This window comes from Melozone crissalis, unplaced genomic scaffold, assembly GCF_028551555.1.
Source record: "Melozone crissalis strain CALT ecotype California unplaced genomic scaffold, PUWL_Pcris_2 ptg000063l_1, whole genome shotgun sequence".
In the NCBI taxonomy this organism is placed as follows: Eukaryota; Metazoa; Chordata; class Aves; order Passeriformes; family Passerellidae; genus Melozone; species Melozone crissalis.
Window position 1 is genome coordinate 8,646,416 of NW_026535841.1, and position 1,153,433 is coordinate 9,799,848.

General features: G+C 44.3%; 4 protein-coding genes across 19 annotated transcripts; 2 read left to right on the forward strand and 2 right to left on the reverse strand.

The window, feature by feature from the left end:
- Positions 1-262: 262 nt before the first annotated feature.
- Positions 263-31,866, forward strand: LOC128945327 (uncharacterized). The gene is made up of 7 exons (XM_054289052.1): positions 263-340; positions 17,954-18,948; positions 22,937-22,988; positions 23,089-23,191; positions 24,360-24,523; positions 28,312-28,551; positions 29,174-31,866. The coding sequence occupies exons 1-7, from the start codon at positions 263-265 to the stop codon at positions 29,918-29,920; spliced, it is 2,379 nt and encodes a 792-aa protein (XP_054145027.1). The 3' UTR covers positions 29,921-31,866.
- A 6,020-nt stretch (positions 31,867-37,886) lies between these two features.
- CHFR (checkpoint with forkhead and ring finger domains) lies at positions 37,887-56,555 on the reverse strand. The gene is made up of 18 exons (XM_054288847.1): positions 56,509-56,555; positions 55,981-56,128; positions 54,084-54,183; positions 49,303-49,412; positions 47,676-47,735; positions 47,310-47,522; positions 46,502-46,717; positions 46,064-46,220; positions 45,684-45,838; positions 45,018-45,180; positions 44,120-44,262; positions 43,519-43,638; positions 43,137-43,220; positions 42,353-42,423; positions 41,650-41,737; positions 41,374-41,481; positions 40,245-40,317; positions 37,887-38,157 (listed from the first exon to the last, which is right to left on the reverse strand). The coding sequence occupies exons 2-18, from the start codon at positions 56,114-56,116 to the stop codon at positions 38,115-38,117; spliced, it is 2,040 nt and encodes a 679-aa protein (XP_054144822.1). The 5' UTR covers positions 56,117-56,128; positions 56,509-56,555; the 3' UTR covers positions 37,887-38,114.
- Positions 56,556-89,897: 33,342 nt separating this feature from the next.
- FBRSL1 (fibrosin like 1) lies at positions 89,898-587,598 on the reverse strand. Of its 16 annotated transcripts, none has more exons than XM_054288691.1 (20): positions 587,305-587,598; positions 452,957-453,157; positions 371,380-371,481; positions 360,672-360,707; positions 260,832-260,861; positions 184,949-185,002; positions 145,535-145,580; positions 117,348-117,744; positions 115,534-115,787; positions 111,043-111,257; positions 108,841-108,891; positions 107,829-107,924; positions 104,433-104,504; positions 103,834-103,872; positions 102,919-102,990; positions 100,786-100,918; positions 97,628-97,705; positions 96,110-96,193; positions 94,871-95,111; positions 89,898-92,878 (listed from the first exon to the last, which is right to left on the reverse strand). In XM_054288691.1, the coding sequence occupies exons 1-20, from the start codon at positions 587,596-587,598 to the stop codon at positions 91,645-91,647; spliced, it is 3,729 nt and encodes a 1,242-aa protein (XP_054144666.1). In that variant the 3' UTR covers positions 89,898-91,644. The 16 variants fall into 16 exon arrangements, with proteins under 16 accessions (XP_054144666.1, XP_054144665.1, XP_054144664.1 ...); XM_054288690.1 differs by having other exon boundaries at positions 103,843-103,872; positions 111,022-111,257; XM_054288689.1 differs by having other exon boundaries at positions 111,022-111,257.
- Positions 587,599-1,002,780: 415,182 nt separating this feature from the next.
- Positions 1,002,781-1,131,407, forward strand: GALNT9 (polypeptide N-acetylgalactosaminyltransferase 9). The gene is made up of 11 exons (XM_054288749.1): positions 1,002,781-1,003,238; positions 1,026,734-1,026,914; positions 1,048,123-1,048,289; positions 1,049,999-1,050,173; positions 1,061,175-1,061,372; positions 1,068,691-1,068,808; positions 1,113,925-1,114,110; positions 1,118,004-1,118,141; positions 1,120,439-1,120,534; positions 1,127,202-1,127,369; positions 1,128,058-1,131,407. The coding sequence occupies exons 1-11, from the start codon at positions 1,002,998-1,003,000 to the stop codon at positions 1,128,202-1,128,204; spliced, it is 1,815 nt and encodes a 604-aa protein (XP_054144724.1). The 5' UTR covers positions 1,002,781-1,002,997; the 3' UTR covers positions 1,128,205-1,131,407.
- Positions 1,131,408-1,153,433: the final 22,026 nt, after the last annotated feature.

Consider the following 1,153,433-nt stretch of genomic DNA (forward strand, 5'->3'; position numbering starts at 1 on the left):
GCCGGGCTCGGGGGGTCGCTGTCAGCGGCGCGCTCGGGGCACGGCTCGGCGCGGCAGCTGCGCTGGCGGAGCGCGGCTCGGCACGGCACGGCTCGGCACGGCACGGCTCGGCACGGCTCGGCTCGGCTCGGCTCGGCTCGGCTCGGCTCGGCTCGGCTCGGCTCGGCTCGGCTCGGCACGGCTAGGCACGGCACGGCTTGGCTCGGCACGGCACGGCTCGGCACGGCACGGCTCGGCACGGCACGGCTCGGCACGGCGCGCCATGCTCCGCAGCGGCCCCGGCGCGGGGCTCGTCCTGGCGGCGGCCGCGGCGCTCTGCCTCGGCGGGGCGGGAGCCAAGGTAACCCCGGCACCGGCGGCACCGGCCCCCGCCCGCACCGGGCCGGGCAGCGGCGAGCCCGGCGGGAAGGGGGAGCCCCGCCGGGAGGAGAGGAGGGACCGGCAGTCCCGGGGCCAGGGGCGCAGCAGAGCTGCCGGCAGCCGGGTGAGGGGTGCGCCGGGGCTGCCGGGACCGGGGATGCGCCGCGGACACCGACAGGAGGGATGCGGCGGGGCGGGAGCGGCTGCGGGTCCCTTCGGCCCCTGACCCTCGGTGTTTGGGTGTGGGGTGGCCGGGGACTCGCCTCGGAGTGCAAAAGGCACAGCGAGACGTGATGCTCCGGGACTCCAGGTCAGCCCCACCGCTTCGGTACAGCCGGACTCGAAATCCGGGAAAGCCCAGGGACTACGGATTCCCAGAAGAAATGGGAACATTTGCCCAAAGGCATCCCTGCCACGGGCACAGCCTGGCTTGGGGAGTCCAAACCAGATACCTCGTGCTGCTTTATTGTCACCGCTCTGTGCATCTCGGCTGTAGCGGGGGAGCAGGTAACTCTGCAAGGGACAGGTACAGCTGCCAGGGCAGGGATCCGGGCAGAGCTGACAGGGCACGGGGAGCTGAGCGGCACCCGAGCTGCGGTGGAAAGGCAGAGGAGGGAACACGGAGCACCCCACAACCAGGAGCAGCTGCAGACCAGCCGCTCTGAGCTTTGGGAAGGATGAGCAGTCCTGGTCCCGCTGAAGGGAGTGGGATTTTTCCTATGGACCCTGATAGAACCACGCTTTGACACTTCTAGTAGAGATTCTCAATTCTATAAATCATGAGCCACTAAAGTGTAAGAAAATATAATTCCATACATTTATGTCTTGCTACATATATGTGTATATATAGAGAAAAAAAAGGTTTGGGGTTGCTTTCGCTGGTAGCAAACAGCATTATAATTCTGCCTGATAAAGTAATTCCCTGCCACAGCACACAAACACGCAGCAATGACTGTGGTTGAAATGAAGATGTTTTATCTCACTTTGGTATCCTAGTGAAGATAGCCACAGTGAGAACTTAATTAAGCCACATTTCTGGCTCTGAAATACTAACTTTACCAAGATCTATTGAATTGTATGGTTGTGGGGCTTTGTATTTTGTTTCTCTTTCAAGTCAGGATTGCATTGCAGAATGCAAGCTTACCCTCATCCAGTTGCATACCTCTCTTATTAAACTGCATAACTTGCTTGCTTCCCTGAATTATTGCATCCTTCCTGTGCTGCTTCTTTTCTGCCTTTGCCTGTACAGTTGTGAGGAGCAAATACTGGCTGTGTGCTGTGCATTTGGGGGTGAAAGGCAATGGTGGGACTCTAAATGCATCAGAAAACTCTCTAATTTTTGCTAATTTTTCTCTGATGTTTCTTAGTCAACTTCAATTGTTCTCTAACTCTGAAATCAGGAGTGTTTGATTTCACACCAGGCAGTAACTGAACTAAAGTATTGACCAACAGCACTACAGAAAAGAAACTGCCTCCTCAATGAAGAAGCAGCAGCCTCCTGCCTGCTTTCCCCAACTTGACTTCTTGCTGTGCCAATTATTCTTTTGATCACATTGTTTATAGGCTCTTAACATACTGGACAATTCATTTTGCAGAATGAAAAGCATTTTCTATTGCTTATTTTCCTCAATATGGCAGGGAATTCTGTGTCCAAACAGACGTGTGTGTACATCCCTTGCTCCCTGTTTTTATTATTTCTTGGAGTAAGTTGCACTTGCTCTTCACTCATCAAGGACTGCACTGTGCTGCGTAGGTGTCACTATTTTTATCTTTTTGGCTACACTGATAGTGTTGCTATGCTAGTAAAGAAATATACATCCCACTCTAAGTTAGTGGTTCAAATGTAGTTCAATTTATCAGTTGAAAAAAGGTATTCAACGATTTATGTGAAATTTTTTGTCTTCTGGCTTAGAGTTAACAATGTAAACACATAACAGAAACTCCCTTGGCAAGGGCAAAGTCTGAATGAGGTACAGGGAACTGAATTCTTCTTTTCATCCAGGAAGGTGGTCTCTGCCAGTAAGAGCTGAGAGAATTTGTGATGCTGTGAGGTAGCGTGGATGTTTGCAACATGTTTTGTGGCAAAGTAGAGCTCTCTCTGGAATCCTTCACCAAGCACTCCAGCAATTTAAAAGTAGGAGTTAGATCAAATGAAAGAAAATGTGAAGATAAGGTGCATGATGTTTCCTCCTGCGTGTCTGTATCAAATGGAACAAGATGTGCAGATAAGCAGCTTGTTTATCCTGAAGGAAGAATGTAAGCCTGATGAAAGAGTAACACAGTCAAAATTATGTCTCTGTATGTCCATTAAATATTATCTGTTTAATCAAATCCCTGTGGAGGAGTTCTCTATGCCAGTGCCATCCTTCATCTGGTATTCTTCTGTTCACTTGCTGGCTTAAAGAAAAAAATTAAGCCTTTCTTGTTCTGTTTAAGAGAAGAAATCTTAGCAATCCACGACCCTCTAGTGAAAGTCTTAGTCCTTTACCCAGCAAGAACTATGGCAAAATTCCTGCTAGTTTCAGAGGGAGCAGGATCCTTCCCAAGATCAGTGAAAGATTAAAAAAAAATCAACTACTAAAATATGCACCTCAATTAGCAAAGAATGTGGCCTGATTAGTAAAGTGTATGAAATTTCAGCTATTAAATTCTACAGCCCTGATCAACAAAGCACGCTGCACAGTTGGCAATGTATCCAGAATCTCAACTACTGTACTAGTCTCCTACCAGATCAACCAAGCATGCAGCTGAATCAGTAAATTATGCAACTGGAGCAGCAAAATATGCACTTCTCATTGGGGCAGGAGGATAGGGAAGGTCTCAAATGTTTTTAATTGGTACACAATAGGTCTGTCAGTGGTCAGCATCTGCCTTGAGAAAAGTAGGGGCAAAATAAGTAACTTTTGCTAAGTCTTTCTGGACCCTTGCTGGAGTGGAAAAGGTGGAAAAGCCCCTCAAATAGCTCAGTGTTTGTTAGCAGCAGTTCCATTCGTTACCAGATGTACTGCACATCTGGTTCCAATCCCAGCAGCTGCCAGGTGTGGGGGTTATTTTAGTGCATTTTAATGGGATTTTAGGTCCAGGTAGCTTTTGCTTTATTCCTCACTGCAAAGCACTGGGTGTGCACACCAGGCTGTATTTCTGTCTCAAGAAATGAAACCAGTCAAGACAAATAAGGCACCTTCAAAGAACCTGAAAGTTTTGTTGGCAGTGGACTTAATATCTATTAATCTCTCCACTGTTTGTGAAAGTACTTTGTGCTTGAGGAGCAGAGAAATGATGGGTCTTTCCTGTTCTCTTTGTATCTTGATTAATTGCCATAAATGCATCCTATTGTGTTTACAGTGTATCTTGGCAGATCAGATGTTTACTGTGCACAGAGTTTGGATGTTTGGCCAGTTTGGGGAGCAGCTGTCTTCATATATTCTGAAGCAGCAGAGCTGTCTCTCCCTAGCCTCTGTGTATGTGCTTTAAAAATCCAGTCACAGTGGCTGGTTCTGAACTTCAGAAGCTGTTTTTTCTTTAAATTATTAATTTTTCTTTATACAGAAGACCTACAGGTTGTCATATTTTAATAAAGATGCAGTTTCAGGGTTTCTATAAACCACTTTTTCTTTTTGTTTTTGTTTTTTTTGTTTGTTTGTTTTTTTTTAATGTCTGGAAGTAAATGGTGTTAAACTTCCTGGGCTCAAGGAAGGTGTGAAAATTACTTTGTTTTATTACGCTGTTCACTTTAGTACCCAGGAGCCTGAAACATTATTTGAGTCTAAAAATTATCTGGACTTGGATTTTTTTGTAGTTTTGGTTCATTTTTTCTGTCTTTGGTTTGATTTTTTTTTGTTGCTGTTGTTTTGCTGGGGTTTTTTAATCCACTAAATTTGGTTCATAAAGCTGGCTTGCATTGGATTTCTTATTTACCAAATTTCTGCCTCATTTCCAAGTCAGTTCAATGAATGATCCTATTTAGTTCTTTTTCCTGTCTAAAATATTTCCTACTGAGTCCAGAGCAGTGCCCTTAAAACATAATTGATTTGGGTCATTGAACTCTTATTTTTCATGCATGTTAGTTTACATCCCGCCACTGGTCTGACTGGTATTTAAATTAGAAAATTGCAGGCGGATTTCTTCTAGAGGCTAAAGTTCACGTGGAGTCTCTGGCAAAATAAGATCCTGGAGCACATATCCCTGGAACTGGGCAATGATTTGTGACTCTTTTTTAATTCTGTCTGGCCAGAGTGTTATAAATCTGGCACTCGCTTGTTAGCTTCACGCTAAGCAGCAATAATGTCCACAGTGTTTTAGTCCTGATAATTCTAATTATGGAAGCACTGGAGGAGCTGAAAGCTGAGAAGATGGGCAAGGCTGGCCTCAAGTGCTGCACAGCACAGGGGATTCTCTCTTTGTAGGGCTGAACCATAATTCTCTGGTTCACCAAGGCCAGCAATGGGAGCAGCAGCCAAGGTAAGAGAAACAAGCCAGGGGCAGAAGATTTCTGGAATTATGTGGGTAATCTTTGTGCAGAAGGAGCTAAAAGATTGCAGTACTGGTAGAGATACCAACCATCCTTGGGGTGAAAACGCTGTAAATAATTTTTTTCCCTATTATCTAAGAGCAAACAATCCTGTTGCACTGGCTTGCAAAGACCCAGCAAACAAACTTTCCTGTGGTAGCCAATAATTACTATTCTCTCCTCTGCTTTTTTTGTGTGACAGACCAGGAATGGTGGTAAAATATTCAGGTCTCTTTCTTCCTGCCTCCCTTTCTTCATTAAAAAAAAAGGAACTCATGGCATATTTTGTACCAGAGTGGCTCCCCAGCAGTAGTGTAGTTAGACCAGGTCTGGTGCAGCAGTTCTTGCCATTGCACACTGTCCTTTGTATGCACTGATATCCCAGACCTATAAATGATAAATATTCAGCCTGGTGTTTAGGTACTTGCTTGAGTATGGGAAGTACTAAATAGAAAAGTCATCCTCTTGTACAAATTCATGGCAGGAGAAGGGTGGAGCAGGGACAGGGCACTGTAGGGACTTGCATTAATGTGGATAATAACTTTACAGCAGTAGGGAGAAGCCTGACTGTCAGCCTTGGTTTCAAACTCAGTGTAAGAACATCATCATTCCTCTTACAAGCTCTCAGCAGCAAATGGCCCCATGGTTCATTCTGAATATCCTCCCTCACGTCATTGCCAATGGAAAGGACGTTCCAGTTTTGAGAGGAGCAAAGGCTAATTTGCCTGTATTTCCTTTCTAGAGTTCTTGGAGCCCTACTGGAGCTCACAGAAGTCATCTGAGACTTCAGGAGGATTTAAATCAGGCCATAAGTACTGCTGGATTGGATTAGTAATGATGTGCATTCAGGACAACATCTGTATTTGGGTTTGGGTGGAGCCCTTTCATGGTGGAAGAGTTGGTAATACTTTTACAGTACCTTTCATCAGAGCATTTCAGAGTTCCACAAATATCTAATTACAGAAACTATTAAACTAAGTGAAATCCTTGGTCCTGGGGGAGTACAGGCAGTACCATTATGCTTCAGCAGAAAGCAGGGGTGGGTGGTGTTCAAAGTGGCAAAACAAAAGCAATTTTTCACATGCAAGCCATAACCTGCTACACTATCTCATTTTCATCCTGTGTTTTACTCCTCTCATTTCTTTATATTAGCAGACAGGTTTCAACACCAAATGAGCTAAAGAAAATGGGCTGCCACAAGCCTCCATTCAGAACTACTGTCAGCTCTTAGGAAGGGATTTTGGAAGTTCATCCATCTCTTACTGATCTGTTTTCGAAGTATTTGTATTTCTTTATTCTGTTAAGGTGCAGCAGGACTTAGCTAGGGGCAGGTGCCAATAATGACAGTTTCCTGGGTACAGGAGCTCTGGGGTGACATGCCTCTGAAAGTCCAGGCTGATCCAAATCCCAGGAAGTTGGTCACTCAGCCTTTCCAAGGACAGTGTACCTGCTCTGTGCTGTGCTTCATTTGGGATTAACAGTGGGAGATCTAATCCGTTTATTCTACTCAAGTCCATCTCTCTCCTGGTCTTGGTTGGTAAATATTCCACTGTTTAGAGACTGAGATTTTATTAAAGGGATTTTTTGACTGAAAACTTGAAGCCTTTAGTGGTAGCACTGAGGCTCAAAGCCCAGGCTGCCCATGCCCTTGACTTGCTCCTGTGCTCCAGATCTGCATGGGTGGGCACCTCAGGTAAATCTGAGCCTTCACTATTTGAATAAAAGGGCCCCAAGGAGCTGCTCATCAAGACTGACTTTAAATGCAAGCTTAGCAGGCTGAACACTTTGATTTGCCTCTAAAATCAACAGTAACTTATTCCAGGTTTCCTGGTTGGAACTTGAATGGGGAAGAAGAAAGGATGTCTGCAAAACAGATTTATTTAGGAAAACAAACTGCTCACTGGTTGGGACCCTGTAACAACAAACCCAGACTAAGTTTTTCCTCTGTCTGCAGTATCTGTGATAATTTTTTCAGCTTTCTCCCAACCCTCCCTGCTGTGCCCTCATGGTCTCTCCTTATGTGTAAGCAATAAAGTAAAATTTACAAGCATCCTGCTCTCTGAAATCCTGGCAAAGACAGAGTATTGGAAATTTCCCTTTCCAGAGTGCACAAGAGGGAACTAATCCTGGGAGGACAAGGTGGAGAGAAGTGCTGTTGTTTGTTTACCATCCAAAACCAAGGATGAGCACTCAGACTGTAGCAAACCCCTGGATGCTGCAGCTCCAGCTGCAGCAATGGCTCATGTGGAAGCCCAAAAGATTGCATGAAAGGGAGAGGGTTTTTCTTTGCTTGCATTTGAGAGATCACTACCCATGTCTTCTGCACAAGCCCTCCCACCTGCTAGTGACATTTCGTGACACTACAATCTGGTTCCCAAAAGGCTGGGATAACAGCTCTGCAGCAGTAATGGTGACACAGAATATTTGCAGGTTTGGCATTCACATCTGGAATGTTTCCTTCTCCATATGTTTGTACAATAGGCTTCCAGCATGTGAAACATCTGAAGTGTCTGAATGAAACAATAGGGTCATGTAGCTGGAAGTCCAAGCACAAACAGCTCTTCTTTTGCCAGGCCAGTTTACATGTACAAGTCTGTGTTTTATTTGCTTTTAAAAATCCAGGTTTATTTCCCAAGAAGTGGGCAGCAAATTTTGCCTTTCAATTCTCCTTTCTCCTGTTTCTTGTCCTTTCAAAATGAAACAAAGCAGTTCTGGGCACCTAAGGTGCATATGGATTTCATTATTTAAATCTCCCTCATGTATTTGGGAGGTGATTTATATGAATGTTCCTTAATTTGGGAACATTCATTTTACAGATTCCTATGGATATACATAACTTGTTCAAGGGTGTTCAATTTTTATACTGAACTCCACAAGTTAACTTTTGCTGCAGGACTATAGCTTTTGTTTTGTTATATAATCCATCTGGTTACCAAACAGTAGAAAACAATCTGACCATGTTTTCTACTCTTTAATTTGAGCTGCTTTAAATTGCTCAATTTATAGAAAATGAAAACCAGATTGATGTTCTGGAAATTGCCCCATCACCCCTGCCAGTTCCCACCAACCCTATCATTTACTATTAATTTTTCTATGGTGTGTTGTGTACACTTTGTTAATGAGAACTTGCTCCAGTAGAGAATAGACCTATGTGACCTATTAAAGCCCTGAAGCAAATGGCCATGGCATCTTGAACTCTTCATTACACTGCCTTACTTTTATTTACGATGGTCCCATCATATTCAGGATTATTTGCCTGAGGAGACACTCTAAATGATGCCTTTGTTTCTCTTTCTAAGGCTTTACATTTTTTTGTATGTTTGAATGAGGGTATTTTCTGAAAAAGGAACCCAACAAACTAGAACATGGACAGCAGCTTTGTGTAGATGAAGGATCTCACTTGATAGGGCATCTTGCATCTTTGTTGGAGAATCTCTGTTTGTTTGTTGAGTGTCCAGTCACAAGAGTTAGCTTTGTTCTCCCCCCCCCTGCAAGGATTAAACTGAAAGGTCCACAAGAAAAGGCTGGGAATTCCAGCACTCCCTGGTGGATGTTATGTCAGATATGCTGTGTGCTTCCCTGGGCATAAAAGCTGATGTTGTGATGAAAGGGGAAAGCCAATGTTCAGACTGCTCTCCCAGGGACATGGATCACATTTGTTGCATGAGCATAGCACAATAAATTTATGAGACAGTTATGGGAGGTTTCTGCTTAAAATAATTCTGCTTTATGGGTGTAATGGTTACAGTCCCCAGGGGAACACTGCCTCGTCAAGTGGGTATTTCCAAGCACTGGATTTGCATATTTTAAATAGATTTTTCAAATCATTTGATAGAAAAACAATCTGGCTTTTGTCCTTTCAGACTGAAATGAGAAGAAGGAAATTAATATTGTAACGTGGGACTGCAGTCAAGATAGAGAAAAGTTCAGAACAAGACCTGGCACTTGGTTTCTCGTAAAAGTACCTGGATGTAAATGAAATTGAAGAAAAAATGTCCTGTGCCTTGGCCTAGGTCTCTTCCAGAGCACTTCTGTCTGTGTTTCACACTCTACCAATGTTTTATCTACTTCATAAGCGTGTATGAAGTTTTATCTACTTCATCTACTTCTGCACCTTGACATGCAACAACTACTGAGTAATCAGAGAATGCTAGCATTGCTCCTGTAATGATAACTTCAGTCTGAGAATCTGACAGGTAGCAAATGTACCCATGAGCTGCCAAGCCCAGAGAAAAACTATTCATCATAAGCGTCTCTAGCTCTAAAAATATAGATCATAGCTGTAACTTGTAAGAGATCTTGTAGGTGAATCCAACCCAATCCTAATTAGAGAATTGAAAGGGGAGAAGTGAAACTTCTGCCTATTTGTGATGTGGTGGAAAAGAACAAGAATTCTTTTCAGTATTCTGAAGCTTCCCCTCTGAGCCCTTATGTAGCTGAGTGAGCAATGAGCTCCTGCAGTCCCACCTTTGCTGGGAGGGGGACATTCTCTTCCAGAGGGCACTTCAGACCACCTCTAACTATTGCTCTTAATCTCCCTCTGTAGGAAACAACTCTGGCTTCTGCCTGCAGAAGGAAATGAGCTAAATTAGCCAGCATTCCTTGCACCCAGAGCTGGGTGCTCCTCATCTAATACAGAAATCTTGCAGCAGATACTCAAAAAGGTCTGTGGCTGCTGCAGAAAATCTGCCCGCTGCTCGTAACTCTGGTGTAGGTTGGCATCTCTGGCCTAATGAGGATGAACTGGTTTTCCTTCTCCCCAGAACCTCCCAAAAGCAGCAGAGCATTCTGCTGCCTTTACCCTGCATGCTCTGAAGGCGAGCACGAAATGTCAATGTATGCTCAGGCTGCACATACTGCTGATCATGCTGTGGAAAACTGGCTGTTCCATGGGTGATTGTTCACAAAACAGCCCCTGCTTGTGTCCCTGGGAACAAGCATTTGTTTGTTGTTTGGGAACAAGCATCTCTGGAGTTAAATGAGGAGGGCTGTTGTTCTCCCCAGTGCCTGGTGGTTGTCGGAGTGCCCGTGTTTGGTTTTTTTGTGATTTTCCTTTTCCCCACCTCCTGCTCTGAGCGAGGATCAAGGACGAGGGATGGTGACCTCATGGTGCAGTTATGCAATCGGCCAGGTATCAAAACACAGTGCAGCTGTGGAGCTGGGACCTCGCTGTGCCTGGGGGCCCTGGCCTCCTGGCTCTAATGAGATCACTGACCTTCTCCTGCCACTTCTCCTGCAGCTGCTTTGATTCCCAGGCAGTTGTTGTGGCCATGCCTGCCTAACGGTTTGGAAAGCTGCTGCAGGGAATGCTGCATCCACAGGCAGCCTCTGGGAGCTGGCCCTGGAGACCTACAGCAGGTGAGGGTACCCTGAGCCCTGCCAGCCTCTTGCCATCCCAGCAGAGCGTGTTTGCCTCCATCCAAGGCTATGAAAACATTCCTTCCCCCCTGATTATTGTTTTTTTTCATAGGAAATGAGGAGAAGGTTGTCTGTTCTCCAGTGAAATAAAGCAGTGCCTTCCCAGCAATCTTCTTGTGATGCTTGAGCTGCAGCAGAGTCACATATGGGAAGAATAAGAGGGAATAGCATGTCTGCAGTCTGAGGCACATTTGGGCCTCCAAGTCCTCAAGTCTCATTCAGACTTTGCATTCTTTGCTCTAATTGCTGAACTACATTCCTGCTTCCCTTCCCTACTCTTCTAGCAGTATATTTGTTTTCCTTCTCTCCTTCACTAAGAGGCTTTCACAGCCTCCTTCCCTTCCTGCCTGCATATTTATTCTCTTCAAATGTCCTGCAAATTATTAAAACCAATAAAAAAGCTCAGAGATAAATGTGAAAACAGGGCCCTGTGAAGCTGTCTGATGTGTGCCAAGAAGGAATACAAGACAAGTCCATTTCCTGAAAATGGGATTTGCAGAGTGGAAATGTCACATCCATAATCACTTTCATGTGGTGGAACTGCTGCTGCCCACCACTAAAATAACAGAGCATCTGTTAAAAAATGTGGGTTTGGTTTTGCTTAAATCCAGCAGGTTGCACTCATTTCAAGAAGTATTAGGTCCTCATTTAAAAGCATGAGTGCAACTGCTCTGGTACCATAAATGTATTAAATGCAAATATATGCTCAGCCCAGCCTGAGTCCCACACTGAGCCCTGTTCAGAGCTTGTTTGTGTGAATGGGGGAACATTCATGTGTGCAGGAGGTGGGTTTGTGTTGGGAGGGCAAGGGAGACCCCTCAGCAAGCAGGGTACTCTCATAATTGATGGAAACTCTTTTGGAGATCAAGCTGAAAAATAATTACAAATAAAGACTAAAAAAAAGGAGACAGGGGAAGCTAATAACTAAGCAAAGTGTCGGCAATTTTTGTTGTGCTCTGTCAATCCCATGACTGACCTGCTTGTGCTAACTCTGCTGCTTTCAATCATCCAGAGACACTTGAAGAGCTGCCCTAATCTGGGATGAGAGTCTCCTCATGCTTCAAACAGCAAAGGCAATTTGGCAGAGAGGGAAGTGGTGATTCCAAGGCATTTCTAGGAACTCTTGTACTGCCAGGTGGAAAAAATAGGTTAGATGTGTTACAGCTGTATCTAGTTCATTCTAATGGAAGAAAATAAACCTTGCATGCAATGATGAGCTGAAAATGCAAAATTAAATAGAGCAATAATTTTCCAAAGTCTCTGATTAACTTTGTCCTGTGCTTGGAAAAAGTCCTACCAGCTTTGATGTCTAGATCAGTCAGCTAGTGAAGGAAATGTGGTCACTTAAACCAACAGACTGGAGTTTTCTATCTCACTCCTGGGATAGTCTTTCCTCAGATCCTGTATTTGATGAGCATCCAAAAAGCTCAGACTTCCCTAGCTTGGAAATACTGTGAGAGGAAAACTTGGGGCTTTTGCTGGGAACCACAAGAATCATGTTTCTGGTAGCTTTGCAAGCAGTTCCAGCCATGTCAGCAAGTAAAGACTTGTCTTTATTTTGGTTTTCCCGTGTAAGCTGGGATTGTGGAATGACAACTTTCCCCTTTTCCTCCTCATTTTCTTTTTAAAACCCCAAGTTTAGCATTTTCTCTCTGCTCTGGCTGAATGTTTGGGCCACTTCATATTTCATCCCAGGTGGGTGGCTCTGTTCAAGTGTCCTCAGGAGCCCGAGTGATCTTTCACTTGGAATGAACTTCCTAAGCTTGGAGGGGAGAAGGGGGAGGTAGCTGGGATGCCATAGCTCTCTCTCTGTGTTTTGAGCAAAGATCTTGGTGTACCAGAGCTTTAAAGAGGTCCCCTGGGCGGGATAAATGTGAAGGAGCTGGTGAAGGAGCCTTGGAGCGTTTCCAGCTCTTTGAAAGAAGCACACGTGTGTGTGCATGTGTGCACATGAGATGTTTTTAATTTTGGAGGGGTGAGTGATCCCAAATAAAGCTTGTTGGATTTTCATCCCACTGATGCTATGTTGAGCTCAGATGGCTAAATTTAATCATCCAGGCGGAACAATCTTGGATTCTAAGACTGCATCCATCTCTGTGCAGGAACTATTTGCTTACCCCTGTGGCTTCTGTGGAATCAGCTGTAGGCTGACCAGGTAAGGCTGCTGTGGGATGCCCATACACTGTCCTGTTCTGGCACTAGGCAGCTGCAGTGGATTTTGATTTTTAAATTAAGCAAAAAAAATCCACCTGTAGAGTAATTCTTTTCTACTCTTAGAAGTGTTTAAGTAGTGGGGCTATTTTACAGGAAGGGACAAAACTTAAAATAACCCTCTGATTCAAATCATGGGATCATAAACAAATATCCTATCTTCACAATTATTTTTTAAAGGGCCTAAGGTCTGCATGAAAAACTTCTATCCTTACCTCCACTAATTACTCCAATACCATTTTTCCCCCTTCAAGCAAAGACCAAAAAGCCCTTTTACTTGGATAAGGAGTTAATACACATCTGTGCTTTAAAAGACTAATAAATGCAGCACTTCTTCATGTTCAGTCAGTTTGAAATATTGTGGATTATTCCTACGCTTGTTTCTAAAAAGAAGTGGAAGTGACATTTTTAAATCTGCCTGAAACTCAAAATACATGTGAGAAATGCACAGAAGTTGAGATGTGCATAAAGCATTAATGAGGGCAAAGTGGGTTATGAACTCTGCACATCATTTCCCTGCAAGCCTGCAGCTGGGCACCTCTATTAGGTGAGTGCTTTGGCCCCAAGGATGTAGTGGAAATTCAGTGGCTCAGCTGTGTGTCTCCAGTTCCCTTTGCTGAGCTCTGACTCTGGGTATGCACCACAAGAACTTGCTATTTCTTGGGCATTTTATAAAAGAAAACAAGCTACATTGAATAGGTCCCAAGCCAGAGAATCTGAGATTGTGCTCACAGAGGAATGTCAAACATCAAGACAGGATGTTCTCCTTCCCCTTCTTTGAAATAAATACACTTTAAAATAAACAGTCTTTGGGATGCAAGTGAGACAGTATCCTCTAGGATGTTGAAACCAGCATTAACATGAGTGAAGAAAGAGAAGCAAAATCTAAGAACACAACTGGGCTGAGGATTTCCCTGCCCAGGCCCTTGCATCGCTTTGTTTCCAATTCTCTTCAGCAGGGCTTGTCTCTTTACAGGCTGAGCCACATGGCCATGGCACCTTGTCTGTCACAGCATCCTCCAGGTTCCCTCTGGGCTCCCAGCACCAGCTCAGGCCAGCAGCACTTCTCTCCTGCAGGCAGGACAGAGAACCCAAGCCTTGCCTGCTCCCTGTGGGTCAGGCAGAGCCTGGTACCCATCACTGAACAGGCTCTGGGCCAGCTAAAGGCTGCCACAATTTGCCATTCATGGCTTTTTGCAAGATCTCTGCAGGTTTTGGGCATGGGGTTGCTCTGAGCTGCTGCAAGAACTTATCCTGTCCTGGCAGAGTGAGGAGCTTGCTTCTGAGCATGCTTCAGGTCCAGCTCTAGCCTGGTGCCTTGTTGGGGAGTAATTGTGATTAAAGGGTGATAATTGTATTATTAAATTAAATAAATATTGTAGAGAGTGGGATTCCTTAGAATGCGTTGATTCCCTGACAATGTTCCTACAGGAAGAATGCAGAGGCTCCAGGCCTGCATTTGTAGGTGTTGTGTGAGTGGAGAGCAGAGTTAAGAGTTATAATATATATCAGATGATGATAACTACTCTTCCCAGTGCATATTCTTGGGTGGGCCGTATGGTAAAATCCCATCTGGCCAAAACAATAATTTTCTCTTTTTTATGCATGGGAATTCTGCTTTTCATCAGTGCCTCCTGCATCTCAAGAGCTCTTTGATGTACAGAATGCAGTCTGAAGCAGTGACACACTGGCTTTGTGCTGCACCCCTGTGTAACATAGCAGGGGCTTCTGTGTCTTGGGGAGCTGCTGCTCCTCGGGAAGCTGCTCAGATCTGGTGCCTCACTCAGATCTGGTGTCTGCACTGAGATTCTGAGCAGGGTCCTGCAGTCACTTCTGGCCACTTCTGTTCCAGCCCAGCACAGCTTTATGTGTAATAAAACCTCCCTACAACTGCAGGACACGTGGGTTTGCTCCTCAGAGGGCAGCAGAGCATTCTGAGCACCGCCAGAGCAGCACTTGCACTGTCGCCTTTGAGGGACAGCCACAAGGTCCTCTTTGCACTCCTCAGCCCTGTGTTTCCTCTGCCTTATAACTCCTTACACATGTGTATCTTAAATAGCTCAAAGCTGATGTCAATATTAACTTCTCAGTCCAAACACCAGCACAGGAGGAGGTTAGTACATGACAATGGGGCATTTTTTAGTAATGGCACAAGATTTAAGCTTTTGAGAGGGCTGTGTAACGTCAAAGGGGGAAATGCAACATCTTGGCACGTTCTGAAATAGCCAACCATTGTGTGTGTGGCTGAGCAGCAGTAGCTGAGATTTGAATTACTTCTAAACATTCTAAACATACTAAATGCAGTTCCTCAGTTCCCCCAGTACAGAAGGCAGGTAGGATTTGTCTGACCATGATGGACTGGAGATTCAGCTCAACACAACTGCTGGGAACATTTGGATTCTCTGGCCAGGGAGGAAAGTACTGAAAAGCAGACAAACAGGACTGGTAATCTGGTTCTCCCTGCTCATAATTCACCTGATTGTTGTGGGCATATATCAAGTGTTGTTTTTAAAAGGACAACAACCTATCATTTGCAAAGATTAAAAATGTGCCATTTTTTTTGCATGCATCTGTCAAAAGCTCACAAGTCTGTAGCTTGCTGCAGAAGGGAACATCTGTGTTTAATTGGCAAAACTCAGGGTTCATAATGGGTGATTCAAATGAACAAAACCATTTTGTCATTCATTCAGTTGGGGATTATAAACTAATCAGAAATCCTTCCCCCTCCCCTTCCCCTCTGATCTATCTTGCATTTCCTGTCCCTTGTGTGTTTTTTTCCCTGATCTCAGAGCAAGTCTTGAATCTTTTTGGTCTCACAAGCCATAATAAATTAACAATTCCCCCACTGCCACAATCTTTCAGCCTTATTTCTGGAATTCACACATTGCAGTTCCCCCTCTGCCCAGATTTGGGGGTGCAGAGCAGCTCTTGGGGTTTTTATTGTAGCCAGCTGGTGGCTCAAGAGGCACCTTGCATCTGAGACTCCTTGGATGTACACAGAATGTGCAAGATATTCCTCCTCAAAGGATGACAGTTTGACAGATCTGAGTGAAAGGGAAAGGGAGGCAGGAAAGGGAGCTTATCCTGAGGGTGGGGGTGAGGGATTTGGGGGGATGCATTTCCCCATTCAGCTCCCTGGTGCTGAATCCCACAGGACCCCCTGATCTGGTGGCTGCAGCTCTGGGGTGTTCACAAATCTCCTGGTAGTAGGGGAGGGGCTGTGAACGCCTCCAGGCGCCTTCTCAGTGTCTGAAAAAAGGCAGCTGGATCAGCTCACATCTTCCACAAAACAAAATCTCAGCCCTCAGTCACTGCTAATTTAAGGAGGGTTGAGCCAATCTGTGATCCTCCCACATCCAGGAGTGCCAGCAGGGCTGGTGCACATCCTGCCTCCTAAACTGGGCACTTATTTTAGGGCAACAGTTGGGTGGTGTTTACTGTTTCTTGCTATGCAAATACTTGTTTAAAAGTGAGCTCAGAAGATTGGTGTGGAACAAAGGCAAGACTGCACCGATATACTGGGATGAAGGGAAGGAATACAAGAGAAGTAACAGAAAATCCCAAGTTTCTTCTTCCATTTATTCTTCTTCCAAGTGTAAGAGGCATCCTTTCCCTGAGGAAAGAGGAGCATATTCACTGGAAATCAGCAATTTTCAGCAAAATCCAAGTGGCAACAGCTGTATCTATAATTCTGGTGTGAATTAGTATATGGATCTAACTGTTAGGACCTGTGGCCTCTTAAATTGACATAAAGTTTTGCTTGTTTCCCCTGGATTTTTACCGTGAGTAAACCAATCCAGACTGAACCCCAACAATTTACCTCTTGGAGAAGAGATCAGTAAATTTCTGTTAATATGTTTTGGTTTTACATGTGGGACTCCCAAGGCATTAGACAGAGAACAATATGTGTGTGGCAACGAATGTGGTTTCTTTTCCACTTGAGACTTCCAGCCATAATCCAGCCCAGGTGCCTTAAATGAGCAGCCTGTAGTTTATTCCACTATAATTTACATAAGCTTTGATTTAGATGACACTTTTACAAGTCAAATATTGGATTCCAAGTTGAACACAGAACACAGTTTCCACCCACGTTACTGTTTTGGTCCTTTTCTGTGGCCATCCTCCATCCACCCTGAAATCCCCCAGAATATCAGCAGCACCTGCTGCAAAACAAAGGTTGTGCCTCATAGGACAGGTCTGGCTTTTTGTTTCTATTTAGGAGCTTTAAACATTTGGTGTTCCTTTATTTCCTTCCCATTTCAATATGAGCCAAGGGGAGGGACCAAGAGAAAAAAAATCTGGAGTATTTTGATCTTTGTGGCTTTATATGGACTTCATAAGCTTCGTTTGTTCTGCTGCCAAGTTCCTTTGTGTTTAAATAGATAACAGACCAAGACAACTAATAATTTCCAATAAAAAAACCACACCAAACCCAAAGCATTCCCTTTCTTTTCCAATTAATGCTCGTAAACCCATGCTCCTAGACCAGGCTTGTGACCTAAGCACTTCTGGGGTTTTTTTTCTTTCCCTTTTCAAAAACAATTGCCTAAGGCACAGACTGGGCTCTGTGCTCTGCAAATTTATGAAAGAATCTTGAAAAAAGGCTCTGAGAGTGGCTTTGGGAGAAGGTAGTTGTAAATATGATGTGCAAAAGCAGCCTCATGCACCTTTAGAAAAGCACAGAATGGTGGTTTTCATGGCCACCATTTATGGACTTCCTTCCTGCTTGGAGGCTGGAGGCTATTTGTGGAGAAGGAAGAAATAGCAGATTTACATGGAGCTGTCACTGTGTTATGTAAAATGCATGTTGGTTGCTGGTTTACTGGTGAGAGCTGATAGCTGCTGTCACTATTTTGAGAGGCTTTGCACTTGAAAAAGAGACAATTTGCCCAATCAAAAGCAGCTACATTTTGCTGAAGTAAATAAGGCTGAATGTCCTTGAAACAGAAGATGAGTTGGTTGGATGAATCATGGGTGATCATCAATGCAAAGGTTCTTTTTTTTACATAAATATGTTTTTGTAATGAAAATAACACAGAATCTTAAATGCTGTGACACATTTTTCCTTTAGCTTCTTAAGGTTTTTCTCACACAACCAACTGTTTAGGGCAACACATTTTGTGTGGTCAAAAAGTTGTATGTTTGCCAACAGCACAAATTATCAGTAGTAGGAAGTGAGAATTATGTGAATTACTTACGTGGGTTATATTTCTCTTGGAGGTTGACCATCCAATATACACTTCCATAATCTCTATGAGTGGCTTCCCATATTAGATTGATGCTCCACAAAAGTAGGATGAGACTTGCACAAGCTTAATTAATTTCCCTGTCTTGGGGGTATCTTAAACCAGGGTCTGAAGGGAAGGAAAAGAGCTGGACCTTCCATTGGTCTGGCAGGCTGCATCCTGGCTGTAATCCATGGCAAGGTGTAAGATTCTTTGTTTTATTTCCCAGGTGTATTACTCCTGTGGTGCAGTGGTGGAATCAATGGAAAGAGGCCTGATTTTGTCACCAGGTTTTCCAAACAACTACTACCCAGGGACGCACTGCGTCTGGCAGTTCTTCATTCCCATGAGGACCCATCTCATCCTGGAAATATTTGACTTTGACATTTTTGAGAGCTCCAGTGAAACTCCAACCCCCTGGGATGGCTTCTCAGCCCCTGCTACAACAGAAAATAAGGACTTGCCTTCTCTTGAGGAAAACCTGGGCTTTGCTGCCCACACCACAAAAGCCTCTCTCCAGAGCTCGATGTCGAAGGGGGCTCAGAACCTGAGCAGCACTGGAGACCAGTCAAAGGACCTTGCTGGTCACCTGGATGAACTTCCAGGAACCATCTCCAAAAAAAATGAAGCCAAGCAAGCATCTGAAGAAAACCAGTGGAAGCAGATGAAGGAACCCAAAGCAATGACCAAGGCTCAGCCAGAGGAGCTGCCATTGCCCGTGGCTGGTAGTGCCTCAATGCAGAGGCAAAACACCAGTGGCCTGGAAACAGAAGGGGATGTGGAAGGGAAGGTGTTGCTTGCCCACCTGGCTGCTAATGAGAGGGATGAAGTCACAGCAGAGAGCTGGACACTTCCCTCAACAGCACTGCCCATGGAAATCTCCTCCAGCCCTCAGCCAGCAGGGGATGTCTGTCCCCATGATGTGTTGTATGTTTCCGATCTCATCACGTTCTCCTCTCGCTTCTGCGGCCCAAATTCCCCTGTAAACAAGACCATGGTGTTTGGTTCATCTCTGGAGATGGTGGAGGTCATCATGGAGCTGATCACCACCACGGACCGCGGCCGAGGCTTCGCGATGCTGTTCGAGTACAGGAACATCAGCGAGCCCGGCCCCGTGGGTGCTGTCAGGCAGGACAGGAGGGAAAACATGATGCTGCTGGCAGTTGTGACAGGGATTGTTGTCTTTGCTCTTGCTTTGCTCTCTGCCCTCTGCGTGGCCTGCAGGTAAGGTGATGCCAGAGCCTTGGAAGCAGTGATATTATCCACAGGGAAATGACCAGGAGAGAGTTACAATCACACAGAAGAGTGGCCTTCCCTTTGCTCTGCTAACTCCTGCTGTCCTCCAAATGTGGTGAAGTGGGTACAGAGGGAGTGAATGCCCCTCACTGCACCTGCCCATGGCTCCTCAGTTTTATTTCCTACTTCTATAGCTCCTGTACCTCAGATTTATTTTCTTTTTCCTGCAGAAATACCTGAACAGTGAGGACTTTCCTGGGTAATTTTTATTGCAATGGCGATGTTGCCTTTGAACCTCAGCTTTTGGCTGATGGACAGGTTCAACAGAGAAAGATCATCCTTCCCTGAGTCTCCTGAGCAGGCTGAGCTGACAGTCACTGCATCTTCTCACAGAGATCCCACAGTTTGGCTCTAACTAACCATCACTAGCACTCTGCAGAAAAGTAAATAATAACCAAAGTATTACCACACAGAATTAAGATTTAAAAATATTTTCCCATCTGTAGTACATTTTATCCAAGAGACTGTGCAGGAATTCTAAATCCACTGCATTCAGTGTGCTAAGAAGTCATCTGCACATCCCTTTGATGCTGGGGAAGAGCCCAGAGCCATGCTGCAGTAGCTCTCATTGTTCCCAAATGCAATCCAAAGCAATCCAGTCAAATGAGCTGATGGTCAGGCTGCATTTGGATTTCCAGGTCCTGATGCTAACTAGTTAAATGCTAACAGTTACACAAGCATGCCTCCATAGTCAATTGCTTTTCTTTTATGTATTTCTTTCCTCTATATCTATCCAAGGAACACTTCTCCGCCCCCCAGCATATGTTTGCATTTTTCTAACTCCCTAGTGAAAACATTTTTGTAGAAACCGTGATTTATTCCTCTCCCTTCCAACAAATTCAAAACAGAGCCCATTCTCCCCAGGTTTTTGTCAAAACAAACACCGTTTTCCAAACGATTTGACTTCCATGAAAACATCAGGTAAACTGAAACAAGCAGTGCCCCTTGCAGGGCTCCACTCTGGGCTGGGTATTGGCAGGAGTGTTCATTTCCCAGAGCAGCTGCTCTGGTTTCTCCCTCCTGCATCCCCTGCCTCACCCAGTGTGAATCCTGCAGCCCCAGAGCCTCAGCACTGCCCAGACACCCCCAGCCCTGGGGCTGGTTTGGCAGGGCAGTTTGGTTTGCCTTGCCCTGATGGAGGCTGCATTTTAGCTCTGGCAGAATAAACACGAAATGCAGGCCAATCACACTGGGCACCAGAGAACACAGGCACAGTGGTGAAGCTTAAATATCATCTCTGTGCTGTATACATAGAAATTCCAGCTTTAGGGGTCTGAGATTTTTGTAGCTGTAAGAGTAAAATTTGCATGTATTACATTTAACTAACCTTTTTGTTTTTAAAGAGCTCGCAGAGCACTAATTTAGACCACAATTTTTTGCTAGCTCTAGAGGAAAAAGTCTGGTGGAAAATGTCTTCCAGATACCAAATACTTTATTTTTATACCCTTGCCAATCTTCAGAAGAGACAGAAACAGGCTCCCTTTGCTATGGCAGCAGTCTGGGCTGATACACATGTTGAGTAGGCTGTTCCTGCTCCAATACCCCTATTTAATTTCACTGTAACAATCCATGAAGCAGAGCATTATTCAACCCAAAAAAGTGCACCAGCAATCTGAGGCTCCACTGGCTGAGGTTTCCTCTGCAAAGCCTGTTTAGAAAGTCAGGCCATGCTGCTCACATTCACAGTTTGGCTTTCTGCTTGTTAGATGTTTACAAAATAATGTTCTGCTCTTGCTGACCAACAGAAAAAAAACAGTCCACAGGGCTCCAGCCCCACACAGCAATGTTTGTGTGCTCTGGGAACACATCCTACAGGGGTCCCTATGGCACAGCATTAGGCTTGCTTCTTTTAACTCTGGAATTTATGTCTCTTCATTGCTCTACAACTATTTTTTTTTTTAAGAAGATACCTATACCTCAGCCAGCTATTGACTGAATATAGAGACTACCCCTACTCCTTTAGGCTCTTGACAGGGTGCTTGCTGTCCCAGCCTCCTGTACTCCCTGCATGCTGTTCCTGGGAAGCCTTGATTACACCACTCTGTTTTTTATCAGAGCATTAATATGGGACCAGGTGGCAGTGATGCCATGACCTGTGCTGAGTTACCTCCCCTGTGTTGCACTGGAAGAGCCTTTTCTCCCTCTTTTCTGAGCTAACTGCTGCAAGGGCATTGGTGTCTGGCCCCAGAACCCTGGCCCTGGCTGGAGCTTGCCTACAGCTGGCAGCTGTGGGTTTTTAATGCAGCTCAGAAGAAGACTGCTGAGGCCATTAAGCATTAAACTTCTTTTAGATTGAGCCCATCGAGCTCTATTTTATGCTTCTTGTCCTAAATAGGGGCTTGAAATGAGGTGTCAGATGTGTATTAGCCACAGTCTGTCCTCTCTGCAGAAAATGTCAGGGTGGCACGGGGTGGGCTGGGGGGAGATGCTGCTGCTGTACCAGAGCAGCACACAGACCTGGGACCAGCCCCCTGAGGCACAGGGACACTGTCCTGGCTGCCCTGGGCACTGCAGAGCATGCCAAGAGGAAGAACCTGGAAGCTCTTGGCCTTGTAAACTTGCCTTCAACTTTCTTTTCTCTTCATACTTTATTTATTCCTCTGGTACCAGGTTCAGCTGTTGATTTTTTTCCCCCCCATTTCTATCTGCTGCTCTTGCTTAGCTAAAAGTAGCAGGCTCAGCCTTGCCAGGAGTAGAAATGGCCTGGGATGGGCTTGGCACCCACTGCCACTCCAGTGCACCAAGTCATCAGCAGTATCTGCTCAGGCTCATTGCATTGAGCAGGGCAAAGCTCTCTGGGGAAACTCCAAGTCTCTGCCACACTGCAGCTTTTGTTTTCTACTTGGGGAGGGAATGAAAGCTTCAGTTGTTAGTTGGCCAATAATTCTAATTACTTTTGGCCATGAAGCCTGGCTCGAGTAATGGGGGATTTTTTATTTTCTTTCCCAAGCCCCAGGAACAACAGATACGTCCATCTTATTTAATTTTAATCCTGTCCCATGCAGTCAAACTTTGGCTGTATGGTCGCAACCCATGAATTGCAGCTGTACTTTAGGTCTGCATAGCCTCCCAACCCTTGGGTGTGCAGCGACTCCATCAAGCCTTCAGTGTTGGCTTCTCTCCCCAGCCAAGCTGCCCTGCCAGTCACTGCCTGCTGCCCACCCATCACCTGGGGTGAGAATTTGCCTTTGCAATAATCTGGGTTGCATCTGCATTGTCCCCTGGAGAACCACTGGGCACAGACTACCCTTGTTTCAGTCATTATCAGGTCCACCAGTGCCAGCCTTTCTCTGTGATGTCTTTAAGCCTTATTTGTCCAAAAGTTTATAACTCTAGTTGTTTCATAATCTCAGTTTTAGTAAAAATGTGAAAAAAATGGTTAAGAACATGTGTCTCCCTTCAGCCAAGAGGCACGTTCATGCCATCATCATCTGCCACAGCACTGCCTCTTAGTGAAACAGTCACACAAATGAGCAGCATCTGATGCTCTCTGCTTGCTAAATATAGCCCAGTGTGCAGTGTTAGCTATGCAGATGAAATATTCTGTCTAGCAGGACAAGAGGGATGTCACTGCCCAGACTGAAGGATCTCAGTCCTGCTGTTCAGTCGCTGATGTGAAGGAGCAGCTGCCAGGGGGAGCCTGGTGGGACTTGGCACAGGGCTCAGCTCTGCTTTTGCATGAGCAGAGGAAGAAGATGACAGCTCCTTCTCTTCTTCAGCTGGCTTTCCACCACATGAGCCTATCATTCTCTCCCCTTGTTTACAGGCCTTGCTGCCTTGAGTCTTGGCAAGTATTTTGGATGCTCGTTACCTGCTGGGTTCCCCTCGCAGGATGAGCAGGGCCCAGAACTTTCCCGCTGTGGATCTTTAACTCACTCGAGGGCTTGTTGTTGTTGTTGCTGTCTCTCCTTTCCAGGCAGAGAACGTGCCCCAAAAGGAGCTCATCCAACGCATGCAGTGACCAGGAGGTTAGTGCTAATGGCTTCAGCAATTGCTGTTTCTCTCTCTCATGTTGGCTGTTGCACTGTTTGTCTGACGATGTTTACTGGGGCATGTTCTGAGTTGTAGAACAGAATCCAGAACTCCACTGTCGATATCAATGAGCTCCAGCTGGTGGTGCCAAGCCGGGAGAATGAGAACAACAACCACTCTGTGAGCCGGGAGCAGGCGGGTGAGTGCAGGGCCCGGGCCGGTCCATCAGAGCCTCCATCGGATCCTTCCTTCCCCTCAGCCCTGCCCTGCGCAGCTGGGGAGCTGCTCCACAGCAGACAGGCTCTGCTGCGGGCACTGTCCCTGCTGCTCCCCCTCCCCGGAGGGTGATTCCCCTGGCAAGGAGCTCATGGAAGCACAGCTCCAGCGCTGCCAGCACAAGCTGTCACAGCACATGGCGCTGCGGAGACACTGGGTTAGCAGAGCAAACGTGGTGGGTTCAGGCTGCTACAAACAGCCCACACAGACCCGTCAACTGGGGGAGAGATTCACCTGCCCTGGGCCTGACTTTCTCCAGAAAGGATGGGTTTTACAATGCTCAGATTGTCTTGGCCAACTCCAGCTCCTCAGCTCCCTGTTCCTGTGGGTCTGGATGGATGGAGATGCTTTGGGTGACATTTACCTCACAGTGTCCTTCCAGGAAAAAGCATCCCAGCCAAGCTGCAGAGAGTGTCACGTGCTGCAGTTCTGAGTCACAACACATGAACTGCCCCAGTGCCCCTTTTGGTTGGTGGAGGCCAACAGGGAGAGACTTTCTGCTGTGTTTCCATCAGTTTCCCAGTGAACACTCAGCTCTCACAAGGGTATCTCCACAAAAAGCCAATTCTGTACTCCCAGCCACAACAGTTTCTCATCTCCTTCTTGAGGAGGCTGTGGCCAGAGTTCTCCTTGCCTGGACCAGAGGACAGGCCTTGGGGACACATGCAGACACACATCCCCCTCCATGGCAGCCCCTGGAGCATCAGGCTGCCTGTAGGAGCAGATCCACTGGGGTTTAACCAAAACCTACAGCTCCCAGTATTAGCAGGAAAATATTTATAAAAATAAATAATCAGTTGAGTGAGTTTGTAAGTTTCTGATCTGCAGCACATCCTCAAGCATTTAACACAAGGAATTTCAGTTCATGTCTGTTTTTATTAGAAAGCAGACCCAAGGGTGTTTCTCCTCTTTTGTTTTGTTTTTAAAAGCTTGCAGTTTCAGGAGAGCAAACTGTTGACTTGAATTTCATTCTGGCTGGTGCAACAGCCAGCCAAAGGCTGTTCTAGATTGTCTGGTGAGGGAGGGAGGATTTGGAAACAGATGTTTTGGACTCTTGCAAGCAATCTTTATTGATTTTCTTCCTTTCTCAGTCACTTCCTGCAGAGGCAGCACAGAACGGTCTCCTCAGGACACTGACCCAGATGTGCCCTCCTCCATCTCTGCAGTGACCACTGAGACTGGGAGTGATGAAGTGTTCATCATTTCTGCTGGACCTGGGACCAGTGGGCTGAGCTTTACCACCTACAGGATACAGGTACATCCCCAGCATCTCCTGCAGGCTGCAGGATGTCCCTCTTGGACAGTACTTGTCCATTTTTGCCTAATGCCCCCTTTCCTGAAAGACAGGGACCGAACCAGGCAGTTCTCCTACCCCTCAAGCTGAGCTGCCATCAAATGAAATGGACTGTGATCCCCTGAGCCAGAATCTTTCCAGCTTTGGGAAGAGCAAATGCAGAACTCTACTAGCAAATAATGGAGATATTTGCCAGCAGACAGGAGGACCAACCTGCAGAAGTGTTAACTGGCAGAGCTGATGTTCCATTAAAATTTACCACCTGTAGTAACTAAAAGACCTGAGAGTCAGACTTACTCCTGCCCACCCCTCCAAGTGATCAGGGAAGTTACTCAGCTCCTCAGCTTGGCAGAGATTGTCTCACCAAGCTCATGTGAAAATTAACAGCTTAGGCTCCAAAAAAATCAAATACTTCAAATGAAAGCACCGAGGCCCTCTCAGATTCACAGACAGAAACGTGAATTGTTTCAGCAGGTTCTCTCTCATTTTAGCTCTTTCCCCTGGGCTCCTGGTCCTTTATTTATTCAGAAACAGATGATGGCTCAGAAGCCTCAGGTCTGGCTGTCACCTCTTCAACCTTGAGTGAGTATAAACAGAGCACATCCATTGCAGGTGCCTGCTAAAGCCTTTCTCAGGTCAACACTCTCTTCTCCAGGGCCCTGTCTCCTTTTCCCAGGATAAAGAGGATAAACAACCAGCACAAGGAACTCACATGCCCAGGACAGGCTGTGTAATACTTCTGTCACAGTTTACAAAACAAAAGCATTCTGTATCCCTGCACTTGATCAGGAAATTGGCCAGGAGGCCAGGCTGGTCAGGATTTTCCTACGCTGGTGTAAGACACGTGCTGAGCTTTGCCTCCAGCTGCCACCCTCACTAACAGAAAGAGGGAAAGAAGGGAAAACAGCTCTGGAGCCTTCCCTTGCCTGAATGTGACCCTCTGTGGAGCAGGGTACTGGGGGATACAGCCAGACTGGGCACCCTTGGACAAACCTGGTCCTTTCCAGAGCAGAGAGCTTCACCTGGTGGCAGTCACACACACATCCAGCTTCTAGGCAGGAGGGAAAACCATTTTCCTGCCCCTTTTCCCCACTTTAGTCAGAAGGAACAAATGCACACAACGTCTCCATTTTTATTCTGACGTTGCTTCTGCAATCAACATTCAGAGGGCATTTATACATAAAAAAATAGAAGAGCGTTAAAACATTGAAAGTAACCCAAAGAATTAAACACATTATTAAGCCAGAAAGCATCTCCTCTGTGATGTCCATGCAGCACACAAACAAGACAATACTCCCAACCAAATTCCCCAAGGAACCAAGGCTGGAAGCATGGCAGGACCTTTTTAAAAGCCCTGAGCCTTTCCCCACAGCTGAAGACCATCCTCTCCAGGGCTGTGCAAATTGAGCACAGCAGACTAATTACAAACCTGCACTCAAAGGGGCTCTCATCAGGCCACTTGATGCTGAGGGCTCCTGGATGTCAGACGTGTTTACAGCTGAATTTTTAGGTGTGTATTTTTAGGGTGTGAAGTGCTGCTGGCCAGCCAGCCTCCAGACCTCACAGAGGATGTGCTGTGTGGCTTTGTGGCCAGCACCAGGCAGTGGGATGAGATATCTGCTGGAGCCCAGCCCGTTCCTTGGCAGGAGCTGAGCAGTTATCCCCTTGTGAAAACATGTGTGAAATCCTGAGCCTTCACAGTGTAGTAAATAATGCCAGCAGACTCACCTCACCCAAAATGCTTGACTAGAATTTGTTAAATTATAAGGAGCTTTCATTAAAAAAATTATCTTGACCTTTTTCCCTGAGAAATTGTGTCTGGCTGCTGGGTCCTGTGCTGCCCACCAAGTGTGAGCCTGGGCCTGAGCCAGTGATTACCTGGCTTTGCTCTGCAGCTTCTGCTCTGCAGCTTTTCAAACCTTTTGGAAGACACCAGTCCTGTGTTATGAGGGAAGAGCTGAGAGAGCAAAAATCCCCCTCTGTTTGTGACTGGTGGGGAGATTCCGGGTGTCCTCCAATAGTCATGGTTTTCTAAATCCCCTTTGGTTTAAATCACGCTTTGGCTGATTTATCACTATGATCTCTGACTTCTGATCACACAATGCAAGTTTCAGATGCAAAGGTTTGAGTAAAGAGTATGATCATGGAAGTTTAACAAATATTTATTGCCAAAAGATTCTCCAAAGTCTAGAAAATACACTGTTCATCTTCCCAGTTACTTCCAGTGTACCTATCTCAAAACCAGAGGCTAATTTTTACATCAGTTTGGAGGTATTTATAATAATATTAGAATAATAAATCCTAAGACAGCCTGAAGGGGCCACTAAGGAGAAGACAGGCGGCTTAAAATTTATAAATAAAGATTGTCCCTTTAATAAAATCTTAGATTAGGAGCTTAGTATTGAAACCAACTTATGCAGAGCCTGATGCCTCTCCTGGCTTCCTACTGAGTTTCTTTTTCTGATCTAGTGCTAATTTCTTGCCTATCTGCCCATCCATTTCCAATATGACACATTCACTAAATAGTTTCTTTGATTTGCAGAAACTTGGGAGATTCAGATTCTCAGAAATATCAAATTACATGTTTCTGGTTTCTCAGGATTTTAAAATCCAGGACACTGTGGGATTTATTTCAGACACTCTTTAAGGACTGTGTAAACTTTGAATTTTTCATTCTTCTCATGACAACCATATTCGCACAGCTGAAAATTAAAAATATGTATAGAGTTGTGTAACAGGAGGCTTAAATAACACGTGAAGTATTAGTAAGAATGAAAGGAGATTCACAGGAATGTCAGGAATTCTCTAACTTTCCTGGCTCTAAGCTCATATCAATATTAAGGATAAAAATTGTGATTTCAAATGCAACATCAGAACTTAGAACATCAGAACATCAGAAGTGTGGAAGAGATGTTTGTCTGTAGTTCATTCCCATGTCTGATCAACTCTGCTCATTCACAGGACTGGTGTGTAATGTAGTCTCACCTTCTGATGATGCTGATTTTACAGCTGTCTGGACGTCTTGTTCTACTCCTAAGGCATGTTGTCCACCTGAAGAGCATTTTTTATGTGAAATGCAAATCCCCTTGGCTCCAATCCAGTTCTTGTGCTTCTTGTTCTATTCAGCACAGACACTGAGAACAGATGATTTCCTTTATTTTTCATTCCTTTGATTTTTTAATTCTTCCCTAACATAGGATAATGAGCATCACTTACTTCAGTCTTTTCCCCCAAACTGTGCATTTTTGAGACTTCTGCTTTTGGATTTCTTTCAGTAGGCTCCATCCCCCTTAAGTTTTATATAAGGGGGATGGAGCCTACTGAAAGAAATACACAAGAAATACACCTGGAGCCTTCCAAGAGCCAAGCAGAGTGGAAGAATTCTGTTTTACACAGTGAAGTTTATGACTCTGATCTGTCAAACACCTCCAGTAAAATTAAGCTGTGGATATTTCATATATTTAATGAGGGTTGTAGGACTATATCTTACATAATTGAAATTTCCCACTTCAGCTTTAAACCCTAAACTGGGGGAGCAAGGTAGAACTTTCCTCCAGGGAAGCCAGCGAGCTTCAGGCAGCACCCTGGAAGAGAAATGATGAGAAGTTGCATTCCTGAGTCCTCTGAGAAAGACTGAATCTGACTTGACTCTTAGTGCAAGTCTCTCGCACCAACAGCCTGTTTCCAAAGTGTTTTAAAAGTTTTTTGATGAAAGACGCCTATAAGCGATCTTTATTTGCCGTTTGCAGGACAAAAACCTGAAAAGGAGCGTGACAAGCCCGGGCTCTGTGTCGGACTGGCTGAGCTCCCAGCCCGCGGCTGCGGGGGCTGCAGAGAAGGGGAACGCGCAGCTGGAGAATCCCTGTCCCCGGCAGCGCACCTGGAGCGCCCGCACCTTCCACGACCTCCTGGCTCCCATCCCGCAGCTGCAGAAGAAATGGTGCAGCTGGAGCACCAACAGCCCCTTCACAAAGCTGGTGGACAGCAGCGTGAGTCCTGCAGGGAGGGGAGGGTGTTGGGGTCTCAGCTCCTGTATTTCCCCACTGTTCACTGGTTTGAACACGTTTTCCCCTTGGTCAGTGCCTCACCTCTCTCTCCTGCAGTGCAAACACATCCCAGTCCATCTTCCCCGGTGCATGGGAAAGTCTCTGCCTAATTATATTGTAATTTAGCCAGGCTTTCCTAAAATATTAAGCAGCTGTATTTTCCAGCAGTTGGCACCTGGTTAAGAAATTATCCCCAGTCCAGAAGAACATTAAAAAATGCCTTCAGACAAGATTATCTCCTTGAGTGTTCTGACATGTGCTTTTTTCCCCTGGTTATGCCTTGAATTTATTGTAATTGGTGTATTATTATTGCACTGCAATGAATCCGTAGGTGTGGCAGGGATATCTGGGTCTCACTGACTGTAGTCATCAAACCAACAGCTTGTTACAAAGCTAATAAAGGATGTTTCCTCCTTTTCAAGGTAATAACATAGGTTTTTGCTAAAGAATGCATCTTACCTCTAAAATAAGCAGGAATTTTAACTTTTAGTTCTCTCGGGATCAAAGTTTCGAGAGAGAGCTGCTTTCCATGGCATGTCTGCTAATTTTATGCTATTTTTTGCAGGGTTTTTCTACAGCTGCAAGACCCCAAGGTGTTCCAACCAGGAAGGTAATCTCAGCCACTGAGATAGAGGGAGCATCAGAGACTGTTTACTCTGATTCATCTGCCAGCAATGCCTCCTATCCCCTCACTCTGTCTGCACAGAGGCAGAGAAAGTTAACCTCCTGCAATTTGAAGAAATCCAGATTTGGGAACCCTTATTTTGGATTTTTAGCCAGTTCCCCTGACAGCAAACATATGAGGTCCTTGGATCCCTCAAGACATCTAGGGGCAGCATCTCCAGTTAACAGCCAAAGCCCCAAAAATCTTCTAGAGAGCTCCAACCCGCTGAAAATCAACTTGGTCAACGGTTCAAAAACAAAGGAGCTTATGGTAGAAACAGATAAAAACAAACCAGTTTTTGTTATTTCTGAAGAAGGGGATGATCAGCAGCCTCTGGTCCTGGCAGAACACCTTAGTCAGTGTGGAGATCACCTGCCAGAGCAAAATGCTGTGTATGCTCAGGCCGTGCCAGAGAAGCAGCCGGTGGTTCTGAGTGCGGAGAGGAACAGCTCTGCCCCCTTCACATCGAGCCTTCCCCTCTGGGCTAAATCCCCCACGTCGTACAAAGGCCATGGGAAGGGCCCCAGCTCCTCCAGGGACCAGCAGAGCTCAGCTCTCAGTGTTGGTGGGGATGCCAACAGGGCTGAGCCCTCCCAGAACTGCGACGCCCCCGCTGCTGCCGCGCTGTGCCAAGCCTCAGCCCAGTGATGAACTGGGAAACTCAGAACCATCAGTTCCCAAACCCAGAGGGAACAGGACACGAGCAGAGCAGAAGCTGTGCCCAGCAGCTCAGTGTGGCAGTCACATGTGGCAGCTTTGTTGAGAGCAGCCTTTGCTTCCCACACGTTGGGACTGAGATTACAAGGATACAAACCACAGCACAGCACAGATGCCATCTCCCTTCAGTCACTAACCGCATCTCTCTTCTCCTGCATGAGACTTGGATGGAGTTTGTACAAGAAAGCATCCTCTGGAAAGGTACTTCAGACTGCAGAACCCCTTTTCTGGGATGGGAATGAAAGTAACCTGTGGCAGACACACCGTGGTTTATATCTGAAATGTAAATCAGTCCCCTGTCCCTGTGGCATCACTTGAGTCTTTCTGTGGGGAGCTCTGAGTTAGCTTCTGTTTATAGCTCTGCCTGTACAATCCAAGCCTTGCCAAGCCAAGGGTAAGAATTCAATCATGCATGTTTGCATACAGTTTTGTAAACTTCATTTTAAGTATTTCATAACTTCTGCAGTCTAGCACAAAGCTTACCAAGCATTAGCAACTCTAATATTAAAGAGCAAGATTATCTCATCTCCTAACTCTTTAGAGAAGTGTACAGACAAGCTGAGCAACCCAATACCAGATGCTTGTTCTATTAAAGTCTGATGTAGCTTTATCTTTGTTAGGTCTACATAGGCTTAGAACACCTCAGTCCACTACATTAAATGACTCCTCATGGCAACAGGAGCATGTGTACAAAAACACTGAAATACTAGGAATAGTCTTCAGCATCCAACACTTGGATATTTGCAGCTGCTCTGATCCTGTATTCACCAGCTATTTATTGCTGGTAACGCACATTGACTAGAGAACTATTCCCCTTCCTTTAGCAGGCAAGACTTGAAAGACAAAATTAAGGTGGGGCAAACTTTGAGTGCTCACTTTCTTTAGAACAGAACCCTACATGGCTGTGCCTCCCTGAGTACAAATCCAGGGCATTCAATGGAACACTGAACCAAAGGGAAGCCTGCTAGTCCTATTGCCTTTAAAAACCCCCATCAGTATTTTAATTTCCTCTTGGTGATATTTTCCTATCTTTGCAAGAGGCTCCTGCATGTTTGTCCCACAATTCAGAATTGTTTTTCTTTCTTAAATGAAACAGTTCCTTCTGAAGCTGCATTTTGCAGCTGAGACAGCACATTGTTTTAAAGCAATAGTATGTCATAAAAACAGGTGCCAGAAAGAAATCTCCTGCACAAGTCTTCCCCTGTATTAGCTGCAGTGTGCATCCAGTTATCTTAATCCTTCTCTGTGAAGGCATTTAAGACTGATTGCTGAAATATTTAACTGAATTATTTATGATTTCACCTGCTGTTACAGCTTCCATTTGCCACCATAAATGTCTGAGATATGCAACACAAGACTATAGGTTTTGCCTTATATTTTCTCTGTGTGTTTACATGTCTACCTAGACATAGAAGCTGTGCAGCTGGTAGCAGTGGAAGCAAAAACACATTTGCCCTTTAGCAGTTGACTCAAACATGAACAGCAAACAAATCTCTGCATTTATTATTTCCAGACTCAGTTCAGTGCCAAAGTCTGGCTCCATGTTGGTTGGTTCCTTTTTGGTGGGTATTTTCTGTTGTTGTTGTTGTTTAAATTAATGCTACTTGATTCAAAGGGAAGAGATTAATATATTTATGGTTTTAAAAATATTTAGAAGTCTTCAGTACTCTAACAATAACTTCCACTGCATTAAATTCATATGCATCGTAATTTAATGTTCTGTTACTTATTACATTTCTAAAGTTTGAAATACTAAAATCTACTTTTGAAAAGTATTTGTGTTCAATTATTGACAATAGTTACATTTGAAGGGTTGGGAAAAGTGGCTTTTTCAATAAAAGCATGTTTAACCACTCATTTCTATGGTGCAACAACACTTAATTTGTTTTGCTGAAAGCCTGAATTGTGCCTCAGAGCCTGTGGGGTACCCCAGTGGTGGCAGAAGAGCAGAAAAGCAAACAATCCTTTTTAGATCCATCCCGATTTCTCTGAGACTGAAGATGAGGTGGTTGTTTACACCAACTCCTCCAGTACCTGTTGTGTAACCAAAGAGCAGACTCTGCTCACCAGGTTTGTCCAACTGCTGCCAGAGGAGGTTTCTGTGGGAGTTTGTGTTTCCTTCCAGGTCCATCAGTGCTTGCTGCAGCAGCAGATGGGCAATTAATCACAGACACCCTGGCTGCACCATGGACTCTACACACACACGTATACGTGTATATATACATATTGCTCTGGATGAACACAAAATATTGAACAGTGCTGCTTATTCTCTGAACAGAGATGATTTACCAGCTATTTAAAGGTGATGCCTTCTGGCACTAGAAGATGCTGAAGCCCAGTGCCCAGGTACCCCAGGGGAAACTTCAGTTCCTGACCTGCCTTTTGAAGCTTTTTTTTGATTAGGGGTTTTTTGGATTTTTTTAAATGCAGATCACTAAAATTAACTGCTAAAAAGGTATTTGTGTTATATTTTGTACCTTCAAAGAATGTATAAAATATTTTCCTTCTCTTACAGCTAAAGCAATTGTTTTGAAGTTCTCATATTCTCATTTTTTTCCCCCTCAGCAACACAAATAACTTCTACCTAAACTCTTCCAAAAAGTCACAGTGTAGAGCTAAGAAATTCTGAAAGCTCTGGGTGGAATAAAGTGCTTTAATACTCTCAGCTGTAAATATTGACTAGGATTAGTTTTTAAATAGTATTACTTATGGCATTTATTTTGTTCCTAACAGTTATTATTACTTTGGAGAGCTATGCTGTCACTTTTAATGACAGAAAACCTCATCCCTCATGCATGGGCTTGGAGTCAGTTTTGCCCTTGTGCAGCGCAGGGTTTGCTGCTGTGATTCTGTGTTCTGTAACCAAGCAGTGAATGGGGTAAGCACTCCAAGCACTCACTGAAGAGAGGGGAAAAATCATTCCAAGCACAATTGCATGGGGGGAAAATGTAAAAAAAACATTGTGGAGCTAGCAAAGAGAAGTATTCTTTTCAACAAAACTGAATAATACTCACCTTTATTTTTTTAGAAATGAATTATTCTGGAACATACTAGCCAAACCCTCTAGCCAATGTGTTAGGTAGACTAAATAGGACAAAAATATGTGGGCATTCCCTATTTTTTCACTGTACAAACAGTGCTTCAAAGTAAAAGTTTGAAGCCATACAAGCTGACAAGAATCTGGTGTGCTGAGGTTCTCACTGTCAGGTACTTGAACTGGTGGGGAATGGAGGCTCAAAGGGGAAACAACACATTTAACACCCAGGTAAAGCATCCTAACTTGGAAGATTCAGAATAGCATTTAGCAAGAAAAATCCCACTTATAACTTAGTAGAAAAACATGAACTGAGGTTTCCTTTCAGAACTCTAACTTTTTGCTAAGAGCAGTTGGTTGCAACTTTTTCTGCTCAGAACTCTTTTGTTGGGGTTTTTTCCCCTCAGGAGGGTGGCACATGAGCCCTGTTTGAGTCAAACACATTTGACTCAAACAGTCCAGTCAGTAGATTTTATTCTAAACAATTAAAGACTAATTTGAATTGCAAGGGAAAAGAAAAGGTAAGTCCTAAGCCAACACTTACCTAATGAAAGCAAGTGAAACTCAGCAGCACTGAAAAGAATACCCAACAGAGACTAAATACAGCTTCAACATATATTCATGGTCTGTCTAGAAATGTCTTTGATGTTAAACCTCATATGGCACACTTAGCATTTTTTATAATTCATTTCCTATGGAAACTAATGAGCTTAAGGGTGAAATTACCTCATTGAAAGTCAAAATGGAAGTGTGAAGAAAAGAAGGATGACCTGGAAAGCAGATTTAGAAGCAATCTTTGCATATTAAGCATTGCTGTGGGAAATAGTATAATTAGTTTTCTTCAGAACTTATTCCTTGGAATTGTATAAGTGGTATTTCAGCTCCCAAACATCATGCAGAAGGAATGTTGGATAAAATAGGTGGAAAAAATGCAAAATCCTCACATGTTCTTCAAATCAAGATGTTTTTTTCCTAACTTTCAGTGACTGTTGACTTTTTTTAAGTGGGCAGACCATAAAAAAAGGCTCCTTTCCAGCAGACTTCTAAGGGGCCATAAGAAACCAGATTTTCAGAGCATAATTTGGAATCAGCATTCACTTCCCAAATTCCTAACTCCTTTCACTTGAATCAACTTATTTCCCTAAGCTCCTGCTGCAGGCTAAACCATCTGCCCTACACAGTTCTACTGAAGACTGGAAATTGGTACCAAACGCACGTGTTTTGTTTGGTGACTGAAAAAGCTAATAATTAACCTTGGACTGTCAAATACCAAGTTATTCCTGCTAAATACAATGAAAACAGTTTCACAGTTTAAGCAGAAATTGTCCTGCAGAATTTGAGTACCTGAGCCACTCCAAGGGCTCCAAGAGCTGCCAGTGGTCATACATTTGTCCCTTCAATCCCACCAATATTTTTCTTTTTTCTTTATGCAGAAAGTGCTTGGAAGAGCTTTGGCTGTGCCAGACCTGATCTCTCAATAGTGCATTAATCCCAAAGCAGCAGCTCCCTCAAACTAAATTAGTTACAAGTCATTTGTGGACATAATGGAGTAGAAATAATTTAAATCCACTGCAAGTGCAAGGCCAGCCAAAATTACCAGTTCTAAAAGCTATCAGCTCATCTTTCTGGTGCACAGAACAACACTGTGTTTTCACTTTTACAATACTTAACCTGAGTTTGAGTTTCACTTAAATTTAGCCTGACAGCTGGGTAAAGAACAGCAACATAGATTAGCTACAACATTAAAGGGTATCCAGCTCCAAGTATGGGAATGGCAGCAGCACAAAAATCCTGGGATGCTAAACTGCAACTTGAAGCTTAACTCTGGCATCACTGTCTTCTTCCACCTCAGATACAACAGGGCAGGCAAGTGCTCCTACTTACTCAGCAAGGCTAAAGTTCTGTGCAGAAAAAGTTGTACTAACAGTAGTCATTTGAAACCTTATAATTTATACAATTGTAATAAAGATGAACACAGTATTACAGTAATTTCATCCAGGCTGCTGTTAAATCAGGTGGTAAAATACTTGTCACTTCAGTGTTTATGGTGTTGCAAGAAACTAAAATAGTAACTACTTTTTAAAAAAAGTAACAAACTTTTTAATTTGCAAGCATCTTGAAGCCCTCTTACTTCTATTTAATAATCTTTTGCTCATATGATTTATTATACATCCTGTAGGGATTCTGATGATCCTTTGCAGTATCATCTGACACTTTCAAGGAAGTTTGAGAATGACATAAAAACTCATTTTCAGTTAGCCAAGTTCAGGGATGGTGCTTGCTTGTAAAATCCCAACATTCAAATAACTTAAAGCTTCACTGAGCATTAGCAAGTGTTGCATACATCCATTTCTGTGGTGACAGTACATGCCACACAAGAAACACAAACAGACAACTTCAGCAGCTTTTTTTTCTTTTTTTAATTAATAACTTCTTAGTTCAGGAAAAAAAAAGTAAACCACAAAAGAGAACTGGAAGAACTACTCTCCACCTTCTTTATAAAAGAACTTTTCTCAAACAGAGAGACTATATACCTTGTTCACCACTATGTCAAATCCTATCATAATCACCTTGGTTTCCACATCTATTCTACCATATTTCATGCTCAGCTTCCAAACATCTCTTATAAAGGAGGTGGGGATGTGCTTTAGACAGGTTAAAAATATGCTGCACGTTTAAAATATTTTAACAATTACACCAAGCATAGTTCATACATTTATCACATTAACTATCACCTGGTAACCATACATTTAAAAAGGTCTAAGGTAGAGTATGTAATACCCATGACAGATACTCTTACTTACTTAAGAGCATATAAAGATCAGGATTTATTCACCCTCCCCATCTGCAAGCCAATTTCTGATCTCTTCCTGGTACAATATAAATGACCAAAAAAAATCCCTTCATTCCATTGCACTACTGCAACCCTATATGCATAGAAAGGTAGATTAATTACCTGTGACTGGGAAAAGGAAGAGGGGTTTAGAAAAACAACTTGAAGAACATCTACTGCACAGGTACTTTAGATGTTAAGCACATGAGTTCTGCTGTTTGGGTTTTTTCCCCAATTTTTTTTTTCTTATGGTCACTCAATACACCCCTACACCAACAAAACTTGAGTAAGTGCAAGTTACTCCTGACCAACAAAACAACTTCAGCACAAGAGGCTTGAACACCAGCACAGTGACAAGACTGTGCTGAAAGCCCATCTGGGGTGTGGGAGTGGTGAATGAGAATGTAAAGCACATTTCTGCATATAATGTGCAAAGGCTTGATCTCCATAACTGCACTCAATTTGCTACATGCACAGCCAGAGATGAAATGAGATCAAAACCAGCTGGGAATGGTTGTCCTGAGAAGATACAATAACCATTAAAAAATCTAAACATAAAATACAAATACAGAAGCAACAGAACATTGTTAATACTAAAAGACAGAAACACACTGTTGTTGTTAAAAGAAGTTTCAAGTAATATTCCAGATCCAATTTCAATCCTACTCAAAGGAGAAAATGCCCAGAGATTAGGAAGAGAAGTCCACACCAAAGTGTATTTTTAATAGCATAAGGGCATGGTCAACAGACCCATCCTTGCGACAGCTATTTTCAAAAATAAAAAATCTAAACAGAAAGACATCATTCTAATTAGCATTCTTAGTAAGATGTGTATTACTGGAAATAGTTGCTCAATTCACTGCAACCAGTAGACACGATGTGCTGCATCATTTGTGCTCCATTATATCACAAGATACTGTGTGTACACTTTTTAACATCCAAGTATAAATCCTGCTCATAAAATAAGGCATACTTAAAACAACATGGTCTCTACAGAGGTAGCTTTGAATGATTTCTTCTCATTCTGCTCCACTCTTGTAGGTGTGATGAGAACAAAATTGGTCCCAGTTGAGGTCTGTCAACATTAGCAACCAGATTATGATCATATCAATTTGTAGGAAGGGGGAAAGTTGGGATTTCTTTGTTTTTAATGACACGTGGGACATCTCCTGAATGAGCTCTGCAGAAGGCATGAAAATGAAATCCACATTTCCTATGTCAGTGACACCAGTGTGCCCCTTCATGATCCCTATCTCTATCCCTATCCAGAAATGCCTCCATATTGCTACAATTTGTCCAAATTCACTCATTTTCTGTAAGATTGTTCCTTCCAGTAAAGCTGCTATATGCTGTTTTAAGTTAGTTTTTTCTACATTTTCACCAGTGTATGCATGCTAGAGAACAGCTGCATTGCAGAGGTACATATTTAGCACATGGTATCAAACCAAAAAAGAAATACAAAAAAAAAGAACCAGTGTGTCCTACTGGCTGCTCTATGTCAAAAGCACTGTTTGGTCTTCTGATATAAAACACTACAGAAGTAATATTAGCAGATGTCTGTTCTGCTTCAAGTATTATCCCACCTTTAAATGTGATCTTCAAATTTTTGTGCAATTCTTTTTGTAATTTCACGTGAATAAAAACATCAACATGTCTAAACTAAGAAAGGAAACTGTACTACCTCCACTGTAACACTGCACAGATGGTAGAAGCTTTAAGTTGAAACAGCTGTTTATCGGATGGATTTTTTAAAAAGGAATATTAATGTGGTTTCTAGCCCAAAGGCAATGGGTAGCAACAAAATATCGGACTACCGCAAAATGCAGTTACAAATATACACTGAGAATATCCTCCTTAAATATTAATGGCTCTTGAAATACCCATCAGATACTTTTACAAAACTTCTCTATTTTAAGTCTATCAATTTTTCTTAGTTTCTTCACAAGTAGTGCAAATACACTCCTTATTCTTAGGTCATCCCAACATATGGCTGGTTTTTGTGAGTGTGATTTGTTTGTGTTCTTCACTGTAGTCATGAGCATGGAATGCAATGCTTGCTGGACTACCTTGGGAAAAAAAAAAATCTACCTTACTCATGTACAGCTGTAAAATTCTACAAATTAAAAATTTCACATCAGGTTACCCGATGGAAAAGTGAATGATTCCCTGCTATGGGGGAACTGAGCAGATCCCCTGAAACCCTTAACTGTACAAGCAGTGTAACAGGCTTTTGTCCCCTCTCTACAGACTACAAGTTTTCAGTTCTTGAATCTTGTTTGCTCACAAATGTGATTGAATTTCCTAAAATAAAGAAAAACATAAGAATATTAAAATGTAACAAAGTTCTCACAAGTCAGGCAACAAAAGCAATTCAGCATTTTGCACAGGGTATTTTAAATGTTAAACACTCTAAAGCAGACCATTTACACACTGAAATCTTTTTCAGAACCTGTTTAGATCATACTTTACTGTCATTTTACATGCAACAGGATTTTCAACATCTCTCCTGCCTAACCCCCATTAGTTTTATTATGCACACAGAAAACCTGTTATTAAAAAGCATTCCTCTATACTTCTGCATACTTCAAACCCAGAAGGCAATTAAAACAGGAATTGGTGATTTAATTTTCCCCTGCAAGGTATTAGTAACTTTTAGTAGACAGCATTACACAAGTCATTAAGAACTAGAATTAACTAGGCTAATTTTATATTTCAACATAAACACATTCTCTTAGTGGCTTAGAATCTTCTGGAAAGAAAAAGTTTTTCTCAGCCTGTATTATCCAAGTTTTATAGGAATGCCAAATCTGTCTTCATGGATTAAACAAAAAACATAGTTTACTACCAAGCACTTCTTCCCACTTCTCAAAAACATTTCACTGCTCCTTCTTTTTCTCTTGCTTGGGCCATGTGGCCCCTCACACACAACTGAAACAGAAGATGAGGGGTTGAGTGTGTCACTACATGTGGAGGAAATGGTGCAAAGGAGATCCTGAATTTCCCCCTCAGCTGGATTAGATCAAAGATCAGAAAAACCTTGCTCACATAATTTAACTACTTAGTAGAACAATTTAGCTCAATTAAAAAAATTAAAATATTATCTGGATATAAAGGAGTCGTATGACAGCACTGTTTGCTTTTATGGATTTCAAGAACAAGTGTAGCAGCCAGTAAAGTTCTAGGAAGGACTAATGCTTGGGGAAAAAAGAGAAAGAAGGAAAAAAAGAAGGGGAAAAAACCCCTGAGTCATTTTTATTCTAGATGAAATTATCCACAACATGAACAAAGATGACTGGTGAGTACTTTGATATTGAATTAACGCTAACATTTCAAAACAAAATCTCCTCTGGGAACACAGACTGTCCTATAATGTGAAGTTACAGATAGCAGTGGTACTTCAAATTACATCTGCAACTTAAATCCAAAATTATTTTTGAAAGCTATTTGGTAAAACCCTTGAATTTGTAAGAGACTGCAGATGAATATTTTACAAGTCTGTCTTATGATCTGCTTGCCTGAGCTGCACAGACTGGTTATTTTCAACCCACAGTACCTGAAATATTAAAGGAATTATGCTAAGCGGGTATGTACATTGCAACATTAGAAAGATACTGCAGAATCTTCTATTCATTAAGGCAATTTCTCAATAAGGGGTAACAGCTCCTCTACCTTAAATTACACTGAGAATTTAGAGAATTATTCATAAGGCAAGAAGGATTTTTCAACCCTGCCTGAAACCAGTTAGTTCTTAGGGAGAAAATTTTTGTTTTATGAGTCTTTAATATTTGTCTTACTACATGTGCATCTTTTTACAAGAATAAAACTGCATTGGCCTTGATATTTTTACTCAAGAAGCCTGATTTATTTTGGAAGGACATTTCTCTCCAGATACCAGCAGTCCAAGGCTGGTATTAAAACTCTTGACAAGTAGAGGGTTAATCTCTTTTCAGGCTCAGTATTTAATTTTTGAGGCATGCCAGATTCCTTGGGTCAGAGATGTAAGACCTAGAAACTCCTCGGGAACCTGCTGGGGCTTATGTTACATGCTCCAAGCTGCTCCTGTTGCTAATTATTCCCACCAATTGATTCCTTCAATGGAAGCTGCACTTCACTAAAAGAATCCTTCCACCCCAGTGGGTGGAAAAACAGCCTCAAGAAGTGTCAGCCATGGGTTACATCAACTTACAAGTGCTGGCAGTGCCCTGATGCACGGAGGGCTCATTTCAAAGTCGTGTTAAAAACAAAAATGACAAAAAATTCCCCAATGCTCACCCAACCCTGCTTTATGCTGCAAGTTCTGGCACTTGAAAGGCTGCATTTAGATTGTTGTTGGTTTGGTTTTTTTAAGGAACACAAAGCAAAACCACCTTCTGAAGTGTACAACTTACATGGCATGGTGTGCTTTGACCTGAGTTCGACAGTTGCGTCCCCAGTAGCAATCAGGACGTGACGTGACAGTCACTGCAAGAAGAGCAAAGGAAATGCTGCATTTATTACAAAAGTCATTAAAGTGACCCAGATTATTAAGCCACTGCAAATGGTGGTTACTCATCAGAAACAACACATGATTGGCAAGAAATGACTCTAGAACTATATTGTTTCACCTTTCTGGAAACAAAGCAAACACTCTGTGAAGGACAAAAAATTAGTTTTTAATGTTAATGCGGAATTATGATGAAAGTGATTGGTTCTTTGTGCTGCCAACTGAAGTTTTACCATTTATTTTAATAGAGATGGACTTGATTAGACACTCAGCATTTGTCTAGATGTATTTCCACACAAAAGAAAAATTATTAATTTGGATAGAGTTTGCTGCTTTCCCCCACCTTCACATACATTACAACTCAGCTGTCCAGTAGATGAACTGAAAACCAACGTTAAGGGCAAATCAGATACACAATTTTTGCTCATTATGTACAGCATCACAAGCAGATTTCTCAACAACTTAAGACTGGGAAGATGTTGCTAACAGCAAGAACTAAGTTGACAGAAGTAATATCTAAAAGCAAACTGTTGGAACAGCTTCTGTCCCAAACAAATTTAGGTCTGAATGAGGGACAGTTGCTTGCATGCAGTTTTATACTAAAATTGTAAATGCAAAGATTTAGAATCAGTTTATAAAAGCATTCTAGTTCCTAGTTGAGAGCTGGTAAAGTGTTAAATTGTTCAGAAAATGCATAATTTTATGTACTTAAATGGGAAAATAAATTTAATTACAGCAATTGGTTCCTGTTGACTATATTCTGATTTGACTGAGTTCCTCTTTTCACTCTGCAGATATATTTATTCTACAGATGAGAAATGATACTGAAAGAAAAGGTTCCATTAGGGAATCTGAAAATAACTATACACAAGCTTGCAGCTGACAAGTAAAGCAAGGAGCTAAGGCATTAGCCCTGCACCAAGATTTGCAATGGGCTACATGAAAGTACCAAAAGAACACCAATACAAAGATAAAACTCATGTTAACTCTTTCAATTACTTTTCCCCCTCCTTACTGAGCAAAACAATCCCCACCTGGCAATTCAGCAACAGGAATATTCTGCCTGTACTGGTAGGCAAGTTCTCGAAAGCTGCGAAGGCCACAACAGTAGCAAAGCACTGTGTTCCCAGTAATTCTGTAATCTGGGGAGAAAACCAGTTGGTAAAAAATGTAAGGCTTAATAAATCAGGTTTAACTAAAGAGCCAGGATTGCACTGGTTCTGTACACAGAACTCCAAACTTCTTGATAACATTGCTGAGTTACATCCAGACAAGCAGTCATGCACATGCAAACTGAACACAACACATACCTGACAACATAAAAACTCCTCTTTGAAGAGCTAAGAGACTTTCATTTAACATATTTTTCCATGTCAGACCCCTGGATGCCAGGTAATCCTGAAAAGAGCAATTTTAAGTGTTTAATCTAGAAAAATCTCCAATCTTAAAGAGTAAGCAAGCCATTTATTCTCAAATATTTCCAAATCTATCAGTAATTATGTTTTCAGAATGGGTTTATGCTGATGACAAGAAAAAATTAAATACCTGTAACTTAATTAGCATGATACATTTAGAGCACCAATAAAACCTTCCACTAAGTATCTTTTTTTCAGATCTCCACTTTTGCCAAAAGTTTGCAAATAGATTCATTCCAGTCACATTCTCATTTACCTCAAATCAAGATTTCACCCAGTTTACCTAATTTAGGCAACCCTGTTATAGTATGGACAAAACACTTTCCATACAAGTTAGTGTGAAATTTAACTTGTCTGGGACTAAACATTTAACAAGCATTGTTTTCCTGGCATGTTTTTATTGAATTATTTTTCTCTTAAATAGCATTTTGGATGATCATTTGGGGCTCATTTAATCAGCCTTTTAGAGTCAGGTTCTGCAAGTGACACAGTGCTGCCACTGTAAGTATCAGGCAGCACATGACTTCTATTTCATCAGTGAGTACATCTTAAACTTTGCACATTTGTTATTATCACACACAATGATTTTTACACATACCTTTAGGATATCTGATTCATAGTGGTTGTTATTCAGGACACCATCTAAACACTTATCACCAAGATTTATTTCTAATCAGAACAAGAAGAAGAAAAGTTACTATTTCTTGCCCAAACCCTGTGGCCCTCACACATTTTCTGAAGGTTCTTCTGTTTCCTGAAATAACATGCACAGGCTCATGTGAGCACCAAGTACATGACTGCATTCAACATGTGCTAATGCATGTGATTTGTAACTTCTAGTGGCACAGACAAGATCCTGAGATTTTAAAATTCCAGCTTCAGTCCACAAACACTACCAAGCTGCACAAATCACCAGGGCTAATAAAGCATATTGTATTAGCTCCAAACTGCAGCCAAGCCATTCCAACTGTTCTAATTTACTTTTTTAAATGTCAAAAAACCTTGAGTTTCAGAAGTCTGCATATTTAAGAGGGCAAGATTCTTTTCTAATCTGATATCATCAGATGTTCAGTGCTTTTGCACTGTTTTGTATGATTCTCTTACTAGACTGAAATACACCATGTTTTTTTATATTGGAAAGAATTGTGCTCAGCAAGTGCAGTTTCTAACCCCAATATTGTATGAAGGCACAAAGTTAAATCCTGTCAAAGTTAAGACACATGCCCCTTCAATTTTGTGTGTTTGCAATGTGAGGACACAGGCCATGCATCTTTTTGCATGACTGTGCTACAAACTGATCTGCTTTTAAGTTACTGAAAGTTCAAGACAGGCATTATTGCAAAGTGAACAGGCTGATAAACAAAAAAATTACTCCAGAGTACCACAGAATGGTGCCAGGCAGCCAAAACACGCCATGCGAGTGCAGCCCCAGTACAAGTGACAGAAGGGCTGCAGACAAACTGTGCCTGTAAAATAACAAAGAAAACCCTTGTAAGGACCTGAACACAACAAAACTCAACAGTTACCATTCTCATAAATCAGTAACAACAGAGCCCTAATAAACTTGGTTTAAAAAAGGTACAACTTTTTCATTTAAAATACATTCTTTAAAGGACTAATAAATTCTTTAAAGCAAGATTCTTGCATGCTGTCTCTACAAGCATCCAAATAAAGAAGATTCAAACAAAAAACAGTCTTCCAAGTAAATTTAGGTTTAATAATAAATAAGGAGAGACTTCTATAGAAAATAAAAAGTGTACACACATTGCTGAGGAGCAACATGAGGATTCTGTTCACGCTCTGCTCTACGGTCAGGCATTGGCTGAAAGCAGCAGGTGCATATTACATGACTTCCTTGAGCAGGACACACGTATTCCTGAACAGCTGGATGAGTTAAAAAGGAAAAAAAAAAGATTGAACAATTTAGAAATTGCAGTTTGGATGAGGAATCTTAATGAATATTAACAACATAAAAATCTTGAAGTAACAAGCAACCTTTTTACAAAAACTCTATGAAGCAGCAGAAAAAAAAGCATTCAGACTTCTGGACTGCACAGCTGTGTAAAATATTTCAGTATGCAGAAAAGGTTAAGAGCTTTTCAACCATCAGCAACCCATTTTGGACAATAACAGCCAAATGCTGTATTTGCAAAGACATTGGTGTGGAGTTGTTCTCACAGTCCTGTGAGAGGGAGTTTGCTTAGGTCTAACTTAGTTCATAGCTGTAGCATAGCTCAATGCTTAGCTCAGGGGAGGTGGAGATGATATTCAAGGGTCCCTTCCAACCCCAGCATTCTGTGATTCTGCCCTGAGTGTCTGAGTTGCAGTATTTTATGCTGCACTGCTGGGGCAATGTGACACTGACCTGCAGGGAAGTTGGCAGAGGTTGATGGAGCATCTCCCAGGGCCTGCATTCCTCCTGCCTCTGTCTCCTGGCCTGTGCCAGGCACAGCTGGAACAGAGTGTCTTCGGTACCCTGGGCACTGTCTGCATACTATATATGGTTGACTGAAAGAACAACATGAAATTATACCAAACAAATGCAAATACAACTTAGGTCACAAGACTGGTCAGACTCTCGAAGTTTAACTTTAGGATTTCCTCATTCAGTAACAGATGAAAGCTTATGTAACTCAGTACCTAGCTCTGCTGTAGCGGTGACAGATAAAAACTTTGGGTTTTGTAGTATTCCTCAAGAAATTTTAAACAAAAGCTAAAGGACAAAAAGAGCAATGTGACTGAAAGAAAGAGGAACAAAGTTGGAATGGTTATCTACAAGAATTCTGTTCCTCTGTAGACATTCAGCAATAAATGTTTGCTGTTGAAAAGAAAGAGGAGGCATTTTGGTACTTGGGAATTCCTAGAGTCAAGCATCAGCTGCTTTGGTACCATAGACCAAGTGAAAGCAGCCACATAAGAAAGAACAATAATTGCAAACACATTCACAGGATCATGGACTACTTTATCTCCTGATAAGATCTTAACCAGAAATCTGTCTTTTTTTATTGCACAATTCAACATAGAACTGTTGGTCACATTTTGCTGGAATTCTTGGAAGTTCTAATTTCTGGTGATTGCTCAAGGTTCAGAAGGATGGCCAGCAAAACTACCAAGTTAATCACTGTCAAAAGTGAACTTAATCTGCAAACAGGTCCTGGCAATGACCATGGAAACACTATCAGCAATAAGAGCACTTGTAAAACTAGCTCAGTTTGTGGTTCTGTGCATTCACACATAGGCACACAACCTAGAAACAGACATACCTGATATCTGAGGATTCACTATCTACATCAGACAATTCCAGTAAATCTTCAGAGCTTCCCTCCTCATCTGAGAACGATCTCCGCACCTTGGGCTGCAACATGTCTTGAGTAATTTTGTTTCTGGCATCCATGCTCCGAACATCCTCTTCATTGCGACATTTATCTGGCAGGAGAACCAAATTCAAACTTCAAGAGAAAATAACACCTCACATCCCTTATCTGCACTCTACTTTCTTAATATAGTTACCATTATTGTATTTTCATTTCCATAAGACTTGGTTTTGGATGAGAGAGTTCTAGATCATCTTACTTAAATTCCCCTCTCTGTTAAGGAAGTCCAGTATCGGGCAACTTAAGTTTTGTTTTCAAGAGGCCATAATCAAAGTTAATTAAATCTAAATTCAAGTATGTTTTTCAAAAGTATCCTTCTCATGATGAAGTAACAAATTAAAATGAAGCATTCTTAGCGCACTCACATTATTAAATCATCTTCCACAGGTTATTATGTCATGTTAGATGCACTTGTTTTCTGACAAGCTATGTCAGAGAAAACAGCAGGGTAAAAATACACACAGGTATTTTATAGACAACAGTGTGTCCTGACACCAGTGAAGCAGCTCATGTGAGAAATCCATTGGATTCTGCCACAGCCACTGTTCAACTTGCCTGGATGCTGAATCAGATAAGCTTCAACCAAGTTGTTCAATATGTGATTTTTACAAATACGTTCTACTGGACAACGACAAGTTGGACACAAAGAAGATCTTTCCATCCATCCTGAGTAGCAGGCAGCACAAAAAGTATGCATACAAGGCTGCAAGCTGGAAAACAAAAATTGAGTCAAAATACAAATCTTTCATTTTTTTCAGATACATCCATAACCCTGAAAAAACTATTTAGCATTGATTTGACTACCTACATAGGGTAGGAAAAGGAAAATCAAGAGGGCTTGTGAAAATGCTGATTATCCTGACCTCCTCAAACAGCTGTCACTGAATGTCTTGCATTATTACCACATGATTAAAGCTTTTATCACTCTTACATACCTTACACAGTCATGCAGCAGTTCTTGGCAGATAATGCACGTTAACGTCTCTTCCATCTTATCTGGTTTCACATTTGATGTTTTTGCATCTTCAGAGCCAATTTTAATTATACATTCACTTGGAGCTGCTGGTGAAAGATTTGGACAAGTATCTTCATCTACAAAGACAGAAGGAGATAGTTTTTAATGCTTTTTTTAACTATTTTTATGCAAGTATTAAAAAAATCCCTGAAAGATCTGCACTGATTGACTGTTCGCTGGCAACAGTCCCAAAAGAGGTTCTTGCTTTACACACTACAGCTTCTGCTGCTGAAGCCATTATTTTCATGGGACCAGAAATCAAGTAAGTGAGACACAAGAAACAAGCTGAAGGACTGATGACAGCTGTGGTAATTCAGTTTGGAGGGGTGGGGCTGAGGGTTAAGTTGCAGATACTAGCCTCCTTTTAGTTTCTTCTTAGCAGGTTCCAAACCTTCCTCCTCCCCTGTTCTTTGAGAATCTGATTCTGCATTTTCTTTGTCAGTGATTTCTGGAGCAATTCCAGAAGCTTCAGCATTCACATCCAGCTTTTCATGCTTGTCGTGCAGTGCTCTTACACACATGGATTCCGAGATGGGGAAAGCAGGCACAGGAGTGACAACTGAGGACTGTGATCCTATAAAACAATGAATAAAGAAATATTAACATGGCTGCACACAGCTATGGGATGTGTGAAAACAAAAGGTACTCAAACTGATGTGGCACATGCATCAATCCAAACATCTGAATAGGAAAAAGTGGAGCAGAAAGGCAAAGACTGCATAACTTACTAAACACACTCTGAACCAATCTGCTAATTGGAAAACCTGGGGGAAAAAACAACCTATTAGTTGTGTAACCCTACTTAAAATCCCCATTCCTATTTCAGTTGGGAAGTATTTATTCTTAAGACTATTATCCACACCAGGTCTTCCTGACAAGGATGCCAGGCCAGGGTTATGCAATACTGATCATACGTAACAGGTTGGGATCACAGCAAAGGGAAAGCTTTGTTTCCATAGGAGCCAATGAGGTCCCCCACAGGAATTCTCACAATTCCTTCACTCATCTATCAGGATTTACCCTGCCTGTCCATAGAGAGAAGGTTAAAATGCACATATCCACCTGATATTTTCACTAGAACTTTATAAGGCAAATTCTAGACCAAGATGGGGGTAAGAGATGAATATGTTAATTTTAAAACTTTAACTACTTGACCCAAGTCTCACCAGATGTAGATGGATTATCCTGCTGAACAGATGCAGACTCGACTGGAGAGGTAGGAGAAGCATTAAAGAGGTTTGATGTAGAAGTAGATGGCTGTGGTTCCTCATAGCAAGACTGAGTAGCTGACAGTGATGAGGTAATTTGGGTCTCATCATTACTTCTTCCTGTACTTGAGGTATCTTTGGTCACATGGCATTGGTTTTCTACATTAACTTCTACAGTTGGAAGGGGGGAAAGAAAAGAAAACTATCTTTGTGACAATCAACACATCATGGCTTCAAAATTCCAAGGAATCAAACTCTCTCAAGAGGGTTACATTAGTCATTGGAGCTTAGCTCCTCTCCATGGATCTTGAACTACTTTCTTACCTACTGGTTCTTGAGTTGCATCATGTTTTGTGTTTAAGGATTCATAAAGATAAGCAACATCTGAAAGAGATTTAAAAATATTAATCGTGCTCTTGAAACAAAAATTCACTTAATCCCACATAAACAACCTCTATTCACAAGTGGCTGCATCCCTAAAGTGTCTGACAATGGAAGAGGCAAATGAGGGGTCACCTCAATGGTACCATGTTAATACTCCTACTTAGGAGGCAATTAGGAGCAGCACAGCAAGATCTTTTCTTCCCAGGAAACCAGGCAGAGCAGCTTTTGTGTGACGTTTAACTTGTGCCAGCCATGGAACCAGAGGCTTAATCATTTCTTAAACCTAAAATCTGCTCTGTCAGAACAGACTGTGTTTTTACTGATACTTGAATCAAAGTTCTTCGAAGAAGCTTATTATTTCTGAGCTCACTTCTCAACCTCTTCAATCAATATTATTTCATTTCTTTGTGAGATACACGAACTCTCAAAAATACAGATTGGGACATGCCATAAGTTTCAGCGAGAAACTAATTTAGAATCTATTAATAAAACCAACTGGATAATATCCTTTTCTTTTCAATCTTACTTGAATTTAATATTGTTCCAAAAATTCCTCTACCTTGCTACATTTTTGTCACCATCAACCACCTACAAGTAAATAAGCCTGCTTCAGTTGGCAGCAATCCTTTTTCTGATCAGAAGTTAAAATTTTGTCTCCTTCAGTAGGACTTAGAATGGCCAAACAGGCATGCCCTAAATTTTTCCTGTGTGTCTGAAGATGGAAAAGCTGAAAAAGCAAAACTGAAGGCTTAGTAATTTAACTACTTATTAACCCAAATGGAAATCAGTGCTTCAGTTCATTGCCTGGAAAATTCACCCAAGTGATTCATCTAAGTAGCATCAAGTGCAATAGTGCCAGCTCAGAGAGGATTTGTGAGATAAACTCCACAGACAGAAAAATACAGCTTATCACTGCTTCATGTAACATTTACACCAGACAGCATAAATCTGTCTGGCTGTCTATAAATTAACAGCAATTTCATAAAGAAAGTATTAAAACAGTGAGTATGTATCTAGAATTTTTAAATTAACAGTTTATATTTTTATTACTGTATGAAAACTGTAAATATAGCATTGTTCCAGGTTTACAAATTCTACTTTCACTGTAGGGCTTTCCCCATCTCCCCCCCATTTTGTCTCTTCCTCTTCAAAACAAAAAAAGCCAACCTACATACACAAAAACCTACACACACAAAACAAAAAGTTTTTGCAGCCTTTCCTGCTGGTGCTAAAAACTGCTTCGCTGGGATATATAAAGTATCACTAACTACCCCAGCAATCTGACTTCTAAAAGAAGCACTGGACATGCGATTAGAACCTCATTACTTACCATTCCATGCATTAGTTCTACCAAAATTACTTCTAGGCACATTTAAATTTCAGACAGTTGCTCAGATTTGTCTCTGTAAAAACTGGCACATCCATGACCTCTTCTCCAGAGACTTGTTTTTAAACATATTTCTCTTTAAAGCAGAACTACTCAATTTCATTATACTGATATTTCTTTTCCCTCATGACTCAAAAGAAAATGACTAAGCACACCATTTAAAAAGTATTATTCACTTACTGTTCTCTGGCTCATTTTTTCTGTAAACAACATAGATCACATCCCCAGTCTGTAATGGGTATGTCTGCTTCTTAACCACTTTCAGTTTATTAATTACTGTTCCATTAGTACTGTAAAGAGAAAAGATAACTTAGCATAAATGTTTTCATAACTACACGGGAGAAGGAAGGAAAAACACAAGATACATTTAAAGAAGAAAAGTTACTGGCTGCCCCCTAAAAAAGTAAGTGGACTAAAAAATATTTTTTAAAAAAGGAAGTTTAACAACAAAAAATTTCTCCCAAAGAAATGCAGAGCTACTGGAACTTCAAAGCTCATTTGCACTACTGGTAAAGAGATGGCAGTTGACAGACAAAAGACCCCTAACATTTGGCTTAGGTCTCCAAATAATTAGATGATTGCTTCTGTACAATAGTCTCCACCCTTTAAGTATAAAACCAAAAGGACAATGAGAGTTCTATTCAAAAAGTTCTAGGCTGTGTTTTCCATTTAATACTGGAAATCTCCTGAGATGTTCTGTGACAAAGGAACTTCTCCTGTACAGTCAGGGATGTCATACAGTGGTAATTTTTGTGCCCCCTCCTCCTTCAAAAAGGAAAAAAACCTAAAATTGTGAGGTTACTTGGACTGTTTGCAACTTGAAAGTGAGAAAAAAGGTGAAAAAAAGTGATACATAATGAAAGATGAATTGGAATGAATTATTTTGATATTGATAAAAAATTTAATACTTGTAGAAGAAATTAAACTAGGGAAAATAAAAATGCAGAGCATTGCTGATTAATTTCTTTATCCCCTTAACTATGGGTGATGTCGTATACACAAGCCATTGATGTTTTATAATAAAGTCAAGTTATTCAAGTACTAAATAATTCCAGCTCCCTTGCAGTAAGCGTCCTTCAGGGCTGCAGCCCTCTCGAATTTCCAACTTCTGCCACTCAAAATCTCACAAACTGGTACCAAATATGAATGAACAGAAAATATCTGCTTTTGCTCCTCTGCAGAGCAGCTGCAAGAAATAACAGCAAAGCTGTGCTGCCACCTCCTGGAGGCACGGCCCGTGCCCAGGGCACTGCGGACTGTCCCTCACTGCAGGGGAATTTTTTGGAAATAAGCACTTCCCCTTTCTCTTTTCTAACACAAAAATATTAATTCAAAGCCCAAAAGAAAAACCAAGCCCTTTGGAAGCACTACATCAAGTTGTGATCAAGGTATTATTTCTTGGTCTTGCTGCTGCAGCTGCTTCCACAGTCTGGGTGGCTGAATCAACTGATCCAACATAAATGAGATGCTGCTTTAAACTTTCAAGAAATGAAAAAAAAATTTTGGGCCACATTGATGAAACTTCAAGCTGCTCCTACAAGCAAGAAAACCACTCATAGCTCATCCTTTTCCCCTCAGGCATACAGGCGTTGGCTAGGCTGAAAGACATAAGCACTGAAGAACCAGCAGAACAGAGAAATCACTAAATGATTGCCAAAGGTTAGCAATTAAGAGGAAAATAGAATTTTAGTCCCTCTGTTAAAAACAACACTGATTTTTTACTTCATACTGATGGTAGTGACAACATTTAAAAAGATTATGTTGAAGCAGAAATTGCATCTCCTTCAATTGCGCAACAAATATTGAGTTTACACCAACCTCTGAAACCTGTCAGAAGTCCTTTAACAAAACTAGGAAACATCAAATTTGGCCTCCTCAGTTTTCCAGAAGGCATCTCCCATCTGCCCCAAATGTTCTAGACCTTCTTTTATAATAAATCAGCTAAATTCAAGTAACAAGACTTGTCTTTTACTGAATTTTAACTTCTACAGGCAATTCCTAGCCCAAACTTTTCACTAAACATAGCGGGGGAAATGTCACAATAATGTATTTTATGCAGTAACTCTGTCATGACTGCCAAGTTCCAAGATCATTCTGGGGGACAATAACAAGGTATTTTTGGGGAAAGGAAAAAGCCCAAAATATCACACATCTAATAACCCACTCAGGCTTGGTTCCACAAAGCAAGATGCAGAAATAGCTATGCAAGACCCTATTCATCAAATTGACCACAGACAGCCAAATCTTTTCAGCTCTGTAGTTACACAGACTTCAGTGAGAGCTGACTAATGAATTATTTGGCACACATGGACCCAAATGAAATAGGAATAAATGGATATCACTTGACACTGAAAATCATAAGCTTTTCTTCAATGCATCAGTAAATGAAAGCAGTTGTATTTATCTCTCAGCCAACAACCAAAGGGAAAAAATTATTCAGCTATCCCAGATAATTGTATCAGCCTTTCACTTCCAATTCCAGGCTTTAGCATGAGGCTTTTAACAGATATGGTGACATTCCAGATTAATGTTGTGGGTAGACACACATGATAAATTATGACATTTATACATTCTTCTATGTTTCAAATTAAGCTCCCTATAAAATAAGTAGAAAGTACAACGAGAAGCCCAAATATGAAGGCCATTCATTAGGACTAGATATTGAATTGATGCCAACTGGCTGTACCATTTTTCAAGTGCAGAAGAAAAACAGTACTATCAGATATAAAATGTGTTGTGAAACTATGTCACAAAATGTTCCAGTGTCACTTTTTTAATCAGTGTACGAAAAAAGTCAGGCCTTGACTCAATTCCAATGTGGTTGATGACTCTACAGTTTCATTAATGAACCATAAATTCTGTTTTCTTCCCAATCCCATCTGCTGTGCAGAATTGATATGAACAGCTTCACTCAGAGCAGGGCTACTTTTGAAGTAGATGAATGATCCATGTGTTGTAAGAAACTTTCGTACCCTTCCAAGAAAAATGCCAATCTAATAATTTCTAATATTTATTTGCATTCATCCAGGGAAAGAATGTAGTTTATGTTAAAGCTTCTGGGCTAACACTTATCTGATATTAAAGTGCATATAATCCTGAACACACTGTAAACTGAAATGAGTTTTGAATTCTATTAAGGTACAGAATCCCTTCTGTACTGTAATTCTCCACTCTCAATGTTCATAGACATAGCTTTGACTGGAGGGTGAGGAGAATTCAATAGCAGAAGGGACACCAGCACCAACTGCAGGATCAACCAATGATTTACCCACAGAAAGGGAGTATCTGCTTGCCTGTCATAGAAGTATCAGCCTTGTCTAAATTGTTTCCTGATCAGAAACATCCCCTACTACTTAGAACCTTAAAAGGAAAAAGTCTACAAAATAACAAGAAATTACACTAGTTGCCTTTAAAATTTCTTTTTCAAAATGGAGAATCTTACAACTGCTTTTACTGGGAGAAATCCAACTGCTGCCTCCACTGTGTTAGGTCAGCTTGTACAATTTGTTTTCTTTCAAGCAGTATAAAGCAACATGGTTTGGAAAATAAAGCAGAAACATATCCCAAAAGAGGGTAAGTCTGAGTAATTTATTTTACTATTTGCTAACTCTTGGCTTTTGTTACTTCCAAACTTTTATTTACTCAATCATTTTGAATGCTCTAAACATTTTCTTTCACTTGTAAATTTTGGGTAATTCTTTTAAAGTACATTCAAGAACTCATTATGCTATCAGAAGACAAAATGTTGGCTGTCTACATGTATTTGATTATATTCTTTGGATTAGACACAACAGAGAAACAAAGTCCACTCAGTTTGACTGTCCCACACTCACTCCCTCCTTCAAGGCATTCCTCTTCACCAGAAAAATCTGAGCTTGACCACAGCAATGTTTCCAAATTATTTTCCACTTCAGAGAAGAAAAAGCTGACCTTGCAGTATTTTGCTGTGACTCTGAGCATCTGTACTGCCAACCCAAACATTCAAGAGCCATCTTCTTTCAGCCTGATTTTTCTGGGACTCATCTGCTATTTGGCACAAACATTGGAAGACCCAGAAGAACCAGAAGGGTTTTCTGCAAGCAGTCATATCAAACCTGTTTGGTTTCTTGATTCAGCAATTGGCAGCCACACTTCAACTCACAAGAGGGAGAGCACTCCAGGGATTTACTCTTTGTTAGATACACAGAAGTGTAACAGGCACAAGCAGCTCCCTGGCAATGCTCCATGTGCAGCCTTTCTGTTACACTAGCTTGTTACAAGCCTCACCTTTTCATGAATATATCATACACAAAATTAACTTTAATTTGGCTTTGCTAGTTTTCAGCTGGCTGCACCTTCTGCCTCAGGGGGTGGGTAAGGGAAAAAAATAGGCAGGAATGTTTCTGCATCATGCACAATTTATTTAGCTTGTTCTGTCATAACAATGGTCTAAACCAATTCTGCCAGGGACAGTTTGTCAGGTGAGATTTATAGCTACACTCTGAGGCTGCCATGACAGGCAAACATAGTTTGGTTTGTTGTCTGGAACATCCTGAAATTTAGGGTTATACTGGAGAATGACAACTATAAACCTTTCCCAGACATATCAACAAATCTTTTTTCCCCAAAAATTTTGCATCCTGTCCCACAACTTCTGGGAGTATAAACCCTGCAGGAATCTATCCTGGATCTATCTCTAATTACAACCTTGAAGAGGAGAGGGAATGCACCCTTATCAGGTTTGCAGATGACAACAAAGCAGGGCCAGAGCTGCCATCAGGGGCACTTTGGCAGGCCAGCAGAATGTGCCCATGATGTACAAAGATAAAGAAGAAATTTTCACATTTGAGGTTGTGAAGGATATCATGTTCAATCCCTGTTTCAACCCTGAAAGCAATTAAATTTATTATGGTAGCTCAGGGTTAGTATAACCAGCTGAGCTTTTGGCAAAAGTCCCTCCAAGAACATTCTGAGAAACCAACCTTGTATCTTCCAATGACACTTGACCAGACTCTTCATCCACTATGATTTTACAGTGATCTCCAGACACCAACTTGTTGCCAGGGAAAGATAAGTCACAGCCTTAAAAAGAAAGATTTTCCAGCAAGCTTAGAAATACACATTACACAGTCAGATCAGCATTCTACATGGCTATAAACGCAACATAAACTGACTCATGTACATCTGCAATAGTTCAAAACTCCTGCTGTCACAGAGGCAGCATCACAGCCTAGTGAGAGACACATAAACACAAGTGGTGAGATAGACCCATGTGCTGATATAACCATTTCAACCATGTGGAGATGTTTCAGTTCCCTTTTTCCCCCCAGTCTCAGCCCTCAGAGATGGAAATCAAATCACAATTACTCTGTTCTAGAGTGCTACAGAAATATCCACACATATCTGAGGTGCTCAGTTTAACTCCTAAAGGCACATATGTCACAGCACTCAGCTCTTTTTCCACATCATTGTAATGCTGTTTAATTGGATTTAACTTGTTTTATTCTGGTGTATTGGGGGGAAGTAGTAAGAACAAATAACTGATTAAAAAAACCCGTAAAAATTATTATCACTGTTCTATCTTACAGTCTTTTGTTTGTTTTTAAACAGCAAAGTTTTCCTCATCTCGGTTGACAACATTATTATGTTAACAAAGCTGAAGAGAATTACAACCTAGGACTAAGATTTAGGGGTACGCAGGAGAAGTGCCATGATGATGTGATAAAATCCTTCCTACCTCCAACTCAAGGGCTCTGAGAAAATCCTGTCTTTTTACCTCACTTTAACATTGAGTATTCAGAGCAACACTCAAGGCTCTCCATTGATCTCTCACAAAGGACTCAAAGCACTAAAAGCTTACACCAAAGCTATAATTAACAACCACGATTCCCCTCCACCTATTCACACTGTGAGTGAACTGATCTCAACAACAGATCCAGCAGGAAAGCAGCAAGCACTGCCTGATATTGCTTATAAAGTCACAATTTGGTATTCTAGTAACCATCCATTTAACTAATCCATTAGCAAACAGCTATGGAAAGCTGTTTGCAACTGAAGAAGGAAGAATTCACCTTTTTTTCTGCCAGACAACCCTCAAACATCTTAATGATAATCTCAACAGATAGCACCAACTGTAAATTTGCAAAACATCTTTCCTATAAGACACTGTCTGCCTTTCCCATAGAGATACAGCATCTGGTGTTTGCTCACAACTATTTACAGGAAGTGACTGATCAGCCGAACAGCTTGAACTGATGAACAGGAAAAAGAAAATTAGCACTGTAAAGGCAGCTTAAAAGAAACTTAAAACACTTCAGTCCTTGTTTCAAACACAGTGAGCATGAAATGCTTTAAAATAAAGGCAAGTAGTACAAGTCCTAGACTCTGGGAGTAAAGCTTTCAAACCGACTCCCAGAGAAACTTTCAGAACTTGTTGGCAATCTTTATAAGGCCAGAAGAATTAAGGGCTTTTATGTGGGTGTTTTCTTCTCTGTGAAGCCGAAGCATTTTGCATTGCAGTTCCAACTTATTCTAACCACAGAAACGAAACTAGAACGTAAACAAGACCGAAGCACAGAAACTTCTGAATCAACAGTCGGGTTTCCTTATTTGCACAAACTGCCACAGACTACCTAAAAAGGCACTCTGACTTTAAAATGTGTCACAAGTTACTGAAAAAGAAAAGGTCAGCATAAAACTACTTATTCACACAGCTGAGGCAAATTGGGAATTTGGGGGTGCCTGGCAAACACCTCCAACAGCCGGAAGCACCAAGCCCAACTAGTTTCAGTCCAGCTCCCAGCGCTGTAAAGGCCAGGAGGGGGATGGCTGCTGTCCCCGCACACCGCCCCAGGCCAGCGCAGCCCGTCCCTGTCCCACCTTTCCTCCGCCCGATAGTCCATTCTCTTTTCAGCAGCAGGACGTGCGGCTCTGCCTCATCTGCACCCAGCCGGATCAGCTTCCCCCAGGGCTGCGGCTGCTGCTGGCTCTGCTCGCCTCCTTCCGATTGCTCCATTTGGATTCACATCTGACAAAAACAAACAAAGCGAACCCAAACCCCATCAGCACACGGCCCCGGGGCGGCACAGCGCTCCCTGGCACCCCCGAGGCCGGGCCCGGCGCGCCGCTGCCCCGCAGCCCCTTCGCACCCCCAGGGCTCCCCCGGCCCCGCCGCTCCCTTTTGTGCGGCGCCGCCAAACCCTCCCTCCCGCTCGGCCCCCCGCAGCCAGCCCAGCCCCTTCCCGGCGCCCCCACCCCGCAGGGCCGCTCCCCTCCCCGAGCCGGGAGAGCCAGCGGGGGCGGCTTCCGTCCGTCCGCTGCCTTCCCAGGAGCGGGGCGGGGGCGGCCGGCGAGGCGCGGGGGTGCGGCGGCCCCGCGGCGCGGCGCGGCCCGTCCCGGGCCCCTCACCCCAGCGCCGCGGCCCGGGCGGCTCCTGTCAACAGACATTGCCCCATCAGCTGATGCGGCCGGGGCGGGCTCCCGCGCCCATTGGCCGCCGCGCCGCGCGGGGCGGGCTTTCCGCCGTCCGCCACCGAGCCGCGCCGGGCCGGCCGGAGCGCCGCCGCTTCCGGTGAGGCCGCGCCGCTCGCTGCCCATAGGGAAAAGCTGGGCAGCGGAGGGGCTGAGAAGCGGTGACGCCCCGGCGGCCATCTTGGATATGGGCAGGAACCTCGGGTGTGGGCAAGCCCGGCCGCCCCGCCGCCATCTTTGTTACGGGCAGGTCGGTCGCATCACTGCGACCGTGTGTGCTAGAAGCCGGCTGAGGTTGTTTCAGCGGTCTCATCCACAAAAAATTTGTTATAGTTTAACTCTTGGATGTTGAGCAGGCATTGGTTTGCTAGCAGTGGCTAAATAAACAACACACGCTGCTGTTCCAGGGCCAGGCTTTCAAAAGAAGCTGGACTGAGGCAGGATCCGTGTTCAGTGAGGAAGGGGTCACGCGTGGAGGGGGCACCACCAGTTTTGCTCAGAAAACTCTTACAGGGTAAACCCTGGAATTATCGGGGACAAGAGCAGGGGACAAAGCTTTCCGAACTTGACTTGTCTCTTTGTTACGGCATCGACCACCTCATTGCCATGTCGTCCAATTGGTGGTCCTTTGTGTAAAACAGTATGATTGCCGTGCAATTGTTAATCTGCTCCTTTATACAGGTTTTGTTCCTTTTGCCCAGAGCTCCAGGCACACTGCAGCTGAGAAAGGCATCCCCAAGGTGAACACAAAACTGCCACAACATGGCTTCCTCCACAGCTTCTTCCTTGGAAGCAGCCTTAACCCTAGGCTGGTTTTAGTGCCTAGATTTAGGTTTAGGGTTCCACCTAGGGCTAGGCTTTTGAAAACCACAAAGCCCAGAGCTCCAGGCACACTGCAGCTGCCAAAGGCATCCCAAGGGGAACAAACAAAACTGCCACAACGTGGCTTCCTCCACAGGTTTTTCTCTTGAACCAGCCTTAGCCCTGTGCTGCTTTTACTGCTTGACTTTTCACATTTTGCCTTTTTTTGTTCTCTCTCTTTGGAGCTGTGCAGCCCCTCTTGGCCATTGAAGTTTCACAGCCTGTGCAAGACATCTGTATGGGGCCACTGCTAGAAGCCAAAGTATTCAAATATAGCAATGTTTGGATCTGTACTTTTAACTGATACCTAACATAGTATTCTTCCACTGTCCCAATCACATGATCCCCAGGTGAGGAAAAATACCTAAGCACACATTAGTCACAACTGATGCATGTACTTAAGAGCTTTTTGTTATTGACCTTAGTTTTTAACTCTTACCTTAGTAATAATATTGTAAAAAAAAAATGTTCTTTGAGACCTTAATGTGTCCATTCCTCTAAAAGGATTTTTCTGTAAAAGACCCTGCTTGCTTTCACCTTTGTCCTCACTGAGGAATAGAGCCTTTTATATAAAGGGAGGCACATCAATGGAAGGTGCAATCACTCAAAAGCATTGTCATGCTGCTTCATTTTTATTACTGCTCACAGTGACTGGTAATTGTTATCTCTGAGTGGCAGAGGAAAATACCAGCACATGGGAGATGCAACTAACAACCCAACAACCAAATCTTTTGTGTAAACTGTAGCATTAGCTAAGAGAAGAAGTTGTTTTGTTATATTGTGGCATTGAGAAGACATATTTTCCAAATAGTCCTGCCAAGAGATCCCTCTGCAATCATACCAAGGAATTACTGCACCTCGGTGATAGCACAAAGCAAGCACACGATTGGTTCAGCTCCTGCAGCTCTCCCATAGTATCCATGTAAAAAGACAGCAAGTGAAACATACAGCTAGCTTAACGAGTCCTGTGTGGATAGGAGACTCAATTAAAATTAAATTATACAACAAATTAGGTTTTAAATGCTGCACTGCTTAGCCAGCCAGACAAATAATAATTAGAGATGTACTGATCTGCTGTGTGCAGTTGAGTGCTGTAACTGCTCTCCATGTACACTCTCCACACTTCCCTCCCAGCTCAGGGCAGTTTTGTACCACATTCCAAATAATCCATCTCTCAACAGCCCCATTTTGTACTTGTCCCCCTCCAGAGCCAGGCAGAATGGAGAAGATCTCTTTCTAGAGATCACCTTTCCCATCTGTTCCCTGAGTTAAGGTTTGTTTAGCAATATACATCCCTCTCTTTGTTCCTAGCTTTGTTCAAGCTCATTCTAGATGTAATGAGTTTTCAGGCTCTGAACTGTGTAGGTACACATATGCCAGGAGAAAAAGAAGCTGCAAATATTACCTCTTTTTTCCCTACAGGTAGTGATACACAAGCCAGCAGTTTGAAAATACCCCATCGTGGATGGAGGGGTACAAGCTAGAAACTGTCACCTCTGATACTGGTTCTAGCAAAAGAAATTTAGGACATCCTTACAAAGTACAATATAAAAAGGAGTTTGGTTGAAAAGGACCTGAAGGCAGCTACTCAAATCCTACTGTAAATGTTCAAATGCATTTGTATTGCATTAATGTTTGAAGCTCTCTATCACCCTGTATAATAACATTCAGAAAGACTGGTGCTATTTAATTTTCTCCTCTTTTTTTTTTTTCACCTCTGGAGAAAGCAATATCAAATTCTTCATATCAGATCTGGAAAAAGCAACTTGGAAAACATATTTCATGATTAAACTAATAACTGTGTGTTCTGCATGGAAAATAAAGTGTTTAAAATCATCCCAAACCAGCAAGAGTAATGCTATCCCACAGCCATCTTCAGCTATGTTTTCTGACCACTGGCTGCTTGTCTGTAGGTAAGGAAAAAACAATTTTGTAGTGCAAAAGAAAACATACCAAGGACATGCTTTTACTCAACCACTTTCCCAAATACTGATAGCTCAGTCCTGCAGATAATCTATGCTCCTGCTATGCTGTAAATGAGAATAAACTATTAACATGAAGGGTTTTCCAAGTCAGGCAGCCAGCCCCAGATTTCTTCCTTATTATGTGGTAGAGAAAGGAAGGCAGCCAGAGACATCACGTGAAAAGGAAAGAAGAAAAGTGTCACTTATGTCCTTTTTCTTATGCTTTTCATCCAGATATCCCTTACTGACCACTGCTACTGTTTGGGACACTTTCAGAGGGGGACAACCAGCATGGAATTACCCATGAATTACAAAGTTAAGCAGCAATGAGTCTCAGTACCTCCAAAGGAAGGACTCCCTGGGAAATTAGGAAGACCTTCAAGGAAAGCAAACAAAACCAACACACCAAAATCATGCACAGGGGAGCTAATGCAGGAAGCAGGATGCAATGCAGTTCTCAGGGAGAAGATACTCTCAGCAGGGACCACAGATGACTTTTGTTGCTGGGGGAGAAGGAGCAATGAGGAGAGGCTGACCTATGGCAAACAGAGATCAAAAATAATGCAACTTTTGTTCACACTTCCCCAGTGAGCCTCACTGGATGCAGCACTGATCACCACTCCCAGTTGTCTTTGAAACCACTTTGTAAATGCAGCCAGGTATTTCCCAAAACCAGCTAATAATAATAATAAAAAAACCCCCTTGTTGACACTTATAAATTGCTAACAACTATTTTGTTACATTCAAATGGAATTTTAAAGCTGCATAAATACATTTTTGGCATTATTTATTCCCTTCTTCTCCCCAGGCTGGTGGGGGAAAGCAGTTCAAATTCTTGCCTTTGGCACTTTTGCGTTTCCAAACATCAAACTCGGTAGGTAGCTTGCAAGCCCCAGCAGATGGTCTCTTCTGTCTAATAAAGAAAGCAATTCCACTTGATTTGAAAAATTGAACTATTCCTAATAGCCTTAGGATTTCCAAGACATGGGTTTGGGTATTTTTGCAGATCCAGGCTCAGCCCTACAGTAAAGTCTTCCCCCATCTTGCCTGACAGGAGCCCACCCTAGCCAAAAGCATATGGACGTACACGTACTCTCACTTTTCTTGGACCAGATTCACACAGACCTTTTTAATGGTTCTTCTTGTCATTTATGAGTGACAGTCCAAGTTTTCTTTTTGATCATGTAATTAATGAAGTTTGAGAAATCCTCCAGCACTTCATCAGAAAATCATAGATTGACATGTTTAGTCTAAGGAAGAAAAAAATTGCATGTATTATCTCAGGATGAAAACCTGCCTACAGAAAAATTACATTAGTATTTCTGCAAAGAACCCATAGAAAACTGGGAAAATTTAAGAGTCTGGTTGCAGAACTGATTGCATCAAAGGAGATTTTAAAAATATTTCTTTCCTTTGAGTGTTTTGAAATATACTTCCTCCAGGGGGTGCTAGATTAACACCTCTGGAAAATAAAAATGTGTGAGTTATCCACACCAAGGACAGAGCTGTCCATCCTGCACATTTCAAAGTAACCCATGAGTGATGCACCCCTCCAGTCTGAGCCAAGGCCCCAGTGTCCAGAGTGAATTTTTTCAGCTGTAAAACTCTCTTGAAGTCAGAAACTGCTGACTGGTCCTACAATTAATGTCACACACATGTTCTGCAGAGTTCAGACAGGCTACATCCCTCAGAAAAGAGCTTTAAGAGTGGCTGAGTGGAGAAATACTTCCATCTCAGCCTTTGGAAAAAAGAGACCTTGGGGAAGGAAGAAGTAACAAATGCAGTGGCAGCTGTATGTAGCTTATGAATAAGGACAGAAACCTGGACACAAGAACTAAAATGACACAGAAAAGCTGGAGAAAACATGGTCAGTAGTATCATCAGGTTTTCTATAGGTCTGCAGGGAATGTCAGCTATGAGTAGGATGTCTGTAAATGTCATTAGAGCAGTGGAGAAGTTTCACTGGCTCAGAAAATAGAAATCTGTCACTTAAAACAGAAATCTTGCCTTGAGCAGGCGACTACTTTAATCTTAGGGAAATTGATCTAATCCCTATTTCCAGACAAAGGAGCAAGAAAAAAAAGAAAATTGTTGAGAAGTCATATAATAATATCAAAACCTTTTCAACATTTCACTGCTCATGTTTTTTTTTTTTTTTTTTTTAATCTACACAGAAGCTAAAATAATCACACAGTCATGCCATTCTGGTTCCCACAGAAATATTACTGAAAGAGTGGCTGGTTATCTTCTACTTGACAGTAAAATCTCTGCTGAATAAGTATTTAAGGAGACAATTTCTGTGAGATTCCAATACTAAAAGACAAAATCTCTGATATGTACTTAATTTGACCTCTTGCAATTTTACTTTTCTTACTTTGAGATTAGCAACAGCAGTCCATGCTGGCAGTGAAAACCAACACAATTAATCCATAATATCATATAAGTGTGGACATTGTCAGAATGAAAGAAACCCCTGAATATTATATTAATCCATTATTAGAGTGATATTGGACCCAGGGCTGTCAGTTAACACCCTGCTGAGATGCAGAAGAGATGCTTATTATTCCAAAAAATCACCTCACTCAATTCTCAGCTGCTTATGACAGTGGAGCTCCAGTGCACACACTGATTGGCAGCTTTGCATCAGCTAAAAATATGATCACTTGTATAGACTTTGAATTGCTGTGGAAGCACAGCAAATTGATGAACCAAAGCCTTGAGTGCTGGGAGTGGTTTCTGTGACTGCATAGGGAGCTGTGCCTGGTGTAGGCACTGAAGCAGAGACAACAGATAATAATTAAAAATCTTTTGCAGGACATACCTGGAAGTCTAGTAATGGTTTTGGTGAATTATAACTTGCCCTAAGTAGCATGATCTTCAGACTAGACACTGGGATTAATGGAACATTTTACTTTAGTCCTCACTTTGTCTCAATGCCATATTCTAGAGACACGTTTATATTTTTGTTTGGCATTACCTTTGTAGATGCAGACCTGTGCAGTTGGTTGTAAACTAACCTGGTTTACACTGAACTGTCCCCTGATAAAGGGAAGGCTTTGTCTTCTATGTCCTGTACAGAAACAAAAGGTCCCATAACATCTTCTCTGGATTATTATTGGCAGAGAGTCAACCCTGGGGGATGTGGCAACAGTTTTTATTTGTTATTTGATTTCTTAAAAATCCCTGCTGTGGATATTAAGAGGAAATCAGCCATAATTCAGGAGCACTAGTTCTGTTGGACAGTGAGATGGAAGGCTTCATATTAAAGCCTTAGGAGGCCAAAAAGAAAATGGAAAATCTGGAAGTATTGGTTGATGGGCACTATACTTTCATTATAAAGAACACCAAGTTCTATAAACCTCTTGGCAGGAGGGATAAGAGCAGGACGAAAACATTGACCTTGAGATCAGTGTCAGGCTAGAGAATAGTAGGCTTACAACAAAGGCCAAGTAAAGGAGAGGAAGAGGAAATGCATGTCAAGACATCATCTTCAACTTCAACCTCGTTCTTGGCACTCCTGGTCAAAAAGATGCCCACGTTTGTAGTTTCTTTGTGTAAACCAGATCAGATATATGCTTTCTCTCCATCCATGAAGCTGGAACCCATAATTATGCTCTCTTTGCTTTGCATCTCCACTGCTGCATTATTCTCTCTGTTTTTGTCATTTGGTTTTTTGCCCCATTCCTTTTCCTAGCCAGTGGCCTGCTTTGACCAAATCACTTTCCATTTACAACCTTCCTTTTATTCACCATTCTTTAGTGCAGCAAGGAAAAGCTACTCTAATAATTTTCCAATTTTGACCCAAGTCTATCCAGCCTATCATTTTAATTAACTTTTAGGAGTCAAAGCTCAGCTCTTACCTGCCACATTGTCAGTCTGTATCACCTCTTTGTTCCATTTTTCCGTATTTCCTCCTAAGTCTGGTCTCAGTATAAAGAAATCCAATTGTAGACCTTTGGGGTAGGCTTTGAGAAGCCAAAAAGCCTATATTATCTGCTGGCTAATTCTGGAGGCAACTGGCTATGATTTATGGGGTTGTTGGAACACCCATAGGTCAACATCCTCAGCCACTGAGAGCATGGGTGTTGGAGCACCATCACCATGGGGTTTTTCATATGTAAACCCTGGCTACTTAAATACCCTGCATTCAGCTTTGACAGACTGTAAAGTACTGGAAGCCACAATCCCGAAACATTGGTCTTGTTACTCGTTTTATGGCATTCTCATCTTTTACAGCAGTGTGTTTGTGGAGAAGCAATGGTTCAAGAGCTCACCTAAATCATTGGTTTGCAGTTTATGGTCTGTAGAGCCTGGCAAGCCCATGAAAAACTTCTAAATAATCTGAAAAGAAAAGCGATTGAGAAAAAGAAAATTCATATGTGCCAGAGAGCAATCTACATATGTGAAATTCCTAAAGGAGTCTACACTACTGCTGGAAATTTTTTAGGGGTCCACAAATCAAAAAAGGTTGAAAAACCACTGACCTAAATCTTCTCCTGCAACAGCAAATGGCCTAGAACTGCAGCAATATGAGAACTTGGCACTAAGAAATGGCATGACAGCTAAGCAGCACAAGATTGCTGCAGCTCCTCACAGATGTCAGTGGAAGGGAATAGGAATGGCACATATCCATTTTGCCTTTGTATTTGTTCAGGGATTAGTGTTAAAACAGACACAGAGAATAAAAAGGGCAGTCTGTCTCAATGCTAACTAAGTAATCTTAACTGCAGATTATGGCATGCAACAAATTTAGAGATGGATATGTTCCTTATACAGATTGGTCATTTCAAAGGGTGAACTCTCACTAATTTAAAAAATAAAATCAGACAAGCACAATCCCTATCAAGGCATCATGTCATTATTTCAGTAGATTCTCTGGAAATAAGCTTGTTTCTGTGCTAATTTTTCTTCTGGCAGAACCAATTCATTCTTGGCCTTTACAAGCTGGTCTTTTACATTTGATTCAAAATTGGATTTGGGCCTCTGGAGATATCTGATGTCAGCCTTCCTAATGCAGTGTCAACATGAAGACACAAAGAGATAAAAAGTCACTTTCACTTAGAGTTTCCTTTTTCCAGGGTCTAATCTGGATTTTTCACTCTCTTTTACATTTGCAGTCTGGATCATTGCATCTTCTTGTTGTGAGTCACATTAAGCAAGAGGGCAAGAGAGTGCTTAGCCAACCTCCCTGGTTTACAGGCAGGGTCACTAACACAGCTGGAACACATACTTATGCTTCATGATATCACCTCATAAAACGATCACATAGCAGACAAATTTTAAGTGCATATTGGAAAAGCAGAAACTCTGGGGTCAGGGTGGTGCCAGAGTGGAGGAAGGGTAAATGTAGGCTACAATGAGAAATAATGAGACTCACTTTGCTGGAGGAAATGGTCAAACATTAGCATTTCAATAGAAGAGGTCAAACCATTTCATCCAATACAGGATGTCATTCCCTGCAGACCAAGCTAACACAACCCACAACATCTGTACTCTGTATCATACTTTTAAAATATGACATCCAAACTGTGGGTTACTCCCCACAAAGGCTTCTATTATCCCTCCTGCCTCCCTCCCTGGCCCAGCATGCAGTCTGTGCTCATTTGGAAGATATGAATTAAACAACTAAAAAGGGGACACAAAGGAAAAAGAGCAAGAACAGAGAATATCTCAGAGGTGTTAAGGAAAACTGTGTAGGCACACAGCTCAGGTCTATCATAACACACACAGAGAAGAACTGAATTACAATTCTTTGGACAACCTTAGGTCTATCCTATCCAAGTAGGTTCATTTACTCTTTTCTTGGAAGTGCAAAAATGCTGTGACCAAAAAAAAACCAAAACCACAACCCTAATAAAACCAGAACAAAAAACCCCAAACAAACCCCACAAAACATAAAAAGCCAACTAAAAAAAACCCCAAGAAAACAAAGGCAAAAACCAACCAAACCCTCTTCCTCCTACATTTCCCAATCTGCAGCACACTCATGGTTCCAAACACCAAGAGACTCAAACTTTTGCTGCCACCACCACTGCAGAGCAGAAAATAAAGTTGTTTTTTGTAGTGTCTTGCTTAGCATGTTGTATTTCACAAAAGCAGTAGAGGAGATATTTTGTTCCAGGTCTCACATATGGCAATTGAGACAAAATTTTAGGCCACAGGTAGAACATGAACTTTCTACTGTATTGTCTCTTATCAAGGTAAGGGAAATCCTCACATTCAGATGAGCTGTACAGCTGTTCCGTTTTGCAGAAGTCTTTTGAATTTTCCTTGATGCTGTTTTCTCCTTTGCTTACACCAATGGATAATTTAACACCTTCTATTTCACTGTTTTCCCAGCAGTCACTGCCCAACAGCACATCCTCCCATCAGCCCGGCAGCGTAAACCAGCCAAGAGCACATTAAACATTTGATTGGATTCAGCTGGATCTTTCTGCATTGTGGGAAGAGCAGACAAGCATTTGAATAGAGTTTCTGGGTGTTGGTCTGGACATCCACATCAATCCCTTGCCAGAAAGAGAAAAAGCAGCATCACATTTTTCATATTGCTTTTCTTTAGTGACATTTCCTTCCTTCCATTAAGCAAATGTCCAGGGGAGATAAATGAATTGCTTTGTATATCTAGAGGATCTTTGAAACCCTTGATCTAGCAAGAATGAGAAAAATAACAGGGTGTCACCACATTTCTCTTCACAGAGAAAAGCAAGGCACAATTCTTCCCAAGAATATTTCTGGGTTTCACATTCCCTGAACCTCAGAGAAAGAAAAAACAATTATCTCATTTACTGCTCCTGCGTTGTTCAGAGGTGGGATGCATCCTGGAAGATTGTTTGCCTGAAGAGAATTGGTAATTGGATTTTGGTGTGAGTGTTTAGATTCACTGACCAATTGGATCCAGGTGTGTGTGTCAGGACTGTCACTGACAGTCACGAGATGCTGGGTAAGGGAGTGCTTGGCAGATTCAGTTTAGGTGTAATGTAATATAGTATAGAATAATATAGTATAATAAAGTAATTAATTAGCCTTCTGATAAGATGGAGTCCTCCCCATCATCCCTCTCCTTCATCGGGGGTGAAAATATCCACTATAACAGGGAGGAAGGAGATGTAAACACACAAATTCTCAGACAGAAAAAAATAATAAAGAGCTAGAAAATGGAGGCATGCCACAAGAAAATAACATAGGGATACTCCAAAATAACACAGTTGCTAGAGGAGAAAAAAACCAACACAAAGGGACCTCATGCAGCAAAGGAGAGTTGATGTTTGGCAATGCTCAGAAATTTTAATACTGATGTGTAAAATTAAAGCATGACAGCAGAACAGGCTTATCTGCAAGCGTCATGTTACTTCCCCTGGGATCACTACCTTCCCACTGGTGCTTCTGTCATCTTCTCCTCCCCCTCCAAATCTCACTTGACCTGAATTCTCATGATTTGACTCCATAATCCTCTGGTTTCCACTGTATGCACACAAAAGATTATTGTACAAAAGCGAATTCCCAGGGCCTTGGGCTTTGCTTTCCATTTAGTTAAAGAATTATCCTACAGTAGTTTAGATGCTGGGAAACTTGTCCTGTAGATTATTGCCTACAGGGCAAATGCTGAGGAGGCTGCTAACGAGAGAACAGATGTTCAGTGGCTTATGAGCCTTGCTGAATGTAAATATCTTCAGCACACTGCCTGTCAATAAGCCTCTGCCTGAGAATCACAAACCTTATGGACAAAATTCACCCCCCCCTTGTAAATGCATGGGCTTAGGCAGAATTACACTGAGGAAGAAGCTGTTCCTTCATCTGCACCAGAGAGCCAGAGTTTAAAAGCTTGTATAGACATTGAGACTGAATGTCATGAAAAGTTAATATTTTTAAACAAAACATTGTCTCTTTCCAAGAGAAAATGCAGCTCTTGGATCTGTTATGACACAGCAGGCCTAAAATAAACAGATTTTAGTGAAAAATTGATATTAGGGGTGAAAGATTTTACAGTGACTGGATTTCTAAAAGTTTGCTTGTCTCCATAAAAGGATGTTCTGCTCACAGGGCTTCAGTAGGTGATGTTTTTCCAGAGAGCAGTAACCTTAGGGGAGGTGGGTACCTCTGGACTCTCCTGAGCATCAATGCTCATCCCTGCCTACCCCTCTGTCTCCCCCTGTGACACCTGTAAGACCTTAGACAGACTCCTAGGCAAAATGTGGAAAGAGTTTGAGCTCCCTCTTCCCCCCAGTCTTCTGAGCACCTGCAAACGTTCAGCTACCAAAACAGTGCTGCTTTCTCCCTTTCACTGCCTGATGAGTGACCCTTAGATACACTCCCATGAGAGATGAGTAGCTGATCACAATCAGCTGATGCTTCTGAGTGGCTTTTTCTTTATGAGGTTTCCTGGCAGAAGACCAAGACATGCAAGGGGGACTCTTGCTCTCAAGCTTCACCCCTTCCAGCCATCCTTCCTGGGACAAGAGCAGGCTGATTGTGCTCTGCACCTCATCAGTTGTACCTGCATTGCTGGAAAGCTATGAGTTCTGGCTGGCCACAGATTGTCACTTCACTGTTGAAGTGTCATGAGGTTGCTTGGTACAATTTTCAGGAGTCCTTACAGCTGAGTTGTAAGGAGTGCCACATCTCTCTGTCTTTGCCATGTGGTGCTCAGAGATCCCAGTAATGGCATGAGGAGGGAAGGCAAGAGGGTCTCTCCTCTGTCATTGGATCCATGAAACCATGAAGGGGCTCTTTTTTTCTGGGAGTCCTCTGTTACAAGGGCATAACCACAGTCTGAAAAATAAGCAAGCTCCACCATGTACAACATTTAACTGAAAAGACTGGCTGGCAAGCTGAAACTTGGGAGACCTGGGCCAGCTACTGAACTGTTTTGTGATGTGGAACAAATCACTGTGCCGTGTTTACTCCTCTGTCCTGTCCCAATCAGATTGCCAGCTCTGTGCAGACAAGCCTTGAGTTTTATTAAACATGCATACTCTACTGAGCACACTGCAACCCTTGTCTCACCTGAGGTGTTCTTGTAACACACATAATAACACTTTACAGTTCAATCTCTTATGGTAGTAAGTCCCATGAAAAATACTTAGTTTGTGCCTTTTTGTGTATAGAAGTGATGTCCTCTACTGTCCTTTGGAGGTAGAGATTTACTGGTGGGATGTGCTCACCTCTGGGTGGAGAACACAGGAGCAGCAGCAGTACCAGGACAGACACACAGGGTCTGCAGCAGGAACGGGGCAGGACCCAACCTGCTCAGCCTGTCCTTCCCCTTGCCTTCTCCTTGCAGGCAAACCACTGGCAGGGCTGAATTATCACAGCTGGATCCTGGTTATTGAGGTGAATACCCCAGTTCCCACCAGAATGTCACCATTTATTGTTTCTGACCAAAGTCCTCTGCAGCGCCTCAATGGGCACTGAACCTGTATCCACCCAGCCCAACCCGCACCCACCCAGCCCTGCCTGGCGCTGGGGCAGAGCAGGGCCACAGCAGCCAGGCTGAGGGTGGGTAGGTAAGAGGTACATCAGCATGTAAATCTCCGTGAAAATATAGAAATATTCAGTACTTCAAACCCTGCTGAACCTTACTTCAGTTGCTCCATTGTTAGGATGAGCTTGTTAGTCGCTGCAATATTTTGCTCTTAAGCAGAGCTATTTGCACGTTTCTTAAGCCCTTCAGTGTCGGTGGGACAGAGCAGGGTCTATGGCAGGGCTGCACATGACCTGCTGAGTTTTGGCACAGCAGCCTCAGATTTACGGGCCCGCCTTGCGCTCCCGCAGCCGGGGGAGTGACGGGCTCCGTGCAGGGCCCGCGGCCCGGGGCCCCCTGTGCGGGGCCTGCCGGCTGTCCTTGTGCTCCGGCGGCACTAGATGGCAATGTGGGTCTTCAGCAGCCCTGGAACGGCAGCCCTGGGGGGGTGGGTACCCCTGGGCACCCCTGAGCATCGCCGCGCATCCCTGCGCGCTGCTCTGCATCCCGCTCTGTACCCCCGCAAGAGCTCAGGCAAAACCTGGAAAGAAATGCTGTTTGGGTGGCTGTCGTTGTCCTGTGCCTCCAACAACTGCTTCACTTCCCAAATGAGATTTTATCCTCATCCATCTCCGGAAATAAAAGCTGCAGCCAGCAGCAGGGCCCTTTAGTGCTGGTTGCGCTCCTGCAGAGCATCTCGCTGCCCCAACCTGCTGCTGCTGGGGCCCACGGTATCCATGGAAAACAGGATGGGACACAAAACCATGTGCCAGCATTGCATTTGTGCCCAGGTTGTCACCAGGCCACATATCTGCAGCTCTGCAGGCACTTCAGGGGCACCACCATGCACTGCCACCACTAGCTGCCTTCTGCAGATTTTCCACCCAGAAAAGGTTAACATTTCCTTTCCTGAGTCCCGAATAACATTTCTGAGAGTTGGTTTCTGGACATTTTATTAATCACCCTTAATCCAGTGAATTTTTCTTTAAAAGGAAAGCATTTTTCTTAATAAAAAGTCACAGGCAAAGCCTTTTCTATTGTTGCCTTTGGATGGAGTTTTATCTGTCAGTCATGGGCAGGTTTTTAAGAGGAAATTTTCAGATGAATGATAAAGGACACCCTGAACTCTGCAACACAGAGATGATCTGCCACTGGGTTTCTAGTTTCTGTTTAGTTTTTAGATCTGCCATGCCAAGGAGCATTTCAGTTTCAGAATTAATGGGCTTATCCCCTGTCTTACACCTTTCTTCTTAGGGTTGCCTCCCCTCTGAGTTCTTTCTGTGCCCATGGCACAGCTAGAATTAGCATTTCACAGCAAGAGCTGTGCTCTGCAGGAGTATGGGATGAACACTGAGCTGTCAGTCCATGCAGGCAAACTCCCCAGCCTAATTTGTGCTGCCTGTTGCACCAGGGACTTACCATTAACTCTGTTGTCATTCCTTGTCTGCTTTAACATGATTGTTTTCAAGATTTCTCTCTCCAGGAAAACATCTGTGTTTTGGATTAGTTTTCCCTAGACAGATTTACTTACAGTTTTCCACATTAAATCTCCCTATTTTGTTGCTTTCTAGTCTATCTAGGTCCTTTTTTTTGTTATTATTCCTCCAGGTGCATTAAAAAATCTCCCCATTTAGTGGAGTCAGCAGAGTGCTCTGGTATCCCAATTTACTCTTTGTATTCAGCTATGAATGAATCACACATTCCTGGATGTCCTTCTTTAACACAGTGCATTCACTTCCTGCAGTCCTTTGTTTACAGTTCATGCTTTTGTCATCTGCATGACTGTGCCAATACCCAAAAGGATTTAAATTACTGTTTCCATCAGTCACATATGAAAAAGCTATAAAAACCAGAATAACTCCCCCAATTGTTCTGCTTATCAGCCATAATTACATTATCTTTTGAATGTTAAAAGATTTTCCTCTTAGTATCTGCATTATTTTACTAAATATAAGCTTACAGTAACTTCCAGATTACTTTTGATTCCTGTTTGAAAATTGTTTGGATATTTAATTTTCACCCTATTTTCTGCCAGTATCATATCAATTGTCCATTGCTTATTTGTAGCTAGCAGAAAATATTATTTTGTCCTTTAATTCACGGATAAAACATTATAAATAGGCCCATAAAAGAAATGAAAATTTTTGAATGGCAGCAATCATGTCTAACAACAGAATGAAATGAGATGGTGAGTGAATTCAAGGAGTACCTTTTCCGCCCTTTGTTTTATCCATGTATTGAATTCAGGATGAAAGCATATGTAGACTGTGTCCCCAAAACATGCTTCCTCCTGCCAGCATTCCTGTATTTCATCCAGATAAGCTGTTATTTTCAACCCTCATGCTCTGAGGTCAAATGCTACACAACCTGTCTTGAAAAAAGGAGCAGAGCTGGCAGCTGTGCTGTGCCAACAACTGGGGCTGCCACTAAAGCTCCCCATTGTGACAGCCTGTGAGAAAGCTGCCCTGGAAGGACACAGGGATGGCAGAGCTGCCCAGAGTGCCAGTGCATCCCAGTGCATCCCAGCGGCTGCAGGACAGCCCCTGCTCCTGCTCCTGCTCTGCACAGCTTTGCCTGGCCCCTGCGAGCACAGGGAGGTGGCTCAGTGTCCCTGCCCTGGCTCCCTGCTGCACAGCACGCTCACATCATTGTCTGCTTCGTGTCCCAGCAGTGCTCACAGCCAGAGCTACTCCCATTTCTCTCTGCTCTTTTCTTAATGGAGACAGGCCCTACATCTTATGTTTGCTTTTATTCCCGGTAGGTTTGCAATTTGAGCACTGCACTGTGATTTTCTCCAAGGTCTTGTTCTCTCAAGGCATTTCACAGCTCTTTCTTTTGAATACACTTGAGAGACAGGATACAGGTTCTGTGTCCTTCTGATGAGTCACAGGAAGAGGATTTTTACCTCTACAAGTGGCCTTTTGGCCTATCAGGCAGTCACAAAAACCACAACAAGACTCCCCAGTTTGCAATACTTCTCCCCAAACTCAAGTACTCCATTGCTTTAATATCATTCAGATATGACTCACTCCACTCCACTCCCTTCTGCAGGACTTTTAGATGTTCCTAAGATTCCTTTGTTCATTATTATTTTAAAGCTGAGCATGGGGTCAAGCAGCTCAGTTCCCAGCATTCTGGATGATGTGGCCAAGACACTGGTGCCTTCTGCTGCCTTCCACAGAGCGTGGATTCATCCTTCCTGTGTGGGAGGATGGCAGTGCTCACCTAAAGACCTTGCTTAGCCTGATACTGATCTTTGAGCCGTTGTGCTTTGCCTTATGCCCATTCTCTAGATCCTCCCACTCTCGCCCCCTTTATTTTCACTGTGGATGATAGTGAAGTGTGGCACAGCAGAAGTTGAAGATTCACTGTAATCATTTGCAGGAGCAATTAGCAAGAGCCGGTGCTCGTGCAAAGCCTCCATGGCATGACAGAGTGAAGGGCATGTCCTCCAAATCCCATCCCTGCTCCAGGCTGTGCAAAGTCCTGTAGGATCCGAACTCCCAGCTTAGCATTGCTGACAGGCAGACAAAGGCAGAGACAGACAGTCCTCATGCCTCATCCTTATTCAGCTGTCCCTCCTCCTCCTCCTCCCACCTGCGAGGCTTTTGCTGTTAGATCTTGGAGCATTCAGCTGTCTTCCACCTCCATCATTGCTTTGATAACTGATAGCAGGGAAGGTATTACTTAAAGAATCTGGGTGACTGTTAGCAAAATAAACAGGAGATGAAAGATAAGGCAGTCTCCTTGGTGCGTAATTACCTTAAAGGAAGGTCTGTTTGCTAATACTGTTGTTTTGATGTGCTAAATAGCTTGGGCTTAACGCCCCAGCAGATACTAAAACTAACTAACTAATTCCTGATGATGTCATCCCAAGATTACAGAGACCGGGGAGGCAAGGGAGGAGTATCCACAAGGCGGTGGTGTGTAAGGAGTGCTCCCAAATCACCCCATGTGGCAGACGGGAGTCTCCTTTTCGCAGACAGCTCTGCTGTCAGCACAACAAAACCCCACCGAGCAATGCCTCCAGGGCGGCTCTCTCAAAGTCACCTACTCCCTTCCCACCAGCCTGCTCCTGAGGAGATGCTCTCAGGTGTGCAGCAAGGACAGCATTCCCGCTGCAGTGCTCTGCCAGGGAGCTCTTGCTCCCCAGTTCTCCCCATAAGGGGGATTCTCTCCCTCCGCTCTGAACTGGGGTGGAAGGAGCTGCAGCTGGCTTGTAGGCAGCTGGGTTACCTGTGTGTGTGCATCATCTGAGCTGTGTCTGATTGCAGGGCTCCTCTCTCTTATTTAATTGTCTGCCTGGAAGCATCCTCTGACCTAATTGTGCCCGCAGTTGTGTCACTTGGCTCGTCCTGCGTGCGAGTGGCACCGCACGAGCAGGGCCCGCTGTGCACACGCTGGCACACAGCTGAGCTAATAGGCACTGACAGTGGGTATCGGCCTTTTTAAGGCTAAGAAGTCTCCTGGGGTGTCAGTAATCCCCTAGAGGTGCCATTAGCTTATGATAACCACACCTTTGAAATTGTTTTATTGCTTTAATAATGCGGTGGTGATGGAAAATGGGGAACATGCCACATTTATTATTTATGCTGGTAAAAGATGAAAGTTAGCAATTAGGAGCTTTAAACCACAGGTTCAGCAGAACTACATGACTTACATTTATTCCTTTTTGGACTGTGCACTCCAGCTCTGGGATGCCCTTACTGTCCAGGTTTGTTATGTTGAGCTGCCTTAAAGAAACCACGGCAAAGTGGCAGGGCCAGCACAATTAACATTGTAAGATGGATACACATCTCACTGCAGGGATGGGTGGAGATTTCCTGGTGGGGAGCTGTTGGAACAGTGCTTTATGATATCTGAACTAATCTTGTGCTATGATAATTCTGTCTTGCTTAAGTGCTTGCAGCCTCTCTGTGCTGCGCAGTCATGCTGTGGCAGCTGCTGTGTGCATCTGATCCAAACTCGCTGCTTCCCCACACGCTTAATTGGTAAAATTGCCACATATTGTTTATAAAAAAGTGTGGAAGGAGTGAGCAGAATCTTGGTCCCAGGACTGTAGAGCAGTGGCTCTGCTGCCACACAGCTGGGAATCACACTCTGTCAGCTCAAGGCCGCACAGAGAGGATGCATGTTGTACCATATGTGTCATGACACCTACATCTGGGTAGAGCAGCTCTGCTGAAGGAAAAGAAGCTGCTGCAGCTGATGGTGGAGTGTAACATCAGGCCCTTCAAGGCTGCCATGCTTCCCAAGTGTGGGGTTTTAATCAGCACCCACAGAAAGGGACACCAACACCGCAGCAGAACTGAAGGGAAAGGTAGGAAAAGTTGGGCTTGTCATAAAAGAAACGTGCCAAGACAGCAACTGTCCGTGCCTGGAGCTGTAATGGAAGTGATTTCACTAATCTGCCTTGCAGGCCACTTTCTCATTCTGTGTGATCCTTCAGCGAGGCTGCAAGCGTGTTTGATCGTTTCACCTTAGGATCAAACAAGCAGAGGGCTGACTGCCTGTTTTATCTGCAGCTGGCAGAAAATGGAGGTGAGAGAGAGCAAGCAAGTGAGTTTCTATTAAGAATAGAGAGATTAATGCACCCAAATTTAATTGGAATTGCACGAACAGGCAAGAGGTGTCAAGTCTGAGTTCATGCATAGATTGTGTGGGTGTCCTATGTACTACATTTTGAACATGTGCAGCATGACTCTCTCTGCCTTGTACTTTGGTCCTTGCTACGAGCTTTCATGTTGGTTACTGATGTTGTTCATCCTTATTTCTGTTGTACACCCTGGTGCCCTTTGCCTCATTGCTCTGCACCACTCCCACTGAAGGGCTGTGTGCAGACAGAGGTGAGCCAGGACCTTGTCCATGGCTTGGTTTCTTCTTGGCTCCAACAGCCTCAGAGTTATCAGTGTCACACCTATGCCCTCACCCCTTCCCTCAAACAAACCCTGAAGCAAACCCTGAAGCAAACTTAGGCCAGCTATAGGCTATGTCCAGAGCCTGGTATTATGAGTGAGCAACACTGGAGTGCAGCACCTGGCTGTGCAGGGCAAAGCAGGACTCCTGAAGTAATTAGCATCCTGCTATTATTTGGAATCCATGTTGCTCCTTCTGAAGGCTGATTCCATGGCCTAACACAGGAATATTGCATTAGCATCAGTCACTGGCACCCACATTAATCAGGCAAGAAGAAACCACTTATGCAGCCTGGGGTCCCAGCCAGGATCCCACACCTGACAAGCTCTCACTTTGCAGGTCCTGATTCACTTTGTGTGTGTCTCTTTTTCTCCAAGCAAAGTCCTTAGGGCTGACCATCCCTTCCTAAAGAAACTGCAGATGATTCCAGCCAAGCTGCTGAAGGGCTGGAGCTGGTGCAGTCAACACTGCAAGTGTGGGCTGCTGCCACTCACAGAAGGGAGTTGGGTTTAGGCCCATTCATTACCCTCTCACATGAGCATCACCCTGTGACAAACCCCATGGTTCAGGTTATTCCTGTGAGGCTGGAGCTCAGCAATCCCCTTGGGCAAAGCTCAGCCAGGAGACAGGTTTGTTTCTTTCCCTCCAGGTTGTTGTCAGCCTTGGCCACGCTCAGGGACCTTCCCTGGCAGCACCAGCGGGACAAGGAGCCCACCCTCACTTGGAAGGTTGTGCTGTGCAAGGAAAAAATGTTTCTGGCTCTTCTCATGTGTATTTGGGGCAGAAAGAAGGTGTAGTTTAGATTAGAGCACTGCAGCTTTATCAGTGTTTATCAGTGTAGGAGTTCTGCTCCGTGTAGCATAACAGCCTCAAGTCCTTTTAAACCCTGACATCAATATGTGGTGATAAGATAACACTGGTTATCCTGTACTGGTTGCTCTAGATAAGATAAACCCTTTTATGCTTTAAAACTGGACTCAAAGTTTCTGCTATGTTTTCTTTTCCTTTTAATGTAGCAAACTCCAGAAACATTTTATTTCTAAGGGAGTTGTATTTGTTAAGAGCAGATAAAAATAGTACATATCATAAATGAGACTTTCCAAAGTTGCCTGAGGAGCATGAAACATTTTCTTTCAAAGACTAAATAGAAATGAGCTAGTAGGAGGTAGATTTCAATGTCTCAGAAAATTGTTGGATTAATTAGAAGCTAAAATTATTCCAAGTAAATGGTCATGGCTACATTTATTTTGTCAGAAGTATGTCCACACAGTGATATTTCAGCAACAGTGGATGTTAATTTTAATTAACATGAAATAACTTTGGTAGTATTGCTTGAGACAGCAGTAGTTTGCATTTAAAGCTGGGACTGAATATCTCTGAGCAAGCTGGCATATCCATAAATCTACAGCACTGACTCTTCAAGTAGAGACAATATCTTCAGAGAATTTAGAGATACATCCATTCATTAGTGAGTTAAAATTAATAACTAGGTCCTCTATGAAATTTAGCACTTTAGTCTTGTTTGTCCCAAATGATTTTAACAATGGAATAACAGACTATTCACATTTTCCATATAATTAAAATTAATTGAAATGACGTGCATTAGTTGTAATTAAGCTATGCAGCTAAGAGTGGTTGTATGTAATTGCTGTGATTATATAGGCTACAAATAACCTCAAGGAATGAAAGTGGAGTTGTTATGACGGAAGAACTCAGGCTCTCAGCACCTTCCCATGGCTGATGGCCTGCACAAGGGGAAGGATGTCCCTGGGACCAGGCAGTGCTCCATCAGGAGGGGATGCTCTGGGATCTGAGCTGGCTCAGCTGCCCCTGTTTGTAAGTTCATGTGAGTGCCCAAGTGTAGAGAAATAGAATATAAGAAAGAAAAGATAGTGTAGGAAGTAATTTTACCCCTAAAGAGCTGCAGCTGGGCCAATTATCAAAGATCAGGAACAGGCCTGGCTTTACCAGGACACAGCTGTAACCAATGAGGAGTGCAATAAAAGAGTGGGGTGGCTAGCTGAGGAGGGAATTGGAGTCAGTTGGCTGCTTTGTGAAAGAGGCAGTGCTCTGAGGAGCTGACCACGAGAAACACCAAGGAGGTATGAAACTGTTGTGATAGGGAGACAACAGCATGGAACCCCTCCAATAAGGGGAAAACACCCCAAACCTGAGCATTAAGGGCTGCCCCTTTTCTCATCTTTAGGGTAGCATTAGTGAGGGGGACAGACTGAAGTGGGAATGCAGCCCCTGTAAAGCACTGCAGCCTTTGGTACAGGGTCTGGGACAGTCTATAAATCACTGAAATAGCTCCAAATTCAGCTCCACAGTCACCAATCCATCCCAGTTACATCAGGCATGCCCTCACCCCAGGTGCACTGCAGGAGCTCTGCACCTCACAGAGGGTGACCTGTGGTGGCAAGCTCCTGGTTTTAGCCCCAGTCATTTCCATGTCCCTGTGGAAATGTTTTGAGGCTGCAAAGCACCTCCAGTTCACTTTGTCCAGCTGCTTCACGCCAAAGCTGCCCACAGCAGGGCCAAAAAGGGTCAAGGAAACAAAAACCAACATCCCCCACCATTCCATTTCTTGGAAAGCTCAGTCTGAAGTGATCAAGCCTAAACCACAATTCTGTAGGTCACTGCAGGGCCAGGTTGAGGTTGCTGGAGGTGTCATACCCATAAAATCACCTTTTTGTTTGTTTGTTTGTGCTCTGCTTAGGTTTTTAGAGCAGTATCTTTAAAATGTGGCTCAAATTGTGGGTTCCTACAATTTTAATGATTGTTTGGGGAATAACAAGTCCCTTATATTTATTTTAGTTGGAATAACAATTCCCTTATATTATATTTATTTTAGTTGTTATTTTGGGTTTTTTTCACTGCCTTGGAAATATTGAGCTTCATTTCATGGAAAATCCAGGGAAAAAAGTATTTGCAGGGTTTTTGGTATGGGAATAAACCCAAAGATTTGAAACAATGCTGTTGTAATCTGCCCTCTCGCCACCTGCAGCTGGTTTGTGCATGACAGGCCCCAGAATGCAGGGCTGTGTCATGCCTTGCAGGGTGTTAGAAAAATGAACATTTCAGCAAGGTTTTGGCCTCTACAGCACACAGGAGTGGGAGGGATACGACTCTGCTCTGCCAGCTGTTCCCATCCCCATCCCAAGGCAAAGCAGCCCCCTAAAGCCTTTGCCTGGTACACCAGCAGGGCAGGTGCAAAAGTCTGTGCTCAGCACACAGCAGGCAACAAAGAGCGATGGACTGCCCAAATTTCCCTTCTCAGATGCACTGGGAATGACTGACAGGGCCGCCAAGCAAAGCCCCTTGGAATGTGCAGCACATGGAAACCTTCCTGGTAATTCCTGGGGGATTGAGCTTTGGGCAAGGGGCTCCTGGAGCCTCTCCCGCCCTGGGTCTGCCCCTGGCTCAGGGCCGGTCTCTGCCAGGGAGGCTCTGTGTGATCCCAAACTCCAAACACTCCAGAGCAGGATGTGACCTTCAGGCAGCCACTCTGGCTGAAACCTCCTGGCATGCTTCAGCCTGCTCCACCATGAGATCCCAAGAATTCACTTCCTAGCCCAACACTGCTATATCAATTTTATCCTTGAAATTCTCAGCTGTCTACCTTCAGGCTTAGCAACATGACTGCAAGAAAATATTTATTTACAAATGGGTGTAAATTAGTGACAAGTATGGCAATCTGACTGATTTCCCTCTTAATTTCTTTGATAATCTGCATCCTTTGAAGATTAGGGTACAGATTTGGACAGTCTAGGGGTAACCACATGGCCCATGTGTGCTTGCACTAGCATTGTTACCATGGGGAGGTAAAGTCTTTTAATAGAAAGAAAAAAAACAACCCAAAAAACCCACTCAGGATGGGCAGACCATGATATTGGTTGGGGGATGGGTGAAAAAAGTGTGCAGGAAAGTGAGAGAAACCATTAATATTTTGCACCATTAGTCAGGAGCCTGGAGATCTGCTGCAGCAAATAAAAACCCCATATAATTTAGTCAAGGGAATTCAGCCAAAAAAATTAGAGGTTTCTTTTTTTTTTTTTAATGTAATAACTTTTTACTCCATTTAATTTCTAGTTTAGCCATCTGAATAGATAATAGAAAAGTATTGTGAGCTAGGGAATAATCTGAACTGAGGGAGAGAAAAAAAAATGCTGAGAAACTTGTGGGCATGTTCACAAACAAGAGTCATCCAAGATACCAGAGAAACCAGGAGGCAAGAAAATCAGGAGAAAACCAGATCTTCCTACCCCATCTCAGAAAACACAAGGAACCTGCTGTGCATTTCCATCTGGCAGGAATGCAGACAGCACAGGATCTGTGTACACAAGATCCCATCAGCAACCCCTGGGCTTGCAGGTTCAGTAACTCCCAGTCTCCAGCTATTGCTGCTGGAGAGATCAAGCCACAAACTCAGCAATGGGTTTTATTTTTATTTATTTATTCTGTTTAAAAGCTAAAACACTAGCTTTTGTACAACTTGTGGCTATACTCCCATCGTTTTTTCTAATAAATATCTTGGAATAGATAATGATATCCTCATGATACTTTCTTATCCTCCTCAAAACACTGAATACTTAAGAGTAATCAAGAAGCCACAGCAACTGCTCCTGGCAGGAAGCTGCCAAGCTGTTATCCAGAAGCCTGACCAGCATTATTTGGAACAGATGCTCTTTCAGCTTTGTAATTTTCAGCCAAAAACAATGGCAGTAAGTAAAAGTAAAGCTGTGGGTCAAAGGAAGGCTAAACTGCATGAGAATCATGTGAAAATATTTTTGATTTCACACATCCTCTCATTTACAGCGCATGCTTCTGAAATGGGCTGTGAATGTCAAGGAGTGCAGCTGCAGGTTTGACCTTGGTGTCCGTGGCCTGGATGTGCCATGGAGGGAGGTGAGGGAGGAAGCACAGGGTCACTGTCCTGCTGGAGCACAGCCTCACCTGGGGCTGAGGCACCTGCAGCCCCTGCCAGCCCTTGGGGAGGGCACTGGGGCCAAGCAGGGGTGCTGGGGCAGCCTCTGGATGGGGAATCTCCAGCCCTGCCTGTGGGGATGCAGCACACAGGAGGAGCTGCTGCCCACACAGCCTCTCAGCACCAGGAGCTCACCTGGTGAGCAATTCCAGGCAGCTCCCATCCCCAGGAGCTCCCAGGGACAGGGGCTGCAGAGCAGGATGAGCTTTCAGTTGTTCTGGCCAGGCAGGCAAAGCCTGCTCTCCCCAGCTGGACGAAGGCTCCGCCGGGCTCCTGCCGCTCCCTTCCTTTGCTAGGCAAGCTCAGTTTAACAGAGCTCAAGAAACAAGCAGGTCTCAGGAAATAAATGCTTTCAGTCTCTCTTTTTTATTGCCTGTAAAATAGCAGGAGGCTTTCAAAGCAACAGCAAATCCTGTTAAAAAAAGTAGAGAAAATTAAAGAAATGTTTCTTGTCTCAGATCCAGCCCTTTTCACCTTAACTTTCCATCACGGTACATAAAATTTTGTATATTTTGGCAGAGCAGAGAAATAACTTTTCCCCTTTCTCTTCCTTGCACAGCCCAGGAGCTCTGAGTGAGCTTTAAACCAGTTTTGCACAAACAGAGAACGGCCAAATAATAGAGCAAGAAAACAGCATTAAACTTAGTAGACAATCAACTTTATTCTGTGCACAGCAGCTAGTTTCTCCTGCTCTCAGCAGAAATAAAAAATTTACAAGTGTTCTGGGAAAGCATTAAAAACCAAACACATCCAGACAAAGTCTAGTGCAAACTACTTGGAAATAGATCTGTGCATCACCTTCTGAAAGGCTCATTCCAGCTGCGCTGGTGTAGCCGAGCTGACGGCAGCCAACACAAATACACCCTGTGAGTTCAGAACAGGATTGGAGGGTTGGGATTTGGGCACCAGTCATCCTTGTCTCCCAGAGAGGCAGTCACAGTCCTCTGCTTGTGAGAATCCCCTCATGAGAGAGGTTTTCCACATTGTTCCTTGCACACTGGCACAGAGTAAGGATGCCTGTATATCTGGGAGAAAGTGGAACCTCCCAGCACCAGCTACTGCAGAGAAGTGATCAAAGATAAGAGGGCAGGATGCATTCCCAGGCCCACACCCCAGCCCTTTCCACAGGGACCATATTAGGTTTGCTGTACGCTCTTATTGCACCGAATGCCATCTTCCAAGCATAGCAAATAACATTTTCATAAAGCACTGCTTTTAATCAAGCACAACCCTCACGTCCCCAAAGGAGCTATCTGGAGTCTATCCCTTTTCTCTACTGTTCTTTTTCGCCCCCTTTTAACTCCCTCCCTCAGAGGCTGGTGCCTGCAGCAAGGAGGGCTCCGTGTGGTTCCCTTCGGAGCTCATTAGCTCGGGTCCATCCATCAGGGCAGGGCTGTGAGCGGGGCCCCGCGGGGCTGTGGCACAGCCAGGCACGGGGCTGTCACACTGAGTGCTTTAATAACCCTGCTGAGACGGGAAATGCTGCCCGGTGCCTGATTACACAGCCCCACGCAGGCCGGGACACTGAGCAGGATGCCAGGCTTGATGGAGCGGTGGGATCCAGAAAGCCTCGTGCTTACAGTGTATTAAAAACACCGAATTCAGTGTCATCCAAGCAGAGGGGGTTATTTGCGTACCCAAACACTGTTGCAGCTGGGGTCGGGTTTGAAATCACCTAAAATGCATTTCAGAACATCAACCCAAAACAATACTCTCATTACAGCAGTAATGGAGAGCAGCCCCTTCCCAAACCCCAGCCCATGACCTCCTGTGTGATCATGAACCACTTTTTTGGAGCCTGCTGTAGCTCTTTAGACCAGTCATAACTGGCAAGCAGCTTGTGTGGCTGAGGGTGAGACCAGCTCCCCAGCGTCAGACACTGATTTCCTGCAGGGCAGATGCTCCCTATTCCACACGTAGAAAAAGCCTTCCACATGTGTTTGTTTCTTTATCAAGAGCTAATGCTTGGAGTGAGGGGTTGGATCCCTTTTCATGGGCAGTTTGCAGCCCGTGAGTGCTCCTGAGCAGAAAGGCAGAGCTGCCTGCACAGAGGAAGCACTGATGGCTGATGAGCACAGGCAGCACTGCGATAAGCACACTCTTGGCTAAACACAGAGGGCTGCTGGTCAGATTTACCTGCCCTCCTGGCTGGCTCTGGGCAGAGCCCATCATCTCTGAATCTCCATGCACAAAGATGGATCAGGAATGAAGTAGACTGAAGGCTTGTGCTCTTAGGTGCAAATGGTTCATTATGGCCTTTTTCAGACTGTGCTGATGAGAGGAATCATTCCTCATTGATGAGAAATCCTGCATTTTCTTCTCTGGGAGCACACAGCTTTGTTCCCTTCCCCCATTTAATAATGCACAATTTATCAGGCTAAATTGGTGAGCCTGGTAGTAAGTGATTCAAATCAACTTCAGTGGCTATGAGCAATCACATGTACTTGAAGAAACCCACTTATGCCACTTTCAGAAAAACCTGAGGAAAGCTGGCTATGAATGCACTACCATATCCTATTAATGCTCAAGAAAACCCATTTAAATGAACCTCTAATGGCTGATTGAGACTTCTATAATGAAACTCCATAAAGAGTCAGCTCCTTCCTTCGGGCTGGGCATTCCAAGTGCCTCCATGGCTCCATTGTTAGCTGTGGGTAGGAAAAACAAATGGATGGAAGCACAAATGTGCTGTGAGCACAGAAAGAAGGGAAGGCTCCCTGCTTTCCCAGGGTTGACACTGAGCCTCACCAAGAAGAGCACCAGGTACTGTCTCACCTGTATCTCCTGATACTATAACAATCAATTTACCAGACTGTGATCACTGTGCTCCGAAGAGCTGCTCAGACCTTCCCCCTGCACAAAGCACAAACTGCCTCCAGTCTACAAACCCCAATATTTCTCTGCTGGAAGAAAATTTTCTGTGTCTCCCCATACCTTATGTTAGCCCAGTGTTCTAAGCCTGCCCAAAATTGGAGAGGTTGCATAGGCTGAGGGTGTGGAAAGAGAGAGGAAGACAGTCCCTGCCAACCCTTGTGTCCTGCTCCTTCCTGTCCTTGGGAGCATCCAGCAGGGATGGTCAGCAGTGCCCCATAGGCTGCATAGCATGCAGCAGGCTCCCACACTCACCAAAACAGGAAATAAATGGCCACAAACCTTTCCAAAGCATTTACAGCCATCCACCCACCTCCCCTTCAGGGCAAGAGGACCCTAATGGGTAGACACCCCTTTGTTCCAAGAAGAGGAGCTCCTGTTCCCTCTCCATCCCTACAGACCCACCAGGCTTCTGGTGCCCCCCAGGTGCCCCTGTTCTGGGCAGACTGGCCCTGCCAGCACCTGGGGGGTTGATGTGCCAGGCACTGTGCCTGTGTGCAGCTGGCAGCAGATCTGGACAGCCTGGGCTGCAGCAGGAGCCTCCTCCAGAGCCCGGCCTGCCCGAGCCCTCCCTGGGCAGCAGCCACCAGCCCCGGTGCTCCTGAGGACTGGCAGCACCCTGCTGGAGTGTGGGTGGTCATCAGCACGGGGATGGGCCATGCTGGGGCCCCCGAGCTGGAAAGGCCGTGGGTGCCTCTGCAAAATGGGGACTGTCCTTCCATTGCTGCTTTTGTAGTAGCAACTGCTGTGCTGAGATAAAAGCTTTTGTTTGCCTTTTCTCTCCTACATTCCTAATCTCCCTCTGTGCTGGTCTCCCCTACAGTCCATCAAGCACTTTTAATCTCTAATTGCATATGACTGATGAGCCTGAACTCCATACACAGCGTTGCCAAGAACCACTTTTTCGGAGCCTGCTTTAGCTCTTTAGGCCAGTCATAACACACTGCAGGACCATTAAGAGTTTATAGTTTGTATACATAACACCCTGGGAGTACCAAAGGGTGGTTTATCCAAACAGAAAAGAATTGAGATGAATGAATGCAGAAATGACTTTTGGCCAGGAAATACTTTAATTTTAATTAGGGGGGAAGGGGGTGAGAGAGGAATGAAGAGGCTTTCTTCTCTCACAAAAGACAAGACTAATGAGTTTACAGCTGCAGGCGCTGACCTTGGAGCATCCCGTATAATGCTAGTGCTGAAATGTTTGGATGTGATGTTAGACCCGATAACCTTGCTTCTAAAAGGAAGAAATAAAGGGAAATGGCTGAATGGGGAGGGATTCATTTCATGGGGATGTACGGACATATTTATTTATTTTTCCCCCCTCTTGCATTCCCGTTGAACAGCCTTTGGCGACGCAGCCGTTCACCCAGCTGCTGAGCTTCATGTGGGCCTCATCTGAAGAAGACTGTTGTGGCAATTTTCCCATATTTAGGACTCTTCTTCATCTTGAGAGCCCATCTCACAAGCCCCCACCTCTCTGGAGGCTGTGGCTGGAATGAATGGGAAGCCAGAACCCCATGCTCAGCAACCCGTGCACAAGGGAAGGTGCAGGGTGCAGCCAGGGCTTCTTATGCAGTGGCTTGCAAAAGGCTGAGCCTGTCCTTGTGCAAGGATGTTGTCACTGCTCCAGCTGGTCACTGCTTTGTGGTGCTGGAGCCTGTGCTGGTGCCCACAGCTCTGGGCTCGGGGCTGTGTCCAGCCCCGGAGGCTCCTGCTCCTGCCCTGGCAGTGCCACAGCTCTGCTGCCCTGTCCTGGAGAGCAGCAGGAGCAGAGCCACTGCCACGGGGCTGAGCTGACACCAGCAGCCCATGGGGAGTTCCCAGGGCAGCAGGGATGTGTCCCTGGGCCTGCTGGGCTCTCCCCCCAGCCTGGAACACGCTGCAGGGGTGACCAGGGCTGACCCTGCACCTCCATCCCTTGGCAAAGACCGTGGCTCACACATCTTCCAAAAGCTGCAGAGCTGCTGCTCCCACCTCCCTGCCCTGCCTGCTCCTCTGGGCTGGGGACCGCAGCTGTGCCCTCCCTTGAGCTTCCAGGCATCCTGGCATCTCCTTCCTCCCCCAGAGCTCTCTCCATGGCCCTGTGAAGCATCATCTGGCCCCGTGGGTGCTCCCATGGGTGCTGCTGTGCTGCAGCCAGAGCGATTATTAAACTCTGAGTGTGAAGCTGCTGTGAGCTGCTGTGGCTGTGGAGGCAGCCTGGCCTCCAGGGAACCAACACCCCCTGCCCTGCGAGCTGGCAGCCAGACGGGCTGGAACAATTGTGTGAGTTAACGGAGCAAAACAACCATCGGTGTTTCCTATTAAAAGCATTTTTATGATGTTGATTATTATTAATATTATATAGGGGCTGTAATTTTCTCCCAACTCACTCCAACATCTCGCAAAATAAACAGTTGCTGTATTATCCCCTTGTAAATGAGACCACAGGATTGTAAACTTTAATTTGTTACTTTTGGCTGCTCTCAGGTTTGGCAGACAATTAAACCAATTCATTAGTTCACAGAGGCACATTTTTGGCCATGTCTGGCTGCGTGAAGTCATCCAGTGAACACATTGGAGGCAGGGTGTAGAAAAACCTCAGTGTGCCTCTGCCACAAGATCTGTCAGGAATGGTCCAAAGAGGCACTGTGGACTTTGCAGGCCCAGGTGGGACAGGGTGTCCTTGCTCCTGTGGCTCTGCTGTGCCCTGGGCACGGGCCATTAGCAGCCAGTGCCCCTGTGTGCTGGCCACAGAAGATTTTGTATCTGACAGCAAAGTAGCTGTGTCGTGCCTGAGGCTTAACCTTTAAATTCTGCAGAGCTGGACAAGTGAAACTCCACAGGACACGGCAGAAAGTGCTGAGCTCTTGGAAAGGCTAATCTGGCCATGTGTGATCTCCAGAGCCAGCCCCAGCAGCTGAATTAATTCCTTCAATAGCTGGGCTGCTTTGGGTCCCTGCTTTCCCAGCTGCAGACACATGGTTAACCTGCAGAGCCCCATGACAGCAGAGCACAGATTTTGGCCTTTTCAGGTATGTGCTGGGAGTTAAGGTGGGTTTCTTTTAAATGGAAGCTGTAACAGTGTTCTTTATGGTACTGCCCCTGTCCAGAGTGGCTTAGTGCAAATCACCCCTCAGATGAGGTTCCCTTGTCAGACATTTTTCACTCTCTGTAGCTTCTTAGATGTCCATTAACAAACCAAAAATCCTGAACCATCTTAGTTTTGAAAAAAGCCCCATTAAATTAATCCCTTTTCCTTTGTTCCCTCCACAGGAGGAGGCTTTTTAATAGCATTCAAAAAGGAAGGAAAGATTTTTGAATACTGAAACCTAAAAGCTTCCCCAAACTAGTTCCTCACCATTGTGTTTTTCTCTGGTCAGCACCTTGAATCTAGATTTGCAGAATTCTTCTGCTTTGCAATTTCCTCTGAGTGATCCCACCACCACCAGCATGTCTGGGGAACGTCGCTGGAAATCAGCTGGAAATGCTGGAGGGAAGGGAGGCTGTGGAAGGGAACGGAGCATTTTTGAAAAGCTGGTCACTTCCTTCAGTGTCTTGACTGGTTTTTCCTTTCCCTGAAATAATGATATTAACAATAATTTTATTCTTAATAATAAAATAATAATATTAACAAAAATATTTTTGATAAAACAGTGAGCAAATGCGGCAGAAGAGCTAATTATGACTTTGTACATGATGGCAACTCCTCTGGAAAGCAGCTGCAGAAACCTGCCTGCCCCACTGAGCCACAGTGGTTTTCTCCAGGGCTCCTCCTGCTGCTGCTGCGTGACCGAGGGAGATGAGGGTGTGAGCTGGGCTCCTTCTCCTTTGGGTGTCACACACACCCTCTGCTCCTCACACTGCTCCGGGGGAGATGAGGGGCTTCACCCTGCTGCGGGCAGCTGCACCTCGCTGCGTGAATTCCAATCAGGAGCCGGAGGAGGAGGAGGATGAAGCTGGCTGGGTTTTAGTCAGAAAAGAAGCCCTGTATTTTTCTGCTTTCAGCTATTTATCCAGGCTCAGTGCAAAGGGCCTGACACCCGGCCAGCAGAGCCCGGCTGTGCGATGTGTGTGACACACGAGCGGGTAATGAGGGACCGTGTGCGGAACGGCCAATTGAGCAGCCGGCGCCTCCAACAGCTTCATCTCCCAGGGACGGCGGGTGGATCCCTATTTTGACACATCCTCGCTGAATGAGGAAGAGAACAAGCAGAAAATGGCTGATGATAAATGCAGCAATTAGGGAAGCTTAATGGAGCAGAAGGTTTTTTGTGAGAAGACAAAGGAATTGCCGTGCCGACACCTGCAAGGAGGTCCCAGCCGCTGCGCAGGGAGCCTCCAGCTGTGCCGCAGCAGCAGGGGCTGCGACGAGGGGAGCCGACCTTTCTGCTTCACACACACATCCCTCAAAGGCTCCGGAAAAATATTTTCCAAGTTAAACTTCAAAACATCATTTGATTTCTCTTTCTCTCCATTATGTTCAGAAACGGGAGCCTGTAATTTAGGCCTGGTGTAGCCATCCCCCACTCCTTGCTTTTTATTCAGTTTCACATAATGCAGTGCACTGCTAGGAAAGGCATTTTCCTGACAAACTATTGATCTTGGTGCTGTGAAAGAGCTGTGGGCTCAGCAGGAGGATGGCATCTTGCTGCTGGACACAAGTGGACAAGAGGTGGCTCCCTGGACAATGCTGTTTGCCCCCAGAGATGCCCAGCTGGAGGCTGAGCCCATGACCTGCCCTGCTCTTCCCAAAGCATTGCGCTTCTGAGCTAAGCCCTGGGCTACCAACTCCCCAAGATTTGAGCAAAAGTGCTAAATCTCTTTGCCCAAGCCCCATTTCTCTTTATTTCCTTAGCTGGACTTTCCCCAGAGCCAACTGCCTGTGCAAAGCGGCACCAAGCAGCACTGGGGAGAGCTCTGCAAGGGGTGCTGGCATGGGGACGACCATTACCAAAATTCCCCAACGCTGCAACACAACTATTTTCTCAAGATTTTGGCAAAAAGGAATTTCCTGAGGGAGGTTAGGGAAAGGTTTCCTTTTTTTTTTTTTTTTTTTTTTAATTTTTTGGCTTGGCACGAGCCAAGGAAAACACACATCTTGTTTTCCCCTCTGCTGACGGTTTCTCGGCTCCAGCCTGAGCTGCACACACTGATCTCTATCCCCGCTCCCATTCTCATTGCTGGGCTGCCTGAAGCACAGCTGGGGTGTCTCCCTCTTCCCTGAGCTCTCAGGACACTGCATTCCTGACCAGTTTTTGCTTTCCCTCCTTCTGCTCTCCCTCCTCTGGGCCCGGGCGGGGCTGGCGCTGCAGACTGAGTCCTTGGGCTCCCCTGCATCAACCCTCTGTTTGTCTGAGTCCAGGTCACCAACAGCTAACTATGTATTTATGGTATCTACATAGGCTGGAAAGGACAATTCCCATATGCTTATTTTAGGCAATAAAGCTGGCATTTTAGGGAAGGACTAGATCTTTTTGTCAAGGAACAGTTAATATTTTTGACAAGTGATTTGAGGATGTGTTACAGCTTTATTGCCTTTTTCCCTCACTCCTTGGTATCCTGGTTGTCTATTTTATTGACTGGGCCAAGAGTGACCCCCATTACTGAAGCTGGTCATACATTCTCCTTGGAGCCCCAATGGGCATGTGGCATTTTGGACAAAAGATAATGTAAAGTGCAACCACTGGTCTCCCTCCTTACAGCTTCCTGAGAATCTTTTTAAACACAGGTTGCCTGAGGCAAGCAATGAACCTTCCAAATCCCATCTTTTTCCTCCCACCCACTGTCATTTGTTTGCTAAATTCCACCCTTTTTTGGTGACTGAGGGAAGTCTTTGGGGAGACAGCCAAAAGTAGAATAAAAATGGTGAAAACGGCAGAAAATGAAAGCTGAACAGTGGTAGGAATGCATAAAACCTAGGAAGTCCTTCTGTACCAGTTCTTTTAGCAGAAGGCAGCTCAGCTGGGGTGGCTTAAAGGAATAAGGCTGAATTAATTAGTTTCTCTGTTTAGGTAATAATACCATTAATCATGATGAACCATTTTGTGAGAAGGCTGATACTCGACACTGTGTAATTCCACAGGAATCCCACTGTAGAGCAGCATTATTGATGGGTCATCCTCCGAAGGCGTGAGAGCAATGCCTCCTAATATAGCAAATGGCAAACCACTGATTTTCTTTTAATATTCAGACCACCACAACATCAGTCACGATGAATTCTTCTGGCACCAGGGTGGCTGCAATAAGCAATCCTTAAGGAATGCCAGGGGAGCATAGCATTGATTTAATGCTCACTTTTAAAGTCATACACAGACCAAACGCTTCCAAAGGGTATAGCCCATTTTTTGCATTTTTTTCTGAAGTTTGCAGTAACAACCTCCTTGCTCACATGTACCTGCATTAGGAACATGCAACTATGGACTCTAGCAGAAGTTAGGGGGGCTCATTTATGCAAATCCATGTCAGAAATGGTGTCAAACAAGATCCCATGTCGGACACCAGCACAGGAGAATTACAATCCCCCTGAGCCAGCATTATGAATCTTTATGCTGAGTCCAACACACTCTTCACATCCACCATGTGTTCCATGTTCCTCCACTTTCAGCTGCGAGAGCAGGTGCTGATTTTTAATGCCTATTTTTGTTTTAAGCCTCCTTTCATCAGATTAAGGACCCTGCTATTTTATTTCATTTCGTTTTTTCACGCTCAGTAATTTAGTCACACACAGACTTAAACCCAGGAGCTGTGCCATGCCGCTAAAGCCGCGTTGGCCGCGGGGCGCGAGGGGATCAGGGCATGGCTCCATGCCCCGTGGATGGCTCAGCACAGGGAAAGGTTTGGGAAGCAAAAGGGAGGTGCAGAGCAGCGCTGGAGGTGATAACCTTCCCGTGGTGATGCTGGCAGCAGGGCCCCTCCACACGAGCTGCTGCACACAGGCCGTGCTTCCTTTGCTGTCCTTCCTTGCCCTGGCAGGAGATGCTGGGTCTGCCCCCGAGGTGTCCCCGGGCTGTGGGGTGGAGATGCTGCAGGGCTGGGGCTCTGCTCTCCTCCCCAAACCCCCAAACCCCAACCTCCAGAGCGTGTTCCTTCTGCTGGGAAGCGCTCACAGGCAGAAGCAAATCCCTGTCCCAGCACCAGCCCCTTGCGCCAGCTGCCTCCTCCCAGCCGTCAATAAACCATTAGCCTCGAGTCAACAGCGCTGGCTACGACACACAAACACTCAACTGCCTTTTTCATCCAAAATCAATGTTGTATTTATCTTCATTGATCTACAAGGAAACTGAATGTTTAAAATTACAGGGGGTGCAGGGGGGAGGACGGGGAGGGGGGGGAAACAAGAGTTACAGAGCCAAGAAAATAGTAGCGGATGGCTGAATTAACTAGAGAGAAAAAGCCCAGGATATATAAAACATGGACACTGAAAAATAAAATAAGGGAAGGGGGGGATGGTACAGCAAGTAAAACATGGCAAAATTTACATATGGATGAAAAGTAAAATTGGAAATAAAAAATAAATCATGCCAAAAAGCAGTTCAAGGCAGAACCACACTGAAACAAACATTTGCTTATGGTCTTCATGTACTATAGATAATATATCAGAATTTCTTTTTTTTTTTTTAATCAACCATTAGACTTTTTTTTTTGCACTCCTAAAATTCTACTTTGTCTTGTATACAGATTCCAATAAGAACACTGCACAATTAGCACAAGGGGTCCACGGAAAATTGTCCTTGCTTGCCAGCGATCCTGCCCACAACACAAAAAAAGAGAAAAAAAAAAGGAAAAAAAAATAAGGAAAGGGTCTGCCGCATGGTACTGTGCCAGTTCCATCTGCTTTTGCCAGCTTGAAAAGTAGGAAACCAAAATTCCCTTCCAGGAGCGTGTGTCTTTCTCTTTCCTTGACGAACTGTCCCTTGTGTTTGTACAAAAAAATTCAGTCTCTCTTTTTTTTTTTTTTTTGTTAAACACAAGCATCCTTCTTCCCGTTCACATGCCATTGCCATTCTGTCTCCAGAGTTGCGAGTTGGTTGTTTTTGGGTTGTTTTTTTTTTTTTAATTTTTTTTTTTAAAACCTTCCTCCCCCCAACATCCACTAAGACGTGCCTCCGAGTTCTTGCATAGTTGAAGTATATATGCCGTACTGAGCTTTCTGAGTGTGAATTTCTGACTGTGACAAGAGTATGAGTTGTAACCATGTTAACAAATAACCAGAGTGGTTCTAGAAACCATTTTTATAAAGTCTACCTATGTTAAGAATTTAATATTGGTGTACATTTATATTAACAGAATATTTACAGTTTGTTTTCTTTTTTTTTTTTGTTTAAAACAAGAAGTCAAAAAAAATTCCTCTTAAATTTCTGCATAATATAATAAGGCAAAAAACAAACAGTTTTGTACATTATTATTATTATTAATATTTTAATATATATCTGTAACTTCGGTTCCAAAGTACCAAGGTAAGTGATCAATTGGCCTCAGAAGGGAACCTCACAGTGGACTGTAAAACTACAGTATTTCCATAAATAATACTTTTAAGAAACCCTGGGTATTTTTTTCTTAAGGATCTGAGGCCTTTAAAATGCAAATTTAACTAAAAACAAAAGCAAAATTTCTTCTTTTTTTAAGTGAATAAAGAGCACAAAATTAAAAAAAATACAAATCCATTAAAAATGTTTCTCACATTTGGGAAAAAATGTACAAACTTGATATTCTTAACTCATTTTTTTTAGCACAGAAACAAAAAACAAAACCAAAAATCAATACCTATATATTAAATTCCCATTCTCAGCAACCTTCTTGTTGGAAAGTCCCCAACCCCGTTATTTATGGAAATGTGCTTAACTTCTACAAATTTTACATTAAAAAAAAAAGTTTACAGCAGTGCATTTTGTAAAAGGTTTGTTGTTTTCTTTTTTTTTGTTGGTTTTTTTTTCCTGTTTGTGTTTTTTTTTTGTTGTTGTCGTTTGCTTGTTTGTTTGCTTGCTTGTTTTTTTTATGTACAGGTTGAGTTTAAAATTCAATGTTGGGGACTATCGTGCCTCTACTTCTTTGGGGTTCCTAGAGGGGGAATAGTCCCTGGACTCTGAGTTTGTGAGTGGGGTAGTCCTGCGAGGGGAGGCAGGTCTGGTGCTGCTGGCTGGTACGAGAGGCGGCGGCGCGCTCAGCGCTGCGGTCGGCGGGTTCCTGTTCAAAATCCCGTTGTGCATGGCAGTGGATGGGCTCAGTCTGGGGTAATGCATCCCGCTCAAATGAGGCATGAAGGATGGCACGTGTGCCAGGTGGCTTTCGATGGGGGACGAGTGCAAGTGGTGCATTCTGGCACGCTCAAGTTCTTCCCGTAAGTGCAAGCGCTCGCGCTCCTCCACTTGCCGCAACCGCTCCTGCTCTCGGCGGGCTTCCAGAAGGTTCTCGTGGTTGTAGTCGTGTGGTTCCCTGTCTCTGTAGGAACGCTCGTGGTCGTAAAAGCCAGAGGTGGTGGGAAACCTATGGATAGGATCTGTCCGGAGCTGGAAGTCCATTCGACGGTGCAGGTCTAAGCTCCGGTAGGCATCTCGCAAGGGGTCCCTCATCGGGTCCCAGGAAAATCCGGGATGCGGCAGCCTCTCTCTTCCTGACAAAGGGTTCATGCCTATGAGCGGGGTCATCATCCTGCTGCGGTCCAGGACATTCATGTTGTTCATCTGGTGCACGCTGCCCATGGAGATGGGCATGGAGGCAGCCATCGAGTGAGGCAATGATAATCCATGGAGAGTGGGCGGTGGGGGATGCTCCACTGACCGGGAGTGCTGGGAAGGCTCAGACCCAACCACCAGCACATCACTGTCTTCCTTCCTCTCCTCCTTGACTTTGATGTCATTCTTAATCTTCTGGAGGTCGCTAGGAAGCTCTGTCTTTCTCTCCATGTCCTTGCTCATTAGATTGGTAAGCTTCAGGCTCTCACTTAGTGCAGGTTTGCTGTATGGGGATACAGATTGGATTACTGGCTTTGTGTTGTCCTCAGAGGGTCTCTTATCATGGCTTGGATTTTCCTTCACTGGGGAACGGCTCTCTTTGATCTTGTGTTCAGCTATGGGCGGCTCTCTCAGCCGATCAGGGTGCTCTCTCTCGGGCTCCTTGGACCTCTCCCTGTCCCCGAGGCTGACCTGCCTGATGGGCTCGCTGGAGCTCTGGCTGTTGCTGCGGATGAGATTGCTGATCTGGTGCGTCACTGGGGCGGATGCCGGCGAGGATCTGTTCGAATGTCTGTTCTTATCCATGAGGTCTCTGTAAAAAGACAGAAGGTACATCCTTGGTTACATGTGAGCAAACACACCCGTGATGCTGGGCAGGCACAGTGCTGTGCCCACTTGTACACTCTGAGATTGCTCAGGAAAGGATTTGGAAAGTTATGCAAACATCAGCTACAGCTGCGATGCTATGCTAAAAAATATGCACAATCTGCCTTTACATACTTTAAAGACAAAAAAAAGTTAAATGTTCACAAATGTGCGACTAAACTGGGGAAGTGGCTGGAAGAATACTATATTCAACATTTCACTGAGAAATGTAGGGAAAGAAGAATTCTAGACAGCTTATTTTTCTTTTAAAAAAGCTTATTGTGTGCTCATGCGTACATCTTGCTGCCAGGCAATGACCTTCTCAGCTGTGAAACTTGGGTTCCTTTCCTAAAACACGGATCCAGGCACACAAATCAGAAAACTACAGAAATGTATGCAGGTCCTTCCCAAGTCAGCCTCATTGTCTGGAAGCAGCCATAAGGTGAAGCTGATTTTCCTACAGAACTGCATGACTTCTTGTTGTTGGCAGTTCTTGCAGGTAAGCCAGATGCTTCAGGAGAAACACCCTTGAATCAACCATGAAACTGAGCAACTGAGCTGTGTTCCAAGAGGACCTGCTGCGATAAACAGGGGGTCTGATGACAACATCCATGGTTCAGAAAGAGAGGCACAAAGGTTTACATTTCCAATTGCACCTCTGCCTCTGAGCAAGCCAATTAGTCACAGTTAATCCCACCTTTTTAACAGGGGAATAAATAACGCTCACCTTCTAAAAGCACTTTGCTCTGAATGAGAGACACTTTAAATGCAAAATATGATCGTGTGATTGAGAGAACTGCATTATGCAGCTGAGAGGCTCACTCTGCCTAAGTTTTATGTTGTGTTTGTTTTTGAGAGCTGTAAGACCTGAGTGCTGAAAGCTGGAGATGTTTTGGGGAGCTGTGTAAGTATTTATCCCTTATGATTACATTTGCTAACCCAGCTTTCTTCCTCTGTGGTAGCCCTGATTGCTGGTCAAGGATGTGGTTTATTAAAACCACGGCCAAATAGGGATGCTGGGGACAGCTTAAGGTAAATTAATAGAAGTGTAATAGAGCTGTTAACCCCTGTGTGAACACTCCTGAGAGTAAAGTAACCTTGGTCTGCAAATTAATTCCCTAAAAGCTAAGAAGGGATACCTTCCCTACCCGAATGAAATCTGTGCAAGGATGTCAGACAATTTAACATGTAAAGCAAGAAGATTTTCAGCCTATTGCTTCCATATCATCTTGTTCACAGGTACTGCCTGAAGATCTCATTAAAAGCAAACTATGAACCCCTATCACTAGTCAAGCATGCACATCTAAGACTTACAGGCTGTTATTGCCTACAAAGAAGAAGCCTGTTGGAGACAACTGGGCTCTGAAATGTAAAGGGCTTCACAGCTTCAAAATCATATAACTGGGAGCTAATGAAGTAACTACAGCCCAGGTGATACAGGCCTGTCATCCTTAATAAGGATTTGCCCACAATGCAATTTTTTTAAAATCAGTTTTGCTAATGGATTCATGCACACTGCTCCAGATACAGGCATTTGCATTGTTATCTCATTAATGTCCAGCTAACATTGGAATTCATCAGCATATCTGTACATTAATGAGAACTATGACTGTCTCCAAAGGACCCATCACAATTTCAGAATACACAGCAATCCTAAAGCAGCTGCAGTTTTCAGTACACTGAAAACACAGCAACACATTCAATTCCTCAGCCTGGTGTGATTTGTTAGCTGACTAGCAGGGACTGGGTTAATGTATTTCCACCGAAGACAAATCCTAAAAGGCAAAGAGGAATTTTTGTGGTGTTGCTAGCACTTGTGCTTATCTGAGGAAAATGCCTATCAGCTGCTTTAAGGATCAGCAACATTTTAGGGAAAAGAGAAAAAACACAGAGGAAAACCGGTCCCAGGAGGAAGTGGTCAGGAGCCCCCAGTGCTCACCTGTCTTTGTCTCTGTCGTCCTTGCCCAGAGAAAGGTCCCTCTTGTCGGGCTCCCGCTCCCTGTCCCTGTCCCTGTCGTGGTTTGTCACCGAGGAGCTCCGCTCCGAGTCCGAGGGCTTGGGCCACTGGGGAGGGGTTGGGAAGGACGGCGGGGTCCGGTGCAGTCTGTTCCATGGCTCGTGGGGGTTGTTGAAATTCTGCAGGTTTGGGCCATCTTTGTGAGTAAAAATGTTGTTGTGAGCTGGAATAATGGCAGGGGGAGGAAGAGTTAAAAATAATTCAAAGCCGATCACTTATACAGACATTTTTCACAATATTAGTCACAACCAGAGCTGTCCTTTTAAGGCTTTTTAATGGTGAGGGGGAGCTACTAGTGAGTGGAGACAGATAATTCCAACACTGGGTGTAAGATCCACCAGCTCTTTAAAGGCTGTTGTTGGAGGAAGCTTTATACATTTCAATAACTCAGAGACTACTGAAAAGGCCCAGCTTCTCTTCTCCCCCCACCCCAGGCAAGGGCTCCAGCACAAAAGCAGTATTTTTCCTCAGCTCCTCTCTCTGGCAGAAACTTTAATTTGTGGATAGTTACAAGCAATCAGCTGCCTGCAGCTGAGGCTTCAAGGACTTTTTTTGTTGAAGAACCCAGACTATTTGGTGGTATGTAAGTGTGTGTATAAACAGAGAGCTTGGCTGTAGGCTTTTCAGAACAGTCACTCGATTTTCCTCCATCCATCTTCAGCTGATTCCTGTTGCACCATGAGATGCACAAGCACGCTCTCTTATGTGTGGCCCTCAAGCATGTTTAGCCTACAGCTGACATGTTTTTGAGGTAGAATTATTTTATACAGTTAATTTAAACTCCAGCCAACAGTTACAGAGGGCGTCTACATTAGAAGTATCAATAGCTGCTCCACTGTGCATCTTCGCTGGTGAAGGGTGTTACTTTAGGTGCCCACAGGGTCCCAGAGCTCGGTGGGGTTTTGCAGCTCCAGTCCTCTCTGAGCACTCAAGGTCCCAGCCCTCAGCAGTGAGGAGGCACAGAGCACAGCTCCTGACCTCTGTGACACGCAGAAAAGCTCCCACCGCAGAGACCTGGAAATCTTAGGTGCAGTGTTTTCAGATAGGAGAATGGAGGTTAGGAATTAAACTTCTTTAAAAACTACCACCAGCTGCTGTCAATATTAGCATGTGGCTTTTCTGGAAGGGATGTTTGTCTGCAGTAACCCAGCCAGTACTTACTCAGAGCATGACTGCCTAATCCTCCAAAGGCATTGCTGCCTAAGTTCCCAAGGCCGCTGAAGGTGCTTGACCTGCTAAATGGATCTGGAAAGGCAAACAGGGATTTAGCAGGCATTTAGCCAAGAATGTTGGAGAATGAAACGCACCCCTCCCCTTCTTAACGGTTTGAATCCAAGTAGGATTAGGCCAGACTTTAAGCTGATCCTTCTCATTGCAAGGTTCTTTGCACAGAAAATTCCCATCATGTTAAAATGGAGAAGGGATTCAGTTCTCACTCTGCAAACAGGTGCTGTAATAAACTTTTGTATGCCAGTCAGAAGTGAGTTAGAAATTAAGGTCTAATAGCTAAAATTAGGGTGGCAGCTGAGCTATAACTCTCTTTCCTTATCAGTACTAATAGTAAAACATTGCAATTGCCTTGAAAGAAGGATCTCAGCAGGCCCCTAGGCCAGCATTGAGGAGATGACTGTCTTATTTCTGCACTTTTTCTCCAGTAAAAGCACCCATCACCAGAAAAGGTTCCTCTCTGAGAGCACATGGACTGTATCTCAGGTTTCCACACTCCAGAGACAGCTTTGGGTTAAATCCTACCAGCATACCTGTTTTCTTTCCTACTGGTCATCTCTAAACAACTCCTCCTCCTGCCCACTGGCTTTTTGGCTGTCCCCTTCAAGCCCTTAACGTGCCATGTTACAGGAGGTAATGCTGCTCTCCACTTCCTCACAGATATCACATTTAAAATATCAAGGCAAATGGCACAAATAGCTTGTGTCTTTAAGCAAACAGCTATTTGCTTATTTACTTATTTAAAACAGTTCTTGCCCTTCCTCTTTGATCTTAAGTGGCTGAGTGACTCAGTAGAGATAGTTAATTTTGACAGAATGTTCAGGAATTGATGTAAATCTGGGTATTTGCAAGAGAAAAAAGTCTACTAGGTCATGTGGCATGCCACATTTACTGATTGGATGAATGTTACTAAAACATTAATCAACAGAGCTTGAACTTTAATTGGCAATGAGCTGCTTGTGAGCTTCTAAAATGAGGAAATTTGACAAAATCAGGCTCTACTTACTGCCAATTAGGAAAGTGAAAGTCTGGCAAAATGTGCAGAACATCTACTTGCCAGGAACTGTTCCCTGAACTCTTTTACAGAACATAGTCAAGACCTTTCATAGGTGGAAAATGGTACAGGAGGAGCCCATTTTAAGCTGAGGCTTGTCTGAGGTATCTTTGCATAAATTTCCCCCATTTCTTCAGGCACATCCAGGAGCACAGGACTCTACAGGTCACATTCTGGCTGCAGTGCAGTGTCCCAGCAGTGACAGATGTGACAGCTGTGCACTGCCCTCTCCTTTGGGGGACAGTGAGGGCAGTGCTGGGAGCTGGCAGGGATGAGAAGCTGGCCAGCTTCGGCATCCTCAGGCAGTTCAAGCCTTTCCCTCCCCTGGTGCAGGACCACACTGAGAGCCAGGAAGGGGGCAGAGGCACCGAGGTGAGGGCAGGGCTACTCACACTTACCTGCCAAGTGGTTTGTAGGCAGGAAACTGCTGTGGTGAGGTGAGGGACCAAAAGGGGTGGTGGCTGGATGCGTCGCACCTGTGAGAACAAGGTCCCTTTTTAGTTCAGGGCAAGTGACTCCTGGTATGCACACAGCTCCTGGCCATCATGTTCAAGAGTGATGTCCACATCACCACATTGAAACAACAGAGGCAGGGGAAGACCCCAAACCTTGGCTGAGTGAGCAGCTTGGATCTCCCTGAGAGCCCTACCAAGGATCTAACAGGGCACTGGAGGCAGCAGCAGACCTGGCACTGGGAGCTGCTGCTCACCTGCACTAACAGGGAAGCCAAGCTCTTTGTCTGACATTTTCAGTCATTACTCCACGTTTACATGAAAAAAGGCCAGCCCAGGTTATGGGCCCAGCCAGAGGGTGCTCAGAGGTGACTGATCAGTCTGTATGAAACACCAGTTAATGACAGGCACACAGGGAACATCAATCATGCCTCTCCCATGAGGGCTCCAGCTACACTCTCACATCTGTCTCTGCATCCACAGGCTCCCCCCTGTATTTTTTCCATTTCCTAGGCACTGCTCCTTGCCATGATGCCTCACCTCCTCGTGGGAAAGATCACTGCTGAGCATGCTGGATCACACCAGGCTGAGGAGATGGGGAGAAGGCGTGAAACAAGCAGGTCTGCCCTGTATTTCAAGGTGGACCAGGCTCATGCAGGAAACTCTGTTCTCCTTTCAGAGCAGAAAATGAGAGATTTTCTTCCTTTGCAGGAGAGATATGCGAATCTGAACGGGCTCACAACCTCAGAGTGAGAAGCCCTGGTGTCACCTGTCACTGGGGTACTTGGTCAGCCCCTGACCTGGCCTTCCTTGGAGACAGAGCCCAACCCCTGATGGCTGCTGTGAACACACTCATGTGTCCAGAACATGATCAAACTGAAACCTGAGAGGGAGACAGAGCTCTGTGTCCCTCACCAGCTTTGGCACCTCAAAGCCAAGCAGCCAGAAAAGGAGTTGAAGAAACTTAAGAGAGACCATGGCAACGAGACGCATCCAGCACCTCTCTATAAACATTCTGACTGCTCCAATGCTTCAAGACAGATGGAGACTGTCATCTTCCTAATCCTTTAAGATTTCAGAAGGTGTATAATGGATGGGGGATTTCTTCAAAGGAGACGGCTTACAAACTCCACTACATGGGCTGATAATAAAAAATCCTCTGGAGGAAGCCAGGAGCAGCACTGCAGGCTGTCAGGCAGGTATTAAATAGACTGTCTGCCAGGCAGCCCAGCATCCCTCCTGGAGACAGGTGGCCCTAAGATAACTTATGTCTCCTCAGTAACCAGGCAATGCAGCAGAACCAATGATTCACACCAGCTGCACACGTGCTCAGTAAGGTGAAAAGAATGCCTCAGATATTCCAGAGTAAAAGCTTTATTCCTCCACCTACTCCAGCTGCAGTGTTTGCTCACACTGACAGCACTCTTTACCTGGATTTACTGTGTGATGGCTCCTGTGATCAATATACTCACAGACAAGTTGTTGTAAGGTTGTTTCTCTCTACTGAAAGTTTTTTATTAGTTTGCCTTCTTTAATGTTTCTATTTCATACTATTTTCCCTCTTGCTTTTACAAATGAAAAGCAAGCCATGCTTGCATCTTTTAAAGGAAAAAACTCCAGACACCAACTGGACTGGTGCTTTTCTGTCTGTTAGGGTAATTCTGTCCAGAACAGCCTAGAGCAGCAAAACCAGATATGAAACAAGATTCTTGTAATGACAGCACAGGACAGTGATAAGGAAACATCTGCCAGAGGAAAACAGCCAGAGGTTTGTAAATAAGCAGTGCTTATGCATCCAAGGAGATGCAATAAGTATCTTGGCTTTGTACTATCAAAACACCTTTACAGAGACCAAAATACAGGGTAGCACCCTACAATGGAGAGCTGGTACCAGCACTGATTAATTACATGTGGTAGAAGTGTGCATTTGATACTTAAGAATTTCCATCCACAGACAGAGCAGAAAGACAGACTGAAGCCCTGGTGGAGTTCCTGAAGGCTATTTGGCATTTGAAACTCAATTTTTAGAGAAATTTCAGCTCGACTGTCATCTGTTGCTCTTCTGTCATTTTTGGGACTGGGTTCAAAACTAAAGTCATTAATTTCCACAGGGTTGAACCAAGGCTGAATATGACCCTGTCTGCACTGAGTTAAGGTGATTGTGCAATATTGCATCATAAAACCAGAGTAACATTGGGGAAGAAAATGACATTATTTTCCAATTAATTACATACATAAAGAGCAAAGTTACATCTCGTCAATTGGTGCAGCTCGTTAAGAATGCAGACTTTGGCCTCTCAAACACAGAGAGAAAATGTGAAAAAGTTGAGAAGAAAGTTAAGTTTGAGAATAAGAACAACATTTAGCATTTGGTAGACAGATGTCTACACGAATCCATGCTGGCATCCTAGACCAGAATCCCATGGTCAGAGCCATCCAGAACAACACAGTGAAGGTTACTGTCCTTTGGTAATTGTGTAATTGTAATTACTTCTCCAACAGATTGGAAAACAATTGATCAGTGTAAATTGTATTTAATTCTTTGGGGCTCTTTGTAAATTAAATTTATCATTTTAAGCCCTGGACTTCACTTAATTTTGTAACACATAGAGGAATTTTCTATTTAAAAAACAAACACTTGACAAGTACACCTTCTGTTATATTTTCAATGCTGTTATTGAAGTTTTACAAAAACCCCTTGTTTTCAGAAAACAAACAAAAACTTGGTGAGTGGAGGAGCTGAGAAGAATAACATGGCAAATACAAAAGCAAGAAAGAGACTGGGGCCACTTCCAATCCTGTGCAATGGAAACATTTTCAAGTGTTTTGTCGAAATTGCTTTTAAAAAATCACTCTTTAGCCCACTAATCAGGCATATAAGAACCAGCTGCACACAGGACTGTGGGACAGCTGCTGCAGCTCAGTGATGTGCAGAGGATCCTGCACTGGAGGTGGTGGCAGAGCCCTGGTCACAGCAGTGCCTCTGCACCCCTTGAACCAACCTTGCTTCTGTTTTTGAGCCATATGTAGCTGTAAAGTCATGCATGACATACAATGACTGTTTCTCGTTTGTTTTTAATCAAAAAGGAATAATCTTCCCTTACCTGTGGTAGAAAACAGAGGCCTGGCAAGATCTTGTGGATAATGGAAGCCTGGAAACACTCCAGGGGCGGGAGGTCTGCTGAACAGGTCAAGTTTGCCACCTATCTCTAGCTTGTGGGGATCCAGCTGCATTTGCTGTCAAATGATACAAAACCAATCTCATTACACACTTCCTTTTTTATGGGAAAACAAGAGAGGGAGTCAAGGCTCATTCCTCCCTCGCCCTGCCAGGGCGCGTTAGTGACAGTGACAGCGGCGTCCCCGCTCACGTGGCCGTGCTCTGCCAGGCTCTGCAGGGCCACCCCAGCCCTCTCAGCCACCTGCCCCACGCCAGGCTGAGGCCAGCAGGGAGCACTGAGCCCCCTGCTGGGCTCAGGGTGATGGGCTCAGGGTGATGGGCTCAGGGTGATGGGCTCTGGATGATGGGCTCAGGGTGATGAGCTCAGGGTGATGGGCTCTGGATGATGAGCTCTGGGTGATGGGCTCAGGGTGATGGGCTCAGGGTGATGGGCTCTGGATGATGAGCTCTGAGTGATGGGCTCAGGGTGATGGGCTCTGGGTGATGAGCTCTGAGTGATGGGCTCAGGGTGATGGGCTCAGGGTGATGGGCTCAGGGTGATGAGCTCTGGGTGATGGGCTCAGGGTGATGGGCTCAGGGTGATGAGCTCTGGGTGATGGGCTCAGGGTGATGAGCTCTGGGTGATGGGCTCAGGGTGATGGGCTCTGGGTGATGAGCTCTGGGTGATGGGCTCAGGGTGATGGGCTCAGGGTGATGAGCTCTGGGTGATGGGCTCTGGGTGATGAGCTCTGAGTGATGGGCTCAGGGTGATGAGCTCAGGGTGATGGGCTCTGGGTGATGGGCTCTGGGTGATGGGCTCTGGGTGATGAGCTCTGGGTGATGGGCTCAGGGTGATGGGCTCAGGGTGATGGGCTCTGGATGATGAGCTCTGAGTGATGGGCTCAGGGTGATGGGCTCTGGGTGATGGGCTCAGGGTGATGGGCTCAGGGTGATGGCCTCTGGGTGATGGGCTCAGGGTGATGGGCTCAGGGTGATGGGCTCTGGGTGATGAGCTCTGGGTGATGGGCTCAGGGTGATGAGCTCAGGGTGATGGGCTCTGAGTGATGGGCTCAGGGTGATGGGCTCAGGGTGATGGGCTCAGGGTGATGGGCTCAGGGTGATGAGCTCAGGGTGATGGGCTCTGAGTGATGGGCTCAGGGTGATGGGCTCAGGGTGATGGGCTCTGGGTGATGGGCTCTGGATGATGAGCTCAGGGTGATGGGCTCTGTCTCCAGTTTGAGACAGACGTGCCCATACTGTGCCCTTCCTGCAGCCCAGTGTGCAGCCAAGGGGCAGAGGATGAAGGGAGCTATGAGGCTCCTCCAGAGACTGTTTTTATCCTTGCCCTGTAGAAGTGAGCATGGCCAGAACTTCACCTCAATCATAGAACACTATGAATAGCTTAAAGATTATATATTTGCTTATAAAAATATATGGACATACACCCCTTTCAGAGGCACCTACTTAAGCAGAATAGTCTTCAGTAATGGACAAAAAAACTATTCTAGGAGCTGTGAAAAAATAAAATCTACACAAGTCCCTTTATCAGCTATTTTACCTGCCATAGGGAGTCTAAAGCCTGCAGCAGCACCCCAGGGTACCTACATCCTGTTACCTCTTGAGTGTTAAACCCCCTCCCTCTGCCCACCATCACAGCAGCACAGGAAACCCCACAACCTCTCACACTGATGTTATCAATCTACTCTGCTGCTCCCTGCTCTGTAATGTTCTTCACTGCATTGGCCATTTCATTACCTCCTCCACAGGAGGTACTAATGCAGAAGGGAAGCGACATTAAATGTGCATGCTTTGTAAAAAAAAAAAGATTGACTTGGGGAAATTACTCTGCCCCTCACTTTCTTCCCCTCTTTCTGGCTGTACACCCTTCCACCCAGCTCCTCTGCCCTCAGATAAACTTTACAGTTGCTACAATAAATGTTAAAGGAGTGTAAGTATTAGTTAATCAATACAGGCAAGCTTGAGAATCACCACAGTAACTGCTTCCTGCCCATTACTCACTCAAATACAATCTGTAAGCTAAAAGACCTGGCTTTGTTCCAGAAACCATCTGAATTACCTTTATCTTTTGCTGGTGATGGTAGATCTGCCAGGCGATCTGTACATGAACCGCACACCACTTCCCGGGTTTCTGCAGTGGAAAGCACAAGAATTTAGATTAATTTATACGTTAGCAATCTACATCAGATAGAACATTTCATTTCCCTTACTGTCAACCAGGCAGCTAAGCAATGAGAAAGGCTGATTACCAAAACGGCACAATGGGTGATCAACATTTTCTGCTGTACTGCAGCAGATGATGTTTAAATTAAGAAGGAAACAGGAAGAATGTGGGATATCTTCCCCATCTCATGGACATCTGAGATCCTGCCTTGCTCTTTCCTACTTGCACTCCCCGCTTCCCAAACTGAAATGAATGGCAGCAAAGAACAGCATGCCATGCTTAAGAGAAAGCAGCTAATGGCTGAGAGTTGTGTTTCTGAAAAGAGCCCTGTTCATTCACCCCTGCTGCACTGCAGGCTAAGTCATGCGTGGTTATTATGGCTACTGGCCTTTGGGGAGGGAAAGGGAAGGGACAAACAATCCCCAGGATGAGCAGTGCCACAGCTGAACAAGTCCCTGCTTTCAGCTGAGCTGTGGTACTCACTGTTCCACTGTTTATGTGGAACATCAGCACATTGACCTAAGCCACCACCAATCTGTTCGCTGGTGAATGTCTGCCCATGCTCACAGCCATTTATTTCTGTGACCCTCATTTCATACTGTGAACTACTAATGCACATAAAAGGATGCAAAATAAGGCTGGGATTCAACCTAAATGTTATTAATCAGAAGTGGCAGAGAGCTAACTGACATTTTGCTTGAAGTAAAAGATGAGCATGAGATTTTCTACTGGACATGTTGAATTTCAAAAGCACATGCACAATATTCCAAGTGTCTGTGTATAAATATATATATAAAATCCCCCACAAACCTTACTTACTCTTACTGGAGGCCTATAAGGGTCTGACACCTATGGAAAAAGCAGAAATAAAACAATCAGTCTTTCTAAAACTAGCCAATATACAGAAAGGTGGGGAACTTCCTTCCTCTGAACAAGTAAAAGCATTTAGAAAGCAACGTTCCAGAGAAGTCCCCTGTGACGTGGGAAACCTAAAAGGCTTAAAGAAGGTTTAAAACTTCTCTTTCATTCCTTGAACCAAGCTCAGCAGAATTTTATGATAAACAAAGCAGCTTCAGGCCAGCAACTGAACAGTGCCAGTGCTTTTCTGAACATTGTTATTATTCTGAAATGGAGTGCATGAGAGGACTCTCCAAGCAATACCTAGAGGAAAGACATGGAAGGGGTTTCCTGCCCCATTTTCCTCTGAATTTTGAAAGAAGCCAACACATCCCTTTGAATTCATGACTGGTGGAGAATGCTGTCTCACCAGAAAAAGACAACTTCTCACTGCATGTTCCCAGTCTAGAAGGCCAATCTGCTCACCAGCCTACTCTCGTTTTTTATCAGCAATCACTGTGTTTACTGTACACCCAGATAAGCTGAAAAGAAGTTTATTTATTGTTGCCTACCCCTGGAGTCTTCTGCAGCAGCGTATGGTGGACTGTGCCTGGTCTACCTGCTACATCAATAGGGTTTGAAGTCTGAAAGACAAGAAGAGAGCGTGAATAATACTGTATCACACCAGTGGTACATTTAACATCTCTATCTGATGTTAACAGCATTAATTAGTGCATGTTTGCACTGTGCTTTGAGCACGCATATTGCTACATTAGTGCTAAATGTTATCTCTTACTGACAGCCAACAGCATTTAACCACCATGTCATTTATTATTATGGAGCAGCAGTAACAGTGTTCCAGGAGCACCCCTAAGCCCCGCTGAGATCACACCCCACTGTGCTGTGCATGTGCATGGGAAGAGACAGCCCCTGACCCCCAAGCTTGTTCTTTAGACAAAACAGGCAGGAGGAAGGAGAGGGAACGAGAGAGGTGCCCTGACTCCTCCATTTTCCAGGCAGCAGACAGGAACAGAATAACTCCAGCATCCCAGTCCCATATTCCACACACTGGACCATGGCCCCTCTCTGACTGGGGCCAGGTAACAACACAATGCCTGAACCAGCAACAGCCCATCTATCTGCTCCAACAAGGCAAAAATGAGAAACCTTAGAAGGTGCTTGTGGGTCTTTTATAGCTTTGCATTGTTTACCCCATCATTTTCCAGCAAGAATTAAACACCTCATTGAAGGAATCCCTGCTCCTCCTCTGGACCCCACCTGTTGTCTTGTCCTAATGATCCCCAAGAACTCGTCCATCTCCTCACCCTGGCATTCTTCCATCTCCCACTCCCAGAGCAACTGCACCTGGTGCCTGCACAGCTGAGGGCAGAGGGGTTAAACCTCATCCCCCAAGGGATTATTTCACTCATGTTTTAGGTCATATTATAGCAGATTTCAAACAGTACAAGGCATGAGTATAATCCTGGGTGTAGGAGGGAAGGTAGGTTTTAGCTTGTCTAAGGCTATGTAACTTCCAGACTCATTAAAAAGTGAATTCTTGTGTGTGTGTGTAGGTAAGTCAATGCACTCCCGAGGCAGATCAGAGCTCCCAGGGCCCCTCTGACAGCTGAGGTAGATCTAAGGTGGCAAATAACTTACAGCTTTCATACAGGCAAGAGCTTAAAGATCACAACATGTTAATAGCATGGTGTCATCCTGTCCCTTTGTCCCCTGGAGAAAGACATGAATGCCTCCTCCAGCAAAGTGAACTGAATACTTCTGACCTTTTCAAGTTCTTAGCTTGTGAGAAAAGGCCTTCAGGAAACTCACTGAGAAATTTACCGTCAGCCTGGATTTATGTGCAGCGGACTCACACGCACAGCTGTAGGCAAATGACATGGGAAGGGGAAAAACAAAACCAAGATCTCTGCTTTGGAAAGCAAGAAGTGCAGGAGTCAGAGTGCTAAAGCCAAATCATCAGGTCTGTAGTGATTATGCAGGCTTTAGCCAAACAGCTTGGGAGGGACAGACCAGGGAAGAATGATGCAGTAAGGATGATTGGAGTGGCTTTGCCTGGAGTTCAGCTCTGCCTCCTCTGGGAAACTGGAAAGTAACGTGCCAAAGCAGCAGATACATTTTTCAACCTCTCCCTCTCTTTTTCAGATGTTAGATTGTATGTAAATACTGCACTGTGCAAAGATCAAATGATGTCAGTGATTAACCACGGCACCAGAGTGACCTTGCACTGCTTAATCTCAAGCTAGCAAGTGTTGGATGTATCTAAAATGAATTAAAAGGTAGTTATAGCAGCACCAGGAACTGCTTAAAAATATAAAGGGTCTGTGCTCACTTTTTCCTTCTCACTATGTAGCTGCTCCTTGCTTAATGGTATTTTACAGAAGATGGAAAGGAGAAGAATGTGCCACTGGTATAGCAGGAGCTCCTCAAGAGCAGGAGGAGCCTTGTGGCAAAACAGCGCTGGTTGCACGTGAGCAAAACTTGGCCAATTCCACCTTATTCCTGCAGCTCCTTTTCTTGGAAAATCAAGTTCCCACCCTGACTACTCAGGGTCTGTAGGGACTCCCTGTCATCCCTTGCAAGGGTAACAACAATTAACACTGGCAGACAAACTCCATCAAGGGATGGCCATGCTCTGTCCCTCTTGCTCCCTCTGCTCCCATGAACTGCTCCTTCTCTAGGCCTGTAGCCACCATGTACAGAACTGCCTCTGAACAAAGCCATTTTAGAGACTTTGCTATTTGTAATGTATCCCAAAAACAAAATAATGTCAAGGATTGGGTGAGACTGACGAAATCCTCTGGCTTCCATTAAAAGCATTAAGTTAAGGGGGCAGGTTGCAGAAGGCCTCATTTGCAGTTGCTAATTACTGACTTCCACTGACATCAGTGAGAGACATTGCTGAGGGAAGCACATCCCTCAGACCTGCCTGTGAGGATATGGAAATCACCTTCCAAATGCAAACAGGAATGGCCTGGCTACAGTGCTGCACCTTCAAGCCTTCCTACACAGTAGCAGAGTTCTATGGAAATGCAGCTCAAGATAAGAAATCTCTAAAATCACAGCATGTGAGGAAGCTGAACATGTCACCTTACAAATGGAGTATGTGCTCCATTTTCAAACAAATGCTATATAGATACAATCCATTATTTATTGTTTGGAGAGATTTAACAGTTTTGGTACATTTAAAAATAGTTAATAAAAAGAACACATCTGTGAGGGGAAAAAAAAGCAGTGCACACCACAGAATTTGCCAAAAAAATGGGAGTTATGATGGCAACATTTCCAAATGCCAATCAGTGCTAGTTGTAATGACATGTTACAGCTGTAGTGCACCTTTCAAACACATTATCTCAAAGAAGCTTGCAGGCATTAATCAACCCCTAAAAAACCCACTGTATAGATGAGGAAGCTGAGGAACAGAAGGTTTAAGCAACTTGCCCAAGGTCAGACAGTGTTGGAGCTGGGAATAAAAATTCAGCTCCTTCAAATTGCTCTACCCATTTCCAGCAGTCTCTCCCTATTGTTCCCACACTTGTGCACTCAAATTCTCATTGTTTTTTCTGGGAATAAACACAGTTTATCTTTAGCAATCTCAGACCATTAGGTTTATAAAATGATTTGGGACTCATCGGTCTATTATGAGCTGTAAATATTTCAATCAAAATAATGCGCTTCACTGTATGCTTCTCCTCCAGTTTCAGCAGACCTCCCCAGTGAGCCACTACATCCTTTCCAAGGAAGGATCTGCAGTGCCAAGAGAAAATTTCTGCTGAAGTGTTGGCTGCTTTGTGCAGAGGATGCTCACAGTTCTGCAGGGTGATCCTTTCCAACCCTGTGCTGCACTTCTGCTATTCAAATCATGTGCTGCAAAATCACCAGAGACAAGACTCTGAACACAGTTTCTCTCCCAGCAAAAGAACAAAGCCTTCAGAAGAAGAAGTTTGTACCTTCGGTTGAAATGCTCCCTGAAGTGACCCAAAGGGACCTGAATGTGGAAGCATGGGTGGCATTCCAGGCATTGCTGGAGGATAGGTTGGAAAGAACTACAAAAGAAAAAGAGATGCTTATGTCACAGGATGACTTGAACAATAATGGAGGTAGGTGCCAAGCCTGGCACATACAAAAATAGTACTGTGCTGAACAAGTGCCACAGTGAAAATACACGATAAATTTGCTTTCAAAATTTTTAAGACCAAAGCCAAAACTTGAAAAATGCACTCATCTGATAAATTTTCTAGATAGTGCTGAACGAGTGTGCCTTTAAAAATTGTGGACTATTGCAGGAAGTACAGAGCATAATTTGGGGTTTATGTTCACTTTCCATTAACTTTGCATTTTTCTGCTGTTGCAAACAAATCGATCCTGTTTTGAAATGTGACCTGCTTTAATTTTTAAAGCAAAAGGAACCACAAGATGCTGCACTGCACTCTAACCACAGGCAACATGCACACCACCTTGTAGTTGTGTAGGCTGGGTGAAATTTTGCTTAGGCCTCTCCTGAGCACACACAGCAGTTTTTACAAGTCCCAAAACATGTAGGTTATTTTTTTTTTTTGTGCTTTGGAGCAGTGGGGAGCACCAGGAAGAAACCACCAGTCTGACTTACTCCTGTGACCTGAGCAAAACCTTGTGAAAGAGCCATGCACTCCGGGCTGCTGCAAAGGTACTGCAGTGACCACTGACTGAGCAATTCCTGCGCATTCCCTGCCATCCCAGGCACAGCCATACAGAGCCGCAGCAGCAAAAATGCAGGAGACAGAGAATTTTAAAAAAAATAAAATAAAATAAAAAAAAAACCACAAAGAAAACTTGGTACCTTAAAAACATAAAAAAATCAAGACGGAAAAAAAGAGCTTTAGAAATGAATGGATCAAAACACTACTCATCAATTGAAATCAAGCAAAAGAAGAGCAAGCAGAACCATTAACAAAGAAACCAAGGAGGAAGGCGAGCACTCACGTTGGAATGTCGAAAGTAAGGGTTGTCTAATTTGGGAGCGTACTTGTCAAACTGGAAAGAAAAGAGAAAAAAAAAAGGGAACAGGTGAGTTTGGTTTTGGCAGGAGCAGACACATCAGGATTTCAACACAGACAATAATCATGGCCCGTGTGTAAGCGTTTAACAGAGCAGAACTGACTGGTTATTCCACACTTGCTCGTGGGGAGATGACTGATTTCCCAGGATAACAGAGGGGAGCCCCCAGGCCACGCTGGGCTCTGCCAGGGCTCACTGCAGACCCTGTCTGAGGCACTGCCTGACCAGGCTCCTGCCCTGGGAGGAGAGCAGTCCTGATAATGCAGCTCAGTGAAACACAGGCAAGTTCAGCTCCAGGCCCACAACTGGGATCTGCTCCTGGATCGCTGAACTAGATCACAGACTAGAGGTAAGAAATATTTTCCATTAGACCCCAGCATCTACTGTGGGGCAGCCAATTGCAATTCCCAGTTTCCTGGGTTCCTGTAAGCACCAAAATTCTTTGGGCAAGGGCTGAATTACTTTAGGTACACAAATCTTGATATATTCACCCTCCCCTGCAAAGGGAGAGTTCCCCAGAGAGAGTTCCCCATTTGCTCCCTAGAGAAAAGGGGACTGCAAACTTTTTCCATTCCAGCATGAGGTTTTAACACCTCCATGTCTGTAGTCTGTGCCCTGTTTGTCTTGTACCATCTTGGAAGAAAACCCAAAGCATACACACATTGCATTTCTGAACAGTATGTACATTCTGCTGGGGAGGAGGGAATGGGAGGGAAGGGAGGGAAGGGAGCTGTAGGACCCCAGGAAAAGCTGCTTATTTGGCAAGTCAGCTGCTGTTTCACGCTCCTCTATGTGCAGGAGGGTAGATTTGTAATTTCATTAATTACAGTTATTACTGGAGCCATGTCCCCTCCAGTGTAAATACCGTAAATTACCAAACACATGCAGCTGTAATTTCAACACTCTTCTCTGGTGTTAGGATTAGCAGGCCTGATCTAGTGGAATATAAGATGTGAGTGAAATATAACAAAAGAGCCTTGCAAGTTGTTTTTGGTCTGAAGGCTGTCATCAGTGGGCATGGGTGGGAGGAGAGGGAGCTGTTCACAACCTTGGGTTTCACAGTTCTTAAATAACACAGGAGACTTCTGAGAAAAGATTCAGGATTGTTTTACATAGACCAAGCAAAGAAGGGAAGGTGTTTACACACAAGTGCACTGAGCAAACACCTGGGGCTGGATTTTGGGTGGATGATATTGGTTTTAATTGTCTTGCTGCTAAGCCGATTACAACCCAATAATGTCATTGAGCAGTCAGCAGTGGGAAAGAAAAGTGGGAAACATTATGCTCCTTGAGTCCTTGGTAGTTCTTCCCAAAGGCTGCTTTTGCTAGCCTTAAACAGGGTTGTTTCTGCATTTTGGACACAGTGTGAAACTGAGAGGGGGAAAAAAGCTCAATCTTGTGCTTTCAATCTCACAAAGTAATTGCCAGAAATGGGGAGAGAGTGCATTTTAAAGTACTGACAAAATCCATTTGTAGCAGATCCCTAACAATTTTGTAACAGCTGCAGCAAAGTCCCATTGTGTTACAAGCAAATTCAATGACCAAATGCTTATTACACGGCCAGAAGGATCTCTCCCAGCAGAACCAGGCACACACAAATTAGTGCTTGTTGATGTAATCAAGTAATAAAATGCCTAAATCAATACAGATCAGGTATTAGGAGGAAGAGGGACAGAGCTGGTATCAGATGAGGTGCTGCACTGTGGTGAGAGCTCTGGGTAAGCCAGCACGGTCTGCCCTACACCCAGCAATTGTGGAGACAGTGTTTGGGGCTGGAAGCCACCCATCCTGGCTGGTGTCACCTTTTGATGTGTCAAGCCAGCTGGCTCTGGGAAAGGGGGAATAGAAATACACAGCAGGACACACAAAAAGGAAAATAAAGGGATTCTGGACTTGTCTCGTGGGTGCTGTATCTGCTCATGGGTAGCAGCACGGGTGACCAGGAGGTGGTGTGGGGGCTCTGGGTGGAAAGGGGTCCCTTTGGGGGTGCTGGCCTCCAGGTGGGAAGGGCAGGGACAGCACCCCTGGCTGGAATGAAGAGGACTGGGTTTTGTTTGACAAGAGCGGGTTAGGCTTTTTGACCAGAGATGCTCTACTTATCCTCACATTTTGGGCTGGGGTACGCACCATGGGAGGTGCAGAGGGCGGCATGAGCGGCGTCTGGGGCAAGCTGGATGGAAAAGGAGTGAATGTGTGCTGGTGGGTGTGTTGGTGCTGATGCGTGTGTTGGTGCTGGTGAAACTCCGCTCTCAGCAGCGGCACCGGGCCAAGTGAGGCAGCGGCCCGGTCCGAACTCTGAACCAAAAACCGGTTGTTCAGCTCTTGCCTGAGCAGTTCGTGATCTAGAGGAGAGAGAGAGAGAAAAAAAAAAGACACAGAGGCCCGTGGGCCTGTGAGTACCACAAAGACGGAGGAGAAAGAGTCAATATTCACCTGGCATTCCCTGTTTCTGCAGGTCATGCTGTGGTGGTTTTCTACGTGAGGACTCATTGGTGGAGGTAAGAGAGATGCCTGTGACAAAGTACCAATCAGAATCCCCGAATGAGGCTGGCAATACATGATTGGTTGGTTGAATGATATCAACAGGCTGGTATCTAAAGACAAGAGAGAACACCATGAGTCATCACAGCAGAAAACATCATCGGGGCTCGCCCTCGCCCGGCCCGCCCGCCCCCGCGCCCGCCCGGCTCTCCTCCCCGGCACCGCCGAGCCAGGTGTGCTGGGAGCACAGCCCAGAGGGCAGCATCACCTCTGGGGTCACACCTCAGGGATCCAGCATCACCTCTGGGGTCACACCTGAGAGATCCAGCATCACCTCTGGGGTCACAGCCCAGAGACCCGGCCTCACCTCTGGGATCACACCTCAGAGACCCGGCCTCACCTCCGGGAGCACACCCAGAGATCCAGCATCACCTCTGGGGTCACACCTCAGGGATCCAGCCTCACCTCCAGGAGCACATCCCAGAGATCCAGCCTCAGCTCTGGGGTCCAGCCTCACCTCAGGGGATGCCTCCCAGGCTCACAGGAGCGGCACCTTCCTGCACCCCCAAGGTGCTGGGGAGTGCTCTGGAGGCCAAGAGCTCACTCGGAAATGAGCAGCACTGACCTTCATCCTCTGCGTGTGTGACAGTCAGATGCACACACACACATACTGAAAATTGATGTGTGTTATGTTGACATACAGGTACTTCATAGGTAAAATTTTGGTAAGATCTGCAGTGCAGTGAGATAACCATGGGTTTGGGTGGCTGGAAACTGCCTGCTTGGACATCCATCCCTGCGCCATCTCTCCCTTCTCAGCCCCAGGACATGCACGCAGTGACCAGAAACATCCATCCTATAAATCAAGGCCTTCTTTGCAGTAAGCTTTTTTTTTTTTTTGAGATCTTAAATAGGAAGCAGTCCTTTCCTCAATTTGTAACAGGCTGTAATTCTTGTTTATTGCCATTGCCTCCAGGCTTTTCTCCTCCAAGAAAATACAGAGGAGGAATCAGTGGGGAGAGGGACAAACACTGAAGTGGCTCAAGATCTCATCAAGGTTGCAAAGACTGCTGAAACAAAATGTTCCACCATATGATGTGGCCTCTTCTCAGCATCCTCCTCTGGAATAACAACTTGTATTGAATGTGAATGTGGTTCAGGGTAGGGGAAGACACCAGTGCTTTAGAAATAATGTCACCGAAGACAATAAGGACCAATGTCCACTTCTCCAAAATGTCTGCTGGTATAACAATTACATCTATCTGTGGCTTTGCTTAAGAACTTCAAACAGGGATTAGCACCCAACATGTTATATATATTTTTCAAGTGAAGACCAACCTGTGTCCCCAGGTGTGGATGACACACACCCAGTCCTGACTGATCTACTTGCCTCTGAATTTACATGAATCCACTTCTTTCACTGTAACAACCCCTTTAAACTACAGCTCTGAATATAAAGGGGCAAAAGAACACCTGCACTTTAAAGTTGTATTTCATGTTCTGCAGGGATTTCTTTCACTTCAATTTTTTACAGTAACATTAGAAATGTCTAAATCAATCACTTTCTGAAGTGACATGGTTAAGATCTTTAAAAACAGGCACTCTGATGGGGAACTTCAAGGTCTCTACTACCACTTAGAAGCCTACAATTGAAAGTGAGATTTGAAAGCAAATTTTAGGTGCCTAAGTCATTTGCTTTTCAGCAAAGAGCAGGTACTGTGTACTGCTACAATCCATATAATAATTAACACAAAATCAGAAAGTATATATATTTGTGATACTGAAGTCTAAGGCTCTGGAGCAAAAGAGTCTATAATGGGTTCTCCTTGGATTGAGCAAATAAGAAAAAAAACCCATAGGCTGAAAGCACTTAGGTCCAAAACCTAACCTCTTTAGAGAATATGAGCATGATTTCACGTGTCTGTGTGTTTACACTTTTAAATCTGGCATGGCTTAAAGAAACTGAATCCTTCTGTTAGCATCAAGATAATCCACTTTTCTGGAGGGAGAGATAAAAGCAAGTTGGCAGTTGTAAGTGCTCTGATATCCAATTTCTTTAAGAGTCTGGAAGTCAGACTGATAGATTTGCAGCTGGCTCCAGCCCACAGCCCTCTACCACAACTTTGGCCTCCATCAGGAAGAGAAAAGGCCTGGAGATGTTTGGAGAAGCTGAGTGGCACTTGGAGGAGTGGCTGCTTCACAGTAAGGATGGAATTGCAAAGGAATAGCCCAGCTCTGTGAGGTGCTCTGAGCAATGCCTGGATCAGAACTATGTTCTTGTACCTGCCAGTGATGTCAGGTCCAGCCACACAGTAACACAACGAGGAGCAAGGTGCTGAGCAGCCCCTGGGACCTGCCAACACTGTCCTGTGTGCACACAGGAGCTGGGCAAGGCACAAAAAGGTCACTCCTGCTCATGGTGCCCTCACCTTCAGCAGAGGAGAGACACAGACCACTGTTTCCTCTGGGTATCCCACATCAGGGCAGCCCTTGAGCAGACAGCAGAAGCCCAGCAAGGGTTGCTCCTAAGTTACTTTAGGTTTCAAAAGGAATAAATGCCACCAGAAAAGCATTCTTGTCTCACTCTTCAGGGCTGCTCAGCAATATTGTTTGCTTTTAAGGAAGTTTTATGTGAATGACAACAGAAGCTCCTGGCTCTGCAGCACTCTGTATTGATTTTATGATGTGCCATTTTGCAGGCATTTCATATAGTGCAGACAAGAGGCATTTCACTGTCTGCAGGGTTAGACACCCAGACCTTTCCCTCCACTAACTTCGGCTTCTCCTACTTAAATTGCAGGAGAAATCCTTTTAGTAGGAGCAAGACTGTTACTGTTTCCTGGCAAGCTGCTGAATGTGAATAGGTCACTTGATCTTGCATCTCCTGAAGTTAATGGTGAAAACATACTTGCTTTCAGTGACTGCAATATCATGCTTTTAGTGAGAGCCCTGCTATTTCCTTCTGCTATGCTTTCAAAGCCTCCATCACAGTAGTCCTTCGCCTTAAACAGGGGAAGCAATGAATAGGACTCCCACAGCGCTGCCAACATCTTCCCAGCCATGTGGTTGAAATTCTAGATGGTGCCAGGGCTCCTGACAGCTGCCAGCTTTGGCCTATGTGGTCCTGTCTCTGGCAGGGAACCCACAGCACTATCGTGGTTCTCAGAGCTCACTTTGGACCTATTATTACTTTTGTTTTTTTCACTTAGACAAGCAGTAATAAATAATGAGACATTATTTAGCTCCTGGAAGCAAAAAAGGGGGATGGAAGACCATCAGATTTTTCCACAGCAAATCTGTCATTTCCTTATTCCTTTAACTGACTTCATAGGAAACAGAGAGCGTGTTTTTTGCAAAATGCTTGTCCTGTTTAATCCCTGCTGAGTTAGTTGTGGATTCAAATGCCAGATCAAAAGGAGGCCCCAGCAAGTGAAAGTTGCTGGGAAGTCTCCAGCTGCCAGGGTCTCTTCCAGGGACAGCTGTAGGCTAATGGATAAGCTATAAACAGGGCATTTAGGGCAGAAGTGACAATAGAATGGGGGCCAGGGTGAACAAAGGAAACTTTTTAAAAGGATGCAAAGACAGTGAGAGTAGAGCAGCAGAGCTTGTCAGCTGAGCTGTCTCTGACTCAGACTGAAAGGCCACGGAGCCATGGGCACAGAGCAGCAGAGGATCCTGCTCTGCCAGCAGGATGTGCTGCTGGTCGAAGGATCAGGCAGGGGCTTCAGTGACACTCAAGTACTCAGTTAGAACAATTGCAGAAACAGTATTTCAGTATTTTCTCACCAGTTCTAACAGCAGCAGCTTTCTTTGGAGAGGGGAGAGAGAAGGAGAGAATGGCAAACTGTGCATCACTTCTCTGCTACTCTAAAAAATGTCTGATGACTGTGGAATGCCACATTGGATAACTCATGCTCTTTTTTTGAAGCATTTGTTTTGAAGACTTCCTATAGGAAGCGATGTGTCTACAACCTCTCATCTGCTAAAGCACATCAAGGTCCCCCACCTGTTTCAGGAGCACTGTCACAGCTCCAGCACACACTGAGGGCTCTGTGCCAAGGGATTCACTGCCCACCAGCCAGCCCATGTCTCCACACCCTGCAGCGCATGCACGGCCCTGGAGAAGGAGGCACCTACCCGCAGGGTGCCCTGGTATCACGAGGCTGTTGGTGGGTAACGCTGGTGGAGGTGGCAGCGTGGGAGGGGTGGCGAACATGGCCGGATGGTGCTGGTGCTGCGCCTGCGATCTGAGAGAGAAGTGCGAGGTAGCAAGATTAGAGATGGACAGGGGCAGAGCTGGGCCGGAGGAATGGTGTGCCGGGATCTGGGGAGACAGGGACAGGTGCTTCGGGAGGCTGATGCTCGTTGCACTGCTAGCACTGCTGCTCCGGCTGCAGAGAGAGAGACGGGAGGGAGGGGAGACAGACAGACAGACAAAGAGTGTGTTACAATACGGGACTGGAACGGTGCAAGAAATACACTACCAGAAACAACACAACTATGGAACATTGATCTCCCCAGGCTCGTGCTTCTGCTGGTCTTAATGGCAGTGGAGATAGTTAGTGAATCTTAATGAACGTCTCCAGCAGGGCAGAACGGGCCCTGGGCTCTCTGGAGGGACATCTCCTCCAGTGCTGCAATCCTCAGAGCTGTCTCTAAGCACTGATGAGGGCCACAGAGGCAGCTGCATTGTGCACCTTTATGGAGCCTCTGATGACCTTGCAGTGTCCATGTGGATCCTGGTGACCAGAGGACACAGTGACACCAATTCCATTTTCTGCTGCTCTGGGTGTGCAGAGCTGCACAGTGACTGGGACCCGTCTGGATCTGCTGCACATGTGCTGTGCACTTGTAGTCACACAAGCATGCAAATGCACACCATGTTAATAATTTTTCTCAGAGTAATTTGTAATTTACATCTTCTTCTATTATTATTACTCCATTGCAAGTGATCTAAGTTTTGTGGGCTGAAACACACTATCACTGCAGTTATTAGTTGTGTAACTCCCACAATACTGAATATCTGTTGCAAGCTAAATCTCAGAGAGATCCTGAATAGCTTGAAATGTTATTCATCATTTATACTATGGTGGCATTTACAAGGTAAAACAATAGAGCTTAAGTATGCAGGATACTGTGAAATACACATTAATGGCAGCTCTCTGTATTCATATTCTGACCTTTGTGCAGTCAAATATTATGCTTTAAATCAGTTTTCTCATCTTGTTTAAACTAGTCTAGCACTTGCTTGGGAGGCAAGGCATGTTTTCTGTACCAGCAAAAACACTATACAGGTTCCAGTTGACTGACTAAACTCTTTTCTCTAGAAACATTTTATCCATACCATTTTCACCCACCCTCCTTAGTGGATGGAGGCAATTTAAACAGCAGAGCTAAGCCTCCTGCAAGATCTGAACATGTCACATTGAAGCAGATTTTTCAGCCCACACGGGAGCCCTTGTCTCCAGGGACACAGCATTTTCCAGTACAGATCACAGGATATTCTGAGCTGGAAGGGACCCACAAGGATCACAGTCCAAGACAGATATCCCTCTTTTGATGCTGGTGAGCACCATGAGCAATGGAAGTATTTCTGAATATGGAACAAAGGTGTTGCTCAAACTCAAGCCACCTTACATGTCTAAGTCAAGAACTAGCTCAGACAACACTGTGCAAAATTTTACTTGAAACTGGACTGAAAGGAACATGTGCCTTTCTCCAGAAGGTGTGCATTTACCCCCTCAAATTCAAATTGCAAATGCACTGCAATATTCAAATGCACTGATCCACCACAGCTGGAAAAGCCAGGCCTTGAGGTCGAATACCCAAAGCTCAGACCATCTCACCCCAGGTGAGCGCTCACCTTGCCTCCCAGCAATTCCCACCCACTGGAACCAAGCTATGGCCCCGCAGCAGCCTGAGGACGACGTGAGCACCCCTTCCCCTCTAACCTGATGTTGTTGAGTCCGTTGTGGGCCACCTGGTGATGCACTTGGTAGTTGAGGGGCGGGGGGATGTGGCTGGGGGGCTGGCTGCGCAGCTCGGGGATCAGCTGCGGCTGCGACTGCGGCCGGGGCTGCGGCTGCGACTGCGGCCGGGGCTGCGGCTGCGGCGTGAGCCGGGGCGGTGCTGGTGCTGGAATCACTGGCTCCTTCTTCAGCAGCGGGCTCGCTCTGGCACTTGATGTGGGCGCTGAGGAGGTCGAGGTGACGACGGCAGCGACGGGCTGGGGGCTGGGGATGGGCAGGGCGAAGGGCACGTCGGTGCTCAGCTCCCGGCTCCGCTCTAGCCCAGACACCTTTGGGACATTGGCTGCTTTCGCTTCTGGCTTGTCATTCAAGGTGGGACCTTGTGGAGCAACGAGAAAGAGAACAAAGCGCGTGCTGAAAGGTTTGTGTTTCTCTCTGTGCTTGGTAGAACATGTGCCTGGGAAAAAACAAGTCATGTTTCAGCTCGTGGGAGCGCCGTGGGAGCGCTGCTGCTGCAAGATGGATGTGTGTTTGAGTCTGTCCTTCCGCTGTCCTTGACTGGCCAGTCCACAGAACTTCCAGCATGTGTGCAAGGGACTGAGCTGTCACTAAATGAATGCATGCTACAGAGAACACACAGCTTTGGGACTTCTTCAGGGGCCTGAGGTTAGGTACAATAGGAGTGTGAACATGTCTCTAGTTACTGCTACAGTATTTCCTGCTCAATGTAAGTTTCATGTTCATGAGACACAGGCCTCATCATTAAGACATTTCATTTTCTCAATGCTCTTTCAAGGTAACCCACATTGGATTTAGGCTCAACTCCAGCTCCAATGCACCAGGAGCCAAGCATCAATCCTTAATCATAACCCTACCTGTCTTCTAGAGTGGAGACTACCTGGGATCTCTGTAGCCAAGGATGGGACAGCTCTGTAGAGAAACTGTGACACTGCTGTCCCCTGGCCACACACTTGTGTGGAAGAACAGAACAGAGAACGCTGGAAAAATCCAGTCAGAAGTTCAGTGGCACCCAAATGTAGTTCTGCTCACCCTAAACAGTGCAAACATCTATATGCTCAGCATGATGAAACTATCAGGAATGCTGCAACCTTGCAAAATGCACCAACAGAGAGAATTCCATATGGAATTTCTCCTTCTGTGGTGCCAAATCCTCCTATTTTTCATAATTAAGCTAAACAAAGCATCCCAAAGAGTTAAAAGGCTGCAATGGAAAAAGGGAGGAAAGAAGAGATATTTCAGATCAAGCAGTATCCAAAAGGTTGAAGACAACTGAAAAGACCAACATGAAAGCAATTCAGCTCCCACTGTAACTCCCTCTTCACCCTCATCTGTGTATCCTTAAGTGCACACATACCCACAATTACAAGAAAAGCTCTCCATGGGCTACAAGGTTGTTGGTGCGTTTCACACACATCCCACTGTGCACACACAGCACCTCTGACTTCCAGGAGACACTTTTGTTACCCACCAAAACGTGCTGGGGGCTGCCGGCATTGCGCTGCCTTGCAGACACGCAGGAGATGCTGCCTACACTCATTAACGTGCTCCCACCACCCTCACAAACAAATTCCACCTTTGAAATCCTCCCGCCTCATCAAAGCACCGAGCCAGTTCCTGATGTGGGAGGGTGTGGAAATGGCACACAGCACACGCCATGCGCTAATTCTGGCCGTGCAGCAGCTCTGGCCAGCGTCTGTGAGCCAGCCCCTGCGAGGACAGAGCCCCAGTGCCACCGTGGTGGCGTCAGGTGGGAGGAGGACGGCACTGAATGAGAGCCTGCAGCACACCAGCCCGTGCTCTGTGCCCACAGTGCCCACGTGGCGATGGCATCTCCTCCCCTGAGATAAAAGGCAGCTTCCCACACTGCTTCTGGCTCTGCCTGCGCTCTCCCCACTGCACCATTTCCCCCAGCCATCAGTCACTCAGCTCATCACTGTGTGTGGATGAATTCAGAACGCAAGAAGGGGACGAATGGAAACATATGAACTATATTTATCAGCTGAAAATGTCTTGAGGTCTTGGGGCCTCAAACCCACAAGTAACAGGAGCAGAAGCCTTTCCAAACACCAGTGTTTTGGCTGGCAGCAAGTACTATCAACACTGTACTTTCCAGCACCTTATATATCTTTACAGTTTGACACAATGTCTGGGGATCCTAAATTAATCTCTACAACAAATACAAGCCTCTCATTTCAGTGAGTTTCTTTACCAAATATGAATTCATGCATCACAGGTAACCTGGTTGTGTGCCATAGCTAGACTTGGTTCCAATGCTATTCAGAATTTATTTTTGAAGTAAAATTCTCAACGCTTTTGCACATCATTATTTTTTATAATATGTTTGTAAATTTTTCTCAATTTTTACTGCTCACAGTTGAAAAATTGTCATTGCCTAGTCAAGCCAGGGCTCCCCGCAGAGCATTTTGGAGCAAGTGTGTTCACAGCTGTAGATCCACTATTCTTCAGGAGCTACCCATTAAAAGCAATTGGGTTTCATTCCTGAGCATAGGTTTCCTCAGAGCCCATTAGCTCTTTGCATCCAACAGGCCTCCTCCTACAGAGTTAAACTTCATATTGTGTAATTATAGGCAATGTAGACTAATGGTGTATATTCAAAACACACTGGCACCACAAAAGTTAGTTGAGTAAAAAGTCAATTAGATCCAAAACAAATCAATAAAGTCCCACATTAAAAGCAGCTGTTTGACCAGTTTTATGTGCAACTATTGATTCCCTGTGGTTTCAGCATTAGCTCTCATTTGCAATTTTCTCAAAGCAAAAGCTCAGTCTCCCTTGCTGACTGAATTGACCAGCCAAGCCTGGTTGTGCTAGTTGGTACCAGGGGTACACAACAATTCCTGCTGCCAACTTCCATCTCTCAGGATGCAGTACCACAATGTTTTTGCATTTCATTCTCGACAGCAATGAAAATATCCACATGCCAGTTTCCCCCTCGCCAAAAAAGCTACAGGCACGAGTGGGAGTATCCTCTCTCCTTTTGCAGCCATGTTGACAAAAGCAGAAGCACTGAGAAGGGAAAGATGTGATGTGAATTCATGGGTAAGAGGGATATGAGAGAGCAGCCCCCAAGCCTCCTCAGCCACACACAGGAAGGGGAGAATCCTGGTGTTTGGTGGCTTTGTCATTTTTCCTCCTGATGGCTGCAATGCACACATGGAGGTTTCTGAGCTATCTTTCCTGAAATCCCTCAGAAAGTTAACCTTAATGATTTTAATGAGGGATGTTGCCCATTCTGATCAGGATCTTGGACTTTGTAGTTTCTCTGCAGGACACTTGAATATCCCCCCTAAGAGAACTACACTCCTGCATGCCCAAGCTCTGACCAGGCTGGCTGCTGCTCACATATGGAAACATCCCAAGGAAAGCAACCAAATACTCCCTTTTGTGCAAGCTGGATCAGGTTGCATTGAGATCCTTTCAGAAATTTCTGTTCTTGGGCTGCTGATCCAGCCCTCCTGAGCAGATGGACCCAGGGAGCTGAGCACAACTGCCCCAACAAAAACACAGACCCACCCGACCACACCACAACGTTCTAGAGGCAAAAATGTGTTTATTTTTACCAAGTCCTAGAGTAATTTTCATGCTTAATGATAACAGGCTGAGCCAATTTGCCTAAGACTTGACAGTCAGCTCCAATAATTCAACCTTAATTAAACCTGAACGCATGTCAGTTCAGCTTGTCCCTTCACAGGAAATCTGACATTTGTAATGATTCATGCTCCAGCCATGCTATGGGAAGGCTGGATCACATCTGCCACTCTCCTCCATGCACAGCACTACCCCTTTTGAGAATGCCAACTTTTGTTTATTTTCTAACCAAACACCTTGGATTTCTTCCATTGAGAGGTGTTCTTAAATGAACAGACAGTGAAACATGTCTTGATCTCACAGGGATTAATGATGACTGAGTGTGAGAGACAGGGAAGAAAAGGCAGAAACTGCTCTAACAAGAAAAAAACCCCAACAACCTGGGATTGGTAATTCTTGCCTCCCTGATTGACTAATTTGTTCATTTGGAGTGTTGCAGAAGGTTAACCTCCCTACGTCTTGGGCTGCATCCAATTCCAACTTCAACCGGTAAAGAAGAAAACTTCACAATTTTTAAAAGCACAGAGAGCTTCAGCTCCTGCTGTGTAAATCTGCAGAAACTGGAGGTGAAGTTTAAGGGAAATCCCGAAGTCACCAACAGCTTAAATTACTGCATAAAGTGTGCTTCAGGAGGAGTTACCCAAAGCTGAGGGACCATCAGCCAAGAGCCCATCTGGAAGTTCCCTGAATCCTGGATCTGGCTGCAATAACCATGCCCTGCCCATCCCCAAGGCTGCAGAGGGTGACAGTGTGTAACCACACAGCACTGCAGCCCAGGCACAATACAGAAAGTCCCAGACATAAATTAAACCTTTCTGTTACAGGAATTTGCTTTCAAGCTGATTAAGAGTAGCTCAAGTGCAAGGGATTAAACATGTAAAGGCTGCTTTGAGAACTCCAATAAGCAGTTACTGTGTTATACAAACAGTACTTAGGGCAACAGCAGTTCCAGCCCTGCCTCTTGCTCTTTGCAAGCTGCTGGTTGCTGCTGAAAGGGGACTGTCAACACACGTACAATGTGATTGGAAATAATCTAATCTTGCTTGCACGCCTTTCCTTTGTCTCTTGGAAAAAAGAAAAGTGGAGTCATTCAGACGTCTTTCTGCAGCCTCCCTTGTTGCATTCAAACAGCAAGGGTGATGGGGTGATGTGAGAAAGAAATTCCTCTCCTACATCCATCAATGACATCTTTAGCAATGGCAATTTCCCAAGAAACACAACAGCCACCATCTGTAGCCCATCTATCCGCCCTGTACATATCCTTGAAAACAGACACAGGCCAGACTGGCTGTGGTGAACCCTGCTCCATATTCCAGCAAGAAACGCTAGAAAAGCAGCACCACAGGAATTACACAAGGCAAGGAGCTGAGAATTTCAGAGTGAGCTCATGAGTCCCAGGGAAGAGTTTTGAAACATCAGCAAGGGGAAAGAGTAAAGAAGAGCAGGACTTTCCAGCAGGAGGTCAAAACAAAGAAATAACTAAATAAAAGTCAGTAAACATTTTTTTAGTTTTTTTGGTTTTGTTAAAAATTATTTTAAATTGAACTTTTAGGCTGCTGCATAATGTATTGTTGTATATGTTACCATGTATTGTATGTATATGGAACATATAATAAGCCGAAGAGAGAATAAAGCATTTTGCTTTGACAACGATAACACTGATGCTGGTAGAGTGCTTACAAGTGAAAATCAATATTTAAGTGCTAATCCTTTATCCCTAGATAGCTTTTGCTTTTATATAAATGGCTTTTTCATTGCATTTTAGGAGAGTAGCACTACTTAAGACTTTAAGCGATTCGGCTGTTTGCAAAGGTAAGGCAAGCAGAGCTACAGCACAGAAGCTCCCCAACAAAGGGAGCACAGGGTTCCTCCACCTATTCTAATGCAAATCAGCTCAAGATAAGACATAAAGACGTGGGACTTGCACATAAAACTACTGTCTGGAAGGGTCCGTGGTGTGCAACACGATGATTTTTAACATTACTGAGAAGCAAAGGCCAAGTTTCCATCACAACAGCAGTACTGCACATTAGGCTGTGTCAAAACAATGTTCTCCTGTGCCATGGGCTCCTCTGAACATCACGGGCTCCTGGTGGATTTTCCACAAAAAATGACAGAGTTTTCTCACAGAGCAAAGCAAACTGAGTGTGAGCACAAGCCCTTGTGCCTGGCTCTGAACCCGTGTGCTGCAGAGCTGCCCTTTGTTCCCGCTGTGGCTCCCACCGCATTCCCAAGGCCAAGTGGGGAGCTCTTCCCAGCCGGCCTGGGCCCGTCCCCCATCACTCAGCTCGTTTGTACAGAGCTGTCTGTCAGGGCACATCGCCCGCTGCAATCTGAAACACCCTCCCAACAGCTGCCACTATCAATTACTCTCCCAGGCAGCCCTGACTATCAGGAAGAGAACTGGAGCGAGCACTTGCCAGTTTTAATAAACTGTGTTGCCCAAGTCATTTAACCTGCTAGATTGCTGTATGCCGGGGCTGTAACAAGCCTTCAGCTTTTCAACCTAGAAGAAAGCAACAGTGGCAAAAAGCTGTCAGCTTGGCCCTCAGAATTAACTTCCAAGGGTATCTTCCCCCTCCCTGCCTCCCTCCCGAAGCGCCCAAGTTTAAAAAGTGAAATATCTTCGAGTCATTTTCATAATGTCACGACACAGAAAGCAGCTCTCATTTTTATCACAGAGCCAGAAACTCCCAAGAACGAAGGGCTGACGTGCTCCATGATTTCCATGTTAGGGGCACAGCTGGGCAGAGAGTTCCTCTCTCCTGCACCCACATGGACACATCTGGGGGTACTCCCCAGAGCCAGCTTTGGGTCACCAACACCCCAGTAATGCTGATGAAACCCAAGGGCTTCAGGGTACCCCAAACACCTCCAGGGCTTTGCAACCCCCCACTCTCAGTATAATTAACCAAAACCTCAAGCATGGCAAATTTACATTTACTTCGATTCTTCCAGAACTGGTAGGAAAGATTCCTTAAAGAAATACCTGTTTAAAATTAAAACACTTCCATCCAGATCAGTGTTTTCAGTCTGTGGCTCACATGTATGCCAAGATGTTTGTGAGTGTTAATAAGAAAAGGTCTGCCACACTAGAATTAATCTGAACACAGGAATCTGCTGTCCACCAGAAAGCTTACTGGACTCTACAAATCAAAAAGAAAATTCAAACACACTACACTGCATGTTCTCCTCAGCCAGCTCTGTAGATAAGAGCCTTTGTTGAGAGAGCTTGAAGCACAGAAAGCTTTCACCCCCTCCTGCAGAAACTGAGGAGCAGCAGCAATAAGATCTATGGACTTGATGCCTATTTGCTGCTCTATGGTTCTTTAATGGGATGTTTTATTCCTAGAGATTTGGGAGCTTTCCATGCTCTATCGAGGCATGTTAGCTGTAAGCATGCATGATGACACACCAAAGCTGCAGGAGCTGAATGAAAATGGGTGCCAAACACAAGGACTGGGGCCACAGCATAAAGAAGAAGGATCACCATTCAAATCCCCCCAAAGTAAGTCACACTGCATTTTCCTAGCAATGCTGCTTCTGGCAATATCTCAATGCAAAGCTGGAACTGGATTTGCAGCTAAATCACCTACTGTGGATGCTGGCGTTGTAATGAGATTGAAAGTTTCATACAGGCTTTTTAATCCAGGGCTATAATGCTGGATCAAATGGGTTAAATCTCTTCAGCAATGCTCCTAAGCAGATGCTGAATGCCTACAAAGCAGTGACGTAGGAGCCACTCTACTCCCCTGGCCAGAAAACATTGTTAAAGCTTCTTGTAGCTGTATACTAAAGGTGTGTTTGCCTTGTTCTGTTTTTAATGTGTGATGGCCTCTTGTACACCTAATCTGAGTGACAGACAAGCAACAAGGTGCATAAGTTATTTAGAAGACACTCCCCCAACATGAAAGCAAGCAAGCACACATCCTCAGCTCCAGCTGCAAGCTTTTTAACAGACCGAACTGTTATAAACCAAGGAATCTTTTGATTTTAATTAGGCAAACAAGGGCAAATAATAAACCATCAACTACTACATTACCAGAGAAAATGTACTACTTTTGCTGTTTGAAATCCATATTGATTCCCATCTAGCCTGCAAGTGAGTTATTAATCACTCCAATTAAATCATGAACACAGGTCTTTACACTGAAATTGAGCCCCCACCAATAGATCGATAGCTCAAACCTCCAAGAGCAATTACTGCTCAGCATAATAGAGCAGCTTGTAACACAGAGCTCCATGCAGACCACAATTCTCTCTGTCATATCCTTCACAGGCAGTGCAAACAAACTGGGAAAAGAAAGATTTTATAACTATTATTTTCAAAATAAACAGACATCTGCTTAGAGTTACCTAATCTCTCACATCACAGAGGCAGATCTGCCAAGGTCACATTGGAGACATGATTACATTTTTTCACAATTTGTTATTCTAGCAAAGCCCTGATAAGATTGAACTATTGAAGTTCACACTCTGGTTTAATTTCAAGAGGTTAAATGCCAAATCCTTTTCTTATTGCTACAAGGAAGGGATCTGCCAGGCTGCATAATACCCTGTGTGGGCTAAGACAACAATTTTGTTTCATCTGCACAGTCTTATGAAGGTTTTGATTCTTTTTTTTAAATGACATCAGAGAGCTCCAAGCTCCCAAAGAATGATTTAAAGTAAAATCAGAAAGTGAGGCTGTTCTGGAGGAGCGTCAGTGACCTTTCGGATCTTCCAGCCTGGAGAAGTTAAGTCAACGTCTGGCTGAGAAAGCACACTTGCTAACCAAAACCAGAAAAAAGGCAAGAAAGAACATTCTGAAAAACCAGATCATCTCTGCTGGGAACAGATGATTGTCCTAACCAGCCAAGCATATGCAGGGTCACAAAATCCCCAACTCTGCCTTGGAAGACAACTGATGCCTGTCCTGAAGCAAGGAAAGAACTGTCCGTGCTCAAGCTCTTGGCTCTCCGTCCTTTCCAGGTGAGATATGTTTTCCTGAGCATCTTCTGACAGGCTGGCCCCTTCCCACAGCCCTGGAGCCCAATCCATCACCCTTCATTAGGGGAGCTATTGGCAGCCAATTAAGTGGTGATGGACCCACACCACAGAGCTAATCAAGATGAGTTCATAGCTTACCCTTCAGCCCCTGCTTCCCCTTGCTGCTGGCATGGAAAAATGCTCCAGATCAGGCACCACAAGAAAAGCAGCAGGCAGAGGGGCAGTGTTACTGCAGGGGTCTCACCATAGCTGCCCACCACCAGGCAGCTTTTACCAAAGGAAGGCAGGGAGATTATCTATTCCCCACTGCAGCAGAGCTAGAAAGAGCCCAAAACCAATTTTCTTCCTCCCTAAAGGGTGGCAAACAGATCTGTTTAGAAACAGTCCAAGTGAGAGAGATCTGAGTGAGGTCCATGCCTGATGTTATGGCTGGAGCTGTGAGAATGCAAAGTTGTGCTGCAAAGTGACAGAGTCTCTGCTAAGCAGGAACCGAGAGGAGAGACCAACCATGCACAAATTAGCAAAATCCCATCTTGTTTATTTGTTATGTCCAGCCCTCACAGCTCAGTAGCTGCTGTCACATTAGTGCTAATATGCTCATAATTTGTGAAAACAACACTTGAGGTCGAGAGCTTGTCAAGTGGGGCCACAGCTTTCCAACCAGCAGCTCCCCACACCCTGCATTCTCCCACTGCCCTCCCTCTTCATCTCCAGGCACAAGGAGGCCCCTTTCAGGCAGAATCCCTCCATGGATTCTGAATCCATGCTGCCACTAAATCCCTCCATGGATTCAGCAGAAGCACATTGCCACCCTAAACCAACATGTTCAGCTGCAACCCAATTGCCTCCATTCTAATAGCAGCTGTGAAGAAATACCTCTTTCCAATAACTTGGTTGAGAATGTAGGGTCAAGATGAAGAGAAACTGGAAGAATTTTCCTGCAAGTCTAAAAGCAATTCTCTTTGCCTGGTTAAAATCCAGCTAATGAGCTGCTGGGATGGCATCTCAAGAAAAAATTGAGGTATTGAACCTAACAGACTAAATAAATCCAACAACGTTTCCAGTTGCATCGTGGATAATTAAAATATTTAAGGGACAAGCTGCAAGTTGTTAATCAGGGAACATTTATTTGAATGGTGTGTGCCCTTTGGATTTGGTCCCTATGGCAACCAGAAATTCACTCCAAAAGGATATGCTGGAAGAAGCATGTCAGAAGCTGCCTCAACATTTTAATTCACAGAGTGAGCAATGAATAAATACAGCTACTGACAGCACAGGCAAAAAAATGTTTGTAAACAGCATCAGGAAGTCACAGATGGCCTTTTGCTTTTTAAGATTGAAAAAGTTCACTCTACCTTTAGACATGCCCACTATCAAGAAAACTGGACTGTGTTGCACATGAATCACAGTTATGAACTACTGATAACAAAAGTTCTAGAACAGAGGAGCTTTACTTCACTCCAGTTCTCAACCCTTGTTTTTTTTGTGATCGTGTTTCCACTCCTCACATTGGAAGGTGTTGCATCCTCTGAAAAATCTTTTCTGTCCCACCTGGTTCAACAAGAACCACACTTGGGAGAACACAACAGCATGTGAGGGATGGCTTTGCAGAATGCTCGAGAAGGAAAATGTGAGGGATGATTGGTTTTCCCTCCTAAACAGGAAAGAGTGGTTTGGTATGCCATAAGGGAAAGAAAAGAACACTTCACTGCACTGCAGAAGGCAAACTCCTCCAGCATGATTCCAGTGTGTGAGGTGCAGCTGCAAAGCTCCTTCCAGCTTTCTCCTTTGATGAAGTGTGAATTCTTCAATGGGCAGCAGAAATTCTGGAAATATTTTAGTGCTGGATATGCTGGAGGATAATGTATGACCTGGCATCTAGTGAGACCTAACAGAGGAACACTGTGCCGTGCATTGGAATGGAATCACACCCTATTAATGAAAAGGTGCTCTTGAATCTCCTCTTGTGTGAGGCTTTATGGCTGTGGAAAAAAGTCTTATGAGGCTGGAGGGTGCAAGGCAGCATGGACTGCTGCAATGCCAGCCTGGATGTGCAAAAAGCCTGGAACAGCCACTCAGCATTGCAAAGCCAAATGTGCTCCACACTCCTCTTCCCACTGACTCCTTGGGGTCCCTTTCCATCCACTGCAGTGGTCCTGCAAAGATCATCAAGCACAACAATTTCCACAGGGCTGCTGGATGGAATCTGCTGCAGGCTGTCAAGGCCATGGAAAACCCTTGTGATCCTGACATGCATGAGAATACTCACTGTAGGGAGGGAAGTCATTCACTGCCCTACTGAGGCATTTGGCTTTCTTGGTGCCTGGGGTCTGCAGGAGCCCCAAAACCACACAGCTCAGAGCTCTCCCACTGCCCAGGCACAGCCACAGCTCTCACAATCCCCATGTCACCCTCTGAGCTGGAACTGGGCAGGCACTGCCACATCCAACCTCTCCACAACAAACAGGGACCGGCTCAGACCTCTGCAAGGATAATCACAGGAACAGTCTGCTCTGAAACTGCTGCACATTTTCATTTCAATATTGGGTGAAAGAGACAAGTAAGTATGTGGGCTTAGCCTGCAGATACTTTTCCGAGACAGTAATTGCTGCATAATTCATAATCTTGTTTTTACATGTTTGCCATGTGTACCAACAATCCCACTGAAATCACTCTAAATTTTTCCTTCAAGTCCTCTCCATGTCACAGTTTTTCCAAACTGCACACACACAAACATGCCTAGAGTCCAGCACTAAGCAGTTACTTGGGTTTGGCAAATTCCTGTATTCCCAGATTCTTGCACATTAGGAGAGGAAAGTGGGGTCTAAGCTAATTCTTGAGAGTTCCCACTCCCCTTTAGCACAGCAGACATCACCATTCACTCATTAAATCTGTATTTTCTTTCAAGCAGGTCTCTGTGAAGTCAGAATTGAGAGTTGCATCTCTAACCCAGAGTCACCTGGCTCCCCATCAACTGCAGATCCCAGAGCCTGGAGGAGTTCTGCCCTCTGCACCAGGCAGGGCTCAGAAATACAAGTATCTGCAACTGATAGGAAATCAGCCCAGTAAGAAGCAATTCTGTACCAAAGAGGCTCACAGGGAAGTGCAGTGATGCAGTTCCTCATCTCAGCCCTGCAGCAATGGTTTTGGGTATTTTTGCTCATATCAAACTAACTGGAGATGACATCACAGATCCTTGCAGGGAGGGGAAATGCATTTCTTCTAATGGACCTCAAAATGGTTAATCAATTCAACGAGTACAAATGAAATGCCTCATCTCTCAAGGGGCAGAATCCAAGCGCTGGTGCCACTGGTTTTGGTTTTGAGGACACAATATGGTTTTGTTTTTGAGGACAACACTCCAAAGTGCCAGCAGTTGGTTTCAGGGAAAACCACCTCCTCCCACATTAACATATTCATTTGCAAAATCTATCACATATGTTGCGTGCAAACTGGCTGAGAGTTGATTCAGCTCTGACAGCATGAGAGCCTCTAGCCCAAATATCTGAAAGTAATGAAATCCACACCATCCCCCTGATTCCTCACCCTAGCAGAGAAGTGACCTATATTTGCTTTGCACTGTCAGCGCTCCCAGGAGACAGAGAATAGTAGCACTGGTCCATGCTGGGCTTGTGGACCTCAGAGTGGGGAAATTGTCACAAGAAAAACACAAACAACAGGGCTTTTGTTACAGGTTATGCTCATGGCTGATGGCAATGACTGGGCTATCACATTCTACCTTATGGTCACTCCACAAACAGCAATGAGGCCAGGAGGGACAGAGCACCCATTATTTTATATATAGAGATGGGAAGCAGGGGAAATTATGGAACAATCTCACAGACAGCAAGTACTCCTGTGTTTTTGGAGGGCTCTCCTCAGCCCTTTGTTTTGCAGGCAGGCTGGCTCTGAGCTGGGCTGTTCCCAACAAGCTCTCAGCCTGCCAGAGGCTCAGAGAACCTACTCTGAATGAGTATGTTTCTTCCCATGAATTTGTTAAAATCAAAGCCAGATTCCCCTTCTGCTGGGTGCTACATGTTTCTGAAAAATCCTGTCCTCTTTTAAGGCTGAACACAGCCATGAGAGGCAGGAAAGAAGCAAAGATATTCCCCATGATGAAAGGAGGAAAAAGACACCGAGGGAGCAGTCAGCCTCTCCAATGCCACACCACATCTCTGGGGACCGAAGCTTTTCTGCATCCACAAGATAAATCCACCTTCTGCCCCTGTTCCCACAGCAGCAGAGAACAACTCCCCCGTTACCAGTGCTGGATGCCAGTAAAGGTCTCCCTTTTCTTCCTTGTGTAAGGCATTTCCCTCCCCTTCATTTTATAAATTACCAGAACAGACATTTAAATGTTCAAGAATAATCTTAACAGAGTATTCATGCCTTGGGCATTTTCATGCTCTACAAGGAGTGAAACAAAAGGGCCTCATTTAATACCTCCCTACAGCATTCCCTATTCCTGCTCTTCCCTTGTGACTCTCCAAAGGCAAACCCTCAGTGGTTCAAGGCTCCCCACATACCCCATCCCTCCCTTCTCCCTTTTTAAGATCAGCTTCTAAAGCAAATCTTGCTGGCTGACAGGAACAGGTGGTAGGAATCCTTCAAAAGGAGAGAAAAACCATTTGTAACCAATAAAAGGGGAGGAAAATTCTGATTCCTGTGGTTTTACTGAGCAGCCCTGGGAGCTGCTGGGATGGCAGGCGCACCCTGTGTGCCCTGTGCCCCCTGGCACCCAGCCCTGCAGCTGCAGGATGGACACCCCTGGGGTGCCAGGGAGGCTCTGCCTGCTTTGTGGAGGATTTCAGGAACACTGCACAGCTCCAGTGTTGGGACAGGCTAAGGGCTGAGCCTGTCTTCTGCCCTGGATTTGAGATCTAGCTTCACAAACCCAGCAAAAGCCTCTATCCTTTTCAAACACATAGAAACCATCCAATGTTTGAACAAAGTTTTGCGCTAGATCAAAAAGCCAGGCCTGCAAAACCCTCCCCGGGGCTTTGCTTTTATTCTTCAGCAAAACCCCTCTACAGCAACTTTCTGATCTTCAGCCTTGGAGAGAAACATCACAAAACACTGAGGTGAACAACACACCTTAATCTCTTGCCTTACACCTGACAGGTACAGAAGTCTGGCTTGGAGAGGACCCCCAGGACATGGCTGCAAAGGCTGGGCTCGCTGTGTGGCACTTGGCGACAGCAGCTCTGCTGGAAAGGACTGCAGCTCAGGACTGCAGCTCGCTGCCTAGCTCCCCTCCCCAGCCCTGCCATCCTTTCTGCTTCCCTTATTGTCAAAACTGATGAGGGGAGAGGCGACAAGCTGAAAGGCACGGCCAAGGCTCAGAGCGAGCATTCAAAGCGCCCCTGCTGTGCTCCAAAGTGCTGCTGTGGCTGCTCCCTGTGTGCAGGGAATCAGGATATGCTCTCCAGTCCAGCTACAGGCAAAGGAGGCAGAGCAATAGGTGTGCTTTCTGCAGAGACCTCAGGTATTGCTTCTCTCCTGTATTTGCTGGCAAGCACAAGGTGCAAAAACATCCATGATCAGGAGCAAATGCTGGAATCCAGGTTTATCTGGATGTGAACTAAGGGATACTTCACTATGGATGTGGCCAATGCAATTGATTCTTCAAGAGTTAAAAGGAAGGGATATTTCTTCTTATGGAGGAGGATCAGGAAATTAAACCTGGACTTAGCTCTTCCTCCTTTCTCATATGGGTTTCTCTCCACAAGGAGGGGGTGGCAGTGGGTTTGAATGTTCTCCAAATGTGATTTCCCTTTCCTCCACAAGAAATGTATAGAGAAAAAGGTCTGAAGTATAGAGAAAAAGGTCTGAAGTCCTCGCAGTCTTCTCCAGACTGCAAGGCCACATTTAGAAGCTCTGGACTTCTCCCCATATCTTTGGTTCTCCATATCAATTTTGCCTGTCCACAGCCTGGAGTTATGCCCACCCCACCCCATGCACTGCACATACATTTGGTGAAACTCCACCACTGACCAGCTTTTCAGCAGCCAGCCCCACACCAGTGCCAGAAAGTCCATTTAGTTTGTAAGACTACAAAACCCAACACACTCCATTTACAGAGCCTGGAACAGCCCTGCAGTATTTACATCCCTCCCAAAGAACCACAGAAACATTTATCACTGTATGGTCACGCTCTACTTGTCACACACCAGCCCTGGCATCCTGGAGAGGACTGTACTACAAACAACGCCCACCTCAATACCTCTGGGGTATTCAGCATGTTGTGGCTGCACTGAATTGGTTCCTGACCAGAAAAGAGAACACTTTCTTCAATCACCCTGTAGAAATGTTTTCCTTATGGGCAAACTTCAGAAATATCCACCGCCCGATACGGAGGTTGGTTTTTCTAAGAGCTAAGGGTCGTAAAGTAGCCACGTGTTTAAACAAGAGGTCATTATCCACCAGCACCAGGGTTCAGTGCAAGCTTCTGAGCAAGAAACAATTTGAAAATAGAGCTGTTAAAGCAGTAACAGTAATTTAGTGTAATTTAAGTTTCTGTTTTACCGATTTTTCTGGCTAAGATTCATAGTGCTATCAAATTAGCATCTGGTTATCTTGTTGAGGGGAGTGAGGTCAATAGTCTAAGAGGCCCATTTTGCTTCTCTTTACTGCTGCAATTGTGTGACTTCACTGATACTAAGGCCTGAAGGCAAAGGACAAGGACAGTGCCCTATGGCAGATGCCAAGCTCCTATTTTGTGTGTGATACAGCACAGTCCAACAGATGAGATTTCAGACACAGAAATCAGAATAAACTGTTTCAACTCAAGGTGCCATAATACGAAAGGCTTAACACTAAACTTATTAGCCACCACCCAATTAAGAAGTGAGATTTTTCAATGGCATGAAGTCACCAAGAGATTGAGAGTTTGACCAAACCTTTAAAAGCTTTGTAGCAGTTCACCTGCACCAAAACCTGACAGCATTTCAGGACCAACAGAACCATACAGCAATGTTTGTTATTCAAGGAAAAGTGCTGTCCTAACTCTTTGCAGAGAAATCTGCTTTACCCAGTACCAACCTCCTCAGTCTCTCCAGCTTCATCTACCCAGTGTGGTAAGATGAGAAGCTCCTCCACACCCTTCCTTCCCCTCCACCTCTGGACAGCACATAATTTTCAGTGTTGGTTTGTGCTGCCCTTGGCATTCCACACTGCCACACTGGTCAAACCCACAGATGGAAGGAAAGATGCCTTTCCAAGCCCACCTCTGGAAAGATGCAGCTGTGGTAGGAAAAGCCCTGCAAGCTCCCCTTGTTCCCTTTGAAACCCGAGGAGAAGAGATGAGCAGCACATTTGAAATTAATTACAGCAAAACCTACGGCATTGTTCTCTCCTCCCCTTCCTTTTCCCCTGACCCCCCCTCATTGCAGGGCTTTCACTGGAACCTCTGTGGCGTGTATATTTTCCTAAAGCTGCCAGGGCCAGAATGGTACAGCTGAGACATTCACAGGAGTCACAGAGAGTGCAGGCCCAGGTTAGTGCACAGGGGTACAATAGTTCCTTAAGAGCGAGCGTCTCCCCCGCCGCCGCCCCCCTCCTCCCAAACCTTCCGTCTCTAATGAACCTTTGGTGTCTGTCCACAAAAAACAAACATCAATCAGGCAACAGGCTGTTCCTTTTCCCCTGTTGCTAGTCTGAAATAACAGGCATCCCCCGCTGGGCTGGGAACGCCACTTCCCTCTCCAGCACACATTCAGGATAATAAGGGGGAGGCGAAGGAGGGAGGAAAAGCCGCTCGGAGGTGCCAGAATACACAGCGAGACGTGCCTCCCAGAGCCAGAGAAAACTTGGGAACACAACAGCTTTTGATTCCTCCTGCCCCACTGGGCACGTTAATTATTTAATAGTTGGCTTGTGAATTGGTGGTGGTGGTAGGAACAGGGGGGAAGGGAAATCAGGCTTTTCCCTCTCCCGCCCCCAGTCCCGTCCTTGCACTGGCAGAATTGCACACACACACACACACACACACACACACACACACACACGTGTGAGAGGCTTTGGGCACGTCAGCAGCCTCCTCTGCACCCTGTCCTCTCTCCCCACCCACACAAGACCCTCCTTGTTGGCCTGCGACCACAGTGGCCATAGACAGCATGGGACAGCATCTGGATCGAATGATGCTCAGGGCAAAGAAAACCCATCTGCTCTCCCTTTGGAGGCAGATATTTTTCACTTATTATGCTTGGGGGAAGGGCACTCAGAAGTTTATATTGGATTTCGACAGAGCTGGAAACGGAGCTGCAAATCAAACAGAGATCAGCTTATGATTTGCAACCAGGGCTTTCTAGGTGTCTGAAGCAACACTTTGGAAGGAGCGAAGGGAAAAGGAGAATGTAACTACATCTCATTTGGATGGAGAGGACTCACAGATGTTAGGAATATTTTTGATCAACAGCTTTCCTGGCACCGATTGTGGTGGAATCCACAACCTTGACGGCTAGCTGAGTAAGAAAGTGCTGGCAAGCTCCTGACTGCATGCAGGCAATTTGCAATGCTGCCAGTCAATATTTCAGTGAAAACAAAATTGCAGGGATCATATTAAAAGAGAAGAAAACAGAAAATAAAACAAAACAAAATCCAGCCTTTCCTTTTAAAAGAAAACTCTGACACAAACTGATGGGAAAGTCCCTTCCAAATCAAAATGCAGCCTTTGTTTGTTTAAAATTAACACGCTGTGATGGGAGCCCTGCCGTGAGCACGCAAAGGCAAGTCTGCCAGCAGCAACAGAAGCAGACACAGCAAGAAGTGGCTTTACACGGGGACACCTGGGTGGCATGTTTAGTACAGGCCTGCAGGAAATGATGCAGAAAGAGGTTTATAGTTGTGTCCATTTGGTGGAGGAAATGTATGCAGCAGGCAGGGGTCTGAGCCAAAAACCTAGACCCAGTTCCCTTCAATCTTTGGGAGGAGAGAATTGATGAGAGAAAAGGAGAGAGCTTCTCTGGCAGGGTTTTCAAGCTCTGGCTCTTCATGTAGCCATGCTAGCCTGTTAGTGTGAAGCAGTGGCATTACTGTGAGAGATGCAAGCAGCATAGCCTGGGCAGCATCTCTCACTGGACCAGCATTGAGATGACTGACACGGACTCTGGGGCCATCTGAACTCCTGGTACAGCTCACAGAGCCATCTGGAGAGCCTTCAGAGGCCTCTGAATGACTCCCACCTGCGTGGCTGGCAAAGGGTGCTCTGCTGCTCACAGCCACTGAGACAGGCCCTTCTCTGCCCTGGCCTCAGGACTAAGCTTGGCTGAGCGTGCTGCCAGGCAGGGGGGAGTCCCCAGATGTCTGCTGAAGGCAGCTTTGCAGCACATACTGCTAGAATGACATAGAGAGCCCAGAGACTGGCCTGGAACACAAAAATATTTCAGGCCAAAAGGTACATTATGCTCACAGAACATTTTTGTTGATACAATGAAAGGCATAAAATAATCTGCTCTACTCTGGTTACTAAATTGATCAGTACAGAATGCAATGAACATATTCTAGTTGTTGGTTGCATATTTCTAGCTCAGTTTCAAAGACTGGTTCAATAACAAAAATAATGACATGTTCATTATTGTATAAACATTCAATGCTCGCCCTGTAAATTTCTTCCTCCAGCCATTAAGCCTGTATTAAATCAGGTTGCCTCTGCAGAGCTTGCACTGTGAGCACCTCTCCTGTGCCCAGAGAAGGCCAGCCATGTACAAAGCAAGTGGCTGGGGACAGCTCAGCTGTCTGGAAGCCAAATAACACAATACTGAGAACCATTAACATGCTGGCTGCTCCATCCAGCAAGGCTGGCCCTTTTCTGCCACCCTGCCTTGCACTGAGCTTCCCAGGGAGCAGCTCTGGCTTTGCAAGCCAACACAGCCTGGGGTGGGTTTGCACATTGATGTAAGCTCTGGTGATGCTGCCTGGTCCTGCACTTCCCAAATGTCCCAAGGATGAGGACTCACGGGACAAACTCATCTCCCACAGGTTACACAGTATGGGACACTGAGCATTCAGGCAGATCTCTCCCAAAACTGGATCACCAATAAATATGGAAATGCAGAACAAACCCAGCAGACACCAGCAGCAGACGCAGGTTCATAGATGTCTGCTTATTACCAAGGCTCACTCCAGCTGAGACTTAAATAGGCTCCTTTATGCACAACGGGGAGGGAGCGGAATTGAAGGAAACTGGCAATTACACAATTTTATTTCCCTGCTAGCCCGTTTGCTGTGCATCAGGTGGCTCTGCACTCACACACCAAAGGGGCTTGTGAGCACTAAGTGAAGCACAAAGCCAGCTTGATGCTCTGCTTTCACTGGGAGGAAGTTTCTGTGTGCTTTTCTGGATGTGGTGTGAAAGCACAGTGAACGCATTATTTTGCATTTTTTGAAAGCACCACGAGTGCCTGAGACACAGGGACTTCCAGGCTTCTCTGTGTCTCTTTCTGAGAAGGCTGCAACCTCTCTTGAACATGAGGGTGCTCAGAAACAGATGCCAGGGCCTAAGTTTAACACCACACCAGGATTTATCTGTATAGATGCATCTACAATCTTCTTCCTTGCCTTTTAATACAAACAAACATCCACTTTCTAAATTCTTCACCCTAACTCCAGTGGGGTTGACTGACAAAGCACCTAACACAGTGCTTGAGGATGTACTTGTGTGCAATCACACTCTCTGCCACTCACCTTGCTGACATTTTTTAAGAATATATCTCCAACAGGGCAAAATGTTAATGTCCACTTCATTGGAGAGAGATCTGGAACTCTGACTATTCCCTTATGGATAAGCCTTTAAGAATTTATTAGTGATGAAACCAGTGTGTTTTTTCAGAAACTTAATAGGGTTCCATAAAATTACTTCAATAACTTTAAAAATTTAATGGTGAACAAGAACCTTTCAAAAGGCTTTTTGAACTGTCCGACAGAATCCCAGAGTGGGGATATAATTCCGCAATAAATTTTGCAGGATGGTTAAAAGATTTTAATTTCCTATTACCTCCTGCAAGTCTTTGCCATCCATTTAAAGCAACTACATGAACTAAAAGCACTGTAGTCACTTTTCTCTCCCAGCGATTTACAAGAAAATATTTACTGTTTGGGGAAAAAACCCAACAAACTAGAACAGGTATCCTTTTCAGAAACACAGACACGCAAACAGAAACACTCTGCCAAGTCCTGCTCTTATACACTGGTGTAAACCCAAATAAACAGAGGGAAGTCAATGGAGTCAGTATGGCTTTACCTGGCTGAACCGGGGCCGAGTGCCCGGAGCAGCAGAGATGGAAGGAAAGCCTCATGCTGCGAGTCCCCAGGCAGCTCAGCAGCAACATTAACAGGCTCCACGGGGAATGTGCTCAGCCCTTGTTAGCAGGAAGGATGGCCAGAGAGGCAGGGAGGTGAGGGAAGCAGCGAGCACATGCATGCATGGCTCGCACAGTTATTAAGGAAGAAAACGGCAGCAACCCCATGGCTGAAAGAAAACCCAAACCTGGCATCCCTCCTACATCCCACAGGACAGGAACAGAGAGCTCACAGCACTGATTTCAAATGAAGCTAATACAGAAAAATCAAGCCCAAAGCAGGAACAGCATGAACTGCTAGAGGCTGATGAGGACAGCAGGGTCCTGCTGTCAGCCCCATCCCTGCCCTGGGAGGAAGGAAGGAAGGACTCAGCCTCCAGAGGGGCAGTGAGAGGAGCAGGAGAAGCAGGGACAAGCTGACAGCATCCTCGGTTCTGAGGTCTCTTGCTGGGACTTACAGACTGCACACAAAAGAGTAGCCAGATCCATTTGCAATTAAACAGCACGGCCTGGTCTCATTGATCACTGCCATTGATTGCCCAGAAGGAAACACCAGCTGACCCGGGGTCAGACCCAGCTCCCCCTCACCAGCACGGCCCTGTCAGATCCCTGGTGGACGGCCAGGCTGCCCTGCTCTGTGCTGGTGAGCAGTGGGGCGAGGAGGGGCTGCAGCAGTCCCCAGTGGGCTGTCACAGAGCCCACGGCGCCCTGACAAACTGCTCCTCTAACACAGCAGCAGAGCAGCTCAAAACGGGCACCAGAGCTGGGAAAAGCAGCACAAGCCTGGGCTGGGCAGGGTCTCAGGCTGGGCAGCTGGAGAGAGCGAGGACTCTCCCCTGCAAGGAGCAAGGCCGATTTAAATCCTGGGATGTGCTCAGACCCACAGCAGACACCTCCCCTCGCCCTGCACTGCTCGCCCTGTGCAACAGGGAATCAGGCTTACACCCAGCGTTTAATTTTCTCAGAAACCGAAGCTTTACACAGTCTTCCATGAATAAAACATGTCTCTGAGGTATTTTAAACGCAGAATTGAGAAGACCCAATGGTTTTGTGGGGGTTGCAACTGCTGCTCTTAACATCACCCCCCCTACAGCATCCTTCTGTGCTGAAATGCAACCAGGGACCACAGCTGGAGACAGCACTGGGACTTTACCCACTGGCTTTTGCTACTCGAGAAAAAAGAAAAACAAACTACAAACAAGGAGTAAAAAGATGGTATCTTTCAAATGTCCTTTAAAAGCCTAGGCAATGTAAACTACTACAGGCACTTGGAAGGAATTTCTATCTTTTTCTTCTGATTTACAGTTTGATGGTCCTTTTATCTACTTTTACATGAACTGAGAAAAGCTAGAATGTGCCTACTCAGTCAATATGAGCTTGTGCTGGCCCGTTCAGGATATATAATATTTAGCTTTTATGGTTTATTTTAAATAAAAAGTATAATTAAAGAAAATAAACCACCCACTTCATAACATTTATACAACGAAGACTCTATTTATTTTATTTACATTTTGGTGGGCAAGGCACAGCATGCTGTTAGCTTTCTGTAATACTTAACAAAGCCGCATTTGAAATTTAAAATCTTTAAGGAAATTAACAAATTCTGTGGAGGAAGGGCAGTTGAGCAAAGAGACTTCTTACATTACCCTAGATAATTGTGCATATATATGTTTCTGTGAGTCTCTCTCTACTCCAAAAACATATCCATGACTTGGAAGCTTTAAATCAAAAAGCAATTTCAGTCTGTAATTCTCAAATAAATAATTAAACACATTTTATCTCCTACAGTATTGCTTCTATTCATTCTAATCCCACTGACAGGAATGCAGCAACATACTCCACCACATCCTTAAAGTAAGAAAACAAAACACAAGATACCAACCAGAAGGCCTGGAAATGTTTATAATTCAACTTTTCAACTCTCCTGGCTGCAGCCTGGAGCTACAAAGAAAGCTCTATGCAAGGGGAGCAGCCTGGGGATGGCTGTGCAAACCATATGGCCACGGGTGCAAGCAGACCCTGCCGGCCTGCACGAGGCAGCTCTCACTCTGGGAGCCACACAACACTCAGCTTGTGTCAAAGTTAATAAATTATCCACTTCTGCAGCCTGAGTTTTACCAAACTGACCGGACAGTGCGGTTATTACGGTGAGTGGTCTCTTGCTTGTCCATCATAATTTCACAGGCTGCTGCTGCAGATAGGGATGGCCACAGCCTGGACTAATAAATACACACCAAATAGCCAACAGGGGGGACTGAGTGCGTTCCCATTCCCAAAGAGAAGGCTGAGCTTCCCAGAGCCTAGCCTGCAAAATAGGAAAACTACAATACTGAAAGACTGCATTTACTGCACTATTTTCTGTGTTTAGTTTTGATTTGAAATGTGGGCAACTGGCTGTGACTTGGATGATTATCTTGGTCACCACCCATGCTTTTTGAAAATCAAAGTCCTCCTTCTCAGACCACCGTATAATTATGTTTATAGACATGCAAGAAAGCTAATTCGCTCATCCTGGTGGCAAAACTAGATGGGACTTTCCAAAAAGAGGATGCTGGGATGGGCTCACACTGGATTTATCATTAAACTCAGGGTATCCAGTATTGCCAAACGCAGCAGCATTTACAGATCACTATCTTTAAAACAAGATTGAAACCAAAGTATTTGGGCTTCTTTATGACTGCCTGTTGGCTCTGAAGCACAGAAGAATCAAAAATCTTAGGCTCTTCCCTGTAGTCAGGAAGACTGAAGTCTTGCCTAAATAACGAAATTAAATCTTAGATTTTGGTACAATCCTCTGAGGGCCTGGGTTTCATGAAAAAACCAGAGTCTTGTAAGCTTGTGATAAAATCACCAGAGATGCAGCATGGGGAGCAGAGCAGCTGCAGAGCATCCTGAGCACTGTATAAATCATAGCAATATGGTTGCTATCTAAATAAATGCATTACTTATTTTATTTATTATTACAGATGCTGCTGTGGAAATTTTTGCATGCCTGTAATCATGGTGGACTCTTGTCCAAAGCTTCAGCTGTAAATTATCATCCCCCTCAAGCTCCCAGGCTGCGCAGGTAATCAAGCACAAGATGGTGACCTCATCAAAATCTAAGCAGAACATGGGGATAAAGCGGAGATCAAGAGACAGGATGCAGCTCAGATCCCACGGTGGACCCCACACAAGAAAACTGGGAAAATTTACGGCATCTCTGCTGACCTCCATTCATGTAAAACACAGCTGAGTGCCTGGCCAGGTGCGCTGAGACTTGTGTGCTCTGTCTGTGCAGACCCTGCAGTGATGGAAAGCCCTCTCTCCTGGCACAGCAAGGTAAAGCCCTGAAGGAGAGGTGGGCTTGATTACAGGAGGTGCTCTTCTAGCCCAGACAGGGGGGCTCTGACCCTGAGAGCTGGAGACAGAGCCTGGGGGACAGCACCAAGATGTGCAGGCACTCCTTGAGCTCCTGGTTCCCCTGTCAGGGCTGAGCATCCTCTGAGCTGTGCTGCTGCAAACCTGTGCCAAGCACGCTGTTCTGAGCCCAGCTGCATTCAGGTTGTTTTCTGCTTCACCAGGCACTCACAGGTTCCTCCTGGAGAGCTGACTTGCTGCTCTCCCATCCTGCCCCTGCCCCCCGTGCCCCTCCTTTCCCCTCTCACCCCATCTCACAGTAATAACCATCAGCTTTTAACAGCATGTCCTACACTGGAGGTTTTGTAGTTCCAGCTTTTAAAATGATTTAGTGTGACAGTTTAGTGCTGAATTAAAGAAAAAAAAAAAAGAATAAGAAAAAGGAAGAGAAGAAGCAGAGAGAAAAAGGAGAGACAGTCCCCTTAAGGCAACAACATTATGGAGCAGTGATCTCAGAGGAACAAGGGTTCTTCTCTGGTTCAGATGTGCTTGTCAGGGCTCAGTGTCGTCTCTGAACAAGAAATCTCTCTTGCTGGCCCAAGGCACAGTTTTGTGGTCAAGAGGACAGAAAATAAAGGGAGGGAACTTCAAAGAAGCATAAGCTGCATTAGCCCGCTGGGGCGGGTGGCTGCGGCACATCCCATGGCTGACAATTATGACCTGCATGCCGAGAAAGCTTGCCTCCCTCTTGTCAGAGGGATAAGACACAGGCTGTGAGCTTTAGAGCTTTGAGGATGTGTACAGTTCATGATGAAAGATAGCACTTCAAAGCCCTCTGCCTAGAAACCCAGGGAGAAGTAAGAGCGGAGGGTAAGCAATCTTTTTTCCTGGGGGGTGCATATGCGGGGGAAGGATAAGACTTACTTTCACTGTCATTTATTATTGCCATGAAAATGAAGCCTTGCACTGTTTATGGAATCTCTCATTAAAAGGATCTCTTGATAAATCGCTTGACAAACATTCATTAATTAAGTCTCTGAGCGCACTTGGCTGACAAGCATTAGTCTTCATTCTGCAGGAGGGGGAAATTGAGGCATGGAGCTCAGCGAGCCCCCAGCAGCCAGGGCAGGGCTGGGTCCTGGCCAGCCACTGTGTGCCACCAGACAGATGGATTACACTGCTCCCTCCGTGCCCAGCTTGATTTGGATCCAGAGATAGGAGCAACACGCTGTTCTCAACAGACTTCAAAGCTCTTTTCCCCCTCACTGCTGCCCAGTGCCTCCCAGGGCTGCAGGGCAGACGGGGCTGTGCAGGTCTGGCTCCTCCATGGGCATCTCATGCCCCAGGGGCTCCTGGACACCTCTTTCATCTCACAGGCACCTCCCCACCCACAGCCTGCCTGGGGTTATGAATGGAGAGACCTGGCTGCTGCCCAGGCTCCACTTTTCAATGGAGGTTTTCCTCCCTGGAGCCTCTGACCTATCAAATCAAGCAAGAGAACACCTCTTTTAAGACATCCATTTCACTCTCACTGCTGCAGTGGCCTTGGCTTCAAACACTGGGGACTCAGCAGGTCACCTGGGCTGCAGCTGCAAGGCTATTGTGGTACAAACCTCTCCTGCTTTCCCTGGCATACAGCAGCTCTAGAGCAAGGACTGCTGCAAGGATTGCTCAGCTGCCTCCAGCCAGACCCACGAGGGAAGCCCACAGCTGGAGGGAGGAGCAGTGAGGACCCAATGCTGATGTCCAGCAAATAACAACTATCCTACCCCAAACACCACTTCAAAATATGATCACAGGCAGGAGGAGGTCCTTGCCATGACTTAGGGGTGACTGTCCCTCTCAGCTCCTCAGCCCCACAACTCATCCGATCATCGCTCCTCTGCCGCATGCTCCTACCTGGAGACAGAGGGACAGGTTTGGCCTTTGCCTATGCTTCCCCTGCCTTCCCTGGTACTTGCCCTTCAGGAAAAGGAAGGGCTGGCTGGCAGATTCCTGTGAGAAAGGAGCTGCATGAGAGAGCAAACAGACCTTTATTATTTGTTTATTGATTTATTCTCCAGGAGGATGCAGCACCCGGCCCTCGGCAGCAAATGCCCTTGTAACTCTGTACTGCGGCGACAAGTCGGCCAAACAAACACTTTTCTGCCTCAGAAAACAAAGACTGTCAGCAGAGCAGATCAGGGCTCCTCTGCCCTTACTTTTAATTATGATTTCCTCACACAGAGGATTTAATCTCCTCTTCTGCTGGAAGCTCAAAGTGCCCCATTCAGCCTATTTCACAGCTGTGACTAGTGAGGTCATCCCGGGTCAGGACACCTCTCTCTGCAGCATAATAGTGCCTGGTCCCCAAAGTGGACATGCCCGCCGTGCATCTGCTGCTGCAGATGAGCTGGTGTCAGCAGGAGGAGCACGGCCACCACCGTGGCCCCACCGGGGAGGGGGCAAAGGCAAACATTACCCAGAGAGCCCCAGACAAAGGACGCTGCTCCTCCGGCCCTTTGTGGAGCTCTCAAACGCGGTCAAAGGTTACATTTTACAGCTGTTCCAGCCTCAAATAAGCGTAACCTGCCTATCTTAATACTTAATTGCATTGCTAAGCTGCTGATAAACTAGGACGGCATAAAACAAACACACAGGGCCAAACACATCCCCAGGGAAAGTTTGTGGGAACAGAGGGGCTTGCACCAAACAATGGGCTGGGAACACGGGGACTTGCACCAGACAATGAATCCACTTTATGTGTTTTAGAAGCCTGGTTACCCTCAATAAAAGCTGCAGCATGGATGCTGCACGTTTGCTAGCTAATATCTCTCCAAAAAGGCTGCCGGTGTTTACAAAAGAAGGGCACGGCGCAAATGCCCACGGGAGAGGCCGAGCGCGTGCCGCGCCATGCGTGTGCCCACCAGGAAACCGTGCTGAGCTAATCCCCTCCCCACAGAGCCACCAGGGCTCCAGCCCCGGAGAACACGGCCTTAAATCAACGCTCTTATCTCACAAAAGGAATTTAAGTGCAACGCTTTGAAAGTCACTTTCTCCCGGCCATATGGCATCCCCGGGCCTGGTCGTGTAGGAGCGGCGTTCATTTGCATGTGCAAGAGACAAATCTGGCTCTTGCATCGAGGGAGTGATAACAGGGCGAGGGGTAAAATTTAGCACTGTTTGGGTTTCTGCACAGTATCTTTGCTGAGGCGGATTTCTCTCACCTGTCAAGCCAAGTGCCAAATGCTGAGGTAGCCCCAGGAGAGCTTGCCCATGACGGCAGGCCATGCCATAAGCAAGGTACAGGGCCAGGGTAAAAGAGAAAACTGAGATAAAACCCATGATCTGAACCCAAAGCTGGCAATGTGTACACCCACATTAAAGCAAACAGGAACAGGCTGAAATTATAGGGATATAAACAGCACTGAACACAAACTTCAAGACAGCAAATTCACAGGCATTCACACATTTAACTTCCTGATAGGGAGGTATTTTGAAAACTCATGTTGCTGAGCTGCTCCATGATATGAAGGGGTGGGGGATCTTGCTTCAGCACAAGGAGGAGCCAACAAAGCTGCTAACGCTTCAACATAAGCCTCTCTAGCAGATCTCTGTGCCAGGCATTATGCAGGATGGCAAGATTTTTGTTTTGCTGAGGCAGTGCCATATGGGCAATCTGGTTTGCCTTATCAGCAAGCCAAGTGAGAGAAGAGAAATGTTCTTCCCCACCATTTGTTTAAATTTCCCTCTTTCCCCCAGATAAAGCTGCATACTTTTGTAAAAATATCTACAAATGTAATAACATAATGGGCTTGTCATCGGTTTCCACATTTGGCATTGAAAATCTGCAAAGCTTGGAAAGAAAGAGAATTCCTAATAGTTACTGCTGCTGAAGAGCCCAGCTAAAAACTGGGCCTAGATCCAGGTGATGGAGTACACAACCACCAAAACGCCTTTCCATGTCCAGCACCTACTCCTACACAACTGCAAATTGTTCCTTTCTTGGCCCCACTGAAATAATGCAAGAAGTTTATTTCATCACTTCTTCTTGATGGGCCTCATCTCCCCTATCGGGGGTATCTGCATGCCCCTAACATCCACTACTGCTATGAACTGATTCTGTTTTGCAGCTCAATGCAGGGGATGCTGCAGACAGCCACAAGCCCTGGCAATTAATTTGGAGCCACACAAACCTCCTAGCATGACAAAGTGGAACCATTTCCAGCACAACACTTTCCACTGTGTACCACAGTTTGCCTCCTCCAAGGCTGTTTCTTTGGCATTTCGGCCCAGTATCCATCTCGGTGAGATTATCCCTGGGAACACACAGAGCAGAGCAGCCTGGTTTTATGGCTGTGCTGGGCGTATTTAGAGATCCATGGCTGTGCCCCCCAAGGGGCTGTGGAGCGAGGCAGTCTCTTAGCAACACCCAGTGCCTCTCACAGGTGACTGTCATTAAAAGCAGGAGTGGAGCTGTGCAGTGCTGAGCACCCTCCACTGCGTCCTGGAGAACTGAGATGTTGTGCAGGCACAAATGCTCCGTGGGCACTGGCACTGTGCAAGCCCTTGTCAGGATGACACAGGCAGCACTGAAACACTGATTTGTTTAAAAGAAATGAGGATTTGATTGTATTAGAGGGAGTAGCACATCCCCTACAGTAAGGACTGATTTCTCCTTTGTCAGTAATCCCTCTCTCCAAGACACTTAATACAAATCTTACTGGAAGGGAAGAAGTCCCACCCCACACTGAGACAATGCAGCTCTAAATTTTAACTTAAATCATCACAAGCCTGTAAAGCTGATCTTTATGACAATGTGTGTGGCCAAGCTACAGGCTCTGGCAAAACTGATGTCCTGCTATTCACACGAGACGGATTCACAACCCAAATCTCTCGCTTAAGATAAGGAAAGCATTTCTCCAGATCACTTACCTTTATTTGCTGCAGGGGAGAACAGCTTCTCAGAGCCTACAGAAGCCTGAAAAAGGAAGAGAAAGAGAGGGTGAATAATCGTGGAGGAGAAATTGGGAAGGCTTGCTCACAAAAACACAGCTCATAAAACAAGTGGGTTATCTGGAGACCTGCAGTTGCGCATTGCACCTGGAGGGTGCAATGTTGTGCCATTAAAGAACGAGCATGCATCCTGAGGAGATGAAAGCCAAGCAAGAGGACTGTCCTGATCTCACCCAACTACATCCTCCTGTCTCGTTTGTTTAAGGCAGCCATGCAATGCACAGCTATTTTATCCATGATTCCTCGTATAAAAACAAAACCAGTGAAACTGCTATCAAGCTGAAGGAAAAAAAAAAAAAGAAACCAAACCAAAACACATTTCAAAGGCTCTCTCACTGAAAATAAGCTCAATTCTTGCTGAACATGCAAAATGTAATTTGTGTATTGGAAACACAAGTTGCAACTGAACACATCTGTATGAAGGAGGGTGTTGTTCAATATTATGCCAAATGATAGGTACATGCTGCTATGCACTTAGTTGAGTATGAAATAAAACGACTTCCTCTTGGAAGAAGCCCGTATCCTTGCAGACTGGGTTGCACTATGCTGTCTGAACTTCACAGCAGTGTATTTGTGCTCCTCACAGCTCTGGGAAACAGTTAAAGAAATCCAATTAACCTAAACCTTGTAAACAGCTTCATGATAATCAGGGTCACTGGGTTACAGACAAGATGATAACGACAGACAGGGAAAAAAAAGTCCATTCATCGTAACTAAAGCTTTTATGAGTTAATTTGATGGCTTCCTTTCCTTCCCCCACTGATATCAAGCAGCCAACCGATTTCAGCATGAGCTTTTCCTCCTCGCTATCTGATAAAATAGCAAGCAGCCTCTCCAGAATCAAAGCTGGTCTGGGAGCAGGAGCACCATCAACATTACTACCGTCTACAAGAAAGTATCATCAACGTGTAGGCACTGACTGCTGCATGAATAAAATGGGTGAAATACAAAGCTGACGAGCAAAAGATACTGAAAGTGAAAAAAGCCTTTTCCCCCTGGCTCTGCTTTAAAAACAATTAATTAATTCAACACATGGCTGAACTAAGTTGATTTTATTTTTGATTTTATTGATTTTATTCTAAGGTGCCTTGGGAGATTTGCATGATAAAGAGCACTACAAATTGTATTACATTGCTATATATTTTAAATGACGACTCAGAAGGAAAAAAACAAATAGTAAAATGCAAGAAGTTCTGCATGAGATATAGTAAGAAGCAAGAGTGATCCATTAATGTTACTTCTAAGAAAAGTGGCACTGCAAGCACTGAATGTCTTACTTAATGCAAATGTATAAAAAAGAGAGGGAAAACAACATGAAAAATAGGTTGAGGCTGAGACACATAAGAAAAAAATTCTGAATTATGTCCACGACAAAGCTGCACGTGTAGCTGTGGCATGTATGATCGTTACACAGCTCAGCAAAAAGATCCTAAAATCTTAGGGAAAATCAGTTACCTGCACGATCCCTTCACTGCATGGATTAAAGAGAGGAAGAACCAGGATTAAACAACGTTTTGCCTAGGCTGGTTTGCAAAGAAAGTGTAACAGAGTCACACAGCAGCAACAACAGTGGTGCATAAAACGTTTGACAGCCAACTCTGAATTTACAACCCATTGTTAGGAGATTTTTCACTTATAATCAACACCAAGTCACCACGGACGCAGAACACATCTGCAGGCTCTGGGAACTCACCCATGCTAACAGCTCACACAAAGCCAGGGCTACTCTCAAAGCACTCCACAAGCACTGGGACACGTGGCAGGTGGATAAATAAGATTCCCCCATTTTACAGGCAATCAAACTTCAGCGTGGCTTGCACTAAAGCCCCGGCAGTAAATCGGCCGCTGAGCCACAAATCCTAAGTGCCGGGTCCAGATGCTGGGGTGTGCAGCTCTCCAGAGGAGCCTGCTTGGGAGAGCCCTTCCTGGGGAGCCCGCCATGGCCAGAGGCAGCCACCCCAGCTGGGAGAAGCCTTGTGCTTCCCCTGGTCTGGACAGTCTGGGCTCACAGCCCCAACTTTGTGTCAGCCACCACTCACTGCCCTTTGTGCACCTCAGTACTGCAGGCTCAGCCGGGAGCCAAAGATCTCAGTGCTGCAGGTCCAGACTGTATAAAAACAATATTTAAGGAAGTCAAGCCAGAAAATTCACTTTAAAGACCAAGTAAAACAGCCGGATTATTGCTCAGTCTTCTGCTATCAGCATGTGCCACCGCCTTCCACAATCAGAGTCAACATTTACAGAGCAGCGTTTTCAACATCGCAGCTTCAGTTCACAGACACAAACCTTCACACCTAGAGTTTACAGTAACTTTTGCTCTCGCTTCTGGTGATTTCTAGCTCCAGATCTGAGCAGTTTTTGGCACGAGCACCACTCTGAAACAGTGAACGCCTGTGCTATAGGATATTCTGTGAGCTGCTGTAAAGGCAGGAGGGAAGCTGGGGGAGGAAGAGCCTGAATACATCATTCAGCCCTATCAGTCACCCTTTAAAGAAAGCGTACAATAAAACCTATGTGTCTGAGGGAGCCCACTAATGAGGGGAAAAATCCAGCAAACCAATACATCTGCTAAAACAAGTCCCCTCCCAAATACTGCTGTTCCAAGCAAATCATTTGCATATGTTTAAGAAGGGATTTAAAAATAATATTAATAAAGTGGAATTCTTCCCATGTGAACAAAACCAGGCATTTGGAGTCTTTTCTGCCGAGTTCAAGCCATCGCAGGAAATCACATGTTCTTTGACTGCAAAATGAAACTAAAAATTTCCTTTTTTCCCCCCTCTTGTTGCCTCCTGCCTGTCTCCATCTGAAGGACCATTTCACAAACCCCTCAAGCTCCGTTTTGCTGCTGCACAAGGCAGCAAGACCTGCCCAGCCTGAAGCTCACAGACAGAAGACTCCTCCACCCTTCCTTGCTCACTGGCTGCTCATCTCCCTTGCCCTGGGCACAGCCCACAGTCACAGAACCCACCACAGCCTTGTGCTCACAAAAATGCTGCTTACAGTCCCACACTGTCCCCAGTAACAACTGTGGCACCTGAAGCATATCTGACATGTGTCCCCAGAGCAGCAGTTCCTGAGGTCTTTCAGCAACCTCATGTTGCTGAAATCCCTAAGACCCAGCATCCTTTCCATGACACCGAGCTTTCCAGGTCCCCTTTGTGGCTTATTCAGTGAAGTTACCAATCCTTTGTCACCTTTTGATTTTCTTTCTTTTCTACTCTAGACCGAAAGGGGAAAATGCCTCCACCCAGTTCTGTGACAGCTTGAAACCAGGCTGAATGCACTGCAGAGGAAAATAACATTTCTGCCCTTTTCTGCCTTGTGGAGAGCAAGCAGAGTAGTGCTGCAGTCCCTCCCCCTTCCTCCCCTTGAACCCAGCACACATAAACACTGATTCAATTTTCAGCACTAAAAGCCCAGCAAAGGCAGCTTTTTCCTCAAATGTGAGGTGGTAACCACAAAGGATGTAGCACACCCTCTCCAGTGAAGGTGAGCAGTGAGCCATAATGAAGTCCACGCCTCATCCAAGTTCCCACCAACCCAAGGCAGCTGAAAGGTGCAAGAGCTCTTGCAGATTAGTAATTTAATGGTTATATATAACAGAACAACATCATCTGACAAAGGCAGCACTATAAATTATGTCAGGCCTCACAGCAATTACTTCTTTTTGTCCCCTTTACCCGTAGCCTATAAATGGCTAACAGGGAATAGAACTGCTCCTTATCACCAACAGCAGAGGCTCTGTGGACCTTCATGGCATCTCCTGGAGCACCAAACGCCAGACTCAAGCCTGACACTCCAGGAGCCTGACAGCAAGACACTGGGAAGCTGCTAATAAGGCTGCAGTTCTGGCTCACAGGGAACAAGCAAAGTAGCGTTAGGGACTGGGTATGTGTGTCATGCACAGGGCAAGAGCCAAGCATTCCCTCCAAGTGAGTCCAGTACAGCAGGCAGAAGAAGGAGACAGTAAAATACAGCTTAAATTTTAGATCTGGATGGCTGCCTATCTACTAGACAGCCAAGAGCCAGTCTCAAGAGAGACTCTTTGCACAATTACTGAACTTAGCAAGCACTAAAAAGCTCACAAGAAAACCCTTCTCTGGGAGATTTCCAAACTAGAAGTGCTGGATAGGCTTCAAGAAAGTTTTAGCATAAAGCACGGACACTACCTGAAAATTTTGGAGCAATTTTCATTCCTTCCTTTGATCTGTATCCCTTGCTTTTACCAACCACTCCAATGCCACTTGATCGCTTGTCCAGCAGAGAATTTCAGCATGTCAGAACTGCTTCACTACTCTGCAGCTCACTCTGCAAGTCATTCATACCAGACCCCTCACCCAGTAATATGAGAACAATAACTAAAACAGGAAGGTATTGTTTGGGTTGTGATTCTTCTGTAGGAAATGGAAATTGATACATATGGAAAGGTGCAAGAGTAGCCTAGAAATAGCACACATGCACACAAAAACCCAATGTAAAAATCCCCCTTAAGACCAACAAAGTACTCTACACATTTCAGGATATAGAAGCAGCCCATGGGTAACACTGCCTGCATTGTGAGGGGATGTTTCAAGGTAGCCTACGGTCTTTCCAAAACCTGCATTAGTTTTGGAGAGAAACCTCAGCTCAGTTAAGAAGACAAAAGAAAAGTCAGACCTGCAACTCAATCATTTTTGTGAACCTACCAGGAATATCCAGCTTTGTGGTACACAGCTGGCTGGGACACAGCACAGCCCAGCTGTGTGAGGGATTAGGCAAGAGGGAACAGGACTTCTACAAATCCACACTGTGATTATCTTCCCACAGAATTTATAGACTGGGCTTTCAAGAGGGCTCAGCACTCAGCAGCTGCCTTTGGGGCATCAGCCTGACTGGAGCTACTGGGTATAGAGCACTTCCAAAAATCCATTTAGAAACCTGAATGGTGACCAGGTTGTGCTGAAAAATCTGGTTACAGATGATAGTTGGAATAATTTATGAAATTCTGTCTGTTACTTCTAGTGCAAATAAGGACTAATAATAAATAATCCCAAAGCAAGAGCCTCCACCTTTCCAGCAATCCTGAAGATACACTTGTACCTTCAGTTACACCAAACACATCACAGTAAAACATGCAGCACAAACAGTCCAAACCAGCAACTACTTATTGATTGGGCAATGCCTTAAATGTCACAGATACTTCTAGCTCAGTTATGATTCAAGGCCATCTCTGAGAGGTAGTGATGGCCTTCTGTATCTTTCATGACTTTACTCTATAGAATGCTCACCAGAAACAAAATGTTTCTTGGATTCTACTTCCATATAGCAACACACTTGTTTAGGTTACCTCCTACATTCATTCATTTAGCACACACACACTCAGTACTGCTCTGGAAGGGACTGTCACCATGCACTCGCCTCTTTGTCACTTCTTCTTCCAAGAATGCTCATTTCTCTCAGCAGTTTATATAACCATGACTGTTTTCTGCAACAGCCCCTTTGAGAAGCCAGCACGAGTCTGGGAACACAGATTAAATTAGGCCATAGAGAGCCTAGAAGCAGAGATCACTGGTGCTAATTCACCACTGAATTACACTGACTTCACACAATGGCAAGGGAATGGGAGGCACAGTGGATGAGGAGTGGAAGGCACCGAAGGAAACGCGGTGCAGGGCAGTGAGGAACCAAGCTCATTGCTCCTTCACAAGTTTGACATCTTGTTTTGGTCCTCTTTTGGCAAGACAGTGGTAAGCTTCAACTGACAATGTTTTGAACCCTGAGCATGTTCCTCATCATTTTACAACCATCATGGGACTGAACAAACCAGTTTCAATCGAGCAGCAGCAGCAGCAGTAATTCTTACACACAGGCTGCTGTGGTGTGTTATTGCACAGATGTGCCTCTTCCCTGACAAAGGGTGACTGAATCCTGACACAGGGGGACACCTGACCTACAGCATGTCTGCCATCAGAGCCTCGGGCACAGCCTGCTAGCTCCTCTTCCCTCTCCCCTCAAAGCATCCCCCCAGCCCCTGGGGAATGGCTGCAGCCCAGAGTTCTCCCCTTCCCATCCCCTCCATTAGTGATGCTTTATGATTCATCTTCCTCTGAGCAGTTGCTGACTCCCAAAGGAAAAGATCAAACTCCCTCTCCTTCCCAGCTCAGCTCCAATAAATAAATAAATAGATACATGTACTGAAAAGAAATTTAGTGAAGGAGGAGAAGGGAGGAAGCTGGGGAGTTCCTGGACCTCACCTCGTCAGACAGCTGCAGAAGGTTCCTCAGTTGCTTCCAGAGACGCCAACAAGGAAAGAAAATTTCCAGCTGTCCCTCATTAAAACCAGCCAAAATACTTGCTTAATGTTAGTGTGCCTGTGTGTCCTAATTTAAATTAGGGTGCACTTGGTCTTTATCTCAGGATCTTCCTCCTGCAAGCCTCAGCTCCCCAGCCACTACCAAATTTACCTTCATTGCTATTTTCCACTTTAATCAGCACCGATTTCCCCATAGCACATGTTCATATGCTCCTGGGTGTTCTGGTCTATCAATGGCATCCAGAGGACAGTCTGGATGTGCCACTGGGTGAGGCTGCAGCTCTCAGTGTAAGTTGGAGGCAGTGATGTGTCCCTGTTAAGGGAACTGATACACACCACAGCCAGGGAAACTCAGTTCTCCATGACACACTGAGAAAAGGGTTTTGTGTGGCCTGCTTTAAAACATCCCAAACACCAGAGCCCTCATGCCCTTCTCAGAGAGCTGACCCCTTCCCAAAACAGACTTCAGCCTACACTTCCACATTCAAATGTTTTTTCATTGCCCAGACAGTTAGGCAAGCAGAGATTTGATTTATCTTTTGCTACAAATGTAAGGGAAAACCTTCCTTCAGGTGGGAAAGGTTGGGAACGCTGTGTAACACACTGCTACAGCCGTTTGTATTATTGTCATTACAGCTTGATCCTATCTAGTCAGCCCATCTATTTGGCGGGGATATGGTTTTTTTTATTTGCACTAAATCAGAGGGAACGGTGAGCGCTCTTTGCAGAACTACCTAAAACTTCTTATAATTCAAAGGCTGCACTGTGGGAAGAGCGATGGGGGAGAGCAGGGACTGTGCTGCGAATGACAGGTGGCAGACTGTTGTTTGGTACCTACCAAATTACACTGCTGCTCCCAGGGCTGCCTTGGCATTTCATTATCCCAACTCTCTCCTGGAAGGATGCGGACATAAATTCACACCTCATGTCCTGGTTTCCGTCAAACTGAGTAAGAGTGCAAATGCTGGCACCAACTGGGAATGCCAAGCAGGGCTTGGCATGCTAGAACAAACTCTCAGCTGTGGTCTTTGCCAGCTACCTGCATTTATCATTGTAATGGCCTGCCAGACAGGACTTGGCAAGCGGCGGAGGAGGGCGGGAGGAGGAGGGCCAGGCTCTGCACTGCCAAGCAATTCATTCCTGTAGCTCCTGCCATCACTGTACCAGCAGGGCAACCTTCATTTTATTTTATCTTTTAACCAATTATGTGTCACCCAAATCCCACCTGCAGCTTTCTCCAACACAAATGGCTATAAATCACAGTTCAGAGACCAAGAGGGTTTTGCAAGGCATTTGATTTCATAAAAAGGTCACTGTCTGTCTGAGGATTGCTGCAGTTCAAAAATGAACTGAATAACAACCTGCATTGGCAGACAGGGAAGGAACTGCTTCCATCGTCTGTTGCATGTTGTCAGATAATATTAGAACAATTAGGGAGGCCAACGATGGCAGGATCATTAGGATTCAGCTGAACCAAAGCACTGATAAAAATTCAGTAAAATATCTCCTCCTTTCAATTTTTGAAGAAAACATAATCAAATCAATAAAAAAGGGAAAATTGCATGAACACACCAGAAACATTCAACATAACCTCCTTGAGCAGACAAACAGAATACATGCCTGTCATCACTGCAGCCTTTTCCAATCTGCCTGGGTATTCCAGAGCTTAACCCCCAGCTTTGCTATTTCTCAGAGCACTACTCTGTGGTCTCGGAGCACTCAGCATGGTCTGCTCTCTAGGGAAAATGCTGTATTCTTGTTTTTAATCCATACACTGGATACACAGTGAATGCTGTATAGAGTTTTATGTGAACCATATCACAGAGCAAACATTTAAGGGTGCTCAGAAATCATTTGCCACCGATGCTGTTCTGGACACCCTTCGTGTCCATCCCTTCCTTGCAGGTGACACGTCATGCCAGACAGCCCTGACAAACCAGCATCAAATTCTCTGAAAAGCTTCAGGTTAACTGCAGTGAGGACATGAGGCACAGGGAAGATGGCATTGTCCTCCTAGCCCAGACCATGGCATGTGACACATGGACATCCCTCTGTGGCACACGGACATCCCTCTGACACAATTTCCCACTGAGGATGCAATCCTGACGTGGCCCTTTCCCGGGCCTGGGGGGTCAGGGAGCTTATCAGGAAAGCAGCTCTTGTCTGCTGCCATTGAAACTTGCTGTCTTACCCACAGCAACCTCAAAGGAGTGCCTCTGCAGAAGGCTCTTTTGTTGTTGTTGTTTCTAATTCACTGCTCCAAAATATTTCTTGGCTGCATCCCAGGGCTGAAGCCTTATCTGCCCATCCCCCCGGCAGACACACAGCAGCTGCAGAGGCTTATCACAGTTGCCTGTCCACTGAGTTTACAAATTAACACCCTATCGAGGCTGCACGAGGGCTGATTAATCAGAGAGAGGCAGTCTGAGGGCCTTTATCACCGCGAGCGGCTGCTGGGAGAGAAGTCACAAATCTCTCAGGAGGCCAGAGATGCCTTACAAATGAAAGAGCAGGAGGCCAGGGAGGAGGAGGGCCCAGTGGAAGGGGAAGCAGATATTTTAGAGATAGTGCTGGTGGAGGTAATGGAGCAATGGGAAGGGGGGAGCTGCAGGCAAACGCCAGTACATTATGACAGCTAAAAAAAAAAAGATAATTAACAGCCTATACCTCATGATTCTAGCTTTCCCTCCCCGGGCTATAATTTAGCCTATTGCTCCTTTGCTCCAGAGGACAATAAACATTTATTATGTTAAACACATAACTGTGCTGCACAAAAGCACCGTTCTTTCCCAGGTCCACTCCTTGCACAGCTGTGCAGCCCAGGAGGACGGGGCTGCTCGAGTGGGCTCCCCTTTCATGCAGGAGATCGCTCAGCTTGGACACAAAGCACATCCCTGGCTTCACCCACAGCTGCAGCGTGCTGGATGTGTTCACTCTGAGCGAGAAGGCAAATCCCATGGGACTCCTGGGTGGGAATGGGGCCACTGGCACACCAGCAGCTGACAAGCAGCGCTAGGATGTGCCCAGGCACTGCAGCTCCTGCAGAGATTGTGTGATTCAGGCAGGCTTCACCACCTGAGAGCTACCTCCTCTCTTTAATTCAGCAGCCTTGCTAAGAGGTTTACTGGGAAATTTTCATTCCCACCAGAATTATGTGTAGGAGAGATTCTTATTACAAGATGAATATTACAGTCATGTGAGCCATACCAGAGCAGTGCTGGCCCTGCCCCCTCTGAGCACCTCAGCTGCTGTAGGAGCACAGAGATTTAGGAGATTTGCCTCTGCTCGTGGACTGTGGCTCAGGGACTGCTCTCCTCTGCTTCAGTACCTGCTGCAGCCCTGCAGTTCTGTGCTTGTGGCAGAACAATGCAAAACAATTATAAAAACCAAGGGAACTCACACTAAAAAGATTTAAAATCTAATACAACTTTAAAGGAAACCAATTTGGACATCTGTCTACATTTGTCAACATTAATTTCTAAATTTAAGTTTTCAAGTTTAATCTTCGAGACCAAGGCACACAGCTGGATTTTTCCTTTGAAGTGTAAAATGTGTGGAAGCTGAGATTCCCATGCAGCAACATGCCTCCAGAAGGAAAAATTTTAATAAAAATGTTACCAACATGAAGATATTCATAAGCATACAGTGCAATCACCTCCTGCCCAGTGCTTTCTATTAACACACCAGTAAAGAATTTAACCAGAATTTATCCAAATAACTTCTGGATAAAAGTGCCATTCACTGCAGCTTTACCACCAACAGTGCTGGGTGTGTGCATGATTTTCGGGAATGGCCATTCCCATTTTGCCCATGGAAACTGCAGAAATAGAGGGCTGCCACCTCCTAACTCAGTATCTCCAGACTAGCTCTTTTCAGACAGCACCAGAAAGCAAAAATCAAACCAAAATGAATGATCATCTGCCTTCTCCTCCTCTCTTGATCCAATGAGGAAACTATTCCCCAGACCACCTGGATTATTGGTCTGTAAACCCTTGCAGATGCCCAGTTTTAACACTATCCATTAGGTTAATTAGAACTGGGCAAGGAGATGCTGAGTTTGAGCCCAGGAAAGGAACGACAGTTTTTTTATTTGAGAGCTCCCTGCCAGGTTCTGCGAAGCAGACAGCTGCCCAAGGTCTCCTCATGGCTCTCCTTCGCCAACAGACTCCAGATTAATTTGAGCTGGACTGGACCCCCTCTCATTATGCTCAGCAGACCCTGGGTAATCAGATGGAGAAGCTACAGGGCTGCACCACCTCCTGTCACCCCCATCACGTAACAGCAACTCTATCCATGAAGGAAGCATCAAACATTCATTAGGCAAACAATACCAACGCGGTAATCCCCAAACACGGTGAAATTCTAGCAGCTGTCTCTCTGGTGTTTATTAGATTGACTCTTTTAACTTCATTATCAAGTCTGCCCATCAACCCTTCTCCCTCTGTCTCAGGTCTCATGTTCCCACATTTTAGGGAAAAAAGTCTCCGTTGGACTGGCTGTTCCCCACAGCTGTGTTCCCACTGCTGGACACCCTCACCCACCACAGAAGGCAAACTACTGTGGGCACATATTCAAAGATCCAACAGAAGGGATTAGGAACACCTTAGAAAAGGACAGCATATAAATTTCCCTACAAATGGAGGTTTCAGAGGAAAAAATATGGAAGGAAGCCTACGGTTCACATCTGCAGAGCATCTGGCTTCCTATCCCTCACTCATTCAAGGGCAGTGAAGTGCACTCACCTATTTTCTACAGGAAAGGGTCACCAAGCTTTTCTCCTGTGCTATTCAGCAAGTCAAGAAAGAAGCTCTCATTGTTGTACCTTGATTAAATATGGCATTAACTGACCTCATCTTCTGTATAAGAAGGTGGTGAATGGGGCAGTCCCCCATTTGCAGCCAACATATAATCTGTCTTCTCCAATTAGATATGCTTTGCAACAAGTGTGGTGGATCCATTTATTTCCATACTGCAATAATGCAGATAAATCCAACTTTGGCTCCAGTCCCACTGCTTTCAAAGCTCGGGCTCTGCATTTCCAATTGCTGCCCTTTTTTTTTTTTTTTTTTTGTTTCCCCTTTTTACCCCCCTTTCTGCTGCAAAATGTCACCAATTTACTTTAGCCTGGGGGCCCATTTCGAATTTTACCACCAATATACGAGAAATGCATTTTTCAAGCTGTTACCACTTAACTGTACTGATATCAGCCACTCAGGGGACACAATATTGTTTACACATCCTGCTCTATGGAATAAGCACGGATGCCAAAACTCTGCCTGGGTTGTGAAGGAGACGTTTACTCTCTGTTTTATGAGATTTCCTCGATTTGTGGCTGCCTCAATGGTCGTAAAAACAGCTGTAAATCAAAAGAGCACCACGAAATTGCAATAACAACTGTCGAACTCGGCTCTAAAAAGCATAACTCCCAGCACCAGAAGGTGGAAGGCTTTTCTCTGATATAATACCAGGTGTGGGGGAGCCTGATCAAGCCTGTGTGCAGCACTGTGTCTGCCCACAGCAGACACAAGCTCACCCAAACCCCTCTATTTTGGCTGCTCCCCTATCGCTCTGCCCCATGGTAGTTCCTTCCAGCCCCTCTCCTCCTCTTCTCTGGAAAACAGAAGTCTTTCTCAAATGCCTGGAGGACGCTTATACAAATAACTGCTGCATGCACAGCCCTGTTTAAAGCATTAAAGCAGACAGAAAGTGAGCAGGGCTGTGCCCTGCGCCGCGGCTGCTCTGCAGGACAGCGATGGCTTTAGCAGGTGACCTCAGCCTGTCCCCCTGCTGCTGGCCTGCCCTAGAGAGCCCGAATTCCTGCACAGCCTCCCAGCCCGGCTTTTAGGGAGTGGAGAGAAGGAGGAGAGGGCTGATGAGACATGAGTTATTAACGACCTTCTTCTGGGAGCTGATTCCAGCTAAAATGGTTCCAGAACAGGCAGCTCCATTTGAGCCTCCAGCGAGCACTGGCCAAGCAGCAGATGCATGAATTCAAAAGTTTCTGTTACTCTGTGCCACTGGCCATAGTCCAAACCAAAGAGAGAGTTTCACCCGTGGGTAAAACAGCCTTCCTGCATTTTTCCATGCCCCATTCCAGTTGCTTTCACAAACAATCTTCTCATCCTTGTCTCCAGAAATCCTAAAAGACTCTCAGTTCCTGCATCTCACCGCCCCCTGCAATCTAAGACTGACCTGGCCAACAACAAACTCCCTTCAGCACCTCCCAGCTCTGAGAAACCAGCTGCGGCACCAAGAGCCACACTGCAAACCCTGGGCCAACAGAGTTACCCAGGCTCTTTGTGCCCTCTGTCCAAGGCACGAAAAGCTTTCCTGGCCTCACCAGCCAGGCCTTCCTTCTCTTCTTAAAACTTCTTCTTAAATCAAACTTCTTTCATGGCATTTAAATAACCCGACTTTCTCCATTACAGAAAGAGGTCTGTATGTGAATAAGCCGAAGTATGTGAAGAAATGATGAGAGAAAGTCCATGGGAAGTAAGATTAGCCAGTGCTCATCTCAGTTTCTCTATGGTCTGCAGCAGACTAAAATACACTCGAGTTCCAGTGTGTTACTGTATCTCTGTCTGGCCTGTGTTTTTTCAGATGCACATTCTAATTATGCTCTTCCAGCAAATGCCCTGTGGAGCGGGGCAGTAGAAGAGAAACTCTCTTTACAGTCACCACCATGCTGTGATCCATTCTGGACAGGAACTCCCCCCTGCATTTAGAGGACAATTTAATTTCCATGGCCCACTTGATGCAAAGGGAAAAGGATCTATATCCTTTTGTCTGAACCCCACAAAGTGTCAGCCCTTCTTTCCCCATTCTTCTAGTAGATGTGTACATTCACATTCTTGAGAAAATTCCCAATAGATGGGAACAGTCTTTCACTTCCAATACATTATGCCTCCCTGCTATAATCTTTTCCTTCTTGTACAATGCCTCTTGACTTTCCTTTGACTCTTTTCTTTGCAATTTTTTCTTTATGAATACAGAGAGACAAAACAAAAAAAATGCCCCAAACCTAAATGGACAAAAAATGTCATTCAGAGCCTTTGCCAATGATGTTACTGGCAATTCCAGTTGAGAAACCATCTGTACAGACATGAACTGATATGACATAGGGAACAGCTAGTTTTATTTCAAAAAGCTGTGTGTTCCCAATGTTCTGGGTACAAGAACTCTACAGGCCAGCTGAAGCTAATAGGGTGAATGTGATCAGCTACACCCAAGCAACTCTTCCAAATTTATTCCTTTTGTACTACAGCGAGTATTTGGGTGGGGTTGCAAAAACTATTAAAGCAGTCAAATGCATACTATGCCAACTGCTGACCACGAAACCAGGCCGTTTCCTCACGCAAAAACTATAAGAAACATCTCCAGCAACTGGCTTGTATCAGTAACCAGCTATTTCCAACAAAAACATGGCTCTGCTTCACTTGGAGTCTGGTGGTTCTCAAGAAGGATGGAAGGCTCTAAGTGGAGATGCATGACTCGTACTGGGAAGGTGGTGTAGCAGGACATGCCATCTAACAGCAGTTGCTTTGATGAGGCATAACTGCAGGGCAATTACTAGGTTAATTTTCCATATATACCAGTACAATTTCACCCATAAAGTTTCATTTGCCTGCGGCGAGTGATAGATGTCTGTCTGTTTTGTGTTCTAAAACTCTCTGCTGTGTTTGCTCATGGACCTGGGAATGTGCAGAGCACCACTGGTCTGGCCTTGCTCTTCTCCCTTCATGTCTGAGGGGCAAATGCATTTTCAGTCACTGACTAATGCTTGCCATGCTCAGCCACCAGCTGGAGAGTTTCCAGCACGCTCACAGACATGGCTTGCCTTGTGGTTGCCACAGGCACGGCCATGGCTCTGGGCAGGAAAGCTGTCCAGCTGAAGGAGGAACATCACTGGTGTGTGCTCAGCCACCACTTTGCACGGGAAATGCTTTTGGAAGGAACAGGAGAGCAAGCTGTACTCAAACCTGCCCTGGCTGCCCATCTGCTCGATGGTCATCAACAACTCCATTCACTGTCAGGTCATTTACCCCCAGACCACTGCACCTCCAGGGCTCCTGTGCCTTGATCCTGGCTCATCTCCCTTTGGATTCTTTGTGGCAGGACAGGCTGAAGCCACTGCCCTTTCCCTGCCTCTCTTCCAGAGTCCCACAACCACTAACAGCTCATTTCACTGGAGTTTATTCCTGCACTGGAAGCACAAACGGAGCATTGTAAGAAACCTTTGTGATTTTAGCCCAGACATGACTGTGCTTGCTTAGTAAGGAGATGAAAAGCTTACAGTGAAGAAAGAGGCAGAATAATCCTGCATGTTAATACACAGTGACTAACACTTTCCTGGTGACAATCTCCTTGTAGTCTCTGCAGAGGGATGTGTGTAATGATCCTCCAGAGACACTATCTTGAAAATGCACAAAAGGCTCCCATCAGACCTCAGCATCTCCCGATTAACTTAGCAAGAGCAGTGGAAGGGACATCAATTTTCTAGAAAGTGCATTCAGAAAAGCACTTGATCAAATGCTTAGCTCCATGTATGTGCTTAATCTCACTATAGCTGAAACCCTTTCCTAAACCAAAGCTTTGTTTATTCTTCCTGTGAAAAATAAAATGGTGGAGACCTCCAGAAAAACAAAAATGTAGACCTGAACAGTCAATAGTTTGGAAAATTTCTGAATTTTTGTGGCTTTCATCTTATCAGTAAAACAATTTGGAAGTGCTGACTCAGGAGAATTGGAGAAGGAAATCAATAGAAAATAAAGAAAAATAGCCAGAATGGATAAGGGTATGTTATCACAAACAAAGCCTAGCTTAGTGCAAAGCAAATGTATGTCTCTACTGTTGAGTATAACCTTCCTGGGATTTTATTGTTTTTTTCCCTTTGCTCAAACAACACCAGATACACCTCGACGAATCTGGCATGCCGCAGCCAATCCATCAGCTTCTCTACATCGAGCAGACTGCAGAAAATGGAATTTTGCTTTCCCATTTGCCTCCCATTTGTCTGACTGCTGCTGCTCCCCACGAGCACAGTTGTGAGCCCCTGCCCTGTGCCCTGGCTGGTGCAGCTCCTGCCCTGGGAGCAGATGGTTGATGGAGCAGGGGCTGCTGCTGCTGCTTGTGCACTCCAGTGCTCCCCATCAGAGCTTGTGTCCCCTGCCCAGCTCTGCCAGGGCACAAAGCAAACCCTGCAGCAGTTCCACACCCAGCGAGCCAAACCCACTCTTTAAGCTCATTTAAAATATCTACTCAACAAGGTATTTCTCAAAACAGGCACTTGTATGCACAAGGTAAATGAGTACAGCAAAAAATAATCCAAGGCACCTAAATACTTTGGATTTTTAATTTCCGCCCCAAACACGTCTGTTGCAACTTTATCATTCTGGAAAACACAATTTTGTGCAAGACCATAAGCACAGTTCTACCAGACTAAGCTCCCCTCTAGCACAACCAAGGAAATGTTTGGTTTTCTACATCCAGCCCAAAGCTTTCAGGTCCCAAGACTTACTGGTGTATGCAAGAAATGCAAAGAAGTCAATCCCCATGCCTTTACCTTAATCTCCAGACATGTAATTCCAGAGCCCCAAGTCCTCCTCCAGCAACAGAGAGCAGCCTGAAGCATGTTCTGAGCTGGGTACTCACAAAGAACCACTGTGGGTTTTGTTGTCTTTATTATGAATACTTCAGGGCAATGACCACCTTTAATTTGTGCCTTCCATAACATCAAACATGATATTAAAACCTCAGAAATAGTTGTGCCTGTGCATGATATCCTGAAGGCTTTTTTTCTCTAAACCACTTCCAGCATGTACAGACAAAAGAAATAATGTCATCCTGCTTCCAACACTCCCAGCCATCAGAGGCAACATTAACCATAACTTTGCTTCTATTCCTCACGAGCGTTTCAGTGCATTACAAATAAGCACCTTATTCAAAGCTCTCTCCCCAATTTATTTCACTCCTAAAAAGGAGACAGATGGTAGAAGACAGAGGGTTTTACAGTAAGAGGGGTTGGATTTTTTTTCCTCTTCATTTGTTCCTTGTGCTGTTTCTTATCCTTGGGGACCTGGAGTTTCTTTTGATAGCACTGTGCTGCCTAATAAACACGCATACAAGCACAGTCACAAGTATACATCTATCATCAAAGAGCCCTTCTTGTCTCCACTCCCCACAAAGTTGATTAATGATTACGTGTTTAACACATACATTATACATGGGAGGGGGAGACGAAGAGGGTAAATCCAAGCCCCTGTATACATTTACATATATTTACATACTCACATATAAAAAGCAGAGGAAAGCAAAAGAGGGCTATTCCCATTGGGACACAAATCCATTTTGGTAAACATACCTCCTAGCTCCCATTTTTCAAAATACAAAGCCAAAGGAAAGGCTTTACCTGGTCTAAGGAAGAAACTAAAGCTTGAGCAAGCAGCCTTGTTTGGTTCCTGCAGTTCAATCCCAACATGGAACTGATAACTGTGTGATCAGCAGTACCATTACTTATGGTTTGTAAATGGGATCTAACAGCTGCAACCCAGTTTGAGAGAAAGGAAAGGGGTTTAAGTTTTAAACTATTAATTCATACAGCTAAAATCCCAGTTCATCTAGCAATAGATTAGGTAATTAATTCAATGAAATGGCACCTTTATGTACAAAGAAAAACCAGTCTGTCCTGTCAGATCAGTCAATACCTGGAGATACTGGAGCATTAATGGACTCAACATGGAGTGACTACAGATGGACCACAAAGCCAGACCTGACCCGTAAACAGATGAAGAAATGTGGAAGGGGACAACATGGCAAACTTCCTTCTGCATCCTTCCAGGCCCAGCCAACCCCTGGACCTGGACAGCTGCCCTTGTGAAATAAAGCTGCCGGAAGGCTGCTTTAATCATGCTGACTGCCAGTGGTCTCAAGCAATTGTTCCAGCAGCTGGGGGAGCAGTGCCATGGCAAAGCACTCCCCTGACAAAGTCCCTTCTGGCAGCTGGGACAAAGCTGGCACTGAAACTGCTATTGTGGCTCTGTGCTCCCCAAAGTGCCCCTGTGCAGAGTTAATCTCCCAGCCACCCGCTCTGCTGGCTCTCAGACATCTTTGCAAGGCTCAGATTCTATATGGGGCTCTCGTGGCACACCAGGGGCATTAACCTCTGCAGAACTGACCCATCCCAGCTTTCTGCTCACCCAGCTGCAGTCACAGCTCAAGGGCTGGTGGAAACAAGGCCAGAGCAGCAGCCACTGACAATGTTTCTAAAACATATTTGCCTTGTATCAATCCTAAAGAGTGGGAGGGATAAACTGAGGGATCAACTGGAAAAGAAAAGAAAACCTTCCATACACAAGGCTGGTTACAGTGCTAGGGCTGTGGCAGCTGGCCAGACAGAAAACTCAACTGCTTAAAAGGCACAAATCAGGAACTCAATTTTTTTTCACTTCTTTTTTACCCTGTAACCTTTTGATTCTGAATCATGACCAATGACTCTATGACTTTACACTTTCTACTACAGTAAGACTCAGGGCTGGCACTAACAGAGTCATTTTCTTTCACCTGCTCAACCCTTACTCCAAATATAAACATTTTATTTAGTTGTACAAGAGTGGGAGACATTTGTCTTGAGTTTTTCAAACAGGAAAATTCACAACTGTTCTGGAAGTCCCAGCTAAGACACTCCATTGAAATTCAGATAATTGCCAGCATTCATTGCCTCATCTGTTTCCCTTCCTTTGCTCCCTGATCTCTCCAAGTCCTTGCAGACCAGGTTCTTTAATACACTTCACCACACCACAAACTGAAGTGGATGCAGACAATTGCCACAAACACATCCTAACACAAATCTGCAGCAGCCACTGTGAAGTATTCAGTTCTTTTGTGCTGAAATGAAGGAGTCCAGGGTGGAACTGGAGCCATAATGCATGGCAGCAAATCCTTCTGGTGTGCAAGGTCACCAAGTATGAACACCAGCTACAGGGCCAGGGCCTGCACCAGGCACACGTGCTTCCAAGGGCCCATTTTATCACTGTCCCATAAACCTTTTAAATATACTTATTTTGCATTGCTACTGCAGCATTTTGTGGTGGATATTTCGCATCTACCTGGGCTACAGCCAGGAGATCTAACCTTTATAACAGGGAAGTAATTAATGAAGAAATACAGCTTTATCAAAGCAGTCTTTGTTCACCTCCACTAGTACAAACATACACCTGATCTCATCCAGTGCTTATCTGTTTCCCAAAACCATTTTCACACAATGGAAAGAAAAGCATGGTAAAATATAAAAAATACTAAGCCATCCTTTCCCAGAGGGAGTGAGCCATATCTGGCTTATCTGAGTTCATATCTAGGTGGCCTCTGAACCAGAGCCAGACTTCTGAGATGACAGGTAAGAATTTAGACACTTTTGATTCTGAGACAGGGAAAATGATCACATTGAAGGTGTCATGGCTCGAGCAAAATACCAGGTTCCTTCTGCCCCTCCTTGGCAGATGGAAATCAGAGTGCTGTGTTCCAAAAGCAGCAGCCGTGACCTTGGGTTATGGTATCAAACATGAGTTTTGTGACCTATGGCTGAACACACTGCCTGCTTCATTATCTTGCCTATACATGGGGTTTGAAAAGCACCATAATAAAATCCACTTTTATCTTCCCTGCTTCTAGATTTCAAGTTCTTTTACTTCAAACTGATACTCACTCTGGAGACTGTTCAACAATGCATGGCTGAAGCCTCAAAACTCTCTGCTGTCTCCAGAGGCAAACCTCTTGCACAACTCTGGCAGCACAAAAATGACTCAACTCGTAGACTCTGGGGACTCTGGGGTTGAAGAAACAACAAACCATGCATGAAAACACTGTGATCCCTCTTTGCACCTTTTAAAGGAGGGAGAGAACACGGAACAAAACTGAAAAGCCAACAAGAGACTCACTGAACAGGGTGCAGGACAAGCAAAGGACCACAGCTACTAAACAGGTACCAGCACTCCTGCACCTGGCCTGAAGACAGGGTTACACCTCCAGCCCCCAAAAAATTACATTTTTCAATCAAAGAGATTTTGAACTATCTTAAGGCACAGATGTTATGAAAATACGAGGCATGAATCTACGATCTCCAAACACTGTTTGAAACAAAGATTTTGCTCTCTAGAGTAACTTTAAGGAGCTCTGTTGTACCATCTTGCCAAAACATAAAAGCCATATAGAAGTGCAGGTGGGATAAGAGCCATCTTCATCCTGCTGTTGGTTTGGCAGACTGAACAATGCCCCACAATAACCACACCTAAGACATGTTTCAAGAGGCAGCAGTGAAAAGCAGGGCACAAGCAAAAGGGGTACATCAACTTGATGCAGGGAAAAAAATTTGGTTTATCAGATTCGGGGTTTGGGATTATTTCACATTGTGCACAGAGAGAGGCTTGTGAATTCACATGAAACAAAAACACAAGAAGTGATCCTTCAAAGGTTTGGGGTCTTGCCTTGGAGGGGGGATGTGGGTAAGCACAAGGTGACCAAGAGAAGTGCTGTCCAACCCTTCCCTGGTGCCTGAGCCACAGCTTTGGAGGGAATGCCTGCAAAGGCATGGGAACAACGTGGTGTGCTGCCACTGTGGCTGCACCTCTGCTCTCTTCAGCCCTTGCTGCAGGGACCTTCCTCACTACACAGAGACAAGCTGAACACTCGAAAACAGGCAGGGAAAAACAATAAGCGCCTCATGAGACAGGAGGGGCAGAAATGCCCCCGCTGTTAGTGCCTTGGGTGGGCAGTGAATCCAGTGCTCTGCACCAGAATGAAATGAAGCCAAGCTGATAAGAAACAGGGAGCATACAATGGAGCACTGCTGCTGAGATACCCAAGAGACCGAGCAAGGTTTAAAGCTCACAGATTAGAGCACAGTACAACAGAGTCAGCAAGGTACTCCAGTCCAGAAGTGACTCCAACCTTGACATTTTGACTTTGAAATTCCTGTTCAAGTATGAGTTTCTCTACAGCTACAGAAGCACAGAAAAAATGTCATAGCCATATCTCAAAAAAACCCAATCTGCAGCACAGGATCCTTTTTTCCCCACCATGGTTGTACAGAACCTAGTGTGGTGAAATCCTGGTCTGCCACTCAGGCCTTCAGGTACAATTAGAATGCAGAGAGTAATAAAAACACCCACCCTTGAAACAACAATGTCGAAAAAAAACATTGCCCTTGGTACTGCAGATACCCCTGTAATAATCTCCACCATAATATGAAAATGCTACCATTGCACCAGGAAGTGGTGGAATATTTAGTGCCACTGTTATCGACCTGGGTTTAGTTTCATTAGCAGCCCAGAGCTGTGGTAATGAAGAACCCATTCAATTCTCTGTCTCTGCTAGTGGTACACTCCATGGGCTCATGGAAAGCACACATAAACCCTTTATCTCTGACAGGAATGGACACATGCGTGCATGTCCCAGATTTGCAAATTGCACTGCAGCGAATGCAGCCTTCATGTCACTCAACTGCATAGCTTAGAATTTTACATTTTAATTTTTTTGATGTCTGGGGAGATTAAAATGGGAACTGGCAGCATGTGCAAGGGATACTGCACTTTGAATGCCTTATCTATAGTGATTCAGGCTTCCCGGAGCTCCAGATGAAGCAGGTTTTTCACCATGGAAGAAACCACATTACATTGCTCCCTAGGAAGTGAAACAAAACAATAAAGGACGGTTAATCTCTTCTCTAATTCCGCTCTGTGGGACAACTCCTTCAGCAAGCAGCGCCTGGCTGTATCTACCTGGGAGGGGGTCATTTTACTCCGGCTTCCTCTTCTGCTTCCCCGTGTCCCTGGGAGCGCTCTGTCTCCCCGCTGCATCTTTCAATGGCTTTATCAGAGCTTGCACCAACTCAAGCGTGAGAAGTAGCTCTGGGCCCAGCGGGGAGAGGTGGGGGAGTGTGTCTGTGTGTGCCGCGGGGGGGGCGGCGGGGAAGGCGAGGGAGGAAATGTTATTCTGTCCTTTGTCTTTTCAACAATTTCTTTTTAATGCAACTTGCAGAGCAGCATATAATTAGGGGTCTTGCCGAGCAGGCTTAAACTCAGGAGTAACCCTTCTAACGACCTCGGGAGCGGATAATCAGGTGCGCGGCTGCGGGGCGCAGCACGGCTCCCCACCCGCCGCGCCGCTCGGCCTCGTAATTAGAAGCCTCCACACTCCGCTGCATAAAGGCAGATTGCAAGGACAGCGTGAAGCCCTTGTTTGAAGCTGGGGGCACAAAGATTGCAGTGCCTCTGATGGATGGAGACAAAGACTCCGGTACTGGAACGCTTCCAGCAGCCTCCGAACGCTCGCTGCGTTTCTGATGGACATTTTCGGGATTTCTTGGAGCGGCGGGGTTTATTCTACCGCTCCCCGTCATCCCCCTCGCCTCGCCTCAGAATTCCTCCACAGCTCCCTAAGCCAGGGATGTGGATGTGCCACTGTGTGTGCACACGTCTCCAGAGATGCCTCCATGGTTGTATGATGAGAAAAATGCATTGCCCCCTTTCCTCCAGCTATTTCTGTTAGTTCTCATTCCTGACCGGGAGAAACATGGTGACACTTTAAAAATGCTCAATACATGGGGCTCCATTCAACCCCCCACAAGAAATTCCCAAGCTAGAATAGTGTTTTAGCTAAGTTCACACTGATTTGAAACTGTGGGAGCAAGTACTATGTTTAAGTTGGAGCCAATGTTAGCGTAATTCCCCTTAACACTCTAGTACGAATTAAAAAAAAATCCTCCTCTTAAAATCACATCTCTCTTTGCTGATCACAACTTGCTTTTCTCTGTTTACATAACTTTAGGCACAGGACTAAATGAAAATTGATATTGCAGTGTATCCTAGCTACAAGAAGGAAAGAGGAGGAGGAAGGAAAGGATGGAGAACAGGACCTTGGGGTGAGAAGAATGTAAGAGAGTGAGGGGAACGTCAGTCTGTGTCATGTAGCCTGTTATAAAACAGTCACTGACTTCTATTTTACCCCTATTTCACCCCCTTTTTGCATCTTCTGAGCTGCTGCCACGGCTTGTTTCTGGGTTCCTCTGCACCTGACCCTCCCCAGCAATGCTGCAGCTTCTCGTCCCACTGCAGCAGCAAAGCAAAGAGAGAAAACCAAACAGCTCAGGCAACCTGAACACAGCACAGCAACAGACTGACAAAAAGCAGCAAAGCCAAAAGTGCTAGAATAACAAAACTGAGAGAAAAAAAACCCCAACAGAGCCACTCAGAAACTGTGAATTGCCAGACAAGCTCCCTTGGAAAGAGCATAAGAGGCAAGTTCAGGGAAGAGCAATATCCACAAGGCAGCACAGTGCCAGTGGTTTTTCACCTCTATTTATAATGACAAGGTAACAGAGGCTGGAATAGAACAAAACATGGAAGATTTTCATAGGAAAAATCAGGACACTGTGCCAAGGATGGCTGCCCTCAACTCAAGTTAGCCGTGAACTCACATTTGTAGGCACTTAAAACCTAGCAAGATCATTAACAAGCTAACAAGAGCCACCAGCAAAAGGAACATTACCTGGATTCACTAAAATGTTTCATTCTGAATGATTAAAGGGCAAAGGCAGCCAGACACTGAGTTGCCACAGCTAAAAAAACTAACAAAAGATGCTGTGATGCACGCTACCCTACCTTTTCCATACCAGTACAAATGCTGCTACATCAAAGTGGTCTCCATCCTACTGCCAGTCTGCCTGCCTTGTGCTCTCCCCACTGTTCAAAAACTACAGTAATTTCATAAATGCTACAACATCCTCCAGAAAAACAGACTGGAACAAACGCTGCACAGCACAGCTCAAGAATCTCCTTTGTCCCTCTGCACAGACTCATTGAACCACTGAGCTCCATGAACAGCCCACTGCTCTTTGGAAATGAGCAGTTTTAGGGGAGCAAGGCAGCCTTAGAGTGTGGGATCTGCAAGGACATCTCTTGGCTCGTGACTATTTCTCATTCACCACGGTTTGAGGAGATACACCATGGGTAGTCCTGATTTGGCAGCTCATGCCAACCTTAAACTCTGCAGTGGTTCTGCTTTGGTTAGCAGCATACAGGGACAAACCTGTTTACGCCTTCCCTCTGAAATGACCTTACAAGCTTCAGATCCACTTTTATGCTGGTTGTATCACATATTTCAGCAAAGAAGAGCATGGTTTCATCACACAGCAGATCTGCTCTGCTTTTTCTGCAGCAAGACATGTAGTCACCTGAACAAATCTTTTCACCAGATCTTTCTGAGGAACTGATGATGAATACAAATTTGGGGAACTACAAAGAGGAAAGCTGCAGAGAGCTTTTGAACATTTACGAGCTGATCCAGATCTGTGGCATTCAGAAACGACGTAAAACCACCTTCACTTCTTCCAACTTCCCATGCTACAAACAGTTTGCATAAAATACTTCATAGATCTTATATTTATTTAAGAAAGCACCTCTGCCAGCACCTTTCTTCCAGCCCAGTTCTGTTACCAAGAGGATGTGCAGTAAATCCCATCAAAGCAGAGGGACAGCCCAGCCTGGCCATGGAGCGTACAGCCCATTTTGGCACGGATGGAAGAAAGGCTCCTGCCCATTGTGGAGGGGCAGGGGAGCAATCCTTGTCTCCTAATCCCTGTCTTTGGGGCTCCCAGCCTCCCAGAGGAGCAGGCCTGCCTGTGCTGCCAGCAGCGCAGCCATGCAGGCAGAGCTGGCACAGCTCCTGGTGACCTTGGAGATGTGGCAGAGCTGCACCAGATCAGACAAGGAGGAACAGAAAGGGAACAAGAGATTCCAGAGGGCTCTTCTGCCTCTGAATCTTGTTACTGTTGACTCCTTTACTGTGATTAACTCCTTGACATCCTCCTTCTGTGACAAGTGGGGGAGGACAGACTGAACTCGGTGATTAATTTATCACTGAATTGCCTCCTTCCCTTTCAAACCTCGCCCCCACTGATGATCTTTATGATTTAGCAACACCTCATGAGGGGTTTACAGCCTGATACAGGTTTGGCACTTGTCACTTCGCCACTGACAAACTCCATTTGGGACACTGTATGCTCCTTCAACAGACCTGGTGGTAACAGTTTGCAAGCTCCAGCCTACCCCACAAGCTCTGCATGAGGAAAAGAAATCCTCTCCTCCTGAACCTCTTGCTCAAATGACAGTAATTAGGGAATCTCATCACTCTAGACCTGGGGAGGGAGGGGATGTTCACGGTAATTGGAGACATTATATGAAACCACACTGTGCTTATAAAAAAAAGAAGAGTAAAACCACACACAGAGCAAACCAGCCCCCTTCTCCCAACCTAGCTGGCATTTCCTGAATAAACTGCCTTTTTCCAGGCACATTGTGTGCTTTTTAATACTGGAGACTACTGGAAGGACTCCTGCAGCCCGATTAAGTGTAATGCAGTGTAAAAAAATAGGAAGGAGGGGGGAAAACCCTTGGAAAGGCAATCGAAGTGAAAAATCTATCAACAGCACGGGGGCTCCAGTGGAGCCAGGAGTCCTGCTCTGAACATGCTCTGACTTCCCAGTCGTTTGCTCTGCCGGACACTCCGGGGACCCCAGCACAGCAAACTACAATTTCTAGTAAATATATCCCAGGGACACAATTAGTTTTTCAGCTGGGGGCATGATAAATTGGTCATGCATAATTCAAGGCCAGCACAGGCTGAGCATAAACTGCTCGGTGGCAGCTTCAGCTCCCTGACAGGAGAATGCAAATGTGCTGCTGCCTGCACCTCCCTGCCTGCTCCCTGCCCAAGGACCACTGCAGCCCTTCCTCCTGTGCATCTCTGGGTGATTCCAATCTCACAGCCACGTATCCATCACTGTCCAGCGGCCTTCTGGGACCCAGTGCACATTGTTATCGCAACAAATACCACTCTCTGCTCGACCTACTCTGTTTTTTCCATAGGCAGACACAAGAGAATGGTTTTGGCACAGAAAGAGGCCGAGGGACTGTGTGGTCTATTGTCAGCATTAGATGGCCTGGGGCAAGTAATTTCCAATCTGCTTCAGTGTTCCCATCCACACAATGGAGATAATTCCAACCACGCAACTGCAGAGTTAGCGAGACACGCTCAGTTTGGAGCCTGATAAAGGTCTGGGAGATCCTCAGGATGTGCAGCCTCACCAACAACAGTGTCCAGTTCTCCGAGCTTATTTTAGGTGTCTAAATAAATATATCTGCCTGCTCAAACAGGAGCACAAGAGAACTCACTGCTTCACGGGAGCTGGCTTAGTGATATCTGAGGTGAAAACTCCAAAGAAACTTTTGAGATCTTCAAAATGATGTCCTCAAGTTTCTCAGTGCATTCCAGTACACACTGGAAAATTCTGCTAGAAAAATCCTTACACATACATTCTCAGATACAGCCATGTAACTGAAGGCTGACAGACACGTTTCACCAGCTGCAGTTTTCCCATCTACCAAAATCACAAAACCCCTTCTCTGGATCCATTGCCATTTTCTGGCATTTTAAGTCCAGCTTGTGGAAAATATTCTAAAAAAGCAGGGCTGAAATGGAATGGGGCATTAATGAAGAAAAATTTTGTTTAATTTTGGCTGTGTATCTGCAGATACAAAAGCCCTTTACTTTCATGGTCAATTGCACATACCCAAAGAGGTGAGTTTCATTTACCTAACAGTGAAAACAATTCAGGTATCTCTGTTTATTTCAACAGAAACACTCTTTGGGTTTTTTTCTGAGCATGACTGTCCTGCATAGAGCTGGATTTTCCTTGAACGAGACGAAATAAAATTGAAGCAGAGACACAGAGGGTAGAAATCCATGGAGCACAGGTATTAATCATGGTGAAGACTGAACATCCTTGTTAATATTCTGCCAGTACTCAAAGTAACCCTATTATTCAGTCCAGGAAAAAAACCCAAACAGTAACAGTAAGGATACTTTTTCTTCCAATTTATTTTTGAACAAGTACTTCTTATCCATGAAGTCAGGACCCTTTTGGCAGGATCACCACAGAGGAAATCTCAGTGCTCAGTTCACTGCAGCCCTGCTCTGACAGGGCCAATGCCCTCTGTCAGACCCTTGTAACAGATGCCCTCCGAGCTCTTGTGGCCAAGCAGCATGCCACCCTCTGACATCCTTTGTGGAGAAGGTAAGAAGGCTAATGCAGCTGAACATTTTACTGTTTTTCCCTTCCTAACTAAACCAGTGTGCACCTGTGTGCACATACACACCCAAAAGCTATCACAGAAGTAAGCAGGACAGACTAAATTTCATTTTGGACTAGATTAACGAAATTAGGGCTTCAGAAATAAACCACATATCTAACTGAACTTCCAGAGTTTTGTATGATTCAGCAATTCTAAGGTGTGGACACCTTAACCCCAGAAAGAGATCCTTCAATGACAAACCATTTATGAGGCTGCATTACAGGGACAAGGGCGACGGTGCTCCCGAGGCTGAGACATTTGCAGGACTGAATCTGAACACTGGATTTTGGTCCCGGAAGGTTTTTTAGTCACTAAGAATATGAAGCTCTGACAGTTTCTGATGTTTGCCAGCAGACTTTTGAGGAGCTGGTGAGTGCAACAATTTCACCAACAATTTCAAGTGATGCCAAACTAAATTCTGGGCTGGGGCATAAGCCATGACAGAGCAGGAGCTGAGGGTGAACTGATGGATCAAATCACTCACTCTTGGTAAGAATAACACTTCTTGCAAGACACCAAGCCCCTTCCTTTCCCAATTAAACAAAAAAATATACAAACCTTTTAAAATTTAAATAGTGTTTCAAGGGTCAGCTCTGTTCACGTCAGCCCACAGGGATTACATTAACAAAAAAATCCACTAGGAACAAAATTTTTTGCTTAGTGAAAACAGCAGGAACAAAATAGTGCTAATGAGGATTGTTCTTTTTACACACATAAAAATCTTCTCCATCAAAGTTTCCTGGCACACATGGCACAATAATTGTTGTCCCAGCTATAAGGGCTGTCCATCTCACAGCAACTCATAGAAACACAGAATGGTTTGGGTTGGAAGATGCTTGAAAGCCCATTTAGTTCCAACCCTTTTGCCATGGGCAGGGACATCTTACACTAGACCACACTGCTCAAAGCCCCATCCAGCCTGACTTTGAACACACTTAATTCCACCTGTAGAAAAAATGTATGCTCTCAGCTGGGCAAGGTAAAAACAGCACGGAGAAAGCTTCGAGATGCCACAGCAACACAACACAACACTCCTCTGGGATAACCACTGCAGAAGAGTGTCCATAAATATGGCGATGCAGGGAGAAGCAATGCCTGTGTAGTCACCATCCTGCAGACAGAATTCTGCATTTCATTTACACAGCTCATATCTACAACTCACAGTAAGCGGAGCCTCCCAGGCATTTACAAGGCTACAAAATTAAAACTGAAGTTTGGTCCGAAATACTAAAAAACCCTTGGTAGTTTCACGGAGCCAAGAGCCTCTGAGAGAGGCTGAACCAGCAATTCCTTCCTGAGCTTCCACTGGAAAAAGATTAGAAGAACATTACATATAATATACCCATATGCTTTGTTTTGCTTGCTTTTTGTTTTGCCTTTTAAGAAACTTCCCCTCCAGAATATTAAAAGTAACAAATTTTAAAATTTTTTTTAACAAACACTAACCTCAGATCATTAGCCAACCTGGCAACAGACCAGAGAAAATTTATAGCCGACGTGCAACATCAGCTTTCATCCAGAAATGCTAATTTCAGTAAAATGAATAGTGTGTGGGCTTTTCATACTGCTTTGCATTTGGCTCCTCACAGCCCTGTTTAAAGCCTGGGAACCGGCCATATAGTTAAACTGCACAGATGTTCAACAATCTGTACTTGTGTTAATTACCCTAATGTGAGCAGAAACTCAACAGATCCCTGCTAATGAAGGAGAAAGTTTTCCAGTGTGACTACCGTATGTTTCATTGTCACTGTATTACCAAGCTTCTCCCCCTCCTTCCCCTGCCCCCCCAGCTCCCATTCTCTGCAGCTCCTTTGCATTCACATCACCCTCCTACCTCAGCATGCATGAATTGGACCAACTAATGACTGTGTATTCGCAACATGGCAGACACCATTAGGCTGATCGGAGGTGCGGCTGCTGAATTTTAACAGGCACTTTTAAACAAGGTAGGAAAAACAGATTCATCACAGCTCCCCCATTCTCTCATCCCCACCCATCTGCCATTCTCCTGCCCTTGCCACAGCTCAGGAACACTCACCAAGTGCAAACACACTTCCCCCTCCATAAAACACGGCGGGTGTAAAAAGCAACGCAAATAGATGTTGCTGGGCAATTGCTGGGGGTGGGAGCCCAGAGCTGGGTGCATCTGGGAGGCCAGGCTAACGGGAGGAAGGCTGGCTCGGGAGGAGGAGGAAGGCTGGCAGCTCAGCACACTCTGTCTCAGTGAGCACAGGCAGCGGAACGAGCCCGGCGGCTGCTCCTGCCAGGGAGGGAGAGCAGCAAGGAGAAAAGGAGAATGTTCATCTGCACACAGGAGGTAAGGCAGGGCTCCAAAGGGCACGATGGGAAGGGTAAGGCACCGCTCAAGTGATCAGCGCTGCCAGTAGCAATGAGCCAATACTGCTGTGCAACTTAACCCAGCATTAAAACGCACTCGACCTCCGAAGCACTGCCTTTCCCACCGAGGTTCTCACTTTCTCTCGCAGCGTCTGTCTGCTCCGCTCCCTGCTGCCAATCATCACCTCCGGGCACCTCTCTCAAAGCAATCTGCTCGGCAAGCCGCAGGCAGAGGGGCTGGGCAAGGGCAGCTGCCTTGCCCCAGCAAGCCCCAGGTGACCTCTGAATGAGAGCAGCCCCGGCCTGAGCCAGGGTTCACATCTCCCAGGTGCCAGCACTTCACAGCCAGGCCAGCCTGCACCAGCAAATTGTCTTACAATGACCCCCATGGGAACAAATGTACTCGCCGTGCTTGACTTGACTGGCAGGCTCCCACCACAGAGCAAGGGGGGCAGGCAGTCAGCTTTGCTCATTTATTAGATCCACCCTGCTAGGTCAGCCTCTTTGTTGTTCACTGCAAACTCGGAGATGGGGCAGCAGCTGCCATCCAGAGAGCTCAGCACGTTTCACCCGCACTGTTCCACCCCTCTGCTCAGGTCTGGGCACTCGCTGCCAGCTCTCCACCCAACAAAGCTCCAGCTCCCTCTCAAAAACCTTGTTCTCCATGAATTGAGGAGACGGAGGAGAAACGGCACACAAAAAGGTGGGGAGGGGATCCAGCACAACCCAGAAAGAGGTGAAAATTATTTAGAGAGCACTTGGCTCTTTTCTCCTACCTCTTCATCATTAGCACTGGAAGCAACACAGCTGTCTAATGGCAACTTCAGACACCCATGGGCCAGCAAAGCGACATTTTCCACACTTAAATAACACTGAGCTGATTTAATTACTGCACTTAATAGTAACAAAAGATGTCTCAATTTAATCTTCAAATGGCCCTCCAAGATCAAAACACAGCTGGCTGGATAACAAGATGGCCTAGGCCAGCAAACAAGTAGGTCCAATTTGCTCAAGAGCTGCATCCACTCCTGGGTATGAAAGGCCAAGGAACACTTGTGTGCCGAACAAATCAAAGGAAGCAGCGCTCCCATCGCCCCCTCCCTCCCTCCTGTCCTCTGTCATCGAGGGGAAAAATAAAAAGGCAGCTGATTCACGGGCAGAGAAATGCAACACGATAAAAGAACAAATGATTATGTTTGGGAGAGAAAGGAAAGAGGTAAGAATCAAGATTTAACAGGTTTTGCTTTTATAATCCTTCAAGATGATTAGGAATGAATGAATCAGATTAAAATCACATGGAGACAAAGGGAGGTCTCTAACTCTTTTGTTTTTCTTTCCATACTGGACAGAAGGAGATGGCTCATTAAGGAAAGCCCTCAAGACACAGCTACAGTGAGGAACAACCAAGCTTCTTTTTTGGGCAAGAAAAGTAGGGAAAAATTAACCATTTACTTCTAATATTCTCTGACTGTCCACACTGGGCTGTGACTGTTACTTTTTGCAAACTATTTTAAGAAATGCCCCTCTCTTGAGCAGCTTTCAATGCATACTCCTGCTGACACAAGGGCCAGGCCTCTCCAGGCACCTTCCAGAAATTTTCCAGCTTTTGCAAGTTCCATTACAGCTAAACAGAAAGGTTAGAGCCCATCTTTCTGCCACTGCAACATTTCTGTGATCCTGAGTGGCAGGGAAGTCTGAATAAGCTCTCATCATATACCTGGGATGCAGCTTTCCAACACCCCCTTCCAGCTACTGAGAGCAACAGCAGGGGCACACAGCTCACATTTTGGACCTAATTTCACTAGCATTAATTAAAAAGAAGTTTACTATAAACCAGGTTGTTGAGCTTTGTGGGGTTACTCTGGATGAACAAAAGTCTGTGGGATTTTGCTGCTGAAAGCTCAAAAAGTTTTCTCTAGTAACTTTTCCTTAACTTTTTCTCCTGATGGAGAATTAGGATGAGGCAACTAAAGTGTAACAATTTTCTTGGAGCCCTGGATCATGTTTCTGGGGAATATGGTTTCTTTGGGTTTTGGTTTTCATTAAATACAGAGTTTATTTCATCAGCAGCAGCTCTTAAGCAACAGATGATGTCATTGGCCACTGCACCATGAATGTGGAAGACTGGGGATATGGGGAAATTCCCTCTAACTGTGGTAACTCCCCCCTCCTCTCCCGGGACGGTGACATTACACAGGAAGATAATGTCCATGTTTACAACAATCACTGGTTTGCTCAAATACCCTGGCAAGGATGAGATGTCTGATCAGAGTCACTGAAGTAGGAAGGGCTGGGAGAGATCCTGTGGCTCCATCTCCTCCTCAACAGGGCTAAATCTATGTTCAATCAGGTTTTAAAGGGCCCAGGTTATCTGCGTCTGCATGCAAATTTCAAACTAATTCCCTCATTGTTTATTTAAGTACCTTTCTTTCCCAGTGACTTTGACCCTGGACAGCCCTGTATTTTCAAAACCCCATTATTTTGCAATAAACTGCTGAAGAAACACTCATTGCTTCAATTCACAACCTCCCTACTGATCTGTGTTCAAGCTCAGGGACCGAACCTTCAAACTTCAGACTCGCTGGGTTCAGACACATGAATGGCAAGTACGAGCAAAATTTCTCATCTCTCTGCCCAATTGGTTTCATTTAAGCATGACTGAACCTCATCTTAAAGCCACTTTCCCAATCAGTTTAAGTTCTAGATCAGTAACAAGAGATCTCGGGGAGGCGCCGGCTGCTGAAGCTCGAGCAAGTGCGTGTTTCCAGTTTGCATGTTTGTTTAAGTAAGTGACAAAGATGGAGGGACCAAAAGCAATTCCCTTAACTAGAACTCACAAGCGCAACCAAGTAGAAAATCTCCCGCCTGCCCGAGAGGAGGGAGTCGGAGCTTCTCAAAGGCGGAGAGGCGGCTGCGCTCAGTGCCCGCACAAAGCGCCGAGCGCGGCACCCCGGCCCCGCTGCAGCCAGCAGCACAATTCCCAGAGATTTCCTCGGGGCCAGGATGCTCAAACCTGTTCAGACAATTCACAAACCACCATTTCAAGGGCACACCTTCGCACGAGATTCCCAAGGGCCTTTTGAGTTTTGACTTAAATGCTCGGATTATTTTTACAATTCCAGTTATGGGTTCTTTGTTCGCAGGGAGTTAAGCAATACAAAGAACACAGCGAGAGAACAATGAAGGCATTACCATGCATGATTTGTCTTAAAAAAAATTCTTCTCCTTTTCATGAAGTTATAGATCCAATTTCAGTCTTTATTATCACTTTGCCATGTGAGAAAGTGGTTCTTAATTTTAATAAAGGAAGGGAGCTTCATATTTCAACAAGAGCTTAAATGCTTCCTGCAATACAGGAGGTGGAAAGCTCTTTTGCTAACAGTTACCGCAGGCCAGATTTATGGAGGGAAAGGGAAATAATCTGCCTACACCAAGTAAATAAACCCTGTCTAGGACATACCTAACAGTGGGCAGTAGCCCAAAGACATCTTGTCCGATGAGATCATTTCTGCCCCCTCCATTTCAAGGGAAATTAAGAGCTTGCTCTGCCAAGCACATATTAACATTTCACTTATCACTAAACTCGGGGTCCAGGCAAGTACATATGCTACTGCAGCCTGAGGTGCACGACTGGACTGATAAAAATCTTTCCACCATGTTAACCCATCTGGAGAAAGAACCATATATGCAGATTTCACTGAGATTACTAGATAATTATCTTCCTCAAATCTACTTTGCCCTTAGAAAGGAGTCTGCAGTATATCTAAGGAGGTTCTCATCTAAAACTTAAATTTCATGTGAAGAATGACAAGTTTAATCCAATTCACAAAGTAAGTGCCCCAATTCACAAAGGCTTGTGTAGTTTACCTTTGAAAAAATGCTACTAGTGGCCCACTGTTGCACTGCATGCTACCATAGCAATTTTAAATCAGAAATGCTAGTTGGGTCTGGCCAGCCAAACCTTCAGAGCTATTCCAGTTTGAAATCTACTATGGAAATTTCTTTCTCCCCAAACATGACCAATAGCCCTATTATTTTACAGCCTTTCCCATCAGACCCTGTTTATGTTAGCACTGGAGCCATAATACCAAAATCTGTCTTTAAATATGGTCCTCGCTGGTAAAAAGTAAATACAGCTTTGCAAAATTGTTTTAAAATTTTGTTCCGTCTCTGTTCTGGCAAAGGAAATGAAGCCAGTTGTAACCTCAGTACCAAGAATCGGGTTTATACACAGCCCATGCTGGAAGTGAAATAAAAATTTGATGCAACACACATTCCTTAAATGATCTATGACACAACTTGGGCTGTGACCAAAAGACCTGACCTGGGCTGCAGCTACACGTTCATCCAAACAATCAGGACCGTGGGCAGTGCCAATACTCCCATTTTCCACTCGAGAACCTCAAGATGCACAGCCAGGTGAGGTGCCTTGCCCATCAAGGGCATGTGGAGCACACAGAATATGGGTGGGTGACCTGGCCACTGGGACACACCACCTGGGTGCTTACCACACTGCATCAGCACAGAGGGGCAATATGGTATTTGTTGAATCTCTTATTCATTATCAATTCCACACTCTGAATAAGGGGAAAAAAACCCTGAGAAACTGAGAGCCACATGTGGAACACAGTCCTACTGAGAGAGGACTAACAAGAAAGTCAGTAAGACTACTGCTAGCAAATCTCAAGCCAGAGCCAAATAGAGAAATGGAGAAAGAGTAGCAGCAACTAGCATTTTTATCTTCCAACTCGCTTGCATACAACTCCCAGCAAAGGGACTGAGCTGTGATAAAAGGGGCCGCAAGATACCAAAGGGAGATCCGGTGGTTTAGGATTCTTTTCAGGCAGCTGAGTATGAAATCCCTGCCCCTTCTTCTCCTGGGGCCATTCATCTTCCCCAGGTGATGGGAAGCCAATCTCCCAGCAGGTGGGCCTGCTCTCGCAGACCTTAATGCTTAATTGCCACAAATCAATTCCAACCTTGATGCTCAGGCTGCTGCTGCTGCCCCATCCCCGCTTCCACCCCTTTCTCCTCACACTGAAGGCAGCCTGGGATCCTCTCATGTTACTAAATCCACCTTTGGACACAGCACCCAGGAAAAGCAAAGCTCCAGACACTGCTGCCTGTGGCCAGGGCCGTGAGCTGACCTTACACAAGAACAGCCTCAAAAAAAAAAATTCATCTCTGTGTCCCTGTGCACGTGTGCACACACACACATGCCTTCCATTTTATTTTTTTGTTCAACTGGAATTAATCAGGAATGATAAACACTGTTTGTTTCCTGAAAGCAGCAGTGGGGGGATGAAATATGCCTCTTAAGCTTATCAGCTTCAGTGCCACTGAAGAGAAAGCTGGCTTCTAAGCCCAGGGATAATGGGCTGTCCTTTCAGGAAGGTATCAGAGGTCTCAGGAGAGGCAGACAGCACAATGGTGTGACCTTCAGCTAATAAAGCCCACCCTAGAGTCCAAAGAAGCTTGGGGAATATTGACAAAAGTTCATATTTACAACAGCCTGGACCCTTTCCAGATACCATTACCAGTCTAGAGAGCTGCATCCTCTGTATGTACACTCACACAGGCTTTTATTCTGCCTCCTCCTTTCTTTCTTTGTTCCCATGCCGGCAAAAAAAAAAGAAATAAATTAGTCAGAAAATGGCAATTCTTGTGCTAACAAGGCTCCAGCAGCACCCTTCTTTAAGAAGAGAGTTATTTAAAATTTCAGTTTCAACCTCAGCCCTACCCCTCTACTTGAAGGAAACTCAAGGCCTCTTGCAAGGATTCTTGGTGCATCATCGTGCTCATCAGGAAGAAAGCATATGTGTTTTTGTGGAAAATCTGCTGATTTATTTATAATTCTTTAAACAAAAAGGCAGCCAACATATTGTAAAATGAGAATGTTGTAGGGTTTTTCTTCAAATAGGCACTGGCAATCAATGCAGCCCGTCAGAAATACACGCCCAAAGCATTTTCAGGCAGAAACTGATCCCCCCCAGTCTGCCTTGTGGTTGGCAAAATGACGTTCAGCCCATAACTAGAGTGCACAGGCATGACTGGAATACAAATAACAATAATATTTTAAAAATTGTTCATACAGTGAAAAAAGCTCATTTCAAAACATAAAAACTGTTTGAAGCTGGAGTTTCATTTTTCTGCCTCCTAAAATAGTTCCAAAACAAATATATTAAAAAAAAAAGGTTTGGAGAAAATCTGTTTTCAAGGGTAATTTCACTGAAATCAATATTAAATCTCAAAATATTTAATGGAAATAACATCTTCAGTGACAGAACTATTTTGACCGCACTTTCCAGTCCAGCTACATGCCAGTCTGCCATTTTTATTTATCTGCCTCATAATTCATCTTTGCCATCCTGAAACTGATCCTGTTAGGGATCAAAAGGGATCCAAGAACTGGAACAGGTTAGAATTTACCCCAATAACATCTTCTAAAAGATGCCTCTGTATCGTGGTGGTCTCGTTTGCCATGCCAGTGTTTGACAGGCAGGAAGAGGGCTGAACAAACATCTATGAAGACCACACACTTCTCATTTTGCAGCTTTTTTTTCCCCCAGCTAAGAACATGCTTCCACCAAGTGCTACATCAGCTACACAGGCTCACAAGCAGTTTTCAAATTTCCTAGAGTTATGGTCCAAGCAGGCATTTTATCCTTTCTCCTTAATCCCATCCAAGCATATTTGCTCTCAGGAGAGTTCAGGTGATGGATTGCAGCCTGTCTGAATCCAAAGTAGTCAAATTAGCTATTAATGTTGTGCTTAATGTGCTCACACAAACAAGGTCATTGGTTGCATCGAGACTAATAGAAGATGACACACAGTGGGACTGCACAGCCCAGGGGACTGCAAACAGGATGAAAAAGTCTTTGGTTTATTGCCACTACTTCAAAATCAAGCCTGATGGTACAGACATGCTACCCATGCTCAGCAATCCAGCTGGGATCCACTCACAGCACAAAGCCAGGGGAGGAGCACTCGGTCCTCCAGCACCTCAGACAGAGCTCTATTGGCTCAACTGCAGCCACATTTTGATCCCTGTCAATATTACCCATCCTTCCTCCTGGCCCCCAAACACTGCTCCAAATTGCGTTCATCCTCCCTGTTGAGATGAGCTAACAAAATCCATCAGCAGCAAGCAGCACTGAACTCAGGAAGTGGTGTAACAAATCCAAAGAGAAACAGAAAGAGTTAATAGTGCCATCAAAAAGATGAAGCCGTGTTCATCTTGGAAAAATACCAGCTAGTTCACCTGTGGGGAAATACTCCTCAGGACAAGTAGGAGAAGTGAAAGGCATTGGGTTCCTCCAGCAGGAACCTGGAGCCCACTAGGGCAAAATACCCTTTACCAGCCCACCTGAGGGCACAGGCACACAGAGAACACTGCTCAAGCAAAGTAAAGCACCATTTTCTATGAATAAGAAAAGGTTCTACACATGATAACATGAAACACTTGGAATCAGTTTCAATTTCTCTAAGCACTGTTTCAAGGATGAGAGGTGACATCTCCTGGCTGCCACCAGAGCCCTCTCTAAAGCTTTTCATTGCCTAAACCACTACACCAGCACTGTTTTAATAACTATAACAGTGAGTTCCTATTGAGAAGCTCCAGAAACAACTATGTCTGGTAGTAATCTTATACCTGTTTTCCATGGCAGAACCCCCTGGCTCTCAGGAAACCATGGGATATTAAGTGTATCCCAGAGAAACAGGCAGGTCCAGGACACGTCTCCTGCTGCAGTGCATGGGCAACTGCTCTGAACTGCTGCCCTCTCTACTTCCAAACCACAAACACTCAGAAAATGCCTTGCTTTTAGGGTACAATTTTAATAATGAATATTGGAGTTATAAGGCTGAAAAAGCAAGCTCTATTCTGAGAGGGTGTAATAATCCCACCTGTGGCTGCTCCCAGCATGTCATTCTGCAGCCTACCTTGAAGCACAAAAATGGGAAGCATAAATGGCCTGCTTGTGGTGTTACATTATATTGCACAAGGCTTTGTCTTTCTTGAGTGAAGAGATGAAAGACAAAAAAAGAAAAAAAAAAAATCAGGGCTTGAAACTGCAAAGAATTAAGCCTTAATATCAGCCAAGCTGGTGACTGGATCTCGGAAGCCTGCTTCCCTCTGAATTTCTCCTTGCTGCTGTGACGTGCTCACACTGAAAATTTTCCCCTGAGCAACTGCCTGACTAAAATACAGCACACCCTTACCATAAAGCCCTTTGTTAAAACATCTTTGCCATAAAGCTGCAAAACCTTGGCTCCCAAGTACATTAAATCGTTATAAACCTGCCTCCGTTTTAACCGCGCAGTATTTCAAAACACAAAGCGCTTCTTCTGAGAGACAGCACTTTAATGAGGAGAGGGGCAAAATATATAAACCAAACCTCATTATAGCGTAATTTCCAGGAGACAAGCATGCTGTTATAAAAGGAATCCATGGCAATAGCATTTCACATAGCTTGAAGATTTAATACTTTTAAACAGCCACCGCTACTTTCAGCCTTTGGTGGTGTTTTGTTTTGAACGTAAGAGAAACAACCAAAATTATGGGTCCGCTGTCAGCTATGTATTTTATATTCTGTAAATTGTTGCAAATGGTGGATTCAACTCTAAGGCATGCTCAAAAAATGTAACAGAGTCAGTAAGAGACTCACTACAAGTTACTGTGTATATTCTTCCTTTAAACTTCTGCATTCTTAAAGGTTGTTGCTTTAAACACCACCATACAGCATGGACAGGGTAAATTACCCAAACCACATCCAATCCATACTGGATTGAAAGTACTTATAATGATAGTTGGTTCATGTGTTAACAGTGAAGCCAAAGAAACCTATCACACGACAAGAAAAATCTGGAGTATTAACAGACAAATGAAAGTAATGGATATAACGCCATTTAATACCACCTGTCAGATAAATCAGGGTAACTGGCACATCAAAGGGACTGCAATTAGTTTCCAAAAATGAGAATACTCATTTTTCTTTAAATCTGAAACTTGATTGCTTTCTGCAAAATGACAAGTGGATCAGCCTCCCCCAGCCAACGAGAAAAATGTTACTGGAGAAAACTGTTCTTCCTAAGAACAAATTATCTATCAAAGGAGCCTCCTGAATTACACTGGTCTACAAGACTTTTAAACTTAATCTAATAAGAATTGCCATTATTGATTACAGTTCTTCCACATTAGTCTTCCAGTTGTAACTTCTGAAATGAAAGCTTAGCAATGATTAGGTATTTACTACAGTTAGTAGAGAAAAATAGTGAAGAAAAAGATGACCTTAAAGGCCACCAAAGGAACAATGTACCTCTTTTTTATTTTTTTTTTTGAGAGAAGGAAAATAAAACAAGCAAAAAACCCCAACCCCCGCCCCCCAAATAATCCCATCCCAAACCCAACAACAAGCAAGGGGAGATGCACTGCATGGCAGCTTTGACTTAAAGCACATGTAACACTGATTGATGGATACTGAAAGCAGAGACACCTGTGGAAAATTAAACCCAAGCAAGCACCAAAACTGGGACAGGTTTTTTACGTTTCTTGGTCCTACTTTAGAAAACTACGCAAGAAGGATCAGAATTTCAGGCAATGATAATTCTAGCTACTATCACAGATCTGGGTCAACAGCAGGGTAAAAGTTGACCTGTAATTGATGCCTATAACCTGGTTAGGGCAAGCATTTCCTCTTATCTCTCTGCTGCGGCTTATGACAAATGATATTCTGGACTGAAGGGTGCTTATGCTCCCTGATTACCAGCAGGTTCAACACTTACTACATGGCTACAGAGATGGAGTGGCACTTCTGACTGCAGCTCTCAGAGAGGCATCTGAACAGAACACAACACACCAGCCCTTTTCCTAAATCCAACATCCATGATTTTGCCATTGAAGTCCTGTTTCCAAGGTACTTTTTACAATTTTTCCTGATGTGACTCTTGTTTCCAGGTTTAGAGCAAAAGGATAACACATTCCTCCTTCACCGTCATCACTCTCTTGTAAATCACAAGAGATGTTTGCAGCTCTTACCAACTTCAGCACGGCAGCAGACAGCAGGCTGGACAAGTCTGAGGCAGCATGTCAGCACACAAATGATAACAGGATGTCTGGTGTTAAGGAACCCAGCCTAGCACGTGCCTTCCCTTAGCTCAACTTTAATATTTTTCTGCTTGGCTGTGCAACTAAACCTCGAGGAAGACGACAGCTGCAAGCAACTGCACATGCTACTTCTGTTTTACAATCTTCCCACTTCCTCCATTAACAGCTGAGGGTTTGGGGTGCTAGAAACAAGAAGACTTATCACAAATGTGCAATGAGACCCTGAGCTAACGGGTTAGCTGACATGGAACTGTTAACAGTGAATTGGCTTGGAGACAGTGGAGGAAAAAAAAAAAGGGGAAAAAAATAAAGGGAGACAGAGTGATAGAGACAGAGACAGCAACCAATTCAGCTGCAAGAAATCAAGCTAAATCAGTCCCAAGTGCCCATGTTGGAGAGACTTGATCTCATACCTTGCTTGTTATCAAGGCACTCCTGATACGAGTCAGCTCCAGTTCCGTTGCGGTCTACAGACAAAACAAAAAGTTTCATTCATATCAAACATAAATATTAGAAACTTCTCAAACGGCAGCCCTGCTGGAGCAACACGTTAGGTGCAAACAGCGCTACTGCCTTTGGAGGCCACGCTGCTTGGCTGACAGAACCTGTGAGTGGTCACACACAAGGGACAACAGACTGACACCAACCCACTGGGAGGAACTGAACTTGTTTCAGTCCTGGGCAGGAGGTGCTCCCAGCCCTGCCCATCTCTCTCCACACTGCTGGTGCAAAGGGGGGATGCTCTGAGTTCCTTATGGAGGATGGAATACTTGGAGTTAAATCCATCATTGCACTGTAGACCCTATGAAAGCACTGGTTTGAACCAGCAGAACTCAAACTACAGTCTGGAACAGACTTCTCTGTGGCTGATGGTGCTGAGGTCCTTTTTGGGTTTTGGCTGCTACATCATATTAAAGTTAGCTGAAGATACAAGAACATGCTTTCCAAGTATTACAGTTCCATGGATGCAATGTTACTGTAGGTACAAGAACATGCTTTCCAAATATCACTGTTCCACGGATGCAATGTTACTGCAGGTGCCACTGGGGTTATCTGACCCAGCAGCAGCAGGGGAGCTGGTCTGTGCTGTGAAAATGAGAGAAGCTAAAACTCTTGTGCACATGTGTGCTCCACACAGAGAAGAAAACAGACAGCTCCCAAACACAAGTGTGGTCACACGTGGCCTCTCACATCCAGCATGGATGTCACCTAACAAAGCCCTTCATCTGCATTAGAGGTGCAGTTAGATCTCAGCACCTGTGTGTAAAAATGGTTTCACCTGCAGGTTAGCAGAAATCAAGTTACAACGTGGTTTGGACCTTAAATGCAAACCAAAGAACTTTCCAGCGCAGCTTTTGCTCCTGCTTTACAATTCAGTTCAACCACCAAAAATGCCTGGATGGTCCTTGAAAAAAAATTATTTCAGTACATCTGCAACCCCAGGTAAACAAATGTTCTTTCAGCAGCTTACATGCACCTTACACACCATGTTACACATGAGGACTAAAGCCACTGAGCCCATGAGGTGTCTGCACAACCTCAAAAAGTGAGGCTTTCAACATCACATGTCTAAGAATGCACCTGGTGCTAAAATCAGTCCTGAGTGTAACTACCAAATCATTGGATCAGGTCACCCATGGCACATGCTCCTACCATAGCAATCCCCAATGGCACTGGAGACAGCTCCTCTGCTAGAACAGATCCATGAGCTAATTACCATTAATGAAAGAGCCACTCCACCAGGCTGAGCTATCCACCAGGCTGTCCATAGCAGTATTTCAGCGTCACCATCCAGGGAACCAGCACAACAACGTGTTAATTCCTTCCTAAACATGCTGTTTAGGGCCAGAAGTTTATAAATATTGTTCACAAGAGGAAAAAAAAAGACACTAAGGAAAACCCTGCCACCCAGGCACCTACAAACAGCTGCATTTCTATACCTCCAACAAGCACTGGTCCCCGACTATGAGGATTTGCTGCTAACACATTCCCTCATCAGCTGCCCCTCTTATCTTTGCTCAACCATCAACTGGTGATGGCTCCTTGAAGAGGAAGAGATCCAGATCCCAGTTAAAAGGTTTCACATTCAGCAGTAGTATTTAATGAACAAAGAAGCAAAAATTGAAGTTGCCCCACTGTTTGTGTTGTGTAAATCGCAGATAATAGATCTCCCTAATCCTAATGAGGCCTTCCTATTAAAATCTTTATTAGCTTTCAGTTCTGCAGATTGCCCAAAGGCTCATCAGTTTCCCTATCTCTCAGTACCAAGATCTGCTTTAACTTTTACAAATAGCTCTAAGATATTTCTCAGCTTATCAGCATTGCCAAGCAGTCTGTCTTATCATTACTATTGCAGATAAAATAAATGAGCTCACGATGATATGAATAATGGCATTTTCTGTAGGCTGGTTTCCCATTACGTTTTCAGCAGATTGTAAACTTAAGCACAAAGGAGAGAAAAAATAAAAAAGAAGACAGTATGTGTGTGTGAGGGGGGGAAGAGTGGCTTTTTTCCCCCTTCCCATTTACCTTCAGTGCCTTAGAGCACAGGCTGCATTTTTTTAAGCTCACCTGATGAGAGCTAGTAATTAATTTTGAAAGGGAGCAGAAACACCTCAGCTCTGCTTCCTCTGAAGACCAAAACCCCAGTTACTTCTGGGATGTTTTTTCAGCTGCATTTATTGGAGAGAAGCAAGGGCTAAACCACGCTCTGCCTAATGAAGCCATCTTCATTAGTTCTCTCCTTTTCCCTCGCAGCCTAGGAACACCAGTCAGATTGGGAATTGAAATCATGAAAAGCAACAGAACTGCGTTTGAATTAAAAGCCTAAGCTACAAAGGTCTCCGACGGCTGCTCGGGGCTGATTAGCAGGAGGCGCGCGTGGCTCCGCTGCGGCGCGGAGCGAATTTCGCAGCGCGCGGAAAAAGGCAAAGCAAAAGGCAAAAAGCATCCGTGGGAGGGAGACGGGGGAGAGCCAGGAGCCCCACGCGGCTCTGCCTGCCCGTGGCAGCCAGCACGGAGGTCACGGCTCTGGCAACCATTTTCTGCCTGGTCCCTGCAGCGAGCGCTACAGGGTTAAACGCTCCCCTGCTCCCCGCTCCGCGCAAATTCCTCGCCCTGTCACTGTATCAAGGTTATCTATTATTGGCAGTGACAGGTGAAAATTAATCTCCTAATTATTTCTTGCTGCGTAATCTGCACTGAAGGAGTAACGTAAAAGGATTACAGTACACCCTCTACGGAAGGCTTTGCTAGAAAGCCAATCATCCAGGGAGATAGAGGGGATGTGGGAAAGAGATATTTATGACGGATTTCCAACCATTTTGAAGGCGGAATGCGCTGTAACTTTATAACCGACAGCTCTGGAGTGAGGATATTCTTGCAGGTATCTTAATAGCCTAAACACTTCTTATTGTTGATTCCTCCAGGAAAAAAAAGCCCTAAGATTTATATCCATTATTGTCCCTGATTCTCCTCTGGAAGAGCAGTTACTGCAGGAACAGCATCCGTGTACAGATGTTTTTTACCCCCCACAGAAACATTATGGCAAACAATGTACCCAGACTGCTTCAACTCAATATTAAAAATCTTGCAGCTACCTTCCACAGCAATTTAACTGTAACACTTTTTCCACTAGAACAAAAGCTAGACTGAGCACTTGCAAAAATAAAAGCATTTTTTAAAAAATCTCATTTTGTAAGCAAGCTAGAAATATCTTTGGTAACAACACAAACAGGCACCTTGAAATGCTGGCTTCATGTAAACTCCAGCTTTCCTCTTACCACCCACCAGAAAAGAAGGTTTATTTTTACAGCATTCAAGATCACACATTTATCTTTAACCCTTCCCATGCAGCCATATAAGGCACAAACGGGTGTTTTCAAGAACCTATTTGTCTATGTCCATGCCAACACTATCATTCTAGTTGAAGTCTCCACGAACAATCAATCACAGGTTGTGCTCAAAATTGCACTAGCTACCTTGAGAGATGCTGTCACTACCTGTGCCTCTGAGATGGTTAATGCAGGGGTCCCTGGCTGCGAAGCCCTAACAGGACAGGCAGCGATCAAGTCCTGACACCAGTATCACTCACACTGATCTTCCATTTCCTTGATGGCAACGGTGCAGAAACAGTTTCTATACAGTGCACAAACACCACTAATTCCTTCCTGCAAACTCTTGGTGATTAAATCCAGCATCACATTCCTAATTCTTGGAAAGCCCTGGACCAGGATCTCACGGCTCAGGACAGGTAAGTGACACAGGTGGCAGTGCCCCGAGCTGGGGCAGGGTCTCACAGCTGAGGACAGGTAAGTGACACAGGTGACAGTGCCCCGAGCTGGGGCAGGGTCTCACAGCTGAGGACAGGTAAGTGACACAGGTGGCAGTGCCCCGAGCTGGGGCAGGGTCTCACAGCTGAGGACAGGTAAGTGACACAGGTGACAGTGCCCCGAGCTGGGGCAGGGTCTCACAGCTGAGGACAGGTAAGTGACACAGGTGGCAGTGCCCCGAGCTGGGGCAGGGTCTCACAGCTGAGGACAGGTAAGTGACACAGGTGACAGTGCCCCGAGCTGGGGCAGGGTCTCACAGCTGAGGACAGGTAAGTGACACAGGTGGCAGTGCCCCGAGCTGGGGCAGGGTCTCACAGCTGAGGACAGGTAAGTGACACAGGTGGCAGTGCCCCGAGCTGGGGCAGGGTCTCACAGCTGAGGACAGGTAAGTGACACAGGTGACAGTGCCCCGAGCTGGCGCAGCCCCCGCGGCCGGGGCGGCGCTGGGGGCGCACCTGGGCGCAGTGCACACCCGCGGCCACACGGTGGCGCAGCCGCGCTCCGAGCGCGCCCGGCCCCGCACCTGAACCCCCAAAAACCCCAAAATCGCCCAAAACCTCAAAGCCCCCAAAACCTCCCAAAACCCGGGATGCGCCCACCTGGGACCCGCCCCCGACACCGTCAGGCGTCACTGCGCCCCCACAACCCGACTGCCAGAGGGAGCCGCCAAGCTGGAGCGCATTTGCCACTCCAGGGAGAGAAGCTGGCCGAGGCATCTGAAACGCTGCTAAAATCACCAGCACTCGAGGTTTTAAATGAGCAGCTCAAATCGGGCAAATTCCCCAGCAGTGACAGAGGTGCTAAGGCTGTTCACCTTTTCCTCTGTTGGTTTTAACACCTCTGGGCCAGGCTGAGGCTCCTGGAGGCTCCCCAGACTCCGAGCATCAACAGTGCTGGAGGGCAGGAGTGTGGAAATGGATTATTTACCTCCTGAAGGCAACTGCTACCAAAAGAGTAAGACTCTATTGCAGTAACTTTTAACAAGAGCTTGCTTCTCCATCTGAAAGACAACTCCTAGGTGATCCTCAGGCTATCACAAAGACTATGAAAATATGTGTCCAGCTACCAAGTTTTGCTGAATTCACACATCACCTATATATGTTTCTACATATTTCATTTTCATCAGCATGAAGGTAAGGCAATTTGAGTTTCCCCCATTAAGGCTAGCGATTTACTTCTCCTCAGGACCTATTTTCAATAGACAAACAGAAATAATTTAACAAAGCCTAGAACAGAACATAAGCCCTTAATGGTTTACCCTTGGTGTTAAGTAAATGAGGAAATTATTCACTGGCATCTCTCATTCTGCAGATGTTTCAATCTTAGAGTTACCTAACCTCTTACACAGTAGTTATGAGAACAAAAGAAATGTGTATAGAAGCAAAGCACTCACCTACTAACATATCAGTACTTCTAACAAGCCTGTTTCCCAGTAATATGTTTTCCTGATGGAAATCTGAAGAACAAATTCCTATCCATAGGCATTTTCCCCAAATGCTCCATCATCAACCTCATTATGCGATACAGAAATTCTCCCAAGGGATATTATGTAATGGCAATCCCTCCTTCCTCCCCCTAAGGAGTATATTTCTCATTACATCTCCTAGTAATTGATCAGTCTAGGAAATCATTTCTGGTAAAACCATATGTTTCTTTACCTAGTTTAGAATTTCCATCTTTATTCAGAAGGATAAAAAAAAAAAAAAACAACAACAACTTCCAGGAGATCCTAAAATTTCCATTTCTGATGCTTGATGCCAATCTTTCCTCAAACATGTTACTAAGCAAGGAGTAACACATTCCTATACCTGCCTGACCTCAGATCTTACAAATTCATAGTCATTTAAATTAAGCATCTTACATTTCCTAACCTGATGATACAAATAATTTTATTTTAATGGATTTTAAAAGATTGTTTCATATTCCAGTGTATCCAGACACCATAAGCTCGAGACATTGTGGGTAATTCAACATAAGGATGCAGAGAATTAAGGAATAAAAAAAAAAGAAAGAAAATATTTAAGGCAGAAAATGACATAGACATCTGTGCTCTCCAAAAGTACCACACAGCACAGACCAGCCAGCTGAAGAATGCAGCCCTTTTCACTGCCACTTCTGTCAACATATCACCACCAAACATACCCCCAGGTTTTACTTTAAAAACCACAAGAGCAAACACTAATATTTATACCCCTTGTTCAAAGTTAACACTTCAAGACTGCACATTCTTGAAAATCAGAGGAAAATAAGTATCAGCTACTGCTAAATATCTGTAGCTTGTCGCTGGAACTGGAGACATGCTCCAATCCCTTTTTAAAGTTCAAAATATCAGAGCTAAGTGTGACACTGCTATTTGATTTAGCCAGCCCGGGCCACAAGGTCCAGCAGATGACTGCATGTCCTGATAGAATAACACTGGGATATATTTTACTGCTTCGTTTGTTTATGAGAACAGACTGCCCCTCTCAGATAAACAAGGCTTAAGGTTTCACTCAGAATAGCCCACCTTCCAAACAAAATAAATTTTTTTTAAAAACCCCACTGTATACTAGTGAAAACTTGGTATCCAGCTAAATAAAATACTGCCTGCCTTGTCTTACAGCATTAATCTCCACTGGAAAAGAAAATCAGGCATCTCAAGCTGGTGCCTTTTGGCTTCAGCACAGGGCAGTTTTAGGGAACTGCTGTCAGCAAAGGAGGAAATTCTTGAAGAGAGCATTAGGAGCCTGCCACTTGTGGGAAGTTAATGCCGTGTGTATAATTCAAGCAGCTCACCCTAGTAAGTCTGCATGCGGGGAAAATCGGATTTATACATAAACATAAACCTCTGAAGTAAATTCTGATCAGGGATGACCAAAGATTTAACTCTCTAGAAAGAAGAATGGTAAGACTCTGTTTTCCTGTAATACCTTGGCAGCCTTTTCCAGTTGAGCAAGGCTTTCTTTCAAGAATTGATAACGAAGTAAATAATTCCACTTTCTGCGGCACAGGGGAGACCAGTTAAGGACGCTCTCCAAGACCCAAAGCAATCATTCAGAACAGTAACTTACATAACAAGAAATTATCTTTGTTACAAAATTAGGTTAAAAGGACCTCAGATACTGTAACGTTACAAAAAATCAGGACATGCCTTGAGAAGATTAGCTGCCAAGCAGCCTCCTGAGATAAATTCGCAACTTCAAGAAGATTTTACAAGCCTAGAAACCAGTTTAAATTCCAGAGAGAAAAACAAGCCTTTGCCATTTAAAAAGGTCCTTCTTTCCTTCCCTCTGCCCTCACCTTATTCCCGAGCTCTTTCTCCGAACCATCTTTAGTTAACCAGTGACCTGGAAATCTTATTTCACCTCCCCCTCCCCTTCTCAAATTTGTCACTTTAAACATACAAGGTTTAATTTCTTAATTGGATTAAATTTTTCATTCCGGCTGAGCAGAGGGGCCCCGCGGCAGGCGCGGGGAGGGGAGCGGAGCCCGGCAGCCCCGCACCCCGATCCAGCCCGGCCCGCACAACCCGCCCGGCCCGGAGCGGCGCCGATCCTCACGCCAAAACACACAGGGGGGGAAAAAAAAAAAAATAAAATCCACGACGACCATTTTCAGACTTGCGAGAAGAGGGGCTGCGGCCGCACCGAAGGGGTTAAACCGCCGGGCACGGATTTTTTTTGAGTTTGTTACCGTTTTCAACAGCCAGAAATCCCAGACCAACACCGGCCTCATCCGGCAGCCGGCTACGGCGCCAGGCGGCCAGCAACACCCGGCAGAGCCAAGTCGCGATATTCCGCCTACGGGGACCCCCGAGACGCCCCGGGAGCGCGCAGCGGGACCGGCACGACCACGGCCACCCGCGGGTGCAGCAGCGAGTCCCCCCGCTCACCCGCGCTGCCCGGAGCAGGCACAGCTTCAATATTTATTATATTTATTGTTCACCCTCCCCGCCAGGGTGGGAAGGGGGATGCGGTCGCACTGGAGGAATGTGCGAAATGGGGGTGAAAAAAAAAAAAAAAGAAAATAAAAAAGAAAAGGCAGCTCGGGAGCGCATCGCATCCAAGCGGATCCGCGCTGCTGCGCCGTTCTCTTGTCTTGTGTTTTATTTAAACACACCCAGTTTCTCCCGCAAAAAACCCCTCCATAATTCCGCTCGGAGAGCTCCTCGGTTCACCTCCGGGAATGGGCAGCGAGCGGCTCCTGCCCCTCCGCATCGCGACCCCCGCTCGGGAGAACGCGGAGCGAACCAGCCCGAGGAAGCCACCGGGAAAGCCGAACCAACCTCCCCGGCTGCACCGAGAACGGCGCAAGAGGGAGAGAAGAAAAAGAGAAACACACAGAGACCGCACGCACGGAGCCACCACCACACCGGCGGGAAGCACGGCGATTTCCTCCCCTCGGCTGACCGCAAAGCCGCCGGCTCCCCGGCTGGAAAACACTTCCCCCGCCGAGGAACGGGGCTCGGCGCGGGGACCAGCAGTGCCCGGGGGTGGGGTGGGGTGGGGGGTCCCCGGCCCGGAGGGCTCCCACCCTCCCTGCCTCCCGCCGCTACTCACCGCGCGGCGCGCAGAGCATGGCGAGCCCCGCCGGCCCGCCGGGCCCCCGCGGGATGATCCTCCGGGCGCGGCCGGGCGGGCGCGGCAAGGAGCGGAGCGGAGCCGCTCGGGGCCCCCCCGCAGCGGCACAACGCGGCTCCCGGCCCGGAGGTGCCCCGGGGGTCCCGCCGGCCCCCGCCGCCTCCTCCTCCCGCCGCGCTCCTCCGCCGCTCGCTCCTTCCCTGCGCTCTTCTTGGGGCTGCAGGCACAGCGTCTCCTCCTCGCGCTTTTTTCTTCTTTTTATTTTTTTCCCCCTTGGTTTTTGTTTTGGTTTTTTGTTTCTCTCTCTCCCCCCGGTCGAACCCGGGGCTCAAAGTTTGCGCCCCCGCGCCCGCTCAGCTCCGGAGCCGCCGCGCAGACGGCGCTACGGGTCCATCACCCGCGGGGCCAAAAACACACGAAGGGGTGAAAAGCCCACAGACGCACCAAAAAAAGGCAAAAAAACCAGCAAAAAAAAAAAAAAAAAGCAAGCGACCCAGTCGGCGGCTCCGGCCGGCATCCGAGGAAGGGAGCAGGGGAACGCTCAGCTCCGCAGGCAGCGCCAGCCCGGCCCCATCCAGGGGCTTCCCCCGGCGGCGGGTTGGTTTCTTTCTTTCTTTCTTTCTTTTGGTGGTTCACGCCTCGGTAGCCATTATTCCCAAGCACGGACGGGGAGGCACCGCGCCGAGCCCGCTCCGCTCCGCGGCGGCGGTGCCGCTCCCCGGGCGCTCCGCGGCGCGACTGCTCCGCGCGGCCGCGGCCGCCGCGCCCCGCCCCGCGCCCGCCCGCCCGCGCCGCGGGGCCAATCCGCCCGCGAGACGCGCGGCCCCGCGCCGCGCGCGCCCCGGCCCCGCCCCGCCCCGCCGCGGGAGCGCGCGGGACCCGCCGCCGGGGCAGCGCCGCGGGAGCGCGCGGGCGGGGGACGCGGGAGGTGCGAGCGTGAGCCCGAGTTTAGCGCGGGTGCGGAACGGCAGCGGCCGTGAGCGTGTGCGGCAGCGCCCGCTCCGTGCCCCGCGGCGGGCTGGGCGCGCACACGAGCACAGGTGTGCAGGGGCCGTGCGGACACGGCCCCATCCAGGTGCACGGGGTGTGTCTGCGTGGCAGGTGTGCGTGAGCCCCGTATGCGATCTGTGTGTGTGCGCTGTCCTTGTGTGCACTGTAGGCGTGCACAGTCTGTGTCCGTGTGCACAGCCTGTGTCCATGTGTGCACAGCCTGTGTCCGTGTGTGCATGGCCTATGTCCGTGTGTGTGCGTGGTCTGTGGCTCCGTGCAGTGTGTGTGCCATATCTGTGTGCACAGCCAGTGTGTGCACGCCCCTGTGTGTGTGTGTGCATGTGCACACAGCGCTGTCTGGGTGTGTGCATGGTGTGTGTGTGTGTATGTGTGTGTGCACACAGCGCTGTCTGGGTGTGTGCATGGTGTGTGTGTGTGTGCATGTGCACACAGCGCTGTCTGGGTGTGTGCATGGTGTGTGTGTGTGTGTGCATGTGCACACAGCACTGTCTGGGTGTGTGCATGGTGTGTGTGTGTGTGTGTGCACACAGTGCTGTCTGGGTGTGTGCATGGTGTGTATTTGTGTGCACACAGTGCTGTCTGGGTGTGTGCATGGTGTGTATTTGTGTGCACACAGCACTGTCTGGGTGTGTGCATGGTGTGTGTGTGTGTGTGTGTGTGCACACAGTGCTGTCTGGGTGTGTGCATGGTGTCTGTGTGTATTTGTGTGCACACAGTGCTGTCTGGGTGTGTGCATGGTGTGTATTTGTGTGCACACAGCGCTGTCTGGGTGTGTGCATGCCCATGTGTGTGTGAGGTTTCTGCCTGTGTGCACACAGCCAAAGGGCGGATGAAGCATGGATGAAGCGTGTCAGTGCACTCTGAATGCCCCGCTGTGTGCATCCCTGGTGTGCCCGTGTGTGTGCACGCTCCCTCCCCCCCACCAGCCTGTGGATGGGCTGAGGTTGGGCTCCTTTCCCTCGATTTTCCATGTTAGTTGCAGCCTCCTGTGTCCCTCAGATGCATTTGGACCCTCAGGGGATTTGGTTCCGGGCAGAGGGAGAAGAGAAAAAGCAAAGGAACTGTTTAATCGTGATTAACCTTCCCTATTGCAAAACAGTTGTTAGTAGGTATATTTAAAATATAATTACTATTGCCGTGATTCACAGGTACTTTAATAAATGGTTAATCAATGGCCACAGGGCCGGCAGTCCCGCTGCCTGACATGCCTGGTTAGCACCTGCTGCAGTGAACGTGATTCATGGGGACAGGGCCAGCCCCTGCCCTCCTCTCCCCGGGTGGGATGGGGGTGTCACACCCACGAGCCTCCAGCACAGCCCCTGCTCACTCAGCCTGCACCCCACAGCCTGTTCTGCACCCCAACACCCCGCTCTGCACTGCTGGCCCTCACCCAGCAGCATTTTGGGGTGTCCCCAAATGGCCCCAGCACTGCCACTGCCTCTGGGGTGGGGGAAAGGAGCTGCCCGAGCCTGGTCTTCAGCTGGCCTGCAGAAATTATCAGAAAATCTTCAGGGAGAAAGGCGGTAAACATCTGTATACTATTAAATCCATTAGATGTGTTCATTATTTTATATTGATTGGTATATCACTACACAAAGTTAATATATTATGATTATTAGTATATTGTTAAATCATTAAATACGACAGCAGACGCAATAAATAATTTCCAGGGGATCTCAACTGACATTTAGAAATTGATGGGTATGTTTTTCCCTTTGCATCCTGGCTGGCTGCAGGACTGCAGCGACGCTCTGGCTGCTCTGACTGATCTCATTCCCCGGCTTTCCTCTGCCAGTGCAGGCAGCAGAAGGAGCCTGCTCTGCCATGCCCAAGTTTGCATTTTAAAAGATGAGGCTGAATTAATACAAGCCCCAAAGAAACCTGTTGGACGAGGATATTCAAACCACTTGCGTGAAACAGGGAGCCACAAGAAGGATCCACACTGGAGGCTGCACCTCGGTGCTGCTCAGGGAGAAGAACACCCTCTTGCAACACCAACAGGATTTTCATGTGAAAACACAAGGATGGAGCTGCCCTGGTGTCAGGAGAGCTGCCACCTGCCTCCTGCAGGTACCCACCCTGACTGGGGAGCATGAGCATCCCCAAACCCTCATCCCAGACTGCAGGTCACGGGGGGCTTGTGGATTTATGGCACAGCTCCTGACGAAGCAGCAGATGTTGGAGAGCATACACATCTGTATCTATACAGCAGGGGAGCTGGATGCCAATCAGGGTTAATTCGGGATAAATTTACAAGAGCTCACAGCATGACCCAAGGTACCTCTTTATTGGCCTACTACAGGCCTGCTAAATGCATTGGCCGACTACCACACATTAAAGCCACATGAGCTTGTATGTTCAGAATGTATTTCACAGGAAGACACAGGGATAGAAGAAGGAGGAGAGCCTGTGTCACAAATGACATCCAGATGTGAAAACACTGTAAATACAAACATCAAAAGGCTCACCCCTCCACATTTCTGCAAAGACAACATTGGAGAAAGGACTTGCTGCATTTAAACAAATATTCCCGGCAAGGAAGCAAGGAGCCTGCCGTCCCTGGTGCACAGCAAACCCCCATGGATCCGAGTGGGAATTAGCCATTTGTCAAGGCAAATATGCAGCAAATATTATGCCATCCTCTAGACAGTTCAACCTTGGATCAGGGGCAAGGAAACAGGATGGAAGGGAAGGTGTTTTGCTAAGAAGACCAGAAGTTTAAATCTAATAACTCAAATCTGAAAACTGCACTCCAGAAAGCTGTGATTATTTAGATAAAGTCTCCAGGGCTATGACATACTTCTTAGTAGAATTGATACCATTCAGGGACAGGACTTAAGCCTTGCCAGTTGCATGAAATAACTAAATAAACAGGTGCCTTTTTTAGCCTCATTATTTGCTGCAGTGAAGATAGACCTGGAGTGATAGCCTAGAAAATCTGGGATATCTGGTAAAGTACTCAGTAACTTTGTTTTAAGAAGATGTGGGGAATGAAAGGCCATTCCCTTGAAAGGGCTCTGAAGAGCTCCAAATCTCTGTTTGCATGGACCTACAGAGGAGCTGGCAGTGAATCACCACCAGTGAAGGACAAGTGTTCCTGGAGCCAAGGACTCATCCCATCAGTCACCTGCCACGTCCCTTTCCCTTCTTGCCTGCTTCTGACTGCAGTAGAACACAATGGAGAACAGAGGTGGTTTGAAAAGCACAGAATTAACCTAAAGTAGCATCAATGGCAGTGGAAACCACTTAACACCCTTCCAGAAAGGCGGGGATTGGTGGCTAAGTGCACACAGGGTGCAACATCAGATGCTCATTTTGTGTTCTCGGTTCAGCCCTCGAATGTGCAAACCACGATGACAACATTGGGTGTTACTTGCTTGAACTCTCAGAGCACCACGGCCAGGCACGGGGCTGGGGCAATGTGAAAGCCACGCTGAGATGGGGTGTATTCTTGTTTTTGCAGCTTTTCAAGATGCTATCTGAGCACCAACACCTTACACACAGCACGAGCAGACCACACGAGGGACTCCACACCGAGCTGGTGCTGAGTGCTGGGGTGTGGGGCCAGCGTGATTGTTCTCAGAGATGAGATGAGATGAGATGAGATGAGATAGGCTGGGGCTATTGTTTTCACTCAGGCCTGACTCAAGGCTGCAGGATCACAGCCATCCACTCCACCAGCATATCTGTCTCAAGTGGAGAGCTCTCCCTCGAGACAGGATCCATCAGACCAGACTGATGCTTGAAGAGAGCACGGGAGGCTCTCACCCCGAGACAGAGCACACTTCTTATTTTGGAGCTAAAAGCTTCAAGCAGTTTGATACTGGCAGCGCTGACAACAGACGGAGAAAGCACTTAACCATTGTGTTGCATAAAGATATCATGAGGAAATCAGGATTATACAGCAGAGAGAGTAGAAAAACACTCAGGAAGAGCTTGGATAAACTCCGGGCGAGATTCAATAACAGATGCTGCCTCCTCCTGCACTGTGTGTCCCCACCTGGGCTTCTGCTGGGAGGCAGCCGGAGAGGAGTTTTATTGAATCTGTTATTGAGCCTGCTCCCAGGCTGGGGATCTGCTAGGTACCCTCACAGGGCGTACAGCAGAAGTGAAGTTACACAGGAATTGCAGTGCAACTGTTAAAATGTGCTCTGATTACCTCAAAGCTGGTGTGTGAGGGGATGTGGTGGGCCTGAGGAATGCCAGGGCTGTGCAGACAGTGCTGGGACAGGACTGCAGCTCTTCATCCATCCATCCATCCATCCATCCATCCATCCATCCATCCATCCATCCATCCATCTATCCACCCCAGAGCCTGCTGGTGACACACAGCTCCGCTCCCAGGCCCAACAACACTCCAGAACCATTTAGCCATTGGAGGATCACATTACATGCAAAATCTATAGCTGCTCAAGAGCTTAATTTTGACATACAGTTTTCACTTGCTGAACAGAAAAGGGAGGGGAAGTCTGAAACTGTCTAAACAAAAGAATGTTTTTTTCCACTGCACTTTCAAATGTTCATAAACTGAACAGAATACATTTAGAGACGGCCCTTTGCCTCGGGGCATCCAAGGCTATGGCTCCAATTAAAGAGAACAAGGATACAGGAGGTGGTACCTCCAGTCTGATTGCTCTCGCCTGGGGCAGCTAAGCCTCATGAATAAACACTGTTGACTCTAACTCTCAACAAAACAATTACACGTTTGTTTTTAGAATACATTTTCTTAGCCTTTCCACTTGCAATTTTTGCTACTATAAACTAGCCAGGACAAGAATAAATACCTTTGTGATTCTCTAAACATCCTTGTAATTGCAGTGCTTCACTCATGATGTGCATTTCGACATCAGAAAAGATCCTGAGCGATAAGACGGAATGTTTCTTTGAAGTAACCTTTCAGAATTAGATGCAAAATATTTACAGCTAATTATTACTACAAGAACTCCTGTACACACACTGCCAGCCACAGGAGTGAAAACCTTATGTGCAAATCCAGTTACCTTTGAAGAACAAAACCACAAGGAGACGGGTGAGACTTGTGTTTTTCTGGGCTCTTGCCAAGCGTGGTGCAGCCCCCGGGGTTCCCCATCTCCCCATGGATCTGCCAGCCCTCCCTCCTGGCCAACATCCCCAAGGGATGCTCCTGAGACACCGGGGGTGCTTCCACACCTCCAAAGTGCTGGCTCAGCTGCCTCCTGGATGCAAATGAAAGGAGCGGCAGGATTTCTACTGCTGGGAGAGCCTGAACAGAACAGGCAGTGGATGAGTCGTCCTTGGAGACCCAACACAGGTGTTAGAGCAGCGAGGACAAACCTGGAGCTTTCACAAGGGCAGAAAAAGACAGCTCCAGCCAGCCCTTGCCTGGCTCAGGTTATTTGTAGATGGGTGCAGAAGTAAAGCAGAACTCTGGTTTCCTGCTGAGGATAGTGGTAGAAGGGGAATAATTATTTACTCAACTTTTAAAGGATTTTTTTCCCAGAAAGCCAACCTATTGCTGCAAAGGAACAGCCAACCACCAACCACCCTTTCAAAATGGCAAGCTTCAAACTGCTTAGAATAAAGATTTTGGCCAATAAATAACACTTTTGTTTTTTTCCTTAGAAATGCCTCCAAACTGGATTATTATCCTCCTTCTCACTGTTAGTGTGAGGATGAGAGAACAAGGAATGGGAAAGAAAGGGAGAGCCTGCTACCCTGTGGATTTGGGAGCAACTCAAGCTACCCTTGACAATGCTTGTTCCACGTTCCAAGGCAGACTACGAGAGATGTTGCCTGCTCCTATATGTTATTTATACATTGTGTTAAGCAACAATGTGCAAATGAGCTGGAGTGCAACACGTCAGACACAGCAAGATGTTGCAGAGCAGCAGAACACAGGGAAGCGACTCTCCCTATGGGGCCCTGGATCCTAGGAGTGTTTATACTCCATTGGATAATTGGGAGCACAGCCAGCTCATCCTAAAATATACAGTATGAGCATGGTTAGGCATCGCATCTGTAACATATACAACTTTAGATGTCAAAGCATCTTTGTTTGAAGTCAACAGCAATAAAAGCTACATTTGTACGAGAGCTTAGCATGTGGGAATACATATTGCTAAACCAGGATGTTAACACATGGCCCTCCTTAGCTGGCTGCTGCCAAAAGTATGCCTTTCAAAACTGGGATCAGCATGCCAATAATCTGAGGATATTTTAGAACTTGGAGACATATACAGCTATCATCCTGTATTGGAGAAAACTCTCTTTTGGGCACATTTACCTTTGGTAGAAACTGGCATAACTCCCTTTATTTGGAAAGATCTGGGTCCTTAGCGTACATGGACATGTTATGTGTAAAAAACACAGAAGGATTTTTCTATCCTGTGTAGTTTTGCAGAAATGTTGCTCAGTCACTTAGTGTCAAATTATTCACTCGTGTAAGTGAAACTTTCAAATGTACACAAACTTTCAAATTAATACAAACCTACCTTTCAAAGTTGCTATCTTGCTATTATTTCATTAAGGCAGACTGAAATCACACTAGAACTCTGTTAAGCTTATGGGATTTCTATGAATTTCCTTTCTGTATATTAAACTTTAAACAAATATTATGATTGTATTCCAAAGGCTTGAATGGGCTGATGATTTTGAAAGTGCTACTTTGGCATCACTGTACAGCTCCATTCTTTCATGTATGTTTTGTTGTAACACAAAGAAGCTCTATTTATGAAAAGCCAGTCTTAAATCTATAGTTTGTGAAGCCATAATTTGTGGTTGCAATTGTGGTTAATTTAACAAAGCAAGCCTTTTGGTTCACAGTGCACCATACTTACTATTTTTCATAAACTATCAGAGCAAAAAAAAACCCCTTCAACATGTCAGATATATGATGATCCAGCAATGTTGCAATTTTCCAACTCCTATTTTGTGGTATACCATATTATATGCACAGGAATGCTACATAATTTATTCTGGAGCACAGCCCTGTAATTATTGCTGGCAAACTACTAATTACATACCGCCATCAAATCTAACCATTTTCCCAATAAAAAACCCCTACTTTCGTGTGGAATACAGCAAATCCAGCCCTGAGTGTACGCATGTTTTTATTTTAACACGCATGCCATATGGTATTGATCCTCCACTCACATACACTTCACCTAAAATATCTGTACTGACTCCGGGATTCTGCAGGCTTTGTGCTGTGGCACGATGCCATGCAGCAGAAAAGGTCTCAGCTCTGGTTCTGCACCAGCATCTTCCCCCTCCTGAGGGCTAAGCCTCTCAACTCACACCATTTCTGGCTTGGTCTAAGTCAGACTCAGGCCCTGCTACAAAATGGGGGTCTAGATCTTGAGTTCCCCAAACTCCAGGATTGGGGTGTTTGGAATTTTAGCACCAGTTCATCTTTAAAGCCACAATGTGGCTCTGCTTGTGGGTCCCTCCGTGAGTGCAGTGGTTAGCCCTGTCAGCTGGCCACAAACCTGCCCTCTGCATCCCAAGGAGCTCCATGAGCCGTGGCACATTTCCATCGCAGAAATGCACAGCTTTGAGATGCTTCTGGGGAAGAAAAGGAGGGGAAGAGGGAGCACGCAACAAAATTCCCCAAAGACACTGCCCTACATACACTGACATTTCCAGAAATTGGCCAGCCTGCAGAAGCCCCAGTGCTGCCGCGCAGCACGGGCACAGAAGCAGCATGGACATATTGAAATTTGGATTTCAGTGTTTCTGCTCGAGGCTGCCCAGCACCCTCGGGGGGCTCAGGGCACGGCTGTCCCGTGCCCAGCCTGCTGTGAGCTGCCAGGACAGCTGGGCAGAGCGGTGCTGCAGCTCCCCAGGCCAGCCCAGGGCGAGGTGGGAGCTGCCGGCAGCGCTGCAGGGAGCCAATTAGGGATGTGAGGCTCCGGGCTGCTCTGCTGCCCGCAGCATCTGCCCGAGCGGCCGCGGGGCTCCTGCGCGCACAGCCGGCAGCAGCATCACTGCAGGGGTGTGCCGAGCCCAGCACAGCTCGGGGCAGATGGAACCATGGCTGCAGGAGCTGCTCTGCCCCAGCAGCATCACTGCAGGGGTGTGCCGAGCCCAGCACGGCTCGGGGCAGATGGAGCCATGGCTGCAGGAGCTGCTCTGCCCCAGCAGCATCACTGCAGGGGTGTGCCCAGGCCAGCACAGCTCGGGGCAGATGGAACCATGGCTGCAGGAGCTGCTCTGCCCCAGCAGCATCACTGCAGGGATGTGCCGAGCCCAGCACGGCTCGGGGCAGATGGAACCATGGCTGCAGGAGCTGCTCTGCCCCAGCAGCATCTCGGCAGGGATGTGCCGAGCCCAGCACAGCTCGGGGCAGATGGAACCATGGCTGCAGGAGCTGCTCTGCCCCAGCAGCATCACTGCAGGGGTGTGCCGAGCCCAGCACGGCTCGGGGCAGATGGAACCATGGCTGCAGGAGCTGCTCTGCCCCAGCAGCATCACTGCAGGGATGTGCCCAGGCCAGCACAGCTCGGGGCAGATGGAACCATGGCTGCAGGAGCTGCTCTGCCCCAGCAGCATCACTGCAGGGGTGTGCCGAGCCCAGCACAGCTCGGGGCAGATGGAACCATGGCTGCAGGAGCTGCTCTGCCCCAGCAGCATCTCGGCAGGGATGTGCCGAGCCCAGCACAGCTCGGGGCAGATGGAACCATGGCTGCAGGAGCTGCTCTGCCCCAGCAGCATCACTGCAGGGGTGTGCCGAGCCCAGCACAGCTCGGGGCAGATGGAACCATGGCTGCAGGAGCTGCTCTGCCCCAGCAGCATTCCCTGGAGGGCATCCCCAAAGCTCTGCGCAGCCAAGGGCAGGGGAAAAGCTCAACGAGCATCAGTTTCTGCTGCATCATTTTAATTCATTCAGAGATCCCCCTCTTAGCTTGGGGGGCTACTCTGTCCCCCAAAATTAATTCCCTGGAGTCTATCCTCCTGAGCAGTGCATTTCTGACTCGGCAATCAAAACATGTGTGAGACTTGCTCTCCCTTTTAAAAGCATGACAAACGGCATAGGTATGTGAGACAATTTTCTTAATCTTTCTCCATTTTCTCCTATTTCCAAACTGCAGTCAGAGCTGGCTGCGGAGCAAACCCCCCCTCTCACTTGTCTGAAGGTCTGGAGCACTGCAAGGAGCTTGTTGCACACTTTGATGATAATGTGTGAAATGAAGCAGCCAGGGGCGCTTGTGAAGGATGTCAGAAAAATCCCACTGAAGCACGGTAACCCCAGCGCCTCCGTGGCAGCACAGGGCACGGGCTGCCAGCACAGGGCTGCAAAGAGCTGCAAAAAGCTGCAAAATCTGGCCCAGTTCTGGTAAAACATGGACTATTTGCTTAAGTTTCTGGCATTTGCTCCGCAGTATCCTTAGCAGCTTTAACAAGAATAAAGCGTGCTTTGCATGCCAAGCAAGTTGGCTGATCTTAGTCATGGCCTTGGTCAAACACAAGGAGTTGCTTGACAAGAAAGAACTGCCACTAAAAACATTAAAAAATGCTAACAGAACTTGCAGCTTGCAAGCTTAGTGTTGCACCTGAAGCCTGAAGGTCTTTGGGAACTACCCTCAACATTCACCTCAGCAGTTCCCAGGCACCAACACTCCTTTTCCTCTTTGTAACTCTGTTCTTATTTATTTCACAGCTACAGAAATGGTCTGTTAAAAAAAAAATAGGAAAAAAGTGACAGGTATAAGACTCAGCTCATATGGATAACTCTGGAAAAAGAGATTTTCTTCCCTGAGACTACTTTCAGGTTTGCTGCTATCAGCCAAGGATTAGTCAGCTAACATGGCATCTCTGTTGACACACATTTTCTCCCCACAGCTATGACAGCTTAACTACTTTATGCTCCAGAATATTGCAATGGTTAACCAGATATTTTCCAAAAAAAATAAAAGCATCTCCTACTTATTAAATTGTAATTCTGCTTTTAGTATTGAACTGGAATCCACAGACAAAGAAATAAGCACTTGAACACCCTTTTGCCTCTAAAATATGCTCAATTGAAAAGCTTGAAATATGGTTAAATAAATAAATGAACAGAAGTAGTTGTTTGGCCATTCTCACAAGAGCACAGAATCCATTTAAAATCTTGTATAAGTTTTCTTCTTCAGCACATACACATTACAAGGATTAAACAGAAAGGGAAACTTACAGCTTTAGACACACTTTGTGTCTCAATACCAACTGCAGCACCAGCTTCTCTGCAAGGATTATCAAGGCTACAGCCCCATGCAGCTGTCAGTCCCTGGGGCTGTAATTCAGCTATCCTGCTCTCACTCTATCCATCACATTTACACAAATCCCCAAGGTGGACTGCCTTCTAAATGTCTTTACCTTGTGCATTATCCTGGGGCTTAACAATCCAATATTGGTGCAGCCAAGGATAATTACTCTCCATTGATGATAAAACACCCTGAATCCTGTCAGGCATGGCAATTTGCATCTTACAGTGCTGAGGATCAATAGATACAACAAAGGAGTGAAACCTGATTAGATACTGCTGCCTCTCAATGGAAAGGGAAGAGCTGATTGTTTTGCAGGGTTGAAGTCCTGGTTAAAAGGGAAACAGAGGTCTCCCATTACAACACAGTCCCCAAGCCTGCTGTTCACCTAGAAACTGCTGCAGGGGGTTTGAGACTCCAGGAGAAAGCAGTTGAATGAACAACCAGGTCTTACAGACTGCTGGTAAAAAAGGAGAGTTATTTACTTGGGCCAGCATGGCTCGTGTAGCATCACTGGAACCCAAGGGAATGCAGAGGGTGTGGATTGTCTGGAGCTCCAGGAGGTTCTACCTTCCCCCTGGTTTTATGGATTCACAGCATAAAGAGGACAAGTAACTTGTTCACACACTGCTTCAATAACGAGCCTGGAAATTGGCCACTGGCTCTGCCAACGGAGATTCTTCTCTTTCTGAGGAATCCTCTAGGAGTGTGGGCTCAGCCAAGAGCTCCTGCCCTGCCGAGGCAACAGAAATGTCATATATATTTAAAATAAGGGATTGCAGGATTTTCCAACCACAATTAACCAGGTAAGCAGATGCATGAAGGTGGAGGTGGAATAAAAAATTATCCCAACAGTCTTCAGTCTTCTGACACTAATCTAACACTGAATCTGATGGAAGATAAGAAGCGTGGTGGGTGAACTTCGGTTCCCACATTTAATCTAGAGAGACATCACAAGCTTCCTCCTCTTCAAGTCTTTATTTGGAGGCCAGCAACACATTGACAGAAACCCATGGTTTGGCTGACAGCGCTGCTGGGCTGCAAGCAGGGAATGCTTTCCCATTTGGACGTGATTCTCCACCACTGACACTCCCTGGGCTCAGCTGTGCCCATCTCCCACAGCCTGCCCAGATTAGCGATACCAAAGCTCAGCACCAACAGCTCCCAGAAAGGATGTAGCTAACTGTGTTAAATCTGGGTTTTTATTTGGTTTCTGGTGGCAGAGCCACATTAAACAGGGACTGCATGTCTCCATGTTCTTGCTTGATTGGAAGAAATGCAGAGATTTCTTCCATGGAAATTAGTCAGCAAAAGAAAAGCTGAATTTGGGAGATTCCCAACCATGTGAAGGATAATGTTTTAAAAAAGGCCTCAAAATGTGCAGAAAATAAAACAACATCAAGAAAAGAGCTGGGCACATCTTTTCAGAATGTGTGCTCTGAGGCTGATGAAGGGCTCAAAGCAAGAGAGAAGGAAAACAGAGAAAAAGAGAAAAACTCTTCAGAAACCAGCTGGGAATAGTCTGTTCTTATCAAAACATGTTGCTGACACAGACCTGTCACGGAGCCAACATCTGCTCCCAGCTCTCAGAGTCAGTCCAGGCAGGCTGAGTGTCTCTTGCACAGGAACACCAGGAGTTGACTTGGCACGACGGACGTAAATGAGAGGAGCTTCTGAAAGCACCAGTGAGCAAAACGGGAAGGAAACTTGTTCCTTTGATGAGAAACCTTTTTATTCTGACCTACAGGCAAACTTGCAGATTTTCTTTTCCTGCAGAAAGGCATCTCTCCCAACATGGGAAATGAGAAAAAAAGCCTGATTCTGGACATCTGACGCATATGGTAGTGTCTGCTAAAGCCAACGGGGGGTTGCATATGGCAAGCCTGCAAACCTGAGGCTCATTAACATTATGGCATTGGATTATCACTATTTTATGGTCATAAGGATCTGTCTCTTTCATCCTGATGCCTGCTGAGTGATAGTGGATTCAGATGCCCCATATTAACCCCTAAGAGTAAATACAGTATTGGTGAGAGGTACCAAGCCCACATCCTTTGTCTCCACTTGTGCAGTGGAGTAGAAACATGCATTCCCAGCCTCATCTCCTCCTGAAACCTATCCCAACCTTAAAGGCTTTCACTCCCCCTGCCTTCTTCAACCTCCAGCATTTTTGGGGGTACTGGAGAAGATTTGCAAACAGTCTGAGACAGCATCACTGCAGAACAGATGGCAGCTATCCCACCTAGGGCGAGACACCACGCAGCATCCGTTGGATTCTCACATGAGCATCCAGCTCCTGGCACTGCTGAGCCTCTGCAGCAGCACTCGGAGCCTCTCCTGCCTTGTGGGAACCCATCTCTCCTCACGGGGAAAGGGACGTTGTGATGGCTTCCCATCTGTCAGTGCAAACTGAAATGCAACTTTGCACAGGGCTCTCCACTCTGCACTCAGCCATGGCAGATTTAGAGCTTGAAGTGGGAAATTGGAGTGGAGCTGCTGAGTCATGGGAACAGGGGGCCTCTATTGCCAGCAGTTTCTCCCTGGGGAAAACCTCTAATCCTCTGTGATGCACCTGGGTGCTCTTGATTCCTCAGGATTCCTGCACACTCACACAGCCTCTGACTGTCAGAGGTGCATTGATTTGTTCAGCAGTGGAGAACAGAATGGATATAATGGAGGTGATTTTTAAGGTGATGATTGCTATGGGTGGGTGAAAATAAAAGCGTATTAAATAAGCAGCCATTAGAGCTTAAAACTGAGCAGCCTGCTCCTGCCCTCTGAAAGGAGGATGATAACACTGCCACATGCTCCAAGAACAGGTGAGCAGGAGCCTAATGAATTCACAGGGTGTAATAATCCTGGTGGAAACTGGCCCAAAATGCCCTTGTGGTGATAATGCATCCTCTTGCATCACAGTGCATTCAAGGACATTGTCCTCATCTGAGTGATGTTATGCATGGTGGAAGAAAACAGGAGGAGAACATAAATGTAGGAACCTTACACACAGCCACAACCAAGTCCCAGATGAGAGCATCCTGTAGAATACAACGATGCTGAACCCTTGAAAACAAATGTAAACCTGTGGGTCAGTTTGCCAGGAAAGTTTCTGGTGATCCTTAACTGCTCCTTGCAATTGGAAGGGAGAGGAAAAGGGTCAGGCTAAAGACCTATTTCCTTGTCATTTCATCACATCACTCTTCATATAAGCACCCTGCTGACCAGCCTTCTCCCAGAACTTCTCAGCGATTAGCACCATGCTGCTTCTTGCAGTGAATTCGAACAAGAGTGGCACAAAGCTATCAGCAGGGACTTCAGTGATCAGAAACTGCTCAGCCAATTTTCACTATCATTTTTTCAATGTCAAACAAATGCCTATTGTCACCAGGCCTGCTCCTGTGGCATGTTGAGAGCTTCTGCAAATTGCAGAACCCCCTGCCTCCGATTTTAAATCCCTGAAATGCTAGCTCCCACCTTATGAGTAACAGATGAGCAGAGGACAGGGAGCCAGGAGCTGCTGGTGGTAATTCTGGCTATTGATGCACAGCACAATATCCTGGGTACCCTGCCCCTGCCTCAACCTTCCCTGCCTGCACCACAGGGATGGAAAATATCAGTATCTGCCACAAGGCAAAGGGAAGACAAGTTTTTTTAAGTTACAAAGTGCTAATTACTAGTTCAGATTACAGGTCTTGGAATCAGAAGCAGCAGAACCTTGTGAGCTGCTGTTGCACCACAGACAACAGGCCTGCAACAGAGACTTCCTATGATCCTATGCTTGTGAGATCCCCATCAGCTGTGATGGGAATGTTGCACATTGGTGGGATGTCATCATTCAGCCACAGGACTCTGCTGGAAGGGGAAAGAGAAGGAGCAGGCAGGCTGTGAAGTGTATAACCCTGATTTAATGCCATTCATGCAATGTGATAATTAGCAGAGGTATTATAGGCCTTACAGGAAAACAAGAGAAAGAGAAATGGGTTTAAGCAAATACAGGATATGTTTTAGAGCTTCCTCCAGCCTGCAGATTTCTTTTCAACAGCACATATATAGCATTTTTTCCTACAGCAGCCACTATAGGGGCCAGGGCATTGTATAACAAGAAGAATGGTCAGACACAATTTTAATGTGTCTAGTAAGGCAGAGTGCAATACTTATATATATCAGAACAAGCAATGTGCCAAAGTGCCTGATGATAAGGAAGAAATGTGTCCTCGATCAAGAAAAACCAGTTTAATGTGCACACTGGGAGCAGAGTATTACACAGATACAGCTTTCTCCTGGCCATGTGAATTTAAGGAACCCCTGCTGGTAACTGAGATTCCTTGCAGACAATCAGACCAGAAGCAAAATGTTATAAATTCTTAAGGTACCGTATGATGTGAGATACAGCCTCACATTTTATACAAAACCAAGAAGGGGAAGATAGCATGTAAGCATCTGAACTCCCATACAACAAATGCCATTTCAAGCATCATTTATTATGCTGCCTTTCACAGACTTTTACAATCCTCAATATGGTTAGCAATTTCAGCTGACTCGTAAAGCGGTTTTAAAATTCATCACTGAAAAGAATGTTTATCTCTGTGTTTCCTCCAGTTCAGGAGTAAAATTAGACTCCTAAAACCTGGGGATGGTGTGTCTTTAATTTTGTTTAGAACAGAAAATAACTGTGATATGAAAGGTTTAATGAGGTTAGAAATCTAAAAGGAAATGGAGTGGGAATAGATTATCAAGAGAAATAAAGCCAACCGCTGGAGAGTACACTAATATTAAATATTAGGTTTCTAAACCAAATATATATAATCCATTTAGGGACTTAATGGTGGTTCTCAGAAGCACATTTATCTACAGCTTATGGTTCAACAACCAATATTATAACTCCATTTGTCATTGTTAGGCGAGGGGGATGGATGCCAGGGAGGCGAGGGTCAGCACGCCAGGCGGAGCTGGGGACACGCCTGGGGGAAGAGCTCACCTGCACATTGCTGAGGACCTGCCCTGGAAACATCTTACAAAAACACTCCCACTTTCCTCAGGAAGAACAAAGGCAACACATTCAAGCAGGGATTTGTCTTAAATTAGGCTTTATACCCATTTTTCATTTAGAAAGATACTTACACGAGTGCCTAACTAAATGTGGGATTACGCACTTGATTAAAATTAGCGACATGCTTAAACTACTTGATGAATTGGGTCATTAGATACCTAAGTCAATACGAGATAAGGAGCTCTGAAAATCAAGACAAATTGAAAACTCAAAAATGGATTTTGGTTCTTAGCTTTTTACACCTATACTAATGAATTTACAGTACAGGGAAAAGATTCAACTAAACCCTGCTGATATCAACACTCAAAATGAAATCCCTGCTTAGGAAACACCTGATGCCTTTCTGGCTCTGCTGGGACTCCTGGCTAGGGAGGTGACCAGCTGTGGGACAGCTCTGCCCAAGCAGCTGCAGAAAAAAACTTCCACTATTAAGAATAAGAGCTTTAGGAGACGGAGTATTTAGGGAAAAAAATAGAGAAAGATGCATGAGTTGTCACGCTTCCATTTTAGAAAAGGCCACAAGAGCCCTGTGTGGAGACAGCAGCTACCTGGCAACATGGAGGGAGAGCTGCTGCAATTCCTGATCACTTTAACCCCTCCGTGCCATCACGAGCACAGGGTGAGGTCTATAGGCAGAGGTAAATTTTTTTTCTTGTACTGAATAGTTGGACAGAACACACAGCCTCTGCAGTGGCCTTTTTGTGAGGGCCCTGTGCCAGAACTCTCGTCCTTCTGCCGCAGTTCCATCTGCTGGCCAAACCCCAGGCACCCTCTGCCCCGTCCACATCCTGCCTGCTCTATCCCACCAAAGAAGAAGGAGGCTGGTGCTCCACTTTACACTTGGGATCACGGTGTTATTTTGGTTATTCTTTGTGTTTTCCCTGCCTTTTCCTTTCTGAAAGGATGCCTGCTGTCAGGGACCCACCACTTCCAAGTGAGCGCTCTGCCTGCCAGCTCCAGCTTCTGGATGCAGCCAGCAGCTCTCTGAGGACTCCCAGACAAGCTTCCTTTCTCTTTTCACAGGGCAGGAGGGAAGCTGAGCTGGGAGGATGACACAGTAGGAAACAGAAGTGTGCTCCTTTCTCTTGAAAGGCTCCAAATCTGCTCCCTCTCCAGCCCCAAAGCACTTCTTGTGCCAATTCTTGGTCGGCTGAAATCTTGAAATGTCACCAAGAACTGGAGAAAGCCAAAGGAAAACACTTGTTTGAAGTGGTCAAAATGAAGTAAAACATACTCCGCTACAAACAACACTTGGCTAATTCCAGCCTGAATGCTTTTTGCTATCAGTGAAATTCTGAGGAAACAGGGACTTCAGGCAGCACCATATGTTGGCTATCACTCTGCTCAGGCTGGGTATTAGTGGGTTTTTACTACTAACACCATCAATAACAGCAACTGAATTAGCTGTAAGAGTCAGAAATCCATCTTTTGAGTGGTATGACCAAATTCTTTCACATAATTTGCCTGACTGACAGAAAAATATGTTGCTAGTGTCAAACAAGTCTGGAAACTTAAAATGTTTTTAATTCTGCAAAAAAATAATGCAGAGCTTCTTGACTCTAGAGAGCTTCAAACCAAGACCTCATTTCAGAAAAGCGCTAATTCTGATGTTTGAGCTGAAATCACTTTTGCTGAATGAAACCTGCAAACCTCTCTTTACAGCAAACACAAGGAAGCAGCTTTCCCGCATTGACATGTCATTAAATCGTGGAATTCACTGCCACAGGATGTTGCAGAGGCCAAAAATATAAATGAGTTCAAAAAGAGATTGGACAAATTCACGGGGGATAGGTCCAGCAGTGGCAATTAAACACAATGGTCGGGATGCGACCTCTGGCTCGGGAAGTTCCTCAAGTGCCGATGGCCAGACGAGACTGGGGCAAGGTTCAATCTGCACAATCCTGCACCTCCCTCCCTCCCAACCCTCTCCTGCACACCACTGATGGGACTGCTGTGCTGGACAAACCGTCCCCACATGGAGATTCCTCTGATCCCCACAACATTTGCTCTAAAATTTGCTGCAAAGCGCGGAATTTGGTCACGTGCGGAACGCTGCCGTTTTCTATTTTCCCAAATTCTTCGCTCACAGGTTTTCCACAGCTCTCAATAAAAGACAAGCTTTACTAATCATTTCAGCGACAAAATATCTCGCACTTCTTGCCATCCCACTTCAAAAAGAAGATCCAAATAAGATATTAAACTGAATAAATTGTTTATTCCTGTGGGTATCGTGCAGCTGCTCTATTACTGTGATCAAATTCTGGGGAAACAGCTGAACATATTCAGCAGAGTTTTTTTGACTCTCATTCCTCTAAGTAATTTAAACAATGCTGTGTCCAAATGTCTTGCAAAAGTAGAATTATTATGGCATTTTATGCAGGAGGAGTTTGCTTCAATAGGGTGCAGATGAACAGGGACATAATTCTGAGGTCTAGAGCTCTTCTCTGACTTATATTCACAGTGCAATTCTTAAGTCTTATGATTGTTGTTGTTTTTCTTGAAGCCCATCTCTAAGTGTAATTCTGTGGGAATCTTGGTGTTCAATGAAACAGAAAATGGTAAATTTCTAGTACTGTGAAGCTTAAAAATGTGATCTAAATGCATTCCCTCATCACCCAAAGGCTGGGGTAAGGCAGAGAAAAAGACCTTATTTAAAAACCAAGACCTCCCTGTTTAAAAACAAAACATATTCTGAGAAACACGATTTTTGAGGAAGTGACTGAAATCTATTTATCAGACTCAGGTGAGCCCCACATTGCAAGCACCCAGATGTAACTTAAATTTCATATTCTGTGAACCCCCAAATGGCACGAGTTCTTAATCACATTCTTTAGTCTCATATCTCAGTTACAAAGCACAGCCCAGATTTTGAATTAACCTGTATAACTTTGCTGCAAGACATAATGAAAACGTCATGATTCAAAACCTTTGGCTAACAGTTAGCCAAAGCCACCTAATTAATTACATAGCCCAATTCACAATAACATCCTATCTATGTACAAATTTCCACTGTTTTAAAAAAACAATTTTGCTAATGCATGGCAAAACTTAGCTCAGTTGTTTCAAATTCAATTTGATTTAAGCCTAGGCAAATTTAAATTAAGATCAAGATAAATCTATTTAATCCTGGTTTAAAAGGGAAGAAGAAAGTCCATGTTGAGTTTTGCATAGTTTAAGCTCAATGACTTAAGTCATATCCTTAGTTAGAGACTAGTATAACTGTGAATACAAACAGTGCCTAAGTCAGAATGTATTTTACTTCTTAGCACTTCTAAAAGTAATTCTGCTGTACAAAGATGGTCCAAAACTTTTTTAACAATACATGTGTATACCTACAGAGATTTTATCCACTGTACTTCTTACACAAGAATCCTCAGCAGCAGAAAGCCTAAACAGCTTGAGTAAAACTATTTTATTCTTTTAAGCTTTGCATCTGATGGTCCTTCCTGGTCGTGTAATTTCATGGATTCCATAAGTCCTTAGGAGTCAGCTGGACAGTGCACGACTAGCAGAAAATTTACAGATCAAACCAAGATTTACAGACCAAACAAAACCCCTAACTCCCCTAGTCAGCCTTTGGCTATCTTCATAAATCACAGGAAAACACTTAAGCCTCTTTTTTTCTTTTTTAAAGCTACCACCTATAAACAACACCACCATTTGTTCCTTTCAGTTTCTATTAGTCATAAATTTTGCAAAATTAAAGAAAAGGCATGAGCAGGGCCTGAGTATGGAAGCCAATTTGAAGACAGACATCAAGATGAATGCTAACACAGCACCAAGTTCCACACCATCAGCATATTCTTTAAGTAGATCTAAATTATTTTTTCAGCGCTGTTTTATTCAATTTGTTGCATCAGGTTTAGTTGTTTTCAGGTCAGATACCAGCAACCATTTGGTAATTGAACACCTCCTTAATTTCAATCAGAGCCATGCTATGCTAATGCAATTCTAGCCGGTTTAATTTGTTGTTTTTCCCTAATTTGCTTTTAGTTTTCTAGTCCCACAAAAAGTCTGTAAGACATTAGCATTTCTTCTCATCCCCGTCAGCTGGGAACATACTGGAATCTGTAAGAAGTTATCCACCCTGTGCTCAAAAGCATCAGAAATCAGTGTGGTGACCCCAGCAAAAGCCAAGGAGAGGCAGCGGTCCCCAGCAAACCTCTCCCTCTGGTTTTCTCTGTTTTCTTGTCCCCTCATGGGGTACTTTTCTCTAATTTATTTGGAGGCAATGGGAAGGCAGGAAGAGGGTTGTTGGGTGTTTTTTAAGAAAAGTTTTGTTTCCAACCCATGGCATTTCTCTTCCATTAGAAGACAAACAAAGAGAATGAGCAGATCCTGTTGTGGTGACGTAAAGCCTGAGAGATATTTCAGGGTCACCAGCTATCTTATATAGACAACATCTGGCAAAGCCATCCAGCAGCAATATGGATACCAGCCCCAGGAAATACTACTACACATAGCCAGGAAAAAAATATACTATTCTGGGTTTTATGTTTTAAAAAGAAATCCTTCTTTTTGTCGAGAAGAAAAAAGTGACACATCCACAAATGGCAGCGGAGACTTCCCGGCGCAGGCAGTGATAGATGAGGACTTTTGCTCACTCTCAGATGCATGGGAGAGAATAGTTTTTTGTGTTAAGAGATCATTACAGCTTCAGCCCTCCTACTGCACAGTTTCCTCTGAAATCAGGGGCAAGATTAAATCTGTTGTAGCAGAGCTCTCTGTAATGGCTCTGACAGACGTTGTTTTTCCTCGGCCTCACATCTGGGACTTAACCAGCAGAGCGCTTGAAACCAACCAGGTCAGCTCTTTAGTTGAGTTTCGTGTCTAATCAGCCAGGAAGGCTGAGGCCTCAGGTCACACATGGAAATCACTAGAGCTATTTAAGTCGCCAGAGGTTATTAATAAATCTCCCACTATTTCCTTAAGTAAATAATTGGAGGCCCATCTTTCAAACAAGTTATGTCTGGCCATGTTATGGTACCAATTTTATCCTTCCTTTTTTCCCTTCACCAAGCAGGAAGAACAAATCTCTGGTGACAACAATGGCAAAACTGTGAATTATAAACATCCATGTGTCTCTCATTTGAATGCCTCCTCAAGTTTCCTTGACAGCTGGGGGAGAGAGAGGCTCTTAGTCTTTCCACCAGAGCCTGAGCCACTGAAACTGCTCTTGCACCAGCAGAGACTTTGGGGAAAGCTGCTCAGCTCCGGCTGAAACAGGAGCCCTGCTCTCTGCATTAGGTGCACTCAGGTAGCCAAGCTCAGGTCCTTCTGGGCTGCCACCAGGGAAGCGAGGGGAAAAGCCTGACTGTGAAACATGGCCAGAGGCAGAGCTCTGGGGGCTCTGGAAAGGAGGAGAGGGGCTGAGGGAGATGGGGCTCGCGATGCCACATCCTCCCTTCAAGCCATGCACAAGGAGCTGCACCCAGGCTTGACACACACGGGGGTCCTGTCCCACAGCCTCTTGTCCCACGGCCAAATTCATCTACACCACAAACAACAAGCCCTGGTATACCAGAGCCCCAGACTTTCCTGGATATGTTCCTCTTTCAGCTTTGGAAATAACATTTGCTCACACTAAGGTCGATATGCACGTTCTCACACGCAGAGAAATTAACCCCAGCCCTGACCACTGGCCATTGCTAAATTGCACCAGCAATCCTCTGCAGGACGTTTTTGCAGCAGGACTCTTGCTCAGCCTGGCTCTGACAGAAAAATCCAACAGGAGATGGCTCCTGCCTGCCCCTGCTGTCCCTCCTGCTACGCTACTGCATCAGGCTGCTTGCAGGTCCTGGGGATATTTATGGCAGCTGTGATAACCCCAACGCATCTCCCAGCTGCCAGATCCCTTCCATCTCTGTGCTGAATTATGGGTTGTCTTTGTTTGAACTTCTTTCAAGATGATGCAGAGTCTCAGGCATTAGGAGTACAGAATGGGTGCTTTAAATGAAGTGAAAGACCACATGGAACCAAGTATATTGTGCATATATATGTGTACACAAATATATCTGTCCTTTTACAGCAAATAATCTCAAATTTTCCTCTGGACAAAGAACACCAACTCCATCCTTCAAATCACATCAGCAACCAGCAGGTTAATAACCATCACAACCCTCACAAACATGAAACTATTTTTAACTTGCAATAAAACCTTTTCCCCCCATTTTTTTTAGAAAATGGAGGATCTGCTCCCTGTGGTAACCACACATTTATTTTTTTGTGATCTAAAAAATGTTCATACTTGAATAATGTTTTCTTTCTTTCTTTCTTAGTTTTTTTCCCTCTCTATTTCTTTTTCTCTCTTTCCTTCTCTCACTCTTGCAAAGATTAATGCTTCCAATCTAAACCCCAGCCTTTCTGAGGGAGGATTCTCCTCACTCCATCATTGCTTTGCAGCATTTCTAACAGGGGCTATCGACTTAATTAACTCTAACTTCAGGTCTGAATCTCCCAACGGAAAGCAAATGTGAGCTGGAGCTGCTTTAGCCAAGCAGTGCCTTCCAAGCAAGCAACACTGAAACACAATCCTGCAGAGCAAGGTGGGGGGAAGAGCAGCCCAAGGTTTGGGGCGTGCTCAGGCGGCAGGAGAACACGCCAGGGCTGGACCCCAGGAGTGCCCAGGCGGGCTGGCAGAGATGTGGGGGCCCTGGCAGCACAGCTTGGCTCCAGCAGTGACACACTGAGGCGGTGTGAGCAGGAATGTGTGGGTGGGGAGCGGGGGGACAGGGGCAGGTAGAGCAGCGCTCCGGCACCAGGGCTGTCGCCCAGGCACCGCTGATGTGGGCACTGGAGGGAGTTGCTTGCCAATCCTTCTGGCAGAAGAAAAACCGCTACAGATGGCAACTGCCAGCAGGGAACGAACAGCAAAAACAGAGGAATTCATGACAGAAATTATGGAGAGGAAGAGGGGAAAAAAAGCGCTTCCAATGTACTCGTTTCGTCTTTTCAGTTAAAGGAAAACCTGTGATCAAGAGCCCAAATGAGCAGCTCCACTAAAGCTGAGGGTGGAAATCACTGCAGAGCCATGGAATGCCTTAAATTAAAAATCTACCACGTGCTTACACACATGTAATATGTATATTTGCTTGTAAAGATGGGCATGCACCTACTGAACAGCAGTATTTAGGCACATATATATTTGTGTGTCTGTGGCTCAGAAACTAGGTTGAAGACAAACAAAATCTATGAAATTTGCACATCTTTCCTTTCTGTGTGACAGAAGGTGCCAGAAGAAGATATTTGCTGTCCTATTCACTTAAAACAGCAAAAGTAAGGAGCAGGAAAGGGGAAAAAAAAAAAGGAAAAAAATACAGCAAGCAGAAACACTTAAAATGAGTTACTATGTCTGGTCACTCAATCCTTTAAGCCCTGCCAACACTTTTCCGTGATTAGTTAGTAAATCTGACAAGGCCTGCGTTTGTTCACAGCTTATTGACAGAACTGTATTGATAAAGCAATATCCAAGCCTGGGGAAAGAAAGCCCTCAATCTCATTTTACTTTCTCAAGTCTTTATTGCACAAAGGTGTTTTTCCTGGACGAATTCATTTTCCTGAAACTAAATTTTGAATTTTCTCAGAGTGCAGCTCTTATATCATCGCTTAATAATTATTTATTGACTTGGCAGCCATTAAACACAGGAGAGAGAAAACATGTCACACGAATTTATTTGTGCAGATTTCTGACCTGATGGCGCAGGGACATTTGCTCAGAGATCATGAGAGACAGAACAACGGTAGCTGTGGGGGTGATAATTTCTCCATCCTCCAGAGATATCCTGAGCTTTCCTGCTCCCCATGCCCCCACTCATCTGAGGTTCTCCCTAAAACCAGCCCCAGTCTCCCCTGGAGGTTTGTGTCGTGGGCATTGCATCCTGGATGAGGCTCCTGATGGGGTCCCTGGAGGACCCATTAGTGCTGCTCATAAATTAGCCAGATGGGGTTTGCCCTGACCCAGCTGCAGCAGGTTTGCTCTGGAGGGGATGGCTCCCACCCCATGCAGAGGGAACTTCATTTCCAAGCACTGGGATATGAAAACAGCAGGAATGGACAGGATTAAACCAGTGATGATTTCATGCTAAAACCACATATATTACTGGAGCCTAATTGCAGCATTTCACATCCAGTTAAATTTTATGAGCTTGATGCATCTGGAGTATCAATAAAGAAGTGGCAGTGTGGGATTGTTCAATGGTTGCAACCCAAAATGCAGGGAAATGGGCTCAGTAACAACCACTGGATACAAACACCATCACAGAGCAAGAAGTGGTGAAACAACTTTGCTCCAAGAGGCTGAAGAAGACACTTCAGACCAAACACTTATTATTATGTGTTCCTCTGAAGACTGTTCAGTTTAAAGAGATCTAACAGCCACTGCTGAAGCCGGTAGTTGAAAGAAATTGTTGAAAAAACCCCTATTTGTTGGTGTTTCATTTACTTTTTCTCTTTTCTGTGCGTAGTGGAAATTGGCAGATATAAGCCAGCAAAGAAGTGGAACATCATCACCGAAACACAGAGTGATAGGGAAAATCCCTTTATCATTTGAGTTAAACCATCCCCACATATCAATGAATCAAATCACAAAAGCCTATTTAGGCTTTCTTGGCATTACAAATCCAGAGTGTTCTCTGGGCTCCTCTGCAATTGCTATTGATTATGAATTTAAAACCGAAAAAGTCCTCCTTGCTTACAATAAAGAACAGAAAAATCACTCATTCTAAACACAAAATAGTTTTCAAAAATGGGCTGAAAAAAGGTACACACATATCTTCAAAGGCAATTTTCACTACAGCAAGCATGCACATAGTAAGTCTTCTAAAATTTATGAAGGAAAGAATAAGTAGGAGAAATTATAACCAGTTGAAAAATGGGCTGTTCTAGGAAGAGGCTAATAAAGTGTATATACTTCAAGGGGTGGCATGTTTATTACTAATAATCTATAACAACATTGTCCCTTTATTCACCAGTGTTGTATTAATAAGGAAAGCAGTTAAGAACCTACAGATGTTACATGTGTTTTGAAAGGATTAGTTCACGTACCAATGACTTTCTGAAAAAAATGCAAGTGTTACTACAGCTGCATTGCCCTGGGCTCCTGCAACTCCAATTCAGCAGTGAAACTGGAGAAAGGAACCACCTCCAATGTGTGCTCACAGTGAGTGTGAGATGCGGCAGAGCTCAGCACTGCTCTCCCTCCCCAGGTGTTGCTTCCTCAGGAGCACATTCCCTTCTGGCTGAGTCCTGCTGATCCTCTCCAAGGAGAAACCCCACTCAGACCAAGTCTGTCAGGAGAAACGTCATGGCAGGCTGCAGACACGACCCAGCCATGTGGGGTCTCAGTAGTTTTCTTATTAATACAACACTGGTGAGATGCCACAGCTCTTGCTTAAGCCAAGCAGGGTTGCAGTCTCACAATTCTCATTTTGACAGTAAACAAAGAGCCTGGCCCTCTGTGGTAGGGATCTGGGGATGACTTATTGTTAGAGCTGGATGTTGGAAATGATCGCTGTGGCGATACTTTGTTCTGCATCGAATGCCATTTCATAACACAGTCAGCTCAACCCCACCACAAACATGGATTATGCTCTGTTCAGGAGAGATCTGAACAGTTTGCCAAATGATGTTTTACATCAGTTACCTCCAGTCTAGTCTGCTGCTTCATGCACAGCTGGACTGGACAGAAGGAAAGAGAAATGTAGTTGGTATCTGAAAAGTCTGTAGCAGCACTGTGGCATTAAAACCAGTGCAGGCCTTCTCCACTGTAGCCATTTCTGAGCAATATAAATCAGAATCTCCTCACTACCAGCTTTTCAAAATACCTTCAGATTTAGATTTCCTGAAGCAATTCACCATTATGGTAAAAGACTCAAGATTCTTGCTTTTTAGAAAGTTTGAAGAGTGTAGACTACAGAAAGTAGAAAGTCTGGTTCCATCAAACTCTCTCCATATGGCTCTGGACACAAACCTCAGAATCATAATTTCTAAGAACAAATATGGCACAGTAGTCTAGTGTCCCTGAATTTCTGGATATACTTCTTGAAACCTCTCTGGCCCAGCTGGGAGAGGAGCTGAGCACTTGCAAACCCTCCAGTGGTCACAGCAGAATCGAGTGCTCAACAATCTTAGAGCCGGGTATTTTAGAGAACAGGTCTAAAAATCAATTTCTTTGTGTTTGTTGTCAGTCCTTGCTTTTCACTATATTCTTTGTTGACACGCCTATGTCATCCTAAAACTTAAGTAGTTTAATCTCCATCCAGGGTGTATCTACACTGCAGACCAGACAGACACAGGCAGTGCACACCTGGTACTGCAAAGCACACGAAATGTGCCAGGCCACCGTCATTATATGCTCAGCTACAAGCTCTGCTTATAACAATAAATATTCACTAATTGGTAACATAATTATTCACAATGCAAGGAGGAGGAGGGCTGCAGAGAGGAAAAATGTGCCTCTTTTATTTTCACAGTCTCTCTGAAGCCATGACATATCTACACATTTTCCTACCACATGTGCTGATCTAGAACTAAGGACGAGATGGATGCTGGAGAGAGCCATTTTCATCATCCCTGGAGAGATTTGTAAAACAAGAGGGAGGGTTTCTTATTCCCCTCTCACTGAAAGAAGCATTGGCTCCTTTCCACTTCCAATTTCACCATGGCTGCACACGACTAAACATCCATTTTGACACTAATGCGGAGTGGTGCTCTCTGCTAGGCTGGGTCAGCCAGCTCGCCTGCCTGACTGGCCAAGTGATTGTAAAATCAGTAATGGTATATTTTACACCCCATATTTCTTAAAAAACATAATTACTAGGGAAATTATTCTTCTTTTACTCTAGGATTTTTTTTCTTCTACTTTTTTTTTTTTCTTTTCCAAAGACACATCTGCTCACTCTCTCATAACATTCAAAATGAAGTCAGAAACTTGCACATGTGTGGCTGTGTGTGCTTTCTCCTCCAACCAGAAATGACAAAGCAGAGTTTGGCAAGGCAATAAAGGAATGGCCACAAATCAGCCAGGATTATCTGACTTCCTTTAAGAAAGCCATAAATTGTTTACAGCAGCATTGGTCTTTAATGGCAGAATGGGGCGTGATGGAGGAGAAAGCTTTAATCTAACAATTTCAACACATTGCCAAAGTCCTTTCCTGTAGTTTACAATAAAAGAACCTCCAAAGCATCTAACTTATGTTGGCTGGACTTTTTAATTTCAGGGAAAAGATCCTTCCCATGCTCCCTTCTCCTTCAATACAGAAATAGACTGGAGTGTAATGAGGTTAAGTTTTAAAGCATTAGGCATTTGACAAAAATGCTTGCAAAGATTTTAGCACCAGAAAACCTCTAGAGAAACTGGACAGAGCCTGGGATAATACACAACAGACTCTTCCAAGCTTAATGCACTGGGAATTGGAAGTGCATTAGGATTTTGGCTGCAGCTGGGCTTTTTACGGCCACTGGATTCTCGGCACCACTGCTGCTAATAATACATAGGTGAGGGGACATGCAGACAGACAGCTTGCTGTGATTGCCACTCACTGTACACCACAAAACAGCTCCTAACAGGAGAAAGCAGCAGTCTAAAAAAATATTGTGCTTTGAAAATGGAGCCAATCTGCACAGTTCCTATCTATGAATTTCCAACACTTCCTCCTTCCCCTCACAGTGCAAATCTACATTCAAAGTTGTTTGGGTTTATCCCTTTGCTCTTGCTTGTCCTAGAGGGCAATTGTGAAATCCAGAACCATCACTGGAATTTGGACAATGAATATTTGTAAAGTTTGAAGGTGCCCATAGTGGCATTTTTAGATATAGGGTCTATGTCTCCTGTATTTCTTTGTATGTTTTGCACTTTGGGGCTATTTCTCAGATGGTACCATTGTGCAACATGCATCTAGCACAAAAAATGCAAACTCCTCCATTGCCTGGTATGGAAATCCTCTACATCTTTTCCTTCTGGGATCATCCCTGCTGTGGTACTGTACCTCTTTGTTCACATGCCACTTTTGGAAAATGCATTTTTGCTGCAAAACTAATGTAAATAAATACAGCACAGCTCACATGGTTTGAAGAGTTTGTAAACAGAAAATATCCATTCCAGACTACTGGCTTCTGAGAACTGGAATGTTTCCAAATCTATTTATCACATCACTTTATAGAAGCTCTTTCCTCCCTCCTCTTGATATTTCAGAAATTTATTTGCCTCCCATTATAAAAATAAATACAAGTGCTTTCCCTCCCCAATGCCCAAACAGTAATTAGTTATAATGATTGTTATTTATGTTGTGGCAGTGCAGTGGAGCCCCAGACAGAGGCAGGGACCTGATATGGTTACATGTTTATAATCCCTCCTCTACATGCTACTTAACAGCATATTGCTCAAAAGCCAGTGAAAGCAATTTCTTCAAGTATCACAAGGAGACTGCCAGCAAAGTTTCCCCAAAGCTTTGGACAAAATTCCCATGAAACTGAGTGGTTCCCCATCCTGCAACTCCAGCTCTAGTGAGAACCAGTCATCCGAACTGCATTTTTTGTTTGGCTGAAAACAAACTCACAAGGCTGAAGTACAAAAAGGCAAATGTACAGTCTTTCCAGGGCAAGAGGGAAACCATTCCCCTGTTGAAAAGCTTTTCTTCAATAATTAGGGCTGAAAAATTACTTGTATTTTCCCATGCACTGATGAGAAAGTTATAGGAAGGAAGGAAATGCAGGAAGATCCGAACAGCACAGAAGCATAGGATGAAGTACTTTTATGGATAATTGCCATGCAACTCTCTATTTTGTTCCCGGTGCTTAGATATTATTAAGTAAAACTAATTAGAAATGCAATAGATAAATGTACTCTGAATTCTTCATATCCTCTAAGTGGTTCCAATACCACCCATCAGGGACTCTGCGTTTGCTGGGTAGGCAAATGATTTTCTCATAAAAAGCTGGACGACTCTTACCATGGATCATTTTCTCCTTTAACCTGCTCTATTACTGCTCCTCCTCTCCTCCTCCTCCAAAGTGAAATATAATATCCATCAGTGGAGTAATGATTCCTGAACTAGAGACACAAGTAAAAAGCAAACCCCCCTCCCCAAGCCCTCAGCGCAGAAGGCTTGATGAGCACACTAGTTAGCCCTGTCTCTAATTAATGCATTTTGCTTTTCCTGCCAGGTGTGGCCCCATTTCCCACTCACTGGTTTCCCTCCCCAACAATTTACTCTTAAAAACAGAAACAAGCAATGGAAACAGAACCTGCAAAACACAAATAATGGAGCAAATCAGCGTTGTTGGTTTTTTTTTTTCCTTGCTGCTCAAGAACTTTAAAGAGGTTTGGGGAAAAAAAAAAAAATGCAACAACAAACCACAAAAAAATCCCAACCAAAACAAAAACCTTTCCACTAAGTAATTGAGTCTGCACTCTTGTATCAGACATTCAATGCTAATTTGGAGTCCTGTCTTATCGCATTACAGACAAACACAGGGCCCCTTACATCAAGTGCAACAAAATAGCTACACTCGGCATTATTAATGAAGTAGATGGATTAATTTCCTATTTATGAGAAGCTAACCAACTGGCTAGCTTGCTGACAGCACTATTAATGATCCTTAATGCCCCACAGGCGGTAATGGGTCCCGCTGGGAGATCTAGGAGCGCTGCAATTTGTATTGAGGATTTAGACATAACAAAAAAAAAAAAAAAAGGAAAAAAAAAGAAAAAAAAAAGAAAGAAGAAAAAAAAGCCCTCCTGGGAGCAGGCAGTTGATCAGCGGGCGCCCCGGCGGAACACAGCAGACAAATAATAAATGACAGCCTTGCGATTAAATCAAACCTTCTACTTTAAGTGTTAAAGTGTCTGACTGTCACTAACAATCTAGTGGTTGTTAAAGCCTCCCGGGGCCGCCAGGAACAGACGCACTGAGCTGGAAGGTAAAAGGGGGGCGAGCGGCCACGGCAGCAGCAGGAGCCCTGCTGCCTTGGGCAGGGAGGCTGCTGCAAGGCAGGAATTTACACAGCCACGAGATCCAGCTCTGCTCTTTGAGGAACCCCAGACCCAGGGCATGGGACCCCCAAAAGTTTACGTGAGCCCTAGAAGAAAGATTTTACCTGGGAATGAGACAGCCTAGAGATTCCCTACCCCCAGCTCTCTGGTCCTGCTTACAGTGGACTCACAGCCCAGTGGGAGCGGGAATCCCACATATAAAATCATATTTGTTGTAAATTAATGCCTTGGCTGCTGCTATCTAGGAATTTTAGTTTCCATTTGACTGCCTGTGCATGCAGGATGGAAACCAGAGGGCCATGTTTCTAGATTCAAAGGGGACAGGTTGAGGTGTGAACAGAAGTCCTGGAGGCAACATGGGTTTCATTCACTTAGTCTTCTTGATAAATACAGCCATACACACTCTATCTTCCTTATATTTAGTTTCCTTGCTGCCCTAGAATGATCACATCCTGAGGCTGGGTGACAGCTTGGAGAAATCCCAATGCCTTCTCTTCTGGAGATCCATGTTCAGAGATAGAGATGAAACAGGAAAGTCGGTGAGATGAAAATAAGCACTGAAAAGGCCCTTTGCCCATCACCCTCTATCAAAACACCAAAGCAAGAGCCAAGGCTCAATGAGTTAAGGAGGCACAAAGCCAATGTTCTGTACTGTAAGAATAGTCTCCTTTCTCTTTGTGCCATGACCAAGTGTGAGCTTCTGTCTTATTAGATCTTCTCCCACCCCACTTAAAAGTCCAGGGCTACACATAATTAAGGTGTATAACATGAAGATTTAAAACAAGGTTAATCTATCTTTAAATAAACATTTAGAATATCAAGGGGTGCTGGATGTTGTGTACCTGCCATCAGCAGTAATAGAAATAAATTCTTGTAATCCAACTCAGGTAATGTCAAATTCTTTCTAGGTGCTTAGTAAAAGCTCGGAGGAAGATTTATGGCTCCTATTGGGTTTTAGAGGCACTTAAAGGTGGACATGACACAGAGGGGCCATGTAGTGGATCCCCCAGGCCATAGAGGAGCCCTTCATACAGCACATAGGAACAGCAGCCCAGGAGAGGGAACAGGAAACTCTAAGAATCCCTCAAGGGTGTGGGATGATATCTGGTCTGCTGTCCTGCAAGAAACTCTCATGCAATTTATGTCATCATCATACCTTGACAGTGCAGCAAGGGGAGAGAACCATAATTATTCAGCTCATACATATCAATTAATTTTATTAGCAATCCATGTGTGCTTTCTGGCAGAATTAGTATTTTTTGAATCATACAACCTTATAACAGGTTGCTGAAGAGAATCCACTGGAAAACACAGCAGCCGCTTGGAATTTCTTCCCCTTATGTGAGCTTCAGTAAAGAACACGTAATACAAAAAATGCAGCGCATGATGGGGAGCTCTGGTGAGCACTGGCTGCCAAGATGGTAGCATGGACAGAACCAGACTTACTTATCTATCAATTCATACAAGCTGCTCTGCTATAGCCTCTGGGTGGGGAAGCATTGATTTTTAAACCTCACACGCTAAAGAACAACGGATCTGATAAAATGTCAGTGTGGAACAGAGGCCTCCTGATGCAGGAAGGCAATGCACTGCCTTTGCCCTCAGGCAGAAGCCTCAGTCCAAAGGGTGAGAGATGTGCCCAGAGGCACCTGAGGGCAAGGGGAGGCTGCTGGGGGCTGAAGCTGTCCATCAGACCACAACCAGGGCTTGTCATGGGGGCAGCAAGCAGGGCTGGCAATTGCCACTCCCTCCTGGCTCCATGTCAGACACCAGCTGAATCAATGCCATGCCCCAAGGGGCACAGGCAGGACTGGGCAGTGTCAGAGCAGTGAGGGGTCCCTGGGAGGTGGTGGAAGCACCAGCACTGGAGGGTAAGGGCCTCTGAGTGGCCATAGCAAGGACACAAGTTTTGGGCAACAGTCAACAACTGCTCATCAGCTTTATGAGCCTAATTAGGAGGTCTAGTAAGACTACCAAGTTTTGCTTTGGCAGGTCATCACCTTTGGACACGTGGATCGCTAAAGGCAGGGCTGCACATATGTCAGATGACAACAAAGTCATTATGCACAGAGAAAACGCTCTTCATAAGGCACCTTCCTCCCATTCATCACACAAAGAATTAAGACATACTGGTAATTTTTTAGCTGTCCCCTCCTGTCTTCCTCACGCTGGCATAAAATTGGATCCTGAGCCTTGTTTGCTTGATCACGCTTCCCCTCCTCCAACATGTCCTTGCCCCTTGCACCTCCCACTAATTTGCCCCCACCATCCTCGCTTGGATGGGGAAGGCAAAAAATAATAGTGACAGCCCCCAGGGGAAAGCCAAGGAGCCCCTGCAAAGTGCACGGCGAGAAGGAGCGCGCCTGCTCACTCATCACATTTCGCATTCGTTCTGCCACTCGCTGTCAAATTAAAACGTGGCCAACAACTCATTTCTCCTGCTCTCACAGTTACAAATTAGTCCATTAAGCTGTCTGCAGCAAGCCTTTTTTCCTCTTCCCAGTAATGGCCTCCGAGAATTCCTTCATAATCGCCAAGTCCTCCTGGGATGCCCACCGAAAGCAGATGGAGAAGCTCCCGGGTAATACAAGGCACTTTTTAATGACACAACATGCTGTGGGTCTTTTTTTATTTTGTTTTTTTTTTTTATGTCCCTGTTCTCCCTTCATCATCTTTCCCCTTTCCCTGCTTTCTTCCACCAGGATGATTAGGAATTGAAAGAAATAAATAAAAGAGAAGCGTGGATGGAGGGGCACGGATGCTCCCGCGCAGAGGCTGACAGCTACAGGAAGGAGTGTGGGGGGGAAAATCAGCTCCAACTCCCTAATTAAAACCTCCTAATTGAATTATCTTTATTGAAAAATTAGATCTTCCATTGGAAGCACAGAGATCTGGGAAGACAGACGATCAAGTCCTCCTGTAGATGACTAATCTGTTTCATTCATTGTGCCTCCTCCTCCCCAGGCAGGGGCTGCACAGATGACGACCGTCTCTTCCGCGGGCCAGACCTGTCGCAGAGCGAATCGCTCCTGACAGAACAAGTTGCTTAATGCAGAATCCCCTCTCTTAAGGGATGTTTTGGAGAGCCAAAAGGACTTGAGTGTTATTAGCAAGTAAAGGGCTAGTACCTGCTGGGAGTTGTCTTTATTTATTTAAAAGAGCATCTTATAAAGCGAGGCTGTTACAGCAGCTTGTTCATGCAGGTGGCACAGGGAAGGGACTGCCGACCCCAGCTTTGGTGAGGGTTCTGGAACCCCCACAAAGCTGCTGTGTATAGAAACATGGCATTTAAAATAAGGCAAACAACATTTTCTGTACATTGCTGATGCACAGGAAAAAAATACACTCGCTAAATAGAGCCAGCTGGAATCATGCTGTATGTTAAATAATAGCAGCTCCAGAGAGATCTTTCCTGTCCACTCGTTAAACCCAAAGTTAGTCCTGGAGGTGCTGCTCTGCTCACCCACAGCCCATGCAGCAGATGATGGTGGTGAGCACCTGGTCTGGAACACGGCTGTGCCCAGCTGGGGCCTGTTCTGAGCTGGCATTGGTGCCCATTCCCAGCACAGAGCTCGGGAACCTCCTGCCCTGATTGCAGCAGCTCTGAGGGCATCACCTTCCACACTGCCCTGGGCTGAGGATCCTGGCCAGGAGGATGTGAGGCTTTATACTGTGCAGTAACAAAAAACTTTTGGGGAACTTGGTCCTTCCTTTCCAAGTTACTGACATAAACTGAGTTCAGCCTCTATTGGATGTTTATGTGAGAAGAGAAGAGGCTATGAGAAGAGGCTGAATCCACCCCACATGCAGCATTCACCTCCCAAAACCACTGCTGGCCTTTGATGGAAGCCTCTGGAGACAGAAGCAAGATTGGTGGTGTGTGAGATGATCCTAGGCTAACTCATTTTTTTACTTTTCCAAAACAAGCTCTTCCCAGTAGGAACTACCAGAGGCATGTTGACAACTCTTATTTCCAATGAACTACCAAAGGGTAGAGAACACAAATCAATCTTTGCCCATTTGCCTTCCTCCCTTTCTCCCAACAAATCAGAAGATTGGCTTCAAACTTGGAAGATGAAAACCTGAATAAATAAATACAGTGGGAATTCCTTCTATTTGTTCCCTGATTTTGCAGTGGGGTCACCCCTATTGCCAAGTCTCCTTAATAGCTGCATGGTTTAATTCACACTTTGTGGCAAAGCCAAAATTCCTTATCTCACTGCAGATTTCCAGGAGCTGTGCCTTTAAGGACACATTCTGCAGCAGAATTCTAAGATTTGGTGACACTCCAGTAGTCCCTCTTCAGCCTCCTCCCACAGCACACAAAATTCAGCGCCTCGGCTGTCACCCTGCCGCTCTGCTCCCCGCTCTGCCGTGAGTGACAGGCATGCCGTGCTCCCCCCATCCTGGGGAGCAGCCAAAGAATTCATGGATCCCATTGCTAGACAGGCTGTGATAAGGCTGTTTTCATGGCTGCACACCCCGCAGACAGGCAGAAAGGGAAACAAGAAGGCGGCAACGCAGAGTAAAGTCCTCCCAGCGCCTTTAGGAGATGCTGCGTGCTGGAGGGCGAGGGAGGCTTTGCATGGGCAGGAGCTGTGCTATGAATGTGTGTGTGCCGAGGTGGGGAGGGGAAGGAATAAACCAGTTTCCTGGAAGTGAAGAAAAATTGGCTGTCTTTGCAAGTCTGAGGCCAGCTGGGAAGACAGAGGCGCGATTCAACTTTTTGTTTAAAGAAAACCCACTCCAAGTGGCAGAAATATCCCAAAAAACCCACAACCAGTCCGAGCCCAAAACCCCAAAGTCCTGCAGCAGGAGGAGGAAAAACACAACTTTCTCTAAACACAGACAAGTCAATATGAATAAAAAGTGTCCTTCATGCACCATAAATTACTACTTTAGGAAGAAAACAGGCAGTTTTTCTTTGAACAGGAATATACAAATATTCCCACTGGCACAAAAAAGGAGGAAGTAGATCACTGCACCCTTGCATTTTTTTACCTCTATCTGCTCATTTATCCTCTTTTCACAACACAGACTTTCTGATTGTATTATGTTTATAGCAAATATGAGACAACATCCCTAGGCTTTTTCATAGTGTTCTTTTCTTGTTTTTACAATAAATTCTGTGAAAGAAATAACTCACCTTTTATCTTCCCTATTTACATGTGTACTCTAGACAAAGGCAATAGCCAAAAGAAATCAGCCAGTAGCAAGAAATGCCACAGTGTTTAGTAGAAGGTGAGGGAAATAAGCACTTGTAAGCTTGGATAAAGCAGGAGAACATCCATTCATCCATCCAAGTGGGCTCTGATTTTGGTGCAGACAGTTAGCTAGAGAAGGCTCGGCCAGCATTAAAAACAAATTCAGTGGCATTTGCAAGGAAGTCTGCTAGCTCTTCTCTATTTCTGTTGCACTGTTGTCCCAAAATATAATGAGAAGAGACATGCTACTGGAAATGTTAGTTCAAATAAAAAGAAATCTCAATCATTGACATTAGGGCTGTACAGATGCTCATTTTAATGCTCCTGCCATATTTAAAATTGCACGAAAAATCCAAGTTAATCAGCTGAAGTCCCACTCACTTTCTGCAGGAGCCAAGTTAACACCTTTGCCTTGGCCAAGCAAGGATGACTCTGGTTTAGCTGCTTGTGACAGCAATTGTGCACACTGATCTATTTGCATGCACATCTTTTTTAACTGGCTCACTGCTCTGTTCAAAACATTTCCTTGAAATAACCTTGAACCTACAGCATACGTGCAGTGTGCATGCCCAGATATAAATGCACGTGTGAGTTCAGTGTTATCATTACAAAAATATTTCAGTAGAGTAGTGCTTCAGTTAAGCATCAAAACTCCATAGCTTACAATTTTATTTCACTTCCTGGGGCAATTTCTGAGAAATACTTCAGTATTTTTAACAGTAGATATACTACAGACCATATACACCACTGCTGGCCTCTTGCTTCCATAAATCTTTCAAAACCAATATTTATACTCCCATGAAGGAGTGCTGCCTGCTTATTTTCCATCTCCGTAAAAGTGGCCAGATCAATAGCTCTGTGTATGTTACTTGGAAACATGTCACAGCAGCCTCTAAAACCTCTTTTTCCTTTGTCTGAAATTGATTTCTGTAATATGCAAATATTAAGAAAAAGGAAGCTTTAAGTTTCCTCTTAGGATCCTTTGTGAATCCTTCGGTATCCAGACACCACTCCGACGGAAAATTAAAACCCTGCCAGCAGTTTACCGTCTCCCCTGAGCGCCAGCCGTGCTGTGATCCTAACACTTTGCTCCAAGCTATGAAATCCTGCAATTTGCATATTCTTCACTTTGGGATTGTTTCAGGAAAAAGGTAAAACACCACGGAGCTGCCTGCCTGCAAAAACAGCCCTCTCCTCCCACAGCCTTCCTCCCTCTGAAGATGACAAAAGAGGAGCAGGAGGATTTCCTCTGCTCCTCTATGCCAGTGGAAAGATAACATCACTCACTCTCTTGCTTTAGATGTTGCTGCACACCCCATTTTTTAGTTAATATGCAGGATCAGGAAAATTAAACTTGTGTTATGGGCTCTTACTTTGAGAAGGAGCAAAGAGATGTGCTATTCACTGGAGCTTTTTTGTGAGAGACTTGATCCCCCTCCCTTTTTTTTTCCCAGCACAGCTTGAGCCCTGAAGCTTTTATTAAAAAATAAAAAAGGGAAAAAAAAAAAACCAACCCCAAACCAAGCAGTGTACAAAAGTGGGGGGAGTAGAGAAGGTTTAACAAGCTCCAAGTCATAGATTATAAGCCTCTGCTAAAAATTTATGGCTGTTTGGATCTTTGCCACACTGAACAGATTGGCAAGCTGATCAGAATCGCAGCAGGCTGCCTAATGAGTCCCACACAATTTTTCACCCCATATTTTTCCAATAAAAAAGCAGTTAAATACCAACCGCAGCCACAGCAGAGCCTGCCATCTGGCTGCTTTTTTCTCCAGCCATCATTAAAATGGTTCTTGGCAGTTTACACCTCGCTTTTTTTCTGTACAGATGTGGAATGAATTTTCTGACAACCCTTGGATGAAACAGGGGGCTTTATTGAGCTTTACAGATTAACTGCCTAACTTCTGGTCCTAATTTTAAGTGTCTTAGCACACCGGAGGCATCATTTTAAGTGAGCTAATTGTACAGATCTGAGCCCACCAGCAACATTTGGTTAAGTTAAAGTGAGATTCAAAATCAACATTTCGAGGAGCTGTGTAACCCACGCCACCACGGTCACTAACATCCAGCCCGTGCTGCGAGTTCATAGGGATTAAAAATAATAACTACAGGCACAGTGTTTGAAAGTGTCTGCAGAGGAAACCAAAGACTTATGGTTGAAACTCATTTATGGCAGCCAAACGAGTACGAGCTGCTTTATTTCTTGTTCTTAGCTTTGCAGCAGTTTGGTCAGGGGTGTGAGGAGCCCTGCATCTGTGGTGACTGCACTGACCTGGCACAGCACAATGAGGTGCAGCCCTGGCTGTCTGGTCGGATGAGTTTGAGCCACTTGCAAGCAGCTCCCCTGGAAGATGAGAGTGAGCAGAAGGAGAAGAAAGCTGATTTTGGGGCACAGTGTTTACACACCGAATATATATATTTTTAAAATCTGTGTTCGAAAACAGAAATGCAACGCAAAGGTCTTTTACAAACCTGGAAAAATCAAAATATAGGCAAGAAGCATTTTTAAAAACTGCTTGTGGGCCGAAGAGCAGCAGGACAGGCTGGAGATGGGTACAAGTGGCTGGAGTCTCTGGACAGCTTTGATTGATGCTGTCTGCGAGGCCGGGCAGGCTGGGGGATGGGAGCAGCAGGGCAGCCAGCTGAAGTGCAGCTAAGATGCTCTGAGAACACTGTCTCAGTCTTTCCCTAATGACTTGTCAAGACCACAAAAGAAGCACTGGAAGTGCAGGGCCTGGTGCCCAGGTCCTCTGAGGGCAAAGCTGGAGGGCTGTCAGACCCCTCTTTCTCCCAAAAGGATGACAAACAGCAGCAGAACATCAAGGAGGCTTTTTATGGTTTCGCTCTCCTTTGCATCCCTAACACAGATTATTACTTATGCCAATCATTTTATAATGACCAGTGGATTTAAAAAATGAATAATTTATAGGAATGTTGATAACATTTATTTGTTTTCAGCAAGGACTTCATAGAATCATAGAAATGCAGTACAGAAAGGGACCTTAAAAGGTCATTCTAGACCCCCTGCTTTGGAAGAGATTATGTGCATAATAATGTAAATGACCCTATAACTGTACTCCAGAATCAACATTTTCATTAAGGAATATATTGCCCTTGTAATCCTACTGGTTGGGTGGATAACCTTGGAGCACAAGCTGATGCAACCACAGCCATCCAGGCTGGAAACAGGCAGGAACAGTGACCCTGAGACAGCACGAATGGGCATTTATTCAGGAACCTACCAAGCACAGGCTGGAGATGAATACAACTGGCTGACTGTGAAATGATAGCTTTAATTAATTTACACTTCTGTGGCTGCCCAAAAAGGATGGCAGTTTGGGGGGACAGGAGCAGCAGAGCAGTCGGGTGCAGCTGCGAGTTGCTGTGCTGGAAATGAAGGGTTCCACATTCGTGCTCTGCTGCTGAAGTCATCCTTGGCCCCCAAACTGTGATGTGCCCTATCCCCATTACTGGAAATGGCTGTGCAAATTGCTGATGAAAAAGAGGAAAAAAATTACCTCCATCTCTTTAGTGGGTGCTGAAAGCTCCAATTTATCTCCTACCGATCGACCTAAAACACCAGTTCACCCTAAAAGCACTGATGTACTTTCAATGCACAGCCCTGCAGCCCGCTGCAAACCTCATGGCAGTAATAAAAAGAATGGACTTGATCATCAGTAGTCAGGTCAGACAGTTCTGGGGTTCCAAACTCTATAATTTGGGCCTGGTGTGCAGGCTAAGGTAAAGGAGCTGGTTTCACAGCAAAGTAAATTAAAGACTAACCAAATCTGTCAGAGTAACTTTTTTTTTTTTTTTTTTTTACTGTTACACTTCTGGTAAATTTTGCTTCTAAGAAAGAACTATTACTGTATGAAGAGTTATTCACATACACCCTGCCTTGACATTTGCACTTTTTTATATAAACATTTTTACAATATTCCATTACCACAGAACGCACCAGCTAATAGCCAAATCCCTAAAGCTGCTAACAATCAAGTCTGGCTCAGAGTCGCCTCTGAATAACTTCCATTTCTTCAATGCTTTTGCACAGCAGGATTGCTAATAAACAATTGGGCAGTAAAACTACAAGTCAGCCAGTACTGCCTCTGTCTTCTCCAGTTCAGGGAATTGCTCTAATACAATGTGGAAATATATCCTGTGACCAAGCAGCCTCTGGGAATTCTTACATTTCAGGTTGGATTGTCTTCATTTGGGTTATTTTGGGATATCCACAAAAATGAATCCCAATTCCCTTTCCCTTGCTCTCTACCCCCCACAGTCATACACTCCACCAAGCAAAACATTCTAGCTACTTAAAATGTGGTCAGGGAATAAACTATTTCAAGGAAAAAAAAAACCCCAGTCTCATCTTAAATGGTTTCCATCCAATCAAACAATTTAGCCCAGAGGCTAGAATGATTTAGCCCTTACCCAAGTCTCACACAATAGCGTTTGCATAACTTACTGAGCCTTCTCTGCCCCATGGAGAGCTCTCAGCCCCTTGAGAAGACACAAAGGTAACTGCGCATTTGATCCAAGGCTAGTTTTCATTCTGTTTAGGACTCACCTAAACTGCAGGTCTGCTGGGTTACCTATGAACAGCAAAATGTGTTCCACAGGTCCTTCAACCACCACCACATCCTCTGTGGTGCAGCCCCAGTTTGTATTTTCCAGCACTGGGGGCAATGAAAAGCAGGAGCAAGAGCTTCCAAACAAAGCAGGGGGCAAGGTGCTAAACAGCAGGTGTAGCTTCATGCAGAAACCCTGACTACAGCAGCACTGGTCAGCCACACCACTATGGAACATTCCAAAATTCACATTTTAGGCTTTCACACTCTTTCCAGCCTTGCACACTATGCTTTATTTTTATTGCTCATTATGGCTGTCAGTGTAACCAACATGCAGCCTTTACAGATAATGTTCTTATGGTGAGTCTCAAAACCAGTTTTAAGGTTATTAATGGTCCTTTCCCACTCACTATTTTTAAGGGTTTATATGTTAGATTTGAGATTTCAGCTGTAGGCAGAAATACGGTGCAAACTGATCCTAGAATTTTTCCCCTCGATCCTATTAAAAATAAATTTGCCTTATTGCAATGGCACAAGAAAATTCACAGTGAAAAAGGTAAGAAATGGATTAGGAGTACTTTCAAGTCATTAATTTTCACTAAAAAAATAATATATTGAAACCACATTTTATTCCTAAGAAACAAGGCTTTGCTTTAGTCATTCAAAAATCTCAGCACTTCAAATCCACGGGATATGTGCAAAAAAAGGAAAGCAAATAAACAGAGAGGCTCTGGAATTCCAAACAGAAGAGCTGGGCTCAGAATCTTACAGCCAGCCATTTGGATGTCTTTGGGTTATATAGTTTGAATTCTGCATTTATAGGCATCAGCAGGAGTTTTGCCAATGACTTAACTGACTTTTATGCTATAAAGCTAGAATGATCCATTTTGATTAACTGCTCTGACCTCCTGCATAACACAGGCTTACAGCACAGGGCCAAGATTTCATCCCAAATCTGGACAGAAGAGAGATGCACAACATATGAGTCAGCAGGACAAGCACAACAATTTTAATTTTAAAATGCCAGATCGTGCTGGCAGGGGAAAACAGGGTGGATGATGGACAGTTCTGGATACTGAGAGGTTTCTTGAAATATTGGGAGATACTTGGCTGTGTCAAGCAAGCTGACTGAGCTAGCTTTCATCTCTTGTTTTTAATTATCTTTACTCTTTCAGAATTTCCTTGTTGTGTTAAAAGTTGTCCTGGTGCAAGCCTCCTCCCCAGATCTAATCTCTTTGCTTGAGGCAACCGGGGCAGGGTTATTTTGACACGCAAAAGACAACCGGGGCAGGGTTATTTTGACACGCAAAAGAAGAGGACATATGTTGCATGCAAATGAAAGGGCCACAGCTCAGAGCAGACAGATTTCTTTTTTTTTTTTTCCCCTGCCCCCAGGCACTTCTGTTGTTGCTTAACAGGATTTCCTGGGGATCTAGATCAACACTTTCACAACAGGGTCTCTAAAGCCTGGCTCCCCCAGCCAGCCATGGGGAGGGGGTCAGAGCCAGCCCTTGCAGGGTTCTGCCCTTGCAGGGGGAAGCACAGGGGCTGTGCTGGCTCCAGAGGCTCACTGAGCTGCCCTGGAGCCAGGCTGCCTTGGGAGCCTTGCTTGGGGTAAAGCTGGCCCAAGGCCACCAGCCTGGGCAGCCTCAATCACCATTTGTTGTTCTCAGGTATTAGCGTTGGAAAATTGGCTACTGTGCACTGGCAGAAACGTCTCAATGTTATTTAATACATGTTATTGTATTCACATTGTAAAGGGCCCACACCCTGTTCTGATTCAAGACCTAGATACAGAGTCATTATGGTGCTATAAACACCACTTTTAAAAGCCTGGCTATGTATTGACACAGATTTTAGTATGTGCAGAACAGACTCTCAAAACCACTCTCAAACACTGTGATGACATTTTACACTGGGCTCGTGTGTCCCCAGGATGGCATTAAATGAAATAGGACTGTGAAAACTACAGAACAGCAAAGATTTGTGCAAAATAATCCAAGCCCAGAGATAAGAAATCAAGGCAACTTGGAGAGGAGGCCGGGTCCTGTGCTTGATCCTCATCTTTGCTTGCCAAGATTGTAACAGACATCCAAGAGTGAATGTCACCAGGGGAAACGTTAGAGAACTTGCCTTTTGCTACTAAGGAAGGTGCTTAAATTTCAAAATGCCAAAATGGTAGGCTGTCCATACCCAGACAAAAGTACTGAATACATGAATATTAAAAAAAAAAAAAAAGAAAAAAAAAAAAGAAAAAAAAAAAAAAGAAGATAGTCTCAAACCACTTGGCAGAAATCACACCATTCATTGCAAGGAATCACTTCTGGCCAAGCTATCCTCATGGGCTTTGAGGGCTGTCAGCAAGCAGCACAACCAGAATGAACTTGCAGGTCCCTCCCTTTGGCGGGTCTGCTCCAGCCAGGACGGGCCTGCTGGCTGCCAGGGATGGGGCTGGCTTCCTCAGGATTAGCTAATTATATCAAAATACTTGTCCACCACCCTCAGTAAGGCAGATTTGGAACAGAAGCAGAGGAAGAAAGTCTTACAGATGGCACTGTCACTCGGCAGCTTACAACAAGGCCTGGGTGCCCTCCTGACCTTTGCTGGCTCTCCCCAGAGAGCAGCCCCACAGGCACAGGCAAGAGCAAGTCAGATGGGGTCAACAGATGGCTGAGAATATGGTGCACATTAGCACACATTCTTCATGAGCCTGCCTCTGGCCCAGGAATAAGCAGGAGAGGGATTTGGCCCCAGAGCATTCAGCAAAGCCATGGTCAATGCTGCACTGAAACCTCTGCTGGCATCCACGAGGCAGAGAATGCTCACTGCCAGACATAAATATCTCATTCTTAATGCACTATGGCATTGCTTTTGTGGTTTTGAGAAAGGCACGTTATATTCTCTTAAAATGTGCTAGGAAAACCCCTGGTGCATGATGTGTGTGCAAATGGATGATGCAGCACCAAACTGCGCATGTGGGTAACTTGATAATCAAATAATTTGCCTTGATGCCTCTCTAAAAAGACATCATTGTCCCTCTAATTTTGATTCCTTGTAAATAATCAATCAATTAGCTAATCTGCTCAAATGCTCCCCCCACCCCTTTATGTTTTCAATTAAAAGTGTGAAAGGCAAGTGCAGACAGATTTACATGATGTGCAAGAGGCAGTAATGGGTATTTTTTCACTGATCTTATCAGGTGCCCTTTAAGTACACTTGGGGTTTCTTGTGATCTTGGCTGCTAAGCAATTCTGAGCCTTCACTTTTTTCCTGATGGAAGACATGTCTTTATGAGGCTGTCTTTTGTAAAACTCCATATATGGAATATCCAGCAAACTACTTAGGAAATGGTATTTTCCTTTCAAAAGCCTACCTGTGTTTTCCTGAAACTCTTAGAATGTGCAAACTGATCCTTCTGAGACTATTCTGATTTGGCAGGACTTATGCAACTTTTGTAGAGATAGCAAAAGGCATTTGTCTTCCACAGGGCTAAGTCCTGGCCAAATTTCACATCCTTGCTTCAAAGTATGCAAGTTCTCTAGCAAACTATTTGCAAGCACTTATAACATGACCAAACCAATATATTTCTCCCTACCTTATTTTTTTTTTTAGGCAGCCAAATCTTTCTATTTGAACTTTCAAAGAAAAGGAAATCAGCTGCAGGCAGACACACGACATGGAAAATTTCAGCTCCAACAGTCAAAGTCTGGCAAAGCTACAGGCAATTGTCAACAGCCCTGCAAGGGAAGTGCCAGACAATCCCCACACCGGGCTGGGCTTCCAGCTCCACCTGCAGCCTGGCCAGGAGGGCATGGACATTGTGTCAGCTCCCTGCCCTCTCCAGGCAGCTCCTCAACATGAGTCAGGAGCAGAGATTTGTGGTGATTTGTGTGATTTGTGTGATTTGTGCTGAAGTGTGGAAGGCACAGCCTTACAACTGGGGGGCTTTAGAGCAAGGAAAGATGGATCAGTCATGGCTACTCCATAGCACTTGAAAGACTCACCCATTATTCATACAGATTGGGAGTCTACGTGGGACATTTTAGGTGCAATACAATGTTTACATATAATGTTAAATTATATCTTCAATCAAAAGGAAATGTTAATTCCTCAAACTACGAAACAACAAGTCAGGATCTTGCCAAGATAAAAAATCAAACAAAGAAAACGAATTAGAGCAACAGAAAACTGAGCAGCAACTGGAAAGGCACAACACTTTTCCCCAAGCCAAAGGCTTACTCATGTATATCGCATGAAATAATTCTTTCAGGAACTGGCCAAATTTTTAGAATTGAACAGAATCAAGCTTAATAATAAATTTTATCCTTCTATAAGTGGCAAGGATATACTTTCTTAGCATAAAGCATTAGTGATCACACTTATCTCTATTTTTCAGATGAGAGGTGGCATTGCCCTGTGGACTGAAAAAGGCAAAGCAGGTAAGGCATTCACATCCCTGTGGGGTTATTAATTCCTGGGAGCACTGAGGCAATGCCATACTCACTTATTTCTGCTACATAACTGCCCTAATATCCTTTCTGTGACACAATCATTGCACTGGAGCAAAAAGTGCCACTACTGCCCTCAGAGCAACAGTCAGACACCTCAGTTATTTAAGAGAGAACCTAGTTGCAAAGGGGAGGGGGGTCTGTAGGAATTTTAATGCACCAAGATCTCACCTTTGGTATCATTTTCCCCTAATAAAACAGGGATGATCACACTTGCATATCTGTTAGAGTGGGACAAGGACAAGTTAATGTGCGTTCCGCATTCTGAATGTGGAGCATAATAAGTGCATGAATTATTTATGTGTATAAATTTAAACTCTTTGATTGAAATGTAAGACTGGTTGATTAGAAATAAACTTCCTTCATCTTTGATACCTAGATGCTCTGCCACAGGAGCTTTAAACAGTGTGGGCTGCACGTTCCCATCTCCTCTTCAGTGACAGCACTGGAATTCATGAAATAACACGGAAATCCAGAGCTGTCCCAGATGAAGAGAAGGCAAACCAAAGTACCCCAAACCTCCAACTTTTCAGCTAGCTGGGTTTCCTGGAGCAGCTCACTGCACAAACAGAATGGTGGTAGTGCCAGAGGGAACACGTGGCTTTGGCTCAGGGGCCATCAGCTGCCACCAACCTCACACCAGGTTAAACACCAACCACTAGCACATCCACCTCCTCCTAGAAATGTTTGTTTTCTCCTGAAAACATGTCCCTGTATCTCTAGTTATCTCTCCCAGTAGTGCAGTAGCTTAACAGAGGCCCACCAGTGATCTCCTGCACTTAATGTTTAAACCACCTCATTTAATAATCTGAAGAAAGGAGAAAGTCCCAGACAATTAAATGACACAGTGATTTGTTATCAGGGGGTCTCAAAGGCAGAGCTGCAAGAATAAGAAATATGTATTGAGGAAACAAAGTGACCCAACCAACAATACCCTGTGTAGATAAGGCCTCTCAATTAAATGTGTTCTCTTGCTGGTGTGGATTCAAGTCAGAGCTTTCACAGCTCCTTCCTCCAGACACCAGGCAGGTACCAACTAAAATGCAGCTTCCTGTAAGAAAGGCATCACCCCTAATCTGAAAATGTGATCTCTCCTTACCCCTTGGGCAGCAAGCTTTCCTGCAAGCTCAGATCCTGTTGATCCAATTTATTTCCCTGGTACAGCACTAAAAGCAGAACCTGAGTACCCATCCTGGCAGAGCAGCATGCTCAGTGAGGGATTATAAGCAATTTTGTAATTTTGCCTGTTTTAGTTGCAGATGCTGAACACAGAGAGTTTGTATATAATATGAAAAGGAGTAAGAGAACATCAATTATTAATGCAGCCTCATGAAGCAATTAATTTGCCGGGTCATTAACTCACCATCTACACAGAATTCTAAAATCCCACAGCAGAAAAATGCTGGTCTGAGCATGGCTGGAGGCATTTCTGTGTGGGGCAGTGTCTCCAAAGCCCAAGGCCAGGAGCTGCAGGAGTTTGTGGCAAGCCTGGTGCTATGAACCACATGAATTGTAATGACATTTGTATTCCAGGAGATGTGCATGACCACCTCAGTGAAGATCACCATCCTTCACTCCTCTGCTTTGCTTACAACTTTCCTCATTAATCTCAATGCATATTTAATTCCAGTTCACTCAGCCCATGCTTTACAGTAACCAGAGATGCCATACTGGGTTCATCTTTTGTTTCCAAAATACATTTGGCTCACTGTTTTTACGCAACACAAGTGGCATTTGTGCACCAGCATGCCAGACTGGACTTCTAATACACGTTAGGTCTTTCAGAACAGCTCTACAGCACAGCCAGCACCACCCAGAGCTGCTGGTGTCATTGTGATATCTGAAATATTTATTTCTTAAAATTATTTTTAAAAAAAAAATTATGGTCTTCACACTTTCCTTGACACAAGGTAAGACATGCTGTCTTCCTTCCACCTGAGGCAGCTTTCCCTCCCAGCCATTATCAATAATCACCGTTCCAGCAGACTGATGCATATGCTGGCTGGCTCTGCCACATTAAGCCTCTCTCTGCTGGAAGAGGCATTAATTATAAGCAGGCAAGAAGAAACTTCTGCAGCATTGATGGCTGCTCTGCTGGGTGCTTTTCCTTGTACTAAGCTTGTTTTCATTAACTTTCCAAATAAATGATAAAAGGCACAGGCATGGGCAACAGAAAGACAAAGCCACAATCAATGGAGGAGCTGGCTGGCTGCCTGTGTGTGTGTGAGGAAGCTTTGTTTGGATCCGTGCAAGCGCACACACACACAGCCCTTCCTGCCGAGCAGTTTAACTAATCCAACCAGGAATATAAAATATCAGCTCACTGGGAACTCCAGCACTTGGCTGCACTCTTGGTGCCGTGGTTCCAAGCTAAAACCAAACTTGCTTGGGGTAGGATGTTCATGTTCTGTCTCCAGGCTTGGTAAGAATCAGCCAGCAGAGAGGTGAATCAATGCATTCTGTTCTCACTGAAATGCAATTCTGACACCTCTCAGGATTTTAATACAAAATACTGATAACTGTTATATTGATTATGTTGATTAAAATTGTGATTATTAACCGTGCTGAATAATTACCAAATTTTATATACAAATTAGAGTCCTGAGCATGGACCAGAAAAGAGACTTCCCTCCAAGTAGTGCCCAGAGAGCAAGAAGAATATCTGACTAAAGTTCTGCTTTAAAAGTTCCAAGTTTGCAAGTTTTAAAGGAGTCACAGCTTCCACAGCCAACTGCAAACTGATCTTCCAGATCTCACAGATAGGTTAAAGAAAACCTGCTGCACCTGTCAGCAGAAACATTCAAAAGAAAATTTAAAAACATACCCCCAATCCAATGTGTCGTTCTAAATAATGATTTTTAAGAAAATTCACATTATTTTCTGGAGCCTGACTCGTGATTTTCAAACATTTGGGGTTTGCCAAACTGCTGGTATAAATCTGGAAGCGCTCCACTGACGCCACTGAAACTGCACCAATGTAAAAATGGCATCAGGGAGAACAGAAACAGGCTGAGAGAATTGGACAGCTGTGACCACTAACACAGGCTGCACATTAGGAAAGATCAAAGACTAATTTTTACAAAACATTTTGGCTTGTTTTTTATTTTACTGAATTAGGGTAAAACATGGCTCACATTTGCTCTCAGTAGCTTGACAGGCTAAAAATTCTTCCCTGACTTTTGGACACAGCATAACACCAATGGATATTTAGCCAGCTATTTTTCTGAGAGGTATTTTTATCTTCTGTTAGGAGGCTTCAATCACTCGAAATACAAGATTATCTTTCCTCCCAACTGCATGACTGTGGTGAGGATGCCATAGCAGATAAACACAACCTTCTGGTCCAAAGTCCCATCCTGCTCCTGGACTTCATTATTCAGAAACATCCCCATCCTCTTGGCAAGGGGAACAAAGACCAACAATAATGCCTCTAAAGGTTAAACACATGAACCTTTCGTCATGTTGAAAAAGGGGAGGAAAAAAAGCACTGGAGAGCACTACAAATCAGGGCAACTGACTGCTCAGCAGAAACAGAGGGCAAAGGGTGGGTGCACCATTATCCAGCAGGGATTGTGCTCTCCAGAACCACTGTTCACACCCATCTGCAGAGAAAACAACCATCATCCTCAAAAGCCCCTCAGAGCTGGCAATTTTTAGGCACAGCCTCTGCATCAGGAAATGCCTGATCTTGGCAGCAGGCATGTTACTGATAGGAATGATAAACCAGCAGGGTTATATGAACATGCTTCTCTCCAAGGCCAGAGGAAAAGGAAAGCTAAAATCTCCAAGGCCCTTTTGAGGGAATAATCATAAAAGCTACAGACTGCATTTCCCATTTTTTCTGTATCATGATTAAATCTGTTTCTAGCATTACACCTTTAAGAAAGATCAAAGGGAGGCGGTGAGGGAAGGAGGTGCACAATGACTTCCACTAATTGAAGCAAGCTGAAGCCTCCAGCACCTCCTGGGTTTTCCAAAGTTTCCCCCTCTATCTCAGCCTTTCCTCTGCCCTCCCCTGCGGCCTCCCTGCCCCAGCCTCTGCAAAAGCATCCAGATGACTGACACTACAGACAGAGATGCCTTTTATAGCTGCCTGGGTGCAGAAGCAGGAACAAAACCATCCCAAATCTCAGCATAATCACTGGCAGAAACTCACTGCAGTTCTTCCATTGTTTCACTACCATGACTCCTCTTTTCTGTCTTGAAGAAAGGACATCCAGGTTTAGAAACTCTTTAACAAGTGATGTGTATTAATGCCAGGAACACTCATCCCAGTAACAAAACCTATCAAAGCAAAGCTGTACTGGGAAAAAAAAAACCAACCTAGCTTCTCAGCATAACTGTATGTGCAGCAGGAGTTTTTGCCAATCTCCTCCTACCCCAGACCAACCTAATTAAGCAGCTAGAACGTGTAGTGTAAAGATAACCATGGCATCCCAAGTGGGGCTGTGTAATAACCTGACTGACTGAAGCGCGATAACGCCGAGAGCATCGTGGATCCTGCACTCAGCCAAACAAACACTCCTGGATACCTCTATCCTCACCATTTACCTTCTCCAGCATCCCTCCTTCCTTCTCTCATCCATCTGTGCCTTGATTATAGGCTCTTGGGGAGCTCTGGGAGGTGCTGGCTTCACAGGAGGGGCTGTGAGCCAGGGTCTGCACCCGCCTCTATGGAGGCTGCATTTCCATCCTCTCATCCCTTGTGCATGAGCAAGGAAGAGAGCTGCTTGTAAATGCCTCCAGGGGTCAAGTGCAACTTTGCCTTTGATGCTTAATAAAGTTTTGAAATCAAAACCACCATGTAAATGTTGTTCTTATTATCAGGTAGATGTGCTCTGGTTTTCCTCCAAGCTGCTGAAAGTGGCTGGTGCTACAAGAAAGTCTTGGATGTTCAACATTCAACTTTGCAGGGAGTAGACTGACATAAGAGCTTGGCACACAGCAATGAAAGAGGATGCAATCTGATTTGGCAAATAAGCCCCTGGGATGATGCAGTTGCCATATGTACCTAGGTGCCAAATTTCAAATGGAGCAGAGTGACCTGACCCTGACCTTTAGCTCTGAGCGCTAAATTCCCTCTCCAGGGAGCCTCTCTAGCCTGAAGTGTGTTTCAAAGCTGTGAAGAGAAAAAATGTATTCACCTGGGGGATATTTACAGCAGAACATTTGTTTTCACTTATGCTGAAATCTAAGGAGAGTTTTGGTAGAGTCCCTGCATGTCATTCATTCCATCAACAGGTTTTGCAGCTCTTCTTATGCAGGTGCCTGAGCCCTGTGCAAATCTCTCTGGCTGACCATAAGTATCTGATGAAATCTCTGTTCTAGACAATAATTTTCTCAATTTGGGGTTTTTCAAACAGAAGCAAACATTGTCTTCTTTCTCCCTGTTTACCAAAGACACTGCAGGACAAGATAAGGAGGCCACCAGCTACAAAAGTTCATCATTCTTAATAAATACACTCAAGAAGTTTACAAGAAGTATTGTAAATAACTTAGCCCACACTTTCGAGAAGCTAAGTGTTTTGTTTAGTTTGGGGGTTTTTTAATCATGGCACTGCAAACTAGTAGTTAACTTGCTAATTAAAAGCAATTGCCTAATGGGTCATCTGGCAGCAAGTGAGACAGGTTAGAAGGAAGAATGAATCTTAACTAGAGGTAATGCTCAGAACTTTCTGAGCATCAGACCAGTGTTATGATACCCAAAATACAGGTATGGCAAAGAAAGGCAAAGGAAGGCAAGCACAGGTTCAAAGACAAGGCAGATTAGTTAAAATAGTTATACAACTCAAAACAACTTTAGACCTTTACAGATCAGCTCAGTAATGAAATGTCACAAAAAGCATTCTCCATGTGGACATGCTTTCACTTGGCTTTTGGCTTTGTCATGTAAGTTGACTTGCATTAATTTTTCTGAGTAACCTGGTATGGAGACAAAGCCAGAGATCATCTCAAACATGCCTGCTCTTCTGGAAAGAAGTGTCAGTTCTACAAACAACTGCCTTGCTTTTGCCAATCCACTCAAACATTGATGGTTTGTAAACTCACCCAGACACTCTTTCAGACAGGGTGGCATGAAAGAGATTGTGGAAGTATTCAGAGCAAAGCTGAGAAGAGCAGCATGCAGCATTATGGGCCATGCAGTAGCTTTGGGAAAGGCAGCAGTATAGGTGAGCCAGGCCTCCCTCTAGTCAGCTAGCAGAAATACATCTTTATTTCAAGGAACTGAGTCACTTCTGAAATGCACCATTTGTTTAAATTACAGGAAATAAAGGTTTACAATCAGGGACAAGCTTGGCAAACCTTGTTTAGAAAAAACAATGGTTTGTACCACCTGCAGAACCTGATCTCTGGAAGGCTGATACATCCCTAAAAGCAGCAGCAAAAGATGAGAGAAGGATTTGCTAAACTTGTGTTCCTATCCAAGTTTCACATAGAGAACATCTGTTTGCACCCAACAACACACACAGGCATTTGATAAACACTTTCTTGCTTCTCACTTTAGGATGGCTCTCTAGCTCATACAAAATGTAGCACTGCTTTTTATATAATCTCACTTATTTCAAGTACCATAAAACCAGGCATGAAAAAAGCAACTGTTTAAAGATGCAAAGTAAAGCATTTCAAAAAATCTGGGGAAAAAACCACTTTGGGTTGTCCATGCAATCTTAGTTTAGCTCCCTTTTGCACACATGCTTTGGTTGTGCTTTGTTTTGAAAATCTGGCTCCCACATTTCCTCAGCAATCCTTTCACAGGCTCTGGTTCCCCAGCACCACATCAGGCCCACACCTCCAGCCTGCAGCACCTGTCATCCTCTTCCACACTGCTGGATGCCAGCAGGAAAAGCTGCAAGTGTAAACGGATGCGCTTTTGCCATCTACCATATTCACTGCTCCAGATCCTTGCTGGCAGCAAGGAGAACCAAGTGGAAAATCTCACTCTGCTGAAGTGTTTCAGCTGAAATTCACCCAAATAATTCAGTCTGAAGAAGACTCTCAATATGGAAAATTCACAATGACAAAGTCTGGGCAGATTGTAAGCATGTAAAAACAGGGCTTCATGGTATAAATTGTAGGATAACCTTGACATCTGGCTTTCCTTCCCATCCTGTTTACAGGAGGGTGGAAGAGACCTCTGTGTTCTGTGACTTCGAGCAGAATGAAGAGAACATGTCTCCAAAGCTATTCCAAAATAAACAAGGATAATTTGTGTATCCAGGATGACAGCAAAGCTCACCAGTGAGAAGCTTTGAGCGGAGAATGAAGTCAGCTGCACATGACAGAGACAAATGCTGTTTCAAGGAAAAAAATTTTGCAGAGATTGGACAAGATTTTCCATGCTCATTTTGCCTTTAGAGAATAACCCTGAACTTCAGACTTACAAGAACACACTGAGAGACAAGCATCTTTTACCTCGCCTTGGCAGCTTCTTCCTAGAAGAATGCTAGGAATAAATCATAGGAACAAACAAAACCGTCATAAAACCCCCTTGCTGCATGACACAGACTGGAGCAGAGGATGTTCTCAGACAGTGATTCATGAGCAATGCTCCTGAAACTGCTATTGTGTCATTTCCCAGCACCTCCCAGTTCCTACCAGCAGGCTAAAGCAGCAATTAAAGAAGGGGGAGTGCCCTGCAAGCCTTCCCTGTCTGTACCAGGCCCACATCCAGCTATTTATTAGGTAATCCAATTACTGTGATGTGACCTCCCTTCATGCATAAATGTCTAGTCAGGCTGCAGGACAGCCCATCAACCTGGCTGTTTTCCTTGGGACACAAGCTTCTGCTCCTCTAATGACGGAGTTTGTTACAAAACAGCCACTGCACACAACACTGCACCTCCTCTGCATCTCCTCTCATCACTTTCCAGCTCTCTGGAGAGCCCAGCCACAGTGGGAACAGGTTGAGACCAGTCTCCTGCATCCAGCCCTTGGACCATGCTCTCTTCCTTGCAGCTGGGAGGAGCTTCCCACTGACTCCTACAGACCTGCCTCCTTATCCTTCTCAAATTTACCTTGATGGCAATGCCACAGACAGCTGTTAGACCTCCCAGGTCTGACAGAGCCACTCCTCACCCTGTTGGTTTATGGGACCTCTTTAGAGCCCTTGGGACCCCTTCAGAGCCCATGCACACTCTGCCTTCTCCCTGCTACAGGAGCTACCTGCAGGGGGACAGCCTTTTTGTGACCCAAGTATCCTTGTGAGGATGTGGTCCTTGGCCAGAGTTCCTTCTTGTGAGGATGTGGTCCTTGGACAGAGCTCCTGGGGGCTTTGCTACAACACAGGGGTCATTTCCAGCATCACCAACAGAGATATCTTTGCAAATCAGTGACAAAGCTGCACATCTGACTGTCACAACCCAGGAAAGTGACACTGAACAATCTGGATTCCTGGCCAGTGTGTGAGGCAAGTCCCTGTTCATTCTCCATTTGAAACAGGCTTTTTCAAGGGATGCAGGGCTTTTGCTTGGAAATAAGCCAAGGGAGGACCTTGGGCTGTATCCATTGACCTCTGATGACAGAGATTAGATAACAAGTGAATGGAAGTACTTTCAGCAGTGGTGCTGTGTGCTGAGCGACATAATAAAGAGCATGTATCATGGCAATACTCAGCATATGTAATTCCCTGGAGAGACTACCCAGTGAGAAAAAAAAGGCTTTGGTATGTCCCTGTTTGTTACACTGATTTTCCTGACTTTTCTGAAGGAGAGAATACTTTCCAGCTCACTCTTGTTCTGAAAAATGCTACACCCTCTGCAAACTCCAGAAGAAAACTGCAGTTCTTGATGCTCAAGGGTCACTTCAAATCACCCTTTATTTCCTTTGATTCAATGTTTTTCACACTATGCTTTAACATGAAATATTTGATAAAGGAAGAACCAAAAGTTAGAGGCAGAGGAAAGGAAGATAAGCAGGTGGAAGAGCAGGTACACACCTCTGGCAAGTGAAAATGATTAATTCGAAACGACTAAGGGAGTTTCCACACAGAACAGATCACAGCAGCCTGTCCACAGGTCTGTCAGGGAGGGCTCACAACATCCAAGGCACAGTCACAGGTACAGAGCCTAAAGCTCCTCTCCTGCTCGGTCTCCTTCACCCTGTGCATGCAGAGGCAGCTGCTATGAGGAACAAGGGATGTCTCTTCCCTGTGTGAAGCTTTCCTGAGCCCTGGAAACACCAGAGAGGCCTTGGAGGAGCAGCTGATGGGGACAGGAACCCCAGAAATCCAATCACAGCAGTGGCTTCAATGCGATTCCCCAGCACTGCACGAAAGCCACCAGCAAGGATTACCCAGGACAATTTAATTATGTGTGAAAACAGCTGCAGACCTTTATGGGGTTTTAGGGCTGTTGTTCTTTGGATAGGAGAGGGGAAAGGGGAAGGAATCAGACATGGAGCGAGCTGGCTGAGACCTGTGATGGCACGGAAACACCCTGTCATACACACGAGCTAAAGATTAAGGGCTGACATACACAAAGCCAGTTTTTCTCAAAGGCTCTGCTTTTCATCACTTGTCACCTGGAGTGGGGTCAGTGTCACCTGCTGCACCCCACATGCCCAGTGCCACAAGAGATGGCTGCTCATTTCCTGCATGCACCTTTACCCAGAGCAAAGCCAGCTTTGCCACTGCCTACCTGTGCACCCACGTTAAAAGAACACGATGGCCTAAGGGACATTCTTGTGAGGGGCATTCTTGCTGAGACTAGCTGAAATCTTGGTCATACTTAAATGAAACAGGATTTTATTGCTGCCTTTGAACAGCCAGAGATTCACCCATGAGAATACAGTGCCTGGAGAACAGAAGGTCCAAGGAAAAACTACACATTGTCTCTTAGACCTTTTCCCTCCTTGATTCCATTAGAAGGTCCCCGTGCCTTGTAAAATATCTGCAGAGGAAAACAAACCCCCACAGAAAATACTTCACTGGGTTTTACTTTCCTCAGGCACGATGAGAGCTCATCAATGCAGTCTGTAAGCTGTTTGATTTAAGGACTCCACCAAACATGTCTCACACAAAAATTACAATACATGTGGTATTTGTTTGTTTTTGTTTTTATTTCATTTCTGGATTCTACTTTGCTCTGTAAGTTATTTTTCTTGCATGACAAGCAATATCCAGTTATTCATGTACTGCCTTTTTTGTTTCAAGTTTTGACATTTTGCCCAAATTGAAGACAGTAAGATGCTTCCTAGAGGTTCTCCTAGCTGCAGTGAGGTCTCCCATACTTCTGGCTTTTAAAAACTAGTACATACTAAACCTAATACACATAAAACCAAGGCACAGAGTTAGTGACACCAGCCACAATTTCCATTCCACATGTGTGCATGCTCTCTGTCTATGCACAATGGTGCTTCCAACCTGAAAACAATGCATTCAAGGAAAGAAATATGGATTTGTGTGATGGGATTTCCAATGCTGCCTCAAGGACTTTGCTATCCCTAGACTATAAAGAAAGTCCAGAGAACAGAATGCTTAACATCTCCAGCCTCCTTTGAATTCCCAGCCTTACTGAACGAAGAATAAAGAAAGCAGGAATCCACTAATTAAAGAGAAATGGGGCTTATTTGTCTTGGTTTCTGAAGTCACAGCTCTCCACTTCTGAAAACACAAGTTTCTCACCAGTTCTTTTCTGCCCTAGGGCTGTGACCTAAGCAGCTTAAATGATACACAGATTTTGGTCCAAATCTGCTCCTTATTTACTGGACTTCAAATGTGCAAGCAATTACTGAATGGGTCTCGTTTATTGAATAAAAGTATTTAGGCATTATGTTTACAAAGGCCTAGAAACATTAAAATCTAGTGAAAAACAATTACTTTTACAGAATACATCTGCAAGCAATATGAAGTCATTTTGTTTTTGTAAATTTCTCCGTAATAGACTTATTGTTGATGTGGAAAATGTTCACATTGCAGCAGTGAATAATTTTGAAATGCCAAACTTAATAAAGGAGAAATTATTGCAAATAATATCACAGCCCTTAAAGAAAAAAAAAAAAAGCCAAAATACCAGTGGTTTCCTGACTAGTCAATTCCTCTTCAGATTGGCAGAACCTCTTCAAACTAATCAGGAGGAGTTAGACAAATAGTTACTTTATTATGGAGGCTGTCAAATAAATCAGAATCTGGCAAGCAACTGTTTTTGAGCCCTGCAGCCGGGCTGGCTTCTTTTCCTGCAAACCCAAGGCAGTTACAACAGACCCAGCGATGTGTGTTTGTCTGCAGAGCAACGTGGAGGCTTCAGGCCTCTAAACAAAACTTCTCCCAAATCTGGGCCAGCATTTTTCTTGGCTTCCTCAGGTTTTGTTGTGGAACATGGCTGAGAGAAGAAATGTTTTCTAACCAATTAATTCAAGTCACTGCTGTTATTTTTAATGGAGAGCTCTGAAGCTCAGCTCACAAAGGGTAATGAGAAAATAATGTTTTAAACAACATCATCAGAGGAATTAGGCCATGGACTTGAACTACATTATCCAGTTCTCACCGCAGAGTTATTCTGCCCCCCCAATGTTTGCTCTTTGCAATGGCACGCTGAATGGGAATTGTGCCTAAGGTACAGGCCTGGGACACAGCCACAGCTGAAGGTCACAGAACAGCGAGTTTCAGCACTCAGCCACAAGGAATGGCTCTTGTGCTGCCACAGCCCCAGCTCCAAACAGATCCCAGTGCCCCTGGGCTGGGTGTGTTTGTGGGGGAGTGGAAAACGAGATCTGGTTTGAGCAGGGCACTGGGGCACAGGCTTCATCCACTTCTCACAGCTCTCCAAGGACTGAAATGATGCAGAGGAGACTTAGGTACATGATTAGCATTGCTCTGCCAAATTGACTAACATTGAGAGGTAACATCACCACCTTTCCTACCTCCATCCAATCCTTTTTGTGCTGTTTATCTGCCCTGGACAACATTGACTCGAAAGGACCACAAGGCAGAGGGAAGGCAAAAGGGACCCAGGGTAAGGGGAGAGAAGAAAGTTTGAAATTATAAGACTGGATGGATTTAATGATCACTGGGGCTTACAGGCCTGTTTGAAATGTTTTCAAGCACTGCTACTGTACTAAATACATCCACCAGCTGAACAGCCAAGAATTGTAGCTGGAAACTGCAAAATTGCCCAGGCAAGAACTGTCCTTCCTCCTACCTCCTTTACATCCATGGCAATGCAAACTGGCAGCACTGACAAATCAATTCAACACCAGTGATCATACAGACTAAGAAGGTAGGATATAATAACTTTTGAAGCTAACAGGATGGCTTAAAAACATCCTTTTTTTTTTTTTTTGCACTAGATCACATTAAAGCAAGTAGCGCAGACAGACTTGCAGCTGCTTCCAGATGAAAGTGGTGCTGGTGCAGTGCTATTCTTAATATGAATTAACTCCTAATACACATCTGCTTTAGCTCTAATTGACTTTATAGTGCTACTAAAAATAACTGGCAGGCATACTTCTCCCCTTCCCTGTATGTCAATATGGATTCTCTCTTACGGATCCTAAAATGCAACACTCGCCATAAATACAAACAATTACTAACTGCATGCCATCCTACATGTAACATTTTTTTGGTTTTGTGGAGAACAGCCACAGATTGGTCCTTGAAGGCAGCCTGTCTCATAGAGAAAACCAGCAGCAAGAGATTGGCATCTCACAGCCCAGGGCCAGCAGCACGGGCAGAGCAGAGGAAGTGCCACTGATGCTGTCAGACAAAAACTGAGAGATGGGAAAAGGACAAGAAACTCATGTTTCACAAAAAAAAAAGGAGAATAAAAATACAAGGATAGGAAGGAGACCTTTTTGGTAGGATATATGTTGTTTTATGGGAACAAGCTCAATAATCACAGTACAAAAAAATCTTACTTCCTTCAGCTTCACCTTCTGCAGGCAGGGTGAGGTTATCTACAAATTTAAAGGGGTGAAAATGGCTGCAGTCACTCAGTAACTGAGATCTGAGTGTGCATAATATATAGTGACATGCATAACACATGTTGGTCACTTCAGCCACCTTTGTGGCAATTAATAAAAAGAACAGACACCTTAAAATCTTTGTTGGTTACCAAAGGTTATTCTGTGCTTTTATCCTTGCATGATACCTTAATTGAGTTTATATATGAATGGGATCCTCTTCCATTTTAGGCTAATATTCTTTTATATTTATAACATTCAGGATAGCGACACATGCTTGATTACCTTTAAAACACTTATCATGATTCCATTTAAAAATAAATGAATCCCATTTAAAAGTGACTTGTCCCCATCTTCTAGTATTTATGGACAAGGACATATGGGGCTGATTTCCCTCATTATTAAGAAGCACGTCTGAGGCTTAAATAATTTAAATTATTCATTGACAGCAATTGGGCTACTCATACAAACTCCTACTTACATGAGGAGTCCCACTGATAGACCAGTCAAGTGGATGAAGATGGCTGAACAGATTTTGGGATGCACAGAGCATCCACAGACACTGCTGACTGTGATTAGGGTGAGGAGCACTTTTGAAAATGGGGCTCCACCTCCACTAATTAATGTGATTTAGCTGAGACTTTCAGCATGGCTGTTCTGAATGAGTTTTTCTTCACAGGTCACCATGACTGAGGTGCTGAGGGGTGATCAGCAGCAGCCGGAGGAACAGGAGTGACTGTGCATCAATTACCTCAACAAAACCCCAGCCTGTCACCAGACATTTCTAGATGTTAGATGGGGCTTCCCTTAGTGCTGAGGGTTCACAGTGATCCTGAGAGCAGCCACACATGAGGTGCACATCTCTGCCCAACCTGGGCTGGGAAAGATTTCACCAAGAACAAAGCCAACTCTAAGCAAATAAAGAAAACCATCTCCAAGCAGCAGAAAATGCTCATCTCTAGTGTGAATTCTCCTCTTCCTGCAATACTGAAATCAGAGGCAGGAGATGGATAAATCAACTGCATTGCTGAGCTTGGACTGTATAAGTCCAAATAACAAAGGCTGCAAGCGTTTAAAATTCTGCTATAAAGAGACTTTCCAGCCTATCACAGACTACTGTGCTCTCTCCACCTCAGCACTGAAGACCTTGAGCTAACTGCAAGCGTGTTTCCAATCAGTGCAGTCAGTGAGAGAACAGGAATCATCCTTCATGGAGAAAAAGAAAAGTTATTGCTATTCTTTGCAATGCTTTCTTTTTAATTAAAAAGACATGTTTCTTGCTCTCCCCAGAATGAGCCAGAGGAACATTCGCAGTCGTTTTCAGGTCACATTATATTGCACATATTGCAGCTGATTTCACAGCTATGTGGGCAAATTACTATTTTTCAGCACAACTGAATCATTATCAAGGTAAAAGCAGACAGTGAGCACCACCAACACCTAGAGGTTACAATATATTTTAGGAAAACATGGTCTAGCTCTTGGAAGAAGACACTTTCACATTTCAGCCATTCCTCTCTTCCCTGCCCAGCCCCAACTCTGATCCCAAGCATATCCTGGACTTTATTCCTATATGTGATCTTGACGATAAAGATATTTTTTTGTTTCTGTTTCCCCTAAGAAAGGCAAAAAAGGTTAGGAAGTCTTTAAACTCTCAGTTATTATGGCTGTTAATATTTCACATTGCCAGCAGGGAAAGGAATTAAAACTGCCAGTAGCTATCCAGATAGATTTTAAAATCCCCTTCCCTCCCCCTTCTCTCTGCCTCCCTCAGCTTCAGAGGATATTTTCCCCGCAAATTGGTTTTAAATTAAGGAAGGTGATGAAGGCAATGTGCCGTCTCAGCATTTTCCCAGGTGCACTTAATCTAATTTCATTAAGGAGATCAGGACAGATGATCGCTACAGTTGAAACATTAAGTCTGTCCATTTTTGTATAAAAAAACCATTAAGTCTGTCAAAGTGTCGGCGGGTGGGCTGTTTATTATTGGAGATGAAGGCACGCTTTGCTTCCCCAATAAACTGTCAGGAGTAGTAAACCACAAATTAAGTCAGCTGCTGCCAAACATTTAGGCAAAGATCTCCAACTAATTTTGACACAGGTGTGGCAAAGGCCAAGGAAAGGCTTGGAAATCTTGGAAACTGAGCTTGTTATGTGAGACATTTCAATCTGACCATCCAAGAGTGGAAGACTGGGCATCAGTGGGTGCAATCAAGACCTGCTGATGCTTCTGACATCCAGACACAGAGTTGATGGGAGCTGTGCTGCACCATGTGCCCCAGAGCACAACCTGCAGAGCTCACCTTAAGCAGATAAGAACTCATAAAAGCTTCATTCAGGCCGCTGCTCTGTTTTGAACTTATGCACAGCTTTGACTGAATGTACATTCCTCAGTCAGTCACAGAGGTATCAAACAAAATTAGAGCAAACTCATGAACATGCAGAAACTTTGTAAGACCAAGAGCTGTAACAGGAATCAAGTGAAGCTTTCAGATACTACAAAACCAAATGTGAGTCATTTGGAGAACATTTTCCTTCTCAAGAAAAATGCAGCTGTGTAGAAGTCAGTATTAAAGACCATCAGGAAACGTTAAAAAGTATAAAGTATTAACTGGAATTACACAATCTTTACAGTACACACAGAGAAACTAATAATGACTAATATGGAATCAGAAGTGACATTCTAACTTGAATTTCGTGCTGAGGGTAAATTACCATGTTTGCAGATAATGTGCTCTGAGGATCAAGGGTGGGCAGGGCAGAGGAAGGTTCATTTCCCATTCCAGGTGCAGCCAGGACAGGAACAGAGCCCACTTGAGCTTTATCCTTTATTCCTGCCCAGGGGACACAGTGCTGCACGCTGTGCCCTTCTGTTTTACCTAACCTGGCAATTGATTTTGGAATACAGGAATGAGAAACTCTGCAAGCCAAATGAGGGCCTGCAATTGTGGCTATTGGAGCATTGCATCCTCCAGAATTCTCATCTCCTTGGCATCTTTACGCTTAATTATATCATTGGATTTATTTAATTGAATTGCCTAACTCAGTTGCCAATTCCTATCACCTGCCTGCTCTGTTATGTTCTATCTGATCACCTTCCAAGGAGCTCCTGCCATTGCACAGGTAGCCCTTTGGACTCAGACTTCCTTACAATGTTATAATGGTTTTCTTGATGTGGGCAGACAGCTGTACACAGCTGCTCTCTTCTCTGTTGCCTCACATCTGAAAAGTTTCCTCACAAGGTCCCTGGTAAGATAAGAAAATGCTCCAGGATGGGGACTGGAACAGGGAGATGTTAAACAATGGGGAAAGCAGGGAGCCAGGGACGTGCTGACTGCCAGCAGCAGAACTGGTATGATCCTGTTGTGCCCAAGAGCTCTACATAGGACCTCTTCAAGCCCTTTATGTGAATTGATGATGGATTCTTTTTCAGCAAGCCAGAAGGCTCTTCTCATTGTTTGCTCTGAAAACTCTTCTACATTTTCAAGAATGAGTATGGGCACCACAGACTGTGATGACAGCCTGTTATATACAGACTAATGTACTTAAAATTTGAGTTTTTGTCTGGATAAGAGAAAAACACAAAATCTCAGCAGGAGGGGAGCACATTGGTGCTGAAGCTTTGACTCTGTTTCATTTTTTTAACTGCGTTCTTGCTTTATTTAAATATAAAGGTCAAGAAGGGCTATTATTACTAATAATATTTACCAGAGCTGTAGATGAGAAGCACAACTTGGAAGGCTCCTCTCCCTCTGGAAGGACTTGCAGGGCTTGACTCAGAGGGAACCTTTGTGTCTGCTCCCTGCACATGGTGGGTGCAAGGAAGGATGGAAGCCCAGGCCATGCCAAGCCTCTCCCCCATCTGGCATTTCCCAAAGAGCAACTGAGCGACCAGGGTCTGCAGTGGGCTTAGAGGATGCTGTTTTTCTGGTGAATCTATTAATGGAGAATGACTAAATAAAACAAATTCACTGAGTGGTGAATTTTTGTCTTCCTGTACTGGCAACAAGATTACATTTGCCTGTTTATAGCACCCAAATCTTTCAAGGGCTACAAGGTTATTTTAAATTCAATATTTTGATATTGTTTAAAAAGCAGATCTGTTTTTAATAACAACACACAGATTGTCTGTAAAACAGAGGCTTTCTTCCATTAGGAGAACTAACAGTCTTTACCCAGTTATTACTGTATGGGAGAGAGCTTTCTCACTAGTTTTCACTCTGTATCAGTGGGTTTTCTGTCTGCAAGAAAGAAACCTCAGCAGAAGCACTGATTCTGTGCATGTATGTGCATGCAGATGTGCAGCACTCCTGCAGGATGCCAAGCCTGCAGCAGAGCCCAGCCACGCACTGCCACGAGGACATTCAGCACTGTGTCCACAAGCCAGAGCATCCCACGGCAAAAACCACTTCAGCTCTGTCTGAGACCCCAGCTGGGGAGTAACTGGCAAATGGAGATGTCTCACTGTTAGCCACAGCTGAGAACTGTCACAGGCTGAAGTGCAATGCTAACACAAGTGCAAATACTGCCATGTGAAAGCCCTCAGCTCAATTCCATGTTTGATCCTTCCCTTCTGCTGCAACCAGTATGAATCTCAATATCTGGGAAAGTACCAAGTTTAATTTCTCAGAGAAAAAGACAATTGAATGATGGATAAAACCAGTTTGGGGACCTTGGTCTGGGTAGGCTTCAAAACCAGCAAATAACAGATTACTTAATGGGGGAAATAAACTTCCAGCCTCCCAAAAACACATCAGATGGAACCTACCTTTTCCACTGCCAGATAAAATGTAATGAGCAGAGGAAGAGAAGCTTCCAGCAATAGCACTGGAGGGGGTTTTTCTTATTGCTGGGTAATCTCAGACACAAACAGAGTGACCATTCCTGCTAGAGCAACTCCAGGCCTCTCTTCATTATTGCATCCCCTTCTCCTGCTGCCTGAACTATGATTTTTCCTGTGGGCTTGTGGATATCCTTTCAAGGTCAACACAGCTGAAACAACAGTGATAATTTCATCCCCCAGATCTTCCATACAGTTTATTCTTCTCATTGCTTCTACTCTTATCACCTCCATCTCTCACTCAAGCCCACAGTTCTCAGCACTCTCTTTGACTCACAATACTCCTGACATCAAAATATTTAACCTATGTTTTAAGTCCTGTGTATCCTTGTTCTCTGTAACATAATGAGCATCCTCTGTTTATTCACATAGCTACACTCTTGGTCAAGCTACATCACCCTTCCTTTACTATTTTGTGTTTCCTTTGGTGACAGCAGATATAACTGTGTCCTAGTGCCAAGGAAGAGTTGCTGCAGGATCATTTTCCTAATCTGTGGCTTTGCTTCCTACACAGCTTCTCACTTCCTGAATGGCAAACTATCACTCTTTGTGTTTTGCCTCTTTCACAGCTTACTTCTCCTTCCCAACACTGCCATTCAGCATTGCTGCAAACTTCCATCTCTCACTGGTCTGACTCCATCACCCCCTTGGTAAACTTTCAAATAAGCACCTCCTCACTACCTACCACTGTGCCTTTTGCTACCGAGAATAACTTCCCATTCACGGCCATAAAGCTGCCTGACTTTCCCTCTCAAATGCCTGCTAAAACACTAATACCTACAAATACCCCCTTTAGAGTAATGCCTACAAAACCAAAGACAACAACGGGGCTGCTGGCACACTGAAACAGTGCTGCTGTTGACCCACTCACCTGGGTCCTTTCTCCCTCATCTCAGCCTTAACCCATGAGCTGTTCTGTGCTTTTACAGCACGCAGCAGGATAGGAAGGCAGCCCTAGGTTGGGTGGGGGGATCACAGCCCCACCGTGCTGCTCCCCTCCCATCTATCCCCTCCCATCTATCCCTGCTCTCCTGCTGCTGCTGCCGACTCCCAGGCACCTCCTGGGACGCTGGGATTAGCAAACCACAGCATGGCAAGGCTGATTCACTCTGCCACAAGCACAGCCCAAGGAACTCACTGGGCTGCTGCGGAAAGTCGTGAGAAAAAAATGACTTCAAAAGTTTTTGTCTCCACCTTGGATTTAACTTTGCCTGTCTCAGAAGTTGCTTGCTGTAGCTTAAACACAAACTACAGAATGAATATACAGGAAATACTGACTGAACTTAGAAATACAGTTCCATTTTTGCACATCTTACTTAGTACTACATTAAATGAAGAATGCTTGATATCTAACCCCTGATTTGGAGAGCTCACTTTCACGGCGGGGCCATGTAATTAAGCTGACAACCCACAATTTCACACAGAGCAGACAGAAGTCCAAGACTGAAAGAACATGAACACTGAATTACTTTTAAAGGAAGAAACAGGCGCCTTTTTTAATGCAATCTTGAACACTGTTATTAAAAAAATGAGAGCAACATTTTGGAGTAACGAGCAGAGATTACTCATTCCCTTGTTTTACACAAGTTGACTTTTGGCTTTCTGCAGAACACCATTTAACAGAGCACATTACCAAGCTGCTAGCCACTTTTCACAGTGATGCTAAAGCAGGTAAGAGACAATAAGTGGAACTGTTGATGGTTTATATTACTCTATTATGTTAATGTTCACTAAAGTATGCCATAAGCTCTCTCATTACATGTGTATAAACCAATTCTCTGTGGTGTTATTCCTGTGCTAAATGCTATAACTACATAAATCTTGAATTAATGGAGACTTTATAGTTCCTGAAAATGAAGGGTAATTGCTATCTGTTAATGCTGTTGTTGCTATTAAAGGAAGTATATATTTTCAGTAACAATGTTTATGGACCGTGAGCTTCACATCTCAGCTAGTGCACAGAGCAGAGACAGTGGAATACAAGTATCAGACTGACTCCCTTTCTCTCAAAAGGCACCAGCATCATTTCCACAGCTCCAGCAAGCAGCACTGCAATCCTCCTCACAGCTGCAGAGCCCAGACCAGTGTCCTTCACTGAGCACAGAGCACAGGAAACAGGATTTGCATTTCCATCTCGGGGAACGCATGATTTGCGAAGTTTCTCGCTTGGTTAAATGGCTGGACAGCTCACTTTATTAGTTTGGGTATCTCAAACAGTTCTGTGAGAAGCACATGGTGACAGAATGATAGGTGTGAGAAAGTATCATCCCACTTACTTCCTCTGAGATTTCAGCAGTGATGCAGAAGTGAAAGGCTATACTTGGCCAGAGACAGTTCTCAGAAAGTAGATGGGATTGACAAGTCCCCTGCCTTGAGCTCCTCTTCTCCAATTATTAAAAACAGCAGCGCAATGTTTGGAAACACTCACAATCTGCTGAGAAACTGTACCTTGCGCTAAAGTAATGCTCCTCTTTCTGATACACTGTACATGTGACTGACTATGCTCAATTGCTTTTCTCCCCTGGAGCCCTGCACAAGGAGAAAAACCAAACCATCAGGAGTGTGTTTATATTTTACAATGCAGTGAAGGTAAAACCTTAATTTTACCCTAACATCTATGTTTGAAAACATTAGGAGCTCAATAGCCCATACACCTATGAACAAAATAAATAGTGGATAATTACTAGCATGGTACAGAGAGAGAAGTAGGAGGTGGAAAATTTCAGTTTTGCTCCTAGCTCAGTCTCTGACTCAGTTTGTGCTTGTATATGAACTTTTTTTGTCTGCCTTCCTCGTGAGTTTTATGCAGGCAACACTGACCCGCTGTTTATGACTAACAAAAAAATGTTATGCAAATCAAAAGTACATTAGTAATTCCTGCCCTGCCCTTCCTCAGTGCCAGCATGTGTAGGTGTACCTTGACAAAGCTGGTTCCTGCTGACCAGGCAGCATTGCTCTGCAGCAGTGGGGAAAGAAGCCGAGCCATCAGGTAATTTGGGAAGGCTGGTGCTGGGCTGGGCACTGTGCTGAATCCTGCACCTGGCTGCAACAGCCTGGAGCATTAGCAGCAGACACATTTTGCCATCACAGGGAGGAGGAAAATGAGCGTAGTCCCTCAGGACAGTCACACCGAAATTTTTACAGCTCTTGGTTGCATCAGTCAGGTTGAGTTTTAGACAAACACTGAATTCATTTCCAGGGGAGTGCAGAATGTCAGGTATCAACAGAGCGAGCCAGGCTGCCCCTGTGCTCCCCAACTGGAAGGCAATGTTGCACTTACATCATCCCCATGAAAGCTTTGAAGCATCTTCACTTCAACCCTGGTGAGTTTATGTGCATGTGCATCTTTGCTGACAAGAAAAACAGCCCCACTTAATTCCTGAGACCTATTTAATAGGACTGTGTCATGTTTCACATCTCTGCAGATCAGGCAAGAGATAGAAAGATGATGATCTTGGGCTGCTCTCCTTATGAAGAAAAGAAATGTTATTATTAAGGCAGAGTCACCTTAAGTAGAAGGTAGCTGGGAAATAGGTGAGCCTAGAAAGTCAAATTACAGTTACAGAAATGTAAAGAAATGTCATATTAATGGTAAGGAACACTATAATAGCCTTTCATTTGCTGTAAAGGACAGCAAGTTACCAGCCAAACACAATGCAGCTTCCTCTGAAGGTAACCTCAGATCCCACATTCTGAAAGCTAATCAATGTTGTTCAGATTTCAATTTCTTCTCTACAAGGTGAAGTCAAACCTAATCTAACAAACGTCAGTCTCAGATGTAATGCCGCTAGCTGGGTCTACCAGTGTAATTTAGATAATCATTAATAGCATAGCTGTATAATAAAACTACATGTCACTTACAACTTCATCTGAGGTTTGACTGGCAGATCTTTAAACAGTTTTCTAAGTGATTGCTTTTACTTCCTTTGATTGGGCAGTCTGGGAAACGTTTTAACCCCATGGTATCTATGCTTTTAGGGAACAATATTTCACCCTCACCACCCCTGCTGTCAGCTCTGCTGCTGTGCAACCTTGTAAGAAAGAGAACTTGGGGACAGGGGTGGTTTCAGCAAGTGACTTCATACATATATACTCATATAAATTTAAAATAATATGAAATAAAGTAAGTACAGTATCTTTCATTCAACGCACGATTTAAATGTTTCTCTTCAATCAAGCTGTCATCTCAAAACACAGCTTGCCATACTCCAAGAATATTTAGTATCTCATGGTATTTTTAAAAGAAGAAGTTGAAGAAACCCTGGTGTTCCTAAAGCTCTAACAATACTAACAAAAAGCTTTCAGAGGAGTCTCTTGAACTCACGGTAACCTCTGATGCAGCTGGTGTGCTGCTGAGGACACAGGGCTACCTGAACTCAGCCTTTACTGATCCAGGAGAAAACTCTGTGCCACAGCTTCTCATCAATGAATGCAAGAGACTGGACAGCCAAAATAGAATAAAGGTTTGATGAAGAGCTGACCTGAGGCTGACAGGTTTGATCTGCCAGAAGCTAGCACGGAATGCTCAAGCCTTTTATATATTTGATTTTTAAAAGCACGGTGCCACTGGTGCTACACAGTGGGACTTGTCTGTTTTCCTTGCAGAGGTGAACAAGAAATCCCCATACACAAACTACAACCTTTCAATGACCAACCTCTGTATTCAAAAGAAGGTCAGGAAAATCATTGCTCTGTGATAAATATGCATGCATCATGACAAAACACTCCTTGACAGCTACCACGCTGCCTTGGGAGGGCAGGTCCCATCTTCCAACTGATTACAAAGCTGACATCTTCAAAGGTTACTATATATATACACAATATTGGCTCCTGACAAGTTATCAGTGGAAACTTCCTCTGAAACAGCATCAATGCTGTAACTCAGGTCTCACAAAATGCTCACATAATAATCAATAAAGACTATTATGTTAACAGGACTCTCTTTCCTCTAAATAGAAGCCAGTGAAGATCACAGAGTAGCTGATCTGATGCTTTTTCATTCAATTGTAGATATTTTTAAATTTGACATGAAGACTGGAGGAAAATGTTATTTTCAAATTCATTCTTATTGTGACTATCAGGGAATTTCCAAGCATATGAAATAAGAAAATTCAGTCTTACCTTATCGTCAATATCGCTCTCGCTGTCACACTGTGGATTAGAGAGAGAAAAAAAGATTTTGAGAAACACCTTCATATATAGGGATCTTTTGCATCATCCTCTTAAATCTTTAGGATAGCTGTTTATGATGTTCACAGTTCAATGAAACACACTTCTGATGGCTGCAGAAATGTCTTTTACATTGCTAGCATAAATCAGACAAAGCCAGATCCTCTCTTATACAAATTTATGGTGCACTCTTACTTGGATGGGGAAAGCAAACTTTAAACAAAAAAGACAATCAGTGATGCATTATAACAACCACGGTAACATGAGTACCACAACAAAAAGCATGCCTTTTTATCATCCCAAATCATGGAATATATAGTAACAGTTTTGCATTGCTTCACCTTGATAAGCACTTTGTCATCTAACAAGGAAACTGTGAAACTGGCAATCAATTTCTAATTTAATGAGTGGTACCAAGAATAGTAATTAAAATACATCATAAATTCTGGTACATTTTTTAGTTTGAATGAGATCACGATCCCAAGGAGGAAGTGTTTACTTAAAGAGTTTTGGAGTGCAATCTCTCTCAGGCTCTGAAAATGAAATGATCTCTTTTCACAGCACAAATGATGGAGAGATAACTTGAGCACTGAGCATTTCAGGACATGCACATCTTGCTGGCTGGAGCTCAGAAGGATTTACAGCTGGGAGCAGCAGTACATCTCTTGGGGTGTGTTACGCTGACAGAAGTGGTCAGTGTGTTCTGCAGCCCAATGGGAATTTTCTCCTTCAGCCAGCTGCTGGTGGGGATGGCCTGGTGGGTTTCTGTAGCTGGCAGCACCCTACAGAATTCACTGGGTCAGCAAGAGGGGACTCTGCAAGCCAGCAGCGACAACCTCCAAATGTGGAAATGGTCCATGAGAATGCCCATGATTCAGTGCCATGAATGTAAAAGAAGGAATAGATCTGTTTGGTCATTTTGTCCAGATTTCCTCCTGGAGTGGGGAAGGGGGATCTTTCCTGTCACATTCTTTTATCCTCAACTCACACAGCAGAAATTTCAGCTGTTACATTCTTTATTTACTGCTGATTTATGAGAGAATATTTAATCTCTTCTTCTATTTGAACCTTTTATTTTTAAACTCTCTGAAACGCACCAAGCACACAAACAGCCCCGATATATTGGAGGCATCTCTCACAGTGATTCTGCAGTGAAGAGTGCTCAGCTTCCCAACTGACACCTTATTCCCATTTTGCTGCAGTGAAAATGCTTGGTTTAAGGAATCTGTTTTTCCATAGTCTTGACTAAGCAGAACTCATTTTCTTTCAAAAGGAAACCATTTCACACTGCCCCACATGATCCACAGCATGTTTTTCACAGAGAAATCTGACTGTTTAGCAGGATGTGCACAGTTCTAATTGTATGGGCAACCATTCTGGAAAAGAGAGAACCTGAAGAAAAATGGAGGAAGTAATAGGATACTGCCTCGTAGGGGCCAGGAGCTGTGAGTGGGGAAGTTCTACAGGAAAAAACAGAGTTAATACCAGCAAACTGCACAAAGTCCCAGCCAATTGCTTTGCAGTAGGCAAGAACATCAGGTAGCCATGTCTTTAGTTAATACCTTGCCACAAGCCATTTGTGCCTTTTTTGTGACTTTTATTCTGTCACTGACCTTTATGAAAATTATTATGTGAAACACAGTTTCTGGGGTTTTGTTTCACAAACCAGAAGTAAACTCAATCCTGATAAATCACCACGAGCAGCCATCTGCTGACTTCCCCAAACCCGCGTCACGCAACCACAAACAATTACAAGTGTCTGCTGTGGGCTTGGAATGGGACTAATTGTCCATCACACTGAGACATGCTGAAACAGGTTTGCTGGGCCAAGGCTGCCCCAGTACCTGCTGCATCTGTGCTTGCCCAAGACAGTGATAATTCATGCTGACAGAGCAACACATTCATCAGACCTGAGCCGGGCTGGGGGAGGATGCAGCCACAGCAGCCCACTTCTGATTATTTACATGCTCCTGAGAAACACTGCCTTTCACCTCCACCCAGCTCAAACCAAGCCCTAATGCTACAGGGACTGTGCATTCCCCCAAATTATTGGCATAATGGAGTGGGTCACAAGGACCTTGTTATTTTACCCTTTAAAGCCTGTCTACACTAAAGTTACCATTTTAATCTTGGTGCCCATTCACATGAACACTCATATTTTAGAGGCAGAATATTTTGACTCTGTAATTCATCGCTCAGACTAAAGCATGTTACAGCAGAATTACACCTATTGCAAGAATGGCATGAAAATAAGTTAGCACACTCAGCCACGGGTTTCTTTCTTCAAATTGTATGCTTAGGCAATATCAACACAAATTTTAATTCTAACAGGGGCTTAAAAATTGTACACTGCAGTAATAAAATAACCAAATAAATTAAACTTTGAAATCCATTGACTAGAAAGCATTCAAAATTATCACTAAATCTCAGATACTTTTGCCTATGAGTCCTGGTTCAATAAAACCTCAGTACTGTAAACACTACCAAATTTAGCTTAAAAATATTTAAGATGTAAACTATTTTTTTGAACTTTAGTAACCATTATTATTCAAATACAAGGTAGTATTTTAGTCTTGTCTGGTTTTGTAACAAAACTTGTCTTTCTAATTCTTACTGCATTATGACAGTTAAAAAAAGACAAGAGGGTTTTTCTTGTTGAAAATAGATTTTACCTCCAAAATCTGTATACCTATAATGAGTATAAAACCCTCTTACAGATGGTTTACATTACTAAAAGGTGCAGAACTGCTTTATTTAGGTGCCTAATTTTGCTTTGTACCAATATGCAACTTTGTCTCATGTAGATAAGTGAAAGTTGCAAAAAGCCAGTGAACCATCAAATCCACATGCTAGATTTTATAAACAGACATATGAATGAAGCAAACATCTGCTCTCTGAGGATACATTTTTCCCCATTCAAGATCTGTAAAGACTTCATAATTAATTGCTTTTAAAATGGAAAAGGCAGCAAAGAATTTTGTTTCATTTTAGCTTACATCTTCCTTACTTTAATCACGATTGCATCAGTCTGGAAACTGCAGAAGGCAGCAGGGCTGTGGATGTGAATGTGGCTCTGTGTGGACACAGAGCCTTCTGTGAGGCTGTGACTGCAAGATGAGTGGTTTAAAAACTGCATTTGTGGCAGTGAGTTGCCTAATTTCTTGCTTGCCTTGTGAAAGCAAATCCTCTGCCCCCTCTGCAGATATGTACGATCACTTACACACACACTGTCCTTTGTATTGGTTCCTACCTGGCTTTAAACCACCAAAACACTTATCTTAATCCATGTGAGAATGTCCCAAACTGGCCTACAGGATGAGAGATCATGGATAAGACTCAACACATTGATATTTATAAAATTTGGATTTCTGCTCAGCATACAAGAAAATAAAACCTTGAGACTCATGGCTACCAACCTATGCTAACCGCCCACTGACTCTTGAGGAAAATACAACCAGCTTTGGTGGAAAAGACCCCAAGCTTGAGAATTCCCACAGGTTTTCTTTGTTTCATGTAAAAGGAAGAGGCTCCCACACTTGCACCAAGAAACAGGAACCCAGAGGCTGCTGAACGAGCAACAGCACAGAAAAACCAACGCCAGCAAAACCAAAGGGCCCAGACAGAGCTGTGAAAAGCAGAAGCGCTGCTGACCCCTGTGCCTCCCCTGGCCAGGGTGTGCGTGTTGAAAGCCCCGGTTTGGCTCAGTTTTTGTGGGAACTCCTTCAGCCTCACAGGCCTGCTCTCCTCCAGCCTCCTCCTCACCCCTGCCTGCAGAGCCCCGGCTCAGCACAGAGACTGAAGCAGGGACTTGCATCCCTGGGATGCTGGGATGAATAATGCACTCATGGGAGAAACTCTGGTTCGGCCACAGAGGATTTGCTGTGTCTTAAAAGCCAACTTATCCCGAGTGAGGAGGAGGAGGCCATGCTGCGAAGGCCGAGGCCACCACCCGGCCAGGCTCACCTCCCACGCTGCTGTTGTGGAGGGACAAAAGCCCTTGTCAAAACAAAAAAAAGTTAAAGAAAATGTGGAGAATGGCAACTGTTGAAAGCAACGGGGGCTCATTGAAAGACAAAAGCTTCAATTACCTGGATTTTTCTAAAGTCCTGTTAACACTCCTGGTCTATAAGCAGGACTGTAAACAGCCATTGTACAGGGTTCATAAAGGCTCCTAAAGGGATTATTCACTGGGTTGTGCCAATTGCATCTCAATTCCACCAAGAATGTTTGCAAAGCTGACCCCTAATTGCACAGCTTTTTGGAAACAATTTCTTGCAGTGACAGATTCCAGTGGGAAGGAAGCCTCCCACGAGGTGAGGTTCAGCAGGACTCCATTAAACTCAGGATTCACAGATGGAGTCTATATGTGTGTAGACTGGGCCTTGTGGTTTCTTAATTTTTGGATGCCTGGGATGAAATCTCTCTTTACAAGACCCTTTCCAACCAGGCAATGAGCTGTGATGCATTCCATCACCTCCTTCTACAAACCACCTCAAGAGGGGACAAAGATGGACTTATGGCTACTGTAAAACAGGCAACAGCATATTTGACAAAGGGCCTTCTCTTATTGTTAGACTGGCATCGAGCTCCTTACAAGCTATATTAAAACTCTACTATTATTCTCATTATTTTCTGGTGAGTTGAGGAATCAGGTGAGTGTCCTTCAACTCTTTTCTTACCCCCAATGTTTTAACTACTACATCATCCAGCTTTTCTTCACATAATAAAAACACTGCATCGATTAACTGACATCACACAGTCATGTGAACTGTCTCATAGCACAAATAAGAGCTTGAAGAAATGAAAACAAAACCAACCAAGTCTCCTGAGACTGCAACAAGACTGACAATACCCGGATGTTACGTCACGATGGGTGCAGAAAAATATGGTTATTTCAAATGGAGCCACTTCCTCCAAGCTTTTGAGAAGTCACCTCAGCTTATCCACACAAACATGGTTACCTCCTACTTCACCCAAGCCCAGTGGTTTTTGATTTAGGTTTTCCTTACACAGTCCCAAGGCTGTGGGCCCTGTTGTGCCAGACACTGCACAGCACAGGAGTCACTGCCCAGACAGCTGAGAGAAAGGCTTGTTTTTTATCTCTTATATCTATAGATATTATTTATATTATGATTAAGCAGAGGGTGATAGACATCTAAGGTAGCCATGTGAAGAAACAGATCCCAGCCCGGAGGGACGTGCAATCTCACCAGTTTACCTGCAACTAGAACTGTCTGGGGAAGTGCAAGGCTGAGAGGAGAGGAGGCAAAAATATTAAATATACTGCCTATAACACTACAATGAAAGCTGGCAGGGTAGAATTTGCATGTAGAAAGTGGCACAGAATATCTGAACAGTGCAGACACCTATGCAGCCTGCACACCCACTCCACAGCCATGTTACCACTATCTTACTATTTCCAACCATATTTAGTTACTGAATTTTCTTTTAATAGCAAGGCTTGGGGAAGTACTAAGCTTAAATCCTGGCTTGTTAATGTTTCTTTTAAAGGAAGGAGTAAAACCAAGCCTGTTTTTAAGAGCCCTCCCTTCTCCATGCCCTGTGAGCTGACTTCCCAGGAGCAGTGGCAGCGCGTACGGATGCGCGCTTGGGTGTGCAGGGGAGGGTGCTGTTTCCTATTAAGTCTGGCATCAGATTCATGTCTGCAGGGGCTTGCTTAAGATGATAGGAAGAGAGAGTTTTATCATGAGCCAGACTGACAGAAAAGCTTGCTAATGGGACTTGAGGCATACACAGGAAAGAAAGTGCCAAAACATTAAGCTACCGCCAAGTGTCAGAGGGCCACTGATTTATTGCAGCAATTTTGCCACTGTGTCCTTTATAAGGTCCCACAAGTCCTTCCTCCTGGCAAGAAGCTGTGAGCTGCTGCAGCTCGGGGAGAAGTTTAGATCCAGAGCACAGAAAGTGTCCAAGCGAAAGGCGGGGGCCGGGGGGAGGACGGAAATCGAATGTTGACTTGAACTTGCCCCAGGCAGCAGAGTCCTCTTAGCTCCACTGCCTCCCTGACAGCTTGATGAAATGAGTCAGGGCCTCCCCATGGCTAGACCAGCTCAGGCTTCCAAGTGCCGGGGTAGAGCTGTAAGAAACAGATTGAGCCTCAGGGCAGCAATTTTTTTTTTTCCCCTTTCTCTCCTCAGCATTTGGCTGGGGGAAGGGGGAGGTTATGAGCACTACAGATGTATAGGCTGAGCCTTTGTCTGCAGAGGGGGAGGGCGAGGGGGAGAGAGAAGAACAGCAAGAGAGTATTAGCTATGGCAGCTGAGAATAGCCCAGAGCACTATAACTAATTTTGAGGGGCAGTGATGCATTGTACGGGCTATGTGCTGTTTGGTCTGAGGGGGCCCCTGTTGTGAAGCAGCAATCAAGAGGACATTTTGTTAAGTGACCAACAGCTGTCATCTGCAAGCCCAGAGTGGGGAAGGAGGGAGCAAGGGGAAGGGAAAAGGGAAAAAGAAAAAAAAAAAAAAAAGAAGAAGAAAAAAAAAAAGAGCATTTGTCCCTTGGAGGCAGAGCACATTAATCCACCAATCTGCCACAGCTTTAACTCTAAATGTGCCTCCAAAGACTGGAGCTCCTCTCCATCAGCCACCCGGAGAGATGGGCACCTCCTGCCCTGCTCCAGCCTGCCCGATACAGGGAGCTTCTCTACCTCTGTGGGTTGAGAAACCGACGCTAAAAATACTGTTTAAGTCTCTTTTCATTCCATAAAATTGAGTTGATCTGCTGCAGCTTAGGGTCAATCCCTCAAGGACTGTTTTTCCCCCCTTCCCTTTTTCATAGCACTCATAAATTAATCAGGAAGACCCTGACTAAGTCATTTCATGCTGTACAACATAAAAGAAAGTCCCCTGATGATCCATGCAAGGATCTATTAAAAGTGGGAGGAGGGAGGGAGGAAGGGTTAGGGAAGAGGGAGAAAAGGGAAGGGGGGGGAAGGAAAAAATCTCAACCTTTTTGATATTTTAGGATAAAAGCTGGAGGACTTTGTTACGAATTCTAGCCAACATCAAAACACCTTAAATAATTCAAAGAACATGTTAAAAGGAAGAAACTGAATGTTGCTCTGATGTTCAGTTGATGCAACGCAGAATATTACCCAAAACAGCACAGCCTGTTAAGGGAGACAGCAGCCTTGAGCATTTCAGTTCTTTAGAAAAATGTCAGAACCTGTAAAAATCATAATTTCCAGCAACTTTTTTTTTTTTTTTTTGCATGATATAAACTCAGCGAGACTGAAATGTAGGTTTCTGACAAGCTGTTAACAAGACAACTTTAGAAATCTGTCTGGAGCTCTCAGGGAGATGGGCTGCCATTTCACTGCTTCGAAGAAGTTCATGACATGACAAGCAAAAATCAGGGAACAGAGACCTAAAAACCACGGTGTAATTTTCATTTGCTTCTGTCGTGAAAGAATTCAAGCAGAAATATTAGAAGGCTGCACAACTAAAAAAGCCAGGAACTGGAAAATCATTGCTGTGGTTTGACAAGCACATCTTTTATGCTGAAAATGGTTTCTTTATTATTATACCTATACACAGGAAAGCACTTTGGAGAAAAAGGGATAATCACAAATTATTCCTTGAGATCTACAGAATAAGATCTACAACTGCCTGCTTTCCACGCAAGTCTAAAAATTACCTGGTTCAAGGGAGAGAGTGACCAACCCATCCTGAAAAAGATGCAAGAGCCACCAAATTTCTCTTCATTTCCCACATCCTTGCCCTTCCCCCCCAATAGGAAAGGCAGAAACATCTTTCCATAGTGCAGCCTTTTACTGGAGCCTACACAGATGAATGTTGCTACCTAAATGCTTAATAAAGACACATTCATTAAAAATAGAAAAGTCAGCATCCAATGCCATCTACACACAGGAGTTTGGTACCAGGAGAGGCCTTCTGGCTGGTTTACCACATTATACCTCCTATTTCAGGCCTTAATATACCCGTAGAGTGCTTTGCCATAATTTTTGGATGAATTAATGATGCTCTCTTCGGAATCAATCCATTCTACTCAATGGTCAGTAAAAAGTAGATCGATCTATCATCTATCTATCTATCTATCTATCTGTCTATCTATCCATCCATCCATCCATCCATCCATCCATCCATCCCCCTATAATACACTTCTCTCAATACAAAGTCTCCCTCATTATCACTATTTGGACTCATTCTAAGTATGTACTGGTAGGCTGATGTAGCTGCCTGGAAGTCAATTTACTGACTGTGATTGACTCATTATCTATGGTTGCAGAATCTCAGCACCCTTGGGAAAGCTTGGGAAACCCAACATACAATTTTATGCTTAATTTCAGCCCATATTTGCCAAGAAGGAGAGTGATGGGACAATGCAGGAGGTAATTTTCACTTGTACTCTCTATGACTACACCAAAGGGTAATGTGAATTATGGACCACACTTAGCCCAGCCTTTGCAGGGATCACACAAATAATGAGCTGAAGCTCTTTCACCTCTTTCCTATCTCTCCTTGTTTCCACACCATCTCTGGTGGTGAACCCACAGCCACACTTGGGTAATTGAAAGAACAGTGCACACAGAGTTGAGTGGTTGATGCTGCTTTTCACCAATTTACAAAACACAGGAAGCTCTGACAAGAAAAGGGATGCAGCCTGCTTCTCTTCTGAAGTGCTCACAAGCTCTTTTTCCTCTTCCCTCGCTTGGGCATTGTGTCACCTGTCACTCATTTTCTTTTCATTAGACAGACACTCTTGGAGACATTACAGAAGCTGTACATGGGTTTTCACTAAGGAGCCAGAGAAACACCCATTACTTTCTAATTCTCTTGTTTTAGGCTATGACAAACATCAAGTGCATGCCAGAGACATCTTGCCTTGCTGCCTCCTGGCCCAGAGTTACCTGGACCCTGCCCAGCTGCTCTGGTCCCTCGTGCTTTCCTGGGAGGAGCAGAAACCAAGATGGGAATTGCAGTGACTGCACAGAGCAACTCTGGTTTTGTTTCTGTTGATATGTCCAACAGAAGAAAAATGGCTTAAAGCCATTATTTATAACAATGAGAGGCTGCTGCTGTTTGGAGAGGGGGTTATAAGCTTTCTCTAAAATTAAGGAGTTCAGGACTTATTATGGATATAGTCAAAAGCCACTTTAACCATAATGATCTGTCTAGTAATTCCCCATTTACTATAAACATCAGTTTTCTTATATTTGGATTGCAAATCTAGTCTACTACTATGCCATGTCCACGTCACTGTGGAGTCACCAAAAACTATTGGGCCAGCACAAAACAACAGAATTTGTTAAAGTACCCTCCTCTAATGGAAAGCATTTAGCTGTTCTCAGCTATGTGACTCTGTTTGGGAGCTCCACTTACATATTTATTTAGTAGGGAACATGCATGGCTGTCTTCCCTCCATGCAGAACCATTATGAGCTGCAGGAAGCTGTTAGAGAGGATTTCAGCATGGAACTCAGGAGGAAAGGCATTTCCAAACACCTCCCTATCCTGCTTAATGACAGCCACCCTCTGGAGTGAGGGTGATGGATTTCTGGTTATGAAACTTGCTGTGGGGTTTCTTACAGCTCATTCACAAGAATGCTTATTTTTTTTTTCATTTATACATTTAATTTCTTGATGTGTATATTTACACACACTTTTTCTCATGCTGCCAACTTCCTTTCCTCCTTACTTCTCTGTTTAAGTCCAAGTGGTGCAGCAACATAAGAACAGACCAGGTTATGCATGGAGACACCTGAAGTTTCCCCACAGGTATATTACAGCTTTTTGCATTCAAATTCAAGCTGAAGGCCCAAAAATGTCTAACATGAGCATTCAGAAGAGGGGACCGATTTCAGAACCAGAGCTGACATGGCTCAGGTATGAAGGCAAATCTCTGCTGTGCCTTAGGCTGGAGCTGGCAGGAGGAGTGGGCAAAGCCAGGCTGAGTTCAGGTGGTGAAGCTGGGCTGAGCTACTGCACACCTGGAAACACATCACCACCACCACTACCCTGGTATACAGAATATTTAGAGCACTGTTTAATTAGGGATTCTGGACATGGAGAACAATGTTAAAGCACCTACTGTGTTCTCAAAATACATCAATTCAGTGAAAAAGAACTTCAGCTCATTCTTCACTTAATGAATATATGAAGGTTATGTGAATCAGCTGCTTTGTTTTGCCAAATGCCTTTAGTCACTAAAAGTCCCTGTTGCTGTCAGGGACAAGATTAACTGGACTTATATATAATTAATGTAATAATTAATGTTATTTAATTCCACTGCTATTTAACTCATAGCAAGGTTTATGTTGTTGTGGGTAAAAAATATAAAGCTTACTATAGCCACCATTAATGTTTGCATTATTGAACATTAAAATTCAAATCTGGTAAAATATTTAGCACAAGAATTGAGACATCTACAGAAGATCTATTTCTCCAAGAAAATCCAGAGCAAGTGCTTACAGATTTCAACCACTGCTTTTAAAATAAACCTTAAGGGATGGCTGCCCCACTCACCACAGATGAACTACCCTGGAACAAAGAAATTCACCAAGAGAGAAATAAAAAAGGATTTTAAATATGAAAACTAAAAACCACCTCTGCACACCCCCACACTCCCAATATCCAGCAGCTGTCGTTAGCATTAATACAATGCAAATTAAGACTACTTTTTTCGTTCATTCCATTTAGATCTTAGAAGTATTAAAGTAGATAAGTCTTGGACGTGAAGGACAAGCATTGCCTTCATTTGGGCATCTTCAATGTAATCTAAGGAACATAGCACAGTGGGCTGTTCTTTTTTCACTTGTGAAGGTTGCTGCATCAGCTGTGATACACCAACCAGCTCACTTGTGGTTTGCAGCCACACTCAGCAATAAAATGCATAAACAGCAACTCACGATAATGCTATTATTAGTACGTGTCCCTGCTGCATATCCAATAACAACAGGGGTTTTCACAGACTGCAGAGCAATCAGGTGTCTTTAAATATGCTTTAAAGCCTCTTCATGGAGTGAGTGAGGGGAAATTCTTTGCAGAGTTTATGCAAAGTACTTGCACAGGTAACTGAAGGCTCAAGAGCTTCTGGGCAGCTTTTAGAAGCACACGCTGAGAATTACGGAACTAATAATCAATGTATAGCAAAAAATATTCTTTTAAATTCACACCTAATTCTTGTTCATGAAGCAGAAGCAGTATTCAAAACAAACCACTGTGTTAGCTCAGCTGGTTAATGAATAATTGCCACAATTACAAAAACAAATCTTTGTTTTCAATTTTCAGTAAGCAGAGCTTTAGAAGAACAAACTGCTCTTGAAAGCATGATAGTTTTTTTTTCCCTAAAAAAGGAAAGAAAGAAATCCTTCCTAGCAACTGCAATTATGATACTTTCATGTCAAATGAATTATATTACAGAAAATAAATCTTTCTAAGATGCACAAGAGGGTTATCTGGCTCCAGTCAGACTTATGCATTACTGGTTTTATATGTTGTACTCTACTTGATTAATATAGGTAATCAAATTATACTGCCTTCCACTGTGCTCTCAAATTCAAGGCTATAATGTTTTCAATGACAAAGTTCATAGAGTTGTATAAAAATGTACCTCATGCTGTACCAGCCCTTTATTGCTGTAGTAAAACACCATTTTCAATTTAGTAATAAGTGATATAAAACAGAGTGTCTTGATTGGCAGGGTCGTATTCATTATGCAGTGCCCTACGACACAGCACAGCTCCCCGTGAAAATTTAAGGACAGAATCTCCCACAGTCTCAGATGTTGATACTTAAGGGAATTAAATGATTCCTTTCTCATGAGTTCTCCAAAGGAAGGACAAGAAATTGAACAGAAACACACACACACAGGTGTGGATGGAAAGGAGAAAGGGGCAGGAATGGACCCATCATAACATCCTGGCTCTCTTGCACCACAGCCCATCCCACACTGTTGCTTCCCACCTGGAATAGGAAAGGGGAAGAGAAAATGACAGAAAAAGAGGAAGAATGACACTCAGGATAGCAGCAAATACTGGAGAAATCCTCCTGGCTCTTCCAGTGGCCTGACCAGTGACCAGAAGAAGCGACTCTGAGTGTTTAACTTGAGGGGCCTTAATGAAGTTGTGTTATCAAGTGCTCTTCACTTTATGAACATCAGGATTCTCTAAAGAGCTGTAAATTAGCCTGTCAAAACCGGTAACATCTTAACTTTGCAGCTATCTTTGAATATGTAAATTGTAACCCTTCCCTTCCTTCTTCTCCCTTCCATAAATCAGGAATAATTTACCTTATCTGTGAACAAACCAACCAATCTGTGGATTCCACAGAGGCCAAGTATTCTGGTGAGCCTTGTCATCACTGTGAACACTATCTGGAGGAGCAAGAATTATAAAGCCATTTTCTGTTGAACTAAATGGCAGAGATTTTGTCAGCTGGTATCTTTTCTAAGCATGTACAGCGAGCAAATGATATGATCAGGAAAGACAACTCTTGGAGTCAGGAATTAGTAATGTTATCTTAGTTTTGTTTCCTTGGCAACTTGACCTTTCATAATTTGCCCAAAGGCAAAATATGGGCAGCATATCCCTTTCAAATCATACCTCAATAATCTTCTGATTAAAAGCATCACCAGAATGTGGCCTTGCCATAAGATGGAGAATTAACGACTCTCTACTAAATGATCCACTGATGTTGAATCTAATTTAAGTAGCCTTGCAAGAATATTTAACACTTAATGATAGGCTCTGTATTAGAGTAGGTTTAATCTAGGATGCAGCCACAGATGTCATAAGAAGGAATTAATCAGCATTGCTTCCACTAAAACAGAAATGCAAAATTGCTGAACAGAATGTATTAGAAACAGATTAAAGAACTGGGACTTAAAACATAAAAGAAAGAGAGTTGATACCACCCTCAGAGAGCTAATTTTAAATACAGGAAAAACTTAATTCGCCTTTAACTGAGGAATTGGGGTGTTTGAAGTTACTAAAGAGAAGCTTGCGTTATCAAGAAGCAAAGAAAGGCAGATAGTCTTTCCCTTCATCAATTAAAAATGAAAGCCCAACCCAAATATTAATGCCTGCCTTAAAACCCCAGCAAAATGAAGTTATTGATGCTCTTGAGACTATGGCTGCATCCCACATGATGCTCTGTACTCAATGGAGTGCTGTGGAAGTTTCATTGGTTTGAAAAACTCCTGCCTAATTTAGATAAGTTACCTTTCAGAAAAGCAAATCTTGGGAAAAGAGAAACAGACCCTGTGGTTATTGAAATGTGTGCTCTTGGGGGAAAATAGGAACTACTGTGTTTTAAAGTTCACTCTAAATGCCCAGTACTGAGAGAACTCGCCCATCCAAAGGTTTGTGCAAAGATCTACATTACAATTAGTTGTTGTTGCATCATTCAATTTATGTTCTCCCCTGTTGTTTGAGGACCTTGTGCTGCCCACAGGGTTTTTGCTGCCCAGTGTCTTTCATTGCAGAAGACATTTTAAAGCATAAAGGCAGAAGGGAGCACAGAGCGTCACTTCAGAGCATTCCTACAGCACAAGCCATTACACTTCAGACAGTAACTCTCCTCTGTTCTTGATCTGAAGATATTCAGACTGAATCCCTTAATCACATGAATCTTTAGAGGCACATGTCATGGATTAAAAATCACATTCTTAAAATTTTTTAGTTACAGTTAACGTTCCTGGCAATGACATGGAAAACCTCAGTTCAGCACAATTTTCTCCTGAAAATATCAAGGTGTGCTGAATACTCCAATGGCCTGATTCAACAAGTCCAATTCCTGATTTAGTATCATGGCTATTAAATGGTTTTGGGCTCAGCTGAGTGGCCCTTCCTTGAAAAATTATGAAACAACCCAGCATTGATCCCACTTTTCATTGATAGCCTAATAGAACGTACAAATAATCTCAGTGCTGGTTCCCAAATGAATGAAAAACTTACATAAAGCTTTGATCTCGATGGAAGAATCCATCAAGACTTGCCATTTGTCTCCCTAATTACTTGCTTTGATGCTCATGGCTTGCAGTCAGTGCATGAGTTGATGTCCTGGGGTTGCCATGGCTACCAGCAGTGATGCAGAGGGAGCCCTGGCTCTGCACATCAGCCACCTCTGCTCCAGCTCTGCCTCCTGCCCCGGCTGCTCCTGCACCAGGGAGGGCGGGAATGCTCTCCTGTACCGAGCCAGAGTTAATAAAACAATTCCTGTTCGTGTTACTGCAAGTGTTGCTGGTAACATCCACCTCACCCTTCTCTCTGCTGCTCATACACTGGAAAGCAGTGAGGTGGTCGGAAGACAAGAGTGCAGGCAAGGACTGGATTCACTTCCTAACTTGGACCACAGATTGCCAAGTGGTTCTGAACCTTGACTTTCCTGACTCTTGGAGGGCAAGAGTGATGCATCTTTCACCCCACAGTGCTGTTTTGAGAACATGGTGCTAAGAGAAAGGGAGCAATAATATTCATTTTTTAAAGTAGCTTTTAAGTGACTTTCCTATATTTCTACAACTTCCTGGTTATCTAAAGACCTTTCATTAAACCTCCACACTTCTTTTTTAACAAAGGACAGCGAATAAGTAATGATGCATGATATACTTCAACATCACTAGTAATTGCTCATTGAAAATAAGAAATGAGAAAGCACTTTCGTATTTGCTTATCTGATGACCTCTAAAGACAATGACACACATGATAAATCCACAGTGTGATGTATTTCCTCATTTATTGTATTGATCTGATTTAATGTAATATCCAGAAATGCACTACTAACCTATTAAGTGTCAACAAAAGTTATATTTTGTTCTGAAGTGTATTTGTAACTTAAGTCCACACACAAATTTTTGTACTTTGTGCAATTCACAGAATTGCACAAAGTTCACAGAAGTTTTCAGCACAATCTGTTCTCAGAAATTTCCATTCTGAAAAGGATGACAAACAAATGAAATATATGAGTGGGAACCATCATCCTACCATATTTCAAATAACTAACCAAGGATGACTGAAAAATTCCTACAGCAACAACACAATGCTGCTTATTTTAGTTATTAGGAAGATAGATTACTTCAATACTCTGTTCCTGCCAAAGTCTTATGCATTTTTTTAAGTGTATGAACTCTAAATCTTTTTTGTTCTGAATACAGTATTTTCCTCTGGGAGGTATAGTACATGGTAAGTATGAAAAGTTAACATGTAATTAGCAGGGAAATGTCTAAGCAAATTGCATCATGCTAGAGTTAATAGAGGTTCAGATCAGAAATATTCCTCTGAGCACAGGCAGCAGGAATTACAAGTTTCTATAATGCTCAGTCACCTGAAAACCTTCAGGATCCTGAAGTTCCTGTATTCCAAACACCCTGGCCCCTCAGATGCTCTGCTGCTCCTTGCCAACCTGTGGTGCTCAGCACAGCTCCGCAGGGATCTGTCCTGAAGTTTGGAAATCATTTGGACACAGCCTTTGCAACGAGCAAATGGTTGGTGGGATGGTGGGAAATGACAGCACTCACATGCTACAGGACCAGGCTCTAAATATTTACCCACAGTACGACACCAGGACACTTGGATTAGATGCTCTCTTGCTAATTTCCCTCACAATTAAGTTAACTTATTTTATTCAAGGAGTGACTATTAAAAATAAATCTACTGCATTTTTTATTTTTGTAGATGTTGTAGTTAAGTCACGCCTGACAAGATGTGATCAGAAGCACTGCACAAGTAACAGGGTTGCATTGGTAACAGACAGCCCAGTGCAGTGCCAATGCTCTCTCTGAACCCACCAGTACTGGTATCCGAAAACCTTCTATTTAATTTAGAAACAAATTGCAAGGAGCAAGAGGGAGATTCCATATTAATTACATGGGCTTAGGGAAGAAGAGTCAATTTGGGCACAAACACTGAATGTTAAATTTCTTAAATTACACCAATGCTACATTCTACTCAGCAACTCCAGGAACTGCATAATGACAGAAAACAGCTCAGTGAAGCAACAATCAGAAGAAGCAGAAATCAGAGTGAACAGATTAGAGCAATCATAATTGGACAATCCATAGACATAAGGATAGTAATTTTTCAAATGACTACTGATAGCGCCAAATGTTAAAGACAAGGAAGAAAAGCAGTAGGACCTATTTTGAGACAACTGCCTTTCTTCTAAAGAACACAACACTGAGAGCTTGGATTCATATCTCTCCAATACCACAGCTCATAGTATGATGGTTGTAACACACAGCACATGAGAGAGAATACATAAGGCAACGTAAAATTCAGCATGATGAATATATGATTAGTTCACGTTTGTACAATGCTTTGAAGATGTAAAGTGCTAATTAGAATTTCTGGCTTGGGCTGGCTGATGCCCCAATGCAATCCAGATCAGTAAATGAGAAACTGCAGAAGTTTAAACTCTCTGCCCAAAGACTGAAGAACCCATGAGACATAAGGAAATACTTTAAATTTCAAGTGAATAAACAAATGTATAAAAGGGAGAGAGAAGGAGTATTCAATGCCCCAGTGAAGATATCTAAGACAGATAGATGAAAATATTTAAGACAGAAAGATGGAGCTCATGATTATTTGGAAAAACACTGTTTTACCTCCCTCTACCATCACCAGAAATACTCCCATTGGTTTGTGAGATACAGAGATATCTCAGGAATCAGTAAACATTTGTTGAACTTCAAAAAATCTAATGGCCTTAGTGGAACATAAACAAATATCTTCCCAAGAGTTGTTCTGTAGTAATGAGAATGAAAAAAAATATTTAGACTGACATGTACAAGGGAAAAAAAAAAAAGATGTATCCTAAGAATGGAGAGTGGAAAAAATGAAAAAGAAAGGAAGAAATTCCTGCCCAGCTTTCATCAGAAATTTTGAAACTGGACTTCAGTAAGGTGGTAGAGAAAGAAATCTGTATCAGAGGAACAGTATGTGGCAGGACATGTAAAATCATTTCCAGCCAAAAGGCCACCCCAGTACATCACTCTCGCGGGACCAATGCAGAGCCTGGATCAAACCAGAATGCCATCCAACAGTGAGATGTTGACTCTGCTACTGATCTGGCCTTTTCCTGCTTCATTAAAGCCACTGAACACTCGAGCTGGAAACCTGTAATCCCCATTAAAGTGCCATTTTAGCAGTAGGTGATCAGACCTTTCAAGCTACACTAAGTAATTATGCTAGCAGGAACCACGAGTAGTATAAATGTGGCCACGGGAAGGCTCTTAATGCCCAATCTGGTAACCTCTGAGGATTACCAGGAAAACTAGTACCTGCAGCCCCAGCCATGTCTGGATTCAGACTGAGGTCCCAGCTGTACCCAGGGCAATGCAGGGAGCTCGTGTGGCTCTAATCCTATAAAAGTGCTGAGCAAGATTGGGAAACCACATCTGCGGGAGCATGCCGTGGTTTGAAATAAAATAAAGATGAAATGTACCAAAACAGTAGGCACAAAACAAGGAAATACTCAGTGTGTGAATATTTACTTTTGAACTCCATTATGATGCAGAAATAGACATGGAGGCTCAGAGAACAAAAACTGGGCTTTTTTAATGGAATAAGAAACGTGACCAAGGAAAGTCCCAGTAATACAAACCATGCAGAATTAAAACCACTACAGATGCATCACAGTTGCTCTTCAAGCTTAGCAAAATCTCTGTGAGCTGATGTCAAAAATAATATTTGGGGAGCAGGGAAAGTGGGGTTCCCTAGTGATGCCCTGTGGTTGGAAGACAGATTGACATGATGCAGAAATCACATTAAACCACTTATTCTACAATGCCTGAGTTACTGAAAAGAACTGAGGCAGAAGAAAGACAAAACAAAGAAAACCTCCTAATTACTGTTAAAATGAAACAAAGGCACTTTCTTATTATGCAGGATGCACATTTGTCTGTAGTGGGCTCTTGTAGAGGTCTAGGACTATCACTCACATAGTGTATGAAAAGATGTAATCCCTAGGTATATACAAATCTTTGCCAAGTGTTTTTAAAGCTAGAGTCTGTAGCAACACATATTTTGCAGCAAATATTTAGAATGAAATATTTAATAAAGTACTTCAGCACTTCTTTGAGTGTTTAATTTATCTGACATAAAAGAACAAGAGTGTATAGCATTTTCCTGTAAGTGGATGTAAAATACGCATTGCATGGATCCCTATAATTAAAAAAACAGCAAATCATTGTCATTAATGCACAAGCAAGATCATAAATGAATACATTATTAAGTCCTACTGAATTAATGTTTAACTGCAATAGAGTTGAAATTGAATGAGGCAATTAATCAGAGTAAGAACTGAAAAAAAAAAAAAAAGCCACATCTGTCTCACTTTGAATACATTGAGCAAAACGACCTTCAAAACGGCACTGCCAATCACACCACGCCGCCCACTGATTTGACAGTCTTGGTGCCACCACAGAGAGAAAGTTTAGTCAGTGTAACAGAGACAAGCTTTCCATCTGAGTCACTTCATGGGTACATCTCACCCTGAGGGAATAAAACATTATGTCTCAAGGGTCTTATTTCATAAAATCATGAATGTTCAGATGGTGAAGATCATGCTGGTTATAAATGTGAACTACATCTGCTCAAAGTCACCAGAAAATGGAACTGGGGGAGTTGACATACATTAATGATAATTTTTACAGGCTTAATGCTCTTCAACATCTAGGGGAGGCTAAAAAAAATAATGTTCAGAAGCTTTTGTTCCATGGATTGTGCTTTGATCAACTAAAATACATTAATTTAAATTTCCCTTCATCAGTTTTCAACTCCGTAGCGGAATTTTCTTTAACGGGTTAATTAAACTCCATCAGGTTCTTAACTGTTGAAAAGTCTTAGTTCAATTTATTTCAGAGTTTAAGGAGGAGTAAAATGATAATACTAATGATGATAATGACCCTTATCCTAGCTAAAGCTTTTTGCACTTCCCATGTAGAACAGTACCTATTGTTCACCAGTCCTACCTTTGACAGATCGGTAGGGATATGTACTTTTCTTCTGTGTAACATATTATGAATATTAAACAATATTTAAAAAGAAAAATCCATTGGTATTTTTGTAGCAAGTTCTTAAGCAATAATTATCTTTGAATAAAGGTTTTTTTTTTCACCCTCAATGCAAATGAACTGCAAATTTTCCAAGCCACAATTGTTTTACTACATTGCCTTGATGGAGCGACTGGCATGCAGGTAAATCAGCATACTCCCTTCCCTTTCAGCAGCAATAAGGACTAGGTTCAGGATTTTCTGGTTAAAAAGAAGGATTTATCAGATATTCATTGATAAAACAGCTTATAATTAGGGGTTAGGAAAGTTTGCCAGAGACTGAGGAGTGGTTAACCTGTTCCTACACTCCTGCTGTAGGAACTATCAGTGAGTGTGTTGAAGTCATCAAATCACCTTACAATGCACAATAATTTGTAATTTATCACAATATATTGGTTTTTTGCACCAAAAAAAAAGCCAATTCAGGCTATACTGTTATCTTTCCATTAACATTTTGCAACGACACGTTTGCCCACAGCGCAAGAAATGGGTACTGGAGGCCAACATGACTGGATCTGTACAGCACCTCGGTTCATCAGGGGGATACTGGGGTCCCAAAGTCACTGCCACAGGCTAGGAGGGAGGTCAGCAAAACTGAAAGTTCATTTCAGCTGCTGTAGAAAGCCTGAGGAATACAGACCTCATACTCCTTCTCTCTGGTCCTGTTTATTAATGAGCATGGATCAGAAAAGGCCCTGGGAAGCATCAGGTCTCCTTTCCTGAGAGCAGCGACAGCTGGCATGGGCCAAAGCTCTCAATGGATAAACACTATTCCCTTGAAGGACAGGGAACAATATTCTTCCAAATTTTAAGGGCATTTATAAAATTTCCCAGGATATATTTTCAATTTTTTCTTTGGATACCAGTGCGAGATCTAGGCATGAGCTGTGACACAGGGTATGAGTATGGAAGAGCACAGCAGGATGGAGCCACTGCTGCTGGAACAGGACTGCCAGGTCCAAGACACCAAGGCCTGTATTAAACCCACCACAACAAAAGAATTTATCAGCACCTGAACACCAAGGAGGGCACTGATAATGCCAGCTGCCTGCAGGGAGAGTTAACCCATCCTGCCTCATAGGAAAATGCAGGATTCAAGGCTGAATCCTGACCTGATCATAGCCAGTCGTTTGTGTTTTGTTGGCTTCCACAAGACTGATATTGGGATCTGTAATAGAAAGGGTGAGCAAGGAAGAAGGAAGAGAAAGAGGAGAACACGAGTGGGGGCTTCACTGACACACACACAAACCCAAAAGATAAAATCAACACAGCAATTAGGCTTCAACAGAAACAAGACAGTTCTTTTTGTTTTGGTTTTTTTTTTTTTTTTCAGTGTGAATGTTAATTATCGTGCCTTACAGCAGAGATAACGAGAGGGTTTTACTGCCTAGCATTTTTCAAACAAAGACATGAAAAATTCATGAGCGGGGAAGACCTTGGTGTTGAGCTTCAGTTTTCTTGTCAAATATTTCAGCTCCGGAGGTCCTTGGGAAGGTTACACAGCAATATTCAAGTCTAAAGGATGCCTGTCAGCTGGATCTAAAAGGAACAGGAGTTTTATAGGCTACATGTGACCTTGTCAACGTATTTTCACTGGCCAACGGCGTCTTCCAGCATCATTCACTCAGTTTACAATAAAAGAGAACACTGAAATGGCTGTTCTGCTAAGGGCACAGCACTCACTACACCAAAGCACAGCAGCTAAGATGGTTCATCTGGTGTCATGAAATGCTGATGTCTGCATATTGCTCTGAAAATGGTCCAAATGTACCTTTGTGCTGACAATCAGATACTGGGCTCCAGGGAAACTTTGTCAGTCACAAAAAATGTATCAGGACTCTATGCAGTCCAAAATGTCACCTTTTAAATGGGAAGCAAGATCCTTCTATGTCTGGCATGGCTTCCAAGAAGATCTAAACCCTCTTTTCAAGTGACTGGCTTTAGACACACGAATGCTTTGCAAGTTGGCTGCACCTTTATTAAAACTCAGCTGAGGTGTTTTTTTCCTTAAGATTACAAAAGGAATTGCTGTTTGCTGACATGTAGGTCAGGCATAGATCAAGTGTGAGGAGAACAAGGCTGTTTAGTGGACTAACAAGAAACAAGTGTAACACAAAAGCTTTTGGGATCATGTGAAACTCCTTCCCTTCCCTAATCAAATTCACCACAGCAGAAGCAGGAATTTGACGAGGCCTTCAAAGCCTGAACCGCTCAATGTTTTCTTTCCTTGTTAGCTTAATACAGAGAAACCCCTCAGGTGAGTCACTAAGAATCACTCTTCAAATCAAAAACTTCCCTCATGCGTGTTCCCATGCTTTTAAAAATTACTCTGCATCAAAATTCTCAACATATCACCTCTTCCAGAACAGAGTATTGGACAAAGACAAGCCCACAGCCTCACCACAGTCTGTGTGCTTTATCTGTGTTGATCTCACAAAAACACCACACATCAGTAGCATGGAACATGCTGCAAGAAGAGATGCCTGAATTGTGAATTTGAGGTAATTTCTCAATTAATCTCACTTCCCAGAAAGCTTTTTTGGCAAGTGGACAGATTTAACATATGCTTAAGTCTCTGAACTTAGGCAAAAACCTCCAGCTAAAAATATTACTAAACAAGGAAAAGCCTCTCATAATCATGGCAGTGTGTTTAAGATCTCAGTGGAGCCAAAATCTCACAAATGTATACTCATTCTCTCCCACAGCACTGTTTTGAGGCTAGATTCTTCTTTAGAACCCCAAATTTCCTGATCTGAATGGTTTGCAGAATGGTTTGTACCTGTGCTAGGTTTCATATGTAACACCACATTCCTGCCTGTGACTCAGGAGCCTGGGAGGTATTTCTCTTGCTAGTGCTGGTGCCACTAAACCCAAAAGGGTTTGGCAGTCACAGAGGCACTTATCAGAATTTTCTAATAATGATACTGGAATTGGAAGGCAACACTTGATCAGGTTTCCCAGTACTGAGCCTTTAGCAGTAAAGCTGCAGCCCATCAGTTAAAGTAAAAGACTCTGAACACTCATGAGAGATGCAGTAAAAGCCCCAAAAGTGTCTGCAATCAAAATCAGGAAGTTTTAAGTTTCCAAGAACTACAAACCCCTACAAGCAGCAAACTCTTCAGTCTATACTTTCTCCTTCACATCTGCTAAAATTTCACTCAACCATTGCCATCATATCTCTGCCTAGAAAAGAAATGGGATTCAACTTCTACTCTAAAAGCAAAATGTTATTAAGAATACTAAGTCTTTGTTTTACAATTAAGTGACAGGAAAGAATGCTAGCAGCTTCTTTCTCTTCTTTTATAAACTGTTGCTGACGAGTGCCATCCTGGCCTTTGAAAGATAATCTGTTGATGTTTAGAGGAAACACAGTAAACAAGAGACGAAAAGTCAAAGGCAAAGTAAATAAACACACTGGCTTCATCAATTCTGTATCTTAGCTGGGTGATAAAGAAAGATGCAGTGCATTTAACCTCAGCATGCCTCTCTCAAGCACCAGCAGTGCCCTGTGTGACAGCCACAGGCTCCGAGCTAACCACACTCAGCGCCAGGGCACGCAGCTTTCCCAGCACTGCCCTTCCCAGCTGCTCTCTCCATCCTCTGCTCCCTGCCTGCCCTCCTCTCAGCAAACAAATCTTCTCCTGCTTGGGACGTGTATTTTTGTTGCAGGAAGTATCTTTCAGAGATTTGCCTTCCTGGCAAAATTGTGAGGATGGATTCTCAGCTGCATTCTAAATCTGCTGGGAACAGCGAGTGGGGATAGACAGCTGATGTAAAATTACTAATTTTGCTTTTCTAAAGCTGACACTGTACTCACTGTGTCTTTTGGACAGCCTACACTTGCAAATCCCATCCACACACGGCTGCTTCAGTGCTTGGTAGACACATGGAGAATTCAGCACTGGGTGTGGAACATTTTGGAAGTTTCTGGTCCCAGTCTGAGCCTGACTCCAGCACGACTCAAGCAGAACAGTACCTTGTGACTGCTAAGAAAATACCTGGCCTGTTAAAAACCAGGAGAATTCAAAATCCATTTGCTGCTCTTGTGACCTGAGCTTGCACCTCCTCATCATGCAACACTGTGGTCACCCACAAATGAAAAAGAAAAAATAAATGTACCTCTATAATAATTTCTGGGTCTGCACTGGGGAACAACAGAGCAGGGTTCAGGTGTCCATCCTGCACTGATGCCGAGTTTACTCTCTCTCTGAGGTTACTGAGATCCTGACCAGCTTCCTTCTGAAATGACTGTTTGGGCTCCACCACTCACTTTCAGTATCAGTGAGCACGAATCCTTCACAAACCATTTTGTTTCAGTCTCCACTCCTGCCAAGTGCCTTCTTTTTCTGTTTGTTTTATATTCAACAAAGCTGTCGCTTCTCCTGCCTGCTCCTCCCTTGCACTCCTGCCTGTTCCTGCCATGGTGGGAAGTGCTGCCTTTCAATTCAGATCACCACAACGTTGCAGGTGAAATCTGTCAGATCACAGAGCAGCTCATGCACAAAGCAGTTCTGACTAGAGAAAAGTGTCCTGTAGATTTTCATATCAGTATCTCAGCTGGACCAATTTGTAGCTGGTTTGTGCTCTGGAGCTCCTCACTGAGAACATAATGGAGCAAATGAGGGCAGGTTTTGTCCATTGCTTTTGGCCCAAAACATTCATCAAGATTGAGCTGCAGACCCAGCAACTGCACCACTTTGCTCCAGTTTTAAATAAGAAAATGTCTCTATGTGAGTCACCAGCACTACCAGCATGACCAATTTGGTTTCTACTTTACCAGACATCCTGTAACTAAACCTCCAATGGAGAAGACAAACCTAATGACTGTATATAAAAGAGTGGATGCCTCATGTTTTTTCCCAGATTGTCCTAGAAACAGAGGGCTTGAGCTGAAACAGTGCTAGTAATGCCTTGCAAAAATTTAAAATGTTCTTGTATTCAAAAAGTAAACAGGGAACTTAAAGCTGGCCTATCATGTGCCATGGAAAAGGCATTTACTTTAGGTATAAGAGGGACTTCCATGGTACCAAACCACAGGTACTCTGCTTAGACCTTCAGACATCTCTGCTTGTGCATTTTTAAATTACTACCCAACTCATTTATTTTTCTGGTTTGGGTGCAATCTACAAGATAAAGTCTGACTGAAGAGATAGAAGTCAGAAAGGACAAATCCTTCACCAAAGAGGAGAAGATCTAAAGCATATCTGCTCCCAGATTTCTTCCCTCTAAGAGGTTTATTTCTGTTTATTACTTACTAATATGTTTAAACTGTGCTGATATCTTACCCTGACATTTTAAAGATCTATGTTTAAAAAACGATCTGTCCCCACTAGTAATGCAAATAAGATTCACAGATTGATCTCCAGGGAAGCGTGTCCCTGTCCCCAAGACACGAGACACCCCGGTCCCCCTGGGGCCACGGTGGCTGCAGTTAAACCCTAAATAGCTGGGGCAGTTTCAGGTCCCAGCTGAGGCCCTGGGTTATGACTGAGCTCCCCAGCAGCACCTGCACGTCCCATGCTTGGCCACCGCTCGCTCTCTCGCTTTCATGAGAACCAGAATTCAGCCTCCTACACACCCACCACAAAGAGGAAACTCGACACAGGCGCAGCCAAATCGATCGTGGCCAATGGCTGAGCAGAGGGGAATGTACCAGGCAAAGCCACCAGAGCAGTGACTAATCTGCTGGGTGAAACGTGGCCAACCTCCACCATCCTGAGCTGTGAAATCACGGCAGCCTGCATCCCAGGCTGATGTGCCCCAGAAAGTAACGCAGCTGCAGGGTCAGTTTTATCGTGGCTTAAGCTCTTTTCCTGCTGAGCTTAATAAAAGATGGAGAGTACTCAAGTGATTGAGGCATCTCTTACAGTGGGTTGGTGACTCATCTGGGTTTAGAAAGAATTCAGGGTTTTTCCTTGCTCACAGGCCTGTATTTCAAACAGTGTTTTCTTTTGACTATTCTTGTTTTCATTTCATCTGGTTTCCATTGAGTAAAATTAGAAGCATAAAGCTTAAACTATATTGTGGACTGGTGAAACATTCAAACACACAGAGGAGTTTGTATTGAATGGAGGCCATTTGCTGAGGCTCATTATCAGCTAAGCATCACCTAAGGAAGGCAGCCAGATTCACTGTCCTCAGCCATGCAACAGGAGAACATTTCCCGTGTCTCCAGCTGCCTATCCAGGATTTTTTCATTCATAGATGTGGCTTATAGCTACATATAGAGACTACTAGAAACAAGAGCTCAGAGGCACAGGTGGGCTGCTCTGCTTGTTCTGCATGTAATCCTGAAGGAACCTTTCAACATTTGATGCTTGCTATTCACCAGTATCAGAAACATGGCAAGGCACAGGTAACACAAAAGGAAAGTGTATTTGGCAATAACAGTAAAGGGAATAAAGTAGATTTGTTTTCAATACACTGAAAAATAAAGCAACTTTCTGGAGTTTAGAGATATGGTTCCTCTAAAATCCAGATGCTACATCATCTGCATACTGAGCTAAATGAATGGCCTCAGTTCATCCCCACATTCAGATGCCAGAACCTGAACCCCAGATCCATGTAATTCACTGGAAAAGAGACTGAAAAAGACTTAAATAAGAGACTCTATCCAGTATTACTGCCTTACTCATCTTAAGCATTGCTCTGTAAGATATGAATGCAAAATTTCTGGCAAACTCATTTGAGACTTTACCAAGCTGTAAGAATGCACTTGTGTGCATTCTACTGAACTTCTTCAGGGTCCCATTAATGGAAAAATGGCTGAAAATTGGATTCATTAAGCCCTGTAGGGTGCAGAAAACTCTTCCTGCTGAGAGAACTTTGTGCTGCTGCAGGCAACCATGTACCCATTTGGGAAAAGAAAAGCCAAAGAAGAAATCCAACAAGCTCAGATACTTGTCTCAGCCATGGCAGCACTCTGCAGGATTTGCCCAGCAGTCCACAGCCTAGCAAAGCCCAAAGGAAACCTTCAGAAGAGCACCTGAGATGGTTCAGTCATGGTGGTTTTTTAATTTTTGTCCTATAATTGACATCACAAACCTAGAACCTTCCTACTAGCAATGGAAGTTGGTCTTTTACCAAAATATTGTATCATTTCTGACATAAGAAGCATGGGAATTCACTGTAATAGAGATCTATATTCCCAGGCTGCTTTTAGATTGGGTTAGCAAACAAAGTACGAATGCTGAACTATTCCAACAGATCTACTGTTCCCACTCTTTTGAGAATAACAGAAAAAAATGCAGTTAGGCAGGCAAAATCCTCTGTTTTCTATATGAAAAAAAACCCCTGCAATGAAGAAACACTTTATTTTTTTAAAGGCTCTGGATTAAGTCTCAAAAACCACCCTATCAACACAATATAAACATTCTTGCTAATTAGGAAGAGCTTCTTATCTATTTGAAGAGAACTAAGACTGTGGTCCACATTAGGAAGGATGTTATGCCATGATTTCCACATGGGAATGCTTTTTATTCTTAATAACACCACAACACTTGTTTAAAATGGTGTGACAAGTGTCATGGCTCTTAACAACACTCTGTAATCGGAGCAGCTGGCTTTGGGAAGGGGATGTGGCACCAGGAACCCGGGCGGCAGAAGCAGCCTGTCAACCACGGGCACATCCATCGCTCCATCTTTGCCGTAACTCGCCCCTGCCCTGTTTTGAAAGAAGTCAAAGGACTGGAATCTGTTGTTTAGATGGTATCTGACAAGCCTGTCTAACATTCCAGCCGCTCTCCAGGGAAGCAGGGCTCTGGGATCCACCACAGCCATTGAGTCCCCGGGGAGAAGCCAGGCTGGTCACTCGCCGGGGTCACAGCCCTGCCTTGGCCACAGATTGAGAGGAGCCAAGTGCAGGCATACAGCTGAACTCATTATTATATTTTAAATGTTTCAGGAACCTCAAAAACACATTAAGTAATGCAATAATAAAACTCTCAGTGAACCTGTGCAATAAAATCCATCAACAGAGGAGATGGGTAATATAATCTCTTTAGAAAAAAAAAATCCTCTGCTCTATGCCTGAATTACCTTGTGCACCACAAGATAGAGGATTTAGACTATGGCAACGGACTGAAATCTCTCTTCAGGGACATCCTTCTCATAATTGTACATTCATGCCTCTCTCCCCAGTAGTAGCCTAAATACAATTTACCGTTGCACACATTTTTATAGGGTTTCTGCAAATCCGCCACTTTATTACCACCCCGGTTATAAGGGGCCACACGGCAATTCCTAAGGGTTCACTAACTGAGCAAGATATTAAGCTTGAATAAAAAGAATCAAAAACGTCTATCTACAATTTATAGTTCTCTATAAAGGACCTTGGGGAACCGCAATTTGAAGGTGAAAAGTAAATGGAAAGCAGATTTCAGCTGAAAAATTCCATATGATCGATGGAAGACTTACTGAGAATTATCCAGAGAGGTTTTTAAGGTGTGCTAGAGGTAAAAACATCCAACTCCAAATTACACACAAGACACACAACATCCCGCTGTGGATACATCTGATTAATCAGGTCTATTCAGAGCTCGGTAACAGCTGCCTTCTTTATGCACACCTCGTGAAAGCAACCCTATTTTACACCTTTCTTCAGAAGAAAGAAAGGTAAAAAGAAGATTTGAAAACCCCAGTGAGAGCCCAGAGTACCTATCACTCTCCCATGTTTTCTGCAAGATCCTGAGGTGCAGCGGTGAAATCTCTGCTCTGAACCAAGCCATGACCCCTTGGGACTGGAGCAACTGACCTCACTCAGCTGTGCCTTGCTTTCCTTCTTGGTGAGCGAGGAAGTTTCAGATCTTTCACCATTTCTGTGTTTCCTGAAGCTGGCATGAAAATGCTATAGGAATAAAATCTATTATATCAGAGTTTTTTTCCTTCCTAAAGTTATAAGAACAATAACATAAAGTCTCTGTGACATCTAATTATAACTAGCAAAAACGGAGAGGAAAAACTAGGCAGTTAATTATAATTACCTACAGAAATTAGGAATAAAATCAAGTATTTAATGTGAGCGAAAAGAAATGGAGTGTAGATAATGTGGCAGATGCATGCGCTTGCCACTCAGAAGGTCTGAACGTGGCAGTCCATCACTAACACCATAATACCTTGTAACACTTGAAAATCAAGATCGGATGTTTTAGTGAAAGATAAACTATCTCTAGTGCTCCAACACCCCTTCACGTTTGGCTGAGTGCAGCCCCCCTTGGAGCACATGAGGAACCAGGAATGGAGTCCTGATAAATGGCTCTTACTTCTGAAGAGAGGGGCCAAAACCTCTGCTGTCTTATTCCTCAGCTGCAAAGCATCCAGTGGTGTGCTTGGCCCACTGAATCTGTGGAATGGAATGTGCCTGCAGGAATGAATCTGCACTCAAATGGTTTTCTTCCCCTGATCCCAGCCACTGCTCCAGTACAGGATCTTGTAGGATGGAGGGATGGGATATTTCCAGGCAGTGAACCTTCTTGTTGATGAGAAGCAAAATATTTATCTCTGAATCTCTGGCAATTTTTGAATAGTGTCATAATCCCCAGAATCTGTGGAATCTGAAACACTGACATATGGTAATTAACTCTCTTTTCATCTCTTTTTGATTCAATTGCACAGGATAAGTATAGTAATGCATAACAGGTGGGAAAATCTGTATTTTATTTATTTATTTTTTGCTTTGAGGTGATGGAGATAAAAATCATAGACTGCATTTGATGCAGAATCAAATGAAGAATGTGGTGCACTCAGGCTGCTGTACATCCATTCTGCCATGATGTTTTCATTAGTTCTCCTCCTAAGGCTACTGTTAGGTGCAGGAATAATGGCTCAGAAGCTGGGCTGTGAAGGTGACACTCTTCTGCATGTGCTGTGACCTTTATGCTGCTGCTCTGGACAGCAGCACAGCTCCAAAAGTCACTTCCCATTATTTACGACAATTTGAGCCTTAATAAATCACGCTCAGAGACAGTGTGATTTCCCAGCTAAGGAAATGCACACAAGGAGGAGGTAGGTGCAATCAAATGTCTTGGGAGTCCAGGGATGATGGGCTATTAGAGGAAGATGTGTGGGGAGGCAACCTTGGTTTTACATTGGCAGACTTTCAGTGGAGGTTTTTTCTGGAAATCACATTCCCTGCTGGCGCTTGGTTCGTCATCCAACCCTCCTTCCTCCTCCTCCTCTCCCATCCTGCTTCTCCCTCAGCTATCGAGGAGGCTCTTGGCAAACACTGCCTCTAATATGTGCTTGCATATGGCAGAACATCTATCTGGATGGAAGCAACCACACATTAATGTATAACACAAATAATGAACAATGATTCATCCGAACAGGCTTGATAGGAAGGGCTGCTTTTTTCAAATCTGGGCCTCAGCAAAGCTTTGAAGGATAATTTCCACTAAAAATTGGATCAAGTCCATCAAGAAGAACACAAATCCCTGTTTCCTCCAGATTGTTTCACTCGATTCACTAAAATGTTTATTCTACACTCAGAAAAAAGTTGCTGGAATTTCTAAACTGCATTAAAATTAATCCTTTGCTTCTTTACAGTTGCCTTTTTCAGTGCTTCCTTTGTTCCAAGCTGGCGCTTACAGGAGCTTTCATAACCAGCAGGCAATCACATACATCCTTCCTGTTTGCAGTTTTTACTGTACTTTACACAAACAAAAAATGTGGAACAGTCCAAAGAACATCTCAGACATCTGAGAAAGAAGAAGGTAAACGCTGCTAACAGCTCCCAGCAGAAGACAAGATGAGGATAAAGCCACCTAAAGACTTGAAATGGAGCTGCCTTATTAACTCACATGTACCTTGTGAAAAGAAGCTCGTGGGATAACCCAGCAAGACTCACACAGCCCCACAGTGCCCCTGAAGCACAGATCTGCTCTGAAGGGACCATTCAAACACCAGGATAGCGGCCTTACAAAGGGAGGTGGAAATCAGCACACAGAAATCCCACACCAGATCATAAAAGCATTGGGCCTGGCACTTAGGAAAGGACAAGGCTTGCCCTACAGCATTTCTAACAAATTAATATGTACAACACCAGAAGCCTTCACTCCCTGCAGTGCTCTTCAGCTATCTGACCTGTATTAGGCTCTAATTCCAAGCGAGTTTTAATTAAGGACTCTTTCCAGTGCATACCTCCAGCAGGTTGGAATAGCTTGATTTCAAGGTACTGGACAGCCATGAAAAATGCTCAGCGGCCAGTGACACTTTTCTGTCCCTCTCATTAACACATGGAGACCAGATTCAGAGACTGAGCAGCGAGTCACACACTGAAAAAACGTCCTTCCCCATCAGCTGACACTGGAAACAGACACCCTCCTCTGCAGCAAGCACTCCAGGATGGTTAACAAACCTTACTACCTTCTGTGAACCTGTGGCTCATCAAAATTTAAGCAGACACGTTGTCACACTTGAAAAACATCCTATTTCCTGCCAATGAAACAGCGAATTGCTGCTTAATGTTCTCCAGCAGTATTTGTTATAGAGCAAGGAGCCGGCTCTGGTACCCTACAAAACACACTCACCTCCCAACAGCTCTGTGCATCTGAAAATAGACAGGGCTCAGGTGTTTTTACTACAATGCCAGGAAAAAAAACCTTGTCTACATGAGCATTTGATTTTGTTAGCCCTGGTGCAGCTGCACTGCTGCTGAGAACAGGACAGAATATTCAAGCATGCAGGGGCCTTTAAGGGAAAAAGAAGCTGTATGGTTTTATGTACCTATCTGATACACATCAGTGGGAAAGGACTGGCTGAGTGCTACAGCTTGAAAGAGAGGAAATACCTTTAGTTGCATCCTTATCCTTCTACCTACTGACTCACCTACCTGTCTGGTGATACAGAGGGAAAAAATACCTCATCATTTGCCCTTGCCCAAGCTTTGGCTAAGTGCCACATCAAAACATCATAAAAGACATTTGCTAAAGAGGCAGCAGGGAATGGCCATGTGCAGGGTTTTAGAAGCTTTGGAAGTGGAGCTGAAGGCCCTCAGTCCTGCCCTTCTCACAGACCCACCACCACCACTTCATGCCCAGTGCCTCAGAGACAGCTGCTCATCCTTTATGGGACAGTAGCAGCAAGTACAGAGGGAAGGAAAGAGGCTTGATCCCAGGGTGGACTAAGCACCTGGATGGAAAGCAGCATCAGAGGGCAAAACTGTCTTTGCTCTTGCAGGAAAGGTCTCTCTGAAATCACTGTCCCACCAATGTACAGGGTTGGATGCACACAGCTACTGCTTGACCATCAGCCACTTGATGCCTGGGGAAGTAGTGGAATTGCCATCCCTGGAGATGTTAAAAAATGTGTGGATATGGACTTGAGGTCACGGTTTAGTGCTGAACATTTGGTGGTGGTGCTACATGGATGGCTGGACTTGATGATCTTGGAGGTCTTTTCCAACCTTAACAATCCCGTGATTTCTATACTTTACTCTCTTTGGAGGAGGACAACAACCCGTTAATTATGGAAAACACCAGTTAAAATGTCTTTGCAAAAAGAGGGGAAGAATAATAATGCATATATGTATGAAATGTTACAGTTGCAGTGGACTAGAGACAATTCTTTGCTAAGAGGCTGCAATGGGAACAATATGCAGTCTGGATGCCTTTTTCCTTTTTATTGTTTATTGCTTAAATGAATGATGTTCATAAGGTTTCCCACAGCCCCACAGAGTACTGACTGATATCAGTGCCAGCCACACAGGTCAATAAAGAGAATTTCTCTATTACCACAATGATTCATGAAAGTCATTACTCCCACTTTGACTCGCTTCCCAAAAAAATCTGCATGTAGCAGCACACTTGCCAAATGCTCTGCGTGTGCTCTTGGTGAAACTGGTGCAGGAATGGTTTTGTGAAACATTACTGGAAATACTGAGAAATGTGGAGGGCACAGAGCACATGCAATCTCTGAGGATGATTTTTGTGCTGCTGGACAGAGCAGGAGCAGCTGCACAGTGGGGTCTAATGGCTCCCCACTCTGCCACACCTCCTGCCATGAGGAACACAGAGAGATGGGATGAAGGCAAGCGCCACTGAGGAGCTCTTGCCTCTGTCTCCAGCCCTGTTTCAAGATTTCACTAAGAAAAACCATCTCTACACAGCTGGAACCCAGACCCTGCCCACCACACCCAGCATCTCTGTCTGTCTCACACACACTCAGGCTTACTTTCTTTTTTCCTGCTGGCAGGAGACACCTTATCTAGAAGGTTATGCATTACTGTGATACATTTGCTTTTGAAGTACTGAGTGGCTTTTAGAGTCTGGCATTTTGAACTTTCAGGAGGAAGAATGTTACTCTCACAGCAAACTTTGAAGTCTGTTTCCTGAACACATTAACTGTTTACTCTCTTTTTCTCTCTCTTGGCCACTTTAAGCTCCTCTAGAGTAAACACAGTCCTCAGACCTGAAAAATCTTATCATCCAGGTATCAAATAACATCCCAAACACAAGAAATTAACCCACCTATTCAAAACACATGCAGTCTGAGAGAGGAATGACACCACATTTGTAACAGAGGCCACAGTCCCCTCTTCACATAATTGTCATTTACATTCTCTGAATGTAGCATCTTTTGCTGATTTTAAATGCACATCATAAGAAGCAAAAGCTATCACCAAATATTCTTCCTTTTCCAAATCTCCTCAACACAAGCAAATCTGGATCTCAACTCCTCTTTCAAGGCCAAGCATTTTAGTTCCTAATCATCACCTGTGTACTGTGGATTTTTAACAAAAGCTTAGTTGTGCATTTAAAACCTACAACTGCAAAAAGAAAGAAAAAGACCACATCAAAGAAATCTTTGGCTGTACTTGTGTATTCGACCACTTCCAAAAAAACTAGGTCATAATTTCACATTCAGTTACACAATCACTAAATCCAGCAACAACTACAGAAGAACCTGATCCTGTAATTTATTCTATTCCAAACATAAGTTTAGGATAACAAAGATTCAGCCTGATAACTTCCCTCATTTAATGTAATTCTTTGTCATGAAAACAGAAACAAAAACAAGTTCTTAGCGTTAGGCTGTGTTGTCAATTTAAATACCTTTGAAAAGACTTTTGTGGTTGAGTGACCTGGGCTGTCTACGTGCTCAAAACAACCAGCCCTCCATTAAAGAACAAAGAAAAGTATGCTTTACTTTTCATCTGAAAAACTTACATCCTGATCTTAATTGGTAAGACTATTTTGCAAAATCTGACTTCTTTTGCATTAAAGAAACAAAATTTCTGACTAGAGTTGGGCTGTTTATTTAAAACCGTCAGTTTAGGAGATACCAATGTTAACAAGCATAAACCTGCAAAACTCCACCCAACACAGACAGTGGAGTTTTGTCAGTGAGTCACCCATTCCTCCTCAGCAGAATTAAAATATATATTGATTCTTTGGCTTCTTTGCAGTAAAACACATTCAAAACAAGTGTTAATAAACATTTCTCAGTTTCTGCTTCAACCTGATCGTCTGCTTCTTGCCATCCTTCTAAGAAACAGGAGGAGGAAACTTGCCCAACTCACTGAAAACAAATGGCTTTTGCATAACTGTAACTTCAAGAGAAAACCAGTGACAAAATCACCCCACAGAACCTGGGTGATGGCGTAAGCCAGGCAATTCCTTGTGCTGCAGTAAATGTCTGAGCTGAGGAACACAACAAAAGGTGCATCAGAAGAGCACAGCAGAGAATCACAAGCCCACCTTGCTCATACTCATTCCCCTTTTTCCCTCTGCCACAAGTGCAGGCAATGAGAATTAATCAAGGAAAAACACATGTACCCAAGATCTCCCTCTGGAGTGCCTTGATCTTAAGAGTACATTCCTTCCACATGTGTATCTTCTCAATCTTACCATATTGTTTTCCCTGTGAAAGCTTATGAGAACATTCTGTGCCTTCTTTTTGCTCCCACCCTTCCCAGGAAAAGAGAGATCCAAGAATCTCAGAGCTTTTGAGCTCATACTTGCCCTCCACATTTGGGAGGATTCCTAGTGCTGATTCAGGAGCTTCAGAAGACGGAAACTAGAATTATATCTCTTTTCATATGCTGGATACAAGGGCTTCTTTGCTTTAATCCAAAGCTAGGGCTACAATGATTATAAGCCAATTACTGTTGTTTCAAAATTTCCTTCACTGGGCTTGAAGAGATTTATTGGTAATATAATTGTTTTTATTTCTGGATGAAAAGAAAACTAAACAAGAAATAGATGGTAAAACTGGACCAATTCAGAAATCTGGTGCAAGATGGTGGGGTCAGTGCTGCTGAAATATGGAACATCAGAAAGAAAACCAGTGGATTTGAACCATCCTGAAGACAAGGCTGGAAGCAGCTGTAATATGCAGTATGCACAGGAAAGGAGGCCAAGAGGTATCTATCCAGCTGTCCTCCCAGAACACTCCCTGCCCCATTCCCTGGCCTAGCTGCTGTGGTTCATCACTGCTCAGAGTCTTCTGACCCAGAGTAGAAGAGCTGAGCATGACGTGAACCGGCCAAACCCAAGTTACCAGGCTCACAAGACTGAAAGAATAAAATTACCTGGTTTGGGTTATACATAAAGTGTGAAAGGAACTGGTTCCATCTGGCCCTGAAAACTACTTTTTTATGAAAGACTATTCTGTACTTTACTATGTTGGCTTAAAATCCCTAAAGCTCTTAGCCACCTGTATTTGATCACCTGCAGTCTGACTGCGAGCTGGCTGCTCGGCATCGCTCATCCAAACACCCTCCCAGTGCTCAGCCTGCTCTCACACCCACAGGCCCCCCATTTCACACCTCCACGGCTGCTCTCTGAGTCACAGGGATCACTTTCGTCCCAAAGTTCAAACATTTGCTTAAAAAATTGAGATGTGAAAAAATGGCAAAAAGAAATAATTAAAAACTGGCTTGAGAATCCAGAATTTTACGCTTGCAAATGCTGCGCTGGCTCGCCTGGCTTTTCTTAAAAAGTCATTCCCCTCTGCCCTGAGAATGTGGTTTTCCTAGAAGGAGACTTGGAGGGCTGTTTCCCTTTCCAAAGCCTCGGTGCCACCAGTGCTGGTGGCTGCTGCTCCTTTGCAAGGTGACAGCCCTGTCCCCGTCCTGCCAGACGCCGCCGCGCTCAGCCCGGCTTGGCCTCTGGCCTAGAACCTGCTCTCGGCTTCCTGGCTGCCATTTGGCATGTTTGGTCTATTTCTGTTTTAACTCCTTTTCCTTTCTTAGAACATTTTCCAGGCTGGGAAATTCGATCGGAGGCTGCCCCCGGTGGCTTGGCTGCCAGCAGGGAGCTTTGCCAGCCCGGAGCTGGCAGGGTGAGAATTGGACGCTTCCGCTCGCGGCTCCTCACGGACCTCGTGCCCCAGCTCAGCCTGGGCACTGCTGCTATGGCACTGGGAATATGGGGTGTCTCTGCCTCCCCATTTCCCCCTGGGAACACCGCCAGGACTCCTGGTTTTTCAGTAACTTGGCTATTCCAGTCACCAGCTGAGAGGGACAAGGGAAAAGCATGTTAAAGGAAGAGGGGACATGTTCTTTTGCCTTTTGTCTGGGTTTATTTGATTCTCCCCTGAAGAGGCTGTTGAAGGCTCAACACCATTGAATAAATGCCAAAAAGGTGGAAATATACCTGAAAGGTCCCCAATGTGTCACATGCCTCCATTACTTCACCTCCAAGTTGTCATCGCTTTGGGGGTTTTGCTGACACAGAAAGCTTGGACACTCTGTACATGAATGTTTCTCTCTTCCTATGAAAGATCTACACACAAAAGGGAAAAACCTGGAGTGGGATCGAGGCAGTGCCAAAGGACATGGTCTAGAGGGAAAAGAAGCTGGAATGCAGTTTCCATGCTGCCATGTTGGTCACAGAACTGACAGCACGTTACGCATGAGGAGTACGGCACTCAAAAATCCTAAGTAATACAAAATATTGGAATTTGTCCCTTTGGCAAGAGAACTTACTGTAAGAACATCAAAATCTTCGATTTAAACTAAGTTTCCATACAATTTTGAATCAAGTTCAAAGCCTTGGACCTTATTGCTACGGCACTCCCCAGCTTACATCCAAGTTATCTAAGAGATTATTGAGTGCTCTGGGATGACAAAGAAAATGTTGACATATTTACAGTTAGCTTTCTATAACTTTAAAGTTATGGAATTGATGTCTGGTATCTGCAGACAATGTGCGTGATACAGACACTGAAAAAAAGGTATTTGCTCATTTGCTCCTTAGACCTTTCACTGCGAGCATTCACGATATAAATAAAAGCTACAAATATTATTTCACTCCCAATACAATTATTTACGTTCCCCTACACAGCCTAATAACAAACATATTTCTTTTCAGCCAAGAGAGATCTCAAGTGGTTTAAGGGCTATGCTGCTTTTATCAGAATGGCAAAATGAGCTGCAGCCGTGTCGTAGGGCAGACCCCGCCAGGATAACCCTGTGGGTTATTAGAAGAGTTATAAATACATTCAGACCACACAAAATGCATGTGTGTGTGGATTTCTTTTTTGAAGAAAAGGAGAAGCAGACAGTAAGTTTTGAAGGCCCAAGATCAGAACTGAGTTTCTTTGCTGTGACTGAGACAACTCAGGAGAGCGCGTGGTCCATCAGGAGGGTTTGTCCTGGGGGTGCTCCCCTGGCGACAGGGCAGGTCACCGTGTCTGCTTCAGCATGAGACAAATGCATCTTCCCTAACATGTCATTTGCTGGATTTCCTTTGGCAAAACCCTGGCGTGGCATTGCTGGCCCTTCTGGTGCTGTTCCCTGGGAGGGGAGTCCCCTCCGCAGAGAAAGGTGACATCCCCACCTCCTGCAGGAACAACCTAAGTAAGGTAACTACTGTGACACAAGGAGCAAATATCACTTTTTCTGCCTAAGTCATGAGCTGCTGCCTATCTCGCTTTAACTGTGTGAGAATTTAAAATAAATTACTGAAAAGCTTTTTACTTTTCTCACAGAAAATGAAAATAAAAAGCCAAAATAAAAGCCCCTGAACACCAACAGTGTGACAGCAAGAGTAACCTCCAGTTCAGTGTCAGCTTTAATGGAAGAGAAAACATAAGGAAACATTTTCATTTTGAAGGTCCCAAGAGACTCTTCCAAACAATACCAAGAAAAAACATTGCAGAAGTGCCAAGAATCAGGGGAGTGCTCCATTTACTTATTTTTATGGTCAGTCACTGATCATGCTGATATTTGTCTTTGGCTCTGAAATCTTAGCTGTGTTAAAATAAAGATAATATACAACTCAGGGTAAATCCAAAAACAAACTGAGACACTCACAGAACTACTGTTTCTATCTCTGAATGCTGATTTGTAGTTGATATTTTATATTTTTACCTTAGATTTCTAGGACAGTGATATCTTTCTGTACTACATTCCATGCTGTGGATAATTTTCTGTTAGATTTCCTATGCAAGTAGCTAAAACAATTATTCTTTTGCCAGAAGAACAAATCTGAATTTATACATTTAAACCATCAAAACGCTTACCATGAGTTGTAAGACTCTCAGTGCCATACAAAGGCTTTCAATGAAGTATAGGGTGCCACAAAATAGAAAAAATAAAGGCAGGTGGCCAAATAAAAAAAACTTCCAGGGTCCTTCAGACTATGGCATACCTTCAGACAACAGCCAGCACTGGAATTATCTTTAAGATATCAGCTGTCTCCCTTGCTCAAGCTTCCACAAACATTGCAGCTCTGCAGTGCCTGGGAAAGCCACAGGCCCTGGGATGGTGGCCAATGGCCACTGAACTCTGCAGAGCCCACGGCGTGAGCGAGTTACAGAGGCAGAGCCTGTCACAGCAAATGGGCTCTCCCCCTGTACCTGGTCATGCATTACACAAAAATCACCATTTCCACTGTACTGCTGTCCCTTGGAGCAATGGGGGAGATCCAGCAGTGCTCGGATTAGTTACCACCCACTGAACAAAGCACTCAAGGTGGCACACTGCTCGCTGCTAAACTCAAGAGCTCTATTCTAATTTTACAGTGTTCCTTAGATGAAGCATCTCATGGTATCTCAGTGACTCTGTCTGGGTTTATTCGATGCTGCCAAATTTCCTCCTCCAATGCTGTCTATCTCCTCTCTCGCTGGCCTCAGTATTAATGAGACTGAGCTAACAGATTGTGGCATGTCAACATGCTGAGCTGACATCCTGCTGCCCCCTCCGTGCCTGTCTGACTTTTAAGCTTTTTCTTTCCATTTCCCTTCTGGATTATGTGTAACATGCTCTGTAGCCCAGGAATGCCTCTTGCTTTGGCTGCCTTGCCTCTCTTTTTGGCACGCTCATGGAGCCACAGGGAATCTTGCTGAGGCCGGCTAAGTCACATGTTTGCCCTTTAATGAACATTAAAAAGAAAGCAGAATCTCTGCCATTTTGATGTTTCTATTAATACAGGCCACAAGAAAGCTCAGGTTCCTGCTACGAAGATCACAAAAAAAACAAAGGCTTCTGTAGCAGCTGATGCAGAAGGGCTTGATCATATTGCAAAGAAAAGATCAATTACCAGGCAGTACAAAGCACGTGCTGAGTTTAAATTTGTTCAGCACAGCAATTTGGTAAATTTTGCTGTCGCTTTCTGGCATTTCTGAGCTTCGTCTTGAGTGACCTTTACTCAAGGATTTATTTTCACTTACTGAACTGGAGATGCTCAGCACAATGGAAAGACGTCTTTGGGAAGTCACTTTATGGGATACATCTTGAGATTAGGAGCTGGAACAGTGACATTCTTGCATAACCCTTTCCTCCCTTCTCTTGCATCCAACAAAGGGGGAGAACACCTGGGGAATTGTGACTTGCTTTTCCACAGATGCCCCACACAGGGACATCTCTGGAGAACAGCAAGTGCAGGCGTGCAAAGATCAGTGAGAGGCAGGGACAGGGAAGGACAACATCCCCAGCACCTCAATTTCAAGTTCAGCTACAAACACACCCAGGAAACTCAAACGCCATCTCTCTAACAGTGATTTGCTGTGTAAAAAGCAACCACCAAACCAAAAATATGACCGCGTTCAGCTGGAGTGACCTTTGCAAGAAATCTAGGGGAAGAGAAAAGAGCAGAATCTTTCCTTCCAAGGGAGGATTGTGAATTGTCTCCCAACTGCACTCCTGAGCGTGAATCAATTTTCTTCCAGTCGATAACTAGCGCAAAGGTTCTAACCTTCATTTGTGCTCCAAATACTCAATCGGGGATGTAGAACACATACCAATTAAGCAATTCAGCTAAAATAAGAAGGCCGTGAACCAACATCGTTGCTGCAGCTGCCCCTGAGGGATCGAGGGTTAGCAGCTTGGGGAAAAGGTAATTTATTGAGCTTAATACTCTGCGAAATGTTCTCATGATAATAAGATTGTAAGATCGTTTTAATATCTGAAGTCATGTTGAAAAGGTCATTTCTCACTTTTTACGCCTACCTAAGTCATGTAAATTAGAGCTACTCAAACAGAGTTGAGGATGTTTGCAGCCTAAGTTTTTCTATGTTTTTGGATGACAGAGAAAAATGTCAGTAATCCCATGTGGTGGACACAACCAGCCAGTGACCATGAGTTTTAGAATAGCAACAGTAATGGAAGCAGCTACTTTTGCTGTGCATTAGGCCAGCATTTCATCTTTGACCTAGCTATAGCTATACTATTCAGACTTTTGTCCTCCTTTTTTAATGTTGTGATTTGTTAAAAAGTTATTTCAAACACACTACATGTAATCTGAAAGGGGAGGGGAATACAGCTGATGTCTTTGCCAGAAGTTTTATAACCCAGGGAAATAGGACATTGGCAATTTCACAAAGTACTTGCCTCTTTCCCAACATGCCTTTTTCCACAAGAGAATCAACTTGGAGATTCTTTTTTCTTTCCTTTTTTTAAAATGCTTTCTAGGCAGAAACTTTGTAGACTTTGCCTCCACATCTCCCAGCCAACATTCCTAAATCACAACTTGCAGCTGCCCTTGCTATTGCAGCCTCAGAGCCTCCATTTGGCAGAGCACCAGCATCATGCCAGGATGTGATGCTTCTGTGATGTGCACAATTACCCAACAGGGATGGAGCAGAGATCCCCAAACGCATTTCACTAAGGCCCCTGAATCATATTTGAAACCAAGTCTTCAAAATTTATAACAGCATTAGGCTATCTAGGCCCTTAGTTTCATTTATGTTTTGAAGCTTCAAATCCATCACACAATGGAGCTAAACGAGGGCATTATTCAGAGCAGTAATGCACTTGATCCCACGGAGGCTAAATGATAGAAATCCCATCCTGCTCTCCTCTTTTATTTTCCAGCATCTCCTTTCCTCCTCATCTTTCAGCCCCAACTCTCGTCCTTTACACAGTCACTATAAAAAACAACCCTCCCAGGGAAACCTCCCTTGCCACCCCCCTTCCTAATAATTTTTCCATCTCCTTTCTGCTGAACCACTGCCCCATTTGTGATTCCTCACTGGTCAGGCCACAGGCTTTTCAGAGGAAAAGTCTCCTGTTTTTCTCTGCTTGGCAGTGTGCTCCAGAGGTGCTATGCAAACGATTTATTATAACAGATTATGGCCCAGAGTAATTTAATAGACTGGAAAGCCCAGCTGAGGAGAGCCAGCCATTCAGCATTCACAAAGCGTGCCACGCTTCTATTTTTCAATACATAATACATAAATCTCTCTGCTGCTGTGGCTCTGTTTTCAGATTTGCTGGGTTTAGTATGTGAAAATTTTCCGACTATTTATCAGCTTGATCTTCTCTGCCAGCCTTTATCATCCCTCACAGTCCTCCTGAAAACTCCCTGAAACAGAGAGATCAAGGCAGCTGCCAAACAATGTCACAGCCTTCCAGGGGTGGGGCTCTGCAGAGGGCTCTATCCCTTCATGGCAAAACTGTCACCCTTATTATGGTACCAGCAATAATAACAATAACATCTAGCTGAACCACTCTATCTCAGCAGAAAATCTGGGAGGGAGGAGAAACATCGGCATGGTTGTCTTTTGGCTTCCTTGGCTGGGTCCAAAGGGTTGGGGGCAAGACACTTGGGAAAAAAGAATATTCCCCTGATGTTTGAGGGATTCACTGAGGACAACTCTTCCATGATAATGCTTCACCCCATTGTGATCTGTTTTGCTATTAATTGGCTACACCTAATAGCAAGACTGCCAGGAATTCACAAATTCCCATGAGAGCACTGGGCTGACAAGAAGTTCATGCCAGCTCCCAGGTAACACCCTCCTCCCCCAGCTCCATCAATGCTCACTTTGCTTTCCAGGCTCAGTTTTGCTAAGGAACACATGGCATGGCATCCAGCTAGAGAGTTTTTCCACTATGAACTGTGCTTTCAAGGAAGGTGATTCACAAGTGAAAGACGGAAAATATAATCCTAAAAAAATGAGAAAATGGGGATTCTGAACAAAAGTGAGAGAAGTACTCATTTGGCCAATGGATTAAAGGTTAAACCTGAAATCTGCCTTTCACTTGGTTAGATAAATGTGAGAGTACATTTGCATGCAAGGCAAAAAAACCACAAGGAGCTCCAGTTTAGAAGAGTGTCTTCAGTGAGAGGTTCAATTTGGATGTTGACTGCTCCTAACAGACCATCACAGAAAACTCTTGAGCTCTGGTGCTTACAGGGCTGTCTCCTCCTTTCCCCCTCTCCTCAGCAGCTACCGAGCAAGTGAACTTTGCAAAACACAAGCAGGACTTACACAACTGTGAAACAATAAATCACGTTTGCCTCGCCTTGGCAGCCTGTCTGCTTTGCAAATTTGCACCCTGCTTGGGACGAGTGTGTCTGTAGGTATTTCATGGGCAGAGCCAAACAGTGGCTAACGGGAAACCTGCTGTCTCCTCCTTCCAGCACGTGCCAGAGCATTAATAGATGATGAATTGCTGTTTGGGAGAAATATATGTTTTACATATAGCTTAATATGCGTTCATAAAGAAAGGCTGAAACCTGTTAATTCCCGGCATTTATGCCTTCAGCCAATTTAAAATATTCCTGCACAGTTTTGGAGGAGCCAATATTTCCCTGTAGACTGGAAAAATCTCTGCAAAAGGGAAAAATAAACCCTTGAAGTACATGAATAGTACAAATTACAGAATACATTTTCTGCAATTCTCTAAAACTTATCTGGAATGCTACTTAAAAAGAAAAAGGGTGAGAGTATAAGGTTGCGTGGAAAAAAATACACACCTTTCACACATGTTTTTTTAGTCAGCATTTTTGTAGGGAATTCTGCAACATACATAAAAAAAGTGCAGAGAAAAGCAAGGTATTTCAAATAGTTTCATTCTTTTCATTAAGATCACTCTTCCTCTAATTCTTTTTATAACAACAGCACAGTCTCTTCCTGAGTTTTTATAAGTTTGGTATGGCACAATTTCTCAAGAAGTAAAAACAATAAGTGATGGTCTAGTGGAGTTACTGCAGGCAACACAGAAAAGGAATGTTTATTGCCCAATTAGTGACTCCCAGAAATGCCAGGTCTGTGAGAGACAATGAAGACAGGATTCATCTGGCTAGTGTAACTGCAGGCGCCTGGTTCCTGGTTCTGGCCAGTCCTTCCTTCAGCCCCAGCCCTCCTCAGGATCAATAAAAGGACGAGCCCACATCCAGCCGGATTCTAGAAAACCACAGCCACACCACCAGCCAAGCCCGTTCATGCTCCAGTGTCTCACAGCACAGCAGCAGCTACGTGGCAAACTTCTGCACGTTACACACAGATGGGTTTTAAATAAAAGCACACACCAAACCAGATCTCCAAGAAAATCTGCTCCCAGGAGGCCGTCCAGAGCCAACCTACGATGCTGGAGGGAAGAGACTGGTGCTCTCCTTCACAGACCATTCAGCCCTTTGCTAACTGATGCCTGCACAGAGCACAGCCAAGAAAGCAACCACAGACAGTGCTGAATCTGGAAAACGTGAAGCATGAAAGAAGTGTTTAACTTCATATATTCAAGCAGATCAAAGATTTATAACTCAAACTTTCTACGCATCAAACTTTGCAGCTGTTCCCTTTATCAGCTCACTAGGAAAAAGTCTCTGTGGATTGGTGCCATTCTTCGTAAAACCTCAATTGCTCTGCAATAAAAGAGGTCTAATTTTTACAGCACAGTTCTGCTTATATTTAGTATCAACATCTGACCACAAGTGCCAAATATAAAAGTTACTGGGACTCACTTTAATTGCGTTTCGTGCTCTCTTTGTGCACCAAATCCTTTCGCCTTAGTCAGTGAATGCTCAGGCAGCTGACATTTGCATCTACCAGTAAATACTTAACTTCCCTTCAATGTGGAAATCCAGCATTAACTTCCATTGCTTTAGACTGGAACCAAAATGTTCTTCACATATAAAATTCTACGTGTAATATTACACGACGAGAGCACCATTCTACCTCAGCTGTCCTCCCTTTAAAATTTTCTCTAAAGCAAGAATAAACATATTAAAAAATGCACCAATTCCTTTCTTTCTGGCTCTGCTCCTCTTGAGGAGTTCTCAAGGCCAATTAAGACATCATTAAAGAGGCAGGCCCAGCCCTGGAAGGCAGAGCACCATGGAGCACCTACAGCACGACTGCAGCCGCTCGTTAGAGCAGCGGCCTCATCCCAATTAAGGACCTTCACTCTTTACATGGCAACTGCAATCCTTTTGGCATTCAGGGCTGTGTGACCCTGGCAGGGATGAGGGTGCTGTGATCCTGTTTGGGAGTGCAAATTAAGCTTCCTACAGTTGGGTGCAAACAGGGTTTCCATTAACTTCTTCCTTTCCCAATATTTAGTTTAACTACCGGTGTTAAAGCCAGGGGGACTTTTACTGCTAAGAACATTCATTTGCAGGCCCATCTCTTGCCCAAATACCTAAAGTAGTACAGCAATAGTTTCATGTTAATGCACATCTTGGTTAAATAAACCAGTTTTCCAGGCTGCTGGGTTTTCATTTACATTTCTGGTAGATTAGTCTGAGCTGTGGAACTGAACACCACGATAGCAGGAAATGGGAAGAGGTAAATCAGTATTTCTTGCACAGCTTCCTACCTAAGAGCCAACTGGCTCCACCAAGTCCCAGCCTCTTGAGTTGCCCATGAACCTCTCTGCTTCTGGGGGCAGTACACAAACCCCCTGGCCATGGAATACGGGCACCACCCCCAGCTAATGAGATTTACTGGGGGCTCCTTCCCTGGGCTTTGAGCTGGGATGTTTATCCAACCTACCTGAGGCAGTCACCAAGAGGGAAAAAAAAAAAAAAAGGAATGATAATAAAAGGTTGATTAATTATGTGCAATAACTGGGACAGCATATCATGAAAATTCCATTCTTGTTTACTCAGCTAATTCACTTTTTATGAGTGTTTAGGCTTTAAAGCAAAACAAAGCACTAATTACCCAATTAACGAGCAATTAAGTTACTGCAGCCTAATAGCCTGTACAGTGGCTGCCTTTATGAGTCTGATGGTGAGTTAGAGACCCATTAAACAAATTTATACACAGCTGTAGCAAACATTACATTTCCAGAGATGTTACATTACATGCTAATATTTTCACAGCCTTGAAACATCATTCACTGGTTTAGTGAACAGTTTGCCAGTTTACTCAGCCAAGCTCTGACAAAGGGAAGGTCTCTCACGCTGTACCAGCAGCTACAACCCAGGGATGGATGAGAAGTGGATGTCTGTATTAGAAAGCCTTCTTGAAAAATCAGGTGGCTTTTAACCAAGGTGAGTAATATTCACATTTAAATTTTAAATTTTGCCTTAATTTTGGAAGAAATCACAGTTCAGTCATTTTCAACAAGTAATTGCGCTTATTTCAGGAGTCTAAGCTGCTCTCTGCAGCAGGTGATATTGTACTGGAAGTTTTAGGCTGGCAACTGGGTTGTGAAGATGAGGACATTTTACTGTGTGGAGGGACAAGATATTTCTGTAAACTCCTGTGAAACAGAGGGGATTACCTGTGATGAAGCTCTGCAGCCCTGAATGATGGTGCAGTACTGGAAGCAAGCTCTCCCCTCCTGCACACTGAGCAGCCAAAAGCACAGTGCCACGAAAGCCAAGGAAGAGTTTGGTCTTAGCTCCAGTGCTCTCTTCCCTTCAATGTCTGCATCAAACCCACCGTATTATATCTGTATTTCAGTCTGGTTCAATTTTCACATCAATAACGGGTGTATCTTTTTGTGCAATTTTGATTGCATGGAGAAAAAGCTCTATTTGTAAAGCAACCATTTCATCACAGTTTAAGAAAATATATTTTTTTCTGAGTGAGACTAAATGAAACTCAAAATAGATCGATCGTTTCTTTCTGCCCATATGAGACAGGTTTCCATTTATCTACTAACACACAAAAAAACCTTAGTTCACCTCTTTCACAGGCATAGTAACACTTCAAAGCACAGGCTGCACTATGTAAATAAGGATTGTTTCATAGACCAAGATCATGTAAGCAGTGCAGTGTTTCCCTACCAGGCTGCTGCATTTCCCCAGGAACTCCATGGAAACATGCTGTAAGCAGTAAAGATTATTGGGCATAGTGGTGGCCTGACTTTACCCTTGTATTAAAGACAAGCCATTCCTTGGAAGTCCAGGAGCTGGAAGTATATATTTTTTAACCTTCAAGCTGGTATCATCACAGTCCCACTGAATTCCACCAGCTGCCCAGGTCTGGTTCCTGTATGTTCAGTAATAAATATGAGACACACCTGTGCTAACAAATGCAAAAGCATGAGGAGATCTCATCTGTCCTACGGATAAACAGAGTTCTGCTCACATCCTGTCCCCAGGCACTTCTAACAAGGCCCCATTGCCTTTGGCCTGTGCCTAGAGTTCCTTCTTGTGTAAATTCTCCGATATCTAATAAGATGTAAGCTTAAGCTTCCACATTTTCCCTATGGGAATACTGAAGATGTGTTATTTTCTTTTTTTTTTCCCCCCACAAACACTGTAAGTTTACTGGGTTTGAGATATTTATTGTTCCATCAAATTTGATAGACCAACTCTCTGATGGGATTAAAAATATTATTAGAATGGGGAAGTGCAAACACACACACAAGGACATGTGATTGCACAGATCGTGCTTTCCTAGGAAACCAGGCTAAATGAGAAAAGCAACCATCTCCTTTGGTGGTAGATGGCTGCACAGATAAGTGTATCAAGGTAGGTTTTGTAAGGTACTTAAAACCAGCATGGCATGGAAAAAGTATGGGAAAACATCAGGAGCAACAGCACAAAGCCAGAACAACCCTCTTTTTTGTGATCATAAACAGTGGAGGAAGGTAAATGGTCAGCCAAAATGAAAAATGTGGAAAACAAACCTGAGGGCAACAAATAAGAGTCAAAGCAACTACATCTCACCTAAATAGGGACATATTTTAATCATGTCTTTATTAATGCTTTCTTAAAAACTTCATCACCCATCAGCCACTAAAACTGGCAGCCCAGCAGCATCTGGTTTTGATTGAATAATGTCTCCCAATTTATCTTTAGTCTTTCATTTTTTAATTTTAATTTTTATTAAAGAAAAGGTCTTACCTGGCCTGTTTTGTATTGTTCTCTCTGCTCTCTTTTTTTTAATCTAAAGTAATTTCAAAGAGTGAGCGTCAGATATCAAACCCAATATCCTTTTTCTCATTAGCACTTTTCCCGTGCAGACCTTCAAATGTGGTAATAATTAATGAGTCTGTGTCAGAAAATGAATAAAAGATGGCTCAGATGCTTCACTGTTCAGGGCTGACCTTTAGCTGAGTCTACTGTATTAATATATTCTTGTGTTGTCAGACTCAAAGAGCTAACTGCCTTATGAATTATTTATCAACACAAAAAGTCTTAACCAGAAACAGTGTTAACATTAATTTCTAACCCTCTGTGTCACAGCAAAGCCTGCCTGCACTGCATAATTGAATTTTAGTTTTAGACAAGCAATCAAAGCACAAGTCACTGTTGTTGTAAGTGTGGCTGCCTATGATAGCAAGAGGAACGGCTGCTCTTTTTGCACATCTGGTGCATTACAGGCAGCTCAGGTTTCTGTGAGCAATAAGCCTGACTGCAGACGAACGTGGAATGGGTTTGCAGGGATGAGGAGAGCTGTGGCTCCCTCCTCCCCAGCACACTTCCAGATGCTGAGCTGCTTTTTACCCTGCTATTGCCATTTCTGAGCAGGGCTGGTAGGGAGACGTGCGAAGCCTTCTGTGCTTTGAGCACCCTGAGGGGCTGCCTGCCACACCTGAACCACGGGGAATGAGGCTGGGAGGGCCGTCCAAAGACTCTGCTGGCTCTTGGTTTTGCTCTCCCAGGTGAGAGTCCATCTATCCCCCTGCTCTCCCCTGTGTGCTTCCCCAAAGAGCTTCCACAGCCCCATCATTTGCAGCTGCTGTAGAAGTGGGTTTCAGCTGCTATCCCCAGCCAATTCTGAGTAACTGGCAAATTGGTTTACAGGTTAGGCTTAATTTGTATCACACCAACCCTACTAAGGCCCAAGATTCAAGGGCTCAGTCAGGACTTAAGGGCTGCAATCACAACTCTTCCCTCCAGGAGAGTCTTGGGAAATTATGCTTGTGCTGGACCAAGAGCAGAGATGTAACAACACATGTGTAGGAGGGAAATGACTCTATTCCCTGGTGGAACACATCAGCCTGTGCTCACAGCTCCTGGAAAAGCAGCACCAGTCCAGAACCTTTTTTTTCAGTTCACACTCAGTGACTGAGGTTTGTTCATCCCTGAAGAAACAGTTCAGAGATTACCAACAGAGCATGAGGGCCTTATAGAAATGAGACATGGCTTTAGGCTCTAAATCCTGCAACAACTCAGCCAAAGAGCAGCTTTGGTAGCTTTCTCCCTCTGTTCTCAGAGTCAGCAAGGGCAAAAAGAGAATTAAATCCCTTTGGTTCGTTCCCATCTAAGTAAAGAATGAAGTGGGAACTCCTTAGTCCTGCAAGATCTCTTCTCTTACTTCTCCTGGGAGCTTAAACGCAGAGGATGAATGAGAGCCAAGAAAGGGCAGCACAGAGAGAAGCTGCTGTGATGGAACTCAGGTCTGAACAGGGATGATGGAGAAGCACCAAGAGCTCAGACAAGTGACTGTGCAGCCAAGGAGAGGAAGAGAGACACCCTGTGAGGAACAAATGCTGCAGCTCCTTCCAGGGAGAGCAACCCCACCCAAAGAGGAGAAGGAAAGCAGTTCTGTCATCCAGCTGTGCATCCCCTGGTGCCTGACACAGGGAAGGAGTCTGACTGTGTTTGCAAAACCTGTTGTGGCTCACACTGAACCCAGCTCCTGCTGGGGATGTGGGATCCAGAACAAAACCCCTGAACTACAGGTACACTGACTCTGAGGGAAAAAAAACTGCTTTTACAAAGCTACCAGCAGGATCTGGATGCTTGGTTCAAATTAATGGAAACTGGGTGCCTTAATCCCCGAGAGCTTTGTGAAATTTTAATAAAGAAGATCTCCACTGTCTCCAAAGTGAGGAATGAGCACTACCCCTCACCTAATGAGTGACTTGGTAATCAAAGGTTTGCTCTTCCCAGGAGCTGTGTGCATCATGCCTTTGCAACAAGAAAGCAGACGAGTGTTTTAATCTGAGCTGAAAAGTGCTGAGCTTTGCGGGTGTTAGGCTGTGTGATTCTGGGTTTTCCATCCAAGACTGCCAGCCAAGTTTCAATGGAAAACAAGACACGACATTTTTCAACACTCTGCTAACTCTTCTTAAGACTAATCTTTTATAGGCGCTGGGATCTTCAGAGCAGATTATTTTCTGTAGTTGTTTTTATTTTTACTCTGGAGCCTATGATGGAATAAATCAGTCTTTGCCAAACCAGATACTTTTCTTTGGCAGACATTTGCATATTAAATCTAAAATTGTTTGCCATGACACAGTGAAAAGCAATTCTTGAAAGCCACTTCACATCCTTCCTGCAAGATCTCACTAGCACCTCAGTAAGTAACACCAACCTGTTTTTTTGGAGGCCTGATAACCTGGCACACTCAGCTGTTCCTTGTACTCTTAGTGCTCCAAGCAAAATCGATGATCAAAGGTCTGGAAGACATGCACTCCTGCAGTAAATCCCCAAGACAGCTCAGGTCTCCCTTCAATTTGGTATTTATTAGCTTTTTCCCCAAATACAGCACAAGATGGTGACGACTAATTCCCATCTGTACACGCCTGCTCCCAAGCTATGGAAAATGACTCTGCAGGCCAACTGGAAGCTGAATAGTTTATCCATGAGCCAAACAAGTGAGATTTAAGGATGAGTGATTCTCTGGGATTGACTCTTTGCCCCACCAAAGGCTCTGGGAGGGTACATCCTCTGCAGCACGTTGGCAAACAGATGGAAACAGCTCTTTGCTTTATGGCTGTTGCAGCAGCATGGTGACCTGCTCCGGATCCTGCTGCTTCCCATGTCCCAAACTCTCTCTGTTGGTTGTATAAAATATGTTACAATTGGGGATATATATATTTTTTTAATCTTCCACTTCAATATACCAGACTAAGCTAGTAAAAAAATGAGACGGTCATGCTCTTTTAAAATAACAAAACACCCACCCTGGCAGTTATGACATAACCCGGCAGATTTTTCTTGTTACTTTGCTGTTTTAAGTGCCTCACTCAATGTGAATCCAATTACCAAGGCCTTTGTTTTCCCTAACAAAGGGACTGTGTTTCGGGGCTCCGGCTCATCTGGCTTTAATCATCTCTCATGAGGGGAGCTCGCTAACAACCACCTTGGGATACCTTTTATGACAGATTTGGGAAGGCAAATGAAAGAGGGGGTGGTTGGAAGAAAAAGGAGATGAGGTAGATCCCCTGCTCCCTTTTTTTTAGTTGGTTTTTTTTTGACAAGTGCACAGGCTTTCCACAGCGCTCCAGTAAACGCGAGCATGACATACCCCCGGCCACGGATGGAAGTGATTTTGGAGTGGCTATTTTCTTGGACTGAGCTGTGGTTTATTTTAGAAGTCTCCAAAGTATTCTGAAAGAGGGAAGGAAGGGAAAAAGCCCAGCTCTGGATCTTCCCTGGCCCATGTGGCTGAAAATTACCCATTTTACTACTACGCAGGCCCGTGCCAGTTGGCCAGTCTGGACAGACATGTTTTCTTTTCCCTTTTAGGCTTATTCTATAACAGATTTTTCCTCATAAAAGTTACAACTGGTGCAGCTCCTCTCAAGTTTGAAAAGCAAAACTTTTGAAATCCATAGGACTCAATTCATGTGGCTGAGCACCAGAGATCCTTCGAGCGACACAAGGAACGAAACTCTGCTGTGGTAGAAAATGGGAATTTCATTCTCTCCCCCTTCATTGCAGGAGGCAATCAGGGTTGCTCAAGTCACGCTTTACAAGTAATCATTTCAATACCAGACTAGTAAACAAAGTCTTATTCCGTCCTGAAATGTTGTATTTAAAAGAGAAAACCCTTCCCCAAAGCAATCTTTCCCTGCTAATTGCAGTGTAAAAGACCATCAAACATACTGTAAGTATTATTTTCTCCATGTTGCATGGAAAATTTACGGTGCAATTTCCATTGTATTCAATAACCAGCACAAGGACTAGTGATAAGCCTAGAAAAGCTTGTTTTAATCACATATTAATATCAGTTGTTTTGCTTTCATTGAGTTTAATAATTTTTTTTGCAGGGCCATGAGCTGGCTACAGCAATTCCCAAACACCTGATAGGGAAAAGTACTTAATGTTTCTGGGTCAGTCCTTTTTCACTGCATGTGACAAGGACAGGAATCTGCCAATTATCCCTTCTCTCAACATTTTGGTAACCCCAGTAAATGGTCACACAAAGTCTTCTGAAGGCTGGGCTATTGTCTCAAAGGTTTCTGGCTGTTGCAGCACTTGCTCTCAGAGCCCATTATCCCCTTGTGTACTGGGGGAAAAAAGAAATCCCCAGCTGCAACGGTAAAAACCTCTTTTTTTTTTTTTAAAAAAGGGAGTACAGTAGAGAACTATCCAACTTTGATGAGAATCCCAAACGTTTCCTGAAGGCCCACAAAATTAGAAGAATGAGGCAAACAGTGAGAAGTAGCAGACTCCAGGCTCTACCACCCAGCTTTGGTTTTTGACCAGACAAACTGGGATTTTTGGGAAGGACTTCACCCTGCAGTGTTCACAGCATCCCAGCTCTGGACAGGACCATCTAGTCCCTCCTTTCTCTCCTGTGCTCTGTGCTGGAAGGATGGTGACCTACCCCACCCACCTCTGCTTTTTCCAAAACCTTTGGAAAGCCTTTCATGCACTCAGTTTGCCTCTGCCTTTGAGAAATCATTTTAGATTCATACAACCATTCCAAGAACACGGGGGAGAATTTCTGCTCTGGGACAGCCTATTCACAAATTCTTTTTTTTTTTTTTTTGGGTTGGAAAACAACACACAGACCTGTACCAGGCACAGCACTGCACTGACAACCCCACACAAATCACAAGAGCTACTGTGTTAGGCTAATGTGGGCAATGACCCAGGCAACATGATTTACCAGTACAGTAACTATCATACATTTCATGGTGATTTACTAAGTCCTTACATGAGTGCTGGAACTAAAACTTACACTGGATGATGCAGAACTCAAATGAGAATTGTTTTGGTCTGCTCAGAGTGCAGGGGCATCCCCAGCTGAAGTCCCTCCACTCCAGACCCTTCCTGCTACTGATCCCAAATGTCCACAGTGTGTTACACACAGGACCACGCAAAGGCAACTGAGTGAATCACAGACAAAAAATAAACATGTTCCTCCCAGAGGAAAAGGTTTACCTAGTTATGAGCTTTCCTACCTAGCTTAAAAAGTCTGCTGAAATGAAATTGCTTGGCCAGACTTGCAGAAATGCAAAGGGGTTTTCAAAATCAGCCCTGAAGGTTCAGTAGCTGAGAAACATTCACTGACCCTGAGCTGATGGATGCAGCTGCAGGTTTCCTGATGCTTCAGCCAAGACTTCAGGAGACCACACTGCTTGCCACTGCCTATTATTATTATTATTATTTACTATTACACAAACTAATCTGCTAAGCCTTCATTTTATTAGCTTTCATTTTAAAATTTTAGCTTCTCTTCTTGAGAAACGTATCTGCAGGGCTCAAAGAACCCCAACACTGCTCCACAGTACAACAACAAAACCCTGGGATACCAAGCATTTACCTAAGGTTTTGATGAAAGTTCCTACACCTCCATCTCTCTGGGTTCTGCCCTAACCCCCTGTGCTTGTAAATAGTTGACATCAGCTGGACAGAGGAACCATCTGGGCACCAAGTTATGCCTTGGTTTTGTGGGCATTTTACTATACAGAAAGATCAATGCAGTTTCCCCATAAAACACCAATCATTCCAACCCTCAGTATGAATAATTAAGAGCATTAATCACATTTCAGGCAAATATTTCCATACAGTTTATTAATATATGCCAATCAGATCAGAAAGACTGAAGCCCAGTAATAACTGAGATTCTAAGCCCTACTAAAAGCAGCTTTTTAAGACATACTGTGGTTCCAGATGTTTTGCACAGCTATTTATTTAGCTTGTAAACAAGCCACCAAAAACATTCCACATAATGATGGGAGAACCGCAATTACATTGTTGTGGGGATTTACAAAGAGCTCTGCATACTTTTGTGATTTAGAGAAGAGAAATCTCTCATTCTTTCTGAGAGCTGATTTCCAGATTTATGTCTGTGCTGTGAAGTGCCCTGGGAATCATTAAAATGGTGACAAAGAAAAGTGATTTTCTTTATTAAAAGAGGAATGAAGGAGGGGAGGGTGAAAGAAGAGAAGCCTCCCTGCTCTCCCCCACAACAGATTACTTTCCTGCTTGTCACGAAATTTATGTGGACTCAAATGATCATGAAGTAGCACTGATATTTTTTTGCTTCAATTTTTATGCATATTTATTAACAACAAACTGCTAGAACAGCTGCAGTCCAGTCTATCCTATGACAAACTCCATGCTCTGCCTTACCAGGCCCTGGTATGGCACCAGCACTGTGCCCACCCCACAGCCTCTTGCCCACATGGTACCTTTATGGTGCTGGTGCTAAAAACTGGAGCAGTGGCACAAAATTCACTGCACACCAAGGGAGGGTCTTGCTCCCTCGCTGTCACATCCATGCTGGGGGTGAGCTCAGCTGCTCCTTGCTCAAACCTGGCCTTGGACACTCCCAGGGATGAGGCAGCTGCTCTGGGCAGCCTGTTCCAGTGCCTCAGCACCCTCAGAGGGAAGAGTTTCTTCTGTGTATCAGTGAATGCGTCAGAGAGCAGAGCCCGGGGGCCAGTGGCACTGCCAGAGCTTGTGGATAACACAAATCACCTGCTGGGACACACTGTGCTGTCACCCAGAGCATTTCATGTGAAGTGTTCAACAGGAATCAGGCAGCTGCAGTTTTTAACTGATTCTGATTTGAGCTGCCCAGTGAAAATGGAAATTTCTCTATGCCACTAGCAGTTCCCTGAGCTGCGAAGACCTCATGATCACCTTATCTCATTTTGTCATTTGTAACACAAGCTAATTGCTCCAAGCCAAACTGAGTTCAGCCTTCATCTCCAGGTGCTCTCTTTGGTCCTGCAAAGGGTCACTTCAGTTCAATGTTCAAACCTTGTTCTACTTCAACAGCACAAAAAATAAAACCAGATATTCTCTACAGAAAAAAAGACCAAAGAATGAAATGAGCATTTTCAGCACTTCATAGACTTGCTGCTTTCATTCAAATCCAGCCCAATGGCTGTGACTCCAGCCTCCAGCTCTGGGAAATGCTCCTGTTTATGCTCCAAGTCACACTGGTGATGCCACACAGCTCACCTTTGTGCCCTGATCCTGCCTGCCACTGCCAGCAAGGGGGGACAGCCCATCCCCAAACCCTGCCCCGGGGTCAGGATCCAAAGGCAGCCACCTCCAAAAACAAACACTGCTAAATCCTGCTTACAAGGACACAGAGGTGCCTCTTTGAGTCTCATTTTTTTGAGCTATTTCAGTAAGATACTTTTATAACTCCTGGCTATGTGGTGATAGCTGAAGGTGAAGATTTTAATCTTGACAAAGGTGCAGAGCCCCAGGGCAGGAGAAGTGCTGAGCTGCAGGTGACCTGACCCAGGGCTGGGGCTGACCTGTGCCTGGCACTTGTCCCTGAGTCCCACTGTCCCCAGCCAGCCCTCACTGCACAGGTAAACCCTGAGCCTGCTGTGCCAAATTAATGAAGAAGTGACATCGTCACCATAACTCCTAGGGAGAGAGTGATGAGAGGCCTTAAACGTGATTGCTTTCCATCTGTATATGTGCTTAAAGACTGTAAAATAAATTAATGGGGAAATCTAAAACATAATGATAAGGATTCCCCACTGAACAGGTGTTTTTTCCATCCATGAAATTACAAGTTGCCAGGAAAAGACATGGGCCCAGCTCAGCTTTATTTCAATCTCAGCTCCTTCTGTTAAAATAATAACAGGCTTTATGTTCCTGAAGCTGTAATTAAACAAGTGCTTTGCAAGGAAGACCTACAGCTTGTTGTACTGGAAATAAAAGGGAAGCTACAGCAAACTGCTTGGATTGGTCATTCCCACTTCTTCTCCCTGCTTCCTGATGTGACTTCCTAGACCAAGATCTTATTTCATGCTGCTGGGTTTATTGGTTTGCCATCACATTGTTCCCTCCCTCTCCTTTTTTAAATGTACATTGAAGTACAATTAAAATCTATCCAGAACACACAAACTAGAAATGAAGTAGGTCCTCCAAGAGCTGCACAGACAGTCTCTGCCTCCAGTATCTGACAGGGACACCCAAACAACTCATGCACAGCACTGAGCATCCTCCCAGTCACTCAGAGTGTAAATGCTGAATTCTGCTCTCAAACATGTAACATAATGTATGGTGTGAAAAAAGAGAAAACCCACGAGTGCTGTCACTGCATATTTATGATATAAAATAAGAATTAGCATATGGGAGAGATCTAAAGGGAAAACAGAGTACAGTTTTCTTCAAATTTAGGACAATTGGATCAGTCTTAGAATCCAATACTTCCAAGGGAAACATTTTTACTAAGTCAGAAGTCAATTAACCTGTCTATAAACCCCTTAAATAAGAGATTCCCCCTTCACCATGCATGACAGGAAAATAATAACATAAGGCAAGATGCAGTTTAACTTATGATTTTTAGGTTTAAAATATAATTTGGGAAAGACCATAAGGAGGATTTTCTGACTCCTCTGCCCATCTACTTTTCTAAGGAAATATATCTATGAAGCAACAACGAAACAGAGAGAACACAGGCTATAAAGTGATGATAATTACTAATAAGCAGCTCCAGTGAAATCTTTACCTGCATGCTGAGTGCAGGGCTGCACATCACCAAATTAAATATATTTATGACCAGAACTCTCTAATACGTGCAGCTGACCTACAAACATCTTGCTCAACAGAAACTCCAATTATTAATGTTTACATGATTTAGCAATACAATTAAAATGCAGAATAATTGAACATTGTGGGAAGAAAGTGGCAGAGAGTTCCTGAAATACTGGGAGCCCATGGCTGTGGAGGGGAGAGGTGATCCCACCAGCCCAGACCCCTTGGAAGGACTGACCCCACCTCCAGTTGGGTTCAAAGTGTTGTGTGGGAATGTTCTGCAGCCCTTTTTTGCCAATATCCCAGGAATAAAAGCAGAAACCCCTGAGCCTAGAGCATGGAGTGCTGCAGCATGAGCACAGCCAAGGCTCTGCAGGCAGGGATGCAAAGCAGCACACCCACTGCAGACTCCAGAAAAGCCACCACAGGCACAAAAACCATCACCCAGACCAAAACCCAGGACTGGTCAAGCCAAATTCCACATCTGCTGTGTGCAGGTTTTCTCCACCACTGGGCAAAAGGCAGAGGGCAAGCCCTTGAGCTGGACAATGTACAGTCCTACAGGGCACATAAATGTACAGAATTCAGTGAAACACTGATGAAATGAGCCCTGCCTGCTTGCTGCAACCCTGCCATTTCAGAGAGCATAGAAAACCACTGGAAGTTTTAAAAATATTCTCTCCTGGTGCTTCCTTAAAGACCCACAGCACGAGGAATTTCCCCCCCTCTGACTGTATCTTAATTGTTGCCCAAATTGTTTCCTAACAGATATCTACATGCAAATGTAATGTTTGGGTTTTATCTTCCAGCTCCAAGATAAGGCTTCAAATTAAAATGGAAGGGTCGTGTTCCAGACTTGAAGAAGTGAGGTATAAATAACGTGGAGGTAATTAGCAGCGTGCTGATAGGTGCCGGCACCACAAAGAGAGCCCTGCTGCATTCTGAGCCTGCTGAGAGCTCCTGGGCTGCACAGAGCACCCTGCTCCTGGCCAGCCCTTCAGAGAGGAGCACTGGTATGGGCTATTTGTGAGGGGAGGTGGAAACAAAGGTCCCACATGGTGATAAATGCTCAGCATCGTGGAGGAAAACCCATCAGTGAATTTATCAAAGGTCCCTGCAAGCTTCGCCCACTTGGAAAAGCTCTTGCCAGATGGGAGGAGAGGAGGAGAGCTACTCCAACTCTGTAATTTAATGTTGTCTTTTTCAATAAAAGTTAAAGATACTTGGAAGCTCAGGGTACATAAATGCTGGAATTTATAGCTGTCTCAGAGACAGCTGCATGATATACAGTTCAACGGGATGGCCACCACAATTAGGCTTCAAGATTTTATTGGAGGAAGGGGGTGATAGGCACTGTTTAGAAAGTGGGAAGTAACAGAGAACAAAGTCTCTCTTTAGAATCATTTTACAAGCAATGACAAGGTGCACATACAGGCAGCTCCTCTGAGCAGGGAGAGTCCCTTGGAGAGCATGACAAGGGAGGGAAAGCAAAGCAGCATTTGTTGTTCTAAAAACACAGTTTTCTGCTGCAGGATTATCACTCTTTCCCTGAGCTGTCCATTAGAAAGACCTGCACTGCCAGACTCCCTTGGGAGGGTCAGACACAACACAACACAGCTCAGCACAGCCACGTTCCTTCTCTGGTGCCTGCAGAGGGAACACAATGTGCTGCAAAGAATTCAGCAATCTCCAGGCCATAAGAGCACAATGTACAATGAAAAGCATGTGGGTCACATAAAATAATTAATTGCTAGAAAGTTACCCTTGTAAAACTCACCCCCCTTCCCCCCAAAAAGCACTTTGCAAATACTGTCAGGATGTGCATGGGAGGAAAGGAGGCACAGATGGTGAGCACCCTGTCTGAGGTCACACTGGGAAGATTTTATAGTGTTTGCAACTGGGGAAACACAGAAGTGAACACCAAGATAAAGACTGTGTATGCAGGACAGGGTGTTTGACGAGTTTGCATGTTTAACTTTGCTTTATTGACTTTCATAATTCCATTAAATTAAATTTATATTCCTTTGTGTATCTAGCTATACAACTTCAAGTACATTATAATGCAGTGCTGCCTGCATCAGGTTCACTGGTCCAGTACAGATCCCACATCAGCAATAAGGGGAGGAAGAAGCTATCGTGGCCAGGAAGGAGTGTGGTTGAAAAGCTTTTTTTTTCTGGAAAATAGCTATTTCAGCATGCATAACAAGTACTTTCTGTGTCACTTAACACTAAGCCACTTCCCTGTCCATGCTAGGATAATTATTCTGTTTTCATGAAGAGCTGAGCCCTTACACATTGAGGCCAAGTTGAGAGAGCTTTGAAGAAACGTGGCACACGTTCTGCCTGGTGTTTGTGTGAAATACCTAATGTTCTTTGAGAACCCAGAACCACCTAGCAAGGGAAAAACATGAGCTCCCACATGACAAATTAAGCTGCATTTGCTTTTGCCTCTCCATATTTTTTTTTCAATAAGACTGGAGGTGCTTGAACACAATAAACTCATCCCATTTACCTGTTCCTAAGCTGCACTCAGCAGGAAGTTTGACACTTCTGCTCCAGACCTAAAGAAGGGCTTGTGTTTTCTCCAGCTACAGCAGTTTGTCCAATAAAAGATTGTCTAGGTACCTCACCTCTTCCATAACCTTTCCTGAGAAAGCTTTTTACTGACATCTCAATGGTAGGCAAAATGAGAAAAGGATAAAGCTACAGCTACTGACTTTTAGAGGAAATAATTGCACAATCAATTTTAGGGGAAAAAAAAAAAAGGTCAGGATTAAGCTAGCAGGGCTTCAAACCCAAGAGCTGATTTGTGGTTAAACATTATCATCAAGAGACGGCGACAGGTCTGTCCTCTGAGTGAAGTATCAAACCCTGACCTCACCCCCAGCTGCACCAAGGCCATCCCTGCTACACTGAACATCTTCCTTATTTTAACTCTGCTTTTCATAACCATGAGCCACATGTGATAACAACTCTGTTTGTCCATAAAACAGGATTAGTCTTATCAGCCCTCCTTTGAATCTAATTGATGTGATAATACTGGCAGCATGTTTTGTTTCATTACCTATAAAGGTAAGAAAAACCAGGATGGCTGGGAGCAGCTCCCAACACCAATGCTTTTTGCTTCTCCCACAAAGGAAGCACTGGCAGAAATTTCAGCTCATGTGAAACTTAAGGGAGGAGTAAATGAATTGCTCTTTTATCATGTCTTATTAAGAATGCTCAGTATATAATCCATTCTTCAAATTATGCTCTGTTGAAACAGTCAGATAATCATATTAAATAGGTGAATGGAAGAGGAGAGCAGCACAGTTAGTACCTGTCACTTTAGTAAAAGCAGATGTAGGCATGCATAATACATTTGTTTCTTAACCAGGACTCTAAAATAGTGTCTTTTAGAGCCTTACATTTCACTAAGTAATACCATGTACTGTGATAACACACTGTAACATTCCTCAAACTCCTGTCACAAATGAAAACTAGAGCTCTTAAATATTGAAGAAAAAATTGGCTACTGTACTGGAGTGGCATTTCTTCAGTCCCCCACCCCAGATCATGGCAATATGAGGGAAGAGCAAGGCACTGGGGGAGAGAAAAGAGCTCACAAAAGGTCACATGAATGCAATGGCACCATGGAGAAAGCACTTCCAGTCATTTGAAAACAGAAATTTTGAAGCCGGAAGAAAATATCTTCACCTTTCATTGATATACAAGTATCAAACAGTAAAGTACATCTACATAATATGCATTATGCAGCTTTATTTTTATCACAGGGTTCTTCTTGCTGAATGCACAAACTGCTTTGCCTGTGCTGTCATGATTTATTTTATCACCCCAAAACCCCATACAAGGGAATCTTTTGTCTGCCATTTGACAAGCTACAGCCTCTACTTATTTCACACCCCAGCAACAAGGGTGTTGTGCTGTTCCTCCATCCAGGAGACCCAGGCTGAGCTCTGTGACTCTCCAGTCTCTCCTCATTTCTGCATTTCTCCATGTGAGCACCTGCCATGGTCCTGCTGACTGCTCTTGGATGCTCAGCACAAAGGGTCACCAAGAGACCTCACCCTTCTTGCCTCTCCCCAGAGATGATTTCAGTCAGTCTTTACCCAGCTGGCTAATGAAGAGCTGCATTGCACCGAGGTGCTGGATCTTTTTAACAAGAAAACACATTCGAGCCTCACACATTGGCTAAAACTCCACTTACTGTGCAATGCCACAGCTCTCAGTGTGGAAGTGAGGATTTTATAATGTGATTTCTCACCTACGTCCGCAGAACATCTGGTTTAGGAAGCAAGTGTACTTTCCAGTGCTTACAGGAATGTTCTGACACCAAAGGGAAAAACAAGCATTCCCTTATAAAAGTTAAGGACTCCCCAGATTTTTAAATTTCTCACTTTGCATGTTCCATCCAGACTTTCCTTATGTCTTTGCACCTTCCAACGGCAGAGTTCCCTCTCCCACACTTTGATTCTGACTGAGGCAGCACTTGTTTCTTATCCTGCTTCAAGAACTTTCTTTAAATGATCACTGAATCATGAAATATCATTTCTGCCAGTCCTGAGCACTTCACTGTAGTGTTCCCACCAGATTTGCTTATCAAAGGTCATAAACCTTACACTGCTGCTAATAACAGCAGCAGCTCTGTGCTATTGTTCTGTCAAATTTCTGTATGCAGCTGCTGGCTGCAGTTAAACTCCTGATCCCATTTACAGTAGATAACAATGTGATACCATTTCACCTGGAAACAGCTGTTCAAGTGCTGATGTTTTGGGCAACTTTTTTTTTTTAATGTAGCTTATTTCTCTTTCCCAAAGAAAAAGCTTCTTTAGTTACAGCTCTGAAGTGGGAGTCTGGACTTTTGGTTCCTGTTCCAGTGCTGCTCAAATCACAAATTTCCATGCTAAGAACCTGTGGTTGTAGCACTAAGGTTATCTATACACAGAACATATGCATTACCAGGTAGATTTGACATGTGCAAGTATGAATTCAGACACACAAAGCTGCCAGGTTAGAAACAAAGCTATTTGTCTTTTTTGTCTAAATCATTGACAAACCTCCTTAAGAAGTCACCAGTAAGACAAGTAAGCTAATCAGTCCACTGCTAGTATTAAGTCTAAAACAATCTCCAGCTGAAATGTGATTAATCCATGCATGACAGCTTAAAGGTCAAAGCTAGAATGCAGAGCTTCTTGACTGCAAAGAAAGAACTGACTTATTTTTATCTCTTCTTTAAAAATTACAGCAGCCATGAAGTGGCTCAAGGAGCAGAGTAATGAACGTCATAAACCTGCCTCATAAAAATGGCATTCATGCAGTAATACAGCAGGTCAGATGAGCAGGGAACATTTCATTAAAAATTCCCCTTCTTGCCTACCCAAGAGAGACTTAAAACTAATCATATAAAATGGCTGAGTGACACCATTAACGAGCATTAATATTTTAAAGCTTTAATAGTACAACAGAGCTAGGCTGTTACATCAAAATTATACAACCTTATTAGACAGTGCACTTGGCTGCATTGTACTTGAACTGTCACTAGCCCTGATTGGAAATATTAAGGTGGCCGTGAACCACAGCACAAATACCTTGTTGACTGTCCATGCTTTGAAGGTTTGGTAGTTTCCTCACATAAACCAAATTCTGGATGATTTTGTGAAGAACAAGCTGATTTATCTTACCCATACCAAAGGAGGGAGACCTTTACTGTGAGAAATGGGAAAGGTTGCTTTCAGAAAGCTGTTAATTTTAAAAGGTCCTGATTAGAATTCAGATTCTTGTGACCTGCATTACAGTTTTGCACAAAATCAGCACAACCATGTGAGCAGAAAAAGATCTAAACTTCCCTTCAGCAGCAAGATGCGAAAGGGAGGATTGGAGAAAGCAGAGAGAATAGAATATGAGACAATGGCACCCACATCACTCTCCTGGGGACAGCTAAGGATGTAGTTGACAAGGTAAACTAAAACCTTCATTGGGGATTACCTGTGATCACACACAGTAATTCTGTGAGTTACAACATTTTCTTCACAAACAACAGTTTCCAACTTTGCCTCTTTTCCTCGTGGCAAGATCAATTCTCAATCATAGATTCTGGACATGAAACACATGGAAGGGAAGGAGAAGAGACACGGACAAATAGAAGATTTAAAAGAAGTGATTTATCAGTATTTTATGAGTAGTGTAGACCCTATCAAACCTCCCCAATGCGTGAAATGCTCAGTGCCTCCACTGGTGCTCTCTTCCATGATGTTGCACTTCTAAATACACACAGAGCTAGAGGCAACTAGCACTGCTCCTCTTTTAAACTTTAATGACTTGTAGGGCAGTAATTAACCCACTGTGACCAATAACAGAGCCTTTCACTGCAGCCTTAGCAAGCACCCTACTTTAGGATCATCTGAAAGATCAGCAAAGTTATCATTTAAGAGAACCTCTTAATTACTCTGGCATTATAATGAATGTTTCTGATAGGCACCCAGCTGTTTTGTTTCCTCTTGCATAGAGGCAGAGAAATGAATTGCTCAACAACTGCCTGAGTGATAAGACACTGGTATTCTTAAGATTGAAGAGATAATGTTGATGACTGTGAGCTATTTCCCTCGCCTAAATGCTATAATTTCAGTGAGCAATTCAAGAAGGGATTTCTCAAACAAAAGAGAAATGGAAGAGTTGGCTCAGTGTTGGTTACTTAGGCAATGTTTATAGTAAATTGATGCTGTGATTTTCAAGGAGAAAAGAGATTTAAGAAAACTGCAGTAATCCAGTACTTGACAGCCTTGTCTTTGCTAAATACTGCACATAATTTTCATCAGCACAGCCTTCTACACTTCATGAATGTGGAAATTGAAAGAAATACTAATATCTCACATCTATGAATGCTGTTTGGCTCAGGTAACAAATTTTCTTGGCCATATGTAATTACAGATTACCAGTTCTTGAGTCTTTTGAAGGAATTACATCTAATAGCATCCCTCTCAAAATGCAGGAGCATCTGACAACATGACAATTCATGGAGTCAAGCAATAAAATGATAGAAAACCAAAGATGCTGCAAGAGACCTGTCCTCAAAACAGAGGAGACAATAAAACCAGGAAATGGGTAGCAGTAAAAGTGGGTTATAGGGCTTATATCAGTCCCATATTTTCAGTACACACCTGTGGCAGCCTCACAAAATTCTATTCCTTTGCTCATCCATAACAGGTAAGTTGGACACATACACGTAATGCTGCAATATCTTTGTCTTCTGTTGCCAAATAATGAGCATTAACATCAGTCTCAGTTAGGACCAGCTGGCTGGGTCATACATTTTCAGCTCTGATACACTGATAGGAAAAAACTTACAGCAATGATGTATCACTGTGACGTATGAGCAGGCACTGCATGACAGAGAAGCAGAGAATCCATCATTTTGTGTCTAACAGCTTTGACACTGCTCAAAGACCACAGTCAGCAACAGACCTTCCTGAATCACAATGATGCTGCTCAACTGGAGAGAATCAAACAGCAAAAATAATTAGGGAACTGAAGCAATCTCTTCATGACTTATGACAGAATGAAGTGAACGAGAAGGCCTCAACAGCAACAGCCATGCAAAAATGCCATGCTGGAGGGGAAGTGTGTTGTCATTAAATCATGGTAAGAAAAACAACTAACAATGTACTGAAACATAGCCACCTAAAGAGGGGAAACATTAAATCTGTTATTCTGGCTTGTCTGCAATGGAAAAATACTAAGATTCGTTAAATAAATTACAATTTAGAGCAACTGCAGGAGTTCAGCAACCTTCCCAGGGGAATGCAGAAAGGCTGCTGCTGCTTTGGCCACCAGCAGCCAGGCTGCATGTACAGAGCTGGGCACAGTCTGATCACCTGCAGTGGGACAAACTTAGACAAACTGTCTTTTCCATCTCTGTTTTCCACCGTCATTTGAAATTCAAATCTGACCTGCCTGTAAATAACCTCTCTCCCAGCTAGAAAATAAAAAATCATAGAAAACAGAACTTTTCATTTATGACTGCTTTAGGATTCAGACTCCCCTGGGCTTTGTGTACTTGGTTACACAAGAAAGCTGCAAAAGCAAAGAGAAACTGCTGCTAAGTGAGCTGACAGTAGCTCCACTCAAACGTCAAAAGGAACATAATTGATAGGACTGTTTGGAAGCATACAGGCTGAGAAGTATCTTTGACAACTGAAACTGTGCTAGAAATATGTAGTAATTTGCCAGATAGAGTTTACAACCCATAATCATTTCAGAAGTTCCTCTTTTTCAATAGAGCTTGACTGAAAATTAGTACAAGACCCGCAGGGAGCAAACATCCATTATTAGTAGCACATAAGTGTAGGGTAATTGCCACAAAGCAGGAGCATGGCTGCATTGAACTGCTCGAGGGGATGAGGGAGGTGGGGTGGGACACCTGAATTCAGGAACCAGTGCAAAAGGCCTGGCTTCAAATATGACATTTCAGCCCCTGCCAGGCTTGCCCTGCGTCACTGATGGATTTGCTAAGCAGCTGCTCCTCACAATTCTCCCCCACACCTCCAGGTTCTCTATGCCACAACTGGTAAAGAAGAAATGGGAAATCAAAAAGAGAGCAAAGGGGCAGCAGAGAAAACAGGCAAACGTAAAAATGCCAGGGCTTTTATCGAGCGTGCAGACTTTGGGAATCATGGCATCGCACAGACTGCTCTGGAGGGCAGGGATGTGGTTTCAATCAGCCTCAGCAGACTCTGCTCGTCACACAAATGCTGAGTAATTTCAAATGTTGTCATGGGGGCACAGTCTTCCTTGCTCTTTAAAACACTTACAGAACAATACAGGAAAAGAAATATTTTTCTTCTTTTTGCTTTTTAAAGTACTCATCAGGTTAACTAAGGAAAGATGTACTTCAATCTGATGTACACCCTCAAAAGGAGTAAAAAAAAGAAGGGAGAGAAAGTCATCACAGCCCTGCTGCTGTTAACCAGGTCCAGTTTATGGCATTTCCAGGTTAAACCTGTGCTTTATACCATGTATTCTGAAAGGCCCTCAACATCTCCATTTCTCAATTTCACCTTTGCTTCTCTTGCTTTGTTCCTAAACCAGGTGACAAGATGGTTTCAGTGATAGAATCATTATGGATGGTATTGCTTAAAAAAAAAAATAAAAAGCACTGAACTGTTCACTTGCCTGAATAATTACTGAGGATGAAGAATCCCCTTCGTGGGATCTGTTCTCTGTGCTGGTGAGGACGGGAGGCAGAGACAGTCTATCAATCAAGTCAGACAGAAAGTGTCTGTCCTTTTTTATTCAAAAAGGATTTTGCATTTCCAAGTGTGTTGCTCCGGTGTAATGAAACCAGCGGCTGCCAGCTCCCATGTAGCACTTCAGCTCCGTGCAAGGACATGCAGAGCCTTCCAGCCTTTTACACAATTTATTTCTTTATCTAATAAATCAAGTCAGGCCTTTTTGAGTAAAGCATCACTCCTTGTGAAGGAGTGAAGAACCGCCTCATTTGACAGTGCAAGGAAGGGGAAAAAACCTAATGGGGGAGCCAGCTTCATTTCAAGGTGACACTAAGCAGGGAAGGAGGAGAGGCAGCAGATTGGTATTCTGTGAGGCTCCACGCAGGCGTTGGACAAGAGATTCCTCTGAATTGAGGGAGTCTCACTCCATTAATTCAAAAACCGATTGAGGTGGAGGGAAAGTAGAGCAATATGCATTATGTATTTGTTACAAAACTATTGTGTCAAAGCAATATTTAGTGGTAAATTATGGCACTATCAGGAGTAGGATGCCACATACATAAATCAATTTGTCTCCTCTGCTGGCAGGAGTGTGACAAAAAGATAAGAGCTCATCAGTGCCATTATTTCCCTGGGCTGGAGGAGGAGAAAGGACGAGGGGGTGGGGAAGAGCTGCTGGGAGAGCCCAACATGCCAGTGATTGTAAGTGACAAAAGGAGAAAGGCCTTTAACTTTGAGAAGCAGAGTTAAGATGCTATCGCCAAGTTAAAACAAAGAAACCAAACCCTCACTAAGGGAAGGTTGTTTAGTACAAATAAACTTGACTCTTCCCCACAGGAGAGGGAACGGGAGGACAGAGACAGACTACTCAGTCATCCTCATTTATTTTCCTAAAGTCAGCTTGAAAAATTGATATAAATTGGAACAATAATATTTTCTGTGGCAGAAGGATGAAATAGAAAGAGGCTTTATTAGAATAAAGGGAAGTACAACTAGCGGCCTGCTAAATGGTAATTACGCCTTTATGGAAATATCCTGTTAATTACTAGGTCATTTTTTGTTTTACAATTGAGTTGTCAATTTGCAGTTAATTTAGGCCATGCCAGTCTAATAGCTATTTACAGATCACACAATTGCCTATACGGGAGGAGCATGTGGCCTCCGGGCAACAGATGCCATTTTGGGAGAGCTGGAGGTAAAGTATCATTGAACAAATGCAAGCCATCAACCCAAGGCGGCTCCAGAGGGGGGACACGGCACAATAACAATAAACACAGCGAGAGCAGTGACAGAGAGGCTTCTTCACTTCGCTCAGTACTCAGTTTATGGTAATCAGACAGAGCAGCACGGTAGAGAAGCTATTAAATAAAATCATAATTATCCCTCTCTTTAACAGCACCAAGCAGTTGTTAGCTCTTCTCTAAACATAACACATCTGAGGTTGCAAACCCAAAATAAGGGCACTAAAAGCTACTGAGACATCACCACAATCTGTGGGGATCTTTGCACAAGCTTGGCCCTGAGACAGGTGACAGCATCCATACTCCTGGCACCTGCTTGGCACAGGTGCCTTCTCACGGGGACAATGGGCACAGAGCAATGGGATGAGAGCCAGAGATGTGGCTGAGAGGTGACAGCTGAAATGGCGCAGAACTGCCAGCCAGGTCACCATGAAAGCCTGGCCCAAATGACCAATTTGCCGCAGTACCAGGGAGCATCACTACCAACCACTGAGCTCTTGGCTGCAGAACGAAGCGCACACAAAGAATCTCCTGAAATTGCTTTCCTCTCTGAAAATACAAAGATTCTTGAGGCATCCATAGGGACTACATCTACAAGCCATTTAGAAATGTAAAATACAACCCCAATACTCAGTGCTTTCCAACAGGCTCGTTCCTCTGTCCCCAAATACAGCTTTACATATTTCAAAGGATAAATCACAACCCTGTGTCCATGTAATGACTGTAAACAAAAAAAGCCCCTTATTGTCTTGTCATAAACTTCAAGGAAGCCCAAGAGTTCCTCCAGATGTTCCTTTCCTCAATGTCTTTGAAGGACAAGGGAAACATGGAAACATGTTTTACTGCTCAGTCCCAGCCTTCAATTTTTCAGGAATTTAAGACAAGTGAAGTGAGATGGTTTCTCGCCAACATCTGTTTGAATAAAAGGGATCTCACGCACCACATTTCACATGGAGAACTTTGTCTGAGACCTCCTGAGGTGCTGTCATGTATATTAAAAGTTAAAGCCCTGGTTTTGTTTGATAAAGTGAAGTAAGGGGCTCTATTCTTAGTAACATGTTGAGGCAACAACATGAATAGTCTTGACAAGCTGTTCCACTTCCAGCTTAGTCCAAAGCATGATATCAACTTCCCATAATAACTACAAATGGAAGTAATGAAGGGCAGAGAGGAAAAATACAAAATAAAATACAACAAACAACTCAAGCAGATTAGCAGGCACTTTATGAAATTATCAGTTTGCAACAGTATAAACAATTTTAAGTCAATTTATAAAAAATATTCCCAGAAGGCAATCAAGTAAATCAGGTAATTATATCCTGTAAAGGGAGATAACATCAGGAAAATTAGAAACACTTCTGCACATAAATCAGAGGAAGGAAAGCCTTCACACTTCATTTACTCATTATCACATTTTATGTATTTCTTTGCAGAAGACAGGGAGCTGGCATGGTTAATGTTGGCTGCTGGGTGCCCCAATTATCATCTGTACTTATGGAAATGGCTTGAGGTCAGCTTACATAATGTTGTCAATCAACAAAACATGGAAAAATTGACAGACAGATGATGGAAGAAAGTGACAAGACTTTATTCCATAGGAATAGGAATTTACACTGTGAATACTCACACTGGGAGAGAGGCTGGGAGTGCAAATCAGAGCTTTGATGAGGCAGGATTGAAAATACCCAAGGTTTTGGAGGAGCTTGGGATCTCAGACTCCTAATTTCACTTCAAGTCCTGTCAGCAGCACCTGCACTATGTCATTTTGCTCCCTCTACCCTCAGTCAATCACGGCACATCTCCACATCTTCCAGTAACCATAACCATGGGGAATTACTGTTTCTCTTCTCACCAGAAAAAGAACATCAGTGTCATGTATCTAAAATGTAGCTCTCCACTCAGCTGAGCTGCTAAGCATCTATTTAAAGTTAGGCACACGCTTAAATTTCATTAAAATTAACAGGACTTAAAGTGCCTGGAGCCAAGAATGTTTTAAGTGCTTTGTTGAATAAGAACGTACTTAAGCAAATGCTTAAATGCTTCTATGAATTGGTGTCAAACTTATATTAAATCAGAGTCCTTGCTGTTTTTATATCAGTATGTCACAAGTCATGAAGAAGAGAGAGGGTTTAACCAAATCTTCCATTTTTTTTCCTTAGGATACGTAAGAGTTGTCCTATTTCCTGCTGCAAGCAAAATATATAAGAAATGTCAATGGGGAATTACTAGTTGCTGAAGCATCTCTAAGATATTATGGCAGATAAGCCTTTTAGTAGTTAATATTCGTCCCCAGCCACATCCCTGCTTTATAGATTATAATTTCTCTTTAATAAAGGAAAACCCTAAATCCCGCAGCTTCAGCTGGAGATGGATTTTCATTTATTTGGTTGCAAGAAACCAAATTAAGAAAATTACTTTCTAACTAATTTTATAGTGCTAAAGAACATCTGATCATATGCTGGGGAAAAGCTTCAAGCTTTCTGGACGAAGCCGTTAAGACATGAGTAATAATTGGAAATTTACTGTGCATAAATCTTGATGAAATTAAACTGCATTTAAGTATGTTCTATAAAAACCAGGTCAAATGGCAAATGACAAATGCCCTGTGTCACTTGGTGCAGGGAAAGGTATTGCAGAAAATCAGAATAACAAATTCTTCTGAGCACTAAGCACAGGCAAAACCCTATTTTAACTTGTGTACAAGAAATCTAAGCATTAAGTTGCTTTGATTACTTAATCTCCCAAGGATCCCCATATAACTTGCAGATAATGCACAAATGCAGTACAAACCAAAACCCAATCATTTATGGCAGAGGTTTAAAGTAATAACTAAAAAGGAGAAGCTCCTGCTCAGCTCCCATGGACTAGGATTTTATTGACACATGCAAAGCACTATCACTACAAAACAAATATCCTGAACACAGACCTCTCTCCCCTTAAGAGAACAAAAAATAGTTACATTTTTAGAAAGGACAAAAAGATAATTCAATCATGAGCTACCATCCTTCTAAAGACTGTCACAGTACATTAAAACGATAGAAAACTACAAATGTGATAATCCAATGTTTTTGTAAGTTAATAATTTCGGCTTACAGGACTGATTTTTCACCAGAGAAAGCTGACACACTCAGTTGAAATCAATGGAGCTATGACAATTTACTCCAGCTAAAAGTCTGGCCCATTGGTTTTTGAAATTTAAGCTGAATTGGAGGAAGAAAGCATAAATTTACAAGCAAAAAAGATTGAGAGAGGCAATGAACCATCCTGACCTTTACTTTCCAAGTCACACACCAGAGAGCACAGCCCAGGATAAGGCAATGGGGAAGAACCTGTGCTCTTCATTTACTTCACTTGCACAGGTTGCATCATCAGCCTCAGCTCAGCATTAAGTTGGCATCTTAGAGACAAAGGCATCTTTATCTTTCTAGAAATCCCCAGTCAGAATGATGGAGGTCAGAACATGGGAATACCAGAAAATGAAAAAGAGGGCATGGGGGAAGAAAAATCAACTACCAGCATGAGAAACACCTGCATTTTGATGGAGGAGACAAGGAAGCTGTGACCTGCACCTTCTTCACTGCTGGACTGAGGGCAGAGAAGGGGCAGGCCAAGGCCATGGCTCAGGGACTGACCTGGGCTTTGTTCCCTGCAGCCCTGCTGCCAACCCAGGCCTGGAGCTGAGCTGCAGGGGAGGGAGGAAGGCTTGGAAAATTCTGTGGACACAGCTCAGACTTCAGCATGAAACAAAAATGTTCTAAGTTAGCATGAAAGGGAAGGTAATTCCCAAGGAAAACATTCATACTGTCCTTTTATGAGATTATGCAGCAAGTATCTGCTTGTAGGTATGTGTTAAATACCATTAGTTTTTCCTTCACAATATGCTGCATTTACTCCTGTGCAGTTAAAAACAAAAACCCTGCTGATCCAAACCCTTTCAAGTAATGTCTGTTGTATTTCTTGTTGCTACTATTTGTCCAGTAATACTTTGCCATAGCAATTAGGCAAACTTGTAATGGAAAGTGTCTAAGAAACCCCAGGGAGTCTGGCCCAGAGCCCTGTCCCTGCTCTCACAGCAGCTTGGGTGCCCACCCAACTGCAAAGCATTATTATTACTTTAATCTAGAGGAAAGGAAGATAGGACTGATGCTATTGATCAGCCCAACAGACCATCAAGACCTCCCAGATACATCTCCTGCTAATCTGTAATTTCTGGTTCACAGGAAGGTAACTGCACATGACGTATGTGCCATTCATCTCTGATAATGTGCTGAGAATAATTAGCTCGTGACATTTCGTTGTTCCAACTTATCTTTGTGTCTCTGCCTATCTCTATTTCCTTTTCTGAGACATCCTTTTAGACTATCCTATTTCTGATATTTATTTGCCATGAGCACACCATTGGCAGGCATTGTTAACTTTAAGGCACCAAGAAGAAAGAGCCCTGTGCTATCTGAATTATTTGTTGTATTTCTTGGCTGAATGTGGGTGTTTAAAAAAATATATTTCAGAGCATCAAACAGGAGAGAGAAGGATGAGTTACCTGAAAAGACTTTATAAGGGGTTTGGGATTTAGTAACATCTGCTCACGAGGAGACTGCAGATCTTTTAGGGAAAGTTGGAAAGCAGCAGCCAAGGCTGTGAATTGCACATTATACCCTCGTGAATACAGACAGCTTTGTGGAAACAGAACATCCTGTCAGCATGGCTATTTGACAGCCTCAGGTAGCACTTGCTAACAAGGATAAGCTTTATTTATTTATTTTCACAGAAACTCATTTTTGTGATTACTCCAAACCAAAGTGAGATTTTGGGATTGAGTTTGAGAACTATTATCAAGTGCTGCACAAATGCAGGGACTCTTCCTGGAAGGTCACGGCTCAGTGAAACAGGGAACCAATTATACACCTGCTCCCACAGTGTGTGCTCAGGCTACACAGAGATACAATGACAGATTCTCCCTGTAAAGATGGTGGGGAAATCAGACCTGGGAACAGAAATCACCGTGCTTTTAGACAAACAGGGCTGCAGTTCCCTGGACCAAACTGTTCAAGTCTTGTTTTCTTTAGGGGAAAGGATGGGCCCTGCAGCTTCCCCTGGGGTCAGAGCTGCTGCAGACCCAGCAGAGAAGGAATACAGAGCTCTTGCTGTACCAATGAGAAAATGGCTCCTGCTTCAGACTGAAACGTGTCTTGGTGACATGAAACAGCAGCTCTCACTGCCTTCTGCCCAATTATTCATCAGCACCTACCACCAACCGAGCTGGTCAAAGGCTGCCTCCGACTGTTTGTTGTCCTCCAAGAAGTCAGCAGCAGGGTGCTGCTTTTACACTCCAGGTCAGGTTTCCTCTCCCATCTGGCCTCTGCTATGTCTTCAGAGAGAAGATTTCATTTACAGGCTCTCTGCCACGAAGGAAGGAAACAGCCTGCTACTTCTGTTCTCTGCAGGGATGATGATACAGCATGCCTGCATGCCTGCTCTCTAACTGTCTGCTATGCCTTTGTGGCACACACTGAGAAAGCCTATTGACTGCCACTGACTAGTAAAAATACTCAGGAGAAAAACAACTCTCTTTTTCGCCCATGAATATGCTGCTCTTGAGTTCTCACTTGGATTCAGATTGGTATTTTCAGAGGCAGCACACTGGCATGGCCAGTGGGAATGGAGAAATACATGCAATTACTTGCAATTCAGCTTTGTATGGAAGAGATGAACACAAGTTTTTCCCTGTGTTCTCTTCAGTCATCGAGTCCAAGGGACTCCATCATGGTCAAGAAGGCAGCAAATGCTGCTGCTCATTCTTTTTCATGCCTGGTTCTTATTTCCTCTGAAAAACACTTTTAATCAGCATGCTGCAACTCAGTACTCTGCATAGGAGGAAGGGGAGGAAAGATCTCCTGCCAATGAGGGTTTCATGCATGTGGCACAGCCCCATCACAGATCTCCCAAGGAACTGGCGCGATCTCCCTGTGGACATCAGACAGCTGTGATGCCATTTTCAGTTCAAAGTGTGTGAAACTCTCCCCTCAGCTACAGCTTCCCATGGCTCTGATCCACGCAGCCAAATTCACATATGCATCCTGCTCCATTTAAGACAAAGGGATTTTAATGATTAAAGTTGTGAGAATGCAGCAAAGGATGTTAATCATTTTCCCAAGAACCTGAGCCAGAAAATCTAACATTTATGGTTTGAATTCAGGTTTAGGCTTGTGGATTTTTTTTTTAGCCCTCCCTCAGGCCTGAAACCCTCGAACAGTCCTGTTATCCTCAGCTGAGCGGAGGCGCCTGCTGTAAGCCATCAGTTCCCTCCCTCCTCCTTCCACTTCCACTGTCTCCTCTTAATCGCACCAAATCCCTTTGGCACTTGCCTCAGGGTAGTACATAACTCTGCAGGAATTCCATTGTCATGTAGCATTAATTTAATGTCCACTTATTACAAAGTGTTATGGAGAAATAATACACTGCTCCTGGATGAATTAGAAACCTGCCTGCATAAGGAAGATGCCGTTTTGCAAGGTGCTGCCTATTGTTCAGCATCCTTGGCTCCACAGAAGGAAAGCGCTGCTTGTTTTGACAAGCAACTGAAATTTCTGTTTGCTGCTTTAACAGCAATGTTTTAACTGTCATTCTGCAGGGATAGAAATGTTCTGTAGTTCAAAACACACTTTTCAAGGATTGATTTGGACATACTTACTTGGCTGGTTTTCTATCTATCTATCTATCTATCTATCTATCTATCTATCTATCTATCTATCTTTAAATGTCAAATTAGCTTGCAAGTTTAATTTTCTTGCCCTGGTTGAGAAAGGATTTTAGGGCACAGGACCCAGCAGCACTTTAGACCAGACTGTTACATGACTAAAGGGCAGCCTGAAGCTCTCAGTTTGATTTTCCTTTAAAAGACACCTCCCACCATCACATTTTAATAAATGTGCTTAGAACAGGTAACTGGGAGAGTATATAGCTGTGCTACAGGATAATTATGTACTGATATGATGGTGTACTTAAACTAAAATGCTCTTTTCTGAAGGGGAGCACAAGGCAAGATGACCAGCAGAACTGAAGGGGACAATGCAGTCTTAAACAACACAGGACACAAAAATTCATCCAAGTGTGATCGTTCACACTGCCACAACCAACACAATTACTAAAAACAACGGAACACAAAAATAACCAAATCCACAGGCAGCATCTAAATAAATACCACTGAGGGAGCACTGAAGTTTCTGGAACAATGCTTCTTCATCCTGTATTTTCCGGTTTTCATTTGCAGTATTGGCAACAATGTGGATTTCACAACAACAGGCAGAAGACTGTGATCCTGCCAGTTAGAAGAGTTTAATTTTTGATGCTGTGAGATATAACCAAGACTCAAGTTTTTTGCATTAAGATGCCTGAGTTTGAAAGCTGGAAGTACTTTTCTAAAGCAGAAGTCTTTTAATGATTAGCATTTCAGGATGTCACGGGATAAAGAACAATAATCACATAGCCAACTCACCACACTGGCTTCCAGTGTCCCCTCCTGCGCCTATCAACTCCTTGGTTTAGTCTCAAAGCTATGGAACAGAAATGAAAAACTACGAACAGAAGCAGGATCTAATTTAATGTCAATTTGTATTTAACCCCATGGGTCAGTGCAGAGGAGGGGAGACTGCAGGCATCACCCACTGGGACACAGCAGAGCACGAGTAATGCAGCATCTGTTCACAGCAGGGATATGTGGCTTTGGTGGCACTTAAGTCATTTTGCTTCCAAAAAACTAGGAATAATTTTTTGTCTTGTTCCAAAGATCATCATTTCACACATAATTTTAAGGTGTTTTAACTTAATGAAGTCAATGGTGTGAATAATTAAAGTTACCTGATAAAAGAGAAATCCAAAACCACTTTCCTCCCAAGTCTTAAGCAGTTACAGGATATTAATTAAAAAGTAACCAGAGGAAAAAAAAATTACATTACTCTCAGATAAAACTCCCTGAATATGAAGGGCTGAAGTGTAACTAAGAAGATCCAGGCAAGACAATGCAGGTAGCTCCTTCCAGTTTCTCCAGAATAGTTTTTGGACAATAAAAGGGAGTGTTGGAAATGCAGTGCCCGCAACTTTGCTGACACCGTGACAGTGACAAAGAGCATATGTCTGTTTAGCTCTAACGAAAGCTCTGTACAGACTGATGGTAAATAGATGGTTGTCTGAACAATTAAATCAGGGGCAATCACGACCAAACCCTCTGCCAAAGTTAAAGCAGAATGAGACAGACACTCAGCCTCTCTCAGCACTCCCCTCCTGAGTGTTTTGCTGGGTAGATGCAATTCCCCTGCACCACAGGCACAGCAGAGAGCATGGAGAGATGATGGACTGACCCACGGCACGGGGACAATCCCATGGCATGGAGCCTGCCTCTGCCACCTGCCACAGCCTCTTCTTGCTGGTGCACCAGCTTTCCTCTAACCTAGGCACCTGACCATGGAAATAAATCCCTGCCCAGATCCCTGCCAGGCCTGATGGCAGCACAGCTCTCCCTGTGCACTGGCTGCCTCCCAGCAGCACGCAGAGCCTGGGCAAGGCCCTGTCCTGGGGGAAGGCAGGGGCATCTGGGGAGGCTTTCAGGCTCACACAGCAGCAGGGCTCGGAAAGAGTGTCTGGGCTGACAGCTTCAGATGCTCACTGACAACTTACAGTGGCGTATGGCAACAATCCACCAGCACAAACCCGATGTTGCAAGTTATCACAACTATTTAGAGATGAGTGGCAGCCAGGAGAGCTCCCAGCAGAAGGGAGGAGGTAAGGGAAGGTTCTACAATGAGAGAGAAAAACACAAGATGGGGAAAGAGAAAAGGAAAACAAAAAGCTATTCCAGTCTGTTTTATCTCCTCTGTTATGACTGTTACCTCTTCCTTCTAAAAATGCAGCAGGCTGTCAGAGACTCATAACTTACTGGGTCTGACGGAACTGAGGGAGATCTGTGTAAGTCACCAGGGTACGTGCACACAAACTGCTGAGGACCAACAGCTCTGCTTGATCCCAGCGACAGGGGAGAATTCCCATTCTATCACAGGGAAGGAGGTACTGTTTGGGAGATTGTTCCTGTTTTAAACTGATGAGACAGTTTCACCCTAACCTAAAGACCCACCCAAAACGTTTTAGGAGTCCTTCTCCATTTGGCTTTCGCTATCACTGAGTGAAACAACCTACACAGGAGCAGGAGAGAACTGGAGAAGCAATGAAGCTGATGGCAGTGGCTCTGGCCAGCAGCCAGGGAGACGAGCTCTCTGTCTCACCTTACCAATTTTCTGCTGTTATTGCAGGACTCTGTACATCACACATGCCCTGTGCTCCACCAGTTGTACCTTGGCAACACAGAATTCACACCCTTTTTAAAGGTCAGCCTCGAATGGTGCAGCTGAGCAGCTGAAACTGTAATGGTGCACAGAAGGTCCACAGTGTTCTCCAAAGAGAGTAAATAGCAGCCAAAACTAAATATTTCAGAGTTCAAAATAAATTATCTTCTTCCATACTCACTGGGCTACAGTCCAGTAAAGTCTTTTTCAACTTGAATTCAATACAAGACTCTGCAGTGGCTTTTTCAGCACATCTTGAAAGCACAGGGGTCCTTGCCAGAGTATTCTGCTCCCATGCATTCCCTGTGCAATAATTTCTAGTATAGATCACCCCATAAATGTATTTTTCAGTGCTACAAGGCAAGATTCTGATCTCAGTCACGCTGCAGTAAATCTGTTATAATTCCACAATCTAGCCTTTAGCATTTTTAATTTCTAAGAATGCCACTGGGGTATATTTACTTCCTATTTTCTACAGCCTGTTAGGTGAGAATTATAGTCATGTTGTCCAAAGCACACTCTAATCTTATATGCATCCATTAGTGGCTAAAGAAAAAATAATCAGACTGTCCAATCAGGCTAACAGATAACACACAAGCCATCATTTACCTGTTATCCCTTTCTGCAATATTGTGATTTCCACTTGGCCCCAGGGTAATATACTATCGGTATTAGCAATTTTCCTTGTAAATTAATCAGAACCACCTAGCAAATAATTACAAACTTCTCTTCCAAATCTATTATCTTCAAGTTTAAATGTGGGCAGATGGTAGGCCTTAGGGCATGTTTTATTCCAGGTATGGAATTAATTGATGATTTCTCACATTATAAACAGAGAACTTCAAATTATTGTTGAACCTCTAATTTTTTCCCTCTCATCCTATTAATGTTCATCCTAGGTAAATGTCTGCCAGCAATGAAAAGTGCATTTTAAATACTTGGCCAATTTTGATACAGGTGTGAGAATCACAAGGTTCCTTCTCACCAGCTCACTGATATTCAGAGCTTCTCTGTAACACCTATCCATTGATGGGTAAAAATTAATTTATTCCTCAGGCAGCCTGCCCTTGAGTGGAGTTGGACACTTTTCTAAATAGGACTTTGACATGCACAGTAGTTTCAAAATATAAATAGTCTAAGACATTTGGGTTTGAAAATAAATTTTTCCTTCAAATTGATACCCCTAGAACTGAAAACTGATTACTTATTAATTAATTAAGCTTTCAATGAGCACAGGATCTTTGGAATCCCAGAGGGGGAGGGGAGCTCATGGAATACCTGGTCCAACACACACATGGAGTATCTGACCTTTATGATTTAGGAGGCCTCTTCCCATTAAGCCAACAAACTGAGACACCACCACCCTTAAAAGCAGTTAATGCAAAAAGCTTCCCTGTTCTGTTTGACAGGTTCTGAGTCTCAAAGGTACACACCCAGGGACCTGGGAGTCCCCACTCAATTTGAACACCCACCTATTACAGAGTTCTACAATTAGGTTTGCCTCAAAGGCAATAGCATTGTTCTGCATCATTTAAAGCCACCAGATCAACTAAAACAGTTTTGTAATTAAGAATGGGTCATGCTCAATACCTTCCCCTCAGAACAGTGTGGTACTTGCTACTCTTTACTACTCATAAAATGGAGATATTAAAAAAACCAAAACTATTGTCTGTTGCCTAGACTTTGAGCATCAGTGCTATTGTCAGCTTAGAGATACCTATTGTGTCCTAAATGAAATGAATGTGAGCAGATCACAGGCAGCCAGGAGCCGGTATGGACACAGAAATACTTTATTTTTAAACATTATTATTATTTGTCTTACTCTATGCAGAGATGTAAGAAATAAATAAATACCTCTTTATAAATCACAGCCACACAACAAAGCACTGAGAGTTGAATTCATTGCTTCCTTCCTTTATTATTTTTCTTTATGACTTCCTCATTTGGAACTTCTCCTATTTCATCACTCACATGAATAAAAACGATCTTATGCAATCATACATCACATTTCCCACTCTTTCCTGGAAGGAGGGGGAGGAAACCAGCTCAAAACAACTGAAACAATCAGAGAGAATTTCCCAGTTGAGACAAGTGGCAAATGTGCAGCCAGCACAGTGTCCCACTCACTATCATCTCCCTACAACAGCCTATCAGCTCTGCACATGGGAATCCCAAACTCCTACTACAGCCAAGGAGAATCCCAGCAGAACAGCTATTAGAGACCATTTGTTCTTAGACATTCTCAAGAACTATGTCAGTATTAATAAAAAGCCTGGGTAATGGAGATGGTGTGAATGCAAAGCTTCGTTCTGGCTTTCCACTCAAGGATTGCCTGTTCTTTCTCAGCAATTCATGACCAGCAAAATCAGAACAACTAACTGGGTAAAAGACAAACAGCTTTTAATCGTGTAGAAAGTTGATCACAATGCACTCCCAAGACTGAGATCCAATGCCTCATATCCAGCAAACAAACCACCATGGCTGTGCTAATAGAAGGTGCCTGATGCACAAGGAACGTGATTAATTTTAAACAAGTCACTTCACTGACAAAGGTTCTCAGGAGCAATGAGTCATGTCAGAACACCCAACCTTTTCCTCACTCGTGTCTACAACGCAAGGTGCTTTAAGAGAAGCCCTAATTCCAGAAGCTTAGGAAGCTTATCTTGAAGTACCTAGAGCTGTAGATGGGAGGGAGGGACTGTTTGGCACTCAAAATTGTTCCTGGTAGCCAAAACAAGAAGCTTTCCTTGCAAACAACAGGTACTGGGCCCAATGGGAAGGGTAGTACAGAAACACTCACATTATGCTGCTCAAAGCAACAGCCTGGAGCTGCATGACCAGAAACATCTCCCAGTGAGAGTAGTGAAGGATTCTGTGATGGCAAATAACTGCTTACCAAGCTGACTCTCTGTCCCAAGGGGATGAGGAGGGATGCCTAAAGAACTAGAGTTTAAGAAGCAGGCAAGCAAGAAGATCAGGGTTTCCACAGACCAAATTCAACTTCCTTGAACAGGAAAAAAATTGATTTTGTTTATTTAAGTAATGAAGCTCCTACTGTCCCTCCTGTCCTCTTCACTGATCATAACTGTTTAGGAAATGCTTGGACAGGGAAAGAGAGATATAACCAGAAACCATGAACTGCATTCTCCCAGCAACACATTAGGCTCTTTGAAGAAAACCAGGAACATTTAATAATCCCTTTTTAAATTAAAAAGAAGGATGGATGCAACTTAATTCCATAATTAAAGGGTTAATTATATGCATGATAAAAATAAGTTTTATGTTTTACCGTGCACACCCAATCCCTATAATCTGGTCATAAATAAAAGGGCTGGTGATAAGGAAAGCTGCAGGCAGGAGAGCAACTCACCATCTTTAATGGGCAGTTATATGACATGCTGCTAGTACATTGGCAGTAAATCAGCAGAAACATCTTTTATAGAGTTCTAGTTTTTATGATGTCATTAACTTTCCTCCTTATACTTAAGGGATAATGAAATAAAGTCATGAGGAGGGATCAAAGGATGAGCCCGAACTGTGTAGTTTGAAACAGCCACAGGGGAATGAATTTTGCCCACGCTTTCCTGCAGACATTTTGAGGGCAGAGAGCACTGAAGAGTGGAGGAGGCAATACAGACCACAAAACTTTTGGCAAACCCTGAATATCACACATATTAATGAGCTGTTTTATGAGAAGAATTCTTTAAGCAATATTCCTGTGGCTTCAAAACACTGCAATTTAGCAATAATTTAAACACATGAAGTGGTGGGATCCACACCATGTTGAAAGAAACGGCAAGGCAGGCTGAAACATTAGCACACCCATATTGCAAAGATCACAGGCACAACAACACTGTCTCATCCTCTTGTGTAACCAGCAATGCTGAGCAGGTGCCATCAGCAAGGTAATGCACAGCACCCAATAACCAGTGCACACCAGTGAACTAAGGCAGTAATACTGGGAACAGTTGTGAACCATTTAGGCCAAGTCAGGCATCCATCTAACACAAATGGAATAAAATGTTGCCAGTGGATCTGTATCTAATTACAAAAATTAAAGCAAACTCTCCCCTGTCACTGTGATTAAAATCCTTCCATGGGGTACTTATCAGACAAGCCTTAAAAAGCAGGACAAAGGTTCTAGATTTAGCTGATAAAATTACATCCAAATCTAAAAATTGGTAGGAAGAGCAATTTCTTGGCTTCCTGATCATTCCTTATTCTCATTTATACACATAAAAGAGGAAATTTTGTGTCTTGGCTAGAAGATACCCAGTGCTGTCTGTTTCTTAACACACAAATTATACGTAGTCCAGGTCTCCTCCTCCTTACAGCCCAATGTTTTCTTTCACTTGCTTTGCATAACTCTGTTTAGTGGATTTTGCCAAGGAAATGAAGATGGAAAGTTAATTAGCCCATCTTAGGGATCTGCACGAGCACGTGGGAAGCTCGAGGTCAGCGCATCTGTCTGCAAACACAGCGGTCAATTAGCACCAGGAACATTTGTCAACAAGCGCTGTTCCCTTTTCCACAAGCAACCTTTCAGCAAACCCCCAGCCCCATTGTACAGCAAGGCTCAGGCGTGTTAGTTAAGATTCTGGAGGCTGCTCTCCCCAAGCAGCGACTCCACTCATCTTCCCATTCAAATTGAAGCTGTCTTTTGTCTGATGTATGCACGCAGCGGGGCGATGGAAGAGGAGCCCATCCTGGCTGCCATGGAATAATGATGGCTGTGTCAGTGTGCCTGTCCATCTCCTGCCTGAGCCCCTCTCACGTGCTCCCCATCTTCCTCACGACTGCAGCTGCCATGGAAGCTCAGCCCTGACAGGGCAGAAGGGAAGCTCCTCTCTGGTGGTATTAAGAGGAAGGGGAGGGAATGGAGGAGCTAATTGTGCACAGTGCAGCTCCTTCTGAAAATAGGAAACTGAGTTATCTCAGTGTTTCTTATGGGGCTTTATGCATTCAAACTTCTCTAAATGAGGAACTACACCATGCATTACGCATCGCCATAGAGATGATTGTATACCATTACCCAAAATTGAACTGAGTCTGTTCAACCTACCCTGCACTCCAATTTGTCACAGAAACAGTTTCCCTGGCCCATTCATGTAATGAATGTGGATATGAAGTTAATGCCAAGGAAGATAAGCACCCTCAGGGTTATTTAAGCCTACCCTTCTCTGTCATTCCCTGCAATATTTCTTAGGCAGCAGTATATAGGAGGTTTTTTTTTAAAAAGGAGCAGAAGTGGAAACAGGGTAGTGGTACATCATTCAGATCTGATGCCAGCATTTACAGTGACCTTGCTGGGTGGAAACTATTTCACTGTAACCTATTTCAAAATCCAACAGGATCAATCTTAAAATGTTTTGTTTTTAGAGAAGATACTGAAGGACATAGCACAAAAGCATACTTTGTCAGGCCAATATCACTCCTGTTTCTATAGAAAACGTCTCAAATTCTTCATATAAATCACATCCATAAAGTGAAGTGTGAAATGCAGACCAGGTTCTACAAAGCAACAAGTCATATTTCAGAAGCTCTGTGCTTTGTTAGGGCACTCTATATGAAGTCCTTTTGGGGTGAAAGGAAAGGCTCAGCTCCCATGAACACCATTCAGGTGAGAATTTAACTCTCTTAATTGTGCTTTTTAGCTTCAACACAGCCATACAGGCAACAAGGCAAAGTAAAGTCCAGTCTAGTGACTGCAGCAGACTCAGAGAGGAGTCACAGCTCAGCCAGCCCTTCCAGCTGTTGTTGAAGTCCATCATCACATCCAACCCTGAGATGATGCCAACACTGCAACATTTTGCAGGATTCTCCATCACTGAAGCAGCAGCAGTGCCTGTGTGCTGATTAAGCCTGTACTTGGAAGACAGCAGGGGGATTTAGGTGCCTTGAGATGCAAGGCTTGTAAGCTGGGAGGTTAAAAGCAGCATTAGAGAATTAGGTGTCCAATTCCCACTGAGAACTACTGGTAATTAGTATCTACAATAATACAAAGACTCATGCAATTAGTATGCAAAGATGCTTGTGCAGAGGGCAGGCTGGCTGAGATTTAATTTTTAGGGTTTCCACAGCAATTTTATTTGTGACCTAACACTTGATTTTTACCTTCAATATTCCTCTGTATCCCACCTACCCTATCCTTACAGCACCAGCCAGCAAGATTACAAACCAGGGCTTATCTACAAAGAGCGTTGTCCCTCAATTTAAATTGCAATGGTTTCTTCTTTGAAGGATTGCTAAGTGGCAAGAACAAAACCTATGACTGTCAGGCTCTAAGCATCACAATTTCTTATGGCTTTACAGCAGAACATTAGGACAGGATGAAGAATTAGCTGTGTCAAGGAGAAAATTTGCTACTGTCAAATTTGTTTAGTTATTCAGAGTTACAAATATGATTTGCTGCTACCAAAAAATCAACTAGGCTATATTAAAAGTGTAATTTGATACGCAGCTATAAATCTCTTTAATAAAGGTGTGGTGGAAATGATGTTATCCATATATAAAGATTAATCTCTATTTAAATATATATAAATTCAGGAAGCTGAACGACGCCAAAGCTGAGAGGTGTCTTCTGAAGTGCGAAGGTGCTTTGTTACTCCTGGCAAATGCTAATTCTTTTTGCTGCCGCTTGGTTGTACTTTACATTTAACCACACAGTCCTATTTATTATTCTCACTCTGAACTTTCACGGCATCCCTTTCATCACTTAAATTCCCCCTTTCGAAACAAACATCTATTTGAACAAAAACAGTCTTTAAAAAAAAAAAGAAAAAAAAAAGAAGAAGAAAAAAAAAGAATCAAAGCATTTTTAGTGAAATGAAGTTTTCTGGACTGAATTACCCAGCCTACACCATAGCATGCTCAGCCAGTGGAAATTATTTAGGAACAAGCGAGGGATGGGGCCAGAGGCCCGAGGCCTTTATCTGGGGGATGATTGATGTGCTGCGGGCCCCGCTGTGGCCAACAGCGATTTTTATCTGTTGCCAGCAGCAACAGGCCCGGGGCGCAGCGTGAGGCCCGCGGCCGGCGGGGCGCGGCACGGCCCGCACACAGGGACACACAAACGGCCTTTTCAGCCGGACAGCTCTCGTGGGGGGCTCTGACATAAAGGGCCCTTTGCAAAGGCTGGAATTGTCAGCCCTTTGATGGCCGCATGCTGGGCCATTAGCTTCTGTTACTAATTTGCGGTGCATGTGAGAGGGCAGAGCGGCGGGAACACCTGCGAGCGGCTCGGGCGCATTGTGGGACGGGTTTTGTCAGGAGAGACGAGGAATAAAGGACGAGGCATAACCCTTCCCTCCAAAGGGCAGATGACACAGGCTATTATCGTTTCCAGCCATCAAAAGGACGGCTCTGAAGTAACATCAAGCCGTCTAACTCAAACCTGGAAAGGCAAAGGAGCTAGGGAAATTCAGACTTAACAAGGGGCCAGCGGTAACACAATGTGCTGGGCTTCTGCAGGAACTTTCTGGGGAGAGGCACCCTCACACACCAGGATACTGGAGAACAGCAGAGAGAATTCAAGGATAAACCATCATCTGTGGTTATACTGATTCTGAAAGCCCAAATCTGCTCGAGATCCTGTATGCAAAACATATAAGGGGGAAAAAAATAGTGAAGATGGGGGTGCTCATGGCAGATGCCAGCCCTGGCCAGAAGTGGAAGAAATGCCACTTGGAACAGCACATAGAATTCAAGGATAAACCATTATCTGTGGTTGTACCAGACCTGAAAGCCCACATCTGCTCAAGCTCCTGTGTGCAAAACATATAAGGGGGGAAAATAGTGAAGATGCGGGTGCTCATGGCAGATGCCAGAAATGGAAGAAATGCCACTTGGAACTGCTGGGGTAACTTCTAAACCCACAGATTCCTGCACGCTGAAAACAATATGACATTTTTTTCTACCAGCAATCCCACAGAGCATCAAAGCTTCCTCGCAACTGGGCCAGTGAACACACCCAGAGGTCTCCCTGCCCCACGCATGAGCTCAGCTGAGGCACAGCAAACAGCACGCCCCAGATCCCAGAGCAAGATTACGGCAGCGCTGGGAATACAGCTCAGACCTCCTGTCTCCTCCTCCTGGCTTTGAACAAAAAACCTCGCTTCCTTTGTTGGTTAATATTCAGGATGCAGAAATTACAAGCATTCGAGGCTGAAACTTTAAAGATTAATATAAAAGCAACTTTTGTATTACGTTTGTGCAAGCAACCAGAAAAGTACATATTGTAAAATAATCCACAAGTACTACTGTGGGCCACTGCAGTGACTAATGAACATGTTAACTTTCAGGCTGAGTTTTGCTGGAAAGCAATTTTTCCCACCAAATTACAAAGTCTACTTGAGTAAAAGAATAATTTACAACTCTCACAGCACCATGGTGTCACAAAAACACCACTCCAGCAAAATTAAATAGGCGTCAGAAAGCACCACAATATCCAAACAAATCCAACCCAAACTCCAGTCAGAAGGAAGAAAATCCACTGCGGTAGACAGAGTCTGCACTGACGTTGAAGACATAATTTTATTGAACAAAATTTCTGTAAAATATGGTTTGCACAGTCTGTATTCAAGCTACAGCAGAGCCAGGAACCAAAACAGGGCCCCACTGCTTTAAGCTACTGGTTTTCAGCCCTGGGACATGAGACCTCCAGCTTTGCTGAGTGCTTCTTAAATGAGCTGTAAAAAGGTAGCTAAGAAAAGCAAGCCTGTGGTCAAGATGGCTTTGCATTCAAAATATAGGGCTCTGCAACTTTAGTGGTGTTTTTCTTAGCTTGTTTGCAAATTGGAAGAGGTTGAAAACCACCAGCAAGACTCCAAGTGAGGTATGAGAGAAACCTACCATTATAAAAGAGGTTTGGGTAAAATGGCAACAGACTTTGACCAAACTGAAACCCAAATATTACAAACGCATTACTACGAGTCTGGAATCAGAAAATGCCATCAGCAAGGCTCCAGGAAGTTCTGAATCTAGCTCCTCACCACACAACTTTAATTATGAGTCTTTCCTACCTGTGCTTCCAGCTTCACAGCAATTGAACACATTTAAATGTCTGAAAACCTCAAATCATGGGATCTTGATCAAACCACTCTAAGTTTATTTTCAGTGACATGTTTGCCTTAAGTTTCACAACCACCGATTAGAATTCATTCCTTTTAAAGCAAATTCTGACAAAATCAATCAACTTGAGAAGGTACTGGTGAGTGAAAAACACCACACTCAGTAAAGCCACAAGTCACAGCCATGCTGTGATCCTGCTGAGCTGACAAAGACCCATTCCCTTCTCCAGATTGCGTTTTCTTGGGATTCCTGCAATTTTCTACTGCTGACATTGACAGAGATGAAAATCCTACTGTTCTCCCAGTCATTGTCCAAGGCCGGTGAGGTAAAGAGCTACCTGAACAGAATACCCACAAGGATGTTTGCTCAAGGCAGACAGATCAGAGATAAGATTTTGGTCAGATCAGGTGTAAACCTTCCATGATGTGAAGCAGAAACCAGTCCTATTGAGGATCGATCTTTCACACTCCATTTCTCAAGTAAAACAAAGGAAAAAACCTCCAAAATCCTTTTCCTTGTCCCCCCAAACCTCTGGATAAAGTTGGTAGTGCCAAATCCTCATAATGCTCATCCTGTCTGCCCCACACCTCAGAGTTGTCAGGCAGCCCCCAAAGCAGCTTTGATTCTGCACATTTTCACATTGCTCAATCTGTCCACACAACCGTCTTCTGTTCTCTTTCCCTGGATGTCTAGTACAGCATTGAAGAAAATTAACATGAAACTGTCCTTCTAATTCTTGTCTCTCTTTGGAGAACCTGCCTTCCCCTTTGATCTCCCCTGTGAGCCTGTTTCCATGGGTGACCCAACTACCTGAACAGAAACTTTGAAGCACAAGTCACTGAGGCCACGTGTCAGAGCACTCTGGGCCAATAAGATGGGCACCATGCTGACACTCTAGTTAAAAACACACCAAACTCCTCCTTTCTAAACACCAGATCAATCTAAAGTTCACTTGCATTGCTGTTCATGCATGTTTGACCACATCCTCTTCATTTAAACTGCACTGCCTAAAACAACTTCCATTGTTTTGATAATTTCTCTGCAGTAGTACTAGAAACATTTCAAGGACTGATTTCCTTTACATTTTCCTTTACATTTGCATTTTTCCTTTTACATTTGCAAATTTCATTATTCAGTTCCAAAAGCCAACTATCACATTGATTCTGCCAACCCAACAGCTCATTGGCCATCATTCAACCGAGGAACTCAACAGAAACACTTTCCAAATTCCCTTGGCTGAGCTGCTCCTTCCCCCTTCCCCCAAGATGATTTAAAACCCCCTGAGGTGAGGGATGAAGTTGGGCCTGACAGGCCACTCTGCCCCAACCAGGTGCAGCCCATCAGTGCTGCAGAGGGTACGTGTCAGCCTGTGCTAACATCCTTCAGATAAAACCATTATCTTTACATCATTCATTGGCCTTTATACAAATAAAGTCACTGAACTAAAGCACTGCTGCAGAATCAATTTCTTTTGGTGTTGAAGGCTTTGGCTTTTATTTTCCACAAAAACGTGTACTTTATTTCCAGGAAGGAAGGAAGGAAAAAAAAGAAAGGAACAAAAAAGGAGGAGCCTTTCTTCTCAGTAACCATTGTAATTTCCTTGAAATATCAACTAATTCTTATCCTTCCTTCTCACATGTGACCAGATATATGTATCTGTGAGAACAGCCCATTTAGTTCCCTCCCTGCAAATGCTCTAAATAGGATCCATGAATAGGATTCATATAATGAAGCTGATTCTGGCATGCCTGAAAAAGTTCTACTTGTTAAGAAAAATATTTGAAGAATGATGTACTTTGAGAAGTACCATTGTTTGTGAGTTCTGAAATGCAAATATGCAAATACAGACACAATATATTTTTTTAAATAAACAAAGTCTTAAATAGCTGCCCAAAAATAATGCAGCCAAGCTTGAGAAATAGATGTAGATATGAAAGTCATAATTATCCAGCAGTAGGGCTAATCCAAAGAGATTAGCTGGAAACAGAAAAAGAACGAAAACAAGGGAAGTGATAAACACATGAGACGCAGCATTTGGTTTCAAAGTGGGCCAGGTGGCTTCCTTGGCACTCTGGCAGCAGGGAATTCTTCAGACTCTCAGCACATTCCAAGGGCAGAGAGGCTGCCTGCCCCAGCTCCAGCCCATTGGGTGGGCACGGGTTCAGGGATCATTCTCCCTAGCCTTTAAAAGCAGGAATGCAACCACAGAGACCTTCATACCACCCTGCTGCCTTGCAGATCTGGGCAATAAGTCATGCCTCTCCAGGCTGCAAGCTAATCTGATATTCTAGTTCCAGTCAGCACACAATCTCCAGGAGAGCAAGACTCCTGGAGCAGGGATATGAGCAGTGGGGAGTACTTGGAGAGAGCCACCAGGGCCAAGGGAAATGCCAAGGAGCATTTGGTTCTGCAGCTTCACAGAGGCACAGCCTGCTGTCACCAGAGCTGGTGACTCCTGGTCTGTCTAATGCCACTGCCTTGCCCTCTGAGGTCCAGCTTATGCTCCACGCCATCCCATCCCTTGGAACCCACTCTGGGGGCAATTTCAGATATTGTCAGTCCCTGTTGCTCCCAGCCTATATAAACAGGAAAGGACCCTGATCTGATATTATCCAAGACAAAGGGCTGGGAAGAAGAGAAAAAAGGGGGAAGGAAAAAAAAAAAAAAAATAGTTCAGTTTGTGAACCACATGTTTCAAGAACATCCCCCAGGTGCTCTCCATCCCCCAGCCTTCAAACAGGCATTTCTGCTGCAGCAATGAGCTTCACAAGGTCTGGTGTTCTAGGAAGGGCAGTGGTTTAGCCACCTCCTCAGTGTTTTGCACAACAATTAGTAGGAGGTTCACTGTTATACATCAAAGATGCAGTCTGGCTGTGGATAATTTTTCATAGAACTCTTAAAAGTGGTGAGTTAAAAGTATTTATCAGAAAAACCAGTGTAACAACAACAAAACCTGCAAAAAATAAAACACAAGAAACCAACCACTCAGGCACACACACAAGCTACCAGACATTTAATTACAAAATAAATGCATATGACAGACATCAACAAGCCTACAGGAAGATTCCTGCTTCAGTATTCAATGCAGCCTCAATAAATATTTCAAGGTTTCAAATGGATGCTTTGCAATAGCACAGTTTCCATTTGCACAAGTGCCAGAAGGAAGAATTCAAAACAGGCTTAAAGCAAAACCAGAGTATTTTCCTGTAAAACTTTAATTGGGAAACTGACACTATATAATCTGTACATCATTGCCTTCGAGCTGTTGTTAAAAAATTAAAGCTGTATCAAAAGAACTGCTTTGTTAAATTAACATGTTATGCATACCAGACATAATCTGCAGCAGGAAAGGAAATAGCTTTGAGTCCAAAATGCACTGATTGCTGTGGCTGTCGTTGACAGAGGCTGAGCCAAACAACGTCAGCAGACTAAAGCATCTCTCATGCCTCCTGTACGGACGCACACCCTTACAAACACCCAGCCTTGATTTCAAAACCTGGACAAAAGCAGAGTTTCATCATGGTGACTGTTACAGCTACAGATCACACATCATATTGTGTGAATTCAGTGTGAAGCTTTGAGATGTGCAGGTATGGGGTGAGGCTGTGCTGATGGAGCCTGGCTGCCAAGCCCACCTTTACTTTAATTCCAAGGCCAGCAGGGAGGAAGGGGCTGGAATGCCCATGGCTGGTGTGAGTGGCATGAAGGCTTTGGACCAGCCACAGGAGCCTCTCTCCCATGGAAAAAACATCCCAGCCCCTTGCTCCAGCAGGAGGCAATGCCTTACCCACGCTTGCTCAATAGCAGCACAGCCACTACCAGGACAGGCACCTGCAGCATGGGGAGCTGGGCTGCAAGCTGTGGCCTGGGACAGAAGATGAAGGGCTTGGTTTAAAGAGAGGGGTGATCAGACAGGGACATGGGACAAGCAGCTCCTTGTATTTTAGGCACAAGACAAAAAAAAATTAGGTGGATCTTCCAAACTACCTCAACTATTTCAATAAATACTCAGCAAAACACTCTCCTATCTACACACCTGAGTACCACTACCCCATTTTAAGGCTAGAGACACTCAGGCACTGAAGCTCAGAGGAACCCACCCAAGGCTCTTTGAAAGTACTAATTTAAAATCTCATTTACTTAAGGTTTCTCTCTGAAATCCATTCTGATGCTGAAGTCTGCTCAGCAAGCACATGCCAAAAACAAACCAAGTGCCTTAAGTCATCCCAGGATATGACCACCTTCTCTGTTTAACCTTTGCAAGCCCTTGTCACAGTCACCATCACTTTGGCTTCAGATCAATCCAGGCTCATCAAACAGGCTACACTTTGAAAAGTGATTCATCACTTTGCATGCCCAAACTCCTGACAACATGACAGACTCAAGGAGGCCAAGTTTTCTAAAAATACAGAGCACGCTTCCTCAGAAAAGCCCGGTTCTCTCACACGTTTCAAGTTGTTCACCTCTGAATTTGAAGTGCCAAAGTAATTTTGGAAGATCTGCACGATAATGTTTCCTCAGTAAGAATTTACAGCTCTGCACACCACGGGCTGTACTTCACTCTGTGCACTGCGAGTCTGAGGCAGTGCTGTGGTCTGCAGTGGTAAAGGCGGGTTAACAGTTTTGAGGCTTTCAAGATAAGCAAAATTTCCCTTGACGTTGTAAACTCCTCAGGTGGTTAGAGACAACAGTTTCTGCTTTTTTGATGTCTTCTCAGAAAAGAGCTCACATAATTTTATCAGTTTCTGGGGTGACCATCAGATAACCAAGCTATTCCTGCCGGAACCACTCAATGCATCTCCCCCTTCCTGTCACTGGCAATCCACAAGACGACCAGGGGATTCGAGCTAACCACAGGGCTCACAACTTAACTGATTAAGTAGGTGGGAACTGATGCCAGCTCAGCTCAAAGTGTCTGTCTCTGCTAACCAGAAGCCAGCCGCAAGCTGTGGAGGGGAATGACCACAGATAACACACTGATACTGAAACCGTTTGGTGAAGCTGCAGCTTCCTGCTCGAGTGCTCTCGCAATCTCTTCGAAATGAATCTTCAGCAGGAAACTGGCTGCAGTTAAATGGGCTGTTTGGGTCCTCGTGTGGCGTCTATTGCTGCCTCTTGTCTTCAAGGGACCATTTATTATTCTCTCCTGCCCTCTTCCCCAGCTTTCTAGAAATGGACTGAATTAGGGCTCCTCAGAGAACAAGTCTTTAGAGGAAAGGAACGATATTTAGGCAAAGGCCGTGAGCATCCTGCACCGGTTACAGATCAGTGCCTGCCAGTTATACTGTAGCCTCGGGCATCTCCACTGTGACATACTAATCTTCCTGACTAGAGCTCCTTTTCTCTTAAACCAGGATGCTACTAGATGCTATTAAGCAGCTTTGGAAGAGACATGAATACATGGGGAAAATGTCTTCCGTGAACCGGTTTGATCTAACTTTAGTCACTAGTCTTACAACCTTGCTTGTGTCAGCACCTGCTCATATTTTGCTATGAGGAATGGTTGCAGAGAATGCCTTTTAGACAACTGATTTTTGAGATCAAATTTTGAATCTCTGGTTCATTACAAGTATCCCACCAAGTTTAGCTTCTGAGCTGTTCAATGCTGCTGCTACCCTGCAGGTGATGGCAGAATTCCATCAATCCAGTAAAACACATAAATGCTTTACCCAACTCAAATGCAACATTTTTTTCCTTTGGTGATTACCAACTGGTCTGAGAATGCTGCTGCACAAGTTCAAAGCACACACTACACAGTCTGTACCATCCTTCATCTACAGCACTCTAATTGCAACAGGATGTCCAAAAATTGTCCTGCTTTGATTAGCTAATTTCAAGGGCAGCATGAACCATTTCAACCCCGTGTCCAGAAAACCCAAGAACCACACATGACAGATTCTTAATCAACTCCAAAATTTCTTATTGTTTACAGATAACAAAGTACCAGTCTAAAAAAACTGAACTGAGGTTTGCAAGTACCCAGCAGCTACATCTAACATCTTCCCAAAACCTGCCAGTGTCCTGAGGCTTTCTGGTGAACACATGTGGTGAATTAATCAGACAAGAAAATTCCTCAGGATACTACTACACATCTAGGCTCTAAGTGTTCAGGCACACAAAGTCTTATCCATCATATAGCACAGAGATGAAATGCAGACAGTAAAGGTATGAATCAGGCCACATTCCTGTAGAAAGCACTGCAGCCATGTCCACAGTGATGTAACTGTATGCCAATTTTCCATCATTCTGGTTGCAAACCTCTAAATATTCACAACCAGAAGCACGGCATCTGGAAAAGTATCTATAAATAAAGCAGTTAATTCCATTAAAATCTAGATGTGATACCACTTGAGTGTGCAACTCAGCAGCACTGTGTAAGAATCGCTAGTGCTTGCTGGATTTTTTATTATATTTTTGAAACACATACTAACTCCATAATCAAAAGCAATTTTGAGCACAAAACTGACCTCAAGGTCACAAGACTCTATGGCAGCCTGTTCCCTTTCATTGGAAGTACATTGTACAGCCAGGACGACAGCACATCCACACCGGATGGGCCACGGGCTAATTAAAAAGCAGCTTTGGTGGTTGTATCTGTTCCCAGAGCAGGTTAGTAAACCAAACTTTATAACAAGCAATGAAACTGAAGGTGCTACAGAAGCAGACAATTCCCACAAAAACAAAGCAGAGCTCAGAGTGATGAAAATTGTTTTACTCAACCTCAATGCCTTTGAGTTTCTGACCTGTGACGAGCCGAGGAAAGAGAGAACAGCTACAATCATCTGAAAACTATGCTGAAACACAAGGTATTCTGAACTGGAACTCAAATATTTCTTAATTTAACACAAATTTTAGATACAGCAGTACTTGAATTTCAGAATTAAACCATTGACTCCCTGAAGGTATTTAATAAAACAAAGAGACAGGGAACAAGCAGAGAGTATTTGGCTGTACCACTCACCAAATGGTATTGCAAAGACCTCTCATCCCGGTGAGAGGATATTCCCATCTCACACCCAAGTTTCCATGGATTCATTGACATTTCTGCCCTTGCCCTGCATTCCCTGGCTTTCTAGAACTGCAGTTGGTCCTTTTGCATCATACAGGAAGGCTCTTCCACTTTTCATTTGTTATAAAGAGAAAGGACACCTTCTAAAATGTGACCAGCAGGTCATGGTGACTGAGGTTTGCGTTGACCATGAGTAGCTGTGATGCTGAAATGCTGAGGCAGCAGGAAGTGAAAACACTGACCCTATGTAGAAAACATCTCACAGGGTTTCCATTTGAATGCTCTTCTTCCAGCCATGCAAGCACTGCAGATCAGAAAGTGGCCCTGCACCAATTGTTCTGCTGTTACAGCAGGAGCTGAACAGTTCCTGGAAAGGCAGCCCAGAACCCCAGGCTGCTGCCTGAGCCACCTGCACAGGGACAGCAGCACGGAGCGCCTCTGCTCTCTCACCCCACAAGGGGTGGAGGAGAGCTGCCTTCCCACTGCAGAGCAACCACATGGCCCAGTATATTCACATTTTAGCAGCCAGCTCGATCGCATCCAGGCTGAAACACGAAGTGAGGAGAGAAACCTCAGCCTACAGCAGATTTCCACCCATTTGCAGCTTTCACAGCAGAGCCCCCACACCTTCAGCATGTTATCAAAAGTTTTCTTTGGTGTGAGAGCTGACTTAGGGTTGCATCTGTTGTTTTGCTAAATTAAAGTTGCATTTTTTGCCTTCTGTTAGGACAGGAAAGAAACTAAGGAACTCTCTCGCCTATAATAACAAATCCCAATTAAAAAAAAAAAAAAGGTGGCAAGGAAGAAATACAAGTGATGAAAGTGAGTAAAACCCACCAACCTACAGGAACCCTTCACTACTCTTTGGGTGAGCAGTGACTAGTTTTACCATCACCCAAAGAACTTACCCTCCCTAGACTATTTTATTTCAATATAGTTTAACACAGGGAAAACAATTTTGGGACTGATAAGGAATCAGGGTATTCCACTGAGCTGCACAATTAAATATTTATGATGCTTCAAGATGACAGGCAGTGTTCTCTAATGCCAATAACACCCACAAAGTTGATGCAATCGATCCCTTTTCCTTGATCTCTCTTGTTCACCAACTATCAAGGCCAACAAAACATGCTCATCTACAATTGCATTCTGCAGTGGCAATATTATTTCCTCTGCTACTCCCCTTACGTGACATGGTTTTGGGTGCAGTGAAATATGAGACAAAACAAGAGAGTGTGAACCCTTTTTCCACCCACCCCCGTGAGTTTCCTCTGAGGAACCCACAAAGGCACCCAGCAAAACAAGCACCAGTGCATGGGCAGCCCTCAGAAATGGACTATCTTAACCCTCTCTGTAATTATGAAACACAAAAAGTGCCCATTCTGACTGCACAAGACTATCAGAGAATTAAACAAAAATCAAAAGCAAATCCCCCAAGAGGCCCCACACTTAACCCCTGCCCACTGTGGTAGTTAGGTAAGGAGCCCTGATCCTAATCAGCTGTCTGCTTTAATCATCTTTTTGTTCGCTTTGGTAAAGGGAAAGGAAAGAGAGTTAAAACAAGGCAATAGATTCTAAGAAAAGAGAGTCATGAGAGCAAACAACAACGTGAAAACAGCTGAGACAGACAAGCAAATACCCTGCCCTGCTGCACAAAGAAAGCTCCAGCACGTATATGACACAACTGCTTCAGGACAGTCTTAATCAAAAAGGTCCAGAAATAAAGACCAGATATTCTCAAAATCCTCTGCCTTTCCTCTTCAGCAGGATGTAATCCTTTCCAGGCTGGTGAATTCAAGATGGATTTAGGACAAGTTTCCATTTTAGCGTGCAAGGCCGGTGACAGCGAGGTTATCCCAGCCCAAAAGCCAGGGAGCATTGGGAATTTCGGGGGATGCGTCTGTTTAACAATAGCGCCTTTCTAGTCAGATTAGAGCTCTGCTCCCCCCGGTGCCCCGGGCCGAGGGCAGCGGCAGGGAGATTAAAAACACGGGCAAAAATCACACACAAGTCATATGTGCCGTCCCTCGAGGGGCTCATGGTGTCAGCTGGCCGTGCCTCCTGCAGCTGGGGGGTTTATGGAAATCGGGATCAGCCCGTCCCGCTCCGGCCACAGGGACAAAGGGGCAGCCCCTCTGCCAAGGCCACTGCTCAGGCAGGGGGAACTCAGACAGAGAGGGCCCTTTGTGCTTGCTTATGGCTGTGGAGATGAGTGAAAATCCATGGGACTTTTCATCCTAATTAAAAGCAGAGGTCATCTAAGAAGAAACAGACTTTCAGAAAAAGGGAACTTCTAAAGGAAAATGTGTTGTAAGGAAGTTCATGGACTTCAATATTTGTAAAGCTGAAGTATGTAGTTTATTTATGTTTGTACTTCTGCTTAAGCTTTTCATGGGACGTTTCAAAAACCCTACAAAGAGCTCCCACGGATCTGGAATAAATGTGTACTAATTACTCAGCTCAATTTGAGCTCATGGCTTATGGGACAGTCCCTGGAGCCAAGGGTCCAGCTCCTCAGCTGGCTTACAGCAACCTGGCTCCATCCCACACAGCACTAAGAGCAAACAAAACTCTATTTATTCAGTGACCTCAGCTTGTCCAGGTGAATTCAAGCATGGGGATAGTTTTTGTGAAGTGAGGCTATTTAGGAACATGGGAAAAGAAAACCAGCAGAAGTTAAATGCTTTGGACTGATACCACCATTTTATTCCTGGCTCTCTAAAACTCCTGGTATCTTACAGGGAAAACGTCTTTCAAAATACTTTATGCTTCTATTCCATATTATTATTTTTCTATCTTTTTAAATCCTTTGTGCTGTCATTGCATTTGCAGGCCACACCACTTTTTAATAGTTCCTTTTTCTTTTCTCTGTCTTCAAAGAAGACAGAGTGTTGTTCCACCTGAAGGTGACTGATCTGCCATTCTTTTTCTTGTCCAGATGAAAAAGACAATTAGAGCCCCTCTCTTATGCTTGGCATCATGGCAAAAGGAGATTGATACTTATTTTGGAATTAATACTCCTTTATTCATAAATCTTGAGCAGAAAGTCTTGCTCACATTGCCAGCCCACAGGCACATCATTATAGGAAATACATATTAAATTCAGTTTTATCATTTACCTTTGGCTCCAGCTCAAGGAGTTTTAGAGTCATAACAAGAGCCTTGTTTCCAATATTGATTTTTGGCACAGAAAAATGCTAATTTATCACAGGTCCTAAAATACAATGAATTTTCCAGCCCAGCCAAGAAACCTTACCCACCTAGAGAAGATATTTTTCATTAGTGTGTGACAGAGCAGCAGGTGGAAAAACCCTGTTTGTCACAATTCCAATGTGCCTCTGGTCACTGAGCGTGCTTCCACACCATGAGGGAAGCACGCTCAGGAATTCCCAAACAGAAGTATGACATGCCTCATTGCAATAATTTTTTTATCTTTATGTAGAAATTTATCCTTCTCAGGACATCAGTTTCTCCATGGCCATCTCAAAGATGTCAAGGTATATAATCATTCTAGAGATCCAAGTGGGAAATGGTACTGACTCAAGGTCTGTACAGAAAAAATGCTGCTCAAGGTACTTTTCCAAGTGATAATTTGGTTCCAACCCAACAGCACAAGAACATCCTTGAAGCACAGAGTGATTGGGGAATGCTGGTGGTGAGATCTTCAGTGAGCCCTGTAACCTCTGCACCACAGGCACAAACCTGCCCATGCTCACACCAAGGATTCCTGGCCTGAGAGCAGCCTCCTTAGCAGGCACCATCTGCTTCAGGGTTTCACAGACCTGCACTGAGCTGGCACAGAACTGAGAGAAGCCATGGAAAGAGCTTTACAGGGGATATAAACCTGCAGAGTCAACAGTTCCTCCGCTGACGACTTTCCAACACTTTGCAGCCATTTGTACCTGTCCTCCCTCCTACTGAGGTGGGCACTATCTCTGAGATGCAAACCAGGGGAATGCAGCTCAGAACTGGCTGGCCAAGCAAGTGCACTCATGGGCACGAGACAAAGAGATCTGACAGGGCAGGGTGGTTGTGGGCAGCTCTGTTGGGCAACAGCCCCAGTGTACAGCAACACTGAGCACACAGCACAGGAGAGGGGTCCTGCATGGCTGTACAGATCTTTGCCAGCAAAGATCCAAACTGGCTGGGAAGTTCAACAGTGAACAAGTTCAAAAATGAACAAGATCATTTGAGAGAACAGCCAGGAAGGGGCAGACTGGGGTCCAGGCAGACAGTGCAGTGCTCAAAGCCCACCCAGTCCTCTCCTGAGTCACCTCAGGTTCAGCTTCACCCAGGGGATGAGATAATTTCTCATGCTACATCACCAAGCAGGAGGCATGAAGGTTGCAGACAGCACTGAGTGACTCTGGATGGCTCAAGGGTCTCTGCAAGCCTTATGGTGTTCTGCACATTTCTCTCTATCCACGAGCTCCAGCCTGAGTTATCTGAGACGCTGGTTTCCTGCGCTCAACAAGGAAGATGTAAAATCAACAGAATTTGATCAGCTGCCAGGGATTTGACTAGGCTACAAAGACTTTGATATTCTACAGAAGCTCAGAATAAAAATCAGCTGCTGCTGTAGCCAAGTGTATGTTACTGTTTTTATTTAAAAAAAAAAAAAAAACCCTTTCAAGAACAAATAAAACCAAACAAAGACGTCTCATCCTCCTGTACTTTTGTTCCAAGGCACACTCAGACAGGTTGGCTCACTGGCTATCCATTTGCCATATGCTTTCACGTTTATTCTTTCATTCACTCCCATATTTTACCCCCTTCCAGTTCAGAAGACGAACAGCTGCACAGATGCTCTATAAATAAACTACATAATTTATTGGAAGAGGTTTTTTGTTTATTTTTTTAAGCTACCACATATTCCCCAGCTCTATCCTTTTCCATCCTCTCTACAAAACTGAGTCAAATTCAGCTGCAGCCTGGGTTTGTCTCTACAGCGTGCTCAACCTTATAAACAACTGCAACTTTTTAGCCATTAATAACAAACTGTGTGTATTATCTTCTATTCATTGTAACTACTTTATAATGATGTTTGGTTCTAAGTTAACTACCAGAAAAAAAGCCTGACAAATATCCACAGGGCGGATATGTATCCGTGATGTAGAGAAACCTCAACTAGTTCTAACTCTGATTCTCTGTGTACTTTTTAACAAATCAGTGCATTTTCAGGTAGACAGGCCTCTCATCCTGTAACCAAAAAGGGAATCTGTTTTGTCTGCTCAGAAGACAGACAGACCTCTCTGACTAAAATCACTAATCTCGTTTGTGCATGCAGGAAATGTGACAAATGGCTGGAGTAGTTTATCACACAAATGTAACCATCAAGTCATAGAGGGAATGAGATATTAACCTCCATAAACAAACTCGTGTTCCATTTCTCAGCACAGCGGAAGTATACATTTAGTGAGATAAGGATATGAAACACATGCTGCTGAGGAGAGAAAGAGCTGCAGCAGCAGCACAGACACAGAAATGTCTTGTCCTATCCCAGTAAAAGCAAATGCCATTTGAAAATTAATTTTGGGAAATCGTGTTTTAAGAGGTTTTGTCTGTGTACAGGAGACTCTGAAACTATGTGCCAGGGCACTGTTACTGCTGGTTTTGAGGCTCAAATTAAATCTAGGTGCAATACTATCAAATCTAGGTACATCTGAAGTTCATCAGATGTAACTTCAATGAGATCAAAATTTCACAGCTATTTCAAGCATTCTCCTTATTTAGACACCTAATGTTCCATGGGAAGCCTGAAGTCAAGGAAGTTGCTGATATATCCAACCCTCAGGAGTTAAGTTACTCAGACACTTGTACTTAGTTTTCTTCCTGCCTGTAGCTCCAGAGTATGCACTTCATGGATGAGGCATTTGCTGATGTTTTTCACCAGTGAGCCTGCTCTGACTGCCTGGACAGGCCTTGATGGCTCAGCTGGATGAGCCAAACCTTGGACCAAGATTTTTTCATGCAAGATTCCTACTGTAGGTTTTAAGTTCTCTCTCGGCAAATGCTCATTTCCTTAAAACGTGCATTTTCTACAAATGTTTCTGAAATCAAACATCTCTGCAAGGACAGCTGACGCAAGTGAATGGAGCAGAGTGGGGATTCAGAACGAGGTAATTAAAATTGAGCACGCACAAAATAGTTTGTGGTATTTAAACAGCTGCCGATGGAAGCCAGTACAAGAACTTCACCAAGTAACGATACAGATCATCATTCCACAACACAGCTATCAGGAGGAACACCCAGCACAGCAGTGTCTCCAGCATTCCTCCTGCTGCCACTGCTTTCACCATGTCTGGGGAACAGCCCATCCCATGTAAACAGGGGCAGAGCCAAAACAGTGACAAAGTTTCATAGACAGCTGCTTTCGTGAGAAAATGAGAACTCTTATAGATGTTATGGACAAGTCCTGCTGTTGGGCCAGTGGTCTGGATCTGGTGGTTTGAACATCTCTGTGCTACCTGCAAGAATCAGCTTCCCATGGGAGTTTGGGCCAATGGAAGTGGCAGTCTCTGGCTTTTGCTAAATCAAATTAGAGCAGCATCAGAGTCTTGGGGGAAGCAGCCAGCCTCAAGAGCTGGCACATGGTGGGGCAGAAGACAGTTTAACAGGGAAAATGACAATCCATAAACAATAGCAATGCCATTTCACACTACCCATGATGTCAAAATACTGCCCTGGCATGCAGAAAGCTCTTACCTCCCTTGAGAAGTTATGGGTTGGCAAAATAAGAGAACCTTGTGCCCACACATGCACAGAGAAGGAGCTAGTAATTTTCTCAAAATCATTTCTCTGAGAAACAAAAGTAAATTTCTGAATAGCCAGCAATGGAAGAAAACAGTCCTATGATTTATTGGCCTTGAGACTCTGAGAAGAATTCTTTGGCCTTTTTCCATTACGATTTTGCAACCTATGTTATAGCCACTGGGAAATTGTTTAGCTCCCAAACCAGGCACTCAGTCATAAAATCTGTGAAGATGATTCATTATTATTTATGTGGTGCCATGGGCATGCATGGCATTTTACAGACAAATAGAAGATAAAGCATCTGCCTTTAGAAGCTTAGGTGAATCTGATTCTCCAAGTGTATGGAAAGCAGCACTTAATGGGTCCTAGAGCAAACATTCCTCATCCCTCAATGAATTAAGCAATGATACTCACCTGGGATACTGCAGGATACTCAGTAAACATATAACTACTGTCTAAAAATTCATTACATTATTTCATTAAAAATGTGAGGGACTTTTCAAGTCATATGTTATTTTGTAATGGTTTTATGATGAAAATGTACTTAATCTTGTATTATGAATTTCTGATAATATGCACGATAGCATGGGACAGTGTTGCTATGAAACTGGACCATAAATTCTGCACTGCCTGGCAATTTTTTCTCTTTGTGCACTGGGTAGGAGCTCAGCAAGCTCCATCACCCTAAACTTACAACATAAATTATTGAAAGTAAATAATTCTGGTGATTATAGTAAAAAGAAATGTGTTCTAGGCCTCCACATCAACTTCCTGAATTACATAAAATCCACCCTTGTTCTGGCTCTACAGAGAATGAGCAGCTTTAACTCTTGGTATGAAACAGTTTGGGACCACTCACCTAGAGGGCAAAACTTTATCATGGCAGAGTTGTGAAAACAGCAATGACTGTCAATCAGTGCAGGCAGGAGTTGTTTGCTGGACTGAGGAATCCATGTTCAGATTTGCATATACCTTCATCTAGAACCTTTGCACTCCACATGACTTACTGTCTGAACAAGCAGGGCATCATATCTCCCCACCATACATTTGTTTTGAGAGTCAGATATAATGTGATTCCAGGAATTTTCACGTTGACTTTGCTAAGCCTCTCACACCCTCTCCTATTTCTGTATTACTCAGTCATGTCTGTGCCTGCCTTTTGGGACAGCTGAGCAGAAAATGTACCCAAAACAAACAAATTAATCCACCTCTACATGAAGAAATGTCATTATTGCACACACAAATAAGGTACATATGAACAGAAAAGGACAATTAAACATGTCTGGTACATTGCACACACGGGCAGACGTGTCCTGACCCTGTAACACCACCCTCAAACATTGTGGCACTCCTGTGAAGGAACCATCAGCAACACCCTCCCCTGAAAACAAGCGAGCTTGTTTTGTAACTCAGAGGCTTGTAAATAAGAGAATATTGACTTTCATGTTGTTTACAATGGTGAGGGCTGCAATTCTTTGTAAAATGGGAGTAATTGTGTATTTGATTCTTGTATTAATACACAAATGAAAACATGTATGGGGCGGGAGGAGAGGAGGAAATCATCTCCTGCTGGTGTTGAAAACTCTCTCCACTCAGGTCTAGTAATTCTCCAGAGGGGACTATCTAGCTGCAATACACCATCAACTGGCCAAAAAAACCCTCCCTATAAGTACAATATTAAATTAAGAAGCCCCCAGGCTCTTAATGCACTCCCACATGTCAGGGCTGTCCCCTGCCAGGTGCATGACAGCCCCGTGCTCTCACCCTGTTTCTGTTCTGCATTTCTTCCATGGCAGTGGCTGTGCAATAGGGAGTGCAAACCTCTGCAATCAACATCAACAGAAGTGAAAGAATTAGCTGTAAAATGACTTACGGAGTAGCCTCTTCCTGAAAGCGATTGAGCAGAACTCTGTGGGAGGAAACAATATGCCACAGTAAGTAATGCAAGAGATTCTGTGTAATGTAAGATAAGAATCATTTTGCTATTCCCTCCCCCAGCCCAGTATTCCTTAGGGGAAAACTCCACAACCTCAAATGAACTCCTGCTACTCTGTGTGCTGCCACAGGGGTAACAGGCAGAGAGCACATCCAGGGGAGGGCTCTGGGGCTATTTCAGGCAGGGTTTCATAAGCCAGAGCAGGGCTTCAACAGCTCCTCCTGACCAAGGTAAAGCTCTCAGCGTGGGACACATCTTCAGAGCAGCAGGACACACACTTTGAGCCATCCCTCTCTTCAGGACATGACAGCACCTTCCTAGGAACAGCACGCACACGTGAGGATGCTCTCCAGAACCAGGCTGGCACATTTTGCCTCATCGACTCCAACTCTCAATCATGTAACCAAATATCCCACTTTCCATTCCCCTCCATGAATCTGTGCGCCTCCAGCCTTCACTGCGGCAGCATTACCATATGACAACTCTATCTGAAATAACAATAGCAGCAAAGCACTAATTTATCATCTCTCAGAGCTTTAATAAGCACTCTGTCCCTTTTGAATAAGTTAAATTACATTGTTTACTCCTGCTCTTCATTTCAGCTCCTCCTGCTCCTTTCTCTACCACATCCTTACCTCTTTCACATGCTGCCAAATCATTTGGTTCTTTTCCTTCTCATTACACCAGTTCCAGTCACTTGGATCCCTTTCCTCTCTCTACAACCAAAGACTGTTGAGCTGCTGGGTTTTTGCTGGCAGTGGCTTTCTCCAAGCAGCTAAATGAATTCCACCTCTAGCTCCAGCTGCTGCTATATGCCTTCTTTTCGGAAATTAAAAAGGAGCCAGGAACACACGACACCGCATAACCCAGCAAGTACTCTGCAGGCCAATTTCCAAGTGTGATTTATAATCATGATGCCCTCACTACATGATTTTATTAAACAAGATCCAGGGAGTCTTAGCAGTCCTGTTTCTAAGACTGATGTTGTAGTGGGTACCAAAAATACCGAATTGTTGCAGGCTGATGGTGAGGATTATTTTGTCTTTTTGCAGCAGTGCCAGAAGTTATCACGTTACTAAATCAGCACAGCACAATACCCCAAAGAGATTGATGCAAACTGATTGCAAATACTTGTAATTTTTCACCAGCAAGATAACAGTCCCTTTGTACTAGCAGTTTGAAAGCCTTTTGATCAGAGGATACCTAGATATACACAGGAAACCTTTTCCAGACTCCTGCTCTCAGTGGAACACACAACTGTCTGTTGCTCTGCCCATGCCAGCTCCGTGCCACTGTCTGTGCCTCTGACACCAGACAGGCAACTCCCCAGCCAAGTGCCCATGGAGAACAGCTCCCAAAGCCAAGAAGAGACAAGAGCAAAGTCCTACAATTATGGGGGTGTGGGAGGAGGGCTCCCTGTTAACCCTCTCAGTGCCACACAGAAGGAAAGATGTGACCCAGCTCTTACACACAGGGCTGCAGCCAAGGAGTGACTGGGTGCCAGTCCCCAGCCCTGGCATGCTACACCTGCACCTCTGTGCTGCTGGGAAGGGACAGCTCCCACAGGGGAGCCTGAGGCACCAACAACACTGATAACAGCATCTGAGTTCCCACCCTCTGCATATTGCACACAGATATGGCCACCGCCTTCAAACATTACAAAAAAATGGGATTTATTTATAAACCTCCTAAATATAAACTGCCCAGAAATAAAGCTACAGACCAGTGAAATGAAGGGCAGTGGCATTTACCTCTATTTTTGAGAAGCTATGATAAACTTATCCCTCTCTCTACATACTCTATACCCCAAAGTACTCATGGAATTCAGCCTTGTATAGAAAAAGGTTAATAACAACATCCTGCTATCTACATAAGTATGCCAAACAGCTGAACACAATTATGTGTTCCAACACTTTGGAGAGCTTGACCAGGCAGTTCACCTAAAGTAAACACAGAAATGATGTGGAGGCAAATTACCTGCTTGGAAAGGCGGGAGAAGGAAAGGAAAAAGGGTGGAAGTTCTCACTCCAGCCCTCCATCAACTGAGATTTAACCAAGAATGACAAGGTCTAACAAATTGGAAATAATAACCAAAAACAGAAACAAGAGGTTTCATTAGAAGCTTCTCTCTAGGGGAACAGCCTCAGAGCATTTTCACTCTCACAGTTATTTTCCATCTTTAAGCTTTGTGCAAACGCAAAATGTTTTCCTGGGATGGAGCAGACTCTTGGACAACAAACTCAAGCACACTAACAACAGACCTGCTTTTCTTAAGACAACTTTCAGGCATCCCAAGCTGTCCAAGAACCCCAGGAATCTGCAGACCATTGATTTAAAACCACGGAGTAGAAAACAATAAAACCAGTTGTTGGGTAAAGTGCTACATCAGAAATAATGAAAACTGAATGGCAATTGACTCTGGTATTTTTCACATCCAAGAGCCTCTTCTCTCTGAAAAGTTTTAACATCAAATTTCCTGAAAAATCAGTGGTGAAAAAGGGTGGGGTTTTCCCCCTCCCTCAGAATTTTTCTTGCATATATAAAATTAGTAACCGGTGAATACTTTGGAGTCAACTCATAAAATCTTTTCCAACAATTAGGTTCATGCATAATCCCACATTCTCCAGGGCTGTCTGCATGCATTTTTCTGCACATCTAACAAACCACTATTGCTTTTTTGGTTAACTGGGAACACTGCAGCTCTTTAGGCAGATCCATACCAATTGTCACATGTAGCAATTCTGAAAAAAACCCAGCTAATATCAGCTACAAGTGCCAGAGCAGAAAGGTTTGCATGCAACTGTGATGGATGTTCCTAAAGAAAAAAATCTTTGGGGGTTAATACAAACATGGCTCAGTCCGTATGTCTCTATATCAAGATCAAATAATGAGAAAAGTAATCAATTGTGGCTGCAAATATAAGAAATCTTAGTGGAAGTTTAACTTGGCATGTACCCAACGCTGAAGAAACCTCCTTTCACAGTGAATGAGTGCTTGTCTGGCAGGAGTAATTACTGGGGCAAGCCTTCAGCTGGAACAACTCACCCAGGCTCTTACCTACAAGGACAGGAGCACTTACATGGAGGGCTGTCACACAACTCTCACTCTCCAAAGAGGCTCTTTGCTGGCTTGGCCAATTTTCCCCTTGTCAGAAGGGCCTCGAGCAGCAGGGGATGATGGTGCCCGTGGTACCCAGCCAGCCACATCCCCTTGGTGCTGCTCCCACAGCACAGCACCTGCCTGGGAGCTCACCTGAGACTGACACCCAAACCAGCACCCAAGAATGCTCAGCTCTGGCCCTCAAACACTGCCTGGAGAAACCACAGCAGGCAGGAAGGGGCTGACAAACACAGAGCTCAAAGCCAGGACTGTGACCCCACCCAGGCAGACACTGAATCCCAGAGCTCTGCTCCAGCTGCACAGCAACCCCGAGCAGAGCCTCAGGGAGGGCAGCAGCCTCTCTGCCTGCTGAGCACCAGCTCCTGCCTCTTCCAGGGCTGTCTGGAATGCCCAGCCTTCCTAGGCGAGACTGTTATTAGTTAGGGGCAAAATGAGTATGGTCTGTGCATTTAATGATGCAGAAGTGGAGCTGCACTGCTAGGTGGCATTTGTGCATAAAGATAAATGGCTTATAATATTTTGCAGATGATGTGCTCTTTTACAACTAAAGATTTTTGGTTCCTTTTAAGCCCAAGGTTAAAAACAAAACCAGACAGCACAGACAAGACATTTCAGTTATGTCACAGAGTGAATTATTTCTACCCTGGGATAGCTCTCATGTTAATTACACTGGATATAAAAAAAAATACACCTTTCTGGAAGCAAAGGCAAAATCTTATTGCATAAAAATTCTACTACCCCCCCACTGATGACCTTGAGAGCTTGAGTTACACTGCTATCTGCAGCTGTATTTAAAAGATTTCTTTCTTTCTTTGTGATAAAAATGGCAACTACAATTTAGAAAAGAAAATAATGAGAAAATCTCACCAATAACCTGCAGCAGGTTTTCCAAGATTGTCTATTAAATTGACAGAAAAAGTTATTTCCCTTATATAAATAAAAGCATGGCCTTCCACTGCTCTCATGATGCGAAAGAAATTAAGACACCCTCTGTTCAGTTTCTTAAAGCTATTGGGTTACTTATTGAACTCCAAAGACAGCAGGAAGGGCTTTAAAATCCAGTAATAATCAAGGTAAAAGGGCACCTCAAGCCAATTCCCCACTCTTTCTCAATGGGTCAGGCAGGTTTCAAGTTGAATCTTTTGTGTCCTTGATATAAAACCTAAGTACAAGGGGATTAGTTAAAAGCAGGTGATGGCAGCACGACCACAAAACTCGTTTGTAGTGCTCCCTTCCATCCTCTTTGGCTAAAGGACACAGATTAACATATTCCAGAAATGTCAAGAGTTCATTCCTGCTTTTATGACATGTGCCATTTCATTGGCTGAAGCCAGGAGTGTGTCAAGTACCTCCAAACCAGCAGCTGAAATGGCTGTTTTCAGCCAATAGCTATTCCCATGTGCCACAGGACAGTCCCAAAACAGCCTCCAGCCACTGCTGTTAATGCCATCCTTGTGTTAGTGTGGAAACTGAGGCAGGAAAAGACTCAAATGTGCCCAGTGGCACCTGAGGAGGGAACTGAGGCAGAATTCCCAGCTCCTACTTAGTGCTAAATCACAGGCCCAAGCTTATCATATGGCCCACTGCAAAAGCCTGATTTGCTTGGTTAGCACTCAGCAGAGGTAATCAACAGTATGTACAGAGAGATCTGATTTTGAATTCTGCTTTATAGCATTTCAGGATGACACTCACCTCAGCTGCACCCAATTCCACAGTCAGGGCAGAAGCACCAGGAATTGGATGTGTTTACCCTCCCCTTCGTCATTTATAGAGCACTCAACAACAGAATATGGGTTTAGCTTAGAATACTGGGGAAGTCTCATATTTCCTTCCCAAACAAATCCCTTATAAAACTCAAATATCTTGGAATGAGAAGGGTAAGAGGAGAGGAGGGCAAAAAGAGCCAAGGGCAGGAGATATGCCAGACCTTAACACAGAGACCCTTAATGCAATTAATTTCCACAGCCACACTCCTGCCTGCTGATACAATGAGTTCAATTGCCATGGCAAAGGTCACCAGTGCATCTGATGTTCCCTGAGATTGGAACCTGGACCTGACAAGATAACCACAACACGTGATGAACAATCTGCATGCCCTGCAATGCCTGAATGTGCTCCTTCTTGAATTCACTGACTTTATTCTGTTGGATAAACAGCGAGTGCTATGCTTAGAAACACTGCAAAACCAGTCTGGTAGGATAAGGTCTGAACATCTGTAACTGGCTTGATAAGTTACAGAACAGCTTCCTCACAAGACACTTTTATCCCTACAGCTGATGGCTGCAGACAGCAGAAGGAAAGATGCTCATTGACCAGGAATGAACAAACTGAGTGCAGTTAGCCAGAAACAACAGGAAAAGACCTCACAGAAATGCACAGAACCTACAGGAGTGCTGCTCCCATTCAAACCATCACTTCTGCCAGCTTCACAAAACTCCTCCAGACTTTCTTTCTTCCTAAGTACCCCTCACTGAAACTTTGTGCCAGTCATTAGAACTTAAATTTCTGCTGAAGCCATTTCCACTCAAGCATTTGGGGTTTTGTAGGATGCAGAGAAAAGCAGACAGCATGCTGAAGGGATGGGCATTTTTGTCTCCAGAAGAATGGCATTTGCAAGGTTTCATGATATATTTCATGATATATCCATGTATATTCAAACCAGCTTCCCAAGAGTCATGGTTTGTGGAAGGGGTGGTAAAACTATCCTGTTGCTAAGTCTTTTTAACTAGAACAGTCTTACTCCACTCTTCACTCTGCAGATCAGATCCCAGTGTGTCACACATGGGGAACAATGGACAGCACATGCCACAAAGAGTTTGCAGCCCACACATTATCACCCCAGGCCTTCCAGAAACTCCTTCAATGAGCTCTGTGACACCCCTGACCACGGCTCTGAGGTCCCCCTGCCACCCTGCCAGAGCCAAGAGCAGGCATCCCACACGCACCAAAGCTTACAGTGTGGATAAATGTGGAGCTGTGGTGTGACTGTGGTCTGATCCTCACTTCAGAGGCTCATCTGATCGTGCTTCTGGCAAGGTACTTCAGCCTGAGGCACACAGGAGGGACCTGCAGCTTTGTACCTTGCTGCTGCTCTAATCCCCGTGCCCCAGGAGGGGAAACGTGGGACAGGGAGTAGGAGGGAAGGGGGAGGCAGTGCCTGTGATGGCACACAAAGAAAAGCAGATCACAGTCAACTGCCTGAATTAGAAATCACACAAGTTATTTTGTATTCATCTACCAGAGAGAGAATTTTATATCTAGCCTATACAATATGCTAAACACTTATCAAAGAACATTTAGAGAGAGGAAAATCTCTGCATTTCCTAAAAGACTGCTTTTCGTTTATTACGTTTAAAGAAAAACAAACAAACATATGAGGATAGGATGATGAAAAATTAGAAAAGATAGCCTGGGGGATGAGAGGAAAAGGCTCTCAACAACTTAGCTGCAGTGCTTGCTGGTTTTGTGCACAGCTGAAGCCAATCCCTTGAAAAGGAGAGTTTTGACTCTTAAGTGGCCAGCACCTCTTGCAACATATTTCCTAATCAGCGAGTATTTATGGTCGATATTTTATATTTCCAATTTCCCCCTAAGGGCTCCTGAGAAAGCAGCACACCTGCCAACCTTTTCAGCTGGGCCAATAATTGCCAATTTGCTCTTTGCCTTAGTATATCACTCAATTTAGCCCTGGCTGTGCCCTGCATACATCCTCATTCATCTCTGTGCCCCCATGACAATTAGAGTGTTAGCTTCAGCTAACTAGGGCAACTATTCTACTAGGGTTGGAAGACAATTATTAGTCTATTTTCCCATCTTGTGGCAACAAAATTGAGAATCCATGACAATTACATTCAGCAATTCTGCACTCTGCCGCCTGTTCCCCCTCCTTGCCCCCACCTTCCGAATATTTCAAATTATCACAGCTCTACTACCACATTCAAATTTTCCATGTTCACAGGGAGTGAGGCTTCTATTTAAATGATAATGAGGGACGATCCATTCAATTTAGTGAGGGAGAAAATCCATTAAAAAGCAGGCAGTTCTTAAGCTGATGGGTCAAGAAAAAGATAAAACCCCTTTTTTCAAGCCATTATACAAGGCTCTGTGTGGATTTTTGGACTGCTCAGGACATCAGAAAAGATTAGGACAATTATGGAACATGGGGAAAACCAAAACAAAATGCCCAAGCTTTCCACTTTTACTTGGGTCAACACAACAAAATAGCAATATGGCTTATCTGGCTCTTAATTCTCTGGCAACTTCCAATTACCTCGCACTGAAAGGCAGCAGAGGAAAATCCCATTTTGGAGAAAGGCTGTTGACTCTGTTTTGGTTGTAGAAGACCTGAGAGTACATGTGTAACAAGGATGTTGGCTCTGTAGTAATTTTTAACGGAATTTTACATCTACACTGGGAACATAAGCAAGTGGCAGATTCCCATCTCCTCTCTGCACCACAAAACCTGGTCTAAAACTTCACTGTTTTTCTGCTCTGAAGTTTCATCATCCCAAAGAAGAGCCCAGCCTCAACAAATCAAACCTCTGCAGCCAGAGATGATTTCACTAAATCATAATAAGCATTTTTTTCCCTCAATGACCCATAATAAATGGCACTTGGTGTAATGTCTGGAAAGACTTACTACACAAGCCAGACAATTACTGTCTCACCATGAAATTGTATCATTCTCTCCCCACAGAATTTTTACTTGTGGCAAGGAAGGAGCAAAATGCTCTGGGTTTCATAGTGGATGAACCAATGGCTGTTTGCGTGTGTGTGTATGTGCACAACATAATCAATCATTTGCCTCAGTTTTCTTTAGAGTGCAATTATTTCACCACAGACCAGGCCACCTCTTGACTTCACGGTCCATTAGAGACTAATGACATGCATTAATGTAAATAAAGAACAACTTGCTGCCATCCCACTGAACAATTCACCTCAAGGAACAAATGGCACAGAGGGGCTGAGCTGCTCAGAACAGCACCTCTGAAACGGGGACCAGGGAAGCTGGAGGGAGATCTAGTGCTCCTGAGATGGCACCGCTACAGCTGACACTGTGATAGGCACATTCCCCACCACACCTGCCCTGCAGCAGCCAGACCTGTCACCTCCTGCCTCATTCACTGCATTGTTCACCCCATTAGTGGGGAAAGGCAGCGCAGAGAGAGTCCTGAAGGCCAAACTCACCAAGGAACAGCCCAGGTGCCTCCTGCTGCAGAGCATCCACCTGCAGGGGCACTGCTGCGTGCTGGAGCCTCTGTAACCACCAGCCTTGAGGAAACACCATCCCTGCCTTCCCTGGACATCCCGACTGCCCTGTGCTCCTGATCCTGAGGACATGCAAGGAGTTGTGCCCACTCCAGTGTTTAAACTGTGTGCTGGGACACACAGCTCCAGAGCCAACAGGGACCAAGTGTGGCTGGACAGAAAATCCTGCAGGTATCAACAGTCATTTGAATCTTGTTGTCTCCTCTCCCTTTCCCTGCTCCCTCTCTACAGTGAGAGAACCAGTCTGCCTCCTCATCCCTTTGCACAGAAATGGGGAAAACCATCTGATTGCACCCCTGGGACTTGCTAAGACTTTGAGACAGTCGCTAAACAGGCTGCAGAACATGTACCAGTACGTGAGGCAGTGTTATATGTAATTAAAGCTAAATTGCACTCATCAAATAACGAACGAAGAGCATTCTGTGATTCATGAACCTTACTTTTCAAACTGTTTAATTACTAATTTGAAAAATTCTCATTTGCCATGGGTCGCCAGGTCACGAGAGCAGCTTCAGCAAAGCTCTGAAGTGTGCCCCGGCCTCCAGGCACTGCCCAAACGTCTCCACTGACTAAAAAAGAACAGAGTGCCTGTTTCCCACTGAATTTCACTGGCTGCTGAACAGGCTTTGAAGATTTTGCAGGAATTAGGCACTCGGAGTCAATTCCTACAGGCTCAGTCTGCAACTTTGGGGGCAAAGGGAAAGGAGGAGAAATACTGGAAGTGCATCAGCTTAACAAGAAAAGTCTCCAAGACCACTTAACGCTTTGACCTAAGCTAATGGCTAAGCTGGAATACGATATTCCTTCCTGCAGCCCCACTCTACAGCTACAGTGCAGCTCCCAGGCTCTCCTGCTCACACACCCATCAGGAGTGCTGAGGGGAGGGGAACAGAGAATCCCATCGATGTGGATACGGGATATTTTACATACACACGAAATCACCACAATTTCTGACTAAAACACAGCCCAAATGTCCCACAGCAAGGGGGTTTGTCCCAGGCCCCCCGGCTGCCTGGCCCCAGGGCGTGGGCTGGCAGTGCTGGAAGCAGATCACAGGACATGCTATTTTTCTCTTCCTCCCACTGCGTCGGCTGTTTACAGCGCCCCATTCACACTCCAAACATGTAGAGAGAATTTTCCCCCGTCACATTTCCCTGTCAGAGCTGTCAAGCTGAATCCCGCTTTAATCTGCCAAAAGCACTTTTCTGCTGACATTTTTAATAAATACTTTCAGCTTTTAAACACATTTGTGGGAGCCATTTTTTTCCCCTTTTTCTCCCTTTTCCTCCTGTAGAACGGGCTCTGAAAGCTTTAATAGCAAATACATTACACTTATCAAAGGCTTTCCCCCCCCTCTTCCTTTTGCATCCTGAAGCGGAGGTAGTGTTTTCAATTTTAAAGCTAAATTAACTGTCCAATTGAATTTAGCTGGTGTGAGCCGTTTTCTGTGACAGGTTTTAGTTATGAAGCATATTTTACATTAATAGAACTCAACATGAAAACCACTCGCTCTGGGATTTCTGTGGCTTGCCATTGAAATGGCAAATTTAATATTTCAGACATGCTCGTGCCAGCGTTTGATTATTGTTCTTCATTTAAATCTCTCCTAACGGGAAAGGTCCTAATTAGTAAAAAATCATGTTTTAATGAAGGCGAAATGCTAATTGCTAACACAAAAAGCCTTCGTATAAAATTATCCCAGCACTGCCATTGATTTCTTGGTGACTCAAAAGCCCATTTGTGTGTTTACACACTAAGGCACCATTTGCTTTTGTTTTATCATAACATTTCACTCAATGTACCATCAAATTTCCTGAGAGAAAGACAGCTTTCCCCCAAAACCCTCTCATATCTTGGCGGCAGGAAGCATAAAATTAGATGAACTAACTTTGCACCCAAACTATGTGATTACGTGCAGCAGTTAAACCCAAGGATGCTGTAAAAAGCTTTTTAACACAACTTCTTTGAAAAAAAAAAAAACCAAAACAAACCATCAAGCCATTTTTCCCCAAGGAATAACAATTCCATTTTGTTTTCCCATCTCTGATCTTTCGCTTATCATATTATTTGCACCATGATTATAGTGTTTGCAAGGCAGCTCAACCACTTATGCCGTAACACTCAATCATGACATAAAAAAAAGTTATTACACAGTGACCTCTGGATGCCAACATTTGTTCAGCAAGATTTATGAAAAGCCGTGTCAGCAGCGGGAATTGCTGCAGTGAAGCGATGCTTTCTCCTGAACGGTACTTACATCACTGAGACGGTCCCTTGAGCTGCTCCGCTGAGAGCTTGTGGCCTCCCTGATGCTGTCTTCCTCGCTATTTCTGCCACTTCTGCTTGTAGGGACCTTCATCTAGAGGGAGAAGAAGGAGGGGGAAAAAGGAGATTTTGAAGCACTGCTCTGCCACCTGTTCCCGAGGTTGCTGACGGCAGTTCAGTCAATGTTTCACTCCCACGCCCGCCGTGGCAGGGGTGGAATGCAGGGGGCTCCTCTGCAGTGGGGCTTGGCCCTCTGTGTCCACACTCCCTGTCACCAGCGTGGCAGGGAAGGCGCTTTAGGCACTCCTGGGAGCAGGTGAGGTTGTGCCTGACACGAGGAGGGAGCGGACAGACAGACAGACAGACAGACAGAGCCCCTTCACTCTGCTCCCAGCACTCCTCAGCTGGGACGCTGCTGGGGCTGCCTGACCCACCCAGGCCATCCTTCCCAGCCCAGAGATGTGCCCTGACAGGTCACGATGGCCACTGAGGGACACTTGCTGAAACAGCTTGCTTGAGATGCTGCACAGAATTTGGAGCACATCAGGATTAACTCTCACAGCCAAGGCTGGTGCTTTGACTGCTGCATCATCCCACTCCCTTCACCTGAAGCTGTGCTTGTGTTTGGACAGAAGTGAGAGAGCCAACGTTTGAAATCACAGCAACCTTCCTCTTACATCTGCAAAGAGTGTTACAGGGGGAGGAGAGGGGTAGGATAGATGTCATTCACAGCTTCATTCCTGGGCTCATTTACTAACAAATTATTCTGCTAATTCCCTCGTGAAATATTGGGTGGAAAGAAGTGTTTAATTTATTAATAGGTTCTATTCATATCAGTTTGGTTCCATTTAAATTACACTATTTAAAATGTTGGCTTGTACAAATTGGTATTTTTAATGGCAATAAAATCCCTTTGTTTCTTGCTGTCCTGTTCCAGGGTGGTGCTGGCAGCCAGCAGGGTTTGCTCCTGGTGCTGGTGCAGCCCTTGCAGCCCTGTCCCTGTGGCACTGGGCACACTGGACAGGCTGTCACCATGTGGGCACAGCAATCCGAGTGCTGGGAGCACTGACCACTGCAATCCGTGGATGTCTGACAGTGCTGCCAGCTAAGTGCCCCCCATCTGTCAATATTTTAATGAAATGTTCAGGGTACTGTGTGGAGAATGAGCTCCAGTTCTTATCCAGAGTGCACAGCCCTGTATGGGCATGGGTAGCAGAAGTAAAATGAAAAATAAAAAGAAAATATCATGCTCAGTATATTTCTTATTAATGTCCTTATTCTGCATGCCTTTCTGCCACCTTACACCTCACCAATACAGTATCTTCTACAAGATAAGACTTTTAGACACATCTAAGTGATAGAAATCAAAATTTTTTCATGGCCCCCTCATCATACAATCACTATTCTCAGTGCAGTGCCCTGTCTCACTCCTGGTACATCACCTCTCAAATATGCTGCCCACTTGAAAACTTTTATCAAGACCAATATTTCGTCTTTGCTCCTATGTCAAAATATTCAAAAGCACAGCACAGCAATGAGAAGTAATCCCTCCTGGGATAAACTAGAAGCATTTCCAACAACAGGGAGCTTGCATTTGCAACTATCCACACCATGTATCAAGGAAAGAAATAATCCACTTGAAGTTCATGATGTTCAATCCATATTGTCTGTTTCCTTAATAACTAGGTCAACAACATCAAAAAGAGAAATCTAACTGTACTACATCAATATTGGCCATAAGCCATCAAATTTTAAATTCCACATATAATTAAGTAAATTTGGTGAGATTTTTTTTCCTAAATACATTAAATGATTGTCATTCACTTATTTTATTCTTTTTGAGGTCTTTATTAAGCAATTACTACTTCAGCTATGCCATTATCTTGCCTAGGATTGATGCCAAGCCAATAAGACAAATGGTAATTCTTTTACTGAAGGAAAATACAGCCTTTCATAACACTGGCACTCCAGCTTTCTTCTGTCATCTGGGTCTTTCTACACTTACTCAAAACCCAACTCCACTGGTTAGAGTCATCAGCCAGCTCTTCTGAAACTCTTGGATGTAAAGTATCTGACCTGCCAATTCCAATCCTTCCAGACACAGCAGGTGCTTTGTTTCACCCTGAAATAGGAACCACTTAACCATCACAGGGCAGAATTACAATTTCCCTAATACAGTACAGAAATGCCCATTGAAATCTGCAGCTTTCTTATTTCTGATCCACAACCTTCTCCCTCCCACCTAGGAACACATCAAAGCCTGTCAAAATCATTACACTTCTGACCTAAACAACTCCTAGACAGCTGCAAATTAAAGGAAAAATAAATTATGCCATTCCAAATCCTTTCACCTTACCAAGTGCAAATGGTTGCTAGAATTAATTCAAAAGGACTAAGCTGCCAGCTGTTTAAAGTTAGCACAGACTCACCCAACCTGTTACCAGACTGGATCCTTTTGCTGCTTTTCTTGAGTTACACTCAGCTCCAAACACCACCTGTTTCTTTTCTCCAAATTTCATTAAAGGAAAACTACACCTACACACACAGTAACAAATTGAGACAATTTGACCTGACAAGGTCTTGCACAGGCAAGCAAATTAGAAGCATCACTGCTGCCATTAACCTTTCCAAGTAAATATCAATTATTAAACTTGCTGCACTACCTCTGTCCCCAGTTTGCTGCTGTGAATTAAGAGGGTCATCAGCCTTTTTGACAGATCTTGTTCATTTACACCTGCTGCCTGCCAGCAGGGGAGCCCGCACACCCGCAGCCCCAGCGCTCAGCCAAGCTGCCTTAATTCATCAGTAATTACCCTAATGAGCCACATGCAGGACCCAAGGAGGAGGACAAGTTGTTCTGCTAAATGGATGCATTGGTTTCAGGGGCACTCTCGGCAGACCTGGGTATTAGCAAACTGGCCAAAAGCTCCTTTCCCAAAGTTGCCACTGGCTCAGCTGCTTGATTTCTAGTGATTTTCTCTGGGTGTTTTTGTTTAAGTTCCAGAAATTCCTCCTGACCATGCTCCCTGATTGAGTTTTACTATAAAAACTAGTATTCCTCTCCCTTGGAAAAAGTCATTACTGTTCCAGAGGCAAAGTGGGCTCCTGGCCCTGCTCCCAGCCTGGGGGTGTCATCTCCACCTCAGCACAGACCCAACCAACCAACTCCCCAAATCCACAGGCAAAACACGCTACATCCTCTCATATAACACATTGCCAGGGACTTCCAGAGGCATCAATGCAACACCAGCCACGGGGATTAAACACCTCAGGTGGATGAGCCAAATATCCCACCTAAAACTTGAGCAGCCCATATTGATTGTCCAGGGTATTTACACACAGTGGTAACATCCTTCAGCAACCACAATTACACATGCAATCCAACATTACAGGCTGTTCTCACCCAAAATCCAATCCTCTTGAGACACACGTTGTGTGTCCCCATCCCTCTGCATTACCCACTGAGTATACCCAAATCCTTGGGCAAAAACAATCCAGTGGATGGGTTTGCCCTGTTTGAGGCTGCACTAATTCAAACTGGAAGGTTCCAGCCAGTGTAACAGAGCCAAATCAGAGACTGGGCCACAGCAGGAGGAAGTGCGTGGGTCAAACCTGAGTGTGTTTGAGAAGCAAAACATCTCAAAATAACTCTGATGCCCAAAGCTGTGCAGAGAGGGGCTTGGAAAGGTGCTCCTCAGCCTCGTTTCCTGAGGGCTGGAGGTGGGAGGGAATCTTGTCTTAGACAAAGGCTGACTACTGTCACTTCAGGAGAGCAAAGCTGGAAGAAAATAAAAAGGCACATGGGGACAACTGAAGCTGTTTGCTAATTTATCTCTTCCAAATCCTAAGACAGCAAGACATTAATGTCCACACATAGGAACTGAAACACTGAATAGGTGCTGAAGTTTTACTCCAGCACAGCCTGTTTCATCGTTGAAGGGAATTCTCCAAAAGCCTGAATGAAACTCAAAGCTGCTTAAAAACCAGACCAATGCAGTCTCCTGCAAGATAACACTCCAGACCCACCACACACCGCAGAGCAAAGCTGGTGGCAGGCAGTCCTGGCTCTCAGCAGTCAGCTTTCACCAGGAAGGACAGATCTGTGTTTGGGAACGTGCAAAAGTCCATTGCCAGCTCGGTGGGAGCAGGCCAGGGCTGCAGGCAGGGCAGGTACAGAGGGTTTGTAAGGCCATGATCAATTTGCATCCTGCAGGTGCTCACGGACAGTCCCAAGCCACGCTCGGAGCCAAGAATTATGAACCTTGCGCTGTTGGACATCATGTAGCATGATTAAATATCATAACTCATCCTGGTAATAACTCCAGCTCTGCTGTCCTGGAAGGCTGCTGCCTTTCCATCTCTCCCATCCAACTTCCCCCTCCCTACTTCTTCCTGTGGGGAGGGGGTGGAGGAATATATGAATGGGCAGAATGGGCCTTGCTTCCCTAAAAGGGCTTTTTCATTACCACTATGTTGGCTCTCAGCCCCTGCTTTTTAATCATAATAGATCAGCCTGCTCTCCATTTACTTAAGCTTTTCGGATGTCAGAGGGAAGCACGTTTTTATTTGGCACACCTATTTTCACATCGCGGGCACGCTGCCCCCGCTCATTATTAATAAATACACTTCGATTTATCACAAGCTCCATTTGAGTGCCACGGGGAGCCTGGGGCAAAAGGAGACAAATTCTTTTCTTAAGTTGTTCTGAAAGGTGCTGGGCTTGCCGACCCTCACCCCCATTAACCCAGCACAGCTCGTGTGCTCCTACTGGGAGCTCCACGGCCTGTGCAGCGGCAGCCTCGGACTGATCTTGTGCCATCTCAATATATTTGTTCATTATCTTGCGCACACACAGAAGCATTTGGAAATGTACTCGGGGCACAGGCCAAATTGAATCATCTGCCTTCATTTTCCACACGATCTGAAGCTACAGCTGCTACAACAGGCTGTGGGATTTTTATTTTCCTTCCTTAACAGTTTTTTTCCCCCCCCTCGCTCTTAAAGTCACAGCGGTCTCGTTTTAAACCCCTCGCTGTTGCTTGGGTTTTGTATCTGTGTGGTATAAAACTGGTCTGGCATGCAGGGTGGGAAAAGAAATTCCCAGCAATCTCTCTCTGCACAGTTCTGAAGGAAAGACAGAAAGCAGAAGCCTCAGGGAGAGACATAATGAAGGTATTAATCTCAGACATGCCTGTTCTGGTGGCTCAGATGGGTCTATTAATCCACTAATCCTGTCACCTCTGCCAGTGGACAGGCAGCAGCAGGAATGGCACCCACTGACTTTGTGCTGCACTCTGGAGCCAGGAATGGTCCATGAAAACAAAGCTGCCCTTCCAGATCAGGAGGGCAAAGAATTGCACACAGCGCTGAGCCAAGTTACCGCCTTTCAGGAACACGTGAACTTTGAGAAGAAAGTTTAATTCCTTTTTAAAGCTCTGCAAGATCCACTTCCATTTGTCTTGAGAGAGAGAGGACAGACCAAACACAGCCTTTGGATTTCCATGTTACTGCCTTCATGGTAAATCTGTTTTGGCAGGAGCCACTTGGAGATAAGTGGGCAGAGCTGAGAGGCGTCCAAGTCCCAGAGTTTAGGTCCAAGCTTTCAGATCACCAGACACAGGGATGAATCAACCTTATCATGCTCATCTATCTAAACTAATGCTGCTGAACACCACTTTACATCTCATCAGCAGGTAATGACTTTATCATCAGCTCTGCCAAAGGACCCTTTTTCAACTCTTTCTACAGGGTTGAAGAAAAATTTCCTGCAGGTAACAAACATCATTCAACAAAGATAATGATTTCCTATGGCTACAGGAATTGATAACACCAACTGTTCCAAAAACTCACCAAAATAATTGTATGGCCTATCCCCTTCCCAATAAAAAATGAAAAGGATGCTTAAACAATATTTTGGGGGACTTTTTTGCTAACATTTGCTTGCATTTTATTATCAAGTCCCGGATAAGCTCATGTTTCTCTGGTAGAGTATCAGCAGTAGCAGCTTTCTGCAGCAGGAGACAGTAAACTGCCTTAATAAATACAAATGGACAATTTAATTAAAATATATTGGAGACTTGGAAAAAGTACTATTTGTGGATGAAACAGTCTATTAAGGGATTGCAGTCAGGGCTTACTCAGTGTATTCTAGGCCGGTAACAATAAGTGGCAGTGAAAAAGTGCACAGAGCTCTACCCCAATGATTAAAGACCACGCTGAAATTATAAACGTCTGTTTTCCAGAAAGTGTGGGGGGGAAGTCACCCAGCTGCCTCTGGTTTTAATGTTTGAAACAAAACAAACCATTTGGCTTTAAAAATGTACTACTTTAAACCTGAAAAGACCCACGTATCAAAACAAGGTGGAATCAGCTAAACACATTACTTCTGATTTGTTTCCTTGAAAATCCAGCCTTAATGCATTCTAACAAAATTTATCTATCCCAAGCATACCTCATAATGAGATCAACTGGGAAAAATATCAAGCTTGTTTGTATATTTTATACTTGCTCTAACTTGGCAGTTTGGAGATTATGTATTCCCTAGGTCCCTCCTTAAATCGTTTCACACGCCACAATTTGATTTTCTTTGCTTGCCCTTTTCCACAATTTTTTTTGATACATTTTATTGAGTTCTGGCTCAGAGGGAAACGTTTCCTTTGAATTAAGGGTGCAATCATTTTTTCTCCCCTCTAAATAAGGACATATGGCGTAGAAAGCAATGTTATGGTTTGAGTATTTTATGATTGAAGTAGGGCGCATTTTAAAAAAAATGACAGTAGCATCAGGTTGGATTAGAGTAGTTTTTCTAATTGGGTGGTGCTGCTGTGGATACTGTGATGGGCTATCTTGGCCATAACTCATTTTAAACAGGACATGTCCGTTTTTACTTGCTGTGATGAAGCAGCAAACAGCAGCAGTGTTATGATACTGAAGGAAAATTGTCATTATTTTTTAAGTCACTCAATTCCATGATGTTTCCAAGGTTAGTGTTTGCACATTTTCCTGCTATGCAGACTACTGGTTCCCTAATCCTGGTTTATTTACCAGTTTCTTTTGGCTAATTTACATCAATAGCCTGTGCTGCAGCCAAGCAGTCTGTAACACAGTGGTTCGTTTTTACCTCTCCCTGGGATGCAGAGAACTTGAATTGATGCTAGCAAAGGATTTCTGAGCTTAGACCGAATCAGCTGCTAAAGCAAGGCAAACACAACAACTTCTCCTAAGAAAAAGTATTATCAGTGAAAAACCAAAATATTCAAAAGCCACTGATAATGTTGCTCATGTAGCTGAGAAACTAACTACTCACTAACAACCTAACTTTCCACCTTAATGCTTGCAACCAGATCTGAGGGTCACCTTCCATTTCTAAGAGCAAATGAAACCCAAGCTCCTTTGGCCTGGGCAGCTGCCTTTGCAGTTTCTGGAAGAACTCCTGCCTGGTGCTGTGATTAGCCTGGGCCACATCCTGCAGTGAGCTCAGCTCCAGCTCTCTGGGAGAGTCCTGCAGCCACTTCTGACAGGGGAGCAACTCTGTCTGACCTCGTGGCTCTTGAGAGCAGCCATGCAAAGAGCAGGCCAGCACCTGGAGAAGCCTCTCTCCCCAGTGCCCAGCACAGTATGGAGAGCAGGGCTGGCTTTTCTGCAGCTCTGGGAGTGCTGCAGTGATTTTTCACAGCTTTGGGCTGGCAGGTGGCCCCGGCTGCGGGGCAGAGCTGCTCCCCAGCACGGCCGCGCTCGGAGCAGGAGCCTCGCTGCCATGAGAGAGGTAATGCTTATTCTGGAAAAAAGCTGGTGCTTAAGCAGGCAAAACTGCTCGATTTTCCAGCTGCCATCAGGCCTGCATAGCAAACTGCACTCTGCATGCCCCCAGCCGCACTTGGCAGATGGCAGCAGACAGCTGGGAGAATCTGGGTTTGACATACGTCAGTGACAAACTGTGTCAGCCCAGACCTGCTCCGGTTACAGCCAGGCAGCGAGTGTGCCCGAGTGAGACTGGGACTGCCCGGGGGAAACAGCATTCCCAGCCCTCCTAACTCCAGCTGCCTTCCACAGCAGGGCATGCAGATGGCACCTAGGAGCCCTTGGGGATGGCTGCACGAGCAGGGCAGGGCAGCAGAGGGGCATGGATTGGGTTTGTGTGGCAAAGTCTGGGTGGCAGGGGGTCTCCTGTGAGAACATGCCAGCAGCTTCCCCCATGTCCCATGGAGGCAAAGCTGGCTCCAAGAGGGACCCAAAGCCAGACACATCAGCAATGGTGGCAGCACCTCTGGAACAACACAGCTCAGAAGGGGAAAAAGTTGCTGCACAGCAGCATTTGCAGCCAGAGAGATGAGTGAGAATATGGGAGAGAAACAGCCCTGCAGACCCCAAATCTCTGAAGGAGGAGGAGGAGGAGCCCTAGGCAGCAGAAAAGTTGCCCTAGAGCCTGCGGTGAAGATCATAATGAGGTGACAGGTCTCAAGGAGTAGCATCCAATAAATAGCCCATGAGAGAACTGAAAGCTTCTGAGCCTCGCAGAGCTGAAAGCCTCCGTGCCTCTTGAAAATAAGATTTGTAGCTTCAAGTTTCACATAAAGATGATTTGGACCTGTGACTCTCGGTTATAAAATGCCATCCAATATGCATCAAATAGAAAATTGATTTGGCACGGGGTTTTTTTGGTAATGGGAAAGAAATGGATACACTGAAGATGAGCTCAGAACTCTTAGAGCAGATGCATCAAGTGTTACCAATCTGGTGCAGTGGACCATAGCAAAAGGATCACTGTAAGGGAAGTAGCTCCAAGCAGGACAGGGGGATGATTGACTGAGCATCCACTTAGCAAGGAGAGAGCTGTGTTCAGCTGGAGCCAGCAGAATAAATTGGGCTGAGCTTACACAATGCTTTTAAACACCATGTAGGAGGCAATCAGAATTGACAGCTTTAACATTGCTGCCATCTATGCATACAGATACCATCTATTAAAGGCTAATATCAACAGCTGTGATGTTCAAAGCAAAAGCAGATTTAATATACATATTAAATTGTCCAAAGCTGCAGGAGATGTTTCAAAATATATTAGGAAATTCCACCAAGAAAAGTATCTCTGTATATTACAGTAGTTCTCTTCTGGTAATGCGACTCCACAAAACTGAGGGCTTTGACTTCAATGTGAAAGGTGATGATAACCTTCAAAAGTGATTTTAGTAAAAGAAGATGCCAAAAAGCAAGGTAAACTTATTACAAATTATGCCAGACAGGCAAAGCATTCAGTGCAGCTCAGCCTCAACCTTGGGAAGAAAACAGACATTCCTCAGGCTTCTGATAGCCAAAGAAAGATATTAGACAACATTTGCCAAGAACAAACTCCAGACCTGTGGCACAAACAATAGAATGAGAGATCATGTCACACAGATGTTTCAGCTGATCTTGGAATATCCACTGACAAAAAAGACAAAAGACAAGTATTGGAGACAGATTTCAGAAGAGCAACCAGACCTGGCTGGGCTGCTATAGGCACAGCGCTGTGATAGCAGGCCTGAGCACCAGAAGAAAAGAAAACCAGAACTCCAGTAAATTGACTCAAATTATTTTAACCACATTTTCTGGAAAATTATTATTCTTGAATAAGCTTGGTTTCATTTCTTCAATAATTTTGGCTGAAAAGGAAACTGGATAAATGTGATTCATTTAGGATTCTAGATACACTGATACTACCAGGCATTCTGATAAAAGTCACTGCTATATAAATATCAATAAAGCATATTTTAAGTGGAGACCAGATCAGCTGAGTTCTCAGAAAGCAGTGTCAATAAATAAGCATTAATGTTCGCTACAGAAGGTAAAAGGATTTAAACAAGGTTTGAAGCTATTCAATAGTCACATCAATATCTGAGGAAAAACGTTATCAAAACCACTGCAGATTAAATTCATAGATGCCAATGATACCTTTTTAGAATAAATAAGGAAGAGGAGGGGAAGGAGGCAGCTTGAATTCTGTGGAGAAAATAAAAGGTATCCCAAAGCAAGGCTGCACTGTGGTCATGAGGAGTGGGAGCAGCTCCTGCAGAGGGAAAGGCTGGGAGGGGACACTGGATTGTGTGTCCTTATGGCCTTGTGTATAATGCTACACCCAAAGGGAACTAATCCAGCCCCTCAGCAGGGCAAGAGAGGCCACTTTCTCTGGGATGCAGCATTGACAGGAATGATTCTGGAAGGTCTTCAGCCTCCCCAGTGCACCAAGGCTCTGAACAGACAGCCCATGTGGGTACAGCCTAACCCATGGCACAAACTTGGAGAGTTGTCCTGGACTGGTCCAAGTCCCTATGGGGATCACAGAGACCAAGTGAACCATCACTAAAAAAACCAAAAATTGCCAGCAGCTCTCCAGGTGTGAGGCATGCAGGTCTCTCTCACCCAGAGCTGGGCCCCCTGATGCTGCCCAACAGTGAAGGCAGCCTGCAAAGCCCTTTGGGCTCTTGTCTACAATTGAAGGCAGAGACAGAAACACCCATATTCCTGCTCAACAATTCGCTCAAGCCTTCCAAGTGTCCCATGTGAAAAAGCTGGACTTAGTACAGTTGGGTTTCAAATTCATTGCTAGGACTCTGAGGCACCACAATAACACAATTAAAACACCACCAGATGTGTGTCATATAATACATGTTAAAAAAAGAAAAGACATACTGTGTGCAGATACAACAACAATTTGCTGTTCAAATTAATTCAGGAATCAGTACCATCCCTATAAACCCAATATATAAAACATATGCTACTGTAGGCATGCATAAATTGCATGCATTTTTATCCAGATAAAGCCACACGTGCAACTAATAAACCAAAGTGAAAAAAAGAAAAGAAACAAAGTAAATAAATAAATGCAAAGGCTGCCTAGGGAATAATGAATTTTGCAGGAACTGCTGTCAAAGATGACAGAGCTGAGCAGAGCCCCAGCCCTGCTGGTCCCTACCCCAGCAGGACAGTGCCAGCCTGGCCATGGGGGCAGGCAATTCCCATGGAGCAGAGATGGAGCCCACACCAGTTCTGCTGCCCAGCACTGGGCTGAGGTTAAGCTGGCACAGTTCACACCACAGGAGAGCCTCCCCCGTGCCCAGGACCTGGCTGGCATTGTTGTTTTCAGCTGTTCCACAGACCAGCCCACTGCCACGTCCCTTTTGTGGCTCACAATCCCCTGAAACCCAGAGCAAGGCTCACAGCAGCTGGGGCAGCTGCTGGCATTGAAGGCAAGAAGAGAAGCACCAACCACTGCAGGGTGGAAGGAACTGATGGCACAGGGGGAACTCAGCAAAGCAGAGACAATTCCCATGCACACCACCACGAGTATTTTATTCCAGCTCCTACCTTGTGCAAGCCAGACCTACTATTTGCCTTTATTACTAATTCAAACTGTACAAAGCCTCTCCCTGAACTCTGTCTAGGCCTTTGGGATCTGTCCTTTCCCTGAGGTCTCTGTCCCCCAGCCAGCTGTCCCTGGTCTCCCAGAGGCTCTGGAGAGCTGACCACAGCTGCTTCTGCTCAACGAGAGCATTTTCATCTAGCAGATGAACCAAGGCAACTCTGGCAAAAATCAGAGCAAACCTCACACCTCTGCAGGTCTGGATTGAAGCAGAGGCAACCCAAAACATCACTGCATGTCTGGTTGTGATCCTCCATTGTGATCAGTCACAACTTTGGGGGTGTCAAGGAAACTTTCAGTAAGGCCACGAGCTCCTGCACCACACCAGGGCAAGTTTTCTGATTTGAGAAAAGTGTTGAAACTACCAGAGCCAGCACAGCCAGCTCCTCAAGGAAACACAAAAGCAATTTCCTCCAACTGCCCAGGGGACATCCTGTTTGCTGATTGACATCCTGAAGAAAACAAAAATCTCAGAATAATTAGAGGCTAAGCAACTAAGGTGAAACCCTTTGGTAATTTTCAGTCCTGAGTGACTAAAAATGGGTGACAATTACTTCAGCTAATGACCACTGAACTTTGAGATTAACGTTCACAGCTGAGGAAGGGGAAGCAGCTCCTCAGGAGGCAGCTCTGCTGCCAGGCTGAGCCCAGAGCTCCTTGAAATACCTGTTTGGTACTTGGCTGCCTTCAAGGGACACAGGGCACTTCCCAAACATGCAAGGAACTAAAACCACCACCAAAAGCTCAGTGCAGATGGACTGGGATCCTGCCCTACCTCCCTCCCAGATTCCAGTAGTTTATGGTAGAGAAAACTCCTTGTTGTTGGCCCTGGCTGTACACTCATGGTGTGCAGCACAGGAGTGGCTTGGCAGCAGCTACACATTCCCTAAAACAGTGGTTTTTAACATTTCTCAGTCACAAAAGGACTGGCTGACACTCTGCAGCTTTGATACAGCCGAAAGGGCAAACTGCAGAGGTAGAACCAGGCAGACACTGAGGGTTATCCAGCTGGCCTGAAGTGCTCCCTGTGAGTTTAGACAGCCTCTCCTCGCTGATTCTGCAGAGAAAAATGTAATTGGTGCCTTCCAGAAAGGAGCCAGGCTGTGCTGGGGATGAGCAGGGTCCAGAGGAGGGGAAGCCTAAGGCAGGCTCAGAGAAATGAGAGCCATTGCACCTGCACTGTCTCACAGAGGGCACAAAGGCTTGCCAAAGCCCAAAATAAACAATTCCACTAGTTCAACTAAAAGCCTGATTTGAAGTTGATTTAAAGCATTGTAAATGCTCGTCAAGTTTTAAGCCAAACCTTCATTTTGTTGAGGTTAAATAAGTTATCAATCAGTTTAACTTGAGCTGGAACAAGAAGCTTCTGAAATGAAATTAAAGTAACAGCCCAGTTAATTGAGCCTGCTGCAGTCCTTCCCATAAGGATGGTCTTAGCTTCAGGAAATGCTCATCTTCCTTGTCACATTTGGTGCAGAAAGGTATTTCAAACAGTAATAAGCATCTGCTTTCTTTACTTGTTCAGTGGGAAAGTCTAGAATTATATACACAGCACCTCAGAGGATGTTGTAACAGCAAGATGCATTTATTAATGATCCTACTAATGTTTCCTGAGAGCATCTCCAAATACTCTGCAAATACCCATCAAATTTAAATAGCAGGGATGTGCAGTGGGTAATGTTATCATCCCTTCTTGGAATGGATGAAAAGACCAGATGACTTTGGGAACATCAAGCAATGAACCTGGAATAAGGCTGGGACTACAGCTACAGAGAAAAACAGGATGGCTGAAAGCACTGCAGCTTTTAACAGCAACCATCTTGCATCTTAACCACAAGATCATTCTCCCTGGGTGACATGTAAGCAAATATTTCTTAAAATGAAAGCATAATGTTAATAGAGTAGAGATTGCTGAGAAAGCAAAAAAAAGGAATTGCTGCTTTCTTGGATACTACATGGAAATCCTACACCTCCACAGGAAATATTTTAGTAAAAAGAGACACAGAGTTGCAGCATGAAAAAAGGAAGCCACCAGATAAGGCTTTGTGGAAAAGGGATAAAGGAGCATGGCCTTTGCTGCTGGGAAGATTTGGTGGGATTCAGGAGTGCTCTGAACCCCAGTGAGGTTTTATTGTGGAACAAGGATCTGTGCCCAGGAGGCTTCCAAGTGCTTGGACACAGATCTGGGAAATGATCAAGGTCTGTCTCACCAGGGAACTTTAACATCAGAACTGGGGCCCCAAACCAGGGGAACAAAACTGAAAGCTCAATCCAGAGAAGTCAGGAAAAGGACTTCTTTTCCTGAAAGATCAAGTGTGGGAGAAGGAAGAAATCCCAAAATAACAAAACTCATGAAGGCTCTATGGGTAGAGCTAAATAACCAGGTAATTATCCAGATTTTATGGCTCCTTTGTTGCTGCCTGCAGATGAGAAGAAAGAGAACAATAGAAGTAGCAAGCAGGGATGGCCAAAGCCTCTAAAATATTGATGCAGAAATTGAACATTTCTCCTGGAGATGTGAAACTGGTCTCACATGGAGCTTTTGTGCTAACAGTTGTCTCAGTCAAGATGCAAATCCTTTATAACAATACACATCCAGATACCACTGCAGTGTAAATACCCTTGCTCAAAACACTTTGCATCTCACTGCTGCTCATGCTGTACCTGGCAGTTTCCTATTTAAAACAGGATTATGCTAAAGGAAACCATTAACAGAGGGCTAAAGGAAACAATCTTATCCACTGAACCAACACTGTTGTCTCAGCAAAACAAAGCAATTAACATCTGAGTTCACAGGAAAATATATTAGCACAACAGATGCATGTGCATGTATTTTGGCCCTTTGGTAAAATGTGCTGTTTTGGGGCCAGATGTTTCTGCTCATGCCAAAGAAGAATCCAGCTGCATCAAGCTGTGAATATTTCTTCTGATCTGTCAAAATCTCCTATGAACTAGAAGAGAAAAAAACAGTACTGAAGTTTGAAATAGAAGTCTGTTTTCCACTGGGGATTTTACCACCATCTGTATTTTAAAAGCTTTAGTACAACTTGACAGAGCCTGAAAAAGTTTGCAGCACAATAGGTAAAGCACATTGAAATACCATTCAAGTAAGGTTTCTGGTAGAGTTGAAACATATGGTAAAAGACTAGTTTTATTCATTTTTCCCCTTAAAAATCAATTTATACTTATTAGTTGGATTTACAACATGTTTAAATTGTAGGGCCTTTTTTGAAATGTGCTGCCATTATGAGCTGAACTCTCATTATTGAGATGATAAAGCAATATTGAATTACTGGGCAAACAAGGTCCTTTTTCAAAAACACCACAGCAATTGCTTTTCTCACGGTTTCTAAAACCAGGTGTTGTTTTTTCTTGCATTAATAGGATTACTATGGATTTGCACCGATGCAAGAGTAAAATCATATCATTTTACCAGAGCCATAAAAAAGGAGCCAAAATGGAAACAGAACAGCTAAGCAGAAAACATGAAAGCAACTTGTAATGCCATTAAGTTCACAAACTACAACAGATTTGTCAAAACTTGGTGTTGTCCCTCCTAAAAATCATCCACCCAGCAGGACCAGCATGTTCCCACCTCCCAGGCCACCTGTGCAAAAGCTGGAACTCATCTGACAGAAACCTCTGTTGTTTTATGCCCCTAAAGCACCTCCTTCTGCCCCAGGAACAGTGGCAGGAGCAGCCTCAATCAGTGATAAGTGGCTTTACCATTATTTTCTAGCAATTCCTAAAACTGAGATTTTTCTAACCACAGCTTAACTCCTACAGGCATTGAGATTCCAATCCCTCCTGCTCTACCCCCAAAATTTCAGCCTTATCAAAAAAAAAATTAAAGCTTCTGAAACAGCCAAACACGTATGGTACAGTACAAATGAAGCAGAATGTAGCTGGGTATTTCTGAACTGAGCTCAGTTTTCCATTCTGCTCCTCTCAGCTCCCCACATTCATCTGCCAGCAGCCAGGCAGCTGTGCTGCCTTCCAGGTGTGCAGCACAGCTTTGCCACTGACAGGGTTATCTATTTTACAAAGAATTATGCTGGCAGTGAAAATCACAGTAGAATTGTTTTGAAAGAAGCAAGCCTCAGATGGACAATTTAGATTTCACAGACGTTGAAAAAGGATTTGCAGGTTCAAATTATTAATCAACACCCTGCCAGGCAGGGGCCAAGAGCAATCTGCTGGTGCTGAGTTTTCTTGGACTTAGACTGTAAAATCTGGATTTCAGATTGGCTCAGGGAGGAGAAGGATTTCTGTGCCTACAGCCCTTTGCTTCTGCAGTAGCCAGGCAATATGGATCCCTGGCTTTCAGGGGCAAATATGAACTTAGGGATGGTGGGGTAAATTCTTCAAGGAAATTAGGGATTGGCAGGTTTTCTGAGCCAGAGGATACACTGCACATGACAAGGTTACTTTGCTGTTGTTAAAATCATGTTCCAGCTGTAACAAGACAGCATAAACTGCCCCTGGGGTCACATGGGGACTCTCCTTTGTTAGCAAGAAATGTGGAAAAAGCTGCCCAGAAGAAAGCAGGTGCTCATGGAGAGTCCAACCTTTTGCTGTAACATTTCAGCTCTCCTCCGTGCCAATCAGGATGGCACAGGCTGCTCTGAAGGAGGAATTTAATTGTAATAAGCACCTAGCAGAGTGTAACAATGGTTAATCACAGAGAAGCACACAGTGGGTGCCTCCAGTCACATCAGGCTACCTTCAGCATCCTTTTGGCTCTACCTGTCAAGTTACATGCCTTCAAAATTCTTCAGGGCCAAACTTGAAATAAAAAGAAGGAGAAGAGATAGGGGAAAAAGGGAAATTAACCATTGTAAATAAAATGCTAACTAATGCTCTTCTGCAAAGAAAAATGTAAAGCAGGTAGAGAGGCAGTCCACCATCGGCTGCCTGCTTCTATGAACACCATCACCATCTCCTGGGGAACAGCCTGTGACAGCAGAGAGCAGCTCCTCTGCTCTCACAGCTGAGGGCCCTGAGTGTGCAGGGTTGGGTGTTTGAGGTGCCAGCAGGACAAGGGCAGGGGAAGGTGAATGAACAGGACAGGACACCCCAGCACGTGAGCCAGAGAGCGCCTGGGCCAGCTCTCCTCTCTCCTGCACATCTCTATCACAAACAAGCGCTGCAAGATGGAAATTGGGAGCTTGAGGCCAAAATCAAAATAGAAAAAAGAGGATATGCCCCCACAGACCTCTGTTGAAAGCAGTGATTTATTTTTATTTTATGTTTACCTTCAATGTGTCTGAGAGAGGCTGTGCACAGAAGCATCACACCCCAGCTCCTGTTGCACTGCATTATGATGCTGCTTGTTTCCTCTTGCCAGCCACTCATCAAGGGTTACCACCAGCACAGCCCTCCCTTCTCTCACATCTAGTCAGAAGGCAAATTAGTTGCAGCCTGATGGGGGAGTGCTAAATTTTTCATTACAATCTTTCTCTGGAGGTTTGGTGTTTAATAATTTGTACTGTATAAAATTTCACATATGGGAAAACATGGCACCACACAGCCTCTCCAGATGCTGCTTTTTTTTCCTTGCTGCTAATCATGTGAGCCCCCCAGCTAAAGAAGTGGATTTAGGGCATAATTAAAGCTTTATACTTTAATAGTAATATGGGTAAAGCTCCATTTTATTTTTGAGAGGAACACAGCACATTTGTAAATTCCCATTTCACTGAGGATCAGTTTTCACACAGGCTTTGCACCAGGGCTGCTTTGTTGCTGATGTACCATGGAACATAAAGCATGTGAGCAGCTCATGGTGTGCACAAACCCCTGCCCAGCCCCTGCAGAGGCTCTTTAATTCCTTCTGATAATCCAAGAGCAGTGGTGGCTGTGCAAGGGACATCTCCAAGGAGCCTTCACATCACCTGCTCTGGTTTCCATCACACAATTTGGCAGGGGAGTCTCTCAGATTGGTCACATGAACTTCTAACTTGTGGAGGGTTTAGCTACAGCCCTAAGCAGAGCTGAAGTGATTTAAATTTGCTGCTGCTCTCCTGAGAGGCAGCGCAGCACCCTCCTTCCCTCCCCACAGGGCTGCTGCCATGGGTGGGAATGCTGAGCCCTCTCCCAGCTTCCCACTCTGCTTTCTCCCTTGTTTCTGATGAGAACAGCAACCTGGAGCATGCTTTTGGCATCAGCACAAGGTTCACACCCTGGCTGAGAGCCCTGAGAGCCTCACTGTGCAGTGGGACCCAAGCAGGGACAGACAGGAGGGACACTGAAAGGGAAGGAGAGGTGCTGGCAGAAAGGCAGGGGACATTGCTTGCACGGCTGAGACAGGAATAGTTGTGCCATGGTCAGCATTCTGAGCACTAATTTTAATTATTTGCTGAATTCTGGAGTATAATCCCCTTAAAACAGGAAGCACCCCAGGGGTTATACTCCCAGGATGGGAATTTGGTATTTTAAATCCTTTCCCTCTTCTCCTAAACATCCTCCTAAGTAAATTCAGAAAATGCAGAGAGGAGTACAATGATCACCTTTCACAATATGGTTTTAATTCAATCCAAGTTCCTCCCATCTGCTCAAGAGACCTACACACTGCCATAAAATGAAGTCCTTTGGTGCTATCATGGATTTCTGATTTCCCAGAGGAAAACCAGGTGATAAAGAGCCAAAAAAAAAAAAAAACCATGGTAAAAATCTGCACTGTTCTTTGACAAACCTTGTGCTTCAAGGGAAAGCAGAGATTCCAGCTTTACCATTAAGCACCTCTGTGCCCCTCCAGGGTGGTTGAAAGCCAGGTTTTGGTTTTACTCCACCAATCTGAAGCAGCACATATTAGGGTAAAGTAAAACTGTTACCATGGATAAGCATCTACCCAGCTCTCAGAGCCTGCAGTATGCTGGCAAATAAATCAAATGACCTAGAACTGAGAAATAATGACCTTGGAAGTGAGAGCTTATTTCTGTTTTTATCCATCTTTACTATCACAGCTTAAACTAAATCAAGCGTGCATTTTAAGATCTATAGTGTATCCTTCCAAATCTGTCTGAGAATGCTGAAGTCTTGAAACACTCTTTGTTGAAATGAAGAGCTTATTACAGTCAGAATTTTCCTTGCCTTGTAACTGGTTCTATGTGTTAAATCAGTAAAACCAACCTCAGTGAACCTTCTTGGTGGCCCTGAGACTTCCAACATCAAACTGTGGTAACGGAATTTAAATATAGGGAAGGAATGTAAGTATTTAAAAGTGGTTTTTAAATGCCTCTGAGTTCGAGTGTCACTGACCAGTCTGGGTCCTGCTGGTGCAGGCTCTGAGCTCTGTTTTGCTGTGTTTTTCCCCACAGCTCCATGAAGGTTTGGCTGGTGCCAGCTGTGAGAGGCAGAGCTCTGTACCTGCTCACAAAGTGACCTTGAGCAGCCTCACTCATCCCAATGTCCAACATCATCTCCATGGAATCCCTGGGCAGGAAAATACACATATGGAGAGAAAATAGAGGCAAAGCCTCCATGTCAAAGAGCAGATTGGACTGTTGCCATCAGGGCTGTGACAGCAATCCCTAATTCTCCAGGACATCTGCTTATCCAGCAGAACACAAGCTGTCTGTCCAGCAGCCAGGGCAGCACAGTGCCTGGCAAACAGGCAGAGTCAAGTTCTACCCCAGCTCTGACATCAGGCACATTCATCTTCACTATCATCCTCCCTCCCTTTTTTCCCCCCCTTCCCTAAATAGAACCCAGTTCTACATAATGTCATTATGCTCAGCTTGTGAGGCTGGGTTTATCTGTGACTGCCAAAAGCACTGTAATCTTCAGCACCAAGTGTGTGATTGCTCTGTCATCGTGCATCTCTGCAGATAGCAGTGCTCAGGGTGTCCTCAGGGTGGGGAGAGGTCAAAGCACTGATGTGAAACCTGGGAGGCCTGAGGGCTAAAGGACGAGCTGCAATATCAGCTCTTGCCAGAGGAAACTCATCCATGCTCTGATTTGTCAGGAGAAGGATTTATATCAACTTATAGCAGATAAGGAACATGGGAAATAAATACCTAAGTCAGAACTTACTAATGGGTATTATTTCTCAGATAGTAGCAAGTTAATGCTATATAGCTAGGCAACAAAGCCATCCCATCCTCGATAAAGGCATAAACACATTAAAGGAATAATCCCTGTGTGACATGAGGTTACTTGTGCATTCATAAAATTTTCACTGCTTCTGCCAGTATTGCCTTTTAAAAATCACTGCTCTGTCCCAGCTTGATCAAACCCTGCAGCCCAGGATCTGCCTCTCCTTCAATATGCACAAACATGCAGAGAATCCCATTATAAATCCTCTCTTAAAGGAGAAATAGAAGCCTCTCACATCACAGACAAACAAGCAGCTTGACCTAATTTCAGTGGTTCCACATTATTTCCAGTATCAATTTATCTATCAGTTACACTCTGCCAGGAAACACCAGGGTCACACTTTGCTCCCCAGATCCAGCTGCAGGGAAGGGAGAAACCTTCTGGCACAAGATCCAAACTAGAAATGTGAATTCCCATCATAAAATAGTTTAAGTAACTCTTTTTCATAAAAGAATTAAGACCATAACTATCTTTCATTACAGAAACACATATTTAGCACATCAAGACCTCTTGGAGGGACAAGGTATTTTCTAAACTCCTGTGCAACTCAAAACCTGACCATTTACAAGGTTTGGGCTCTCTCCTCATTAGTTATTGCAAAATATCAAATTGATTCATTAGTGGCACATTTAAAATAAACACCCTGCTTCCCTAGAAGTTCCAGAAATCCACACAAGTAATAAGCCAAGACTCATACATCAGGATCTGAGTTGTCAGAGCTCTGATAACATCACTGACTGGTTCAATTCTAGAGGGACAGTAATGAAAAGAGAAGCCAAAACAAGTCCTCATCATCACTACAGAGAGGATTACATAGAAGAGCATTATTTTGAAGCACCTTTTCTTCTCTAAGGATGATTAAGAAAAAATAAAAATAGGGAAATTAACATTACATTGTCTGTATGTAAAATGGAGAGAGGGGAAAACAGGCTATGGCTGAAAAATGCATTGCCATCTCCATCTGCAATCCCTTTACCTGAAAATGACGATATCTTGGGGGAGAAGAGAAACTTCTGTTGAAATTTCACAGCACATGGCTTTACAGGCTCCATGTCGCTTTATCAACCATTAGCAAATCAATGCAATGGGACAATTTACCCCAACTTGTACAATTGCCTCATTTTAAACTCTGAATGACAGCGGTTTACAGAAAATGTAAGTGATCTAACATTGAATATGCCTCCCTCTTTCAATAAATAAACTGCTAAAAACAAAACACTGATGCCAGTTTGTAAGATTTAATGAATATGCAGAGTGGTAAATTAATAGACTGTGCCCCAGAGCTGCTTGTTTTGAATTCTGCTGTTATAATAAAATTAGGTAAGTATCCAATGAAACCTCAGGACCCTGGGCTGGTGCCATCTAATTGAAGTTTACAACTTTATTGGAGATTCCTTGCATCTTATATATTTGCTTTGTAGAGCTCAATAGCTGGTGGCCCTGGCTCTAACTTAATTACAAAGCAGAAAGGAAGGTTGTGTCAGCATGATAACATTTGGCTGGGCTGGAATGTCTGTTTCAGGCATATTTCACCTGCTCTCATCTTGATTTAAGTGGACTAATAGGTACTAATCACACAGAAGAAATGGGTTTTTAAAGTGAAGACAGGAAATTAAAGGGCCAGGTCCTGCATTGGTCACAGTGAGAGCAGAGTGGGGGCACCAGTGCCCACTGAGCAGCTGGAGAAAAGGACAGACAAGGTTGTGAAGAGCCAGGAGGGCAACAAGCCCCAGGTGAAGCCTTGTTTGAGCCTGGAGACATCCTGAAGGGGAGAAAACATCAGGTGTACACGGAGTGAAAGCAAAAGGGTAAAATGGCAGGTGAAAGTGGTGATTCCAGTCACCTGCCCACAGTCAATTCTCTCCAGGAGTGAAGGAGAACAGATTTCACCTGGCACCTGCTGCAAGGGGCAGGAGGGAGAGCTGGGAGGGTCTGAGGCAGTGCATACCCACAGCTTTCACATGCATTTTTTCACAGTATAATCTGGTGGAAAGAGTTGATTGGCAGATGCCAAGTAAAACGCTTCAAAAAGATTTAAAAAGCCACAGGAAAGCAACACTGTGTAACTTTCTGAAAGATAAGATGGAGCATGTTCACTATAAACAAACCCACCTCCACATCCCACATACACATGCACTGTGTGGTAGTCCATTAACACTCAGTGTTCCACTGATTAAAAAGAAAATTTAATACATCTGCAGGAACACAGAGACAGAATAAATATCCTTATCACCCCATTTAGTGTAAATAATACTTAAGTGCAAGTCAAATATTAGCTATATTCAGCACAGCATCATAACAAAACAGGCACTGCTAACATTATGGTCCCAAACTGTGTTACTTGTAATTAACATCTGACATATATCTGCTTTTGCAATCACCCATTACTGATTAAATGACAAGGCACAATGTCAGATGCATAATCTGATTGGTTAGTACTCAGTTACCAAGGTGTTACATTTGGAAATTGCCTGTGAATTGATTTCTTTTATTGAATTAATAAGTGTTATCATACTGTACAGAAGGCAAAATTGCTACTGAATGTGAGCGATAACATATAATTACAGAAAATCAAATCCTAATCTGCAGAGCCAAGCCAGGTGTCAACATTTTAATTGTAGTTGGGGAAGCACAGTAACACCACAGAGCAGGGGGAGGATGGGAAGAGATCTCGCAAGTGCAGGAAGAAATACATTGCATAAAGAAACAACTTTAGTTAGCCATGAGAGCAACCTCGAGGGATGCCAACCACTCGTGTGCAGAAAAGTTAGAGTTAATTTTTCATTTTTGCCTATAACCCCACATGCTGGGACACCTGACTGCCATGCAGACCCTAAGTTATTTCTCAGTGTCTTAAAATTTGCATTTTGGGGAAAATGTTTCTGAAAGATTTTAGGAGATGCATGCATAAAATATGGAAATGATGCTCTTCCACTCTTCATTCCACAAAACCGAAGAACACAATATCCCTTCTGTCCCCAGAAAGATCAAGATCTCCCTTGGAGATCATATCACAAGTTTCTGCTATGAATAAAACCACAAAGGTTTTATTAATTTTAGCAGCTTTGCACACTTTTTGAGTGAAAAATGCCTCTTTAGGCCATTTCCTATTTGCTGTCCCTGTTATCCTGCAAACACTGCACTAATGCAGCTACTGGCACTGAAATTGATGATGTTAAATTGGTGTAACCCCGTTGCATGGACACTCTCAAATTAGCTGGTTCCAATACATTTGATCTATCTCAGCCACTCCTAAACCAATTTGAGTGTTCATGCTAAGGAACTGCACCACTTTACCCACACGTGCGCAGAAAATGATGTTGCTGAATTGCTGCCATTTCTTTGGATTAAGGAGCCTCAGAGAGCCCTGGCTTCCTCTGGGGATGAGCCATTCCCAGCACAACCAGCCTGGCAGGCTGTGACTCTCACTCATCACTGCACATCCAAAGCCTTTCCATATCCCCCTGTCCAGGCTCGCTGTGAAATTCCAGCCCCGAACACCTCCAGCCCTTGCTCCTCTCTGCTGCTGCCTTCCCACCATGAGATCCTTCTCCACAACTGCCCACAATCAGGCACAGGCTGCCAGCTTTTCCTGCCCTGAAGGTCTCTTTCTTCCTTTGGCAATCTGTGAATTTTGTCCTCTGGAAAGGGACCTGGCACAAGGTGGAGGGCACACACAGGAGGCACCAGGGGCAAATGGCAAAGCTTGGTTCAAAGACCACACCACTCCCCTGCTGCACCACAGCCAGCTCCTAATTTGCAAAACATCTGTTCAAATCACCAGCTCTTTCTTTTGTTCAGGGATAAAGAGGAGAGGTTAAGTCATCCTGTTGGCACACAGAGAGAGAAGTTAAGCCCCGTGCTGCTACCACCCAGCTGGCAAGGTATCTTGGCAGAGGGTGGCATATGAACATTTTACATGAAACTCTGTCCAAATTGATTCCTTTTATGCTTCTGTTTTCAGGGTAATAGTGAAAGTTTCATTCTTGAGTTACAAAGCCCTGGGCTTAGCTGTGAGATGACCAGGCCAGCAAGTGTCTTCCCAGCTCAGTTACACTGCTGGGCATGGCTTTGTGTCTCAAGAACCACAAGTGCATCTGGCACATGCAGTTGTCCCGGGTGGTGAGGAAAAACAGCAATCTAGGCAAGAATGTGCAGCATGATGAAGTGAGGTGCCTGGGTAAGCAAAATTTTGGCTAGGTACAAAGAAGCCACCACTGCACAGAAAAGGGAGAGAGCTGCACCTCTCCAGCCTAAATGCATCTTAATTCTGTACATTGGCCACTCTTCCAGACACTAATAAAGTTGTTGGAAGAAAAGAAAAACCCAAACAAACACTTATTACTGGAGCTGAAGTAAGGTATTTTTAAAAGAAAATTTCTACAACATGAGATGTATAACTTGGCTCTAGAGTGACCACTGTGGGGAAAGTAACTGGTAGGAGTTGCTATATGCCTGAAGAATGTGAATTCTGGAGAGCAGGAGGAACCAGACTCACAGGAGAAGTCTGAACTACTACAACAGGGAAAATCCAGCCATATGGAAGAGAAGCCTTCTTTCAAATACTTTTTTCCTGCAGTTAAAGGCAGTGCTGGGGAGCAGGACTGCAGGAGAGTGAGAGGCTGCATCGATTTTGATGAACTGCACCACCCTGGAGCCTTTGCTGTGAGGAGCAGCAGCGTGACCTCCACGCAGGAGCTCCGGAACAACCACAAGCAGCTAATTGGGTTTCCTTTCCAGTCACTCAATTTACAGCCACTTCCTGACCTCAAGCTTTACAACATTTGGAGCCTTGGTGGTTTAATGAGCTAAAAATCCTGCTTTTCCACAAATGGAACCTGCCCAGGTACGTTTCGGTATCTTTCCTAGGCTGTGGCCACCGCAGAGCAGCAGCAGTTGCTTCTTGCTCCCCAGCCAACCCATTTTATTTCTGGAGGATGCTGCTCCCACTGCTCCTTCCCTCAGAAGGGCTGGGAGAGCATGGGGAGTGGTCAGACAGAGCAGCACCAGGCTGCCACAGGCCAAAGGAACACCTCAGCCTGGCCTGATGCACTTCTTCCATTCCAAGGAGACAGAGCCATAACAGCCCAGACGTGACAGCCCCGCGGCAGCTTTAGGTGATGTGAGTTATAAACCATCCAATTCCCACTCCTCTCTTTGCCCCCAGCCATATGTTCCCACCTTCTCTCTTGCCCCCCTACCTTTATGACTAAGTGGTGAGACAATTCAGGAAATTAGCCCAAAAAAAAGTAATTTTTTTTTTTTCTCATCGTGTTAGCTTTGGGCTGGTTGAGCTCTCAGCAGCAGTTATGAACACTTGGCTGAGGGAGAGGGAACATGTGGCCAGAAGCATCAGGGAGGGAGCTGGAGACCCCTCTCCCTGTAAAATAGGACCATGCTGGAAGCACAGCAAAGGGAAAGCTCTGCCTGCCCTGTTTGACAGGGATCTTCCACAGTTCAAAGAAGGATGAGGCTGGAACCACACCTGGTTGTTTAGAAAGTATGATGTCAAATAGACAATTGGCTGTTTTCTGCAATAATTACTTCGAATTTTGCTGTGCAAAACCACAGTTACAGCTGCTCCAGATCTTGCTGCTCTGTGGGAGATTCCCAGGATGCATCTCCCTTCAATAATCTCCTGTATATTGCTGCAACTGACTTGGGCACCTACTTAATCTGTGACCCTACAGCTCCTGTCAAGCAGACTGTGACCCTCTCTAGGCTTGTATTATCCATTACCAAATTTTCATTTTTATTAAACTCAGCAGAGACTTTCTCCCTTCTCCTCTAGGAAGCATGAATTCTCTTTTGTCATTTATTCCACCAATGATTTATACCAAGAGCCTGTCAACTATAGGAGGCACTTGCTTGTGCTTACTACACCTGCAACTAGCTCTGTCCTTTCTGGGTCATTACTAATAAAGCACTTATCCCTCATACAAGCACAAATGCCTCCCTGTGCTCTCATAGGTATTTATCTGAGCACTTCAGAGTCCTCAGTGGATTTATCCTCACAGAGCTCCGGCGAGCTGGGCACTGACGTGATTTCTGTTACACAGATAAAGAACAGGGCTTGGAGACTGAATTCAGCTCTTTGCTGCTCCAAGGAGACTTAATCTCCTGATTCAGGATGCTGTAACCAAGGATGATTCTGCCTCTTGGGACAGCAGGAGACAGCTCCTGGTTCATCCCAGACAGCCCCACTCCAGCAGAGTGCTGCAGCTCCAGCCTGCAGGAGAGAACCCTCCAGCCTGGGGCCATTCCTTATTGCTGAAGCGCTTATGACAGAGAGCACCGAGCCCCCACGTCCCAGCCTGCATGACCCAAATCATCACCCTCCATCCTGGCTCCCCATCCACAGATGACTCATGAGATGAAGTCTCCCTGCTGCTCAGCACCATCACTCCGCAGCCAGCCACATTTCACGAACAACAGTAAAACAAATATATTTGTCTTGCAACTACGGTGCCAAAACAAGCAAGGAGCAAAGCTGGGGGCCAACTGTAACACCACAGATTTTGGCAGTCCGCCCTCTTTCCAGCTCCTCATATATTTTTGTCCCAACTTTCCACCTAGGTCTCCCTCTTTTTGGTATTTCTGGGCAGATCACAACACCCACCAAAGAGCAGCAAACGCCTGCGTGGCTCAGTGCTTGCCCTTGATGAATTAAGGCATCTCCACGCTCTCTCCTCTCCCACTCCTTCCAGCACCACTTTATCACAGGCAAGCCTGACAAACCTGTTGCTGCTGTGTTTCTCTCTTAAACCCTAAAGCCAACTGGCAAACTAGAATTTAACCACGCAGCTGCTGAATGCAGTTACATTAATACGTGGTGGCCAAACAAAACATTGCTTTTAAAATGCAATTTGTGCTTGGCACTGGACACATTGGGAAAATTCAGAGCAAGCTGCACTACAGACCAGCTCATAACCCTATGCAGAAAGTGCTTTGATGCCTCCAATTTACATCTGACAGCCTTAATGCATTTTGGAAAGAGGCAGCAGAGTAGAAAGCCCCTGCACTAATCACAACTGCTGTAAGAAAATTAATTTTTGTTTCTACTTGGTTGTAAAATTCTACATGTGCATACACCCCATTTTCCAAAATCTAAAAAAAATCACAGCAAGATGGTGGGAAAAAAAGTATAAATTCTGGCAAGTTATACTTTTTAGCCTGAGACATCCTCCTTTATTGACCAACAATATACCTTGCAGTTTTCTGGTGGCATGGGGGAAAGGAGGGTGTAACAAAAAGCTTTCACCTGTGATTATCCTCCTGCCTGACCCTCCATCCTGCTGTACTGAGCTGCAGCTGTGCCCATCTGCACAGGCATTTATGGTCAATCTCTTGCAGACAGAATGCACATTTCCCCACCACAATAAAAGTTAGTTCAAAGCAGCCTGCTCCCATTGAAGTCCATGGGAGATTTTTTTTTCCTCCATCAACATGAGCAGGAGTTGGGTTGGGTTCACAGATTTGCTCCAGGAAAATCCTCACTTGTTGATTAGGGCTCAGCAGGAATAAACAAAAAGAATATTTTATTTTCATTGGTAACTCCCATTCCCCAAATAATTTCAAATTAATCCTCCAATTTAATTTCAAGCTGCTTTTCTGCTGCGCTTGGTTGCTGAAGGAGAAAAAGTTCTGGAGAAAGCAGCACAGGTGAATCACATTTGCTCAACATTTTCAGCATTAAATAATCTGCACATAACTCAGGCTCACTCAAATGGTACACTGCACTGACCTGACATAAAATATAGCTCTGCTAAGCCAAAAAAGATAAAACAGGGATACCTTCATATTTAAGGGAGAAACAGTGAAGGATTTCAGAGTTTAACGAGATACAGATGCCGACCACTGAATGAATCACTCTGCCCATAATTAAAGAGTCCTCTGATGTCTGAAGACTCTTCCTGTCATGAAAACTCTTGGATGCCATTTCATCTCCATCCTAAGCCTGATTTCAGACTGAAAGAGGGGAATCCAAATGTTGATGTCACCCCAGACACCACTTATATTCTCCATTTCCCTTTTGAAGAACTTGGTATTAATTTCTGTCTATTCGGGTTTTATGTTTTTATAGGTCTTCAGGCACCCTTAGAGCCAGACAGGAGATATGAAAAATCAACAATGAACCAAGGAATTTCCAGGCACCATGCTTCAGCATTTCATGCAAACCAGCATTTAAACCAAGGATTCAACCAGTATTTAAATCAAGGATCTCTCTCACTAACCCACGGTATAAAATCAGAAAATTCCACTTTCCTGTACAAGAACAAAACAAAAACATTTTAGTTTTGTTGATGTTTCAACTGTAACAATTTAAGGATCTCAGGCAAGTGAAAGTGACAAGAACTTGGAGCTTTATTACTATTATTATGCAGCTGGGCTACCTGAGGGTAAAAATAAATAGAAAGGAAAGAGCAGTGTCCAGGTACACAGCATTTACATGATAAATGAAAAGCTTTACAGGTAAGCTTGTGTCTTACCTGATAACTTGCATGCCCAAAAAAGCCCCTTTTTTTGCCAATTGGGTTGGAATTCTCTCTTTTCATTTACCTACCATTACTACTCCCTGGGCATGAATAAATCTCTCAGCTTTTCTGCTATGAGGTAAAAGAATGATTTAAAAAATAATAAATAAATCACTCTTATCTTGAGCTGAAATATCACCTGAGGGTGCTCCTGCTCCAGTGCAGCTGCAGCCTCCCCAGGGAAGCTGCCCCCATGCTGAACTGGCCCTGAAATTTCTCCTCATGTCTCTCCTGCAGCCTCCATCCTCCCTGAACAGCGATGCTCAGAATGAAACCTGCTGCACCCACCACCAGAACTGAATAAAGGGAACTAAATGCTTTGAATATTTTATACATAACCATATTTCTATTTCATGATGAGTTTTTTCCCCCCTACAAAAAGATATCATTGCAGACTCCAGGGCATTTAGTGATCAAGCTCCTGTAAACCCCAAACCCTCCACTCAGACTTTATTTTAGCATTTCTGGTAGAAGAAGCACCTGGCCACTTCTGGTCTTTTACAGTTCATTCCTCTGCTTAGCACTGCTGAGCTGTGAACCTTTTCCAGCCCTTTTCTATCATTTCAGGTCCCCTGGATCCTGGTCCTGAACTTGGCTGTGCTTGTGCCTGTCTCAGCTTGGCAGGACCTGCAGGGTGACTGTGATCACTGGAGTGTCCTCCAAGTGTTAATGGAGATGGAGAATGCTGAGGGAGCTCCACCCCTTCCAGGGACTGCTGCCTTCCTTCCATGTGCTTTTAGAAACAACTTCATCATCTTTATCATACTTTCCTGAAAAATATTCCCCAGGCATTGCAGGCTTCCCGGCCACAGCTCCTCCCTTCCTCCCTTTTTGAAAGATATCCCATTACACTTTCTTTTCTGCAGTCTTCTCAAGCCTTATTTGTCCTCCACAGATTTTCAAAGATTATCACTAATGGCACTGAAATCACTTAAGCCAGTTTCTAACTATCTGGAGCTGAATTCCTCCAGGCCCTGCTCAGCATTCAAACCTGTTTCTTCCCTCTTTTCTAGAGCACGCTGGCTGCAGCTGACCCTCTCAGGAAGAGCAGAAGGAATAAAAAAGTCATTTGGTACTTCTGCTTTCTCACTTCCATCTTCTGAGAGCTTTTCCTTTCCACTGAGCACTGGCCTAACTCATTCCCTGGCCCAGCTCTTGCTGCAAACACATTTATAAAAACCCCTCTGGCTGCCCTTTTTGTCTTTTGCCAATTGTGGCTCATTTGGACCTTGGCTTCTCAATTTTCTTTGCATGTTCATGATAAAATTATTCTCAATAGCTCTACCTACTCTCCAATATTTTTATGTTGCTTTTGAGTTTCAGGTCATTAAAGACCCTGTGATTTAGCTAAAGTAATCTTTCACTATGTTTCCCATCTGTCCTCTCCATTAAGGGAGTTCTACTTGTGCACTGAATTTGCTTCTCTAAGAAACCTTTAACTCTCCCAAACTTCCTCTTGACTCAGAGCAGCTTGCCAAGACTGCAGCTCTGAGCTGACTGCAATCCACTTCCCCAAAACCCATTGTCTTCCCCATGCCGCTCTCCCTACTTTCCTTCTTAATAATCAGCAGTCTGGCAATCCAGAAGTGTGTTTGTTTTAGAAAGGCTATTCAGCCCAGGTGGACTCATTTCCTAAATTTCCCACGGACTGAATTCCACTTACAGACCCGTTTGCATCTGTTCTGCTTTGGGTTCTGGAGATGAACAAGGGTGTACTTCAAGCATTTAAAAGAAATTTTCTTGCCAAAGCATCACAGCCAAACCTGTCCTGCTACAAAGCATTGCCCCAAAATAGAGAAAATGGCAAAGAATTATGGGAGGGGGATTTAAAAAAAAAAAAAAAAAAATCAGATTTCTGGAAGGAGAGACAACACATCCTCCAAAGCATCTGAATCTTCAGCTCAGTGTCCCTAGAAAAGGCTGCAGAATCCGCCTTGCTGCTGGCAGAAGATATAATGAAGGATTTAAGTACAGGTTGTAAAATTCTATGTGCTGTCCTAGATAATTTATACCTTTCCAAATGATGCCTCTCCATTCCTCAGACACAGGAGATCACCCTGGAGGAGTCAGCCCTGACCCCGGTCCTTTCAACATCCTCTCTCTGCACAGGGGATACTTATATCCTGCAGCTGATGGGAAACAGTGACTGAGACAGAGGAGCTCAGAAAGAACAAATATTTTTATAGCAGCCCCCTAATACTTCCAGCAGGATGGGGAGACAGCAGCATGTACAAGGGAGCCATTGAAAACAGCACTGCTCTGCCATGTGCTGGGGAAGATAGCTGTTATCTGGGCTTTGCCAGCTGGCTCCTGTGTGCACAGCATCACCTTCAGCTCTGTTTGCTTTGCCCTTCCCTCAAATGCAGTCTTGGCCCTGCACAAAAACCCCTCCTGCTGTCAGCTGTGACTGACCAGCCCCAAGGAGCCCCTCCAGCCAGGCTGCAGCAGGGCTGGCCCACAGGAACCCCAAACAATGAACACTGCACTGAGAGGGGAGCAAACTCTGCCCACGTCTGGGTTAATCCCACCATCCTTCCCACACCAAATCTGCCAATGGTTGCCTTTTGCAACTTCACATTGAGCATCGCTGGGAGCACCTGCAGCCCATCTCCAGCTCCACCTCATCCTCCAGCAAAGCTGATTTTCCTGCCCCACTGCTGAAGCCCATATCACCCAGAAGAAATCTTCCCTGACCCTTGCAGAGGAGCAGGAGACATCAGCAATGGGATTAACAGAGCTTGAGTACGGTGCAAACAAAGAGTTACCCACAACCTGATCCACAATGAGTTACCCACAACCTGATCCACAAAGAGTTACCCACAACCTGATCCACACCACCACCTCAATGTCTGGCTGCTCCCCATTGGGTCATACAGCTTCTCTGAATGTTTTAAGCTTCATCTTAAGACAGCTGAGGTCCCTGCTCCCATGACAATCTTTGGCCAAACTCCACTCCTAAGAACACCTGGACACTGTCAATTTGCCCTCTCATGCAAATCAGGACCATTCATTCCCTTACAGAAGCTGCATTTCTTCAATCAATTTGCTTTTACCCAACTATTTGCACCTCCATCAAACACCCTAAGCTCTCTGTATCAATATTTGGGTTGCCAGTTTATTTTTCTTTCTAGCTTGTTTCCATTTATGGTGTGCTTCTCCATTTAATATTAAATCGACAGTGACAGATCACCACCCTTTTTCTAAATTCACTAAATGGTTTAATAATATAATTTTGAGGAACAGATTTGTGCCTCGCACGCACACACCAAGGCAAAATAAAGATGACAGCGCATTTGAACAAGGCAGCAATAAAACAGTGATAGTAATAAAGAATAAAAATGCTATATCAGGTTGCCATGGGAACCAGCATTCAAGGACTCCAGGTAACGTTGTAAAACATGCCACTGAGCATAAAGCAGCTAAGCAGGTTAAGAGGTTATTTATTAGGCTGCGACATGTTGTGCAGTGCCCTCTGGTGAGAGCGCAACAGAGGCACAAAACCAGGCACAGGATCCCAGAGTTTGTGCCCCAGGAGCATCACCCAGGCACGGCAGCCTGGCACAGCTGGGAAGGAATGGCACAGAGCACAGGTCAGGCTGAAGCAGAGCTCGCAGGGTGACACCAGGACAGCTGCTCTCATTTGCCTCCTTTTGCTCTAATTTGTCCCAGCCACGAGCCCCACAGCGCTCATGGAGCCACCAAGGGCCCCAGCAAACACCTCCACAGGTGGGAGGGATGTGCCAGCCTCTCCAAGGGCTGCTCCTCCTGCTGAGGGTCATGGGCCAGCTGAGATGAAAGCCACAGCAGGGATGATTAAAGCCAGTGAGCACAATCCGTGGGCACAGCGTGTTTTCTTAAGCACTCAAAGTGGAACTTGTTCCATGCCCAGAAATTTCACTAAATTTAGCAGCAGTTCCCCACGTGGAGGGGTTCCAAACCCAAGCTCGGGGACATGCACCACTGCATGAGGAGCACAGAGAAATGACTCAACAAGGTAAAGAGCCCACGTGCAAACAACAAAAATCCAACTCAGTAATTCAATTCAACTCAAGGTTAAACCAGCCCGAGGTGTCCCATCCTACACAAGACAAAAATACAAAGATACCAATCAAAGACAAGATGTTCTTGAGCATCTTGACAAGGTAGAACACACCCCACACGCAACAAAGGATGCTGCAAAGGCTTTTGAGTGCCAAGTGCCCCCCTGCACCCTCACCATGATCTCCAGGGTCACAGGGACATGTGGCTGATGCCCATGACTGCCAACAGTAGACATAAAGCCTATTTCCAGGTACCATTAATTAACATTATCTGGGGGAGCAGAATAGACTGCTTACAAACATCACAGCACAGGGTTTTCTTTTTTTTCCCCACAGGCGTTTCTGTAGGGAAATCAATACAAAATCTAGTTAAATGATTCTGAATAAACACTGTTAACGTTTTGTATAGATTGGTTCCTCCAAAACTGGATCAGAGCTAACACCATCCTGATCCATCATCCTTCCTGCTACACCTAAAATAATAGAAATTGTAACAGAGACAGGATGATTTTTAAGTCTGCCAAAACCTGCTAAACACAAGGCATGGTTGGATTAGTTTTTTTCTATTAGCAAAGCATCTTTAGCCTAATATTCTGCAGTGCTTTCCTGTTGGGATGGGGGTCAGTGCATGATCAGCCTGTGAGCCCTGCTCTGCCTGCAGCCAGCTCCCATACCCACCACAGCAGCACATTTGGACTTGTCTTTAACCTGCAGGAATACTGCTGGGAGGTGGAGGGGGGCTGGAGTATGAAACCCATCTCTCCTTGTTTTCCCCTGCACCGTTAAAGCTGTCAATTCAATTCTCCTCCCACTAAGTGGCACCAATGCACCGCAAACCACAACGAAAACATCTGTACAGACAGCTTATAAATAAATATTCCCCTGTCTTCCCGAGCCTGGCCCGCAGCAGGGGAAATCAAACAAGCAGGGGCTGCATGCAGGAAGGGGTGGTGGGGCTGCCATGGGCCAGCTCTGCCCCTGCACAGCCCTCCAGGTATGGCCCTTCTCCCTCACAAAACCTTTAATTGCCTTTCCATGAAGGAAACACAGCTCACAGGGACACAAGGAAAGGGAAAAAGTCCAAGAGGTAATGTTGTGTTAGTTGCACACCCGATACCTGCTCTCTCTTTGAGAAGGAAAGCAGGGCAGGGACAGCAGCAGACATTGAAACCCATGGAGTGCTGAGCCAAGCCCAAGCCAGAGTCCCTGCAGCTGAACTGCACACAATGCACACCACAAATCACACCCTGAATGCCAGGCACTGCAGTTTTTCTTCCAGACAGCCCTTGTGAGGCCCTTTTGTTCAGGAGAGCTGTAAGGACTGCCCTGGGCTCCTGGCTGAACCACTGAGGCTCTGCCCAGCAAAGCCCAACACTTGTGTCACTGGACAGCAGCTATGTGGGGCAGAAACAGCTTTGCTGTAAATCAAATCTACTGTAAAAAAACACATCTATGGCTCAAGCTTACTGTAGCTGGGAAAAGGTTATGAAATAACAAGCCCCATTTCTGTTAACCATCAGGCAGGAACAGAAACTAGAAGGGAAAAATGTCTAGCAAATATCTTTTCACCAGTGCTCTTGAGAGAAGTGGCAATTAGCCAAAAATACCAGTACAAAAGCCAACAGTGAGCAGTTTGGGACACCACAGTTTCCCTTGTCCTTTGCAGGAGTGATGCCCCTGGTCCCTCCAAAGTGTGGAAGCAAAGCTGTGTGTGAGCAAAGAGCTGAGCAGGGCCTGGACAGGAGGAGCAGGGCCCAGCAGCAGCAATGGATGGCTGCTCTCAGTGGCTTCACCACCATCTGCCTCACATCTGCTCCAGCAGAAAGCTGCTAGAACACAGCAGCTCTGTCACACACTGCCATGCAGGCCAGCCTGGCCAGACACAAGAGCCCAGTGCTGGAAGCTGACAGACACCGACTCCTCCAGCCTGGAACTGCCTGTGGCTGACAGCCACCACATCCAAACCAGACATACCAATCTGCCCTCCCAAATTAGCAATGTGCAGTGGCCACAGAGGAATAACTTGCCTTCATCTACAACAGAGCTGAACAACCACAATCACCACCTTTTTATACAGCAAGTCTGAGCAGTTATCCCTAAGGGGAAGATGCCCCTAAGGAGAGGGAAAAAGAGTTCATAGGCACCTCCTGAGTTTGTTTTTAAAACAACACTCACAGATGTAGTACTGACATTAAACCTCCTGTGCACTGAAACCAAAACAGGGAATAAAAGAATCCCCTTGGTCTTCAAGTATTCCAAATATCCCGCACTAAGCACCAGGGCATCAAGTCACTGGCCAGGGATGTTGACTTGCTTCTTTATGCTCCCTCCACCTTTCCCCAAGCAATATCCAAGAGCAGATTATTCTGTTGTTTGCAGTAGACTGAAGTAATTAAGCTTAACCCTAGTCCTGTGGGAGTCCCAGAGAAGGTTAGTGATCCACAGGCATGACACGCTGTTATTTATAGCTGATTAAGTTCTATTTATCTACATTTAAATGTTGCAGGAGATGGGAAGAGATCCCAAAACACATCTGTGTCTTATTAGAAACACCAGCTGTGTGTGGTAGCTTAAAGTTTGCCTTCCTTGAGAGGTTATAAGGAAAAGAAAAACCAACCCTGAATAACTCAAATTCTTCACTGTAGCTAAATAAATTGGTGTGGTTTAGTCATAATCTTCAAGATGTAAGCCTGCCATCCCATGCAACTGACCTGCTTCTGGGGTCAAACTTGAACCCAAAATTAGCCAGGCTGCTTTGAAGCTGTTCTGAGCACTGTAATTGCATTTAGTTTTTACTGTAAGACTGTTCATGTCTTAAGAGACATGAGAAAGGTGACCAGCAGGTCACAAAGCAGATCTTTAGAGGCAGAACTTCTGAGCCTCTGTGCCTCTCCTAACAGCACTGTGGTTTCACCAGTCAGACCCTCCTCACGTATGTGCTCCATTTTCACACACACACTCAGAGGAAGACAAGCAAACTGAGGGGATGCAGTTCTGTCACCACCCTTTCCTCCAGACAGATGTGGTGCTAGGGCCCACAGCAACCACTGAGACTGGTATTGAAACCTTTGTACAATTGGAGTTACTGCCTTTTTGGTGGTAGAGAACAGTAAAAGAATTACTTGCATGTAGGATATGCAAAGAGTTTCATTAATAGGATCATCATAACTCAGGGTCAGGCTATAAAGGAAGGGACACCACTGTCTTCTCGCTATTTTCACCAAATCACAGAGGTAATGCAGAGTTTACCTCCTAACTGCCAAAGCAGAATGTGCTGAGGGAAGCAATAAGCTGAGATCTCCTTCTGTAAGAAGTCCTAGTTGAAACACCCAGATAGCAACAGGGGGATAGAGCAGGAACATCCATCCAGCTCTTGTGGCTGCAGAACCATAACTCTCCCTAGGATGCTTCTTAAGAACAAGAAGAATGACAGATCACCTTTGCCTTTTCCCACTGCAAACCATCTGTGAGCTGCAAGACTTTTGTTGGTAAGTTCCAGCCCAGAAGAGCTGGCTGAGTTTCACTTTCAGCATCACCTGAAATGGAGCTGAGATTCAAAATGAAACTTTAAGGTAAAAAGCAAAACTTCTGAGTTTTGCAAAGAATGCTTTGAAATGCCTCACCTTGGCTTTGACACCTTCTTCTTGCACAGGAATCAGTGAGATGTGTCCACAGGAGTTCTGTGAAACTGCATCTTGAAAGGAAAACCCACAAGGACCACATTCACCCAAGGCACTGACTGCAATCTTCTGATGGACAATTTACTGTCAGTCACCCCAAACTGCAGCTCACTTGGCAACCCTCACCCGCAGCTTGGCCTGGGGGGTAAAAGCCACCCTGCTTTTCCTTTTCTCTGAGCTCCTGGCTCTGAGCATCCCCATCCAGTGCAGAGCCCCTGGCTCTCTCCAGTCCCACATTTACTCCAGGGATGCAGCCATGGGCTGATGTTAACAGAGCGTTAAACCTCAAATTGGAACATGGCAGGAGCAAGCCTGGGATATTTCCAGTTTCCCCTAGGAAGGCAATGCTGCCAGTTCTTTGTTTTATAGTGAGGCATGTGATAATTTGGCATCATCTTCTAAGTTCTGAAATTTGCTGGAACAAAAGAAATGTTGAGCTTTCATTAAGAGGAAAAAACAAAGTGTACAGTCTCAAGTCATAAACACAGACTTGCAAATACAGCCCATGAGTGCCTGAATACCATTAAGAAGTCTCTAAACCAGTGCTCATTAAGTATCTCGGTTGCTGGATAGCTTATCTGTTTATTCTTATTATTTGATTAGACTTGATAACTCAAATAGTTTGGAGTAGTATTTTTGCTGTGGTTCCTCTGCTGCTAAATTCCTCTTTCACAGGCCTCCTTTACAACCCTAAGGAATTCAGGTTGCTCACCCTGCAGTGATATTTTAAAACTGATGTTTTGAGATATACTAATACAGAGAACAACCAACCCCTTAAATTTCATTTACTGGTGCTTTTACATGACATGTTTCAGCAGCTGCAGGCAGGCATGGGCATACATTCAGTAAATCAACTGCCAGAAAAGTTCCTCCCGTATTATAGGAAAAATAGAAGCATTTCAGTTTAAAAACAAAGGGAAAAAACCCAGCAAAAACAAAGCCAGCAATGAAGCAAAGTCTGGTTATTCCAGAGTACAGTTTCCCCTGGTACTTTGTGTTGCAATTATTGACATATCCCCAGATAGTCAAACTCATGTGGTCCAAAGTTTTGTTGTGAACTTTGTAGAACACCTTGTGCCTAAGCCAACTGGAGCAGACACTGTGTGTTATCAGGCTGACCAGGGGACACACCAGAGCTGCTACTAAAGGCAAAAAAAATCACTGAGCTACACAAACCACAACCAAATGCAAAACCAAATTCAGGCACAAGAAGCAGGTTTGAGTTGCAACCACCCTGATATCTCAAGACTCTTGGCTGGATGAAAAACACAAGTAATCAAGATCAGGGAGCACCAACACCTTCCACTTCTCTGCAAGTTCAGCTCCTGGCAGAGCCACACCTCATACCCGCGGGACAGGAGTAACTCCAGGCTCACACAACAACAGCAGCAGGATGAATACCTGCCTAACAGCAGCAGTATTGCTTCCTCCTGCTTTTTACACAATATTTTAACTTTATCCTTTAGCTGGACCAGGCTAAAAACATGAGTAGAGATGGAACGTCTGGATGCACTGCTTTACTATTAATCCTAATAAGCAGAAGCAGAAATATGAAAGCAAACACTACAAAGGGTTTTCACCACAAAAATTCAACCTCAATTTCCATTTTCTAACCATAGTCCTAACAACGTCAGAATTTTCCTTGTTGTACTTATGAGTTACTCTGCTTCCTCCCTTCAAATTATATTTACACAAAAAACAAACCAATCTGAATTATTCTGGAAAACTAAGAAGCCTATGCTTTCAGATGTGCAAGAGCTGCTGATTGCCTAATTTATTAGAAGAAAAGCAGAACCAAAATACAGCCATACCATATAAATCACCTTCAATAGGAACTAGACAAAAACACCACACTGGTTTCTGTAACCCTGTTTCTGTCCCATTCATTGCATGCAGATGGGATAAGTTCAACTGGAGGCTTGTTACTCATCTCTATTTTAAAATAACCCATAAAATCACAAACCCCAAGAGATAATACAGTCAAAACCAGTATGAAGAACACAAGCATGCTGCCACAAGCACAGCAGAGATTTTTCAGGGCTGGTGTTTTCCATCCCCATTCAATGCACTGCTGTAAAGGAACAAATTGTTACAGGAACTTTGGGGAAGCACCCAGCAGAAAGTTCCCCAGACTTTTGTATCCTCAGAGCTTGTGAAACTGCCCTGCCCTGCAATGGGATGGGATGGCAAGAGGCGCAGCAGTACCTTGTTGTTCTTGTCTCCCTCAGCATTGAGCTCCACTCCTCAGCACATGCACCCGTCCCCAGCAGTGCTCACAAGCAGCAGCGTGGCTCAAAATAAGGAGGATCTAAACCAACAGCTCAAGCACTTAAACAAAAACATGAAACAAAAGAAGAGAAGGGGGGCGGAGGGAAAAAAAAAATGTAGTGGAATAAATCCAAGTGTAGCTCTTGCAGCTCAGAGCCCCTGGCAAGTGCCAGCAGTTTCAAAAGAGCTGTAATCTCTAAACTCTTATCAAGGTTTTATCACACTCCAGTTCTTATCTAAACCAAACAATCACTAGAACAGCAGCTGATAAGGCATCCTGACAAGGTAATTTCGGCAATTTAAATCCACTGCTACAGCCATCATACACTGAGAATATTTTAACACCCTTCCCAGTTTAACCTCTGTTCCTCTGTTCTCTCCAAAGAGCAGGGCAGCTTGTGTCTCCTGCAGCCAGAAACACTTCCTGCCATGGCTGGAGTCACAGGCAGGTGCCCTTTGAGCCCTGCCCTCCCGTGTGCAGCCAGCCAACGCCAGCTCCATCAAAAGGATCATTATTTCCCCTCTCAATGCAAGTGGCCATTTTCCTCACCTTAACAAAGGTCCTGCATCTGTCACAAGCTGCTGTGTGGGAGAGGAGAGGGGAATCAAACGCAGCAAACACGAGGCAGGACCAGCCCCTGGCGTGACTGGGTGCAATACAGCAGAAATATGTTCTCTGTAGTCCTGTGGGATTTTCACCTAGAACATCTCACCCATAAGGCAGGATTGGCTCAATGGCTCATCTTCCAAATCATTCTGGAAATCACTGGCCAGAACACCCAGTGTCTCTTTCCACATTTCTTCTTTCAAAAGACTTTTTACATCAGGCTAAACCTTGCTGTTGGGACATCTGAAAACACTTATTCATGCTAAATGTGGCTGGCAAATGACACACAAAACCAAAATAAAACCAACTACTTCTGCTGGACAGAAGCATCAGTCCATCTGATGCAATGTCCTCTGGTCACTAGACACTGCCTTGACACAATTCCTAATTATTTCTCTCTTTATTCTGAAGGAGTGATGTTCAGATATTGAGACCTTGCCATGCCTCCAATGCTAAGCAGCCTGTACCACACAATGTTTATGTACACAGGACAGGGCAGAAGAGCTGTAGAACCAAAGGAGTTTGCCCTGGGCTCTCCACAGCTCCCAGGAGGCTGGGGAGGTGAGCCCAGCTCTTGTGCAATGGCCCTGGGCACACCCAGCACCCGCAGGAGCTGCAGGGCCACCAAAGCCACCCCAGGGACCAGAGGGGAGCTCTGTGGCCAGGGCCCCTCTGGGGGGCTGGCACTGAGTGTGCCAGGGGGGCTGTCCTCATACGAACAGAAAGTGAACAGTGCAAACCAGAGAAACTGCTCAACTCCCTCGGGCTGAGCTTCCAAAATCAGGAAAGGGAATTCAAGATTCCTTGGTACATGCACCAAAGGCTGCAAACCCCAAGAAATCTCTTCACTAAAGATGGAAAATTCTTTTACACCCTATTCCAAAACCTTGCTTCAATCAAAAGTTAATGATTCAAGAGACATACAGGATGCAAACCCCCATTTTCCTCTATAAATCAGTGTCTGATGTGAAATGCAAACTAATTTGTTTATATTACAAGACTTAAATGTGGTTAAAGAAATAATAAAGTGTCTTCAGTTTTAATCAGAATATATCCTGAGTTCCAGAAAAACTATCCAGCACAGGTAGGAACAGAACCATAAATACAGCATGGTAGCCTTCATTAGCCCAAAGAGAGAGTCATTTCCTTTCTCTTACATTGTGAAAACCAATATTTTTTCATCCCTGAATACCTTTGACTGGGAAAGCATTGGGTCTCCTACATCAAGGAAACCCACCAGTTTGATTCACTGGGTATGAAAATCTGGGTGTGAATGAATACTGCTCTAAAGGAGGTGACATCAAGATCAGTTTGTGTCAAAATACACATCATCTTTGTGTTCCTCCTGCAAGGCTTTTTTGGGAGGTTATTTGGGCTGGATATTGTGTTCTAATGGGTTCCTTTTGTGCCCAACTGCTCTGCTCCAAGGAGAAATGAACATCAGAGTCCAACCTGTTTCTTGAGCCCACCTGAGTGCACAGCAAGCTCCCTGTGAAAGCACAGTTATGATGCAGCCACTCAGCATTTAAAACATCCAATCCAACCCACCATAAACTGTCACTTCAGGCATTTATGGCAGACAGTAAACACATGCTTATCAGAGAACTGCACCCTGCAAGCTCAGCCAATGGAGCAGTATTTCTTATCAAATCAATGGCTTATCAGGGAACTTAACAAAAATAAAGGTTACACCATACGGTCTCCTCCTTTTCACCTCTGCTCCATCAAGATGTACAACTCCAATTAAAGCTACATTGCTCAGGCTTTGTAGATTTGCTTCCTCCTTGCCTGCCCTTGAAAGGAAAAGGCTGCCTTTACAGCAGAGCACATGGAAACAATTCCCTGCCCAGCTGTGCTGAGCTGGACAAAGAGCACAGGGAGCCCAGCTTGGCTGCGCCCACCTGCTCGGGTCGATGGCACTGGGGACTGCCTGTCCCGTCCCCCTGGGCTGCTCCTGCACCAGGGACAGCTCCAAGGTCAGGAGCCACAGCAGTGAGTGTGAGGGGTCTGCACAGCCACTGCAGCACAGGCAGAACACTGCTGCTGTGGGGATTTGGGGAACCAAACTCACAAATTAAGGGAAACACAAAAAACCTCACATTCCCTTTTACTGAGAGCTAGAAATGTGAGGTCACACTGCAGGAACAAGGGCATTCCTGAAGCAAGCAAAAGTGAGTATATTTGTTTGACTAATTATTAAAGCTCCTTCAGCAGCTACACTTCCCCACACAAAGCGAGTTCTTCCTCCTTCTGTGGTTGTTCTGTCCCAAACCACAAACTTACACTCTCACACTCTCTCTGCCAAAGTAACAATAGAATTAACTATTCTATATTCCCCTCAAACAGAATAGATGGAATGTAACTTATTTAAATGCACTTAATTAATGATCTTCTAATTAACTGCTGTTTAACAGTTGATATCATTATTAGATCATCTTCCATCCATAAGTTTACAGCAGAGGCACTGGAAAGCACCCACAGAAACAGCAGCCAGATGGAGACTGAGGAGCAGCTGACTTGAGTGGTTTTTCAATCTGTTACCTGAAATAATTGTCATTAAGCGCCTTCACACATTTACACATGAAAATTTCTAAATTGCAGAGGATCAGAAGAACTTCAGGTGCTGAGTTGCTGAGTTGCCAAGACGATCTTCACACTAACCAAACAGGGAACAAGGCTGGTGGAGTGCTCAACTCAAGAAAACGATCCTCTTGATTTTTTCTTATTCAAATCAGGTTTTTCAGATTACAAAGCAGCAGTCAGTACTATCACAGTGAATAATGACTTTTTCAAAATTCAATAGAAGCAGCCCAACCACTCACTCACCACTTTACACTATACAGTTCTGGTCAATCCAAGCTTCTAATCTTGACATGTGACTGCTCGTTCTAAAAGCTCTAGCTCACCGGATATAAATTAACCTGGAAAATGGAATTACCCCGTAAAGTGCTCTGCTCTTTCCCTCTACTTTTTACAAGATCTAAGAATAAAACACTTGGGGTCTATAATCTGTTGCTGACAACACTTGATTTTGCTGAGCTGTACAGTCTGGAACAAGAAACATTCATTTCCACCTGAGAGACAGAGATGGATTTTAATCAGTATTATCCAAATTGCCGCAGCCTGAGCTCCTGCTCGGATGACTAGGAAGGCTTTCCATCTACTAGAGCTTTCCTATTGATTAGCTGTTGTTTTTGGGTTTTCTTTGTGGAAATCTTTAAAAAAAGCTACTCATCTATTTCATCAATACTACTGACAACTTCATCGTCAAGTAAAATAACATTAAAGCCCTTAAATTACTTTTTTTAACTTCTTTAAACTATTACCATATAAATCTGAACTGTCTTTATGGATTACCTATGCGTGCTGTTGTTACCAAGCCAGGTTAAATTTAGTTCTAATGTAATGCACTTACTTCTCAGAGAACTCATAAACACAAACCCCCCTTGATAAGCAAGCAATAAAACCCTGTCCTTTATTGCCACCAAGGTAATTCCAACTTTAATATATCTATTATTTCAGTACTAAGATTATTTTGCTGCAGCAAATTGAATTCTTCATGAAGGAAATAAAAGAAAATGCATGAGAAATGCTGAAACAAAACTCAAGGTTCTGTGAGAGACTAGAGAACAGAAAATTTCAGAGAAATTGAAATTAGTACTGATATTACAGGAAAGAATAACTCAGAATAACATTACTTCTCACGGTGTTGCTGGGATAATTTGAGGAATGTCAAGACTAAGCATTTTTATACTGCACTTCATCTGAGGCTACCAGAGAAGAGGCATTAAACAGTTCCCTTCCACACGGCCTCAAGGACAGAATTCCCAGCTCCCAGCAAACCAACCTGCAGCAGGCAAAATGCTGCAAGTGCAACCTGAGGTCTTATTTCTGACTCACATTCCTCACCACTGCAAAATCTTTCTTTTTCCACAGCCTGGATCTGTTTTGCAAATTACTCTTTTCCTAGCATGCAAAAAAAAAATTGGGAATGGGTTGAAAGATCATGGATAGCCCTGAGAATTTACTCAATTTTAGCAAAGATTTAGAAGGCAAGTCAACCATCTGCTCTATGTTAGAACAGCTGAGACTCAGAACTCTTGTTCCCCTTTGTGATCTTAGCTCCACAGGCTCCAGAAATGTTTTCATTAACACCAATTTTGTATTCAGAGAGTCAGACCCTACCATCACCATCCCAAACCCCTGCTCAGTGCTTTGCACCACACAACAGTTTTTAATCAATACTAATATGACTCAAAACTGATAGAGGATTTGGAAATGTGGGCAGAATCTCCCATCAGAACATGAATTTCCTGCCATTGAGCAGTTCAGGCTTCTCCTTCAAGTACAGACCTGCCATAAAAAATTAGAAGAGTCTGCGCTGTATTTTCACATTCCAGTAAGGTAACTAGGATGTTTCTCAGTAAAAACAAGGACTGGAAACAGAACTGGGATCTCTAGTGTTGTGTACACCAACTACCACCCCAACAAAACCAAGTAAGTTGGAAAATAAGGAAAATAACAAGAAAAAAAAAAACTTGTTTCTTCCACCATCTCACCAAACTGAAATCAAAACATGCTGGCTGCACCCACACAAGAGAGAAACTGAAGGGAAAGGCAGGACCAGAACTGTTTCCTTCCTACCTCCCACCTTCAGCTGCCCCAGGTCTGCTTTCCCTGACCGCCACGGAAATCCCACCTTGCCCAGCCACAGCAGCAGGATCTGTGATTATTTGGGCTGGCACAACCCTGCAGGGCCCCCAAGGGCCAGGGAAAGTTTGTTCTTCACTGCAGTGAGAACAAGAAATGGCGGAAGCCACAAAGATGAGCAAAGAAAGAAAAATGTGGAACTGGAGAAGTGAAAGCTGCGGTACAGGACAGTTAGAGAGGCAGGTTAATTATTAACCCTGAGGACTTGCCATCCCCTAAATCTTTAAAAATGTTTAACTAGCAGAGCCACTGTAAGGAAAGTGCATGGTTGGGTCTTCTTTCCATTTTGCAGAGGAGGAAGCTGAGGTGAGGAATGAGCTCTTAAGGCCACAGAGAGGAGCACAGCAAGCTGAATAAAATAAAATGTGTCTGGCTCTAACCCTGCCTGCTAGACTGGAGTCCTCTGCTCTGGTCCATCCTCTAAACCTCGATCAGGAAAGTGAGTATCAGCATCTTTTAAGTAACAACATTCTTACTTGTGCATTGAAAAGCACTTGCTACAAGGGATAAAATAAAAGAGCTGACCTTTGACATTTCTGAAAGCTCAGTAAAAGGCAATAGGAAGCAGAATTGTATCGTGCACCAATAAACCGTAAATTATTTTATGATATGAGAGGTTACTTAATCTGAAACTATAACTATTAAGGAGAGTGATAAGAGATAAGGAAGGTAAAGACTCAGGGACTTTTCAGCCTCGTATCTTATAATTTCTGGTGTATTATTAACCAGCTTGATTCACAATATCCCAGTTACTTTGTGATCTTTCCACAGTTGAAAACTATTACCAAATGTGAAGTATCCAGAACTTTGTTCAGTTGTGCTATTAAAACAATACCATCTTGTTTTTGATCATGCATTCAAGCCACAGTAGCACCAACACAGAGTTGTAAATCCTGTAGGTTTTTTTTTCCTTTAAGCCTGTGTAAACTTTGTTTTGATTTTACTCTGAAAAGGACGGCATGAACACTTACTGCTCCTCTCCAGTCAACACACTTTTTAATCCACTTTGCAAAGATTAGAAAACTGCTCTCTAATATATTGCTTTGACATCTCTCTAACCAATTACACAAAGTTTTCCAGCAGGCATTGATTTATGTTAGATGTCCACAAGAATACTCACATTAATAAAGCTGATTGTGTCTCTCACCACAGAAATTATTTAATGACAGAAGCACCATGATGCACATTCACCTGCACCCAAAGGAAATCAATTTACCAGCTGAACCTCCCACCTGCTGTTAAATCTTTTATTTAGCTTGCATTGTTATTGATTTTAATTGAAAAAATCACGATTTGTCATAGCTTGTACTGCCTGAAAACTAAAAACTCTTTAATGTGCTGTTAAAACTGCAGGTTGTCTTGTCCACAGTGGAAGAGGATTGCTCAACTCACAAACCTGCAATCACACTGCTCCTATGATTGTTTTAGCTGCTGTAAACCATTGTGGTGGGATAAGGCAGCTCCAAGCAGAATTCTGGGACTTGGAGAGAGAGAAAGATGTATTATTTTATTAAATAAAATTCATCCTCCTCCCCTCTAAATCCTCTATCTTATTCATATCAGAAATCTCTCAACTGCAAGAGGTTAATGAGCGTAAAATATTATTAAGCAAAATACTGTTAAGCAAGAATGTTATTTTCTCTGATGCCAAGAGTGCTGTGTTAAAGAAAAAGGGCAGGAAAATAAAATACAGCCCAGTCTATGCTTTTCTAGCACAAAGCTGTCTCCAGCCATTTTACATCTGGCAACTGCTTGGCTGATCCTCACCCAGTGCTGCCCAAAATTAGGCATTTCAACACACTCTTATGTTGCAAACAACATTCAAAAGCTTTTCCTTTTGTTGCAACATTGAACCAAAACAAACTTTGAAATCTCAGAAGCTGCAACAAAGCAGCTTTGTCATCCCCCAGCCAGCTTTAATCCTCACCCTGGAGGAGCCACAGACACACTCAGGGCTGGATGAGCCCCGTTTCAGGCAGCTCCCTCGCACACTGTGCCACCAGGAGATGGGGGAAGCCTCAAACACTTCGTATTTCTCAAGGGAAAACAATGCCCTGGTTTTCCCCACTGAAGGGTGGATGGGGAAAAACAACCTGTGAAGGCGGTTTGCAGGCAGCATTACACACGCAAAGGCACAAACATCTCCCACCCACAGAGCTCACCCTCAACCCCCCATCCTGAGCCATTCTCCCATTTATCTTATTGCGTTTCCTTCCTGAAGTGACACTGCCTGTAATTATGCAGCTAATACACAGAGATGGATACATTGCATTGCCTCAGTAGATTGACAATAAATATTTTATAAAAAAACATTTTTAATGCAGATGCAGAGAAGGCTGAGGGATGAGAACTGACCTGCTCCAATATTGCTGCTCCCCCAGCTACCTTTAGCTCTGCACAGCAATAACCATTACATTTATTTATTTCTCTCTCCCTCTTGGTATAAACACTAATTTAGACCCAAAAGCCTGGTCAGATTTGAGTTGCTATTACATAACTTTTCATTTGACACACACACCCACCTCACTGAAGCTGGGTTTTTCCTCTTGACAACAGCCCTAGGTGCTGTGTGTGTGGGGAATTACAGAACACCCACCACCTTTGCTCTGCTCAGGGTTTCAGAAAAACAATTCCCTGTCAGACATTTCACCCAGCTACCAGCAGGAGAGCAGGAACCCTGAAAAGCTCTGTCAGCTCCCAGCTCTTAATGCTCTCTGACAATGCCTGCCTGGAGCAAGTGGCTGTGAATAAGAGGCTATGAGACATTCTCCAGCTCAGAAGGGGAAAACAGAGCTGGAAGTGTCCCTAGGCTTTCTAAAATGTAAAAAAAAAAAAAAAAAAAAATCTCCAGCTTGAAAGAAGTGAAAGATGGAAATCTCCCAGCATCCTGCAGCAGCAGCCAGATGGTGTTTCTGCACTTATGGAGGCCCACAAGAGCCATCTGAGCTAGAGGGCAAAGACAAACAAGCTGCTGTAATCACACAACTCACCAGCACCTGGCAGATAATAAATGCTACCACTTAACAAAACTAGAGAAAATAAGCTACACTGTGCTCAAGAGCCTCAGCTAAAGGTAGCTACAGGGTGCCAGCCTGCAACAGCAACTCAGGGTGGTGCTCTTCTACATCCTTTCCTCTTATCTTGGATAAGGAAACAACTGGGAGGTCTTCTGAAAACCACCAAAGTTAAGGATTTGGTCAGCAATCTTCTGCTTTAGAAATGTGACCAGTTCAGGACAGGAAATAAATATTTACCATTTCCATAAAACCCCTGGCTGCTTTTTGAGCCCATGTGTAATGAGTGCTATCCAGTATCAAAGCACATATGACATCCTGCTTTTTTCATCCCACAGTAACCAGGAAAAGAAGTAAAAATGTGAGTGGAGAAGGCAAAGAGTGGAAATTAAGGGTCATATAGGAGCAAACTGGACTAGCAGGAGACAGCAACAAGGTCTTAACCCAAACCAAGCAATGTCAGGGTATAGAGGATTTGCTTCTCTTCTGTCCCTTCCATAGCATGGACTTCCTGTTACATCTCCCCACTTGCTGTAGTTTGGTTTCTTGTTCCCTAACTGTGGTTATGGGAACTCTTCCCTCTTGTTCTGTTTCTGCAGCAGACAAAGCCTGCATTAGACATGACCAACCTCACGGGCCTTTCCTCTGCAGCCAGAGGCGTCAGAGACAGCAGCCCTGCCCTTGCACCGGTATTCCAGGATGCTGAAGCCACATTTACACACAGGAGAACACAGCAGGAGCCCTGAAGGTGTGAATTTCCCTAATGTGGGTCTCCACTGACCCAGCAGCAGACCCTGCTGGGGTCAGACCCAGCTCCATCCTCTGTGCTGAATGAGTCAGAGGTTGCTCAGCCAGGACTGCCAAAATCAGTCTGGAGCCAAGCAGGGCAGATGCTGCCACTCTGGGAGCTGGACTGCATCCACTGTCTGCTGCTCTCAAACACTGCACAGCTGCCAGACAGAACAGCTACGGCCATTGCTGAGCTGGGGGGAGAATGGAGCCAGATAACCACACAAAAGTGCCTGTATTTTATAATCAACTTCCAGCCATGTGCTGGGATTTACTCCACAAAAGCATTCAGAGATGCTCTAGTGAGGAAATACAAACTAGCAAAGTTAAGATGCTTCTTTGTGAGGCTGAAGTTATTTACCTACCTAAGCACACAGACAGCAAAATGGTGCTGAAACTTCACCTAATTCCATTCTCAACAGGGAAGTAAATAACTTGGACTAAGGATGAACTCGTGCCTAGTTGATTTAGAAAGTTATTAATTTATTGATCTCTTCTTCTGGGCCATGCACTGGGATGCTGGGAACAGGAGTGGGGACATAGCCCATATCTAATTAAAATGTGGGTTTCTTTCATTAAAACATCAGCTTGCAAGCACTAAATGTTGCATGTTACCTCTATTCATCAGTCAGGCTGAATCCAGAGAACACACAACACCAGTTGGAAGGCTTTATACTTTTTGATTCATACCGATGTAAAGAAATCCACAGTGTCCCTCACTTGTGCAGCACATTTGCCTTTTTTAGTAGAAATTGTTCCCCTTATTAGACACTGCTAGAAACAGCCCTGTGTTTTATGCTCCTGATTCAGGGGTACATTTCCTCTGGATTTCTGTCTGCTCACAACTGGCAGCAACTACAGATTAGTGCAAGCATTCTCCTCTTTGCCACTGCTTAAACAAATGCAGAATAAGGCTAGACATCATTCCTCAAGAAACAGGCTTTCCTTTTTTCCTCCCTAGAACTCTCTATCCCCTCCCTGTTTTAAAGACCCACAGCTGAATTTGGGCACAGCCCCACCCTGCCCTGGGCATGGCAGCACTGGAGCTTTCCTTAAAACTAAACAAACAACAATGTAAATCCCACTGTGGAAGGGGGGAAGATTGCAGGTACCTGCCAGCTAAAGAGCAATGTGTTTATTTATTCAAGTTCAACACAAATCCAGCAGAAGCTTAGGGACAAGACAGTAGAGACAAAATGTCTCTGCACACATTTGAAAAACCTTATGAACTCTCTTTCCTTCTATGCAATCAGACTAATTACACTTGTGTAGAAGTCTAATTACACCTCTGCATTAGCTACCAGTGAAGTATTTCTTGAGTTATTTCTGAGCAGCCTGCAGTTAAACCAGCCTCATCCATTAACTGACACTCTGTGTGTGCAGTCTCACTGCTCCAATTATGTACCTTGAGTCAGCCCCTGAAAATCCTCCTTGCTGCCAAAGATATCCTGGTGAAAAATGAAGGACGTTGGAGGTGGCTTGAAAAATACTCCCAGCATTAAAAACAAATGCTGTTATGCAAAGCCCTGCATTTTATTTAAATTTGTGCTGCTTGAGATGCAAACAAGATTCATTTCACTACATGGTTGTGCTATCCATTTATTAACTATTCTGCATAAAATCCATTTCTAAATGATTTCACCAAAGTTCATAAGCCATTTTAAAACTCAGAAACTGATGAAAAAGGAAATGATCCAGCAGCAACAAGCCTTGAACTAAAAGCCTGATGGAAATAATTTTATTTCTTAATTTAAACAGCATATAAAATTGGATTCAATCCCAAAATCATTGCATGCTCATTTTAATTAAAACTTATGAAGGTTATACTTTCAGAAGGAAGGGATTGAGTTTACTGCTGTAGTAGCCTATGACTAATATTTGGCAACAGACAACAAGTGAGGCACACAGAATTAAGTTTCCACACTTTTACTTTGGTGCTACACACTTTGATATCCAAACCCTGGCATTAACAAGCACTGACTTGAGCTGCTGATAGCTAAGCTACCTCCTCTATTTTCTAGCATCAGTAGCTCAATGTAAACAAGAAATCCCTTTGCTATAGGCTGCAATTTGCTCAGTGCCATCAGCTCCCACCTCTGATAGGGGATTCTGATACACCACCTATAAATAACACTGACAGCAATGGGTGTTGCAGGGTGGATGAATTATTTTTTTACACATTTATTTACTGATTATCAATATCCCCACTCTATTCAGGCAGGTTCCTGAGCCAAGCAGAGTGCAGATGTTGTCACATGCTCCAACGCCCAGCTCTAAGGACACGCTTACAGGAACAAGTGATTCTCCAAGCTCTTCCCGGAGTGCTGTGAGGGGAAAGCCACATTCCTCACAGAGCTCGATGGGGCACTCCAACCACTTGAGCCACAAGAGACACATTTGTGCCGTGCCTCGGTGAGCAGGAGAGCTGGATGGTGCCTCTGCAGAGCTGAGTGCCCTGTAAATGCAGAAGGATGGCTCTGCAGTCAGCTCAGGGTGCCACACACTGCTCACACAGTGCCATCCTCCCCCAAAGGCTTTGTGTCTCCTGCATCTGAACTCCAGCAGGAGCCTGTCCACAACCAGCACACCTTGTATTCCCTTAACCACAGTGGTTTTGAACACATTCTGCTTCTCTGTACCAACACCCCTCTTTTCTCTCCATGCGGGTGAGCACTCACCCAGCACTGCCCTGCACACCCTTGGCCACAGGACACCAGTGCCATTTACTGTCCCTGTCACTGCAGGGCCCAGCACCCCTCCTTCAGCCACTGCCCCAGCCAGAGCTGCTATCCACATGTCAGAGGTTGATAAGGAACTGAGTTTTTTAGGAGTTTGTGGTTAATCAGTGTTGAGATTTGAATATTAGCACCTAGTATGGCTACTAGACATAAATACATTTTTGAGAACACAGGGGGTTAAAATATTAGCACCATCCTGAACACCATCCTTCTGTCCATTCTCAACACCTCCCCAGTCTCCATAACCCATGTTTTCCAGCATGCACTCATTTACATTGCAAAACCCCAAATTATACCATCACCCAGTATTTGTTTTGGAAAAGACCCACAGTCACAAAGTGATGCATTTATTCCATGTGCATTTGTGCTTACAGAACAGGAGGTTGCCACAATGCTAATTCCCTCTCTCAAAGAAATTAATGGCAAGTGAAACAGCACAGTGCTGAACTTCTGTGCTGCTCACTGAGCTGCAGCTCAGGAGGAAAGACACATCAGCCAAAAAGCAACAGAAGACTCAGCCATGAGCCCCTTTCTAAGCAAGTATTCTGTATGCAAATCAAATCCAACTGAAGATATCACTACAATGTTAATGAAACCCTGAGCACTGAAAAAATAAGTGTCAAGGGAGTGTAAATGCACATTTTGAAACCACAGTGTGCTATTACAGAAAACATCTTATGACTACCACGGTCACCTTCGCCCAACAGACTTTGCATAGCACAGAAACATTTGCCATCTGCAGTATTACTGAACAGGCATGTTCTCATTGCTCTATTAAAAAAAACCTGAAGCTTTCCTCGCCTGGGTCAATAAGACAGCTGTTAAAAATCATATCATGCTTTCAGAAATAGAGAGAGATCCTTTCAAGACCTGGTTTCTTCAAGTAACTTTGATTCATCTGTGAATGAGCAGCTGGCTGTGGGCCAGAACCAGTGCTGCCAGTTCCCTTTTGCAGAACATTCCATTTGTATCTGGACCTGCAAGGAGCAGATTTAAAGGTGATCTTGATCCTGCATTAGCACTTCACTACATGCACCATCAATAATCCCACTGAAATTACCACCTGAAAGGTAAACAGGAGAGTGACTTCTGCAAGAATTCAGTGCTACACAAAAAGCTCCAATGGACAGGATTGCTGGTGCAGTGCCAGAAACTGAGGGACTTTCCTCTAACTCTTGGTTTGACTTAACATCCACCAAAGGCTCCACTTGTGTCAACTCTGAAGAGCACAAGGTCATGCACCCGCCTCAAAATGCAAGAAGAGAGCCTCTCATGAGGTACCAACAGCCTGGCCATGCTGAGTGACTGCATCTGAAACTTTCAGAGTGAATGAAATGGATAATCAAATCCCAGAAACGATACACAATCCTTGTGTAACCCAGGACCTCTGTGATATAAGATGAAGATCATTAAAAGATCAAAGTCAGGGAGTTGATTAGGGTAAAATATAGAAGACAATTGTTTGCAAAGTGCTTCAGCTAATGTATTTGAGGCTTTCCAGTGACTGAATAGGTGACAATAATGCACCTTCTACAGCTGGTTTTGCACCCTGCTACGCTTCATAACCTGCTTTCTTTATAAAATGTCCTAAACGGTGCTTTTCCACCTTACTAACAGTGCAACCTACCTTGCAAAATCCCTCAGAGAATAAGGACCAGCATTTGAGTAGTTTCTTCATTTCTAATGCAGCACAAAATGATCCAAAACAAACAGCAGCAAATTTGCATTTCAGTGTGACAGCAGTGATCTCAAGAGCAGTGCCACAGAGCATGAACAAGTAGGTTTGTTTTCAGGTTTGGACAAGTATTGTAAATCACCTCTGCAAAATGATGACTTTACAGGAACTTTGCTTTTAGGACAAAATCTCCATAAAATGTGCAACCTGGGTACAAATGCCAAGTGGGAACCTGCAGAATTCTTTCCTCTCTTCCCTGCTTGACCTCATTATCTGCTCAGAGCCCACTTAGCAGCTCAGTCTAACCACTGAAACCTCACAAATTAATAGCACTTACAAGAGTGCATGAACCATAAGTCACCTGGGGCAACCTTCCAACAAAAAGGAGCTGCCACAAAGTCTCACAGCACAGCCTGAAATGAGGTTATTCTAACAGCAAGGAAAAAACCCTCTCAGAAAGCTTTTCCCGATTCTTACCAGCACCAATTTAAAATAAAGTTATTCACATTAAAATTAAGTGAGAAAACAAGGCTGGTTTGGCATGCTAATAGCCTTCCTGAGCTCAGTGTTTCTGTTCAATAATCAGCAGCTTCAGAGGGGTTTAAGCATCTTGTTTTAACACTGCCCTGACAGTGAGGATCTGCCTGAGATGGTGCTTAAGCACTTCCCCAGTGTGGGAGAGGTCCATGGCAAAGCTCTGCAAATCACAACTCTGCTAATCCTTCAGTGTTTGCAAATACCAGTTCAACCAGCAGGAAACCAAATCCCAGCTGGACTGGTTCTCACTTCACATTCAACAACAAACAAGGCCCCAGAGCCAGGCCAGGGCAATGAGCAGATGATGTTCACCAATACAGGTATCAAGAGATAAAATATTATTCCAGAAATACCTGGCTCAGTTTCTGCATAGAAAATAACTCAGGCTAAGTTTCTTAATTGGTTTCACACTCAAGGAAGCTTAAACTTTGTGTTACATTTGCTGCACACATTTCCATCTCCTTTCTGTCTGCCTCCCCAACTTCATGTTTTGCTGCAGACCAATGGACATGAGCTGGGGTGACAACTCACATGCTGGCATTAGGAATGCTCTATCACAAGCAAAATCTGTTATTTCACTGTAAGAGGAAATTCCTAAAATTTAACTTCCTCATAAAGTTTATTTTTAATAACCAAACACTATCAAACATCATGTACACATGTACACAGCAGGACTTCTTATTAGGAAAAAAAAAAGATATTTGAAAAGAATCATGATCAAAATAATGAAGACTGCTGCATGAATTTTTATTTCCCTTCCTAAAGCACTGGTGAAATATGAAAAGCTCAAGCTTTTTAAAAAACAAACAAACCAGACACACGGAGAGTACATGGCATTCCTTTCTATCAGGATGGCCTCGTTTCACCAGAAGATGGAAAGATGAAAAGCTCTGGAAGGAAGAGACAAGACAGCCTGACCTCAGCAAGTGCACAGCCCGGAGCTCAGGCTGCCCTCGCACCCCAGCAAGGGGCACGGACAGCAGCACATCCTGCCTGAGCTTCCAGGGAGTTCAGAACTTCTCTGAGGAGGAATCCCATGCTGAAATACTGACAAAAGAGCAGTCAAGTGTGGCTTTTTAATCTGTTTCTTTCTGCACAGAGACAAGCAGAGTTTCTCCATGCAGAGGTACAGGAGTGAGGTGCAGGGATGGGAAACACCAGTGGCTCAGCTGCCTCCAGGGACCGCTTATGCAGAGAGAATTTTGTTTGTTAGACTTAGAAATCACCAACATGGGGAACAATAGGAAAGGAACACTCTGCCTCACATAGAGCTCCCCATCTTGCTAATGAGACAAATTAACAAGGAGTCATTTCACAGATCCCATTCCACGACCCATGCTGAGACTGCAAGGCAGTTCCTCAGCTAAGCCTGCTTTCATCTGCTGGCTAAACACATACTCCAAATCACTGGATCAATCCCTTGAAATGTCCCCCCTTTCACTGAGGTGTGAGGAAGGCAATGTGCTGCTTTTCCAGAGGAGAAGACCCTGTGCATGTCCCCCTCCCTGGCTGCACACCTTCACTGGGATCAGAAGCAGTCCTTGTCCCTTCTCCAGGAAACTTCAGTGTGGACTGAGAGACAAATCCTGCCCTGGTCCAGACCCTCAGCAGCCTCTGACCTGGTTTGTGCCATGCCATCACCACCTGGCACTCTCCCCACGCACACCAATTAACCCTAATTGGGGCACTGAGCTGCTCCAGCTCTGCTCTGCTGGGAGGGACAGGAGCTGGGCACAGGCTGGCACTGCCCCAGGCACTGCCAGCTGCTGCTCCTCCCCTCTGGAGCTGGAACTCATGCCTTGCATGCACAACAGAGCATCCAGAGCTCCCAGAGGGCAAGAGGAAGGGCAGTGTGGTGCTGGGACACCATTCCTGAGGAGCTGCCAGCAGCAGGTGCCTTTTTACAGAAGCCCAGCATAAGTCTCTCCATTACAAGACAATGATATCCTGGGGCCAAACTGAGCACCAAATCCCTTTGAAAACATCACTGTCACTCTTAAAAATGCACCAAATATTGCTTAGAAATAAGCATTGTACTATTAAAATATGGGACCTTCCTTTTTTTTTTTTAATCTCAGTTTTCTGATTTATACTCATTACCTGGAAAGAGGAACATCAATTTGTAGGTTCTATGTTAGAACTGTGCATGCAAAAGCAGGAAGAAATTGGAGTGGATTAAAAATAACTATTACAAAGTCACTTAAATTCCCCACTTCTAGAGAAACCAATTAGAAAAATCCTGCATGCGTGGCATTTGAATTTCCATTTTTTCTGCAGCACACCTCTCCATTCCTACAACTCCTGACAGGACACTTCTGAAAGTCTGGATCCAAAAGTTGATGACAGGATGAAGTGCCAAGACAGACCAACAAACACCCAGTAACTAAGAAACCAAATACTCTTAGGAGCATATGTATTGTGTAAATACTTCCTGTACAATCCACGTTTTGCCCAAGCACACAGCACACTCTAACAGGCAATATGACATTTAACTGTGGTAGGTTTCAGAGATAACAGCTCTACACCAAACAGAAACATTTCCCATAGTTTAAAACCACAATTGCTGCAAATTGAAACAGACAGAAATTAAGCTGTCAATTCAATGCATTGTTTGAGCTGGGCACCAAAACCTCATTTCTGAATTCACAGGTATTTTGGATGACAAGAGTTAGCTCTGCATTTCTTCTGAAATCAAATCTGAAAACAGGCCAAATGATTGCTGTGCACCTGAAACGCCCAAATTTACTCAGAAATCCACTCAGAGCACCGGCAGGAGAGTAAGGTGGTAATTCAATGGTATTGGGAGAAAGGAATGAACAATTCACTGGGTTTAGACAGTCAAAACTTACCACTTTTGGTGAACTTTACCTCTGAGATTTTAGATTCACTCAAACCCAAACCACAGCTCAGCAGGTGCAAATTGATAAAAACAGGGAGTTTGCATGACTCGCCTCTAACTGAAACTCCCATCTTTCTGCAGAGCAGCAGCTGTGGCAAGCGCTCCAAGAGAATAAATATTTATTCCTCCTTAAATAAAGCTGCCTTCCCACCCACGAGTGCAGGCAGAACAATCAAAGGCTTCTCAAGGACAATTATAGGAAAAACTTCTGCCTGCCAAAATCAACCAGTGCCAGCAGAGTGAAACCTGGGACACTTGCTCCACAGCTCCTTTGACAAAAAAGGCTTCCGTTACAAATCCCACAGGATTTCAAGCTTGTTTCATAGCCACAAGGATTATTTCCCTCCTTTCCTGGCCAGCTCTTCTTTCAGAATTCATCAATATCACTCCTTGCTGCTATAGAACATCAACATGATGCATCATACACAGCAGCTTCTCTTCCCAAGGGGCACAAACAGCACAGCAGTACTAACCGTATTTTAAAAATCAGTTTAGCTATTTGCCCTGATTTCTGCTATTTTTATATCTATGATTATTCATCTTCTAAAACAGTCTTTTGTGATGACAAATAACAAGATAGATCAATTCCTTTTTGCTCCAGATGTTAAGATAAATTACTTTAGATAAGAAACAGCCCTTGTCACTGAAATTGCTAAAGAAGCTCAGAACAGAGTACTAACAGCTGAAACCTTGTACACTTAAGTTGATGTTTTTAATTGGATTTTTATTGTTCTTTGTTTATTTTTTTCAATGGGATTTTTATTGTTCTCTGTTGATTTTTCTTGCTTGTGCTTCTGTGCACTTACAGATTGGAAGAGCAACACCCAGCTGGAGAAGGCAAGCAGCTGAACTTGTGGGGAGCTGTATTTTTGCAAACAAATAGTTCATTTCATGACAGTTTTGAACCACAGGATGTGCATGTAGATGGAGCCTTCACTCTCCCTAAATCTGAAGTACGTCCAGGGCATGCAGGTTTGTAAGAGCAGGAGGAAGGGACACCCACAGAACCCCATGAAACCCACAGGAACTGTCCCAGCTCTTGCCTCCTGACTCGCTTTATGCACCTCACACCAATGTCCTCCCCACAGCCCCTCATCCTCCATCCTGGAGCCCCCTCTGCACAGCCCCAGGAAGGAGCTGATGGGAGATGCAGAAGCAGCCTGGAGTGGGCAGCAGGGCCCCCATGAATATTCCTGCAGGGTCAGACTGTGCCAGAGCACAGGAGAGCCCCAGAAGAACAAGGGCTCCCTGCAGGGCTGAGCAGTTTGGCACAGACACCACATGCTCCATCAATGCTGCTCACATAAAACAAATAAGAATTGAATCAGGGCTACTGAAGGCTCCTTCCCAGCTCCATCCCATTTTATCACTTTTTTGTTTGCCAAGGGTGATGCTATCTGCACAGGATTGGCATCCAGATTCTTATCCTTCACGTGGCAATATTGCAAATGCAAATTGTTGTTTTCTGCTCACGAGGAGAGAGCAGTGGCTGAGCAGCCACACACACGTGATGTCAAGCCCTAATGAAATCACAGACTGCTCCAATACCCTGTGACATGTTCAGACTGCAATCCCGACAGGGCATGTAATGGCAAAGGCAACTGCTGAGAGCATCCTGGACCACATCCAGCCTCCTCCCCAGCAGAAGAGGGTAATTAAGCTTTCGGGTATGCTCTGGAAAGGCGCCCTCATGCAGGGTTTTCCCAGCAGAGGGCACTTTTGATTCACAGACCACTTCAGAAACAGCTTTTTGTTCTTCTCCATCGCCATCTCGGAGAGCTGAAGCAGAGGTGGTGCTGTCTGCTTAAAAATAAAGACATCGCTGCTTTAGCTCCACTTTCCTGCCTCCCTCTCCCCTCCAACAAGTTTTATTAAGTTCTCATCTTTAATTCATGCCTGCAGCAGAGCTGATGTCACTTTTTTTTTGCTATTAAAAAAAGAATCCACGAAGCGCAAGCCAAGCTTGCAGTGGTAATCTCACCTACTTTCCTCCTCTATTTTTATTTTCACTTCCAGTGATTTGTTAACATTCATTACCCTCAAAAACTGAAAAGGTATTCCAACAGAAACACAACTATAGCACTTGGAAAAGGAAAGCAAACAAACCACCTATTAGATTACATGCTCCATCCCCTGCAAAGGCAGGACACAACCCACCAGAGACATCTCGCAAATTAAACCCTCCAGCTGTCTGCAGGAAATTGCAGGGTGTTAGGGACCAGTGAAATAAACAGCTTAGCAACCACTAAGGTGAATTCCCCTTTGGGAAACTGTCGTTTCACAGTGGATGCAAAGTGAGAATGAGGGAGGATGTGTGACAAGACAGTGCGTGGGGATGAAATTTCCACCAAAAGCCTTGGGAGCTGAGATGTTTTCAACTGCTACAATAAAAAGCAATAACAACAACAACCAAAGAATGTCTGAATCAACTAACACACACATCTGTTCTAAGGTAAAACACTGGGATAACTGTGGTTTTGCCATAATTCTGCTTCGTTTGCATGCAGCTGGGATGTAGGTTGGCAGCACCGTGTAGCTGACTGAAGCCTTAGGACAGTAAAGATGCCAGAGTGCTGTCCTGGGGTTTCCTGCCAGGAAATCCTGTGCCTGAGCCTACCAGGGCACTGTTCTGGAGAATAACAACTCAGCAGAGCTGGAACCTGGATTGGAAGCCAGCAGTCTGGATTGGAACCCCACTCCTGCCATTCCAGCCTCTACCAAGAGCCCTGAGGAGCCTGTGGGCAACAGGAGTTCTGTGGAGTTGGTCAGTGCCATGCTGCAGATGAAGAGAAGTTCATTCAGCAGTGAGCAGCCCAACTGCACAAGTCATTTCCTCTATGATTTATGCAATTCAGAATCACTCTGGTTCCTCTTGGCTCATGGATTAACAGTTTTGTTTTTTCAGAAGTCGGAGCAGCGGGTGGTGTGGTCGTGTTGTGTAAGATAATACAAAGAGCAGAACAATTACTGCCAAGGGAAAAGACACTGTATCACAGGCTTTGTGTTTTTTACCATGTTTTGTTGATCAGGACTTCTTGCAGAATCCCTTGTTTGTTTGTGTCATGTTTTACTGGAACATACGTTATTACCAACCATCTTTCCAGCCCAGGAGAAGCTGTCATAAACATGCTTAAATAAAGAGCAAGAAAACAATTGAAGATCAAAGGGATTGTGTAATATTTGTGTAATAGTAGACTGGGGAGGAGGGGTATGAAAAAAAATCAAACCCCAAAACCCAGAGACTGTTGCTTTTGAAGTAACAAAGAATGAACCCCAAATACGTCAATAGCTGCACTGAAGTCAACAGGGCTAAGCCACAGCAATTCCCCAAATATTTTCTTCACCTGCTGCAGGGAAGAGACACATTATTCAGCTACTGCAGGGCAGTGAGCTGTACAAAGCAGCTAAATTGAAGTGTGGGCTTTAGAATAAAATAAAATTTAAAAATAAAAATTAAGTCTTTTCCTTGGTTCGATACTTTGCCTTCAGGGCTTGTAACAGGATATTTAATTACATGACTCTGTATTATCTTTTCTATTATTTTACAGAAGCGGTAACTGTTGATAACAGATGCTTGAAGTTACACCACACATCAATCCCATTCTATGTAAAGCCCAGCACCAAAACATCTCCCAACATGAGCACCAGCTTGCAAATCATTAACAATTTTGGGAAAAGAGGATATTTCCCTGTTGGCTGTTAATCAGTAGCAGGCCTGAACATATATCCAGTAGCAATCATCTTAAGAAAAATACATGAAATCTGCAATAAAGTGGTGTTTGGCTGGCTTCCAAATCCTACATAGTCCACAGGCACATTTTCTGCTTCTTTCAGCATGCTCTGAACCACACAGCACCATGGGCTGTACTGATGGAGAGGCAAAAGAACCACTGGAGTGTTTTGTTGTCCTTACAAAAACAAAAAAATCACCCAGAGAATCCTTACATCCACCAAATTCAGTTCACACACAACACACACATGAATATCTAAGCTGAATATCCAATAAGCTACAAGAAAGCCTGGTGTGCATACCTGAATTATGGAACTCAGGCCAACGAGGTAACAAGGAACAAACTGGTCCCGAGACTCATGGCAATAAGGTGGGTGTTTCAATACAGACATATCTGTCAGCTGCTCTGCCATCACCACTGAGGGCACAGTATGGGCACTATGGCCAGAAGGAATTATCACACTACAGGCTTCTGCAGTGATAATAACAACAACAAATTGTACTGCAGGAACAGTAAAAGAATTTTTAGGAAACCTTCTAACATAATCTTCTGCCCCAAGCCCAATCCTCCTGCTTTGTTCTCCTTTTCCCTGAAAATGTGGCTTATCCCACCAGCTGGCCAGTGGTGCAGATTGAACATAAGGAAAAATACATCTGATCTCAGCTCCTCCAGGACTGCAGCAGCCCAAAAACTTCAGCTGCTTCCACCTACCAGCAGCTTCCCCAGCAAAGGGAGAATGAAGGGATTTTGCATCTCTGCACAGCCCTGAACAGCTTCGTGCCACCACTGAGCTTTTGCTGAACAGACACTGTGCCAGGAAGTCAGTGCCTGTGAGCTCCTGCTTGTTTTCAGGCCTGGCAGTGATGGATTATGTACAACCACGAGCTGGGCACAAACCAGCTGTCTATCTGTCTTTTCCAAACATCTTGCTCCAGTTCCTGCGTTATAGAGGTGCCAATGCCTTGTTCCAGGATGCCTACTGGATAAAGAGCACATATTTCTCTGAATATTTTACTGTCACACAGAGGGACTGGACTGCTTTTTGTTGTTTTTTTTTTTTAAATGCTGTTGCTCCTTCCCCATATATTCTATTCCCCATAATAGAAGTCTCTCTGTTCCCAGAGGCCTGAAGCTGAAATGACAAACCACTAGAGCTTTTCTCTGCACAGGCAGCTCCTGCTGTCCCATGAGAAACCTGTGCCCCACACACCCCAACCCTCCTGCCAGGGCTCTGTGCCTGCAGCTGCAGCACCTCGTGGTCCTGCTGTGCTTCCATCATGGACTAGAGGGGTGAGAAAGGAGAAACACAGCCAGCATTCTCCTCCTGGCCCTTCACACAAACACTGCAGGGCAAAGCACTGCAAGAGCTTCACAAAGAGTCTAAACCTGCCCTGTCCAGGACTGTACATGATGCTCTGTGGCAATCACACAGACACCGCAGGTACCAGCACGCACTCGAGTCTGAGTGAGATCCACTTACTGCAGAGGACGTCTGGGAGAAAGGGCATGAACAGCAGCTCACTTGGGAGGGGGACACCAAAATCACTTCTTATTGAATTCAGGTCACAACCACCAGGATTAAGCACTGGAAACCCTTCCTGTTTTGTGGGAAAAGCTGTGGTAACACCACCGTGCTGTCCTGAAAAGTCAGAACAATTCCCAGGGAGCAGCCTGGATCTGGCTGCAGCACTGCCTACATAGCAAAAACAAAACCAAAACACAGATGAAAGATGTTTCCCCTCTTCTCTCCCTGAAGGAAAAAAAAAAAAAAATCTCAAAAACATCCTTCTTAGGTTGAAAAGGAGATCACAGGGAGGAAAACATGTAGGAGTCCAGACGAATGATAGGGCTGCAGACCAGGCACTGCTGCGTCTGCTCCAGCTATACACAGTTGTTTAAGAAAAGCATTATGAATTTTTTCTCTCTCCTTAGATGTCTTGCCTGGATGCTTTAAAGCAGCCTCAGAGGAATGTGCTCTTGGGGCTGAATCCCATAGGAAATTATCCTTTGTGGTGGATGGTGTCCCCTTGGGGCCTGTCTGTGTGTTTTGCTTTCATGTAATCCTCCCACCTTGGTTTTCTAATGTAATGCTATCCACATTATTATAGCCCTTTGATACTCTCAAATGGTACTTACTCAGGCTGTCATATTTTCAGCTCTCCCAGACTAGGTCTGACTGGCTTGGATGGCCTGTGGCTCATGCCATAAATATTAAGTCACCAAAAGCTACCACGGAGTGTTTGTGTGCCAGGGGCAGACATCACACACGGAACAGCCCAGGCCATCTGCTCCTTCCAAGTGGGATGTGCTTCACAAGAATAACAGAAACCTCACTCTCCCAGACTTACTGACTAGCTTTTTGTCCTAGTTCCCTTTTCTTTCTACAACTTCTGCTCCAAGAAAGTTCAGCAGATTACATGCAAATTTTTAAGACAGTTCCTATGCTTTAGCTCAATTTTACCAGCAGCCCAGCAGGTCCAGCAGCCTGACCTGCAGACAGGACTCCCTCTACACTGCCTACCACTGAAGCTTTCTCAGAAGGCACCAATCTTCACTGCCACTGCTGCTCTCATTTGCACAGAGCAGGGGTTTGTGGTTTCCTCTCCAGTTCCTGTGCATCACCCAACCTCAGAGCCCGGTTTACATCACCTTTGTTGTCTCCCCGATGCACCACGGGAATTGAACCATCCAGCAAGCCTCCACTTGGAGCCTTCTCTTTCCTTCATTCTGGCATGAATTCACACCCTGACAAGTTGGATCTTGAATATCCCTCCTACACACACGCAGAGAGACAACTTCAGTGCCTCCCCCGCTGCCGGAGCGGATCCCCTCAAACACATGAATCAACGTTTACCCGCAGCTTTCCTACAGCGCGAGCTAACTGCAGCACTTACCACCATGTGGAGGAACAAACTCAAACACCACTGCATGCCTGACTGCTCTCCTGTGGTTTTGCTCTTCAAAGTTATCTGCACTGCTAATGCAGGGAGGAAATGCAGCCCACCAGAGCAGCTGGGAGCAGGGGGATGGAGTTTGCTTCCAGCCCTCTCCTGTTTGTTTGCTGGATACCCACGGTGAATCCAGCCCCACCACAAGCCTTCATCTGCAGCACTGCAATAAGAACTTCTCTGCAGAAAACTAAGAAATTGACAGCAAAAGGTAAATTTTGTAGCTACATGATTATTACCAAGAGTTATGTCCTGCACTCAAGCGTCAAGGTTTTCATCTAATGCAGGGCAGTGTTTCACAAACACCAGGCTGATAAACTTCACTGCATATGTGAAGAGGTGACAGTAACCATGCTTATTAATGGCATTTACCAGTATATTTTGAAAGCTTCTCTGAGGAAGAAACTCAGTCTTGGCAAAAAAAAAAAAAAACAACCTCTCATTATATCCCAGTTAACTTGGCCCACTGCTACATAAGCTTCACAATTACAGATACATTAATTTTTCTAGCATTAAAAGATGCAGAGAAGAAATACCAGGTCTCTACATCACTGCTCACCCTGCCACCTCCCTCACTTACTATATTTTAGAATACATAACATATTCTTGTTATATTATTTAGATTATTATTTTAAATTAAATACTAGAACAATCCACAGCAACAGGAGTTAAGCAAAACCATTTTTGCTTTTCCCTATCTCCCTGCCTAAGGAGGGCTGATATGAGGGCTGATATAAAGGAGCAATAGCTCAGTTCCCTTTAGCTGTGCTCAAACCCCATGGTGCGGCAGCCATCCTCGGGCTATCTCAGCAGAGCAGCGCTCCAAGAACAGCAGCACAGCAATTCTGCTTTGTCTTACTGTCAATTCTGTTGAAAAGCAGCAAAGTGGGAAGGTTTTGCTTCATTCTCCACTGCGCAGCAATAAATTGACACAGCACAGCTGCAGCCTGCTCAAGCTGAAGGAAGGAAGAAAACAATTTGGGGCTCACATCTGTGCAGAACCATTACGAGAAGCCAGCCATCTCTGTTCCACCAAAGAACTGACCCAGCTATGCAGTTCACTTCTGCTGATGACATTAGGTTTAGGAAATGCTCAGCATGTTTATTTTGCAAACAGCATTTTGCTTGGAAATTACAAAAGAATCAGAAGTGCCACTTGCTGTTAGACAACATTATAATGCAAAATGAAGCACAACCATTGTGACAGGAGAACACAGTCATTAACTCAAGAGAGTTGGCAGTCTTCTGATATTTAGTAGATTTTTCTCAAATTCAACACCCTGGAGTCTTGAAATCTGAAAATCTAAATTTTCTTCCTTTCAAAATGCCTTTAAATCAGCCTTCATAACTGCAGGACTTGAAAGTTATGTACCTAAATGGCAAGTATACAGATTTAAATATTTTATGCTGAAGTATCATCTATTTTGTGGACAATATTATGATTCTGAACACTAGGTTTGATAACTCTAAACAACCAGCATAGAGGACTTCCTCATCTCTAGATCACAACCCAAATCTTTCACTGGTTTCAAAGTCACAGGAATTCTCAAAGCCATGGGCCTAACTCCCATTTTTGTTAGAGCTGCACAATTGTGATGACTTGCCAACCACTGTGATTGATGTTACAATAACGCAGAAATCACAATCAACTAAGTTTTACATGATAAAATCGTCTTTTCAACTTTTTTAATCCACCTCTGATCTGAAAATGCCTCTGCACTTTGAGGATATTCACAAGGGCTCTGTCTGTGTTACTGTACAAGCACCCTGCAATACTCTTGAAAAACTTCCTGCCTGGAAAATGCGTTTTCCAAAGAGGGCCCCTGAGAAGAACACAGATGGATCTATGCAAAATCTGGCACTTCTGTAAGAAGCCAAACAGGACGTGTCAAGTGGCAGAGGAACAAATAGAGATGGTCACATCCATGAAGGTGCACCAGCTAAAAACCACTGAAAACAGCACAGGATTGGCAATCACTTACTGTCTTCATGCATCACTTATCCTAATAACCAGCAGCTCCAGAAAAGTCAAAGAAAAAGGAAAGAAATCAAACCAAAAGATAAATAATGCAAGAGTTACTAGCTTGCAGTATATTTGGAGTGCCCACCCTTTCCAGTGATATCCTGGGGTTATGCAGCATATGGAATATCCTCCCTGGCCAGGCCACTGATGGAAACATCAGCAAGCTGCCAGGACTGAGACGAATGAAACTTAATGACAAATGGGGAAAAAGCCCAGACTATTGACTCTGGTATCCTTCTGCCTTGCCCAGTTTGCCTGCACAGTGACAGTGCCTCAGCCCTGCTAGTGCTGCTCTCGCTAATTAGATCTGCACGGATAGAGTGGAACATATTAAGGTTAAGGAAAAAAAATTACCCTCTGAACCCACTAGTACATATCCAGAGGAACTATTCATTTAAACTTCAACTTAAATACGTATTTATCTTTGTGCTCTGAAGTCCAATATACCTCATTTTCAATTTAACCTCTCCTCTTTTATGCTTTGTAGAAGTTGTACAAGATCATTTATGCAGAGACTTAATATTTATAAAAAATTCAAGCAATTGGAAAGAGCCAACATTTCAAAGGGTCAGCAATCAATGCCCACAACCCCCACTGCCCTTCCAGCTGGAGAGACACAGACACAAACTGCCCAGTGCATGTTAGGAGAGGGTCTGGATTTCACATCCCTGGCACGGAGAGAAGGGAGAGCTGCAAAGAGGGGAGCACAGGTCAGACCCTGGGGCAATGTAAACTGTGAAAATATCTCCTCTGACTGCAAGCAGCTCACAGTCAGTCTCCAGCACTCACTGGGGCAGCCTGCAGGGCAAAGCAGCTCTCAGGAGAAGGGGGCAGATGATAAGCCATGGTGGGGAAATCCAGCATTCCAAGCTGGGAACAGCAATGGAGACCTGCTCTGCTTCCCTGGAGCTCCACCTCAACCTGCTGTGCCACCTTCCCTTCCCTTCCTGCTCACCAGAGAGAGCGCAAATCAGCATGTGTCAGCCTGATGGACCTACCCCCTCATCCATTTATTTATTTTAGGGTAAATCAGAGGTCCATCATCTAGAGATACCTCCCAAGTACAGATAAAAAAGCCGACATCTCTCCTAGGCTGCACTCAGCCCAGGGGTGCAGTTGTGAAGTCACCACCTCTCCTCTGCTAAGCAGCACAGAGTAACTCAAAGCAAAACCCCAGCGTGGAATCCCCTCACAAACCTAACAAGGTACTCTCAAAATCTTCATTTTCGCAAGTTTGATTTTATAGCACTTTGACAGGGTTCAGAGACTGCCATCGGTACCCTTCATCCACCAACATCCACCATTTACATTATTCTGTAATCTGACATGCAGATTTGATAGCTTTATATTCGAGGTGCTCTGAAGGGAGCCTGAAAGTCAAATTCCTACTCCTAGCACATGGAAGGTTAGAGTGGTTCTTTTTATAGCCTATCCCAGTCTCAGCAATATTGGAATATGTAATGGTCACAAAATGTCAACCTACAACTCCTATGTGCAATAGGAAGGTGTTATGCCTGGCTTTAGACACGGAACAGTTGTGAACAAAGCACCTTAAATAACCTGCTGAAGGTCATATGTGGATCTAGAGATGACCCACACACCTTCTGCACCTCACTCCAGAAACCACCTTTGCTCCTGCTATGATTAAGGGGATTTTCATGTAGTATAAATCAGGGTGAAATATTTCTTTCCAGTGGAAAGGCCCCAAAACTACAGGCACACATAAACATCAACTTTTAATCATTTCAAGAAGCCTTGCTTAGAGGTAATATTGTAGCCACTTACTTACAGTAGTAAGACACGGTATAAATATGCAGTAGAACAAAATTACTTAATTAAGGAGGAAAGCAGCATATGAAATTCAGAGTGCCTGCCTCAAAATTAAAGATAAAACCATTTCAGCTTGACAAACAATACTGGAATTGTCCTTTAGAAGCTTTCTTAATTTCTTTGCATCCTCTCCTTCATTCCTTCTCCTTCCTATCCCACCCCAAATATCTTTTTTGTGCTGAGAGCTGTAAACTCTCAGTGAAAGGCCATTTGGAACAAATATAATGTGAGATTTCAAATACAAATTGCAAATATGAATATGTAACAGCATTTCCTTTTCTTGTTTGGGTTTACACTGAGTAGAATTCCATTCCCTTTGCTGAAGGGAGCCGAGCGGGCTCTCAGTGTCGTATGTGACAGCAATCATAAGTTAATAAATGACAGTAAGTTCACAAAGCTTACATGCAATACTTGATCCTAGAGCTCTTTTCCAATGTGAGTGGTTCTGTAAGTAAAGAAAACTAAGGCAATATTCCCATTTTGTCTGAGCAATTGCCTGCCCCAAAAGCCATCTGTGCCAGGGCCGTGGCAGCTCCGGTGCTGCAGAGCTGCGTCAGAGCTGTTGGGCTCTTGTAGCCCAGAGCTTACTGAAGCTTTGCAGATGGGAGATAAGCAACACTTTATATTTCACTCAGATGTAGATTATGAGCCAGGGAAAAGAAAGCTTAAAAGGTGAACGGCTTCTTTTGGCATTAGCTGAAATCTCTGTATAGTCTCCAAAGAAAGCCGACAGCGAGGTCAAGCTACAGTATGGGATTTCTATAGTCAATAAAAAGCCCTGTTTTTAAAGCTCTGAGTCAGAAAAATTCAATGTGGATGACCACTTATTGAAAGGGTCATCATCCAACAGAGAGAAAATTGCTAGAGCAACAAAGAACCCAGAAGTATTGCTCAGTTTATAGAAACCACAGAGAAGGATGAATTCTAAATCCGTCTCCTCCTAGTATTAATCTAGTTTGCTTCCAAGGATCAATCTATCCAGCAGAAACCGCATTGTGATGGTGCAATCAAGCTCCTTCTCCAAAATCTGAACTTGAACTACGAAACAAAACTGTTTCATGACTGCGTGCTGACATTTACATATTTATTTAGCACTGAAAGCACAGCTCCAGCGCTGCATTGACAACCAAGAAGGACAGATGGGGGTTCTTGTACCAAGAATTTTTTTTTCAATTTTCCTCTAGGGAGCAACTTCAGCTATTCTCCAAGTGACTGCACTGTGTGTTGGCATTCTCAGGATGTTTACAGAAACAGAGCTGAGGAAGATCACTTAAGATTTCCTGGGGCCCTGAGGATTTCCCTCTCAGGGAGGAGTTTCAATGCACCTGTGCATTGTCTGTGCCCATGAGGCTGCACCTGCAAAGGCAGAGAAACATTGATCCTAACACAGCACTAACCTTGCCCAGGCACTTTCCTACCAAGAACATCAAAGCAACACCTGAATAGGCTCCTCATGGATCCTGCAGCAGGACTTTCCATGCATTAAACGACTCACTGTGAAACAAAGCCAGCTCAACAAGTCTTGTAGCAGAATGTCCCACTGCAGTGAAATAAAAACCTCTTGTACCTGCAGGCAGAGATCCCTCCCCCACAAGAACAGCTTCCTGCAATTGCCCCCCTTTCTGATTCTCATTCTCAAACCAGTTATATCCTCCTGCTCCTCACTTGCTCACACTCTGCTCCCAAAGCAAGGAATTTGCTTTGCTAATTAGTGCCATTAGGGAAGTTGGGGAACATGAAGCACAGATTAAAAAATTGTTCAGGCTGGGTTCTTAGCACTTCACCCTTGTGATACATCCATGTTGTAAGCTCTGCACTGAACAGCACTTGACTCAGCCTCAGTTTGCAGCAGAGAGAAATTAATTGCAATCTAATAGGATTCAAATTGGTACAAGGGATGCCATCATTACGGGACAAGACAGAGTAAAACCGCAGCACATTAGCAGCCAGCAAACGGCCCCGGTCAATGCAGTGGAACAGGCAACACCATGCCTCAGACATGATGGATTGAGACCTCAATAATTGTAATTTATTAGCTGGTGCTGCTCAACTGGCACAAGGACCAGGTGGGAACGGGCTGAACCTGCGCGGTGTTTGCGGGAGGAACAACATTCCTTCTGCAGGGTCTAACTTGAAATCATTTTACACTGAAGTGAAGATGTGTCATGGCTTAATTCAAGCAGCAGTTATGTGTACTGAAGGATGAAAGTGTAAATCAGCAGCAGACTGGGAAGCAGAAGGCTCCTGATATCAAATGTCAGTGGGGCTGCTCCCTTGCTTTGCAGCCTTTGACAAGTCACTTGAACCTCTGGTGCTTCAGTGAAGGCAGGTACAGCACTGGGTCAGGAGCAGGATTCCCATCACAGGCCACATTCATCCCCTGTGCTTGGATCTGAGGTAAACTGCCTCCTTTCCTCACTGTATTTACAACTGGCACTGCAGTCAGTACATGAGACTGGCCCGTGGATATTTAAAGCCATGTGTGACAAACAGGCTTTATGTAATGAATTAAGCTAAGCTGCAAGAGTAAACCTGACAGACATGCACATGCATTCACACTCACACAAAGCCCAACTGTCCCCCTTCCACATGAGCAGCTCCACGGGAACACGTTCACAGCACAGCCAAGGTTGGGCTGTGCCATGGATGAATGCACCCCAGATTCCTTCCAGGTAGCACACATGAGGAGCAGAGCCCAGGTTAACAAGCTGGGATCCCCATGGGCCTGCACTCCTGCTCCTCCTCTCTGCTGAAGCCTGTGCCACTGAGTAGTCATTACTTGCTGCTAAATGAGGCAACCATTCCCACGGCCAGGAATGCCGCACTCCCCATGGATTCTGCTGGGCAGGCAGAATTTGAAGAATTTGGAATATTTTCCAGTTAGCTTCAGCAAACAGAATGTAAGCCACCAACACCGGAGGTGCCAACACAACCCACCAGCAGCTGCTATTTCCCTCCCATCTTCTGGTAGGAAAAATCTTTTGGATGCCAAACCCCCTGAAGCACGGATGTGCCACCCTCACACCCAGTTAGACCTTGACAGCTCCTTTTGCCACTTCCCACCTGAGGTCAGCGAGAAAAGCAAAGGACCAAATGAGAGGTGGAGGTCTGGGTCTCTGAGCTAAGGGCAGCACATAACCAAATGCCACTTCTGGGAAGAATAAAATAAATGAATTAACACTGAATTGCAGATTTATTTTTTTCCTTGGTAAGCCTGTTTAGCTCACTGCAATCAGCTCTATGTACATTTCACACTCTAAGCTCATAATCAAGTGGGGCTATTTCAGAGCAGCAGATACCTGAGCCCTATTTGAAGCTTCCTTAACTGGATCTATTCCTTCCTAAAGCTACCCAAGAAGCCAGTTACCAAGGACAGAAAACCACAAAATTACACATTCAGTACTTCTAACTAGCTCTTCACCCGAGAAGACTTTTAGAGGGTATATAATTAAGAAAAATAAAATGGTTAGGCTTAAAAACTGGCTCAGCGAGTTTGCTATCAAGATCCTTGCCTGGGTTTGTGCTGTGGAAACACCCTCAGCACTCACACCTAGTCCTCAATCATGAGATGATGATTAATACCAGCATTAGATCATCCTCAGCAATTGCCAGAGATTTCTGCAAAGTTCTTGCTGGATTAAATCATTGAATGGTGCTCAGCACCTCTGAGCAAGTCCTTGAAACCCGATCCTGGCACCCATCCTGGGCACCTGACCTGGCACATTCATCTGGCATGATGCAGAAATCCTGACTTGGATGGAGTCACTCTTCTCCTGTCCTCCATCTGAACCAGCTGGCTGTGCTCTGAGTCAGCTCTGAGCTGATGTGCCAGGGCTGCTTCCAAATCCAGACAAGTCTCTGGATGATGAGGCTCCACAGCTTAAGGCTGGTCCCTCACACCCTGCCAGACCAAGACTCCTACAGCAACGACCTCCTCTCTGCCTTCTTTAGGTTGAAAATATAGTGTTGCATTTTCCTGTACGGTAACACAATAATCATCATGTCCCCTGCTACTTTTCTTCTCTGTATTGCAGCCATTTTTAAAATGAAGTAAAAATTATTTTCTCCCCACTACAGATAAGGATGGCTAAGAAATTCATCCTCTTGCCCAATAATCTAGTAGCACAAATCCTTCAACAACTTTACCAACTAGCATTACTGGCAAGAATATGGCATCTCCTCCTCTCCCAGAGTTATTTTTTGAGGAGAACAAAGAAAAGGGGTTTTAAAATTATGTGTCTGCAGAGTCTGGAAACATAAAAAAAACCAACTCAGATACCAAATACCATCATGCTAGAGATCAAGAGTCATATTCAATATAGAAATAAAAATATCATGTACAAGTTAATACCTTACAGAGTGACTATTAGGTGAAAGACACTATCTGATAGTGAAAAAGAATGTATCATTTGCTTAATTGCTATTGTAGCATATATAGTTCAGCACTGGAAGCAGCTCATTTTTTGGATAGGCAGAAAGAAAAGATTGACTTCTGCTGATTAAGTCCTAATTCTGTCAGAACAAGCTGCAAGTCAACAAGTGTGTCAATACCTAACCAGGAATTAACTAAGGGCTCCCATTTGTGCAGCTGCATTAACAGCCTTTGCTGCAGGAAGCAAGTGGAAAAGCCCTTCAGCTTTTTAGCAGGTTTAGCAGATGCACCTGAGGCTGTGACAGCTCATCCCCACAGGTCCCTGAACAGCAGGATACACCTGATCAATGATACTGTGCTGAGGGCTGCAAAAATCCTCTCCTTGTCTACAGCCTGCAAATGAACACAGCTGAAGCAGGAGAAATTCCTCTTATTGCCTGTGGAAGTTACAGATATCCTGGCAAAATAAATAAATAATAGCCATTAGGAAAACGAGCACATGATGCCACAGAAGGAAGCCTCTGGAATGATCAGAAATCTTATTTTGAGTCTCATTAAAGGAGCACAACAAACATCTTAAAACAGCTTGTACATTTTATGTGCCTGGATCTATCAAGCTAGAAGAAAGACATTTATTCTAGTGAAAGGTGTCAGAATATGAAATTAGAAATGAGAGTAAACTTGATCTAAGGGATTTGTGTATATGCTGAAGTGAACGAGGGGCACATTGCATCAACAGGTCACTGGGATTTGGGCTCTCAACTAACTGAACCCTTATGTGGGCGATTTCAGCCCACCCAACCTGGAATTGGACACTTCAGGGATGGGGCAGCCACAGCTCCTCTGGGCACTCTGAGCCAGGGCCTCCCCACCCTCACAGGGAGGAAACTCCCAACAAAGTTAATCCTCTTCTCTATTTTTTAATTCATAGGAAGAACACATAGATGTGTTCAGACTTCACAAGCACCAAGTCTCAAGCCACTGAAACACTCTCATAGAAAAATAATCATTTCTGATGGCCAGCTATCATGGGACTGTAAATAAATCCCTATTCTTAAAGTGCACTGGCAGGTCAGTAAATGCTGAGATCCAGAGTGGTGGTAACGGTATAACTGGAGAAAAGTTAAGAAAAATATGCAATTCAAGGAGCTAGGATTCAAACGCTGCAGCAATAAAAATGGGTTTTTGAAATCATCTTTACAAAGGTATGTGATAGCTGGATGAACACAAAGCACTATATAGATACCTAATTCCTGAAAAATATTCTCTCCCTGTTTCTTGGGTCAATGAAACCTCTAACTACCAAAACATCTGCTTTTGGCTCTGCCTTAGGCTTATGCCTATTTGAGGTGACCCAGGGTTATCAGACAACAATGCAGCTCCTACTAAATAACACAGACACACACAAAAAACCCCCACCAACACCAGCACAAAAACCCACCACAAAACATGCTGCTGTTTTGGTTTTTTCTCTGGGACAATGCAGACTTTATTACATCTGCCATTACAACGTGCCTATAACAATGTTCTCTAACAAGCAGCCCTAAGGTCAAATATGTTCCTTGATCAATTTACTACAGGTCCCTGGTGCTGCTGCTGTGGGTAGACTGTCTGGGGAAAAAAAAAAATAATCCCTTTATTCCTTTGCTTCACTATCAGGAGAAAAAAAAAAAAAAAAGCTGTCACAAGGACATTTTTCTTCTGCCTCTGCTCTTGACAAGTCAGGTAAACAGGGAGGAAATACCCAGCTGTAAGAGACCAGCATTTGTACAGGCATATAAAACCACACTGTTTATTTACTGAGCTCCTCAAAGCAGCAGGATGATTCAGAACAAGACTAGGGGATTTGGAAGATGTCTTAGCAAAACACCTGCAGTTCTTTGCATGAGGACAAATAAAAGTCACTCTGGATGTGAGAGTGGTGTGGTCATCTCCTTACAGGAATTTACCAGTTCAGTACATAGCTACAGCCAAACATCTCTGACAAGCAGCAGCACTAATTCACAGATGCTCTGAGCAGTGCAGTCACACATTAACCCTCTCCTAGTTTGTCAGTAAAGCTCTGACTGTTGGTCTGGTTTTGCTCAACACACCCGCATCAAACAATAAGCAATAACTCTACCCAGAAAAGCAGATTTGACGCTGGCAAAGCTGCTACAGAAATCACTTCAGGCTTGCATCAAGCAGCAGGAAAGGAGTTAATCTCACTGGCCACAAGGCTGAGTACCACTCTTACTCATGCCTGACTGCATGACTTTTGTTTCATGTGTTGTGATTTATTTCTTTTCACTCTGTGTGAGGGTTTGAGTCACAGACTGGTATCAGCATTAAGGGGAACCATCCCATTCAGCACCCCATCCTGGAGCTCCACGTGCCTCTGGTTATTCCTGGGTGAATCCAGGGATTGCCTTTGCTTGCTCCCATCACTCCTGAACAAACATGCTAATTCCTGCAAACAGCCCCTTTAAAAGACACCCCCCTCAAAAGAAAAAAAACCCCTTTGCTAATGGCCTGTAATGGGTCTAAATAAAGCCTGAGCTGTTCCTTACTCACGCATAACTTCATTGCTTCTATTCCCTTCACACCCTGCCCGGTTGGCATAATTTGCAGAAGGGTTTTAGCATGGACAATTGAAACACCCACATGCTGCCTGAACTAAAAAGCTTAATCCTAGAGCCCCTTTCTTCCTGTGTGATAGCTAAATGTGGCTTTTATTCTGATTACACCAGTCCCATCTGCACTGTCAGTCTCAACCCATGAAGACTGAACTCCAACCATACCCCCACACAGATGAGGACAGCATCTCACCCACCACAATGGCTAGAGAAGGTTTAAAATCTGGCAGAACTCCAACCATCACATTTCATACGGCTAGAAGAGAATTCTCCCTAAAACAGCAGACTCCAAAGTCACCTCACCTGGTAATTAATTAACACCTTGGTGCACTCAAAATCAGGACATTGACAAAGGATGAGAAGGCAGCTTCTTCCAAGACCACACATTCCCATTTGGGTGCCATGTCCTGGAACAATTTTAATCCATCTTTCTCTTTAAGCAGAGACAGCTCTGCCAGTGACGATGATACGACAGTGACAAAGGAGGGCTGAAGCTCAGACCCAAATTGTTATTCCCCTCAGCTAGGCAGTTATGCACAAGAAACACTGCTTGTAAACACTTCTTTGTCAAACACTCAATTACAAGCTGCTTTATGAACAAAATGAGGCAGTGGCAAGGAAAGTGAGAGACGAGAATGGGGAGGCAATCTCCAGTGGCTCCCAGCCATAGCCCAGGAGCATTCCAGGTGACACTGCCAGCCCCTCTGACAGAGGGCATGGACACACGGTGGGAAAACACCAAATCCAGCTCTGCAGAATGGGGTTTGGGTTTTGAGGATCTCAGCTTTGTTCAGTTGTTATGGTTATTCCTATGCAGTAAGGAAAGAATAAATGCTTTATTTTTATATCGTCGCTTTTTGCAGCCTGAACCAGGAAGGAAAGGAGCACATGTACAAATGTGGAACAAGTTCAAAGCCCTCAGTTCAGGCAACACTCACAATATGACTCTTTTTGTCATCCTCATTTACACCTTTATACACTGAAAATTGCTCCACAGGAGCTAAAAAGTAACTGGAAACTGGAACATTCATTTTTTCATGTTAAAGCTGCAGATGTACTCCACAATGTCCAGCTGAGCTACCTCCAGCTTCCATCCTAAAAGGACTGAAGCTCTAACTCCAAAGACATCTTTCTCACTGACACTACAGCCAATAAATGTCATGTCAAATTATAAAATATTGCCCTATGACCACTTGAAAGTTTTGAGAACCAACAGAAAAGCAACTTCATGAGATCTAGTGCCACCTTCCAGGAGGCTGCAATGTCACAGCATCACTGGGCTGCTCATCATGGCACTGTTATTCAGGCTGCCCTGGACAACACCCCTTACTTGATCCATTACCTCCTCCCTGGATCCTTTTAGCAATGTTATTCCAGTGGATAAGATTTCCTCTGGAAAGAGTTTTTTTCCTTGTTTTTACTATTCAGTTCAATGAGTCAAGTAGACTTTCCAGAAGGACCGAGAGGCGGAAAACAGCTCAGATTTGGGTTCCATGAGGACTGAGAGGTGGAGCACAGCTCTGAAAGGGTTCCACAAGGACTGAGAGGCGGAACACAGCTCAGCTTTGGGAGGCTTGCACAAGGACTGAGAGGCGGAATATAGCTCAGTTTTGAGAGGCTGCCACAAGGAAAGCCAAGTCAGCTGGAGCAGTGCCACTGGATGACTTCAGGCAAGGACTGGCAGCTGCCAAAGCAATCCTGGCACGCTGGGTACCCCAGCAGCCTCCTGCAGGAGCTGAGAGCCACAGCCAGCAGTCAGCAAGGACAAGTTCTGCATGAGAAAAGGAACAGGACCTCATGGAAAAGGTATTTATCCTGCCTCAACCACCTGTGACTTTGGGATGGCATTTTGTTTGGAATCAGCTCAGATTTAGACAGGTGTGGCGCAGATGGTTTAGTCATCACACCGGTAAGTGTGCTAGGAGAAGAATATTGGCTGTCTGCAGCAATTGTGCTTATTTCACACCAATAAAAATACCCGTGATCATCCCAAATATCACTGCAGACATGAGGTGCAAGCAGAGGAACAGAGGCTACAATGAGGTAACAGATCCCAGCCTCTTCTGCAGTTAGCTAAAATATTGGGCAGCCAGTGCTTAGATCAACATGAAGGAACCTTTTAGATGCTTCTTGTCCAAATCAGAAAAACAACATCCAAAAACACTGTGGCTCCCTCAGGGTCCCAGCTCCTCCTGCAGCATCCACACTAAATCTGGGAATAATGTCTGTACACATCTCACAGGACACCTGGAACTTGTCCTGCTCACAGCTATGAAGATATGTACAATAAAAACCTCCAGCCAGGGCTCTGAATCTATTCAAACAGCCCACACTACTCCATTTCTCAACTTGCTAAAATCACAAGATCCAACAGAAGTGCTTTATCTTGATACCTTCCCCAAAAAACCCACAAATAAAACAAAGTGAGAGGAAGGAAGAAGGAAAAGAAAGAGGACTCAGTGCATTGTGTCAAGCAATTATATTCAACAGAGAAAAAGATACAAGTGGTTATAGCGTCCTGTAAATTACTTCATGTAATTAAATCCCCGTCTCTAAATTACAGACCATTTAGCTCTTTTTTTATAACAATGTAACCAATGACCACCACCAACCTTTTTTATAGCATCTAATGCCACATAAGTAGTTAGCAATGAAATTTCCTTTTTATTTCTGCCTTTCAAAAGAAGCTGCTGTAATGAGATTCATTCACAGCTACTTACAGACTGTCATGAGAAGAGAGGATTGCCTTGTTTCCCTTTATTCTGCTCCTCTCTGAGGCAATATTTAAGCAAATGTGACCTAAAATCATTATCAGTCATCTCAATGCAGGCAGAGAAGTTAAAGGTGACCAGCAAGAGTTTTAAAACATGGAGCTCATAACTGATTTGATTTTTCACACACATAACATGCACCAGCGTGGCTTAACCAGAGACAAGTGGGGCACTTGGAGCACCCATCCTGGCAAAGGGGGGTCAGCTACAAAAGGGGAACCCACTGCTCCAGACAAGCAACTGTTTCACTATCCAGTGAAAAAGACAAAGCCACATTCTCTTATATATCACCCTTTTAGCAGCCAAAACATGATTTACATCACTGTTCAGAAAATAATATTTGCAGTGTAGTAAAACCCAGCACATGCTTCTGTTTCATTCTTCGGCATTAAAGTATTGGACACCCCACAATTCTAATGAGCACGATCTCTTCAATTTGTGTTTCCCTACCAGAACTGCAGAGGGTTTTGAAATACATTTTTTCTGGTTTAAGCAAAGGCTGCCTCCTGTCACAGTTCCCAGAGGGTTTATGGCACTGTTTTGCACTACTCCTGAAGCAGTGTGTCACAGAAATCTGCTATGGAAACTGTGCTGTAGCTCTCCAAAGGTGGCTGCAATCCCATGATGAAGTTACCTGTGCCACAGCTATAATGCAGACTTTAATGGTCTAGTGTTGGTACAGCATTTTAAACAAACTACACACACTGCAAAGTTCTCCCTCTGCTGCAGAGCGGGCTCGGCAGCCACTTCAGGAATCTTGATGAATTCTTGGATAAATTTAGCAAAAACAACAGCACTTCTTTGTAATAGCAGGGTTTCATTTGGGAAATAAACATCCACTTTTTATTTACAAAGGATTTTTCCTCCTCCTGCCACTGCTGTGCTATGCCCACTGCTTCCCTCTACTTTGATCCAAAGAAACAGAATACCAAGTGCCTAACAACCAGGACTTAAAGCAGATTTTTAAATTAGTTCCTGACAGTGCAAACAGATTGCTATTGATTGAAATGAGGCTGATTTCAGGCCCTGGATTAGCAAAGCTAATGCCTGGATGCTGCGCTGCCCATTTCAGAGCTGCTCCCCAGCGGCTCCCTGGCAGCTGCGGAGCCTCTGCAGCCGCGGATTAGCGTGAGAGAGCAGGGCAGGGCCATCTGGGGCTGTGCCTGAGCCCAAACAAGGGCTCCTCCCAAATCCCCGGGGCCAGGACCCTGCCCTACACCCTCACCAGGAGCTCTGGAGCCAGCCGGGCTGTGCTCAAGCCCAGGAGGGAGTTGGTGTTTGGGACGCTTTGCTGGAGCCCGGCACCACAGCTCACTGAGCATGGTGACCTCGCTCCAGCCACGGCCACTCTGGATGGAGCCAAAAGCACTGGGGACAGCCAAATCCTGGTTTTCCTGTCCAGGCAGCCTGGCCAAATCTGGGACAGAGGCTGCACACAGGTAATGGCACTGCCTTATCAGCCCTGCTCTCCCAGCCAACACTTTTTTAAGCTCTCCCTGCAAGAGCTTTCATGTCCAAATTGTACAGCCTTGTACTTACAAAGGTAGAAATGGATCCTGCTTTTAAGCAACGTTTTGCTGATTAAAAGAAAATGGACTTTTTTCCTCTGGCTTTGTTGTTTAGTTTCAAAGAAGGTTTAAATAACAATATCTGCTAACAAAAAAAGGGTAACATCAATTAGAAACAAAAAGAAACTAGTTTGTATAATTTCAGTGCTCAAAAGGAGTGAAATGCAAACACCAAAGCAGCACACACCAAACCAAACCAATCCCCAAAACCCACATTAAAGGCAACCTTTCTTCTTTTTCTTATTTTTTTTCCCCTGTAAGCCGACTGCCTAGAATTCATTGGGTTTTAGTAACTGAGATACTGAAGGTAACAGAATAAGTTACTGTTATATCTAGACCCTCTTAAACACAATTCAGCTTCCAAATGCTACATTATTAAGCCATGGAAGAACAGGCATATCCATGTCCTCTGGCTAAAGACAAAGCCTCCAAAGGTTATTTTTCAGACTCACTCTCCTATGTGGCTGCTGAATCTCAGCTAAGAAAGGGACATTTCAGCCTCTGAACTGTGCACCACTAAGCACACACTGCCTCCAGCCCACCAGTGGCTTCACATCCAAGCATGATAAATACTATTTACCATTATCTGGAAAATACAAGCAAAACTAAACAGCTACACAGTCCTACTGCCCAACTGCCAGCATGAGCAGTATGATGCCAAAGGAAATTTTCCATAGTATTTCATTATCCAGATGAGTTTCTAGGCCTGTCTTGGGAAAGGCCCCCACCACCATGCACAAATGGGGCCAAGGGTACGTAAATGGTTTGAAAAGGAGCTATCAATTTTCACCTAGACATCACAAGAAACAACCAGCATCCTGGATGGAAAAAATGACTTGGTGTATCAGCTTTAGCTCAGATCAGCAGTAACCCAGAGCACAGCCCTCCTGGGGGGCAGGGAGGGTGTTACATCCCTTAATGAATGTTGGATAACGAGATGATGAGCATCACAGAGAAACCACATGAATAGGTAATCCAACTTGTTAATGCAATTTAGCAGTTCCAGTCCTGGCAACACGATCCATTAATCACCGATAGCACTCAGCAGTTTGGGGAGGGCTGGGCAGTGAACGAGGCTGGGGAATTGGCTGTGCCTTCCCTCCCTGCAGGAAGCTCTGCCCAAGCCTCAGAGATGTCACACCTCCAGAGAAACACGGCCTGTTCACTCCCCTGCCCTCTCCTCCCAGGCTCCCAACGCAGCAGGCTATTTATGAGCACTAAACACTGCACCACCCTGCTCTCCTCAGCTTCCCCGAGACTCTCCCTCATCCCGGGTGATTTAAACAGTGGGTGAGAAAAGGAAGGAGGAGGTGTAAGACACTAATCTTCGTGACAAATGACTATCTGCAGAACACTGTGTTATTACAGCAGCATTTAACAGCTAAATATATTCAACACACCATGATGCTCCCAAGCTGACTAAACAGAGAGCTCGAGGTTAAACTAACTGGAAATAACAGCAACTCTTTCCTATTAGCCCCAGCTCTTTTCAGAAGGTGGTGATTGTACAGAAAGGGCGGAAAAAAAGAGGAAAAAACCAAAATCCCAACTGTTCTACATCCACAGTGCTCAGAATTCCAGAGGAATAAGCAAGTCCAAAAATAAAACCAGAAAAGAGAAGAACAGCTCAGCTCAGGCTAATCAAAGCCTGGCTCAAAGTTCAAAGAGCGATTCTCCAAAACCAGAACAACAACGTAGGAGCGCTGGAACTAAGGGGTTTCATCATATATGTACCTCTTACTTAATCTAATAAAATCATACATCCAACCTTTAAATCCCTTTTTAAAGGGGCTGACAGGCTGCTCTCCCTCCCCAGCACTGCCTGCAGCTGTGGTGGGGATTCCTTTCCCCAGGCACTGGGTTAGCTTTGGACATGGCCTTTGGAAAAGGCAATGAACTCAATTTAAGGAATGCTCCTGTGTTGGAGGCAGTCACAGCCTTTCAGAGGGGCTGGATTTACTGCAGCCCACTCTGGCTACACCAAAATTCACCACAGCTCTGAACACCTCCTCACTCCTTGACACACCTGCTGATCGCAAGAGCTTTTGTTGCTCCCCATTGCAGAACAGCAGTTTGGAGTCAGCACCTTTCCCTGTGTACACGTGTTGACAGCAGCCCCAAACTCTGACAAATCTTGGACAAAAGGACCATTTGAAATGCCTTTTCCTCCCTCTGCTGAGTTACAGCAAGAGATAAATGTGTTTGAATGATTTTTATACACAGTTGGGAGCAATAGGCTGGAAAGGACAGATTGGTTCCTGCAGCCCTCTCCCCTTAGCCCGAGGTACAGATCAACCAAAATTCAGGAGCAACAGCAATCTGGATGCTTTGTCAAATGGAGTGAAGTATAAATCTAATTTTCTAAACAAAGCAGACAACCGGGCACTGAAATCAGCTTACCACTTTGCACCTCTCTACAAGGATTAGCAGAATGCCATAATTATAATGCCCAATTTGATTTATTAGAGGAGGCTGCATAGAAAAGATGACAATTCAGTAGTATTGTGAAGAGAAGGGATGAGAGTAGAAGGAAAGCTTCAAATTGAACAGCAATTTCTAAGCAACATCTCAATATAATTAGCATTAATTACAGTAAGCTATCCAAATTAGGTATAAACCTATGTTTAATAACCCTGAGATGCAAAATTCACCCCCCAAATTCCAGGAAATTAAATATTACAGAAAATTTGTCCAGACAGCTTGGCGCAGGAAATGCCAGAATTCTAGGTGTGAACTTTTTGATTACTAGAAAGAAATAAAACTTATTGAATTTGTCTATATCATTTGCACAATGAGTTTGAACTAAGAATAGCCTAGTTTATGTAGCTTAGATTTTGCTGCTACTTTTATCAAGTTTACAGACCTCCAAACTTGTCTGGTTTTCACAACTGTATCAGCTAGGATAATAGCAGGTATTCAAAAAACCTCCCTTTCCAACAGGAGAGGAATTCTAAGTGTGACTTAAAGAGGCACCATGTATTAATGAGTCACTCGTCACAGGTTTTCTTTTATACTCTTTGTGCAAGCTCCTCACTCTTTTTAGAGTTTATTACTTATCCTTACAGGTTGAAAAAAATAAAATTAAACAATGGAAGTTGAATTCAGGTTTTTATGAATGTGGCAGCAAATCCCCTATTTAACCACTGATGGCAGCCAAATACTATTCAGAAGAAATAAGTAAAAACATCCTCATTTTCCAAAGCTGAATAACCAATAAACTAAATATTTGGTAAACTAAGGCAGCAGAGTATGAGAGTATGCAACAAAAATCTCTTACCCCAGAGGCTTCTATGAAGTGCCATGAAATCCCCAGCAGACAGCACTATGTGAAACAGAGCTTTACATTTCATGTAGAAGATGTCACTGTTAACAACCTTTTTCTCCTGCAGGAATCGGAAACGTCCCCACTGTCTCACAAATCCCTGCCATGCACTGCATTTCCTGCAGTGTAATAGAACTGAAGAAACAACTTCCACCAGACCATGAGAATCTCTAACCTAAAATGTGATGAGCCCTTCTAAATCAACACAAAAGAGTATGTGGTGGAGGAGTTATAGGGGAGGGTTACATGACATAACCTTCATCATATTTTTAAATGTTAAAGTATTGCAAGTCTGAAAAAACATTTCCAGTAACTGGACAATTCAATCTTTGGCTGTCTGGCACACACACAGGATTAGTTTCACAGAACAGAAGGTGGGCTTGAGTTAAACAGCTCTTTTCTGCTGGAGAAATGGAGAATAAAACCCACTTTTTTCATCTTGGTGTGTTTCCTAGCTCGGAACAAATGCTGGAAGGTCAAGCACACTGCTGTTCCCACTGGCTGCCACTTGGCACCCTGTTAGGGACAACTGGGAAAGTGTCCACGGAGAGAAGCTGCTGTGCCATGGGATTGCCAGCCCATGGATGCACACTCAGCCACTCACAAAGCTCCCTGCTGAGCAGCAGTTAGAGATAAAGAGCCTGCCAGCCTCAGAGCCTTTTCTTTGTCACCTGCCCCTCTGCACACACTGTGCCTCAGATGGAGGCTCTGGAATAATTCCCTCCAGCATCACAACTCTTCATTCATTAATGCTCCAGCACATTTTAGAAGGGATCACAGGAAAGAGTGCCCAGAGCACAGCTTCCTGCAAAATTAATTTCCACTTCTAAAATGCTCAAATAGTCTCTCCTCCTCAACACTCTGTTCTGGGGTAAGTCAAAACTCCAGTCAGGAGATGGACATACAAGTCTGCAGCTTCCAGGTGCACAATGCCCACCACAAGTCCTCCAAAGGAGGTTAGGATCTGATGGATGATTCCTGCTTGTGTTCAAGACCATCAGGGCCACAAATTTACTGTATGAACCACTGCACTGTGTCAGAGCTGCAGGCACCAGGGAGATCTGCTCCTTCCTGCATTACCCAGTGCACCAGGCTTCCCCCTCGGCTTATGGAACCTGCCCTCAACTCAGGATTTGTGCACATGGCCACAAGTCTCAGAGCTGCAGGCACCAGGGACACCTGCTCCTTCTTTCTTCTATTACCCAGTGCATCTGGCTTCCACAACAGCTTATAGAACCTGCCTCAACTCAGGATTTGTGCACTTGGCCACAATTCTTCTAAGAGGCATTGTTTCCACCAGCACAGGCAGCCAGAGAAGCCAATTACAAGGACACCTCACCACCCAGCAAGGCCAACACTTCACAGTGCCCAAGGCCAAGAGATCTCTTCAGGTGAGATTGTTTCCCTACCTGTTTGGACAGCTTCAAGGGCAGTTTCTTCTTCATCCTCTCCTTGCCTCTCTCTGCCTCTCTCTCGGAGCTCCCGGCATCGTTGTTGTGGCCATTCTCACTTGGCTCAGCAGACACACAGTTCTCAGATTCTCTGGGTTTCTTGCCTGGATGCCTCTCCCATTTCTCCTTCCGCTCCTGAGGCTTTAGTGACATGTCCTTCTGTAAAGGAGATTAAAAAAAAGAGAATGGTAAGTTCTTTATGTTCTTTGCAGCTACCTTTAAGCACTAAGCTGTATAAATACTGAATAAAAACACAAACAAGACAGTATGTATCTTCCAGAGATGACTTAAGATGAATAATTAGGCATGCACAACACAAACAGTAATTTTAGATTAGATGAGGATGAATATTCTCCAGGCTAGGTGTTTGATTAATTTCAGTGATGCTGAAACTGGCTATGAAAATGAGCTCACTTCAGATTAACTCAGAAACCATAAGTCAAACAGCACATGAGCAAATCAGCATCCTGAAGGGAAGCCTTAAACTGCTCAACTGAAACAGAGGTGGGTTTTGTTTGGTTTCTGATCTGAGAAGCATCAGACCCCCCCTGGGGCTGACAGTCTCTGATTCACAGCAGCATTCATATGGAGAAAGGCACTTCTAAAGCCCTAGCACAAATTCCCTGAGCCAGAGAGATCAATGGGATCCAAACACACAACAGAGGTTGAACACTTCTAAGTGTTAAGTGCCTGCCCTGAACCAGGCTGTAACACACAACCCAAGCACGGTTTAAAAGCAGGTATGTCATGTCAGAATGATTAACGCTGGAAGTGAGATCAGAGGAGGGAATTACTCTGCTATCCCTGGCATCTCTGAGGACTGGAAGCTGAACTCCCAGTGACAGAGTACCAAACTCTCTCTCCATGCACACTGTGTGGGAAACGAGTTGAAGAAATAATATGACAAATCACTATGACATTGGGTCACTACAGCTAGATATATTTCTCCCTTATGTCTTTTATTAACTGCTCAAGGATCAAATCTGAATTCTTATGGGAATATTTTGCAGGATATCTATTTCAATTATTTTTAATGTGAGGTAAATAGATTAGGAAATACCCTAAAAGCACTGCTTGCTATGCCAAAACTCAGCCACAGATATTTCTCTAAATGCTTTCTTTTGACTCGAGCAGTTACATGACAGGTATTTGTATCTTACATGAATGGAGATCACAATACAACTGCTCACATCAATGCACACACCTTCAGTACTGCAAAGGAGCTCATGAAAATCATTAGCTCTCTACTCTCTGAAAAACTGAAGCCCAACAAAAAAAGAAAATTAGGAACTGGAATGAAATGCCCTGCTGATTGCTCCAGATTACTTCCTCCCCCTCTCCCTTAATTAGTGAATTGACTGCCTCAGTGTGCAACATGCTGATTCCACTCCAAATCACTCGCTTGTTTAAAGTTACCCTTCCCTGGGAAGTGAGATGATGCACAGGCACTTTAGGGTCACAGACGCATTGAAATTAGAAATAAGGCAATAAAATTCAGCCGTTTCAATTCCAGCCCAGGCTCCCAGAGGATCAGCCAGCACCCACCCTCTGCACACCTCGCACAGGAGTCCTGGGGGCTGGAGGCTCCTCTTAGGGCACACACAGATATATCAAGCTGGAAACCGCCAAAGATGCAACTCTTCCACCAAAATTAAAATAATTAGCACTGTCTTGGAGGCACAGAACACACCAGAACACAGCTCAGCTTGCCAAGTTCATTACTAGGGAAAGAGCAAGGAAAATACCTGTCTGGCATTATTCTGCATGAATGATAGAGGAACATAAATCAGTGTAAACTTCTCACTTTGGTTTTCAGTTTAAAGATAACACTTGAAAGCAGCAGTTCAAGATGCCAATTGAAGAAGGTCATATTGTGCTGTTTGCTGGGAAGCTACTGAGATAAAAACCAAATTGCTAATCTTCAGTAACTAATAAAAAACTTGTCATGAGGAAATGGTATCTGCTAACTGATATTCAGCAAAACATTAGAAACAGCGATCACCACAAACATGCACTTCTGCACAAAGCCAGATGCAGCTTGTGAGGTGACAGCAGGTGCAGGGAAGATGCTGCATGAGGTGACATGGAGCCCTGATGGGGGAGAAAGGAGGCTGGGGCAGGGAAATGCCACCACCTGAGAGCACCAGCAAATCATGCACGCCTGGCTTGAGGGGCAATATTCACTTCTAAGGATGCCTTCAAAGCCAATAAATTACCATTTTGGTTTAAACTCTATCTGACTTCACATGGTGGTTGAGCCTCTGTTAATGCTTCAGGGAAAGTCTTCCCTTGGTACCCACAGCACATTCACTGCAGGTTTTCAGATGATTCCTTTCACCACAGAGCTGGTCTGCAAATCTCTGTTTTTCTCCTTCCTGAATCCTACAAAATTCCCTACCTCGAAATGCAGCTTTTCATCCCTATTTTGTCTGGAGATTTAAGGCTTGTCTCATTGCTGAGCCACTGGCAAAATTAATTCATGAAATACAGCTATAGCTGGATCAAAGCCAAGGAAATAATTCATTCACTTGTAGTGCCATCCAAGAATCTCAAGCACTTTCCAAACAGCCCTGAATGAAGCCCCAGGGCTGCTCCTGCCTCCAGCGGGGGACAGTGCAGGGATGGGGCAGCCAGGGGGACAAAGCCACGTTTGTGTGACAGGAAAACCACTCCAGATCCCTTTCCTCCCTGCTCCAGCAGAGGACACAGGCACAGGAGCTGTTCCTGGGCAGGCAGGACAGCGAGCCCAGCATGTCCTTGCTGTGACATGGGCTGTGCTCTGGGCTGCCCAGTGCAGACCTCTGCAGGCACAGAGCACGAGGGAGCTAGTGGGGCTTCTGTTCTTGCCTCCTTTGTTTCCTTCCTATTTCCTCTACTAAAAGAGCCTTCCAGTGATGGCTCTTTTACTCAAGTTTATGACCTCCAAGTTGGGGACCTCACTTAGCACAAGAGCTTACTATTTCTGGATGTGCATCTGGGCTTGTGCACAGGCAATTGCTGGAAAATTTCAGCAGATCCAGAATATACAGTACATCACAAGGGGGGACATTTATTGATGCACCTTGACTGACTTCAATCCAGAAATCCCAGCCTGCAGGTGAGACTGGCCCCCAGAGCAGCAGATATTTCCACCCTCTGCACATCCTGTAAATCCTGCAGATTCACACAGTGACAGTATCTGAAGTCAGACCCTAAAGTCAATAGGTTTTCACATCAGCCTTGTGATTTCTGCCCACCCCAGCAGTCTGCAGACCTGACCACCTTTGCTGTCACAGGGCAGTAAATCCCTTTGTCCAAGCGCATTTTCTCTTCTCACTTCCTGAAACAACACTGCTAAATCTTGCTCCAGAATACAGAAAACTGTTTTGTTCCTTACTTATCATAGCTTCCAGGACTGTCTCCTACCTGTCCTCACTTCAGAATTTCTCTGACACCTTCCAGGGCAGGCTAGAGCCTCTCCATCTGCAGCCCCTTGTCTGTCTGGGCTGCAGACTGAGTGCAGATGGTTCTAACTGGCTGCATGGTTACAGATGAGGAAGAATTAGGCCTTTCTTCAGAGCCTCCTTCCTGGCAGTTCCTCCATGAAACACACAGATTCTCTCTCCCTGTTTGTTTATGTGGATGCACAGACACCAAAGAACACTTCATGTGGAGATGGGGTTGTGGTCCCTCCTCCAGCTGTCCCTGGAACACCTCCCACACCAGCAGCTGTGCAAATTCACTCACAAAGACCCTGCAAAGGCTGGCAACCCTGGCCCTGCAACAGATTTTGGGAGCCCACTATAAAAACCTTTGTGATTCTTTTTCCATCACTATCAGCCCAAGCTAGTTATGCAATTGCACCTCTGCTTGCAGCAGATCTGGCAGGAACCCTTCATCATTTGGAACACTCCTTCCTGAAAATCCATTTTTCTTCTGTCACCAAGGCACAGCTGCAGTCTCCACGGACACTCAAGGGACACACTGCCCAGTTTGTAAGTAAAGCTGGGAGTAACGTGGGTGCACAGCTCTGCAATGAGACTCTTCTTACCCTGAAAATGCCACAGCAAGACACTTCTGCACAATGGACTCCATGTTTTCTGTTTGATCAGGAAATAATGATCAGCCCTGGAGGAGCCTGGCACAAGCCCACATCCCACAGCCATCCTCTGGCTGGAGTTATCACCGCCTGTTTGCTCAGCCCAGCTCAAACTCAGCCTTAATCCTCCGAATTTACACAGCTCTGAGATCTCAGAAAGCATGCAGGGGAAGGCTGGGGCTGTAAATACCTTTCATACACAGGGAACACTTAAAGAACCTGAAGAAAACATCCAAAACCCACACAGCCAGATGAAAGCCCTCAGGTCTGCTGCTGGGATGCAGAGGGTAAAAATAACACCTACAGATAATAAAATAACCATCCTTAGCCCTTGAGCATCAGTTCAAAATGCAGCCCTGGTGCAAACTCCAGTCCATTTGAATCCCCCATCCCCAGGACACTCAGCCAAGGAGTGGTTACACTCCATTCCTGCCAGACTGCCTCTGCCAACTGCACAAGATTTTATGGGCTGATTTCCCAGAAGGAAGACAGCCTCCAGCTTCTCTCTGCACAGCTCTTCACTGCAGCACTTATTCCTTAGGTTGGGCAATGTGGAATATCCTACTGAACATCAAGCAGGAGAAGGATCCACACAAAGGAAATAAAACACACGGCTGCCTCTGAAACTGACCCTGCTTGCCCATGTTTCTGCCTCCTGCTTCTCTCAAAAAATTGCAATGGAAAAGCCCCTGAGGATCTGAGCACCATCTATCCTTGTATCAACTTTATCATGCAATTAGCAGCAGGGTTGTCAATTGGTTAATAGTTCAGGGAGAGATCCCAGCTCAGAAAGGACCTGAAACAGATTTATTTTTAAGTAGGTTAATTTTTAAATATTCCTATTGACCTGATACTCATAGAACAGCAGCACAGAAACAATTGCTGACAACGTTCTCGTGCTTTCTAAGCAGACAAAGCACATTACAAATACAGACAGGACCACACTAACACAAACCTACTGCCCATTTATTTGCATAAAGGGAACACAGGAGACAGCAATTCAAATGGAAAGATAATATTGGAGATATACATGAGAAATGTACATGAAAGACTAACTTTAAAGTGTAGATTTGAAGACAGGTCTGTAGAGAGAGAGAAACCACTGCAAGAACAGGAGCCAGCGCAAGAAGAGACGAATAGCCAGCAGGCAAATGAAATGAGGTGAATAATAAGGAAGAAAAAAGGGATAAAAAAGAAGCCCTGAAGGGCATCAGGCAGGACCACACCAAGGTGACTGAATTTGAACTCAGCAGGGTGAACAGGCAGCAAACACAACTGGAGACCTCGAAAATTAGCAGCAGCCCATTTAAGGGTGGGAGAGGGGAGAAGTTGGAGCTGAGGGCAGGGTGTGCTGGCTCTGAGGACAGCAGGGGCAGGCTGAGCCCACAGCTCAGCTCTGAGGCTCCTTGCTGGATCCCCAGGGCAGCAGGCCAGCCCAGAGTGGCTCCCAGAGCCCAGGGCACTTTGGGAAGCTGCTCCATGCCCTGCTGGATTCCCACCCATGGGCAGCTTCTCGCTGCTCCTGCAATATAACACACTCTTGTTTGTTTTACTTTCCAGCCCTCTCTTCTCCCCCACTGAGAACTCCACTGCAAACACAAGTCAAGCGCCCCCAGCCTCTCAGCCAAAGACACCAAAGCCGTGTTAAAAGGCAGAAACAAGAGTCTGGATTTGAAGTGACTTTTTTGCTTTGACCCGACATTCAAGCAGCGCAATCAATATCAATTAAAATGATTGCAAATGAAATCCTTGCTTGTTTAACCTTGGACTGCAATTCTCCTTTCACAGCTGACATATTCCAGATGAGTTTAGGTCCTGCTTTTTAAAATGCATCACATTTGCTCTGACCCCGTCACATGTTTAGCTCAAGAATAAGATGACTTTTTGACAAGACACATTTGGAAATGTTAAGACATTTGGAGCTGACACTGGTTTGCAGGTTTATGATACATGATTTGACTTAAAAATACAAGTGGATGAACCAAGAAACTTACAGTAATTGAAACACTCAAATTTATTACCAGAGGATATGTTCCTGTCACCTATGAATAGCTGAAGAGCAAGCTGCCATACTCTGCTGAACGCCCACTTGTTATGTCTCCCAAGAATTAAGACCTTTGCTTCTAGGACCTCAAAGACACAGTACCAAGCACAGAGAGCTTGGACAAATGTTATTTCAACAAAACACAGTCCAAAATTACAAAAAGGAAGGTCAGCTCACTATTCTTTTAAATGCATTTCAATCCACGTTGAATTTACAAGGCTTTGATTGCTCTTTTTGTTTGCATGTGACCTGAATAAATAATGATACAGTGCAGGAATTGTTTTTAAATACTGAGGAGAATGGGGGTGACACTGCTGCCTTCCTTTTCAGTTACTCAAGGAAAAATCCAGTCCTCTCCTTCCTAGTAGGAAGGAGGAGTAGGAAGTGGTGGGAAGTACCTGGAAACAGAGTGTTTAAGACTCATTTAGGGGACAATAAAAATAAGAACGCACAGTGAACACCTTCACTTCAGCAAGGGGCCAAGGAAATCCGCAGGAATGTGAGCTGTCCGTGTTTTTGGTACAAACCCTTGCCCACCATCACCCATGGGGGAGGTGGACACACAAAATCTGAAGCTGCTCCAGAGCTCCAGGGGCAGCCAGGCGTGCTGTTCCCCCTCTGCTCCAATTTCCTGCTCAGAGCCCGCAGGCGCCTCGCTGCAGAGAGCTGCAGCATCCTCCCTTCCCTGCCCCTCCTCACAGACACTGCTCAGCTATTAGGGCTCCCACAGGTGCTTGCTGTCCATCAGAGAGGAAATGATCCCATTTGAAGCCATCAGTATTTCCTGCAGTGATGGCAGTAAATGCCCGACGAGCGCTCACAGAATTACTGTCAGCGGAAAGTGTGTCAGAGAGCAAGGGAGCTTAAATGATTGAAGGGGAGCTGGGGCACCATTTCCAGGTAGATGAAATGAGGCATATTGCAAGCGCAGCCTGGCCAGCTTTCACAGCCTGCAGGAGTGCTGAAAGGTGCTGCTGCCCATGCACCAGCAGGCCACCCTGCCCAGCTCTCGCTGCAGATAAAAAGCACATTTTGGCTGAAGCTGCTTTCAGCCGAGATTGGGAGCTCAGCCTGCCTGGTTTGTGTCGTGTACAAAGGAGCTGGAAAGTGTTTGTGCCTGTCAGACAGCACCTTCTCCAGCTGCCAGGTGTGAGTGCTGAGCACATCCCTCCTGCTAACCCCATCCTCCAGGAGCTCCTTCCCAAGGGACCCATCAGCAATGGCAGCAGCACCACAGGTGACAGACTCTGCAAAAACATCCCCATCTTGAACAATGTGACCTGGGGCCATCAATCTCACTAACTTTCAGGGGTATCCAGCAAGTAAGCAAAGTGGCACAGCCAGGCACACACTCCAGGTCCAGTGTTTTGGGAAGACATTCCTCAAGTGTGCCAAAATCCAAGGACACTGCTGAGGCCTCACTGCTGACAGCCAGCAAACACATGCTTCTTGACAGAGCAGCCTTTAAACACTTGATCTGAACTAATTTCCCTCTCCCCAGATTATTCAAACAGGCACTCCTTGAACTCAAACAGCCCCCACCAAGTGGCAGAAACAGGACCTGAAGAAGCAGCTGCTTCCCTAAAGCCAGATGTGGCCATTTCATCCCTCATTTCCAATTTTGCCAGGATGGTAACAAAACCCCCAGTCCCCAGCTGCCCCTAAGCTGCCAAAGGAAAAGGCATGAAGATCCTACCAGGACAAACTGGCATGGCAGCTGGATACATTCATCATCACCAATTTTCAGCTAAGCCAGTCAGATAAAACCAGAAACACAAAGTTGAGTAAAAATGCCTCCAGACTATTTAGTACTATAGACAGGAATGCTTAGAAATACTACATCTCTCTATAAAATTAGAAATAAAAGGAGAAGGCCCAACTGCTTCTGCCTCTGCTGACGGGGATGTCATGCTTCCCTGAGCTGGACTCTGGAAATGGAGCTGAGCCAAGCTGAGGCTGGGCAGATGGACTGGACACATGGCTCATTTACCAAAGGCAGGGGCCTAAATTGCTCTCCTCCATCTATACTCCTGCATTTAAAGTGCTGATCTTCACAGTGTGAAATACACAACGACCACAGTATGATTGTGCTGACTCCCATGTGAGCAGCCTCATACTGAGACTGAAGAGCTACAGCTACAACCTTAGGTCATGACTTCAAGAACCTCAGCCTGATTTCCAAAGTAATTCAAGGCTTCCACCTGCTAAATACAAAGTTTTTCTCTATTCTTTTAGGATTCCACCACACATTCACTTCATGGCGCACACTTTTAAAACACAGCCATGAAAAATGTGCTGCTCTCAAGGCAGTGGCACCCAGAGCAGGGAAGCTCCAGACGCATCTCCCACACGGCGACAGCCTGGAACACATTCCCTCCGCCAGGAGCTGCAGGCGTTTGGAGGCTCTGCTCCCAGCCCACACTCTTTATTCCCACCCTCAGGAAGGGTGCAGCTCCCAGGGAGCACTGAGCTCCAGCAGAGCGGGCTGAGAGCTCTGCAGGGTGACACAGCCAGGAGAGATCAGCGCTCGCAAACTCGCTCCTGCCAGCTCTGCTGCAGGGGTGAGAGTCTCCAGAAATAAAAACAGCCATATCCCCATCCCTGGGGCTCAGTTACAAATTAATTTATATTTAAGCACCATGACACTAGAGGCTTTTTTTTTACCAGCTCTGCAGTTGCCCCCAGTGGTAGGCAACAATTTTCAGTTCAGCTGTCATGAGCTCTAGAATGTGTATCCAATAATTAGTCCTCTGGTAGTTTTCTTCTGGCTGGGAAACAAAAGACAAGAAATAGAAATGGTTCAGCAAGAGGAAATATGTAGGAGCCAGCCTCCTCCAGAAACAGCTGCCCATAGCACATCACTGCAACCCAAGGGGAAAGCTCTGAGCAGGATGACTTCTAGCAGAGAGAGAAGCCTTTTTAGCTACCTAAATGTCAGATGCACTCATGAAAAGCCCAGGACAATGCATCTGTGCCACCTTGGCCACCCCTGCTCTGCTCCTGTGCTGCTGGAGGTGCACTGAACAGTGCAGGCTGTCAGGGTGGCCAGCAGAGATGTTCACCCAGCACAGCACGTGTGCTCCTGAGCAGCTCTTCCATAACTGCTTTGCTTGAACAAACAATGAGCAGCCAAATGTTTCAATATATCCTTAGGGCTTCCTAGAATAGTTTCAAATAGTCTGATATCTGTGGCAGAGGCAAAACATTCATTTATATCCCAGGCAATCGCTGAGAAATGGGAAACACTACAGTAGCAGGCAATTTTAATGTGTTCTATGTTACAAAACATTTTCAGTCAGAGAGCTCAAAGGTCATTAATAGATTTTCATATGTTTACAGACAGCAGCAATTTCAAGCTCTGTAATTTTAAAACTGCATGTCAGTCTCTCAACTTCCAGCTGTTATTTTAACATTAGATAATGAACACAATGCAAAGGTTACACAATCACTTGAACCAGCTTATGCAGCAGATCCGGTCACACAAATAATTATTAAATTCTAATTACACATATATTATCACTCTTATTAGAACAGCAGGGCAAATCCTCTTTTATAGATAGATCAACAGTTTAGAAAAAGAGGCCAGCAAGGTTATGCTTTTAGAGCTGCTCTTCTCTCTCCCCCATCACCTAAAGCACTGCTGATTTATGAGCCTCAGAAATAACACCTTGTTAACACCTCACCAGTCAGTGTACATCTAGCCACCAGCTTCTGTTTTACTTAAATCCCTTATAGATCCCAAATACAGACATTGATACCTAATTAAAATATTCATCCTTGATCAGAGGGACAAAAAAGCATTTAGTGGTTACCCAGTATCCTGTTTAAATATGCTGCTTTTTCTCTATACAACTACTTTGATACTGAGAAGACACCCTCCAAAACTTAGAGATTTCTCCTAAGGAGAGTGCTGTTATCTAAGCTAAAGCTTTGCAAGACATCAGGGTGCCATAACATAGATTTTTATTTTATTGTAATTTTGGAGCAGATGAAATTATTGTCTGACTCTTTTATCACGCAGCCAAATGAGCAAAATCACCCAGCTGGTGTCTCAGGGAAATTTTGGATGTGCGCTAGCAGACTATCCTCTTACCACATAAGAAATTCAGCAGATTACATTTTGCTCATCTCCCTCATTTTTTTCCCTCTCTATTCCCAGTGTTACTCGCTCTGGTTGATTCTGCCCCAATCCAGCTGTCAGTCACACAGCATGTAACCTCAATGGGAATTGAGGAATTTCATCCCCAAGCCTCAGCTTTGAAGCAGGACAGAGCAGCGATGTCCCTTTGTGTGGCTGAGGTCCCCTGCAGTGACAGCAGCGCTGCCCTGGCACAGTGATGTCTCTCTAATCCCCAGAGCATCCTCAGCCAGCCATGAATTTCACACTGGGAAATTCCAGGCTTTGACGTTAAATCATTCCAGCTGGGATTTTCAAAGGATAAGAGATAGGACTCCAATCCCATCACATTCCAATAGGAAGCCCTTAAGGTTTGGCTTATTTTCTTTTTAAGAAGCAAACCCATATTTCATTCTCATTTCCAGCCCGGTTTCCTCTGGGACATGAAACTGAAAGCAAGAAAGGGAGGGCAAGCGCAGTGCTAATGGGAAGAGAGACTGACAAATGACACCACCAGACCCTGGGTACATCAGCTTGCAATGGGCCATGCAAGAAGGCACAGATAAATCAGCACATCCTTTACTGCTCCTGAGCAAAAGGAGCCTCTGCGCTGTGCCTGGTCAGCCCAAGAAGGAAGGAGCAACCAAGCAAACACCCAGCGAGGACAGCAGACAATTAAAGCACAAAGCAAACCAAGCTGCAGGAGGAGGGCATGTGCAGCATGGGAATGATGAGATGCACTCAGCCAAGCGTGTCAGAGAGCCTGGGGCAGGCAGAGCTCAGGACAAGGAGCCACTGCAGGGACACAGCTCACACTGCCACTCATCCCATGCTCTCTCACCACAGCCACAGCCAGTGCTCCAGGTTTTCATCGGCTTTCACACTCTCCATCGTGTTCAGAGCATCTCAGTCTCCCCCCAACCAAGAGGTGCTAAGCTGTGTCTCTGCAACCATTTCCTCAATTCCCACGTTAAATTACTCTTTTTCCATTAGCTTTCAGCTACAGAAACATCTATCTGCACTTCCCAAACTTGAAGGCTGGTTGGGTTGTAGGACATTTTCCTTCCTTTCTGGAACAAGACTTTGCCAGTCAGAGACTAGAGAAAGGGACATTCATGCAAAGTTTTCCATTTGCTGTAGCCCTCAACTTTGAAACACAATAGGGAATTAAAACATAGTACAGAGCAGCAACTTTCATCCCTGCTGACCCACTCAAATGAGTTAAGAGCACTTGAACATCTGATTCTTGTACATCTTCGAGCTCAACTTTGCCTCTCATTTCCTGTTCACAGCACCTTGACAACAGTAAACATCACAGAGTGAGAAATACAGATGCAGCACACAGCATTTATTTGTTCAAACAGGCATAACCCTTTGTCAAGAACCAAAAACCCAGTCAGTGTGAGAAGGTTAAGATGGAACAGATGCAGCCAGAGACTCTGGGGAGCAGCCTGTGTGGAAGCAGGGTTTCTTGTGATTACTTCTGTCTTGTAATTCTTAATAACCCACATCACAGCTGACATCTCCACCAGCTCCCTGCTTCTTTATGCAGATAACCAGAAACAGAAAAGCTGACATGACAATTATATTGTACACACACACAGTGCCTAACAGCCCTACAACAGCACAAGCAACAGAGAACAAGCACAACTCACCTGTGAGATACTTGGGCTAAAACCTGTTTTAAAACCTGCTCATAAAATCAGGTAATGACACAAAAAACTTCCAAGACGACAAAGATCTACAAAAGCATTTTGCAACTCCTGTTTGTTGATAAAGCTCAATCATCTCCATCACAGGTGGTACCCAGGGGTGCCCACAGCTCATCCCACCCGAGCAGCAGCACCCCAGCATGAGCTGAGGGACCCCGGCCAGCAGAGCAGGAGATGCTGGGGTGCACCTGTGTCCCTCTGCCACCTCCATCTCAGGAGGCTGCTGCTAAGAGACAGAGTGCCAGGGGATGCTGCAGAATCCTCAGCTCTGCCCCCCAGCGCTGTTCCCAAACCCTATGGGTCACAGCATCTCTCCCAGAGCCTCTGATAATCTGGCTTTTGTGTGCAAAGCAGCTCTTGTCAAGGAATTCAGGGAGCCGTATGATAGTAAAAACTTCTGATAAGAAGATAATATCAAGAGTTCTCCATTTCAAAAAGCTGATAGAAGGGCACGAGGGGAAATTTCACACATCAGAACAGAAGTGCTCACGAAAGCAGAAAGGGGTTTTAAAAACACTGGGGTTTTGAGGTATTTGTTTCCAGTGAAGGATCTGGATTTCCCAAGTTCCCCACTGTGACCGAACAAAATTGTAAGCATCAGTTCTCAGATTTCAGCAGAATCTGTAGAAGCAGGTGACTGAAACACCAGCACTCTCCTTGCAAATATATCAGAGGCAAGTGTATTCTTAAACCTTACAGATCAGGGCTGACAATAGGAGGTTTTAAAAACCAGAAAGACCAGCCTCAGTGTACACCCATCCCACAGAAGGCAGAACCCGGGGAGTGCAGGGCCATGTTAATTAACACGTGCTTAATGGCACTTAATTCCCCATCTCCCTCTCTCCACACGACTCTCTTATTGATACAGATGGGGTTTGTGGCTTTCACATCCCATTAGCAAAACGTGCCTCTAGGAGAAAAAAAAAAAACAAGAAAAAGCATGCTGAGAAGGTGAGGGAAAGTTCTTTCATAATTTATAAATAACATCACAATTTGGCTTTTATCAAGCTTTTCTCATTAGCAATTCTTCAAGCACAACACAAAGGGAATCAGCATTTTGACCTCTATTTTTGCAGAATGAGAAATTAACAAATGCAAAGCAGCTTGCCCCAAATCAAACATCAGTTCTCTGGCAAATCTACATCTCCCAGCTCCTAATCACACGGTGCTGCAGGAGAACCAACAGTGAAACACTGTCAAAATCTCCTTTTGGCACAGGGAAGGGTTTCACGGTGGTGGCAGAGAGCAGATTTGTCTAGGACACACAGGATGTGCAAATGCAGATATTAGCTACAGAGTGGGCAACAGGTGGTATCTGTACAGTCCAACCTCAGATCCCTTTGAGTGTCTGAGATGAAATCAGCTTGAGGATAGCAAGGACAACACGATCAATGTATTAAGTCAAGCTGGTTTTTACCAGAGGAGCAGAACTGGCAGCGCTCCTTGGCTTCTGAAACACGACACATAACCTGGCCTTTCTAATGCAGTGCCTTGGATGGCACCCAAATCCAGCCCCATCTGGCCAGCATGGGCATGTGTGTACAACGAGGACAGAAGAGACTCCTGGCTGACAGATAAAGTGACATATCAGTGCAGCAGCACAGGCTCCAAATCCCTTCAGCCTCTGCAAAGCCAGCTCAGCAGGCAGCAAACACGGGGCCAGTTAAGTGACTTCAGGGCAATAGAAGGGCTGAGAATTTCTCATGCAGATAAGATCCAGGTAAGCATTTGTTTTGGTTGTAGAAAGCATTGCCAACAGTAAAAAAACAAACAAACAAACCCCACAAATAAAACCAAACAAAAATGCAAAATGTTTTTCCTGAGGTAGGTTTAAAGCAGAGGGTATCACATTTCTTCTCCTGTCCCAAAATTAACCCATAAGTTTAAGAACCCCATTTTTCCACCTCTATTTTTACATTTACTCTTGCATCACACAGCAGACAAAACCAACATGTTATTCCATGACTTAGAACTTCTTACAGCTTGGCCTCCCAGCCATGGCACAGGCCACTCCTTCCTCCTCCCTGCTACCAGGATTCAATGCACTAGATTGTTCTAGCATCAGTTTCTAGCATTTCAGGGATGATTTGGCACCAAGGAAGTGAGAATACTTAGGTAACAGCATGAATTGCAATCTGTTCAGGAGAACAAGTGGGATGTCTCATATCACATCTACCATCCAATTCTGCATTCACCTACATGGTTTTATGCAGCTGTGAACTCCACTGAGACAAGGGAAGTCACAGTGGTGGTGAAGAGAGAACAATCATGATCTTAGTTTATACCAACTCAAAAAACCCCCAGGAATCACTGAATAATCAGACCAAATGCCTATTACAGTTTAAGAAAATATGGACAACCTATCCACCGTGTAAAAACCTAGGGAGTAGTCCAAGCTTGTTCTGTTTTCATTCATTCCCAGAGATGAGCTGGCTTTACAGAACAAGCCAATTATCCCTTCCTGTATTCTGCAGTGCCAGCACAGTGCCTTCTCCCACTCCAGCCCCTAAATCCTGGCCTGGGTTTCAGGATCCAGCACTTGGCTCAAGCCTGGAAGGTGACAAGTGGCTCCAGAGCCAAGGGACATGGGGACACAGAGCCCAGCCTGCAGCCAGCGCTGTCACCCAAGGCTCCATCCAGGCAACCTCCCCGGCTCTCAGCACACACTTGCTGCTTCCCCTTATCTAATCTCACTTTCTGGTACTTGACACTATCGCAGGGCTGGCATTTAAAGCATTTGGAAGAAAAACAGCCTGCAGAAGCACCCGGGGAGATTAGGAGGAAGGTGCTAATTGTCTCCGTGGGCAGTGAGGAGGTGCAAGGGCCATGTCCCATCCCTGCCACCCATCCCAGCTGAGAGTGACCTTGAGAAAGCCTTTTCCTTCATCAGGGGTGATGGGACAACTCAGAATCCCTCTATCAGTCCCTGCAGCTGCAGCAGCACAAACATCTGGGCAGCAGCACAAACATCTGGGCAGCAGCATCGAACCAGAGCAGTTTGCAGCTCTGGGTCAGCAGCACTGGCACCAGGCAGGGACAGCAAGCAGGGGACAGGGTGTCTGTGGCTGCCCCAGCCAGCTAAGTCACTGACAAGGTCTTTAACAAGTGATAGCCTGAGCTTAGGTTGAAATTTATTGTGGGATGAAGGAATGAAGAGATAGACACAAAGAGGACCTAAAAATGACAGAGGAAGTTCCTTTTTCCCTAGCATACCAAAGTAAAATTAGGGGAAAAAAAACATTTTAAGAGGATGCAAGGGATGTATAAGGTAAAAAAAATCCCCCAACAAAACAAGACCTACAAAAAACCCCACAAAACAGAGCACTAAGTTCTGTTTGGGTTTTACACTTCTAAAACTTTGTAAGTCAGGCTACTGATACAAAAATGCTCATAGAAAACTAGCAGTACATTAAAATCAGACATCAGTCACAAAGCCCCTTACTTGCATGAAACTAATCTATTACCTTCTGTACTTTTACACATCTAAACCAAAGCACTTCAGTAATAAAGGATTTTAAACCCCACCATTATCAACAAAACACTAACTCCCAGGACCCACTTCCACTTTTTGATTCTACAGAACCTCTAATTCTTTCGGGCTCTCCCATCTTTGCCATACTTTCCCCAGCTGGTTTCCCTGTCCTTTGCTATTTGCTTCATTACAAACAGTTTGGAGGATTGGAAAGCACAGTATTTAACATTTTATAGAAACATCTGCCAACGGAGCTGCTAAACACTCTTGTAAGAGAGTCAGAGATGTTTATTTAGACATGCTGCTGACGTTTCCTGTTGCATTTTGATCCTGAGGCATATGTAGTCCTTCCAAACAATTTAGCATGCACTGTGGAAGCACAGTTCTCAGAGAAGTGCAGCTGAAAGTAATTGAGACTGAAATTTCAGGCCCATTGCAGGAAAACCACGACCAAGGCTCCAGGCAGAGGCAGCACCTGGCAGAAAGGCAGGCAGGACACAGCCGGAGCAAAGTTTGGGGCTTGGGCAGGACAATGTACTGCAAACTATGAATTGAACACAGTTAAATCACCTTCAGATGCTGCAGCAGAAACCCTCAGGGACAATGAACCCACATCCCCCATCTCTCTGCCTTGCTTCTTATGTATTAAAAAAGGAGGAACCCCTCATTACCGAGCTATAACCATTATGTTGGGCTGGAGTTTTCAAAGAGTGGTTTATCCTACATTCACTGAAGAAAAAACCCTACAGTCGCAGCAATCTGAGGGAAAAGAGAGAATTCCAAACACTGTGCTTCTGACATCTGATCTCTAGAAGCAAAGGATAATACTTTCAACAACAGATTATAAATCTGTGTATACAGAAAGGATTAATGCAGCTTGTTGGTTACAGAGATGAAGGAAACCTTAAAAAAATAAAAAAGAAAAGGAGAACTGTAAATTCAAGCTAACCACACAAAAATTAAGGGTTTATTATGGGTTACAGATTTAAACAAGCAAGCAAAGTACTGCTGTGCACAAAAGGAAGAGGAAATAATCTACTCCAGCTGAATTTACTCATTCAGACCTGTGGATTTCATTCTCCTCCCAAGGAACAATTTGCAAAAGTGGCTGATTTTACCTTGTGTTTGGGCTGACAAAACAGTGAGGAAACAGCATTTCATTGTTTTAAGACCCTCATAATTTATGGGGGAAAGTGGATCTTTGCCTGCAATAATGGATGTCCCATACACTGTCTTTTCTTCTGATGCATGTTTTAAGTTATTTGTGTAAATAATCATGCTGGTTGCCCCCATCTGGCTTCCATAGGGAAGCATTTTAATGAGGAAGAAAATAACCCCCAAAAACCAGAATACTGTGAAAACTTGCATTTTCTGCAACTACTTTCAACAAGAACCAGACCAGGAATTTTCTTCCACTCGAGCCTCCTTTAGTAATGCTCATATTTTGCATGTATTTGTGTGGAGCACATTAATTAAAAAAGAAATGGCACTGCTAGATCTAGCCATATGCTTATAATTACTCTGAAAGAAGTAGGGGTGTTTTTGATTCTTCTTCTGGGTCCAGAGGTTTTAAATTCTTGATAAAGGTCAAATCATCTCATTCAGAAGTGATGATGAAGTTCCACCAGTGTTTGACTGAAAAAAAGGTCACCAAATCCAAGTGCTCTCAATATTCTTTAAATAAACTCATAAGCCTTTGCTCAAGTGTTAAGGGTATTTAAGGACACTACAGTAAAAATGCATATACTTTATTTCTACTCTTATCAGCCAGAGGTTGCATTAAGTGGCTGGAAATCTGAACAAGAAACTCCTACCACTGCACCTTTTTCTAAGTTCCTTGTTCCATAAGTAACCAAAAAATCCTGATGTTCTGAGTATGCCATTGTGACTTATGATTTTAGTGAATGGAAAGTCGCTAAGGGGTGAGGTAAAAGAACAATAAACAGAGCTCCATGTCTGAATCTCTTTATAACATTAAAAGGATTAACTAATAGCACCAACTCAGAGATTCATAGCAATAACTAAAGAGCAAACACTGTTTTAGAAGCATCGTGGGCACTCACTTCATAGCACCTGATGCACTTGCTTTTACAGTAATCAGTTCACATGTACTTCCACATTTTCCTTTTTTTAATCACAGACACCACCTCGAGCAGACAAGCCCAGAGCATCAATTTTCTGTTAAATAAGTGAACCAGTATGTGTCAAACTCAAGAAACACAGGACTGAAATTTGTTCTATCCAACAACTACACTGAAATTCTGGGTAGGTCAGTTCCTGAAGATCTCCAGCACACATCTGCAGTGAACCTTTGAGCCACAAAGACTTGCAAAGACTGAAGGCAAGTGATGAGCTTATAAACTATTGATATTTACAGGTTACAAATTAAACATTACTGAATTTCTGATCAGCTTCCGAGCACTCTGATCCCAGCGCAGAGCACAAGTGAACCAGACACAAAACTGCAACTTCCAAAATCTGCTTTTCTTCTTCACTGCCCGGCACCAAGCATCTGGATTCATACCACAGGGTTAATTTACTAAGTGACAGGATTTGGGGATCTTGGAACAGCTCTGTGCTCACCTCCCTGCAGCAGAGGTGGTTGTACCACAGAATTTTTAACAAAGCCAGTCAGTGCAACATACCTTCCCTTGCCGCTTGATCCCCAGAATATTTCATTCTGGATGTTTCCATGACACTGAAGTACATAATTTGAGGCTGCATGTACAGTCACACACACAGAGCTGACCCCAGCCTTTAGCCAAGGTAGAAATAGGTAAGTCAGTGGAAGGGAAGTACTGAGAAGAAGAGACTGTAGATATTGGGAAGGAAATAGTAAAATGAAATAAAGTTCATTTTTCAAACAGCTGGGCTAAAAACATCATTCTTTCGAGGACAGTGAAGTAGTTTGATGCACACATCCCCCTCCAGCCTTCATGCACTCCTTAGGAAAAGGGATCTGGGCTCTCCAGCAAGTTTTCCCACAGACAGCAATCTGCTGCTGAGCAGCCAGAAATGCAGACCCCCATGCAGGGACCAGGGCTGAGCACCCTTCCCAAACCCCCCCCAACAGGAGACACCCATCAGTGCTCCCACAGCTTTCCCTTTGCTTGTCCCTGAAGCTCTTTCTGGCATGCATTATTTCAGGCACAATCCAAACACCTTCCTCTGAAACCACTTCAAGCACACAGCAGCAGAAAGCCCCAAGCAGGCTCTCAGGTGAGGCACTCACTTGAAAGAGTGAGCACAGCACAGGGCACCTGCAGCTGAATTATTCAGGAGCCATGTGCATGGGAATTTCTACCACTGCTCATTGCTGCTGCACCCCTGCACCTTCAGGACAGAAATACAATATTGTATATATCAAACAAAAGGGCATAAACACCATCACAGGCTCATCAGGAGACACTGATTTCTTCCACAGCAAATTATAAATATATCACCACTAACAGTTACTGCCCCCTCCCCCCCTGTTTAAATAATTTCTGCCAAATTTGGTCTTTATAAAATTATTCAGAGCTTCATCCAGACGCATTTCCCCATTAAGCCTTATTAAAACACATTCTCTAATTCAGCCTTTACTCGGGGAAGGTTTCTGACTGCCAGACGAGCCACACATCATTTGTAACATGGACCAAAATCCACTACGAATTAGTATAAAACCAAACTCATTTCCTTTACAGGCTTGGGCCAAGATTTGCATCAAAGTCTCTGGAGGCAAAAATCCTCCAGCATTATAAAGCATCACTAGCAGCCTCTTTGCTTTCCTAGCATAGTTTCAGATTTACTTGAAATCCATATCTGTGTAACACTAAACAAATCAGTAGGATATTTCAGATTCAAGAGACAAGAGCAAAGGGTTGCTTTGAAGGTCTGTGAATTGAAAGTTTTGTACTGTTTGCATTCATCAGTGGATTTGTTGTAAAACAAAGTCCTGAAACGAATTCATAATCATTTAATCACAGCAGCTTTGATTCACCTCTCAGTCACAAAACACAAAGGTTTGTCACGATTCCGTATTTCCAGGACTTACAACACATTGAAATCCCTGGATAAGCATTAACACCCTTTTATTTTGCTAACTGAGCTAGCAATTTCACTTAGAAAATAGTCACAGGTGCAGTTTCACATCTCTCTGTATTGTTTATAGGAGCAAGGGCACTTGCGAATATTAGCAAGGCTTTTTTATTTTATTTGGGAGGTTAAAAACTACCCCAGATATACACTAGGTAATAAATTTTAGTAACTTAATCACTTAATTTATAAAGCAAACCTCATATCTTTTCTTTACCCTGTAACTTCTGATGGAGAGCTGAACCATACACAGACTACACATGAAATCAGCAGACAAGTCAGACACAAAATCACAATTTCATAACATACTAAAACCCCAAAACATACTAATTAATACTATTAAATAACATACTAAAATCCCTAAACACACTAATTAATACTATTTCATAACATACTAAAAATCCCGAACCCTAAATGTCTCATCCAGCGATACACCTACGCTACTCTCCATAACCGATTTCGCACTTTTGTGGATTCCAGTCTGTCTTGAAGCCTGGGAAATTTTCTCCATGAATGGGGGTCACAGTTAGTGCTCCCCTGGGGGTCAGGGTACCCAGGGCAGGCAGAGGAAGAGGATGGAGGATGGAGGCAGCAGCGAGGGTGGCAGCAGCAGGGTGGGCAGCACAGGAGAAGCCACGGCCAAGGTCCCCCTGCCACCTCGGCGTTTCCCAAGCTGTCAGTGCCGAGGCTGCTGCTGTCACCGAGCCCTCCCTCGTGCCATCAGGCACCATGGCAGGCCTGTCACAGCCACGGGGAGCGGCAGGCAGGGATGACAAATGGCAGGGAATTCGTGTCAACACAATCGAGTGGCCCCGAGACAGACAGCTGGTGCGCGAATTCCAGCACAGGCAGCATCCTTGGGAAACCATTCCGAGGCATTCTCAGCTCTCAACAACAGCCCTGGCTGCTAAAAATAGCCTGCTGGAGAGTTGCTCCAGCATTAGCAACAGCCCTGGCTGAATTTGAGTCATGACCCACTTGGTGACATGTAAGCAAAACAAGCACAAAGCTCATCGAGAAGTGAGAGATTAGAGTGCTCAGAGCCCCAGCAATTTTAGTGCACCTATCTTACAGTGTTTTCTCAACATCATCCATGTCAGTTGTTAATATATTCCCCCAAAAATCCTGGACAGAAAGGGAGGCGGGCAGGATTCTCTACAGTGAGGTCAAAAGCAAAAATTCAGGTAACTCTTCAGCAAAAATATCAAACACTCCTCACTCCCATGGCAGCTGCACAGGACAACCACACTCTGCAGCCCCACTTCAAGAAAAGGAGGAATTTGAGCTTGCTGATCCATAACATTACAAGTTACTTTATGGGGTTATTGCACAGTTTTTCCTAAATCCTAAACCCAGGTAGGATCCTCTGCAGGGAGGTCAAAAGCAAAAATTCAGGTAACTTCAGCACAAACATCAGTGCAAACCCTCCTCACTGCAAACAAAGGGACCAGTGCATCAAAGGTGCCAGGTGTCCCCATCTCTCCCATTTCAAAAACTCCAACACAGCATTCATCAGTTTACAAAACACAACTGCAGTATCAGGGAAAAACCAGCAAACATTGCTGCCCCAATGGTTTTGATTCTTGAGAAGCAGAAGAATGACAAGGAAAGAGATCTGCTTCTCTCTGGTGTACAGCTAACCTCAAAAATGCAGTTTTCCTAGCTGTAAGAGCTGTAGCAGCATCTTCAAGTTGGAACTCTTAAAGATCTTTGAGAACAACACACAAAAATGGTAAGCGCACAGAGAACTCTTAAAACTCACATACCTGGGCAGCAGCTTTGTCTCCTCAGGTGTGAATTAATTCCCAGACTGTTGTAAGAGAAAAATCTACTGCCTCAAAACTGCAGGCACACTGCCACAACACCAAACTTATCTGCATTAATCCCAGACTCAAACACAGCCTCTTGTTTGGAAAGGTTCTGTTCAGATATCCAGGGACGGAGTCATCACAACCTTTGGTAAACTGCTACAGTCATTAATTATTCATCCCAGTAAAATTTTGCAGCTTATCTCTTGTCTAAAAGTATCAGTGTTAGAGCCTTCCAGCCACTGGATCTCCTTACAGTTTTGACTGTCAGACAGAAGAGCTCTCTATTATCAAATTTCTCTGCCCTGCACAGGCTGTTATAAATTGTAGTCATGTCACCCCTTGCCCTCCTACAATAAAACAGACAGAGCTCCTGGAGTCCTTCCCTGCCAAACAGATTTTCTCAGTCCTCACGACACTTCTCTTGAAGTTTCTCCAGTTTTAACCAATGTTCTTGAACTGCAAGCATCAGGATGGAATACAGAATTCAGGTTGCACTTGTGTCAATGCCAAATATAGGGCTTTAACCACCTTGGACCTACTCAGCTCAGTACTTCCCTGTCTACATATTCAATCTTGGGCACAGGTAGGCTGGGAAAACTCCAGTTCAGATGGTTATCTGCCCTGACAGCCAGCCTCTTTCAGGCTAGCCATTTCCCAGGAGACAGCTATCCCTCCTCCATCTCCTCATTATACCAGAAGGGCCCTCATTTTGTCTCTGGAGTATGGCATTTTATTGCATCAGAACACAGTGTTCACAGAGCAATCCCAGTCACTCCAGCCCTGCCTTATCTTGCACTCCACCTAATCTGCGTGTTATCTGAGAGCTTTATGAGTAATGGTTTTATTTTTTCTGCTCCAGGTCACTGATTAAAAGAAGTTAAATAGTGCTATGCTAAGAACCTAGTACAAACATACCTTCTGGAGACTGCTTTTGTCTGCCTGCTTTTGAAACCTTCCAGTGGGACAGTCTGGAATGCAGCTCTCCTGCTGCTTCTGTTCAGTATCTGCATTAACAAATAATAATGCTGGGAGACAAAACCCCTCAACTTCAAAATATATTGAACCAAGCTTTCAGATCTCAGAGAAAAACAGAGCTCCCAACCGCCATGGGAATAGCTTAAAGCTTGTTCAGTGTCCAAGAGTGTCCACACTTGTGACGGTGCTCGCAGGGGTTCTTGGATGAGGGAAGAGACGAGGATCTGATTCCATGGTTCAGAAGGCTTGATTTATTATTTTATAATATATATTACATTAAAACTATACTAAAAGAATAGAAGAAAAGGTTTAATCAGAAGTCTAGCTAAGAATAGAAAAGGAATGGTAACAAAGGTTTCTGTCTCGGACAGAGAGTCCAAGCCAGCTGACTGTGATTGGCCATTAATTAGAAACAACTCTGTGAGACCAATCACAGATGCACCTGTTGCATTCCACAGCAGCAGATAATCAATGTTTACATTTTGTCCCTGGGGCCTCTCAGTTCTCAGGAGGAAAAATCCTAAGGAAAGGATTTTTCATAAAAGATGTCTGTGACACACACTCATCTGCCTGCAGTGTCCCTCTGAGAGCAGAGCTGCACTTTTAGGGGTGTCACAAACCTGCCAAGGGCTGGGAGGAGCCCTGGCAGAGGAAGGGAAGGCTCCTGCTCCCACAGGAAACTCCTCAGGGTTTGTAGGGTGGCATTCTGAGATCAGAGAAACCAGGGCTGTGCCTTTGAGGCACAGAGCAGCCGGTCCCCTTGGCTCCTCTCCTCCCCAGTCCCACCATGAATGAATTCTACACCACTGATAGAATTACACTGTCTGTAATGGGAGGAGGTTTAAGAGCAATAGGAAGGCTCTCCAGAGTTGCAGGAGGCTGTGCAGGACGTGCCCCATCCCCTGCACAGCACGAGCAGTGCCAGAGCTCAGGCAGCTCCACCGTGAGCTCCCACCCATGGCAGCACAGCCACGCTCTGCAGCCCCACTTGAAGAAAAGGAGCTATTTGAGCTTGCTGATCCGTAACATTACAAGTTATTTCGTGGGGTTATTGCACAGTTTCTTCTGAATCCTAGAGAACTGGAACAGGAGGTCATTCAGACACGATGGTGAGTGATGAAATGCACTCCCCTCCTCGCCCATCTCCACAAAGCAATGTATCAGGAAACCAACCAGTATATCTACCTGCCACCACCCAGACTTCACATCCCCATTTGGTTCTTAAAATAGATTTCCCTGTATCAAAATACCGTAATTGCAAAGCCCTTCTGCTGCTCTGCAGTCTCTCTGAGAAGCCACAACCACAGCCAACATCATGTTCCTGCAAGCCCTGCTGGAGAGAAGTCCCTGACAGACCAGCAAGCATGAGAAAAGGGATGCAAGGAATGCATCTAAATAATATCTAAATATACACAGCTGAATCCTTTGGGCATAGAACCCAAAATTGATCCTCATGACAGCAGGGCCCACCACTGCTGTCCTCCCAGCCTGCACAGTGCAGAAATCAATGCAAAGTTCCACCATTTGTCTCTTACATCACTGCTTGCTCTCAGTCAAAGCCAATTCTATTCTTTAAGAAATGCTCCTGATGGCACAAAACCATACATACCTGAGCCTCTCAAATTACCCTGATCTTGAGCCACTTCATATGTAACATCTGGAAATTACATATTTCAAATGCTGCTAAAAAGCCAGGGCAAGGAAAAATATGGAACATATTTTTGCTGCCTCCGTGTGTCACAAAGAAAGATGCCTCCTTTCCACACTAGGGACACACTTTTAAAGGATTTGTGGTCTGCTGTCAAGTCTCACCTGGACACAAAGGCAGGGATGACTCAGGAGTGAGGCACATCCTTTGTCTTTTTTTGTCCTTTAATGAATCAGTAACACCAATGAAAACAAAAGGAGCTTCACCTGCAAAATAGCGAGGTTAGGACTTTCTGATCCTTGTCAGTGCTGAGATTCTGGACTAAGGATGAGAATAAAAGGCATAGAATTAAATCTAAGCACGAAGAAAACCTAAGATTAGCTTCAGAACAGGTGTCACTAAATCCCCTCATCTAAAGAAATTAAATCCATGCTTAGATTCCCACTTCCCAAAGAGCTGTAAAGATAGCCCTGGATAAACTTCCCAGGGGCGACAATCTGGACTTTCTCATAAGAACAGCATGATAAAGCTGTTAATGACAAATTCATGCAGAGGTGTAGGAAATCAATGTAAAATGGCAGTTTCATGGGCAACACTGCGTATTACACAGCACTGAGAGCCTGAAAAGCACCTTATCCCCAGCACTGAGCACAGCCTGAGGCTGAAGGAAGGTGCTGTACTTGGCAGGAACAGCCTGGAGCAGGGCAGGGAGCCTGGGCAGGCAGGAATGGGAGCTTTCCTACAACATCCAGCCCTGGAGAAGCTGACAGCTCCCTCCTGTCAGCCCCACACAGCTCTGCAAGCAGCTACCAGCTCACCAGGGATTTGTCCTCCTTATGTTCTGCGCACCAAGGAAGGTGCTTGGCAAATTTGGCCATGTCATTTTTCAGTGGCTTTGTGTCACCAGAGCTGACAAGCCCCTATCCTGCCTGGCAGAACAACCACGAGGACTTGTTGAAGTGAGTCTGCAATCACACCAGGCAAAGCTCCTCCTGGATCTACTCCTTTGTCTCCCCCGTGCAAAGTTTTTGTTTAAACGCTCCTGCAATTACGATTTGACTCATCTCTGCAAAATGAGGTTCTGAATATATTCATAAGAAGAATTATCACGAAAATTATACAAATGAACTTTCTCGGTGCTTGCCAATGTTTTTGGCCATGTCAGTGTAAAGCCTTTATCTTGTCTAGCAAAAGTTGGCAGGTTCAACCCAACCCAGACCCTTGAGACTGAGCAAATGCCTGCTGCCAGTCAAGTAGCCAAAGCACCAAATCATTAAGGGCAAGCATCCTCTCTTAATCATTTAATACTTCAAGGCAAACAATTAATGAGCCTCATTTCCCTGCAAGTGTCTCCCTGAAACTTTGCTGCAATTTGGCCTCGTGTCATCATTTAATTTTCAAAGACTCTTCCTTTCACTTCCATTGCCAACAGACTTCCCACTTCTCTCAATGTCTTTCCATTAGTGATTTCTTTCAAAACAAGAAGAAAAACTCCACAAAAAAAACCCAGGTAAAGAGCCCCTATCACCTCATACTACTTTATGGTGTAGATCCACAATGAATTAAAATATGCACAATAAATTGAAAATTATACTGTGTGGCAAGAGTAGTGTATTATCTACATAGCATAGGGAAAACCCATGAAAAAAGAGAAGCAAGTGAAAGAGTATCAAAAGCAGATCAAGTACAGCTCAAGCACAAAATACAATCTTTTCAAACTTTCCAAGAGAACTGGAGTGGCCATAAATATCTAGCTAATGAGGGCTTTAAATGGGATCTCTGCTCCTAACTCCTTCAAACTGCTAGGGAAAAAAAATAATCTCTGAACGTCACCAGTGCCAAAATCTTCAAGAATTTTATATTTGCCCTGCTTATGCAAACGCCAGAAATTCTTACAACCATCCATTCCCCTTGCTCATAAATATTTATCTAGTTGGAGCCAAGTGCATAAATGAACCTTCTATCCTGCTTATGGCTGTTCTCCCTTTAATCCTTAATCCCTTTGCACTATCTTTCTTGTCTCTAACCTGCAGAGGACTCTGACTGTTTGCATTTAATTCTTCTTACACATGCCCTGGAGCACAAATGGCTTGTCAGGTTAAAGATAAAGCAAACATGTACTGCCACCAGTAGAGTAACCAGCCTTTTTGATATCAGAACACCTGCAGCCAAGGCAGGCTGGGGAAGGGAAGGATGAATAAATAAATGATTTGGCTGACATCTCCCCACTCAGCAGGCACACAGACTTTTTCTAGGACAAACCTCTTGTCCACTACTCACCAATAGTGAAGTTGGTCCCCTTCCTCATTTTAATCTAATGCAGCAAATCCAGGGATGGCACAGATAGAGATTATGTCTAAATTGCATCTTGAACCACTGTGCAGGCAGAGCAGAGAAAGGAAAGGCATAAAATCTGTAAGAGGTCAGCACTGAGAGGCTTGAAGCCAGCAAGAGATGAGAGGGACCTGGACAGGGTTTCATCAGCATAGGCAGAAAGGTCAAGGCAAGAGGAGCACTCAGAAGAAACATTAGCATTTAGTCTTGGAGAGGGTCAATGGAACAAAAAAGACAAGGGTTTGTCAGAGTGAAGAGCTTTGGTTCCTGAACAAATTCTTTCCATTTTCCTACTGATCTACATTTCCAACCACACAACCTTCCAGCATTTTGGAAGCTTCACTTAAGCGAGTCCTCAATGTTTAACCCAAGGCACAAATGAAGCCCCAGCAGTTTTCCTCATTAATAACCATGTCTCATGAGTGCTGGGGACCTGAGAGCTGCTCACCTCCTTCTCTCCCTGCACTGAGCAATGGCCCTGCCAGAGCTGCTGCAGCCCTGGAACCCTGACAGGCCCAGGACACTTGTGGGAAGGTGCTGCCAAAGGGAAAAGCTGCCAAGGCCCTGCCCACACTCACTCCTGGGACTGAGAGACCATGGAATTTTTTAATGGGTGTTTCTTTCTGTTGTTCTTTCCAATCAATTTGATACTACTTTTCCTCCAAAACAGGAAAATTTAAGGTTTTGGAAAATTTATCTAAGCATGCAAGTGCATCATCTGGCACATGAGGCATTTCAGGGCAAGGATAACATTACATAGATCATTGTGATGATCCTATTGAAGCACAATGTTTCCATCCTGTTTCTATCCTGAAATGTCAGGCTGACAAAAAATGTATCAGATTTTGACATAATTTGGAAAATATTTATCATTATTCCTCTTTAAAATCCTTCTTTAAATCCAAGCACACACATACCACTGCAGCCACAGAGAACCATAGCCAAAACAAGATAAAAAGTTGGGAAAGTGATGGTCAGAAGTGAGTAAGTGAAACCCCTTTAACTGCAGGGCTGTATTTGCAAGCTGAGAGCTCTCAAACAGAGATTTGGAGTAAAAATACACTCTTGATTCTCTGATATAATTAACATTGTTTGTCTCAGCAGCAGTAAAAACAGGCTTTTGCCTGTTAGCAAGATTTTTGGCTATGCCCACTATTGTTTACTTGAATGGAAGGCTAAAGGGCTAACTGAAGCTTTTCTTCCTCTGTTGTGAGAATTTCAAATGCTGTGGAAAAAGTATCACTTCATGAACAAACCTTGTGAATCAAAAAATATAAACCATACCCCTTGAAAAAACCAAACAAACCTCCAGAAAACCAAACCTGATCTAAATATTTTCTTCCAGCGTTTCTCAAAAACTTCCAAACAAAGCACACAGCTGTCACTCAACATCCACTTATAAAAGTCTTTCTGAAGCCTTTATGAAAATGCATCCATGTGCCTACATCCATTATTGCACTTTTACAAGCCTTCTCAGAAACCTTAACCTTGAGTAAATAAATACATGAAAATGTTTCATTTTGGCAGAAGTGCTTGCTGCTGTTTGAGCCATAACAGAAGATGAAGCTGTGATGCTCCTGCAGGTACGAACACAGAGGTGATGCCCAGAGCAGGTAAGGCTGAGGCTCCAGGGAGCTCTCAGACTGGCAAATACATGCTGGAACAGAAGGGGTTTGTTCTGACTGCTGCAACAAACCCACTAAAAGCTGCCAGAGGTGACCCAGCACCTCTCTGCAGTCCACAAACTTGAGAGAATATCTAGAGAACACCCTGCCGAGTTTTAACTCACTCTTGCTGGAATTTATGCTTTTGTTTGACTGCTGCCTCCTTAAAGGTGCACATTCAGGACTAGAGAAATGTAGGGTGAGAAATGGCTCAGTAGGGCCACCATGAGCTTAAATAAATACATGAAAATGTCTCATTTTGGCAGAAGTGCTTGCCGCTGTTTGAGCCATTACAGAAGATGAAGCTGTGATGCACCTGCAGGTAGGAACAGAGAGGTGATGCCCAGAACACGTAAGGCAGGGAGCTCTTAGACTGGCAAACACATGATGGAGCAGAAGGAAGTATGTTCTTCATACTTTTTTTGCAGATTGCTGCAAAAAACCCACTAAAAGCTGCCAGAGGTGACCCAGCACCTCTCTGCAGTCCACAAACTTGAGAGAATATCTAGATAAGCACCTGCTGAGTTTTAACTCATTCTTGCTTGAATTTATGTTTCTGTTTGACTGCTGCTTCCTCCTTACAGGTGCAGATTCAGGACTAGAGTAATTTAGGGTGAGAAATGGCTCAGTAAAGCCACCATGAGCTCAGTGAATCAAGCCCTCTGCAATTACTGAGGTGCAGAGCCCACAGAGCAGAGCTTATCCCCACTGGGATCAGGAGCATCAAACCCTGCCTGCAGTGGTCCCAGGGCCAGGTTGGCAGAGTTGGCAGCCAAGGGCCAGCCTGGGCAAGCCCTGCCTCACACCTGAGACCCCAGCAGGACCCCGGGGTGCAGGAATTGATTGGGAAGGCAGAAGCAGCAGGTTTATTTACAGAGAGCAGGACCCACATGGAGAGAGATTCTAAGAGTTGGGAAATTGGGAAAGAAAAACAACCCACGGAGAATTGGGACTTTGCAGAGGTATTTTTTCCTTCTTTAATCAGTATCTGAAGTTACCTGTAACAAACCCAAAACAAAGGACTGTACAAACCTAATAATAAACCCTGACTTCACACAATTAAGCAGCTGCTAAGTCCTCCAGCACTTTCTAACTGGGTAAACACGAAGCACTAACTACTCTTGCCCTTATGCCTCAGACAGCTGGCACAGGAGTTCCCAGAGTTTAAACCTCCTCTTTCATAGCCATGGCCCAAATTTGGGAGTTTACTTTACATTTTTTGCTCCACATAGAAGTACTTTTTGAAATCACACATCCAGTAACCCCACTGAGCATCCTTTCACTGACACTTCATTACAGGCTGAAACAATCTGGGGATGGCCTGGTCACAAACTCACAAAGGACAAAGCATCTGCTGCTCCCCCAGCCTGGTTATTGAAACTCCCAAAAGCCGAGAAGGCAAAGGTGCCAGGACACTGCCTGCCCACAGGAGCAGCCTCTCTGTGTTTCAACACCATGCTCTGCACTTCGTGCCTGCACCAGCTGCTTTCATTTACATGCAGGTCACATTCACACAGACTAGAAAGCACCACAGACCTGGACAAATTGCTAACATGGGAATTCAGGTCCTTGAAACTCCTGCACTGCAGCCAATGAACAGTCTATAATTTCTCCATTAAATATTTAAACAATACTAACAATACTGCTATTAATAAATAGAGTACCTTTCTCTTTCACTACAGGTTCCTGATGTCTGGGATAACGGCGCTATAGATTTTTTTTTTAATACTTATTTTAAACAGACTAAAAAATCTATAAAGTGGCCACAGAATAATAAAGTTCAGTCTTCTGAGGAAACATGAATTTTCTTGTCAATCCACCAGTCAATGCTTGCAACATTTCAGGAGTGGGGGGAGAAAATATGGGGAAGAGCATCAGTTGAAACTGGTTTCCAATGGCAGACCAGAGAGCACACAAGGCAGCAGCAGAGAAACATATGTTTGAACCCAAGCCAAAAATCTGGCTTCCTTAAGAAGTGTAGGATGACAAGCCTCTTGTAGCAGTAATAGTAGGCTGAAAAGTGGGGGTGGAAAAATTCCCCTCTCTTCATGCAGAAGGCAAATTCTGTAACATCTACCTAACAGCACTTAATTTAGAACAGCTGAGGTCTGGAAAAAGCCTTCAAAATGACCCATTAAAGACAGTCAAAAGCTTCACACTTTAATGCTTTGGTATTGCAGTCTCTTCACTCACCACTGCTTTATGAGATATTTGGGGAAATGGTAAATAATGCTCTGGTATCAAAAACCTGAAGCTCTTGGCACAGCAGACATCCCTCCATGACTTGGTTGAGAGCTGATAAATGCCTGTGCCTTTCCTACATTAGCATTTCCATGGAATTAGGCACATGAAAATTGATGGTGAGCAAGAGTTAATTACAGTGTTTATGTCAAAAATCAAAAGAGCAGAACGGTGACTTTTAGTTTGGGTGTTCCCCTCACCAAGCTCAGCTACTTCCAGCAAAAGAGACTCCCAGGGAATGGCATTTGCTTTTACCAGCAGGACTGATGGTCTGGTCTGTTCTGTCCACAGGAGTGGTACCAGCCTAAAAAAATATTTTTATGATAGCAGTCCTTCTGCTGTCACCAAGAGAAACTCTGCATGCACCCAAGTACCAGAAAACTGCACAGTCAGGAAGATAATAAAAATAATATTCCAAGGGGGGGAAAAAAGGGAAGAAAAATAAGGAAAAAAAAAGAAAAGACACAGACCCAAGTTCCACTGCAATTCCCCAGGGGGCCAATACAAACTTTGGCTGAGGTCATGTCCAACATCTGTAGGCTCAGTAAAAGCTACTGCTTGGCTTTTTTTTCCTGCTGCATGCCCTCCACCTTGAAATAGACTGTGCTGATTATCAGTTTTGTGCCATTTGATGAAAAGATACTCCAGCAACTGGCTTGCATAGCTGCTTATCCAGCAGCAAATGCCATGTTTGTGGAGTACAAGGGAGCAGAAAGACATCTGCCTGCTTGACTCCAGCAGGTACAAGTGGCTCATTCTTGGGGACAGGCTTGTGCTTTCTGTGCCTGAGCTGCCTTGTCTCGGATGGCTGAGCCCAATCCCTCTTTGCATATCAAAGAGGTGATTTCAGCAGGATTGCAGGCAGAGCTCAGAGCTGGCCAAGGCTTGTGAGATGCTCCTGTGCACCTGCACACAGCTTACGAGCTGCTTGCTACCAGCACTCAACACAGGCAGTGTCACTGATAAGTTTTTTGAAAATTGTTTTCAGTAGGATTTTTTTTCTCTTGGGAAGCTGGGACGCTTCAGCTTCTCTGTGTTTTGCTCTTCTAGAATGTGATTTGGAGAACTGTTTATTCAGTATGTGAATTGTTTTAAATTAATGGCTAATCAGAAGTCCAGCTGTGCTGGGGCTCTGGTCATTTACAAGTTTTTATCATTCTTTTCTTTGCTAGCCTTCTGATGAAATCTTCTTCTTCTATTCTTTAGTATAGTTTTAATATATCCTTTTCTTTTAATATAATATCATAAAATAATAAACATGGAGTCAAGATTCTCATCTCTTCCCTCATCCTAGAAACCCTCAAACACCTCCACATTCAGTGACCCTGAGTGAAGAACAACCACACAGGGAGTTCCTACATCCCACCTCCTTGGGCTGCTCGCCAGCTTTGGGACATCCACACAGCCTCTGAAGGGACTTCACAGCAAAAACAGTCACAGTTCTTTTAACAGTTCTTTTACAGCCACCTCTCCAGCCCTGAATCCAGTTGCAGCTGTCATGGTTTTTCATGGATTAACATCCTTTAAAAAAAGCCCCAAACCAAAGCCTAGGGCAGGCAGCTCCTCAGGTGCGAGGCACTGTCCCTGTGCCAGGGCTCACTGAGCAAGGGAAGGAACCTCACAGGAGTCTGTTCTCCTGCCTGTGCATTCCTGTTTCATCACCCTGATCCACCCCAAATCCGAATACTGGCTTTTTAAAATGTGCCCAAGTTCTCAGCTCGCTGCTACTCTGTGTTCCTTGAAGAACAGGCAGCACTGATGGCTATCTGTGGTTCAAGACTGTCCAAAACCAAATTATCCAGAAAGATTCTGCTTTCAGGTTAGCACTCACAGAAATAAACAAGCAAAATGGAGAGAAAAGCAGAATTTTTATTTCTTCTAGATAGTAAAGTTTTCCACCAAGTGTCAGCAGTTCAGGGTTTGCAGGCTGTTGGAAAAAAAGGAAAAAGGGAAAAAAAAAGGCAAGCCAGCCTTAACCTGTTTTTTCATGGCCTCAGTGAAAACACACATGCAAAATGAGACCAGAACCGAGCTTGTCACTGGTATTCCTCCATCTAAGAGATGACCAGGATGAAGCCTGAAAATTAAGTCTTCATAAAGAAGAGTTTTCCAAAACTGCCAATTGTCCCTACTTCAAATGAGAGCAGGTTTGACAAAACAAACACTACTCTGCTTTAGCAGGCACAGCTACTGCCAAAAATTAAGAGAAATCTTTCTTCTTAAATTAAAAGTGTTTCAACTCCTTGCAGTTTCTCTGGAAGTCAAAGGGAATGCAAATAGAAGACAGGAGAGAAGTAAGAGCAATACTTCTTAATGGGAGAGTATTTTATTTTCTTTTTTTTTTTTCCCTGACATAAAGGCAATACCTTTTGCTACAAAATATTCATGGACTGATTCTTAGAGGGGCCCCCTCCCCATGAGCAGCCCAAGGAAAGCTGGTTTACTCCTCATTTTTTGGGTGTATTTTTCTTTTTAAACACACTAACATTTCATCAGAATTTCAGCTTGCAAAGCTAATGTGCATGCCCAACTGCTGAATAATCCATGGATTTAAGTGTCCCTAAATACACAGTGAAAAAATGGATTACCCATTAGGATAAAATAATATACACAAGCCTCTAAATACACATGTACACTGTAATACACATTTTAAATAGTCTCTGTGTGTGAATTGAAATGATAATATGCATGCTAAAAAGTTTCAAAAGACATCTTGACAAAGAAGCCATTACCACTGTGTAAATAATACATCATTTAAAATAAATTCGCTGTACTCCTATGAAAGATTTTTTTTCGGTCAACATAAAAAGAATAAAAGAAATGAACACATGTAAAATACAAATAGCACTGTGGGATCAGTTTCAATCTGTAGCAGAGTGCACATGTGAGGGCAAGGGGTTATTAAGTTCCTAACTCAGCATATTTCACATTCCTTCACTTCTGCCCAGAAATGTTGGGAAAAAAAAATAAAATAGGGCTTATCAATTAATAAAGTGATGATTTACAGTCTTTGCAAAGTGTGGCCTCTTGCCAGTGAACAGCTACAGAATTTTCACATCCATCCACTGCTCCACAGCACACAAAAACTTGGCATTTTCAATTGGCTCTCATGGACCCTTGATAAATATCCAAAACTTCCAGACCAAAAAGGCTCAAATGTTCCTTCCAGACATGCAGGGAAGAAACACCATCCCCAGTGCTGCCTGGAGGAACAAAACCCAGCACTCTGGAGGAGGGCAGCTCTGATCTGGAAGGCTTGGGAAGGTGTGATGCTTGAGAGACCAGTTTTAGGAGGATGAAAGAGCAATGCAAATAAGGAAGTACTAAACGCAAATGATCAGGTTTTACAACTTCTTCAATTCCAATTTTCAATCAAGCCTGTTTGGTGTATGCAGTTTTGGCAAGCCTAAGTCTGGTATAATATACTGGAATACGCTACTAAAACTTGCATTGCTGAGCACTGAGTGGGGAGGGAAACAAATCAGTTTTCTCCCTTTCAGGGACAGGACAGAGATGAAAACAATGCCCTGGGGGAAAGGAATAGACAGAGCTGTTCCAACACGATCCTGCCCAGCTCAGCTCTGGCATCAGGGGAACTTCTGCAGGCTCCAAAACTGCAGAATTTGTCCCAGGATCCTGACACAACCCCAACCAGGAGTGGCATGTGCTTTTGCAAGTCAAGATGCCACTTGCCAGGAGATGTGCCTGTGCCAGCTGCGGCTGCTGAAAGCTCAAGCCTGCAACTGTTTGGCTTCATTTTCCTGACTGCTCTTAAGTGGGTTTTTATTCTGCCTTTCCAAAAGTGATTTAAAGGAGAATAAAACCAATAGAAGCAGAGAAAAGCTGGTATGCCTTCTTCCAAAGGAAGCTAAAGAGTGACAAACCCTTTGTCCTAAGCATTGCCTATCACAATCTCACTCTAAATTCTCAAGTCTTGCCTGTGTCCTGCACCCTCAACTTGCTGTCAGCCCCCATGTCCCACTGCCAGCAATTAATCACATTTCCCATCAGCTCAGGGTGGAATCAGGGGAATCCCACTCAGCCCTATTCCCACTGGTAACCAAGGATTCCTTCCCTGCTGAGCAGGTGAGACAAATTCATCTTAACACATATTTTTACCCTTTGTTTTAATAGTTAGCAGTTGATTTTCTTTTTGCTGACCCAGCCTGAGTGCTCAGTCAGAGGAAGCCCAGTGATCTCATAAGGACACATTAAAAAGCAAAAAAAAAACAAAACAAAAACAAAAAACACACCCAAAGACTCAGAAAATTTGGAGCATGGCAAAAGGAAAAACTGACACAGAGTGTCTGCTCTGCAAATGATTTTCCAGTTGCCACTTCCCCTCGCCCCTCCCTGAAGACTCCCATGCACTCTGTGCTGTTTGGGCCCCACACAGGACAGAGCCACACAACCCAGGAAAGCACTTTATTCATAAAAAGCCCTTATTTCCAGCCCTGAAAGAATGTATTTGCCCACACAGCGCTGCTGAGAGGCACGGAATAAAGCGATTTTAAGGGCTCTTTAAACTGGAATGTAGACGTAGCAAAGGTGAGCTCAGGCTTTAGATTCAATAATCTGCTGCTCCACTCTTCCCTCTTGACAGTTTGGCCTGAAACAATCCCAGGCAATTCCTCTAAGCCGAGCACAATTACTTTATGACACCATGCTTCAAAGTGATTACAGCTGAGGAAACTCAGAGCTCCACTCCTTGCAGAGGGGAACGAGTCAGCGCTCCAGGCTCTTCATCAGCAGAGCTTTGGGGTGCTGGGGAGCATCCTCATCCTCATCCTCTCTGGTGGTGCTCCCCAGGCTCAGCAGCAAGGCTGGGGCTGCACTCTGCCTCACACAGGGCAAACTCTGCAGCCTCTGCTGCTCCTGGCAGGGGAAAAGTGAAACCTCTCCCAGGAGTGAAAGGGCAAATGCAGAACAAGCAATTACAAGAGAGATTAGAAAGTAAAAGCTGAAACAGATGCCTTAAACCTTTGCCTACATTAGGTCATGAGCATCAGCAATATTTTTTTTCCACTTAAAACCAACCTAATTTTGTTTATAAACAGAGTTCTAATATACATCATCCATAACCCATATGATTCCAATACTGTGACACCTCAAAAACAAAAGGTGATTCTTCTGCTAAAGCAACACTCCCCAGCAAACTCACACTTTAATCAGGTTCTACTTTCTTTCCTTTGCTATTATTCATGTGTAATAACAAACTTGGGTAATTTAACTTTAAACAAATCAACAAACCAAGATGCAACAAAAATTTGGTAAATTAAATAAATCATTAAGGGAATTTCTAAATCTCTGTTCAATGACACATAATAAATTGGGTTGTTTCTGTTCTTCAATTTTTCTGGAAATTAAAAGTGACCTTTTTTTTTTAACGTTTTTTCACTGTTTCTGTTATTCTTAATGCAGCAAATCTTTGCACAGAAAATTCCAACTTCTAAAGCATCCAAATTGCTGCTTCACCAGGTGGAAACCTGAAGTGCACGGGTCCCAATTCCTCCCAGTGAGCACTGCCAGGACCAGCCTGCAGCCTCCTCAGAGGTGGGGGGCAATGGGATGGCCCAGCTGAGCCCTCTCTTGGGGTGCAAAACTCAAACAGTTTCTGCAGAACTGGTGAATTGATAAAGGTAATAAATCACGAGCAGGATGAAACTTTACCCTACAAAACAAAAATCATTCCCATTTTCCATGAGGACAGGAACTTGCCATCTTTCCTCTCCAAATTTGACTTTTGTTCAGCATTGGAAGAAAATCTCACTCCATAGTCTACTGTTGGTTTTAGGCACCAAAGATTAATTGCTGGGTTTGTTTTTTCACAGCAACCATTTGTATGAATGCCTCCCTCTTTTGAGATGGAAAGCACAAAAGAAACTCACTTGATTCAGAGCTTGTCTTGTGCTGCTTCCCTTTATCCCTGGAATAATGTATTGTTTTTTTAAGCAAAGCAAACAGAGAGGATTTAGTAGAATACAATTCCTTTTGTTTTATTGCTCCATTAATTTTATTTATGTTCAAATATGCTGCTTTTATCAATTTGGTACAAGCGAGGGAGATGCATCAGGGGGGAGGAACATGACTGTACTTCAGAATGAGGCCCTGGGCAGAGCAGGAGATGCCTGAGCCACCTTGGGTGATCACTCATATTAATGCAGCACAGCCCTGATAGGCAGCAATTACAGGGTAACAGATAGCCCAAGCATTATTCAGAAATCTACTGCAACCATATGTTTAGACCCCTGCCTTTACATCCCTTCCTGCAGATATACAGGCAAGCTATCATTATTTAGGAAACAAAAAAAACCAACCCAAAGCTTCCTTAGAATATTTTGGATTTTCTAATCTGTGCCTCTTGAAATCTGCCAATGCAGAAAGTCACCTGATTCCCCAGAGTTATTTCTTTACACTGTAATTTTTGATCACTCAGCTGTGCCTCAGACAACAAAACAATAAATACTCTTAAGAAATTGTAACAATAACACCTCAACAAAACCTAATTGAAGGCTAAATAAAAAAAATTCCAGAATCAAACAGCCACTCTTGTTAACTGAGCCCTCTGCACAGAACACCTCTGGGTCAACATCCCACCACAGAGTTTTTCCTGATGTGATACAAAGGAAAAGCTGCTTTTTTACAGCAGCATCCTTTACAGAGTGAATTGGATAGAAAAGGCAAAGCACTTGGCTACAAGAAATGAATGATGATGGAAAGCCTGCAGAAGGCCTTTCCTAATGACAAGATATTACTCCACAGGTTAATGAAAACCAAATACCAATTTAACATGCTAACCTTTGAGCAAATCGAGTTCAACTAATCAAGAGCCCTCCAAAAGGGTATTTTGAGCTAAGAGAAAAGACTGGAAAAATCATTTACATAAGATGGCTGGTAATGGCGCATTTAATGGCATTGGTGATAGGGAATTACACTAAGGAAATGAACACATCACGTATGACCTATTCCCTAAAGCATTTAATAGGATGTCTCCAAAGAGCCAAATTCTGCCCACTGGTAATGAAACACAATTTCTGTTAATGAGGAAGGCATTAACAGACTCTTCCTCAGGACACCCCCTGCTCAGAATTTTAGACAGAAATAATATCTACCATCTAGCCCAGACTGGATGAAGGGGTCTCTACATCAGTTTTGGTAACTAAAGGACAGTCCACCTCTGAACTGCAACTCCCCCAGCACAGGAGGAGATTTACTACCCATGATCTCCTATTCTTTATGGACCCTTTACGTAAGGAGGATGGGACAGCAATCTCTGAGTGCCTCTGGCTGAAGACTACTGGATAGATAAATCCTCCCACCATTCTTTTTAAAAGATTAACCTGACAAACATTTTTGGGAAATATCCTGAGTTGGTGCAGGCTCACACAAGGCTGTGTATGTACCTGCCTTCACCTTGTCCTGAGAGCCTTCTGAGGCTTTTTTTGATGCCCATTACAATGGCTCAATTACAAGAAAACAAATGTCTCTGATTCCTCTCTAAAACTGAAGGCAGTGCAATTCTTAGGCTCAAGCACAAGAAAACAAACTTCCTTCATCCCTCTCTAAAATTAAATGCAGTGCACTTGTTAGAAATTTATATAAACAGCTAAACAAAAAGTGGTATTTATATCTTTTGTATCAAAAAAGTAACTCCTACAAAGGTGAAAAGATGTAGCTGGCTTTCCAAGGTCTATGCACACACACAGGAATGGCATCAAGGGTTTTCCTCTGCTCTTTCCCTCTTGCCCCGCCAAGTCTCACAGCCCCAAAAACCAGATTTGAAAGTCTGCTTTGCACCATCCACCTCCACATATTCTGAAAATCACTGGAAACAATCCAGCAGTCCCCAGCTCAGCACCACACCTGTGATTTATCACTTACCACTCACACCGTGGCAACTGCAAGCTACATATTGTTGTTTGTCAAACAAAACAGCATCAAATTACACGGTTGGGAATGTGTCCAGCATCCCATAACAACTCCAGGTCTTGATAGATCCAAGATGTTACATTACAATAAAATCAGGACACATCTTTGGGAAATACACTTTAGAAGAGTATTAAGCTCTGCAGTATATTATTTTTTATAATCTCACACAATTCAGCCCTTTTTGAGGAAGGCAGGCATTTCTTCCCTGACTATTCCTAATACAGCAGGGAATAGCTGGCAGCTAACAAATGCTTGCTTTGGCAAAGCACACAAAGCTGCTGGTTTGAACATTTGCTGATATTTTCAAACTCCTTAGAAATGACCCAACCCAGCAGGCACCTCTGCACAGGGCTGCTGTCTCCAAGCACTCTGAGCCTGGCCAGACAAGTGCCCAGGGGAAGGACAAAGAGACTGTCACTAGATGGACATTGAATCAACAGATTACAGGAAATAATCTGCACAAATATAAGGGAGGCAGCTCTAACTGAGCACATTCAGTAAGACAACGTGAGGCCTTTGCCCAGGAGAGCATCAGTGAACAATGGGCTCCAAAGCTACAACAAAAGCCCTGCAGATACTCCACCCAGCAGCACTGGTGACTGTGCTCCAGGGACACTCCCAGATCACTACATTTAAACCCTTAATAAATTGGATTTTTTTTTCTCATTTAAAAAAAATGACATCTGCTGACTTTCACTTTGGAGAAGTCCTGAACTATTCTAACAGCCACTTAATGGATGAACTTTAGTGCTTTCTTGAATTAGGGATATCCAGAGAAGTCATCAAAAAAGACACTAGTCGCAGGTACATTAAACTACTTAAATCATCTTACATTTCCATGTATCATGCTGTAAGTTTATGAGTCAGACACCCTCCTCCCTTTCAGTTCAGCTAAAGTTTAAGTACTGTGATTCCTGCTGGCTGCACTGAAGGACTAACCCCAGACTTTTGGCTAACAGCTCCCCTTCAATCTTTTCATTCTTCTCTTCATTACTCACTCCTGTCTCACTGCCTGAAAATAAGAACCACAACAGGAATCTGCAGTTTTCCAGTATTGGGAACCCTCACATTCCTTTGAAAAAAGATCCCATGGAAATGTGCCTGCAAGTTAATAAAAGACCCAAACCTTTTGTGGAACTATACCTTGCAGTTAAGGGATTCCATAATTAGAACATAATTACTGAGCCATATAACGTGTCAAATTATGGAGAATGACTATTTGTAAAGCCACAGATAAAGAGAAGAATTAATAAATCTGGAGCCACAGATAAAACCAATTAAACTGAAGTCCTTCCCTTCAGCATTCCTCTAACACTTTGGAGACCATCTCTGCACCCAGGACTAGTTTACATGCACAATTGCTGTGATAAAACTTTTACACTATATACACAGCATAAATCCCTGCAGTAAATAATTCAGTACAAGGAAGAGGGACAGCTGGTGCTGACAACACTATCAGCATCTTTGCTACTACATGACACACAGTCAGTTATGAGTGGAGTAAGATTATGGGGAAGACAACACAAATTTCAGGTGAAGATTAGAGTTGTTAAAGGATTTCACTTGTTAGTTGAATAAGAGCCAGCATCCTTTAAAGCAGTGTTCAAAATTAAACTACCTGTCTTCAAAACACACTGAGAATGTCTTAGCATAGAAATTCAAAGCACGCAAGCAGCACATTGAGAACATGTAGGGAAAGAAAACACTCCTCTTCCTTTGGTGTAACTCCTAAAACTCAGTTATTGCAGAGAATAAAATATAGGAATTCTGTCCAACCTATCCTATAACACATGGAAGAGTCCAAGAGAGGGGAAGATCCCACAAAGGCACAGCTGTGATGCCCTGGGAGCAGGCAGGGCTGGGGGTCAGCACCACAGACACCTCCTGCCTGTCCCCAGGGTCACAACAGACCTCAGCACAGTGAGGACACCCAGGGAAGCTCAGCAGAAACAGTAAGGTGTGATAAGAACAGGAGATTCAGCAACAGACCGAGAGGAAGCACTTATTTCAGGTTAGAAGCCATACAGACACGGTTTAAATCATCACCCCTTAGTTATTCTGATTTCTAACGTCATCCCAAAAGAGAGCCTTCGCTCCTGTACATGCAGAATTAGCAATTTTTAAATTCCTTCTTGCAAATGCACCTCTATTTTTTTCCTATTCCCCCAAAGCTCATTCAGCCCCAAGAAGCAAATGTCACTTTTGGTTTTTGATCATACACAGGGCAGTGCTTTTCCTCACCACCAGAACAAAGTCACCAAGAGTTGTTGCAACTTCAAACAAAAACAGACCTCAGGCACCTGCTTTGCTCTGCCCCTTCAACACAACACTACATCCCTGCCTTGATACAACTTCAGCAAGGCACCATCCTCCCAGAAACTGAAGGGGGGTGACATTATAATTCTGTAAGGCACAGATAAAAATCAAGAAGGGAATTTATTAAAGTACCCTGAGAACATAGCTGGTGATAAATTAAGGATCCACCATCTAAATTAAATTACATTCTCTTCCAAAGAAACTGAGGTGTGAGAGACACTAATGTCATTTTTTCCTGTACAATGATATAATATTGACTTTTTTAACCGAAAGAAAGCAAACTGTCTGACCAAGTCAGAATATGAATTATGGCCACTTTTGAGGCCCTGAATGTAACACCAGGCCACACTGCTCACATTGTGGCAAATTTAAATAAAGACAAATCCAGTCAATGCAATCTTTGAACTGAGCTGTGGGATTGGGAATCGATGGAAAAGGCTCCTAAATCTCAGCACCTGACCCAGAGGCCTAACAGCAATATTTATCTGGCTTAAAGAAGGAACAAGCAAAACAAATACTGTGTAAAATACATGTATGCAAAAAGTTTTATATATATAGCTGCTTTGAAAAATACATTCATTGGTATTTACTATTTAGAGATGATACTGGCTTTTCAATTTGAAAAAAACTACAGCAAAATCCAAATCTGTGTTAGCAAAATCTAACAGCAATACAAAGTTCCAATGGCAAATTCAAAGTGAGTAAATAAATGTCCAAATGCAATAAATGTCCAAACCAGCCAGAAGAAAACAAAACCAAAAGGAAAGCACTGAAAGCATATCCTAGAAAATTCATGCATCCCAGGCCATAAAAATGCACTTCTCATCACCCTGGTTAGAATATCATCAAAACACCATTTGCCTTTTTACAAGCCCAATTAGCCCCCAGATCCCTCTCATGTCTCTAGCTTTTTCTGGCTGCTATCAGAAATCATTATATTTAAACCCGACACAGTTCAGAAGGAAACCAGAATGGCTGAATCTTTATATTTATTAATATTGAATAAAGACATCAATACCTCAGCAGCATGTAGTTATTTAAGATTATCTGTTATCCTTATGCAGAAAGCAAATCTGCACTATAGCAGAAGTGTACATGTACATATGATCCACTACATTGCTGCTGAAATTCACATGACATTTAGATATTTTACTTAATGTGAGAAAAGCAGTGTTACGAGCTAAAACAGTTAAATGTCTATTACACAACTTGTGCCATAATATAGTATCAAATTCAACAGCACTGAGCACACCCATCCAAGCTTGATTTATTGCAGCTAATTGCTAATTAGGGTTATTTTTGAAGCACTGCTGTTTGCATTGCACCAGATTTGCACTAGGGGAGGAAACAGGATTTACAAGGTCAGAATGAAGTTTAAACATTTGTATACAGACTGTTTCCCTCCCCTCAGTATTGCTGAAAGGTCTCAGCAATCTGAAGACAACAGTATTTACACATGTGATGTTATTAAAACCGGGCACTCCCAACTTTGTACAAAGCACTTATTAACATGCAAAAATTCAAAGTAGGATTGCAATTGTTGCCCAGACAACTTTCTAATTAAATAATGGCAGTAATATCACTGTGCTTCCATGTACTACATTAAAAATTGAACAGTGCTTCACTAATAATGCATTGGCCATTTGCATAATCTAAAGAGCCTGGCTGCCAGTATCAGCTACAGGCCTGCACACCATTAACCACCAACATGCACATCCCACACCCCCTCCATGGCCAGCAATTCCAAATAGAATCACAGCACTAATTCATGGGGGCTCCTGTTTCCACCTCCTGCCTATTCAGGCCCATTGCTGGCAGCAGGATCATCCTCAAGATCAAAATTTGTTTTTTTCTTTTACAAACCAAACCCCTCTGTGCACTCTCCTACCCCCAGTTTGTGTATCAACCTTCTCATTCCCCTAGCAGATTTCTGACTGGTGTTTTAGGCACCATAGGAGTGTGTCTGAAACCAAAATACATGACAATTACAGCCCAAGCCCTGAGCTGCTGTGCTCGATGGATTCCCCAGTGCTCCAATGCCTCTGCCAATACCCAACACAGCCACGTCCATCTGTCCTGCAGGTGAGCTGTGCTGGGGCACACAGACAACTGAGGAGGACTAATCCACCTCTCAAAACTCAACTACAGCTGTCAGTAACTATAAAAGCAGACTGGCAGAGCGCTACAAAATTTAATCCCTTGAAAAAGAAAGCTTCAGCTGGGTTTTACTGGATACAGGGCACCAACACACAGGCTGTGCAGAATTAACTGACTGTAGAAAGTATGCAGGCTGAGTGACCTCTAATCAGGAAAACATGACGTGCCTAGACTTACCAAAGGTTCCTCTTGAATTATGACCTCAGTTCAGATTTATTTTTATGATTTGCTATAACTCTTTCCAAATCTTCTCTAATCATTAGCTGTATCAGCAGTATGAGAGCCCTATGAAAAATAGCTCACTGTTATTTTTGGTTTCAAGAGACCAATTGCATTTCCAAATATACTGCTAGCATAATCCAGCCAGGCTGTGGTTTCATAAATCCAGAGAGTTTTCCTGGCATATTATCCCAGAGCCAAAGACAGCTAGCAGAAAACCCCAGGGAATGGGGATTCACAGCTTTGACTCCATGAACTGTAGCACAGGGTCACGTTTCAATGTTAAAAGAAGGAACAAGATGTGGTTCTTTCTATGCCTGCCCAAGGAGGTGGTTCAGAGAATGTGTTTCCAGGAGGAATTAAGAATCTGAGTCTGTCCCATGTCCCTGGAAATATATTCATATTTTGGCAGCATGCAGGAGCCTGCATGAAGGAGCTCCCAAAGCAGAGTGCTATGGAGACAGGATAAGGACACTTTTCCAGCCCCAAAACAGCATCAGATCTTCCCTTAGCGTGGGTACATCGCTCCCAGTTGTGTCTTAATGGAAAAGCCACTTGCATCAGTGGCCAGCTGCTTCCAGAGCAGCTGTTCCTTCCTGTCCCTGCTTTGTTTGTAAAGGAAAGCTGCACTTCTCCTTCCTCTCGTCCCTGCCAGACTTGTGCAGGCACAAAGGGACTGCAGCACACGCCAAGGGTCAGAGCCCTTCTGCACCAGCAGGCAGGAAGGGCTGCATGCCACAGGAGCTGGTGCTTTCCCCTGCATTACACCACATGCCATACACACAGATTGCTGTTGTGAATAATCCTTTCCAGTCTACAGGCACTCTCAGAACCCTGCAATACAGAAAATTTGGCCTCCCCGCTGCTCAAGATGTTTTTCATCAGTTACTTTAGCTATTTCCAGTGTTGATCAGGATCTCAAGGCACAGGGATCCCCACACAACTCTGCAGCAGGCCAAGCCCCACAGCTGGTCCCCACCATGACCACGCTGCCCTGAGACAGCTTTGGACCTGCTGTGGTCAGTGGGAGCTCCATCCTCGCCCCGAAAGGCAGAGCATGGTTTCAGTCCATAACAACACAGAGAAGTCTGCCCCAGAGGAGAACCCAGAGAGGGCTTACAAGGAGGTGAAATGGGTAGAGAAATACATTGTAAGAAAAAGGTATTTGCTTGACTCAAGGAAAAAAAAATCCGGCCTTGTCTGGAACTCCGAAGGAGGTCTTAAAACTCATTTACTTTTGCTTACTCCACTCTGCTGCACAAGTTCGTACAGCATCCAGCAGCATGGACCTTTTTCAAATCTTGTGGGCTTAGCTACAACATAAATGTTCAGACTCAGAGCAATTACTTCTGACTGCACTAATGAGACAAGCATGCTGTTTCTGTACTATATATATACATTATACACAAATTTCATTTAACAACTATCTTGGCTGTGATGTAAACCCATCCCTACTTAATTTATGTTTGCAAACATTTGGACTGAAAATTAAAATTAATAGAAAGCTAAAATAAATAAAGGAGCTCCTGCTGCTCTGTGTGAATGTTCAAGAAAGCAAAGTGCAGAAACACTTCCCCCAAGCAGAGAGTTTGCAGATTCCTGATTACTGAGCAGCCCTGTCAGACACCACTGACTGACTTGGTGTGGGGGGTGACAGAAGGGGTGCAGAGAATAGAGGAATTTTCTCCTTTCATCAGGCAGTCCCCTCTCTGTACAGAGCGAGGAGTAATGCACATAAATCCCTGGTTCATCAAGAAGTGAATAGAGCTTTTGTCGCAGTCTATTACAGTTATAAAGATTCCGGCCACGCTTCTCTCCTACCACCACCATCCCCTCCACCAAAATGAAAGGTACAGCTTAAAAACACAGCGACGGATCAGGATTCCAAACACGCCAGACCAGCCTGGCTGCGGGGAGAAGAAGAGAAAAAGCCCTGGCAGGCCCCCTTTCAAGGCCTTACGAGAGCACTTTTGAGAAGTTTTGCTCAGGCAGCTGACATCCAGCTTCGGGCTTCTCCTGCAGATGTGCGGCTTCCCCGCACAATGGGCGCCTGCAGCCCTGGCGCTGCTCCAGGTCCCACTGTGTGACAGCAACAAAAGGCCAAGCTGGAAGCCCTCAGCTCCAGCACAGCTCTAAATGATTTAGTGACCACGGCGTCCAGACCTTGGCAGCAGCTGCTGCTTTAAAGGGACATCACCCAAGGAGTCAGTACAGCACAGAAGCTGGCGGCTTTTCACACTGGATTTGAAAAGTTCTGTTCAAAACTCAAACAGTCCTTCCACGTTTCTTTAAAAATCCAAGGAAAAGAGCAGAGGTGGGAGAGGACAGGCAGGGATTGTCACTGGAAGTTGTTAATGCAATACCACAAAACCTAAAGACCATCCCTTACAGCATCCTCCACTTAGGGACTTCAAGGCACTCTGCAAACATTAGTGATGGGAACCCTCTATCCCCATAGCCATGTATTATTTTTTCTTTTGAGTCAGAAAAATAAATCTGTGAAATTATACCAGCCACTAGTGACCAGGACAACAGGCCCAGGATGACACTACACTGACCCCTTTTCTCCTATGAGTGTGGGGAAAATTACCTCTTTGCATAATACACCACATCACATTAGGAATTTCCATTTTTTTTTTGTGCATTGTTGGACACCACTAGGATGCCACCAAAAGAGCTTCTACAGAGAATCTTCCACTAAATGCCATCTCTAGCTTGTGAAAGGGAGATATTTATGAGCAACAGCATGCTCACCACTGGATATGAACACATCCCACACCTCAACACATACTGCCCTTGCAGAACTGTATTGTTAGTCCCCTGCAGCACCCCACAGCAGTTTCTGAGTGCCTATTGCAGAAGAGTATAGGCTAGAAGAGCTGGCTTGGTTTTTCACAGGGTACAAGAGCCAGCCAAATCCACAAATCCCTTCAAGCCCTGTTAGATATTTCACTTCCTCTCCAAGCCAGGGAATAGCTGAGCTTTTGCTACAAAACTTCTCACATGTATTGGAGGATTAATGAAAGTGGCAGTGCAAGCTTCCAAAAACAGCCAGTGAACACAAGGAGTGCTGTGCTCAGCATTCAAGTCCTTCTGCCCACCATTTCTTTTCTACCTTCTGATAACACAGAGTGGAGGCTGTGGCACAAAGTGGGTCCTTGTTTATCTCTGCATACATGTCCTGACACCTTCCTTCTCCAAGCCCTCCCTGCAGCCACCTCTGAGCACAGTCACCCTGTGGCCATGATGCAGGGCTGCAGGTCCAACCCTCTCTTGGTGGAGCTCCAAAAACAGGTGAGCCCAGCTTATTGCCAGAGCTCAGCTCTCCTGCTCTGAACCACCACGCTCTGTACTGTGAGTACAGCCCACAGCAACCCTGCAGGGCAAAGGAGGGCAAATGACAAACCAGAAAAATCACCAAGGGTCTGGTGGCAAAGGGGAATCAGTAGCCAGCTGCACTAAGTCCCATCAATAACTTAGTCCAAGAAATAAACATGTAAAAAAAAAAAAAATTACATGAACAGTAACTACTGTGCAGCAAATACTCAAAATAATTTCTGTCAACAGAGCACTAATTAAGATGGATAAACACTCCTTTTGCTAATCTTCCTCCTCCCTCCAAAGCAATTTAGTTGCCCACAGGGAAAAAAAACGTACAAGAAGAGACTGATAAGAGAGACAAATCAAAAAGGTGCACGTAGTTCTACATGCCAGAAGCAACTAACAGCTCTGCTAGAGCTCTGCTGGAAGGGGAAAAGGTACAATTTTATATTTCTTTGTGGAGTCTGAAAGTAATTTTAAAAGGACCTTTTAAAGCAATCCTTCACCACCTGCAGTCAAGTGGTCATTAAAAAAGACACACTGTAATCAAAGCATCCACTAACTGCTGAGAAACACCATTAATCCAGCCAGCAGCACTTCTCCATCCATTCCCAGCGAGTAAAATGAAGCTCCACTCACCGTGTGGGGTTTCAGTGAGAGCACAGATGGTGGGAGGCTGGTCAGGATGGTCTGTGCAAACCCACAAACAATGGCAGATACCACCAGTGCCCAGGATGGCTCCTGTGCTCACACCTTGGGCCAGCTTGCCCCAGAGTCCACAACATTAAAGTGTTGCGTTTGTCAATGACTTTAATGTGCAGGGAAGGGAAACCAGCAGGAGCTGGTACGTGTTCTGTTGGGCCTTTCCTGCTCAGAAGGGTGGGAGGGAGGGAGAAAATGCCTTTGCAAAACATATGGTTTGAGCAAGAAGGGGCAGTGAGTGCTCTGCTCTGCCAGCACACTGCTACACACCAGCAGACATCAGTGAGAGGCGGGCAGCACAGTAGCAAATCTGGTACCAGGAAATGTCACACAATATCAAACACACAGAACAAAAGAATGATTTCCTGCTCCCCCAATGGAATATATCCTATGTAGCCTCAGACTGTGCTCTAAAACACGACAGCTGAGTGTTCAACCCAGACATCACCAGCTTGGTAGGATTACAGATATTTTTTCCACCTCACTGTAACAAAGGTCAGAAAAATGGGAGCAGCAAGACCAGGAGCACCAAGCTGGGAATTACGAATCAATGCATCTTCCAGACTCCTGCTCGCCAGACACATCAGGAATGTAAGCAACTGAGAGCAGGAATGGGGGAAAGGGGAGGGAAAGGAAAGGGATTCACAACAGCTTTCAAGCAGTAATTTGTCTTTTAACTGTTCTGGATGGGGTGCTGACTGACCAGTCAATGAGTTTTCCCCTAAGCTTGGAGGGGAATAGGAACAGTGCAAGAAATCAAGAGGAAAAGGAAAAGAATTTTAAAAAACCTACATGAGGATCAGCAATTCTGCCTTGCTAAAGAAAATAATTTGTTGCATAGGTGCCTGTGACTTCAGGACATCCAGCCTGATGCTCTTAACAATGCTAACAGTAGAAGTTGCTCCTCACAACACAAGGACCAGATGTCCCAGCTGTTCCAAAGGGCTGAGGCTGTGGGAGGAAAGCACTGCTGACCATTTGGGTCACAGACAGTGCCTGCCTGCTGCCAGCCCCCACTGCTGATTGATGGGCAGTGGGGGACAGCAGAGCCATGGCTGGCATTTCTGCACAACATGGGGCAAGAGACAGGTTTATCCAGGGTGATTTCACAGCATTCTCTTGCTCCATTTCCTGGTTGTTTTCCAGGTCCACTTTGTTCTGCTGTAAAAGCATTGCATGCCTGTGCTCATGGTGACAAGACAAACTATGACGGTAGTGCAGTTAAAGGCAGCAGGCTCTGCAAAAACAAGCAGACAGGTCTGCCTGGTTCTCAGCAGTCAGCTCCAGGCCAGCTACCAAGAGACAAAATGGGTTTCCAGGGATGGGGTGCCAGGTATCTCATGCCTTGCCAGTCACTCAGTTATCTGGTAAAAGAAAAAAAAAATCACTATCTGCTTTGCACCACGTTTACTCTTGTTTTGCAAATGCAAAACTGGTTCTGAGCCCCTTCATGTTTACATGGAAAAAGGTAGAAAAGGCTCTATTTTTAAGAGACTTTGAATTCATTTGGTAGAAAGACCATGACTGTTCCTGGTCCACAGTATTACGAAACTCTCCTATTTCCAGCATTTGCTAGGATCCCAGCCTGACTGCATCAGCTTAAACCCAGCCTGGAACACATGCAGAGACTCTCAACTCACCACCCACTCCCGGAGCTGAAAGGAGCGAGGACTCCAAAAGGTTGAACTGTAACAGGCAAATGTATTTTTAACAAATTCTGTTTCTATAAATATTACAAAGCTTTCTGCTCTTCGGAGGCTGCTCTGCTCCCAGTGCTGCTGACATTATGGTGACATTTAGGAGGCCTCCACATTGCCTTACTGCCTTTCGTATGCTGGTTTTGTTCGAGGGATCAGAGAGACATATGAAGACACAAGGGCTGCTTATTCAAACCCTGCTCACTCGCTGACCTGCTGCTCAGGAGCACAAAGGGGCTCTCCATGTCAAGTGTGCTGCCTGCTGCCGTCTCCACAGCTCTGGAATGCATATAAATGCAAAGGACACTAACCCCGAGGTGCCACCAACAAGGCACAGGGGCGAAGGGATGGGGAATTTGCTCCTGAAGCCGCATTAGTGCTTCACACAGCCCCAGCTGCTGCTGTACCCAGTCCGCACACCACAAACACCCTCCTTCATTTATTAATTCCTGCACTTGCCCTCTCCTCTCCTCTCTTTTCAAAGCTGTTTTCTCTGCATTCTGTGTCCTCCCCCTCCATTTCTGCACTTTCCTGCACTCTCTGGAGCCCGCTGCCAGCGCAGCATGAATGGCACCGAGCTGGCACGCGCCCCAGATGCTGACATCACCTCCTCTCCTGCCTCAGCCTCCAGATCCCACACCTCAACCCAGCAGCCAAGGCCCCTCTGCTGCCTCCCGCCAGCTGCCAGCTTCAGATGGGCTTAAAAAACAGGGGGGTACACAGAAAGAGAAAACATATACAAATATATAGATATACACACATATATACGTATATATATACATATATCTATACACACATATATGTATATATAAGTATATATGTATATGTGTGTATATGTATATATATATGTATATATGTGTATATACATGTATGCATATATATGTATGTATGTATATATGTCTATATATGTATGCATATATATGTTTATATGTATGTATATATATGTATGCATATATATATATATATATATTTGTATGTATGTATGTATATATACACATATGTGTACATATATATGTATAACCCAGTAACACTTGGGTCAGCACCCTTTAGATACCATTTCACACACACACTCCAGCCCAAAAACACACCCTACCCCATAAGGTAGGAAATTACTCCTACATACCTGAGCAGGTGTTAAGTGATCAGTTACCAGGATCACATCTGTATTTTTTTTAATGCTGCAACTGTTAAAAAGCCAGCTAATAAAATAAATAACCAAATAAATAAATATCAGGAATTCTCTTAGTTATCACCAGGATTCAGCTGTTCAGTCTCATTCAGGGTGAGCTGCCCCTGAAATATCCAGTAATAGTTTCAAGTAAATTTAAGGTTACATGTTCTGCACATCACAAAAATCTAGTATTGTGCATACACTGAACTGTTACCTTCTGGTTATTCTGAACAGAAATTACAGGGTGATACTCAGGGTGAAGAATCCATGCTCTCACTTAAGCAGAAGCTTAATTTTAGAGATGAAGAAAGCCCTCAAACAAACAGAACAGATCCAGGACTCACTGTACAGTGTGATCCTTGGACTTTGTTTTATTTTATACAGGTATCTGCTGTTTTCTTAACAGGAAACTGCAACAGACTTCCTTTTCTTATTAGAGGGCATGGAAGTCTCAACAATGGTGGCGTTCCAGCTCTAAGAGAATTCTCCCATTGCAGATTAAAAAAATATAGCACACCTTGCTTCACTTTGCACCAGCAAAAACAGTTTGAAGACTTGTTGGAACACTTCCCAAGATGATTTTGGCCTCCTATGACATTTAACATAGGTATTGTCATGCTAAGAGGATTGTGATTCACAAGAACTGCACACTTGAATAGGATCATTGCAGAAAAATTTCTGTCTACCTTTTTGCCCATTGCTTTCTGCAATTCAAACCCGAAGCACAACTACAGTTATTTAACCTTTCATCAAAAACTGTAAATATCTGATAATAAGTACAATCTATAAAGGCTTCAAGTCAACACTTTCTATAAGCAGATTCGTAAAGTAATAAATTTTCCATGACTTAACGATCAGCTATGCCTATGAAAGCCAATGTTGTAATTCCCAATTGATTGTAGATGTTAATCTCACAAGACTCTTGTTCTTATGCTGTGATTTATTAGCTGAATTAATGACAGATTGCACTGTTTAAAACAAGCTGCTGCTTTACACAATAACCCAGGAAGCTCCATCCAACTGAGTCACGGCAAGGATGGGAGGAGGGTGGTGTGCAAGGTGAAACTGCTCACCATACCTGAGCCAATTTGTCTGATTGCCTTTGAAATGCAGCACTAATTGTTTAACAATTAACCCTATGACTGAACACCAGGAGAGCTGAATGGCAGCAGCTATTCAGGCTCTCTGCAGTTCAGGATTCACATCCAGTCTGTGCAATTCATTTACATTGAGGCATTTTGCTTTCTCATGGAAAACAAGAGAAGATTGCCCCAACCCCCCTTGCCATACTCCTTTGGGTTTGAAGACATTGGAAAAGAAAAATCCCTTGTGCTTCGTGTATATATGCATGTGACCAGAAGAGGAGAACCGCAGAATAAGGAGAGACCCAATTTCTTAGGCCTTATCTCACTGCTACCACAAAGCCCATAACATTATGTGTAATAAAAGTTAGACCCTTCTCTCCAGATTGTTCATTCTCCACCTCTTCAGCAACAATTCTGCTGTATAGAGAACGTGCTATAAACATGCTGGAAACAATGCAGTCAAACAGAGAGCCAGCACTGGAGTGGAAACAATGACAGCTCCTTGGATAGCCTGAGTCTGCAGGTTTTACCAATTGGGATGTTGTAACAAACTGAGACCTTTTACTGTCAACTTTGCCATAGAGACCCAACACGGGAGATGGGAGTAGGAGCTCTGAACTGGAGGGGATGGAACACGGGGACCAAACCCTATTATCTCAGGGCAAGCACTCACAGCATTTAATTCTGCTGGGGGAGCCCCATGCTCTGCAGTGAATGGCTTCCCCCTTCATTTCCTCGCCTCAGAAGGGATCCTTGTGTTTTGCAGTAATTTGAACTTGCTTCTGTGCTTTTTCTCAACTGTTGCAGTGGCAGGAGGCACTTCCTGAGCCGTGGAGCTTGAGTGCTGCCAATTCCCAGGGAGCCATGGCTTGCAGCTCACAATTCCCAGGGAGCCACGGCTCGCAGCTCCAGCGCTCGCTCTTCCCCGCGCCGCCCTGCCTGGCATATGCTGCTCCATGCTGGGCCTCCAAGGTGAGCAGGAGTCAAGAAGAAATAAGGAAAACCAAATAGAGGAACCAAAAGTGATAAAAACGAGAGCAAGCTCCCAGTATTAAAGTGATTTAGGCTTTTATCATAAAAAAAAGAAAGGCCTAAAGCAGGAGTGGTCCCATGGAGGATGCTGCAATGCCGGCATTGGGGCTTCTTGAGTAGCAATGTCCCAGATGGAGCAGCACAAATTTAGTGGGTCAGAAGCCCCTTTTCATCCTGTTATTTGTCCCTTTGGATTGATTTGTTTTTGGATCCTTCATTTGAAGGTTTAAGGCGCTTGCTTGCCCCATGACAGTTCTGTCCAAGGCTGGCTCGTGGTGCACTTTACTGAGGTGTATTATGGTGCATTGAGTACTGCATTTCTTATAACTACCCTTTTAACCCCTTTTACAATATAATAACCAAACTAACAGTACATGCTTAACAATCTATCAACTATTTTACAACAGTTTCTAACCTATTTTTAACAGAAAGGATGAAGCCTTGCATCTTTTGAGCAGGTGTAACTCGCCGGCAGTCACCCTGAATCCCTGGGAGCGCTGCTGTTATTGGTTTTCCAAAACCAGCCCCAGCCATCTGCTGGTGGTCAAGCTCCATGATGTGGCAATCAATTACAGCTGTTATCTTGTCCTAGCTTTGACAGATGTTCCTCTCTTTCATTGTACAGTAATTACTAGTGAGCTGCCAGCAGGCTTCACACTTTAATTGTGGCGCTAATTTGAGACAAAGAGAGGAAAAAATAGGGAGAGACAGACAGGGAAAGGCAAAAGCTAAGACAGCTATGGAAATTGGAGCACCCAGGCATTAAACATTTCTTTACAAACAAGAGGTGAAGGCAACCAGTTATCCCAATAAAACTTTGTAAAGCACCATCCAGCCACACCATGGCCTGTGGTCCTGCTTCCTTTCGCAGGGGGAAAGAGGGACACGTCCCTTTCCTTGCCAAACAGGCTATGCTAAAAATACCTGCCAGCCTTCTGGCAAAGCATGGCTTCACACTGCCACACAGCACGGTGCCAACCACCTCACAGGAGTGGAAATTGGATGGGTAAAAACACAGGGTGGGGTTTTGATTTGGGAAGGGGAGGCGAAAGTTAAACCTTCTTGGAGAACAACGAATCAACTAAAATTACAACACAGATGAACTCTTACTGTAAAACACAAGCAAAAGCACTCCTGTGCCTTGCTAGAGAGTGAGAGTCACAGAGCACCTGCTCTGCAATCTGCTGTTCATGGAGAGCCTTCGGAGATGGGCAGGAGAGAACAAGTGCTGGTGAGACCAGGAGCCAGCAGGGTTGGAAACCTGGCAACTCATTTCTTATGTAACCCCGGGCTCTAAAGAGTCTTCAGAAAAGGGACATGATCAGATTTATCCTTTTTACTCTTGGCTGGTTTAGATGCAGCGTTTCAGTGCAATCTCCACAGCCATATTTTGTGTTAGTTTCTGTACACTCCCTAATGATGCACACCCTGTTTCTGTACACTCCCTAATGATGCACAGCCCATACCTCCATGAAAGGACTCTGCAATGATCATAACCACATGCAAAGCTCCACAGTAAAACCCTCAACATCTGCTTTTTAATGACAGCAGTTTAAGAAGTGCTTATTTCCTCTATATAGACTGCAAGAGAATTTTTATTTTAAGGTGTTAAATAGTCAAAAGGCTCTCTTTAAACAGGCTCCAGAAACCAAATATCAAACTTCCACTGGAATTCTGAACAATAAGTAGAAAAATATTCAATCCCTAAGAGCAATCTGCAGCAAGCTACAGACACCCTCCTACAGGATGTCCAAATCTGAATTAACTATTTTCTTTACAATTTAATTCACAATGGACATACCTCTGCTGCTGAATATTTATTTAATCTTTCAGTAGCACTTAGGCTGTGGTTCTGTGATGTGTCTGGCAGTAACAGAGGCTCACAGCAGTTCCTGTCATGCTCTCCTCCCTTCTCTCCACTGCCCACCCCATGCCCGGCCTCATGCCACTGGGTGCTCCCCGCTGCAAGTTGTGGCAGTACAAGGATTTCAACATCCATTCAGACCAGGAAATGGAGAATGGCAGAAGGAATTAACATCCTCATTTCACATTAAAAAAAAAAAAAGTGGGGAAGAAAATGGGGGGAGGAGACAATCTCGCGCTGGCACAACTGATACTCGGGTATTGCAAAACAGCTCATTGCCACCCCCAATTCCCTGAGCTGGTGAAGGGGAGGGGAACCAAAGAGCTTCCACCAGCGTGGAAGAGCTCAGCCATGCCAGAAACGTTCAGCACATCACATGTGTAGGAAGGAGAAGCACAGAACTGCTCGGACCGGTACGGCTGAGAGCTCCTTCCATGCCCCCGGTTTAATTGGACACCATCAACTGCAGGCATCTGCACTGGAGCTCAGATTTCTGAGAGCTCACATCCACTGATCCTTTCTGGCCAGAACCTGTTTGTTTTTATGTGCTCTCAGATTTTACATTTTCATGCTGCTTACTGACTTTTCCATTATTTCATTTTTCTGTCCTGGTCTGAACGAGTGTCTGTTGATTTCATATTTTATTATTACCTTGTTGTTGGGAGAACTTCTGAGATCAAATGGTTGGAAAAATGCGTGAGGTTTTGGTGGCTGCTGAACACAACCAGCCTGGCTCCTGCCAAAAATGGCAGCACAAGTTAACTGTCTGGGATCACCACACAGCAGCTGTCAAGGCAGGAGAGGAAGGGATAAAGCTGTACATTTCTAACATGTTTCTAACATTGTAAATAGCAGAAGTAGAGGTTTTACAGCAGCAGAACTATGCGGTTCACTGACCAATTATTTGAACTAGCTTCAAAGCAGGAACTGCCATTTATCTGGATAACTGCTTTTTGAAAAGGGACTTTGGGACAGTGCTGTAAACATCTGCCAGGCAGTGAGATGTTGTGCAGACAGACAAGAAAAGTAGGCTGACCAAAACCCACTAGGGTTCTTGCTACCTGATAAAGTCAAGTCAATGACTTGGAAAATCATATTGCAAACTACCTGGAATAATCTTCATAGTCTGCTCAGCTTACTTGTTGACTTCTACACATCCTGCAGGCTAACTGTCCTCTCCCTTTGTTTCAAAAGACAAGTCCTCCTCTTAAGAGACAGGTATTTGTGGGGAAGTTCACACAACCTGTTCCTCATAAAATGAAATTATGGATCACATCCCTCATGCTACCTTGCTAAATATGAGCAAATACCACCTTTAAATCTCCAAGTAACCCAATTGCCCATGATCCCACTATGATTTTTCCTGGATGTGTCCCATGATCATGTTCTGGCCAAGCAGCCAGTGAGGATCTCTCAGAATCCCACTGCTGCCACTCTTGTCTAGGACACCAAACCAGTGCAGCAAACAGTACAAAGTTCAACTGCACTGCTCTCCCTGCACTGTATCCCCCAAAAGAGAGGCACACATTCCCCAGGGAGCAGATCCCAGGAGTCAGAGGGTGCTGACCTCTGAGCTCTGCCTCCACCAGACAGGACTTGTTAAACGCAAGGCAATCTCCCAACTGTCCCCAATGCTAAACAGGCAATTACTATGCTGAGTGATTGATTACAGTTCCCTGCCTAAATTATATCAGGAGAGAAGGCAAACCACTCAGAGAACTAGAAAAATCACAGCCTAACTTCAGGCAAGTGCAGAGGAGGTTTTTTAGCAGTCTGAGTAACAGGCAAGTGGACTGGAGTCAAATCATTGCCCTGAGCAAACAGTCCTGAATGCCCAAGGATCCCTGAGCACAGAAAGGCTGGGCAGGGATTGCAAATCAGCCATGACCATGTCAGGCCATGACCTTTTGTGGGAAATTAACTGGAAGGGAAAAAAAAAGAAAGAAAAAAGGTCTCCTGAGCCTGACAGTCCCCAAAGTACCGCAGATGTGCATCCATTCCCTGCATTTGCTGCTGAGGAAGCAGCCTCACTCCAACTGGAACTAGACCCCCTCCCTCTCCTGGCTACAGTTCTGGTCTCTCTTACATTTTTTTCCACATTGTACCACTGGTTCCAGTATCTTTGTGGTTTCCTTGCATCAACCATGGCCAGCAGCTGGCAGGCAGCTGTCACAGGTATGGCAGAGACGGTTCAAAACCTGCTCCCTTTTGCAGGAGGCACCAGAGCCTCCCAAACCCTGATGGGACCCCACCAATTCTGAGACAAACAGCCCGGCTGTGTCCCTGCCAGGACCCAGAAGCCCTGGTTCAATGTTCTCAGCAGCACCTGCTGGGGTTTCACCTCACACCTTCACCCACGGCTTCTTTGGGCCTTCATTTCCCAGCACTGCTGCCCCTCCTTCCCTCCTGCTGGCACAGCCATGCTCCAAGTGTCATCCCATATTAAAACCCAGCAGTTTTTCCTCACAATCTCCTTATTCCATGTCAGGCATTGTTCCAACTCACCTTCCAGCCCTTGCTGCCCACTGCTCCCCTGGCAGGTGAGGCAGAGCTGGGCGCTGTCAGGACTGTCCTGGGTGCCCATGACATGGCTGGCCTCAGGCCAGGAGAGCTGGGCAGCCAAAATTGAGCAGGGTGAGAACCTGGGACACTGCTGCTGATGGGCACAGGTGGCTCAGGATGAGCCCTCAGCATCCTCCCCAGCTCAATGTGACACAGAGCTGTGCAGAGCCCATCCAGGAGAGGAGCCCTGGCCCCTGGGCTCAGCCCAGGCTTTTCTGACACTTCAAACACACCAGGTCCAGCCATGCTAACCAGACCAGCACAGCCTTCCACCCACCACCAGACACAAATGCTGAAGAAAACTTGCTATGAGAGCCAGTCTTTGGTGCTTTCTACCAATCCTTTCTCATTCAAACACCAACTCAAGGGGCAACGACTCCCCTTCCCCAGCGCCCACCATGGCACATCCCCCACACAAGGCCCCACAACAACCCATGCTGGCTTTTGAACATACCCACAGCAAAATGAGCTTTCAGGTCTTATGAAGGGCTCCCTCACAGGCAGCAGGGAAGCCTGTTACAGCTGCCTCACCACAGGGCACTGCCATCCCAGTGTTGGGGACAGCGATTATGGGCACAGCTCCCTAAGGAGGGTTTTTGGGGGCAGGGAAGGGAGCAGTGGATGAACTCCAGCTGCCAAAGCTCTTAATTCCTTCTCACAGCATTAAGGCTGAAATGTTTGAAACAGTTTCTTAACAAAAACAAAAGAGGCTGTTGAAAAGAATAACATTATGACAGCTGCTGGGAAAGTCACCAGTGGGTGAACACCACTCACCTGCCATCCCATCCCTGCACCACTGCTTACAGGAAGGAAGAGGGTTTATATCCTGAGCTGCAGCCTGCACTTGTTATTTACTTTCCCCTTTCTCCCAAAGCCACCCTGGCTGGAGCTCACTGCTGTCCTGTTTCCAGCCTTCAGGATGGCTTTCACAAGTGGGAAAGGAGGCAGATCTGCCAGATACCATGCTGTATTTGTACTTCAGCACTGACCATCCAGTGGCCACAGCAGACAGGCTCAGAGAGGCTGACCTGAAGCCCTCACCTTGCACAGGCTCTGGCAACAAACATGAGGCAGATATCTATTTAATTTCCTTTAAAATATTGTTACATGAATGGGAAGTTTGGTTGCATGAAACACATTAAGAACTCTTTCCTGCCACAACATTATCAAGTGGAAGGAGTTTCCTTCAGAAATCTTCACCCTCTTTTCAAGGCCAAAAGCTTTGCTGCTCTTACATTTTAGAATAGACTTGCTTGCTCTAAGTACACTCCCAAACAAAGTTTCCCCACAGCAGAGAAAATAAGCCTGTGCCTCATTACAGAAAAAAAAAATAAACAGAGTTTCAAATGAAATTAAGTTAATTATGTACATCTAATGACAGGTATGTGCTTTTAAAACAACAGATGTTGCACAGATGTGGTTCAAGGTAAAGACGACAACAAAAGCTCTCCCAGTGCTTCAGAAAATGTTTCCACAGAGCACCCTGCACTGCAACACCTGTGCCTTCAACCAGCTGTCAAACCTTGTTTCTCACCCAGGTACAGCCAAACCTCCCCCAAACCACCCTGTTTCTGTTTACCTGGGGAGTGAGGGTTGTTTGCTTTTAAACAGTCAGCACTGACAGACTTCCAAAAGATAATTTCCTGATCATCCCCACTGCCTCCAAGGTTATCCTACAGGCTTCTCCTGCCTCATCACCATCTAGCTTGTGCACAGAAAGCAGAACATGTCAGAAATCTCTGTCCTGCCTTGCATTTCTCCTTGGTCAAATATTTTTCAGGAAGTAGTAGATCTGGCCTGCAGGATATGAAAACCAAGGTCAACCACATCGCTAGATGGCTGGTAAGAAAAGAAAATAAAAGCATGTCTGAAAGGGGGCCAAGAGAATTAATTTGAAGGGGAAGTTATTTAGGATGAAGCTTTACAAAAGGGGAAAAACAGAGCTATTATGTTTCACAAGACCATTGTCACAATGAAAGACACTGTGGCACTAAGATACACGCTAACAAGGGACATACACATTCCTAATAAACACATTTACATACTGTTGCATGTGGTAATTGCTTTTATTCTACAGACACTGGCTACATTTTCCAGATCCTTTGATTTCTGTCCAACACAAAAACCTAGCCTGCCCTTGCTCATGAATTTTGGAAGCCAGCATGAAAATATTCCAATGTGCAGAATGGGAGCTTGCACAAACGTGCCAGCAAAACGCAGCCCTGTGTGATCTGATGCATTATGAACATAATGCTTGCTTTTCTTTTAATGCACAGGAGCACACTTCATGAATCATAGGACAGGAAAGAATAAAGAGGAGAAAATACCGGGGGAGAGTACCTTAGAAGTCTGGAGTTTTAAAAGAGGATTTGAGGAACATTGTGACATTTCAACTTGCATTTGGCAAGATCAAGTTTGATTGCAGTTTATAGCAGTGCACTATGAAAAACAGAGCCAACTGCTAGCAGGTGAAGAGGAGCAAAAGAAGAAGAGATCAGGGCTGTAACTCTTCTCACTCTATCACAACTCTTCTCTGCCTCCTCACTGTTTGATCTCCCTGCTCTGCTGGACTCAATTAACCAAGGGCCCCAAGGCTGTGATGCTGCAGCAGCTCTGGGCTCCATGCTCAGCCCTCACAGCAGACACCCCAGAGGAGCAGGCAGCAGCAGGTTTGGGGTGAGGGCAGGGAGGAGCCCCATCCCTGCTGTCTCCCAGCCCGAGCAGAGCAGCAGCAGGTTTGGGGTGAGGGCAGGGAGGAGCCCCATCCCTGCTGTCTCCCAGCCCGAGCAGCGCGTCTCTCGCCAGGCCCCGGCTGGAGCTCGGCGCCTTTGCCTCTCTGCAGGCGGAATCCCTGTGCAGATGGCAGGACAGACACGCCTGCTGGTGCTGCGAGGCTCTGCCAGCTCTCAGGAGGGGCCACCGAGGAAGGCCTCAGCGGGGAAGGGTCACCAAGAGCAGTGCTCACTTGCCTGATCTCTGCCCCCTTCCACAGACAGCTGCAAACACCTGGAGGAAGGGTGGTCTCCACTCCTGGATGCCACTTTCCAAGTATTTCAAAGATCTCCCCACATATCATGTGTCCTGCTTCATGAATGACTTTTTTATCTCATCTCTGACCAGCTGTTTATCTATTATTACTCCTTCCCCTGTCCATTCCTGTTGATTTAATTAGTGCTCCTCTCAACATTCTCCAAGGAAATCGATGGCTGTGGTGGTGACTGAAAGATGCTGAGTAACCTGTACAATCATTTCCAGTTCAGACTCTTTGGAACACTGCTATCAGTCAGCCTTGTTTTACAACAAATTAGCAAAGCACATGAAAATGTTCAGCTATTCAGATGCACAGCCCAAATGCGCAATACCCTTCCTCCAGCACCACTTGTGCTGCACTTCCTGCAGTCCTACACCCTACTCCTGTTCCACCAGAACACAAATTAGACTGCACTACAAATAAACAGAAAAGCTCCACAGATTTTTTCTTTGTTTATCCTCCACAACATCTGCCAGAGCCAAACGGGAAGATCAGGCTTTAGTTTCTACTGAGATACCAGAAGTCCTCCAGAGCCTGAAAATCACACAAGGGAAAAATCAGATTTTAAGGCACAATAAACATGTCTTCATGAGATATTAAAAACCTTAGCAAAATAAAAATAAATGTTCATGCAAACCAAACACCAGACATCATGCATTTCATCAGCTGTAAGCCCGCATGCCCAGGAGAAAAAAACATATGTAATCCTATGGAGTACCAGACTGGGTGTTCAGGCAAGGCAGCTGCTATTTGTGTCTCCACTCCCCAGCCTTTTTGGAAATGAAAATTATCCCTTCTTTCTCTCTCTCTTCCCCACTCCCACTCCTAAACAAGTATTTCCCAACTCCCATTCCCTTTCACTATCTGTTAAATGAGGAAAATGAAACCAAATCCTTAAAAAGCCTCAACACCCAGAGACAAAACACACTGGTAAGACTCAGGTATTATCATTCAAACTAAGCTTATTTAGGTGCTCAAGGATAATTTTTTTGGGGCAGGTATAGTCAGATATCAAAAGCAGCCTTGAGAGAGCCCTACACTGCACCCATGCTGTGAATCTGTAAACTTTTTGGTAGCCATTTGCACATTATAAAAAACATGTTTTAAAAATCCTTGAAGATCAAAGCACATCAGAACAGAGTTTTAGATAAAAGCAAAGATAACATGGTATAGAAATCCCTACAGTCAACCCAGGGGCTTTCATGACATTTTAGTCACATCTTTGTTCCTTTCTACCTCAAAAACCCCAAAGGTCAATTTATTTAAATTGGTCAGAGATAAACTGGAAAGTGAAAAAGACTAGAAGTAAATAGGGATTGACACACAGTGCGCCTAAAAGATACTTTTCAGAGAAAATACTTCTTCCTGTATTTGTCAAACATATGGTACACCTGAGGCATTAAATGCTATTTCAAATAATTACCCAGGCAGGTTTGTACAAGTCAGCTCAGGTGCATCAGTGACCAAGTGCTGCTTCCTTGCTCTATGATAAAATGTAAAATTGCTCACATGGACCAGAACTCTCATCTCCTACAGCCTTTCCTGAGATACCAGTCTTCTGGACAGGTGGCAGAGCAGAGCCTGAGCTGGCTATGCCAAGGGGTGGTGGATCAGCCCTGGGCTGGAGCCACCTCTAAGGACACCAGGCAAAGCAGGTTCCCTTGCTGAAAAGCACTCACAGGAACAGAATGTTCTCTCCCTCACAAAGTACATCCAAATCAAATCATTTGCCTTTGATTCTTTCCAAAATCTGGCTCTGAACCACCATCAGGAGTGAAAAATGCTCCCAAACTCATTAATTTACAACCCCCCATTCAAATTCAAAATCTTATGGACAGCTACAAACAATCAGTCAAACAACATTACTTTGCATTAATCAAACCACTGTTGACACTTGACAGCAGTGAACACATGATTTGTCTAATCTGTTTTAATAGAGAACACTGTCAATTTACTAAAATTAGTTCATTGAGCTCTACAGAAAAGTATGATGTTCCTTAGAAACCTTCTGGATCCCTGACCTTCTGGATACTTTACAATTAATTTTGCTGCATTTTAAAGAGAATTCTTACCTCAGGCCCAGTAAATAGAGAGATTTGCCCTGATTTCAAACATATTTAGCTGAGACACAAAGGATCCAACAGGAAAGCTCAGACATATAACCTGAAAGCCAGACCCTCCATGGGCCCATCAGCAGAGGATGCAGTATCTAACAAAGCTATTTTAATACCTGATGGCCATTTTCACCAGTTTTAAAACTTCTCTTTGGCCCTTTTTACAACCTGGGACCCAATTTGCTGAAAATCCCTTCTATGTTCCTAAACCACACCACCATTTGACCACCTGAATAAAATGTATGTGTTCATGAACCATCTGTCACTGTCAAAAGTCACCTCACAGTGCTGATAGGGCTTGAGAAAGCAGATGCCTGATGGTCTAGAGGAGAGCTATCCAAATGGGGCTGGGATAGCCCAAGACAGGGCAGTAGGATCTGTGTTATTATATTCAGAATTGTGAGGTTTGGGGTACATGCAGCAGGAGAAATCTCTGTGCAGTTTGCAGAATGCACCATCAGCCCTCTCCTGGCTGTTAGCCACCTTGCATTTTGTTGGGGTTATTTTTATTGCAGTAAGTAACACTTAATTTTTACCAGATGTTCATTCATCAGTATCCCCAGAGGCTGCTTCAAACACATTCATTTCTCCCTCAGCCTTTTCAAACCTATCAGCAACCCTTTCATTCCCCTCAGCCTTGCCACAAATCTGAAGCTGGAATGGATGAAGAGATGGTGGGGACAGCCTGTCCCTCCCTGAGGGTACCAAAGCTGTGTCACTGCAGCCATCATCTGAGTCTCCCACTGCATCTATTTCCAGTTTGCAGTATTTTGGTTACTTCTAGAAGAGTCTGTAAAAGGTAACCATGAACAACACAAGCCAATCACCAGGTAAGGTTCAGTTTCCTCCACTGGGACCAGCACCTCAGTGGTTTCTTTTTACTGTATTTTTTTAAGGAAACTCAAGGAGAAAAGCATTGAAAGCTACTATTTCTTTTGTAAAAGAAATGTCAAGAGGGCAGTTAAGCAGCCCCATGGGAGAGATGGCCAAACACAGGCCATACAAACCATTTTCTTCTCTCTTTCTTTAAAGGTAAAGTGGGTGAACACACAGTGTTTCTCTTGGAAGTAACAGCAGTTGGCTCAAGCTCTCCAAACATAAAATTACTGAGAAATGTATGCAAGTTGTACTATTACTTCAAATGCTTACAAGATGGCTGGGGTGCTGCTAGCCAAGTGTGTGGGTCATGTGGTGCTTTTATTTGCTAATGAACATTGAGGGTGGGTTGGCCCTGGGAACAAAAATCTGAGAAGAATCATAACTTGGCTCAGGGCATGCTCTGATAAATGCTGGGAACATGTATTTTAGAAGTCTGCTTGGAATAAAGCTTCCTCTCATACCAAGAATTCAGGCAGAGCTTTTCCCCCACTTACCACCCCTGTGAAACTGGGGTTCAGTTTCTATCTGCAAGCTGATTTAAGACATCACTCCTCCCCAGCACACATGGAAAGAGGGATCTGTGCAGTCCCCAGGAGGGAGGGGATGCATGAGAACACACAGATTTTCTCCCAGGCAGCCATCAGGGATTGCCACAGAAGCTGAAGGGCTCTGGTTAAGTCTGAAACCTCCCCTCTGCTGCCCAGACTGGACACACAGCAATTCCACCCCACCCTGGGCTGTGAGATCTGCATGTCTGTGCTGCTGAATTCACACTCTCACCCTCCAACTCCCTTCACCATACCCTCCCCTCTTGCAACCTATTTTTCTTTTTAACTACAAAAGTTTATTTAAACAAAAAGACACTCGTGGCCTCAAACATATTTGATGTTTTTTTCCCATTCCCTCCTCTTGCCCTTTTCCCAGCAGAAATCACCCTCACATGCAGGGTTTGCTCCATGTGAAGGAACTTCCCACTCCCCAAGCTCACCCCTCCCCACCAGGGCTTCAAATCCCAGGTTTTATGCTGCCCCTTGCACTGCAGCCAAGACTGAAGAGAGGAGGATCAAAGCAGCTGTGAATAAATAACACCAATAGTAATGGTGGTGTTATGAACATTCATTATTAATACATTTTATTTCCAAACCTCCATGACAGTCTAGACCACCCTGCAAAGATGAGGTACATCTGTTACTCTCTTCCCTGAAAGCAGTGTTAGAGGAGGTGGTGGATTTGAGAGATTTGGATGGTGTCAGCAGGCAGAAAAGGTCCCACTTTAGATAACTCAGATTAACAACCCAGGCTGGCCACCGGTTCAGCAGGCAGCACAGTGAGGAGCCCAGGAAACAAAAAAGCTTCCTCCAAAGCATGGGGGTTAAAAGTGCTCTCTGAATTGAGGAATACAGTGCTTAACAACTACAATTTAGGCTGGAGATGCCACCAGCCTAGTGTTGCTAAACTGCAGTGCACAATACATGATTCTGCTGCTGTATTTTCAAGAGATACTTAAACCATAAGCGTTAACATTTCAAAGCTTTCAAATATTTCTGGGCTTAAGAAGTGATGAGCGGCAGGAAAGCACTGCGGTGAGGAGATAGATGATTTTTAGGTCTCACTGCTCTTTCAGCAAGGTGTTAACCACAGCCAAGCCTGTGTCAGCCTGCTCTCCTGGCTGCACCTCTCAGTGCTGACCGGCTCTGTGGCCAAACAGCAAAACCAGAGCGCCCGAGGACACGCTCAGTGACACAGCCAGTGACACAGAAGAAAGGAAAATGGGTTCAAAAGCAGCCAGGTGGTTTTCCTTCCTGCTGCCTGGCTGGGCTCAGGGCATGGACAGCACTGGCCCCAGAGCCTTGGTGGGATCTGTGTGCCAGATGTTCAGCATCCACGAGCAGCTCCCAATACCTGTGTCTGCCTGATCACTCTGTGTGTGCCATCACACCCAAGGAAAAGGCTGTTTTACATCCTCCTCCTCAGTGCCAGGAACTGCCTCCTGCCTCAGGGATTCCAGAACCAGAATTTCGTAGCCCTGGGACCTTCACAAGTTCTATCTACTCTGGAAGGAAAGGGCTCTGTTCTTGCCTTTAGAGCCCAGGCGGATCTGGGCTTCCAGGTCTCTTTCAGACACTCCTAAGAGGTACAAAACCCAAACAAAAGCAACAAACTCACAGGGATTTGACAGGAAAAATCACAATTCAGAAGACAATACATGTGCTGGTACTATGAGTCTTTCACTTAAAGATTTCCTCAAATAATTTCTTCCTACCTTCTGTAAGAAGAATACAGAAAACAGAATACCTTCTGTATTTTTTCTGCTAAAATGAAGGCCCTAGGAATATGCAAATGCGTAAACTGTTGGGAAAAGCTGTGATGTTAGTCATCACCTTACACTTAATTTCATCGAAAGGCAAACTGACATTTAAAAATGAAATACATACAGGCAGAATAAATTAGATAGAAAATACTGTAAACACTATTTAGACCAAACACTAATGGAAATGTTTTTCAACACAATTTTTAAAATAACTCCACTGTTACAGAAAAGCAATTAAGTTGTATCTTCCTTCTCTACAACACAAAGTTAAAGACGGCTAAATTGATTTTTTCTGAATGTTTTTGATCCGTGACTTGTCAGCCAGTGATCAGTGAGGATGCAGAAAGCACTTCACATGTGTGTGAGAAAAGAAGCCTTTTCTCAAGTAGCAGAGACAAAACCAAGGTGCACAGAGCTCCAGGCCATAACTTGAATTGGACACAAACTTTCTTGGCAGGTGGAGGATAACTAGAAGGTTTGACCCAGCCATGTGGTTCCACCTACACAAACAAAGGTGGGATTGTTCAGTAACTACCTGCAGTCTCCTGAGAACAAGCTCAAAAAACACTTTAAAACGGTTTGAGCTTAAGTGGCCTCATAGGTGGGAATTGAGCTGGTTTAGAATGCCCAGTCAGAAAAAGGATTTTTGTGTGTTCCTAAACCAGCTGTGTACATGCAGCTTGGGCAACTGGAATGCAAAAAAAAAGAAGGATTTATCCCCAAACAATTACCAGCTTCTAAGTAAGGAAAACAAGGTGCAGGCAGCAGGGGGAAACCAATGTTAAATTTCTATAATTTGGTATAACAGATGATTGCAGTGATGTAATTTTCTGTCTCTTTTTGAGCAACAGGCTGTCACCAGAAGAAAAATGAAAAATCTCAGTAGAGAACAGTATTGGAAACACCCATCAGGCTTTTTTAAAATTGTGAATTCTGTTCACTGAAGCCTTACCTGAACTCACAAAGTTCGTGGTAAGACACAGAAATCCTGTACTCTGTGCAAGTATCATTGCTGTGTCAATGGATGTTTGAAAATTATGTTACCTGAAATGAACTTTACATCGTTGAATATTAGAGACATCAAAGACTGAATCTACTTGTTCAGCACACACAGGCTTCTAAGTGTGCAAAAATTATTTCCCTGTCCTTTCAGAGTATACCATGGCCAGTGCTTATGGCCAGTTTAGTGGCTGCTTTTAATCATCTTTACATTCTAACCCGTCCTTGCACTAATTCAAAGCACAGAATCTTTTTCACGTCCTTTTTAAGGGGCTGCAAGTGGGATCCAGACAAGAATAGCTGAAATATAAAACAGATGCTTTAATGTTAGTGATCTTTAATGCTTCTGAGTTTTCACTACCATGTAATTTTAAGGGCTAATTATGAAATTACTGTCTATGCTCAAAATAATTCTCCTCCAAACCAACATGCAATCTCCTTTACCAACTTCCAAGTCACCCACAGAGATATTTTAGCAGGGGTAACAGCCCCGTGTTGAGCAGGCTTCTTGGCTAACCCTCACCCCCACATTACCTCAGCCCCAAAAGCAAGATGGCTTTGGGTAATTTTCAATCCCTAAAGCTGAGACAAAACAGATGCCAGCCTGTGTCAGTAGTACAGCAAGCATCATAACCCTTAACACAAAATAGCAATAATGTGGAAGATGACATTGGCTCGTCTTCCTGATGCCTGCATTTGAAGAAACCGAACTAAATAAAAATCTTCTTTCTTTAAATTGAACTTGACAGCCTAAGTTTCCAGGTCTGATCTTGCACTTTGTGGAGACACAATTGGTGGGTTCACACCAAGGGAGCCAGCAGTTCTAACTCACAGTCAGGAAGAGCTGAGGGAAACAAACTCAGTTTTATTTTCTTTTCAAGAAAGCTGGAATATAGAAAAGCTTAGAGTGTGGTTGAAGGGACAAAAACTTTGGCCTGTACCTTCACTTTGAGCTAAAAGATGGTTTATTTGACCTGTATGTTCTCTTTCTGTACTCTCAAACTCTCCACTCCCTGCCCCTGAGTTGTGATTCACTGAAGGCTTTACACCAAAATTTCTTAGCCTTCAGCTGCAGATGAATGATCCCTGTAAGAAATGCTCAAAATCACACTGTTGTGATAGGGACAGGTTTACTGCCTTCTCAGTCAACGTTCAGAACCAGTTTGTGATCTGTAATCATAGTCTCAGCTAAAGGTTTTCAGTGAAATCATTTTTAACACCTCTGTTTTAACCAGCATAACTATCCCCAGTCAGCCAGGCACTCTCTACCACAAACTTCACACTTCTGGCATTGAACCCAAGAGGCCCTTAATGCAGGTAGAGCCCAAAGATGATAATTTGCAAAAAGTGCAAACCCAGGGATTCTGCAGGGCTGCATTAGCAGCCTGCTGCTTGCATCCAGCTCCTTGGAGCCAATGCACACTTGCCAATCCCTCTAACCACATTCCATAAACCAGTTGCTAGCAACAGGAATCATGAGCTGCATGCACGCACAAAGGACCCCACAGCTTGCAAAGACAGAAGAGAAACTCCAGCTTCTCTTATGTGAACTTCATCAAACATTTCCACTGCATTACTTGGAATTTGCAAGGAAGGAGTAGGAAAGCACAGATCTGTGCTCAGATCCATCTCAATCTCCAACCACCTCGAGTCAAGGCTCCTGGACATCTGTGACAGTGATCATTGTAGTTGGGAACAGAGCTGGGTTCCTCCCTGTGGGCGTGGTGAGATACAGGGTGCCCAGGGAAGCTGTGGCTGCCCCAAAGTGCTCAAAGCCTGGTTGGACAGGGTGCAGAAACCTGGTCTGGAGGAACGTGTGTCCTGCCTGTGGCAGGGGGGAAGAGGGGGCTTGGAATGAGATGATCTGTAAGGTCCCTAGCAACCCAAACCACTCCATGGTTCTATAAATGTAACAAAGGCAACCATCCTGAATGTGCATGTAAGTAAAATAAGCTGCAAAAGTAAAGATTCCTTGGTCAGCCTCACTATTGTATCTTCTTTTGGGAGCTGTAATTACACTCCACCAGATGTTTGTGCAGTTGCTGTCACACTCACAGTGCAAAGCAGCTAATTGTGTCAACAAAGATAAAGCTCACTTCCAGCCCTGGAGAGCTCTCACAAACACACACTGATACAAGGGGGTGAGGGGAGAAAAGATTTGAAAGCTCAAAAAGTAACTGAATTTAGAAAACGCACACTTTCCAGTCTCAGCATGTAGGGAAACCCACAAAAACATGTTTAGAAATTCAAGCAAACACACAGAGGGGAGCAAAACTCACCCAGGTACAGCAACGTGTCATAAAATGAGTAATGGTACCACTAAGACTCAATTGACAGCACGACAATGACAAGCAAAATATATTGCTTCATTTCATCTTTCCCTTCTGCTCCCTCAATAAATCTGAGGCAGGGAAAGCAAGCTTTGAAAGCATGGCTTGGTAACAGAGAACAATGAAAAAAACCAGCAGAATCAGAGGAAAACACACAACTAAGCAATGGAAATAAATTTCACTTTTATCTCTGCAAACTCACAATGGTGTGCACACTGCTCACCCAAGGGAAACACCACCAGTGTACCCAACACCACATTGCTGTGGATGTCCTCCTCAAATCCAGAGTGACCCACCTCTGCAGCTGGGGAGGATGGACAGGCTTCCCCATGCTCACTGCACACAGCAACTCATGGGATCAGCTTGGAAAAGACCTTTAAGGTACCACAGGTATTTTCCAAGTTCATGCCCTAACTTGTTCCATGTCGATTTACTCACAGTCCTGTGTCTCAAAAGTTTCTTCCTGACCTTTACCCAGACAGGATTTTTATAACTGCTGGTCAGCTTTTGCTCCATTAGAGCCCAACATTTTTTACCTTCTAATCAAATCACAGAGCATCCCTTTCCCACCCCATCCCAGGCATGAGGCTGTCCCACAGAGTTACCAGTGTGCTGCTCTAGTATAATTCTATTATAACTTCAGGGAACAGACAGCTGAGTTGGGAACACCCCAGCTGTCCTTACTCACATAACAGTTCCAAACTTCTCTCTGCCACCCCTGTTACTTTAACATATTAAAAATGCTGCTCCTGCACATTCTGTGGTGTGGAATAGGGAGGGGGGGAAAAAACCACACTGAGCTTTCAATGGAAATTGTTTCAGTGGATTTGGCACGTGATGCTTTTGAAAGGGTCACAAAACAAAGCTAATCCATTGATTTCAACTTCCATCTAAGGGGTTCTGCAGTAAACAAGTGCTGGTTGCACTTCAATTCACCATGAATTGAAAAGTTAAGAAGTCCAGCAGGAAGGGACTACAGTGTCATTCACTTCCATGCCACCCCAAGGGATGTACCTTCTCAATTGTTTTGGAAAAGAGTAAAAAATACCATGTCTATTTTCTAGGAATGGTTAACTGAAAAGGTTTGTGTTTCTCTGTTTTCCTTCAAACTCCAGCAGCAAAGGGGAAAAAAGAAATCCAACCTTTTACCCGCTCATCAATTTAATAAAATGTCAAAAACACACAGGATCACTTGAGCATGTGGATTTGACTCCATTATTATACCATATAATTTCAACAGCCTGTGGTTTTATTGTCCACAAAAAGCAATAACTTACTGAAGCGAAAACAACAGCAGTATTGCATTTGTGGTATAACACCCTCCCAACCTTAAAGCTAAAACTTGTTTGTATTTCCTCCTGTGCAAAAGTCATCAAGGCTTTTTGGGACAATTTCCTTCTCTCAAGAAAGTGAACAGGTGACAACACAGCTTTATATTTAACTAAATAAAAATGTAAAGTCATGATACACGTTACAGGAATTGCCTTATCTGAAATGACTCAGCTGCAACCTGTCAGAGGCCAGCCAGCACTGATACTGCTGCATCAAAACCAGATTTCATTCCTTCCCTTCCCTGTCCCACATATCTCTAATATTTATGGCCAGTCTGGTAATGGAGATTAGGCTATGACTTATCAGGCTGCAATAAGACATGTTAACATGGAATTATGGTCCTTTAGCATACCCAGTAATGATGGGTAATGTTATTTACCTGAAGAAAGAAACATCACTGTCACAGCTGCAGCTCATTCTACTGAGTGTAATTTAGTTCAATCATTTATAAATGCCTGCCTTGCTTATACTTTCCATTTTAATTTCCTTGTACTCCTTTAGTACTCCTTGTACTAAATCTCTCCATATTTAGAAAGACAGTTTGGATGTCCTACATAATAACCCATGAATGTAACAAAAAGGAAAGGCTGACACAGTCCATTCTGCCGAAGTGAGTTCCATTAATCACTCACATAGAGCCAAGGCTCACAGTGCAAACAGAGCCCACACCTGAGGCTGTGTCACACTGCCAGGGCTCACCCCCACTCAGCAATGTTTGCAGAACACATGGACACACAACGTGTGCCAACAGCTCTCAGGTCACACTTCAGCTCCCCAGATTTTTCTCCCTCCTCTCCTCCCTTTGCTCACGCAGCAAAATGATGCAGGGAAAGCTGGAGGCTGTGCTGCAGCAATGGCACACACAGCCACGTGCACCATTCCCGACAAGCTCTGTCCTTTCTGCCATCCTTCAGCTCAACTCAACACCCATGCCTTGCTCATCTCCCATAAAAGCAGGCAAACAGCATAAAGAGAAAAAGCACAGCCAAGCAGAAATGGGAGCTGCTGAGTCAGCCTCCCAAGCCCTCCAGCCTGGAGCATCCCTTCCCATCCCTCGGCCACAGGATGGTTTCCATCAACTGGGCCTGATTTGCAAAACAAGAAAACCATGGCACATCACAATGTAACAATTACGCTTCTAATAAGAATCACAATTTCTCTCCCTCCCGTGGATTTGTTGCTCTCAGGCAATGCCAGTGCTTTAGAAAATGCTGCTTATGCTTACATGGCAAGCTCTGGGGGGCTGCCCTGCAGCACTGCTGTGAGAGAGATGTGCAAACCAGGTAAGCAGGCCAAAGCAAATTCATAATTATCTGGCATGATTAATACAGCAATTCTACAAACACCTCTGAAGAGTCTATTATATTTTGAGGTCCAGCACAACAGGTTTCACAGGAGGAACAGGTGGACAAGGAGCTCTTACATTAAAAAAGCACCTTGACGATGGGTAAAACGTGATAAAAACTCTAAAAAAAGCCAATTATATTTTTCTTTAACTTCTCAGGCCAATTTTGCTAGTGATTAACAAAAGAAGCCCTTCAGAAGCCTGTTCATTCACAAGCCCACTCATTTATTCTCTGTATGAATGATGTGATCTTGGCATATATGTAGACACTTGAAAAGAGATTATATTCATCCACCAATATAGTTATGACTTTGCTAATATGTCTTTCCAGTCCAGGATATTTTTAAGCAATCTGAAGACTAATGAATCATAGTAAAGAAGAATGTTACTGTGCAGAATACATAAGGCATGAAAAAAGATGACAGGCAGCTGAACAATTAATTTTGGATTGCAATTAAGTGAGGACATTTTCTGAGAGCATTTGCTCAGAGGAGACATCACTGGGACTGTTGTCACTTTCTGTGATTTGAGCAACATCACTCAAACTAGGCAGGTTCACATAAACAGAAAATATCTGGTGGAATTTTACAGACTAAGCAAGTTAATCTTGCATATAAAATATGAACATGCAGAGAAGAAAACCTAATTCTCAAAACTGAATAAACTGCACACCTTAAAGCACAGACTGGATATGAGTGTCTGAGCCTGAGCTGCTCATCCCATAGGCCTATTCTGCTAAAGCAGAATTATCATCATCCACCATCATCTCATGGGATTGCCCTGAAATGTTCTCAAAGTGGTTAGCAGAACTCTGGCTGTGCTAAATCATTTTCAAATTGGTGCCACTCTTACTGAGTAACTTATCATCTATTCAGAGAAGGGGAAAGTTAGATGGCTCTGTGTGACAATTTCCCATTTTACTTCAATTTAGTTAATACAGGGAGAAAAGAAGAGGGGGATTCACAAGCCAGGGAATTTTAAAGAAAACAAAAACTGGATTACACCCATGAGATACTTAAAAGACAATACTGGATTTTAAGCTCAGAATTGCAACATTCAAAGAAAAGCAGGCTGGAATAGACCAGGAAAAAAACAACTATGAGCCATTAACTCAGAAGTAGCAAAGGAAAAAAGTGCATTGGAGACCTTTTTAATAACTTTACAAGTATTAATCCCTATTAACTATTAATTATGGGGCTGGGGTTTTTTTCTGAAGTTCAACACAGGGTATAAAACACTGTCCAACAAGGCTACTCCTGGTGGGGGAGAGGAAGTTTTGCACATGTTTTCTTTGCTTTTTCAGTGCCCCTGGTTCTCCCAGGCTGTTCTGGTGTTTCAGTCACCAGCCCTGGTGAACACACCTGGTACAACAGGAGCAAAGGGAGACGCAAGGGCCTCTGATTGCAAGTGCATGCAGAAGAAATAAGCTTTACAGAAAGGCACTGTTGTAGCTGAAAATAAATTCTGAATAAACAAGAGAGCTGCTAACTTGGGGTGAGAGCTCTGCACTACCCAGCAATGCTGCACCCAGGCTTTATAGAACCATACATGAAAGGACAAACTCTCTTTAAGGACATGCCCACTGAAATCCTAATTTTACAAAATGCAGGGCAAAGATGCTCCTGAAAGAGAGGAGTAAATGCCCATAGAAGAAGGGGCATTATAGAGTTTTTTTTATTATTGTTACTGGAAGAGACTTCCAGTGACTGAGGGATTAATTCATCTGCTTTATGCATTCAATTTATTCACATACACATCATGTTTGTTCATTACACCACTCCTTCAAACCACACACACACAGAATTCATTCCAAGCCTGAAACAACCCACCTCTGAGCAGATGCAAGACTTGTAAAAGATTAATAGGCACAACAAGCAATCTCGGCTGCAGGGGGAAAAATATCCCAGATAAATATTTCAGTGCTTTCATCAAACATCTGTCCTCTAGGCTGTGCTTGACAGAATGGCAAGGTAGCTGCTCACTGTGGGTTTGTGTGGTGGGGTTTGGCCCTGGAGGGGCTGTAGGGGTCCCTGTGAGGAGCTGGCAGAGGATTCCCCCATGCCCAGTGGAGCCAAGGGCAGCTGGATCCATACAAACCCACCATGGCCAAGGCTGAGCCCTTCACTGACAGTGGCAGCGCCTCTGGGATGGGGAATTTAAGAAAAGAAAAAGAAAACCTGAGCAGGTTTTAAGATTTGTGTTTATTTCTCACTCCCCTACTCTGATTTGTCTGGCAATAAATTAAACCAATTTTCCCAGTCTGGTTTTCCTGTGATGGTAACTGGTGAGTGATCGCTCCACCCTTATCTCAACCCACAAATCTTGTGCTGTACCTTCTCTTCCCTGGGCAGCTGAGGAGGTGAGTGACACCTGGCACCCAGCCAGGGCCAGCCCACCACACTCACAGAGATTAGCAGACATCTGCTCCACCAAAACCAGCTCGTTGGTGCAGTGCCAGCCGAGCACAGCACCCTGGAGTAACCCAGCACCCTGTTGTGAGCCTCTGAAGACGTTCCAGTATTTGCTCCCTTCAAAATGCCTCCCTCAGAAGATAACAGCACAGGTGGGGTTCTGTGTTGATACACAATCAGCTGGTATAATGCATGTACAGCACACTGGGAGCCTGCTTCCTAAGGGTGGGAGGCAAAGGGAGGCACAAATCCAGAGCTGCCTCACTTCTTGCTCTAACAGCCATTTGTGCAGGCAGCAAGCTGCAAGCAGCACTAAGTCTCAGTGCCAGACAAACAAGGTTGCTTGGAAATGGCAGGGGCTTGTTTTTACTACCCTCTCTCCCAGTGCTATAATATAGAAAAAAATAGGTGAGTTTTAAAACACTTCACACGTATTCCAATAAAAGGGAGATGTGGAAGGACATTGCTGCTAGAGGGAGATGCTGCAGGTTATATTTTACACATGAAGTGAGTAAAAAGGGATCATCACTCCAGCAGTTTCCCTCAGCAAGAGGTTTTTGGGCACCACTCACTATCACTGCAGTTCATCCCTCCTCCCTCCTGTGAGGATGTTTGCTCACACCATGCCCAGCTGCCCTTAGCACAGCAATGCTCTCAAACATCTCCCATCTCCATCACAGTGGGACTGCTCAGGACTACCCCATGCCCTAAAAACACTGACCAGCTCCTCAGGCAGGTCCCTGGGCAACACCAACCCCACTGTACACAGAGGAAAGCTGTAGGGCAGCCAAGCATTTCTGGGGCATAGCCCATGGCAGCTCCATTCACAACTCAACCCGGAATAAACTAGGAGCAAAATAAATAAAAGCCGAGAAAAAGCTCTGACCTGTTCCATTTTAAAAACAGTGCGGATGTCAGATCACCTTGGGACCTGACAGGCTGCCAGGACACCCTCAAAGGAATCACTAAACTTGGGGTTTCCAACTCCTGTCACCTCATGCCAGAGCACCAGGGAAAAGTTAAATGCTCTGCACTTCACTCCTAAATCCAGAGAGAGGTCACATCTGCACTGCTGGCCCAAGGACAGCCATCCTCCCCTGTAGCAACAAGTTACTGCCACCCCCACACAAACATCTTCAGCTGCTACAACCCTACACAGAATCAGGTCTTCAAAACATCCATATTTTCCAGGGTGTTTTAAAAACACATGTCTTGAACTCAACTGAGACCCCAGGAACCTGATTGGGAGAGGCAAGGGAGGAAAAGGAGGCACAGGGCATGCAAGCATGGGAGAGCTTTGGAAATGCCAAGGGGGAGCCTTTCAAAGCAGCTTCTGCCACCCAAGAATGGTGCCACCAGCCAGAGAAATAAAAGGCTGTTAAAACTTGTCAGGACACTTATCCCTACTCCAGAGTCAAATGACTTCTTGTGGCACAGCTCTGGCTTTGGAGGAACACTCCAAAGGATTATTAACACACACCTTCATCACCTGGTGCCTCTTACCCAGCTCAGCCTGGAGGGATTTCCCTGAAGCTGTGAGCAGCACAGGAGTACAATTACCCTCACAGCAGCCTGCCTCCCAGAAGAGCCTACCTGCTTTCCAACAGGCACTAAAAATAAAAATAATTTTCAGTGAGGCACCCAATGAACAAGCTGCCTTTTTTCTTAAATGAGAGCAATGAAGTACTTAGCATGTGTAACATTTAATAATATTTAAAATATAGAGGCAATAGCCAGGCTTTAACAGCTCAGAGCTGCCATTAAAATTAATAGGGCTACCTACTAATTACCTCTGAGGATCAGACCATTGGGTGCCTTGAGGATTTGCACTCCTCCTGTTTAAGAACCTGGCTTAATCTCTGTTTCGTCTTCCTCACCATTTTTTTTAAATAAGCATACAACAGCATGCTTCTTTTTTGCCTTTTTTTTTTTTTTGAGCAGCTATATATTTCACACTGCCACCCACAAAAGAAAGAAACCACCAGGCACAGGCAGGACCACTCCAGCTGGACAAAGAGAAGTCAGGGAGTCAACAACCCCCAGTGTCTCATGCAGAGACCAGCATTAAGTGATAGAAAAGGCCCATGATTGCTGCCTCACAAGGATTCTTCCTGGAAGCTCAGCCTGTGTGAACATTCAAACACTGCTCCCATCCTCCTGTGGGAAGCCTGAGAGCCCACATCATTAATTTGGCATCAAACCCAGAGCGTTTCCTCAGCCGACATTGCTGAACGCAGCAGGTCTGATCTGCAGGAGCATCTCCATAATGGGAAAAGCTGCAGTGAGTTCACATAAAACAACTTTAAACCCAAAGAAGGTCCCTTCCCAGAGCTGACAAACCACACCACTGTCTCCAGAGCTCAGCACAAAGGGTGGGGGTGCCAGCCCTCAAACTCAACAAGCCTCTCACAGCCACTGCTCTGCACCTCCAAGGGGCACACAGGTCTCTCCTCCTCTGGCAACTTCCAAATGAGGTTTCATTCTTCACTCCCAGCAATTTCACTGAAAATTTAATTATATCTTTATCCAGTTAAGGTCTGACACTTCATCTACATAGAAGCCATATGTCAAAATACCCTGCTGGAAGTTCCCCACAGAAATGGTATGAAAAAGGGCTTGCTTTCACGTCCGAGTGGCTTTCTCCTGTTCAGGACAGGGCTATCATGTTTTCCATAACTTGCTCAGTTTATTGTCTGCAGTCAAACAGCACTGCTAGCATTGTTACTGCCAAGTAAACCATGATATTATTATTCTCCTGAGAGTTAATCCACAACTCACTGAAGACAATGGGAAGCCGCCCCTTTGCTTCTACAGGCTGCACATCAGCTGGCTGAGCCACGCTGCTGGTTAAGTACACATTTATGACATGAAAGTCATCACCATCAGGCAGAGAGGGCAGACAGACAGCCAGCCCCAAACACAGCTTTGTGCTGGTTCCTCAGCCCACCCATGGATTTCTGTCAGGCACGAAGATTACGAGATCCCTCTCTTCACAGCGCTCATATTTGAATATTTTCAGGTCTCACACATCAAGCCAAGCCTCTCAGCACACCGAGGGTTGTTGTCTCCAGCCCAGGGCAGCACTATCCAGCCCAGAGAGTGAAGATCCTGCACCCTCCTGGGGACCAAATGGCTGGGGCTGTCCCCAGGGAACACCACAGGCATTCAGCAGCATCACTGCATTCATTAATTAAAGCCTTTGTGCAGAGCCACAGGGGAGCAAAAAGAAAACCTTCCAAGATTTGCCACTGCTTCTCACTTCTGCCCTGCTAAGAGGCCACACCAGCACGTTTTAAGGCAGCAGGGAATATGCACATTTCCACCCTGAACCCTTTTCTGGCCATGGCACTCTCTTCAGAGCCACTTTTTTCCTACAAACCATCTTAAAGCAGAGAAACACAAGCTTTCTCCTTCAAACACAAAGACCAGCTGTCCCTCTGTCTGAAACACACTTCCTTCAGTATTTTCCTATTATGTAAAAAAGGTGCAAGGAAATATTTAAAAGGCAGCAAATTAAAGACTTATAAAGGGAAAACTTAATCATCCCATGCAAAGCAAAGCCCATGAGACTTGATTCAGGGCGTGGAAAGTTTAGAAAAATTCTTTAAAAGACACAATATTTATATCAACAAGAGCATCCAGATTTATAGCAGCAGGAAGGAAAGAAGAGGGGAACAGTATGCAGCAACGCTTGGAAGGAATATAAATCTGCCTGCTTCAAGAGCAATTTAAGCTCTGAACTTATATATAAACACAACAGTTGGAAACTTTCTGTGTCAACACAGTCACTCCCTTCCCTCCGCTGGTTTTATTTCTCCTTCAAACACCATGACAGCAGAGCTGTCCCTTCTCCCCTCTCTCCCCAGGCCCCTGCAGATGCTCCCACCTGCCCTGGGGATTTGGGGGACCCCATCTCCAAGCTCAGTGCTGGCCCAGGACACCCCAGGCTCAGACCTGCACCACAGCAAACAGCACATGTACACTGTACAAATCTATGTACCTGCAGATGCAACTTTCCAGAAAATTCAGCAGCACTGCAATGAAAGGATCATTTTCAAAGCTTCAAATCCAGGTGCTTAGAGTTAATTAAGTCCATTATTTGACTTCAAAGGGAAAAAATACATTAAAAAAAAATCAAAACTAAAATAATTTTCTTTCCACAGCTAAAGCGCTACAAAATCCATTTTATCTTTACATATCCACATCCTCTTTACAATATTTTTGAATGCTGGGCATGAAATCCTATTAATTTATAGGTACTATTAAAGGCATCTGAATTTAATATTCAAATGGCCAAGTCCTTTTTTCCCCTTTCTGTATCTTAGCAGAAAGCAAAAGCCCCTCTCATGAAATGTGCCTGGTGAAAACACAGCTAGGCAAGGATAGCACTTCCCAGGATATTTAAACATCTATGACAATGTTCCTTAATCCCTAAAAATTGACATCATCTCAGCCTTAACCACCTCCTTTCCTGTGCCATGCAGTTGATTATCCTTTTTTCTTTTTATACTAATAGTTTTGAGAAACTTTTTTTCTTTTTATACTAGTTTAGTTTTAATAAGCTCAGTTCCCATTTCAGTTTCTCTGCAGGATACAAAGTTATCACAGGAGGCCTGGCAAATGATGCACCTTTAAGGATAAAATTAACTTAAAAAAAAAATAAATATCTTAAACCAAGATTATCCTGGAAGCCAAGCCACATCCCAGAACCTCCTCCAAACTCCCCAAACCCAAGGTCTGGGTTTCCACATCACTCTGTGGCTCAGCTGCTCCATACCATGGATCAGCCCTTCCACCCTCCCAGGAAAACCTCAATCTCCCCCCTCCCAGTTGAGCACCATGACTGAATTCCCCTTATGGATCCCTAAATTCCTGTATTACCCAGTGACTGCATAATTATTGAGAGAAGATAGATGGGAGAAGGAATCCATAAATCTTTCATTTTTTCTCAGGGAAATGAAAGAACGCTGCAGGCAAACTTTCCACTGATGTTTTAGCTGCTTCATTGAAAGCAACTGTGTGTTTTCCTCAGACAGTTGTTTTGCATGATTCATTGTGAGGCCATTAAAACAACTGTACTCTTGGATTTTAAGACTGTTTGTGCTACCACACATAGCCATCCCCCCTCTTCTCTCTCCTCAGCACCCACAGCCCTTTCTTTTGCTTGTCTCAGTGAGATGAAAGAAAACAAGGCACAGGAGAAAAAGCACCCACACTGTCCCATCCATGAATCAGCCTGGCAGGATATAATTCTCACAAGGCAGGGAAGGGGGGGAAAATTCAGCTGCTGGCAAGTTTTCAGCAGCCAATATTCCTTAGAAACATATAGATTTGATTAAAAACGTTTGTTTTCTGTCCAAATCTGGTAGGAGAAAATGAATGGTGCTCTTTGTTAGCCATCAATCTTCCCCACTTGTCCATGTGCCAGATGGCACCGCACTTCATAGGAGGAGGAACAATAAGCAAAGAGTCAGTTGTGCAGTAAGTTTGCTTATAATCATTTCGTCTCAAACGAGCAAAAGGAGAATAAGGATGGAAAGATGTAAAGAAGAATATTAACTCATTATTCATTCACTTTATTTCTTTTTTTATAACTAAACCCCCACTCTTGACAATGCTAATTATTGACATCTCTGAAATTTTTCTTCCCCTCAATGGATTTTGCATTTTTAAGAGAGTTTCAAATGGAGCGTGACCAACTTGTTATTAAACAGCAAAATGGAAATATTTGTAACCTGCAAGGGCAGCCTGACTCCTTTGGCACTGACAAATGCCCCTCTCCCAGCCCCAAGAGCTTCCCTGCTGCACAAGTGAGACAGAAACAGGGTGGGAGGGGAGCCAAAAACCCACCCCAACCCTGCCATTTTCCTTAAAACCAAACCCAGCTCCAGGTTTGGTTTGTCAGGACAGCTGTTACAAACAAACAACGAGCATCTTTCACTTCCTAAGAGAGAACTTCACATGAAAGTCACCGAGAGCCTGAGGAGGAGCCCCACGGTGCCATTTCACAGAGTCACACTTCAGAGCAGAGCTGCGCCTCGAGATTTGATACTGCTCAACAGCATCTGCTGGTATTGTGCCAATAGCATATGCTGGGAGCAGATATGGATTCCAATGCCAGCAACAATATATATTTTAAACCCAGCTACAGAACAACACAGCACGGGGAGCAGCGAGGCCTCTCGAGTGCGAAGCAGAGCCTGCCTGAGCTCCCACAGCCCAACTCCAACCCAAAATGGAGCTGCAGGTCTGTGATTAATAGGGAAGCAGAGCCATGGAACAGCTACATCAGATCAGAGCCCCAGGAGTGGAAAATGAAAGGGTCTGCCCAAGCACAGGCTGCAGGAGAGCTGGAAGTTCCCTGGCTCTCACCAGCAGGATGCACAACTGGCTGCCTCTGCTATTCATAGAGCCCCAGCCCCATGGCTCTTTCCAGACCTGCTGCAAAACACCACCAAGGGGATGGCAAAGATGGTTGGCACACTGAGCTCAAAAACAGCTCAAGGATCACTGAACCGGCCCCCAAGTGTGCAGAGAGGCATTTTGGATTTGCTCTTTTGGTATCACAAAGATGAGGCATGCTGAACAAGGGGCTCTCATGTTTGCAAAGTGTTGGACATACGCTCTCTCACTATGATTTCATTCAGTCACCCACATATTAAAGAAAAAAAATTAACAAAAAATAAAATAAAGCCTTGAAAATGTTGGCCCTGTTGTTCCTGGCAGATGAAATAATCCTAGGGGAAAACATGACTGCCTCAGCTCTAACAGATCGGATTTAGACAGCCGGGATTCATTCTTTTGGCTCTGCTGTTGACCTACTGCTTCAGCCTATTCATCTCCGCTCTGTACTTCTGTTTGCTCATCTGCAAAATGAGCAAGATACTAATCTCCTGTTCAAAGCCTTTTAAAACTGTGGCTGGAATAGCTAAGTGCTGCCGGTGTGAAGAATCACATCACTTGCAATCTTTTTTCCAGCTGTTAAGTAGTTAATTGCTCAGTCTGAAGTGATCAGATGGTTTCCTCCTCTAACCAGTCCTTTCTATCAAACTCAGATCTTGACATATCACTGAAAACATCTTGCGGAATTAATGGTCTAATTTCTCTACCAAATGTATTCATTCCTCATCTGACAGTTTGGTGAGGTATAAAGGCAGGCAGGGAAAGAAGCTCTGGAAAAAAAAGAAGTGGCAATAATTGCACACACACCCCCAAACAAACCCACAGAAACCAACTCACCTGGACACCAAAAAGTCAAGAGAAATTACAGCTGTCTAATATGTTACAGATAACAGCAACGACCCCATGGTCACTGCATTATCCAGCACCAAACAATTTCATGCTCTGCAACTAAATCATGGGAGGGAAAAAAGTCACAGAGAGCCTTGGCAACATCTTAAGTGGAACAAAGTGAAAACCAGCCCGAGCTACAATGCGGGAGCTGTTCCTGTTCAAAGTAACTTAATCTTCTAATAGGGCTGTGTACTTTAAATGCACAGGAGGAAGGAGCTTTGAGGCATTATCTGCTGCAGGCAGAGGATCTGGGGTAAGCAATACTGGCTGCTGCTGCTCAGCTCAGTGCTGAGCACAGGGCACAGGCAGGGCTGGCAGCAGCTGCAGAAAGTCAACTATATACCAAGGGTCAGCATTTTGTGCTGTCTTATATAAAATAAGTTGTTCTGATTGGTACAGACCCCAGTTTTAGGGTGCAGACTTTGAGCCAGCTACAAGGCTTGCTGCACAGCCACTGTGTGTAGGTGCTCTCAGTAAAAACACACATAGACAGCACTGCTGGGTTTAGATGTCTTTTAAATAAAAAAGGCAGAACAGATGCGAGCGACAGAGGGAGTTTTTTTAGTCTTGTTGAAAATCTTGGTAAGGGAGGCACAGGGAGATTAACCTGTGAAACATCAGAGCTGAGAAGTGTATTTAAATCCCAATCTCACACATGTAATCAGCCTCTCTCCAGTCTATTGAGTCTGAAACTGAGCACTGCTCAACACAGATCGTGAGAGAGATTCAGCTTCCCAAGATACCACCTCATTTGCTATCCTCACACCAACAAAGCAGCAGCATCTTAGGCTTTCACACTAGTTGCTAGCATTCCCACAAAGGAGAAACTTTTTTCTTTTTACACTAATTTAGTTTTAATAAGCTCAGTTCCCATTACAGTTTCTCTGCGAGATACAAAGTTATCACAGGAGGCCTGGTAAATTATGCACCTTTAAGGATAAGGTGAACTTCAGACTTGAAAAAAAAAAAATCTTAAACCAAGATAAAGCGTTTTGCAGAGCAGAACTGCTGAAAACATTTAGTGTTACAGTGGGACCCCTCCCTCCTCCTGGAGCGTGAAAAGGAAAGTATCAAAGAGTGACAAACAGAGAAGAAAGGCAGTGAGCCTATCAGGCTGTCAATCTGCCAATAAATCCCGGCGCTCTGCTAATGCCTTCGGCTCCCCACACGTCTCACACTGTTTAAAGACACTGTGATGTGCACTCTGAAGAATTCAAGGAGGTGGAAGCAAAGCCCAAGGCCTTTATGCTTAACTGCTGAGGAAGAAAAGGGAAGAGAAGAAAACCCTCAGCAAGGAGGATTTAAGAGACCGCAGTGCTGGAGCGCACCTGCAGCCTCCCCCATTTATCACCTGCTTTTATAATTTATAGATTTGCACTTATGCTGATGGCCTGATGTGGGAATAGCTGTGCATGGCAAAGGCTGAGGGACTCAGAGAATCCCACCTGCCTGCCCAGTAACCACCAGCCTGTGAAAAAGGACATGGTGAAAAAAGCCACCGTTGGACCACAAATTAAAAATTCAGGTTTATTTTTTCTCTTGAGTGGAACAAAACGCACCAGACCCCAAAACACCGAGCCCTGGGGGTGCAACTCTGCCTCATCCAGCTCCAGGGCTTGAAGCTGGCTTCAAAGCAGCCCAGCTCATCAGGGCAGCTTTCCCCAAACCCGCATTCCTGCTGCTCATCTGCACCACCACCGCCGGCTCACAGTGCCCAGCCGGGGCAGACCTCCTGCCTTTTTTTGTTCCACAGGACTTTCATACCTCTTCCTAAGACTGATTAATAATCATAATGAGATATTTGTAAGGCTGTGTGAATGAAACATGCATCCCCCAGCTCCAGCCCCTTGCATTTTCCATTCTAAATTTACCAAAAATAGTTCAGTCTGACAGCATGTTAAGTACAGCACATGCTATATTTCTTTATATCCTTACTTTTAAGAAACCTACCAGAAGTATTTCTGATTTCTAATTATTTTTTTTCTATTTTACTGATTAAGTTTTGTTTATTTTTAGATACTATTAATTTAATTTTTATTTTACATTTGTTTTTCTTTTCAATCTATTTACATTTTTGAAGCTGCTCCTTGACAGCCACCATGTACAACTCAGGCTGTATAAAACATGCACCATGCTGTGGTTTCTCCCCACTGCAGCCAGCACTGCTGGAATGTTCTCCAAGCACAGCCCAAGTTTTCCCATGCAAACTCTCCAGAGCAAGAAAAGCCAGGCAGCAATCAAACACCATTACAGCCAGACCCTTTGATATTTGCACGCTGTATCAAAGCCAAAGAACAATTCATTTAAAAATACCCACCATGGGCTATTTTTAAATTAAATTTTAAATTTATAAAGCCACAGTGAGAAATTGAGATTTCTGTTTTATGAGGTGTATTTTTAAATCATGGAAGCTGGGGAGGGGGTGGGGAGAATAGATTTCTCCATTTTAATAAGGATACAATTGTAACTGCCAGCAATGCATTGCATTTGTCTGATGAGTCTCAGAGCAACCCTTAACCACCCTGCCCTTCCCGACATTGATGGATTGTGTAATTCCAGGAAGTAAAATATAATTATGGAGACAGATGAACAGACACCCAAGAAACAGCATAAAAAGGTATTGCAGGGCCATAAAAAGCAATATTTCATATATAACATTATTAAAACTAAGGAAATGTTATCTAAGGAAGTGTTATCTGCATAAAGACTCTTTGCCTATTTAAACTCATAAGGAATAGATGGAATTTTGTTCCATGCATGGTCTACCCAGAATTTATTTATACAGTCATTTTAGAGCAGTATTTTAAGATACCTGTATCATTATGCAGACACATTGTAGGAACTTCAAAAAATAATAGGTACCAAAGCTGCCAGAATTTCTCACTTTCCCTAACTTCAGAACACCTTCTGCATTAGCCCTGTGAGTAGGTGATCAGGCTCTAATTTCCATGAGGGCAGACCATGTCTTGGGAAAGCAGGAAATCCTAGGGGAGCACATCTCAGGCTACAGACACTTCCCAAAGGTAATTCCTGAACTGATTTCTAAGGGATGGCACACATTCCTTGGCAAGGCAGAGCACAAATATTTCCTGCATGCATGAATTGCTGGGAGCCACCACCAGCCTGCTGCTGCTCACTGTGACCTATTCAGTTTGCCAACCTTTCATCCCAGACTGTGAGCACTTTAAAACAGACAGTATTTGTTGCTCTTTTCCATTCCTTAACACAATGGGACTAATCCTTGTTCAACATTTAAAGGTGCTTCCAACAGGAATAATCTCCTCCTCAAAGCACAGTTGATTTTTACCGTAGCACTGGAGTTTTGATGTGAGTGGAAAAAAAAAAAATTCATTTTCTTACTAAAGAATTGGTCTATAAAGCTGAATTACAAAGTGCATTTTGCTGTCTGCATTTTTAATAGCCTTTAATAACTTACAGGGTAAAAGACCACTGAAGAAGGGAAAAAAACCTGAAATAAAAAGACTCAAGCAGCAAACCAAGCACTACATACATCTTACATACACAGCCTCCCCTTTCAAATCACTTAAGAAAAATGGTTTGTAGACAGATGGTGTTTTCCCTGTCTTGACTCCAGTTCAAACCTCCTTTTTGGAGAGACCAAGTTTTCCACTGAAGTGCACATTATACACCAACAAAGAATAAATAGGCTAAATATAGCTTGCAGCCAAATCGCTGCAGTCTTGCAACGCAGCATATTCCGGAGTCCTCTGAGGACAGCCAGCATGCTGGCAATGCAGCCTGCACTATGTTTAGGTCCTCCACTTTATAAATCATTACCTCCACATCAGGCAGGGCCATCCCCTGCAGAGTGAAGCACACTGCTCTCAGAAGAAGCAGCACTGGGATATGGAGCCATCCCTTCTGTTCTCCCAGTCGGCAGTGCCTGAAATTCGCCGTCCCAGCGCTGCTCTCCAGGGAGCTGCAGCATCAGGGGATGCCCATCCTCTCTGGAGCACACAGCCCGCTGATGGTGCGAAGAGCCGAAGGTGGGGAAGGCAGCTGCTGCTGCTCTCACCTCCCAAAGCAGCTCAGAGCGACAGCTGAGGCTGTCAGACACCAAGGATCAGCACTGCTGCTAAGAACTGAATAAAAATCCCCAAACAACCAGTACACGCACTCACAAACATCATTCAGGGAAATGCTGAGTGTCCATGCACTTTTTGTGATGCTCCTCAAGAGGTGTGCATTTCTTTCCTCTCCCCTAAGGAAGCACTGCTGAATTTGTGGTTTTCCAACCTTGTCTGTCTTTTGAGTTTGTGGCAGCTTGTCTAAAGCACAGGTCACATTACACCATGCAGAACACAGCACTTCTGCTCCACAAACAGCAAACTCATGTTCAGAGGTTTGGCCTCCTCCTGGTCCCCTCAGGGTCATTGTTCTTTGCTGCTCATTTTTTTGGGGGCAGCACTTTGTTACATGACCCACTGGGAGCCACCTGAGCCCAGGTGAGCTGCTGCTTGTCAGCACATTTATTTATTGAGGTTTTATTTTGGCAGGCGAGCTCCCTGTCGCGGTGGCAACGCAGGAAACGCTTATTGTTTTACATGTTTACAAACAGCCCCTTCAGATCTCCCTTCCCTCTCTGTCCCCTGAGGTAATACGTATTGTAATAAATTCATAATTCGCATTAGGATGATTTAAACAGCTTTGGAGTGGCATGTTTTAGTGCCTTGATTCAATTGTGTGCCTCTCACACTGACAGCCCCGCTCGCTGCTGCTCCCGCCTGCAAACGGGGATAAACAGGCAGGGAGAGCGACACCTTCCAGGAGAGGAATTTGGAACAACCTCATGTGATCCCCTCACCAAGGAGATGGGATAAACCTGCTGTCTCACCCCAAGCACGTTGGGGCTATAAAGCTTTCTGTTTGGGGCTGCTTTTGGGCAGTGATAGCAAGTAGCAGCTTGTCGTCGCATTTATTATAAATTCCCACCATCCAGGCAAAAAATCTTTGCAGGTTTATTACCACCAAGCCTCCTTCACTCCATACACCATCTTGCAAGATGTAAAGGAAGGAGGGCTGGGTTGCCACAAGGGAGAAGGAGATAAAACTCTTTGTCAGAGGGAAATGCCCAGGAGTCGCTGTCTTTGTTTAAGGATCTTGAGCAATGAAAATCCACTGACAAAACATCAGCACTGCTGCTGTTGTCACAACACAAGGAAATTGTCCTACAGTGTGACAGCAAAAGCAGGCTTTTAAATATTATAACCACTGCCTGGAAAGGTAAACAGCTGTATGTAAATACATAATGGATTTTGGATAACTGCTCAGTGTTTTCACCTTGTACCAACCCCAAACCACTCTCTAAGTACTCGCCAGCTGTTAGTCACTGCCTGCTCTCCCTACAGATGCAAGAACATGCAGATGAACAACAAAAGAATAAAAATCAATGTCACAGCTTTGCTTTGATGTTTTTAAAACTCCAGAACTCAGTACACATCCTTTCTATATTCATGTTGCAACTTTTGTAAGCCATGCTGGGGGAAGTATCAAAGCATCAGCAATTACAGTTGTGACAAGAAAACCATTATAAAAGGGTCACACTGTGATTAAAGCTTATTTTGCTATTACAATCTGGCTGTCTTTTTTTGTTGTTTTTAATTAGGTACATTCTAGTAAAGATGAAAAAGAAAAGTTTTATTTTCTTGTCCTAGCACCCAACATAGAAGATGCTGTAAAGATTTGCTCCATATGGTTGGACTCCATCTTGAAAGTCTTTTTCCACCTAAACCACGCTATGATACCCTACTTGAAGAAACACATCAACTATGAGGATCACTGATACTTGGGGTTAGGAGTGGTTTTTTTCATATTATCAGCCAAAGGAATCCACAGCACTTGCACAATCACAGAGAACACGAGGGGCTGTCCCACACTAACCCAGCCCCAGGTACTGTGTGACTCACAGAGGTTCATGCAGCAGCAGCTCACCCTGGAATTACCATCCCTGGCTTTTCCACCACCTGCACATGTTTCAGGGGGCCTATTCTTTCCTGCATTCACTTTCTTTCTGACACACAGGACACACCACATCCCAGCTGCCATGTCCCAGCCAAGGGCAGATCCTGCCTAGTGGTATTTGCTGTCTTTCCCATATCCCTCCTATCCCAGAGGATTTAACATCCTGAACAATTATCACCAGCACCTTTTTCTCTCTTTGCCTGTATCCTAACTCCTCAGTTTGATTCTGTTTCCAGGCTCTAATCACAGAGTCTGGTGCTATTATGTTTTACCCTATTTCTGTTACACTTCTGCTCTACTCCAGATCAGAATATCATTTTAAACAGCAATAGCAACAAAATTACTTACTGTACTGCAATCAGCCAACTACACAAAGATAAAACTAATCATTTAATAAGTCATCCTCAGGATTTTTTTCATCTGTAGCAAAGGGCAGTAATAAATGAGATCACCAATTAATCAGCCTCTAAGACATCATCTTTGCCCCTCTCCTTTTAACCATGGACATACTGTTTTCCACTGTCTGACATATTGCATTTATTCTAAATCCAGCTTCAGAATCATTTTAAATGCAGTCTTCAGAATAATTTCAATTACAGAATTCCTCTTTTCTCTGTTACGACCCTCACAGAGTTGAAGCACGTCATACTTGAAAACACCAGGACGTGACACCCTTCAATTCCATAAATGTTGAATAAAACATTTTTTTTTCCTCTTCCTGGTTCCAGAATTGAGCCTGGTAAACACAAGGGACTGGTCTGCCAGGGAAGCCAGACAAAAGTCTTTAGAACAGTGACAAACTTTTCATCCCTGCATCTCAGAAAATGCAAGGTAGATACTGTATTTTAGCACAATCCTCCAAAGCTCAGAGCAGGCTGTCAAACCATATTAGTACAGATCTGTCTCATAACTCATTTGGGATGCACACCTCAAAAATTCAAACCTCAGAACATATGTACCCACTGAGCTAGGGCATAAAATAAAATTAAATTAAAAAAAAAAATCGACAGAAAAGTCAACAACAGTTTATAAAGAAGGATTATGGATGCAAAGAGATTTGCATCTGATATATAACCAAATCCCAGTGATCTGGATTAAAGCAGGAAAGCCTCCTTTAGATACCCAGAAAGTCAGGGGGAAAAAAAGAACAATTAAAAATTCTACAGGGGCATAATTCAGCCCCTAATACAAAGCACAGTTTCATTATTCCAAAATGAAATTCAGTGGACATAATGCCTCCCCCAGTTTGAAAAAAGGTGCCTGGAAGTGCCAGGAAATGAGAATTGGTTTATGCAAAGAAAATTAAGGAGATTATATGAGGTTGGGGAAAAAGGACAGGCCACACAGCCCTTTCTCCTTCCACCTTCTGGCATCTTCCATTCCCAGCAAACCAAGCCACAGCAGAGCAGAGGGTGGGGAAGAAATGGCCATAAATCTTCACTCTGGAGCACTCCCCCACAAATTCCAGCTTTTCTCACAAGCTGCATTTCAGCCAATTTCTCCAGCAATAACTCAGCCCTGCTCAGAGGCACGAGGTGCCCAGCAGAAGGAGGGTCAGGATCCACAACAGCCCCAGAGCCCCTGGCTGGCAGCAGTGCCCAGGCTGAGCTCTGCTCACAAACACGATGGCATTCCCCATCAGCTCCCACAGCAAAGGGATGTTTTAATTAACACAGTGTCACGCAATGGAGAAAAAGCATATTTCGACCTGGATTAGCATATGCTTCACTTAACAATAATCACCACACTCACAAAGAGCCTGACAGCTAAAGTATACACTGAGCTGGGCCTAAACAAGTTTCTGACATCAGCAAAAAAATGTATGAATTAAGAAAAATATTGTCTGTAGCTGATTTTAATGGCTTTTAAAATCATGCTGCTGTTCCCACATGCTATGGAGAAGACTTCTGTCCAACTCTTGTGGTGCAGAGCAAAGCAAACCCTGAGTTTCCTTTAACAAACTGTATGCTCTGTGACAACTGGGGTTTTTCGTTTCCTAAGCAGAATAAAACGAGTTCCATCTGCACTGTAATGAAGAAAAGACTGCAGAGCTGGAATCCAAGGATGTCAATTGAGACTTTTTAAAGATACAAAGTCCTTCAAGCTGCTGCAAGTGCCTGAGGAGGGGTGAGCTGTACAGGGCAGCTGAAGCAAACTTGAGCTCCAAATGCTCCCCTCTGTTTGACCTAGTACTTGGTTACCAAACAATTCATGAGCACACACTGAACTTACAGAAAGGAAATACACTTATTTTCTGCTTGGCCAAATAGTGAATTAGAAGAGTTAGAAGTTATTTGATAATGGCAGCAACCAGCGCAGTTCTTAATCACTGACAGTCAAAGGCAGCTAAGTAAGCATCTTAAACCAGGAAATTCCCAATTCCTTGCAAAAGAGGGGAAAAAGAAAAAAAGAATCAATCACAAGCTGTCATGATATCCCATTGTTCAGCACTGTTAGCATTAGGAAACAGTCACAGGGGATTAAGGCAGCACAGAACATGTAGTAGTTCCTGACTGCTAAGCAAATGCAGGCTGCCTGGTAACACATGGCACAGGGCTGTGATTAATCATTACGATGCGACAGAAGGCGAAGCACTGCGAGATAATGTCAGCAGCTGAACTGTGCCCTGCCTCTAATGACAAGTTGCTTATCCTAACATGCTCCACATTCGTATGACTCAGAAAGCATCCCCAGCTTGCTCAGTGCCTCCTGACCCACGGCCAAAGAGTGGAGGACGCAGCCAGGGTGAGGGGGCAGATTCACGGCTCAGTCCTTGCGGGTCTGAAAGCATCTTTGATGGGACCTGGTGTGGATGGTTTCTCCAGAAAACCACTGGAAACCTTTCACACCCATGTCACACCACTAAAGGGGCTTCTCTGGATTTACAGCAACAGTATTTTTCCAGTTAGACTGCAATCAGTAGCAGCCTGTGTTGAAAGCAAAGGTGATATTTTTTTATTTCTACTTTATATCAAGAGGGAATCTAAGCTTCAGAACTTCCAGGAACCAACATCCACAAAACACTTTGCAAAACAACTTTCCCTGAAATGGACATTTAATTGCACTTTCCCTGAAATGGGAAAGTCCAATTAAATGTCCCTCCCTACTGGTGCAGGTTTACCATTCGGTTTGTCGAGCCTAAAAATGGAATTGGAACCAGCAGGAATTACTGTGTTTTAAGCGTCCAGGCTGTTAAGACAATCTCAGGTTGATAAAAGCCTAGATGCTATCACTGAAACTAAAATTCAAGTGACCTCTGAAAACTGTGCAGGTGGTTTGATCTATTCCCAGAATTGATTGGTTTTTGTTGTTTTGCTTGGGTCTTAAGCACATGGAAGAAGAAAAATTCAAAAGCTCTGCACCATCAGCAAGGGAAGGAAGGAAAACCTACTTCATCTTTCATTCTGCCCACTGCCATGGGCCATTAATGAAGTTCTACTCTGCACTAACCAGCATTTCATGGGAACAATTATTTATTAAGGGTATGGACAATAGCATTGATTGTTACAAGTTTGATTGATTAAACAGACAAATTGGCACAGTTTCTCCCTCCCTGCCTGCCATATGTTTCTTCTTAAACATCTGGCAAAGTCTTTGTTTTTCCTTGAGTAACCTAACAGGTGTTGTACCAAATCCTTAATGCTTCATTTTTCCCATTGGAAGCAGATGGGTGGAGGAGACACAAGAATACTGCATTTCCAACATCTCTCCTACCTTCTTCTCTGTGGTGGCCTCACTAATAGCCTGACTTTAAAAACAGCAGAGAGAATTTCAGATTCATCATTAAAGTGATCTTTTGATGTGGAGAAGACTTTACATCGAGACGAGGAAGTCAGACCTCGCTCCACTGATGCACTTTCCCCTGTTCCTTTTCACTGCACAAAGGATACAAAAACAAAGACCTTGACAACTTTTATATCAGCCCTTCATACCGCTGTCATTAAAAATGTGTAACATTCTTTCTCCCATCTGAAGGGGGTCATTTGCACCTTGTTCCTGGGTCTCTAAAGCCACAGACACCAAGTGCCACAGCCAAGCTCTCGCTTCAAGTCCTGCGTTGGGCACTGCACCAAATTTGTAATTTGAGCTGAAAGCACAGAAACACAGGTGCCTAACACTGAGAGGGCACTCTTTATTTTGAAAAAATGCAGCACCACTTTAGCTAATTAGGTCTTATCTGTTTAAAGCTACAGGATAGTTTGATAACAATTAGGAAGGACTCCCAACAGGCTGCTGGGATCAAAGGCCCTTTCTGCTACGACGTTTAACAAGGAAATTAACACTTTTGCCAAGTAATTTGCACATGCTGCCAAAGTTGTTTTAACTTGCTGTAATATTTTAGCTTTAAATATGTACCTGCAGAGATGCTGCTTTAATTCAAGGGTTCTGTGTGCCAGCTACAGGCTCCCTACCACACCACCAGCTCCCATTTACTGCTGGAGGGGAGCTTTCACCAACAGGAAAACTCAAGTGCTTGTGTCTAGTCACTTCAAGAGATAAAAAAAGAAAACCAAGAAAAAGGAGTTTGAAGGCAAAAATTCCCTCACCATTTTCTTATTCATGAAAACTGAATATTTCCAAAAGACTACCTGTGGTATCTCAATCCTTAATGTCACAAGAACTAGTGAGAACTGTGATGCCAAGATGCCATGCAGGCTTGGAAAAGTCCAACTGGACTCTTCTGAAGGATTTTTAATATTTGAAACTAGGAAGCAATCACAGCTCCAGAGAGCTGTAATGATGAATGGCTGAGGGACAGTAAATATAATGAGGGAAAAAACCAAACTGAACAGCTGTATTTCATAAAGAAACAATAAAACCGTGCATAGCAGTTTTTCTTTTTTAATTCAGTGCAATGTTTAAAGAGACATTCTGATACCCAGTAAATTATGCTCACATATCCTCTGCTGATTACTCTTTAGTAAGATCAAGCTTCCAGCAGAGTAGGGTACTTGTCTCCTGGTTCCCAGGGATGCAGCAGCACTCCCACATGGGCCCTGGTGTTCCTTTGTTTGAGTCCATCATGCTGCACCCTGGCAGAGCCACCCTGCTGTACCCTGAACCACAGGCACTGCCCTTTGTGCTGCAGGATTGAGCCTTGAAGGAAGCCTTCCCCCAGCTGCTGCTGTGCACAGATGATTCATCCACTCAGCATTACTCAGCTCAGGTTAACAGCCAAGCAGCCAGAGTTTATTGAGTGCACCAGCTCAAAGCCAAAATTACTTTTATTTCTTAAAGTAAATCAAGAGCAGACCAAACTAAGAGAGACAACAGGACCGTGGCTAAAGCCAAGCAGTGAAATTTGGAGGACAGACTGACACTGCTTTACTTCAATTTCCTTCCAAAAGGAGGGCAGGGATGGGTGATGATGGCCAAGGATGAACACAACAAAGGCCTCCAGCCTTCACCATCACCTCACCCATGGCTACAGCATCACCCACCCAGCTTCTGACCAGGCAGTCTAGACAGAAAGGTTTCAGCTACCCCTTGATCCTACTTAGGACTGGTCCTATTTCACTGAAACATTCCATCAGTGACCCTGTGGCACCAACAGCCCTGAGCTGGCAGCTCAGGAGAGCAGGAGTGGAACTTCTGCAGCACATCAACTTAAAAAGATGAAGTGCCATCTTTGGATCTGGAGGCAAAGGGAAAACATTTTTAAATCTGGAACCACTAAATACAGACTCTCACCATGCAAACATACCACTTTCACAGACTAGACACTGGCAAAAAGCAGTTTATTTTTACCAGCACTTCTTTTGTCAGTGACCCACTGCAGGCCCGAGCAGAACCAGCCGGGTCAGTCAGGAGACACTCCCAGTGCCAGAGCCCTGGGCTGGAGCTGCAGAGGCGCAACCAGCACAGAACCACATCCTGCCCTGCAGCAAACCCCACCACAGCCCTGCTGCAGCTCCCAAACCACCTCCAGCCCTTCAAAGAAAGCTTCAACTTCTCTGCTGCTTTTAAACAGGGCTCATAAAGAGCACCAGGTTCTCAAGTTCTTAATCACATAAGCTTTGTGAATTTATTAGCATGACAGCAGACAGCATCAGAGAGCATGAGAAAAGGAATTAAGAGTATTTGCCGTCCTTTTGCAACTTCTGTTCCAATGTTGATCGTTACATGCCAAGAGACTCACAGGGCTCAGCTTTACCTTGTTACAGGAGCCACTCTGCCCTCAAATCAAAGGCTAAAGGCTTAAATCAAAATCAGAGGGCTAGGTGCTATAAAAAGGCTGGGGAACAAAAAATAGCTTCTGACAAGTTCTAAGCAGGCACGGCCAGCAAAGAATAAGGAGACATCAGTAGCTGTCACGTACTTCTCATTTAACCTCAGGCAAATTGTTTACTTTTTGCCTCAATTTCTTATCTCTAAAATCTAACTAATAATACTGACTGCAGCCAGAGCTCCCAGGCTCCAAGCCTTAGCCAATACACTCAATTTCTAAAGATGAAAAATAACCTTTAAGTCAAGTAGCTACTCATATTTTTGGACACAAAAGTATCTGCTGATTAGTCAGGGTAACTCTTGAACAGTAAACCAGTGTTTTATTAAAGGATTTTCTCCCTGAAGTTAATTATTAAACTGGACACATTAACCAAAAGTAATACCTTAGTTCAGAAGCAATATTTAATATTGCAGATGAAGTACAGGTACTTTCCCCAGTGCTTAACTACAGCAGCATCTCTGACAAAGCCAGAGCACATCAATCTGCTGTTACACTGGAAAAGCTGCATTCTAGATCTGGCCCAATACACACATCAGGAGACAGAGGCTCCAATCACCAGAAGCCTCACTCTTCAGATGGCTGGTTGGATTTCTGAGACTGAAGAGCTTTTTCTGGCTCATACATGTAATAAGTGAAGTTTAGCCAGGAAATTACTCACTTTTGAGGACAGGTCTTTTTTAACCCAAGCCAGAGAAGGTCTGGAGCTTTATTTCAGATGACAAGCAATTAAAACCCAAACCAGCCCTTCCCCAACAGTTGCAAGAAGCCAACCCCAGAGCACGGTAACTGGAGCCAGTTTTGCAAGATACACTTTCTGAAAGGTGGAAATTTGGCTGTGTTCCCAATGTAAATTTTCCCCCAGGTGCTCACATGAAAACTGCAAGCACAGTGAGACAGGTGCCCCCCACCTTTGCAGAAAAGGGTTGTCTCCAACCCCCTGTACGGAAACAATTTAGTAAACTCCCTCTACTTCAGTTTTGTCTCACTTCACTCATACAGCTCCCAACAGCTTCTGTGTTACAGAAAACATCTCCTGTAGCCCTTCAAAATTAAGGATGTTGTGCAGGTGTTAATTACTGGCATGGCCAGCACAGGCCCAGATAACACCACAACAGAGCAGACACACACAGGTCACCTGCTGCAATGGTCACAGGCTCTCCAGAGCAAAGATTAGAGTCAGTCAGAACAGGACAAAGGTTTTCCAAAGTCAGTTTGACTGGCTTTCTCTTTAAAACCCCTGGCTTAACACCAATGTTGAAAATAGCTTGGATTAACACAGCAGAACTGTTCAATCAGGTACTGATGGTACCAAAAAAAGCCACCAGAAACATTAGCTGAGTGTAAGAAGATAAACTTCTGGGAAATAAATCAAATTTATTTCCTCAGAAGGCTCATTTCCATTTCCAACAAAAATAATTCACAGGGTAAGGAACACTCAGGTGCAGCCAAGTCTCGCTGACTTCCCAAACCTCCTGGTGGAGATTGAGGAATCAGATTCAGCAGCAGGATCTAGCAGCACAAGAGTCTGACCCTCACCTTCCAATGACTGGGAAAGGGGGAAGCCACACAGAAAGCAGAATTCAAGAACAAAAAGGCAATGGGGGTGGGATCCTTCCAGCATCCCAAACAGCTCAAACCCTTCACCACCACACCATTGGAGACAATCGCCCCGTTACTGCTCCAAGAAACAAAAGGAAGTTTTGTGAGTACGTGGTGGCAGGCAATGCAGCGAAGTGAAAAGCTGTTGTTGTGAGCCCTGGTGGACCCCTCAGCCTTCCCATTTGTGCCAGAAAATGTAAGAGTTTAGACAAGCAGGCTTGGCGTGGTCATTAATCACGATCAGCAGCAGAGCAGGTTCCACACCAGAGGGACAACCAGGGAGGCAGAAGGGGAATTTCATTTGGAAAGAAAGGGACTGCCCAGACCACAAAAGGCAAGCAAAGAGGTACAAGGCAACGTGAGTAATTGAAATACAAGCATCAAGTGAGAAAGAAAGCTTGAAACACGAAACCCAACAGAAACTATAAAAGCACATTTTGAGCAGGCAAGACCACACAATTGTGCTTAAGGACTGCACACCTTGTTTTCTGCTCAATACAGAAGCACACAATGCATCCCCACGTTTGACCTGTGCAGTATTACTTTAAAACTGCTCCCACCAGTTAATTCTACAGCCAAAATCTCACCAGCCAGTTCTAATCCTTTTAAATGGTGGGGGATTTCTGCTGATCTTCTATATCTAGGGATCAAACCAGCAATGCAGAAACAGAAAGGGGAAAAAAATGAGTTTAGTTTGATTTAGCACTGGGATATTTTGTATTGAGCAATGAAGTAAATGTGACATAGCTTTAAAATAAAATCCATAACGCTCTTCACTGCAAGCAACTTGGGAAGCCTCCTCTAAAGCATTAATAGGAGCAAAAGGATCTTATTTTACAAACCTTTCCCTTTATGTTTTCCCAGCTCAGGCTTACACGAGCTTAGGAAATCCCTGCTAGAGACTTGGATAAAAGGTCTCATTTTCACACCATTTTCCACCTAGAAATGGTGCTAGAACACAAACCCATTCTGTTTCTACTGACAGCTCTGAACACCTCAGAAAGGGGAGCTCTGATATAAAGAACACAATGCTGCCTGCCCAGGACTGAGGCAGGCTGCAAAGGCGCAGGTTCCAGCACTAGCAATGGAGTTTCATTGTGGATATTTTAGCTCCAGATGCAGCAGAAACAACCCCAAGGCTCCCCCCTTAAAACACTTCCAGATCTGTCACTAACTTCTAGAGTGACTGGGCTATTTTTTGCACGGATCTCCTGTGCACTGAAATGTCAAAATTGAAAATAATTGAGACCACATGAAATAAGTAGGATTTAATAACAACTGTCAAGAGAACAAAATTAATAGTCTTCCATTTCCACATTTCTATAACGAAAACTTTAATTTCTGGAAGAGCAGAGCCTCCCTGGTGTATCTGATCTGCTTCATTAGTTGCCAGTTCGGAATCGATGCCATCAGCCCATGGCAGGCTCTGTTATTTAAAGATGTGAATCAACACAGCAGCCACTGGTCCTGTGAAGAACTCCAAGGTCCCAGGCACAGGAAAACACACATTAAAGTGCAACTTGACACACTTGTCTCGTGGGACCTGTGGGTACTGCTGGTGAGGCAAGCCTGGCTGCAGCGGGACCGTGCCCAAGTGCCAAGGCACTGCTGGGATTTACTGACACTGCACACTGGGCTCAACTCTGATTCACAAACACTGCTCAGCAAGGCTGGGGATACACTCTCAAGTAATTACACAACCCCATAGACTCAATATGAAAATCTGCTCCACAGTCCAAACAAGTTTATTTTTTTTTAAATGATACCGTTCCAAGACTATGAGGACTTTGATGCAATTCAGCTGTGGGGGACAGCATGCCAGCAAAGCACATCTGTCACTAATAAAAATAACAAAATGGAGCCTGGGTAAGGCCTACCTGTACTACTGCATCAACTTCCACTCATTCCTACCAAGTTAGGCTATTAATAGCACCATCAATGCAACAATAAACTAAATACTTTATTAATAGCTGTACTAGAAATTTTACCAAACAAACAACAAACTCTGCAAGGGCAGCTATTATACCAGAGCAGCAGAAAAAAACCTTAGAAAACACACAAATTGCTGTGCTACTCATGCTCATGGTTTTTGCAATTAACAGAGCTTCATTCATCACCAAAGTCATCCTCATGGTGATTTGGGAAGCTCCCTCTCCCTGTCTGAGGGAACAGCATAGATATGAAGACTGCAATAATAAAGTGGACCAAGGCATGGGAAGGGACAATTAAAAATCTAATTGTTTTTAACATGGGCTAAGTCAAAGCTCTGAACTATGGGGGCATCAGGGAGCTGCAGCAGCCAAAATCACACCTGTGACATCTGGCAGAAGTACAAACGCTGAGATGTCATTCAGAAGCAGCAAACTTGCATGTACTTTACTGTGTTGGAGTCAAGAGAGCTTGGCATGTCTAACCTTGGGGAAAAAGGGCACATTCCTCACCTGCTGTCCCCTCTAACCCCAGCGGTGGGAATTGGGAGCAACACAAGGAAAACAGGGATGTGCCTTCAGAGGAGGAGGAGGTGGGAATGGCACATTGCAATGTGAAATCTTTCCCTGCGCTCAGCTCACACTGCAGACTGTCACACACAGCGTAACACCACCTGAATTTGAAATCAATTTCTCATTTGCAGCTCTCCTCTGACATTTCAAATTCTTATTTTTTCATCATGTGAAAAAGGCCAGTAATTGCACGAGGGAAATTCCTCAACTGTGGGCATGGCAGAGAAATCAATTAAAATGTTCTAGCTTCGTTTAGGGAAAAAGGGTCATTCTGCTTTAACCACCTTAGCAGAGTGGATGCAGAAACCAAAGTAAGCCCAGCAGGACAGATCCCTGCCATTAGGAAGTGCTGACAGCACAATGCAGCTGCCATCCAAAGCACTCCTAAATGAAATTTCTTTTCTTGTGAAGAGGCTCGGTAGCACACAAATCAACAAAACATAGCATTCTGCATCCATAAGGAATTTTTTTTGCATCTCCCAGCCAAGTTCCCAAGTTCCCCCATCAGACTGATTCATACACAGTAAAACTAAACAGACTGAGAATTATGCCTGGCAATTTCACTTCCTTCTCAGTTTCCATCCCTTACAATATTCTTACTTCACTAGAAATACCACGTCTCTCAGGCATGCTTCTACCAATTTAGCTTCTTCCCCATAAACAGCAGGCAAAGAAGCACATTCACCCCCACCTGAAAGCAGAAATATGCTGCAAGAGCTGCTGGTAGTGGGGCTTTATTTGGTTTATGTGCACACGTGTAACCAAACCATAAACAAGAGAGTGGGTTTGAACCTCTGGGAAGCCTTTCACATGGCTTTAGAAAACTACACACTGAGGAGCTGAAGCACAACCCCTGCACTTCGGGGTTAATCATCTTTCATTCCTTTTTGTCCATCACCTTTGCTGTGCAGACCCTTGGGGCTGTTGAGTAAAACAGGACCCGGTCGAGCAGGATTTAGCACAGCCCTAACCTCACTGGGATCTCCCACAGCAACTAAATACCCCAGTATTTATTTATCCACTTAAATGTACATTTTGAGCCAGCATCTGCTTTAAGAGATATACACATATGCAAGTCAGCAGCAGGAAATTGGGTCTTCTGGGAGATCATTATCTCTCGGTGCTGGCAGGGAGAGGATCCCTCTGAGAAAAGCACCAGATCCTACAGCATGATGCCAAGCCCTGATGATGCTGGTGGTGCACCTCCAGGAGGTGCCTCATTCCACCTGCACAGCTGTGATGAGCAGCAAGCAATGCCTGCTGCCCCCAGTCACATGTGAACACCTCCTCCTGCTCCTCCCCACGCTGCAAACCCAGGACTCAGCTGTGAGCACACAGCTCCCTTCTCTCCCACTGCTTCGGATACAGGAACTGACTCATCTGTAAGGGGGTTTCACCCCCCCCTTTTTCCTCATTCCAATGCAAATATGAAAAATAATAGTCTTCGTTTCAATATTTAATCATATGCTTCATTTAATAATGAGTCCAAGAATAATTTAATCCTGGCTATCAGCATAAAAGAGATATTGTTCTTTTCGCTTGATTATGTACTGAAATAAAACCCCCTCTGCTCTCCAACTTCTCACAGGGCAGAATTCTGATCCTTCTAACTTATAATATAAACACAAATTACTTCGTAGATTTGATTGCACACACAACACCTTGACCTGCATTTGGAAAGGGACAGGGGATGCCTCCCCCAGCAATTTCACCTGCCTAATTACAAATGCTGCAGAGTCCCCTGAATGAACAAACTCGCTTATGAAACAGAGAGGGAGCTGACATTTCATGGCACATCGCCTCGTGCCTCGCTGAAGAAAAACACATCACGTGCCACAGATTTCTGGAAGCATCACCACTCCCTTATGGTACATGATCTCTTGCCAGGAATAAATAGGACAGAGTCCAGCACTGGAATCACATAACATTTGGCTCGCACATCGTTTTTCTGTTACTGTGCGTTATTATACCAAAGGCACTGCTCAGGTACTGGCCACTCTGGAAAAATCTCATCAGCTATGAAAAACCTGGACTTAACTATGAGGTGATTAATAATCTGGAATGTCTTGCTTAGATACTCAGTGAAAACTTGAAGAGAGTCCAAACCTCTGAAGAGGGCAAGGGCTTTTGCATTTTACCTTCATATGATTTAAATGATCCCCAAAACATGCTCTTTTGAGGACAAATGGTTCCTGCTCTCTATACATTTGTTAATGATTTAGAAATAGTCCCCAAATATTTTAAGCATCTATAAAGCACAATAATGAAAATGCTGCTGTTTTGCATTAAATATTTTCATAAAAAAATTACTTCTACCTTGGCAATATTCACACACTTAAACTCTCTGCTTTGTTTTTCTCTAAAGACCTTTAACTTCAGCTCCTCCATCTTTTTCCACCTAAAACATTTCTGCTCAGTATTACATGTGTGCACTCCCACTCTTAAATCCTCCTTCCTCCTGTTTCTCATCATGCATACTTCCTTTGGAAACATTAAGTAGGATTTATCACTTCTTTCTGGAAAAAGAAAGTGTTTAAAATTTGAATACAAGTCCTTCAGAGATAAAGCATCCCAGGTTAAATTTAATGATGTCCAGGGGAATACTGTGCAAGTGATGAGCTGCCTGCTAATATGTCAGTGCTTTAGGGAAGAAAAATATCAATTAAATTTCATAGCATGCAACTACATACTGACCTTGAAAGCTATTTGTAACTTAGTTTAAACTTGAAAATTCAAAGTCTAAGTCAGAACTTCTGCCCTAATTGGTTTTAGCATCACTGAAGAAAGGCACAGCTCTGTAGAGACCACAGAAGTACTAAGAGAATCAATCTGGAGAAAAGAAGAATTCCCCCAAATCCTATTAAGTGTTTAACCATGACATTTGTGTGTGCATCTGGTCTCCTCCTGCCAGACTCGGGTTTTGGCCATTGCTTCAAGAGATATTGATGGTTCTTTTTTCTTTCAGTGCTGAAATAACCCAGCAGTGATGACAGCCCAGCCTGCCAGCCCCACAGCAGGGTCCCCCCAGTGCCTGAGTGAGAATTTCTGTGACTGAGCAGTTTATTGCCAAGAGAACAATCCAGCAGCAAGGGCCACACAGGAGAAAGAAATCTGCTGTTACCAACTGCTCCAGCACTCACAGGGAACCCAAAAGGGAAATCTCTCACCTGAAACCAGACTTCATTTTAAAGCCTCTCCCACAGCAGTGCCCTCGCCTAAGCAAGCTACAATTCACACTGTGCCACATATTCCACTGCAATTCTAATGGCAGGGGGTAGCTTGGGGGAGTTTTCAATTATTATTTTTATCTGCACTGACCTAGCTTCTCAGTCTGAGATTTCACCATCAGGAAGAAATTACAGTAGAATATGCACCTGTCTTTCCTACTACAGAGTTCAGGCAAAGAAAAAAATCTCACACACTTATTCAGAATAAATATACTTAATTTCATCAAATATCTGTAAGCTGCATTTCCAAGCCACCAAAAGGAAGTAATTGGGTATTTACCCAATATGTCCAGAAAAGCCCAGCTCCTTCCAGCTCCAATCCAACTTGCCTTCTGTAGAAGTTTCCAGAGCACAGGCAGCCACAGCAGGACATAACACATGTGTCATTAGAGGACAGCCAAGCAAGTCTTCTCACTCAATTCTTCTGGACTTTGTATTAGTAACAAAGGAGTTTGAAATTCTTCCAACGTTCCTTGGAAGTTGAACTAAAATTTTTGATGCCTGAGCTGATGAAAAGGCACGATGGTGAAACAGCACAGCTCCTTCCTCCTCAGCTAACAGCCTTGTTCTGGCCAGAGTGAGGTGGGGTCCATTTATTTACTCTGAGACTTAATGAGGTAACTCTTTTCAGGTGAGAAGCTCGTTTACATCATGAGCAGCAGCTGGTGAGAACACCTGGTGTCCTGACACCAGCTCAGGTGAGCAGGCACACACAGCCATTACCCCTATCAGTTATTCCTTGTCAGGGGGGATTTCTCCCCCTTGCAGCAAGTGGAATGCAAAATCCTGCACAATTAACGAGTTGTCTAAGTCTGTTCTGAAATCCAGAGCTCTCTGAGATCCAGCTCAACTGATTCTGAAGTTAAAAAACATGAGGAAATAAAAGGGTTTATCTGCTCAGGGCTCACAGAGCCCATTTATGTGAGACTGCATGCCAGCTGAGCCTGTAGTTTAACAAACCTCTACCTGCAACTTTCCAACACCAGACTGTGGAGAATTCTGCAGCAGCCTGGGGCACCTGGGGCATCCACAAAAATACACACACAGCTCTTTCCTCTGCTTTGAAACATCCAGCAGAAGCCAAAGCATGAACTCCTCCTGCAGAACAGCCTGGGCTCTGTGTAACGTATGAGGTTCCTTCACCATGAAATTTGCTCTCAGACTTCTTAAAGTCTGAGTAATTATTTGAAGAGCAAAAGACAAATCAGACAGCTCCTAGCATCCTGTTAAGGATCCCAGGAGCAACAGAGCAGCTCTTTATTCATGGAGTGTGAGCAGCAGGGCTCAGCTCAGAGGGAAGCCTGTGAGCAGACAGAGCAGGAACCCATTAGACTGAAAAGAAATGCCAGAAATCCACACCAGAGGCTGAGGCAGATCCTCCTGGAGCACCAGTCCAGCCCAGCCCCACTCCTGCAGCCCTCAGATGGCTCTATCTTCCTTAAGTCTCTGTGTCAAGGGATCAAATGAGATGCTGAGGTTCAATGACACAGCCTGAAGGGAATTAAGGTCTGGCACGTCCCTGCTTAGAGGGGATAGAGATAAACTCTTACCTAGAGCAATGCCAACAGGCAAAGCCACCACACAGCTTTTGGGCTGCTGCAGCACTTTGGAACAAGAACATTTCATGTGAGCAGCCACACAGCAGGGCTCTGCTGTGAGTCACACTTTGCTCCCAGGGTATTTCCCTGCACTGCTCGGGCTGTGGCCATGGAACAGCAGGAACACACCTATTGTCACACGGGTGATCCTGCCACAAGTCCCTGGTGGCAGCACCTGGGGTCCAGCCCTGCTGGGGCTGCCACCAGCTGTAAAACAAGAGGGGAAAGCAGGAAAATGGGCAGAGGAGGGGGATGCTAAGCACTAACAAGCCCCAGATAAGCTGTTTGCGGCAAAAACTTCTCCAATATAGAAAGTGATCACCTAGAGCTTTCAGTTCGGGATTGTTTCCACTGCCTCTGGCTCAGGAAGTAATGTGGCTTTGCTACACTGCTGGGCCATTAGCCTCCATGGAAAGTTCATTCCCTCATGGCCCAAAACTGGTACCAGGAGGGAATTTCACACCCTCCCCAAGGCACCCATCAAATTGTGCAGCAGAAACAAAAGCCTCCCTGCAGCAGGAATCCAGTCAATTACACCCAGGGTGTTTTTACACAGCTGGCTGTCTCTGGGATCAAACACTGGCATCTCAAAGGGGACATTTCTTTGGAGAATACTTAACCCTTTGGAAGGGCTTTGGTTCAGGATATCCAGGCTGTCCTCAGCCTTCAGGGTTGGTGGTAACAGCCTCAGGCATTTTTCATTTTTCCATACCCTACACAGCCCAGGAGGGGACAGACCCAGACCCTGCTCCTCAGCAGCACTTTTACCTCAGCAATCAAACATTTAAAGCCTGGGTGCTTTTAAAACACACATTCAAGTTCCAACCCCCTTCCCTAATTTGCCCAATCACATTATCAGTTTTACCACAACAGGAAAAAAAACCCCACAAAAACAAAAACCCCTTTGAGCATTTCATAACTGGGTGGGGGTTTAGTATCACTAAAGCCTCTCACTGGTTTTCAATACAGCTTTATTTTAAGAAAGCATCTATTATATGAAGCTTGGGCTTTGGCAGGCAGAGCAGAAGCCTGGCCAGAGCAGAGAAGGAGGACAATACTCAAAATGCACTATTATTGTGTCACTTTTTCATATTTCTTAATACCAACTTAGAGAAAAAGTTTACTACTTACTGGAAGTTATTTAGCATATGACTTCTACATTATTCTGCAGCCATGGTACAGCCTCTCCCTTTCTATCCTCCCACACAGACTTAGTAGAAACATTTTCAAGCAGTTCATCTGAGCCAGCTATTTAGTTTTTGCTTGGCAATATTTTCAACTAGAGGCAGGTCCAGCCTCCAGGAAAACAAGTTATGCAGCAAGAGGGTGGGACACTATCAGAGAACACATAATAAAGTAAATACTAAGTATGACCCATGAAAGGGAAACTAAGAGATATTGTTTCCATAATATTGTAAATTAAGTCATTGACACTGATGTAAAATGTGACATTCCTTGTGTGCTGCTTTTCATTCATTGGCCATAGAGGTGGAAGGCCAGAGCCAGGTCCAGAAAAAAATACATTGTGAAGGGCCAACACCAAACCCAGCCATGACCCAACAAACATCCAAAGAGCAGCCCAGGAGGATTAAGGAAAAGATCCTCATAAACCTTCCACTTCAGTCATGGAGTAGGAAAAACGTCACAGCCTTTTTTCCTCTGCTGCACTCAGGGTTCAATGGACCTAAAGCAGCTCCTCCATCAACCAGGGTCCTGCTGCTATGGATGAAGAGATATTGCTGTGCATTTATTGATTAACTTCCAGCCAGCATTTTCCAGTTGCCTGAGAATCAATTTAATATCGTTGCTGAAAGCAATAAGGATAAAAAAGCTGGATGGGTACCTTTGATCCACAGTTTTACCAGGCAGCAGCAACTAAAGCATTGTTGAGACTCTCCTTAAGACATTTTCCCCTCCTTGGAATTATTTTGCAGTTCATTCAATAAAGCAGCAAAATAATTTCCTGACAAACTAGGAAATGACTGTTGGACTGAATTCAAGAACTTCAGAAAATATTAGAAACAGAGATTTAACAGAAAGTGCTTGGATCCCACTGACCTTACAGACAAGTCAGGCTGTCATTTCCTCAGCCATCAAACCCAACCTGGTCACAGACTGGTGGCAGGGAAATAATCCCCACTGTGAGTCACATCCCACCTCAGCCACACTTCCAAATACAAACCTGAAGGAGTCACACTCACAAAAACCCTCATCCACCAAGACCCTACCATAACACTTCACTGCAAGAAGGATGCAATTGGTAGAAAGTGTATTAAAAGTGATTTGGGCAGGGAAGTCCCCACGGAGTAGGTGGGCAGGGGAATCACAGCACCAAGTTCAACCTGCAATGGCAGACAAGTTCCTTCAAGTCCATGCCCACACTCTCCCCTGTGGGAGCAGCAGCAGCAGCTCACCCACAGACTGCAGGATCCCAGGGAGAAGCTGCCCCATCTCCAGCAGCACAGCTGCACACAAAGCTGCACCTCGCTGCCCCAGCCCTGCACCCTCTGCTTCCCCAAACACACAACTGCACCACCCATGGGCAGAGCAAGGCCCTCCACAAACAGCCCAAAAACAACAGCAGGCAAGTTCCTCAATTATTAGTGGTCCCTATGGCTTCTCCAGGACACACACCACTGACACCAAGAGAAAATCCCAACAAAAAATGAAATAAGCCCCCACGAACCAAAACCAATGCTGGGCAAGTTCCTCAATTATTAATGGTCCCTATGGCTTCTCCCAAACACACACCACTGACACCAAGAGAAAAATCCCAATAAAAAAATGAAACAAAACCCCCAAGAACCTAAGCAGTCAAAGCTTTATTTTGCCTGCTGCAAATTAAAAACAAGTGCTCCTATTTATTTCAGCTCTAGCAGCTCACTCTCCATCTACTTTTGACCCACAGCAGTGCCCAGACAAAGCAGTGTACCAGTGCTGCTCTGAGTTGAAGACTGCCTGATTATTATCAATTATTATAATTGATTATAATCAATTATTACCATAATTGATTGAGGTTATTGTTTTGCTGTCAGACTTGTCCATCTCTACATTTACCACATGTAGGCCTCAAACCATGGAACCCAAAAAAAGCTAGAGTTCCTTGGGGTTCACTGCTCTGGGAGTGCTGCTGGAGGAATGAGGGAAGGTGCTCTCAGAGAACACACAACCTCACTGTGTTCTCCTGCCAACAAACTGCACCATTTCCTAAAGCCTCCATTCCACCCTGAAAAGGCCCAGGAGTGCTTTGGGCAGTGGCCAGCAGAAAGGCTCCCCTCTGCTCCAAGGAGTGGGTGAAGCTCCCTAAAGGGAATGAAAAGATGACATAGACTCATTTATAATATTGCAATCTGGTTTATTCCTCTCCAGAGATTAATCGCAATGTATGGCAAACTGATTTTATTTTTTTTTTTTTAAGAAGGCAAGCCACATTCAAAGCTGTCACTCCCTGAAGGCTGTACTCTGGACTTTGTGCAGGAGATGGGGAAACTCCTGACTCAGCCCAGAGGAGCGATGGGATCTGCTACAACACACACACACGTGGGGACAACAGGCAGCTGGGCTGCCCTGTCACACTCTGGGGTCAGCTGTCACAGGGACACTCTGCTGGCCCATTCCAACACTGGCTAAAGCAAAGTCTTGTCTTCTTGTCTTACTACCAAGGTTTATGTCAGCAGCGGTGAAATGGGAGTCATTTCAACAACTTACCAGAAAATCTAGGAATTGCTCCAGGGCCTTGTGAATAAGAAATTAAATAAAAGCACTCCCATACAGTTTTCTTGCAGATTTTGGGGGGTTTTGGCTAGCAAGATGTTAGCAGAATTTAGATTAAAAAAATGACTGCAGCATTAGCCTTGATCTAGCAGAGAGCCACAGCATGTTTCCAAGTATTTCCCCCAACCTCCCATGGGACTTCCCATTTCCTTAACTGTAAACATGTGAGAAGTCTCTGCACAACTGAACTAAAAGGAGTACATCTGCTTTCTCAACAGTTACACTTGCCTATTAAAATTTAAACTCAGTTCCTAAGTAGGTGAATATTTGTGTGCCCAGTCAGGAGCATTAGATTCCCCTGCAAGCCCTTCTTTCTGGTCAGATGCTCCAAGAGGAACAAATGTAGCTGCTGGGAACTGCTCAGCAAACTGTTTTTTCCAGAAATACACACCAACCATTTCCATCCAGAGATTCAATGTTTCCTTTAGAGGGGAAATAATTCAAGATTTTTTTTTTCCAGAAGTAAAAATCAATCATTTCAATATTTCAATTCTCAAGCTGGTGTTTATTCCCACCATTTGTGGGGTGGGACACATTTGAATTAAGTGAAACAACTCAGTGAGCTGCTGGTACCTGGAAACTCCTCTCTGGGACAGGTATGTGCATTGAAGGAAACAGCAATAGATAATTTACTCTCTGCCCTTCCTTCCCTTAGTTTACAACAAAAGCAGTTTAAATGTAATGTGTGCATCAAACAAGTGTAACTCTACCAACACCTATGTGACCATAACCAAGCAGGAGCCTCCAGGATTTAAAGGGTGTCATGCACAAGGTGAATTTCCTGACCTTAGGAAAAATGCACATGAAAATCCCAGCACTAATGTGAAGAGGACACTGTACAAAAACTCAGAATTCTGAAATCTCAGAACCTTTGCTGAAATCTCAGCTGAGATCTCACCCCCACCACCCACCTCAGCAGTGCAGTGACCACCCAGGGACAAAAAGGAGATAATTTGAAACACCAGTTTTGCAGGAAGATGGTCATTACTGATTCTCACAGCTAGGGAGACAAAGAGAATAATTTGAGCCAAATACATCCTTAATTTTCCCCCCACTGAGATAAGATTACAATAGGCTTCCAATCTTTAGCTGCTCTCTTTTGTGAGTTGCACATATGTGCTTTTTATTAGCCTTGGGCTTTGCAATTAGATGGATTTTCAGTTACTCCCAGAAATGCTGCAGGATGGCTGAGCTGCAGCTAATCTTTGCATCTCACTAAACGGGAATATGAAAAATGCAGTGGGGCTGCCCAGCACTACAGCCAATGCATCTCAATTCTGCACTTCCACACAGAAATACAGGAACGCTTTATTTCACAGCTGAGCTCTTACACAGGCACCAAAAAGGCAACCACAGCAGAAGGAGAAAACTAGTTATAATCATTGATTTGTAGGGAGCAGAAGGAAAAATAACACAGACATTGCCTGCCAGGAGATGACCAATTTTCCAATAGTTCTGCCACACAGAAACTCTGCAGAGATGAGCTTTCTCTTTTATTTTTTTTACTTTAAAACTATTACAGCAAAACAGAAGATTACAGCTGCAACAATCTATCCCTTAACTCTAATTAGGAAGTATTTGTTGTCTGGATTTAAACTTCCAAACGTGGTGTTAATGAACTGTAACACTGTAGCAAAAGGTATTAATAAACATGCCAGACTGTGGGTTAGATAACAGATCTCTGCTCCCAGTTCAGAGGATGCTGCTGGTGGAATTTTCTCTCCTGCTGCTTCCATGCAGAAACTGCAAAACAGGGAATTCAAGTATTTAAAGTGGAAGACTGAGGGAAACTATTTACCTTGCAAAATTATATTTAAACATCTACTCCATATTCTGTTTTGAGAGAAGTAAGTTTCTTCTAATCTACCAACGAACACAAATTATATTTTGGGGTTTTTTTTCCTCTGGGAATGAAAACAAGCAATAGAGCAATTGACAGGAAAGAGAACACAAAACAGTTTTAAAATTGTTTGGTTTTTTGTTGTTGTTGCTTGTGTGTGGTTGGGTTTGTTTGCTTGTGTTTGAAAGGGGGGTTGGTTATTTCTCTTGTGGAGCTGATTTTTTAGTGTGACTTTTATCTTTTATCTTTTAGAAGCAAACAAAAAGTGACTTTGAAAGTCACAGAGGCTGAGGGGCAGTGTCGCCCTGATTTTAAAAGATTTTCTAAGCCTTGTGACGTTTATATTTTTGTAACTAATTTTTTCACACACTTTATGTAAATAACTCATTGTTTTGCATTCTTTTATAGAACAGGAGAAATTTGATAGACTGCTGGATTGTCCAGGGTCATTGGAGAGGTGGCACTTTTGGAAATCTATAAATGTTGGAGTCAGAAGAATAAAAGTCCCTTTTTTACCTTGGAGATTCCAGTGTCTGCATCATTTTATTTCAAGTCCTAGAGCAACAGGGCAGCAGCAGCAGAGGATGCACAGAGGGAAAGGAAGGGGCTCTTCCCACCCACCAGCAAATACATTTTCCATCCTCCAGCAGATCTCCCTATTGTTTTCTAAGGAATTCCCGTATTTATCTCCCATCAGGGCCTTTCACCCATGTCCAAAGCCTTCCCTGCTGCCCTGGCTGTGATCAAACCCGGGCATTACAGGACGTGATCTGTTTAATGCGCTGTGCTCAGGCTGGCGCAGCGGTGCCAGCCCAGCTCCCTGCACCTCTGCAGCAGCTCCTGCGCCTCTGCCAGAGCTCTGCTGGCCCTGCTCACTGCACTGGCCCACTCTGGCAAGTTTTCTCCAGCACTGCTCTGAAATACAAGCAGCACTCCCCGTGCCAGGAGCAGCACAATGGGCATACCCAGACCCTCAGCAATGTGCGACAGCCACCGAGCTGCTGGAGATTATTCCACCAGCCCAGCACCACAGAAGTCCTCCAAACATCCAAGCAAAAGGAAAAGATGAGGAAAAAACCAGGAGAGAGAAAAAGGAAAACCATTTACTGGTCAGTGAATCCGAGCTGTAACCTGACCCTGGCTGCATCTTGCCACCAACAGCATTAACTACAAGCAGCTTCCATTCAGCAGCTCCTGCCAAAAATAAACAGTGCTGGCTTTCCTGGCTGCTTGCTTGGGTTTGCTCTCACTGTTTTTCCTTCTTGCTTCTTCTGGCTAATTGGGATACGCTACGTTTCCTCCAAGTAGTTTCTTAGTTTCTACCCACTGCATTACTAAAATTGGAGCAGTTTCTCACAGTACAGAATGAAAATAAAAGCTGCTTGATCAAAGATGGCCACAGCAGGCAGCCTGGCGTTTTAGGGGAGAGATGGGAGGAGGGATATGGGGGGTTAGAACAGGTACACAGGATGTTCTAAAGGTGTCACACCAATACTTTTACCTTCTGGAAAAAAAACCCCAACAACCAACAGCACACACACTGGACCTGGTCTGAGTTGCAGCAGGCAAAAGCATTTAATAGCCACTATGGCAAAGTAAGAATTGAGAAATACATGACCAGTGCTAAAGAGTATTTAGGAAACACCACAATAAACCCAACTGATTTAAGCTTCTGGACAAGCTTGCTTATACAAAATCTCCTTTCTTGCTTCCCCCAGACCCAGCAATGCAAGCAAACAAAAGAGGAAAGAGCAGTTTTGTCAGGCTAAACAGCATGTTTCTGACCCAGCCACTGAAAAATAAGTTCAAAGGCCCTTTAAAACTCCTATTTTAATATGCTGTAAGTAGCACTCTCTGCCTTCTAATTTGTTCAGCTCTTTGAAACACCTAATTTCCTCTGCACTGTCACTGCACAGCACTCTGAAGCCTCATGGAGCCCTGCCACTTGATTCAACACCAACAGTCACGTTTCAATAGGCAATTCCACTTGAAAGGTTACAAATGAAGAGAAAAAAGATGTCTTCAAACCAGAGAATGCAATGCAACACCATTTATTTATATCCAATCCTCCTTTCTGTTGCTGGCTACTGTAGGCAGGCACAAGAGAAGGGGTGCTTTAAAGCTCAATAATTAATTCTAAGTGGTTTGAAAATGGCTAGAGATTTAAGGTAGACAAGATGCAACAGTGGAATTAGACTCAAGCTGCTGTGCTCTTTGCTCTGCTCTGGAATGCACTGTTTACTCTGGCACCACACAAAATACATAATTGATTTCTCAAGGAAAAGAAATGAGAAAAGCCAGCCCCATAAGCCTCATTATTCTATAAAACAAAAGTAAAAGGGCGTGTTCTAAGCCAAATCACAATTGTATTTCAGTAGGGTAGGAGAATTGGAACAGAATCATAATTTCATATTTATTAAAATTCATTTACTATAATTGCCATCAACAGGACCCCCAGGCTGCTAAGAACAATCTCCCTAGAGACAGAAGCATCAACTTCTACAAGCATATTCAGATTTAAAGAAAAATTAAATTAAAAATAAATTTAATAATATTACTTTGGAGAACATTTATCATTCCCGACTATGGGGATTTTTGAGTTGTGGGTATTTTTTTTTTCTCCTTCCCAAACTTTCTTATTAAGATTTTGTGAAATTATAATGAAACTTGACAATAAACCACATGGCGCCTGAGTACAGTCCAAAATTAGTCAGCACCAGATACACAGCAACTGTTTGTGCATCCTCAGAGAGCAAGTGCTGCTCTTCTTCCCAAGGCCAAGCAGGATTCCAGGGGGTTTCAGAGCATCCCTGAGACAGAGCAAAACACCAGGGGCAAGAAATGCACTCATGGCTTGACAAAAAGAGCCCTTTGGGGATTCAGAGCCATCAAACCTGCAGACCCAGCAGAGGAAGGTGAGGGACCCACCTGTGCTGCACCCCACAAACTACCCCAATTTTGCACACACAAAACAAGAAAAATCAGTGTTTGTAGCTCAGCTGAGCCTCAGCACTGCAAAGTGAGCCAAGGCCTTCAAACATTCAAATAAGAAAAGAAAGATCTGTGAAAACGAAGCCAAAGAAACGCCACCGAAAACCCTACGACAGCAAATTAAAAACCAAACAAAACCCACAAATAAATGCAATTAAAGCAGAGAGCAGCTACAATGCTAGCAAAGAGGAGGGGTCATGAGGAGAGGGACTTGTCACAGGCTTTATCTTTTTCATATGTTCAGGAATAATTATTAAAGGCAGAACACAATGAGATCCAATTTGTCACACAACACCTGCAATCAACTGAGTGGAAAAAACTGCATAAATAAAACTCCAATCCAAAAAACACACTATTTTACTCATACATTGAAAAGTATACTTCATGATTGTTTAATTAAAGTCATTTTTAGCTTTGCATGGCTGCAATCACCAAACATTGTCTCCCTGTCAGCATCTGAGGGGCTAACATACTGTTGCCAACAATTAGCACAAATCTGGCTGACATTGTTTTCTCTAAAAATAAACCATGCATGTTAAGTAGCTTGAGAACAAACATGAAAACAAGATTTTAGGATAACATTTTTCTTCTCAGTGGTAACACAGCAGTGCAGGAAGCCCAAGTAATTACTTCAGGATCTAGTCAAGCCACCACCACACCTTCGCTGCTGGGGAAGCACCACCAGGATATTTAGTGGGGGCTCTGAACACCTGTGATTAACAAACCTTCCTAAACAGAGGGAAAAGATGAGGACCAGTGTCTTGGCCAAAATCCCAATTTCCTTTCTTTTCCAGCAATGGTTTGAGCATGGGCATCATGGCAACAGAGGAGAGTGCAAGAAAACAGCCTTTAAAGTTCTTTTCTTTTGGAAAAGTGACTTGTCTCTTAACTGGAGCCATCAAGAAGAACAACACAAACAACACCACAAGCATGCAAGGCACTGGGCTGGGGAAGTCATCTGAATGAGGAGCAGCTGAGAAGCAAGCATGCAAACAATTCCAAGGGCAGCTTTGTTCACTACCCATCTCCAATTTTGGGACCCAGCAGCTCACCCAGGGCACGCTCCACCCCAGATGTGGTTGCCCAACAAAGATGGTTAAACGTGACTCAGAGAGCAGAGATGACTCTAATTCTCCTGAAGAAATACTGTATTTAAATACAGACTGAAACTGCCCAAAAGGGAAGAAAACAGTTTCTTATTGCTGTTTACAGCCAGGATTGTTCAAACTCCTGCACAATAAAAATCATGAACCTACTGCAAGGACTGGAAGCAGATACATATTCCAGTTTTGAAGCCAACACATCTTTCCTGTGCTTGCATGACACAGGGATTAGTGGTGACAGAGCAATAGGCAGGGGTCTCATCCATACTGTGACTATTCCCTCTCACACTAAGTTACACTCTGCCATTACAAAACTAATGCTGGAAACCCTTAACCAGACTGAAGAAGTTAACATATTCTACTCGGTGGATAGCAAGTCTATGACTACTTATTTTATACCCTGTTCTCATCTCTGAAGGCTTTTATTCTCTAGAGCAAATTAATCAGGCAGCTTGCATTATATGTTCTTTCTCCAGGCCTGGCTCCTCTAGGCATCTCTATTGATCTTCACTCAGCAAGCCATTAGCAGGAGGTTTTGAAAATTTGCTGGTTTTACAGTTCCCGGAGAAAGCCAAGTCCAATTTAGGGGGATTGCCAGGTTCAGATCTGAGAGCTCAGTCCTTCAGGGGAAAGATCACCATTTCTCAAAACACTCAGCAACACTCAAATCCTGCTCTGCTCTTCACTCACATGTGCCTCAGTGCTGCTGTCTGCTAAAGGAAGGCTTTTTCAGATGGCCAAGGAGAACAGAATTCAGAGAGAACATACAAGTACCACATAGCTAGAGTCAGCAAATAAGCCAGGGGACAAACAGCCTATGAGATTGATGCAGAAAAAGCAACAGGAGAAAGATATGGAGAGAGGGGTAAGAAGGTGACAACTTTTAATACATAACTGTAAGCTTTTGGACAAAGTATTTCTCCCTTTGACTCCAAAAGGTCATCTCTTCAATATACCTCTCCTGGGTTCCCATTTCCTCTCTAGTCCAATAAAGTCATAATGGTAAAGAGAGTTGGTGCAACTGCAATGTATTTTTGCCACATTTTTCATCGTGTGTGTGAGACAACCTTTGTTCCTTTTTTTGTAAGTTGTTTTCCCTAGACATGCATGAAAGCAACCCAAACTAAACACATCACCCATCCTTCCTAGTAAATATAGGAGACCCTGCCTGAGTGCTGGCCCAGCAGGAGCCAGGCAGGCAGAGGGAAGTGCTGGCTGTGCCCAGGGCTCCCTGCACCACGTGCGTGTGCACACTGCAATTTTGCTGTGCCAAGTCTCCAGCTGACTTTCACACTGTGCAGACATTATCCCCTGGCAAACAATGGGGCTCATTCTGCCACCCCTTCCTGCTGGACACCCTGTGTCCCCATGAATCCAGAGAGCACAAATGCCAGCCTGGGATAACATTCCCTGCTCACAGCCTTCACCCAAAGCCAGGCTCACTGCTCAGCCCAGGCTACGTGAGCTGAGCCTGGTTGGGCATCCCCACACTCCTAGAGGGAACAAAGTGGTGGAATGAGAAAAAAGAAGTTTCTGCAACAAAAAATCCCTCTGTTCTAGACCTGAATTGGCCCAAAGTCCAGGAATGTAGAAATTTAAATCAACAAGTAAATGTATTTTAAATTATCTACCCTTAGAGACATCTAGAATATCACACTACAAACAACCTGGGTGTGTAATACCAGTGCCAACTGCTCCTCTGTTTCCCCCATACAGCACTGTGTTGTATCCCAGCCCTGACTATTGTTCTGAAGAGTGCATGGTTTTAAAACACCAGCTCAAATCTGAGCTTTGATTCCCTTACAGGTGCTGCAAGAGCACCAGGAGGGGCAGAGCTGTGTGACCAGGCTGGCCAAGCCCAGCAGCACAGCCGTGCCCCAGCTCACCTGACCTCTCATGGAAAAACTTCTCTGTGGCCACAGGAAGCCAGGACAGAGCCTGACTTGCTGCTGGCACTAAGAACACATTGAGGACAGATCTGCTCATACAGCCCAGGCTCAGCAGCCACAGGGCCACCAGGGGACCACTCCTCTCTCCCTGCCTTGCTGCACCTCACATGAACAATTGCCTGGCACTGTGCTGCTGCTGCTGGGCTGGCCAGGAGCTTCCCTGGAGCTCCAGCACTCCAGGACCAGCTCCACTCCCGCTTTGAGACTACAGTTTGAATGTTTTATTCAGCAGAACCCAGGGGCGAGTCAATCCTGCCAGCCACTGACCTCGGGGTGAAGGAGGTGATGTATGTGGGGTCAAGCATGGCCAGTTCTCCATCATTTCAGTATTTGCTCCAACTGGACTCCCTGCCCTTGTTTCCAGCCACAGTGGGCCCACGGGTGCCCCAGCACACCCAGGTGTGTCTGAAGCCTCAGCAAGCCCAGCAGCACAGCCCTGGGGAGGCAGCAGCAGATGGAGGAAGCACAGCCCTGCCCTTCCCTGCACTTTGCTGGGACACACTCACCAACCCACCAGCCCCAGTCTGGGGAGGCTGCAGCTCCTGCATCCGAGCCAGGAAATCCCAGCCACAGCTCCACTGTGCTTTTTCCAGCCCTCCTGAGAGTGCAGGGTGTGATGCAAGCCCAGATTGGTCTGGCCATGCCACAGGGGTGATGACTGGCCCTGACTGGTCAGCTCAAGCCAGAGGCTGAGTGGCATCACAAGCAATTAATGTGGTTTAGAAACATCTCCACCCTGCACCTACTCTCCACTGAAAGGAGGGGAAAAGAGAAATAAATAAAAAAGGAGGAAAGAAATTAAAGGGCAAAGTGCACCCTGTGTTCCCTGCATGCATTTCCCTCAGCAGTCACTGATTGGGAAGGAAAGGCAGAATAAATCCCCTCCACAGGGGTATCCAAACCCAATTGACAGGGGAGATAAATCTGTACCCAGGAGGAAATCAAGCTCTCTCCACTACAGACCCAATATAGATTGTGTAATGAGGTGCTTCCTTGCCCACACCACCACAAACACAAGCTGCCTGCATGCAGAAAAATAAGTATATATAGTTTTCTTTAGAAATCCACCACCCATTTCACCTCCCCCTCACTTCAAGCAGTGAAAACAGCTTCTGTCCAACTGTCACGTGAGATTTAAGCAGAAATGACAAGAAAGGCAGCTTTGTGCAACTCTCCCTGCAATTTTCCCATCTACGATGTACATGGAGAGATGGAGAATTCAACAGAATGCAGAGGAAAAAACAAAATTTCCAAGTAACAATAATACTGAGCATAACACAACCCTGCCACTGACCCACAGACCAGCCGCCTGCTTCTCCTACGGGTATTCTGCTGCTTTTTCCTGCAATTTATTGAAACAATATCAACAAAATAACAGGAATAAAGCCCCAAAGGAAAGTTTTTCCCTGAATGTTCCTCTGCCACTGCAAAATCCCCTCTCTAGGCAATGATCTAGAACTGTGGCAGGGTCTAGAGGCAGTGCCCTAGCCCAGACTCACCCTGATTCCATGTAAACACATTAATACCATGCCATGGGTGTAATTCTCCTGTAAAGGGATGCAGAGCAGCCCTGGCAGCAATCACTGCAGCAGCTCCACACATAACTCTCCTGATTATCCCAGCTACAACCCTGCTAATGTGGCCCTCTGCTCTTTTTAAAGGAGCCTTTCACACACCTGCCTGAACCATGATTTGCTCATTTCGCAAGATGTAAGGCTTGTACCAGACAACCTCTCTTAGGGGTATTTAACCCACATCACAGGTTAAACAGAGCACCCGTGTGAGTTCTGGGGAAGCAAATGGCTTACAGCCTTCATTATATGCCTTGCACAGTTTGGGTGGGTTTGGTGTTAGGTTATCAGAGTTTTTTAAAATATTTTAGTTTAGATTTTGATCCCAGGACATCTGCCCCAGTGGCCCATTATTATTAAAAATTCCCCTAAGCAGGTATGAAATGCCTTTGAGATTTTCTGGCTCAAAACCACGAGGGAATGATCAATGGTACAAGACGATGAGCTGTGTTTGTGGAAGGGGCTGGCAATGAAGAACAACCCACAGACACACATCCAGAAATATCTAAATGCACAATCTTGAGGAGAGATGATCTTTCAGTTTTTCATCTTTCCCCTTGTCGATGATTAAATACCAGTTTTGAATCATGTTATCAAAAAGCTTTAAGACAGTGGATCCATCAGAGAGAAGAAAAGACATCTCCAGTTATTAGTTATAAAATCATATCCCAAGGCTCCCAAGCCAACTTTCCTCTCCAAAATTCTTCATCATCCACACAAACCTCATCCCCCTCCCCAATATTCCCAATCTATACACAACGTGCAGAAGAGCTGGGAGGCTGGAAAAGCAAAGCAGGACTTGGCAGAGCTGTGGCAGAGGAGTCAGAAATCCCCAGGGCAGATGCAGGGGAAGGGCTGTGCTCTGCAGGGCGCTCTGCCGTGCTGCAGCAATCCTGGTGTGGCTCCAGAGCCATCCATCCACGAGCCAAGCAGGGCAGGCAGCAATGCCACAAGGATGATCCCCAGAGCAACCCACTGCCCTGCCAGGCTGCTCTTTCCAGCTGATTAAGCCCAAGGATTGGGGGGAATTTCACAAACAAATCCTTAGAATATAGAGAAGGGAGGGGGAGGAGAGGACAGCAATGGCTGGAGGACGTTCAGCAGCGAAAGATGCTTTTTCCTGTTAGAGCAACAAAAATTCACAGTCATTAAACAAGTGGAGAGAGGACCTTTTAGCGGGAACAGCTGAGAGACTGATTTGAGAATGAGAAAAAGCCCATTTTTACAGAGTGAAAAGCTCTACCCCATGCAGCTATTTGTAGCTGGTAGAATACACTGGATTTCTTGCCTTTATCACCACAAACAAGAGGCTGTTTGTACTATAAAGCTGCAAGTTCCACGGCCAGTACCAATGTCTGTTCCTTTATACTTCATCCCCCAATTTTATCATAAGCAAACATGCAGCTCACAGTTGCCTATAAATTTCATCCTCAAACTCTTCAGAACAAAACACCGTGTACTTTAATCTTAATGTACTCCCTATCAAAAAGATGCTGCTTGCAGGGTTTACAACTATAAGCAGTAAAATACCAGGAGATAAGTTATCCTTGTTTTACAGAAGAAACAGAGGGACAGAGATTAAATAACTTATCTAGAGAGGGGGGAAAGTGACGTGCCCCAATTTTCAACTCTGATTTTTCCAGCTTTGCCCCAAGCTGTGCTGAAAGTGCTTTGGAAGGGCTCTTGAGAAGCTACTGCAGAGAAAATTATTTGCAAAAATTAAATTTCACACCCAGTTTTAATAAAACTTACACCCTGATAATTCAATAAGCAGGATGTAAAAAAAAACCTCACAAGTTTAAACAGCTCAGAGAATTTAAAGCTAGATGTTTGTCCACCTGCAATTATTTTAATGGAAGGCTTTATGCAAGACCAGGACACTTCATAGGTGCTGCTCCACTCAAAAAAAAAATTAAAAAAAAATAAAGTGCCATGAGTGCTCAATCCAAAAGAACAGGAGGAGCAAGCAGGAGTTTACAAGGAGTTTACAGGTCCAACTATTTTAAGCACATAGAGGAGAGAAAGCACATTTCTCACACATGATGTGCACCCACAGACACTTTATACTGATCATGTACTAGCTGGGACATGATGGAAACCAGGCAACTCCTTCAGCTCCCCATGGAATTGTGTAACACCAGGCAGGTGGATACAGCTGCCTCCCTGGAACCTGCCTTCAGTTTAACACCAAGCTGTCACCAGAAAATAAACATATAATTTCCTCCAAATACTTCTTCACATGCAATCTTCAATCCCTAAATCCTGAATGATTGACAAGGCATTGTTCCACAGACCCTTGGAAAGGTTATGTTTATAAAAACCTCTACCTCTCACCGAAAGAGGAAATGCTCAAGCAGTGTAAATTTGGTGTAGCAAGAAACTTGCATACAGATTAGCCCATTTATTTGTTATGATGTTGCAAGATACTGTTTTATTAGCTTAATTTGTCTTTAGCAGCACTGGAGACCAAGGTAACTACAGCTGCATTGCTGGAGCCTATATAAAAAAACCCAGCCTTTGAAAAAGCATCTTCTTATTCTTGTACTTGCAACTCAATTTTATTTGTTTTTTAAAAAGGCTGACTTATTTGAAGGAAATAAAGCTTTAAAAAGCTGGGTGGCTGTTGGCAAATATTTTGTACCATTTCTCCACTTCAAAGACTGCTCATATCAGAGATTCTACAAAGTCCACAGCACGCTAAATTGACACAAATCCCTGACAGAAACAGAGCTTATGTGTAACCTACTAGTAAAATTCAGCTACCTGAATAATTAATATTCTTCAAATTAAGATTCCACTTAGCTCTCTGGGTGTCTAATATTAAAAATACTACCATTTGTTAATTTTCAGCTTCAGATCAAAATCAGAGAGCAGCCGTGGCAATTTGGCACCAGAGAGGACAAGTTTTGACATTTGCTTCAGTGAGGCACCATTTCACCCCTGGTCACTCCAAGCTGCTTCAGTTCGTATTTCCTTCTTTCTTTCAGCTTTTTAAAATTTTTTCTCCTTTTACATCTCGTCTGAAATGCACTCCAGTGAGTTCCCAGCCCTCAAACAATGTGTTCTCAAAAGGTGCAACCAAAAATGCCAATACAAATGAAATCTGTGCTGCAGCTTCTATGGAGCTGGGACCACTTTACATCGTCTTGTCTGATATTAAAAACAAACAAACAAAAAAACAGCAACCCACAAGAGTGAGCCATCTTGCTTCTTTCAAGTCTGAAGAAGCTTTGAGAGTGCAAAAACAAAGCAGCTAACAGTAATGAGTTACACAGAACCCCTCATCCATGTGTTTTGCTTCCAAGGGAGCAAGACGAAAACGCAACATCAGATCCACATGAAATTCTGCACCTAATCTGCAAACCAGTTACCATGACTGCACATGCAAATTGGTCAGATAAAAGCCAGTCAGAGGAATAATTGGCTATTTGGAGGTACAAAATGACTAATTTATCACAGCCACCACATAAGTGGGTTTTTTTTTTCTTCTGCTTCATAATTGCTCCACTTAATTCTCCAAGTCCAACCTGGTATTTCAGATGCAATATGGTACAGTAAGTGCCAAAAGAGATCCAGATCCATCCAGATCTCCACCACTCCTGTGACACAGGTCCAGACTTTCATCTGTGCCCCACAGTTCCTGGCAGGAAGTCAAGGCACAATTCTAAAGGTGACTGTAAAGATCCACCCATGCCCAGCAGCCTTGAGCACTTCTCAGCAGGAACTGTGTGACCTCTGAAGAAGCCTGAGAAGCCACCAGTGCTGAAAACCCCAGCGTGGGCTGCATCTCTGCTGTGTCACCAACACCACTTGTGAGCCTGAACCTCCTGAACAAAGAATCTCCAATGACCAACCTTCAGCATCATTTTCCTGATGCTGTTCAGACTGCGCTTTCTGTAACTCGTTAATTTGCACAACTCTCATTTTCCTGCCTAGCAAAAATTCAGCACAAATATCAAACCCCATCAGCACCCAGTCTTCCAGTAACTGCAACCAACCACAGCTTCATTCTACGTGCTCACAACCAAGGCAGGAGCAGAGCATTATCATTTCTCTCCTCGTCCAGGAGGTGACTGGGCATCAGCGACAAATGATGTCCTTTACTGGCAAACACAAAGAGCAGAGAGCTTCAACTTTAATGCTTCTTCTGCCTACTAAGATACCAACTATTCCTGCTGGAAGTATGGGTAATTTACTTTTAATACCTTCTTCCTGGGGTATGAAATTAATTCAACTAAGGCAGAATTGTAAAAGAATACAGAAGGCAGAGCAGAACAGATCTCTATAAAATCTGACACTGCAATGCTTAGACTTCAAGGATGCCATGGCATCAAGCTTTCTAATAAACACTTCAGTCAAGGAGGAAAGCCAGCCTTAAATATTCTCTCCTTTAGGCACACAGCAAATGGATCAGTTGCTAGTAATTATCTGTTTTCCCTGTACTTCAGACACTACCATCTGTGAATTGGGCCTAATATCTTGACACAGTAATTGTGAAGTCTTACATGGCAGCAGATACACCACTCATTCCTTCTGAGGTTTATAACAAAACATCATCCTCTGCATATTTTCAGCCCAATAAAAAAGCATATCAGCTCCTTCCTGCATAAAACTGTACCTCTCACACCAAACCAACAGCTGCAGGTACTATGCAAAAGTACATTTGTATGTGCAAAACTGTAAGGGAAACCAGGGCAAAAAGACAGTTTTAAGCACAGAAGTATCTCATTATGAGACTAGCAAGGCAAGTTTGTGGGGTTTTATGGTTAATTTTCAAGTCCACCTTCTCCTCATTGGATCAGGGAGTCCATGGTGTAACCAAGTGTTCTTTCTCTTGCAGCTGGGGCCAAGAAAGCCCCTGGCTGCACACAGGCTTCTCCCTGCTCTTCTGGCAGGTGCCTCCCCATTGCTCCTTGTGCTCCCTGATGGCTCCATGTGTGCTGCTGGAGATGGGATTTGGTGTGCTCAGGCTCAGAAGGAAAAAGCCTCTGCCCAGATGTGCTAATCCCCTGTGGCAACCACTTCACCACACATGACCTCCGCTGGCAGGGCCTGACAAGGTCAATGACTGCTGTGCCACAGAGGTTACTTCTGCTCACTCAAGTCTCCAATGTGCACACAAGAGGGGCCCTCCCCCTCTTTTAGAACAATTAAATGCTTTTTATTGAGAAATTTGCACAATTTACGTGCAATTTTCTCCCCGCACAACCAAGCTCCATTAAAGCCATTTTCACACAGCAGAGCCAGCATTTAGCTGGGCTCAAACACTGATCTTATCCTCCTGACACTTTCTTCAATCCCTCTGTGGGATTACAGCTGGGAAAATGACACTGATTAGAAGAGTTCCTTCTTCCCCCACTCTTTGGATTTAATATCCAATATAGGCTTCTCCTTAAAACAACACATGCATGGGATACGGTACAGAAAGAAAGACAGGAGGAGAAAAAAATAACAGAAGGCTAAAAAGGAAGAATTATTGTGGGAACAGAGCTACAAATGCCATTTACAGAGTGAACTGCTTTTAACTTTCTGCCATCAAAAGGGTTAGATACCCCATCCAGTCCGAGCAACCAACCAAGCACAAAAAAGCTTGTCTCCTCTTTCTCCCTGTCACATTGAAACTAATCACTGAAAACAAGGTAGAAACTGTGTTCTCAGAGCAATTAACTTGCAAGTGAGGTTTTATCTTCCCCAGTAATTCCTCCTACCCTCAGCCACTCCCCACTACCCCATATATGACCAGCTTCAGAAGCTTAACCAAGACCAGAGTCACTCCAGCACAACCATCATTCTACACTACCCATTTCAGCAGACTTGGCAGATCAACTGAAACACAGGAAGAACATGTAGCTGCAATCCTGCTCCAAAGGCTCTGGCCATATTTGCAGGGTTTCTTTAATCAATACACATCTGCTGTGCATGCCCTCCTCCCCTGCATCCTGCCTGCCCTGTGCCAGAAGGGCATTTGCGTGGCTGTGCAGCCGGCCAGATCAGGGAACCAGGGAATTAGTTTTCCTGGCAGCATAAACGCTAGTGCTGGCACAAGGGAGGTAATCAGGACAAGCAGCCAGGGCAGGAAAGGACCATCCCCTTCAGCAAAAACACATACTTATGTCAGATTAAAGTGGTCACAGCCCCAGCTCCCTGCTCGCTCTCCCCCTGTTTCTGCAAGCGTGGGAATTACCCAGCAGCGTGGAAGATCAAGTTGTTTAGCTTTGCAAAAGGGTGTCCATCTAAGCACAGAGCTATTTTCACAGCTTGTTTCTTCTCTCACCAGCTTCTCCTCCCTTCAAAAAGCAAAAAAACAATTGAATCAAGGGGTTTGGATGCCATCAGTCACCGTGCTCCTGCGGCCAGGGAGGGAGCGAAGGCCACGGCGCTGGGCTGAGCACAGCAGCCCTGGGCTCCGAAATGGAAGGGTGCTAACATTTTCCTCCGGCAAGGTAAACAAACCCGGCAGTACAAAGATTGAATGACTCCATGGAACAAAAGGGAAAATGAGGTCAAACCAGGAAAAAAAAAAAAAAAAAAACAAAAAAAAAAACCAAGAAGCAAGAGAGATGAGAGAGATATGACAGATACAAACACACAGAGCAAAACCCCCAAGAGGCTGCTCGTTAGCTCTGAAGCTGAGCACATGGAAAAAGAGAAGAATTTACTTCTTCCTCAACTGGAATGTTTGCATAATTGTCACTTTCAATTCTACATAATTCCCCTTTCTACACATTTGTTTCATGTCTAGGCCACCATGCATGAAATAAATCCCTGTCTCGGAGCACGGCCTGTCTGTGTGACTCAGGGTGCTAAGGAGATTGGGTTTCCCGTTTATTCCTGTACTACATTCCAAGAAGGTGTGAACAATGCTGTATCAGACTTAAAATATCAACCAAACAGACATCTACCTCAGCCACGACCACTTTGCTTAGGCAAATTTTTCAAAAGCCATAAAGCTAAGTGAGCATGGTATTAGTAAAGCATTAATTAAATACCATTTTCCCCCCTCCCTCCCTGGGACACGCTCCAAGTGTTCCCAAACAAATAATTGAGTCTGAACTTTAAGGGTTATTTCTTCCCCCATCCCCAATTAAATTTACATGCACTTGCTTTTGGGATAGGTTCAATTTTCCTCGTATTTAGTGCTGATACCCAGGTGCCCTATTAAAAAAGCTAAATTATAAGCTCAGATATTGAAATATCAACACTAATTAGGTCTTTTAGACACACATTTTTAGATGCTGTTTAGAAAATCTACAATAAAGAGAGCAGGGGCAAAGAATGAACTTTCAAAATTAAAAGAAGCAGCACTGGGTAATTAGGCACTCAGATTCTCATTCTTTTTTTAACAATAGAGACAAACACCATTTCAGTGGTCATAGTCTAAAGAGGACACAATATTATTTCCTTTTTGAGACTGAAGGAAGTAGAAAACAAAGTTCAAATGCTGCTAAACAGAGGTGATATTTAAAGTTCATTCAACTTGAAAACTTGGCAATGTATCATTAGAAGAATGAGAAAGTCCAAAAACATTTTTGTGCATCACAGCAAAGGTTTTACTTTGTAATTCAGCTGCAACCCAAATTCTGACCTCCTGAAAAGCACCTGCAAAAAGACATTCCAAAGGTTCTCGTTTGGCAGCTGCCTGGGAAGGCAGAGCCAAAGGGATGCACCAGGTGGGAAAACCTCCACAGCCTATTTTTGTTCCCTTCACCAGCACCAGGAACACATTGCAAGATACCAAAATTCAGTCTTTTTGAAAAGGGTTGATCCCCATGAAGACACAAAGCCAGGCGATTTTTCCCCCTGTTTTCTCAGCTCCAGAAGCACACCAGTTAAGCTGCACTGCTGGGAGCTGTCACTGTCCCCAGGGAACACAGATTCCCATGGTGGGAAGGGACCCCCACACTCTCCCCACTTTCTGCTCCCTCACATCAAAATACCAGTCTCACATGATTATTAACTTCCTCCTAACTCAAAATAAGAGAGAATGCTCCAGTAAAATTGGTAAAAGAAGCTACACGTTGCATTTCCCCTCATGTGTGTACTCTTACTGCATGTTTTATGTGTCTGGCTTTATGCTTTAGGCACAGACCCATTATTCCTACAGTATTCAGCAGAGACTCAGTGAATAATCACGTTCTGCTTATGTTCATAACACTGTAAAGGTAACACTGGGAAAAAAACACCAGTGACTTCATCTGCTAAACATATATAAACAGGGAATGGGAATTTTAACACCCACGAGCACAAAAGGAGGAAGACATGAAAGAACAAGGAGAATTAATTTTGCATTTGAGACAAAAATCTGTTCTCTCTCCTCAGTAGCTGGTCCTTTTTGTCCAGGTAAGAGCACTGAACAGTGAAAATTCACCTGCAGGTTACTAGCAGACAATCAGAAATACACAAAAGAACAAACCAAGGAGCACCCCAAGGGAAGACAAGCTTTATCTGCCTGCAGGAAACACCAGAAGCTGCCCATTCACCAGCCCTGATGCTGACACATGCTCTGCATTACAGCATCTCACCACACTCCTCAAGACCACCCAATGCTGACCCCATCCCATGCCACAGGAGGACAGCAAACCTAATTAATTCCATTTTGGATGGCCAGCACATTGTACTTAAGACAGATAAACACCCACAGTTTACGCTCTGTCCTTTTTTAGGTCAAATTAGTATTTTTGCAGGTTGTATCAACCTTACAATTATCATCAAACATGCCCTGTTTGGGCCACGCAGCCCCATGCCAAAACTCCACTGCAAACGTGCCACCAGGCGTGGTGTACGATTGCAGACACCATATCAGCAAACAGCTATTTAGTAGCAGTCACAGTTAGCTGACCTTCAGGCAGAAACTCAGTAACCTGATGATGATGACATTGCTGGCCCTGGATTGTCTGCAGCATTTATTTTGGCAGCGGCAGAGAAAATGCACGGATACATTTTGAGCAGGAAAGCAGAGCCCGAGAGCCAGGCTTGAACAGCCTCCCCTGGAACCCACACACTGCACCTGAGCAGCACAGCACCTCACAAGAGTCACAGGAAAGAATATTATTATTATTGTGGCCTCAGAGCTGTGGCACAAGAGCTACAGCGTTTGGGGACCAGCAACTTTATAATTATATAGCCCTGAGCATCTCCTGAGTAGAGGAAGACCAGGCAACACACTCAGAGACTCCACAACCCACCCATGTGTTTCTCAGTACGTAGCATCTTTGGTTTCTTACCTTTAGCTGTGCTTCCTCTGGAAACAGCTTGTGTAAACCATTTCCATTTTTTCTTTTTTCATTTTTTTTTAAAAAACATCCAACTTCAAAAATAATTCTTGGGAACCTACCAAGCAAATCAACTGCATATAGCTGTTTGTCTGAGGTGTCACCTGGGAGTTTACATTAGTTTGCACAGGCCCTGTTACAGCAGTTCCATAACCTTTGGTTTGGAAATGGCCTGTCCTACACATACCAAAACATTTTCTACCCAGGGTAAATGAGCTTGATGTTAACATGGGGCTCCTCTATCCAACAGCTGCTAAAAAGAGCATCTTTCCTTGCAAAAAGCCTAAAAGTTGTACAGGTGACTTAGTAATGAGCATGGGAACCTTTTCTGATTGAGCCCTGCAATCACTTTTGCCTAGATGCAGCTAAAACTTTAATTTCCCAGTCACACCTCTGTGTGACTTAGCATCTTCCATCAACATGGAAAAAAAGTCACTTATGAGTATTAAAAATCTGTGTGAAACCAAGTTCCAGACCCTGTGCAGCCCAGAGGCTCTCACTGATGTTTCATCACTCCTCTTCCCACCACAAACAGCACTGCAAACACCAGTGCCTGTGTCCCTCCCTGCACAAGTCACATCACTGACCCTGCAGCTGCAGCCACAGCCAGGGACAGGGACAGGGACAGGACACAGCTCAGCTCCACACTGCCAGTGGGAACAGGCTGGGAACAAACCCCCTCTGCTGCCAAACCCACCCCAGGGCTGCCCAGGGAGTGGGAACAGGGCTCCGAGGGACTTATCAGTTTGTCTGATGTAATCAACAACGCTGCCATGTGCACACTGACACCAATGCACAGATCTCTGCGGAGTTTGATGGATGAGCTGATGGCAGGCAAGTTATAAAATCCATCTGCTTGGAAAACCATTGTCATTTTCAGCTAAAAAATCGCACCAGCAAACTCGTATCACAACTTTGTACTATTCAGTGTCAAACTAGAATACCAGACTAAATCATGGTGTTCTTTCCTGGGCAGATCTTGCAAAATATCCAGTAACTCAACACTAATAGCAGTAGGACAGGTTTTTTTCCTTTTTTTTAATGCTTTAGTTAAGCCTGAGAAAAAAAGGAAGGCGGTTTTTGCCAACCTTGCAACAAAAGGTAGGTTTCTGCCTACCTCTTTTGAGATATGTCTGTTCTGCATCAGGAGAGTTTCCTAGTGAAGGCATGAATGAGTGCTGCAATGAGAAGCAAGATTATAAATCCAGAGCATCAGTAAGGACTGATGAAGCTTAGGGGAACTTAAGAAGCCTGAAGTCAAGGCTTGTATTTCAGCTGTGAGAGGAGAACCAGAGCTCAGGGAAATCTCAGGCTGCATTTGCACCACCAGCAGTGCCCAGAGCAGGGCATGCCACGGGAAAGGCTCTCCCACAGCTGGCGTGGGGCAGAGGAGAAAGAGAAACATTTCCCTGGGAGTTTGTACAAGCAGATTTTGCCATCAGAGGCTCTCCCATCACCTCCTGGCGATGCACAGACAGCACTCACGTCAGGCTGAGGCAGCTCCAACACGTCACAGGAGTTTCCCTGAGTGGCACCTCCAGCTCCCAGCAGTGGCACAGCCAGGCTGACACAGGCACTGATGAAAGGACTTGCCCAGAGCTCCGTGAGAGGAAACTTGTGGCGGAGTCAGAAAGAAAACCCCGTTATCTCAACTTCCGGACCCCTCTGCTTAACCGCCAGACCACAAAACACTTTTATTGTAGGATAACATTGCAACAAATAGCTGTTTTCTCTTAGCACAAAACCCACTTTGCAGTTTTACTTTTAAAAATCCATTTTTACTCCAACTCCCTAGGACTTCGAGCCAGCCCTGTGACTTGGCATAAACAATTTCTCCCTCCTTTGCATGCCCCAGTTTTATTAAGTAATCCCCATAAAAGCAATTACTGAGCTTTGGACTGAAAAATAACTAGGGAAGAAAAAAAAAAAAAAAGAGAGAGACAGCAAATTCTGCATATCTTTATTTGCATACGGATTCCCTCCCTCCCCCTTTCTAAGGGTTTTGCCATGAGGTCTTTTATGTCTCTTTCAATAATCATATAATTATATGATTCCTAAAGTACACGCTGGCAACACTTCAGGGGATTTTAGTCATTACAGGTGACAAGACTTTCCTCTCATGTCTAATGCTCGCTAGGATTTCCTTCCACTTCATTCACAGATAAGATGAAGAACCCAGTGACACCCAAAACGCTCTCACAGACAGATTTTGGGGGGATCAGCCCTTTTCCTTCCCCATTACAGATGCAAGGAAATGGGCAGAACTGAACTGGAATGAACTTCAATTGGAATGAAGCACTTTTTCAATTAAGCAGCCCATCATTTTTCCCAGGCCCCACATCCAACTATTTTAATGGCTTTCACATTTTTTCTTTAATTTTACAATCTGAAAGAAATGCCAAGGTTCCATCAAGGACTGAGAATGCCATAATTCCATTTCTTCCAATGGCTGCAAGTTATTAACAAGATGTCAAAACATCATAATTATTTTATATCAAGTATGACTGATTCCATAAACATCTCTTAGCTGCACGCCATCCTGAGTCTCACTGCCCCTGAGTGCAGGTACGTGCTCAGGCTAAATGGAGTTAAGAGGCTGCACATCCTCTTCCACAGCATTACAAGAGAGATTTAAGAGCCACCAAAACATCAAGAGCAATAATGCATTTTATTACCTGACGCACTTGATGTCATTGTAAGCTTTGAGATGTTGTTTTCCTTGAAACTCTTTGGGGGTTTTTCCTCTTCTCTACAAATAAGAGCTCCAAGGAAAACAGCTGCAGCTTCAGTAAGGATGAGGAGGGGTTAAAGGAACAAGTTTGGAGTCCTTCAGCAGCCACTCAACAGCCAGCAGCTCTGAATTACCATTTGTTTCCCAACTTGGGCTGCTCCTAACTTCAGCAGCTCATCACTAAGTACAGGTTAGATCAGGGACACCCTAGCACCAGAGTGAATCAATCTATATTTAAAATTGGGGAGGAAAACAGCAAAACACCAATTACTGTCTTATTTTCCTGAAGCCAGAAGGAACATCTGTTGAAGGGCAAGGTAACACAATGATATCAAACCACAAGCACTATAACCTTCACATTCAGACTACAGGCACAACTGCATCATGCATATGTATTTTCTCAATTCCTCTCTATGACAACCTGTGCAGAAGAGAGAGCAAGGCAGGCTGTGGGTAGAGCAGAGGAGCCCAAGCACAGCTCCTTGCCCTGCTGACCATGCACGGCAGCCTCAAAATAGAACACTGAACTTCAAATTGCCACGTTTGTGTGGCACTATAGATAGCCAGCACAAGATTTAAAAAGCTTTGCTCTGAGCACAAAGGGAGAGACAGGAATGGTGCCATAAGCCCATGTTTTGCAGCCAGTGGCGCAGGGAAATAATTTTGATCCCTTCAATCCCCTTATCCATGCCAACCACTGACCTTGCAGATGCAACTTTTGTTCAAGTTCAGTCCCTTTTTGGCTCCAAGCAAGACAGAGCTACAAAGGAAACACTCTCCATTCATTCAGGACCATCCAAGCACAGTGCACTCAGCTGCCCCACGCTCCTGTTAGCCAGGTAATTCTGCACTTCGCATCCAGTCACTCAGTACAAAATAATTAAGCTGCAAAGGGTGACACTCACCTCTCTGCCTGCCACTGGGGCCTGGCTGGTGCAGGTGGGAGCCCCACAGCTGGTGCAGTTTGTACCTGCCCAGCTTTCACAACTCCTGCACCAGAGGAACTGGACCGACAACTCCGCACAGGTCGGTTTTGCCTGGGCGGCTCAGAGCCGGTTAACCCTCGCCTCCATGCTCAGTGTTTCTGGTTTGGAACATCAAGACCGATTCTCCTTTCAGCATCAGAGCAGGATTCTTAATAGTTCATTAGTTTTGAAAAAGAGACTGTTTCTCAAGGAGATGGACCAGGGCTGGGAACACTGTGCTCCAAGTCTTTTCTCTCTGAAGAGCATGGCTGGAACAGGCACAGCCACCACTGTGCTGAACACAGCAGAGCCAGGAGACATTTAAACAGCAAGAGCCACTTCACCTACATAAAACTCTTTTATACATTTACCATGATAAACTGGAGGCATTAAAGTGCACTGAATTGGAAATTGTTCTCACTTAGAGCTGGATGTTCACCTACAACCGATACCAAGATGCACACCCTACGCACTGTATTTCAAATCTTTATTTTAAAAAAAACCCAAAGTGCATCAAGCAGGAAACAGCGTTTCAGTTCTGCTGATACTGTTCTCTTTCGAGTACTTGCTGCAGCACCACAGACTTCACAATATTCCCTCATCCTGCACCACCAGGACAAAGCCCAAAGCTGGAGAAGCTGAAGCAGCAAGCGCATTCTGACAAGGCTGCACCCACACAAGGTGCACACAGTTTGGGATCTGTGTGCTTGCAAAGCCTGACACGGGAGCAGCCTGCTGTGCCTGTGCCTGGAGAATTTCACACCTCACCCAAAAAAAGCAGGGAAGCAAAAGGGGGGAAAACCAAACCACCCCAAAGCCTTTCTATCAATGTGTCTCCAGCCACAGTACAGCACCTCTGCACCAAAACGAATTTTTTCACAAGTGCAGTTGCGTGACCACCAGCCCTTCTGCCGAGCAAGCAGGGATCTATCAAAGAAACAACACGAAACACCAGGCTGATCTCATCCTATCCAGCTCCCTTCTTCACTGCTATTTTCCCAGAAAGCAGCATTGTGACAGTCAGTCTCATTCTGTGAAATAACTGAGATAAACGATAAAAAGTGCATCTTCTTAGCATACTGAGAGCACAGTAAAGTTTTCAGTTCTTACTAGGCATGAAGTCAAATACACTACTGCAAGTAAACATTTATTATCTGAATCAAGTGGAACACTAGTTCTATTATGTCCTTTTTATTACAAAAAAATATCTTACCTGTGCAATATACAGTACCTTATTTTTTAAAAATGGTATGGATCCTAATTAATTTTAAAACTGAATATATCTTCTGAATTTCTTTGTGATGGTTGGTCTACTTGACATTTCAGCAAATTTCACCTCACGTTTTGCCCCAGGTTTCAGTGCTCAAGAAAGCCTGAGCAGTTACACTATGGGAAACAACTTCAGAAAAATTGGTAGGATATTAAAAGGTCATCCAAAGCACCCAGATAGACAGAATCAACTGCAGTTTGAGTTAAAAATGAAACCTCAGGTAGGGATGAGTGTGACCCCTGAGCAATTCCAGGCAATTTCCTCTCTTCAACATCCCTGCAGCCACTTTATGTGCACTAAAGGTGCAGGGACGGCCCCAGGCAGGGGCTGCACTTGCCATGCACCCCATCACTCCTTTAACCCCGGCAGGTTTCACCCATGAGGCACAGAATTCCCCACCCAGCAGAAGAGCTGGATCCTTCCTCACCACCCCACCAAGGTTTGCAGGGAACATTGCTCCCCCCAGCTCCTGGCCCAGCTGGGCAGATTCTTCAGGCTTTGCAGAGCTCTCCCCCTCTGATTTAATCACCTCTGATTCCTCAACAAAGATACCTAAAGTACCTGCTTCAGACAAGATGAAAAAAAAAAAAAAAAAAAAAAAGAAAATCAACAGCCAACAGCTAGGAGAACAAATCAATGGAGACTAGCAAGCCTTCAGGAAAACCAAAAGGCATTTAGAGCCTTTAGAGCATCATCCAGAAAATCATTAGCTTTCCTGGGGTTAAAAGCACTTTTAAAGAGGAATAACTGGCCATCAGAAATGCTAGCTTGATACGCCAGCACGTGACAATTAAATAGAAGGAAAAAAAACCACTTAAATATCTAGAAACTTGTTTTAAAACATAAGCTAGCTACGGAAAAATCTAAGCTGTTAAGCAGACACAGAGAGAGAGATGGTGACAAATCAGAAGTTCCATCGCTAGGTCAGTGGAGCCAGCACAAAACCTTTGGAACAGGAAACTGCAGCTAAATACATTGGTTTTCTTATCAATGAGAGATCAGAGCAACAGTAACAGGACAGTGTACAGCACACATGTGAAAACAGCCTTATCAAGATGACAGCTGGAGCACTCATGGATTTTGTCCAGAAGCCTACAAGGAGCAGTAGGCTGTCCAAGCTCTGCTGCACCAGGCAGGAACAGCAGGGAAGGAAGGGGCTGAGAGGCAGCACTGCCAGAGCTCTGGACACAAACAGGGAGAGGGTGAAGCATTCATCTCCTTGGGGCACAGCTGGGCCCCAGCCCGGCTTGTAAGGGCAGCATCTCCACTCCAACACCACGTGCAGCGAGTCAAGGTCTGCCCCTTTTCAGCTCAGGGCTGCTTCTGCACAACACTCCACACACATCTGAGCAGGGATTCTCCATGAGATTCTGTAAACAGGGTAAACATTCCTCAAAAAAACCCTACACACACACACCCACCCCTCAAGAAAGTTAAAATTTCCACTCAGGGCTCCAAAGCTTTGCTGGAATCTGTAAAAATGATAAACAACAGCCAAAAAGAAAACACAACCCCTTGTCTTTTCAACTACTTTGGGAGAACAATTGCTCTCAAAGATCGCATTCATTAACATTCTGATGAAGTTCCCTTTTAGCGCTGTTTTTCATACTTGAAAGGAACAGCTATGATCAGAGAGAGCCCTCAACTACCGACTCACTCATTTAGATTCTCTCGCTCTGATTCACCAATCACCTTCAAGAATAATTAGCAGCTTCATCTGAACGTAATGAATATACACACATGCTCACATCCACACCATTCATTCTGGAAGGAGGGCAGAAATCCCCCTTTCCTCAGCCCTGGCACTGCACCCATCTCCTGGTGGCTTTTCCAGTCTCACTGACCACCTCAAGCCAAAACTACATTTCCAGGTTAAGTCCAAAGTCGTGGTGAGTGGCTGGGTACTAAAAAACCCCAAATAAAACACCACTACACACACACATATCAGCCCTAAACTGCATGAAACCTGAGCTGGATTTATACAGGAAGATCCAGGGGAAGGAAGAGAAAGGAGAAGTTTTAACTTCTACACAGAAAGAGGCTGCTGCTTGTGTGTCTGTGGGGCTTTGTTTTTCACATAATTTAAAATATATATATATAATCAACTCAGTCTTTATTTGGAAGATGGTAAGATAGGAGATAAATAAGTCACAAGTATCGCCACATGGTTTTCAGATGACAACTGCCAAAGGAAACATTGCCACATGAATTAAAATACAAAATGCTTTAAATTCACACCAGAGAGCTAAAGGAGACCTCAAAACCACCCCTCAGTATTGACCTTAACTGCTCATACTCCCAGGTCAACACAAAGGAAGGATACATATATTTATTCTATAAAGCACCCTTTATTTACAGGAACACCAGCAGTGAGAATTTCCTGCAGTGGGGAAGGGGAATTCACAATATGGTGAGATACAAAGAAAAACAAACCAAAAACCACCTTACCTCTCCCAAATGATTCTACCATTAAGTTCTACCTAAACACTGAGAAATTTCATTTCCAAGGGGAAACCCAAGCCTTGGTTATTCTATTAAACATAATCAGAGACCACTGTAACATCAAGAAACAAACCAACCTAGAATACCACAATAAACTACCACATATGCAACAAAAGCTCCTTTTAAGGATTAAAAAATTAAATAAAATACTTTTTTAGTTCAGTACTGTCCCTAAGCCATACACTCACTTCTAACTTTATTCCCCCTCATGGGCATAGAAGGTTTCAATTCTTATTTATTTTTTAAAAAGCATTACAGCAGATTTTAAATCCTCTTAAAAAACCAACGTGCACCAAAATACAGATTTCCTCCAAAGCAGAAGAAAACCACCTGTTGCAGTCAAGTTCACCAGAGAACACAGTTCCACGCCACACAACATGACCTTGCCATTCACTCATTTCCATGGCTATACACTGCTTTAAAGTGCTTTTGCCTTGACCATCCCCTTCCCTGCATGACATCTGCCAAAACATCACCCATGGTCCAAGGCAGGGCTGCAGGGAAAAATCCACATAATGTAGAGTATTTTCTTCTTTTTAGTTTCACAGGAATTTAGGGAATGCACATCATCATCGCCTCCAAGAACACAACCTCGAACATAACACACCAGGTTGGTGTCAAACAGGTGAATTCTGCTCACACTTTTCCCTCTGAGGTGTCAACCACCATGGCTGCAGAGGTGCACACGTTGTTGTTTTCTAACATCTTGGCAAATACACTATAAATGAGTTCATTTCAGGTGGTGCTCTCTTACATGTTGGTAAATAGAGTAGAAATCAGTTAATTTCAGGAAAGCTTTCTAGCACGTGTTGGTAAATATACTGGAAATAGGTTAATTTCAGGTGGTGTTCTCTGACATGTTGGTAAACATTGTAGATATCAGTTAATTTCAGGAAGCTGTTCTCGTACATGCTTGTAAATATAGCAGAAATGGGTTAATTTCAGGTGGCATTGAAGTTTTTGGCAAGAATTTTAAAGCAGATCATTTTGCAAAGACTTTTTTATTTTTCTTTTTAAAGAAAAACCAGAAGTGCTTCCACAAACAGAAGTACCTTGGGGTGGCAGATATTTCAGGTCACTTTTCACCCTTATGTACCTTTTTATCAAGGTTTGGCTGATTCAATAACAAGGCTCTCCCCATGTGAAAAGCCTAGAGTTTTCCCCATCAGCCTGGAGGGACTGCACTATCATTTGAATTCTATTTCCTGATAATGTGCTCATCATGGTAGAAAATTTCTGCAGGAAGATGAATTTTACCTTCTTCCCTGACAGCTCAGTAGAGACTCAGGGGTTTAATTGGACCTATCTGCTGATGCCTATTTGACTAAGAGCATGCCCAAGAAAAAGAAAAAAATAAGGTTATACAGACAGGTCTAGGGCTTGGTTTAGAGGCACAGGAGAGCAGATTGCTCACTCATTATCAGTTCTGCATACACAAAGTGGTCAGCTTTCCTGTCAGGACAACACCCCACAAATGACAGCACAAAAAGCCAAAGAACAGCCATCACCCAGCTAACACAAACCTTCCTGCCTCTCCAGCACCTGCACACCCCGAGCTGCTCAGGGCTGGATGTCCCTGCTGAGCAGAGCCCCTGCCTCCCCAAACAAGGGTCCTGCCATCAGGGCAGATGGCCAAGGCCACCTCTGGCACCTCCACGGGCACACAGGGACCATCCCTGGGACTCTGAGGAGTTGGTCCTACAGACAAAAACTCCAAACAACCACGGTGCCACCAGAGGCCTGCGCGGCTGGAGGGGTGGGCTCGGGAGCAGCAAAGCCCAGGAACAAAATGGGACCTCAGAGCCTGAGCCAAAGACATTAAAGATCCCAGGGCAAATCAGAGAATTCATCAGCCCACGCACAACTCTTCACTGCTGTAACACAGGTTAACACATACACCAGAGGCAGGAAATCCAAAGCAAGGAGAGCACCCAAAACTTTGCCCACATCTCCACCATGGTGTGTCAAACAAAGTGGGCAAAAGCACCAGAATTGCTCATATTTACTGGGAATTCAAGTTATTACACCCAACAAGCAACTTGTGAGGTGCTTCCTCTCCACAACTTACTTCTTCCAACTGTACACAAACAAAACAAAAATCAAAAGCCAAAGTCATGGTTTGTCAATGCCCCTCTGAAAATATTAAATTTCCTGCTCTGCTTAACTTAGCTCAGACAAGGCAGGCAGTATTTGCTCAGCAAATATTGTTTGTAATAAGTTAGACAAGCAATATTTTTTGCCAGCCTATTAACACCAGAAAAATATGTACAGTCAACAAGAGATGAAGAATTTGTTCAATTACTTCAAAAATGGGAATTACAACCGAGGGATTATTATCCATTTAAACATCTCTTTTCCACAAAATGTCAAACACTAGCCATTTGCTAACAATCTCCGGAGACAGATAAAGTAACATTTTGGCAATGCAAACACAAACTCCCGAGCTGGAGGAGGGGGGAGCGGGAGGAAGGAGGGCGGGAGGGGGGGAAGCTCCACCATTCACAACAATGCCGGACCATCCCAACACGCCAGGAATATTTTGCAGCCAATTAAAACCCCAAACAAACATTGGACTTGCCCGGAGTGATGGCGAGCACCGGCCGGAGCCGGGCAGAGGAGGGAAGCGGCCAGGAGAAGGGGGGGCAGCCAAGTTGCCAGCGGATCACCGGGGCTGGCCCGGCACCCTCCTGCCCGCAGCCCCGGGATCCCCCCGGGCTGACACCAGGATTAATGCACGTTAATTGCTATTTGCAAAATTCAGCAGCCTGAAAGCGCCGCGCTTCCTTTCTCAAATCCTTCTTTTTTTTTTTTTTTTTTTTTTTTTTTTTTTTACCTCCTTCCCCCCCGTTCCTTTTCCCTTCCAACCCCCTCCCCGCCTCCCCAGCCCCCGCCCCGCGGGAGGGCAGAGCCCCCCGGCCCCCGGCGCTCTTACCTCCAGCGCTTCCAGGGTGTTGAAGCTGGCGATGGCGAAGCCATCGATCAGATCCTCTTCCTGGGAGCTGGACTCGCGGCGGCGGCGGCGCGGGGGCCGGGCGGCGCGGGCGGCGGGCGGCGGGCCCCGCGGGGCGGTGCAGTTCTGGCCGCCGTTCTCCTTGCCGGGGCTCGGCTCCTTCTCGGAGCCCGAGGAAGGGCTCTGGTTCCGCGGGTCGCGGGCCGCCGCCTCCCGCCGCCGCACGCGGTCCCGCTGCGACCTCGACCTCCGGCTCTGCCGGATTTTCCCATCCATCGCCGAAGAAGAAGCAAATTAAAAAAATTTAAAAATAATAATAATAATTAAAAAAAATTTAAAAATGAAAATGAGAAGGCCAGGAGCGAGGGGGGGTGGGTGGGAGTGGGGGGGGCGCGGGGGGGGGGAGAGTAAAGTCGCCCCCCTCCAACTCACCGCTTCCCCTCTCCAAACCCCGGAGCCCTTAAAAAATAATAGTAATAATTAAAAAAAAAAAAATCAACAACAACAACAAAAAAATCCTGCTGTTCAGAGCCTCGGATCCAGGGCGATGATAATCCACAGAGCAAGGCTGGGTGGCGGTGGCGGTGGGGCGAGCGGCACACACACACAAAAAATATTAAATCCACGGAATGACCTTGACAAATTTCCACCCCCCGCCTCCCCCCACCCCCCAAAAAAAGCAACGACGGGAAGAGGAGGGGAGGAAAAAAAAAAAAAAAAAAGAGAAGGGGGGGAAGATTTATCTGGATCAGGACGAGGACACCTCGGATTCACTCGGCGCGGAGGAGAGAGGCAGATCCAGGAGGCTCGACCCAGCTCGGGATAATCCAAGCGCGGCGCCCCCTCCCCGGGGGCAGCGCCGCTCCGGGGCCCCGCTCCGGCCGCCGCGCACCGCCGGGGGGGCCGCCGCCGCCGCCGCGCTCGCCGCCCAACTTTCTTGCCGCGGAACGAGCGAGACAATCCCTGGGCAGCCCCCGCCGCCGCCCGCCGCCGCCGCCGCCCGCCGCCGCCGCCGACCCCTCCTCGCCGGGCGCCGCCGGCGGCTCGCAGCCCCCCGCCGGCGCGGCGCGGCGCCCCCGCCGCCGCCGCCCGCTGCCGGATGGCGCTCGCCCGCCCGCCCCAGCCCGGCCGCCCGCGGCGCGGAGCAGCCCCGGCCCCCAGAAGCCGCTCAGTCGGCGCTGCCCGGATGCCGCCCCATTCTCCCCGAGCTGGGACGCGGCGCTAGCACCGCCCGGCCGGCCGCGCATGAGCAGGGCTGCCAGCTGCGCGTCATTCCCCGGCGCAGGCCCGGCCGTGCCCCCGGCCCCCCCCCCTTCCTCCTCCTCCTTCCCGCCCCGCCGCCGCCTCGCCTCCCCTCAGCGCGGGCCGGGGGCGCCGGCGCCCGCCCCAACCCCCGGGAAAAGTTTCCCCCGGCCCGGCTCCCGCCCCGCGGCCCCGGGACACGGAGGGGGCAGCGCCGCGGGCCGGGACAGGGGATGGAGGGGCGAGCCGAGGGCATGGAGGGGAGCCGGGGACGGGGGACGAGCTGAGGCGAGCGGTGGGAGCGGGGCTGAGCTGCGGGATGGGCTGGGGTCAAACGATGAGCCCAGGGCCGAGGAGTGAGCTGGGGGTCAGAGGGTGAGCCTGGGACAGGGAAAGAGCTGCGGGAGGAGTTGGGGATTGAACGCTGAACCGAGGGTCAGGCTGAGGGATCGCTTGGGGGTTCAGGACATCTTGGGGAACACAGGAAGGGCTGAGAGACATGGAGAGAGCAGAGGGATCAGCTAGGGAACCATCTGCGTGTCAAGGGACAAGTTGGGAAATGAGCTGGCGATGGGGGTGTAGGACACGGGAGCTGGACATCAGAGCTAGATGGGACACGGAGCAGTGTAAGGGAACTGAGGGTTAAGGCTCATGGAGATGGAGACAGGAGACACTGTCCATTGGCCCCTGCTCCATTCATCTTGTTGGGGTTTTACTCGGGCTTGGAGGGGTCTGTTTCCTTTGTTGATTCCCTGCAGTTTCAGGCCCTCTCCTCTCTCCAGCATTTCCTGGCCAAAGGCTTGGTGCTCAGGCATTCCCTTGGGACAGGGACTGCCTTGGTGGCTGACTGCGCAGCTGTGCAGTGCCTGGTGCCAAGGCCAGCCCTGAGGAAGGTGTGCCTGGATCAGGGCTCCCGCACAGGGCCGTCCTACATATCACAGTGGTAGCAGGACCTAATCCTCCTGTTATCATCTTTTATTGCACAAAGTTAGAGATTGCAGCATGCTACCATCACTTCTGGGTACTCTTCCTTGTGTGGGGCTGGCTTTGCTCCATTGGACTCAATCGCCGTAATTCCTTACTTCAGCTGCTTTCACCTTCCCTGGGGGGTGGCTGTTGGAAAGATGTCGCGAAATAAAGACTAAAGAAATCCATTGAGATTCATGTATAAGGGGAAAAAACCCATGAAGGAGATTCAGAGTTAGTGGGAGCCATGGATGTAAGGAAGCAAAAAGAATCTCCTGCTGTCTGCTCCCACTGTGTTCCAGCTCAGCCATCACCAGGGATTGTGGTTTCCTCAGGCTGGTGTCCCCAGAAGTGGCAGGCTGGCAGCTGAGTGTCTAACGACCTCATGAAAGGTTTCAGTGTGAGCACTTCGATACCCATTTCCTTATGTTCTTGATCCAATTGTAACAACAGAGCAGTCAAAAATTAACCCCCTTCCACCTGGCCCAAGCAGGCTCTTTGAGAAGGGTTTCTGGTGTCTGGCAACAGCGTTGCCCTACCTTACTTAGACAAGTGCTAAAACGAATATCATCCTCTTAAAATGTAGCATAGAAACGTCATTTAAATTTAAGCCATTTAAAACCAAAGGTAGAAATCCCATGTGTAGTGCAAAGCCTCTTAATGCAAATAGTCAGTCATGCATTGCATGCCTCAATCACACTCATATCGGTGTCATTTGTGTCCTAATAAAATCCTATAATCTTTTGCGTGCCAATTAAAGAAGGAAGATAGCTAAATCTAGCTGCTTCCTCGGGTAATTACAGGCTAGTGGGGAGCCAGACAGTTATCTGCCCTGGCTTTTGCAGGACTGTGGATTTCCAAAGGGTATTTCCTCTCCTGTTTCATTAAGTGACTGCATTTTTTTAAATGTGTGGTATTTGAAAGGCACAACCAAGATCCCGGAGATGGGATGGGATGTTAATTAAAGGTCTCAATTTAGATACACCTAGTTTAACAATGGGTTGGGTTTAACAACTGCATTTGCTTTACCAGTATTTTAAGGGACACTTTCTAGAAACAAGGATTTGCACTGAGTTCACTAAGTTATTTGTACACTGGTGAGCCTGCCCTTTTATTTATAAGGTAATTCCTATGTTGTTTGTAAGTACATCATAAGGGTAAGTCATTAAAAAGATAAACTGGGGCATTTTTAACAGTTCCTCTTGCTAGGACTCATCTCACTCCCATTGTGCTATAGGCCTTCCATCATTAATATGCATTTCTAGTTACCTTTTTTTCATTCACTTCCAAATTTGCTGACCAACAAGGACAGTGGAAATTGCCTGTAAAGTTTCTTTCTTTATTTCCTGTCAGCAGGGTCATCAAGATTCTCATCCCATGTTTACATACAGGAGTTTAATGTCACTGGGAGCATAAACCAAAGGTGCCTTCTGGGGGAAGTTGTGAATACCATTATTTTTTTCAATTAACTCCACTAATTCAGGAGCACTATGATTGTCCATAACATGAGTTATTCTCATTTTTGTATATATATTTTTTCTTGTTGAAAGATGCAGCACAAGGGTCATCCAAAGGAATTAACAAAATCAAGCAGTCCACATGGGGAAGGATGCCTCTGCTTGAAACTGCATCTCTGAATCAATCATGCCTTTCCTTCCACCAAGGCAATTTCGTGTTTTCAATAGAAGGCAGACCTACAGTGGTTTTGTTTCCCCCCAGCATCAAATGGCATTCTGTACAATGATATTCATCATGTTATAACTCTAGGTGAATGATAATGGATCAGAGGGAATGAAAACAGATGGATGTTAAAACAGACAATTCCCTGCCACAAACCTGGGAGCCCTCCACTGCTGCCTAGTCCATTCATTCAGTGGATAATTGTATTAGACATTCCAACAATAGAGAGGCCTTCTTCATTAATCCTGAATTTACTGAAAAGAAGCTTTGCAGACTATAGCTCTTTCGGTGCTTAGACAACATCAGGCAAAATTTACCGCAGGCTTAAATGTCTAAAACTCAACTGGATAGAAACTAGCACAGAAAATTCCAAAAGCAAGAGAGATGGGTGAGTGAGGCCAGGGCACAGGAAAACCCAGGAGCAGCACTGCAGGTAGGCAGGGGACATGAGCAGAGCTGCAGCTCGGTGATGCCAAGGAAATTTATTGAAAAGCTTTCCTGTGGCTGGAGCGCAGGCACAGCTGAAGTGACCAACACTGGACATGGGCTTGAGCCGATTGTCCCTCCCCAGGCTCCAGCTCGCCACATGAGCCAGTGAATGCCAATCCCTGCCATGTGATGGGGCACCACCGTTCTGTAACCCTGTGTGCATCAGGTGACGGGGGCTAAGCAATACAGATCAGGTCTCTTACCAGCTGTCCTGTGAGTCAGACCTTGATTACAATATTGACATTAACATTTTAATCACATGCATGCTGCTGCGGATTTTAATGACAAACGTGCTATGCCTTTGCCTTTTGAGGATCAGAAATCGGACCCTGGTTCATAGCTGGAGTGAGCGTGGCATCAGAGCAGCAGCAGCCACGGCAGTAAACGTGGCATTGCTCTTGCCACCAGCCTGCCCCTGGACATTAACCCTGCTGGCACTGAGCACCTCGCTGGAACGGGGACTTTGTTCTCAATTACTCTGTTCCTGTGTCTGGGGCAGTGCTGCAAGTTATGAAGAAGGAGAAAGGCGGTGCTTTTGTATCCTCTGTAGCCTGAGGCAATGTGAAAATCTACCCAATCCCAGTGTAACTATCATTTTCGATTCACAGGTACTTTAATCAGGGCAGAATAATCCAGAGATATTTCCTTCTTCCAGTGGAGCTGGGAGCAGGGCTGCTACTACACTTTTTCTGCCCAGTGCCATCAGAGTGAGGTGAAGAAAATTCAATGCAAATGAGAATCATGCCCCAAATCTGTGTTGTTCCTCTCACCCAAAACACGCTCCACAATCTGTTGTAAATGCTGCAAGCTGAGCCTGCGAGGCTTTGCTTTGTTAAAGACTGTCATGTCCAAGGTGGAAGGACAACCAAAAGGTCACAATAAATAAACTGAATACAAAATTGCTTAAGGCAATAAAAGGAGACCACAGACTTTCATTACAGCTCTGACATGCACCAGGAGACACTTCAAGATGTTAAATAAGCTGGGGTTTGTGTCGATGGGCTTAGTTGTTTTCTATTGTTTCTTTCCCTGCTACACCAATACTTTGCCAAAATAATCAGGCCTTAACTGCTTGGTATCCCTTTCACAAACACGGGCTGCCTCTATCACTTGCTTCATCACGGTCATTTGCACTGAAAATACATAATCACTGTCAGAGTACAAAGAATCATTACGAATAATTAGTTACTTCCAATATGGCAAGTCAGTCTCATAAATCTTGAATATTTGGCTTTGGTTTTGGAAAGAGATTCCTTAATGGCTACACTTGTGAGACTCTGTTAATTGATATAAAATTGTATTCAAAATTAAATTTGTTTCAACAGATCTAAATCACCCCAATAAATCAGCTTCAGCCTATCTGCTCTAAGGGTTCAAGTACAATTTCTTTTTTTTTTTTTGCCTTTGGGAGAAACTGTGAGCTTGCAATCAGTGCTTACAGAGCTGCATCTGACCCTCCCCTCATTGACTAATTGCTTCCATATGCTGACACGGGGTGATTTTTTTTTTTTTGCTGGTGTGAGGAGTCATAAAGGAAGGGGTGGAGGGTGCAGCCCCTCTGCCCAGCCCAGCCCAGCCCTCCTCTCCTGCCAGGCTGGGGTGTGGGGAGCAGGGGCTCCTGTCCCAGTTCACCCTGGGTGTGAGGAAGGGATTGTCTGCCTCTGTTCTGAGTGGGCAAAGGAGAGGGAATTTTAATAAGAAAGAGAAGGAGTGCAAGTCTATCTGTAATAGTCAGATATTGAGGATTTATGCTATTATAGGTAATAGCAGTGTGAATGGTAGCTCTTATGATGCTTTTTTTCCTTCTTCAGAGAAGCTGTCTTTTTCATCTGATATCATGGGTGAAAGAAGGTGAGAGTTAATAACAATAGCTTAATTTTACTTGACTGTATATACTCTATTTAGCTCCTGAAATTGTTTCAGGACAGGATGTTATTATCTTTATCCTTGCTTTAAACCACAGAAATGGACCTTGAGAGACAAAAGCCCAGTGTTCCTCTCCCATAATGTCTTTAGTAGGCTGTATTCCTCACCTATGCAGCAGTGAGCCCAAACTCTCTCTGTGATCCTGTGTGGTAAAAATCTGTTGGAAGAATTCCTCATTTGCATCTTGTCTGCATTTGCTGTCTGTTATCTTAAATATCTCTCTTTTTTTTTTTTTTTCTTCTCCTCCAGAGGTTCTTTTGTATCTCCTTCATCTCAGTAAAGCTTTCCCCACCCCTCTCACAGCTGTATTTCTGCCTGGCTGCTCTCCCTGGGGTGGCAGCCCTGGGAAGGGAAGCTCCATGCCTGGGATTTCCATGGCATGGGCAGCTCTGGGGAGGCTCCACGCTCCTCTTGCCTCACCTGGGAAAAGCCTGCAGAGCACCCTCCTTGCTGTCAGGCCCTGCTAATGCTGTGTCTTGCTTGGCTAGAGATGCCTAAATCCTGTTTGGCTCAGTCATCTATTTAATGATGCTTTTGCTTGCCTTTAAAATGTTGTGAGTGCACAGCCACCATCCTCACTGCTTGCTGAGTCCTGGTGCAGGGTGTTTAGGGGTGAGTAAAAATCACAATCTTTTCAGTTTTATTGGGTGCAAGTGTTAAAAATTTTCCTTGGGCAGAAGTTGCTTCTGTTTCCAAGTGTCTTGTAGGTTGTGCTCAATTTTTTCTTACATTTGTTAAAGCAATGTGTTCCATTTTAATCCCTTAGTGCATATTATTAATCAGCTCATGCTTCAAAGAAAAAAAAATATTAAAAATTTGCAAATCAACAGGAAAGAACCCTCACCCACCCACCCTGGGAAACCTGAAGGTTAAGACTCTAAGTATGGTTTTGTGTCCTAGGCCTGGAAAGTGAGGAGAAAGCTAGTAACAACTGATTCAGAGAAGGTATATTTGGCAGCCTGCAACTTGCAGACCTCTCCTAATAAAGGCTGGCAGGGTGTGCAAATGGAGCTTAACACATGGTCATGATAAACAGGTGCTGAGACATTTCTGCAGCATTTCTTCCACTAATATTTTGTCTCTTTAAAGCAATCGTCAGGAAGCTGTGTCATCTTAATTACAGAATCTGGGAGTGAGCTATTGACTAGTAGCTGTGTAACTTGTTAATAAAGGCTTCCCTGCAGTGGGATTTTGGCTCTCTGTGCACCAGCAGCAGGCTAAGCACTGAGGGAGGCTGGCAAAATCACAATGATGCATAATTTACACTGGGTCAAGTTACTGTTCATGGCAAGCAGATGAGCTGGACAAGTGTTAAACAGGGCTTCACCTTCACTGCTGTCCATGTCTATGAGGGGAAATTTATTCTCAGAATGGATGAGGCTTAACTAATTACTGCACAGTTGTATGTCCTGGTGTCTTTGGGTCACCAGACCAACTTTGCACGAGCCAAATCAGAAGTGGGCTCAAAGAGAGAAGAATATAATAGTCATAAGGATTGGCTTGACTGCCTGGAATCATTTTGCAAAGAGAAAGGTAGAACTGGAAGTTAGATGAAAGGAAAACAGGAAAGATGGAATGGCTCTGTTAGAGTGAGTGTGTAATAAGGACTGAGTTATTCTGAAAACAGAGAATTTTTACATGCACCTTATACTACTGCTAATCTTTTGTTGTCCTTCATCTGATTTGCTGATTTAATTTCACTTCTGCAAATGAAGCAAGGACCCTCAATTTATTGAGGGGGCTGTGAGGGCCTTTGGAAGGGAATGTATTGCATTTCAGAAAGCATTTTCCAAGAAGGTGGCCTGCCACAGTCTTGTGCTGTAGGACTTCCTTTGGAAGCATATATTTCTCCCCCATAAGTCTTTTGAACAGTTTAATACCACACATGTTTCAAGAGAATGAAATCAATAACAATCTGTACCTTTCTAACCTGAAATGCAAGCTCTGCACGGCAGGAGATCAAGCTATGCAATTAACTGTTGTCCTTTCAAAGGAATTCTGACAGATATTTATAGTTTACTGTATTCCATTTTCCTGCCATTGGAATATAACAGCACAACTGAATGCAGCTGACTGGAACTATGAAATAATTATAGCAATAACTATTTCCTTCTCTACTGGGGAAATCTTGTAAAGTGCTGCATGTGGGAACTGCTGATGTTCTTGCCCCTCAAAATCCAGTCCTTACCTTCAGTTTATCGTGCATCCCTGGCTAAGTCACCCAAGAGAGAGCTTTTGTTCCATTACCTTCAGCTTTTTCTAAAGTCATGTTCTGAATCTCATGTTCATCTTGATGTGGAATGAATCAACACTGTAGAAATAAATGCACTTTAAAAAGCTTTCTATATTTGTGCATGGACAGTGTATGAAGTAGAAAGACCTCTCTGTAGTAAAATAAGTCATATCTTTGTGTGGGAGTTTGGAGCAGTCTATTAAGAGGAAACTATGCAATATTACCAGAAGTGAATAGATTGGCATTTGACTGCTAAGCACTTTGCAAATTTTGATATAAAGGCACTTATTTTATACCCTGAGCTGTCACTGTAACTTATGTGCTCATGCGGGTGACTTAGTAGCATAATGACAGGCCATTGTTACTGAGCTAATTAGTTTTAAGCAATCTTTCCTAACAGTATGCTTGAGGATGACATTCATTTGCTGCAAACTTATGAGACGTTGATGCATCAGGAAAATAGTGAGGCTGAATCTTTGTGGTACCTCTCTTGCTGGTTCAGTATGAGTGTCTTACCAGGGGACAGTTGCTGTGTTGGACACTTTAGATGCCTCTTGCCACTAGTAATGCCCTCAGCTATTTAGCTAAAGGCTGTAAACTTCCAGCTTTAGGGCTGTAAACCTGCAGAGGAGCACTGCAGCTTCCAGCATATGGTGGGATTTAATCGTTGCTTTGCCACATGGCCATTTTCTGTCACTCTGGTTGAATGTCTGCAGATGCTTCCCAGGACTTGGCAAACCAGGATCAGATAGATCTGGTGCTTTGGGGAGCAGTGTGGAAGGGGATTGTGGTGTCATTTAAAAAGCCCAGGAGTTCAGAGTAGGACAAGTAGAAGTGGAAAGGTGTCTTCAAAGAAAGTATTGGAATTATTTCCTAACGATGTTTACTAAGGTATGGTAAAGAAAAAGTGTCCAGATGCCCTCTGCCTCCACCCATGTGGACTGGGCATGAAGTTAACCCCTCCTTCCAACATGAAAAGAATGAGAATAGGGAAGAGAAACTGTTCTCACTTGATTCTCACAGGTGGCACGGACAGCTTGTGGCTGTTGAGTAATACTGTATTGTGCAGCTGCCTTAGAAACTGGTGGTACTGAGTCATTCCCAGGTAATCATTTTGTTTTGGAGTCCCCCCAGCTTGTATTAAGACTGGGTGGATAAGTGGTGGTACTGTAACATGAGGATAAATTAAACATCAGCGTCTCCCAAGTTTGCATTTTTTGGAACTGTCATAAATGTGAAGTCCGCTAGAAGGAAAGAAGTGAAGGAAATTGAGAACATCCTCTAAATTAACCAGATCTGGGAGCTCCCCATGTTTTTCTATAAGGGACTCTGGAATGCAGCTGCCTGACCCTCTGGTGTAGTAAAGCCTGAATCTGTGTGACTCAGCTCCTGGCAGTTTGTGCACAGAGGGTAGGTTTGGGGTTTCTGCACAGAGAGCTGGTGTGTGTGTGTGCAGATAAAGACCAGAGCTGAGAACTCTCCTCCTGAGAGGCCTGCAACAAACAGTACATTATTTATGTGCTCCTCTCCTCTTTCCTGTGCATTATGTAAATACTAATCAAGGTGAAATTTGACTTGGTTTATTTTTGCAATATCCAAGCAGAAATCATTCTAATGGTCTTCTAGAGGGGTCCTGAGCTTTTCTAAGACTTGAGCTTGGGTTTTCTATGGCATGGGCTTAAGGCAGAGCCCCTGTGTAGGCTCATGGCTGACTGTTAGAATCCCAAGAACTGGTGCTCTGTTGCTCCCAAGCCTTGCTCTCTCCTTTGCCTATAACAGGAATGTGAAAAAGACCATGTCCTGTCCAGCCACTGCCCTCTGACCACAGCTGATGGTACTCATTCTGATAAGCAGCAGCTGTTATTCCATTTATCCAGCATTTTGTTAGCTTTACATCTTCTACCTCACATCCTTGAGTTTTTTCACTTTGTGTTTATGACTCTCTCAGTGAGTTTTTTTTCCCAGTTCTGCTGGGAGCAGGGGATTTCTCTGGGAATGTTTCACAGCTTTCAATTTGTTTTGTGGTTTCAGCAGTCTGGTGTTGGTTGTTCGTGTTTACTTACTTACAGCACTGCTGTATTTTTTCACCTGTCTGTAGATCTGGGGAAAAAAAGGTGCTTTGCTGGCAGAGCTGCCAACCAAAGTCTCTTGTTCTTGTGTGGTGAGAGCTGGGGCACTGCAAGGCTGCCACGATGTGCATGGGTGTGCCTGCTGAGCAGGGCAGCTATTAGTTCTGTGCATGATGATGGTTTCTGTGATGTGCATGACTTTCTCTGTTGGGAAATGAACTGTGAACACCTACTCATTTTTCATAGGCCAAATTACAGTGCTGTTTCTGCTCTCTGAATTGCCTACACCTCAAAAAGAACGTCTCTAGGATCCTTTAGTGCAATAGTAATGAAATAGCTGGGGCTGAGCAGCTCTCCTGTTAGCAGGAGCCACCTCTATAAATTTAGCCATTTGCTTTCTGCCTGGCAGACTTCTGATGCACTTGATGTACTTCTTCACCCTTTTATTTTTTTTACACTCGAGGTAGCCTTTGTGTGCTTGTTGCTCAAGCTTTAACTGTGATTAAACCAAAGGAAGGGATTTTGGAATCAGTGAAATTTTGCTTAGATTTCTCTGTCACTCTGAAAAGCTCAAAGGCAGCAGCTTGGAGAAAGCAAATTAAAGTAGACATTACTATTTTTTCTTGAGGGAAGGGGAAAAACATTACCAGTAGCATTGCTGCTAAAATAAATAATACAAATTTATACCTTGGAAACAAAGGAGTACAACTGTCAAAGAATTCATTCCCAAGTTGGAATTCATATGCTTCCACACTTACATTTTTGGATGATCATTAAATTCTGTTTGTGCTTTCTAGTCTAAGAGTTTCCCAGTGGTATTTAACAGCTCAAATATTTGTGCATGAGGGTTTTTTTTATTTCCTTCTCCTCTAGTTTTGGGGTAATTCTTGATTTGGTCTAGCAGAAAAAAAAATGCTTAGTGGAGCTTTTGACTCTTGAGGTAGCAGGACATGGCCAGTAATAAAGTTGTAGTGGAGCAGAGCCCAGAAATGGAGGAGACAGGGCCCTTGATGAAATGGGAGCTGTGGGATCTGTCTCATCAAGCAGCTGTCAGAGCTGCCTTCCACCTCCAGGCTGACCATGGGGAATTCATGCCAGTGCATTACCCAGGGAATCAGGTGTGTGTCTGCATACAGAGATGGCTTCAGTCTCTCTCTGATTTTCCTAATGTTACATCTCAGCCTGTGTGTGTACACAGCTGTGTTTTGTTGACTTCAGAAAATAAAAATCCATTTTTCCTCAGTGTTCTGAGGTTTGGCCACTGTGGTCAAAACTGTGAAAGGTTTTCCTTAAAATCAAGCTTTCCAATGCAGCAGGACAGAAAGAATACTGCCAGACAGTCAATTTGAGCTTCAGAGCTGTGCAGGTACTTAGAAGTGCAATCCATCAGGTGCTCTGATCTACAAGTCTGGCTGAAATCTTGCAGCCGTCAGCATGACATTGCTCCCAGTCACATCAAGTGTGACGAATTGCTAATAGATGTTTTGAAAGGAGAACTTAAATTAGCTTCCCAAAATTCACCTCAAGAATACAGGGTCTGTCTGCAGCTTGGATGTTAAGGTATGATTTTAGCCTATTTTAAAAAGTCACTAACAGCAGTGTTGTTTAGTTTTTTATTCCCCCCTCACAGCTGCCATTTTAACTCGTGTTTGGCTGGCTGTTAAACAATCCGGTGTTCTGCTAGAGCACACAAACTGTGCTGGCAGGTCACTAAGATCAGAAGGAAAACTAGATACGTTTCTTTCTTCTTGGTAGCTGTGGCTTTCAGTTCAGAGCAGAGGCAGGCGTGTCAAGCATGTAATGTGGGTGCTGTAGGATGTGTGTAGGTCTCACGTCAGCTCCCATTAACTCCGCTTGTACACAGAGTTCAAAGTAAACTGCCACGTGATCAGCAGCATGAACTCCAGCATTTGGTCATCCTGAGCAGGGAAAAAGAGCTTGTTCTGGTTCTGGACCTCTCCTGAGAGGGCAGAGGATGTTCATAATGTGTTTCCTCAAAGCAGAAAGGATTTGTGTTGGCATCTGCTGAGGGCAGAGTTCTTCACTGAGGCAAAGTTGCTCAGCTTTATGCTGGGAAGCTGCCCCTGAAAAACAAATGGGGATGAAAAGGGTGATCAAAAAGTAGAATGAATGTGGAAAAGCAAATTTCCAGAGAGGGTAGGTGTAGGGATTTAGCTGTGCTGCTGCTAATGGGTTGCTCATGGCCCAGACTTGTGTTCCAAGCAAGTGTGCCCAAAAGTCTGAGTGTCCATTACATGTCAGTCAATTCCTTGCCTCAGTTGTTTTTTCCCTTCATTTGGATTGCCAGTTCAGCAGGGGACAGTAGGACAGAGTGCTGGAACTCATTTTTAAGTACCTGTTTGATGCTTTGCGAGAGCAGCTGGAGAGAAGGGATAAATTACTATAAATTGCCGGTCTATGCAAAAAGGTGTTTGCATAAATTATTGGAGAGCCCACTTGAACTTGTTGAGCAGTGCTCCCACCAGCATTAAGAGGTCACTTAACCCTCTGCCCAGCCCTGCAGCGGAGCCCAGTCATGCATTGCAGAATTCAATGAGTTCCCCCATTTTTCTTCTGAGCATTGCCCAGAACTGATGCAAAGTGACATCTGACAGCACAGGCAAAGCAGTGACAATGCTCTGAGACACTAATAATAGCTGTAGAGCTAGAGCAGTTTCCCTCTATCCTTATTTTTTGTTAGATTCTCCCCCCTTTGGTGAGGAAATGTTGTCATCCCTGGCACAGTTTATCCTTGGAAACCACCTTTGCTGAGCCATTTAATCACAAGGCTGGCTGCACAGTGGAGTCAATGTGCTAGGAATGCTCCCACCATAATCTCTTTAAAGAACAGCTGATACCTCATTGAGAACTTTGGAAAAAAAACCCCACATTCCTCTTGGCTGATCCTTGCCAGAAGTTGGGAGCAGTGAGGGGTGCTGGGGGAGAGGCTGAATCATTCCTGGAACAGCGAGGCAGCAAACACCCCTAGAAAAGCAGGCTGCAAATCCTCCTGTGCAGGCTCCTTCTCTTCCCCCCTCCATTTCCTTTGTTACTAAGGAGATTTACATTGAAACAAGCTCTGCAGGAATCCTCAGGTTCCTTGCAAGGAGATCTTAATATTGGCACTCATTTATAATTAGTAAAAGAGAGAGGATATTAGAAAGGCTTCCTGTGAGGGATTCTTGGGGCCAAGTTAGAGTAAAAAGGGAAAAATTATGAGTAGCCCTCAAAACCTCAATTGTGTGGCTGTGGTCAATTTGATGGGAACCCAAAGGCAATCCCAGGGGCAGAGCAGTAATGTGAGTTGCTGCACTAGGACAGAAGTAGATCAATCTTTGTTATTGTTTTTGTATTTTTGTTTCATGATCTCCTGCTGCAGTTGTTTGTTCCTTGCACTCTTGTCTATTTCTGAAGGTTATTTATCTTCTTATCTATTTATCTGTTATTTATCTTTTGTTTGACTGTTGGAGTCAATGCTCTTAAAGGCCTTTTTCAACCTAAACAATTCTGTGATTTGATGATATCACCCTGCTGTACTGAAGTGAGCTGCAAGGCTGCAAAGAGCAAATGAGGTTCCAGGATGCCTGGATTTATTCAGAGTCAGGTGTTTTTAACCAGTGCTCCATGGATAGGGAAGACAAGGGGCACTGATTTTATTTTTTTCTGAGTGCTGGAGTTGGAGGAAGGAATGGATGCCTAAGAAGGATCTTAAGGAAGAGTTTAGGCACTTAAATCCTAAAGGATAATCCTGACTGCTCCCACCTACTTCTGTAAGCAGCTGAGTATCACCACCAAGAGGGTTCCTCAGGTACTTAGAGCTCTCCTCTGCATGCCCAGCATTATCCAAGTCCTGCTGATGCTGCCCTGCTCCAATCTGATCTCCCTCCTAAGCCTGGCAAGATGACCAGGCTGGGCTTTCTCCTGCCCCCTGTGAGGCTGTGCTGGTGGCACAGGCAGGACACGCACAGCTGCGAGGGACACTCCAGAGCAGGGGGAGAGTCTGGGGCATCCTGCTGCTGCTGTAAAGTAGCACTGAATATTAAATGGCAAACAAGGAGTTGTTGTGAGGGTTTGTCCAGTGCTGTGTGCTCCTCTGCTGCAGCACTCTTGGCAGACTTTGCATTTTTGCTTTGCAGGAGCCTCGTCTCCCTCATCTTCCTGACATCCCTGTTGTCACTTCCCTCTACCTCTGACATCTTCATGCATCTCTGACATGTTCCTGTTGTCTTCCCAGAGCCACTACATTCAGCTGTGTCATAGCTTCTGCTTTCTCCTGTGTCCTCTGGCTGTTGCTGGAGGGATAAAACCCAGTGGCTCGAGGGTGGGCTGTTGGAGCAGTGTCTGTGCTGGGCAATGTGATATCCTGTGTGTGTTAGAGAAGTTCTGCATGCAAGGCAGTGCTGAGCAGTTTTCCAGTGCCATCTGTCTGAGTCCACGTGGCCAAGGGAGGTCTGGAGTTTCTTTAAAACTAAAGCAATCTAAAGTGGTGTTGATGCAAGGCAGAAATTGGCAGAATTTAGTCCATACGGTGGGCAACATGGAAAATGCTTTGAGAACGGAATTGTTGGAGATTTTTCAGTGTGAAGGTGAATGAAGAGAAAGCACGGAGAAGGGAGGAATTGGTAGGATCCTGTAAAAGAGCAGCTGAAATCTTAGAATGATAGTTTCCTCCCACCTCAGCCCCCATCTCATCTGCTGGTGTCTTAGTGTGCATTCAGCGAGCTAACAGCACCAGGTCCTCTTTCACCTTGGCAGCACCACTGGTGATAGATACTATTATCCACCTCTATGGTTACTGATTCTTTTTGCCAAGTGTTCCACACCAGTATTTTTTTCCCATGTTGATTATGCAGAATCTTCTGACCTTTAGAAATATGGCACTTCTGAGTGCTGCAGTGGAAACCAGCCTTTCCCTTTACATCTCTCCTCAACTCCCTGAGCATTGCTATAAAACACACTTTTTTTTTCTTTTCCCCTTCCAATATATTATATTCTTGTAGACTTAACCCTCAGGAAATCAACATCTGGTAGCAATTATTATTCTTAAGCTGAGGTGGCTGAATCTCCTGCCTTACAGCAGTGAAGGTCTAGAATTCCTTTAGCATGGGGAGTCCATCAGCAAGGGCAGAAGCTTTCTGTGAGATGAGGGCATTGGCACACTTCCCAGCACCTGTTGGTAGCACAAAGGGGTATGTTACAGGCTGGGCTGTACAATCCCAGGGTAAAGAAACACCATGAGGCCATTAAACACCCACTTTAAATTGCACCTTTGATCAAATTCCTCACCAAAGGCAGCATTGCTGTGCAGCCCTGTGCTCCTGCTTTGCAGATTACATCCCCAGATGTACAGCTCTCAGGAGACCAGAGGGGAAGGAATGTCATGCACACAATAGAGCTGGAAAAACCTTCTGTCTTAATGGTGTCCCATCAAATCTTATCTGATAACCTCTCCTTTTGAAAGTATGTGGAAAGCCCAAAATAAGAACAAAGCAAACCATAGACACAGACTTGCCCTGACCTGTCTTCTGGGCTGTATCTCTGTGGAGCTCTCCTTGCTTGCTCTGCTTGTCTTGCTGTGACCTCTCTCTCTCATCTTGCTATCAAACTCGCTTGCTGGTGTGGGAAGCTCCCCCTCCTTTCCTCCTTTCCAGCCTCTCCTGTTTGTAACAGCCTCCTCATGCTTGTCTGCCTTATCCACTTTGTCTAATATTTTCAGCAGAGATTAGAAATATCTTTTCTTCTGACTCTCAAAGTTCTGAATTCCTCTATCTTCCTGCCACTGCTTATCTTGCTGCTGTATTTTTAAACTCTAATACACTCCAGGATATGGTTGTCATCAGGGACACTTGAACAAAGTAAAAGTAGTGTAGCAACCTTCCAAAATTCTCAGCAGAAGTGCTTTGTCAAAATAAGAAAGTTCAAGGCAGAAAAATCTATATCTGTATTTTTTTGTTGTTGAATAGTGACAACATATGATAGCAGAACGATTTTGGAGCATGTTAACTGCATTCAGCCTCTGCCTGGGATATCCACAGCTGCTTTTGTGATAAAATCTCTTCTGCTCTGACCCATCATTGTATCACTTGTAGTTCGAGGCCTCTGTGGTACTGGGAGGCTTGCAGCAGCTCATTACCAGCAGTGGGGAAGGCAGAGGATTGCTGCTAGCCCAGTCTTTCTGTCTGCACAGATGAGTGTTCAAACAGAGGAGGAACCATGGCTTGTGGCTCGTTGCAGACCAGGGAAATGAGCTCTGAATTCCCCATCCCAGCCAACAGCAAAGGCTGGAGCCCTCCTTCCCCTCCTCTGGGGTTCCTCCAAAGATGAGGTGTGAGGTTCTTGTCTGGGTGCTCCCTACCAGTGAATCCCTTGAATGCTTATTGAAAGAGCCCTGAAACACCTCAGTTTGCAGAGTCTAAAGAAGAGAAGTACCAGATCTCATTGTCCCTCAGCTGAGGAGTCATTCCCAGGTAATCATTGTGCAAACAGTTTGTGCTACAGGCTGTTTAAAGTTTTACCCTAAAGCCTTGGGCTGACACCCATGTGGCTCAGGAAGCTCTTGCTGGATATAGACCCATGCTCTCCATTTCAAACTTTCTGGTTGGTCCATAAGAGACTTCTGAGTGTTTTACCTCAAATGAGGGCCTGTCAGGCATTATGGGGGTGGTAAATAACAATTTCCTTTATTACTGCTGCCCACTTGGGATCATGAGCTGCTATATTCAGAACAAGGTTATTTTCCTTCCCTTTGGTTTGCTGCATTATACCTGCCTTGAAGACAGCTCTGAGATGCATATCTGCCTTTTGAAACCATGCCCTTGCAGTGTCTGATGTTCTTTTTCACGTTGCAGTGCCCACAGCTGCTTTCAGGGATTTTTCTAGGAGTGGAGCATCAGCAGTGTGCAGCACAGTGTCTGTACTCTGAGTTGTTTACAAAACCATTTTACTGTCTCTCCCCTTTATGTCTCGTGCTCGTTGTGGGCTCATCTCTCTCCTCATTTCAGGAGGCATTATTACCTTCTTTATGGAAGTGAAATACTTAAAAATGTGAAACTTGGCTGTTAGAGAATGGCAATGAGGTTGTGCCTCTGGGCACCTAAAGAGCACCTTCCCTCCTCATGGGGGAGGATGCCCAGTGCCTGCTCCAAAACTGGCAGCTCCTAATCAAGCAAGGGCCAAGCTTCCACCTGATGTTAACCCTGCAGCTCCAGGGTGACAATTCAACAAATCCCTTCTAATGCTGTGTCTGTTTACTAGGAAATTAATTACTTCTTTTGTTTTTTTTCCCTAACTGATTTTATTTTAGAGATGGTAAGTTGTTGCTTTGCCATGGGGGGGAAAAAAAATCAAAAGAAGAGGCACATGATCTCTGCTTCTTCTGAAATCGCAGTTTTGTTATGCTGAATAGCTGCAAACTATTTGCATTACAATGTACTGTAAATAAGAGATGCCACCGACTGAAGTGTAAACTGAGCAAAATGTGGGGAGCTCTCAGCACGACGGAATTTAAATGGTTTAAGGTGAGATTGGACAGAACTCCAAGGTGAGAACACAAGGTGCTGGGTTTTGGGTCTCACATAAACCCTGTGGTCAGCAAAAATCCTTACCCTAAGATGCCCAGATCATCTTAATTTTCAGTGTAAGTAATGTAATGTGTGTGGTATAGGTGGCAAAACCGTCAGGCAAGGAGGATGGGAGGGAATATGAAACCCTGTAGAACAGGATTAGGCAGGATTAAAGTCTAAAATGATCATGCTGCACCATGTAGCAGATATTGCCACAGCCAGCTCAGTAAAACTCGGCGGGACACTTGACATTGCACATTTTCAAGCAGCAAGTCTTAAATCTATATTCACGTGGAACCTCCTGCACTCAGTCTGGTGGGAGCAGGAGCACAGCACAGCTTCAGGTGCTGGCTCAGGGGAATAAAGCACAGGCTGCTGCTGGCAGGGACAGATCTCTGCTAGGAAAATGGAAAGCAACTGAATGATGTATGTAATTATGTTTGTTTCCAGGGCTGGGTAATTTCTACAAACCCACTGAGAATCCCTTAAACCTGAGATTAAAATCAGCTATAGATATATTTTTAAAGTTGTCTGTATATAATTATATGTAGGTACATAGCAGTTGGTGTAATGGTGTAATACCTGCCAGTTCAACAGTCCAAAGCATATAAACATTTACCTTTAAAAATTAAATCACACACTTAAATGCTTTGCTGGACAGAGAAGTACTTAAGCATTTTGCTTAAATGTTGGGCTGAGTCAGGTTGGAATGAATTTGAGTTCTTCCCATCTCACTGTTGGTATGAAACTGCTCACTTAGAGCTGACCAGTGTCAGAAAGGTGTTCCAGAGATGTGTTCTTGCATCAGCACTGTGTGTCATCAGCTCTGTGTCTGTGGTGCCTATGCTGCTGGGGCTTTGGCAGGGTGGGAGGACCAGGATGCAGGATCTGTGTGGCAGAGCTGGTTGCAGTCTGGAGCTCTCAACCCGCTGTTCTTCAGCCTTTGCATCAAACACATCTTTGAACTGCTGCAGACTCCAACCTCTGCCAGCCCCTAGCCATGAGGTAACCCTTTGCTAGGCCCAACATGAGTCATAGATGGGGAGGATATCTCTGGTTTCCAATTAAAAAGAAAGAAATGGTGAAGCTCATAATCGTGAGCAAAAGGTCTCTGTGCGGTAATGGGAACCAGCTGGTGTGGCAGGCCATTGCAGGCTCAAACCTTTGTTCAAAACGTGGCCCCACCATTATCACGGTTGGAAACAGCCCTTGGTGCTGACACAGTAATGACAGCTTCATGTTTTAGACACATCTAATGGCACTAAGTCCTGATCTTAGCCGGCATTTATCAGGATAAGTAAGCCAGGCAGGCAAGAGCATGGTGGGCTGACTGCACTCCTTTTGATAACGACGTGCGTGTTTCCTCTCTTGGAAGAATAATGAACAGAATATGACTGTCAAAATATTTCCCTCTGGAGAGATTCCCAAATAACTGACACTTACATGAGCTCAGTGCCATCAGCACTGTGAGCTTCCTCACAAACCTGGGAGAAGTGGAGCTGTGACCAAGAGATGTGAGGATTTATCCTCAAAGCTGGGAGAATTGTTTTCTCACAGCTCCCTGTTGTTCTCACTTGCAATTGGACCTCTCTTGGGAACAGTTTCAGGGACACTGAGTGAGATAGTCCCTTAAAAGGACAATCCTGGTGATTTCAGTGAGGTTGGTTCTCATGTAGCTTTGTCTTACTCTTGCTTCATCTGGAATTTTCACTAGAATTATCCAATCCAGCAGAGAGTCAGGCCCTGCAAGTTCGACTTCATAATTCTGGGATTTTCCTTTCTAATCTGACTGGGAAATAGCTCAGCTAATGACTTGTCTGCAGAATGGAGTGCACACACAGAGTGAGGCAGAGCTTAATGTGCTTGTCTGGTGCAGACAAGCCCCCTCTCAGCTCCTTGCCTTTGAGAATTCATCTTCAGCAAAGAGGCTCCTTCCAGGAGCAGTGGCTGTTTTAGGGAGAACCCATTAAAAAGGCATGGCTGGGAATGTGAAAGGCATTACTGAGAGTGCTGCTGAGCTTCTGTCTGACCCAAAGAGGAGTGTGTGGGGCTGTTTGGAGTCAGCTGTGCTGTGTTGAGCTGGAGAGGGGCAATGGTTGCACTGGGATCGCTGCTGGGACGGTGGAGAAATGCTGCAGCACAGCTCAGGGCTGGAATGTGGGCACAAAGGGCTCTCCCTGCACAGCAGGCCAGGTCATGATGCTGATTAAGCATGTCCTGCCAAGGTGTCATAACGCTGGGCAGCAGGGAGTTAGGAGAGCAGGGTGTGCAAGACTGGATTAAGGTGAGTTTATTTGCTTTTAATTCTTTCAGATGTAGGTTTGTGCCTGTTAAGCTGTGATGAACTTACTTTCTGCTGTCAGCAAAGGGCTGACACTCATGCTGATGGAGTGACTCCTGTATTTTTGCTGACCTCTGTTCCATGCTATTCACTGTAGTTTTCATGAATTTTCTGTATGGGCAGCCAAGAAAGTGTCTTGTAGCTGGGGTTATGGGGTGTGTGTTTGTGTGTGCCTGTCAGCTTTTCAGATGCCAAAATCCCCCTTTTCCTGAGTGTTTCGGGGTTGTCTGGGGGATGCTAAAGATGACCAGGACAGCAGTAAAATAATATTTATCGAGCTATGTGTTTGTGATGGTGACTGTGGGTTTTCTAGGTAAATAGTGCTGGATTATGCAAAATACTGTGTATGTCCATCAAAATCCTCGTGTCATGGGGAATATCTCCCACACAGTTTTGTAGAGAGCTTCTTTTTAAGTGCTGGTGGTAAACCTGTGATGCTGGGTTAGGTTTTTTTATAGCTTGCAAAGGTCCCTGATTGATTTTTCACACGTTTATTTCCACAGCAATAAGGTTTTACATACTGAGATGTGGGTAGGAAATAAAAAAAAAAATAGTCACAGGATGTTGAATGTATTTCAAAACCTGAACCTAAGTGTGTGTCCTTCAAAGACTCTCAGCCTGGGGGGTGGGCAAACTAACCAGAAGAGAGGTGGAAATTTTGCACCTTCTCAAGTAGGGGATCACTTAATTTCCTCAAAGATGAGGTAATTTGAGTGAATCCCTGATAAAGCTGGTTCAGCACGGTGCTGGTGTCACACTGGCAGCAGAGCTTGGCCGTGCCTTGCTGCTCCACCAGCTCAAACACCAGTTGCTGCAGCACTCCCTGGATTGTCGTTTCGTGTTATTTCTGTGCGCTGGCAGGGCAGAGATGAGGGGCTGGTTGGGTGCGTGGGAGAAAGGCGCTGGTGCTCCTGCTGAGCAGCCTCAGCCAGCTCCAGCTGTGCTCCTCTGCACTGTCCATCAGGCTGGAAACCCCTCCAGCAGAAAGGAGGGGACACCTGATGGCACACAAGTGACAGCTGTGACCCAGAACCCACCCCAGGAACTGTCCTCACAAGTGACATTTCAGAGAGCTGCAAAGCCTTGATGAAGTTTAATGGGCTGTGGGCGGTTTTGCCATTTGCATAGCAGACGTGGTTATTGGGGATATTTCCTTCCATTTCTCACAGCAGCCTGTTGGGAGGCTGGAGTCCAGCCTGGCTCTCTCAGAGCCTCTGAGTAAACAAACAAGCATGCATCCTACTTAAAAAAAAAACAGACTGGCAATTAAAAAAAGACATCTTGCCTTGTGCAAACAGGAAGGGCTGTAAAACACACTTTGCAGGGAGTCGGTGGAAATGCGTTCAGTCTGGTTTATAATCACAGCACAATGAAATACCCAGAACATAAATAGCAAGAAATCAATTTTCCTTAGAAAAAGTAAAATAAAGAACATTAAATGATCATTTGACTAGATAACTGCAGTTTGCTTGGTGGTATAACTGTCATCTTGCCTGTGCACAATAATGGAATTAATGCAGAGGGGGTATGGTTTGGATGTCTCCTTCTTTACAGTGACAATAACTCCCTTGTTTTCTCTAGTGAGTAGATGTTTATATTCTAATTTTGTCTCTGCAGGCTACACAGAGCCTTAAACTTGCAAAAGGGATTTGTGAGCAGCCTGCTTGTCAAGAACAAATACTAGTCAAAAGAAATGTGTGACTTATTGACCTTGGGTTCACTGAACCTTCATCTTGATGCTTCCGTACCTCTAAGGAATCAGCTCCTTTGGAAATTAAAGTTCCCAGATTAGAATAGAAGCTTCAACAAAGGACCTGTGTGGCTTTACAAATACACATCGATTAGAGGACTTTGGAAGAGCTTTGTTAGAAAAGTGGAATTATGAAAAGCAAATGTTTGAGAGGTAAGAAAGCAGTTGAGGTCAAAGTTGATGAAAGCCAGACTTTTGAAAATATAGAATTTCTTGTTTGCATTTTGACTAAAAAACTTTACTCATGATCCTTACCTGTTAATTTATTAATTTGGAGATACAGTGGCAGAGTCTGGCTGCCCATCTTGCCAAGATGGTGAGAGGCCATGACTTTCAGGAGGATTCTTTTGTTGTGTACCCAGTATTTGCTTTGTGTTATCCATTCAAATTAGTTTGTTGCATCTTCCAAGTTTTTATAAGCTTACAGAAATATTTCAAATTCCAACTCTTAATGTCTGTGTTTAATAATTACAAAGCCATGACATTTTTTTTTTCCTCTTCCTGAAGAAACATCTCTGCATAGAAATCTTTGGGCTGATTTCTTGAATGTTAATCTTAATCTTGGTGCTCAAACTTTTTGAAAGTGCAGAACCTCTTTCCAAGGCACCAGGATGAGTCTTTAAGCTAAGATGAAATTTGTAACAGATTAGTATTTCCTATACAGAACTATAGAGAGGAAGTGCATTCTTCCCCTGCAGAATAGTGTATTTGTGTACATGTGTGACCATGATGTGGATGTGTTAAATACTTCTGTGATGTGTGTACATATCCACAAAACCTGATGGAATGCTATTTAAAAGCATATATATAATAAATTTTACATGCTTTTCATATGCTCAGGAAACATCTTCTGTGTAGACATTAGTTAATTTTAAAAAATCCATTTACTACATTGGTTCCAAGGTTTTAACACCTATATATTTTACCTGTTTAATTACAGAGATATTTGTATGATGAGAAAACTCAGAAAACTGAGAAAACTCGTTTTGCTTACCCCATAATCTGCAGTTTGCTTTGATGATAGTGTGTCATAATTCCTCCTGTGTGCCAGTCAAAACAAAGACTTTGCCCTGTACACAAGCAGTTCTTGTTTGGATGGTTTTGGTATTTTGAAATGTGGAGTAAAATCCAAGACAGATTATTTCCCTTCCCATAGCTGAATAAGGATAAGGCTGAAAGTGTGAAGAATCTTCAGGCTTAAAGGAACAGAGGATTCAATCCCCTTAACACAGTGCCACTGTGACACCGGGCTGCCTCATGGAGAGTTTGAAAGCAAAAGTAGGAGGAAAAAAGCCCTCAAACCCTTTCAAACTGTCAACTTTTTTTTTGCTGAAAGAGGGTTCTTCAAATGCTCTGACCAATTAATCTGGGTGGAAAAATATTTCTTTAATATTTTGAAGCTTCTAGAGTTGGATTGCATTTTAGAAGTACTCATCAACAATATTTTCATATTTGGTTTTTAACTACCTTACCCCTGAGACTTGAATTAATAGGGTATTGGATTTGTCCCACCATCAGGAGTTTGTTGTAATGGTACTGTGGAATTATGTGACTTAAACTGCAGTTGTTGTACTTATGTGCACTCACTGGTATCTTTCTGGCTAGAAGAAAGCTTCAATTTTACCATTGAAACTTTTGAAACTCGGATGGCTGGACAAAACAAAGCACTCCATGAAATCATTTATCACAAAACCTGACAGTGAATACTGTGAAATGCCATTTCCATGACTGCCTCATGACTCTGGTTCACTGCTGGAGCTGATTACTGCCTGTCTTTATGCTCCTGCTGGAGGATCAGTTGTCTGAGCCTGAGATTATGCTCATGTTTAAAGACAAGCTCAAGGTTTCTGATTTGGGATATCAATTAGAAGGCAGGGAGACGGGAAACATGTTTAGCTGCAAAGTTGGAGAGCAGCCACTTGCTGTGTGTGTGTTCCCAAAGCAATGTGGGACCAGAGGGGCTGGGCAAGGGCTGCCAGCTCAGGGGCTTTGTCCCATGGTCTTTCTCTTCTGCCTCATTGCAGCCTTCCTCAGCCAGCACCTGAAGTTCTCTGTCATACCTTGACAGCCAGTGGTTTCATTTGTCCTTTCTAGTCAGGAAAACAGAAATGATTTTATTTTCTGGTTTGGTTGAAAAGGCTTTGCAGTTATCAGGATTAGCTATCCTTTACTGAGTCTGGTTTTGACATTACTGAACCCCAACCATCCAATCCCTTGCTTTGCTCTTGGGTTCAGAAATTGCTGAGAATTAATTTTTAGGCTGAGATAGAGTTTTACAGCCTTCTAGTAATCTGAGCTGAGATAATCCACTGGCTCAAGAAGGGGATAAGAAGAAGAATAGTGAATGGCCTTGGACAGGACACACAATGAAGCTTCCAGCAATGTTCCTGAAGTGCTTTGGGAGAGTTGGTGGTGGGCACACAGAGAAAGCAGCTGCAGTCTGGGCTGCCTGTGGTACCCAGGAACTGCACTGTAACCGACCAGGCAGAGGTGAAAAAAGGTCAGGAAGAATCTCTGCTGTTCCCAGTGTCTGTCAGTAAGTAATCATGCAGATAAAAATCACACCACACCCTCAGCTCAACAAAAAATTTATCTATATATCCATATAACATTACAAATACAAGCCTCAGGGCATCTCTTGTCCTTATCTAAACAAAAGTCTTCTCTGGAAACCTTAGTCATGCAAGTTATGGCATGAAATCACCCTTTGAGCAGAAAAATGGTAATTTTGCATCTGGAGTCAAAGGAGGACTGGCTTGGTGTACAAAGCTATTATGTTCCTCAGATCCAATCACCCTCAGTAATTCAGGAGCAGCTCACAGATCAGCCTGTGAGGGTTTTTATTCAGTGCAGGTATCCAGCCCACTGAACTGTGCCTGGGTTTTTTTTGGGGTCCTGCTGACACAGGAGCCCTGTGTAGTGTTGTCTGCCTTCTCTGTGGAAAGCATAGGAAAAATTACAGACAAAAGAAATTAAATGTGAATGACCTGGCAAACAGATGCAAACCCACAACACCGGCTCATTGTGTTGTGAACTAAAGTGAGGAGGGGAAAATAAAAAGGTTTTTCTAGGGAAAAGCAGGAGTTTGCTTGTTGAATGTGATTATCACTTGCCACTTTTTTGTTTTCCAGATTTGGTGCAGAGTAACAGCTGTACCTTCCCTCTGGTGTGCTGGGTGACTCCTCTGCCTCGCGACCCCAGCTGTGTGTGGGCAAACACAAATGGAAAAGAGGAGGAGGGAGCTGTGCCCTGCTTGGGCAGTCCCTGCACAGCTCTGGGGAGGCTGTGGAGGATGCAGGCAGGCAAGCAGACACAGCAATCTCCTGGGGGGCAAACCTGTGTGTGAGAATCCTTTCCCAGACAGAGAAACCTCTGTGGGCTCCTCAGTGTGCGTAGCATTAAGTGGCACAGTTCACATTGAAAAGGGTGTTAAAACAGTTCTTTAAAATAACTACACATAATCATCCTTTTTCTCTGTCTTCATGCTTTAAAAATAATTTATTTGCCCTGATTAGTGCAGGTAAGACTCAGAAGTGAGCTGAGCCTTGCTTTAGATAATCCAGCTCCTGGGTGGCTGCATTGCTCACCCCAGACTGCTCAAGAGGCAGCTCAGGGGCTTGGTTTCCCTTCCTGACACCATTAAAATGAAGCCTGGAGCCTGTCCCCGTGTGGGTGGTGGGATGCTGGGCAGGGGGAAGGGGGCTGTGCCTGGAGGAAGAGGAGGAGGAGGAGGAAATCCTCCTGGCTGGCTGGGAAAGACAAGGAAAGCAGAGCATGACCTATGGGGTTGTTGTCTGTAATGGCTCTGTTACTTTTCCCCTCCCTGGTACTTCTGCAGTGTGCATCACTCCATGGAAAGGATCCTGTAGCATCAGCTCCCTCCCTGCTCCAGACAGACGATAACTGGTAAGCTTTGATTTCTTTCCTTAATTACAGTGTCTCAGTGCAAAACTTCAAGATGATCTTTAAAATACTGCTGATTATTAAGAACTGCACTCCCTGCTTGCAACGCTGTTTCTTGACATTGCTCCTGAATTGCCTTTTTTACTTCTTGGAGAGGTGAAATTCAGGCTTTTGTAGTTTTCCTCTTTAGATTTTAAATAATACTCTATTGCTTCTGCTTTAGTTTTAAATGTTTGCTTTCCCTCTCACTGGAGACCTGGTCTGCCACCCCCTCCTGCAGTCCCCAAATGCAATGGGGGTTTTGAAAGTGCTGTTTGTTCTTCTCACTTCACTGTTTATGATGCTGGGCACTGATGCATTCAGATTATCACAGCACGGGTAAAATAATACCCAGTTCTTCACTTACATCCTATTACTGCACCTCAGAGAGCTCTCTCACTTGGATTACTCAGGGGAAAGTCAATGACATACAGCCTTTTGATTTCAAATACAAATTGTTGTGTAGAGATTTAAAAGATACCCTAATTTATTTTGAAATGGCCTGTAACTTGCTGGTGCTTTTTTGATTGTTTTATTAGACTGTGATTTTTTTTCCATCTAGCTCCTATTCCCAAAGCCTACCCAAATGATCATGATTTACTTAGGGCATCTGTTAAATGCTGGGCTGTCTGGGGAGCAAAGCAAGGGAGCTGCAGTCCTGATGGGAATATTGAAGGCAAGCAGTGAGGCAGGCTGTGATCTCCCAGCCATGGGGCAACTGGAGCCAAGCCTTGCTGCAATCCCTGCAGCTTGCACAGAAATGTGTCCATCTCCAGAAATGCTCTGATTAACTGCTGGTAATAAGCAGATCTAGCTCAAGACCATCTCAAGACATTCAGATCTATTGCTTTGGTATGTTTTTTCCCCACAACAAGAACAAATCTGGAGCCTAAACGGAAGCACTGACAGGATGCTGGGACCTGCTTGGCTCCCCCACCCACAAATGCTGAGACATTTCTGTTTTCAGCTGTCATTATTAGTGTTTTCTCAGTTCTCCTCCCCTCCACCCCCAGTTGAGACCAGTGCTAAAAAGATTTTTTGAAGCAAACCCTGCTGCATTTGAGCTTCCTCCTGCAGGACAGATTTACTCTCTGTGGTTACCCTGTGGTTGCCACATGTTAGTTACATTAAAGGCACTGCTCCCATATCTAATGAAACAGAAATCCATGAGATGTAGAAAAACATTCTACTATTTTCAAGAACATTTCCTGTTCTTCCCTCTCTCCCCTCAACAATTTCATTAATATGGGCTCAGTCTGTTGGAAGGGGGCTTTTGTTAAAATATATCCACCCTGTTTGGCTCTCAGCAGTTGCAATCACCAGGAGTATGGGGGTGATATTCCTGTTTAAAGAGGAGTGATGGATTTTTATCTATGAAATATGAGCCAGTATCTGGGGTTCTTAATGGTTTATAGCATTGCAAAAAGCACACTGTGAGTCAATACAAGTTTTACCTGTGCAAAGGTAATTGAAATCTGTACAAAAAGGGACTTTTTGGGTTTGATACCATAGCCAGACATACTGAGATCTGCTCTGTTTGTACCTGAAGAATAAGCTATAATCTGGAGAGAGGACTAGAAAAAATACTCAAGACAATTTCTAAGTGTGTTGAAGCATCAATCCTCACAAGGTGTTAAAGGAAATGTGTAACTTCAGCCACAAAACAAGCAGCACTCTCTTGGAGACTTGAAATGGTCTGTGCTTCTGCATTTATAAGTTTTATTGTTGTCATAATAGGAAGTTTAAGAGCACACAGGGCAGGGAAAAAAATTGGTGTGGTTTTGTTGTTTTTTTTTTTTCCCTGCTTATAATTTTTCAAGTGGGTGGATCAACCCTGTGTAGGAGGGTTCAAATGACTGTGTGAGCTGGGAACTGGAGCTGGGAATTCTCTTTCCCTCCAAGTGCTTGAACTCTCCGTAGAATCAGATCATTTTGTATCTGGACTTCAATATAAGGTTTAGTCAGAGAGGATGGCAACAGAACTTCACCATGAGTCATACTCTTAACCCTGCTCCAGAGGGCTCTTCTTTTGCTGCATTAATCTGTCTGTAGCTCCCTTGTCTGGCTCTTAGATGTGTTGGTTATTGCTGGTTTGGGTTCTTTCTAAATTAGGTTATTTTCCCTGTGCTTTCAGTTCTCGTGGTGGTGGCATTTTCAGCATTGCAGGGATTTTTGTTACCTCTGCAGGGTGGCCCTGTCTTGTGCCATGCTCAAGCAGGTTACTTCCAGTCCTGAAGGGAAAACTGTCTGGGAGGTTTCCCATAAAGAAACTGATCGAATTCCTTTGAGCTGGTAAAAGATTTCTGAGCTTTGAAACATGCCAGGCTCTTCCTTACAAGGAATTCGTGTCAATTCTGGAGCAAGGCAACGATAATTTAAAAAGAGGATGATATCTGCAGGTCTGTGACCCGAGAAAAGCCCTTCCAGTAGTGGCTAGAAGTTTCTATAATGAAATCCCAAACCCTGTGAGAGATCCCAGGCTTTGCTGCCAGCCTGAAACCCGAGTTAGGGTTTGGTAGCTCCATGAAACTTTCAAGAGAACCGTGGCCAGTTTTTGATTTCAGCTGAGTTTCACAGCGGTGCCATAGGTTCATTTAAATGCTGAATATGTGGAAATGAGCTCCTCTCCTTCCATGTGAATGTTAATTTAGTACGCTTTGTTTAGCTGCGATGGCAACACAGTTTTTGGAAGCGTTCTGTGTGCATTAGTCATCAATATCTGAGCCATGTTTCTATTGTGCTCATCTGCCAATGGTCCTAAAAAGCATCAGCAATTCATCTATTCCAGCTGGGACAAGAAAGCCTGACAAACTGCAGTGCTGCATTGAAAAGCAACTAAAAATGGAATCATAGGGCATGTTTATTGTATTTTCATGACTGCAGCAGTCAGGGACTGATTTTCCAGCACACTGCAGCATTTGGGATCGCCGCTGTGGGCTGTCCTGGTTCATCCCACAGGATGAATCAGTTGGAATTCTGCAGCCCGTGTGGAGCACCCTCCACATCAGCACCCCCTGATTGGTACTGAGAGGGCAGAGAGATGCATTGAGGGCAGCTGCCTGGCATGATGCTATTTGTGCTTTGCAGCCTGGTGCTAGGGTGGCAATTCCTCATAAAGGTGAAGGGTTAGGGCTGCCACTTACAGGTTCAGGCTGGGAGAATTACCCTGGGAGGTTCACCTGAGGTCCTGAGCTAGAACCTCATGAATCCAGCTTTGACTGCTGCTCTGGAGCCTTGCCTGACCTTGTGCTCAACAGTTTCCACAGGGTGAAGATGTTGTTCCTCCCTCTGCCTGTTCTTTGTTTCTCTAATTAAACTGATGAGTGAGGATGGCCCTTAATCAATGAAACAAGAGAGGGGTCTCATAAAGCTAACTTTAGCTGGCTGGTTTCTTTTAGTGCCTGTAGCTATTAGGCTTTTCCAGAGGCTGAATGAGGGCTGCTAAATGGCCATTCCTGCTCTGAATGCCTTGATTAAAGCTGCTCTTTATGAATCCCCCTTTTTCCTTCACACTTAGACCAAATGCCACCTCTGCCTGGGTTTGGGGAGCTATTGCATGTTTGCCATCTATTTTTGAGGCAGTCACCTTAGAGGTATGTGTACTCCACTGTGCCCTGCCTGGTGCTCCTGTACTGGTGCCTGTGCTGCTGATCCTGGGGAGCACCTGCTCTCAGATGAGTTGATTTATCTGCAATTTATCAAGAGGAAAACAAGGCATAAGAAAATCCTGCAGAGCAGTGGTGCCCTGCATCTCCTCCTGGCTGGAAGTGCCCTGGCTGGCTGCTCCATCACATGCTTGTGAGGAGGGGGATTGGAACTGGGAGGTTTTTAAGGTCAGCACCATCTATTCAGAGCAAGAAGAGGAGGTGTGACCTTTTTCAAATGGTAAGCTTTGTCAGTGCTCCCATTGGGATTTTCCCCCAGGTGACTGCTTAAATGTCACTTGTGGTAAGGCAGAGCATTGGAAGCACTGTGAACTTCCCTTTCTCCTTGGAGAGGCAGCACAGGGAGATTCTAATTAGCCACTAAACAGAGAACCTCCTTTGCTCTCCTAAAGCCAAAAACATCAGAGAAGTGAATAGCAATGTATTTTTCATATCATCTCCGTTTTGTAAAAGCCACACTTCTTGAGGATGTCAGCTTCTCTAGCAATGAAAAACCCCTCCTGTATAGCTGCAATTAACACTGCAGCAATAACTCAGTGCCATACATTCCTCGTGTTTATTGATTAGTGAACAAGCCCCCTGGGGTTTACACTGCTTCCAACATATTTGGTTCCAGCTGAATACCTGCAGTGTGCATTGATCTAAGAGTGTGATTTCCCCTAAATATCAGCCATCCTATTGCACCAGCCCTACACGTGCTGCTGTAGCTGCACAAAACAAGTGGCTGAGAATGAAAAATGGTGTGAAAATGAAAGGGCACCTGTTCCAGGCTCTGCTGACATCCATGAGCTCTCGCTGTCACATTGAGGTTACACCTGCACAACTCACTTGGCTCCAGCAGTGTGATTTCTGATTTGTATTTGCATATATGAGGAGAAACTGAAGTCCCTCAGGGGCTGTGGCAGCTCAGGGCTTCAAAGAATCAGGTCCCTGCTGCAGAGAAGGACCAGATAGCAAATGGATGCTCATTTCTGTGAAGCTCTTGTTTTCTTTGTATGAGCTACAGATCATTGCACAGGCATTTCCAGTATAGGTGTGGCTGCAGTAATTACTGCTTACTCTTTTGAAACCTGTGCTTACAAAACACAGCAGGCTCTGAAAGCAGATGAGCAAGCTGTCCAGAAGGGCCCAGTGTGGCCAGCTGAAGTTCGAAGATTAGGAGCAGAGGAATGAGTTGCTGGGCAAGACAAGGGCTTCAGCAAAACCTGTGCCTGGTGGGCCCTGGAAGGGGCAGGTGAGCTCTGCTGAAAGGACAGGGCAGGTGGCAGAGGGAGCCAAAGGGGACAGATGGATGTGAAGGAGAGGAGGACTGCAGGGAGAGGGTGGTGCTGGTGCTGTAGGAGTAACAGGCTGGATGTGTTTCAGCTCATCAGCCTCTCATCTATTTTAAAGTTGATAATAAAGTATGAAATAGCATGTGGCAAGCAGGATGGAGGTACAGACAAGCTTTCAAATCAGCATTTAGGGGCAGGATAATTCTGCATTTTTATTTGTAGCTGTGTAGCAGAAAAAGCAGAGGCTGCATGTGCATGAGTGAGAAGAGCCTGATATGCAAACGAGAGACCATTAATACACCAGAATTGGGGATTTCTCCTTTCAGCTGCATGCAGTGCTGGCTCCTACCAAGGATGAAGATTGCACACACACATCTGGCACAGCCTCTGCCAGAGTTTGCTGTGGAGGGTGATGCTATGAGGGTCTGGCTGTGCTCTCCTGTTCTCTCAGAGCTGCTCCATCAGCTGGAGATGCTGTAGCCCCACAGGGATGACACCTTCACCTCTCACGTTCACCCCCAAACCTGCTTATCTATTATCTAAAGTGTCCCTCTCCCTCTCCTCATGATGTGACCTCACCATGGCTTTCTGCAAAGACCTGAAGAAATGTCCTGTTTCCAAAATTAAGGGTTTTTTTTTAAGCAACCTTTCTTTATCTTGTGCCGTTTTAATGAATGCTGCAGCAGCCATAGTGGAGAAAGCTGTGGCAGGACTGCCGATGAGTGTGTGAGGATGTTATTCTTGTTAAAAGGCAGGGCTGAGGCTTTGGTGGCAGGAGGCTTGGCTGCAGAAAGCAGGGAGGGCTTCACCCTGCGCTCACTCAGCCCTGCTCACCCAGAGCAATCCCAGCTGCTGCTCTGGGCTGTGCAATAAGCAGCACTCTCCAAGGTTCATTAGGCCCTCGCCTATTAAGGGCTTTAAAAACTCGGGTCAGGACCTTGAAACAGATCTGCAGGCTGGGACTGACAGAGTATGTGCAGCAAGGGGGGTTTTGGTTCAGCTCCAAGTGGATCAGTGCCTGTGGAACAAACCCACCTGGAATTAATTGGAAGTGCTGGTGGCCACTGTCGGCGGAGAGGCAGGGCCAGGCCTGGAGGCTGGGAACACTCTGCCCTCATCCCCTGGGCACGCTGGGGGAGCCTCCTGTGGGAGGTTTGTGCTGGCACTTCCCACACTGAGTGTGCTTTGTGAACTTGCATTTCCAGAGCTGTCAAGGAAAAGTCATTCCCTGTAATAACAGACATGTTTTATTTTCCTGTAGTATGGTTGCATGCGTTTGTTTCAGATGCAAAGAAGAATTTTTTTGTTACAATGAATATGGCAAAACACTGGAATAGATGGCCCAGATTGGTGGTGGATGCCCCATCCATGGAAACATTCAAGGTCAGGTTGGATGGGGCTCTGAGGAACCTGATCTCACTGAGATCAATGCAAAGGGATTGGACTACGTGATCTCTAAAGGTCTAATCCAACTCAAACTATGCTATGATTTATTTTCACTCTAACCATGCAGCCCCAACAAGAAGGCACTGCTTAGAATGACACAGCTTCTTAAATACAAACATGGCTTTTCTGCTCTTCTCTCTCCACAGGCCACGTGCATGGCAGAGTAATTGTGTGGGGTGCAGGACTCTACTTGTTAAACCCACGGACATGAAGCTCACCAGAAAACTGTCTCAGGTTTGGCCAGGATTTTTAGGTGAATCCCAAATGTCATTAGGAGGATTTATGGACTTGTATCTCATGAACAATGTGCTTTGTTTCCTTTCTATTCTTTGGCTTATGAATATGAAAGAATATCTAGCTGATGAGGCCACTGATATTTTAGTATGCAGAGCAAAGTTGGGATGCTCTGAGTATTCATAAATGTAATCAAGGAGAATTATCCAGATGTCCTGTGTCATTTGGGAAGTAGAACTAAGTACAAATAATAAAATCAATACGTTCCAGCATTGATTTTTGTTGGGCTCAGAATCCTGGCGGAGATGAGGAACCTCCTGCTCCAGGAGAGTGGAGCTGGAAACTGAGTGGGGCTGCAGCTGCAAGTCTGAGGAGTGTTAGGTGGAGAAAGGATGCTCTGGCCTATGTCTGAGGGGAACTGATCATAACCTGCATTGGAAAAGTAGATTTAAGAATGGAGACTGACCAATGCTGAGATCAAAGTGCTGCTGCACTGTGTGTCTTGGTGAGAGGGAGCGATGTGGTAAAACAGGGTTTATTGTGGCAGAAGAAGGAAATCTCTGAGTTCCAGCTCTGTCCACAGTCAGTTCATGGGCAGGGACAGGCTACTCTGCCCCAGATTTTCAGTTCTTTCATCTGTTCCCTCCTCCCTGTGTCTCCTCTGGCTTCTTGCTGTGTTATCCTGCAGAGAGGAGAGCTTGGATTCGCTGTTCCTCTGTGGAGCAGAGCCTTTCCTCCCTGCCCTGCCCTTCACAGCACCCCTGGCACCACTGAACTTTCTGGGCTGGACAGAGACCTCCTGCCCCTGGTGCTGCAATTTTCCAGTGCTGATGCCCCTATTTCAATTATCTGCAGTTTCACAGTGTTTGGATGAAATCTGAGGCTGCAGCTCACATATACAGAGCTGCTGGAACCTATATCTTCTGACTCCTTTTCAGCTCATAGCTCCAAATGAAATCTCAGAAAACTGAAGTTCCAGCTCCAAGAAGTAGGGTAATGATTTGTTTGGTTTTTTTCCCTCCTGTTTTGTGTTGTTCCACACAGGTATGGTGGCTTCCTCCTTGCAGCAAAGGAGACAGGGACTGTGTTCTTCAAGGGGAAATTCCAGTTTGGGATAATGCAAATGAAAACACCATGTGTGTCCTTTTTCATTCAAATTACATACAAAAAAATTGGTGATACGAGACATGAGCAAAGGCAGAAAGGAGCCTAGAGTCTTTAATCTTTAAAATCTATTTTACATGATTAAAAGGATCCTGCTTAGAGAAAAGCAAGACTGGCTATTTATATCTCCATTCTTCTCCCCACTGCTCCCCCTTTTTTTTCCCTGAAAATACTGCACAGTCTCACATCTGAAAGACCACGGCTGGCTGCCATTAATTTTAATGCTAAATCCTCATCAGCATTTCAAAACATTATGAAAATGTCTAAGAAACTGTCTTCTAGTAGCTTGAAAATATTGCAGGCAGCAGCCTAAATAATATTGTAAGTGCCCTGGTAAGTACAAGAGCACATGCTGGAAAGGAAAAGAGAGAAATAAAAGGCTTTAGACCACCAAGCACACGTCAGCTCCACAAAGCAGGCATAAATGGATTGCAGGATTTCATGGATGCTGAGAGTTTGAATTACTGGCTGAGCTACACCTCACTTACAGAAAATGTGGTTTTCTTTTTTAGAGAACGCATCAAATATTGAATGCTAGCTTGCTTGTCCACGGACAAGTACATAAATAACCTTACATGGAGGGCTCTGTTTAGGCTGACAAATGCAATTAAATGACTGGAATATGGCCAGGCCCCCCATATTAGTGCTCTGTTACACTGCATTGGTGAGGATGATGGATGCCAATTAAATTGAAATGAATGGTCATAGGTTAAACAAATGATGGCTCTGATCAAAGCACTCCTCCTTCAGCACGGCATTCAACCTGTCCTAAGCTTCAATACATGGTTTTAAACCCTGCTTAAAATTAAGCTTAAGTAATTTCCAGCTTAGGGAAAGGGCTGGACCATGGATTTTTGGATTATTTTTTTTTAGTTTGGAATACTCCTGCTTACCTAGTCCATTTTGCATATCCCAAATTTCACTGGGCATTTAGGACCTGCTGCTGCTGCCTCATGCTGCTTTGTATTTGTAGTGCTCCAGTGGACTTGGGGAGCTGAGTAAGGATTGCAAAAGCTCATGCTATTTGTGCTTTCATTGATGGTGCTTTCACTGAAGCCCTGCCCTGCAATGGGTTGGCAGCAGAGGCTGATGAGCGACCCTTCTCCTGTGGTAGTAAGGGGGATGTTGCCAGTGGAAGATGATTATCCATATAATTAGTTTTCCTTTAGTGAGTATTTTTAAGTATTGCCACGTCTTTCTGCTTTTAAACTGGAATTTTTATCCTTCTCTTTCTAAGAGGTTGCAAACCTAAAGCCCCATTTTAATAATTATTAAAAATAGGGGGAAAAAACCCCCATGTAATTTTTCACAAGCAGAAAGAAACTCTATTTCCCAGTTTGCATAGGAACTGAGACAAGAACTCTCCAGATAAATAGAGTTAAAATGTCAGGGATGGCTGGGAAATCCCAGGGTTTGGGGGGGAGAAATGTAGAGCTCAAAACAAAGGCATAAATATGAAACTTCCTTCGACTCCTGTGCTGCTGCTTCTCTCTTTGATTAGACATCAAGTTGAAGCATCATCAGCATTGTGAATTCTGAAGAATACAAGAGAATGCACTTCAGGTTAGAAAGCCTGTCTTTTATTCAGATATTAAAAAAAATAATAAGCCACTAGACTATTCTTGAAATAAATCACTGGGAGGGCTAGGCAGGGGCTGGAGGTGCTCACAGCACATTTTTCACTGCCAGCTCCTTGTAGCCAAGGTGTGTTGTCAAGACCAGCCTGGAGGAGCACTTCCCTCCCTCCTGCCTGTGCCTCTCCATGGTGACATCATTAATGCTGAAGGCTGTAATTGACCACAAAGCACAGACCTTTAGTCCCCACCTGATCTTCCCCAGTGTTTATCCACTGCTGGCCTGACCACACAGCAGCCTAATGAGCATTACACTTGACAAATATTGTCATGCCTAAACAGGAGACAGTGATTCTGCTAGGACAAGCAGCGAGCCTGGGGGCACGTCACGCTCAAATAGCAAAGTTAGGAATTAATAATAATTCCCTTCCACTCACTAGGGGCCTGATCCACATCCCTGATGCCAGTTAAGTCTTTCCACTGTGAGCTTTGCTTCTCTCCTATGAAGCAGCACTTTAAAATAAAATACAACCAAGGAGTATAATAGTACGTTTGACAGTAAAAGCAGATGGTGCATACTGTTTTTTTTTATCTGGGATCAGGACTGATCCAGTAGATGGACAAAGTACTGATTTGAGATGAAAAACCACAGGTCCTAATTCCTTCTAGATTTTACTGTCTGGAGTCTTGATATTTGTTGGATAGCCTTTCAAATTTTATGTGCTAGAGCAAGACATGGTGAGCAATTTAGGAGAAATAAGAACCTGTGATTCTCTTTGTTGTCTGTTTGCCTGTTGTGTAAAGCTCTGTGTGGCTGCTGTATCCAGTCTGCATGCAGAACTTTGGGAAAATCCCTCTCCCCACACCAAGGCTGCTCATAAATCCCCAGGAATTGTACCACCTGTGCTGCTGAGCTGCCTTCACCCTGCTACCTTATATTAATTTTTCTTGATTATAAACAGCATCAGAAGTTTAATCACTGCTTGAGGTTTTCTTTCTAGATACTATAGTTTATTTTTATTTTATATAATTTAAGATAGATAGCAATTATTGCAAAATTAATGAGATGAAAAATCATGCTTGTGTCTAAATATCTCCTTGGTCTGTTTTTCTGGTGTCTAAGCCTCACTGTACTTTTTTTTCTTGTCATAACTTGCCATGATTTACTCAACTGCTGCCTCCTTTTTAATCTATTTCCGACAGAATCCTTAATATCAGGTAGAATCAGATATCCCAGAAGCTTTGGGCTAAATTAACTAACTTTGCAATAGAGCAGAGAAAGGGGATGCCACTTGGAAGGGGTGGCTGTGGCTCCAGCCTGCTGCTGTGAGTAGCTCTGCCAGGGGGGTGATGGCTTTTTGCTTTGCTCAGAAGGGTTCTAGCACTGATGTTTGCTCAGAAAGGTTCTAGCACTGAGCAGCAGATGGGCTGGATCTCCCAGGCTGCTGCCTGGCCCTGTGTGGGTGCAGATCTGGGACCAGCAGCGCCTGACTCTGTGCTGTTTGGAGTGCCTGGGTTTGTGTGTCTGTCTCAGGGCTGGGTTTATCACCTCTCCCCTGGCTCTGAAGCACGCAGCCTCATGGTCCTGACCAGCTGCTGTACGTGCTGACAGAGTCAGGGTGGGATTTTGGGCACTCTCAGCCTGCGCAGCTCCAGGCAGGCCGGGAGCACATTCCCAGCCAGCAGGGCAGCTCTGTGCTGGCTCTGGTTGCTGGAGCAGTGTGATCCTGTCAGACAGAGCATTGCTGAGCATTCCTGCCACCAGATCCCCCTGTCTGGAGCAGCAGGAGGCAGCCAGCCCCTCTGGAGCAGGGCAGGGAGCCACGGTGCCACCAGACTGCCCTGGAGTCCTCTGCAGGCCTGAGCTGCTGACAGGAGGTGATTTACTGGGACACACAGCCAGGGCCGAGTCAAAGTGAGCCAGCTGCAGCAACTGGAGCTCAGAATAGGTCAGGCCTGAATGCAGCCTGGAGCATTTGCCTGCCATGGCTGTGGCTGCTGGGGCAGGGAGCAGCATTTGAAGGCACAGTCCTGAGGGCACTCAGGCTGCCCTGGCATCCCTGGCCATGTCCTCAGCCATTCTCCTCTGGGACAGATGTGATTCTTCAAATTAGGATCTAATTTTGTGTTCAGAATATTTTGGGCTTGTGAGAACTCAGTGCATCCCTCTGGGTGTCCAGAGCTGCTTAGGACCCCGCCGGGGTCTTGGAGACCCTGGCACACAGCCCAGAGCACCTGGGGATTTGATTTTGACCCCTGGAGCAAGTTACCGGCTTTGTATGAGGACCTGAAAGTCACACAGGTTTGAATGGTGTAATAACAAAATTATCACAGAGTGAAAATGTAGATTTTAGGATTTTTGGTATGGAGGTTATGGGGACAAGATGGAGGAACTTGGACAGGTTTAGCCTTTCTTCTTGTTCTTGTTCTCCATTCTCTGCAGTGATGTTGGCACTTTGGGATTGGTTTAGAGTAGAAGTGCACTGTCTAACATGCGTGATAGGTATTGGGAATTAAGTGTAAATATGTTATACGTAGTTTGTAGTATAAAAAGACAACACCGCCTTGGGGGTGGTCAGAGTGCCTGTGGCTGCCCGGCTGAGCAGATCTCAGCTGGGCAGAAAGAAAATTTTATAGATAAGAATTAATAAACAACCTCAAGACCGAAAAGTGAAGAGTCCAGACTTGTTCTTCAGTTGCATGGGCCGAAGCAGAGACATCCTGCACATCTCGGGGCAGCAATTATCAACAGCAACCCGAGATGGGCTAAATGAAAAATAACCAGTTTATCACCAAGAAGAGCAAGGACTCCTTCTTTGCAGGCTTTTCTGCTTCCTCCCAGTGGGGATGTGCTCAGTGCACCCATGCCCACCCCCAGAGCCTGGGCCAGCCCCTCAGAGCACACTTGGGGCTGGCAGGGAGCAGTAATTGAGCTGTGCATTGTCGCAGCACTGTCTTGATCCGTGATGTTTGCTGTCAGGCAGATCCCAGAGGGAGCTGCTGCAGACATGTCAATGTTCTGCTTCCTCTGCACAGAGGCTCCAAGCTGCCAGGGCAGTTTTTTATCTCAATATCACCTCCTTGCTTTCACCTGTGTGCTATTAAGCTGTTAATATATCGGGGGAAAAACTCATCCAGGCAAGTGTATTAGGGATACTTAAATGAGGTAGCAAATATATTATTGTTATTAAATGTTCCCACCAGATACTTGGACAGCTTGCCTTGCAACTACAAAGCTAACATTTAATTACAGCAAGATATATATTCATAATGGATTGCAATTTACCAAAATACACAGAGGGCCCTGGATTTGTCAGTGTGCGTTTGCTCTGCAAGAAATGCATCTCACTAAAAACCAGATGTCAAAATTAACAGTAGAGCTTTAGCAGTGCAGGGAGGGAAGCTGACATTTCTGAGCTGGCATTCCAGCTGTGTTAACAGCATCAGGGGCTCTGTGTCCTTAAACACAACGTTTAGCAGCAGAGCTGCATTAATTTGTTTCAATTATAAGTGGTGGGAAATCACCTACACTGTGTTGGTGGCAACAATTGCAATCAAGAGGGATTCTGGATCCCCTCCTACACCCCAAATATCTTCTCCCTTTCCATTCACTTGCTGTGTTCCTGTCTAGCCAAATTGCAGGAGGTTGTAAAAATTAGTTCAGTTCTGAGGAAATTGCTGAGGATCATTGTCAGGGTCAAGATTTGGAGAGGGATGAGGGAGACAGGTGTGTGAAAGCTCTTGTAAATGTCTAACTGTTCTGAAATGTAAATTATTGATTCATATCCTCCTGTTTTTTAATGTGCTTTATCTTCCTGGTAATTTAACCTAGTTTCCAGAGTATTTTTATCTGTAGTTTTCTAGAACCTGTATTACCCATGTATTTTATCTCATCTCTTTCTCCTGTTCTTAGATGTTAGATAGTGAGTCAGGGCACTGATTAGCTTGACTAATTTGTTGGCATAGTTTTCTGTCAGGGGAAAAAGGATGCACATTTTTAAAAGTGAAGATAATTAACTGTTGGAACAACACAAGCACCAGTGCCTCCTTCAGTGCTAACAATAACAACATCAGGATGTAGATTTTCCTAAGAAATGTCTCTGCTTTTCCACTGCCATTAATTTTTGGAAGCCCTGAGGCCTGTGCCATGTGGAAGATGGATGATCCTGATGGGGCATCACGTTTTGGGACTTCCCAAACCTGGTGCTTGGGGCACTGTGTTCAGCTCTGTTCCTTGCAGGACAGGATGGCAGGAAGGGTTTGGTGATGGGTTCCACCCCTGGGGTGGTGGGGTTCCATGGGTGGGTTCCATGGATGGGTTCCATCCATGTCCTGTGGAGCTCAGATCTGCATCTCAGGCACGTCAGGGGAAGGACAATGAATTCCTTGTGAACTGCTGGGAAATCCTGGGAGACTCCTGGGCTCTCTAATCACTGATTGGAATGGGAATTGCAATCTCCCAGAGCCTCTGATTGTATTTGCCAGAGCAGGAGCTGCATCAAGAGGTGCTGGTGTGGGATCCAGCTGTTCCAGGGGTGGGAATGTGCTGTGGGGACACTGCTGCAGGCAGGGCTGCAGTGTCCTGGGGCATCATCCCCTCCCTGCTAGGCTGGGAGGCTGCACAGGCCGAGGGAACAGCAAAAGGGATGGCAGGGTGGGAAGTGCTCCTGGGGAGCTGATATCCCACTGATAACAGCTGCTGATATCCCACTGATAACAGCACCTGGTGCCCTTATCTGTGGGTGCTGGGCCCATTTGAGCTCCCCCAGGGCCCAGCCCTGCTGCTGGGGCTGTGCTGGGTGGGGAAGCAGATCCCCATTTCACAGGCAGCAGGAAACCTTCACTCACCTGTGGGCAAGGGAGATATTCAATTTCAAGGCAAGATCATATTTCCTCTTTAAAATCCAGACAGATAGAGATGGCTGTTGACCCCAGCAGCATTATGTGACCTTATCCACCACACAGATATTTTCCTGAGGTTTTCTATTAGAGAGGCAGGCCTGGGGCTCCAAGGGTGAGCTGGGGGGGTGATGCTGAGGTTTGAACCCACCCACCCACCCTGAGCAGAGGGGGGGCACGCAGGGTTCTGCCTGGGGAGAGCAAAGGGAGCATCATCCAGAGGAAAACAGCTCCCTAAAGCAGTGTAGAGATGCTCAGTAAATCACTTGAGTGTGATCTCGAGCATCTCTTGAAATGTTTTGCTGAAGGGGAGCCCAGCAGAGGAAAAAGTCCTTGGGCAAATCACAGTGTATAAATACCTCTGGTGTGGGTGTAATTAAGGCCACAGCCCTGGCACACGAAGCAGTCAGCCATAAATAGGTTCCTGAATTGGAGAGAATCTCTGCTGTATTTCAGATGTGACTGTTTGAGTTACATGTATAAAATGGCCTTTGAAATAGCAGCTGTGTCTGCGTTATCTTCTTCTGAGAGATAAGCAATTATGAGAATGTTATAATGATTTCTTTAAAAAAAATGGATTTAAACAGCAATTGCTTTTCAGTGCAGGAGATATTTAAACATCAGTACCTTGAATTGATTAAAAAGAGCTGTACTGATAATGCAATTTTGTAGCTTGTGATTTGCAGTGAGCAGTGCAATGAATCATGATGAAAGGCTGGAGAGGAGGTGTCTGATGGGACCTTCGGCCACTTTGGTGGCTCTGAGGTGCTGTGTTCATCTCACAAAGGGAGCTGCACTTGTATCAGACTCCTCATTAGTGCTGCTGTGTGTTTAGTGGCAGGTGGTTGTTCATTAACAGTGAACATGGGAATACCTTGCCTTGCTGGAGGGCCTCTTAGGAGAGCTTTGTTTCTGAGGGATGCTCTGCATTCCCCTGCTCACTGATGCCTTCTCTACTTGAAGGATTTTAAATATCACGCTTTTACAATTTGTATTTCTCCTGACTGTTTATTAGTCAGAGTAATTACGTGTATTTTTCAATGCAAAATAGATTCCTTCCACTTGGGTAGCTCACTGCTGCAAAACAGTCTCCCAGCTAACAGATAGTATCACTGAATTCTTGAATCACAGAAGCATTTGTATATCCTCTGTGAATCACGAGAAAATTTATTTATTCAAGCCCTCTTGGATTCTGTTCTCCTGCAGCAATAACTCTGGTGCTGGATGATGAGTAAGGAGCAGAGAGCGTTCATGTATCTCACGGGCAGGGGCAGGATGCTGTAAGCAGATAGAGCAGTTACCAAGGTGAGCTGGACTCTGTCACTCTGTTCTTTTAATTCCTCTTTACACAATATAAAAACACAAGCAACAACAAACAACAGAAGGGGGGGAGGGTGTTTCATTTCACTGAGCTGCACTCTGAGCATCATTAATTTCACTTCTGCTTGAGGTGACACTTGGGTCTAGAATCCTTCTGCACCCCTGCTCCTGCAATTAGTCTGCTGCCTCCTCAATGGGGTCTCAACCATCTAAATCCTTGTCTTCAAGCAAGTACTGACAGCCCCCTCGTGTTAAGTTTTGTAAACACTAATTTGTGACATCTCCCGTGGCTTGAATCAAAGCACTCAAGTAAAAGTAATAATACCACTGTTAAAGTGAACGTTACAGAAGGAAATGCCTGTCACCTGATGCTAAATGGAAATGACACTGAGCATGTTTCAGGAGAGGCTTCTAATGAGGAGGCGCTGGGGAAGCAGCGCTGCAGCCCCGGCTGTCAGCCCTGGCCCTGCTGGGCACACAAGGGGGAACAGGGCTGGGTTCCTGCTTTCCAGCCTCTTCTGCATTTTACTTAGGTGCCTGTGAAAGGAGAGAATGGCAGCCTTTGTGTGAATGGCAGCTGTGAGATGCAGAGGTGCAGGGATGGCAGAGATGTGAATCTGTTTGTGCCCTGCTTGTGCTCAGTGCTGCACGCCCAAGTGTCTCCCTGTCCTGTAAATGTGGCTCAGTACTACTCTTCCTTGAAGTTATGCTTAGACTATAGAGCTCTTTTCTATTTATCATTTGCCTCTCTATTTATTTTTTTTCAGTCTTTCTTCCATAATCACATTGTATAGATTGAATGCATCTTTTCCCCCTTTTCCTTTGTAGTGCCCTGAACATTGTTGTTGTATTACATGAACTTTTCATGCCTGGCAATACTGGAAACAATAGGAGCCCTCCAACCCAAAACTGTGTGTCACACTTGGTAATTTTCAAAGAAACTTCTGTGAGCATTCACAGTACAACCATAATACAGACTTTCCAGCAGGTAGCTGAGCTGGTTGTACCCATCTGCTGTGTTTGAGCCTGCTGAAGGATAAAATGAACCTCTGCCAGCACATAAGAAGCCCAAGCAAACTGGGAAAACAGACAAGATTATCACTAAGAAAAACATCATGCTGTGTAAATTCCTATCCCATGAGAGGAGCAGGGAACAGGGGAAAATTCCTGAGGGTGTTGCCTGTGCATGAACTCTGGGCTGGGAGGGGATGGGTGTCAGCGCTGGGTGCCCACTGGGTCTCACCAGCATGGAAACTTGACAGGTGCTCTTGTGCTGAGGGGTTCTGCCCTTTTCCACAGGCGTTTGTCTGAAGCTGCACAATGCAAGGAAGGTGTGGAGCTGGACGGAGAGAAGGGAGACAGGGGCAGAGGTGATGCCCAGGGAGCAGAGTGGACAACTCAGCTGGAGCTGAAGGTGAGAAGTGAAGGCAGGAATACAAGAAACACCTCTGCACCTGCAGGGGAGGAGGAGGTGCTGGTTTTCCTTCACGTGAGCCATGAGTGCCCCTGTGGCTCCCAGAGATACCATGGCAGTGAGGTACTGCCTGAGGGAATGGGCTGGGCTGTTAATTTATTCTTCTCCTTCCCTAATTTATTCTTCTCTTCCCCAGGCTGCCCAGTGGGTGCTGTGGGGCCCCAACTGCCGCCCTTGCTGTGTCACCCTGTTTGGGGAGGAAGGTGCTGTTTGTGGAGCCAGCACTGAGCAGCTGCAGCCTGGCCCAGGGACCAGGGGCACAGGTGGCACTGGCAGCACTGGCACAGGTGGCACTGATGGCACTGGCACTGATGGCACTGGCAGCACTGGCACAGTGGCACTGATGGCACTGGCACAGGTGGCACTGGCACAGTGGCTCTGATGGCACTGGCACAGGTGGCACTGGCACAGTGGCACTGGCAGCACTGACACAGGTGGCACTGATGGCACTGGCACAAGTGGCACTGGCACAGGTGGCACTGATGGCACTGGCACAGGTGGCACTGGCACAAGTGGCACTGGCAGCACTGACACAGGTGGCACTGATGGCACTGGCACAGGTGGCACTGGCACAAGTGGCACTGGCAGCACTGACACAGGTGGCACTGGCACAAGTGGCACTGGCACAGGTGGCACTGATGGCACTGGCACAGGTGGCACTGGCACAAGTGGCACTGGCAGCACTGACACAGGTGGCACTGATGGCACTGGCACAAGTGGCACTGGCACAGGTGGCACTGATGGCACTGGCACAAGTGGCACTGGCACAGGTGGCACTGGCAGCTCCTCTGGCGGATCCACAGCACTTCCCTGGGTCAGCCCAGCTGCACCAATTCCCCTCAGTGGGTTTGGCCCCACAGGGGCTCACAGGGCTGGGGTCTGGCTCAGGGCTGGGGTGCACAGCAGCTCTGACTGCCCTGCCCTGACCAGCTCCTCCCCTTCCTAGTGCTCATTAATCCTTTATTCATAAAAAGCACAGAATTAGTAAGGTTGGAATTAAATCTTTTCAGGCCCTCCTCTGTCAAGAACGTTTCTAATGTCTTTTATTTCCTTTCTAATTTAATTTAACTGGAAAAAGCACTTTTTTTTTTTCTTCCTTATTTCTCTATTCCTTTATGATTAGGGGAAACCCCATCTAGTAAGTCTAAATGCTTCTACCACGGAAATATTTAGTACCAGCTCTGGCATATTTATGTTGGCTCCCTGATTAGACAATGTGCCAAGCTGTCCTTCGTGGCCTTAATTGTCACAACTTCAGGCCAGCGTTGCCTGCTTACAGCATAATCCCACGGCCCAGAGTGAACCCTGAAAATGCTTAATTAAATGACATTCCACAACAGATTAAGGAGTCAGAAGCCCAAGATAAAGGAAAAGGGAGACTGTGGCCATAGGAGTGGCAGGTGCTCTTCCTTCTCAGGATAATGCTCCTGACATGGATGTTTAGTTTTGAGCACATTAAAAAAAACCAATGTTATTTGGTAACAGTTTGGGGTCTCTGCTTGGCTTCTTGCATTTTCAGTGGATCAGAGAGGTCCTGCCTTGGGATGAAGGGTGAATAGCACTGATTTTACATCATCTCAGGATCTGCTCTGTGCTCAGGTCATTTGTTTGGGTACCTGGATGAGGCCCTTTGCCAAAGTCAGTGGATGCTTTTGCAGTTCTGAAATCCAGAAGCACTGGGGTCATACACCACAAATGTATTGCTTTTTAAAAAAACCTCCAAAAGCCTAACAAAAAACCAAAAAAAAAAAGCTATTAAAAAACCCCAAAGCAACCCTTTCCCCCCATTTAAATCTGGTATGCAGTTATTTAGAGCAGACAGGATCAGAGTGTGTCAGGGAGCCCTGCGGGAGCCAAAGCCCACGTCCAACCACAGAAGATCAGCAGACAAATACAAATGCTGAGATAATGTTACAGTGCACAGATTAGGGCTCAAATCTTCAGCAAATCTGTTCAGAGCAAGGAAATGACAGCACGTGGGGCACGTGCAGCACACTGAGCACGTCTCATTCAGAGCCCCATCAGTAAAGGCAGTTATTGCTCTTATTGTGTTTTATCGTATTATTCCTCAATTATTTGCTCCAGCAACTCTCTTGTCTTAGCTAAACAAACTGGCTGTGCAGAAGCTGACCTGATGTGATTTCTTCTTTGTGAGGAGAGTGGGCTGTGCTTGGGTGCCACGATGTTTCCAGGGGTTTGGTTTCTATGGTTTGTGTCCTTCTCCAGTTCTATAATGTAATTTCAGCAATTAAACTACAGGAGAAGGGAGTGAATTAAATGTCCCTGATAACACAGGGCACAGTCCTTAGGGGGAACAGAATACAGAGGAGCTGAGTGAGGGTGGTCCCTGGCTGGTGCCTGTGGTCAGGGGGAGGTGAAGCAGCCCCAACCCAACCCCAGTGGGCAGCTGTCACCCACAGCCCAAAATACACCCCATGCTTTACACAAATGGCATCTTTGGGTGCACAGAAGCAAGGAATTTTTTTATATTTGATAACAGCAGCAAGGCACATTATTCCTAAAGCCCATCAGCTAAGCTGTGCAAGGGACCGTGGCGCATCATTTCCCTATCTCTGAAATGGAGGCTTTTCTGCTGAGCTGGGCTATTCAAGTGATGAGTTTTTAGTGTGAGGGAGGCCTCTTGCTGCAGCTCAGAGGCTGCATGTGCTTAACCCCTCACCCTGTGGCTGCTCATGCTCAACCTGGAGCCTGTCCCAGCCCTGAGCCTGATCCCCTCCCCTCTGAAATGCTCTCACACCTGCCTGGCTGCTCCGCCACCTCACCCTGCATATGCCAACACCAACATTTATCATTTATCATCTTCCTTGGCAGGTCTCCTTACTGCAAACCAAAAGGAGAGGAATTTTAAAGAAGGAAGTGAAACCTGACAGCAAAAACCTCTTTCTAGGTATTCCATGGAGGAATGAGCCAGGGCAATATGTGAAGAAGAAGGATTTTTATTTACCTGGAGGTGTTCCATGCTTGGAGTCAACAAGACTGCACTGATTCCTGTTCAGAGCTTTGTACGTGATAAAAAGCACCACCTCCAATTTGTTTTCTTTATTGTGCGTTTACTATCACTCTTCAAACTGAAGATTTGTCTTGTTCCAGTCTGAGGATGCAGTTCTGCAGGGGTTGGAGCATCCTCAGGTTCTCCCATCACATCTCCAAGTGATCCAGCAACATGAAACTTCTGGATGCTTTTCTCTCCAGACAGAGTCCAAAATTGGGGATTTTGCCCAGTTTGGTCTTCAGGAGCCCTCTGTGTGTGTATGTACAAAGGGGACCTCCTCAGCTGCAGCAGAGCTTTGTGCAGGTGAAGCCCAGCCTGAGCAGAGCCCTGCTGAAGGCTTTCTTTGTGGCTGGAGCAATATAAAAGTCTTTAGATCCAGTCCTCAGCCTTGAAAGTGCTGCTTTGAAGTTTCTGGGCTTTCACATGTCCTCCAGACTTTCATTTCACATACTGGGGTTTTTTTTTGTAGGTTTGTTTGGGGTTTTTTTTAAGATTTCAGGTAAGATTTCAACAAGCTGGGGATGTATGAAAGTATAAAATACTTTGCTTGAGTCTTAATCAATCCAAACTGTTCTCTTAAGAAGGGAAAATAAAGGCTGTTAAAGCTGGCCAGACACAAGGCAGCAGATGTTTCTCTTTAGTGTCAGAGCAGCAATCTTTATTAAATACCAAAGAAAGCCCTGTAAATCCAGGAAGGCAGTTGGGTCTATGCTGAGGACACCTCTTCCTGAGGCCAAACAGCCTTTCCTGAGTAATTTGTTTTTCCTGCTGATCTTTCAGTGGTGTTTCTGTGACATAAAAGCAAAAGGGAAAAAAATGAATATTTAACTGTGGAAACAACCTTAATATTTAACAGTGGAAACAATCTAGTTTGAGCTTAAAAAGAGAAGGGAAAGGACTGGAGTGATGCTGTTCCCACCTGTGCTGGCTCCTCCTTGGTGCCAGGACTGAGGTGGGACCTGGAGCTGCCCCAGGTGGAGCAGGTTTGTCTGGTCAGCACACAGTTAATGTGCAGGCATATCTTCTCTCAAAAACATGCTGAGGGGAAGCAAACAGCTCATTCCTACTGCCTGGGAAGGGCAGAGCCAGGTCTCTGTAGGATGCAGAGAGCTCTTCCAGGGCTGTCTGCAGAGCTCTGCCCATAATGAGCCTGGTAGTTTTCATTAGCATTGCTAATGGCATCTTCCACTTTTAAGAAATAACAACAAGGTTTCATGAATTAATAAAAGGAAGATGGTGATTGACTGAACAAAGGGTGTGCCAGCCTGTGCAGCTGCTCTGCTTTAACTAGGTAATGTCCATAGATACGGCGTTAATTTAATTCTCAGTTGAAATACTCCAGAGGAAATGTCAGATCAATAATGTAGGAAAGGGCAAAGATTTGCTAAGCCTGGCTGGCTTGTGTATGTTAACTACCATGAGATAGATATGGATAAATGCTGAACATTAAGGTGAGTAATCACAACTGTCTTGGGTGTCTGAAAAAATTTTCTGCATAAGCGCTGTGCAAAACAAACATGTTGCAGGCAAGAGCCTGGGTTAACAGGTTGTTATTTCATGCGCAGCTCTGCACTTTTAACATCCATGGGCTTGCTTTTTTTGAAGGAAAAAAGCTTCATTTCAAGCATTGTCCATTCCTCCCTGGCGTGGTGCAGAATCCCTGTGCCCATCCCTGCTCAGGGTCCTGCACCAGCACATCTTGGTGCCTGCACACAGGTGGGTGCCTGCTCCAGCTCTTGGTGGTTTTACATTCTGCTTTGCATCTGAATTTAACCTTTTACCACGTTACTTGTGAGATTTCCACTGGGCTGGGTGGCAAAGGTGCTCGAGCAGCAAATCCCACCTCTCCTTGTTAGGAAGCAGTTGTGTGAGCAGGAGCTGTGCTCAGTTGTGGTCATGGCTGGCACGCCTTCCCTGCAATGAAACAAGAACAGACACCTTTCATGGCTTTTGGGCCTAAATCTCAACTATTTGACAGTTGCACGGTAATTTTTCCATGCAGTCTTGGCTAAACCACTCAGAAACCTTGAGGATTTATTTATTTAAATCACATTATCTCCTGCAGCACGGAGAGTGAGGGCTCTCCCAGGACCCGTGTGTGTGTGTGTGTGTGGAGTTTATGGGAACACTGTGATTCCAGAATTGCCAAAACAAACAACAGGTGCCTGTGTTATTTTGCAAGTAGGAGCTGCTCAAATATCAGACTTTGGCAGAGGAGAGGCTTCCTTACCACACTGATCTTACCCCAAAGGCCCCTGGGAGCCTGGGTGGTGCATTTATGCTAAAGGATGCCGAGTTGGAAAATATTTTGAAATCACCTTTGATGAAGAAGTCTTTAAAGTGCCTTCCCAGCTACTTGTTCATCTGCTTAATTTCTGCTTTTAACAACAGTATGGATCGGTATCAGGTTTAAGTACAACTGGAGAAGGCACAGGGTGACTCAGAGAATCCCATAATAGCCTTTTTCCTAGGGGCTTGGCTTACCTTCTCTGGAGAACTGAACATGGCTGGAGCTGCACTGAGCTCTGTACCAGTGGTTCAGAAACAGGGTGGGATTGGGAGAAATGCTCTCACCAGTGCAGGGAGCCCTCCTGCAGGATGGGGGGATGTCCAGACAGAGTTTGTCGTGCTGGTGGCTAAAGATGGAGGATTTCTTTATTTAAATAACACTATTGTGTTGTGGGAGTGAGATTTTGCAGAGCAGTCCTTCAAGTGGGGCTTCTTCCCTTCTCCAGGGCATACAGTCCCAGCTTCTGGCTTTTTTGGGATCTACTGAAACCAAGGCCCTCCAAAGAACCAGCTCCTGCCCCAGGAGCCACCCACTCAATATTTGCCATATCTTGGCACTGGTTTCCCAGCAAGGTGACAATGGACAGGGTCTGTCCCCTGAGAGGCAGGGCAGTGTGGCAGGTGTGTGCTGCTGCTTTGGAAAGAGCTGTGAGCAGCCCAGAGCCTCCATCCCCAGTGTCTACCAGCCTCTCACTGGGGCTTTTCCCAGCTGGGTTTTAAAAGGAGGAAAGAAAAGAGCTGACAGAGCTGGAACTGCTTTAAGGTGGAACTGAAACAATAGCTTGTGGCTGTCTGAATCAGTTCCCTTGTTCCATGAATTTGACTCAGAGCTGAGTATTTCAGAGCCTCAGAAAGAAAAGGCTCATTTCAATTTTGGTTCTAATAATGGGCAAAGGTCACAGCAGTTGGGAGGAGAGAGGAAATGAAAGGCATGGGCTTGGCTGTTTTCTCTGAACCAGCTTCACCCGTTCCTGGTTACCATCTCAGCAGAATAATAGCTGATCCTGAGCAAAGCCAAGAAATGAAATTAACACATGCAAAATTGCATTACAGCCGTGTCAGGATCCTGCTGCCCAGCAGTGTGAGCAATGCCTCTGGAGCACGTGGCAAGGGCAGCACAGGAAAACTGATGGCTGGGAGCAGAGAGCTGGCTCTGCCAGGCACAGCCCATCCCTGCAGCTCTGCCCTGGGGGCTGGAGATGCTCTGCTACCCCTGCACCCACAGCTCAGCCTCTCTCAGCCCCCACAGTGATTTAGCATGCTGTAAATCCAACCTGGAACCTGCCTTGAGGCTGATGCTTGAGCTTCTCCAGGGATTTGGCAGCCTTCAGGAGCAGAGCAGAGCAGAGCACACCATGAGAGCTCCTGGGAGGAGCAGCCAGGCCCCCCGGCCTTGCTGAATACCCAGCAGCAGCATCAGGCACTTCCCTGGCTCTGATCCCCTGATCTGAGCCTGTCTTGAGCGGGAGATGCTCTGCTACCCCTGCACCCACAGCTCAGCCTCTCTCAGCCCCCACAGTGCTTTAAGGTGCTGTGAATCCAAGCCTGGAGCCTGCTAGGAAGCTTGAGGCTGATGCTTGAGCTTCTCTAGGGATTTGGCCAGCCTTCAGGAGCAGAGCAGAGCAGAGCACACCATGAGAGCTTCTGGGAGGAGCAGCCAGGCCCCCCGGCCTTACTGGCAGGCACTTCCCTGGCTCTGATCCCCTGATCCAAGCCTGTCTTGAGGGGTGGGTGCTCATCCCTCGAGGCTGCTGTGCCCCTCTGCCCTTGCTGGGAGCACAGTGTGTGGCAGGAGCCCAGCAGGGCTGGGGAGATGCTGGCAGGTGGTGATGCAAACACGGGCTGTGGGGAGCCCTGTGCAGAATCTCCCACCTGCTCCTCCATTCCCAGCTGCCCAGGAGCCAGCAGCAGGGTCAGGCCTCACACAGCTCATCCTGCTGCCCACACCAGCAGAAAATGTGCCAGCACAGCCACTGTGACCCCCGTGGCTCTGGTGCAAAGGCAGGTTTGCTCAGGGCTGGGAGATGAATATGACTATTCCCATGATGTGCTTAACAACATCATTTACCTCAGGGGCTCTGGGGACGGCGCTGACACTCGCTTTAGCAGCTCAAGTGTTTAATGTGTTCTCCAAGGCACTCTCTAAACACAGATAGAGCTGAGTGACACAAATGTATTTGCAGAATGTTTTAGGGTTAGCACGCTCCAGAGCCATGCAATCAAATGATGGTGAGCCAGGGAATGGTTCTTGGAGAGGATCATGATTCAGCAAGGGGTCGTGATTATTAAATACATCACAAGGCTCCCTCTTGGTATTTTTCATACCTTGTTCTCAAAGTATTACTCATATAATTTTCCCTCTGAAAGTTATTACAGGTGACTCACCTTTAGCTCGAGTGAGCAAACATGACCAAGTGTTTATTCTCTTCACAGCTGAGCAATTTGAAGCCCAGATTCTGACCTTAAAAAAGTCCCTGAGTGAGGCTGGTGGGTAAGACAGTATACCACTGGTCCCTGGAGCATCGTGACTCAGAGGCATATTTCTCATTAAAATGCTTCTGCTTTTAACTCGAGGCAGTCACATTTGCTGACCGACCAACATCCACCGTGAATTTCCCGTCCCACCCCGAGCCAGGGCTGGGCTGAGCTCCCACCAACTCCCCAGCTCCCTGCTGCTGCCAAAACCCAGCAGCCTGCTGCTGTCCCACCCAAGGGCTGCAGGAAAATATCATAGGAAATGCCTGTTTTCTTCCATAAGCAATTCATCTCAGTCAGGATAGCTCCACTTGTTGTTGCTCCAGGGGGGGAAATAAAAATGAGCATCCCTGGGCCAGGGGGAGAATGGGGAGCAGGGGTTCAACTTCTCTCCATTGCTGCCCCATCTGAAGGTTAGTTTGGGTGAGAGTTTCTCTTTGGATCGAGTTCTTTATCTTTTTTCCCCCTTGGCACATGAGATCAGCAATTTCACCTTGCAGTGACAGCTTAGGGAGGGCAGAGCATGTGCTGCTGCCCTGCCTGTGAAAGCCTCTTTGTTGCCTGCTGTTAATCTGAGCAGGTTTGCAGGCTGTCAGTGCTTTTGTCCCGAGTTTTGTTTTCAGTTTGGGTCTCGCCAGCAGTTCCACATGGTTTCCTGGCTGGCAGAATGATCTCAAAGCTCAGCAGAGTGCAGGCTTATAGTGTGTGCAGTGAGCAGGTGAGGGAAACTTCTCACCCTGCCAGAGGGGAGTGCCTGCAAAGCAAAGGGAAAAAGGCACTGCAAAGGCTGGTGTACAAACCCTCTTCAGGGCTATTTGCAGAAAGGAAGGGACTTTGGCAGGGAACCAAGAACTCTGGGTCCTTGCATTGATGTTTATTGCAGCAAGGAGAGATAAAGGGAGAGCAGTGACCGAGGCTGGGCTGGGCTCATCACAGCCCCTGTGCCAAGAATCACCCAGAGCCCCGAGATACAGAAATGCATCCTGAGCTCAAACCTGTGTGAAAGTGCCTGGGAGGAGGCTTAGGCTTGGGAACTGGTGCCCTAAAAGCTGCTGAGCCCTGGCAGTCAGGTTTAATTATTAGCTAATTGGCTGGGGTGTATCTCATTTGTAACAAATGAGGAGAGGAAGGCTCTGAGGCTGTAGTTGGTGGAGGCAGAGCTGGTTAACTCCTGGTTGAGCTGGCATAAGAAGCTGCTATCCTGGTCTCTGGGAGGGGGTTCTGTGGTGTGGTGATGCCTTATTGAGGTGTGTGTCCATGAGAATTGGTGGCTGTCACCGGCAGGCTGTCACCCACCAGCCTTTCTTGCTCATGGACAAGATTTGGAGATTGCCTGCCACAGTGCTTCATGGGCTGATGCCCTCAGCAAGACAGCAGTCAGGTAATGTGTGTTACACCCTAGCAGCTTTATCACCTGGGAAATTGCCTTTTGAGAGGGCTGGGGGGGAATAAAGCAGAGTAAGTGTAATTCTCAGAGCCCTAAACTCTGTGACAAAGCTGCTGTGGAGAGACTGAAATTTTTTGTCAGGAAAATATCAGTAGCCTTAATCTCTCATTGCCTTCTTTTATAACACATGATTTAAAAACATTCTAGTGTTATCTGTGTGTGATATAGGAAGCAGCCATGTAATATTGTCTCTCTGAAGATTGTGTTGGAGCTCACTATCTCTGCTCAAGTAGCTACAAGGTCAAATCCCAGCTGATATCTCAGAGGAATTATAGAACAGATGTTAAGCTGAGCTTCTGACTTGGGGTGTCCCTCCCCTGGCTGTGCCATAGATGCTTGTGATAGCAGCTAACCAAATTAATTTGTCTGTGCTCCCCTCCTGCCTTGTGAAATTGGGATTACAGCACTTTGTTATCTTGGAGATTTTGCGCAGATCAGCCCAGTGATGATGTGGTGCCAGAGAGGGATGTGATGATGGGATCCACACCAGAGCATGAGGATAGATGGGGGGGGGAAAAGAATCAACAGGGTTTAGGGTTGTCACACAGCCATGTGTGTTTCAAAATCTGTAATTCTCTGGGAAAAACCCCCCTGATTTAGTGGTTTTGGTGTTGCATCTCACAGAGCAGAAATGCTTCAGTGAGGTGCTGAAATGCAATTAGCAGAATAATTCCAGTTGAACTGGCTCTGCCAGCAGCTCCCAGAGCCAGTTCCCTGTGCTGTGTGCTCTGGGTGCTGCTGGGAAGGTGCAGAGCCCTGAAGCTCCTGCTCTGCCCCCCAAATCAAGCAGGGTCAGTCCCTGGCACTCGGTGCGAAGTGTTGGCCTCATTTGCTAACAGCTTTGGTCTCTCCATAGCTGAGACAGGATTATTAATATGCCTTTTCCTCCCAGGCTGGCTGAGGTTAATTGAGATTTGTGAGGTGCTGAGAAGGTGCAGCCATGAGCAGGGCAGAAATGTTGGTATTTAAAGGAAGATTTTTAAAAACAGGCCTGGAAATCATCAGAAAATAAAAAGAATCACTTTAACAGTAATTATTTCGGGGGCAGAAAGTACACTTTTAAACAAACCCCTCTGCTTTAACTCTTATCTGATGGCAAAGCAGATCAAACAGAACACTTTCTGATAAGGGTGATGTGTTTGCCAGTTGTTTAAATGAACACCTGCAAGCCTTACCTTCAATATTTGCCTTTGGAGATGGCAGGGGACAGTGGCTGCCAGAGCCCAGGGGCTCTGCAGAGCTGGGGAAGAAGCACAGAGCCTGAATGAGAATGGGAAACCCCAGGAGTGCATGTCAACACTGAGTTACATCTGTGGCAGTGGTGTTAAAAATCCATGAAATGGGGAGTGCTGGGTTGGAGGCCAGAGGAACACAGGACACATTTAAAATGCCACTTGGTGTTCCCTGAGGTTCCTCCCCAGCAGGTTGGTGTCTCCAGACAGGTGTAATTCAGGATGGTGCCCCAGAGCTGCCCTGCTGCTCCTCCTGACCCTCAGTGCCTTAATGAACCTGGTGGCGAAATTCTACTGCTGGAGCCCTAATCCTGAAATAAACCTGGAGCACCCTTGTATCTGTTCTTCCCCATCTCAGGAGTAGGGCCTGCACTGTGAATTTGTGGTTTGCTTACTTGGCTCATTTGGGATTTATTTTTAAGGAAAGAGGATGCTTTTGGTTTGGAACTCAGAACAGGTGTGCAAGTGAGAGGTTGGTGCCTGATGAATGGCACTGGGAGCAGTGTGTGCCTGAGCTGCTGGTGTCAGGTTGTTCCATGTGTTCTTCAGGAGGGTGAGGGTAAGGATGAGTTTGCACGCACTGGGATCTGTCTGCCTCTGCTTTGCTTTCTGTAAGAGAGAAGTGACATGAGATGGAAAGGTAAAATGGAAGCTGGGATGCTTGGAGCTTGTGCAGCTCAAGTGCCATGATCTCATGGAAACCAGCAGTGCAGGAGGTGCCAGCAGGAAATGCTTCCTGTCCTGGCTCTGTTCAGAACCACTGAGTAGCTTTGGTTGATATTTCACTGCTCCATCCTCCTGCCTCTGCTCCTTCAGTGGCCTTGTGCCCATTTCTGACCTCGTGCAGCTGTTTATGTGGGGAAAGGGGAATCTCCTCATGATTGCTGGACGTTGCCATCACACTCCCTGTCCCACCCTGGCTTCACCCCATTCCAGTCCACCCTTCCCAGGTGCTCCTGTTCCCTCACTGCACTGGTGATGTGCAGGAAACAGCACAAATTTTTGGGATGCCCCTGGCATCAGGTAAAGGAAGGGAGGCTCTCCCCAGCCAGCCCTGCCCAGTTTGGGTCAGTGTTGGTGCCCCTGTGTAGGGTGCAGGGCTCACAGCTGGGCTGGTGCACAAACAGGGCAGAGCTGGGATGAGCCCCTGGATGCTTTGGGTCCCCTGAGAGTGCCAGGCTGGCCAAGCAGCACCACCTGCCCCTGGCTTGGGGCACTTGGACTGCGACAATCACTCCTGGGTGTTTGGTGAGCTTGAGACAGCTCAGCAAAGGGCTGGCACCACATCCTGGGGATTTGCCTGTGGTGGCACAGCCAGGGGAGCACCAGGCTTGTGGCAAGGGCTGGTGGCAGCAGCAGCAGCAGGGTCTGCAGGGCAGCCCAGCCAGCCTCATCTCATCCCCATTTCCTCCTCTTCAGTAGCACAAAATGAATCCCTCAGAAGTGAAGCTAACTAAATAAACAAATATGGAGCTATTTATTTTCCATTGTCAAAGAAATGCTGTGGGCTCAGGCGGGATTTTGCATTCACTGTTCACATCTGCAGCCCTGCTGTGCTCGGGGTGGGGGAGAGAATATCCCTTTTATTTGCTCTGGCCTGAGCAGTAAATCAGATGGGAAGGATCCCACCCTGAAGCCACCCCTCTCCAAGCACTCTTCCCTTTCTCCCCAGTCTGAAGGGAGTGGAGCTGCACCATCCACACAGTAAACACTGCAAGGAAAACAAATGCATTTCCCTCTCTGGGTGGGGGGGAAGAGAGAAGAAAAAGGCATTAGCAATGTCGTTTTTCCCTCCAAGCTAAAACAACACAGCAGTGAGAGCTAAGGATGCAGCTGTGGTTCAGAGGGGGGTTATTTTTATTTTTTTAATACACCACTGGGAGTTCAAACAACGTGTCAGTGATACGTTGCCTTTTGTAGAGAGCAGCTCCGTTGTCTCCACCCTCTTTGGGTTTCTTCTTGTTTTTTGGTTTGTTTTTTTTTTCCTTCATTTTCTTGAAGCATTTTACTCACCCTGTTGAACACATAGCTCATCTGGATAAAAGCCTCTGCTGTGACATCCACAGGCTGGATCTGCAGAGCTGTTTGTTTCAAAGCAATAGTCTGGGAGAATTTATTGAGCTGGCTTTACCTCCCCCCACCTCCCCTGTAAATTAATGAAATGCATGTTCTGTGGCACTTGTTAAAAAGCAATAAATCCTCTCCTGCATTTATTGCTTTGAAGGTAGGGAAAAGATGTGATTTAGTCTGGAGGTAGGGTGGCTGGAGATGCTCTGGTTCCCCTGGTGCTCTGTCTCAAAGGTTAAGTGCTGTGTTTTCAGCAGCCAAAGCAGCTTGAGAACCCAAAGATGCCCCTGGACCATGGTGGCCTGGTGCTGTTGGCTGTCCCCCAGCTGAAGCCCCATCCCAGGTGCATTCAAATCCCTTGTATTCATCTGGAGGCATCCCATCTCCTGGCAAATGCAGCCCCAGGCTCACAGAGACACTCCAGGAGCAGGGGAACAGGGGGGCTTTTGTGGGCTAAGTGCCTCTTCATGTCTATAGGCAGCTCTGTACATCTTGACACTCGGTGATTAGAGATGTTAGTCTGCACTTAGTGCCTGAGTATCTCTCAGTGCTTTGCAAATCCTGATTAAACAAACCTTAGGTAATGGCTTTTTGATTTTTTTTAAATTTATTTTTTTAAAAAAATCCTTATATTGCCAGGATGTGGTAAAGCTGCTTTCTTAATCTCTGAGCATGCTGAATCCATGGCAGTGCTGCAAACAGAGCCACGAGCCCTGGGTGGCTCCTGTCCCTCTCTGCCAGGGCCTGGCCCAGGGACTGATGTGCCTGTCCCTGTTCCCTGGGCTGGGAATGTCCCCAGGGCAGGGGAGACATCCCCACAACCCTGCTGGGGTCAGATCTGTGAATGTGGCAATATTGTATTTGCAGGGTGTCCTGATGAAGGAATGATGAATCTGATTCCCTGTTCTCAGAAGGCTAATTTATTGTTTTATGATACTATATTATATTAAAGAATGCTATACTAAACTATACTAAAGAATACATAAAGGATACTTATAGAATGCTAAAAAGATAATAATGAAAACTCATGACTCTTTCCAGAGTCCTGACAAAGCTTGGCTCCAATTGGCCCATGAGTGAAAACAACTCACACCAGAATCCACTGAAACAATCATCTGTGGGTAAACAATCTCCAAACACATTCCACATGTGAGCACAACACAGTAGAAGCAAATGAGATAAGAATTGTTTTCCTTTTTCTCTGAGGCTTCTCGGCTTCCCAGGAGAAAAATCCTGGGTGAAGGGATTTTCCAGAGAATGTGAATGTCACATGGCAGCTAATAGAGGCTTCTTGGTGTCCCTGTGTCCCCCTTGGGCAGAGTGAATTTATAGTCAGAGGGGAGTGTTGTGTCTCTAAGAATGCTCAGCAGATTGGAGACAGGACAGGATAGTGGAAAGGGGATTTGGGACCACAAACACAACCTCTGCTTGTCCTGTGGCATGTGCTGCACCATCAGCCTGAATCACACCAAAAATGAGTGCAGAAGGTCCCTCTGTCTGCCTTGGCCTGACCACCTTTCTTCTCTCAGTCTTTGGCTTCAATTTCTTCCTGCCTGGCTGGCCAGAGGCAAATGCAATTCCATGGGCCGTGCCTGAGGGATGCCTTGGGGGGCATTGGTAATATTGGACAGTGGGAGAGGACACAAAAAAGATGGGAACAGCAGCTCCCACAGCACCCTGAGCAAGCCTGAGCCCTTGGGTGAGACCTTGCTGTAAGGGCACTTGGGAGGGTGATGTGAATTTAACTCCTAGCAGGAATGACTGGGAGGATGTGGCCAACAGGCCCTTAATGCTTCCTTTGAAACCACAAACCCCAAAATGCTTTGATTTTTCTCTGGAATCATCCAAAACCAGCCTGGCTTGTGGCATTTTCAATGAATGAAACTAGTTAAGGACTGGGTGTATACACGAAAAATTCTGGTGAGAGGTTCAGATGCTGGGCTTGGAGGAGGTGTTTTGGACCACTGCAGGTTTTTCCCATTCCAGCTCCTGTTGTGGCTCTGATGAGAACACAAACAGAGTGACCTGGGCAGAGCTTGTTGGGCTCTCTCAGATTAGCTCAGAGTGGGTCCAGCAGCGTGGTGGGAGCCTTGCCACACACATTAGATTAGACAGTGAAAATAGATTAATTTCTTATCACTGCTTGCAGCATGTTTTGCAACTGGGTTTTAAGTCCTCCTGTTGCAAAGTGCCCTTGGCAGTGTAAAATGTGTGTACGTGCTGAAAAGACAGATCAGACCAAATGTCACCCTCTCAGCACCAGCAGTGCAGTTGGCATCAGCATTTGGCACTGAGGATCTTCCTCAGCAGCAGCCTCTGCAAACATGGTGGGCTTTGTGCCCACAAGGGTCTGGGTTTTCTCTTAGATCTGGCGATTTGGAAAGCACTCACCACAGGGAACATCTTAATTCATGTTTCCCTGCAATGGAGCCCCCACAGCAAGGATTTTCTCTCCTTCTCTGCATCAGAGAAGGCCTTAAATGGCCATGTGAGCTGCATGCTGCCTTTCCCTGCCAATAACCCCTGATAGCAATCACAGCCACGTGCTCGGTGGTGTCCTTGATGGCCGTGTGTGTCATGCTGGGCTCACAGAGCCTGGCTCTGCCTTTCAGCTGCAAGCTCAGCCTGATGGCAGATGCCAGCCCCCCCAGCTCCAGCTGTGCTCTGGGGTGGGTTATCTGTCAGGTAAATAAGGGTTTCTGTGCAGGGCAAAGGCACTGGCTGCTCCCAGAGGGGTTGGATGCCAGTGTGAGGATGGGGTTTGGTGGGGTTGAAGCAGTTCGTGAGGAGATGTCATCATATCACACACATGACCCTTTATTGTATTTGTGGGGTTCCCCAGACTAAGGCAGGAATGATGAATCTGACTCCATGTTCTTAGAAGGCTAATTTATTATTTTATTATAATAAAATATATTAATAAAATATATTATATTAAAGAATACTATACTATATTAATATATTATATATGCTATATATATATGCTGTTATATACTATTAGTATATACTATAGTCTATACTAATAGTATATAATATATAGTATATAGACTATATACTATGTATTATATACTATTACTATATTCTATATACTATATATTATATATACTACATTATATTAAAGGATACAAAAAGGATACTTACAGAAGGCTAAAAGATAATAATGCAAACTTGTGACTCTTTCCAGAGCCCTGACACAACCTGACCCTGACTGGCCAATAAGTCAAAACAATTCACATGAAACCAATGAAACAATCACCTGTTGGTAAACAATGTCTAAACACATTCCAGAGCAGCAGAACATAGGAGAAGCAAATCAGATAATTGTTTTCTCTGAGGTTTTTCAGCTTCTCAGGGGCTGAATCCTGGGTGAAGGGATTTTTCCAGAAAATATAACTGTAACAGCCCCTTGCCCAGGAGCTTGGGGTGCAAGCACCAAACCCTGCTTGGCTCTGGGATCCCAGTGCCTGCTGCCCTTGGAGACCCCAGGCAGGACATTTGCCCCTCTTTAGGAATGCTCTACACCCAGCAGCAATATGTGGAAAGTGATTTTTTTTTTTTCTTTACCTATGTTATTTACTCTGGGAGTAAAGACCCATTCTTGTATTTTTATGGAACAGCAGAGGGTAATTTTTAGCACCTGAGGCTTTAAAGCAAAATAAATAATAAAACCCAAAAAGGTTTATTTCTATTTCCAAAACGTTCCTGTGTTTAATTCAGCACCATAAGTATAACTCTTGACTCTTTCTGTGAAACAAATTATTACCTGGTAACAGCAGGGAAAACCATTTCAAAATCTCTTCCAGGTATCCAGAAAGTCACAAAGCAGAGTTATAGCCTGAAACTGAAGCCCCAAACCACTTCTGAGTGGCAGGTTTAAAAGCAGCTGAGGTGAGAAGATGCCTGAACATGCATATTTTGTAGGTGGATAAGCAGCAATGAAGTGTGGTGTTTCCTGCCTTTTGGAAGGCTTTTAGTGGCTTGGCTGATCCTGATCTCCTGAGGTAATGAACAGGGATGGGAAATGGTGCCTGCAGCTGCAGGGAAGGAGTGGGGAGAAAGGAGGAGAAATAAATGAGCAGGGTTTAGAGACTGGAGATGTGCAGCTCCTGAAGGCTCTGGGGTTATTGCTCTGCTGCTCTGACAGCCCTGAGTGGCTGCTCTGTGACCACCACAAACCCAGGGACAGTGAAACTTAAAATCTGGTTTAAACCAAACAAACATCGCTGCCTGATGCTTTTCCACATTTTTCTCCAAGGTGTAAAAGTGCCCCAAAGGAATAATTTTATGATGTGGGTAAAAAGCACAGGATGAGGAGCCTGATTTCCTTTTCACTCCTTTGCTATAGATGAACCAGAACTGTTCCTGCCCAAAGCTGTTTGCTCCAAAACTCCCCAAGTTCTGAGCAAATTTTTGATGGTTTCCCTCTGAAGCTGAAGCCTAAAATAGTCTTTACTGATTTCTCAACTTTTTGGGTGCTGAGGCACAGGGGTGGCAGGATGGGTAACACCAAAGGTTTTCTTGGAGCCTTTCCTTGGCCTCACATCTCATAGAGACCCTTGCACTCGACTAAACACTAAAGCCTCATCTGCTTTGAGGTGAGAGCCCTGTGTTGTGTTGGGATTTACACCTGCTCAGGCTGCCATGGTGTCATGGTGTGTGATGAGATCTGTGCTGGGCTCCCCTCAGCCCCACACAGACCCCTGGGTGTTCAACCAGCAGGAGGCTGCTGTGACAAAGTGACAAACAGCCCTTCAAACCCTTCCCTGGGCTGCATTCCCCAACCTTGGTCTCTTGGTTGGAACCTGGGATGCAGGATTTACAGGGGGCACAGTGATCTGCAGTGCATGTGTCTTGTGGAGTGAATATTCCAGGGGGAGAAATAAAACTCATTGCTTTCTGAGCTGTTTGTCTCCTGCAGCTTCAGTTTGCCTTTTTTTAAATGCAAACTTTGAGCTGTAGAAATAAAATTAACCCTGAGGTTGATTTGGGTGTTTTTTTTTTTTGTTTCCCCCATCTTTTTGGCTTTTGGAGTGAGGGAGATCTGGATGCTTTGCCAAGAAAGATGGATGTTTGTCAGTGACACTTCCCGTATCCTGTCCTTTGAGAGCCATTGATGACACTTGGGAATTGATGCCTTTGAACCCCAGGAATTAATGCCTCCCAGCTGTTCACAGCACAGATCAGCCCCTAGATTGCATGTTTTAACTAAATTGGTTACAAAGCAAATCTGTCTAAACTGGTGTGAGCCCCTTTGTGTGGACGCTCCTAAATCAGTTTAAGAGTGGCTGGTATTGATTTTAACTTAATGTGGTTTGTTACTGAAGTAAGCTGGATCAATAGTGCTAAATAGGTGCCATTTCTTGTTGAATATGCTATGGAAAACATGCAAAGAAAAGATGGGCAGAAAGGGGAAAAGATTGAGTTTCTTCTTTTGTTGCTTCCCAGTGATCATTTATCAGTTTTTATGGCCACTTTGGGGATTTTCCCCAAAAAGATACTGCTTTAAACAGCACTTTTGAGGTGGCAATAAAGATTCAAAATCCACCTTAGCAGGGGATTTCTGGGAATGCAAAGCTTTGTTTCACTCATTTATCACATTTACCTTTGAGCCAGGAACCCATGCAGGAAACCAGCACCTAAATTTTCCCAGAAGCTGCAGGGAGGATGCTCCATTATTCATTTAGTGCCTGGAGCTGTGCTTTGCCATGGAATTTCAGCATGGCCCTGGGAAAACCATGAGGAGCCTCCATCTCCATCACCCACAGGTAGTGCTGGTTGTGTTAGGCCAATATAGAGATTCTCTTGCACTGATGGAATGAGCAGGAGAGCACAGAAGTGACTGTGAAGGTTTGTGTTGAGGCTTCCAGCCCTCTGCCAGAAGATCTCTGCCTTGGGTGAGCCAGAGGAGCAGGATCTGGGCTATCCTCAGGAAAGATGGAATGGAGGATGGTGTAACGAGAGTGAGCTGCCCAATCTCCTCATTAGGACTCAGATTTTACTGAATCCAGTGAGATCTTTGCCTTCCACCCCTCTGTAAGCCCATTTATCCCTTGCTGTCAGTGCTCTGGGTTTCCCCCTCATGCATCATGCACCAGCCTTGCTCCCTCCTGCCTCTGCAGCCCTGCTGGGCTCAGTGCTGCTATCACAGCCCTCTCAGTTCAGCTGCTCAGCTTCATTTGTTGTAACTGTGAATTGTGGATCCATGCTGACCATCAGAGCCCTGTGCTGAGTCCCTGCTGGCCCCTGTGCAGCAGCAAGAGCTCCCCTGCCCTGGCTGAAGGATGCCTGCAGTGCCCCAGGGCTGCTCCTTGCACATGGGGGCCAGGCTGGCTGTGACTCCACAGCCCTCCTGCTCTCACAGCCTGTGCAGCAGCAGAAATCCAAATATCTACACAGAACACCTCTGAACCTCTGATTTCCAACAGGCCTTGGGCAGGTTTCCCTTTTCTCCCCCCCTCTTCCAAATCTCATCCCTGAAAGATGCATGATGGAGATGCCCTCACACACTGGGCTCATTGCCATGCATATTGCAGTCAAAATCTCATTTTCATTCCAGAAACAAAAGGTCTGTCAGCTCGTTTAACTGCTCAGAAAACACCCAACAAGAAATAAAGCCCAATTAAGGATAAAGAGAAGGAAGAGGCTCGGATAATAGATCGTTTTGGTAAGTGGTTTCGGCAGCTCCATTTGTGAGCTGCTGCTCTGTGACCCGGTGGCCAGGGCTGATTTGGGGGCAGGGGAGATGAGGATGGTCTGTCCCATGAAAGGCTGTGTCCCAGACCCCAAATGCCCCATTTTTCCTGCCAAGGGGGTGAGCAGGAGCTGGGGTGTTGCTGTTTGACATCCCTTTGTCTCCCTGTGGAGGCTCTGCCCAGGAAGCAGGGGGAGGCCACTGTCACCACCATGGCTGTGACCTTGCTGAGGGCACCACAGGCTGCTCCTGGGCATGGCCCCGTGCTTGCAGGTTTCTCACAAGCTTTCCCCCCTGACTTTTCTCTTCCCCTCAAGAGATGACCACTTCAAACAACGGTTCTGCTTTCTGATGCATTAAGACTTGGAAATTTGCCATCCATCACAGCTGTGTGTTTGAGCCTGTGTGATTATTTTGGGAAGTGAACCATGGTGATTTGTGTGTATGTGCTTTATTGGCGAGCAGGATGTTCCCTATCTACCTCTCCCTGGCTGCCTGCATTTGCATTGGTTAATAAAATGTCTGATGTTCAATGACTTTCTGATGGGTGAACAAGATTTGGCATACAGGATGTAGTAGTTTTTCACGAAGGCTAAAATTTCATCCTGGGAGACTGAACCCTCTGTGGCAGCCATACACAATCCATAATAACAGAAGCTTTTAACCCATCCATAATTGCTTTCATATAGAAAATGATTGCTGTAAGTTAACTTCATAATTCTAAATCAGTGGCTCTCAGTAGGAGTTCAGATGCTTTAATTTGCCCTGAATTATCTTTAACTCACAGGCAGTTCATCTATGCTCTTTTCTGATTATGTTCCTTGTCACTCTGACCCAAACTTTGTCTGTTTAATTTTTGTTTCCTCTTTTCTGAAATTAGATCAATTTCCAGTGATATTTCACCAGTGGGGATGATAGGGAGTAGATGAGGAACTCCCACCTGCAAACCAGCCCCATGCTCTGAATCTGTCCTGTGTTGCTGATGTGGCCAATTGGGGTTCTCGGGTTCTTCCCCTGGGTTGAGGGTGTGAGTACCCCCAAAAGAGAGGGAGAGCAACCCAAGCAGGGCCAGTGGTGGTTTCTGGGCTGGTTCATGCCATGGTTCCTGTCACGTTCTCTAGTTAGTCAGAGTGATCCTGAGAAAAGTTAAAAAATCTCTTTTCCCAGCCCGGCACTTGAAGAAGGAGTCAGGGCTCTTCATTCTCAGTCTCAAGGTTGTTAATTGTTCCTTATCTATAAAAAATTTTCTCCTCCCTGCCGAGGTCCATCCAGCAGGACAGTTCCAGGCACTCTGCCTGTCCCCAGGGCAGTGTTATGTCTTTATACTAAAAACTACATATACAATGTTTACAATTACTTCCCAATACCCATCACCTATGTTAGACAGTGAGCTTCTGCTCTAAACCAATCTGTAAGTGCCACCATCATAGCAGAAGATGGAGGCCAAGAAGAAGAAGGAGAAAGGCTGGACACACCCAGTTCCCTCCATCTTGCCTCCTGAACCCCCATACCAAAAACCCCAAAATCTACTTTTCCACCCCGTGATAACTTCACTAGTATTCTACCTAAACTGTTGTGGCTTGCTGATCTTTCCTGGGCACAGTGTTTGATGTATTGTGACGGCACATATAGAGATGGCACATATAGAGACTGCACAGATGTGGTGGCAATCTGGGGGTGCCTCCCTAATGAGGACAAAGCTCTGGCTGGGCTGTTTGGCAGTCCCAAAACGAGCAGGGTGGCCACTCCTCCCCTTATGGCAGCAGGCAGCCTGTGTGATTGTGAGTGACAGCAGATGAAGGGGTTGCATTACGCCTTGTCTCTGGAACCGCACATCTGTGTCAGCTCCCTGCTAAATCAATAAACAGCATGCTGAAGGAAGAACACTTTCAGGCTTCTCATGTCTTTATGCATCAAACTGATTGGGCAATGAGAAACTTGGGTGATAGCAGGGATGCTGGTGGCTCTGGGCTGATGAACTTCTTGGCAAATCCAAGGTGAGGGCTGGCTCCTGGAAAGGGCTGGCAGGTTGTTCCCCCGGTTATGTGGATTCCCTTCCAGTGGTAGTCACTTAGCAATTTGGATAGAAATCTTCAACTTAGGAGCCTGTGGTACAGCATCAAGAAGTGGAGAAAAATCACTTTGCATGTTCCAACAGACTAACAAATTACCTATGGAAATGCACTTGGGAATATTCCTCAGTAATTGGATTTCAGCTGTTGTTTCAGTGTATGTGCCCCCGGGCTGTGGAGGTAAAAGGACTCCGCTGAAGTGCTTTGAAATGTTCTCTGGCACCTACAGAATGTGTTTACTATTAAAAAGTGAAACCTGCAAGTCAGAACGCTACTAAGTGCAGTTTAAAAACAAAATTGCACCCCTGCAGCACAGCTCAGGGTGCTGAAGCATCTGGTTTATCCAGACAGTCTCTGGCCAGAGACATTCCTGTGACTCGAGTGGAGAGGTGGTGTCTGTGTCTCCTGCCAGGCTAACCTGGGCACAGCTGGGTTGTGCAGAGCAGGAACTTTGAACCATGCCTGCTTGGAGCTAGGGATCCCGCAGGGCCTGGAGCAGGCTGAGAAACACCATGGAGGCTTTGGAGGGTGAACTCTTCCAGTTCTGGTATCTCCTGGATGCACTGGTCCTGCCCCTGGAGACAAAAGTGCTCTTACAGGCTTGAAATACAGAGAATTTGCTGCTTTTCAAGGGCATGAGGAGCAGTAGCTCCTTAAAGTACCCGCAGTGTGTGTGGTGAAGAGGAGATGTGCTTTTGGGACACTGATGCTGGATATCTGGCACCTTTTTCTTTAAATGCTGGCCTTGATGCTGAAACCACAGATGAAATAGTGGGGAATAAGCTGTCAGTAACATCACGTGATGACCACTGAGTTTGATATGGAAGAATCTGAAGTAAGTTGGATAGATTTGAGTCTGGATGCCCAGAAAAAAATTCTTGAATTTGGGAGCAGAAGGGAAGCCAAGCCTTTTTCTTTAGTCATACATACATATCATAAAGCTGAAGAGATGGGTATTTTTTTTTTGTTGCTGTTGTTTTGGTTTTGGTTTGGTTTTTTTAAGTGGTGATCCCAGTTGTCCAAATTCTGATTCCCATTGCCCCAAGCTGCAGTTGTCTGCTCACACTGGGCATCACTCAATCTTTTCCAGTGGAGATGTATGCTGAGATAAAAAGGACTAGACTTGCACCTCAAGTGCTGTATGTGCAGTTCCAAATCTAACCATGAGTTTAAAACGCAGCATCCTGAAAAGATGCTGATTTTGAAGTGGGATGGCTCCCTTGGGCATCTCTCTTCAGGGGTCACCTTCAACTTGTTTTTCACAGAAACACATTTCTAGGATTCTACAGAGCAATAAAACCCAAACACCCTGTGACTGTGTTCACAGGGGTCTCAGGTTGAGGGAAGAGACGAGGATCTGACTCCATGTTTCAGAAGGCTTGATTTATTATTTTATTATATATATTACATTAAAACTATACTAAAAGAATAGACGAAAATATTTCATGAGAAGGCTAGCAAAGAATAGAATAACAAAGAATGATAACAAAAGCTTCTGTCTCGGACAGAGAGTCTGAGCCAGCTGACTGTGATTGGCCATTAATTAGAAACAACCAACATGAGCCAATCACAGATCCACCTGTTGCATTCCACAGCAGCAGATAACCATTGTTTACATTTTGTTCCTGAGGCCTCTCAGCTTCTCAGGAGGAAAAATCTTAAAGAAAAGATTTTCCATAAAAGATGTCTGCGACACATCCCTAGCTTGAAAAGTAGGACTTTATTTTTCACAAGATTTTTGAGCGTAAACCAGAAGTTATTAAGTGTGTGTTACACGTGTTGAAGAGCAGGGAAATGGGATTTTCCCTTCTCTTAAAGCAGTGTTTAGCCAGGTGACTTACAGAGCTGAATGACACACCTGCCTGTGGGTCAGCCACAAGCAGAGGCAACGGAAAGATCCCCACCTTTCCCCCTAGATTCACCTTTTTCCTCTGCAAAGCTTTCTATCGAAAGCCTCCCACCCCACCTGAACCCTCCAGCTCTCCCTGCCCTTTGGCAGGAGCCGAAATCCAACCTGGCCCCGCCAACTGCCCCGCTTGGCTCCGTGGGCGCCATGGGCAGGGAAATAACTGCTGTGCCGAGCCAGGCAACCAGTTGTGTGGGTTTGTGCGGGCTGCAGTGGAGTGTTTTGACACGGCAGTCAGCCACAGTTAATCTCTGCGTGACCCCGCGCAGCTCTCGCCGCTGCTCGAGCACGTCCGTCTCCTGTTGTAGCATTCGCGCTCCAGCGCCCCGGCTAATCAAGTGTAATATATCTCTGGCTAAAGCACACTCTCTGCTTTTCACAGCTATTTAAACAAAAAGCAGACCTTGGCGTGTTGGTTACGTACACAAATCGCCCAGCGTTGCGGTTCCTGCGGTTGGGAAAGGAGTTGGATGGGCTGGGCTTGTTCCGGGGAGGAGGTGTGGGAAAGGCGTGGGAAATGCTTGCTGCTATCTGCCCAAATATGTGGAAAAAAAACCACCCCAAAGTGCACTTGGTGTTGTAGGTTTGAGAAGGGGAGTCGAGCAGATCCTAGGGGGTCGAATCCGCATTTATATGGGAATAATTTTTCTGAGTCGGGGGTTATTTGGGTGAGTCAAAAGTTTAGTGCAGTTAGGAGGATGCTTAGGGTCAGTGATTGGGCCAGTACGAATAGGATTGTGTTTATTACTCTTCTCTGGGTTTAAACCAGATTCTAAGGATTGGAAGTTGATTGTAATGAATATACTAGAAGAGTATATTAATTACAGGCTTTGAACCCTGGTATTATGTATGGATATAGAGAATATCTGCTTGGTGTCATCCCACAGGCTGTGTGTCCTGGGGAGTGGATGGTGATGGGCCCAGGGTCCTGCTCCAAGAGCTGGGAGAGGTGAGATTGGCTCTGGGTGAGATCAGCAGGATCTTGCACAGATTATCTGGTCTCAGTGCCTGGTATTGATAAGCCTCTCCTACAGCAAAGGAGACAGTCGAATTTGGGCAGGACAGTGAGCAATAAGGATTAGAGGCACAGCATTGATTTAAATTGCTGGGCTTTTCTCTTTGGCAACACAGCTGGGTCTGTAAAATGTGCTGTCCACAGAGGTGCAAGGATAACTCTGGTATCTCAAAGCAATCTCTCTTTGCAGATTCAGTAAGACCCATTTGCTTTTGTTAGACTTATTCATCCTAGCTTTGATGGGAAAAAGCTGGGGATGTTCTGACAAGAGGTATAGGAAGGGATGCTCTGTTTTTAAAAGCCTGAAACACAGCATGTCCCTGTGCAGGGAAACCACAGGAGCCTGATCTCAGATGATGGGGTGAGGTGTGGATGGAGCCTGGAGGTCACTGAAGGGAACAGCATTTTGTCTTGGGCTGATATGGATGGTTTTGATGGCACCTGTGACTTTGGAAGGTGAGGCCAGGTGTTCACAGAATTTTCATGGTAGCTCAGAAGACAGATGGGAAGGAATAAATCATGCAGGAGATTGAAAAAGAAATCTGAAGAAGAAAAAATGTGTTTCAGCATTGGTCCAAATCCTGGATAGGTTTGCAAGTTGTGCCAGTAACGCACAAAGTAGTCTGTGATTTCTAGATTAAAGAGTTAAGTGATTTTTAAAGGTTTATAAACACTGGACTAGGTGACCTCTTGATACCCCATCAAGCTTTATATTTTCCTGTGACACTTTGGCAGTTTTCCCCCTAAAGGATCCCAGATGCTTTCTCCTGTAATTTTTCTTGCCTCCTGTTTGATCTCCCTGGGATCTCAGTGTGGATTCATTGATGTGTCTCTGTTAAAATTCAACAAAGCTTCTGCTTGAGAACTCTATTTCACAGAGCAGCTCATCCTGTTGGATATTGAAAAATGACACAGCTCAGGATGAAATACACCCTAACCCACCCAAAGCCTCAGCCGCCCAAGTGCGAGCTTCCTCCAGGCAGTACAACGTGCGAGCCCTGTATAAACTGTGTGAAAATAAGATCCTTAAATCTCTTTTGAATCCCAAGCCCATCACAAAGCCAGTCCACGACCTCTGCCCCTCCCTGCCCTCCCTTCAGCGGAGCTGTGCTCTCCTGGGGGAGCCGGGGTGATGCTGCTGTTTGTGCAGCCCTTTGAAGGTGAGTGCCAGCGGTACCCGGGGCTCAGCAGCGCTCATTGCCATGCAGGGCATGCTCGGGGAGCAGCTCCGTGGCGCTGTGTTAACTGTGCTGATAAATCTTGTGTAAAAACAACACTCACCGTGCTGCTGGAGCTGCCTCCGCCCGGGAGCATCAAAGCCGGCACGGGTGCGGATTGATGCTCACAGTGCATCCCTGGAGGGACAGGGGGCTCTGGGGACACCCCTGGCTCTGGCAGGAGGGAAATGAGCTCTTGGGGCCTCTCAGCAAGGGGGTGTCCACCCCACAATTGCCATCTGAGCCCCAAGGGTCTATAATTATACCAGAAATGTGCTGCTGGGTGTCACCGATGTATTTAATGAAATATATTTTCTCCTAGGAATCTTCAGCTTCTCCATGTTTTGCTACTTGGGAATGTGATTTGGAGAATTGTTTACCCCACATCTGAAATTGTTTTTACTTTATGGCCAATCACAGGTCCAGGTGTGTCAAGGCTGGTCTGTCACCAGAGATTTTATATTAATTCTTTTCCAGCCTTCTGAAGTCTCCTTTCTCTTTCTTTAGTATTATTTTAGTATATAATTTCCTTTTAATATAATATATATATAATAAAATAATAAATCAACCTTCTGAAACATAGAGTCAAAATTCCCGTCTCTTCCCTTGTCAGAGTTGCCTACAAATTCCTCCTCCTGTGAACACTAGAGCTGACTGGTGATCATAGGAGGAGGAGGGCAGCCTGTAAATTGCTACAAGCAAGTTTGGGTTTTAGCAATAAGAAAAAAAAAATTAATGTAGGGCATATTTCGAGTCTGTCTTCTGTGCTATGAAAGGTAATTGGATACCATTATAAAATCAAATAGCAATGGATATGAAAGCAGTTATGCCAGCACTGGAACTGGGTGCCTGCCTTGTGCAAAGTGCTGCTGCAGAATTGCAACCTGTGCCCTCTGTTAAAGGCTCCAATGTCTTTTAAATGAATTTACTTCTCCTAAACCTTTGAATCCAACAAAATCGGAGGTACCTGTTATTAAACTATCTTTTTTCCTGTGGCTTGCAATAAGTTACTTCCCTTAAAAGAGATGGAAATTTCTCCTAGGGAAAAAACACCAAATCAAAAAATAATTTAGGTTGCAAAGGCCCTCAAGAGGTCACCAAGTCCAACCTTTGCTGAAAGCAGGGCTGACCCCAAAGTTAGACTGGGTTGTGATTTAAATGTGATGACATTTATTTGTAAAGTGATAATTGTATAACACTTGGGTGTCAATTTATGTTCAGTCTGGCTCTTCTGAGTAAAGGGATAACTGGAGGAAATGGACTGGGAGTTTTGAAGTTATTATCTAACCATCACTGCCTTGGGATAAATTGTTCCCAGCCTGGCACAAGGCAGGAGCTGAAGGATGCTGGGCAGGGCAGGAGCCTGGGGCAGGTCCCAGACATGGACATGGCCATTGGGACCCAAGGAGGGTCCTGAGACTGTCCCCAGGTCCATCCCATGGGCATCCCTGTGCCAGGGTCAGCTGCCCACCCTGTCCCTGGCAAAGGAAGGGACACAGTGACATCAGCCCCAGCTCCTGCAGCTCTGCTGCATCCCCTCCTCTCCCAGACACGAAAGAGGAGCTGAGGAAGAGCAGAGAAAGTTTTAGCTCAGCAAATAATTTCATTTGATGATTATTTATTAGGTAGATCAGAAGCTTGTAACAGTGGCTCTTAAGAAAGAGTTCCTGGCTGCTGAGCAGTTGGCATAGTTGTCCTCTGAGAACATTAAATATGCATTTGCACAGGTGACTCTGGCTTCTTCCATTAACCCTTGGATTCCAGCTTTCAGCCACTTCTGCCCTTTTTACACACAAGCATGTTAATACTTTGTAATTCTACCCCAGGGATTCATTGGGAGTGCAGTGAGCATGAGGAGTGAGGTGTAGCAAAGGTTGTTTGTGTTGTCTCCCCCTCAGCAGTCCTGCCTTTCTATTCTGAAAGCTTTTCATCTTTATTGCTTGGGGATGGAGACTTCTGCAGTGGGGCAGGACCAAAGCAAGCTGCTGCTCCTTGCTGCCAAGTAAGGCAGCAAAACATGACCCTCCTGTCATCTCTGGAACATTTTTCAAGATTTTCGCTGTTTTTTTTACTGATTTTTGCCACAAGAGGAATCCTCCTGGTCCCTCTGCCAGGGAAGGAGCCTGCAGGCCTGCACAGTTGCTCAGTGAGGATCCAGCAGCCACAATGCACAAGCTGAGTGGGAACACAAGGGGTTAATGCTGGATGCAGAAGGGCTGCAGGGCTCCTCTGCAGCTCCTGGGCAGGTTTGGCACTGTCACTTCATGGTGTCACTTGACAAGCAATGTTGCAAAGAACAAATTAATTAGATTAGACAAGACTGGGAAATGACTTTGGAGTAATCTGTTACAGAAAGGGAAAGTATTTAATTGCTGGCGTTTTGGCTTTTTGTTTAAAATCAGACACAGATTTCCAGCTCTTGTGTGGGAGTAGGCACCTTTCTGGTGTCCAATAATGGTTTGGATAAGTGAGTATTTCCACTGCTGTGGAACTTGTTACTCAGCGTGATCTGGGAAAAAATTACTGGGTTTCTTTAGTATTTAAGAATTCTGTAGCAAATTTCCTCACTAACCTGGGAAGTTGGGCAGATCTGGGTAGCAAACTTGCCTGGGTGCCTGTGTCCTGCTGCAGGGCTCAGTAACAGCTGCTGGTTTGCAGCTTTGACTTCAGCTGAGTTTGACACAAAAGCTTCTGATTACCACAGAAAGTTTGGGAGATTTTATTGCACTTAATGCAATAGTGGTTGTTCTTTTCTAGGACCATTTTGGACTTGGTGGCTACAGAAATACATTGCCAGTTTCCAGTACCTGCAGTAAGGTGGGCAGAGCCAGCACTTCTGAGTCTTCTCCAGGTACAGCTCCCCAGCTATGCTGTGTTACCTCTCCCACAGCTGCAAAACCCTGAAAAGACTCAGAATAAAATCCATTTGAAACCTAGAAATCCTCTTCATTTCCTCCCTTTACCAAAAGCCTTTATGCAATGAGCTTTTATGCAATGAGCTTTACTGTATAGATCTACTAGGACAGGTTACAGCTCCAGTTTCCTTTAACATTGAGTATTAGCATTTATTATTTATATAGTGCAAACAATGCACTAAACTCAGTGTAACTGTCTTAGTTACAGATGATACAAACCCCTGATTGTTATTTTTGTGGCTTGATAAATCCAGAATTTCTGATGCTCCAGTTATCCACCTTTGACACATGGAATCTGCAGAGCTCTGGCAGTGTTTGCTAAAGGTGGGAAATTCAGTTGATGGATTTCAGGAAGACTATACCTGAGGAATAGACCTGAATGACACAGTTGCAGCACTTAGGTGCATTTCTTGGGGATGAAGGATTAACAGATGATGGATTAGGCAAATTAATCTGTGCTTCATCAGGACTACATTACACAGAGTCCAATTTAGTTTGATGGATTCATTATTTATTATTTATTATTTGCTGTTGTGTGTCAGTAAGTGGCTCTTCCTAACGTGATGATGTATGAGAGCAGCCCATGCCTGAGCTGCAGTATATAAAGGTCATGTTTTCTGTAATTAACCCCATTTTTCATGGACTTTTAATGCCAATACATTAATTTGTGCTGGTCTGGAATGTGACAAAGAAATGCATTTCTTGGAGTTAGGTTTTCTTCAGCTCCAAACCTTGGGACTATGAGGAGAATCTTTTGGGGTACAAGCACAGCCTCTCTTCAGGAGCCAGCCTGTAGCTGAATTTCAGCCTGTAGCTGAATTTCTGACCCTGCATATTTTCAGGGAGACAGAGAGGACTTAGGTGCCTGCAATGCCTGTTTTAAAAAGGAATATGAAGCAGGGTGATAGAGCAGCACAAATCTGGCAGTGCGAGGTGGGGTTGGCACCAGAGCCACTCTTGAATTTCAAACATTGCAAACAAATCTTCGCAGCAGAGAGACATCCAGGCCTTAGAGGCTGCAGCGCTGTGCAGCAGCTGCTTCAGGGGCTTTTCTGAGGTGTGATCCCATTTCCCACCCCCTGAGCTCCCTGCCTCCTCTCCTGCAGCCTGCTCATCCCTGCTGAGCTGGGGTTTCAGGATGTGCTTGGGGACAGAGGTTTCTCTGCAGGGACACCTCCCTGGATCGTGCCCAAGGCTTTGGGAGCTGCTGCTCCCATCTCACAGCAGCCTCACAGCCAGAGTGGAGCCCTGGGGGTGAGGTCACAGGGCTGCTCCAGCTGGGACACATGCCCTTGCCTGGGTACCCGTGTCCATGCTCCCAAACAGCACCAATGAACAGGGAAATGCTCTTTTTTCCTGGTGCAGCTCCTGCAGAGCTGAGCTCCATGTGCAGCCCCCTCTGCCCATCTGCCTGCAAGGGCAGGGATGTGGCATGTCCTGGCTGCTCCTCACAGGCACAGCAGGTTCCCCTCTGGATTTCCCTCTTTTCGTGGCTTGAGTCAGAACCTCGGGGCTGGCAGATTGCCTGCTTAACCATACCATGGGCTAATCATTTACAGCAGAATGCAAAGGCAAAGAAGTGTGGTTTTAATCTTTACAAATGTATCTAGATAAGCCAGGAGACAGACTTATCTTTTGTATTACAAGAATGGAGGGTAAAAAAATCCCCACTGCAGAACGTTCCTGTGGCGTCCTTGGCCTTTTCTTCAGCCTTTGTCTTTTCCTCTGTATCTTGCACTGTTGAATTAATGGGATATGAACTCTGAATACTTAAGTGATTTATTCATTTTAATTAGCCTCCTAATAGCTTCTGGACAGTGATGGAACAGAACGTGGGGGACTGGGCTGTTTACCTCCCAAAGCTCCGGGCACTGTGAGCTCCCCGGGCACAGCTCCTGCCCTGCCCGGGCTGCCGAGCCCCTCTGGGACCGGAGGAGATTTGGGCAGGATGGAGGATGAGAATGAGAGGGGGTGGAGCTGGGAGTGCCTCCTCCTCCTCCTCCTCCTCCTCCTCCTCCTCCTCCTCCTCTTGGGAGCCTCCCCATCGCCAGCGCTGAGCACGGGGGGATCCCTCGGCTGTCAGGGCTGAGCCGGCGGGATGCTCTGGGGGCAGGATCAAGGGTGGGATGCTCAGGATGCAGGAATCACGGGTGGGATGCTCTGGATGCAGGAATCACCGACAGGATGCTCTGGAATCACGGGTGGGATGTTCTGGATGCAGGAAACACGAGGGGGATGCTCAGGATGCAGGAATCATGGGTGGAATGCTCATGTTGCAGGATCACAGGTGGGATGCTCTGGAATCACAGGTGCAGGAATGCAGGAATCACGGGTGGGATGCTCAGGATGCAGGATCACAGGTGGGATGCTCTGGAATCACGGGTGGGATGCTCTGGATGCAAGATCAGGGGTGGGATGCTCAGGAGGCAGGAATCACGGGCGGGATGCCCTGGGTGAGGATCTCAGGTGAGATGCTCAGGATGCAGAATCACAGGTGGGATGTTCTGGGTGCAGGAATCACTGGTGGGATGCTCTGGAGGCTGGAATCACGGGTGGGATGCTCTGGAATCACAGGTGGGATGCTCTGGGTGCAGGAATCATGGGTGGGGTGCTCTGGAATCACGTGTGGGATGTTCAGGATGCAGAATCACAGGTGGGATGCTCACATTGCAGAATCCCGGGTGGGATGCTCTGGAATCACGGGTGGGATGCTCACGTTGCAGAATCACAGGTGGGATGCTCTGGGTGCAGGAATCACGGGTGGGATGCAGAAATCACATGTAGGATGCTCTCTGGGATGCTCTGGGGGCAGCGGGGGCTCCTCCCCGCCCGGGCAGCTCCATCTCAGCCCCCGAGGCCCCCCGGGCAGGAGCTCGGGCAGAGGGCCCTGTGTGGGCTCTGGCTCCATCCTCAGCAGGGGCACACAGCAGTGGGAGCTGTGCCGGCGGGTGAGGAGCCAGCCGCGCTCCAAGCTGTGAATGGGAGGGATGGGAGCGCTGGAGCAGCCAGGGCTGAGCGGGGGCAGAGATTCGCACCGTTCCCGTTTGGGGAAGCTGTGAAGGATGTGATAGATGAATCACTTTTGCAGCAACCTTCTCTGCCTGAGATGTGGAGCTGCTCTGTACACAGCGTGTACTTGAGGAAAAGATAGAAGGGATGTTCTCTGAATCAGGGGAGAGGCTGACGCACAGAGACGTTTTCAGGGGAATCATTTACATATGCATTCCCTTTCTAAAAATATCAGTCACAGCATTGCCTCTATTTTTGCATGCAAGGCTCTCCAGGCTGGTAGATGGATAGGACTGGGAATTTGCACTTACATGGACCCAAATAGCAAAGGGCTGTTGGGATGGCAGCTTGGGAGGCCTTGTGCTTTGCTCAGGAGGCAGAGTGTGGAGCTGGCCGAGCTCCAGAGGGGTGAATGGGGGTGAGTTCAGGGTGACAGTGCCCCAGATATCATCTGTGCATGGTCTCATGAGTGTGGCCTGATGGACAAGGGGGGAAATCAGTATTGGCCTGTTCCCTGCTGGAGAAGGAAGCTGCATGACTGAGCAGGAGGCAATGACCCCTTTGGAAGGGGCAGAGAAAAATGTGGGAATGCTTCATTTCCTTGATCAATGGCTGAGAGGGAGGTGGTAAAAGTGGCTGGCACAGCACAGTGATTGTCCTGGAGGCTGTGGGTAGGCATGGAAGGGCCTTTCCCATGGAAAAGCTGCTCCTGGCCTGAGCCCCATGCTGAGGTAGGGATGTCAAGGGTTTGTTCTGGCCCTAGAGAGGAGAACTAAGTTTTCAGATGCTTTCGACACTGTCCTGCCCAGCTCCAGCAAAGGCAAAGCTGAATTCCCCCTGACAGCAGTGGGAGCACACCTGGGTCTGCACTGAGCTCAGCCCTGAGCTCAGTTTAACCTGCTGGACTTTCATCCTGGTGGGGGAAGGCTGATGTGGGGCCAAAGCACATCCTGCCATTCTGGGGACCCCAACCAGAGAGTCTCAGTCTAAAGGGACAGGACTGTCCCCAATGTCCTTCCTGGGGACTGCAGGGTAACATCACCCACCCCCTGAGATCCTCAAGGCAGAACCTGTGTCTTGGCTTGGTCATAAATTAAGTAGCTCAATGGAAACACAGATTTATCTTGAACTTCTATCATGTAACATCCTACAGAAACAACGTGGAGGAGTGCTTTGATGTCACTCCAGCAGCCTTCTCCATCCCCATCTGGAATTTACCTTAACCTTTGCCTTGGGCCTGTTAGGGACTGGTGAGTAAAGAAAGGAAAAGGAGGAGGGGAAGGAAAGGTACAAACTGGCCATTAATACATGTAAGCTGGAAAGAAAACAGGCACTGCTGCCACCAGAGGGTTGAGGTTATGAAACAGCTGTGCAGCAACCCTGTGTCCCAGTGGTTTTATGATGGAAGCTGATAAATTTATGGAGGAGATTATACAGTCCAGACTTTGTGTTAGCAGGGACCAGGCTCTCCCAACAAACTGCTGGGAATTCTGTGAAGTCAGAGCCACGCTGATATAAAAACTGTCCTTGCAACCCTGAGCAAAACCCATCCTTGGCCACAGCTCCACTGCAGTGACTGATCTGAACCAGGGCTAGTGCTCCCTGCAGTGCCACACCATCCTTCTCAAACTTGGCTCTGACTAGTGGGGACAGAACAAGCAAGGCTGCAGCTGAAACACCAGGGAAAAATTTTTTTTAAGTGTTTTTTTTCTCTTTTTCTCTGTGGGTTTTGCTAGTACTCTCAGGAAGTCCCATTAACGCCCACTCACTCCAGTAAGACACATCATTTTGCACCTTATTGTGTCTTCTATGAAAAGCTGGTACCGAGGAAGCAGCCTGGTGCTTCTTTGAAATCGTCTGTCAGAAAAAAACATCACCCGGAACAAACAAACAACCGCAGCCTCCCCGAGCACGCCGAGATTGATTTGTAGCACTTTTCTCCCCCACCTTCCCCGTGCAGAAGTGTTTTGGCAAGTCGTGAAAAACCAGAACCCTTGACTGTCAAACGCAATCTATTTGTGAGGGAGCTGCACTGGGGGCTCCGGGTGGAGAGGAGGAGCTGCTGAACGATTCCCATCACAGGGATGCTTGTCCAGCACAGCAAACCCAGCCAGGGGAGTGTTTTGCAGCAAGGACAGGAGAGCAGTGAGGAGAGCTCGCTGTGCAGGCTGCAGAGAGAGCTCCGGGAAAGAGATGCCACACCAAATGTAACGCAAATGGGAGACAACCTGCCTACTCATCCATATCTAGTATTTCTCTAAGTGTTGCTGTTTTTCTGCATCCCGTTAAGCTTTTTGATTTGTTTCCATCTGTTCGGTATAGATCACTTCTGCAGTTTACTTAAAACACAAATACCCTTTATGAATCTCTACAGATGGTTTTCAAAGACTTATAGAAAGACAAAGATAAGATCAAGAAAATCTTGAGTGTTTGCCTCAGGGGAAAAAAATGGGACAGTCGCTTTGCCTTGCAGCTGCAAGCCACGTCAAATCAGACACTTTGATATGTTTCATTTTCTGTCTGAAGTCTACATCTGAAAGGCAGCGTGGCTTATTTCAGTCAATGCACAATTTTGGTGAGTCGGGGCTCTTTCTCAGCTTCTAAAAAAGATGCTCATTTGCATCCTCGAACAAAGACAGCACTTTCCCCCCCTGCATTCCGTGTGTCTTCGCCAAAAACCAGTCGTGCTGCAAAGCCTGTGTGGGTGTGTGGTTTTTCTGAGTGGTTCTCTCCGGCCTTGCTGCTCAGACTGCCGCAGGGATGGGGGCTCATCCTTCCCCAACACTTTGTTTGTCCTGGCTCTGGGTGGCTCAGGCAGGGCTGGGCTGTGCAGGGCCCTTGGCAGGTGATGGTGCAGCACCTGCATCCCCTGTGGGATGCACTGGGACCGGGCAGCGCCCTGCAGGATGGGATGGGAGCACTGGGAGAGGGAGCAGGGGAAGGAGCAGCAGGAGGAGAACACACTGCTGCAGGACCCTGCTCTGTTCAGCTGCTCTTGGGGTTAACTCCTCCTCAAGCCATGCTGTAAGTGCATCAACTCTGCTGGCCTTGGAGATGCTAAAGCCTCTGTCTGCTTGTGAGTTTAAAAACCCAATCATTTCCCACAGAAACCCCCTGAAGTATGGTGACTGATACATTTCTACTACTACACTATTCTGCTTTAGACTCCTTGCTTGGGAGGGAGGGGAACTCACATTTCTTGTCTTTTCTTTTTAGCCTTGCTGGGTCCATCCCAAAGCCATTGGACATCAAAGGGACTCTGCTCTTTTCCTTCAATAGACATTGATATGGGGTCTCAAAGACTGGCCAGAATCAAAATCCTTGCAGAAATTTGAGTATTTGCATTGCAGACAGGGAACAATCACAAAAAAAACCCACTCCACCTTAAATGCTCAGCATTACTTAGAGCTGATTAAAAGAGAGCCAAACCACCAATCTGTAGGAGACACCCAGGTTAGCACCACTGGACTTTATGTGCAGAGACAAGGTGTGTATTGTTTGGCCAATTAAAGAGATAAAACCTGCAGGCCACAGCCGGAGAAATGAGCTGTGAAATGAGTGATGACTGGCTGAGCAGGCAGGTGCACGCACAGAGGCGTATGCAAACTGTTCTACTTATCTAAAGACACATTTATTGCCTGACCATCAATTTATAGAACAGTTCAGTTGCTCCTGAACTGCCTTTGTGCTGGGCTCTCAGATAAACAGGACCAGGAGTAGCATCCCCAGTGCTTTTCCTGCCTTTTGGAGCGGGAATGATCATCAGGAGCAGAAAGGAGGTAAGAGAAAAATGGGAACAGGAATGGGAATGGAATACCAGCTGGGGCACTGTTGGCACCTGTGGCAGTGCCCAGCCTGGGGCTCATTCAGTGCTGTTGGTGCTGCTGGGCAAGTTCCTCCCTGAGCATCTTCTCCCCTGGGATAAGTGCATCCAGCCCTGAAATGTGGGGATGTGAAGGGGATGCCTCCTGTGCCCCTCAGTCCCAGACATAAGGAACTAAATTAAGCAGGATGAATGAGCAGTTCAGCTGTTCCGTCTTGACCCCAGCAGAGAAATTTGAGAACAAAATGTTTAAAACTTACAATTCCTGTCCTATATGGTTCCAGCTTTGTGTAAATATGTGCTTGTAACAAATGTTCCTGGACAGAAGATTGCAAACCTGGTACTGAACTTGGAATTGGGGCAGCTTTGCCATTGTTTTTCTGTGGGAGCTGTTCACCGCAGAGTTTTTTGGAAAAAAGGGACATTTCCTATGTGTGCTGTGTGAGCAAGAGGCGGCAAAAACCAAAATGCTGAATTTAAACCTTGGTGTGATAGAAATACCAGCAAGTTCTATAGTAATATGGGTACATACTCAGTGTAGCTCAGCGTGATGTTAAAATGGTTTTATAGGGAAGTCAGACTACAAGAATGTTGCTCTTGATCTTGAATGCTGAATTTGCAAATGAAGAAGCTTCCTCTTTCCAGCTTTCTTTGTAAGTCAAAGACTGTATGCTTCCTGCAAGAGTTTTACAACCATATAAATCAAGCCTTTCCAAAGAAGATCTAGGATTTGCCTCAAATGGATAATTTTATGGTTTGCATCAGAAGTGTGTGCTTCTAGAGATTAATAAATGTCATAAGCTCAGCTGTGAGACTTTAACAAAACACAAGTTTGGGTTCATTGCTGAACATTTACACCTGGAAATGATAACTATATTATTTTGCATCCAGGTAGTGAGTCTGGAACCAAATAATTGTTGGAAAGTTTCAAAGTGCTTGAATGGAGCATGTATTCCATGATGAATAACCTCATCTGATGAGAGCTCTCAATAAATAAGAAACTTCTCAATAAACAGCTTCAATTTGATTGTTAGTTGTTGAATTCAGCACTCCTTGTGTTATAGAGACAGATGCTTTTTAACCAAGAGGTTCAGGAAATCCAGAGTTCATAAAGCCAACACATCTGGTGGCTGTGCTTGTGATGGATTTCACACTCCAGCCTGGCTTGCTGACATTTGTCTCTAAACAACATTCATTTCAAAAGCAAGGGTGAGAGCATGGCTGTGACAAATTGGTTATCAAATTAGACTGATTACAGATTTTTTTATCTTTTTTTAACACCCATTCTGTGAAATTTCCTTTTCTCAGCCTTTAGAGAGACTCATACTGAACCTTCAGATCTCAGCCCTGCCAAACCTCCAAGTTTTTTCAATTCTGCCCCCTCTCAATTTAAGGGAACTGAGGTTTCCTCCTAAAGAGACCCTCTCCTAAGGCAAGGCAGCAGAGCTGCTGGAAACCACTGCACTTCTGAGACAGGGAGAAGAAAGAGGGGTGATCAGCCAAGATGAAATTCCAGGGGTTTTGTCCTTTGGCTTGCTGAACAAAGTTTTATCATAGGACAAAGAAAGAGAGGAGTCCTGGCCACTGCCTGTGAGGCTTTTTAAATGGTGTGGATCAAGCAGGAGTTATTTTAGATAGATGAATGTGAGCAAGTGTGCACAGTGCAGGGGAGGTCCCTAGAGACTGACACCCTAGGGAAGAGGGGAAATACCAAATATTCATTGTCAGGTTAACGCCAGTGTTTAGTTGGAAATAAACTGGTAGGATGGAATTTATTTCCAGTTTGGAAATAAACTGGTATGATGGAAAAGAGAAAGTGCTGTCATTGCCATCTAAAGGGCTCTGTAACATCCACCCACCTGCCCCTCATATGCTCATCCCTGAGAGTGGGGAACAGCCCCCAGATCCCTGGAATGTCCTTGCCTGGGCACATGGATGCAGGAGAACTCAGTGAGGCCCCAATGAAGTGAAGTCTGTGGAAATGTGTCACAGGCTGTGCCAAGCCTGTGGGAGGGCTGCTGTGACGTCCTTATGTGTCACTGCAGGCAGAAGGGGGATTTTATGAAGTTCACTTTGGAAAGGATTGACCTCATTATCCCAAGGTAACAGCTGCCAAAGCACATGGACTGTCAGCACTCACTCCTGGTTTCCAACATGTCTCTCATGCTGCATATTGTTGTTTTCTGAGAGCAGAGGAAAGGATGGAGAAGGGGGAAGACAAGTGGGACTGAATGCGGTATGGCCCAGTGACAACAGCAGATCCTGGAACTGCTCAGTCTGGGAGCTGTTCCTGGTGTGACACAGCCCATGGGTGCATCCTACATCCACAGCACTGACCCTGCACTTCCATTGTTATTTGCTCATTTTTAAAATGTGTCCATATACAAAGGACTCTCTGCTTCTGATATGTCAAAACTGCCATTAAAATTAAGAAACACAGCCCATCCACAGCACTGACCCTGCACTTCCATGAGCTGTCCCTGATGTAACACAGCCCATAGGTACATCCTACATCCATAGCATTGAGCTTGCACTTCCATTGTTATTTGCTAATTTTTTTTTAAATGTGTCCATATACAAAGAAGTCTCTGCTTCTGATATACCAAAACTGCCATTAAAATTAAGAAACACGGCCCATCCACAGCACTGACCCTGCACTTCCATGAGCTGTCCCTGGTGTAACACAGCCCATAGGTACATCCACAGCACTGACCTTGCATTTCCACCGTTATTTGCTAAATGTTTTCAAATGTGTCCATATACAAAGGAGTCTCTCCTTCTGATATATCAAAACTGCCATCAAAAATAAGAAAATCAAAGCCCCCAGCTTTCCTCTTGACTTTGCATGCACTTGCCTGTTATCCCTGCCCTGCAGAAGAGCCTTTGACAGTGCCACACCATTGCTGCTGCTCGCTCCTCACCACTGCAGGCTCTGGATGAAGCTGAGTTACGACCACAGCTGCAGAACACCGTATGGTGCTGATGATGTGGGGATGTGGTTCTCATAATGAATTCAATTAGAGGCTGTGTTAGAATGCACAGAGTGCAGCTCCACATCCCCCCCTGCTCTCAGAGCTCCCAGCAGCTGTGTGCTGTTGACTCTGTGCCCTTCTCCTTGCAGGGTCACCTCACCTTGTCTGTGCCTGCTCCCACCTGGTTCCCTCTGCACTGCAAGGGCTGCAGGAAAGGATGCAGAGCTCAGGGAGGGGGAGCACAACAGGGCCTTGCTTGGAGGATGGAGGTGACCTTGGGTAGTAAAAGCAAGGCAACCCCAACCAAGGAAGAAATGATGCATCTGACTCCATTGATATCAGAAAGCTAATTAATTACTTTATTATTTATTATAATTATTAATCGCTTTATTATTTATGATAATTATTAATTACTTTGTTATCAGAAGGCTACTTAATTAGTATATTTATTACTTTATTATTATTAATAATATATATAAGAATAGATTGATATACATGGAATAATGTATAATAATATATTATTATACATTATTCTATGCTAATTAGTTACTTTATTATACTATATTATTCTATACTATATCACACTACATCTAAACTAAATCTTGCTCAAGCACTCAACTGACAGAATCTTGTGACTGTCAGCCCACAGTCCTGACACACACACCTGGATCCAATTGGTCAGTGAAATCAAAACACTCACACCAAAATCCAATTATCAATTCCTTTCAGGTAAACAATCTTCCACGATGCATCCCACCTTGTGAACAACAAGAGGAGCAGCAATGGAGGTAAGAATTGGTTTTTCTTTCTCTGAAGTTCCTCGCTGTGATTCCCAGAAATATCCTTGGGAAGTTGTGCCTTGCTTTTCTCTGTGAAGAGGAACGCCACAACCTCGTGTGGTGGAGAGGATGTTTGTGTTCTCAGCAGTGCCAGATGAAGGATTTGGGGGCAGACAGCAGTAAGTGTTAACTGGAGGCAAAATATTCATACAGGGAGACAATTTGTGAGCTGAGATTTTAATTTTTGCCTTTCCATTCCTGATCTTTGCTCTAGGGAATTGAGCAGAGCAGCCACCAGTTCCTCCCTCCACGTGCCAGAACGCAGTTTTTGCAATCTATCCTGAGCTTTTAGGACCTCTGGGAAGTCCTCACAGCAGTGTTTGAAACAAGTCCCTCATGCATAAAGCAATCAGGTTTTTCCAGTCACCTTTTAGAAAGCCCCTCTTGGTTCCCTGCTGGGTTGGGATGCTCTGCTGAGGGGCTGTGCCCCAGGAGGGAGAGAACAATAATAACACAACTCTTCTGTGATCTCCTCCTTTACCACATGCACTTGTTCACCTGCTGTAAGGGGGCTACCAGGCTTCAGGGGAAAAAAAAAAAAAATGGATTTAAAATCGAGTCCCACCACTGTAGCACAGGGATTTTGTGGCACAGCTAATAGATGGTGCTCGGTTCACTGTAGCTGCAAGAGGAGGAATGTGTGGCATGTGTATTTATTTTTAAGGAAGCAATAAGGTACCTTGAAAGAAATGTTTTAAAATGTTCCAAAAATCCACCAGCTGTTTGCAATTTTGCTCAACTGCTAGAAATAAAATGCCAGTTGTGTGGCACACTGCTGCAAGGAGCCAGCTCCTTCAAATGTCCTTCTGAGCCTTGGTGTCGGCTTATTCAACAGCCACCCTCAGCTGAGAAATCTCTAACTTGAAAGATCATTTCCCCCCCCGTTCCTGAACACCAGAATAACCTTTCACAGCACAAGCCTACCCTCCCACACATGAACTCAGCCACTATTCCCTGAGCTCAGATTTTCTTGGAATTTCAGCTCTAACCTAAGTTCCTGGGTGATTTGTAGCAGGTCTCTTGATATCTGTCTTGGAAATGTTTTCGTGAGATGCAGTTGGATGAAAGATTGCTGTTTTCAAAGCATTAGCTTCAGCTGACCCACTGGAAGAGCTCACAGTCCCAGTTTTGTTATTTTGCCTCCAGCAGTTTGCTTTATTGCAATCTCTCGAAAAAAATTCTCATCCCTAGGAAACATCTCCATTGGGTCAGACAGCAACTGAGCCTCATCCCAGCCAGAAACAGCAAGGCTGGGTCAGACAGCAAGCGAGCCTCATCCCAGCCAGAACTGGGATTGCTCACGCAGCAGGAATGTGGCCCTGGGACCCCCCTGACCCACTGCCACCCATCCCCATCTGATGTGGGGAGCCTGGCCCCGTGCCCAGCATGGAAACAACAGGGTTTACCTGGGTCTGAGCTCTGCCTTGCACTCACAGGAGCTGGGCAGGGCTTTGGGCTGGGCCCCAGGGCTGAGCTGACCTGGCTCCAGCAGCTTTTCCAGTTTCTTGCAGCCAGTTGAGCAAGGAGCAGTATTAGGAAGGCAAGGTCTCCATCACTCTGCTATGAAACAGGAACAGAACTGGTTTTTTTCCAAAGCTTTGAAGGTGACTGAACTTGCCAAAGTCCCTGGGTCACACTCAAGTCCCTGGGTCACAAACAAGTCCTGCTGCCAGCCCCAGTGACCCTGGGCAAACTGATTTTGGTGTTTGAGGTGTCAGGTCCGTGCCCCAGCCCTGGTTCTGCACACACGCCGCAGGGATTCCATCCTAAATCTTCTCATGTGAATAAGCAAGGTTAAAGTGGTTTAACGTGAGAATTTCTCACTTCAACAAATGCATTTCTTTCCCCTGGTCTGAATCATAGAGGGGGAAAAAAAATTGTCAGCGTTTCAGCCAGCAAGGATATGAAGCTGGTATTATACCTCGTAAAACAAGTGGTGCAAAGCAGAGCCCTGTATAACGCTGAGTGGGCAACTCTGCAGCTGAAGTGCAATAGATTATCTCAAGCTCAAGCAGTCCGGACCATCAGTCATGTGGTTTCCAAGAAACTGAAGATTTAGACAGAGAAACGATTGGCAGAGAGAAACTCTGTGACTACGACAGGAAAAAAAAAGCACATTTAATCAGATCTGCTAACTAACATGACCTGGGCGCCACACTTCTAAAATAAAGGGGGCTTTTCTTATCCTAGGGAACTAGATCTGTGTGGTTTATCTAAATTCCTGTCTTGCCTCCAAAGATTCTGTGAAGAATATTGAAAGAGAAGCAAGTTAAGCCCAGGCTGTAAGTGGCTGCCTTACAGGATTCCCAGGGCTCTGGGGCCCTTGGCTGGCACCCACCTCCCCTCTCCCCTTGCAGAGGCAGGCTGATCAGCACAGCAGAGCAGAAGAAAGGCTTTTCCCTAACAATTAATTTGTGTGACAAGATGTGCTGGAAAGAAAAAAGCAGCAGAAGAAAGGAGTTTTCCTTTGTTGCTTGTTTATTCTTGAAGCACGCTCTGTGCACCTGACACGTTTGCTGGCTTCATTCTGGATCTAATGCAAGAAATTGGCACAGCCTCACTGCTGTGGTGAATTTTAAATGCAACAAGATCATGCTACAGCACTTGACACATCTCTAAGAGCAACATCATGACACTGTTGACACTGAATGTTCACTAATGGCATCCGCTGCCAAACTCCGATGTAAAATGAGTGGGATAACAACAGCAGCATTTAAAAAACTTCATTCAAGGGAGCATTTAAAATTTTATCAGGTCTAACTGGCATGGTGAATTTGCAAATGTGGAGAATATCCAGTTTCCTTTGCTTACTCACAAGGTTCTGTGTGCAAGCCAAGCACAGCTCCTTCCCTCAGGGCAGGGAAATCCAGAGGTGCAGCAGCCATCCGAACATCTGTCCTCACAGCATGTGGTGTCTGGCTGGACTCCTGCAAGGACAAACCCCTGGAATTCCTAGTTCTGAAGAAAAGCTTCATTGTTGGGTTATTAATGGCCCTAAAACGTTGCGAGGATAAGTCAGAATGTAACCACTCCAGTGTTTCTGTCCATAAAATACCAAATAATAGGATGAAAATCAAAGTTCTATAAATAAATATGGCTGAGTTGATCATTAGCTAATGATCTGGTGGTGAGGATGTAAGCAGAAAAGAATTACTGGTTTTCTGTGTGATTGCTGTGAACATTGCTGTGTGTGGATGCAGTTATATTGGCTTAAATTTTATGCAAATAGAACTTCATTCACACTTTTGCTAACACAAGCTACTTTCCTAAAAAGTACTCTTATTTAAATATTTACACCAAAAAAATCAGTGGGTTTTAAAGCACATCCTTAGTTTGGACACTGTAAGTCACTCATTTAGATTGTCAGGACTGGGTATAAACAGGGCTCCTATTTTTGGAGATGGTGAGAAAAGAATTGTAGGGAAAATACTTTTTTGTACTGATGTTTCAAATCCTGCTCCCTCCCAGCTGGGAACTGTGGTAGAACTAATCAAAATGTTTGAGTCCCAATGGGTTTCCAGGATCTGTATGTCAGTGGCATTTGAAATTTAAACATTGTGAATGTTGAAATTTTTATTTGAGGGTAGGTTATGGGTTTTAATCTTTTTTAAGTGGTTTTACTCACAGAAATTGGGTTTGAAGGTCTTTCAGTAGTCTGGGGCCAAAGCAAAAAGGGAATTTATTATTCTCTCTGTACAAGCTGCAGTGGAAATCCTGAGTGGGGCTTTGCTGCACAACCTCAATGCAGTGATGATGATTATAAGTTCCTCCAGTTGTTAAGTATGGCTAATAAAGTTGAAAAACACCTTTTGAAAAATGATTAGGTAGATAATAAAGTATGTCAACTTGAAAATATGCATTCTTCATGTGATGACTGGAGATAGTTTATCACTTTATGAGTGACACATCCATTTATAAATATTTATTCTCTCCGGTGGTACTGATAAATCTTTTGAGCCTATAAGCCCATTGATACATACACAGTAATATCATTTGTCTTTCCAATGCATTTTATTTATTATTGACTAATTGCCTGCCAGATTGTAAATATGATAGGGGTGGCATTGTGCTTTGATTAACTGTATGTTAAAGTACCCAGAGGAATTTAGTTCTAGCTCTGAGCAAAGACATCCAAGGCAATAAATTGTATATTTTGAAATCAGCTATGCAGTATGGAGCTGCAGCACTAGTTAAACAAGCTGAGCAGAGGCATTTTCCAGAGCAGTTTATTTTGATTAATGGGTTCCCAAAAGCCTCTTGCTGCTGTTTACAATGGATTTGCTGTAATATTTACAATAAACTGGGGTAAGTCAAGAGAGTTTTAATGTACTTCGACAGGTTACTTGCACTTCACAATCCCAGGGCAGGAGTTTGGTACAAAGTCAAACAGGTGAACGTTTTGTCCTCTTTCTGGCACATGTGGGGATTTTCTCTTGTTCTTCCTCCTTCAACTCCACTCAGACATTTTCTTAGCTAAATGTTTAAAACTGGCTTAACACATCTTGAGCCATCTCAGTGATGGCTGGAGATAATTTATCACATTAGGCCTGACACACCATTTATAAATATTTATTCTCTGTGGTGGCACTGATGAATGGGCTGAGCGGTGTCGGCAGAGCTCGTGGAGCTGCTTCCCTGTGCCTGCTTCTCCTGGAGCACAGGGCTCTGGCACCAGCACCTTCCTGGGCTGGCAGGGACACAGCCCTTCTCCTGATCAACCCCACTTCCAACTAGGACACTCAGGACCTTGTTAACCAGCTGCTCTTGAGTGTCCCTGTAATGAAATTCAAGGTTTCCAAGCTGCCGCAGTAGCAGTTTTGTGCTCTGGGCAGCTCTTGATGCCCAGCACAAACACATATGCTTGCTCATCTCTTGGTTTTTGTCTCTTGAAGTCATAAGGGGCAAATGTCACTGTCCTGCCCAGAAAAAAATCCCTCTGTGGTAACTGGATGCCTGAAACACTGTTCAGGATGTTAATGTTGGAGATGCCTGCCAGCACTGCCAGCCCCTCCACTCACCCCCTATTCCCTAAAAAATTGAGCTAGTTTGTCAGGCTGTACTTATGCACCGTGTAATTTGACAGGAATTCTATTGTAATTAGCACCCACTAATCACTGCCAGCCATGTTAGTTAGCTAATTGTACCTTGGGCATTCAGAACCCAGGCAAACCCAAAGCTCACACGTCATTTTGTTGAAATAGATGAAATAGCCAAATGTGTGTGCTCTCGTGAGGGATGTGGCTCCTTCTGAGTCCTGCAGAAACATCTCCCTTGGGGACTTCTGGGCCTTCTCCCCTGGTCCCATAGCTGGACCTGTGGGCAGGGTGTGGATGGTGCTCTGTAAGAGAGCAGGGGAGGGGGAACTCTGTGGGACTGGTGCAAGAAATCCCCAGGGTTACAGAGCTCCAGAAGCAAAACTGAAAGCAGCAGCCCTTGACAGATGGGCCAAGTTAAGGAGGTATTTGGCATTTCCAACTAGGGGAAATGATCTTGCTCAGATTTTTTTTTTTATTCTGTTTTTAACACTTGTTTCTTTACAAGTTAAAGAAACAGGGAGTGCCATCACCAAGGGCTGTGCAGCCCTTCCTCCATGGAGGCAGAATAACCTAACTCTCTTTGATTTCCATTATGCTTTCCAGTGGATCTGAGATGTAATTAATTAATTGATTTTTGCTGCCAGTCCCCTAATTAACACTAAATAAAAATTCATGCCAGGGTTAATAGCTTTAAAGGTTGGAGGCAGGAGCTTCTGGTGCTCAGGTCTGCTGCCCGTCGAGCAGTGCATTTGGGTTATATTCCCTGCCATGCTTTTAATTCCTAATCAATTGAAAGTTAATTTTGTTCTTAACTGAAAGGGAGCCAGAAATAGGTTACTGTTACACAACTGGTTTTGTTTTATGGCCTTACAGGGCAATATTCACAACAGTTATAGGACCACTGGGTAAACTGGGATAGCGTGGTAAGGACACGACCCTGGTGTTATACAGTCCCCAAACCAGTGAGATTTATACCTTGTGGTCCCAATGCTTCCCATAAACTCTGCACTCTGCTCTCTAGTGTGCTGGAAAATTACCAACACTTAGTATTTGTATGATGCTTTGAAGCTCTGAAGTGCTGGTTAATTTTATGTATGGCCAGTGGAATTTTACTTACAAAAAGGTCAGGTTGTTTTTGTCCATTATCTCTTACTAGATAATAAAATTGAAAACTGGACAGAATTATTGAAAATATTGCTTTATGTGTTCATAAAATGAATTATCTGAACCATCTCGTTTCCTCTCTAGAGCAGGAATGTTAAACTACCTCAGAGACCTGGACTGAACCTGGGAAAGGTGGGCTCTGGATTTAGGGGTCCATTAAACCCTTAAAAACATCTCAAATGCAAATGATGAGAAAATTGATAAACCTTCTCTAGTTATCTTGAAAAATGGAAGAGAAATAAGAATGAGAGTTTCTATCTGACTGCTGCTTTCACTTTTATGCCCCTGTGGCTGTTTGGCTCAACATCTTCTCTTCCCTGGACATGTGTGGTGCAATCCTAAAGGGTATCAGAGAAATATTCAGAGCCAATATCAAGAGCAGTGAAACACAGTCCTGTTTGACAAAAATGAGGTTTGATAAAAACCTCTGCAGGGTGGCTATGAGATGGTGTATTTACATTCTTTTCTACCAATGAAGAACTTTATGAAGTAGTTCATGCAGGAATGTGTAAGTCCAAGGCAAATGTTCTGTAATTCCAATTGTTGTTCATTGTGTTTGGGCAATCATTTGAGAACATCCATGCTCAACAGGGCTTTTCCTTCTCCTAGCTTTAGTTAGCAGTACTGTCCTGCTGAAATATGGAAGTGTTCATCTTGGTAATTTCTCTTGCATTTTCCACTGCCTTCTGTTCTCCCTTGCCCACCACAGTGTGAGCAGCTGTGCAGCTGCTGTGCTGCACCTCAGTGCTCTCAGGGTGCCAGGGCTCAAACTGGTGACATGGCACAAGCAAGGGGGAAACTGAGCTAAAATCCCTGCTGCTGTCTCTTCTTTTTGTCTGTGTTTGGGCATCTGCAGCACTGAGCAGCCTGGAAAGGGAAAGGAGCAAAAAAAGGCAATTTCAAATAAGTGCATAAAATACTTCCCCCCCCCCCCCCCCCAGTCCATCCCTCCTAGATTTTAAAATATTATAGGTATTTTTTAAGCTACAAGGTGTTTGCCAGAGCCCAGCACGCTCTGTCTGAGCTGGGATCACTGTGGCTAATCCCTGAGCATTCAACTCTGATTTTATCTTTTTGTTATCAACTTTGTTCTTTGATCCAGCTGTAGTATCAGTTCTATTCTCTTCCTTTAATGATCTGCTGCTCATTTGCTTCTCTGCTCAAATCCCAGGCTCTGGATACTGACAGCCTTTAGCCCTGGCCACACTAATACATAATGCAGATGATAAAAGGCAGTGTAACAGAAAAGAAGTCCCAGGGAGAATACAAACCATGACAAAATAAGAAGGAAGCAGATGGTTAGGTATTAAACTGCAGTAATAAAATAACATCTGGCAGAATATCACACACACACACACTGATGCCCATCTGAGGAGTGCACTGATTTAAGTAATATGTTTCTCATTTTGGTGCAATTAACACCAAAATTTGCATAGCAAACAGTGGCAGAGCACACAGAAACTTCTTTTGAGAAATGAAGTCCAAATATGCCTTTCCTACAAGGAGATTGGGCACAGCAGAGGCTGATGGATTTCTGTAGTGTGGGGCAAAGCAATTAATGAGTCTGTCATCCCTTCCTGCTGGTCAGGGAACCCAGCTCTGTGTACATGCAGCCTGGCAGATGTACTTGTTTGCAAGGCTGGAAATTAAAAGATAAAGGGGGAATAGGACTTGAGCACGTGGAGCATCACTCCTCCCCTTGCTGCAGGCAGGAGGGTGTACAGACTAGGCAGGTCCTTAAAGCCCTGCAGAGATAAACCTGGCTGCCTCAGCTCCTCTCCCAAACTTCCCTCTGTGTGAGCTGGGGAAAGAGAAACCTCGGGGCTGCGTTTTTCCAAGGAAGCTGAAATCCCTGAGTGGTTTGACAAGGCACAGGCGGCACCAGGCACCCTGCAGGCAGGGAGTGCTGCCTTCACAAGCCCTGGCCTGCCCACAAACTGAGCCCAGGGCCAGCCCAGCCGGATGGAAAAATGTTTGTTTTGTGTTGCTGAGCACTTTGGGATGCTGAGGAAGGAGTGTGTGCTGGGGAGGGCACTGGGGGGATGCAGGGTGGTCAGGACAGGGCTGATATCAGTGCAGAGCTGCTTGGAGCTGTGCTCTCCTTGGAATGGGGCTGATCCATGGAGAAACCCTTCACCAGCAGCGTTCATAACACCTCAGTGACCAAATGTACATAGATATTGTAATGGGGGGTGAGGGGAGCTGTCTGAGGGCTCCCAGCAGGACCCTCTGGCTGTAAATACAGGGACAGCCCTGGGGGACAGCCCTGGGGACACCAGGACACCTGCCCAGCCCTGAGGGACACCTGCCCAGCCCTGGGGACACCTGAGCCACCTGCTCACCCCACAGCCCACGGGACAGGAGTGTTTGCAGCTGAGGGATGGAGAGCTCCTGCACCTCCTGCGTGCTGGGAGCTGTGTCTGAGCTCTTGGGGTGCTCCACAGCAGGATGTGGAGTGTGAACCCTCCTGCAGAACACACAGAACTGCCCTGTGGAAGCACCTGGTAAAGTCAGTGCATCATTCATCAAAAGCCCATGCAATTAACAGCAGGTAGCAGGTAGCCAGTGACAGAACAGATGCCCTGTGCTCTGCTCCAGCCAAGCAAGCACTGGATTTCACTGCTCAGGGCTGGGCCACACTGCAGCCTGGCATGGGCTTCAGCATAAATGACATTTCCTCTGGGAAACCTCCAGTCTAGCTTGGAATAAAAGCAGATTTATGTTGGAATTCCCTAGGAAGTGGAGTTCTGAGAGAGAAAAGCATGGGAAGAGCTTAGCCTCCATCTACCTGCTTGTCCCTAACAGGAGGGAGGTGGGTGGCAAATGTTTATCCTCAGCTCTGCCATCCAGGCAGATTTGACCATCTGAGCTAGGCCTAGCTGCTGGAAAATCCCATACACTGAATTTTCTCAGTGTAATTGGCTTTTGCAGCTGGCACAGCATCACCTGTCTGTGCAGGGCAGGCAGGCTGGCCAAGCTGCAGCAGAATTCCAGGCTAGGGAAAGTGGATTCCTTTCTGTTTTGGTGTGTTCAGTGAAAGGCCTGATCTTGCTTCTTTTGAAAATGGTGACAATAGCCCCCATTGATTTCCTCAGAAGAAAGGAGTGGGAACATGTCTAAAGTTCTTCTTCTTTCAACAAAGTGGAATAAAAGGGGGGCTTTAACACACCTTTATTCCAATTCCTTCTGCCTTTTGTGCAGGGGTTATCTGCTGGAAGCCTGCATTGCCCCATGCACAGAGAGATCCAGATTTTGACAGGAACCCTGAATGCCATCACATTGGAAGTGAGAATGCAGTGATTTACTCCCCATCAGTGCAGCATTTAGATCATTGGTATCTACTTTCCTATGGCAATATTTACAAGGAATAATGAGGCTGCTTTCCTGGCAGCAGATCTAGGACACTAACAGAAAAAGCTGAGAGGTGAAAGCTAGAGGGGCATTTATGGGTGGAAACAGTTATTTGTATTAACTATGAACTACCACAGGACCTCTGAGGAATAAAAGGCAGAATTTTGCAGTTTTAGGGGCTGTGATGTGAACACCAAGCTTTTTTTGCAGCAGTTAATTGTCTTGAAATCTGATTTCCAAAGGCAGCAGCCTTAATTTCATTTGTTCTTTGCTGGGGATCCCGTGGGAGTGTGAGCTCCAGTCTCCAATAAATCAGGAGAGCAGCATTCACTGTGGGCTGACTCTCAGGCTCACTGGGAATCTCTCCTTCCTCCTCAGCGGGCTTTGGGTGGAGTCTTTGATTCTAAAATGGTTAGAATAGCTTTAATTCTTATTTCTAAAGAAGCAATGCTGCCAAAATCAGGAAGTGAAGGAGAGCCCTGCACTGTGCCTGCTCCTGCCCCCAGACCATCTCCTCCAGAGTCCTTGGGGACATGGCAATTTGACCTCTGAGAGCCAGTGCTCACAGGGTGTGCTGGTGCCAGCTATTCCCAACACACCTGGCTGCACAGGCAGGGCAGGAGAACAAGCCAAGATCCTTCCCAGAACAGCTCCAACCAAATCTGTACAAGCAAATCCCTGACCCAGGGACCCCTGGAGTCAATGAGCTCTTCTGGCTCCAGAATCTCACACTGAGCACATAACCTTTACTTTGCTGTGCTTCTGCCTGGTTTAACCATTCCACTGTAGTGCAAAATGGGGCTCTGATGGTGCCTGAGGAGCAGGTGGAGGGGTCAATGTGGCAACATTTGCAGAAAAACTGCCTGCTCCAGCTCCTTTTGCCAGCATTTTGCATTTGCCTGAGTTACTTTCTGAAGCTGGTGTAATTTCCTATGTGATGCCTGTGTATTTTCCTTGCATTTCTCCTCTTCAGCCCCCCCTCAGTGATATTCTGGTGCCTGCCTTCTCCACAACAATAATAGCTGCAATATATTTAATAGCTACCCACTGCCAGCCTCTCTCAGCCTTCTCCACAGATTCCCCAAGGTACCAGATGCATAATTCATTTCCCAGCTAGAAATCAGACCTCTCCACGATCTGCCCTCTCAAAAAAAACCCCCTCTTTCCTGGCAGGTTCCCCAGCTCTGTGGGAATGAGCAGAGGCACACAGAGGTGGTTTCCCTTCTCTGTTTGGCTGTGAAGTGCAAGGTGTGGAGCTGCAGACAAAAAGGCTTCCCCACACCCAAAGCAGTGCCAAAACTGTGTGTCCTCCCTGCAGAGTCCCTGATGGGACACCTCACCCTGTCCCCAGCCATCCCAGCACTGGGGAGTGGAGCTGCAGGGATGGAGCTGGCTGATGGCAGGGAGATTTTGGTATGAGAAACAGGAAAGCGCAAAACACAGTGCAGCAAGAGCCTGATTACAGAAAATCTGTGAAATATTCCCAGAACTAACCCATCTAACCCAGGCCGACCAGCTTTATCCTAAAAAAATGCTGGATGTGACAGCCATGGGGGGGTTACATTTAGCTTAAATGTTAATTTCTTCAGGAAGAAGCGTTTCATTATTTATTTGACTTTCTATACAAGCAAAGAATGATTTAAAGCAATTTGCTTGTATGAATTCCTGCACCTCCTGGTGTCCTTCAGGACAGGCTTGTTTTCAGAGGAAAAACCCATCAAATGACTTGATGAAGGTTTAATATAAAAAAAAAAGAAAAGAAAAGGCCATGGTAGAGCTGGGAAATGAACCCAGGAATGTTGACTTTGAACTACATGAAACCAGTTGCGGTACAGTAGCATGCTTGGTAGTTTTGCTTGGTTTTCAGCCACAGCTTTAAAGTTTGGCCAACAAAGTTAAGAAGTCAGGAAGGGGGTAATTTTTATTCTTCAGATGAGAAGACTGAGAAATCTAAAAGCCTGGTGCTCACAATAACTTATTATTGCTCTTTATTTGATGGAGTGACTCATATAGCACATAGCTCCAGGAGCAGGTTTGGGGAAAGCTATAGCTGAAAACACAGCCAGCTGTAAAAAGCTGGCCATTTCCTACACAGCATCTACTTCAAAGGATAAAATAGATGTCTTCTCTTTTCTGTCCAAAAAGTCACTGCAGAAGCAGCTTTCTTTTGTTATCTCCCAATAAATGTGTCTCTGTAATAGTGGAATTTACTGCTGGGGGTGTGTGTTTCTCACCGCTGCTTCCCCTTACAAAGGAGCTAATCTATCTTGTGCTGGGAGAAGGCAAATGATGTCACGTTTCCTGTATTTCAGCCTCCTTTCCAGCTGCTGCAGAGAGGCAGGGCTGGAGGTAAACACTTCCCTGTGCCTGGGCAGGGTGGGTGCTCCAGGAGCAGAACCACAATCAGGGCATTTCTGGCACCTCCACGCCAGCCTGGCTTGGCTTTCCCTGCTGTTTCCCCCTCGATGGGCAGCCCTGGCATGAGGGATGGATGGGGGGCAGCATTCCCACCCCTGTGCCCTGCTCTGGTGGGGCTGGAGCTCTGCAGGTCGGGGCACCCAGCCTTGGCACAGCCCCAGAGTTTGCAGAGCACTGCCTCAACTGGTTCTCCTTCCAGCAGGAGAGCCCTTGGCATTCATTAAGGCTAAATCCACTCTCACATTTTAATCAATGAGATGGAAAAACAACAAAACAGCAATGCATAAGCGAGTCTGACTTCTTTTTTTATCTTTTTTTTTTCCCTCCCCTTTCTATCAGCAGCCTAACAAGCCCAGGATAACACCAGGCAATTATCACCGATGCAGATTGGCTCATTATGCATGCCAGGGCCCGGCTGGTACCTGCCACATGCAATGACTCAATCCCTGTGCAGGTGCAGGTGCAGCAGGGCCAGGGAGCAGCTCAGCCCATCAGGCACTGCCCTGTGTCAGTGCTGGTGGCATTCCCTGTGCCCTCAGCCCTCCATGGGGACAAGGATGCTCCATGGTGAGCTGGGACCCTCTGCTCTGGCTGACAGCAGATTCTGCATTTTTTCTATTAACCCCACTCCAGAGCAGTGCAGAAGGAGGAGTGCCATCCAAAGCCTGGCACTGACACCAGACCTTCCTCTTCTTCTTCCTGCTGGATTTACCACCAACAGTGCTGTCCCTTCCCCATGATTGCTGCCCGCAGCCCCACGGCTCTGCTGCCTGCAGTTTTCCACTCTGTCATTCTGCCCTTTGCCTGTGCACCAGCAGAATATGACTTTCGTCATATATTATACCTTGAGTGCAATGCAAGAAAATAAAAATGAGTAACAGCTTGTTTGCCAGCCCTGGATGGAGCAAAAATTTTGATGAATGGGCAGGCTACTTGCATGAAAAAAGAGCATGAATAATTTGTAATGAATAATATTCGAGTGTTACCTTTTTTTCCCACTCATAAATTGCTTGCAAAATTTTCCCCCCCAAGCTGTTAGTCACCAGAGCAAATACAGAGCAGCTTGTTGGAAGCATTTGTTTTCTGCTGCTCTGAGCTGTGGTTGGATGTGCTGGTCACTCTGATGGATGGGGAAACTCATCCTGGCATGTTTCTTCAGGTGACACTTTGTGATTTCCAGAGCTTTGCATATATTTTTTTTTGTCACAAGCAATGGCAGATGTTGAAAAAGCTGTTTGTTTGCTACTGTTAGTAATTTATAAATTATTGCTTCCACAGGCCTTAACCAATATTGGAGCTTGACAGAGACCTGGGTTAAGAATGAATTATGTTATGAAAAATAGATGTAGATATTAATGCTGCTGGAGAGGCACAGTTCACCATTTCCCCTCCATTTTTATGGAGTTTTGCTGTTAAAAAATAACACCCCTGTATTTGTGGAGAAGTTTTGTGGAGGTGGAGGGCGGGGAAGGGAGCAGTGGGGTATGGGTGAGTATGGGGTATGGCATTCTTTATTCTGGTTTTATTAATACAGCAAGCTGCCTCTTCTGTCCTGCTCCCTCGTGGAACAGCTGAGAGCTCAATTTCACCCTTCCACCCTGTGCCTGTCCTCAGCTTTGGGCAGGGACACATTGATGTGCCCCAGGTGTTTTCTGTATTTTCTGTATTTTCACCTTTCCTCCCACCAGGCCAGCGTGGGGCAGGCTGTGGGGAGGGCCTGCAGTGGGGACAGGCTGTGGGGAGGTGGGAGAAGTGTCCCCACTCTGTCCCTGAGCATCCCTGCCCAGGCCAAGGACACAGGTCAGCCCTGAGTTGGTTATTTCCATGTGAGCTGCATCTCACCTGACGTTTTTCACTTTGAAATTCGGGTGGTTCTGAAGAAAACCTGGGCACAGCTGTGTAACCCTGCCCTGGCCTGGCTTCTCTGGGTGAGCTGAGGCCATGAGAGGGTAAGGAATGTGCCAGGGGTGGCAGTGTCTGACCAAACTGCCCTGCTCCTTGTTCTGGGCATCATGTGGACACTGCAGCCTAAGTTTTTTTGGCATCCCTCCCCACCTCTCCCATTTTCTGGTCCTTTTTCACTGACCTCTTCTAATCAGCTGAGATGCTTTACTGTTTTCTTTTTTCCTTGAAGTCAAAGCAGTACGAAGCAATGACCTCTCCTCCATGCACATGATTGCATTTTAAACTTTAATAGCTTTCATTCCCTTTTCTAGGAGGTGCTCTGCTCAGCTGAAGCTCTGTACATTGCACTCACATTCAGGGAGCAGCCAGAGGATGATGGCAAAGTAGAGTTTCTGTGTCAGATCTCCTTCTGCATGATGGACAATTCAAATTGAAGCTACACTTCTTTCTAAGCTGAACATACGTGAGGTTGAGGTTCATCTGATATTTATTGACATTATGCAGCTGTAAAGAAATCTGGTTTGCTTATGAAAAAAACTGGAGTGTAATGTAGTTAATGCTAATTAAGAGATATCTTAATAATGCACAGTGATTTCTTAATAGATGCCAAGAGAATAGGCTTAAGGGGAGATAGGGAAATACACCCACAGACCTGCATGTGCTCTGTCACAATCCCTCCTCTGAGTGCCGAGGAATGTTTGATTTCTGGGTGTGTGTGTCTGGCAATGGAAGCCCAAGCAGCTGAGATTACAACAGTTCTGTTTATCCTAAACTGGATCTGGGATTTTTTGGATATTCCAAGTTTAATGGCTGATTTCCTCTTAGCACCCAGGGAGATGGCTTGGATACACCAGGAATGACCTGGGAAGGACGGTTTGCTGACATGGATGCCAGAATGCAGAAGTTAGAGCCCAAATTGCTTCCTGGCTGTGAGAAAGGTGATCAGCTCCTGGGAAGGAGGACTTTGATGAACTTTGATGTTATGTGTTACAGGGCTTGCAATGGTTTTTTAGGGGTGAAGAGAGAGACGAGAATGTTGACCTCATGTTCAGAGGGCTTGATTTATTATTTTATGATATATATTACATTATAACTATACTAATAGGAATAGAGAGAAAAGTTCTCAGAAGCTTGCTACGCTAAGAATAGAAAAGGAATCAATAACAAAGGAGCTTTCTCTGATTCTGTCCCAGAGAGAGCTTGGTCCCTGACTGGCCCTTAATTATACACATCCAACATGGGCCAATCACAGGTGCACCTGTTGCATTTCACAGCAGCAGATAACCATTGTTTACATTCTTTTTCTGAGGCCTCAGCTTCCCAGAAAGAAAAATCCCAAAGAAAGGATTTTTATGAAAAGATGTCGGTGACAGTTATGAGCTTTGATGAGACAGTAGCTGTTCAAAGTGGGGGGAAAAGATGTGTGAGAAGTCTGGAAAAATCAGAATAAGGGATTTTAGCTTAGAGATGTTGTCTTTTTCTCTCTTGGTGGAGTTGTTTCTACTCATCTAGGACAGGGATGAGCTGGGATCCAGCTTGCAGTGGGTGAAACACTGGAGAGGGGCGCTGGTCCCACAAACCCCTCCAGACCAGCTCTAAGAACTATCTGGCTTTGCTTCCAGCCCCAGCTGAGCTGTCACACCCCAGCCCTCCACAGCCCAGTGCTGCTTCTCCTTTTACAGCTCCCTGATCACATCGAGCACTTCAGCCCCTTGGGTTTACTTCTGATGTAAATCCAGCCGGGAGGGCGTGTTGGGAGCGAGGATGTGAGCTCACCCCGCCTACAGTGTGAGAGCCCAGCACAGGCTGAGCAGCAGCAAACGATGCTGTGACCTCTGCTTCCTGCGCCAGCAGAGTTTGCATTGTGCAGCCATGAATGCATAATCCATTGCCACCCACCGGGAAATGCCCTGCCAGCACGGCTGTGACATCCCCAGCACGGAGCTGCAGGGAGAAACGAGGTGCTGGAAGGAGATTTAAAGACACACAGCCCTGCAGGAGGGATGTGGGAGATGGATTCTGAGTGGGGATGGAGCAATATGCCTGTTTGGCTGGATTCTTTTCAATTTTTTCTTTTTTTTTTTTAATGCAAGCATTCAGCGCTACTGATGATTTTCAGCACTACTAATGATTTTCCATAATTTCAAACCACCTTTACTTCTTTTTTCCTCCACAAACTAGAAAGCAGAAGAGCTGAGCTACCCCTTGAGAAGACATTTCCCATCACAGGTGTTCTGCCAGGTGATCCTGCATCTCTCATTGCTGGAGGAGCTCCTGTGTCACTGCAGGCCTGGGTGAGGATGAGGATGACATTCCTCCAGCGAAGGCAAACCCCTGTTCAGTGTTTGCTGCAGAACAAGTCAATCCTCTCTGTTTGGAAGCATCCCTGTGTGCACTGAGACCTTGCCTTGGAGAGGTGATAATGTGAAAAACATCCTTTTGCAATGAAGATCTATTTGCATTTGTTATCTAGGAGCTGTCCATCATTTCTAACACTGTGACTTCTGGGTGACTTCTGTGCTTCTCTCTGGCACTGTGTGCCAGCTTTGTGCCAATAATCTTGGATGACAGTTATGGAGGTCTAAATTCACCCCTCATTTCTGTTATATACTGCCTGTGATTTAAAGCCACTTAAATATATATTGCCTGTGATATAAAGTCACTTAATTGTCTTGTTCCTAATCTGTAACATAATGCTGCATTTTTCCTCCCTGTCATCTGCCTGCTCTCTGTGGATCCAGGCAGGGATCTCTTGGGTGCAGGAGTCTCAGCAGACTTTCTGGAGCCAATAAAGTACTTTAGATGTATAACTTCTGGATTTGGAATATACTTCAGTTTCCCCCAGTTCACTGCTAACCAGACTGAGATCTTAATGAGATTTTCTGCAATATTTAAATCCCAACTTCTTGACTTCACTGATTTTGTGAGAATCTTGGCTCCTGGGCTCTCTGGATTTTATTTTTTTTTTTACCTTGTCTTTTAAAAGAACATCACTAGCATCAGTGCAAAAAAAGATCCATCCCCAGATGGCTGGAATCTGCTATGTCTTCAAATACAAAGAAATTTGGGCTGATATTGTGACTTTCCTCAGGCTCAACTCATCAGTCTTGTGCATGGGGATATTCTGCTATGCAGAACCAGCATTGGAGCCAGGAGAGAAGCTGTTTTTTCTGCTCTAGCTTGGAGCAGAGAGTCCCTTAGAGATGATATTGTCCACAAAAACTGAGTCTCAGCAGTTTCCTTTGGACAGCCTGCTGCTGTAGAATTTGTATCCTAATAAATATTTCTCTGTTGTTACCTGCTGCTACAATGCATATATTGGGTATTAAGGAATTCCATCTGGGAAAAGTGATATATACACATTTAATGGAAGTATTTTAGAACCCATAAAAATCAAACCTTCCTGTTCAGGCATCCCTCTGTGTGCTCCAGAACTGTCACAAGAGTTAAAGCAAGTTATGTAGGCGTGATCTCCTGTATTAAAGAAGCTGCATTCATATCTTCCATTCTCAGCCTCCATCTCCTCCTATTCAATTTACAGTCTAGACTCTTTAAAAATGCCTTGTTATTGCTTGGCTTATTATTTTTTTTTCCTGTGGGGAAAGGGCACTTGTGAGACAATGCTCTCAACTGGAGATTACACAGAGTTGTTGCATGTTGGTGCATGATAACAGGAGAGGTTCCAGCAAGCCCCAATACATAATAACCTGCAAAGGCATAAATTGCATATGATTAAACCTTTGATGGTGGGCTGTTAGGAATTCCCAGGGCAGCATGTCATGCTGCCTTTTACATCAGCCCTTACAAGAGCACTCCCAGACTCGGTGGCTCCAAGGGGTTAATTATACATCATGGATTAAAACAATGAAGGATGCTTGTTAATACTCAAATCACTGCATGGCAGCCCTGGGTGACTCCCTCACCACTGCTGCCAATTTGCAACACTCACCTGGGGCAAGACAGGAAAAGATTGTCATTTCTCACCCCTTCCCCTCTCTTCCCTTCCTCCTTACTGGTTTGTTTTTTTTTTTTCCTCCCAATCTGCAACATCAATTTGCTTGTCAAGGTAGGTGACAGGTGAAAAGCCTACCTGATTATTGAAATTGTAGGGTCAAAAGGAATTGGATCCATGTGCCATGGATGGCAATTTACAGCCAATGCTGGCCCAGTGCACAGATGAGGGGCAGGTGAGGCAGGCAGGGGAGCCCTGATGGGAGTGATAAGGCTGGGGCTGATAAAGAGGGGCAGGGAGGGGCCCTGGTTCCTTTCCTGGGGGTGAGGTGCCTCATCCCTGGGTTTGCAGTCAAAGCCTTGGCTGGGGAAGCTGGGTGCTGTCCTCTGAGGCACCAAGGAGCTGCTGGTTGTTGTCCCCTCCATTTTTCCTTCTGACTCTAGAAGCTTGAGTGCCTTTTATCTGCCAGAAACCAGCACCAGCATCAGAGAGAAAGGTGAGCTAATGTGTCTGTCTAAATGTTAGATACTAAGTGGAAATTTATGCCATGAGGAGCACTTTTGGAACATCTGAGTTCTGTCTTGTTGCAGAAGACTTTAACATGCTAAGTTAACCATAAACCTGGGATGAAGTTATTCTTTCAGCAGTTGCAAGCTTTGTATTTTTGTTCTTCTAAATGATAGCTGGAATAAAATGAAACTCTACTCTCAGGTTCTCCTCCTGCTCTGGGTAAAATCCATGCCATTGTACAATCACAAATCTGAATTTGTGTTCTTTGTTTGTCCTGTTAAGCTTTCCTGCCTTCAGCCTGAAGGTGCCAGCTGCTCTGAGTTTGTGAGGCTCTCTAAACACCCCAGCAGGTTTTGTGCTGGGTGGATCTGGGATGCTCCAGGTGAAGCTGGAGCAGAGCAGTTGAGTGATGCAGAAAACTTTGGTAACAAACGTTGCATCCAAGGCTTTTTGTTTCTCTCTCTTAGAGGCGTGTGAGATTTGTCTGGAAATCTCCTGCCCTGGTCCTGGGGAGCCCCTCTGCTGCTTGTGCTGGCTCTGGACAGCAATCATTTTCCTTACACACTTTACAGAGTGGCTCTGTGTGGCTCCAGCAGAATGAATCAAGTCTCAGTGTGTGTGAGCATCCCAGGGAATAGCTGGGGAGCAAGAATTAATCTTCTGGAAGCCAAGCTAATTGAGCAGTGATGGTGTTTCTGTGTCCACATCCCCACACAGCCACTAATCCCTGCCAAAACCCTGGCAGAGCCTGTCTCACAGCCTTTGGACAGGCTGAAGGAATGTTTGATGGATTAAGGAAGGGGAAAAAACTAAACAAGCAAAAAAAAACCCCATCTGGGGGGTAGCATATAGTAAATAAGACTTTGACCTTATCTCAAGTATTTCTGCACACTGAATCTAGCCAAGGACTCTTGAATAAGACAAACCTGAAGTTTCTAGGTCAAGTAGGTTTTGAGATATGGCTCCAGGATAAATTGTTAGTGGAATATTTCAAAGGCTGAATTGCACCTCATTTTTCAGAGTCCCATATCTCACAAACACCTTGTCTGATCTGCCACAAACTTTGCCAATAAACTAAACCCTGACTACTGATTGTGTATGCAAAGTTGTGGGCAAAAAACCCTGCAGGAATCTTCACCCTTAGCTTAAGCACCTCCCTTCCAGGATACATCTCCCCCTTCCCTAAATATTGGCAGAGATTTTGGGGTTAATTAAAAAAAAAAAAATCTGTAAATCCCAAAGTGGCTAGTGCTGAATGGAAAGGCATAGAGCTTGCTGTTTGCAAGCTCTATGCTATGGAAACTTGGTTAAATACCAAGCTTGAAACTAAGTACTTTAAGGTTTCTTTATTTTGTGCATGAACTCCAGGAAAGTAAAAGCAGAGCAAAGGAAAAAGCAAAGGGATTTGAGGTAGGAGCAATGAGTAAGTCTAGGACTTAGTGCTTAGTGTCATCCTCCATAACTGGTTTGGATAATTATTATTTTAAATGCTCTCTAGGCATTATGGCTCTCTGGCAAATGCATTTGTGGAAGAAGGGCTTAAAGAAATAAATAAATCTGTGTTTCTATTTCCAAGGTGTGGATCAACACTTTTTTGCTTGGTTTCCCCCATTTGTACACTTGCAAAGACAAGCCTTTTCCAGTGTGTGCATTTGGATCCATGAGAGAATTATTAATTACTCTGGCACCACAATCCAGTGGCAATGGGGCAATGACCCTGTGTTCCCAGTAATTTGTTGTGTGATATTATAAGGATTCAAATTATTTAATCATTTAATAATAGGCTAAAGGTCCTTTGGATGTCTATGCTTGTGATTATTATTTCTTTTAGCTCTGCTTGCTTCTAGTCTTCCTAAGGAAATAGAGGAATCATAGATTTTATTTTTCTTTATAACTAGATCCTGCCTGGAGCCCTTCAGTTTTTGGGGGATAAAAATTTCAATTAAGTATCAAAAAATTAACAATTTCTCAAATTGAGGTATTTAATCCACATTTTTCTGTGCATGACACTCGTAATAAATTTACAGAGAAATCATTGAGGAAATACCCACTTCTCTGAAACATGAAGGAGGAATTTGGGAGGTTCTCTTTTAAGATCTCAGTAATCTGTTAATATGTTTCAAGTCTACATTTCTAAAGAAACAAAAGTAACTGAGTTGTGGAAGTGTTTTCATGTGCAATTATTTCAGCACTCTGCATTAACTCTCAAATTGAAATCCTATCCATCCTCATTATACAGATATAATCAATATCAGTAATTTAGAAGTTAGGGAATATCTTCATTAATATCCCCTGTTAAGTGAGCTTTAAAAGTCATTGCATTATTATCCAGCTATTATTTTGTCACAGTATGAGATTTAAAAGCAATTTTTCAGAGTGTTGCTGTGCCTTGCTCACCCGTACCAAGCTGATAAACACCTAAGAAATCAGTGAATAAACAAGCACCACTTTAAATGCTTTTTTTATCAGACATTATTTTTTTTTCCAAGATGCTGCCTAATAGCAGCACTTCTAAGAGCTATCACTCTACATTTATTTAAAATACTATTGTGGTTTTTAAAAATAAAAGTGTGTTTCCTTTTCTCCCAGCTGAAGCTGTGGGCTAACCCTGTCACTGCTGATCCCAGTGGTGCTCCAGGTGTGGAGGTGGGACACAGATACCAATACTGGGGGTGCTGTGGAGCAGATCCAGGCTATAAAACCACACTGTGGGCAGTTGCTGCTCAGAGCTGGGCTGACATAAATGTGTGGGAGCTCAGGGCTCTCTCTGTGCTGTTGAGGTCCAGCTGTTGCAGGAGTAGAACTGAAAATCACAAGGGAGGATTGCTGGTGAGGGCTGTGAGCAGCGCACTTTGGGGTTTGCTGCTGCCACCCTAAAACCCTTCTGGCTCCCCCTGTGCTGCAGCAGCCACAGAGTGACCACATGTGGGGACTGTGCTGTCAGGGTGCATCTGGAAACTGGTGCGGGAAACTGGGAAACTGTCCTGCATTGCTGGTGAGAAACCCCTGATGGAGTGAGTGTGTGGTTTTCAGGAAAGCTCAGCGTGAGTGAGACTCCAGTGATGGCCCCATCCATCACAAGTCACAGCTCTTATCTCTGCAGTGCACAAGAGATATGGCTTATGAAAAAGCTCTAGGTGATTATTTGTTTCTCTCCTCCTCTGCATATGTGTCAGGAGTTGCTCGGAGCAAGCTTTGTGTTTGTTGGTGGCATGTGAAACAGTATCTTCCAGGAAACTTCAGAAATATTTTATGAAGTGTAGTAATAAAAATAACCATGTGGTGCAGCCCATGCAAAATAACACTTTTGGCTTGGAGCAGTGTGTGCAGTTTCTGTAGTGCACAATGCTTCCACGAGAAACACTTGCAGATGGATTTCATCTGCCTGGTATTTTAATATCCATTACTCAAGCCCAGAAAGCTTTCCTGGGGTGGGTGTAGGAGCAGTTCCCTGTGACAGACCCTTCCAGCTCGGATCAGGGGTGGTTTGCACTGGGGCTGGCCCTGCCAGGCTGCATCCAGCCCTGTGCTCCTGGCCCTGCTCCTGCAGATCCCCCAGCAGCCGGGCTGATCCCATTAAAGGGGGCTCTGGGGCCCCTCTGCAGGGCTGGAGCTCTGGGCCAGGCTGCTCCTGATGGGATGTGCAGGGCTGTGGGAAAGCTGCTGCAGGCAGGGTGGGAAAATCCTGCACGGGAGGCTTTGCTTCCTGGGAGGATTCCACCGGAGGGATGGCCTGGACCACCTTTGAAGAGGGAAAGATTAGAATAAACTCAAGATGTATCAGCTCAGATATGGGGTTTGCTCTGCAGCTTGTGCTGCTGTGCCCTTTGAGGAGTTTGTACACGCTGGATAAGGATCCTCCTGTCACAGCAAGGACCCGCTCTTGCAGCTGGTCTTTTGAGGTCTATGAGGTTTGACAGGATCTGAGCAAGGCTAGTATGCCCAAAGGACAAACTGGGCAGTTGTTCAGGGTTGGCATTTCTAGATCTGATGAGGGATTGCATGCAAATTACCACTAATAAATACTAATTACTGGGAAGGAACATATTTTACTTGATTCCTTTTTGGCAGCTTGTGCAACTGTGTTTTTATATACCTGCTACTTGAAAGGTTTGATTTAAAAAATAAGAATCCTCTGTAATTACAATGGCTTTATTAAAGGTTGCAGGGCTTATATGATCTCTGTAGTAAAACTTTATGAATTCTTCCATCTAGATAGTGATCTCCTGGCTCTTGCTCCAAAAAAGCAGTGCAGGGCTTGCTAACCACTCATGGATTTATTTGCCAGCCTTTCCCAGTTTGGATCCCATGGTTTCAAGTAACTGGAGCTCATGAGGGCTGAATATTTTTGCCCAGGATGTCCGTGGGTGGGAGCCCAATTATCAGCTTGACTTAGTCTTGGTGGTGACAGTGGAGGTGACTTCCCTTTGTACAGCTCAGCTTCCCATGATTGGCCTCATGAGCAGCTGGGACATCAGCTGAGTTTGAGCCAAACTGCAGTGGAGATTCCTCTTGTCCTGGGCATGGCAAGGCAGTAAAATGCATCCCCAAGATGAAAAAGAAGCAAGGACTTGCTGCTTGTGGTGCTGTGAGGAGCAGGAGGGGCACTGCAGGACCTTAAGCTCCAGTGGGTGCCAGGGGGCTGCTCCCAGCTCTGCTTTCCTGATTTCTGTGGCAAACCCAAGCCATGGCTCTGCTGTAAGAGCTGGGGTGACCCAGCTGTCTCAGACAAGATGCCCCACAGTCTGAGTCCTTTTCTGCCCAGACTCAAAAGAATGATGAGGTTTTTGTTCCCTTTTGGAGTACAGTTGCTGAACATCATCACCTCAGCATTGTGAGTGGGCAGAAGGAAAGTTCTGCCCTCAGAAAAGTTCTGCTCCCAGCCTTCCATCACAGCCCCTTCTAAGAAACAAACCCTGTGCCCCAAACTTGCTGTTTTTCTGTTTAACTGTGTGACCTGGGAGCGCCCCAGCTGCGCTGGCTTAACCGGGCTTATTTTTGTGGTCTGTTTGAGCAGTTATGTTTCCTTTTCATAACTCATCTGGAGGAACATCTGACTTGGTGAGGCTCTCTGTGGTGAGCTGGTCCTGGGCAGCTCTGCAGACAGGTCACACGTTGTGTTTGGCAAGGCTGGCAGTGGTGAACATGCCAGCAGCAGCAATTCAGAGCCTTGTGCCCATTTCCACTGCAGCTACAATCGCTGGCTCTGGGACAAGTTCCCCGTCCTGACTCATAGCTGCTGAGTCATTTTTTAATTTTATCTCCTTTTGAAGGGAAATGGCACTTGGTCTCAGGTTTCTTATGTTATTATTTTTAATGTATGGCAAGGTTTAATAGCTTTTGGTTCACACTTTATTTTTGCTATTAACACTCTTCCAGTTTCAGGCTGGCTGCTGCAACAGCACAATTGCATGTTGGGCTCTGAGCTGGGGTAACTTGTTGGAATAACTTTGGAGTGTTTATAGCAGTTCCTGTGTGTCTTTCCTCATCTCTGGCCTATGACAGATAATCTGGGAAGATTTTTAAAACCTACAAAATTCCTCCATCCCAAGTGTGCATTCAAAGGATTTTTTTCTTTCCCCACAGCAGGAGCTTTTGTCTCCCTTATGGGGTTCTGTGCTTGTTAATCACACCAATGTTTTGGTTTTTTTTTTTTTTATTTTAGCAACACCGACACCTTGTACATATTTCCTCTAAAAGAATTACCCAGCTCATGCACGTGATCCTCTACATGCTTTGATTTATGACAGTACTGATGGTGAATGGACCTCTCTATTGTCAGTTGGGTGGGAGGAAGCAATAAAGCCCTGCTCAGATGAGCCTTGCCTGGTGATTTGGGGCACTGTATTTCCATGATGCTCTGTTACTGCCAGAGGATACAGAGCTGGAGCTCAGCAAGTGAGTGGAAACACTTTCTTGGTTCAATGAACCCTGCATCAGGCACATAAAGCTCAGCAGCTCCAGGAAGCCACCATGGAATTTACCTCTGTAGTTCAACACGGTGTATTTTTCAAATGGCAGCTGTTTTCTTCTTTTTGTTAGTGTTGGAAGCACGAGGCACTGAATTCTCACTCCCTTTGGGCTTGTAGCTGAGATAAGGTGTGTAGGTTTTACTGTTGCTCTCAGATAGTAGGTAAACTGCTTGAGATGCTTAAAATGGGAATATGCTAAGTATTCAGGAGTGAAGAGCCCTGAGCTCCAGGGAAAGTGCTTGGGAAGTGGAATAATTCAGCGAGTGGCAGAGCCAGAGGCTGAGCTGTGCCCCAGCTTTACGGCAGAGCCATCTGTGGGCAGGATGAGCAGAGCGGTGCAAACAGCAGATGGAGGGAGCGCAGATGGCAGCAGCCAAGGTGAGGCCGTGTGGGGGTGAGAGGACAGGCTGGCTCCTTCCCAAGGGACTTGGGTGCCTCCCAGGCTACCCGAAGTTGTTAAAAGCCTGGCTTGGCTGCCTGCCTTGCTCCACAGAGCGGGTGCTGGAGGTGGGACCAGGATCAGACCCTCCATGGGGGGATCCTGGCCGGACTCAGCACCTCCCCAGCACCGGGGCTGGAATGGCTGGGAAGGACTGGACCATTCTTGTGATGGGCACAGTGCTGGAATGGTGATGTGCAGTGATGGACAGTGATGTGCACAGCACTGGGGCTGGAGTGGCTCAGAAGGACCATTCCTGTGATGTGCACAGCACCAGGGCTGGAATGGCTCAGAAGGACCATTCCTGTGATGTGCACAGCACCAGGGCTGGAATGGCTCGGAATGACTGGACCATTCCTGTGATGTGCACAGCACTGGGGCTGGAATGGCTCAGAAGGACTGGATTGTGCCTGTGATGTGCACAGCACCAGGGCTGGAATGGCTCAGAAGGACCGTTCCTGTGATGTGCACAGCACCAGGGCTGGAATGGCTCAGAAGGACCATTCCTGTGATGTGCACAGCACCAGGGCTGGAATGGCTCGGAATGACTGGACCATTCCTGTGATGTGCACAGCACTGGGGCTGGAATGGCTCAGAAGGACTGGATTGTGCCTGTGATGTGCACAGCACCAGGGCTGGAATGGCTCAGAAGGACCGTTCCTGTGATGTGCACAGCACCAGGGCTGGAATGGCTCAGAAGGACCGTTCCTGTGATGTGCACAGCACCAGGGCTGGAATGCCTCGCAAGGACCCTTCCTGTGATGTGCACAGCACCAGGGCTGGAATGGCTCAGAAGGACCATTCCTGTGATGTGCACAGCACCGGGGCTGGAATGGCTCAGAAGGACCGTTCCTGTGATGTGCACAGCACCAGGGCTGGAATGGCTCAGAAGGACTGGATTGTGCCTGTGATGTGCACAGCACCAGGGCTAGAATGGCTCAGAAGGACCGTTCCTGTGATTTGCACAGCTCCTGGCTCCTGGCCAGCAGCAGCAGCAGCTTTTCTTTCCTGGCTAATCGCTGATAAAACAGGAAGACCTTGATCATCCCTTTTGACATGAATAACGATGTTATCTCCTGTGATGTATGACCCAGAGCCAGATAACGTCCTCTGGCAGGCCTTTTTTCTCATGAGATGTAAAATACAATGATTATGTTACAAGGGGGAGATAAAGTGGCACAATCTTCACTAGTTCAAATAACTAATTGAAGCAGGAACTAGTGGAAATGGCTTCCTTTGTTCCCCAGCCATTGTTGATATAACAGTGCTTATAATGAAAGCTGAAACTGTTGCCCTCTTTTTCTTTTTTTTTTCCCTTCCCTATTTTTTTTTCCTTTTCAACTCAAGTGCCTTCAGTTGTGTTTCCCCCTCCCCGTTTCCCTGGGGGAGCTGAGGACAGCAGTGATTTCTAGCAAGGGGTCCTGTTTTCCAGCAAGTCTTGTGTGTGAGTGTTAGGAGGATGAAATCAATAAGGAGCGCTCATTCTTTGTCTCCCTAGAGGACTTTTGAGAACAGAAAAATTTAGACCAGTGCTTTCTAAACCATAATTACACTTTTTTATTTTATTTGCTTTCTATCTTTTTTTTTTTTTTGAAAGCAACAAACCTAATTACCTGGCAGGAATGGTGGCCAAGGGTATATTGATATTTCAGCCAGTGTACAATGCTTACCACAATTGAGTTCAAATATAAAAAAAAAAAACCAATGAAGCAACCCAGCCCTAAAGCAGGCTGGTGTAAAAAGCAGGAGGGGTGAGAGCAGAGTTTCACACAGGGAGTGGTGCTGCACAGTTATGGTACGCAGTGATTAAAGGTGTTGGGAGGTTGCAGAGCTTGGTTTGATCACTAAAAAAGCTGTGATGCTTTTCCTCCCAGGTGGGGCAACTGGGCCTTTTTGAGCCAAAACTGACTTCAAATGTGAAACAAGAATTTCTTCCTTTAAGAAGCCTGAACATATTCCTTAAAATGATTTAGTAATGTCCACACCACACAGAGGCCAGCATTAAATATGAGCTTGCTGTGGAAGGCTGAGGGTCTGCAGCTGTGGTGGGGGCTGCACTGCTGAGCAACAGGCTGTGCTCTGATGGCTTGATAACCTGCACAGATGAAGTCAATAGAGATGTATCCTCTCATGTGCCAGAGGGACACAGAGAATTTAAGAGACTTGCTCACATTCCTAGATGGCTGTACCAATTTCCTAGTGAAATTAGATTTCAGCTCTCGTGATCCCATTACAGTGTCAAAGGCCTACCTGATGTCTCTCAGAATCACTAAACTTTAATCTTATCAGTATTCATTTTATGGCACTTTTGGCAAAACATCTGGTTTGTGTGATGCACACTCATTGAGTTCTTTGTCCTTGGACTGTAGAGGCTGCAAAGCCAGGAGGTCTGCAGCTGGTTCTCCCTTCTTTCTTGGGTCCAGTCCTGTGAAGTTCAACTCCCACAAGCTCCCACAGCTGCAGAGCCCAATAACCTTGCCTTGAGACCAAACAGGTGAGGTAAAGGTCACTCTCAGCTATCTGAGTGTCTGGGCTTTGCAAGGCATTTGAATGACCCAACTTTATAGGATCATAAGATGGTTTGGGTTGGAAAGGACCTGAAAGAACACAGAGTTCCAATCCCCTGCCATGGGCAGGAACAGCTTCCACTGGACCAGGTGCTGGAAGCTGGTCCCATCCAGGCTGTCTTTGGCTGATTTTGGGTGCAGAACTTTCAGATGTTACTTGGATGCCGGGAAGATTTTGCCCCTATGTGTAATAGTGGAGCCTTTCATCTCGCAGCTGGAGTTGTGGCCTCCTTGGTGGAAGATATTTGTTAGGGTTGCAGAAGGATGTTTTTCCTTGCAGATTCCACCTTTCACTTGCTTCCAGATGACTCCCTTGATGCACTTTTTTGGGTCAGTGTAAGGAGGGCCATGGCAGTGCAGCAGCAGCCTCCCTGCTGCAGAGATTGTGCTCTTTGCCATCCTGAAGCAGATGCAGGACAGGCCAAACACTGAGTGTGTTCAAAGCCTGTCTGCAGCTGAAGCTGTGCTCCCAAAATGCTGCAGAAGCAGTGTGAGGAAGCTCAGAGCTGGGCACCTGGGTGCTACTTATTCCTGAGCTACTGTGTGACCTTGAGCAGCTCCCTGCCCCTCTGAGTCCAGCCCTGCCTCCCCAGCTGCCAGAGGAGTGGGATGGTAACACCAACTTCATTTGCAAGGGTATCATGTGGTGCGATTTTGCAACTAATTGAATGTAGAAAAGAGTTTTTTTTTCTCCTCACATAAAGGCTGCACTGCAATGATCAACCCTCCCAATCCTTCCTTGCAGGCTGGGCGTGTGGCTGAACTCATTGGCTTCCAGAGGGTGCTTTGTTCCCTGTAAGTGCAGGAGGAAATATTTGCAGAATTGGGACTCCTGTGAAAAGTTTTATGAGTTACCACATGGCCACTGTGCAAATCAATTACTGTAGTAGGTCTGTAATGAGACTAACCCACAAAACAGTTACTGATTCTACAGCAACTTGAGCAGATGCCAAAAAATGTGGCCAATAATTAGCGACGGCCTGAGGGATCCAGGGTTTTCAGCAGCATTTGCTCAATGCGTGGCTCACAGCACAGCAGATCCTGGGGATGGTCCTGCTTCTGAGGTCAGGTTAGCTGTTGTTTTTTAAAATGTTTGGTTTGTGTCAGTCTTTTTTAGAAACCTGGTTTAAAACCTTTCAGGTGTAAGTATAAAGCTTAAAAGCTTTTCCACAGCTCCACCCTTAAGAATGGGTTTAATCCTTTTAACAAAGCTCTGATCTGACAGTTTATTTCGCTCTAGGCTTTAGCTTCAGTGGTTGCAGCCAAAACCTGACAAGTTCTTCTTGTTAATTCTGAATGTATTATCCAGTGACAAATGTATCTCCCACTTATATGTGACACTGAGAATGAAATGCATATGATCAAATTTCTTATAGCTGGAGTGGGGCTGGTTGTTAAGAACATCTCCATATCTTTGCAGTATGACAGTCAATCTAAACCCATTCTTTTTCAGCAGCATATCTCAGCCTAGTTTGGGATACTCATGATGGGTTGCAATCTGCTGCCATACTCTGCAAAGATTAAAGAAAGGCTAAAAATAAACCTGTCACTTTCCCTGGACACTTTCTTGTGAAATGCAGAGAGATACCTCACTAGAATGCAGAATAAATTCATATAGAATTTCTTATGCTGCGTTTTTTTTTTATGGACAGATGGAGTCAGTGTAGTTTCTGATTTCTCATTTCTAAATACAGTGGTGTTATGTACAGCCTTCCACCTGAAAGCTTGTCTTGGAAGCCAAAAGGGAATTAAATGGATTTTTACAATAAAGCCAAAAAAGTCCTTAATTCTTTGAAGTTTGCCAATATACAGGATACATATAATGTATTTAATGAACTCTGCTCCGAAAGCATTGGCATGATGATGAAGTTTATTTTCTGGAATGCAGTCTGTCTCAGGAGCTTGGGGTTTTTCTTTGTAAGACTGATCTTTTGGTGGTGTAGTAACACTTCAGGAGGAGAATGATGCCTGCGTGCCATGGACTGACAGGCAGATCCCTGCCCACAGCCTGTGTGACCCTGTCTTGCACTTAATCCCCCTTAAGCAGCCCTCCTCCTGCTCTACATCTCTGTGTTTGACTGGACACACAACCCACTGCTATTTTTGAGTTTCATTGCTGCTCCTGTGCTTTCCTGAGGCCGCTGATTGCCAAGGGTGCAAGGGATCCATCTCTTCTCAGTGTTTATCTGAAACCAGCTGCATTTTCCAAGTGACTGTCCCATTTCCTCTTCCCCCAAAGTGTGTCGGGAGCTCTGTGGCTTTTGCAAATGCATGAAGGAGAAACACTCATGGGCAGGGGGAAATGCTCATGGCAGGATGGCTCTGGGCAGGGAAATACTCATGGCAGGATGGCTCGTGGTAGGGGAAATGCTCATGGCAGGAGAAATGTTCATGTCAAGATGTCTCTGGGCAGGCCGGCCCTGTCACCGCAGCCAGAGCGCGCGGGTGAGGGTGAAAGTCAATTTCCTGCTAAATTACCTTGTCTGTTTCTCCAAGAAAGGTGGAATTTTAATGAAAGTGCTTATTAATGGATGAGCCCAGAGGGAAGTGGGTTTGTGGTGAGGCCCGAAGTTTATAGGGAAAGCTTTACCTCGTAAAAGGCCACAAAAGATCCTTACAGGCCTGAGCTCGGCCTGCTCGGGAGCTGACGGCTTGTACAGGGGACAGTCTTCCTTTTCCCATAAAACATGCATTAAGGGTGCCAACTAAGTTGGTTCTCTTTTATATCAGTCACAAAAACAGTAGGAGGTTTAGTTCCTGTCAAATTTTATGGGCCATTTACAAGGAGGCCTTCCCCAAAGTATTTCACAGGCCAAATAAAAATAAATGGCACTGAAAAAATTTTATAACACAATGCACGAACTGTTGTGGCAGTGGGAGAACATGGGCTGGAGACCTTGTCTCCTTCCCCTGTGCAGAGGAATTAAAATGGAATTTTAATTATTGTACCTTTTATAGGCTTTTTCATTTTCGAGCATTACTGTAGTCTCATGGTTGCCTTTGGGAAAAAGGGATTGTGATTTTATATAGAGATGAGAAAATGTGATAGAGGTACAGTTTCATGGCCCTGGAGAGTGGCATCTGCCCTGCAGAGAGATAAGGAAAACCATGGGAGATGGAGAGTGATGACTTGAAGAGCTGAGAGGGTGGTTGGATCTGGGTTTGATGTCTGATAGGTTTGGGCATCCTGTCTGAGAGCTTGGAGATGGGCAGAGAGGCAGACGTGGACACACGAGTGCTTATTGAGCCTATTAGTCTGGGTTGTTTAAAAATCTTACTTTAAACTGGGAATTGGGTTCATGGTGATGTGGCTATGCTGCTGCTGGGAAGATTCTTCATCCTGTAACTTCATTTTCCTGTTCAACACAGGAGGGCAAAGGGAAGGAGGCAATTTTCCTCGATGCTAGGAACAGATAAAATATTCAGAGAGGAACAGTGTGGCTCAGCTTGCAGTGAGAGCTGTTAACAGGAGTAGCTGCAGTTCCCAGTTTACAAGCTGCACTTCTGTCAAGGGAGGAGAGCAGCACCTAAAAACCCACATGGAGAGGGAGCAGCTCTGGGCAAGGTTTTTAATAGACATGGGTTGAGCAGTCTGTGCTGCCAGGGCTGCTTCACAGCTCCCTCCCTGAACTGCTGAACTCTGCATCTCCGTGCTGAGTTTACCACACCAACAGCTTTATCGGAGGAGTGAAACAACAGCTTGCTTCCATGGGAAGGGAGAAGAACAACCTACCCCTCAGCAATCAAATGGGCAGCAAGCAAAGATGCTCTTAGAGGGTTTCTCTTCCCCTCTTGTGCATGTGTTCTTGGCAGCCCTGCACAGCAGAGGTCAGGGGTTCAGGCAGAAATGCAATCACACCACGGCTGCTTCAGATTGCACATTTGATACAAGATTAACAGTCAAATCCCCTCGCTGACCTTACCGTAGGAGAACTGCTGTTGTTTTGTTAATTATTTTTCCTCATGAGGGTGGTCTAGCACTGGGGCTGGAGCCCAGAGGGCATGGGGGATCTCCATCTTCAGGGGTACTCAGGCTGACTTTGTGGTTGCTGTGGTGCTGGATCAGTTCTGGTTCAAAGTCGATTTTCCAAACAGGACATGGCATTGAAAGGAGCCCCTGAGGTAAACAGAGCTATAAACCAGTGATGTCGATGATTTGCATAACAATTACATTATTCCCCCTCCTCATATACATGTGGCTTCATGACTTTGAGTCAAAGCTTTAAGATAGGTTTACACTAACACAGAAAATCTGAATGCTGTGAACACACAAGTATCCAACTGCTCTCTAGTTTGGGTGTCAGGCTACAAAAAAAACCCAAAAAACCCAACTAGTAATGTAACACAAAAGGCATTGTACTTGAAGTGACTAACTAGATTCATTAAACTTTTAATTTGTGCTGGGTACCATCAAAGTAGCAAAAGTGTTGTTAATCTTCCTGCTCTGAAGAAGTGTCTGCTAGCAGCGAGGTGTGAGGGAGGGAGCTGCCTATTAAACGCTTTTAATTAAGTGAAAGTGTCAGTATTACCCAAGGAGAAAGTGCTGCCTTTTTATGCTTTCCCAAGCGCTGTCTGCGTGAAGACGTGTGGCAACGCCCTGTCTGCCCCAGCCCTCCTGGGGCTGCAGGAGCTCGGGGACGCTGCTTCAGGGATGTTTGCAGCCTTGCTGAGGCCACAATGTGGTGTTAAAAGTGTTTGATTTTGGGGACCGGCTGGGTGCTGAAGCCCAGGTGTGCTGCAGGGAAGGAATTAGTTGTGATTCCAGAGAGCATCAGCAGCACCGAGGCTGATCCAGGTGTTCCCCCAGCTCCCCGCAGGTGTGGGAGATGGAGATGTTTGTTATCCTGCTGCTGCTCTTTTTCCTGCTAAGCTCATCGTCTTCCTGGCACTGATAGGCAGAAGAATGACACTTTCCACTCTCCAAGTTAATCAATATTAACAAACAGAAGAATTTAGGGCCTTCCTGCCTTGCTCACACAGCCCCACCGATGACAAAGGGCTGCATGCCTGTAAAAGGAACTAGAACCAAACCTGCAAGAAGTGACTGGGTGGGAAGTTGCCTTCGTCTTCCTCACTCCCTGTGTGTTTGTGAGAGAAATCTGATGCTTCTGCCTGTCTTTTTAGCCCTGTCTCCATCTAACTAGCACTTTTGCCACAGCAGCAACTCTTTGTTTTCCTAATTTACAGCATATATAAATTGGAGGATGAATGTCATTATGACCTAACAGATTTCCTAGTGAATGCTTTTCTTCATGTCAGCTGGGTGCACCAGGGCTTGTGGTGGCCTTTGCACAGCATCTTCCTCATGGGGAAGAACAGCCTCCTTGATTGTTGTGTGTTTTGCTGAAAGCAACCAAATAATTCAAGGACCTTAACTTTGCAATCTTTACTCTCACAGTTAGCTTTGTAATTAAAATGAGTCCAACAGAGTAAAAAAAAAAAGCCCAACAACAAACAAAGAAAAAAACCCAAACAAAACACAATTCAAACCCAAGCTGAGCCAACCCAGCCCTCCAAAAAAACAAACTGCTGCTTTTATATAAGAATTGTTTTTAACTGTATTTTCATTTTGCTGAAGTGTCTGGCAAAACTATTTGCTTGTCACTAAATTGCTAAAAAGTTGTTCTCTGCTGGCAGAATGAATTTAGTTGTGTGTGTATTTAAAGAAAAATAGAGAGAAAAGTGATTTTTAATGAATTTTTTTTTTTTACTAAAGAAGTTTTTCTCATCACAAACATTTGTAAATTTTGAGAGTTGTGGATTGTGAGCAGATTTACCAGGGCTTAGAGTCTACTCATGTGAATAGAGGCCATAGGGTCAGGTTTTCCTATGTGATCATCTCGCCTTCCCAAAGGAAGCAATACCTTTAAGGCTTGTGCCCAAGTGGGCAAGATTTGAGTAGGGCTGTTTGTGCTGTTACCAAAAAAAAAAAAAACAAAAAAACCAACCACGTTGGGAGTTAATTTGAGTTAATATAATCTCAGTAATCACTGGATTTATTGCCCAGGAAAACTTAAGGCCTTTCAGTCTGTGCGTTTGGCCAAAAGCTGAGCTCATGGTTTGTGGGCTTTGCTGCTTTGTACCGACAGGCAGGTGCTAATCACTCCCATACAGCCCAGCCACAATTTGCTGGCCCCTTCTGTAAAACATTCCAGCCTTCCTCAGTGCCCTCTGCTTTACAAGGAAACTGTAAATTCCAATTAAACCAGCACGCAGTATGTTATTTTCTTAGCTGATAGCAGAGTTGTTTTATGGGGGGAGGACATTAATGAGATGCCTGGGGGTGGTGGCTCGTGGTGTCCTGCCCTTTTGTGCCTCAGGTTGTGCACACATAGGAACATACAGCCCTCGTTGATAATCAGGCTGCAAAGGGCTCTGGTGAGTAATTGCAGCATTAGTCTTCTCTAAATGAAGCTTCAAAGTAATTTCAGCTTTTTATAATTACAGAGCCAGTGGACTGTAACAATTTCCAAATGTTTTGGAGCTGATTTTAAAGCTGATCTGCAACGTGTAGTTAAGATAAGCCTCAAAGACCCAGATCCTTTGCTTTTAAGGAAAACCCTCTTGGGGAAATCTTCACTGATGTGTGCAAGATTTACATTGACCGCAAACTAGCCTGGATAAAGTGGCACCACTAAATGGGTTGGGGGAAAGAGGAAGAAGAGGGCAGAGAGGATACACAGACATGACCAGAGTTTTGATACTAGGAATACTATATTGATAATTTTGATGCAAGCTTTACAAGAAAAAAATATATTTTCCCCCTTCCTTTTCATTTATCTTAGTGGATGATTTTGAAGCATTCTGTTGACTAAACTCCCTCATTTTTTAGGCAGTTTGGGTGGCTTTAGGGTTTCTGAGCTCCATATGTAAAGGAGAGCTTGTGGATCAAGGCTTCAGAGGTAGTGAAGTGCTTATAGCTGGTGATGAGTACATTAAGGGCATTCTCAGAAGCACCTGGACAAGTTGACTCATTCATTCTTGGTATTTGTGAATAAATAAACCTGCAAACTGGGCCTGAGGGACACAGAGGGTGGCCATCACCTCAGTTGTCTCATTGTGGTGACCTAGGCTTAATGTCTTTCCCAGAAAAGCTTTTCATGGCTGGATATATTCATGCACTTGACATTCATCCAGTGAACAACCCTCAACTGCTTTTCAGGGATGTAAGGCTTCAATTACCACATCTAGGATTATAAAAAATAGATTGTGATCTCCATTGTTTCTCAAACTGCCTGAAAGCTGTAGGAAATATTCTGGGAGAGAGCTTAGGAGCCATTAGAAGAATACCTGGAAAAGAAGGGGGGAAAAATGATGTAACTGATTCTGGCCTGGCAGCTATTTAAATTAAGAGTCTGACATGTGGTGTGGGGAGGGAATTGAGGAGGTTCCTGGCCAGCTCAAGGGAAGGAGATCAGGTTAAAAAATCTTTGCATTGGAAATAAAACGTAGGAGTGGGACAAAGGAGTAACATGGAAATGGCAGCTGACTGCAGAACTAAGTACAACTTGCAAAAATTTTTTTTCTTCCCATTTTGAGAGTATTATAGCAGGGCAGTGATGCTGAGCTCTATTTCTCCTCCTTTGTGCACAACACGTTGAAAATCATGTGTGAAGTGACTTTGCCTCCTTGTCTTCCAGTCTCCCTCGCCTACTGCATCATCTAGAGATTGGAACTCAGGGATATCATCCTGCTCCTCTGTGTATATTTTCAATGTGGAAAGAAACTTTTATTGGAAACAAGAGTCTTACTTAAAATAGGAGAGAGAGCAGAGAATTTTTATCCTTTCATGAAGTTGATCCAAACCTTCAAAGTGTTTTGGTAATTGTGTTTATGGCTAAAAGATTGATTATTTAAGTCTGTGCTAGAGTATACTTTTTGGTATGAAGTAATGGCTCATGACAAACCAGTTCAGGAATGCTTTTGAGTTTTTCAGGAATTTTTTTAAGCTGGATGAGGAGGGAAGAGTGTGAGGCACTAAGTTTAGCATTTCAAAACATCTGGATCTGCTCTATGGTTTATTTTTTAATGTGTTTTCCATGAGTCTAGTTAAACAACCACATGGCTTGATGGCAAAATGAATGCAAGTGTAGTGTTTGGAAAGGGACCCTGGATGAAAGTTCCCTTGCTAACTGAAGTCAAGTATATGCTCTTGTTTCTGGTTAGGTTGCGTGGATTCAGAGAGAGCCCATCTTGGCTGCTGCTGTTCCTTCCCTCTGCCAAAAGCTGCTAAACATAAAGCAGGCAAAGGAAGTACTAAATTACAGAACACCTAATCTTTAGTCCTTTGTTTAATCTCAAATGAGTCTCCCAGATCTCATAAGTAGAAATGGGGCCAGCACACAAGGCCAAGCACAAGATGCTCCAGAACCTGCACTGGAGCAGAGGGTGTCCTGTGGCTGCAGGGGCGGGAGCAGAGGGGATGATTCTGAAAATGGATTTTTTAGCCTGTGCTGTCACGGTGCTGCTGAGAGCTGTTCTTCTGATGGGCTGCCAACACACCAGCAAAGTGTAGCTAGTGCTGGACCCTGTTTAGCTGCTATTAATTTTGGGCTCACTGAAGGTTTTTGGAGTTTTTTTGTTAGTATTAAAATAGATATGGTTGTGTTGCTGTGAAATTGCTCACTGCTGATTGACACTGTCAGAGGTCAGGACCTAACTTAGCTCTGCTTGCAAGTGATCTTTAGTCACTGCTCTTTGTCCTTCCCCTTGACATCCTTTTCCTCACATCTTTCCCCCCCTTTTCCCTCTTTCAAGCATGTGTTTTTCTTCTGTTGCTGCTTTCATCTTGGCCCAAATGGCTGTTGAGGCCCTGATGCTGCACTTGTGTCAGGAGAGTGGTGCTGGCTGAGCTACAGCTGGGGGCAGCAGCTCTTGAGCACTGTGGGGTCCATCTCCATGAGAAGTTTAGAGCCTTCCCTAAAAGTCCCTGTCCCTCATTGCCATTCTGTCCTAACAGTGACATGTGGTGGCAGCAGGATGGAACAGAGGCAGTGTCACCTTCTCCTGCAATGTGAACACCTCAGAGGGTCTCAGTGCATCTCCTGTCCCTGCACTCTGAGGGTTTTGTTGACTCTCAACCCCACAGAGTTGGGCACAGGCCAGGCTGAGGGTGGAGAGAGGTGTGCAGGTAAAAGGAAATGCCCTTTACAAGTTTAAGATAGGGGTTTTTTGGTTTTACAGCATATGACACGAAACATTTTTGTTCTACTGATATTATTATGAAAAATTATCCTCTCTGTTCTTTTTTTTGGGTGATGCTGTCCTTTTAATCATGTCCTGCATTTTATGCATGTGCGCACACATGCAAACCACTGCAAGTGCTTCTGTTGAAATCCTACCAGCTAAAAAGTGTGTTGCTGTTGGGTGCAACTTGGGGTTCTTTCTATCTCAATATGATTTGTAGAGGTCATTCTGAAAGACCTGTATTTGCCCAAAAAGACTGGAAATTGTTTTGAATTGATCTGTAGAGAATTGATCCCTTGCAAAACGTTTGCAGGAAGGATTGGGTGGCAGGCTGTGTGCAGGCAGCAAAGGGAAAAGATTAATTCCTCAGGAAGGAGAGGATGCAGCACCAAAGAAACAAAACAAAGGATGTTGAGGGAGAGGTAGGTGGCAGAAGGGCAGAGAAATTCATGTGTTCATACACTAAAAGAAGTATTCTGAAGTATCTTCTGTGCTTCAGGGTTGCAGCCAGTCTATATGCCTGGAAAATAAGGGATGTTGGGATGCGGATGTAAAAAAGGGTGCTGGAGATGGAGCCAAGGATGCTGCTATTTGTCTTCAGTGACTCATACAGATTCTTGAGGGGAAGAGTTAGAAGGGTTAACCACTCTGTGTATTAAGGCTACAAAAAGCTTTTCAACCAGGAACATAAATTACTGAAGCTGCTATTCACAAAGACACATATGAGACATAAAACAACTGCCACAGCTTTTCACATGTCTTATTGTACTTCATCTCATGGTGATGACTGGAGTGCTCTGGGACTACTTTTCAAAGTATTCTCCTTTGTATCTCAAGAATGCACAATGGCTCAGCCTTGACATCCATCTTCATATGTAAGGAGACTGATAGGTCACCAGTGACACAGCTGCAAACATGTTATCAAGCATCTTCTGATTGCTTTCAAACAAGTGTTCTTGTCCTGCTTGACAGACAGCATTTAGATGTTCCCTTCCTGATTATCTTACTAGATTTTTATTTACTCTGAATTATGGCAAAAACAATCACTATACACTTTTTTCTACTTTGTGATTTGCAGGGAGTCAGTGTTTCCAGTGACTGCTGGATTCCCTCATTCCCAGGAGGGCTCTGCTCTGAAGTGAATGTGCAGAAATCACAGTCCTAGAGAGCTGCTGAGGCCCAGCTCTGGAGGGATAATACTCCACAAATCAGATATGCGTCCACTTCTGTCCTCTCTGTTTAGAAGCAGCCAGATGCTGCCATGGTCTTTACCAAGTTGAACTGAACAAACAAGGAATTAACCTTGTTGGACCAGGAATTTTTTGTTCCCTTCCCAGTTGCTATCTAGCCAGAGCAATCCCCAGCTTGCCATCCTTCTGCATGTCCTGCATTTATAGTTGGGAAGTTGCAAAGCTGGGGTGTGCATGCAAAACTGCTGACCATCAAGCTGAGATCTGCTGGAAAATGGGTTCTGGGAAACCTTATGCTAAGAAGAAAGTATCTTAGTGAGTTTAATATTTATCACTCAGCTAAAGAGTTCACAGCTCCCCTCATGCCTCTGAGCTGAAAAGAAGCCCAGTCTCCTGTAGAAAGTGAAGTTAAAAGGCAGGGCAGGGCTCCTGTTTGTGCTGTGGCAGACAGTTCTGTCTGCTTGGGTTTGTATCAACAGACACAAATTGTTGACTTCACCTCTGGGTGTTTATCTCCTCTGTGCAGGCTGTGTTTGCTCTCGTTGCCTGGGAGGGCTGACAAGAGCAGGGTCTGGAGCAGGTTGGCTCTGCTGCCCTGGCTGGGCAGGGCTGGGGCAGGGATGGGCTCTGGGGGTGCCCAGCTGGGTCAGACCCAGACCTGCAGTGCTGGGCCTTAAGCAGGGCAACCCTTGTGTGTAAATATTTGCTTTCCCAGACCAGGAGCTCTGCAAGAAACAGGTCTGAGAGCACACAGAAACATCCAGCCCTTGCAGCTCTGAGGGTGGCTGGATACAGCAATGCCCAGTTGTGCTTGTACTAATATTAAATATAAGCAGTAAGGTTTTGCCAGCCTCATCCCTCAGGCTAGCTCTGTTTTTTAACAGCTCTGCAGTGAACTGTCCTTCCCCCACACCTTTTTTTTTTCCCTTACCATAAAGTAAATCAAAACTGGGGTTAGCCACAGTTAAGTGACCATGAAATGCTCAGAGCTAATCCTAAGGCCCTGGTCCTTTCAGGCATTAGCCCTGCTGTGACTCTGCAGCAATCTCTTCTAGCTCTGCAGTTTTCAAAATTACCTTACTCATGTCCAAACCCAGGATCAGAAGAGGTGCATTTACCCCCCCATCAGTTCCCTCTGTCAACTTCTGTGTATCTGCATGAACCAGAAACAAATCTCCCTCTTCCACCATTTTCCTCAAGTTTTCCTTTCTCTGAAGTGAAGTATGGTAACACCTGCTGACACAGATGCACATCCCACATTTTGAGTCCCTGGATGCAGCAGTGAGCAGACAGCTTCCCCAGCCCCAGTGCTTGGATTCAGAACCTGGTGTGGAACATGGACAGCTGACCTCTCCCTGCAGAATAAGCTTTTTATCTTTCCTATATTATTTCCTGTCTTATGTGCTGATATGGCTCAGGCACAAACTGAACTCCTAAGTGCTGACACATTGCAAGGGTCAGTATGAAATCTGTGTTTGTCCTCATCCTGGAGAGATTAGCTACTTGTTCACATTGGTAACACATCTGCTACTGCAATTATGGGTGGCAGAGATGATTTTGGGGTTCCTGCTCAGAGAGACCCAGTTTCCAGCAGATTTACCATGCCCTGCAATGCTCAGTGGTGAATTCTGCCTCTGTTTCTCCCAGTGTTTGATGACACAGTAAGTCTGAAACAATGACTCAAAGCTCACAATTTTCACTGTGGTGTTTGAGGATGAAAACCTTTGGGGGATGTTTTTGTTTTGCTTTCATTCAAGTACAGAACCAGAGGATACAAAAAATGTATAAAATGCTGCTCTAACTCTTGTTTAGAGTTTTGTGCTGCTGTCTGGGAGGAATTTAAAGCTGAGTAATGTTGAGATGGGGAGGACAGTGCTGGTGTGGGATAGGGAAGGCTTTTTCACTTCCACAGCTGCTCCCTGCCTACAGGGGTGGCTGGTTCTCCAGGAGGATGATGAGGGATCGCTGTGAGGAGCTTCTAAGAAGGCTGCTGAGTTAATGATCTCACAGTTGTAAAAACCAGGGAGCATTTCCACCATGCTGAGCACTGAGCTGAGGTGGCTTTTGGAACAGGCTCAGCTGGTAGTATGAGAACATGATGAAAATAAACAAGGTATTGTGTGGAGATTTGGTTAGGGAGTTGAAAGTCAATTCACCCACAATTCATCTGCTGCATTTGTGACAGGGGAATAAAATAAAATACCTTGAGAAAGAGCTTGGGGTCATTTCTTTTTTCTGGGCTAAAGAGACTAAATCAGAAGACTACACCTTTCATGGAAGGCAGTCAAGCTCTTTTTCATCAAACATTTGGATGTCAACATGAGCAGCTTGAGCCTATGTAAGATTATAGACTTTTTCACGTGTCAGTCAAAATATCCTGGGGAGAAAAATGTCACATTCTTCCTCTGTGTTACTGGCACTCATGTTTTGTAAAACACATAGCTTTTTATTTAAAATAGATCTGCAGATATAAAAGCTGAACAGAAAATATCAGGAAGTTGGCTGGTCTCTAGAAGAGATGCCTGCTGAGAATGTAAAATTAATTTGCTGCATGTGAAAAATGCTGGCAGTGGGGACAGATGACAGGGAAGGTGTCTGAAAGAGAACAGCATGGGTATGTCTCCTCTCCTTGCAAAGCAAAATAGTCCAGTTCTGTTCACAAAGGGCTGTTTTTGAAGTAAGCTGGTAACCTGATCTTTGTTCCTTTCAGACTGGTTTGCTCCTTTGCTGGCCTCTCTCTTCCAGCACAAAACATTTCTGTGTATCTTACATAAAGATAGAAATCCTGATGCTTGTGAATGGCAAGTGCCTCCCTCAGCTGATGAATGATGTTGCTGGTCTCTCTAAGGTGCTCAGGGCCTCTGGGTGAAGTGTTTGTGGTTCCCCTCACAGAAGAACCATTCTGACTTGGTTCAGAGATCCATCTTATCAGAAAAAAAAAAAAAAAAAAAAAAAAAAAAGCTGTTCTTGGGGTGAATTACTCAATTACTCGTTCCTTCAATCAAATAGATATAAGCATCAACTTTTTTCCACATGTGTGAGAAAATTGCATAAGGTGTTGAGGAGCACAGCAGAACCAGCACTGGCCTTTGCTCTCAGCTCTGCCTGTGACATCTCTAGTGTCTGTTCCTCTTGCACCCAAATGCATTTGCCTCTGCTGGTTTAGGATCTCTTTCAGGACATGGTTTGACTGTTTGGCTCCATGATTGGTGTGTGAGAGGATAAAGATGTGTCTGTATCTCTCTGGTGCTCAGCTGAATTTCAGTTCTGGGTTTTGCAGCAGGCCATGATTTTCCTGGTCTGCACCAGACTGACACACAGAAAATGTGGAGGCAGATGGGTGCTTAATTGCCAATTTGAGACAAGAAGGAGTAAGGAAAAGTACATCCCTATTTTGTTTCCAGAGGATTTGAGGTGCATGCTTCAACCTAGCTCCACCAGTGGGGTCTGGCCTGGAGGCAGGGAACCAGCAGATCCAAACTGTACTTTCAGGATCCTTTAAGCCTTCTGGGTTGAACTGAACATTGCTTCAAATTGATTGTTAAATCAGGGAGTGTGGGCGTAGCTCATTCCATTATAATCCCCACAAATTGCTTTGTAATCGAAAGCTTTTGTTCCAGTGTCAAGTGGTTAAGCACCAAGTAAGAAGATCTATTTTACAAGACTAGACAAGATCTGACAGACAGCGGAAACTTAACTTTCAACAAATATAACAATCAACATGAGAGAACCAAAAGGTCCTCATTAAGCACTGCTGTTCTTAATTAATTGGTCCTTCAGATTTACTTCTTTAAAGCTGCTAACAGCCTTAAGCCTTTCCTAGATTAATTACAAAAGACGAGCAAATCACAATAATTAGTTTAGCCTCAGGCTCTTGCCAGGCCTCTGACCTATGTGTGTAGGTTTGCTCCATGCAGGGTAGACTGGGGGATGCAATTTGCCTTCTTGTCTTGTTTCTGAATCAGAATTTCTGGCAGGAAGTGTGGTTTGTTTTTTTTTTATTTTCTTCAGTTGTTGGAAAGTGCAATTTTCCTTCCCCTGATAGATTCTTGTCACTTAGTTTAAAATGATCCCTCTGCTGTAACGACTCCCACTTGGGCTGGAAACCCTCCTTCACCAACAACAGCTCAGTCAGTGATGATGACTTTCAAGGCTTGTAATTCTTGGCTTATGGGCCTACAGACTCGGGGAAGTATCATTAAAAATGAATCATGCTGCTCCCCTGGGGATGTGCCTGCTTCCTGGGATGCATGTTAATGTGAATCCACCACCCTCCCCTGCTGCACAGGGCTGGGAAGTCACCAGTGTGATGCAGGAATGGATTTCACAGAGCAACACGTGTGTTTTACCTATTGATGTAGGGAGACAGACTTTGTGTGTGCCTGGAAGGGCAGAGCCATGGCTACACAGAGGAATTCCTGGTCTGATCCACCCTCTGATCTCTAACTCAGGCTTTTAGGGCTGTCCCCATTCCCTTCATCCTCCCATTGCATCTGTCACCCACCTTGACTTGGATGAGTGGTCACAGTGTAAAGGGAAAGTTTGTTTCCTGTGCCTCAGTTTCCCCATCTGTAGAATGGCACGGTACCATCCCTTGGAGATGAGCTACATGTCTTGACTCACTCATTCTGTAAATTGCTTTGAGATCTTAGGCTGATGAGGAGATAAGGGGAAATTATTGCAGTTTGTGCTCTTGATTAGATAATCATCTGCTTAATTTCCTGTGAGTTCAATGAGGCACCTAAGAATTATGCTAAACTGTGGTTTAAGAAGTGACATCATCCCAGTGCTGTACTGTTTGACAAAACTGAGCGTAGCCATGGATAACCACTAAAAAATGCTGTTCTGAGATAATCATCTGTGCCCCTCCACGGTGCCCTTCCCAGCAGGGAAATGAGGTGGGAGGTCCTGGGCTGAGGGCACATGGTCCCTCCACAAGCCTCAGCCCAGAAGCAGAGTGCAGCTTTGCTGCCAATAGGAGAAGGTTTTTCCACTGCAAAGGTTTGTTTTTTTTTTCTAAGCACAGCAGTGCTGTGTTAGCTTGATGTACTGCTGGATATTTTCTTCCTGATAATGAAGGGAGCATAAATTTTTCATTGAAGCTTTTGGGTTTCCTCTTCCCACTTACCTGCCCTCTGTCTCACTGCTGCCAGATGCAGGTTTAAAAGATGTATTTTTATTTATTTTTTATTTTTAATGCTCTTAAGGTGTCTCGTTTCAGGCCAGAACAGACACAGATGAGCTCCTGTGTGCTGAACTGCTGGGCATTGCTTTATTGCTACCTGGAAGCTGTAGAGTTCCATCAGCTCACTGCTGTGCCCCAGCTAATAAATCTGTGCTAGTTTTTTTGCTAAAAAAAATCCCATCTGCTCTGGCAAAAGTATACAACCAGTGATTTTTTTTCAGTTTAAATAGTGAGTAGCTACACTGAGGTGAATCCCATTTGGAAGAGGCTTTGCTCACCTCCAGGACAGTGGGTATCAGTAATGCCACAGTCAGACATCAGGAGGGAATCACAACCCAGGCTGGCTCTTCCCCCTCCCTCTGGCTCCGCAGTCAAAATCCTGGCCAGCACAGTTAATCCATTTCCCTTTTATTGCTCTGACAAAAAGAAAAGGATCCTTATCTCTCCAAACTAGAAGTGGAATGGGAAGCAAGCAGAGGCCTTCCTCTTCCTCCTACTTATCATCTCTTTGTCCCTCTGAATTTGTCTCTGTCCCTGGACCTTAACCTCCCACTCCAAGGGCAGGACAGGGCAGGCTGATAAGCCCTCTCTGAAACCACTGGTATTGAAGCAATTATTCAGCAGCTGCAGCCCCTTGCAGCTGAGCAGAGATTGCCATCTCTGTCCATGGGAACACTGTCCCTGTGCCTCCCTAATGCATCCTGGCCTCCAGACCTTATTTATGGCACCTTCTGGCTGAGCTCCAAAGTGACACAGCTTGGGGATCTTTACTGTGATTTCTTTACTCTGTCCTCAAAACCGAGGTAATTTCTGTTTGTTTTGTTTTCCCTTCACTATCTGTAGCTGCTTATGCTGAATTCTGTTCACAGGACAGCAGCACTCCTCACCCCAGAGAGCTGGTCCTGTGTGTTTGCTGTCCTTTGGGGATAAATGCAGTGTGACACAGATGAACACTGCTGAGCTAATACTGCCTTAGTAGGCTCCTTTCATAGCTAATTTAAATGCAGCTGGGGAAATGTGTCTGCAATATTTCTATGGATTTTTTAAAAAATTATCTATTTATAGTTTCTAGGCAGAAATCATTGCAAAAAGCGGATTTTTACATTTCAAGTTTTGTAAAACTTAGCTTAGACCAGAAGTGTGATTGGTTCCCAAGACTGGGAGTGCAACCTCAAATATTATATTCAAATATTACATAAGGGCTTATATTCACCCTCTATTCAGAGTTGGAAAAAACCTTTTTGGGTGTTAGTTTCTTCTGCTTGGGGAGAGAAAAGCCCCATGGGACTATGAAACATTTCAGCAGAGAGATTAAAAATATCAATACATGTAGCAGAGAGTGAAAAAGCCGCCGAAAACTTTTGAATTAGTGGTAATGATGGTGGTGGTGCTGGCAATGTGCAACTGACAGAAAATAAATGTGGTTTTGGAACGTTTTTTTCCAAAAAAAGAGCAGACTTCTGCTTTCATTTGCACCTGGCACGACCCGGACCTGTCTGTTTCAGTGGTGCAGCTCCCCTGGGAGTGTGGGATCAAGGAGGGGCTGGGGCAGGGGATTGGGAGGATCAGGTCTTTTTTTCTGAGTTATGGATTTAGCAATAGACAGTAACGATTTCCCTTTTATATAAGCACCAGTAGGGGAAACAAAACAAACCCTTTGCCTCATTTCCTGTTGTGTTTTGAGGTTTTTTACCAACACTGAAAACCACAGTTTATTACGGGAAGTTTTAGTGGTCTGGGTCTGTCAGTGTTTTAAATCAGTATTTGGCATCAGCAAATGAGACACTTTTCCCTTGAAGTTGGAGGGGAGTTTCACTCTTTTATGTGTGCTTTGTTTGAGAAACAGTGCATTCACATTTCTTGTCCAGTTCCTCATTTATAAGCACTGTGTAAAGCTTGCTAACAAAACCAGCAATGTTTTGAACAGTTTTCCTTCAAGCTGGAGGAATAACAGTTCCCCATTAACCTGCTGCCTGCCAGGGGCTGGGGAGTGTGGCAGTCACTGGTCTGCTGTCAGCTCAGTTTAACATCACAGCCTCTTTGCAGATGAGTTTTCATCAGTCAACTTGTTCTGGAGGGAGATATGATATGAGTTGGAGATGCTGGTAAATTTTTATGGAGTGAGCAGGATTATATTATCCAGCTGAGATTTGGGGTGGTGTGTGAGGGGCTGTACACACACATGGCTAACAGTGTGGTGTCCCCTCAAAACCCAGGAGGAGCTGGCAGGAAAATGAAAAACAACTTTTTAGGTTTTGCTCCCTGGTTCCCAGTCTTTAAAAGGAGTAGGAGTGATGGTATTAATCTGATTTTTTGGAATATTTTGAGATGCTCAGATAAGAATAAGGACAATAATGGCAACAGTGACACAAGGCCACCTGGATGGGAGGGAGTGTCCCTCATCAGGTGTGCTCCTCTCTGGGCAGTCAGGCTTCAAACTAAGCCAAGCCTCTGTGCCAGACTGCTGTGAGAGCTGTGCTCTGTGAGGAGCCCTGATTTTATAGTGTTGTGCATATGAACTGGCCTGCTCCCAGCTTCATGCACATAGCATGGCAAAAGTCCACCAGAAGGACTGACCTTGCTTTCCTGAAAGGAAGAATTTATAATAATTTTAGCTGGGAGGATCCCCATCCCACTGCTGGGTGGTTGGCCATGCCAGCAGAGAACTGCTGAGACCGTCCCAGTTCAATTTCTGTTAAACTGAACACACATACAGGTGTGGAGGCAGTTCCTCAGCAACACCAGCTCACTCCTCACATCAAGCCCCATGGGACTGTGAAACATTTCAGCAGAGAGATTAAAAATACCAATATATGCAGCAGAGAGTCAAAAAGCCACCAAAAACTTTTCAACCCAAAGCCCCCAGTGGTAATGATGGTGGTGGTGGTGCTGTCTCTGGGTCAGAGCCTCCAGAAATAGCGAGCTGAGAGTTGTTTAAAGAAGATGAAAGTGAGTGTTGCTCCTGTCCCTTTGGAGGAGCAGGCTCTGGAGAGAGGTGGCTTTGCTGCTGTCCTGTCTCTCCATGGAGACTGTGCAAGCCCCCAGGGAATGTGCTCTGCTGCCACGGGTTAAGTGTTTTAGAGGATGGGAGGCATAAAACAAACAGGCTGAGTGTTCCCATGTGCCCCAAGATCCATTTAATTCGGTAGCACAGAGAGCTGTGCCTTGGCACCTTCCCCATCTCCACAGCTTCTCACAGAAGGGATTAACACAGGATTTAATTAATAAACACAGTGACTTTTCTGTTGATGTTTTTTTTTCCTTTTGCATGGTGTGTCCTACCTGGACATTGCTCTGTGCTGTTCAGGCTAATTCCCCTTTACAAGGAGAGCCACACCTGGCCCTGTGTGGCCATGGCATGTGAACACAGCTCCAGCAATCCCATCTCACCTCCTGCAAGGGATGTGGCCAGTCTGCACATGAGGAAAGCAGCACACAGGAGGAGGGAAAGGTCACACTCTAAGCCTCCTGCTTTCTGTGATACTTTTCTTTGATCTCTTTGCTTTAAAAGGGAATCATGCAAATTTATCACATCCCACACCCCTTGAAGTGGCAATAGGCTAACAAAACCCCTCAAGTTTTCCAGCTGAAAGTTGCATGGTGCGTGGCTTTGGTGCCAGATAACATGTTGCTACGCCACACACTGCCAAGGAATCTGAGTGCAGGGACACTAAAGATGCCACACAGAAGGCTCTGCATGCTTGCTGTGTTTTTCCATAGCAACAAACACGCCTGATTACAGCACATTCATATGCTCCATATAATGAGTATCCCATAGGAAATTTATCACCCTGCATCCTGCATCATAATTAGAAATCAGATTGGGGCAACTGCAGCTAATTCCCCAGGCGTGGGATGTGTTTGGTGTGGAGAGGGCAGTGGGGAGCACAGAGGGGAGGGTGAGGCAGCTCTGCTGAGTGCCCGGCCCTGATGCTTGTTGCCAAATTTCACAGCTAATTTTGGAATATTTGTGCTGTCCCTCCTGGCAGTCTGTGTGTGTGAGTGAGGAGAGGTGTTGTTGAGGGTTTTATTTTCTCTTGTTTAAAAATTAAAGAAAATCCCTGAACTTTCTAGCCTAATTTCTCTTGTGGTCCCCTCTGAAACCAGCAGAATTTAGAGTTTAGTTCCATAGGCAAAGTGTGTTCTCCTGGGGGGGTTTCTGCTGTGGCTTGGTCCAATTGTTACTGCCATATCACTTACAAATGTTTTTAACTATTTCAGACAAATTCAGCAGCGCTCTAATGAAAAAATAAAATACGTAGGCAAAGTTTCAGCTGGGAAAATTTAATAAAGAATTTTATTCACCTGACAAATCTAATCAATTTTCACCAAATAAGCCAACATTTGGCCTCAAGGCTAGGGGTTCACTGCGTGTGCAGTGTGTACATCCTTACAGGTTCAATGGACTTGGGTTTGTGGCTAGTGCTGAGTTCAAAATGAAATGTTACCAGCAGGTCAAAAGCTGTTTTGTAGCACAGCAATTGTGTTAGGAGTTCAGGCAGTGATGACAGCTATTAAGGTATCTACTTATATTTGCCATCAGCACTGCATTAAGGTTTTTTCTTATGATGAGATCTGCTCAGATGCAGGTAATGAAATTATCTTTCTTCTCCATTAACCTGTGTCACTTCAGTTTATGAACAATTGCTGCCCTTGACTGTAGCCTGATCTGAGCCCAGAGGCTTTCACTGTACCTCCAAGGACAGAATTTGGTCACCTTTGGTAAATAGAACACAAAGGTGAGACACAAATATATACAATATTGAAGCCATGCATAAATATACTAGTAAGTATGACTTTGTAGTTAAATCAACAGTCTTTGTACCCAGAGGTAATTTTCTGAGACCTCAGTGAGCTCATGGTCAGAAGTGGGTTGGAAATTGTGCAGAGGAGGGATTTTCCACACTGAGATTTCTCATGTTACATCACCTGCTGTTGCAGGGGCATGTGGGAGTGGATCAGGTGCCCCAGTGTTGGTGTCTTGTGACATTTTTGATGCTCTGCAGCATTTGAGAGGTGGAATATAGGATGCAGGAGATCTGTGCCCATTACAGCAGGCACAGTTGAATGTCAAAATGGCAATAGATGCTTGTCAGCTACTTGAACTGCTGCCTTCTACATAGAAATAATGATATTTATTCAACAAATGGGGTAATTTAATGCCCCAGAGATTGAACTGACTTGAGGCTTGATACTTCACATTTCAGTGAAATTATTTAGGGTGGGCTCACAGAAGTTCACGAGGCTTCTAGTTCTTCCTATCTGTGCTAAAAAACCAAAGCAAAGTGCTGCCAAATTGAACTGCATTTTGCCTGTGTAATGGCTCTAAGTGATGCAGTTACAGCCTGTGGGAGTGTCATGTTTCAGAGCCCTGCTTTGGAGCAATGCACTGCGTGTGTGTGAAGCAATCACTGAGACCTTTTCACCTCAGTTCCCCTTGTCTCCCCACTCAGACATTGCATGGGTTTGGGTTTGGGGCATGCAAGGGGCAGCCTGCACCTAACCTTAGCAGTGACACAAAGATTGCTGTGGCCACTTTGCTATTTCATGGTGCTGGAGAGCACACAGAGCTCTCTTGCAGGTTGCTGGCATCATTGTGGCCCTCATTGCAGTTTTCATCTTGGAAGTGACTGATTCAGGTGGTGGTTTGAGGTAAAAGAAGCAAGGCCAGGTTTCTGGGGCTGGCATGGCAAATGCTCTGCTAAATGAACTGTTCCTCATTTGCCATCAGCTGGGTTTTTAGCTTAGACTCGCTCTGCTGACAGAGCACTCCTATCACCACAAGCACAGCACTTTGTTCTCCTATTCTCCAGTCTGGAACAAGGAAAATGCAGTAAGAGATTACTGCAGGAGAATGCCAGCAATGTTTGCAAGAGTCCCACAGCTCCACAGCATTAACGAAATCACTGGATGGTGCACTATGAAGTGGCCAAAACATTCTGTTGTAGCCTTTGATTTAGGTGCTGCTCATCACAGCCCAGAGGTGAGGCAGCCTGGCAGCCAGCCCAGATGCCCAGTGGGCACTTGCTAGGCACCAAGTGGTCAAATGTGAGCTCTTTGCCCAAATGTTCTGGCTGCAAAAGGCCCTGTGTCACAGTGCCTGCCCCTGAGGAAGCATTTTTCTGTCTCAGGAGAGGATGCTGCAGCAGTTCCTGTGCCTTTTGTTACCTGCTCACTCCCTGAAGCAGCCAGGTTAGGTGTGAGTGTGTTTTCATCAGGAGGAGAAGATGCAGGGAGTGCTGATGTCTTGTTTGGCAAAGGTGGAAAAGCACAGGTGTTAGACAGGCTCTCAGGCAAGGGCCAATGGTTACAAGTGGCTGCCATGTGGAGGGGAAGGGTAATTTCCACCCCTTGTGGGGAGGCAACAGGCTCCCTCCTGTTTGATGTCAAATCTCGCTGTGATTTACTGTAACTGTACACAGCTCTGAAAGCTCTTCTTTCCACAACGCTGTGAAGCTGCAACTAAATTTTATTCATTCTGGGGAGATTTACTTGATTGTAGACAACACAAAGTCCATTCCTGTTGGTTGGCACATTTCCTGGCAGAGATCCAGGCAGTGGAACAGATCCCTGGGGGCTTTTCCAGGTTTGTGCTGCAACTTGATCTGCTGAACTTGCAGTGACCGAGTGCTCCCTGGGTTAGGTTTTCCTCTGGAAGTGAGGTGGTGTTCTTGTCAATAAAGCACGAGCAGGATGTTACAGTGGCATCCTGTGCTGGTTTAGGGTGGCTGGACTGACAGACCATGTCCTTCAGCACTTATTGTAGCGCCCATCCGGGCAGCAGAGCAGGTTTTAAATCCATCTCCACATGAAACGAGCTTGGCGCAGCAAGAATAGATCAGAGCAGGAAAAAGAGAGATGAGTAAGGAGGAGGGAATGGGAAATAGGCTGATGTGTCTTTGGAGGGAGGAAAAGGAATGTGTAAAACAGACACAGGAGCAGTAGATCAAAGTAGCCCAGTGGGAAGAGGAGAAAGAGCAAACTAGTTATTGCATGAACAAAAATATCATCATGGCTGAGACATGAAGGGAATGACAGGAGGAAAAGAACAGAGATTGAGAGTAAAAAGAAACATTTTCCTCTTAGAAAATAATAGAAGAGTAATAAAGGATAGGAGTGGGAGGTGAAAGGGAATTAGATGAAGAGAAGGAAGGCTGGAAATAAAGACATTCTAAAATGGTTGACTGTATGACCCCAGGGGAAGATCAGCAGCTTGGAGATGTATCTTGAAATTCACTTTGGGTATCACATCATGAAGCTCGAGCTCAGGCAGGAGCTCTTTTCTTTTGGGAAAGAACAACCCCTGCCCACATGAATGTCAGATTGGTGTTGGTGCAGCTGGGGGCTGAGAAGCGAGTTTGTGGCTGGAGCCCTGGAACAGGGTCTTGTTCAAGGGAAAGAAAAGAGCCCAGGGAAGCACAACCAAGCTGCTGTGGCTCAGTGAACCAGGCAGCATGTGATGACATTTCCTTTAAAACCCTGCCTTGTGATGAGCTTGCTGTAGGGTGAGCCCTGCAGCAGAGCCACACAGTGCCCTGTGGGATGTGCCTGGGCTCCCTGCCTTCGCTGGAGCTTCCACCAAACTCACTTCTAGCAGCTCCTGCCTGGCTCTTCCTGCCTCTGGCTGCCTGCCCAGGATGACCAGAGCCTGCCCTTGGGCACTGGAGCTGCTCCTCCTCGTGCTGCCCGTGCCCTGCTGGCTCCTGGGGTGGGTTTGTCCCTCCTTCCTTATCCTCAGTGCTCAGTGGAGCAGTTTGCTTCCTCCCCAGCTGTAAGTGGCATTGTTAGTTCTTTGGCTCTAATAATCTTCATTTGAAGAGCTCTAATGGATATCCGCACAGATAACATGCTAATTTATTAGTTCAGCTCAACTGGGCTGCAGGATGAAAAATGATTGCAGAAGACTTTTAATAAAATTCAAAGGGATTTTATAGGTCTCAAGCCACTTTTAAAATGCAAGAGAAAGCCAAGAGTATTACTTTGTTAACCCACATAATTCTATCCTGCCTAATGAGGTCTGGAGCTAATCTTCAGTGCTCTGCCCTGGGATCAGAATTATTGGAGCAGGTAAACACTGCTAAGCACCACACTGCATCTCTGAGCTGGGCTGCATTGTCACCGTGACTTTCTGTTCCTTCCCTTTGATGAACTTTTCATAAAGCTCAGAATAGAGATGATTATGTAAAAACAAAGAGCTGGCTTCCTGTAGTGAGTGGCATGCAGCAGCTCCTTTCCTCTCTTCTGCTGGGCTTGAGGCAGTGAAGGGCAGCACAGCGTGTTGGCTTGGGGGACAGCACAAATCTTGATTTTTCAGGCTGCTTTTCCAAAGGGATGGAGAGAAATCAGCCCATGACAGGCACCACTCAGCTGTGAAACTCATGCTACAAGCTCAGCTTAGGCAATGTAGCTCTTTTCCATGACAACTTCACATTTCTTACTCATTTTTGCAGAGCTATTTTGTGTTTGGGGGAAATAAAGGGTGGGCTCTGAGAGATCTAGGAGACAAATTATCTGCTTAAACCTTTTCTGGAGAGCAAAATGTTCTAAATGTGGGGAGACTGTTTATTGTCCCCTATGTATATGTTTTGGTGGTTTTTTTTCTGACAGAGACAATCAATGCAGTTTGACAGAGCCAATGTTAGAGGACAGAAAATACAGAGCAAGATTGCCAATTATTATAAACTGATGATCCCACTTGATTCAGGGGAGTTACCCACACCATCTCAGAACTTGCTTCCCATTTGAGAATCCATAACAAACTCTGTCCCTGTCAGCAGTATTTCAGCTCAGACCTTGCCTCTAAAACCAAACAAATCAAAAGTCAGGCTTGTTGAAGGTTCCACAAGCTGGCCGTGCAATTCTCCATACCTGTACTGGTTGTGAGGAAAAATATTTTGATCTGAGTTAAAACCAAGGCAGTTGAACACCACTTCTCAGAATGGTTTGGAGAAGCTTTTCTGGTTTCCAGAAAATTGCACTGTGTCACAGCAGGCTCCACTTTGCTGTTTTCACAAGGTGTACAAAGCCATAACCAAGCACAAAGCAAACCCCTGTGAGTGCAGAGTTTGTCATTGTGCTTACTAGCCTAATACATCAGTGTGTGTCCTGTGTCCAGGGCAGGTTTTGTTCAGCTTTATAAGAATTATGACATTAGTAATCCTTTTCCTGAGTGTGTAAGCAGTGCTTGTCACAGCCACCAGCAAAGCCCAGCCCCAGATGTGGTTTGGATGCTGGAGAGAGTTTTATCCAACCCAGGGAGCTCGTGATTCACTCTGCTCCCATTACTCAGTGATTACAGTGTGACCTGGGGAATAGCAGCCACAGTCAAAGCAGAGGAGGTTAAGGTGACCACTTCCCAGGAAAATGCAGCTTTCAGGGTATAATCTGTTTACAAGCATTTAATTGCAGTAAATGAGCCAGGCAGAAGGTGAGGAGGATCTGAAACACAGAGGAATAATAAATTGACTCATGTTTATTTAAGCATTTATATCTTCTGAAGCTGGGCTTAGCCTGAGGATGCAAAGGGATTAAGGCAGGCTTGCAAAGCCCCTTGTCTTCTGCATCCTACTTTTCCCCTGTAATGCCAAATCCTCTATTCCTTTCCAGTGGGGTCTATGCACTTGTACATAATTTTTTTTTGCTTAGAATATTCTCTTCTGACATCTGCACTGTTCAGTCCTGTACATCTCACTCCCTCTCCCAACCTATTCCTTGTGTTTCAGTAAATGCTGCTCTTTCAAGCTGGTTTATCTTCCCCCACCTCCCTTTAATTTGAATGCAGAATTATCTGTCTCCATGCCTGAATGTGTAAACTGGGTTGTATCACTTCAGGCCAGCTGAAAGCTGTACTTTCCAGAAGGGTTCAATTAATTAAACAAATCTCAACCCCAATTTCTTTTTGACCTAAGTTCTAAAATGCTTGACATAAAATGGATAATTTTCTGGAGTTTTCCTCTTGATGAATCCACATTTAATATTAAACTAAAATCTAAATTAGTTTTTTTTTCCTTGCAAAATGTCAACATTTCCATTTTGAAAAATGTTGAAACAAAATGTTCTGACACCTTGGAAAATCCATCTCCTCCCATACCAATTTACCATCCAAAAACCTATCATTAATGTTTTATCCATGAAAATAACCTAATCAGCAGTTGTAGAAAAGCTTCATCTCCTTTCAGTTCCATGAGATTGAAGCCCACTTGCATTTTTGGATTGCCCTTGGATGGAAGCCTGAACTGGGTGCAGTGGGACATGAGAAATGGGAGATGTCACCCCCCTGGCAGGGGTCACACCTTGCCTGGGGTGGCTCTTGCACCCCAGAGCAGCTGATTGTGGATGAGTGTGTGAGAGTTTCACCTGCATGTGAGTGATGATGGGCTGCACCTGGGGTACCAGGGCCAGCTTTGGCTCAGTTTGGGGCCATCCTGCCTCCCCAGGGATGCTGCAGGGTGTCCCCAGCTGTGCCACGGCCCCACTCAGCCAGGCAGGAACCTGGGCTGACCTGTGTTCATCCCATACAGAGGAGTCTGGGCTGGGCTGCTCCTGCCTTTTACCCCATGGGGCCTTTGCTTCCCTGAGCATGGCCTGGTTGCTCAAGTCCCAGAAGATCTCTTAACCCAATAATGCAAACTCACAGAAGTTTTTTACCTGTCCAGCTAAGGAAATATTGCTACCCTTTCTATCCTTTCTGGATGCAGAAAGGAAGTGTATTTTCCTAGTTCTTGCTGATTTTTCAGCAGTCTCCTTCATTTTTATGACTCATTATGGTTCTCATTTTCTGGTTATAGTCACAGAATCTGCTCTCACTGTGGTTCCCACGTTCCCAGAGCTGAAGAGCCCAGCATGGGCTGTGCTGCACTCTCTGCCCCCTCCCTCCATGCCAGGCTCCCCTCGTGGCTCCTGCTGCTGTGCTGGGAGGGAGCCTGGCCTGAGATGCTCAGGCATGCAGGGCACAAGGCAGCAGCTGGTTTCCCAGTGCCCTACAAGAGCTGTGTTTGCTGCCCAGCAAGCCCAGGAGCTCCTCTGAGGCTGCAGGGATGTGTCCTGGGCTTATCTTTCAGCTCCAAGCCCCCTTTTGTCCCCAGAGTGCGAGACAAAAGCGCAGCGAGCAGCGAGAGCTGTCAGGCGTGTTAGTTATGATCCCATCAGCCCTGTTTATGATCTCATGATTCAGATCTCTGCCATGGGGAGCAGTGGTGCTGCTGGGCTTGTTTTAACAAGCTCTTGCAGGATGGCTGCTGGAGGCAGCTCCACCAGAGAGGCAAAAGCCTCTGCTGTAGGAGCAGAGCAAGGTGACCTGCCAGGTGTCTGGTTCCTGAGATTTATCCCAGACCTGGGCTGGCTGCCTCCCTTGACATTGTCCCCTGTGGTTTGTGCTGTCTCTGCAGTTGGGGATGAGGCTGGGAGGATGCACCACTGAGGAGGTTTTCCTGTGGGCTGCAGTGTGTGGGTGGTTCACACGTGGGGTGTGTGACACAAACTGCCAGGGCCAGCACACTGTGCATCCTGGCGCCTATAAAATGTGCACTGTGCTTAGGGTGGGTGTGTGCCTGTCCTGTTTGTCTCTATTTATTAATCCACAAGATTTAACCATCACAACCCCCCAGACAGCCTGTGGGACATGGCTCTGCTATATGTGCTCCATGCTGGCCAGCCAGAGCTGGGAGTAGCATTATCCAGGGATGCAAAACATCAATTACTGCAATCCATTCCCCATGTCTGCTGTCTCAAGCCTGGGGACTGTTCCAAAGTCTTGAGTTATCCCAGTGTTTAGTTCAGTTTCTATTAAAGCTCATGAAAAAATTCCCATAACTGCAACTGGACTTCCTCGTTTGAAAAAGACTTTCACTTTCTAAAGACCAGATTAATTTCATGGGATCTGCAGTGGAAAACTCAGCTGTGCCAAGAAATGTAGACAGCTTTGCAGGAGCAGACATTTCAAATTGCTGCGCTGCAAACAACTTGGAGCAACTTGTAAAGCCATGTGAAATGAAAAGAGTTTTCCAGTTAATCTGCCAGTAAAAAAAAACTAAATTAAAAATGTCCCAGTGTTAAGAGGGACAGTTTTTTGGCTTGGGCTGTGATTTCAGTGGGTTTAAGATGATTTATGTGGAGGCTTCTGGAAACTCTGTTTTGTACAGAGTTTGGTTCTTGTGCTGCTCCTTTGGTGTCCACTGTGCTCAGGCAGGGAGTGACCATCAGCCCCTATTGGGAGTGGAGGTTGGGAAAAGATTTTTCTGGAGCAAAGTGTTCATGCAGGTTGGCATGCTTGCCATATAGAAAGGACAGTGCTTATAAAGGGAATCACCTGGGGAAGTGCAAAGTATGAATCTCAGAGCAATTTGACTGTTCCCTGCTTTACATCCTGTGGCGAAGCTGATGCTCCTCAAAGTCCTGGGTCAGGCAGGTGCTCAGGTGTGCCTGCACTGATGAGCTGCGTGCAGAGGTGACCCAGATGTGTCTGCTCTGCTGGTCTGGGTGCAGAAATGACCCAGGACACTCTGCCTGCTGGCTCCTGGGTGCTGCAGTCCAAACTTGAGGTCTGCAGTGTCAAAGGGTAGGGCAGGGAAGGGAAGTGAAACCAAAAACCAGAAGCTGAGGGAGTGTTTTAAAGAAATGGGGGTCTCTCTCATGATGCAAGAGGCCATGGCTGGGCTGAAGGCAGTGCCCTGCTCTGATTTCCCTGATTCCAGGACATGGCTTCTTTCAGTTCCTTCCAGACACTTGAGAATAGGGAAGAGTGCAGAAGGGCTGTGGTGAGCCTCAAATTCACCTTCAGGAACAACTGCTTGGCCTGACTTGGTGAGAAGTGCCCCTGTTGGATGCAGCTGCCCTGCTCCTCAGGAGGCAGAAACTTTCCAAATCCAGAGAAAGTTCATCTGAACAGCAAAAGGCCTGGGAAGACCATGTGTTAAAGCTGGGTGATAATTTCCCACTGCCTTACAGGGTGTGTGTGTGTAAGTGTCAGAGTTAATTTCTGGGACTTGCTGAAGGTCATCTGAGCTTTAATGTGATTCATTGGTGGGGTTTTAATTCTTCCTGAGAGCAAAGTCCCATACTGTACATGGGGAAACTCAGCTGTGCTGCCTGGCACAGCATGGCTGTGACTTTGTCTCTCCATTTCTGAAATAAAGGATCAACAAAGGCTGTGAAGGAAAACTGTGCAAGAATTGGGCATTTTGTTATTTGGTTGTGTTTGAGAAAGGGAAGCAGTCTTTTGCCCCTGTGTAGTAGAGCCTTTGAGGATAGATACCTACCTAGAATAGGTAGAAGCTTATTTTATATCTTCAGATACCCCTACGGAGAGGTAGCAGGAGTAGCCCTGTGAAGGACAAAATTTAGAGGTGTCATTTCTCTTAGCAGACATGCAGTTTGCCTTCAAGTATTCCCCTGGCATTTACATGAGCACTTTCCCCTTTATTTATTTGTTTGTTTGTTTGTTTATTGTCTGCCTAATGGTTTCAGCCTTATCACAAAGAATGATAGCAGCACATCACTGCAGGAGAGCTTGCAGTTGCTCTTGCAGCTCCAAGTAAGTAGTAAATAGCTCACTCAGGAAAAAATAAATGCTACTTTTATCAGTCTGTCCATGGCACCCATATGTCCAATTTGGGACTGATCACTCATGCAGAAAAGCTAATAACACTAAGTATTCTGCTTTTAGACTCCACAGGCAGAGACAGGTTATGTGACCTCTGTTTGCCCCACAAGCCTGGTATTGTGCTGCTTCATCCACTGCCAAATTTTGTTTTAAAGAGGAAGCAGATGTGGAGCACAATGAAGGGAACTGGATAAAGAATTTCAGGCCTGGTTAAGAGAACTCTAAATGTGAGGAGATCTAGCTTTCACCTTATACACCACAGACCAGGCACAATTCCTCTTCAAGATCTCTGTGTCTGATCTGAGGAAGAGGAAATAAAGTAAAACAAAAATCCCATCGCCCAGAGTTTTGCTGTGCAAATCTCTTTGAAAAATGAGAACATCTACCAGATTTGGCCCTGGCTGTTCTAACTGGAAGCTGAATGATTAAATGGCTAAATAATCCCTACCTAGAGCCTTTGTTTCTTGATTTTTATTATAGAGGGAGAGGTTCAACCTCCAGGTGTTTGCTGTTTGTAGCAAGGAGCTGTGGTTGGTTGGTGGTTTCTATCTGCTGTTATGGACAGGGACTTTCATGGTCCTGGGCTGTCCAGAACCCTCTCATGTGTTTCTTGGTCATTCAGTTTATTCACATGGATTTAGGGAATTTTTGAGCTCTGAAATGGCATGTGAGACAGGTGGGAATTTACGCTGTGGTGTTTAAAGAAAGAAGGAAAAACAACAAAAGAAACTCTGCTCTCAGCCCTGCTAGAAACTGAAGTAAATAATACACCTGTATCAGCAGTTTATTTGACAACATAACTACAGGTTGGTGACAACTGTTAAAAAAGGAAAAAAAAGACATTTTGGTTATATGTTAGCATCTCTGGGAATTAGGGGGAAAAAATACCAGGAAAGCAGATATAGCCTGGATGTTTGCAAATGTTCTGTAACAGCACAGGGCTAAAATCTGTCAACTGCTTGAAACCCAGGATTTAATTGACTTTATTACAACAATATCCCAATGCTGAGAGTAGGAAAATTCAGAGTGACAGGTGCTTCAGAGCTCTGCAAGGACCAGGGTGCTGCAGGAGGAGGCACAAAGGCACAAGGTGTGAGTTGAAAATATAAATGCTATTTCCAGCTGTAATGATCCCCTAGAATTTCACCACGTGCAGAGCAGTGCTTGGGGTTGGTGGAGTTCCTCAGGAAATGGCCAGACTGACCTGAACTGGTGGAAAATGAAACCAAACAGCCCAGAGTGCGTGGTAATTATAATGGTAATTATAAATATACTTTTATTATATATAAATATATAATAAATATATTATAAATACCAAGAAAGGGGTTGCTGGGAGCTTGCCTGCTCTTCCTTCAGGCTCAGGGCATCGCTGCCCAAGGGAAGAGCAGCTGAACCCTCAGAGCTGCAGTGGGCACTGCTGAACTGAGGGCTCTGTGCTGGCAAAAGCTGGGATTTGGCTCTTGCAGGGTGTGCTGGACTCGTGGAGACCTCCCTGTGCATAGAGGAAGCCTTGCCAGCACCTGGCTGTCCTAAGCATCCATTTACAGACCTGAAATCCCAGTTTAATTCCATAAGGGTGAGTGTAAGGTATTTTCAGTTTACCCATTCTGGACAACTTTTTGCTGCTGAAGTAGACAGAAGTGCTTTGTAGAGGTTTATAATAGCTCTCAACCTAAGTGTTTCTACTGGATTCAAAGAGCTAATTATCCCTTTAAAATGCCTTTCCAAAATTGTTTTCAGACTTCTCCTCCATTATAACTGAACCCAAACTTGAGTGTCTCATGTATTTGTAACAGGTGCCATAGGACACCTTCTCAAAAAGAAACCAGCCAAAAACTGATGCCACAAAGTCAAAGGCACCATCTTGGGGATATTTAGCCTCTTTTTTGGCTGAGTATATTCTATTCCAGTAATATTTCCCTTAGATAGTGCTGGTTTATTTTCCATTGGCCTAAATGGTTTGGATGTACCGAGGACCTGGCCTTTTCATATGGAAAAGAAAGATTTAGCACAAAGATTTATCTTCATGAGCTAGGGGAAAATTTCCTCCTTTTTGATGGACCCAGCCCTTTAAAGCCTCTGAAAGGAAACCAAATATCTTTAATTCCCAGGAGATATCTCAGAGGATCAGAGCTAAAACATTACTCTCTGAACTATTACACACAGAGACCTCTGCATGACCCTTTGTGTTTCAGAGTCTCAAGGCTGTGGATTCTCCAGAAGATCCTATTTCTTCTACAACCAGAGGCTGAACAAGAGTGCACCATTATAGAAGTTTAAATAAACCCCATAAGGTCATCTGCTGCTTAAATCCCTGCTACCAGGTCTGTAGATATTTTTGCTTTGTTTCTGGGCGAGCTCAGAGTCCCAGTGCCAAAGGGCAACATGGAAATTGTGCTGTTATTCTGAAGCATGCAAGGTAATAAATGGTGCTGTCAATTGTTTTCACTCAAGTGACAGATTTATTCTCTTCAAAACCAATGACCAGGAATGGCTATTACTGCAAAAAATTCACTATGTATCATCCTGTGCCTGTTGTTTAACAAATAATGCTAAGTCTAATTGCCTTCCTCTGTGGCCAGCTATCTATGACTTAATGGCTTTTTTTATTGAAGACGTGTAATTTACCATTGCTTTTGATGTGCCATCTGATTGAATGTCTCTGTGAATCACATCTGCAATCTAGCACTGCCTGTCCCAAAGGAATACCCCTTATCCCATTGTTTTCTCATGATCTGGGTAAAAACAGTCTTGATTTTTTTTCCCCCACAAACATGAACTATTAAGCTTCCGTTTCCCAGTTTCTAGTTTGATATTCCTGCTGCTGGCAGATGCACTAAAGTTTAATAAATCAGTTGCATGTGGGGATGTGTGATGTTTTATAGTACTAGAAATAGTGGGTTTAAATCTCAATAGCACTTTTTCCAGAGTAAACATGGAATTAGCCTGGAATCTAATCCTGCAGCTCTGCCTAAACTCCCTTAGAATCTGACTGCAGCCCTTTTTGATAGAACCCTGTTTTTCAGCAAGAAAATTCTGCAGATGATACACTTTAGGATAGAAACATTACTGCTCTTTAAAGATCTTTTTAGTGATTCAGCAATGCCTGTTTTTCCACAAGTCTGTTCCTTTTTTTTTCCCCAGTCAACATTGCAATGTTTTTAATGTTTTAGGAGGTTAGAAAATAGCTTCTAAAACTGTAAAGCTTACATAAAGCTTGCACTTCAACAGCATATTTTAGAAAGAGCTGATGGCAGACAAATGTTGAAGTTAAAGCCTTGCTTCCTTGGAAAACAATGCAGCTTCATGTGCCAAAAAGAAGGTGATGGGGAGCAAAGGTAAAAATCCTAATTTTTGTACCTATTGAGGTCTGTTGTGGTTGAGAATGCAGTGAAGTGGTCCCAAAAAGGTCATTGGAGATGTGAGGAGGGGACAGAGGCAGCTTGTGGGCCATCCTCTGCCCCAGGCACTGCATTTCAGGATTCCCCTGTTACCAAGAACTGTAGAAATGCAAGTTTTGTGCTGGTGTGATGGGCTGAATTAAACACACAGTGATTTATTCTAAAATGATTCTGAATGCTCATATCATTGAATTCTCCTCCTCACAAAGATGGCTGATACTGCTGGTAAAGGGATTTGTTGCTTTCAGTTGGGTTTTTATGGCAGTATCAAACTGGATCAGTCATCCTGGTCTAAGTTACAGCAGTGTGACTTTTCCATGCTGATAAATTTTTAGCCAACTTTTAAGGCCAGGGATTTTATTTAATGTCCCACAAATGTGCTTTCTCAAGCAGCAAAAGCCAAGGTGAGATTTGCCAGTAGGTGGGTGTGTGTAGGATTGATGGGGGTAGCATGGTTGGGACAGATGGAGACGAGAGATGTCTGCAGCCAGAGCTGGGAACTTGGGGTTCATTGCACAGGGCCTGGGTGCAGGGCCCTGCTGGGATTTGGGGTTTATTGCAAAGGGCCTGGGTGCAGGGCCCTGCTGGGATTTGGGGTTCATTGCAAAGGGCCTGGGTGCAGGGCCCTGCTGGGATTTGGGGTTCATTGCAAAGGGCCTGGGTGCAGGGACCTTTTGGGATTTGGGGTTCATTGCACAGGGCCTGGGTGCAGGGCCCTGCTGGGATTTGGGGTTTATTGCAAAGGGCCTGGGTGCAGGGCCCTGCTGGGATTTGGGGTTTATTGCAAAGGGCCTGGGTGCAGGGCCCTGCTGGGATTTGGGGTTTATTGCAAAGGGCCTGGGTGCAGGGCCCTGCTGGGATTTGGGGTTCATTGCAAAGGGCCTGGGTGCAGGGCCCTGCTGGGATTTGGGGTTCATTGCAAAGGGCCTGGGTGCAGGGCCCTGCTGGGATTTGGGGTTTATTGCAACGGGCCTGGGTGCAGGGCCCTGCTGGGAGCTGCAGCCACAGCTCAGAGCAGGCCCGAGAGAGGAGAGGGGGAGAGAGGATGAGAGGGTAAGAGAGTAAAAGGGGTAAGAGTGTAAAAGGCAAGAGCTAAGAGACAAGAGGTAAGAGCTAAGAGAGCAAAGTTCCCGTTGCAATACAATAAATAATCTTCTGTGTTGAATATTCTGATTCTCACTAACCAATCTAGTACAAGATACAAATCCTATAGCATTTCCATACAGCCTATAAGAATCATTACATTACCATCCTGTGCTACATTTAAAAACCCTAAAAACTCCTCTTTGGGCCTCTTCTGCCAAGCTAGTAGGGTCTGCTGGGACCGTTGGACCTGTCTGCAAGCAGAGGGTGTTGTTCCATCAAAAGGGGATTACCTTCAGCTGGCCATGCCATTGTTTTCCTGTTGTTCAGTACCTGAGGTATCTCAAAGCTTGCTTTCATTTCAATCTCACTTATAGTTTCTATATTCTCAAAATCTTTTGCCAGGCAATCATATTTATAAGGCTTTCCTGTTTCATCTTCCCCAACAGGTGTGAAATGAGATGGGGAAATCACAATAGGGGATACAGGTAGGACAGGAGCTGTGACTTGCCTTGCAGTCATTCAGCAGTCAGTGGAGGCACTGAGGACAATCCCAGTTATCTTGGGTTGGGATCCCTCCAGGAGAGGGGTGTCTGAAACCCCAGAAATGGGAGAGGGATGCCAGGCTGGCAGAGCAGCATCCTGGGGATGCTCTCTCTGCTCTCTGTTATTCCCCAGTTACAGCAATTTGCCAGCAAACCCCAAGCAGAGATTGCTTTGTTCTGTTAAAACTAATATCCAGGAAATTCAGCCACAAACTTCTGCTATCACTTAGCTCTTATCTTGCTCTATTGCAAGAACTATTTGATGACCTCAACAGAGGCCTTGAATCCGGTAATCAGTTCTTCAAGTTTGCAATAAAATCCGTTATTTTTTTCTAAACAACTAAAAGTTAAAAGGGGTTGTCTTGGCCTTTTATCGGTTTTGACAAATGAGGGCCTAGACCTCCTCCTCTGCATGCTGATCTGCTCTTGCAGGGTCTGGAAGGAGGATGTGGCTTAGCTCTCCAGACTCTGTCTCATGCAACCAAGCAAAGCAGGGAATTGCATTCCTTGTCTGAAAGGCAGCAGAGGCTGCTTGGTTTTTATCAGGGCTGCCACCAAGAAGTTCAGCTGGTTGATTTGCATAGATAATTTTTAGCTCCTGTTTAGCCTGAACAGGAGTGATTTGGAGAGTAAATGATCTGAGTGATTCTCTCCAGGTAATATTCACCCTGGTGTTTTAGCCCTGGAAGCCAATGATGCTGGTACCTTTTTGCTCCAGCTGTGAGCCTGTTTGGTGTGGAATGGGTTAAATTTGCAGCCTGTGACTGCAAAGCATTTGTCTGAGGACTGGGAGCGTTCTTATCTTTACAGTGAAATATTATCCCTTCATGGTTAACAACCAGCAGCAAACCTGCTCATTGTGGAAGCAGTTTGGCATAATTAGCCGGTTAAAGAAGTCTGCCTATTGATTAACTGAACTAAATGACCCATAATTAAGAGCCCAACTGTGGAGCTAATCTGTTTGGTGGTGTTTTCCTTCCCCTTACAGGTTTGGAACCTGCAGCTCTGCTGGCTGTCAGGGGATGGGTTGTTGTGGGTGGGAATTGAGTTGGTGCATCCCAGGGGCCGAAACGCACACCCTGATGGGTACAGGGGGATGCTGGCACATTGCTGTCCCCTCTCAGACCTCAGAGGTGCAGCAGGAGCCCTGCTGGCTCTGTGGGGTTTGCTGCCTTCCTCGGGGCTCACTGGAGCTGTCTGTTCCATGTCAGATGGGATTTATGGGGTTTGGGGGAGCTGGCTCCATCCCTGCAAACAGGTGTGGGCTGTTGTGAAAGGGCCCTATGTGCTGGAAGGTGACCCAGGCCAAGAGAAAGACAAAGCTGGGGCTGAAGTTGTGGGAAGCCATTTGTTTGGTTAGCTTGCAGTGTTGTTTCCTTGCAAAAAGTTGTCTATTTTTAGTTGCAATTTGTGTCTAGTGTGATGCATCGTTTCTATAAAATGTTTTCATACTGGAGTTTAACTTGGGTGGTTTAGAGGAGCTCCTGTTTATACCTGAATATTATTGAATCTCTCATTACCCCCTTTGTAAAATACCACGTTCTGCTCACACTTTTTTTCCTCTGTTTTAGCAAAGATTATGCCAAAATAAGTTCAGTGCTTTGCCCTCCTTGGAGGCAATGCCTTAAAAGCAGGATCACACTTTAGTGGTGACACCAGCCAGCCTGCACAGTCCCAGCTGGTATCAAGCTGCACCAGGCCAAGGGATTAATAACATTAAGCTACAGTTTCAAATAGTCACAAAGAAAACAATGGTTGTTTTTTTTTTTGGAAACTCGGCTCTTATCTGCCTCTTCTTCTCAATCAATCATCCCCAAACCCACAAAAGTAGCAATCTGAACAGATTTGGTCTTGAAGAGTTTAAGGTTAAAGGACTTCTTAAGCACTACTCTTTCCTCTGCTGGGCCCACTGAAATAATCAGAAATTATTTTCACTGACTTTACTGAGGGTTAGAATAGGCCCCCCAAATCTTCATCCTCTCCTGCATTGTGGAAAGCTTTTTTGTGTGTTTCTGGCACAGAAAGGAGATTCTTTCTCCATGTTTTTTCCTTTAATCTCTAAAAGCTTTCAGCCATCCCCAGTGGAAGCTGCTGGTGACAGATTTTGCTGTGCTGGCATCCTCAACCTGAACCAGTGGAGGAGCAATTCAAGAAATAAAGAGTTAGATCTTGGTGCTTGCTCTGGTCACACTATAGTGGGGGAGGTATCTGCTGATAATGAGGAGGCTGTGCAAGGAGCAGAGGTACCTGGTGGATGTGGTAGGGTGATACAGATCCCCCTCCTTTGGACTGGGGACTTTGTGCTCCTTGCTTCATCTCTATTTTGCTTCAGAAATGTCTGGGTCCAGAAATTGGAAATGCACTGGATGTGACAGCCTGATCTCTGTGTCTCTGCATCTCTGGATGAGTGGGATGTCTGGGGAGGCCTTTTCTAGGCACAGACCCCACTGTGCTGAGCTGTGTGTTTGGGAGCTGGACTCGTGTCCCAGCTGTAAAACACCTCAGTGTGAATCTGGCCAGGGAATGGCCTTGCCCCAAAGCTGATCTATGACAAGGATTATATCTGCAGCTCTGGAAAAATGTCATAAGCAGTTGCAAGAGAGCTTGTACAAGAACCTGACTGAGGAGAAAACCCTGCAGCTGCCATTTAAACTTAACTTAATCCCATTCTGGCCCTTTCATATTTCCTTCTGTACACATTGCTTTGAGGGAATAGTTAGTTACCTCCCGTTAATATCTCGAGATGTTCATGCAATGTCTCAGCAGCAGAGTGGCTCCTGCTGAGTCCCTGACCATGACACCATGATCCAGGAGGCTGCTTTGATCCAGTGCTGGGAAGCAGGGAGACAGCAGGTTATTTTATTTTCTTAGCTGCAAGAAATTCATGGTGCCATTGACATCACCTCACCCCCCATAGCTGGAAATCCCTGGAGCAGCTCACACATTTATTTACCTGGAAGGAAGTGAATTAACTCCCTGCAAAGATGCCAGAGACAGCTCAGAGCTGCATGAAATCTCACCAGGATTCCCCTACACCCAAAACCCTCCAGTGAGGGATCAGACCCTGGGCAAGGCAGGGATCACTGGGCTGGCTTTGTGCCAGTGTCCTGTTGGGAAGAGATGTCATCTTTCCTCTCCTCTTCTTACTAGAGTGGTACTTCTTGCTGTATTTGCTCCTTTTTAAAAGTTTGGATTTGGTCAGTACCTCATAAGGACTTTTGTTTAGGCAGTGAGAGAGCAGCTGCTTCCAGGAGCTTGCAGAACCCCCAGCAAACTAGAAAGCTTCTATTATTTACATATATACCTAATTATTATTAGATTTGTGTATAATATCTGCTTATTTAATGTACATATTATTAAAGAGTCCATGACTGTATCAGCAATTGCTTTTTTGCAGATCATGTTATGCTTCATGTGTCACCACAGAGGATGCAGATAATCTGAAAAGTGCCTTGCTTGCACACCAGAGCTTTAATAGCTATAACAAGACAATTAGTACATCGTTCCACTTGAACTTTAATGTAATAATTGGCAGTAAGTAATTCCCCTCTGGTGTGATACACAGCCCATGTTGTGAACAAATATCAGAGCAGCCCTGGGTAGGAAAGGGAAAATAAAAGAGCTGCTGATTGTGACCAAGGGGGTGGATTTGGGGATGATATCCCACACTGATGGATGTGGTGTGGATGTTGGACATGGCCAGGAGCACTGGGAGGAGTTCACTGGATGTGACATCCTGATCTCTGTGTCCCTGCATCTCTGGAGGAGTGGGAATTGTTGCACAGTGCCTCAGGGGAGGGGACACATTTATCCCCAGGTGTGGTACTGAGAGGTACAGACAAGGCTCTTTCATTCTCCCTGGCCACAGAGAGAATGACTTTAAAAAAAGGGACATTTGGATAGCAGAGATATTTTTGACAGTCACTGAATCAGAGCCTTGGCAGAGGCCAGCCCATCCTGGAGCAGGATAAGGATTGCCTCTTTCTCAGCATGACCCCAAACACTTCTGAATTTCCAAACATGTTTCTGATCCTCTTGCAGTGAGGTCAGTGGGGAAATACAGGCTGCAATGCAGCTTTGTGATTTGAAGTGTGGTGTCTAAATTGTGCTCTAATGTATCAGGGAAAAGCATTTGTTTCCCACAATAGATCAATGCCAGCAGATTGTTCCTTTTGTGCCCAGGAGCTGAGCTCCACTGCCCATGCCTAGTCCTGGCTTTCTGGAAAAAGCACTACTTGTGTCAGGAAAGCTCTTCCAGGCTGCCCTAATGATGTTCACATGAAAAGAAAAAGAGAGGGAGGGAGGAAACATCTTAACCCATGTCGGGTATGATCTCTGCTGTGATCACATGCTGTCTGATCCTCCCTTCTGGCTCTCTGAAGTGGAGGTGGTTGGTGTGTGTTTTTCTAGAGCTCTGTGCTCAGTTCTGTGCAGTGCATGGGTACAAAAGGCTGCTCACCAAGGGAGTTTGTGATCTGGGGAAAACAGGAAATAGCATTTGGGCAGTGCTACAGAAGATGAGTTTTCACTGACCCCATGTTTTTGAACAGAGTAATTTGCAGTATTTTCTAGGATCAGATGTCTAATCAATGATTTATCCTAGCTCTTGCAGATTTTTATGATATGGGCACCATATAACTGTTTCCAGCTAAGAAAGACAAGAAATGTGTTTCCTAAACTTGTGAGGTAACAGTCAAATGTGGACAGTGATAGCAAAGAGAGGAAGCTGCCCATGGGATGATTATTTGACATGTACATGATGGCAATGCTGACAGAGAGCAGGGTCCCCAGTGCTGGTGTCAGGGCTGTAGCACGAGGGGGGCTCTTCTGAAGCCCCTGCTCAGTGGGGAGTGGGGACAGTTTGCTCAGATCATGATGAGGAAGAAGGTGACAGGAGCTTGGGAATCTCAGACCTCACCTCCAAGTCCCTCATGAGGAAGTTCTGAAAACAGCAAAATTCTTCCTCCAGCACAGGCAGGGATGGATGGAGGAGCTGTCTCCAGTTGTCACAGCCCCTGGCAGGAGCAGCACTGCTGTCCTGGGCAGAGCTGCAGGCCAGGGCATCCTCCCCTCCTGCCAGAGCAGTGCAGGCTGTGCTGGCAGATGGAGGAGAAACCCCAGGGATTCCCTGAACTATTCCCCATCCGAGCATGGCAGGAGCTGCTGTGCCTGGCAGTGGTCAGGGGCGGACACCAGGTGTGACAGTGAGCAGGGCAATGGGAGCAGCAATGTGCTGGGGGCTCCAGGCACTGCTCTGCTTCCACCCAAATTCCTCTGGAAGCTGCATCTCCCGCCGCTCCTGTTCATAAAAAGCAAATGACTTCTCAGATTTATTAGTTACCTCCAGGTGCAATTTATCAATCCCAGGCTGGGCCCTGCCCAGGCAGCTGGGGAGAAGCTTGTGTCTTTGATTAATGTGCTCTCCCCCACAATGGTGGCAGATTTCTTACAGGGATTTAATTCTAACAGATTCTTAAAAATAACAAGAAGCATATTCAGCGAGCTGTTTAAGAGGATGCAGAGCTGAAGCACAGCTCATTCTCTAAAGCTTTGAAGTATTTACAGAAAGGGGTTGAGGGAGTCTTCATGGAAGCTGGGAGGGTAAAGGAGGAACTTTAAAGGAGGGTGAATTGGAAGGGGCATAAAAAAGGAATAATGACAACAGCTCATAGTGGAAACAGGAGATTGAGGGGTTTCAAAGTAGAAATGAAACAATGGGAGCGAGATCTCAATAAGAATAAGCAAAAAATGTTAAAGACTGTGTTCTTGCAAACACAGGGGTTTCCTTTAGCCAATACAATTTTTGTGTCTGAATTTGTTGTGAAAGGGTAGAGTAACATTGAGTGGGAAAAATCAGAAAAACTAGGAAGATAAGAGGAAAATGGGAACCCCCAAATCATGGCCTGCAGTGTGGAAGCTTCACTGCAGCCATTCCCCTAATGCATCAAGAAGATGCCTTTTCCCATCTTCATTTTCCTCACCTTTTAGCCACAGCTTAAAATGAAAACATTACATAGAGAGCTGCCTTTTGGAGACCAAACCAACAAGAGCTCTTGATCTTTTGACCCTTTTTTCACAAATGGAAATATATTAACTTTCCCCCCCTTTTCAACAACACCAAAGCTGTTTTCTCACTGTTCAGGTCTGTGCTGGAAAGCAGTTTGCTGTTTTCCAGTGGGATGAGGATGCTGGGTCAAGATGGTTTGGAAAAGCTCCACCAGATCATCTTGTCCCCTCTGTACCTGAGTTGGCTGCTGACAGCCCTCCTAGGTGCAGCAGCTTAGATTTCAGTGTGACAAAGTGTTTTCACACCCTTTGGTAAGGAGGAACATCATAACCCAGTTAAAGGGCAGGATGCTCCAAGCTTTCAATGCATATTTATGCTGTCTATTTTAAGTATCTACTTTCAGATCTTGCTATATGGTCAGTGCAAAAAAAAAAAAAAAAAATCCCCATCTCTGGAAGGTGACTCATGACACCTAAAATAGACTCCTCTTCTCAGACATCCTCTCTCTGCACTAATTATAGCAGGAGGCTGGAGATGTTTAGCACAGTTTCAGCACGTGAAGGTTGATGCTGCAGGAGGGAGCAGCATTACCCACTTTGCTGTCCCTGATGCTGGCAGTGGGGTGCCTGCAGTGAGCTGTGTGCAGGTGATCTGCAGCCCTGGTTTGTGGCCTCCCTGCCCTGTTTCCCTTTGCTCCACAGAAAGGTGCTGAAGCCCACACAGGGGGCTGATGATCTGTCCAGGCTGATGATCTGCTCTGTTTCTGGTAATGCTGAGCATGGTGGAGGGAGTGTGGTCACAAATGCCACCCAGGCCATGCTGGAACTGCTGCAGGATGCTGTGGGAAGAGGGATGAGATGCCTGCCTCTCCCTCACACAGGTCTCTGGAGAGGAAACCCACTGTGGTCCCCCCTCGTGTCACAGCAGCTGTGACAGAGCCAGGTTGGCTTTGAGAAGGGCACAGAACCACAGGAACATGTGGGAGTTATCCCAAGGCTTCCTGGCTTTCCTACTGATGGGAAAAAAGGAAAACTGACTGTGGGTGAGAACGGGGTGCCTTTTCCCCACCCATGTCATCCTTCAGAGCAGGGCACGGCTCAGAGTGGCACAGCCTGGAGTTTCTCCCTCCCCTCACCCCCACTTTGCATAGCCACCTTTGGAGCCACAGTTGGAAATTAGGCCCAGAGCTGGCCATTTGTAAAGCAAGCTGACAGGAAATTGCTGGCTTTGTGCTGAAGAAGTCATTACCTTAAGCTTTATTGCCGTGTGCAGAGTTTACTTGTGACAAAGTAAATGTGCAGAGATGTCTGTAAATAGGGCTGGGATATTGCTGCGTTAACAGCTCCTGGTGAGCCATCCATCAGCAGAGCAGCGTGGAAGGAACCATCACCAGCCCCTGCTGCAGGCACAGAGCCTCTCCCACACTCTGCGCACCCCTGGCTGGGCAGAGCTCCCTTCCCCTCTGGGTTTCAGAGGAGGCTTTGCAGCCTTGATGTGTCATAGGAAAATCACAGAATGACAGAATGACCAGGTTAGAAGAGACCTTCAGGATCATCAAGTCCAACCCCTGCCCTAAACACCTTAACTAAACACATGAACTAATGTGATGGCACCTGGGAGCAGAGGGCACTGGGCAGTGCTGAAGGACCCACCTTGTGACCGTGTTCACAGGGGTTTTTGGATGAGGCAAGAGACGAGAATGTTGACTCCATGTTCAGAAGGCTTGATTTATTCTTTTATGATATATATATTACATTTTAACTATACTAAAAAGAAAAGGAAGGAAAAGGTTTCCTCAGAAGCTAGCTAAGCTAAGAATAGAAAAAAATGAATGATAACAAAGCCAGCTCTCACGGATTCTGTCCGAGGTAGCTGGGTCCTTGTTTGACCATTAATTATAAACATTCAAGATGGCCCAATCAATCCACCTGTTGCATTCCACAGCAGCAGATAACCATTGTTTACATCCTTTTTCTGGGGCCTCAGCTTCCCAGAAGGGAAAATCCCAAAGAAAGGATTTTTAGTGAAAAAGATGTCTGTGACACCCACCTGGAAGAGCCTGAGGTGTGACCTTCCTCTGCCCCTTTGGCTGGAACAGCAGAGCTGGTGAGAGAGCCTGGTTTGGGGTTTTGGTTCTGTCCATTAAGGTTATGGCTGTGAAAGGGAGACAGCTTTGTTTCAGTAATGCCAACATAAATCTCATTTAAAATAAATGAGGCAGTGAGATGCGCCACTCGTGCTGCTTGAGCTGCAGAAGCTGTGCTGGGGGGTAAAGAGATGTATTGAAAATAAGTTGGTGTCTGTGTGACTGGAGTGTGTCTAAATGATCTTGGTGGTGCCTTGAAGGAGCATCTCCCCTCCTGCTGCTGTCCCTGTCTCTGGTGAGGAGCTGCTGCCAAGCAGGGAGTGGCTGAGTTCTCCAGCTCACAGAGCTCTGGCAAGTGGGACATGGGGGTTTCTGGTTTATCTGTGTTTTCTCAGCCTGCCTTAGTTGTCTGAGCACTTCAGGATGTCTGGAACTTTTTATTTGCTACTTCCCTCCTCAGAGTCAGCCCCCTACTCCTGATCCTGCTTTGATTTTTGCCAAAATTGTGGCAGCCCAGTGCAAGCCACACATTTCTGGTCTTTTCTGGCTTCTGCCACTTGTGGGAGTGATAAAGTCAGACAGGGAATAAAACCTCATCACTTGAGGGGTCACCAGAGGGGCAGCCTGGAGGAATTTTCCAGGCATTAGCTGTGCAGGGCTGGATTGCAGCAGTGAACAGAGCCCTGTGTTGGCTGTGGATGGCACTGCTTCCTCTGGGGCTGCAGAGCTGTCCTGGGGCTCCTGCAGGTGCTGCAGCTTGGGGTGCTGTGGAAAAGGGAGATTTCAGATTTCCTCCCTCTCAGTCCTCACTGTCACAGCCTGTGCCCTGCAGTGCCCAGAAGGTGGGAGGTTTGGTTTGGGTTGATAAATCCGTGTTTGCCCATGATGAAATCCTGACCTGATGTGGGGCTGCTCCCACCCCTTGGGCAGGAGGGGAACACACAGAGCTGTGCCTTCTGCTGCTCCCAGACTTGGCAGTGCCCATGGCCTTGTGTGATGCTGAGGAAGGGTTCATTCCTCACTCTGGCAGTGCCCATGGCCCTGTGAGGTGCTGAGGAAAGGGTTCATTCCTCACTCACTCTCCAGCTGCTCTTCTGCTGCAGGGTAATCCCTTTGGCACACAGAGGGAAGGGCACCCAGCTGTAATCAGGGTTGATTCCCTGCATCCCAGGGCTGCCCCTACAGCCAGACACCTCACCCTCTGGCTGGGGAGTGAGCCATGCAGAACTTGGCCCAGAGTGTGCAAATTCCCTGCTGACCCAGAAGTTTTGTCCTGGGGGACGTGATGGCTGGGGAGCCTCCCTATCACACTCCTTAAATCAGAAAATGCTTACCTTTCCTTTCCAAAACTCAGCTCTGTGGGAATAAGTATCCTGATTTTACACATTTGAAACTGCAGTTGTATCGTTAAAACAGAACTCACCCACCCAACAGGACTGCTTTTTCAAATCTGAGTGCTCAAACTTCAACAGATTCTTACCAAAACTGCCTGGAGAATAACCCTGGTGCTCTGTGGCTGCTGGGTAAAACTAGTTTGCTCTGGGGTGGTGTGACTGGGCTGCTGAGGAGGTCAGGAAAACTGTTCCCAGGGTTGGGGTCTGAGTGATCTGCACAGACTCCTTCCCTTGAGGAATATCTAGTGCTGGTGTTCAAGGCTGAGCTCACGTTGCAGCCTTTTGTTCAGTTGAGGTTACTCATAACATCTCTCTCCTTTACGTGGATGTTTATTTTTGCAAACCTTTGAGGAACTGAATTGTCTCTGAGGCTGTTATCTCTCTGTCAAATTTGGCTGAAATTGCTCAATGAGTTCAAAGTTGTTGAGGGAGACACAGCCAGTGTGAATGTATGAGCCATAGGAAATCAGACTGACAGGCTGAAATGAGAAACACTTTAAAACTGTCAAAACAAAAACTCTTCCCAGTGGTCTGGCCTGACTTGTCCAGATTATTGGTTCCTAAAGCATCACAAGATCCTGCCAGCTACCTCCAAGCCTGAGGAGCTTCTGAGAGCCCCAGTGTGGAAGGCACAGCATTAACTCTGCTGACAGCAGAAAGGACCCTTGGGATTAGCAAGAGATTTGCCACCAGCTTGTCTTGTGGCCTCTCAAGCCGGGGGGAGTGAAAGCCCACACAAAATGCACATCTGTGCCATTACCAGCCACCCCAAGAGGTGATGGCACACCAGACTCAACTGATTTGTGTTTCCTTTTGCCGATGACTTTGATTGAAAAGGGATCTGACACCAGTTAATGAGATGTAGGGGCAGGTTAGAAAAATAGTTGCAATAATGAATCTGCATTTCCTGGTCCCTGCTGCTGCTCCAGGAATGCTGTCACAGCCCTCCACAGGATGGTTAATCTTCCAGCAAGTGCTTTAAGCGCTTTGTGCAGGGAGCTATGCACCATCAAAAAGAATGAATGACCCTGTTTCTCTTCCCTATCATGGCTATCAACCAGAGCTGTCTTTGGCAGAGCTTCTAGGCTGATTTCTGGTTCAACATTAGAGGCAGAATTCATCTGTCCAAACGTAGACATCTAATTGTGAATGTCTACATCTGAGTTACTTGTCTAGACTCTTGTTTATAGGAAAGAAATGGGCACCCCAAGGACATGAGTCATTGTAGGCTAGAGTAAATGTCTAAAATAGGTCAGATGAATCATTCTGTAAATGGGCCCTTTTCTCTGCTGTGACTATAAAGGGAGCCCAGAGTCATCATGAGGGGGACAGAGATGCCTCTGCAGCACAGAGAGATGCATCCCAGCTCAGATCCATTTCTGGGTATGCACAGTCAGGTGCTCTGATGTTTGCACATTGTCCTGACATCCTCTGTCCTCTTCTTCTTGCTCTTTCCTTTTTACATTTACCTGGGGCTGAGATGCCATTTTATCCTTGCAGCTCCTACTGCAGGATACCTCCCAAATACCTGCAGGATGAATACCTCCCAAATACCTGCAGGATAAATACCTCCCAAATACCTGCAGGGTGAATACCTCCCAAATACCTGCTTTTCCTTCCTCAGGGTCATCAGACTGGAGCCACCTTTGTTCCAAAGCTGTGTCTGGGCCTGGAGCTCTGCTTTATCCTCCTGTCCAAAGGCACTGAAGCACAGCTGGGGACCTGCTTTCCCTGCAGTCAGTATTTCCCTGCTCAGACCATCTACAACAGCCTCCTGCACACATCTCAGGTGCCCTTGTGCTCTCCAGGCCAGCACAACCTGCTCTGATTTACTCAAAATTTCCTCAAACTTCTGGTAAAAGGCTTTGGTTATTGCCTTTTTCCATGTGTGTTGTATCTGCCCTGGGTGGGCACTGCCACCTGAGAGGGACTCAGAGCATCTCAGTGTCTCCCCTGCTGAGAAGAATTGCCAGAACTGATGGTGTTGGTACACAGTCTCTGCTGGGGGGTCAGGGTATCAGCCTCAAGCTCCTTCACAGATTTATTCCCATTTTATTTCTGTTTGCTGAACAAAAGAAATGCATAATACTTACAAATCCTTCCAAATAGGCTTGGAGCCTAGTTCTAGATGTAGTGTTATTTTAACAAAACCAGTGCTGTGCTGATAAATGGGATAGTGGGAGGAGGGAAAGAAACTATTTATAACACACAGTGCAGGAGATGAGGGAGGGAAGAAAACTGAAGAGTGCAGATAAGATTTTTGCTGCAGGTGTTTTCTCAAGTTTTAGCTTGGAGACAAAGGGAAACCCACAGACCATCCAGATAAGCCCATTAGGTTAGCTGAGCACTATTTCATTACTCAGTAGTGTTATCTAGGCCCTCTGGCCTCAACAAAATCCCAGCTTTATTCTTTCCTCAAATACCATTTTATTAAAAAATCCTCTCTGTGTGAGAGGACTTTTAAAAAAGCCTATTTTAAAAAATACATTAGAACACGGAAACTTTCAAATGCTGGCAAGCTGCACCCTTGTGTGAATGTGAATGTGAATAGGACACAAAGTGCCTGCTGCCTCTTGCCTCTGTGCTCCTGAGACTTTCCTTTTCTTTTCTCAGCTGGGACCAAGCCCTGGATCCACAGGTTTGGCTTTGACCAGGTGGGATTCAGCATTTGGAGATGATGGGGGCTGAGGGATGTGGGATAAGATCAGGGTGATGTGAATGTTTGTGCAGGACCAGGGGTGCTGTGAATGTTTGTGAGAAGTTGTCCTCTCCCCCGGACCTGAGCAATGAGGAGGTTGTGAGGCAGCAGCCACTGCTCTGGGAAGCAGCTGGGACTGGGAGCTGGGGAGTGAGGGGCACCAGCCCTTCTGAGAGGGCTGGCTGAGTATTTTACAGGGGAACCCTGCTGATCTGCCTGACAGGGAAGTTAAATTGTGTCCCAAAACACACATATTCCTGAGGACAGGGCATGCAGGAGCACCTGCTGGAGGTGAAAGCCCATGGAATGTGCAAACTGGAACCACAGTGAGCTCCCTCTGATGTGAAACATTTCCCACTAGAAAATCCCTGGCCCCAGCAGCCTCTCTGTGGCCTCTGCAGGGCCATTTGGAGGTGGGTCTGTGGCAGGAGGTGCCCCAGGAGGCTGCTCCCTTCTCAGCATCCCTGCTGACAGTAAACAGAGCAGGGATGACTCAGAGGTGCTTTCCCTTCTACCACAGAGCTCCCACATCACACCAGTCAGTAATGAGTGAATCTCCTCATGTTCCCTGAGGATGCTCAGTGCCTGAGGAGTGGCCAGGTCCTGTCTGGTTCCCATTGTGCTGGCACCTGTGACAGCTGGGATGTACAAAGGGCTGTCCTGACACTCTGACCACACAGGCTGACCTTTGTTTCAGTCCTGCCCACTGTAAGGTCATTCCTTCCACTGGATAACAACGCCTGTGAGGACACAACCTCTCTGCTCTTGCATTCCACCCCTCTTTGTCTAACTCAGCTCTTCTGATGCCTCACAGTCCCTCTGTGTTTTCTTCTCATATCCAGAGTTAGCCTCACAACCAAAGCTCAGCAAATCTCTTTAAATCCACTTGTTCCTGGAAGCTTTCCCCCTGCAATGATACCTGTGTGTGCCATTGTCCTGCAAATACAGTCAGAGATTTTCCCTGAGCTAAGAGATGTCATTACTAAAACCAAAGCAGATGGTAGGATGGGGTTTGAGGTAATATTATGGAGATTTTCCCAAGGTGTGATGTATTTTCTGCAATTATGGAGCACTCAAATGGCTCATATGAGGAGGCTACAAACCCTCCATCTTAGGAAGGTTTCTTAAAAGGGTGAACATTTGTCAGGGATGACTTTGTTACCCGGCCTTTCCCTGGGGAAGGAGATGAACTGTGTGGTTTTGTGGGGTCTAGTCCCAAGAAACCCAACCAAGAAACTTGCCAGATGCTGAAATTGCTTGTAAGGTTTAGCAATGGAGAGGAAATGTTCAAAGAAAAAAACATATCTCAGATTCAGAGCTGCTTTCTCAGCAGTGCTGCTGAGTTTGATTAGAACAAATCCTGCCACATTTGGCATTTGAAATGCTTGAGTAACAAATGATACCTACTTCTCAGGGCAGGAGGAAATCAGAGTGCAGGAGAAATCAACCTCCTTGGGGCAGAGCACGTGGGAGTTTGCTTTGTATTGTCTGACCCACTCTGGGGCCAAGTACAAACAACTCTTGAAATTTGCTCCCAGCATTTAGATATTTCTTAAAAACAAAAATGATATTAGATGGGGAGCAGTGGCTGGGCTGAGCCTGATCCCAGGGTAATTTGCATCAAATGGTTCCCAATTCTCTCATTAATATTGTTCTCCTGCCTAGCCTGTGTGTGCTGCTCATTTCCTCTGCTGGAGGAGAGAGCAGCACATGGCAGCGGAAGCTGAGCCAGCCAATAAAAGTGATGTGGAAGAGGGAAAGAGAGGAATGTTACAAACAATCCCTGTTTGGGCTGATAAAGGCATCCTCAGGAAGCTTGCAAGTTGTAGGAGTCTGTCATTTTGCTGGGCTGGGGAGAGGAATGGAAAAAAAAAATATATGCACAAAAAAGGCATTTCCCCATTTGATGCAATTTCCATAATATTCTGGTACTCATTCTGCTTTTGCACAATGTGAGGCAGAGATCCAGCCCTCCTCACCCAGGTCTGCTGGTGCTTTCAGAGGGATGCAGGATTGCAATCTCCTCCTGCTGTGGCCTCCAGTGTGGGAAGCTGACCTGGAGTGAAGAGGGGGAAGAGGAAGCTGCTGCAGCTGCTGTAACCTTATTTTCCACATGGTTCTGTTTGCCCAAAACAGGTGCCACACTATCAGAAGGATGTCCTTTCTGAACTTCTGACATTATTTAGCAGGCACAGACCGGCGTGGTCAGTGAAGTCACATCCTGGAGCGTCACGTTGTGCACCACAGCCACATGCTGCTAGGCCAAGAAGCCACCAGTGGGGTTCTCCATCCATCTCCCCTGGTGTCAGGCCCTCAAAGGACAGGCTGCAGTGTCAGGTGAGTGGTTTTCACACAGTCCCTGGTGCCAGGCAGGTCCTTTGCTGGGTGCCAAACCTTCAGAGGGCAGGGCAGTGTCGCGGTAAGTGGTTTTTACACAGTTGACCAGTCCAGGCAGGTCTCTCACTGGGTGCCAGCCCCTCAGAGGGCAGTGCCAGGGTGAGTGGTTTTCACCCAGCCCCCAGTGCCAGGCAAGTCCTTTGCTGGATACCAACCCCTCCGAGGGCAGAGCAGTGCCAGGTGAGTGCTTTTCACCCAGTTCCTTGGTGCCAGCCCCTCAGAAGGCAGGGCAGTGCCAGGATGAGTGGTTTTCACACAGTCCCTGGTGCCAGGCAGGTCCCTAGCTGGGTGCCAGCCCCTCAGAAGGCAGGGCAGTGCCAGGGTGAGTGGTTTTTGCCCAGTTCTTTGGTGCCAGCCCCTCAGAGGGCAGGGCAGTGCCAGGGTGAGTGGTTTTTGCCCAGTTCTTTGGTGCCAGCCCCTCAGAGGGCAGGGCAGTGCCAGGGTGAGTGGTTTTCACTGTGAGCAGCGATGCCCCCCATGCAGCTGCACCATCAGAAATCCCCCCCATGCCATGGCACACCGAGGTCAGGGCGCTGCCAGAGCAGAGCTCTGAACATGAAATGCTCTGTTTGTACACACCAGTGGCACTGTGCCAGGATGAATCCAAGATGATGCCATCTCCAGCAGCAGAAAACATTTCCCTCTGCTCATCAGTGCTGGGACAGCGGGCTGGGCTCTGGGCTGTGCTGGTGTCACATCTGTCACTGCAGTGCCTCTCTGTGAGACATCACCAGGGTCCCCAAGCTCCCACTGCCACCTGGGGAAGATGCACAGCAGACTCCACAGGGCTCACCTCAGCCTCCCTCCCCTGTCACCCGAGCGAGACAAAGGCGATTGGGAGGCAGAGAAGAAAATAACAAACTGTTGTCCACATCGTAAATCCAAAGATGTGGCAGCAACAGGGCTTTGCTCATTCATGCAGGAAATATTGTAAATGAAACTGCAGCGTTTGGATACAGAGGCTGCTGAGAAGGAAATCTCTTTTGGTAGCTTGCACCTGCTAGATGCAAAGAAAAGAAAGGGACTGGATTTCTTATTTTTGCAGGAATCTATTTTTTTCTTCAAAAGACAGCATATTTATAACTTTAGTAAAACTGCAAAATTAGTGTATTAGAAAAATCCTACAAGAAGAAGAAATTGATTTCTGGAACTGATCAGAGGAAAGCTCTTAATCTTTGCTCTTCTTTTACAGAATTGCTGCCTGGACACCTTCTCTATGGGCCCAGGACCTAATGCTTTTTCAGTCCACACTGAATGGAAAACTGTCAGGAAAGGGAAAGGATTCTCTTTTCTTGATTAAAAAAAAAAATAGAAAAAGACAAAGGTATTCAGATCTGTTGTTCTCCTCTTTTCAGTGCTTCTCAGGTGACAGCAGAAAGTGAAGATTGTTGTGATCCCTGAGCAAGGCATTTCACAATAGCAGTGCTCAGACAGGACTCAGGTGGGTCCAGAGGTGCAGAGATATGAGCTGCTGATCTCTTTACAAACCAGTCCCCTTGCTTTGTGATGTGAACATGTAGCAGAGGGAATCTTACTTCACCTGTAGCTCACAGGCCTTGGGGTTTTAAAGCAGCAGCAGAAACAAATTCCAAGAAAGGCCCTGGATGAACCTACAGAATCCCCTGAGATGCCACCCTGACTCAGACAAAGCTTTGGTCCCCAAAGAAGATTGAGAAGCTTTAAATTTAAAGAAAAAACCCAAACAAGCAATTGGATCGGGTTTTATTAGAATAAAACCAGGGATGTTAAACTTTGCAAGTGGAGCAAATGCAAAGCAGCTATTTGCACCTTCCCTGCCCACAGGGGAATCTTTGCATTCCAGAACTGGATCCTCTGTGACCATCTGGGCTGCAACAGAGCTCCTGGTGGGCAAGGGGCACCATGATGGCACACGTAGTGTAGGGAGCGTGGAAACTTGGCAGGAAACCTCTTCAGACTGGCATGTGTCAGGCAGCAGCAACAGAAGGGAAATGAGCACCCAGGTTTGGCTGCTGTGGCTGCAGGTGAGTCAGCCAGGTACCATGGTCGTGTCTCTGCCTCAGCCTCTGTCCCCTTGCCTGTCTCTGGCACCAGGGTCTCACAGATGCCTCCAGCAGTGCCTCTGTGTTTCAGATCCCTATTTGTTAATAAGGCTAGAAGCTTTGAAAGCTTTGAAAGGTCCTGTCTGACTTAATCCCTATTGATCACAGAGCCTTGATGTGAAGGAATTTTAAATTTCCAGCTGCTGACTGTTTAACAACTCCTGACTTCAAAAGCTCTAGGAGCCTTCTCCTTTTAAATACACTTTCCACTTAAGGAAAATATAGTCAGCCCCTCATTAATGTGCACTTCTCCCATAATTACACAAGTGTTTGTAGTGCAAACGCCCTGCTCTGTGCCATGTGCACATTCCTCATCCAGGAAATCAATAGGCAATAAGCAACATCCATTTCTGATCTTCATAGAAGTCGTTTGCTACAAGGGCAACTTTTGCTCAGTATGACAGTGTAGATGTGAAATAGATGATCTTTAAAAACAGCCAGGTGCCCTGAGTGACCCAGGGCATCTTTCCCAGTGCCACCTTGGCAGCTGGGAGGGCACCACTGCTCCAGGCCAGTGGAGCTGCCAGAGGGGCCTCTCCAGCACAGAGGGTGACAGTCTGAGTTACAGCCCTGAGTCAGGGAGCATGGAGGGACCTGGAAATGATTATGGAGCATAAGGGGGAGCCTGAGCAGTGGAGAGACTGCAGAAACCATGCTGATCCCTGGGGAGCTCAAACCATATAATGTACACAGGTCTATGCCTGAACTTACCTTTACAGTCATGCTCTTGAAAAAGAGTTTACTTAAAAGAGAGGGGATACATAAATTTCTGGGGCTGAAAGAGCAGCAGAGCAGAGCCGGGTTTATAGGCAGAGATTTGCATGCCTTGAAATTCACACAGCCTTCCTGTGTGCTGCATGGCTGGGATGGAGGCAGTGAGGGGCTGGAAAATCTGTCAGCTCTGTCCTGCTCTGCTCTGAGCTCTGTGTGACTGCAGGGACCACAGGGTGAGGTGATGCTCCATGGAAATTGATGTGAGCAGGTGTTAGTGCCTGCAGGAGACAGAGCTATTCTAGATGCAAATGCTTGGGGGAGCTTTGTGAAGGTTCTTGCATAAAACTGAGACTTGATACTTCTGAGGGTTTTGGGGTTTTTCTGGTTTTGTCAAAAAAGAAAAGGAAAAATTCTCCCTTCCTTATGGCTCCCATTCTCAGACCACTAGGGCAGCTGAAGAAAGTGAACTAAACATACATGCAAAGCATAATCTGCACCTTCCAGCTTCTGAAACTGGTGGAGCAGGGTCCCAGACACAACAGCTTTCTTCACTGGCCAGTTCTGACTCACCCTCCTTCTGCAGAAGCCATGAGACATAGTGAAACCCCGTGGTCTCAAACTGTTTACAAAATGTACAGGAAGGCACTAGTCCAACTAACTTAATGCTGCCTTTTGGCACTGAGACACACTCAGTTGTGCAGCCTGAGACAGAAAACCAAACTCTGTGGGTGGGGTGAACTGGGAAGCTGCACCAAGGGCTGCATGCAAGCCTGGCACCAGCCCTGGGCATGACAGGGAGCTTCAGCAACCCCAAATTGCACTTTGCTCTGAGGTTGGCAGAGAGGACTGTCACTGAGCTGACACTCAGCTTTCTCCCTCTGATTATGTTATTTTCAGCTCTATGTGACCAAAAAGCAGTGGCACAGAGTCCAGAGAGCATTCATCCCTGAAGCTGAATGCTGTGGTTCAGCATGAAATGATTGCTGCACCGGATTTCAGAGCTGCAGAACTGGAGAAACCTTCTGGAGTGACACTCTGGATTGTGCCCTCAGTGTACAGGGAGCTCCAACACATCCCTGGCTGGCAGCTCAGTGCCAGGCCCTGCAGGCTGTGTGTGTGTATGAAATGATTGCTGCAATGGATTTCAGAGCTGCAGAACTGGGAGAAACCTTCTGGAGTGACACTCTGGATTGTGCCTCAGTGTACAGAGAGCTCTAACACCCATCCCTGGCTGGCAGCTCAGTGCCAGGCCCTGCAGGGCCCAGGCTGATTTTGTGTGTGCACCCCCGTGCAGCAGCCATGCACAGCTCCTGCACTGCTGCCCAGCAGCTCTGCCCTCAAGGTCAAGTGTTCTTCCATCATGCAGCATTTTAATCTCCTTTGGATATCTTTCAAAACCTGAGCTGGATGAAACTTTTGACAGGTAGTGAATAACAGGAGCATTATTAATTTATGTCAGATGGGACTGAAGCGTTTCTTGTTTATCCTTCCAAAATGGTAAATGAAAAAATGGACTTTTTCTTTGACCTTGGTGTTGGTTTGTGCTGTAGATCCCCAAAGAAGAAAAGATCTCTGTATGTCTTATTAACAGAAAGCATCTGCAAGAGGAAGAACAATGTGTTCTGGCTCAAACTTGCAGCTGTGGCCACCAGCTGTGACAGCCCTCTTGCTCCAGCTTGGTCTGTCCTGCATTATTTCAGAGGTAGCTTTAAAGAGCTGAGAGGAGAGCCTGGTTTAGAAACAACCTGCTGCAATCTACAGAAAAACTTCTGGGTCTGTGAAGGGCTCCAGCAGCCCTGGGGATAACCTGACACTTGGCTCCAGGGCCCTTGCAGGGGAGCCAGGGAATGCAGGGGAAATCTGGGTATCTGGTGAGTGGAGATGTATTTAGTAGCAGGAATGAAGTGTGCGCCTTCCAATCACATAAATTATAAAGACTTTGGCCAGACTCTAGACATCCCACTGGAGATTGCTGCTCTCTCCCTGGAACTTTGGGTCTTTCATGCTTCAGTTTGATTTCAGACATTGGGAAGTGTTCAGCGATCTCTGGCATGGGTTTTGTGTGGCCATTTCCCAAAGAGCTGTCTGCTCCTCAGGCTTTCTGTGGCTGCTGGGGGCTCGTGCCAGCACTTGCAGTGCTGTCCTCTGGAGCAAGGGCTGCAAAGGCCATTTGGCACTGGCTGCAGATGGGAATGCCGGACTGTCTGCTGGTGATGTGTCTGACCTGCTCCTCTGCTTTGTCCGCGTGCTGCTGACTCTCCCCTTGGGATCTAATTCAGAGCAGGTATCAGGAAGTTCTGCTCTCCTGGGGTCTCTGTGCTGGTGGCCTGGCAGCTTGGCCTGAGAGGAAACAGTTGGCTGCACCTTTTGGACTGCAGCTGCTCTTTACAGAGTTTGGGTGTTGTTTTGTTTGTGAGCTGGTCCTCGGATATTCTTAGAATAAAACCTAATATAAATAAGTGCAAACACATTTGCCTGTCATCCACTCATATAAAACCTGTTGTGTGTAGCTTTCTCTTACATAACCCACCTGACTCCAAGAACAAATGTCCCTAATTTCTTCTAGATGATAGGCTTTGTAGAGATTTAAAGGGCAATTTCTCTCTCCTTCTCTTAGCTCTCACAAAGCATTACAATAAGGAACTGCAGTGACAGACAATACTTAAAGGCATGGTTTAGAAGTGATTCATCTGTGAAACACGGTGTAGCATATTTTATTGTATTTTAGCTAGTAAAAGCTGTGCCTTCTAGCTCAGCTCTGTCATGCTGCATGGTAAATTACACTGATAGGAATCCCAGCCACACAGCTGAAAATAAGTACCCTCCATACAAGAGTTAATGTGGTAGATTTGTACTTAGACATGTATTTGTAAAATATTTAAGCTGCACGAGAAGGGTGTCTGTAGGAAGATGTGATTACAGGATCACAGAGGTGCAGCACGGGGCTGTCATATTTTAAGGTTAAAGAACAATCATTAGGCTTTGGTGGAGGAAAGGAGCCCTTTGAGTGGGGAACAGCCTGGGTCTTGCATCTGCTGCCCCAGCTTGAAGGATGCTGTTTTTACTGGTTTTGGGACCCTCTTATATCACTGTTTTATGGCAGGAGAAGAGAGCTCCAGGAATTGCCTTCTTGTGGCAGCACATGCTTTATACCTGCTACTATCCAGGCAGAAAAGCACATGCTGATCTTCTCAACTTTACAGCAGCACCTCGTCATCCCAGGGCTGTGAGTGCCTTAAACACACACAGCAGTTTTGCAAGCTCTTCAGCATATCTGGGCAGTGCCTTGTAGCCTCTTGGCACAAAGCAGTTCAGCCTTCAGGAAAGCAGAAAACCAGCACAGGGGTCCTTATTGCACTGGGGTGATTTAGTCCTGCAGGGAGAAACATACACCTGTGTGCTGTGACTGCCAGCCTTGAATCTCCTGTACTCATGGATCTTGTCTATTCTCCTAGTGCTAGCAGTTCTCCAGCCAAATGGAAAGGAGGACGTGTTCAGGTACTACAGTACAAGGTAAAGTACTGGAATTTTTTGATTGTTGATTCCTAAATCATGCCCAGTCTAATCACACCCAGTCTAAATAAGCTCCAATTCACTGAAGTGTTTTAGCAGCCTTCCCTTGACTTCACTGAGCTCTAAGCAGATGTTTAAACTTACGTGCATGCTTGAGTTTTGCTGAATCATACAGCAATAAAATATGCAGAGCTGGTCTTTAATATAACCTCCTGATTCATGTGAAAACTGCACATTTCCCGCAAAGCCTCCTTGCAGTTAATTAATGAGCATTAAGGACTCACATTTTTCTAGCGAAGAAGGGCCCCAAGGGATCACAGCAATTTGTGTTCATACCCTGAACGATCCCAGCACAATCTTCCCATGGAGACAAAGCCCTGAGCACTCCCTCTGTGATAACCAAGCACTCCCATTGATGGATGGCTTTTGGCTGCCTCTGACACCCCCGGGTCAGGCAGGAGGACCTGGCCTCTGACCCGGCCCTTTCATCCCCTCTGGCTGGAAGTGTGCCCACTGCACGGCTGATCCTGGGGGAACGAGGGCAGTCTGCACCCTGGGAAAGCAAGGAGGGGACGGGAGGGGCTGCCTTCTTCAATGTGAGTTCCCAACATTTCCTGATTCACACCAACTCCCCTTGCTGTTGTTACAGCCTTCTCCACAGGCTTGACCAAAGGGGCCTGTGATCCGTGTCCACAGGACATGCCAGGGCAGGAAGCCCTGGCTGTAAATTTATTTTGGAGCGGAGCACAATGAATCAGAGCAGCTGGGTGTGACACAGGGAGGCAGACTGAGTGCCACTGGAGTCAGGGACTGCCAGCCCTATGGCAAAGCATCCCATTACCTCGTTAGTTGGGATTTGAGCAGCCCCTGGCACAGGAGGGATAGGGGCACTCCTTCAGGACATAAAACACGGATTCCCAAAGTGCCAGGACCAGAGCTGGAGCTGAGTGCTGCAATGTAATTTTCTCGATGATCACTTTGTTTGTTTGGCAGCCAAGGTTTTACAGAAATGACCCTTGGTGGCTGGGAGCTCACAGCTCAGTGCTTTCAAGGAAGTCACAGGGAGTTCCAGGTTGGGGAGACCTCCTCCATCAGCAGATCATCCTATAAGGCCCATCCCTATAGACTGAACAAGCTCCATCTTAAAACTACATAGGTTGGCTGAGGGGTTTTTTGTCCTTGATATTTACTCCCCACTGCTGCTCTCCCAGGCCTGTTCCAGAAGCTTACTCTGCTGGTGAGAAACTGTTTAATTTCCACTCAGACTTATGTCAACATTGCCTGGTAGCTATTTCCCTTCTCTCTATTTATCCTCCTAGAAATCATTGCTCAGCCCCATTCCCAGCCCTGTGTGGTCCTCCTTCAGCTGGAAAAGCAGGGGAAAAGCAGGAGATTGTTACAGGAAGCACTGGAGCAATAAAATCAGTGGTTGTGGTAAGATGTTCAGGGGGAGTGAGCCCAGCAAGGACACACACTTGGAGTGCTGCTGGCAGGTGGGGCTGGGGGAGAGGGATGTCCCAGGGAAAGGAGCTGTCTGCCCTGAATAGGTGAAGACAGAGCCTCCAACCAACTGCTCCAGCAAAGGAGTTAAGGGTGTTCCAAATGTCTGCAGTTAGGAGGAGCAATAAGACAAGGTTGATCAGAAGGAGAATGCTATGATACTTCATGAAGCACTGGGGCTGGACCTGAAACAGAGAAGTATGTTCATCAGTTGTCAGCTATTTTGGCCTGAGGATTGACACATTTCACCCTCTTTGTCCCCATAGGTGAAAAAACAGGATAATAATAGCCAGTCACCTCTCCCCAGGGTATTGGGAGGGAAAACGTCTGTAAAGGGTGTGGGCCATTTAAAGCAATAAAGAAATGTGAAGTAGCATTATTATTAACCTTCCTGTGCCTCAGTTCCCCATTTGTAAACTCTCACCCAGCACATTTTGATTGTTTCCTCAGGGAGCTCTGCCCAAGGAGATCTCAGTGGGAGCTGAGCTCTCCAGCTCCTGCCACTTGTAAACATGGCCCACTTGTCAAAGATGCTGGGATGTGCTGAGATGGACCAGATCAAAATGTGAAGCTGATGATCAGAGTCTTCACAGGGATTTTTTTTGTTGTTCTGTAATTGCTGAATTCTATTTACTTTTGCAGTGCCCTTCTATTACTTGCCTTCCCTTTATTTTCTAGTTGGTTTCTTGTATGAGGTTCAAAATAAATTTCATGGAATATTTAGGAAGTGCCTTGTACAGGTGTAATTTCACCCTTCTCTGCAGTGACATTTCCTATCATTCAGGACAGCAGACGTGAACCTCCTCTTTCAGGAGCACAATTTCAGGTATGTAACCACCTCTGAGCCATGGAGCTGGAAGTAAAAGAAATGCAAGGCAGAGGGAGAAGGCTTCAGGAGATGCAGGCCTGGGGATAGAAAGCTGAGTAATGCTCCAGGCTTGTAGCTGCATGTTGATTTGCATGTCTTCATTGTGCTGCTGTAAGGAGGTGCAACTTTTCTTCTGCACATTTCCTAAAATATGGTGTTATTAATGTTTTCAGTTGGTTCAAAGAGTGGGGAAAGGTTTTGTGAGTGTCAGGTCTGCTTGTTTATCTGCCTCATCTGAAGCCTGACTGCTCTTTTGCAGTGAAATGAGCCTTGTATCTGGTGAGCCGTGTGTCACTTCAGTTCTTCCCAAAACCTCCTTGCTGTCTTAATCTAGCCAAGTTGTTTTTCTTGAGCTTGGTTTGTTTGTCAAGTGAAGCATCATACATTGCCTGGAGCCAGGATGCAACTCTTGAAACCCAATAGTTTACAAGCTGCTTCTTCAGAAAGCTCAATTTACTCGGGATGAGTTATTCTGAAGCAGTATTTTCTTTCCTGTTTATTTTTTATGACAGATCTTCTGCTTTCCCCATGCCCTGTCACATTAAACCATTTATGCACAAAGTAAGCAGTTTGGGTTTGCCCTTGTGACTTTACTGGAACCAGTTGCTTATTCTTATCACAATTCTGCCAGCAAGTGCTTCAGCAAAAGGAATTGCAAACTACCCACTGCAGCCACTGTATTTCAGTGCACTTATGAGTGAAATCACATCCTAGTTTTAGGTTAATGATTGGATATATGAATGCTGAAAGCTCTCTGAGTTTCATCTTGTGAAATGCTGCAGTGCCCAGAGCAAGGTGCAAGTCTGAAGGAGAACACACCCTGTTCAGAGGGAGCCACCAGCCCTGCAAAGGTCTCTCCTCAGAGGCTGGTAAGGGTGGTGTCGCCACTGACAAAAACACAAGATGCACTCAGCTGAGGGAGAAAAACAAATCTTGAAATCCAACCAACTCATGGCTGAGTCTGCCCCCTCTGTCTTTCTTCCATGGGCTCACAGAAACATTAATTTCTTCTTTTGCAAGGGTGTTTGAAGCATTCTCTGAACAATAGTTTCTGTTCACTTTCGCAACACTAGAAATAACTGGAACACAATGCTTGGTTTGTTTTTATTTCCTCTAGATTGCCATATCCAAATGTCTCTTCAATCTATTATATCTTAATACTTAAGCAAAGAATTACTCATGGGACTAACTTTTTTTTTTCCCTTTTTTCTCTTGAAGGCAGTCCCTGTTACTTCACAGCATGGAAACCAAGTGGGAAAGTAATCTATGCAAATTACATGTGCTTTTCTGCTTGAATCACGTTCCCTTCACTCACAGTAATGAGTCACTTGGCATAAAGTGGACTGTTACTATGAATGGAGAAAGCACATCAGGGCTCTGCTTCTCAAGAATTATTTCCACTTGCTGCATCTCATTTTGGCCTGGAACCACAAGGGGTGAGCCTCTGCTGTCAGCTCCTCTGCACTTGAGGGACTGTAGCTCCTCAGATTTTCACTGCTCCTACATCTTGCTAACTGCTGGTGCTGAGGGTGGTGCCTCATGGGCAGTCACCAAAGCTGCCTGACACAGTTCCTAAATACTGGCCACAGAACTTTTTCCTACAGTAATACTGAGACTAAGCCAACAACTGGCCTGGTTGAAGAGGAAGGCAGAAGTGAGTCCCATCCCATATGCAATGTCTGAGAAGTGACTGCTCAAAGTGCAGCCTGTCTGGCTGAGCTGAGCCAGGTCAGCTGCCATCTCAAAACTGGTCCTGTTTGTGTCAAGCAGGGCAACCTAAGTCAAATTATCACTCTGGAAGATGTTTTTTTCTTGTAGTTTTTCTTATATGGTAATTAACCCAATGACCAGATGGTGAGGTCTGGTGCTTAGCCTGAAAACACGGGTGCCACAGAGCTTGGATTTCTTGTTCTCAGCTTCATATAAGCACTATAGCAAAAGCAACTCCCAGGGGCATGACATCTTACACCTCCCCTGACCTTACACTGCCTTACATTGCTTTTTCTTGACTAGAATACGTAATTTTTATTTATTTATTGTAATGGAAACAGACAAGTGACACTGAAGTATTATGACACTGCTGATTGATAGGTGAATGACAAGGCACAATGTCACTTTCTTACGAAAATAACTATCCTGAATTACAAGGGTAGTGAATTGAAACACATCCTTTAGAAAGATGCCTAATCCCATTTTTAAAACTCTGAGTGATGGTGAGCCTGCTATCTTGTCAAGTAAGGTCTTTAATTGCCCTCACTGTGAGGACAGTGCATCTTATATCATGTTTGGTTTTAATCTAATGGCATTGACTTGCCTTGTGACCTTGGAAGAGAAGGGATGGCTCAGTTTTTTAAGGCTAAATTGATCCTGGAATTTATGTGTTAATACATCTGCTCTGGAGAGCCTCCAGAGCTGTTTTGAACAGGTGAACCCTGAGTGGAGTTTCAAGTTCAGGTCTTAATTTTTGTGTGTGCTTTGTGAGTGTCACTTTCCATTATTGTTAGCCTGGGGTTTAAACTTTATTGAGCAGCTGGCCTGAGCTTGGTCTGTGCAGTGGCAGGTAAGACACTTGATCAAGCCTGGGACTCCTTTGTGCTTCCTGAGCTTTAGGAGGAGCAGTGGGGATGAGCCTCTGGGTACTTGTGAAGCTGTGATGCCATGGAGAACACCTGGAAACCCCAAAGAGAAGAAATGCCACAGTGATGGTTTCACTGCAGCACTAAAGTGGTTGGAATACCCAGTGAGAAGCAACAAGTACAGTCTGAGTGACAGCCCAGGTGAACTGTCACACATCTGTCATCAGAGTAGCATTTAATTAATTAGGAGATAAATGACGATGCCATTAGGAGTGTATTGAGACCAGTGAGAAATGTTCCAGTGTTGACAGAAATCACATAAAATAGCAGTCACTGAAATAGCTTCTCAGGTCTACACTGCTTTCGACGTGTTACTGAACATTGGGGAGCCCCTAAGCTTTAAAGCAGCATCTCTCTACCCTGATCTAGACAAATTACTTTTGTACCTTGATCTAAACAAACTCTGATCTCTTTGCTGCCGTTGAACTCACCTTGTCTGAAGCCTAATCTGGCTACTTTATTCTACCTCTGTGCTGGGAATTCACTCTATCATTAGCATTTCAATCTGTTTAATTCACTGAGGGTCGCTGAGCAATGTAACCGAACCCATGCTAAGCTACCACTGGCAATTTAGCTGTCAGATAGTCTCACCTTCTAGTTTTAGTTGCACTCAAATTCCTTGTTTAAGGGGGTGCACACTGAATTTCTGGATTAGCTTCCCCCTGACCCCTCTATTGTATCACTGCCAGTCAGGTTTAGGTTAGAGCCCTGTTTATGTTGTTCTGTTACACTAATTGCAGCTTGTGCAAGGTGTGGACAGTATTGTGGGAGACTCTGCTGACAAGCCGGTAACTCTGGGATTAAGCCCTCACATTTAAAGCTGAGAGAAGTCTGTATTAGTGCAGTGGAGAAAGTCTTTGCTAGGGAGATTTGTTAAACTGCAAAGCCAAGACCTCCAGAATCTTATAACCCAATTCTTCAGGCTGGATGGGCAGTCTCATCCTTGGCTCTCCATAAGGCATTCTGCAGTGCCAGATGCTTACACTTGAGCAGGGCAGGAATAGCATTGCCAAGGTTCATACCTTCAGAGACAGGAGGTTAGGTTAAGGCATGCAGCTGCACCATTTCTTTTCTAAAGAATTATTTCAAGCAGCTGTGCTCCCTGGCCTTCTGTGTCTTTTCAGTTATTTTCTCTTGCACAGATTCCACTACATGTTATTTTTATATTTATTTTCTCCTGGCACAGCTGTCTCCCCAAGCTTTGTGTTCTAATGACCTTCTTAGCAAGTACATATGCTGTGGTGTATATTTAGTTTTGAACCAGCTTATGGCTCTTCTTAGGTGCAATTCAGGGCAGGAAGCAATTTGTTCCTGTTAACAGAGCTCGGTACACATGCATGCTCTGCCTGTGTTAGTTACACTTTAGTTGCCTGTTAAACTCTGTATTCCAGTCACCTTGAAGTCTAATTTAAAAATTAAGTAATTAATGTGTATATTAAGCATCTTTCTACCCTGATCTAGACAAACTACTTTTAAATTTCAATGTAAACAAACTTTGATCTCTTTGCTGCCCTTCCAACATACAATAAATGTATATATAGGCAGAAAGCAGGCTTTTTTGAGAGGAAAACAGGCTGGCCATTTAAGGTGAAAAATTCTTGATCTGTCCTGTAACTTTGTGGTCACTTCTGTTCCTTTCTTCAGGCTTCAGCTGCCATGCAGCCCCTGAGTCCTGCTGCTGTTTCCTGTGACAGACACCCAGTGCATGCACCAGTGAGTGCTGCTGCCAGCTAGGCTGCCCTGTGGGGCTCCTCTGGGGCCTGAGGCTCAGAGGTGAGTGATGCCAGACTGCCCTGCTTCCTCTCATTCCAGCCCTACCTGACACCAAATAAATATTTTCCTGTGCAAAGGCCAGAAAAGAGCTGTGGCTAGTCCCTGGGAGGGTCATGGCTGGGGATGAAACTGGAATGTTCATTGGGAGCCTCTGTGATATCCAATTCAGATTGCTGATGAATACATCCTGACTTTGGACACATACCTCCTGTTAATACTAATGGCCATGTCACACATGAATGCTGGAGAATATTGCCCATTATTTTTGGTCTCAGAGCTCTGAGCTGAGAGATTCCCAGAGAAAAATGGCCATTTGCTGTATGTTGCCGGCTGCAATTCATTATATACAGTGCTTGGTGACTGTTATTTACCTTACAGAACTGTAATGTGATAAGAAGTCTATGTAAGCCACTTAATGATCTGTCTACCTTAAAGAAAATGTGCACCTGATCAGCCTCTGATTTATGCCACTTTCACCCCAGTGCAACTCTATTGGCTCCACTGGTGTTACCCCTGATTTATGCCAGTCTTGGATGGACTTCATGAGTTTATGTACTTTATGTGACTCATGTATGCCAGGAGAAATGTAGCCTAATAAAATATCTGGCTGTGCATCGTAGCTGCAGGTTCCTTGCAGGACTGTTAACAGGAGCACAACAGAACCATGCTCTGCTCCTCTGCAGTGCATTTATATTTCACGGGGTTATATCCCATATCTACAGAGATGTAACTTAATGGTCTCATATTTGACTAATGTGCTGCCTCACTGGCACAGTGTAGAGTTAGAGCAAGGCAGCAGGCAGGGTAAACCTGTGGAATGAGAATAAGAACTTGAAACTTGACTGTGGGCTTTTATTTTTTCACTTGGTAGCTGAAGTTCTTTGCCTAGAAACAAAGAACTTCCCACAGATTGTGTCCCTTCACTCTGAAAACAACTGTTCTTATCTCAATCATCTTGCTGCATCAGCACTTATACTTTGGCTTTTGGGTAGGAAAACAGTCATTTTATGATGTTTATATTGCAGTAACAGCCAGGACACATAGTCTGAGATGCAGGACTCCTTGTTCTAAAATATGTGTAAACAGATCAGGAAACTGCTCTCTGGCTCAAAGATCCTGTGCTCCTGTTAATGAGGGCTTCTCTGGTCACCATGGCAGCTTTTATCACCTGGCCTTGTCTGCAAGGAAAGTGATCACTCCTCTAATCCCTGGAGCTGGAGCACCAGTCCGAGCTCTGGTGAAGTCGTTGGGGTGATATCCATTACCTCAGCTGGGTTCCAGGTCAGCTCACCTTCTCTGGTACTCCTGGCTCCTGATGGCCAGAGCTGACACCTGAGCCTGCTCTGTACTTGATCCTTGTTTCCTTCACCATTTTTCCTTTTAAAGTTTGCCTGCTTTCCTGTTAAGCTCTCAGACACATTTTCATCTAATGAATATGAGTGACAGGTACACCCAGGTGTAAAATACAGAGGCTGGGTGAATTCCTCAGGGAAAATGTCAAAACCTCTTTGAAATTAATTCTGTACTGCAGGGACAGCATGACACCGACTTAAACCTCAGAAAGGTGCATTTTGGAGACACTAGTAATACTAAACTTGTTTCCTCGTCTGCACGGGTTTGTGGACAGCCTTTGCCAAGTGGTGTGATGGGAAACTGAGAAACTCTCAGATTGTGCTGCATTATTTTACCAATAAAAATAAAAAAGAAATTAAAAAATTAAAGCTGCTAAGTTCTTAAAATGGAAAGTGCATCTTTCTTGGCATAGTAAAACAGCAAGCTGAAGGCTTGCTCTGCCTGTACATAGCTGTAATTTATGTTTATGCTCTTGTAAGGGGTCTGCTTGCCCTTGATGCATGTGCCTAAGTCCCATTAACATTAATAGGAGCTGAATGCAAGCAGGGAGGTTTAGCTGGAATATTAGGAAACATTTCTTCACTGGAAGGGTTGTCAAGAGCTGGAGCAGGCTGCCCAGGGAGGTGGTGGAGTCACCATCCCTAGAGGGATTTAAGGGATGTGTAGATGTGGTGCTTAAGGACATGGCTTAGTCGTGGCCTTGGCAGGGGGGTGGACCTGACGATGCTACAAGCCTTTTCTACCCTAAACGATTCCAGATTAGCTGATGCTGAATTCCCCAAATGCTGCCTTGAGTTCTAAAGCCCAGACTGGGTCGCTGCCTCTGCAGCTGGTCAGTGCCTCACCCCCCAGAGCTGCTCCCCTCCCCTCTGGCCACACAAACAGCCAAAGAAGGTTTTTTCCAGGGCTGGAGCACTGCAGTCATGCTCCTGTTATGCAGGCTGGGGTTGTGCACAGGGGTGGCTGCTGGGAGGTGTCTGCCTGCCTTGGAAAAGCACCACAAGAAGGAGATTCATCAGCAAGGGATGTTTTCTGCTCAGCTCACACTGTAATGAGCCCAAGTCCCTGGGTGGAGAAAAGAGAGGTGACAGGAGGAGATGGGGAGATGGGAGGGGAACACTTGTTTCAGGCAACAAATGAGTTGCTAACTCTGATCCAAAGCCATTTGCATCGATGATGTTGGCCCACGGTGTGTTGGAAATATAAGGCACTCTGTAGACAGCTGCCCAAGGGAATGCTAATTAGCTGCCAGGCAATTAATAATTAATCAGACTTTTGTTCATTGTGAAGAGAGTGTTTTCTTTGGCAGCGTCATGGTGTTCTGAGTTTGCTTTGCCTTTCTTTCACAGGCTGATATCATCGTGCTGGAACCAGGCTTTGTGGCGACATGCTTCTCCCTCCCTCTGGCACCCAGCTCACCCTGGCCACATGTGCAGCCCAGGCCATGACCTCGGCCTTGGCTGGGCTCTGGTGGCCCATTTAACAGTGACAGGCTGGAGAGGGAGCTGCTGCTGTGCTATTTTTAACCAGCTGGACAGTTAAATAATTCAGAGGCAGACACACACAGAGTGGTCTGGGCTGTGCCTGGGATCTGGGAGGGGAGAAGAGCATTGTACCGACCCTGCTGGGCTTGCATGACCTTATCAAGCAGGGGTTCTCAGGCTCTTTAACACAAACACAAAACAAAAACCAAACTTTCAGAAGTGAAATCCCTGCCTCACTGACGTCAATGGGACTCCTGGCTCTGGATCACACTTAGCTGCAAGGCAAGAACTGTTCAGTATTTCCCTGCTTTCTAATGCTACAGAACTCTTTTTCCATGACAAACTTATGGTGAGTAGAGTCCACAATGGGAAGTGTCAAAATTTCTGGGGGAGAAATGGATTACTTTTAAGAAATCTCTTTTGAAACAGGATGTCCTACGTATAGCTACTCCCCCCGATTGTGGACTAAGAAGAGATCTGCAGAAAAATATCTTCTCCCATCTCTCCAGCCCAGTTCCCCCCCAGCTGTCCTGTGGAGTGCTCCACAGCTCAGTGGAAAGCTGACCCTCTCAGGGATGCCAGGGAGAGCACAAGACCTGCCAGCAAACCTGCTCCAGTGCAGAATTCCCACAAGGTCAGAGCCTCCTTTGGCATCCCCCTGCTCCAGTGTGGGGTCTTCCCCAGGCTACAGGTGAGCATCTGCTCCACCATGGACCTTTATGGGCTACACGTGAACAGCCTGCCTCACCATGGTTATCATTCATCATGGGATGCAAAGGAATTTCTACTCCACTGCCTGGAGCACCTCCTCCCCCTTCGCTGACCTTGGTGCCTGCAGGGCTGTTTCTCTTGCTTCTTTCTCCAGCTGCAGTTGCACAGGCACTCCCACCCCCCTTCCCCTCCCCACCATCCCTTTTTAAATCCCCTTTATAACTCTCAGAGGCTTTACCCCTGTTGCTGATGGGCTGGGCCTTGGCCAGTGGTGGGTTCGTCTTGGAGCCAGCTGGCTCTTACTCTGTTGGACACAGGGGAAGCTTCTGGCAGCTCCTCACAGAAGCCACCTCTGCAGCCCCCCTGCCACCAAAACCTTGTCCTGCAAACCCAGTACACTTGTACATCAAATAAAAGGCACAAACTCAGTCTGTAGGCACGAGGGAATCCACAGAGGAGCTCAACTTTGAAAGACAAATGCGCAGCAAACCAGGCTTCACTGATCCTGCTGTTAATAGGGCTGCTTGTTTCCTTTGATTCCTGTGTGTTAGCTCAGCTGTGTTTTGGGACCGAACAAGATCTTTCCACTAGTTCAATTTCAAACACGTGGTAAATGACTCTGTGCCTGGAGCACCCAAGGTTCCCGGGTGGTCTCTGTGCAGACACCAGAGCTGTTCCTGCTGCTGAGATCAGGCAAAACACAGCTCTCTGTTCCAGGGCGAGAGGAGGAGGAGGAGGAAGCTGCGAGTCCCTTGTGCCTTCCACACTTAAGGTTCTCGCCGTGTCCCCATGACCCGAATCATCACGACATTTGCAAGCAGCAGAGGCGTGTGAAGTCTTGTTAAAAGAATGCGGCTTGTGACGATGCTCGGTGGCTCGAATGAATAATTTGTGGCCAGGGTGACTCAGGAGCGCGGGCTGGCAGCCAGGAGCGGGCAGAGGAGCCCGGGGCTCGGCAGGCAGCATGTCCTGTCTAGGAGTACGGTGTGTCTGAAAGGCCAGTGGGTAACCCTTCTTCCTGAGAGCCCATCAGGAGAGCACCAGCAAGGAAAAAGGAATTTGGCCTCAGAGGTGTGTTCTTCTAGCCAAAAAGTGGGTGGGAAGGCTGAACATCAGAGTTCATGTTTGCAAATGGAAGTGATAGTGCACTTGGAAAATGTGACTCTGGGTTTATCCTCACTTCTTTTCTCTACAACTGAGTGATGCCTGTCTGTCCTTCCTTCTGAGCTTCAAGAATTAATTCCCTTGGGAGGCAAAAGCCCAGCCTGTTTGACAATGCATTCAAAATAGGATGCTATGCCCTGTACAGTGCACAAGTTCAATTTTCAGATAATACAGAATTGGGATGTCTTATCTAATACTGCTGGCAGGCTCTCCTGAGAGTCTGCACAGCAAAATTTACCTGCTTAGTATGGTGAATTTAAATCACCAGAGCCACACTGGCAGAACTCTCCTGTGCAGAACCTCATTCTGGTCTAAAGTCCTTGAGTAATTATTCTGTAATAAAGTCACTTAAATTTTAGAATAGAGTGTCCATGTGGAGAAGTTATACAGGCACAGCTATAACAGGATAATTATTTTGTTATAGCTATGTCAGTCAATTTCTCAAGGCGTCAGTCACATGGGAAAGTTGAAATTATGTATTTTTTACAATCTACAGCAATTCTTTATTTTTTAATGTCCATTAGTGCTTGACTAATGCTGAATGATAGTGGAAATTCTCCAGAACAAAGACAGTGCTCAGAGTTTCCTCGTGGTTATCAAAGGAATTTGGATCTATTCTGGTAAAACTAATATGTAATGAATTGGCAGTGACTGGGGGTTTATAGCTGAATTGACTGGGAATTATGAAACCGCAGTTTACTAAACTCAACTGAAACAGCTGAAACTCAGAAATTTGTAAAATCCCTATTTATGTGTTAGGAGTTCTCAAGATTTTTAAGAGTAAACAGAAAACCAGATTAAGATACAAAATTCTCTTATTCCCACACAGTGCTGGATGTTTCATATTTCAATACAGGACATTATGACTAATCATACCAATTTTGGGGGTGTCTGAAACAGTTCAGTTCCTGAGTAAGTTGTTATGAAGTCTATTCATTATGATTCATTATTAACTGTGGTGAAGACAGTCCTTTGGGACCAAATTGTCCCTGTCAAGGACAATGGCATATATGAGTTTTCTATGGAGATATGCCAGAGCTGGCTTGAGCCTGGAGATTAAAGCATAGCAGGAATTAGGAGCCTGGCTTCCCTCAGAGCTGTCTGTTGGAATGCTGGATGGAGCAAACAGGTGCCAACTGAATTTGTCACAGTCACATCTGAATCTGAGGTGAAGAGTTACCAGAACAGGGAAGGCCAAAAATCTCAGCGCACATGAAAGCACAGTGCAGTTCCTGCACGCCAGGCTGGGCACACAGAGAGCTGCCTGGGCAGATGGGGCTTCTGCACAGCAAAGCAGACCTGGGATGGGCTTGATAGAAAGCATGACTCAAAATGAAACCTGCTGATGGCTGGCAGCTGTCTTACAGCAAAATGGTACCTAATTACACGTATTACACCTCCCTTCCTGGAAAAGGGGCTGGGTTTGAGGTGGAGGATGCCAACGTGCATATCCAAGTGGAGATGCCAGCTGGGATGTGTACACAGGGACAAGGACAGAGCGTGGTTTGTATGACCACAGCTGCAGGCATGTTTGGGTACGTGGATGGCTTCTTGGTCCCATCAGTGTCTCCTTGGGCACAGCCCATTGTACCAAGGATGCTCCTCTGTCACTCTCTCCAGTATCACCACACCAGAAATAAAGGGCTCTCCAAACTCAGCACTTGTTGTCACACAAGCCCTACTAGATCCCTGCCTCATTTTGATTTCAGTTTATCTCCACACATTCACCTCTTTGGTTATCTGAATTTGGGTTTTTAGGGAAGAGAGGAGGCCCATTTTGCACAGGGCACAAGGATAAAAAAAGGACATCTGTTTCCAGGGCTGCAACACAAAGGCTTAATCATGTTTCAGAATAACGGGAGTTATAAACTGATGGGGCATTTAAAATGTTATCTAGTTCCAAACATCAAATGTTCAAATTCTGCCTTAAGGGGACATTAGCTGATTATCAAATCACAATGAGATTCTTATAACTTTATTTTAATAAACAGTTTTCATAAATGTTAACATTTTAATGGATGATTACATTCATATTTAGCTAGCAGATGCATTCATGTTGATTGATGTTATTTCTGCAAATACCAAAGGAATTAAATAATGACTTGTCACTTATGGCAAAGAGCCGCTCCAGTATTTTTTAAATAAACAACATTTGTGGTGCTTGATCAGACGGTGATGTTGGGGTCAGCTGTAGGTTCGGGGGGGACCCCGATAGAGCAGGCAGACCCTACAGCAACACCCCAAACACGGGGGGACCGCGGGGAGCAGGGGAACATCCTGCACCCTTTCGAGGCTGCCGTGTGCCCCTTGCCCGGCCAGGGCACCGCGCAGAGCCCAGCCCGGGCGGAGGGCGAGGGGCCGGGCCGGGAGGGCCGCGGTGGGCCCGGGGAGCGCGGCCCGGCCCGGCCCGGCCCAGTGCGGTGCTCTGTCCCCCTCTGGTGGCCGCCCCGGCCCGCTGGCTGTGCGGGACCGCTGCGGGCAGCCCCGGGCTGGCTGCGGCGCTTCTACCACCCTCCGGGGCTGGTGCTGTGCGGGACCCGCCTCGGGCTGCCCCAGAGCCCCGCGCCGGCTGCGGGGCTTCTACCGCCATCCGGGGCCGGTGCTGTGCGGGACCCGCCTCGGGCTGCCCCAGAGCCCCGCGCCGGCTGCAGGGCTTCTAACACCCTCCGGGGCTGGTACTGTGCGAGACCCGCTGCGGGCTGCCCCCGAGCCCCGCGCCGGCTGCGGGGCTGGGACTGTACAGGACCCACTGCGGGCTGCCTCAGCCCGAGGCTCCTACCGGCCTCAGAGCCGCTCCGCACTTAGCCCCGCAGGCCGGGCAATTGGCAAAGTCTAAGCACCTGTGGCCGGCACCGCCCCGGCCCAGGGTCGGACAGCTGGGCCGGAGCTCCCTGACAGGCACACGTGTTCCCAATAAAGAGCAGATTTGGGGGGTTACGGGGCTTTGCAGGGCAGCGGCGGTTGAAGCACGGCGGCCCCAGAGCTCCAGCAGTTGCCTGCTGCCATCCCCAGCCGGCGTGGGAAAAAGGGGCACAGAGCCCTGCCGTGCGGGAGTTCCATGGTGGGGAGGGTGTGAACAACCCTGGAGAGGGACTTCCATTGTGATGAAGGCATGCAGAACCTGTCCTGGGCGGGTTCTGCTGTGATGAAGCCTGCAGAGCCCCACTGTGAGTTCTTTGGGACAGAGGTCTGCAGAGCCTGCAGTGTGATCCCTGTTGGGATGAAGGCTGCAGAGCTCATTGTGTGATCCCCATTGGGATGAAGGCTGCAGAGCCCGCTGTGTGATCCTCGTTGGGATGAAGGTCTGCAGAGCCCATTGTGTGATCCCCATTTGATGAAGGTCTGCAGAGCACCACCATGAGGTATGTGTGGTCTGAGCTGTTTGCTCCCAGTGTCCTAGGGAGTGCTGGAGGTTTTGTGGTGTTGGGATGATGGTGGATGAGGAAGAGCTGTACTAGATATGACCTCTTTTAGGGTCAGTTCTTGTGGCTGATTTTTGGGCAGCTCGCCAGCAGAGCCTCTTGGTGTTTTATCCTTGTATGTTTCCTGGTGATTGAGTTTTTTTTGTTTGTTTGTTTTTGTTTTTTTTTTTTTTTTTAAGAGACCTGAAACAAACCTTTGATCACCTTGCCCTGTGGTCCTTGGTGGCTCCTGTGTGCCCTCACTGAGATAAGTGGCTGTATCTTTAAGAGGCAGAATTAAGCAAGTGTGTTTTTTCTGCTTTCCAGAAGTAGTTATTAGGTTTGAGGGATCGGTTATCTGATCCAGCATGACAGATGGATGCAATGTTTTTGTCTATGATGACTAAACCTATAGAGATTGCATAAATAACTTCAAGGTACATGTTCTGATTTCATTGTAAGTGTGTTTACATGTAGGTGTATGCATATACTTTAAAAAAACCCAACAACAAAACCAACACAGAAAATCTCACTGGTGATCCTCTGCCATGAATAGCTTGATAAATTTGCCCTCTTTGCATGTGTGCCCTGATATCCATGAGTGACCCTAACATAGCTGTGAGTTAGTCTGCTGTCCGTGAAGTGTCTGAGACTTTGTGGAAGGCAGCTCCAAACTCATTCCAGCTTGTTGCCTGCAGAGATCCAGGGGAGCTCCAAGTGCCAGCTGTGATGTTTGCTGTCCCAGCCACGCTGGCTCAGGGTGGGAGGCTCATTCATGGGGTGGCATGGCCCTGTCCCTGGCTGGCAGAGATATCTGGTACCCAGTTCTCTGCTGCAAATAGCTTGTGTTGCTTAAAGTATTCAAATCCCACTAAAATGTCTGAAGTATATAGCTTTGCATTCACTGAAAGTACCCAGAGCTGTTTGGGAAGTCTTGGTTGCATTGTCCTAGTTAGCAGCCTGGTTGTTTCCTGTGGGATTTTATTTTACCTCACTGTGGACCTGTGTATCTCATGATTTTCAACATTTGACTCCTGTCATGTAACTCCTCTGCAGTTGCACTTGTGTTGTGTTATGCTAATGTGTTATGTTATGCTAATACACTGTGGTGCTTCTGCTGCTCACTGAACTCGGGCACTGTAGGTAGTGGCTGGGTGCGAAGCTGTGTGCTTCTGGGGTTGCTGTGTGTTTAGCAGGGAAATTTCCTGCATCAGCAGGAAATCTTGGGCTGTTGTTGTCTGCTTTAATGAGCAAAGGCACCTGCTGAGGCCCCTGCTGAAAGCAGCCTACCCTAAAGCATGGTTCAGTGCTGAGGTGCTCCTGGGAGAAACTGCTCCAGGATCACTGGAGCCATTCTTAATCTACTGGAGATCCCATCTAATGCTGGCAGGCTACAATTTCTGTGCTGCAACTGCATTTCTGCAGTGACAGGACTGTCTTGGGGACTGAAATGTCCTTCTCAAGAGGTTCCCAGGCTGACTTCTGGGATCAGCTTCTGCCATTGCCTTTTCTTTGTAATCAACCACCTCAGCTGCTTGGAGGTTGAGTTGCATTGCAGTTTGAGCTAGTTCATAAACAAATACCAGCTAAATACAAAAAGGAATTTCTAAAACTGCTTATGAAATAGTTTGCCTGTGAGACCAGTTTCTATACAAACAGATTTTACATAGATTCTTGTGATGATGATGTCATAGGGCATCACTGAAGATCTCTACAAGAGTCATTAACAAGTCTTGACTGCTCATTTTAAATGGCTGCTTTTAGTCATAAGGAAAGAAAGGCTTTTTACCAGCTGATCAGGCTGTCAATATGGTGCATGTATTATGGTTTGTGTGTTTGGGTTTTTGTTTTACCCCTGAATGACTGTCCAAAACCAACCAGTGATACTGGATAGGAGAGAACTGTTCAAGAGAAGCATGTTGGCCACCCATGACTTCCAGCAGACATGGGTATGGCCTTTCTTAGGTGGTGGACAGAGTAAACCTCATACCAAATCAACCAAAATAAATTGCAAACTCAATTACAGCCTTTTAAAGGAAATCCAGCACTGAAAAAAGAGGCAAACAAAATCCCAACCAAAAGTCACAGTTCCCATAGCTAGACAGAGCCTGGTGAAGATAAAAACCTGATGCTGCAATCTGCTGTGGACAAAAGCAGGGTGGACAATTTGGCTGTGCTTGTTCTGGTGTACTTTTGAGGGTAGCAGGTGCCATTTTGATCTCAGACTTTCTCTGTGAAAGCAAACATTATTAAACAAATGCTGGCCTGTATTTCTGTATTTCTCCCATGCAGAAGTAGTCAGTCACGGTTTGGGCTCTCCAGAATGGCCACATGGCAGATCTGTCTGTGCCTTGGAGCCATTTCTGATGGACACTTTTATAAAAGCCAACTGCAGAACTCCAAACTATTTCCCACACACTTGAGAGGGATTAGCTAATGCTTCAGTGCCGTGCTTCAGTGATGAAGAACAATGTTGTCATATTGCTGGCAGAGTTAACTTTGGACTGGAAAATCCATTGAGCAGGGAGTATTATTGGTTCCTGGCTCTGCTGTACCATTTCATGGGTGCTCCTAGGCAATGACTGGCCCTAAGAGGGGATCCCAAAAGGATTTGTACAGAATGGAGATACAGTTCTAGTCTTCAAGATCTCTTCTCAGCTTCTGGCTGATCCTTATGATTCTGACACAAAGTGGTCTGTGGCTGGAAAACTTCCTGAAAGTGTGTGTAGGCTTCTTCCTGAGAAACTGCTTTTAGCACAGTGGGCTGCTTTGTGCTCAGCCCCAACCTAAGGAAACTACAAAAGTGAACCAGTTCCAGTCCTTGTACAAAGATTTACTGCCCATGCTGAGCAGTAAGAGAAAGGAGGGTGGCATGGAAATAGGGTGCCAAGCACCCAGTCCTCTGGGAAGTGAATTTTGCAGAGATGGGAATCAGGAGGAGAGGAATTGCTGTCCTACACCAGCACTTGTGAGCCAGAGCAGGGGTCTTCCCCTTGATCCAGAGGGGTCTGCTCTCTGTGAAGCAGAGTGGTCCAGCTGACTCGTGCCAGGGCCCTTCCACTTCTCATCACCTGAGATTGCTTTCACTCCATAGTTTGTGTTGGCTGTTTCTGACATATTTCATGCTGGGAACTCCTCAGCCCGTGGTGGCCAGAGGTTAACTCAGCTGAGAGCTGGCTTCCACTGAAATGTGCCTACTTTCTCAAGACTAGGTTTGTGCTTTTAACAGATGTCTAATTCTCTTTTCCCTCTAGGCCAGGGGGGTTAATTGGAGGAAAGTGACTGTACATCGGGCCCAAGAGCCTCCTACAGAGATACTTGGCACAAATAAATCAGCCTATTTTTGATGAATAACAAGGCCCCAAAGGCTCTAGTTCTTGCTGCCTGCACAAATTGCAGGTATAAATTTCACAGCTGATCACAGGGACTCCAGAATTCAATTAACTCTCAGCTCATTTAAAAAAAATGCTGCCTGCCTATTTAATTATGAGTGTCACTGATACTACACATGCTGTTCAGGAAAACTCCAATTAATAAAGCATTGCATCATTAATATGAGTGACAGCATGAAGCCTGTGACTCTCTGAGGAGTCTGTCTTGACCCTCTGCAATGACAGAGTTGGGATTTAATGGAGAGGAGAATCCTTTTCTTCAGGTTTGGGTGATGCTGAGGGAGCTCCATGCTTTGCAGGCTGTTCTGGATGCCCTGTTTTGTGGTTGGGATGTAATGCAGTGCTGGGAACTGATGATTTAGACCTTCTGGTATTTGGGTAAACATCTAGGGTCCCTGATTGTGGGGATGGGGCTGCACAGAGACACGTGGGGCAAAAATCTGCAAGGATTTTTTTGGAAGGAAAATGCAAAGATTAGCATGTAAGGCACGGTGAGAAGAAGACAGCAACATTCTTCATGCACTGCCTTTACCACATTAAAGCACATTTCACTGCCAGGAAGGGTGTTAACCAAAGCTGTACAAATAACCACATCTCTGCAGAATGTTTCATTTTCGAGTGTTCTTGATTTAAATTTAGCTCAGTCTCAAAGATCTATCAATAAACAGACACGTTTCATTTTGACTTTCTAACGTGTCTTTCATTTTAAGCCCAAATTGATCTGATCTGGTTATTCCATGCCTCTGCCTGTGTCCATCCTGCTTCTCTCTTGATTTCAACTCTTGCAGGTTGTGTTATTGGAAGTGGTCTCCATTTTTGCAGCTGTGTCCTTGCACTTCAGGAGGGTGTCTGTGCCAAATGGCTCTTACCACCACTGAAGTATCAGCGATACACAGAAGGTGCTTGGCTTGTCTCCCAAACTGTGTCACTCTTTCCTCAGTCACTGTGTCCAGCCCACAAGGATCGCAGACTGGCATTTTCTTTATTTGTTCTACAGATCATGTCCAGTTAGCACCTCAGTTTTCTGAATTCTTCTCACCACTGTTTTTTTTTTTGTTTTTGTTTTTTTCCCCTGAGCAGCTCTGTTCCTGACTGCAGCAATCTTCTTTCCAGTAGTGGCAAAAACAATCTCACTGCTCTGGCCCAGAGGCAGATGTCACCCCAAATTAGATGTCATGGCTCCATCTCTGCTCCAGTTCTTGCCTCTTCCAGGGATTTCCACACTGGTCACTGGTGCATTCAGGAAATGTATGTCCAGATGTTGTTGCAAAAAGCTGGTAGTCACTTTGATTGCCTCAGCTTTCTCCAGTACTTTCATAAAGTGCTTGCCTTATTGCCCTGTTCTGTGTGCTGCTGTTCCCTGTTGTTTGTCAGAGCTGCAGCTCTCTCTGCCTGATTGCCACATTTAAGGAGAATGTCTTCACCATTTGTGTTCAGGCACATGCTTGTAATCCATTAAATGTCTGCAGGGCCACCTCTCTTGTCCACAGTATTATCTTAAGACCAACACCAAAAGAGAAGCTTTTCCACTCTCTGCCATGCCTCTGCCTTTCTGGTCCATCTCTAGCAGCTACTTCAGTGCTAGAAGAGTGAGTGGGTGTTTTGTTCCAGTTTATTTTTGCACAGTGAGTGGCTGCACAAGCCCCAGAGCTGTTCAAGGGCTGTAGCTAGCCCAGCTTTTCTGCCACTAGTGAGAGTTCAGGTTTAAACCTATTCACTGCCATCCAAGGACTGCTCCTTTCATGCTACCCACTTTCATTTTTTACTTACTTTGTTCCCCTGTTGCTTTATCTTAAACTGAAATAATCTCTGTCCTGGGCTTGAAGCTACCTGTCTGTCTTGTACTTGTACAGCCTGAGGCTTAACAGTGCTCCTATTGATGGCATGGGGCCCTGGGCAGTGCTGAAGCACAGCTCTTGGATTCAAACTCTGCAGCCCCTGTCAGCAGGGCTGGTGCTTGGCTGTGGCCAGACTCTGCTGGGACTGGGCTGAGCAAACTGAGTGACTGTAACCCACCTGAACCAGCAGGGCATGGGGCTGCTGCTACAGCCCTCAGGTGGCAACTCCCAGTTCTCCTGCTGCAGCTGTGCAGGCCCTGGAGAGCCTGATTCCCACCTTGCTTTCTCAGCTGGGACTTGGGGGCTGTAGCACAGTGCTGCTCTTGGAGAAATTGGCTGAGGGTCGATGGAGGCAAAGGGGTTGGATGCTTCTCATGAGGAGGCCGAGGTTCTTGTTTTCATCTCCTTTGGAGGTCTTCACACAACTCTGTTTTCTAATTGTTGGCTTTCACCTGTAAAATAAGGATATCCCTGTAATTCTCGTGAACTTTAATTGTGAATAGCAAGCGTAACAGTTCAGCAGTTGCCAGTGATTGAGGAGAACAGGGCTCAAGTCCTTGTTTTGACACAAGTGTGATATTTTGGCTGCCTGTGGGAAGCCTCGCCAACTCTAGAACTTGTTCAAACTGTTCTGCAAAATTTTGATTGTTATGAAGTGAAAGTGCAATGAAAAAAACATGTGGCCATGCTTCCTGACCAGCTGCAGCTGGGCATGGAGCTTTTTGCCACTGCTTGTCTGGTATGACTACAAGGCATTGACTTTCCTGCTGTTTGTCATCTTCTGGCCACCTGTGGGGGTGAGAGCTGAGCAAAGGTTGTGAGCCACTTTAATCTGTGCCCCTGGGCCAGCACTGAGTTAGCCAGTGGGGCTGTGATGTTTATCCAGCCTCTCTGCACATCCACCTGTCTGAAAGCATTGCTCACCTGCAGTGAAATTCCTTGTGATGCTGGAGGAAATGGAATGTGAGACTGCAGCACAGGGATGTGCAGGTAACAGGACCTCCCCCCTGTGAAAGGCTGAAACCTTCCAGAACTCCTGCCTCTAGCTTTCCTGGCTTTGAAGCTGGACTCATGTGCCAGCCTGGCAAAGGTGTCACTTCGTCCTGAGAGCAGATTTCCCACACTTGAAGGGCTCCTTCTGTCTTTGAAGCACACAAACCCCAGTGCAGCTGAAGATGACCCCACACTGACTGTCACTGTAATCCCATCTCTATAGGTCCCACCTTTGTTGGTAAATGCAGCTGTGGACAATGTGCTCCCCCTCAGCTGAGGCTGCTCCCTCGCCAGGGTACCTCTCCAGCCCCCTTGGGATGACCCTGAGCTGCCTTGTTCCCTGCACTTGTCAGCCTCAGGGCAGCTTGTTCACTTTGCAAGGCACAGCCCTTTTCTCTGCACAGCCCACAGGCAAAAGGCAGGACTTTTATTTGTCTGAGAGTCAAAAAAAAATACATAAAAAACCTCTTTGTTCTCTGTATAATAAGCCTTGGCCCGAGGGAGCTCGGGAGCCAACTTATGGCACTCATTGCGCATTTTAGGTCTCAGTGAGCTGCTGGTGCAGGGACACCATGCTCACTTCCTCTATTTTGTTGAATATTAGGTGGGGGGGATCCTGGGTGCTTCCCATCCGTGAAACTGCTATGTATTCCTCTTATGGAAGGAATGTTCCCCATGCTGAAAGGGATGTGTGCCACTCGAGATCTGCAGCCTCCTGTTTGGAAGCCTTCCTTGTAAAGCATGTGGCTCAGCGGGGAATGAGACCTGCAGCATCCTGGGGTTTGCAGTTTGAGCTGCGGTAGAAATACAGCACTACAGTGCTCTCAGCTCTGAGTGGAGTCCTCAGCCCTGGCTTGAAGGGAACAGCAGTGACAAATGCTCTATCAAGAGCTGGTTGTAGCCTTTAACAGGCTGGAAGGAGATTGATACTCCACACCCAGATGCTTTTTTTCCTTTGGTTTGATGCTCTTTACTTCCCCTGGTGTAATCCAAAGAATGTCAGGTCTGAGTACCATTGACCAAGTTCCACCAGAGCAACTCCTGTGTGACTGCAGGTATGGCTACAGCTGATAAGCACAGCTTGACCTAACCCCAGAAACCTGGGGTTCTGCTTTGGTTTGGCATCAAATGCAGAGGCTGATCTGAACCTGGAGGATGGAATCCAAAGCATGTGAGTTTCCTGGGGGGCTTCTAAATCTTCTGCTCCTGTGTTGAGCCTGATCTCCAGGTATTCACTTTTATTTTCAGCATGGGGTTCCAATCCCAGCCTGAAATCAGTTTCAGTGGTTGAAGTATGACCTGTTTTCCCTGACCAGCTGCACACTTGGGCTCTGCACGTATTTTTCTTTACATATCTGCTTGTTCTAATTAGGATCAATCCCTAGATGAATAAAACTGACTTGTGTACTTGCCCAAACTGTGAGGATTTGGAGTTTGAGTTTTGATGAAGTGTGGTGCATTTCTCTTTAATGTTTCCACAGCTCTGTGGTATCTGGCTTCATCTGGGATCAATAGCAAAGGTGCCAAAATAAAGCAGGAGTGGCTGGGGTTGGGATTTTCCAAGCCTCACAAAGAAAATAAGAAAGTAAGAGGGCCTGTTGTTAGCTGGAGTGTTTCCTTACGTCACTGTGGAACAATCTGCCTTGAGGGAATCCAGCGGTCCAGATCAGCACAGAGCATCTTTTCCCTTCCAGTCCCTTTGGGAAGCTTTGTGAGGATAATCAAGGGACTTTATTTGAAATATTAATCTCTGTCTTGGAGGCATTTGGCCTCTTAGATAAATTGCTGAGGAAGGCACACAGTAAGATTTCTTTTTTTCCCCTTCTTCTTGTCTCTGGAGAGACAATGAAACAGCCACTGAGTCCTTCTGCTTGGAAAGAGAGGTCACCCATTGTGGCTCCCAAGGAAGGTCCCAGCCCACAGAGATGTTGCTCAGGTGAAACCTAAATAACAATTACTGGCATATGAGAAACATGCATCACTGCACCACTAGATTGTTTGCCAACAAAAATTGCCATAATTTCTCTGAATATATGCCACATTGCTCTGCATTAAATTGTAGCAACAGTCCTTGATGGGTAGGAAGCTTACTTAGTGCAGTGTTTTGAGTTAAAAAGGGCTCTCAGCTTTTCCACTCCCTTTTTCCTGGGCTGAAAGCAGACTTCCCCTCCACCACCCTGGCTGTGCCTTGACTGGTTTTACCTGGCAGTTTTGGGAAGGTGTGTGTGCGTGCAGTCTCCTTGATGGACTAAATTAATGGAATTCATCATATCACTCTCTATTTTGCCTGTTTCTAGAGCTTGCTAAGCAGTCCCTAAAGATTGCAAATAAATAAACTGCGTCAGGGCCTTATCTTGAACAAACTTGAATTTTTTCCCTTGCAGAAGTTGCATACTGTAGTGTCAGCTTTGCAGGGGATGACAGAAACCAGGATCCCAAATTACCATGGCTTCTGGCTCATTCAAGTATTTCACTGTCAGCTGAAGCTGAATTTCCTCATATTCTAATTAGAAATCTTAGCTGGCTGGAAGATGGGATAGTTTCACTGGAAGCATTGGCAGAGCACCTAAATAAGCAGATTTTACATCCTGCTGTTTTCCCCTTTAGAATGTTATTAATTATTGTGCTGATATATAGGGGGTGGAGGAACAGTGTCTTGCCTCTGCCAGCTGCAGAGGTGGGGAGCTGGGTTATGGTGCAGGCTTCGGGGCTTTGGGGCTCAGCCCTGTTCAGTGTTCTCACTTGTGCGAAGTTGGAGCAAGTTAGCATCCCATATTTGAAACAACTGTTGGCATTAAACATGCTGATTTAGGAATATCTGGTAATATGGGATATGAAAGGGAGGTGACATCTCCTGTATTTCTCTGCAGTTTTTCTCCTCTGCAGGCTTTTGCTTTTCTGTTCAAAAAGGAATGTGAACTTTGCCACATACAACCAGAAATACTGGTTCAGTGTGAATTGCTGGGTCTTACCAGACTTTGGTTTTCTCTCTCCAAGTCCAAGATATTGACCTTTCATATAGAAATCTCACCTTGTATTATTTTGACAGATTAAATCCTATGGTTTATTTTTATGATCCAATTTAAATGCTCTGGTCCTTAAAATTAGTTACCGGTATCTTGATTTTGTGATCATATGACTTTTTTTGTTCTTCCCACTCGATATCTCCTCTCAGGTGGAGGACAACTATGCAGCCTTTAAAGATGTATTAACTTCTGCAAGACCTTTGAAAAGAGTATATAAAATCAAATTGCATGTGTTGCTTTGCTTAAGGAAGGCTGTTCCCCCACACAGAGAAAGTCAGGTGAAGGAATGGGTGATTGCAGGAGAAGCAGCAAGTCTCTGTAAGGCACCCAACAGCAAAGCTGAGGTGAAAACACCATCTGGGAATGATGGGTGTTTCAGCCAGACAAGGTAAAGTCAATATCTGCTTGAATTACACAATACCTGGCTCAGTCACGCTGGTGGTGTTGCAAGCATATTCTTGAAAGCTGGGCTTGGCACTGCTTGTTACCCCCTCACCAACAAGACTTGGTGTGCTCTGGCTCTTGGCACTGCTACTGGAAATAGGGTGGAATAATACTGCACAGCAAATCTTTTAAAGCGCAGTAAATACAGGAGGTGGAAAGGTCTCTAAATGGCTGATTGAACTTGTCTGGAACAGTCATGAAATTCTGCTTGGAGCCAGAGCAGGGTAAATAGCCTAGGTGTCCCTTTTTTCCCTCATTCATATGTATTTCTGCAGGGAAAAATAATTCAGAAATCTTTCAGACTAAACAAAACTCTTTGACCTCTTGTTATAGCCTTTCCTGTCCCCCTTTTTAAAAAAAAGCTAACAGTTTGGCCATGCAATAATTCACAAAAGCTTTTGCCTTGCCAAAATTGTACACTCCACCCCCTGCTCCCCTAAATTCACTCTGCTCCATTTAGTAGAGTTTGTTGGCAAAAAACTGACTTCATGCTGTGGAGAATATTTGTTTCTTAATAGAAGATGGAGCAGAAGTGGAATTGTGCTGGTTGTGTATATTTTGCCTTCTCAAGATTAGCCCCAAGCAATTATCTGACTATGGACTGTGCCAGAAAAACACAACAGAACAATTTTAGCAGTGCCAATGAAAACTCCAGAATGTGCTGCACTCAAGAGTGTAATTTTAGATTCTGTTTTCAAGTAGTATTTCTGTGACATCATTGACTTTAGGAAAAATAATACCCCAGGGCTTATTTTACAAACAGGATGGAGCTTTATGATTTGGCAGCTTTCCGTAGGCAGAAAGACAAATGTTCATCACTTACAAACCCCTCTATGACAACAGGCTTTGCTTCCTATCAGCAGTCAAAAGCAATGAGAAAAAGTAAAATCTGATGTGGGAAGGGAGTTGGGAGGCACCTGCCTGCTGCCCTGAGGGCAGGGATGCTCAGTCACCTCCAGGGGAACCCGGGCTGTGGAAGGTTTGTTCTGGGAGTGAGAGCACTTCTGGCTAAATCCCCAAGTGTGGAGTTGCCCCGGGCAAGATTTGGGAAATGGAATTGTTCCTGCTTGTGCTGCCTCTGGTCTGAGCTCTCAAACCTGGTGTCAGGATGGGAGGGCTCTGCTGGTCCCCTGAGCAGGCTCCAGCTGCCTCCTGGAGCTCTGTCATTCACATCAGCCTGTCTGGGGTGTGCTTCAGAGACTGGGATGTGGTGATGCTCCCTGTGTGCCTCAGCCAGAGCTCTGCCATCAAGGAAATGCTTTGAATCTCTTCACCATTTCTTTTCAGAGCTTTCTGTTTATTGTAGGACTGGTAGGGGACTCCAAGTAACTGTCTGGTCCTTTTTTCAGATCATGTGCACTTGGGCAGTGCTTTGCAGACTTCCAAAGCTGAGGTGCCATCACATCTCTTATTCGCAAATTTTGTTCTTTCTGGTAGGAAGGGTTTTCTTCATTCTGACTCACATTTTCCTTTCTGTGTTTTTAAGTCTGTCACTTCTGTGTTCTGCACGTGCATTGCAAATAGGAAAAGGATTTTGCAGCCTGCAAAAGTGGCTGTTTGACCCTTACTGAGCCTTTCTGTTCTTCCCCTACCCATTCTGGTTCTTTCCTGAATAGCCTTTGTGCTGTCTTCCCCCATTTCTTCTTTTGTCTTGTAGATATTTTAGAAAGCTCCCACAGAACCTGCAGCAGACACTTGCAGGCAAATTCAAAGTGAATTAAAGAAAAGATAATATCCATATCAGCCTTTTTCATACTAGAAGGCTCTGTAAGCTCAATGGGTGCCTTCGAGTCAGTGAAATAACTTGTTTCCCTTCAGTATTTTCTTATTAAAAAAAAAAAAAAAGAGAAAGGGTTCTCTGGCCCTAGGGCAAACTATGGTGCAGCTTTCCTTCACCCTGTGCCTCCCAGCACATGCAAGTGGAAAACAGGTTATGTTCACTGGCACGAATCAGTCGTGGCTTGAAGGCAAAGTGATGACACCAGCTCTGTTGGCAGCTGGTTGATTCAGCATTCTCTCAGGAATTCAACAAGTTCACAGACTCAGATTGCACACAAATTTCTTACACAATCAGCACCAGTGACCAACTCCAGTGCTCCCAGGGGGTGTTGGTGCATCTGGCACAGGATGGCTCCTCTGTTGCTCCACCACAATCCTGTTTGGCAAGTTTGGGCACAGCAGCCATGATCTGAATGAGTAGGCTCATTGTTTGCTGGAGTGGGGAGATGTAGGCATCAGGTTGCCTCTGATTGTGTGAACTAATAGCTCTGTTCCAGAAAAGCACATGTAACTCATGCTGATTTCCATGAAAGTGAGTAATTTGCTATGAGCCTGAACCCTGTCAGAAGGGGGGCTGCATCTTCCCCTGAATATGTGCAATGTCCAAAAATCTTGGGCACTGTTATAATATAAATAACAGATCCTCATGGTCTCATCAGCTCCTAGACTCCCTGGGGGAGCTTTGCATTCTTCTGTAAATATGAGCTTTGTGGGAGAAGTCTGATGCTACACAAGCATGTGAGAATTTCCTTCCCAGTTGGCATGAAAAGACTATAAATCTGTGGAGACACAAGCCCTTCCCCCTAGACCTTCCTATAAAATTAATGGGTGTTCAGTTAAGCCAAAACAAAGAGTGGTTTCCCTCAGGCAAAGTTGTCTTTAAAAAAAAAAGGCATTTTAGCATACAGATAGAAAACCTTGTTTAAATCCATGTTTAATAATGCAGTAAGTGTCCAGGGAAGGGAATTGTATTTCTTGCCCTGCTTTGGGCTTTCAGCTTCCTGGGAGTAAAGGTTGGAAAATAAACAAGGGCTGGAGATTAAGGGTGACCTTGGCCTGTGGGGTGACTTGCATGACCCTGCAGGGATTGAGTTGTTGGATAATGGAGACTTTCAGACTACCTTTGTCAGGCAGGGAGGTCAGCTGTGTCACTTTGCAGTTTTTTTATCTCCTTGCTCCCTACCTCCAGGTTGTAGAAATGTTTTAAGGACAGTGGCAGAGAGCTAAGAACAGGAAGTCATTAAAACTTCGCTTCTCCTCTAAAGTCACTTTTGGACAAAGTGGTGGCAGCTGCCAGCATGGCAGTGTGGGGTTTTTTCTGGTCAAATACTGAAGGTGATGGGAGAGTGGGGAGGTAACCACCTGCTCTGCCTGTCCCTGAAAACAGCTGGCATCATCTCAAACTCATCTGGCTTGAATCCTTCCTATCACTAAATTCTTGAGGAGAAACTCTGCATGATTCTTCCTTTCCACTGTACCTGGTTTTATATTCCTTAGAGTCTCAGAAGAAATCAAAAAATATAGATCTCACTGGTTAGAAAGTAGATGAGGCTGATAGCCCTCAGTACAAAAAAAGCAATTGAAGAATATTTTAAGTTTGTATCACTCCTTGGCAAACAAGTCAATGACGGCTGTCTCCAGCTTTGGTAGCAATGTGAAGCCTGCAAAATACAACCCACGCTGGGAGCTGAGATGCAAAATGCCTGCAAGCATATCTGGGTATTGAAATGATAGGAGTTGTGAGTAGTTTCTTATGGTGTGGGTTTGTGTTTAATATCACAAGGAATTTTTTTTAAGCCTTTGTGTAAATTTTGTTTGGTTTTGGAATATTCAGGTCTAAGTGGATGTCCTGATGGAAAGGGGTTTTATTTATTTACTCATTTTGGATAGGTGAAACAATGCCTTCTGGGGCTTCAGATACTGCTCAATAATTTATAGCAATCTAGAGGTACAAACAATTTCCTAATAGAACTACAGGCAGCTTGAGGGCAGGTGGGAGCACGGTGAATGGGGAGGTAACTGCACCCAGAGGATCCGAGGCACAGCTGCATTTTGTGCTTGGCAATGCACCGGGGATGTGATTATCTTTTGATAACAGAACTCCTGTGTGCCTCTCTGCCTGGCAAGGGCTGGGCAGGTGCTGGAATAACTCTTCAGCGAGCAGGATTCCCTGCAGAGGATCCTTTTGAAAGCATTTGGGAACCTGGAACAGCTTTTTATTGTCAGGAGGGGTCACGGTTCTGGAAAGCCCAAGGTGTGACCCTGCTGCCTGTGCTGTGTGGGTGGGAGAACTCCACCATGGGGGGCTGCCTCTTCTCTTGCCTTCTCTCTTTTCTCCTGGTTACGACTGGAGAAGCTCGTCTGTTGTGCCTGGAGCCAGACAACTCCATTTTCTTATATGGTTGCCCTTGGGCCATTTCAATTCAAACCCCCGTCTCTAGGTACAGTGTGTGTGATGATTTTCTGCTCTTTTCCTCTCTCTCCATTTGCTCTGCAGCTGCTCTGAGCACAGCTCGCTGCTGGAAGTAGCTGCTGAGAGCAACGTGATACAGCCAGGGTTTCGTTTTTGCTGCTGTAACCTTCTGTACCCTGCTATTGATGGAGTTTTGATGTGTTTGACTCCAAGTATGGGATTCTTCACCTTCAGGCACCAGTCCTGCTGGATCCCAAATGTGCTAATGCTCATTTACAGCAACATCAATTGGCACATTGCAAGGGAGCTTTGATCCTACAGCAAGGGCTTATCTGCTAAATGACTGCAAGGGTGTTAGTGTCCCTAAGGGTTAGGCTCGGCATATGCTTGCACAGGAAAAGGGCAGCTCTCTGAAAATGTTTCTCAGCGTTTTCTTGGATAGGTTAAGAAGGGAGACAATGTTACACACTGCTTTTGGAAGAAAAGAAAACCCTTCAGCGCTCAATTTGTAACCCAAGGTTACAGATCCCTTTTTAGACAGCTCTGCTCACGATCCAGGCAGAGGAAGCGAGAGGTAAGGTCGTCTGCCTAATTTTCTTTTTTGTCATTCTCTCGCAGGGAGTTTTTGTGCTAGCCTGCAGACAGAGGGAAGAGCTGGGTGGGTGGTGATGAAACAATCATCACTTAAAACTATTTGCTGATAATGAGTCACTCTTCATGGAGTCCCAATCTGTTCTCCCTTCTGTCAAATACAAGTGCAGCAAGTCTGCCTGTTTTGCTGAAGAGTTTTACTGGTTTGGGGTTTTTTTTTTTTTTCCCTGAAGGATGGGTTCTAGCAGGAGAATTTGGCAAGAAGGATGAAAGAATGAAATGTGTTTGTGGGTGAATATTAATAAAGAGGTTTCTTTTTGTGCCAAACCTGAGGATGAACCTCCAAGCAGCTCAGATGAGGAGCTGGGAGGGTTATCTGCAGCCTGTAGGCTCCCTCTTCTCTGTGGCACAAGTCTTGCCAAGTCCCCATGGCTGTTATGCCTTAGCTGAAGTGCTGAAAGTGGAGAACTATGCAGAACTTAATGCAGAATTTCAGCTCAGGTGGTGAGGCACAGGGTTTCTCCTGCTGATGGGATGGTATTTAAAAAGAACTAAGAAAATTATTGAAGACAAACCTAGGGATGACCCAGCATAAAATAAAACAAAGCCTGCATGGTCCCAACAGGCCCCAAGGCCTTTCCTTCTCCTGCAGCTCCATTTGCAATGATTTATAACTTTTATCAAAGTATCTTGATAAATGCTACCCTGTGTTAAGAGCTCTCTGGCTTGTGTTGTGTGAGGGTGGCTGTGATGCCTTCCCTGATGGGGTTCTTGCTATAATAAGCCAGTCCTGTGATTTTGATGAAAATTCAATTTTCTTATAACAAGGTTTAACAGAAACTTTATTGAACTATTGATAATGGAGAATGCAATAGATAAATGTCCCAGAGTTCATATATTGTAAGACATTAAAGGATACATTGCATGTTTATCACTGTCAAATCCAATTAAGGTTTTAATTATAAATCAAAAGAATTGGCCATTCAAGCATGGGAAATTATGATCAGGGAAGGGCTAAGCATAGGTTCTGGATCAGATTGGACAGAAAAGAAACTGAAAGCAAGAGAATTAAGAGAGTTTGGTGTTTTTTTCCCCAGAACTACATGGACTTCTATGGACTAAGGCATAAGTTTTGTTCAGTGACCTGTCAAGTGTTTTGGGAAATGGCAGTGAAGTTTGCCTGTGCCACATGCTGAAATCATCTCAGGGAGGTCAGGAGCCTTCTTCCAATGTGTGAATGCATTGCTGTTAGTGCCAGAGGGATACACAGCTCTGCATCTGCCCTGTCACAATCCAGTGAAACCTTCCACCAGCATATTTTACTGCTTTTCAGCTCATCCTGATTGTAGTGAGCCTGCTTCAAACACAATAATCCTTCTTGCAGATCAGATATACAGTAATCCTCCTTTACAAGCAGGAGCACAATGGGCCTCTGCCGTCAGACATGATGTAATCCTGCTGCATCAGATAGAGAATTTCTTCCCTGTGCCATGTGAAACACTGTCCTCTGTCTTCTTACACCGGACTGCAGCCTGTTCCCATCGGGTGAATTTCACATCCATGCACTGTGGTTCTTCTCTAGGCTCTAAGCCATAAATTCCCATATTTCCTTGTCATCCTCTGCTACAGCACAGACATTCCATGTCCCTGGGAATGGTAGCAATGGGTAAAATGGGAATTTCTACATTGCATGTGATGTGTTCTCTTGGGTAGGGATTTCTGCTGTCTTCTGCTTGAGCAGGACCTAGAGCAGTTAGAGGCAATGAACCCTGGGTGTTAGGGGAATATACAAACCAGCTGACTGCAGGCTCCCTTGTTTGCAATTCCCTGCACTGTGCAGGCCTCTTAAAAACTGTGAAGCTCATCTTGGAGCTCTGCTAAAAACAGGTGCTGTGGTTTTACCCCAGACACAGTGCAAATTGAGCAGCTGGCAGCTCCTCCAGCTGCACCTCCTCTTCTCCTGGTAGCTCAGGTTTGTTTGCACAGACTGCTTTTAAATAATTCTTCTGCTGGGGATGATACAGGAGAGTTGTCTTTTGCATGCATGTTCTCTTTAACCTTTCTCTAATCCTTCTTGTGGGTCCTGAGCATTGCAAATCCTCTTCCCTTCAAGTACAGACTCTGCTAGTTTCTTGATTGGGGAGGGGGAGAAGAGGGAGATGCTGTCATGTGGAAGGAAAGGATGTATTCTATCGCTCTCTTAATCCTCCAGTCTGTTAGAAAGCAGCTCCACATCCTGCCTGATTGAATACCTGCCTCGTAATTCAATCTCGGAGTTCCGCTGCCATTCATAAATAGATTACACTGCTGTGCTGCAGGGCTGAGCCAGGCTCTGTGTGTTCCACCAGGCAACCATGGCAGGGGGACTCACCCTCTGCTGTGGGGAGGTGGAGCAGCTGAGCAAGAGCTGAGCTGGGGTGTTAGGGTGCAGGGATTGCCAACGTTCTTGGCTTTGGTGCATGCACACCCAAATATTCCCTTTATGGTGGCTTGGAGCCACACAGATATTTAGATATGGATGATGAGATGGCTGCTGTCTGTATCTGCTTTTAATTTGTCCTGTTAAATAGATGTTTGGTGACTTGCACAGTTCTGACGCTCTCCTTCCCCAGAAACGAGTGCACAGTGAAAAGTGGCTCAGCTCCTGTGCCCTTCTGCCCTGACCACCTGTGCAGGGTCTATCAGCACTGGCTGGCACTTCTTTGGTGGCATCAGCACACACTTCTGCCCTAGTGGGACAGAGGGTGACAGATGTGGCTTTCTCACACGTGGACAAGCTCCACTTCAGATTGTGTGTTGCCACTTTGAGAGACAAAGTGATCTGTGTTTGTAAAGTTTGTATGTGTCTGTGACTGAGAGAGTGCAGTTCAGAGCTGATGAGTAATAATCAGCAACCAAAGAAACTTCCAGGGTTTTGGTGGAATCAGAGCCATGAAATGATGTTTGTTTGTGGACTCCTCTTGTCCACAAGATTTGTAGGATCTTGTGTTGTTCTAGGGCCATAGCACAATGGACATGAGGAACTGAAGAGGGGAAGCTGGTTATGTGGTTCTGTCTTTGTGCCTCTTGGGTTATGAAGTGGGAGATGCTCATTCCTGGAGCAGAAACTGGGTGGTTCCTCCTCAAGAAAGTTCTTCCAAGGCATCTTTGTGAGCAGATTGAATGGGTCTTGCTGCAGTGTAATTCCTTTTCCTGCTCTTTTTCTGTTCATTAAATGATATATATTCTCATGGAGGCTCTAAAATAAATTGTTGTTGCAGAAGCACCTTTTAAAACCTGTCAGCTGTGGGTTTTTTCCCCAGTACCTTTGCCTCTTAAGACCATAAATGGCTTCCTAAAGCAGGAAAAAACCATTATTAATTACACTGCCTAATGAACTCATTTGGCTTTCTGCCCAGCTTCCAAAAACAGCAGTAGCACCAGGCTGGATACTGTTGTCTGACTGTAATTATGTTTATATGGAAAGTTAATTTTTGTTTTCATAAATTGATTTGAGGCTTCTGGAAGCTATTTGGAGATAATTAACTTTGCCCACACAGACCTATATAAGGGCGTTTGTTTACAAGGTAGCGCTCGGTGCTGGAGCATGGAGGTAAATTCCTGGGATCATCTGGAAATATTCAGTTTGCAGCTCAGGGCAGCTGTTTCCAGACACGATTCCCTCATTTTGGGCAGCAATAGCAGGCAAAAGCACCACAGCCTTGAGATTTTTTCAGGCTGGTAACAACCCTCAGGGTGGACCTGCAGTCCCTCGCTGCAATCCAAATAATTCAAACCCTGCGAAAGCTGGTGCTGGAATTACAAACTCCCTCAACGTGAACCACAAACCTGACAGTCCCAAATGGAAAAGGCCTGTAAGGAATGAGACCAGACCTCCACAAATAAGCAGTTGTGAGGCAAAAGCAGTTCCCATATATCTTTTATAATGGTGAGGATGGTGAACAGGCGGCAGCAGCTCCAGGTGATTTAATGGGGCCTTCACCAGCAGGATGCATGATGTGATGCTGCAGAAGTGACTTATTTGTTCAGTCACAGGCGTGTGTCTTTGGGCTTCTAGCCCCTGCAGTGAACTCTTCCTTCAAATCAATTCATTAATGAGCTAATTTATTATGCATGGAGATCCATTAGAGAAATGTGTAATAACCTCAGGATGCAGAGCCCTGCTCCCAGCACACGGCTACTGAAGAACAAAAGAGGGAGGAAAAAGTAAGGGCTGCCTGGCAGCTCTAAGCCTGTTTGGGAACTCTTGTCTGACCCCTTTAAAATGCAGGGGAAGGCATAAAGTACTGTGGATCCTGTCTAATAAAGAAGTGGATGCCTTGGCTGAGTGCAGCAGCTTGTGTAGGTCAGTGCCCAGGGTGCTCCTTTTAAAGTTCCTGTGTCAGTGCACCATGGGCTTTCTCCTCAAAGAAAAAAATTCTAACTCAGAGGCCTGAAAATGTACTAATTTCTTACTGCACACTTCAAAACCATGGACAAAGCTGCATCAGAAGGCCTTCAGGGCAAGTTGGTGTAAGATGTGTCTCTGCTTTTAGTGGTGGAGGGGCTGGATGGTATTTAGAATTCATAATTTTGGGTCTGCAGAGGATGCTGTCTGTTCTGGTCTGTCTTGCTCTTAAGAATGACTTTCCTCAGCCCTTGCAGAACACTGATGTCCACACTGTAGCCAGACTGCCAGCAAGCCCATAAATTCCAGCTTTTCCTGTTTGAATCTCTGCGTTCCTGTCTCTTGAGCAAATCCCCAGGGCCAGTGTTTTGCAAGTTTCATCTAGTGTGTTGATCAGGATCAGGAAATTTCTACAGATTGAAGGTCAGCATGCTGGAACAACAGCCATGGGTGAGATCAGAGAAAAAAGGAACTTGCAGATGCTTGTGGTGTTTCATGTGATAATCCTGTTGTTGTAAAAGAAGCAGCAAAGCAAAGTGTTAATAGAGATGTTACAGGTTTCCTAAGGTTGTTCTCCATCTTCCTGCTCTTCCTTTCCCCCACTTCCCCTCTTATGCAGCAGCAGGGTTATGAGTTTTATTTCTGATTTGCTACTGCAATTTCTGTCAGTTAGACTTAAGATCCAACCTTTTTAAACCTATATCTATGAGTCTGAGGAAAAAAAGAGTATTTTTCTGTAGAGGAAACTTGCCCTTTTCCTTTTATTGATGGATATTCAGGCCCCTGCTGGCCAACCCTCTTCTCAAATTCTGTCCTGGGATTAACCAGCACCCTGAGAGATGTGGCAATTCAAGGCTGACAGCAGCTAAAGTGGAATTTCCTTTTGGATCCCATGGTTTGGACACCAGATGGTGAAATGGGTCGAGTACACATGTGTACTTAAAGCACTAATGTTAAAACAAAAAACCTGGAAGCAGGTGTGGATGAAGGGCTGTGAATTGGAAGGGCTGCTCCTTCCTCCTCCATCTGCTGAGCTTTCCCAATGATAGGTGAAGGGTTTACCCTTCATCTCTCCAGTTATTTGCTTCTGTATTTTATGGAGACTGTTTATTGTGCACTACAGGCTGCTCCATTGCTGTGTTCCCATGCCAACCATCCTGCAATATGGTGTACATGCTCAGTGAAACAAAGCAACTTTAATCCTCAACCTTTGGATGTCTCCTGCCCATTGGGGCCAAGCCTCCAAAGAGGAACCCTGCTGCTTTCAAAGTGGAGCTCCAGGTTCCAGCTAATTGGGCCCAGTCATTAAAGGAAATTCAGTTTATGTCTACTGGGACTGTGAAGGGAGTAGATTTTTTAATAGCAAATATCTACAGTGTGTATTGGTTGTCCTCAGGTTGAAAAAAAAAAAGCAAACTCTCAGCAGAGAAGAAATAATTCTAATTGCTTGCCGTTGGCAGGATGGCTGCCCTGCTCTTTAGAAGCTGTATTTATATCCTGTAAGAACCAGCTCATTAGCTCTATTGCTCACACAGATAATCAACAACATAATTAATAATTATTTATATGACACCTATGGCAGAGGGCTTGGGATCACACAACAAAACATCATTTCCCTATGATCACTCAGGCATTTCTAACTGGTTTCCCCCCCCTTTTTTTTCTGTCCATTCCTGACTTTCTCTGGCTTTTGGTGCCAAATTTAATGTTTGGTATAGTTTTTTTGGGTAACTTTCTACCAAGTGTGTTCTTGCCTATTATAAACCTCTCTGAAGTCCCACTTGACTGACAAAGTTTTTCAAGTGCCTCAACTTTGTCACCAAGTAGAGCAACCTGGATTGTTATGAACAGCTAATAGCTCTGTTGACCTCAGTTGTATTATTTGTCCTGATTTGTGGACTGACCCCTGTCTGCTCTTGCATGTCAAAAAGCAAGATTACTCTTGGCCAGGCTCTCTACCTGTTCTGCATTTTCCCAGGCCAAAGCAGGGGATGCTGTGTTTGGGCTACACCCAGGATGTTTCTCCTAGGGAGAACTTCTGAGCAGAGCATTCAGATGCTTTCTCCTGGGTGGGTTTTGATCTATTTGAAGCAAAGATTTCATTCTCAGACAAAGCCAACCTTCTGCTAGGTTTCCCTGGCAGTGCTTTGACTCCCATTATGCCAGGCAGCTCCCATCCCCTGGCCTGCAGGCTGACCCACAGGGCAGCTTTCCTTGTGTTTTGCTAATGTGGGGAATTCTTGCAGCTGCTGGCATCAAGGGTGACCTGCATCAGGAATCCTGCAGTCGCATCCCATAAAGCCTCTTCCCCTGCAGTGCTGTCAGCCTGAGCTGTGCCAGGGCAGCAGGGACGGGTGTGGGACAGCACAAGTGAGCCTTGATCATTGCCCAGCACTGCAGAGATACTCCAGGAAAGAGGTGAAGCTGCTGTGAGCTGAGCACTGGGACAGGCTGGCACTGAGAAAGGTGAAGGGGCTCACTGGAGATGGGAAGGAGAGCAGGGAATCAGGGAACACCCTTGTAATAGGACATTTGTAAGGTGTAGCTCATGCTGTAGAGACTAATTTCTTATGAGCTTTGGAGAGCAGGTCAGGTGTCAAAATGCATTTGGGAGAATTCAAAGATGTGTTTTGGGTGGGGAGGAGCTGGTGTCTGACTGGGGATGTTGCTCCTGTGCTGGAGGAAAGGTGTTCTTGCTCAGAGCATCCTGTGCTGAAGGAGCAGAGGAGGAGGGTGCATCTGAACAGGATTTCAGAAGTCAGGAGATCCTAAAGCAGGCTGCTGCTGTGTGAAGCAGCCAAAAGGGAAAGAGCTGTGCCCTGCTGGTGGCACCTGCCTGCAGTGGGGAGCCACTGTTGCCCTGCTCCCTCTCTGGATGGCTGTCTGTGGAGTTGGGAGCCCAATGTGCCTTTGCCATATCTGTGAGCCTCAGCCTGAGGCTTGGAAACTGTTTGCTGGCACCAAGTGTTGCTAAGCAGATGGGCCTGTGCGTTTGTACCCGCTCAGGTTTTGCAGAGAGAGCGGCTTTGGTGTGGCACTTCAGTTATTGTTGCCAGCACAGAAAAACAGAAGGAAAAGCATCTCCATCTCCAGTTCTTTACCACCTGCATTCCCTTCCTCTTTGTGGCCCCCATCCAACACCTAAGTAGGTGCTTGCACACAAAATGCTCTGGGAGGAAAAGGAGAGAGAAAAAAACCCCCACCCAGGTTGACTGCAAGATGCAACAGATGAAATTCTGATGTGAGGAACTACCAGAGAAGTCTTACCTAAGCATGCTAAAAATACAGGAGGGTGAGGCAGCTGAGGTACTAGAGGGGAAATTGGAGCTACTGAAGGAGCCTGTGAATGGTTTGAGTGTGTCCTGCCAAGGCATTTGCTGATCTGTCTCTGAGGGCAGGCACCAGCTGGGTGTGTAGGGGATGGCAGCACTGCGGGACATGTCACCCAGCCCCTGCCCACAGAGCTGGGTGCTGCAGGGAGGCAGCTGCCTGGATTCTCCATGCCATTTTCCTTCTTCTAGCAGGGCAAGGGCTCAGTCTGTTTCCATGTTCTGAGTTTATAACAAATGATATGCAGGGTGGTTTTTGGTTAGCCACAAGGGCTCCGTTTGAAGTGTGATGCAGCAGTGAAGCTGCAATGAGTCCGTGATGTCCCATCCTTCTTCAATGGAGTGAAAGAGTTAAGAACAATGCTTCAGAGTTAAAATATAAAAAATCATCCAAAATGTTCTGAGAATTCTTGCCTTCCCTCATTAAGTTTTCACCTCTTTGGTACTTGAGGCTTCTCTCTCTTGGTTTAGGGGATTATTGCCCCTGAAAAATGCATTTTGACAGATTGCCTAGGCCTCATTGGCTGATTGGATACAAGCTGACTCGTTTCTCTCTGTCCCAGTGAATGATCCATTTCTCTTACCCATTGATTTTTATTTCCTTGTGTCTTGAGATTTATGGAACTAGATGTATCAAAGCACAAATTCTGTTGCCAAATCCTTGAAAGATCAAAGTGGTTAGTATTTCACATCTTCAGCACCCTCTTCTTCTCCCTCTGTTCTGTAAGGAAAAATAAACCATTATGTGTTAAAAACATGTAGCGACAGATTTCTTCATCACCCAAAGGCTCTACACACCAAAACCAGTCTTTGTTGCTTTTTTGTGTGTCCATCCACCCCTTGCCATGGCAGTTAACACAATTCCATGGTTTGTGAGCTAAACAGGCACTGAGCATATGGGGAAATTGAGTTACATAATTTTCCTTTTTTTTTTTAATGTAGATTTTTTTAAACCAGATTTCTAGCTGATGAAGAAAGAGACATATTGGGAAAGAAGGTGTGGGTGAAACAAGGACAACATTATCCTTGCGCTTGGCCACATGGGTAGGTTTGTTTTTGGAACGCCCTCTCTTGCAGATGATCTGCCCATAAGTATCTGTTGCGCTTTTTGGTGATATTTTCTCCTCAACATTGTTTTTCCTGCCTCTAACATAAAAATGCTATGATTTTTTTTGGTTTTTTTTGGTTAGTGTGTGACCACATTAAACACTTAAATCTTTTTTCCCAAGTGGGAAGAACAAGATATTTTCTCCCTCCTCCTTTGTTGTGCCTATTTCTGATTACAGCACTAGGGTGGAGACTTTTTTTTTGCTGTGTTGATGATCAGAACTCCTGTGTCACTACAGATGTTGCCAAGAAAGAGGCTGATTTAAGATATATTTTAGAATGTAAGCCCTGCCTGAGAAGTGCCACTATATTTCTGCTGCTTCTGGGAAATTTAGCTGCTGTGTTGCTGGCAGAGGAGTGAATGCACTCCCTTTATCTGATCCCCACTTCACCCTTCCTCAGTCCTTCATGGCAGCATCCAGTGAACACACTGTGCATAGCTGATGTCTGATATGTTGTGCTGGAAAGCTGAATGATGCATTGCATGGTTCAGCAAAACCAGTTGGTGTGTTTATTGTGAATGTTTGGAGAAACAAAATCAATAACGTTTATGTAACGTTCCTGTCATCCACTTCAGCCTCTCCCTTGTAACTGTGCATGCCTTTCCTGAAATGAGTAATGAAATGTATTTAATTGTTTGCTGTGATGGTCACAGGACAGCAGCTCCAAAGCTGTTCTGATCACCCCAATGTACAGTAAATACTCCAGCAATTTTCACGTGCAAATGAGCATAAATTAGTGCAGTGTCTTGTTTGTAAATGAGCACAAATAGCTGGGCTGGGTTCATATTTTTACTGTCAAGATTATTATCCCTCTGAAGGCCTGGAGCCGTGGTTGCAGCTGTTTTACTGTGCATTCTGCAGAAAAGGTCCCTGGCTGAGCAGAGCAATCCTGTGCAAGGCAAGACAGTTGTGCTGCCACTGAACCATGGAGTGGCTTTTTTGCTTTTTTGTGTGTATTGTATTACATGCCTCTAAAAGATCATCTGCCTGTGTCACTTCAGACTTGCAGGGAGGAGGTGACAAGTGGCTGCAGTTCTCACTGTCCTGCACAGAGAAGGCCATGCTGAGCTCTCACTGTTTATCTCTGCTGTGAGAGGGCAAATGATAAATAATTTTTTCTTTCCCCACGAGGGAGTTCACCTCCAATATTGTTCAATGGAGGTCTCTTTACTTTAAAACAATTATTAGAAATTTGTTTCAATCTCAACTATGTCTTTGTCACGGTAGATAGTGAGGAACTGATGTTCAGGTCATAGTTTACTAAGTGGATCTTTTCCCTAAAATAAATAGATCATCTATCTAGATAGTTTGGTTTTTTTTTTTTCGGTGACCTGTAATAAAGTGAAACTCCTTCATAAATGGTAATAAAGTGAAATAAATGAGCTAATGGGTTGGCATAGGTCAGTGATGTAGGCCTGTGATGAATTTCAGTTTGCCCCTCAGTTGGCTTTCCTTGGTTTGCTCAGAACTGTTCTGTGTACCACAACCTGAAACCCCCTGAGCTCCAGTGACAGGTCAGGGAAGGCAAGGGATGAAATCAGGTCACAAATATTCTTGGCAGTCCTCTCAGCTCTTTGAAGAGATTGCTGCTTGTCTCTTTACTACTCATTTTGTCTTCTGCTGCTGACTGCAGTGTAGGAGCTTCGATTATTATAGAAAAGATGTGGGATTATCATACTGAAGCAACTAAAACAGTGCAACATGTTCTTGGCGTGATCCAAAGCCTGTTAAAGCTGGTAACAATCTCTGCTTTCATTGCTCAGCCTTGGCTAACTCTGTCCTCCATGAGAAAAGCTGTGTTGGAACATCTGAGGAGCCTGGTGGGTGCGTGTAAAGAGCCACAGGCTAAACAAGTCTGTGCAGTATTTACCAGAGGCACTGAAGCTCCTGCTGTAACTTCAGTGCAGTCAAGCTGGCAGGAAGCACCGTGCTTCCATGGATTTGGGGGTCAGCTGGGCTTCCATGGATTTGGGGGTCAGCTGGGCACTGTCCTGTGCTCCAGCCACTGGGAGCTGTAGCTGGGCTGAGGGCAGAGTGCAGGATCACTGCCACTTGGGATATGCTGCACATCTGAGTCTAGGGGGCACAGGCAAAATGTCCTGTTTGTAGTGCAGACAGTTCTGGCCTCCCTGAGTGGAGGAGCTGTGGTCAGAGGGCTGGGGAACAGCAGTCCTGTGGCTGGAGGAGTGCTGGAATGCTCTCCCCGATTGCAGGCTGCAGCACAGAATGAGGAGACTGTATGGGAGAGAAAACTGTGTCCTGTCTCTGCAGCTTCACCCCAAAGCTGTGATGGAAATCCTACAACTCATTAAGGATGTTTTCCTTAGCAATGTCCTCAATCACTTCCCAGGACACCACTTTTTCCTTGCCTTTCTCTTCCTGCTGGGGAGGTAGCTTTCTCCTAAGTGGGTTATGAAGAGTTTATCCCATCTGACTCAGCTCTATCCCCTGCCTGGTCTGTTCTGAGTCAGTCCCTTCCTAGGAATGCTGTGATCATTGTTACTGGTGGAGAGCTTTAACTCCAGCTGGACAAAGCTGGCAGCTTTGGGCTTGGAGTCCCGTTGTCAGGGCTGTGAACACAGCAGGGTGGGAAGCTGTGCCAGGCACTGGGATCTGCCCAGTGGTGCCAGTGATGAGCTCAGCATGACTGGGAGCTCCTGCCTGAGCTGCAGAGAGCCCTTGCAGACCCCATTCCTGCTGCTGGGGGTGTCTGTGCTGCTGGGTGGCAGCTCTAGAGGTGCAGGTCTGCTCAGCACTGGAAGGGCCATCTCCACAGAGGTGTTGTGACAGAGAGGTCACTGTGACCAGAAATCATATTTGAGGCTGTGTGTGTGACAAGCTAAACCAGGCTACGCTCATATTTGCAGAATTAGCTGCAGCACCTGAGGTGACTTCTTGTGCTCCTGCACCATCTGTGGAAGGACAGGCTGAGCTGGGACACAGCCAAGCAGCACAGCCAGCCTGTCCTCACTGCTGTGCCCACCAAGGTGAGCTTGTCCTGGGTCAGCACAATGAGGAGAGCAGGGCTGAGGTAACAAAATCTCTAAAGAGCTCCCTTGCCCTGTGTGGAGCTGAGCAGTCCTTGGCATTATTTTGTACAAAATACTGATCATGACAGCTCCTAACTGCAGGGGATTTTCAGAAGTCTCTGGGGATTTTGTGTGAACATCTGTTTTTGGTAAAGCATTTCCTTCTAAGAGAACAGCCATGCAAACAAGCTATTCCTCAGTGTGTAGGATTACACTGTTTAACTGCATTTGCCAGGTAAAATTCTCTGTTCTGTGTGGGTACTGGAGAAGGCTTTTGAGACATTTCTTTGCTGCAATCTGTTCTTCCATGGATCTACAGCCTCCTGCTAGCCTCAGCTGCCTGACATGTTACAGACTGTCACCTTAGCCTTCCCTTAATAAAGATGTTCTTTTCCTGTTTGCTCATGGGTCTTCCCTGCCACTCCAGAGGTTTAAAAGAAAAAATGAGTTCAGGTTAAATTACATTAATGTGCAAATATGTACTGATTTCATCTACAGCACTCTCTTACAGCTTCCTCCATAAAGCTGTACAAACAGCAGTAATCCTTCCCTCCCTGGACCCCAGCAGCCACCAACATTCTCACTCTGAGGTGATGAACTTTCTGTGACACAGAAACTCTTGCCTGTGGGTGTGTAATGCTCTTACTGGTGCTGCTGAGGTAGGTGTAGGGTGCTGGAAAAAATCTCATTCTTTGCTTCTCAGGCTTTGCTGCTCACTGAACAACATCAGGGTTGTGGGGCTTGGTGTCCACAGTCTCTGTTGGGGCTTGGTGTCCACTCCTTTGCTCCAGGTATCAGTATCCAGATGTGCAGGGAGGAGGGCAGAGACCCTGGTGATGAATGAGGCAGAGCCCAGTTTAGCTGCTGAGATGTTCTTTGATAAACAGCTTTCATGCCATAAAAGGCTTTTGGCATACAGGAAAGGGGGAGCACCTCAAGGACACCACTGCAACCTGACTTTGCTGCTGTGGCTTTCTCCAGAGCTGGGAGCAGCAGGTTAATTGACAGTGGCTCTCCTTGCCTGTGCTGCTCACCATCTGGCAGGGAACCCCTCTGCTCCTCCTGGCTACACACAACACACAGGTACATCAAAACCAGGCTTCTGCAGAAGCAGGAACAGCTCCTTACCTTAAAAACAAGGCTCTGTCCAAGGTTTATAGCAAATATGGCTTTTCTGAAATACAAGGCTGTGAGTGAAATAGGGACATCAGTGAAGATGATCTCAAAGCACCTCCCTTTTGGTGTGGAAGCTGCTGAGGCTGTGCTTGCCAAGGCACAGGGCTTGCTGTTGATCTCTGCAAAACCTGTTATGCCCTGGAGGCCTTTCATGGTGCTGTTTAATATTGCAATTAAACTTGTGTCTTTGCAGGTAAAGGCCAGGGGCTTGTTGCACTGAACTTAATTATATTAGTACATGATTTCTCTTCTCCAAGCCTTCTTTAAAGGTTGACTGTGTATTTCATCCTTGGTGCCAGAGGAAAAGGACTGCCTGCTAAAGATGTTTTTAATGATGGAGGTGAACAGTTCTTTAACAAGATGGGACCTTCCTGGCTGAGACACCAAAACTGGTGACAGCTTTATCTTAGGCAGCCAAGTCAGGGAAATGAGCTTTGTAGATTTTAAGTTGTGGTGTCTTCTTGGAAGGTCCTGTGTTGTCTGGCTTGCTTTCCTCCTGTGCATGTGTTTGCCAGCCAGGGCAGTGTAAATCTCCTTGGAGGGAAAGCTGTAGGAGGGGATCACCTGAAGCCTAAGCTGTGTGGAATCCAGGATGAGGTATTTGTTTAAGCATCTCTGCTGTATTTGTCATGACCCTTGGCTTGCTTAGTGCTGTGTGTGACCCTGGTGGGTAAGAAAAGCCACTTAGGAAAGAAGGGCATTTCTGGAGAGCAGCAGAAAGATTTCCTCACAGTTTGGCTCTTGTGTCTCTGCACTATCTGAAAGCTGGATAAAAGCCTTGGAGGAATGATTGTCTGAGCAAGATTGAATCTGGAAGAGAGGCTCATGGATCCCAGGAAGAAGCTGGCTGTCAGAATGTAGTATTGACTTGAAGAAAGGAAGTCCTTGGAGGCACTATTGACTGTCATTACTGATGTAGTGGAGACGGCCTAAAGTGCCATTTCTTGAGAGTGGCATCATTTTTTTGCTGTACTTTTTTTCTTTTTTCGTCTCCTCCTTTTTGCTTTTGAAGAGGGTTGGCAGAAAAACACTGGCGCGTGTGATGAGCGAGCTGACAGCACATGCTGGGCTGGAGCCTGCTGTGAGGGACTTCTGAAATGAAGGGCAGAGAGGGGGTCCTGAGGGACTGGTTCCCCTCAGTGCATTCCAGCCTGGAACTGGAAGTGTTTCCAGCCCTTGTTTGCACAGAGCAAACTCTTCCCTGGACTCAGCCAAAGGCAGGAGCTGTGAGGCTTTTTCTTTCACCTGCCCACATTAGATTTTGCCCTCAAAAGTGGGGCTTCCGTTCAGGAGCTGCAGTGCCAGGTCACAGACAACTTGGGACAAACCTGGTGTTTGTGGTAGAATATGTAGAGAGAGGAGGGTGAAGGATCTCAATATTAATTTGAGACTTGGCAGAAACAGCCCTAGGGAAAGTGAATCCAGCTGCCTCCTTCCTGTTTGTCTCTGGGATTCCTCCACTTGCTCTCAATGCTGAGCCTAAAACAATAAGGGGAAGAGCTCATGGCCCTTGGGAATGCTGGCTGTTCCCAACTCTCATAATTAGGCTGGGCAGAGCAGCCTGATTGAAACAACACTGTCCCAGCCCAAGGGGCCATCTTGGTGTTTGGGATGGATATTTCAAAGCCACTTGGTGGGCATGTGCTTTTTAAGTTGTTGTTTTTTTTTTTTTTTCTTCTGTGTTTGTTTTCTTTTCGTCTCCAAGGAGGCCTATCCACATTTCTTTGGTGGCATGCAAAATATGAATTTTAAGTTCTCTAGCTTTAGTAATGCATTCCCTGAATTTCAAAAATCCCTCCTTGCAAAAGTTAGTGATTTTTGGTTAGGGTTCTGTTTCCATTTGTCTGCTTTCAGTCAACTCAACAACTGCTTCAGAACAAAATTACTTTGGGCTGTGCATTCCACAAAGCTGTATCCAAAAAGTCCTTGAGAAGCATGTGGGCATCTATTGGAGCCACACAGAAAAATTCCAGTTTCTCATGTACTTTCCTAATGGCCCAGTCTGAGGATTAGGAAAGGAATAATATAATAGGCTTGTGCATGTTGATACTTTCCTTATCCAGCATTTAAGTTTGTTCTAAATAAGTTCTAAAGTCCATCACCCCTCAATGAGGTGCCTTTGGGGACTGAGTACCTATTAGTAGCCTACTGACCTGTTCTGGTGTCCTCATCTAAAACTAGGGTAGGATGGCAATACCCAGTCAGCTCCAAGCAATCTGTGCACACTGGTAATTATTCTCAGGATGTTGGGTAAAAACAGCCATGCCCTATTCACAAAGCAGTGTGGGAGGGATGGGAAAGTGTTGCTGCCCAGGCTGCTGGAGATAGTGGGTAGTGTGAGGATGAAAAGACAGGAGAGATTGGGAAAGGGTGATACAAATCCCACCTCTTATCACAGATCCTCACTCTGGCTGGCCCTGCTCCCGAGGGGCTCGGCCCCAGGGGGTGTCTGGCATTGTGGGGTGTCTGGCTTTTCTCCCCAAGGACAAGGCTGGGATGCTGAAGTGACTCAGTGTTTGGATGTCTGGACATGCTTTCAGGCTGAGGATTTGCTGTGTTGTCCATGACTGAGATGGTTTTGGATAACCCTGTTGTCCAACTGTCTGGTTAAGGCTGAGATGTAGGCAGTCCTCGTTTTGTTCATCTAAGGAGGTGAAGGAAGCATTTTGAGAAGGCTGTTAAAATCACATTCTTGATTTGCAATGCTTTTTCTTCCCTTTTCTTTTTCCAAAAGGCAGATGCTTTTTTGGAAGTGATTTTATGCTTATCCTTGAAATCTCTTTTCCCTGTATTTCCCCATCTGGATGCAGTTAGGCTTTACATCCTCTTCCCTGTGACTCAGCATGCCTCTGTGGCCTCAGCCCCCAAGGCTGTGCTCCAGGGCTCTCTTGGAAGCACCAAGGGTGTGCTCTTGAGTGTGGCTTCCTGGCTGCTGCCATTTGGCTTGGCAAACTGGGTCTCACTGACTCCAGCAGCTCTATCTTATCTTCAAGGTACCTCTCAATGCTTTAACTCAAAGCCTTGGAAATGCTCTGGCATCCACATTATCTGCAGAGCTGACTCTGCTGCCATGGCAGCTGAGATCGGCTGGACAGGATTTAAAAAAAAAAAAAAAAAGGGTAAAACTATTTTGGTCCTAATTAGAAACACTGAGGAGAAAAGAATTGAGGAATATGTGTTAAAAATGGAGCCAGCTCTGCTCATGGCCTGTCTGGGAGTCAGGGAGACACTCAGAAGGATGCTGGGTCTCGGATTCTCTTGTTCCCTGGGCTGCAGTGACCAGCCCAAGCTGAGCAGGGGTGGGAGGCAGAGTGGATGGTGGCTCTGTGGGACAGGAAACCAGGGCACACAAGTCTAAAGGAGTTTGCCAAGGTCAGAGGGTGGGTTAGTGGCAGAAGTTGACCTGAGTCACCTGGAGCTCTTTTTTTGGGGAGGTGGGCTCAGTTCCAGAGATGTCAGAAAGCAGACACAGCATCTCAGGGTGTCTCAGTCCTGGCTCTGGAGGCAGAGGAGGCTGAGGGTTTGTCCCTGCTGAGGAGGAGCTGCTGAGCAGGTTTTAACAGCACCCTGATACCAGGCACTTGATTCCCAGGGAAGTTTGCCAGAATCCTGGCAGTGACTGAAGGTAGGAGTGAAAGTAGGGATGGGGCTGCTTCAAACAGCTCTGCTGTTGCCTTCTGGAGAAGGTCACCAAAGGGAGGTGAAGTGGACATTTGCAGGAATTGGATACTTGACTCCCCTTTGTGTGTGAAAAATGTCCATCCTGGATTCATTTTTCCCCTGAAGGGAGAGCTGTGTGCTAGACTGTCCCAGTACACTGCAGCAGACACGGAGATCCAGTTAATTTAAGTGCCTCTTACTTCAGCTGAAACATATTTGCAATTGGAATGCCATTCCTGCTCGCTGAGCAGAGTCCTGGAAGCCACAGGCTTTTGTGTGAGAGATCCAATTAAAATGCAAAAAGAGAGATGAGGTGAGCAAAGCTCTCCCCACAAATTCTGGGAGGGATTTCCTGCATGAGGCCAGCCTTGACCTTGAGCATTCCCAAGTCCTTTCCCTGGGATGCTGACCCAGTATTCATAAATCATTTGAAGCATGAAGTGATCTTTTTATTTAATAAATAATAAAAAAAAGTAATTGGATTGACATAAATTAAAGCTGAGTTAACCTGTCTGGAATAATTGGATTGGTAATAATGGGCAGCAGTGTGGATTGAAGTAGGTCACAGTTTAACCCGGAGGCCTGCAGAGGCTATTTTTTTTCCTACCACTCCCATCCCTTGCCTTTTTTTCCTTTTTTTCCCCTCTCTGAGAGCACAAAGAATGGGAGGTGGATAACCAGTGTGTGCTGTGTGCATGGGGCTGCTCATATCTGGGGAATCGCTTCAGGGGAACTCCAGTTCCAAACTTGGATGTTCCTGAGAATAATGTTCCCTGCTTCATTGCTGGAAGTGACAGACAGCTGTGACAGAAGCTGTATTGTACGTGGTTGCAGTGATAAATCATTTCACAGGGATTAACCCTCCATCCTTGCCATACTGTCCTTACATGTCACTGATACAGAAAAGGCTGGAGGAGCTGCTCTTGATTTGGGGCTTTCCAGTGACAATGAAATGTGTAAATCATTGGGGTTTGGGGTTGCTCTCTTCTATTATTAGCGTATCTGTAAAAGCCCCCCTAGGTGTTCTATGTATTTAAATTTCACTGGACTCTTCTTGTGTCCCTGAGTGACAGCAACAGTGATAAATAACCATAGTGTTGAATAAAATCAGGAGTTTCTAACTCAAAGTAGCTCAAAGCTATTTTACATTGCTCTGCTTCTGACTTGAGACCTTCAACCCTCTTTGACTACTGGTTAGAAATGAAGAGTACTGCTGAAGTGCATCCAAAAGGAGTCATTCCTCCAACCCCTTGAAAAATATCCCAGGCTTGGGAAGTAACTCTAGGATATTGCTTCAAAGCAGTTGCATGGTCCTCTCCCAAGACCTTGATTGGAAGCATTGCTGCATTTGACACCATATCCTTCACTCCAGTGAAATCCAAATTCATCCAGGCACAGATGTTGTGCTAAGCACATGAGAAATCTTGTCTCCATTGGGATAAAAACATTTCCAAAGGAACCACTTCCCTCAGAGTGGCAAGAGGCCAAGAGTACCACTCAGGCAGTTGAAAAATGAGCTGTGTAGAAATCCTCTTGAGATGAAACCCTCCTCTGATCCTGAAGCAAGCAGGATATTGAGAATATGTGCTAAGGAAAGGTTTGTGTAGGAGAGGTTCATGTCCCTGTGGTGTGCCCTGGGAAGGGCTGTAGAAGTGGACATGCTGCAAACCATGCTGGAGACATGGAGCCAAGCAGGGATAAGGAGGCAATCCAGCAAGACCAGGCCTCCTTTCTCACCCAGGCCATTTGGGCCTTGTTGGCTTTATTCTGTAAGAAATTGATGATGGTTCTGTAATTGCAATAGCTGCTTTGTTAGGTGAAGTTAACTGGACTGTGTTCAGTTCCTGTGGCCAAATCCTGCTGCCTTTCCAAAATTGCCCGAGTAGTTCTGATTGTCATGTTAAAACCACTTGCTGCAAATGGTTTGTTTGGAGCAGTGGTTGGTGTAAAATATCCTTAGCCACGCTGTACCACCTGCTTGGCAGGAAAAATAGGTTTGGAAGAATTATTTGCCACTCTAGAACTTTCTTCTTCAGCCACACCCTGAACCTGCTGGGCTCAGTGGTAAAATTCCTTGTGTTTTTGGTGGGACAATTGGTACAAGCAAATTTTCTGTGAGCAGACAAATGCATCCACAGCTGGAGCAGGGGCTGCCTGTCCCTGCTGTGCTGGGGCTGCCCCTCACTGCCCCATTGCACTCTGTGCTGGGCAGCTCCTGGGGGAAGGATCTGCAGTCCCTAAGCCCTGCCAGGACAAGGGAGGGCTGAGGGACAGGGAGCACTTCAGAGTCACCATCTGCTCAGGAGCAGTCCAGCTAGATGCTTTTCTTTGCCTAGAGCTGATGAAAAAGTCACAGCGTGGACTTAAATAATTAGGAGATGCCTGGCTTTGGAGCACAGAGTCACTTCTTTCCCCGCTGACCTTGGCTGATTAGCAAATATTTGGTATTATTTGTAGAATCCTATCAAAGCAGCCCAGAGGTATTCATCTGCTTAAAAGCCTCTGGGAGATCTCTCTGCCCCATGGGGGTATTGCCCATCCTGGCTCTTCAAAGCAGGTTTTTTGATGAGCTGACAGGAGATGCATGTTTAAGATCTTTTGGTTTTTTGATGCCTTTTTTTTTTTTTTCTCCCCACCCCCTTTCAAAGAAGGGAGAAACTTAACATCACACTAGTCCCTTTGTGGCAGTTTGGAAGTTAAATTTACCAGGACCATTATCTTTAACAGCTGCTGCTGTCTGACAGATTGAGTTTATAGTCGGTCTTATAGGCACTAAAATCACTTTTATCCTTGTGGGTCCAATTTCAGAGCTATTCAATTTATTATCTCTAACAGCTTAACAGCTGTTCTCCCCACTCCCTCGTACCCCTCTGCCCCTCACTCCCTCTGGCTCCCCAAAGCTCCAACCTCAGGGTCACCCCTTAATCCTGGAGGCAGGAGCAGGGATGTGCACGTGCTCTTCCAGCAGCACCTGGAGCTTCACTGGAGTCAGGCAGCCTCCCCTGATGGAGGAGGGCCCTGCTCTGGCAGCTTTTCCATGCAGAGCAACAAGCCATGGCCACAGCAATGTCACAGGAGCTGTTCCTTTCTCAGCACCTTGGCAGAGCCATCTCCGTGCCTCAGTTCCCTCCCAAGCAGAGGTGTTAAAGCTTTGTCTCTTCAGCTGGTGATGCCACCCTGCACCTTGGCAGCAATTAGTCAGCTGTGTTAATGGGCCAAAGGGGGGCTTGTTCTTGCTGCAGTTACTCACGATGCTCAGCCGTGGCACACGATTCCCCCACCACCTTTCCCACCCGCCCCATCCCCTCATTTTTCTCGCTGCTCTGCGGAAGCATTGATTTATTGTGTGAGTAGACACTGTGATGATGAGATAGATTGTGAAAAATTGCTGAAAATTAGTAGTGAGAATTCCAAGATGGATTTCCCTTATTTCCCTGTAATGGTGGTACATGATCTATTACACCTTGGCTGGGGCTAAGTTTCCCTGAAGTTAATGGGAGGCTTCCTGTTGACACATGTAGTCTTCAGACAGACCTGTGGAGTTTTGGCACTTGTCAAGCGATAGCAAAATCTCAGCAAGTCTTGTGGCACAAAGGAGACTATTCAGACCTGTCACTGAGTGTCTGTTTCATTCTTTTAATCTTCTCCTCGGTTCTATTCAAGCTCTTATGCTGCTCTTGTTCCAGTGGTGCCCGAGTGCCCTCCAATGGTGCTAATGCTCCCACAAAGAGATAATAATGATACCCGGCTGCTTCAGAGAGTCCCTTTCTGCTCTGCTTCATTTCCCTTCCACCTTGCAGACAGTCTGATTATACCCCGTGGCTATTCCTACTCTCTTGTCAGCTTCAGAAAGGAAGAAAGAAGTCATTAGAAACCAACGAAAATGTTAATTGTATCATAAATCTCTGAGCAGAGCAGCATTTCAGCAGTTTATTCTGATTTGGGTGTGTGGCACTGCAGCTAAATCTTCTTTTCTTTTTCCTGTAAGTCACTGAAAGGCTCAGAAAAGATGGAGGAGACAGCCTGGTTTGCCAAAGCTGTTTGCAATATCAAATGGGGCTGCACAGTCTCAGCATTTAAGCCTCAGACCTAATTTGGAAGCAATACTTAAAGAAGTACTGAATAAATTCTGTATGTTTTTCTTTTTATTAGGCTGAAACCAGTGTTTGCACGCTGTTTTTCAGTGTGTGTTTCAAGAATGGCTTTAAAGGCTTATGGGATTGAGAGCACATCCAGCACAGTGCTCTCTTCAGAAGAGTTGTGCTGATGCATCTTCCTAGCAGAGGGAAGGCATCAGTAACAGTGTGACCAGGGGAATCACTCGTTGTGCCAAAGAAACTGCAGAATTTGATTTAAAAAAAGAGGTCTGGAGCTATAGCAAGGGGTGCTGGACTCGGAAGAAAGGCTCAGAGCAGAGGGTGCTGCCAGCCCTCCTTGCAGAGGCTGCTGGAGCATGGAAACAAGCTGGTGACCCTGGAGAGACCTTAATCTGTGGTGTGAGGGGTGTAACTGGGGGTGTGTTGAAGGGAAATTGCTGAAATTATTTCAGATGGATAAAATGGGATCTGCACAAGCTCAGGGAGCACTGTTTGCTGTCAGCACTGGGGTTATGGAAGCAGAGGAATGCCTTTCCTCAGGCCAGTGTCCATCCAGAGCTCCCACCCGTGCTGGGACTGTCCTCAGGTGTGGCTGTACTGAGGAATCCCAGTCCGGCCTGTGCTGCCCTAACTGAAGCAAATCACCACTGATGGGTAACTTCAGCCCAGACTTGGCAGAGCCAGGGAGATCTCGGGGCTCAGGAGGGCACACACCTTGCAGGCAGGTGGGTGGCAGCCCCAGCATGGGGACTGCCAGGTCTGTGGAAAGGCACAGCCACTGCTTTGCCTTCCCCATCAGGTTCTTGTGAGTTCAGGTCCAGCTGTTCTCCACCACGTGCACAGGTCCGTGGATGTGCTTTGTGCTTCCATCCTTTTTACTTTTCTCCCCATTTCAATCCTGTCTGACTGTGGCCAGTCCCTGGTAGATGGGAGGGAGGGAAGAAGAGGGTTAATCCAATCCTTTTATCTTGCCCTTTGTCTAATTAAAACCACAACAAATGGCACAGTTTAGGTTTAAATGTAATTGTGTTTAATGAAACATTAAGGGCAATTAAAGGAGTTACCGTGGCAGCCTCTCTATACCCTCCAGGGTTATAATGGTCTGATGAAGTGCTCGTACTGGCTCTCTTGGCAGGGGGCTGTTAATTGTGTTAGAAACTGATAGTGGTTTTCTTTTAATACTGAACTTTCTCTGGGTATCCATCTCACAGGCATTTGCTTGTGATCAGTCTCTGGAAGTTGGGAGCAGCACATGGGCATGGTGGCTGCCCAGGAGGATGGATGGGGGTGCTGAGGCTTCCCCTCCTCTTTGCTTTGGTCTGGACAGTCACTGGAGGCACCCACTGAAGCCTTGAGTTCCCTTTCTGGGTTTATTGTTCATGCGATACAATGCCTTATTTATTTTTGCCTGGGAAAGGTTGTCCTGATGTAGTCGAGTTAGTTTGAGAGTTGTCAGCAAAAGGGAAAGCATATTATGCAAATGGAGATGATTCATGCTTGTAAATATTATATAGCTACGATCAATCTCAGACTTTTAGAAGAAGCACCTAGAGGTCATTGCTGGAGATTTCACAAACACAAAATTTGGCACCTTCCTCCTTAAAATGCTGCTTGAATTTAAAGCCAGTTCCTCACATTTCAAGACTTTGAGTCATGGCTGACTCATGCTGTTTTTAAAAATACAGATGGGAGTTGGCAAGTGTGATAAACTGAGGCATGGAGGGAGAGCAAAGGCAGCTCCAGCACTACCACTGAGGTCAGGCTTCCCCCACACCATCCCAAAGGTGACCAGAGGGAGCCAGGAGCAGAGCCAGGAACAGGATGCCCAGCTCTAATCGCTTTCCTGCATCTTGAAGAAATAAGCACTGCCAGGGCAGCAAAATAAATACCAGTTTAAAAAACTGTAAGTAGCCAGCAAATAGTCCCCTTGCAGAAGAAATGGGGCAGACTGAGCTCTTTTTTTGTCTCTGCTGCCTCTGTATATAGGAACTGTGCCTTGAAAACAAGGTTAGCTGCTGCCTCCTGAACATGGGGCAGGTTTGACAGCAGCTTTGTGGCAGCAAGGCTGCCTTCTCATCCCTGACAGGATGACTGCTCTGTAAATCTTAGTAAAAGATGTCACAGCAACACGTGTTCCCCAGAGACTGGGAGGGGAAGGCAATGATCTATGAGTGAAACCTGTCCCTAGAGTCCTGCCATCTATTTCTCAAATCTTAAGAAAATGCTGCCACTGTGCTGCCTCCATTTATCTCAAATAAATATGGAGGGAAGCTTCTAAAATAAGATGCCTTTAAATATTTTTTAAGGCAGAGGTTATTTTTTTAATACAAAAGACTTTTTTTTTCCCTCTGCTCAGCACATTTTCCAGTTGCTTTCATAAATAAATAACTTAATGCACCTCCTTGTCTCCACCTGCTTCCTGCCCCATTCAGCGGGTGCTTCCTGAGGCTGTGGGGAGAGCCAGGCAGTTATCTCAGCCTCCAGCAGCTCCTCAGGATCCTCCAGCCTTTCCACAGCACAAGGGGGGAACACGTGGACCCTTATCTCCATCTTGCAGGCCAGGAGCCAAAGCTTGTGGAGATCTGGGACTGTTTCATGATCGCTCAGGAAACCTGGGGCTGGTCAGGAGCTAAATCCTGTTCACTTTTTTTGGGGGGTAGGGAATTGTGGCTTGGACATAACAACAACAACTTGCTGTGTTTTTGGGTGGTAAAATACAGCTTGCTGTATTTTTGGGTGGTGGCTTCCCTTCCAGCCATGGTGGACTGGCTGACTGTGGAGGTTTGTTTTACTGGGGTGTGTTTGTTGGTGTGGCTGTGTGTGCCTCAGGTGACCTGTGGCTTGTGACAGTGCCACACAGCTCTGGGTGAGCCGAGTGCTCTGGTGAGGAGCTCTCAGTAATTTGTGCTGGTCCTCAGTGGTGGGATCCAAGCAAGGATCCTTCCTCTTCCCTGGTGTTGAGATAACCAAGGAGGTATATTCAGCGCTGGCAGTGTTTTTCATTAAAAATGCTTTTTTCCCCCCAAACCCAAAAGCATCCTAAAAATATTTCTACCTGAGACTTCTGCTAATTCTTTTCCAGACTTGGTGGCTTTTGGGTGCCCACACATGGTATCACCCATGCCTACTTGTCCCTAGCAGTAGGAAATCAAGGAAAACAAAAGTGTTAACCTGCAGCTTTCCTGGCCCTTGGTGTCCTCTTGGGTAGGTCTGCCCGTGCCTTGAGGAGGTGTTTTGCATAGCAATATGAAGAGTTTTTCCTCCTGTTTCCCCATCCTTTCATGCTTGAAGAGCTCTGTGGCAGCAGGAAATTGTCTCTAAGGAGGATTGATCTTGCCCTTCACAGGGATTAAGGGCCTCTCCTTGGTCTGGGATGAACTCCCTGGCTCCCAGGAAAGCTACAGGGACTGCTGTGTTTCACTGTGATGATTATTCTTCCCCCATTTGGGGATCTAGAAGTCTGTTCCACAAACCCCTGACCCTTTGTGCTCCAAGATCCCTCAGCCCACCTTTCCTCACTCCTCCTTGGATGATACTGCTCTGTAGAACAGTGGGCATGTGAAAAAGGGACAGGGATGATAAAATTAGATGATTCCCCACTCTGGGTACCCTGATCCTCATCATCTCCCCGCCCCATCTCTGGCCATACACCATTTCTTCTCGGTGCTGCAGGAACAGGGACAGGGCATTCACACTGCTTGAGCAAAGTGTAATGATTTAAGTTTTATTTAATTTAAACAATAAAATGGCCATTAAACAAGTTATGCATTGACCACCTTACCATGCCCTCTAGTGCTAATCCTGATTAAGTGTCTTTATTACTTGGCTCAGTTGGCCTTTTTTAAATGACAACGAAACACTTGATAGCACGAGTGCACACTCTTTCCCTCTTGGCAATTATCTCCCTTCCTACTGAGTTTTGCAGGAGGAAGGAGAAGGGGGAGAGGGAAGGAGAAGGGAGAGCGGGTTGGCCAGGGGAGAAATCCAGCAGCACCTGATCCGTTTATCACACAGATATGCCATAGTGGAGGCTTAATGGAGATTTAAATAATTCAGAGCACTCAGCCCCGCTAAAGCTGTATAATGAGCCTGCTGCACTGTGAGCCACTGCTCGGCTGAGCACACGAGCAGGGAGGTCGTGTGGTTTTTCCATGCATAATTAAAGGGATAAAAGGGGATTTAGAGCAACAGTGTTACAATGAAGCATGCGGACAGAGGCTTCACTTTTATTTAACTTGGAAATGCCAAACTGTTTTTGACTTGCAGAATAAGCTCCCCTCTTTCCTTTTATCTTTTCTTTTTTAATATATAGAAAAGACATGTTTTTATATATATTTCTGCTGTTCCTCTCTGACCTGCCCCTGCTCCCCTCTGTCCCTTGAGCATGGGGTTGTCTCTGAAGAGGATTCACAGTGATTCTTGTTTCACACTGGGACAGCAGCTCTCAGCTCTGTGGCTATTCAAGGTGGAACAAGCAGGCAAGAGCTGAGAAGCCTTTTCCAGCATGTTTCATGTTCTCTTTGTTTCTGCTGAAAGGGATGGCTCCAGATAAAGAGAAGGAAGATGGGAAGAATATTAAGTGTCACTTTAACGGTGTGATTTACCATTTCCACCGTGTTGTTTACAAAATCTGGGGTAAAATGTGCTGCCTGGATGAATGGGTCTGAGACAACTTGGTCATTCCTGGGTTTTATTGCTTCTTTCTGCTCCTCTGCCCTGTTCTTTCAGGAGCAACCACCCTTCAGAGCCCCTGAGCTGCTTTGTGGGGCCCTTGGCTGCCTGTCTGCTGCACAGTGGGCCAGGGGTGGCATTTCTCACGCTGCCCTTCAGCAGCTTTGCTGTATCTGATCTGCCCCTCAGCCATGCTGCTGACAGAAGGGGAAAATGGCTCTGCATTATCCTCCTCCTAGGAAATGGAAGAGGATGTTGCTGTGCTGAAAGTTGTTATCAACTATGTCTCAATACTGTGCAAGTCTGTGATGGTGGTGGTGATAATTAAAATGTCTTTCATTAACTCCTTATCAATGGCCCAATCTGCTATGGGAGAGCTGCTCAAAGCAAGCAGGTCTGGTTTCGTCACAGCTCTTCCCAGCTTGAATGAGTCTTCCCAGCTTGAATGAGTTTCTCTGCACTTCTCCCTGTGCAGTGGGCTGAACTGGAGACAGCTCCAGTGGTCTGGAGGATCCTGAGAGGGCTGGGAAGGACAAGCATAAACTCACCTGTAGTAAGATGTTGCCCCAGATGAGCAAGGATGGTGAGCTCAGTTTGGCATGGCTGCAAAATGAAGTTTATGTTGTGGGTGGAGGTTAAAGGGATTCAAGGGACATTCAGCCTAGCAAAGCAAAGGTTGAGAGGAATTCCTGCTGCTCATTGTAGACAGGGTGGAGAACTATTCTTGCAGGTCTAAATCAAGACCATATATGGAGTGGTGAGTGCCCAGTGGGAGCAGTGAGGTGTAAAAACCCAACTGGTTTTAAGGAGACATGTGGTAACTTGCAGAAAGGGATTCTAAGATGTTTTCACCTGCAGAGTACATTAAATCAGAAGGTCCTTTCTGCCCTTTGATCCTTAGGAACCCCCTGGCCCAGGGCTGTGCAAGGTACTGCAGCAGCTCATGTGCAGCAGTGTGCCTGTGTTCCTCAGGCATCCCCTGCCTGCACCACTGTCCCCAGGTAGAGCTTCAGAGCTGCTTGTCACTGTGATGTACAACCAGGAGCACAAGCTGCTGCCACACTTAATCCCTAGAATTAATTCATTATTTTCCTTTAGATAAAGAAAACAAGAAGGAATCTGTGGCTACTGCATTCACCTTAATGGCACGTGTCTGTCGGTTATTTGTGGCTGGGTGGGAAGCCAGGGCTGCTGTGACATCCTGCACGGTCACTGTAATGGAAACATCCATCTTGTCTCCCTCAATGCACACTCTCCATTTAGGAATTTCGAAAACACTTCTGTCAAATATCACTCTCTGCACAATCCTGTTAGCAGGGCTGATGAATGGAGTCTCAAATTAAGACCGATCCCTCTGATAACCACAGTGCTGTAGGAGAGTCATCTGCTCAGTCAGAGCTATTTATTATATTTGATTAGCTGGGATGGCAATCTTCACAACCCACTGTAAATTCTATTAGGGGCACTCTGAGGCCCAGAAATGCAAATCAGACTTCCCAGCACACATATGCATACATATCGCCTCTCTTTGCAAATGGGTAATTTCCTCACATTTATTTCAATGTTGTTACCAGAGAGATGTTGATGCTTTCCCTTTGCCAGGAGGGAAGGGAGAGGGATGAGGGGGATGCTACTGGGTGGTCAGACAGCCCTGTATTCTCTTTACTCTTCGTTGTGAGACCCTGCCTGGCAGCAGCTCCAGCAGATCTGTTTGGTGAGCCCATGGCTTTCCGCCTAGCCCATATCCTACAGGCATCCCCATCCAAATGGGTGCTCAGGAGCACAAGTCTGCGATGCTGGAGAAACCTCGTGGCAGACAGGCCTGTGGTGAAGCTGTGAAGACAGGGCAGGCCCTTCACTCTGTTTTCTTCTTTCTTTGATCCAGACAGGCCCCAGGCAGCTCCAGCTGGCCTTGTGCCACCAAGTCAGGTTGGAAGCTCACAGCTGCTCTCCCCTGGCACAGCAGTGGCCACAGGAGCAGGATAGGGTAGGTTTGTGAACAGCTCCATTAATAATCACTGGTCAGGTGTTCTGAGGCTTGTGCATAAAAGGCACATTTAAATCAGATTGTTTTTGTCACTGAGGTGCCTTTGACTCCAGTGGAGTTGGCATTAGGTGTGTCCTGTCAGGAAAGGAAGGCTCTCACAGAATAGTGCATCCACAAGTTACATTTGGTTGTGGTGATTAATTCCACCAGTAACTGAAGGAATTTATTAAGGGCAAGCAAAGCAAAGGTTATTTGGGAGCTAACAAGCAGCACTGTTGGTGGTTTGCTTTCTTCTTTTGGTCATATTTTAATAATTGTTTTCATGATGGCTCATTAATGTCTGCATTACATAATATTTACTAATACACACCTAGCTTACTATCCGTTGATCTAAGGATTAGGTTTATCAAAACTGGTTATTCTGTGAATAATAGGTTTTTAATAAATCCTTTTTTTAAAGGGTGACTAAACCTCTTAATAACACTGACATAAAATCTGATCTTTATCTTTTCCCCACCTTAAGTTCTTATACCTGTTCGGTAGGATGCTTACAACATGTGTCCCTTTGATGTGCTTCCCATTGTGTTTCCCTAGGATTTTTATTAGGACAAGCTGCTGCAATGCTGCATGGCTAAAAGGAAATCCTTATAGAGCTAGAGGTACCTGGCAGTGTATTTGAATCTTCTTAAGCAGTTAAAAAAAATAATTCCCAACACGGTGAATGAAAATCTTATCTGGGCATGATAAGGATCCCTTGGTCCCTGTAATACAATGTAGTTTGTTTCTTCCAGCCTCACAAATGCTTTTGTTATCTTGGCTTTGATTTTTTTTCTTCTCCCTTCTGTATTGCTTTGATTTTTTTTTCCCCCCTCTTCCCTTTTCTCTTTCATCACTGTTGCTTGTAAATCCTTCCCTTGGTAGAGATTAGAGTAGGAATGAGTGATAGATGCTGTCAGTAAAAGGAGCTAATTTTACCCCTGATAATGGCTCTGTGGTTTGTGCAGACTTTGCTGATGCAGACTCACACCTGGGGGCCCGTCCTGTCTGTGCCCTGCTGGGCACTGGGCTGAGCTGCTGGCCAGGATGGGCTCTGTGCTGGCAAACCTCACACTGGGAACAGACTCTGCCAGTGCTTCTCACCAGGGAAGAATTCCCTCCATGCTCACAAACACAGCAATAGCCATTTTGGGGTTTCCATGAGGAGTGTTTTGCCTTCTGCACAAGAGTGTGCACGTGGCTGGAGTGGGAGAGATGATCTGGACTGGGTTCAGCCCCATGTCTGGGGAGAGGATTTTGGGGTGTCATGGGCAGGTACCATGGCAATGGCACTGGAAACTCAGGTAGCAACACCACGCAGCATTGCTCAGGGTGGCACTACTCACTGCTGAGAGTTCCTTTTGCAGTTAGTACCTGCACACTGCAGCTCTCCCTGTGAGCCACTCTTCAAACACTGAGCACTGGGGCACTGCTGTGCCAGCCTTGTCTGCCCAAAGAGTGGCCCGGTGCTCTGTGGATGAGCTCCCTGCTGCTGCTTTGTGCTCCTCTTGTGCCACCAGCAGGGAGGGAGTGCCAGGCCCCAGGTGACAGGAGATGCCATAGCCCCTTCCCAGAGCTGGGGAGGAAGGGGGCTGCGCAATCCTCAGCTTTGCTCTTAGCAGACAGTGGGGTAAGAGAACTGCTGGGCTGGCTCACCAGCTCTTCCCTGCTCTTCATGCCCTGCCTGGAGGCTGATGTTGAATTTGGCTCTGCCCTTCCCCTGCAATCAGTCAACACTCAACAGTTCATTTTTCCTGGTGTTCTTACAAGGAGTTCTGGGAGGGGATTTGCACAGCAAATGAAAGATGACTGAAAGGATGTAGGAAGTCTGAAGAAGTCTTGAAGAGCAGCTGTCACAGCCAGACTCCAGTGCAGATGGTTGTGCTCTGCTCATTTGAAATTGCAGCTGCAGTTCCCATGAGGGCAATTCCCTCCTCTGGCCTGTACTGGTGGGTTTGATTGCTGTGGGTCATGTTCCAGCCCCAGAAGGGTTGCAGTGATCTTGGTTAACTGCTTGTCCTTGGATAAAGGCTGAGAGGAATCTTTGTTTGGTGTGACACAGTCCCATCAAACCTTTGCACCAACACCAGTACCATTGACTGAACAGATCCAGTAAAGCAGCTCACCATGGTGCTCTCCCCTTTTTGCTGTTTATGAAGCAGGGCCAGGCCATCCCTTTATTTTGAAGTATTTCAGGTGTGGCAAGGTTTATTCATCATGAAGCTGTTACTGGTTAGAGAGGTGGAGGAAGGATAATGGTGCAAAGCTGTGACACATCTGTTCCAGCCCTGTTCCAATATGGGCTGGGAGCAGCTGATGGCCTCTGATTGCTGGTGTTCTTCCTAATTATGGTTGGAGATAAGCAGGGGGTGGACAGAGAGCAGATGCCATCTGTGAGGCCAAGTCTTCTGCTACTTGCAGGGTGTGTGGTAAGGAGAGCTCTGCTATGAAATAGTTTGTGCCTGTTGGGAGTCTTTGGGTGTTAATTCAGTGTGGTTTTGCTGCCTTTTGATGGGGTAATGGTAATCTGTGTAATTGCAGGGTAGCTTCTCGTTAATAACTGCTTCAGTCATTTCTCCCTCCTGCCTTCCCCACCAGTTTCTTTTCTTCTGCAACTTAGAATGATATTACTCACGGAATCATATGTATTTGTTTTGTCTAATGGAAATACAGGCAGTGGTATGTAAATTAGGTACAGGACCTGAGTGCTGTGATGAGTTGGTCACTGGTTCAGGCATCATTCACCCCTGCACTGTGGAGTCAAATGGTGGCTGTGGGAGAGAAGATGCAGGTGCTTTCCAAGCCACTGCTCTTATCAATTGCTCTCCTCACCCCTCTGGAACACCACCAAAGGAAAGTGGGTTTGTGCACCTTTTGGTCTTATTGTGGTTACTTTGGACCCAAATTTAGAACCACAGAATAATTCATGTAAGATCACAGAGTCTCACTGTTAACCTAGCACTGCCAAGTCTTTCATTAAGGGAAATCCAGTTTTTGACCTCTTTGGCTATGCAGGCTCTTTTTTCCTCTGTAATGTTCTGTCCTTCATCTCCTTTCTTTTTTTTTTTTATGGCATTTTTGCATTTTCAATCATATTTTCACAGTGAGCTGAAAAGGAAATCAAAAATCTGCCAAAACATTCATCATCTCTTTTCTTTTCAAAATAGCATTAGAAGTCAGGCCTGATTCAGGGCCTGTGCATTGAAAATTACACAACCCAGAGCTGAGAAATTGAAAAGTACTGTGAACATTGGTTTAAATTTTTAACCAAATTCCTGTCAGCTGCATTTCTTCCTTTTATATATTTTCCATCTATTAACATTCTAGCAAATGGCTTTACAAGAAACAATGAATTTTAAACAAAGCATGGAGGACTTTTCCAGAGAATGAATTTGAAGTTATAGATGTGCATATTCTTGCTAGGCTCTGAGGGAAACCACCCTACATGACATTGATTCCTGCATCCAAAAACAGCCAGAATATCCTGTATTTTGAACAAGCTAGGAGAAAATGGGTATCATCTTCTCTTGTTTTGCCCCAGTAAAACCAAAAGAGAAGTGGAGATAGAATTCATGGAATTATTTCTGGGGAAGAGACTTTCATGTAGCTCAATTTTTGTAATGAAAAAACTCAATATCCTGGCACATTCTAAAGGGTTTTCTATTTAGGAGGAAATAGAAGGGTGTCTTTCTTGTGAGCTCCTAGGTGAATATGAAGCTAAAACCACGTTGTCTTCAGGGGGTGCTCTGCACCTGCAGCTCCTCCTGGAGTCGGTGTGAATCAGGCTGGTGGCACAGACTCTGCTGTCATCTTGAGGGATCTCCTCTTTTTCCTTCTTGCTGGTTGTCTCCTGACGAACTTGGGCGTGTGTGGTTAGATTTTTCTGCTTGGTTTTCATTTCCTTTCTGCAGAGGAACAGTTTGTGGGTTTTACATCCTGCCTCTTCACCACAGGTTTGTAACAGATTGGTGTGGGGAGCCAGCCAGCATCCCCAAAGGCAGCTCTGAGAGAGCCTGAGGCTGCTCTGGTGGTCCTGGCACAGATGTTTCCAAGCATCACCCAGGCTTTATAATTTCCAAACATCCCTGAAGAAAATGGTGTTCCCCTAAGGCAGGGGGTGTCCAAAAGGGTTGAGGTTACAGCTCAGAGGTGAGACTTGTTAGGGAAGGAGAGCTGCTGAGAGTCATCTCCTGAGGCAGGAGAGCTGGGCAGTGGGGCATCCTTCCACAGAGCTCTGTGCCCTCTGCCTGAGCTGGAGACAAAAATAAGATGCCCTTAGCAGAACCATGACCTTCATGAGTTCAGACTTAGATAGACCCAGCCCATGGGGTCCAGGGTGAAAGGGTGACAAGGACAAGCAATTACATCCTGACACAGAAACAAATGTGAGGAGCTCAGTGCCAGTGTTCCAGTGCCTGAGGTCACCCTGGGGCTTGCAGGCCACTTGAGTTTTCTCTCTGGGCCACTCACCCCACAGTGCCTCTCCTGAGGCTGTGTGGTGGTTGACATTCACTGTTCAGCTCTCCCATGGAAGAGGCTGTGGGTGAACAGTCCAGATACTTTCTGAGGGTCTCTGGGCTACAGAAGGTGCAGGTTTAACCTCCCTTATCCATTGCCTTCCAAAGCTATTCTTGTCTTCTTGAAATCAGGCACTGCTGTTAAGGAGAGAGGGGAAAGTTGTGTGGGAGGAGACCTTTCCTCTGCTTGAGGGATGAGCTGTCGTGAATCTGTGTGAAACCAATTCTTTCTGGCTCTTGTGGGTGAATTTGGGCAACCCCCCCTTCCTTTCTGAGCCCAGCCTGCTCCTGCTGAGCCAGGCAGGACCAAATGCTCCATCTGCCCTGGCAGCAGAGGCACCCTGTGCTGATGTGCTGCAGGTCCCACGCTGCTGCTCCACGGCCGTTCCATCTGATTTGAGGGGAAGCTCCCTGCTTTGCTGTGTTATCGTGTCAGAAGGTAATTAAATAGACCCCAATTCTTCTAATTACTGCTCTCTCCTCGGTACATGCCTGCACACAGGGGTGAAGTGAAGGGTATGGAAATAATCACTGACAGATCACAGCTGGAAATCTGTGGCACCTTGGATAAACATTGGCGCGAAGGCGCCGCGCGCAGCCTGGGCGGCTTGGCTCTGCAATTACTGTGAAATCTGTCTGAAGAGATTGGGGCTTGCAACTGCAAAACAAGGCAGGCTCCCTTCTCCAGAGAGCAGCATGTCATGAGGGGCTGGCTGCTGGGGAGGAGAGGCGTACCTGAGACACAGAATGGGTTTTGTTGCTGTTGGCAGGAATCTTCAGACAGAGGCAAGGTGAAATAAGAAATAAACAGGTTAGTGAGAGGCACCTCACTGCACAGGGGCAGCAAGGTGGAGGAACACTGAGGTCTGGCAGCTTGTTAGAGAGGCAGGTCACCATTACATCCCTTGGTATTGTTGTGCTGGTAGGTGCTGGGAAGGTGGATAAGCCCTGGGTTGGGTGTCTTGGTGTTTTCTCTGCCTAGAGACCAGAGCTGGAAAGAGACAGAAATGACACCAGACCCTGTGCCATCTTTTATGGCAAGTATTATGAGGTGATAAAAGCACCTTTGGCTTGCACCTGTTGAGCAGTTCCTCACAAAAGGTGAAAATGTTGTTGTCTTTGAACTTGTTTGAGGTTTTCGTCCTAAAAGCCAGGGAGAGGGATTTCATCTATAGTCCAGCTTCTGGTGAGGTGTTCCAAGGTGTTGGATCATACAGAGTTGATTTGGCAAGGCACAGATGCTCCTGAAATGTCTTGCTGCATACATCATGGTGTGTTGCTTCTTCTTGTCTCATATTTATGCTGCAGTCTTTAGAAAATCATCAGCTGCTAGTATCTGAATGCATTGCTACTGCAGGGCTGGTGGAGGCAGAATAAATGTTTCAAAGATATGACCAGAAGCATCTTCCTGGGGGCTAAAGCTTTGTTGTTTGAGAGCCAATTCTGCTTTATTACCTTTCCCTTCATCTGCCATTCTGCTTCTAAAAAGGTCTCCTAATGCCTCATGGGGTTAATAAACCAGGAGTGGAGGCAGGAGAGTTAATTTTGAGTCCTGTGCAATTTATGGGCTGGGGAAGCTGCTGCCAGCCAGGCGTCCGGAAGGCAGCGGAGACATGGTGCCAGCACAGGCTGCTTGCAGCTCCTCTGCTCTGCTCAGCCACAGGGGAGCCTGAACATGTGTCTGTGGTGCTTAGAGAAGCAGGGAGAGAGCAAAAATGGGGCTGTTTCCTCCCCCCTTACCTGTTCTTTTTTATAAATGATCAGGCCCTGGTAAATACTGCTCTAATCTGTTGCCCTCTTGGTGAAGCTGTTTCCTCCTTTGGAAGATGAAAAATCCTTTTTTTTTTTTTTGAGCTCTGGGGCCCATGGAGTTAAAAACAGGGCAATAACTGAGAGCCAGTGGTGCTGGAATGGGCAGTGAGGGCAGGTTCAGCTCCTGGGTGGCCCAGGTCAAGGGCAGGATCAGCCTCAAGCTCTCACCTCTGGGCTGATTCCAAACCTGAGAGTGCTGGCACTCTCTGGGCAGAGCTGCTGGCATTCCTGGATGATGCTGGCAAAAGCAGTGCTCTTCTCTGTGGGATGCTGGTCTGCTTCCAGTGTTTCACAGGAGATGCTTCCTTCCCTGGGCTGCAGTCACATTGCCTTTTATTCTTCTGGGATTGGCATTACTCATGTCCTCAGAATCCACTTCCAGACAAAGCACATGAGGCACTTATGCAGGAAATTGTTCCATTTTTTGCTGTGTTGATTGTATTCTCTCCAGTGTTGTTTGCTTGAGGAAAATGAAACACAGTACCTGAGCCTGAGGGGAAGCTCTCCAGAACAGAGCTGGCTAATTCCCGTGGGAAGTCAGCTGGATACCATGCCTTGGAATCCTGCTAATCTTTATGGTCTCTGTGGGTTTAGCCAGAGCTGATGGGATTAGGGCTTGTGCAGATCCTGTTGCTGTGTGCTTCCTTCACGAACCACCCCTTTTTTTTGATCCTGCACCCACCCCACCCCAGTGCAGGGTCCCTGAGGAGCCTGCTCTCTTGGTGAAGGCTCTTCCTCCTTCAGAGAAACTTTTGGGATCAAGGTGAAGAATTCTGAAGCAGGAAGGGTCATGAAAGCAAACTCCATTTTTTTAAATAAAGCACTTTTTGGAGCAGCACTTCTGGTTCAAATAATTTGGGGTTACACCAGTAGCTATGGCAAGAGAAGGAATCGGGCATTTTCTTTTTGCCACCACACCCCTGCCTGGTTTTCAGCCTGATTGATGAGTGTCACAGACCAGCTAGGACCCTACAGGTGACCCTGAGTATCCTGGCACAATTGAAAGAGTTCCACAGCATGAAAATAGCATGGAGACTACAGACAGAAAATAGCTTTAGCCTGTCTGACCCCTCACCCCTGTCTAATTTTCATGGGTATTATTTACTGCTGCAAAATACTACATGCTTAAGTTATAAGCTGATTTTAAATCAAGGCAATTCCATGGCCATCTGTGGAACTACATCAATTTACACCTGCTGGAGATCTCAGCCAGTGTTGATATATCTTCTTGGGTTCCATAAAAAATGATTTTTTCAGAAGCTGACTTGTTAGCTAAAGAAGCAGCAATGATCTTTTAACAGTGCTATTAGGCTGTTCAATGCAGCATTTTCATTGATCAATGTCCTTAATGTGACAGAAGGATGGCTCCATTTTTCCATTATTTCTGTGTATCCAGCCTGGCCAGCCAAGAACTTAGGTGTGTGGCAAGCACTTCTGCTTACCAAAACCTGTTGTTATGCTACAGACTGGTGTGCCCATGGCAATTGTAGGTTGAGGGTGGAGATTTCCAGTTGTGAGTGCATTAAAAGCAGCCATGGTGTGCTGACCCACCCAAAAGGGGAAGGAGGTGCTTCCTTCCCCACACATGGGAACTCTTTTGTTTCTGCTGTCTCAGACAGGGATGAAGAGTGAATTGGGATGGGGAGGGAAACATTTGCAATAATGTCTAGTGAAATGGAAAAATGCTTGGGATAAGTAAAGAAAATGAGAGTTTTAAATCGTTTTGGGCTGCCATTTCAGAGGTGATCAGTTCTCAGCAGACAGATTGTTTATCCTGTCTGGGCCTCCATTTACACACCAGCTAAATGAGTTTAATAATGGCTCCAGCAAGGCCCTTTTGTCACTGTGATGTTCTCAAAGAGCTTTGAGGTCTTCCTTATGAGCACACAGCATGGGAACAAAGTGCTGCTGCCTTACAGCTGCTAAGCCACTTCGGCTTTTGGCTCCAAGGACTCTCAATTATTTCAAGATGCTGAGATGGGAGTGTGTTCTGGTTCAGTGCAGTGCACGTGGACATCAGATATCCTCTTGTGTCAGAGCAAGAGGCTGTAGACAGCAAGTGTCTCTGAAAGGAAGTACTGCCTGTCCTCTCCAGGTACAGATCTCAGGGATCAGCTCTGTGCTTTGGGTTAGAGGCTGTGATTTGAGAGTAATGAGCCCTTCCACACTGGCAATGCGTTGTGGTGATGCTGAATTTAATGGGTTCCTTGGGGTCTTTGCACTCTTTCTGCAAACATTTCCTCCTCAGCCAGACATTTAGAAAGCACTGTATGTTTCCTCCACCCCTTTCCTCCTCTGCAAGCATGATTTTTATATGGATTTGATGGGTTTTGCTTAATGGTTTCTTCATGCTGTTTAAAGGATTTATGTGCCATGGGTTAATACACATTAGTGTTGTCGTGGATTTGTACCAAAAGAGCTTTTGTTCTCAGCCCTGGACTTTAGGAAGCCTCTTTGAGTAGCTCTCAAATGATCTCTCATATCTTGTTGGCAAACAAGCTCTTCTGACCCCTTCAGCTCTGAGGTCAGACCCAAGAGTAGCAGCACCTGACAGTAATGATGGGATTCTGTTATGGGCAGCATGTCCTTAGGTGGGGGCTTCACTCTCCAGTTAGTGAAATGATTGCAGAGAGCCAGGTAGCTCAGGAAAGTGAATCTGTGCTTACCAGGATCAGCAGCCAAGCTCTTGAGGCCTCACCCTGTGGTAACATGTCCTTTCTCAAGCAGAAAGAAGTTGGCTGCCCACTTGCCAGCGCATCTTGCAACACTGCCAGGCTCCATCTATTTTTCTTCTCTTCATTCTCATCTTGTTCTTCTTTTTCCTCCCCTCCCAAATTTTCATCTCTCTGCAGGGAGAGCATTAACTGGTGTGAGGAGTGCCAGCAATCCTCCAAGGGATGTCCTTCCTTTCACAGCCCTGCCTCAGTGCAGAGGAACATTTGCCTGCAGGTTGGGCGGTGATCTGCAGACCCATTAACATTTGTCTGCTAGCTCCTGACAGCACTTTAAGCTGTTTCTTCATGTAGAAAAGGAATACTGAGTGCTGGAGGGACTGAGTGAACCCAAAAGTTACAGATAGCTTTCAGAAAAGCTGGTTTCTGCAGGAGTCATCCATGGTCTCCTTGCCTCAGGCAGCAGAGCTGAGATTCTCTTTCCTGTGCCACCTGCTGACAGATGCAAATGGCAACTGTGTAGAAATAGCCTGGGGAATAGAAATTTTACATTTCTGCTCCAGATCTTGCAGAAAAGCTTTTGGATGGTGATCAGGGATTAGCTACCCTTATCATCCATCTGTCCTTAGTGCAATAACAAATCAGAGCCTTGCTCTGACCAGCCTTGTTCATAAACTGCAGGAGTGGCACTGCTGTCTAGTGGGACAGCCCCAGGGATCCAGATGAAGATGATTGTTGTTTTTAGTGCCAGAGATATGGTCTGAGCCACTTCAGAGGGATCCTGTAGGATCCTGTCTTCTTCTGTCTGCCTGGAGCTGTGCCCATGTCCTGAGTGTGGGACCATCTCCTGTCAGCTGATGCTGATAGTGAGGACAGGTGGCTTGCTCCAATGATAAATCAAAATCTGTGTCTTTTGGGTTATTTGATTTTTAAATTAAAGGATGCAAGACTATATCTCCAAACCTTCCCCAAGTTTTACACCTATAGTTCCTCTTCACATGCTCTGCAGAGGAGCCCTGTGAAACTAGGTCCTCCTCTCCAGTTCTTGGTCATTCATGGTCTATTTTTGCAGCCTGGCTTAGTTAGAAGGTCCAGAGTTCTGGAGATGTGCCATGAAATCAGGAGCCCCTCTGCAGCCAGAGACTGACCAGGCCTGTGCAAATGGATGGAAAAAGGCTTGCAAAGAGGAGACAGTTTCTAGACAAAGGCAGCATGCAGTAATCCCTGAAGAGTAAATGGAAAACAGATTACGTTTGTTCTCAGATCTGTTCAATAATGGAGCAGCAGGCAGCTGCTGGCCTGCCTCCCCTGGGTCCCTGGCAGGAGCAGACAGCCACTACATTATTAATTGTCTGCTGCTGGCAGTCCAGCGGGACGCAGCGGGGCTGCTGGAGAGGAGCCTGGTGCTTTGGGAAGCAGCCTCTTCCTCCTCCTGCCTCCAGGGCTCTGGGAATAAATGCCTCTCTTCCCCTGAAAACTCCTCCTCATGGTGTCCACGTGGCTGTGGTCACAAGCTCTGCTGCAGCCACAAGGCAGGGAGCTCACCCAGTGCTCTTCATTCACTGCCACAGTGAAAGGGACTGGGCAAAGCCAGGGCTGTGGCCTCGTCCTGTGTGGGGGAAACTGAGGCACAGCTGTGCTGTCACATGGATACAAACACCATGGATGTGCAACACACACCTTCTCATAGTATTATTCTTGTTAGAGCTTGTCCTGGTCATTGGGAGGAAATCTGGGGATGGCCACTGTCACAGGTTTTTTAGCAGGGATGCACCAAGTCGTCTTTTTTTTCAGTGTTCCAGTTTTAAACTGTGAAGTGTTTCCCTGCTCATGGCTCCAGGCCTCCAGTAGCTGGCCTAAAGAACTCTTTCTTAGACCACTGTTCTCCCTCTTGTCACCAAGCTTTCCTGCTTCATCTTTTGCTCCCATGTCCAAAATTTAGTCAACCACTTTGGCTGCACAGGTGATTCTTGGTCTGACCTGCAGTGTGGTTGTGTTGGGTGAATGACCATTTATTTCATATCTCCAGTCTGTAATGAGCATGAATTGCTTTATCTGTTCATCTTGAAACAATCCCTGCAGATCTTCCAGCCAAGGAGTGTGCCTTGGCCTCTGCCCTGATCTTTGTGGGAGCCCTGGGCGCTCACCTGATTTAAAAGCTTGTTTTAACCAAGTACATAAGTCACACAGGGGAGTCTGTGACCCCAACATGAGCTTAGTTATTGAATTAAATGCCAAAACACACATTTGGTGACTTTCACATTGCTCCCCCCAAAAAAGAAAAAGCTTTATTAGAAGACATCCAAACAGAACAATGAAAAATTGTTGTAGAAACTGGGAGTGTTCTCTGGCCTTTTCTTTTCTTGTGTTCCTTTCTGCTTATGCACAGTCTCTGAGCTGATAACAGTGGTGCATTTGTGTGAAGAATTCTTAATTTCCCTTCCTGCTACTGCTTTCTTTTCTTTTTTTTTTAAATTTGTACTTTTTCAATATAATATCGCCTCACAGTGGCTTGCTTGATAATTTTTGCATGAAATTCTAGAAGGTGCCTCCTGTGAAAGCTGGCCTTCTTTCAAGAAACTGCCTTGTTCTGATCTTTTTGTTTATTTTGTTTGTTTATTTTAAAGTGAAACCAACAAAAGGAAATGTTATCTTTTCCTCTAGCACTTGGTGTAATTGGAATGTTGCTGTGCTCATAGCAGGGATGTGGACTGCCTTGGATTACAACTATACCCATGTGTATTTTTGACTGCTTCTCACCTAAGCAGTAGCTCACATTTAGAAAACCACCCATGGATTTATTTTTTTTCCAGCTGGAAAAAAATAGTTTTCTTCTTCTGTCTTTCAAAATTGAGAATGTTTTCCCTCTGGACAGGGATTTTCTTTCATCGTTGTGCTCCTCTCTCATCATGAAGTGACAGAACATATCCTGCTGCCTTTAGCAGAGCTGCAGCCAGAGGGGGAATCTGTTGGGAATCCATGCAGAGAGGATTACACCAAAGAAAGGTGGTGGAGACCAAGTTATCAGTGCCACCCTGGCAGCCTCAGAGAGCAGGGTTTGCCATCTGCAGTGTCTGAGATTAAACCCCAAAATGCAGGACACACACCCCACCAGAACAAGACAGACCGATGTCTGTGTGTCCTTGAACACCTACAGGAGGTGTTGGGGCAGCCTCAGGAGAAAATCACACAAGGGCAACTCAGCACTCCAGACCTTGGGAATCTGGGAGTTACCAGACAAGATTTTATCTGCTCTTTGGTTTTTCCCCTTTTTTGTTTTTCTTTTTCCTCCAGTCTGCCATCAGTCTCTTGTGTCTGCAGCTTCCCTGCAGTGGGAGGGGAGACAGAATCAGGCTCTTGTTGGAAGGGGAAAGAGGATCACTGACCCCACAAGGATGCTTGTGTGCCTAAAAGAGGTGTGCAAACCCATCAATGTTCCTGAACCTGGAGGCTGGAGGATCCATGTTCCTTTTTATTCTTTACTGGAAGGGTGCAGAGTACAGAAATAGAAGTCAGAGCAGTTACACCCACTGAACAAAAATAATCTGCTCTTCTAATAAGCACTGCATTAATGATATGGTAAGAAAGCAAGGGCCTCTTGTTATTTTCAGCTCTGCTCCCACCCTGGACAGATTATTGGGCCCAAGCAGGAACTTTTTATAAGTAAAAGAGATTTTTACACAGCTCCCAGTCAGCCCAGTGATGGGGAAGGGAAGAAGGAGGCAGCTCAAATGCTCAGCCTAGTGCTGTGCATCTCCAGGGAGAAACAGTTAAATGGAGATATGAGGGCTTGCCTTGCTTCACAAGGAAATAGTCTCTTTTATGTGTATCTTGCCTGTGTTGATATTTGAAAGCTATTTTGGGCCACAACAGCAAATTTAATCCACAGTTTGTTCTCTCTCTAAAGTATTGTACCGTAAAAACTCAGATCAATTTTGACAGCTCCAACTATTTAGATTGGAGAGGAAAGCCAAACAATGAATCACTCTGAATATTTACAGTTGAATTCATCCCAGGGTACCTGTACCCACCTCACTGAAATGAAAGCATTATCTAAGAGATGAGCAGAGCCTTGGAGGCTCCCAGCTGTTTTCCCAGCTTGCATGGAGTGTTGTTTCCAGGGCTGGGAGGTGAGGGGCAATCCAGGGCTGATGGTGCAGAGGGGTTGATAAACTCAGAGTGGTCCACACACTCTCTTTGGGGATTTATGCTGCACTCGATCTCTGCTGAGAGTCAAAGCACTTGAACCAGAGTAAATAGAGCTTTCTCACTTCCCTGGAGCTGGCTGAAAATGTGAGAAAGTTGTGTTCACAAATAATTACACAGTAGTCAATTTTCAACGGTCCACAGGAAAAAAAAAGTCACATTGAAAAAAGCCCTCACAGTAAGTTATTGAATGAATTTTCTTGGGTATCTTATCATGTTATAGCCTGTAGCTATGACTTGATATGCAGGAATCAGTGTTCAATTCTCAGCTCTGGTCCCTTTTTCCTGTGGTCTTTACCCAGGGTGCTCCATTTCCCTCCTGGCTCAGCTGGAAAAGCTCTTTTCAGGTTTTTGCCTGTTGCCCATCACTGCAGCATCTTCCCCATTCAACTGATGGCAATTGCAAAGTCCTTTGCAGCTTTTATGGGCTTCATAATACTTCCTCACAGGGAACTGAACAGTCTGTATTGGCTATCAGTGTCATCCTCTGAAATACTGCTGGCATTCACTCACGTGAGGTCCCCAGTCCCAGGGGGCTGCAGCCACTGTGCTAACTACAAATAAGTGCAGGGATTGCTCTGTTGCTCAAATGCAGCTGTGTCCTGAGTGCACAGAAGGAGCTGCATGGCTGAGTTACCAGCAAACAGCTTTCTGCTCATTTCTTGGAGGAGGTGACCAGCTACTTGCCAAAGACAGGAGGAACAATTCCTTTTACAGGCTTTCTACCCTTGATGAGAGCAGGATATGCTGATGTGCTGATTTTTGGACAGCTTCCAGGGCTATGTTAGGTGTTTAGGTGTTGTGGTCCACTGTGTGAATTCTTTCCTCTCCTCATTTTTCTGCTTCTGTTTCCCCTCCCAGCCTGTCCCTGTGTGAGCCTCTTTGGGGTTACCTCTGTGTCCATCAGTGCCTCAGTGTGGCCTCTCTGAGGTCCCTGACACCCAAGTACCTCTAGGCCCTGGCTTGAAACAGTTGTGTAAGAACCTTCCAGCTCATCTCCTGTGTGGCTGAAGGCACATCTGCCCACAAAGCAGGGATTAGAATGGTTAAACTGTGAGCAGACAGGCTGTGGGGTGGACAATAGCAGCTTTCCCTTAATCCAGTGCCTGCCTGCAGATGCCATGGATAGCACAGGCAGGACAAGGGGGAGCTCAGCGCTGTGAGGGAGAGGGAGAGTGGCGGCTCAGATGAAAGGAAAGGTGGGGGAAATCCCTGAAAGCATGGCTGAATTACTGCTCTGCTTATTCTGCATTCTTTATGTGGAGAGGGGGACTTGTTCAGCTTCCTGGTGTTGGTGGTTTATAGGAGCTCAAGTCTCACCTCTGCTCTAAAGTGCCAGATGGGAGACATATACACCTTAGCAGGAAATCATAAAAAGCACCAATAAAAGTCCTGTCTCTCCCAGTGTGGGAGTGGGAGTGAGGGAAGCATCAGTGCACTGAGGGCTGAGCAGGGCTGAAGGGGTTTGGATGGGGAACAGGCAGGGAGAGATCCCACTCTGCAGAGGCTCTGTGGCAGTGCCAACTGGAGGGTTGTTTGGAGGTTGGAGTGCCAGTTCCAGGCTCATTGAAAGCACTATCAGGGATGGATGTCGCACATCTGAATCCCTCCCTGAGGAGGGAATGCCCCATGCCAACCCTGTGCCACTGACAGCTCAGTGTGGAGGCAGTGGGAGATGCAGCCTCTGTTTCTCCTGGTTTTCAGGCTTGGAGCATCCTCTCTCCTCCTGACAGGTTTGGGGTGGTGAGGAGAGAGTTTCTTTCTGTCACAGCCTCAGCAAAGACAGCATAGAGCCTGAGACTCCATGGCAGAAGCTTTTACATTTTACCTTTCCACTTTTACCTTTTTTCCACTTTTACCTTTCCACTTTTTACCCTTTACCCTTTTACCTTTCCACTTGTCCCACTGCTGCATTCATGGGGATCCCATGTGCTTTCCTGTGCCCTCCCAAAGGCATCTGGAGAGAGGCAGAGAAGGGACACACTTGTCACTGTCCCTGGGAGCCTCCCAGCAGCACTGAAACGTGCACATGGCATCAGCAGAGGGCTGATTGCCTGGAGCAGGAGGGGAGCAGCCCCATGGATGGATGTCCCCGTGTCGCTGTGCCTGGCAGGGTGGCACAGCTCCCTCACAATCTCACCGTGCCAGGCAGCTCCTCTGGGCAGTGCTCACTGATGCTGGCATTGCATCCAGGGAAGAGCCCTGCTGTGTGGAGAGTAAACAAAATGCTTAATTTGCAGCCATTGATTTATGGTGCTCCTTGTTGAAATGATATTACAGTTGGCTGCAAACTGTTTTTCATCCTCTGCTAGCAGCTCCCATCACAACAGTGCTGCAGAAGCTCTTGCTGCCCACTGAGAGCAGTGCCAGCAGGAGGCTGGGGAATGCCAGCTGCAGCTGGAGAGGAGGGTCACAGCCTCAGCTGGCACAGGCCAGGGTGGCACTGCCCCAGCTGGCATTTGTCCATGCCTGGTGTGCTGCACTGGAGGGATCTGCTCCTTGCACTAGCACAATGCAGGCTGTGGACTGAGAAAAATTCAGTTTAACTCCTTTCTGTTGATGGATATTGAGGGGAAAATAATTGTCCTAAATGCAAAGAAACCTGGAGGAAAAGGCATTTGTGTTTCTTTTGTTCAGTAGAGGTTCTCTTAGTCTCTCTGCTTAGTCCATGCCTGTTCCTTGTTATGTATTTCCAGTTTAGCCTGTCTGTCACTGAGGGAATGGCTCCATGAGCAGCATTTTTTGTTTCTAGTGCCCTCATCACTGTGGAATCCTGAACCTCTCGTCCACCCTGTGCTTACAAATTAAATAAAGAAAAAAAACCAACCCACTGTGTGTGGTTGGTGATCAAAGGTAGGGAGCTTGCAGCCCAACAGGCATTTATAACAACAATTGAAATTCTCATTGATCTTTTATCATTGCTGGCTGAGCCTGCCAGCTCTCTGGAAAGCTGTGGTCTGTGTGTTACATTTATTGTGGCTCCATTTGTGACAGCTTCTTGGAGAGAGGCAGGGAACTCGTGGGGCAAACACTGGATGGTGGCCAGAGGAAGGCAATACTCACCAGGAAGATGCTACAACTCATTCAGTGTAATTGTAGTGGCAGAAAAACAGTGGTGGTGGGAGAAAAGCTTGCTGAGGTCGGTGATGAGAGATGACTTGGCAAGCAAGGGCCAATTTGGAGGCTGTTTCTTCTCCCTCTCCCTGCGTGGGCACTGCCCAGGTGTGTGGATCTCTGAAATGTGCTCTTGTGTGACATGATGGATTTGCCCTGAATGGCTCTGTAATGGGATACCTCGGAGAAAAATGGCTTTACCCTTTGAAGCACTCAGGGCTGGATTGCTCAGGGGAAGCCCTTGAGCTGCAGCTGCTCTCCCTGAGCATCCTGCAGGGAGGAGGGCAGAGCCTGCCCTGCTGTGAGTGAAACTGGGGCTGGCCAGGCAGACGCCCCTGCCAGCAGGGCAAACTGGTGACAGCTCAGAGCCAGCAACCCCAGCCAGGGGTAACTCTGTTCTGCTGCCTTTTTATGGCTCTGGGCCTCACCCAGGAGCTGATGGAGAATAACACCCGAGCACCAGGCTGTCCTTGGTGAGTGGAGGGGGCTGCAGGGCAGGCAGACCCCTTCCCTTGCTGCCTGCCTGTTGCCTGCAGCCTGCACGCTGCGCTGAATCCAGTGTGGGTGGATTTATCACAGGGCAGGATGCTGCCTTGGCATTTAGTCCTGCAAAGCTCAGCTAGATAAATTACCTCATTGCCCAGCCCTGTCGGTGCTGCACAGGGAGCAGGGAGGCAGCAAATGTCTCCTTGCCTGTCAGGAAGGGCTGCTGTGAGCCAGCAGCAGCAGGGCTCCAGAAAGCTGCTGTCCCCTGGATGCCTTTCCCTCCCTGGGAGGCAGGTTCATGAGTGGAGAAGCTTTGTGGCAGCAGGGAGCCAGAGGATTGCCTGGCACTGGGCTGGGCCGTGCAGGCTGCTGCTCTTAAATCTCTGCCCTGTTAAACGGGATTGGCTTGTCTGAGAGCAGGCAAAATGCCCTCCCAGCACATGGGCATTAGTGAGAGAGGCCCAGGCTGCCAAGACATCATTGCTGATCATTAAGTGTGTTTATAAAGGCAAGGCCAGGAGCCAGGCAGGCCCTACTGATCCAGCCCTGCTGCTGCTGCGCAGCCATGGCAGGGGATGCAGCCTGGGCACTTCTTCCTCCAGCTGGATTAATTTATAAACTGAAAAAGGCTGATGTGAGTCAGGCCTGTGTGATGGTGCTCACAGGGGTCTCAGGATGAGGGAAGAGATGAGAATGTTGACTCCTTGTTTCAGAAGGCTTGATTTATTATTTTATGATATATATTATATTAAAACTATACTAAAAGAATAGAAGAAAGGATTTCATCAGAAGACTAGCTAAGAATAGAAAAAGAATGATAACAAAGGCTTGTGACTGACCGAGACAGTCTGGACAGCTGGACAGTGATTGGCCATTAATTAGAAACATCCACATGAGACCAATCCCAGATGCACCTGTTGCATTCCACAGCAGCAGATAACCATTGTTTACATTTTGTTCCTGAGGAAAAAATCCTAAGGAAAGGATTTTTCATAAAACGTGTCTGTGACAAGGCCTGAGCCCTGGCTATGCTGGCAGCACTCCTCACTGAGCTCCTGGAGAGTCCTGGCCATCACCAGATGGGGACAAGGTCCTGTGTCCTCCCAGGGGACAAGGCTGCACTCCCAGCACCAGTGCCATGGCACAGGGCAGCAGAGAGGTGATTTTAGCCTTTAGCCAGTGCACAGATCCTCTGCCTGCCCACCATGATGTGCAAAGTTATTCCTTTCTCTCTTGGAAAAAGCACTTGTTTCCCTCTGTGCCTGGCAATGGAAATGAAAAGCTGCTTGGTGGGGAGGCAGCGTGGCTCTGTGCTAACATCTGGGAGTGATGGATGGCACTCACAGAAAAGGTGTCACAACCCATCACATGCCTGAGTCGTGACAACAAAGGGGCTGTTCTTGCATGCCTGTCTTCTCTGCTCTGGCAGTGCTTGCACACATCGTTCCTGAGCTTGAGATCATTCATGCTGGAATAACTTATAAAGCATCAGGGTACCACTGGGATTTCAACTTCTCCTTCTATGCAGCCTTAAAAGGAAGGAGCTAAAGGCAGGATACACAAACTGATGAAAATTACTGATTTTATTCACTATTTTTACCACACTTTTCCCCCAGAATAAAATTGTATCTGGGTGATTTAATAATCTTGAAGTATTCTGGGCGGGGATGCTGAGCTGAAATGTAGTCACTTTAGAGAACTGAGCTGTATTTCTGGTGTCTAGGGACTGGTTTAGGATTGAAACTTTAGCTGATTAGACAACTGGCTCCAACACATTGCTCCCACCTCCTTTTCTTCACATTTTTCATAGCATTTTTTTTCTGCAGGCAATGTAGTGTAAGCAGGTTGTATTCTCCTGGATTCTATGAAGTGAATTTGGAGAAATGAGACTGGAGCACAGAGATCTTTCCCCATCCCCACCTGAGCAGTCAAGGGGGACAGTATTTGCTGGACTTCGAGCATTTGGGGGTGGAATGGGGCTGAACATCTTTCCTGGCAAAGTGAATTTCTGCTGGTGGAGCCTTGTGGGATGCCAGGATCTAACTAAAGCTTCTGATCTCCTAATTTGAGTTAAAAGAAAAAATAAACTCAGAGACTGGTGTCTCTTAGGCTGAGCTGGTTGGTAGATTTTGGGCAAGTGGGCTGGCAAGTCAGGAATCCAAGACAAGTGGCCAGCCCTCCTTCATGGGCTCCCAGCTCAAACCCAAGCTGTCATTTCCTCGTCCCTCTTGCAAATGCTGTGTTCTGTCACTGCCTCTGCTGCTGAGCTGTGTTAAATGCTGCTGCTCCAGAGTGAATGGCTTGGCCTCTGCAGGGGGCAGGTAAAAGATATGTTCTTCACGAGACACTTGCTGCCAGCCACCTTCCCTGAAGGTGGACATTTGTTATTATCCCAGGAAGGTGAAGGATGTGCTGCTGCGGGATGTAATTCACACCAGCAGAAGCCTCCTGCCAGAGCCCTCATCCCTGTGCTGTGGCTCAGGAAAAAGCACAGTCCTTGCTGTGGATATAGAGGCTGAACCCTCATCCTCTTCTGGGTGGCATTGAAACAGGGCAGTGCTGGCATTGCTGAGGTGATAAAGAGTCAGGGGTGTGCCTCAATCTGCCTGGCATGGCTGGTTCTTAGAGCCACCCCTTGTCAGGATGATGGCAGCTGAAAACCTTAAGGGCAGGTTTCATTGGGATGACCATTCCTGCATGTCTGAATTGCATTTTAAAGTGTGGCTTCAGTGAATAACTTACATCAGCACTCCTGCTCCACCACAATCTCTGTGTCTGCTTGATTAGTGGATAGGAAAATTATTAGCTAGGAGATAATTTCCCATCATATGGGGTTTTTTTGTTGTTGTTGTTGTTTTATGGGGTTTTTTCTTCCCAAAAGTCTGGGCCTGTAGATGATCCTGGCTCTCTCAAGGACAGGCAGTTTCTGACGTCCTTGAGAGTAAATGCTAAACTGCTCAGGCTTGGCTGCAGCGCTGGCTTTATTTGCCAAGGACTTCAGAGCATGCCTGAAGAACAGAGGAGAGGGAAGAGGGAAAACAGACAAGTAATTCTGACACACTTTAGTATTCCTGGCGGTGCTGCTGCCATCAGCTGTTCTATCAGCTTTCACAGCCCGTGCTATAATTAAGATCTGTCAACACTGATAAAAGGGAGAACATTCAGTCAACTAATTAAGTATCGCTTTAATACTCTAATATTTAAATTCAGGTTCCTAAATCAGCAGAATAATAAAATGTTTTATGTCTGCTTAAATGGCAAGGGAACAGGATGTGAATATCTCAATAGTGGATTTAATTATCAATCTGCCTTTCCCCCATGGAGCATGGGAGGTCTCGGTGCTGGTGCAGCAGGACCAGGATCCCTGGCAGTGGTGGGAGGAGAGTGCAGAGCTGGCTGGAGAGCAGAACCTGGGCTGGAAAGAGTGGGGAACCTTCCTGGAGGGGCCAGGGCTTACAGCCAGCCTGGCTGGGATGCAGGTGTTTAATTGTAGTGTTGAGAGATGTCCTTTGCAATGTGCCAGGGCTGGGGATGGCTCTGCACGCTGACACAGATCAGGGCATCAAGGGGAGCATCTGGAGCTGGGATGCTTTGCTGTATTGTCCAGATATGTGAAAAAAGCTGAGCAAGGAGCAGGTATTAACTTGAGGAAATGCTTCAGCAGGCCTGGCTTCAATATTACCTTTCCTTTGTCCTTTTTGTGTTAGCTTGCTGTGAATATTTTAGTGAGCACGTTTACTGGCAGGAGCGTGTTCATGTGGAAGGGAAATATTTGTTCAATTAATCTCCAAGAGGACTGCAAACTGAGATATTTGAAGTATTTGCAGTAGAAACTTGATGGTGACTGCTGCACTCATCCTGGCAAGGAGCATAAGCAGCTCATGAGCACCATTAAACGGAGCAGGGGAATTAATTGGGGTTGTAATGAGGGGCTGCTGCTAATGATGGCTCAGGTCTGCTGGGGAGCTCTGGCCAGGCAAGGATGCAGGGCCTGGAATTCTTTTAAGATGTAAAGTTGTTCTCAGAAATTACATGGGATGGAAAAAGGCTTGTGGAGCGGGGGGGGAGGCAAAAAAAAATCAATTTGGAAAATCCAGCTCTGTTCACACATAATTTGCAAACTGGAAAAGAGGTGAAATTCATCAAGGAAATGAATCGTTACAAATGATTTGTTCAGCTGTTGTAGGGAGACAATTTATGAATATTGATCTATTTGTAATTGTGAATAACTCCCTGTGGAAGCCGTGTGCTGTAGAAGTGTTGAGTATCTGAAATCGACTGAGAAAGTGCATTTTTTTAACATTGCAGTTACTCCAAAAGGCTTTAGTCAAGATTGCAGCCTCCTTGTGCTGTTATTTGTAGAGGTTACTGTAGGAATGAATGCTTGGCCGAAGAGTTTTCAGAAAATACCCTGACTTCCATTTTCCAGCAGGGCCCCTGGAATACAAAATGACTTGCCCAAGGTCAATTAAAGTCTGTAGCAGACTTTGGAAAAGAATCATAGTTTATTTTGGTTTGTGGGAAATAGTCCCAGAGCAGGAATTATTGGCACGTCTGCTGCAGAAACCCAGCTTTGCAAAACTGAGGATTTTTATTGGAATGCTTGAGTTTTGAGGAGGTGGTGTGAAATCCTGTGTAATTCCCTTGCTGTGCAGGAAATGGAGAGTGGGTCGCCCTCAACAGGCAGCTCAGCTGCCAGGGAAGTGTGGGATGGATGCATCTCCCCCAGAGGGTAGGCATGGGCACCTGCAGGAGGTGCTTTGAACTGAGCAGGGAAGGAGAAGGCGTCTCTGGAGCTGAGCATTCACAGCACAGCACGGGTGTGCAGCTCTAGGATTTTTATCCTTCCTCCTTTCACAATTATTCTCTGGGTGCTCTTATCCTGTGACTCTGGCATGGTGATTTTCTGCTGTGCTGCCCAGTCCTGAGCATGCCACTCGCTAAGTGAAAAGAGACGATCAGCAAAATCATGGATTATTTGTTTTAAAGGAGAGAAATGTGGCAATTTTTCATACCCTGCAGCTCCTTCCTGACAACTCATCCTCCTGCATCACATTGCAGTGAGTGACAGCAACCAGAGGCTATTCATAAGGGTGGCATCTCCACATGTAATAATCATAATTACATGAAATAATAACTATCTAAAGGGCAGCACAGTGAGTGACAAGCCAGAGAATATACCTTGACACCTGCCAAAGATGTACTAAACACACAGAGAAATTTTCCCCAGGATCCTGTCACTTTGTCAACTAACAGAACCAGCCAGAGTTAATAAAATTACTCCAACAAAGTCAGGCAGGGCTTTTTCCCTTGCTGTCAGAGCCTCAGGTTCACAGGTTCACAGAATCACTGAGGAGCCTGCTCTAGGTCTGGAAATGATCTTGTCGTTACTGTTTCTGGCTGTAATTAATTGGAGAAGTTTCTCTTCATGGAGTTTAATCTGATAATTATTAAAGATAATAATTGATAAAGTGCAGGTGGCAGCAGGCTTGAGGAGCCTGGCTATAAAAATCCCAAAACCTGGAAAGATTTGACATTTCCTTTGCTACCATTGCTTCTGATATTTAATTCTACCTGTGTGTAAGGGCTAAACCTTGGGATGTGGAGTCCTGTGTGGCAGCTGATAACACTCACAGAATTTAATTTTTTATCCTGAGGTGCAGCAGCAGGTGATCTTATATTGTGCAGTGTCTAATCCTTTGTGTAAAGCAAGCATGGAAATTATGGGGACAGACCTTCCTCCCTGACAAAATGGTTATGGAAAGGGGGATAGGAGTGGGAAAGGTGTAATGTGTATCGATAAAGCATGGATGATTCCAATTAGAGTTAAGGGTATTGTGTGCCACACACATTTTTTAAAAATCATCTGCAAGTTATCCCAATTAAAATGAAACAAAACCTGTCTAGCTGAGTGCTGGAGTGCTGGCTTTCCTGCCCAGGCTCCCTGGCTTGTGCTGTGGGTGGGTTTGGAACAGATATTTCCAATCACAAACATCTCACAGCAGTCAGAGCCCTGGAGGTGGGACTGTGCTTCCTTGCAGAGCCTAGGGAGCACGGCAGGAGTGGAAGATGCAGGGCTACTTTTTGCAAGGCTCATTATAATTAGATTATGTGCATTCTGAGTGTCTCTTCAGTGCTGTTCTTAGACACTTAAATAGCAATTAGGATTGGTGGCAGGGCTATTTTTGCTCACTGTGGCTGTGGGATGTGGTGTCTGACCGTGTGTTACACGGTCCCTCATTTCCCTGCTTCCCTGTGTGCCCACCCTTGGCCTGGTTTAGGGACAAGGGGCAGCAGCAGTGTCACAAAGAGAGAGGCACCTGTGGCCCCAGTGTGGGTGTCAGACATCTCAGCTGTGGCCCAGCACACGGGATGAGGTTCCTGTGAGAGGTTTATTTATACTCCTGGCGGGATGCACCAGTGGTTTCCATGGGAATGGGAAGGGCTGCACAGTGGGATGGCTGCTCTTACTGCACATGATAGAGAGCTAATGGGGAGGGCTGCAGCCTCCCTGTGCCCTCATTAATCCAGCCCCCTGCCAGCTTCCCAGCCCTGCTGGGCAGGTCATGGGCCGTGAGGTGAGAGGTGCAATTTTTAGGAAATAAAAGCATTTTTCCGTGGCAGTGAAGGGGTAAAAATAAATTTTCAGTGCACCCTTTATATGGGTTATTATTTTGGAGAGTAGAGGCGAGGAGGGTTTATTTGTTCAGCTTTATTCCTGTAATGAAAGTTCTGTGGGGAAAAGCAGAGCTGCAAGGGGAGTTTGCTTTGTTATCACTGGGTCTTGCTGCTGTGTGGCTGCCGAGAAAACCAGGGGGAGAGCACAGGTGAATTTGGCATCAGCTGCCATGTGCTGGTGGAAGTTGTTTGTCGGCCAAATCCTGCTCCTGGGCCCAATTCCCTGCAGGCATTTCCCAGCTCTGTAGCACAATCTACCCCATGCCTGGTTTTGCAGGGAAAGCATCCTAGAGGGAAGAAGTGGCCACAAACTGGACAGTTCCTGCATCCCTCCTCTAAATGCAGCGGCTGTAACACCTCCCCTCTTGGTCCTTGGAGCTTTTGAGGGAAAGTACAAAATTCACCTTCCTTGCAGTCAGACACCATCACAGAGCTCAGGCTAGGCTCCTTGGAGGGCTGGGGGTGGCTGCACCTCACCCACCCAGGACACGAAAGGTCCTGGTCCTCCCCTCCTGACAAGGGGAAGCTGCAACCTCAGTTTTTCTTGGATAGCCCTGAAGGGGCTTTAAAGCTCAGCATCCCCCAGATGGTGTCAGGCAGAAATAAAATCTCAATTAGCCCCCATTTTCTCGGAGGGAGGGGGTTCTAGGAGCGTGTGGGTTTCCTGGAGCCTCTGAGTGCCATCTGCTGGGCGAGGGGCTTTGCTCTGGGGGCTGTGGCTGCAGAGAAAACATCCACAGGGAAACACAGATTGGCAGGGAGAGGCCAAGGGCTGTTAATAATACAGTAGGTAAGGGAAAGCAGAGGATAGAACACACCAAAAATTGCATTCAGACAGCATAGATGACAGTTATTTTGATTTGTAAATGTCTACCTAGTTGGAAAAGCTGCCATAAATAATACCCAGCTGTCAGGCTGTCCTGATGCACAGGCTGTGTGCTCAGGCGTGGTGCTGATGGGGGCTATATTTTTCTCAGTGTATGTACAGGATAAACACACACTCTGCCTGCACATGTTTGTCATTGAGAAATCCCTGCTGCACCTGCCCTGTTCAGTCACTTGAGTCTTCAGAGGCAGCGCGTTGTCGAATTTAATTTTTTTTCCCTTATATAATTTTCCTTCTTGTCCCTCATCTAAGGCAAGAAAATCTCTCATCCCACCGCTCTGCTTGTGCTGTAGCACAGATTGGCTGCCTGCTTTGGCTGTGCTGGAGCAGGTGGCAGTCTCTGGGTACCCAGTGCTGCACTGCACCACTCGTTTCTCCTCCCCAGGCTGGGGAAGCACAGAAACCTGAGCACTCAGCTCCTGCCAACATTTCACCTGCTTTTTGGATAAACACAGCACTTCAGGGCTATCAATATTTATGGATTAATGTGTTTGAAGGCCGAGAGGGAGCGTTTATCATTATCCACTCTCCCCAGTGCAGGCTGTGGAGCAGCCCCAGCCTGCCTGCAGGCAGTGCAAACAAAACCTTCCTTGCTGTTGATCTTAGGGGCAGTTTGGGGTATTGGGATCAATTCCTTGATTGGAGCAGGAGCCAGCAACAAGGACTAGTGTTTCCTTGGTGGGGTTTTCCTGAATTTAAGCTTGTTTCCCTTGATGTGATGAAGGGAAACTGCCTCCCTCCAGGAGCTGCCCACAGCCACCCATCAAACGCTGCACAGAGCTGCCAACCCTTTCTCAAGGACCAGCAACCTGCAACCAAAACAAGGCTTCTGTCCAACAGCATCAAAAGCTTCCTGAAATTGCCTCCTGAAGGTGCTGGATTTGTGTTAGGTAGTTGGTGAGAAGAGAGAGTGAGGAGGATTTTCGCTTTTCCCCGTCAGCTCTGAAAATGCTCAGGAACAAGCCCAGCACCCTGAGAGAGTCGCCTTAGCTCAGCTGTGTCCTGTGTTTAGAATCCCATAAATAAATAGCTGAAAAGTCACCTGAAGGTTTGGGAAACCTTTGGGAGCAGCCCTGGATGGATTTATAGCTTCCTGTCAAGAACCACATGAAATTCATGGCTTTGTGTGGCTTTGCTTGGATATTTGACTGAATTCTGCTTTGCATTCTGGGCTCAGACAGATTTGCCAGAGAAATCAGGGGGAGACAAAGTCTGCAGCTTGAACTGAGCACAGAGTTCACACACCCTAGGGAAGCAAAGCTTCTGGGTGTTTTGCACAGCTGTGACCTCCAGACTTAGAAGGAAATTTCCCTGTTGAAGATGCAGAAATCCTCTGTCCTTCATTCTAGGTGCAAACTGCTACCAGTAAATGCCACATGCTGAAAATGCATGTTGCTCTGTGGCTGTGCTGTGCTCTGTGCCCTGTTTCAGCTGGCCAGCCCTCCTGGGATCACCAGGCAGAATTTGCTGTTAAATCATGGTGCCTTTGTATTTCCCGTGCCCCGTGACTGATGTGTCTCATCGTGTCACACAACTATATATAGCCTCTCCCTGGCAGCCCATGGAGTGGCTGCTGCTGGCTGTGTCACCTCAGGTCGGGTTAATTAACCCTGACATCATCCATTTTCATGGACAGAGATCCCATTCCCTGCTGCTTGTCAGCAGCAGCAGCAGCTCAGGGGTGAGTGCAGGCAGGAGGTGATGGGGAGCTGTGTAAACACCATCGTTCTGCACCAGCCGAGGCATTTCCAGTGCCTGCTTAAAACAGCAGAAGGCAACTTTTCATCTCCTTGTTTTTCTTTGGGCTTAGCAAGGAACCAGTAGGTTTGCAGCAGCTCTGATTACAAATATTTGCTCTTTTCTTTGGCCCCTGATGACTCGGCTGTTGGCTTGGTGACAGCATCTATCCAGTGCCGGTGCTCCAGCACTTGGCTGGGCTCTCCCAGAGCCAAGCTGTCCCCAGTGGAGGAACAGCAAGGCTGGGATTCCCTTTATAGGGGCTGTTTTGGGTGCAGTGTCAGCCACCCAGGCTGGAATTGCTCTCCCAAACCTCCTGCAAGGGTTAAGGACAAGGGGCAGCTCCAGCTCTGTAACACCCCTTTGTCAGTGGTTCCCTCCCTGCAGCACTGCTGCTGTGCCTCCTGGGTCACAACTGTTCAACCTTGTGCTGCTCATCTCTCCTGGCATTGAGAGGCCTCTTTTGAGAGCAAAAGAAAATCTGTTTAGCTGCAGGGGGAGCTCAGGCAGCTGGGGCTGGGGTTTAGATCTGGGTTGGTTTGCTGAGTTTGCCCTGGCTTGCCTGGTTGACCCTGGGATAACTCCTGTAGCTGACCCTGCTCTGGCATTACTAAGCTGTAGCTTCAGACTTTGAAAAATAAGCTTTTATTTTTTTTTTAAATTTGGAGCTCTTATTAATGGCAGCACAAGCGCTTCCATTTTATTAGAAAATGCTGCTGAAGGATGGCAGGGGGAGAGAGCATGAGAGATTAAGTCTACTCATGGACTGGATCAGAGTATGATATTTTGTCTCCCACTGTGCTACCAGCTGTATTAGACAAAAATGTCAGAAATCCTGCAGCAGGCAATTAGAGCCCAGTGTGGGCTGCTGCTGCCTGACCTCGGGTAGCCTGTGCTTGCTTTCTGCCTTGAAACAAGGAGTCTTTCTCCCAGAGCTCTTTGCCTCATGCTGTCTCATTAGAAGCCTGCACTGCCTTTGTGTCCCTCAGCGTGACCCATGGGAAAGCTGGGGAGAAGGAGAGAGCCAAGCAGTGGTGCTGGGCTGGCCTTGGAGAGCAGGGGCTGTGTCAGCTCAGAGCTCCCCTTGCTGTGCCTCAGCAGCATCTTCCTTTTCCTCAGGCTGCTGCACATGAGATTTATTCCTCCAGCCTCCACGCTATGCATTAACTCTGCTTTTTTTTGGCTGGAATATCATTTTGCTACTTCATGCTAATATTTTGTGAACTTCACCAGGCCTGCTATTTTTCTTCGATTTCTCTTTGCAACACTTTCAATTCTGGAATGATCCGAGCTTAATTCATGTGCCATTTGTTCTGTGCACTACTTTCAGCACATTAATAAAAATAATTTAAATTGTATTAGGCTCCAGACAAATCCCTGTAGTATCCCCTGAGTATCTCCCTTCAAGCTGATGCATTTCTGGTCCTTATTTTTCCTTTGTTCCTCGTGCTTAAGGCAGTTTTATACGGGGACGGAGGTTTGTGTAGAGCCAAACTGGAAGCTGATGAGGAATAAAAAATTGCTCTGCATTTTTGAAGAGAGGAGTAGAGTAAAATAGCTCAAGGTAAAACCAGCTGACCCATGCTGCACTCACTGAGCCCCAGAAGTTTCAGTCCAGCACAGTTCTGTCCCTTTTTGCTGTCCCCATGTCCACAAGGCCAGAAAGGAGATCAGGGAGCCCCTGAGCCTGTACCACCACCAGCCCCGAGCGTGGAGAAGTGCATTTTTCAATCAGCATGTTTTCTTTATTTTTACAATGTACTTCACAGAAAACTATTACACCTAATTTGTTCTGGATTACTACACAGGCAGCATCCAGATATCACTTGTCACCTTGGGAATAGCAGATGATATACAAGGAACCAGCAGCAGCATGCTGGGGCTGAAGGGCCTCATGCTTGTATGTTTTGTCTTCTTTTTGTTTCTAAATGTGACTTGCAGAATAAAAACACACAGATTTTAAGCAGGCACTTCCTTGCACAGATCTGTTTTGATTTAAAACATTAAATGTGTTCCTTTAGAGGATCAACGTTATTTTGCTGCTCTTCTGATGCAGTGCCAGTAGTGTTTATTTTTTTAGCTGAAATTATTTCCTCAGCAGATTTGCTTTTGAAAGGACACTGCTCTGTGCATATCTTGTTTAAACCTAAGCTCATCCAGCTACTGTTCTTTTCTGGTAGATATCTTGCAGATAGGGAACAATGTTATTGGAAGGCAAATGCTCATTTCCAAGCCATCTTAGAAGTACATCAAAATCTGTGTGAATGAGGCTTGAAGCAAATGAACTTTAAAATCCTGGCTTTGATTATCTCAGAGAATCCCTGCTGAAACTAATAAGGCAGCATCATGCAAAAGGCATTCCAGGCTCAATGTTACCAAGTATTAATTATTGTTACCTCTTTGCCAGCTGATAGCAGTGGCTGAAGCCCTGCAATTTAGCTTTCCATCAGAAAGAATGGTATTGGAACACAGCTAAAAAGTCAAGCTCAATATAGACATACCAGACCTGAAACAGAAGCTGTCGTGGTGCACTGTGGCTCCTTCCCCAAACCTCAGCCTGGTGTGGCTCTGCTTTAGAGTGGCTTTGGAGAGCAAACTGCTGCTCGTCCCCTGGCAGAACCCCTCCTTGGGCTGCTGGGGGCGAGGGGAGGCCAGAGGGTGGGCAACTGCACAGTTCCAGGTGTCTTTCCAAGTCCACCATGTGCATGTTGGATGACTTTGTACAACAGTGACATCTGGTGATATCCATCAATATTTACTGTTTCGCTCTGCTTTTTAAGAGGGTGGACTTAGTCTGCAAATTCCTTATTGCTTGAGAAGGAAATTGGAGCAAGGCCCTTGGCTGGGCCGCTCCTGGCAGGGAGCTGGCCCTGTTTTTGGCTTGGGAATGTGGGTAAGGGCTTCTTGGGCAAGGGCCATTGGAGGTGATAACACATCTTTCCTCTTTGCTAACTCAATATGGCCTTGCTGTTCTGCTTAGTTTACACCAGGAATGTGATCTGGGGAAAAGCATCTATTACCACCAAATGGTGCTGGAGAATGTTTACTGACCCTTCTGTCCACTTCTGGAAGTCTGTGTGCCACAGAGCTGTATATTTCCTCTTTTCCTCCTTCCTTTCCAGTATTTGTGCAAATTGAAACAGTTTAAAAAAAGGTTTCTATGGGTTGATTCAAATATATGAATTGCAGGAAAGAAATCAGATTATTCTCCCCTTGAAGTGATTCTAAGTGGTGTCTGGACCACCTCCCAGGATCAGTGCTTACCTGAACACTTGGTGCCTGCTGTTCCATCTCTTGGAAAAAGAGAGAGCTGTGCTCCTCAGGACAGGGACTGGGCACTCTCCTGTGCTGCATCAAGCACTTAAATGATGCTTAACAAGAACTAATAAGAAAAATGATGCTTTGGATGTGCACACATGGGGGACAGCAGGAGAGGTCTGTGCTGAGGCTGAACTCAATTTCTTTATTATTAGATATTATACATGCACAATAAGCAGCCTTGGTGTGATTATTCCATACCTATTTCTTTCCAAAGAACTAAATCACCCCTTGGAGAGCAATAGTAAGATAATGTTTTCACACCATTAGTCAGATGCTAAAATACCAAGGCGGTTTTTCTTTTCCCTGGTAACATAAAACTAGAAACAACAGTAAAACAGAAAGGTAACACCTTGTATGCCGCCCAAGGAGGTTTTCTCAGTTCTGGAAGCTTTGCTGTAGGTGAAAGCTGCAGCAACTGTGTGTTTGTCCCCAGAAAGTCCTGATTCTTCAAAGGAATCTAGTTATGGTTGGGCTCCTCACAGGGATTCCCTGCAGAGGCTTTTCACTGAATTTTCATCAAGGACTGGAAACCTTCAGGCTTGCTTGGGGGAAGATGGGGAGAAAACTGATGCAAGAAACTCCTCATTTATGAAAGTCTGTCCTGCTGGGAGCTCTTGAGCATCCTCAGCTCCAGTTTATCTCACTGGCCCCAGTTCAGCTTTCCTGAGGTGCTTTGGCTGCCCTGAACAGCTCCCACCCCCTGGGCCCCTCTGCCATCTGCAGCACCAGGGGACAGTGACTTTTTGTACAAGGAACCTTTGTAGCTGCATTTCCTCAGGAGCCCCCAGGAGCTGCTGCTGCTGCTGCTGGGGCTGTCCCACAGCCTGTGCCTCCCTGTGTTTCATCTCTGCAAACCCACTGCTACGCTGGAAACCAAAAGTTCCCTCATAGTCCCTCAGGGATCCTTATTGACTTTTATGGTCTTTAAAAGACCTCTGCATGGATTTGTAATCATTCTACGTGTACGCCGAGAAACACTAACATAACTGGTAATTAATTTGTTTTAATTGTTTTTATATAATCCCCGCGAGCGACCTCGTGTTTTGTTTTGCATCTGTTATGTTTCTGACTCAAATTTTAATGCCTTAATGGGAACAGTGCCAACTGCTGTTACTCTGAGCTATGAGCAATCTCCTGGCACACTTCCAGTCCTTTATTGTGGAACTAACTATACAGCACTGTAATTTAACTAGCAAAATGTGGCAAATCACTATTATTAATAACAATAAATCTATTTCTGCAGGTTGACAGCATTAAAATAACAAATTATTCTGCAAGGAAAGCTGGTAATTTTGGGTGCTTTCCACTGTGATCATTGAAGAAGTATAATATCCATTATTAAGAGCCTTTTGGTGTCTCATGAAGGAGCTGTTTGCACATGACAGTGCATCAAGGTACTTACTGTGGGGGAGGATACAGAGGCCTTGACCATGGCTATTTCAGCAATTCATCATTTTAATTTAAATGTTAATGGCAGGATGGGGCAGGTTAGGGAAAATTGCTTTCCTCCCCTGCTTACCATTCCCACTTTTTTAATAATCATGTCTCATTCAGTTAGTCAAACCTTAAAGCCCAAGATCTTAATTTCTGCTCCTCTCTTCCCTTCACTCTCTCCTGCTCTCTGCATTCCTGACTCCACAGTGCCCTGCAGCCCCCTGAGGTTCAGCTTTGTGCTTGGTCTGGGCAAGGTTTCCACTGTGAGAGCAGTGCCCAGCAGATATTGGCGGGATAGGCACTCTGTGAGCTTAAACAGGAGATAAAATACTATAGAAATTAATATCTGCCTTGTAGGTTGTGGGCACCAAAGTGTTCTTGTAGAGCCTGTCTGCAAAGTTACTGTTTGCCCAAGAATTTGTAACATACCCAGGGGTTTTATTCACTTTCTGATTATTGTTTCAGGATGGTTTTTACCCAAACCACAAGAGGTAACGGAGAGGTTGTTACTGGCCATTGCCTCAGCCCCTTTGCTCATTTGCAGAAAGCTTCCAGCTGTCACTAATGAGAGGGAATGGGAGGCAGGAGTGCCTCTGCTGCTTTCTGCCAGCTGATGAGTGTTCCCCTGCTCTGTGAGCCCTCCCAGCCTGAGTGGGCAGGTGTGCACAGGGGCTGGGGAGGAACTGGAGACCTGCCCAGTGTCTTCTGCAGTCTGTCACTGCTGTCAGCTCCTCTCTAGGTGATACCAATAAACTCCTCTGCAGCTTCAGCACGGGTTGTGGTCGTGGGTAACAAGGGTGAGCTGCAACTCACAGCTCTTCAAAATCCAGCCTCAGGCAGGGCAGCATATGCTTAGAACAACTGGAGAAGAAAGGGGGCAAGGGAGAAGGTCAGTAAGAATAAATATGTGAGGTGGAGATAACTGGATGGAGAAAATAGGATGGGAATAGAAGCAAAAATATTTGTGGGGAGTGAAATTATAAGGACACGTGCTAAGTCAGTTGATAGAACTACAAGAAATGTCAGGAGTAGGGAATTAGGAAAGAAACCAGGGTCCCAGAATTTGGTCACCAGGTGTTTCCCTCTGCACCAGAGTCCATGATGTGGAGCCAGGGTGCTGGGAAATCTTGGGTGAGCAGGAAAGTGCCCAGCTTGTGAAGTGGTGTTTGAACAGAGCAGTAGTGGGTGTGAAGAAGGAGCTGAGATACCTGAAAATCTGCTCCTTGGTGCAGGAGCTGCAGAAGTGTCCATGGGGCAGTTTGCAGGGAGCTGCCATGGTCCTGCTTAACTCCTGGCATGTGAAACCAGGGCTGCTGCAGCAGGGGATTGCTGCAGTGGTCTGCTCAGTGGTTTCCCTTGTGTTTCCAGTTTCAGTATTTCAGGGGGAAGTGGGGGAGACTGGCAATCAGCCTGACTCTGTGCTTGTTAAAGGTGGAGGGGATTCATTTCCTCACCCAGCTGGCAGCATGGAGCCAGCCTGCTCCTCCACTGTTAGGATATCTGTGTGTAGATATTCTGTGCGTGGACATTCTGTGGGTGGATACCTGTTTTTAGACATTCTGTGAGTGGACATTCTGTGTGTGGATATTCTGTGTGGATACCTATTTTTGGATAGTCTGTGTGTGGATATTCTGTGTGTGGATGAGGGCTCCCATCACTGCAGCTCCTTGGGCAGTCTCTCTGAGTGCTCAGTCCATTTTCTCAGAGCTAACAGCCTCTCCTGGTACCCAGTGGGCTGTGCAGGGTTTAATCCTGGCTGTGGTGCCATCCTGAGCTGTTGGAAGGTGCAGCCCCTGGCTGTGAGCCAGCCCAAGCTGCCAGGCACACTAGAATAATTCCAGTTTAGCCAGTGCTGCACCAGCTGGGCAGCTCCAAGGGTGGCAGTAGGAATGGCTTTCTGAAGGAGTCAGAATGGTCACCCATTCTGCTTAAAAATAAAAATTAAATCCTAGTTTATTCTCTGTTATTTTTGTTTTTTGCATCCCACCCTCTGCTTTCAGCCAAAGATCCTGTGGCACTTGACCAACAAGAGGAAGGCACTTGACCCTCCTGAGTGTTTGCATCCTGTTGATTTGCAAAGCAGCCAAATTCTTGGGCCAGCATGGTGGGCAGTGCTGACATCCCCAAGCCTTGCTCCACCACTGGAGCATTCTGTTTGGAGCTCTACATTTTCTGTGAGGGTTTTTTGACTTGTTCAGCTTTGTTTCTGTTGCAAGTGATCAGAGCAAAAAAATACTGAAAATTTTCCTTTTCACACTTTGTTAGAAACTGCTCTGAGAGTGCAGGACATGGTCATAAACAGACAGAGAGAGCAAATGTGCAGTGGTGAGAAATGAACCACTGATCTGCACCTGTCTGGGAGCAGCTGCCATGGGCTGAGGCAGCCTAGTTGAAAGTGGAGGGGTGAGATAGCAATCGAAGTGATTAAAGGCTGGACTCTTTCATCTATAGATGCTTGAATAACTTTCCATTACTTTAAATTGGGTTGCAAATGAACATCCCCTTTGATCTATAATGGGACTTTCCAATCAGTGAGGCCTGAGCTCAAAACATGAAAAGCAGTTTACATTGATGAGAGCAGCAGGAAAGATCTGAACCCTGAAGAACAACCTGCTCCAGCACTGCTGGAGATAAAAGAGAAGTGGAGGTGGCACTTTGGGGGGCAGGAGGGTCACAGGGGCGACCTGGATTGCCCAAGGGCAGAGACACCACTGTGGGCATGAATGACCCTCATTCCAGGTTTAAATCACTAGTGAGAGGGTCTTGGCCAGGCTCTAATTTGAATGATGAGAGCATTTTGGGTGGATAAAATGTCTGTTTTGTGGGTGAGGTCGGAACATTGTGTGGGTGTTTACTGCTCCTACTCATGCAGAACCAAAACAGGGAAAAAATAACCTATTTCTGCAGATGCTGACATTATATTGGCTTTATTGAAAAACAGTCAAGTACCTAAATAGTGTGGTTTATTTTATTGGTTGGTTCATATCTTGATGATATTCCTTATCAGGTTTGACAGGTCGGCTCCTTGGCCTAAGTCACTTAACAGCATCTCTTTATTGCTGAGTTCCCAGCTTTTGTTGCTCTGTCTCACAGCCAGGGTGTTATCTAGCCTATGGAATTTGATTTATTTCTGTGCTGGCATGTCCAGAAAAATCCTTGTAAAGAAAACAAACTGCACGTCCCCTTCACAGGAGATCTTGGCTGCTGTTTCTCTAGCCACTAAAAGCTTTATCACTCAGCCTTGTTATTACCATGCTAAACGGAACACTTCAGAGCTTAGCAGCTTAACAAGATAAAAACATGCTTTGTGGTTAATGTGGTTACTGCAGGCATGCACGGGCCGGGAGGGGAGCTGCTCCCTTCCTGCTGGGGCAGCTGCACGCTGCTGGGAAATGCCTGGCCTGATAAAGGCTGTCAGAGCAGGCAATTCCACGCTGATAGCTCAGCTTTATCAGGCCAGCGTGCTGCAGGCTGGCCAGAGGGACAGGGAAGTGTCCCTTCCTCCCTGGCAGCTGTCTGCCTCGCTTATGTCCCAAAGCAGATCTGGGGCTGTTCTGTAATTCTTTCTCTAGTCAGGGTGTTTTCCAGCTCACAGGGACACACTGGGATTCCCCTCCTGATACCAAATCTTGAAAATAATCCAAAATTCCCCCTCTGAGTATTGGTTGGCTTGTGTTGTCTGAAACACCCAAATATTGGAAACTTCCCTCTATGACTTGCTTTTTGGCAAGCTGTGACTTTGGGTACAAGGTGAAGGGACAAGTCTGAGTCCCCTATTGCTAGAACTTCACTTAATTTCTGATATTTCCTCTTCCCAGAGATCCAGTTTTGCTTCTCAGGATAACATCAGAACACACACATTCTCCTGAAACACTCCTGAACTAAATTTGCCAAGTGTAACTAAGAACCTTTTGATGTACCTTCCAGAATTTCTCAGTGTCTCTTGCTTTTGTTTAAAGCATAAAAAGGACAATAATTAGGCAAATCTGCAGATGATGCCCAAAGCCAACTTTCTCTGTTAAACCCAGAAAGCAGGACACCTTATGTTTTGTCTCTTCTGGTGCTGTTTGATTCAGTGTTCAGGAGGGATCTGATTTTCCTTACAAGAGCACAGTCAGTCCTTCTTCCTCCTTCCCAAAACTTCCTGGATGTGGCTCTCCCATGAGATCTTTTTCAACCTTCCTTGTCTTTTTATTGCTGTTGCTGTTAATTTTCCACTTTTATTGCCTCCTTTCTCATCCCTACACTTTGTTCTCTCTTTTTTTTTTTGTGCTGAAGGATGAGCTGTCCTCCCACAGTGCAAACAAATTTACTATGCTGAGGCTCTTTGCTTAGACAAGGACCCATTTTTAACCAAATGTTTTGTAAGCAAAAAGAATATTCGTTTTCCAGGACACTGCTAACAAGGACATTTTTGTGGTTGTCATTGCTTAGTGATTTCATATCAGCTGGAATTTCTGTGAGCCCAGACTGTTCATGGGCTGCACAGCATTGCTGCTCTGCTCTTGCCATCCCTCCTCAGCCTGGATTCAGGATCAGCAAAAATCCTGAGCCTGAGGATGGGAGGGGTGGTGACAAATTGTGTCACGTTGTGCAGTGCCCTCATTTCGTGCACATCCACCAACACCTTCCCCTTGGATCAAACACATACAACACCAGCTCTTGGATCAAACACTGCTGCTCCTGCTGACAGCAGCAGAGAGTTCAATATTATACAGGAGTGATGGTTAAGTGTTTGAATTAATACTTGGAGCTGCAGTTCAGTTTGCTGTGGAACATGTTTTTCATGCACACAGCATGCAATAAAAAAGCAGCTCCAGAGCACAGTTCCATCCCAGTGGGAAGGGTAATTTTTCACTCCCCAAATGCCCAGGCTCATTCCTGAAGGTTCCATTGTGGAAGGAGTAATAACCAATTAACAAATATTATTGATGTTTACAGAGAAGGCAGTGTGTGTGCTGTAAGCATCAGGAGCAGGTGTTGCAGGTAGGAAGAAAGGAATATTGATGAGCAACCTCTTGAATCTTCTGCCTTGTGACCTGTCTGGGAGCTTCAACTAAATTTGATTAGTGCAGCCATTAATAATCTGTTAGTGCTTTTGATTGCACTCCCTTATATAAACAGTTTATAAAGTGCATTCAGGTGTTTCATTTACAGCTCCCACGCAGTGCCATGATCCTCCTCAGCCTCCTCTCCTGTGGGGTGGCCTTGGTGGGCTGGCTCAAGCTCTGTGTGGTGGCCAGAGCTGCACTCAGTCCTTTGGGTGGTTACAGGACAGCATTGTACTGTGTGGGAAATTATCCAGTGTTATGTGTCAGGCTGCCTCTCTGTTCACTCCCATTTCTACAGCTGCTGTGTTCACAGCCTCGGGGTGCTAAAAACTCTGTTTGGTGAGTTATGGAGAATCTGCCTGCATAACCATGAGCCAGCTGGAGTAGGAGCCCCCATTCTCATTCTGGGATTTCCATAGCCCCCATCCCTTCCCAGGGGTGTGGGTGAGGAGGTGGTGAAGTGCTGGTGTTCCCCAAACCTGCCCAAAACCTTTCCCAGCACTGTCAGGCTCACCCAGAGCTCTGTTCCAGCCCTGGTGGCATCACACAGGGGGAGTTTGGGGAGGAGCATGCTCTGCTCATGGCTTGTGGCTCCAAAATTCACATGTGAGTCCTGCCAGGGACGTGCTCTCCACATCAATATCTCCAGTTCATGCATTATGCAAATTGTTTGCAACACAGAAGTGCTTAAACAGCTGAAAAGGCTTGAGTTTTGTGCACAATGTACACTTTGCTTTGCTTATGCTCATAGCAAAGTATCATATTTAAATTAAATAACTATGGAATGCAAATTGTAATACCAGTTGATTTGCAGTATTTATGTAAGCCTCACATTTTGTAAGTATTTGAATTTCGTATTAATTTTGCTTTGGATACATTTTTCTCTATACTCAATGAAATTTGTCTCACTGGTTGAAAACAGAGCTGGTCTCTGTCTGCATTTAACTACAGAAAAATTATTTGGGTACCTGTGGGACACCTTGCAGAGTCAAATGCTCACACAGGGAGCATCCCAGTTCACCATGCAGGAGGGCAGCCTTTGGCTGGGCACTGGCCTGATATTGCAGGGGCTAAGCTTCAATTACAAACCTGCATTTGAGACCTTTTCTGTGTCCCTTGTGCTGTGCTAAAATTTCAATTTCAAGGTGCAGTCAGCTCATTGGGCTAAGCCAAGTGTGACTGTAAATTCTGTGATTGATGTGAGCCCATCCCAGCTCCATCTCCTGCCCACTGGAGCCCCCCATGGCACTCCCAGCTCACTCAGGGCCTCCAGGAGCTCCTGCAGTGAGCAATGTAATGCATTCAGGTAGCATTGAAGGTCTGGAAGTGCTTGGTGGCATGTCAAAAAGAGTTTTGAGTCAGAATTTCAATATTTCATAAAATAGATTTCTCAGGACAGGGGGGAAAAAAAAGGCAGCCAAAAATAATATAGTGAAATAATTGCTATCTCTGGAAGTTTCAATTATCAGTCAAAATATCCTGAAATCAAAACCTTACTGACATTCAGCCTCAATTATATAAAGACCATTGGGGATATGGAATATGTTCATATAAATGAGGTCTCTGATAACTGAGGGAATTTTCAATGTACTTAATGGATGTCAAGAGACTTGACCCTGTTTTGAATACCAAGGAGTTTTGGATAATTGAAGTTTGGATAATCTAGGTTGAACTGTAGAATTTAGCAAATTAAGATAACGTGTGAGTTAATTTTAGTTCTGACAAACGAAACCAGTTTAGCTAGCTTGGAGACTGGAGCCAGCAGACAACACAGAGTGTGCCACAAGCTGCAATATCCCAGGCATCATTAACCCTCTCCTGGCCAGCCCCTGCACGGCTCTGCGGGCACAGATGAAGGATGCTTCCATTTCCCTGGGCTGTGCTTAGCACAGGCTCTCAGGAGGGCTCTGGGCTGGTACCAGCATGGATTCTGTGATGAGGATTTGTGTCTGCTTGCAAGGGAGCAGGGCTCAGTGAATTGCAGCAGAGCAGGGGCTGTGCAGGGGATGGTTTGGCTGATGAGACCCCAGTGCAAGGCAGAGCAGTGCAATCCTCCCAGCAGTGCTGTCTGATGCCCCCAGAGCACACGTGCCTTCCTCTCCTCTCTCCCCCACCATTCCTCAACATGCATATTTTAAATTAATATTTTAATGTATTTCTAGGTTTGCAGGAAGGAGGAGGAATAAATTATTCAAAATGAATTACAGTGGTTTAAGGATATAAGAGCTGGAAGGTTTGTGGGGAAACAGCCCATCCTGCATTAAATCAGCTGACAGCTCCTACCCAGCTCTGATAAGCTGGCAGAAATGTGTTTATCTGACAGGTCTGAACAGACTCACTGCCTGGAAGTTTATTTTCTCCTGTCTGGTCTTAACAAGAAGCAGTACCTCCTTCTCCTTAACACCTTTGGCTGGAGTACCAGGCCCTGGAATATTTCAAGGGAGAAGTGCCTGGGGCAGGAGGGATGTCCATGAAGTGACAGTCCAGGAGCTCCTGGGAGCTGTCACTGGTTTCTTGCCCAGCTGCAGCTCTTGTGTGTAGGAATCTGTGCAAGGCAGCTGAGATCAGCAGGAGTTGCCCCCTAAACTTTTTAGCAATCTGAGTCTGAAATGTGCCTTTGACTGGAAAATTGAGGTGTTATTTCTTCTTTTACTGGCTGCAGAGGGAAAAGCAGACAGTGTAGTGTATAGAGTACTTAAATAAGGATTATATTTAGGCAATGGAGGAATTTTGGACAGAGGCACGGGTAAAGTATTTGGCCAGTACATTGTGGATCACAAACCCTCATCTTTCAAAAATATATTCTCATTTTTAATAGAAGCCCCTTTGGCTATAAGAGGGCGGTGACAATGTGGTAAGCAGTTGTTCTTTGTGAACCTTTTCACTTGTCACAGGCTCCATGTGGCTGCAGAGTGTTTATCAGAGAGCAAAACTGCTACACAGCGTCACTGGAGGATGCTCTGTCAGTGCTCTGTGTTGGTTTTTTGACACTGACACCTGGGGCTCCACTGTGCTGGGATGTGTGCAACCCCTGTCACCTCAAAAAAAAATCTAGAATAAATGAAAGGATTGTCCTGTTTTATAGATGGGAATGGAAGCTATTGTGGTATCAAGTGATACACATAAGGTTAAACAAGAAAGTGTAGAGAAAATGATCCTCCCCAGCTCTGTCTAGGATTTTAAACTTGTTACTGTCCTCTCTTGGATCTCAATTCAAAACCCACTGCATTAGAGGAGATGGAAAATTAGCCAAGAAGGTTAATCCTACACTGAAGGAGCAAAAAATGCTCAGTTATGGAGAGACTGAAAGATAAGACACAGCAAAACTTCAAATAAGTGCTCTGGAGGATACCATCCAGATAGCAGAGACTTGTTGGGGAGCTGATAGGAGAGCAGTGTGAATCAAAGCACAGGGGAAAACACCAGGGGTAGTTCAGATCAAATGTCAAGGGGGCTGCTTTAAAGAAGAAAAGTAGAAATAAAAGAAAATGCATTAATCTGCGGGGGTGTGATAGCTGGAAAGATATTCTCACCATTACAGCTTTATTAGAGATAGATTTCCTTGCAGACAACACTAAAAAAAAAAAAAAGGAGACCAGACAATGTCAGCTCTTTTCTACTGCAAAATTACCATGCAGAGAACCACAGGGAAAATGCCTGAGACCATGAGCTGTAAACAAGCTGAGCCGCTGTCAGGCTCAAAAATCAATGTTTTTTTAAAGTGTATGTTAAAACCAACTTTGTTTACTTAATTGCAATGGAACATTGTATTTTCCTTACGAGCAAATTGAGAAAACCTGGAGGGTGATTCAGTGGTTTGCAATAAATAAACACAAATGTGAAATGGAACGCTACCCAAATTACAAAAGCTAAGTGCATGAAACACCCCCAGTGCAGACATGTCACTCAAGTGCCAACTGTCAAGGGTTGGATACTTTTCATAAAGCATAGTTTTAGCCTTTATCTTAATGTCACTACTTTGTTATGATTGACCTTCTTCTGGCTGGAAGCCCACTTAAACCAAACAATGCTATTCTGTTCTGAAGAGGGTGAATAGAGAAAGCATTGTTACTTGGTAAAATGCCTTTGGACTGAGTCCCAGATGGGAAGGAAGTGCTGTAATTACTGTACTCAATACACAGCACTGTAGGGGCACGTAAGGCAAGCAGTGTGCAGCAGGCAGGGAGCAATCCTACACCTCTGCTGGCTGGGAGGCTCCACTGACTGAGCAATTTTCATATTAGGGTTTTGTTTGTTCTGCTTAAGCAAAAAAATCTGCACTTGGTCACTGGGAATTAAGAATTCAAACCAAGCTCCCTAAGGAAATAGGAGAAAAGACTTGAGAAGCTGCTCATCCCCCAGGGCCTGTTTGGGAATGGTGAGCACAATCACACTAGGCTGCTTTATGTTCTTCTCTACCTGTGGAAGGGTATCCATATTCTGTTCCAAATCCCACAAAATATTCCAGTGATTACAACTCTATTAAATACAGTCTGTGCTATGAAATGTGTCTGGTCCCAATGCTAGAATCTCTGCTTTTGAACTTGTCATAAAGTAACATCTAAATGGCATTTGAACATGTGTATTTATCATGGCACACATTTCCCTGAACACTGTTTTTATGAAATAGCACAGGAAGCACATTCATTACAAAGCTCTGCAGCATTGTGATGAGAGACTTCTCTTTTAAGTGGGAAATGAACTCAGTTACACTATTGTCATTCAGTTTTATCTTAAAAGCATCTCAGCAGACAAGTGGGGAAGGTGAATTATTCCAGCTGCTGTATCTGCTACCCATTGTGAGAGATGCTCTTTGCCATGCACAGCTCAGCCTTGATAGAAAGGGGCAAAGGACATGGGAGGAATTACTATTGCTGTTTTACACAGGGGGGGAGCACAGACATACAACTGCTTACAGTTGCTTGGGAGGCTTGACATAACCAGGAACTCCTGAGATGAATCCAGGTGCTTTTCTGCCCAGGAAACACCTAAAAACATGCCTTTGCCTTGTCTTATGGGGCTTGATCCCATTGAAAAGTTAAACCAGGCTTCTCTTCAACCACATATTTACTTTTTTGGTTATCTGGTTGGTGGTTTTGCTGCTGGTTTGTACCAGCCCGGTGATGCCTTTCACTGGTGTGCTTGGGGTAGATGATGGATTGAGCAGTTCTGTTGTCATTTGCATTAACATTTGTCATATGTTAGCACCGGGGGCTGGCTATCCTTTGAAAAAGTATAAAAAGGTGGTTTGTAACCCTCACCTGTCCCTGGAATCAAGTGCATTCCCCAGCTCTGTAAATTCACCCTTCTGGTTGGAAATGTGAAGCCAAACCTGGAGGGGCTTTGCTCTGTTTTTGTGCAAAATGCATTTTGAATGGGTTAACAGCAAAGAGCATGTGACCCAGCTGAAAAGAGCTTCCCAACCAAAACCCTTTAAATTTGACTGCAAAAAGTGCTGGGTTCTAGTGAATATCTACAGCTCTTCCTAGGGAACAAGCCAAAGTGGTCACAACTCAGCTCAGGAGAAAGATATCCTGCCATGTGTGACATCTTCTGTCCTTTCTCATGCTGAATTCTTTGGCCTTTGCAGATGAAAACCATAGATTCCTCATTAAAATATATATATATATAAAAGAAGAAGAAATCTCCCAAATTCCCACTTGTTTTTCATGCAACTTTATCCTCTAGAAGTAACAGGGAAAACCAGAAAACACCATGTTTTGAATGGACACTTTGTTTCAACGTGAAAGAGGCAGCTCCAGCAGTTTTCTGGATCCCTGATGTGTTTTTGAATGGCATCCAAAGTTTGGGTCAGGATAGACAGGAAGCCAGATGGGGACATTTCTGTATTTTCTGAGTCAAATTGCTTCCCATGCTGTAAGGAGTTTGAGTCTCTGGAGAACCCAGCTGTGATGGAGTCTGAGCTTTTAATTCCTGTGATGCTGACAGATCTAGCAGACACTGTGATGAAGACATGCTCATTGCCTGGAGGAGCAGGCAGTGCTATCCTGAGTGTTTAAAAGTGAGTTCAGTTCTGGAAAATGTGTGTGAAGACAAATGTGTGGTCCAGCAGGAGTGAAGGGTTTGGTGCCATGTGCAGAAAGATGTATGTTTTCATGCATATGGTGATTATTTGAGGCAATCACTGGCTTAGTGCTTAGCTTTCCTTGGGGACTATTTTTTCATGATATCTGGTATTTTCCAAAGGCCTGTGTGCTTAGACAGAGGAGCTGGAAGTCAGCCATGGTGATCAAAATGAAATGGAAAAAGATGCAGGGATTTCAGATTTATTTTTTGAGGATATTTATTTAAGCAGAGCAGTTCCACAGAGGTCATCCCTGGTGTGCACAGAGGCATTTTAGCAGGGAAGCATTCCACCAGCATGGCTGTGCTTTATTGCTGGTGGGATTATTGTTAGATTAGGAGGAAGATTGGAGCTGAGGGAGGAGGGAGTTTGGTGGGATCTGGAATTTGGATAGATCTGAAGGGGACAACTCATTGCTTGAATTGCAGCTGGTAATGAAATTGCTCTTGACAAGTCAGAGGGAGTTGCTGGCCTCCCCTGTGCTGAGGTGTCTGCAGGGCTCAGATTGCTCTTGGAGGAAGATGAGGAAAATCCAAAATTTATTGTTTTTGCAGAAGTTGCAGGTGGGTTGAGCTCAAGCAGCAACGTGCAGAAAGGATGTTCCTGACAGCAATGCTGGGGGCATCAGCACTTCCCTGGCAAATCCTGTCAGCCAAAACGAAGATGAAATTCATTGAAAGCACTACAGAGAGTGAGGATTTGGTGCATTTCATGCCTGTCCTTTGCATTTCCATGGTGGGTGGCTTGCTGCCAGCTCTGCTCCCAGCAGGTCCTGTTTCCCCGGGGCCAGCCCAGTTCCCCATGGCTCTGGATTTGTGGGCTTTGGAGAGCAGTGCTGTGCCCAGCTGGGGCTGCTGTGGGTGACAGGAGCAGCCAAAGATTCTCCCTCCTTCAGATGCTGATGTTTCTGGCAGAAATCTTCAGAATTCAGAGGTCTGAAGGCATCAATTCAGTGAAAACTTTGCAGAGCTTTGGAACATCACCTCCTGCTCCCTGGCTGTGACTTGGGAGGGGTTTGAGCTCTCAGGGCAGGGTGGATCCTCAGGGAAACCCTGTCCCATCCCTGAGCAGTGCTGGAGCTGTGGGCAGCACATTCCCAGGTGCTTTCTTGGAGGGAGGGCCAAGCAGAGCTCTGGGTGACCTGCTCCAGTACAAGGTACAGGATTTGCCACTCACATTCCAGATAGAATTGATTGATTGAGTCCAACAACTTGCAAAATATTCTATCTCTTGCCAACAGATTCTCATGCAAAAAAAAAAGAGTTTTTAATTACTGTCCCTTCTTTCCATACTGGCCCCTCACAAGCAGCTAACTCCTTTCCAATGGAGAGCACTGCAGTGTGAATATCTTTTTTCCCTTCCCTTTTCTCCCCCTAACCTACTTTAACTAATTTTCAGGATGCTGGCAATTGACATGCATTATTTATACTGCTGCAAACCTTGTATTTGGGATGAGAAATCCTACTGTCAAGGCTTCCTGCTCCTAATAAGCATTCCTTTCAGGGCATTATCTCCTCTCACAGCCCAGGGCTGCTCTTGCCAGGCCCCAGCTGGTGTTGCTCGCTGGCTTTGTGGCGTGGGGAGCCTGCCTGGTGCAGCAGATCTGCTGGCTCCTGTGCTGCTCATCAGCACAGAGACACAGGCTCCTGCTCCAGCACAGGGAGGGGGCGAGGCAGAGATGGCAGAAATGCAGGAACCACCCTGGCACTGAGTGACACAAGTCCTGATTTTCCGTGACCCGCTGTCTTGTGTTGCGGCTCGAACCGGCACAATCTGAATTTAAAATGCTTCCACCTTCCTCCCCTGCCACCCAGCGTGGGTGCAAACAGAAGGTGAAACAGGAGGACAGCCAGTGCAGCCCCGGGAACAAAATGCTTTGAGGTTCTCAAATCTGTCTCTGTCACACTGGATCAGTTGCCAGGGCTTGTGCTGCCACCTCTTTTTGTTCATTTGAAAGATAACTCATTCCTTAACTGCTGAAATGGCTTCTGACAAACCTCCCCTTTGAAAATTGTGCTCAAGGACACTGCTCTTCCACTGTTTGCACAGTCAAAATATTCTGGGGAGGATTTTTTCCCCCTCTCTTTTATCTGAGGCAGCATAATAAAATACCTTAGATAAACAAATTTATTCTTGGAGGGATGTTTATTAGGCGCTGGCAATCCCTATGATAAATAATTTCTCTGGGAGGGAAAAAAAAAAAAACCTAAATAGAAAGTAGGCCAAGGAAATGATGTGAGTGCAGGGGATAAGGCAGGGGGTGGAGGATGCAGAGGCTCCTGTCAGCTCTGGGGGTCTCTGATGCTCCTGCAGTGCCATCTGCAGGGAAGCCCATGGAGAGGGGCACAGGGGCCTGGGGCTGCAGAAGGGCTCCCATATTTGCCTCCTCATTTTCTGAGGGTTTGGGAAAAGCGGAGACAGTGTGTGGCACCAAATCCCACCGTGGGAGAGACTTTACAGACACCTGGTAGAGGGGCACACACAGCTTGGGCTGTGCTGGGGGAGTGAGGCGAGAAACCAAGCAAGAATGTGTGAGAATTGCTGATCTTCTAGTGCAGAGACCAAAGACAGGTTTCCTGGTGAGATTGGTAGGGGAAAATGGTTCATGTTGGTTTGAGACAGATTTTTTTTTTTTTTTGTTTTCAGTTTTTCAGTGAAGTTTAAAACTTTCAAATCAACCTGGCATGTTGATTAGGTCAAAAAATGAAGCAGTCTTATTTGTATATGGGGTTATTTATCACTTGCTTTTCTTCTTAATTTAGGTGGCTTTTAGTGTGAGGAAAAAAACCCACTTCAAACAGAGAAGCCAAGAAGTTTCTTTTTGAAAATATTATCACAGAATCACAGAATGATCTGAGTTGGAAGGGTCCCACCAGGATCACTGAGTCCAGCTCTTCTATGAATGACCATCAGAACCCATGACCTTGGGTTCATTCTTAGCACCATGCTTTAACCAGCTGAGCTGACTTCAGGGGTACATTTCATCCTTCTCAAAATGAGGCCTTTGGTTTTAACAGTCTTGTCCTGAAACGAAGTGTCTTGAACTCTTTTTTAAGATTCCCTTCCTAGGAGCAACCTCACATCCCCTCACCCTCTTTGCTAACAGCAACACCCACCCCATAATTCATCTGCCATTCACTTGCATCTCTCTACAAATTGATTTCTCAGCAATTTTCTGTCAAAACTCTATTTGCTTGAGTGAATACAACATTTTACAGGTAAAGAAGTGAGTTACAAAGTGAAACATCCCAGATAATGTGAAGAAGTGTGTGGCAGTCCCCCTGAGGCTCGGCCCTTCATTGTGCCTTCCCACAGCCCCTCTTTCCCCAAGAGCTGCCCACACCAGCTCCTCAGTGAGGTGATGAGCAATGAAACCAGCTCTCCTGTACCAGGGCTGCACGAGGATGTGGTGCTCTGATTGTGGGAGGAAATTGGGTGAGTTATCTCTTCTTTGAGAGGTGACTCTGCTGAGTGGTGTTTGGGCACAGCAGAGGTCAGCTCTGGCCACAGAACACAGCCGTGCTCCAGGGGATGTGAGAGGTGAAGAAATTCCTTTCAGTTTTACTGCTCATGACTGGTCTGGAGGTTTCTGTCTAGTCTGTGGTTGGAGAGAGCTCCAGGCAGGTATTTTGGCACAGAAGAGATTGGTGAGGTTGATACAGAAGGTGTGAACTCCACAGAGCTCAGATGAGCAGAAGCATGGCAGCACTAGGACTCTGTGCATTTTGGGATTTCCACAGAGGCTGAAGACATACCAAAATCCCACTGACTGGTTAGAGCTATGCCTAAGTTTAAAGTACAAAAGGGAAGTGGCTTTGGCCGGAGGGAAAATCCAAATTTTCCAGAGAAGAAGATGAAGTCAGAATGCCTGTAACTGAGCAAAAGAGGAACCGGGGCTGACTTCTTTCAAATGCAGAGCAGTTTGCTTTGTGCAAACGGTGTCTGCGGTTTCCTGTGGGTCAGGCTGGCACAGGGCCTCAGTGAAAGTGCAGTAGCAGCTCCTGCTGGTGAGCAGGCACCAGCTCAGGCTGCTGAAATGCTGTTGGTGATGCCAGCTCTTTGGGAAGAGGGATTTCTGCCTTCATGTGTATGAGAAGCAGTGGGAGGCTGTTATTGCTGCTGAGAGACTGCAGGCAATCTTAGCTCTGGGAGTGTTTTGAACCTTCAGGTATTGAGGTGGAGAGGGAATGGAGAGAATCAGAAATGGAAGGAGATTAATTCTTGAAGCCTGTCTGCATTTTTTTACATAAATTCTGCTCTGCATCCAGACGTGTAAGGCACAGGCTACAAAAATCCCTGCTTCTGCTGTAGGCAGAGCAGAGGATAAATATATATGGATGAATAAACAAGGCAAGTAATCCAATCTCATTGCTAGTATTCAGTTCCTGCACTGTTGCTCTAGGCAACCAGCTTGAGTGGGGATATTGTCTATAACCTTAAAAACTGATTATAGGCTACTTCACTGCCTCATACGGTCTTAAAGAGGATTAGAAGAGAGTGTAAAGCTGGCTTAGGCACTATGTTAACAAAGCCTCAAAGGCATCTGCAGATTTCCTTGTTCATGAAGTGATTAACTTATTTAGTAACTGTGAAAAAATGTGCACATTGGGGGAGCCAGGCTCGTAATAATTAAGAGATGTAACTGTGCTGCCGTGAGCTGTGCTCGGGCTGGCAGCGGTGTCTGTCTGTCCACACCAGCAGTGCACTTTTGTATGTGCAGGGATCCCTGTGGCAGGCAGGAATGATGAATCTCACTCCATGCTCTCAGAAGGCTAATTTATTATTTTAAGATACTATATTATATTAAAGAATACTATATTATACTAAAAAATAGAGAAAGGACGCTTACAGAATGCTGAAAAGATAATAATGAAAAATTCGTGACTCTCTCCAGAGTCCTGACAAAGCTTGGCCCCAATTGGCCAAAGAGTGAAAATAACTCACAGCAGAATCCAATGGAACAATCATCTGTGGGTAAACAATCTCCAAACACATTCCACACATGAGCACAACACAGGAGAAGCAAATGAGATAAGAATTGTTTTCATTTTTCTCTGAGGCTTCTCAGCTTCCCAGGAGAAAAATCCTGGGCAAAGGGATTTTTTCAGAGAATGTGAATCCTCTGAAAAAACACACCAGCCAGTTGCCTCTCTGAGCTGGGACTGCTCTGGCATGGATCCTTCATTTTTGTCAGATGTAAGAACTCTTCTATTTATGCACAGCCCACATTTCACCTAATGCTTCTAATTTTAATTTTTCGCCCTGGGTCAATGTGTTGTAATTTAGTGAGATGATTTCATAAATTCCTACAGAACTTCCAGGAAAATCTGGATTAATAATGGAAAAAAAAGAAAAAAAGAGGAGATAAGAGAATATCCTGTGACTTTATAAACACTGTCAAGCTGTTTACCATCCCAAGCTTACATGTGTGTAAAGTGACAGGAGGATGAGAATTATGCCTTTAGAAGGAAAAGCAGACACTCTGAAGGAGTATCATAAGAACAGTTTCAAACCAGGAATTATTTAAACAGAGGGAATTTAATGCTGCATACTGAATCATCTGAGAAGGTCCAAGAAGTGTGTTGATAGTCCACAAGATTTCTGCTAGTGGATAGAGATGTGTTTTGATCTCAGTGGAATGGCACTTTGTGTCTTCCATCTCTCCTCTTGTTTTCCTGTCATTGCTTCAACCCCAGGTAATGGATGGGACTTTCAAAGTCACACAGCCTTGACCTGTTTGCTTTGTCACCAAACTCAGCTCAAAAGCTGAAAATTCTGCCTGCCTTTCTATTTCTGTCTCTCCCAGGAGAGGGGAATTCATGAGAATGAGTGGAAAGAACTATTGGTTTAAGGAAAACAATTACAGCCCTGTGTGTGTTTCCCCACTTAGCTTCTCCCAGGAAAATAGGTGCTTCCAAATGCTGCTCTTGTGTGAACAGCTCTTCTGAATCTGTCATTGTAGCTACCTGTGTTTCATTCAGCATCTTAGGGAGAGACCAAAATAGCATCTCATGGATGAAGAATGTCCATTTTAACCTCTACAAGTGTCAATTGTTCTAAATGTATATGCAGCACTTGGCATTAGGGCTTACTTACCGTTATTGACAGCATCCCTTGCTACACTTGAAAATACATTCTTAATACATGTTGGCTGGAAAACAGCTTAAGTGCTTCGTAGTTCCAGCCCTATTTGCTTTTATTCCCTCCTCTCCCGTTTCTTGAACCACTGTGCATTAACAGTTCTCCCATAATGATGTAATTTTATCCACTTTCCATCCAACCAGAAATACTGAATATGTTTGGTGGCTCCCAGGGTTGGCATGAATTCATCTGGATTAGTTGATCTTCATCTTTAAAAACTCTGTGGTAGGCAAGGTGTCAGATTTTTCTATCTTGTTTCACAGGAGCTGTATTTATGTGCAGCAAAGACCAATCTGCTCCTTTCAGACACATCTGGACAATGTCAGAAGGCAGTTTCTGTTTTGATTTGCTCTGAGAGGTGATGAGGCCAAGAGAGATTTCATCTCTCATGATCTGCTTGTGTAAGTTGTGTCCCTGAAGCTGATTTGGTTGGGATGCTGGAGGCAGAGTGTGCTGCCATGGGAGCTGGTGGGAGGAATGCTCACAGCAGGTAAGATCCTCCACGAGTGTCCTGAGGAATGGCTTCACACATCTCTGGGTTTGCTGCTGCTGCTCAGCACAGGGAGAAAGCTGCCAGTGGCCCTTATGTGTTTCATTATGAGAGATCCTGGAATAACACTTTAGGCCTGGTTCAAAGCCACATTTTTAATGAATGAGTAATCTTCTCCCTTCCTCCCTTTCTGAACTGTTAGCTCAGCACATGATGAGAAGAGGCAGGGCAGTTACTTCTCTTGCAGTGGATCCAGAGGAGCTGGTTGAACCTGTCACCAGCCCCTTGAGCAGGGACAGAGACCCTGCTCCTTCCCTTTGAGACAAACAGATGTGCTCCCTCCACTGTGAGGAGAGCACCCCTGTGAATCACTCCATCCCTGCTCCTCCTGAGGGTCATTTGTGCTGAGTTTTGAAGCCATTCCATGGCTGAAACTCAACCAACCATCCATGCTCTCCTTCAGCTCTGGATGGAGCTGTGGGGGGAACTGGATACCCTCCAAAACAAACCCATTCCCCTGGTCCAGCCAGGCTGCAGCAGCTTTGGGGGAGAGGGGGATGTTAAACACAGAGAGCTGGGGTTTGGCTGAGCACTGCAGCTCCTTGGGCAGAGCTGGTGCTCCAAACGCAGTGAGCTGGGGTTGGACTGAGCATTGGCAGCTCTTCTGTGGGGCTGAGCTGGTGCTCCAAATAGTGAGCTGGGGTTTGGCTGAGCACTGCCAGCTCCTCCTTGGGCAGAGCTGGTGCTCCCCAGGCACAGCCATCATGGCACAGCATGTGGGAAATGCTGCCTGTGCTGCTGTGCAAAATCTCTTATGAACTCAGAGTGAATTCCTGTGCTTGCCTTGAATGTTCCATGGGAAAGAGCTGCAGCAGGAATGTTTAGGTGGTGTGTTCTCTTCTAGCCATACTTCCACCTCTGTCTATTCTGTACTAGTGGAAATTTTTATATTAGCTCACTTGTGAGCTGTGGCAGCCCAAGGAAAGAAGTTATTTCAGAAGCAGGGGTTTGCTTTGTGGCTATGCTCAGCAACACTTCAGCCTGGGACAGTTGCCCAGCCTATGTGAGCAGGTAGAAAAATCTACTTTTGTGCCCCAGGTGTGTGGGGAAGGAGGTCTGGATTTTTTCCATCTGTAACAGGATGGCTTTTCATGTGTCATTGGGCAAGTCAATCTCCCTTTCCAGCATTTCTCCACTCTGCAGCGTCTTTTACAATCTTCATCTGGTTTTGTCAGCTAAGAACATGTTCTTTAGGACAAGGGATTTCTTCCTATGTTTATGTGTAGCTGTGTCATAATTAGGGTCTCTGGGTATTGCCTTAATTCCCACTGTAACATCACCAAATTATACTTGAATAAATTATACATCATGGATATTAAACGCTCAGCTCAGTTTCAGTGCAAAATAAAGAGCTCAAATGATGGTAACTTAAACTGGCAATAAAATCGCCAGCATTACACCCGTAAATACTTAATTTGCAAATGTTTAGAGAATTAGGCACCTGCTATAAATCTTTATTGTGGGCTTTTTGCACCCTGTTGGCAATCGGTGAGCTCTATCTCACTTCATTATGCATGAATGTGTAATTTTCCAAAAGCATAAACGTGGCCTCCAAGGGCAGGCACATTAATAGTTGTTCCAATGAACCAATTTGTTTCCTCCCCAACATGTTTATCTCCCAGCTCTTGGTTGCCAGTGCCAGTGGAAAGGTTAATGGCTCACAGCGCCCTGGCAAATGATGCACTGCTTTAACCTCTGCCAGGGCTGGATTTTTCATTGTCTTTAGCCCTCAGCGTGCTGAAAGTTAACAGCTGCACCCCGTGTGCTGGCTGGGATGGAAGAGGAGCTTCTTTAGATTATTGCACGTGCCCAGGATTGAATGGGTTCCTGTTTCCCCCTTGCTGGTTGTGGCCCTGATTCACTGGGTGCACTCGTGCCTGCTCCAGCAGAGCCTTTGTGCCATTTTACACACACAAAGAGCCACCAGAGCAGCTGGGGCTGGTCACCTGCCAAAAGCCAGGCAGCTCCGAGCTGAATTCATGCACGGCATTCCCAAGGGGAAATACCTGGGCAGGAGTGAAAGGAATATACAGCCTGAAAGGTAATGTAGCCTAATGAAATGTACCTTCAGTGCTCTCAGAACCACTGGGCAGCACAGGTTTATGCTAAAGTCTGCATGTTTCAATATTCACAAGGCTCAGTTTTGACAAATGGGAGGCCAAACCACATAGGAAAAAAAATAATTGTAAATTGTTTTAATTGTAGGAATTTTTCTCAATTTGGTTGAAAAAAATCAAATGAAATGTGCTTTTTTCTTCTTGTGAAGAGGTCTCAGACCTAAGCTCTACTGAAATTTGTTTTCAGCCTCTCCAAAAATGAAGATCTTTCTTTAGGTGCTTAAATACAACTGGGAGTGTGGCATTTTCAAGGCGACCTGAGTGAATAAGGGGCCAAGCCATGCTCAAGGATAATGCACCTCCTCAGGCACTCAAATTTAAGAACTACAGCCCAATTAGAAATGCTCCAATTATTGCTATTATTTGCTACTTACCAGCTGTCATTGGAGGCTCAGGACAGCTTTGGGCTGGATGCTATGAATACACAGAAGAAGAGGAAAAAATAAAATAACCTGAAGGCTCTTAAAATCTGTGCCTGAGAGACGAGAATAGATGCAACTGGCTGGGAAGCCAGAGGTGCTGGGAAATAGCTGTGGAACATTTCATCAAGTCTGAAAAGAATCCAGTGTTGTCTAAATCTGGACTCTGAGCTATTACATGGAGTAAAGTAGCATTAAGCAGGCAGGAATGTCTGTCTTTGAGCAGAAGGGATATTTATTTCTAAGCTTGAGTAATAATTACCATGGCGAAGTCAATGAGTTTAAAAGGAAATAATTAGGCCACAATTACGGGGGTGGAATGAAAAGCCAAACCATGCAAGCTCCCTCTTCCTCCCCTAACCTCTCCCTTTCTTTCCCTGCTGTCCACTTGCTGCTTTACCCTGGAATTACAATGAAAATTTAAGCGTATCTAAATGTAGCCTTGCCCCTGGGAGAGGGAGTGGATCTGTCATCGGGGATCTGTCAGAGTCAATAACATTTCCCCCCGCAGCCCCGAGCCATGCCTCGAGATCTAACATTTCTGTCTGAATTATCAGCTAATGCTCTGACAAATTGCCTGTGATTTTCTTTTTTTCTCCCTGAGTGGATGTGCCTGGTCTGCAGATTAGGTAAACACGGCTGGGGTCTGGTGTGGAGCAGAGGCTGATGAATTCCAGCCAGACATTTCTATCAAGCAGAGCAGGGCACACTGAGCTCGGCTTGGGGCTCTTACAGCCACCGACCTGTCCTAGGAGACACCCGGTGACCCTGCCAGCATGGAATGATGGGGTTGGAAGGTCAGGACCTGACAGGGAATTGGAGTGACAGGGCTGGGAGTGAGGCTTTGCTCCATCTCTACTAAATGGGTGAGTTGTAGCATAAACTGTGCTGCTAAAATGGGCAGCACTGCTGGGTTTATTTACCTGGCAGAAGGAAACAGCTGGCTGAGACACTGAGGTCATCACAACTGCCACGTGCACTTGTAAATTGAAATCATCTTTGCCAGGAAAAGCTATGGAAAATGCCCCGGAGAGGGTTTGTTTCTCTGGCCATAAGGCTCCAGCACCTCTTGGATGAAGGAAACCATCACCATCACCAGCTCTGGTCCCAGCTATGTGAGATCCAAGCATCTCTGGGTGTGCCTGCTGTAAAGTGATTTTCCTTGGAGCATGAGCTGGGTTTTAAGCACTGTTGCTGCAGTGGCAGCCTCAAATACTGATGGTGAAGTAAGATCATGGATGAGGGAGGGGCAGGAGGAATTCTCTGCTGAGCTGCCATAGTCAGGTTTTACATTCCCTGTTGCAAGTCTCTTCTGTGTCAGTCAGGGGGATGCACATTCCCTGCCTGGCCTTTTCCCATCCCTGTGTTCATGTGCAAACTCCAGACACACCAACTCCCTTTTCCCCTGCCTGAAGCAGCCACCCAGCCCCTCTGCACAGGCCTTTCCAGTGCATTTCAAATTCCAGCTGCAAATGTGCTTTACCCAGCCCTTCCCCTTGCTAGTTATTAAATAACATGATATTGTTATTGGCTCTGCTATGAAATATTTGGGAATTGATCAACTCTGCAATGTTTCTTTAGGCTGAGAGTATTGCTCCCCCTAACCATCAGCAGGATTTGGGTGCTGGATTCCCTTAGGATCCCTTTGCAAATTTCAGTTTTTTACAGGACAGTGGAGCAGTAGAAGCACTTTGGGATATGTGACATTTTCTACTCCTTGTTTAGGACTGCATCTAAAGGACAATAAAACCTCTGGAGGACAAGAGTTGTGGGACTAGAGACACACACACTATAAAGTCACTGAGGTGCTTGAGAGATGAGCAGTGGCACCAACTAGAAATATTCCTGTATAGTTCTAGGATAAATATATAAATAATATATAAATAACTATAAATATATAAATAATATATAAATAATATATACATAACTAAAAGGTAGATATATTTATAATCTTTCTCAGATGTCCACATAAACATGCACAGCAACCAGGAAAAGTAATGCAGCTCTGGATTCTTTCTGAGGAGTCTCAGGCTGGGCATGCTGCTCTTTTATTACAGGCACTGCAAAGATTTAGAGGGAGGGGTTGAAGAGGAAGGAGATACAAAGGCCTTTGCAATCTGGAGTATCCCATTTAAAATTAGTGTTAGTTATAAATTCATTAAAAAGAAGATACCTGTCAGCAATATTTGTTAATTGATGGATAATATACACCAATGAAATTATTAACATGGAAAATAATTGCAGAACTACCATTCCTTTGTAAAAAACAATTTTTTTGCCTGAAATGCCAAATGTTCTATATGTAACATTTGAAGTGCCCAGAATGAAATCCCTGTCCTTTTCACAGAGCAGTGTGTGCTGAGGCACAGAGATAAAATCTTTAATGTCATGGAAGATAGATTGCATTTCCGATAGGCTGGAGATTTGGTAGTTAATAGACACAGCAAAGGCCACCTGAATGGATGAAGGGGAATGAATGGGTTGTTCAATCTGAGAGGCCCTGTGTGTGTGTGTGTCTAAGGTTTTTCTGAATACAGAAATAGTGGATGGCTTGGGCCAGAGCCTTCTATCCCACAGGGAAGCTGCATCCTTCATGAACCCCACTTGTTTGGACCCTGTGGGTCACTGAGGTGGGAGAAAGCTCTGAGAAGAGTTGTTTTTTTCTCTGAAGAAAATGCTGCCTTTTGCTTGGCTAGAGTGCCCAGTTATCCCTGATTTAGGGGCAGGCAGAGGTGCTTGGGTGAGGATGGGAACAGCAGGAGTTGGGAAGCAGGGCTGTTACTGTCCCCAAATCCAAGCATGGACCAGGAGGGGTAACCCAGGACCAGCAGCCAGCCTTTAGGGTAGACAAGCCTGAAGAAAAGGGAGTTGTGAACACATGAAAGAAATCTTTTCTTGATTCTCCTACTATCACATTAAGTTAGTGCAGGCAGGATGGCAATAAAGAATTTGCCAAGTGCTGTTTCTCTTGCCATTAAAGTTTCATGAAAAAGTTCCATAGACAGGTCTTGCTCCTATTTATAGACAACTTTCTTGCCTTCAACATTATTATTAAACTCTTTTGTTACAGAAAGGTAGTCTGAAAACGAGCTGGCCTGGTAAATAAAACACTTGCTTTTGCTAGCATACTCATCTCTGCAGAGCAATATACCCAGGAATATTTTCCCCATCTGTTTTTGTCAACATGTTATTGCATATGCCTATTTAAGCAGTTTTAGTACATTCCCAGAGCACTTGCTTTTCCTGTCAGTTTGAGGGGGAGTCATGAGCAGGCAGCACTGCACAATTCCTGACCCCAGAATCCAGGAGGAACATGCAAAGGAGAGAAGGGGAATTTATTCCCCATACAATGATAGGCAGCCAAAGTGCCTGCTTGGGGTATTGTCCCCCAATTGTTCCTCCACTCCTGACAGCCAACCTGCAGTCTTCACTAGAATGAAACATGCTACCAAAAAATTTGCTATAAATGCTAATTAATTATTTTGTTAAGCAGGTTTTTCTACTCTGTTTTATTAGCAAGGCAAATTAAAGCAGGGGTCTGTGATGCCCAGTAAACATCTGCTTAACAAAAATGAAACCCTAAACCCAAAAGCTCTCCTCTGTGGCTTGTTTTCATCCAGCTGTGCCTCTTTCAGGATGCCTCTGCTCCCACAAGGTGTACTCAGGACAGTTGTGGAAAATACCTTACATCTATGTATAACTAGAGTGAAACAATCCCCATGCAGAAAATCACAGTAATTCTGAGTACTTGAAACCCTAAGTTTTGTATTCTTCTGGAAGTTTTTCAACAAATATGCATGAAAATGTCTCTTTAGCCTATAAAGCCCTTAAAAGACAGACATCTATCAGCTCATCCAGCTTTTTAACCAGGATATTTTGGATATTTTTGATGTAGGGAATCATTAAGAGTTTCTGATATTTTCCTGTGTTTATAACATACACTTAGTAGCTCCCTCCAAGATGTTTGAAAACAAAATTCTTTCTCTGTTTGCTTATTAAGCTCCTTCCTTATCTGGCAGAGGGTGGATGGTCCAGCCCTGATTCACTCCCAGCAGCTTCAGGAAGCCTGGTGGAGTGTGTTGACTCTGGAGTGTCTGGCATGGAACCAGATGCTGTAGATAAGGTATCTTATCTCCCACAGGAGGATACAAACAGCCTGCCTGCAGGGGAGGGTGGGAGCCGGGCAGGAGTGGCTTTTCTCTGCAGCTTTAGTGTTTTAATTTGTGTTACTTCCATTCCTTACACCCGTGTGTTTCTTTGGCAAGGCCTTGCACTGGGTACAGGCTGAGGGTTTGGTGGGTTGGACCTGGGAAATGGCAATGCTGCTTTGCAAAGCTTTAGTGAATTCATGTTCTGTGCAGAAACATCATTTTCTTAATAGAAAAAAAGTGTGTGAGGAAGTGAGGAGCTCAAACTTGGCTCCAGAGAGATCCAAAGGAAGCAACTCTGTGGCTCTCCTGGAAGTATTTCTGGATTTACAACTTTTCACAGCCCCTGTGCTTGATGGGGTGAAACCAGAACCACAGAGCAACTCTCTGTTCTGCAATAGCTCAATTCCTGCAGCAAGTGCACTTCCAGGTGTGGGTAGAGCAAACTTACCACCATTAGAGTCATAAAAAGAGCATTTAATCTAAATCAGGTCGTGAAAGATCAATCAGTGATTGTCCCTGCCATCAGTGATAACATTGTCTCATCCAGTTGCTTTGATGCCAGGGATAATCTCGACATAAGAACCACAGATCTGAATTCAAATGAAGGAATCAAGAGGTTATTTCCAGCTTGATTTTTCCCCTCCATCTGAGCCACAGATGTGTTTATTAGAAACTTGTTCCTAGCCTCCTTGATGGCAACTCAAAACTCCCACTAACCCACACTGGTGTGCTCTGTGCCCTTTGTTGGAAATGAGCCTTTAGAAGGTTCACCAGCCAAGCTGAGAAGGTTAAAAAACAACAAAAAAACAGGTCAGAGGAACATGGGCTGTCTGCCCACAGTGTGTCAAGGTTTTTCTGAATACAGAAATAGTGGATGGCTTGGGCCAGAGCCTTCTATCCCATAGGGAAGCTGCATCCTTCTTAAACCCCACTTGTTTGGACCCTGTGGGTCACTGAGGTGGGAGAAAGCTCTGAGATGAGTTGGGTTTTTTTCCTCTGAAGAAAATGCTGCCTTTTGCTTGGCTAGAGTGCCCAGTTATCCCTGATTTTAGGGGCAGGCAGAGGTGCTCGGATGAGGATGGGAACAGCAGGAGTTGGGAAGCAGGGCTGTTACTGTCCCCAAATCCAAGCATGGACCAAGAGGGGTAACACAGGACCAGCAGCCAGCCTTTGGGTAGACAAGCCTGAAGAAAAGGGAGTTGTGAACACATGAAAGAAATCTTTTCTTGATTCTCCTACTATCACATTAAGTTAGTGCAGGCAGGATGGCAATAAGGAATTTGCCAAGTGCTGTTTCTCTTGCCATGAAAGTTTCATGAAAAAGTTCCATGGACAGGTCTTGCTCCTATTTATAGGCATCATTCTTGCCTGCAAGAAAGGCCCAGTAGCCCAGCCACAGGGGCCCAGCCTCCCTGTCTGAAAGGAGCCCCTTTCCCCTTTCTTGCTGCTCTTTTCCTGTGTCCAGGCTGCAGGACCAGCACCCTGGACACCCTGCCCAGCCCCTCACACCCAGCTGGGCTCTCCAGGTCCCCTGGCTCAGCTGGCCACATCCTCAGGGGTCCTCAAGGAGAACAAGGGAATATAGAACCACAAGCACAAAAAAAGTCGCCACGTGTCTGTGCTGTTGTTTATACATTTAGATACTGTGATTAAATTACATACATAATGCATAGTGTTTGTAATACATTATTAATAATAATAATACTGTCTTGTGTTATTCAGCTAGAAGAGACATGCTCTGAGTGATGGTTCATTGGTCTATTCACACACAATTTTCATACATCTCTAAAGATTACCATTTTAACAGCTTTCTGTATGGATACTGCCAGGCAGTTACATTTAACAGTGCATAAATCTAATTCCCTCCACACTCAATTTTCTCAGGCAGCAGAATCAATTTGAATCTGTCAGGATTTTATTCTAAAGTCTATTAATGCCTCCTGCCTTTTTCTGTATTTCCTCTCTCTCTCTCTCTCTCACACTTAACAATCTCAGTCTTTCATGAATTCATTCAGCTGCAGAAAAAGATGCCCCACTGATACAAACACTCTTTTATCTCTTTACAACAGAAACCTAATTAGGTGTGAAGGAGACACAAGAAAGGTCACAATTAGCCCTCCAGCAATAAAGGTTAGCAGTTGTAAAATCCTATAATAATGCTGTTGAACTTTGTTATTATCAATAATGACGGCCTTTGACAAGGTCAGGTTCATTACTCTTAGCAGTTATCACCGAGCTGCTGAACATCACTTAACATCCACCTCAGCAGCCCCAGCCCTTCCCCTGCCCCTCCTGCCACAGCACCTCTCACACCTCACGTTGGGCACATTTCAAGACATGCTTTAATATTTTTTTTTTGTATTGAGCTGTGCCAAAGGATCCCTGGCTGAGCCTTTTAATTATTAGTTAAAATATCGCCCATGGGGATGTTTTTTCCCCCTCTCTGTGCATGGGTGGAATGATTCCGCCTAATTAAGAACTTAAATGGAGATGGTAACAAGAAAGCAATAGGAAATGTGTCCTGGTAACAGCATTTTGGACTAGAGGAGAGACAATTATGTGCTTTGCCATTAAAAGCCAATGGATCTCTGACATCTTCAGATGGTTGATTTTATGGCTGTTGCAGAGGGCTTCCCAGGAACCTGACTCCTCCAGAAATGTTCCTTTTTAGTAGGGCTCTGGAAGAAGCAGGATGAGCATGCCTTCACTCTTTCACCTACTTGTTGTTCAGCTTTTAGGGTCAGAAGTCATATTTAACCTTTATTTTCCAGTTCACCTGGAATTTGAACAAATAGTGATATGTAAGTTGGGAAACTCCTGTCCTAGGCTAATCCTAGACTCAGTGGAGGGACAAAGAGAGGCAGCAATTCAGATCTCAGCACTCCTTGGAAGCTGCCTCTCTCCTTCCCTGTCACTGAGGGATTTTTGAATAATTGTGCTTTTAACTTAGACACCTTGGGAAAATACTAATGCTTGACTGTAAGTGCAAAGCTTAAATTGCAAAGTAAAACAAAAAAAATTAGTATTAAGGGTAAAAGGCAAGAAATACAAAGTATTTGATCTACATATTCAAAAAGAAGTTACAGATGAACATGGATGTTTAGTTCTCTCACTTTTACCACCTGTCAAGGCAGATTTATGTCTTCTCAAGTCAGAGTTTTGTATCATGCTGCCTCCCGCTAGGTCTCCAGATAAGGCTGCGTTTGGACTTTTACTGGCATTAAACCATATCTCATCTGGTATTTAAAAAAAATAAATAATTTCAAAGCACTCTATCTAACCAGCCAGCAGCAAAATATCAATAAACTAGAATATTCTTGAGATAATTCATGCTTTAAATAATATTCTTGGGATAATTCATGCTTTATAGAGAGGACTGGGTGCTGGCACAGACAATTGTACAGTTTCAAAGGTTTCTGCGAGCAGCAGGCTCAAGTACAGAAGCAGAACAGGTTTGTGCTGCCCACAAACCCCAGGATTGGAAATTTGGACACCCATTTTCACAGGATTTGTGCAGTGCTTGACAGGGAAAATCATGTGCTGAGAGCAGTCCTTAGTTCATGGCTCCGGGCTGGAGTTCACACGGCATTTTCAGAGTGCAGCCACAGATCACCGGGCTCCTTAAGGATGCTCTGCAGCTCTCCTGCTCCATTGCCTCCCTGTGCCCCAGGAGCCCTTTCCGAGCTGGCTCTGAGCTCTGTGCTGACACCAGGGCAGGCTCTGCCTGGGCAAACACAGCAAAAACAAGAAAAAGGTAGGAAAAGTGGATAATAGAGGCCAGAGCCGCTGAATAACTAAAATGCCAACATCTGTCCTATTACTGAATTTCACAATTAACAGCTGCCCGGAAAACATGGAAATTACATTGCTTGGGTATAAGATTTGGTAACATGGCTCCTGATACTTTGAACTTCCAGTTCTGAGAAAAGCAGGATGTTGCACCCCAAGCTCATTAATCTCAGGGCAATAATCCTGCTGCCTCCCCAGACATCCCTGTCAGCTGCACCTCACACACCACTGCACCCTCCTGCCCTCCTCTCCCTGACAGAGCATACAATATGCAAAATCTTCAAGGAAGGACATGTTGCAGCAGAAGAATGTGACTTTTATTTGTTAAGTGGTTCAGCTCTGGGAGGAAGATTAAGCTCTTTGGCTTCCCTGTTGTCCTCATGGCACTCACTGGGCATTTATCTTGCTAATGTTTCTGTATTGCTATTACTACCCAGTTGGTAGGAGCTTTTATTTGCATAAGGCAGCAGATTTTTTTATTTTATTTATAAAGCCAAGGATGTGTCCTTGTACTTCAGCAAGAAATTTATTGGCAGACTGACTTTAAATATCAATTTTATCAAAATATTGATTGGAAAAATTCTTGTTCTTCCATTGTATCCTATAGCTATATCTAATCTCAGCTTCATCCAGCCAGTGCAATATGTTGCTTGCCAGACTAGAAAATGATGTATGAGCCATCTGGGCAATGGGCCCAACCCTGGGCAAGATTAGTGCTTCAATTAGCTGCTGATAGCATTCCATTAGAATATTGGTTTCAAAGAGCACTAAACAAGAATGTTGTGCTTTGATTTTCAGATTTAATTACTTCCATCAGGGCTATAAATGAACTCATTAGTCTTAGTGGCTCTAAAACCTAGAGACAATAGAATGTTATTGCTATTGTTCCTGGGGGCTGTGCAAACACTGCTTTGCAGCTCTGAGGAGTGGCCATCAGCCTCCCCTCCCTTCCTGGCTGACCTGTGCAGCTCCTCTGATCATCTCTGGGGGATCCAGGGGGATCCAGAGCCTGCTCCCAGGTGGCAGCTTTGTTTAAGGGTTCATTTCACACTGAGAAAGGTGCTGTGGAGTAAACTCACACCGTGGCACTGCTTGGCTGCTTTTCTTTTCAAAGTCATTTTTGCGTTCTTGGTTTCTTCCTCTGTTTTGTTGTAAGGTTGGCCAGGGCTTCTAAGATTTTTTTTTTTTTAAATCCACTGCATCAGGCTTTCATGACATCTTTCTCCCTAATTTTGCAGAAAATTTTTTCCCTTTTTGTTTAATTTTATAGCCTTTGCCTTTTCCTCTTGACCTAAGTGGGCAGTGCACTGTGTTCCACAGACACCAAGTTTTTCTTTGAACATGATCCTGGCCCTGCTCCTCCTGAAACAGAAGGGAAAAATGAATGGAGAAGGGGAGTGCAGGTGCTGACAGTCACTCCCAGAGGCTGGAAGCCCCTGAGCTGAGCAGTTTGTTCTGGTAATGGAACTGTCCCAGGAAACTCAGGCTGTCACTGCAGTCAGCATCACTTTGGACAAGACCAGAAGGTCCCAAAGTTCCTTCCAAACTGTACAATAATTATGTGAGGAAATTGTACTATAATTATGTGAGGAAAAGGGCAAAAGGAGCCATCAGCTTTGATGGGGAAGGGCAGTGCAGGATTAACAAATCAGAACCTTGGTACTTATTGATATTAACCCCTCCAACACAGTGGTGTCATTGGTTCAGCAGCACACGATGTTGTTTATTAAAACCTTAAACTTGTTTTAATCTGAGGTGAATTTCACTTAGTCAAAGTCCCTTTGTTTTTTCTGGTTCCATTCTGCAGAGGAAGGGTGCCATGTGTAAATAAAGGATATGATGCTCTGCACCACTGACTTTTATTAAATTAAACCTGTAATCAGTACAGTATGTCTCAACCATAATATTAATGTGGCTAAACGAGTAAATGCTCTCATGTTTAAAGCCCAACACCTGCTTTCCATTAGCATCTGGATAGTTATTTGAGTTTTCATTTTTCATTTCAATAGAAAATTTTTTGATGAAACCCATAACTCAGCTGTAAATTTGGTTCCCAACCCTGCATAAATCCCAAAATATGATTGGAAAAGTCTACTCTCACATCTTAAATAAGTTTCTCCTTAAGTTTGCCAGACTGTTGTGATAATATTGGGAGCTCAGGAAAAAGAGTAAAAATGCTGAAAAATTTGACATCACTGAGTTTTTGCCCTTGGCTTCCAGCAAGCACATCCTTTGCAGTTCAGAGCAGTGCACATCCATCCTTTCAGGGCTTCTGCTGCTCGCACACCTCTTCCCCCTGTTTTCCTCTGCCCTGCAGCTTGCTGGGAATATGCAGCAGGAATGTCAATGCCCACAGGTGTGCCAGTGTTCACAGGGGACTGAGGATGAGGGAAGAGACGAGGATCTGACTCCATGTTCAGAAGGCTGATTTATTATTTTATGATATACATTATATTAAAACTATACTAAAAGAATAGAAGAAAAAGTTTCCTCAGAAGGCTAGCTAAGAATAGAAAAAGAAAGAATGAAACAAAGATTTGTGTCTCAGCTCTCTGTCCAAGCCAGCTCACTGTGATTGGCCATTAATTAGAAACATCCAACATGGGCCAATCACAGATCCACCTGTTGCATTCCACGGCAGCAGATAACCATTGTTTACATTTTGTTCCTGAGGCCTCTCAACTTCTCAGGAGGAAAAATCCTAAGGAAAGGATTTTTCATGAAAAGATGTCTGTGACACACGGGGCTTGGAGGCAAAATGAAGAAGGGGACAGCAGCTGGGGCAAACAGAGCTGTGCTGCTGTGTGGGGCACAGAGGTGAGGGCATCGGGAGGGCGGATGCCAGGCTGGGCAGTGCAGCAGCCTCCTGCCAGCTCTCAGCTCCTCACTCAGGTCTGGGGGACGTGAGCCAGCCCATGGACAGGGACAGAAAACATCCCTGCCTCCTCTGGGTGAAGCCTGTGGTGGAGCCAGCTGGAGTTTGGATGTGCACTTGGGGGATTTTTTTTACTGAGTGCTTTCAGTGCCATTCTCAGTAGTTCTGGAGCCATTCTCAAGTGTTTAAAAATAGAACAAAGTCTCTCTCTGTGTCTCCCTTCTTCCATTTCCCATCTTCAGGGGAACAGTCTGCTGGGTGTGTTTGCTTTTCTGGTTCTGCTATGCTGGAGAGTTGGGAAGAATGAGGGTGAGGAGTCTTCCTCCCTGGTCACTGTTTTGTCTAGTGAAATTTCTGTTCTCTTGTGCCAACTACTGTAAAAGCTGAACTACTTCTGTTTCAAAGACTATTTGGGCTAGAGAAGATCAGGCAGATTATACACAGTTGTCAGAGTTTCTGTCAGCAGATGAAGCAAGATCACTGTTGGCTTCTGGCAGGTATTTCTGACTCAATCCTGTTCTGCTGCTGCTTTTCCCTGTGCTGCTGCAGTCAAACCTCACAAGTTTCTCATCTCCCACCGTGGCCATGCCCTGGGGTGAGCGGTGCAGAAATAGAGAGCACAGAATGGCCACACTGGGGTGGCAGGAGGGATTTGCTTTCCTTGTGACCCCAAGCCTGATGTGTTCTTGCAGCTGCCTGGTGCTGACAGCAAATTTCAGACCTGGCACAGAGCAGGCAAAGGGAGATGTTGTGTCAGCAGTGTTGGAAGTGTGATCCTGCCAAGAAAGGGAGAGGACCATGGCCACAGGGCAAATCCCAAGTGCTGTGGTGGCAAGAGGACAGGCCTTGCCCTCACTCTGCTAATCCTGGCTTTGCAGGAGGACACAAATTTAACTGAGTGAATGAATTAGCAGAGCTCAGGTTTAGCATTACCAACCCAAGGCTGGGGCAGAGTGAACTCACTAAAAACCCTTTAATCAATTAGAACGGACCCAAATCCTAACCAAATCCTAAAGGCCATCAGTTTGCGATCCAGAGTGTCCCAACAGCTCTTGCTCTGTGTGTCACCCACCCTGTGAGGCTGAGGAACAAACAGCAGATGTTGGGAACTGAGGTTTCTCCAGCCAGCAGCTGCTGCTCCCAGTCACGTTCAGCCCCAGGGCTGGGCTGGGCTGCAGCTCCCAGACCTCTCCATGAAATCACTCAGGAGCTCCTGTTTCCTAATGACAATACAGCAGTGGGTTATTTGAAGGCTGAGCCAATGTTGTATCAAAGCCAAATATGTCTGGCTTGGCACCATGAGCTCACAGTGGAGCCAAGCAGCTGGAGCAGACTGTACATGGATTTAAAGGGAACAAAAACAGAGAGACTCTTGAGTTATCTCCTCCAAGAGGTCAATCAGAGTGTCACATTGCAGTGCCAGGTTTTGCATCAGGCTTTCTCTGGTCTATCCCTGTACACCTACAGGCCCCGCTCCCAGGCTAAGGCTTCATTCTTCTCTAATTTCCCACCTCTTCCTGGATTTCTTCTTGCAGCCTGCTAATTGCAGGAGTTGTATTTCTGTTGATATTTTGCCCCTGTACTCACCCCTTTTCTTCTTGGGGACAGGTCCAGTTCGTGTTCTTTGCAATTCACACCAGCACAACAAAAAGCACTGTGGGGTTTTTGGGATGGGCTTGGCTCTGAGCTGTGTCCTTTGAGCACTAAGGGGGCAACCTTTGCCATCACTCAAAAAGCAGCAGTAAGTCTTTGGCTTCAGGATTCCAGTCACATTCTGTGCGTGATCCAGTCAGGGATCTGCTGCTGCCCCATTGGCTCCACTAAATGATGGCCTAGGGAATAACTGATGGTTGTTAAGGCTGTGGCTGCCCCAGCTGACTGCAGTGGGAGAACACATTCACCGTGTTTGAAGGCACATCAAAAGGATTGCTTTAATCCAGGGTGGAATTCATCACTAATTTAATCCCTCTTCCTTGGACTAAAATCTGTTGAGATGCTGGATAAAATGGATCCTCTTCCCCCCTGGGCTTCAGAAATGCTTCAGGTCTGTCTAAACCATGGACTGAGAGTGAGAAGGAATCACAAGATATTATGAACTCCAGGCAGACCTTTTCTTGTCTAATTAACAGTTTTACCCATGATATTAAATCTCTGTGTGCTCATAGTTCACCACAAATGGGAAACCTGGAAACCCATTTCCAAAGCACTTTCCATTATGCAGTAGCAGCAGATGTACCATGGTTTTCCAGTAAATTGGTTGGTAAATTGTTTTCTCTCTCATCTTTATTGCTATAACACAAAAAATTATAAGTTTGTGTCTCTAGTTTTGGTTTGGTTCTGTTTTATTTTTCTTTTTGGGGGAGGAGTTGGATTTGTTTGCTTATTTGTGCTCCTATCCATTACTTTGAATCAGGGAAGTAAAACAGATGAACATGTTTGACCTGCGAACAACTGCATGAATAAAGGGCAAAAAGTAAATCCAGGAGAAATCCTGGTGGCAAGGTAAATTGTCACATCCAGTGGTCATTCATAATCTTGCTTCAACATGTGAGTGCTGAAACTGCCCTTGATTTCATCCAGAATGTCCTGGGGAAGTGCTCAGCTGCTGACTCCTTGCTTGCCCTGAAACCCCCAGGCTCCTGAGGTGCAGCCCAGTTAAAGATAATTACCTCTGCCCAGATTCTGTGCTCTCTGCATTGCCTGTGAGATTCACAGCCCTTGGAATGAGAAATCTGAGACCTTTACATAAAATGTTTGTTCAAGGCTCTTTAGAAATGAGGGAATGTGATTGAACTGGAGCCCCAGTGAGGGTGGGCTGATTTCAGTGGCACTGCATTAATTTTGCATCAGATGAAGCTTTCACTGTGCCCTGCTGCTGGAAAGCTGATGCCATTGCACCTGAGGGAGGGAGGGATGGAGGATGGGTTTGGGGAGCCCTTCATGGGGTTATCCCTGGTGTTTGTAAAGCCTGAGCTGTTGGAATGATCCTGTGTAATCCTTGCTTTGCTCTGGCACAAACTGGCTCCTGTGATGGTTTGTGTCAGCTCAGGTTTTGAATAAATTCCCAGCAAATCATCTGTGTGGACAGAGGGAGCTCTGGGGCTGTGGCTGAGCCCACACCTCTCCCTGTGCTCCTCCTTGTTACCTTGGGAGATAAATGGGAATGTCACCAGCCCCACGGTGTTAGGAGGTGAAATACCCTTCAAGGTTCCTTATTCTGGCATCAGGGGGCTTTTAATGATCACATAGATCTGCATGGAGAAATAGAGGAGTAATGTGCATAGTGGGTGCTGGGCCTATTTAAATATAGCTGGCATTGTGTGTATTATCTCTGTTTGTTTAGCCAAAGTAAGACGGGCATTAACATTCTGTTTCAGTCTTAATTAGTAGCTGATAAAAGCACAAGGTGATACTTAACAGTCTTGACAGTGTAATTCATCTAAAATTTCCTAATAATACGGTTGCAGCAGTCTTGGAAGGGCTAATTTAATGACTTTCACACACTTAAGGTTTGGTGCCCACAATATCCAATATGTTGGTTGCTTAGGAGACAAAATTAAACAAAGCTGAACACATTCATTTTCTCCTTTTTTACCACACTGAGGATTAACTTATTGCAATATTTTTCTCTATTAAATGCCTAAGCTTTAGGTGTTTAAACAAATGAAAAAAACAAAACCAAAAAACCAAACCCAACCTAACAATCCAGATCCCCCATTAAATCAGCAGATGGCTCCTAGAGCCAAATTAGGGACCTTTGATAGAACCATAAAAGCTCTGCTTTATACAGTGCACTGTTCAGAGCTGGCAGTGTTAAATGAGACCTCCATGCAATCTGCTCTGAGAAATAGCCTGGCTGGCACTGACCCCTTCCTTTGTGCCATTCCATACTGTGTCATCAGCTGCAATTGCACAGACGTCTCTGCAATTCAGCAGACCTTGTAAGGACTGACTTTCCCAATATTTGTTTAAGATGAACTGTATAAACTTGTTATTAGCAGTCTGCCAGGGTAAGGGAGATAGCAGTGTTTGCATTGGGCTGCAGAAAGCACAGCACCTGGGCAAGGTGCACTGAGCCTGTTCCCAGCACATGTTCTGGTGGCAGGCTCTGCTGCTGATCCTGGTGAAGGCAAAAGGGAAGTTCCCAGCAGCATGGCAGAGCAAAACCATGCATTTTCTAGGCTGGGCAGAGGTTCTGAGCTTGTGTGGCTGAGTAATTATATTTGATAATTTTTAAAAAAGTCTCTGAATTCACCTGAGCAATGCAGGCTGCAGTGGGGTCTGGTTGATCTCATCTCACTTTTCTGTCTGTCCAGCCCTACTGATTTCACCCACAGACCCTGGCACTGCTCATCCCCCCACACGTCTTTGCTCATCCTCTCCCCAAAAGCTCTGAAATGGGGGTGGGATCCCAGTGCCCACCCCAGTGACCGCTGCAGCTCAGAGCTCAGCCTGGAAGTATTTACAGAACTCTCCAAGTGTCTCTGACTTTCCAAACCTAATCTTAGCTCAAGGAAGGACAGAAAACACTCCCATTATTAAAACCATGTTGGTTGTTGCAGTTTATCAGAGTAAAATTCCTGCTTTTTGCCTCCTGCACAGAAAGACTGGGATAGGGAGGAGTGAGGAAAAAGCCCTGGAACAGCAAAGCTGCTGGTAGCAAATATATGGGCACTATTTCATTTTTCATTGAGTTTGTCTTTCCTTTCCTTGCTATCTCTTCCTCCCCACAGTATCTCTGCATTGATTTTTCACTCTGCCTGTTTATAAATGTTTATAAAGCATTTAGGGAGCCTAGGGAAAGAGAGGTCTCCAAGTACTTAGTGGAGTAAGAAGTTAAACACTGGGCTGCTGTATTCCTGCTGACACTGGGCAGTATTTCAAGCCCTGCTCTGGGGATGTGCTGCTGCCTGTTGGGGATGGCTAAAGCAGGCAAAATCTTAGCTCAGCCTGTGTGCAGCCACTGGTGCTGAGAGCAGGAGGGCTTGGAACAAAACAGCCATTTACAACTTGAGCAAAACCAACACAGCGTCAGATGGTAAAGGAAACAAGCACACATTATTCCACATTTACTGTTTGCTTTGGGCAATGAACTTTTTTTCACATGAAATATTAAATGACCTTCTTGTCTTCCCACCCTCTGAGTGAAGCCTTAATGAAATAGGAATAGAGATGTAATTGGGCCAATAAATACATTTATTGATACTCTCATGCTGTTTATTAGAGAAATGAAACAGATTGGGATCTTGATGTAACTCCCAGGAAAGACACCAGAATTCATCTCATTTCATGAGTCAGAAATCAATCATTTCTGATACCTGGGATGTTGATGCAACTGCAGTCCTGCTCTCACACTAACATTTCCCTCTGCTGCTTTTTGTGTATCTCTAATTCCACATCCACCTTACAGCACCCTCATTCCTAATGCTTTTGGAAATCTGCATTTGTGAAGGTGGGAATGGGCTCTGCCTGGCACAGGTGCTGGAGGAGCTGGGTCATCTCTTGTGCATCAAACACTGGTTGCAATGTGAGCTTTTGGCGCTGTTGAAAGCAAAGCATTCACTCTTCAAAAGAGCTGTGGAATGAGGGAAGTAATGAAAGTTTATCTTTAAATTCCTATATCCCTGTTTCCCCCTCATCATCCTTCTTGAACATATCAAACTGGGCAATTTTGAAATTACTGAGGCCCAGCTGATGCTCTGTTCCCCACCCCTTTTCACACAGCTGCATCCAATTCCTCCTTGACTGTCCCAACAGCTCATCAGGGGTTCCTGCCCTTCTGTTTGATGGTTCTGCCCTGGCATGTGCTGCCCTGGGCCCTCTGCCTGTGGATTTTACTGGGCTAGGAATCAGGAAAACAACCACATATCTGTGTTGGAGTTGAGTGGAGAGGAGAGCTGTGACTTCAATTCCTCCTGCTCCTCCAAGCCTGTTTGGAATGTTCTGCCTTGCTAGAGATGCTCAGCAGGACCAGAGCTGGGTAAGTTGTAAAATGAGAGGCAAAGTGCCACCAGTGTGTTTGAACCATGGCCAGTGTGGTGTTTTGGAGGGGTTGAGGTTGTCTTAACAAGGCAATGGAATGTACAGCAGTTTCCTTCTGTTGCTCTGTGTTGATTGCTCATTGTTTTCTTCCTTGAGGGTTCGCTTTTAGCCAAGTGTTATTTGTCTGACTTCTGTTGATCCCTTGCTTTCATGTTGTGAAGTTCCATTCTTTAGGAGAATGTGTTTTATTGGAGGTCTAGGTGCTGAAGGTGCCCAGATAATGGCACTGTTCCAGCTTAGAGGTGGCAGGAAAAGCACAACTTATGAGCCACAGTGGGTGATTGTGTGCCATGGATCTGCTTACACCTGTTCTGGGGAGGAAGCTGCCAGAGTTGGTATATTTCATAAAGCAATTTTCTAAAGGAAGCTCTTTTTTCTTCTGCAACTGAAATGTTTTGCATGAAGGTGTCTATTTCACCTTCATCTAAAGATGTTTTGACAGAAAACTTTGGAAAGGAGTGTTTGTTTTGACTCCTTTGTTTTGTTTGAGCTGGTTTTTTTTCAGTGTTTCAGTGAAGTGGTTGCTTGTTTCTAAACAGAAGCATTTTGAAATTTCTGTTCTGCAGAATGACTAAAGATTTTAAGGCTTTGTTCTAATTCAGAGTAGAATTAGACACAGCTTGGAAGTGTCATGGTACCCAGTAGGTTTAGAATTCATCTATCACCAGGTAGGACATGACAGAGTTTTGTGTGAACTTTGTTTGCAGTTGCTTCTGTTCTCTGTAGTCTCTAGCTTGGGACTCAGTTGTGAGACCATGGTTGCCAGAATGCCCACAGAAAGGGTCTTCTGGCCTGAGAATTGCATGGGTTTGGTGATTTATGCAGTAAGGAGTTTCCCTTGCAAAAGAACCAGGTCAAACCCAAAGGGTTTTGATGGAGCAGTGTGGGAGAGGAGAGAGCTGCATGAGCTGAGCCTCGGGTGGGTTACATTTAATTCAGGGTGTTCTCCTGTTTTGTGCTCTTAGAGCAACCAGCACTCTCACTGTGCACAAATCCCTCTTTTAATGACAGAAATGACAAATTTGGGGGGTGTTGTGGTGGGTGGGATTGGGAAAGCCCTGCTGGCAGGAGGCAGAGGAGGAGCTGCTGTCCCAGGGCTCCTGGATGGCAGCATGAGGCCCCTCTGAGATCCCAGCTGTTCCTTAGGCTTTCATGTCTTTACTGTGTTTTGATAAACCAATAAAGCTCAGAATTATCTTGATTTAGGCAGTCCAAAACTTGAAAACAGCTGGACTTACACAGTCAATAAACCAAAACTGTCTCTTCAGCACTGCACTGACAAGGCTCAGAAGAAAGACACACAGAGAACCTCTCCACTAATATTAAACTGATTTGGCCATTTTTATTCTATAAAGGAGGCTGGTTATGAGATTTAAAAAGACTCATATATCATGCTGCCTCATTAATTTTCCATTTGGGCTCAGCTGTCAGAGGATACCATATTAAACTGCTGCCTGGAGTAGTCTTTGGTGGCAGAGAAATGATGTTTGATACCCTTTGCATTTCACACAGTCTGTATAAAAGGTCTCCTTGATTTGCCATCCCTATTATTTTCTGTCAGAGAGCCCTGCACAGCCTCTCCAAAATAATATCACCTCTCCAAAACCCTGAAGGTCTATTTGTGGTTTCCATGGTGACAAAATGACCCATAATATTCTTTGACTACTTCAGTAAATGAAGGACACAACTGGGCCTTTGAAGAATAATAGATTTTTTCTGTTTCTTAAGAAAAGATGTACTTGTGAGCTCAAAGAGGGGAGGGGGAAAGGATGAAAAAGATATTAAGGGAAGAGATTTGCCTTGTAACTCAAAGGACTTGCTGCAAGTGTAGCAGACAGCACTTGTTGAAAAATAGACCTTGAGCCATCTGGTACCAAAACAGGAGTGGGATGTAGCCCTTGTGATGACTGAGATGAAGGAGCTTGTGCTGTAACTCATTTTTACAATAGCTGTGCTGCTTCATTCTGAATTCTGTGACACGCAGGGCCAGGCTGCAGGTGCAAGTGTGTGGTTAAAACATTTTCATCCAGGAACTGTCAGAGCCCTGCTCTGTGCTGTGTGGGAGGGAGGATGGGATTTTCCAGCAGAGCTGGCCTGGGGGACAAGTGGGTGGGAAGGAAGCAGTGAGGCTTTTCTCAGGGTGTCTGTAGGGTTTGTGGGGAAGGTTTGCAGGTGGAGCTCTGTGAATGAACTGCCCTCACAGCCTACCTAACCCAGCTGCCCACACAACCCTAACCCGAGCTCCAGGCACGCTGCAGCTGGGAAAGGCATCCCAAGGGGAGCACAAAACTGCCACAGCATGGCTTCCTCCACAGCTTCTTCCTTGGAATCAGCCTTACCCCTAGTCTGCATTTACTGCCAAGGGTTAGGGTTACACCTAGGGTTAGGGTTTTTAATGCAGAAAGCCCCAAGCTCCAGGCACACTGCAGCTGAGAAAGGCATCCCAAAGGGAACACAAAACTGCCACAACATGGCTTCCTCCACACTTCTTCCTTGGGACCATCCCTAACCCTGGGCTGCTTTTCCTGCCTAGGGTTAGGATTAGGGTTACACCTAGGGTTGGGGTTTTGAAAACCACAAAGCCCAGGGCTCCAGGCACACTGCAGCTGCCAAAGGCATCCCAAGGGGAACACAAAACTGCCACATCATGCCTTCCTCCACGCTTCTTCCTTGGGACCATCCCTAACCCTGGGCTGCTGTCCCTGCCTAGGGTTAGGGTGAGGCTGTGCTGGGGGTGCTGAGCAGGGGTTTTGCTGCTGGAGCTGTTGCTGCTCCCTCCCAGCACTGTGGGGTATCCAGGCTGCTCTGCCTGCCCCGCTCTGGGGTGGGAAGCATCCCTTGCTGCATGGGACTGTGAGCAATGTGTCCCATGGATGCTTTGCATAAAACCAGCAAGAGATCTGTAAACTTTCCAGTCCTGTGAGAGCACTCACAGTGTGCTCTGGAAACAGGATTTTAAACAAAACCACAACTTGCAGGTGAAGAAACGGAGGCAGCAAGCAGAAAACTGAGCTCAGCAGAGCCCTGCAGAACCTTTGTGGGTATGCTGGGGAGGAGAATCCTGGTTGTTCCTTTGCCCAGGTACTTTGGGATAAAGCTCTTTGCTTAGATGAGCTGTAATTCAGTTTTCTTAGCACGTTCCCAGCCTGCCCAGTGATGCTGCTGGGCCTGGCTGGGTTGCAGGAGCTCAGACTGGAGAAGGGGTGGCTCAATGCCCCACAATAATCACTGTGAGAGTCCTGGGCTGCAGGAGCAGGCGCTGCCAGCTGGTTCAGGTTAGCCTGGGTGGGTAAAATGCAAACAGCTGAATTGTCCAAGCACTGAGGGGGCTGCACTGCAAAGCAGAAAAGTTCAGGGTGTTCCCAGGAGCCTGTCAGGAATTCCTGCTTCTGGACATATCGAGCTTTTCTTGTGTTTTCTTTTGGGTGTATTCTAACACTTTACCTCCCAGTTCTGGAAGAAACAGGGATGTAAAAAAGGTGACTAAAACTGGAAATTTAATTCCAGAATGTCCTAGTGTTTAGCAGATGTCCTTGAGATGACTTTAACAGCTCTTCCCACCTCTGGGTATGCTAGTGCTGCAAGAGGGGACCAAAGTCTGGTGTAATCGGTTACTCACTATTTATCCCATATTTTGGTGGATTTTTTTAAAATGGGTATGTTTTTTGCCCTGCAAGTAAGTTAACAACATTAAAAAGCCCTAACCAAACAAAAACATTTGCATGACTGCTTGCTTAATACAGGACTGTAATTGAGGCAACTTTAATATAAACAAAGGAAGAAACGAGGGCAAGATGAAGCCAATAACCAGCCTAAAACCACGTTTACCACCAACCTTGAAAATCTGAGGCAAAATCTTGCCTGGTTCCTGTGTTCCTCACATGTGCATGCCTTTGGCAAGGATGATTAAAGTCTGTGCTGCTTCCCCTCTAATGTGAACAAAGCCCTTCAGAGCCCTATTCTAGTTTCCTCTTAGCATCGTGTTTGGCTTCCTTTGGGACTGACCTTTTACTGCCCACAGCCCACCTCCATCCTGTTAGAGGGCCTGCAGAGAGTTCCTAAGTTAAACATCATAAATCCCACTATAAATGATTACACAGAGCTTTTCACTAACAATCTTCTGTGGGGATATCAAGCTTGATAGAAGCATAAATCATTTAAAGAACATCTGCCTAATGAGGGGTAACCTGGAACTGCTTCCCTGAGCCTGAGTGTATCAAGGGGAAAAAAAAATTGCAGGCAATTGGCCTATTTTAGTGGTGCCTGCTGGATGCAGGTTGGTTTGTGTTGTCACAACTGGCTTTGCTGGCCAAGTGGGACTTGCCCACATTCCCTGATGGTGACATTTGCTTTGCCTGCAGCCTGTGGCACCAAGAATGAGGGGTGTAGGCTCAGTTTAGTGCTTGTTGTTGTAAAGAGAGAGTCATAATGTGTCTAGACACAAAGTTCTATAGAGGCAGATGGGTCAGAGGAGGAAACCCCAACACCTAACAATAACATCTAACACCTGAGCAAGGACATGCTGTGGTGTGGGAGCTCTCTTTTGGGAAATGGCAGCAGAACTGGGGAGGCTGAGAGCAGGAGCCATGGTTTAGGGGGTGAGCAGAGGATGGAGATGGACTCACCTTGCTTAACACACTGTGGTGGGACACATAACCTCTGTGATGGGAACATGGGAGGGTGCTCAGCACAGCTCATCACCAGTTGAGCTTTCCAGGCAAAGAACAAGCGGAATCTGAAGGGGAGAGTTTAATAAAGCTAAGAATGAAGTCATGACTAATAGATCAGGAAATTGTTGGTAAATACAAGGCTTGGTTTTCCAAGAGAGCCTGATGCATTCCCTAGGATCCACCGCATGTGAATCAAGGCTAACAAGGCTGGTTTTAGCTAATCCTACAGGCAGAGAATAAACCTGGCACTGGAGAGGCTCTGTCTGCTCATGAGGTGTGATGGGAAGGGTTTGGGTTTCCTGTTGACAGCCACAGCTAAGCCAGCCTGTGACTCCGACCATCTGAGAGACACCTGACTGCCAGACTGATGATGGAAGGCCTATGGGGTGAGGAGTAGCACATGGCAGCTTTTCCATTTCAAATCTCTGGATCATCAGGAAAGGTGTAAATAAACAGCAGCAGTAACCTTGGAATGCAATTGAATCACTCCTGCTGTGTAAATTTGACTGCCAGATGCTCATGGCAAGTCTTCATATCATGGTTTGAAGCCGCTGCTGCCTGATGATGGATTTAACAGATGTGACTAGCCAGCAGCGGGATCAGGTTTTTTTCAAACTAAAGGTTTTGTCGCACACAAGTGGTCATGAGATTTCAGGAAATCCAGTGCCTCTCTGCATAAATAAACTTGCTGGATGTGTGAGTTGTCCATTGGTGGGGTCATTGCTGGGTGTTGCTGCTCTCTCTGACCTGCAGAGATGGGGCCTTGGATCTCACCACTGTGATTAGAACTGAGACAGGGGGGTCAGGAATAGTTCAGTCTTCTCCTTGTGCTGTTGAGGATGAAGTCAATAGGAAGTAAATATTATTGACTGCTGTTTTCATTCAAAAATCAAGATTCATTGAGGTGAATCTGAGGTCAGTGGAAGCTCTCAGGGGGGAGGAGACCAATAAATCATGACACTGGATAAAACAATATTTGTAACACAGCTAATTTTGGCTATTGACTGTTATTTGATCTAGTGGGTTTTTCTGTAGTTTTTGTTGGTTTGTTTTTTTTTTAACTGTCCTGTTAAACAGATTGGTAGGTTGTACCATGTAAAAATACTGGGTAGTCAGGTAGTAGGGCTAATAAATCTTGGATGTCATTTCTCTGGGTGGAGCTCTTTATATGCAACTTACCTGGCTGTGATTGAGTTCTCTTCCTAAAACTGCTTTGTAGAGGGTGAGCATTTGCAAGTAGGGCACGAGTACATGAGAAAGATTTATTTTGGGGAAGGAGGCACAAGCAGAGATGGAGGGGGAAATGCTTAAAGTACAATCCTTGGCAAGTATGAGTCTTTTCTAGCATCTTATTAATGTAACTGAACCAGACAATGGGTTGGACAGTATTCTCACTAAATGTGACAATTTCTTTTGGAGAGAGTTTGCTTTTTTTCCTATATGTGTGTTCATGGCCTTGACCTGCACCCTGTGGCTGGGAGCTGTGTACCTTCTCTCAGGCCAAAGCAGGGCAATTAGATTAGACTGTCAGCTGCTCTGGATAGCTGCTGCTGCACAGAAGCCAGTGGAGGAGAGCCAGGTTATCCCAGCTGAGATGGTGGCCGTCCTTTTTCCTGAGTCACATTTGCAGCCCTGCTGTGCTCTGGGATTGCTGAGCTGGAGCCAGCCCAGGGCAGGGCTGGCAGGAGCATCCATCCAGCCTTGGCCTTGGCAGCAGGGGCTGTTTGTTGTGCTCCTGCCTCCAGCCCAGGCTCTGATGGGCTGCATTCAATTAGGCTGGAGCTGCAGTGCTCCAGTAATGGAAATCAGGGATGCTGGGCTGGGTTACAGCTGCTGGGGATCAGCTGCTCCTTCTGCCCATGGATTAGGGTAAGCAGAGGCAGGGAAAGCCTTTCCTGGGTGTCAGAGCCTGTCCTGCCCTGCCTGGGGCTGCTGGGTTGGGCTCCAGCCCTGGCATGGAAGTGCCAGAGGGGTGGCATTGCCTCCTGGCTGGCTGCTGTCCCCATGTCCTGGCAGCTGTGCCCACGGCCCTGCCACGTGCTGCCGGGTGTGCACAGATCCATCTGTGGGCACAGAGCAGGCATTCAGTGCCTGCTTTGCCATTAAAGAGCATTCCAGCCCTTCTGCGTGCTCAGCTGCCAGCGCTGCCTGGTGTCCTTGTGGAGGCTCCCAGCCACACTCTCCAAACAGATATTGCACTTGCAGGAGAGCAGCTTCTGTTTCTTTTTGCCTTTTTTCTCACCCAGAGGTTGTTCAGGGTTGGGATTTGTTATTGCCAGTCACTCAAAGCAGGAATACCAAACAAGGGCTGGCCTCTGGCTGGCTCTCACTGAGGCTTTGCTGCAGGATTGCCAAATCCAGCAGGGAATTCAGAGGAGGAAATAATTATCTGTGCAGTCCTTCCTCAAACCTGCCTCCTACTGCAGTGTTAGAGAGCATCCAGGAGGAGCTGCCAGGGCAGCATCCCTCAGTGGGCATCCTCCAGCAGCAAGTGATGGGGATGGGGGCAGAGAGAAGGTGGCTGTGCTGAAGGACACCACTGTCCTAAAGGGATAAAACCTCCTCCCTCAGCAGGCTGTGCACAACCCTGCCCTCTTGCTAGGAAAATTAACCCACAAACACCAGAGGTTTTTGTCCAAAAAGGAGACAGAGGAGTCCTTTTACTTTATTCCAATAAAGGGAGAGGCCATGGGGCATTCCCCTAGGGTGTCTCAAATTTTTGGAGGATGCAGCCTCCTTTTATCCTAATTTCCCTTCTCTCTTTCCCCATTGGCTGAGGTACCTGAGAGGAACAGACTTCCTAATATTCCTGATACCAAAGATTTCCCTCGAATGTATAACCCTACCTTTTAATTTTATTTCTTATGGAATTTAGGGTTTTTTCTTCCCCATTGTTTCTTTCATCTTTCAATGCCTAATTTCATTTATCAGCAAACCTAAAGTTTATTTATGAAACCAAATATCTTTTTCCATTCATCAATCAGTGGAATCCTTCCCATTGTTTCTTTTATCTCCCAGTGCTGGCTTTATCTCCCAGCAGACCCCCAGCTTGTTTGGAAGGACAAATCTGCTATTCCTCTCCCTCTCACCCACAGCACAACGTGGCTTTTACCTTTCCCACTGTGCTTTTACCAGCTGGAGGTGCCAGCCCAGCTCTGTGTGATGCAGGGTGGCATCCTGCCAGCCTGAATTCCCAGAGGGTAAATTCCAGCTCCTTCAGTGGGAAAGGGAGAGGCTCCTGTGCTGGGGAAGGGCTGGCACTGCCTGGAAGCACCACCAGGCTCCAGGGAATTTGTGGAAAGCTCAGCCTGCAGCAGTGTGGGACACACAAACCCCTTCTTGTGGTGCCTGGGGGTTGGTGTGTGCAGCTGGAAACCCCAGCCTGCTTATCTGGGAGTGATACCCTGCAGTGCTCTGCTTCATGAGCTGAGAGTGATTTGTAAGTCCAAATTTGTGTTCATTTAAATTTTGTGAATTCCAGAGTTTTGTATTTGTTTCATTACGGTTTTCCAGTATTTCTGATTGAGTTAATGCTTTAGAACATCAAAAACCTTACCATTGTTTTTGTGTTACTTAATTCTATATGAACTGTGCCAATATAAAAAAACCCCAAAACCAGGGAATGCCTTGAGAGAAAAAATACATTCAAGATGCTTTTTCTCTGCTGTAATCGCCAAGCCCTCTGACCTGGGGTTGGATCTTGGAGTGAGTCAGATCTAGGGCACCGTTTCAGCAAATTTTTTGCTTGAAGTGTTGTGTGTTGAGTGTTCCTCACTCCAGCAGTTTGGTTCATTTAGGCTCTGACATGTCCAGCCCTGTTCTGCCACTGTTGGAGTGTGTGGGACATCTGCTGCAGGACAAGGGTGCTGGGTTTGGGCCTTGCTCTGACTCAAGCAGGGCTCAGCAGATCTAGAAAAGGGCCAGAAGTCTCCTCCTAGGAAAGAAATAACCAAAGAGAATATCACCAAGGAGAAATAACCAAAGAGAATATCACCAAGGGCTGTAAAATCCTGAGTGAAACCAGGAAACTGAACAGGGAGTGACCATGCACTTCCTCTTTTAGGGTGTGATTGAAGGGGGATTAGAGGGCAGGCCCAAATGAAAAAGGACAGACATCCTTCCTCAGAGAGTGCTGACCCTGCCACAGGGGTGGGAGGTGTTGAGTTTTTGTGGGTCAAAAAGCAATTGGATGCATTGAAGGAAGAAATGTCCATTGAGAGCTGTTAAATGTGAAAGCTTTCATCAGCTGTGGCCACAGCATGGGCTCAAGCACAGGCACACAGTTAACAGGTTCCAGCAAAAGGGGCTTTGGGGACTGCTCTGATCACCTCAGCCAACTTCATGTATCTCCCAGACCCCTGAGAAATATTTCCAGTGCTAACCTACACATTGTACCAGCGACCCACCACCCCTGCTCCCTTTGCTGCCTGCAGAAAGGTCAAAGATAATGATTAAAAATAAATAAATAACCCAGGAAAACCCCCACTGCTTTCCTCTCAGGTCGTTCAGGCTTGAAATAAATCATCTTTCTATTTCTGAAGGCACAGATGACTTAAGCCAAATTGCATTCAGAGCCATTATCCTCACACTTATTTATGCTGTCGTGTCTTGTGCTAACACTTTGTGAAATATTTATTTGCTCCTGGTCTCCTGCAGCTTAGCTCTGGATTCATGAGGCTCCCCTGTTATGTCTCTATTCTGTGCAGCTGCATTCTGTCAAGGAAGGAGGAAATGAAGGCTCCAATCTGTGTTTTACATTATAAAAAATATATATTGCACATCAGCACAGGTAATTCCACTCGACAGGTGGATGTTTTGTTTGCACGTGTCAGGCACGTGGGTTGGGTTGGAGTAACTAAATGAGTTTGTAGTCATCTTATTGTCTGGTGATGAGCAATTCTTCTGTAATTCTTCTTCCAAAGGCTGCCCTTGTGCTTGCTCTGCAGGTGCCAGGTAACTTGCAGGAAAGATTTTGAGAGGAATAGGAAAATAATAATAAAAGGAAAAAATAGGAAAAATAATAATAAAAGGAAAAATAATAATAAAAGGAAAATTAGGGAAAAGAATAATAATAATAGGAAAATTAGGGAAAAGAATAATAAAAGGAAAAATAGGAAAAATAATAATAAAAGGAAAATTAGGGAAAAGTATAATAATAATAATAGGGAAAATTGGGGAAAAGAATAATAATAGGGAAAATTGGGGAAAAGAATAATAATAATAGGGAAAATTGGGGAAAAGAATAATAATAGGGAAAATTAGGGAAAAGAATAATAATGGGGAAAACTGGGAAAAAGAATAATAATGGGGAAAATTGGGAAAAAGAATAATAATGGGGAAAATGGGGGAGAAACTAATAATAGGAAAAATGGGGGGAAAATAATGATAACAATAGGAAAAATAATAGGAATAATAAACATCTTAAAAAAAACACCACATGATTTTAGTGGCTCAAGAGATGAGGTAATTACAAGTGTAGGATTCTGTCTGTAGGAAATGCTGTAAACATCAACTCTGGAGTTGGAGTCAGCCCCTTAAGCAGCCGAAATGGCTTCCCCAGGCACGGTGCCAGCTTCCCTCCCTCAGCCTGCAGGGGCAATGGGCTGTGGCAGGGCTCTCTGCAGCTCCTCTGCAGGCTGGGAAGATGGAATCTGTCTGCTGCACTTGTCAGAAGCACTGGTGTGAGTGTCTGCAGGAATCTCGGCAGGAGGATTGACTCTGTGCTGGCAGCTGATTTAAGGTGCGGAGGCAGCAGAAATCTGCTGGAGAGAAACTGTCCAGTTTCCAGCTAAAATCCAGGCTAGCAGGGACTGCCTGTCACTTGTGCAGAATGTGCTAACAATCCTCAGCCCAGCTATGGATGAGTTTATAAGGGCCCAGAGCTGCCAGGGATTGAGCCAGCACTGACTATAAACTGCCTGCATCTTCTTTGTACCATGTTGATTTTGGTGCTGTAAAATCAAACTCACCTCTCTGATGTCATCACTGGAAAACCTTTCACTGCCTAAATCCAATTTTAGATAAATCTCTTTTTTATATATGTATGGGGGAAAAGAGCTGCTGTTGCTGCTTCCTGGTGAATTACCCCGACAAGCTCCTTCTGGTGTTAGCTTGAGGTGACATTTGCTGTGTAAATGACACTGACATTCAAGCTGAGATGCTGGTTCCTCCCAGGGTGCCCTGGAGAGGAGCCTGCAGCAAAGAGCTGCTGCTGCCAGCTGGGGCTGTTTGGGCAGGAGGGTGAGCCTAGTTCTCACTTTGGTGCTTTTTCCCTCCTTTTGAAGACGTAGGGACACTTTGATTTACTCATTCAGGCAGTGACTGCTGTGCCTGTGTGCAGCACAGCTCCGGGGGTTTCTGCCTTATTCACCCAACACCTCTGGCTGAATGTGGAGCCAGGGTCCATGGGCTGTGTTTGCACAATTGACCATCTCAGGAACAGGAGAACAGAACACCCAAAAATTTCTGCACCGTGTGTGTGTGCACTGATCCTCTCAGGGATCAGAAATCTGTCTCTAAGTGATGCACAGCTTTGCTAGAAGGAATTGGCATTTATATATTTATTTTTAACCAGAGGACAAGCTTTAAAAGCTGCAAGCAGAGCTTTTCAAAGGACAAGTGGGAGTTAGTTGCCTAATTCACACTGACTTTTGGGGGAGATCTGGCTGCTGAGCTGCTCTTTATGCCTTTCAGAAATCTTCCCTTGGTCCACATAATCTCTCTGTAACCCCTTTTTAATTAGCTTGTCTTTCAGGAAGAAGAGACCAAGGAGTCACGTTCAAAGCTTATTGCTCTATCCAGCAGCTGCTAGGATAGCTCAGTTAATGCTGCAAAATCTTACTGCAGTCCCAGCAGCATGTCTGCTTTGCCTCCCCTTTCTCATTTGGCCAAACTGCCCCCAAACTCTTCTCCAAACCCATTTCCAGCCTGTGGTACTCTGCTGTAGCACCAGCTGCCCATTCACCCAGAGAGCCTGGCTTGGAATCTCTTGGCAGAGCAAAATATTTGAAAGGGACAGAAATGAAAGCCTGGGGGTGCTTTAAAAAAAATGAGTGCCAAGAGCATGTGGATGCCAGGCAGGAGATAATGGTGCTGCCTTTACGGTCCCAGGCTCTCCAGCTGCAGTTCATGCCACAGCCTTGCTCCTGCTGCTTGGGATGAGGAGGAAGATGTCAGTTCTGCAGGCAGCATTTGAAAATGCAGCCTTAAAACTGCACAGAAAAAAATCAAAATCTTCTTAATAGCAAGTCAGGCTTCTCCAATGAATTTGGGATGGGGACAAGGAGAGGTTTTTGAAGCTTCTTGATTTGTTTTTTACATCTGTAATAACAAATCCAACTCAGAATTTGTAAAATGAAATGTAAACACTGAAGCTGGGAGCCTGGTGAATTTGGATGCTTGAGGGAAAATATACAGGATTGTCATGAGGAGACAATTCCCCAAAGCAGCTGGGGGAAGGTGGTCCCAAGGGCTGGGGAAGGCTGAGAAAGAAGGGACTGATGAAAAATCCTGGATATTGCACATTGCAGAGAAAAAGCTGATTTTGTGTGCTGAAGTTTTAAGATTCAGGTCCTTACTTGCTGGTGTAATTGCCAGCAAAGACAGCTTGGCCAGTCCATATAAAATCAAATTCTGCCATGGTTACACTTCAAGCAGGGGCTCTGGGAGGGGCAGTAGGGTTTGGTGTTGTCACTAAAAGTAACAGCTCTGCTGATGGGGACCTGTCCCCTACGTGTCTGGGAAGCATTTTAAGATTCTTAAATGAAAGGCACAGCACGGCTATAATGTGGGTCACCAAAAATGTTACTTTTTAGTTCCTCTAGTATAAAAATATTACAAAGCAGGCTTGGCTCTGTCAGTGACCACCCCAGAGACCCTTCAGGCTGAACTGGCTACTGTCAGGCTGCTCTAAGGGGAGAATCAGCTCTCCTATATCCTTGCTCTCAGCAAGTCCTTTAAAACTTCACCACATCCTAAGCACATGAGCTAGAAAAACAGCTGCCTGCTCCACTCCTTCCCTGCCTGATGAGGTTAATAATAACTTTGAATGCATATGTACAGCATTAGCTTTCATGGTAACATGCATAATTCAAATCCCCTAAAGAACAGTAGAGCTTTGAGGAAGCAAACTTCCTTAATGTACTGGGCAAGGATCCAGCTTTTACCAGCTGTTGAGGGTTGATGTACAATTTTTGGTTAAGTGAATAATTTATCACGGATATTATCTGTAGTGTATCACATCCCAACAGTTTGTAGGCCTGTGCATATGGCTCTTGAGATGCCACAGCACTGCCATATGCTTCATGGCCCATTACCGCTCACTCCCTTAAGATGTTTTCCCCTATGTTAAGCATGTTAGAACTGCAGTGGGACCACTGGCTCAGTGCAAATGCTGCTTGGGTTTCTCCCCACCAGCCTCCTTGTATTTTAAAAAAAATTTAAAAGGGAAAAGTGGACTGTTCAGACTCTCCCCAGCCTTGTCATTTTAAATAAGCTGCCTGCTGCTTCATGATACAGATGTGGATTATAAATTCTGCAGAACACCTGTCCTGAACTCATCCCCAGCTACCCCTTGTAACAGGCTGGTGTTGTGTTGTTACAAATCTATTTATTGCAGCTCCAGTCGACTGCATAAATCAAGGCTGCTTTAATCAGGCAGGGAGGCTGCTCTGCCCCTTGTACTCATGGCACCAGAGCAGAACTGGGACAGGCTGGCATGAGAGAGGTATTGGAATGCTGTGTCCCAAATTCCAACTGCAGATGGCCTATTTCTTAGTCAGGAGAAGGAATGCTGGAGCTGCAGGACTTCATAGTTTATGGAGCTGCTGTAGTGCAGGAGGGGGGGAAACATCTGGGTTGTTTGTCAAGTTGATTGCTTATATAGGAAGCAGCTTCCTATGATAAAAAACACTGAGTCAAGACTGAGAGCAAGCAGCTGCTGAGCTGGAATTGAAGCTGGGTGTCCATCCTGAGGATGGCTGCAGCTTCTTCAGCTACAGAATGTGCTGGGTCTGGGTTTGGTGACTTCATTTCCAGAGAAATACCTTTGTTCAGTTCATCTTGAGCTTCTCTGTGGTGCCACCAGGCTCCCCGTGGCTGATGGCTGTACATAAATGAAATAACCCCTCCATGAGTTGTTCACTTCTGAATGTGCCTCAGGAGAGTAAGTGTTAGAATGGGATCTTTCATGGATGCTGGATGGATTATTTCAATGTTACACATGGTTTTCCTTCAGTAAAAAACTGCTCGCTTTCCACACAAATTGCATCTTTAGATCTGTTTATTTACCCTGTGGTTGTTTCTCTTGTGCTCAGCTTTCTCTTGTGAGTCTGTTGCTTGTGCAAGTTGCTCTGTTTTCCTCTTTCGTGACTAGATTAGAATTTTTATGTTTTCAATATTTTTCCTTTCTTAGTGGGAGCATTGGCCTTTAGATCATCACTTCCACATGCTTAAACATGAGAGATGCTGTGGGGAGTGGAGCAGGAGATGGGTGCTGTGATGGCCAGCACAAATGTGATGGTTTCAGGTGACAGGAGCACATCTGCTCGTTTGCAGCCACCAGGCAGCTCTGGCAAAGGGAACCTCCTCTCTCTGCACATCAGTGGGAGGAAGGGCAGCCTGTCCCATGGATCCTGGTTGTTGCAATCTGTTCAGGGGCAGACAGGGAGGGCTGTGATCAGTGAACTCCTGCCTGACTGCAGAAATGTAAAAGGGACCCTGTCACTGTGATATTTTCTGAAAAATCCCTTTGCCAGGATTCTTCTCCTGAAAAGCCTCAGAAAAGAAATGTAAACAATAATTATCTGCTTGCTTGGAATGTGCTTTGGAGGTTGCTTACCAACAGGTGCATCTTCGATTGGTTCCATGAGAATTGTTTTTAATTAATGACCAATCCCAGTCCAGCTGTGTCAGGACTCTGGTCAGTCACGAGTTTTTATTATTCATTCTTGTCTAGCCTTCCGATGGATCCTTTCTGTTTCTTTAGTGTAGTTTTAGTATATAATTCTCTTTTAATATAATACCATAAAATAATAAATCAACCTTCTGAGAACTTGGAGTCAATTCTCATCTCTCAACTTGTCCTGGGACCCAACACCACAACAGGACCCTGAGGAACAGAGGAGCTGGCATTTGGGACAGCTCTGTGCCCCTGTCCCTGAGAGAACTGAGTGCAGGGAAACTGCAAGGTGCTGAGGGCTGGGATGATGCTGCCAGGATGGAAATCTGTGTTTCTGTGAGCTCTGGTCCTGCCTGGGCTGAGGGAGGCTGTGCCTGAGCTGCAGTGACCTTCCCTGCTGGGATCAGCTCAGGGACACAGAGCTGCCTGCCTGAGTGCACTTGCTGCTAGCAAGGCAATGTTTATCCAGTGTTTTGATTAATCAACCTTGAAAAAGGGTCAGATGGATTTACTCAAGCATCTAAGTAACCTTCACAGCAAAAAATATAAATCCCTGTGTGTTAGGGGGCTGTCTGTAGCCCTGGCCTTGGAATAATGATGTCTGGAGTGTTGAGCTTTTAGAGCAGCACGGGCTGGATCTGTTTTCAAACCACTTCTTTCTGAATGCACACCAGCTCTGGCATGGTGCTCACTATGGCCACGTGTAGGTGTCTGGTACTGGCAATCTGAAAAGTTTTTTCTCAAATTCCCTTTGATCCTTGTGTCCTGTCCTGTCTGCTTCCTGTGCTCTTTTCCCTCTGCAGTCCTGCTGCTTAATACCTCCCTGTTCCCTCATTTTGTTCCCCCTTCACAAATGGAAATTGTAAGCATTTTAAAATGTGGCTAGTTGTGCACATTGTCTCAATCAGAGTTTCATTAAATAATAAGAACTTCATAAATATAATTTCATTTACACCTCCAGCTTTGGCAAATAGGAGATGACCAAAAAAACCCTCAAATAAATAGAGCTTCTCCACAATAAAGCACTGCTTTCCTCTAATATTTTTAGAGGATTAAACAATGCTGAGGATAAGATCAATATTTAAACAAGAAGTTCTTGAAGCCTGTGTTCCTTTTGAAAAGATTATATATTGGACTGAATTATGAGCAGACCAGTTCCTGTCTCATACTGGAGGAATTTGGCATGTGTCTTCTCCCATAAACATGAAGCCAAATATATTCTTGTGGAGCTATCATATTAAATTAAGATGTAGAATCATGGCAAGGTCTTCATTCTTTGTGGCAACTGGCATAACAACTAGAGGAAAAAATAAAACCCAAACAATTGTTTCAACTGAAAGTCCAAGAATGACATCTAGTGGCACAATGTGAGACTTCTGGGATAATCTTATGTGAGAACAGTTAAATGCAGAGTGAGGGTTATCCTTGGCTGTTCTTATCCTAGAGATCCAACTCCTGATTTTCAATCACTGCCACCTACACATTTAAAAAAATTCTGCAAGCTGAATGCTTGTTCTTCAGGTTTGTTTTGTTGTTGCTGGCTTTTGGGATGATAACTTCAGATTAGTTGAGGCTGTGATAACCTTAGAAACTCTTTTTGCTCTGTGGCTAAATGAATGCTTGTACACCACAAAGCTAAACTAATACTTGTAGTTGCTTTGTCTTTGAGTCAAAGTGAGAGTAAAGTCAGTGTCTATGGGGTTTCATCACCAGATTTATCTGAGGAGAGCAGAAGTGTTTATCTAGGAAACAGAAAAACTCTTACACGGAGGAAAGAGAAGGAAAATGCCTTCTCTGACTGCATTCATGGGTTTAAACTAAAAAAGGTGATACTTCAAGTAAAGCATTTTTTGAAGGCATCAGTGCATCATTTTAGCTCATGAGAGTCAATTATTTGGCAAAAGGTAGAACCCAGAGGATGGAGTGTTCTGGTCTTCTCTGTGTAAGGGGAGAATTGAACAGATGTCTGACCTTCCTGCATCTCCAAATCCCCCAGGATCTGATGGGGATTGTACAACATGTTCATCATTGCTGATCCCAGTGTGGCACACTTCATCTTGGCTGCTTCATTTGCGTTCTGCATGAATTATCTTTGGAATTACCTTTGGAATTCCCTCCACTTTTTCTTGTGCTGTTCCCCTGGTAAATGTAGCTCTGTCCTCTGCTGGGAATGGAGACTTTGCAGTCTCATTAGGAATTGATTTCACTCCCTCTCTTAGAAACAGAAAATGGATTTTAGCTGCTTGCTTTAAACTTGGAGCACATACCTGGCTATAACTCCACATAAGGAGGTAAATAGTTGCTGCATAAATGCCCTGGTTCCCTTTATTAAGAGAGAGTTTAAATTGACACAAGTGGAGCCCTTTTATCTTTTCACCCAGCAGGCAGCAAATGAAGTGGGTTAATATCTCTGGAGGAGGGGCAAACTGGGTTATAAAGGGAAATTTTGCTGAGGATATAAAACTGTAAGACAGACTATGAGAAGAATGGGAATGTGGAAGAAAAATCCCACAAGTGAGAAGAATGGGAATGTGGAAGAAAAATCCCACAACTCAAAACTAGGGTGATGTTGACAGCAGAGGCTTAACTTTAAACCAGGAACTTCAAGAAGCACATCAGAGACTGAGAATTGTTGTAACTCCCACAGGACACTCCCAGTCCTAGCTCTGTCCTCATCTGCTGCTGAGAGGAATTACAAAGAAATTACAAAGAAAGGACAAAACATAAAACTGTAGTAAAAATTCATTACTTTGCTCATGCTTCCCTCAGCTAAGACAGGAGGCAGCTCCACTGCTAAGCATCCTCTGGAAGAAATGCCCAAAGTTTAGCAGCCCAAAGGCAGGGGCTGGTGACAATATTGTCTTAGGAGCAGGGTTGGAGAAAAGCTGATGGTGATGAACAGAGTGACACCTGGATGCAGACCCAAACACTCTGATTCAGGAGTATTTGCAACCTTTGGTGGTTTTAGTGCTTTCTCCCAAAGGAGAATTTGGTGATGGATTAGTGTCGCTGAAAGTTCCTTGGTCTGGCTTTGTTAGGAAGAGGGCAGAAGTACTAATAGATGATCTCTAAGTGTACTGTGTAGTACTCAGTACTAAGTTGTGCTGTGGCAGCTTTAATCAGAAAAAAACCTCTGGGTATGTGTGCCAATGAACTTCCTACCTGAACTCTTCACCCTTATTCAAAATTAATCTTTCTATTGATTGCCAAAAATAAATATCTGGGACTTAGTAGGTGAGGGCATGATAGACTCATCTCCATCCCAGAAAATCTGTGCAGACTGATTGTGTGGCAGTCCAGAGGGAGCTGCTGCCTGCCCTGGCTGGGGGTGCAGGTGGTGAGTGACTCTGCTGTCTCTGCCCAGGGGACCAGAGTTTGCTGTCCTGGCTGTGTCCCAGGGCAGCAGATGCTGGCAGTGCTCTCTGCGATGCCCACTAGGTGACGGTGCTGTCCCACGGACTTGGGAATGGGCTCTGCCATGGATTAATTCCACTGCTCCCACAGCAGGGACAGCCAGGCTCTGCTGAAGGAAAAGCAAAAATCAGCACCTTTACCCTCCTTGGGTTCTTGTCTTCTTTTTATTTTCCCCTCTGAACTGAGAGGCAGTTTTCACATCAAATGTAGAACAATTCAGTTCATTCCTTCTGTTTAATTTGGGATATTATGCCTGCATCACTTAAGAGAAATGAGGCTAAAACAGTTGTGCTGAGGTTTTATTTTGGGTGCCTTCACTGAGTTTCATTAATGGTGATTATACCAGATGTTTGGACCATGAAAACTTGTTTGGAATAATATGAAACACTCTCTGCATATACAGATGTTTAGTGCATAGCTCTGTCTTTGTGGTGGCCCCCATCATCTCATTTGGGGGATGAATATGAGCCAAGGTAGCCCTTGTTCATTACTGCTTGTCAGCAACTCGTTGCAACAAGCATTTTATTGTTTGGTTTCTCTTCTTGGGTACTTGTTACTGTACCTCTGGGGGCAATCTCCTGAAGGCTCTCATCACTTTGGAGCAGGATGTTGTATGTTCTCTCACCAGCATCAGCGTGGTTATGGTCAGGATAATAGTCCAGAAGAAGACTCCTGTTGATCTTGAGACCTCTAAATCCCCTGGCAGTGCTGCAGGGTGCTGGATGTGTTAATTCAATTTGCAGCCACGATAAGGCAGCAGCAAGTGGTAAGAGGGCTGTAAAGTAATCTTTGTATAAGTGAGTCTTTGCAGAGACTGCAGAAATTTGGCAGGGCTTGCTCAAGAGACTCTAATTTTTCTAGTCATTAGCATTAATCAGGAAGAGAGTGCTGAATTTCATAGCTTGGTGTTTCCTCTCCGTGATACCCTCCCCACCAGGCTGGACAGCACCCTGATAAACGTGGAATGATGAAATGGAGGCAGGAGCAGCCTGGTGCTTGCTGGGTATCTGCTGGCAGGGCTTCCCCTCAGAGCCAGCCAGATGGACTGAGAGCATCTCACAGCCCAGGCTCTAAACAAGCTCAGCTCCATCTGCCTGGGAGCTGCATTTCATTCCCAGGGATGAGATCCTCACACCAAGCTCCCTCCCTGTGCTCCACCTTCCTTCCCCTCCCGTGTGCCCACCCTGCTCCTGCCCCTGAGGGGTTTGCTTGGTTTGCTGTGCCTCTCAGAGCCCCTCCCGGAGCCTCCTCTGGTGCTCACATCCTCACAGCTGCTGTGCAGGAGCCTTGGAACCCTCCTGCCCCAAATTCCTCAAATCAGTAATAACACAATATTTATTGCTGTAAGATGTGGATGTTCATGTGAACCAAGTTAAAGGAGATTCACCCCCATATAAATGAACAGTGGGAGTGAGACTGGAGTTGGAGTTTGCACAATTTCCAGCAGTACTCCCATCACAATAAAGGGATGATTTCCTTTCAGAGATGGAAAAGCCACTTTTTTTCAACCTGGCTATGTTGGCTGCCTCCTTTAGGGCTTATATCTCTTACCTCACACTACCTTTTGTTTCTCTCTCTCTCTCTCTCTTTTTTTTTTTTTTTTTTTTTTTTTTTTAATTTTATTTACTCCTTCCAGAATTAAATATTTACCTCTTTTTCAGCTGAGAGCACAATGCGGGCATGCTGGAACTGATGTCAAAATTCTAAATTGCCACTGGTGAAACAGCTCTGGCATTAAAACAAAATGCCTTGCATCTGTTTGTGGCTATCTGTAGTCTTTTAATTATCTGGCTAACATATTGCATGGGAGAGAGCTGCTCTGCCTGGGGCAAGGTTAAAGATGTTTTGGTGTTCCATCATTAAACAGCAGATTCCAAAAAGGAGAGCCCAAAATGCCCTGTTGTGACCTCAGCTCATGTACTGCACACATGGATTTGTACTGATAGTGCCCTGCTCTAGCTCAGCATATATCTAATGAAATGCTGTATGGATTATTTAAGATTGATTTTAATTAAAGCCAGACCTCTGACAAGGCAAAAGTCATGTGTGTGGGGTTAGCTGGATGGAAGGCACTTGTGGATTCTTTGTGTTGTGCTCAAAACCTGTTTAGCTCTACTCAGCCCAGCTGCAACATCTTTTGAAAACAAAATGTGATAAAATTCTTGTTAAATTTGCTTCTAAGCTCATCCATGTTCCTTCTGAAGCCACCAGGAGCTCTGTCCCTGCTCTCAGCATCCTGGTGCACTTTCTGCTTCCCTGCTGTGACCTGGCCCTTTGCTGCCCAGGGGATTCAGCAATGGAAGGGGGCAGAGGTGAGAGATCTCAGGACACCCCTGCAGGCTCCTCTGGCAGCATTTGTCCAACTCCTTTGGGCTCTGTGCAGTTCCCCAGGCACCTGCAGGAGTGGGAACAGCTCTGGTGTGACGGTGTTCACAGGGGTTTCCAGGTGAGGGAAGAGACGAGGATCTGACTCCATGTTCAGAAGGCTTGATTTATTATTTTATGATATATATTACATTAAAGCTATACTAAAAAGAATAGAAGGAAAAGTTTCATCTCAGAAGGCTAGAATAGAATAAAATAGAATGAATAATAAGGGTTTGTGTCTCGGACAGAGTCCAAGCTAACTGGGCTGTGGTTGGCCATTATTTATAAACATCCAAGATGGGCCAATCACAGATGCACCTGTTGCATTCCACAGCAGCAGATAACCATTGTTTACATTTTGTTCCTGAAGCCTCTCAGCTTCTCAGGAGGAAAAACCCTAAGGAAAGGGTTTTTAATGAAAAGATGTCTGCGACACTCTGGGGCTGTGTCTGTGCGCTGAGGGAGCAGCTCCTCGTGCTGCTGGAGCTCCCTGCATGGCAGCTCCTTCCCAGGGTAGCAGGGAATGTGTTCTCACAGTGACCTGACAGAATCAATCACTGTGTTTGAAGGGCTAATATATATATTTATATAACACAGGGAAAAGCATTTCAGTTCAAAGCTTGGCATAAATAATACATCAGCTTTCCTGCCTAAGCTGTGGTTTACCATCATGCTGAGACACAAATGCAAGGGTGGGGAGGGGGGAACCTATTATACAGAGCTCAGCAGGCTTCCATCTTGTTACTTATACATAAACTGAGGGTAGGCTGCCCCTCTGTTCACATTATGAGGTGATTAGCATGTTGTTTATTATCAATTATGCATGTTCCATGTTTACAGGCATGTTAAATTATGCAAGCTGTAGTCTTTAGACTTTTTATTTAATTTGTTGGGGGTGGGGGGAGAAAAACAACAGCAAAACAAACCTTTTAATTTGATGGCCTTTTTCTATTTACAGCCTGGCTTTTACATCTGAGCAATGTCAGAGATGCTCCCCCATCACTTTGTGTCATCCCCCATCTCTTGGGGACACATGGCCTGGCAGCATGTCTTTGGAAAAATCTATATTTTAGCAAAGATAGATTGGGCTGCAAGTTCTTTCTCTGCTTTGCAGTAAACTTAAATTAAATATAAGCATAGGTGGATGCAGAAATGCTCACTTAAGAACCTTTGCCTTGATTGCCAGGCTAGATCTTGCCCTTTGTAGGGCAGCAAAGTTCTTTGTTTTGAAGCATGGAATACTTGAACTTAAATAGGGTCCCCAGCACTTAACCCTGTGCTGTGTTTAATGATAGTTTCAGTACTTCCAGGAGTACTTTCCTGGTACTCATGGGAAAGTGCCTTCCCTGACACTTTAACCTCTCTCTGCTTGGATCTGTTCAAGTGGGCACCTGACCCTTCCTCCAAGTACATGGGTGCTGTTGAGCTGTAATATGTGTTCCCCTGATGATTAAATTACATTTTCTGGTCATCCTGGTGTTCCATCTGGAGGGAGAGGAATGCTTGCTTCCTAAAAAAGCACAGGTTGGTCTGCAAATTCTCATAGGAAATGGGTTTTCTCTTCAGCTCTTTACTCCAACTGAAAAAAGCTTTCAAGTTGTGGAAAGACAAGTTTGGGAAGAGCTGGGGGTGGGGTAAATGCAGTGTCTGAAAGAATCCATCCTCCATGGCTTCCCACAGCGATAAAGCACAAAATACTTCCCTGCACAGCTTTAGGATTGGAAATAAAAATCACAAGCTCCAGCTGTGGTGTGCTGTAAGAAAGGAGCAGGAGGGCCTGGAGGCATGCTGCAGGTCAGAGGTCCCTGCTACAGCAGCAGCTCAGCGAGGTGAAATTCCCAGCTGAGGACCTAAGAAGGGAAACACATCCTCTGTTATGAAAAATCACCAAAGAGCAGGAAAAGACACAAAATCTGGTGAGGTGTTTTAACCCTTGGCTTGCCTGCAGGATGAATCAGCTGGGAATGAATCCTGCATCCTGCTTTGTGATGATGAGTGAAACAAGAGCTTTATGTGCTCTGTTTTTAAACCTCAGCCAGAAACATGACAAGCACAGTGCTGAGAGGATGGGATGGGATGGTGACAGACACAGAGCTCTGCCTGTGGGACCAGGAGTTCAAGCAGGAAATGCCTGGCTGCTACTGTCTCTGGCTGACCTGAGCCCCAAAGCCATCCCAAAGACATTAAAATAAGCTGTGGGTTTTGTGCTTTTTTACTGTAACAAAGCAGCCCTTGCAACCTGGTCCTGCTCCAGGTCCTGAGTAAATGCTCTTGCAGTTTCTGCTGCCCACACCTGCCCTGCAGGGCTGCTTCAAACCCTCACAACAGGGACATGTCAATATGAGGCTCTTTGTAGTGCTGTGGACATTTATTAATTTTTTTTCTTTCCAAAGAGGTGGAGAATCCATTTTATCCAGGGCCAAACCCAGTTAGGACTGACCTTTATTTAATTGTGTCTGATGCAGCTCCCCAAGGTGCTGATATCAGGCAGGAGGCTTGGGCAGGGCAGTGATTCCTCACTCAGCATTTCAATATCACAGATCTTTGGCAAACAGATGAGAGGGAACGTGACGCTAACAACTGCTTTACCATCAGCATAAAATCCACAACAGGAATGGGCCAGAAATTGAGTCCTGATGCACACAAAGAGCTCGTAATCTCAAAACAATCTGTGTAGCACCAGGGAGAGAGCTGCAGGCTGTGATTCAGGGTGTCCAGCATGATTCATTGTGGTCACAGGTATGAAGCAGGGAGCAGGAGCAGCAGTGGAGCAGATTCAGAATCCCATTTTCCTGACAGGCTGCATGTACATGCTGTGCAGGCACAAACATGCACCTGTCTGGGTAATAGCTGGAGAGAGAGATCCACACAACATGCACACACAGCTCACAAACAGATGGGGAGGCTCGTAAAATAAGTTTATGGAAAGGCAAGATTAAGCTGGAGAGGCAACAAAATGCTCCAGGAACTTAAATGAGAAATATATGTTGGCAACGGGACAGTGCTTAGAAAGAACAGAAAAATCAATTGTTGTTTAGCTGCAGCAGAGGATATGGATCATTTAGCAAGGGCTGGTAGAAAATATCCCAAGAATAGTAACAGTGCTTGCAAGGGCCTCAAAGGAACCAGTTATTGCCTGAGTTACAGTTCCCAGGGACGTGCACACCTGCCCTGGTGTGCAGAGGGCAGCCTGCAGAGCCACACTGCACAGGGACTGGAATATATCAGAGTTTGTTGTGCCTAGTGAGAGGCAAACAGTGAGGCATCCCTCAGGACCTGGAGATCTGGGATGCTGGAATTTGTGTTGAATCCCCCATGTTTTGCAAATTATTTCAAATATGAAACTGCTTTTTGAGGGAAAAAGTCGTATTTTGTGAGAGCTGTATCTTCAAGACTCACTTCTATGAATCTGTTAGATCTAAGGTAATTATCAATAATTTTAGTGTATTGAGCAGAATTTGGAGGTCTGCTGATACATATGTATTTTTTCAAAGAAAGTGTGAGTTGAAGTGATTTGAAGTTGTGATCTATACCAATAATTACCACCTTACCTGCATGATGTCCCTCTACATGCAGGGGGACATCATAGTGTCACAGTGGTTTTTACCCTTTCATCGTGGTTTTTACCCTTTATTGTGTTTATGATCATTTGAACCTCTTTGCCCTAGCAGGATTGTGAGGGATTTGGTAAGATTTAGACACTGTAGGACTGTGCAGGGTCTCTTACTCAACAACACCTTAGTGCTGTTGCTGCTCTAAAAGCAAATAGGAGCAGCAATGATGCAGAATTCCTCTTGTGAATTACCCACATAGAAATGTGTCAGGCTTGCTTGTGTGTCAGATATGTGTGTGCAAACCAAATAGCAAGGGACAAGAAATGTTGGAGGCTTCCATGCTGCTCTGAGGAAAGCACATCTTGAATTTGAGCCAGGCATTTGTGAAGTAAAGGAAAAAATCATGAGTGTGTGCCTTTGATGAGCAGCAAGATTTCTCTGTTTTGTCTGTGTTCCTTGACTGTATTTGTTTGTCTGGAAATTTTTATTGACGAAACTGAAACACCAGTGATGGCTCAGCCTCTGCTTAATGTTAAATGGTTCAGATACCAAAACTGTGTTTTCAGTTTGCTCCCTGAGAGTGTTGTGCTGCTCTGAGTCCTCTCAGTTCCTCACTCCTAGCTCAGCTGACAGAAGTCAGCTCTTCAGTCTCTTTTCATGCATTTGCTTTTGACCAGAGCCCTGCAGGACATCATCCAAGTCACTCTGCTCAGTGACTGTGAGTCTGTGCTCTCTCTCTGTTACATTTCTATCAAATACTGCAGATCCTGATTGTGTTTTACAGCACTGGGCTATTTACAGTCATGTTTTACTAGCAATAAATTCTTGGATGCACCTGGAGAAGGAGCACATCCAGGCAAAGTTTTGCCTGATCCAGGTTATAAATTAAAAATGGGCTTATTAAATTGTTTAATATCTTTTCTGCCCTTGGCACATGTTACACACATGAATAATTAAGGATTAGTTTAAATTCATGGTATACAAAACTCTCCAGAAGCTGTGGTGTTTTGTGACGGTCTTTTATTACAATGTGAAAGAAAATACTTTTTCTTTAAGTCCCAAGCTGAAAAGAAAACCAGAACCTTACAGACACAAGTGATCTCTGAGGTGCAAATGCTGTGGATTCTGGGACTAGAGGGTTTTGATCTGATATTTAAATTCATAGTTATAAGAATGTTTTAGCCTGGTTTTTAACACAGTTGCTACTTTGGTTTCAAACTTTAAAATTCAGGATTCATCCATGTACAAAGATAATTGTGTAAGAATGCACCTGTGTCTGTGGAAGTCGCATGGGAATGTCCATTCTGTTTCTGGAGCTGTTCACTGACAACTACAGCACTAAACAACACAGTGAGACCTTGCTTTGGTTTTAATTCCAGTGTCTGCATAATGAACTCTGAGTATTGATATTTTCATGGTGCATTTCCTGCTTTGCTGCCCCTTTTCCCAAGCATTTAGCCTCTCTCAGATTCTTCACCAGTGAGACTTTGTTCCTGGCTGATCTACCTCTGCTCAAAGGCACCTCTGCTCTGAGAAAAACCTCCCAATAAAGTGAGGAGAGGATGAGTTAGGTTTAGGTATTACAGAGTGCAAAAGGTGCTTCAGAGCAATAAAAGTCTGGGATTTTTTTTTTTGTGGCTCTTGTGTTTTCTAATTGACATTTACCAAATGTCCTTGCATTCAGTCCAGACTTTTTAAAATCACCTTTGCCTAATCTGTAGTTTATGATTACAGGCTTGTGGGCTTTTCAAGGAATTTTCAATATTTACTGGTGGAACTGGGGGGGAAACTGAGACAAAAAAATGGGGCACAAACAGAGGGTTGAATGAAAAGTGTTGGCAATGGTGTTGGGGATTTATGACTGAGAATCATGGCTCAAGGTCCCCGAGAAAGAATGAAATCTGTCTTGTCTCTTCCCCCCTTTAAGAGATATTTGAAGGTGCAGCTGCAGGGATACTTTGTGGTGATGCTTCATTCAGGACAGGATTTGTGAGAAGATTATGGGGTCACTGTAGTGTAGATCTATGGTATAGCACAGCTGCTGGCTCCTGTTTAGCCTTACCTAATTCAGTGTAAAATGCACTTTCTGCTGCTGATCAGTCCTGTTTAACCTTTCCTGGATAGCACACATTGCTTCAAATTAGGAGCAGTGTAATAGACTGGTGAGGAGTTCTCCAGGCTGAGGATGAGCAAAGATCCCTGTGGGGACTCATCTCTACAATTGCATTTTGCTTTTGCTGTGAAGTACAAGTACTGCTGCTGTCTAAGTCCTCATGGAAATGAGAACCAGGAAATTTTAGAGAGAGGCTATTTCTGCTTATGGATTACAGGGAATTCTGCCTCTCTGTGCATTGCCACATTCCTGTGTCCAGTCCTTGAGCATCTCCCTTGTGCCAGTAAGGAGCAAAATCTGCATCTAAATTTTTTTAATGCACCTCAAAACTCTAAAAAGCATAAAAATGCAAGTGGTAGGACAGAACTAAGCAGTGGGCTAACTTCACAGCATTCTTGATAAAAACACAGGAGAGCTGATCTACAAATACAAATTATTTATGGGTTTCTCCTTAAAGAGCAGAAAATACCAATAAGTTTCTGTTTTAGAGCCTTCTTCCATTTTCTGTTCTTTCTCTAGGTAAGAGCATGCAGCAGTGCACTTTGCCTCCCAGTGGATTGTCCTTAGGCAAGACAAACTTTATTTATCTCATTTTTGAGCCCATACACTGCAGCCTTGCTCCCTGCTGTAAGATGCTCCTAGCTCAGCTCTGCACATCAATGTTTGCTGTTCTGATGTCCTTGGCATCTGCTGCTGATTCCTCAAGCCAGGGTAAAAAAGAAAACCATGCCTTGCTCGTGGAGTCTCTTCTGTTCACGTTGTTTGTGCTGCTGCCACTCCTGTTGCTGAGAACTGCCTGGAACCTTGTGTGGGCACTTGAGGAGTGCTTGTGATGTGTCCATTGTGATCTGCTCAGGTTTTGTTCCACTCCAGTGGCTGAATCCTCACCTGGGGAGCTGCATGTGTCACTGTGACTCTCCACTCTGATACTGATGTAAAACCATGTGAATTATGGCAGAATAAACCCAGTTAGCACTATAGTGAATCTGACCTTTGTGGTTTGGTGGCCTGAGGAGACAGCAGCAGCACTTGTACAGGTATCTCAGCAGTCACTGCAATTTTCCATTCCCTTTTTCTTTGGGAGAGAGGGAGGGAAGGGGAATCTGAGGCTATTTGAAAAATGAAGCCTATAGAAGAAACAAACAAACTGCCTGCTCTGGTATTAGAGTCATCAATCTTGGTCAGGCATTATTGCCAAAGGAGAACTAGGCTGGAGAAATATGCCTGTCAGTATTCAATCATTATGTCCATTAGATACTGGTTGGCATTGATACATATTAAATAAAAGAGTGTGAGTTGTAGCTGCTCCAGTTTTCTGTGTGTGGAACACCCAATACAGTGATAACAGGCTGAAAATGCTCTCAGCAGCTCGTTTATTTATGTGTACCTGGAAAGGGGGGTTGGCAGCTGGGCAGGCTTTAACACTGTAAAGAAGAAATTTGGTTATGTGCCAGGAGATTTGTAGTCACAATCAACAACTTCTAAAGGATTCAGCTCAGGAGGAGTGAAGGCATGGAGCTGGGGCCAGTTGAAGCATTTGCAAAGTGACAGGAGAAATATTGTTACATATAAATATTAAGGAGAGAAATTGTGGTGATTCCTGTTGCCTTAGAAGCCAATGGAAGGCTTAAAAACTCACAGGAGGGAGCTGATAACCATTGATAAAGCTCCATGGGAATTACACCTGCAGATTTGAGCTTAGGAGTGGTGCCAGAGGTGGAGTGGGAGGGAGGATCAGATGGGGCTGGGTAAGGGAAGAATTAAATTAATGGGCTCAGCTCTCTTTTGCTCAGAAGCAGTAGGAGCAAACTGTGCCAGCAGTCAGTGCTGTGTGCTGATACAGAACAGCATGGACAGACAGCACAGACAGGAGGAAAGTCTTCAAGCTCAATTGCAGGCTCCTAGGATGGGTTTGGTTTCCTACAACAAAGCAAATTGTATAACATGGTGACTGCTCCAGAGAAATGTCCTTCTGGCATCTGCAGTGTGGCTGTTTCAGAAATAGGCACACAGACACAGAGCCTGTGCCCATAGAATTGCCTCCCTTGCAGGGAACATAGCTCACACTGCTGATAGATGTAGCAAAGGTGACCTGCTTCCTTCTCAGCATGTTTCAAGGCTTAAAAAGTGCAGTATTACCTTTCAAAAGCTTTCCATGGCTGCCTTGATGCTGCAGCTCTGGGTGATAGGAATCCTTGCCTAGAGAAAGGCAAAGGTCTGAGCACAGCTGTTCCCCTCCACAGAGCAGACTGAAAACACTGCAGTTAAAAAGCAGATTTTTCCTTTTGAAAAATGGAAGAAAACATTTCTGAAGCCCTGATGGTGCTGAACAGAAATACCTCATTCCTGCAGAGCCAGGTGGGAGCTGTGCTTTGAAGCCTTGTGCTTCTGCCTCTCTTGCAGTCTGCAGCCTCTCATCATGTTGTGTTTCCTCAGCCCAGCCAAAGGCTGAGGAAATCAAAGCAGGGATGGGATCCTGCCCAGCAAGCCCAGCACAGCCCCAGGCAGTGCATGCCTCAGAGTGAGGTATTTTAGTGACAGCAGCAATGCCCCTGGCTTCAACATGACAGAATGGGGACCAGGAGGCAGCTGCCTCTGCCTGGGTGAATCTTTCACTGTGTGGAGCTCTGCAGTGCTCAGGATCCCAATGTGATATAATCAGATTCTCCATCTAGATTACTGAAACTGGCAGTGCAGTGGATGTCAGCTGTGCCAATGAATTTACTGAGCATCAGCTCTGCTGACCACACTTTGCTACTCTGAACTTCAGTTTTTCTCCCTAGCCCGGCAATGTTTGTGCTTTTTCCATGCTCATTTTGTTGCTGGATCTTGGTGAAACTCTTCCTTCATTTGTGTTCATATCCTATGGAACATTACACTTTGTTTGTCAGAACACAAAATGCACGTATCTCAGGTAATAACTTTGTTTTCTAATGACACTATGGACCCTCTGCTGCTCCCACTACTTGTGCATCCCATGTGAGATTAATGTACCTCTTCTCCTCAAACCATTTTCTAACATAAAAACATCTTCTGTTGCACAAAGCACAGTTCCCCCTCTTTAACAGGGTTTACATTTTGGCTTTTATTTTTCTTCTTCATTCTCCTTTCCATTCCATAGTGCTGAAGCTTTGCAAAATGTCCAGAATTGGTTTGCTTTGGTGAAGGGCAAGTTTGGAAATGCCCCTGAAGGCTGAGCTGTGGACAATTTAATTCCACAGAAGTGTGTCTGGGCTGTGCTTCCCGACAGCTGGGTGCCAGGGAACCCTAACCCCAAACCAGATGTTAGATCTGTATTTCCCACAGGTAATTCTGTCAAGGAAATGCCAAATGTGTTAACTTTTATTGTTCATGGTCCTCATGACCATATGTATTAGCAGTAGTAGAGCCAGGTATGTTACAAACATGACTGGGTTTGTTACCAGGGGCTCAGGAATTTGTTATTCTGTTCTTATTTTTGCTCCTGTAGACTCCCATAAAACCAGATATAATGTGCTTTTTGATCTCTGTTAAACATCTTGACATCTCAAGATGGAAATTTCTTCAGTGCACTCTGCTGCTGTCTCCCTTGTTTTCCCCAGTTTTAGAAAGCCTTCATCTAAATCCTCTTGTCTGAAACACATGAGAATAGGCAGTGGATTTTGATATATTCCAGTGGTGGGTCGACCCTTGGCTGATTTCCAGGGCTGTTTTCTCACTCCCCCTCAGCAGGATGGTGGTAGGGAGAAAATAAGATAGAAAATCTTGTACTCGAGACAAATGGTAGTTACCATCATGGGCAAAACAGACCTGACTCAAAAAAAAAAAGTAATTTAAATTTATTGCTAATTGCCATAGGTTTGGATAGTGGTAAACAAATAAATTAAAACAATACATGCAGGGAGTGAGGCACTCCTCTGTTTTCACAGATCCTCAAAGCCTGGGTCAGGCTCCCTAACAGCAATGAAGGAGTCTTTGGGTAGGAAAACACGGCTTTTATCTGCACTCAGCAGCAGGCAGTGCCTGAGTGACAGCTGGAAAGGAGCGCGAGTCGGAGTGCATCAACCACCCAGCCCCTGGGAGCCCACTTCATAGCTGCTTCCAGCTCCATTTCAGAATGAACAGCTCAGATTTCTGGTGTTGTCCTCGGGATGGGAGAGGGGGAGTCAGTCCAGTGCAATCTGGGCAGCCCAGGCTGATGTGTCAGGCTCCCTCCTGTTGTTATTCTCCGGCTGAGCCGCAAGGACAGCGCGGCTGTCAGGAGCACTCAGTGTCCTGGGCAGCCTCCCTGGATGGCCTCAGTTGTGTTGCACCTCAGCTAAATCCCCTTCTGTCCACGGTGGGGATTGTAATCCATCAAATGTGGGTGACTCGCCTTGTCAGGGAGGTGAATGGTCTTCACCGAGTGAAAAAAATTCAGATAAACGCCGGGTTTGCATGTGGGCTCTGGTCTGTTTTGTGAGCAGACACTCAAATGGTTGAGTAGAAATTGTTACCACAAAGTGAGTGAGAAGCAGTATTTACTACACCCACAGGGTGTGTTGGGTGTTGTGCCCTCAGAGTTAGTACAGTGCCGATTTCTTCCCATGCAAACTGACGGTGAACCAGGTATTGACCAGCAAAGAGTCACCCTGTCACCCTGTTTTTCTAAGTCCTTCTAAGCCTTCTGATATTTACATTTTTGTAACGGAGTTTCTCAAGCAGTTTTATGTAAATAATGATTGTTTTACATTCCTTTCTGATGGAGGAGAAATTTGATGGACTGTTGGTTTGACCAGTGTTGTTGGAGTAGTGGCTATTTCATCCTCCAATCCAGGGTCACTTTTGGAATTCTGTAAATATCAAGGTCAAGAAATAAACTTTCCTTCTTTTCACCTTGGAGGTTTCAGCATGCATATTGTTCATGTCCTATTGGGACAATGATCTCCTCAATATTGGGAAAGATTTTTCTGCCAAGATGCTGCTGGGTGAGCATGATTCCACAGCACTTGGTTAGAGGGAGAAATGTTCCTCTTAGAGTTGCAGTAGTTGTGAAAACTAACACAAGGAGCTGAAGAAACCAAACCTGTCTAGTATGGTTTATTAGTTTCTCCAAATTTTAATGATTTTCAGTGAATCAGGCTGACTTGGTTAAAAAGATTCAGGCCAAGTAGTAATTTCCAAGTTGTGATCTATAGGATAATCTGCTGAGAGCACAGGTTCTAGGAGTTTTTCCTGAAATAATGAATGCATCCATCTTTGGTGAGTGGCAGCTGAAGACAGCCTGGTACATGGTCTTCTCTTATTTTGAAATACCAGCACATTTTCACTCACGGGAAATCTGAGTCAGGTTTGGACTCCTGGGTTTATTCTGGTAGATTTTGCATCCTGCTGGTTTCTGGCCTGGAGCAGCTGTGCAGGGAGAGCTGCAGCTCTGCATCCAGGTTTTTCCTGGAGTCACTGTCCTGGGGGATGCAGAGCTGTGGTCCTGCAGGTGCACCTAGCATGGCTGTCAGCCTGAAAGGATTACTCTGCTATTTGGCCATCTCTTTGTAGACTTTGTGTACTTCAGAAGCAGAGAATTATGAGAGAGATTTATAGTTAATTAAGAACTTCATAATCTAATCTTACCTTTTATTATAACTCAGGCTAATGAGCTCCACTCAGTGATTCACATCCAGAGGCCAGGCCTTTGACAGAGGGTCCCAGCTCTGACTGAAAGATGCAGCTGAATTCACCACATCCCTCTCAATTATGCTCATGAATAATTTGCTTATGATATTCAGGGATGCTTACAGTGTATAAGAAATTCATCTTTGTGTCTGGTTTCCCTGAAGAATATTCCCCATTTCCTGAAAAAGCAGCAGCTTGTGCTGGATGTGCATTGCCTCTCCCCTTGTCGTTCATTAGAGCCCTGCTGAAACATTTCTAGTGGTGAGGCAGAAGCGGAAATGTGCTGTAAAAGTGCCAATCTTGAATTGCATCTGCTGAAATGGACATTTTAGTGGACTGCCCAAAGTCTGGAAATTATTCATGCTGCCGATTTGGGAAATGCTTTCAAATAATGAATAAATTTGCAGGAATCAGGGATTGCTCATGAAAGATAAATGATGGTAGAGAAGACCATTTCTTTCATTTAAGTTTCAGGATTGGGTCTCTGGTTTGTACAACCGCTTTTGAAGTTACTGCATCAATGCTGATGCATTCAAAAGGAGAATTAGGTTTGGAATAATTTCAGGGAGTATATTATATTTAAGGGCATAGAAATGAAGAGGGGGCAAACCCACCTATTATCTCTAGGAAAATATTACTTAATTTCTGATTTTCAGTTTTTACTTTTGTCTTATTTTACCACTGCATGTTCGTTGTAGGGGTTAATTAAGGCTATGCTATTACTGAAAGTGATTTCCTTCTCATAATTAGAATGTGATGTTCATTTTCTTATGCTGTTTTATTCTGGTCAGTATTCATTTTAGTGCTGAATCATTTCTCCTCCTGTCTGCTTATAATTTTGCCATTTGCAAGAAACATTGCCCTGGCATTGGTCTCTTTGTTCCTCCAGTGTACATTGCAATCACCTTTGCTCTGGGTTATACTGAGCCTGTTGATGGAGAAATCTGATTTTTAGGGTAACAGGAACTCAACCCTTGAATAATAGGTTATATTCTTAACCTGGCATCTGTGGGAAATGTGGATACATGAAACTGTGTGCCATAGGAAACTTTTGACGGTTTAAGACAGGCTGGGATCAAACAGTATTTATTGAGAGCTGCCTGGTGAAGTATTTCCAAAGAAATCTGAGGTCTAATAGTCCCTGGAGAGAATGAAAACCCTAAATAAATTGTGGAAAGGCTGGAACTGTGGCTGAGAGCTGAGCTGTGGTGGATTTGGGAATCCAGCAGAAAAATCTAAAGCCTGAAGGCTCAGCTGATGGTGCCCTAGTGGAGCCATGGCCAAGGCAGGGGGGAAAGTGTTGGGTCAGTCTAAAGGTTAATGAAGCTGATGCTGGGGCTGAATCCTCTGTGTGTGTGTGAAACCTGTGCTGCTTATAACTGTAAAGGGCCTTGTTGATCAAATTGTGGGATTTCTGAATCAGAGAGTGAAGTGCTGCTTGGCACAGTGTGTTTTGTTGTCCATAATGATAGCCTGGACTGCCATGCATTTCCAGCTATTCTTTTTTTTACCCTGAGCCACGTTTGAAAGGATTTTTGGTGTAGCTTGGCTGATAACTGTGGAGCAGAATGAAAATGGTTTCTTGAAAACAGCTGAGCCTACACTAGGGAGCTCATTATTTCCACTGTACTGAAATACACTCCATTCACCAGGACAGGCTTCCATCAAAGAACTCTTCAATGAGTCTGCCATCGTCTCTCAGAATACCTTGTTCTCTTCTCCATAATTAAAACACAGGAAGGGCTGTGCATTGCCCCCCTGGCACGTGTTCCCTCCTGCTTGGTTTGTGCAGCCTTGCTGAGCAAGGGCCAAATGCTGTGAGGGAATTCTCAGTGAGAGGCCCTGGGACTGGGGCATGAGGGGATTATAATCCCTCAGGAAAGGTAAAAGTGTCTTTGGGTTGTTACAGGGGAGCTGCAAACACATCATTTCAATCCTCGCATCATAAAGCACTCATTTCCATTTCACCCTGTGTTGCAGAGGGAAGACTGAAATGGATGTAACTCAGCATTCCATGTGTTTCTGCACTGTTTGAAGCCACAGTTGAGTCACTTGTTTGATTTCCTTGGCTTTACCAGTCATCAAGGGATACAGCATTCTGTGAAACCAGATGGAGTGTGTGTGAACTGCTGGACTAACCTCCTAAGCAGATTTAATGGATGACAAATATTGAGCAGAAGTGAAAAATGCTGCTCCATTGTGCTAAACAAAACCCAAACAGATCTGGAGCTCCACTGTGATCTCCCAGCTTCTGCTGTCTTACTATGCAATTTAGCTTTTAACATCCTAGAGATGAAATTCTCTGCAGTACAAACTAGAGGGTGCCCATTAAAATACTCACCATGGCATGGAGCAATTCTACAACACTTATTTCTCTAGCAATCAGCAAGTCAGTGCTAAAAGAAATATCTCTCCCTGCCCTCCTCCGCCCATTTTATAAAAATTCTAAGTAGGATTCATTGGCTTGATCTCTTTTATAAGCACATAGTAGAGCTAATGAAGATAGCAGTCAAGTTTTTCTTGACACAGCTGTCTGGGTCAACTATGATTTATTTGCAGTATAGCAACAGTCCATTTTCTTTGCATACTGTTTTTGCTGCAAAGTTCTCACAATTAAATTTTGAAAATTAGGAGTATTTATTTAAATAACAAGTATTTGCAGAAAGGACTGCGCTGAGAATCAGCTCAAGGCATCAGTAGGTTCTTGTCCTACAAAGTTTGCTAACGCACAAATGGAGAAGGGAAATAATGGGCTGAAAAGCAAGAAATGTACAGTTTGTGTTCTAGAAACAAGAAGTTCACAGAAGTAATCTCTAAGTACAGTAGAACTGGAAGGTGACACTGCCAAAAGTAACTTCTGTTGTCCAAAGTGACAGAATTGCCACTGCTAAGGAATGCAGCAATGCCAGTGGTGAAATTTACCTTGTGTTGATTAATTATTCTCTCTAAATGCCATCTCAATCCAATTAACCATCCTTTTTTAAGCCAGTGTCACTTTGTCCTTGCACTGCAGCAATATGTACATTTCTGCAGCCCCACATCATTGCTGCCAGAGTTGTTCCCTGTGCTAACAGCACAGCTCCCTTTCCTGACACTCCAGAGTGGCAAGAACTGGATAGCAAAGGAGGAGAGCATATGGTTTTCCACTGAAATGTCCCCCAGAGAGCCTTTTCCAAAATGGGCCTCCACCATCCTCCTCTCATCCCTCAACTACCCGTGGAGCTGCACTTCTCTTGTGGCAGCTGCAGTTTCCCACCAGGAGTTTTCCACTCACTTTCCTGTTTCCCTGCTGGGGGAATGGCCCAGGTGTCTGTCCCAGAGCTGGCACACAGCACATCTGGCTCTTGGTCAAACTGGTCCCAAGGGCAGATGGTGCCAAATGGCTGCCAGGGAATCACAGGACCCTGCTGGCACATCAGGCTGTGTCTGGCCAGGTCTGCTTTGCAGAGAGCTGTTCCTGAGGGCTTCTGTTTGGTGAGGAAGGAAATGCCAAGGACATCATTGCATTGTGAGCCTTGGGAGAAAACTGTTCACATCTGTTTGGGAAATGGGCTTCCAAATGGCTCCCTTCAAATGGCAGTGTGTGCTCTCTGCAGAGCACTGATTACGCCAGGCATGTGTGAACCCCAGGCTAATGAGATGTGATCCCAGAAACACAGGGCAGGTGTGCCTGGCTCTGATAGCAAATGACAGATTTGGACAGGAAGAGCTGACTGTAATTTTTAATTTTTTTTTCCTCCCCTTCATGCCTCTGAGATTATTCTCCATATCCTCAGAGCTCAAAATGAGACCTTTGTCTCCCAAAGCTCCCTTTTCAGATGTGAATGGAAAAAAAACCCACACTTTTTTTGTAGCATGGAAGAGGAAAATGTTATTTTTCTTTGCAGATAGGCCAGGCTGCCATGCTTACACCTTCCCCTGACTGAGTTATTACAGACAGTGGTATCTGAGGTGTGAATAATGCTGTGCTCCTGCCAAAAGGCTCACAACACATTGGCCATAGATCTCATAAATGTCAGGGTATATAAGGAAGGTAATTGTTGATAGTTTAAATCCAAAAAAACAAAGGGGCTGAAGAAGAAAATTTGGCGTCATTGATGTTCTGCTTGAACTTTTATAGACTTCTGAGAAATGGGTGTTCTTGAAAAGCAAATTGCAATTACAGTTTAGCCCTGATTTATCTCAGAGCAGCTTAATGAGGGAGTTGCACTGCTTGCTTGTGGGCTGGTACTGAAATGCAGCATTGAATCTCCCAGGCACTGTTAGCACCCCATGCTGAGCCAGGCCTCTCTTAACTAGGGGAAACTGCAGGCAGAAAGCTTCAGGAGATTCTGAAGCAATTTTATAACAGTTCTGAGCAGACACTGGGTGCTCCTGGTGCTTTTCCTGACAGAAGTTTGCTCAGTTAAACTTGATAAAATATTTCCAATTTTTTCCCCATTGATTGTAGCCTGACACTCGAGGTCTGTCAAGAGCCACTGGAAAATTCTTGGGCAATTCTTATTGCTCTTCTTTAATGTGAAGTCACTGTGCTCACCCAAACCCCTCTTAATATGTAGCTGCTTCAGTGCATTTCTGATCCAGAGAAGGCTCCTGAGAGTCTCAGTCCTTTCTTTTCAAGAAAATCTCAGGAAAGACACACAGCCTTTGCTTTATTTTAGGCTAAATGAAATGTAGAAATCTCATGGAATGGAATGGGTTCAATCATTCTGGGAGGAATCCCTAATGTTTCATTTCACGTCCTTGTGTTCTACCAGGCTGTGCCCTCCACCAAAGGAAGCTGCTGAAAACGCAGCTGGAGCTGCTCATTGCTTGGTAGAAAAGAGTATGGTTTTTGAAAGTTGGGTGAAACTAAAAATAATAAATTCAACTCAAAATGTTCCTGCAGGTGTTTTTTCAGGGTTAATTCTCCTTCTGGCCTCAGCATCCTGCTCACTTTGGCTTGCTGAGCTGATGAGCAGGAGGAGGGTGGGCTTGAAAGCAGCTCCTACATTGGGGCACTGTCTTTGTTCTGAGTACACCTTGAAACAAGGATGAAAGGGGAAAAAATCTTTTAATGGCTTGACATAACTACTGTATTTTCTTCATTTGTAAAATCATCAGATAATAATAAGAAATAGCTTAGCAACATGGGTAACCGTTACTGCGAATGTTTTTCATGGACCTTCTAACTGCTCTGAACCTTTCTAGCAGAAGCTCTGATGCAGATTTGAATTCTAAGGTTGGTTAAAATTTAGCATTGTGTGTCTACTTTCAGTTTTACAAATTATGAATTAGATGGGGAATTAGGAGCTGAACTTAAGTGCTTTGGTAATTCAGAGGAGTCAAAGTAATTCAGGGATTTGCATCAGGCTTGTTTCTCGAGGCATTTCTAATCCAGACACTGCTGCCTCTCCTACTGTGAGGACTAACAGGCAGAATGTGATGACAGCTGGCAGCATGTCACTGCAGAGTGCTTCTCTGGGTTAATGAAGATGAGGAGGGAAAAGCTCTGTCTCCTTCATATTCTCTTAACTTGGTAGGATGAAGATGCCTGACCAAGCCTTTCAGAATTTTCTGTGAACTGCTTTTTGTCACCCATTAATTGTGACACTGCAGTAACTCCTCCAGGAGACTCCCAGGGCTTTGCTCAGGGCAGTTATTTTAGGGATGAATAAACCTTTAGGCCACTCTACAGGTGACACCCAGGATGTAAAGATGCTGATCTTTGCTGTCTTTGGATTGATCTCTGTCGTGAATTTGCAGTGGTATTGTGCTGCCCAGAAATAGATGAGGAGGCTGATAGACATGCTCACAGAATGAAATGCTTGACCCCATCTCTCTAGGTCAAGAAAGAAGTGAATTGGTAAAAACTGTTGAAAGGAACTTGTTCTGTCCCAGACTGCAAGGTACTTGCACTGTGCAAGAGTGCTGAAAGTCCTTTGAGTGAAATATTTATTGAAGTGGGCAGCAGATTTTTTACTGTTCTGTTAGCAGGGCAAGAAGCAGCTGCAGGGTGAGAAAATGAGGAAGCAGAAGGAATCCTCTCCAGATCAGCTGCTGCCTTTTTGCCCTGCTACAGGATTGATATTTTGGGGTCTACTCAGATGCAAGTGGGTGTCTGTCTGTCCTCACAGAGAGGAAATAGGACTGCCATGAGAATTTTCTATTCTTTATCATCTCTTTCTGCTTTTACCTTTAGCAGTTTGTTCTTATTACAGAAGGCATATTGAAGAATTAGGGAAGGTGCAGGAGAGAGTAACTAGTAGGATAAAAGGTCTCAGTGGTTTAGAGCCATGTGGAGAGGTTAAGAAATGTAGGTTTGAACTCATTAGAAGAAAGGAAATTAAGAGAGGACATGATTCAAATGTAAAATTCTAGGGAAGGTGGATGGACTGAAGCTGTGTGGGAGCAAGTTAGAAATAGCATGTGAGCTGAAACTGAGATGGAAGAAGAAAGATAAAACTACTTTGAAACAGCAGATTTTTCAAAGAAAATACAAGCAATCATTTTTAGACAAAAGAATGAACTGGAAAACCTGTGAAAGTGGATAGCCAAGGGGAAAGCATTGGTAGGATGCCTCTTAGAGCCTCAACACCAGCCTGATCTCATCTGTGTCTGTTTTAAGTGGAAGCCAGTGCTCGCTATGGAAGTTATAACCCATACCTGATTTACCTCCATCAGCAGGGGAAGTGCTGGGTTAATGATAATTGGCATAAATTGGCACCACCCTGATTAAAACAGGCCGAAGTCCTCTGTAACAATGGTGACATCTTTCAACTAGAGACTGAGCCTGTCCTTGTGGTCCTAAAAGCTCTGTGGCTGCTGGCTTTAGGGACTGTGAGTCCTTTGGGGCTGTGTCTCATGGAAATGCACAGACATGCCCATGTGTGTTTCTGGGGTCAGCTCCCTGCCCTCCTGTGCTGTGTTTTCCTGGTGCCAGCAGTGAGCCCAGCAGTTGTTCTCACAGTGGTTTTGGGTTTGTTCCATATGTGCTCAGCAAACCTTTCTCGTTAATCAAAATGAAATCTCTGCCTTTCGCAGATGCTCCCCAGCTCTCCAGGAGAAAGTGCCAGAAAATAAATGAACCTTTTTCTCACCTGTACACAAGTAATTTTAGAGCCCCCAGGTGATCTTGCAGCTCGTGAGATTTAAATTGCAGCCAGGCCTGAAAAACAAGCACTCAGTTTTTTGTGTGTCACGTTGAATTTTGTCCTGGTTGTAGAGGAGTTCAAAGAAGTGTATTTCCAGGAGCTGGCATTTCCTGATGCCAGGAGCTGGCACTGGGAAGAAGGTGGGGACACAGCTGCTGAGCATGTGCTGCCTGCAGATGCAGGAAGGAAGGAAAATGCAAAGCCTGGAAGGATGCTCCAGACTATCATTTGCAGAAACACTTCAGAGGGAGCCTACAAAGAATTGAGTTTGTCAGATTTCCCATCCTCTCTGCTGTTTGGAACAGGGGTTGGGAACTCAGCTCCCGTGGGACCAGCAGTATTTACACAGCTGACAACTTTCATTTGCAAGCTGCAAATGGACAGTTAACTCCACAAGCAGTGAGTCCCAGTGAGGTGAGAGGGCTGCTCTAGAGACCCATTAATTGGCAGACCTTCTCCTTGCCAAGGTCACCTTGTCCTGGTGTGTGCTCATGACCTGGGGAATGGCTGTGCAACAGGGGAGAGCTCACTGTGAGCTCTACAATCGATGCTGGGGAAGGGCCAGAGTGTAGCCTGATCTTTAAAAGGGAACCTCTCATGCCTGTCCCCTTCATAACCTCCCCAGGGCCCTGCTGCAACTCCACCAGTTGCTCCAGAAAGAAAGCACAGGAAATATCTTCTTTAAGCACAGTTGGTTCTGCAGAGCTGCCATGAAGCCAGCCTGTGGGATTATGGAAGTTCACAAGGGGGGAATCCTCAGGTGAATCCAATGCTTGCTGATTCCCTTGTGCATTACTCACTCCTGGATTGAAGAGTGGCCCCTTGAGGACAGTGACAGTCTGTGCCAATTGAAGCAGTCTCTGGCACAAATCTCAGCATCCCATGCAATGTCTGAATGCTGTAGGTCAGGTACCTGTGCCATGTACCCAGCAGCTGCCTTAGTTCACCCTGTTGTCCCTGCTGGTTCCATCTGGATCAAAAGCTCTGAGGAGATTCCCCATAAAGCAAATAAAAACCCATCCATTTAACACCCCTCTAGCCACATTTGCTCTCACACTTTGTGCTTGCTTCAAGATGGAGAGGTTAAAATCCTGTTGGCTCAGGGCTTCTTTCTGACAGCCTTATCAAGCCGTTAAATGCAATTCTGGATTGCCACTGGTTCTCAGTTGAATGTTAAAGAGAGGAATTTGGAAAAAGGCTGGGAATTGTGGTGCTATGCTGTATTCCCACAGCATCCTTCCCTGGCTTCCTGCAGGGCTGGGTTGTTCTCCTCAGGGAGGCTCCATTCCCTCCCTGGGAGGGAGCTGTTCCCACAGCTCTGTGAGCCTGGGGGCAAGGTTGATCCTCCTCTTAGCCCCTGCCTGGTGCACAAGCTGGATAAATAAATAAGCCTGCAGCCTCTCATAATGAAATATTGCTGCAGCTCTGCTGCTGAGTTATAACTTTGGGAGTCAGAGTAGCCTCTGTGTGTTCAGTGTGAGACCCAAGCAGCTGAGGCTGGTGACAAAGAGCTGTGTTTTACATAGGTGAAGCTCCTACTGTAAATTGTGCCACATTAACTGCTGAGCTCTTTGCTTCTAGGGCCTGTTTAACATTTGGCAGCATTGGAAGGAGTAGCAGCTGATATGGGAGTGGGAGCACTGTACTATCAGGTCAGCTGAAAGATCTGTGCTGCCTTTTCCACTGCCTCAATTCTTAACCACCAGCACAGTTCCAACTACAACCTGGAGTGTGTCTGAGTAAGATGATGTGATCAAACACCTTTAGTTAATTAGTGGCAGTGCCTTTACCATTCTCTGAATGTTGCATTTTACTGGGCACCAATCAGGCTGTAATTTTATATGATCCTAGACTGCTTTTATTCTGTTAATTTCATGCCCATTATTGTCCATCTTCTTTATATCTAATGAAATGCTCACTTAGTAAAATTGATGAGCTTTTCTAGTCAGCTCTGCAAATCTGATTGACTCCAGTTAAACCTAGGCTTCCTGGCAGTACTGACTCTGCTTTTATTGCCTGTTTCCATCTGGGAATGCATTTTAAGCTTACCAGTGTTGGATAAAGGGGACTGTAACAGATGCTCAGCATCCTTTGGCTGTCAGGGTAACCTTGGTCACATCACTTAACCTGTCCATGCCTCACTAACAAATGCCTCATCTGTCACCATGCCACTTGTGTGTTGTGCTTTTGGAGGCAGAGCCTGTGTGTGCTGCAGTTGTGTTCCATCCCTGTTGCACTGTCCAGGTGCCTCTTGTCCCAAATATCATCAATAAATCCTGCTGGGGTGGCAGGAGAGCTACATTGCCTGTGTGCACAGAGCACCCTCACAGAGACAGTGAAGTTCTGTGTGACCGTGTTCACAGGGGTCTCAGGGTGAGGGAAGAGATGAGGATCTGACTCCATGTTTCAGAAGGCTTGATTTATTATTTTATGATATACATTATATTAAAACTATACTAAAAGAATAGAAGAAAGGATTTCATCAGAAGGCTAGCTAAGAATAAAATAAGGAGTGATAACAAAGGCTTGTGGCTCAGACTCTCTGTCCGAGCCAGCTGACTGTGATTGGCCACTAATTAGAAACAACCAACATGAGACCAATCACAGATCCACCTGTTGCATTCCACAGCAGCAGATAATCATTGTTTACATTTTGTTCCTGAGGCCTCTCAGCTTCTCAGACGGAAAAATCCTAAAGAAAGGATTTTTCATAAAAGATGTCTGTGACAGTGCTGTCCCCTGTCCCTCGTTGGAGCTGCTCCATTGTTCCCTGTCCATTTTGTCCCCAGAGTTAACTGGGAGCTGTTATTGCCCTGCAGGTGTGCTGGGTCTCCCTGTAATGGGGGCCCTGCTCAGCTCAGCACAGCTCCATGCCAGTGACCAGCAGGCCTCATTTCCTCTGGCAGGGTGTCAGAAATGCACTTTTCCAGCTGCCTGTGTGCTCACAGTGCCCTGGCTGACATCCCTGGGTCATACAGGGCTGCATCCTGCTCGGGGCTGTCTCACTGGGGTGGCGAGGAGCTGCTGGAGTCCTCTCCGGGAATGCAAATGCAGCACACAGCTGTGTTTCCACCACCTTAGAAAAGATCATCCCATGCTAGCAAAAGCTTTCACAGGCCAGCAGGCAGGAAAAACGTTCCCATCTTCCCAGGCAGAAAGCCATCAGTCGTGTGCTGGTGCTAATTAGCAAAACTCTGATTAAGTCATTGGAGCAGTGCCAGCTTGTACCAGATGAGGAGCTGGTCCATGTGGAGTTGGTGGATATGCAGGATTCAGAGTGGGCTGAGAGCACCCTGGGGATGTGCAGTGCTGAAAGCAGAGCCCAGAGCAGCACTCCCACTACCAATTTCATCTGGGCTTCTTTTCTGGTACTTTATTTATTTGCTTATTGTGCTTCTCTATCTACCTACCTCAATTTAAAATGAGAAATCAATCTATGTGTACACAATATATGTGTTTTCCCACCTTCCAGGTGTACAGTGAGAGTTGTTAAAGCCTGCAAGATGCAGCAGTGTGTGGCTCAGCTGCTCACAGACATGCTGGCAACCTTGGGGGCTCCCTCAGAGAGAAGGACCATGGGCACTGTGCTCCTGTCCTAAGGGACCTGGTTAGGAAATAGCTTTGTTCCCCCTGCACCTCACCAAACTGGTGATTTATGGGAAATCCTTTTGATTTATAGGAAAATCAATCAAATACAGGCAAAACATGGTCGTTAAGTTCCTGGGGACATTTGCAAGTCTTTCCAGCTCTGATCATAAGTGTATGTTCTCAATATAGAATCTTAACATTTCCAGCTATCCATCACAGGAGTTCTCCAGTTTCCCCATACCCACACAGACACGTTATTCTGCTGCAATGTCTGGAAATGTTTCTAGATTTAACAAGTGAATCATCATCTGTAGAAAGGCATGAGTTTACAGTGTTAAAGTTTCTTGCATGAAACTTATATCTATCTCCATTTTTCCTTCTTGATCATTACTGGTATCTGCATTCAGGTATGGGAAGCTTAGGGGGAAAAGTTCATGAGGTGTTATTTTTTGTCCTTGAAAATTCATTACAGGGATGTGTAGGAATATTAATTACACAAAAGTAATCATTAAGATACTCTTAAAGCACAAAAGTTTGACCTATTTCTCGTCTTCCTCCTTTAGCTAAAGCCCATACAATTGTACCCTTGATAACCATTCAGTGAGAACACTCAGCACATTATAAGTTTGAGCTTATTAAAAAATTGAGACTAATGTATGACCCTGTGTTGTTCTCTCTAGTGGAGGAACCTGTCCTCAAAGCAGATGTGGACAAGCATTGGGGATCTAATAATTTTTCTGTTGTTGATAGAAAATTTTCCTTCTCATGCAATGTTCAATGTCAAAATACTGCTTTTATTAGGTACTTGCCTACCAGGACCTCTGATTTAAATGTCAGGCCAGACTGAGTTGAGGCTGATATTGATATTCCTCAGGCTGTGGACTGAAAAGCCTCTTGAGCAGCCCAAGTGTCAGTGACCACATTTCCTTTCCCAAATAAGCTGAGAATGTTCCCCCTTTCTGGGGGTGAGATGCACAAGCAATGACATTGCCCCTGCTCAAGCAGCCCCTCTGTGAAGCTCCATGAACTCTGGTCATGATGAGATCTCAGTCTGATGCTGGCTGGCCCTGCAGGGTTCAGCTGCCTAATCTGCATGCACAGGATTCCCTTTCCTTGTCATTTAGATGGTGAAGCCTCTGGGATGAAATGCAGAAGCTCTGTGGTAGTGCTGAGCAGTTACTTGGCTGAAAAAAAAACAGAATAAAACCAGAAATTCTGAGTGCATTGAAAAGATGTAGTGTCAGAAGAGAACAAATGCCTGATCATGTGGCATGATGGAAGAACTGTGATAGTTTGTCACCATCTCTGTGGAGATTGCTCTGGTTTTCCTTCTCAAGAAAATGAGCATTTCAAATGCTTCATTTGCAGTTTTGTGCAATTTCTGTCAAAGACAAGAGGCTTCATTCAGTATTGTATTGTCATGCTGGAAGAATGTTAGTGGCTTTGAGCTTGCCATAGACTGAAATTATGTTTGGGATCTTTTTCCCCTGCCTTTTGTCATGGATCCCAACCAATTATTTGACACAGTGGAGGTTCAGCAGGTGTGTAAGTGCTCCTGAGTGTTCATGAGCTGTTTAAGAGCTTCTTCTACAGTGAGAGGGAGATGGGGATAATAAGATTTGCACAACTGTTGTAGACATTTTTTGGTGTACTTGTTGCCATCACAGCTCTGGAATAAGAAATCAGAGCTTGGAAGCACAATTTATTCAGGGCTATGGGAATATCAGCTTAGGGTTATAAGGCTAAAGGCATGACTGGCCTGAGAGCTGTAATGGAAAGTGCTCTGGGAATGGATTCAGCAGCTAAAGAGCCCTTGGATGCAATGAAGCTCAAGGTGTAGAGAGACAAATCGGTGACCTTTCAGGGAATTGCCTTTCCAAATCATCTGTGAAATCATCAAAATGACAGTTCCCATCTTAAAGCCAGCTAGTGCTTGAGCATTATGGAAAGTTTGAGATGGAGATTCCTTGTTTGGCTGGTTCAGGTGGGAGGATGGCTCACTGCAGCCTGTGGTGTCTGTGACAGCCAAGGACAGGTCTGTGTGTGTCACATGAAATGAAATCCAAATCCTGGGTTTTAAGGTGAGCACTGCAATAGAGCAGAATTCCACTGTAGCCCCTGCTGTCCCCTCATACTTGTGTTGGTGGATGGTTCTCTTTGTCAGCCAGCACATCTTTGCTCAAAAATGGGCTGTTCAACCTGTGAGCCTCAGAGCTGCATCTGCCCTCTGTGTGCTGTGGGGAGGGAATGGTCTGAGCAGTTCAGGGGGCAGGAGGAAATGGAGCTTGCAGGTGTAAGAGTGCAGCCTCACAAGGAACACGCGTGGCTGGCGCATCTGCAGCCAAAGGACCATCCCTCACTTTATGTCTTGGGAATTGACCACATTCATTTAGCTTTTGCTGCACTAGTTTGATAATACCACTGAATTTCTATGTTGATGGTATTTTTTCCCCATCTTTCTCCTCTGGCAATTACAGAAAACAATTTTCCTCATCCTTTATTTTTTTTCAAACAATGAGTTGAGGTTCTGCTCTGTGGAGCTCTATTTCTTTTTTTCCATGCTGTTCTCTGTGATGAATGTGGTGGGAGCATTTGTCTCCCCCAGCTGCCTTCGTTGTGGCCAGCTGCAGAACAATTGGTGAGACACCATCTGGCTGTCCCTAATTTTCACCAGCTGTAGGTGTAATCAGCAGGATGATTGCAAAGCCCCTCTTCTTCCTTCCATACAAAAACCCTGGAATGCAAATGCAGCCATGCATGGATGTGTAATGGGAGATAGAAAACATGGTTTTCAGAGGAGTACAAGACCTGCATGATGTTATTTTTGTGTAAAAGCATCTGGGTCAGGCTGTACCTGCTGGAGGAGCTGCTGGTTTATCTGCTGCAGCTTCTCTGGGGCTTTTCTCAGTGCAGGTGGCTTTTGGGGCAAGGCACAGGGAGGTTTGCTCTTTGTGCCTCCTCGTGCTCACACAGAGATCTCCCTTTCTGCAGGTTGTTGCCTGTTCAGATATGTTTAGATTTTAATCTCTTAAATCAGAGAAAGTTTTCCAAAGTGTGCAGCCAGTCAGGACTTGCCGTGTTACCCCAGATGAAAGCCAGCAAGGTGATAGTTAACTTCTGTTTGTTTTGACTCAGTAAAGGGTTAGGATTAAGCCCTGCCTGTAGTACTCTGCCCACCCCAGTTAGGTGTGATATTTCAGCACCTGTAGCTCCCTTTGCCTCAGCTGCTCAATCATTCAGTGACCCACAACAGCCAGAACTGCAGGGTTTCTCTCACTGGCTTTTATCTGGATTTTAGTACCTGGATTTTAGCTGGTGTGTCTGTGATTTCCAAAACTAACCAGTCCTGCTCCTGCTGTCCCAGAAAACCAGGCAGAGCATTCCCAAAGGTTTGAGGTCCTGCTAGATGGGGACTGAGGGATGTCTTGGCCTGGTGAAACTGTGTGTGACCAAACTGTGCTGGAATTCCTCAAAGCCGTGTCTGCTGTATGCCTCTGGAGCAGAGGCTCGTGGAACATTGTGTTTGAATGATTCAAGTAGTGCAAAGTACAAAGAGCTAATGAAGCACCTCAATCGTAGATTGTAGGGCTAAGGATTATGATAAACCTCCACAGAGGAGTAACAGTAGGGAAGGAGGATTATTTAAAGCAGATAGCATTTATCATTTGTTATTATGCCAGTGTAATTCTTTATTTTTTTTAGTTAAAGCAATCAGTACTCATATTTTTTCACACCTTCCAAAAATCATTGCACTGGTAAAAAAAGTAAATTATGTTTCTCTCCCATGGGAGAAATTAATATTGATCAGGAAGGAATTGCAGATACTTCAGTCTTCAGAATCTGTGCTAGGATGACTCCTTGGTTAAGCCCAGCCTGGTCATAGGCTAGAGATGGAAGCTTGTATGGCAAGCAACAGTTACCATATTGATTAATGAAATATGAAAAAAACACAGTGTTTTGAGAATAAAATCAAAGGCAAGGTAAGGGTATGTGTTTGAGTTTGGTAAGAATAATGTTAATTTAAAAAAACACACAAAGACAAAAAGGTGTTTAATAGAAAGTGATCAGTTATACTCATATCAAGACTATTAATCTTGCTACTAGTTCAAAGCAAAAACAACTGTCAAAAGAACCAAACCAAACAACAAAAAATGTCCTCCATTGTGCCTAACAGAAATAGCTCAAAAGCTCTTCAGTGCAATTTCAATTTCTGATTAATTAGACTGCAGTGTTAATTAGTGCCAGTGGTCCTGAGACAAATCTGGTAATTAGTGAGTTGCATATCCAGTGGGGAAGCCCAGCAGAACACCTGTTTCAGAGTGGCAAAATGGAAGCAAATGGAAGATTTGCAGAGTTGTTGCACCCCTGTTAATTTTCCTCGTTCTGTGGCTTGTACTGCAACCATCTGTATGCAAGTTTGAGTTTGTGAGCAATATCCCTGAATTGATAAAAAACCATGATCTTTTGTCAGGCTGGTGGTGCTGGGGCAGGTATTGCCTAGCTGATGTGAAGAGGGTAACTCTGGATCTGGATCAGGTTATTCCCAATTGTTTAGACTGCAGTAATTAACAGTCAATCAAGCTTGGGTAAATGGATTAACAGCACCTCAGGCTCTCCTCAGACAAATGTGTGTAAACCTCACACCCCAATCTGAATCTGATCCACAGAAGGTTTAAATCAAAAAATAAGCACATGAATTCTCTTAAAAAACGTATTGGATCACATGAGGCTCCTCCTGGTTTTCACCAGTGTGACTGAGTGGGTGTTGGCAGCTCTTGCTCACCTCTGATGAGAACAGAGCTAACCACAACCCTGTCAAAGGCAGATCCTCTCATTCCTGAGGCTCTTGTCTTAAGAACTCCCTGTGTGGTTTTACATGTTCATACCGATACTGATAAATGAGTTGTTTCCTAATTAAGCCCCTTTGTGCTTTGGCAATTTTTTATTCTCCTGAGAAGGGATTTATCTTTGACTCTGTTAAGTTACAGAAACAGGCATTACAGATCTTGGGTTTAGGAGGAGTTCAGTGTGAAGCCATAGCTGGTGTCTGCTGCATTAGGGACAGGTGTTTGAACACAGCTCTGAGCACTAATTAATTGCTCCAGGAGCAGAGAAATACCATCTTCATTCCTACCAAAGGTTTTATGTTAAGCACAGAAACTTTTGTACCCTGATCAGATGCACTGTCTGCTTGGAAATAATGGTCTTTTTTTTATTTTTTTTTTGAACAACAGGCACATCCAGGATTAAGATTTCAGTTGGCCTTAATTAAGGATGTCTTTGGCTGAGTAAAAAATGCAGGGCTGGAGATATCCAGGTGCCCTTTGGGGCAGGGTTCATCCACATTGAATGCCACAGGTTCCTCTGGGTAATGATCTCCTGCAATATGAAGCATTGTCAGCTGCAGGGAAGGCTGTGAGAAAGGTGAGATTCAGAGCAATTTACTCCATCTGAATCTGACACTTAGTGTTGGCACAGCTCAGCTCCTATTAAGGTCAAGAGGCAGAAAGTTTGTGTCAGTGTGGTGCTGAAAACCAGAGTTTCAGAAGTACCAGAGAAGAAGGAAATGCTGCTGAGGAAATGGGCTTATTTTAATACTCTGTTTCGCTATCAGCCTGTTCCCCATCAGCTTGGATATGGGCATTCTTAATTTGATACAAATAGAGAGGCAAAATGCATCCCTTGGCCAGGAGCCAAGCAGACTCAGCAGAATCTGGAAAGAAAAATAAAGCACCAATCAAGTTAGCAAATAAAAGTGGAGATTTGTGTCTTTCCTCTGAGAACAGTTGATGGTTTTGAAAAAGTCTTGTGATTAGAAACCTTACAATTTCCTCTAAGCCAGGAAAAATGTTCCATGGCAATAGTTTGGTCTCTGTAATTTCCTCCCCCCACTGCCCCTTCAGGAAAACTCAATCTAGTTTTACAATATTTTTTACAAGCAAATAAAAATACTATGTAGGACACAAGTTAAAATACTGTGACAAGCAGCCAGGGTATAGGCCAGGATCTCATCCTGTCAGTGCCTTAATCTCTTTGGGGATGGACATTTATCTAAGTAATAATGGGAGGAAATATGGGCAGTGTGTTAGGTGGGGCTGATGTCTCTTTCTAGACCCATGAATCTCATTGTAGGAGAGGAAAATGCAGTTTGAGGTATTCAGGCCCATCCTTGTTCCAGAAATACAAGCCAGTTCATTCATGGGCCATCATGTGGAGGTGAGAGTGGACTCTGAATGTCTGGCAGTGCTTTATTTTAGCCTGGTAAGCAGAGGTAGAAATGCTGAAGGAGGTCCTGGACACCAACTTGGCCACACTCTGGTCAGTTTGGTGCTGTCAGGGCCTTTTCATGGCCTTGTTACATTCTTGGGGCTGGATAGAGCTGTGTAGCTGAGGGTGGAGGTCTCCAGCATGGAGTCAGCTCATCTCTCCCCATAATGGGAGGAGATATGGGCAGTGTGTGAGGTGGGGCTGATATCTCTTGCTAGATCCATGGATCTCATTATAGGAGAGGAAAATGCAGTTTGAGGCATTGAGGCCCATCCTTGTTCCTGAAATCCAAACCAGTTCAGTACTCATGTGGAGGTGAGAGTGGACTCTGAATGTCTGGCAGTGCTTTATTTTACCTGGTAAGCAGAGGTAGAAATGCCAAAGGAAGTCCGGGACACCAACTTAGCCACAGTCTGGTGAAGTTGGTGCTGTCAGGGCCTTTTCATGGCCTTGTTACATTCTTGGCGCTGGATCGAGCTGTGTGGCTGAGCCTGGAGATCTCAGCATGGAGTCAGCTCATCTCTGCCCACATGGCCAATGCTCTCAATGCTCTGTGTTCCTGCAAAGTGCTCAGCAGGAGCTGACAGCACCCCCTGCACCAGGCTCTGCTCTCTGCCAGCCTGGCCTGCGTACCTGGCTGTGCTTGTTGGCTAAACGCACCTCCACAGAACAGCTGTAATCACTAAATCTATAATTGTATGGAGATCAGACCGGAGTGCAGAGACCTTGTGGACTTGCAGTCTATCATGGTGACCTCTCCAGGTCGATAAATGCTGTGAACAGGAAGCCAATTCCATCCTTTCTAACCCAGCTCAGCTCTGAGAAAGGGCAAGGTGAGGTGTAAACATTACCCTGATGATGAGCACGATCAAAGGGCCCACATGCAAGGGCTTGGGTTTAAATCTCTCAGAGTCATTTGGCCTTGTTAACAGGGCTGCCCTGCAGCTCTCTAGGTCGATGACAAAACTGAGATTTTTTTGAAGGTTTCTAGATTTGCTGGAGGCCTTCAGCCTTTTGGGTGTTACCTGAGCTCAGAAGGAAGATCAAGTAAATCATTATGGAAATGGTGCCAAGGCTTTTGTTGGTGCTCCCTGCTCAACCTCAAAATGTAAAAGAAAACCTGTCGCTTAATTTCTGGGGAGACTACAGGAAAAAAATCCCAGCACTTGAAATCCTCTTTTGCTCTAAAGAAACTTGTAACAGATTCTTTAACATAGACATGGGACTCAGCATTTTCCTTTCATGTTCTTTCCAAGGAGGGTTTCCACAGCAATGAAATATGCCACAGTCAGTGATAGCTCAGCTGAAAAAATTTGGCCAGTTAAGAGAGGCTCAGCATATGTGCCCCTTTGCACCATCTTAAATCACTCTTGCACTCTGAATTGTCTATTCCTGATAAATCTGTCCAGCGTGGCTGGGTTGGAAGTGTGTGGAATTAATGCATCCTTATGGGATGTGCTCCAGCTGAATTCAGCCTTGTGTAATTCATGGCACTGGAAGTGGCCCAAAGTGACACTTCTTCCTTTGTTAGTTTTGCTTTTTTTTTATTTTACAAAAGGGCAATTGCTATGCAAAGTACCTGTGAGAGCTATCAACATTGGAAATATCTGCCACTGTAAATAAATTTGGAGTGTTTGTGGCTTATCTCAAATCATGCTGTAAACTGATCAGAGTAGAGGCTCTGAATTAAAATGGATGAAAAATGAAACCAAAGCCTTTGTTTTTATTTACACGGGTCATGAGCTGCTGATGTGTGGATAGTTCCAAGAAGATAACTAATGAAAAGACACCCTTACTTGGTGTTAAAATGAATACCCCAAACTGCCTTGTCCTTGGTGCCTCTTCCTAAAATCATGTGTAACTTCCTGAGCCAATTCAGATGTGAAAGGAAAATAAGCTGAAAATGAAACTTCCACAGGCACTTTGTGAGTTGAGAACTGTCTCTGTGTGCAAGCAGTCAGTGAATGGATTCAGAACCAGGGCTGAGATCAATCTCTCAGGGAAAAAGAAAATGTTGGTAACATGTAAATGAAAACGTTTTCTAATTAGCTACTCTAATTAGTACTCTATATGATATAATGTGTATTATATATTGGTATGAGAGCTGTGTATGGGCCAGGGAAGTGATGGCATTGGGGTCCTGCAGCCTGGGCTCAGCCCTCATTTGGAGACCTCTCTCCAAGCCCTGACAGGTTGCTGTAGCTTTCAATTCTCCACCATGCAGAGTTCTGAGAGCTGAAATACCTGCCTGGTGATAAATACTCCTAATAACAGATCACTTGAATGCCTGTGGTTTCTGGCTAGGTCATTTGGAAGCAAAACTCTGGGCTGTTGGGGCACCCTGGTGATGAAACAAAACCTATTAGTGCTTTAATTAAGTGTAGAGAGCTGGATTTGCTTGACTGGGGCACTTTGGAAGGGATCCAGCTCTGTCAGCCCTGGGCTCCACTAATTGCCCTAAAGCAGGGAGTAATTTGGAGAAGTTCTGTGGAAGTTCCTCCACCAGAAAAAAATCTCTCAATTGGGAAAAGAGAACTTGATTCAAGAGCAGAGAGCATTTACAGCTGCAGTTCTGGACTGCCCTGGAAGAAGAGGGGTTCCTTCCCTGGGACACTGCACACAGCTGAGCCATCCAGCCCAGGCTGGGCTGCAGATTGACCTTTTTTTTTGTTTGATTTGATTTGATTTATTTTTTGTGGTTTTTGTTTGGTTGGTTTTTTGAGGCTTTTTTTCTAGAAAAAGTGATTATTCCAGTTCAGCATTTGTGCTCACAAGCTTCTTTCAGTTTCCACTCTAATGGTCCTTGTTCAGACAGAGGCATGCCTTGCTTTTGCTTTGGGAAATCTGCTTGTCACTTCATTAGACCACTTACAGCTGAGTGACAGGGAATTTAATTTTCTCCCTTTCTTTGCTGCTGTTGAAGAATTCTCCCCATCTCTCATGTCACCCTGTCACTCTGGGATGATGTTTGTGGAACAGAGATGCTGTGGCACAGCCTCTCAGCTCACAGCTAATCAGCCATCTCTTATTCTGCCTCGGTGTCACCCAGGCTTGCTTTGTGTGTTACAAAATCCTTGACTCATCTGTTGCTTAAACAGATCCATGATTTGACACCTGGCTTTCAAATCCTCCTGGCAGGGCCAAGAACTTGGGCACAATGTGGGAAATTTGCTCTGTATCCGTTGGTTGCAGGGGAACAAGTAGCACCAAGATCTGAAGTTTCAGGTTCATTTCCATCTAGATTGAGCAAATAACCCCTGGTGCCTCCTGGCCAAGCTTTTCCTTCCCCATCCTCATTTACCCCTGCACTGGAACAGAAACGTTTTATTTCCATTTTTTTCTTCCTGCACTCCCCTTTCTCCCCCATCCCTGTGATCCACTCCTTCCTTTATCTATGAAATCAATGAACACACAGACTTTTTCTTATCTCTTGGCAGTTCCAGAAACTGCCCTTGAAATGGTAGAATCTGAGAAGGGAGTGTAGCAGAGCATCTGGAAAACTTATCTTCCACAACTTTGTATCACTGCTGTATTGCAATTTTCTGCCTCTGTACTCTAGCTGACCTATACATATAATAGAAAACTTTCTCCTATATTTCTCATAGTCAAAAGTTGTCTTATCTTCAAGCAAGAAGAAAATAGGTTCATTACTCAGAGAAAGACAAGGAGATGTCATCCCATGGTAGGGTTTTTTGAGTGCTTTGTTTGGGTTTTATAAGTGGCCACTTACTGAACTAAAAATTGCAGGGGAAAAAAAAAAGCACAGCAGCTTTTCCCATCACTATTTTGTTTTCTAATTAATCCTGCCCATTCAAGCTTTATCTGCTTTGCTCATGCAGAGTTTGCTTTTATAGCTTAAAAAAAAGGTTGGGGCGAGGTGTGAATACCCTCCTCTGCTAATGCATTGTGCTTGCTTTTTTCCCTCCCTGTTGGAAGGCTTTTAGAAACACCAGGGCTCTTAAATTTTCATGTGACACTGGTTTCCCACTGCTCTGGGTCATTCAGCTTGGTAAACATTTTGCCTGAAGGATTGCATTGCCTTTGATGCACAAGGTGCTGAGCTGAAAGTTGCAGCCACTGTGATTGCCTTTGATAAAGACATAATTAAGACAGGCTAATTTGTGTGAGTGTGTGTGTGTTTTTAATAACTCCTGAATCAGCTTGGTGGAAGTGAATGGTTCCCAATGCTGAACATTGAAAACCAATCATGTTGGAGAGAAGGAATTCCCTGTGATGGGGGTACATGGCTTGGTTGAGTGACTCCAAGTCTGTGGTGGTTCTGTTTGTGGACGTTTTTGTGGATAAAATTATCATGCTGCTCTGCTGCCTGTGTTCCCTGCACAGCCAAAGGTTTTTCATCCTTCTTAGATTGTTAACTTGGTCTGGATTGCCAAATTTTGACCATGTAACAATATCTGATTGTGTTTTATTTGGAAAATGGGGCGCTGTGTGAGTAACTGTGCGTGGTCCTTCCTGCTGCAGCAGTCCCTTTCTCACCAGTACGTTTCTCTTCTAGAAAAAGCAGCTCTATCAGAATTCAACTTTGCAGTATGTGGCAGTTGGGTGAAACTAGATTTTGGAAGAAAAATGGAGTTGGAGTATCTGAAGAGGATCAGCTTTTAGAGCTGGAAAGTTGTGGAGCAGACCTGCTACTGGCATCAATTATTTTCATGATTTTTCAGCTAAAATGGAGCAAAGTGTGCTTAAAAATGCCCGTGAAATTAAGTTTTTAGAAGAATTATTATGGCTTGGAAGAGAAAATACACTCCAAGAGCATTTCTTCTGGAACAGAAATTCCAATTTTAGCTAATATTGGTGATACAGAAGAATAGTACCTATCTCTTTGATGTGCTGTGCACTCATAAATGAGCGCCTATAACACCTCAGAGTTGAATAGGTCCATGTAAGTGCTATTATTGTTTATTGCTATTTAGCATTAGTGGATTTAGATCTCTCAGAAATCCAATTAAAGCAGAAATAGTGATATTCGGGCCTTCATGTTCCTATTTGTCTTTCAGTGGGTTTTATTTCATTACCTTTGAGACTACTTAGGGAATGATTTCTGACCCTCCCTGGGTAATTTTCTAATCTGTTAATGCTAAAATATCTTGGAGAGTCCAGATCTCAGGCTATTTTTCTTCACCTAAATGTTTCTTGGAGCCATTTTAAAAAGCCCTTGGAAAGTAAAACAACAAAAGCCAGGCAGTGTAAGTATGCATGACTTTAAATTATATAGACCCTAATTCTGTGACAGACAAATCCCTCTTGGTATGCAGCATCATTCCCCCCCTCTGCAGCTTCCCTGGCTAAAGCTGTCAGGGCAAAGTGCATTTCAAAGCTGAAATGTCTCAGTGTCAGTGCAGGGCTGCTCTGTCATTGCTCCTCAAAGTTTAATGTGATATTTAGAGGTGAGATCGAAGAGGTGCAGCATCCCTGCAGCTGCCTCTCTTCTAAACAGCTCAGGGTCCAAGGTGCTGAATAAAAGTTATCCCTGGCTCCAGCTGGAATGCAGTGGTTTGTTGCTGATGAAGCAGCAAGAAGATGAGAACTGTGTTTCTCCAGCCTGGCTGGAAGCCTTTCAGCAGAAATGTCTCATTCTGTGAGTTCAAGGTTCTTGACTAATCACTGCTCTTCACAGAATAGCTCTGGGAGGGTTTCCTAAGCATTTCCCTTTAGTGAACTCATTTTTCTCATCTCTCTTATGGCTGGAGCTACTGAGCTGGGAGATTCCTTTAAGAATAACTTTGTCCTCTTGGCTGTGATAAGGAGAAATTGAGGTGTTGTTAATGCTTGTGTCCAGCTGGGTCCTGGCCCTCAGAAGGAAGTGAAAACACAGAGCAGCCAAACTGTGATTTCCCTGGGCAAGGCAGCAACGCTTGCAAACCATAACTGTTCTGCTTTCAGGGACAAAGGTTCAGCTTCTGAGCTGGAATAGGAAGCAGAAATTTCCACTTGAAAATAAAGATGTATACAGTTGTACTTGTTTTTGTCCAAAACCTTATATCACTTTCTAAAGTGATATCCTTTTTTTTAAAAGATAACTTGTTTACTTTAGGTTCTGTGTACTTTTCTGTTCTTTGAAATTCTCTTGCTTCCTATTCACTGCTGTTGTCGCCCAACTCCTGTCCTCTGTTAAATATTCTAAGACCAAAATAATTGGGTTGTCTTTGGTGGTGAACAAGGAAATCAAAATTGTCTAAATTACAGTCATGTGCCTTCCCCTTTCCATAAGAAGCTGAATTTCCTCCCACATTGAAGTCTACCATTGAAGGTTTGGTGGATTTGAATATGTTTATATATATAAGCATATTATATATAATGTAAACATATTTTATATATATATATATATCACATTATATATATAATATATTTCCTATGGGTAGTAGGAAGGGGGAGAAAGATGATTAGTTAATTCAAATTGGAACCTTCCTCTATATCTTTCATGTTTTAAGTTTCTCTGAAATATGTGTTTGTATTAAATTGTTTGATAGGTAGAACATTGAAAATCCACTGTTAAAACCCCCTGGAGTTATCACCCTCCTGTGCAGAAGGCAAGTTGTGCTGATGCTTTACACGGGTTGAACTTTTCTCACTGCAAGCCCCAGTCAGAGGTGATAAATGATCCTGCAAAGCCTGAACTTTTGTGTGAGTGTATTATCTGCCACCATTTTCTGGGTTCAAAGCTTCTCCAGCACACACACTTCTTCCTGTACCTGCAGAATAGGTTTGGGTTTTGTGGAGCTGCTTGTTCTTTCAGACAGTGTCTCCTCACGCCCTTTCCCTCTGGCTTAAGGAGCCGCGTGTCAAACAGGGACAGTGACCTGCACAGTGCACAAAGCAATGTTTCCTGAATATTGCAGGAAATGTCCTCTGTGTGAGTTGCTTTGCACTGTGCTCCTCACCCTTCTCCACCGTTGGGAGTCTGGTGCAACAGCCTCCCAGCATGTGTGATTCCAAGAGGTTGAATATTATAAAAATGAAATAAATAGCATCAGAGTTAAACTGCACAACAGTTCAGACTGTAAATATTAGAAGGTGATTGTAACATGATAAACTAGTTTGGTGATAAATCACGAGGCAAAGTGCTGATTGTGAACGGGGGCATTTCATCAAAGCTGATCATTGCCAATAGCTCAGAGCCTTTTTAATAAATGTGTGAAGTGATGGTGGCAGGGGGCTGGGATCCTGGCAGGTGTGCTGCTCATTTTGTAGCTGCAGCACAGCACAAGGAGCACCCCAGAATGGAGCAGCTGTGTCTGGTTTTGAGCAGGACAATCTGGTGACACATTTATTACTCCCTGAAGAGCTCAGAGGAGTGTGGTGGTGGGATCCCCTTCTGAGGTTGATGTCCTAGTGTCACACTCCGGGTAAATTTGCTGGAATAGGTTCTTGCCAGATGCCTGTGCCTGGTGATACAATTCAAATCAGATCTTCCTGTCCACAGGGATGATGAACTCTCCCTTTAACCTGACCAGCTGGACACGTGCTAAGTAAATCTTGCCAGAATTAACAAGGTCTTTAAGGGTGTGAGTCCCAGCTAACTCTTCCAATCTGTCATTGCACCTTTAAATCTTCATCAGAACTGGAGCACTGAGCCTTCCCAGGACTGTATTAATTGGATTTCATGCCACTGGGAAGGTGTGTGCTTTGTGTCTTGCATAGCAATTGCAGGCACAGCCACTGAAGATTTCTGTACTCCTTGCTTAATTCCTCCAAAACTGCCATTGCTCTTGAAACTTTTAATAACCACCAGCTTACCTTTTGTGAATCAGTGATTTGAAGGAGTAAACAGAAGTGGAATTGCTTTTCAGCTAATACAAGTCACCTCTGGTTTTGGCTGACTCTCTCAAACTCTGTTTCTTTCTTTAACCTTTGGATGATTTTCTTTGCCAAGGGACTGCCTGGCACCGTGGTGGCCTTAGGTCCATAAAACAAAGTAAGCATAACTTAGGCATCTGAAAACTGTCATCTTCAATCTCTATTTCCAGAGTGCATTGCTGACCAAACTGCAATTTTAAAAGCTTTATTCCCCCTTTTACTGTCGAAGAGGTCTAGTCAGAAAATAGTGGAGAACAAAACCGTTTTTCAGCCCAGATGAAGTGCATAAAAATTATAAATTGATTTTTACAGTGCTTGTTGAACTTGCTTGCTCAATAATAAATTATTCCAGTTGTAATGTAACCAATGCATTCCTTGTAACTACCTACTCTCTGAACAGTGACAGCCTACAACTTGTATTAATATAAACCATATTGAGCAACCAGCAGATCATAGGCAGTGTTTCAATGCAACATCAGCACTGAAATCATGATAAAATACTTCAGGGTGTCAGGCTAGGTTGTGACAGGGAGCTGGTAATTTGGTCTGGTCTTCAGGAGCTACAGTGGAGTTAATGGGGGGAAAAAAAGGGTTCACTGGCAATAAAGGGCTGAGTGGCACTTTATTTGTCTGTTCAAATCAAGTATCAGTTGCCAATTAAAAGGGTCTCCTGCAGCCACTAATTAAGCAGCACTGAGGGATTGATTAGCCATTTACCAATGGCTGTCAGTACAAATGCATTTGTTCTGTTATCCCAGCATGTACTCCAGGGAATCAGCCAGGTTCCATTAATGAGCCTGAGCATGCACACGTGAGAAGCGCAGGACTCTGGCATTTAATTTGTTTTCATATATAAGCCATTAATTTTATTGACTGGCCTGTGCTCTCCAGTCATGGGTATGCTTTCTATTTGCCTTCAAAAATGACTCTCCAACAGGAGAGGAGCCATCCCAGAAAATGGATAAGGGTCAAGTTCTTGTGCGCACCAACACTCTGGGATCCCTGCTGCATTTCTGGGGCAGAAAGGTGAAGATAGAAATGAGGAAACTGGTGGTGAAAAATATGGCTTTGAAAGGCCCAAGCTGGAGATCAGTGTTGTACATCTGTAGCATTGCTCCAGCCTGAATTTCTGTCACAGGATTTTGGGCAGTTGGCCCTGCCCTGGCCTTGGCAGCACCTCCACTGAAAGGTGGATGGAAATCCTGAGAATGCCAAAGACTTCTTGGATTTTCAGAGTCTCCATTTCCCTCACAAATTTTTAGGTGATGACTACATTTTTAAACAGAAAAATACTTTCCCCACTGTTTATCTTAAAAGTCACCCTTTCGTTTTTGTTCAGTTTGAAGAAAACACTTCTTTTGTGTTAGGATTTCCCACACTGTGGTAATGTTTGGCCAATATTCCTGCCTCACCCTGTTAAGATTTTCTGATGGAGCTCCAAATGCAGCTTCTGCAGGAGATATTCAGGTTCTGAGAGAGTCACCTGTGAACCCTTCCATGTCTGTGCTTAGAGCTGGTGAGCAAGGAAATCTCTTGGGAAACAGATGTGAGAGAGCAGCTGCAGCCCAGGGTGTTCAAAGGCAGATTTAGTCTTGCTGTGACAGGGTGAGTGGTTTTGTTTCTATACCTTCAGTGGCAGGTATAGAAAAAAACTGACTTCAGCAGGAGATTTGATGCATCTTGGAAAAGGAAGGAGTTCCACACAGGTGGAATACACTGCCTTTATTTTCAGAATTCAAAGTCTGTTTGATATTAAAATGCAAATAAGCATGGAAACAAAAATCTCCTCAGAAACCATGATGCCTTATTCAAGATGCTGCCATTTGATGCCTATTCCAGACTTCATCCCAGTTTTTGTCATATGTGAAATTCTTTCCTAGTTCTGATTTAATGTTTGGGGAAATTAGATTTGGAATGAAAGATAGTAGGAGGAAATATTTCTTAAATTTGCTAGCTGAAAGAAATACCCTTAATCTCCCCTCTTATTAGTACTAAAGGAGCTTTCAGAGAATAATGAAGCTATTGCACTAAGCTCCTTAATTCTTTCCTTTAGTCATTTCTTCTCCTGTTTTTCATTTGCTTTTTTAAATTCTCCTGATATTAATTTTTTTTGTTCTTTTCCTTGTCACTTTTCACCTTCTTTCCCTCACTCCAGCATTCTGCTCACACCACTCTGGTGTGGCTGTGTGGCAACAAATGTGCCAGATCCTGGGTAGTTTGAGAGTGTTAGGGATAGTGCTGGTATTTTTGCTCATTCAACTTGATTTTGCACTGTTCTCCTCCTTTCCCTTTGCAGGAGCTCTGTGCAGTCACTCTAATGTTGGCTTTGTGTGTTTAAAAAGCTGCTGCAAGAGAAGGAGGTCACCCAGATGGTTCATTAGAGCCAGAAAGTCAGGGGAGGCAAATTGAGACTCATCTGATATGATAATCCTGCTATTGTGGCTAAAAGAATCATAATAAGTATAATCCTTGTGTAATAAGAGTGATAATCCTTGTGATATTTGCAAAGGAAATGGTTATGGGTATGAATAACTTTGATTCAAAAACAAAGTTGGGGCTAATCAATCATCAGGTGGATATTTTCATGGTGCAGCTTTGCCACCACCTCTGTGCCTTGTGGCCCCTTCCTCATTTTTCAGTTTCAGTCATGGCTGATGGACATCATTAAGTGGACTTGAAATGCAAATTGACCTGAATATAACGGTCTACAAAGAAAAGATTTGGATTAAAAATAAGACACAGTTCTAATACTAGGATTTGGTGGCCCTAAATGCATGTAGTGCCTGAAATTAATCTTAAAATGACAGCACTTTTGTTCACATTGTAGAATAGAGTTCAGATGTTTTAACAAATGCTTTTTGATAATCATGATCCTCTATAGTCACAGAAACTTTACCTGCAGTTGTGAAAATACAAAGAATAACAATAATTCCCCAAATCTGATGAACACACAGTCTCAGTGTCTGATGCTGGAATCCAGACTGCTGGTTTGGCTCCTGGAACTGTTTTTATCTCGTGAACCATTTTTATTTTGTGTCTCTCCCTCAGCCTTTGGGTGGTCACTGTCCTGACTAAATGGCCTGACTGTCCTGAGGGCCTTTGCAGGGGATATTGCTGAAATTCCAAGTGGCAGCTGCTGCTCAAGCAGGGGCCAAACTCACCTGGGTTGCAAAGACTGCTGGAAAATGCCATTTGAGGTAGCCAGGCATCCTGAGCTGACCATCTGCTTTACAGTGGGTGTTCCTGTGCCTCATCAAACCTAATTGCTCCTGTGATTGTTAGTAAAGAGAGGGGGCTACTTCTCATTGTAAACTTAGTGGTGATATTTTCTGAACTATAAATATCAGTCCCTCTTCAGATATCCACTGGCTCCCATTTATCAAAGTGACAGCCAGCCAGCCAGCAAGCAAACCCTCAAAATGGGGGATAAAATTAGCTACAATCAATACTCCATTCCCAGTAATACAATTAAGCCCACAAGTTTGTGTTTAATTTCATCTTGCAGAGGACTTTGTTTGAGAAAGATCTGATTTTTCCAATAGCCAGGGAAGATAAGCACAGATCCCTTTACAGTTCTTATTGGACAATTGCACTTACCAGGAAAAAAATGTTAGGGAAAGTATGGCTGGTACATCTGTTGAATGGAGACAGATATCAGCTACCACAAATTTCAGGGCAAAATAGCAAAAGTTTCATAACATAATTTTTTTTCTGTTTTTTTGGGGTATTTTTGGGGGGTTTTTTTGGGTTTTTTTTTTTTTTTGGATGACTCAAAATTATGATGGATGCTGAGAAAAACCACTTTCAAATTCATGTGATCACTGGTGCATATCAAATTTAGTGTGGCAGAATGCAGGTTGGTATTTATAACTGGAAATATCACTTAGAGGTGCATGTAGCATACTAATTAATCTTACTATCAGTTGAGTGAAGAGCTTGGGCAAGTATCTAAATTTTGAATATTTGAAATAGGGTTAGGATAATAGTAGGACTAATTGTTTGGGAGTTAGACTGGCCATAAGTAAAAGAATTTCCAGAGTTTCCAGAGTTTGAGTCTGCCTCCGTATATGTGATAGTTATATATTTTCATCTGCTTTAGTGTTAATTTTCCCTTGGGTCACTGAGTTGTTTGTGCAGCATCACTGGTTCATCGCCAAAAAGTGCTGCTGACGTTCAAAAATTATTTGTGGGATATTATACCATTGATGTTGGGGTTTGCATCATTAAGATATGTTTGAACAAGGTCTTGAATAAGAGAACAGGGTGCTAGTAGTGGTACTGGTGCCCTTTTTAAGGTTGTAGGATGCCATCCCTGTGTTCTCTCCCAGCTTTGTGCATGTGAGCTCTTCATCCTTGAGCATCCCTGTGCCTCCTGCATCCTGCAGTGATCAGGCTCTGCTGCTGCCTTGTCACTGTCCCCACTGCTGTAATGCTGTCAATGAAGCCATAAATCAAGTCTGCTCTGGAAACAGATACTTGTAGAAAGCTAAGCATCCCAAAAGTTCTGCACAGTGCACAGCCCAGGCTGATCATCTCTTTCCAAGCTGATCCAAGCAAGAAGTTTCCTTTTATAAACTGGGGGCTGCTGCCAGCAGAAAATTCTGTGCAGAGAGAAATTCTTTGTGGGATTTGTTCTGTTTCTGTTTGATCTATTCCTTTTCCTTTCCTTTTGGCTCTTGGACTGAGGTCCTGCTGTGGGTGTGGGGCGAGGTGTCAGTGTCCAAGAGGGATTGGCAGCAATTGCAAAAGGGAGTGTGGAGAGTTTGAGCAGAAGGGTTTTGGCAGCTCCTGCTCGCAGCAAATCCAGAGTGCATGATAACACTGACAAAGGAAGTGTCAGGAGTTGATGCCACATTAAAGAAAGCCTGAACTAATCTTTCAATTTGGGCTGTGAGAGACTCTCTTGCAGCGGTGGGTGTATGTGTGCACGCACACTCTGTGCTTCTGTGTGTATAAATAAAAACTGGCCTCTGACTCTTGTAATCCCTTCCTGCTGGAAAATAATGTCATGGTATTACATGGATTTTTGGTCAATTCAGAAGAAGATGTGTCTTAGCACATTTCCAATCAATTGGTCCTGGGAACATGCCTCTGACTGTACATTTGTGTGCTGCCTTCAGGCACTGTGTGTAGAAAGGCAGCTACCCCAGGAGCTTCAGCTCTGCCCAGGAGGAGAGCAGGATTTTATGAGCTCTCCTGCATGCTTTTGTTTAGAAGTGATCATGTTTGCATTATAGGTCACTTGGAAATGTTTTCTGAGCATGTTTTTTTTCTGTTCAAGCTATCATCTAACCCAGAACCCAGCCATGCAGCTGCCTCTTGGGTAAATCCTCTGACAGCACAATTCTTGTCAAGCTGTCTCACGTGTTCATCTAGGTTGGAATAATCAGAGCTGCTGATGTGTGCTGCCATCAGCAACTCCATTGGCCTGGGCACATCAGTGCATAGAGTGGTTAATTAAAAAAAATGAGCTGATCTCTGTTTGCCCTGAGCCAGGTTAAATTGTAAGGAAGCTTGCAAACAGCAAGGCCTCTCGCTGGATGGCTCCTGACAGCCCAGGAGCAGATGCTGGGGGTGACTTCTGAATTCCCTGTGTGGTTTGAAATGCAGTCATCTCAGGATGACAGGGATGACAGGAATTACAGCCCTGTTTGTGTCAAGCTTTGTAGAGATGTGCTCTGCTAAGGCTGCCAGGAGCCTTGAAGTGGTATCTTCCTTTAGTGGATCCATCACAGCAGGGGCTACTTCTGTTGAAGTGCACATCAGGTTTGGGAGGTGTATATTCCATGCTTTGGGGGCATTTTTTGGCAAGAACTGTCATTCATAATTGAGGCAGGGCTTGCTTCCTGGGCCTTTTGCTTTTTCAGGGATGGGTTTGCTGTGCAGAAAGACTTTAAATGTCTTTAACTCCATGCTCTGCATTTGGCTTCAAGGGATTTACCCATAGCTCAGAGCTACAAACCCTTTCATCTCCTGTGTCGGGACTGGCTCCTTTGCTCTGCAAAGGGAAATATGAGGGGTGTCACTTGCTGTGACACCAGCCATAGCCTGTGCTTCAGCAATGGACAGCAGAGAACAAGGCTCTTCTGGTGTCTGAAATGTGTGCAGGGATCTGCAGGTTGATGTTGCTGCTGTGAGTGCCTCAGAGCTGACACCTGTGAGGATCCATCTGACTGTGCATCCTGGTACAAACATCACAAAGATGGATTAATGACTAAGTGTTCCTTAGCTATAGCTCTTCCCTGAGAGCTCGTTTCTCCAAATGGGGCTTTCCAAATGCCACCAGAAGGATGATGATGATAACTCCATGTAAAACACTGTTAAGTGGCAAAGTATTCAACAAATTAGCTCGTGGTCTTGGAAATCAATATCATTTAAGATGTGTGTTCCAAACAGTGGCAGCATGAATCTGAAAGTGTTCCCTGATTCAGCAGCTGAGTGGAAATACCCATCAGAGAACAGGATGCTTCCTCCTGTTCAGCCCACGCCTTTCTCTTTTTTGGATGTAATTCATGTTCCTTCACAGCTGGTGAAGGCAATGAGCTCCTCTGTGTCTATGAATTCCTCAGGCAGGAGGAGAAATACTGACATAAAGAATCAGCAGAAGTGTGACTGTGACAGAAAGCTACCAATTAAGATGAGGAGCCAGCTTAGCTTTGGTGTTGGACAGGAAGGATTTGATTTGCTCCTTCTTGGGGACAATATGGGCGAACGTGGGGTTTGGGCCTTAGAGGCATTGACTGAACTTCGAAAATTATTGGATTTAGGACTGAGAAGAGCTGCTGGATAGGAGTTATAGTTTGGGTAAAGGACAGAAAGTGCCAAACCCAGAAACTCCTATTGGTGCCCCAGGTCTGTCTGGGCACATTTTCACCTGGGACAATGAGGTTTTACCATCGTCAGACTGCCTTGTCCTAGGACTGGTTTGAGGCAGAGGTTTGGGACACCATGCTGGTTGGAAATTCTGTGTATGGGTGAGAGGCATCTAGCCTGGCAATCTGCATTTCCTTTAAGCTGAAGAGCTCCACTGGGTTTTGAAGGAGCATTTAGGATAAGCTGGGCTAGTTGATGCCTGCTGGTGTTTTCTTGTACTAAATATGGGCCAGAAAATAATCTGGGTCTGGGTCTTCATTAAAGTAGAATCTGGATCTTCACTAAAACTAATCACTCATATAAAAATCAGTGAAACCATTTTTTCCCCAAGGGCTGCAGTAATTCAGCTCTCCTGACCAAAAGGAGTGGTCAGTCCCAGAGCAGCTTCTCTGTGTCACAGTGAGCTTTATTTAACCAGACTGACTTACTTTTCACCCTAAGCTGTGTTTGTGGGCATGGCTTCCAGGCTGATGGGCACTGCTCCTGGCTGCAATCCTGCTTCACCACATCAAGCTTTATGGCCCACTCATAAAAGTAGATTTAGCAGTAGCAGAAGCCTAAAAATGCTGCAGCGTTATTGCAAAGCAATCCAGGCTTCAGCCTCCCTGCTTCCACAGCCTTCTAAGAAGCTTGGCTAGAAACAGCCTGACAATGTCCCAGGGGCAAACACAGCTTTAGAACAAAACAAATATTCTGTAGGGAGCAACAAAAAGGCATCCCAAGGGGAACAGAGAACTGCCACAAGACAGCTCCCTCCACACCTTTCTGCTTGGCACCAGCCTCCCCCATGAAGTTTTTCCTGCTTCTCCCAGGGTTAGGGTTCTGAAAACCACAAAGCCCAGAGCTCCAAGCACACTGCTGCTACAAAAGGCATGCCAAGGTGAGCACAGGGCTCCCATGTTGTTGCAAAACAAACAAAAACACACCAAAACATTCTATAGGGAGTAAAGACTAATCTTACCTCTTGTTTACCACTCTTTGTTCTACTGCCGCACAGGTCTGCATGTATCTTATGCCCCATCACTCTAGGCAAGATATAATATACTTTATTTTCTAGAAAAAAATCCTTCCACCCCCAAATTCTCATTATAGGATAGAAATATCTTCATCTCTGTTCTTTGAGAGAATCATTTGGGAAGTCACTACTTTATTCCTACTGCAAGCAGCAATGAAAGTGCTGTTGAGACTTTGATAAGCTGTGTCTACACAATTTCACTGCAGAATTTTGTTTCTTGATTTCCCTGCGCCGTTCGTTCTGCCGTGTCCTGGTTGTGCTCAGAGGATCTGTTTGTTCTCAGCAAGACTGCCCCAGGCGTTATTTCCCAAATGGTTCCAGCACAGCCTCTGAAATTCTGGCAGAGGAGAAGCTAGAATCCTGTATCTCTGAGAGAGGCTTGGTAGCAAAGGGCAGGCATGTGCCCAGCCAGGGTTTCTCTGGAATCTCCTTTTTCTCTCAAATCTCCTTTTTTCCTTGGCAGGGTTCACCTCTGGGGCTGACAGCAGCACAGACCCAAAAGCTGCCCCACTCTTGGAACTTCTGCACTTTGAATGCAGAAATCTGGAGCCAAATTTGAGGGCCCAGCAGTTGGTCCCTTGAATTGTTTTGGGTATAAAAAAAGCCTAAACAAGATTCATCAGCTGTTGGGTTTTTCTCCTTTTAGGCTCTCCAAAAGCATTTGTAGGGCATTGGGGGAGTGCTTTTCTGACCATCACCACTCAGTTTGTTCTGCAGTATGTGACATATACTGTTTCCTTAAACAGTTCAGTATCATTCAGGATTGTGTGTATGTGAATAAATTTAATTTTGGATGCTCCTTTGTCAGTGACTAAAGTCTGTGTGAGCCCTGATGAGGTACTAGCCATGTTTTTCTAAGAGAGTGAGTGTCCTTAACGTAGTGATGGACTCTCCCAATATGCCATTTTATTCCTGGTGCATTTTGCTGATGCTGTTTGCTCGTGGGTGATTCTGAACACTGGTAACTTGTTTTGCAGTACCTTAATATTAAAAATGCATCAAGCAGTTTGCCTCTTCACAGTGCCTGCTGTCTGTGGATGCCTTTTGAACCAAGCACATTATCCAGACAGCAAACAGCATGGCAGGCTGTGAAAACAAACCTGTTCTGAGTTCAAAGGGAAGTTACCTCCATTTTCCCCAGGGCATGTAAGTCAGCACAAAACCTGGCTGAGTTTTCTTTGTGTCCATCTAAATATTGCTATAAAACATTTACACGTCCCTATTGATCTCCACAGTACCCTACCAGTGCATCTAGATAAGCTGTTGGAGAAGAAAAGTATTTGTTTATTTGTTTATTAATTTAATTTTTATTTATTTGTGATTAGTGGGCAGCCCATCAAACCCAGTTTGACTAAGATCAAACTGCACCCCTGTCTCAGTTTCATCCCTCTGGCTCCAGCCTGGCTCTGTAAAACAAAAAGCCATTTACAGGCCAAGGGTTCTTCCAAGCCAACAAGGGGTTTTCCCCATCAGACAAACACCTTCCACCACCATCCTGCATTTGGGAAATCAGAGATGAACAAGGCCAAGTGAGAGCTTGCAGAGTGGGGGAAGCACCACCATGCCTCGTGTAGCCCTGTTCTTCTAAGTTCTTCTAAGCCTTCTGATGTTTACATTTTTGTAATGGCGTTTCTCACGCACTTTTCATGTAAATAATGATTGTTTTGCATTCCTTTCTGGAGGAGGAGAGAATTGATGGACTGTTAGTTTGACCAGTGTAGCTGGAGAGGTGGCAATTTCATCCTCACTTTTGAAAGTCTATAAATATTAGAGTTTGGAAATAAACTACTGTTACTGTCATATTTTCTGAAAAATCCCTTTGCCAGGATTTCTTCTCCTGGGAACCTGAGAAGCTTCAGAGAAAAATGAAAGCAATAATTATCTGATTTGTTCTCCTGTGTTTTGCTGCTTTGGAATGTGGTTTGGACATTGTTTACCAACTGGTCATTGTTTCATTGGTTTCATGTGAATTGTTTTGACTTAATGACCAATCACCATCCAGCGGTGTTGAGGCTCTGGAAAGGATCATGAGTTTTTCATTTTTATCTTTTAGCCTTCTGTCTGCACCCTTTCTGTATTCTTTAGTATAGTTTTGGTATAGAATACAATATCATAAAATAATAAATTAGCGTTCTAAGAACATGGAGTCAGATTCAATCATTCCTCCCAATGACAGGTGACTCAGAAAATACCACACACTACCTTCTTTTTAACCTTTGGATAAAAACCACACAGCACCAAAAAAAAAAAAAGAAAAAGAAAAAAAAACAAAAAACACCCTAAGCAAAAAAATCATGTTCAAAAAATGTAAATAGCACAGCCTTGGGCTGGTGGCTGCAGGGACACCCCAAGGGTGAGTGTGCTCCCCCCTGAGCCTGCTGCAGCTCTGAGCACACCTCCCTTGGGGGAACACTGGGATTCCTCAGGCAGCTCTGCTCCAGGCTAATAAATCTTCTTTTCCTCTCAAAGCTGGAAATTTACAGTAAAAATGAATTTAGTGAAGCTCTTTTGCAGGCATCCTGGGCTTCCCCAGAGTGTGGAGGCTCAGGATTGGAGCTGCCTGAAGCAGAGGAGGCAGCAGGAGCCCCCAGAGCAGGAAAAGCCACTTAAAGCTCTTCTGCTCGAATCTCTCACTGCTGAACTTGCTGTGGGGGTAGATGTTAATTTAATGAGTACTCATTAAATTATCTTACAGTAGCTCAGATAGGTCCCAGCAGGTTCCTTGAACATGACACAGGATTTTGTTTTGTATTGTTTGGGCTTAATTAGTTTTTCTGAGGGATGGTTATAGTCTTAGCAGAGAAGGGTATGAAAATACCATTGTACAAAACTTTGTGGAGAGAAATCATGCTGAATTCCACCTATGATCATGCTATTTTTAGAGTAATACTTAAATATAGTTCAGCTTTCAATATTTTGTCTCCAACATTCTAACTGAATTTTTTTGATGATGTGTTAGAAACAATAGCTTCGAACAAAGAAAAATAATGTAAAGAACAAACAGTATCCATGACTTAAATGAATTTAATGGAAATCAAGAAGTTTTTACAGGTGATTGCAAAATGGGGACAAACCAAACACATTGGTGTTGGGGTCCATCATAGTTTTCATATTTCCCACAGATACAGAAGATGAGTTGTTCACAGCACTGCAGTCAGTGTGAGCTGGAGAAATGAATTCCCCCTGGGTGCACAGCTCTAGGTGAGGTGTGGCACCTCCAGCAGCAGCAATTAAAAAAAATAGGAAAAAAAATCCCACTGCCTGGAACTGTAGAAAAGGAGAAAAAGCGAGAGATTTGAAGCAAAGAAAGTACCTGTGAGAGGTCACAAGTAATGTTTTCCAAGGCCGCTCCTAAGGATGCATGATTGGAGAACAATTTTGTGTAAGAGATAATTGGGGACTAATTAGCAGCAGGGATGGCTCCCCCAGGGATGCAGTCTTGGCCAAGCTGGGTGCTGGGCAGGAGGACCCTCACATGTCCAGGGCTCACTCTGAGGGGTCACTCCTGGGGATCCAGGTGTAACCTGGATTTGTGCAGAAATGGACAAACCCTCTAAAAAATGGACAAGCCCTGCCTGAATGTCCTTTTTCTTGCTGGTGTGGCTTCACCTCTTCCCTTCCTGAATGTGTGACATCCTCCAAACCCTCCTCTGTTACAGGAATGGAGCAAAAACACCCTGGGGCTCCCCAGTGCTGCTCTCTGCTCCTGCTGTTTCCCATATCACTGAGTGAGACAGCTCAGATCAGGCACACAGAGAATGAGCAGCTTGTTCAACAGCTAATTTTATGTTAAAAAAAAATGATTTTATTCCCCCTCCCCTTATTTGGGCTAACAGCTTATCAGTGTGAGTCAGGCCTGGAGAATGAACGCTGTGTTCCATGGGTTTACATATAAATTAGCTCCCATTTTCTCACAGGCAGCCTGGGCATTTTCTGCTAGTTTAGCAGAAATTTCCAGTGATTGGGGTTTTGAAGGTCCATGCAGCCTCTGCAACAAGAATACTTGCTGATGTTAGAATTGAGTTTTTATGGGAGATGAGGTGTGGTCTGTGAGGGTATTAGCAGCTGAACTGCTGTGCAGCAGGCAGGCAGGTCAAACCAAGGCAACATTAGTTAAACTAACTCAATACTCCATGGTACATTTATTTTTGGGAATATGGAAAGAGTTTCATCTCCCTCTGATAAATAAATAACATCCCAGGCTTGAAAATTGTATTTTAAAGCAAACTTTTAGGTTTGTATTTCCATGCTTCTGAAACGGCACCCAAAGTGGGCTTCAGCCAGTGAAATGTGGGGAGGAACACCTTGAATCATTTGCCTGTAGTGATGAATTTTGGATGAACTGAGGTTTCCAATGGCCACAGCAAGTGGAGATATTTACTTGAAAGCCTTTTAGTAAGGAAGGACTGGGATGAACTCATTGTGTGGACAGGGACATTCCATATTGTGAGTAATTCCTGAAGTGCCTAATCCTGTTTTAGAAAGTACAATAATGACAGAGGCAAAACTGCCTCCAAGGGCCATTGCTCAGCACTCTGAACTCCCTGTGGGTATCAGCAGCTTCTTTTACTGACATTGGTGCCAGAGGTGTCCAAGAATCACAGAACAGATGCAGCTGGGCATGGGGAGCTGTGTGAGAGAGGGCAAACCATGCCTTGGGGGATGCTTGGTGGATCCCAGGCTGAGAGGAGAAATTGCTGCGTTTCCTTTCCAAGGTCATCTCAGAAAGGGGCAAGGAGACCTCCAGAAATGAGCCAAGAATGGGTTTTATTGCAGGTCTTTTATTTTCCAAATACAAACTCTGTGTCTGTGTGTGTGCTTACTTTTTAAGAGTATGTATAGTACTAACCATGGTAAACCTGTGGTTTCTGGTCAATTTAATGATGCTGTAAAATGTGGTTTATGGCTTTCTCTGTGTTAATGCCTGGGGTGGCTTTTTTTTCTTCTTTTTTTTCGTTCTTCTTTTTTTCTTTCTTCTTTTTTTTTTCCTTTTTTTTTCTTTTTTTTCTTTTTTTTTTCTTCTTTTTTCTTCTTTTTTCTTCTTTTTTCCTCTTCTTTTTTCCTTTTCTTTTTTTCTTACTTTCTTCTTTTTTCCTTATTTTCTTGTTTCCTTCTTTGTTTTCCTTCTTTGTTTTCCTTCTTTGTTTTCCTTCTTTGTTTCCTTCTTTGTTTCTTCTTTTTATCCTTCTTTTCTTTTTTTTTCTTCTTTTTTTTCTTCTTTTTTTCCTTCTTTTTTTCCTTCTTTTTTTTCCTTCTTTTTTCTTCTCTTTTTTTCTTCTTTTTTTTCCTTCTTTTTTTTTTCCTTCTTTTTTTTTTCCTTCTTCTTCTTTTTTTCTTCCTTTTTTCTTCCTTTTTTCTTCCTTTTTTCTTCCTTTTTTCTTCCTTTTTTTAATCTCTAAGAAAACCAGACAATGACTGCTCCTGATTTTGTGGTTGAGAAGTTCCTGATGCCTGTCTTTGTTTATTTGAGGGGTTCTTTTAGTGGAACCCTCAGTGCCTTTCCCAGGTGCAGGAAAGGGGCTGTTTAGTTTCTTTGTAGCTGTATCCACATAAACACTTGTTTTGTTATCTGCTTCCAACACTTCCAGAATGGAACTGGGATCTGCTAAAATTCAAGAAAATCTGATGCAAGCTGATGAATTATTGTAGGAATTTAGTGCAGTGTTGTTAAAAGAAATGAATAAAACATTAGTAATGAACTCTTAACTTGTGGACACAGAACAGTTCTCCAAAATACAGATTGTTTTCATACTTCAATACTTTCTCCATTATGAAGCAATTAACTCTCATCTGTTGTCTTTAAAGAACAGAAGCTTTTGTTTCAAACATGGCATCTTCCTTTCTTCCCAAATATCTTTTTGCAGTTTCTTAGTCTTTGCTGTTTCAGATGAAAGATTCTTGTTCTTCTTTGTGTCACAGGAACAAGAGCTGAATTCTGATGTTTTCAATTTCCTAGAGCACAAGTATTGCTTAAGATTGAATTCCTAATATCTCTTTTCCCCCAGTAGAATTAGTATTTATTTCCTTGCTAAGAAGCAATTGCAAAAATATGGGAACGTCTGCATCTTCATGAGGTGACATACATTTTAGCAAATTATTTTATTTACTTCAAATGGTGATTTCCTCTAATCATCCTAGCAAGCCTAGATTAGCAGTGTGATATGCATTGCAGAGTTTTGACATCTGCTGTAGATCATAGCTGAAAATGTTTGACTTTGCCATCTTATTTCAACATCTTTCCTTCCACTGCCTGCTCTTTGAACCGGCCAACAGAAATCAAAATCCAAGTGCAAAAGGGGCTGTAATTCAACCCATGCTTGAAGAAACAAAGAACTGATTGGTGCTTTGATGGAAATGAAATACAATTTAGGTTTCTCTATACAACAGCAACAACAAAAATTCAGTGACAGAAGGGTCATGAATTTTATTCTAAGATAGATTTGTGCTCAATTGGAAAACTGCCTCGAGTGTTGGAGGACATAAAAGCCTGATGTTCCACTTCCTAATTTAAAACTTGTTTGTGCTCAACTGGTTTGATATGATGAATATTATTAGCCAGAGAAAAAAAATAATGGTTTTATGAATAATTTTAATTGTAACAGCAATTTTTAATTGGTGTTGTAACCTAAGCAGACTTTTGAATAATTTCTGGTGATCCTTGTATCAGGATAGTATTCCAGAATTCCTTGGGCTTTTTTCTGTTCAGGCCCTCTTTTTACCAGGGCACAAGGTAAATTGTGGAATTGAGGCACAATAATTAAAATTCATTGCTGCTGATTCATTGCATTCCATGCTTTTTTCTAATGTAGCCTGTTGGTTTGCCTTGCTAAGGCTGAAAACTCCTCCTTTCCTGTCCAGTTCTTTACATTTCTCAGCCACATGTACCTTTGGTTTCAAAAAGAGACAACTTCTTCAGGGAAATTTCACAGCTATCTTGACAAGGCAGAACAGTAATCTGTGAAAGGCTGTTGCAAAGGATTTGTCAAACACACATGTAGGTGTGTGGTTTAACCACCAGGCCACGTTGCTGTGAATTTGCTCTTTTGTCATGGATTATTTTTTGGTCATGGCTTTTTTTTTTTGAGCTGTACACTTAAATAACTGTGAAATGTGAAAGAGCTTAGGCTGAAATGATTCAGAAGTGGGATTTGAACTCATCTCTGTCACCTCCCAGGTCAGCTATTTCTAGTCTAGATTATGGAATTATTTGCTCTGTTTTTTGGGTTATTTGGTTGAGGGTTTGGGGGTTCTTTCCCCTCTCAATAAGAAATGAAAGCAACTGTAAATCTCAAAATTTACAGAATGACAACTTCATTTCTGCCTGTGTCTTGTATATAATGTTCGTTCTTGGAGATAATCAGTGCATAATGTCCATTTTGACAGACTAAGTCTTTGATTTAGGTGCTGTGTATATTATCCTAATTCTCATTTTATTCTTTCAATCAATTCCCCACCCCTAATTTATTGGCACAAAGCTCTATGGGAAGTAGAAGTCCTCCTGTAAACTCTGCTTCCTTCCTTTTTTTTCCCTCTCTGCTTTTTTTAATGCCAAAAAGCTTCAAAAAGACACTTGAAATCCACAGGGGAAAGAGAAATTAGACTCCAGCTAACATGACTGAATTTTAAACTGCTAAATATTTTATAGTTAGATTAGCTAACGTGAGGTTCCACTAAGCACAGCATCAGGCTGTTTGGGGGTTTTGCTTTTAACTCAGTCTGTGCTTCACCATCTTGATCAAAACTGCTGCAGGAATTTCCTGCAAAGCTGAGAGAATTTTGACCTTTTCCAGCATTTCATAAGTGATTTCAGTTTCATGCCTTGCTGATTAGGGTTCATCTTACTCTTCAGGAGCAGCAGAAAAAACCCAATCCTTGGACTGGCTCTTTGTGGCTCCAGCTGATAAAGGTGGAGGTGCTGTCTCTGTCACTTCTACAGATGGCAAATCCTGAAGTTCTCCTCTCCCAAATGATCTGGCAATTCTTTATCACAATGCTTCCTCTGACCCCTCTCACAGTCCTGCTTGGTACTTGGGCCCAGACTAGGAGTTCTGCTGGGTATTTGTAATTTTTTTCTTTTTAGAGAAAGATGGGATAATCCAGGACTGGCATGCTGAGTTGGCTGATCCAATGCAAATAATTAAATTTTTCATATTTCTGAAAAGATGTATTTAATTGACTGAAGGCAGTGTAGCTGAAAACACACTCCTCTTACTTACTTTGATCTTTTAAATATGGTCACAAATGTCTGAGAGGCTCAAGGGCTGTCAGACAGTGCTGAGACACATCCTGGAGCACTCTGCTGTGAATTCTTGTGGACAGAAAGAGGTGAGGGCGAGCACCAGACATCTGCTGGTTAATAAATCTTTTTCTTACACGTGCTGAGTGAAAGAGGATGAGTGGTTTCCCCCCCTTGGCACTGGGACCAGAGCAGCTGAATGCCCCAGAGAGGAACATTTGCAGGCCAATTTTAAAGGAAGGTAAAGTGTTGTGAGCTTAAACAAGGATGAGGGTGTACTGCTGAATTCTCATGGGGAGAGAATATGATTAAGGATGTTTGAACTGCAGTTGTTTCCAAGGTACTTCTTCAAGTTAAAAGGGAAATTTTGTAAAAGCTCAAAAAGCATATGCTGAGTATCACACATACAACTTTTTCAAGTCTGTAAGAATCTGTAAAAACAGCAGAAAAATGAAGTAATTTATTCCAATGCTTGGTATTACAAAAACAAGAGGTGCAGTTCCCAGAGCAGTTTCATTAAACTACTGAAGGGCTGGATGGAGAGAGGAGAGGCAGGTTTACAATTATGCTGTATTTGATATCAGATGTTATTGCAGTGTCCAACCAAGGCCACTCACCAACTCTAGCAGTTGATATAGATGGAAATGTGCCTTGTGCCATTGCCAGCTTTTGTCACAAATTGATGATTATGAGGACCAGGCTATTTGAATATCCAGCCTGAGAGGCCTTAAAAAGCCCTTTAGTGAGAGTGCTGCCAAGCTGCTTGCCTTAGGATGTTTCAGCACTGGAGGCACCTCCAGCTACTGGAGCTTTTTGAAAATCTTGGCTGTGAAGTCTGAAGCTGTGAATATCTAATATGTGATGGCAGCAGGCCCAGCTGGAGTACAAACACACACATCCAGCAACACATGAGAATATGAACAGTGCTAACAAGGTAGACATACTGTGCCCTGCTGCTGCTCTCATCCCACTTCCATAAAATAGTGCATTGAAAAGGAGAATTTAATCTCTGTCCGTTTCTTCTAGCCTTAAGGCTTAATTCTGAACTTTATGGGACTTTCTGGTTCCCTCTGTTTTTCATCTCCCCTTTCAACTCAATGTAGCCTTTTAGTTTTATTATCTTGAAAGCTCAGAGAGACTCTGAATTTTATCTGCAGGGAAGCTCATTTGTTTTCAAATGATTTTCAGTCTGAAAGTTGGGAGATTACAGGCAGCTGTAAAAAAAAAAATAAATAAAATCACCAACGAATAAAGATGAGTTTCTTGGTTACCTGAAAACCAAAATAGGTTCAAAAGGAGAGTTTAAAAGATGACATTTTTTTGGGTAGTTGACCAATGGTTTTGCACCTGGAGGCCTGCTGAACAAGGAGAGACACTTGGATGTGGCAGGACATGAGCCCTGCTGGGTATCAGGCAAGTGTAGGAGATCATTACCCTGGGGCAGTGCTGTAAATCAGCTCTGCAGCTAAAAACCTCCCAGCACTGAGGGGGAATGAGTGTCCCTCTGCTCTGGTGTGGCAGGGACAGCCTGGAGGGTGACAGGAACACCAAAACAGGGCTTGGCTCTGCTGAGCCCTCACTAATGGGGACAAAGGACAAAAACCCCCTGTGCTCTGGTGTATAGTAGGAGTCCTAGTAAAATATATGTATTGTATAAGTGGCCTTGCCCCAATCCTAGTTGTTCCAAATGGGCTGCAGCTGTGATGTCCTTAATTGGGTGGCAGCTGTGGCTAATGAAGATAACTGGGATAGAAGGGGGTGGGTTGGCCAGTCAGGGAGAACCTTGGAGGAGCCCTGATGAAGAAGCAGGAACAACACTGCTGTGAAGAGCTGCTTGTGAGAAAATCACTCAGAAGGTAAGGGACTCTAGAAATATGATAACAACAATATGAAATATAACAATTGGTGACCCCGATGTGATAGAAGATAGGACAACCGAGAGCTGGGACTCTAGAAATATAACAACACTGGTGGAAGTGTTAATTCTGAATAATTCTGTGTTAATTCTAAATAATTGCATTCCTATCCCCAGTGACTCCAGGTCATCAAAGTTTGGGAATATGGTGATGCAGACCCTCATTTATCCCTGGCTTTCCTCTGGCATAAACTTCATTTCGTGAAAAAGGAGTGAGCAAGTCAGGAAAATAATATGGCTGTCAGGAGATTTTTATGTTTTGAGAGACAGGTGATATTAAAATACTTTTTAATGGATGGTTAAGCTTAATGTGATTAATAGATCATTTTCGTGTTCTGCAGTTAGGGTGATATATAGGAAAAAGCAGAATAGAAACCCTAGGGAAGTAATATTTTCATCACAGGTTTTTTTTTTCTTCTGCTTTTTTTAGTTTCTTCTTCTTCCACCTCTATTTTTTTCCCTTTTTGTTACTTTACTGACATCGTTTTGCTTTTAAGGAAAGATAATTGTGAAAAGAAAGAAATTTAAAATTAAGGCATTTCAAAGTTAGTCTTCTAATATTTTCTAAGGAAACTCAGATTGCCTATGTTTTCCATTTCAAGTTCTGTGCTGTGCTGTCCCTGATAAGAGACTTCAGTGGTTTGAATGAACACCAAAGTATTAGCCTAAAGCGAGAAAACTGGCAAAAAACAACTCAAGGCTGTCTTTTAATGGACAATGTTTGTTCCTTTCTGTGGTGATTCCCCCATGACTGTGATCAGGAATTCTAAGGACTGAGGTACCTGTGAGTAATCTGCTACAGAGGCACAGTGGGAGGAAAAAACACTGCATTTGATCTGAGGGATCAAACATTTTGGGGAATCATCTGATCTCAAGGATATGTGCTCCTTTTTTCCTCCCCACATTATTTTTCTTAAAGATGCATCCCTAATCAGGCTGTGCCACTGCTCTGTAAACAGCAGGCCTGTTAGTGATGCTGAAAGATGAAGAGATTGGCAAGGAAAGACAAGGGAGCTTTTCTTCTCACTTGTGCTTTAAATATTTATTCTGGATGTGTGCTGGACCACTTCTGATTTGGAGAAAGGGACCTCAAAGGTGAAGTGATGCAAAAGCAGAGATTTTTATGCAGACTGCAGTTGGTGTTTTTTATATTCCTGTATCATATCCTACCTGCTGGGGATAGAGGAGCTGCTCCTTGGGGACCAGCCCTTGTCCAGTCTTGTGTCCCCTGTGGCCGTGGCTGGTGCTGGAGCCCTCCAGGTGCCCAGGGGTGGGAGGGCTCTTGGAGCTGCACTTTTCCATCCTACAGGCTGAGCAGCATCTTCAGAACTGCCACAGTTTGGGTGGGGTACTCATTCCTCTGCATAGCCTCCCTACCCCTGGCAAAAAGTGCTGCAGTTGTGGCCCAACCTTCCTTTCCATGGAGTCAAGCAGCATTCCTACCTCTCTGCCCCTCAAGATGCCTGAATTTTGTGTCTGCTGAAGCAGCTTCCAAAGCTGTGAAAGCATTTCTGCTGTAGCTCTCTTAAAACCCAGCACAATCAAGACAGGGAATTTTTTTTTTTTTTAAGTCTTTCAAAGGTAATTTCTGACTTATCAATGTGTCAGGGTGCTCTGAACTGGTTTCACTCTGTGTGTAGAACTGTTAATTCCTTCTAGGCTTGACATGTATTTAAAGAGGAAAAAGTGTATTTAGAAAGGAAAAAGTGTAAGTTCCCCATTCAGCTTCACAAATAAAAGCCTCACAAATTGCACCTGGGATGATTTATCACTGGCTAAAAAAGCAGGGAGCTTTCAACCCTTAACTGTGTGTTTCCTGCATAAATCCACCAGTCTGACACTGATCTAAGGTGCTGTAAAGGAGTCACACACAGTTCTTGTTGTTTGTTGGGAGCATCCAAAGTTGACTTTCTGACTGCACAGCAGAAACACTCTGTTTGCTACTTGCATGAGCATAATTTTGTGACCAAATTACTTAAGTCAGCAAATAATTTCACTGCTGCCTCAGACCTGCTTTAAAGGAACAGGTATGTTCATCAATCACCTCCCTTCTTCTTTGAGTACCAGCCTAATCAATACTTGAAAGAGCTGTTTAAACACTTTCCTGTTAAAAAGGAAAAAAAACCCCAAAGTGCAGGTAGACAAAACAGCGGAATAAATATTAGAGAGAATTTTAGGGACAGGCATTGAAGTTTGATGCTATTCTGCATTAGGACTTTATAAATCACTAAGCAGGAAGGATTATGCAATGGTACCACTCTACCCTAAATTACCAGGACATGGTGATGGCAGAGAGACATCTGACAGCTTTGGAGCTTGGACAGGTTTTAAAATACCTCAGTGTAAAGGGATCACGTTTTGCTGAGCAGGGTGAGCATGGAAAGCACGTCCCTGTCATAAAAGGCAAAGGAAACGCTGTGGATGTGCTCAGATGCAAAGTGTCTTGCTCAGGACTCCTCTGTGCTGGGAAAAGGGGCAGAAAGGGGTGGGATGAGGTCTCTGGAAGAGCTGTGGGTGCTGGCTCTGTCAGACCCCACCACCTCTCATGAACGTGACTGCTGTGGGTGCAAAGGCAGCACTGTGGGCTTCTGGCACAGAGCTGGGTTTGTATTTCTGAACTGCTCTGCCAAAGGTTCCCTGCACAACTTGCTGGCTGCAAAAAGTGAGGGGTTTTAAAATGCAGGAGTTACTGTGCAGTGATGCCTGAGCTGTGCCCAAAGATGTATTTATGATTTAGCACTTTATTTCTGATCTGAGCAATGATTGCTGGCCCAGCAGGCTGTGCATCAGGGCTCCAGAAACATCAGGGGGTTCCCGTTGTGTCCTCACAGGGGGAGATGGAACACAAACCTCGTGCTGAGAGCTCAGGGTGGCCTCAGTGTGCAGGAATTCCACAGAAATGGCCACTGGCAAAAGGAGGATGTGAGACATCATGTAATTGATAGCTGGTGGTGCAGAAATCTTTGCTACCCAATTAAAGCCCACGAGCCCCACAGGGCTCTGCATGCTGCTGGAAGTAACCATTGTCCTTTTCATCCTGAGTTTTGCAGTGTTGAGGAGTTTTTTGGTTTATTGACTTTTCTGCTCTCAGCTCTTGTTCTTGTGCTGCATAAGAATGAAGTGGCTAAAATGTGTTTGCAAACCAGAAATGCTAATTGTTAGAAATATAATTATCATTTCTTCTGGAAAATTAATTAGAAGCCTGAAGTAATGTTTTTATATCATGATTCATTTAAAAGAAATGTTTAGTTAGATATAAGCTTTGTTTGCATGTTCAGTGTAGTAAGACTGAGTCTGAAATTCTTGCATGAACAATATCCTTCTCTCTCCCTCTTTGTATTTAAAACTCCTTACCAACACATTTAACAAAATGAAGGTTTAATAACTTCCTTTTCTCTCTCTAAATGTACCAGTTAAGTCATAGTAGTCTATTTTCCACCTGTAAAACTGCATTTACATGCTTAATCACAAAATCTCTTAAACCCATCATTACCTGCAGCGGGGGCTTTTATAATCAGATTTTTTTTCTCTCTCTTTCAAAGTAAAAAGATGCTTCATTATTCAGAAAGTGGAGGTGTCTCTTCTGGATATTGTGTAGAAGAGGACATGCTGCTGCATGTTAAAGAAACATGAGCTGTGCAGATCAGCTTCCCTGTGGAGGAGCCAGCAGAGAGTCAGAGTATTAAATGCAGCTCTTTATTTACATACCTCAGTGAGTGCTGGAGCAGAGGCCACCACAGAGCAAGTACTCTGACAATTCTGCCTTCCAGAAATGCCATCCTGAAAGCTAATGACTCCTTCCTGAGAGTCTTCTCTAGCCTTACAGATTTAGAGGGCAACAAAAAGTCCCAGGAAAGCCAGCCCTGCTAACCAGCACTGATTTCCTCCAGGGCTGACTGCTGAACTAAACTTCAAACTAAAGCTGGCTGTAAAATTGGAGCTTTCCTTAGTGTTAGGGAAAGAATTATTTGCCCTGAGTGATGTGAGGCTAAGTTAGACTTTTCTTTTCAGCAGTTATCCTTTGTACCATATCCCAACCCCTTTTTTCCTTCATTTGAAAATGTCTGGGGTGCTTTTCTTCTTGTGTTTGTGTACACTTTTAATACCTGCAAAACTCAGTGCCTCTAAGGAAGGCTTCATTCTCCTCAGTGCAGCAGGGCACAGCTCTGCCATCTAAAACCCTGGGTTGGCAAAACAAAACCAAAGCTGAAAGATTCCCACCTACTGCTCCTCTAAATCCCTGTTGATCTGTAGGGGATGGGAGAAGAGAATTGCTCCCTTCAAAGGCAGGAGCACTCAGATGAGGAAATTTTCAAGCTGCGCGTTTGTTTCAAATGGATCCTATTTAGCTTGACAGTAAAAGAGCCACGGGGCTGAATTTTATTAGACATTTGTGCAACAGGCATTAAATGTTTCATGTTAGGAATATATTAAATTCCATAAGAAAAAAAAAGCCGCATTCAGAAGATTCACAGAAAAGGCGTAGCATTCCTCTGAGATTTTTGTGCACTGAAAATCTGAACATTGAAAAATTAAGTGATGAAGGCAATATGGAGGATTTTGTGACATTTCCTGCCTTAGCCTTGCTGGATGGTTTTTTTGCTTGTTTTTATATTTGGGTTTTTTGGGGGGCTTGTTGTGGGTTTTTGTGCATCTGAAAAGCACCTCCAGAGGTGTCAACAATCCCATCATCACTTCAGCTCTTGCCATGAACTTGCAGGGCCAAGCCTTTTTGAAAAGCCAGACCCAAGGTAATGCTCTCTGAAATTGAAATCAGTTTGGAGCATCAGCCCTGAAGAACCAAATCCTCCCCTCTTCCCTTGTATAGCCTCTTTGATTTGGGTATTGTCAGGGATTTGTGCTCAGTGAAGGTGAGAATTCTGCTGTTCGCAGAGAAAGCAGCTCTTGGGCACTATGAAATGATGGAAATGGACCTGATTGAGAAAAAAGGGGGGAAATTGTGCAGTGTTGCAACTCCCTGACTTGGGCTTGAATTAAAGGAATCTTTTCACTGCAGGTGACTGTGATGTTGTGCATCCTCAACTCTGAGAGGAAAAATATTCCCCAGAATGGAGGTGTGGGATTTCTTGCTGTAGCCTTCACTGTAGTGACACCACCATGTGGTGGGGTTCTCTTCTGCCTGCCACTAATTGATAAATGTTTTCAGGGTAGGATTATTTGGAGGGTTTTGCTCCACATCCTCTTGCAATAGCAAGTAAATGTTCCTGAGCACTGAAACAATGAGAGTGTGCTCTGACCTGGGGAGTCATAGGCAGGCAGATACACAGATTGCTAATTGCACTGCCCATAACCATCTGCATTTCATGGACAACTTAAACCCTGCATTCCTCTGCTCCCATCTGGCCCTGTGCACTCCTGCTTCTGCCTTCAGCCACACAGCATTGACTGTATTATAGGTGCCAGTGTGGAAAACACCATCCTTGGCAGCATGTGGGGGAGGAATGGTGAATGATTGGCATTAATCGTGTTGCAATCAGATTTCCTTGTTGAATTTTTGATAAGTCTTTGGGTGACCAAGCTAACAGACTGCCCAGTGGTTCTCATCACTAAACTCTGTGCTGGTTTGTTCCCTCTTCTCAATACGAGATTCCTTTTAGCAATTAGAGGAGTTATCAGAGGGCATGGATACAAATTTGTGTGCTCTGTGTGGGGGGGATCTGACCTTTGTGGGCTCAGCTCTGATATCATGGCACCTTTAGTGACAAATACAGTGGGACTGGAGCAGTTCTGGGAGGGCACTGCAGCCCTTTGGGGTGGTGTTCACATCTGGCACACATCTGGGAGCATGGCAAAGGGCTCCAGGTGTTGGAGGGGGTTCACCTGATTCCCTAACAGAGCCAGAAGCAGTATTACTGCTGAGCCTGAGAGCAAAGGCCCAGAGTTTCAAAAGGTCCTAAAGGAAGTGGTGGCTTCCCCATTTCCAGCAGTCTTTGGCCTCAGCCAGGTTACATCCTGAAACAGAAATTTTGGACAAATGCAAGTTCTGAGGGCAGTATGGGAGCAGTTCAGTAAAACAGAAGAACTTTGCCTAGGTGGAGCAGCTCTTATAATCTGGTTTAAACTCTCTGTGTTAGTAACATCAAAAGAGAAGAAAATGCCTTCCAGATCTGTAGACGAGACTTTACTTTAAATACCTTTCCTGAAGCACCAGCAGTGACATGTCTGAAGGGTGATGTGACATCTTAGCAGATGCTGAATCACCCAGGATGCTTTCTGCAAGTGGAAAGCCAGTGTGACTCATGTTTAGCTCCAGAGGTTTCTCAAAGCAAAGCTCTTTTGACAGCAGCAGTGTGGCTTTTGTGCTATCTTTTGGTTTATCAGAGGAATTATATCTTAGGTTTGTTATTAATATTTCATTTCACTATCTGGGAAGCCCTGACAGGTTATGACTATTTGCTCATATCAATGACTCAAAATGCTGCATCTGGGCTGGATTATTTTCAGAGGCTCTGTCAAAGATGTGGAACTAGGCCTGGACCATAACCAGGTACAGAGGAGTCTAAATATATTATTCCAAACTCTATATCTTTATCCAGAGTAAAGATTTGCCTTAAAGATGGCCTTACAATGTCTGAATAGTGTTCTTTTGCCTGGTGTCCCCTCACAATCATGTTCTGTTTCCTCTTGTTCCATGTGCAGTAGCAAGTGCTGACTTCCATTTGTACTTTGGGAGCAACAGGGTCATTTATCACCATGGTATTGTCCTGAAAAGCTGAAAAAATAAACTAAGGATGAAGTGAGCATTACCTAGGCACGACTGACAAGATGTGGAGCGGGGAGAAGGATAGCTCACATCTGTGCTGAAGCTGCTAATTGGCTGGTGAGATCCAGGATTTTGAATTAGATCTTCTCTTCCTTTGCTGTGAGAAGGCTCTTCTGAGGGTTTTTTTTGCTGGCATTTTAGGGATGATAGGCACAGCCTATAAATAGTGTGAGCCATGGAAATTATTCTACCATCCTTCCTAATCTAATGGGTAGCTAAACATCAAGTTTTCAAGCACCCCATGGGACTTTTTTTTTTCCTTAGGATCCTGATTGACAGGATTAACAATGGCTTCATCTCTCAATCATGTTTCTCCAATTCACTGTTCAAGAAAAACCTGTTCCTTGTGCCTGAACTTTTAAATGTCCAGGTTCTGACTGTGCATTTCAAGGTCAATCTAAAGCTTGAATGCTTTATTTATCTGAATGGGTAGAATGTTTCAGCAGGTTATTTTCATTTACCTGTACCATTCTGATGCAGAACAAAACTGAAGAAACCGGGGTGGCAAGTAAATATGCTTTTCTTGTTCCTGTAGAACCATCAGCTGTGCACAGCTGCCTCAGGAGAGAATAGGCACTTCAGGCTTCTTGAAAAATTGAAAATTAAAATTGAAAATTAAAATTGAAAAATAAAGGAACATGCTGGTCACTGTGTGATTTATCTGGCCAGCTACCCTTGCCCTTCATTTGCAGTTCTTAATTTTATGTGCTACTTCAGAATAAACCTCTATTGTTTATTGCTTAGTCAAGGCAGAATGAAAAGTAAATCTGAATTTCCTCCCCCCCCATCACCAACTTCACTTTGTCTTGGCACTGAGTAGATCTTGAAGGGAAGAGCTGAGTGACTGGGTCACACTGAGGCAGCAACAAAGCAGATGGCATCTCCATATGTGACAGACCAGGAGGTTTTGAAGCTGTGCATCTGCTTTTAAGAATCAAGTTTACAGTGAATTGGCAGTGCTGTCAGATGGGCAGCACTGAGCTGCTCCAGCAGGTGACAAAGCTGCCACAAGGCAGAAGGCTGCTCTGAATTTGCCAGTCTGGAGTTTGGGTGCCCTCAGATGAAATCTGAATGTGAGCAGGAAATGCAGAGTGGTGGTGTCTGGCCAGGACATTGTCTGAGACGTGCCCTGGAATTAAAGTCAGGAATTTGTCTGGCTCTTGCAGAAGGATTTGGAATGTGCTCCCTCTGGAGCTCAATGGCCATTTTTACTTCTCCAGGTACAATGGTCATGTTTTGTCAACAGAACTCAGCTTGATACTGGATCCTTGTCCACCTCTGACTCAGGGACTTCTGCATTCCTTACAAATCAAATCATTGGGACTGTCACAGTTTTATGGGATGTGTTATTAATAATATGGACTGTGTTGTAGTGTGTCCTAGTTTAGGAACAAGAGTGCAACTCTGCATTTCTCTGTGCCCTATATACCCAGCAAAGGCTGCCCTGCTGCACAGCTGGCCCAGGGCCGCTTCTTGCTCACCAGAAAACCTGAGAAGTGTAAAATAATCACCAATTTCTGCTGCCTGTAAGGATGGATTTGCTTCATTTGGTGCCATGTCTCACACTATCATTGCTTGCTCAGGCAATTGCACAAGATCCATCTTTTGTTTCTCCTGCCCTGGGATGGAAAATCCTTGATCAGGAGTTTTTATTTTTGCTGAAGGCCTACATGGCTTTATCCAAAATCCATCTGTGGATTACAAGGTGAGACACAGGAGCCTGTACGCTTATTTGGACTATTTTCAGTATTCCTATACCCACTCTAGAATAAGGATCATTATCCTGAGTTTTGTTTTTATTTTTGCCTACATAATTCCATGAAAAATAGTATAATAAATCCTGGAATACAGCTTGAAATAATTAGTGGAGAAGGATTTCAAAATTCAGGAACATGTTGTTTAATTTACTGGAGGAACTTGTTAGGAAGGCCTAATTGTTTGCTCTGTAGCATCACCATCTTTATCTTTTATTGCATAAATATTTAACAAGGGTCCCTTTGTGAAGAAAATGCAAGGGAAAAATATTATCATACAGCATAAAGAGCTAATAATTTATTTGCCACAGAATTGTTAATACTCTGTGTTTATACACCACTTTAATGCATTTTGTAAATCTTTCAAAAAACGAGAAATGAAAATGCTTTGAGTTCAGGCATTCCTTCCACTGCTGTCTAGCATCAAAGTCTTGGCTCAGCAGGAACAAAACCAAATTTGAAGAGAAAACCATACTATGTATATTCTTCCTTTACTACAAGTGCCTGTCACACACGAAATGCTGTGAGGAGCAAGCAAAGCACATGCAAATTGCAGAAGGAACCATGCAAAATAGATTTTTTTCCAAATGAAATATGACATGCCACGATAACTTCCTAAGCACTGGAGCAAAAGGCTGCAGCAAGGCCCAGAAAAAAGCAGGATTTGCTTGGCCAACCTTGGCATTGCAGTGACACCCAGTGTAGCCCAGGAGGGATGGGCTGTGCCAAGCTCAGCTCAGGTGTGGATCAGGATTTTCCTTCCTTCAGAGCTCCCCTGTGCCAGGGAGCTGCTCCTCTGTTCTGGGTAGAAACTGGCTTAAAATTCAGATTCTCGCACCCTGTAAGCAAAATTCAGCTGTTTAGGAGTTTTCCAGATGTTGGATTTCATCTCCCATCATGGCACCAAGGGGATAAAGGTTAGCTTTATTTGTTGAAATGAATTCAATATATTCCTATCTTAACTATAGGCTTAATTAGAAGGAAAGATCAATATTAAGGATAATAAAAGCATGTAGATAATTAGAATAATAAAACTCCAAAGATAATGAAAACAATTAAACTGGGTGATATAAGGATTTGGAATAATCTTTAGTAGATCTGGGATTTTGATTATAGTGAAATTGTCTCTGACCTCAGAGTTGAATAAGAGCAAAAAAAACCATTTAAAAGTAAAAATGGCAGAGCTGAGCATTTCCCTTCTTATTATTCTGGATTGTAAAAGTCTGTTTATCTGAAAAATTAATTTTCTTCAGGATCAGTGGTGATCATCTGCTTTCCCTTTTTTGCAATGCAGGCAGTAGTGTCACCTACAGCCCCAGTTTTGAAGAGCTGGAATTTTTCATGAGAGATCCACCTGATAACTAACACAAGCTAAATTTCAAAAGGCAAGAGAGATCTTCAGAGCTATGAGAACATTGAAATGTCTTTTTCTTAGCCAAAATTTTCTTCTGTTTAATAAAATAGAGGCATGGGGCTCATCTCCCACCTTCCTTGCCTTCTGTTTGTGCTGCTTTGTGATGATAAATTCTAGGCACTGTTCTGTCTGTGCTTCTTCAGCCCCTCTCCATTGGCCCACTTGAGCTTGATTCCTGCCTATCATTTCAGATTTCTGGTACCTCCAGTTCTGTGAATGTTTCCTCTGGGTTTTGCTCATCATCTCACAATGTTATGTAATTCCACCTCAGCATAACATTTGGTTTTTTTTATCTGATTGAGTTTTGTTTTGGGGTTTTTTTTGTTTGGTTGGCTTTTTTTCTTTGTGGTTTTGTTTGTGTTTGTTTCTTTGTTTTTTTAATTCCAACCACCTAGGTGAAAATAACACCAGTGTGGACATGCTGAGATGTGCTGGTAGAAAAGAAACTATTATCATTCCTAAAGAGGAAAAGCAAAATACTCATTCTCTGCAACAGCTTCCTCAGCCAGGGCTCCTGCTGGGTTTATGTTGTTTTTGTTGTTGTTTCTTCTCCACTTTCATTAAAGCTGCTACCATCTCTTATTTCTGAACAAAACAAACTTGGATATTTTAGATTAGGCAATGGCAAAGCATCCCTGGAACTGCTGCATGTGGCTGGGTATTGGGACCTGCAAAAATGAGAGGGTGACATCTCAGATGGAGCCATGGCATTGTCACCTTCGTTCTGAAGTTGAGAAAGGGAAAACTCTACAGACAGGAAAGTAAACCAGAGAAGGCTTCTGGTGCTGTGCCAGTGAAAAGGTGCAGTGTGAGCAAGAAAAGCAGAGGACACTAAGTAGCACAGCTATAAAAAAAGTAAAATTATGCTCAAATTCTACTTGGGGGTGAAATGTAAACCAAGGGAAGTGGTAGCAAAACAGGATTGTGTGACTTAGTGAAAGTTCTTGATCTGTGGGCAGAAGCAAAATATCTGTGACTGCTGGTCTTACAAAATCTTAAAAAAGATTTTGTTTGATTTTTTCCCCCCTCTCTCTTTTGGTTAAAAGAAAGCTTCCCTGACAAAAAGAAGCACTGCTTTTTAGTGAGAATTACTCGAGGATTTGTGGCTGTGGAACAATGGATCGATATTTGTTTGCTAAAAGCTCCAGTTAAAGTGGGACAAGAGGAGATTAGCCCGATGAGCTGCTGCTTGTCCATGGCTATAGATTTCTCCTTGGAAGCTGGAGAGGTTTATCTTGCCCCCCTGTTCAGAGCTGAGCAGTGATCTGGGACAGGAATTACAAATAAAAGCTGTGGGTGCCACAGGTGCAGTGGCAAAGAAGGGATTCTCCAAGGAGCAGTGTGGGCACCTCAGAACCTCAAACTGCTCATCCTTCAGCCTCCCTCTGCATCAAAAGGAGCCTGAGCAGGCAGAGGTTATGGGCTCAGAGTGAGGTTAATCAGACTTCGTTTTTATAATTGCTGTGCAGAGATGCCACAGAAACAATGAAAAAGGGTCAGTCTTAAAAGGGTGCATTAATTATTTTTGTGGCTCCTCCCCTGTACCCCAAAACAGAGCTGGGTTTTCTCTCAGCTGGTTTTGCCCAGATGCCAAATACCAGCTCAGCTCTGTGGGTTTGACAAATTGACACTTGTTACAAATTGCTCAAAGATCCACTAAAGTCAGGGAGGCTTTGGCTGAATGCAGAGGTTTAACCTCGTGGCTCAGACTGTGGAGATAAGGCAGGATGTGATTTCCTCTGAGATTCAGGAATGTTCAGGTTGGAGTGAACCACACAGTGTTTTTAATCTGAGTTTTTCAATGCCATACAGTTAGGTCATTTTTATACCAGTTGGATTTGTTCCAGTGTTTGTTTGTATTTCAGCAGGGAACACCAGGACATAATGTAGTTTTTTTCAGTGATGTGGATGTATTAACCAGAAGTGTCTAATTATCTTTATTGATTAACCTTATCTTATAAAGAAGTAGTCACTCAGTAGAGCAGTCCATATCCTGTACACTGCATAAAGAGAAAATGATTAATTTACTCCCTGGGTTGTACTGCTCTGTATGCTGTGAGAGTAAATGATGGATAAAGGACAGGCTGTACTGTCTGGGGTCAGAACAGTAGGTCGGAGCCATTATTTACCTTTTGAATATAGAGTGAGAATTTCCTCTTTTTGCAAATCATGATCCCAATTCACTTGTGTACAGGGAGAGGCAGAAGTGGGACACACACCTGTGTTCTGCATAGATCTGTGTATTTATAGAGCTGCTCTTACAGCAGCTCTGAGGGAGATGTGCAGGGAAATAGGACCTGGGATTTCTGAGATGAATTAGAAAAGTTTTCTGTTAAAAGTCCATAGAGCTTTACTGTTCATTTCTTTCAAATCTGCAAACTGTCTTCCTCTGAATGCCCACTGCCAGAGTTCATTTTTGCTTACTTTTTATGTCAGCAGTAACTCCTTGCTTTCCTCCTTGTGATCCACCACTTTTTAGTCTGATAATATGTTTGGAGCTCTTGCTTTGGCCTGTAAGTCTTTAGTGCAGTAAGATCTTGATGTGAAGGATCCTAAAAGCAGATTAATGACACAGCCTGACCTTTATCCAGATTTATGTATGGTGTGTGTATGGCTCTGGATGGTGTGTGAGTACATTATGGTTCTATTTCCATCTGGAGATGCCTTAGAAACATCAGGCAGGAATTTCATCCTGCATTGTAATTATTAATATATTGCTATATTTATTGCAATGGAAACAAAGTTATATAAGCAATAACCCAAAAAATCCCAGAAATAAAAATGTTAACCCAAGAATTCTCTATCAGTGCCTTGTGGGTCAAGAGAGCTGAAGGTTTCACAGCTTTCCTTGCCTGTGTTTTTCAGCCTCCCTGTTGGTTTGTCTTCTTATCCAGTGTGTCTCAGGTTTAGTTTCATTCTCTGCAAAACCGAGATTCTCATCTAGGCATTCCCTATTCTCAGGTTTCATTTTGCCTTTTGTGATCCTGTTTTTGTCCTAGAGGCGTTCTTACTCCTGTTGATGTCTGGAATGGAGTTATCATCTTCTTTTGTTATTTTGCCTTCTTTACACATGAGGGAGAGCTTCCTCTCCTGCAGCCCATTGAGCCAGGCCCCTGCACTGTGATAATCAGATTTTCTCCCTCTCCTATTTCCCAAATCACTGCTCCCTTCCACTTCAGCGGCATGCACTGCAACCACTGCTGCTAAAATGCTGCATTTCTCTTCATGCTGAACCAGCTTCCCCCTCTCTCCTGTGCCTGTAACCACTCACCTGCCTCCAGAGGAGCTCTGGTGTCCTTTGCTGCCCAGAAAAACGGGCTCCCCTTGAACTTTGGGGCTCTGAGTGTTCCCACAGCATCCTACATGATCCTCAGGGATACTGCAGTCATGCCTCTCCTTCTGAAAGGGCTGGATGAAATCATCTTCTGATGAGTCAGATGCTTCTTGCTATTTGTAATACAAATGTAACTGAGTCAATTTTGCCTTTGAGTACTTTCACTTTTATGACATCCCACTTAATATGCTGACATTTTGACCCATGCCATACTTAAAAATAAAAATCAAAAAACAACCTAGTGATTTTACGTGGGTTTTTAGGGTTTCTGAGGATACTGCTCACTAGTGATTTTCCATATTCTGGAGCTGATGACTTTAGACATGTTCAGAGATTTTCCTGTCCTTACAGCAAACCTGATGCCTGCTTAGCAGCTTCTGTCTGTTGTCCAGAGTACCTATTTTTGTCTCTAAAGGACACGAACTCAGTGCTCAAAAATAAATCTCCTCGTTGATGTAGCCCTGACTTTTATGATTTCTAGCAGAGTCCTACTCATATATTTCAAATTTAATTTTTACCTTATGTTTATTTCAATTACACCAGTGTAAGATCATGAGATTGAATGATAAAGTAATAAAAGGACATTTGCTTTTATCACAGATTCTGTATCCTGCACAGAACTATTTTTCTGGCAGTCAGATCTTGTTTTACCTGCTGACATGAGCAGTAGCTCTCTTGCAGCCAAGGAAGAGTAGGAAATTTTCCTTCTATGGGGAGTAAAGCAAACCTGAGCAGCCCTGCTGATAGAATATTCTGTTGGTTTGAAGTTTTCTGCTTATGAAAGGCAGCTGGGGTTTGTTCTTCAGACATTAAAAGGGAGAGGATTTTTAGATTTCATCTTCTGTTTCCAATTTTAACATTTATTTTAGATGATTGTATCACACAGTATAAAGTAAACCTGTGCTAGATTAAAAGCCATTTTATGGAGTTTACACTTTGCTGGTTTTACAGAGTAGCATAAAACATAAAGGTATCTTGGGATTTTTTGTTCCTCCACAAGAAATGGAGGATATTTTGCTAGTTGCTTGAAAATGGAATACCAGAATGTGTGTTAGTAGAAAATAAGCATTTTGATCATGTTAATGCTGCTCTGTGGGGCAAATTCTGCCTCATGAGGACAACCTTAAATTTTTCTACTGTTGAAATAATTATGCTCAATTACCATTTGTAATCCAGGGTTTAATTTAATCCACGGATAAAAAGTGTGCTTTGTCTTCATCCTGACTATCCAGCTGTTAAATGGAACAGAAGGGGAGCATTTATCACTGAGAAAATTTGTTTTTTAGAAGTTTGTGTTCTAGCTTTGCTTCCATCAAGTTCTGTAAAACCAGGGCATTCATTAGTGTCAGGATAATCAACACACACACAGGTTTGCTGCTTTTCTTTCCACATTTTTCCAAAGGCGCTCGGGATGGGGAGGTGCCTGAGGGAGGTTTCCAACTTCATCCTCAGGCTGATCTGGAGCAGCTGATCCTGTTTCCTCAGGACTCCTCAGTTGGATTTAGGAAATGTGCAGTGGGGAAATGTCAGGCTGAAAACTCTTTTGTGGAGAGATATGGTTTAAAAAACATCTGCCTGATCTTTGAGGGAAATGTGAGACCTGAAATGTGAAATGGGAGTGATGTGAGTTGTGTTTCAGAGTAGCCCATGAGTGGCATTTACAAAGCAGAAATCTCTAAGTTGTTTCTAACATTAATAAATGTGGTTGCAGAGCTACAAGGACATGTTTGGAAAAAGGCAATACCTTGTGGTGTCTTTATTTTGTCCCTAATAAAGACTAAGGCTGGAGTGTGGGGTTAGGCTGGGACACACAGGCAGCAGGCTGAGTTCCTCCCTCAGATGTGACCTGCTCTCCTTTGTGAATTCTGCTGTTCAGCTTGATAAACTTCTGCAGTTTTTCTATTACACAGGACAAAGCATCACTATTGATTTTTACAGCCTGATGAATTTTATTTCTGTTCTCTTGCAAAATCAGCACAAAGGGGAAAAATCACAAATCATTGCACATAACTATGGAAACTTTTCCAGCTTAATGAAAGCTTTGTACTAGGGTCTGAAATTTTAAAAAGCATATGTGCTACTATTTTTTTTTCCCCTCTGGCAACATCATTGTTTGAAAACAAACTGGTTGCTAGCTTGGCCATTTGCTGAGTGGAAAATCAAACTGTCATGAGCTGTTGCTGGTGCTTTGATCTGATGAGGGAGAGGCGAACACACAGCTCTGGCTGAGTGGGCTGGAGGAGAATTATTGAGCACAAGCACGCTGGGTCTCCTCCTCCAGTGAACCTGCAGACATCAAGTCAGAGCACTGAATTCTCCTCCTGAAACCCAGCCAGCAGGAGCTTTGTGCTTCAGAAATCTCAAAGCCTCATCAATTAGGAGAGGCTCTTGCTGGCAATCGCACATTGATGTTTTGTCACCTGGGAAAGCTTGGGCAAGGCTGACTCGAGCATTTCACTGGGTAAGGGGAAACCTTTTCTCTGCTTCATACTGTGATGACATGTAAATATATCAGGTGTTCAAGAGCAATATAACCACAGGAAAGAGTTTTTCCTCCTTTCTCCTAGATTGCAGACCTATTTTCGAGGTGGATTTAAAGACAAGAGGAAAAACCTTTCCAAACTATAAATTAATGGCTCAAATATTTCTAAATGAAATTGGAACAGCCTCTGTGGTGTTTTATTATCTTTTGCCATACAGAGCTGTCTTTGAAAGGAGAAAAAAGCTTAGTAAAAAGTAATTTCAGAGCCTTGACTGCTTTTTGATTACAATTCGGGATTACTGTTTTAATCACTGCTTATCAAGTAATACCACAAACCTCAGAGCATGACCATCTTTCTCAGGGGAAGCCAGATTTAAAAGCCAATTTCCAGCAATCCTTCCTCTTTCTTCCAAACTCCTCTAACAAATATGGAGGGATAATAATCTGTGATATTACAAGAGACCCTAAGCAATGCATGAAATTCTGTGTTCTCAGATTGCTTCTGAGTTGTCCTTATTGTTGGAGAAGTGGAAATACTGGTGTAAGTCTGAGCCTGCTCTTCATCCAAGGCAGCCTCCAGTGAGGTGCAGGATCTCACAAACTCACCTTTTCCCAGGCAGATGACAAATTTAACACACTCAAACATGTCCAGATGGAGCAGGAGCATGTTTTCAGGGCAGGTCTGAAATGTGTGCCTCGTGTTTGTGTGCCTCATATTTGTGTGCAAAGCACTGCTGCAAAATGGCTTCATGCACCAACCAAAGCCCTTGCAAAGATGTGGGTGAGCAGCTAGTAGAGGTTCTGGAGCTAAAAGATGGATTTTAACTCAAAATTACTGATATTGCATGTATTTCTCATGGCTGGAGATGGGTGAAGCAGTGAAGGAAGAGGGAGTCCTTTTTTTCTGCAGCGCATTGAGGTGTTTGCAGGTACTCAGTGAGGACCTGAAGTGGCCAAGATCAGCTCTGGAGCTGTCTTCTTGTGTTTTCCATGTGATTGTCTCACAGTGGAGCACCATGAGCCCCTCTGCAAGATCCCTGGCATGTCTTAGTTCCTCCACATAAATATAGCTGCTCTTTTTAAATGAGAAGACAAAGCCTCCCTCCTCCCTCCAGAAAGCTTGCATCTAATTAAGGTAATCAAATTCATCCTGGCCACAATTAATTTTACTCTCAGTTATCCAAAGGCTGCTCAGTGATGCTGGGGATGGAAGAGGACCAATGGTTCTTTACCTTTCTTCTCTGCAGAGAGCAGATTGTGTGACCTGATAGGACATGATGCATTTTTTATCAGCATTGCTGTGAGTCATCTTGGCCACAAGGCTTGGAATGTGATGCTACCTGCTAAGGGGCTCCAGAACTGGTTCTATGCAAGAGATAATTTATGAGATTATCTCTATGCAAGAGATAATCTGGTACAGGAGTTTGTAGACAGTGTTTGGAGTGTTGAAGGAAGGCAGGAAGGTAGTGGAGGAAGGCAGTGCTCACTCCCAGGCTGGTGTTCCTGTGAAAAGAGCACTTATAAACAAATCCCTGCTTTTGTTTGTTTGTGTTTGGGTTTCTGTGTGTTATATACACAAAGAGAGTTTTGAGTAGTGCTAATGGAAGGGATAAATTGGTGTACATCCATCTTAACAGTAACAGAGATCTCCCACTACCACTGTGCACTTCCAGGTTTTACCTACAAGTGACCAGCAGTGTTCCATGAGTCAGAGTAGAAACAATTACAAAATCTCCGCAAAATATCCTTTCAAAAGGAGGTTAACTCCTTTATCTGTGGCTCATCAGTCACAGTAAAACTGGCAGGGAATTACAGTCTGGAAGTCCTGAGCTTGTCTGTGTGGTAGCCAACTGAGCTGTCTCTGGTAGAGGAACCCAGCACTCCATCCCTGCTTGTAAAATTAACATCATCTTCATCTGCTCTTTCTGCCAGCCTAAATCAATGTGCCAGCCAGCTCTAAAAATATAGAAAACAAAACCCTCCACCCTGTTAAGAAAATACATCAATGCCAGCAGCTCCTACACATGAATGAGCCTCAGCAAGCAAACCACTGTGCATGGGTGGCAGAGGAGGAGAAAAACAAGGAATTGATAAAGAAATATATTTCACTTTCAGGCTTCTAAGACTATGGCTTAAAAACAACAAAGAGAGAAAATAAACCCAGTCATTTTTTAAAATCATGAAAAAGACACTGGCAGGGACCTGTGAGATTAAGTAGTTTAAGGGTGGGGGAGTTGCCTGCAGAGGCAGACAGAAGGCTTAGGCCTGGGAATTATTTCCAGTTATTGTTCTGGGGTTCTAGTCATGTTCCTCAAATATGGATTGATCTTAATATCTCTAAAAGCACAATTTCTGAACCTCTTACTGCTTGTAGTGTTCAGCTAAGGTTTTGGATAAGTGTGCTAAACTCCTCTGTTTTAACAGGAACTCCTGTTTTTTACAGGAAAGAGTCTCTCTTGTTTGGTCATTTAAAATGCCAAAGCAAATTTGCCTTGAAATTCAAATGGTTTGCTGGTAGTTATGAGTCAGGGCAGAGGATTTTCCTCTGGAGAGACAGCAGAGTCAATGTGCTCACAAGTGAACCCAGTCAAGAGACTCTTGGTACTGGCCTGGAGCCTCCCAAAAATGAAGCAGGGCTTCAGGACAGAGATGATTCAGGTGGGAGATTACATCAAAATGCTGGGGCAAAGGACATATTTTAGCATGTTCTTTATGGGGGCAGAACACATTCACTGTGTCAGAAAAAAAAAGTGGAGGCAAAAGGTTTAGATTGTTGACACCAGTTCTGCCAGAAACAACCTTAAAAATGGTTCATTCTTTCTGCAGAGTATGTTGTGCTCAACATGAACACAGTATTTTATGAAACAGGAGCACTGGCTGGCTGCTTGACTTGAAAGAGGGCTTTTAACAAGTCTAGGCTTTCATCGGAAAGGTGTAAAAAGAAATCCTGATACTTTTGTAGCATCATTTGCGTGAGTCTGAAGGTGCTGTACCACAGGGCCTGCCGTGAGGGTCCACTTGGATCTTTGTGCTGCAAATCCTGCTGCACAAACACAGCTCCCTATTGCAGCTGGGTGTTTTCCTACCCTCCCACAGAGGTCAGATATTCCTGTTTTCCTGCAGTGCAGGTGATGTACTGAGGCAGAAATACAGGGACAAATATATAAAATCCTTAACTCGTCCCGAGATCCGCAGCCATTTGCTGGTGGATTTTGAAAGCTGCAGGGGCCCTTCTGCATCTTCAGAGGTCTCAAAACTGCTTTGGATCTACTCCTAGGGGATCTCTCCAGACCACAGCATTGGTTCATGGCCTGTGGGAGTCTCAAACGTGAGATTGGAAATGCCAACCCTGTTAGAGACATCGAGGGATGAGGCAGTGGGATGAGGACATGGCAAGGGAGGGAGGAAAGGTTCATCAGGGGATTCAGGTACATCTCATTCCAATTTCTTGGTGAAGAATGGTGTCCATGAGGAGCTAAGTGTTGAGAGCTTCCTCACCCTGCGCAGGCAGAGGTTTTCTGGCCTTCCCTGCACTCTATTCTTGCAGTGTGAGAACATGAGGACAAGGGAGGGTTGCCATGTCTGTCTGGTGTATTGCTCACCAAGAACATGTTTGATTTATTTTGCTGTGTAGGATTTTTTCCCCGTGCATCCATAGCAAACATGGAATAAATGACATAGACTGACTGAAATCGTGTCTCCCAAGCCTCCTCTGAAAGCTTAATTAAATCCACAGGGTCTTGTTTGGGGGTAGAAAAACAGCAGGATGTGGTACTGAAGACCAGTAAATAAATTGTTGATGCTCCTTGCTACTTCAATTGTGCTTCTAGGGATGTGGAAAAAAGTAAAAATCTATTATTTCTGCCTGACTATTCCATCATTAGCACCTTCTTTTTGTTTTATCCATGACTTCCTGTTGAAGAAAACTGCACTGGGGAAAAGAGAGTTTTTAAAGGTTGGACTTAGGCTCATAAATATACAGGCAGCTTCTCTGCTGAGCCTGAAATTCGTTGCTGCTATTTTTCATCCAACAGATCTCGTCTCACAGGCTGAACTGGAGACTTTGGATGTGGTTTGGAATGCCAACATGACATTGTGAGACACTGGGACACAGTGGCTATGGTGGGGGACAGAACCTAGTGACCTCTGTAGTAAAGCTTAGCATGCACAGCCCCTTAACCACCCTTAATCCTTATCCCTGTGTTTGGTAACTTATCTGTTCCAGGAAATTGTGGTTTATATTTTCAGTGATCTATTGAAGTCAGACCCTGGGTGAACAACTGGGGTGCAGTGACCTGGTCAAGGTCACATGGAAATCTTTGCTGGAGCAGGGACCTGGAATGTTTTTTCCATTAGATTGGTAATAATGGATGGGGCTGAAAGAGAAGTTTGTGCCCTTGTCAGATCCAGGTAGCAAGCAGAATACAGAAACATGGCATAAATGACAATAAATCTGTGTAATGAGCTGTTGGATTATGCTCTTTTCTGATTTAGAGTTGGGGTAACTGAGAGGTGTTTTTTAAACATTTTTATTCCATTTTCAGTCTCATGTGAAGGGTGAAACAACAGAGGTGCTATAATTGATGCTATTACTATCAGAACCTACTTATTTCCTAATTACAATACATTATAAGTGTTTCTTGACCTATCAGCTTTAGCCACACCATGCTGTAAACGCCTTAAAACCAATCATCTAAAATTGGCTCTTGTGTCTCCTGCTACAGTGCATCTTTCACAGTATCTATTTCTCCAAAGTTATCTGCAAAGCCATCCTTTGAAACTTGTTTCTAGTTCTATTTGTCTCTCAACAATGTCTGTCCTGTTCCATGACATTTCTAAGGCAGCAGCTCTTATTCTATGTTCAGCAGATCTTATTGTATAACTTTTCTAAGTCACCATTTCTTATCTCAACGTTTATATACAGATGCATACTATGTGAATCTTCTATCAAACTTTAAAAATTCTCCATGAATTCATTTCCCACACTGAGCAAGAGAGGTGCTTGAGATCCTGGCAGCCACAGGAAAGAAATTTTATCCTGGGCCTGCCCTTCCTGCTTCCTCAGTGGTGGCAAAGCCTGGAAATGGCTGGTGCAGTGGTATTTGCAGTGTTTACCTCTTCTGTGAATGATGTATCAGCTTAATAAACTGTGGAAAAGAGGAAATGCCAACTCCAGAAGTGTCCCACAGCAGTGTCTGTGCCCGTGGGCCATGACCAGACAGGGCTGGCTAAAACCCTTGTGGGGATCCAAGGAGCTTCAGCAGGACATGGGCTGGCACAGGAGAGACAGGCTGGCACAGATGGGGCCAGGATTCCTGAGCACTCCATGTCTGGACACAAAGCCTCTGGCTGATCACCTCTGATCTGCCACTGTGAAGAAAAAGGGGCCCAAATTCTGCTGCTGTAGGAGCAGCCAGGCAGATTGAGCAAAGAGCAAACTCCTTCCTGCAGCGCCTTGCTGATGCAGTGGCTCAATCCTGCCTTGATATATGTAGACATTAATGGAGAGATGCTGTGGATTGGCCTTTTTGGACACTGGTTATAAAACAGGATTTAGATTCAGTCTAAATGATTGCTGTGTTTTCCTTTTCTGTCTGATGAAATTGGAGAAGAGGAAACTTCACAACTTCTGGTTCACATGTAAAAATTTCTCTCCACGTTTCTCTTCAGGGCTTTTCGTTTCAGTGGTGTAAGTACAAGGGGAGGACATGCAGTTCTTGCTGTTGTTACATGGAAATGAATAATGTTTTTTGGGCAAAGACCAAGCTCAGTTTCCAGAAGGCTGCTCTTCCCTGCCCATTCATCTATGTGATATAAAACAAACCCAAAATATACAGCAGGAAAAAAAGGACTGTTTAGTATTCAGATCTTGAAATACATTTAACAACATTGCCCTCACCTAGGAACTAAATTATTTCCTCAAGAACTGTACAGAGAACACTTGGCTTTCAATTTACAGCATGGTCTGCTGGAACACACTGCAGTGTCAAGTGTGCTGTGGCAGGATTGCTGAACTTGTACCAGTAAAGGCTCTGAACAGCACCTTGCAGCTCTGCCATGTTAGAGGGTTGCAGATTCAGATCAGGAGGCAGACTTTCTGATGCTTTTTCCAGACTTGTTATTGTTTCTGGAGGATGAATGTTCTGAGAGAGAAAATGAAGAGCTCAGAGTCTGTGGTTTAAGCAGATGTTCTTCAGGCTTTGTGCCTGAGCTTTATTGGCTGAACTAGTCAGTGCATGCCTTGGTTCCTGCTTTTTAAACTGGGATGACCCAGCCCTCTCTTAGACCTTTTCCCCAGCCCTAACAGGTTGCACATTCTCAGTTCCACAAACAGGAATTACAGGGTTTTGATGTGTTTGAGTGAGGCTGAGACTCACAAGGGCTGGTCTGAAATAGCCACGATGGCACTATATACAAATATGAGGACAAAACTTTATGTTTCACCAGGATTGTGGAGAGTCCCCTGAAGTTCTCTGCCTTCCTTTGGACAAAGTAGAAAATTTTATTATCTCATTTCTAATTTTATCTATTGAATCTTTGGCCTTTTGCTGATGTTGCCAATGTTCATAGTTCATGAACAAGATAGAGTTTGGGAAGTGAGAAGGATTTTCCAGATCTTCATGGGAATGTGTGCTGCTGCTTTTATGCTGGAGAACTGACCTGGATAATGCTGGGTTCTGTTTCTTTAATGCCACTGGCTTCACTCATTCCTGGACACATGAGATATTTATTCATTCCAGTTTATTAGAGAAAAATTGTGCCTGAAGGCTAATTTCATTAAGACCTTTAGAAGCAGCAAATACCTCTAATAAATTAGTCTCTTAAAAGGAGAAAAAAAGAAAAACAAGGGAATCATGCCAAATCTAATTAAATGTAGGGAGGACTTTGTTGTGGGCTTTTTTGTTTGGTTGGTTTACTTTCATTATTTGGCCTCTCCTTAGATTCTGAGGCCATTTTGTTAATGGTACAATGGCTGGCATGTGCCCGTGCTGCCTCTCCTGTGATGGAGGGAGATGTGCAGCATGAGCATGTGGGAAGAGACCGTGCACAATCCACTGGGGACACAGAGGTTTCCACAGCAATTTTGTGGAAATCCATAACAAATGCGTTGTTAGGTTGGTTTATTCCTTCTCTTTCCTGCTGTGTAAAGTATTTGATATTCAAATTAAAATGGTGCTTGTTTAGGACAATTCAGTTATAGAATAAGCCTGGTAATTGGTGCCCGTGGGACTGTTTACACTCTGCTTGGTGTAATCTACTTATGGAAAATTAATGAAAGGCAATTTCCTCCTCCGTTGTAGCTGTTTTAATATGTACACTGTGTCGTTTCCTCTTCCAGCTGAAGCTTCAGATGCTTGTTTGGGGACAGAGGCTCAGACAAACCCAGGTGCTCCCTGGAGAGCCCCTTTGGCTTGCGCGCGGTTTGGCGCCAGAGCCCACGGAGCAGCGACTCTGCACGCTCTGAACTCCAAACTCCTCCTGTCCCCAGTTTGCTATCAACTCATAACTTTGGTTTATAACACCTGTGAGAGTTCCCAGTGGCAGCTGAGCTGAGCTGGGGGTTTGCTTGGCTATCCCCTCTGAGCCCAGCACAAACCCGCACCCAAATGTTCACATCCAGTGCTTGCTCCTGCCCCAGCTCTGGGAGGGGACACTGACTTTTCTCAGGAAACACATGGTCTGAGTCTGAATCTCCATTGATCCAACTGTAGGTTATTTTTCAACTTCCTCAAGCAGCTGCATAAGCCCTCGTTGTAATATTGAGGGGAAAAGAAAGGAATTATCGCACAGCTCCTCATTCTGTGATATACTCAGTGTGCAGCAGGAGTGTGATGGGATGTCAGTAGCACTTCTTGTACACCTGTAGAGACATCACTGTCCCTGCAGGTTGTGAAGGGAGGAAACCTCTCAAAGGCCTGAATGAAGCCTGAGCTAAGGCTCTGCTGTCACTGTGCTCTGATTTCCTATTTCCCATTTTGTCAGACGAGGGGAGGAAAGCCAGATTCTTTACTCAGGAATATTTTCTAGCTGTTTCACAGAGAGAAGATTCTAAATGCAAGGGTGGGTGTGGGAAATGAAGGATTTCAGTGTTCAATTTTGCAAACAGTACTGAAGCAGTTTTGGGCTGTGGGATACCTGAGTCAATTTGGCCAAAGCAAAGAGCTCCAGAGCAAATAGCAGCAGCAGAATTGGGAATACTGAGAGCAGAATAGCATTGTTTTGTTATTCACAGTGCTACAGGTAAATTTGCTGAGGAAATACCAAATGCAGAGAGCTAGAATTCAAAGAGGAGAATGAAATCAAGATGATCCTGGAGAAATTACTGATCTGCTTTGCCTGGTGGGGATGTGAAACCATTGCCTCTTACCTCAGCAATAAAACATCAAGGGTAGCATAGGAAATATGCTCAGTTTGACCTAAACCTATTACCTAGACACCAGCTCTTCACTGTCTCACCCCAAATTCCCTTCCTTCCTTCAGGCAGTGGACAGACTCTATTTTCTTTATCACTTCCAAGAAATGCCTTTTTTCTTTCTGTGTTCAGTCAAGTTTCCTATCTGGACTGTCATGTTTTCAAATAAAAAATATTGTAGCCTTCTCTCAGTGTCCTTAAAACTGGCATAATTCTGCCTGACCCAGACACAATTACAAATGCTGAAATCATCTTTCTGATTCTCACTTTGCCTGTTTTCCTGGGAGCTCCTTCAAGTCAGGGCCCTCCTTTCATATTCTCCTGCTAAGAGATTATTTGGGTAAGATTAGGCTGACAAAAAGAGGTAGAAGAGGAGAGGGGGAGATTTTCCCTTTTTTTGTCCCCCTTTGTCATCTCCCAGATGTATTTGCATCTGAATAAATGGCAGGGGACAAAAGAGATAGATGTTGATATGGAAAATGTGGAAAAACTCACTATTGTACGTACATCCTTGTCATGCATCCATGTCAAACCAGATGAATCTTTATCTGTTTTACTGATATGAAATAGTTGTTTGGGGAATGTGCTGTGTGCCAGAGAGGGCCCTGGTCAGAGCTGCTGTGCTTTTTGCAAGTGCAGAGCCCAGAGCACAGGCAGCAAATGCTTTGCTGAGCTCAGCACCACGCCTGTTCTACAACCAGCAAAGCTCACCTGCACAGTGCTGTGTCTCACATTTAAAAGCTTGATGTATTGCACACAAGGTCCATCTCATAACAGGCTGTGTTGCACAGCTCATTTGGTGTCGTTCTGAGAAGCATCACTCAGCTGTTGGCACTGAGAGCCCTGAAAACAATGCTTCACTTTGCATCTCAGCCCTTGGGAGGGTGGGGAAGATTTACTGCCTGCACATAATGAGGATGGGTGAAGTTGTATCCTAGGCAGGGCAGCTTGAGGGATGAGCAGCTCTGGGGTCACCTGGGTGTTCCCTCTGGCATTATCAAATTGAAATGAATCAGAGTCACTCTGCCTCCCCACTCAGTTGTGGTCCTGTGCAAGAGCTGAACTTCTCTGTGAGGCAGCATCTTCCCAACACTGGGGCATCAACAGGATGTCCTTGGAGATGGGCTGGAGGGGACACAAAGAAACTTGTGAAGGTTTTTGTTCAGTTCATCAATACTTGAAGGGAGTTGAAAGGAAAAGACATTTCCAGAAAAATAACTTCTCCTCACCAGTCAGTTAATGTCATTTAAAGGTTCTGTCTGTTCTCTCCAGGTGATTGGCACCTCCTGCTCTGGATTGAAGGAACCTCTCTGCTCATATTTACATAATTTTTATCCTTTTGTCACTTTTGAAGTCCCTGCGGACTTTAATTTTTGCTTTAGGCGTGGTGAACTTTATTAAAATTTCATTTGAAGAAAATAATGAAAGGGACTTCTTGAGAAGTGTCCTGTTTCCTCAGGACTCCTGGGTTCAATGACCAACACCTTCAGTTGTCTTTCAACAATCCACACTTGGTTTTTGCTATGCATGCCATTCTCTTTGTGGATACTAGATGTAAATGGTAAATATTCATCCCCTGCAGGAGCTGTGTTGCACTTTTTGCCATGTGGCTGCCCAGCTGTGGAAGGCAGAGGGCAGTCTGTACTCCCTGCACCACCTGGGCAGGGTTTGTAAATGGAAATTGTTCAAACAGGGTGTGAGAGCTGTCATGGGCTGTGCTGGGAGATGGGCAGGGACTTCCCATCTGTTGGGTGTCCTGGTTTGAATGGAAGGGCAGGAGCAAAGAATGGTTTTGTTAAAATGGAACTTCAGGAACTGCAGTGACAGGACAAGGGGGAATGGCTCCAAACTGAAGATCAGGTGTTAGGAAGAAATTCTCTACTGTGAGGCTAGAGAAGCTGTGGCTGTCCCTGGATCCCTGAAGTGTCCAGGTTAGACAGGACTTGGATTAACTTGGGATAGTGGAAGGTGTCCCTGCCCATGGCTGGGGTTTGAACAAGATGGGCTTTAAGGTCCCTTCCAACCCAAACCCTTTTGTGGTTCTGTAACTTGGTTATCTCTGATTCTGGGAGCTACTCAGATGAGCAGTTATGGTAAAATAGTATTTTGCACAAAGAGCTTGCCTGAAATGGAGTAAGAATATGAGGAAAGTAAGAATATTTGGCTCCATGGCACAGTTCTAAGCAAGCAAAATTTAAGGAAGAAAAAAGGGTCTCATAATGAGTACATCCCTGTTCCCTGATTATTTTCTGCACATTACTGGGAATAAAGTACAGCAAAAAAACTGAGAGTACCTGAAAATCACTCCACTGTCTGTAAAACTTATGACAGACACTTTTCATTTAATTCATTCAGGAAATCGATGTGTCTTACAGAATCATTTGACTGTGGTTGGCAGGGAAATGATAAATATACATGAAAACAGAATTGGATTAATAATTTTTGACAGGTAATATAATGCAGCTGTTGCTGAATGATATTAACAAGAGAAGGCATGTTAAGTCCCAAAGTCAGAGTAAGGCTAGGTGGTTATAATGTCTGAATAAATTTCCTGCTTTGACTGAAGACTCTGCATGGCAGATGGAGATTGACAATATAAAGTTCCATTAAAAAGTCCTTTGCTTTGCTAATTCTTGACTCTTTTACTGGTCAGTAGTCTGCTCATTGATCTTGGCTGCCTGAAATAGAATTTCCCCATTCTGTCTGCCTGAGCCAATAGATTTCATTTGCAATATACTGAGTTGTGAAAAAATGGGAAACTTCACCCTCCTGAGATCAGCATCCCAAAAAAGATTGTGGTCTTCTGGGCAGGGCAGCATGTCTCTTTTAACTTCCTTCTTTCCCAAGTAAGACTGAGATTTTTAGATTTCTTTCTTCAAGGTTTAAAATATTATTGTAAATTAATATGAAAGACAAAATTTTCTTTGTGAAAGATGTCAGATTGGGATTTTTGCAGGTTTTCTCTTCCAGGTTCTTTATTCCCCTTCTTTTAATTTTTTTTCCTAACACCCTAGACCATTTGTCTCTCAGCTTTCTCTCTTGTGGGATTTTTTTGTCCCCAAATAAAGCAAGGCAATCAGAACTTACCTTAAACTACCTATGAATACCACCTGGAAAAGGATATCACATGTGCTGTTTCTTCCAAAATACAGAAAGGTGGAAATAATCACATTTTGACACTGTTCATAGAATGATGAGATTAAAAAAAATACAGTGGGAGTTTTTGGGTTTTTATACAACACAAAGCATCCCCATGAAGAACCTGCTGTCTGAAACTGCCATCTCATGTGGGACTGTCTTAGTTTTGGTTGTCTGCTAAAGACTGAGAATTTCTGCCAGCAATGAATTTACAAGGATGCAGAAAAGGACCTGGTTCAATACTTTTTATACCAGTAAGAAACAGTTAACAGGGGGAGAGGCTGGAATTAATTGAACTGTTCAGCCATAGCTCATCCACTGCTCTGTCATGAAACCATCAGAGCTGCCATTTTATTACTCAGTCAGGGCCTGGATGAATATTTTAATGAGACAGAGGAGATAAAGAGGCAAGGAATATAATAGGTAGCACTGGAATTATACAACTCTTATTATAGCTTGTTTCAAAGATTATTTTAATTTAATTGATCAATTAGATAAAATTATATCCCAGCGTGCTGCTGGCGCAGGCTTGGGTGGGTGCTACCAGAATTTGTAATGTCCATCATATCAGTCACAGATATCTTTAAAGTGATTTACATGATGGAAAAGAATGTTTTTAATTAGAGAACTACTTGTTATCTTTACAGGATTATTTAAAAGAGCACTGGGAACGGCAGCTTGATAATGTCCCTGTAAGAAATAATCTGCCAAGTGTATAATCCATAGATCTTGAGATAGACACATTTTGACTGGCTTTACAGCTTCACACAGCCACCTTTGCAGTGATTAGAAATAAAATCACATCAGGAGACTAACCTTCATACCCAGGTTTAATTGCTATCAGTTAGAAAGTGGTTTTTTTCCTAACGTGTGATTTGTTTTCCCGTTCTTCTTGTCACATTCATCTTTATTCTTTCAACACTTAGCAACAATTTCAGCATAATTTGATCATGCTAGGCTTTTAATAACATAGCATTTAAAAATAAAGAGACTTTCTGTTCACAGTTCTCTCTAATCTGGACAGATTCTTCTCTTGTTTTGATAACTTTATAGCCTCTTCCTTTCACCACCTTCCACTGCTGAGTGATCTTGATATCTGGACTGCTAAAATATGGAACATTTTCTGATCCTGCTCTTGTACAGAAATGGCATTTTTCAGTATCATTTCAAAGCCTTTCTGAACAGAGCTTCAGCATCCTGTGTATTAGGAAAGCATCATTACCAGGCAGACATCATCATCATCAGGCAAAGTGCTTATATCCAGTTAAATGAAATGTTTGCAGAAAGTATCTGCTTTTGTCTAGCAATTCTTTGTCTTGTATTCACAGGAAACAGTCCAAATTCTTTTTATCCAGCTTTTAATGTCACCTTCCTTAGCTTTTGTGTCTAATAAATGCCAGTGTTTTGCAAATGTACATTTGACAAGAATGAAAGACGCTTTGTTCAACTTCTCCCCAAGAAAGGAGAAAAAAAATAAAATTGTCTAACTAATCCTAATTCTGGCAGTTCTGCTGCAGCAGAGAAGACACTTGCCTTAAGTAGCACAAAACAAGTGATAAACACAGATAAAGATGGGTCTGTGTGCTCTGGGTGACTGATGTCAGTCAAACCCTGAGAGAGCAGCTGGAAGAGGAGGTTCTGTGCTGAGCACTGAAATATTTCTGCAGGGCTGAATCTTTCCTGGCCTTCAACTCTCCATGCTGCACATTCCCAGGAGCAGAGGAGATTTGTATTTTCTGGTAGCTCTTAGGAAGCATTCAGGTGCGTAACAGGGCAGAAATCCTGCTCAGGAGCTCCCTCAGTGCTTCTGTGTGTCCAGTTTGAGCTGCAATGAGCTGAGTTCCTCTCCAGGCACGCAGGACAAAGGATATGCTGTGGTTTGAGTGCCCCTGCCAAGCCCTTCAAGGGCTGTGTGAATGTGTAGAAATGATGCAAAGCAGGGGAGGGTTCTGCCCTGGCTTCTGCCATTTGCCTCGTTTTTAGATGTGGATGTGATCAGAGTGGATAGTTGCCAAAGCAGAGCAAGGCAGTGCTGCTGCTCCAGTCCTCTGTGTGTGTGTGATCTGTAACATGCAACCACGAAACTCCTCTGGGTTTGTGGCACTCAGGAAACCTGTGCAAATGTTGGGACTCTCCCTGCATCACAGGGCAGCCCAAACTCCATCCAGGACATCAGGGTTCCAAGTTGAACCTGTCTTTTCTCATTTTGAGCATTTTTTTCCTTTACCTTGCACAGAGTAAAGCAAAGACAGACATGGGCTAATCAAACTGTGCCCTGGCTTGTTCTTCCAGCAGGTTGCAAGATGAGATGTATGCATACTGCTGGGGGTTTTAGGGCAAAAATATACATTTCTTGCCAGTTTATTCAGCTTTCATTAATTTTTTTCAGGGAGAACAAGATGGGTTGAGGAGAAGAACCTGAGGATGAAATTGTTTCTAACAAATGTTCTACATTTGCTGTGTGGTGTTAGAAAATAGGGCAGGCATTTGCAAATAGGAAACTGAGATGGGGGAAAACCTGGAGGAGATGTCTGTGCGTGTTCTCCAAGTCCAGAGCAGCTCCAGGAATCTGTGTAAGTTTTCATGAATCAAGTGTTTTAATCAGATCTTGCTGGTTTAATGGTAAAGAAGAGCCAGGCTGTGGTGGAGCCCTGCAGGAACTCCTGTCATGCTCTTTTTTTGGGGTGTTGCTGCTCAGCTCTGTGTCCTGCTTTTCCTGAGCAGGAATACAGCCTGAAGGTGACTTCATGAGAGCAGCCTGTACCTGCTGAGGGCTGCAGGGTCACACAAGGGATGGACAGGCAGGAGCTGTGTCTGCAGCACCATTCCTTCCCCAGGCCCCTCTCTTTGTGCTCATCCTGCGCTGAGCAAAGGCTCAGTCCAGGGCATGGTTAATGATGAGGTGAGTGTCACTTTTGGTTAAATTTGATGCTTTTTTAAAGACTTCAGGCAAAGCATGAGGTATGCTGGGACACTGAAAACAAGAAAACACACAAACCCCCTTCATGTCCATCTTTAAAATGATATGAGTAGTGTATCTGATTTATGAAAAATGTATAAATGTGACTTGGGAACAGCTTGTGCTTTCACACTAAATAAAAGGAGAAGACAGAAGAGGGAACTTGAATGTCTGTGAGCATACTCATGTATACAAATGACTGTCATAAATCTTTTTGCATGATTGCTTTGCTTTGTGGCATCTCTTTGGGGAGTTCTGCAGAGAAAAAGAAGCCCTGCAGTTTGGGAAACTGGAAAAAAAATTGCGGGAGAAAATGGACTTGCTGATATAATTATGCAATTCATTCCAGAGCATATTTGGTCTGCTAATGAGAATGGAAGGGGAAAGCCTCAGCAGTGCTGTTGGTTTAAGGGAATTGAATTAAAAGACCAAACATCCTGGGTGAGACTGCTGCAGCCTCAGGAGGCAGGGCTGGCTCTGGAGGGAGCTGGAGACAGAGCCCTGCAAACCCTGCTAGTGTCTCATGGCTGAGGAAAGAAAATGCTTTATTCTTGCAGGATGGGCTGGGGACAGAGCAGATTTCTCAGCTGGCATAAATCTGCCTTGGTGTTGGTGCTGGCTCACATTGCCTGCATCCTCAGTGCTCCGCATCCTCAGCTGGGTCTAGAGTCCCTTCTCATTGTGGGGCAGCTCCATCAGCCAGAGCTCAGGGCAGGATGCAGAGCTGCCCAGAAAGGAAAGAGGAACCAGGGAGAGCTCATTTCCCCAGGGATCAGTGCTGCCATGGCCACAGGGGATCCTGGACCTCAGCTGAGACTCCTCTCTGACTGCAGCAGCTCTGAGTTCCCCAAAGCATTGCTCCCCTTTCTCCGCAGGCTGGAGGGTGAGTGATTCTTGGTGACCCTTCTGGTGTGTGAAGCAGGAGAAAGTGAATGAGATCATTCAGAAAGACAGCAGAGAGAAGAAATGAGCAGAAAGACAATGGAAAATAAGCAGCAAAACTGTTCATGCCCTTCTAATGTGGTCAATAGTGTTGGGTTTTTGCAGGAAAGCTCCATCTCTCCTGCAGGGGGGAAGGTGTTCCTCAGCAGAACCAGGCTAAGGCAGCTCTGTGCGTTGTTGCTTTCTCTGACTGTGTGGTCCCTGAGCTGTACATCCCACTGTTACTTGCAGATAATCTTGCATACCTGAGAGGTTATTAATAGTTTGCAGAGAAATGCCTGTTAATTGGCTGGGGTTTTGCATGCTTGTGAAATAATTAATGTAGAAAGAGTATTGATAGTTATTATCAATAATGATGATTAAAAAATCCTATTAAAGCTATGATAAATTATCCCTCAAAAGTATATTTGGACAGCAAGGAAGGATTCACCCTGATGGTGCTGAGGACTTCTTGCAAACCATGCTGGATAGGGTTTTCTCTTCTGTGAGAGGGTGTGTGCAAATGAGACAGAACTGGTGATGGGCCCTGGTGCCTGTCCTGAAATGAAATGAGTGTGAGCAGGGCCAGCAAGTGCAGCCAGGCCACTCTGAGCTGCTCCTCTGCCTCCAGAGCTCTATGTTGAGCTGGGCTGAGCTGGCCATGGGCACACCCAGCTCCAGAGCCCTCAGCTCCCCTGGACCTCTGCTGCCTTTGGGGCGGAAGAGCTGCTCAGACTGCCAAGGTGTAACTCCAGAGGAAATCTTTGCTTTGTATTCAGTGAAAAGAGCAGTAACAACATGGAAATGCCATCACCTTTTCATTCTGTCATGGAAAAGGGAGGGAAAGCAAAGATTACAGCAGAGCTGCTGTTGGTATGGGGGAAGCAAAGTCCTCAGCTGCTACGCGCTGTTGTGGTTTTATTTTTTTAAGGAGCTACTTACTCTAAAAGCAAAAACAATTGTCTTTGATATGTATTTGTACCTTGCAGTTGAAAGTCTCTTGAATTTTGAAAGCCAGTAGAGAGTCCCTTTGCCTTCCTTCACAGGGTTTTTGAGGTAACCATGAGATCATGTTGAAAAGTGAAGCACAGGGCCTGCTCTGTGGGCTTCTCATGCTGTGCTCAGCTCCTCCATGCCCAGCATTTGTGCACAGGGCCTGCTCTGTGGGTTTCTCATGCTGTGCTCAGCTCCTCCATGCCCAGCATTTGTGCACAGGGCCTGCTCTGTGGGTTTCTCATGCTGTGCTCAGCTCCTCCATGCCCAGCATTTGTTTGCCCTGGCAGCTCCCAGCAGAGCCAGGCCTGGCTGGCTCCTGTTAGCAGGGGCAAGCAGAGCCAGCCTTGCTTCATCTACCAAGGCATTTGTCTGAGAATTTAAATTCTCCTCCAAGTTCCAACTGCAGCTGTTGGAAATCTGTGTCCTCTCTGGCAAAGGGAGCACAGCCTGTGAAGGACTTGGGTCAGGCCAGGCTGCTGTGAGCATCCACCTCCTCTGGGAAGCAATATTTTGGCCCAGAGGCTTTTGCTAAAGGGAGGGAACCACATCCCAGTGACAGAAGAGAGGGTGGGATGTATCTTGCTGTAAATGCCATTCTGTACTCTTTTGAAATAATCTTTGATAACTCAGAGAAAGGTGCAGCTGTGCCTTTCATCGAACAGCAATGAGTGTGATGGAAACTGCTTACCCCTACTGATGCAGGCTTTTCTTTTCCATTAATAGCCATCCCTCTCCCTGGCTGGGCTGCCCAGGGCTCACTCAATCCCTGTGCTCAGCAGCCAGCAGGGAAACTGTGCCACCAGCAGTTCCTGCTGCTGTCATCCAATTTTTCGTGGGGTGTAGAACATTAGCAACTGGATGCTGCAGGATTTGGTGGGTTATTTCCCTGTGCTGGAATCTGTCTAATCTGCCCTCTCCTCAGGCCTCCCTGCATTGTTATTGGGAGCCAGGTCTGCTGCAATTTTCCAGGCAGAGGTTAATGGGATAGATTAGCATTTTATTACTATGATTATCTTATTGTTCTTTGTGTGACACTGACCTGGAGTTTGAAGCGCTGCATTAAACAATAAGGGGAGAGAATTCCCACTCATAAAATAATCTTTAGATTAATTCCAGGCTGGTCCTGCAGCATGCTTGTTCCCATTCTCCTTCCCAGGCTGTTCCTGGGAGCATGGTGCTTGTACCTCTCTCCAGCAAAGTGCCCTGTGTGTGCCTCCTCAGAGCTAGATGCAGCATAATTAGGCAGGGAATTTAAAAGGTTTCAGCAGGAATTTATTATAAAGCTCCCCGAGTCATTAAGGAATGCAAACAACAAAGAAATGGAGTGACCTTTGTGCTCTTGAGGCCTGAGATGCTCCTGAAATTCCACTTATTTCTGCTTGGGGCCTGACAGAGCAGCTGTCAGTTTTTACACTGCTTGTGGAGCACATTGGTCTCTGCCCTACAAGGTTCACCCCTGGGAGCTTGCACAGCCTCTGGAGGACAGCTCACCACTGTTCCCCTTGGGATGTACCCCTGTGTGCTTTTAAATTTATTTGTTGCAAGGCATGTTTGGAATTTCTTGTCCCAGTGCTGTGAGAGCTGACACCATTGAGCACAGAACCTATTATTTTAAAGGAAAAAAATAAATCTACCCTCAATCAAATATGAGTTTCTCAGCAGTTTGAAGCACTGAGTCTTAATTATGGACTTTAGAGCCTGACTGTGTCAGGGCTGACTACATTTTGGTGTCTTAGCATAAAAATCATAAACTAAATTTTATCTGGTGAGTTATAAGACATTAAGATCTCATTAAGGGTGAACTCTTTACCCTGCAGAAGCCTGTAATGGAATTTGTGTTGTTTCCCTGTCTGTGAATCATCCTGTGATGATGCTGCTGGCTCTGCTGTAGGCTGGATAGAGACTGCTCCAAACAGCAACTGGATGTTTGAAATTCATCTCCAGATACTGCTGTCCTCTGTACTTCCCAGAGGGGAGTCAAAAGAGACAACGAGGGAAAAAGGATTTTTTAAAAAGTATTATTTGAAAAAACAACAATATTTAATTAGTGTGCAGACTGAGTGTGGCAGAGCATTCCATCTCAAGCAATGTTTTCAGACCCTTTTAGAGATACAGTCTGGAGACCTAGCAAGTGTAAAGCCATTGGACCATTTCCTATTGAATTTTCTTCCCTATGGGGACAAAAAGTGCAGAATCCATTCAGGAACAAACAGTAGAGTTTTGCATAGGTTCAGATGGCCCTGTTGTGTCATGGCAAAGAGAACATGACCACATATTTCTCTGTGGAAGACAAGAGATGACAAAATGGGAATGTGGTGTGGTTCCTGGATTTGCCTTGCTAAGCCCAGTGTCCTTGTCCTATTAGTTTGGAAGGTTGGTGCTTTCTTTACAGCTCCCTGCCTCCAGGAGTGCTGAGGGCTGGGGAGAAAAACCTGCAGAGAAAGGGCGAAACTCTGCAGCAAACCATGCTGCAGCTGCTGATCATGGATGTAAGTCTCAGTATTTTTTTTTTTTTTAATTAGATAAAGTAATGGTTGTTTTCCTCTAATGAAAGACATTTGTCTTTTCACTGAACCTCCAGCCTCCCAATCAAGGTTTTTTCCCCCTGTTTTTAATTCTTTTTTCTTCCCCCTCTTTTTCCCCTTGTGCAATCAGCAACAACAGGCCAGGTCTACAGCAGTTTGATGTTTATAAAGTGGTCCAATCATAGCTTCACTTCTGGGCAGGAGTAAATAAATTCATCAAGCAGTTGATGCTTTTGTGCTGCTGTTATGATAAATGTTCCCATCAATTATACCAGAATGCTCAGACTGCAAGGAGCAGAACTAGCTGCACATGCTGCCTGAGAGGAATGACAACAAGACAATTCATGTTCCCTCTCTTTGTGCTTTGTATTCACAAGCACAGCTCTCCAATTATACTAATTTGTTTGTTTGGATTAGCCGATGGATTAAGAAATGTTTTTAGTTAACACTGGAGCATAACACACATTAATATTTTGGCAAGCATGACATAATTCTCTGTGTTGGGCTGGAATCAGTGGAGTTTCTGGTGTTGGAATTACCTTTGGAGGGAGCTGAGGGAGCAAATTCCCTTCTGTCTGGGAGCTGCTCACTGCAGCTCCAAGAGAAATGCAGGGGTCACCAGGATGGGATCTGGTACCTGGCAGCTTTTGGGATTCACCTGACTTTGGATTCCTCTGGAAGAAATGGGACCAGTCCCCTTGCTGAAGTTGTTTGTTCATGGATGGCTTTAAGGAGGTTGGAGGGGGAAGTCTTTAGGAGATGTTCTGCTGTTTCAGCTCTGAACTGGTAATAACAGGGCAGTAAATGGCTTTTGTTTGGTTTCAGCATTGGTTCCAGTGCCCTCTCTCTGTCATTCCTGTGTGGTGTTTTGCAGAGCCCTTGCGTGATATTTTTGCAAGAGATTTGTTAGAGAAGTGGATACTAGCAGATAGCACATTGTAAAACCTAAACCATATTTAACATTATTGTAGATGTCCTTTCTTTGATCACAAACTGTGAAGTTGAAGCCTTGCATGAAATGAAGGAAATTAATTAATTCAACAGAGAGTTCCCTTTCCTCCTTTGAAATTAATAAACAGCCAGTGCCTTTCAGAATTGGACATTGTCACTAAAATACCAGGAAGAAAAGCACACCTTACAACTCAAAGTAGAAGTAAACATACAGCATCTGCTTCTTGTGGCCCAGAGTTCAGCATGTTTATTTGATAATTGGAATTTTAAAATTAATCAAGCAGATACAGCCCCCATATGAATGGCTGGTGAAGCATCCATTACTTGTATTCTATATTCCTTGATTGCCTGCATGCAGCAATTAAATCCAGAACAGAATTCTGTCTGGGGTATGCCATCCCAAGAGCTTTATTTGCCATGTCAGCTCTTGTTCTTATCTCATTGTTTTGCTGATCAGATGCTATGGTGTGGTAGCTGGGCCCTGGTTTGTTTAGGAGGGAATGGAGATGAGGCATGTCAAATATCTCTTTAATGGACACTACTGGCATGAATTTCAGATCTTTCTGCAGGCAGGATTTGGGTCAAGAAATGTGCAATTCTTAGCATAGGATCAAAATCAGAACTTCCCTTTCTGTCTGCCTCAGTGCCTCTGAGTGAGGAGACAACACAAATGCAGTCTGGTCTGTGTAAACAGCAGTTGTTATTTGTGATATTCTTGGCAAAAACAAAAAAAGTATCAAAAATACTGCAAATGGATGTTACACTAGGATGTGTGAGGCCAGGGATCAACCCAGATGTGAAGACAGCCCTGAATAGGGCCAGAAATCTCTGTGTGCATGATTGTGAGCACAGGGAATTCCTGCAGCTCACTCCCTGTGGCTCAGCCCACTTCTCTGATCCAGCCAGGATCAGTGGTGGCTTCAAGGAAAGCTCTAGAAGGGAGTGCAGGTTCTCAAACCAGGAGTGGGATGCTCTGTGGGTCCCACATCCCACATTCAGCAGTGTTTGTTACAGTGGGCACTGGGGCACGAACTGAAAAGCACAATATCAACATCCTTATTAAACACAGAGCATGGGCTGCACTCTGAAAGGAGGAAGGCTGGACCCTGTAATCTGTTCTGCAAAGAACAATTGTGCCAGAGTTTGTAAATGACGTTTACAAATGATCAGAGGAATGCTGTGCTAATAGCATCCAAACAAAACATTTCTCTGGAAGATAAGAAATGGGTTTCAGTCCTCAGAGCCTCTCTTTGTCTGCAGCAAAAGGATTTTGTCTTTTTAGCATTTCTTCCAAGGATGCATCTGCCTCCTTATCAAGAACTCAGGCTTTCAACTAGCAGAGCTCTGAGTTTCTAAAGGAGGTGCTCTTGTGTGTTTGCAAGTTGCAGGCTGGTTGTGGGCATCATTCACTCTGTGGTCCTGCTGGCTACTCCTTATCTGCTGTAACACAAGTAACAAATGCAATTATGTCAGGATAAAGCAAGAGTCTGATTTCCAGCCTCTGCTAAGGAAGCAGTGCAAGGCCCCAGGCTCAATGGCTGCCCTGTGCATGGGGTGGGCACCCTGCTTTCCTCAGGTGCAAGCAGGTGAAGGTCCTGACTGATTTGTCAGAACAGAAAAGCCCATCTTATCCTTTGATGGGTTCCTGCATCAGTGCATAGTGCTGGGGTTTTCTGATCAGAGCCAACATGGAAGAGGATTTTCTTATTCCCTGCAATCCCTGATGTTGCAGAGATGGATTCTGGGATTCAGAAATGAAACAAGGACATTCCACTGCCTCCAGCTCTGGGCTCCTGTAAGTGGAGCTGCTTTGGTGGACAAACACTGTGTTTGCATGACTTCATTTGCATCCTCCAACACCCCACTCTTTATTTTGTGCAGTAGCTGTAGAATGTTCTGAGCTAGCCAGTCTGCTCCTGATGTAATTGTAATGGGCCAGAATGGCGACACATGAAAAAGAAAGAAATCAATCAATCTGGGTTTGAAGAGAATTCATTTTTCTTGAGTGAATTGTCTGTGGAGACAGAAAGTGACAGCTCACGTAGGTGGTCCAGAAAGTTGCCTTGCCGTGAGTTTCTGGAGGGATGCTGCTTCCCAGACAGACCACCCACCATCCCCTGTCCCTTCCTCCTCCCCCCAACTCCTCCAGAGATTCTCAAAATAGTGCTGAGCACCAAAGCTATTTAACAGGAGAGAAAAACCTTGCTATAAATACAAGCAAAAATAACAGAGTCACAGTGTACCTCACGACTCAGGACTTGGTAAAGTTTCCTTGGCTGAGACACCAGGGAACATCACAGGGACTCTGTGTTTCCAGGGAAGCTATTTTGGGTTATTGTGGAAGAGGCAGTGTGATTTTTCTACTTCCTTTTCCATCCTGCATGACTCCCTGTAAACAGGCACAGCTTAAATACAGATAATTAGGTGAAAAGGGAAGAAAGTGGTGTCTGTATGTACAAGTGATTGCTGTCACACCCAGGTACTTCTGTCAGAACAAGCTTGGTTCTGTAACTGCTGTGCAGCTGCGGGTTGCACTTGATGGGGGCATTTTAATATTTACCTGTTGAGAGGGCTGGTTTTTATTTACCTGATGAGGAGGGCTGGTTTATATTTACCTGTGGAGAGGGGCTGATTTATATTTACCTGTTGAGAGGGCTGCTTTATATTTACCTGTTATGGGGGGCTATTTTATATTTACCTGTTGAAGAGGGCTATTTTATATTTACCTATGGCGAGGGCTGGTTTATATTTACCTGTTGAGAGGGCTGATTAATATTTACCTGTTGAGAGAGCTCTTTTATATATATTATATTTATATGTAAAAATAAATATAATCTATAATACATTTAATATATATAATATATAACATATTATTTATATATAATATATTTTATATATTATATACTATATGTATAATTTTTAAATATATTATATATATATATAAAATCCTGCTAGGTATATTATATATACCTAGCAGGACTTTCAGGATGCAAAGTTGGCTCCTTAGGTGAATCTCTGTGGGTGCCTCAGCTTTCAGCTGTTGTGGCAAGGCAGCACATCCTCGGGGCAGATGTTGCACCACACCAGCACCTTGTGTTTGCATCTCTGGTGAATGGGAATGGGTTTATATCCTCACCTGTGCTGAAGGTATTTTTGAGGTGTGTTTTTCATTCAGTGTGTCACACAGCAGTCAAGTATGGCAGTCCCTGGTGCATCAGATAAACAGATTTCTTTTCCCCCAGCTCTCTGCTGTGGCCATTGATGGCAGGGAGCTGAGCCAGGCTCTGCAGGGAGGGAACAGAAACCTTGCAGGGAACCTGGGCTGCTCTGCCAGGTGAGGAGAAAGCTGTTTTGAATCCCAGACTGATTGTAAATGCTGAGTTATCAGGGAGCATAAAGAAGGAGCCACTGTGCCTTTCATAACACCAACACTCTTTGTTAGACCACAGACAAAAGTAGGCTTTGACTTGAGACTACAGGAGAGTGCAAGATGAGAGCCTATGAAGATGGAACATATTGATCTTCCCTTTATCTTTTCAAAGCATTCCTCTTTTGTCAGGGGGTCCTGTTTTTTGTACAGCACATCCCTATCTTCCAATACTTTGTGCATTTCAATGCTTATATTTTAGGGAAATACAGCATTCATGTTTGCTGTAATTATTATTTTTTTACTGAATATTTGTGAGCGATATACATAAAACATACATTTTCAAACAAAAAAGTTACTCTGAATTGAGATAGTAAAACCAGGTAGGATCCTGGCCTGGCATGAAAGCACAGTTTCATGTTCCTCACTGAGGGTATATTGATTTATATGAACTAAACATCTTTTTCTCTAAGCCCCAGATCAGAGTGGGTTGTTTTGAAGAATGCTGTCTCCTATAAACTTGAAAAGGGAAGGTTTTGCTAAGGAGACTGGAGATATACAAATAATTGGTTTGTTTGTTCCTTTGTGGACTAAATCAAAACATTGGTGAAGAGAAATATCCAGACCAAAATGAATTATTTAAGCTTTTTCACTGAAATATATCTTGAAATCCATATATGTATGTAAAAGTGAAAGTTCTTCAGGGTGAGAATTGGTCCAGTTCACGTCAGGGCATCATTTGGAAATGAAGAACTTTAAAGTGTGGAAAGATGTGAAATTTTTGAGGCAAAGTCACTCTTTGAAAGTTTATTTGAAAAAAAATCCTACTAAGAGTTGCAGTGAATTCATTTTGGGGTGCCTGAATTCTGTTTCTCTATGGATGCAATTCTTGGTCAGCCAAGCCCCTTGTCTTGAGCACAGAGTTCTGTTCAGCCACTGCCATGTTCTGACAACACATTAATGGTGAAATTCCAGGAAATAAGGGTTGAATAATGCCTTCTAATAAAATATAGTGGTGCAATACAATAAAACACACAGAACCATTATTCAAGGTGCAAACCTTTAGAAAAGCTCTTATGTTTTTGGGTTTTTTTTTTCAGTGAGGAAACAATTGAATCTGTCCCAAATCAGCTTCTTAATCCACAGCTGCTATAAATCAAAGAAGAAGAAAATTAAGTTTCAATTGACTTTCCTGGCTTTGAGCATTAAACAAGAATAACTTGAAAGATGGAGGGAACTCTGCAATTTAAAATTCAAATCCCTTGCCCTGCTGAGCTCACCAGAGTGCAGCTGAGGGTGCTGCAGCAGAGCCCCTTTGCAGCCAGGTGGCCCAGCTGGGGGATGGCAGCAAAAATGGCACAAAAAATGGAAAAAAAGGGACTTGCAAATATGTATGTATTGAATGATTCCTTGTTCTGCATAAAATTCCCAAATCGAGAAGTTATCAGGATTGGAACCATTCAAAATGTCAGATGTGACAATGGGATGCAAATATTATCATCTGATCAAATATTATCATCCTATTAATCTGAAGACTAATGGAATTTTCTAGGCCATCATTTTGGAGGGTTTTCTCTTTCCTATTTCTTCTTTTCTTACTTGAAGTTTTTTCTTTCAACTCAGTATGGAATGTTTGTGTTTCTTTTCTAATCATGTGCGTTCTTTCATGAAAGTAAAAGTAAGTAGAGTGCCACAAGCTTTCTAGCTGGAATTTTTTCCCCAGGTTTTAAAGGAACCTAATAAATTACTGGATTTCTTTCTTCTTTTCAACAATGAAGAACTTTTAAAAACCTTTTTACTTCTAAAAACAACAGAGAATTCATAGGTCTAAGGAGCTGTGTAATTTGATTTTGCTGTACTTTGATGGAAAAGGGGAATTTACCCTCAAATCTGGTAAATCTGGGATGGATATTTTTTAAAGTCTGTGTACCTATTTACAGTCAGTCCTACAGTTTGTTTGCTGGAATTTCAGTGCCACTTTGAAATATCACCTGTTATTGTCCTTGTTATTTTAATGGACCATTCCAGAGGGTAGCAGAGTTAACCACCAGCATTTGTTACGTGCCAGCTCCATTTCCAACTCTTACCAACACAAAAACACACTGAGAAAAATTCCCCTTCTGCCTTGCCTTCAGCATGATCCCTCCTTCAGCTTTGCTGTAAATCTGTGCAAAGTGATATTGATTCCTTTCAGTGTCCTTGCCTGAGAGGCTGGGGCACCTTTTCATTTTGGTCTGATGTTCTGGAAAGGTCACTGTGCTCTGGGGTCACCTCCCACTGAAGCCTTGCCTGGGGCTGGGTCCTGAGCTGCTGGAAAATGCAGCACTCACAGCTGCAGGATCAGGCCATGCTGTGAAAAAGTGCCAGAGGCATTTTAAAAAGACATGAATCTTGGGATTTATTTGTGCATATCAATATTAATATTGAATCCGGTAAAAATGAGAAAGAGAAGGACTTAGTATGAAAGAGCAAAAGAACTGCAAGAAGCAAACAAACAAACATTACTTTTTAATTGGGTTGTGTATTTTCTAATTCCCTTTCTAATCCAGTCTAAGCAGCTGGCTTGTGACAATAAATTCCCCAAAGACTAAAGAATTTTCCTCTAGCATACCAAATTGTGTCCATCATGGCACTGTTCAGTGTCTTGCTGGCTATCAGATCTCAGCTTTTCATTCCATGAAACAAAGGAATCTTCTCTCTTCTCTGCACCCCAGAATCCCATTGGGCTAGGAATTTTTATTGAATCATAGAATGGTTTAGGTTGGAGAAGTCCAACCATAAAACTGAATTATCTATTGCAGGATTTGCTGTGGTTTAGAGGAGTGGATAGAAATGCTCCTTCTCTGGCCATTTTAAGAGACCCCCAGGTTTGCTGCAAGTTCACAATCATGTAGTTGAGGAGCAAGGTGATGGAAGACGTGGCTCAGAACTGTTGGGTGTGCCACAGAAATTGCACTTTGAGATGAATTTGAGCTACCCTTATCTTAGTATTGGGCTTTTCTGCACACCTGCAGTGTGCTTTGGAAAGCTAGGTGAGCATGAAACAGAATACATTGCTGATTCTGAGATACATTTCCCTTAAACTCAAGGTTTTACCTGGCAAAGGTCAGGCTCAGAACTGCTTGTTCAGTTCTCGTGTTTGAGTTTGCACTGATGCTATGTACAATTAGTGGCAATTAAATGAATTAACATTTTCAAGGAAGAGAATTTTCTCAACACCGTCTGCTCCTGGTATCCAGCTCTTCCATTAGCATTAGTGCTATGTGGCAGCATTCACTCATCTAATTTTAGAGTAGGCTGTTTAAAGAATAATCTGATGTATTCATTTATGTCCTACATAGAGTGGGTGTTATGAAGATGGTCTGTTCTTATCACTGCTGTTATCACTTGTCCTGTCTGTGTGTGACAGGTGGAAGCAGATCCCTGTCCCAGTCAAGATCAGGGTCCTGTTGCAGATAAATGCTCCATTCAGGCATTGAGAACAAAAAATTTAGGAGAGTGTCATGGGGGAGAAAAGAGGACTGTAAGCTACATACTGAAGGATTCACCAACAGAATTAATTTCGTGGTAATCAGTAGCTGGATCTGTGACCAGTTAAAGCTATCAGTAAAATGTGTGCTGTGAACATCCCTTCTGGCTCCATTACAAGATTAAATTATAAATTTTCACTTTAAGCCTTTCTTACCCTCTGTTCCAAGCCTGACCTGTTCACTCATGTACTTGAAAAAGATGTGCCCCTTCTGAAGGCTTCCTACATCTCCTTTCCTCAAACCAAACCTGCAGAACATTTTCCAGGGCAGGCAATCCACCTCCCTTCCCTCCAGTCAGCCAGGGAACAGTGGCACTGTGTCTGGATTGGGCTCTGGAGCTTTGGGATGATGTGGTGATGGTGTGAGTCTCCTTTCATGGTGTGGTCAATGTTGTCACCACAAGAAATCCATTATTCTTCCTATGCCATTCTTGTTTTAGCTCATGTGCCAATTCCTATGACGCCCCTCTGTGCAATACCACAGAAATTCCCTGTGCACATACTGACCTCAAAAATCTTGAAATCTTGGAAGGAAACCAGTTTCAGTCATTTTACCTACAAACATCAGAAAAATTTGAGGTCCTTATTAACTTCTACTCTTTATTTTTTTGTCCTTTCTTCCCTAGACTGTTTTGGCAATTCCATTTGGATTCCTCTCTCTTAACCTGCCTGCCTCCAGCTTCCTCCTGCCCTAATCCACTTCATGTTATGGTGTCCTCCTTCTTGTGCTCAAGAAGTTGCAGTATTTCATGTGACAGACAATTACTGGTTCAAGAGAATTCTCCTAACCTTTTGTCAAGAGTTGAATAACCCCAGTCTATCACTGAGCTATCCCTTGGTGTTTTCTGTGGCAGGGAATTGTACTAATTGGGCTGAACAAAGTGTGCTAACAGGCAGCAGTGCAACCCCCTGCAAGACCCTGTTAAATAGCAGCTGAAATCTCAGGATTTCAGCCAAAGCAGGTCCTTGCTAAGCTCAGCCCAGCCATGTCCTCCTGTGGTCTGTGAGCCTCAGGGGTGCAGGGCAATAAAATCACCAATGAAACACTTGCTCACACACTGCTTGTTGCTCATCTTTGCTTTATCCAAATCAAAATCAGCTCAATGGACACGAAAGGATTTCATGTCAGGATTTTTTTTTTTGTGAGCTGATACCACTGGATGTGTGTTGGATAGAATATATAATAATGAACAACATAAGGAAAACTACAGGCCTGATCCATTTCACATTTCCTTTATATCAGTGGGATGTGATCTGTCCTTTGTGGCTGGTATTAATGTCTGTACCACAATCAAGCCCACAGTGTAAAATACCTCCCTGTATTTAGTATCAGAAGCAGATCTGTGTCTGTAATTATATGTTGTGATGTAGAGGCTGAAGGCAGGCACAGTATGGAATGCTTGGGAGCTTGGCCAGAGGCTTTGATGCTGCAGTTTCACTGGGGAGGGCTTTGCTGAGAAATTGTTCTCCCTCAAAAAAAAGTAAATATATAAATAAATGAAGCTTTTCAATTTCATAGCCCAGAGCAAGATTAATTAATAGGGAAAAATGCTTAATCTGTCTGCTCACCACAGAATTAATGAATAATAGAGAATGTCTTCCCAGCATCTCTAGCTAAAAGGGTGATGAATATGTGGGCATGTTATTACCTGCATGTCTCTGCCTACCTGCAGCTCCCCTCACCACTGCACTCTTGGTGCCTCCAAACACCTTGGTTTTCCTTGTTTTTCTTGGTTTGGGCTTCTTTTTGTTTTAAACTCCATATGGTCTCTAAATTAATTGAGAGGGACATTAATAAAAGCAAATTCTGTCACTTCCCTTATGGCAAGCTGTCCCCAGTTTTCAGATGGAGAAATTGAAAGCTGGAGAAGCTGTGTGGTCTGGAGCAGGAAAAGACAGAACAGCTCTGAAAGCATTTGCACAGTCCAATATAGTCTTAAATGTTCTTTTCCTACTGACTGGCTCATTTTCAAGTGTGTTAAAAAAACCCCAAAACCCCCTAAAGACTCTCTCCAAAACTGTTGAACTGGAATTTGCCCTTTACTGAAAATATTAGGGAATCCAACCCAACTAAATGAATGTGGTTTTGTCATCCTACTTCCATCTGTCAAGGCTTCTCACAGGCATAGTTTTAGGATGGAATTTTATCATGCATCAGCCTTTAACTTTTTTTTTTTAAAGATTAAATATTTTAAAAATACATTGAAGGCTTCAATGCTAGAAATGTTTTGGTTTCTATTTAAATATTCTGAACATCTCTGTTAAAGGCAGCTACAAACTGTACTAAATGTTCTTTATTACTCATACATACACTGTCCCTGTGAAAAACATCATACATCAGAGGCAGCAGTGATTCTTCAGATTTGCCCAGTGACAAGGCACCATAAAGCTATTCTTTACTAAAAATGTCAATGTCAACTTTATTTGCCAAAACATGTTTTCTTCTCTCAAGCTGCCAGTTGTTGTTTCAAAATAAATGGAATCTAAAAATCTCATTATTTTTATTGTTTAAAGCCAGCATTGGGTGCAGCTCTGGGGGTCAGGAGGTAACAATACTAATTTACCCTGGTGCTGCTGCACTTAGAATATTTAATCTCTTAGGACTTTGACATGATGGCTGGCTGTGTTTCTTAATTTTGTTGTGAAGATGTTGCTGGAGGGCCAGGCAGCTCTTAATAATGTGCATCAAGACAGAGACGAGCCAGTAATGAATATTGCATGAGGTTCTTTTCCTACCAGAGGATCAGCCTGGACAAATACCTGCACGAGCCCACAGGCCAGTTCCTCCTGGCAGAACTGGGACTGCCACAGTGATGGCCAAAGATTAATGTGCCCTACTGGATTTAGTGCAATTCCACTAGCAAAATATTTTTAACTATTTTAAGCTAGGGATAATGTTCAGCTTATGAACATTTTCATCAGCTTTTTCAGCAGCTTTCAGCTGCATGGACAGGGAGCAACATCCTTTCCCTTCCCATTCCTTCCCATTCCTTCCCATTCCTTCCCATTCCTTCCCATTCCTTCCCATTCCTTCCCATTCCTTCCCATCCCTTCCCATCCTTCCTTTTTGGTGCCACGTGTCTCTGAGAACAGGTTTCTCCCCAAAGGCAGCACTGCTGTGTTAAAAAACATGCTGGAATAGGAAATTTGATCTGGACAAGTTTCCTGAAATAATATCTGATCAAAGACTAATAAAAGACCTGACAGGAAATTGTGCCACCGTAAGGTTGGATGTTTAAGAGCAGAAGTGGAAATGAGACAAATGGATTCCAAGGAGGAGCTGAGGATCACAATCCACACATGTCACAGACAGAGCTGAAAATTGATTTTCTCTTGGAATTAGGAGCATCATTCATGAGCCCTTTTTTAAAACAGCCCCTTCAAAAAAGCAGTCTCTGTTTTAAAGCCTGTGCAGTGCAGGAAAGCAGCCAAAGAAGGAACATGAAGGACCAGAAGATGATGTTGGGCAGTGTGAAAAGTAGAAGTCTCAGCATGCTAACAGCCTAGCCGTTGTTTAGGGCTTTGTAAGTTTTCTGGCATCAGGAATAAGTAAAGATGGATTTCAAGGAGTATAATGAGGTAATTTCTATATCTGTAATAGCTGGATATTAAATTACATTTATATATCTCTTGCACATTTATTTTCTTTATTGCAACTCTCATAAACATAGAAGCCGTCCTTGAAAAGCTTCCCTGATTTATTTCCAGGGTGAGTCTCTATCTTATCACAGCAACTCTGAAATTCCTTGCAGTAAGTTATGGGATGATCAAAACCATCAGTCTGCAGCTCAGAATCCCAGTGCAGCAGCTGGTCCCAGCCACCTTCCTTTTTTGGGTGCAGGTGGGCTGAGCCTCTGTCATTTGGGGGAGAAAGGTCCTCAAAGATGCTTTTTTCTCTTGTTGCATGGGTAAATCTAAGTCCCTGCAAGTAATTTTTGATCATGGTGAATGGTGATAATCCTCTCTTAGCAAACAAGCACCTATTCAGGAATTACAGTAGGAGATAATAATAGGAAATGGATGGAGGACTATGCAGTTGGATTTTAAAAAGGTAGCTCCACTCAATTCTTATTAAAATTGGTGAGAGCTGTAATGTTTATTAATTAGAGCTTTGTAAAACGTAAGTATGTGGGTTGAATATTTTAGTCTTGGCATTATTTATCTTCTGGTTTTACAATGACAGGTTTATTGGGGGTTTTAATGCACGTTTGGATAATTGTTGAGTTTTATCTGTGTGCTTTTACTACAGGGTGGTCATCAGCAAAATCTCACAGGCTTGAAAGCAGCAGATCTACTGACAATTGTGCTGTCTATTATAAATTCACTCTGCAGGGTCAACCTGGAGCTTTAATGCAACAGGAAGAATATAAAAGAAGTGCATATTTGTGTCACAGGTGCTAGAACACAGCATGATTTGTACGTTTGAAGAACTGTCCCATGTGCAAGTGGGAATTGCTGCAGTTTTAGAGGAAGCATCCCAATTTCCATTTGTGAAACTTCTGTGTAATCTTAAGTGACTAATACAGCCAAAATTAAAAGAATATATACACATATAACATATATAAATATATATAATTTCTGAAATGTTGAGATTTTAAGGCATCTCAGTATCTGAGGGGCTGCAGTGCCTCTTTGCAGCAGGGTGAGGGCCTCAGTTCTGTGTGTCTGAGTGTTCACAGATTTGGAGCTCTGCTGGCTGCTTTTGCTGCTGTTTTCTTCTAAGTCAAAAAGTATAAAATGAAGCAGAAAAATGTTAGGCTGTGTTAAAACTCTAAGCAAAGTCCAGGCAAATGCAGGTGGGGTTTCACTGTGGAGATGGTAGGTGATGTCTGTGTGTGAGTAACTACAGCTGGAATCTGCAGTGGGAGATCCTCACTGGCATAATATTTTGTCTGTGGTGTCTTTTTCTTTCTTTAAAGCTAGTGCTGAAATACTTGAAACATCAAAGTCTTCCCTTCTACACATTATTCATTCCTGCAAATGTCTCATATCATGCAGTAGGATGATCAGAAAGGTATGTCTCTTTAGAAATGGTAAATCAATCCTGTCCTTTTGGAAAAGTGGTTGGGAATGATTTTATGGTTATTAACTTGAATTCAATATTTTTTTTCAACCTAGGCTTTTTAAAATTCAAAAAACTTTCAAGAAACTTTTTAATCATCCTCTTCTTGCCTTTTCTCAAAAGTAAAATCTTACTTTTTTTGTTTCGTCAGCCAGTTCCTTCATCTCATTTAAAATGAAACTCAACATAAAACCCCTCATAGAAAATTGAAACTCACTGATTATCTGAGCATGTACTCACCACATCAGGGCACTGCTGTAGAGATGGAACTTCCACATGGTCTCTTTTAATATATTTTTCTGAGCACTTTTAGGGAAAACTTAACTTGAGAGCTGTCCAGATGATGGTGGGTATGTTGATCATACTCAGATGCTGTACAATTTACAGATTTCAGTAGCTGGCTAAAAAAAGTGTGTGTATTGGTTGAGGTTTGTAGCTCCAAATGAACTGGGTGAGATTGACTTGGAGTCTGCTGCCTTGAGGAGCTGCATGATAGGCTCTGTACTTAATGGCTGTAAGACTGATGCTTTACTTAACTTCTTTTCAAAATATTTTAGTTCCCTGTTGTTTTAAGTGAAATTTTCTGTCTCATAGCTCAATAGCTAAGTAGAGCAGGATTTTAAATGCAGAAGCAGCTGAAGTTCTCCTCTGTATCAACATCCTCATGCCAAGATGGAGCATCCTGCAGTAACCAAGAGTTAACAGAAGCAAATATAAATATTGGAAGGCCAGCGTTGCACAAGACCAAGCACAGCTTCAAGAAGAGCCTCAGCCAACAGCCAAGTTTGGTTTTACAAGCTGCTGTTACCATTACAGCCTCAGCTGTTTGACAGCCCAGTAGCAGCTCAGAAGTGCCCCAAGGCAATGAACCATCTTTGCTGCTTTCAGGGAGATGCTTGTGGCAGATGGATATTTCAGAGTGCTGCCTGGCTTTTCAGAGTCCTTCCTCTGGCTGTTTGACACCGCCTTCATCTGCAGCCAGCTGTCCTTCCTCCAGGTGTTCCCTTTGGCTGAGCACAGGGATGGGGAGTGGGATCACCTGAGGGGCTGCCATTTGAATGCACAGGGTCTTGGTGTGCTTTTACAGCACCTTCCTGATCCATTTTTAATGATAAATGGAAATAGGAACTCTGTGGAGATGAATAGGAATGAAAATCAGTGAGAGAGAGAGAGAAACTGGATTTGTGGTTTGGAATGGAATCCCAGCATTGCCTCTGGCTTGGTCCATTGATTGGGAACAGCCACCACTGCCTTCCCATGATCTCCCTTTGCAGGATGGATCAACAATCACAGCTGATTCCTATGGCTTCAGCTAAAGCATTTTCACTGAAATCCAGCTGTTATATATATTGATTTTGATCAAATTTTCTTTTGGCAACATAAGTCTTTTCTGTGGGAATTAAAATTGGAACTTCCTTCTGGGCAGGAAACAGCGGCTTCAGCTCAAGTGCTGTTCGTGTAAAAATATTACAGTGCATTTTTGTTTGGTTCCAAGGAAAAAATAAAATATATCATTTGATCATGGAATTTGCTGTTCTTCAGTCAGCTCTGGTATCTCTTTTGCAACTTTGCTTTGAGTTGTCTGAAGGAACAGTGAGCTACATGAGCTAGCTATTATTTGAGTGATATTGGGTGAGTTTTCAGCCATGTGAACACAGTCTGTGGCGTGTACAGAAGAATATGAGAATATTTTAAGCTGACCATTTAAGAAATGTACTTAGGTCAAAAAGTGGTTTCCTTCAGCTAAGCCAGTCATGAATGAAATCATGCCTGTGAAAGCCAGTTTAAAACTGCAGTGGTGCAAAAAATCCTCATAAAAACTTGGTAAATTCTCTGAGAATGTTGAAGGTGTTTTACAAGCCTTGGGACAAGCTATAAACTCGTGTCAGAATCTAATCTGAATTCTTGTGGCCAGCTTGTGAACTTGGAGTTCATATTGGAAATAGGGATGTAACAGATTCTTAACCATATCAAGACCAGCAGGTGTTGCTATAATATATTAAATGCTGTGGAGCCATTAAATCAGCTGCACTTGAGCATTAGTTCCATATTTTCTTAAACCAAATTGTTATATGCTAGGAAAACGTAATGCTGTGAGTGATTTGCAATAAGAATGTGACTGAAATAATCAAAGCACTGCAAAATTTCAGATTATGAGCTGTTTCTGCTGAGTGACCAAGAGAGTTTTGTTACAGCTTGAGTGAAAGATCTCATCCTGCACCCAAGCATTATTTTTTTAAGTGCTTAAGAATACAGTAGTGTAGGAAATAACTAAATCCTGTACATATTTCCATACTTGGAAGAGATGACACTGCAGAAACTTGTGGAATATTCTTCCAGGGATGAGATGAGATGAGATGATAGTGAAACTCTAGTTTAGGTTTTCTCTGCTCAGCACAGGTCTCACTGGTGATCCTCAAAAGACCAGGGGAGAAGAGAATTGCTCTAGGACAGAAACACATCTTAAAGAAACTGCACCCTCAGGGGCCGTGCAGAAGGTGAGCAGCAGGAGGGTCAGAAGCAGGACCAGCAGTGGAGAATTTATATCTCAGGAAACCCTGAGCACGGCTTGCCAAGTTTCAGTGAACTTGGTGAGGTTGTAACCTTGGCTAGATTTTGAGTTGGCAGGTCCTGAAACCAAGAAGGAAGGATGAAAGAAGAAAAATTCCCAGCATCAGGATATATACTATGGTATGCAACCCTCTAAGTGAGATGGGTATATCTTTTTGTATAAAAGGAGGATCACTGTGAACATGAATGGAGAAGCTGTTGAAAGGGCATCTTTAATGCCCATAGGTATTGAAATTAAAGAATTAATGGTTACGACCTGAGAGATTATCAATTTAGACTAGATATAAAGAATAAATATTTTCTGACAAGGGTGGTAAAATGCTGTCATAAGTCACCCAGAGAGGTGATGGATGTCCCATCCCTGGAAACATTTGAGGTCAGCTCAGACAGGGTTCTGAGCAACCTGATGTCAGCTCATTTGAGGTCAGCTTAGACAGGGCTCTGAGTGACCTGATCGAGTTGAATATGTCCCTGCTCATTGCAGGGGGCTTGGAGCAGACGGGCTGTTAAACATTTCTGCCAACCTAAACTATTCTATGAGTCCATATTTCTATGGATGCTTGGCAAGAACTTCTCTTGCCTGTGCATGCGGTCCCAACCATGTCATTTCCATGCAGGATCTCAAGCCGGAGCCGTACTCGGGCTGCCGGGAAACCCACGGAGCAGAGTGCGTTACCAGCTCTCCCTCTTGCCGGGGAGCGTGCGAACTTATTTCATCTCTTCTCCGCCGCTCAGCCGGGTGGGGCATCACCTCCCCTCGGGGGCTGCAAGGACACCTTGCTCCCTCCCGCCGCCCTCGGGAGCTGCCCGCGGGCAGGACCGGCTCTCTCCAGGTGGGCAGCGATGATAAGATGGCCCCTGGCGCGTTCGGCGGGGCCCTGGGCAGGGCGCGGGGCGGGCGCGGCTCCGCCGTGTGCATGTAGATGAGATCCCCCGGAGCACGTCACTGCGCACCGGCGCTCTGCGTTCGGGGCGGCGGACAGCGAGCGAGGGCGGGCGGGCGGGAGCCGCCGGAGGAGCAGCAGCGGCAGCAGGAGGAGGAAGAGGAGGAGGAGGCTCGGGGGGCAGCAGCGCTCGGCCCCGCTCCATGCCGCCCTGCCCGCCGCGGCGCGGGCCCCGCGGGGCGACGGCGGGCGCGGGGCGGGGAGCGGCGCGGCGGTGCTGAAGGACAGCTCCGCTCTCGGCTCTCCTCGGCTCCGCTCCCCCAGGCTCCGCTCCTGTTCTCTCCGCTCCCCCTGGCTCCTCTCTACCCGGCTCTGCTCCCCCAGGCTCCGCTCCCGTTCTCTCTGCTCCCCCTGGCTCCGCTGCCTTCAGCTCCGCTGCCCCCGGCTCCGCTCCGCGCCCCGGGCTCTGCCCTCTCCGGGTGGCCGCGGGGCCGCCGCTCGCCGCGCCTGGATGCGCCCCCCGCCACCGCGCCCGCGGCTCCCATGGCGGTGGCACGGAAAATCAAAACTTTGTTGACGGTGAACATCTTGGTCTTCGTGGGCATCATCCTGTTCTCCGTGTACTGCAGGATCCAGGACCGCTCGCAGGAGCTGGTGCAGATCGTCCGGAGCGCGGAGCGCCGGGCCAGGAGCCGCGGCGCCAAGGTGGGCAGCCTGGCCGACAGGGAGTCCATCCTGCAGCGCCTGGACCACCTGGAGGAAGTGGTCTACAACCAGCTCAATGGTACGAGGGGCGGGGAGGGGGTGTCCTGTGCCCCGGGAGGGTGCTGCAGGATGCGCAGGAGCCCCCAAGTGTCCCCAGCTGGGGAGGGGAGCCCGGGCACTGATCACACCAACCCCAGCGCTGAAATGCTGAAAACACAGGGCGAGAGGTGATGCAGGGTTTGCTGGAAGGATTTGTCGAGCCTCCCACCACCACCCTGCCTCTCTGCCAACTCTTGCTCCAAAGTCAGCACTTCCTCAATAGATGCAAAGTTCAGGATGCTGCAGTTCAGGGGTTTCAGGATCAGAGGAAGTCCCTACAAACTGTACCAGGTTTTACAGTTTGTCTGGATGTATTAACTCTGCAGAGGAAGTTGTTTGTATAGCAAATACAGTGTTAGATTATAGCTGGAAGTCATATACTTGGTTTCAGAGCTACTTTAAAAGCATTCTGCTGAGTTCTTACATTGTGCACTATTAATGGTCTGTTTAAACATAGCACCCATATGTTTTCTTAATGACTTTGCCATTTAAATTTGTTATTGTCATTGATGAGGAGGGGAAGCATCCACCAGAGTTTTATGACCTACCATTCTAATTCACCAGCCTCAAAAAATATTGCTAGGTAAGCAAAGAACCCTTCCATGGTGGTTAAAACAGGCTAAGCCATCAAAGTTGTTATAGGACAGACATCATTTCATACAGAAACTAATTCTTCAAAATTCCTGCATTTGTATTTGCATGAATTCGTAAAGTTCGAAGTGTGAGACATCAAAGAAATAAGTATGTGATTAAATACAGCAGTGTTTTGGACAAGAAAAGGCTGAAGGAGTGAACTTTGCATGAGATTATATTATAAAAGTAACATTTAGTATGTCACAGCAAATAAAATGTTCGGTGTAAATATGTTTAATATGTGCTTCTAGGCTGCTTGTGGAAATCCTACTTGTAACATTGATTTAAGAAAGGCTACTGTAGCCTCAAACTTCAGACAAATAGGAGGGTTAGCATAAAGTATGTTTCCTATTACTACTTTGTGAATGAATGTATAAATCTAAGTAAGTCAGGCTGGTATGGTAATGTGCAGTTTGTGCCCGCAAGTGTCAGGGAACAGGCATCCCCTCACACTCTCCTCTGGATGAACAGGGCAGAGAGAGGGGGAATGTGGAGTGGGGTGTTAGTCCCAAACCCACACATTCAGGAATTAGAGGGAAAGTGTCAACAGCTGTGTTTTCTGACCATATTTTGGAACAGTTTTGAAGAATGTAGGATTTAAGAGGAAAATCATTCTCGTGTATTCCACCAAACCACAAAGTTCACAAACTAAATTAGATATATCCATTACAACTCAATTAATGACTTTTTTTGCCCAAATAGATTTGTTCTTAGTGCTCTTCATAGGGGAGACTTTGGGAAGGACTTCCCTGCTCTGTGTTCATCTCAGCACAGATCCCCTGGAGAATCAGCAGAGTCCTTACTGTGCTAGGCAGGCACCATTGCATGCAATCACTGGAAGTTCTCTGTGAAGCATGCCTCTTTTTGGGAACTGTTTTCTTCATCTTCTTTAATTCCATTTATTGGATATGGATCTTCATGCTGAAATGACTTGAACTTAGTGTTACGTTGCTTCTTCAGGTCATATCAAACACTGCAGGCAGTTTTCTTTTCCTAGAAGTTCTTACACAGGAAAATACAGAAAGTTTTTCAAGCTGAGCTGTTCAAATTTCCTATTTATTTCCCCTTAATTTTTTTCCTCTGATGTGATTGTTGAGTTTCTTATTATTACACAGTGGTACATTAACATTGATTAATTCTGAAAAAAAATACCTTTTCCCCCCTTCATGTTTCAACAAAAAGAAAAAGTCCCAAGAAATTAGGAAATGCTCCTCTGAAATCATCAGAGCTGCATTGCTGTAAGTGAAATCAGGACCAAGCATCTCTGTTTGGGTTTAGCTGGCTGCTGTTCTGTTTGCAATGCCATGACTCATTATTTGTGTCATTAATGGTCAGCCCTGGGATGCAGGGGAGCCTGTGTGGCAGGGCTGTGCTGTGTCACACAAACACTCTGTGCTCTGCAGCTTCACCTCAGGCTTGAGTCAGGTTTCTCCTGCCCATGCTGCCTGACCACAAGGTTAGAGAGCCAAATGAGGCTGTCCTGGATGTCACTTTTTGATGATCCAGAGCAATAAAAAGCCACTCTGAGAGAGACCAGCCTTGTAGCTGCACAGAATTTTGTTTCTGTCACACATATTTGTTTACATACAATCAAGGAAATGTTATTTAGAAGCGTGTACCTTCTGCAAGGAAAAGAAACACAGGCAGTAACATTATAAATGTATAAGGAGGCAACCCAAAACTGATCACTTGAGAACTCATTAACTTTCCAGTCTGAATGAAATCAGTGAGTGCTGTGCCTGTGGAGGTGTGTGCAGAACACAGAGGACCATGGATGGAAGTCAGGAGAAAGCTGGTCCTTGCCATTATCTTTGGCAGAACAGGAGTTTTTAGAATAGGATGAATGAGAATTGCCATGATTCCCCGCAGAGTCGTGCAGACATCCACCCAAACAATAGTTTTCATTTGGCTCGTGCTCTGGTTTTTTATCAACTTGGGAAAAATAGTATTTCTGAAAGCTTTCTTTTCCCTCAGCTGCTGCTGGGTTTGGTGGAAGCAAATGAACAGAGCATGTAAAGGGAAAGGAAAGCAATGAAACGTGTCAGTGGAATTTTCTTGGTGAGACTTTGTATTACCTCCTGATGTTTGACCTTGGGTACAATGTTTATTTTGAAAAACAGAGTTATTATAGACCTAGTTGAGCAATCTATATATGTTCTTTTTTTATTATTTTTGCTATATTGCTATTGATGGATATATTTTTTTGTCATTCAGCACAGAACTCATACCACTTAGACTTGGTAGCAATTCATTAAATGTCATAATGATAACACCTTCATATTTTCTTCCTTTGCCTTTACTTTTTTGGTAAAGGGGAAAAATTAAAAAATTATTGAATTGACTGAATTTTTTTCCCTTAATCAGTTTTGCATCTAAGTCTGTTGCTAATGATTCACCATAGAGGATAAAGAATTTTTGATGCCCCAAGTAGAGCATAACCTTTCATGCCAAAAGCAATTGAAGGTCAGACTACAATTTCAGTCTAATTGCCTTTTTCCCTTTTCACTGTCTCTTTCCAGTAATACACAACAATCAATACAGCACGTAATTAGATTTCATTCAATCTGCAAAGATTTAGAGAGCTTTCATCTTCTCATTTGGTATTCTCACATCATGTCTTCCTACCCATGTCTTCTACACTAGACCCCTTTGACCTGTTCTGTTTCAGGAGGGATGAGCTGGGAGTTTTCCCTTGAATTTGACAGGTTATCATTCGTTACACATCATAATTTGATTTTGGTCTCTTTGGGAAGATTAAATGCAATAGCAATTTCCAGTGTGATAAATGGGGTTTACATTACATATGCATTTCATGGAGGAGGCTGGGGGGAAAAAGTGGACAATTCACATAATTGCAGCACAGAGGCTTCAAATGATGGAAATAGCAGGTCCTGGGTGCAGAGTACTGATTCCTGCTGACTGGGACTCCTGATTTTTAGAGTGCACTGGAAGCCAAGTGATTGCATTTAAAATTCAGCCTGGCAATCTGCATAGGTAAAAGTTACAGTAGTGTTTTTAAAAGGGAAGTTTATTCTTCATAAGCTCTGGACTGGTTGAAAATGGATCCAAATTTCCATGTTTTAAAGTAAGGGTTGGGAACAGGCTGCAAGAGAGTCATGTGAATATCCACATCACATGTCCACATTGTCAAAAAAGAAGTTTTTACAGCTGGAAGCTCTCAGCTGAAGAGCAGTTCCTTGGCAGAGGAGAGAGGTAAAGCCACACATGCACAGGTCACATTTAGTGTGACTGCAGCCTTGCACCAATGAAACTGCACCTTCTCATACCCACACATTTTATAACTATTTATATTTTATGAATTTATGGTCTGCTGCTAAAAATGCTAATTTTTTTTCCTTTTTCTTTTTTAGGTTAGGCTGCCATTTCTTGGTTTACTACACAGTGTTTTCTATAGTGCTGGGTCATTTTCTCAAGCTTGGCTAAGTTACCATTGACTCACCCAATGCAGGCCTGACCTTCTGTATTGCAAAGTGATGGTCAAGTCCAACAAACCGATTTCCCCATCAAACTTGTTTTGGTTGTGTTAGTATTGATTTATGCAGCTGAGGGAACTCACAGTCAGTGTTTTCAGGAAAGTCAAGGTTTTGTTCCCCAAAACAACAGAAGGAAAACTTAATGAGCCAATATTTGGATAGCCCCTATATAAATATAAGGTAATATTTGAATGGAATTACTCTATTTAGGCACTTTAGCAAGAAAAGTTTTAAAAGTTCAGTTAAAAAAGAGGGCAGCTCTTTTTTGTAAAACAGACAAAATTGCACGCAGCTCTGAAAAAAATTGACAAATGCAAAAAAATATGTCTCCATTCCAGCAGCACATCAGTGATTTTAAAGCCTTTCCCTCTACTCTGTGTTTCATACAGTGGTTACTATTTTTTATGTAATATTTCTGCTTTTTGCCTTTGTAGCTGGGAAGAAAGCGTATTTTGACAGGGAAAAAAAAATCATGTGGTAATTTTATCATTGACTCATTTGTGTGGAGCTTGAATCATTTGTACCATATGAGATTAAAAGCAATGTTTACAGAGGCACAAAGGAAACCTTTGCCTGGTGTTGGTTTTGTTGCCTTTTCAGCTGCATTCTGGTTCAGTATCTTTCCATTTCTTTGTACATTTAGCTGGAATTGGAAAAGCAAATATGGGTCTGTCATCTTCCCAGAGAGGAGCTGCAGTGTGGTGGCTGCACACCTACAGCCCCTGAACAGGTTCAGAGGATTAGAAAATTTGGTTTTAACTTAATACCCTTAATAGCGAGAGAGGTGAAGCTGGTTGTTGAGTTTAGGGAGTTTATTATTTGTTTGTTTGATCTTTTAGTCAATAAAGGCAGGTAGCAGTTGAACCAGGAGCATCATTTTGGAATGAGGTTCCAGACACTGAATGTGTGGCATTTCTCCAAGGAAATACTATGAGTTATGAAAGGAAGGAAAAGAAATGAGTCATGTTAAACAAATCTGCCTTTTTTTAATGCTTCTCTCTAACTTTACTAATGGGCACTCAGTTTCTCTTTCTCAGCATACTTGGCATGCTTTTTAATTATTAGTGCTGTTTGTGGGGTTTCTCTTGGTAGTCATTACTATCATTTAGTTCAAACCAACACACTGAAGGACAGAAAAAGGAAAAAGTAGAAAATAATAGGAGCCTGTGATGTTCTGGATAACAGGAAGGAAGAGAGCCAGTGACAGCAGAGCAGCTTCCAACCTTGTTGGAGTCCTATTGATCAAAACTGTCCTCTGAAATAAGACACCCCAGTTCCTGAGAGAGAAAAGCCAGAGAAACCCTCCCAGTGACCCAAAGTCATCCTCTCCTGAGAGCACAGAGCTAAACCAGCCAAATGCTAATTGCATGTGTCTGCTTTTCCTAAAACTCATAGCTGGGGCCATGGAAATGGTTGTGAATATCTGAAAGCTTCCCAGGTGGAGGCAAAACCCATTTCTAGGACAGCAGGGCAGGTGCAAACAGATTAAAAACTGTCTTTCTGCCCTGGAGTTTCTATCCTATCAGGTGTTCTGGAATATCCAGGTTCTCCAGACAGTTTTGAAGACAAGATACAGCGCAACTGGCACTGACTGCTTACTCAGCAAGTCCTGCAGGAGATTAAAAGATTGTTAGGCCATCTCCTGAGCCAAGATTTCTTGACTTACTCAACAGAAGGCAGCAATGATGCAACTTGGTCTAAATCAGAGGGCCCTCTGATTTAGCTGGGGTTATTTTGAGTTTAAATTCACTGTAGTGCTGGTGGGGATAAAGGTGACAAGCTTGTTTCTGTTGGTTATTTCTCAGTTTGATCTGTTGGGCTTTCAAATCTTTATTTCTTGAAGTGACATCACACCCATGATCTGGTGTAGGTCCAGATGAAGTGAGCTGTGGTATCCATATCTGTAGATATCCAAGAACATCTGTAGATATCCAAGGACATCTGTAGATATCCAAGAAGTGGTATTTTGGAGCTGAGCTCTGCTCTCTTATCCCTCTGGTTTGATGCTTTCCTCCCACAGTGAGGAAGGGGACTTTGCTTTCTGCAGTTCTTCACACTAACTTTTATTTCACCTGGTTTAGCTCATCTGGACTCCTTGCTATGCATGGGAAGAGCCCAGCAGCACCTTTTGTGGGAAATCCAGTGCAATGGGTGTTCCAGAGGAGCTCTCACACCATTCCCTGCCCCTCTTACTGCACTAGCCAGGCCATTTCATTTCTGAACAGTTCTGTGTTTGTGTTTAATTTGCTTGGATGACTTGTTCTGAGGGATCTTCTCACACTCAATGATGAGCCTGGGGCCAGGAATTGTTTTGTATCCCTGTTGAGGGCAAAATGCAGCAGAAATGGGCTGGTCTTGAGAATCCCTGACAAGTGGTAAAATGCCTAATTTTTTTTAGGGGTTTTTTTTTTTTTCCCCATCAAATGTGTCCTTGATTACTGACTCTGAAGGAGAGTGTGAGGGCAGCAGCAGGGCAGGGAGCTGAGGAGACAATAGAGTGATTCTGCTTTGTCATCATGCGCAGTGTGGACGCAGAGTTCTCTTGGGGGCTGAAGAGTTGTTGAAGTAAATGAGCAAAACGTTTTTGGAGAAGGTGAGAATATAGATTTCTGAATATCTTAAGCCTTGTATCACCTCCCATGGAGCCATTCTCCAGGAACACTTTCATTTGCCACTGGTCTGATTTATAATTTTAATACATGAGCTGTAATTTGCATGTCATCCTGGGAGAGTGGGCAAGGATGAAGAAAACTAAACCAAGGAAAGGGTTTTTAAAAGAGCTTCTGTTTTAGTAGCTTTCTGCTACTTAAAAGTGGCTCTGTCAGGCAGAGATTATGGATGCCAAAGTACTAAAGGAGAGTGTTACCTGTTTCACAGCACAATGTTTGGAATCCCAGTGTCTGGAACCACATTAAATAACCCAGATTTGGTGGATGAGGATAGAAAGGAACTTGTTTGGGATTCTTTAGTCTGCATTTTCTCCAGTCTCAACCTCCTGGGCTGCAGGTTAGAGCAACAGGCCCAAGGGGCTGCTGCAACACCAGGCTCTCCTTTGGGCTGGGCAGCCCCTGGCACAAGCCTTGATCTGCCCCGGCAGGCTCCTGACACCTCCTGCCCCTGTGCAAAGCCAAGACAGCCCTGTGGAAAGGAGCTGTGGGTCACAGGACCGACAGCACGGAGCTGGCTGCTCTCTCTGTGTTCCCAGTGTGCTGCTGGATTTTGTTCCTGTTGGAGTTGCCACGTCTGTGGTTGAGTCAGCACTCGTGTTCAGCTGGGAATCCAAGCCAGGTGCAGAAGTGGCACTGCTTTCTAAGCAGAGTGCAGATGCTGCCAGCCCTGCTGTGGCAGTGTGGGGGTGACAGACACTGCTGCCTGCACGGGGGGACAGCCTCAAGCAGGATTTTATCGCTGCAGCAATGATTCAAATTCTCCTCAGCTCACCCGCGCACTTAGTCCTGTGGAAATCACTTGCCTGAATTAATCTTTGCTATTGATCCAGAGGCATCAGCACAGTCTGTAGTTATCAGTACAGTAGCTCCAGTAGTAAATTTGGCCAAGTGAAGGCATTTTTGCCACAGGATGAGGAGTAGGTTTGGTAGTCATGATGATGTCTATGTAGTACAAAGGATGAAGCCTTGCTCCTTCAGAATGGTTGAGAACAGGGCTCTTCCTCCTTGAGGTTTTGGAAGGATTCCCCTTTCTAGTAGAGAACTTTGTGGTTTTTTTGCCTCTGACTCCTAATCCTGGGGGCTCTTGGTGCTTCTGTGTTTGTGCTGTTTGGCTCCAGTCTGCATTTTGCAAAAAGAACTTCTCAGCCCGGCTCAGATGAGCACTTCATGGTGGTTGTACTGCCCATGGTACTGCAGGACCATTTGCACAGGAAAAGGGGGTTTGTTGCACAGGATTTTGTTTCTCTTGGAAGATATCCATGAAGACAGCTGGAAAGCCCTTTCCTGCAATACTGGGGAAGTTTGCTGCTTCTTCTTTTTTTTTTATTTTTTTCCCCTCTAGCATTTTTAGTCGGGTGGTAGGGTTAATTGGTTGTTTTTCATTTGGATTTTTTTATGCTGGTTTTGTATTTTATTTGGCAATGGGGCCTTACTGCCCTTTTAGAAATTGAGTTTATTTTTTTCTACAGCTCTCATATGCCTCTAGGATGAACAGCTTTTGTAAATAAAAATGTATTTTTTGTTATATTAACTCATTTTCAAGCAAGCCTTGTGTTGTAGCAAAGATTGGTGGTATTCTTTCCTGTGCATGCTGAACTGAAGGCAATGATAAGACTAAAAATATCCCCAATTGAAACAGCATTGTATAACCCAAAGGTTAGTTTTCCTCAGGATGAAAATTTGCAGTTGCTCTATGGGTTCCTTGTAAGACAGATTTCTGGTCATGCAGCCATGTGTAAAATGAGGCTACTGAGAGCTGCAAAGTTCTGTATCTGCAAAACTCAGCCCCACTGGTGGCTGCCAGGAGCAGAATTGAGCTGGTGGCCAATGCTGGCACCCATGGCTCTGCTGTGAGCTGGGGGTGAGTGCTGGCTGTGCACTGTTCACACCTCTAACAGCAAAAACAGATTTGCCAGCCCAGAGCTGTTAATGCTAAAAGCTGCTGATGGATTGCAGGTGGCTCCGTGTAACAGATGGGAGTGGGGCATGAGGGGAGAGAGAGCTGAGCTTGTTGGAGATATTGCACAGCCCAATGCTGAGCTGCCCAGCTGCTGGAAGAGTTGATGCTTTTCCACTTTTTGTGTGGAAAAATGGGTGGTTGGGTGGTTTGGGTGCCAGCCTGTGCTAGCCTTGGATTTGAAAACCACTTTTTCTTTTAGGTAGTTTTGTTACAAAATTTGTGTGTTGTCTGGAGAGTCCCCAGGACCCGGTCTGTGGATTTAGGGTGCTGAATTTCCAAAACCATCACAGGAATGTGGGCAGCCAAATTCTCCGCTTTTCTTCCAGGTGGCCAGTCATTCCTACCACTCTTTAATGAACTTTTGCATCTGCCAGAAAGTTGCAACTTTCTCAGCAGTGGAAAAATGTCTTTTGTTTATTTGCTGCTAGTATCACAAGGAGCAGTGAAAATGCTTGCAGGTATTAATTATAAATGTCACCTATTTCCTCAATGTAACATTTGGCAAACTCAGTCAGCACATCCTTGGTGGGGTGCTCCTTTAAAAGGCACAGACGTGACCGTGCCAGCACCTGCACTGAACATTTCACCCTCAGCTATTCCTGCTCTGAATACACAAACCCAATAATCTTTGATTTTAGACCTGTGCTGGCATGGTGCTCCTCCTGAAATAGATCTATCTGGCTCGATGCGTTTCCATTCAACAGAAAATTAATTCCAGAAGGGAAGTGCCTTTTCTAATGCCTGTATCCAGTGGGGTTGGATGCAAAACCTTCTGCTTCCTGAAAGAGGCAGCTTGGTATGGGTCCCATATTCACAGCCACATTCCCATTCCAGGCCCACATAACTCAAAGCCAGGCTGCAGAGAGCCCTCTCAGATGAGATCATGGAAGGAAGAATTTCTTCTGTGATTCATTCTGAACCTGATCTGCCTAATAACTGGGTTCTTTGTCTCCCTCTTTCTGTCACTCATTAAAAAGTTCACAAAGTGAGAATTTCCAGTTCTTCTTTGCACAATGAGAAGAGTGAACAAAAGATGTGTGTAAATGGAGGAGAAATATTTATGAGGGAACAAAGAGCTGGCCCTGACTTTGAAGCTGGGATGGAGCAGCCCAGCATGCCAAGGGCCACAGGCTGAGTGATGCAGCCCTCAGAGAAGGAGATGAGCATTGCAGAAGGATTTTGCATATGCTACAGGACTACTTGTTTAGGCATCTCTCAGCCTTTAATCAGCCTGACAAGAAGCTGGAGCACAAATGGACTTGAAGAGACGCAGTGGAGCCTGTGGAAGAGTGAGGCCAGTGTGAAATTTTCCTTGTTAAAGTCGATGGAAGTGCTCATGGGATGAGTGAGATGGGGTCAGGGTTTGTGCCCAACTCATGGCAGAGCTGTTCTGGCCCTAAGGAGAGGTGGAGCTCCCCATGGCAGCACCAATGACATTGTGATATTGTTAATCCATGGTGTATTTAACAGGTCACTCTGGGACAGCCATTCCATGGTTTGACAATGCATCTTAACTTGGAGTGTTGATATTATTGTGTACCAGTTTCAGGAGGGAAAAACTCCTGTGTGGATTCCTTATGGCACTGAGTAGCAAAGTCAGAACCAGGCCCAGAGGACAAGACAGCTGATGCAGGATCAGCACCAATTAGACATGACTAGACTGAGACACGCTGTGCTGTCATAAAGCAAAATGATATTTCAGGATGGAAATTCATTTTAGAAGCAGAAATCAGCGTATGATCTTCTGGTTTTGTCCCTGAGCTTGAGGAAGATGCCTCTAATCTGTTTGATGGGTGATATTGCATGCCTGTGGCTCCTCAGTGCCTCAGCATATGGTTGTGAAACTAGAGTTTGATTATTTTCAGAAGTATTTTGACAGATACTGAACTGACAGATTCCCTGTTAAAAAGAGAGAGAGAGAGGTTTTGTTTGCTCCTCTGCTCATGAGGTTTTGTGGGTTTTAGGATGATACCTTGCTTTATTTTCCTTTCAGAGGTGGGGAGGGAAAAGCACTCCTACCATAAGAAATCAGCAGGATTAATTTTTTATTAATTCCAGGGGAAACAGGGAGAGCTGCATGGAGTTGTGTGTCCTGCTGTCAGGGTGCCTCACCTCCAAGCCTGTGTTCTCCCTTTCCAAGGGTAGCAGTGCTAATCTAGCAAGTCAGGCATTTCCATGTGAATTTCCTGTAATATGGAAAAGTAGTTTTAAATGGGATCCTCGTTATTTCATTAGGAATTCCCTAATCTGTGACCAGAAAACACTCTTTTATCACTTACCCTGGTGCTCATCATTGCCACTAACCCCTGACAAGAAGCAGAGTGTGTGAGCTCACAGAAACAGGAACTGGGGACAGAAGGGGTCAAGAAAATATTTTAAGCTGCTGAAATGCAAGTTCCAGACCCAGGAGACCTGGCCTGCATTTCCAGGGGGGCTGTGCTGGGCTCCTTGTCTGTGGTGACAGCTCATCTCTCTGCTCCCCTGATCTCTCCCCTTATCTGTGTCCTCAGGTTAAATTTGTGATATTGTTAATTAGTGGTGTATATAACAGCCAGGCACCAACACACCTGGACACCCAGTAATTAACACATTTAATCCTAAAAATATATGTTCACTTCCTTGAGCAGCTAAACCAAGAAAACTCAATTTCTTGTTGGTTGGCAACCCACAAGTGAATTCTTGGGTGGTCTCTTAGAGTTCCAACAGGTCTCTTGTGTTTGATCTTTCACCAAACCTCTTCTCTCAGTAGGAACATTTTAATGGCACTTTCTTCCCAGATGTCAGCTTCTGTGACACTCACAGAAATGCAATTTTTGGAGACCTCTGACTGTCTGCCAAGCCTTGGCTGAAGTTAGAAGCAGTCCTTGAAATCTAACAAGCAGAGAGAAGGGAGAGTATGGAGAGGGAAGCAGACTGATAGACAAATGGAGACAGCATGATCCTACAAAATGTAGGATCTTAGCAAACCAAGCTAAAAATCATATTGGTGACAAATGGGATTTTTACTTATTTAAACACAATCATGAAAATTAAGTTCTGAGCTTTTAAAGGAACCAGGCTCAGAAGTCCACATGGAACTTCTTTGCTTGCTCTGTTAATTGGCAATATGTTAGCACAAGCATTTTTCTCTACTTCCTTGCTTATTTCAGTTAATAACTACAGCAGCATGACATTTCCCTGACACTACACCAGTACTGCAGGAGAGCCTGCCTTATTTTCATCCTGCTGAAATGGCAGACTGGGGTCCCACTAGCCTGTCTCAGTGCCTTTCGGTAGAGTGAATAATTAAATTATGAGCGAGCAGAGCAGCAATGCTAGTGCTCTGTGCTCAGTAGTGTGACACACATCCTGCTGCCCATCCCATCCCATCCCAGGGCTCTGCCCTGCCTTTCCCTGGCCCCACATGGTTCTGAAAAGCTCTTGCTGCTAAGGAGCAGTGTGGGTGTGAGCTGAAGTTTAAGCGTGACCGCAGAGCGCGTCTGCTTTGTGTCCTTGAGGAGCGATGAGCCCGAGCTGTAAACTCAGAACTCGGGTTCCTGAAATTCAAATTTTGATTCATACCAGTCTCTCCACTGAGGGATGATCTCCTGCTGTATAAAGGCACCTTCTATCACTGTCCTCATTTCTCTTTTTACTGTGTAATTTAACACCTCATAATGTAGTCGTAAGTACAAACCGGAGACGCATCAGGGGACAGGGACATTCATTCTTTCGTGGAATTTTGGCATAAAGGAGGGGAAAGCTTGAAGAAAAATTAAGTCTCAAAACTTGAGTTTCTTTTTACATTGCTTTGGTGAAAAACAGATAAGCTCTGTTGCAGTCAGTGGTATTAGGAAGGTAAATTGAAGAAGGGTGATTCACAACTTCGAAAGCTTGGCCACTGTCTTTATATATGATCTGAATTCTATATATGTGTGGTAATTTAAACTGCTCTGTAGGTAGATCAAAGCAGCACATTGGTACCAAATGCATCCTCTGTTCTCCAAGGCAAGCCCAGGGGTCCTGCTGAGGGTTTGTCAGGGCCCAAATCAGCCCTGGGTCACAGTCAATTCCTACAAATACCCACATGCAATGAAGCCAATCTTGTTAATAATGAATCAGTTATTATAGGAGAGCTGGTTTTTACAGTGCCTGTAATAGGAGATTGTAGCTTTCCCGCTCCTGGAAGTCTGAGTCAATTTATCTTTATATCAACAATAAACCAGAAAGGGCAGAAATCAAAGTAAGCAATGTTTTTATTACCGCTTTTAAATAAAACATTGTGCCAATATTTTCCCCGTAACATTACATCTTTATTTTCTCAAATTTATTGGCAATTGCTATTTATCTTCATTTCTCCTTTCTTTTGCAAAGCTATCTCATCCTTTGATTTTCTTCCCCCAGAGAATGTGGTACCTAATCCTTTTTATTTGTCCTTGATAAATCCCTGATTAATTGTATGTTATAAGCTATCCATGCAACGTCGTGTCTTTCATTTCTAAATAGGCTTTCTTTTATGAATATAAAGAGCTAAAGCTTTCCTTTCTAGAGCCAAAACCAAATCCAGACTCAACATTTCCCTTAATAATAGCAAGGCACTTCAGAACCAAGTAAGATTCTCAGCACTATGGGATCTCCTTGTATTCCCCTTTGTAAGTAGGAGAGACTCAGACCTTTAGTTGGGCACATCCTCTAGTAGATAGATCTGTTATAAATCTGGCTGTCACTTCATCTCAAAATTAGAAGGACTCTGCAGAATAATTTACTTCATCCATTTTAGCTTCAAATGTACAGTAATTTGTTCATTTGTAAGCACTTTTGTTTAGATGCTGGGTTCAGGACTGTCTTTTTGCTGTTTAAAATGTACCCTCTGTTTGTTTTTGAGCTGACTTGTCCTGCTGGTAAGAAATTAAATCATACACATATTAAGAGGTTGATGGAAGGAGGCATTGCAGTCTGGCATTGACAAGCAAGGCACAGCTGTGGTGTATGTTGACATGAGATAGGAAAATAAAGTGAAGGCAGGAAAGAGGAGAAAAAGCAGAGAGCCAAAAGCCAAGCTCCCTGAGAGGTGTCAAAGATGTGGCTGAGAAAGAAGAATACAAAGACAGGTCAAGAAAAATACACAGATCTACAGATCTGAAATAGACAGTCTGTCAGGAAAATGAGTATGTTTTGAAACCAATGTGCAATGATGCAAAAAAAAAACCAAAAAACTATGTCACCCTTAGAGAGCTTTTAAGGCAATACCACACTGAAAGGAAAGGCTCTCTCTGGCTCCTGTGAAAACCAATATCCAAATTAACTGGTTTTCAAGAGATTGGGTGGAAGTATTTGAAACCTCTCATCCTCAATAGCAGCTGATGCCTTCTCCCGTCTATTCCCAAGGAGAAATGTCTGATGATGAGATGGAGAGACAGCAGACAGAGAGCCAGCCATGCTTTCACAAACCAGGGACTTTCTCAGATAATTTTATTCTCTGATGCCAATAGGAAGAGCAGGCAGTGGCTCTTGGAGCACAGAAGGAGAGCAGTGGCTGCAGCCAGCAGGTCTGCAGTTGTTAACATTGGCTCTTTATTGAGGTTGCATTGCCAGAGGTGAACTCAGTGAGTAATTTCACAGGCGTGGGAAATGGAGATCCACTTTCAAGTAAGACGTGACTCTGAGTTCCAGCAGCTCCCATGTCTGGGTTTAATGCTGCCATCCTCTGCTGTGCAAAATGAGCTGAACAACCAGCAGCTTTCCAGCCATACAAATAGCAAAGTGTTCTATATGACTTTGTTGTTGGAAAAGCTATCTGTGTGATTATGTTAGTTTAATTTAATAGCAGGCTGTTTAGGTAAATGAGCAGGGAGGCATATGAGTGTCTGCAGATAATGTGGAGCATGATTGCAAAATGATGCTGCAGGAGATGGGCTTGTCTGGCCCTTGTCAGGGCTCTCCAAACACCCTTGAGCAGGAGAGAAGAATCTTCTTTAACCTTGGACAAAATCCCTCAGAGACAGAGACCTGAGACTGAACCCTGGGCAGTAATTTGGCAGGTTGGGCAATGTCAGATGTGGGAGAGCCTTTGATGAGTTTGCACTTTATTATCAGCACAATGGAGTCTAGAACAGTATGAACCTGCATAGGACCTGAAATTAGATACATTTTCTTTTTGTTTCCTTGTGTTTAAAGATAACTTTTTTCCCTTTTGGAACCTGTGCCTGTGGGATTGACTCTTGTAGTGGAGCTGGTCTGAGAATAGAGCAGTCAGGGACTTCTCATCTAGAATTGTACCAGAAGTCAAAGGGTTATTTTTAGTGATTAGAGGTGTGCAGTCAGCTCTGTAGGGTCAAGGAAATGTCATTGCATCCAACAGCAGCTTTCCAGCTGTGGCTCCATCCTGTCAGACCTTGGGTCACACCTCCCTTCCCACCATGGTCCACTGCTTCCCTTCCCTACCTTTGATTAACACAAGCAAACTCCTTGCTCTTCACAAGATATTTTCCTCATTTATGGAATTAAAACCCTTTACCTTGGCTGAACCAGCTTGTTCCTAAATCTAATTAAACAGCCCCAAAGTTTTGACTCTTGCACCATGGAGCTTTTCAAGGAGAAGCCACTCTCCCTTCCTCTAGAATGGCTCTGTTATTGTTTTAATGATCACATTACCCAGGAGTTTTCACCTCTGTTTCCCTGGAAAAATTTAAAAAAAATCTAATATATTGATACATTACAAGATGATCCATTTCATGTGAGTTGGTGACACTCTGACCGTGACAGCAGCACAGAATTCATTGCTGCAGGAGCCCATTGAATCTAATATTAGTGGCTGGGCTTTTAAAGGACACTGGGTAGTTTTATGCCCTGTTTCTACCTGTCTGAGTTAAGATAATGAGGGTAATCTAATATTATGCTTCAGGGCTTGAGTTACCTGCCTGTGGGGTTCAGAGGGAGCTCTGCTTCCAGGGGCTGAGCAGAGTTTAATTGGCCAAGTGCTTCATCGTTTGTGTTTCATTTCCTCTGAAGCCTCAGGTGTTGGCCACTGCCGGGGACAGGTGCCAAACTGATGACACTCACATTTTGTCTCCTTTTAATATCAGCGGGCTGCCAGGCAGATACACCAACATTTCAGCTCCTCCCCCTCAACTCCAGATTTATGCCATCACCAGAGGAGTTTTCTGGCTTTCCTCCAAAGCCCTGAAGAGAAAAATGCATTTTATGTTTCACCAGCAAAAACCACGAGTCATCTGGGATTTAAAAACTTCTAGAAGAATCGTGGCATCTGTTATTTATTTTAAGATAACAGAGTGATCTTTCTCTGTGAATGAACTTTTTGATCATTGCAAGGAAAATTTAAAAAAAATCAGTCACACACATATAATTTAAAATTATGCATCTGGGGTAGGGGCTTTTTATTTTGCCTCTCAAAATATGTCCTTATGTAGCTCTTCCTTGGTTAAGGAGGAAATCTATTTTTGTTTATATCTAGTTTCTGGCAAAACTCTGGCACCTCTCCTATTATCTGTAAATTTGGGATCAGTGTCCTACCTCACAAATGAGCTTCTGTCTTCATCTCCAGTGGACTGTACAGCTGCTATTTCTTGGTCCTTCCAATCCTCAATCTGTTTATCTCCTCCTGAATTATCTGTTGTAATTAGAATACATTTTCTCATCTCAAGGGGTAACCAGCTCCAAATGAGTGTTCTATAAAAGCAATTACTTTTGATATTAGATATCTGTACATAAAAACACAGTATTTCTTCCAATTAAAAAGCACTAATGAATTTTGTGTCTAGAGAGGCAGTAGCCTACGCAGTGCTGCAGCTTCTGTGAAGCCAAGGAACAAAAGATGAGGCAACTGTAAGAGGGCAGTGGTGTGTGTGCTGCACCACTGAATAGCAGATTCAGGGAGAACATGGGCTCTGCAAGGACATCCTGTTCCTTTTTGTCCCCAGCAGGCTTTTGTCAGCACTGCTGAACCAGATCCCTCTCCACGTTGTGCCAAGATGACTAACACAGTTTGTCCTGCTGCTCCTGTCTTCTACACCTCAGCCCTTTTATTTCCTCAGATATTCCTCTCCTCTTCCTCAAAGTATTAATTCTTGCATTTGGCATGGGGCAGCTTTACCAGAGATGAACTCCTTCCCTCTACAGACAGAACTGCCACCTTTCATCATCTCAAAATTACCTGAATGACTAGGGACCTTTTATCTATTCCATTCCATTCCATTCCATTCCATTCCAGCTATTCTACAAAAAGGATCATTTCAGAAACACCTTGACCTTGTTATATTGCCTTTATGTCTTCTTTCTTCATTATCTTTCTTGCATCTGGTTCTTGTCTGTATTGATGGTGAGTTCTTTGGGGTGGGATCTGTCTTTTTGGGCTCATGTACTATCTGCTGCAGTGATATCCTGAGTCTGGACTACATGGCATGGAAACTCCAAGGAAAAAAATTGTTCTGGCCAAATCCTGTCCTAGTAGGAGTTACCATGTAAGATTTAAGGATTAAAAACTGTTCTGGCCAAATCCTGTCCTGGTAGGAGTTACCATTTAGGATTTTAAGGACTACATGAGCTCTTTGGGCTCATTTAGCACCTGCTGCAGTGGTATCCTGAGTCTGCACTACATGCCATGGAAACTCTAAGGAAAAAATTCTCCTCACCAAATCCTGTCCTGGTAGGAGTTACCATGTAGGATTTAAGGATTAAAGCATCAATATGGTGGGAGCAGAGAGTGTAGGATGGAATAAGGGTCAGCTTCCAGCCCAGCTGCTGAGAAAAGCCCCGGGCACCTTCATGGAATTTTCCATAAAATGTATTTTGAGCATTTGACAGACATGCACATGTTGTGTCTCAGAGTGCTCTCTGCAACCTGGAAAATCCCTGTTTTGAAGAAGAAACATATGGCAAAGCACACAAAGGGTTGGATATTAGTCCAATTTCCATATAATCCACATAATTTCCAGGCTCCTGGTTCTGCACTCTGTGCCTGACTGGCTGCTGGGGGTGGGAAAGGAGCAGCCCCCCAACAGGCTGAGCTCCCAAATCACTTCACCCCTTCCCCATCATTCACCTGCTCACACATGGATGATATCTTACAGCATTGCCTCTCATCTGGGCACCAAGACTGAGAAATGCTGTCTCAGGCTTCCCACTGGGGTCTGGAGATGAGGTTAAGCTACAAAACCACTGCACCTCCTGTTTCTAGAGACAGAAAGTTGCATATCAAGTGCTTCAGCTTTACAGGTTGCCGTACTTTTGTCCTTTTCAAGCCATCAGCTGCAGGATGCTGTTTGTCTTCTCCCTGACATATCTGCAGAGATACTTGGGGCTGGTACCAGGCTCCAGGGGACATAAACTTTTCAAGCAAGGATGCAGCAAACTTGAGTACAACTATAAAAAAATCAGACTGTGTTTTGGGTTTCAGATAAATGGAAGTGCTGGAGTCACTTAAATTAGATGGGGTTTTGTTTGTTGCTCTCCAATTTCCAAAAGTTAGAGCTTGAATCCCTGTGGGGTGTGATTTGCTGAATGTTGCTGTATGTAAAATAAATCTCCTCCACATTCAGCATTTCCTCTAGCTCAGAAAGGGAGCACCTTTTGATATGGGGAAAATTCAGATCAGTTCTCTGGGCAGCAAATCTGACATATTATGTAGGCTTGCTTCAGGGTCGTGGTGGGAGAAGCTGATCTGGGATATGGAAAGTTGGGATATGCAGAAATTAAGGGCCAGGCTCTGTTTAACATTTAAATTGAATCATGAGCTAGACACCAGCAACTCCCCATGCTGCATGCTACTGTTTGCAAAGTTGGCTGAAACTCTGTCAAATAGCGAAATAGTTCCAAATAAGATTTTTTTTCCTGCATATTGTTGGTCCTCATGCTTGCAACAGGAAAATGTTTTTAGTTTTTCACGTTTAACATTAGTGCAGTGAACTGCCAATGCATTCACTGAATTTATGCCATTATGGGGCTGTGTGAGAGAAAAGGGGCTGCTTACACCAGAGAGCCTTTCTCTGGTGTGTGTGTGTGTGTGTTCTTTTAGAAATCATCAGCTAACAGTTATTTTTAGGCATCACCGAAATGAAGTTATAAACAGCTGGTGAGCTGAGACCTTTAGCTTAGTGTTGAATGGCTCACCTGTATTGCACTTTCCCTCTTCCTCCTCCAACCAGCTGCTTTTCTTGTGCACCTGCTTCACTCTGACATGCAGCCCCTGAAGAAGGAAGATCAGTGCTTCACTCCATGCCATTCTTTGAGGCTCTAACCTTCAGCTGAAGTTTCTAGCTGCCACAGAACAAGATCACAAAATTAGCACAATACAGTAATTCAAAGTGGAAGCATTGGGGCTGGTTCAATAGTTGCAACTGCTTTAATTCCTCCCTCTAAACAGGTGGGTTTATGTAAAAATAGCTTAAAAAGGCATTGTAAGCTGAGTCTTGTTTAAGCTGTTACTGAACCTAGACCAGAATCTCTGAACCTTTTTCTTTTCTTTGCAAAGCTGTAACTGGAAATGCTCAAAGTCAGCTTTGTCAATCTATGTGGAGCTTCTATTGTCCCTGAATCTTTTTTTTTTTTTTTTTGTGTTCGAGCTAGGATCCAAATATTTTTATTGCTTTACATGGCATGCAGTGGTATTTTCAGGTGAGAAATAATAATTGGAGAAGGAAGGAAACAAGTGTTTTTTGATGAGTTTTATGTTTCCTGTTTCAGGAGTCACAGGTAAAATTGCTCAGTGTGTCAGGTTTTTTTGACCTATGCCAGGTTTTTTAGAAGGAAATGTTTTATTCCCTCCTTTGAAGGTGCTAGAAACTGAAATATTTTTCTGCAGCTATTCAAATATGCAGATGATGTAAGTGTAGATAAAGCTCAGAACTCTGGCTTTGGAGCCCTTCTCAAGCTGGGGCTGAGACAGGCCAGCAAGGGCATTTTGCAGATTTTGCAGCAGTTCTCCCACTGTTCTGACATTCTATTATTATTTTCAATCACTTATTTTTATTTTGAATTGTCAGAAGTTTAATTCTGTCTGAGAACCTTGGCTGAACCTGATTTACAGCTGCCTGTAATTGTGTTGCAAAAAGGAAAAAAAATGATAGTAAAATAATCACAGCCATAATCAGATCTAGATTTTGCCATAGTTTCTCACATAAATCTCCTTAGTGCTTTTCCCATTGTGACAAGGTTTATGATGAAAAATAGAAGATCTCTTTTCTTCCTAGAAAATGATGCATCCTGTGGAGTAATTAATCTGGTTAAGGAACTAAGGCTGGCTTGTTCTGCTCTCCATTCTCCCAACAATTTCTGTCCTACACAGAAATCTCTGCAGTGAGAGCAATAAATTAGAAATGAATGACAGACACTAATTTTTTGTGACCTCATTGTCATCTGCAGCATGGAGCAGCCTATGACCATTCCCAGTGTATCAGCTGCAGATATTTTTAGTCCACAAAATTTAAAGGATAGATTGAAGAATAGCTGCTCACTGGGCATCCCCTTTCTGCACATCCCCATTGCAGAGCTGGCCCCATGATCTCAATCCTTGCTCTGGCTCTGTGCTTTGCCCTTGTTGGCTTCTGATGCTGTGGAAAAATGGATGAGAATTAGGGCTGCAAGTGAGTAACCCAAAGGCAAGATAAGCATCCCAATTCTTGATACCAACCTATTTTTGTGAAGGTGCTGCTGAACTGAAAGTCCTTTTCTTTGTGTCTTTTTTCGTCCTTTTTTTTAATTATTTTTTTATTTTTTAAGGCTGACCAGTGCAGTAACTGTGGATTTGGGGGTTAGCAAGTCATCACTGTGACCTAGAAAGTGATGGGAGAAAGCTCTCTGTTGAGGAGACAATTGCTGAAGCAACAGCAAATCAACTTTGAGATGGAAAATGCAATGGAAATATGTGAGGCGTGGTCTGGCTAACCAACCATGCATTGAGGAGCATTGCCTGTAATTGCTGCCTCTCACACACATGCACATATATAAAATACAGTATACTCATTGTTCCTAAGACCTTCCAGAGACACTTTGGTGCTCTTTTGGAAGAAGGCAGCAATGTGATATCATTTATTTAATTGCTGCTTTATTTTGGTCAATGTTACTGCATTTCTGGGGTAACTGTCAGTCAGACTAAGCTACAATGTGGTAGCTGGAGCAAAAAGCACACTGCAATATGCTCTGAGGGGAAGCCAGACAAATGATGATTCCTTCCCACAACAAGATCATATCAGCAGCACAAAGAGCTAGAATATCAGATTTAGAAAAAGGTATATGAAATTATTGTCATCATGGCTGGTTTTGCAGGCTGTCTAACCAATTCTCTCAGAAGTAAAATATCCAAGTGTTTGATGCTTCCTGTGGGGTGGAAGTTCCATTCTCACATTACTTGTGCCATAAAGACTCAAGTGTTTTGTTCTATAAACTGCAAGAGCATAGAGTATGAAGAATAAAGTTCTCAACCACTGGAATTAGATTGTTGTTTCAAGTGAAATGAGCACACCACATCTTGGAGACCCCTTCATTAAAGCAGGTCAGTTAATTTTAATGAAGTCATCTTCAATTTGCTTTGATGCTATATCAGAATCTAGCCCAGATGATTCCAGATGATCATCAAATGAATTTCCACATTATGGTCATTCAAGGACATAGGCTTTGTCAAGTTTTCTGGGGTTTTGACTTTTAAACTGTTTAATTTGACTCTTTTTTTTTTTGAGGGAATTGCTGACATTTCTCAGAAACTGAGCCTCTTTTGGGTTCCATATATTGGGCATGTCAGGCAGAGCTTGCAGCATCACTGCTGCTGGTTTCTGTTAAGTCTAAGACTGTCTCATGCAGGAAGATTAGGCTGCTCTGCTTCTCCTTTTGAGTGGGGAGAGATGTGGAGTCCCAGACGTGTAATTTCTGTAATTACTCAAGCAAGGAATCATTGTCAGGCCACGCATGCAGGGCCCTCTGCTCAAATTTTTCCAAAGGAAAGTCAAATGCCAAGTAGCCTCTCATCCTAAATTGGAACAAAAAGGACAAAAGTGACCATTTTCTTCAAAATGAAGCTCCCTAAAATATTTTCAGAATATTGAACATGGATTGAAGTGCTTCACTTAATAAGCTAGAAGAATTTCTCTGGTTTGAAATCCAGACTTGTCTTGAGTTTTAGTCACGTTTCAGTGCTTGGTGATGAGGAGCATGAAGGCATCAAAGACACAAACACAAGCAAGATCTGTCCTGACTCACCACTGATTGCAGCATTTTTGTATTTTTGTCAGCAGCGTCTGAAATTCAGTAGCAGAATTCCTTTTATGTTAATTTGTGACTGTTTGTATTGTTTCACTTTATCTCAGAACAGGATTTTGTCATAAACATTGCAGGAGAAAATGCAGAATTTTACCCATTCAGATCAGTAATGAACCAATGTCTCTATGGGCTGTCCTGTCATTAAACAGAGATGGTGATGGAGCTGTAACAAGTAAGGACATTGTTTGCAGTGAGGTGAAAGAGAATTTCCTCCCAAGGGTCTGATCTGCCCTCCTTAATGGCACTTGGAGAAGCCAGTCCCACGTTTGTACTGCCATGTGTGTTTGTTGCTACCAAATGTTGACAGTTCCTTTCTTTCTTTTTAATCATTTAGTTGAAATAATGACATTTTCCTCTTGAAAAAGTCTTGATTTGAAAAATGTTGAGTGGGTCAAGCTCTAATTGCTTTGCTTGGTGTCGTAAATGATTTGGGGGAGAGTCACACATTCCTGTATGGTGTTCCCAGGGTTATTATAAATAACTTTATCACTTATAATGACTTGCTGATAGCCAGCCTTTTGGAAAGGAGAGCTTTGACATTAAACACAGGATATTTGAGGAGCTTATTTATGAGGATTCAGCACCAAATTAAATGCCTGTTGCCATGGAAGAGGTTCCTGGTGATGTGATCATACGAGCATTTTTATATTGGTTTTATTTTTATTTTTGAGTTGACCAGTGAATGAAACCTGTAAATGCATTGTTAATTGGCTGATTTCTCAGCACTTACTGAGTGTCCAAACTTTCTGCTGCTGTGAGCTCTACAGAGCTGAGTATCTTACATATTTCATTTGTCAGATGTGAAGTGCAGAGGAAATCTGGAGTGATTCCCAGGTGGAGTGTCAGCTCCATTAAAATAGTTTTAGCACATCTTTGTGGCGACAGAGGCTGGGCAGGGTGTGTATTCGAGTCCAAATCACCCATCTGTTGAGTCAGGCAGTGAAATCAGATTTATCCTGTATTTACCACCCAGCAGAAGCTGGTGGCCAGTCCATAGGAGCCAAACCTGGACCAGGGCTGCAGGGTCCTGGAGTCCCAGAGCAGGTACCAGAACTGACACTAATGTGGAGTTAAACTGGCACACCTACATGTGGTAGAAATTCAACATCTCTCCCTTAAAATGAACGAAGCTTTAATGGGCTGCATGGGGAAACCCTCCAGTTCTAATGGGGAAAATTTTTTCTTAATTAGCTTAACAATAATTAGCCATTTTGGAAAAAGAAGGAATCGTGAAAGCTGCTAATTGATTCTTTATAGATTTGCTCATTATGCACAGATACTACAAGATATGTTGATTTAGACTTTTGTTTGGGAAGCTGAGGGTAATTTCCACAGAGCCATGAGGGTTTTAAGAGCTGGGAGTTCAGGTCTCATTTATCTGAAAACATTCTGTGTCACAAAAAATGTTCTATCTATTATATCTATATTATTATATTAATAATTTGAATTTTTTTGTCTCTGTTTCATTTAGGTCTGGCAAAGCCCATGGGATTAGTGGAAGGTCCAGGAGGCTTGGGCCAGGGGGGAATGGCTGCCACCCTGAGAGATGACAGCCATGAATCAGAGACTAAGTATGAAGAGTATGGTTACAATGCCCAGCTCAGTGACAGGATATCACTGGACAGGTCCATCCCTGACTACAGACCTAAAAAGTAAGTGGAATTCTGCATTATTATTATTATTTGGAGTAAGGGATTGATTGTTGTTCTGCTGACTCATGGTGGCATTCCTCACATCCCTCCTGGCTGGAATATGACAGCAGTTACTTGTACAGATACCCTGAGCTGAGTGAAAATGAAATAAACCAACTGCCATCTCAAGCATGGAGTGCCAAATTAAATGCATAGCTAATTCTGTCAGTAGTACATTAATATGCATGTTCAATGCCTCAGTTCAAAAATTACATCAGGATATAAGTGATTTTTGGGTTTGGTTCATTTAGAAAAAGCTTTCACTGATTGTCTATGCTTCCTATAGTCACATGCAATGGGAGGGAGACAGTGCAACAAACACTTTATAGTCACTGGTCCCTTAAAAATAACCCCAGCTTATCAAATCAATTGTCTTTAATTGCATTTGATATTCTTAGAATTGTTTAGTCAGGGTTTGCAGTGTGCTGAAACATGGACTAGGTGCAATCCATCGGGGTCCTGTAATTGCAGGAAGGTTTTTTTTGTCTTTGGAATGTGTGTCTATTTTTATTCCACTGTTTATAGTCTTCACACGCCTGTGCTGTGCTTGACATTGCAATTACATGTTTATTATTTGCACTGATTTATTATATTTTGTATTAAATAACTTTCAAATCTTTCATATTTATGGAGTTATATATTTTCCAGATGAGACATCCACACTATCATCCCATGAATGACAATCAGTAATGTCTTAATGCAGAGGAGATCAGCAACAAAGCCTAGTTGCTCTCAGGAGACAGAATTGAAAAGAATACTTAATTAATTTCTAATAATAATCTTCAGTTTTAAAAGACCCACTGGGGCTCCTAGGCAGAACTGAAAGTTAAATTAAAAAGTATCTTATTAAATGGTGAGAAAAGTTTAGCCAAGCTAAACAGCTGTGGTCTCTGAGTAGATTGCAATTGAATTAGGATTTTAGGCAGTTCAAGCTGCCAAAAACAAAACTTCAGCTTAAGTACAAATTTCTTTAGCTGTATTACATACTAAACTGATCTCAGAAGCATTGACTCAGCATTTGTTTTCTCAAACCCTTGCTACAAAAAAAACCAAAACTCAGGTATCAGAAGAGGCAAAAAGAAAACAATCTCTGCCTTGATACCACGTTTGATGTACATTGACTTGTTTAAAGGTCTCATCTCTCCTCTCTTGATGTATCATAAAAATCCATCCTGGAATTATGCTGGGGAAATCTGTAGTTATGCAAATATTGGAGCTGTGCATCAGATCTGGCCCAGAGACCCTAAAGTCAAAGTGAAGTTTCCCAAATGGAGCTTGGTGAGGTTTGACCTGGCTGTTATTTGCTGCTGTGGGCAGGGCGATGAGGATGAATGAGATGTGTTCTGCTGGGAAATGCCAAAGCAGAGGCTGCAGAGCTCAAATCCAGCTCAGCAGCTCTCAGAGGCATGAGACCCTTTGCAATGCAGGGATGTTTCACTTCAGATTGTGCTCTCCCACAGTTTTGCTGAGGAGCTTTGATGAGTCACTCAGATGAGCTTTTTGACATTCTCATTGTGGGTATCTCATCAGGCCATGCCAGATGATTAAATATCTGTGTTACTGGGAGAACTGCCTCCCTTGCCATGTTTGGACACTCCTGAGTTGGTTCTAGTTAGATCTGGAGGCCGCAATTGATGCACTTGTCTCTAGATGAGTCACAGGAAAACCCTTCAGACTGAATTTGCTATGGAAAATGAATGAGAGTGGAGATAGTAGAAGGTCTTTGTATAAGAAGATTTTGCCCACTGAGAAGGTTGGAGAGCAGCCCTGAGGAGGATGTGGGGGTGTTTGTTGACATGGAGCTTAGCGTGGCCCAGTGCACTCAGAGTCCAGAGAGCCAAAAGTGTCCTGGGCTCATCCCAGAGGGGATCCTGCCCCTCTGCTCCATTTTTTGGGACCCCACTGGAATTGTACCCAGCTCTGTGGCCCCCAGCACAAGGAGGACATCTACCATAGCTGAGTTTGACTCTTTGGTTTGGACACTGATTATGTTTGGAGAGAATTGAATCTCCATGAGCTTGAGACAGGCTTTGAAATCCCACTCTTGTCCAGTTTCTCTGTGTGCACAGTTGCCCAGTGGTCTCCCCTCTCCACTGCTGAGCTTGTCAGTTTGCTTGTGCTTTATATTCATGTCATTCCCAGAGCTGTTCATTTTTTAAAGGAGAGGGCTTTTCATTTTTTAAATTGAGGCGCAAGGTAGAATCGATGTCCAAGGCCATGTACATAGTCTGTGGCCAGCCTGTGAATAAAACCATCTGAATTTGCATTCCCAAAGTATTAAACTCTGCTTTCTCCCCATTCTGGCTTCCATTTGAAGTATTCAATCTATGTATTTTCACAAACCAGTATTAAAGATATGAACTGGGAGGATTTATACTCAAGTCTACATTGCACAGGCAAAATTTATGAAAGTAAATATTATTTCAGTATGCAAACTCAGGACTTAAAATACTCCAAGTTTGATGAGAAATATTGTATTTTACTTCATTTAAACTCCCCTCTCACCATTGTCCACTCTCTCATTCTGATAGAATAAACCTTCTATTCCATCCACAAGCATAGGTTCATAAACATTTGGCAGTTTAATTGCTTTTCAGGAGGTATTTTCATCCCCATGCAGCAAATTAAAAATATGTTGTACTACAGATGTGCAGAGTCAGCCAGTGTGACCAAGAAGCTCCTGAATTGGAGTCACCTCCCCCTGTCCTTGCACTGCAGCAGAGCCTCAAGCCTGGGTGGGCACTCAAGATGCTTTTCTCACATTTTGTTCTGCTTTCCTACCTGCTGCTGCCTCTGCTTTTACTCCTTTTTGCCCAGAAACCTTTTCTTTAGGATACGAATTTCTGTTGGTACAGGAGACAACAGCAAATTTTGTTTGCGTGCCAAATAGAGGCAATGGCAGTAAACTTCTTGTTTGTGATTACAAATCACACAATAATTACAAAATTACACTTTGATTCTAGCATATTTATCATAATAAATATATCCCAGCTTTTTCTTCTCAATATCAGAGATTTTTTAATATCTATTAGAGATTATATGATCAGATTATATTATCTAAATAATATATTATTTGAAGTTTTTCAAGGTCTATACCATTGTAGAAAATCTGTTGCAGCGAGCTCAGAGTCAGAATGCTTAATGTCCTGATTTTTCTTCACAGGAGTAAATTATTAGCAGGACTTCTAGCCCTCACTAACACATCTTATTTCCTCTATAAAATGGAAGAACGAGAAGCTTTTCTTGTAAGGAACAGGTTATTTTTGTTTTGCAAGCACACAGCTAAGCTGGAGCTTGTTCTGTGGTTCTCTGGGAGAAGTGTTATTTGATGGTGAAGTGTTATTGGAGTAATTTCCATATATGTTCTTCCATATATAAAATGAGTGTCATAATTGAAAAAACCTGAGCACTGAGTGAAAATAATCTCCTGATGCCAATGAACCTTGTATGTAAGAAAGCATGAGAACTTGTATTCCTGGCAGCTATCCCTCCCAATATGTTTAGGTGTAGAATTGTCCTGAATCCTGCCCTAGGGAATGCTGTAAAATCTGCTGGGCTCTGTCCATGCCTCTCTTACCATAATTTCAAAGGGGAGATGTTTGGCTGAATAGTCAAAACCAGACCTGAAGCAACAAAGAGAGAGATTTTGGTGGAGATTTTGATTTTGAGATTTTGGTGGGGATTTTGCACTTCCCAGGGTCAGCCACCCAAACCCCTGCAGGCACTGGGCAGAGCAGAACAGGTTTCCCTGTGTGGCTACAAAAGTCTGGCAGAATTCGCATCCTCCTGCCCTTTTTGGGGAATAAAATCCTCCACTGCTGCCAGCTCTAGCCAAAATACCAACCCCTGCTCCAGTAACAAAGGCTCAGACTCAGCCCTTCCCAGCCATGCATGAAGTCAGAGGTGCTGAAGCCCCACATGACAGTAGATTTTTTACTTTATCAAACTTAAAGAAAGTAGAAATGTCCAAAACCTTAGGGAACGTCATTAAAAGACAGGGATAAAGGCCCCCAAACTTACAAAAGCTGTTTGTTTTACAGTGTAGCATGCTGGAAAATTGGGAAGTGTCAGCTAAGCAGATGCTTTCAAACAAAAGCATTGTCTCTCAGGATAACATCAATTCCCCTGCTCTTTTTGATGCACAGGCTGGATAGCAAGGGGTTGAACTGAACAGGTGCAACACCTGTAAATCCAGCATTTTGTATCTTTCTATCACTTGACTTTGTAATTTAAATTACTTCAGGGCTTTCTTTACATGCAGGACACATCCACACACGCAGACACACACACTCAGGCACTTGTCAAAACCACTTGCTGTCATGCATTATGCATACTTTTGAGAAAAGTTAATATGATCCTGCAGCTTCCATAATGGCTAAATTGGCTTTTACACAAAATTGTCGCTGCTTGGTGAGGATCTTTAATTTAACTGATCTTTTTTTTGAGCAACTTGGATGCAGAGTGCATTGTGGTAGTTCAGTGATAACAATAATATTAATATATGGATTCAGTCTGCTGGCTCTATCAGCCAAAGAAGATATTTTCTTTGTGTTACAGTCACGGACGTTTGTATTGAGAAAATTCAGCCCTAAAGAACAAACTTATTAATGCTGTGGCAACTCAAGTCTTTAGCCATAAAACTCAGAGAAATCTGGGTCTTGAGGAAATTGCTTTCATTTATTCAGTTCTTTTATGGAGGGAAGCATTTTTGTGGTTTGCCATAGACATTTCACAATAGCAAAAGAATTGCATCTCTAGGGCTGTGAAGTGTAATTAATGGTTCAATCCACTCCATACCTAAGGAAAAGCTTTTTTAATTACCTATCAAAAAGAATTCCGGAATTGATCAAATAATGTTACCGAGGGGGCAGGCTTGGTAAATAGACCTCTGATTTGTTCATTCAAAGGTTTAATAACAGCAGCTCCAGTGAGGCCAGCAGCTGGGGAAGCCTTCAGTGACCACTGAGCTCCAGCTCTCTGAAAAGGCAGAACCACCACCTCCAACTTGGACCCTTTCTTTGGGCAGCAGATCTCTGGGGAGCCCCTGTGCTGTTTCAGCTCTCTGGAGCCCCATCAGGGGTGTGAATGCAGTTTCTCTGTGGTGGAGGAGGCTCAGTGCTGTGCTTGGGTGGCTCTGGTCATCAGTGCTGTGCTTGGATGACCTTGGTCATCAGTGCTGGGCTCGGATTGCCCTGGTCATCAGTGCTGTGCTTGGATGGCTCTGGTTATCAGTGCTGGGCTTGGATGACCCTGATCATCAGTGCTGGGCTCGGATTGCCCTGGTCATCAGTGCTGGGCTTGGATGGCTCTGGTCACCAGTGCTGTGCTTGGGTGGCTCTGGTCATCAGTGCTGTGCTTGGGTGACCTTGGTCATCAGTGCTGGGCTTGGATGGCTCTGGTCACCAGTGCTGTGCTTGGGTGGCTCTGGTCATCAGTGCTGGGCTCGGATTGCCCTGGTCATCAGTGCTGGGCTCGGATTGCCCTGGTCATCAGTGCTGGGCTTGGTTGGCCCTGGTCATCAGTGCTGGGCTTGGTTGGCCCTGGTCACCCGTGCTGGGCTTGGATGACCCCCATGCTCTGCTGGACGTGGCTGCAGCAGCAGGGCACAAAGGCAGATGGCTCTCACAGAGCATCAGCTTTTGGATCACTGCACTGGGCAAGGCTGGGTCTGGGGTTATTTGGTTTTCCCCCCCCCACAGCTGTTTGCTCTGCCTCGTGACCTGTTTTCAAATCCTCTAGGGACGCTGGGTGTTCTTTGAGGCACTTAGAGAAGTGACACAAGAAGCTCCAAATTAAAACAGACCCTTTCCAGGTTAACCAGAGTGCAATGTAATGGGCCTTTTCACAAGGAATATTTGAAGTCCAGAGCTTTCCAGCAATCAGAATTTCTGATTAGCAGAAAATGACAAGTGGAAAAAAAAAATTGCCTAAAAATATTTTGTGTTAGGCTGAGCATCTTCTGTGAAATGTTTGTTTAAACAAGGAGTTTAGACCAGTGAAACCTTTAGTTTCCCATTTAAAAAATCACTCTTGAAATTATGAATTTTCCATTACTAGCTTCTACCAATACTTTCAGATTAAATATCAGGTCACAGTTTAATGAAACATTAATTGAAATTAAGCATTTTGGTTTTTCTAAGCAGAACAGTGTTTCACAATCAAAGTATAAGCATGATATTTGATTTCAATTAGGCTTATTTTTCATAGGAAAGCATTTGACTTTTTTTTTTTGCACCCACTCTCAATCAATCTAAAAAACCATGCTAAAATTCTGAAAAATCCTTTTTTTTGGCCACTCTGAACATATGACGTAAATTGAAGCAGAGAGAAGGAAAAAACAGAGAGAGAAAATGGAGCAGACAGAATTACCTCTGGGCAACAGATTAAGATTGTTTATTGGAGGGAAATTCAGTAAGAGATGAAACTAACTGAAGTGTTTTAATTGCATCCCAAATCAATGTCCAGATGTGGATTTTGAGCAGGGTGAAGGAGAGCAGTGCAGACCCATGCTCTGGGAGTTTATGTAGCTTTGTTAAGTTACATGGGCTGGGCATTTTCCTCTGGCTGTGAATCCCCTACAAACAGCCCCTTTGCATGCACATAATCTGTGTGAACAAGTGGAGCTGCAGCCCCAGAGAGAGGCAGCGAATTTCAGCTGATTTTGGCCTTGCCCAGGAGCAGGAGGAGCTGGTGTGGACTGAGTAAATCCCTGTGCTCCTCCTCTGCAGTGAGCTGGGCTCTGACCAGTTCCTCCTCAGCATTTGGTGTTGTCGTTCTGACTCAGATCATTTGGGATATCAGCTGACAACCTCAATTCACTCGCAGTGCTGCCCCTGGGCCAGCTGTGCTTATTTGTGTATCCCTGTGTACGCCACAGGCTTGGCTCTGCCTTTTGGGAAATGCTTCTTGTTTGGCTGTAAGGGGCTCAGGCTGGAACTGTGCAAAGCCCTCAAAGGAGAGAGAAAAATTCACCTTTTTCTTTGGCTGGGCAAGAAAACTCTGAGAGAATCATAGTTACTGCTCTGTATCAGCACACTCCCTCTGTAGCTGAGTCCTGGAGTCATGACCTGACCCTGTCTATGAAGATATTTCAGGTCTTCTCCCAAATTCTTCTGGAGCTTTGCTCACCTGGCACAAATAATGATTGATTAGGTGGAATGTGGGCTCTCAAACCTTGCTCTCCCAAATCCCAGACCACCTTTAGGTCTTTGTATTTTTAGTTAATTGTGCAATGTTAAATTACTCCAGTGAAAAGGCTGAGGAACAGGTTAAAACAGTGACTGTGTTTCCCAATAATAATAAAAAAATTATTGAGAAATCTTCCCCCCCTTTTTGAGGCCAGCACCAGAGTTTTTTGCAGGACATGGCCCATGAGCAGAGCCTCCCTATCAGCAGGCTCCATGCTGTCTCCATAGCAGCAGTGCTGGACACATGGCAGTGTCTCACAGTTATTCCTGATATTCAATAGATGTTTTCTCTGGCTTTTCCCATTAGATTCATTATTGATTCCCTTTTGTTTAGTGCTAGGCTTTCCAATTAAGTAGTGACTTTAATTATACTGCAAAGTGTATAACATAGGTCTTGATTATTAACACTGACCTGTGGGATGAAAGGAGCACCAGAAAGGCTAAATTAAAAAGAACCATAAAAATGAACAACCTTTTCCAAAAAGCCACCTTATGTTCAGATGCAGTAATTTTCCAGTTCTACATTTTTGCAGTGCCTTTGTGTATACTAATTGTTGAAGACAAGTTCTGCATGACTGTCAGCACTAATAAATGTAGATTTAGTGAAGGCTGAATTTGATTAACTAGGGAGTATGAAAAATAACTGATTGCAATGTTGTGTTTAAATGCAGCGAGGCTGGAAGCCATTCCCTGCAATTTGCCTGCACCAGAATGTACTCTTGAATACATGAATAGTTTACCTAAGGTGGGTTGCATAACAGGGACTAGAAATTAGACATCTAATTTGGGGTGATGGACTTGGCTGCCTGTGTAGAGGATGGAGATGCCATGGCAGCATTGCTTATCATGTGCAGGGTGTAATGTCCTCTGCAAGTCCCTTCCTTGGGAACCATGGGCAGACAGATTAAACAGAATTGCAGGTGGATCCAGCCCAAACAGGATTGCAGGTGGATCCAGCCCAAGCAGGATTGCAGGTGAATCCAGCCCAAACAGGATTGCAGGTGGATCCAGCCCAAGCAGGATTGCAGGTGGATCCAGCCCAAACAGGATTGCAGGTGGATCCAGCCCAAACAGGATTGCAGGTGGATCCAACCCAAACAGGATTGCAGGTGAATCCAGCCCAAACAGGATTGCAGGTGGATCCAGCCCAAACAGGACTGCAGTGAATCCAGCCCAAGCAGGATTGCAGGTGAATCCAGCCCAAACAGGACGGCAGTGAATCCAGCCCAAACAGGACTGCAGGTGTATCCAACCCAAACAGGACTGCAGGTGGATCCAGCCCAAACAGGACTGCAGTGAATCCAGCCCAAACAGGATTGCAGGTGAATCCAGCCCAAAGTGTTACATGCTCCAAGGCATGCAGAACCAGGACCAGATTTCCGTACTAGCAACACTCACTGAAGAATAACATGCCAGCATGGGCAGCCTGGTCAGCTGGGAGGAAAGGAAGCAATGATCAAAAAGCTGCTTTGCATCCCTCAGTTTTTCTCATCAATCCTCACACTAAATGTGTCTCATGTGACCTGCACATTCCCCTTAAGCACCACTGGGTTTTTTGGTTTCTTTTCCTTTTAAAGTATGCTTTAGAGACTGTGGTATTTTTTTGAGCTGGAAACCTGAAAGCCCCAGTATTTCCATGGCAGAAAGAGTATTTCCTCCTAAAGAAGAGCAATGGTGGGGTGCTGTCCACAAATTCTGCGAGCTGCTCTCTCATAGGTAAATGTATATCTGTAGTGCAGAAGCACTGCTGAGATCCAGCCAGGGCTTGCAGCTGTGTGCTGGCATTTGAGAATTTCTTTCATTTCCCTCCCCTGAGCCTGTGGCTGGTTGTTGCCTGCTATCACTTCCAGGGAGAAAAGGATATTCCTGTAAATTTCTGAACTGTCATGTTATGTTACACTCCATGATATCACATTACAGGATAAAAAGAAGTAACAGAACAAGACAGGCAATGAATTCAGGGTGGTATTTCTTTTCCTTTTATGTTTCCTTGCATGTAGCTCTGTTACACTATACCTGAGATTCTTTGTAGGGCTTTGAAGGAGTTCTAACGGTTTGAAATAATATTTCCCATTTCTTTCTTAAAAGGTTTATGCAAATTTAGTTCTGCTGACAGTGTGAGGTGTTATCTCCAGATGTCTTCCTGATGTAGCTTTAAAAATTAGCAAGTTTTTATTCCTATTTTATTTGGATAGGTTTCATAGCATAGCAAAGTCAAGGTTTCAGGTCACATTACCTCAAGCTTTTTAGTTGTTGTTGTTTGTGTCTTTGTGGTAAAAACATGAGCAGGCCAAAATGTCAGACAATTTACTCTTCTGTCTGAAATAAAACTGAATTGTGAACTCCAGGTTGATGCAGTGTTTCATTTTAATAGTGTCAGTTCGTGCTTGTTTTGCCTGTGTCTCCTGTTTTGAGTGAATTTAGTGCTAATAAAAGTGAGAGACTCTTAAAAGTAGCCAGAGCCAGAAGTACCAGGCTGGCAAATGTTAGCTCCTGTCTTGGTTAGCTTGATCTAGATGCTTTCCAAAGTTTGGTTTCTTTGAAACAGCACCTGCCAGTTCAGCTGTTTGAAAGTTTTATGATATTGAAGTGTGAGGACTCTATTTTCTGTTTTTTGCTTTCTGAAATGTTCTTGTCTTCTGTGCATTGCTTCTAGACCTTCTGCTGTGGTCTCAGAATCAAACCACAGACAACCCAGGCCACCTGGCTGAATGCAGCACCAAAGGAGCTTGGTGTTGGTGCACCCACAATTTCAGGTGGTGTTGGTGTGTCAGGATTTATCAGTGAGCTCCATGCAGCTTTAGATTACTGGAGATATCGCTGTGTATTACTTCTGCACAAGCTCCCTGTTTCTCAGCTTCTAGAGAAGAAACCCTCTGGAATTGCATTTTACCTGGGTGAGAGATGCCTCCAGGTTGTCAAATAGGTCCTTAATTAGTTTATTTTCTTCTTTGCTCCAGGGGGTGAGTGTATTATTTATTCTATGCTACCAGACTTGTGTTAGTCTGCATTTATGCATTTTGTCTTCTGAAGGCCCCAGGACTGGGCTGGCCTCTGGGGTGGAATGAAACACACCTCTCAGGCAGACACAGTGCTTCAGACTTGAATAATGGTGGAATATTAATAGCAGCAATTATAATTAAAACAGTGCACTAAAATACCCTGGGGTGTTGTTGCTAAGTTAGTCTGTACCCCTAAAATTTCAGAGGAAAGGCATAAATTTTAGTTATTTCCATCCACAAAGTGAGCAGCTCTCATTCAGTGACTGGAGCGAGCTTTCATCCCTGCTGTGGATGTTTCATTAGGACACAGCTCTCCCAGAGGGTCATGGTGAAGTTTACATTAAACCCAAGATAAAAATGACATTGAAGCTTTGCTCCTGTATTGTCTACGCTGCCTGAAAACAAATGCTTGACCTCCAGCTACTCCATTGCCTTATTGCCTTGGAGTTATTAACCCGTGTACCAAGAGACAGGGAATTTGTGTTCTGTTTGCTCAGAGAGGAGCACTCCCTCCTTTGCCTGACAGAGCTGGAAATCCAGGGAAGCTCTGGGGGAAAGTTTCTCTGAGTGCAGGGCTGAGCAAACAGCCTGGAAGGATCTGGTTGAGTGTGTGTGTCTGCAGATGAGGGATGAGGAAGGGCAGGATTGCTGCGCACGCAGGTGGTGGTGCTCACTGCTGCCTTTCTCTGTGGTGGCAAATTAATTTAACTCTGCAGACACTGAGGATGTGAATTTAAAATGCCTGTGGACAAGATAGAAAAGATACCAGACAACATGAAGTGAAGCGGGGAGTAGTTTCTCAGCAGGTTTGTGCAGGAACAGTGAAGTGCTGCAATGGCCAAATCTCAGAGCCAGGAAAAGGCTCTGAGTGTCCTTGGCCTGCTCAAATTCACAGCTTTGCTTAAGTTTGTTGCCTGGTCTAGGATGTGTGCCTAATTTCTGTCAACCTGAGTGAAAAGCAAGCACATGTTGACCTGTTTTTTTTTCTTCAAATTAGGATAAGAGCTCATAAATATAAAAAATCTCCATGCATTGCACTGTTTTGCTGCTATTAAGTGTGTGCTCTAGGTATTAGCTGTGGGCTAGACAGTAAATGTGGCTGGATTTTTAAAAACTTTTTTCATTTCTAAATGTAACCAAAACTAAATAAAAACACAAGAGTTTTCTCAAGTTATACAAACTGAAGCAACATAATTAGTTAGAAGGGAACTGTTGTTAACATTTAACTTCTAAGTGCATGAAATTGTTGAATATTGTGATGTTCACCTCTAACTAGCCTTTAATTTAAACAAAAGCTATAAAAGTGCAATTAGGCTCCAGTCCAATGAAGCACTTAAATATGTTCCTAGCTTTAAGTGTATGAATAACCTCAGTGAAGTTAAGACAAGCTCAGGTGCTTTCCTTGAACAGGACATTTCGCAGAGTAGTTGTAATGCACAGAGAACAGCCCTGCGAGTATCACTGGGGAAGATGTGGGGAGAGTAAAGGATTTAGGATTTGGCTGCTCTTGCTTAATGATTTATCCGATGGGATCCTGACCTAGAGCTCATGGAGAGCTTTGCTCCATCATCTGATTGTCAGGCAGCTTCCTACCCACACACAGCACATGCACCTTCCTTTGTCCTCTCTGCCTGACTCAGACTTTTTATGAACACTCAGCTGCTGCCACCAGGCTCTCTCCTCAATCCCATATAAAGCATCTAAACATCCTGGATTTAATACTCCCATTTTTCAGTGCTAAATCAATGTTCTTTATGCATTTGTTCTTGGAACACTGCTCTATTTGAACCATAATTCCTCCCACATACCATAAACTTGGTTCTGTTTTTACTCTGATAGGAATTGATCATTTAAAGTAGGAGGAAGCCCGTGACTACTGTTCAAACATTTCAAGGCTATTGCTGGTTAGTCAAATGAGCTTGTGCACCACCTGAGAAAAGTGCTGTGATTACCAGGGGAGCATTATTACCTTGCTGGGCTACAACCAGCCTCACAGCAGTTGGGACAAGTCAGGATTAAAGAGCTTCTCACTACAGTTTTGGCAGGCAGTGGTGGAGTTTGTCCAGTTTATGGCTGACCTCCCATTTGGTGGTTTACTCCTCCAACTATCCTGTATTTGTACATAGGTAGAAAGAAACATTCTGCTGCATGACTGAATTTGACCAGAGATTAAAGCTGGTCTCCTGTGAAATACACTGGAGCCTATTAAAGAAGGGGTTGTTTGCCAAACGTGGTTGTATATCCTCCCCAGACCATAAAAAACATTGTTAGCTGAAGTGATAGCGGAAAAATATTGCATTCCTCTATTCTCCTCCTTACCAGTACACTGCAACGTGACAGCAAACCCTTAATGAAATTCATGAAGAGCTCTGCAGCAGTTACCTTGAAAACTTTTTTATTGCCCTACATTTCCAGGTAACGCTGATACTCAGCCTCTGTCCAGCACCAGCAGCACCAGCTGAGGCAGAGAGATAGTCAAAATTAAACAAAAGTATCTGGAATTTTTAATGTTAAACACTTGCAGTACATTTTTAATAGCCAAGGATAACTTCCTGTATTTACATATTATTATCTGAATAACAAATAGCTTCAAAGGTACAGCAAACTCTTCTGTGCAAATGGAAAAGGGTGAGTTTACTCTTATGCATTATTTATTGAAAATAATTCCTTTGATTTCACCAATTCCACTGCTTTTCCTTTCTGTCTGGCACGGGCTCAGTAGGAAACAGGAAAGGAGCTTCAGAGGATGTGGTGCCTGCAGATATGGACCCTGCTGCTGGATATCTGGGCTGTAACCACCTCACTCCCTGCAGACATGCTGGGATTAATTATCCCTTCGCCACAAAAAACCTTTTTTTGGGATCTTGATGCATCACCTTGAGTGGAAAATTACTCCTTTGATGGGAAAAGTGCTAACAGGCACTGCTGGAAGTGCAGCTGAATGGCTTCACACGGCTTGCAGGAGTGCAATGACCCTTGGTGGCAGCACAAGGAGTGGGGACACTGGGCAGCAGCCAATTTTGTGAATGCACCCTGGAAAACATCATCTGGCTTTCTGGATGGCTCTTTTTGAGCCTTCCCTGTTTGAAATACGAGATTTTAGTTTTGGCAAAGCTGAAATGAGAGTGTATATTCTCTCTTCCCCACAGACAACATAGTTCTCAAAATTAAGTTTTTTAAAAGTTGCACAAAAGGTGGTGTTTTCCTGAATGTATTTTGCTGATAAGATCTTCAAATCAAATGGACACAATGCCTTTAGTTTGGCCTTTATTTAATATAGTTTCATCAGTTTCACCAATTTTTATGTTTCACTTAACTTCAGAGAGCTCTCCAATCTCAAAGCAGAATTTTCTAAGACTGCCTTTATGGCTTTTTTAAAAAGACAATTCTTTTCTAGTTTTTACTCTAAAAGGATGCAAGCTAAGAATCCAGTTGGAACAGAGGCAAAGATATTTTCAAAATCTTGTGAATCACTAAAGAAGCCATTTGTTTTAATCACCTAAAACGAGGCAGAATACATGTCACTTGGCATTTAGCTCAGCTCCTCCTTAAATTTAAGTGCAGCACCATTAAAAATAAAGTTGCACAGGGGATCTGTTTTCTTTGGGGATTTTTGGAAAGCATTTGAAAGCAGATTTCAGCCTCTCCATTAATTTCCAATGAGCCTAATGCTTTGTGATGCAGCATGCATACAGCCAGAGGCAGATCCAGACAGGCACACTGGGGGATAGAGTGGAAATTTTTTACAGATGGTATTTCAAAACATATTAGTGACTCAAGTTAAGTTACAAAAAAAAAAAGGCAAAGAATTCTTACTACAGAAAGATGTGAGCACGGGATTTGAGTCATTTTTCATGTTAATAAAGAGGCTTGTTTTAAAAGTGATTGAAACTAGTTTTAGCATTTTTATATGTATAAATCAATAAGGATATTAGACATAATGGCATGTTTCTGGTATTGTTTGCCTGAGGAAAACCAGAAATAGCTCAGTGAAATAGAAGGCCTCTTATTTTATGTGTGCAGCAGCTACTTTTGAAGAGTCTAGTAATCTTAAATATAAGGGTTAATATTCTCTACAAGTAGACTCATCTTGCTGCATATGTTAACTATGCATATATAGTGTGCTATCAGTCACTGATTGACAGTTCTCAGGGCTTTCTACTATAAATATAAAAATAATTTGCTTGGAGAAAGGAGGAATTAAACCAAATAGAGCAAACGTGTTATAAAACAAAAGGCACAAACATGTGTTGGGTTTTTATGAGCAGAGCAATTAGTCACAGTTGTACTGGCCTGGAAATTAAAAGAAAGGCAAAAGAACAAAAAGCCAAATCTGTCATTCTCAGGGAACCCTTGTCCAATGTGTGTTACTGAAAATTGATGGAGAGCTTTAACCTACCTGTGTCCAGCTTGAAAGGGCTCTCTCCTTCATAGAAAAAATATAGGACAGAAATTCCTGCAAATTTGGTCTTTCCTGTAGGAAATAGAAGAGTGAAGAGTCCTAAGGTACAAAAGACAGTTATTTTAGGAAGGCTGCTGCTGTTCCTCAGTCTAGAAATCCTACAGTCATCCAATCCAATTGTCCAGCCTGGGAATGTGGGAAATTCCCATGACCAGATGTGTTCTGGAAAACTCAGTGCACATTGCAGTCATTTGTTTGTGGTTGACATGAAAGGACATTTTTCCTTGATACAGGAGATGCTGGAGGTTAGCTCAGGTGAGGACTTGGCCTGGTTTCTTTCTGATGAGTGTAGGGGATTTCTCTCCTAGACTTTTGGATGCAAAATAAGAAAAAAAAAATATGTCAAGGAGCATGTGAAAAAAAGCTGGTGGGAATTCCCACAGTATGGAGTAGATTTAAGATCTCACTTTATGAGAAAATGTGTATGAGAAACTCTAAATGAGAAAAGATGGAGAAAAGGTTCTTTTAGTGGCTTTCCTCAGACTTACAGCACCAACAAGAATTGCACTGTATCCTGTACCTGCAATTCTCCAAACAAATTCAGGAAGAAGGTGTTGATTTTTCTGCTGCAGGATATTTCAAAATGGAGGCTGTTCCATAAGGACCACAGACTGTGAAGGTATCTTCTGGTATCATCATAATTTCAAGGCTTTTTCTGAAAACGGCTCTTTTCTCTTCTTACCTTACTTGTAAACACAATGTGCTGTTTGTCTCAAGGTACATAGAGCATCAGTGTTCTATACCACTGCTCTCTTGTTCATAGTTGTATTTATATTATGTGTTCTTAGGAAATGAATATATATAATTAATATATAGGACATGTATTTATATTATGTATTCTTAGGAATAGCTGCAAAATGGGGAGAAAGTAAGAACAAGCCTTGAACTCAAACATTTTCCATTTGGGTTTTTGGATAGGGCAGGAAAATCCACCCTGAACAGAAAGAGAAAGCTGTGCCATAATACAGTTAACGTCCTCTGCTGAGAAGGAGAATTAATTAGGAAGGAGTTGGAGCCTCTGGCTGACAGATTCATGATCCATGAAGCTAATCAGTTTTGTGGGCTGTCACTGCTGCTGCTGCAGACTGGTCAGCAGCTGGATCCATGCTGGGGAACCAGACATTTGCAGCTTGTCACGTCCCCTCTGCCGTGCCAGTGTGGAAGAGAAAGGCGATGTTAGTTTATTTCTGCAGCTCAAAAGTTACTATTGCATCCAGCACTAGCTGTAAAGCCTCAGTGGGTTTCTGGAGAAAGAGATCAGGCACTGAGCTAGGCACTAAATTCAGTGATTTAGCTGTGGTAAATTGTCTGTGCCTATAGGAGTCACAGTAGCATTTAGGTGCTAAAAGGTAACCATGTAGGTAAGATTAGTCTGAGCCCTTGGTTTAACAGGGCTCAAAATACATATTGACCTAGTGATTAAAAGCAGTATTTGTTAGCATTAAAGAGAAAGAGTTCAATAATCTTTTAAAATATTTATCTTTGTCCTTTCATTGATCGTGCACCAAATAAGGAGCTGTTCCAACTTGTTCTCCTGCTGTGGCTATAAAACATGAACACAGATCATTCTGAAGCTTTCAAGGCACAGATCATGTAGGGGTAGGGTTTTTTTGCCAGAACTGCAGATGTTTCTTCAAGCCCAGCAATTTCATCAGGTTTGTGAAGGAGAGGAACCTTCAGTCAACTCCGTCCCAGTAGTTCATTGGAAAAACGTATCTTGTATTAAACACTTTAAAGATTCATGAAGCAGCTTTAATTTTGTTTGCATTTCTTCCTGAAGGGCAAAGCTGACAGAAATCTCTAAAAGCATTGCTTAATCCATTTCCAAACTCAGTATATTAAGGTCTGCGGAGCAAAACTCATTTTTGGAGTTTAGCAAGTTTAGAGACAGGAAGAAAGGGCAGGGGAAATAGAGCAGGGAAGATGTTTCTCCTTTTTTTTGGTAATGCATTGAACTGCCTGCATGGCTGCAGTGACAGTCCTTCACAAAAAATAGTGCAACCCAAATGGACTGTAAGAGCATCCTGATAAATAGAGGACTTCACGTGTTTCTCTTGGATCAGATACCATTAGAGTAAATACATCTATCAGGGAATGAAGCTTCAGCCAGAAGAAAATTTCCTTCCCTTTGATGCCTCCAAGCTTACAAGGTTGCCATGAGCAGGTTCATGTGCAGTTGAGCACCTTTTGTTTTTCTCATGTCCCAGTTTCTGATCTGTGACCTTTTTATGTTAGTACATGATTTTTTCCCCCAAGTTTCTGATCTGCCAACCAAAGAGCTTTTCCCATTTTCTTCTGAAGCCTGCAAGACAGTTCTCACAGTTGGGCTCAGGACGCTGGCTGGGAAATGTTCATTTAAGGAGCCAGTTCAATGTGAGGGAATGAATGAGTGAAAATCATCTCTAGAATAGAGAAAAATGATCTGAAAGGAAATACCTCTGGGTTGCCAGCCAAGCTCTGCAGTAGCAAATACAGAATGAGAGCACTCAAAGCCCTTTCCCAAGACAGCAGCAGGATGCCCCAGGTTTGATGCTTGGCATGCTGTATGAGAGGAGCCTGCAGGGCTGTTTCACACATCAGGTTTAATCCATCCTCAGCTGGCCCATGGAAGTGATTAGCCATGGCACTGTCAGCCTTTGCTGGAACCCCCAGTCCTGCAGGCATCCAGCATTGTGTCCCTGCCCAGGTACCTGTGTGCCCTGGAGCCCTGGGCTCCTCTGCTGGTTGGACTCTGTGGGACCTGCTGGCAGTCCTGAATGCTGATTTAAAATCAGGAATATTGGATGTGAGCTATGCCCAGCTCACACCATCTTTAGCTACCACACAGGTCAAATGTGCACTCAGTTCTTCCCCAACTCAGGAGTGTTGGTGTTAACAAGGCCAGGTTTCAGCTGTCCATTGCTGAAATTGTTCTTCTTCACACAGTTCAGTGTGGTCAGACCTGGTGCAGAGAAGGGGAGACTGGTGGGATCCAGCTCCTGGCAGAGCACTGGGAGCTTCTAAAACTCAGGCACTGCACAGCATCAGGCCTGAAAAAGGGATGATTTCCAAATTTCTTACCATGGTTCTGTTGGCAGTAAGGCTGAAGGATTATAAAGCTGTGCCTTGCTAGTGCATTTTGTACAGTTTGATTTCTTCCCATTCTGGTAATTTTCTTCTCAAAAGAAATAGTAAAAGTGCCTATTCTTGTGCTAAGCTGCCCCATCATTAGCTCATAGGTTTCTTGCCTGATGATTTCCTCTGTGTCCAGGCTGCTGCTCCAGCCCTTTTGTGCAAGGATTCCCTTTGGCTTGTTACAGCCTTCCCTTTCCTCTGTAATGAACTGTCCCCTGCTACCTCCTCCAGGGCCAGTCCAGGGCTGCTGCAAGGAGAATTCTGTCACTCTTTGTGTCCCTTTTTTACAGGCACCTCTGTCTGACCCAGTGCAGAGCCCTTGTGAGGCTCTGGCTGAGCAGAGGTGGCTGAGGTGACACCCAAAGCTGGGTGTGCCTTGGCAGGGTGAGGTTTGCTCATGTCTCTGTTTGGCCAGGAGTGTCAAACCCTGGTTAGAGTTTCTTGGAATGAAGGAAGTATTAACTGTAAATTGCTGTGGCTGGTGTCTAATTAGAGAACACTTTGGGAAGAGCTCAGGCAGCAATCCAGCAAAGCACTTAAAGCACCCACTGATTTTGAAGGAAAGACACCTTAACTGGGATTGCTCATGCTCTCAAGCATCATCAGGAGTGTTTGGTAGTGGACCAGTAATTTCTCCTGACTACCTCAGCACATCAATCTCCTTTTGTAAAGTGACCTAAGGAGTTGGGAGTTCAAGGTTGACTTGAAGCCTGCAGGAAATAAACCCTTAAATCACTGCTGTGCTTTGGAAAGTGCTCAGCTGGACAGCTGCTTTTGCTGTTCTTCATCCTCACTGCAATAAATAAATAAATTTATGGCAGCTTTTAAACTACTGCTAAATTCTGAGCTTTGCTTTTTCCCATCTAGGTGTTCCTGTTGCAGTGGCACTACCAAAGATATTCCAATATATTTTGTTTGGACTGCTCTTTCTAAATGCAGTCAAAATGCAGTTTTTCAACTATGTCCTGCTAATAGAAAAAAAAAGGGAAGAACTAAGAGACAAAAGGTTGCAGTGAGAAGTGATAGGCATGACTTCATCCAGGTGGAATAAGAAATTCAAACCAGCTTTTTCTCTAAAGCAGTCCCTGATGCCCTACAGTGTAAGTAATCACTGAGAACTAAGGCATGAAAAGTCTTGTGAACCAGCAAGGCCATGGAGCCCCACTTGGGACAATAATGCATTGATTTAATGTGATGAAGAACAAATAAATCAAAAATTATGAGGTTATGGTTTAGGTGTGCTGGTTTTAAAGCTAGAATCAGATTTTTCTTTTCCTTTTTTTTTTTCCTCTGAATTAAAGTGGGAGGATGGCAGAAAAGCACTGAAATTGGTCCCACTTGTAGTTACCCTATCAGTCTGACCAGGAACATGTAGCTGGGTACCCAGGTGTTTCAGTTCACTTGCCAATTAAAAAAATACTTTTTCCTCAGAAATGTTCAGCAAAATTCCTAATTCTCTGAGGTCCCTCTGAGGAGGGATGGCCTGGGGTGGGCTCCCTCCTCTGCCTCACCTGCACCAGCCGGGCACCCACTCCCTGGGGACTGCTCTGATTTCCTGAGCTGCAGTTTGGGATGTGTGGGACTCTACAGAAAATTGCTGTCAGGTAAAAGATGTCCCTCATCACAGGAAAACTTGCAAGGTCCATGGTTTTTAGCTGATGGCTCTTTCCTGTTCCTGCAGTATTCCTGATGCACTTCTTTGATAAGTCAGTGTGCTCAAGAGGAAAATTGCATTCAAAATGAAATTCAAAAAAGAAATTCAAAAAAAGGGACTGTGTCAGAACATTCATGCCTCCTGAAAACCTCTCTCCTTGTTCCAGGCTTATTTTTAGGCTGTGTAAGAATGCTGCTTAGCCAGAAGTTTTTCACAGTGGTCCTCTGTGTGGCACAGGCTGCCAGTGAGTAGCTATGGTAGCACTGGAATCAATGATGAGTGCTCAGGTCTCTGAGCAAATAGTGCTGGGATCAGGAATTATGAATAATTACACTTTACTAGAATTCATAACTGACTTGCAGAGGTTACCCAGCAGTCAAGCATTTGTCACCTGCCCTATCCCCATGACTGCTGATAGTGGGGAAAAAAGTGATTGTTATGCCAAAGTAATGAGCATAGAGGTCAGAAAGTTTGATAAGAGCAGGAGAAGTCATTTTCTGTGATATCATTAGCAGTATTTTAGAGAGCAAGTTCAGCAATTGCTATGGTAATTCTGAATGGCTTTTTGACTGTGAGAACAGGTAGGTAGCTTTTAAAGTTAGCCTCTTTGCTAATGGGAGAGAGTCCCACTGAAATAGGGCAGTGTGGTGTTACAGAGGGGCATGGGCTGAGCACTTGGGAAGCAGGAGCTCTGCTCTGTGCTGTGCAACTTCTCCAGGCCTCAGTTCTTCTTCTCAAAATGGTCTGTGGTAAAATATACGTATCAGTGAGCAGCACAAAAGCAAATTGTGAATAAGGATGTAGCAGCCTAACAAGGCAACATCTCAGAGGGAGCAGACCTATTTGCAGATAATTCAGCAAGTGCAGGCCTGTACAACAACCACCATGTGTTTGTTCTTGTTGCACAAACTGCGCAGTCAGAAAGGGTGGCAAGTGTTCTCTCTGTGGGCAAATGCTAAATTTGCTTGAGCAAATGCTGGTTTGAAAGTTCTGCTGCGGTTGTGAGTTAGCAGCAAAGCTGCTGGAGGTTCCCCATGGAGCACAGCCAGGGTGTGCCATTGCAGGCCTTCTCCAGGTTATTTTTGAGCAGAGCAATTGATAGTCCTTTGGTTTTCAAGAGATGCTTTTAACCTCACAGGGAAGGAGAGCTGCTACAAATCTGTGTGCAGATAGCATAAAGCACCTGCATTGCACACACCCTGTGTTTTACACTGGGCTGATGGAGAGGGTGCTGCTCCTAACCAGGCTGGTTCTTTTGAGCCTTTACCACATCTTTCCTTGGGGTTAGAATGATGCCTTGTGAAGGCTGGCCTAGAATAGAGGCTAGACAGAGCTAAAGAATAAAGCAGGGATTTATTAAAAGGCCTCAGTGGACCCACCATGGGCAGCACAAGAGCCCAGCCAGGGCTACGCCCAAGATGAACCAAAATGGTCACAAAATGGATGGCTGGTCCTCTTTGAAAAGTTCTGGTTCTTTTGCATCTTGGGAGTTAATTGTCCAATTCCAGCTTTAGCTTATGAAGTCCCATCCTTGTTTTTCTCTTTTCAGCCCACATTGTTTGTGCTCTTGGGCCTGAGATTTGGATCATTTGTCCTTGGTCCCCAGCTAAAGCTAAAACCTAAAGAATCGAGAAAAGACAAAGTCTGCAAATCCCTACACGGATGGAGAGCAAGGAGAGGAGGATGCTCTTCAGTCTGTTTTGGCTCGCAGTGGCTGCCTGGGTTTTCATTGTGCCTTTCCCCTCTCCAGGTGCAAGCAGATGAGCTACCCGGAGGACCTGCCCCAGATCTCAGTGGTGTTCATCTTTGTGAACGAGGCTCTCTCGGTCATCCTGCGCTCCGTGCACAGCGTGGTGAACCACACCCCGTCCCACCTGCTCAAGGAGATCATCCTGGTGGATGACAACAGTGACAATGGTGAGCTTTTGTCACTTTGCCTCTAAGCACGGCACCCCGTGTGGTTTCTAGGTGTGAAATGTAAATGTGTTTGTTGATGGGAGGGTTGATCAAGCCATTTGCGCAAAGCTGTGAGTAAATATTGACTATTTGTATAACAAATAAACATTATGTGGATAAAGCCTGTTGATTTCATTGAAATCCTAACAGAATGAATGGCATTTGTGTAAGCAATCATAATAAGCACTTTTCTCCAAATTTTTGGATCTAGAGGAATATCATTATCGATAGAATAAAAGTTCACATTCTGCTGCCAAGGGAAAGTGAGGATACAGATTCTCCTTAAAGATAGCTGCTACTCTTTTATATGGCAGCACATTGTTGTTTCATGATTTAATCCAAAATCCAAATATTGATGAGCATATAGGGTGCTATTATCAGCATATTTCACAATAGTCATATTTGAAGATTCTCAGGATACGAGGGACAAGAGCTGTCGTGTTTAAATCTGTACATTACATTTCTAGAACTGATTCATCTTCTAAAATCATATTTATTTCCAATAAGTCTAAAATTCAGCATTTCTTCCTCAAATCTTTCAGTTTTAAGTTGCTCTTACTCTTCAAGATCCTTGAAGAGAGAACTGAGAGAAGAGACAACTCAAGTGAAAATAAGTTCCAAAACCTATAGATTTAAGAACATGTTTATGCAATTCAGATTTCAGTTATGGCAGTGTAACCTGTGGAGTAATTATATGAGACTGCAAAGTGTTTGAGTCAAGGCAATCCTGAGGAGAATTGAACTCATCATTTCTCAGTGAACTCTTATATGGCTTTTCTCTGCCACTCTTCTAAATAACTGGAGATTTATCAAGTTTTTGATTCTAATGATAATGATTCTACTATCTAATATAGATCAGAAAAATGAAGCTGCTAATGTCCTGGAAGCTTCTACTAGTTTTTCTGATAAAGATATTTAGGCAAACACCACTATATGAATAAGTTGCAGAGTAAATGAATTACCAAACTACATGGATTAAAAAAAAAATAAATAGAGAGACCATTTTGGTAATTTGCCTGTTTATAAGCCTCTTGAAATGAAGCTGAAAAGGGTGAATGAGTTCTGCTCCATCTGTGATTGAATGCCTGAAAATGAACAAAAGAGAAGTCTATTTGAGATATTCAATATCCATTTAGTTAAAAAGGAAAGAAGCCTAGTATTGAAGAATCTTAATTATATTTAAGGGGAAACATTGAAAATTAAGGGAAATTAATTGTGATCTGAATTACTTCTTGACCCAAAATCCATTGAGGTTATTTTTTTCACTCCTACTGAAGAGCATAAATCAGAAAAAAGAAATCACCAGACTGGCATGTTACACTTGCTTATGGTCAGAATTGCTCCTCCAGAGGCCAGTTGTAACTAATACAAATCATCAGAGAATCAGAATAGTAATTTTTTTTAAATAGTAATTTTTTAAAAACTACCTCTTCGACAGTATACTCAAATCCATATTAAAGCTGGGCAAGTCTCTGGTGTGTGGGCAATTTCTGTGGGCTGAAACCCCTGGAGCTGCTCCATGCCTCAGTGCTGGGTTTGTATCTCTGGGACTCACCAAGGGTTTGGGAATATTTAAGGACTCCTCTCCCTTTCTGTTGCAGAACAAAACACAACATTGCAGGGCCTTTCTCACTCTAAATGCTTGTGTGGGTTTTGATTTTGCCCTGCAGTTGAGCTGAAGTTTAACCTGGACCAGTACGTGCACAAGAGGTACCCGGGGCTGGTGAAGATCGTGCGCAACAACAAACGCGAGGGGCTGATCCGAGCCAGGATCCAGGGCTGGAAAGCTGCAACATCCCCCGTGGTGGGGTTCTTCGATGCCCACGTGGAGTTCAACACTGGCTGGTGAGTGCTGGCTGTGCCCAGAGGGACGGTGGCACGGGGACAGGGCTGAGGGAGGATGAGGAGGCTGTGGTGGTGTTTGCAGGGGTCCCGGGATGAGGGAAGAGATGGGAATCTTGAGTCCATGTTTCAGAAGGCTGATTTATTATTTTATGATATATATTATATTAAAAGAAAATGATATACTAAAACTATACTAAAGAATAGAAGAAAGGATTTCATCAGAAGGCTAGCAAGAAAAGGAAAAGAATGATAATAAAATCTTGTCACTGACCAGAGTCCGAGACAGCTGGACTGTGATTGGCCATCAATTAAAAACAACCACATGAGACCAATCACAGATGCACCTGTTGCCTCCCACAGCAGCAGATATTATTTACATTTAATTTCTGAGTCCTCTCAGCTTCTCAGAAGAAAAGATCCTGGCAAAAGTATTTTTCAGGAAATATGTCCATGACAGGAGGCTGCAGGGATCACCTCAGCAAGCACTCCTGGATTGTGCTCCTCATTATTGCAGCATTGCTGACAGGCTCCTGCAATGGCTGCAAGACCATAAAAAAGTTGCTGTGCCTGGTCTAGCACGGCTCTGTGGAGAGAGGAGTAATTGGAACCACGATGGGTGTGAAATCCCAAAGCAGTCAGATGGGGAGACACCATTAAGGAGGCTCTGGGCTGGAGGATTTCAAGTGCTTCTTTTACCTCCTCATCATTTTCTATCATTTCTTCCTAGAAACTTGAATACCAATCTGATTTCCTCATAAATTTCCTTGCATTTACATTTGAGGGAAACGTTAAATTATTGCCTGCAATTTTAATAGGGCTTGAAATTAGCATGACTTTCCCCATCCCCTTTTGGTTTAATGGGCCAGAACTGCATTTGGAATAAATCTTTGTAGCACCACTTGGTGGCCAATATTTGGCATTACTGGAAGTTGGGACTGCAGGAGCTGATCTGTACCATCAGCTGCAAAAGGACTTCTGGGACCTTTGGCATGTAAAATGTGCATTTTCCAAAGATAGGCTGGTATTTGATAATGATGATGCAGAGTTATGGTGGAAATGATTATGCTCTGCAATTCTGGGAGATATCCTCAAATTAAAACTAAAAATAGCTGTACTTACAACTAGAGAGAAACTTAATTGCAAAGGAGTAGTGTTTATTTTTATATGTTCATGAATATCTTTATAAAATGGGAGATGCAATAAAATAAGTCTTGTAGTGCACCTGTTTTATGATCATCCCATTTTTTTTCCTTAGGACTATGTTAGGCTATAATAGCAGTTGTAGTAATTTTCTGGAAGCTTAAGAGCTGGTTTAATTTATTTATTTGCTTTTAAAGCAAGTAGATCTTTCAAATTTTTTTTCAAACATTCATCTAGGGTAACACCAACTATGGGCCAGGATCAGGAAATGGGGAGAGCATGCTCTGGGTGCTGTCCCCAGTGCTTGTCCTTCCCAAACTGCAGTTTTCTGGGGCTTGAGGAGAATTTTGTTATCATTTTATTAACACATTGAGATCTGACTGATGAACTGTACCCAGGAAGGATCAGCAATGGTGTCAATAAGCAGGAAAGGGCTTTGTGGTTGCTTTGGGGTTTGTTAGGGTTTGGTTTTTTACTGTCAGAAAAGGTTGAGATCAGCACAGCAAGAACCTGGAGTGCTCAGTAAATGAGTGTGTACATCCAAGATAAAAGGTTTGTGTTTTCTGCCCTGGTGCACCCTCTTCCAGCCAGGCTCTGTCTCTGCTGTGGGACACTTAGTGATCAGTGGGGACAGAAACCTGCTCCAGGAGCCTCCTGTGTCCCTCCATTTCAACCTGTGAGCTCTCAGAGTCTTCCCTGGTGTTTCTCCTCTTGTTCCACTCAGCCTTTGTGGCTGCTCAGAGCCATCTCAAACCCTGCCCCACCCACTTCTCCCAGTTTTAGTTCACCTGTGCACATGGGGTTGCCTGTCATCTCCATTTTCATCTCATCTCCTTTGACTGGGAGGAACTGAGGTCCTTCCATCTGGGCTGCTCTATTTTTTCCCACCAGGTTAGCACTGCCCTACAAACTCAGCAATCAGGTGGGAGTCTCTTGTTCAAGCTCTGCTGTTCTATTCTCCCACTAAGTTGCACCTTGCATGAATATTTCCCCCCATTTTCAGTGCTTATTTATGTATTCAGAGGCCACATGGATTGCTCCCACTAAAAGCTGCCCATGGATTATTTGTGAGGCAATTAAAAAGGAGCCAATTCCTTTACCACAGAAAAGAGCATTTAGCTTTCTGTTTGGTTTGTGTTCCATCTAAAAGTCAAGTGCCTGCAGTGCAATTTAGTTTCCCAATCTATGGCTGCTTTACCTGCCTAATCAGTTGGCAGATTAATTCATAAAGAATCAAAGAAGGACTTCATCACTTTCTCATGAAATATGCAGGACTGACAACAAAAAAAATACTTCTTTAAACAACAGTGGCCCATTTACAGGTGGCTTTTTGCCTGATATCATACTATAGCATTTTATGGGCTCTCACAGCATTGCTCTCCAGGGACACTTCTTCTAAACTAAATTACAATCTGGTAGGATATAAAAAAATACTCTGCAACCTGGCAGGTCAAATTAGCTATTGAATTATTTATTTTGCTGTGCTTAATTGCTGCTTTTTGGCTTCTCAGGTGTAGAAATATGTTATCTCAGAGCAGTGATTTTCAACTGACCTGTTTCCCTTAAGGCTTTTGATAGTGTGAGCCAATACAGCTGCTGTGAGAGTGGAAGTGGAGAGGACTGCCTGAAAGGGAGGCCATTGCTATTAATCCTCAAATGGAATTTTAAATTAGAATTACAGGGTAATGTATGTGTACATTTCACTTCTAAAATTCTACCTGTCCGGTTGAAGCAGAACCTGGTCTGGTTTTGGTGGTTACTTGATGTCAGTGAGAGCCAGCAACCCAGCAGAACCAAGAGGGGGGAAAAACTGCTGTGCTTTCTTCTCTGAGGTGTAGTTAAGCTTGTTTAGTTCAGTTTTCAGAAGATTGGAGCATTCCTGCTCTGACCTTTGGGTTAGGTGCACCCAGCATGCTGAAGGCACCCCTGAGAGCAGACAGCACATCCTGGGTGCTGATTGTGTTGCAGAACATGCAGAGCATTGTAAAAACCCCTGTCTTTGAAAAATGGAAAAGAATAGCATGACAAGGAGAAGAGACCTTCCCTACATTATTTCTGGGAGCAGGAAGGAGATTACAGAGATAGGGTGTTAATTCTCTGGGTGAGAAAAAGGAGACATTGAGTGAAGGAGAGCAGAAATCAGTAGGTGGAAGGCAGAAGCCACAATATATTAGCAGCCATAAAGAGGGTGCTAGGAGCCATAAAAGAAGACATAATGATAGAGTATTATAGTTGCATTCTATCTTAGGAATTGCTTTAGCTCCTATCACAGAGGTGTTATCAGAGCACTGAATGGAGTTATGCAGTCCTGTAGTAATTAAAATTTTGCCAGACGAAGGGTGAGTTTCAATAAGGAAGCAGTGAAGTAAGAGGATTTAATCAAAAGATTTCAACATAGCAGCCAGACAGAGCCTGACATGAGAAAGAGAACATGAAATATAAGTTGAGTATCCATCAGATTGTGTCACACACATCCCGTCTTTATCCCTGAAGTTGACAGTGTTTTAAAAATATACAAAAATGGTGTTTTAATAAACTAAGAAGAGCTAAAGATCAAGATCCCGGGCCTGTGGATGGTACTTTGCAGATGCTATTTTATACTGTAAGGTGTAATGCAGTTTGTTGTGGTGGCCATAAGCAATGGATTCTCAAAAAGGTGTGAGAAGGAGAAAGGAAATTGATTCCCTCCTAATCCTCTGCTGACTTTGGTTTTCCCAAGTGCTCTGTAGCAGAGACATGCTTGTGCTTTTTGGGGGAAAGCCACAGGGTCTTTGTCTCCCTGAGAGCTCCCTGGTGACATTTTCATGCAGTGTACCAGAATCCAATCTCTACCTGCAGTTAAACTCCCTGTCCCCCCTTTTCAAGCTCAGGTGGGTCTCTGGGGACATGACCAGGTCCAGGTGGCTCTTTCCTTCTAAATGAGAGATGTGGTGAAGCTGAGATTACCTTTGCAGTCCTTCTCCTGTGCAGTCTCTCCACTCTGGAGTGTTCAGGTACATCACTCATGCTCAGGACATGTTTCACTGAGCATCCCAGGGCTCAGGCTGACCTGGGGAACCCAAATGAAAAGGGAAGGACATGTGTTTGTTAAGGGAGTTCTTCCTCATCCAAAGCCTTAGGATCACTCTGGTAACTTAATGGAATACAAGTTTTAGATAGCAAAACCAATATAATCTGAGTGGAGCATGCAAGAGAAGCCACGTGGGCCTTTGGGATCCATGGGAGGGTGCCAGCCTACACACAGAGGATGTACCAGAAAAGCAGCTTTGACTTTTCATCTACCTCAACAACCTAGAATGTTCACTGAAGCATCCTCATCCTTTTCAGTGGTGCAGAAAAGAGCCATTGAGGTTTGGCAGCCAAAAGCTGATCTTTAACTCTCCAGCAGGCATTGGTGCTGAGTTCCCTCTGCTCCAGCTGGGGACTGTGGGTCTGAAACCTCCCTGGGCACCTGGGAATGCTGATAGAGATGTCAGGCAGGACAGATGGGGGAGTTCTCTTAGAGACCAAGGAAGGGAGAATGAAATTTATTTCTTTTTTAGTTCTCTGTACACTTATTTACAGGAAAGGCATTCCGCATTAAATATTCTGCAGATGGCCTCAGTGAAGAATTATGTGTGTCAGTAGATCTGCTTGTCTGCATCTGATAAATGTATATTGTCAGTGAAATGTGAGGTAGCGTGTAAAATCATGCAAAATAAGCTTTCAGTTTACACAGCTTTCTTTTTTCTTACATTTCTCTGTTAAGTTTATACTTCATGGTACCTGACAGTGGTAGAGCCAGAGTAAAATACGGTGTTAAACCCAGTGAGCCATAAAATCTAGCAGATGAGACCATGCTGTCTTTCATTTATGTCTTATAAGGACTCTTCCCTGACTGCTTGCAAGAAGAGGAAATTCTGATTTGTGAAAGCAGGACAAAGAAGGTTGGATTTTTTTTAATATTAGTTCTTTATTTTTTATTGGAGTAAAAAGTAGCATAGTGATGGTGCAGAAGAAACAAAAAGAGGCATGTTTGTCTCTAAAGAAGGCAGAGATCAGGGTATATATCCACATGGGATAGGGCAAAATTGGAGAGACATTTCCCAGTGCAATTCCTGTCATTTAGGAAAGGATTTACTTTTGAACAAATTTAGAAAAAGTGACATTTGGGCTGCAGGGAGGAATTTATTGACAAATGCCTTGTACAGCCATTCTAACCAAGAACTGGAAGGTAAGTTTTGCTTCTCAGATGCTGCATGTTAGCAAAGCATCCCTGGAGCTGTGAAGGCCATTGAAGTGGCAGAGCTGGACTGCAGAGATCTGGCCTGTGGCATGCATGTGGATTCCCTTGGATTGTGTGCATTTATTCTGATGTTGTGCCTTTTTTAAAGTCTGCTTGAAGTCAGCAGGTGTTTTTACATATTTAAAAAGGTGAATTATATAATCATGTGCACCGAGGAGCTCATTACTAGCTTCTTTTTATCTGTTTTTTATCTGGAAGAAGCTGTTCTTTTTTAGCCTTGTGACAAATCAGGCTTTCCCTTTGGCATGAATTCTCCAGCAATCTGATAAGGATGTAAGACAACACAGAGTTTTTGTTTGCTGTGGTTTCCCGTGGGGTTTGAGCTGCTCTGAATCAAGCCAGTGTTAAATACAGAATGCATATATGTTCAGAGATAGACTTACAATAGGATTAGAGAGGCCTGTGTGATCGCAGCATGGCCCCTGCCTTTGCTCTCAATCTTCTTACAGACTCATTCTGTACTCTGCCTCAAATTCTGCCTTCCAACTCCCTTCCTGCATCCAGTGTTTCTCTTGGGAGCATTTACTCTGTGAATCCCACAGAACCAGCGTTGCTGGAGCTACCAATAAAGTCATCATGGGTGCTCAGCACCTTGGAAAATCTGCTGTTAACGAAGAAATCTTCCCACTGGTAGGCAAAAGCATTGAATGCATGTTCTGTTTAGTGATGTACTCAACTGACTTGGACAAATCAAAGTGAATAAAATTGAAGTGAAAATACCCTTTAGCCTAGTGGAGTCTATAAGAGAACTAAATTTATTGTCCTTTCTCTTCTGGTTTTATCCATTCACCAACAATCTATTCAGAGAGAGAGGAGGACACTGACAAATAGTTTTAGAGAGGATGGAAGGGAGAGGATCTTCATATGTCACTCAAATTCCAGTCCAAATTGTCTGCTTGGTTTTTATTAAGTGGGAAAAAAGACTTACTTGGATGATGTGAAGCACTACCTTTAAAGCAGAATCTTTTGATTATATTTAGTTTACTGAAATCCATCATGTCTATGAATATGCCTGGGAGAACTTTCCCTCTTGCTCAAGTAAATAACCTGTTAACAATGCATGCTGCTCTTTGCCCATGTAGTACCTTGACTCAGATGCAAAATAGGAACCTAACTATGAAAAATGGAGATGGATCCCAAAATCCACATCTGGTTTATGCACCTGATCAGGCAGGGCTGAGTCCTGCCAGCAGTGCCATGTGGAAAGGCAATCCTCCAAACACGTATTGCAGCTCAGCAGCTCAGTGTGTTGGACATCCCTGGGCTTCAGCAACCTTTTCCCCTCTTATCCTTTCAGTCCTGTGAGCTGCCAGAAGCACCTGACTTCTGCAGATGGACAGCAGAAAAAACAAGGCAAAGTGGAAAAAAAAAAACACAGGAAAAATGCTGATGTCCATAAAGAGGAGGGGTAAATCTACATAATAAAGTAGCAGTTTAAAATTAGGAAATTAGGAAAAAAAAATAGAAATTACTTGGAAAGATTTAATCATAATTCTTTTTAAAATCTGAAGCAATTACATAAAGCCAGAGTGACCAGGGAGGTTGACAAAGGATTTGATGAATGTGCAGCTCAGCTCAGCATTACAGGGCAGCTCTGAGGCTGGGCTTTGCTAGCCATGAATAGCAATGAAACGCTCTCATATTCCATGGGTTGCTCAAGATAAGCAAACACAGTGCATTGCCCAGTCCTGTTCAAGCTCCCAGGCCTCCTTTATTGGCCATTACCTGGGGATCTTGGCAGACAGACAGACAGACAGACAGCAGTGCTGGCAGTGAGAGGGCATGGCAGGCTCTGGGATTTGAGTGTTCCTGCAGATCTCACAGAGATGAGCTTGGGCTGAGCCTCTGAATAGCCCATTGCTCTCTGCTGTCTTTTATAGGGCAGGACAGGCTGTGAAATCTCTCAGGTATGCAATGTTTAATTAAAAGGCTCTTCATTCTGCATTTTTGCAAAGAGAACAGCTCTGGCCTGGATTTTCTCTTTCCATCTGTGACTCAGAGCCTACTTTCTTACTTGTAGGTGTGAAAATATTTTGGAAATTAGGTAGCTGTGTGGTCTGTCCAGATACTCAATATTTCCTGTTCCTAACACATGCAGGGATGTGATTTCCACACATATGGGTACCAAGAGTGCTAGGAAATCACCTCCATGGGTGAGATGGGAGGTATAGAAGATGAAGTTCCAGCAGTTGGTTTCATACCAATATACTCCATAACCTTGGAATGGCACTTGACTTCATCTGGAAACTGAGGGTAGAGAAATCAACTCTTGTTGAAGCAGTAATATCTTAAATATTTACATTTCTTGAGTGCAGAGGACTTAAACAGAACACCCATCACAAGGTGGTTTCAGATTTCATGGAAGTTCAGAATCTGTGATTTCACATTATTAGGTTGATAGAGAGTAATGGAATTTCATCGTGCATTTTGACCCCAGCTGTTGTATCTCAATCAGAGATCCCCCCTTGTGCCATTCAGATGCAAAACACCAAGTTAGGTGGTAATAAATGTGAGCCACACAAATGGGAAAACACAGAAATTCCTCAGGTGTAGAATGTCAGGAGTAGTTTGGTGATAGTTTGTGTGAGAACAGCTCCAGAGCTGGGAATGGATTGTTCTTCATGCAAAGAAGAAAATGAGGTCCCAGGTTAGCATTTGCAGGACTCAAGTATTGGATTAGCACAATCACAAATATGATTAAGGGCTAAAAACCAGTGTGCCTGTTGAATATTTTCTTCACATCATCTCTCTAACCATTATTTGGGATACACTTTAGCAGTCCAATTTTAAGATGTCTTGCAAAGTAGCAGGCTAAATTCCCTTTATATTCAAAACAGGCTCCTCTGGAACGTTATTAATCTCGCCCAGTTTCAGTGTCTACATTATTATGAGAAGCATCTGACTATAAAAGTGCCAACCTCTGCCTCTCTCTGCTGAGAATGAAAGTTTGAGGCAATTACTGTGCATGTGGGGGGTCCATTGCAGGTATTTGACATTAAGGGAGAAGAAATCCTTCTCTTCTTTCAGCTTTTTCATTACACAATCTCAATCTACCCTACAAAGTAAAATACTTGAAAAATGAGCACCTCAGGAGGATCTGTAGGAGGGACGTGAAACCTCCAGGATGGTTTTGAGTGTGATGGTTAAACAGTCTTGATTTGTATCAACATAAATATGCCATTAATTGAGGATTTGAGGGTTTGGTGACCAAAGAATTCCCACCAAGAGAGATAAAAGTAGCTTGGAAAAATCCCAGTCTTTCCTTGTTTGTCAAAGACCTTTCCAGAATCAGACAGTAGTGAATGACAGAGTTTGATTCTTGCAAAGGAAACCCATTTACAGATTTTTGCTTCAGAAGGCATGCAGGCAGCTTTCCCTCTTTGCAGGGCAGGTCTGGAAATCAGACCCAAACATAATAAATTTGTTCAAGCCATGGGAGTCAAGCAAACATTTAGTGACACCTGTACCTGTTGTCTGGAGTTTTGAAATCCTTTGTTTCAGAGTTTAGAGGAAGAAGGAGAGCTTTATGCCCAAGGGTTTCTGTGTCCAGGCATGGAGTCACCAGTCTAATGATGGCATGTCCATCCTTCTGTATTTTCTTCTGCTGCTGAGCAGAGATAACATGATGGAAAAAACAAAGCAGATTCAACTTTTCTGCATTTTCCCTGCTTTGTCTGATTTGCAAGAGTTTTTCCACTGCACACTCACTGGTTTTTAAAGGACTTAATCTCATAAATATAATCTCATACTAATAATGGAAGTGGCTTATCCAGATCTGGTAGGTCACACTAGCTCAATGGAGGTGCACAAGTGTGGCCTTAAACCCATAGGAATTGAGAGTCTGAACCATGCCCAGTATCTTCTGCTGGCCTAAAAGAACATTTATGGCAACAGGCAAAATATGAGGTAATATTGAAATCACAAAAGAACAATTGTCTTCTGACCAACAGCAAAAGAAAAGTGAGAAAAGATCAGTGTTCAAATCCTCCTACCTCTGTGGGTCTCAGCAAACCACCATTCCCTTCAAGATCCATGTGAGAGCTCTGCAAAATTTTCAAAGCACATTTCAAGGGGAAACACACAAAGGAGTGAACCAGGGGCTCTTTCTAATACTGCTTTGAGGAACGATTTCCACCCTTATGTAAGTCTGCTACCTCTTTGGATGAGTTTCTCTGTAAATTCATAGCAAACTCAGACTACCTTGGTCAGAAATGAGTGTTTGCACTGAAGCTTTTTACTTTCCTTTTGGGATGTAGCTTCTGTGGAAAGCACATTGATGTTTTAAAGCCTTTTGAAATGCTTGAACATTTCCTGCAGTTCACTGCTTTTGCACCATCTGGCACCTGAAATCTTCTCATCACCAAAGAGGTTTTAGAAGGCATAATGCAGCCACATTTGTCATTCAAACTAGATGTGATGGGGTCAGTCTTGGGAAACAGGATTAAAATCTTTGTGTAACCTTCAGATTCTTGCAGCCCCTGGTGTGTTTTTAGTTCTTCAGGCCATGCCAGCCAGTATTTAATTGCTGCCAGGAATCCTGGTGGTGTAGCCTGTGGGAGACCATTTAGCTGCTATTGGTGATGGTGTCTCTCAACATTTCCACATTGTGAAATGAATTAACAGTCTGCAGGCCTTAGAATAAGTATTTGGTCAAATTTTGTGTTGTTAGGCTCTGGCACAGCTTCACAGAGGTGCTAATTAATCTCATCAATATAATCTCATACTAATAATGGCTTATCCAGATCTGCTAGGTCACACTGGCTCTATGGAGGTGCACAAGTGTGGCCTAAAACCCATAGGAATTGAGAGTCTGAACCATGTAGAGTATCTTCTATGGCCTAAAAGAACATTTACGGTAACTGGCAAAATATGAGGTCAAATTTTGTATTGTTAGGTGTCACTATAGGACACGAAATAACACAACGTGCACATACTGCTGTTTTCAAGACAAAAAAAGGAAGTTTATTTTCTGACTCTAACATTTATAGATTTCTAAAAGTGACAGTGGATTGGAGGGTGAAAGTGCCACCTCTCCAATGACACTGGACTGACTAACAGTCTATCAAATTTCTCTTCTTCCATAAAAGAATGCAAAACAATAAGTTATTTACAGAAAGTGTGTAAGAATGTAAACATCAGAAGGCTTAGAAAATCTTAAAAAATCAGGGCAACAGTTAGGCTAGCTAAGAGTAGAATAAGAAAGAATGATAACAAAGGCTTGTGGCTTAGACAGAGAGTCCAAGCCAGCTCACTGTGACTGGCCATTAATTAGAAACAACCACATGAGACCAATCACAGATCACAGGATGGCTGTAGCACGCTGGGGTTGCAGGATGGCTGTGACACCCTGTGCTTCTCTCATTGCTTTCAGGGCGGAGCTGGCGCTGACGCGGATCAAGGAGGTTCGCAAGCGGATCAGTTTCTATATTCTTCATTATAAACCCAGCTAACCAAACACTGTGTTGACAAGCAATCAATTATTAGTTAACTACTAACTCTTAACTTCATCAAAACCTACCTATTTATTTTAATTAACTTCAATAAAGCATAATTATCTCTGCTCTCGTTGCTTCCAGGGCGGAGCCGGCGCTGACGCGCATCAAGGAGGATCGCAAGCGCATCATCCTGCCCGCCATCGACAACATCAAGTACAACACCTTCGAGGTGCAGCAGTACGCCAACGCCGCCCACGGCTACAACTGGGGGCTCTGGTGCATGTACATCATCCCACCACAGGACTGGCTTGATAAAGGGGATGAGTCAGCTCCCATCAGGTAAATCTCCTTGTGCTGTCACTTTGGGCAGAGCGGTGTTTCCATCTCGGCTGTCTGAACGAGGGTCACCACATTTCTCTTCACTGAGAAAAGGAAGGCACAGTTCTTCCCAAGAATATTTCTGGGTTTCACATTCTCTGAGCCTCAGAGAGAGAAAAAACAATTCTTATTTGTTGTGCCAAAGTAGAATGCAATGTGGAGATTGTTACCCAGAGTGATGGTGGTTTGTTCCCTTGGCCCATCAGGTGTGTGTGTCGGGACTGTTGGCTGACAATGACGAGACTCTGAGCAGTGGTGTGCAGCTGGGTGCTGGGCATATTCAGTTTAGATGTAATGTAATATAGTATAGAATAATATGGTATAATAAAGTAATTAATTATCCTTCTGATAAGAAGGAGTCAGATGCATTCATCTCTCCCCATCGTTGGGGGCTAAAATATCCACTATAAACAAACCTACAGGCTTTGTGCAGGAATAACTAAATGAGTCTAATGGCTCCACAAAAGCTGTGGATGAGTGTGCTGCCTTTCAGAGCTGCCCCACAATGTACACAAGTACTCTAGTTCTGAGTGTGTGCTTCAAGCACATGTTCTGGCCATTAGTAGGATAGCAGGATCCTTTTCATCTAACCTTTTTTTTTCCAGTGGGCTCTGGCCCATTGTGTGCAAGAGAAACAAAGGTATTGTGTGTGGGATTACAATGTGGCTGGTTTCACTCCTCTTTTGTGGGCAGTCTTGATCATCTGTCCAAACCAGAGCTTCGCTGGAGCATCACTAGGAGCTGTGTTTGAGAACTGCTCTTTTTTTCTTTTCTTTGTGGTTTTTTGGGGTTTTTTTTCTTTGTTTATTTTGGGGGGAGGCGGTTTGTGGTGGGTTTTCATATTTTTTTGGTTGGTTGGGGTTTTTATGTTGTTTTTTGGGGGTTTGGGTTGTTGGTGTTGTCTTGTTTTTTTTTTTTTTTCTTGAGAACTTTGCACATGTTCAGAATTTTCCTACTGGTTGAATTTAAAATGAACCCACATCAGACCATGTAGTCAGTGTGTCAATTTACTTTTCCCTACAAGAGAACATTGTACATTACAGGAATGGAATTTTCTGGTGAAAGGCCATTACAGGAATTGTGAAGGTGTTTCTGAGAATTGTTACAGTGGGGAAAAGTGGAACTGATGTGAAAAGGGCTTTCTCTTCCCTCCATTTGGAAATTCACATCTCCAGTGCAGATGTTTGTCTAACAGCTCCTCTGGGACATATTGTGCTGGGTTAAGGGTACTGCTGTTACCAACTCTAGAAATAAATGCTAAAAAATGTGAAGCCTAAGTATGCACTTTAGGATGCTCTTATTTTTAAGACTTCTTAAGAAGGACACAAATTACCAGCTTAAAGTCATCTTCATTTTCTTGTATATTGGCATCATCTTAAAGCAAGCTCAAACTCTACTGCATGGTCCCAGTGTGGGCTCTGGCAGAGGAGCTGATGTATTTCCTTTCCAGTGCAAAGCTTGAGTTTCCAGATCCTGAAGAGTTCAGCCAAGCACTTCCAGCAACACACCCACCTGGAAAAAATGCCAGTGATCTTTTGGAAGTGAAAGGACCCTGACACACTGATCACATTTCTAAGTGATCAGAGGGATGGAGCCACCTCACAGGATCCTTCCCTCATGAAGAGTAATATTTTAATCTGTATTTCACCAAGTGTTGCAAATTGTACTCAGGTTCATTCTCATGCTCTGTGACTGCAAAACAGAGCTATACAGTAATATTAACCTTATTTACTGCAGGACAGCACAGTCCATCATCACTGACCTTTTGCTTGGCTTGGAACCTCAATAAGCAGGGAAGTAATTACTTAGGAAATCAGTTTTCCTGGATAACATGCCCTGCTCGCCTCACATTGTTTTAAAAGTGCAGATGTTTTATACCTGTTTCACTCAGCCCTGAGAAAGTTTATTGATAAAGGAAAATTAATCATCCAAAGCTTTCACTCCTGAAAGGTTTTGTGCACTTCATGACTCACAATTTATATGTGAAATCATTGTAGTAATTTTCCCATGGATTGCTCCAGTACTTCAGTATCTTCTGTTCGGGAGACAATGATCACATAACAGATAAGACTGAACTAAGAGGTTAAACCTCAGCAATAAAGGGCCTGATTTACCATGGACTGCCCACAGATTTATGTTCAGGCTCTTGCTGGTGCCATGCTGGCACTGAGTTGGGCTGACACAGGAGTGAACAAACTCAATCCAAAATCAAAAACTCAAATCCAAACTCAAGCACTGAGCAGTGTTAAAATCTGATGCACATAAGTAGCTGGCTCCCAACAGCAGAGACATCCACATGGAACCATGAACACTTCCATGACTCCCTGGGCACAAGTTCTCTGAAGGCAGGGATTTTGGAGAGCAGAGCATCCCCTTTATGGTCACACTGCAGCGTGTGCTGAGGGCCCTCTGAAGCTCTGGCACCTGGATGGATTTGCTAAAGCATTTGGCTGTTGTGTTGTTCCTGCCAGTGGAAATACAACGTGATTTTGTGGCTTTTAAGTGATATGCCAGCGTAATTGTGGTAGTGGAAAGAGTGACTGTGTGAGTGTTATTGATGAAAACAATCAGGAAGTCTGTCCTTAGGACTGAGATTTGAAAGTGGTCATGGTGGGAACTTACTAGCTGTGGAAAATTTAAAGTGTGTTTTCAAAAGGAAGGCAAAGTTGGGCTGGTGAGAAAACTTTTTAAAAAATCTCAGATGTGACTTGGCTTGGCACAGGTTTTGGTTTTGTAACCAGCTTTCCAAATCACATATTGCAACCATGATTCCAATTTCAGTCCATTTTGCAAGACATAAACTGTGCACTTTGATGGTGTTTGAATCCATGTGTCTGCCCAGTGCATTCAAAAGATTTCAAAGCTGCTCATCAGCATGAAAACTGCAATTCCTTTTAGTCCTTGCTACCACTGTCCCTCTTCAGGCTTTGTTTGCCACTGTTTTCAGCAAGCAGTGGGTTTAGTTTGTGCCTCTCTGTGTGTTTTGTGAAAGAAAAGTCTGGTAACAAATAACCCTGTGACTGGTTTTGTGGTTGATGTAGCTGAATACTTTCTGCCAGATCTCCAGAGGGATTAAAGATTTTCAGCATTAAAGAACATGTGTACCCTGGTATCAGTGAGGATCACAGCCCTGGCATTTCTCCTGTTAGCACTGTATGAATAAATATCATCAATGTGCAGAATTGGGTGAGGCATTTGGAAAGCAGGGTCCAATTCCTGTTTTCTTCTGGGACTACACAAGAGATGTGCTTCTGTCCTAAGAATTTTTCTATTTTAAGCCTGATCCTCTAATTTCTTGAACACTGACAGTGATTCTACTCAGCCTTGCTGGGAAAGAGCAGCAACTGTCCCTCACACCAGTGGCTCATTCATGGGAAGTCATGTCAAGTGTGCACCGTAAAATGTCACATCAGGTGTTGTGAGCTAAGTGACAAAGGGGACTTGGCTTTGAAGTGCTAACAAAGGTAAAGAAATAGCAAGAACAAGGTGTCAGATTTTGTGAAGATTTCTGATGCACTTTAAAGTCGGTTCTTTCTTCCCCCCCACATTAATACTCTGAACTTCAGAACAATTGATGTTCCCCAAGCTGGCTTCTGCAGGCAATCCATTTCCCATGTTTGACATTTGAGATGGAAGGCATCTGTAAGGTGAAGATTTAAATGAGGATTGTTATTTTGACACGCTGTGTCCATTGCGTCATTTTCCATTCGTGTTCCTGCAAGCGCGCTGCCCAAAAATGTCCTTGTCATCTGGCACCACACTGTGCAACAAAGGGTCTGTTTCACAGGGCTTCTCAGGAATTTGACTATGCATTGGAACAAGCTGGGTTTTTTAATACATGCTGGGGTTTTTTTTCCCTGGGTTTTGGAGCAGCCAGGAAGGTTTCTGCTATTCTGAACTCTGGCTCTGACTTGTCTTCCCTCACCTGCTGTGATTATGATGGACTGCTCTGCATTTGATTTCTTGATCAGCAGCCACTAACATGAGAGTCATTAGTCAGCCTCACCCAGCCAAGCACTGCACAGCTTTCCATTTTATCTTCCTCCAGCAGCAGTGGTGCATTTCATTGTTGCATATGTTCTCACTTACTGCTTTAATATGCCATAGCTTGCTACCAGTAGGGATGTGCATGTACATGCACTGCATCAGCTGCTCCAGAGAGTGCCAGTGCCTTGCTCATGGACATAAATTAGAGTTTGATGTGCCCCCAGTGAAGTGTTTTGTGCTGCTGCTTCTATCTGAGACTGTGTGTGCCCATCTCATGTGCAGTAACAATAATGATGAAGCCAGTCTGAGCCCTCACTGCTCTGGGAAGAAATCCACCTGAGCTCAGGAGGTAAAGTCTTTCATGATAAACCATGCTGCCATGTAATAATAAAACTGGGGAGTGTTTATTGACTGCTCACAGCCATCTTTTCAGTTTCTGGTTCACAGGAGCCTGTAACAAAGCAGTTTTGCTTTTATTTGTCCAGGTTCTGATGGGTGTCCTGCCTCTTCCAAAAAAATTTACTTCCACGGGGCATCAGAGAGTTATTCTGCATCCCTATTTGCTCTGCCTTTCTAGATGAGCATTAGCTAGTCATTTTTTCTTTTTTTTTCCCTGTATCTCCTGAGCAGCAAATCTGTCCTTGAGTTCTATTCTCAGGGCCTGGTGTGACTCTTTCTTGCAGAAAGACATGAGCTGTAAGAAAAATAGAAATACTTCTGCAGGTACCCTGCAGGTTTCCCCACTTACATGTCAGACCAAGGCTGAGGTGCTGCTTAAGAACCTGAATCAAAGAAACATCCTGCTGGGAGAGGTGGAACACTCAGAGATTGAATGTGTCATTTGAAACTCCTTGTCTCTCTCATTATACCTGTATATATACATTTATGCTTATATATTTATTTATGGTTCTATTTGCGTTTGAATTTATGGGTTTATTATGAGTGTTTGTCAGTTTTCCTGGAAATTACAGTTGGCTGCTCAGGAAACTGTTTCAAATGTGACCTGACTGCATTGTGCACATATGTACGTATAAATATATATAAAAATAAATATATATAAATATGTGCTGGCCCTAAGGTAGGAGAGAAGGATGCATAAGGCAGAGGCAGACTGACTGTACCATGTGCAGTTTGGCCCCCATCCCTTTCTCCTTCACTGGTTCTCGGTGAAGAAGAAAGGCATCTCCCCGGGCATCTCCCTTCAGTCAGGGGAAGGAGGGGGATGCACCTGGCTGGAGAAATGGGTGTCAGCACCTGCTGGAATTTTACCCACAGAGCTCCTGGGGCTCTCGCTGACACAAACCAGTCCTGACTCCGACCTGCAGTAAATGCAAATGCTTTTCTTCCCTGGCCAGCGTGCCCCATCCCATGGCAGGCACTGCCCTCCCACACAGGGCAGGGAGGGAGAGTTCACCACCAAAAACCTCTCTGTGCCTCTTCCCTTCCCCAGGGCATTCCCAGAGAAATGTTTCCCTCACGTCTCCCCTGCTACAGCAGTGCTGTCAGGTAATTCCCACAGCCTGACTGTGCTGTATCTTTCTCCAGTGCAGAATCAATACAACTCTAGGCTGCATTTTAAGCTTTTAGCTGCAAAACCCACTTTGCTGTGTTTCCCACATTATCCTTTGAGTGCTCCTGTTGATCATAATTAATCCTTATAACATCCTCCACTGTGTCAAGGAATATTCCACAGATCAATTAAGTTTCACAACACCTTTGAGGTGTTGGTAAAAAACAGTACACTTCTAATTGCTGCTTTCTCCTTCTGGAAGTGTCTCTGTTTTACTAGAGAGTGCATGATTGAGGGAAAAGGTTGTTTTTATACAAAGCAGGTTCATATCTTGTGCTCTGAAGCTGTGAAGTGCTGGGGGCACTCAGATTCTCATGTGAGCAGGGGGCAAGAGGTGCCAACACAGCTGCTTTTGCTCATGTGCCCATTTCCAGCTTTCTGCTGCACTGCACTAAAAGTGGTGGATGGACTGGAGTATTTCAGGTACTGGAAAAACCCAGTTCTAATGGCAAGTGAGGACCTGGAGCTTAATTCAAGCACAGTTTTTGAGAAGTGTTTGTGATATGTCAGTGTGACACCGTAGTCCAATATAAATTTATAAAAGCTGGATGTGGTTCTTTCTGTCATTGCTCTGCTGTTGTTGCTCACTCCTGAAAACATTTTTTTTCTGAAAAAGCTGTGAAAGTGAAGTCTATATTTGAATATATATAATGAGAAGGAATAAACCCTAGAAGGGACAGAGGGAGTTACAAAGACTCAGTAGCATTTGTTTGTGAGTGATGATTATGCAGTTGCATCTAAAATGTATTTCCCATTATTGTTCTATTAACAACTGAGGGTTTTAATGGACAGAGCCTAGAGCTGCAGCAATCCATTCCCCAGAGGGAGAGATTCCAGCACCTGAGAGCAGTTTGCAAAGCCTAGCACTGCCATTCCTCATGGGAGCATCCTGCTGCTGTAAGGAGCTGCCTCCAGAGCATTTCTGTGGGGGAGACAGGGCTGGAAAAAGAATTAGTCTAAGCCCAAACTAGCATCTCAGTTTTGCAAAGCAGTGATGCCTTGATCCAGTGAAGTTTGTGTTTAGTTTTGAATATATGAAAAGGAAAATGAAGAAAGTGGTGTGTTTTTCTCTCGCTCACCTCCTTCCCTCTTTTATCACGGGTAAAACTTTTTAAAATATACCTGAAATATTCCCTCCAAGGCTTATTTCATTGCAAAGGTACTGAATTTCCTTACCTTGGTTGTGTCTTTCTTTCATTTAATTCAAGACCAAATTTATTCCTTGTTAGCCTAAGATATGCTTTTCAGTGGTACAAGATGTGAAATCAAGATGCATGTAGGATATGTCTCATCCTGGGTACAGGAGAGCTCTTAGCTTTTTTAGGCAAATCTGTTTCCAGGCTTGGCTCTGGGAAATATAATCAGGAAGATGCATTTCATCAAATAACTTGAATTTACAAATGCAAAGATCCTGGTGTATAAATATATGCATCAGAGGATGGAAATGCCTAGCCAGGAGAATCCTGTGTGGTTTTTTTAGAGCTTTGAGACCTCTTCTAGCTAGAGAATGATTCAACAGAAAGTCTTCAGAAATTACAGCACAAACAGAGAAGTACTGGAATTTCTTGCATACATGAAGTGCCATGAGATTCATGCTAATGGGTAAATTTAGAATGTAAGCTTGAAAACAAAGAACTGTTTAATCTGTGCACATTTGTTATGAGCTGGGGTCTGTAAGAGCTAATCAATGGCTTCATTTTCTGCTTTGATCTCTCTGTGCAGGACACCAGCCATGATTGGATGCTCCTTTGTGGTGGACAGAGAGTATTTTGGTGAGATTGGCCTGCTGGACCCTGGCATGGAGGTCTATGGAGGAGAAAACATCGAGTTGGGCATGAGGGTGAGTAACACAGAGACTTTGTGCATGTGCAAAGGGGAACTTGTGGCCCAGCAGAGCTGCTGTCTGACTGATCTGCTGTTGTGCTGGAGAAGTTGATGATCTGGTAGTGACAGTGCCAGTAAATGAATGTTCCTGGCCTTGTGAGCCTTGAGAGAACTGAATATGCTTTATTGGCTCACCCTGTCAGTGTCTGAGCCCAGTGAGAAAGGTTTTCCCCTTTCCCAGTCTCTTTCCTGATGCAAACAGCCTCTCTGAGTCTCCATGTGCTCATTGCCCTGAGCTGAGGTTGTACATTTGTACATTTGTGCTCTGACAGATGCAACACCTACAGAAAACTAAGGCCAGGCTGGTAGAAGTCACTGTTAATGTTCATCATGCACACATTATGAATGCTGGGATATTTTACAACTCTAAGGAACCTCCTTACAGAATAAGATTACAGGGTGCAGGTATTCAATCCTGTTGGACAGGTCATGGTGAACAGATGAATTTGGAATATCAGTGAACCTAAAGGAGGTTTGATACCTGTGATCCCTTGACCTTGGTTTCAAGGTGATGCTTGCCAGCAAGTCCTCCTGAAGCCCAAGGAAAATGGCTTTGCTTAGCATCTGAAAATTAGGCCACTTAATGTTGCATGAACAGAGTTTCCTCATTATAAAGCTGACTGTTTAATTATTTTCCCTTTACTCTTTATCTCCTGCTCCCCAGTAACATGTCCCTGGTGCATGTAATGTGCTCATTAAAGCATATATTCTGCTTGTGGTGAAACATTGAACATAAAATTAGTCCGTTCTTTATATCTGGCTCTTCTTTTTTCTGAAATGGCTACAGACTCCTTCTCACCATTGGACTGAGGAGGGTCACTGCAGCAGGAGTTTATTTGCACGTGTGGGTGTGTATTTGTTATTCCAGCATTGCAAGAGGGATGGGTTTGTAATGGGACTGTGTGAATACACTGCTTATACTTTAAGGTTCAGAATTCACATAGGGGACAGAAAAACTGCTACCACAAATCATCCAATTTTCCTTAAGAGGGTCAGGCTATTACCAGGATTGTGTGAGCTTTCCTTTATCATTGTGCAGGGCTTTGAGCTGTTTGAAGCTTTTTCCACATGGCTGCTCCCAGAATAGATTGAACACTCTGGCAAAACCCTGGCGTGGTTGATGAATAAGGCTCCCAAGAAATCTGAAAGCTGTCGCTCTTCCTTAGGCCAGGAGGACTTGCTGAGTACGATTAGAGCTCCTGGTAAACAGAGGCAAAGGTTTTAATAGGATTATGAAATGGCACTTGCTTGAAGAGACAAGGATTTGAGATGAGTGAGGATGGGTTTTCAGGGATAGGGAACCTCTTAAAGCCTGCAGAAAGCTTGGATCTAGGAAACAGCTCTTTTTCTTTGGGTTTTATTTTGGTTGGGGGCTTTTTTTGCCCTATAAGAAAAGCTAACCCCGCTGTTTGGAAAAGGTTTTATGAAAATACAAGAGTATGAGTTTGTTGTGGATAAGCTGTGTGTCCATAGCACAGGCCTGTTACTCTGTGTTTCCAGCCTGGCAAGGAATATACAGTGTCTGCCTCCTAATTTGCAAATCCTATGTGTGATCCCCTCCTGTGAGTCTTTCAGAGCTGTCAGAAACTAGCAGTGTGAAAATGCACAGGAACCTTCTCCCTTCTCTCTAGGCTATTTATAAAACCACTGTGAATTTACCAAGTTGGGTTTTTTTTTAACTCCAGAACCTTCAAGTAAATTGCAAAAAATTCACTTCTTTCCTAAGGCCTGGTGCAATGACCCATGCAGGGATATTTGGTGCCTGCCCCCCACCTGCACAGAGGGGTGCTGCTGACCATGTGTGAAGCAATGAAAGATAGAAAAAGGAAGGAATACATGAATGAATAAATAAAAACCAAAAATTAATATAATAATAAATAATAAGATGTAGGGAAGGTGGTGGCCCATGCTTGGCTGAAAACAGTCCCTATTTGATACAGCTGTGACAATAATCCTTTTCTACTTTTTTGAAAACTATTATCATGTAACTGCTAAGAGAAAAGGGATTAGGCTTGGAGTGTCTGAAATAGATTACATTGCATCTAGTGAACCCTTGTTTAAATTGTTTTAATAAACTGAAATAGGGAAACTCAGTGAAACTAATGAGATGATTTGGGAGGATACTGTTTGATAACCCAGCTAATTCCCATGAAATCTATTGTTTATTAAAAAATCATGACCTTGAGTATTCTACTGTTGGCTTTGCCCTTTTCTAAATTCCATAGATGGAAATATTTAAATAATTAACCTAAGAGATTTTCTGTACTGAGTATGAACAAGCAGTGCAGCAACAGACTGGGGTTGCCTGCTATGCCTATTGAAAGTATTTAGGGGTCTGCAGCTCTTTTCTAAACTCCTATTATTTTTTGAGTAAATAATGGTGGTTAGAGCTGCCACATTCTCCTGATGGGGTGACTTCACACTGAAGCCAATGTCTGTTTGCCAAGAGAGGGAGGGTCTGGTTTGGTTGAGAAAAAGCACCAGCTGTTCTGGGAAATAAAAGGGAAATGGACACATTTGCAGGTCTGTGAAGTAAGGAAATGGATGGACACTTACATAATGTCACCTTGCTCTGTGTTTTTTAAAGGTGGCAGTTTCACCACAAGGTGGATAAATTGGGGGAATTCTGTTAGGACAAATGGTGCTGTTGTCTCACTGATCTCCAACCAGCTACTGAGGCTGATGGGAGTTATTATTAGCACCTAAACACAGGAAATTACAGCATCCAGTCTTGGCTGACTCCTCTGTGGATGAGCTGCCCTTCATGAGCACAGGCTGAAGAAGACGCTCTAAATTCAGGGTAGATCATTGCTGCTCCTGAACATCAAATGGTCACTGAGTACAGAGAGATGTCCCAATAGGAAGAGAAATTCAAGCAGTGCTTGAATGTGGAGGCAGACAGGGGTCCCTTTAAGTGAGGGTCCCAAATTATGACCCTGTAAGAAGCTGCATGCTGTGCAAGCATCATGTGAGTTCCATTCCTACTGGGAGCTACAGACACACTTAATTATTTAGAAAGGGATCATATAAACATTAAAAGCCTAGTTTATGATTTAACCTAATACGAGCAGTTTATGATGCATCTTTTTATAGTGAGTCATTAATCATTGCACTAAGGATCCCTCTCTTCCTCTGGTGCTCCAGTGATAAGGTGAATGAATTGCTGTTCTTTTCACTTTGTGCCCATCAGCTGTAATGGTGGATGGAAAGAGATCAAGCATTTATTTTAAAGGATGCTGCAGCAGAAATTAAGTTCTGCTTCCACCATTAAGAATCCAAACAAATTACATTTTAAAAAATCTGTTGCCACGTTGATAGCTGCAAGTAAAACTCCTTTTCTTTTATGTTCAGCATCAGGGTGCTTTATTCTCAGCAGCACTGAGTCACTCCAGCAGGTGAGTCCCAGGTACCTTTGGCCACTTTTGTGGCGCTGTCAGTGGAACATCTCTGGGAGCACAGAGCTCCTCAGGACTGAAAAGAGCTGACCCCAGCCAGGATCCAGCCCATACCCTCTGTGCTCTCTGCTGCTGTGATTTAGTTGGTGATGGAGTCCGGGCTGAAACCATGGGTTGTGTCAAGAGAAATGCAGCCCCATTTCTGCCTTACACAAGTACTGTAAAAATATCCTGATGTAGATGCACCAAAATCTCTTGATGAGGAAATGAAGCTCGTTACCTAATGGGCTTCCATACACAAGCACATCATTATACTTTCCCAACTTCTATTATATGCCCTGCCTTTACTTTCTTTAAAAATAGATGAACTACATTTTTTTCTGAGCAGAAATGCTAATGGTAGATTGTTGAGTAGTGAATTTTTGACCTCATTTTATTACCTTTAGCTAAAGAGATTTAGATTCCTCTGAGCAGTCAGTGTTTTAAATGCAGATTCCAGACTGGTGTGCTGTAATAAAAATGTCACAAGGTTTATGTATAGCAAACTTTAATTCTGAATTCTGGACAATGCTTTTTGCCCTGTGTGATTCATGAGGCCAGGTCCCTAGTCTTAGAGCTAAATAGAAACTCAGTTCTGGTGAGTTACTCAAAATTTCAGCATTTTTTCACATGTGCTGTGGTAAAATACAAGTGAAAATTGCACAAAAAATAGAGGTTAATCAAAGTGTCTTATTATGGTGAATCTGAAAATACTTCATTTTTATTTGGACCAAGCTATAATTTTTAGTACAGATTAATTCAGTTTTGACTTAAAAGTCTTAAAGCCTTTTAGTTCAGAGACATTTAATCACTTGAACTGTGTTAACAAAACCCCACAGTTGCTGACATCTGAAAAAGCGGCGTGCTCTGTCCTTAGACATGCCTATTCACACTGGAGTGCAATAAATCAGCATTTTCAGCATGAAGTTAAATGCTATTAAAACGTTTCTGAGCAGTTCTACACTGCCTAAGCAAAATCCTGCTAAGTGATGTAATCTGCTGTTATTGGAAGTTGCCCCAGTGCTGAGGCTGCAGAGATCTCAGTGATAAATCTCCCAGCTCTCACCCTCCAGATAAAGTGTGTGAGTAAAGGTGTCCCCTTTCCCCATCTCCAGTTTAATTTAACACTTTCAGAGGTATTTCCTGAGGTAAAGGAGTGCTAAGCTTGTGGAGCCAAGCATGAAGAAGTCATGAAAGGATTGAAGTCGTGGTGCCTGCATTCCATGAATTCCCAGCTCTGTCCCCTCTTCAGAGCAGGAGCTGGAGCAGCTGGATCTGTGCTGATGTGCAGAAGGGATGAGCCGGGCCCTCAGCACATCCCAGCTTCAGCATCTCCTGATTCCACTGCAGCTGCAGAGATTCAGGCAGGGTGGGATCAGGCTTGGCGTTTGTGTCCAGCAGTCACACATTCTGTATGGAAATGGGGACATTTGTGGCAAGGCAAGGAGCCCCTGCAGGTGTTAAACCCCAGCCCTGGAGTGTCCAAAACCACTCAGAGTCACCAAAAACCACCCAGAGGCACCAAAAACCACCCAGAGGCACCACTGCCCATGGCCAAAGTTTGTGTCCAGCAGTCACACATTTTGTCTGGAAATGGAGACAAAATTTGTGGCAAGGCAAGGAGCCCCTGCAGGTGTTAAACCCCAGCTCTGGAGTGTCCAAAACCACCCAAAGTCACCAAAAACCACCCAAAGTCACCAAAACACACCAAAAAAGAGTCACCATTGGGGTTGTCCATGGCCAGAGTGTGCAGTGGCCAGCTCCATGGGCAACATCTGTGCTCACAGCTGGGATGGAGCTGTCAGCACTGCCAGGGACTCTGATCCCAGCCCTGAGGCCAGATCTCCACCCCAAAACAGATCCAGGGAGAAGGTGGGAAGGCAGTGAGGACAGGATGATTGCAGTGATAACCAGCACTGGGGACAGGTTCAAATGTCTGACCTCAGCCACGTTTCAAAGCTGAGGGTTTCCTCTGTAAAGGGTCTTCCCCACATGAAAGAACAGGATGTGCAAACAGTGTAAAGCAGAGCCAAACAGCTAAAACGTGGCCCTGATGAAGTTAAGAGTACTTGGGTTTTTCTCTGACCAGATTATCAATACAGTCTTAATTGTACTTTTAATGGGATGTGTGATCCTGGTTTTGGGGACAGAACCCAAATCCCTCCCTGTCTGCAATTTCTTTGAACCATACTGTCCTCTTTTATTTTCCTTTCTTATTTTCTTCATTATTTTTCTTTTTAATAAAATAAGGATAACTTTAACCCTCCATGAGAAACAATGGTTTCATCAGAACACAGCACAGTGGTGCTGCAGCAGGAAATTGCCAGCACAGTACAGGACTGGAGCTTGTGAGTACCCTTAAAAACCCTCTCCAAAGTGGGAGCATTGGAAATGGCTCAGAAAAGAGCATCTGCCCATTTGGCTCCTGTATCACATCATGCTCCATCGAGTGTAACATTTCATGTTACAAACTCTTTCATGTACCAGGACATTATCAAAGCACAGGGCTGGAAGTTTCAGAAAGAGATCAACAGCAAAAGAACTGAGGGGGGAAAAAAATTTCTTCCTTAGTCTTTGCCACTTTCTTCTCAGCCGCTTTCCTGCAGGTTTGATCTCAATCTAAAATGTGTTCCTCTTCAGAGGCAAGTGTGAACTGGATGAGAGAGATGGGGGGGAAATTAAGGGGAGAGTGTTAATTGAGATTGAAATAGGTTTCACTTGCCTAATGATGAGTCTGAACCAAACACTAGAGATGAGCTACAGCTGTTCAGAAACTTTCTGATACAACATATTTTGTGTTGCAAAATAACAGCTCGTCCAGAACTCCAAACGGTCTGTAGGACTCTAAATTTTGATGCTGATTACTGAAAGCTTGGCTCGGGCTGTTTTGTACCCAGAGGTGCCCAACTGTCAGTCTTTAGCCTGGTCCCAAGCACACCTGGCAAAAGATTTCTTTGAGTTTTTCTGGAATCATTTTGAATCTCTCTCAGAACTCTTAAAATGAAAAACCAGTTCTGTGGAAAGCATCTTTTTTCCACACAAAAGGAAAGGAAGATGAGAAAGTGATCCAGGATACCAGCTGTTTCCAGAGAGAAGGGATGCCCCTTTCCTAATTGACTTTTTGAGTAGCTCTCCAGCTGGTTCTTGTTCTTTGGGGGGGAATGAGAGGTTTAATCAGGAATCTCTAGGAAATATAAAGAGCTCTCAAGATGGGAGGAGTCCTTTCAGCCCAGATTTCTGCAGTTGGAGCAAAGATTTGGCTTGGAGCAGTGTCCTGTGTGCTCATCCCCAGCCCAGCAGCCTGGGTAAGTTCTGGATATCTGTGGGTCACAGCCCACACTGCTCCCCTTGGCAGTGACAGGGCTAATGTCCTCACTGGGGAAATGCTTTTCAGCCTTAGGGCTGAGTGCAGGTCTGGAGGTGGGTTTTAGATTTTTAACTGAGGTGTTCCCCCTGCAGGAGTGTTCAGGTCACCATTATTTATGGTGTTAAACACAGAACTCATCACCACTGGCAAGTGGAAGTTTTCGTCTTTGGAGCATGAGGGTAACAGAGCTGATTTCTGACTGTTGTAGGCTTGGAGGGTTAAGAGTTCTGGGGCTTGGGTTTGCTTGGCTCTGTTTTAATTCAGCCTGGAAGGCTTTGCAAGGTGATGTGACATTTTCTTGCTGTACCTTTTTTGGTCTGCTAAAGAACTCTCTAACTGACTAATAATTATCCTTGCACTAGTGTCACCTGAATAAGGCAGAGCATGTTGAGCTGACCTGTGTGACAGGTACCTCTGAGCTGAGGAGCAGGGGAGGATTAATTCATGTAGCTGTGTTGTTGGATAAAGGTCCAGTCCTCGGTGCCAAATTTATCATTATCTGCATTGTGTGTAACACATGGAAAAAAGGCAGCTTAACACTGTGCTTGAAAGAGCATTTTGTGTAGGAAGAGCAGCAGATTAGCCAGCAGGGAGAGAGGAGTTGGTGCTTCTCCCCCAAAGAGCCAGAACAGGGAATCAGGTCCTCATCTGGCCAAGCACAGACAGAAAAAAAAATCATTAAAATACTTATAGCTACAAAATTTCAAGATGCTCCTAAATTTTGTTTTCTATTCAGGAAAAATAGGGAAACAGGTTGGCTGAAAAGTTTTATTAGCATGTTTATTGTAACCCAGCTCTGTGTGCAGTTTCACTGCTGGCGTGCTGCAGCCAGTCTAGATTCACTCAGATAAATTCCTTCTGCATCCTCATATGTCATTGTTTCTCTTCCATGAATATCAGATTAGATTTCATGGCAGTGTTAGACATATATTTAATGTGCACAAAAGCATTGGTCAAAATGCCAATTGCTTTCCATTGGTAGATTTCTTTCAACATAATGGAAAGGTGTTAGCTGTTTAAAAGAGAGGGAAAACAAACACAAAATGACATAACTGTCATTTCTATTTGTACTCTAGGCTTAGAAAAAGCAGATCTCACTGAAGAATCATATTTAATATGACATACAGAATTTATAGCATGAGAAATGCAGCCAAGGAGAACCCAGAGAAACAACAAAATCCATTTGCAAAATCTGTTTTGGGTGCAACTGCATATCACATAGTCAAGTGTTTTGACTGTGATAAAATAATTTATTCACGTGTTTTAGTAAAACTGTGGTTGAATATTTCTTCCTAAAATGCCACAGATTTCCTCTGCGTCTCTGAGAGAATGTAATTTGCACAAATATCTTCCTTTCAGAAGAAAACCAAATGATTCAATAACCTCAGAGCAGGTCCAGTCTGTAATTCCTGGCATGCTCTGAGGAAGCAGGTAAGTGAGTTTGGTTTCATTTAACCAAGGGGAAACTGAGGCAGAAGCTCCAAAGATGCCCCCTATGGGATGTCTGAGAGCATCTGATGGCAGAACCAAGCTGAAACTATTTAAAACAAACTTTATTGTGTTTCTCTACTAATTGGTCTGAATTGAAAGCCTGAAATGATTACTGGAGGTTACAGCACCTGCATGCATTATAGGAACTGCACTTGAAATTCCTGTGTTCCTGTAGGGCCTGATTGAGTGAAGAAAGGACAAGGATGATGGACTTGAGAAGGAATGAGTGAGTCCAAAGTTCTGGGTCTGAGTAGGAGTGCAAAGCACATCCAAAGCCTGAGCAGGAGTGCAAAACACACTCAAAAATCCTCTTGAGATCTGCTTTTCCTGTTCCTGTTTCCAGCTGTGTTGCCACATTGTGCTGGCAGGTTCCTGGTGGCGTGCAGAGTTTCTGATGCATCTTCTGTGGCCTGGTCACCACCAGTGTCCCTGATGCCCCCGGCAGGAGAGGTGGTGTCATTTTCTGACTCTGCCTCCCCTCCTCTTGCCAAGAGCAGCCCTTGGGGCCAGTCTGGCAGCTGGGGAAGGGTGGGATATCCTGCCTGTGCACACACATATCATATTCCTGCTTCCCGCCCTTCTTATCCCTCATCAAGAAATCCACTGGCTCCCGAACCCTTGTACTGCAGGAATGTGCAGCCTCAAGATGGGATGCCTTGGAATGACTGCCTAGAACAGAGGCTAGACAGAGTTAGAAGGATAAAGTGGATATTTACCAAAAGTCTTTTACAGATACACTCTGGGCAGCCAAAAGCCTTGCAGTGGCTACACCCAAGATGGACAATGGTCACAGGATTTTCAGATATAAGTGTGGTCTGTTTGCATATCAGGCATTAATCCTACAATTACAGCTTCAGGTAATGAAGTCATATTCCCCTGGTTTGCTCCTTCCCCAATTCACTTATGTCCATACTTATCAGGGCCTGAGGCTATGAGGTGTCCTTGGATCACAGAGGGGTTGTTTTGCCTGACTAAAATGTGAAGACCATTAACTACACTGTCCATGGAGTTTAGAGCTAGACACTGTTGCAGTATAGGATATGAAAAATACAAAATCTAAAATCATAAGGCATCAGCTGTGCTGATGGTGGTCTGGATGGTGGATATGTAAGCACTGAGCTGTGAGTGGTGCTGAGTTCCCTGCCCTCTGTCTGGGGCTCAGCCTGTTCTGATGCTGGGCTGGCTGGTGGGTGTGAGAGCACCGAGCTGTGAGTGGTGCTGTGTTCCTGCCCTCTGTCTGTGGCTCAGCCTGTCCTGCTGCTGGCCCCAGCCCTGCTGCCCTGACACCGCTCCTGCAGCCGATCTGCCAGAGCCCCCGAGCCTCTGAGGCATGCTGACAGTTCAGCTCCAGTTAGCTGCAGTTCAAGGTCAAATAGGACTTTAAAATATGAATAAATGTCAGGCTTTGCTGGCACATCGATCTCAGTCCTTTTGATTAGTGCCAGATCGCATGAATAAATTAGCCTTGACAGGTGCGATAAATTGTGTGGACTACTGATCTCAAACAGTAAATGTTAGAGAAGGACGTGGAAGGCCTGGAGGGGAACATACCCTCTGCAGATGCTTGCATTAAATGAGGTGAGCTTTGATACAGTGCTCAGGGGTGATCTTCAGGCAGGAGGAGGCCTTTTGTTCATTTGGGATTCTGCGCCAAGCCGGGGCACGTCTCCGGCTGTGGTGTTGATTTCCTTTGTCAGAAGGAGTTTGGGTCGCTGTGCCTTGTGAAGCGGGAGGGCTCTGGAGCCTGTCCCACCCACTGCCCTCCCCACCCTGCCAGGGCTGTTAGCATGGCCTGGGCTCAGCCCTTCTGGGTCCCAAACAGCAAGCAGGTCTCCAACTACAGTAAAACAGAATAGAAGGCATTGGAAGTGTCTCGTGGTGTGTTGTCATGCTGTGCTGAACACTGTCAAGCCACAGCTGAATTCTGCATGTCAGATCTTGGCTTTGCAGGGTCTTTTTACTTGGAAACCAATGCTGATATTTAGGGAAATTCACATGACACAGAGTACATGCTTTCTTTCTCTATGATTTCCTGAAAAATATAACTGGGATGCTTCATTTCCCTCTTATGCATAAATATTAGCGATGCGAAGCACTGGTTAATTTTATTTTTAATAAGAGGTGTTTCTCTTTTGTTGATTATACACTAAATGAGCATATAATAAATAAAAATAATTTGAGGATAGGGTTTTTTTGCTCCTATTTCATATATCTCCACCCAAGAACTTTCAGTTTTCTTAAATCAACCATTGAATATTGCAATCCTCTCCAATATCAGACACATGACAAAGCCAGACTTTGTCACAGACATTTCAACTTGTTCTTTTACTGATATCCTTTAATTAAGCATGCCCTCTTTCTGCAGCACCATGCACACATTCTGTCTCCCCATCTTGATAACTCATCTGTGTGTTTGTGTATATAAATCTGTGTATACATATTTATATGTAAGTAGGGATCATGGACTAGTGCTCATTTTGGGCCATTCTTCCTAACAAGGGCATTTCTGAAATACTTGGATTTATGCTGAGACACTGAGCTTCATAGTGCAGTTAATCTGAAATGCACAATTCTAAATGCAGAAGCATTTTTCTCTCCAAAAGCAGAAAGGTATGGATGTGCAATATTTTGTAGCAAGAGAATTAAAGAGAGAAACTTTGTGTTTGCCTCAATCGATTTTACAAAATGAAAGCAGAGTCTAAATTCAGTGGATTTTAAATTTCCATTGTGAATGTTCTGCACAGCTCCATTTTCTTAACTATAAATATACAGCCACCAGTTTTGTTCATAAATTGTCCCTTTAATACACATAATCAATAACATATGTATAACCTAAAAGAGACTATTACAAATTTGTTGTTCATGTGCCAAAATGTTTGGGTGCTCTGATGAACTGGTACATCTTCAATGCATGTGTAGTGTTAGAATGGAAGGAGTTATTAAAGGGATTTTACTTGTATAGAAATGCCTTTTTTAATATAAAAATAAGGTGATTATCTTGCTTACAAGATCTTCACCAGATGGGTGATATCCTGCACACACAGATCTAAGGATGGTGTTAAGAACAGAAAATGGGGTGTATGACAGAAAGGAGGGTCAGCCGTGGTGCTGAGTGGGAAGAAGCAAATTGCCTAGTAAGAAGGATTTTGAGAATCATAGAGGAGCTCTGGGAAGATTAGCCAATGCAGGCAGGTGACTCCAAGCCTCAAAATGTGTGCTTTTCTGATTACTGGTATTAGAGGGAAAAAAATAAATGTTTACAAAGCGATAGGGAGGAGAATGAAGATTATATTTTGAGGGCTAGGGAAGTATTGTGCCAGACTTAGGAACTGCAGAAAAAAATGCTGTTGAAGTAAACAGATGAGAGAGAAGCATTAGTATTGCTAGAACTGGGGCTTCTTGAACACATGCCAAATGAAATGTGGAGGGATTTGCTCATAAGAGTCGAACGATCTTCAGTCAAAAAGGCTGCAGAGATTATTAAGGATGTTTTTTTGCATTCCTACAAAAGTGCTTGCCTGTTTCCACTCATAATATCTGTTATTTTTCTGATCTGGGGGCAAGGCAGCAGAGTGGGACATGGCTCTGATTCTGTGTGTTCCAAGCTTTGCCAGGAACCTCCTGAGAGGAGAGGTGGAATTTTGGTAAAGTCAGTTTGGAAATTATCTCTGGTAGTACCAGCTGCTTGAAATTAACCTGGCCCATCCCTGCAGGGGATGGAGCTGTGGATAATGGATCATGGAGCCATGCCCTCAGTGTTCTGCAGTGAGCACCCTCAGTGTTAAACCAGACCTGGTATAAACTGAATCAGTCCTTTAAGTTTCCTCCTTTACCTTGCCTCCTCCTTCCCATCTCCTCCCTAGGCCATTTTTTAACTTGAGGGTCGATGTGTTTTTGCTCCTGGGGTTGTGCTGAGGTGTTCCCTGGGCTGCAGCAGAAGTGGGAAGGGATTTTGGAAAGCTGCATTCAGAGCCAGGCTGGTGTCACGGTGTGCCCTGTAGCATTGTAGGTGCTTTCATTTGAACAGGTTACCTGTGGCTGTCTCCAGCTGGAAGCACAGCAAAAATAATTGCTGAGGGAAATGTGGTTCATTTTTCTCTTTCCTCATTAATCCCTATTCAGTATCTCTTCAGGAAGATGCAGTGATGTGTCAGTGTGCTATAACTTACTTTCTCTCCCTTTCCATTCCCTCTGCCTGTTTTAATTAGGCTCAGCCCTGTTGTCCATCTTACTGGAGCAACATTTCCTGTCATGTCAGATGTCAAAGGCAGTTTCTACATGAAAATATAGCAAATTCTCACACTTCTTAAGATGGCTTTTTTAGATCCTTACACAAAGTTTTGTCATTCTGCATACCTTGTGGTGCACTGACATTTTTTTCTAGAGTCTAGATGTGGAGGGCTGACTGTCAGCCACATCCGTATTTATCCCTAGGTGCTTTCACAACAGTCTCTGGGCTAAACACAGATCTGCTGTCAGTTCTGCCTGGCAGAACCAAAGCAGGGCTAAGGAAGGTGTAGATGTAACCAGGCTGGTTGTGTGACAGGCACCAGCTTGGTAAGCATGAAAATGAGATGCAGAGGGAGGTACATGTTTGACTTTGCTCAGTTCTCAGCCCTGGCAGGCAGGTGTGCTATGCAAGCAGCACTCATTAAATCCTCTCTAAGGCAGTCTGGGAGGTTTGGATATCTTTTGCATTTTGCACATGGAACTGGCAACAAAGGAAGTGTTTTGTGGGTATGGTGGAGATGAGGCACTGAAGTGTGTGAGACAAATGGCCAGGACCAAAACCATCCTGAGCTGTCCAAAGGTTGTGCTGAAAATTCATACCCTTTTCCCACCTTGGTTCAGCTTTTTTCCCAGTCTTAAATCCTTTCTTTCTGGCAAGTCTTTAGACTTTTTCTCCACCTTCTGTCTCCTGCTCTTGCCAACGTTTCTCATTCTGTTTCATCACTCTCCTCTCCCTCCCTCCTCCTCTCCTGGCTCAGCTCCACCAGGCCTTAATGTTCCACAATCTCCTCTAGCTGTGCCAGTGACTTATGAGCTCAGTGCTGCTGTGGACACCAGACCTCTTAAGCACCTTAGCAATTCCCAGGAAAGCTCATAAATGCCTTTCACAATGGATGTTCAAAGTAAGAGGAGCATTAGAGGTTTGAGGAGTTTCTTGCCTAATAGGAGAACCCTAACTAGATGAGAAGGAGAGAATCTATTACTTAGGGTAGAAAAATACGGATGCCTTTTTAACTGCAAGAACAACTAATCAGGTGTCCTGTCTGTGATATGAAGTGAGAATGTAAAGGAAATGTTGTAGTTTGGACAGAAATTAATGCAGAGGAAAAGCAGGAGAGGCTTATGTTTTGTAGGGAAATTAGCCTTTGTTGATCATAGAACTTTCTTTTGACATCCCCTCTGACTGTAGAAAGACAGTGGGGTAAAGACTTGTAGAGGTGTTATGCTTGTTATGTTTGAAAGTAAAATTGGAAGTAGTAACCTCAGGAAATGAACACAGAGGTGAATGTAAATAGAATCTGATAATTTACTCAAAGGAGGACCAGACTCAGATGCACAGGGAGAAGTCTCTGAAACCCTCAAGGTCTCAAGAAAGAATCCTGTTCTGAGGTTTGTCTGCTGTATCCCCTATACCACTGTTATCTCTTGCCTGATTGTCTGTTCTGCTCCTTTGGTCTCTCTTTCTCTGTGTGGCTGCTTGTTTTTTCAATGCTGCCTTCTTTCTTTCCATCCACTCGTGCCCCTCAGGTAGTTGGACAAAGTAGCTCAGAATTATCTCATGCTAATGAGAATCCAATGCTGCCTCTCTCCCACTTGATGGAAACAGACCTTGGGGCCCCACACTGCACAAGGAGCAGATTGCATAATATGGACACAGTTTTAGTACAAAAACAATCATGGGGTGTAGAAGTGGAACAGAAAACACATTTTAAATCCTTACAGTGCCTTGTATCATTAAATCCTGGAAATGTGGGCTGGGGGAATCCCTCTTCATAGCCAGGGCAGCCAAATTGTTTTAGGGATGGTTTTAATGCTAATAACTGCCTGATATCATAGACAGGTTGTTTTGGTTGATTAATTTGGATGTTTCAGCTTATGTGCATGAGTATTCCCAAACTAGTCAGGGTTTTGCCAATAACTTGGCTGTGGTGGTATCAAGCTGTGGCTGACACTAACTGTGCCAGCTTATGAATTTTGATCCAGTCAGTCTTTTCTCTTACTTTGAACCAAAACATCAAAGTACTTATTTATTATTTTTTAAGCAATCACCTGTGGATTTCTATAGGTTTGCATCAGTAAAATGTTACTGGAGGGAGTTCCTGTGGATGTTCAATGCCACATGATTTGAACACCCTATCAAACAGATGTGCACAGGCAGCTGCCTGCATTCAGGGCTGTGTTTTCACTGACTGGTCGTGGTGGAGGTTAAATGATGAGCCCATGCACACACTGCACTACTGCTGACATTTAAATGGCCAAATCCAATCTAAATTGGATATGATTGGTGCCATCAGTCTGAGACACACTGTCTAGTGTCTGCAGTTATGCTTTTGTTTCATGTGTATTTAGGAGGTGACTCCTCTGGGTGTCTGCCTTAATGGGCTCTGGCTCCTGGAGAACACAAGCTTTGTGTTCCAGGGGAACTGAACTCTCCATCAACTTGACTGCCCAACAATGGGAGCACTCTGTCACTGGTGTTTCCTAGTGATTGACAGTCAGGAAGGCACTCTAGAGTGACAGTTTAACACTTTTCTGCATATCCTTTTGCTAGGTTGAAGTGACATCCATGTGTTGGCCCCAGACAGTCGTTTATAAGACTCTGTCTCCATCTCAGACTAGTGCCAGATGAAGCATTAGATGTCATCAGCTGTGACAACGTGGTACCCACATTTCCAGCCCAAATCCTGGCTGGAATGTGGTGTGCCTTCTGCTCTATGTAGGCATCAAGAACCAAGAAAACTGATAAATTGTTGTTGGGGTTCATTTTCAGAGTACTGTCTAGGCATTTCCATTAATATTAATGGGAATTTAGCAGATAAATCTCCTTGAATAACTTTTAGAAAATTTACCCTTAATGTGCCTTACATTTCAATAAGCTGAGCTGTGTTTTGAAATTCCATTTGAGAAGGGTAAAGTGATAGATATAATAACAAGGGATATGCAGAAAACAGTGGGATGCATATTTCTGTGTGACACTAAAGACTCACAGTACTTTTAAATCAGAGCATCCTGGAATACTATTAATGAAATCCCCTTTAACCTTAAGGGGTAATTTTTACTAAGTGATCCACAGGGGATTTGGCTGTTAAATTTCCATTAACAGTAATGGGATTCACAATATTACAAAGCAAGTTCCCCACTAGCCATGCTGAAATTCTACCCCCTGCAGCAATTAATCATGCCTGTTGGGCTCGTTAATGGAAATATGAAGCAAATTATCTGGCTAATCATGATCTGTGATCAATTGGCTCTCCTGCAATCATTGATTGCCAGAGAGTCAAAGCCAACTCAGAGCTTTTGTAGCCAACAGGACACAGGGGTGTCCCTGTCCCAGGTGGAGGTGCCAAGGCAGCTGCAGCGCATGGAGAGACAAACCAAGGCTTGCAAGCAGATGTTCCTCCTTGGAATTTCCTGTCTTCCATCTCCAGCAATCCTGCAGGGGCTTCCTTCTTTGCCCTGGATGTAGCAGTGTCCTTTTTATTCCTTTTTTTTTTTTTTTATGCTTGGTTAAAACTAGGCCACTTAGTTGATTGGTTTTGGGGCCTTTTTCCTCCCTGGCATTCTGTGAAGGCTTCACATTCTGCCAGAATTTACCTTTAGCTGGGCTGCAGAGTCAGCTCTGGAGGGTATTTTTTGATACCCATGATGGTATTATGGTTAAGCTAACTGGCACACATGCAAATCCAGGAGTACCATGCACAATCAATAGCATTTCTTCAGGCAGCAGCACACTAATTTATAGCCACCCTGCATGACTCTGTCGTTTTCCTAATGAATTCTCCAGTGTGCAGGGGTGCACTAAACAACAAAGATAAATACTGGTGTGCAGAGGAGCATAATACAGATTTATAGCCATAACAGCACACAGAGTACAGATGTTTTGCAAGCAACCAAGATTGCTTTATGAGCTTTTGCAAGCAGGGGTATCTGTTTTGTAACTAAGGACTGGTTTTCAATGGAACTTGAAATTAATAAAGCAACAGGAATCTTCTTAAAATACATTTTGGCACCATCCCAGCAGCAGAGTCTTCTGCACCCCCACTATGTTTCAGCTCTTACTGAGAGCTGTCTGATGGCAGAGGTTGGGTGCTAAAAAGGGAGAATCCTTAAGATCACCTGAGCAGCTGTGACACTCATGTCATTGAAAAAGGACACTTACAGGAGCACAAGGCAATTCTTAAAATCCCTCCCAGAATGTGCATGAGGTTAGCCAGGCACCAACACAATGAAGAGCTTTTCATTGCCCACTCGCTCATTTGGCACAAAAACATTTAGTGCCTTGTTATTAATTTTTATATATTCAGGACCTTATTTCTGTGGAAATCTTGATTTTTATTTTCCTTCTTGCTGGGGAAAATAAACCAAACTGCTTCTGTTGTTCTGTGTTTCTGTGGGGAACTTTACTAATGTACATAATATGCAACAGCTGATGGCAAGTGGTGATAAGTTGCTGATACCACGGGGAGCTCTGGAATGAGTGGTTTACAAAGCCCAGTAAGTAATAAAAGTCCATAAACAAGACACTCCACAGAGCATCAGAGTGACAGAATTTTGGCTCCAAGATTGAGGCTGTTTGGCTGGTATTGGAAATCCATATAACATCCTTCCCTCCTGGCATCTGCTACTTTGAGAAGGTTCAGTTCATTACAATAACAAATTTCAGCTAAGCCTGACTGCAGTCTGTGGCCCCTTGGATGGATCATTCCACACTGGAACGTCCCCTGGCTTGGTCTCACACTGCTGGGTGCTGCAAGACAGGGCTTCTGTGGTCATTTGTCACTCCCTGACTCCAAGCAGGGTACATGTGCTGATTTGTAGTTAATGCAGGTGATCTTTGTAGCCTTTCTGATCAATCCAGCCTAATTAAAGGAGTAATTCCCTGGTTTTAGGTCCAATTTACCTTTCCAGGATGGTGTGAATGCCTGCAGCTGAACTAATAATGAGGTAGCATCTTAGAGCCAATTAAGTGAAAATGAATCAGTAGAGCCCATTAGACTTGGTAGAGTTCAATAAGGGATGGAGCAAGTGAATTTTTCCTTGTTAGGAACTCTGGTGTCTTGTGGAAAGTTGGAAAACTCACAGCAAGCACCTTCACCAAACACAGGAACGTCAGGCTCTGGGTTCCTGAAGGCAATCAGTCTCCTCAGCCAGCAAACTGATGGCTTCTGAAACAGCTGTGCCTCTTTAGAGGTTAGGCATTCAGAACAACCTATGTGGAACATATTTCTGGGTGTTATTTTTGTGAATATTCTTGCAGATCAGCCCTCGTCCATGAAAAGATTCCATCAATAAAACCAGCTGTGGAATAGGAAGGCAGAATGGTGTTATTAGTGGCTGCAAAACGCCTTCAAAGCACTATGCATCATCCAAATAATTTACTAAATGGTTTCTGAGAAGAACTATTAATTAACTGGCAAGAATGAGGCACATTAACATTTGTTTATTGCACTATGTCTGTTGGCCTCCTGGGCTTGGACCAGAAGAGAAATTATCACAGAGGGGTAAATGTTAGCTGTGCCCTGCATGGACAGAATATCTCAGTGATTCACACCCTGAAAGCTGCTTGGGATTAAGGCCAGATGTGAAGCTGTGGTGCTGCAGCTCTTTGAGCCTCAGTTCTGCCCTCCTGTCCTGCCTGATTCCCTGTCCTCCAGAGAAACAATTCAGTGGTTGCATTTTAATTCGATATTTAATACTGTGCAAATCAATTTGATGAGAAGAAAGAACACATTATCAATGTAATTTAAAATATGCATTTGTTTTTCTCTTCTGAAATGGGACAGATTTCAAACATTGATTCATTCTGTAATTTGTTTTTTCCGCTATTGAAAAGTGCATTTCAATAATCCCTGTGATACCGAAGAAAAAAAAATCAGGGTTTTTTTCAGTCCTTTTCTCTGCTTTATTCACATCTAGCTGTGTTTCTCTCATCTTGGCTTCTGTGTGCAGATCATTAGGGTTTGTTCATTCACAGGTAGAGAGGGATGTGCTAGTATTGGAGAAACACAAGCCTGAGTTTGTTCCTGCATCCAGGTCATCACTGGAACAAGATTCATGAATTTGCTTCTCAGTTTCCCCTTTGAGGGGAGGGAATAAAGAACAAAAAGTGTGTTGTGTTTACCTGGATGCTAAAAAAACCTGACCACACAGTGGCAGCGTTTGTTGCTGTAACTCAGCCCCTTCAGAGAGGGTTAGAAAGGCAAGGGGTGAGTTAGGAAAGGCTGCTTAAAATATCAGTGTCAGGCAACACAAACCTTGGGCTCAATCTACCTCTTCCTCCAGTGTGAATATCCATGAAAGCATTGGATGGATTTTCTCAGTGTGGGCTGTGTCGTCTGCACTGTTCTTTTGTCACAAAAGGGAAAAAGCTAATTGAATGATTCAGACATGTGAACAGAGCTGGTTATCACAAGTGTCTTATGCTTCCTTGTCACGTGCAGGTGGGAGAAGATGGTTGTACAGCTGATGAGCCTATTAAAAAATGGATCTATTAAATAGATCCATGTCTTTGGTTTCAGTGATGAGATCTTAATCAGAGCCTGACATTACTTTGCTTTGCAGGTGAAGTTTTCAGTAATATGTTGCACACATCTTGTAAGCCGCTGCTGCGGACAGAATCTCCAGCCCAGTTGGTCTGGTCAGGTGTGTGAGCTGCTGTCAGGACATCTGGGCAGTGCTGAGCCATCTTTGCACAGTTTAATTTTTTTAAATTTTTTTTTAATGGTGTATGGGGTACAGTAAGTTGACAAAGTGTGAAAGGCTTTTCTCTGCCTTTGTTCCAAGCCTCTCAGTGAGGTTGTTTTCCTTCTTGCCTGTTGTCTCTGTGTTTACCAACTCCAGTTTCAGATTGCTTTAGATTGCTCCTCCAGCTGACATAAATGCGTTTCACTGTGCAGTGTTTCAAAAGGGTGCCACTAAACCACTTATTCATGTCAACACTGAAGACTAAATCGCTTCTCTCACTTACATGTCTGTGACAAATTTCAAAGTGTTTTCAGAATTTGACACATCCTTTCAGTGAAGATGTCAAAGAAACTAATGTCTTGCTGATTTGATTCAGGAAGAGTGAATCAATTCAAAGTGTGAAGGAAACATCTGTGTGCAAAGTTGCCTTAGACTGCTAACCCAGATCTGCCATGGAAAGAGAATTCCACCTCAATTAGAGATTTCAGAGTAGCCCACTATGTTTGTTAAATTATGCACATTCACTTCAATATCTATCAATTAACCAGTCTTAATTATCTTTGTGTTGAAAAGCCCTAAAGTATCTGGATCAAAAGGAAAAGTTTTATATTGTGTCCTGCACCACTGAGCCCTTAAGTGCATTTTCTGTTGTGCTGGTGGGAGAGCCCTGGGCTCACTGACTTTTGTTCATGGATAAATATAAATATTAAACATGAAAACAAATATCTGAGCACTCTAAAATATTGGTCTGGTAGTGAAGAACAAGAGAACCTTTCCAGAAGGAGGAATTTACATGGTTTAAAAATTTGTAAGTGTTTAAAATTTGATTCTTATCTCTTTCCAAAGTCCTAGGCTATATCTTGTTCTGCTTTTTGTCAATCTCAGACTTCCTTAACAACTTTTAAGCATCTGTGAGAGTAAGAAATATGTTAGCCTAACCTCTTGGAGACAAGCTCCCATCTAGCACAAGAATCAGCTCAAAGTTCTGGACTATAAATTTTGTTCTTGCCATTAGAACTGAGAACTCTGAGCTGAAGATGGACTAAGAAAGAACAACATTCAGACTTTTGAAAAATTGCCTCTGATTTACAGTGGTGACACAAAGCTAAGTATTGAGTTATCAGCACATTCATCACTAGATTTAGTGCAGTGTCTCAAGATAACTTGCTTTTTGAACAGTGTAACTGTCTGATTTTTGTGAAGCAACCTAATGTTTCTTTTTCATGCACCTCAACTGCCCCTTTGTGCAAGTTATTACCCACCACTTCCTTTATGCTTTTATTTATCTGCCCTGTGTAAACCTGCTGATGCTGCATTTCCCTTAACTTCTGAGATGTCCTAAAGCTTGGTTATGGCCAGTGATAAAGGGGTTATGTCCAATTCTTTGTTGACAAATGAGTGTGGTTTCCATGAAATTGGTAATGAGATGCCAGTTTAGGGTACAAACCAGGAAGCTGTACGGGATCCAGAGGCATGTAGCACTTAAATTTTATTTATTTCTCAAATGTGTTAAAAAGCCTTGTGTGAAATGTTTCTGCCTTAGCAAGCTGAAAGCTGTTGATGTTTTTCCAGACATCATCCTTTTAGAGCTGCAATCCTGAAGAAAGCTGAAAGGTGCCAGACTCACTATTTCTATAGTCATGTACCAGTGAATCAGAACAGCTTGAATTTAGTGCTGGGGGTTTTTTGACAGCTTGGAAATGCCTTATGCCATTGGAACTCATGCTCTGTGCATGGGATTCGTTCCTTCAGCTGCTCAGAGGACAAACCTGTCAAGTTCATACCTTGTGCCTGCTGAGATGTGAAATAGGACCTTGTAATATTAATTTTTCCCTTGTCTGCCTGTTCTTCCCCATATTCTTGCCTTGAGATTACCCTAATGGCATCTCCCACGTTGCTGACTTGGGGTTTTATTTCCAAATTAAGCCTCCTGTCCAGAATGACCTCTCTCTCCCATTTTAAAGACCTGGGTTTTGTGATCCCACACAGGAACTGGACCTGGGTGCTGAAACTGGGTCAGCTCCCAGGTAAGTGGCTCAAGAAGAAAATTAGATGTTCTGGAGAAAATGAAGTCCTTATGATTTCCATCAAAATGCCAAGAGGCTTTTCATTTTCCAGGGTCAGCCTTGCCAGGAGAGGTAGGCTTCTTGATCCTTCTTTATTCTGCAGGGTCTGGTAATAGTAGTATGGAGCCATGTGGACACAGGTAAAGCTGCAGCACTTAAAAACTTGTATTAAAGTAGAGATCAAGCAGGGCAAGGAAAGAGGAGTCAGTATCTGGGGACTGAGAAGCCACTTCAAAGGAAAGTGATGTCAGGAATTAAAATCTGGAGGCACAACATTGAATTCTTTCAGTGTCCCTCCATTATCTGTCTGCCTGTTGGAACATCCTCGAGTGTTGCAGCAGCTGAAACTGCTGAGGGGGAACAGTGTGAAAAATAATAGAAAAATAATCTCTTTATAAGGAATGGGGGCTAATGCCCAGAGGCATCTTGACAACAAACAAATAACAAATCCCCTACACAAAGGAGAGGTACTCAAATAAGGCAGCAAGCCTCCCTGACACCAAAGCCTGCTGAACAAAGCTTCTCTTGTAAGCCCTGCCCACTTGCTTGCAGTGGATAAATACCACTAAACCTTTCCAAAAGAAGCTTAAGAAAACTAACAAACAAATCACAAACAAAATAAAAAATACAAATTCCATGAACCTGCAATCTTGGCTCTTTGCCCTGTCAAATGCCCAAGACATATTTATTTTGATGTGCAGCCAATAGAGACAATTCAGAAGAAAAATGAGGGCCGGGTCATCTGATAATATAAATCCTTCTGACTTGATTGCTAGCCCAAAAAATCAAGTGGAGTGGAAGCAATAAAGTAATTGTAATATTAAATATTATTTTGGCTGGCAGATTAGTGCCTTTTCCTTCCTCTCCCCCTTCCCAAGCACGTATGCTGTCACATTTCTGTTTCTTTATAAAGCTAGGTGGGCATCTGATTTGAGAAATAATCAACAAAAGGGTGAAATTTTCCAGAGGATATTTGATGACCTGGATGTCCAAATCCCAGTGAATTTTCACTTGAAAATTTCTCTGGTAACACTTTGAGTGCAGTTCTGTCAGATCCTCTCTGCAGGGAGCTTACAGCACTGTAGAACACCTCAAGCTTAATTTCATACTTGTGGTGTTACTTTTGCTGAGGTGTTTGTTCAATTGGAAGGATCTGGAACTTAGCAGTGGGGCATTTTTCCTCAAGGAAAAACATTTTGTGGAAGGATGCCAAGAGTGTGTATATATCTATCCCAAATATATATATATGTGTGTGTGTGTATGTATGTGTATATATATATGTAAAACATATCCTAAAATTATACTTGTGATTATGTGATTTTAATATTTTGTATTAAAATATGTGTAGCCACCATGTCATTTTAATGACTGACAGGGAAACATGCTCCCAAAATTTAAATGGCGTGTCAGAACACCCATAGCCTGCTTGCCTGCTTGATGATTCACATGTAGTAATAGCAGGATTCACATATAAAAACAACAATATAAAAAAAATTGTTTATCTTAAAATTTTCTAACCTGATTTTCTGGGTAGGAAAACACAGTGTGGTCTGTGTTTATGTTGATTTTTCATTAAATAGCTTGGAGAAGCTTTGGGAGGTGCACCAGCCAGAGATTTGAGCAGACCCAAACTTTTACTGCTTTGCCATCAGGGCAGCACTTGTGCAAGTCCCCTTGATGTCAGCAGGAGCTCAGTGCCTGGTTAAAGTTAAAGTTAAGCACATGCTGAAGGGTTTTGCTGCAGGAGATGAATGCAGGGCAGCTGGGAGTTGTCCTGTCTGTGTTAGCCTGCAAAAATGAGCACCTCAAACCAAACAGCTACATGTGAAAAGTGTTGTAGCGTTGATTTTCACAAAGAGATCACAAAGAAATCTGAGAGGAAGCAGCAGGGAGCTGCTCAAACCATCGTGGTCCTCCACTGAAAATGAATAACAGCGAGGAAGGGGATGCTGACTGGAAGGGAGGGAGGAAGAAATGACTGGGAAGTGTTATTAAATAGGTGCACCATCTCCATTGCTCCTTCCTTAGATAAAAACTGAGCTTTTGGGGAAGTTGCTGCCTCTGTTTCATCTGTTTTCTCCCTTTGTCTGAGAGGACAGTGATGTTTGAGGTAGGAGCTGGTTTCCTCTCAGTGTGTTTACAGTGCAATGATGCCCTCGTGTGATGCTGCACTGCCAGGAGTGATGGTGTGAACCAATGCACCTTCTGAAAAGCAGAAATATTAGAGATTGTGCTCTTCAAATCACCAAATGCTGCCTCTGCTTTGTTTCTGCTGAATGACTTGAAGGAGTTGCAAAAGCAGCTTCCCTCTTAGTGGCGCTGGCTTTCAGAGCTCATCTAAGATGAAAAATCACAATCATTTTGAGCAACAGGTTCATGAGAGACACCTCCTTATGTTACAGAAGCATTCCTGAGAAAAAAAGTTATTAATATTTGATTCTCATATCATATGCTATTGGAACTGCAGAACAGTAAGGAACTGCTGACAAGTCAATCAGATTTGTCTTCTGAAGAATTTCACAAAAGCTGGATTTTTTTGTAGCATTGTCTTTCAGTAGATGGGGCTGAGCAGGGCTGTATTTTGAATTCAGCCAGGCAAAACTCTTGTCAGTTTGTGGCAGTTTTCTCCAAAGACCTTTTTCTTGCTCAATTTTCTATAAAACATTTAATTTATTTTTTTCATGCAGCAAAATACATTGCTACAGCCATTCCTTGTGAAGAGAGAGTTTGCCACTCTCCTCTTTTGAAGCACCCTTCAGGTCATATCAGAACAATAAGAAAGTTGGGCTGTTCATGGGATTTTCAGCCACAATTTTTTGTTTAAATTCCTATGTGGTGTCTTTATTGTGCACTTGGCTGAGCCAAGAGTCTGGATCCCTCTCATGGTGTTTGTGTCTCTGTTTGCATTGTGGTGTCAGCCTGTAATGCCAGGATGTGTGGCTGGATGAAAAGAGAGAGTCTTTGATGGGATCTTTGTTTCTGAGTGCCAGTTACAAAGGTCTGTGGGTCCAAGACTGGATTTCCAAAGTTCTGCTGTGGAAGAAAGAAAGTCATGTTAAAGCAGACAGGGAGTGATGTATTCAATAAGAATATGTTTTATTACTTAACATACGTGCATAGAAAAAGTAGGAAGTTTTTGAGCACAGAGACCTTTTTTCAGGTTTTTTTTTGTCCCTTAACAGCATGGTTGTAACATCACTAAACATCATTTTACAGCAGGGGTGAAATTTGTTTTGTATCATTCAGCTGGAGAAAATGAGAGTGATGTTTCCTGCAAAATTTTACAGCCTTGGGCTGCTTTTAAAGAGTGTAAACAGAAATATCAGATCTTGTTTTCCTGAATCCTTTGCATTTTTAGCTGAGTTTTGAAAAGCAGGTGGTAGAAGCATCAGTTCCCTGGTGGTTTTGGGAGAAGGAGGCACCTTGGTAGGAAGTGCTGGTGTCCCTGTGAGAGAGGCTGGAGCAGGTCCCTCCTCAGCAGCAAACCCTGACATGAGCTCTGATGTCCAGTGCTGTCACTCCTGTGAAATATTAGAGAAATATTTCACTCCTGTGAAATATTAGAGCCTGCTAATTGCACCCAGCAGGTTCCCAATGCTGCTGCCAGTGCCCACAAGGTGTCTGCCACAAATGGGATCAGCACCTCCACCTTCTCCTGTGCTAAAAGCACTGTAAGGCTTTCAGAGAGCAAAAATAGAGTGGTGTCATGTACCTGCTCCATCTTCACATCCCCACTTTAAAATTTCATAACTGACAAATGATGCTGCAGACTTTTCAGCAAATGCAGTGTGTGGTTCTTAGAGGGGCTTTTATCATTTTAAAGCCATGATGTTTCTCTCAGTTTTTCTCCTCTTTTCTCTCTCTTTCACAAAGCAGATGCTTTATGTTTATGGGTTCAGTTTCTGTATTTCAGCTGATGAAAATGTATTTTGTTTCCTTCTGAGCACAAGGGTTGCCTGCCAGTGCCACTAATCACCTCACTAATGGCACAGCCAAGCACTTCTGTGTTTGCAGGTACATTTTCCACCCCAACAGATGGGCCAGGCTAATACACCTTGGAGCAAACTGTGAGTGCTCAAACCTACCCCAGGTGCTAAGGTTACCCACCAGGCAGCTGGGGTGTAAATGCTTTGGTTCCTCTCAGGGTTGTAAAAAGGAAAGGGGACCTGGAGACTAAATCATTTCTCCTTCAAGCTTCACTGAATTCCCTCTTCTGGACCTACTTGAGAGCCAAGTTTTGCTCTCCCAGTACCTGATGCCACTTTTAATTTTGCTTAGGGAAGCACTGAAGGAAGCAGTCACCCTGATGCTAACCTTGGTACAGACAGGGCCCATTCTGTGGCTAAAAATGGCTGAAAATGATGAAATGTTCACTGTGTATAAATGGTTTAAATTGCTGCCCTTAAAGATCAAAGACTTAAAGAAGAACAATTTACTTCATTCTTGGTGTAGATATCATCCATTGCAGACATAAAATACTGGTTTGCCCTAATATGTGTCTTGTTCAAATTGCTGGGAGTAGTGACCATTTCACAGATGACACTTCAGTTAGGGGACAATTGTATTTAATGGTGTGTGCTCTTCCACTGGTGATGATCCACCCAGCAGCAGGAGTGAGGTGCTGCACAGTGTGCTGAAGCAGGGAGTAGCACAAAGGGGGTCAGCATCTTCTTGCTGCTGCTAAATTGGGAAATAACTGCAGGAGGCTAAAAAGAGATGCATTTGTTGACTTTGAGGAGCCCCAGATCTGCCATGTGCAAACCAATAATCAGGGATAGCTGGAAGACCCTCACTCTAAGTCAACACAGAAAGCCCTGCCTAAATATGTGTGGGCAAATCATCAGTATTTTAAAACTCTTATGTTGTTTTGTTAAAAACAAAACAAAAAACCTCACCCCTTTTAATTGCTGTGTATTTTTTCAGCTTTTGGTTCTCCTGTGTCTTCCACAGAAGGAAATTTTATTATCTGCCCTTTACATGGAGAACACTGAAGTGTGGGGTGCTCTGATTCCAAAGCTCTGCTTCTGACAGAGGCAGTTCCTCTTCTCAGGCTTACAAAAATGCCCTACCCACAAGGTTATGCTGCCTTCTCACACAGGTATATTATTCATAGTTAATACCCATGAAATCAGTACCTGAATTTTCCACTGTCTCTTTATCATGCTGAGACACGGTTTTTTTTTTTTTCAGCTTCTTGCTTTAGAAAACACACTTTATTTTGGCTTCTTTCATAGCTTCTATTAGAAGTAGTCATGGTTTGATATTAATGTTTGCAGTGCCTTTGACACAGTCTAAAGCATGAATATCTGAAACCAGCTCTGCTTTGTACATTTTGTCAGCAGTTTAATGTCATTTCTCTTGCTGAGCAAGTGAATTTGTTCAGAATACAAAACGACTGTAATTTAAGGGAAAAAAACCCAACTCCCGTGTAGCAACTTGCAGATGTGAAATATCAGAGAAGTGAAACAAGGCAGGATTAGGGGGGTGTTTTCCATTCATTGATTAGTACATTTTTTTGCTAACTTAGCCTGCTTTTGCTAAGCTCAACACTTTAGACAAAATTGTTCAAAACATATCACATTTATCAAATACTTCTTGATTATTGTTACTTTGGTTGTTGAGTTGTTTGGGTGTTTTTTTCCTGGTCAGACACAGGATGTCCTTCAATGATTAAATGCCATATCTGAATAACAAATTAACCATGTTATCTACATAGTGAACTCAGAATTCATCAAAACAAATGATGAGGACTGTTACTTGTCATCTGAAATTGTGTAATCACAGCTCTGCTGTGTTGTGTTTTGATTAAGTGGAAGATGATTACACAGATCCATCTCACAGAGATGCAAGAGCACTCAGGGCAGATTTCATTCCAGTCCTGGATAATAGAGGTTTTTGAGCACAGTTTTAACTTCCCACTCAGGTCAGGGAAAATTTTTAAAACTGTGCATATGTTTAAGTCTGTGCACCCATCTGTTTCTTCATTTTTCTTTTCCAAATGAAGAAATGGATGATGGAGCAGAATATGGACGGGAGGGAATGTGCAAATTTTGTTACCATAGTATAAAGCACAGACTTCAGATATTTAGCCAAGACTGAGTATCTCAGGGCCACAAATTGGTTTCTTCAGGTTGTACTATCCTTGAGCTGGAGTGAAGAATCAGGGCTGGCATTTTCCAGCTTGGTTTAGATAACAGGGGCTGCTGTTCTAAGTTAGCCTTTGAAGCAGTCAGAGGTTAGAATTGGAGCAGTTTTCTGTCCAGGATGAGGTCACTCAGAGGTCCCTACTTCTCTACAGTCATTATGACATCGAGGACTTTTTCTTCAAACCCTGGAAGTGTCAGCTGAGAAACTGAGAAATGAAGTTCAGGTCTATTATCTGTACTATTTTCCTGAAAGCACGAGATTACCCTATACAATACTTCTCCATAAGATAAAAAATAGTGTAGAAATTTCATTTTTGAGTTCATTTTTTTAAGGTAAGTTTAGAAACGTGAAGCCCCTCATTACATACTGAGCACAGCATCCAAACTACTCCAAGAGGCAAATTGCAGAAATATACCACTAGTTTTGTTATCAGTTGTTTGGGTTTTTTTAATATGCTGCACTCATGGAGCATTCCCAGGTCCTGTTGTGATAACAAATCAGGTGACAGAGGAGGATTACAAAAGTTGGTTTTTTTGCCAGCTCCTGCCTTTAGGCTGGTATAGATTCAGAGAACTCCACCATAGTCAGTGAGTCAATGCAAATTGACAGCAGCCAAACTGAAAGTGCAGTTTAGTGTCAATGCCAGAGGAAAAAAGAGAAGGAAACAGAGGATATAGACTGTGTATCAATGATATATTGTGGGGCACACCTCCTAGAGAGCATCCAAAAGATGAGGCAGCTTTCAATATAGAGCAGTGTTGATGATCGAGGTATGGGCATTTTCTCAGGCAAGAATGCTTTTTACCCTCTGTGGCTTTTGATGTTCTTTGGGAAATATTCCTTATGATTTTGTGAAAAGAGACAAGTTGTTGCAGTGTATCAGACTGGGTACATAATGGAAAATTTTACTTGCACAAAAGGCTCATATAATTCACTTGTGGCCAGGGTACTTGTGAGTTATTGGGCTTTCAGATGTGAGAAATAACCCTCATAAGTCATTGCTGCTATTGTGACCCATCCTCTTTTCCTTTACACACAGTTTTTCTTCCTTCTTTCTAGCTGAAGCATATTACAATTATTTGATTAGATCTGTTACATGCTGCTCTGTGGAGCAAAATGATGAGACTGTTCTCCCAAGTGAAGTTCTGTTTTCAAGAATGCCAATTTCATCCTGAGGTTATGTGTGCTATTCTCTGTTTAAATGAAACCCAAAAATCATCTCTTCCCAGAATTTTGGTAGTCAATATGTGAGTGCTCCAGAAAGTTCTTGCAAGATTAACTCTCATTTTTTTCCATCTGTGATGGGTTTCAGGCACTTTCTTTAGCTGAACCAGGAGAGTGAGAGACTTTCTGTGCCTTTCCCAGCCTTGCTGTTCTGGGGAGCCAAGCCTGTGCCTTTGGGAAGTTCAGCCAAAGTAAAACCTGGCAGTGGGACAGAGGCAGGAGATCTCCTTGCCCCCTCACTGGATTTGGTGCATTTTGACTCTCCCTCCATACCTGAACCCTTCAGGGGGTTGCGCCTGTTGTGACAACAATTAGTAATTCTTCTCTGATGAACTGTTGGTCCAGCTTTGCCAAATCTGGCTGGGTAATCAGATTGTACCAGTGGATTTGGGGGCTCTCTGATGTCCTGATTGTCATCACGAATCCATGTCTGTGGCTGCTACCCACAGATATGGAGCTTTTCTCCCTCAAGCATCTTTGGCTTGATTTCATTAGCAAGAGGTGCTACTTAGAAATGTGCCACTTTCTTCATAAAGTTTATTAGGTATTAAATTGTTTTATTGGGTATAAAATTGGTTTAGAGCATTACATCCCAGGCTACTGTAGCTATAAAGATTTCAGTGGCAATTCATGAGATTCATGGAGAATTAGAGACAGCAAGACTTCCTAGGTAAACCAAAAAAAGGAAAACCCACCCACACTGTATGTGCTGCCTGAGGAGATGACTAGATGACTGCTAATGAGATAAGTGTGATGTACAGATCTGTTATAAAAAATTACATAAGTTGGAAAGATAGCAGGTTCTTCAGTAGATCTTCTCAGGGGTGTTTTCAGGAGCACATTTACTCGTTCGATTTGGAGTTAAAAGGAGCTTTTAAACTCCAGAGGAGCACTGCAGTGAGAAGGAGAGACAGCCTAAGCAGGTTGAGGTATTGGCTGTGAATTGTTAACAAGCCAAAAACCTACAAGGCACTTAACCAGGCATTTAATTTTAACTGTGTGAGTGGTCCTGCTCTAGTCAATGGAATAACACAGAGCTGTGCAGTTAGGCAAGCAGTCAAGTGCTTGGCTGGATCTGGAACTACAGGCAATTGCAAATTGCTTTCCTGCCCTCAGTGAGGCCATGCTGCAGCAGCAGCCAAGCATCACTTCCTAATGATCTCAAAGCATAGAAAAAGTTTCTCTTTGCACGTTTTCCTTATGTAGGCAGGCAAAGGGCAATCTAAGGGTTAAAAATGGAGAGCATTTTGGAAGTAAGGTCCAGGTTGAGATAATCCACACAGGGATACAGATTTCATTACGTCTTCTTCTGCAACATTACAGAGCGACAAGCAGGAATTTCTTCCCATGCAGCTGCTTATTAAACTGTCTCTTGGCCTTCTCTCAGAAAATAGATTGGGCTTTTTACATCTCCTGCCATCTGCCTTGGGTTTGCCCTGCAGGGACACCTCAGGGTCCCTGGAGTCCTGAGCAGTCACCCTGGCAGGCTGGAGGTGCCTTTGCTGCTCATACAGGGGGGTTTGGGAGCCCCTCACCACACCACTAACTCTGCTGCTCGCTTTTTTTACTTCACATTTAACCTAGCATCATGTAATTACTGTCCCAAAGGCCAGCTTCAAAATAAAGTTTCCGCTTTCTACCAGAGAGAGACATTTACAGGGCATTTGTTTGTGAGCTGTTGTCACACAGCAAGCTCAGCCCTGGCCATGGTTACTCCTGTTTGGTAGTAGCTGTTATTTGCTGCCTACTCTTGAGTTTATTAATAAAAGGCATGTTTATTAATATAAAACCATGACTGTACCACTCACAGGTGCAGTAAGTGTGTTCTGCTTGATAACTTTTGGCTTGCTGCACATTTTTAGACATGACAAGCAGAGGAAGAGATTGTTCTTTTGTATCTTGGATTACCAGAAATTGATGCACTGTGCATTCATTATTTTTCAGCTTGTTAATCTCTACCTATATCTCTTGCCCTGTAACTACAATAATTGTAGTGTGAGAAATTTGAGGAAAAAAATATTGTTTGAAGAAATTCTAATTCTACATCAAAGGATCATTAGGCTGAGTTTAGCCCAGGCTAGGAAGCTTGCCTGATTAATTTTTATTACAAAAAAGTTTTGTATAATTTATAAATATTGGAAAAGCAAAGTTTGCCCGTTGATGGCTTTCCTTTTGAACTGTGATATTTTCTTCCTTCCTGATACTCTGTGAATTTGATGTACAAGGTAAAATTCCCCAATTTCCATCAGGCTTCTTTAATTAAACTGGCTAATGAAGGGCCAAGGTCCTGACCCAGCAGCTTGCAGAGAGCCCTCATTTCTGTTTGAGGTTTTTGGTAAGTTTTAGAAGATGCCTACTCTGACTGCAAAAACCCTCAAAGTAGCAGAGAATTTGCCACACTGGGTCAGCAAGCTGTTCAATTTATAATTATCTTTGTTGTTTAAAAAGCTTCAATTTATTCTGAAGTCAGAATTTCTCTAGCATGATCTACCAATTATAGCATGATCTACCAATTATTAGATTTCATTACATCTTCTTCTGCTACATAAAAGAGCGACAAGCAGGAATTTCTTCCCATGCAGCTGCTTATTAAACTGTCTCTTGGCCTTCTCTCAGAAAATAGATTGGGCATTTTACATCTCACAGTATTGCACATTTTTGAGGTTAAAAAACACACTTCTGCTATTTAGGAGGAAGAGTAGTAAATACACTTAATTTGTCAGAGGAAGACAAGGACTTTTTCTTGTCTGTTTGAGCAAGTTTAAGCAAGTTTGAGCACTTTGCAAGTGCAGACATGGTTCAGGTTTACCTGCAGAGCGTTCTGGTGCTGCCTGACTGCTGCTTTGGGCGCTCCATGAGCAGCTCTGGGCACTCTGGAAATTCCTGGAAATGCTGAGAATTCCCTGGGCCCTGGCCTGGCTCACCTGGGGCTGCCCAGCTCCTGCCAGAGCACCAGGGGGGATTTCCCTTCAAACCAAGGAAGGTGAGAAAGACTGGGCTGAACACTAATTTTGAAATACTGAGCAGAACTGATGTTTTCTAGCCAGAAATCCTGCAGAGTTCTGCTAATGAATAACAGCTCTCTGCCTGTTCCAGAGACTCACCACAGCTGGCTGTGTTAGGATAATTTTTTGGCTAAAGATTTTCAAAAATTGGGAAACCTGAGCTCATTTTTTCTAGCTCTGTTGTAGGTTCAGATTTTACTTTGAATAAGATATTCCCTTTTTGTATATTCTTTTTTTTTTCTATGGCAGATGGAAGGAAATATTTATTTCTGTCTGTGTCCATCTTTCAGAGGACAAAATGTTCCTGGATAAATTCAAAATGCATCTGAATAGGCTTCCATAACTGCTGCCACATTAACAGCCACAGTAATCCTCTTTTAAAAAATTGAAATTTACCCTTTAACAGGTCCATGCCAGCATAAATTACAGTTGGGTATTTTATTTTGTTTCCAGCCAAGCTACCAGAAATATTATCTCCTCTTCATCTTCATTCTGAAACAGAGATTACCATTTGCCTAAACCTCAGCTGCTTGCTTAGCCTTCCCAAAAATGTCAAAATGGTGCAATATATTATAATATATAATATATAACATATAATATATAATGTATTATATATTATATATTATATATTATATATTATATATTATGTGTTTAAACTAGACCGTATCATCACCTATATTATATATGTTATATATTATATATATAACATATGATATATATAGATTACTATTATATATTAATATATTGTGTTTAAACTAGACTGTATCATCTTGAATTATAATTTCCCCAACTTCTGGAGCCTTTGCACAGCCAGCTCAAGCAGCAGGGATGGGGGAACATGGAAGGCAGGGGGAATGACCCAGGACTGGCACAAACACCTCTGGGATCAGGTCTTTACTTGGCCCAGCCAAAATAAACCACCCAACCTCCAGTTTAGTCTGAGCAATGGGATGCAGCACACAAAGAAAGCAGCAGAAAGGGCTTTGTGTCCTGTGCCTCAGGGTACTTGAATTACTCCTTTAAACACAGCATCCTTCATGTGAAAATGGCATTTTTGCTCAGCACAGTTCGGTCAGAGCAGGAGCTGTTACTGAGCTGGTTGGCAGCAGGTGACAGAGACAGGGAAATGGGGAAGGAAAGAGTTGTTGCCATCAGCTGACAGAGCAGTGATAAGGCTGGAATCCCTCTGAAAACACAAGTGGTAGAAGCAGCAGAGCATGTAAACATTGACACAGGGCAACGAGGCAGGATTTTGATGGAGTGGACACTGTAGTTAGAGCTGGTGAAGAAATCCCCAGGGGCCCTGACTGTGGTTATTGCTTTTGTCTTATTTTATCTCTGTAGAGGTATTAGCTGCTTGTGACAGCCTGACTCTGAGAAGATGAAAAGAGATTATTTAGAGACAAGAGGACAAACAAGTGGCTTGTATTCCATGTTACTCACAGCAAACGTGCTCCAGGGCAAAATTAAATGAACTGCAAGTCCAGAAATGTACCTTCATAAAAATGATGTAAAGCTATATTTTTTTTCAGATTTTCTTATAGATGATAGGCAAAGCAATGCAGCCCCTGTGATTGTTCTGTTGGTTTGGTTATTTTTTATCATCCATCCCATTTTACCAGAAAACCTTTTTTTTTTTTTTTTCTGACAGAATTGTATTTAGGTTGAATAAGAAAGACTCTTGATAATTTCTTTGGCAGCTTAGAATGTTTACAACAAAGGCTCCACAAATAAATAGCTGGATGAAACCTGGAGCTCAGTAAATGAAGAGGACTTGTGACCCAGCAGGGATAAAACACATCAGCCATGTGATGAAAGAATTACTTAACCCTGTGGCACTCTCTCTTTCAGTTCTTGGAAATTCAGGCTTTAATGAAGCAAAGTAGCATTTAAAGATTACTGCCATTCTACAGAAACAAAAAATTACTGGAGTAACAGAGGACGGGTTTTTTAGTCATTTATTTTAGCCAAGCTGAAGTACATATTCTGATGTAAAAGTACAGGCAGTGACTGGGAACATAAAGTGCTGTGGGTCACCATGTAAGCTCTGAATTTATTCTAATGCAGAATTTTTCTGGTCACAACTGACATGCTTTTAGGGTAAGTTTTGTGCTGATACAAGTGAAGAATTGTGATAAATTACTTAATTAGGGAAGCTGTGAAAAGGCAAAAGGTAAATGTTAATGCCTTCTTTGTAATGAACTAATGATTTTTTTTGTCTATAATGGGACATTAATTTGCCAAATAATTTATCTGAGAAAGAATATAGATTTGGCAAGGAAGTGTCTCTAAGTGCATGTGTTGAGAAAGGAGAAGCCATTATATTACATCCTCAAAAAGGTTATTTTCAGATATTGTTGAAAAAAAAATATTTTGCTGGATCTGAAATGAACTTTCATTCCATACTTTGAGTTGTCAAACACCTTGAAATGTCAAGCACCATTTTGGTTCACTTTGAAACCATATCTGTATCTCTATCTATTTAACTTCTAGAAATCTCTTGCAAACAAAGAACATCCCTTATTTGCTCAGCACTTTTATAATATGGGACACTATCTTCCCAATAAGCTGAAGCTAATATTTGCAGAGTTCAATTGTGAGGACACTTCTAACTCTTGGGAAAAATCCTGCCAAATGTGTGTGTGTACTTTCACATCCTTATGCTGGATGGAATGTGGCCTAGGTACCTTAAAGAATAAAAACATGCCTAGCAAAGTCTTTTTTATGTCACCATTGATAAACTTCTGTTGGTTTCATTATACAACACACAATCAAAAAGCAAATCCACCAAACAAAACAATTTGTCAGCTGAAGCAAACCCTAATCTAAATCTTTGTAAATGGAGTAACTGATCTTGAAGAAATGAAGTTACAAGAACCAGTAAAAGGCTGTGGCTGGTGATACACCTCACTTCAAATTTCCCTGGAGAGGCAACAAATCTACAAACCTGACAGCCCACTTTGCAGTCCTGGAATTTGGAGATTCTTTAGGGAGCTGTCCATCAAAATCACAAACAGCCTTTTTCCTTTGTGTTTTACCCAAATTGCATCCCCTTAGCAGCTCTTTGGATGATGTACAAAATAGCTTCGTTTGTCACTCATTTCACAGCCTATGATTAATGTTAATATCTGCCCATTAATAGCAGCAATAAAGCATTTAAGCAGAGTGAATCACTGGGATATAATGGCACTTTCTTCTCTAAAAGTTCCTTTTCTGTGCCATTTTGAGTTTTCTCTGAGGTATCCAAAAACCACTCCAGACATCTGCTGTCTGATAGTCAGGAAAGTAAAGTCAAAGCATGTTGTAACAGACTCACCAGAGGGGGTTTTTGCATTTTCTCACGTTCTTCTTGCAGCTCAGGGAGCTGCCAAGGCTGCTGGGGCCTGGGTGAGAGTGCAGTGTAGGCAGAGGCATTTTACAAGTTTCAGGTAAGTTTCAAATATCCTGTTCCAGTCCTTTGTGGGCATTGCCCCTCCTCTGGCACTTTCCCATTGCTCTGGGAGGGGAATATTAATCATGGGTTTGTTATCCCAAGTAAATAAGCATTCCCAGTGAAAGCCATGCTCACACACATCTGCATCTAATGTTTATTAAGGATTTGGCACTTAACTGTATAAAACAGGACATCAGCTGAATTCAGTAATTGTGTGTTATTTCAGTAAGCAGGTGCTCTAGCTGAACTTGTCCATTATGAGCAGGTGATGATTTGTGAGTTTTTTAAGTATAAATTGCATGTTTAGTTTGCTGATCTAATTCAGAATGGGAGTGTGGGAAGGGCTGCCTGGAATTACTGAAATGATTTGTCAGTACTTCCATACTAACTGATATTTTTCTTATTGCCCACCTCAGATATTTACTAATTTTCCTCTGGAGATCGGTTTTCAGCATAAATCCCAGTTTGATTTCTGCTGTTCAGGGCACAGAATGCTTTAATGTGGTGTCACCAGCCTGGCTGGGCTCTGTGCAGGTGAGGGATGAGTTCACACAATTCCTTAGAGCAGGATTATCTCTGCTGTACACCTACAGCACCAAGACCTAGCAAGATTTATGGAGCTATTAAGGATGAGCTATCAGGTAGACCTCCTGGATGATAATATTCATGGTTGTGTTCCTACAACTGCTCCTGCCGGAAGGTCGCAGAGGAGGAACAATGTGGAATTAATGCTTTGAAAAACAGGAGTGCCCCTCCATCCTCAGGTGAGTTTAAAGAGATGGAAACTGCCACAGCTCCCTGACTGCCACACATCCAGCCTGAGGACAGTGGGTCCTGACATTTTTCTGCCATTTTTTCCCATTTTTGCTTTGCTTTCTTTCCTTTTTTTTGTGTCAGCACTGCCCTGGAGATGATAATGGAGCAGGGCTGTGGAGAACTCCCAGCTCTCACCTTGTGAGTGAACATCTCTGCTGGTGCATGCCTCAGGTGCCAAGGCTTGAACAAATCAAACCTTTTGTGCTTCAGCCACCAAGCAGCCAGGTGACAAATGTTCTTCATCTGTGATGGCCTCATAGTGTGGCCTCTGAGCTCTGTGTGACCACCCATGGCACTGCTGTGTGCCCCTAACACCAAGTTCTTGAGACTTCTTGTGACCATGTTCAAAGCTGAATTTAAGCTGAGACATCAGATGTTTTCATGGTCTAAAACATTAGTAATTAATCTGAATTTGTAGTGTTCCTGCCTTGGAAGAAGCTTTTACTTTAATAGCATTTTTTTTCTTTTTTCTTTTTTTTTTTTTTTCCTTTTTTTTGGAAAATGTTATTTTAAGTAGATCAGCATGCTGAAATTTGCATCATAAAAAATTGTTTTGGAACAAAGCAGGATCTAATGAGCATATAGCAAATCCCTTGGCTCTGCAGCAAAGCCACAATAAGCATAATAGCTCTCACTGAATGAATCCCTTGCAGCCTAAAAGCTTTTTTCTTTAAAATGAAATAGCAACCCTGCAGGATTTAGTGTAGACAATATGCAAAGATCATTTAAGGGTCTGCTGTGGAAAGAGAAAACAAATGAGGATGACTCCACTTAGGGTCCTTTGAAAAGACCCTTTGTGATCACTTCATTAGTCAGTCTGTTTCAATATTTTCTCATTCAAGAATGACTTTATTCTAATTGAAGCATCAATAAATCCCACTCTTTATTCTTCCTCCCTGTGGTCTCAGCTAAAATGTCAGGAAGCATTTTATCATTTTTCAGCCTCCTTACTGGAGGCTGAGCACACAGTAAGTATTATTTCATTAGCAAAAGGCTGGAAGTGTGAACTACTGGCACAAGAACGTTGAGAACTCACTTTGGTGGAAAAAAGAAAAAGTTTAGCAACTTTATTTATTATTTTCCTTCTGGCTTAGCTTAGGTGACAGTTGAAGGGAGATGCTGTTGCAGGGTTAATTTTGTGCTCTTCAAGAGATTTCTGTGGCCATGTGAGCACCTCTATGTCAAGCAAGGCATCCCTACTCTGACCTAAGGTATTCTTGCTGATCTTTCCCTGGCATCTGCCAGAGATTAAATGTGGTTTGGAGATTGCTGCCATGCTCAGTTTATCTAATTTTGGGCATTTTCTGTGGCAGTGAGTGTGTCCTGTTCCTGTGTTCCAGCTGCTGAGCTGAGCAGCCAGCATTGCCTGGTGCTTTGGTGCAGGTTAATAAAGCCCTGTCTGGCAAAAAGGGGTATTTTCCTAAGAACTTAAATGTTGCAGGAGCTCAGCTGCAGATTTCCTCATGTAAGCTTAGTGTACATAAGACTTTATCCCTTGCTGGGGTTTGAACTTAGAGGGAGATTTTCTCTATGGTCTTTTGGGATAAGTGAGGAGAAAAAACCTAAAGCAATCTCATGAAGGGGATGTGAGGAACAAGAATAACAGGCTGGTTGTTATTGCTGTTTCATATATCCCATATAGATTTTATTTTTCCAAGGCAAATTTGCTGAATTTCAACAGTTATAGTACAAACAGGATCTGCGCTGGCATATTTACAGAAATGACTGACAGTGATTCTATTGATTTGGGGAAAAAAGTTGAGTAAATTTGTAAGAAAGCAGAAAATTATTCTCATCAAATGCATTCTGAAGGAATGCATTATGAGAAGCATCTGCCTGGGACAATTAGCAAACTACATTAGAGATACCAAATTTCATTTACTTTATAGAGGAAAAATGATTTGTGCTTGCAAAACACAACATATATGGATGGTACTAGACCAGAAGAAATCTGCAGCTTCTTTTAGACTTGAGGAGAATTCAGAGAAAATGGAGTTATTATCTGTAGTCTATGAAGTTTGGGGGTTTGCCTCAAAGCAATCTCTTTCCTACGCCTGTCATTTATGTGGTAGGAGTTGTTAATATCTCCTGGAGCATTTTGAGGTGCCAACATTCATTAATTTGCTAAGAAAAACAAGCCTTTGCACATGAAAGCCTTGCTCTTTGGCTGTCCTTTCTCCCTTCTCCCATTCCTCAGTGTTTGCTTGCCTGCCAGACCCTGAGCAGGGATGTCAGGGAAATTGGAGCAGGGGGAGCTTGTCCAGAATCTCTGCACTGACTGAACTTCCCCAGCAGGAAACAAAGATTCCTGACCCACCACCACCTTTTGGAGCTTGGGATATTTTATTCTTTGCCATGTGAAGTCTGTGTGTAAAGCCCAGCATGGCACAGGGAGTCCTGCCTGTGCAGGGTCAGGCTGCTCTTCTTGCCTTGAATGGGTTTTGAATTTCCATCCTCCACCACAGGGTACTTCAGAGAGTCTGGAATTTTCCTTTTAGCAGAGAGATTTTCTTCTTCCCCACACATGCTCTTTTCTAATGTGCATTACCCTTTGTAAAAGTTGTGCAAAATGTGGGTTTATGGAGATGGGATTAGTGCTTAAAGCATATGGGGCATTTTTAATATCATTTTAAATCCTATCTCCTCCCTCACACAGCAGCCAGTCTATTAATTTATCAGCCCTGGTTCTTTACACACAAAGTTTATCTTTACAGCAAGATAGCAGTTGCTGAGTGTGAGTTTCTCTAGAACATGTTTCAATTTCTTCTTGCTTATCTGTTTGCCTCTGTAAGAGGGTTAACAGAAGGGTTTTATCTTCTCTCTGTTGTCACATCTGAGATCTTAACTGGCTTGAGGTTCTGTGTAACCTCTAAGAAACATGTGAAGGACAGTCTCTAAATTTGCTACTGAAAAGCCACCAGACAAATATAAAACATGCATGTGTTGAGTGTCTCATTGCAAGAATGTTATTGCTCCACTGCCTTTTTTTTTCTGCAAGCAAATCATCTGTAAATATCAGAAAACCCCAAGGGATCAAAGCTGAGAGGTCAAACTCAAAAAAATTCTAACAAATTTTAAAGGCTAATCAAGAGCCTGTGAAAAAATTCTTTTTCTTTTCTATAAAGAAAAGGTATCATTCTGAGTCTGCCATGAAATTCACTTTAAATGACTCTGCAGGAGAATCTTACAGCACACTCTTGAGCTCTATTGTGATAGTTGTGGGAAAAGCAGCAGCTTCCAAGTATTCCTCATTGGGACAACTGAAATACTGATAAAAATAATAATCATGAAGCAGTAATACTAGAGCCAGACATATCCTAAAGACTTGTATGGCTGCACTTCTCTATACTTCATATCTCTTCTTCTCTCTTCCAATTAAGTTTTTGCTGTTTGAGCCAGGAAAAAACCATGAGGAGAGCCCCAGGCGAAATGCAACCCTCCAAAAATCATTAGTGCAAAAACACTGCTCTGTGTTTCCAGCCTTCCAGGGCAGGAGTAGAGGATGGGCATTGACACATGCAGGGTAAGAAAACTCCTAATAAGAGAATTAGCTTTCAAATTTGAGGTTTTGTCACACTCCCTCTACATCTGCTGTGAGCAGATTATCTGCTTACTGCTTTGAGCAGGAGTTGAGAGCAAAAAGGAGGGATTGTCACCGGGTCAATGTCAGGATCAGTAAACCAAGGACCCTTGTGGGTCCTGTAATTTGAAAGCACAGGTCAGAAGTTTATCCTGAAACTTCTGACAAAACAAAGATCTGTGGATCTTGAGATGTGATTTCTTCCTTTGTTCAATCTCTTTTTGGCAGCTGAAAGTCTCCCTGATGTGAGCTGGTTTGTCCCAGTGTGGAAGGATTTTTGCTCTAGAAGTGCACATTAACTAGCACAGGCTATTTTGAGAAGTGACAGTTGGGACTTTTTTAAACATAATTATGGCTGCCTTTAAAGATGGTGATAAAAATGCAGTTGATGAACAAAACGGGAGCATGTGATTAATTTTTCCATATGATGTGTTTGATTATGACAGCTCCCCAGTCTCTAACAGCTTCCTATGTGAAGTGAAAAACAGAGAGACAGCACTTTATCTAGCACAGCTGATTAAATATGACTCTCTAGGCAGCTCTGAGAATACATGCAGGAGAGAATATCTATAAGATTCCATTAGAAAACAAGAAAATGTCAGGCTGTAAATTACTGTGAAAGATCAGTTTTCAGTGAGCTACATAAATTGTCAATATCAGAGATGCAATAACATTAAGTGTGCAATATTCCTATTAATTTTTGGGTTCTAGTGTGGGCACTAGAAGAGTTGGCACATCCCTTAAGGATTGGAGGATAAGTGCAGAGCTCCCTCTGCTCTCTGACTGAGCACCAGGGTGTTTAAGCTGCAAAATTCACAGCAAGGCACAAAGTTCTTAAGGACCACAATCTTTATTTCCAGTGTAGGTTTTCAAAGTTAAAACTGTCTCCCCAGCTTTTTCTTCGTACTGAAGCCATTTTTATTTTTACCTATTGTTTTTTCTTATGGTGAGATCATCTGTACCAAATTAAATAGCCCTGTGCAGTCACTCCAGTGTACACAATAATGTGATATTCAATTTACAGAGCACCAAGTCCACAGAGAGGGAAGAGCCCTCCCTTTAATTAGCAAGAGCCTCTTGGGAGCTGCAGCTTCTCTCTTGCCAATGGCAAATATTAAATCCCAGGAATAATATTTAAAATGCTAAAAATGGCAAATATTAAATCCCAGGGTATTTCTGAGCTCTGACATTCGCTCTGCAGGACATGATGCTGTTGGAAGCAGGTCTCACCTGCAGGTCAGGAGAACACATCAGCAATGTTCTCTCTATGTATATTGCCAAGATTTAGGAATTGATTAGCCCAGCTCTACTTCCTACTTAGTGGTGGCCAGGCTTGTTTAACCCTTTTAAACTTTAATTTTTTTAAATCCTGATAAAGATGATTTCAATCTTCAGCAGAAAGTACTTGTGGGAAAATGCATTTCCTTGGAAAATTTCTTCTTGTTTGGCAAGAATTAAAGCTTGGCACTTTATTAGCCTTTCTAAATAATGTCCCCAGCCTGCTTTCAGAGAGCTTTGCTGATGCACAATTGAGGCCATGGTAGACAAGACATGGCCTCATCTCAGATTTTCTCTGATGCATAAAATGTGATGTCCAGCTGGCTGCTGCATAAATAAACATTTTCCTGTAGGACAGCCACACCTCAGGTGTACAGGAATAGCTGATAATTGGTGTCAGTAAATCATTATAGTGCAAGCCACAAACATAATCACTCAGTTTGTAATTTACTCCTGATGGGGGTACTTGTTCTTCTCAATACTTAATATGTCTGTTTATAGAAAAGTTGATTGAGATAATTAGCAGTAAAAATGCTAAGGTAACACGGCTATGGTAACATTTAAATTGCCATCAATTTTGTTTATAGCAGCCTAAAGAGCGGTGCTGAAATTAGAAATTAGCTACAATTAGCAAATAAATTGAGTGTCTCTTGGAATTACTTGATCATGTCTTAAAATGTTGCACAGTGAGATGCTCACAGAGGCAAAGCTGAGTCCCTGGGCTGCTCAGCTGCACCAGTCAAGGAGAACACATCTTGCTTTGCTGCTGTTCCTGGCCTTCCATGGAGCCTGGGCTGTTGCCCCACTGCAGAGGTTTGATGAGTACATGCTGTGAAGCCAAAAAACCCCAAAATTGCTCTCAGGGATTTGCCCCTGCATGGGGGAAAAGAAGGCAGAGTGGGATTTTCAGCGATGTGCAGCCTTGTGGGCAGCAGCTCAAGGACTGTAACCCTTCCACCAGTTCAGTAAATGAACCTTGAGGCGCACATTTACTGTTGGCAGCTCCATATGAGAGGAATAACTTGGGCTGGAAATGTGTTGTTATCCCAGAAGATGAGGCACAGACACAGAAGGCAGTTTTCTCTGATTGCCTGGAATGTGTCTCTTTGGAGGGCCTTGGGCATCATTTTATGTTCACAGTTAGAAACAGTTTGCTTCCCCCAGTAAGGTTCTTTAAGGACCCTGCTTGATAAATGTTTTACAGAGGCATGTAATTATTTCCTGGCATAATTTCATAGTTTGATGTGGAAGGAAATGTGTTGTCTGCTACTGTTAAAATGGGTCATTAAGTGCAGTTTTGAGAATGAAAAGAGGATGGGAATCAACTGTTCAGGATCAGCTGCTGACTCACCTCTCTCATACAGCAAAAGTTTTCTCATTTTTTCACCTTTTGTTAGAAGCAGACAGGGAATGGTTTTCTGCCTTTCAACTCTGTGTCCAGAGAGGAGAAGGTGAGCTGAACATCTCATCCTCCTCCTTCAAGCACAAGTCTTGAGTATTTATCCAAATCTCACATGATGGCTCTCAGCTGCTGGGATCTTGCCCAGTTTTGGATGTACATGTTTGATTCTACTACAGAAACTCTCCTATTTAGTGTAAGTTTAAGTAATTTTTGGGCTGGAAGGGGACAAAATCTTCACCCTGTGCTTAGCCATGTGCTGAAAGGATGTGAGGATACTGAGTCATGTCTGTGCTCCACTGACCAGCACCTGATCCTCATGAAGTGAAACAGGAGACCTTGTCTGGCCTGGAAGGAAATTCCCACAGCTGAGGAGCTGTGACATTTGTCTGGGATGTGGAGAAATGGTGGCACGATGATGTTCACCGGGTGATACACAGATATCTGACTCCTAGCCCCTGTGCTCTACATCCAGGTCTCTTTCTCTGGGATTGGAAATACCATTCCTATCCAGGGAAACATCTCCCGGTGGTGTTAAAAGTTACATATTCTGGGGTAAATTTCAGCATCTTATAAAGAAGAAAAATTTCCTTGAGTATTTTCTGGCTATTTCCTTCCTTCTTTCCTCCTCTTCAGCAGATGTTGGCTCTTTAAAGACCAAAATCAGGCTGAGGGGAAAGGGAAGAAGTGATTGTCAGGAGAAAGAAGTCCCAGGGATTATGGATGGGGCAGTCACACCACAGGCAGACCCCTACTGAGGGCTGAGCACCAGGATCAGACAGAGTGAGAGTTATCTGGCCTGAGGCTGCTGCTGCCTTTTTTATTGTGCTTCCTTCAAAGCCAGGTGTCTGTGCTCCCTGTGGATTTCATCTGTGGAGAATTTATCACTGATAAATAACTGTTTGTGTTGAATTTACAGATGAGCTAAACTGTTTTCATTAATGTTGCAGTTTAGTAGCTTTTCGTTTTCAGGTTTGTGTGAGCACTGGCATTCAAAGGAAATAAATCTGTCACTCAGATAATGTACTTGCCCTTGGTACCAAAATACATGAATAAGAGTTACAAGGTCATTAAGCATATCAATAGAAAGAAAAATGTGCTGTGCATTAAACAGCTGACTTCCAGGTTGGGTTGGGCAAATAGCAGTGTACTAAAGTGTACTGCTCATTTCTCCTTCTGATTGTGAAAAACAATTAATTCCTTTTCTTTTTTTTTTTAGCACTTTCTCTTTGCACTGGACCCTCAGCACACGTCAGTCCAAATTTATGAGCAGTGTGTTTTTCAGTGTATTCCATTTATCAAATGTAAATTTCAGTAGCCAGTGATTTACCACAGAGCTGTTTGGAAAGCAGCAAGTAAATATTATTGCCTAATAAAGTATTAAAAAAAGGAAAGCCAGAGCAGAGATTTTATTTGCCACTTCCCAAGCACTTTATCTTTGTCCTTGAAAAGGCAGGTTAGGTGGAGAATGCCCCAGTATAGGTCTGGAATGCATCTTTATGGAAATGTGTTTTTATTCTCAGTAAAAGGCAACCTTGGAAAGTACTGGATTACTGCTTATATTTTAATGTCTTTCATTTTCAGACTTTTCTACTCGGTGCAGACCTGAGGGAGCTGGATCCATAAGCCTCCCACACTCTGCATCACTCCAGATCTTGCTGATGCAAAGAGACAAGTCCTCATTGTCCCCTGCCGTGGAGTTCAGACAGTAAACAATCAGCAGGGAGAAAATTGCACAGTGTGGGTTCCATGGTGTCTGGGCAGGCTGGGTGGCACAGTCTCCACTCAGCCCCTTTTAGCCCTCTTCATCAGCTCAGGGCCACAGAGATAAGATGATGAGAGCCCTGGAGCACCTCTCCTGTGGAGACAGTCTGAGACAGCTAGAGATGTTTAGTCTGGAGAAGGGAAGGCTCTGGGGTGACCTTAGAGCCCTTTCCATACCCCATTCATGTGTCAAACACAGCCAGATGACACAGCTGATTTTTGTAGAAGTTTCAGTAACACTAGATTAAAATAGCACCCATGGCAGGGATTACCACCTCACAATTTATTCTCTGCCTGATGGTCCCAAGAACAGTGATACTGTGGTGAAGGACTTGTCTCTTTATGAATTCTAAACTTATCTACCTCATGCAGCCATCTGCATCCCCTCAGACCCACCTGCCCTGTGCAGCAAGGGGAGAATTGAGCGATCCTTTTGAACTGACTAGCAAGCACCCTACACACAGTACAGAAGCACCTGTGTTGACTCTGGAGGGGAAAAAGAAGCCACATGGCTGTTTCTCACGTTTCATGTTGCTGGAATAGCTCCTGAGGTATTAAAAAGTCTTTTTTCCCAGCCCCACGCTCAAAGTCGGGATTCCTCAGCTCTGGTTCTCAAGGTTGTTTATTTTCTCTTATCTAATGCTTTCTTTTTTGGATCCATTGAGGTCTGTCAAGCAGGTCGGGTTGAGACACACTGACCGCCCTCAGGGTGGTGTCATCTTTTTATACTAAGAACTACATGTACTTTATTTACAATAATTTTCCAGTACCTATCACCTATGTTAGACAGTCTGTCTCTACTTTAAACCAGTCCAGAGGTGTCACCATCACAGCAGAAGATGGAGGACAAGAGGAAGAAGAAGAAAGACAGGACACGCCCAGATTCCTCCATCTTGCCTCTTGAACGCCCATTTAAATCCCCAAAATTCTACTTTTTCACCCTGTGATAAATTCACTAACATTCTACTCAAACCCTTGTGGCTTGTAAATCTTCACACAAAGTTGGTAACTTTTTCCATGGGCTAAGATGGAAGGCACAGGTGTCTTTCACTCCATACCAAGGTCTCTGAGCCCCCTGCCAGTGTCTCGAGCCATCCTCAGGGCAGCCAGAGGCATGTCCTGTGTTCTGACAGATGGTTTCTGTGCCTCCCCAGGTGTGGCAGTGCGGGGGCAGCATGGAGGTGCTGCCCTGCTCCCGCGTGGCGCACATCGAGCGCACCAAGAAGCCCTACAACAACGACATCGACTACTATGCAAAGCGCAACGCCCTGCGTGCCGCCGAGGTCTGGATGGACGACTTCAAATCCCACGTCTACATGGCCTGGAACATCCCCATGGCAGTGAGTACAGCCCACACTGTGGCCTGAACACGGGCAGAAACACAAAGCTGTTCCTAATTAGCTTTTGGAGGTGAATGTTGCGGTGTGGTGAGTCCCCAGGACGAGGTGAGAGATGAGAATTGACTCCAGGTTCTCTGAAGGCTGATTTATTATCATATCATATAATATCATCTTACGTTATATTATATTGCATTATATTAATAAGAAAATATAATATACATTAATAATATGCATTATACTAAAAGAAATTTTATACTAAAACTACACAAAAGAAAGAGAAAATAGACGTCAGAAGGCTAGACAAGAATGATCGTAAAAACTCGTGACTGACCAGAGTCCCAACACAGCTGGCTGTGATTGGTGATTAATTAAAAACAATTCACATGTTTGGATAAACAATCTCACATTCCAGAGGAGCAAAACATAGAGAAGCTGAGGCTTCTCATCTTCTCAGGAGAAAAATTCTGGTAAAGGGATTTTTCAGGAAATATCACGGTGACAGGTGAAGGGTGTTGCTACAGCTGCACGGAGTGGGCAAAGCTCAGGGAAAGAGCTTTGGAAAGGGCATGCTCAGTATGGAGAGTTCTACCAGGAGAACTTGCTGCCTTAGTCTAAGTTTAGTCTTGCACTCAGTGCATACTGTTGTATGCAGTGACACAGATTTATCATTTAACCAGAGCAAAATGTCTCAGCTTTATGTGCTCCCCCAGAAGTCGTTAATTTGGGGCGCCGTTAAACTCTAAGGTGTTCATATGCTACAACAGTGGGGACAACAGAAATGTCCATAAATAAATATCATCATTCATTGTGAGACTCAGTAGACCTCACCAGCATAAAAAACAAAGTATGTAATAAAAGAATCACACATTAAATAGTTTTATTGTCCACAGGCTGAGAGGTGCAATGTGGGCACGTTCTGCTTCTCACTGTGCATATGAATTGTAGATGGCGTGTGGGGGCCTCAAGGAATCCATGTAATATAAATATTAGATCAACTGTAGGTTCCATTTATCACTTAATTCTGTAAGTATATCACGTGCTACATCTGCACTGAGCACAATTCTTGAAGAAAAGAGTTTTGTTATATCCCAGCCAGGTGGAAGCTAGCTGTTGGTGTGTTCCTTGCCTGTGTTTGCATCCAAATTATTCATGTGAAGGGGCACAGGGAGAGCAGCTGAGGGGTAACATACACTGTTGGTAAGGATGGTTTAGTTAACCCTTACAGCAGGGGTTTTGGCCAGAGCTGAAGGAAATAGGAACAGGAATGTTCCCATCAGAACAGGAAAATATGCAAACCCAGAGGTGTCTGGGAATATTCAGATATGACCTGGAGTTCATCAAAGTCATGGGAGTCTTGTCTAAGGCCTCACTAGATTTAGTCTGTCCTAAACACCTACTTTGGTTCCTAGTTAATACATGAAACCTCATTTTTGTTCCTTCCCCTTACAGTTTTTAAAATACACATTTTAAAGGAGCAATGTTTCCTCTTTGTCCATTTCATGTGTGAATATGCCAGATATTTTCACAGCTCTAAATTCACTCACTGCTGTTCAATATGGACACTCTGTGCAATGTGTTTTTAGTGACTTCTTTTGGCACAAGAGGTAATTGCAGAGAATTATTTTGCCTTAACAAAAGGCAATACTGCATCACTTTTTCCACACAAGATTTCTGTGACAGTAGGAGGAAGGCAGTGCAGTGTCCATTAAAAATACATGAGCATTTTGGCCCTGTCTGAACACATAAAATACACTTGCTAAAATGGTCAGTTTTCAATTAGGAGATGAAAAACTAACCTCTGTAAATTTGCTTGCTTGATGACATGTGCAAATGAATTCTGAGAAAAGATGATATTTAAATAAGCATTTATGCCAAAACATGATTTCCTTTAATCTCTCTGAGATTACTTATTGATGCAGTTTTCTGCACTGAGCTACATAGCAAAGCTTTTAAAAAAACCCTGGCACATCTACAATAAAAGACATAAAATCAGCAGAAGTACTGAACATTAAAATTTCCTTTTCATAAAATAAATTGATTGATTGATTGATGAAATGTACATCATAAAAATCAGCCTATTAGCTCTCAGGAAAAGGAAGCTGAGAAAAGTTGGTGTTCATGACATTATTCAATACAGATGACAGAAGAACTGTACTTTTGGCATAAGCCATCACAAAAACCTTCTGCAGGGGAATTAGAAACCTTGCTAGCTGGTTAAAAAGAATATATCCACACAGTAAATCCTGTGGACACCTCATTCCTGTGCCATCACACTGTAACCTGCCCATGGTGGCTGCAGCTGGCACAGAGGGTGAGCACAGCTCAATTTGTTTTCATAGCTGCTTCATTTGCTGCTCTTGTGCTCTGCAGAAACAGCACTGCCAAAAAAGGGCACTGTGTTGCCTCATTTTAAAATAGGGCAGAAAATAGGCAGGTAAAACACAGGCATTTTCCCATGCCACTAAACTGACTCAAATTAAGTCTCTTGTAACTTATATTCTTAGCTTCTCCACATTAACTCTTCTTCCCACCACCTTTTTCACAGCTCACAGGTTATTGAGAATGTGTGCATAATGTTTTTCTAGATCAGCAGATGGTCTTGGGCACACCTGCAAGATCATGTTCCCATAACCTTCAGCAGCAGGTCAGCACAGCTTTATTCCAGTTAACCAAACACTTAGTACATCCCCACTTATGACTTATTCCTCGACAATTTTAGTGATAAAGGAATCTTACATTGGATGATTTATTGCACTGAGTGCCTCAGAGGATTGCTCTCCCTCCACGCAGCCTCAAGTACCACGTAAATTAACATTCATCTGAATGGATGCTGCACTGAGGGCTCCTGACAGAACGTGCATCAGCAAGCAGCAGTGAGCACAGCAAACCCTTTATGTGGCAAATAGGAAAACCTGTTCAGTATTACACTTGTATTCTCTCCTGAAAACCAGGCATCTGTTGGGGATCTTAATAAACCCTGAGCTAAGATTTGCTGCTGTCTTGGAACCCTGCATTAGAAACAATCTGTAAAATGTGCAGATATTCTTCTGGAGGAAAAGCACAAGGCACTTCAGAGGGATCTCATGCAAAACTCCCCAGTTTCAGTCCATTTGATTAATATAGTGTCAGAAAAGGTTTTTGGATGAGGTAACTCTTACTGTCTTAATGTTGAACTGTGATGATTTATAACACTTTAAATCAACAGACTCTAACTCAGGACTCAGCAGTTCTAAATGGCTGGCTTTGTTCATATTAACTTGAATCTTCCAGCCTGTGTCTTTCATGGGATTTGTATTTAAATGTGAATTAAATTCTGAAGTAGAATTATAAAGGTTTTGAGTTTAACTGCATTCTATGGCTCAAGTCTGCAAATGAGCTGCAGTTCTAGTAAAAACTGAATGCTGGTCTATATGAATGCTTAGTGGAGCTTAATGATTTTTGAGCAGCTTCACTTTGAAGTTTTAACAGATCTGTTCTGACATCATTTACTTCACTGAATACTCAAATCTCTTACTGGAGTAAGCATGACCAAGCTGCCATATTTTAGATCAGAATTACTGCCTAAATTCTAAATGAATCTGAAGACAAAGGCTTCAGGATTGATTGCAAACACTTAGAACTGCTGTAAGTAACAACATTCTTATTGTATTCTTATTATTTTGATTTATTTTGGGGTTTCTTTTGTTCTTTATGCTCCTTTTTCCACTGGCTTTCATTAATATTTATTGTCTGCACTCAGCACCAGCTGTTTGATGAGCTGCTGCTTACAACAAAAGCAAGAAAGGAGGGAAATACAGCTTGGTACACAAAATGAACTCCAGTTTGATTTCAGTGAAGATAGCAACCATAAAGCCACTGCAGTGAGATTTCTTTATTCGTTTTCTGCTTTGCAGAACCCCGGAGTTGACTTTGGAGACGTTTCTGAACGAATTGCTCTGCGACAGCGACTGCAGTGCCGGAGCTTTAAGTGGTACTTGGAGAACGTGTACCCTGAGATGAGGGTTTACAATAACACAGTCACTTATGGAGAGGTACAGCATGTCTTTGGAAACACATCACAGCTGCACTCGAGCGCTCCTCTGCTTTCAGAGCTGGCTATCAGGATGTACCGAGCAATGACACATCAGCACAGCAGTGGTGACAAAAATGCCCTCCCCTCCTTTTAACCAGCACTAGGGAGTGTGGCTTTGAGAAGCCCTGTTCCTTTTGTTGGAGGGCAGCAGGTTGTAGGGACACAGTCTGGGGTCACTGGGAGTGGGGCTGTGGCTGAGCCCCATCCCCAATGGGCACAGCTGTGAAAAACAGGTGAGCAGCATTGAAACAAAGAGCCATGGAGTGCCCAGGGGCACTGAGCAACCACCAAAGGGAACAGAGGGTGCACAGGGGCAGTGCATCAACATGAGGAGGATAAAAGGTTGGGTTAAAGAACAAGAAGAGCAGATGCTTGAAGCCTTCTGATGTTATTCTGCATGGGTTGAAGCCTTCTGATGTTGTATGGTGATATTCTATGTATCATGGCTCTCTCAACAGTGACCTATGCAGCAGCACAGGTGAAGTCATCCTTACTGACAATTACACACAAACCTCCTTGGCTCTCATTTTAAAACACTGAGACATAAGTTTGAGCCAGTCATTTTCCCAAATAAGATGCCGCAGACATCATAAAGAAAACGTCAGTGGTCAACAGAGCTCAGATAATTGTCTACATGAGCTGCAATTAAATCTGAAGCCAATATATTTTCCCATGAGACAGCTAAATGGAGACTGCTCCTTTCTCTTCCATTTGATTGACTTCATACAAAAATAAGTCAGGCACTTGAGACATTGATACAAAGTGGAAGTTTTATTCCATAATATCACTTTGCATCCTAATATAACTAGCCCCATCAGGAACTGAGAAAAGACATTGAGTAAATTCAAGAGGAGCTGTTGGTATCTGTCAGCTCTGAGGAGGTCGTTAACAGTGAAGAACATTGGCAGAAGTGCCAATGCTGTGTCAATTATACCAGACCCTGAGCAATCTGGGCTCTAAAATAAATTTTGTTCCTCTTGAGCTGTCACATAGAAGGTTCTTGAGTCAAACAGGAAGTTCAGTGATGCAAATATCAAATTCTTTGATGTTTTTAATAGAATAGAGCCACACAAGGTATTTACCTATTATAAACCAGCCTAGGTCACTTTCAGTCTTTAGGCTTCATCCTAATGACATCAAGCTGTTGTAAAGTACTTCTGGGTATTTTCCTGGAGGAAAAGATGTCTGGATTTTTGTGAGGTTCAAGAAAAATAAATGTATTGAGTAGATGTGAGACAGATTGGAACAGTAGTAAAAATATATTTCCTAGTGACTCACTTCCCCTTTTTTTAAAGCCATCTCATAAAGCTGTCTTCATCTTCTTTAGCCTTTATAGCCCCCAAGCCATAAAAGAAACCTCCTGAAATTTAGTTGTTGGTGGGCCCCCTTATCCAATTGGATTCCCTGTTATGCTTGTACACTATAATATGAAGGAATATATATTGATTTTTTCCTGACACCTTATGCAGCAGCTGTTTTGAAATTATGGGGGTCCTCAGACAGGTACTTCACAGTCTAAACCAAAATTGACCTGTGGAGTCTTTTGAGGTGTCTGTCTAAATAACTTCTTGTTTATGATATCTCTAAAGTTTTTCTGTGTTCGAAATATGTGTGTAATCCTTACAGCCTCAAGAGAAAGGCTGGAAGAGGTTTCACAAGAGCTCCATGCCAGTTTTTATAGACTTGTAAATTCTTCTTGTCTAGGGAGGCACAGGAATTTTTTACTTCCTTGGATCTCTGAACCTGTGCCCTTTCATAAAATGTGCTTTATGTCACTTCTGTACGTAACAATGTACTATATTTTTAGTTCAGATAAAAATTTTTCACATGCTTTTTTGATTTCATATCAGCAATAGGAAGAAACAAAAGCATGTCACATCCAACACCAATCCTGGGTACCTCCTATCCTGTTTGTAAAGCTCCATTCTCAACATACAGGGTCAAAATTTATGTTTGCACATTGGCAATTTGGAGCAAAACTTGGCCTGGGTTTCTTAGGGTGAATTATAGGAAGTTCTGATCCTTGTGTCTGACCCGAGGTGTGAAGAGACAGCAGGCTGTCCAAATAATGTCTTTTCCTGGAGCAGATTCCCTGCTGGCACCCTGTCCTAGCTGAAGGAGAAGAATGTATCCCTCAGAGAGCAGTTTTACATAGTACTTTTTTCAGGAGCTGTAGCACAGCTGAGATTTAGCTGGGCTGGACTGAAATGGGGATTAATTTCCAGCTGAAGTGTTTTCATTCTGATCTGGTTCCAGGTGCGGAACAGCAAAGCCAGCGGCTACTGCCTGGACCAGGGGGCTGAAGAGGATGACAAAGCCATCCTTTACCCCTGCCATGGAATGTCCTCCCAGGTAAAGGGTGAAAATCCCATCATGAGTGAGAAACCTTGAACTCAGAGAATATTCAGAAGAAACAAAGAGTAATTGGATGTATTTGGGTTGAGTTTGGCAGTGTAATTCCTGAGCTGCAAAGGCAAATATCTGGCTTTGCTCCAGTCTTGTCAGGTGCCTTTTCCAAGGCTGTCCAGCTTGTGAATCCATACTTTGAAATTGCCAGTTAGGAAAACAGAAGGATCACATTACTTGTTTAAATAACAGGGATCCACTGAAGATTAATTAATTTAGCTGGTCTGTGTGAGTGAGCAGTTCTTCTTGCTATAACATGACTTATTCATGGTACCTCTTTAATTTAACTGTTCCTTGGTCCAGCAAGCTCTCGGGCAGAAATTATTTATCAAGCTGCTGATTTGATTCCCCAAGTAGGCAAAAAGTTAAGCACATATTTAACATCAGCTTCAAAGGGAATTAAGAATATCCTCTAAGACTTTTCTAAAATAGGTTTCTCTTTTTTTTTTTTTTTTTTTGTCAGTTCCTGTGCATATTATTATTTTCTTTCAGATGTCTGAAGATTTAAAAATGACATTTCTTCTTTCCATGCTCATAGTGATTTTACTCATACAAGTTGGATATTATTTAAATCCAGGACTTGAGCTTTTTCTGAAATGAAATTCTTGTTTCTTTTGAAGTAGCATCTGAATCAAAACTATATTAATGAACATTCTCATGTGTAAATAAACTCTGACCTTATCAGGCTTAACAATTATCCAAGGTTCAGTCATGCATTTATTGATTGGGAGTCCTGGCTCATGCATCACCACGGAGGTGAAGTGAGACAGACAGTAATTCCTGCTGGCACAATGTCCACCTTTGGCAGGATCATTATGGACTATTTGACTGACACTCTCCTAGTAGAGGTGGAAGGAGCAGCCTTTGAGTAAGGTAACAAAATGGCATTGCTTAAATAGATGTAAATTAGCTTCTCAAGAAGACTCTCATTAGAGATGTCAAGGTGCTCAGAGAGAGCTCAGTCTCCTGCTCCATCCTAATCGGAACAGAAAGTTGCAAATTTAAGTCCTTCCTGAAAGTCCCTTAGCAACATCTAATCTCTATCATGGTGTTCTAGCACTTAGAAGAGTAATGAAATAAATGGTTCTGACTGTAATTTATTTTGCAATTTAGGTCCTTAACCTACTTATTTGCCTCCATGATTCCTGTTTCACAGAGTAGGCTTTGACTTTGACTTCAGGAAGAAAATAGATGAGGGCATAAGTTACAGTGAATTCTTCCCTTTAAAATAAACAAACAAACCGACAAAAAACAGGAAAAGAGTTTTCATTCTACAAGAAACACCAAATGAAGGCAGAAGTGATGTTTTATCTAAGTTGAGTATTTCACAGACAAGCATGGGTTGGAGCCACTCAAATGCAGCCAAGTTAATTAATGATTACACAGCTGGAAAACTTCTATAATCTCACCACAATTTACAAAATTAATTCAGTGTGAGAACCACAGCTGCACAAACCCTAATCAAGGATATTCAAGCACATAGCACGAAAGGTGTTGACAGCAAGCGTTTTAATATATTAAATAAACATTTTTTAAGCCCCTCTTCTAATCAGGCTGGGTGAGCATAGTTGTCTGCTGCATTTAGCTTTCCACTTCTGACATGTTTCATCTCAAGCATAGGACATAAAATACCCCTACTGAGCTGAGATTTGGGTTATTTGTACATGCCTACTGAATATAAATTGATATAAATATGGAACTCCCTTTTCCCAGTTGGGTTATCAGTGTTGTTCATATGTCCTAGCAATGGGAAAGCCTCTCCCTGTTTAGCTACAGCCCTGATTGTTTTTCATACTCTTCAATTCTGACAAGCAGATTACCAGTGATTTTAGTGTACACATGGTTCCACTGAAACTCACCCAAGTCAGGCAGGCGTTTAAAGAAAGCTGAGTTAGGAATAAGATTACTGTTCATCTGTGATAAAATGTTCTTTTTCTCTATGCCCTACCTTTCTGTTTCCCTTGGATGTTGTTGTCCTGCATTACAGTGGCAAAATAAAACCGCTCCACTGTGACTGCGTTTCCCTATGTGTATTTTCAAGATCAGTTTTCACCATGATAAATCACATCTTTGTAATGATATCAGCTTTTAAATTTCTTTATTCAAACAGGGACAAGCTCTTCTATGGATGCTCTGGAATGCATTTAGCCTGAGTTTACATCAATTTAGTTTAATGAGTTTGACTTGAGCTAAGTCATTGTAAGCTAACAGCTAAGAATATCCAGACAAGGTTTTGCATCAGTCTGAGTCGATTTCAAAACCTATTTTACAACAAAGTAGTGTCTTTTTTATATGTGTTCATTTGATCTGAAGTTTGAGTCTAATGGCTTTCAGGAAAAAAACATTTGCAAATACTGCTGGGAGAAACAGTCCAGGGCTACAGAAGATTTGTAAATAAAGAAATATATTTGGAGGCTTGAACTGCTCTGCCTCTGTGTGTGGCTTCCATTGTGCAATCAGCTGCAAAGCCCAGTGGTACCATACACTTTTGTTGTAAAATAAATTTAAAAAAAAAAAGTGAGGTTGTGAGGACAGATACAACACCCTCAAAAGTGGAACGTGTTGTTCTGGAAGCTTCATAGAATGGTTACAGGACATGCAGGTTTTGAACCATCTGAGAGCATTACACAGCCCCAGTGGAAATATTCACTGTCTCAGAGCCTGCCTTGAATGCTGCGATGTGGGGCTGATTATATGGTATGTGAAGGAGAGGAGAACATAATGAAACATCATCTTGGGATAGAAGGGCCAGGGTGAACAGCCCCCTTGGCCCCCTCCTCCCTTCCCTTTCACAGCAGAGACAGGGGAGGCTCTGCAGCTGTGAGAGAGAGAACTCCCTCTGCATTGAGAGCAACCAGAGGGAAGGGAGAGCTCCCTGCTCGGATCCCTGGGGCTGCAGCTACACAAACAGAGTGAGAGGAGATGAAAGGCTCTGCTTAAGCTGTTGCTAGAGGGCAGGTATTTAACATTTTGCTGGGTGGAGCTGTGAGTGCCCAGATTTGTGTGCAGGGCAGCAGGGTGGATGAACAGGTGCTTTCTCCACCTGCAGGAAGGGGTGGGTGGGATTCTGGAGCAAACATGCAAGTTTGATAAGCTGTGATCTGTTTGCCTTGAGGGGACAGGTATTCTGGAGATGTAGGGTGTTTGGGATTCCTGCATTGCTCAGTGTTTCAGTTCCTGTGTCAGCTGACAGCTGGCCTTAACTGCAGGGCTGAGGAGCCATTAAAGATTTCCTTTTGCCTGGAGAACAAGAGTGAGAGAGAGAGGTTAAATTTAGTGTGGAAAGCCACCAGGCCCATCCTAGTAACTGTTTCCTACAAACAATTACCTGCAATCATTTGGTGCTTTTTTCACTTGACTGGAAGTTAGCAGGAATTGATGTTTTTGGAGTCAAATCCTCCATTTTAAAGCTGCCATTTTCTTACCACATTAATATTCCTGGAGGATCATATTCCATAGGCAGCAGCACTGACTATTTTTGATCCAGGTATGGTGGCTTTGATAAACAACCTTTGACATCTTTTGCATTCTGCTCAGATTTCTGAATGTTGAAGGGAAAACTGTCCTATCTTACGTCAGTATAGCAGATGGTATCAGGATTAGATTTTTAGTATTTAATAGAGCACTTGGCTTCAGTGTCATTTGAATCTTTCAGCTCTTCCTAGATAAAAGAGACAAACTGAGTGAAGGTCCATCCAATGTGATGTATAGAAGTGTGCTTCTGTTCTGCAGCTTGCAATTTGGAGTGTATAGATATCAAAGGATCTCAGCCCATCAAAACTTGCACAGATTTTTTTATTATTATTTTTAATTCATAAGATTTAATATTTCTTAACAAAGGGAACTTTGTCATTTGATTTTGGCTGATTGGCACTGGGAATGGATTTGACATGGTGTATCATGCCCACAATCCTAACATAAATAGGAATTATTTCTTTGTGGATATGTTAGTGACACTTAAGATCAAGTTTTAACACAGAAGGTATAATTTTCATTGGCTGTATCCCAGTTCATGCTTTCTATCCTATAGTAATAAGCAACTTATTTTAATGCTTATTTTATTTTCACAGTTTATGTTTTATCTAGGAAATTGAGACAGGAATTCTTTGGAGAGAGATGTCATTAATCATATAGTAGTTTCCTGAACCTTAATTTCTGATCTGATTTTGCAGAAGCAGGCTCTACAGCTTTCCTATGTAATATGGTCTGAACCGAGATAATCCTTTGTAGGTGGGAGTTTTTCTATTTCATTTTATTGTGGAATAAGCCTAAGTTTTCAAGACTGTTGGAACAGCCATAAAAACTTGACAGAAAGTGCAGATTCAGGAAATTAGGCCCATGCTGTTCCATTTGTCTCAAGATTGTACAGATAAGAGTCTCCTGCACGTAGCCATCCCTGACCCTGTTGAGCTGTAACACAAACTGCCACTTTCAATACTGCAGATAATTTAGAATAGAGTTAATGTATCTTCCACTTCTAAAGCCTAAGCAGGACTGGTCCTTTCTGCTCTGACAGGCTGCTCTATAACAAAGTGCATGGCCACTGTGACACAGAGCACATGGAGCTCTGGCTACTGAGATTCTGATGACAAAGAATGTTTCAGACAATTTTAATACCAGTACAGAAAATGCTGCTCATCTTAAAAAGGAAAATCAGTCCTGTCCTACAGAGCAGATAGCCCATTATAAACAGCGCTTCTGATTATCTACATAAGGCAAAGCCAACAAGCTTGTAGGGCAGTATTTTGGGACTACAAAGAGATAATAAAGACTGCAAGATGAATACATTTTCTGGTCAGTGTTTCAGCCATACCTGCAGTTCATTTGAATTCTGCTGAAAAGCCATTAAGTAGAAGTGTGAAATATACAGTCTGGTTTTATTTAAGAAAAAAAAGTAAAAGACAAAATGTTGTGTTTGATTTGCAGTTTTTTAAACAGCTCCTTTTTATGTGAAAAAACAAAGTTAATTTGTCTGACCTGGCAGTCCCTTCATATTTTGAATTATTTTGCTTGCTTAAGCTTATTTTACATATGTCCCTCCTAATCTCAGAGCGGGAAAAACTTGATGAAGTGTGTCCAGACTGTGCCATGACAAAGGCACTGTTCATAGCCAGAGCATCCTCATGTGGTTATCTCTCTGATGTAGGCTCTCTTCTACCTCTGTGCTTCACATGGCTGCTCTGAACAGAAGTGGCAGGTGGGAAAATGAACACATACTATGTCAAAGAGCATCTGGTCTGGGAGCAAGTAGACCATGCTCTTTTTACCACCAGCAAGAAATGATTATTCACAGCATGATTCTTCTGAGGTTAATAAGGATGGCAGTAGAAAGCCAGACTCTAATTTGAGTTTTTTTTGATTGATTCTTAATGATATCTCACACACTGGTCAGTGGCATCCAATAAATGGCAGGCACTTCTGACCTTCCTTCCCTTTCTTGTTAAGTAATTTCAGCCATATAACAGCAATAGGAGCAGACAGGCAGTGAATTTCCTGGGTGGTAATTGCATTTCTTTGGTGGCTCAGATCCTCACCCTGCAACATCCAGACTGACAGCACACGTAGCTGACTCCACTCTGCAGTCTTTTGGCACCAGGCTGTTGCACTTTCAGAGTAGGAAGGGCAAAATATTATGGTGGTTTAATGACTCTGGGTTTAAGCACAGAAGTGAGAAGTAGATAAGTCTGATTTGACGTATTGGCCTGCTGCCAAATTAGCATAGTGCATTTTTGCTTTAATGTGCTTTACACAAAACTGAAATACCAGAGTGTCATTCTTTATTATGTAGGCCTGAAGCATATGTTAGCAAATTTGCTGCCATTTCCCTCATGGTTTCTTTTTTTCCTCTCATATTTTTGGATATGGGTTGCATGGCTGGATTTTTTTCAGTAATGTTTATTTACAAAAACTAATTAGACTTGTTGCTATCAATAGCCTCTAACAGAGCTCTTAAGAACAAACTGCACGACAAAATTGACATCGTGTCCTTGTTAAATCAACTCCTGCTGAGTGGGCACGATTTGCATATTGATTACTTCACTTCCTTGATTGCCCTTTTTGCAGTGACATAGTGGGTGGGGAGTGGTGGGGAGCAGAAGTGTGGGAGAAGGGAATGTTGTGCTCTAGTTTTTACCAACATTGCCAAGATTTGCCCTTGACCAGTGTGTGCAGAGTGGTGGCAGAAGTGTGTGAGAAGGGAATGTTGTACTCTGTTTTACCAAGATTGCCAAGATTTGCCCTTGACCAGTGTGTGTCAGACCCAGTGTGCAGAGTGGTGGGGAGCAGAAGTGTGGGAGAAGGGAATGTTGTGCTCTAGTTTTTACCAACATTGCCAAGATTTGCCCTTGAGCAGTGTGTGCAGAGTGTAGGGAGCAGAAGAGTGGGAGAAGGGAATGTTGTGCTCTAGTTTTTACCAACATTGCCAAGATTTGCCCTTAAGCAGCATGTGCCAGACCCAGTGTGCGGAGTGGTGGGGAGAAGTGTGGGAGAAGAGAACATTGTGCTCTGTTTTACCAACATTGCCAAGATTTGCCCTTGAGCAGCGTGCCCCAGACCCAGTGTGCAGCAGGACCAAGGGCTCCTCAGCAGCTCAGAACTCTCCTTTCTCCCCCAGCTCGTCCGCTACAGCTCGGAAGGCGTCCTGCAGCTGGGACCCCTGGGCTCCACCGCCTTCCTGCCTGACTCCAAATGCCTGGTGGACGATGGCAAGGGCAGGACACCCACCCTCAAGAAGTGTGAAGATGTCCTGAGGCCAGCACAGAGGTTCTGGGATTTCACACAGGTGAGGAAGAGCTGAGGAAGCCTTGAAGAGATGAATTAGAGAGGGATGATGCCAAGGAGGTCTTTGGAGGGCTATACCAGGAATTCCCCCCAGTACTTTTTAGAAATAGTCAGATATGTTTACCATAGATCATATGCTACCCAGGAATATTCTTTCATTATTAATAGAAATTTTGGGGTATGATTTCTAGGAATTTTTGCTTATCCTGTTTTGGAGTATTCTTAATTTCCCTCCCGATTGTCAAGAATGTGCTTGTAATTGTTTTTTGCATTCAGAACTTTTCTAGAAATTTTTCTAGCACCTTTATAGGCATTTTTAAAGATCTAGAATCTTCAAATAGTTTTTAAGACTTTCAAAAGCATTATTATAGTCTCTGGGATTTCCTGTTTCTTGGGCTCTGTAGGGATTCAGTAGTGCTTTTTAGAGATTTTCTTGTGATTTGGGGGGATTTTCCCTGCAAATCCTAATTGTACAATTATCAAGGAATTATTGTGGTACTTTTTATGTATTAACTAGCTTTTCATAGGAATTTCTAGCACTTTCTGGAGCATTTATCACTTGATATATACAGAAATGCATTTTATAATGTTTTTTAAGGATTTACAGATCTAGCACTGTTTTTTCTAGTCTGTTCACCTTGTGTGTTCCTTCCTCTAATCTTTTTTTTTTCCTATCTTTTTTTTTCTAGAATGGTCCAATCATCAGCAGAGACACAGGCCGTTGTCTAGAAGTGGAAATGTCAAAGGATGCAAATTTTGGGCTCAGATTGGTCGTACAAAGGTGCTCGGGTCAGAAATGGATGATTAGAAACTGGATCAAGCATGGGAGGCACTGACTGTGGGGCTGAGCTGCCTCTCCTGCTGCTGTCCATTGCTCAGTGTGCCATATCTCCTGAGGCATTTGTCTTAAAGCAAATTAGTTTGAACAGGTCTTGGCTCTCAAGAGTCCTCCATCGTTGGGCATTCCAAGGAAAGAAAGAAGAAAAAGGAAAGCAGACACACACATGCCCTGTTTGACTTTTCCTTGCTTCAGCAGATGATGTGGGAAGATTAACAAGAGTTTTATGTTGATTTGGAAATCTTGTGAAGACCAGAACACAACAGGAAAGTGGATTCCTCAAGCTCTCCCAGAGGAATTGACAGATCTTTCTATGCTGAGTTCAAAGGAGACATCCCAATACTGCCTCAAAAAGAGAGTTCTCTGATGGGTAGCTTTTTAGCTTTAAGTTTTGGACTGGTGCACAACTCCTACGGTGAATAATTATGTGCCTTTTTTATTGTACTTGGTATAAAAGAGGACTGGAAAAATCCTACCTTTTCAGCATGTCTGGTTCATTGTACTAAACAAGAAGATCTGTAAATAACATTGGAAATATGTTATAATATATGATACATTTCAAGGTTGATTGTTTAGGAGTCTCTGTTTCTAGAAAGAGACTGTTCTGCAAATGTTTACAGGTGGTTCTCAATCTTTGAGCTGCTGGACAGCAGCATTTTAGAGACCTCTTCTAGTTAGACACAGATAAATGTTGAATAGGTAAAATAGCCACATGCTCCGTTATATTGCCACATTTTACATTTGTTGGCTGTAGAGACATCACAGTTTAGCACTTGGATATTTGGCTCTTCTGAGGCAGTAAATGTCCTGGTGGATGGATGGATTTCAGGAGGCCTCAGCTGGCCCCAAAGCCCTGAGTGTGTGTCCTGTCCTGCAGGTCACTGTTGTGTTGTTCCAGAGACTGCCTGGAACAAGAATACTCCAAATCCTCCTTATTCTGGAAATAAGTTGACTGGCTTAGGTGCCATCTGTGGAGCTTAAAAACTTGGATCTTCCATTTTGTTTCCCATCCTGTGAAAATGTCAAATGTGAGCAAATATTCTGTGTGAGCACTGTCTAGACAAATTTCCTGAATAAACCAACAAAGTCTTTTCAGCATTTGAAAAACAAACACAAGCCTAGTGATAAGAAGGCAAATTAGAGCAAGAGGTAGGGAGCATATATAAATACTGTTACTCTGAAATATAAATATTTTACTCTAGCTGACCCATTGGCAGCATCTTTGTAAACCTGAATTTGATAATGTATCCAGTGGTTCATGCAGGGTCAGTGCATATGGACAGAGCAGTGACAAGGTCTTTTCCAAAAAGCTGTCAAAATTGATGAGCACTGTCATCAGCAGGTTTTGGATGGGGGTCCATGGCACACAGCTTTTCTGTACAGATGATTTCAGTCATACTGAAGGAGAGACAGAGATGGTATCTGTTAATTTCACAGTTTAATATTTTATAGTTTAAAAAAATTGTTTTGTTTTACTGAGCCAGAGAAATAGATAATTGCAGTCACTGTGGTACTGTGAATCTTGGTGATCTGTTCCTTGAATAACTTTTGCCATTCCTATTTCAAGGCATGCTGAACAAAATTTAATGGAAGCAAAGTTAATTTTTCAAGGGCATGATATGTAATAAAATTTTTACTTTTAACATGCAAAATCCATCAGATCTTGTCAAGTCTTGGTTAGTATCTACAAAGCATATCACTATGTTTTGCCCCAGTTTTATTCTTGAAATAGAGTGTGCAAGATGCAATACCAAGCCAATTCTCCTGGAGTTTACTTGTGGCTAATTGCTGATCTTTATTCATGTCTCATGGACCAGGTTACACATGAGCATATACAGAAGAGTAATTCTGGGTGAGATTCTAGGTACAAAAATACTTAAAATTCTGTGTTTGTGGTAAGTTGAACACAACCTTTTGAAAAGTGTAATAAGACCTGCAGGGAGAGTAGCATCTTTAATAAATCAAGCAATACTGTATAAAATCACGGACAATCTCAGTATTCAAGCCTTCCTGCAGGTCCAAAACAGGTAGGAAACTTCAGGCTAAATAGAGATTGGGAACAGCTGCCCTGCATTTAACCTCCTTATGTTAAGCTATCAGACAATTTAAAATTATATTCACCATCTATGCAGCAGATGTTGAAGGCTTTGTACAGGAGTGAGTTTGTAAGTGAGTTTTCATCTTCTCTCCAAATACAATTTCCACCTTTTAAAGCGTATGAAAGCTTTATTCTCCTTTTGTTTCCTCTGATGGAGTTTTACTCCTTGAGGGAGGTGAGAAAGCAAAAGAAGGAAAAGATGGTTTCACCAGGTGAGATTTTGGGGGAGTAACAGGACATTCACACCCATTTTTGGTCTTTCCAGTGAGTAAGTGCTAACTATTTAATATGAACATGGCAGGCAGTGGAAATTAATTATATATCAGTGTGACCTATTAGAGTATGAAGTTGCAGTACTGAACAGAAGCAAATATGTCATGTGCTTTCTTTTTCCCTTTTATTTTTCCTTGTCTTGAATTAGCAATCTACATTTGATCCTTGGTTAGCCCCTTAGTGGGGCAGCAAGCCTTTCAAACCCTGGGTAAATGAAAAAGGAAAGCTGAATATTTAGAGGAATTTAAAGTTTAAATCTATGCTACTGAAACAAATCTGGCATAGGCAGTTTAGGAGCTTTGAAGCTGAGAGGACCAGATAGATCTGTGTTTACTGGCAGAGATTTCAAACCTTCATCTGACACCACCATGATCAAAGAGAATTGGGTTTCTTGGAATTTTGCCCCTCAGGGCATTTGACTGTGGCCACACTGTCTGAGAGTGGTCAGTCCTGGCAGGTTTGAGTGCCAAGGCCACCAGCTGCAGGAGGCTTGCAAAGAACCAGACTTAGGGTACAAGAAGGAAAACAGGTTTTTGTGGTAGATAAATGGCTTTGAGATTTACATAGTAACATAAAAGAAATCAAATAACTCTTAAAAGGTGGAGTTGGTATTTTATGTGATTGTCATTTTTTTAAGACTTGCTGGAACAATTTCTTATATTTGCAAAACACATCTGTTGGATTAATTTTACTTTATTCTTTATCTGTATGAACCACTGCTTTGGCTGTGGTACTAACATGGTGACTCTGCATGTGAGAGGGTCTTAAATATTCTCTCGTCAAAGGAATAATAATAAAAAAAGCCTTGAGTATTATCTGTTTTAACCAAAGTCTATGGTTCTTTTGTCAGTATTTCACCCCTTAGTATAATCTGAAATCCTGCTTAACGGTGTTCAAATTTTCAGTCTTGTTTCCCACAGTGCAGCATTCTAGATCTCATGAAAAGTATTCAATGTAGTGTAATATGCCTTGTGGAGAAAATTCAGATCAAAGGCTTTCTATGCTATTTTGTTTGATTTAGAGGATTATGGAGCTAAATACTAGGTCATAGGACAAAAGAATAGAAGGTAAGAAAGACCAGCACACCAGTAAGAAAGTCTAGCACACTGTTGTGAAAGCCAACCCAGGAAAAATATTATTTTCTAAGCATATTAGAGTCCCTAAAAATGAGTTTGAGTCCTAAGGTAATAAAAGCCTTTTCTTTTTTGAGAGCTATAGACTATTTTCCAAGCTGAATTTAATTTTGGTTTGGTTGAATCTATTTGTTCCTCATCCAGAGCTGTCCTCTAGCCTTACTGGCTTGCTGGTTCCTGAGGCATGCTAAGCTCCAGTGGGAAGGAAACAAGAGAAATGTGATGCTTTGGAAGGGCCCACTGGATTCCCCTGCAATCATGTAAGTTCTCTATTGTGCTCACCCATGAGAACTCTTCAGGCCTGTTCCACATGCAAAAAACCAAACTCAGGTTGCACAGAAGTTGTTTAAGACCAAAATATGGAAACAAACAACAGCTCTTCATACGTATTTTCAAAGTGTTGAAATGTTTCTCTCAGTTGAATTAATAATTTGGGGCTTAATGTATCTGAAGATGAAGCCTTCATGGTCCTTCATTTACAGTCCTTTTCATTGACCTGTCCCTTTTAAAAAACTGATCTAGTAGATGAAAATCTCACTTGCCATGTGACAAGGGGTGTAAGCTATCTGACACAGGATAGCTGCAGTTTTAAGTGCTTAAGTCATAACTAGTCAGATTTAATGAAATAGCACCAGTCCTAATCTGTTCTTTAGATCAATTAGAGTGTGTATTTCTTCAGTACCCAGTATTCATTTGAAATGGTTCATTACCAGCCACACAGAAGTGCATTATGGCCAGTTTCAGGATCCAGGGAGTTGGGCTATAAGAAATACAACAGAAGTAGTTCAGAGGGAGTTTAGCATATTATTATTCAGATACGGCACAAATACCTTTGTTTTTCATGAGAGGCTTTGGGAGGAAGAACAACTACCAGAATTCACTTGATTGAAGGCATTTCTAACAATGATGTTCTATTTTTTCCTGCTGCTATTTTGACTGCCTGCTTCTTAGTGCTGATCAAAGTCAATGGTAGAGGTCATAGCACAGATAAAAGATGGTGTTGCAAATTTGAATATCTAGGTAACAGGCTGGATAGAAACCAAGAAATGATCAGATCTCTAGATCTAGATGCCACCACAGGAAACTTAATACCCAAAAATTCTCTTTGGAAAGAATCCCAAACTACAGTGACTTCTTTAGTGCATTATAATGGATTTCAGAATGGCTCCATAAAATTCAGTGACTTACTTTACAAATGCATTAATGACATGTAACTAAAAGGTATTAAGTTCAGGGGTTGTCCTAAATAAAAACATTGGGGTTTGGCCAGGAATGCTTACAAATACCCAGTGAAACAATATATGGCAACCTGCTTTTGAAAAACAATTTCTGAATCAAGAGTGAAGAGTGTCTTCAAAGACATGTCAAAGCATTGATTACTTTTCATAGTATTAATGTTTCCTATTGGCCATCAACAAGTGTTGTGCAGTTTTCAAACTCTTTGTAATGTTTAATTTTTAAAAATTGCAGCAACTAGAATGCAAGTTGTGACTGCAAATATTTTTTCATTATGTGGCACATCATCAAACCAATTTGTATTCACACTGGAAAAGTTAATAAATTACTATGCATTTTACTGCTGACATGAGCTGCATGTTTTATCATTGTACATTTGGACACGCATATTAAAATTCCAAGATTCACACAAAGGAAAACTAGAGTAGCAAAGCATATGGGCATTTTAAAATTTAAATTGCACATATTGTGTTCTGAAAGGCAGTCACCACACACTCGTAAGAGACTTGGCCCTGGGGTGCACAACCAAAACTGGATTGATAACAGTGCAGACTAATGTCATCTACATATCCAGCATCTCATTACTGCAAACAGTCAATAATTGTTGTTTAGAAATATGAAATAGGATGCAGGGAAAATGTAAAATGATCCTTTCACCATGTATGTCCCCCTAATTTCTCAGGGTAAGGCCTTCCCAAGCCAGAGGCTCTACACACCATCCCAACCATTAGATTTAATGACTCTGGGGCTGTGTGTATCCAATCCACTCAGAGCTCTGGGTATCACAACATCCTGCTGTAATAAATAGCACAGTTGCTGTGAGTCAGTACCACAGCCCCTCATTCCATAGGATGCCCTGTAGTTCTCTTATGGTGAAAAGCTGTGAATAACTGCTGCCAACTCTTTTTTAACACCCTTTTTCATTTGACCTCTGTCATCCTGTTTTAAAATATATTTCTGAACTGACTGTCATGCTTTTTTTTTTGTGTCACCAGCAAACAACTTTGTAACTGCACAAGCAGATGGTCTGTGTCATCTCTTGTGCTGGGTGATAGCAGGGTGAGAACCCATTGGGTTCCTGAGCTGTTCAGTGGGATAAAACATACATTGCTGGCTTTAACATTGATTTTGGATCTCAGCCAGGCTGTTTCTCCAGTGTGTATGACAAAGTTTGCAATTTGTGATCAAGGAGAACAGAGCATCTGAGAAAGGATCCAAGCCCTTGTTTCATTCTTCCCTGCCCTTGCTGCTTCTGCTGTCAGGAGGCTGTGGAGCACCCAGGATTACAGCTGAGTGACCAGGATGGGACATGTGCCCATGTTCCTGGCTCTCTTACACCCCTTTGTTCAGCTGAATCAACTGGGTGACACCTGAAACCCAAGCTTTTTCCTTCCCAATTTCTGCAAGGACAGTGACTGCCTTAGTGGAGGAGCAGCTGTTGATTCCTTGGTTTTCCTAGAGAAGGTGGGGTTGGCTGTGGTCTTCAGGTGGGTGACAATACCACCAACCTCAGAAGGAATGGCCTGATACAGCCTTGGCAAATTTAGCTCCATCCCCAGGATCAGTCTTTGTTCTTTCCCATTTCTTTGTAACTCCATGCTGAGGACTCTGTGTAGAAACACTGCTCTGTTTTGAGCCAAGGTATTCTGTAGACCCAACTTCCTATTGTAATCAAGCCAGCATTTCTTGGAAGGAGAAACATCACCTTTGAAGGTACCATATGCTTGCTAGAATAAATGTTTCGTGAATAATACCCAGCAAAATTAGGTTTGTATAAATATTTTGTCAGCAGTTCTGCATCTGACAACCATTTTTTTGCAGAAGTTATCCTAAGCATGAGTTTTTTCACTGTGAAGAATGTATTCTGTGGATGTAGCCACCCTTTTGTTTAATAAATCTTCATGAATTGACTGGGAATCATTAATATGTGCCTGTAACTGAGCACTGACTGGCAGTGATAATGATTTTTCAGCCTATAATGGCTTGGTCATGTTTTTGTTTTGTTTTGCCTGTCTATTGTTGCTGCAACATAGTTGAACACCTTTATTAGTTAGCCTTGCCTTTGCATCCTGACTCATTATCTGGAATTTAAAGGAAATAAGGACTGGGTATTTTCCTATCTGTAATGTTGAGGTAAAAGCAAGCAAACAAACAAAACCTCCTTCCTTTTTTCTAGAATTTACTAAACATTCCTAAATTGTGAATTAATCCAAGCTTATTTCAGTGTTTAAAACTAACTGTAATCCTAAGAACCGGCAAACAAAACCCATGCAAATCTAGTGCAAGGTTTTCCTGGACTTTGTTCTTCTTTCCATTAGCCCACTTTTACTGCTTCACCAAATCCTACCATTTTCCTTTTAGGATTCATCTTTTTCTATTATTCTTTCAGGTGTGTTACTGATGTAGAGGAGATGTACTGAAGAAAAAGAGAGCATTCTAACTAAAATTCTAACAAAATTCTGTCATTTACAGAACTTAGGGGTAAAGCTGTGATCAACAAAGTGATGTGACATTCATTGGACCATGTGTGCAACATTATTTATTTTTTAAAAGCCAAGCAGAGCTTCCTAACAGCCTCTGTCCTGCTGACAGTAGAGGCTGCAAGATGACTCTTTGTGTGGGCCCAGCTGGCAGAAAAAATTCTTGAGGAGCTCAGAGTTCCAGTAATGGGTGAGAAGGGAAGGACAAAGCATATCAGGATTTCCTTGAACTGCAAAAGTGAGAGTTAAAGGAAGACTGAGCTGCACTGTCCAACCTGGAAAGCAGGAACTGACATACAGCAATTCACCTGGTGATAAGGCCCTGGCATCTTTACATGAATAACAGAGCTTTAATAAAGGGATTTTAATCAGAATTCAGGAAAGATTTTTCTGCTTTTGGAGTTTATTACAGAGAAATCTGCCTAATCTGTTGACAGAGCTCCAAAACACACAGGTCAGGGCTGTGGTGTGTTAGCAGTGAAACATTTGCCAAAACCTATTGAAATTCTCTGCGTACTTCAAGCATTGGCATTCTGAGGAGAAGCTGGTGCCACCTATCATCAAAAAGGAGGAAATTAAAGACCAAAGTGATGTGTTTAAACTGGAGAAACTGCTATTTTCATTGCAAAGCTGATTGTTTTATATTAAATAGGCAATTAGCAAGATGTTGGGGCTACTCAGGATGATTCTGGGTGAGGTGCTGACCTGGCCACTCTCACCCTGCAGAGGAGGTCAAGGCTAGGCAGATCCTGGATGTTCTGGTCTGATCAAAGGGAGTGTTATAAGATTACAATCTGCATTAAGGGTGCAAATGCAAGTCCAGCAGATCAGTTGAGGTCCAACTCACCACAATTAAGTAGTTAAATATTTTTGTGAATCTGAACCTAAATAACTTTTTCTCCACTTTTTCTCTTTTTAGATGATACAAGTCATTTTGAGTTATTCTTGAGAACAGAGTGTGGGTTTATGAAAGTGGCACAGGTATTTTGAAAATGTTGTTCCTTTTTCTTTGGAAAGGTACATTTAGAATGATAACCCTGTTGGAGTTTTTGTTTAAAATACTCAGAATACATCCTAGCATGTCCAAGCCATGTTTTTTCCTCACAGTCTCAAGCTATCACAATTCTGAGGCCCAGGATACTGCATTGTGCCTTCTTTTGCTGAAAAGAAAGGAATTTCAAAGCTTCAGTGGGCTCCTGAGGAGCAGTGAGGGATTTGTGTTGTGTTCAGTGTTATTGGGAAAAAAAAGTCATGACACTTTTCATCTCTTAGGGGCCTGCTTCATGTTTTGATCCTGGAGCCAAATCATCTTTCTTAAGTCTGAATCAGAGGCCCTTTTTGCCAGCCACCAGGCCAGGGTGACACAAGGCTTTTCTCCCTCTTTATAACTGTGTGTAACTATTAAGCCTATTCAAGACCTTACAATTCTAGTGGTTTTTGAAGCACGTTTTTAAGTTCTTTGCCTGAGCACAAGTCAAAGTAGACCTTTAGGTTGTCTTTCTTTCTTTTCCTTTGAAATGCACTGATAAATGCAAGGGTGATAAATTTAGTCTGAGGCAAATGCACACAGCATCATGTCTCACAGAACTGTTCTTTGATACATCCTCTGAAGATTGAAATTAAGTAGAAAAATGCTGGCTGCTTAGAAAAATGAGGCTCCTAATCAGTTAATTTGTGCCAGGCCTGAGGACTTCATAAAAACCTGTGGGTTTAATGTGCCATATATACATATCATCTATATATTAATACTCTAAACACTCTAAAATAAATGACACTCTAAAAACTACTTCTCCTCCTCTTGTTAATGTGCTGATAGATTCTGATTCAAGATAAGGTTCTGACTTGGTGTGTAAATATCAGTGTGACATATATCACAGAGCTCTTATGGCACACAGAGGCCAAACAGGAGAAGAGCATCAACAGCATCATAATAGTGGAAAAGGACATGACAAGTAAAAGTATTTTAAATGTGTTTTTACAGTCTACACCTCCACCATCCCTCCCTCCCTCCATTCCCCAAGGTGAATCTCTTGCTGCCACAACTAAGTTCTGTTCTAGTGATGTTTTGTTGTACCTTATCACATAAAACAAACGTTTTTCCAAAAGCTTTCTTGCATGAAGGCAATGAAGTAAATCTAATCTCTGACGTTCAAATCAGGCTTACAGAAGGGCAAAGAGGGCTCACTTTGGCTTAGATGACATTTATGGCCAGCAAGCAGCTCATGGACAGGAAAAGGCAGCATGCTGTTCTCTGCAGGGTGTACAATGTGAAACAATTTTATCAGAAATGCTAGATAAAAATCTTAATAAGCTGGAGTTAAACAACTGGGCTTAACAACTGGGTGGTTTTATCTTGGAGGCAAAAAAAAACCCAAAACCAAACCCCACTACATTTAAAATTTGCCAAATGCACAGTAACTTGCAGTTAGTAATTAAATTCTCACAACATCCTTCCACAGTGCCAGGCAGAGCATATTGGCTTAGGTTGGCCTGGTTGTCGAGCGTGAACTGAAATGATTTCTAACAGCAATCAAATACATTTTGAAATATGCTCATAAAAATGCTAGCTCAGAGGCTCAAAGCAATAATGATTCATGTATTAGCAAATGAACCTGTCCTCTTCAAGCTAGCCCCTGAAATGTAATAAGGGGTCATTCCAAGGAAAAGGAAAAAAGTGTGTTTCTGAAGATGTTGAGAGGTAATATTTTGGGATGGGAGTTTGGGGTGACATCTCTTCAACATCTATGGATTGAGGTGTTGGACTGGCCTCCAGAAGCCAGTCTTTGTCAAGGATACCTTTATCGAATCTATATCCACAGAGGGATTTAGGCAATGTGCTTGCCAGAATCCCTCTGTCCCTTGGGAAGATCTTTGGTCCCCATATGAGCAAGACTGGGACTCAGAGAAGGTGAGAACAGCTGTCCTGCATCTCCTGTGCTGTGAAGATGCTCAGGAAAGGCCTGTGTGTGAAACCTGGGAGATCTCAGATAAATAACACAACTACCTTCCACTACCAGTTCTGAACATGTCCAAATACACTCTCAAGAGATTGTGGATTTAAAAAAAATAGTAATAATCTCCCCTGGAGCCTAATGGCATGAGCAGTGGCTGCATACTGCCTAATCTTCCTTGTTTTGAGCATGAAACGGGTCAGATTCTCTCTCCCCTTGAATGTTCATCGCCTGGCACTCAGAAGGGCTCACAGGGCTGGAATTCTGACTTGGTGAGCCACAGAAAACTGGGGACCCAGGCAACCCCTGGGCTGGTCTCTGCCATAATTTATTCCTGCACTCTCAGGCTCAGCATTATCAGTAAGAAAATGGGAACAGGAGCTGCAGCATGGAGAAGTAATTAGTAAGGACTCAGGTATTTTATGAGAGCAGAACAGCCTTAAATAAATATCTGCACAGAACCCCACTCATGTACCTGAGATGCTGGTTTGTTTTATCCCACTGGTTTTAATTTGTTGCCTGAGGCCGCTCAGCTAAGTGGCATTTAGTGGCTCAGGGATGGAGGGGACAGCAGAGCAGCCAGTGACTCCAGAGAGCCGTGACCTTTCCCAGTGCCACGGAGGAAAGCTCCGATCTCATGAGGAGTGAACAAACCCAGGCGCCGCGGGCAGAAACCGGCACTGCCACTGTCTGTAAAAATGTCACCTCATTAACCCCAGGCACAGCTACCATCCCTCTGCCCCGGGGTGGGGGCACAGGTGGGCACACAGAGCTGTACCCCAAGGTTTGGGGGCATGGCTGGAACCCCACAGCACAGACCCTCAGGGACCAGGCCTCAAGCAAATGGCTGCCGAGGCCTTCTCCGTGTATGGAGGGGCCATGTCCTGCCTGGGAGCAACCTTTAGCTGGGACACAAACACTGTCCTTGTGTGTCCCTGTGTCCCAAGGTTTGGAGGCATGGCTGGAACCCCACAGCACAAGCCCTCAGGGACCAGGCCTCAAGCAAGCGGCTGCCGAGGCCTTCTCCGCCTATGGAGCGGCCATGTTGTGCCTGGGAGCAGCCCTTAGCTGGAACATAGACACTGTCCCTTTGTCCCTGTGTGTCTCTGTGTGTGTCCCTGTGTCACTGTGTGTGTCCTTGTGTCCCTGTGAGGGGGAGCTTGGTGTAGTGCAGCTATTCTCCCTGACAGCTGCTCCCTGTGGACATGGAGGCCTGGAACAGATCCCATGGGGACACTTTTGGAGGAGAGCCAGGAGAGCAGGAGCTCCCAGCCACCTCAGAGGGATGGGATAAATGTCTTTTCCTGAGGGACTGAAGGAGCAATCCCACATACACCCCCAAAAGGGTCAGCATTAATGAGTGTCAGCTATGGCAAACACCCTGTGGTGTCCATGAGGAGGCTCAGGGATGCTCTGAGCTGCTTGCTGGAAAAACTGGAGGATCCTTGTTGTAACAGCGGGTCCCTGGCTGGGTAATAATTAACATTGACTCCATGATTTATGGAAGGCTGATCAATCTCTTTATTATTCTTCTATTCTTATTAAGAAACCCATTGCTTTTATAGACAGTTATGATACACCTGGACCTAATTGGTCCTCTGATCCAAAAACCATCCCCACTGGCTAATTAAGAAACCACCCTTTGGTAAACAAATCTCCATAACACATTCCACATATTCACAACAGCAGGTGCAGCAAGTGAAGATAAGAATTGTTTCTCATTATTTTCTCTGATCTTCTCACAGCTTTCCCCCGGACAATGCCTGGGAAAGTTGTGTGCTGCTCTCTGTAGCCAAAAATCTGCTGCCACAGATCCTGCCCATCCTGTGCATTCCTGGAGGGAGACCTGGCAGCACAGAGCCAGACAATGGCCTCTGCTCAGTCCAGGACACTTGGGAAGCTTGGCATTGCAGTGCAGGAGGCACAAAATGTGGACACAGACTGGGTTCATTGTAACAGCTCCTGTGTATTCTCTGTGGGGTGTGGGCTAGAGCAGTCTAAATACACTACATGCACTAAATTTATTTTTCTAGCACTCAGATAAATTTATTTCCTTTCTGAAGCCTGTGCATGTCTCTATTGCCAAAGCTATTTTAAGGACTCAGGTGTAATATCCCTTTGGCTCCCCTGCAGTCAGATATGTGTTCTTACAGGTTCTTTGGATGCTGTGCAACCTTTAGACACAGAAATCTTTATAAAATAAAATAAAATTGCTCCTGAAATTCTTCTCTCTCCCCATGAGGCAAGAATTCTTCCCCATTCTTCTTTCCCCAAACATTCATGAAGGTTTCAAACTTTGAGACAGCAACCTGATACTGACAGAGCCTGGAATTTTCTCATAGGAGGTGCTGCTGGGAGATCCGAGGCAGAGATTTAATCAGGACTAGGGGCAGCTATCAGAGCAGGCTGTCATGCCTAGGAAACCTCAAATTATGTGCTAATTATCCACCTACACTGCCAGGGAATAAATAAATAATGACTTGAGCTTACTGTGCTAAAGATAATTCCAGTTGTAACAAGATTGCAGGCTGAGTTTTTCCATGATGTGTTGGAGGTGCAGTAAGGAGAAAAAAGGTTTGCTCAGGAGTGCCTGGGTGGGTTTTGAGTCCCGTGGGCTCCAGGGCAGCAGAATCAAAGCTCAGGGTGGTCACTTTGGAGGGGTGACTGCTGGTCATTGCCTGCCTCCTGAAAGGGCTGTGTAATGATGTGTGCATGGGTATCTGCTCTTTTCCACTCCACTTTCTTGCTCTGTAGTGTTGCTTTTAATCACAGGAAAGGATTTTAATCAGAGAAACAGGCTTTGTCCTCACCTTGACCTTGCAAACAAAAGAAAATGCTGAAAAGAGGATCCTTTTTGAGTCAAGGTATAAGATGTATTGTTCAAACCTGAAAATTTCTAAAGCTGTGCTCAAACTAGATTAAGTTCAGGCATGTGAGTGAAAAATAATGCCAGTCTTTCTTTCAAGCATTGGAAATGAAAGTTTGCTTGCTTTATTATTTGAAAACTAGAAAAAATAACAGTTTTTCCATTCTAGGAGTTCAGTGTTTGCTCAAGTACAAAGGCTGCTGGCAATATGGGAAGGTATGAGAAGAACTGTGAAATTAATTAAATTGACACTTAAAGAAAATACCTTGTTGCAATCCTCAAAACAGCAGTATAAAGCAAACTTATGACATTTTGCCAAATCTTATTTTTCATGAGTTAAGAAAAGCTGGAGATTCTGCTAAACTCTGAACCCTGGGGGTCTGGTTTGATAACATTCTGAGGGTGAGAGCAACTGTTTGTTGAACTGCCAGCAGCCTGCATTTATCTCTCCTTTCCTGTAGCTGTCAAATAATGAACTGCTCCTGGATGGCATTTTTCTTAATGATTTATCATTAAGACTTAAGTTCAAATTATGTGATAACTTCTTTGTTTGATTTTTTTTAAGTACAGTGCATGCTATGAAACCCATACAAATCAATTCCTTTTTCTTTAAGGATCCCAGTTGTTAAATAAATATGAAGGATAATTATTTCTTATTGTTCCTGTTTAGGTGTTTTTATCTCCTTTCCTAGATCTTCCTTCCCCCTGTTTTATACCTGGAATAATTACCTGAAGCTGGTGAATTTTGTTAGCATCAGGAATAACTCCACCTGGATTTGAGGAGGAAGGGAAACAGGGAAAGCATGAGAAATAGGAGGTAAGGAGAACAATGTACGTAAGAAAGACTGACTATTCCCAGCTTGCAAGTCAAGGTTTAGGTGGGAGTTTTTTTGTTTGTTCAGGTTTGGTTTTCTCTTTTTTAACCCAGCCGTTGAGCATTGATATCTTTTTCTACATGAGCCTTTTAACTGGTGGAATTCAGAAGCCTGTACATGGCTCTGCTTCAGAGTAATTGATATCTGCTGGGCAAAACAGAAACCAGTGCAAGAGTTCAGACTGCAAATCAGGGCAGGAGGAACAGATGAGTCTTAACAATGGCCTTGACTGCAGGGGTGAGTTTTTTCCATGCTTCACATATTTGGAGACCTGGATTTGTTCTATAAAGTGATGAGAAAAATGGCCCACATGGGAAACCATTATTGATTGCTTCCTCTGCCCTTCAGTGATAAATATTGCATGACTATCTGCTCATCCTTTGCATTAAAGGAACAATCCAATATCCATTTGTGTTTTCCACACTGTGCTAGCATGACAAGCTCTTTCCTACTCTTCATATAAAGCAAAACCCAAAGAGGTTTCTTCTGAATGCTGGATGACAAATAGGAGAGTAATGCCTTCCACAGGAAATCTCATGTTGCTGTTATATACACTGTTGGGACATTTTTTTTTAAAATTGATAGTGGAGAATATTTCAGAGCCATTTGTATGGGGGATAACTTTATACCTTGAATGTGTACTTACCATTAGGATTCCCAGGTCAGCTTTTGAAAGACACTTGAAAATGTTTATTTTGCTTGCTTGTGAAATCCTTACCTGCAGGCAGACTCTCTTAGAGCTTTTCAGAAATATATTGACAGAACAAAAACAAAACTTGTCCTTTCCAAACCCCAGTACTCAGCTGCAAATAGTGGTTTTATTTCCTTTAGAAAAGGATAAAGGATCTTGATGATCTCAATGAGTAAAATCAATACAATAAAATTTAGGAAGTTTTTTCCTTCTAGCTGTTCAATCTTAAACCAAATATTGGTTTCTTCTCCTCTGTAATTATACAAATTGTTATGAACAATCCAGATTTTTTATTTAAACAATATGACATAAAATTTCTCAATTATTTCCACACCTTGAAGCATTAGCAGCTGAAAAGAAATAGAGCCCTGACAGGTTTCTGTTGAAATCCTCATCTCACAGTTCCACTACTTACTTAATTGTGTTTGAACTCTGCTTGTAAATTTTCACTCATGGGCTCCTTTGGGCAAGGGACCTGCTTGACCTCTTGGTGGCCCAGCTCTGACACCCAGCTGTGACCCCCACTTGTTTTCCTTTTATTCTTTCCATCTCCTGAGTTGCTCTGCATGTTATTATGCTGTTCTGGATAGGTTCTTAACACCATCCCTATTGATTTCCAGGAGATAAATGTCAGGCATGGTCTGCATGTCACTGTGATCTAGCACTGGTCAGCCCAAGTGAACAGCAGAGGTGAGAAGCAGTGTGACAGCTCCACACCACATGTGGCACCTGCTCTTTCCCCAGGACAGACAATTATCAAACCCTACATGAATAACTTAAAGAGAGTTTAAATAGGTGTTGGTTGATGGAAAGGTGCTGAGGAGTCGTGGGTAGGTGGTACTGTGCTTTGCTGTGGTCTGCTGGCACTGGTCCAGCTGATAGGAGATTATTTATTCCTTGCAAATCAGGCCAAAATGTAGTTAATTCATCAATCTTTCTTCATGCAGCTCCTTGTAGCTGAATTTTTATGTTATCAATACAGAAATATTGGGAGTGTCTTTCCCCACTGGTGCAAATTGGCTGCTGGGAGGGGCTGATTTAGTGCAGCAGTGACTGCAGCCCCTTCACGGGGAGCAGCAGCTGCTGGAAACCAAGCACAAACTGCACTGGAATAGCTGCTCTGTGCTGCTGAAACTGCATGCTGGATGCTAGAAATTTCCATCCACTCATCACTTAGTTTATGCCATTAGGCTCAAATTGCCAGGTTCTGTGGAAAACCACTCCTTAACCTTTTCCTATTACTTTTTCCTGGTATATGTCAATAGTAAAGTGGGGAAAATGCATATAATTTGTGAATTTCAAGACTTTGGAATGTGGAAGCTAAAAAAAATCCTCATAAAATGCTGTGTTTTGCAGTTTTGGAGGCTGGGGGGAAGCTTGTGCTATATATTCATTATACATATGTTCTTTCATTTGGTTATTATAATACAAATATCCAGGGATAACTGCAAGGGAAAATCTTTCAGCTGTGTTAAATCCCAATGTGTTGTTTGATAAGGGCAAGGCTTCAGCATTGCCAGCTGAATTTTTAACAGCAAAATATCATTTTAGTTGAAAGAGAGGATGGTACTATTAAACTTGGGTTAGTTTTTATCTTTTTATCTTGTCAAGAATAAGGAAGAAAATTCTGCTTCCTTATTATGCCATGTAAAATATACATAATTTAGAAGGTTAAAATTATATTTTATTTCATTTAGCATAAATAGTTCTTTTCTTCTGAAACTGTTTTGCACAATACAGACTTACTGAGAGAACCTTTGTTTTGGTTTTGCTGATTGTTGTGGCTCAGATCTATTCTTGGTTTTCTTTTGCAATTGTTCTAAGGAAAAGTAGCACAGATTCTGTTAAAAAACTCATTGCTCACCTTGGTTATTATCACCCAGCAAGTTTCCTCAAAATTAAATGTTCTGGAGTAAACAAGGGTTAGGTGGCATGAATTGAGACCAAATTTAAGCCAGCAAAAATATACCAGGTGGATACTGGGAGACAGGGAGGGGGGATGAAAAGGAAAGAAGAGTAGAAAAGGGAAAATTAAGAACTAAGTTATGCTTAATGTATTGTTTGTTGAAGTTTGTTGAAGGGCCGAGCTAATATCATGGAAGGAGAACTGTAAGGTTTTTCTACTCTAAAAAATTGTATTAATATTTAAATGATAAAATATTTAAACAAAAAGGAAGTGCTTATGTTCAGACAGTGCATCACTTTGTCAGTGGTTCACAAGATGATTATTCCAGGATACATTTTTTAACCTAAGCTTTAATCCTGAGATAAAATGAGAGAAGAAATGTGAAGGGCCAGAAAAAGAGGAAAACTTTGAGAAGGAAGTGAGGATTCCACATTCATAGGAGCAGAAGATTGGACCTTGCCTTCCCTTTGGGTAACAACTTGTGCTCCAGGCTCCCTATTCATTGCTTGGTTTGCTTTACTACTTTCTTCCCTAAAGCATTGGCAGTCCCTGGACAGTTTTAAGCAAGCTTTAAGGAAAGACTAAGACCAGAAAATTCATATTAATATTTTTCTGAGTAATCAAACTTTGTACTATGGCGAGCTGCTCCCAATTCTCCAAACCCACCCATCATTTTTGTCATATGCTACACAAACAGAGTTCGTTCTTTCCCAGTGCCTCAGCAGCAGCTCACAGGACCATAAGCACACAAATTTCTGTAGCACTTCATGCAAAAGCAATCCCTGGCTGTTGCAATTGTAGTTCTAAACAGGGAAAAAGCATTTACAGTTAATAATCATATTTTATTGTGGGACTAGCAGTTACAAAGACAGGCTGTTTCTTCAGTACTGCGGTTTCTGAGCCACCTAATGAGAATGTGTTGCCATGGCAACAATGCCATAAGTTTTTGGGATTTTTTTAAAGTAATTAAACTTCCTAAGTCAATTTTCCCTTACTTGCCAGGTTAGGAAATGGAATGTTGCTTATTGTTTTCTGCTGGAACACAGATGACTTGGAGGACCAGCAGGATTGGAGCTACCTGAGGAGATATCAACTATGCAAGGCCTTTGTTAGTAAATTATTCTTTTTCTGATATGTGGCAGGCGTGGGAGGGCTCAATGAAAATTTGTTAATAATTCTATTCCAGCTGGATTGGTGGGGAGTTGCTAAATGGAGACACGAGGTTAAATACTAAGGCTTTGCTTTTTGACCAGGTGAACGTACAGGAGATGAGGATGCTCAGATGCCATTGAGACAAATGTGTGTGAGCATGATATGAAAAACAACATCTTTGCCAGGCTGACGGTAGAATGAGACAGACAACCCTGATTCAAGCTCTGCTTGGTGCTGTCAGATTTATTTACTAGCCCTCATATGCTGTACAACATGGAGTTTATTTCCAAGGCACAGAATGCCCTTAGAACATAATGGAGGGAGGGGACCAAGCCTGCTCAATTCCTGCAAAACAGGGATCTGTAAAGTGCCCAGTTCCCTTTGCTGGAGCTTGATGCACAAACATTGCTGGCTGTTCAGGGCATTGTCTGCTCAGAGCCAGCTTTGGGAATACCCAGAACATATGGGCCAGCCACAGAGCAGAATGGAAGAGTGAGGCCCATTTCATGCCTTCTTTGATTCTGCTTGAATTTCCTGCAGTCACTGTATGCCTTTCCAAATGCCTGTCAAACCTCGTCTTAAAACTACAGCTGTCAGCCATAAGATCCTACAAAGTTTATTTTAGCTACACCCTGCTTGTGCCCTTTAGCTCAAAAGAGAATGAATCTCCAGCAGAAAACAGAGCAAAGAGCCCCTTAAGTGTTTTAATTTTTAACTGTGAAAAGGCTCTGCTTAAGCATCTCAGACAGAAGCAACAACCCAGAAAGCTGCAGACACTTTAAAGCATTTGGTTTTTTATTGATCATACTGTTTGCTGTTCCACTGAAATGATATGAAATAAAGTATAAAGAGATCTTTGTAGAAAGAATATTTGATATCTTGACTTCTGTAGGACAACAGAAGTTCCAAGCAAATAATGGGGTTTTTTATGTTTGGTGGCTTAAACTGGAAAAAAATTTCTTTCAGCTTCGCCTGAATGCCACACTTTAGCTTTTCACACCAAACTAAAATTTGACACAATTTTAGAAGGAATTTTGTTATTGATGTGATTTCTTAACACTGTGAATTTAGCTATTAAAAATGACAAAACCTGCTTATTTTCCCATAGAGCACAATTTTTTCCTGGTACCTAAGAACATCTCTAACTTGTCCAAATATGTCTGAAGGCATATTTGTATGTCCCCAACCTAAGCCAGTTTTTTCCTGCTCCCCTCTCCAAGTGCACTGATACACAACAGGGCTCTTTGCAGTATTTATTGTCTTTGGACCGGCCTCTGCCCTGAGGGGCTCTCTGGATGTCTCACTTGAACCCACTACAAATCTGTGACAGCATAATTAGGGCAATCTGCTGGATGCAGGTGCCTTTTTAATTTACTCTGGTGAATATGGAACATTTTCACAATGTCGTTCCCCCCTAACAAATCAGAGCTCACTGATTGTTTTCACAGCACAAGTTTGCTGGCTCTCAGAGCAGGTGAGTGATGGAGCAGCAGAGCAGCTTTGACACCATGTTTTATTTTCTTCCTTCCCTCTAAAGCCTGGTTAGCTGATATGAGAGCAAGAAGGCATTTGTCATGTAGGCTTTTGTTTCCCAAAGTGCAGAAGCTTACCTCTAAAGCTCAGTCTTTGGGGATGAGGGAAAACATCTGCAACAGGTTACTACTCTTGTTTGCACATGGGAGAAGGAGTCTGGCACCATCAAAACTTCCTGGTATCTCCCTGAGCTTTTAAAATGTGGAAAGAAATAAGAAAAAAGCAATAATGAGAGGAGTCACAGATATGACACAAATAAGAAAGAATGAAATATAATGTAATTTGACAGCAATGAGGAAAATACTGAGAAATCTATCACATCTGTGCTCCTGGTGTTAAGAAGGCAGTGAGAGCTGTTAGGAAGGCACAGAGCATGAACTCACAGTACTTTTATGCAAAGGCTACAGTAATGAATTCCAATCTTGCCTGGGAGCAATTCTTAAGATAAGTACAAAGGTGAGTCTGGAGTATTGATTTTTTTTTAAAAGACGATAAATTGGAGTGAGTTGTAAAAAGTTAGTGCTGCCTGGAACAGTTCACATTAAATCAGTGCTCAAGTAAAGAGGTGCAGTCTCAAAGGGGAGTGTATCAGGATTGAATTTTGGATCTTGGAATCATTGCACAGTAGGGTCATTCCTTCTTCCATTCTGTTCTCTTTCCCCTGCCTCCTTTGTTGCAGTAACCCCTGTGGATAGATCTCCAATTAATAAAACTTACCTTTATGTATGCATTATCATAATACAAAGGCTCAAGGGGAGCACAATCCCTTCATGCCTGAGCAAATTTAAAACTCATGATTCTCTTGGGATACTTGCTGGGAAATAGAGAAAGGGAATAAAGGGCATTCTAACATTTCTGCTGAATGATTGCTACTCCTTGCAAAGTGCTATGAAGCTTGTTAGATTCTGAACATTTATGGGAACCTTATTGCTATTAGATCCCTTGAAATGACTGTAATTAAAAAATTCTGGTCTTTTTTACATGGAAGATCTGCGCTGGGTGTTAAATCATTTTCTTGGAAGAGCCTGGGAGAAATTAGAAATGTGATTGGTACAATAAGAGAAAATTACCAGAAATATTTAAATTGCCAACATCTTTTAATGGAAAATACTGTGAATGCCAGGTTTGAATGCACACATACATTGGCCCATATTTTATCCTTGGGACACAACTGTATGCTTATGATTACTGTTATTAAATATTCTGGGTTTTTTATTTTTTGGTCTGTTGTGTGACTAGAGGAGTCAGGCCCATCATAGCTTGTGCTGTACAGAGCATTTATGGAAAGGCAGATGCCCCAAAAAACTGTTAAAAATCTATCAGGGCTGTAATGACAGTCTCAGTTAAAGAGATGGGGTGAGGGAGAAGTCAATAACTCAGTAATGCAATTATGGCAGAGTTATAATTAGTGATCAAAACACTCCAGCTTCCCAGCCATTGCCAAGTCTCCAGCATGCCAAAAAGCACAACTGCAGTCCAAGACTTGGACAATAACTTGGTGGTGTTGGAGGATTTGTGTGAGTGTTCACACCACACATGCACATTCAATGCAAATTGCTGCCCATTAAGCAAATTTAATAATACTTTGCAGAATTGTTACTTTCATTAACAATCACCTTGGAGTGCCAAAAGGACAAATGTGAGGATGAGAACATTAAATAAAGAGATTTTTACAATTTGGCCTCTGTGTAGAATACAACAACTTCCAGTTTGCATTTCTCCAAGAGTGAGCACAGCCAAGGAATGTTTAGGGCCCAGGAGGAACCCAAAGGAGCATGAGTTGTCCGTTCATGAAGCTGGGTGTCTAACTGCAAGGAAATCCTCTTTTGCCAGAGGAGGAACCTGGAACCTCACTAAATACCTCTTTGACTAAGCCAGATTCCCAACAGATAGCAAAGAATTTTCACTTTGGTCTAAAACCTTGCACATGAGCCAGGCATTTGTTCTTTCTTTGTAATCCCATGTTGAGTGAGAAGCCAGCCACAGATTTATGGTCCAATTTTTATTTTCTTCCGTGTTCCATCCAGTTTTCTATGGATTTATTTATAAAAGTCCCAAGTGAGAGTGTGGAGATATTTCTTCTTGGTTTTATAACCTGAAGTTCATGAAAGATTTTTGTCCCAATAGTTTTGAAAAAAGACAAGTTCTTCCTTCCCAATCCCATGCCATTCCTAGGAAGGCAAGGTCATTCCTTGGTGAATTCCTGTACATATTTGCTTTTAGCAATACCAGATAAATTCCCACAGGGACAAGTTTAATTAAACTGCTTGCTAAGTCATGTAGTTAGCAGCTAGTAGATAAATAAAATGAACTCAGACTTATTTGTTATTTGTTCTCAGTCTTTGATTATCCAATAGTAATTCCATAATTGAATTAAAGTACTTAACCATTCTAATGCAAATTTTCTGGCTTACAGTTCTTCAATGAGTAAATTATTGCAAATCAGGCACCCATGATATCAACGTTATTCACTTACAGTTAATTTATCTTTATAATAATGAGCTAATTTTTATTTATTCCAGAATTTGATGTCTTTTTATTTGTGAAAATTGAAAATTTGGATGGCTTCATAAAGCAAAAATGTCTGTTTGTTTTCTCTTATTTTTTAATATTATTTAATGTTTTATCAGACTAGAAAGAGAACCCAGGAAGGATATGGATCATAGCAGCAGGCCAGCTTCCACTGCAGTTTCAATAAAGTGCAAACAAATGAAGTGTAAACAACAAGAACACTGCTAAATATCTGAGAAGGAGTATAAGAATATTTATGAGAGCATGAACACTCTTAAGAACTTCATGGTTTAAAAGGGCTTGCCTACAAAGAGGAATTATCCTCACTAAAAGAGCATTTTAATTAGAAAAATTACTTATGATTTTCACAAAATACTTTAGTAAAATTGTGTGCTACTTCAAAAATATGTTTATTTTGCTTTTAGAATACTAACTAGGAGGAATTTACTAGAGAATCTGTGCACAGATAATTCTGTAACTGCAACAGACAAGTCAACAACTGCAAGTTGCAAACTCTGTGCCACGAATAGAAATGGTCAGCAAGGCATAAGGTAACTTCAGACAGACAGGCAGCTTCTTCTCTGGTTAGAGCAGGGTAATTGGACAAGCTACAGCTGCTGGGGATTTGATCTGAAAAGGTGAAAATGCCTCCTCTCCTAACTGATGTCTGATTAACCTCCATTAGCATTTGGTAAACAGGTGCCTTTAGCAATACAAAAGGGTGGTGGTTGAGCTGCTCTGTTTTTCAAGTCTGTTAAGAGCTTAAAGAAGCCTTCTGAAATTATAGAGAAAGGGAAATTATTTTTGTTCTGTTCTTGTTGTATGTAAGAGTGCTCTTGACTTTGTTTCAGAGAAGCAAAATATTGCAATATGAAGAACTTCCAGGAATAACAAAAATTGAGAGCTGCTGACTGCTTTTGAGGCAACTCCTGTCAGCTGTGCAGAGGACTGAATTTTCCTTCTTCTACAGGGGAACACGTACTGGTGAGTTCATAAGGGCTGTGAACATTTTGTTTTCCCTGAAAATTTTTTTGCCTGGTCTTTTATTTTGTTTGCTTTAGTTTATATTTGTTAGCTTTTGCAATTCATTGTTTTAGGGCTGAATTCTGCACCGAATATTAACCTGATGTGTCATCTGCCTAGAGATACATGAGGGGAGGAAAAAAGCTTATTCACTCTCTGAGGATCACTCAGTCTTACAATAAAACAAGCCTAATTTGATGAAAGGCTAAGGATTATTTTATGTGCTGATAGCAAAGTACATGTGCCCTTACTGCTTTGTTTGAATCAAAGAGGAAAATCCTGATGTGGATTCAAAGCCTCAAGTCAAAGTTAAGATACCAGGATGGGAGGTAGGTGGTATTTATGTGCAGCAGTAAGCTTTAAAACTTGTGCCTGGTGCTGGGGTAGTCTTTGATGTGTGATCCTTGTCATGTGGAGCCTTTCAGGAAAAACCAGTGAGGAGCTTTGTAGCTCCCAGGATCTGTTGTCTGTGCAGTCTCTTTTCACTGCCTCAGAGGTTTCAGACGAGTTCGCCTGCAGGTGTAACTCAGAGTCAGATGGGAATGTCTGGAAGAATTAAACAGAAATTGCCTTCACGATTTCTGAAGTAATGATTAGTTGAATGTTATTGTTGGAAGGAGACAACAGCTTAATATTCTCCTTCCTCTATGCTCTTATAGTTAAATGCTGTCACTTTCTACTCAATGGTTTGGACAAAACAGTTTGAGGCTCCAGAGCATGAACTTGTCACTCTGTCTGCTGGAGCTGGACCACTGGTAGAAGATCACTTGCTGCTTTTTTTGCTCTCTTACTGGAATCTTCTTAGCTTGCTCCTGCTCTTTTTTGGGTGTTTGAATTCATAACAGACTCTTCCCTAACAAAAATCCCTGTCATATCATTGCTCAATTATCCTTTTCTGTACAATGACTAATCCAATAGAAGCTTGGGATGGGATTGTGAATGCTGTTATCAGCTGCATGTGTAATACCCTTACTTTTTACCTTTCAGAGTTAAAATATGTTAGTTTATGGTATTATTTTTTTGACAGTGACAAATAAATGCCAGGCACACTGGGAGATCAGAGCACAAAGTGGTTTACATGAAAGAGCTTTACCCAAGGTTAGAAATTAGAGTTGCCATGAAAGGCAGCTAATTGGATTGCCAGGCTTGCTTCCTGTTTGAGGAACATCAGATGTGCAAATTCCCCCATTGTTACACTTGCCACGTACTGACAATTAAAGCTTTTACCTGAAAACACCAGACAATTGTACAAATGTAAAAGGGGGAGAGGGAAAATCATTCTTTTTGCAATATGCTGGGGAGAAAATGATGGCTGGTACCTGATTAGGGTAACAAATGTACAGGAAGTGTAAAACTCAGCTTTTAGTTTGGCTGGCTGTTTTAAATGAATGGTTTAATTTGAAAACGATGTTACAAATCTGGCTGGACTCTAACTCCCACTAACCTCTGGCTCCTTGAGTCTCTGCTAATGAGGTGCTATTTATCAAACTCTATCATGAGCTATACTTTCCATAAAATTGCTCTGCTGGCAATATGATTATTTGATTCTAAGACTGTTGCCTTTGTAATCTCTGATCATTAGAATTATCCTCTTTCACTTTGCAGTTAAATCATAATTTCTGTCTTGACAATGGATTTGTGTTGGCTCAACCCTGAACGCCCTAACCAACAGTTCCTGGAGTCTGTGCTCTTTTTAATCCTATATCAGACTAAAACATCTCAAGAATATTACATTCTTATGATCTGTCTAAGCTGGGAGTTTTCTGAAGGTGCTGGTGCTGTGACCTTACTTCAAAGTACTACAATGTGCAGAGTGAAATGATGGGAAGTAGGTGTTAAGCATCTCCCAGAAACATGGGATATTGGCTGTTAACTATCTTCTTTTATTTCAGCAGATCTGTAACAGTGGAGATCAATGTGGTGTTTATTAATTCCCAGTGCTTCTCTTAGCAATGTACAGCAAAATGGTGGCTCTTATCCATCAGTGGAATGAAATTCTGAGCCAGCCTTATTCTACCTACAGTGGGGCAAGCAAATATTTGTAATTCATGTTAATGAATGAGATTTTTATGATGTGTTCACAGCAATTGCACAGGTTTAGGCTGGATGCAGGAGTTACATCCCACAGCTGCTACATCCCTGTTGTTTATCCCCATTCTGCCTGCAGGGTAGGGAAAGCAGAAAGGTGGTGTGAGCCACTGAAGCCCAGGCAGCTGTTACTCTACAGAGGGTGAGTCAGAGCCTGCCCTGTGCTCCTACCTCAGCCTCATGAGAGCTCAGCCAGGTGCCTTAAGCTTGGAGTGTTCCAGCTGCTGTTTTCCTGCACAGCAGTGGGAAAATAATCTGTTATTTTTGCTGGTGTTGCATGAGATTGCCCTGTTAGACCATGGTGTGTCTTTTGTACTTTGTGGTGAAATGGGAGAGAGCAGGGAAAGCATCAGTACTTTGTAGAATAAAAGAAATACAGCCACAACAACAAAAAAAACAGCACTCAGGTCT

What these genes read in the sequence shown, in the direction of transcription:
- GALNT9 (XM_054288749.1), top strand. Translation starts at nt 1,002,998, where the DNA reads ATGGCGGTGGCACGGAAAATCAAAACTTTGTTGACGGTGAACATCTTG. An exon ending in CCTGGAACATCCCCATGGCA is followed by an intron (nt 1,114,111 to 1,118,003) that starts GTGAGTACAGCC and finishes TCTGCTTTGCAG; the next exon opens with AACCCCGGAGTTGACTTTGG. An exon ending in ACACAGTCACTTATGGAGAG is followed by an intron (nt 1,118,142 to 1,120,438) that starts GTACAGCATGTC and finishes ATCTGGTTCCAG; the next exon opens with GTGCGGAACAGCAAAGCCAG.
- FBRSL1 (XM_054288688.1), bottom strand. Translation starts at nt 587,598, where the DNA reads ATGGATGGGAAAATCCGGCAGAGCCGGAGGTCGAGGTCGCAGCGGGAC. An exon ending in CCTTGAAGCTGTCCAAACAG is followed by an intron (nt 371,482 to 452,956) that starts GTAGGGAAACAA and finishes TTCTCCCTCTAG; the next exon opens with ATGAAGGTCCCTACAAGCAG. An exon ending in GTGCCTTGATAACAAGCAAG is followed by an intron (nt 145,581 to 184,948) that starts GTATGAGATCAA and finishes TTCCTTTTTCAG; the next exon opens with GCTTCTGTAGGCTCTGAGAA.
- LOC128945327 (XM_054289052.1), top strand. Translation starts at nt 263, where the DNA reads ATGCTCCGCAGCGGCCCCGGCGCGGGGCTCGTCCTGGCGGCGGCCGCG. An exon ending in TCGGCGGGGCGGGAGCCAAG is followed by an intron (nt 341 to 17,953) that starts GTAACCCCGGCA and finishes TTTATTTCCCAG; the next exon opens with GTGTATTACTCCTGTGGTGC. An exon ending in TGTGAGCCGGGAGCAGGCGG is followed by an intron (nt 23,192 to 24,359) that starts GTGAGTGCAGGG and finishes TTCCTTTCTCAG; the next exon opens with TCACTTCCTGCAGAGGCAGC.
- CHFR (XM_054288847.1), bottom strand. Translation starts at nt 56,116, where the DNA reads ATGGAGCAATCGGAAGGAGGCGAGCAGAGCCAGCAGCAGCCGCAGCCC. An exon ending in GACTATCGGGCGGAGGAAAG is followed by an intron (nt 54,184 to 55,980) that starts GTGGGACAGGGA and finishes TTTCTTTTTAAG; the next exon opens with GCTGTGACTTATCTTTCCCT. An exon ending in GTCAAAGCACACCATGCCAT is followed by an intron (nt 38,158 to 40,244) that starts GTAAGTTGTACA and finishes TCTTTATTTTAG; the next exon opens with GAAATTCAATCACATTTGTG.